We start from the raw sequence: 1,153,433 nt of genomic DNA on the forward strand, positions 1-1,153,433 counted from the left end.
AATGCCTACTCCTGCATTTATAAACAAGCAAATTCTCAGTAGTTGGGAGAATCATTAAAACCAACCAAAAAAAAAAAAAAAAAAAGTGCCCTTGTTATCCAATATTCACATGGAAGAGATTTTATATCCACACATTTTAAGAAACCAAGAGGGAGTCATAAACCCAATTCAATTTAATTGGGTGCTCTCTTGATAGAATTGTTATTAATAAGATTGTATTGTACAAACCTCCCTGAAATCCCAAATGCTACTGACTACACCAGCAGAAACATTTAACATCCAGCACACCACATGCAGTTGTGGCTGCTCTTCTGTCCTGGGCCCTCCCACAGACCCCCTCATCCACATCTCCCCCTTCCCCTTGAATTCTCAAATCAAAGAAAAACTTGTCTTGAGCAACATCCATAAATTATTCACATGATATTACAGTGTATGTCAGCAATCTCGCAGTGTTTAAAAAACTTAACTACAAGCCAATTAAAATGTAAACTGAGAAAGACGGATGGAGCTGGTTGCTCTGGTGTGAACTTGAGCAGCTCATAACAATATGCACTACAACTTCCAGACCTGCTAATTTGACAGCTACTTTCATCAGCAGAGCCGCCCCCTCCCCCCACCCATGACTTCTTCCTCTTCTTTTTAATGTAGTGCTTCTCCCAGGACAAATGGTTCCATATCCTTCCACCGTCAGTAGATTAGTCCCTTGGGCCTTGCAACCAGCCCAAGCTCTCCAAGTGGAAGTTATTAACAGGGTTAGTCTCTTTCCCTCTTTGTTTTTAAGCATGCCTAATACACCCATCATTTTCCTTCCAGATTGCAGTTTAAATCGTTTTTTTTTTTTAAAGAAAAAGGAAGTAAGGAAAAAGCTAGCAAGCAAAGATGAAGTATGGATATACTGAGAAAAGGCCAGGCTATCTGAAGGTTGGTCAAACGGAGACAACGATGTTCCAAAACTTCTGAAGCATGTTCTAAAGCATGTCTTCTCTCCACTCTGTTTCCATTTCAGTTTTCTCCATGATGCTCTTCACACCAATGATCTACATGTCATGCTTGCACTTACTCTAAATCAAGCAAGTGTGAGGGGCCAGCGCTGTGGCCTAGTGGGTAAAGCTGTCATCTGCAGTACCAGCATCCCATATGGGCACCAGTTCAAGTCCCAGTTGCTCTACTTCCAATCCAGCTCTCTGCTAGGACCTGGGACAGCAGTAAAAGATGGCCCAAGTCCTTGGGCCCCTGCATCTGCATGGGAGACCCGGAAGAAGCTCCTGGCCCCTGGCTTTGGATGGGTGCAGCTCTGGCCAATATGGCCAAATGGGAAGTAAACCAGTGGATGGAAGACCTCTCTCTTGCTCTCTGCCTCTCCTTCTCTCTCTAACTCTGCCTTTCAAATAAATAAATAAATAAATATTTTTAAAAAAAGCAAGTGTGAGACTAAATACAAATAAAACCTAGGTTTTTTTTTTTTTAAGATTTATTTATTTATTTGAAAGGCAGAGTTACAGAGAGGCAGAGAGAGTGAAAGAGGCAGAGAGAGTGTGAAAATCTTCTTCCATCCACTGGTTCACTCCCCAGATGGCTACAATGGTCAAAGCTGGGCTGATCTGAAGCCAGGAGCCAGGAGCTTCTTCACCTCCTGTTGGTGCAGGGCCATTTTCTGCTGCCTTCCTAGGCACATTAGTAGGGAGCTGGATGGGGACTGGAACAGCTGGGACTTGAACCGGCACCCATACGGGATGCTGGCACTGCAAGTGGCAGCTTTACCCGCTATGCCACAGTGCCAACCCCTAGTTTGTTTTTGAGAGGCAGAGAAAGCCTGAACTACTGCAAAGATTTCAAACAGTTCTATTAAGACAAAAATATGGATCCCTTAAAAAATTTCTAGCACACCTTCCTCCATATCCCTTATCTTGACTTTCCCCTCTCTATGAACCTTACATATAGCATCTCAATCTACAATGAGAACAAAACTGGTCTTGGAGGACAGGTTGGCATCAGAACATGAGACAGGGACCAACATTTCTGCATTGCCTACCTCTTCTTTCTGGAATATGAGTTTTTAATTTTTGAAATTGTATAGCCCAAGCTTACCTCAGGTATATCTGATCTCACTAAAGAAAGAAGGTTCTGGAAAATGAAAGTATATATATATTCAGTATTGGAAAGTTGGTGCTAACCTACCAGGGTAGTATTCCACTTCAGTTATTACTCTTTTTATCTTTGTAACTGGTACTAAGATTTAAACAGCAGACACAAGTGGCCTTTGATCTCTACAGAGAATAAAACATACAAAAATCACTGACTTTACTATGGAAATGGAACATCTTGATCAACCTACTTTTGTCATCTATATACATCAGGTCCATTAGAAAGGTCACAGCTCTCATAGGAATGGTACTTATGGTGCTGGTGCCGTGGCTCAGCAGGTTAAAGCCATGGCCTGCAGTGCTGGCATCCCATATGGGTGACAGTTTGAGACCTGGCTGTTCCACTTCCAATCCAGCTCACTACTACTGGCCTGCAGTGCTGGCATTCCATATGGGTGACAGTTTGAGACCTGGCTATTCCACTTCCAATCCAGCTCACTACTACCATGCCAGGGAAGACAGCAGAGGATAGTCCAAGTGCTTGAGCCCCTACCACCAACATGGGAGACTTAGCAGAAGCTCCTGGCTCCTGGCTTCAGCCTGCCCAGCCCTGCTGTTGCAGCCATTTGGGGAGTGAACCAGCAGATGAAATACTTCTGTCTCTGTCTCTCCTCTCTCTCTCTCTCTAATTCCACCTTTTAAATAAATAAATCTTTTTAAAGAGAGAGAGAAATGGTACTTATCCAAATTGCCACAACCACAAGGAATGCTTATATCCATGAGGCCATGACTAGATTATCTTGCAGTGATCCACCATATCAAATTAATGCCTTAAAATGGATAAGCTAATCAATGACATGATTCATTACCTTGAGAATCATCACAGCATGCTGAACTGAGTTGAAAATAACAACTACTTTGTATGTAGCCACTATAAACGGAAAGGAAATGAAGGAACTCAAGTTTTTGACCACGCTAATAAGATGGGGGCTTACTTGGAGAGGAAATAGGTGATTCTGTGAATCCCATGTTAGGTTTTCCTTGACCACGAGTCAGACTATGTACACTGCAATTATATATCTCATTTATTTGGTAAAATTCAGTTGGTAGGTATCTCAGAAAAGCTTACAGGTCAAAATAAAGGCAAATGGTTATCTGAGCAGTGCCTACAATCGATGCATTCATTCTGCTATTTAATCCTGCTCAATTATTTACAGGAGCAGCTTTCAGCCTTCACTCTGCATCACAATAATGTGAGGAGATTTCAAAACCTGCAGACACCTGTGCTATATCCCCATCTATTCTGGCTCAACTGGTGAAGGAGAGGGCTGCACACACTTGTATATTTAATTTCTTTTCATGTGATTCTAATGTAGTGTTTTCCAAAGACTAAGAACAGCTAATGCAAATGAGAATCATAATCTCTGGTTATTCACTGCAATGGCACATGGCAGTACCACAGACTAGAATAGGCTACCTTCAATTGTTAATAGATTCCGTTCAACTTCCTCTTGAAGTGTTTAGATGCCTAAAATCAATCTCCTGCTCTTATAAGTCTCTTAATATTTTTTTTTGTCATCTGTTGAAGTCCTCAAACATATTTCCTGTTTTATGACTTAGTTTTGAAAATAGGGCTTCTGATCAGGGAAATGCAGGTTAAAACCCCAAATGAAAGACTTCTTCATCCACATTAGACCTGCTATAATCAAAAAGACAACACCACATATTGTCAAGGCTAAGGAGAAACTGGAGCCCTCACGTACTGCTAGTGGGAATGTAAAATGTAGTCACTTTAGAAAACGGCCTGGCAATTACTGAAATGCTTGAACCCTTTGTAAAGTGTGATTATTGAAAGGAATTGGGAAATTGTTTTACCCATTCACAAACTTGAGAGCACAAACACATGTACTAGGTACTTGGCTGTTTTGAGTTTAGCTTTACTTAATATGTTGGCATCTGTGGAATCTTGGGTAGGTTGTATAGCCTCTGAGATGGAATTTCTACTATAAAATGAGTATAATGCTTCCTTACTTAAACCTAAGGGTTACTGTGAAGGCAAATAATAAAAGGACTACAGAGGACCAAAAAAAAAAAAAAAAATGCTTGAACCCTACAACTCCACAGTTCTGTCATTAGGTATATATTGAAAAGAAATCAAAACATATGTCTACACAAAAACTAAAGTGTTCACAACAACACTATTAGAAATGGTCAAAAAGTGGAAACAATCCAAATCAGTTGATGAATGGATAAACAGAATGTATCTCTTCAATGAAATACCGAGAAAATCTGCAGAAATTTAGTATTAGTACATATTACAACACAGCAGAACCTTAAAATCAAGTGGAATTAGCCACAAAGGACCTCATATTGTGTGATTCCATTGAAAGCACAGATCTGAATAGGCAAATGCACAGGGACAGAAAGTAGAGTACTGGTGGCCTAGGACTGACAGGGGGTTAGCCAGTGGGGTTGGTGAGGAATGAGTATAGAGTTTCTTTTTATGGGTAATGAAAATGTTCTAAAATCAATTATGGTGACTAATATAAAATTCTGTGACTATATTAAAAACACTCAAATGTATACTTTAATTGAGTGAATTGTGTGTGTGTGAATTGTAACAACAAAGGTATATGAAAAAAAAAGAAAAAGAAGCCTTCTATTTTGATGCCTGTCTTGGCAGCTCATGTAGCCCCTTAGTCCTCTGCTAAGCCTACAGTTGGGTCTGGTTTGGTCACAGTCCTCGCAAGGTGCCAGGTGCACTGCTAACCTAGTGTGTTGATAAGATTTTTTTATTTTAATTGTACCTCTTGGGTAGAGCTACTGTTCCAACATATCCTAGTCTTCTGATCCTATTATCTCTTAGATATCCAGTTGTTCCTTCAAAATGGTCATGTTCAAGCAAGACTCAAGTTTTATTCTTAAGGTAATAGGGATTCAGTAAAGTACTGGGGATGGGGGAGTAGATAAAGAGAAGCTATCCATTTTTTTAAAGGATTTATTTATTTATTTGAAAGGCAGAGTTTACACAGAGAGAGGGAGAGACAGAGAGCGAGCAAGTGAGCAAGCGAGGGAGCTAGAGAGCTCTTCCATCTGCTGGTTCGCTCCTCAAAGGGCCACAATTGCCAGGGCTGGGTCTGGGCAAAGCCAGGAGCCAAGAGTTTTATCCGGGTTTTCCATGTGGGTGCAGGGGCCCAGGACTTGGGCCATTTTTCCCAGGCACATTAGCAGGGAGCTGGATGGGAAGTGGGGTAGCCGGGACACAAACCAGTGCCAATATGAGATGCTGACAACACAGGTGGCAGCTTAACCTGCTACACCTCAACAGTGGCCTCCAATTATAGTCTTTTAATAGCTCTCTCTCATTACACAACTTCCCCAGATGATCACGTGTGCCCTGTCTCAACGCTGTTCCTTGTGCAACAACATCACATAATTCTTCCTTTCATCCCACATTGGATCAACTCCTTTAATTAGGCTCATCTCGTCAGTTAATTCCACCTGATGCTCTATCATTCCTTCACTTGAACCTCTCTCTCTCTGACCACTCTCCTTCCTGTCCCCATAGAAATCATTTTTCCACTCCCGCCATCAGATCTCCAGTCATACCACCACTCCTGAGCCCTCCCTCACCCTTTTCTATAGCCTCCAAGGTAGACCTGTTCTTCAAGGTCTAAGTTCAATATCATTTGTTCCATGAAAATCTTCCCCAAGTATATACTAATTAGGCCAATAAACTACACGTGAAACAAACTCCAAATTCAGAGCATGAGTTTTGTCACTCCGACCAAAACTACAGACCCTTTGAGAATAAGGATAAAGTCATCAATTTCTCTTGACTCCACTCAATGTCAAAATGCTAGGCCAGCAGATGTACTTTCAGCCCAACTGGTAAGGAGAGACTAGTTTTGATTTCCAGGGATAGATGGACAATCAATTTATCTTCCTATTCTCTCTCTGCATAGCTTCTCTTCCCAGTCCAAGAAAGCCTGTTCTTTGTGCATTTCCTTTTCTCTAGGCTATGTGCTGTAACAGGAGAAATCACTCCCTTGGGAAAATTATTGATGGGCAGCTTCTAATTTTAAGCTACAGCTGAACTGAGAAACCGAGTAGCAGCTGCATTACCATTTCATTCTGCATAGAGCTCTAATGATAAATATTTAACCACAACAACTTCCTTTTCCTTTGCTGCTGTGTTCCCGTTTAATTATTTTAACAAACGGGTGTTTCAAACATTGACCGCTCTTGTCAAACCCTTGAACTCTACTCTTGGTGGGTATTTTTGCTGCCTCCTTTACTAAGAAAGCAGACATCACCCCTATCATTTCCATACATACTTATTCTTACAGCTCTACCCATTGTGCTGGTCATTAGCACCATACAACAAATATTTTGTGTTCTCTCCCATTTCTAGGTGCTTTCCTGGTCCCCTGAGGTTGGATGTAGTCATGTGACTCACTTAATGATGACTGCAGAAGCAAACATTAATTATACAGATGCTGAGATGGAGCCTTCAACAACCTAGGCCCTTGGGGGCAGAGATAAAGAGCACCCCCCCACCCCAGCAATGTGCTGGATGTGTGGTGTGACTAAGGAACCTTGGCGACACTAACAGCCTTGGATGTGAGGGTTGCTTGTTGCTGCAACATAACCTAAATCATCCTGCTCAGTGCCTTAGTCCATCACTGCCCTTCCTTCTGTCCTCCAGGCAAGCCCGCCCATCTCTCCTCATTTCGTACCAGTTCCTCTGTACCGGATCCCATCATCGTCTCTTTTCTCTGAGCTCATATTCTTCACCTTCTCCCTCTCACACACCCTCAACCTCTCTTCCTTACTGGAATTAACAAACAAAAACCCACCACACTATTTACTGAGTACCTTCTGAATTCTAGGAGACTTTCATGTCTCCTGGCTCCTGGTTTTGGATTGGCTCAGCTCTAGCCATTGTGGCCCTTTGGGGAGTGAAGCAGCAGATGGAGGACTTTTCTCTCTGTCTCCAATTCTACATCCCAAAAATAAATAAATAAAATCTTAAAAAAAAAATCTAATGAAAGGTAGCTCTGAGATTTGATCTTTGGTCGGTTGGATTACAACTACAACTCTCCAACTATTCCAATGACACACAGGTGCCCCAGTCACTTCCTTCTTTATGTTCTCTTGTCAACTGTGTTCATATTTCTAATACATCACTTATAATGTGTTGTGATATTGGCTAATGGATCTATCCCTTTTAGAGGTTTCAAACTGTGTTCAATGAGCTCACAGGAAAAGAACTCAAAGATAAAAAATACCAGGACTTGGGATACCTTTTTCTTTTTATCAATGAAAAGACTCACATATGCTTTGGTTTCAGAGATCCAAGAAGTAAAAAAAGGTTGGAAACAATTTTACTGGGACCTAGGTTCCTATAGGTCAGATATCTTACTAAACTTGGGAGGCCTAGAATGCAGCATGATGATTGAAAAATGGTAGGAGCCCAAGATAACTTCCTAAAGGAATGAATGAGTCTCTGGGTGGTGCTACTTCCCATCATTCTTTTTCTCTTGAGCTTTTATCCTAAGGGGAGTAGGAAACTCAACTCTTTTCCAGGTTGTCCTGGGAGCCTAGTGGCTTCAGAAACAAATCTGGCCATTAAAACTATGATAGTTGTCATCGAAATGGCATTGCTTTAAAACTACCTAGAGTACAAAGTTTCTTAGTGGCTTTGGTTCATTACCAAAGTGGGCATTATCTTAAAATTGATCTTATCTGAAGGTTAAACACACTTAGTTCCTTGTCAGAACACTTAACTCTCCAATATGGTCAATTACCAGATAACAGTGTCCACTTTCTCATGTCTTACTACTTAAATGGTTTGATCAATAAATAAGTACACAGTGCATTATTAAGAGCTTGCTGATGTCAGACATGAATGTAAGGAGTCCATGAACTTCTGGCCTTTGAAAAATACCATTTCAGTTCCCTGTCAATTGTAGACACTTTGTAAGTCTCTATTGTTCGTCTCAGTGAAATATAATTTTCTTTGAACTACACTATCCGTGTCACTTGCAAATGTATGGATTTTTTTTCCCATTTTTTTCTGAGCTCAAGCTTTACTTCTCTTATTAATAAAGGGATATCTGACACACTCAATCTTCATCAAACACAGAATATTTAAAGATATCAAAATGAGTGCAGTTCTGAATCCTGTGTTCTAAGAAGAAATGAAAACCAACCCTCTCTTCTGGAAAGCAAAGTGGCAAAAATGGTCTTTCTTTATAGAAGGTGTCTTAGAAAAAGAATACTTTTACTACAGTTTTCTAAAGTTAGTAATCCTTTTGGAAATAACCCTCCCTAGCACCTTTGTAATGGACATAGGCTGTCAAAACTGAGCTGCAACCCCTGCAGAAAACGAGAAGGAACACCCAGCTTCAACCACAGCAGTACCATTACTGCAGGCACATGAGCTCAGACAGAGCCAACTGAAACATTTTTCAGCATGTTATCAAGATGTATCCAAGCCAATCCATGAATTTATTTACTTAAGACTGCATTGTAGGGGCTGGTACTGTGGTGCTGTGGGTGAATGCCCTGGACTGAAGTGCCAGCATCCCATATGGGTGTCGGTTCTAGTCTCAGCTGCTCCACTTCCAATCCAGCTCCCTGCTATGGCCTGGGAAAGCAGTAGAAGATAGCCCGAGTCTTTTGGCCCCTGCACCCACTTCGGAGACCCAGAAACTGCTCCTGGCTCCTGGCTTTGGATCGGTACAGCTCTGGCCATTGCGGCCAATTGGGGAGTGAACCATCGGATGGAGGAACTCTCTTTCTCTCTCTCTCTGCCTCTCCTCTGTGGAACTCTGAGACTTTCAAATAAATAAATAAAACTTAAAAAAAAAAAAAAAAGAGAATACAGCCGGCGCCGTGGCTCAACAGGCTAATCCTCCGCCTTGCAGCGCCGGCACACCGGGTTCTAGTCCCGGTCGGGGCACCGGATTCTGTCCCGCTTACCCCTTTTCCAGGCCAGCTCTCTGCTGTGGCCAGGGAGTGCAGTGGAGGATGGCCCAAGTGCTTGGGCCCTACACCCCATGGGAGACCAGGAGAAGTACCTGGCTCCTGCCATCGGATCAGCGCGGTGTGCTGGCCACAGCGCGCCGGCCGCGGCGGCCATTGGAGGGTGAACCAACAGCAAAGGAAGACCTTTCTCTCTGTCTCTCTCTCTCACTATCCACTCTGCCTGTCAAATTAAAAAAAAAAAAAAAAGAGAATACATTGTAAATTTTAATCAGTGCTTATACAACCAGTTCTTCTTCTGTCTCTGACACTTTTAACATCTATGGCTAACAGAGTTAACTAAATAATCTCAATCCAGAAAGAGCCCATTATGAATGAATCTACTCCACCTTTCACATAGAAACAGAAACAAGTAGAAGTTAATACTTGCCTAGCATCATACAATAAAGAGATAGATATCAGTTTTCAGTTCATTTTTTTAAAAAGCTTCCATTTCCCAAATGCCTACTGGGCACTAGACAGTTTAAGAACTAAATGCATTTCCAGTTGTGCTGTCTACAATGTCTGCAATGCTTTCTCAGTGAGTCAATCTCTCCTCCTTCCACATCAGTGAGAAAGACAATGGTCAAAATAGTTGGTGATGTACGACTACCATAGACTTGGACATGACTGTCTATGGGCCTTGCTCGGATCGAAAGAGGACAGGTTGGCTCATCATTAACATAGACCTCATTCTTGTGACATGAAATATGCTCTGTTAGCTGTGCATACAAAATAACCCAAGGCTTGGTCCCTGGCAGGACAAATTTACAATTCACTAAAAGAATGTATTCACAGTATCAACTGAGAGAAGGTATGGTTAACTGAGGTTACTAAAAACCAAAAGCAACTCAAATCAATCGGCAATTTACAAAAAGAGTTAAAGATTTTAAAAGCTATTATTAAAATTGCTATATTGGTCTACTATGTTATATGTGTGTACATATTGTATGTCCACATGGGAAAATATTATTAAGAATTTTATTTTAATTGGCTTATAGATAAGATTGTCCATAAATTTAAGCTGCTAAAATCAATCAAAGATACATTTTAATTCGTGTGACCTGATTCTGTGTATCATATGTTTTAAACTTGTTGGTAGAAAGAAACTAAAAACATTTTATATGGTTGTGCTTAAGTTTATTGGTTAAACAAACTACACCATGTTAGATATTTAAGAGGTGTTTCCAAATACATGATTCTTAAAATTTATAGAAGGCATTGGACCTTCTGGTAAATGTTTTCTTAAGTTGTTATCTAATGGTTGAAACTGTTTGCTAAGTATTCATGTGATATTGCTATTGTCAGCAAGCGATCTAGGACTTTCTAAGCCCAATGTGTTCTTTCATTTCTCTATTCTCTTCAAGGTAGGTAACTAATTTTATTATGAAGGAATTTGTTGGACGCACAATTTGATCTTTAGAGCTTATAAAAGAGATGACTAACATTTTTCCATAATAACATAGCCAAAATAAGAGCTTAAATTATAATCTCATAGCTAGATTTACTTCGTCATCAGCGAAGTAAACAGTAAGTAGAAAAAACCTCCCTTTCAGACCAAAGGGAAAGAAAGTTTTAAAGTGAGAATATAATTTTCCTCATGGGCATTGTCTACCTTAGAAAAACTACTACAGAACATGCCTGTGACTATAGACTTGTAGTTCAGGCCACCGAAGATTAGAGATGGGACACGGGCACTCCCTTGACTTGCATCCTCTGGTCTGCTTTAACACAAACCAGGAGGAAAAGAAAGCTAGGCATCAGAAGCAAGGGGTGGCAGGCCTATTAATGGCTGATCTGTACAGTGATCTGCCCTCAAGGAGACCCAACAGGCCAGTCTACTGCAGTGGCTTTTAATGTGGTAAGCCTGGGCTTCAGCAGAAGTCAGCTTGTGAAGAGCCCTGGCAGCTCTGCCAAGAGTTGGATCACTGGAAATGGACCTGCCCTGGAGTCAAAGGATGCCCAGGTCAGAGCCACAGATCTTACTGGCTCTAAGCTGAAAAGCCTTTCACTCAGCCCAACTTCCAAAGTGACCACTGCAGCTGAGGGGACAGCCAAGTAGGGTCAGCAACATTGCAGGCAGAACTGTAAATTTCTTGTTAGAGATGCCACCTGCCTTTACCTGGCCAGCTCTCCTCCCAGGCCAGCCAAGTAATGAAAGTCAACAGAGTGCCTTCCCCTAGGAGGTTCACACCTCCCTTAGGATATACCCCATGTGAAGAGATAGATAGGTCTGGGCCTCTTAACTTACAAGGCCTAAAGCCCACCAGATTATTACCAGGCCCCTTCTGTCAGGTTCTATTTGCCTCTCAATCAGAAAACTTAATTGTAGCTTAGACAGCACCTTTCTTAGCTCCTCTAATAATGACTCTGTCCTTTGTTCTAGACCCTGTCTAGCACACTTGGGCCTCATTCCTTTGTAATCATAACCTCTACTCTACCACCAATGGCTCTACTCCCAACCTGTGTGTACTGATGGTCCTCTTCCCCACTTAATGCTGTATAATTGTTCAGACCTGGTTAAAGCCACTCTTAGGATCATTGGTTACTATCCTCACCCTGTCTTTTATGACCTTGTCTAAATATGATCAGAGTTGGCGAACTTGGAAGGCTTCCATAGCCTTGGCAACTCATGACGAGAGCCTAGGGTGGTTACTGGTGCCATACACTAGAGTGTCAATTTGTTGGGTCAACAAAAGGAGTCGCTGTGCACTTGCTCCTCATGTGGGATCTCTGTCCTTAATGTGCTGTACATTGTGATTTAATGCTATAACTAGTACTCAAACAGTATGTTTCACTTTGTGTTTCTATGTGGGTGCAAACTGTTGAAATCTTTACTTAATATATACTAAATTGATCTTCTGTATATAAAGAGAATTGAAAATGAATCTTGATGCAAATGGAAGGGGAGAGGGAGCGGGAGAGGGGAGGGTTGTGGGTGGGAGGGAAGTTATAGGAGGGGGAAGGCATTGTAATCCATAAGCTGTACATTGGAAATTTATATTCATTAAATAAAAGTTAAAAAAAAAGAAATGGAGTCTAATCACAAAAGATAACACAAAAGAGACCTAGTTAAATGGCAAATGAAATGGACATAGAAGAGGCCAAAGAAGGGAGAGCTCAAGGAGTCTGGGGGTCTTGGAAGGCTTCTAACAAAAAGTGTGATTTGGGCCGGTGCCGTGGCTCAACAGGCTAATCCTCCACCTATCGGCGCTGGCACACCGGGTTCTAGTCCCGGTCGGGGCGCTGGATTCTGTCCCGGTTGCCCCTCTTCCAGGACAGCTCTCTGCTATGGCCCAGGAGTGCAGTGGAGGATGGCCCAAGTGCTTGGGGCCCTGCACCCCAGGGGAGACCAGGATAAGCACTTGGCTCCTGGCTTCGGATCAGCGCGGTGTGCCGGCTGCAGTGCGCCGGCCATTGGAGGGTGGACCAATGGCAAAAGGAAGACCTTTCTCTCTGTCTCTCTCTCTCACTGTCCACTCTGCCAGTCAAAAAGTAAAAAAAAAAAAAAAAAAGTGTGATTTGAACTGAGTTGCTTTTTTTCTAAAGATTGATTTATTTATTTGAAAGGCAGAGATACAGAAAGAGAGAGAGAGAGAGAGAGAAAGTAGATCTTCCATCTGCTGGTTCACTCCCCAAATGGCCACAACAGCTGGGGCTGGGGCAGCCAAACACAGGAGCCAGGAACTCATCTAGGTCTCCCATGTGGGTGCAGGGGCCCATGGACTTGGGCCATCTTCTACTCCTTTCCCAGTCACATTAGCAGGGAGCTGAATCAGAAGTGGAAGCTTAACCTGCTATGCCACAGCATCAGCCCTTCGATTTTTTTAAAAGTACAGAATTCAGAGATGCCTAAAAAGATAGAATCTAGAGTACATGGATGGCAATACACATGCAACACATGTGTGAAAAAGTTTGAAAAATACGATTACTTATACATATATATATATTTGAAGAATTTTAGGAGAATAATAAATAGCAAGCTATGATATTGTGGGTCTTTCATCTGCATAAAAATCTCCATTTAAATTAGTAAGTATGAGGCCAGAACTGTGGTGTACAGGGTTAAGCATCCCATATGAACAGAAGAAGCTCCTGGCTCCTGTCTTCAGCTTGGCCCAGCCCCGGCCATTGCAGCCATTTAGAGAGAGTTAACCAGTGGATGGAAGATCTCAATCTCAATCTCTCTCTCTATATATATATATATTTTTTTTGAAATAAATGTTTTTAAATTATTAAGTATTTTTTTCTTCATAAGAATACTTATTTTGGAAAAGTTAAATAATAAAACTGCCAGTAGGATCAGAATTCCTACACTTTTTTGATACAGCAATTGCATTTCTAAGAATATATTCTTTTTTTTTTCTTTATTTTTTTTTGACAGGCAGAGTTAGACAGTGAGAGAGAGAGACAGAGAGAATGGTCTTCCTTTTCCATTGGTTCATCCCCCAAATGATTGCTACGGCCGGCGCGCTGCGCCGATCCGAAGCCAGGAGCCAGGTACTTCTTCCTGGTCTCTCATGCGGGAGCAGGGCACAAGCATTTGGGCCATCGTCCACTACCTTTCCAGGCCACAGCAGAGAGCTGGACTGGAAGAGGAACAACAGGGTCAGAATCCGGAGCCCCATCCGGCACTAGAACCCGGGGTGCCAGTGCCGCGGGCGGAGGATTAGGCTAGTGAGCCGCGGCACCGGCCTCTAAGAATATGTTCTAAGGAGATTCAAAAGTCATTAGAGAACATATAGATGCAGAACTGAACAAATGTTAAATGCCCAGCAACTGGCTATCATCATTACTGTGAATCCACTGACTGGATCAAAACAGATGTAGAAGACCGGTGCAATGGCATAGTGGGCTAAGCTTTTGCCTACAGGCCCAGAATCCATATGGGCGCAGGTTCATGTCATGGCTGCTCCTCTTCCTATCTAGCTCTCTGCTTTGGCCTGGGGAAGGCAGTAGAAGATGGCCTGGGTGCTTGGGTCCTTGCACCCACATGGGAGACCCAGAAGAAGCTCCTGGCTCCTGGCTTTGAATTGGCTCAGCTCTGGCCAGTGTGGCCATCTGGGGAGTGAGCCAGCGGATAGAAGACCTCTCTCGCTGTCTCTCCTTCTCTGTGACTGCAACTCTGCTTCTCAAATAAATAAATAAAATATTTTTTATGAAAAAAAAAGCTGTAAAATACTAGCTAACAGAATGAAAAGATACATTGTTTATGAGACTATCACGAGGGGAAACATTAGGTCATCTGCATATTAACATATTGCACACACATACAGGAAAAGACTGAGAATATGTACTACAAGTGTTTGTCTCGCATTTGAAACTCGGAGTTACTCAGAGAGTTTATTTTTCTTTTAGCAACTCTGCCACTCAGAACTGAGTACCTGCTGCTCTCCCGTCTGATACCGAGCATCTTTCACGGTCACCACTGTGGCTTATGCATCACCATGTTTTAGTACCTCGCACAGCTCCTAAAAAATGTCCTGTAAGTATCTGTTGAAAGAAATGCTTAGTGGAATAAAAGGGGAACTATATGAAGTACGTGGAGTGTTTCTGATGTAGAATGTTGTCTTCCTTTAAAAAGATCTTTTAGATTAGAAAAGTAACAAAGAAATAAAGAAGAGAAGAAAGGAGGAAGGGAGGGAGAAAAGAGGAAGGCAGGCAGAAAGACAGGGACTACTATTCCGTCACGTGTAAAGATAAGATACTGCAACCTGCCTTGGAGTAGCAGAGAAATACTTACTTTGTAAGACTGCAAGAAATAACTCACTTTTCCTCAGAAGAAAGAGTTATAAACTAGATCCTACTAAGATATTTCAGGATTTGAGTACCTTAGCTGATGCAGAATCTCAATCTAGTTGGACTCTGTTGTTCAATCTCTGCTCATCCTTTCCTAACGAGGTAGGGAAGTCTGGAAATGGAGTGAAGGGAGAAATAAAGTGGAGAAAGGAGAAGAGGAAAGGAAGGGAGGGGACAGATACTTGAGGGCTGAGTTCATTCCCCAGGCTGAGCTGGTTCTTGTTTTGTTGGAACTATTGCACCATCCTTAATTGTCATTGGGATAAACACCCAATCTGATGTTAAAAGGAACCATTCCTGCCCATGGAAGTAATAAATGACAGTGTCCTAGAAATGGAATCCTGAGGTCTGCATAAATCAGCGTTTGTCATCTCTTCAAGTTCTAAGAAATTCTTGTGGTTCTGGTATTTCCAGGAAAGGCTCAGTTGGGTTTCCATAATAATCACTTCAGACTCTAACTTCTCCCTTTGAATTGTCAAAGGTTAAGTCTGCCCCAAACTAGAGTTCTTTAAGCATATGTATGAGTGTGAGTGAACAGAATGTGTGTTTAAATATATGTAAGTGCATAAGTACAAGGAGTCTTCAAACAAAAAGTCCATGGAAAATGCATATTGTATTTTAAAAAGAACATGGATTCTAGACATCAAAAAACCATATATTTTAATTCTGATTTCCATAAACTTTCTGAAATGCCTTTGTGTGTGTGTGTATTAATATGTGTGTGTACATATAAAACTTGCTTTCTTAAAGGTCTCTGAGTCCAGCTTTACTCTATTTAGCAGCTTGGAGAAAAGTCTCAGTGTGGAGACAGTGGACAAAGACTCAGTCAGAACCCAACGACTCAGCCACACAGGGAAGTAGCTCAACCAGGGGAGCGTGTGTGTGATGCTGAGCTGGTTCATTTGGACATTTTCCCCCTTTCTGTTAAGCCCATCGTTTTGTTTTGTTTTGCTTTTGTTTTTGGAGGGTGGTGGGTCACTGACCTCATTAGACTCTATCATTTAGTACTTTTTGGGGGAACTCTTAGGGATTCAAAAGGTGCCAGGTTCTTAGAGGGGTGAGGACATCTTAGGAAGAAGTCATTATTTAGACTGGAGCTTTGCAACTTCAGCAAAGCCAGCAGCACTCTGGAAAACAGCCATGAGCATAGCACAGGGCCACAGATCACAACCAGGGCTTAAAGGGAAGGAGGCAGAGGCACACTGCAAAGTGGACTCTGGGCCAAAACACACAAGCGGAACACTTCTCCCCACCACCACCATTATCTGGCTTAATTTCCAAGCATCTGTTCTTATGAAAGAGGCTGGGTGTAGTTGGCGATCCTTTAATCAAATGTGCTGTACACTCATTTTTAACCCAGATGGAGATGAGAAAAAACAAGATGGCGCTGGTAGATGGAAGGAAGGCCACACAGGCCAGGCCCAGTTTTATACGGAGAGCATGGTTTCTGTGTGTGGAACCAACATGAAGGAAGCAGCCCCTGCATATCCAGAGAATGAAGCTCACATTTCAGAGATGAGCAGCTCCGAGGCCTCTCTGGGTAGGGTGGTGACAAGGAGTCCTCTACACACAGCTCCATTGCCGCCTTTTGGGAGAAGCCCACTCCACGTGGTAACTCACTTGCCCTGGCTCAGTCCCCTCTTTTACCTCATTGGCAAAGAGGCCATGGGAGAGAAGTCAATGGTGTAAGAAAAAGAAAGTGGAAATCCATTTCTAAGATTCAAAAGCACGGGAAATGGGTCCCTCTGCCCAATTATCTCTGAGTCTGGGTGGTGGAGGAGGCAGCTGAGGTTGGGGCCGAGACGAGGCAGGTATTGGACATATGCTTCTTCGTTGCATCCTAACGACCTGGTACTGGTATTATCATTTTCTAGATGAGAAAAGTGGGCCTGAAGATGTGTTCTACTATGCTCACCTCTTGAGATAATGGGAAGAGCAGATTGACAAGGAACCATTTCAAATATTCGCTTCATTTTTCCTTTTTTCTCAAAGCCAGGGTAAATGCTTCATTTGACACTCTAAGCAATATCACCCACTGCTTTTCAGATGAAGGTGACAGAACTATTGAACTTTTTTTATAGACCAAAATCATGGTCATTAAAAAGCATGAGGCTCCCCCATACAACTGCTGCCAATCACCAAAGACTTTCAAATACTTTAAGAACTATTTCCTCTACATCAAAGTCAGAATTCCACTGTGAAAAAATGTGGGTACTGTTATCACAACATTGGCTTCTTGATGGAGTCTGGCTCTAGTCAACCTTATTTTAGATGCCCAAGAACCAAATTTAAATGTGGAGGAAGGGTAAGTTTCAGCAAACTTCTGATTTTATTTTTTTTAATTTGAGATGCAAAGACAGACAAAAAGCTCCCATTCACTGGTTTACTCTTCAAATGCTTGCAGTGGCCCCCAATTTGGTGGTTGAAGCCAGAAGCCAGGAACCCAACCCAGGTCTCTCACATGGCTGATAGAGACTCTATGAGCCATCACCAGCTGCCTCTCAGAGTCTGCATTAGCAGGACAGTGGAATTGGGAGCAAAGATGGGACTCAAACCCAGATACCTGAATATGAGATGAGGGCATCTCAACAGTGTTTCAGCAACCACTTGGATACTAGAACAACTACAATAGCAAAGCAATTATCTTCCTTCTTTCAAAAGGTGGAACAGGAGCCTGCGCCGTGGCTCACTGGGTTAATCCTCCACCTGCGGCGCCAGCATCCCATATGGGTGCCCAGTTCTAGTCCGGTTGCTCCTCTTCCAGTCCAGCTCTCTGCTGTGGCCCGGGACTGCAGTGGAGGATGGCCCAAGAGCTTGGGCCCCTGCACCCGCATGGGAGACCAGGAAGAAGCACCTGGCTCCTGGCTTCGGATCAGCACAGCGCTGGCAGAGGCAGTCATTTGAGGAGTGAACCAAAGGAAGGAAGACAAATTTCTCTGTGTCACTCTCTCTCTCACTGTCTAACTCTGTCAAAAATAATAATAAAAAAAATTTTTAAAAAAAGGTGGAACAAAGCTGTGCTTAATATATACTAAATCGATCTTCTGTATATAAAGATAATTGAAAATGAATCTTGATGTGAATGGAATTGGAGGGGGGGAAGCCACTGTAATCCATAAACTGTAATTTGGAAATTTATATTTACTAAATAAAAGTTTAAAAACAAAACTGTGCTTAAAAATGTTTGCAAGCTTTGAACTGCTTCACTTTGTTGAAACTATGTCAATATAATGCTTTGTTTCTTCTCTAGACTCCTGAAATTGAAAACATTCCTAATTTGGTCTCTCAGCTGCAATTTTCTCTGACATGGTCCTTGTAATGTATGGTAAGGCATTCCTCGTGTCTGGATAGCAGTACGTTATACTTTGAATGCTAATGGAAAAAACAGATTTCTTATACAAAACGTGTCACAAAACATCTTCTGCACGAGATGTCAGCTGCCTTTCCAGCATTGAAAGCTAAGCCTTCACATCTTGTGTCCATAGACATTGACGAGTTAACAATAACTCAGCCATTTGGTTTTTTGGACAAGGCTTAGACCCATTATATTTCTTTTATTTCTCTTGCCCTGCAAATGTTTGGGGTGGGTCTGGCAAAAGGTGACCCAGAGATGGAAGTGGTTTTAATAGAGGATGGCATGCTGTTAAAAACCCTTTCCCCTCACTTTGGTCTTTCTGTTACCAGACTGAGAGCAGATCACAGTCCTACTGGCTAAAATGGTTATTTAAAAAGAAACTCCAGAAGGGTCAGCTAAGGGAGAAAAGGAAATCTAAAACCTGGTCCTAAACATACACACACACACACACACACACCCTATCTAACTCATAGCTACACCCATCCAGGCTGTGGGCTGTAACTACCAATTACAGACATTTGAAGCCATTGCCAACCTCACAACCACACATTATCATTGTTCTAAAGAATTTGCACCTTCCAAATCAACTCCCAAACTAGCTTATGGCTACATGTTCCAGTTCCAAGACACACCTTTTAAACTGATTTCTACTTGCCAGTAGCTTTTGCTCAAGAAATTTAATGACAATATATAATACAGACCCTTCATATAACACACAAAACCTCAGAATTGGCTTTTTTCCCTCTCTTAACACATTTATTATAGGTGTTAAGTTATAGTAATTCCCAAGCTCAAGCCCTGAGAAACAGAGCTATCTACGTCAAACTTACTTTACACCGATTTCCTAAAGTCTCAGCCCTTCCAAACTGAAGAGGGCCATGTTCCTGGGAAGACCCACGGTTCTTCATCAAGGTCGTGGGCCCTCAAAGGATGCAGAGAGTGCACCTCTTCAAAGGGAAGACTACAACTGCCAAGGGAGACACCACACAGACTGGAGACACTGTGTCGTGGCCTAATTAGACCACAAGAGTTTGACTGAAAACAAAAGCATGATTATCACAAAGTAGTAAGGGATGGAAAGATGGAAGCCAGAAAACGCACCCCGATGGAAATCACTGTAGGTTTTATGGATCCTCCTAGGGCAGAACATGGGCCATCCTCTCCAACGGGGGTGGTGGTCTTCAGTGGAACGGGGCCATGTCTGTAGAAAGTGGGGGTGGGGTGGTGAGTTTCCTGGGAAGGCAGAGAAGCAGTGCAGCAGGGGCTGAGAGCACGAAGCGCCCAGCCACAAAGTCTGGGGTGTGAAATGTGCTCTCCCTGAGAGTGTTCCCACCTCCTTCAACACGGCCAAAATGCTTCTTGGCAAATCTGCCTCCTGCTGCAAACGCTGGCCAACACTTCCCACTGAAGAGCCCGAACACTGGAGAACTCCATCTTCTACCCAGAGAGCCAGTCTTGCCACCACGCTATCCCACACACAATGTGTACCCCTTATTTTTTAATGTGCTCCAGGAAGTATTGGGGGCAATTTTCTGGAATTTATGCAGCATTCCTTAAGGGGTCATTTCGAAACAACAGGAAAACCTTCATGAAATTCTACTAAGGAACTGGGACTGGTCCAATTTTCCTACACAAATTTTTACTAGATGGAAATCCAGAAGTTTTGGCCACTTCTATCCGTCATAAAAACGCCCTTTGTTTAAACAAAGTCTCTACTGATGCATTTTCCAGCACATAAGGTAATTTTCAGTGTGGTACAAAACTCACTGGGGTCCTTTAAAACCAGGGATGGAAGGGAGGGGTAGGAGAAGGAAAAAAGTACCTACACAGCAGAAGCCTTTATGATCTATAACCGAGTACATACTGCATTTGCAATAATGCCACATTTAACCGCCTGGGTTGTAATACAGTAACCCCCTCACAACACTGACCAGCCCGCAAACAGAACCAAGAAACCTGGCAAGGAATTCTATCTGCAATAACAAACCCGACTTGCAATAAAAGCCATCTGTACAAGTGCCAATTATCCTACTCCTCAAACGATTAGGTTCCATCTAGTTTTGCTGACAAGCAAGTTATACCGCATTTTAATAGGCAATAAAATGTATTATTAAATAATTAGTAGCTAAGAAACAGAAATTAGAGGCTACTTCCCTTCACATGCACCCCCCAGTACTTCAGTGGACTGATGGAAAGCAACTTGATCCAGAAGAGGACAGACGGAAACCCGATCCAGCAGTTTACTGTGAGACAATTATGAGGCTAATGAGTGTTCACAGAGACTGAAGCAGGAAAGAAATCTAGAAAATTCCACCTAACCCCAGTTCGGGCTGATCCTTAGCAGGGTCCCGGAGGAGCAGAAATTTCTTCAAACTGCTCCTTGTTCTGAGCACATTAATTAAACTGTTAAAGGTAAGGGAGTATTGATGTCTTTCCCATCTCCCCACTTCTCCCCGCAGGTAGTGTCTGGTACTTGTTCAGCCCTAAAGGTACAGTTGCACTAACTGAAAAAAGCCCCACTAAGACCAATTAAGGTCTTTACTAAGAGGCTGAAAAGAAGACAAATGAAGGCAGAAAGCCCGATTACAAGGAACCTTTGTACAGATGTAAAGCAATTAGAGTGGTCCCGGGGGTAAGGCAGCATGGTTCCAGAAGCACATGATTTTACAGCCTGTCTAAACTTGGAACAATCTATCTTTTTTTAGGTTGCGAATAAAAGTGAACCCTATATTAGTGTCATATATCAGCTGCGAGTAGCTGCGATTGGTTCCCCCACGCCTGCTACAGCCATAAAGCTTCTCAAAGCTCCCCGGTGGAGGGCAACACCATTACACACTCCGCTCTCGCTGGCAGGGAAGAAAGACCTGCCTCGTGTCAGAACTGCTTGACAGAGGGGCTGCCTCGGCTGCCCAGACACCCAAAGTGGGGTGGGGTGTGGGGGCAGTGCCAGCAGAGAGGGAGCTGGACCAGGAAAGTGGTGCACAGGGACCAGAAGGGAGGTCAAAGGAGGATGGGGGACAAGGACAGATAGACTTTCTGGAAGATCTTTAAGGGGGCTTCCTTAAGGAGAACAAAAAGTCTGCCCAGATTATCCTCTGGGGACGTTTTAACAGCAGCCACATTTCCGTCATTAGTCCTCCTTTTGATCTTGTTAATGCATAACATGTCAGTGTTTTATCTTTCTATACTTGATAAGAACCAACAGATGGGTTTCTTGGTAAAGACTGAGATGTACAAATCTGTACTTGGTGCTGGATTTCTGGATGCAAAATGACCAGAAAGGAGAGGAGGGCCAGAAATGTGCACCAATCCCCTCAATCATTTAGGGCAGAGACTCCTGAGGCAAAAAAAGAACTCCAGAAGCCACTATGCATATAGCTCTGTGGCAGCCTTTGCTAACAGGAAAACCAGGCAGGCAGCTTAAGAAATTTGACATTTTCTAGTAGCCACGTTCACAAAGTGAAAAGAAACAGGTGAAACCTACTTTAATAAAATATTTCAGTGCAATTTCAATATGTAATATGTATAAAGATGTTATTAATGAAATATTTTACATGACTTTCCACATTGAGGCTTAGGATTTCAGTGTATCTTTTATACCTACAGTGCTTCTTGGCACATCCGCTCCTGCCCGTCACCCCGCCAAGTGCTCAGTGGCCATGTGCGAGCCACAGTCAGTCTCTAAGACATCCCCACTCTGCGCTGACGGCTGGCTTAGAATCCTGGCCCAGGACTTACCAGCCATGTGATGAAGCATAAATTATTTGAGTTTTTAGTGCCTCAAACTGCTCTTCTTTAAGTTGGGAATATAGTTAAGACTTTATCGCATAGGGCTGTTGAAGATTAAGTAAAATAATTCACAGGAAACGAAGCCTGGCACAGAGAAAGCACTCAATAACTGTCAGTCGGAACTTTCATTTATTATTTTTATAAACCAATCTCTGGTAAAGAAAGAGTTTCAATTTCCTACCAAGACATAGTAGGTTTTATAAGAGCTATCAGGGAATCATTCTATCTGAAGCTCCACACTTCTGTCTGTACTTACCGCAGTTGCCAAATGAGTTTTAACAGAGATCTGAGATTCAAGTGAAATGAAATGAGTTTTGGAAGACTTGGCCTTGCCAGCAATTGTTTTTATTTGATGATGCACCAAGACTTTGTATCTGCTCTACACAAGGAAAGCAGACAGGGAAAGGAACGCAGTGAGTCAGAAATTAACATCTGTTGGAGAGCTCCATGTTGCCAGACATGAGCACATGCTATCACACTTTAGAAGAGTGATTAGCAAGAACACTGGCTGTATGTAAAGAGCTGATAATTGCACAGATCATTTTGATTTCTGATAACTAATAATTCACACTCAGGAACTGCATTAAAACCCGGTGGCATTTAACATTCAACAGAGAAATAATTAACTTTTAAAGTTAGCCAGTAAAAGAAAATGCCAAGGCAGGATGGTGAGGCAGGGCTGACAACAAGAGGGGATACAACGGGACATTAATTAGGTACAAGCAAACATCTTCCCTAATAGCTCATGTTCTCATTCCCAAAATGTCAACAATAGATATTAACACCAGATGCTGGCATTACATCTCCCCTGACAGTGAGTCTGGGCCATGTGTGTGTGCTCAGAGAAAAAGACTCCAGTGATTGAGGGGAAAAAATCCGAAGGGATAAAGGCTGTGTTTCCTTCTCTTAAATAATTTACAGGCCCTTTATGAATAGTGGAGAAATGGGAGCTTTCAAGGGACTTAGCTGAAACACGGGGAGGGGGAGAGAGTGGATCAAGCGAGGCAGTGTCCATTGTATACAAGAGAGGGCACGTGTTCTGTTCACCTGGATGTAGCCCGGGGCCCAGAGTGCTCAGCCCACCCTTGAGGCTGCAGGAGGCTGGAATCGTACCTCTCCTCTGTGGTGAGACCCCCAGCCCCCAGGAAAAGGGACGTGACCTAACCACTGCATCTGGAAAGGTATCTAAAGATTTTCTCATCACCTTAGAATAAAAGTATTCCTCCTTTATTTATTTCAGTTTTTCATCACGCTTTGAGTCAGCATGACAAGTAAAAGGAAACTGACATATGGCTTCTTAAGACAAAAACACAAATGAATGAGATAGGCTCCCTGCTCTCAGGGAGTGTATGGTCCAGGGAAAAAGGAACAACACAGTTAGCAGAAGATGAAGACAAGAAAAAGTCACTGGACTGAGAGAGGTGGGTTAGGCCATGTCGTCAACGCAGGGTCTGGGCTGGCACTGTCAAAATGAGGGTTCTCAGAGCAGAAGGAACCGCAGAACAAGGCACCCCTAAAAGTCCCACAAAGCATTCAAGAAAAACACCCACTGAGATCTGCCTGATGAGTGCCGGGCCATAGGGTTTTTAATCTTACTCGCCAGGCCAATTGGATTTTGGGGATGTGCTCACAAGGCCTGCTTCTCCTTAGCCATCAGGAGCAACCTTGCACAATCCCTCATTCTTTGGCTAGACAGGCCTTACCCACTCCCAGCAATGCCCTGAAATTAACCAATAGTTTTCTTTGCAGTAGACTCTTTTCAGAGACCATACCCTGTTGCTGATGAGGTCTGTAACCAATGTCCTGAGAAAACTAATTTCCAGCCTTGGCAAAGTCAGCTCCACTTACCTGAAGTCCACGTTTTTAAGCCAAGCCCATGCGTGTTCACCGTGTGAAGAAAAATGAAAATCTGCTGTCCTGGAATATATAAATTCTGACTAGAACTTGGCCACTTTGGAACATTTCCCAAGACTCATTAAAAGTTGCTGCTGCGGGGCTAAGGTTGTAGTGTGGTGGGGTAAGCCATGGCCTGCAATGCTGGCATCCCATACCAGAGGGCAGGCTTCAGGGCCAGCTGCTCCATTTCCAATCCAGCTTCCTGCTAATGCACCTGGGAGCGCAGTGGAAGATGGCCCAAGTACTCTGGCTCCTGCCACCCACCTGGGAGACCTGGATGGAGTTCCAGGCTCCTGGCTTTGATTTGGCCCAGCCCCAGCCATGGTGGTCTTTTGGGCAGTGAACCAAAAGATGGAAGAAGATGGAAGAACTCTCTCCCTTTCTCTCTATGACTTTCAAATAAGTAAATGAATCTTAAAAAAATAGTCATTTTGGGACTTGTGCCTTCTGGATCTAGGTCACTCATTATAACTCTGAAGAAATCTTATATTAACCTTTTTATAGAATCTGTTTATTAATGTCAACAAACCTGACAACTGAGAATAACTGGCAGCAGAGTGCAGGGGTTAAAAGCATGAACTCCAGAGTCAGATTGCCTGGCTTCATGATTTACTAAACGTGACATTTTGGACAAGTTCTTAAAGTTCCCTGTGCCTTAGTTCTTTTAATGTGTATGATGGGAATAACAGTAATACTTACATCACAGAATGTCACAAGTATTGTATACCTGTAAAATGCTAAGAACATTTCCTCACACATAGCAAACGATAAATGTTAGCTGTTAGAAACGAGAGGAAGCTTCAAAAACTCATGGTAAATATATTGTATGAAAAAAACTATGCATGGATTTCAAAATACTTTACAACAAAATAAAGTCACCTCTAAACTCCACTTTTCCATGAACTCTTTGAAGCTCTATTGTGTGGTCAACACTTGTAATCTAGGGAGGGTGTAGAGAAAAGGACATCCCTTGTCCTTGTTGGTGGGAATATAAATCATTACAGCTAGCATGGAAGTTCCTCAAAAAATTATAAATTAAATATACAATCTAGTGATTCCACTTCCGGGTACATTTCTGAAATAAATGAATCAATAACTTGAAGCGATAAATGAACCCCTGTGGTACCTGAAACAATATTCATAATAGTCGAGATAGAGAATCAGCCTACATGTCCATCAGTGAATGAATGCATAAAGAATATGTGGTATACATGCTCTCAAAAAAAGATGGAAATCCTGTAATTTGTGACAACATGGATGAACCTGGAAGATACCAGGTTAAGAGTAATAAACCAGACACAGAGATAGTACATGACCTCATCTCTATGTGAAACCAGAAAAAAAAAAAACCAAAACATAGAAATAGAGACTACTATTAGCTCTGGTTACCAGCGAGACAGTGAGAAAGAGGAAGTAAGGAAATACAGGTCGAAAGGTAGTTCTGTGGGATAAACAAGTCTAGAGCCCTAAGTATAGCGGCAGGACTACAGTGAATAATATTTTTATGTTGAAAATCTACTGAGAGTAGATTTTAAGTACTCTATCCATATAAAAAAGTTAAATATGGAAGGTGATGGGCATATTAAGTTGCTCACCTTTAGTAATCATTTCACTATGTACATATAGAATAGCAAACTATCACTATTTCACTTTGTGCAGAACAAAAAGGTATACACCTTAAATGGACACCATTGAAAGGCTAAGTGGTCCACGAAAGGACCACAGAACGTGTTTAGTAGGTAATTCCATCTAACTCTTCATCTCTTGAGCCCACTAGTCCCAGCTTCTGAGCAGAGCCCAGTGATACTTATAAGCCTCCTTCTGTTGCTCTAGCATCTCACATGGGCTATGGGCTTAACTCTCAAGCTTTCTTCAAATACCTGTTTCCAAACACAAACCCCGATCCAGCCCTTCTAACCATCTAACATCTTGCAGCGGCCGACAGAGGACAAGCAGCCAGTCCCAGCAGTCTGGCCCAGTGCCTGCAGCTGTTTTGTATTTGGTCTCCCTTCCAGGAGAGATTATCTTTATAGAGTCACAGTGTGACACTTGGTCTGGGACCCGGGTATTGACAACGAAGCAATTAGAAAGAGGGATGAGATCTCTGCGATTAAGCAGCCTTTACTAATATACTTTTTTTTCCTGAAGTTAGCTCTTCCTTGAATCCAGATTCTCTAAAGCTGTATGAAATTATTTCTGTTCGCCCATCTCAAGCTATAGATTCTGTGTAGGGTAAGATACTAGACACCATGAGAGGGCAAAATACAACAATGCACAGCGAGATCTCGGTTTTCAAAGGGTGATTAAGTTACTGTCTGACAAAGCTCAGGAGCAGCTTGCCAAAGAAGGCACTAACCTCTGATTTTCTAAGGATCAATTACATTCTGGTTTTGAGTACAGAGATTTTAAGTATCGGAGTGCCAATAACTTAAGCCACAAAAAAGTCCTTAAAGTACCACTGGTAAATAATCATCTTTGTGATGGTTTTTGAATTTCACTTTAATCAAATCCAGTAAGACGTTCCAAATATCATTTATCCTTTAACAATCAACTCTCAATCTCTAAATCCTAGCTTTTACTTTAATCACTCATGAAAATTCTATTATTCAAGTGCTGATTATGGTCTGTCTTGCTGTGCACCAAGCAGCAGAATCACTAAGCCCACAGGCTGCTCAAAGTCCCCCACGTCACCACCCTGGAATTGGAGCCAGTGAGAGCCGTGTCTCTGCATTATATGGCCTGGGGTCCTGTCTGGGGTCTGCTGTGACCAGTTACTTAAGATGCTATAATCCTCAGTTTGTTCAGTTGTAAAATGGAGGATGACCACAGTGCTAAGTATCGCAAAGAGGATTTGGAAGGACCGAGAGTATAAAATACCTACAGTAGTTCTTGACCTGAGCAGCCATATGTGTTACTTTTAAAAAGTTCTTACTAAAGAACTAATTTTGTTCTCTACACGCCTTGTTTCTCTGGACTTCTGTGGCAGGTGCAGAGTGCAAACTCACACTCTAGAAAAGGGTCCGTCCAGCCCTGGGATGCAATCTCATCAGTTTACTATCTTCCACTGGGGTTCCTGAGCAGAGGCTTCCCGACGAGCACTGAATTTTGAGAAATTGGTGCTGGTGACGGGTGGATCAGTAGAAAGACTTTATCTCGAGGAGATTAAAAAGTCCTTAAAAAGATACATATCGGGAAATCTTCTCAGTGGTCTTATTTATTTACTTTGATTGTTTCTTTATTATTAACTGACAAATAATAAGTATGTTCAGTGGTTTCATTTAAATGGGACAGCAACTGGAGAAATCTGAATGTATAACCTTGTTTTGCCAAATATCAGTTAGAAAGTAACTTCCACTTCCAGGGTCTCAGATTCTGTATGCGGGAACAGGGAGCCACTTCTTGCATCCTCTTACGGTGGAGATTCAGTGTCTTTAGTCTGACTTTGCAGCACCGGCTTTAAGGTGAGGGAGTGTGAGCAAATCTCCGAACCCCCCCTCCCCACCCAGTTTCTTTTTCCTTGACTAGACAGTTTATAGTGACTGTTCAGGGAAGCCCAGAACTGGTGGTGATTTGTTATTGTTTTCTTTAAGATTTTATTTTTATTTATTTGAAAGGTAGATTGAGAGTGTGGGGTGGGAGACAGATAGATCTTCCATCTGTTGGTTCACTACCCAAATGGATACAATGGCTGGGGCTGAGCCAGGCTGAGGCCAGGAGCTCAGAACTCCATGCAGGTCTCTTAGGTGGGTTGGCAGGGGCTCAAGTACTTGGGCATCTTGTGTTGCTTTCCCAGGTACATTCACAGGGAACTGTAATGGAAGCGGAGCAGGCAGGACTGGACTAGTACTCCAAAAAGGGATGCTGCCAGTGTGGGTAAAACCAAAGGGGTAAACAGGTATGTCCTTGAAGGGCTTCTCTGGCACAGAACTGTAGGAGTTAAGGAAACGGTGCAAAGCCCTGGGGAAAAGTACACTATTTATGGATTCTGATGGGCCAGCCCCCGCTTTGGGTGCATTTGGGGGTGCTAACTGCACACTGTGGGTAAAGCGGAGGTGGGTCCCCAGGCAAGACCTCTGCAGCTGAGCATGCAAAGGGGGAAAGTATTGCGAGGTGGCTGGGCTGCTCTTTTGCTTACTGGTTCGATTTTGTATTTTTATAAGATGTATTTATTTGAAAGGCAGAGTTAGAGAGAGAGAGAGAGAATGCACACTTCCATCCACTGTTTCACTCCCCAAATGGCTGAACAGGAGCCAGGAGCTTCTTCTGGGTCTCCCACGTGGGTGCATGGGCCCAAGCACTTGGGCCATCTTCCAGTGCTTTCCCAGGTGCATTAGCAGAGAGCTGGATTGAAAGAGGAACAGCCGGGACTTGAACCGGCACCCATATGGGATGCCAGTGTTGCTGGTGGCAGCTTAACCTGCCAAGCCAAAGCACCAACCCCAGATTCCAGATTCATATTATTTCATCTACTCTCAGTCAAGATGAGGAGATAAAGGGCAGAGGAGAAAGGAGAAAACAGTCCTGAAAGCCCGAGGGAATATTCATTCAAATCATTCAAATATGCCTGCATGCATTAAATAGCATCTGCCGTGTGGCTTGGCAAGGTGGTCACCAGGATGAGTGAGGCATGAGATGAGATAATCCTCAGGGGAACTACAGTCAAGTGGAAGCCAGACAGTTCTGGATCCTTCAAAAGCAGCAGATGGGCTGTCACAGATAGGCACAGGCAGTCTGGGGCTACTCAGTGAAGGCACCTACTCCAACCCAGAACTGAGCAGGGGGAGGGGCAGAGGTGCCGAGGAAGCTAAGATGTCCTGAGAAGTAACACCCCAGTGAGTCTCATGCAACTACAGGGGCAGGAGAAGCCATGTGGGGAGAACAGCCGTGTGACAGTGGGGTCCCTGGGGCAGTCAAGCACAAAGCTAGGAAATGCTCCAAGGATGAAAACAAGGATTGGGACAGTGAAACTCTTGACTGAAGAGGAGCCGGCTTGGGGCGGTGCTGTGGCATTCCGTGTGGGCTCTGGTTCCTGTCCCAGCTGCTGTACTTTCAATCCAGCTCCCTGCTAATGAGCCTGGGAAAGCTGCAGAAGATGGCCAAAGTGCTTGGGCTCCTACACACATGTGGGAGACCAGGATGAAGGTCCTGGCTCCAGCCTGGCTCAGCCTGGGCTGTTGCGGTCATTTGAAGAGTCAGCAGGTGGAAGAACTCTCTGTCTCTGTCTCTCTATGTAACTCTGCCTTTCAAATAAATAAGTAAACTGAAGAGGGGAGGAGAGGGGAGGGGAAGGGAGGGGAGAGGAGGGGAGAGGAGAGGAGGGGAGGAGAGAGGAGAGGAGGGGAGGGGAGGGGAGGGAAGGGGAGGAGAGGAGATAGCTTGATCTAGTTCTTGTGTGGAGGAATACGGGGTGAGTAGGGTAAGGGGGTGACCAAGTGATATTTTTGAGCATCCACTGGTTCAGAGTCACCAAGACACTTATCTCTACTCCTGTTTCATGGGAGTGTTGAGGGGGAATGATGTAGATACAAGAGACCTAGGAGGCTTCATTTGTGGATCAAGGATGGAGCCTGGTATAGATTCAGAGGCCTGGCTAGTGTGCTAATGCTTCATCTTAACAAAAGGTAGGGATGTTAAAACTAAGGTGATGTGGCAGACGGATGCTGTGTGATGAGGATGGTGTGAACTCACAGGAGTCAGATTTCTTGACTAAGACAATGCTGGATTTCCCCAGGGTAGTTCATGAAGACTGAGAGAAATATGCTTGCCTGGGGAGGTGAGTTGATCTGATTAAGAGAATCTTACACTGAATTTGAAAAGGAAGTGAAATATCTAAGCTCCATTTCTGCCCTCTCTTCCCTCCTCCCAAAGAAGAAGCTAGTCACAATGGAGATAAGAGGTATGGCCTGAGGAACCCAGTGGCCTACACCTGAAAGCCTTTAAGATAGGGGATCAGAAATCAGATCTATGACCTTGCATCAAAGCAGTCTGGAAACTATTCTTATGGCCAAGACCCTGTGGGATGGCATAATCTCTTCAGAAGTTTGTACAGCGCTAGTTATCAAATAAGTAGAGATTTTTAGAACAGTGATAAAAATAGTCTCCTGGGTATCACTCAGGCTCATAAGATTTAATGTTGGAAGGCTATGGCAGAAATACAGGCAGTGTCAGGATCACACACACTTCCGCTACTTCCCATTGCAGCACTATCACCTAACATGGTACCAGATGCATAATAAGTGCTTAGTAAAGAGTTTTTGGAAAAGTGAATCTATTTGCACAGAGATCCATGAACAAAGAGATGAAGCACTTTGGCAAGTACCTGGCTGAGAAGAAAGGTGTTCTTGGGAAAACTTACTAGATGCTAACCTGGTGAAGAACATGGATGCTGGATTCCCAGTGGAGATCACAAAACCACAATGCAGCTGGTCACTGGGGACTGGACATTCACTCATTATATCATTCAGCCAACAGCAGAGCATCTGCCAAGCAGTTATCAACTGGCTTAAAACAAATTTCAACCCCAAAAGAGCAGAGAATATAATCAGGCCAACTCTTTTTGGCTCCATAGACAAAACCGGATCCTAGAAGGAAGTCATAAAATCTTGGGAAGTAGTGCAAGTCACGACAGACACAGAGGGAGATCTACAGACCTCAGAATGTGCAGCTAACCTTATCTAAGGACAGATCTCTTAATTTTTAGGGAAAAAATATAGTGTACCTTTCACAGCACAGTAGTATGCCCTTATCTGTGGAGAATAGGTTCCAAGACCTCCAGTGGATGTTTGAAACTATTGCTAGTATTGAATCCTATTTATACAAGTTTTCCTATATACACATCCATGTAATAAAGTTTAATATATAAATTAGGCATGCTAAGAGATTAACAACAGTAACTACTAATAAAATAGAATAACTGAAATAATAGACTGTTAATAAAAGTTACAGGAATATGCTCTTTCAAAATATTCTAGTGTTACATACTCATCCTCCCTGTGAGGATAAGAGATGATACAGTCATTTACAGGCACCTTATATAGTGTTATACAGGCACTAACTATACAGGCACTATAACACAGTGTTAATATTTTAATGGTTTCTTTTTTTTTTTGGACAGGCAGAGTGGACAGTGAGAGAGAAAGGTCTTCCTTTGCCATTGGTTCACCCTCCAATGGCCGCCGCGGCTGGCGCGCTGCGGCCAGCGCACCGCGCTGATCCAATGGCAGGAGCCAGGTGCTTCTCCTGGTCTCCCATGGGGTGCAGGGCCCCAAGCACTTGGGCCATCCTCCACTGCACTCCCTGGCCACAGCAGAGAGCTGGCCTGGAAGAGGGGCAACCGAGACAGAATCCGGCTCCCCGACCGGGACTAGAACCCAGTGTGCCAGCGCTGCAAGGCGAAGGATTAACCTATTGAGCCACGGCGCCGGCCAAGATTTTAATGGTTTCTTGACCACAAACTGTGTGTGTAATACTGCAATGGTAGATCTGATACCCGAGATGGTTACCAAGTAACTAATGGGCATGTAGCACCTACGGAGTGAATATGTTGGACAAGCGGGATGATTCACATCCTACACAGAGTAAAATGGTGTGAGACTTCATCACACTACTCAGAATTGCACATAATTTACAACTTACCCATTGTTTATTTCTTGCATTTTCCACGTAATATTTTTGTATTGCAGGTGGCTGAAACTGAGGAAAGTGTAGAAGGTTGTGCAAGGGACCCGTCTCAAGGGGATTGAGAGGCTTTGGAATTGTGAAGTTGCAGCCGACCCCCTCCCTGTAAGGAGGAAGAAAGGGCATGGCCCAAAGAAGGCATGTAACTGGATATGCTGATTTTAAGAGGCCACATACAGAAATTGGAAAGCAGGACACATTGTAGAAGAAATTAACACTAAAGAGAAGACTGCTGAAGAAATTATGGCTAACTCATGAGAATTGCCGAGGTTTGACAAGTGTTGACTGAAGAGGCAGTGCACATTTTGTCAAAAGCAGGTTATGATTATAGGGCAATTTTGGGGAAAAGCTGTAGGGGATATTTTCCAGATGGAAATTAGACTAGATGAGCTCTAAAGAGTTACCCAACCCTGAGATTTTGTGTTCTAATCCCAATAATTCCTTTGATTATAAGCAGCCGAGTGTTAAGTTATAACCCAGCAACCTTCTCTAGAATACCACACATTCTCCACAAATTCTTTCAGACTGCAGATAACAGGGTCAAAGATGGCAGAAAACAGTGAAAGGCTGACGGTACGGAGGGCTTTGTTTCCAAACTTCTCTGTGTCAAAGGCACAATAGACTTGGCTTTGCACACAGCCACCTCTCTGCTGATCTGAGACACGTAAGAGCATATGCTGGCAGAGTGTAACAGGTGGCCAGAGGAGCCAAGATGATAACTTCTTGCATGTTTTCCCAATTAACTATATTCTTGGATGCTTTTGAAGCAAAGAGTCCATCCTGAAAACATCTCTGGGTTTGGAGAAAAGTAGGAGTTTCCAGCAGTATTGGCAATTCTAAACTTGTCAAATGGAAAAGCTTTGTTCAAAAACAAATGGTTTGGGGAGGGGGGTGGATACTGCTAGCCAAATGTCATCTTTGCTTATTCTTGATAAACTTGCTAAAATGTCTCCTAATCCTCAAAAGGTTCTAAGCCGTGTTGATCATCTTTTAAAATAAGGTCACTGAATTTAGAGAGCTGAAAAGACGGCAGTTCTCTGAATGTGTTAAGACCATCCAATAAAGCAGATTTAACTAGAGTTGGCATTTTTTTAAAAAAAAAAAACTGACCTCTCCAAACAAGGTCAATTGCAGGAGACATAGTGGATAGGTAAGGGCTGAATCTGAATTGGGCATGGCCCTAAGGGCAGGGCAATGGCAGAGGAGTAGGAGAAATGAGGGAAAACCCACGATATCAGGGAACAGGGAAATCCTCAGAACTCAGTGGGAGGAAAGTTAAGACTCTTCTCGCTCATAGTCCATACTTTTTCTGCCCTAGGATGTTTTAACTTAACCTTGTAAATACGTCTCATTAATTTCTACTCTGCCACGTCTACCATATTGTTGTGGCTCAGATTCTCATTTATTACCCTTGCAAGCCCAGTCTCTGCATAAAAACCAGAGTCATGCTTCAGGGTCAGGGCACACAGATTTAGGAGGGACTCGTTTTCACGGTCATGGGTCATGTAAACACTGACCCCAAAGCTGCATGACTCTCCCAAGTCTCTGGCCACACCTGAATCCTGGCCCTGTTAGTTTTTTAAACTGCAGCGTGTAACTCCAGTCCCATGCGACATCTACACCATAGGTGCCACTCCAAGGACCGGAAGGAAGGCTGCCTTCTCCCGGCACTCACAATGTCATGCCAAAGAACATATGCCTTGCTTAGCACACACGCTGCTGCCTGACTTTTCTCATCTGCACTACTCCCATCATCCCCTTCATGACATTCACAGTCTTCCTCTTATGCTTGGCAACATCCTACACCCCCATCAAGAGCCTCCCTTCCATTCTCTTATGTATATAACATTTCCCTTACATCTTTGAAACCTTTGAAACCACTTAGTTTTTATTCAGCTATGTCCCTCCAAATACCTTGTATATTTTAACATTCATCACATAATGTCATCGTTAACTATCTATGTGCCCTTGGCTTGAAGTTATGATCCACTGAGACAGATCTTGTTTTTCCAACTATGCATTCCCAGAGACTGCCGCAATTCCTGGAATACAGTAGCCCTTCCACAAGTATTGAATAAATGAATGTGCACCCTACTATTTCTCTTTAAGTAAGATTAATCCTAAAAAAATTAAGATTAATTCTAGGATCCAAAACAACAAAATGAGCCTTCCAACCATGAAAGACCACACCGGTCACCATAACACACTTGATGGGCCCATTTGTCTAGGTTGCTAAATTTACCACGTTAGTATGAACTGTAGCATTCTATAGTAGTGTAACTGTCTACTAGGAGCAAAGATAAAACAGTTGTTAAACATCACAGATAAAGATGATTAAATATTTCATTTTTGTTTGCTTTAATTAACCATAATTAAAATGTCACAGGGAGTTTGTAGAAGCCATTTGCATATACTTAGTCCAGCTATTTGGAGAGGTATTCAATACTGTCTCCCTTTGAGACTTGAAAGGTTCCAGAAATGAGTGTAAATCGACTGATTTCAAATAGCACTTCTTTTAGAAACAAACCTGTATTTTGGTAATTTAAAAAACTACAAGGTATGTTCCAACTTTAAAACAAAACGCTGGCTTGGTGGAATGCAGACTGATCTACAGATAGCACAAGCCAGGAGAATACCTTAATAAACTCCTAATGGCGCTGGAAAAAGTCTGAGTGCTTTGAGACAGAGCTGAGGAAAACAGAGAGCAAGAGGGGGAAGAAGGCATCTCATTTCCTACTGGAAAAGTGTGCAAGCAGGCCTGGGTGGTTAGGAGGTAAAGAGAGGCAGACCTGCCCTGTTAATTATGGTAGCCACAAGTCATGGCCATACAGGGTTATTTAGATTTCAAATGGTTAAAATTAAGCACATTTTTAAAAAATGTAGTGCCTCAGTTTCACTAGTCGCATTTCCAGGTTCCACAGCCACGTGTGCCTATAGCCAGCTGCACCAGACAGTTGCAATGCAGAACACTTCTCTCCTCCCAGGATGTCCTGCCAACAGCGATGGTATGCAAAGGAAACTCATGGATCCTCAGCCTCTACGGCCTGGTGCGCAAGGATGCCCATTCCCCCTTGTTGATAATAAACACACACATACTCAGCATTGGCTCATCCACTCCTTGCAGGCAAATGACTTCCCCCAAAGAGGAAACATTTTATGCACTATACAGGACCAGGTGCTGTCATTATAGTTTCTTTTCCAGTTAAAAATGAACATTATCAACTGAGAGAGCCAGAGTTGGCTCACTGAAGACATGTGAAGTGATGGATGGGCACTAGACATTTGAGAACAGTTCAGAAATGAATGTGGCGCCTGCAGATGACTCCAAGGCAGAGCGAGGGAGGAGAGACAAAGCGCTGAATGCACAGATTAGCAAAAAATGCTGGGGAATCTGGTCACTGCAGAGGCTGAGAAATCAAGTGCTGTAGCCCCAGGCCCCAAATGCGTTTTGAGTCTAATGTGCAGTATGCCTGATGCCCTCAGGAGAGGCAGCCATGCTGAACCAGAGCTGTACAGCCCAAGTCTCCCCTTTCAAAATGAAAGAAATCAAGGAAAATAGACCTCAGGTGAGGTGACAGACTGGGAACTGCAGACAGAACGAGGATCTCTAAGCACTCGGCCCAGCGACACTCACACTGCAAGTCAACAAGTTGTCTACTTCTCACCCTTCCACAGATCTGTGCTCATGTTTTAAATAAACACTGCCTAACAGATTCCATTCTTGAAGGAGACGCACAGAAAATCCAATCTGAAAGAGAAGCCAAGGGCATTCTTTTCCAGGCATTAGATTGGTTTCACATGAGGTGATTAGACTCTTTCCTGCTAATTGCACTAGAAAGAACTAATTAGAAAAATCTACCATTCAGCTAATGAGAGCTGGGCCCTAACCATCTTGGAGCTTAGCTTCTCAGGTTGTAAAATATCACATTTTTTTTTATACCCCCTCTGAGAAAGTTGTCACTTTGTTAAATTCCAGCAGTCAGGGTGGGCATTAAATAACTCAGGCCACACTTACAAGAAGCAACACAGGCACTCTGTCCATGATTTCTCACTGCTTCAGAGGGTAAATATGACACATCAAAGACGTCTCACTGGCAGTGTACTGGACTGGTAATGAATTCTGCCCTGTTTTCTATACAACCTTCTCAGTGCCTCTATGTCTTTTATTCTGGGACCCGTTAGCAATGCAGGATAAGGAACTTCACCTGTAATACTGTTATTCCAGGAAGAAGAGTTCGTTAAAAAGCAATGATATACCCTGACTGAGACTCCAGTCCCTGCCAAAGGTTGTAGCATTTATCAGGAAGCTGTTAGGATGAGAACAATGAAGAGCTAATAAATCAGTCCCTTATTATGCAATAAACTCATTATACAGTAAACATCATACAGTATAAGCAAACATTGGAAAAGAGGAAATCAGCCTTATTATTAGGATGCGGGCTGTTAGAAAGCATTTTTTTTTTTAGAAGAGTAAGTTCAAAGGAAGGTTTTATGTTTCACATGATTTAACATATTAAGAGCACATAGACATTTAAAGAACACTATTAAAGACATGTGTCTGTAGCTGCAAACCCTTCCTACACCCACAAAAGTCCTGTTCCCAAAGAGTCTGCAGTCCTCTTGGCAGGCGCCCAGATTCTGCACGCTGCAAAGTGACAGATGAAGTTAGCAGAAATGTCAATGGTGAAACTTCTGTGTTGGAATGAAATGCCGGAGTCTCTACCAGGTTCCTTATTCCCTGCCCCAAGGTAAACAGTTCCAAGAAAGAAGACGATTCACCTGCTCCAGCGCACTGAGGCTGCTGACCTGAACTCCTGTATTTCCAATGAGGGTCAGGAACTGATCCCAGCTTCCCCAGCAACCCGTGGTAAGCAGAGACGCCAGTTACCACGTAGGTAGGTCTCATGCCTGTTCCTAATTACCCATCACTGACTCGCTGGGTGTTTGGATTTAGGACCATTGCTGAGGCTATTTTGCTGCTCATTAGCACCTCTAAGCACAAAGTGTGAAATAAGTAGTGAGATTCACTGTGTCCTTTCCTGACAGTTTCAGAAAGAAATGGGTAGGGCAAGAGACTAAGAAAAATGGTTATGGAAGGTTTGGAGAGGGGCCGGTGCCGTGGTGTAGTGGGTAAAGCTGCGGCTTGTAGCACCAGCATCCCATATGGGCATTGGTTCGAGTCCTGGCTGCTCCATTTCCCACCCAGCTCTCTGCTGTGGTCTGGGAAAGCAGTAGAAGATGGCCAATCCCTTGGGCCCCTGCACTCATGTGGGAGACCCGGAAGAAGCTCCTGACTCCTGGCTTCGGATTGGCACAGCTCCGGCCATTGCGGCCAATTGGGAATGAACCAGTGGATGGAAGACCTCTCTCTCTGCCTCTCTCTCTATGTAACTCTGACTTTCAAGTAAAATAAATAAATCTTAAAAAAAAAAAAGAAAGGTTTGGAGAAAATCTGAAGATTACAGTTTCTAGGTATACTGCTGTCTCTTGACATTTATGTTGTACTGTTAAAAACGGTTGTTCTGGTATTTGTGTTTATATTATTTATCATTCTAAAGATTCTTAAGTTATTATGTGTTCATGGGGTCTCAGGGACATAGGTTATAGGTAATTAGAGAGCAAAACTAATAGTATACTGCCTATATATGTATTACTCCATTTTGCAGATGAGATAAATGAAGTCAGGTAATATGTCGGGGATTAAACAGTGAAACCAAGGAACTGGAATTTCCATCCTGGTTACTGCTGCCCTCAACTTCAGACTGCTTCTCTTTTCCTTTCAAAGTGTCTCTAGCACTCTCAAACTTCCTTAGGGCACTATATCACCAGGATTTTTACTTTGAACGTCAACACAGAAGGCGTACTTTGCCAAACATATTTTTAAAGGCAGTCATCAAAAATTAATTAGAATCTCTTTGTAAGTAAGCAGCAGGAAGAAAAATGGTATGAAGACTTTTTTTTTTTTCAGATGTTAAATTCTCACTGATGTCTCAGAGAAATGGATTTGAACTGCATAGCTCCTCCAGAGAAAGTCTGAGGTCCAATATTTACTTTTCTTGACTTTTTCATGCCCCCTCCACCCCCTAAGATCCAAATCCTGTTACCCCATCTCTAACTATATGAGACTTTTTTTTTTTTTTTTGACAGGCAGAGTGGACAGTGAGAGAGAGAGACAGACAGAAAGGTCTTCCTTTTGCCGTTGGTTCACCCTCCAATGGCCGCCGCGGCTGGTGCACTGCGGCCTGCGCATCTCGCTGATCCGAAGACAGGAGCCAGGTGCTTCTCCTGGTCTCCCATAGGGTGCAGGGCCCAAGCACTTGGGCCATCCTCCACTGCATTTCCGGGCCACAGCAGAGAGCTGGCCTGGAAGAGGGGCAACCGGGACAGAATCAGTGCCCCAACCGGGACTAGAACCTGGTGTGCCGGCACCGCAAGGCGGAGGATTAGCCTATTGAGCCGCGGCGCCGGCCACTATATGAGACTTAAAGAAGTGAAGCATTTTGCTCAGTATCACAACAAGTTACTAACTGGACCAGAAGTAAATCTTGGCTCCTCACCCCCACACACCATTTTTGAAAATTCAGCAGTTTTGCTCTTTTCATAAGGTCCAGAAGCAAGGTTTATCACTGGTGTTCAATAGGAGTGCTAGACTATCTTTTCATTTTCATTAATGCATAATTCTTATTAACACAATAGATGGCCAAGAAATGAGGAGATACGCGAATTCTAGGAAATACTGTTAACAACATACAAATGACAAGAGGCTACCAGAAGAGAAAATATTGCCTCAAAGTCTATGTTGAATAAATTGATACATTCAAAAATTTGATGGCAATATCCAATATCCCAGTCAAATTCATGTAGCTGAAGAGAAACTATGATACAAGTGTAACCAGGCAATAATAGGTACTTGAACATGATTTTAAGATGATAGAGATTGTTCTTTTTTTTTTTTTTTTTTTTTTTTTAACAGGCAGAGTGGATAGTGAGAGAGAGAGACAGAGAGAAAAGTCTTCCTTTTTGCTGTTGGTTCACCCTCCAATGGCCGCTGCGGCCGGCGCATCTCGCTGATCCGAAGCCAGGAGCCAGGTGCTTCTGGTCTCCCATGCGGGTGCAGGGCCCAAGGACTTGAGCCATCTTCTACTGCCTTCCCGGGCCATAGCAGAGAGCTGGCCTGGAAGAGGGGCAACCGGGATAGAATCCAGTGCCCGAACAGGGACTAGAACCCGGTGTGCCGGCGCCACAAGGCGGAGGATTAGCCTGTTAAGCCACGGCGCCGGCCGAGATTGTTCTTTTGAATCTAACCAATATTCACAACATTATTACTTCTGGTTTTAAACTGACTACATGGAGAAACGAGATGAAGCTGAGGAATGGGTTAGAAGGAGCAGCCTTGTGGAGAGGTGGCAGGGAGAGGAAGGGGAAGGGTGGCTTCTGACTGATGGGCCCCTCCTGGAGCCCACACGTCCTCTGTAGAACCCACCCGTCATAGCATAAGGTGCAGAAACAAAGGAGACTCACTCCTGAATTAGCACTCTCATTAACCTTTCCCACTACATTTCTTCTGGACTCTAACTGGGAAGACTAAAACAGTCATCTCACACGGCAGCCTTCGGATCACAGGCAGAAGACACAAGAGCAATTATACGTGCATAATTCAGGCAACCTTCCCCACTGAATTTTTTAATGATCTCACTACCATTAAAGAGAAAGCCTTGCCTCTTTTGTCAAATCTCCCTAAGTTGGTCTATGCTATCTGTAATATCGGCTGTGTCTAAACATCAAGTGCAACCATGATCCCCTTTAATAGTTAATCTTCCAACATGTAATTAGGCATTCACATGACAATCAAAACCATGACTATATTTCATGTTTGCCTTCCCTTTCAAGCCCTCTACTAGAGGGGCACTTACTCTGTCAAATCTGCTATAGTAATCAAAACATTGAAATTACTTCTTTCCACACTAAATATACTGGAACTGGTTGTTTGATTAAATGTAGAGCAGAGAGTGCAATTTGCTAAATTACAAGTATTCTGAACATGTAAATATAGTTTAATTACTGCAATTAAAGAAGATTACTGGAGATTGGCAGATGGGAATGTAATGCTGTTTTAATTAGAGTTTTTAATGCACTGTAACATAAGCATAATATTAACCCTTTATCCTAGAAGAGGTGGCTGGTCTTTGAAAAATTAGTATTTAAAAATGTGTTAGAGCTAGTGTTCCATACAAGGCCTAGACTGTGTCACACTATACTGGAAGCCCATTGTGCAGGAGACTCACCGCTTCTGAGAGCAGTAAACTGAGGCAAGGAGCAAGGCACCAGGGACTGATCATCATGGCAACGACAGAGAAATCCTCAAACATGAACCCACATGTAAGCGTGCAGGAACACATGTGTGTACACACAGGAAAACAAACCACATGAACTGCTTTTCATGAATCATATCGCTACAATGCCCAAGGCTGAAGGGACCTTCCTGCCACGAAATGTTTCAAGGATCTCAGGTTCAGCAAATGCAGAAAAGGAAGGCATCTCAAATGGATTTTTTTTTTTTAAATTCACCTTTGAAAAAACTAGCAGAGATTCAGCATACAGTACAGAAGGAGGCCGGTTTATTATTATTCACCCTCCAGAACAGTATGTGCTACATAAAAGTAATATTCTGGAACGTAAGAAGCAATCTTTGTCATCTTGAAAGCTATCACTTGCAACATTTTATCCATTTAAGTCAATAGCCTATTAGAAATTCTAATTGAAAGTTCAATAGTCAGCTTGGAGCCTTACAATAGAGGTTGCCTTTTGGAAAGCCATTTAAAGTCTTAATCTCTTTATCATTTGGTATTTTGAAGCCTAACTTTGTTCTTGTTAGGCAGATCAATGGCATTAATTTACAAAATGGGGGAAAATGTCACCCTTCATCCTTTAAGTCTCAGCTCAGTGAAGAGCAGCGTAAGCGAATCTGATCACTGCTTTCCCATATTAGCAGCAAACGGTGCCATGGGAGGCTTGACCTACAAATTTTAATTACTGCATGAAAAATTCAGTTCCTGTAGATGAAGGAAGACTTGAGAAAAAGCAGGGGTCCACCCTATGCATGTCTGTGGAGTTTTAAGTCCTTGAGGACTGAATTTCTGAATCAGTAGCCAACACCCCAGTCAATGAAAGCCGTTTACTGTGTTGAAGACCAAGCCATAAATGTAAAAATAAAGCAAGACGAAGATGGTTGACAGAGCATATAAGTTCCCTCTTAAAGAAAAGTGGTAGTAGACAATGTATTGGGGTATTACAGAGCATGCAGCACTTTCATGGGTCACACACTTACCTACTGGCTAACAAAAAAGGTGATTAAGTAGTTAATACAACTAATAGTGACAGCATCAGACCCAAGGCTTCCTGTGAAAACCAGAGAGGCCAGGTAGTTTCACAGGTCTGTTCTGCTAAATACATTCTTAGCAAAATGGGCACTCAGTGGAAAGAATCATTTTACCCCAAATGAAAGGATCTTGAAGGTATACACATGAAGGCTCATTTGTGGAGGCTGAAGAGCCAATAAAATAAATCTAAAACGTTAAAAGTAATAATCAGTAAATTTATTACTGCTGGAATAAGAATCAAGGGGCAAGACTTTTGTATTCTAGAAACAAAGGGCACATACCTAAACAACAGCCAATTGCCTGACACCAGTGCAAAGCCCATTACAGAAAACATCTGCATTTATCAATATACATTTTGAAGCAATCATTACAACACAGAGACCTATATATGTACTTTAAAAAAGGATGAGGGGGCCAGCACTGTGGCATAGTGGGTTAAGCCGCTGCCTGCAATGCAGGCATCCCATATGGGCGCCGGTTCAAGACTACACTTCCTATCCAGCTCTCTGCTATGGCTTGGGAAAGCAGTAGAAGATGGCCCAAGTCCTTGGGTCCCTGCACTCGCGTGGGAGACCCAGAAGAAGCTCCTGGTTCCTGGCTTCGGATAGGTGCAGCTCCAGCCGCTGCAGCCAATTGGGGAGTGAACCAGCGGATGGAAGACCTCTCTCTCTCTCTCTCCCTCTCTCTTTCTCTCTTTCTCTGCCTCTCCTTTTCTCTCTGTGTACCTGTGACTTTCAAATAAAATAAAATCTTAAAAAAAAAAGGGGGGGATGAGACAGCGACACATAGAAATGCTAATGATGGTTCCTCAGTGGGAACAGAAGCCTCTGCAGGAGGGTTGGGGAGGAGGGTTGAGGGAGGTTGATGGCTTTTGCATTTTGGCTTGGATATCTATTGTTTTATTTTATTTTACTTTTTTAAAATATTAATTTGTATGCCTTTCCAATTTGTAAAAGAGATCAATTTTGTAAAGAATAAATAAATGAATCTATAGTCAACGTTTCACCGTAGAAGACTAAATCTCAATAGAAATATCTATCTTTGGCAATATGAAAGATTACTATTTGCTTCCAAAATTTAGACTTTTTGGTTCTGGGCTTTCTTAAAAGTTATTCATTGAGTTCAGATGCTTGTTGCAATAAAGGATTGTGATAACTGTCAAGCTCTGGTTAACCACTTTATACATCCATACTCATGTGCGGAAGCATTTTCGCTAACTGCGTACAGGGACGGGCACTGTGTCACACACAAGTGGCTTCTTCATTAATACTGCTTGATGATGGTGATAAGGAAACAGTGGCCTTGCAACAATGGGTATGTGCATTTCCCGTGTAGCCATACCTGCTGTCAGCTAAAATGCAGAAGTGAAACAGCTTTCTGATGACTGAATCATATTCATCTTTTCATTTCTGATCTCTGCAGCTCTCCACACACTTCTTATCCCAGAGATGCCTCACTGTCACCCCCTGACACCGACAGCTGGAATTCCGTGATGAAGTACCCTAATGAAAAAGCCATTAACACTTGTACCAGGTGCTCCCCGGCTCCTCTTCCCATGCACTCAGGTTAATAGCATGCTGCAAGGTCTCTAGAAAGGACAGAGGCTTCTGGTTAAAGAGGTCCACAGTCACACTGCCGATATGCCTGGCCACTGACACAGGTGGGCTGGTGCTTAGGTCAGGGCCTGCTACGTGGAGAGAGCAGAATCCCGGGCAATGGCTGCCCTTTGGAGGAGAGGACTAACTGGAACAAGCGTGTGTGTGGTCAGGGCAGGGCAGGACAGTCTATGCAGCGAGGTGATCCTCTGTGCACACTTAGCGAGCCCGGCTTCCAGCAGACCTAGGATCCACCTTCTGTGCAGATTGCAGAAGCAGGCTGGGCACACTCGTAACAAAAATGCACGCTGCAGCGATGGAAAAGAACATAAGTTTGATGGGAGAAGTCGGAGAAGCAGAAACACAGCTTTCCTGAAGGGTGGCATTTTCAAAGCCCACACATCATAACAATTTCGAATTTTGAGACACCTCAACAGGAAACCCCTGAGGTGCCATCTGTCTCCCTGATGAGAGGGACAGCTGAGGTACCAAGCTGCCGTCTAGAAGAGGGCTGGCAGACATCTCAGGAACCTTGGCCCAGGAGCTAGGAATGTGCAGTTCATTCTTCCCCCCAGTCTAATTTACAGCGCGACACAAGCTGTTGGCCGGTAACCAGGTCTGTCTCAGTACATAACGAGAAGTGAATCAACAAAAAGAGTTGGCTCACTGCTTAATTATGTGTTTATTCCTAAAAGTAAAAAAAATCACAGAGTTCATCACATGGTATTAAATAAGTATATTATTTTCTTTGTTTTGCGTGACAAGTTCCTACCGAAATGCAGAAGGAAAGATTATTAGATGGATGCGATGGTGAGTAGAAGAGAAGTGGAGACCCTGAAGTGATAATGAGAGGAGGGCACAGTGCCCACCCAGTTCACCAGGTTCAGAGCCCAGGAGGGACTTGAGACTAGAGAAGGCACTCTGGCTGTGAAGGGCCTCCCCTGTCCTCCTGCCATTCTCAGCCGGGTCATTTTCCTCTACTCTTGCAGTGAGTTAGACTGTGCACTACGTCCTGCAGGCACTAGTCACCCTCCTGCCCCTGCACTTCAGGCATCTGCTTGTTCAGAACCCACATTTCTCTTTATCTAAATCAATTCTTCTCACCAAATGATCACCTCAAATCACGCAGGAAAAGCATATGATAAAATCCAGCCTTCTTTCATGATTTAAAAAAAAAAGAATACTTGCAAACTAGGAACAGATGGGAACCATCTCAACACAGTGAACAGCATTTATGAGAGACACTCACTAACCTCCCACTCACTGGTAACAGACTGAAAGCTTGCCCCTGCTAGAATCACAAAAAGACAAGGATGGCCATTTTCACCACTGCTGTTCAGCAATGTACTAGAAGTTGTAGCCAAAGCAGCTAGGCAAGAAAAACAAAAGAAGTCATTTTTGTTTTTAGATGGCATTATTCTGTGTACAGAAAAATCCAAGGTGAATAAAATTAATTCAACAAGGTCACAAATCAGCTGTGTTTCTCTATACCATCAATGAACAATCTAAAAAGGAAATTAAGAAAACACTTCAACTTACAATAGCATCTAAGAGGACAAAACACCTAGGAAACAATTTCACTAAAGAAGTAAAAGACTTGCACACTGAAAACCATAAAAGAAACATGGCTGAAAGAAATGAAAGAAAACCTAATAGCAAAAAACTCTGTGTTTGTGGAGTGGAAGACTTAATATTGTGAAAATGACAGTGTTAATGGAGTCCCTATCAAAATTCTGATGGCCTTTGGGCAGAAATGAAAAGGCTGATTCTCAAATGTGTATGGAATGACAACGGTTTCTGAATAGGGAAAATGATTTTCTAAAAAAAGCAAAATTACAAAATGCACACTTCCTTGTACTTCAGTAATCAAAACAGCATAGTACTGGCCTAAGCACAGACATACAAGCTAATCAGATGGAAATGAGTTCAGCAATAAACCGTTATGTTTAAGGTCAATTGATGTTTGACAAGCGTGCCACAGCTATTCAGTGAGGGAAGAGCAGAAAGGCTGAAATCCATGGTCTTCAGAGCACAGTGAGAGGTAGAGGGATATGGCAACATTGAGAGGGGGAGGCTTTGGGAGGGGATTAGATCATGAGGGGTCCTCCGTCGTGACCGGGATTAAGGCCTTTAAAAGAGGCACCATGCAAGACTTGGGTCTTTTTGCTCTCAATACTCTTTTACCAGGTAAGGACATAGAGACAAAGCACACTCTTGAAGCAAGAGAGAGCAGACTTCGCCAAACGCTTGAACCTACTGGGACCCTTGATCTTGATCTTGGACTTTCCAGCCTCCAGAACTGTTGAGTAAGTTTCTATGGTTTATACATTGCTCAGTGTCCGGTATTCTGTCCCAGCATTATGAATGGACTAACACAGACTTAATCAAATTAAAAACCTTTGTGCATCAAAGGCAATGTTAACAAAGTGAAAAGACAACCTAGATAATGGGAGAAAATATTTGCAAATATTCTGACAAAGTATAATACCAGAATGTATAAAGAGTGCTTATAAATTCAGTAACAAAAAAACAAACAACCCAACTCAAAAACAGGCAAAGGACTTGAATAGACATTTCTCTAAAGAAGACATGCAAATGGCCAAGAAACACATGAAAAGCTGCTTTGAATCATTAGGTAGAGAAATGCAAATCGAAATTACAATGGGGCACAGTCCCCATTCCACAATCCCCAGGGTGGCAAACCAAAAAAAAAAAAAAGGAAACCAAACTAGAAAATAGCAAATGTTGGAGGTGATGTAGAGAAATGATATAGGTTAACCTACTTGAAGAAACAGGCTACAAATCCTCAAAAAGTTAAATACAGGATTACCACATCACCCCACTATTCCACTTCTAGGTGTATACCCCAAAGAACTAAAAACAGGTACTCAATAGTATGTATAGTTATGTTCATAGTAGTACCATTCACAGTAGTCAAAAAGGAGAAAACAATCCAAATATCCATTGGTGCATGTGTGGATAAACAAGCTGTGTTATACACTCACACATGCAATGGAATATTATTCAGCCATAAGCAATGATCTATGGATACGAAGTACAACCTGGATGAACTTCTAAAACATTATATCAACAAAATAACATGAGGCCGTACAAGACAAGTCATATATCGCATGTTTTCAGAATAGATATTTACAGACAAATGCAAATCTGAGGACTCCAGAGGCTGGGAGCATTGAGGGATGAACAGCTACAGAACTAACAGATACGAGGTTTTACTTTGATGGCATAGAAATATTTAGGAACTATAGAGACGTGATGGTTGTACAATTCTGTGCATACACTTGATCCCATTGAATTGTTCACTTTAAATGGTTAACTTCATATTATGTGAATTCTACCTTAATATATAAAGGAAATCATTCCTTTCCCATCGTCCACAATTGTTTATTACAAATCAGTGGTTTCAGCTCATTCTTTTATTTGTTTTTTTTAATGACTTATTTATTTACTTGAAAGACAGAGTGACAGAGAGGTAGAGAGAGTGAGGAATAGGGAGGGGAGAGAGAGAGAGAGAATCTTCCATCTGCTGGTTCACTTCCCTCATGGCTATAATAGCCAAGACTGGTGCAGGCCAAAGGCGGGAACTCCATACAGTGCCCCATGTTGAAAACAGAGGCCCAAGTACATGGGCCATCTTCTGCTGCTTTCCCAGGCACATTAGCAGGGAGCTGGATCAGTAGTGGAGCATCTGGGGCTACAGCACTCTCATATGGGATGCCATATAGGATGCCAACATTGCAAGAGGTAGCTTAACCCATTGTTCCACAACGCTGGCCCCTCAGCTCATTCTTTACTCCCGAGTATGGTTAATTTAATCTGTAGCTTATTCGTTCTCTTGAACAGGAACTTCTTGAGGGTGGAATCTGCCACATAACCCCTTTTTGTAGTTTCCAAGCACCTGCACTGGCTTAACTCAGTAAGTACACAAACAAGTTATTCTGACGTCAGCTTGCAGTGTTCTTAAAGACCAACCCATTGTATTTTTAGTTTTGCTACATAAAAAGCATCCGATTCTGTAGAATATAAACTATACATCTATTCTTTACAATGCCAATATATTAGAAGGCCTGCTGTCTAGTGTCTCAAGTAAAAAGCACAAAGTGGACCTTCTCTTCATCATTGTGGAGAAGTGCATCACTGACGACAAGAGAGGCACTGTGGAATTCAGTGCCCATGACCAAGGGCCCATGGATCTAATTGTGGGGGTTAAGGAGCTCCTCTCGATATTTAAAAAGTCCTAAAAGAAACCACACGTGCCTCCATGAAGGCTGCAGAGGCCAGCTAAATGCCAAGTGCCTTTGCTTGAGGCAGCCATGGTCACGCCAAGCTGATGACTATGTGGATGGGGACAGAAACGATTCACTCTACGTGACAAATGTGGTTCATCTCGCAGAACAATGTAAGTCAGGAGGGATGCGGAATAGAAGAAATCTTTGTGAGAAGATGGCTTACACGAAGTTTGCCTTGAGTGAATTTTGAAGGACATAGTATCATGCCCCAAACGGCATGCAGTTGTATTAGTGACGCATCTTATTTAAAAAAAAAAAAAAAAGAAAGAAAGAAAACCTTAGATGAAGATTCAGAGGTTGCAAACAATTCAGAGAATGTCACAAGTTACTTTCTGCTACCCTCTACACACCCAGACCAGGCAGTTTTGTTGGGAAGAATGAATCTGCACAATGTCACATCTGAACAGGCTTATGACCTTTTCCACCATAGCTCCCTTAAAATGCATGCAGAAGGAATACAGACAGGCACTTTGAGACGAGCAGCTCCACAGGTTCTTCCAGGAGCCTTTAGACAAACTGAGCAAGGCAGTACTTTCAGGAAGGGGGAAAGTCACAGGCCTGGAAACATCAGGGTTCCACTTGGATATCCATGGATTCCCATGATCCTAAGAGCTGAGCAAGCAGCCATGCGTTTCCCACCCACCGCCACCAGTGGTTATGTTTTTTCAATTATTACCAAGCACCGTGAGGCTGAGATTGCTTAAAGGCTCCGACATGGGTGCTAACGTGATGAGAGGACTCAGTTTTCCCTGACTGCCTCCCCCACCCCACCAGGCACCCTCACGTACTCCATGTCTGGAGAGAACAAAGTGCAACCTTGCTCAAAGAACCCATTTAGATCAAAGTAGATCTGGCTTCTCAGAAGTGACCATGGGCCTATGTTCAGGTAAATTAGAGAGATGCTCTGCAAAGCATACAGTACCTGGGCCTCTGGCCTCTTCTAGCCAGCTGGAGGTAAACCAAACAAGGGCTGCTCTCCAGGTGTACCCATTTCCTTTGTGTCGCTGTGAGCCAGAGGTCGCTGGGAAGTCAGATTTAGGAGAAGGCAGTGGTATTAAGCGGTGCTTAAAAAGGAAAGATATAGAGGTTTGCAGGGTGGTGCTGAGTGCACAGGCATTTGTGCAAAGGAAAACTCAGAAACAGATGGGGCAGAGCTCAGCCGGCTGAGGTAGCTGACGACCGGCTGCTCTGGGAGAAGTGGAGAGGACCAACCAGGACTTTAGGAGACAGGCTGGAAGTGGGTTAAAAAAAGAAAAAATGGGAAAGGCCCTGGGGAGAGGAGAGCAGCAATCAGACCCCCCAGGGGATAGCAAGAGAGGCAATCAGGAAACCTTGGGAGAACAGATCAGCAGCCCCTGGGGAGCCTCCTAGAAAAGTCCCTTAGGAGACAAAGCAGTTCATCCTGGGGCTGGGCCTGCCTCTAGACCCAGCCTGCTGTGCTGACCCTGAAGCTGGCTCCCACCAGCAGGACAGAAAGCAGAGAGAGAAGCCGAAGACTCTGTGACTAACTGAATCAAACACAACATGTGCAAAGAGTGAACAGGTAGATTTGTGAGTCACCAACGGAGATGCTGCAGAGCCATGGCCCATGGTGTGGGTGGGTGCTGGCAGGGCTCAGGGGTGGGATTCACTCCTGTAGCAGCTGGACATGGCCCGCCACCCTCTCCCACTACCTTTCTCAGGTAGGTCGCACCTACGTACCATGTCAGAGACAAACAGCAGTTTCCGGTGGGGGCTGGGGGGAGGACTAATATACAGGTCTCTGATTTCCAAATTTAAATAGTCTTCCAGAATCTATTTAAGGATGGGGTTGGGGTAACCAAAATCTATACTGTCTAAACTCTCAATCACACTGGGATATCTTCTCACTGATGAAAGGTTTGGTTAACATATAACACTTGTACACTGAAAGTGCAACACTTCAACACACATATGCAACATAAACTACTTAAACCAGGTAACATGCATTTCCATTTCCTAATCTTTTTTCTCTGGTGCGGAGCCTACCTGCTCTTCTCGTTCAGTTCTTTATACAGTATATAAGACATTGTGAACCGCAGTCACCCCACTCTGCCCTAAACATCAGAACTTTATTACTTCTAACTCCTTCAGTACCTGTTACCCACCGTCCCTCTACCCAACCCCCTTCCCAGCCTCTAGTAATCACTATTCTAAATTCAGATCAACTTTTTAAAAAAAAAACTTCCATATAAGAGAGAGAACAGGCAGCATGTGTCTTTCTGTGTCTGGCTTATTTCACTTCACATAATGATACCCAGTTCCATTCATTTTACTGCAATGACAGGATTTCATTCTTTCTTAGGGCCGAGTAACATTGCACTGTGTGTTACACATATGTCACATTTTCTCTATTCGTCTATCCATGGACACCTGGGATAGCACACTATCCACGGTTCATCCTCACTATTTGCCCTTTGACTTAGGTAAACAGTAGTTAAAGTGAAGTCTGTATCTAAGACATATTGGGCAAGAGAGAGAGACCTACCATTCCATCCTCCTTCCTAAAACCTCCTACGAACTTTCTTCCATGAAGAAAATATTTGAGATTAAAGCCGACAAAAGCGAAACTGCCCTCAATGAGTGGCAGTGAGGACGGGGAACTCCGGCATGGTCACGTCCCACCTTCCAAGCCCCTCTGTTGTCCTCGGCAGCCCCTTTGTACCCGAGTAGGCCCTGGGCCCACCTCTCTTGAGCTGTGCGCATTGTCTTCTTTGGACCTCATTATCCTCTTTTGGAAAATGAGAGGCTGAGCTCGAGTAGGCTTTGAGGTCTTTTCAACTCTCAAAATTCTCAACTTCCCCATATTCCAAGGGAGAGGGTAATTTTTGAGTCTTTACTTATACCACACAAGCTAAGAAAACAAAGAGATAGCAACTGCATTTTTTCAGTCCCTCCACCTCTCAAGGTGCCAATTTCCAAACTTCTCAATAAGACATTCTCACACTATACCTACTGACCTTCCTGAAAAGCGCCAAACCAAATCTATAAATTTCATAGACAATATACACGTGATCAGGGAGGCCTGGAGAAACCTACAATTAATCTCTTATCAATAAATACAAAAATATTCTCAGCTTTTATATGTTAATTTGTACATCATATTTTTATACTTTTGGCTCAACAATTAGTAAGATGTGCTATGCTTTGGATGTTAATTTGGGTGCTCCCCCAAAGGCCCATGTGTTAAAGGTTTGGTTCCCAAAGTCTTATGTTAATGGTTAATGAATTAATGTTAATGGTTAATGGATTAAGGTTGGAACATAATCTAATTATGCTGTTTGAAGTGGGGTGGAGTGATTACATTGGGCTAGATTGTTAGGGAGCAGCCTGATGATAGAATCACGTGGCTTTGTAAGGAGATGGAATGGTGGCTTTATAAGGAGAGACCACACAGGTGTCCCTCCGCTTCCTTGTGCACTATGCAATGGGCGCACCTGCTCCCCCAACGCAATGCTCCAGCTTCATGAGTGCTGAGTCAATCAACCTGCCTGCTTGGACTGTGAGCTTCCAAAGCCATGAGCCAAAATAAACCTCCTTCCTTCATAAGTAGCTTATCCCAGGTTTTAATTGGAGTGGTAAACGCTGACAAACCCAAATATAAGACCCTTGTCTGCTCAGTCTACACAACTGTTTCCCCACAACTCGATTCCATTCAGGAGCCAAGTCTTCTTACGCTGTTTTTCAAAATGTACTGCCTAGTTTGCATATAGTTCACATGCACTCTCATCATCAATTTCAGACAAATCTTAGCTGAGCAAGTCAAGGCCGGCCCTCTTGGTTCCCAAACAAATTTTGTTACCATCAAGTAGCTCCTCTCTTACCCAGGGAGGCAGATTGACTGCCTTTACTCCTGCCCTATCACTGTATACATAACTGGAAATTTCTCACATTGCCCCTGTACATTTTAGGCAGAGTAATAGACTCTCCCTGTTCATTTTATTGAATCACCTATATTTAATTGGGAAAATGGGTGGTTGTAACTGTCAACAGGACATGTTCAATTACATCCTGTAACCAGTTTTCTTCAGAAGGCATTACCATCTGGTCTAAGCAGTTAAATAAGCACAGCTACGTGATATTACAGCTAATGAAATTAAATGTGGCACAAATATATACAAGGCACACAGAATTCACATTTATCTCTTTAAAAGGATTTTTCCTTGTTGAAAGATAAGATATATGGGTTCTGAGATCAGGACTGTGGCATGGTTGGCTGGCTTTACTGCTTTCCAAACAACTGAAGTGATTACTCACTTCACATCTAGGTCCAACAGAAGAATTTCCTCTTCAGATTACCATCCAGCCCCCTTTTCAACTTGCCTGCATACCCCACCTCTTTAGCAACCTGATTGCCCCTCTAAGAGGCCTGCTTCCTCAGGTCACCTTGGGGTCACCCAATGGTCCTGGCTGTAGTAGCTGACTCTGACCCCAGATGTATTTTTATCTGTGTCTCCAAACCCTTTCAATCTTCCAGTCCCAGTTCATGGGTGTGGTGAAGCTTAGCTTCCACCACAAGTGTGAAGACCCTGGCACAGAACAGACACCCAATGAATATCAGTGTTCCACCATTGATCTCCTTTTTTTTTAAACTTTTATTTAATTAATATAAATTTCCAAAGTACAGCTTATGGATTACAATGCCCCCCCCCACAACTTCCCTCCCACCCACAACCCTCCCCTTTCCCGCTCCCTCTCCCCTTCCATTCACATCAAGATTCATTTTCAATTCTCTTTATATACAGAAGATCAGTTTAGCACATATCAAGCAGAGATTTCAACAATTTGCCCCCACATAGCAACACAAAGTGAAAAAACACGGTTGGAGTACTAGTTATAGCATTAAATCACAGTGTACAGCACATTAAAGACAGAGATCCCACATCATTGATCTCCTTTTCACTGACTTGGCCTGCCTCTGCCTGCGCACTGAGTTGTGAATGGCTTCACCTGCACACCTAGGTCTGACTCTTCTGAGCCTGCAGAACCAAGCTATTTCAGCTCCATCCTCACAGACACAAGGACATCTGTTGTTTTTGCCACAGCGTCCTTTCAGTCTTCCCAGTAAAGAGTACCACAACTTCCCTTTGGGAAATAGCCGTCCCCCACTCTCTGTGGGACTAACTCCAGTTCCAGAATGGGCTCTCACTGGTTAAAAGACAGAAAGGGAGAAGGAGACGTTGCCACAAGGCCCCAAACAGGCCCTGATTTAGAATAAAATCAAAGGAAGGCAATACATATTGAGTACTGACACTGAAAGGACAAAGAAAACGCAGGCTTTGTGCCATCCGTATAAGCTCTGGACATAAATAAAGCCAGGATTCAGCATTACCTGCCCCCACACTAGCTGTTAGAGATGCTTACTATTGTGAGGGACCCCTACACCTGAGCTGGCTATAACCGTGAAACACATTGCCTGGCTATGAGGGCCAGGCCACTCTCTACAATCTATGTCCTGTTTGGGGACAAGACAATCTATCTGCACAGACTCTTGGTAGTCACTAATCCCTGCTTCAGAGTTGGCACCTACACTGCATTATGCCCTCCTGGATTGAGCCCAGCTGCACTGATATAACCTGTGCTTAGGAACTGTGCCTCCAGGCTTCAAGTTGGAGACTTCAGAATACTAATGATGGTTAGCATCTACTGTGCATTCAGCACCGGTGGGCACTATTCTAAATGCTTTGTCTGTACTCTCAATAAGTCCTTTTAATGATCCCATACGTCAGGTGCTATTATTATGCCACCTTTCGGGATGAAGACATAGAGGCTCTCAGTGGTAACTAAGTTGTCCTCCAACAAGTAAGTAGCACTGATGGGATTCAGTGCAAGCCAGCCTGACTCTGGCGCCTTGAACCACCATGCTAGACTACCAATCAGATGGCCATATATAGAGTTTGTTCCTCTTAAGTAAAAAAGGATAACACGCTGTCTCTGTCTTGATTTTAATTTATTTCAGATACTCACCAGTACAGAGGCCATAATATTGAAACAGAAACAATGCATTTGACTTAAATATCTTTTGCAGCTACTCTTTGCCTGGGAACAAGGCCAATAGGGAAGTGAACACTTTTCTTGATGCTCCCTATGAAGAAAGCGGAGACTTTCCAACAGCTTTGCAAAAAGATGTTAAACCGGGGCTGTTGCTGTGGTGTAGCGGGTAAAGCTGCGCCTGCAGTGCCAGCATCCCATATGGGCGCTGGTTCATGTCCCAGCTGCTCCACTTCAGATCCAGCTCTCTGTTATGTCCTGGGAAAGAAGTGGAAGATGGCCTAGGTCCTTGGGCCCCTGCACCTGTGTGGGGAGACTCAGAAGAAGATCCTGGCTCCTGGCTTCAGATTGACACAGCTTCGGCTGTTGCAGCCAGTTGGGGAGCGAACCAGCGAATGGAAGACCTCTCTCTCTGCCTTTCCTTCCCTTTCTATGTAACTCTAACTTTCAAATTAATAAATCAATCTTAAAAAAAAAAAAAGGTGTCATCCTATACAGGCCCCTTTGATCACAAAGATTAGCCTTGTTCTTCCATTGCATCCACTGAATTGCCAATCCCAATACACTGGGAAACTACAGCAGTTGGCCAATCTGTAAATTTATTTTTTACTTAAAATAAAAAATAGTGCTGGTCACATATGTCTTCTTGTTAAAGCCCAAATGCTAAAATCAGATAATTAAATTATATCTACAGATCACTTAAGTCTCTAAGTAACTTTTTGAATTTACAACAGTTGTTATTAGACTATCCCCTTTAATTTGGCGATTAAAAAAATAAACATAGGGGCCGGCACTGTGGCACAGCAGGTTAAAGCCCTGGCCTGAAGCGCTGATGTCCCATATGGGCACCGGTTTGAGTCCCAGCTGCTTCACTTCTGATCCAGCTCCCTCCTATGGCCTGGGAAAGCAGCAGAAGATGGCCCAAGTCCTGGGGCCCTGCACCCACATGGGAGACCTGGAAGAAGCTCCTGGCTCCTGGCTTTGGATCAGCTCAGCTCCAGCTGTTGCAGCCATTTGAGGAGTGAACTAGTAGATGGAAGACCTCTCTCTCTGTGTTTCTACTTCTCTCTGTAATTCTTTCAAATAAATGTATCTTAAAAAAATAAACATAAAATATTTCAATTTTGGGGGCCGGTGCTGTGGCATAGTAGGCTAAGCCTTCACCTACTGCTCCAGGATCCCATATGGGCACCAGTTAGGGTCCCGGTTGCTCCTCTTCCAGTCCAGCTCTCTGCTTTGGTCTGGGAAAGCAGCAGAGGATGGCCCAGGTGCTTTGGCCCCCACAACCTACAAAGGAGACCCAGGGGAAGCTCCAGGCTCCTGGCTTCAGATCAGCCCAGCTCTGGCCATTGTGGCCATTTGGGGAGTGAACCAGCAGAAGGAAGACCTTTCTGTCTGTCTTTCCCTCTCTCTGTCTGTAACTCTAGCTCTCAAATAAATAAATAAATCATTAAAAAATTCATTTTTTCCACATGGAATGACCAAATAGGTATTCTAGAGTTCAATGGAACATTTCATCTCAATGAAGAGTATCTACAACAGCTTTCTCATGGAGATGCTTCATCAACTACAGGGTGATGTTCCTGAGGGAGGGGCACACACCTTAAACTCTGGAGCATGTTGTCTTTTTCTGACTTGGTTATCTGTGTACATTTAATGAATAACTCAGGAAACCAGTGCTTTACTTCAAGTACGTCCCAATTCTAGGTATGTGTTTGGTCACTAACATTTTATTTTTTTTACATCCTGTAAATCTTGCAACTTGGAAATGCCTGATTTAATGAATGTGGCTGGGGGGGGGGGGACAAAAAACTGACATCTTAGTGTTGTGGAGAGACACCAGATCAATTTAGTGGGTTGCAGCCAGATTTTTTAAAAAATGAAATAGACTAAAAAAGATCACAGCGTATATGCTTATTTACCCTCTATTCACAAGTACTTAAAACAATACTACTGGGGCTGGCGCTGTGGCACTAGGGTTGAGCCGCTATCTCATATGGGCTAGTCTCGGCTAGCTTCATTTCTTTGTTTTTTGTTTTTTAAAGATTTGTTTATTTGAGAGGCAGAATTACAGAGAGAGAGAGAGAGAGAGAGAGAGAGAGAGAGAAAGAGGTCTTCCACCTGCTGGTTCACTCCCCAAATGGCCCCAATGGCCACAGCTGAGCCAATGGCTCCACTTCTGATCTAGCTCCCTGTTAATGTGCCTGGAAAAGCAGTGGAAGATGGCCCAAGACCCAGATGAAGCTCCTGGCTCCTGGCTTCATGAAGCCTGGCCCACCCTCGCTGTTTCAGCCATTTGGCAAGTGAACCAGCAGATGGAAGATCTTGGTCTTCTCCCTCTCTCACTGTAACTCTACTTTCAAATAAATAAGTTAGTATTAAAAAAAAAAAAAAACCACCGCTGTCATTCATAATGACATAAGTGAAAGCAACTATATTCTACCTAATGAAGAAATAACCTGGGGAGTTTTATGTTAGGTTACACAACTTTTCTAACAGGGAAAGATGCTCAGTCTTGGTGTTGGATGCTTGGAAGAGCATTGTGCATGAAAGAACTTATTCATTACTGCCTTAGGATTAAGACCAAGGTGCTGCAGTCAAAACATCCTGGACTTACATCCCTGCTGCACTATCTCTGCCTTCTAGCAGCTGGGTGATCTCCTGCTTCCTCACCTTCTAAACGGGAGTAACACTGGGGGAGCGCGTGCAGGATGGCTTGCACAGGAATACCGTTTCACACGCTGTTCACTTCACAAATAGAAAGGCATTAAGATGATACTGGAGCTAAATGAAGTATGCTCTTTTGGGCTCCAGTGGTTTCCTGATGGTGATTCTTTGAGGACCTCCTTGGCAAAATTTATAGTTTAAACTGAGGTTCACTGAAAACAAAAGTACCAATAGGGCAGAGTTATTAACTGGTTGCTACAGATATTGAGGGCAATAAAAGAAACAGAGTGCATTCCAAACTGGTGTCAAATTTCCACTTCACCCAAAGCACTAATGAGGCTGAATAATTAATAAATACTTCAAGTGTTTAGGGACTGTAGTGTAAAAAGCACATCGATGTGAGTCTTAATGAGGGAGTTTAGGATAACTCGGGTTTTGGATCTAATGAGAAAGTTTTCTTTTACTCATTCATTTACTTATTCTTTTGTCTGGCTTCCTTGGTAAAATATCAGCTTCATGAGGGCAGTTTTCAAAAGTGGACCTGATAGGACGAGGTGGTGACACACCACAATGCAATGCACTAAGGTTGCTAGTGCAGTGTTTTTCTGGGCCCCCTTCCAAACTCGTTCACTCAAGGGGCGCTGGCTCCTGAGCTGCTGGGTGTTCTGGCCCTTGAGAAAACCAGGAAGAATAAAGAAAGACTGACAAAACACATGCTTTCTGAGCTTGGCAAAGGCTCTCTTTTGTTTTGACTAAAACCCCAACCACAGTCAACACAGGAGAGAGGGAGTCAACGCTTTTCGATGTCTGCAGGTTCTCCTGACTTCCCATTAACTCTTCCTGTCTCACCACAATAAAATCCTACCTCATCATGCACTTGAAAGTATTTATTTTTAAAACTCTTGCTAAGTCACTGCGTTGAAGAGTTCCCAAGGAAAGAAAGAGGGTCAAGTGCTATTAACATTTCTCTTCTGCCCCTCACCTGTCTTCTTTCATGAAAACAAAAGAGCAGATCTGAACTAGGATCTCTAAATTCGTGGATGCAGCTCTTAGCATTCCCTAAGTCACAAATCCCTCAGCTTATTTAAATATAAACAACACAGTGCCTACAGAGTAAAGCTACCTTCTGTTGAGGACATAGTAGTCAGATCACTTGGGCCTCAATCTCTTTTCTTTCAGCAGTAACTTGATGCATCTTGATATTGATGGTATGTGTGTTTGTCTCTGTGGATATATATTGTACTTTATTATCCACCCCCTCCCCATCCAGGATTTAGCTATTTAAATCCCAGGATCTTTTGCTGACATGGCAAGGCCAAAACAGAATTGTTCTGTAAAACTTAGATGAACCTGTAAGTGGGCATTCGTTCCATAAATCTTTAAAATGTTAGCTTATTCCTTGGAAACCACTTTACAAGGCCCTTCCATCTTGCTTGAAAAGAGATAGCACATAGAATACCCAAGTTCAGCCCCAGCAGAACCAAAGTGGCATCAACAGGCATGGTGCATGTTTATGTAGGATAAACACAAAATTCAAATACAACATTAGATATCTAAAGCAGCAGTTCTATGAGAAGTAGATGGCAGCCAAATATTCTACTGAGATGTAAGGGCTGTGTCTCACTTTCTCGCAGAGCTAAGAGCTACCTTCTGACATTTCTAGACTCCCCTCTCTCTCCTTACAGCTGGCAGCCCTGCAGCCAGTAGAATCCCCTTTCTTAAATCATGTGACTGCAAATCCCAGAATGTTATATAGAACTTGTGGTCCCAGTGCCTTCAAAGTAACAACATGGAACAAGGCATAGTGGTGGCTTGGTGGGGAGTGGTCTGAAAATCCTTTCCCAATCTGCATTCAGTCAACACAAAAGGATAGCTTAAGAAGTTTGCGAGGTTGGCTGTGTGGCACAGTAGGTAAAGCCACTGACTGAGACACCAGCACGCTATATGGACGCTAATTTGAATCCTGGCTGTTGCACTTCCAATCCAGCTCCCTGCTAATGGCCTGGGAAAAGCAGAAGGTGGAAGGTGGTCCAAGTGCTTGGGCCCCTGCCAGCCATGGCCATTGCAGCCATTTGGAGAATAACCCAGCAGAAGGAAGATCTCTCTCTCTCTGTAACTCTAAATTTCAAATAAATAAATAAATCTTTTAAAAAAGCCTTAGCATCTAAGCTGCTGTGTTTAAATTGTAGGTTTTAATGTATCAATTTATTTATTTGAGACAGTGGAAAAAAAAGAGACGAGAAAGACAGAGACAGAGAAAGAGTCCCCATCTGTTGAGTCAGTCTCAATACCTACAACAGCTGGGGCTGGGCCAGGCCAAAGCCAGGAGTAAGGAACTCAATCCAGGTCTCCCTTGTGGGTGGCAGGGACCCAACTACTTGAGCCAACACCTGCTGCCTCCCAGGGTGCACTTCAGCAGGAAGCTGGAATTCGCAGTAGAGCCAAGTACTTGAACCCAGGCACTCTATGTGGGATGCAGGCATCCTATATGGCATCTTAAGTGCTTCATCAGATGCCCTCTCTGGTGTAGCTTCTTGAGATTATCAATGGACCACTGTATTTTGCAAGCTCAGGCACAGTTTTATCCTTTGTTGCCCTCATCCACCTGGTGAGCAGGTCATGTTATTCCTCCCTGTTGCTCTCCTGCGTGCTTGTCCCCGTCTCCTCTCATGCCACTACTTTGCTCTGTGTCCTTACTCCTCCCCTGGCCTTGACACAGTGTCCTTCCAACTGGCCTCCAGTTCCCACCCATTTCCAAACTATGTTCTACTTTCAACCATTTTATTCTTTCTGTCCTCCCTTTCAATCTTCTCTCATACAACATCAAACTATGAATGAGTTAATCTGATCGTTCTTAACCAAAAAAATCTTATGTGACATGCACAACAGATTTATAAGTCATAAAGGAGCCTGGGAAAGAGCTGTAAAAATGGTGCAGTGCTAAGAACAGTGACTGAACCAGCACCAACGTCTGTCTCCCACTGGTGCTTCATAAGTAGCAAGTCATACCAGCACTGTGGCACAGTGTGGGTAATCTGCCGCTGTGATGCTGGCTTCCTACATGAGCACTGGTTTGGGTCCCGGCTGTTCCACTTCTGATCCATCGCCCTACTAATGTGCCTGGGAAAGCAGCAGAACTTGCCACCCATGGGGGAGTCCCAGATGGAGCTCCTGGTCCCTGGTTTCAGTCTGGTCCAGCCCTGGCTGTTGCAGCCATTTGGGGAGTGAACCAGTGGGTGGAAGGTCCCTTCCCCCACTCCCTCTTCCTCTGTAACTTTGCCTTTCAAATAAGTAAATAAATCTTAATAATAATAATTAATAAGTAAATAAATAAAATAATCTTTTTTTAAAAGCAGCATGTTGTGACTACTACATTTTAGAAGTCTCAGATTCCTCACTATTGCTAACATATCATGTTTCAGCCATGATGATTCACAAACTACATGAACTTTGTAAAACCTATACTGATTCAATTCAACACAATTTTATTTATTTATTTATTTATTTATTTTTTATTTGACAGGTAGAGCTATAGACAGTGAGAGAGAGACAGAGAGAAAGGTCTTCCTTCTGTTGGTTCACCCCCCAAATGGCCACTACGGCCAACGCTGCGCCGATCCGAAGCCAGGAGCCAGGAGCTTCCTCCTGGTCTCCCATGTGGTGCAGGGCCCAAGCACTTGGGCCATCCTCCACTGCACTCCCGGGCCACAGCAGAGAGCTGGCCTGGAAGAGGAGCAATCGGGAGCAGAACCGGTGCCCATATGGGAGGCTGGCACTGCAGACGGAGATTTAACCAAGTGAGCCATGGTGCTGGCCCCTTCAACACAATTTTACTAAGCACTTTCTACATGCCTGATGCTGTGCTTAGCAATGGAGACTCATCAACAGTCCAGACAGACAGCTGTCTCCTCCTCTAACCAATAGACAGGAATGACCTTGAAGGCAGGGGCCAGCCATGTATTGAGTAGTTAACAGTCAGGCCACATGCTGGGCTGAGGGACCATTCAGTAAGCCCTCAGTGTTCCATGCTGGTGACCACTAATTATCTTTGGGGTTGGAAAGCAGATAGAAGAACGTGATAGCACCAGAACCCTTGAATCATCTGGAGTCTAGGACCTCTTGGCTATTAAATGTATAGCTTTAAGCAAAGTACTTACCTTCCCTCTATTTTAGTTTCTTCAAATGTCAATAGGAACCCAACAATAATGGATTCTTTTGAGGAGTGAGTTAACAGATGAAGTGTTTAAAATGTAGCTAACATGTACTGAGTGTTCAAAATTTTAGTTACTATCGTTTATGCCATATTCCTGTCATATATTAGGAAAAGAAAATATCTCTCTACTATTTGAACAAACGCCTTTCCATGGCCAATGATGAATTCATTAAGATTCACAATCTGCATCAAAAGGTTATGACTCTGCCCTGCAGTGACAAGCAACAAGAAAAAGAAATATACAAATGCTCTTGCAGACACACACATACACAGGAAAAAGTATTCATCTGTGCCAAAAAGAAAAAAAAATCAAGAATTTTTTTTTTTCAAAAAGAAAATAAACAAGGATGAAAGCCATGCCCAGCAGCAGCCATTGCTGATGTGACCTGGTGAGTTTTCAGCTTCAAATAGGTCAGATCAAGTGCTCCCCGGCGGCGTTACCTGGGGATCTGTCACTCACACATCAAACTCCCTTCCGCTGCCCTCTCTTCATATACAACATGCTGCCAGGTGCAGAAACATCACTGTTTTCTTGCCCAGAGTATTGCGGGGTCGGGGGTAGGAGAGATGGTGTGAGACGCAGGAGAAATGAAAACAGAAACAAAACCCCCCACTGACACTCGCAAATGTGCTTTCTTGTGTCCACAAAAGACCTGAATTACAGAGTATCACCTGCATTTTTCAGTCTTGCTCTGGGTTTAGCAAGGAACTTCTTTTGAGTTCAGCTGCTTTGTCTCTTTCAGATCAAAACACCCATTTCATGAATGGAGATCTGGCCCCCAGCAGCAGTGGCTGGAAGGAGAGGTGAACAGGGGGTCCTGACTCCACACCTACGAGGCGGGAGCAGAAGGCAGCCTGCTGGTGTCTAGGCTCAGATGCCCTACTTGTCTGTCCAGTCCACGCCCTTCTGCCAACAGACTCAAGGGGAAAACGGGGGCTAACTTACAGATTTCTTTTTTTTTTATTCTTTATTTTTTTTATTTTTATTTTTTGACAGGCAGAGTGGACAGTGAGAGAGAGAGACAGAGAGAAAGGTCTTCCTTTGCCGTTGGTTCACCCTCCAATGGCCGCCGCGGCCGACGCGCTGCAGCCGGTGCACCGCGCTGATCTGATGGCAGGAGCCAGGTGCTTCTCCTGGTCTCCCATGGGGTGCAGGGCCCAAGACTTGGGCCATCCTCCACTGCACTCCCTGGCCACAGCAGAGAGCTGGCCTGGAAGGGGGGCAACCGGGACAGAATCCGGCGCCCCGACCGGGACTAGAGCCCGGTGTGCCGGCGCCACAAGGCGGAGGATTAGCCTAGTGAGCCGCGGCGCCGGCCTAACTTACAGATTTCTTTCTACAGCTGATGCTGTGGGACGCGTCAACTGAGAGCTAACTTTAATCAACCATGTATCACCAAAGCAGTTCTTACTACACACCACCTCACTCCTTATTTTGCTTTATTTTATACTGCGCATTTGCAACATTCAAGCTCTACCATTTTCTTGTTCTACCCTTGAGTCATAGGCTGACTATGGAACTTCAGTCTAAAATTAACAGGGAATAGGAGAGTACAACAGAGAACAAACTGAGCAGCTAACTGACACGATCCAATGCATACTGTTCTAGGGAGAATGCTTATACCAGGAGAGAAGGGGGAGGGGAGTGCTTGGGAGTCAGAAGTGCAGGAATCCCTAACCACTGCTGCGACACTAGGAATAAAGCAAAGGCTGCAACGGTCAATATGTCACTTGGGATTCTCACATCCCACCCCGGAGCACCTGGGTTCAAGTCCTGGCTCTGGTTCTTGACTCAGGTTCCTGCTAATGCACACCTTGGGAAGCATTGGTGATGGCTCAAGTGGTTGGGTCCTGGCCACCCACACTGGAGAACTTTTTTTTTTTAACTTTTATTTAATGAATATAATATAAATTTCCAAAGTACAGCTTATGGATTACAATGACTTTCCCCCCCATAACTTCCCTCCCACTCGCAACCCTCCCCTTTCCCGCTCCCTCTCCCCTTCCATTCACATCAAGATTCACTTTCAATTCTTTTTATATACAGAAGATCAGTTTAGTATATATTAAGTAAAGATTTCAACAGTTTGCCCCCACATAGCAACACAAAGTGAAAAATACTGTTGGAGTACTAGTTATAGCATTAAATCACAATGTACAGCACATTAAGGACAGAGATCCTACATGAGGAATAAGTGCACAGTGACTCCTGTTGTTGACTTAACAATTTGACAGTCTTGTTTATGGCATCAGTAATCACCCTAGGCTCTTGTCATGAGTTGCCAAGGCTATGGAAGCCTTTTGAGTTCACCGACTTTGATCATATTTAGACAAGGTCATAGTCAAAGTGGAAGTTCTCTCCTCCCTTCAGAGAAAGGTACCTCCTTCTTTGATGACCTGTTCTTTCCACTGGGATCTCACTCGCGGAGATCTTTCATTTAGGTCATTTTTTTTTTTTTTTTTGACAGACTATCTTGGCTTTCCATGCCTAAAATACTCTCATGGGCTTTTCAGCCGGATCCGAATGCCTTAAAGGCTGATTCTAAGGCCAGAGTGCTGTTTAGGACATCTGCCTTTCTATGAGTATGCTGTGTATCCCGCTTCCCATGTTGGATTGTTCTCTCCCTTTTTTATTCTATCGGTTAGTATTTTCAGACACTAGTCTTGGCCTGGGAGTGCAGTGGAGGATGGCCCAAGTGCTTGGGCCCTGCACCCATATGGGAGACCCGGAGAAGCACCTGCCTCCTGGCTTTGGATCAGCGCAGTGCGCCAGCTGCAACGGCCATTTGGGGGGGTGAACCAATGGAAGGAAGACCTTTCTCTCTGTCTCTCTCTCTCACTGTCTAACTCTGCCTTTCAAAACAAAACAAAACAAAACAACAACAACAACAACAAAACTACTTACTATTACACACTGGAGAACTTGATTGAGTTCTCGGCTCCTGGCTTTGGCCTGGCCAAGCCATCTGTTATGAGCATTTGGGTAATAGACCAGTGGATGGGAGACATCTCTTTTTGTCTCTGCTTTTCAAGCAGATTAAATAACTAAGTAAAAAATAAATTAAAAAATTACAAAACAAGAATCAAAGAAAGGTACGTGCCCATGAACAGATATGGCTTACTGACTGATCGGCTGCAAGGACAAGAGAGGAGGAGGAGGTGAAAGGGACACCTGGGCTTGTACATGGAACGACCATCCAGCCAAGGCCAGAGGAGGGACTCCCCTGGGAGAAAGGAACAATGATTTGTGTTTGAGAAACGCATCTAGCTGGGGGCTGATGATGTGGCTTTGGGCTCCAGAGGCATAGCGGGAACAGAAAGGACAAAGACAGAGAAGCAAGGGCATGGCAGTGTGAAGGAACAGAGTGAAACAAGAGAGAAGCAGTGAACTAGAAACTGTGCTTAGAACTTGGCATGGATTTGCACACCCTTATGTAGTAAGTATGAGGGAGATTAAGTCATGTATGCAAATTTCCACAGGTAAAAAAGTAGTGGAGCATGGATTTGACTTCAGGTCATCCGGCTAAATAATAACTCTTTATTAACATTGGGGTTCTTAAATATTTAAGGAGTAATATAGGGAGAACCTGATGATGACACTCAGAAGGATGAAGAGTGGGGACTGGCAGAGTGAGGAAATCCACCGGATGAAAGAACCCTGAGGAGCCACTGGTCTTCACAGGCAGAACACTGCCCGAGTCGATGGTGTGCATTAAAAAACTATGTTGTGGGGCCGGCACTGTGGCACAGAGGGGGAAGCCGCTGCCTGCAGTGCCAGCATCCCATGTGGGTGCCATTTCCAGTCCCAGCTGCTCCACTTTCAATCCAGCTCTCTGCCTGGGAAAGTAGTAAGCAGATGGCCCAAGTCCTCGGGCCCCTGCACCCACGTGGGAAACCCCGAAGAAACTCCATGGCTCCTGGCTTCAGATCGGCGCAGCTCCGGCCATTGCAGCCAATTGGAGAATGAACCAGCGGATGAAAGACCACCACCACCACCACCCCCCGCCTCTCCTTCTCTCTCTGTGTAATTCTGACTTTCAAATAAATAAATAAATATTTTTTAAAAAACCACTATGTTGTTAGCACAACAGGAGACAATAACTATTCATTAAGGAGTCAGGATATGTGAGAACAAGTTCAATGTCGCTTTCATTGAAGGGAAGGACAGACTCCAGATGGAGGTGGCATTGCTAGCTCTTGGCCAATCACCCCATGCCATGGTGCCCATTTGGGGAGTGAACCAGAGGATCGAAGATTCTCTCCCCCCTGCCTTCCCCTCCCCTCTTTCTGCCTCTCTCTGTACCTCTGCCTTTCAAATAATTAATAAATCTTTAAAATAAAAAAAATGACGGAGGTGGGTTTTCTTTTTGCTTTTAAGAGTGGCAGAAACTTGTTCAAGTTGTTAAGCAAGGAGGAAGTAAGTGGTGGAGACAGTGGCTATCAGGGACGGGGAAAGGAAGGATTGATGAGACGAAATCATGGAGAAGAAAATAATGGTTGGTCGAAGAACATCGCTTTGACCTTGGGACTAGGGGAATGTTGTAAAGATGAACAACAATTTTGACAAAAAAAAAAAAAAAAAGTTAAGTGGAGATGGAAGAGAACGATGATCTCCCTGGATATCTTTGATCTTCCTAGGAGCGCTGTCTGCAGATAATGAGGTGTGATGGGGACATGTAGATGGGTTTAATGTTAGAGCAATGTCTATAACAAAAAATATGATGGCTGTGAAAATCAGGGAACACTCAGCACCATGGCCTACACAGAGGTAAAAATTTCTATTGGAACCAACTGGTGCCGAAAGCTGGTATCTCCCGCATGTGTGCACCAACGTGTACGGACAGGAAAACATGTGCATGAATGTCTACATACACACACACACTATGAGAGAAGACAGACGTCTGTGCAACGGGGCCGAATTCTAATTATATGAGCTTTGAATCTAAGCAGATACTACTACTCTGCAGAGAAGAGTTTATAGGAGAAGGACCAAAAGGTAATTAGTAAAATGGGGGCTATCTAGTCTTCCTCATTAATATTTTTATTAGTATACAATAGTGTATCAAAAAGTAAATATATGTACATCTACTTAGAATGTAGGAATAAGATCCCATGGAAAGCGGTGGGGGCTAGGAGGGAGATGGAAGCTCCTATGTCATTGGGAGCAGACAGGCTACATCCTAACGAGACTGCTCTGTGCTTATCACTTTACCAAAGGAAAGGAAAGGACAAGAAATGTACTCCTGATTAAAAAAGAGATCAGGGTCTATCAAAAATAACCTAGCAACATCACTATCTTTCTGAACCTCGCTCTGTCCACACAAGAGGTGTGGACGCCAGTAGCTAACATTTGGCTAATGAATTCCATGGGATCTCTCTATGAGAGCATTAGCACTGCCGCTGGGTAGCTGAGTTCCGCGTTCACAGCCCTGCCATTCCTACATCTCCATAGCAGGATAAGCAGGGCCAGTGAATTCTGCTCATGAGCTGGTAGAAATTCTTTGCAATTTACGACCACTGCTGTGATATTACCTACAAGGCTCCTTTTCTATGAATCTATTACACCCAACAGTAGAACTGGCAGGCCCCACGGCTGACTGATGCTTCAAGTACTAACTGGGTATCTCAGCAATGAGAGCATCTTCCCAGCTGAACCACTGTGAAGTCCATCCATTTGCTTATTATCAGCAATCTTCTGGGTATTTGGAAAAGCTGTAGAGCCAATTTCAGCATCCTTTCCAGGTGAAAGAATCACTAAGACTGGATGGCCCCTACCACTGACTGGAGTTACAGGGGGCAGGTTTATGGGCCAAAACAATGGAGTTCTGGTTTGGGATTTCAAAGAGTCTTTTTCCTTGTCTTAGAACAAGTAGCCTTACAGCCACTTCAAGTACTGACAGACCTGTAATCACCATCTTTGGCCTAATGATAGTCATGCTCCATAGAACACTGGTAGCCTTGGAGCACTTAAGACATTTAATCTGATCTTTAGTGCAACTAGTGACATGTGGGGGAAAAGTGGTGCGATAAGGGTATCATCTTCATTTCATAGGTGGGGAACTGCCTATGGTCCCCGCCAAACTGTCAACACTTAATCTGAAGTATTCTTGGAACTGGTAGCTGTCCTTACATTTTAAGAAAGATAAAGATCTGAATTATCTGAAGATAATTATCTGATAAAGATCTGAAATTATCTGAAGATAATTTCATATGACTACTTGTGAGAAATGTTTCCATGCCAAGGGTTAATTTTTTATTTTTCTTTTGCAACAACAAAACAGAAATTGAATTTTCTTCTGCAGGACAGCAATGCAGACAATAATTTTAGTCCCAAGTCAAGCATCTACAGCTTTAGCAATCTGATGCTCTTCTGCAGCTTTTTGGATAAAGGGAATATGTGTCAAAATATATGTATTTTCTAGGCCTCCCCTGTGTGAGTATTACCCACATATGGCTAGTTAAATTAAAATGAATAATTTAAAAATAAATGAAACAAACAAAAAAATCAGATCCTTCTGACACTAGTCACCTTCACCCACACGTGACACGTGACTTGTGGCTGCCACGCAGGACAATGCAGATCATTTTCAGTGTTCCACAGTGTTCCACGGGACGGCGCTGTTCTAGACCCTAGGATACTCTGAATCTGTGGCCTGTCTCCAAGTCTCAGGGCAGGGACATCCTTTCTTATTACTTGCATTTAGTCCCACCTTTATAAAGACGCTGTCTACTTTATCTGATTGCTTTGTTATCCTGAGGGGTGTTGGTGGAGAAAAGTAAAAGAACTCCACCCCGCATTCTGTCAGCTTAGGAATACTTAATTGGTTTGTGGGCTGGGTGACAAGCTTTAATATTCTCATCTTTTCAAATCTAGATTCAGCTTGAGGCCAAATCACTGCCTATATTAAATACACACAAATTCTATTATTAAAATGGAAGCAAAAGTTCTTTTTACTTAAACTGACAAAAGGGAGAAGACAGACTTCATATCTTTACCTTTTATTTCTGGGGAGGTTGGGTGCAGAAAAGAAGGAAAAGGTGATACTCATGACCAAGATGCAGAAATTCTTCTTAAGTGGACCACCTTTACTTTGACATCCTGCCGGGTTGCTTTTTAAACGCATACAACTTACAAATGTGAACAGCAGCGCCAATGACTCAGATGCAAACACTACAATATATTAAGGCACAAAAAGACCTTTGAGAGTCTCGAATCTCAAATCTCCACTAGAGAAGACCACAGGGGGTCAAAGATACCAGTCACTTTGGTGCAGACCAGATCTCCCTGCTCCCAAAGCAGGCTCCTCCTATCGCACCCAGGCTCTTAGGAAGATCCATCTGGCTTCCAATGTTTCACTTGCTTCTACCTCACCCTCCTCTCCAGTCACATCTTCTTTTAATGATACCCAGTTCTCCAAATCCAGGTAAGCTGAATAGATCCTTCTGAAGAAGCCAGGTAAACAATCTAGGTCAAATTACCATGAATCACACACAAAGAAAAGGCTGAGACTTGATTAAGGTTACTGTAACAGCTTTCTTATTTTGACTTTAAGAGAGTCCCTATAGACCCAAAGAGCAGGATCCGTAATCCATTTTATAAGCATTTGGATCACTCTATGTCAGCCACATCAGAAGTAGCCCAAACCAGAAAGCTTTAAAATTTTTATTTATTTTTTTTGGAAGCAAAAATGTAGAAAGGGGACAGAGAATCACACGGCAGGTTAACAACGATGGCAAGGCTGTGTCAATGATAACACACAGCAGCTAAGCACTTGCTGGGACACACACAGGAGTCTTGGTGTCCTCCACACCTCATCTCCTAACTCACAACCTGTGAGACAGACAGGCATCACTGCTACTCCCATTCCTGTGAGACAGACAGGCAACACTGCTACTCCCATTCTATTAGTGAGGACAACAAAAGGCTCAATAGCTTTGTGTCCCATCCTCATTCCCGAAACCATCAACCTAAGTTTTAGAACAGCTTGAGGCCTGGCGTACGGGTCACAGAACAAAACAGGCAGCTCACACTAGGCCTGTGCGGTCGAAGGACTGCAGGAGCTGCATTTGGAATTCAGTATTTTTAAACTGGTAAGACAAAACCTAGGCTTAGTGATTTAAACAGAAACTGAGAGAGCCAAACTAAGAAAAGCTTGTCATTTTGTTTTGAAATGCTCTTATTTTACTTGTATTAACATTTTAAAACTTGTGCTAACAATAAAATCCTCTTGGAACGACAAATAATTTAAAGGCAAAACAAAACCATCCTTTGTAGGCTGAACCAGGAACCAATACATCAAATGGAGCTGTGCTTTGCGTCACATTTCAGTCTGATGTCCTTGCAATCAATTTTCCCAACAGTTTGGGAACTAAAGGAGTGGCTGGAGGGCAGCAAAGGTCTCCTGATCCCCCCAGGCCCACCCAGCAGTCTTTGGCCTTGACTCTTCACTGAACAGGTACAAGGGAGCCACGTCCTGTCACCCATTTCCTCCACATGCTCTGCTCCGCCCCCACAAAGTCAGTCTCCATTCTCATCATTTATCTCTAAGCCCATAATCAAAAGTTTTTCAGCATCAAAATATAAAGATCTGGCCTGCAAAAAAAAAAAAAAAAAAAAAAAAAAAAAAAGATGTAGTTCTTTGTATCTCCTTTCCTCACATTTCAATTGGCTTTTAACCAGTTGGGAAACCACCAAAGTCAGATAACACTAATCTTCTTTCTCTACAATAGAAATAGAGCCATTATTCTGGTTACAAACTAAGTAACAATTTTGATTCAGTCTTGAGTTTTGAGAATATTTAAGTAAAAATAAGTGAACTTAATCTGCCTTAGAGCTGAGTTTAATTCCTGTACCACTTAACCTCTCCCTTCTCAGCTCTGTGGGCAAGAAGTAGCAGGTGCCATGCAGCAAAGATGAACCATGTTTCACAATCACTGAAGACCTGATGCACTAGTTCTGAAATAGGACTGAGTGGAAAGGATAATGGCTGCTTTTCCTATTGATGCACCTGCTCAGTAAGTTTTACTAAAATTGTAAACCACTATAATTCCTTTTACAAAGACTACATTAAAACAGTGGTAACATTTCAGAAGTAATTCATGGGTTTTACTAGACAATAGAACAGTGATTTTCTTCTGTGTTCATTATAGTATCTGCAATCCATTTACTAAGCGTTCAGTGGTAAGTGGAGTATTTCAACAGTATTAAGATATGTCATGTTTGTCGGTGCAGATGGGATGTTAGGGATATAAGTTGTAGCACAGGCATTAAGAAGGTGGGCATCTTCACAGGACTTGGAGAAGATGTGAGGCGTAGAGTCTCACCTCCAATGCCCTACTCCTCATATTTTTGTTTTCCTTCATGACTTAACTGCGTTTCAAGGCTCTCTGAGAGAGTTCTAAATAAGTCATGGTAATAATAATGCAGTCGCTAGCTCCTTACAGCGATGTGTCCTCACAGTGTCTGTAATAAGCAGCGGCGATGAAAACACTGCTCGCATTTTGTGTCATTTTGAACATGTGCCTTTTTGAAAAGGACTTCTCAGTGTGCTTCTGTAGCCCCAAGAGGCAATGCACCAACATGGTAAACAAAGATTTCACATCCCACTGTGTCTCTCACCCTTATTTTAGTGAACTGAAAACATCAGTATGTGATTCATCATACATTCAGTTATACAAAACATTTTTTTAAAGAAATATGTATACAGATGTTTCAGGGGCATGTCTGACAAAGGATAAAGACGTACTTGTGCCAGGACACTCCAGTTGAGAACCACTGTTCTGTAGCACAGGTGATATTTATGGAGCACTTAATACATGTCAAGCACTGTTCTCAATAGCATGCACGTTTTAGCTAATTTAAGGCTAAGTTCTCTTCACTATATAAGAGCCATAATGACAAGATCTGATAAAATGTATTTATGATCACAGTTCAATTATTTAGGGCAACATAAGGGTTAGTTTTTGAAACACTTTTAAATTGTTAGCTTTATTATTTAAAACTAGGCCTTTAGCAGCGGATGATAGCCCGAGTACTTGGGGCCCTGCCACCCACATGAGAAATCCAGATGGCATTCTGGACTCCTGGCTTCAGCAAGGCACTGTGACCATTTGGGGAGTGCACCAGTGAACGGAAATACCTCTCTCTCTCACAATCTCTGTTTCTCTGCCTGTCAAATAAATAAATGAATACATAAATCTTAAAACAAAACAAAACAAAACAAACTTGAGTCTTTCTTAGCTCCATCTGATAACTGGAGAACATGAGAAGCGATCAGTTTGTACTTAATACTTTATATTTATGGGGCCGGTGCTGCGGGACAGGGGGTAAATCTGCCACCTGCAGTGCCGGCATCCCATATGGGTGCTGGTTCAAGTTGGCTGTTCCACTTCCAATCCAGCTCTCTGCTATGGCCTGGGAAAGCGGCCATTTGGGGGGTGAACCAACGGAAGGAAGACCTTTCTCTCTCTCTCTCTCTCTCTCTCTCTCTCTCTCTCTCTCACTGTCTAACTCTGCCTGTCAAAAAAATAAGAAATTTTAAAAAAGATAAAAAAAAATGACGAGAAAGAGTCAGACAGAGTTTCCATCTACTGGTTCACCACTCAAGAGACCGTAATGGCTGGAACCAGGAACTCAATCCAGGTCTCCCACATGGGTGGCAGGGACTCAGCTGCTTGCCCATTACCTGTTTCCACCCAGGGTGTGCATTAGAAAGAAGCTGGAAGCCAGGTTCTCTTAACCTCCAGGTCAAATACTCATTCCTCCATTCCCATATTGTAAATTGGTTACTCTTGCCCTAAAACATTCTGCAGGCTAAGGTTATGCTCTATTTTATGGCACTTCAACAGAGTTCTTGTTCAAGCATTCGCACATACATATTCAAAATTGCTTTCAGCAAAGTCTTGATTACTGCAAGGCAGCACCAAAGGAAGGACTGCAGGCAGAGGAACCTAAGCTCTCCTGCTGTGTCCTTTCATAACTCCATATTCGTGGCTGAGCCACTCAGTCTCTCTGTGCCTCAGTTTCCCCACTCATGAAGCACAGGTGATAATGCCCTCCTCCTCATAGGGCTGTGGTGTGGTCTACAGTTACTGCACATAAAGTGAGAGCATGTATCTGGCATACAGGAAAGACTAGTGGGCATACTAGCTATAATTTTAACAGCTGCCTGCAGGCATTGCTGTAGGCTCCTCACAAAGACAAGAACACACTGAGGTCTTTCATTTTTATAACACAGTGTCAGATTTGCACCTCCACTTGTAAAGTCAGAAGCAGTGGACAGTTTTCTAATCATCATCATAGATACCTGCACTTAGGTACTCAGCAAAAGATGCCCAGGCAAGGTTTTCAAACTGACTGATGAGGCCAAACACCCTGGAAATCATGAGCTATTCTCCTGTGAAACACCATTAAATCTGGATACGTTTTAAATGAAATAGAAACAATTTTACTCATAAAATACATGATTATTTTACAGCTTTTTATTTATTATTATTATTTTTTATTTTTGACAGGCAGAGTGGACAGTGAGAGAGAGACAGAGAGAAAGGTCTTCCTTTTGCCGTTGGTTCACCCTCCAATGGCCGCCGCGGTAGCGCGCTGCGGCCGGCGCACCACGCTGATCCGATGGCAGGAGCCAGGTGCTTCCCCTGGTCTCCCATGGGGTGCAGGGCCCAAGCACTTGGGCCATCCTCCACTGCACTCCCTGGCCACAGCAGAGAGCTGGCCTGGAAGAGGGGCAACCGGGACAGGATCGGTGCCCCGACCGGGACTAGAACCCGGTGTGCCGGCGCCGCAAGGCGGAGGATTAGCCTGTTGAGCCACGGCGCCGGCCTATTTTACAGCTTTTAAAACAGATAAATGATGGTGTCCTAATCAAAACAAGCTATTTAGCTACCTTTCAACCACAGTTAATAGTTTTTCCTATTCATATTTGTTACTTGATTATACAAAAAGGCAAGGTTCAACAAAAATATGTATTAAAATATTTATCTAGGATAATTTTTATCCATTTTAAAAAATTTTTCAGTGGAAAAAGAAAAGCAAGTACTGATTATACAGAGATGGCTCACTCCAACTCACAGGAAATCTGTGTTTTGACAGAGATAACTTCGAGAACCAGTGGTCTCAGGATCCCTGGTAAATTTTTCCTAGTACTACTTCCTATCCAAACCTTCAGTGACTAAATCTGGTGTCAGCTACTCTCAGAAATGCCTGCAAAAAGCTCTAATTTAACCTGATGCCTTGAGTTTCTATGGACAAACCAATGCTCAGCACAGCACTTGCCTCTCGTGTCTGCTGGACTGAAAATCCTGCACATCTTTAAGCTTCTTTGCAATCTCTACTTGACCTTTCATGACAGGGAAGTATCTCTCTGTTCACATGGACTTTCATGTTTTATTTCAAAAGATAATACAGTGAAAACTATTAAAGGGAAAACAAAAACTAATCTCCATGTTTTGCATAGGCAGCAGGAAACTTAGCTTAAGGTTTTCCCTTTGGTTGTTCTTGGCCTAGGTTTTTTGGTATCCTTTTCACCTCCCTAAATCCTTTATTACTTTGGTTAGCATTCCATGCTTACTGGTTTTGCATTTTATATGTATGTCTTTTATTAGAAATTGTCCTCAAATCTCCTCAAATCTGAGAGTTCATATTCATTGGATGTGAATGTAGTTTTAAGGGTTTTATCTTCATGTAGTTGACATTAGCTTGAAATGAAGGAAAACTTTTAAATTACTGTTAATCTTGAGTTTAAAGTCCATCTGTCCCATCAGTGGTCATCTCCAAGGAGATCAGCCAAGGTCTGTCTTGTTTAACTCCATTGCTTAATTAAATCTCTGCAAAATTCAAGGCTTTTGCAAATATTTAAATTAATTAATTAGCTAATTAACTGTTTATGTGTTACTTATCACAAATTTCAAAGTCAAAATTTGCTTCTTTGCTCAATATAGTTACAACTAGAATTTCAGACTGAACTTCCTTCCTGGGGTGATTGTCTCCTGACTCTTCCCTGCAGACATCTTGCAGAGAAAGAACAGAGGAGAAGCCGGCGCTGTGGCTTAACAGGCTAATCCTCCGCCTTGCAGAACCGGCACACCGGGTTCTAGTCCCGGTCGGGGTGCCGGATTCTATCCCGGTTGCCCCTCTTCCAGGCCAGCTCTCTGCTATGGCCCGGGAGTGCAGTGGAGGATGGCCCAAGTGCTTGGGCCCTGCACCCACATGGGAGACCAGGAGAAGTACCTGGCTCCTGGCTTCAGATCAGCATGATGCGCCGGCCGTAGCGGCCATTGGAGGGTGAACCAACGGCAAAAAGGAAGACCTTTCTCTCTGTCTCTCTCTCTCTCACTATCCACTCTGCCTGTCAAAAAAAAAAAAAAAATTAAAAAAAAATTTAGCACAGAGAAGTTTTTGTTGTGACAGTAGGGCTGGTAGGTACCCTTCTGAAAAGGTAACACCCATCAACCATCTTTCAATAGAATGCACTGATCTGCTAATTACGGTAACAACCTAGTGCTATAACTGAATCTGAATTCATTATTTTTATGAATTCAAAGTTAGGAATCAACATTATTATAAGTCATATGTAAGGGATGATTTTATACGGTGAAACATCTTTTTTTAAAAGAAGAAAATAAAAAAGTTGTGACTTTTTAGAGGATGCCTTCATATATCACTGGTGACAACATAAACTAGGACACTCTTTCTGAAGTAAAAATAGGACAATCTCCAGCACATTCTAAAAAGGTTTAATTTCCTTATACTGAGTAATTTCACACAATATGTATTCTAAAAAAATAATCACTGAGATACAACATTATTCATAAAAATGAGGAACTGGGAACACAAATATCTAAGAATAGATTAGACAAACTATGGCATTATAGAAATAATAGGATACTACATAGTCATTAAAAATTAGGCTATGGAAAAATATTTAATAGACATGAAGAAAATTTATGTGAGGCAGAGAAGACTGGGGAAGCTTATACCATACAATACTACAGGACCTTTGAATGTCAATTTCACTATGAACACAACATAAATTTTTAATTGATATTTTGAATATTATACATTCTCTGGAATGCAGCTAGGTTGTTTCTATAATCAGCCAACCAATGCATTTTATTGCAAGATAGCCTTTGGGTGCTACTTTTTGGGAGGGTACTAGCCTTGCTCTCTGTGTCTGTAATATCTGTTCAGGGGAGATCACAAAACATTCAACCAGGAACTGAACATCTGACTTTTCCAAATTCAGACCCCACCCCACACCCCAAATTAAAGGTCACAGGTGCTAATACCTACTGGTGCTAATATCACCATGGCTGCCAATGACAACAGTGCTCCACTGGGGCACTTGGAGTCACATTAAGAGACATACTTGTTGACTAAAATACTGATGCAGAATTCAAAGCTGGTTTAATCTACAACAGCAATCAGGTAAACTCTATGCCGTAGCTCTCCTGGTATCAGTTTCATCACTTGTAGTTTGACTTCTTTAGCATATAGGCATAAGCGAACATCCAGCACAATATCTAGCCCTCAGTTTTCCAGGCACTGCTCCAGAGGTGACAAATTAGGATAACACCAGGTGAGCAGAGGACTGCCTGCTGCTGCTTACGGTGTGATTGCATTTGGCAGGAAAGCAGAGCAGTAGGTGAATGCAGTGTTGGTGGTGGCATGGGATGGCAGGGATAAACAAAGGAGCACGCCCTGAGATCTAAAGAAAGCTGACATGCTGGCTGAGCAATCTCTCCTAGAGCAATCAGAGATGTGAAAGAAGGCCTGGTCGAAGAATGTTGCAGGGCCTACCAGAGCCACTGATACCGCCCCTTCGTATGTCATACCACAGTCAAAGAGGAAAAACAGCACGTATGTCTAAAATAAAGGGTGATGGGAATCAAAATAGTTGTTTTTGTATTCATGCCTAAGGATGGGTGAACAAGGGAGGAGAAGGACGTCAGGCTACCAGCAAAGCCCTTCTGCCATAGGGAACACGTGCAATGCACAGTGAGAGGTTTGTGTCTGACAGGGAAATGCAGTCCAGAAGGTGACCTTTATAAATCTCTGAATTATAAATCTCTGGGGTGCCTCCTATCTAAAACTACTGTAACCCACGAGGGAAGTAGAATGAATCAAGCTTCCGACTTCCTTCTGAGTTACGGTGCTAGAAAGCCAAAGAAGGGGAAAGTCTGGCTAAAGGAAAACCACTAAAGCCAAAAGAGTGATTATGTGATCCCTGGGAGTTGCAGTGGGAGTGTGTGTGTGCGTGTGTGTCTGCACATCCAAGGCAACCCACCCAGCTGCTAGATTAACCACAGCTCCCATCTATCCAGCAGTACTCTCCTGGGATCACCCATCAGCAGCACCAATCAAGAGTTGCTTCTCAACAGGTGAATGGTGGGGGCCATTACAGATCCCAGGGGCCCCCGGTAAAGGAGGGGGCATAGGGCTGCAAGAAGCATGAACTGAGAGATCAGAAACCTCTTTTATTAATGTATGTTGTTAGAAGTCAGAATGATGATTAGTCTTTTTTAAGCAGCTATTTTTATTTACTTGAAAGGCATATAGAGATGGAGACAGATCAAGATCGATCTTCCATCTGCAAGCTCACGCCCCAGATGCTCACAACACCAAGGCTGAACCAAGCTGAAGTCTATCTGGGACTCCCAGAGGGGTGGCAGGGACTCAAGTACTTGAGTCATTATCTGCTGCCTTCTGGGATGTGCATTAGTAGGAACGTTGAATCAAAAGCAGAGGGGCTGCGCTGTGGCATAGCGGGTAAAGCTGCTGCCTGCAGTGCTGGCATCCCACATGGGTGCCAGTTCGAGTCCCAGATGCTCCACTTCTGATCCAGCTCTCTGCTATGGCCTGGGAAAGCAGTGGAAGATGGCCCAAGTGCCATGGGCCCCTACACCCATGTGGGAGACCCAGAAGAAGCTCCTGGCTCTTGGCTTCAGATCGGTGCAGCTCTGGCAGTTGCAGCCAATTAGGGAGTGAACCAGCAGATGGAAGACCTCTCTCTCTCTCTCTCTTTCTGCCCCTCCTCTCTGTGTAACTCTGACTTTCAAATAAATAAATCCTAAAAAAAAATAAAGCAAAGCAGCTAGGACTTGAACCAGGCTCCAATATGGGAGCCAAGTGTCCAAGAAACAGCTGAATCTGTTGTACCACAATATTGTCTGGAGAAACCTCTTGGGGACAAGAAAGACACTGGGCGAGTGAAACAGAGTGGGAGATAGTAGCTCTTTCTCAGCTTTTAGGAATTAAAAGTAGAGCATGAGGGGCTGGTGTTGTGATATAGTAGTAGATAAAGCTGCCACCCGCAATGGCAGTGTCTCCTATGGATGCTTGTTTGTATCCCAGCTCCTCTACTTCTGACCCAGCTTTCTGCTAATGGCCTGGGAAAAGCATCAGAAGATAGTTCAAGTGCTCGGGCCCCTGCCACTCACATGAGAGACCTCGATGAAGTTTCTGGTTCCTGGCTTTGGCCTGGCTTAGCCCTGGCTATTGCAGCCACTTGGAGAGTGAACCAGCAGATGGAAGATCTCTCTCTTTCTCCATCTCTCGCTCTGTCTTTCAAATAAATAAAACAAATATTTAAAAAAAGAAGGTTGGGGTGGCATACAGAGAGCTGTCTCCATCCGGGCTCCTGCATCATGGCATATGGCACTGTTAGTGGATAAGTATTACCGAGTCCATTAAGTTGAGTGAGAATGTGGGAAAAAGTATTTTGTCTCCCATTCCTAAGTGAGAGCAGCCTCATGGATAAATTCCTTTTTTCAGAATAGAGGAATTCAAAGAAAACTGCTAATGAAGACCTTGGCTAAATGCTGGTTTTCAAAGAAGAACACACTGATGCAATGTGGAAAAGTGGGAAAAGACAGGGCTTTAAAAACCAGTCACCACACAGGCAGGTGCACACGAATGTGCTCCCTCATTCTCTCCGGGGACATTATGAGATGAATGGAGGAGCGAGTAAAGTCAGACAGCAAACTGGAAAATGATGGGCCAGACAGACTGACCCTCAGTATTACTTGACAGGTAAGGTTTAGCTATCTTTAACAAATACACTGACACAACCTGGTATTTTTATTTTTTATTTTATTTATTTATTTTTTAAAATTTATTTATTTGAAAGTCATAGTTACACAGAGAAGAAGAGGCAGAGAGAAAAAGAGAGAGAGAGACAGAGAGAGGTCTTCCATCCGCTGGTTCACTCCCCAGTTGCCCGCAATAGCCGGAGCTGTGCTGATCCGAAGCCAGGAGCCAGGAACTTCCTCCAGGTCTTCCCATGAGGGTGCAGGGGCCAAAGGACTTGGGCCATCTTCTACTGCTTTCCCAGGCCATAGCAGAGAGCTGGTTTGGAAGTGGAGCAGCCGGCTCTCGAACCAGCACCCATTTGAGATGCTGGCACTGTAGGAGGTGGCTTTATCCCCAACCTGGTATTTTTATTACTGAAACCATACTAGATAATGGTGAGCAGGTGGCCAAGAGGACTAAGCAAGAGGACTAGACGATTTCAACAGTTTCAGGGGAAATAAAGGACAGGAAAAGGATGTATTGTGATAATTCAGAAGGTAGGCCATAGTGGGTATATACAAGCATGTTTGAAGATAATGAACTTTTTCCATGACAAAACTAGTTAAAGAATTCATCACAATTTAGTATAATCACCAGGACTTATTATGGTTCTATAAGCTTAATCAATGCCTTTAGTTTTCAGGGTACTGTATAAACACTGGAGTTCTATAAATAAATATTAACAATGTCTGCCAGTCTCTCCTTTTGGGGTATGGCCCTTTTTTAATACATGTTTTTACCTAAATGTCATCCAGTAAGGAATTTTTAGAAATTTAAACCTTTGAAAGAACCTATACTGACTGAAGAGTTATTAGTTACTAGAGGATAGCAGGGTGCTGAGGGAGGCAGGCTGCAAGCACCAGGAGAACATACAATACCTTCTTTAGGACCTCCCAAATGTCTTGTGTTTTCAAAGGCCCTACTATTTTAAGAGATCATTTTTCTATTTCAAGCCCCAAACTTGTGAACCATGAAAACTCAGTAAGAAAGATCCACACACACTGAAATACCTTATGTGTGTACAAAGTACAAAAATGAAACTAGAGGTACTCAGTCTGAAATGTTAAACCTACTTATAAAATGAAAAAAATAATGTACTAGTCACCAACAGTAATTCTCTCATTTAATTGAACGTTTGTTGGGAAATTATAATACACTTAGTGGCTTTTCCTTTGCTTCTTCACACTGCAATATATGGTACAAATACAACTATGCACACAATATGTAGTTTAGGCCAACTTATGGGAAACCTCAGTTTGAATTAAAATTTAAATGCTCATACAAAGGATTAAAAAAGAATATAGAATTATCCCAAAGCTATGCAATTCTAACTAACAGCTAAATGTTCTTAGAGGGCACATTTCATGAAGGAAGACAACCCACTATCCATGAAAGCAAGGAATAGTAACAGCTGGCAAAATTGGTGCTTTCAGCTAAGCCTAAAACGATTAACCCATGCCTTATAATCTTTGCAACAGCCTTTTAATGAGGCTGTGCAGTTAAAGCTAAGACAGAAAGCCTACCCTTTAGAACTCTTTCTAAATTGAGAAAATGTAAGCCAGTGTATACAGTCAGACACCAATGAGGAATATTTTCTAGAAGACTCAAAGGCTTCCCAACACATCTTTCTTCCCTGTCACATTGGGTACACCACCTACTTTACAGCTTTAATAGTAGCTGCAGCAGGACCAGCGCTGTGGCATAGTAGGTAAAGCCGCTACCTGCAGTGCCAGCATCCCAAATGGGCACCGGTTCAAGTCCTGGCTGCTCCACAGAAGATGGCCCAAGTTTTTAGGCTCCTACACCTGCATGGGAGACCCAGAAGAAGCTCCTGGCTCCTGGCTCTTGGCTCCAGTCTTTGGATCAGTGCAGCTCTGGCCGTTGAGGCCACTGGGGAGTTGAACCAATTGGATGGAAGCCCTTTCTCTCTCTCTCTCTCTCTCTCTACCTCTCTGTAACTCTGCCTTTCAAATAAACAAATCTTAAAAAAAATTGTAGCTGCAGCAACTACCCTCCAAAAAAAAAAAATCTCAAAAAATTGTGCTCTCCTATAAACAGGTATTGGTGAGTGACTTAGTAACATTCAAGACACTTTGCACTGTGAAAGCACTGGTGACATTCCTGAGAAGCAGTTACACTTTTTTTCCATCCATGTTTCCATTAGTGCTCTCAAAACCTGACAGGTAGGCACAGCAAGGCCATGTGGCAATGCTTTATTAGCCCTGGAAAGAAGGAGATATGATAAATATAATGTCTGAGGCTACAATGTTATTGGAAAGCTGCCTATTAACATTTCACCTGCATATAGTGCCATTTGAACACATAAAAATCCATAAAGATACACACACACACAGGTACGCAGTATAGTGCAGTACACATGTATGTGTCTGTGATCATGAAATAACCTGCTAGATAAGGTGCTTAGTTTCTTTTATAAACAAAGCAATCAGAGCCATCTGGATCCGTGTGATTTCCCTGTCACTGACAGCTCACGTGTCAGACTGTGTACCCTGGTCTCTAATTGAGAAAAACAAAACAATATGGCACCTAACTTAATAAAACAAAACAATTCGGCACCTAGACCTGAGAAAGGCTAGGAGATGCCTACAATCAAATAGCGATATTAAAAAAGAATCCCTAAACCAAAACTCAGACCTAGTGATTCAGTATGTCTGATTCAAATTTTCCAAACTCCTCAGTTTGGAAACCTTTAGGCTGGAGCACTAAGAGCTCAACGATGGGTCAAGGAAGCATGGGCTCCAACTTGCTCACCACTTCCTTGATCCCGGTTCAAGGTGTGGTGGCAGAGTGCAGACTCCACGGCATCCGATACCATTCCAGAAGTGAAAATGCGAAGACTTCACACTCAGTCCCAAGCACCTACTGTTCTGTACAGCATTCTCTTCTCCAGTAACTTCTGAGAGGCCACAGTGTGGGGAACAGAGGGGAGCGAGAAGCAGTCACATCACCCATTTACAACATGTGAGTGTCCAGCCACGTTGTTTCAGAATGCTGTAAAGACGCAGCCTCAATTTAAGATCTGAGAAGGTGCTTAATGCAAGCTCTCCTGTGTTAGAGAAAATTAACAGAGGCTGCCTTGAGGCAAAAGAACAAGGCTACAGGTGAGATTACCTAGAGGTGCCCAAAGAGTTTGGAGGCAGAAAAACTTGGTGGGTTACGAAAGGTTGAACAGAGTGGAGCAAAAAAGTTAAACACAGATCAGTTCCATCTGTGTAGCTCTGAGTTCAAAACATTGCAATGTATTTGGGAAAGAGTTAATTAAGATTACAGAACATGACATGACGTTATATCAACTTATTTTTCTAAAAGAAGAATGAATTTTGCATTTTCATTCAACTGATCAAATGTTATCTAAGCATTGCTTAATTGCCTTAATGGTTTAATTCTATTTGCTGCCAATCTGATTAGCAAACTATGTGTCTGTGGGTGCACCCGTGTGGGCTGGCACTAAGTGGGAGGGTGAAACCTATTACTGAGAGAACAGCAATGCAGAGCCGGCTGGCTTTCGGTGAATTGAGAAACCACAAGTGGTGTGAGAAGGTCACTCTATCATTTATTTTAATTTTCTCCTCTCCTGTCTTCCCAGTCAGAAACTTGCCCTGGACTGGAGACCACTAAGAGCACATGTTAATTTGGGTTAAGGAGAAGGTGAGGCTAGGTATTACTGCCAGTGTAGTGATTTAATAGGAACCTGGATATAGTTTAATAACTCCTTCATGTCTCAGCCAGCCATGGTTCATGCGGATTGGGGTTACAACTTATAAGAGGTATTAAAGACATTATTAATATCTTAGGATTTTGTCTCTTAGGACATTACAACAATACATAACCTAACAGAATAAAAATAATTTCTTTGAACCGGCACAGGAATGTCTAGTGACAAAAGCACTGGAATTGTTTGCTTTTACACAGGATAAAAGCAATGAAGTAGGGATTTTAAACAAATTCTGACCTTGTCGGAAGTCACGTTTTGTCTTTGTTCTTCAACTTCAAACTAGAATGACTGGTTTTAAATTTGGTTTTCAGTGGCAGGTGTTGTGGCATAGCAGGTTGAGCCAATGTGATGCCTGCATCCCATATGAGTGCTGGTTCCAGCTCTGGTTGCTCTACTTCAGATCCAATTCCCTGCTAATGATCCTAGGAAAGCACTGGAAGATGGTTCAAGTCCTTGGACCCCTGCCACCCACATGGGAGTCCCTGATGGAGTTTTGAGCTCCCAGCTTTGGCCTGACAGTACACAGGATATCAACTGGAGATGCAAACCCCAAAAACATACACAAGCAATATCTACAATGGGAATCTGGCCTGAAATTAGAATAGAGAGTACTGAGGTTTAAGAAAAATGAGAAAGCTAGGAGTCAGCATTTTAAAACCACAAAGACAGGACACAATTCCCCAAATGACAGTTCTGGAGGGGGGCCTCCCTTGTGTCTGAAGTAAAACAGACAGACAACAGCCCACTGGGGCCACCCAGGCTGGCTCTGACCAGCCCCTGGAATGCAGGCCAAAGAGACGCTTAGTACATGGACATGTATTACACAGCGGCACGTAAGATCAGTGAGTACAATCCATCTTAAAGGGCCTCCAACTTGCAACTCAGGCATAAAAAATAAAATAAAGCTGCCTGTCATTCACATGAACTCCAATCCTATTTTATGAGAGGGAGCAGAAAACTAGAGAATATGCTTTTGCCCTTCATCTCTCTGGCTATGGAGGATTTCCCAGGCTATGCCACTAGCTATGACTGCTCTTTCACACAGTGAAGTCACCTCTGAGTGAGCAGCCTAGCACATGCAAAGTAGTACACTATTCCTGAATATGTCCTCAGGATCTATAATGGAAGATAAATCCTGTTAGGCTGGGCATGGCAAGGTAATTATTTCAACTGCTACATTTCTGTGGAACAAACAAAACCATTCCAGGCTCATGCATTTCCTATTTAACACCGAAGGGAAGAAACACTATGCTCACCATGCCCAGAACACAGGCTGTCACAGACCAGTGGCAACCAGAAGGGAAGAGAGGCCTCGTCTGTTATCACCACTGGATATCAAAGTCCTCTGGGCTACATGTGCTCCTATCTGCCTGTCCAAACCAGCCTGTGACCGAATGGTGCTAAGCAAGAAGCAAAGGAAAAATGATCATGGTAGGAACATCAGGGCATTTTGGATGCAAAGCAGAAGCTTATCTTTTTTACTGTTGCAGCTCCAGAGAAAATCAATTTTGACACAGAACTGCCACTTTACAAGCAAATAACTATACTTTCCAATAACCTAATCTGTGCAAAGCCTACTGAAAATTCCCTAAAGAACCAGTAGTTAAAACCTCCATTAAATCAAAGGGTTTAATATGGGAAGGGAAGAGAGGATGCAGTTTGACTTGGGAATGTAATGGACTCAGTGGGGAAATAAATATGTTGTTTTATGTGTACAGTTACAGAATATGAGAACACGGCATTCATTTCAAAGGGAATTCTCTTGCTGTGCAGCTTATTCCTAAACAGATGTGATTTTTGCTTATTCAAAAACATTTAGGTAACAATTACAGCATAATAAATTATAATTGCCATCATCTTCCAGCTACGCAATGCCTTCTATGCAAACACAAAGAAAAGGCAATTACATGAAACTGTAAAACTCATTTTCAGGTAGGTTCTGCAGCCTGGATTCAAATAATCTGCATTATTCACATATAAACACTGTGTTGTGCCACACATACATATCCTACTATGCGGCTTGGAAACTACCTAGCAACTAACTAAGGTTTGTTAATCACAGGCTAAGATGGTCCCCAGCAGGGTGGTTTTCGGGGTGCCAGGAATGCCTTCCAGCCCTCAGAGATCTGCTTTTCCAGTCTTCATCTGCCCTCCAACACTGCACCATGCAGAGCTATAAGCCACTGCCCACTGAAATCAAACACTCCAAAGCAGTGGAACATGATGTAGGCAGTAGTGTGTTGAAACCTTTTAAATAAAGGGCCAGATCTTCAACAGGGCAGCGAACTGGAGCAGGGGGAGAAGAGCACTTTCCAGATGCTCTGATGGCAAGGAGGGTATGGAAAGCAATGGTGTCACCAAGATGGGGACAGCAGTGCATGATCTCAGGGGATGATGGAAATAGCCAAGTAGGAGTGAGCAGAAAAGATACTCATGGCAAAAGGAATGGCTCTATTATTCCCAAATTTGTTCATGCCCTTTGAAAGTTTTTGCAAACTTGAGAGTAAGAGAGAGACAGAGGCAGAGAGAGAGAGCGCTCAGATCTACTGGTTCACTGCTCAAATGTCCACAAGGTTAACTCCTGCACCCCCAGGACACGACTGAAGATGCAAAGTGATTTCCCATGTGGGTCGTGGGGACGCAATCACATGGGTCATAAACACTGTCTCTTAGGGCATGCATTAGCAGAAAGCAGAATCAGGAGCCAGAGCCAGGAATCAAACCCAGAAACTCCAGTGTGGGAGGCAAATGCCTTGGGAGCTTGTGCAGGGGAGTACAGCTACTCATATACCCTTGACGGAAGACTCACTCTCCTCCAGTGATGAAAGTCGTCCCCTTCGGCTGAGTGCGCAGCTTTGGGGGGGATGCACAAGGAGTGGTGAGGGAAGAAGGGGACACTAGCCAACCACATGAGCCGAATCAGTGGCAATCGTGGGGTGACAGGTGTTGCAGCCAGATCACCCTCATATCTGGCTGCAGTTGTCTTTTTTTTTTTTTTGACAAGCAGAGTGGACAGTGAGAGAGAGAGACAGAGAGAAAGGTCTTCCTTTGCTGTTGGTTCACCCTCCAATGGTCGCTGCGGCCAGCGCATTGTGCTGATCCGAAGCCAGGAGCCAGATGCTTCTCCTGGTCTCCCATGCGGGTGCAGGGCCCCAAGGACTTGGGCCATCCTCCACTGCCTTCCCGGGCCATAGCAGAGAGCTGGACTGGAAGAGGAGCAACCGGGACAGAATTCGGTGCTCCGACCGGGACTAGAACCTGGTGTGCTGGCACCGCAGGCGGAGAATTAGCCTATTGAGCCGCGGCGCTGGCCTGCAGTTGTCTTAATTCCTAGACCCAGTGTCTGTCCTGACACCCCATTTATATCAATTTGTAATTTCACATGGCTGAGTGATGGAACAGAATGTCCTCATTTGACGATGAGGCACTGTCTTCCTCTATCTCTCACATTTATTTTAAAACATCTCTGATGGGTGGAATAGCATGGATAAATGAGGGTGCAGTACTTGCCTTAGGATGAACAACTAACTGATAAACCAAATAAACCGATATAACTAGCAGTTGGGAGTTCTAGATTTTACTAAACATCGGTGGTTCAAGCTCCCCTAACAGCTCCACTGCACAGCACAGAATTCACCTTTACTTCTGCCTCAGAAATGCAGGGACGGAGGAGGAAGGGCACAGGGCTTCCTTCCCCCGGAGAGGCTCCCAGTCCGCAAGGGGAGACACTGATGTGAACAAATGATGACCACACGGAGGAGAGCAGTGCTATAATGGAGGCAAGCGCCAAGGGTTGGGTAGGAACAGGGCAGGGACCGGCCACCTGCTCAGAAGGGTCTCAAGAGGACTTCACAGCGTGGCGGTTCTCTTCTGAAGGAGAAGAGACTTGCTAAGCAGACAAAGTAGGGAGAGAGGGTAAGCAAGGCCCTGAGAATGTGTACAAAGGCAATCTGCAAAGCGAAGACGGAGTGTGACAGCTCTGTGTTAACCATAAAGTGCTTGGCAACAATCGAGAACGGCCACTGTTAATAAGAAATCCGCACAAGGTGCTGACAAGGGTCTCGGGCGCTTGCTCACTCGCAGCAGCACCAGTTTGATTCAGGCTGCATCAGAGCACTAAGTTACCAATTTAAACACCATCTACGCACTGAAGCATTGTTAATTTCCTTTTGTAACTAGAAGATAACCATCCCATAACCACGACTGAAGAAAACTGGAAATAGTTCAGAAGAAAATCCCCAAGCATTCTCTTAATGTCTCCTTTGTTTCTGCTATTTCCGAGCTCCTCTGCAATCATGCATTTGATTCTTCCATTGAAAGTTTACACTCGTCCTCTTTATGAAACGTGGAACTTTCAAAGAATAAAAAGGCTTGTTGCTGAGTTGGTGACACCTTGCTGGCACAGTGTGCTTCCTAAAAACAGACAGGTGCCTTCTGATTCCTAAAACACAGGCAGGCATTTATATAACCGGAGAGGCCCTGAGAAACCCCTAGACCTGAAGTGTTAAGTCTCAATGGTGAGAGAGCTTGAGTGACTATGACTGTACTTTCACATGAAGCGTTCTAGATTGGAATGTAGCAGGAAATCAAGGCTTTACGGTAGCCCAAGTCTGTGTAGGTAGTCATGATATATCAGGACATGATAAGAACCAAAGTATTGCCAGAGAGTGCATGCTTGAAATATCTGATGCCACATATGGCATCACGGGGAAGCGCACATTCGAAGTGTGAGGATGGTTTTATCTATGCTTCTTTACCTAGCCCTGTGTTGAGAGAGTTGGTGGTGGCTAGCGCCATGGCTCAATAGGCTAATCCTCCGCCTGCGGTGCTGGCACACCGGGTTCTGGTCCCGGTCGGGGCGCCGGATTCTGTCCCAGTTGCCCTCTTCCAGTCCAGCTCTCTGCTGTGGCCCGGGAGTGCAGTGGAGGATGGCCCGAGTGCTTGGGCCCTGCACCCCATGGGAGACCAGGAGAAGCACCTGGCTCCTGGCTTCGGATCAGCGCAGTGCGCCGGCCGCAGCAGCCATTGGAGGGTGAACCAACGGCAAAAAGGAAGACCTTTCTCTCTGTCTCTCTCTCTCACTGTCCACTCTGCCTGTCAAAAAACAAAACAAAAAAAAGAGAGAGAGAGAGAGTCGGTGGTTTTCAGCTTAGACCAAAATGTTACCAGGCTTAATATTTATAAACAGAAGCCCTCTCACCAGTTCACTTTATTCTCCAAGCTTACTAATCTGTTTCACCACTGAGATGCAATATGAACGCCATCTTAAAAGGAACCACATAACCTAAAGAATGCCTTTGCTTACTTCATCTTGAACTTAATGCCTACATCCTTCATCAAACTTTAGCACTAAAACAAAGTAACATGAATCCCATGTCTGAATTTCTGAGAATCGACTGTATTCTTCAGAGATTCCTAAAAACCCACATGATCCATTTTCCTAAGTATCTAAAAACATATTGCTTCTCCCCAACATCAAAAGAAGGAACTAGTTATCTTTTCTGAAAATAGGAATTAGCACATTCTTACACTGTCTTGGCTTTCAGAAAACTCAGTGCCCATTTTGTCAACAACCTCAGCAACCACATGAACATGCTGATTTGCAAAGTCGTTTTCTTACCCCTCCCACCTAGTGGTCACTTTTATTTGTATTTTATTAAATTGCCTCAAATGCCTTTTTGAAAACTATAGGGTAAAAATAATTATCATAGCAAATTAAAACGTATTTACTTCTTTACTCAATTTCCTCAGTTGGCTCATATAACATTCCTCTGCTCAGCTCAAACACAGGAATTACAAAAGTTAACAGAGGTCATGACAAGTACATTTCTGTTCTTTATGGCAAATAAGAATGCTGACTGACAAAGATGATGGGATGTTTAACCGTTATAAAACTAATTTCCAGCTGTAAAAGCAAAGCTCAATTTCGTAGAATATTCCATTGGAGAAATGTATATTTAGGTAGACAAATACATCAACTACAGACATCAGATATATATGTGGTTCCACAGAGCAATATCATACCATGTGAATAAGGAAAATGGAAATAGAGTAAAATTAGGCCACCTATCTTCAGCTTAATGACTTTAAAACCTAGAGGTGCCACGGTTATTTCAAATTTATTTTAACTGCCTATTATGTTTGGCTAAGGAGATTTTTACAGCAATACATTGAAAATATACACACTATGTAATGACTTTGCTTCTTGGCAGGCAGCACTCTTTTAAAAATCTAATTTATTAGAAGAAATGCTACAGTCATAGTTTAATGCCAAACAATCCCAGATGGGCAGGTTAACAATTGTCAAAGGATCTGATACCTGAATTGGGATGTGAGGAGTAGAAAAAAAGAGGGACAAATGAAGGTTAAACTAAACCAGACTGCAAATGAGAAGGGGGGAAGTGTTTAATTTCTCCTTAGAGCTACATGTCTGTGAGCAGTAGATTCTGTATCATGTACTGTACCAGAGTTCAATGTGAATGACCCAACCACACTGAACTAGGATCCTCTACCCAATCTGAGAACAGAAAAGAAGCTTTCTTTATTACTGACACAGGGTTAAGTTTTGCTGATATCCCCCTTTGTATTGTTTCCACATTTTAAGACATAGTTTCTCACCATGGCACATCCTCCCTGACTTCGGAAACAGATACATGAAGATCCAAAATGATTCAAAATCATGTCAAGTGCCCTTTGATAAAATGCTGTGCTCTATATTTTTATGTAATATCATTGATAATTTGTTTTACATGGAAAATTATTTTCTTCATTACACAGAAAATCATAAACTTATTTATAATAGAATTTTACAATTTGTATCTGCCAACCTCTAGACATGCTTTGAGAAATTTCCTGTGAGCAATCTGTTTGCTGGTCCTGTATCGTGTAAAGTTTGTCACAAATTGCTGATTTCCACACACCCTGGAATCTTGGCTAAATTTAGTTTCTTTGTCATATGGCAATACACTTTGGATGATGTCATTTTCCTCATTAGTGACAGAAGTTTCAGCATACTGTGATATCACGTACAAAAATGCTACCCCCTTATTAAATTAGGTCTCTTTCTAGCTTTGGGGCCCAGAATGTATTGTAGAGTTGATGTTATTTATATTTTGATTTCCCTGTAATACACATGTTAACATACTCAGTCTCTAATGGCCACTGCTCTTACTTGTAACCTCATGATTCAGGTTTGTGTCTCTAATGTGCTTCATGAAGGCAAGAACTGGTAATAAATTCTAACAGTGACTTAGAAGAGAAGTCCACAGTCACCTCATCCCCAACTTTCCAAACAGCTCTGGACTTTGGCCAAGACACTCGACCTTTTTGAGCTACTGTTTTCTGAATCAAAAAGGAAGAGTTGGGGCACTGTGGTGCAGTAGGTTAAGCCTGTGACCCTGGCATCCATATGAGAGTGGGTGTGAGTCCTGGCTGCTCCACTCTGATTCAGCTCCCTGCTAATGCACCCAGCATGGCAGTAGAAGATGGCCCAAGTGCCTGGACCCCTGTCACTCATGTGGGTGATCTGGATAGTTTCGGGCTCCTGGCTTCAGCCTGGCTCAGCCAGGCTGTACCAGTAGATGGAAGATCTCTGTCTCTCCCTTTCTCTGTAATTCTGCCCTTCAAATAAATCTTGAAAAATAAAAATAAAAAAAGTTGATTTGGACTCCTAGAAGATCTATAAACTAAAACGCTGTGTTACTAGTGTTTACTTTCCCCTTTTCTTCCTCAGTACACCCCATGAGAATATTGGCAAGAGGGATCAGAAAATGGAATTCTAATGTTTCGTTTTCAGGTAGAAGCAGAAACCCCTAGACATTCCTCTGGCCCTCCTACACAGCAAGTTGTCGATAAACATCTACTAGAGGAGTGAATGAAGTGCCACAGAGGTCAGAATTTTTTTTTCGGGTTTCGGAATATTCTTAGGCGTCTTCCAGCAGCTCTGGAGTGAGATTACAACCCATTTAACATTTGATCTTATGTGCAGTGACTCACTTTACTTTCACTCTCATCCACGGCAACTGAACATGTTAACCTTTTCAAATGAGTACTTTAAAAACATTTCTTAAAAAAATATTTTGAGTTAGTAGAGAGAAGTTTGGAATAGATTAAGCTTCTTTTGAATCTATAAATCACAAACCGACCTCGTGAATCTGGCTAATTTTCGCACTGTTCAGAATCTGTCTTATTAACTCCGTTAAAATGAGGAGACACACCCAATGATCTGATCCTCTGCCTTTTTACCCTTGAAGTGACAGCATTCTCTGCTGAGTCCTGGGTAGATTAAAAGGTATGCCCTACGGGTTGCATTATCTCTACATCATTCATGATGTATTACCCTCAGTTTAAATGAGTGAGTCCCATTTGCACAATTGCCCTATTAATTTACTTATCATTGATTTACACCACTTTTGCTGGAGATCTTCTGCCAGAACCCTATTTAAATGCATTCTCACTAGCTCAGGTTCAGAATCTTCCTCCCCTGCAGGGCCCCCTACCTCATTGTTCTTCCATTTGTCTTCATTTATCCGTCTTTTATCTCTATCCTCCCCTGTTCCTCCCTCTCCTGCCTTCTTTAGTTTCTTCTTGCTTCTCCATTTTTCCTTCTTGTTTAGCCTTCCTCCTCTCTTACTTAAGAGCACCTAATAAATTTCCAATTAGAGGCTGGCCACACAGAGAGAAAAAAATCTGAAAGCTAGGAAACACAGGCAGACTGAGGTCAGGAAGAAGAAGAAAAAAGCTCAGACCACGAGAATTAATTCTGGAATCTAATCTGAGGACTTCAAACATTAAAAGTTTTACCAAAGAGGACACTTTTGATAAAGATGGGGGAAAAATGTCCCCTTTGCCACCTCAAATATACTTCCAGTTTATTTTTTTTACCCCTAGGTCTTACCTTTTGAGGCATATTTACTATAATGCTAATAAGCAGGTGCTCCACTCCTTCAGCTGTAGCCAGAATCAAAACCAACACCTTGGCCGGCGCCGCGGCTCACTAGGCTAATCCTCCACCTTGCAGCGCCGGCACACCGGGTTCTAGTCCCGGTCGGGGCACCGATCCTGTCCCGGTTGCCCCTCTTCCAGGCCAGCTCTCTGCTGTGGCCAGGGAGTGCAGTGGAGGATGGCCCAAGTCCTTGGGCACTGCATCCCATGGGAGACCAGGAGAAGCACCTGGCTCCTGCCATCGGATCAGCGCGGTGCGCTGGCCGCAGCGCGCTACCGCGGCGGCCATTGGAGGGTGAACCAACGGCAAAAAGGAAGACCTTTCTCTCTATCTCTCTCTCTCACTGTCCACTCTGCCTGTCAAAAAAAAAAAAAAAAAAAAAAAAAAAAAACCACAAAACACCTTTGGGAGCATCGAAAATCAAATACCAGTGAGAATATTTATAGGCTGAAATATAAGCATCACTGCTAAGACTTCTAGAAGCAGGGGTTTTAAACTCTCATTATGTAACTTTTTTTGGTCAGACCAGAAAAAAAAAATCATCTTTTGTTTTTTCCCAGGTAACATATCGTAGCCACCTACACTATCATGGGTTCCCTACCCTTCCTCTCAAGGACTCATTTGATTCACTCTGCCAAGCAACAACTAGAAATAATTTATGCAAAATAATAAACACACAACTGGAAATGACATTAAAGATAAACTTACTTTACATGACCTTTCCACTTATGTGTAAGAATCTTGTTAATTTTACTTTCAGACTTTTAATTCTAGCAAACAAAAAGATGAAAAGAAGAATGTAGTTACCAAAAGACCCAATTGGTAGGAAAAGCCATATCCTTATCTAACTGCATTAGCCTTAATAATTTGCTAATCAGTTCAATATCTGCCTTACTGGCTTTTTCTTAGCTAATATATTTAATAGGAAACACTGAACTTTTAATACTCCTAAGGCAGGTAAAGACATGGAAGTACACTGCAAATAAAAACACTTTGCTCAGATTATGAGCCTCTGTGGCCAAGGACCACGAATCACCTATCTCCGCGGCACCAACGTGGGGAAGAGTAAAGAGTAAGATGGAGAACAGCAGAAACCGCTCCTGTTCCCAAAGATCTGACCCTGTTCATGAGACCCACCACCGCTTCAGAGGTCAATCAAGGCTGAGAAGATCTCATTAGGATTGGAATCAGAAAGGCGAGACTGTGCAGAGATGGAGAAGCCAGACAGTAATCACAGGACATCAAGGGTAGTCCCACCTGGTCAGAGCAATCACTTGGTTATCTCATAGTCTGATTGTAGAGATGAAGGTGAAAATCTTGATTCTTAGCAAAGGTAAAGTGGTGGGGAAGTGTCTAATGCTTTGCCTTAGAGATTTCACTGTGATCAAAGCTCTGCACAGAGAAATCTTAGCATCTGGGCAGCACATGTGTCCAATGTTGGGGCTTACTTGGTTCACTTATGAAGATACTGATCTCTTAGTTTCTCTGGTATTTTCCACAGAAAATTCTAAGAAATTTGAATTCTGCCTAGTATAATGGTATCCCGTGGCAAAGTAAATTTAAATACAGAAACACTGAATTCACAGGGTTGTAGTCTTTCTTCAGTCTGTCAGTATATGGCTCAGTTTGGCGTTAGGTTCACAGAAATTATAGGACTAGCAAAGATTGTGGAAATAATCTCCTCTCCTCTCCTAAGGAGTATTACATTTAGATCTACCATTCTTTGCATTCACTCAGGTGTATAGTTTAAGCATTTCACAACATTTTAAGTAGAACTACAGTCTTTTGATTTAAACACCATATTAGTATTTTTAAAGATCTTGAAAGTTTCATTAAGATTCCATTTTAGCTTTAGGTTGAAATGCTTTTTCATCAGAAATATGTCTTTTTTTTAAGTTGTCTGGAAAATAAAATTCCTGATACTCTAGAATAATCATAATATTTTAGAGTTGAAGAAATAGTTGAAAAACACTCTCCCAGTGTTTTGTTTTACTTTTTAAAAGGCTTTATGGACAAGTACAGAGGTAACTGTAGTGTAGTGTACAGCTAGGAACTTGGGCTCCAAACTCCAGCCCACCCCTGAACCACTTCAAACTTCTCCATTTGCCAGTTTTACTGATTGATTGATGTCTTCTGTAAGTAAGACTTTAGCCTCTCAATATCTTCCTGTTGATCTTGAACCGAAGATCAGAATCCTACACTTGGCCTTCAAGAATCTACACGTTTCTGGCCTTGATTCATCTCACTCTGCCAGTGCCCTCTTTGAAGACCAAACTTCCAGGATCCCTCTGTTCCAAGATTTTCTGTTCATCGATATGATACCATGAAACAGGACTCCTCCCCCTGCCCTAATCCCTTTAAGAGACTGAATACACTGTTCCCTCTGCCTAAAAGCCATCACACTCATACTCAACCAATGTATATGAACTCAAATGTCATCCAGGAGCTGGTCCATACTCACAATCATTTATAAAATTGTTCACAGTAATCTTCATGACTTTCATTTAGTAATACAAGGTTTGTTTCATATAGATTTTCCTTGCAGGGATATAAACAATATAAGGCAGTGTCTATATCTCTTCTTCTTTTAAAAGGTTTATTATTTATTTGGAAGTCAGAGTTACACACAGAGGGAAGGAGGGAGAGAGGGGGAGAGAGAGAGAGAGAGAGAGAGAGAGAGAGAGAGAGAGAGAGAGAGACTTCCATCCAATGGTTCACTCCCCAACTGGCTGCAGAGGCCGGAGCTATGCCATTCCAAAGCCAGGAGCCAGGAGCTTCTTCTGGGTCTCCCACAAAGGTTCGGAGACACAAGCACTTGAGCCATCTTCCACTGCTTTCCCAGGCCATAGCAGAGAGCTGGATGGGAAGTGGAGCAGCTGGGACTCAAACTCGGTGCCCATATGGGATGCTGGCACTGCAGGTGACTTTACCCACTATGCCACATCTCCAGCCCCCTATATCTTTTCTTCATCAACACATTCCAGCATCTTATTCCAAGCCATCCATAGAAGTATCTCAAGAAATACCTGATGAATGCATACATGTGCAATTGGAGGATACTATGGACACCAAGAACTAACTACACAATGTCAGGAGATAACTACTAGGTGGCAAATAAATGCCACTGTGTGACCCCAATGAAGACTCTTAAGGAATTCAGAAGAAGATAAGACCACATGGATCAAGTTCATGGAACCTTCAGGGCTGGATGAGGAAGGCAACACAAGTATCTGCCAAGACTGATGCTTACTGTTTAACTGTTCTGCATAATTGACTACATTAAATAAATCATCGCAACAATTATGTAGCTACTCACGTCCAAAGATGAAAGTACTGTTAGTAAAGTAAGAGTCCAGAATATTAATTGAAGTATAGTTTAAATCTAAAGCTGAGGGGGTTTCCACTGAACAATGAAACGCTGCCTGGTAATATATACACTGTCCAACCAGGGCTGGCCACTGAGAGACAGCTCCTGATGGGTTCTCAGAGCCAATGTGTCCTGCACTTACCAAGTGGGAAATACACTCCATACTACATAGTCATTATGGTTACTGAAGATAACATGGTAGAGGTGCACTGAATGAGAATTTACTAATTTATTCCAATCACAATTCCCATGAATTATGAAATGTTAAGAGCTTCTGATAGCGGAGAGGCTCAGAGAAGTGACCTTCTTTGCCCACTAAAACAAGCGCCATGGCTCATACCATGCAATTTTATTGTTAATGACTGCCAATTCACAGTATCTGGTATTCGTAAAGATAAGCAATGAAGACAACATTTCAATACAACCAAGAGCAAACAACATTACAGAGATGCAGCACACTCAGGGGAATGGAATCCTCTCCTTCAAATCTCCCATCTCAGAAAGCAGCTAGGAGGGTCATTTTTTTTCCCTAGGACCCCAGGTTTTCAAAACCAGCTCTGGGCCTGTCAAATCTCCCCTGGCTTTCTGATGCCGAGCCTTCCTTCCCAGTGCCGGATGGTGGACCAACAGTCAGTCAGAGTCCATCTCCACATCACAGTCATTTTGCCCCTTCAATCAGCTTCAGTTTCTTTAAGGAACTTAAGGAAATCTCTCCAAAATCTCATGAGGGGTGGTTCCATACCCAGCTCCAACCCCCGATTACAGTTTCCTGCTACCTGCAGGCCATGGGAGGCCGTGGTGATGGATCAAGTACTGGGAGACCTGGATTGAGTTTCTGGCTCATAGATCAGGTTCCTGGCTCATAGTTCCACCCTACCGCCACCCAGCCATTGCAAAGAGAACCTGAAAAGTTGTCTACATTGAGACTTTCTGTCTCTCTTTCTTTCTCCTTCTCTCTCTTTCTCACTCTGCTTTTCAAATTAAACAAACAACAACAACAACAAAACCACCTCAAGGGTTTCTGTGAAATGCTGTGGAAGTTCCTTAAGACCTGCTGCTTTTCTTCTGACCCTCTGTACTTTCTATTATTAAGAATCATTCTGAAAAGGGTGGAACACACAAAAAGGTACTTAATTTCAACTAAAATTTTAAATTGCTAATACACAGAAAATATTGTTTTTAATCAATCAAGTTGGCAATGATAGGAGGGTGGACCTGTTGATATCTTGTATAGGTGTGAAGAAATGTAAAGAAATAGTCTCTTTCCTACACACATAACAACATTAGAACGTACATAGCTTTAGATTCACCAATCCAGTTCCTAGGAACTGATCCTAAAATGATCACTCGGTATGACAAAAAGAAAGTTAAAGCTAAAAACTGCCACCAATATAACTGTCACCACAAGGAAAATGGTTGGAAATGGTGTTCTATAAATCAATGGGGTGGAAGCATTTGGTACAGCAGTTCAGATTTTACTTGGGATGCCTGCTTCTCACATGGGAGTGTCTGGCTTCCTGGTCACACACTTCCTGAGAGGCAGCAGGTGATGCCTGAGGTAGCTGGATCCCTGCCACACATGTGGGAGGCCTGAACTGAGTGCTGGGCTCGTGGTTTAGGCCTGGACCAGCCTTAGCCATTGTTGACACCTAGGGGAAAAACCAGCTGATGAAAAAATTCTCTCTCTCTTTCTCTCTCTCTCTCTATATATACATACACACAAAGACATATGTGTGTGTGTGTATACATGTCTCTGACTTTCTCTTCATTTTTTGCCTTTCAAAAGAATGAAAGAATTTTTAAAAATTAATCAAAAATATATGATGGTGTACCACACAACTATCAAAAATTACTGTGGGGCTGGCACCATGGCTCACTTGGTTAATCCTCCTCCTGCAGTGCCGGCACCCTGGGTTCTAGTCCCAGCTGGGGTGCCGGATTCTGTCCCGGTTGCTCCTCTTCCAGTCCAGCTCTCCGCTGTGGCCTGGAAAGGAAGTGGAGAATGGCCCAAGTGCTTGGGCCCCTTCACCACATGGGAGACAAGGAGGAAGCACCTGGCTCCTGGCTTCAGATCAGCGTAGTTCTAGCCGTAGCGGCCATTTGGGGGTGAACCAAAGGAAGGGAAGACCTTTCTCTCTCTCTCTCTCTCACTGTCTAACTCTGTCAAATAAAAAAATTACTGTGGAGATACATATTGATGTGAGAAAATATCAACTTACAGAATGCATAATATATGCTATGCAGTCCTGGGTTCTGTCTTTTGCTGTTTTGCAATGAGTGTATAGTCAATTTTATAATGATAAAACAAAATATGGTGGGAGAAGTTCACAGTTGAGAGAGATACTTCTAAGGGTAATTATAAATATGCAATCAGATAAACTACTGGATTTTGATACACTATCAACAATCTGCTCTTCTCTCAGAAAACTAAGCTATCAGTTTGCTGGCTCCTAACAGTGCTCATCTCCATCTTCCTTTCTTTAATTTTGTTGTTATTTTTTCAAATGCTTTTGCTTTAAAGTAAATCTACCTCTTGTACTTGACCATCTTTCTTTTAAACACTTGAAATAGGCTTCCAAACGACCATTCTCAATGAAAATTTCAAATCCATACTATATTAAATGAATTATATTAAGCAAATGTTAATAGAAACTTTATGTTTAATTAAAATTAATTTTTTTATTTTAAGTGGGGCAGAAAGAGATAGAAAGAAGGAAAGAGAGGGAGAGAGAGGGTTCCCATCTGCTCACTTACTCACCCAATGCTTTCAACAGCCAGCGCTGGGCCAGGCCAAAGCCAAGAGCCCAAAACTCAATCCAGGTTTCGCTTATGAGTGGCAGCAATCTAAATAATTGAGCCACTGCCTGCTGCTTCCCAGAGTGTGCATTGGCAGCACACTGTCTGGAAAGTGGATAGCTGGGCCTTGGACCAGACACTGTGATACTGGATGCAGGTGTCCCAAAGTGGCAACTAAACTTGTGCCAACCACCTTCCCTCACAGTATCTTTATAATGAAACAGAAATATGTTGTCACACACAAGATAACTGTATGTACTATGGTTCATTGATTATAAAATACCCATTTTTATACATTTTAACATCTCTGAAATTGGAACACATCTTAAAACCAATGGCATGTCAGTTTAAATTATTAGTGCATTTTCTTAGTGGTACATAAAATAATGTTGCATCTTGCCCAGTGATGGCACTGTCAGATGAAATACGGTATTATCACAACAGTTAATCCACTTGATAGTGAGGGGAAAGACAGATAAAGCAAGTATTAAATGCTATCAATCCTTCATTTCACAGAGCACACACAAACAAAGAAAAATTACTACTATTTTCTCCAAGTAGAGCAAGTTCTCCCATCCCAGCCACATGCAAACCAGTTTGTACAGAAACGCACACACTGAAAATATAGCCATGTTAGTATTTCAGTCCAAAGCATTTGCTTTTTCTTTTTAGAGAGAGACAGAGAGATAAAATGACATCATAAGTGACATCATAAGAGAGGGCTTCCTTCCACTGGTTCAGTCCCCAAATGGCCACAACAGCCAGGTCTGGGCCAGGCCAAAGCCAGGAGCCAGGAACTCAATCCAGGTAGTCCTTGTGAGTGGCAAGGACCTAATTACTTGAGCCATCACATCTTCCACTTAGGGTTTACTTTAGCAGGAAGCTTAAGACAGGAATTGGAGCCAGTTATGAAAGCCAGGTAGTCTGATATGGGCCACCAGTGTCTTAACTGCTAGGCTAAATGCCCACCCTGAATGGTACCAACAACAGCTTTTTCAGGATTCCAAATCAATCTTCAACCCTTCCTACTGTATATACTTGTAATACTGTATATACTGTATGTGTATGTACTGTATATACTTCCTACTGTATATACTTGTAATATACTTCTCATCAATAGCATCAAAAAATTCCTTTCATAGAACTTGTCGCCGGCATCTTGATCTTGGACTTCCTAGTCTCCAGAATTGTGAGAAGTAAGTTTCTATTGATTATGAGCAACCTAGTTTACGGTAATATGTTACGGTGTCCTAACTGGACTAAAATACAAATTAGTACTGAGAAGTGGGAATGCATCTCTCACAAGTAACTAAAATGTGGAAGTGGCCTTGGAACTATGCAATTAGTAGAGGATGTAGAGTTTTCAGTTGGCTGGTGTTGTGGCTCAACAGGTTAAGCCACTGACCGAATGTTGCCATCCCATTTTGCAGCACTGTTTGAAGTCCTGGCTGCTCCACTCCTGACCCAAGTTCTTGATTTTGGCCTCGCCCAGCCTCAGCCTCAGCCATCATGGCCATGTGGGGAGTGAGCAGATAGGAAATTCAATCATATTATCTCCCTCCCTCCTTCCCTCTCTCTCTCCTCCTGCCTTTCAAATAAATAAAATATATCTTAAAAATAAAGAGTTTTCAGGTACATGCTAGAAAAAAGCTTACATTGTCATTGATTCAGATTCCATAATCTTTTTTCTACTGAGGTCCACATTCTGAAACAAGGCGAGCCCCACAAAGTTCACATATCCTGGCAAATCACGGGTACCCTCAGTACATCAATCAATTACCAACCCCTCTGACATACACATGCACACACACTGTCATCAAGGAGTACTGTTGAAGAATTCAAAAATCAACACTTAAGCTTAGTCTACTCTATCTACATGTCGAAACCTCAGCAATGCATGCTATGCTCTTTGGTGTCTCTATGTTGTTTGTTCTGTTTTGTTGTTGCTCTGAGAGGGGATGTGTTACATGGGAGAAAGCACCAAACAGAACAGACTATATAGCTAGCTTCCTTAGCAAAACTCAGCTGTTACATAGTCTTTACCCTTTAATATTTCCTCTACATCAGCTGAAAAACAAAACAGCCTTTACATGCTTAGCATATATTATTTGCTTATTAATATGATGTGTACTGCTGATACATTACTATGAATCTTTAAAACCCTAAACAAATATTAAACTGTTTAAGCATATAACTACACTTGGTAAATACAATCCACACAGTGGATTTTCTTCTCTATACATTAACAAATGTTTGAAGTCAGGTCTTCATAATTATCTTGTTATTTGTGTGTTTTAGGTTTTCCAAGAGTCAGCCAGTCTACTCCCTAAAATGTCTCTTCAATACTCTTTTTATTCTCTCCTCATAAATGCACAGAATAAAAACTTTCTCTAGTACCTACTCTGATTTTTTTTCTCTTCACTGAGAGGCAGAAATGGCAAATCTTCACTGCCCCCCCATACAAGGCAACCTTGTCTCCACAGATGTCTCTCTGTATACTGCAGATACAGCATAAATGGGGCCAGTCTGCGATCCCTATCCACGTGGTTGGCCAGTGGACTGAAGGCCCAAATACATCTTTATGGAGTCCCAAGGTAGAATTATGGGCAGAATGTTAGGGATCTCCACTTGAAAAGAATCTTGGAAATTCTCTTCAATCCAGCTTTTTCTTGAGTGCCTGGCACTTTAGGGAGACATCCATAAACCTGATCATTTGGATCTCAGTTCTCATTCTGATTCATTAATATTCATATTTTCTTCCCTCCCCCCACAGATAGGTATAGATTAAAGGTTAAGGGCACAGATATGGCTATGGAGATATAAAAATGCATTGTATGACAAATCCCTGAGGGAGAGAAGTGATTTACTAATAAAGCTATTATATTCTTTACAAATTTTATCAGTGTCACAAAAATACCTATACATTACTGAGCATACTTAAGAGCTGATGAGTAACAATGAAGAAAAGCTAATAGATTATTCTTATCGTATGTGTCAAAATATGTTTCTTGGCTAATAATGTGTCAGTCTAATGTAATATGCCCCAAGGAGTACAGGAGTGGTCTGAGTGTTTTAGTTTGGGTTCTTATCAATCAGTTACTCAAACCTTCAAATGTTTTATAATTTATTTCCTTTCTCTGTTTCCAAATCTAAGAATTCTTTAGCAGGATTTTTTCGGTTACTCCTAAAGTAGTGAACATTCCTGCTCATGAAGAAACAAGAATGGGTAAATGTGGGGAGGAACAAGATGATGAGAGAGTACTTACGCTAGAAGTAACTATTACTTATTGTGCATTTGTTAAAGGCAGACACTGCAGTATGCAATGAGTATACATTATTTCATTTAATACAAATCTCCAGAGTTCATTTTCTGAACCAAGATAAACCAAAGTGCCATCACCTATCAAGTGTAGCCATTCCTTCATTGTATTGTATATGCACAGAATTACTAGAAACAAAGACTCTTAAATAAACTCTATTTCTTGTCACACAGAAGGCTGATTCCTTTCTGGGCAACACTCATTTGAGCCTGATTAAATGGCTGTGATGAACTTCAGAGTTCGGACTGCCCTTGAGCCGAACATCTATCTGATCTTTAATTCTACTACCCACTCATTTCTTGCAGAGCTCACAATTCTCCTGGCCCCACTGAAGCAGCCGCATTCAGGTTCTGCATCAATATGTTCAGTGCTGAATTCATTTCTGCAGGGAGTCCAGTACATCTGAACTTTCCAAAATCATTTGGCCCCCATTACTGGTAAGCACTGCTCTTAAATAGGTTGTAACTCCAGCTAATAGGCTCCATAATCATAGTTGAATCGAACAAAAGGGTCCAGGAGAGAGTGCCATCAGTCATTTTTATTCCCATCAAATAAGCTGCAAAAGCCAGAAACTGCGATTCCAGAATCTCCTGGTCTCAGTTTGGTCTTCAGGGCTTATTAGAGATGCACTGAAAGAGGAGTTAGAGACCCAATCAGAGGGGTGCACAACCCCAAGACCCAGATTAAAATCACTTTTGTAAATATAATTCTCGGAGAGAGAAAATAAAGCAAATTCCAATGGAATGAATTTGAGTTTCAACAAATTTCACATAGGCTTCTGGAGGCCACAACACTTATGAATCTTCCTTCCAAAAATGAGGTGAAGACGAAACAGCACGGGTAGACACATGAAAAAAATGACTCTGTTGAGAGGTTGACAGTCTTCTTTGGTTTAACTTTAAGAGTAATCAGAGGATTCCATTCAACAGTATCATCTCTGGGCTGATTTTCAGTACTTCTAGGAAATTCCAGAGGCTACCTTTATTGACTTTGAGCTTCAGACTACATTATAAACATGAATAGGTATAGCTGGTATTTAAACTGCAATGCTTTTTAAATAATTTTTTATTTGCTTATTTGAGAGGCAGAGTTATGGCCTGAGAAAAGCAGCAGAAAATGCCTCAAATGTTTGGGCCCTGCCATCCACGTGGGAGACCTGGATGAAGCTCCTGGTTGTTGTAGCCATCTGCGGGAGTAAACCAGTAGATGGAAAATTCACTCCATCTTTCCCTCTCTCTTTGTAATCTTTCAGATAAATAAATAAGTCTTTAAAATAAAATGAATCCTCATTTAACAAAACTGTTTGCCACAGGATACAACTATTCCCATTATGTATAAACACTGACACTTAAAGTTCAAAACTGGCTTGCTTACATCAAATCAGTCTAATATTGAACAAAGTAATCTTATATTCTTGCTTGAGCACGATGGACTACAATGAAAAGTACCCACAAATGTCTGTAATGTACAAGACAAACCTCCCATACAACAGCAAATTCATATGCACAAGACTAAAGGAAAATGATAAACAGAAGTCATAACAACAAATAAAGGGAAGAGGGCCAGTGCTGTGGTGTAGTGCATAAAGCTGCTGCCTGTGGTGCCGGCATCCCATATGGGCACCAGTTCCTATGCGCCTGGGAAAGCAGTAAAGATGGCCCAAGTGCTCCCACCCATGTGGGAGTTCCAGGAGAAGCTCCTGGCTTCGGATCAGCCTATCTGGTCATTCTGGCCATTTGTGGAGTGCGTTAGCGGATGGAAGATCTGTCTCTCCCTCTCTCTGTCTCACTCTCTCTCCCCGCCAAGTCTTCCTGTCAAATAAATAAATAAATATTTAAAAAATAAGTAAATAAATTAAGGGAAGAACGGTTAACGTTAATGACCACCCTAAACTTCTTCAAATGCATATTAAGTATTTCTAATGTAGTGATTTTTGATAAAGCAAATATTAAAGGCAAAGAAAATCTAAATCTTTTCACCAAATTGGATCATACAGAATTCTTAACTTGATATCTCTTTGCTCTCTTCGAGGGATATTTAGGTTTCTAACAAGACTCCTTTTGCTGTTACTTACATTTCACTCTGTCATTTACACAGTCTGGGCTTTGACCTACAACAAAAAATATCGAGTCTGGAATCTGCCCTGCACATACCTGATTTGCAAAGAGCTTTTTCTCTCCCATACTCCTTTTTTTTTTTTTCTTTTTTGACAGGTAGAGTGGATAGTGAGAGAGAGACAGAGAGAAAGGTCTTCCTTTTTGCTGTTGGTTCACCCCCACAACGGCCGCTGCGGCCGGCGCATTGTGCTGATCCAAAGCCAGGAGCCAGGTGCTTCTCCTGGTCTCCCATGCGGGTGCAGGGCCCAAGGACTTGGGCCATCCTCCACTGCCTTCCCGGGCCATAGCAGAGAGCTGGCCTGGAAGAGGGGCAACCGGGATAGAATCCGGCGCCCCAACCGGGACTAGAACCCGGTGTGCCGGCGCCGCAAGGCGGAGGATTAGCCTGTTAAGCCACGGCGCCGGCCTCCTGTACTCCTTTAAGATGGATCTGTTTGTCTCTATCAGAAGAAAGCATCTCCCTGTAGTAGTCTTCAGTGAGCACTCCCACATGTTTAATCAGTGAGGTGATCACAGAATCACAAAGGGCATAGAAAGACAGAAGGGGACAGCTCGAGGGATCCTTAGAATGCTTTCATACTTTACTTGTGATATCTCTGAATGCAGTTCTACTGGGTCCTACGAGTCAAGATCAAAATCCAAGGGTTCCCCCTCATTTTTGATTCTCTTTTTTTTGGCAGCATCAACAATCCTGATCACTCCCTCAGCAGGTTTCTTTGGGAAGTCTCTCTGACTGCTCATTCTTACTTACTCTTTGTCACTACTCTGAGTGCTGCTTCCGTGCCCTCCACTGCACCATCGCCTTCTTTCTAACAGGGGAGGAATGCAAAAGAGGTCTTTCTTACTCTGACCTTACAATCTCAATCATCCAATGGATGGTTCCTATCAATACATCTATGTAGGGAACTGCTAAGGTTACAACTCTAGCTTTGCTTTCATAGTTCCAGCAGCCAGTTGTCCACAGGGCAGATCCGGTCTGTCAACCACTGATCTCAGCACATCTCTCCAGCCTAAAATTCTATTACAAATCAGGCATTGTTCACACTGCAAATAAATTGACTATTGCAACTACACAGTGTTGCCCTCCTGCTCGCCATTCATTTCGCATCTTCTCTGTATCTTCTCCTGGTGAATTAGTATTTATCTTTCAAAAGCCAATTACCAAAATTCATTACTTCACAGTATGATAAACTATCTTTTCTTTGAAACTCAACCCTATTATTATTCTTCTCTTATGATACATTAATCTACTTTTTAACATAATTATTTGGGGGTTTTCCTAGCCAACTTACAGAATGAGAAAAGCCTGCCACTAAGAGATCTATTCTCTGAAGGTTGCATTAGTGAGGAAGAGCTTATGAAGTTGGGTGAAATAGTCATGAAATTGATTTTAGAGGAGAAAAACCATGAAAACTATTTGAATGTGATTGTATTTTATGTAACTGCACAAATGCAGGGAGATACTATTTTATTTATTTTATAATCCCTATTTTCTGGAAATATTTTGAAAACCTTATATGCATACTCTTAAAAATACTTCATGTAAAACCCCTTGTGGGCTCTGGACTACTTGTATTTCCAGTGATAACACAGCAGGCACCCAAAAGTCGGGAAATAAGAAAGGGAAAAATGCACCATTCAAAAACATCAGGGAAGCAAGTCTGCAGTGACACTGAGGAATGTCTCCGTGTCAGCTTCACAGACAGAGGACGAGGACAGACAGCCTTTCTTATCACCAGAAATGTTCTCCATCAATAAAATGGTGCATGAGACTTGTGGTAAATACACAAAAAACAAACCTTTCCACTTTAGCCATTTTTAGTGTGCCTCGGTGGCATTCTGTACACTCACAATGTTGCTCACCCAGCACCGCCAATTCTCTATCTACAGAACTTATCATCCCAAAACAGAACCTGCACTCCTTCATGGGGAACTCCCTGGTTCCCTCCCCCAGCTGCTGGCCACTTTCTGTTTCTGTGAGCTGACTACTCTAGGTACCACGTCAGTGTCACCTCACATCTGCTCCTTTGTCTTCTCATTATTTCAATTTCCTTAATGTTTTCAAGGTATACACTGGTTTATGTCATAGCGTGTCAGAATTTCCTTCCTTGTTAAGGCTGCATAAGATGTTGTGTAGATATACAACATTTTGTCTATCCATTGATCAGCTAATGGAGATTTGACCTGTTTCCACTTTTTGAATAATGTTGTTGTGAATGTTGGCATAAAGTATTTCTCCAAGTCTCTGCTTTAATTTGTGGCTAGATACTCAGAAATGTAATTGCTGGATCATAGGGTAATTCTATGCTTAAGTTTTTGAGAACCATTATGCTATTATCTAAAATGATATTCTCTCGGGTTTTGGAGACTTAACCTCTTCAGACCTCTGTAGCATTGTTTATGAAGTGGGCATGGATTAGCTGGGACATCATTCTAAATAAACTCAGAACTACTAAAACATCACTAGCCTAATGCCTGAACACATCAGCCTGCTCTCTCTTCCATAATAAAAAATAATAATAATACAACTCAAGAAGACACCGTTTTCAGATAAAGTTTTTTAAGAAAAGAAAAGGAGTGAAAAGAGGAAAGGAGGAAAAGCCAGAAGATACAACCAAAGGAAGGCAGTAGAAAGTTTCGAGAACCCAATGCAAGTTTCCTAAAGTGGAAGACAGAAAAGAGATCTGATACTTGGGATTCATCAAGTACCCTGGAGCCAGCTGTAGAAAACTCAACAGCTTAGACACTGAGAGGGAATTCATTAAGAAGCAAAGCAATTCAAGTACATGAAGAAAAATATCTCCATATTATTCGTTCTTTTGTTTCCCAGGTTTTTCTGGTAAATTCTCATCATTTTTACCCATTTACCTGGTTCTGAAATCTCCTAAGATTTTTTAAATTTATTTAAGCAAGATACTTAATGGAATAACATTTCAAAAATCTTTCCTTACAAACAGACCATTGAGATTGCATAATCTAAAAAATTAAGTGTTAGTAAGACGCTAGTGACTATACCTGATTCTTGTACATGAGTTTTATTTTTTTCTCCATTCTTATGTTTTGAAATACATGGAACTGATAGGGAAACAATGCTAAGTTATCAAATGTAAATTACATAATAATAGTAATGGAAGATATGAGCAGTACAATACTCATTAAGATCCTTTAGACATTTTATTGGGTGTCTCCATTACAACAAATCACAAAAAGAAGAATTTTAGAATCAACCATAGGTGCCATTATAATCACACACAAAACGCAGATGCTTGGACTTCCCTTCTGAGACAACCAGAAGTCAGAGCAAGCACAGCACAATGCATGGAATGAAACAAAACCAGGGCTGTCGTTCACCTGGTGCCTCCACTGCCCTTTGCAGCGCACCTTTCTGAAACACCCTCTTTACCTAGGAGAAGGGTGCCACTGTCCCTGGCGACCAGTCTTCCCTAAGAATTCAACAGCAACAACCATTTGCAAGAAGCACTGTCGCTACGCAGTAAAGCAGAAATGTGTTCTGTCAGGTCTTTCTCTCCATGGATGCAAAAAAGTCACCCAGTTTGTAAAAAAAAAAAAAAAAAAAAAAAAAAAAAAAGATTAGGAAATAAAACCCAAGAATCCAATACCGCTGTGTAATTCAGCTTAATCGTCTTTAAACTGATAGAGAATAAATAGTCGGTGGTTAGCGGTATAGAAGAAACAGGCATTTTCAAAAGATGCCGCCGAAAAGAAATGATGGGGCTTCAGAGGCTCAGGGTGACATATCCCATCAGGAATTACATGTTCTCCCTGATATTTTCATCTAAATGTTTATTGAACAAATTCCTGCTTTCATCCACATTATTTTGATTAATGCATGAATAGGTTCAAGAATTACAGAAAAGAAATCTTAGGTGATTGTACATTAAAATAAATGAAAAGACGACTCTTGGTTTACAGCCACTATATTTCACGACTAAAATACTCTCTTTCTCTCTCTCTCTTTTTTTTAAATTTAACTGCAACACACTTCCCTTGGTTTCGGTTTTGAAGTAATGATATAAAATTCATTTTATCTCTTTTTCAAGCGTGGCTCTTTCATACATAACATCAGACTTGTCATATCTGAGGAATTATTAAAATAAGACGGAGCCTGCTATTTCTGAGCAGAAAAGCCTCTTTGAGCCGGCATCCTCAGGAGAGACGCGGGCTCAATCTCATTAGTTGGTGCTGAGACGCGTCCTACTCTCCAGGTTCAAGGTGATGAAAGATTAGGGCGTTGGGCCTTGTCTCATTTTGTATGCAGCACACATCCTTCCCTGCCCGTGAACACGAAATTACATTGAACCTGGGGAGTCTAACTCCATTAATTTTAAATGGAAGATTAATTTAACAATATGCGGCAGATATTTGTTACAGACCTATCATGTAAAAGTGACGGTTAGCAATAAATTGCGGTGACTCATACTGGCCAGTGGCCCTGGCTCAAATAAATCAGAAGGCATTTACACATAATTGCTGTTTTTAAAGACAGGGATATGGGTGATGTGTTTCTTTGATGAAAGATTGGGCAACCCCATTCAAAGAAACAGCAGCCGATATTAAAGCCAGTGCTGTCCTGGAGGGAGATGTTTTTTATTAGTATTTCTGGGATAATCATTTAGGAATAACACTGCACTGATGCATAGTTATCTTAAAAAAAAAACCTGTGTAATAATTCTGAGGCATGAAATTGTCACAGTATTTTTATCAATTTCCTTAAAGTAATTACAATAATAATACACCTAGAAATAACAATTTGCAAGAGATGAAGAGAGGATGAAAATGGAGAGAGACAGAAGGGTATCATTGGTGTTAAGGACAAGCAATTCTATTGATTTTCTGCAAGTAATTACAATAATATACATAAATAATAATTTCTAACGCTTTGGGAGGGGCAAAAGGGACAATGGCAATTGAAGAGAAGCATCATGAAGGAGAAAGTGTGAGAGTTCCTTTTTTTAAATGCCATTTTAATAAAGCTTTCTTGACTTTTTCTTTCCTTTAAAGCAAATTCTCATCTTCCAGCAACTGAGGGGAAAGAAAGATAGACACAGAATGTCCTGAATGTTTAACTGCTACTGCTAGCTACCTGTTTAACTACAGGTAAGCAATGCAAAGCAAGCCAAGGACATGGAATGCTTACAGCACTTGTCAGGAGAGACCCGCGTTCTGGAATGGAACCATCCAGTGTGAGGCCTGCCTGCCCTCTCACTGACAAGTGAGGATGTTATTCTAATCTCCTCTCCTCTGCGAGCACCAGGCTTGCCAGCACTTAGGGGAAGGATGCTCAAGGACTCTGTCTTCTCTTGAGCCTAGTGTGATAGCAGCTTTGCTCTTGTCTCCTTTTAAAGATTCAGGTGGGAAGAGGGCAGGGTAAGGATTATGTGTCTTCCCTCCACGCATTCTCTCAATGCACTCAAGGGAATGTCGGAAAGTCAGCTCAAAACCCTATCTTTCAGAACGGGGGCACATCTCATTCTGCTTAACTCTAGCAATATGAGAAGCAGGAGGGGACAGTTAGCAGTTGAAATACACTTGACATGTCCCCTGGCTCCAGTCTTGAACCCCTCTCCAAGATATCCTTCCACAGAGCCATGAGAAGGAGCCAGGAAAACAGATCACTTTCCTGTTGCACATCTTTAAGTCCAAACTCTGTAGCATAGTCTACGATTTCCTTTCTGCCAGCCCATTGTCACTTTCTGCTTGCGTTCTGTCCCCATACTCTGAAATGGTCTACTTATAGGTCCTGGACTGGCATAAACTACTACATCAGTGTTTCCATATCCTACTGTTTCTGCTTCAAGTGCTCCTCCCAGTCCTCCTCATCTGATAGACTCCTACTCACCCTTTAAAACCCAATACCAACACCAAACCTTGTGTGAAGGAGTCAGTAGCTCTGACTTTGTTGTCTGAGAGCAGGGAGCTGCCATATTCATCTCTCCTTAGCATCAACCCAATGCATATAATACAACAGATAATTACAAGCTAAACTTATAGAAACTGGCTTACCTTAAAGAAGATATTTCTCAATACTAATCAAAAAGACTAGGAGAGATGAGATAAGGAAAGAAAGGACATGTTGACATATTTCAAAGCCCCTTTATAACATCATGATGACCAATTCTGTTTTTGATTTACAATTTCACAGTCAAAAAGGAGTTTAAAAAAAAAAAAAAGGAATGCGGAGGCTAGCCCTGTGGCATAGTGGGTAAAGCCAATGCCAACAATCCCAGCATCCCATATGGGCGCCAGTTCGAGTCCCGGCTGCTCCATTTCCAGTCCAGCTCTCTGCTATGGTCTGGGAGAGCAGCAGAAGATGACCCAAGTCCTTGGGTCCCTGTCCCTGCACTTGCACGGGAGACCTGGAGGAAGCTCCTGGCTCCTGGCTTCCGATCAGAGCAGCTCTGGCCATTGCGGCCAATTGGGGAGTGAACCAGCGGATGGAAGATTTCTCTCTGCCTCTCCTTCTCTCTCTGTATAACTCTGACTTTCAAATAAATAAATAAATCTTAAAAAATCAATGCAAAAAAAGCAAAAATGGAGTGTTCAAGCACTGAGAATAATAGATCCAGCAAAAACCAAAGGGTTTGGTTCACTGTTTGAGGCTAAAGAAAGGTGAGACAGTAAAATGGTGAATCAAAAGCAGTTAACAACTAACATTAATCAATTGTTCTAAATACTTTCACTCATTTCATCTTGTTTCAGAACCATAATAGGATAGGCACTATTATCATCTTCATTTTATAGGCAGGAAACTGAGGCACAGAGAAGTAACTTTCACATGACCACTCAGAAAGAAGGTGATGGACCCAGAATTTCAATCCAAGCAAGTGAGCTACATGCGCTCAAAGAATTTTATCAGGTATCAGTGAGGTCCTCCTGCCAGCCACCAGGTCCCTGTGCTTCTTAGAAGGAAATATACAAGCAAGATACTAGGAACTTGTCACAGCCTCTACTAAGATACTGGGAAACTCACATGGCAAAGAGAGGAGGAGCACCAAGAAAGGCCAGACGGGTAGCAAGTTTCCATGGGGTAACTGGGGAGCTTGGAGGAGGAATGCAACATAAAGAAGCCCCTGTTTGCTGTGAGGAATGGAGCCCAGGCAGAGTCACTGCTGTTACAGGTACCAGGGAAGATGGTGCTGAGGTCCAATGCAAATCTGGGTTAAAGGTGAAAATTGGTTCAGCATGAACAGTGCTATTAAGGAACAGTTACTCAGACTCAACCCCTCGTTAGAAGCAGAGCTTCTACAATGGAACTTGAGCAGACACGATTAAAGCTATTGCCATAACATTTCCTGGAGGTGACAAAGTTCTCCTGGCTGGCCATTAGCAGGGCTGCGCCTTTGAAAGAAACTACTCTTCCATGTTTGAATATTCAATACACTCTTGTATTTGAGCACTGGGTAAATTTCACTCCATGAGGTCTGAAACACATCTTCAAGGAACCAGTTTAAAAGAATAACAGGTCTTTAATGATGACAATAATAATAAACTAACCTCGAAGGTAATTTCTTACATATCTATTGTAAGTTTTCTCTAAGGATATGCAAGTTATTAGAAAGCACTTATTAAACAATATAGTTTCCCCAAAGGGGAGCCTACAATTACTTTTGGTTAAGATGGATGACTGAGGGAAAGAAGGGTTGAAGAGACTGAACGTCCCTTCAATGCAACAGAAACCTAGAAACCTCCCCTCCCTTCTCTGGAAACAGGTATGAGTGAAACAGCAGCACCATCTAATACATTAATACTAGTCTCTATTTTTAGAAAACAGCTGTGCTCAGCTACTTATAGACAGGAAGCTTATCTGAATTGTTAAGAAATAAGAGTAACAATCTGGGTTAAATTCTGAGAAATGGGTTGATACTTGGAGCATTAAAGTAAAAACTACTTATCTTCTCCCTTTCCTAGACTCCCAGTCAAATCAGTACCAGGCATGCACAGTTTCCTATCAAGAACCACTCAAATGCCACAGAAGGTATTGGAGCTGCTACATACAACTCCAATCCTTAAAGAACAGGAAAAAAAAAATAAATAAATGTCTGGTCCTGTCTTCAAGGAGGGGTCAGAACTAGGGTACAGGACAGTTAGTAAAGAAACACTGCATCTTCAATTTGCCACTGATACTGAGGTTGCAGAATGGATGCCTCTAACTAGTTCCTTTTTGTGCTTTAATGTTAAATTTCTTATGGGAGCGCATCACCTAATTAGAGGAATTGATAACTGCACTGTTCCATAATGAGGCCAATACATTTCAAAGTCATTAAAGATAACCAAGGCAATAAGTCTGGGTTTAAGCGGCGCTCCCTCAGATTTCACAGTCTGCATGTTGCAAGTGTAGGGGGGAAAAGCAATCCCTGTCTAGTCAACTGTAAATGCTGGGTTATTGGAATCTTTAAAACAGGCAGCAAGGAGAAAATTACATGGCCAAATCTCCTTTTTCCAGTTAATGAAGAATTAAGACTCCCATTTACCATATTAGAAGGTTCATCAGAGGTCTCAGCTCTCCATAGCTGCTGTTTGACAGCAGTGTCAGTTTATCTGAGTCTGAACGCGAAAGTGCATGACAGAGGATCATTCATAACTGTCACATCTACTTATCTCCCTCATTGTCACACGGCTAACGAAATTCAGGCCATGGAGCTGTCTGCCTCTGTCCCCCTCTCAGCCCAGCTCGAGGAAAAAGGCATTCCAAAGCCTATTCACGTCCTATTATCATGTCAGCACATTGTGAATCTACAACAAGAGTCAGCATTGCTTCCTGTAATCTTGCCGTCCTGGGGAGCAGACAAAATTTCCCTGGGACTAATGTCCATGCAGCCTGCATCTGGTGTCAGCACTCGGGGAAAAATAGTACAGAGAAATAATGCTAAAGAGAAAAGATTTTTGAATATATTATTCCATGCTTTAAGCGGAAAAACAATCACAACATTTAGAGTTTATTTTTGACTGGTAATGAGGAAATACCATTTCCATGCACTAAAACGACAATAAATGTGAGAGGATTTCATAATGCAATTTGCTACCGCATACAGATATTCAAACTAAAAGAAAACAGAAGAGCTGCTATGGGCTGTCTAAAGCCAAGCCAATCAGACGATTTTGAGGACAATGTAGCACAAAAAGATGCAATTTGATTTGCAAATATTATCATCCGAGCAGCTTACTCTGCACAGAAGAAGGCAGTTCAGTTATTACAGTGTCACCAACAATAGAAGTCAGGGGAGGATAAAGAAATGTGCCCGTTTTCGACAGGCAGGACATTTGTAAATGGCAAGTGGGCTATGGTCCAGAGCAGGTAACTCAACGTGGAAGTGCTGATGTGTTTCTGTACCTAAGGTTCCTATTAAACCCAAGGAAATTAAAAATATATATCTATAAAAATTAGCCAAAGGTTGTTTATGATAAATTCATGTTTGGAAAGTTTTCCTTTGATATTTCTGAAATTCAGACAATGGTACTGATTTCAGTAGTATATCACACAGTGTCTTTTTTAAAAACAGCTTTGGTGAAGTCTAACTGCATACCATAAAGTTCATTCACATTTTAAGAGTACAGTTTGATCAGCTGCAATACATTTACACAGCTGTGCAACCACCACCAGAATCTAGTTTTATAACATTTCTATCACTCCAAAAAAAGTTCCATCATGCCCACTTCGGAGTTAGTCCCACTGGATTTTTTGATAATTTCTTGTCCCAAGTTTTTAACTGAGATTGATTTCACATTTTTTAATGCATCATTTTAACCATTTTAGATTGTACAACCACCACTCCGCCGCCACCACCACCACTATATTTTATCCCGCCACAATTCAAAGTCCCATACCCATTAAACCGTCACTCCCTATACCTGTTCTCCCTCCAGCCACTGGCAACAGATTGACCTAGATACATGAATGGAATGACAGAGTATGATTGCATTGTCACTTCTACATCTGGCTTCTTTAACTGAGCATAATGTTTTTGAGGGCCATCCATCTCTCTCTCTCTCTCTTTTTTTTTAAATCCTAGTGCCTACTTGGTAACTCCTTTGGAACAAGGTGGAGAACATGAATTATTATTAGTATTATTATTTAAAACTTTTTTTTATTTGAAAAGCAGAGTTAGAGAGAGAGAGAGAAAGAGATATTCTATCTGCTGGTTCACTCCCTAAATGGCCACAACAGCTGCAGCTGGGCCAGGCCAAAGCCAGGAGACCTGAGCTTCTTCTGAATCTCGCACACGGATACAGCAGCCTAAGCACTTGGACCATCCTCCACTGCTTTCCCAGGTATATTAACAGGGAGCCAGATTGGAAGTGGAGCAGCCGGGTCTTGAACTGGCATCCATATGGGATGCTGGTGTCACAGGCAGAGGCCTGACCCACTAGGCCACAACACCGGCCTCTAAGGGCATCCATCTCCAGCACTTATCGGGATTCCACTTCTTTTTATGGATGAATAGTGTTCCATTATTTGGGTACGCCACATTTCTTTATCAATTTATTGATTGACAGATACGTAGGTTGTTTCCACTTTTTGGCCATCATGGATAATGCTACTATGAAAAATGTGCACACGTTTTTATAGAACATGCTTTCTTTATAATTTTTAAAAATGTTATGTATTTGAAAAGTAGAGACCGAGAGAGAGAGAGAGAGAGAGAAGAGGGAGAGAGAGAGAGAGAAGAGAGGAAGAGAGAAACAGACAGACAGATCTGCCATCTATTGGTTCACTCCCAAAAAGCCCCTAACAGCTGGAGGTAGGCCAGGCTGAGGCCAGGAGCTGGGGACTCTCTGCAGGGCTCCCATCTGGGTTGGCAGGGATCCAACTATGTGAGGCATCAACTGCTCCTTCCTAGGCTGTACATTAGCAGGCAGCTAGAACGGGGAGCACAGCTGGGACTCAACTGCAGACACTGTGATATGGGGTACAAGACTCCCCAGTGGTGAATAACCACTGTGCCAAATATCTGTCTGAAAAGTATTTTCAGGGCTTTTGGAGAAATACTTAGAAGTGGAATCCTTGGGTTACCTCACAGAGTTTTGCAAGTTGTACACTGCACAACTATTCACACTGTTGTCACAAACTGCTTACGTTACAAAGCAGTCTTAGCTGACTTGGCCTTACTGGGAAGGAAATTGATTATTTACTTCAGAAGGCAGAGTGAATTGACATTAACAGATCTGAATGGCCTTTGAGGGCAACTGCTCCTAAAACAACCAAGAAAAAGTAGTCTTCTCAATGCTGTCAGTGTTCAGGCCAAAATAAGACCCTAATGTAATATCCTCAGTTCCAGTCAATCTTGAACAGTCCATTCATTCAGTGATTAATATCTCTGTTTATGGGCCACAAGCCTTAATTTCCTTCTTTCATTCTCCTGTTACCTGTAATTTATATATTCTCTTCAATAGATGTCCTGATATAGGATGCAAAGAATTAATGAAATCAACAAAAGAACAGTATCCCTTTTGGCTTCTCATTAGGAGAAATGATCTAAAAAGTACAGAAGAAAGGATTAAGCCAAAGAAATAAACATTTTTTTTTATTCAGTCATTATTTTCACATTCTATTCAGTTATTACTTTCACAACTTTTCTCATATTACTCATTTTTATTAAGCAAATGGCCACTTAAGAAATATGCTAGTCTATTACATCTAGAAAAAGGCAACTTGCATACTTTGTTCATAAGAAACTTGCCAGAAATAGTAAGTCTCATGTAGGTATTGGGATTAAAATGCGAAGAGCCTCACAGCCACGCTGCCCACTGTGGCTAACTGTAAATCTACTGTGCAGCGTGATCTCCCATTCTTCTTATTCACTGCTTCCCCTATAACAGTCAGCAGTCAGGCTGATTATGAAGTTATTCTTAATCTTTGAGTCTTCAGATATACAGACTAGAAGCCACCACTGTTCTTAGATTAAAGCAAAACATACTATTAAAGGCACACACATTCATCCTAAGGAATTAGATACATTTAGGGAACACAAAATCCACTGAAGAGGAAAGCCCTGAATTATAATACCTGGAGTGACTCCAGAGATCAAATCCTGTCTGAGTATCAAGACAACTGATCCTTTAACTTATTGCCACTTCTTAAAAGTAGGTGATTGAGTTTAACTGAAATGTGGAACCATCCCTTCTCTAGGAAAATTTCACTGTTTTTTCCTTATGCCTGTTTCTTTCTTTCTTTTTTTTTTTTTTTTAGATTTATTTATTTTATTTGAAAGTCAGAGTTACATAGAGGAGAGGCAGAGGTATAGGGGGTTTCCATCTTATGGTTCACTCCCTAATTGGCCACAATGGCCGGAGCTGCACTGATCCAAAGCCAGGAGCCAGGAGCTTTTCCAGGTCTCCCACATGGGTGCAGGGGCCCAAGGACTTGGGCTATCTTCTACTGGCTTCCCAGGCCATAGCAGAGAGCTAGATCGGAAGTGGAGCAGCCAGGTTTCGAACCAGCGCCCATATGGGATGCCGGCGCTTCAGGTCAGGGCGTTAACCCACTGCGCCACAGCGCTGGCCCCGTCATGCCTGTTTCTTGTACTTGCAACACAGAGATGCGTGTCATCTTTCCACTTCAGTCTCTCTGCCCTCTAACACCTACACCCACGCCCCCAAACTGTCCTTTCTTCAAGGAAAAAGTTCTCCCACAATGCTTCCCATACTCCAAATATGGACCCTTCTTTTCCACAGTGGGGCTTTAAAATTAGTCCCACCGTCAAAAAACTTCAGCACAAAGAAAACCAGGTAACTTCAGTGAGAAGGATAAATAGCAGCGCATTTAAAAGATCCACAGCAAAAACCAGGCCCATTTTGGCCAGCAGCTTTCTAAAGAATGCAAACATTCACAAGACAGAGATTCAAACATAAAGAGGAAATTTCTTGTCAAGATATTGTATGAGCGCTTCTACTCTTTCAACATAATAGAGTTGGGGAGAGGAGAAAGCAACATTGCCAATTGGATCAAATTACTGGTGGAACAATGCAAGTGAATGTGTCTTTAGTTCTACAGTTTTGAAAACTTCAAGACAAAAATAAATTGCATGACCCCCTGGAAACTTCCACTAGAACTTATAGGAACAAATTGTTTGCCTCAAGCTGGGTGGAATATACATTCAAATTCAGGCTCTTGAAGGAAATTATTAAGTAGAGTCATATTAGCTTTCTCTGAAGCATACTCGTTTTTAGTATTGCCACCGTATAGACCAATTATGATACCTTTCCATGCTGAGAAATGATTGTTCTGCTAACACGGTTCTGGTAAGAATCAAAAGCACTACATTTTTAACCTTGGGGGATTTTTGTTATTGTTGCTCCCTTGCCAGTTCCTTCAAATGGAAAACATCTTCCATTAATCTAAATGCAAAATTTGTTTCGGCTTTCCAAAGTTACTTGAAAAATGTTAAGCACAAAGCAATAAAGTTTTTATGCTCTTAAGACCACTAATGCTTTGAGCTTCATATTCATTTTGAAGAAATGAACATTTTATGGTTCACAGAGGAATAGCTACATGAATAATATCTGAGATTATAATGCATCTAGCAGAAAAAGATTAAGTTTATGTAAACTATTTAATCAGACGTGAAATTTTCTCTAGAGGATAAAAATTCTGACCTATTTAAGTTTACTTTAAAACACCAATATCATGTTTCCACCAAGGGAACCTACCAATTTTCCCATTTATGTAATATAAATATTCACTAGAGACAAAACTTAACGTAAGATGTACTACACTGACCCAAGGATGCTATACTGCATATCCCTCTAGGAATCAGAGATTGTATGAGAAGCACTTTACTTTTGTTATTTGGTTAAAAACACTCAGATAACTTTTAACTGATGAATAACCATTTTAGGTGATTCTCACTCTGAAGGAGTATTGACAACAATTAGTTGAGTGTGTCATGCTAATATTCTCCTTCTTTGTTAAATATGTCTTATGCCCATTCACAGGGCTAAAACTGAACAATATTTATTGTAACTTATGTATATTTGTCACGTTCATTTTTGGGAAGTTTCCAACCTTGTTAATATGACAAACCACCTCTGATTATATTTCATATTCACAAAAATAACAATCCCAATGGGCCTCAAGGGCTCCATATCCAACCCTCAATGACCCAGAACTGCTGCCATTATAAATGCAGGGGCTAATATTGTGACTCTGTTTTGGGCAGTTATAAAAGACGGGCTGTTGTGGGTTCTTGGAGACACAGAGATGGAGACTCATAGCAGGAAGCAACGTTTATAGGCCCAGCAAATTCACATTCCAAGGCTGGGCCCCCAACAAAGCGGGCATTGCCTTGTATGCAACCTTAGTAGCTCTGTCTCCTTTATATGGTTACAGACATTCCAATTGGGTACTTGAAGGCTACAGGGTTATTACACAGTTACTTATGCATGCGCACACAGGTACCGACTATGCCACTTCATTCTTTTTGTTTGATCTGGGAAGGTCCTCACCTTTTCCTTTGAAAAGCCCCTATCTCATGGCCTGTGTGAAATCATCTTCACACCGAGTGTAATTATTTCAGTCTTTCATATGATTTTATTTTCTCTCTTCAGCCATAACATATCCAAATTCTGATCCTGACTGTAAACCAGGGCTTTCCATCCCTCGTGGAGGCAAAGCAAACGCTCCTTCCAGAAATGGTCCCACAGGGACCCTCTGGTCACGCAACCGAAGCCACTCCCCGGCCTGCTTTACCATGCTGTGTGGCCACTTTGCTGAATCTCATTCTGCACGTTAATTTTTCCACGGCTCCCACAGTTTTGCCAGGTGTTTTACACAGACTGTGTCTAACCTTAGCTGCACTGCTGCCACCTTTGGGACGTCAGCCTTTCTGCCAGCACTGTCATTCCCAGAGGCAGCTCCTTCCTTCCCTTTCCCACAACCACGTTTTCCTTTGGGTGGCATCTTTGAGACCTGCTTGTAGGCTCAAATCAACAACATTTGGTTTTAACTAAACAGGCAACTCATCAAAACTCATTTTTATTTTTTGGGCACAGGATTTCAGTATGACAGTTATACACTTCACTGTTACCACTCATCATACATATCATAAAATTAGTTTCTATATACTTGATATAGTTTTGAAGATTCAGCCATACTTCACACAAGTTTGAAGCCTTTCCTTTCATTTGACACATAAAGATGATAGAAAAGAAAAAAACATTAGTGAAGGGGTCAAATTTTTAAAAGTGTTTACTTTCTTAAAAAAATAAAGTTTATTTTCATCTACTTGAAAGGCAGAGAGAGAGAGAATCTCCTATCTGCTGTTTCACTCCCCAGATGCCTACAACTACACCAGGCTGAAGCCAGGAGTTTAGAACTCATTTAACCAGTGGCAGGGACCCAAGCATTCAAGTCATCATCTGCTGTCCCATGTGATTACCATGAATTTATATCCAGAGCAGAGGAGCTGGGACTTGAACCAGGTTTCCAGTATGGGATGTGTGCAATGCAAGTGGTGGCTTACCCCTCTGTACCACAACACTTGCCCTGAGGACTTATTTTTAAGGGAAACATTTATAAATTTAAAACAAAATCAGGAAATGGATTATTAACAACACCAATCACAGAGTTCTAATACCTATTTTTTCAATAGCCATAAATTATTAAATAATCTTAATATATCACTTAGTACAGATGTACTACACTTCATGTGCTTTAATCATATTTGTTGCAGAACTCTCATTAGTACAAAATAACAATATGAAGACTACATTTTCTAGATACAAACTTGAAAACCATAAGCCAAATATGTACTATAAAGATATGAACCCTATCAAACACTATGGAGAACAAAATGGCAGTTACATCATTCATGAACAAAGCGTCGCTCCTGAAGTCAGCATTAGGCTTTCCTGGTAAGCGACCCATGATGCACTATCTGCACCCAAAATTTACCCATTCAAGATCTCCAAGTACAGTAATGACAACAACAGTCAGATGAAGGAAGCAGGAACAAGCGACACCCAGAGTTTTACTGTGCCCATTAATTTGGGTTCAGTTTAGTGCATCGGGGAAATTGATATTTAAATGATTGATTTCAATATGGTGACATAAATGCTGTGGTCAGGATATACCTATGAAAGGACAGAGCAGGAGTAATATTTCCTGTGATCCTATTTATATAGAAGTAGAACTAGAACAAATGCATTTTTACTGTCAATTTTATTACATTTGAGGTATAACATAAATAAAAGAAAAAATGTAACTATTTGTATATTTGATGAGTTTTGAAAAACATATCTATACCCGTGTAAATACCACTGCAACCAAGTAATGAATATTTTCATCACCCATTATTTTCTTTCAAGCTGCTTTACAGCTAACATCCTATCCCTTGCCCTAGTCCCATTTACACAGATATTTCTTCTGCAATAGATTAAGTGTTATCTGTTTCAGAGTTTCAGGTAAGTGGAATCATCAAAGATATCCTTTATTCTCTCACTTCTTTCACTCGCATGTTTCTGAAATTCATCTATGTGTGAATTTAAGTAGTTTTTCTTTTTAGTGCTTAGTAATATTATCTGGGTAAACCATAATTTTCACCTACTAACAGACATTGCTTATCTGCCAGTTTGGCTATTATGAAAAAGCTATTGTGAACATTACTGTAAGAGACTTGGTGTGCACATACATCTTTATATCTCTTGGGGAAATACCTAGGAATGGAAACTGCTGAGTTGTAGGATAAATGTATAGTAAACTTTATTAGGAAATATAAAAAATAATCTTATAAGAAAATACCGAATTAGAACAAACCACTTGATTCCGTTTCAGCCATAACTGTAATTATGATCTTGAGACCACCTCCTTCTCTACATTATGCTCATTTACTAGATATTTACCCTGACTTCTCTCAGATGTTTGGCACCTATTTTCCACACTAACATGAGGTGAAGATTCAAATGCTTTGTGAGATCTCAGCAGCAGAAGAGCTCTAAGTGATGTGATTTAAATTGGAGTAATGTCAACACCTAGCACTTGCAGAAAAGTGCTCTCAAAGCTCTTAGCAGACACTACTCTTCCCAAGTTATCCTTGGGAGGAAGTGGCCAACAATGACGAGACATCTGCTAGGGTGACCTGCATCAGACCTGACCCGTTCTGTCGAAGGCTGTGGCAGAAGCACCATGGACCTGGTGTGAACGTCAACAAGCAAAGAACCACCAACTGGTCCAAACCACCAGTGGGGTAAGGAATCAAGTGGAATCCCTACTCGTAAAGGCAAGCCAGGTCCCTTACATGAGGAACTAAGCCAATGTCACTCACTGATCATCAATTCAATTGCACTCCTCTTGCCTGATGAGGTGGAACACGTTAATGATCAACTATAAGAACTGGACAGACTATTTTTTTTTCCCTATGGGGGGAAAAATATCCATCCTGCTGTGTACAAGCTCTGGACCTGTGAATGAAATGAAAGAAAGGGGCCAGGAATGTCCTCAAGGCCATCGTTCTTAGGAAAAAAAAGGTATCTGGTACAGAAGGAAGCCTTCTTTAGCAACTTCAGACTAAGCTCAAAAGTGCTGTGGTTTCCTCCAGCATGGGCTGAATGTCAACACCACTTCCATTGTGCGCTTAGGGATGCCTGCATCTGAAAAATGTCAATACTAAGACTTTAATATCTTCCCAAATCAGTTGCTTGAAAGACTATAGAAGAAAGGCATCAGAGGTAATGGTAAGCTCCTCCAGGGCAACACAAAATATGTGAGACCAGTGAACCCCAGATGTCAGAGGAGCCTACCATAGCTTGAAACTTAATCTCCAATGCAATGGTATCAAGAGGTAGAGCCTTTAGGAGTTGATGGGGTCATGGAAGCTGATATCACCTTCATGAGTGGATTAAGGCTATTATGGTGGGAGTGGGTTTGTTATAAAAGCGAGATGCTCAGCTCCCACCCTTTTTCTTTCTCTCTTTATCTCACACTCTTGTTTGCCCTTATGCCTTCCACAATGGGTGCTTCTATACCCAGCTTCCAGATTCATGAACTAAATTAATAAATTCGTGTTGTTTACGAATTACCCAGCCTATGGTGTCGGTTAAGACAAATACAAAAAGATGCAAAACTTCTGAAAAGGTCACTTAGCTTGCTATGGTCACTCTGTCTTAGACTCTATAGGGAATTCTAGTCATTGCTATGGTTTACTTTGTCTACTACAACCACGTATTTGTTTGCACATACTTAGGTAGATCCTGAGCACTTCTCAGAGCCAAGAGCACAAATATTATTTTTAGAGCATTGTCATACAACTTAAGGTGGGCTACAGCTTGGCTAAACAGGGTAGTTAAGATATTTATTAGATAAATATTCCAAAAATGGAACCTTGGGAAGGTGGCCCAAGGAGTTTGTGCCTACCATATGCACAAGGATCTAGCGCATTTTGGAGCAGGCTTGAGAGCATTCTGAAAGTATTCAACGAAGCAAATGATAGTCAGGGTCATGCTCAACAAAATTCATTTCCAACTCAGAAATGTGCTTCTACTCTCTAGCAGCAGCTGAATCAACACTGTTCACGGAAAACAAACCGAATTATGAAAACTGTGTGGAAATGAAGCTCTGTGATGACATTTGCTACTGTCCTACTTAGTATTCCTTCTCCATCTTTCCCCCATGAACACAGTTCCTCTTAGCTGCCCTTTCTCGACCTCTACAGTTGTTACTGCTCAACGTAACTACAATCTCTACGTTGTCAAACCATTTCACAGTGACACCATGTCTCAGGCAATGTTAGGCCATTGCCAACAAGTAGCGAGTAACCTGTGCTGACAACACATTACAGCCCTGCCATAAACAATCATCATCTCGCTGAAGCAAAATGGCAGTCAAATTAGAGCAGAATATGTAACAACATGCATAGTAAATTGGCATAGCAGCTTGCTAAACAAAAACGGGGCAGCAGTCACACACAAGATGCAGAACAACAACTGTGCCACATTGTCCATGCTTCTGTCGGCCAGGAGTTGGACCAAAGCCTACCTATGCCAATAAAGAATCCCTGTGGGGGATGAGTGGGAAACCTCTGCCCCCTTGCATGTTTTCAGCCTACCTCAATTCCTACGCTCTTACTCTGACAAGGATTCAGGGAAATGATGCCAGATCTTTGGATTCACAGAGGAGGACTAGTGGTATACTCCAAATAAGATAGGAGAGACATGCAGACAGAAGGCCCAGCCACACAAATACGGCAGGGAGGAAGAGCTGGCCCATAATTTAAGGACCATGATTAAGAAACAATGGCAACCGAAACAAAGGCTGAACATCTAATTTTCATACAAGGTGGTGGAAAGACTACTTATCACAGTGAGGGTACAGCACGAGACATGTTGGATGTACTGAACAGCTTAAAGGATCAGAGACCACATTTGGGGTGGACTGCAGAGGTACTGTCTTTCCATAAGTCTTCTGTCAGATGGAGAACCACAGTGGGTTAAAGATGCTAAAGTGCTTCCTGTCTCTACCCATGATAAATCTGAAGGCTGTGACAAGGTAAACATGGCTAAACATATAGCAAAGAGATAAACAGGCTGAGCCAGGAGGCAAACAGAAGCAGACCAAACAACAGCCAAGTTGTCCCTATGAATTCTAGTCCAAAGATCATAGTAAGTACAAAGGTGACCTGTCTCTGAATGCCAACAGAGTTCTGAGCCCCTGTGTCCTGATGTGGCTGTCACAGACAAATTGCAGGTTTCATTCTGAGACTGCTTCCTTGTTCAGAGCAGACGCATGGGGCATGACGGGAGGGAGACCACAATCACTGCCTGTGTGACCCTCAGCCCACCTTTCCCCATTCACAACGTCCCCTTAGAGGAGGCTGAAGGAGAGCAAGCCCTGGTTTATTAACCCAACACATTGCAAATCTAATTAAAAGTCAAATACACAATACTCTCTTCAAAATCCAAATGTTCTTTACAGAAACATCAAGGAGGAAGCGAGCAGAGCGGAATGGCCCCACGAAGGTAATCAGGATTCATCTTTTGGGACTCGTACCCGATTACTCGCAGCTCATTATCAGTGCTCTGTGTAGCAGGAGAACACCGAGAGACCGCATCATTAGCGTCCTACACATTCATTATGCCACAAATGGAAACACCATAACGAAGCAGTGCTGGTGCTCAGGGAAAGGTAAGATTTCAGTCCCCAGTTCCAGTGTACTTAATCCATTAAAGTTTTCAGTAAAAATGCTGGCAAACATGGGGAAAGTTACAGGCTGGGTCTTCTCACATAATAATTAATAATATCGGGCATTACCCTTTGTTAGTACATACAATAAATACCTTGGAAAATGGTTTACTCTCACATTTTGAGTTCTGACAACGTAAGGTCAATAGAGCTTCTGATAAACATGATTTAGTATGCAAAACCCAATAATCTAATTAGCCATATAAAAGTTCTGTCTCTTTACATGAGCCAGCTGAAATGAAGAATAAAACCCTCCAAAGCAAAAGTAATACAGTAACAAAGAAGAAGTTAAATTGTACAACATGAGGTTTTAAAGGGGATACGAACAAGAAACCATTGCTGGAAAGAAAAATTCTCCCATTGGCTAAAGCTATAAAACACATCGGATAGGGTAGACATTTGGTTTAATGGTTCAGACACTGGTTGGGATGCCTGCATGCTGTATTAGAGCCAATGAGTTCAATTTCCTGCAATGCAGATCCTGGGAGAGAGCAGTAATAGCTTGAGTAGCTGGGTTGCTGCCACCACAAAGGAGACCTAGATTGAGTTCCTGGCTCCTGGGTTCAGCAGAACCTAGCCCTGGCCATTGTGGATATTTTGGGAATAAGCCACCAGCTGGACAGTCTCTCTGTCTGTGTGTCTGTCTCTCAAATTAAAACAAAACAAAACAAATACATCTGAGAAAGCCTTCCTTGCCAGAGGAGAGCAGACTCATTTACTTGTGTGGCTGTGATTTGTAATGCAAATGTCAAAAGGAGAACCACAGGGAGCAAAGTAGAAAAGGGAAGAATAATTTGTTTCATCATTAATTTATTTATTTATTTATTTTTTGCAGCTAATTTCTGTTTGTGTTTTAAAGACTGGTAAGGCAACTGAGGTTGAGACCACTCAAACAACCCCCTGCATTTCCTAAATGGGCTTTTTTTTTTTCTTTTTTAAAAGATTTATTTATTTATTTGAAAGTCAGAGTTACTGCCCAGATGGCTGCAACAGCCAGAGCTGTGCTGATCTGAAGCCAGGAGCAAGGAGCCTCTTCCCGGTATCCCACGTAGGTGTAGGGGCCCAACAACTTGGGCCATCTTCTACTGCTTTCCCAGGCCATAGCAGAGAGCTGGACAGGAAGTGGAGCAGCCGGGTCTCGAACAGGCACCCACAAGGGATGCCAGCGCTTCAGGCCAGAGCATTAACCCACTGTGCCACAGCGCCGGCCCCCTAACTGGGTTTTTTAAGATGAGTGGAAGGGGCTGTGTCCCACTGAGCCTACAAAGCCACTCCTCTTTTTTTTCCCAAAGAAAAGAGTCAGGACCCTTTCCACTGAAATATCACTAACTAGTTTTAGGATTTAAAGCACTTATAGGGGCTGCCATTGTGGTACAGCAGGTAAAGCTGCTGACTGTGATGCTGGCGTCTCATATGGATGCCAGTTTCTGTTCCGAATGTTCCACTTCTGATCCAGCTCCCTATTAATGGCCAGGAAAAAGCAATGAAGATGGTCCAAGTGCTTGGGCTCCTGCCATCCACATGAGACCCACGTGAAGCTCTTGACTCCAGGTTTCAGCCTGGCCCAGCCCTAGCTGTTGCAGCCATTTGGGGAGTAAACCAGTGGATGAAATATAGCTCTTTCTGTCTTTCCCTCTCACTCTGTTAGTAACTCTGCCTGTCAAAATAAATAAATATTTTAAAAAAGCACATAAGGGGTCAGCTCTGCAGTGTTGCAGGTAAAGCCACTGTCTGCAGTGCTGGCATCCCATATGGATACCAGTTCTAGTCCCAGCTGCTCCACTTCCAATCCACCTCCCTGCTGATGTGCCTGGGAAACAGCAGAGGATGGCCCAAGTGCTGGGGTCCCTGTACCCACTTGGGAGGCCCAGGGGAAGCTCTTGGCTCCTGGCTTCGGATTAGCCTAGCTCTGGCCTTTGAGGCCATTTGGGGAGTGAATCCATGGATGGGAGCTCTCAATCTCCATTTCTCTTTCTGTCTGTCTCCCTCTCTCTGTAACTTTATCTTTCAAATAAATAAACAAACCTTTAAAAAAAAGCACATGTATATGATAGAGTCCAGTAGGCCAAAATACAATTATTTTACTACATTGCTATCTTTTCATATTCTTCAACAGATACCTATCTGCTTTAGACTGTGAGAATATTCTGCTACATAAGACAGAACAAAGACAATTTATTTGTGGATCTTGCTCTTAAGGAGTCTATAAATTGGTAAAATTGGTTGTACAAGTCAAAACAGAAGAGCAAGGGAAACTTTATGGAAATAGTAGCTTTTCAAACATTTGCCAAAAAAGGAATGGTGACACTGTAACGTGTACAAGTGGATGGTGCCTGGAATTCAGGGAGCAGAAAGAGCAAATCACAGAAGCAGGCGAGCTCTGGATGCTTGGGAAGAATACTCAGTGATTAAATTTGGTCGCATCAGCAGTTCTCAAACTTGATCAGGTTACAAAGCACCTGCAATTCATGATGTTCTCTGTGAAACAAGAAGCTATTTGTAGAGCCTTATGGAATAATGAAATATTAATCCCACTTAAGAAAGAATAATCTATGTTTGAAGGCATATGAGCAAAGCCTAGAATTAGAGAAGTAATTTAAATCACATTAATGTTTACACTTTTTATATTAGGTAAAGAACACAATTACTTGATTTTTATAACAGGATATTTTGGCCCAGGATGCAGACTCCAGTGTTCGGCAGGAACAGGGCTATTTCCAGCTCTGTGTCTCTGGTAATAAATTACCAAGAGTGACACTGCTATTGAACACAACTAAAAACTAAGTATAACAGATTTTAAAATATTATTCTAATCTACATGCATGAGCTGGACAGCAAGGAAGCAGTATTCAAGTCAAAAATAAAGCAAAGACAGGAAAGCAGAAGCTTTTAAATTCTGCTTTTGTCTTTAGAATACTCGCCAGGGACTAGTACCATGCCATAGTAGGTCAAGCCACTGCCTACAGTGTTGGCATCCTATGAGTGCCTGTTTGAGTCTCGCTGCTCCACTTCTGATCCAGCTCTCTGCTATGGCCTGGGAAAGCAACAGAGGATGGTTCAAGTTCTTGGGCTCTTGCACCCACATGGGAGACCGAAAAAAGCTCCTGGCTCCTGGCTTTGGATTGCCGCAGCTCCCATCATTGCAGCCACTTGGAGAGTGAACCAGAAGATGGAAGACCTCTCTCTCTCTCTCTTCCTCTCTCTCTCTCTCTCTGTAACTCTGCCTTTCAAATAAATAAATAAATCTTAAAAAAAAAGAATACTAGTCAAATTAGGTTGAACTTCAGTTTGGCTTCAAGTCCTCACAAACCCAGGGCTCATGAGCATATCACAGGCATCAACCCCAAGGCAAGAAACCTAACAGATTTCCCAATAGAAACTGGATATGAAGACCTACACATTCAACACTGCTGAACTAGAAATAAACTACCCTCCACCCCCTCCAGGAAACTGCAATACAAAATTTCCATCTCAAATACTGCTTAGACAGAAGTAAAAATTCACTCATAATAATTCCTAAGGACATGTTGACCCTCACCCAGATTTAAAGTGCCAGTTTATGTGGAATGGTCTGGAAAACCTGAAGCTGAGATTACAAAAGGGTCTCACATTAGAAGTTTCACATGAGAATCAAATACCTGGGGAATGCCACCTTTATCCCCAATGTCAAAGACTTCTCACAGAATTCCAGGGAGAATCAGCAGTTAAAAATCTAAGTCCCATGGAAAATGAGCAATTCACAATTAAAAGTCACCAAAGAAGTAAGGAAACACAACAGGATGAGTGAAAGCTAACAAAAATCATACATGAATCAACAAAAATGCTTCAGATACTAGAATTTAAGATATAGAAACACAGTACACACTGTGTTTCAAGAAGGAGAAGCTATTTAAAAGTAAGTAACAGAACAGTAAGACAATTTCTTTTTCCACTCCAACATTAAGGCAGGATAGATACAAAATGACATCTTGTTGGCCAGAAAGTAAGAAAGTGCTCAAACACAAGGAAGGAGACACATCCCAAGGCACAGGAGCCTGTTTAATTGTGGCTATCACTGGTCACATCTGGCAAAAATGAGTAATAAAATTTTCAAGAATGTGATGAACTCAAGACTGCTGGAAGAAATGGAAATTTATAAATTCATATTCACTGAAATAAGACATAAAGGTATAGATGATACTGACTCCAAAATACACGGCAGAGCTACAGTAATCAAAACAAAGTAGTCCTGGCATAAGAGACACATCCACCAAAGGAACAGGATAAAAAGCCGAGGAATAAACTCACACATTTAGGGTCCAGTGTGTTGTGACAAAGGCGCCAAGGACACACAATGGAGAAAGGATTATCTTTTCATTAAATGACATTGCAATACACAAGCCAAAGAATGAAAGTGGACCCTTATCTCATACTATACACAGAAGTTAACCCAAAATGGAGTAAATATTCTGATATAAAACATCAAATTGTAAAACCACTAGGAAAAAACACAGGGAGAATGCTTCACAACACTGGTCTGGGCAAAGATTTCTTGGATATGACCCTAAAAGTGCAGTCAACAAAAGCAAAAATAAACAAATATGGAAATGCATCAAACTGAAAACCTTCTGCATAGCAAATTAAGCAAGCAATAGAGTGAAAAGACTTCCTCTACAATGGGGAAAAATATTTGCAAAACATACATCTGATAAGACGTTAATATCCAAATAAAAGAGGAATTCAACTTAACAGCAAGAAAGCAACCCAATCAGAAAATGGTCAAGGACTCAAACAGGCACTTCTTAAAAGAAGATATACAAGAAGCTAATGTTGTGGCATAGTGGGTAAAGCTACCACCTGCAACTCCAGCATCCCAAATGGGCACCAATTTGTACCCCGGCTGCCATGCTTCTGACCCAGCTCCCTATTAATGGCCTGGGAAAAGCAGTGATGGGTCCCTGCCACCCACATGAAAGACCCAGATGAAGCTTCTGGCTCCTGGCTTCAGCCAGGCCCAGTGCCGGCTGTTGCAGCAATCTAGGAAGTGAAACAGTGGATGGAAGATTTTTCTATTTTTCTTTGCTTCTCTCTGTAACTATGACTTTCTTTTCATTTGTTTTTAAAGATTTACTTATTTATTTGAAAGTCAGGTCAGAGTTACACAGAGAGAGAAGGAGAGGCAAATATATATGTGTGTGTGTGTGTGTGTGTATGCAGAGAGAGAGAGAGAGAGGTCTTCCATCTGATAGTTCATTCCCTCAGCTGGCTGAATGGCCAGAGCTGCGCTGATCCAAAGCCAGGAGCCAGGGGCTTCTTCCACGTCTCCCACATGTGTGCAGGGGCCCAAGGACTTGGGCTATCTTCTACTGCTCTCCCAGGCCATAGCAGAGAGCTAGATCGGAAGTGGAGCAGCCAGGTTTCGAACCAGCACCCATATTGGATGCTGGCACTGCAGGTGATGGCTTTACCCACTATGCCACAGCAGCGGCCCCCAAACTATGACTTTCAAAACAAATAAATAAATCTTTAAAAAAAAGAACATATAAAAAGGGTCAACAGATACTTGAAAAAATGTTTATTGTTCATGAAATGCAAATTAAAATCATAATGAGCTATCATGTCACTCCTCTCATAACAGCTAACATTAAAAAGAACAGCAAATCTGAGAAATATAATAGCAGGTATCTAAACTAAAAATTTGAATGTTTCAATGAAATTAAAACATCCTAGAAATATAATACATTGATATAAGAATAAAATATCTGAATGAAATTTGAAAAAATTAAATGAAGAGAGAAATTATTTCTAGACTTAAATGGCTTAAACCAGGAGTTGTTCACAGACAAAATCTGGTTTGCTGCCTCATTCTGTAAATAAAGCTTTATTGGAACACAGCTACTCGCATTCATTTATGTATTGTGAGTGGTTGTTTCCACACTACAACTAAAGAAGTGAGTAACTACAAAGGAGACCATATGATCCACAAAATCTAAAATATTTACTATGTAGTCCTTACCTAAAACCTTTGGTGATCCTCAGCTTAAATAATAACTCCTACCAAACACTAAAGGCAGAAATAATTCTCTGCAACTTACTTTATTAAGTTAATATAACCTTGATGCCAGCACCTACAAAGATGATGGGGAAAAAATTACACAATAATTGTACTCCTGAATTTAGATGAAACTATCCTAAAGAAAATGCCAAAAACTGCTTCTAGCACTGTATAAAAAACACAATACATCATAATCAGTTGGTGTTTAACCTAGGAATTACAGATTGATTTAACATTAGAAAATCAATTATTACAGTTTACTCTACTAACAGATTACAGAAAAGTCATATAATCATTTAAATAACTCTTTCTTGATAAAAAATAAATAAATCTTAGCAAACCAGAAACACAACGGAACTTCCTTACTCTGATAAAGGTTACCTAAGAACAAAACAACTGAAAAACCCAACACCATATTTAGTGGGAAACATTCAAATATTTCTTTAAAGATCAAGGCAAAGGATCCTACTGTCATCATTTCTATTTGTCATTTTACTGAAAGCTATATGTAAGTAGGCAAGCCAAGATAAAGAAATAAAAGTGTAAAGATTGGCGAAGAAAAAACAAAACTCATTATATACCTGCACATATGATACAGAAATCTAGATGACACTGCAGAAAAAAAACTACTAGTATTAATTAGAATTTGGCAAGGATGCTAATGCAAATATGCAAAAATCAAATGCATTTCTATATACCAAAATTTGAGAACATATGTGTTTTTTACCACAGTAGAATATACATTAACATAAAATGTATTACTTTAACCATTAAGAGTACAGTTTAGTGGTATTACACATATTCATAATGTTCTACTACCATCTACATCCAAAAATTTTTCAACTTCCTAAATCCTTCCTCCTTCCAGCCTTTGACAATCACCCTTCTACTTTCCATCCCCATAAATTAAACCATTCAAGGTACTACATGTACGTGAAATCAGATAGTATTTGTCTTTAAGTGTCTAACTTGCTTCACTTAGCATAGCATCTCTAAGATCATCCATGTTGTAAAATGGGTAAATATATCCTTACTCTCTAAGGCTGAATGATATTTCACTGTATGGCCCTAATGCTTTATTTTCATACCTTTATCCATCAATGGACATCTGGGTTGCTTCTACCTTTTAGCTATGTAACAGTGCAGTTATGAACATTGGCATAGAAATATCTACTTTCTTTTTTTTTTTTTTTTGACAGGCAGAGTGGACAGTGAGAGAGAGAGAGAGAGAAAGGTCTTCCTTTGCCGTTGGTTCATCCTCCAATGGCCGCTGTGGCCGGCGCATCGCGCTGATCCAAAGCCAGGAGCCAGGTGCTTCTCCTGGTCTCCCATGGGGTGCAGGGCCCAAGCACTTAGGCCACCCTCCATTGCACTCCCGGGCCACAGCAGAGAGCTGGCCTGGAAGAGGGGCAACCGGGACAGAATCCAGCGCCCCGACCGGGACTAGAACCCGGTGTGCCGGTGCTGCAGGCAGAGGATTAGCCTATTGAGCCGCGGTGCCAGCCAGAAATATCTACTTTCAATTCTTTTGGGTATATACCCAGAAATAGAAATGTAGTGAACATTTATTTTTTAAAATACCATATAAAATAGCAACCCCCCATTAAAAAAAAAGAGAAATAGGTAAGAATAAATCTGATAGAAACATTCAAATATCTAATGGATAAATATATAAAGGAAATCATAAAATTTCAGAGAAGGACCAAAACCAAATAAATAAATAATACTCAAGAATTAGAAGAACTAATAGCATAAAGATGTCAATTCCTTCTAAATTTTATAACAGACAACGCAATTCCAATGAAAATTACACTCTTTTGAGGATTTAAGACTTCAGGGATTTGGCCGGTGCTGCGGCTCACTAGGCTAATCCTCTGCCCGCGGCGCTGGTACTCCAGGGTCTAGTCCCAGTTGGGGTGCTGGTTCTGTCTCGGTTGCTCCTCTTCCAGTCCAGCTCTCTGCTGTGGCCTGGGAGTGCAGTGGAGGATGGCCCAGGACCTCGGGCCCTGTACCCTAATGGGAGACCAGGAGGAAGCACCTGGCTCCTGGCTTCAGATCCGCGCAGCGCACCGGCCGTAGTGGCCACTTGGAGAGTGAACCAACGGAAGGAAGACCTTTCTCTCTGTCTCTCACTGTCTAACCCCGCCTGACAAAAAAAAAAAAAAAAAAAAAAGACTTCAGGGATTCTAAATTGAAATAGCAATGAGATATTAGTGTGCACCTGAAAAATACTAAAGAGTGGGGATGGAGGGATGCTTGAATTTTAAAATATCAAAAATTATTTAAAAGTTGAATTAAAACTGTATAGTACTGGTATATGAATTAACAGATGAATAGAAAAAGAAGTTCAGAATAAACTTATGAAATTTTTGAGGCATATTTTATGACAGAGTTGGTCCATTAGATCACCGAGGGATAAACGGCCTATTTAAAACAATGCTGTGGTGGCCAACAATTCGGCATAGTGGGGAAAGCCACTGCCTGTGATGCCAGCATCCCATATGGGTGCTAGTTCCAGTCCCAGCTGCTACACTTCCCATCCAGTTCCCTGCTAATGGCCTGGGAAAAGTAGTAGAAGACAGCCCAAGTTCTTAGGCCCCTGCCACCTATGAGATATCTGGATGAAAATCCTGGTTCCTGGCTGCACCATTGTGGTCAATGAGAGAGAACCAGTGGATGAAGATCTTTCTCTGTTTCTCCCCCCCTCTCTCTAATTTTCAAATAAATAAATAAATCTTTTTTTTTTTTTTTTTGACAGGCAGAGTGGACAGTGAGAGAGAGATAGAGAGAAAGGTCTTCCTTTTGCCGTTGGTTCACCCTCCAATGGCCACCGCGGTAGGCGCGCTGTGGCCGGCGCACCGCGCTGATCCGAAGCCAGGAGCCAGGTGCTTCTCTTGGTCTCCCATTGGGGTGCAGGGCCCAAGGACCTGGGCCATCCTCCACTGCACTCCCTGGCCACAGCAGAGAGCTGGCCTGGAAGAGGGGCAACCGGGACAGGATCGGCGCCCCGACCGGGACTAGAACCCGGTGTGCCGGCGCCACAAGGCGGAGGATTAGCCTAGTGCGCCGAGGCGCCGGCCAATAAATCTTTAAAACAAACAAACAAACAAAAAAAAAAACCACAATGCTATGATAATATGGCTTCTTACACATAAAGGAAAAAAATCAAGTTGAACTCTTACCTCACACCATATACAAAAATTATTCAAGATGAATTAATGAATTAATTATGAAAGATAAAACTAGAACACTTTTAAGAAAGCAATATGCAATTAATTTTATGACTTCAGAGTAGAGAATTCTCAAAGTAAAACTCAATAAATATAAATAGAAAAAGTTTGATAAATTCAATTATTTTAAAATGGAGATTTCTATTTATCAAAAAGCCCAACAAATAGAATGGAGATAATCCATGGCTCAACATATATTATTCACAAAAGATTACTATTCAAAATATATAAACTATCTTATAATTAGATAAGAAAAAGTCCAATGTAAAAATTAATAAATGGATTAAATACTCCAGAGAAGCATGCTAAAATGAGGAAACCAGAACAGACAGAAAAATTGTAATTAAAACCACAATGAGGCCTTATTTAGACAAGGCCATAATCAAAATGGTTCTCTCCTCCCTTCAGAGAAAGGTACCTCCTTTTTTGATGGCCCCTTCTTTCCACTGGGATCTCACTCCCAGAGATCTTTCATGTAGGTAATTTTTTGCCAGTATCTTGGATTCCCATGCCTGAAAAGCTCTCATGGGTTTTTTAGCCAGACCAGAATGCCTTAAGGGCTGATTATGAGGCCAGAGTGATGTTATTTGTCATTCTATGAGTCTGCTGTGTGGTCTGCTTCCCATGTTGGACCATTCTCTTCTTTTTAATTCTTTCTATTGTTATTAGCAGATATTTGTGCTCTGTGTGGGTGCAAACTGTTGAAATCTTTACTTAGTATAGAGTTCATCTTCTGTATATAAAGATAATTAAAAATGAATCTTAATAAAGAATGGGGTGGGAGAGGGAGTAGGAGATGGGATGGTTTGCGGGTGGGAGGGTGGTTATGGGGGGAAGAATTGCTATAATCCAAAAGTTGTACTTTCCAAATTCATATTTATTAAATAGAAGTTTTCTGTTAAAAAAAAAAACCCACAATGAGGCTAGTAAAACATGCACACTCATTCACATGAGGGATCACGTATGAGATATTTCATACTCATCCCACTGGTAAAAATTTAATTCCATCAGTTAAAACTGCAACACTTCTATATTGCTAGTGAGAGTGGAATTGGTACATTTAGTTTTGATATTAACTTGGCATTACCTGGCAGTATTATGTGCATACTCTAAACCCCCAGTAATTCTAATCCTAGGTGAATATCAAGAATACGTCCAGGAGATACATAAAAAATGGTCATATAGCATTATTTGTAATGTCTCAAAATTGTGAAGAACTCCTTTGTTCATTGTCCACCAACAAAATGGATATGTAAATGGTGGTATATTCATAGGATGGAACACTACAGGGCAGTGAAAATGAACATATTTCAGCTACATGCAACAATATGTTAGACAGGAACTAAGCAGCAGAGAAACCAAACTGCAGAACTCATTCTGTTTATACATAAAGTGTAAAAGAAGCAAAACCAAAGTCACTATTTAAGGAGCAAAGATAAGAGAAATTTCTCCTGCAAGTGACTGTTAAGTATTCAAATAAGTAACTGTTCACCATCAAACAGTTCAACTGGATGGTTATAAAATTTCTGCCAGTTTCCATCATAAGTCTTTAATCATGAGCTATAGAGTATTAAGTTAATAGCAGTAACTATTAACATATTCTCCAAAAGAGCAGGATTTACCTACATAGACAGACTTGCTGGGTCAAGAGTTTTAAACATGGTGATTCTTCTAAGATGTTTTGTATGTTTTTGATAGCTAAGTTTAGTGTTTCTAAACAGTGCAAAGAAAAAGACAAGGATCAAAGCACCATTCCTTTCAATTGAGAAGTTGCCATTTTTACATGATCCAAGAGGTCATGATTGCAGGTATCTTCAACGCAAAAGCACACAGAATGAAAAAGCCACAGAGCATCTCAGCGTACCAAGTGGTGCAAAATTCGGTTGTTCTTGCCCCTCAGTCACTCACAGAACAGCTCAAAGTGTGTTCTTTTAGAATAATAAAAAACATACCCCTGATTAACTGAGCATTCTGACCACTGAACCCTTCAGGAATAGATTCCTGTGAGAAGTTGTAACACACACACACACACACACAAAATTCCCTTTATTACAAGGGAACATGGACAAGCTGCTGGAATCGATTCAGGGTCTGGATTCACTTTTTTTTTTTTTTTTTTTTTTTTTGGCAGGCAGAGTGGACAGTGAGAGAGAGACAGAGAGAAAGGTCTTCCTTTGCCGTTGGTTCACCCTCCAATGGCCACCACGGCCGGTGCACCGCGCTGATCCGATGGCAGGAGCCAGGTGTTTATCCTGGTCTCCCATGGGGTGCAGGGCCCAAGCACTTGGGCCATCCTCCACTGCACTCCCTGGCCATAGCAGAGAGCTGGCCTGGAAGAGGGGCAACCGGGACAGAATCCGGCGCCCCGACCGGGACTAGAACCCGGTGTGTCGGTGCCACAAGGCAGAGGATTAGCCTGCTGAGCCACGGCGCCGGCCTGGATTCACTTTTAAAGGAAGCTACCATGCCCTGGATGGCATCACCCAGTTCCACAAAGACCTCTCGTACTTAAGTTTTACAACAATTCATGTGAACACAGACTTCGTACTAATATTAAAGTATACTTATATTATTAGATAACATTAAAAAGTAGACATAAAACATCTAGAATATATCTACAGTATGAACTTTCCATAGTATGGCCACAACGGTGTAGGAAATATATAAAGGTGAGGAATTGTGTGAAAACACAGACTCTGGAACATGAAGGAAAAACAAGAAATTTTTCCCTTTCTCTACTCTTCTCCATTTTCAAACTTTTGCATAGGGTTATTGGATGATTATAAACTATATATAATATATATACATAAACTTACATACATATAAATTATACATATTTTAAAAATTCATGTAGTAACTGACACACAGTATGGAGCTCAGGACACAAGAAGTGCTCCTAATATTACTATCCAATTGAAATGTAAAAGTAAGCACAGTGTAACAACTTGAAAATCAACCAAAGGGTATCAACTTAAAATGAACTTCATTGCCAGCCACGAACTATTATACAAGGCATCCCCGTTAAGAGCACACATGTTGGGGCCATCATTGTGCCACAGCAGGGATGCTGGCAACCCATCTGAGAGCCAGTTTGAGTCCTGGCTGTACCACTTCTGATTCCAGCTCCCTGTTAAGGCACCTGGAAAAGCAGCAGAAGACGGCCCAAGCGCTTGGGCTCCTGGCACCCATGTGGGAGACCCGGATGGAATTTTGGGTTCCTGGCTTAGCTGAGCCATGGCTGTTGTGACCATTTAGGGAGTGAACCAGTGGATGGACTCTCTCTCTCTTTCTCTCTCTCTCTTTCTCTCTCTCTTTCTCTCTCTCTCTCTCTCTCTCTCTCTCTGTGTGTGTCTTCCCTCTCTCTGTAACTCTGCCTTTCAAATAAGTAAATAAATCTTTGTATATATAAGGAACAGTAGACACATTGAGTAGAAAACATTCACACCATCATCCTTTTGATAACGCTGTACCAATCAAAAGGGAGGCTATGTTTCTTTTGAAGAATGCAGTAACCTTAAGATGCAGTTACCTTAAGAATGAAACATGGGGCCGGCGCCATGGAGCAGAAAGTTAACACCCTGGCCTGAAGCACCAGCATCCCACATGGGCGCTGGTTCAAGAGCCAGCTGCTCCACTTCCGATTCAGCTCTCTGCTGAACTGGGAAAGCCAGTAGAAAATGGTCCAAGTCCTTGGGCCCCATGTGAGAGACCAGGAAGCAGCTCCTGGCTCCTGGCTTTGGATCGGCGCAGCTCCAGCCGTTGCAGCCATCTGGGGAGTGAACCAACGGATGGAAGAGCTCGCTCTCTCTCGCTCGCTCTCTCTCTCTCTCTCTCTCTCTCTGCCTCTCCTCTCTCTCTATGTAACTCTGACTTTCAAATAATTAAATAAATAAATCTTTAAAAAAAATGAAACATGCCACATGCCATGACTTTGGAACACATTAGCATCAGGGTTGAGAGGAACTGAATATTTCTCTTTGGGCTGACTCACCACTTTCAAGCATAGTCCAGAGTAGCCTGAGTCAGCTCTGTTCTGTGGTATCCAGTGAAGAGGCTGAAGTGGGAGTTTCTTAGAGTCCAAATGTCTCAACAGTTAGTGTGTACCAAAACCCTGGATTCCCAAAATAGTTCCAAGTCTATGTTTTTGTCAAGCTGAATCACCCGCCACTCATGACCAGTCAACTCTCAAAGAAATACAAAGCAGCATGAAAGCTCCTGTGCTTGGTGTGTGTGTATACACTGACACGTTCTCTTCCCTCTTTCTATTTTTTAAGGAAAACTGATAATGGAAGCCTGCTTGAGGCTGTAATTTTGTGGAAGATGCCAGCATAGTTACTTTCAAGTTTGAAAAAAAAAAAAAAAACCAACTTGCACTTTTGTACTCAGAGACCTCTTGTTTTAATTTATGCAAAGCTTAAACCATTTTGTTAGGCCTGAGTGAGACCATCTGTGCAAGAAATAAAGGATGCCTAAGGGTGAAATAGGAAAACGCAGTAATGCTGAATGTGTGGAAGGCGGGAAGCAGCCTACAGGTTTGCAGCTACTGCTGCGACCTTTACTACTTTAGAGAAGAAACATGAGTAATTTCCATATATCGGCTCCTCCAGAAAAAGCCTAGCACTCCTCTCCTGTTCCTCTCGTCCTTTTTCTTTATGCTCATTTCTTAAAAAAAGTTGGCAAACCAGACCCTACAAAGTGAGTTGTAACTGGTTTTGAAAACTGTGCTTTTAAAGACACACACGGGGCTGGCACTATGGCATAGTGGGCTGAGCCTCCGCCTGCAGTGCTGGCATCCCATATGGGTGCTGGTTCTAGTCCCAGCTGCTCCACTTCCGATCCAGCTCTCTGCTATGGCCTGGGGAAGCAGTGGAAGATGGCCCAAGTCCTTGGGCCCCTGCACCCGTGTGGGAGATCCAGAAGAAGCTCCTGGTTCTGGCTTTCGATCAGCATAGCTCCGGCCATTGTGGCCATTGTGGAGTGGACCAGCTGATAGAAGACCCTTTTTCTGTCTCTCCCTCTCTCTGTCTGTAACTCTGCCTGTCAAATAAATAAAAAAATCTTAAAAAAAAAAAAGACAGACACATGTGTCCATTTGCACACAGTGGAACATAGTTTGGGGGAGACACACTAAGAAGATTGAAGATTGAGAAAACAGGTTGAAAGATATTAAATCAGCAGGGACATAGGTTATCATATAGAAAGAAGGAATGGAGAAAGTAATTGAGTGTTTGATGTATTTCCAGCACTTTACAAAGAGTAAACACTTAATTTTTTTTATTTGTTTAATTATATTTGATTTGAAATTTTTTTGGATTGAATAACCCACAAAAGGAGAAAGGGGTTAAAAGAAAAGAGAAGGAATGAGAAAGGCAAGTCTGGGCAAATAAGGAAGGAATGGAGGAGGAGGTGAAAGGCAAGCAAAGAGGGTCTGATTAGCTTCTGAGCCGCCAGGCCCTGGCAACACTCTGCTACCGACGGCAAGACTGCTTGTCTGGACTGTTCGGGGATGGCGAGTCATTAGGAACATCCCTCCCCACCCCACAGCCTCCTCGATGAAGTACAGAGGTTTACTCCAAGCACCTGCAGTGGAAATCAGGATGTCTGCCTGTCTAGTCTCTATAACCGAAAGGCACCTATCGTAGCTAGGTTTACACTGGGTCCGGTAAGACTACCCTCCCTGCGGCTAACGCTGGAGATGAGGGCATCTGCACTTGCTGTCACTCTGCACCAAGGTACCTGAGGAGTAAGAGCTGTACCGTGTGCAAACTGAGCAGGATGTTTGGCCCACAAGAAAATGGGGCCCCTCTGGCAGCGTTCCGTCTGCTTCAGCTAATGCCCCAAGTGTCCCCAGTGAAAACTTCCTTCACCCATGCAGCTCTGGCATCTCAAGGCCGGCAGGAGCTGGTTTAATGCAGGTGTGTGGAAGAGCATTTCTTCATAAATCAAAGCTTCTTACAGAGAGAACAATATTACTCTTTAAAATGATGGCTTTCTTCCTTACAATTCTCAAATTAACATTACAAAGGCCTGACCTTATGTGCATTAAGAATTCCCTGAAGAAGCACAAGAATATTTTGTGAGTTTGTTCATATTGCATTCTTTCTTTTGATTACCTTTGGGACTTATTAAGGAATCTGTGCTTTCACCCCCTCCCATTTTTCTCACAGGGGTCCCACGGGGGCTAGGGATGAAGGAATGGAGAAAGAACCCAAACCAAGGGTGTAATAGTCACATCAAAGCCAAAAAGACTTTTATTTACCAAAAGAAAGGTTTAAAAAAAAAAAACTTCAAAAAAGTAATAAGCACTTTTATCTAGGGGATATACTTACAGAATGTTTACATATAGCTACAGTATATGGGTCTAAAAATAAGATCTCTTATATTGACATCTCTTGGATAAGGCATACAATTAGGTTTAAAACAAAAGTACTCGTATGTAATGTTAATACACTGAATATCCTAAAAAACATCAAAATCATGTGTTATTCCCCCCATATATATATACTCTTATTCTATTACTGTAGTCTAGAATCTTCTGTGCATATCAAAGTGGAAGAGGAAAATATGCACGAGAGGAAGCAATGTTGATAGAACACGTAATTTGGGATGGGGGAAACTAGTTGTCAGTTCAGATTTTGGGAACATGGCTCTGCTTGGTAGTCCGTATCAGAGGAGGCCAAGAAGTCTGGTGGAGAAGATGTCTTCTAATTCCTTGGGACTCCAAGAGCAGTGCCACTGATGACAGAAATTCTCCATAGCATGGGGATGGGTGCACTGTTAGATGTTTCCAAATAATAAAGACTTAACCTCGGGGTCAGACCATGTTACCACTGTTCTTCAAAACCTAAACTGGAGATAGTCCTTGCGTCTTTTTCTAAACACAGGCTTTGACTTCTGATTTCACAATTGTGAGGAAAACATTAACTGCACGGTATTTTATAGGAACTGTTTTTCACTGTAGACATTTTATAGACTTAAGCCAGAAGAAGCTGTAATCCCCCATAATTCCCATGAATTACAAGTAGTCGCAGTGAACATGTAGATGTACGTCTTTTTTGTGACTTCTATGCATATAGTTATTTATTCTCTCAGATCAAGTTACCAGACTGCACATGCTATATTCAACTACAGGGTCATATGCCTAATATCAAAGATGAAATCCCAGCCTTTGGCAGAAAAACTGAGTTTACAGCAAGATACAAATGGAGACATGAAAGGTGGAAACACACACCCAAGAAGCCATGGATTGGATGGAGGAGGAGGTACTTACTGCACAAGTCCTTAGGTCCCGTTCTGTATTTGCTGAGATGAATTTGGGAAAGTAAAGATATGTTCCCACACCTTATGCCCATCCCTCCTAGTCTCTGAGCCTCCATGGTAACTGGCAGCACACAAACCAACAGTTCCACCTGCTTGGCTAGCTGCCCACAAGTCTCTTATGTAATGGTTTGTTTCAGGACCACTTTTGTCTGTAAACCCATACAAGCAACTGGGGAGCATGGCTAGGCCCAGTTGCCTGTGTACGGATGTACTCATGTACATGGCCGGATGTGCACGTGTATGTGGTTATGTGTGGATATATGTAGATGTCTCTGTGTGTGTGTCTAACTGCCACCACGGACACAAAGGTGGGTACCTCCTGTGCCCCAACCACCATCGGGGCAAGTGGCTGTTCCTTGTGCACTTCTCATTGCCACGGTGAAGGAAGGAGAAACAAACCTACAAACAGCTCTGAGCTGTTCTCTGACTTGTCGGAATCTGGTACTGCCGGTCCTGGCCCCAGCATACAGTATTAATTCATTCCCTCTGCTCTCAAGACTGTAAGTGCATGACTGCCATTCATCCAGCTCCTTCCATATGCCAGGCACTCCACAAAATCTCCACGAAAACCATGACACAATAATTATTAAGGCATCACTTTACAATCAAGGAAAGTCTTAGGCTCAAAACAGTCAGAAACTTTCCTAAAGAGTTTCAGGGTGGCTCAGGGAATGTTTACAACCAGATGTGTCTGTCATCAAAGTCAACACTACTAGCTAACAGGTTATGCCAATTGTAGCTGAGACTGCAAGATGCACCACAGTGAATCCAGCTGTGTCACATCAAAATCTCCTCCCGTGCCCCAGCACCTGTAGTCTTTGGTCACTGTGATTGGGAGATGCCGGCTGGAAGCCATATTGCTTAGCAGCATCACTCTGGCCAGGTGAGGCAGCCTCACAGGAATGACACCTATCTCCAGTCACCTCTTTTCATTCTGTTATCCCAACTCTGACTATAGTATTCAGTGATTCATTAATTCCACTCCAGCCCAATGATCTCTTTCCAGATGTTATTTAAACCATGGTGCCACTTGACACTCACGTGTTAACACCAGAATTTCCAGATTACATGTAAATATAGGCAACAGGGATGAATCTCAAACATCTCAAAATCTTCCCCATTCTGTGTACAATGTCTCAGACAACAAGTGCCCAAAAATATAAAATGTTTCAAGAATCCCAAGTGGTATGGTTCATCGGATGGACTTTTTTGCCTGTCTGTAAAAATTAGGTTGCAGGGCTGGCTAGGCAGGTATTTATATAGTAGGGCAGGAGAAGGAGGTAGGAATTTTAAAAGATTAATGAAGCCTAGATTTCTAAACTATAGGAGAGACTTGAAATAGCATCTCAAAAGACAGAGGCTGAAACAGAGTGGTTACTAGTGCCTGGAAAAGGAAGCAGTGAGGGAGAACCGGTGGATGAACTCATTGAGATGCTGCCAGCCCCAAGACAGGGGCTGAAGATTATGGGGAAGAGAGTTTGTGGGAAATTTTTATTAGACTATAAAAGAAAGGCTCTGGATGTTTAGAGATTAATTAGGAGCCCAGGAGAAGGGAAACTGAGGGAGATCTGGTGACTAAGGGAATCCTCAAATTTAGATAAAGGATATGCAATACTCACACAGCACCTGCCAATGAAACATGAGAATCTCTGTCATGTGGGTAACTGCCTCCCTCCAGTCAAGTCACCTTACCATCAACCGGAGTTCTACTACTAGAGCAAGCAGTTAAGTCAGGGTTCCTACTACTTGATAAACTGACAGCTGTGGTGTGGTACTGCCTACACAGGCCACCATGACACACAAACAAGTGCACGCACACACACGCTCTCACACAGAAAACCACATTTCTCTGAGTTCATGCACATCTTGTTTTTCTGAAGCTTAGAGTGTAAATAAGGAGGAAGACATGCAAGAGCAGAGCTGAAAAGCAAATGGTCACTTGTGTTTATTAGTAACTCCCAACAAATCTTAGACCTTTCACATTTGTTGAAAAAAATGCAACAACAATAAACAAGGAGGGAGGGACCATCTCCAAGGAAGAAGGCATAAAATGTAATGCAAGACACTGATGTGCGCCAAGACGCCTGCTGAAAGGGTCTGGATCCTTCCACGGGAAGGGAAGGCTGCTGAGGTCTAGAGCACACATCAAGTCCGGCAGAGGACTTGACCGGCTGAAAGATGCAAGGTAGTAGGAAAGAGCAGGGAGGCAGTGCAGGACCTAGGAGGGGTGGCCACATTAAGGATGCACGGAGCACCACAGGAAATGACAGCACGGTGTCGGCCCTGTCACAAGGCCTTGCCTACCAAGGCAAAGAGGACAGCAGCAAAATCCCCTCTGCTCACTAGGCCTGCCGGAGACATAATGAAACACAATCCTTTCGAGGGTAGCCCCTGGGTAACATTTTCACTTCTACATTCCATTTTCAGTTTAGGTCGAGATTTTTAAGAAGACAGCAAGCAGCACTCAAGTCCCAGGTGACAAGATCTGCTCAGATTTAGTCTTTGAATGTTGCAAATTAAATTCCCTCATCAGGCCTCTAATCACTCTTACCAGATGGGGCTTGTGCTCAATTTTGGATCCACAGGAAATTTAATGGTTATTGTTTCTGTTTAAATAGGAGATTATTGCATTTTAATAAGTTCTCTTTGGGACTTGCAGCAACAATAGAGCACTATGAATTACTGTAGATAGCTGTTACTGCATGCTGGGGAAAAATCAAGTTACTAAGTGTGACAAGTTGCTTTTTCTTCCCTTCCAGCAATCGCTCCGAGTGTATTTACCACCAAATTAAGTATGTGCCGAGGGGATAATATTTTTATCCTGCCGAGGGGGAGAAGGAGCTTGTCTGTGGATTTTCATTAAAATGACACATCTGTTCAGCAATTTCACAAAGTAATTCTGCTGAAAGTTTTATCAGCTAATTTTAATTATTCACTCCAGTGGGTTGAATACAGGATTCATCATGTTGAATTAATACATTTGACGGGAATTTCACAAAGAGGGGGAGAAAAAGCAATCAACAAATTGAATTGTCATGCAATATGGATTAAATTGAGATTCTTTAATTAGGATAAGCCTGAGATTTGGTATTTTGAAGGTATTAGAAAGCTTAGCAATACAGTGGTAAAGATTAAGAAAATGCAATTAAATATTACACTTTGGACACAGCCAGCATATCACGTGAGTAGAGGAGTCCTCTTTTTAGCAGAACGGTTAACAGTGACAGTTTCTAGCATTGCTCAGTGGTGGAACTGCAGTCATGCCAATGAGGGACAGCTGCTGTTTGTTTACCAGAGATGAATCGAAAGGTAATTGTGTTTTAAAAGACTGGAAGCTGAGTCCCTTTAAACTACAATGAGATAACTGTGGCTGTGACAGTGAACAAATAAGTTGGAGAGGCAAAGTTCAAGTTCTGGCTCCGCAGTCACTAGTTTTGTGACTTTGAAAACTGAAAATTTTGTCGTGCGCCTATTACATAAAGATTCTATAGGAGACATGGAGGATACAACACTGAACAAGACGGTCCTCTCCCAAGGGAAGTTCGAAGTCTAGTGCAAGGCCATTCCCCTGGGGGCTTTCGTCCTACACGATGGAGATGAACCTGACAAGTGTTCAGTCTGACCCTCACCTGACCATCTACAGCAACAGTTGGAAATAGGACTGCACTGCCTTCATGAAGGAAATATGGGTTAAGACTGGGGATTAGGCACAGCAGCAGAGTGAACACGAATTAAAAGGCATTATTCTACAGGCCCCTTTCCCACGGAGGCAGGCTTGGGTGAGGTGTGTGCACGCACAGCTGCCAACAGTGTTCTCTGCCACAGTGGGATGGCCAGGAGGATTAAGGCACGCCTGTATGCACTGAACAACAACAACAAAAAAAAAAACCAGAGTAAGTGGACTGTACTCACACGTACAACAGGTGAGCTCCCAAAATTTAGTTTATAAAACAAAACAGATGCTAAAAGCTGGAAGAGAAATCATTTTCATTGAGGGTAACAAAATTGTCGCTGAGGTAGAGCTACTTCTTAGGAAATGACCTAAAGTTCATTACAGCTTTAGTTTGTAAATATGTTAGACACACTGATAGTTCAGGATCAGGATTAAAATGAATATCGCAGTGGGTTAAGCTGCTGCCTGCGATCCCATATGAGCACTGGTCCAATACCTTGCTGCCCCACTTCCAATCCAGCTGCCTGCTAATGTACCTAGGAAGGCAGCAGAGATGGCCCAAGTGCTTGAGCACCTAAAGTCACAAGGGGGACCAAGATGGATTGCCAGGCTCCAGGCTCCAGCCTGGCACAGGCCAGGCCATTGCAGTCATTTGGAGACTGAACCAACAGATGGAAGATTTCTCTCCCTCTCTCTCCTTTCTCTCTCCTCATCTCCCTCTCTTTATGTAATTCTGCATTCCAAATAAATAATCTTAAAAAAGATAGGGGCCAGTGCCGTGGCTCACTTGGTTAATCCTCCGCCTGTGGTGCCAGCATCCCATATGGGCGCTGGTTCTAGTCCCGGTTGCTCCTCTTCCACTCCAGCTGTGGCCCAGGAGGGCAGTGGAGCATGGCCCAGATGCTTGGGCCCTGCACCCGCATGGGAGACCAGGAGGAAGCACCTGGCTCCTGGCTTCGGATCGGTGCAGTGCTGTCCATAGCGGCCATTTGAGGAGTGAACCAATGGAAGAAAGACCTTTCTTTCTCTCTCTCTCTCTCTCTCTCTCTCTCTCTCTCTCTCTCTCACTAACTGTATCTGTCAAATAAAATAAAAAAAATAAAAAAGTACTTTCTATCAGGAAGATTTCAGAGTTGAAAATCAATTTTCAGTTCCTAACAAAATGTTCCCTCCCTCCATTTCCATGTGGTACTGGAGGCCACAAACACTGCCATGTGCTGCCACACTGGGCCAGTGACAAACACTGCTCTATTTCATTGTGCATACACACAAAGGCTACTGACCTTTTGAACACCAAAAGGAAAAGAGCAGAAGTATAAATTCAATTCTACCTAATAGGCCCATGCTCTAAAATTTTCTCAGCATTTTCCTCACCATCTTGCCTGTCTGTTCTTTCAAGATCATTTTCTGAGCCTCACTGTGCACCACACACTTCTCTAGATACTGGGGAGAAAGCAGTAACATGGCACAGACCTCCCTTTCTGTATCTCACCTTGTACTCCGGGTTGGTGGTAAATAATACAAAGCATTATGTTAAATAGTGATATGGGCTAAGGGAACAGAGAGCAAGGAAGGGAATAGAGAATAACATGAGAATGCAGTTCTACCAAGGGTGGTCAGATAGGACCCTGAGGAAGACACGGCAGAGACCTGCAGTCGACTGATTCGCAACCTACTTCTCCATTTCATATTTTGCTTTCTCTGTCACACTCTGGCTGGCTCACTGGACAATATCATAGTGCTGCTGTATCTCAGGGAAGTAATGATCTTTCTGAGTCTGTTTCTGCATCTGAGAAATGGACTGTTGAAAAGATTACAAAAAATAATGTATGTACAGTCCCCAAAATCGTGACTGAAGCAGGTAGGTGAATTCCTGTGTATCTTCCCTTTTTCATTTTTGCAAGCAATCTCTTAAAGTACAATGAGAGCAAGGATTCTTAGAGATTATATACTCGAACATCTTCAACTTATAGACAAAAAATTCAACAAATAAAGAGCCTCAAACTAGAAAAAGACCCACAGATATGGCCATCCCAACAGACAGAATTTCCACCAAGAACTCTTTCTGATTAGTGTTTTTTAAATTTTTATTTGTGAAAACTTTTTTCCAAATGAAGGCTTACTAAGTAGTCCAATATAAGAAACAAGAGAATTTGAGCCTCCCTAACCCCTTGGGGAGTGAGGGGAAGGAGGCAGGAAGGTAAGGAGGGAGTGAGAGAGAAAGAGAAAGCGAGAGAACAAACAGCATTAGTGATCATGAAAGGCAGAGAGACAGTGGAAAGAAAGACACAGTAGATTTCTAGAAGGAAAACAAAAAAGAACAAATTCCCAAGCAGATTGAAAGGGCACTGCTGAAGTGCGTGACTCTACCACCTAGAATTAAAACAAAGAAAAACTATTAAAGACAGTGTAAGGAGCAAGCATTACCCATGCCATTGTTAATGGACATTAGATTCTGTCTCTTGTTCTCATTTTCTACCCTTAGTATTAGCCCCTGCCTACTTCATATATTTTTCTTTTTCTTTGTTTCTAAGACACCCGCTATAAGCCAGTTGGCAGAAACATACAGAGAAAGATGGGTATCCTGCCTTCACATCTAACAGGAGAAGCACAGCGTGCATCTAAAATTATAGGTAATATATATTTTAACTAAGTATTCATAAAAGGTAGTACATGGAGGACAAGAGACATAGTCTATGAGCCCCTCCTGCTTATTATACAACTAATGTGCATCCAGTGATCTTAAAACAGCTTTCCACATGGACCTAACGCTGAGGCTGTGCTGCTCCACATGATGAGCCTGACAAAATCTTTACAGCAGGAGACTTCCAGGAAAGGCCTCCTACCAGTAATGCCAGCTTATACATCCTTCATGTCAATATACTTGTGACCACACACTCACATCCCTACCACTGCTCCACTGCTCCATGCCCTGGCTCTGCCCGCTTCTTCCAAATTTCCCTGTGAGGATCAACTCTCCAGGGGCAAAGCTCCCAAGACAAGACGTCCACACAAGGGACTCATGGGTTAGATCTCCTTCAGCACATGAGCATTTGAGGAAAACACCAGCCATATGGTACAGTGGTGAATGTAAATGAGCCTGAGCTGTTGAATAGGCTCAGGCTAAAGAGAAGAAAGATTTTCAGTTCACACAGGGGACAAGACTGCCCAGGTTCAGTTGCCAGGTTCAGTTTCCTCATCAGCCGGTGGGGCTCGGGGTGCAGGTGCGGGTGGGGTGGGAGTGGGGTAGGAGGTATGTAAAGGAGCACTCAGAAGAGCAAATGATAAAATCTAAGTAAATGCAATTGGCACAGCACCTGGTACATATGGAAGCATTAAATAAATTATTATTAAACACAGGAATGAGGAGTATAATTATTATTTGGCAGAAGAGTAAAAGAATATATTATTATTTGGTAGAGCGGCAAAGGAGTATTAGAAGAGAGTAGAGATCCCACAGTAAAAAAACAAAAACAAAAACAAAACAAAACAAAAAACAAAAACAACCCCCCCCCCCAAAAAAAAGCACCAAGACAAAAGAGGAGGTAAGAAAGTTTTTATTAGGCAGTAAACAGAAATGTGAATGCCATTCAGGAAATAACATTTCTAGAAAGATAAAATGATCTCAAGATTTGAAAAGCCTTGAAACATGCTCCAGCCCACCTAGATCTATTCTGGGTTCCAAATAAATAGGATACATAATAAAATGCATCGATGATTAATATGTAATAGTTGCCATATGATAACAAGGAGCAGAGCCCACTGAATACATAAATGCGTAAGGCTTCTGACCCACAGATGTGCACGCCTACCAATAAAACCATGGCACCACAGGGTGATTCAGCTCTGATGACTCTGGACCATGAACTCGGCTTTCTCTTTTAGTTTAAACACTTCAAAAGCATGTGTACCTCCTATCCTGCCTCAATCAACCTTTTGAACAATGGTCTCACTTTGACATACAGATCCAGGTAAGATGAAGTAGAAGACACAGGAAAAAAATTTTACCATGGTACAAAAGCTAGTGTAGGGCTATAATGTCACTCATTTCAAGCCTGATTTGTTGGTTCAGGTTCAATCCTTCTGAGTGTTCCCAGAACTGGCAAAGGGAAATCCAGCCTCAGGGATTCTTAGGGTCATTTAGAGCCTAATTAGAACCCCAAGGTAAGTCTTTTATCATCAAAAAAGGGCAAAAAGAAAGTCCACCAAAAATCAGATCCTTGTTTAACCGTGTGAAAGCAGAGATGAAAGGTATTCGGCTGTTAATGGAAAAATATACATCAGATAAAAGTCAAGGGATTAGGTCAAACTTGACAAATGTATCGGCCTGAAATTCCATCTCTAAACTCAGCAGACCTGGAGTCATGGTCACAATTATGTGAGGTCCATTAAGCAATTCCTTTCCCCTGCTCTTCTCTGTGTGTCCTTCACAGTTCATGTACCCACCGTTTTTGAGAAGAAAAGCCACCATTCCATTGAGAAAAAATATATATAATTCTTCTATCTTTGCAGCTCTAAAATGCATTTCCTCAGGCAAAATTATTTCCAAGTACTATGTGAAGTATGGCTCCAGGGACACACAGGGACTGTGGTGTGCACGTGTGGTGCGCATGAAAATAAGTTCATATATGTTAGATGACAACTGAGAGAGGGTAGAGAGGAGGAAGAAAAGCAACAGCATTACAAATCTTACACAGAGGGATTGAGTCGTTTAAGCTAACGCAGGAGATCATATGGCTTCTTTTATACACAGAAGTAAACCTAGAGGTTTTCTCCAACTCACTAAGAAATAAGTTTCTAAAAAAGTATTCAAATGAATATTTTGAGAAGTGATCTCAAAATAGAAATACAAAAAATAGAAAAACAAAATAATCTCAAGATTTGAAAAGCCTTGAAACATGCTCCAGCCCACCTAGATCCATTCTGGGTTCCAAATAAATAGGATGCATAATAAAAAATGCATTGATGTACTATACACTGATTAATATGTAATAGTGGCCATATAATAACAAGGAGCAGAGCCCACTGAATACAAAAACCCCCAAGAACTCCTGCTTTTTAACTTAAAATAGTGATAATTCTGGGGTCTATGGTGTAGCATATTGGGTAAAGCCACCACCTGCAAAGCTGGCATCCCATATGGGCAACAGTTCGAGCCCCGGCTGCTCCACTTCCAATACAGCTCTCTCCTTTTCCTGGGGAAAGCAGCAGCTAATGTGGGAGACCTGCATGAAGCTCCTAGCTTCTGCCTGGCTAACCAGTAGATGGAATATCTCTGTCTATGTCTCTCTCTCTCTCTCTCTAATTCTGACTTTCAAATTAATAAATAAATCTTTTAAAAATACAGTGATAACCTTGTTATCTCATAAAGTTATAGAATATTTAAAATGGCAAAGAAACAACAAATTTTGTTTAACCTTGGACTAAATACTATTTTTTTTAAAAAAATCATTCTGGAATTTTCCTTAAAATTGAAAAAAAAATACTTATGGAGCACCAAACACTACCTATGTTGTCATGGTTAATTGTTAAACATGGATTTTTTTTTTTACTAACTTCATATTAAAAAGAAATGTGAATAGCTTATATTGTACTCAACAGAAAAAATATTGTTTAAAATTTTAATGTCTAGAGCCAGTATTGTAGCACAGCAGGTTAAGCCTCTGCTTACAATATATGTATCCCATACAGGAGTGCTGGTTGGAGTTCTAGCTGCCCCCCTTCCTATCCAGCTTCCTGTTAATGTGCCTGGGAAGGCAGCAGAAGATGGCCCAAGTACTTGATGCCCCCCCACAACCCATAGGGGAGACCCAGATAGAGTTTCTGGCTCCCAGCTTCCACCTGGGCTAGCCCTGACTGTTGCAACCATTCAGAGGGTAAACCAGTAGATGGAAGATCTCTCTATGTTGCTCTGCCTTTCAAATAAATAAATGAACATTTGTTTAAAAAATTGGTTGTTCTTGTGATAACACTAACAAACACAATAAAAAGCATTTTATATACAGCTAAGCATAAAAAGAAATAATCCAAATTCCACATTGATTATGCTGTTGACTGCATCAAACCCATACACATGCCTGTTCAGAGAAATGAACAAATCAGAATTCATAGCAGCTTTAGTAATAGTACCAAGTGGGAAAAAAAAAGTGCCTATACACAAATAAAATATTACACAGCAATAAAACATGGGGAAAAAAATCCCGGTTATATCTCAAAACATGGAAGAAAGTCAGAAGATAATATGTTGAGTGAATGAAACCAGATGTGAAAAGGTGTATGTTGTAAATTTCATTCAGATGGAAGATAAGGACTAGAAAAAATAATCTATGATGACAACAAAGTCAGAACAGTGGTGAAATCAGGGCTTGGGAAGAGATGAGGAAGGAAAGTGGAAGGGGTGCTGGACTTGTCCTCTATCTTACTCTGGATGGCGATTACTAGGGTGTGTTCTCATGTCAAAGGTCATTTAGGTATGAATCTAAGATGAGTATACTTTGTAGAATGTATTTTTTTTTAAACAAGGACAATAAAAATCCAAGGGGCAGGACTTCTAGAATGAGTAAATGAGGAGTTTGACAAATCCTTACCGTAAAAATAAACAATAAAGACAAAACTGCAAAAACAATATTTTAATAACACTGTAAGTTGACTAAAAACATCAAACAAATTGAGCACTGTTCATTCAAGAAGTTACTGAACTTCAATAAGAATACTGGGAGTGTGTAGCATTCTAGCTACCTGCACCCCAGCTCCATGGTGCAGAAGTACTGTCAAAGTTGCTGAGTTGTGAGCATGGAGTCTCTGCTGCTGAAAAGGACTGATTTTATTTGGAGTATAACATGGAAAATTCCTTAACTGAGGGCACTGTCAAAAACAATAGTATTCTCCACAAAAAATAATCAGGGAAGGACAACATTACAGCTGCTCTTAAATCTTGTTACTGACTGAAACGAGCAACAAGCCAAGAGGCCAGTGAAAATTAACAGTGACATCCAGGAAAAGAAAGAGGGTCTTCATGGCCTAGAAGAACGTACACATGCACAAAGCTGCACACTTACTAGGATAGATGACAGGAAGCCCCAGTGAATTACTTATTCCTGCTGAGCATGAGGTCTTGCGAACACAGAAAGTACAGCCTGAGCCAGATACATAAACTGGCTGAGCTTTGATTCCTTCCCCATATCATACATGGATTCGTCAGAAGGATGTAGAACACTGGGTAATTTGGTGGCTCAAAATGTGTAGATACTATTTCTGACCAATCTTTGGCTGAGCACTAAGTCATTTTGACTCAAGACTGATTCCTAGGAAGCTAAACTTACATAAGTTGGGAGAGGGACCAAAGGAAGAACAGCAGGCACACATTATGGAGTAAATGTTCTCCACAGAAGCAATCCTGGTGAGCTACTAAAAACAAATAAAAAGCAGAAAACATAGGAATAACAACTACATTCCTGTGTCAAAGGAAGGGAATGGGAAGAAATCAGAACAGAGAATTATTACAATATTTTATCTAAAATGTCCAGTTTCCAGGAAAAATTGAGACATGCAAAAAAAATCAAATATTTACCCACACCAAAGGGGAAAAAAAAGCAGCAAACAGAAATCTTTGAGGAGGACCAAATGTAGTACTCAACAGATAAAGGTTTCAAAGCAGATATTATAAAATTGCTACAAGTATCCCCCCCACACACCTAAAAAACTGAAGAATTAAAAGCAGCTGGGATGTCATGATTCATCAAATAGTGACTATCAAAAAAAAAGGACAGAAATCCTGAAAAAACAACCAAATGGAAATTCTGGAATTCACTAGTATAAAAACTGAAGTGTAGTTTTCACTAGAGGGCCTCAACAGAGGTTTGAGATAGTAAAATGAATCACTGGGTTTGAAGGTAGACTGTAAGTCTGGAAAAATGGGAATGGAGGAAGACCGAGGAAAATTAACCAAACATTAGGGACCTAGGGGATACCATCAGGCATGCAAATACACACATAACAGAGCTTCAAGAAGGAGAAGAGAGAAAGATGTAAAAAATTGGGAGGGGGGGAACAATGATTAAAAACTCACCAAATTTGAAGAAAAACAGGACTCTATACATCCAAGAACTTCAAAGAATTCTCAGCAGGATAAATATAAAGAGATCCAAACCTAGACATTTCACATAAAATGTTTGAGAGGCAAAGAACAAAGGAAGATCTTGAAAGTATCAAAGGTAAAAATGGCTCATCACCTATGATGGAACTAAGATCAGATTAACAGCTGACTTCTAACCAGAAATAATGGAAGTCATAAGACAGTGGGAGAATACCTTTAAGGGCTGATAAAAACAAATATAAAAATTTAAAAGATGATAAAAACATTTTCCTTTCTGTGTTAACATAGGTTTGTGGGGCTGGCACCATGTCTCAGTAGGTTAATCCTCCACCTGCAGCGCCAGCAACCCATATGAGCGTTGGTTCTAGTCCCAGCTGCTCCACCTCCAATCCAGCTCTCTGTTTATGGCCTGGGAAAGCAGTACAAGATGGCCCAAGTCCTTGGGCCCCTGCACCCACGTGGGAGACCCAAAAGAGGGTCCTGGCTCCTGGCTCCTGGTGTTGGATCGGCTCAGCTCCAGCTGTTGTGGCCATTTGGGGAGTGAACCAGTGGATGAAAGATCTTTCTCTCTGTCTCACTCTCTCACTCTCTATAACTGTACCTCTTAAATAAATAAATAAAATCTTAAAAACAAAAACATAAGATTGTACAGTGCAGCCTAATTATAATACTGCATTGTTCAGTTTAGAAGTAACTACAGCAAGAGGGAAACATGATACTGTTTGTATTACTGGCACTATGTTAGTATTAAACTAAAATAGACTGCTGCAATACATATCATAAACCCTACAGTAACCACTCAGAGAATAACTAAAAATAAAAAGGAGTGAAAATTATATGCTAAAATAACATCTATTTAACACAAAACAGGAATAAAGAGACAGAAAAAAGAGACAATTTTTAAGTCATTTCATACAAATGAAACCATTAAATGGATTAAAAGTTCCAAAAGGAAGAGACTGTTAGACTAAATTAAAATGAAAATATCAACTATATGCTGTCTATAAAAGAAACATTTTAGATTCAAATATAAAAATATTTTGAGAGAAAAATTATTGAGAAAGGAATACAATGCAAATAATAAGCATAAAAGAACTGGAGTTAGTATACTATGAGACAAAATAAAACTTTAAACCAAAATTGTTACAAAGTACAAACATGGATACTTTATAATGATAAAAGGGTCAATCCATTAAAGAAGATACAATTATACACATAAAAGAAGACACCAGAAAGTTCATGGGAAAATGAAAATAAATTAGTCTTTTTTATACACATTTAATAATAGTTCCAAAATATGTGGAGCAAAAGTGAAGAGAACTACAGAAGAAATAAAGGAGCAGCAATAAGTTGCAGACTTCAACATGCCACTGTAGTAACTGGTAGAACATTTTGAGAAGAAAAACCAACAAGATATGCTATATTTGAGCAACACTAGGAGTCAAACTGACCTGACACAAAAGAATATCCAGAAAGAATACACATTGTTTTACAGCACATATGTTACATATATCCAGGATGGACCATATGCTAGGCTATAAAATAAGTATCAATAAATTTAAAAGGACTGACTGCTCATTAAGTATATGTTCTCCAATTCTAATTAAACTAGAAACCCAGAAAAGAAAGAAATTTGGGAAATACACAAACACTTTGAAATGAATCAAAAGACTCTATGTATTTAATGGGTCACAGACTTAATCACATGAGAAATTTAAAAAATATTCTGAACTGAATAAAATAAACAAACAATATATCAAAATCCATGGGATTCAGCTAAGAAAGTGTTATAATGACTTGTTGGAAGTCTTGTTGAATGGAAAGAAACAGTAATAGTAGTCTTATTTCCTAATATATTAGTCAGGAAAACCAATGACAATGCAAATTTTCAGGTAAAGAAATATTGCCATAAGTCATAGCAAAGACCATTCAAATACTTCACAAGCTGAAGAAACTAGAGAGGGACCAGTGCCGTGGCTCACTTGGTTAATCCTCCGCCTGTGGCGCCAGCATCCCATATGGGCACCAGGTTCTAGTCCCAGTTGCTCCTCTTCCAGTCCAGCTCTCTGCTGTGGCCCAGGAGGGCAGTGAAGGATGGCCCAAATGCTTGGGTGCCTGCACCTGCATGGGAGACCAGGAAGAAGCACCTGGCTCCTGGCTTTGGATCGGTGCAGTTCCGGCCGTAGCGGCCATTTGCGGGGTGAACCAACAGGAGGAAGACCTTTCTGTTTCTCTCTCTCACTGTCTAACTTTATCTGTCAAAAAAAAAAGAAAGAAAGAAAGAAAAAAGAAAGAAACTAGAGAATGGGAGAGGAGAGGGACTGCTAACAAACCTAACTTTAATCAGATTGTGGTGCTAGTTCTGCAACTTTAAATTCACCAAAGCTCACTGATTTACATAGGTAAATATCATAGCATGCAATGACACTTCGATAGTTTGTTCTAAAAAGTGCATAGGGGAAGTAACTAGAAAGAAATAGGCCAAAAGCTAAGTGTATTATGTTAGAACGGCGGGATTCTAATTATTGTTTGTAATTCCTATTGTTTTATAATAAAAATTATTTAAAATTACAATCATCTTTCTAATTTTTATAGACATCGAACACTGTATTAAATATATTAAATATATTAAAGCAATATAGTTTAACATCCTGTCTCAAGATAAGAATTTGACTAATTTGTGAAAAATGGGGTTCTATATGGACTCTTTTTAGACGTTTTAATGGTGATAAAAATCCTACCTTCACCATTATACCTTTCAGCTGTACTTGCTTAAAAGACTACTTAGAGCATCTATTCATTTCACAAATTTCTTCCTGGTGTCTAATATCAATCATCTTTAGCACAACTGAAATTCATTTCGGCAAAATGGATCTTTTGAGATTGTTGTTCATATCCTAGTTCTGCCACTTACAGCTCTGTGCAACATTTCTCATCTTGTCTTCACAGTACAGTGGTATTCCTGCAAAGACTAAATAATAAAATGCATAACATGCTTAGAATAGTTCCCATCATACAGTAAGCATTTGCTAAGAATTATTATTAAGAAATACAGAAGGTAAAATCCCTTTGAAACAAAAAGGTGACAGCAGGGTAACCAGTCCAAGTTGTCTGTCAGCTCAACCAGGTGATCCAAGTCTGCATTCCCTCACGAAAAAAGCTGGTTTATTTGTAGTGGCCTGAATATAGCAGACAGGATTTAAAGAAAATATTCTATAAAATGTAGTTCTTAAAATGAGCTACAGAAGTCTCTACAGCATTTGGCTCCCTTGTGAACAATAGTTTATAATCACACAAGCATCAGAATGGCTTTTAATAGATGACATCAATGTTCCGCCATGTCATGGATGAATAGACGTGTACGTGTTCAATTGAATAAACTGGTTGCTTTGCTTTGATTAGTCCTACTTGAGTTAATTAAAATATTTCTATTTCTTCTAGTACTCCTAGCTCTCTGTACAGTTTACAGAGGCTGGAGACGGATTTCTAATACTGTTTACCAACTGTAAGGTTTTGACGGACACTTTAATCATGCAATACAACTGGAAAATCTACCACTGGGAGCTATACAAGTCTTGAATCAAATTGAGAAAAGAAATTACATGAACACAAGCCATCTTATGTAGGTACTAACCTGAGAAAATGGAGCAAAGAAAGTTCATAATACTCTTACAATAATTTTTTACCAAACAATTCTTGAAATATCCTAATCTTCCTTAAATTAATACTTGGTATATTAATTTCTTTTCTTCTTTGTAAGTAAAATTGTTGCTGTTTGCTATAAACAGTATTGTGAATTAGTAAACTATCAACCATACCTAAAGTTTGTATGAATGTTTAAGGGCCAATCACTCTAACCACTCGTGAGTCTGAAGTTCAAGTGGAGGCTACCTGATAGAATTCCATAGAGTCTTCAACATTTGAAGTCCCAGGATGGAGTCTGGGCTTAGACGCAGGATAAATTCAGTACTCCTTTAGGAAGGATGAGTCCTCATAGAAGACACTCATGCACTGGAATGGACATTACTACATAAATGTTTCACAAAAATATAGCCCTGAAATCACCCACTGTGAGATGCCCTAAACTGGCTTTTATAAACTGTTTTGAGGAAAATGAGGAAGACATAGACTAAAATACTGAAAAATCTTAAGTGGTTTTATTTCTTCTATTTGCATATGAACACTGATTTTATCTGCTCTGCCATTTTATTCAATTACTAGGCAAAACATTTTCAGAGGGGATAAAGACTCTTCTTTAAATTCAAGACTCAATACTTTAAAGTTATTTTTAAGGTGAAGCTTCAGGTCCTTAAACTCAAACTAATAAGAAAAAACACACACTTTTGATTAAAAATGAAGACAAAGCTTGATAAAAGACTGCAAGTATAAGAAATATAAACTTACAATTATAAGCACTGCTTCCCAAATGACATTAACTGCTGCCTAATTATTTTTCATGTGTCACAACTACACATGGAGTTCACTGTTAAATAGGGATGATATATTAGGAAGACCAATGATAATGGGAATTTCCAGGCAAAGAAATATTGCCATAAGACACAGCAAAGACCATTCAACTACTTCACAAGCTGACTTGAAATCAAGTCAGGGAACCCTCCCATTATGAACAAGAAATGCCAGCTCTCCTCCGATGGACAATGTACTCAGTTTCTCCTTTCTTTTTTTATTTATTTTTTTTGACAGGCAAAGTGGACAGTGAGAGAGACAGAGAGAAAGGTTTCCTTTTCTGTTGGTTCACCCTCCAATGGCTGCTGCGGCCAGTGCGCTGATCCGAAGCCAGGAGCCAGGTGCTTCTCATGGTCTCCCACGCGGGTGCAGGGGCCCAAGCACTTGGGCCATCCTCCACTGCACTCCGAGCCACAGCAGAGAGCTGGACTGGAAGAGGAGCAACCGGGACAGAATCCAGCATCCCAACCGGGACTAGAACCCACTGTGGCAGCACCGCAGGCGGAGGATTAGCCTATTGAGCCACGGTGCTGGCCTCCTTTCTTTCAAGGGCTTTGAGAGGCTGAAGCAGAATCTTGAACTGCAATATTCATGGACTAATTTCCTAACACTGCAGTGAGTTAAGTGGCTTAATTATTTGTTGTTCATAAAGAATCTTGAGATCCTTAAATAAATATAATTCTATCAATTATAGCCTTCCACTAAAGAAGAAAGGGTCATCCTTAAGTCTCCCATGCTAACATTTTGGGCTACACAACAGGAAAAAAACCATCCATGTTTTAATTGTAAATCTTTAAGGTAGTCTGAATTCTGTAGTCCTCTTCCCTCCTTTACAACAGAGAAACACTATTTACTTTATTCCTGTTGAACATGTATACTCTGTCCACTTCTTGATAACAAAAAATGTTATGAAGAACCTCCACCATCATCAACTCTTCTTTTTTTTTAAGATTTATTTTATTTATTTGAAAGAGTCAGATAGAGAGGGAAGGAGAGTGGGAGAGCAGGGGAGAGAGAGAGAGAGAGAGAGAGAGAGAGAGAGAGAGAGAATGAATCTTTCCATTGCTTCACTCCCCAAATGACCATAACAATGGTCAGGTTGAAGCCAGGCCAGGAGCCAGGAACTCCATCACGAATGGCAGGGGACCAAGAACTTGGGCCACTTTCTGCTGCTCTCCTGGGTGCATTAGCAGGGAGCTGCATTGGAAGCAGAGCAGCTGCACCCAAACCAGCCAGCGTCCCAAGCTGTGCCACACGCTGACCCCATTATTCCATCCCTCGAAAAAGCTTTCTACCTTTGTCATCTTCATTTCCCTAATCTGAAATGACAATAGTAAGAGATAATCTGAAATGACAATAGTAAGAGATACAATCTAATATTATTTAACTACTTCAATGCTCGGTCTCAGATTTCTCCTCTGAAAAACTGGATGGTTATCTGTTGCTTAGATTTTAATTAAATAACGTGAAGTGTATAAATTGGTGGTGCCTAATAGACATTTACAGAATATTAATGTGGAAAATTTAATCCATAGGTCATTTCAATTATAGTAATTAAGGATTTTAAATATATAAAAATACATCAAAAATTTCATGAAAGAACTAGTTTTCAGCCTAGTGGTTAAGATGCTATGTCAGATTCAACACCCAGCATTGCTCCTGACTCCAGATTCCTGCTAACGCCGACCCTAGGAGGCAGGGGTGAGAAGTCCAGCAATTGTGCTTCTGTCACCAATTCAGAGACGTGAATAGAACTTGCAGCTCCCGGCTGCCATCTGGTCTGGTCTCAGTCATCGTGGGCATTTGGGGAGGGAATATCAGCAGGTGGGAGTTCTCTCTCACAAATAAATAAACATTAAACAATTTGAAAATAAAGTTCATAGAAAACGGAGTTAAAAGATAATGTACATTTTCCATGAACATTTTGAAGATACCTCATATATATGTATAAATATATAGTTGAACAACTTGTTGTTTTTGATTTTTCTTTATAAAATACTGGACAGTTACACTCAAGAGTATTCTTTTCTTTAATGAAATCACTAAATTTAGATCTCTCTGCTTCTAAGAATACTAAACCAAACAAGTTAAAACAAAATATGTTATTATTAAAGACCAAAACCAAATGAAAGGTTCCATACAATTTCATTTATGTGAAATTCTAGCCCAGGCAAAACTAATCAAAAGCAGACAAAATTAAAACAGTGGCTCCTCCAAGGGTGGGCTGGGGGAGAGTAGTGACTGGGAGGGAGCTTGCAGGGGTGAAAGCAATTTTTCATACTTTATAGAGATTCAGGTTACACAAGGAAAAGCCCTCTAGAATATCAGAGAATGTGCATTTAGTGTTGGTATACAATTATTTTACTAAAAGAGAAAAACTGTAAGCTACTATTAAAGTCTAGTTACTGATATGTATGCTTCAGTACAGAAGACAAAGTTTCCTGATATTAGGGATTTACTTTAGAATAAAACAAAAGACAAAACAGAAGAATGGGTAATAAAAAGACGGATACATAATAGTAAAACAGGCACAGCAAACTCTTTTTGTTCTGGAAGGCAGAAAGACAGAGGTAGACAGTGATCTCCTACCTGCTAGTCTGCTCCCAAAATGCCTGCAATAGCTGAGGCTGGGACAGGGTGAAGCTGAGAGCTAGGAACTCATTCTAGGCCTCCCACGTGGGTGGCAGATCCAAATACTTGAGCCATCACTTGCTGCCTCCCAGGGTGCACCTGATATGGGATGCAGGCATTCCAAGTGGTGGCTTAACGGAAATATACCAAAATATAATGACTGGATCTAGATTGTGAGTATTTGAATATTAACTATAAAGTTCTTTAAAAGCTTGCTGTTTGAAATTTTCATAATGAAACGAGACACTGGAAAGGATGGGGGGGGGGCAATGACAGAAGTAACTGATTCAAGGTTGACAAATTGGCCATCTCTAGCACTCCTACCCTGCCTTCAAAGAGGACATTGTGCTCCTTCTACTCGTATCTTTCCAGGGGTCCACAGCATACTCCTCCGCGGACAGCTGACCATCCGCCATCCTACGTATCCTCACCTCGCCAGCTTCTCTCTCGGTGGAGAATCTTATTCAGCTGAGGGCTCCGCCTTCTGTGAACTTGTAAAGCACCTGTGCCTCTGGTCACACGGTGACATTTACCATTTTCCTAATATTGGGTGTGTCAGTCTTGTCTAGGTCTAAGTCCGTTCAGCTCAACTATAAGATTCTTCAGGGCAGATGCTTGACGGTCTTTTTCCCTCCCCCACTCCTTTTTTTTTTTTTTTTGGTGTGTGTGTGTATTTGGTGCGAGGGGTTAACATTTATTTATTTGAAAGGCAGGTGACAGAGAGAAGGGGAGAGACAGTGAGAGAGATGTTCCACCCACTGGTTCACTCCCCAAATGCCCACAACAACTGGGAATGGGTCAGGCCAAAGTCAGGAACCTGGGACTCCATCAGAGGCTCACACATGGGTAGCAGGAATCCAAGTACTCAAGCCAGCATCTGCTGCCTCCCAGGTGTATGAGCAGGAGGGAAGCTGGATCTGAAGCATGGAGTAGCTCGGACCCAAACCAAGCAATCGGATGGGGGATACAGGAATCCCAAGCTGCATTCAACCGGCTGCAACACAATGTCTGTCCCTGGGATCTTTGTATCATTCATATCCCTTAGTGCTCAGGACCCTGCCTGACACACAGAAGATACTGAAGAAATGACTGGTGACTCCGCCTGGCACCCAGCAAGCATGAGAGCAAACTCTGGAAACTACGGGGATGGGCTGAATTAATCCATTGCCTATTTTATACAGTCCATGGGCTAAGAATGGTTTTTATATTTTGAAAAGGTCATCAACATAATAACTTTTTGCCACAAGTGAAAATTATATCAAATCAAATGCTTCTGAACATACATAAAGTTTTGTTGAAACACCGCCTCGCTGATTCATGCATTGTCTCTGGTTGCTGCTACAGTACCTCAGAGCTCAGCAGCTGTGACAGACTGAATGGTCTACAAAGCCAAAAATACTTACTATTGTTGCATTTTTAGAAAACATTGGCCAGCCCTTGGCCTAGAGAAGTAAATGTTGACTGATTACGAATTTTACTCCTACAATGTAACTCTCAGATTTATATAACTCAATGACATGAAATTTAATTACTTCTCTTAATGAAGTAGTTGCTATTTTGATGCACAATTTGGTCACAAAAAGGAAAAAAAAAACCTACCACTTGTCCTTCTTAATTCCTGCTACATCTCCCAACAAATGTTATATACAAATGCTATCCCATGGGTGAAAATAAGTCTTTTACTCTGTGATGTCTATAAGTCAAAATTCTTAACAAGTTTATTTTGTGGCTTGCTCTTAAAGGAGAACTTTTCCACATCATATATCTCACTTTTATTGGAGAATGTGAGCGACAGTTTTGTGGATTATACAGCATGTTGTTCTGCCTAATTAGTTTACTAGCAATTAAAAATAAAATCATGGCAGAGGGCCACTTGTCAATTTCACCTTGTCATAAATGTGCCTGATGCTCATTGTGTCTTAAATAAAAATGTATCACTAGCAAGGAGAGAGATGTTTTCCATTGCATTCTATTCCATCATTTGGTATAATTATTCCTGACAATTTGCCCATCATACAGTATGTCTCTCTCCAGAAGGAGAAAAATACTACTTTGTGTTCTAGTGATCACAAGTCTAATTGAGCGGAAAACAAATCTGTTTTTAAAATAAGAAAAAAGAGACAAGCTACCGTTTTACTGTTAAAAATAATATAATATGAAGATCAAAATGACAAGAAAATATGGTAGCAAATAGTACTGTATATCTTAATACTGCTTTTTTCCTTAAATATCAAGATTTTTTTTTCCATGAAAAAAGTTGAGATCATTTTACATGACAGTGATGAACTACAGGTATACATTGCTAAGTCTACAACATCATTTTTCCATTTTCAGAAAAAGTTACGGTCTAGATAATGATCAGCTGGTTGTCAAAGGGTAAGCAAGTATCTTATGTGGAGGAGCAACCTTCGGGCCCCAAGCACAGAGGACGAAGAAAGTAGGGGCCATGTTGTAATTTCATCTGACAAGAAGCATTAGCTTTATCACACACTTTGTGAATTAAGTAATGATTTAATTAGTACCAGTCTGAATGGTCATATAATGTTGTAATTACAAGGTTGAGACAAAAATAATTGGCAGAGGTGGGGCTGGAGCTTGGTGGAAAATTAACATAATGAATGGAACACAGAAAGTGGGAATGGGTGCCTCAGTGGCCCATTGCAGCCCTGGAGGGCAGAGACCATGGCTTTCTCTAGTGTGCATACCTTCAGCAGCGTCACTATGCCCCTTGAAACCAGGCATTCTCTTTTTCTTTTCACAGCATTATAGGCTGTAAATCTTTCCTTTCTTCTTTAGCCAAAGGTTGGGCAAATCAATCTGCCTTTCACACTTTACCTTATCTCTAAAGTGGGAAGAAATATAAATGCCATCTTCTTCAAAGCACTAAATTAGGAGTGGCACAGTACCCATCAGGGAATGGTCTCACTACTACCCTCAGCAGCTGAATGTGCAGAGGAGACGGGAGAAGTTCTATGAAACAAGCCCTCTTGAACTAAAGCATTAGCTTCCCTAGAGCAACCAGCAGCAGCCTTGATTTCCTGCAGACACAGAATCATGGAGTAGAACATGCCCATACTGGCCTCCAGGACATCTTACTGCGTCTTTCTGGTTTCTTGTTTTTCCTAGGGTCTACAATACAAAGTTTGCTTCAACTCCTCTATATCAGTCAGAGTTTAGGTAAAACAAAGCACAGAAATCACTTGAGAAACTTTCAGTAGGAAGGGGTTTAATACAGAGAATCAACCTCTTATGAAAATGATTGGGACAGGCTTGAAATGTACCCATCTTGCTGTCACAAGCAGGAAACCATAAACAGAACAGCTGAGTTTAGGGATATGATAGTCCCTCCATATCCATGGTTTCAATTTCTGAAGTTTCAGTTATCAGAGATCAATCATGGTCTGAAATTTTCATATGGAAAATTCTAGAAGTAAATAATTTAAATGTCTAAAAACTGGACGCTATTCTGAGTAGTGTAATGAAACCTCACACTAGCCTACTATCGCCTGCCCAGGACGTGAGTCATCCCTTTGTAAAAGACATCAATGCTGTGTATGCTATCTGCCCATCAGTCACTTAGTAGCCATCTTAGTTATCAGTATCACAGTGCAATAACTTTTATCATACATTATTTTACTTGATATTGAAAATGCCCCAAAGCATAAGAGCTGTGATGGTGGCAGATCAGACACGTCAAAGAGAAGCCATAATACGCTTTCTTTTTACTAAAAAGGTGGAAGTTCTCAACTTACTAAAGTAAAAAATATATGTTGAGGCTGGTAAAATACACAGTAAATTATTGCTGTCAATCTCTTACTGTGATAATTTATAAACTAAACTTTATTGTGGGTATGCATTATGGAGAAAACAGTAGATATCCAGGTTTGGTACTACCCACATTGAGGGATTGGAACCGATCCCCTGCAGATACTATACAGTGTACTCGGATCAATATAACAATCTGGGATTGAGAGATAACAGCTGCCTTTTGATATCTAGGAAGCTGGTATCTGAATGCTGAAATACTAGAGAAGGAAAATACACTTCTTCTTAACCTGGTTAATTAGACAAAAGGAGCTAAAGCTGAAGATGAGTGGTCTCTACTTCATTCCACCTTCCAAATCTTGGGCAAATATACTTAACTCCCACCTAGAATCCTAGCTGCAAGGGAGTGCAGAGTTACACAGTGAGAGGAGAGGAAGAGAGAGAGAGAGAGGTCTTCCATCCGCTGGTTCACTCCCCAATTGGCGTAACAACCGAAGCCAGGAGCCAGGAGCCTCTTCCGGGTCTCCCACATGGGTGCAGGGGCCCAAACACTTGGGCCATCTTCCACAGCTTTCCCAGGCCATAGCAGAGAGGTGGACTGGAAGAGGAGCAACTGGGTCTCGAACAGGTACCCACATGGGATGCTGGCACTGCAGGCGGCAGCTTACCTGCTACACTACAGTGCAGGCCCCGAATTATTATATGCATATTAGTCAGGCTTTTGTCACCACAACTAAATAAGATGTCTAATTATTCAGGAAGGAGGTTTATTTTAGCTTACAGTTTTGAAGATTCACAATCCAAGATTGGCTGGCCCCTTTGGGCTGTCAGCTGATGAGGGTGACAGATAATGGAACACAAGTAAGTTATGAAACAGAGTGACGGGAATATGTCATAGCAGTTAAGCTACTGTTTGAGAGGCCCACATCTTTTTTTTTTTTCTTTTTTTGACAGGCAGAGTTAGACAGTGAGAGAGAGAGACAGAGAGAAAGGTCTTCCTTCTGTTGGTTCACCCCACAAATGGCTGCTACAGCCGGTGCGCTGTGCCCATCTGAAGCCAGGAGCCAGGTGCTTCCTCCAGGTCTCCCACGCGGTGCAGGGGCCCAAACACTTGGGCCATCCTCCACTGCCTTCCCGGGCCACAGCAGAGAGCTGGACTGGAAGAGGAGCAACCAGAACTAGAACCCGGTGCCCCTAAATTGTTAAATCAACATCAAGAGTCACTGTGTACTTACGTCCCATGTGGGATCTGTCCTTAATGGGTTGTCCAATGTGAAGTAATGAAATAGCTAGTACTGAAACAGTATTTTTACACTTTGTGTTTATGTGTGGGTGCAAATTGATGGAAATCTTTACTTAGTATATACTGAATCGATCTTCTTTATATAAAGATAATTGAAAATGAAAAAAAAAAACTTGGTGTTAAATTGGAAATTACATAGAAAATTAATCAATTTTTTTAAAAAATATCATGTAGGATCTCTGTCATTAATGTGCTGTACACTGTTATTTAATGCTATAACTAGTACTCCAACAGTATTTTTTCACTTTGTGTTGCTATGTGAGGGCAAACTGTTGAAATCTTTATATATACTAAACTGATTTTCTGTATATAAAGAGAATAAAAAATGAATCTTGATGTGAATGGAAGGGGAGATGGAGCGGGAAAGGGGAGGGTTGCGGGTAGGAGGGAAGTTATAGGGGAAGCCATTGTGATCCATGGGCTGTACTTTGGAAATTTATATTCATTAAATAAAAGATTAAAAAAAAAAAAAAAAAGAACCAGGTGCCCCAACCAGGACTAGAACCTGGGGTACTGGCGCCGCAGGTGGAGGATTAGCCAAGTGAGCCGCAGCACTGGCCTGAGAGGCCCACATCTACATCAGTGTGCCTCCTTTGAGTCCTGGTTGCTTTGTTTCTAACCCAGTGCCCTGCCTTGAAGGCAGCAAATGATGGTTCCAGCACTTGGGTCCCTGCTACTCATGTGGGAGACCCAGATTGAGTTCCTGGCTCCTGGCTTGGGCCTGACCCAGTCCTAGCTGTTGCAGGCATTTAGGGAGTGAGCCAGTGAGGAAAGATCTCTGTCTACCTCTCTGTATTTCAAACAAAATGAAAACAAACAAAACTACTTTGGTACATAAAAAGAAAGGAGGGAGTAGGCAGGCCCAACTTGACTTTTATTACCAATTCTTTTACATGAACTTCCTTCCAAGGGACATTCCCAATGACTAAAAGACCTTCTACTTGGCCCACCTCCTAAATACCATAATTCGGTAAAGTCTTCACCGTGTCCCAACAGTACCACCTTAGGCCAAGCATTTAACACACAGGCCTTTGGTGGACAATGAAACTAATATCCAAACTACAGCAGTATGTAAATCTTCTAACGAGTCTGTCTTAGCCACAATCTTTATCTTCTAGTTTCCATCATTAGAGTAACTGCATAAAACAGGAACTCCTTGGTTACGCAAACAATAATGAAAGAAAGGGCAGGAACATCTGTGAACACTGACAAGACAGAAACACAAAAGACAGCAAACCAGCATCCTCAACCACTTACTTTCTCGGTGGTTTTATTCTGGAGTATGGAAATAACATTTTCCCCAACAAAAGCTGTGGCATGGCAGGTAAAAGTTCAGAATAATTAGTCCAAATAGTGGTAGTAAGCAGAGAAACAAGTAACACCCCCGCCAGCCTGTCAAAGATGTTGCAAAGAAACACTATGGAAGACACATGACAAAAAAGCATCATCAACACCAGGGAAATGATGTGGTTTTGGATGCAGTATACTGTATAATAAAGAACAGTGAGGATAAGAAAGGAAGCAGAAGTGCCAAGGTCAGTACAGTACCATATGGTAGAGTGTAGGCCTAAAGAAAACGGGATGGTGCTGGCACTGTAGTGCAGTGGGTTAGCCACCACCCGAGACACCAGCATCTCTTATGGCGCCAGTGTGAGTTCCGGCTGTTTCACTTCAATTCAGCTCTCTACTAATCTGCCTGTGAAAGCAGTGGAAGATGTCCGAGTTCTTGGGCCCTGCCACCTTTGTGGAAGACCAGGAAGAAGCTCCTGGCTCTTGGCTTCTGGCTTTGCTCTGGCCCAGCCCTCACGGCAATGTGAGGGAGTCAACCAGCAGATGGAAGATCTCTGACTCTCTCTTTCTGTCTCTGCCTCTCTCTGTAACTCTGTCTTTCAAATAAATAAATAAATAAATCCAAAGCAAAGAATAAAGTGGGGGAATTTAAAATAATTAGGAAGAAAATGCAGGCTAGACTGCATTCCTGAGGAAGCAGAAGATGCTCTACTTCAGAGACAGCAACTCCAGCCCAGAAGCTGTTGGTAGAGCACAGGCCCTCTTTTGTAGACAATACAAAGTGATCTTTCTTCTACTTTTAGATTTTGCATTAAAGTGCTTGTAAAAGGAGGCCTTTTGTTCACGTAACCACTTTGTCTATCCAGTAACTTCTGCCCTTAAGAGCTTTTCCCAAGCACCTTGAGGCACTAATACAGTTCAAGGTCTCATGTAAGACTTCCCTGGGCAGGGAGGGGTGGGGGGTGAGGGGTGGAGGGTGTCATTGTGGCGTAGTGGGCTAAGCCTCTGCCTGCAGCGCCAGCATACCATGTGGCCACCAGTTCAAGTCCCAGATGCTTCACTTCCAATCCAGCTCTCTGCTGATGGCCCGGGAAAACAATGGAAGATGGTCCAAATCCTTGGGCCCCTGCACCCACATGGGAAACTCAGAAGAAGCTCCTGGCTCTTGGCTTTGGATCGGCACAGCTCTGGCTGTTGTCACTATTTGGGGAGTGAACCACTGAGTCAAAGATCTTCTCTCTCTGTCTTTCTCTCCCTCTCTCTATAACTCTGCCTTTCAAACAAATAAATCAATCTTAAAAAAAAAAAAAAAAGACTTCCCAGAGGAAAAGAATAAGAATACATGTTCACTGGTAGGTACAGGTAGCAAGGGACACACAATCAGGAGTAGGGGCAGAGATGCCCACCATCGAGTGATGAAATGGTCCAACATTTATTTTAAAAATGAGGGAACTGGGCCGGCGCCGTGGCTCAACAGGCTAATCCTCCGCCTAGTGGCGCCGGCACACCGGGTTCTAGTCCCAGTCGGGGTACCGGATTCTGTCCCGGTTGCCCCTCTTCCAGGCCAGCTCTCTGCTGTGGCCCGGGAGTGCAGTGGAGGGATGGCCCAAGTGCTTGGGCCCTGCACCCCATGGGAGACCAGGAAAAGCACCTGGTTCCTGGCTTCAGATCAGTGCGATGCGCCGGCTGCTGCGGCCATTGGAGGGTGAACCAATGGCAAAGGAAGACCTTTCTCTCTGTCACTCTCTCTCTCACTGTCCACTCTGCCTGTCAAAAAGAAAAAAAAAAATGAGGGAACGGAAGTTCACTGAGGTTGTGTTAGCGTGGATTCCCCCAAATGCAGATCCTAAGAAGTTTATTTCAGAGGTAAAATGAACAACAGCAGGGGAGCAGAGAAGTAAGACACGGATAGTGGCTAGGACACAAAGAATACGCTGTCAGACCAACTTCTACCCAGGCAACTCGAAGTGAGTATCACAGGGGACACTGGAAGCCAGTGCCGGGTGCATATCTCAGGTGGTGTGGTTATGCAATAACTGTCTAGTCACTGACTGAAGATTCCTCAGGGGAGTTAACGCCCTCTTACTTCCTAGCTAACTGTTTGGCACAGCTGAAATTAACGATGAGAGAAAACCCAAGGATCACAATGGGCTGGCAGGTGCAGGGTCATCATGCACCAAAGTAGAGGGGCAGGGGGGAGTGTGGTGGGGCACGGGAGCATTCACTATGGCTGATTTGCTTGAAATGAAACTAATCAAACACTGAGCAAGTCGTAGGGCTGAGTGAAAGCCTGCCTTCCAGCCTTCAGAATCCACATTTCATTCCGATGCTCTGTCCAGATTAAACTTAAGAGGACGTTTGAGTATGCTGGAAATCTGGGATTTCAAGGAAAAGATTCACAATTTCAGATCTGAGAATTAATGAACAGTTACAATACCCAGAAATGCCAGGAGTAGAATCAATGTTATGTTCTAGAGTGGAAAAATCACAAAAGTCTTTGCAGCCCACAGCTCAACGCTAGTGCTCAAGGACAGAAATTATAAGCAAAAATTGCGCTAGAATACAGGGATTTTGAAATTATTTACTTTCTGGCCGGCGCCGTGGCTTAACAGGCTAATCCTCCGCCTTGCGGCGCCGGCACACCAGGTTCTAGGCCTGGTTGGGGCGCCGGATTCTATCCCAGTTGCCCCTCTTCCAGGCCAGCTCTCTGCTATGGCCCAGGAAGGCAGTGGAGGATGGCCCAAGTGCTTGGGCCCTGCACCCGCATGGGAGACCAGGAGAAGCACCTGGCTCCTGCCTTCGGATCAGCGTGAAGCACCGGCCGCAGCGGCCATTGGAGGGTGAACCAACAGCAAAAAGGAAGACCTTTCTCTCTGTCTCTCTCTCTCACTATCCAGTCTGCCTGTCAAAAAAAAAAAAAAAAAAAAAAAAAGAAACTATTTACTTTCCAATTTGTCAGATTCTCAGTGGACCATCTTGTCAGCTGCTACATTTAGATCTCAGCAGATTAAAATCAAAGAGAGGTTAGGGCAAGTCTATGATTTAAGCTAAATTGTATTGCTCAAGTGAAACAGAAGGTATCTCATATAAAAGACTTCTAATGCCACATATTTTCTGAGCTTGTAACATCTAATCTTGACAGCCAGACAGCAGCCATGAGGTAGGTACAAAAAGTATTTCATCACCTACAACATGAAAAATTTCTACAATCAACAGAACTTCTCGAGCCAGAAGCCCAGGTGTTGAATTGTCCTCACGCTTCTCTTCTCTCAAGTTGATTTGATCATCAATTCTATCCATTTCACCTACAAAAAGTTCTCAAATTAGCCCAGTTCTTCCCACCTCTACTGCCACCAAGGCTGACCAGGCTGTCACCATCTCTCCCTCTGCTGTACCATTTCAGTCTCCTAATGTGTCTCTCCAATCACTCTGCCAAACCTTTTCCACAGAGTGATGGTCCCCAGATAAAAATAATCTGATTGAGTCGATCCCTGCCTACAATCCTTCAGTTATCGCTGCCCTTCGAAGAAAACCTAACATTCACATTTGGTGTTATATGGCCCTGTGGAATCACAGTTCTGCTATGATATTCTGCACCTTGCCTCTTAGAGGATTCAAACAAGCCATCTGTTCTATGGCCACAGGGATTTTGTCCCTCCACATCTCTTTCTTTACAAAGCTAAAACCCAGTCATCTTTCATACTTGAACTTAAAAGAAATTGCTAGGAAGGGAGACATCCTAACTTCCAGACAAGGAGAGGGTCTCCTGGTTATACTTTGTCATATATCCCTAAATTTTCTCACATAATTCTGTCCTTGTGCAGTTACCATTTCTAAAATGTCTGTCTTCCCATGCTAGAACATCAGCTCCATGAGGGAAGAACCCACATTGGTTTTGTCATCACATCCCAGTTCCTTCCACACTAAGACAGAGTGTATGCCCAGTAAATGTTGCTGACTCATAGCGAATATTTAGAGCAACAAGACCAACTGTACCCCCTGTAGCTGATCACGGATGTCAGTAAACAATCAAAGTTGCTGGGGCCAGCATCACGGCAGCATGAGTTAAATCATCACCAGCATCCCAGAGGAGCATGGTTTCAGCCTGAGTCCCAGCAGCTCCACTTCTGATTCAGCTCCCTGCTAATGTGCATGGGAAGGCAGCAGAGCATGGCCCAGGTACTCAGGCCCCTGCCATCTACATGGGAGACATGGATGGAACTCTAGGCTCCTGGCTTCAAACTGGCCCATTCCTGCTAGTTGCACTCATTTGGGGAGTGAGACAGTGGATGGAAGCTCTCTGTCTCCCACCTGTCTTTCAAATAAATAAATAAATCTTAAAAAAAATTTAAAAATCAAAATCGCTATAAGGGAACTATTTTTAGATTCAATAAGCAGGAACTATTCTCAAATAGTCCAATAATATATAGGGGTGAAGGATTCTAGGGACTTGGACAACTATACCAACACAGACATTTACCCGGTAGAAGTAATCCATTTACTGCAGTTTATAGACCTGGAAACATCTGGATAGCACCTAATGCTAAAGGAATTTGTATATTTGGAATTCAGACCATGATCTGAAAGATAAGCAAAAATGAAGTAATTTGAATGTTACAGTAGAGTTTTCTTTCTCAATAACGATCATATTGCTGGAAGCCCATAAAGCAATAATTCTAGAAAGCTTTTACTGCTGTATCCATTAAGCTAAAGGTACAGGTCCAAGGTATCAGAGTGACCGTTCCAGAAACCTTCCATAGACTGTGTCTCTGAAAACCATGAATTTTCAAAAAGGTACTAGTGACATGCTGCACATAATTTTTGCACATTAGCCTACCGCTGGCTGTCGGGGAGTATGTATTATTCAAACAGGGTGCACATTCAGTAATGGAAAGGGTGAGGGGAGATGCTGCCTTTAATTTTAATGTGCCTGACATACTGGAAAAAATTATTGGCATCTGTATGTGTATGACTGAGTGTTTTGTGGAACATGTGTTGTATGCAACACTGTTTATTATCAGTAAATGAAGCCAAAAGCTAAGTTGAAAATGAATGCTAAATTGAAAATTATATAAAATGGAGTGAAATGATTTAATTAACAGATTATAAGTGAAATGTTGCAGTGCAAGAATGAGCTTGGGAGACAAGAGAAGGAAAAAAAAATATACGGTTGGGTGGAAACCTGTCTTCTGCCTTTATTTGCTCAGAGATACTAATGCAGTCACATGATGCTTGCCAGCTTTTAACCACAGCCTCTGTGACAGTCAATAAACTTGCTTAATTAAGCCACCGGTTTGGAGCACAGGATTTGAAACAAATTGCATTCTGTTTTAAAGCAAAAGAGAAGGAAAATAAAATACAGTTTATTGTCTTAAAACCTAGCTCACGGCTGCAAAGACCCTAGAAATAGGTCTTCTGTGGGCACCATGCAAGGACTGACTTTCTCAAATGAAATGGTAGAAGTATCTATGGCCCACCAAAGGCTAAACAATGCAACAATGCACCCAGTCCCTTAATACCTGCCACTTCATGTTTTTTCTTATGATAATATTGTGAGACTATAATGACTATTATGACAACTTTCTACTTTGGGAGAGCTATGGCATTTGCTAAGGCCATTCCAGGAAAACAAATAAAGTCGGAATCCAAAATCGAGTCTGTTGGCCTAAAACCCATGCTATTTCCCCTTCACCATGTGACTGCTTTCTAGGATTCATTAGAAAAGAAATGAAAACTACCCCAAACTATTCTCCATTTTTTTATATTTGTACACTGCATTTAAAAACAAAGAATATACTTAGAGCCACCAAAAATGGATATCTTAATTAGTTTACCCACACCCTGAATTTACAAAAGAAACTTCTTACACCACAAAAAATAGAATTTGGATTAATTTATATTAATTAATATTAAAACTACAATTTAAAATACCTGAAGATCAAAAAATCTGGCCCAGTGCTCACCAGCTGGATGTGGAGAGAAAGGGTTGGTTAGGAATCTGAACTGATGATGCCTTGAGATCAGCTCTAGTAATAGTCCCCATTTTAAGAGTCATCTTTTTTTTAAAGATTGATTTATTTTATTTGAAAGGCAGAGTTATAGAGAGAGACAGATAGAGACAGAGATCTTCCATCTGCTGGTTTACTTCCCAAATGACTGCAATGGCCAGAGCCAGACCAGACCAAAGCCAGGAGTCAAGAGCTTCTTCTGGGTCTCCCACATGGGTATAGGAGTCCAAGTACTTGGGTCGTCCTCTACTGCTTTCCCAGGAGCACCAGTAGGGAGCTGGATTGAAAGTGGAGCAGCCAGGACTTGAACTGGCACCAGTATGGGACACCAGCACTGCCGGCAGCAGCTTTGCCTATTAAGCCACAGTACATCTTTTTTTTTTTTTTTCCTTTTTATTTGACAGATAGAGTTAGACAGTGAGAGACAGAGACAGTGAAAAAGGTCTTCCTTCCATTGGTTCACCCCCCAAATGGCCTCTACAGCCGGCGCGCTGCACCGATCCAAAGCCAGGAACCAGGCACCTCCCCCCGGTCTCCCATGCGGGTGCAAGTGCCCAAGCATCTGGGCATCCTCCACTGCCCTCCTGGGCCACAGCAGAGAGCTGGACTGGAAGAGGAGCAACCGGTACTAGAACCTGGCACCCATAAGGGATGCCGGCGCCGCAGGCGGAGGATTAACCAAGTGAGCCACTGCGCCAGCCCGAGAGTCATCTTTTAAGAGCTCACTTACTCCCTCTACAGTGTGAAGTCTATCTTCAACTAACACAACAAAGCATTTTCCTGAAGAAGATAATTTTTCTGCATTAATAATGCTCAAAGATGAAGTGAATTTAAAAGCCAACTTTGGGGTGGGTATTTGGCTTACTGGATGAGATGCCACTTGGGGCAGCCATATTCCATATCGGAGTCCCTGTGTCCAAGTTCTGATTCTACTTCCAATTCCAGCTTCCTGCTAATGCACACCCTGGGGGACAGCAAGTGATGGCTCAAGTAGTTGAGTCACTGCCTGCCACCACATAGGAGACCTGAACTGAGTTCTTGGCTCCTGGCTTCAGCTAAGCTTAGCCACAGCATGCTCTTGCACTTCCTCGCTCTCTCTTTCCAAAAAAAAAAAAGCATTTTTAAAAGATAAAGTAGTCAACTTTTATATAAGTTCACATTAACTCAGATACTCTTTGTATGATTATATATGTTTTACTTTTTATTCATGGATGATGCCATAACAATCCCATATTCAAGACATGTAGTTATAGGGTTTAAATTAAAAAAAAAAAAAAGAGAGAGGAAAGAGACATTAAATTACTAAATTACAAGAATAAAAATAAAAATGACTTCAAGACACTTTCTACTTAGTGTGCTCAAATGAACCTTTTGTATGATTCAGTGTTGCAACAGCCAACATACATTTCTCCCCCTAAGAGGGGGATATGATAGGAGAGGAAAGGAAACAAATCAATGTTCTCTTTTTAGATAACTACTCCAGGGACTTTTATGCCAAATTTTGCTGCATTTGCCTACCAAAAAAGGAACTAAGAATTCCTGTAACACAAAACAAATGCAAGAGTTTTCCAATTTTTTAGGAATTTAATTTGAGGGAACAGAAATAAATCCAAGTGTTCCACACTGCCATATGTTGTCTGAGCTAGGTAACACAGGAAGTATGCAAATAAACTCAGGAGCTGGTTCCCAGCCTCCCTAGTAATGGAGCTGAGAAAAAGGGGAGAATCCTGACGGAGGGATGAGTCCCAAATATGAGCTGGTAAAACTGCCGAGCAGATGCCACCGTTCAGAGAGCCAGACAACCAATTTCTCTCCCTATCCTGCAGGAAAAGCGCAAGGCAGCAACAAGAGAAAACAACGGAAGAGTTCAAGCAGGTGAAAAAAGATGGTATTTTCGGTCTCCAAATTTAGCATCAATTCATTCTCTTTTGTTAACACTCAGCAGGACTCAGATCCTGTCACCACAGAACCAGCTTTAAATAAGGCCTTTCCACATTCATGGACAGGTTAGGAGTGTGCGATGTTTGAAGCCATTTTCCACAGTTGTTACTGATACTCTATTGTTCTCCCAAAAAGTCTATTTGGTTTGTTCTCTTTACAATGCTCTCTTACTAAGGGGCTCTTCATTTAAAAAGAAAAGAAGTTACAGTACTGATGGGAGCAGTTACAGTAAGAGAAAAATAAGTCAGGGTGAAGGAAGAAAGGAAAAATCAAAGGGTTAGAAAGATACACTCGTGATATGTCTTCATATACAGAATACAGGATTTTTCTCCCTCTAGTAATGCTAACATGGTATGGTATGCCTGAGAGTAAGTCAATACTAAGAACAATCCAAGTGAGACTGCCATCGTACATGAAGATCTGAATGTAAAAGACAGAAAAGTCACCAGGCCCTTCCAGCAACCACCATATCCATCCTCGACAGTTCATTTGACATTGACTTCCCCTGATTTTCCAGACTTCTCTTTTTCTTAGCCCTTCTTCAAATGTCTCCTCCTCTTCTCTCCATGTAGCAATGCTCTAGTTTTCCAAGGCTGACCAAAAAATTAGGAGGTAAGAAATCCCACAGAAAAAGGTTTAGCTTGGGAAGAAACCACTCACCACAAAATAATTCATAAAATGGGAAAATACAAGGATGAGCTCCCATGGACTGAACGTGGCTCTCAGGAAGCCTCAAATGTTACTATATGTGTAAAATGGACACTGGGCTTCCTGATTAGATCTTATCATGGTCATTTCAAATGGCTTCTCTCTTCTATCAAGTGCTACCCTCACCTCTGCCAGAATGCACAGACAAAGGAAAGAAACAAAACAAAACAAAACAAAGGATCCTTTCCACACTGTCTTGGCCCCTTCTAGAAGTATTCTTTAGAGCCATGAATCCACAGAGGCTTTTGAATTTAGATAACTCTTATGGTCAAAGCTAAAAACCTTTGCTGGTAATAGGAAATGTCATATGGAATCCACTGGGTAGTCATAATTTCCATTTATAAATAGAAAATACAAAGAGGGTGCCTTATCTTTGTGATTTAATACATGTCTCTGCTTATTACTGTTTTCAAAGTGCCTTTTGCACAAATCTGATTTCAACTGTGCAATAAAGATTCATTATCCTTTTACATAGCAGCCTTTGCATTTCTATGCAGGATCTAATTACGAAAATACGAACTATTCTATAAACAGATGCTAATCATGAAGGGAAAATGCTTTCATTTTAGAAAGAAGGCATTGCTAAAACTTTACTCAGACAAGCACTGCACTTGCATGTAGAATAAGGTGGAGGAGTGAGAAGGACTATAGGATAGCTGATCGCCCTTTATTCTTGATAGAAAGCAAGTATCACTGGGGTATGTTCAGGTTCTTAGCAAATTACTACAGCATTTGGGTGGGAAACAAAAATGTACATAACTTAATTCCTATGTCTCTAATTTTTTGTTCCTATGAATTAAGTTTAAAAAATCTTATTCCTTATTTTTTAGTAATTTGTTCTTTTCCTACGGTAAGTCCCACAATACAATGAATACCCAGTGGATTTTATTATAATTACTTTATAACGGCAGAGGACAGAGGTGCAGGGAGCAGAGGTCCCAATACAGTACCAGGACAGAAAACCTCCTCTCTATTTTGAAGAAAGGAACTGAAGTTCTAACTTTGGGGAAAAACTAATACATGATAATCAAGGAGACAGAGTGTGTCCTAGGTAAATACCTTGTTTCATTAATGAGTTGTAGTAAAAAAGCAATTTAAGGTATGAGTCTTAACTTAAGAAGAATTCTTTGTCCTGATCATATTCAGCTTGTCCACTGAATATAATCACTGACAGGGCTGGCCACACCACACCTCCCCAACTTCACAACACCCTTTCCTTTGCTTTCACGACCCTCTGTGGATACCATCACTGACTTCCCGGTCCACCTCCTTAACAAGGGTCCTGCGAATGGGTCCCTGCTCCAAGGCCTCTTTAATTCTCTTTCAAAGGAATCCAAACAGTCACATGGACTTAAATCCCATATGCTGATGACTCTCAAGTTTTTAATCTCTATCCTGGACAACTTCCCATGCTTGCAGACCCTTCAACTGCCCACTTGACATCTTTTCTTTGTTGTCAATTGGCATTCTTTTGTAACATGTCGAAACAAATCATTGATTTCCTGCCTCTCACTCTGCAAATTCATTCCCGTACAATCTTTCCCTATAAACAATATCAGCTATTCAGTTGCTCAGGCTAAAATCCTGATTTCTCTTCTCTTTTTACATCCTAAATCCAATGCATCTGATTCCTGTCAGATTTATACGGGAACAAGCCTGAATGCAAGCACTTAACATTTCACTGCTACAATTCTAACTACCACCAATCTTCTTGCCCCTGCAAGGTGGTCTAGCTTCTACACTTTTTGAACACAGGATCCATTCTCTACACAATAGACAGAGTTTTTCTAGAGTAAAAGTCAGGTCACATCAATTATAAGGTTAAAACACTCAGGATTTCCCACTGCAGTCAGATTTAAAACATAAATTTTTACCCATAGCCATCAAAGGCTTTGCATGAGCCATCTTCCATCTCTACTCTTCCTTCTTGAACACAGCCACCTGCTTTTCTTTTTTTTTTTTTTTTGACAGGCAGAGTGGACAGTGAGAGAGAGAGACAGAGAGAAAGGTCTTCCTTTTGCCGTTGGTTCACCCTCCAATGGCCGCCGCGGTAGGCGCGCTGCGGCCGGCGCACCATGCTGATCTGAAGGCAGGAGCCAGGTGCTTCTCCTGGTCTCCCATGCGGGTGCAGGGCTCAAGCACTTGGGCCATCCTCCACTGCACTCCCTGGCCACAGCAGAGAGCTGGCCTGGAAGAGGGGCAACCGGGACAGGATCGGTGCCCCGACCGGGACTAGAACCCGGTTTGCCGGCGCCGCAAGGCGGAGGATTAGCCTAGTGAGCCACGGCGCCGGCCCCTGGTTTTCTTTCTGACCCTCAAACACATCAAGCTTGTCAGTATCTCAGAGGCTCTGCACGTGCTTCTTCTGCTTGGAACACTTGTACCTCTCCACCGTTCTTCAAAAGGCCTCCCCTTAAGTTTGCCTTGAGAACCAGTCCTGAAATCCTCACCACCCTATTCTAACAAATTAGCTGACATTATCTTCTTTATAGCCTCACAAGTATCTGAGCGAATGAACCAATTACAACTTTTTTATGTGATTCCCGCCTAACTTTTTACACGCTAAAACATTGGCCCCTCGAGGGCTAGGTTTCTCTTGTTTAATACTATGTTCCCAGCACAAAGAACAATACCTGGCTCAGAATAGATGTTTAATATCAGCACTTTTCAATGGGCTGACATTCAACTAACCCAAATGTGACAATAACACACAAGAGATAGTGTCCAATTATCCTAAAAACTCTTGAAAAACTAAAGGCTGCAAAAGCCTTAAAGACTCATATTTTTCAGCTTGTTTCTAATTATTTAACTTATAATCTAGTAATTTTATGGGGACATGAAAGTGTATTTCCCGACTTCTTCCATCAAGGTTCTGGTCATTGTGCATTGCAAAAATAATGTTAAAGTGATAAATGAGGTAATTTACTTTGAATATACAGTATAGGGGATTTTTTTTTTAAGATTTATTTATTTATTTGAAAGTTACACAGAGAGAGGAGAGGCAGAAAGAGAGAGAGAAGCCTTCCATCTGCTGGTTCACTCCCCAATTGGCCGCAATGGACAGAGCTGGGCCCATCCGAAGCCAGGAGCCAGGAGCCTCCTCCAGGTCTCCCATGCAGGTGCAGGGGCCCAAGGAGCTGGGCCATCCTCCATTGCCTTCCCAGGCCACAGCAGAGAACTGGATTAGAAGTGGAACAGCCAGGACTCAAACTTGCATGTATGTACAGGGGATTTTTAAAAGAAACTTTGGGGGGCCAGCTTTGTGGCATGGCAGGTAGAGTTGTGGCTGCCAATGCCAGCATCCCATATGGGTGCTAGTTCATATCCCGGCTACTCAATTTCCCATCCAGCTTCCTGCTAATGGTCTGGGTAAAGCAGCAGAAGATGGCCCAAGTATTTGGGCCCCTGCCACCTACATGGAAGACCCGGATGAAGCTCTTGGCTCCTGGCTTTGATCTGGCCTAGCACCAACCATGTTGGCCTTCTGGGGTGTGAATCAGCTGACAGAAGACCTCTGTCTTTTCTCTCTTTCTCTCACTCACTCCTCCCCTCTCTGTAACTCTTTCAAGATAAATAAGTAATTTTTGTAAAAAAGGAAGCTTGCTTTAAGATACTTAATGATATTAATAACCACTGCTTAGGGGCCAGTGCTGTGGAACAGTAAGTAAGTTAAGCGTCCACCTGCAGCATCAACATCCCAATGGGTACCAGTTTGTGTCCCGGCTGCTCCTCTTCTGATCCAGCTCTCTGTTCATGGCCTGGGAAACCAGTAGAAGATGGCCCAAGTGCTTGGGCCCCTGCTCCCACCTGGGAGACCAGAAGAAGCTCCTGACTCCAGGCCCAGCTCTGTCCATTGCGGCCATGTGGGGAGTGAACCAGCGTTTGGAAGACCTTTCTCTCTGTCTCTCCCTCTCTCTCTAACTCTCTCTCAAATAAATAAATAAAAATTTTTAATAAAAAAACCCTTCTTAAATACTTTTTTACTTATTTTGGAATTTCATATTGGGATTTCTTAAGTCAAAGCTGTATAACAACAAAATAGTAAGAAGGCATATACAAATTTATGCACTTTTATTTTTGATTATAAAAGTAATATATTAATATTCCAGGCAGTAGTGCTGAATACATTGTCAATTCACTTGTACAGTAGCTCCAGTATCTATAATACATAAGACAACTAAGCTATATTGTATAAAGGTTAAGAATTATCAACATTACACAATGGGTACAGGATTTGAACCCAAGATGGTCTCATTCTAAAGCCTGTATTGTCATTCATATTTAACAGTGTATCTCACTTGATGAAAGAGGAAAATAAACTTATTTGCTTCTATTCTTCACGGATTTTTCAAATCATCCACAATCCCACCATGGTAAATATGGAAACACACTACTCTAAATAAGAGTTTATTCTCCCAAATAAGTCTGTACTTGGTAGGCACCAACAAAGTTAAAAGTTCTCCCAGCAGAAGCTTAAGAAAGGACTAGCAGTTGTTTTGGTAGCACATACAGAAGGACCCTATCCGTTGTAAATATGAAGATTTATCTATGTAGCATTCTGCTCTTTGGCCATTACCCTTTCTATATGCCACAGAAATCCTTGCTTTTACACCTAAATAAGACATCTGGCTCCCGGCGAACTATTAATGATAGAATGCAATGCAATAATCCTCATTTGGAAGAACTTAAAAAGAACAAAGCCTTCACTAATGACATTTTAATGAGGAAATGCATAGGCTAATTACTGTAATCTTGCTGGTCTATAAAAAGCCATGTAAATATCTGCTGATTCAGACTTTACTGAAAAGGTTTAGTTTTACATTTTAAATCACTGGGGAAAACAGGAAAAAAAAAAAAAAGGAGGGAAAACACCTTAAGTCTCAGATCTGGACTGCCATCAGAGGAGAAGGGGATGAACAGGGAGCACTAAGAGAAAGAAAAATGTCTCTCAATGAGTGTTTACTCAAGTCCCAAATTATTGATCAGTAAATAAATCGGAAACAATCACTTGGTTAAGGGAACATCAATACTATATGATGGTACCACAGATTTTGGTAAAGATTTATTTATTTATCTGAAAGAATCAGAGAGAGAAGAAACAGAAAGAGGTCTTCCATCTGCTGGTTCACTCCCCAGATGGCCACAACAGCTGGCTCTGGGCCATGCCAAAGCCAGGAGCCAGGAGCTTCACTGGGTCTCCCATGTCTGTGCAGGGCCCCAAACACTTGGGTCATCTCCTGCTGCTTTCCCCAGGCCATTAGCAGAGAACTGGATGGGAGTGGAACACCAGGACATGAACTGGTGCCCATGTGGGAATGCCAGCACAGCAGGTGGTAGCTTTACCCACTACACAACGCTGGCCCCCAGTGGTACTACATTCTGAGGCAAGGCTGCGTTTGTGCCATCTATGTGTGTTCACACATAATCTCATTTTATCTATGTGATATCCATGTTAGGAAGTATATCCATGGTGTCCATGTTGGGGAGGATGCTGGCTAATAACCATTCCAGCTAGATAGAAATACAGTAGGTTACTCAGAACGCTGGTGAAGTCATGGTTCATATGAATTTTAAACCATTTTCTTCTTATTTGAGTTTTATTGTATCCTTTCGCTCAACTCTCAATTGTGTACACTTAAGGAAGGAAACACGAGCAACAAGAAAATATTAAAGAAAAACAGAAAGGTGTGTCTTTCCAGATGTACACGTATCTCTACTCTCCTACTCTGCTCTCACACTTTCCTGCTTAATGTTTTCATCATCCACAGATACAAACGAAAGTCTCCACTTTCAAGTTGCAAAATATGTTAAGAAATCATATTAGAAAGTAGTTGTGGAAAACCAGACTTACCACGTGCTAGTGCATAACGGCAGTGTGTGGGGGAATAACACAGGATAGAAGAAGATAGGCGAACAGCTCTAATGCCAGTTAATCAGCCATATGTCCAACAGCCCGTCATTTAACCTCACACCTCCCAGTTTTCTCCTCTGCAAATTAGGGGCTTGGAACAGATGGCCTTGAAAGTTTATTATTCTGAATCTAATACTTTCTAATTCAGACTCTCGCACACACCCATTCGAGAGATAACTAATTTCTTTTAGGCCTATCTCAAATGCTACATCCTCTAAGAAGTCTTCCCTGATACAGCCAGCAAAATGATGTTTTCTCTCCTCTTAAAGCTTATACAATTGTATTTGTACCTCTCTGTAATGATCAAGAGCACTATTCAAAGGCCTGAATTTAAAACCTCACCACCACTTGCTGTCTGTGACATTAGGTAAATTACTTAACCTATCTGACCCTTGGTTTCCTCACTTGTCAAATGCAGATAACAGCCTGATGGGATTATTAAAAGGATTCAGTGAGATAATGTATGCAAAGGGATTAGAATAGTACTTATCATGTAACAAGTTCTAGATGTCTATTAGTAATAGTGACTGTGATTGTTAATTGTGGTCAAGTTCACTCAGCCTCAGATAAGCTGTTATCCCGCCCAGTTTTCTGCATCTTACCTCTCACCTACCTCCTACAACATACAAATATTTTAAGCAAGGGATAAGGCCCACAAAAATCATTTGGTCTGGCCCTGCCAAAGCAACTGCAGGCAGGACTTGAAATTCAAGAAATCTGTAGCAGGCTAACTTTTAAGTTGATAATTCTGTACGGCCTACAGATGATGTTATAAATATCCAAAAGGCCCTTGGCTGAACAGAGGTTCCCCATCCCTGCTTTAATGACTGCTACTTCTACGGCCTACCAACTCAAAGTCTTGTGAGTTAGAAAACTAAATGCTATTGGTTCAAGTACTTACAATACACATTTGTGTATATGGCTACCACATTCATCAAATTCTGATGGCCTATGACTTATTTATCTTTTTCCTTCTCATCTGACAACCAAATACATGTCCAAATTTACCAACTATGACTAGTGAGGATGTACAATGGAAACCACCTGGTTTTACCAACAACTGTTCATTTTACATGTATAGTCTAAATACTGGGAAGTTAGGCTTTAATATTTATACAATATCTGATTTTTTTTTTTATTTGACAGAGTTAGACAGTGAGAGAGAGAGAGAGACAGAGAGAAAGGTCTTCTTTCCGTTGGTTCACTCCCCAAATGGCTGCCACAGCCGGCGCTGCACCGATCCGAAGCCAGGAGCCAGGTTCTTCTTCCTGGTCTCCCACACGGATGCAGGAGCCCAAGCACTTGGGCCATCCTCCACTGCCCTCCTGGGCTACAGCAGAGAGCTGGACTGAAGAGGAGCAACCGGGACTAGAACCCGGGATGCCCGCGCCACAGGAGGAGGATTAGCCAAATGAGCCATGGCGCTGGCCAACAATATCTGATTTTATTCCTTCAGTGTTCAACAAATATTTGTTGAGTCCCCTCTATATGCCATTTCAAGGCTAGGTCTGAGAATTCTAGACACTATACCTGACCTCATAGAAGTTACAGATTTTCAGTGACAACAGACATTATATCATTACAAAGACAATCCCAGTCATAACTAGAACCAAGCAAATCTGAGGCTTGATGAGGTACAGGTAAAATCACAGCCAAAACAATGTTGATATTTAAGTTGCGTGCTATGAATTCAGTATTGAAAGCAAAGTGATGGACACAGTAATCAAATTCAAATAACTTGCTTTTTAAAAAATAGACCAAATTAAAATTAAAATATTGAAGTATTACTCATTTCTGTAAAGTGAGAATAACTAAAGTAATCAAATCCAAAAGTAGAAGAATATGGCTTATACTCTTATATGTGGATGTTTCATGAATATAATATTTAATCTCTAAGATTAAGAAAATTTCATATATCAGTTCAGAATTGATCTCATGTATCAGTTCAGTTTTTATTGGTTACCAAGTGTTCACAATAGGCCCTTGGCATACATGATAAACAGAAGGCTCCCACCTTTCAAGAATAAGCATTCCAGTGAAGGAAAAAAAACAATGACCCAACAGGAATCCTAAGGGACCTAAAACCTTTAAACTTTAAGATTTTAAAACTACCTACAAATACATCTTGCTATGTAAGACCTCTTAGCGAACTGAAGAACACCCTGTTACTTTTGAGGAATTAAGGAATCTCTCAAGACTCTCACATTCTCTCTCTCTCTCACACATAAGTTTCTGTCCCTCTTTCTGTGTCTCTAAGTCGAAGGAAATAATGCAAAATGAATTATTATTATACTAAGGGCTAACTCTGTTACTTAATTCATTTGCTTCATGGAATTTTAAAGAGAAAATGAGATCCTGGAGGGACCAGACCATGTCCTCTCCCATGTAATAGAACAGACCATGTGTGATTGTATAATGAACATCTAGGCAAACAACCTGATATTAACAATAGGGGAATCCAGCAGTGAGGACTCTGGTTCAGAATATTTAATGTAGTTTTCCCTTAAAAATATCAAAGAATGTAGACTGGAAATATGAAACAAAAGAAACATTTATTTATATTGTAGCATATTTCTCTTACATCATGGGATCTGGGTGGTACAATCTTGCATCAAGTAGCATCAATTGTTAGGAATGTAAAAACTAAATGAGGGAAATAATTGACATCTTAAAAATGTGTATATATGTGTGGACATATATGTAAATGCATATACAAAAAGGCTCAAACAAATAGCATTTACAAGTGACTTTAGAAGTCAAATGAATTTCAACAGTTATTTAATCCAGTTCATTTTTTTGTTGTTTTTAAGAGAAAACTGATGTCCAGAGAAGAGGTTTATTTGTTATTCAACAGCCAGTAACAGGACGTGGCAGAGGTGGAAATGAGCACAATTTCTGACTTGAAAAGCAAGGCTTTTTTGGTTCTTCTTCTTCTTCTTCTTCTTCTTTTTTTTTTTTTTTTTTTTTTTGGCATGTTACCAATGTATGTAAGGGAGTAGCGAAGAAAATTGCTTAAAGCTTTTTCTTAAGAGAATGCAACAATGATTATCAGAGCCTTGGTCTTGCTATCACTATAACTTTTCTTACCTCAGAAGGTACACAGAGGGCAGGCATTGTGGCACATCAGGTTGAGCCACCTCCTGGGAGCCTGCATTCCACATTGGAGTGCTGGTTCAAGTCCTGGCTACTCCACTTCCAATGTTGCTTCTTGCTAATATATCCTGGGAGTCAGCAGATGATGAGTCAAGTGCTGTGGGAGACTTGAATGGAGTTTTGGGCTCCTGGCTTCAAACTGGTCTATCCCTGGCTGTTGCCAGCATTTGCGGTGTGAATCAGCAGATGGAAGAGATATCTCCCTCTCTCTCTTTCCCTCCCACAAGCAGAGAAATATCTTTTTTAAAACAAAGGATATATAGGCAACTGAATATTATTAGTGCCTCAACTATTTTTCAAATTATTTATTTATTTGAGATGCGAAGAGAGAGCGAGACAGCAGCTGGGAGCTGGCAACACAATCAGATCTCTCGTATGGGTGGTTGGAACCCAATTATTTGAGCCAGCACTACTGCCTCCCAGGGTCTGAATTAGCACAAAGCTGGGGTCATGAGTGGAGCTGGCACTTCAATATGGGATGTGAGCAATCTAATCAGCATACCTTGACAAAAATTTCCCTATCAGTAAGTTCCGGTGAGAAAAGTCAGACTAGTTCACGAAGTTTGCCAATTTCAACGTATTCCTTCAAAATGTAAATAAGTACTCGTACGTGGGAGTGGTGTTTTATTTAGGAACCTAACTCCTGACGATCAATGTACTGATACATGTCCCTAAAGATGCTGCCATTACTGATCAAATCCAAATTCTTTTCATTCAGTTATTGTAACCAGTATCCACATGCCTAGAGAATTAACATAACATGCAGTGGTTCCAAGGTGGCAAGATCTGATTCCTTCTGGTGCCAGATGAAATCTAATTATATCCATTGTTTTTACTATCTAAAATATATGGACAGTCTACTCAGCGAGAAAGTCCCTTCTATTTTATTCAGTATACCTTTTATGCTAAAGGAAGGGAGGTAGGGGGGAGTATCCCCCTCCCCCATTCTCCACAAGGAGATATGAGGCTGCTGAAGCCCAGTTGATTTCCCAAGCCCAATTATTTCATTGTATCCTCTCCTCCTCAACAGCACACTTTACCCAGGGACATAGTCTGCCTAAACACCATGCACTTAATGGAGTCCCCAAAGCTGGCTCAATTTCATTGCTTCTAACTAATAGGCTGTGATACTCTCTCCCCAAACACATCAGAGCTCTCCTCTCACTCCACACCTTCCTCCTCCAGAAAAAAAGGGGAGGGGGGGAACAACTCTGATGAAAGAGGCAGTATTAATTCCTGCTGCCATACCTTCATTACTGCCTCTTGCCTGCGTTTCTTAAGGGCACAGCAACCTCATTTAATCCAATCTAGGAGAGTCTTTTCTCCAGATAATGACAACAATAGGCACGTTGTTATTGCTGTGAGTAGTAGCACAGAACAGCAGGGATCTGCACACTTTGCAGTAGTTAACAGGCAGAGAAGCCAAATTTTCTTTCCCTTGAAAGACCTCTGAAATTGACTGCCCAGAGAGTATTTTAGGATTGAGAGGAAAAAGTAAGGAAGCAATAGGAAAATGACACTTTCTTGAAACTCATAAAGTCTTTGAAATACGTTACTGGAGGTCAAAGGCAAGGATTTCAAAATTCTCCCAATATCTTCCACTATGCAGGGTAAATTTAATATTCAAATTAACAGGCTCACCCCCAATCTGATTTGGGTTTATGTTCTTAAAAAAGAATCTGATTTCCAGGGGTAGGTGTCATTGTGTCAAAGACTGTTACCTCCCCACAGAGAGATATAATTGTGATGGATCTTTTTCTTCATCCCTAGCATTTATGTTAATGACTAAGACTTACCGAATTTTTCCCACACAGTAATTTCAGCATTTGGGGTAAGGACCTCCAGGCAGAGTTTCCTGACTTTTTTAAAATTAATTTCTTAAGAAGATTCCACGTAATTTAAGATGCCATTCCTGCCATCTTCCAGAGCCACACCCCAGTGGAGATTTCAACACAAAGTAGAAGTAATGAGAAGCCCAAGTCCAAAGATGTTAAGAAAACCACAGATATTTGTAAAATGTGAATCCCGCAGCCTCCACAGATGATTTCTGTGCTGCCTGAGATAACGGCTCTTATTAAATGTGGCAAAGAATCAAAATAGTTAATTCAATAGCTCTCAAACCCTGCTAGAACCCAGCGGCTTCCTTATTAAGGCAAGACAAAGCAGTAGTATTTAAACCCCTTTGACATTTAGCTTCAGGTTGTTTGGAGTCAAGACAGACTTGGATTGTCTCACTCGAGACAGTGACTGCTATCTTCAGAGTTAGAACCCCTCACTGCTTGGGATGGGCGTGAAAGCAAATTTATAATAAACTCTAAAAAGTCTCATCATGGGGCAGGCATTGTGACAGTGGGTTAAGCCACCTCAAAGGATGCCTGCATCCTGTAATGAAGTGCCAATTTGAGCCCTGACTACACTGCTTCTGACCCAGCATCCTGCTAATGGCCCTGGGAAAGCACAGGATGATGGCCCAAGTACTTTGGGCTCCTGCCACCCACGTAGGATTTCTGGATGGAGTTCTTGACTCCTGGCTTCAGCCTGATCCACCCCTAGCTGTTGTGGGCATTTGGAGAGTGAACTGTGGGTGGGGAGATCTCTCTCTGTTCCTCTCTCTCTCCCTTTCTGTCATTCTCCTTTTCACATAAATAAATACTTAAAAAATCGCCGGCGCCGTGGCTCAATAGGCTAATCCTCTGCCTTGCGGCGCCGGCACACCGGGTTCTAGTTCCGGTCGGGGCGCCGGATTCTGTCCTGGTTGTCCCTCTTCCAGGCCAGCTCTCTGCTGTGGCCCGGGAGTGCAGTGGAGGATGGCCCAAGTGCTTGGGTCCTGCACCCCATAGACCAGGAGAAGCACCTGGCTCCTGGCTTCGGATCAGCGCGGTGCACCAGCCGCAGCGGCCATTGGAGGGTGAACCAACGGCAAAGGAAGACCTTTCTCTCTCTCTCTCTCACTGTCCACTCTGCCTGTCAAAAAAAAAATTAAAAAATAAATAAATTAAAAAATTAAAAACGTTGTCATTGCAGTCCCTCAACAAAACACATTCACCTCCCTTATTCTGGTTTTCGCTCAGAACTTAGATTACTGCCTCACTGCGGTCACTACTTGGAATGAGCCTGTGGTTCACAGTTGGCCCAGAAGGTACCAAAAGTAGATTACAGAAAAGAAAGGGAACAGGTGTGGCCTTCTGGTGAGACGGTCACACTTACACTTACCCAAGTCATAAACTTATCCCCAATACTTTCCAAGTTCAACAGATGGACTCCTTTGTCATCGTTTTTTTAGCAAGAGCACTGATTTTTGGTGAATTGGGGACAAAAGAGGTGGAAGTGCTTTGAATACTAAATACAGATATGAGAAAACTTAGGACCAACTGAATTGATTTGCTGAAAAATATTCTTCACAGAGAAGGAAGAAATCATAAGAATATACAGGACAATAATAAAGGATTATTAAAGTAAATTCCAGGTAGGGTCTGAGATTTAAATAACCCTGACAGCAGGTTATATGAATCACTGCACTTTCTTCCCCAGAGGCAGATGGATCTGAAACAGTCAGTGGCTGGCATAGGCCGGCTTTCTCCTGTTAGAAAATTTCCTTGGGTGAGTTTAATCTGAATAGTGCCCTCTGCAGGGATTAACATTTCCTTACATCTTCCCAGTGCTGGGCATTTTTGTCTCATTGTAAAAATAAATCACCCTTCAAAAAGGCTCCTCATTTAGGCCCTGAGATCAGATGGTTTGTTTTTAAAACTCAGTTTGCCCGTTTATGAGCTGCGTAATGCTGAGTGAATTACTCTCCCACTCTAAACCTCAAGATTTACACCTGTAAAACGAGGATCCTATTAGAAGACAAGTGTGGCACTGAATGCAGTACAGCATGTCAAGTAGTCAGCACAGTGCTTGGCATAGCACAAGGTGTTACCTTCTAGTAGTGCTCATGTATAAGATCCAAGTCTCTGCCTTTTACTTCATCGACATATAATAATTGCTCTTTGTGTCTTTTAAAGGAGTTTATTTTTCCTCATTACGTCTGACAAGGTTCGTGAGCACGTATTTTAGAAAATGTCAAGCAACCCAGAGAGACTCGGGGTTTTGTAGGTTTTTGAACTTGTCAAGGTAAGTGGCCATCAGAGTCTAAGGACCACAAACTTGGCATCCCAATAGCAGCTCCAGATGTAGTCGGACTTCGTCCAGATGGAAGACAAAGATGGTGGAACACCATTGATCATTACAACAAAATCCCACCGGGCTAATTACATTCTCGCCAATTGGCTTCCTTCTCTCCCCTCTCCACATATCCTAGCCTTCTTTGATTGTCAAGAATATCCAAATGGTGTTTCTCTAGAGTTCAAGTCTTGCTTGCTTATTGCTTGTGGGCCAGAACTTACACTTAAGTATGATTTATCACCCTGATTCCCCTCCATATGATTTTGCTCCCTAAAACATTAGAATTCCACCTGCTCATATTCCACGTGAAACAGTCGGGGTCTCCATGGACGTGGAGTCTTTAGGTTCCTTTGTGCCGTCACCCTTCACTTCATTGCAATCTGACAGGCTCAGACCAAGGAGGATTTTTCCATTTCTCACTGGCAAGTGAGAAGTGAGAGTTTAAATACGCTACAAGTAATTAGCACTGCTGGCTTGAAAAGTCTCAGGTTCATTTTAGCAGGCTTGATGAGGTGGCAGCTTTTATCTTACTCTTTTATTTAGTGCCATGGTCTCCTCTCAGCTTCTCACTTTCTACATCTCTGTTAACTTAGGAGAGCACTGCAATTAGCAAACTGCTATTAAGTACAGGCTTTGTTTGTTCAAGATAAATCAGACGTGACTTGAAAGGAAAACCATAAAAACTCAAAATCAATATTCTATTTGTCAGAATTAGAAGGCCCACACTAAATTAATGGATTTCCTAAGAAATTTTATAAGAGAAAAGGACTTTTCCACTTTTGATGAGAAAAGTACCATCAATCAATAAAAGGGGCTGTCTTCCCATTGGAAGGAAGGTACACAGCATTTTTAAGAACCTACTATAAACAACAGTGACCATTTCATTCAGTCTGTCCAAGATCACTTTAGAGAACCTAATATTGGTCCCATTTTCATAGTGAGAGTAACTGTGACTGAGTAAAATTAAATTATTTGTACAAAACTACAAAGTTGGCCGGCGCCGTGGCTCACTTGGCTAATCCTCCACCTGCGGCGCCGGCACCCCGGGTTCTAGTCCCAGTTGGGGCGCCGGGTACTAGTCCCGGTCACTCCTCTTCCAGTCCAGCTCTCTGCTGTGCCCCGGGAGGGCAGTGGAGGATGGCCCAAGTGCTTGGGTCCCTGCACCCGCATGGGAGACTGGGAGGAAGCACCTGGCTCCTGGCTTCTGATCAGCACAGTGCTGGTCGTAGCGGCCATTTGGGGAGTGAACCAACGCAAGGAAGACCTTTCTCTCTGTCTCTCTTTAACTGTCAAATAATAATAATAAAATAATAAGTCTACCTGTCAAATAAAAAAAAAACTACAAAGTTACTTAAAACAAAGAGTTTCAGAATCCAGGTATATGAACCCAATAACCCTTTCATTTCCTCTTATTGTTTATGTAAAATTAAATTAGAACAAGTGGTTACTAATTACTTCTGCATTAAATTACATGGAAGTGAGCATTTATGGTACCATAACAATTTGAATATATCTGTTAATCTTCTTATGACTGTATAATGATTCAAGAAAAAAATGACAAGTCACTCTAAACTATACAGGAAATCTTCCTGCAATACATGACTATGAAATAAGATATGAAAGACATTAGTTCGCTGTATATAATTTATTTATTTGAGAGTAACAGAGACAGAAAGGAGAGCTCCCATCTGCTGGTATAATCTGAAAATGCCTGTATAGCTTTAGTCTGGAGCTAGGAACGCAATCCAGTTCTCCCACATGGGCAGCAGAGAACCAAGTACTTGAGCCAAAACCTGCTGCCTCCCATGGTGTGCATTAGAAGGAAGCTGGAATTGGGAGCACAGCCAGGATCTGAAACAGAACCCTGGGCTATGCCCAGTTTTCACAAGATTAAAAAAGCAGTGGATCACACTATGCATGCATCATATAGAATGTGACACATCACTCTGCTACCAAAGAGAACATCCGAAATCACATTCAATAGGTATCAAGATATTGTACATAAACGAATGCTTCAGAAACATACTGTGTTGATGCTCCTCCAAAGAACAGATCATCTATTCTCAGGGGTACACAGTACCTACAGTATTTTCCAGTAAATATGGCTAAAACTTTACAGTATTTCAACAGAAAACATGATAGATTTATTGAAGTGTGAAATGATTAACCATACTGGGATAAAAACACTGTGGGTGAAGTACCCACTTTTCTCATTCTGAACAAAACAACATTCAACGAGATTATACAATAGTGTACACTGTAAATCCTAAAGGAAAGTTCTATTCCTTTATAAGCATAAGAGGGGCTATGTTGAATAAAACAGAATTCAGACATCACCGAAAGGAAGAGTAATACAATTGGCAACCCATGGCTCCACCAAATGCCCATATGTACAGTAATCAACTCCAATGAGATATGAGGAAGTATCACCTCATGATAATATCCTGTCTAATGACAGATAATCTTGTTACAGAAAGAGGATAACTAGAACTCAGCCCAGCCTAGCCTGTTAGAAGTACACCCCCACTGCCAGAATTTAGATTGTCAAAAATGTAGCAGTGAGCAAATTAGTGAAATGATAGCTGAGTAAGCAACAGACAATTAATGAATGTAACACGGCTGCTAGGAGATGCACTGAGCCAACTGGCAGGAAAAAGGGTTTTATACTAATCATCATATTTGAAAGAAACCAGGAGCACGCCTCTTATTCCTTAATGTATCATATTTCTTCTTTCATTCAAACGTCTACCTTGGCAAAACAAAATCTCCAAGGTATTACCTAGCTGAAGTTTTAATGTGATTAAATACCAATCAACATTTATTAGCCTATCATTGGCTAAAGCCTCGGGTATGGAGAGAAACAGTAAAGGGAAATGATAGCAGAAAAAAGGTGCCAAGCTAGAAGAGCAATATTTCTTCTTACTGTGACTTTTATTTGGAACATACCATTTTCCTCTGTGGCCTCTTATACTCAGAAGACATGTAAATGTTACTACATAAACATTCTAAAGGATATCAAGCACACAGCATGAGCCATTCCAGCTATTCTTCTTCCTTAACATGCTCCACCTCAAACCACAATCAATACTGGATCAGGGCCAAATAACCCCTTCCTGCTAATACACTGCTCTTGAAAAGTGGCTTCACTACTCGGATGATGAGTGGTTAACAGCACAATCAATGTGGCTGGGAGTTGGGTTGAGGATCAGCATCTTTAAAATAACATGTCAGAATTTCTTCTCTCTCCAAAAGCTTTTAAAAAATGATAAAAGGAGTCTCAGCATGCTCAAGAGAGAAAATAAACAACTTTTAAGTGCCAGGCACCTTACACATATTATCTCATTTAGTATTTCACAGCGCTGAGTATAACTAATTCACAAGTAAAGAAACAGGAGGCTGGCACTGTGGCACAGCAGGTTAAGCCACAGTCTGCAGCTGTGACCAGTTGGGGAGTGAACCAACAGATAGAAACTGTAACTCTGCCTTTCAAATAAGTAAGTAACTCTTAAAAAAACATAAACGAACAGAGGCTTAGGCGGGCAAAACTTTATTCCTTCAACATAGCTCTACAAGAGGCCTTAAAAAAGATAACAGAAAATACATATTATGAAAAACACTATGCACAACTTTGAAATTTCTACCCCAAAATAAACTTACTTTTTAACTCCATTTTCCCTGAATTTTATGAAGTACCCTCATATTTATTATCGTTCAAATGGCAATATTAATCTGGCTTAAGCCTTTTGTGACACATCAAATTCCACCAGGTGACTGCTACTTGCTCATGAAATGTGTATTTGGCGATCTTCCTTAGGAACAAATCATAATCATGGAAACGGGAATTACTTTTGCTGTACTCCTTCACAAGAGTTCTTCCTCATTTTAAAAAAGATTGATTGATTTGAAAGTCGAGTTAGAGAGAGGGAGAGACAGTAGAGAGATCTTCACTGCCCAGATGGTTGCAATGGACAACGCTGGGCCAGGCCGAAAGCAGGAGCCAGGAGCTTTCTCTAGGTTTTCCACAAGGGTAGCAGGGGCCCAAGCAGCTGGGCCATCTTCCACTGCTTTTTCCAGGCCATTAGCAGAGAGCTGGATTGGAAGTGGAGCAGCCAGGACACGAATCACTGCCCATACAGGACGCCAGCGTCATAGGCAGTGACTTTATCCACTGTGCCAGCCCCCAAATTCTTCCATTTTAAGGAAACCAGCAGACTATGACCTGGCCAAGATTCAATGCCATGATGGGGAGTCTGGCTTCCATACAGCAAAAACCTACTGTTCTTCTGGCCTTCTATGCTATTTCCTGTCTTCTTCCTCCAGTTCCATATTTATCAAGTCTTGGCTACAGGATACTTCTTTGAGATTTGGAATTACATCATTTCACTTCACTGTCAGCTAATTACAAGTGGTAAAATCAGAGGCACAGTCTCCTGAGAAATGAGGAACAGGCCTCTGCAGCCAGTCCCCTGTTGCAACACCAACATCATCTTTGACAGTCTTTACATCACGCTAACACTAGTGCTGACCACTTCTGATGGTCTTGGTATATTTTCCACATAATCTGGAATAGTTCAGTTTACTCAAAGCTTCCTAGAGATACTTTTCCTTTCCAACAAACAAAAATTTGTATCTAGACGCTTAGACAAATGGTTAACAGAGGGATGAGAACACTCATTTTATACCTCCTGGCTAGCAGATGGGGCATTCATATCAGCAGGACACATCACTCGCACTGAAGTAATGGATGGCTCGATGGGCCCTTGCTATCCACATGGGAGACCTTGATGGAGTTCCTGGCTCCTGGCTTCAGCCTGGCCAATCTCTGGCTATTGCAAGGATTTGGGGACTGAACCAGTAGGTGGAAGATTGATATCTCCCTCTCTCTTGCTCTGCCTTTCAAATCAAATAAAAATAAACATTTAAATAATGGCTGAGCATCACCCTCATACAAAGTTCCAAAGAAAACTGAAAGGGATGCACCTTATCATTATGTAACCTCAAGATATATTCACCAAACAACAGCTGGTTTTTTTTTCAAGCTCTCACTTGATAGGTTACTGATCTCAGAGGACTGCTTGGATAACCCAATTAATATCCAGCTCTACTGACTGTATTGCCATTATTAATGCATTTGATGGAATAAGCAAACAAATACAGATTTATCACCTGTTCATTAACTTTTGGGGCTTTAATATGATTTATCAAGAACCTTGTTTTTTCAAATGAATTACTACATGCTCCTGGTTTCAGATCCTTCCCTTTACTGGGTAAACGGGAAAGTTATTTTGGCAGGAACGATGATGGCCTGACAGGACTGATCTTCATTAGTGTTACAAAGATGTCTTCCAGTTACCTGGCACCAGCACTAAGAACTTCCTTTTCTTGGTGTCATTTCAAAATAAAGACAAATGAGTAGGCCTGGCCATCTGCATTCCTCTTACTACTGCAAATGCTGACTGTTCCATGTCTGATATCAGAAGAAAGAAGAGAGTTTTGAAAGTTATATAGTCTAAGAACTTGTTAATTTACATAATAAGTCCAGTTGACTTTAATGACGGAAGTAGGCAAGTAAAAGGAGCTGTAACAAAGCTTCCCTCATGGGAAATTGAGTCTGGGGGCCAGCGCTATGGTGTAGTGGAGTGGGTAAAGCCTCTACCTGCAGTGCCGACATCCCTTATGGGTGCTTGTCCGTGTCCCAGTTGCTCCACTTCCAATCCAGCTCTCTGCTATGGCCTGGGAAAGCAGCAGAGGATGGCCTAGGGTCCTTGGGCCCCTGCATCCAATTGGGAGACCTGGAAGAAGCTCCTGGCTCTCGGCTTCGGATCAGTCCTGCTCTTGTCATTGTGGCCATCTAGGGAGTGAACCAGCAATGGAAGACCTTCCCCCACCCCCTGCTTCTGCCTCTCTGTTAATCTGCCTTTCAAATAAGTAAATAAATATTTTTTTTAAAAAAAAAAAAGAAAGAAAGAAAATTGAGTCTGGAATCACTACTTTACAAGATGGCTTCTAACCCACAGAGGGAAACATGTGGCTGTACAAATAAATACTAAGCATAATTCAGGCTATACACACCCAAAAGTCAAATCTGGAGGGGAAAAATGTCATGGAAATATCTAAACCAGAGTCCAGAATACATGACTTAGCTGGCAATACTTGAATTTATTTCCATACAACATATCTCAGATCACAAAGAAAGTGATCAATATTTTCATAAACTTATCCTAAACACCACTGTGACTACTTTTGTGACTATTAAAGTAATATAAAAAATTAGAGATGAAATGGAAACCTCTTCACTGTCATTGGTTACAGTCTCTGATCCAGGTAATTAAAAAAAAAAAAACAAAAAAAAACAAAACCTCAACGGAATGCCTCCCTTAGTAATCTGCTAATCCGCTACATTTACTTCAGCTGAAATTAGATTTACAAAAACAGTGCACAGAAGAGTGTTTAAGAGGCGGATTATGGGGCCAGAACACCTGAGGTTGGGTCCTGCGTCTATCGCTTATTAGCTGCTAGACTGTAGGCAAGTTAACCTCCACAGCCTCCATGACTCTATCTGGAAAATAGTGCTAATAAAAACAACAAACTCACAGAATTACTGTAAGAGTTAAATAGCTGATGAAAATTATACAAGTTCACTGGAGTATGTCAGATACCATCATCTGTCTTTGCAGCATCTGGACAATCTATCTTCTGGTTCAGGAACGGCAGTAAGCAATAAACATAAACAAAAAGCCCAAACCGCATTCTCACAGTAACGCTCTAATGAGAGCAAGAATGCCTTATTTTAAACAGAAAAGAGACTTTATCAAGCCCTCCTGAAGCTTCTTATTTGAGCCAATAAACATCATCAATTAAGGATGCCTTTTGTGTGGCTTCTACGAGAAACCTGCAGAAAACAGACTCCTGAGAACCAATGAGTGTAAAGCTTTCCAAAGACAGCTTCAGATTTTTTGGATATTCTCCCCAAATTGCCCTAAAATTTAATCCCTTTCTATATAGGTAAATGGATAATATACTTCGAGAACGACAGGGTCTTAATTACCTTCGCTATCATAATGTCAAAATTTCATTCTAATAGGTAAGCCTCAATCTACACTAAAACATTTCTCATAATTATAACCTTCAAAGCTAGTATATTTCTTCTGGGAATCTATGTATCCCCAAACAGTGGAGCCGTTAGTTTTCTATGTAAAATTTCAGTAATTTATGCAGCACTTTCCTTTAATAATTTCTTAGATCCCTCTATCTGACTCCATTCCCAAGTTGGCACGCAGGGTGTGTAGGCACCACTCTGGCACTAGTGACAGCATGCTCCAAGAGCAATGTAAGACTTCTCACCCCACACACCGGCCAGCTCTTACTGTTCTGTCTTTACACATATGGAAAGCCTCTACACCCAGACGACATGGGCCTGTAATAATAACTACATAAGTCATTTATGCTTCTGAAAAGCTTATTATAACATGATTGCCGGAAGTAGAGTGAAAAGAAATGTCTCATGACTTACTTTCTCTTCTTTCTTTGCAAATCTTAATTAAATAATTTGTTTAACCTTTACATGAACATGATACATGTCCTCCTCCAAACAGTAAGACAAGTGGCTGCAAACTAGAAAAGGTCTTAAAGGGGTACTGATATTACTTTTAATTACTGTCAGAAAAAAGTTTAAAATTTTCTGGGCCCAAACCAAAACCATTTTTTTAAAAAGATTTATTTATTTGAAAGAGTTATACAAAGAGAGGAGAGGCAGAAAGAGAGAGAGAAAGAATCTTCTATCCACTGGTTCATTCCCCAGTTGGCCACGACAGCTGGAGCTGAGCCAGGAGCTTCTTCCAGGTCTCCCACACAGCTGCAGGGACCCAAGGATTTGGGGCACCTTCTACTGCTTTCCCAGGCCATAGCAGAGAGCTGGATTGGAAATGGAGCAGTCAGGACTTGAATTGACACCCATATGGGATGCCGGCACTGCAGGTGGTGGCTTTACCTAACTATGCCACAGCACCAGCCCAAAACCATTGTTTTTGACCATTTAAAATATTCATTATCATTCATGGAAAACAGAGATGCCAAGAGTGTTGCAAATTAATTCTCTCAGTACATAAGTGAGTTTCAATTCATGAAGGGCCTACTGTGTGCCATCCTTTGGTAAGCAATGGAGATAAAAATAAGTAAAATAGTATTTCAAGAAGTTGGAAATCTAATTGGGAAGGGATGGGTATGATGACATAACTAGAATGCAAAGTATCAAGAATAAGTATTTTCAAAGCATCTAACAGTTATATTTAATGGTGGACAAACATGCCTCACATTCACATTTAATTAAAAGTAGGAAGACTACTTAGCTATAAGTATAGAATATGTCAAAATATATGCTTTAAAGAAAGGAAACACTGAAAGAAGTCAATCACAAAGAAGAAATTTAAAATCATAACAAAAGGACATTCCCATGACTGGACTTCTTCAGGGACACTTTAGTACTTTGGAAGGACAAGGAAGTCTGTCCACAGACACTAAATAAGAAGAGAAACTATCACTAAATAGGAAATAGATGAGGGGAGGAGAAACTATCACAGACTCCCAAGGAAAAATTCCATTTTTGTTATAGACAGCCTTTGAACCAGTAAACAGGGAGGTGAAGAAGCCTCAGACTTTCAGATACAGACAAAATCCTGTCTTGTCTAGGGGAGAGTTACATGCTAACATCCCTGTTTCTTTTATCCATTCATTAAGAAAACAGTATTGACCGTAAACAAGGTGTCAGCTCTTGTTCTAAAAATTGGTAAAAACTTGCACTTTAGTGGAAGGGACATACAAAAAGAAAAACTTAGAGGACAAAAGATGTAGTACTCCAGTTCCAGATTAAAAAATGGAGGGGCTGGTGCTGTGGTGTAGCGGGTAAAGCCACCGCCTGCAGTGCCGGCATCCCGTATGGGTGCCAGTTTGAGTCCCGGCTGCTGCACTTCCAATCCAGCTCTCTGCAATGGCCTGGGAAAGCAGTGGAAGATGGCCTAAGTCCTTGAGTACCAGCACCCACATGGGAGACACAGTAGAAGCTCCTGGCTTTGGATCGGCACAACTCCTGCCGTTGAGGCCAACTGGAGAGTGAACCAGCGGATGGAAGACCTCTCTCTCTCTCTCTCTCTACCTCTTCTTCACTCTCTGTGTAACTCTGACTTTTGGATCAATAAATAAATCTTTTTTTTTTTAATTTTTTTTTTTTTTTTGACAGGCAGAGTGGACAGTGAGAGAGAGACAGAGAGAAAGGTCTTCCTTTTGCTGTTAGTTCACCCTCCAATGGCCGCCGCAGTAGGCGCGCTGCGGCTGGCGCACCGCGCTGATCCGAAGCCAGGAGCCAGGTGCTTCTCCTGGTCTCCCATGGGGTGCAGGGCCCAAGGACGTGGGCCATCCTCCACTGCACTCCCTGGCCACAGCAGAGAGCTGGCCTGGAAGAGGGGCAACCGGGACAGGATCGGTGCCCCGACCGGGACTAGAACCCAGTGTGCCGGCACCGCAAGGCGGAGGATTAGCCTAGTGAGCTGCGGTGCCGGCCCAAATAAATCTTTAAAAAAAAAAAATAGAGCGTCAAAAGAAGAAATTCCTCTTTCTGGCAGAGAAACTCCCAGAAAGTCTCCCTCAGCTTCCAAGCAGGCTCTGTCTTCCAGCTATGCCATCTCCTCTCTGGCTAGTTGGGAGTTACTGTCTACATTCTGGGGCTACTCGTCTTTTTATAGATAAATAACCAACCAGCTTTCTCCTTTAAGTCAGGCACCATAATTACACGCATTTTAATATGCTCTCTAGCAAAAGAACAGATGATTGTCAGTGAAAAGTTGTTGGCTAAGAACTTAACAATCTCAAGTACACCCCATTTAAGGGAGGAGATGAAATGCTAAAGAACTCACTCACAGGACTCTTCCGACAGGAAACCTGACTCAAGTGAATTTCCCTCCACAAGCCACCTTCACCAGCCTAGGACAGTAGCTGCTTCCTCACCAAAAACTGTCTACTGAGGCCTCCAGTATGTTAAACTGCCGTCTTTAAGTTTTAGGCTCGTTCGGTAATTATAAAATGGTGTGACTAAATTACAAGCATGCTTGTAAACCTTTCCTTGACCCTCAGCTATTTTGGCAGGAGGCAGCCAGAGGAAAACTCCAATATTCAGTGGTTAATTAGTAAAAACACTGTATGCAAACTGTTGCTGACCTTGCCGGGGATTTTTAGGCCGGGCCAGTCATCAGGACATGGTAGTAGCAGATAATGGCTCTACTATGTTTTTCTGTGGGACCTGCCCTGCTAGCCAAGTCCTGAGAGTGAGCTGACTTTAAATAAACACAGAAGATGGCTCTCACAAAGAAAGCAACTGCAAAGATGATTCACCAGATTGAAAGACTTCCAGGAGATCATTCCCACAACAGTAAATTAAATACAACAGAAGTTAAATGGCACTTGATGCAAACACAGTACTTAACACTTTCGTTATCTGACATTAATGCCACCTCTGTACTATTGAGGAAAGTAAGGCACAGAACAGATAAACTACCTGAGTTCAATTTAATACATGGTATTAGGTATCCAGATTGTAAGAGTGAATTTTGAGTTAAAACTGATGAGATTTAGGACACACTAGCCCCAAAATATGCCACCTTGACTACTGAAAAACTGCAGAAGTAGACCTCTCTGACTTTCCTCATTGCCCTTCTTTCCTGAAACAAATCAGAACACCTAGCAAGGAATTTCTGAATTTCCCCTGAAGCAGGTCGTAGGACGCAGCGGTCCCCTCCCTACAACCAAAGGAAAGCAAAATGAAGAGTCACTGAGGAGACTGAACATGAACCCAGCATAAAATGAGGAAAAACTACCCCCCCATAAAACAAAACCAACAGGCTTAGGTGCATACATACATCTTTCTCAAGATAGGATTTTAAAAATTTGTTTGGATAACTGTTCTCATGCAAAGCAGATAGGAAATACATGAGGAGAAGACAAACTATCAAGACTCCCAAGGAAAAAGGAGTAAGGGAATCCCACAGATCACATCCCAAGAATTCCACAAAATTATAAACCACTAGGGTAACCTGAGACCTACTGATAAAATGAAATCTACTTTCCTGAAACAGCATGGTGGCTGTAATTGGAATTACAGCAGATTTGAAAGAACCCAATGTGCAATTTCTGACCACATACGGATCAAGGTAGGTGGACAGCCTTAAACTGGCGGATCCTTCTCAAATGGAGAAAATGGCCAATTACACAGCCCACACAGAAACTTTCTGAGAAGCCTCATTCCCCCTAGACCTCATTCTATCCCTCTGCTTGGGCCATTATAATGGGTCACCCAAAGTCTTCTACCACACATAGTTTATACTGTAAAGTTTGATCCTAAGCCTTTGTAGCCACTAAATAATTATAAAAGTAAAATTAACAAATGTAATAACAGGGTTCTTGGGAAATTAGACATAGCAGGTTGACTTATGGTGAGTGGAAGTGTTGGAGTCTAGGAAGCAAATGGCCAGGTGGGGCTTGTAAACATTTCTGCTAAGGCTAATGGTCAGCAAGGGAAGGGACGGTCAAAAAAAAAAAAAAAAAAAAAAAAAAAAAGACAAGAAAAAGGCCAAAAAAAGAGGAAAATGAAACAAGAAAAAAAGAGGAGAAAAAGGGCAATTTTACCTGCTAAATCTCTTTGCCTAAGACAACCTCTGTTTCTAACCTCCTCCAGGGGGCTGTTTAGAGTGAAATGGCCCAGTCAGGGGTGCCATTTTCAGTTATTAAAGGAGCAAGGAGAGTTTCTGGCTCTGAGCAGCACTTGACCCAAAGGGTGATGGGCAGAAGGAAGAGGAAAGGGAATTAGCCAGCTCCCCTGTGGCTGGAGTCTGCACACAGCAGGGCTGATAACCATGTCCCTCTCAGCGTGGCTTCCGAAGAACAGTTCTTTGATTGCAGAAGTTACTGCTGTCCAGGGCTGAGCTGCAGGGAAGGACTAAGGGCCAAAACCACGAGGGGAGGGGGCAGCCAAGAGAGATCCCAGATAAGAAATGTAATAATTAACACATTTGTCACCTGGTGGTGTACAGCCATAAAATAGTGATGATAAAATAGCAGCAATGCTGGCGTAATTACCCTCTCCCAACCAACTGCCAAAGGTCTGGTGATTAATCAAAGCCTCTCCAGGCATTTCTCTAAACAAGCCCAACCTCCAATCCCGGCTAAAATCCACATGCCAGCTTCTGGGATTGAGAAACAGGCAGTTGATTTGAGGATTTTTTTTCCCTCATCTGAAGAAACATGAATAAATCACACATCATCAAGTTTATCATTTGTCTCCTCAGAGAAATATGAAATATTATAGATCATCTCCAGTACATCAGCTTCTTCACACGCCATTAGCATGAAGGGACTATTTTTGATATAATTTATCAAACCACTGGCCTCATTTCTCCCATTTCCTTCAATATGGAAACGCGGACACAGTGGACTCAGACTTCCCCTTATTCACAAGCAGCCGCCATCTGCCTTCTACCCTGGGGACATGAGAGAAGTAGGAAAGTAGGAGGACACACAGAATTAGTGACAGGTCATCAACCTACGCCACCACCCGAAAAGCTGCAAAGCAGCTGACCGAGAGATGGGAACAGGGGCTGAGGTGAGGGTGCTCTAGTTAGACACAGCTGAGTATATGTATAAAATGCTCTTCCTTCTTTTCAAGAATCTACTTCTATCAACCCACCCCACTTAGCTGTGGTTAAGGTCCCACCTAGATGTGGTTAGGGTCCCCTTTAGAATGGCTGCCTGGTTATTAACCAAGCACTTACTAAGAGCCAGAAACACTTGAAAACTGCAATAGAAAATTAAAACATTCACTCTCCTACTTCCTCCTCCCATTAGTACTATTATATAGAGTTTTAACGGCAAAGCTGAGAAACAACTAATCCATTCAATCTATTTGTTATTATTTCACTTAACGTGGTCCTACTAAATTCAAGGCAATTAGCATGTAGTTCCTGCTCCTAGCCAGCTAACAAAGCATACCCAACTAGCAGCAGAATAAAGTTGGAATCAGATGAGGTGAAAAAAGTCATTTCATTTGGACCTTGAAAACTGCATAAAATTTCAGCATCCCAGATCAAGTTCAAAGCAGGAAAGACAGCTAAGGATAAAGAAAATATCACCCAGGGGCATGAGAAAGAGATGGCATAGCCAAGTGAGGGAGTGGGGGTAAGATGTAAACAGGAGACAAGATCAAAAAAGATTAGGTTCTGACGGCTGATGGTTCTTACATGGCAAACAGGGAGCCATTGAATGTTTTCAAGCATAACAGCACTTATTAAAAACTGTGCTTAAGAAGTTAACTTGAGCAGAACCGTGAATGATGACAAAGGAGGACTGAAATGCGAGTCTTCTTGAGAAAGACTCCTGTAAAAGAATTTACCTGTGTGTCCTCTCCAGGTCATAGACTTGAAGATAAGGATCTGATTTCAGGCGGCCTTTGATCAATCATGCCAACTACTAATTCCTGTTCAATACAGTTTGCTGAAAAAAAACTGACACACATGCCAGCAGATTCACACAAGAATGCCCACAGAAGCATTGCGTCCCAGCAAAAATGGGAAAGCAATCTAAATGCTCATAAACAGACTACATAAATGAAGGGAAGGGTTTAGAATAGAGTACTATACACTAACGGAAGAGCACCACGTGGAAAGCTGCATTAACTTCACAAACAAAATCTTCAGTTTAAAAAAGTCGTAGGGCCTGGCACTGTGGTGCAGTGGGTTAACGCCCTGGTCTGGGGCGCTGACATTCCATATGGGTTAACATCCTGGCCTGAAGTGCCGGTTCGAGACCCGGCTGCTCCACTTCTGATCCAGCTCTCTGCTGTGGCCTGGGAAAGCAGTAGAAGATGGCCCAAGTCTTTGGGTCCCTGCACCCGCATGGGAGACCCAGAGGAGGCTCCTGGCTCCTGGCTTCAGATTGGCACAGCTCCGGCCGCTGTGGCAAATTGGGGAGTGAACCAGCGGATGGAAGACTTCTCTATCACTCACTCTCTCTCTGCCTCTCCTCTCTGTGTGATTCTGACTTCAAATAAATAATTAAAATCTTTAAAAAAAAAAACAGTTGAAAAAGTAGATAAAGATATCATTTCTGAAAACATAAAAAACCTACCTATTATTTGTTGATTACACATTTGGAAAATGTTTATAGAAATTTATAACCTAAACAACAAATCCAGAATTAGTTATCTCCCCTGGTGTGTGAGAGGAGACCATGATCAGAATTACAATGGGAGTTTCAAGGCTCCTGGAAATGTTGCAGGTTTCAAGCAGGGTAGTGGTTCTGTTGATGTTCACTGTATTACTTTTCTATAAAAAAATTTTAAAGACAGTGTAAACAAAATATTGAATAGTCAGAGGCTAGTCACATTGAAGGGATTGGATGACAAGATAATAATCACTGAAATTGATCAAAAAAAGGGGCAGGTTGGGGCCAGCACTGGGGTACAGCAGGTTAAAGCCCTGGCCTTACTTGCTGGCATCCCATATGGGCGCCGGTTCGAGTCCTGGCTGCTCCACTTCTGATCCAGCTTTCTGCTATGGCCTGGGAAAGCAGTGGAAGATGGCCCATGTGGTTGGGCCCCTGCACCCATGTGGGAGACCCAGAAGAAGCTCCTGGCTCCTGGCTTCAGATTGGCACAGCTCTGGCCGTTGCAGCCATCTGGGGAGTGAACCAGCAGATGGAAGATCCCTCTCTCTGTCTCTACCTCTCTCTGTAACTCTTTCAAATAAATAAATGTTTAAAAAAAATAAGAAAGAAAGGGGCAGGTAAAAATGGAGCAGTCAGACCATGCGATATCCCAGATGGGAAAATGAAGGTTTTTGCAGCTGTAAGGATGGCAGAATGTAGGCTGCAGTTAATATACCTGGTCCAGATTGGCCAGGGAGACAGGAGAGGTTAAGGGATCAAGAGAGAGCTGAGGATGAAGACAGACCAGTGCACTGGTGTTAAGAGCAAACCAAGAGGCCCTGGTGAGAGAGCCAATTGAACCAGGACTGCAACTAAAGCAAATGAAGGAAAGCCTAAATAGGAGACTTCCTTTGCAAGGAATAGAGAAGATATTTATCATTAGTCTCCAGGATAAACTGTGAGCGAGAAAAACAGCATTTGGTTTTGAGACAATTCAGAATTTAGCATCAAAACACACTCCCTCTCCCCCACTTTTCTTTATGAAAGACTGAATTTTGCAGTATATTTATTTTTCTTCAAATGGTAAAGTATTTTCTTTCATTTTAACACTGAATTGGGACAGGCTAGCTTGGGAAGCAAATCAAAGCAGAATAAGAACACACGTCAACCTCTCATATTTTTCTTTGTAGGGAAATGAAATAGGGTAACTTATTTTTTAAAATGTGAAATTTATTAGGCTGGTATTTATTTTGGTTTCCCTGGAGGGTACAATTATGCCTTAGGAAGACCTGTGGCCCAAAGACTTTCACAATAAACTATGTCTATGCTTACCACATGTACGAGGAAGAGCAAAGAAAGTTTCCTTTGTGAAGCATTTTGCAGAGAGATGGCCCCTAGTCTTTCCTGTTAGCAGCATCACTTACTCTGGGATTGGAGCTCCTCCAACCATCACCCAAGCCACAGAGTTGCAGCCCATGGGAATTATACAAAGGGTTTACATTGAGCATCCAGCTAGATCTGAAAGAGTCTGAGAGTAGGAGATAAAATGCTGCCCTGAAATAATTTCCTTCTGGCACAACTAAAGCATTAATCCCAGCAATTGCAATTCAGGTTATACCAAGCCTGGTAACAAGCTCTGAAAGGCTGGTCTCTGAGTCCCATAATTGCCCCTGGACCAGAAAATTTATACTAAGCTTACAGATCAATTTTCATAAGAAGGTTGTCCTGCTAATTTTCTGTCTCCCGATGCTGTTTCTGGAGAAATCCCACTTCATAAAATGAGTACATGGGCCCAAGTTCACCACACTTTACCAGAACTATGAAAAGGTAAGCTAGAAATTTCTAGAAAACACCTGCTAAATCATCATATGATAAAAATAATCCACATGGAAGCGGGGAGCCAGATATGGGTTTGAAAATCTCCATGGTCTTCCAAGTTAGCAGGTGACACTGCTGGAGTGTGCAGGAAAGCTAGGTGTGCAGAAGTTAAAAATGCAAGAAGAGAAAAAATACAGTGCAACATCTCTGGACAGTCACAGCTGTTCATGAAGACAACCTCCCCCTCCCCCACCCCACTTTTTTCCTTGCCTCAGGGGGAACCAAAAAAATCTCCAGGCCCTGAGGAATTAACCACTAGAATCAATGAGGATTTGGACTGAAAGGCTTGTCTGGGACAATGTGAAGTACATGCAGACTCACAGATCCATGCATTTTTTCCACTTGTCCAGACGTGGCTGGGCACAACCTACCATTGCCACCTACAGTTTAGTTCCAGTTCTCTCTGAGCCATAAAATACCACAGGGAGACAGAGTTGGTGTGATGGGCTTGAATTCCAACTGGCTCTGGTGAAACCGTGGCTGTCCAACTGAGCCAAAGTGGGGGCCAAGGTAAACAGAAGAGAAGACAAGCCAGGAAAGTGAGAGGGCAGGGAGGCCTAGCCCATAAAAACACAGGCATAAGCAACACAGACACAGATTTCCCCATGAGTCACAGTGGGCTGTTAAGATGCTGCCCACTTGCCGTCAATGCATTCCAAAAGTCATCCACAAAACTTTGTCAAGTAACAATGGAGACTCGCTGGGACTTTGCAGGACCTACTAAAGCCCATCCTGTGTCTTAGCTAATACATTACTATGGAAAACTGGCTATTCTTCTACTGAAACGGGAAAAAAGAAGTTCCCCTAAAATCCCCTTTTTATTGCATCAGGAAGTTACAGTTGATGTCACTAATGGCAAAGAAAACTGAGAGAACCAGGCCTGTGTTCTGACAGGCTTAAAGAAGGAGTTCACTTAAAAGGAGACACATTTTTAATGGTATTCAAGTGGTACTGCCATTCCTATTTCTCTTAAAAGGTTCTCAAGACACTGTACAAATGGCTAGTGGCACCACAGGGACACTCACCCTTCAGGGGGTAAAGGACATAAATATTAGGGGCCCAAAATTCAAAGGAAAATTAATCTGTCCTACAATGGCAAATGAAAAGTAAGAACAATGTGGATTGTAGATAAAGCGATCAGCCACAAACCACTAACAGGAAGAAGAACCGAGGTGTGTCAGCAATGCCTTGACTCCGAGGACACAGGGAGTGAGATCATTTCACCACAGAGCAGACTTCACTCAAAAAGAAAACACAAATACTCGCTGGGGCAGGGTGGTATACTGGAAGCTTCCGTCTCTTACACTTTACAAAAATCACACTCCCGTGGGAAATGTTTCTTTCCTTGATGAGATCCCAGCCCATAACTCGAATTCAGGTTGTCAGGTTCGAGCCTCTGGGGCAACGCCTAACGGCTCACAGTGTTCTGAGACTTGACTTCTCATTTGTAAAGTGTGAGTAACGAAACATACCTGGTAGAATTATGCTGTAACTAACCGAGATAATACAAATGAGGCTATCTAACAAGACACAATGCAAAGCTCATAGAGAAAATAAGAAAACCTGAATCCTTTCATCTACAACCACCACACACACGTTCACCTCCCAGTCTTCGTGGGAAGGTGGGTAAAAGCCCAGCTAAGTTCAGCTGAAAAAGAGACATAACATGGGGCCGGTGCCGTGGCCCACTTGGTTAATCCTCCACCTGCAGCACCGACATCCCATAAGGGCACCAGGTACTAGTCCCAGTTGCTCCTCTTCCAGTCCAACTCTGCTGTGGCCCAAGAGTGCAGTGGAAGATGGCCCAAGTGCTTGGGCTCCTGCACCCGCGTGGGAGACCAGGAAGAAGTACCTGGCTCCTGGCTTCGGATCGGCGCAGCGCCAGCTGTGGCGGCCATTTGAGGGGTGAACCAATGGAAGGAAGACCTTTCTCTCTTTCTCTCTCTCTCTCTCTTACTGTCTAGCTCTATCTGTCAAATAAATTTTAAAAAAGAGAGAGACATAATATTACCTTCTTCAAAGGCTGTCTGTAAGGAACAATCTAGTTATTACCTGAAACACGCTTACAACAGTGCCTGGCACACAATCAAAGCACAGTCACTATCAGCTGGGATCATGATGATGATCTAAAAAATTTGAAAACTTATTGATGCAGGCAATGCCTTCTTTGAACTGCTGAAAAACTCCAGGCAAATAATATGACTGCATCAAGTCAGATCTTGTGAGCACACTAGGTCTTCTATATAGATGATGACGTCATGACAATGTTTGGCAGCGGTAAGGCAAAATGATACTTTGCATATTTCTAATTGCAGAGAGTGCATTTTTTACTGCCTTTTAACAAAAAAGAGGCAAAACACTGAGGAAACAGTTCATATGATAAATTTACTTATTAAAAAGCCAGTTTTGAGGTATGGCCTGAAATCAGAGCAAATGCGTCCCAACCTCTCGTAACAGTCTCATCTTGCACCTCTCAGTTCAGAGAGTGCTGCGTTCCAACAGCACGACTCCAGTGCCAGATAAGACAGCTGATCATCAGAGAGATACTAAAGTGTATTTGCTAGACCATGCTCTCTAAAAAAAGTACACTGAATACATTATAGAATGATTTCTAAGATCAAACATATTGGAACAAATATGTTTTTCAGAATGATCCAAATTTAAATGAGTAACACGTCATTCCCGTTAACACAGATTTTAACTGCATTATCTTCATAACCAATAAGACTAAATATTATGAAATCGTATGTGAAGGCAAGAGGGGCTAATTTTTCCTAGGAGTTCAAATCCTTTAACAACACTTCATTCCCATAGCATTGCTGAGAAAAATAGTTGTAGTGGATTGCACAGGAAAAAATCATTACCATTTTACAGAAGAAACTGAGCGCCAAGAAGATGGACAATTTCTCCAGAGTTAGGAACTCTGAAGTCAGTATCAAAAATGCATACCTGAGGGGTGGATGTTTAGCAAGGTGGTTCAGTTACTACATGGGACACCCACGTCCCATACTGCAGTGCCTAGTTCGAGTCCCAGCTGTTCTGCTTCTGTCTGATCCAGCATCCTGCTGATATACACCCTGGAATGATGGCTCAAATGCTTGGATTTCTGCCATCCATGTGGAAACCTAGACTGAGTTCCAGACTCCTAGTTTTAGTCTGCTATTTGGGGAATGAACCCACAAATGGAAATTTTCTTTCTATTTCTCTTTTCAAATAAAATGAAAGAAAAATGTAGAGTTGAGATATCCTGCTCCTGGCTCCAGAAGGTATACAGTGAAATTCTAAAGCTATGACTAATAAAAATTGATATTACTGCTAGTATATTTTCTTACATTGGTACTATTATCATGCAATTATTATACTAACAATTCCTATAGCTTTCTTATTTGTGCTATAATTACTACAATTATAATATTCCATCCTTCATTGGGAACTAATAAAAGGAACCCTATTTTAGCCAGTAACTCTAATGAACCTCATTACAGTGATGAGAACATCTGCAAAAGCCACTGGTCCATGGGACTCTTCACTCTTGCTGAAGTGGGACATGAAATCTAGAAAGGTTCCAAATTATATTGGAATTTGAATGCCTTCTAGGTCATCAGCTTCTGTATGAGACAGTCAATCATACTTCTTTCTAATGAAAATATTAAAGGAGAGCTTATTGGCAGTCAGAATGAATGACATATAAAAGGCACACAGGAAGGTACCTCAAAGGTTTTTGGAAAATTCACATTATCAGAAACTCCATGCATTTCAAAATTTTTCCATGAAAATAAACATTTTTAAAAATATTTCATTTACTTAGCAGAGTTGCAGAGAGAAAGAGAAAGAGACAATCAGTCTTATATCTGCTGGTTCAATCCCTAAATGGGCTGCAATGACCAGGGTTGAGCCAGGCTGAAGCCAGGAGACAGGAACTCCATCCTGGTCTTCCACACTGGGATCAGGGGACCAAGTACTTCGGCCATCTTTTGCTGCCTGCCCCAGCAGATCAGCTGGGAGTTGGATGGAGAGTGGAGTAGCTGGGATTTGAACTGGTGCTCATATGGGATGGCAGCATTGCAAAGCAGTGGTTTAACCTGCCATGTCCAAAATAAATTACATCTGTTTTCCATGAACTTCTAAAAGTCATTTATTTATTATTTTCATTTATTTGAAAAAAAAACAAAGTCACGGAGAATAGAGAGGTGGAAGTGACAAATGTCTCCCCACATCACTGGCTCACTCTCCTCTAGCAGCCTCGGCTGGGCCAGGCTGAAGTCAGGAACTCAATCCAGGTCTCTCAAGTGGGTATGCTTAGCAGGAAGCTGCAGTCATGATCAGCGTTGGGACTCCAACCCAGGCATTCGGACAGGGAAGGCGGGTGTGTCCCAAGAAGCATCTTAACTGCAATGCCAAACATTAAAGTATTCTCATACATGTTTGTCATGTAAACATACCAGGTGCTGTTTCTGTCCCCCAATTAATGCCAAGAGGGATTCCACAAAATGCAAAGAATGACCACCAAAGAGAATGCAATGTAACACTTTATCCCAATAATACCTTTTTTTTTTTTTTTTTGACAGGCAGAGTTAGACAGTGAGAGAGAGAGAGAGACAGAGAAAAAGGTCTTTCTTCCGTTGGTTCACCCCCGAAATGGCCACTACGGCCGGTGTGCTGCACTGATCCGAAGCCAGGAGCCAGGTGCTTCCTCCTGGTCTCCCTATCCCAATACTATCTTAAACAGGAGTTTCCCAAAGTCCTAAGGACTAAGGACGCAATATATTTTTTAAAATATTTATTTATCTACTTGAGAGGCATAGTTACAGAGAGAGAGGTCTTTCATCCGCTGGTTCACTCCCCAAATGGCCACAACAGGCAGAGCTGTGCTGATCCGAAGCCAGGAGCTCAGAACTTCTTCCAGGTCTCCCACATGGGTGCAGGGGCCCAAGAATTTGGGTCATCCTCTACTTCTTTCCCAGGCCATCAGCAGGGAGCTGAATCAGAAGTGGAGCAGCTGGGACTCAAGATGGTGCCGCAGACAGATGCTTAACCTACTAGTACTAACATGAGTATCTACTAACGCTCTGGGCAGGTCAGTGAATATTGTTAACCGTACAACACATGAGGAATGAAAAAAGAAATGTAATTGGATGCCCTTTGCAGCAAAATAGGGGATTGGGGTTCAGTAGGTTAAACCATCACTTGGGACAAACACATCCCCTGGTGCAAACACATCTGGTGCAAGTCCTGGCCACTCCACTTCTGATCCAGCTTCCTGACAATGTCCCTGGGAGGCAGCAGATGATGGCCCAAGTACTTGGGTTCCAGCCACCCAGGTCTGGATGCAGTTTTTGCCTTCTAGTTTCCGCCCTCAGGCTTCAGCCTGGCCTAGGACTGTTGTGGGCATTTGGGGAGTGACCCAGTGGATGGAAGATCTCTCTTCCTGTTTCTATCTCTTCCTCTGTCACTCTGCTTTTCAAATAAATAAATCTAAAAAACAAGATAGATGCTCTTTCTTACCCTAATACCCTTTCTTCTTCCCTTTAGAATTCTTGGAGGTTTGGAGAAGTTTATGAGTCATGATGAATTTCATGGGTCAAATCCAATGAACTGAGAGTCAGCAAGTCTCATTATTGAATCAATTAAATCATGACTTTCATAATTATTATATTGTAGACATAATAATAATGAAGACAATGACATTTGCTTTCAGTAAACTTTGGCAGGCAGTAACACTGCCCAATAAGAATACAGCCAGGAAAATGGTTTATGGCACTGAAAGGAATATTAAAATAGGCAAAAATGCACAGGGGAAGGAGGCATTAGAAATACACACTTCCAAGTTATTAAAAATTGAAAAAAACATAAAGGTGAGATTAATGTTACGGAACCTATCTGCATCTCCAGAAATGAAGGGTTTAGGGTTATATGAAATATCTTCTGCTCTCACAGATGTACAATAGCTAGCAGGAGAACCTCTGCGTAGAATTTGAATGAGTGATGGGCCGAGAAGCATCAGACGAAATTGAAGGAGGAAAATAAAACTTCCCATGAAAGAACATTCTTTAATTATGAAGAAGGTTGTCTAGGATTACCCCACCGAAACCTCGCAAATCCTTGTTCTTTAGACTTGGAGAAAGGAGAGCTGCGGAAAAGCCGTTTTTCTGCCTTGCTGTCTCAGGGCCGTAGACACAAAGCACTGAGAACACAGAAGCGGCAGAAGCACAAGACATCCTGCAAACGCTGGGAAGAGGGTTAGAGTCCATGGATCCATCACTTGTCAGGATCTGTGGCTCCCAATACCATCAGCCTGGTGCTAGCTGAGTAGAGAGGGTTAGACAAGACAGGGAGAGAGTCAGGGAAGCTGGGTGGGAAAAGAGAGGTTTCCATCACAAAACAACAGCAATGCAGAGAAACCGAAGGCAGCTGGGGGGACTCTGCAGCTATGAGCCCTGAAATGCAGGAAGAAATGCAGTCCCTCCATCTTAAAAACCTCTGACCAAGAAAAGAAGAGGGGAAAAGACTACCAAAAAAAAAAAAAAAAAACTTGTTTATAATAAAGACTACATTCTGTAGCAATTTCCTAGATTCCTGGGGTTAGAAATCTAGATTGCCAATGGATAAGTGAGCCTTAAAATCACATCCCTGCTGACAAAAATTCATTTCTTATAACCGTCTCCATTTACCGGAATGCTGAATCTTTCCCATGGGGAAGGAACAAATGAAAATGTTATTTCTCTGCTCATGAACTCATACCTTTCTGTCTGCTTTTCACTGTTGGCAATTTCATTCTCCTCCAAATTTGACTAAAGCCCGTGACCTGAGGGAAATAATGTCTATATAATAATCTTCTGAAACTCTAATTCTGAGTCATGTTTTTTTGGATGTTGCCTCGCAGTTTATGAAAATTGCACTGAGCTATGAAATGTAAGTGATGTGATGTCTCTGCCTAACATAATCATTTTGCTGGTGAACATGATGCAAATACTAATGAAAAGGAGGCTCCCACAAAAGCCATGAAAGCTGGTTAATGGTGCCAATCTAGCAGCAGTGGCCCCCATCTTCAGTGCTGTTCCTCGGCTTCCTCTCAGAATAGAACTGCAAAAAGGTAAAAGCCAGGTGGACAAAATGGGCGAAAAGGGAAAAGGACTCATAACCCCTCTTTCGTCCCCACTTTGCAGAGATTCTGCCTGTGTGATCTGACAGTTTAGGAACGACAATGTACCGTCTTAAAGAACACTCCCATTTTTAGGCAGGCTTAGTTATCTGTTTTAAGTCAGTTTAGCCAGATAGTGTAACTGATGACCATTTTTCTAGGAGATATACATAACTACAGTACCTGACAGCGGACCCCACAAGGCTGAAATTTCTGTCCATCGTTCAGTGAGTTTACCACACCCAGAAGGGACTAGGGACTATTCTTTTACATTTTCCTCACACTTTTCTATCTACTCAAACGCAAGTGAGGGAACTAAAGAAAGAAGAGTTATAAAGGTAACATGCCCCTGCTAAGTCTGATCTTAAACAGAGAGCTCAGACCTTTTAATACAGATGTCTATGATCTGTGACCCCTCGTCACTTACTGTTACTACCAAAAAGGAAGTGAAAATAACACAAAGCTTTAAAACTTATATTTAGTTATCAAAGTGCCTTTTGAGAAATGGTGGGTGTTCATTAATTTTTTTTTAAATAGAAGGCACTAATATTTGAAATTTCCTGCCCTCTCCTCCTAGCAAAACGAGGGTTCTGATGGTTTCTCATTTTCGGGAAGTATTACTGCAACTGTATTTGGATCTTGAGGCTATATAAAAAATTAAGCAGGATAGAAAGTTCTGTGAGTAAAACACACATACATGGTACTGTTATCTAGGATTTGCCAACCCTCATTTAACCAGTAATGCTAACAGGAAATAATTGGCAAATATTATGATCAAAAGCAAAATCAAATCCCTTAACCTTTATTGTGAAGATTATTTTACATATTGAATTGATTGGCATTTCCATAAATTTTAGGAATAGTAAATTACTTCTGGTTCTCACTGAATGTATTTCATGAATCCTCTGCATTCTATAGCCATATGGCACTCATGATTTTAAAAAATCAAAATCATACCATAAAATTTATGACTGAAGTCTTCTCAAAGTTAATAAAAGGAATTGGACTTCAGTTGGTAGTATGGAGTTGTATAATTGTTTGTAAAAGGATTAACAGTCATTTATCATAAGCTCTGGAGCGCTTCTCCAAAAGTAATTCATTAGAAATGCTGAATACAAACGATTCATTTCCCTTAAATAAAGCAACTCTTATTTGAAGAAATTTTACAAATGAATTGGTCACACTTGCTGTACACAAAATGGCAAAATAAACCAAAAGTCCTGGGACCCAGTTTTACATCTGCCTTATGTAACTAACCTAAATCTGTCAGAGACATCTAAACACATTTGTAAAATGGGAACATTTTACTGGGATAATTAAAATACCCAACAGTACAGTGGGACTGCAAACTAAACTATATATCCATATATTTTTTCTTCTATCAGAGAACACCTTATACTGTAGGAACCTAAGGAGGAAATGATGGTTAATATTTAGGCAAAAATATTATAGCCACAATGATTGTTAGTGTATAATATGTGTTTCCAGAAATAATAAAAAAAATCACTCACCAATTCACAAAGGACTTTATATTCTTATTAAATGTCATAAATAAATACTATAGTAAGCTAATATAAATTTCCAAAAACCAAGACTATTAACCTCCTCAACTTAGAAACATACTAAGAATTTATTATCTTATATTAAATTATACACTGTTCTTAAAAATATATACTCAACTTCTGCAGAAAACAACTTTCCATCTTTGCTCCCGTTTGTTAAGGTGAGGTTGCATTCTTTAACATCATCAGCTACTGCAACCCACTTGGAGAGCTACAAAGTCTAGCAAGATTTAGAAACCACCAGTAGGAAGGGTCTGCTGATCAGAAAGCCCACAGTAAATGTTGCTGACAAACTGATAGATCATAGATTTTAATCAACTCTCATCTGAAAATCGATTAATTCAGTCACAAAATAAACCAACAGAACCATTGAAATGTAAAGCTAACACTAGATCCGTGTCAATTCTTCAACTTCCTTAATAATATATTAGAACACTATTAAGTATATTTTTGCAGTCTGATCAGTTGCCAAACTTTAGGGTATTAAACTTTATTTCTTTAATTTTTTTAGATTTATTAGAGTTAAGAGAGAGGTGGAAGTAGAGAGGTAGAGAGGGAGAGGGAGAGGGAGAGGGAGAGGGAGAGAGAGAGAGAGAGAGAGAGAGAGAGAGAGAGAGAGGTCTTCCATCTGATGGTTCACTACCCAGATGGCCACAATGGCCACGCTGGGCCTATCGGAAGCCAGGAGCCAGGAGCTTCTTCCAAGTCTCCCACGCGGGTGCAGGGGCCCAAGGACTCGAGCTAGCTTCTACTGCTTTCCCAGGGCACAGCAGAGAGCTGGATCAGAAGTGGAGTAGCCAGCACTCAAACTGGCGCCCACATGGGATGCTGGCACCGCAGGTGGCGGCTTTACCCGCTCGCTATGCCATAGCACTGACCCTGGCATATTAAATTTTATCCAAAGGTATCACATTCCCCAAACAATTCATGTAACCAGGCATACTGTTACACCAACTTAATTGAAATTATATTTTGTATTCATTGTGATTTATACAGTTATATGCAGGACACAGTATACCTCTGTGTGGTTCTTAAATACTTAGAAATAAAAGGCATTCAAATGTTAAAACCAAATTAGGGCTGGTGCCTTGGCTTAACAGGCTAATCCTCCACCTTGCCACACCGGCTCACGGGGTTCTAGTCCCAGTTGAGGCACTGGATTCTATCCCGGTTGCTCCTCTTCCAGTCCAGCTCTCTGCTATGGCCCAGGAGTGCAGTGGAGGATGGCCCAAGTCCTTGGGCCCTGCACCCGCATGGGAGACCAGGAGAAGCACCTGGCTTCTGCCTTCGGATCAGTGAGATGCGCCGCTGAGCAGCCATTGGAGGGTGAACCAACGGCAAAAAGGAAGACCTTTCTCTCTGTCTCTCTCTCGCACTATCCACTCTGCCTGTCAAAAACAAACAAAAAACAAACAAACAAACAAAAACAAATTAGATTTGTGATTTCTTCTTTAATTGATGATATTTAATAGTATGATATGTAATTCAAATATTTGAAGATATTCCAGATATCTTTTTTAAAGACTGATTTATTTATCTGAAAGGCTGAATTACAGAGAGAGAGAGAGAGAGAGAGAGAGAGAGAGAGAGAATCTTCCATCTATTAGTTCACTCCCCAAATGGCTGCAACAGCCAGGAGCTGGGCCAATCTGAAGTCAGGAGCCTGGAGCTTCTTCCAGGTCTCCTATTTGGATTTAGGAGCCCAAGGACCTGGGCCATCCTCCACTGCTTTCCTAGGCACATTAGCAGAGAGCTGGGTCAGAAGTGCAGCTGCTGGGTCTCAAACTGGCACCCATATGGAACCCCCATGCTGCAGGCTGGGCTTTAACCCACTATGCCACAGCACCAGCCCCCAGGTATTCTAGCTCTAGTCAGCAAAGTTCAGTGAACATAACTTGCATCATTTCAATTCATTATGTTTACTGAAATTTTTATAGTTCAAAATAGTAATGTGCAGTTGAAAAATAAAATATTTTCTGTTGTCAGTATTCTGTGAACCCCAGTTGAGACTCGGTGATGGGTAGTGTGGCTCCCATCTTCTGTGTCCTTCCTAATCTGTATTAAATTGCTCTAATCAGTTACAGACGGAATAATGCTGACATTTCCAACTCTGTTGGTGGACTTGCCTAATTCTTGCAGTTCTGTTTCATCTTTATGTAATCTGAGGCTCTGTTATGAAGTACATTGTACTTTATCCTGATGAATTCTTCTTCTTATTATTCTCTTCCTCCTCCTTTTTTGATGAACTGGTCCCTGTTACTATCATGCAGTGTGTGGCATTATGCTTTATCCTTTGTAATACAGTGCATGTTTTGAAGTTTACTTCAATTGATATTAATATAAACACAGTTTTCTTTTTGATTATATTTTACATGATATATTGTTTTCCATCCATTAAATGTCAACATAGCTAATGTCATATTGTAAATGGGTTTCCTGTAGATAACACATAATGGGATTTTTGTTTTCTCTCCGATTTTATAATCTCTGCTTTTGAGCTGAATTTACATTTAATATAATGACTGCTAAGGATAAGTATATTTCTGTCATCACATTTTAAAATATTGCCCCATCTGTTTCTTTCTTTTCCTCTTTCACTTTTTGTCTTCCTTTATATTAGTTGAGCATTTTAAAAAACTTTTAAATTTTTTAAACATTTATTTATTTATTTGAAAGTCAGAATTACAAAGAATTGAAAGTCAGAATTACACACACACACACACACACAGAGAGATATCTTCCATCTGCTGGTTCACTTTCCAAATGGTCCCAATGGCCAGGGCTGGGCCAGGCCGAAGCCAGGAGATTCTTCCAAGTCTCCTATGTGGGTGCAGGAGCCCAAGAACTTGGGTCATCCTCTCCCACTTTCCCAGGAGCATTAGCAGGGAGCTGGATTGGAAGTGGAGCAGCTGGGACTTGAACTGGTGCCTGTATGGAATGCAGGTGCTACAGACAGTGATTTAACCCACTGCTTCACTGTGCCAGCCCCTGGTTGAACATTTTATGTTAGTTAGTTAGCTATATTTTGCTTTATCTTTTTCACCAATAGGAACTCTGGAATTCACAATGTACATTTTTAATTTATCATAGTCTATTCTGAAAAGGTATATATAACCTCACATAGAGAAACCTTTCATCTCTCCAATCCTTTGTGCTACTGTTGCCAGAATTTTATTCTGACATAGGTTACAAACCCTACAATACATAGTTGTTGTTTTTGTTTTAAATCAGGACCAGATAAGTAGTAATATGGGTGGAATAAGCCATATATGATCTCTGTTGCATAGTCATTGATTTTCCCATAATCCTTTAAAAAAATAAAAACATTCTTAGCTCCTGGAGTACACGAATACAAGCCAGAAGTTGGATTTGGCTGATGTTCATTTGCTCAACCCTTCCTTCTCTTCTCAAAAGATTAAAAGAGGAAAACGTATTTTTTAAAAGATTTATTTTATTTATTTGAAAGACAGGGTTACAGAGAAGTAGAGCGCACGTGAGAGGTCTTCCGTGTGTTCCATTCTGCTGGTTCACTCCCCAAACGACCGCAACAGCCAGAGATGAGCTGATCTGAAGCCCGGAGCCCGGAGCCAGGAGCTAGGAGCTTCCTCCAGGTCTCCCACATGGATGCAGGGGCCCAAGGACTTGGGCCATCTTCTGCTGCTTTCCTAGGCCACAGCAGAGAGCTGGGTAGGAAGGGGAGCGAATCAGTGCCCAAATGAGATGCCAGCACTGCAGGCTGGGGCTTTAACCTGCTGTGCCACAGCGTTGGCACCAGAAAAATGTCTTTTTATACTCATTTACATTTTTACATTTTGGGTGTTCTTCATTCCTTTTTGTGAAACCAACAGTACCATATTCTATATAGTAATATCCTCTCACAGCCTGAAAAACACCTTTAAAGTTTCCTGTAGTGTGAATCAGCTAGCAGATAATTCTCTTATTGTATGTTCATCTGATCAAGCCCTTCTTTTAAAAACATACCTGAGGGTCCGGCATTGTGGCATAGTGGGTAAAGCTGCCACCTATGATGCCAGCATCCCATATGGGTGCTGGTTTGATTTCTGGCTGCTCCACTTCTGATCCAGCTCTCTGCTATGGCCTGGGAAAGCAGTAGAAGATGGCTCAAGTCCTTGGGCCCCTGCACCCGCGTGGAAACCTGGAAGAAACTCCTGGCTCCTGGCTTCGGACTGGCACAGCTCCGGTCGTTGTGACCACTTGGGGAAGGAACCAGTGGATGGAAGACCTTTCTCTCCCTGCCTCTCCTTCTCTCTCTGTGTAACTCTGATTTTCAAATAAATAAATAAATCTTTAAAAGAAAGAAAGGAAGGAAGGAAGGAAGGAAGGAAGGAAGGAAGGAAGGAAGGAAGGAAGGAAGGAAGGAAAAACCTACCTGGATGTAGGATTCTAGATTGAGGATATTTTTTTCTGTCAGTTTTTTAAAGATTTGACTCAATATCTTTTGGCTTACATAATTTCTGACATAGAATCTGCTGCTAGACATTTATCTACATACCTCTATGTACAATTTTTTTTTCCTCTGTCTTCAGGGTTTCCTCTTTATCTTGGGTTTTCAGCAGTTTGACGCCAATGTTTGTAGGTGTGCTTTTCTTTCTAATTATCCTCAATGGATCTGCAGTTTGCTTTCATTTTAGAAAATTCTCAGCCATTATCAGCTCTTCAAATGCGCCTTCTCACCTATGTCCTCTCTTCAAAGTGCTGGGCTGATAATTTTCTAGAGTGGTGCTGTTTTTAAATTTCTATTCTTTTTGCCCTATTTTAACTGTGTTTTTTTTTTTTTTTTTGACAGGCAGAGTGGACAGTGAGAGAGAGAGAGACAGAGAGAAAGGTCTTTCTTTGCTGTTGGTTCACCCTCCAATGGTTGCCATGGCCGGTGCACCGTAGCCGGTGCACCGCGCTGATCCAAAGGCAGGAGCCAGGTGCTTCTCCTGGTCTCCCATGGGGTGCAGGGCCCAAGGACCTGGGCCATCCTCCACTGCACTACCGGGCCACAGCAGAGAGCTGGCCTGGAAGAGGGGCAACCGGGACAGAATCCGGCGCCCAGACCGGGATTAGAACCCGGTGTGCTGGCGCCGCAAGGAGGAGGATTAGCCTAGTGAGCCGCGGCGCCGGCCCCTATTTTAACTTAAAAGGCTTCTACTGGTTTGTCTTCAAGGTTGCTGATTATTTCTGCTATTGTATCTGGTCTGTTGATAAATCACAGGGGGAAAAATTCACATATAATACTGTTTCTCATTTCTAGCATTAACAGCTGACACTTATTTGTAGACTTCATATTGCCAAAGAAATTCTATGCTGTTTCATGTATAAGATACACTTTTCCCATTAAACCTTTCAATGCAGTCATATAAAGAATCTAAAGGGTAGTCATTTTCAAATCTCTATCTGAAGTTGGTATATATGGTTGACTGTATCACCTGTAAAAAAAAGGGGGGGGGTCCTCGCGTGTGTGTGTGTGATCATTTTTTACTATATTCAAAGAACTGTGTGCAAGAGAAGCTTAGGTGAATAGTGTTTCTGCTTGGAAATGTGTAACTACATTGATCTGGCTGTTAGTACGTGTACGGGAGGGCTGATTAAACTCAGTAGTTGAACTGTATTTGGGTTTTGTTGCTGGACTCAAGATAACAATCATTACTTAGACTGAGTACTGTGACCTACCCTTTGTGAGAGTCCAGAAGATTCAAAGCAGAGGTTGACTAAGGGGCTCCTCATGAGAAAAAAATTTAAAAACATTAAAAAAAAAAAAACCCTCAACCAATCAAGGAACATTCTAGAAAATACCTGACCAGCACTCTTCACCAAAATGTCAAATGTCTGAGAAACTGTCATACTCTAAGGAGACCTCAAAGAGACATAATGAGTAAGCATATGATACAACAGACTAACCATATGATATGGTGTCCTAATGTGAACAGGATGTACTAAAATACATTAATTCAAAAGCTAAGGAAATTTGAATAATGTACACGTTCAGTTATTAATAATGCAGCCAACCTAGTTCATTAGTTGTAACAACTATATCATAGTAAAGATGTCAACATATTCAACCTAGGTGGGGTGTATATGGGAACTGATATGCATATAACCATGTTACATCTAAAACTATTCAGCAATAAGGTTTATATTTTAAAAACTGTAAAGGAGTTTCTCTTCACTGTTCATGATCCAGCCTACACTTTCAGAGGGACCTGCACAGAAACGCTTTAGGGTACATGTGTCCCTCCTATGCTCTTGCCATTCTACAGCAGAAGGGACTGTGAAAGTCTAGTATTTCTCACAGTTCAAGGCTGTGTTTGGGGAGGGGAAGGGGTAGAGTTTTTTCAGTTCTCTTGCTCCAATCTCAGGCTTGGCCTACCACATCTGACCCTCAAGAATGGAAGCTACTTTGCATTTCTGCCTCTCCCCCAGCGGAAGTCTATGCTTCCTACTCAGTACACGACACAGAAGGTGATCACTTTTCTTGCTCTTTCCTGCTTGCCCCTATGGGGAAAGCCAGCTCTGCCTTGTATTGGTGGAACATTTCAGGCATTGAGGAAGTTTCCTGATTCTCTGCAAGGCTGAAGGCCTTGGTTTTGTATTAATGCAGAATTCTGGATACAACAATCGTTCTCAATGGCAGACGACTTTTGCCCTCTTCATTTTAATGTAGGGGAGGGTTCGCAGCTCTTCCTGCCCAACGGCTGCTCTCTGTACTTTCCCAGTAGTATATGGTTTTTCTTTTGTATCTGAGGCATTCTTGGGAAGTAGTCATGACAGAATAAAATCTAAACTTCAAATTTTTACTTCAGTATGAGTTGTGAAAGGTATGGCCTCTCTCTCTCAGCCTAACACTTATTTCTGTTATGAATGTGCCTACCAGGAGTTTAGAAAATTCTCTTTGCTTAGTTGCTACACACTAGACTTACATTAACTCGGAGCTCTAGAACATATTATTCTGCTTATTTAAACATATAAACTATGTGAACTATGCTGACCCAATCCAGTCTCCATCAACATGCCTAGACCAGTGCTTGTAGCTGACAGCCATTAGGTGGCTACCCATCATTCCTTTCTTATCAATCTTCTTGCTACCCTGATTCTCACTATCGAACTCTGCATGAAAGTCACAACAAAGAAGGCAATCTCAATAAATAAATAAATAAGCAACATATTCATTGGTACTCCCCCCACTCAGTCTTACATTGTTTTAGTAATTAGAAATCAAGAAAACATAGTAATTATATACATATGCATATATGGGTTAATGTTATGAAATTATTTCTTAGGAAGACCGCCAATGTATCTACAAAGAGAGGCATCTGGAAAGAGGCTCATAAAATGTTAATACTAGTTATTTCTGTAAAAAGGGTAAGATTTAGATTGATAAACTTAGATTTTCTTTGTGTAAATTTTTTTAAATGATGGTATGTTGTTTTTATAAAAATATCCCTTCCTTTAATACTACTATTCAAACACAGTAAGCAGATTGGGAGTCACTGGGCTCTGTTTATATGGCAGTCTTATTAGATGGCTTGCTAAAATCCAAGGATTGACACAACAAAAAATTTTCAAAGAAACACAGTACAGGGGCCATGCTGTGGTGTAGTAGGCAAGCCTCCATCTGTGGTGCCAGCATCCAATATGGGTGCCAGTGCAAGTCCCAGCTGCTCCACTTCTGATCCAGCTCTCTGCTTATGGGCTGTGAAAGCAGTAGAAGATGGCCCAAGTGCTTGGGTCCCTGCACCCACATGGGGGACTCATAGGAAGCTCCTGGCTCCTGGCTTTGGATCAACTCAGTTCCAACAGTTATGGACATCTGGGGAATGAATCAGCAGATGGAGGACCTTTCTCTCTGTTTCTCTTCTCTCTGTAACTCTACCTCTCAAATAAATAAATAAAAATCTTAAAAAAGAAATAAAGAGAAAGAAAGAAAGAAAAAAAAAGAAAGGAAGGAAGAAAGAAAGAAAAAAAGAAGGAATGTAAGAAAGATAGAAAGAAAGAAAGAAAGAAATACAGACAGACTCACAGTATAAGAATCAAGAAGGAGGAACAACACAAAACTTTTAATTTTATAATCAGGGGCACAAACGAGAGGTTTGCCTCTACTTCTTAAATTCTACAGCAAAGATCCAGAATAGGAAATTCTACAATGCATATTTTCATTAATAAAATACTGTCCTCTTTATAGAAACTGTCCTCAATTTTCTATATTCCTCTGATCTTAGAATAATTGAAGTTGATCTCATCAGAGGCTGTTATTCTTCTATTCAAAAATGAATAGAAGAAATGAATAATCATTCCACTGGTAATCCCATGAAGGGGCATGTCAGTAACTATTTGTAAGGTAATACATTTAGAGAACCTCGTCCATTGACTCCTGCAGTGTTTTTCCTTGACAGGCGATACAGCTCCTGTAATTCCTTTTGGAAATTACATTTAAAAAATTACACCATGAGGCCACTGGATGTCACTGCAGGTTTATGGAGTGCTACCCACTGGGGCTTAAACTGGGCTATAAATAAAGGGACTCTTAAAGTACCCCAGAGGGGTAGGGAAGAGTTTGAAGATTTACAGGTGTAACACTGAGGTATTAGCGATACAAAATATGCCAATGATAAGACTTTCTTCCTGTGAATTCTTGAATAAATAGCTTGGAGATAAGGCAAGGAACAAATAATCTTAGATAAACCAATCTAGGGGTTAAGTATAAGAATAAAAGGCAGTAAGCCTAATGCTGCCAATCAAAGAAAATAACAAATTTGTGACTGTAAGACGGCATTAAGGTCAATGATGAAGATCTGCTCCCCAGAAAGTGAGATTTTCATGCAACAATTTTTGGAAAAAAAAAAAATCAATCAAAGATGAGCTGGAATATACTCAAGAAATCGGTACAAATGACAGAATGTGCCATTTAGGGACAAGTATTGCATACTTAACAAATAATAGATGGCATCACCTACTATCTCATAAGCCTTATGATTTTCAGAGGGAAAAAAATGAGCAAGGACAAAATTGGGGAAAAGAAATCATTAAACAAGCACAGCAAATTAAATAGGAAACACCAGATGTCCCCCAGAGGAAGTCAAATGTTTGATTTTACTCTGGTTTCCTTTTGAACATCTTTCTATCCCCCAAAGAAGTTATTGTTTAAAGACTCAAAAGCAGGACTTTGTCTTCAAGGGGGGTGGGAAGAGAGAGAGAGATGGATTTAAATCTAAATAAATGCCTAATTCCCATGGAAATAGAACTCCATGGGATTAGTTTCAGCATCATTATATCAGGAACATACAAGTACTGTTTCCATATTGATTAATTCCAGCCGAGTCGAAATTTGCATGCAATTTACAATCATTCCCTTCCACAAATGTCTTCATTTAGTAGTATTTTGAGCTTGGCATGACAAGATTATTGCAAATCACAGCTCCTTCAAAGAAAAATCTAGTAAAAAAATTGCAATTCCATTGGAAATACTGCAAAAGGCAAGGACTGGTTTAGGAGGAATAAACACAGTTTTATGTAGCTAGTACATTATTTTTCAATTCGCCAGTGTCAGACATTGATGAAGACCTTTTCACAAATGTCTTCCTGTTGGTATCTAGAAGCACAGTTTTTGACACTGGTAGCCATGAGTGGGAAAGCTAAAAGCAGCATGATGAAGTTTGGGGGATAAAGGTTAGAAAACTTACAGCAGTGTGAAAAGAAAGAATTAATGTGTAGGGTCATCTTTTCTGAGTATTAAATTTAGTGACCTATGTCACCTAACAAGTTATCACAGACATAATCTGTGAGGCTTACTTTGAATGATTTTGGAATTGTTTGATGAGTATGGAGTTGTTCTTCCCATAAGCCTGGAAGATAACCTTTTACAAAGTCCTCAAGAATCCACATGCTGGGCCGGCACTGTGGCTCAACAGGCTAATCCTCTGCCTAGTGGTGCCGGCACACCAGGTTCTAGTCCCGGTCGGGGCGCTGGATTCTGGCCCAGGAGTGCAGTGGAGGATGGCCCAAGTGCTTGGGCCCTGCACCCCATGGGAAACCAGGAGAAGCACCTGGCTCCTGCCTTCAGATCAGCGTGGTACACCGGCTGCAGCGCGCCAGCCGCGACGGCCATTGGAGGGTGAACCAACGGCAAAAGGAAAACCTTTCTCTCTATCTCTCTCTCTCACTGTCCACTCTGCCTGTCAAAAAAAAAAAAAAAATCCATATGCTGAAAATTATGGCAAGCAGAGGCCTTTCTGTTGGAAGAAGATGTTGCACCAGTTGCTAAAAAAAGAGACACATCAAAATCCTACCTTTCTTAGGTATTTCAGCAGTTATAGCATGGGCTTTCAAATATTTCATAGATATCTGGCCACCAAACATTTTATTAAGACAACACACTCAATTAAGTTATTAAATCCTATTGTATGAAGGTGAATATATTTGGACAAATATCAGTTACATTATGGACATTGTTAAAACTAAAATGTAAAAAGAATATTGTTTTGATTCATAAATACAGAAAAGACCAATCTAATGATCCTTTGACTATGTGTAAGTTCCAGGACAGTAAGAACAAGAAATTGGGAGTGTTTCTAAGGATACCCACTTAAGACTTCAAAACAGGGAAGGTGCTGTGGCGCAGAGGGTTAAAGCCCTGGCCTGCAGCACTGGCATCCCATTTGGGCACTGGTTTGAGTCCCGGCTGCTCCATTTCCAATCCAGCTCCCTGTTAATGTGCCTGGGAAAGCAGTGGAGGATGGCCTAAGTCCTTGGACTCCTGCGGCCTAAGTCCTTGGACTCCTGCACCCACATGGGAGACCTGAAAGAAGCTCCAGGCTCCTGGCTTTGTGATCAGCCCAGCTCTGTCTCAGCCATCTGGGGAGTGAACCAGTGGATGGAAGATGTTTCTCTCTCTCTCTCTCTGGCTCTACCTCTCTCTGTAACTCTTTTAAATAAATTTTAAAAAATCTTTTAAAAATTTTTTAAAAGACTTCAAAAGAGCAGGAGAGGTGAAACTTTATCACCTTGATAAAGAGAATAAATAAAATCTTGTTACATCAGAGTTGTAATAAAATTCTCATATTGTTATCAGATAGACATCAAGAATTAGTGATGGGGGCCAGCGCTGTGGTGCGGTTGGTTAATACTTCACCTGCGGCACCGGCATCCCATATGGGTGCCACTTCTAGTCCCAGCTGCTCCATTTCTGATCCAGCTCCCCGCTGATGGCCTGGGAAAGCAGTGGAAGATGGCCCAAGTCCTTGGGCCCCTGCACCCATGTGGGAGACCTGGAAGAAGCTCCTGGCATCTGGCTCCTGGCTTTGGATCAGTGAAGCTCTCGCCATTGGGGCCATTTGGGGAGTGAACCAGTGGATGGAAGACCTTTCTCTCTGTCTCTCCCTTATACTGTCTATAACTCTACCTCTCAAATAAATAAATATAATCTTCAAAAAAAATTAAAAAGAATTAGTTATGTCTAATTATCAGAGATAAATACTTTAAAAGTTTTCACTGTTTGGCAACTCATAAACTATTCTTTCTGATAAATAACAGTCAAAATCCTATTTTTTTAAGCTACTTGCTTCCTCGTTGAAGATCTGTAGAAATCTGGTATGTACATTCCCAGCATTCCATGGCATGGCATTTTAGAATAATATATGCTTTAATAAAAAGGTATTCTCTATTTGTAATGCTATCAGCTTTAATCCTAAGAAATTCTGATGCTACAATACCATGTATGTTCTCTTCAATATGATTTCCTTCACTACATATCAAAAAATGGACCTAAAATGTTCCACATAGTTTCAGTGTTCTATAATTCAGAAGGTTTTCTTTTTTTAAATTCATCGAGTCTTGTAAGCCATTTGTTTTGATTGACACAAAAATTCAGAGAAGTTTAACCACATGTATTTCACACTGGGTTTCACACTGGAGTCTTGCCAACATTTTGTGACACCCACAAATAGTGATCTTACAAGTCGCATGAGCTAGCAGAGAGGATAATAATGGCTTCAAACATGTGTGAGGGATGTAGCAGGAGAGAAACCATGGTATCCTCTAAACACGCCGTATCATCAACAGCTAATGCTGTAGACCCTTGAAATGGCCTTAAACAAACACAAACTCCCAAGATCTAGTCTAGCAGGGCTGAGAAATAATCAGCATTCTGAGAGGAGATGATTAAAATAAGATGCAGGTTGACGCTACAGCGAAAGCAATCAGAGGAAAGCAGAGCAATAAATAAAAAATAAAGCTGTTCATCTGGAGTTTTCTAAAATTATGCTATGGCCCTAAGAAACATGTAACATGCACTCACTAATAATAACGAAGAGTTCGTCATGGATAGATGATTATATGTTTGTTCCCTTTTATCAAATCAGCTCTATAATCCTCTAGGAAATCACAAAGACACAAGAATCTCACATGTTCGACACTTGTCCTAATCATCGCAATTTGTGTTCTTTCCACAAAGGGAAACAGGATCCATGAACTATGTGGAATATCAAATCGATGGTGTATGCTGCTCCTCCAAACCCCAGACTCATACTCCTACAGGCCATATTTCCAGTCATCCCATGGACCCCTTAAAAATCCTTACATCTAGAGGGAAGCTCCTTTGCCCCAGCACCAGGACTCCCCAAACCTGCAGAGGAATTTGCTAATTTACCCTCCACAGACCCTTTGTCCTATAGAAGGAGAGGGGAAGGAAAAACCTGGACCCCTTTTCCTTTATAAGCCCCAGTCTAAACAAAGACTGCGCTCCGCTCTCTGCTGGGCTGCCCACCTGGCCTGCCCAGGTGTATTCTCTCCATTCAACCATGTAACTTGGCATTCCTGCAGTCTAAGTGACTGGGCACTCTCTCTCCCTTTCCCTTCCATTCTGACGGATGCCCTATCCCCAATAAAACCTTATTACTTTTCTCACTGTTTCACGCCTGAATTCTTTCTTGCATGAAGTATCTTCAGAATTGTTCCCTTTCTCTTCCAATCCCACTGACATCATAATTATTTTTTCCTGGAATCTTTCTTGCCTGCAATCTCACTCTTACCAAGCCATCTTCCACAATATTGCCTGAGTGATTTATCTCTCTCACACACAAATCTATTTAAATCCCACTTCTAAAAATCTTTCAGTGATTCTTCATTGCTTTCACTATGAAATGCAAACTCTTTTGCAAGACGCATGAAACGTATTTGTGATTTGGCCCCTTCACCTCTTCATTCCTGTCATTTGTAAGCATTCCAAAATAACTGAAAATACCACGCTTGAGTCCTGAACCTTCCACGAGGTGCTCCAGGGAATGCACACCTCACCACTTCAGTCACCTGCTAAATCCCATTCCCATACCCTAAGGCTGGTTTAGCAATATCCCTAAGAGGGCAATACACTCACATTTTAATTATTTGCTTCAAATTCCCCTCTCCCTCCACTGTCATCACAAGCCAGCGAACACGACTATGTTGGTGGTTCTAAAATAAGGTGGGGCTGCGCCAGGTGTAATTTTAAAGTTCTCACGGACATTCCAGTGGAAGAATTCAGCCCTTAGTGGCAGAGATTGTATCTTTCACCCAGCTACGCTCAGATGTTGAGAAGTGCCTACATCATGACAGGCTCTAGAGAGGGTAAAATGAAAAACAAACAGGAATAAGAAAAAGAGAGTAGTACAGAAAGGCTGTGAGCACGAAGAAAGTGACGAAAGATGCCTGAAAACAGGAGTGATTATACAGAGACCCGAGTTTACTAGGAGGATAGCCTTAGAAAATTACAGGAAAAAGCAGTCAGATTAAATTAAAGTGTTAATTAGATTTGTTTTTTTCAAAGCCACATGAAGGACCTCTTATATGAGGCACAGCTACAAAGCTGAGAAATTGTTCTCGGAGTACACAAATGACTGAACAGAACAGCAAGAACATAAACAGCAGCAGAGCAAGCTTGTGGAGATGTAAGAAATCATTAACATCCCCAACAATACAAGAACCAGAGCAGGTTATGCAGTTGTGGGTCCTAGAGCGCCACAGAAGGTCTGCTTGCTAAGGATGGTTCTATCTCAGCCCATCTAAAGGCCGGAGGCTTAACTCAGAAATCACTTGGGCTGCATCTGAGCCTTGGAAGATGTAAAAACAAGGGATTTGGGACCATCTGCAACCCCACTTCACAATTTTCTTCACACAATTGAGCCCAGAGAAAAGCTCTCTCTTCTATCCGGCTCATTGCTGCCTCCAAACTGAATCACTTTCCAATTTCCCAAAACAGTGCACTCTGGGAAAGCAACGGCTTTGGCTGAAATTTGATAGGCACAGGTGGCATCACCAGCTGCAAGTAATTTAGCTCTCACTGGCATTGCTACATCTCCTGGACTTTGCATATTCTGTGTCAACAGAAAGAGGGGTGTTGGCGAAGAGGAGCCAAGCAGAGAAGGCAGCACGAGGGTGGCAGCGGGAGAGTGGCAGAGAGGGACTGGTGTCCTCAAGGAGCAGGTTCCTGGAGGCTGCCACTTGTGTACATTCTTCTGCAGAAATGGGCTAGATGAAGTTGTAGACAGGGACAGTCAGGTTAGAGATGAGGTCAGCACTTCTAACATTTCAGCAAAAAAGAAAAAGGAAGAAAAAAAGGAGCCAATGCTTCAGATGTCCCTACTAAGCCAGGAACTGTTATCACTGTCTGCCTGGCATAACGTTATACCACGGGTTGAGGTTGCACTCCAGGCGCAAGTGATTCTTCTCTCGATGAACCCACAGGGTTCTTCTCTTACCCCCAGACATGTCTGGTGGCCACATCAGACCCTTTTGTCCTGAGCTTCTGAATGCAAGGTCACCATCAGCAGAGTGTTACCCCAGGCTTTAGGTTAGAGAATTTAAGCCCGAGTAAAAGAATAGGGGTTGGATATTTGGGGACCTATAGCTGGACAAGATCTGAGCTAATCACTTATTTTCCTGATAGCCCTCAGGCCTTCGATTCCTATGGGGCAGCCAGGGAAAGGTCCCAAGAGAGAGGATTAGGGAACAAAAGCCAAGCAGCCTTCATCACGGAGGCTTCCTTACAAGTGCCAATTTTCTCCTTTGAAAGAACACATCTATGACCTCTAAAAAAGAGAAGGAAGGACTCTCTGCCCCCAAATGTATTCTGAAGTTGTGTCAGAGTAAGAACCACCTGCCAGTGAGGACTCATGCAGCCAGACACCTGGTAAGAAAAGGTTGTCTCTTCCTACCTCTTCCACTACCACCTGGCCCTAACTTCCTAGGATTCTCCACTGTTTCTAAAAAGTAGGGATTTTACTCTGAGATTCTAAAGAAATGCTTTATTCCCCAATCAGATTCTCCCCAGTGTTCAGCCATGGTTCTGCTTAGTGTTTTCTCAAAGGCTAAAAAGGTCTTGGGCGAGGACACTCTAAAAGTCAACTCATCAGCCCAGTGCCACTAAAGAAGGTCACTTTCCTGCAGTATTCCCAGGCAAACAACATTCCAAGACTCATTCCCATAACGAAGCATTCACTGGGGATGAACCAAGCCAGGCTGGCAGCAGGCGGTGTGCTTGCTGGGCTGTCAGCTGCTCACTTACCAAACCTGGAAAGCAGGTACACACAGGGGCTCCAACAGCCCCTAAAGCTAGCCCATCAGTCAAACACATAAGCCTACAATGTGATCCAAAGAAGCAACGATCAAATATACTCTTCCAATTCAACCAGTTGGGAAAAAAAAATAGGTGTCCAACTAATCCCAGCCAAAGAGATGCACACAGTGTATTACATTCTGAGGCTGATCCAGTCAATCTCATGCCACGTTAGCCCTCCTGGTTACCACCGCCTCTGCTTCATCCACTGGGCCACAAGTCAGCACTGATTATCGCACATACCAATGGTACGGTTTTCATAATCCTCACTTAGAGAGAGGTAGTCTGCCCAGTTTAGGCCAGGAGGTTGTCCAGAACCTGAAGTGAATCTTTCCCAGACAGAAATTGCTACATAGTTTTATATAAAAGTAACTTAACAGAAACAGAATAAAAACTTGTTAACCTTCTTCTACTGCCTCCTTAAAAGCAGTAGCTTTTAAAAAACCATTCAATTCAAATTGTACTCATTATCATCTTGAAGACAACAAACACGTAAGGATTCCCTTCATAAAAATGTATCCAGAGATGGGCATTTGGCACAGCAGTTAAGATGCCCACATCCCGTATTTACGTGCCTAGTTAGCATCCTGGCTCCTCCTCAAATCCAGCATGCTGCTAATGCATACTCTCCAGGCAACAGGTGGAGTTCCAGGTTTTTAGCTTTGGCTTGGCCTGGCCCAGCCCTGGCCGCTGCAGGCACCTGGGGAGTGAACCATCCAATGAAGATTTCTCTTTCACTTCCTTTCAAGTAAAATGAAAATTAATATATATATATGTAGGGGCCAGCGCTGTGGCTCACTTGGTTAATGCTCCACCTGCGGCACCAGCATCCCACAGGGGCGCTGGGTTCTAGCCCCAGTTGCTCTTCTTCCATTCCAGCTCTCTGCTGTAGCCCAAGAGGGCAGTGGAGGATGGCCCAAGTGCTTGGGCTCCTGCACCCGCATGGGAGACCAGGAAGAAGCACCTGGCTCCTGGCTTCAGATCGGCACAGTGCCGGCCGTGGGGCCATTTGGGGAGTGAATCAATGGAAGGAAGACCTTTCTCTGTCTCTCTCTCTCTCTCTCTCTCTCTCTCTCCCTCTCCCTCTCTCTCACTGTCTATAACTCTACCTGTCAAATAAATTTTAAAAAATTAAATATATATATATATATATATATATATATATATATCTGTAAAATAAACAAAGCCACAATTTTGCTTTTTAGATCTGGTCAACTCCTCTCTAAATTCCTTCAATTCACAGGAAAAAAATTACTTTTCCCTTTTTCGACTCCCACTTTTGCTGGCATACCAACCTTCCAGGTCCAAAAACCTACAGAAATTGCTCGTCTGAGGGACACTTTTTTCCTCAGGAAATGACATAGTGACATAGGTAAAAGGTGATTTGGATAGACTGCTGTGTCACAAATTGTCAGGATCTGATTTAGAGACCTTGCTTTTGTCAAGAAAGACAGTTGGATGTCTGCTTTAAAGAAGTACTGGGAATATTTTCATCAAAGGTTTGAATTGAAAAACAGTAGGAGGTAAATATCTGAGATGTTGCCGAGAAAGACTGCTATATCTGAGCAATTACCATTAACAGAGGACAGCAGTGGTTCAATGAAGTAATTCAATCTGGTGGCCTACATTTTATCAGACAGCAATTTTGAGCTCTGACATAAAAGACTGCCAAAAAAACGATTGGGCTCTTTTGTATGCATTTTCTCTCCCCTAATTCTATAAAACAGGATGCATTTGCTTCATAAGACCCAATCATGTATCTCTGAACATTTAACAAAGGACTATGAGGTGTTTCTCTGATGAAAATATGCATTTTGACATTCTTCAGAGTGAGTTTTGCTTTGTGTTTAGTTGTCTGAGATAGACAGAGGTATGAGGAGGGTGCAGTAGGCTGGTGTGTTTAAAACACAAGAAGATTGAAAAAGATCTCAGGGCTTCCAAAGAGCAAGGAAATAGCTTGGTAACTTTTAAAAACAGCTGTATTGAAGTATTAGTGAAATATAATAAACTATACATACTTAAATTGTACAATTTGACAAATTTCAACATTTGAATATATCTGTGAAGCCATCATCCCAATCAAGATAATGAACCTATCCACCATCTACAAAAGTTTACTCATCCATGCCCCTTGGTTATCCCTCCTTCCTAATTGTCCACATCTGCCTTTGCAGGTAACCAGGGGTCTGCTTTATGTCACTATATTCATTGGGTTGCTCTTTTTCTTTTTCTTTTTTTAAGGCTGAGAGAAAGGAGAGAAAGAGCGAGCTTCCATCAGCCGGCTCACTCCCCAAATGCCTGAAATTGTCAAGGTTGGGTCTACCAAAGTGAGGAACCAAGAACTCAATCAAGGTCTCACATATGGGGTAGAAGAAATGTACCCAGCACTTGAACTATCACCTGCTGGTTCCCACGGTCTACAACAGCAGGAAGCTCAGCCAGGAGCTAGGGCTGGGGGTCAAACCCAGGCACTGCAATGTAGCACACAGCATCTTAACCACTAGGCCCAACTCCTTCCTCCATTGGCATTTTACATAAATTGGAATCTCTTTTTTGTGTACCTTCTTTCACTCAGCATAATAACTCTTACAGTCACTCATGGTGCATGTACAGTATTTATTCCTTTCAATGCCTCCGCAGTATTCTATTGTATGTGTACACCAAATAGTTTATTTATCCAACTGATAACAGGCATTTGGAAAATTTCTAATTTTTGACTATTCCTCTATATCCTCAACAACACTTGATTTGATCAATCATTTTCACTGTAGCCATGTTATTGGCTGTGCAGTGATATAGTAGTGTGGTTTTAATTTGCTTTTCTGTAATGACAAAAGATGTGGAACCCTTTTCATGTGCTTACTTGACACCTATGTGTCATCTCAGTGAAGTGTCTGTTTCTGAACTGTTTTATTACTGAGTATGTATGTGTTTTTACATATTCTAGATATAAATCCATTACCAGACAAGCGCTTTACAAAAACTGTCTCCTAGCCTATGGATCACATTTCCATTCTCTCATCAGTGCCCTCAGAAAGATACATGAGTATTCCTTAGGTATATGGTTTTTAGATTGACACTTTTTCTTTCAGTACTTTAAACATGCTGCTTGCTTGTTTTCTTTTTTTTAAGGATAAGAAATCTGCTGTTATTCTTATCATTGTCACCCTGTAATTATATGCCTCATCTCCCCCCGGCTACTTTAAAATGTTCTCTTCTTTGCTGGATTTGATATATCTTATTATATGTCTTGAATTTTTCTTCATTTTCCTTGCATTTAGGACTACAGAATTAAATTTTTCATAAAATTTGGAAATTTCTCAGCTATTATTTCTCTAAATATTTTTGTTCTCTCTCTTCCTTCTTTCTTTTGAAGACTTCTTTTACATATTAGGCTGAAACATGCTGGCAGATCACTAATACTCTCTCTTCATTTCTTAAAATTGTTTATTCTGGGCTCCATTTTAGATAGTTTCTATTGCTATGACTTCAAATTCACTAATCTTTTTTCCTGCAATATCTAATCTACCATTAATCTCATCTATTTCTCAGCTCCATCTTGTAGTTTTTATTCTAGAAGTATAACTTAGTTCTTACACTACTTAACTAACGTTCTACATGAAACACAATGATTGTAACGTTTTAAATATCCTTGTGTGCTAATTCTCATATCTGTATTGGCTCTAGGTCAGTTTTTATTATTTTCTCCTCATAAGATGTCATTTTCTCCTGGTCTCTTGCATGTCCAGTAATTAATTCTTAATAGGATTTTAGACAATTGCTCTAGCATTTGGTTAAGTTGAAAACAGGTTGATCCTGTCAAACCTTGCTCTGAAAATGTGTTAGGAGGGACTGGAGCTATGTTCAGATGAGGGCTGAGGATTCCCCAGTAGTAAGGTAAGGCCCTACCACATAGGTGACTCAAGGCCCCGTGAATCTAGGCTTTCCAATCTCACCCGATGGACCTAAGTGTGAGTGGATGCAGTTTCTTCTAATGCTTTTTTTTGGACAGGCAGAATGGACAGTGAGAGAGAGAGAGAGACAGAAAGGTCTTCCTTTTGCTGTTGGTTCACCCTCCAATGGCCGCCGCGGCCGGTGTGCTACGGCCGGCACACCGCGCTGATCCGAAGGCAGGAGCCAGGTGCTTCTCCTGGTCTTCTCCTGGTCTATGCGGGTGCAGGGCCCAAGCACCTGGCCATCCTCCACTGCACTCCCGCAGCAGAGAGCTAGCCTGGGAGAGGGGCAACCGGGACACAATCCGGCGCTCCGACCGGGACTAGAACCTGCGGTGCCAGCGCCGCAGGCCGCGGCGCCAGCCCAGTTTCTAATGCTTTTGAATGGTTCTTTTTCAAGCCTCAAGAAGTTTGCTCAATGGGCAAATCAACTAACCGCATACTGAATAACTGACAAGGACCCTGTGAGGTTCTCTGGGGTTCTTTCTCTGTGCGGCTTCCCTTCTGTCCAAGAACTCCAGCTGCCTTGTCCCTCCAGACTTTCAGGATCTGCTCCCAACGCTGACTCCCTGGTGGAGCTCCTCCCACCCTCCACGGACACCTGAAACTCTCGCAAGGCAATAAGCTTGGGACACCAGCAGTGGTCACTACATGTGCTTACCTTCTCTCAGAATCATTGTCCTTCACTACCTTATGACCCGTGTCTTGCAAATCACTATTTCATCTATCTATAATATGCACCTTTTTTTTTTTTGATTGTTTGTGATATGAATAAAAACTCAGTCCCTGTTACTGGCACCTGAAAGCTCACATCTCTAGATGACGACTTTTCTTTAGATACTTATCATTACCTGGCATACTATGCATTGATTTAATTGTGTCATGAGGAGAAAGACTTCATTTACTGGGCTGTATCCACAGAACCTAAAACAGACTGGATGGCTCACCTCTGTTGAATTTACCAATCAGAATGACAATACTAAGTACAACATTAGGAAAAAAACCCAGAAAAGTTTCTGTAAGATATGTGCTGAAGAGTAGGTATAGATTTTTATCACTTAAACTTCTGGTCAGTTTTTTATGCTTGTCTATTTGCCTCTTTGAGCTCAAATATTTAATATCAGTGTGTCCACTGGGAAAGAAAACTGCTCTTTGCGATTTAGAATAGTGAGGTTTTGGGGGATGTTTCTGTGTTCACCTGATTTACAGCTAAAATTCTAGAACTGGAGTATGTCAGAGAGACCTTTAACTTTCAATATAAGTGCGTAATGTCTTTCTACTTGTGGAGGCATTAATGAGATTATAAAATCTGTAAAACTCAAGAATTTTTATTTGAACAGGCTTACTGAATATAAATGCTCACATAAACTAAATATTCCTAAAATCCCAAGGAAATTGAATTTCTACAACATAAACTATATTACATTAAAAAACAGACTTTTACATAAACCAACTCAGAAACATTTTACAAACTTAAGTTCACTTAATAAAGTACAACTTTGCTAAATAAGATTAGTTTGAGAAATTTTGGTTTATAAAAAGTTATATCTTGTCTGATTTATCAGCTTTAAGTAAAATATGAGTGTACATTTTAAATCTATTTGGGATGTTCCTCCTAAATATATACAGCTTTACTGATGAAATAAACAATCACTATTATTATTCTATGGTTAACTTTGTTTGCCTTTATGTTGTTTGACCAAATTGAATCACTGTATTTCAACTGCAATTACATTTCATAGTCTGTTAGTTTGAACATATAACTTCTAAGATTTTTACCTTAAAATCTGAGTTAACTTGACGAATTTTCACTGGCTATCTAGACCACTAAAAAAAAAGAACACTGAAACACTGATCACTAATTATAATTTGAAACTTTATATTGTTGCTTCTTATTTTCAGAAACTACTGACAAGGCTGAATCTTGGAGTCAAGGTAACTAATGTGTTCACTTCTGTCATTTTGAGAAGTCATATAGGAGATGGTTATGTTTGTTCATGATTTCTGCAAAACGCTGACATAAGAGGCAATACCCTATTACTTGCCTCTTTGATATATATTTTTTCCTATGAAGCAGAAATTAGTTACTTTGGTTAATGGTTATAACTAACATAAAAAATCACACAGATTTAGGGCAAAAAATTTAACTTTGTATATACTATTTTTTTTTTAAGGAAAGGAGAACTTTTGCCCTAAACCTATTTTTTTTTTTTTTAAGATTTTTGGTCTCCAGCTTACACATTAAAACACTCAGGAACTCAATGGAGCTTAATTTTTTGTGTGCCAGAGTTACAACTATTGATATGAACAGCATCAAAAACTGGGACTAAAACTTTTTAAATACTTACTTACTGATTCATGTCAAACTAGCAACAAGGAACCCACTGTATGCTGATGACAGCTAAACAATATTATTGTGGACTTAACTTCTGACCTCATAGGACCCCTTAGCTCTATTATAAAGTGTCAGTGTGTTCTAAAATAGGAAAAACCGTGGTGAGGATAAAACAGAAAGTGACTTTTATTTGCCTTGGTTTTGTGATAATGCGAGGTCTCAAAAGCAGCAACATGTGCTATAATTGTAGCAGTTTCTACTTAGCGTTTTGCTTACAACTTGTTTTATTATTTGCCTTATTTTTGCATGGGACAGAAACAACCAAATTTCCTTGCTGGTGACATTATTCTTGTAAGCGCTCATCATGTTTTTCATTTTTAAAATTACAAGGGATAAATTAGCTAAAGCCATTTTAATTCTCTGTAATTTACACAGTTTGTTTGTTTTGTTTTACTCTGCTGATTGCTTGAAAGCTACGCGTTCTGCTACAGGGTAGGGTGGACTCTGGCTTTCCATAAACAAGACAGTGTGGGAGCCCACCACGTAAATAAAGCACTAAACCAGGTACTTCAGATAAGATTGTAAAGAGTAGACCTTAGGCACAAACTTTTGATGTTATTGCTTAAATGACTCCAAGGCCAGCACTGTAGGCTGAGTCAGGATTTCCCAAGAAATTCATGAGATAAATTTATGAAATTCATAACCCAAGGTCCAGTGGAGTAAGAATTAATTATACAGGACTAAAAGGCCTAATTGTTTTTATTTTGACCATCACTAGTTACTTCAATGTCCTGTTTTTGTGTGTGTATAAAAGAACAATTTTTTCCAGCTATCTGAAACCCCAAACTATCTAGTAGATCCTGCTGTTAAAACTGAAATGAAATATTTTAAAATGATAACGCATTCTCATTGACCCCCTCTCTCATCTGAATTCACAACTTTTCTTTTCTTTTTTTTTTTTTACAGTGGACAGTGAGAGAGAGAGGCAGGGAGAAAGGTCTTCCTAATTTACAGTTGGTTCACCCTCCAATGGCCGCTGCGGCCGGAGCATTGCGCTGATCCAAAGCCAGGAGCCAGGTGCTTCTCCTGGTCTCCCATGGGGTGCAGGGCCCAAGCACTTGGGCCATCCTCCACTGCACTCCCAGGCCATAGCAGAGAGCTGGCCTGGAAGAGGGGCAACCGGGACAGAATCCGGTGCCCCCCTGGGACTAGAACCCGGTGTGCCGGCACCGCAGGCAGAGGATTAGCCTATTGAGACACGGCGCCGGCCTGAATTCACAACTTTCCATGGCAGTATTTGCACAGCTTCAGTAAGAATTGGTCTTCCTATTAACCAAGTGTGTATGGACAAATTCAAAGGCCTTGAGTGGAATGCAAGAGTGGTGCTTATTTAGTCAGATATTATGAGACATTTAGGAGAAATTAAGGGTGATTTTATAGGATTGTTATTTACAAAGCCCTCCCAGAAAAATTACCCTTGTTCTTGGCTTAGTCTAGTCCAGCAACTGAGAAGGAAGATCACTTCCTGGAAGACTATCTTACATTCACCCAATTTAAAAGTGTTACCGTTGGTCCACAGAGTTTCTTGTGCTTGGTTTTCAATCCTCAGGATGGCAAACAGTAGAGAGAAAATGAAATTGTTTGAAACTACAAAAAAATAAACTTTGTGAAAACATCCACCAAAGCAAATGTAAGACAAGGAATCTTCAAAGAGTTCATGGGAAATGCATATGATGAAAAAACTAGGCATGGATTTCAAAATTTTTGGACAAAAATAAATGTATCTTTTAATTCCATTTTCCATAAGCTTTTTGAAATATCCTCATATAGTACATCTATATTCCTGGTTTACCCATGTAAATAATCAGACTATCACCAAGTAGTAGAACATTTAAGCTTTAAGGGACTACTATGCATTATCTACTGCACTTTCTCCAGTTATCTTTTTCTGATTCCCTGGGAGCTATTCTACAACTCTAGTAGTTTACACAGAGATAGCAATACAAAATAAATACTTTTTATAATTATGTGACTCCTACCCGGGACCTGGAGGCCCACTTGACCTCCCTCAAAGCCAACTCTGCTCCATTTGCACTTTCAACAAGTCCTCATCCATAACTGTGGCTTTTCCTTTGGTTTGGTCTTAACATCTGACACTTCCATCATTAGTTATAAAATATGTTTTAAACATACAAATTTTATAATATATGAGAGTCATGATTTTATTCTCTTACTGAAATCAATTCTTAATCTCATCATCTCAATAAACCACTGGCACCCATATGGGATGCTGGCACTGCACCACAGCACTGGCCCCTATCATAGGATTTTATTATTATATCTACAAATAATTCCTATTATTTGCACTAATTCCTTATTTTTTGGGTATTTCATCAGAACCTTTGGTTTGTTTTAATTCTCTGGAAGTGTTCCACCTAATGACTTTTAGATAATCAAGTTTTAATGATCTACAAATGTATGTACTGTATCTAAAAATGAGAATAACAAGGAATTTGACAGGATCCTACTACTTTTTTTTTTTTTTTTTGACAGGCAGAGTGGACAGTGAGAGAGAGAGACAGAGAGAAAGGTCTTCCTTTGCTGTTGGTTCACCCTCCAATGGCCGCCACGGCTGGCGCACTGCGGCCGGGGCGCACCGCGCTGATCCGATGGCAGGAGCCAGGGGTTTATCCTGGTCTCCCATGGGGTGCAGGGCCCAAGGACTTGGGCCATCCTCCACTGCACTCCCAGGCCACAGTAGAGAGCTGGCCTGGAAGAGGGGCAACCGGGACAGAATCCGGCGCCCCGACTGGGACTAGAACCCCGTGTGCCAGCGCCGCAAGGCGGAGGATTAGCCTAGTGAGCCGCGGCACCGGCCAGGATCTTACTTCTAAGTATGCATGCACATTTTAATTTTTTAAGTAAAATTGCATCACTGCTTCAAAAATGTATACTGCCTTTATCCAAGCTCTGAAATTGTGGGTGATCTTTGTAATGGATATAGATTTTTTTCCCCAAAATATTAGAAGTCAGCTATAATACCTGAATAAGTACAGAGGACTCGGTTTTTGTGATTTGAAACTGAAACCCTAGAAAGCAGAAGGCCTTAATGTGACAACTTAAACGCCTGCAATCAAACTAATTGGCAGCACGATGACCTGAAATGAGTTTTAAAGCACTATAATATATGTTTAGCAATCAGTGAAATGATCCTTTATTATTCAGGATCATGTCTGCAATTTTATAATGCTATTGGATCAAATGAGGGTGAGTGTTAAAAAGCAGAAAATTAAGAGAAAAGAAAAAAATACACAAATAATTCCATTGTTTCAAACCATAAATGAACAAAGATTGAGTCTATTGCTGAAGGACAGAAAACAATAAAAGGAGTTAAAATGTAACAAAAATTTTTAGAAGAAAATCAGCAGTTAAAACATTAAAAAAATCTATTGCTTAAAGATATCTTACACTCAAAAAGTTAACAAATTTAAGAGTAGAAATTCTATTTTCAAAAATTAACACTATAAGTGAAAACTCAATGGACAGCTTTCTCAAACAGAAGAGTAACAGGACTGATAAAATTACTTCAGTAAACAATTCGGTCATCTTCCTACTTTCCCCAATTATGAAAGCAGCCTAACCCTGAATGTAATAAAACTTTTTACATAGATCAAGCAAGAAAAAAAAATAGCTACATCCATACAAGGCGCACTACAGAAAAAAAATGATTTGCAAGTAAAAACTTACTAACACAGGAGTGGATGTTTGGCTCAGTAGTTAAGATACCAAAGTCCCATAGGAGAGTACCTGGGTTCAATTACCCACCTCTGAGTCCAGCTTTCTTTTAATGCAGACTCTGGGAACGAAACGTTGTGGCTCAAGTAACTAGGTTCTTGCTACCCATGTGAGAGATCTGGATTGAGTTCCTTGGCTTGCCTCTGACCATCAGAGACATTCAGTGAATGAGCCAGCAGGTGATATCTCTCGATAGATAGATAAATAGATAAACATATGTGTGTGTTTATATATACATACATAAATAAATAAAATACGGTTTTAAAAATTACTGACACAAGGGAGGCACTGTGGCACAGTAGGTTACGCCACCACTTTGGACACAGCGTCCCATTTCGGAGCCCTTGGTTTGAGTCCAGGCTACTCCACACCTCCAATCCACCTTCCTGTTAATGCACATCCTGGGAGGCAGCAGATGATGCCTCAAGTCCTTGAGTCCTTGCCACCCACATAGGAAATCTGGATGGAGTTCAAGCTCCTGACTTCAGCTTGGCCTAGACAAGGATGTTGAGAACATTTGGAGAGGGAACCAATGGGTGGAAGATATTTCTCTTTTTCTCTGTCACTCTGTCTTTAATATAAAGTAAAATAAATAACTTCAAAGGAAATTGCTAAATAAATGTGCTTAAATGCAATGAGACAATTCCAGCTGCTGAGGTTACTTCTAAATTACATTATGTACATGTATAATTCAAGCATATAAATGCAAGACAGTGCTGACTTTTCCAAATCACCTGATGAGATTGTTATGAATCCAGCACTTCTAAGTTGGCAAGTGGGAAGGGCCAGAAATAAAAGGGTTGGTTTTGAAAAATAAGAAGCTTCCCAGGACACAACACACTTTTAAATAACATATGGGTCAGGGAAAAATTCTCAAGAGAAATTTAAAGCTATTTATTTTGAACTAAATGACAGTGAAAATAGAGCTCATCAAAATTTACGGGTTGCAACAAAAGCAGTATTCAGAGGGATATTTATATCATTGAATGCATATATTACACAGGAAGAAAGATCTAACACCAATCATCCACACTTCTACATTAGGAAGTCAGAAAAAGAAGAGTAAATCAAATTCAAAGTGAAATAAAAGAAATATTAAAAATTAGACAAGAAATCAATGCAACTGAAAAAAAGACAACCAATACAGAAAATCAATGAAACCAAAGGCAATTCTTTGAAAAGATCAAGAAAATTTTTAAGACTCTAGGCTAGGCTAAGAAAAAGAGAAGATCTAGTTTATAGTATATCAAAAACTAAAGTGGTGGCCGGCGCCGCGGCTCACTAGGCTAATCCTCTGCCTGTGGCGCCAGCACCCCAGGTTCTAGTCCTGGTTGGGGCGCCAGTTCTGTCCCGGTTGCTCCTCTTCCAGTCCAGCTCTCTGCTGTGTCTCGGGAAGGAAGTGGAGAATGGTCCAAGTGCTTGGGCCCTGCACCCGCATGGGAGACCGAGGGAGGTACCCGGCTCCTAGCTTCTGATCAGTGCAGCGCGCCGGCCATAGCAGCCATGTGGGGGGGTGAACCAACGGAAGGAAGACCTTTCTCTCTGTCTCTCTCTCACTGTCTAACTCTGCCTGTCAAAAAAAAAATTTTTTTTTAATTAAAGTGGTGACGTTATTACTAAGCCCACAGACATTAGAAGGATAAAATAGGGGTACTATAAACAACTCTACACTCACAAATTGGACAACATGGATAAAAGGAGCCAAATTCTTAAAAGACACACCACAATCAACTCACACAAGACGAAACAGACAATGCGAACAGGGCTCTATTAAATAAATTTAATCAATGTTAATAATCTCACAAAAGAGAAAACACTGGGCCCAGTTGAGTTCACTGGAGACTTATGCCAAATATTTAAGGAGGAAATTACCAATTCTCCACGAACTCTCTGAGAGGATAGAAACAAAGGGAATACTCCCTGATTTATTACAAGAGGCCAGCAGTACCCAAATATCAAAACCAAAAACATATAACAAAAGAAAACTGGGGCCAGTGCTGTGGCGTAGCAGGTTGAGCTGCTGCCTGCCACACAGGCATCCTATATGGGCACCAGTTTGTGTCCCAGTTGCTCTTCTTCGGATCCAGCTCTCTGCTTAAGGCCTGGGAAAGCAGTAGAAGATGGCCCAACTGGTTGGGCCCCTGTACCCACATCGAACACCAGGAAGAAGTTCCTGATTCCTGGCTTCAGATTGGCCCAGCTCTGGCCATTTGGGGAGTTAACCAGTGGATGGAAGACCTGTCTCTCTGTCTCTACCTCTCTCTGTCTGTAATTCTGCCTCTCAAATAAATAAATAAATAAAATCTTAAAAAATACGAAAATCAGGGCCAGCGCTGCAGCTCACTAGGCTAATCCTCCGCCTGCGGCGCTGTCACCCCGGGTTCTAGTCCCAGTTAGGGCGCTGGATTCTGTCCCGGTTGCCCCTCTTCCAGTCCAGCTCTCTGCTGTGGCCCGAGAGTGCAGTGGAAGATGGCCCAGGTCCTTGGGCTCTGTACCCACATGGGAGACCAGGAGGATAGACCTGCCTCCTGGCTCCGGCTGTAGCGGCCACTTGGGGGGTGAACCAACAGAAAAAGGAAGACCTTTCTCTCTGTCTCTCTCACTGTCTAACTCTGCCTGTCAAAAAAAAAATAATAATAAGAAGAAAATCAGATACCTATATCTCTCAATAACATAGATACAAAAATACTGAATAAAATGTAAACAAGATCTAATCATGTATAAAATGACTGATAAGCCACAAGAGAGGAATTCATCCCGTAAGTACAATGTTGGTTCAACATTTGAGTATATATTAATGTCATCTACCACATCAACAGGCTACAAGAAAAATCACGTGATCACAACAAATGTAGAAAAATCATTTGCAAAATGTGAGATCTATTAGTGGTAAAAATTCCAGAAAAACAGAAATGGGGGAACTTCCTCAACTAGATAAACAATACCCACAAAAAACTATGGTTAACTCACATTTAATGTTGAGAAACCCAAAAGTTTCTGCTAATATCAAGAACAACACAGGTATATTTCACCATTTTTTCAGTATTATATTGGAAGTCCTAGCTAATGCAGTAAAACAATTAAAGGAAATATATTTATACAGATTGAAGAGGAAATTAAATTATTATTTGCAGACGACATGATTATCAGTATATTAAAATATGAATGAAACAAAAAACTCTAGGACTTTATCAATGATTATAGCAAGATAGTAAGATACAAAGCCAATATACAAGTCAATAACTTTGCTTTATACTAACAAGAAACAAGTGGAATTCAAAATTAACACATTATCATTGACATTAGCACTCCCCCAAATGGATTATCTGGACATAAATCTAACAAAATACATATGAGATCTATATAAATCCATAGAAGAAAAATTGTAAAACTCTGAAAAAAGAAATTTAAACATAACTAAGTAAATAGAAAGATATCCCATGCTCATGGATAGGAAGGCTCAATTGTCTAGCTGTCAGTTTCTCTTAACATGATCTATGGAGTCAACCCAATTCCAATCAAAATCAGCAAGTTAATTTATCAATATCAATAGTCTGATTCTAGAGCTTATATGAAGAGGCTAAAGATCTATAAATGACAACTCAATATTGAAAAAAATAGTAAGAGGACTCACAACTTCAAGACACTACAAAGCTACATTAGGAGTGGGCAGTTAGTTAAGACATCAATTACGATACCTATGTCCTACATCAGAATACTTCAGGTAGATTCCTGGCTCCAATCCTGACTTCAGCTTCCTGCTATGCTGTCCCTAGGAGGACAATGGTAGCTCAATAATCAAGTCCTTGCGACCCACGAGAGACCTGAATTGAGTTCCCAGTTCCCAGTTTCAGTCTGGTCTATCCCTTGGCCACTGAGGGCATTTGGTACACTAATGAGTGAATCAGAGTTCTCAGTGTCTCATTTTTTTTTTAAAGCTACATTAATCAAGATGCTATGGAATTAGAAAAGAACAGATAAATAAATTAATGGAAAACAATAGGGAGCTCAGAAATAGACTCCCATAATACAACTAACCGACTTCGGATGGGGAGGAAAGGCAAAAAGTGCTGGGACAACTGCACAATCTCATGTGTAAAAATGTAACTAGACATAGGCCTTAAAATCCTCACAAAAACTACAAGTATGTAAAATATTTAAACATGAGATGCAAAACTTCTAAGTTATAAAGTAAAGGAGAAAATATAGGTGGCCTTGTGTATGGTGATTACTTTCTAGAAACAAAGACCCAATCCTTGAATGAAAGAACTGATAAGCTAAACTCTATTAAAAATAAAAACTTCTGCTCTGTAAAAGCAAGAGACTATGATAAGTCATAGAAATAGAGAAAATATTTGTGAAAAACAACTGATAAGAGGGTATTATCTAAAATATACAAAAAACTCCTCAAATTCAACAATTAGAAAACAAGAGCAGGTCTTCAGTCCAGTTAGTGGTCAAGTTGCCCATGTCTCACATCACTATTCCTGGGTTGGATCCCCAGTTCTGATTCCTACCTGCAGCTTCCTCCCAACACAAACGCTGAGAGTCAGCATTGTTAGCTCAATTGAGTTACTGCTGCCCACGAGGGAGATCTGGATTGTGTTTCTGGTTCCTGGCTGCAGTCTCAGCCCAACCCCAGCTGCTGTGGGCATCTGGAAAATGAAGCAATGGAAGGAAGTGTCCTTTCTCTCTCTCCCTCTATCCCTCCCCTCCTTCTCTCCCTCTCCCACTACTTCTCAACTATATAAAAATACAAAAATAATAATTAAAAAGGAAATAACCCAACAAAAAACGTGCAGAATAATTAAATAGGTAGCTCACCAAAGAAGATATACAGATGGCAAGTTAGCACAGAAAAAAATGTTCACAACACATGTCATCAGAGAGCTGCAAAGTAAAATGATATAATACAAAGCTTTGTCTTACAAAGCTAAATGTAATCTTACCATACAATCTAGTAATTGCACTCAAATGAACTAAAAAGCTATATCTACACAAAAACCCACACACATATATCTAGCAGCTTTATTCGTAACTGCCAAAACTTGGAAGTGGTTACTTCCAAGGTGTGTTTTAGTAGAAGACTGAATAAACTGTGGTATTCCCTGGGAATGGAATATGGTTCAGACTAAATGGAAATCTGTTTAAGAAGGTCTGAAAGCACACAGAAATGTGAACTGCTAAGTGAAAAAAGCCAATGTGAAAAGCCTAAATATTCTAGGATTCCAACACATGATGTTCTGGAGGTTTTTTTGTTCTTTTTTTTTTAAAGGATTTTTGAAAGAGTCAAAAAGGCTAGTGGTCAACAGAAGCTAAGGGGGAGAAAGAGATAAACAAGTGAAGCAATGAGGATTTTCGGGCAGTGAAACTACTCTGTAGGATACTACAACGGTGTGTATATCTCATTATATATTCGTCTAAGCCTATAGAAGGATGAACCTAATATAAACCATGGACTCTGAGTGATGTCGTGATGTGTCAGTGTAGGTTTATTGATTGTAAGAAATGTACCATTGCAGTTGAGGAAGTCATAGTGGATGAGGTTGCAACATGTTTGGAGATGGGGGTTTTGTGAACTCTGTCCCTTTCATTTTTGTTGTGAACTTAGAAATGCCTTTGAAATAAAGTTTATTGGTTTCAGAAAGAGAGGGAGGGAAAAGAGATGGCAAGACAGGAAGGAAGGAAGGAAGGAAGGAAGGAAGGAAGGAAGGAAGGAAGGAAGGAAGGAAGGAAAAGGAAGGAAGGTTGGAAGAGGGGGGAGAGAGAGGGAGGAAAGAGAGGAGGAAGGAAGGCAAAGAGGAAGGAAAGGAAGGAGAAAAGGAGAAAAGAAAGTTCCCATACATCGTCACAAGCCTAGCCTAGTTCACTTCCTTGTGTAAGTCAGGTTTGACCTGGATTGGCTTACACATATTGTAAAGCATGACTATAAATATATATGTATATATATGCATATATGTATATATATATATATATATTATACACACACACACATATATATATATTATACACACACATTGTGGTGTAGCAGCTACATCTGACCCCAGCATCCCATGTGGCACCAGTTTGAGTCCCAGCTGCTCCACTTCCGATACACCTCCCTGCTAATGTGCCTAGAAAAGCAGGGGAAACTGGCCCAAGAACTTGGGCTTCTGCACACATGGGAGACCTGGACGAAGCTCTTGGCTCCTGGTTTCAGCCTGACCCAGCCCTGGCCATTGTAGCCATTTGGGGAGTGAACCATTGGATGTTAGATCTCTCCCTGTACCTCCCTCTCTCTCTATAATTCTGCCTTTTAAATAAACAAATAAATCTTTCAAAAATACTTACAAAACCATCTGTTTGAGAGGGAGATAAAGATCTACACTTGGAAAAAAGAGTAATAAACAGAAAATAAGAATCCTCTTGCTCCATGTCTAATTAAGAGAAACAAATACAGACAGACCTTACCACTTAGCACAGATTCCTGAAAACATGGAGAGGGAGGCATTCCTATTTCCCCATTGCTCAATGAAGAAGAAATATTCAGTCTCTTAGCAGTTATCAGAATTAATTCTTTACTTAAACTGCTCTTTCTTGTGTGAGTTAGGGCATGTTACTTACCTCATTTGGGCCTCAGTTTTCTTATCCATAAAATGAAGACATAATAGTTCATATTTCAGAAGGTCACTGTATGAAACATGAGTAATTAATATATGCAAACAGCTCAGAATAGTATCTGGCCCATAGTCAGCACTCAATAAACACTTATTCCTAATCACGTCTTGGACTTAATTCAAGTACATAATGAAGAATATGCCATAGACGCAAACATAAAGGAGTGAAAATTGTTACAAAGATCCTTGCTAATTAAAATCAGTACAATTACGGTCAATGAAGATCAAAAAGGTAATAAAAAATCATACCAAGTAGAAAACAACACAATGTATATATCACAGCAGGAAAACAAGGCAGATTCTTTCTTTTCCCTACAAGAGTTCTAAAGTCTCAAGACTCGAAACACGGAAAGGGGATCACAAAGCCTTTGTGGCTTTCCGCAATCAACCAGTGAGGACCAGGCTGAAAATGGAAAATTAGGGAAACTCAACTCTAACCACGCCCCCAGCTAAGGAAGACTGAGAGATCCTTTCAGTCATAGAAGCCTAAAGAAGAGCAAAACTTTCATAGGATCTATACAAATAATTGCTTTGCATTGGTTTTATCCTTGTTTGCTAACATGCTGAGTAAAAGAATTCAAGTGATTTTAGACTGATGTAAGTTCACTAAAACACTGCTCAGGCAGAGGATAACAGACACCTTGACTTGTACAGAGGCTTCCTGAGCATGCATGGTCCCCTTATCTAGGAGTATAGCTGTGTAAACAGCACATCCACAGGTGAGCCGACAATGAAAGGCCCCTTTCCAAGTGAATCCTGAGCCAATCCTTCATTCGAACAATGAAGAAACAGTCAACACACAGATATGAATGTGACAAAGAGTTTGTTGATTTCATGACCTGATTCAGAATATGCAATAACTTTAAAAATTAACCCGTAATTTCTGCACTGAAATTTAAAAACATTTCACAAATCAAGAATATTTCTTTTATGGCACAATCAAATATAAGACAGATCTGCTACTTATATTCATTAATCACAGTACCAAGTTCTTCATTTATTGCTTTCTTTTCCAAGCATATCTGTTAAGACATTAATACTATATCAAATTGCATCTCTTTACAATCCCTTTCATCTATTTTAGATCACCATAGTTTGGTCACAGATTATAATAATTTTTGAAAAGTCTATCATGAATATATCCATTTTGTAACTAAAACTCTGGTAAGTATATTTTAGTGGTTAATTGTTTTGCCATTCTGTAGCACAGCAATGAGTTCCACACTTGTTCAAAGAGAATGTCCAGTTAATTTATTTAAAATAAATTAGATGACTAGAAAGAAAAAAGGCAAAGTATGTTAACTATTCCACAGATTATCTGATAATCCTTTCCAAATGTAGCCATGGATAAACAAAACAAAGGAAGAATGATTCTGTTGAAGCACTGCATTAAAATCAACAATGGAAACAAACACAGAGAACTTGCCAAAGCCAGCCAGAATACATTGAATCCTATGAAGATTAGGCATTACAAAGACAGCAATGAGTAAAATCTGTTAGTAGTGAAATCTCTGTCAAGAGACAGACTTACAGCACTGGGTGATATTTACTAAGGAGTAACTAAGACAACAACGTTACTAGAAGACAGAAACTAAATAGGTTGGAATAATATTCTAAGAACAAAGTGTACTTAGTACTTAGAGTACTAACAGTACTAAGCATACCATGATGAAATTTAATACAGATTTTCGTTTCTTAAAAAAGGTCCTGTTCTTAAAACTGAAAATCCAATTGGATTTTTGGAGAAATACAATTTGGAGCCATGACATATGAAAAAGACTTCGTCGTTGTTCGGTAACAGTTCTTTCATCAGAACAGTGTGGTGTAGCTGGCAGGAAAACGATGTGATTTTCAGCTATCCTAGGTGAAAGGTCAGCCTCCAGGATGAGACAGGTCACAGTTCTAATTGCCAACCAACCCTGACAATATATCACTTTCTCAGTCGTGTTTCAAGTTGGTGGCTAGACATGGTGATTTTTAAAGTCCCTTCTGACCCAGAGGTTCTGTAACTCTACACCTATGTAAATTCAAAGTAATCGGTCTATTTCAATTACTAAATTAGTAAAGCTGGCAGTTTAACAACACAGATGAAAATAACTTAGGACTATAGTATGCCTTTGTACAAATGCAGCTCAAGGCTTCCATTTGGTCAAACTATTAGTTGTTTAATATTGGATTAAAAGAACAGATTAACTAGCTTCCTTTGCTTTGCAGAATGTTTTAGTGTAAATGCTGCTGCCTTTTTTTTTTCCCCACAGAAGCCAGGTTTTTGTTTTTTTTTTTTTTTTTTTTTTTGGACAGTCAGAATGGATAGTGAGATAGAGAGAGACAGAGAGAAAGGTCTTCCTTTTTGCCGCTGGTTCACCCGGCACGCTGCGGCCAGTGCACCGCGCTGATCCGAAGGCAGGAGCCAGGTGTTTCTCCTGGTCTCCCATGCGGGTTCAGGGCCCAAGGACTTGGGCCATCCTCCTCTGCACTCCTGGGCCATAGCAGATAGCTGGCCTGGAAGAGGGGCAACCGGGACAGAATCCGGCACGCAAGGCGGAGGATTAGCCTATTGAGCCGCGGCGTCGGCCAAGAAGCCAGGTTTTCAATCACAGAGTTAATTCTGCTGCAAAGTCATTTTAAAAATGTATTTTAAAAAATTCTCTAAAGAGGGTCCGGCGCTGCGGCGCAGGAGGTTAAAGACACAGTCTGCAGTGCTGGCACCTACATGGGCACCAGTTCGAGTCCTGGCTGCTCCACTCAGATCCAGCTCTCTGCTAACACATCTGAGAAAGCAGTGGAGGATGGCCCAATGCTTGAGCCCCTGCACTCATGTGGGAGACCTGGAAGAAGCTCCTGGCTCCTGGCTTTGGCCTGGCCCAGCCCTGACTGTTACGACTATTTGGAGAGTGAACAGTCTCTCTCCTCTCTCTCTCTCTAACTCTGCCTTTCAAGTAAATAAATAAGTCTTCAAAAATATACTTTCTAAGGAAACCAAAATTTTTGTCTCCTCTAGATTTAGTGTTGAGATGCTAACTTCCCACGACTTTCTCCACTCAGTACACAACACTGTCTTTTCTTTTTTAAATAAGATTATTTATTTATTTGAGAAAGTTACAGACAGAGAGAAAACTCTTCCATCCACTGGTTCACTCCCCAAATGGCTGCAAAGGCTGGAGCTGGACCAATCCAAAGCCAGGTACCAAGAGCTTCTTCCGGGTCTCCCATGCGGGTGCAGGGGCCCAAGGACTTGAGCCATCTTCTGCTTTCCCAGGCCACAGCAGAGAGCTGGATAAGAAGAGGAACACCGTTGCCCATATGGGATTCCAGTGCCTCAGGTGGAGGCACTAAGCCTCCTCTGTCACAGCCCTGGTCCCTCATCACTACCTTTTCTGAGTAAAGTTGGGTCTATTTTCCACCAAGCTAGAGAACAGTAGGCTATTGACAGGATTCTCTCACTCTCCTTAGGGACTACAAATGGAAATGAACTCTTGGAGGTAGTAAGAGAAATATGGCATCTTGGCTGAGTTTTTGGTGAGTCCTCACAATGCTACTCAGGACTTGAGTTCCACACAATTCTCTTCTGAGGCAGTCCAGCTCTTACCTGTTAGTAATCATGTGTTCATCTGGGCAAGACCTTATGAGATGTGATGAACATATGCAGTACCAGTAGCAGTGCAGTAGGAACCACGGCTGTTGTGCCTTGCTGCTTTTTTTTTTTTTTTTTTTTTTTGGACAGGTAGAGTGGACAGTGAGAGAGAGAGAGACAGAGAGAAAGGTTTTCCTTTGCCCTTGGTTCACACTCCAATGGCTGCCACGCTGCGGCCGGCGCACCACACTAACCCGAAGCCAGGAGCCAGGTGCTTCTCCTGGTCTCCCATGGGGTGCAGGGCCCAAGCACTTGGGCCATCTTCCACTGCACTCCCGGGCCACAGCAGAGAGCTGGCCTGGAAGAGGGGCAACCGGGTCAGAATCTGGCACCCCGACCGGGACTAGAACCCAGTGTGCCGGCGCCGCAAGGCAGAGGATTAGCCTATTGAGCTATGCCACCGGCGCCTTGCTGCATTTTTAATGGCTATTTAAAATCAGAGGCTACACACAGCAACACAGACAGGAAACCCTGCAATTACTTGGCTTCACCACTCCATCGCAAAACTGCTACTACATTATAGCTTATAAACCCTCATAGACAGTTCATCACCTCTGGCAATGCTTCTACTTGAAAACAACCACTTTGCTTGCATCTGGATTTATTACCAGGGAAACATCAATGAAGACTAAAAATGTTCATTTGTTTTTTGTTGTGTTGTTTTTTTTTTTTAAATCCTACAAACAAGACAAAAAAGATTTCAGGGCAGAGATTTAGTATAAGGAAGGTCCCTTTAACATGGCTATAATGAAGCTAATTACTAAAGGAAAACTGGAGATCATTCATTAGCCTGCTAAGCAAATTAAGGTTTGTTAACAATGATTTATAACACCAGTCCTTGGATACTGTGCTGGTCCTTTTTAGTATATATGTATAAGACCTGGCAGTTTATTAACTGTGCTACATATAGACAGCTTGTCACCAGGGTGCTTTTGTTAAAATGACACTGTATTTTAAATGGATAAACATTTTTACATGAGCAAAATGCATTTTAAACGTTTGACTTCTGAAGTCAACTACTGGGAGATAAGTGAAGTGTCTCAAACTATCTAAGCTTCCAATAACTCTTGTTTACTGCTAGAGCTGACGATAGGAAAATGTGACACTTGGAGTTAACATAGCACTTTTCCTCTTTAACAAGCCCCAGTTGCATTTTTTAACCTCTTTTGAAATGATGCTCATGGTGTCTACCATGCTGTGAGTTTCTTACACAATGGATTGGGAAGCATCTAATTTACAATTTCAGGAAAAATATTTTTTAAAGCAGTTAAGCAAAAGATGAGTCCTTTGATCTGAAAGATTCTGATTGATAGCCAATAAAACTACAGGCTAATAAATCTGTCAAAATAAAGGTGGTGTGGGTAGTCAGAGTAAATGTTGGGGTGTGGATATTGCCTGCGGCTCATTTTATACAGGTCATCCCAGCTAATGCAGTATTTCTATGATTTGAAAATGTCCAACTAGTATTAAAACAATCTTGAGTGACAGAAAAAAAAAAACAGGAAATGAAAATTATTTTCAGAATTCCATGCAGTGACCTATCCATTCTTTCTGGGATTGTCAATGCCCCATGCTAAAGCCTTTACTTACTACATCATCTCTACGACCAACAGGACATGCTAGCCAAGAAATAGGATAAGCCATCAGCATCAACGCTTCCATGCATTAATCCTGTGAGTGACATAAATATATTTTCGTTATTAATAGTTATGTTAGTAACAATGAGCTAATAAATACATTAATAACCCAAAAAAAGGCAGACTTGGCCACTCAGTTAAAACCTGGGCTTCTTTTGGTGCTAATTTTGAAGAGCAGTATTCACTAAGCAGTAAGGCAACAAAGGCCTTGTATTCCTGTGGTTGAAGGACAGTATCAAAGCCAATGCAAAGCACTGTTCCCACGGGGCAGACAGTTAAATTATGATAGTTAGGATCATGGACTGTAAAATACTAGAACTGAAGGCCTTATAGCAATTCTCTTAGGTGGATCATTAAACCTTTATCCTCAAAAATGTTTTTTTGCCTCTCCTGATCTGTGGGGGCCACCTAAAGGGATTGGTTGGGTGGGCAGAGAGACCAGGATGAGGGTCATTGCCCCTTATCTATCAGTCACGCCTAAGCTGTCACCTCACCTCCTAAACTAGAGTTTGCAACGATGACAATGAAGAGTCCTGATGATTGGAAATATCTAAACTATTTAGCCTATTCCTTTTCACGAACATTAAGAAGCAAAAGCGTAAGATGCTTGGTTGCAAACTGACATAACAATTGTTTATTTTTCATATAATTATCTTTTTTCACCAAATTTCTCAGTTCTCATACTGAATGGAAAAGCTGAAGTTAACGATGATACCACAGGGTGGTCTAGGGACTGTATCCCAATGCAAAATTCTACAAATGACTGAAAGTCTACACATCAGAATTCCACTGTACTAGTCACTTAATCACGGTATGTCTGCTCCTGGCTCACAGATCCTATTCCCCAAGTCAGAATGCTAACAACAGATCAAAAACATGACCAAAGGGTATGAATTGGAAATGGAAAAAAGAACTATATTTTCAGGCTAAGGCCCTTGAAATTAGAAAGTTTATCTGTTCCTACGTGAAGGAGTCTATTAGAATGCAGATACTTAGTCCAGGTGTAAATCAATCTTCCAGAGTGAGAAAGATTAATTCTGTGGTTCCTAATATTAATAAAATAGCTACTTAGTATAGATCCTAATTTTGTTACTAGGAAGCAAACACATCTCAGGGTAGTATTTTAAAGGTTTCAGTTTAAAAATATGAAAAATCTTCACCAACTGGAAGAGCAATTGATATGACCTGTCCAAATGTTTCTGCACTAGTAACATGCTACATTTTAAGTGACTCTTCAATAGACATCTAAATCTCCAACTGCCTACTCTATTTCCCAAACTAATTAGTGTCCTGCAATCAGATCTCTTAGTCCTGGGGTTCCAATTCCAGAAAGACAACTGGAGTCATCAATTCTAGACTTTGACACTCCTGAGGCCACTAAGTCAAGTTCAGGTTTACCAATAAGCCATCGCCTTTTCCACTCACCCAACTCCCTCCCTGGCTTTACCCTCCACTTCTTCTATCCAGGTGACATTCCTAACCAACTGCTGTCCTGCCCTCCTCTAAAAGCATGATGTAGCTGTTCCAACTGCACATTACTATGCTATTTTGCTGTGCTCCTTTGTTGCTCAGTTTGCCTCCAACTTCGTTCCACCCTCTCTTAAACTGTTGAGTATCTAAGTGTCCATCAAGTTCTACACTGTTTCAACTTCAAAGTGCTCTACTTACACTTCTCATGAGACTCATCAGTTGGCTACGTATAAAACTCAACTAGGCACCCTTGACTTGAGGGCCAGGTTTATATGGCATCTAGTTTAAGAGCCAAGAATAGATGTCTGAATCATCTTTGTGACTGAACTCTCCAACTGGGGAGCTGTTTACTAACCTAATCTAGTCCAAATGCTCTAGTAATGATAACTGTGATGATATAGTAATGACAACTGTGATAATGATCTGTGATGGTATTCAAAATGGAATTTAAATTTTAAAGAATATTTCTAATATAATGGATACTTATCAATAAAGTAAATGGATGATAATTTATTCACCCAACATGAATTAGTGAAAAATGAAAATATTAGAGCCTTTTTTGAGCAGAAGTGTTAAAAATCCTTAATGCCATTAATCTTAAATATAAGTACTTAACAGATGATGAGTTACAAAATTATTTCCCAGCATCACCAGCAAGTAAGTACTGGCAGGTGGGGAGAAAAGAAGACTATTTCTTCTGCTTTGGATGCAGCACAGTCAAGGCGAAGTTGATACATCTACACTTCTGAAACTAAAACCTATAGAAATACTAATAATAATGCCAGCTTCTCTGGAAAGCTCAAACCTTCTTCTTTAAACACTATGTGTCAGAAATAATTAAAAGCATCACTAGGCCAGTGCTGAGGCTCAATAGGCTAATCCTCCACCTGTGGCACCGGCACACCGGGTTCTAGTCCTGGTCGGGGTGCCGGATTCTGTCCCGGTTGCCCCTCTTGGCCAGCTCTCTGCTGTGGCCTGAGAGTGCAGTGGAGAATGGCCCAAGTGCTTGGGCCCTGCACCCCACCAGGAGAAGCACCTGGCTCCTGGCTTCGGATCAGCGTGGTGCGCCAGCCACAGCGGCCATTGGAGGGTGAACCAATGGCAAAAGGAAGACCTTTCTCTCTGTCTCTCTCTCTCTCTCTCACTGTCCACTCTGCCTGTCAAAAAAAAAAAAACAAAAAGCATCACAAGGAAGGCAAGGATCCAGGTTTGGGGTAAACTACATTTTTTTGCAAGAGGCAGCCATGGCTTTTCACACCTAGAACAGCGCCTAATACAGAAAATGCTTAATACTTACACAAAGATAAAAAAATCAGAAATGTCTGTTTAATAAAAAGTCTTCTCAAGATATATCATGTTAGAAAAAAAGCCCAGTCTTTTTAGAGGAACTCATTCTTTGACTTAATAACAAAATCTACTCTGAAATTTAAAAAGCACATTTGGGTAAGCAAAGTACCACGCATCAGTTTTGGGAGTTACACAAATTATAACAAAGGCAAACAGGAGATATTTCAAAGGTTTATAGTAAAAAATGCAAAAAGGGGCCAAGAATCTGCTCTTTATGACCATTATAACTCTGGACAGAAAGTCATAGGCACATGCGTTGCACCTACTGCATGTTACCAGCACTGTCAACACAACTTAATTCAAAGGAAAACAGTAATTACACAAATCCCATTTTAACCCAGGAACCACAACACAATTCCCCTTTATTATATAATGTGGTACTTTTAATCGCTAGGTAGAAGTGGGTTGGTTTCTTTGATAACTTTAAAGTATGTTGATTACTAGATGTGCCCCAACTGAGAAGGATGAAAATTATTGGTTGGAAATCCTTAAGAGAAATTACTGGAGTTTACAAAAGCAGTTTGAGGTAATGGTCCTAATACATTTAGACTCAAACCTGCCCGAAGGCTGAAAGTTAGCCAGAGAGAGGCAGAAAGAGTCACTTAATAAAGAAAGGCCTTACTTCCCTTAAACCAAGTTCATCCTGGCAAGTAAGTCACCAACACTAGCTCCCAGCTATAGGTACTGGCAGTCTAGTGTTTGTGAGGAATGACTGATCTTTCCTGTGATGACCCAGCTCACTGGTCTTTTCACTCTGTTCGCTTCCAGTTACCTAACAGGTATTCCAGGGCATCCTTTTTCTTTCTGGTACAAGAGAGAAGCCAAAATGTGGTATGACCTCTTATAATCTGAATACACTGAATGGGTCTTACTTAACCTCCCAGTCCAAACCTAAGAGCTGTTTAGCAGTCTTGAAAAGCCAACAAGCGCTTTTAATGTCTTTGAGGGAGAAAATAAACATGCAACTTTAACCCAATCAGGAACAACTCTACTGTATGGATAACCTATGGAAGAGTTCATTCCACCATGAACAGGCTCACAGAAGATCACATGATATTTGTTTTATGTTCACATACAGACTGAGTTGGTATATAGCTGACCACACCCAAACCCCCAGGCTCCTGAGAATGCTAGTAAACAATGTGATGAAAATAAAATAGTCTTTCAATAAAAGTACAAATTACAAAATTGACTTTTTTATCATTACTTTTGGTGGGAACCCTCTGAAATGATAGTGTTGCATAGTAAAAGGAACATGTATTATTTGCTGCTATTGAGAGCTGCTATATGTGTCTTACATATCACATATCACTTAATATCCACAACTCTATTAGGCAGCTACTGATAAGGAAACAGACTCAAAGAAATTAATTAACCTGCCCATGGTCATACAACTTGCCCCAGAGACCATTTTTAATTATACATTATGCATAATGAAACTACAAATACATGTTTAAGAGGAGAATATAATCTGGAACATTTAAATTGAAAAGAAAATGTGTTCGCTGCATTGATGTTGAAAAAAAGAAACAGAAAACCCCACATACGCTCCAACAAGTTTTAGGGTTCCTGCCAAAAAAAAAAGGAAACTGATTCCAACTAGTCTATACTTTCATCTATATTTAGAATATGAGCTGCATGAGTATGTAATGAATGGGTGTATGGGTGTGTGTGTGTGTGTGTAACACGTACATTATTCAAAAGCACCCAAAAATGTGGAAAGTTTGTTCCAATCATTCTCTATTTTGTCTACTCTAAGAATTCTTTGCAATATGCTTATGTAAATACTGATTTTAGCTGCTGTTCTCATTCCTCAAATCTGCTTTTAAATGGATTGGAAAAGTGACAGACCTAAGCAGACATCTTTGCAACACAGAACCAGAGAGATGTAAACAAATGAAACCAGATCAAAAACACAGGCCTCTCCTTTAAACCTTTTAACTTATCACTACTGATAAGTCAAAAGAACTTAAACAACAACATATTGGCCTTGGCTAAGAGTGTGTATGTGTGTGTGTGTGTGCGTGTGTGTAGACATGTGTATACTTAGATGGATATCTATTTTCTTAATATACACAGTGGACAGTGTCGAATCTTTTTCACTAAAAGTTCTATATAAAAAGTAAATGCAGGAAGTTTCTTAAATTAGAGTGATGCTGTAAAATGGGAGAGTGTTGAAGAAAACAGTTCCAGGTTGTTAAACCTAATAGGTCAGTGCCTTCAGTTTTCTTATGCCAGAATTCAAATGTGGTTCAACCGCATTAAGAGCTCATTGACTTAGCAGGCAATTTACCTCCATCCACATTCCAAAGAGATGCTGAGGAGGATTTAAGATAGAGGTGAAAAATTACCATTCCACTTACCTGACACCAAGCTTTCTTTACAGAAACAATTAAAAAGCTGTCCTGACGATACAAATCACAAAACACTGCACAAAGAGTATACCGTCAGAACAACAGCCTGTTAACACATATCTTCCACTAGAAAGTATGAAACTCACCAGCGTCGAAGTTAGTACCTGAAATTGAGTATTACATGTGGTAATGTTGAAAGGAAATTTGAAATAGAAGATATTTTTATGAGGATTTAGCAACAATATCAATGGATTTTGCACTCTGATAACAGAACAATCGCATTATTGGAAACACATTCTCTGTAGGGCATTTTTGTCATATTTGAGAGCTGAATGCACATCTGGTATGCATCTTCTCCATGGAAGCTAATAATATGACAGATTTTTATAAAAGCGAAGTAATTCTACAAGCAATTTTACCAAAATAAGAACAAACTTTTATGTATTATGAAACAACTGAAAGTACAAAAATCATTTTAGGTTTGTAATTAAACATTCTTTACTCACAGGAATGTCCTGTTAAAGAATAGAAGTAAACAATTCCAGAACTAGAGGGAAAAAAATGCATAATGAAAATCTCCATGTTGCCAGAGTGGCTTTGTTATTTCAGAGCAGTTATACTGACAGGAAAAGAAAACACTAGAATTCTCAGTCTAAAAAGGATCGAGGGCTAAGGTGGTAGTTGTTGGCCTTATTTCTGCTGAAGAAAGCAAAGTGGAAGAATTTAGCTTTTGGATGGAGCACAGACGTTGGCAGCCTCCAGATTTCACTTCCAGCATCTCAACCCACATCCAGCCTGGTGTGAAGAGATGGCAGAAGGGACTGCGTCTGTTCTTTCAACTGCTAATCCTGCGTGTCTCCTGCTTGTTTCTGTAAGCATGAATATTCATCCACAAGAAGCAGGAGCAAGTGTAAGTGCTAACTGTACTAAGTAGGTTCCAAATCATCCTTATCCTTGTTATTCTCATTTTATAGACTAGGATAAAAAAAAATCACATTTAGAAAATGCCACTTCTGCCAAACTTGGAAAAATCTCATTCAATGAAATGATGTTGGTTTTCATATATTTAATGTAAATGTGTCAAGAAAACTGTGTGGGCAGAAGAAAATCAGAGTAATTGTTAGCATGCTAGGGGGGAAAAAGTTAAAAGCAACTAAACTAAATCAGTAATTATTTTCTACTTAATTTTATTTTCAGGATTTCATTATTTTCTCAGAAAATGCTGAACAGGTATTACAGGATTACCGTTCATCATTCAGGTACAAATCAGGTTCCTTTTAATATGAGAGTTCGCTTTTCTCTGGCATATTATCCTGATGCATAAACAATGCTTATCTGCATCCCTTTTCAATTATTTACTGAAAAGGACAATTCGATCCAAAAAGGACAATTCTGCTATAAATAAACATAATGAAGTGACAATTTATCAGTGAATGAAAAATACTGCGATGATTCCTGAAATATGTCACCCATCGCCAACTCTCCCACAGGATAGAGGATAAGGTCCAGCAATAGAATAATACACCTTCATTTGCTAAAATGAGGAGTTTAATGACTGTTGAAGGAAAACTTAAAGGTCTCCTACCCAGATACTGAGGGAAAGTATCCATTAAAACATCACCACTCATCAAAAAATTTAAAATGCAATTCATTGTATATGGAGGGAAGTTCTTCAAGGACTTTTGAAAGTGAATAAATATCTCAGTGCATAATCTGAATTCCACCCTCCACATGACACCCCTCTCTCTCTCTCTCTCTCTCTCTCTCTCTCTCTCACACACACACACACACACACACAGAAATTATGGAGAAAAGTGGCAGGAGCCAGTCAGGTTTCCTGTGTCCCTTTGCACTGTCAGGCAAGGTGTAAATGTCTGAATGTTGGGAACCAAGTGTACACCTCAGACTGACTTATGAACTTTAGGGCCCAGCAGGTTGTCTTTTAAACATAAAACAATTGCTGGTAAAAGGACAGAAATCAGATTGCTCTTTAAGACTGAGAGGAAATTTCTTAGATTTTTTTTTCATATTCTAACAAGCATTCATTATAGAAGTAAACCAATGCCAATGCAAGGCACATATGTGGAAGTTGAGATAGACTTACAAAGTAGCCTGTTCCCAAGCTGGAAGGAGCTGAACTCTGCAATAAAGCATAAAGACAAAGTGGAAAATCAGCAATGGTTTTTTAACACGTTCCAATCCACACAGCTCATTACCGCCCTTTGCAGGCTTTTCATCACTACATCACATCACCAGTGTGTGCTGCCCCTTGTCATCTGCTACTGATACAAACACCGTGTTGCTTAATTTTCCCCTTTACATCTCTCAACAACTCAGAGATGCTAACGTGCTATTTACTGAATTCCAAGCTTCTGCGGTGGACGTAATTGCCAATTTATTTGACAGGCAGCTGGGTAATGAATTAATGATGGCATTTCGCCCTGCGCTGAGACTAAACAGACACGCATCAGCCTGCCTCCCTGACTTGCTGACATTCAATGCCCTGGTCTCAAGCTACTCAGCTTTGTGGCCGCAAAGGGGCAGGCAAGAGGAAAAAGCCCAGACTGACTTAAAAATAAAAAGCCCAGTGGGTTTGGATGACTTTTCCAGTGTATGACCTACTTGCCAGTTTATTCCCTAAAGGCACCAGTTAGTACACACACAGTATTTTTCAAAAATGAGACATTTTGTAAACATAATTAGTAGACTAAAATGCAAAGAATGTGCAGCCAAAGGGAAGCGGTGAAAAGCACCATTTTTTCTGAAGGGTTTAGTCGTAAGAATTATCATTTTGGCTGCCATAGTTTTGACACACGGGGAAATAAAAGAAACAGTAATTCTGAAAATAAATAAAGAAATAAAAGGCATCACTTGTTTGGGGTAAGACATCAAAAAGAGATCATTGTGTATGTTTTGAACTTCTCTGAGTATTTTTTTTTTTTTTTGCTTTTGTGGTTGCTCTTGTTTGTATGCTGTGTCTTTCTGTTTAAAACTTCTCTTACAAATTCTTTAATTTGAAGCATTTGCTACCTGATGAAGAGGGGCCCTAAATAAGCTTGAACTGAAAATAAAGCCCAGGCTGAGTCAGTCCGCAGGTCTCTGCTGAGCTTCCCTGCGGCAGCCAGGCCCTCTCCCTGAGGAGCCTGAGTCAGCCGATGCACGTTCCCCGGAGCAGCCTGACCACTGCCGCCTCCACCTGATGCGACAGTTACTCAATCCGCTCCTAGCTCTGTCACCTGCACGCCCTGCCGCCTGGTCTGTAAACTGCAGGTAGCCAGGACCGTCCGGCTTAGTCAGCATCACTTCCCAAGAACTTGGCACACAGGATGCATTTAGTAGGTTTATGTTAAATTAATGTATAAATAAACAAAATAATGCATTAAACGGGGCAAACTGCTCAGGAGAATGACATCTCCAGAAATACAGTAGATTGATCTTCTTGATTCTGAACTGTTTGAGAGAGAAATACACTGTGTTAGTACATCTCCACAAAACAAGGACAGGGGGAAGCTGTGGGGCAATCCTAAATCCAGTCCTCAAAGGTAAAGTTTCTTCATGTTTCCGACAAGCTCAAGCAAATAAAGCACAACTGATGTGTGATCTTGCAGACTGGACTTGGGTTTTAAACATTCCTACTGCATTCTTGATCCCAGAAACAGCATGGAGGAAGCCCCACAGTAGTCATGGCGACAGCTTCTCATAGCTGTGATTAACCACGTGACAGCATCACCTGTTTTCAGCACCCACACCCGCCATGAAGCAGAAAAAGCCAGGTGAGGTCTCTACCAGCCTGGAGTCAGGCCCCTGGGAAGTAAACTCATTTTTAGGATGAATTACTCAGAGAGACCATGGGATTTGTTTATTTTGAGCCCCCACCCCCATTTCCTTGCAAATGTCTTTTATCCCAGAAGTCTTAAGAACCCCTTCACAATCACCTCCATACACCCCCTCCCCGCCCCCACAGATCATCTTATTGTATACCAAAGAAAATGCCATCCATCAGGACTGGGAAAGCTCTGTTATGCTCATTTTGCATATATATTGTACATTACTCAGGGAGCTGGGTGGAGAAGAGGGCTTTGTTGTGCATATTTGTTCTGGCTATTGTTTATGCAGGTCTGACTGAATGAGGGAACAGTGGGTATCATTTCAATTTCTGATGTCAACATCAAATTACTTATTTAATTTCATGCCTGGCGAAGCATTGTATAGCTACACGCAGAATCATTTCACTTCATTTGTTATGCTGTGCTTTCGTGGCGATTGGCTTGCCTTCCAACTGACAGCTTTAATTACGACATGAATTTGATTGCACTGCTGAGGAATTAACATAATGCAACAAAGCATTTAAGCACCCTGCCTTATAACCCCCCTCCCACACACATGGGCACACACAAACACAGACACAGGAAGGGACTCATACTAGATCCTCATCTACATTAAAGGTCCACTGGAATTTGTTTTTGCATTTGCAAGAAAGCACACAGAACCTTAGAATCAGAGGCTATCCACATTTGCCAGCCCATGGTACTCAACCTTTTTCATAATAGGAAACAAGACTTGTGGCATTAAGTTGTGATTTCTAGGCCTGGTAGAAAACTTTGCAGAAAAATTCCCTGCTAACCTACTTTGCCAAATGTCTGTGACATTGATATTTTCTTCCTTCTCCATCTTTTTTTTTTTTTTTTTTTTTTTTTTTTGCTGCTTTTCAGCTCCCTTCATTCATAACTGTACAGTTTGAACAGAGGAAACATTTATGTAATAAACAGGCCTTCTTTGTGCAGTCTTGAGACCCCAAGCTTCTGGCTACAGCCTTGTATTCAGCAGAATACTACCCGTAGTCACAGACAGAGCTCCACTATCAAAGTACAGGTAACTAAAGTTTCCAGCAACAGGAAAGAAGTCACAGTTTGACTGATGCTCAAAACAGGCATCTTATATCCCTGACGTCTTGTTATGCAAAAGGCTCAGAAAACAGTCTCCATCATACGTGACTAATCTATGTCTGCATCTAAAAATAGCTATACATATTTGGTAATTTTAATAATTTTACAAGACAGAAATTACATGAATACCCCTAAACCACAAGCAACAACTGATTATGCTACAAAAATGGAATAAATGTTTAGAAATGGCCTTTTTATTCCTTAAAATGTGTTATTATTCATTTATAGATGTGTATTTGGGAACTGATCCTGTTTTCTCACAGTATAAGGGAAGGCAGAAACACCAGGAGGTAAACATCTAGGAGAGCAGACAGATGGTGCTGCCCCAGCAAATTGTTGCTTTTTTAAAATTAATTTATTTATTTTCATTTTACTTGACAGGCAAAGAGAGAGGGAGAGAAAGTGACAGAGATCTTCCATTGGCTGGTTCACTCCCCAAATACCTACAACCGCCAAGGTTGGGCTGGGCCAAAGCAAGGAGCCCAGAACTCAGTCTGTGTCTCCCTCATGGGTGGCAAGGACCCAAATAACTGAGGCGTCATCTGCTGCCTCCCATGGCATGCATTAGCAGGAAGCCAGATCAGAAGCAGAGTAGCCACGACTCACGTCAGGACTACAATATAGGATGCAAGTGTCTCAAGCAGTGACTTAACTGCTGTGCCAAGTATTTGCCCCTCTATTGAACAATTTGATAGAACCCTTCTTCAGCCATAAGGTTGGCTTTAATTTCCTCTATTTTCCCAATTTAAAAATATATATTTATTTATCTGAGAGACAGAGAGCTCCCATCTGCTGGATTTTCTCCCCCACATGCCTGCAATACTCAGGGTTGGGCCAGGAAGAAATTGGGAGCTTGAAGCTAAATCAAGGTCTTACATAGGGTGACAGAGACCCAACTACTTGAGCCTTATTGACTGTTCAAAAAGTTTTATTTTTATTTATTTCAAAGGCAGAGTTGTAGGGGGACAGATCTTTCATCCACTGGTTCACTCCCCAGATGGCCACAACAGCCAGAGATGGGCCAGGCTGAAGACAGGAGCCAGGAGCTTCATCTGTGTTTACCACATGGGTGGCAGGGGCCCTGGTACTTGAACCATCTTCTGCTGTTTTCCCAGATGCCTTAGCAGGGAGCTGGATTGGAAGTGGAGCAGCTGAGATTCGAACCGATGCCCATATACGATTCAGGTAACAGGCAATGGCTTAACCCACTGTGCCACAATGCCACCCCCACCCCCCCACTCCGACACCTCAAATGAGGAGAGACAGCTTCCATTTTCCTTGCTTGAAGACCTCAGGCAACCTCTGTCCAAACTATTTACCAAATGCGGCCACAGAATTCAGAAAAGGTTGTGAGTCAAACGTTTGATATTTGAAAAATTAAGGAGGGTTTAAGGAAGAAACAAAAGTTTCCTTGGTTTCAAAAGCATTTGAAACAATACCAAATATCCACGTCTAGGCAGAAACTTCTGTTGAATAATGAGAAAGACTTCATTCTTGTTTCTTCAAGTGGTAGAGTTGCCAATTCATTCATATTTTCAATGCAGTAGGCAGAAATGAGAGCTACTAAGAGGCTGAGAAAATAGGGTATGAGAATGTGTTTAGTGGTTTGCTTGACAAGACAGGGATACGGAGAAACGCAGCCAGCTGGCTATCCGACATGCGATTTCCAGGCTCATTATAAGCTATCTCCTGTTTGACATGGTATTTTCATTCTGTTTTTTTTTTTTTTCCTAGATTTGACCACTGCTCCAGCAATCTCTACATATTATCCACCTCGATCTCATTATGATATAAAGGAGAGTTTTCTTAGAAACATTCTGTTTCCGTCTCCATGCTACTGTGGGCTGCAGGAATAGTAAGAGGCTGTGCAGTTGAAAGACATTTTCCAGGAGAGAGAACGTTGTTGCCGACATTCAAGTCTGCGAGTAGATATCCATTAAATACTCATTCTCCTCTTTCTCACCGCCCCCACCTCCCTTTCTTTCCATCTCTGTCACTAAGCTATCACCGAAGCTACTCATTAAACTCATGAAGATAACATTTCTGTTTTAACAGCTTACCTACAACAAGGGACTTCAAAATTGATTATCCATCTAAAATAGATGTGCTCCATTCATTATAGATCCACACAGAGAGACCCTGCTACTATTACAGAGCTCCCTGAGTACATAATAGATATATATTTAACTCTTAGGTGAGCATATATGTTGTGACCCTAGGGCAAATTTAAATTGTATATTTTACAAGTCTTGCAAATCACCAATTGTGTCTGACATCTCTGCCTACCTACCTCCATGTTAGACCTTTCTCTATTGGGAATAAAAAGGAAAAAAAAAACCATGCCAGAAATAACATGGACATGCAATTTCTTGCAAGGGTCACAAAACAAGCTAATTCCTAGATTTTCCTGAAGTGTTTTAAAAGCCAGTGACAGGACAGGTGTTTTTGAATGGTGCTTAAGATGCTTCCTGGAATGCTTGTATCCCATATCAGAGTGCTTGGATTTATTTCCAAAATAGATCTGCTCCTGATTCCAGGTTCCTGCTAAAGCACACCTTGGGAGACAGTAGATCAAATACTTGGGTCCCTGTCACCCATGTGAGAAATCCTGATGGAGCTCCAGCCTCCTGGCTTCAGCTTGGCCTAGCCTTAGCTGTTGTGGGCATTTAGGAAATAAATCATCATATGGGAGATCTCTATATCCCTGTCTCTGTGGCTCTGTACTTTTTAGATCAATGATTTTTTAAAATTAATGACAATGAAAATAATCTAAAATATTAAGCCAAAGAAATGTTCTATGGAGATAAGATTATTAACAGCTGGGGGAAAAAAAGAAACATGATACATTTGAATGGAGGAAATAAACATGTAGTTGCCAGAATGATTCGAGGAAAATGGATCAATAACAATAAAAAGCTTCAGGTGTAGAAATGCTAGGTCACTTCAAATGTCAATTATTGAACTCTTTGCTATTCACTCTTCAAGTTGTTGACAGCTCTCATTCACACTCTAGAGCTTTCTGGCTCTTTCCCTTATTTCACTCTTGCTTTCACCTTCATCTACAGTTCTTCATATAAAATGCAAACTCAACATTGTAAAGTAAAAATTGCAACCTCAATCCCTTTAATACATTCCAGTGGCTTTTTAAAAAAATAAGCTACAGTGCATTGAATAGCGTACCTCCAATATTCACATCTAACTGGAATCTCAGAATATAACTGTGATGATTAATGTTATTTGTCAACCTGGCTGGGTCATAGGTTTGCTCAGGTATTTGATCAAACATTTCCTTGGGTGTTTCTGTGAGGGTCGTCTTAGACAAACTCAACATGTTAATCTACAAGCTGAGGAAAGCACACTGGCCTTCCTAATGTGAATGGGCTTCTGCCCATCAGATAGAGGCCTGAGTAGAACCAAAGGCTGACTCCCCTCCAGGTAAGAGGGGAGTCCTCTCTTACCTCATTTTTTTATCCTCCTGCCTTTAAACTGCTGGGTCTTCTTAGGTCTCTAACCTGCCAGTCTTAGCACTAGAAACTCACTATCGGCTCTCTTGGATGTCTAGCTGACCAACTGTAAACCCTGGAAGAGCTCAGCTCCATAAAAGCTTCCAATTCCTTATAATGAATCTCTTGTTACTGGATCTGTTTCTATCAAGAATCCTAATACAATGACTTCATCAAGATGTAGGGTCTTTGGTCTGTTTGTAATGAACGCTGATGATCACTTTATAATTTAAGTTTTGTCACTAATTTTGGTAAATTCCTCTGTCAGAAGCAATATTTTCCCTCTTGAATAACCCATCATGGATTTTTACATATGTAATTATTCCCCCTAACGTTTTCCTTAGTGACTAATCTAAACAAGTTACTATGTCTCCTTGATGTGGAGAAACCAAAAGTCCTTGTGGCCAATTATTCTCTCTTGGCCATACAGTTCGGGAATATATAATTTAGAAAAGCCAAGCACACTGGGTGGTTTTAAAGCTCTCTCCATGAGTCAGATCCTCCAGCTACACTGGAATGTTTTATTACCTTTTGCTGGTCCAATTCAAAGAAAACAAGGCCTGAATAATACAGTATCTTGATTAGCCTCTTGAGAGTAAGTTTTAACTGCCAACTCTTCTAAAGTTATCACGGAAGTTGGCAGAAGATAGATGGGAATTTTTATCACAGCTAAAAAGTCAGCAGTGGACACGATGGACTAACAAGAACCAAATATCTTCTTCTATGTCCAGCAAACTAAAAAATATCTAGACAATATGTATGCAACAAGAATTTGTACCAATTTAGCAAAAGTACAGGACAATGGTATTTGTTAGAAAGAAACACAGAAGCAGAACCTTACAATTTTGTTAGCTTACTGCCTGGGGATATTTCCTGCCACAGTCGATAGAGGAGGAAGTGAGCCAGGTGGAGCCCAGTAGCATCCCTAAGTTGAGAAGACAGGCAAGTGTCAGGGAAGGCCAGGGTAGCCAGAATCAGCAAAGCAGAGAACAGAGACGAGAGATCTTCACAGAAATACCAGGAAGGAGCTAGTGCCAGAGCTCTCCTCAGCACATCCGAGGGGGAAACGTCGTGGGGCCAGGAACACAATCACTGGAAAGGAGCAAGGAGACCAATCGCCAGAACTCACATTGGGATGAGTGGTCTGGGTTTCCACCAGCCTGAGGCAGACTGGGGAAAAACTGCTTTTAGGCTAAAGCTGGATCTGCCCAAGGAGCTGCAAAAACAAACCCTGAAAGAATGAGACCATTTTCAAGTAACATGAGTTCACCCCTGAATAAAGAATTCATTATAGAAATCAGAAATATCCAGTGCCCAACAAGGAAAAACACACTGCTGTGTGGCATTCAAGAAAAGACGATCAGGAAAGCAAACAAGCAGAAAAGCATAACCCATAATGAGAAAAACCAACCAAGAGAAACTGACGCCAGCAGCAGACAAGGACATTCAGTTACGCTAACTCGCTTCCATGTGCTCAAGAAAGTAAAAAGAGAGTAATGATGGTAAGAAGTGGCAATGGAAGATACTGTTAACAACAAAACCAGTAATGAGGGGTTTCTGACTCTAGCTCCTCACTCTCTGACAGTGATTAGATATTTAATCCCCTTTTAAACAAATATGGGGCATCCTTGTTCTGTAAAATACTGTGTGAGTAGTTGTTGCCTGGTTTCAAAAACAGTCATTTTGTGTGTTAACTCCACAGAGGTGTTCACCTCAGACCTCAGCTGCATGGCTTAGGCAGTACTCCGCTACTTCAGACCCGCACACGTGTAGAGGCAAAGGGGACTGGAAGTTACCGAACATATCCTTACATGCCAACCCTTTTTGTCATTTCTCCTTCTTTCATGGTTAACAATGTGGCAGAAGTGTGAATTTTAATAATTAAATAATAGAAGTCAAGGTTTCACTGACTGGGTTTGACATACAACTGATAGGACTTCTAATATTTTTTTTTCTTTTTTTCTTTTTTAATTGTGGTAAAATATATGTTACTTAAAACCTTGCCATTAGCCATTTTTAAGTATGCAATTCATTGGCATTAATTGTATTCACAATGTTGTCCCCAATTGTCCTGTTTCCAAAATGTTTTTTCACCCCAAAATAAACCCTAAAATCATTAAGCAACCTTTCCAACACACCCTTCCCATCCCTGATTCTATTCTACTTTCTGCCTCTCTCTGTGCATTTGTTTAGTCTATATAGCACACAAAAAAGTAAAGACATACAATATCTGCTCTTTCATGTCTGCCATTCTTACCGTATTTTTAAGGTCGATTCATGCTGTAGTCTGTATCAAAAAGCCAATTCGTTTTATGGCCAAATATATTCCATTGCATGTACAAGACAATTTCAAAAATTTATAGAAACAACTGAACCAATGAAACCAATTTTTAGAATGGTGCCACAACTGCTAGGCTCAAACATGTGCACAGGAAGAGAGCGTGAACTGTCATTCTGGGATCTTCACAGGGATCTAGAAGCAGGAGTGAGGGCGAAGCTGAGACCGGAGCCAAAGGCAGGGGAATGTGGTCAAGTGGTTTGCCTTTTTTTTTTTTTTTTTTTTTTTTGGAAACTTACGTCGCTGAGCCTTTCCCGAGAGCTGCTCCGGTGGAAGCCCTTGGATTCTCCACTGGCGCTTTCGCTGTCACTGTCCCTGCAGCTGTTCTGCCCTGGCTTGAGCTAAACGAGAAAGAAGAGTAAAAGGGAAAGTCAGTGGTCTCCTCACATAACTGTATCTTAGCTCTTGTTCTCTGAGACTTGTCAAGAGCAACAATTTCAGCTCCTGGTCTTAAACATTCTCCTTGTGTGAACACTGCCCCAAAAGCTGCCACATCGAGGGTAGAACAGGCAAACCATCTACCATGAAATGTCAGTGAAGAGAGGAGCGAGAGCAAACCTGAACTCAACACCTTGAAGGCTGAAGCAAGTCCATGAACTAGGAAGTATTTTCCCGTGGGTTTTTCTTTTTATGTTCTATTGTGATTTTTTTTAATAATAGAAAGACCAAAACCACTAAATAAACAAAAGCCAGATTATAGCAACTATGTTTTCCTAATTTATTTCTTCTATCCTCCTTTCAACAAAATACATTAAAAACCCAGGTTCCCTTTCCCAAGAGAACATGATAAAATGCTGTGAAGTTATCTTTCAACCTTCGGGACACATTTAATGATCTTGCTTGTTGAGACAACATTCTGGAGATCTTTACCCAGATATTTAAAAATACCAATTAAGACAGACAGCTCCAGTAAGTTAAATTAGTACTCATTCAACACACTTAGTGCCCCATTTGTGTTGGTACAAAGTGCTAGAGACACAGTAATAAACCAAAAAAAAAAAAAGACTGAACTTTTAAGTTTCATTGTAGTTTCAACACATGTACCCAGCTCTGATTTTCTCATATGGGATGCTCTACACATGTAACCTGCACCGATTTTCCTTTAAAATTGAATAAACATGAAGAATTGAAAACCAATGGTCTATATGAAACTCCAGGTCACACATATTCACATATGGACAATTAGTTTATGACATCATTGCCAATCACATTTTCAGAGACACCAAGCAATGGAATGTAGAAAACTGCAAGACAGAGCCCTGTTGTAATATTCTCAGTCTAGCATGACAAAGACAGTGCAGGACAAGTAAATGTAACAACACAAGGAAATACATGCTGAATGAAAACCAAAGAGTAGACAGTGCTGGTCACAACGGAATACTTCTGAATGCTTCTACTTTTTTTAAACTTCTATTTAATAAATATAAATTTCACAAGTATAACTTTTGGATTATAGTGGCTCCCCCCCCCCCATAACCACCCTCCCACCTGCAACCATCCCATCTCCCATTCCCTCTCCCATCCCATTCTTCATCAATATTCATTTTCAATTATCTTTATATACAGAAGATCAATTTAGTATATACTAATTAAAGATTTCAACAGTTTGCACCTACACAGAAACACAAAGTATAAAGTACTGTTTGAGTACTAGTTATACCGTTAATTCATATAGTACAACACATTAAGGACAGAGATTCTACATGGGGAGTGTGACACCTGTTGTTGATTTAACAACTGACACTCTTATTTATGAAATCAGTAATCACCCGAGGCTCTTGCCATGAGCTGCCAAGGCTATGGAAACCTCTTGAGTTCGCCAACTCCGATCTTATTTAGACAAGGCCATAGTCAAAGTGGAAGTTCTCTCCTCCCTTCCGAGAAAGGTACCTCCTTCTTTGATGGCCCGTTGTTTCCACTGGGATCTCACTCGCAGAGATCTTTCATTTAGACTTTTTTTTTTTTTTTTTTTTTTTTTTTTGCCACAGTGTCTTGGCTTTCCATGCCTGAAATACTCTCATGGGCTTTTTAGCCAGATCTGAATGCCTTAAGAGCTGATTCTGAGGCCAGAGTGCTGTTTAGGACATCTGCCATTCTATGAGTCTGCTGTGTATCCCGCTTCCCATGTTGGGTTGTTCTCTCCTTTTTAATTATATCAGTTAGTATTAGCAGCCACTAGTCTTGTTTATGTGATCCCTTTGACACTTAATCCTATCATTATGATCAATTATGAACTGAAACTGATCACTTTGTCTAGTGAGATGGCATTGGTACACGTCACCTTGATGGGATTGAATTGGAATCCCCTGGCACGTTTCTAACTCTACCGTTAGGGGAAAGCCTGATTGAGCATGTGCTGAACTGTACATCTCCTCCCCCTCTTATTCCCACTCTTAATATTTAACAGGGATCACTTTGCAGTTAAATTTAAACACCTAAGAATAACTGTGTGTTAATTAAAGAGTTCTACCAATGGTATTAGGTAGAACAAAAAAATACAAAAAGGAATAAAGTGGTAAGTTATTTCTCAACAGTCAGGACAAGGGCTGATCAAGTCATTATTTCTCATAGTGTCCATTTCACATCAACAGGTTTTGAATACTTCTACTTTAAAAGAGAATTCAGGCCGGTGCCGTGGCTTAACAGGCTAATCCTCCGCCTTGCGGCGCTGGCACACCGGGTTCTAGTCCCGGTCGGGGTGCCGGATTCTATCCCGGTTGCCCCTCTTCCAGGCCAGCTCTCTGCTATGGCCCAGGAAGGCAGTGGAGGATGGCCCAAGTCCTTGGGCCCTGCACCCGCATGGGAGACCAGGAGAAGCACCTGGCTCCTGCCTTCGGATCAGCGAGATGCGCCGGCCACAGCGGCCATTGGAGGGTGAACCAATGGCAAAAAGGAAGACCTTTCTCTCTGTCTCTCTCTCTCACTATCCACTCTGCCTGTCAAAAAAAATAAAAATAAAAGAGAATTCAGCTAACGTGACCAAGAGGACAAGGAAGATACTCCTGATGTGGAAAGGCAGGAAAAGCAACATGCTAAGAGATGACCCAAAGTCTCATCTGAAACACAGTCCCTTTGCGGAGAAAACAGGAGACATTAGAGACAGGAGTATATGGATGAGCACATGGAAAGTCTCAAGCAAAACAGAAGTGACACTTTGCTTACTTGGTAAAGTCCTGTTTTAAAAACAACAACACAAGTTCCATTTTTCAGGAACCTCAAATAACAGAACAGGCAACAGGTTAGCAAGCTTGTAAGTTTTCAAGTGGCACTGACATCAAAGAAGAAGATAAAACCAAGAGGAATGGAGAGTGAGCCTTTTAACGTGCCTCTTAGAAGACCATAGTTGAAGGGTGGGTATTTGGCACAGCAGGTAAGCTGCTGCATGGCACACCTGCATCCCATACCAGTGCCCACTTTCAAGTTCAGGCTCTGTTGCATGTTTTAGAAAGCATCTGAGAGGCAGCAGGTGATGGCTCATTTACTTGGACCCTTATGACCTATGTATGTGGGAGACCTGGATTGAGTTCCTGGCTTCTGGCTTTGGCCTGACACAACCTCAGCAGTTGTGGGCATTTGGTGAATGAATCAGCCAAAGAGAGATCTCTCTTTCTACCTTTCAAGTTCACAAAAATAAACATTTGGTTTTTTATAAAAAGACTACAGAGTTTAATTTTGGTCACACAATTCATTTTATCTCCTAAATCTCCAAAATGAGGCCAACTTATTTACCTTTCTGCAAATCCACTTTTACTACTTTCTTCTAAAATCCCTTTCTCCAGGAAAGCTACTGTGATGGAGACCAGAAAATTGATGCTAATTTTACTCTGTATCTCCCCTTAGTCCTTAAGTACTTCATTTTCTCCTATGTTGAAGCTGAACCTACTAATTCTAAATCAGATGCAAGCTGTATAAGCCTTTGCTTCTACTCTGGAATAAAAGTACAGAGTAATGTCTCTTCAGATGTTTACTTTTATACTTAAAATAAAGGTAGGACTTCTACTAAAATGGACATCCCCCTCTCTTTCATCCTTGATCATGCTGTGTCCATTCCTGCCCTGGACTGTTTCATAGCTGCTCCTCTCCCTCTGGAATGTTCAACGTCACCTTCTCTGTGCTTCTGAGGCCAAGATTTTTAAAGGCTCAGATCTTACCTCCTTCACTGTGATCTTTGAGGACCTCTTTCTTTCTATATTTATTGTTTTAAATACGCCTTCAAAACTTAGCCAGCATGTCATCCTTTGTTAAACACCTTTGATAATTTTAACACATTTTCAAGTTCAAAAGGCCTTTTGTTACAATATATTGTAATAAATATATTACCAATATATTGTTATATTGGTAATAAGCTCTATGTGCAGCGGGGACCCTCTAGTTCATAACCAATCTTGTAACTTCTATCCAACTGCTTCTCTGAGTTACATAAGGATAGGAGAACGCCCTCCAATATACAAATGAAGAAAAAAAGAAAATGATGTGCCCAACTAGGCAAAATATTTAAGACTAAACCCATGTCCTTTAACGCCTTTTGCTGTTTTAATTCTTAGTAACCATTTAAGATGCTTATATTTAACATAAAAGTAACAACTCTGCATATTTTAAGGTTCTCCATATATTTTAGTACACTGGTGGCATCTGATCACATTCACAAAGAAAGGAATCTCATTAGGTAAACTTTGATAAGGAGATGTTTTATGAAAAGTTTCTGAGGGCTGGTGTTGTGGCACAGTGGGTTAAGCTACCATTTGTGACACTGGCATCCCATTTGAGACCTGGCTGCTCTCACTTCTGATCTAGCTCTTGCTAATGTCCCTGGCAGATCAGTAGTGGATGGTCCCAGTGCTTGCGTACCTGCCACCCATGTGGGAAACCTAGACGGAGTTACTGGCTCCTAGCTTCAGAATGGCCACTGTGGCCATTTGGGGAGTGAAGCAGTGGACAGAGGATGTCTCTCTCTCTGTCTCTCTAACTCTGCTTTTAAATAAATAAATCTTCAAAAGGAAGAGAAAAGTGTGTATATATATATATATATATATATAACTTATATAAAAGAAAAAATATAAACCTATAGAGAAAACTATATATATATAATAAAACCATACACACACACACACACACACACCCCTATATAAACCCAACTATATACATAATCCCTTCAGTTTCTCAACTGAGAAACACATCCTGCTGGGAATTAGGGTGTAAGAGTATCAGGGCTTTTCCTAATACCCGACTGCTTAACAAAACCTAGACATTGCACCTGGGGTTTTTCCATGCTTCCTGATGAAGGGAAACTGAAGATTCAGACAAGGCCCAACAACAGACTTCAGTGGCCCTGATGTAAATTATCTGACTAAATGTTGATCTCGGCCAAGGGCAAAACCCAAGAAGGACTTCACAGGAGCAGTCTGCTAGTCTTCCCAGTGCCCTGCCAGCAAAAGCACTTCAGCAAATTCTCTTAAGAGAGCCTTACATAAAATCCATCCCCATGCTACCCCTTTCTCCTCCAAAGCTGGTCTCAAGTTTAAAGGAAACTTAGGATTTTAAGCTGTCAGACGGCTCAATATTTCAAAGAACTGGACTGACTATAGTAAGTACTAAAGCTAAACCACAAGATTTCAGGCAAAAAAGTATTCATTCCTAATCCCCTGAATATATTTTCAAACTGGCATTTTCAGCCACATCCAGTGGATCATTTGGGGTAGAATAGCTACCCACAAGTTGTAATCCTTCACCTTCAATTCTCAGCTATTACCTACAACCAAGAGACATTACAAAGGCCAGGTGCCAGCTTAAACATTTAAAGACCTAAGAAAAATTGATCTGCTTGCATTGATTTGTCCAAGCATTCATGGAGGTTATTATAAGAAGCTTTTGCTATAACTGAAGAAATGAGATTTCTTACTATCAGCCTGTAGATACTTCAAGACCTTGTTTATTTAAAAATTACTATAATCCATCCTCTAATTTGAAAATCTTATTCCCATTATGATATGAGTAGTATATAGTTTAGGCATCAGAATTAGAACAAAAATGACAAAATGAAAGTAAGCTAATATATTACATAAATGGAATTAACTCAATAGAAACATATTTTATTAAATATAAGTAGCTAGTGTTTCATTAGATTTCCCTGTCAACAATAGATCTTCCCAACTTTGAAATCACGATCTCATTACATTGTTAACTGTAATTAATGGCTAAGTAGGGGAAAATAATGATTTGCTCTGTTATCTAGGTTAATGAACATGGATTAAAGTCCTATGCCCAGAACTGTGTGAAGGTGGAGTGATTCTGGGCACATCAGTCAAGTATTTTGAGCTGATCTATGTCTTTCTGCTTGAGTATGGAGAGTTCCAAAAGATGCCAGATGCCCACCAGGTGTCATTAATCCACTCACAAAATTTATAGAAGGATAAATTACATGAAGATACCTATGTCTGGAATTTGTGAGGAATAATGTGAATTATGCATTGCAATGCTAAAAAGTGTCCAAAAGTCATCACCTTCTGGTTTGGGTTCTTTAAGCTAGCATATACCCTATTTCAGGCAGCTGAGTTTTCCTGTAGAAATGTAAATGAACTCTATAACTGTTTTTAAGATGTCAGTAAGTTCAAAAACACCTTTATTTTTAGCTAAATTTTTTTGTATGCCAATAGGCTTCATTACCCTGAAACCAGCCCAAGTATATAATCTTATGAAAATATTTTTCCTTGGGGCCTGTGCTGTGGCATAGCAGGTAAAGCCACCACCTGCAGTGCCAGCATCCAGTATGGGCGCCGGTTCAAGTCCTGGCTGCTCCACTTCCAATCCAGCTCCTGGCTGTGGCCTGGGAAAACAGTGGAAGATGGCCCTTACACCCAGGTGGGAGACTCGGAAGAAGCTCCAGGCACCTGGCTTCTGATCTGTGCAGCTCTGATTGTTTCAGCCATTTGGGGAGTGAACCAGCAGAAGGAAAACCTCTCTCTCTGCCTCTGCCTCTCTCTTAACTCTGCCTTTCAAATAAATAAATAAATCTTTAAAAATATTTTTCCTTTTTCAAATTCACATTGTGCCTTATTTTATTCAGTTTTTAAAGATTGATTTATTTAGTTATTGGAAAGTCAGTTACAGAGAGAAAGGGAAGGACAGAGAGCTCTTCCATCCACTGGTTCACTCCCCATATAGCCTAAACAGCTGCGGCTGGGGCGGGCCAGGCCGCAGTCAGGGGCCAGGAGCTTCTCCAGGTCTCCTGCATAAGTGGCAGGAGCCCAAATATTTGGGTCATCTTCTGCTGCTTTTCCCAGGCCATGAGCAGAGAGCAGCCAGGACTTGAACCAACACCCACATGGTATGCCAGTGTCGCAAGCAGCAGCTGCGCTGCTATACTGCAATACTGGCCCACTTACTCGTTAAGTTTTAAAAGACTTCAGGTTAACAAGAAATAACAATTACAAACAAAATTATATAGTTGGATAGATAAAATACTCTTAAGAAATGAAAACTGGCCGGCGCCGCGGCTCAATAGGCTAATCATCCGCCTTGCGGCGCCAACACACCGGGTTCTAGACCCGGTTGGGGCACCGATCCTGTCCCGGTTGCCCCTCTTCCAGGCCAGCTCTCTGCTGTGGCCAGGGAGTGCAGTGGAGGATGGCCCAAGTGCTTGGGCCCTGCACCCCATGGGAGACCAGGAGAAGCACCTAGCTCCTGGCTTTGGATCAGCGCAGTGCGCCGGCCACAGCACGCTTACCGTGGCGGCCATTGGAGGGTGAACCAATGGCAAAAAGGAAGACCTTTCTCTCTGTCTCTCTCTCTCACTGTCCACTCTGCTTGTCAAAAAAATAAATAAATAAATGAAAACTGTATCATACTTATAACCATATATAGCTAATTGTCCATAAAAGTTAAAAATAAGCAAAGCAAGCAACTGTGCAAAATTTCGCTGGAATAACATAATCAGAGATTATATAGCCATTATCTTCAAACTAAGAGAAAGAGTTTTAAATGTTCAATACTCATAAAAGTGATCATTAGTAAAAATCAAGTGTTAAAAATACATGCTATCCAAATCACCATCAAATATAAAAAGTCTCAAATGATGATCAGTGAAGAAGTGGAAAGGAAATGGCAAGAAAGCAAAAGCCTAAAACTAAGCATGTTGATTCTGACAATAATATAGATTATGTTTCCTGACAACAATATAGATTAAGTTTCCTTTAAAAAAAAAAAAAAGAGAGAGCGAGCAAGCAAGAGCATGTAGTCTGTGTTGGGGGAGACAGGGAGATAACACCAATTATTAGTTATTTATAATGAACTTCAAAAATCTAATAAAAACAAAAGGAAAAGACAAAATGATGAAGTCACATGTCAAAAACAGTCATTCAATACTGATGAAAGGTACCTCTATACCTTAAAGCTTAGTGTTATAAGCCTTTACATTAAAGTATATAAAGTGATAAATATTTTATATAATAAAGGAAATCATCAAAAGGTGGGAGACTTTAGCATCCTACCAATGAGGAAGCAAGAAAATAAAAGGAAACGACATAGAAATTTAAAAGACTCAATGTAAATTAGTATATAATAAATTTGGTAACTTGATGACAAAACTAGTTTCTGGAAATCTATGGGACATTATTGAAAACATATTAGGACACAAAAATTATGACAATAAATTTAAAAATTACAAATTACATTAGTAGTCTTCTCTATGATATCATTATATTCTTAGAATTTTATCTATAAACTATTGAATCTGTTCTCTTTACATAAATATCATCACCATGAAAAAAATAATGATAAAATTCAAACTAAATAGGCATAGTACATAGAGATTTCTAAAAATAGTTTTTGAAAGAAAAGATATTTAAAACTTCTCTCCACAATTATAAATTGGTCAAAGAGGAAAATCACACATAGACCTTATTTAAAAGTTTAAAAAAGAAAGTCATTAATAAATAAATCTAAAAATTTACAAGTTGATGGAAAAATCTTTGCAAGATGCTAATGAACGGACTTAGTATACTTTCTTTTTAATTTTTTGATTAACTTGTAATACTTGTACATCTTTAAGAGTATCACGCAACATTTCACCACTGGTATGCAGCGTAAACTGTTCAAATCAGATAATTAGCATTTGCATTTCCTTTCCTTTCTTTATGTTTGGAACACACTGTCTCCTCTTTTTCAGCTCTGTATATACAGCATACAGTGCACTAACATGACCTACATTTGCTCCACTCTGCTTCAGAATGCTAGAACCTATTACTTCTATCTAACAGTGTTCTGGTATTAGTTATCCAACCTCTCTCTGTCCACACCTCATCCTTCCCAGTCCATTAAAACCACCATTCTAAGTCTAGAGTAACTTCTTGAACTTTCATATATCAGAACGTGAAATATCTGTTTTTCTGTGTCTTGATTATTTCACTTAACATAATGAACTCCAGTTACAACTATTTTGTTGCAAATTAAGAATTTCAGCCATACTTTTCCTGGCTGAAAAATATTCCACTGTGTGTGTATCCATGTGTGTGTGTGTATATATACACATATATATACACATATATATACATACATATATAATATTTTGTTTACCCACATATCCATCCATGTTTATCTAAGCTGATTCTCTATTTTAGCTATGTGTATAGTGCTACAATGAACATTTGAGTGCATGTATCTCTTTGAGATTCTGACAGCACATCCTTCAGATATATAGATATCTATAAATATCTCTATCTATCTATCTATCTAATCTATCTATCTCCTAAAGTGGGATGGCTGGATTGTATGTTGGATCTATATTTAGCTTTCTAAAATTTTTTTATTTTCATTTTTATTTGAAAGGCAGAGAGACAGACACAGACAGATCTTCCATCTTCTGGTTCATTTCTCAAATGCCCAGAACAGGGCTGGGCCAGGCCAAAGAGAGGAGTGTGGAACTTAATCATAGTTTCTCAAATGGGTGGCAGAGATCCAGGAACTTTTGCATTAACATAATGTTGGATTAGAAGTAGAGGAGCCTGGATTTGAACCAGAACTCCAATATGGGAATATAGGATGTGGGCAACCACTGAGACTAAAGACAGACCCTATTTTTAGGTTTTTCAAAGAATGCCCCCAAACTGACCTCCATAATGGCTGTACTAATTTGCATTTCCACCAGCACTGTATAATGGTTCCTTTTCTGTGCATCTTTGCTAGCGTTTGTAATTTTTCATTTTTTTGGTAACAGTCATTCTAACTGGAGTGTGATGATAATCTCATTGCTTTTCTGATTTGTATTTCTCTGATGGCTAGTGACATTGAGTATTGTTTGCTTACATATGTTGGTCATTTGTATTTCTTCTGAGAATTGTTTATTCAGGTGCTTCTCCCAAATATTTTCTATTAAATGTTAAAGAAAAGAATAGCTAAATTATAGAGATTAAAAAGAACAAAAGAGATATAAAACAAACAAACAAAAAAACTACAGGGAAAATTAGAGGAAAGAAATTCTAAAACTAAAAACATAACAAATTAGAAATTAAAATACTGTATAAATAATAAACTAGAGAAAATTTTGGGGAGAACCCATAAAAATGACACCTCTTAGAAATCTCCAGCATCCTAACCAACAGAATGGGAAAAAATATTTGCAAACTATACTACAGATAAAGGATTGATAACCAGAATCTACAAAGAAATCAAGAAAATCCACAAAAACAGAACAAACAACCCACTTAAGAGATGGGCCAAGGACCTCAATAGACATTTTTCGAAAGAGGAAATCCAAATGGCCAACAGACACATGAAAAAATGTTCAAGATCACTAGCAATCAGAGAAATGCAAATCAAAACCACAATGAGGTTCCATCTCACCCCGGTGAGAATGGCTCACATTCAGAAATCTACCAACAACAGCTGCTGGAGAGGATGTGGGGAAAAAGGAACACTAACCCACTGTTGGTGGGAATGCAAACTGGTTAAGCCACTATGGAAGTCTGTCTGGAGATTCCTCAGAAACCTGAACATAACCCTACCATACAACCCAGCCATCCCACTCCTTGGAATTTACCCAAAGGAAATTAATTTGGCTAATAAAAAAGCCATCTGCACATTAATGTTTATTGCAGCTCAATTCACAATAGCTAAGACCTGGAACCAACCCAAATGCCCATCAACAGTAGATTGGATAAAGAAATTATGGGACATGTACTCCATAGAATACTATGCAGCAGTAAGAAACAACGAAACCCAGTCATTTGCAACAAGATGGAGCAATCTGGAAAACATCATGCTGAGTGAATTAAGCCAGTCCCAAAGAGAAAAATATCATTTGTTTTCCCTGATCGGTGACAACTGAGCGCCAAAGGGGAAACCTATTAAATGAACACTATAAGCAACAATGAACTGATCAGCTCCTGTCCTGACTTTAGATGTACAATGTAATATTTTATCCTTTTTGGTATTTGCTGTTATTGTTGTTGTTCTAGTACTGTTGGTTGAACTCAGTAATTAACACACAATTATTCTTAGGTGTTTAAATTTAACTGAAAAGAGATCCCTGTTAAATCTAAGAGTGGAAAAAGAGAGGGAGGAGAGGAACAATTTGGAACATGCTCAATCGGACTGGCCGCAAATGGTGGAGTTGGAAATGTGCCAGGGGATTCCAACACAATCCCATCAGGATGGCATGTACCAATGCCATCGCACTAGTCCAAGTGATCAATTTCAGCTCACAATTGATAGCTCTGATAGCCCTAAGAGTCAAAGAGATCACACAAACAAGACAAGTATCTGCTAATACTAACTGATAGAATCAAAAAGGGAGAGAAAGATCCAACATGGGAAGTGGGATACACAGCAGACTCATAGGATGGCAGATGTCCTAAACAACACTCTGGCCTCAGAATCAGCCCTCAAGGCATTCAGATCTGGCTGAAGAGCCCATGAGAGTATAGCAGGCATGGAAAGCCAAGATACCATGGGAAAAAAAAAAAAAAAGACCTAAATGAATGATCTCTGTGAGTGAGATCCCAGTGGAAAGAACGGGGCCATCAAAGAAGGAGGTACCCTTCTCCGAAGGGAGGAGAGAACCTCCACTTTGACTATGACCCTATCGGAATAAGATCAAAGTCAGCGAACTCTAAAGGCTTCCATAGCCCTGGCAACTCAGGACTAGAGCCTAGGGAGATTACTGATGCCATGAACAGGAGTGTCAAATTGTTAAGTCAGCAACAGGAGTCACTGTGTACTTACACCCCATGTGGGATCTGTCCCTAATGTGTCGTTTAAAGCCAAGTGATGCTATGACTGGTACTGAAACAGTATTTTTATACTTTGCGTTTCTGTGTGGGCGCAGACTGATGAGGTCTTTGCTAATTATAGACTGAAGTGATCTTCTGTATATAAAGAGAATTGGAAACGAAAAAAAAAAAAAAAAAGGAAGGAAAAAAAAAAAAAAAAAAAAAACAACCTGGTGTTAAAATGGAAATGGCATAGAAAATTAATTAATTTGAAAAAAATTTTTGTAGGATCTCTGTCTTTAATGGGCTGTACATTGCGATTTAATGCTATAATTAGTAATCCAATGGTAGTTTTTTCACTTGATGTTGCTATGTGGGCAAAATGTTGAAATCTTTACCTAATGTATACTAAACTGATCTTCTGTATATAAAGAGAATTGAAAATGAATCCTTACACGAATGGAGGGAGAGGGGGAGCGGGAGGGGGGAGGGTTGCGGGCGGGAGGGAAGTTATGCGAGGGGGGAAGCCATTGTAACCCATAAACTATACTTTGGAAATTTATATTCATTAAATAAAAGTTTAATAAAAAAAAAAAAAAAAAAAAAAAAAAAAAAAAAAAAGAAATCTCCAGCATCCTATATGGGTGCTGGTACATGTCCCTGCTCCTCTACTTCCCATCCAGCTCCCTGCTAATGCACCTGGGAAAAGCAGCACTGGATTGCCTAAGTATTTTGGCCCCTGCTACTCAGGTGGGAGACCTGGAAGAAGCTGCTGGCTTCCTCTTGGCTTAGTCATGCACGTCACAGCATCTGGGGAGTGAACCAGTAGATGGAAGATCTCCCCTTGCCACGCTGTAGTTCTTCCAAGGTGAATAAACAGAAGCTTTAAAAAAATGAAAAGCTAATCTGTGTCAAACTCCAATAATAACAGAACTCAGAAAGAAACAATGGAATGATCTCCACAATTAAAAGAGTAGAAAAATATGATGAAATATAACAACTGAATTTAATAATATATTAAAAGGATACTCAAATGGAATGAGGGAAAATTTTGAAGGGGTTGCAATATTCTACAGTTGAAGTATGGTGAAGGCTGCACAACTTAATCAATTTACTAAAACTTAGTGATGTGCATCCTTACAATGAGTCCACTTTGTGCTACGTTACGATTTTCCATCAGTTTAATTTCTTATTCCACGAAGAGTCAGGTACCTTTTAAGGACTGGGACTTACAGAAGAACTCCCTTTCATATTTATTTATTTGAAAGGCAAAGAGAGACAAAGACAGAGGGAAGGGAAGACAGAGCCAGAGACAGAGAGACAGAGCTCTCTTCCACTGGTTCACTCCTTAAATGCTTGCAATAGCTGGTGCAGGACAGGCCAAAGCAAGAGCCAGGAATTCAGTCCATGTCTCTCCCCTGTGGGTGACATGTACCCAAGTTCTTGAACCATTACTTGTTGACACCCAGGGTGCAAAACAGTAGGAAGCTGGAATGACAATAAGAGCTGTGCCTCAAACCAAGGTGTTCAGATTATGGGATGGGGGCATCCCATGCAGTGGCTAAACCACTATGTCAAATACACCTGTGCTAACATAAGAAAATTTAATCATGGTAGAAAAAGGGCACAAGTATTTTGGGGGCCATCTTGGAATCTTCCTACCATAGGGGGTTTAAGAAGATAAGAAAAAGAAGAAATTGCCCCTGAACCCACGTATCATAAGATCACTCCAATGGAGAGAAGTTTCACAAATGCAAAATAAGAGGCAGGAATCTTGGATACGCTTGTACTTCAGAAAGTCATTTATCTGCATTAGCAATGTTCCCAAATAAACATTTAAGGTATAATTGCACAGATAATGACTTGAAGGTTGTGCTATTAGCTTGGAAAATGAAAATTATTGAAGTGCTTCCACTTGCCAAACACACACATTATTCAACATTTAAAGAGGATTAGTGGGCTTCGTTTCAGTAGAAAAAAAATGCTTTTAGTTAATAAAATAAAGAGAAGAAAATAAGCCAAGATCAATCTAAGCGCATAGTCTCAAACATAAACAAGAAGCAATTAAGACAATCAGAAGCAATCTGACTGTCTTTGATATCTTCACAATAAACACACTCAACCCAGACAGCAGAACTTAATAATGTTCTACTGCTTATCAAGAGAATGATAACTCTCTCTGATTTGACCAAGAGGCTATAACAATACTATTTCTTCATAACTTAATAATACAAAGGCAAGAGAATGGAAGTATAAAAAGCGGTGTTTGATATATAACTCACATCTCTATCTACAACTTGGGTACTATTTCTAGGCTGAATTATGTTGACAAAAGGCATGATAACATACACAACTTTATTTATTTATTTATACATACTAGAAAGGATGTCTAAACTACGGTGCAGAAAAAGATGTACAAGTATAGGATTAAAGAGAAAAGATGAAATGCACAGAAGGTGTTGGGCATTCCTTGGGTATAACTGTGGACTAAAAGGTGAATCTGTTGTCTAATAGACTAAAAAACTCAAACAATATGCATATGTGATGTTAGAATAATCTGACGAAGGGATGTTTGCTTTAGTGTAGTTTCTAGCATTCTGAAAATGAGACTTTGATTATTAAAATGAAATTCTGATAATATGGTTTACATGAGTGAATACATAATAATAAACAAAATCTTACTTTTTATGTTTTTTAACATAAGAAAACATGTTAAAATAAATATTTAAATGACAGGGCATTCTTTAAAATAACTATCATCCTCAAACATAAAACCCCAAATGCTTTTTGTTTACACTTTCTAACATGAAAAAAATGGTCAAGCCGAAGTCTGAATGTAAAAGCTGAATCTGGAGGATATTTTTGACCAAGGACAGGTCAAAGGGGACTGGGAGCCAAATGGAAAGGTACTCCCAGACCAAAGGTGGGTTAATTGTGTATCAACAGCATCATAACTCAATGGATTACAAGCCACAAATATAAAATGATTTTAAAAAAGGAAAATAATACATCAAACAAATCTCATTAGTAATACTGAGAGAACAACAACAACAAAAAAAGCAAAGAATCAAGTTATCAATGGCTTTTAACATCTGTAAATATTGGAGAATGGCACTGTGGCATAGTGGGTAAAGCCGCCACCTGCAGTGCCAGCATCCCATATGGGCGCCGATTCGAGTCCCAAATGCTCCACTTTGGATCCAGCTCTCTGCTAATGGCCTGGGAAAGCAGTGGAAGATGGACCAAGTCCTTAGGTCTCTGCACCTGCGTGGGAGACCCAGAAGAAACTGCTGGCTCCTGGCTTCAGATCAGCGCAGCTCCAGCCATTGGCCATCTGGAGAGTGAAACAAAAGATGGAAGACCTCTCTCTCTCTGCCTCTCCTCTCTGTGTAACTCTGACTTTCAAATAAATAAACAAATCTTTAAAACAAAATATGTGAATATCATAAATTACCCAGATAAAATATGTATAGACATGCAAATATAACATTTTTAACCTTCACCCCCAAAATTCAAACCTGAATGTGTTCAAACTGAACATATTAATAGTATACATGAAATACAAAAGATAGGAGTGCATGCTACCACATCTCAAGGGCTACAACTAGCAAAATCTACAAGTCACTTGATTCTCCCAAGCTATAAACCACAAGGTAAATACAGCCAAGGAAGAGAAATGAGGTAACAGAAATCTAAGATGTCTCAACCAATTATCATGTACACATCTCATCCGAAACCCAATTTGCCCAAAGTAAAAGGATTTCTGACACAGACTCAACAATATGTGCACTGACTAGGTATTGATATTAAGGAATTATTATTCAGATTCTGGTAATGTTATGGTAAAGAAAAAATCAGAGTACCTCGGAGATCCATGCTGAAATATTCTTGGATGCAATGGTTTGATAGCTGGGTTTTATTTTCAAAATAATCCCAGGGATGGGAAGAGTAGTATGTAAGGGAGGAAGTTAGGAGGGAAACTGGTAAAACAGGATTAGTCCTGTCAGCTGCTGACATTTTAGGATGTGGGTTAATTATAGTATTATCTTTACTTTCATATTTTTTAATTGTCCTAATAATGAGTTTTTAAAACTTGACTTCTAGAAACGGTTTTGTTCTTCTCTGATTCACATACTTATTTGGCTATCCATTTTAATTGAGAAATTATGAGAATCTAGTAATTGTTATTATATAAAACACTTTTGGGGGCTGGCGCCATGGCTCACTTGGTTAATACCCCGCCTGCGGTGTCAGCATCCCATGTGGGCACCAGGTTCTAGTCCCGGTTGCTCCTCTTCCAGTCCAGCTCTGTGCTGTGGCCCAGGAAGGCAGTGGAGGATGGCCCAAGTGCTTGGGCCCCTGCACCTGCATGGGAGACCAGGAAAAAGTACCTGGCTCCTGGCTTTGGATCAGTGCAGCGCCGGCTGTAGCGGCCATTTGAGGGGTGAACCAATGGAAGGAAGACCTTTCTCTCTGTCTCTCTCACTGTCTATAACTCTACCTGTCAAATAAATAAATAAAAATAAATATAAGACACTTTTGGTGCAAGGTCACTTTTGATCCCATTTCATTTCAAATCCAGTGAGAAATAAATGTGTCATCAAGGCTAAGGCCCTTCCTTGCCCAGCGTTGCCTTAGTAAACTACATGTACCTAAAAGAATCATCAGCCAGTGACCATTGCATGGAAGTGTGGGCAGATTTCAACTGAGGCAGCAAGCACTAGCGCTGACTCGTTTGAGCATCCACACATGCTTCAAAGGTGGGCTGGGTCACACAAATGTTGGTTCTAGAATATTAAAGATCCTTGTTATGTACCCAAATTGTGTCCACATTCATACACTGAAGCCCCAAGCGCTGTTCTTTAGAATTTGATTGCATTTGGAGGTAGAGTCTTTAAAAACATAAGTAGTGAAAATGAAGGTCTGTAGGGTGCTTCCATTTGAGTCAGGTCCATGTTATCAAGAAACATAGAAGCCCAGCCAGATGTTGGCACCATGCTCTCAGGACTTAGCAGCGTCCATAAGCTAAATAAACTTACATGGTTTATACAGTACTCAGTCTGTGGCATTCTGTTACAGCAGCAGGAAATGGACTGAGACAATTGGGTCATGATCCAATCTGACTGGTTTCTTTATTAAAGAAATTAAGGCCCCGGGAAAGATAGCACAGAAGCACGTATATAGTGAAAAGGCCATGTGAGTGCACAGCAAGAGGGAAGCAATCTACAAGCCAAGTAAAGAGGTCCTAGGAGAAAATAAATGGCTCAATGACTTGGTCTTAGAGTTCCAGCCTCCAAATCTATGAGAAAATAAATCTATGCCTTTTAAAAGCCTTATTTATTTCATTCCCTATACATGAAATTCTGAAAATATTTTATTCAGGGACCCCAATTCTTCTCCTTCCATTGTCTGTTTAACCCAGTCCAGTGAGGCTTTTCTCTCTACATGTCATACAACTGTTTCTGTTCAGCTGAACCAACAGGCTGTCCAAAGCATTCCCAGTGCTTGGGGTTAGAGGTCCAAACCCTCTCTGCCTAAATAAAGTTAAGCCAAGACAACAGTATTAAATAAATACATCCTGTCTTCATACCTTATATAAATGAGTGTTTATTATGCTAAAGGCCAGATTTTCTTTTAGAATCTATATTCCTTGAACTTTCCTGATGGAATGTGGCAGAATGTGGAGAAGAGGTGGCCACTGCCCTGGTGCCCTATGCTTCCCACTTGTAGTTCTGCCTCACACCTCCAGATGTCCCATGCACACATGTGCTTACACCCCAGCCTGACTTGCAGGATCCATACTTACCCAGTTGCCAAAAGCAGGGACCCTTACTCAGGTCTAGGCAAATGCCAAAGGATGGGCCTAGAGAATGTGCCATGGATTAGGCTGAGGATATTTTAGCTGGAATTTCTAGGGTCCCAGATAAAGGAGTTACAGCTGACTCCAAGCGGGCACGTATTTGGCCCTTTGAACTCCTCCCTCTGGGAGGGGATCTGACTTAAGGTTCACAGCAGGATACAAGGAAAACATTCCTCTTGCCTGGTTTTAAAGGTAGTATCAGTCCAAGTAGTCATTTTCAGTCCCCATCCTATTGATTGAACAATAGCACCTGACACAATTAATCACTCCCTTATCCTCAAACCATTCTACTTCACTTGTGCTTTTCCTCCAACCTCTTTGGTCATTCCTGGCAGTCTTATGCTGGGATCTCCAAGTGCCTCAGACTCTTAAAGCTGAAATGACTCAGGACTGAGTCTGTGAACCTCTTTTCTGTCTACACCCAGTATCCTTGATGATCTCATCAAGTCTCCTAGTTTTAAATACTACTTATGACCTGAAACACTGGCATCCTATATGGGTGCGTGTTCAAGACCCAGCTGCTCCACTTCCCATCCTGCTCTCTGCTATGGCCTGGGAAAGCAGTAGAAGATGGCCCAAGTCCTTGGGCCCCTTTACCTGTGTGGGAGACCTGGAAGAAGCTCTTGGCTCCTGGCTTCAGATCAGTGCAGCATCAGCCATTGTGGCCAATTGGGGAGTGAACCAGCAGATGAAAGACCTCTCTCTCTCTCTCTCTCTGCCTCTCCTCTCACTCTGTAACTCTGACTTTCAAATAAATACATCTTAAAAAAAAAATTACAAACCCAGCCTTTTAAAAAAATACTACCTATGAGCAAATAATGCCTAATTTATATCTTAATGTCTTCCTATAATTCTAGCCTCAAATCCAGTTGCACCTCTGAATTCCACTTTAGATGTCTAATAGAAATGTCAAACTTGAAATGCTCAACATTAAATTCTCAAGGTTTCCAATAGCCATCAATGGCAACTTCACTATTCCAACTGTTCAACCCAAAACAATCACACCCTTGTTAGCTACCATTCTGCTCAATGTCACCACTGTCTTTTGCCTACGTTATTACAGTACCGTCATATCTCATCTCCCTGCTGTGCCCTGACCTCCTGTTGCTGCATCTCTCCCAGGAGTCCGAGTGCTCCTGTAATGATGTGAGTCAGTTCACATCCTTACTCTCTTCAAAATCCTACACAGTCTCGCCATCACCCACCTTCACAGTGAAAATCAAGGTCATTACGACCGCCTACAAGGCAGTCCTAACTCTACCTGGCTCCTCCCATTAACATCTCTGATCTCATTTTCTACTATTCTCTGCTTTGCTCACTCCATAACAGCTTTACTGCTTCCTCCTACCCCTGAATAAAACAAGCCAAGTATGTTCTCATCTAGGGCTTTTGCAGTTGCTGTCTGAAATGTTCAATCCAGAAGGTTAACCACCTCCCTTTTTTAGATATTTACTTAAAATGTAATTTTGTCAGTGAGGACTTCCTGGAACATCCTATTTGCAACTGCAAACCTGCCTACACTTAGCACTTTCTAATGTAGAACATGTTTTATTTTGTTTGTCCTTTTTCTCCTCTAAACTCACCCTACCACTCTGCAACCAGATTATAAACTGAATGAGAACAAGAATTTTTATGTTTTGTTCCCTACTATAAAGCCCAGAATAGTATCTAGAATTTACTTAGCAAATATTTGTGTAATTAACCATATGTATAATATTTTAAGGTCTTTTTAGTACAAAATTTTTATATTTTAATATTTACTTATATTTAAATTTTTATTTATTTATTTTTACATAAAAGGCAGAAAGAGAGAGAGAGAGAGAGAGATCCCCTCTCATCCACTGGTTTGCTCCCCAAATGCTCGCAAAATCTGGGGCTGGGGCGGGTAAAAGCCAAGACCACAGAACTCAGTCCAGGTTCTCTACATGGGTGGCAGGAACCTAATTACTTGAGCCATCACTACCTTCTCCCAGGGTGCACATTAGCTGGAGTGAGGAATTTAAGCCGGGCAATGCAATGTACGATGTCCCTAAGACAGTCTCAATAATTCCCTACAGAATGGCTCTTGGAGCTACCATCAAAGAGTGTTAATGGGTATAAAAAAATCTATTCCAGCGTAGACCAACAAAGAAAGCTTAATGGCTGAGTAGCAACATGAAAAATGGCATGTGCACTGAATAACTTGGGGGGCTTAGTAATCAAACTCAAACAATCCTCAGAATCCTTATTCTTCAACATGTGCTATCACTGATTTTATTCTTGAAACAGTGATCATATGTAATTTTAGATACTTTAGATAGTCATGTACAGGATTGTAAAGTGAAGTAGCATATAATTACAGGGTAAGATATCTTCATTCTGGCATTTTAAAAGTACTTGTTCAGCAAAAGGTCAAAAATCACTACCAAGAGAACTTAATAGCTCTCCTAGTACACATACTTATTGAGGAGATTGCCACTTTTAAGTAATTTGGATAATACGAAGGATTTAAAAATCCTTACAAGTGTTGTTGTTTTTTTGTTTATCATTTTATTAAAAACTAATTCAGTAAAGCCTTTCTCCAACATAGCCTAGGATGGCAGAAATCTTTAAAAATGTAAACCATCAAACATTGATTTCTTAATAACAACATTTACTTTAAAAAAAAGAGTAAATATGGTCTCCTGGGAGTATTTTTCTTTTTCTTTTCTTTCTTTCTTTTTTTTTTTTTTTTTTTGACAGGCAGAGTGGACAGTGAGAGAGACAGAGAGAAAGGTCTTCCTTGTCTGTTGGTTCACCCCACAATGGCCACTGCCGCCTGCGCGCTGCAACCATCGCACCGCGCTGATCCGAAGCCAGGAGCCAGGTGCTTCTCCTGGTTTCCCATGCAGGTGCAGGGCCCAAGGACTTCGGCCATCCTCCACTGCACTCCTGGGCCACAGCAGAGAGCTGGACTGGAAGAGGAGCAACTGGGACAGAATCTGGCACCCCGACCGGGACTAGAACCTGGTGTGCTGGCGCCGCAGGTGGAGGATTAGCCTATTGAGCCACGGTGCCCGCCTCCTGGGAGTATTTTAAACAAGATGGTACTCTGTATGGGGATGGTACAAAAGGATAGATTTATATGACCTCCTATACCAGCACACTCTGTTTAGCAAGATATAAAAACACTAACTGGAATTAACTCTGTAGTTTATAAAGGGGCATTGTAACATTATGCCAGGAGATTCTCACACTATACCTTGTCCTACATCCCATATTTATTTATATTACCAGTCTGACCTCTGAGGAACCTGAATTAGACTCAGGATACATAACAAATTTCACTTCTGTACAGCAAACCATTTTCATCTGGTTCCAGAAGATTTAAATTAATGGGTCTCTCCCATTTTTAATGTAGGCAAAACAGACACAGAGATCTGATGCTGAGTGTGGGACAGGTAAGGTAAAATAAGTTTATCTAGAGAACGATAAATTTCCCAGCTACCATTAATTCTTGGTCTAAACACACAGCATTTCTCAAAGATGCAGAAAAGATTCAGAAATGTAAAATTTCCAATTCTTGGCATGATTTTAGCTAATTTGCATAAGTTTATAAAGAAGTTGACAAATTTTCCTAATCAAACTCAGAGATAAGATGACAAATACTAGGCCCCTTAGAAACATAAATGGAGATCCCATGCAGAGGTAAAATTAGTAAATTAGTTCTCTCCATTCTAGATCTACATGTCTGGCAATTAATGAGGTGCTATCAACTGAGATTTGCATTTTGAGGGTGTTTAGCTATCAACACAGGACAAAGAGTTTGTTCCTAGCTCTTGCAGATATGTTGTTACCATATATTCTCAGTGGCACTCAAAATATCTCACTGGCTACATGTAATCAAAAAGGCAAGCAGATGTGCCTACTATATAAAACAAATATACAATCTTCATATATTGTTTCTAAGCATTGAAAGACTGAAAGGTGTAAGCATTCAACACATTGGTTAAGTCATTGCTTGGGACACCTCAATGCCATATTGGAATGCATGGATCAAGTCCCAGCTCTCCCGTGTATGATTCAGCTACCTGCAAATGCATATCATGGGATGCCTCAGATGATAGTCTGCATACTTGGGTCCCTGTCACTCATGTGGGAGATCTGGATTGAGTTCTGGGTGCCTGGCTTTGGCCGGCCCAAACCTAGGAGAACCAGAAGATGGAAGATCTATGTCTCTTTCTTTCTCTTTCAAATACAAAAACAGATTTAATTTTAAAATAAAAACACATACAGAAGGAAAATTAAAACCAAACTCTGAATTAAATTTCATTTCTCATTGTAAAGATGGGGAAACCAAAGATAAGAAAAACCAACTGTGCCAAGTCACAAGGCAGAAAACAGCAGGGTCAGGAAGAGAACCCACGCCAGCCAGTGCCGACAGCTTTCCATGGTTTTGCAGGACTAGCATAGTATTCCAGAAGAAACACATCCTTAGAACTAAAATCTTTAGCTTTCTTTCAGTACTCTAAATGTCTAAATTTTTGGCCAGTGCCGCAGCTCAATAGGCTAATCCTCCGCCTGCGACGCCAGCACACCGGGTTCTAGTCCCGGTTGGGGCGCCGGATTCTGTCCCGGTTGCCCCTCTTCCAGGCCAGCTCTCTGCTGTGGCCCAGGAATACAGTGGAGGATGGCCCAAGTGCCTGGGCCCTGCACCCCATGGAAGACCAGGAGAAGCATCTGGCTCCTGCCTTCTGATCAGCGTGGTGCGCCGGCTGCAGCGCGCCAGCCGCGGCGGCCATTGAAGGGTGAACCAATGGCAAAAGGAAGACCTTTCTCTCTGTCTCACTCTCTCACTGTCCACTCTACCTGTCAAAAAAAAAATGTCTAAATTTTTTTCTTCATTCTGCATGTCAATGATCTGTATTGTGCAAGTCTTACACCTAATAAAGCAACTGTTAAACCACTCTGGGATCACTTTCATCACATAACAGAAAAAAGGCAACAACCCAAAAAGAGGACGTGGGTGTTTAGCTGAGTGATTAAGTGGCCCACGTCCCTCACTGGAGTACCTAGGTTAGAGTCCTGAGGCCAGCTTGCTGCCAGTGCCCCCCAGGGAGGCAGCAGTGAGCACTCAAGTGACCGGGTTCCTTCCTCCTGCACTGGGGAGTGAAGCAGGGGATGGGAACTCTCCTGGCTCTGGCTCTCCTCCTCCTTTCCGTTTCTCTGCCTCTCAAATAAAAATATTAAAAAATTTAAAAACAGAAAAAAATGCACAAAATATATGCTGCAGGTAGGAAAAATGCACACACAAACTTTAGCAATTTGGGACACTGGTATGCTTTAAAATTAATTTTTACTTTCACATTCTAAATTCCCTATAGCCCAAATAGATCAAAGTTTTACAGATTATCTCTCTGAAAAAAAAAAGACAAGAAACACAAATTAATAACTATTTAAGCATTCTGTTTCATCATGATAACAAACAGATGGTTTTAATATTCTAGAGGCTAATTCCTGAACAATTAAAAACACAGCAAGACATTAACATCTAATGAAACATTTTAACTACCAGTATATGCATCTGCCATTAATTCCCACACAGTAAGGTCTTGGATCTCCTCAATCTGTTCTTTATTAAGGAAAGTTTTTCCACTCTGAATTTAGTGAAGTAGAGAATTAACAACTGTTTTCAATCAGCAATCAGCAGGATATTTCGCCGATGTGTACTGAAACTACGTACACTATCAGACAAATTTATTCTTACCGTGGCTTTGATGTATACACATTTGCAATTTCAGGACAATTCCAATTTGCTAATCAGGATCTTCCCCCAAAAACTTATGCCATGTTGCTCCTTGATGTATCAAGAGAAACTGTCATGGAGAAGCTATTGAAAAAGGTGTATGAAATTAATAACTCAGCTAACTCTGGACTCATATTGCCAGAAAGAAGCTAAGCTGTGTCTCCCATCACTGTGGCAACCATCACAGAAGGACAGTAAAAAGCAGAACAGGGGCCGGCGCCGTGGCTCACTTGGTTAATCCTCCGCCTGCGGCGCTGGCATCCCATATAAGCGCCAGGTTCTAGTCCCAGTTGCTCCTCTTCCAGTCCAGCTCTCTGCTGTGGCCCGGAAGGGCAGTGGAGGATGGCCCAAGTGCTTGGGCCCTGCACCCGCATGGAAGACCAAGAGGAAGCACCTGGCTCCTGGCTTCGGATGGGTGCAGCGCCGGCCGTGGCAGCCATTTGGGGCGTGAACCAGCGGAAGGAAGACCTTTCTCTCTCTCCCTCTCTGTCTCTCTCTCTCTCTCTCTCTTTCTGTCTGTAACTCTACCTGTCAAATTAAAAAAAAAAAAAAAAAAAGACAGCAGGACTTCACATTCTCAGATCCTGCAGGTGAGCTGGGCCAACCAAATCATTTGTCTACAATAACCTTGTATGCACTGGTCTACTGCAACACAATTTACAATAGTTATATACAACTTTCCTAATTTCATCATAACAAAAATATTCTAAAGCAAAGTGAATTAAATATACCCTTTTACAGATAAAGAAATTAAAATTTAAACAGATAAATAACCCAACCAAGGCACCGAGGGACAGGGTGGTGAGCAGGGCCTGGAATATAGATCCCTGATGCCTAGCTGAATACTCTGCCCACCACCCATACTGGAGGCAGTGCCCACCATTTGCTCCACGTTTCTCTTTTAACAACCTGTGAGTCAGACATAATTATGACCATTTTAGGATTAGCTAAGAGGATGCTCATGTTAACAGATATGAAATGGTGGAATCACAAGCAGGCTTTTTCTTTTTTTTAAATTTCAGAGTCCATGATATTTTCAAAACATGCTACCCTCCAGAGTAGCATAAGTCATGGGTGATGCAGACATGCTATAACCAATTGCCCTGTGTCTGTTCCTTTGGGTAGATAATAGTTCTAACATCTTCTGATTTAATCACCAAATATGTGGGACAAGCAATTAGCAAATTAGATAGAAATAATTATTTTGGCCTGCCTGTAATGAAAGAAATTAAGTAAATACCAACACATCTCTTGTTTTTTTTAATAATCATGTCTCTCAATTTGAATGGCTAATAGATAATCTGACGGGGCTGATTCTGAATATACTAATTATATGAAGAGCTAAATTCTATAGTACTATCAAATTTCTCAGAAGAATAACTAATAATTGAAGCACTCTTTAGCACAGTTTTTGGGGTCAAATTAGACCCATGCAAACAATCGAGAATAAAATTTCACTTACTCTAGCCAAGGAAGTAAGAAATTGGAGTTAGACTAGTGATGAAGTAAAAAACTATATAAACAACTGAAGTTAATTTTATTTCTTACTCAAAATGTACACATGCCAAGCAATATTTTTTTTAGTTTAAAACTTAACTCTGAGTATTGAAGGAAAACAAAGAGTGAAAAGGCATGTAGGCCAGCCCAGTTAGTCACAGGAGTCTGCTAAGTTTCAGGGCTTTTGCATACAGTACATAGACAGACAGACATGTGCATGTGAGTATATAATCCAAGCAAACAGAGACCACAATGTGAAGGCTATCTACATGAAAATGCCAGAGAGCTGCTGCAAAGTAAGATTGCAAGAGGTATCTACTTTACACTTCTCTGTTATTGTTCAATGAAAGCATTATGATATTGTTAAGCCAAATCAATACTGGGATATAAAAACACAAATCTATTACAAAAACTACAAAACAACTGTGAGGTTTTTCTTACTAATCAGGTCAAACATTTTTAAAATGTGGTATCTGTTCAATACTTACCCAAAAAGTATGGAGAATACTTGGTAAAGGAATAATAATATAAGCATATAATCACAGCAATGACTAGAGGTGACATGGGGAGAATATTCTGGTTTAAGACAGATGACAAATTTTAGTGGAATAATGTTTTATTCCTACACACACACACACACACACTCACACTTCCCTACAGACACATTAACAAGTTGTTACGGATACATATTCTCTACCTTTCAGGAAAAAAGGCAGGGGGAAGGAGGCTGCACCTTTTTCTCTTCTTTTTTATTTTTTTGGCAGTTCTTATGAAAATTCATAAGCCAGATGGCATTCAATAAATGTAAAGAGCTAAAGAATTTGGTTTTATAGAAAAACATCAATTAGCATAGGAAAATTAGCAATTAAGCAATCATTACACAACATATATCAATATTACTAACAAGTGAGTATATACGCTAAAAGTAACATGAACTCTTTTAAACCCAAATAGCTTCACAGCCTTGCTACTTTACTGTGAAGGGTTTATCAGTACTCATTACCCTGTCCTTGGGTTTCACGCCACATTATCATCCTGTTGTAACAAATGCCTCTGCTTCTCCTCAGCAATTGACCTGTGGTCCAATGTCATTTACTATTTCTATTGCAAACGTTTTATATCTACCTACTTTTGCTGTGCATGCAATTCTGTTTTATCCTCTTGAACAGAAGAATGGTACAGCCAGGAGAGCTCTCCACTTGTACAGACTCTGATCAGGCCTATGGATTGACCCAATGAGAAGAGATCTATTTAACTTCTACCCTGAATATTCTAGCATACAAATGCAATACAGGCCTACAGAGAAAATGAACTAAAGCAGAAAGCAGAGAGAGAATTTGAAAAAAGATGGTTGCAACCAAGCACTTCGGCTGACTCTGAGTGAAGATGTCCAAATGTAAACATTAAGATGAAGCCAACAACAGGCCTATGACTTTGAACAAGCGGTACAATACTCACACAGTGCTACTGCAGAATGATACCTTTGAAATAATGAACACAGTGACCAGGTGAAAAGCTACTGAACCTTTAACATTAGGGCATCTCTGGTTCACAGCTGATGAATGCTATACAAAATTTAAAATAGTTTACCTGCTGTTTTTATTGTTATTTCTCTGATCTCCAATTTTCTGTGAGGTTTTACTTGCCAACTACACTTTTCAATACATTACTCCATGGATTTACAGTTAAGTAACTGAATGGTAAAAACTATAGAAACACTACTACCGAATTATGCTTTTTTACCATTTCCATTCCCAAAATTATACAATGTAACTTTCCTGTACAGTGACTGGAAATATGACCAAAGAAAATGTTTGCAGAATTTGGTCTTTCTAGAAAGACTTCAAAATTTAAATATATTGTGGAATAACCTTTATTTTTATTTAACATGCAACAGAGTCAGTAATAGAGGTACATATTTTTTTCCTACCCTACAAATGTGTAAGAGCAAAATGAAAACTTTTTCCTATTTTTTGGCACCTGTGTTATCATTGGGGATGGCTGGAAGAAGACAGCTCATCCTGAATCACATCCAAGGGAAGAAAGAACAAGATCCCCCGAGTTACAGGAATTGAACCCAAATCACGACCCCTACCAGCCATACTAATCATTCAGAAACCTATCACTCAAGAGTTACCTCCTGAAGAAATTGTACAAGTAGAAAATAGACAAAAGTGAAGAATAATGTTAAGATTCAAGAATTTTAACTTGACATTCAGCTCAAAGGAGGATGCAAAAAAATAAATAAACTGCCTTTTCCTACAAATTTTGGCCCCCACAAAAAAAAATGCTGATTCTACAGATTTTGGAGTCAAATATAAAAGAACATGTACCAGATTCCCTTTCTTATCTCCGTCTTCTAATTTTGAAGCGAGATACATGAAAGAAAAGAAAGATGATTTTTTAAATAAAGGTTATAAGATTGTACCAAATGGCTAAAAGGCATCATGATGGTAGTAATTTCCAAGTACCAATGACCTATTAAACTAAAGAGATACACTTCTAGGGGTAAGTAAAACAAATAGCTAAAAACCTCTGCATTCATGAAACCAAGAAAAAATAAAAAGACATGGTCAACACATCAACTACTAGAGAATTACAAAGGTAAACTTCCTTGGCTTTTTTTTTTTTTTTTTTTTACTTTGAGACAGAAAACCTAGTGAAACTCCAGGTTGTCAACCACCAGTACCCCACAGTTAGCCATGGCAACAGCTGCGTGGCTCTGTTGTAATAAACTGGAAAATTTAATAGCTTTTATTGTTCAGCAGTGGTGTCTGAGCATAGCCACTTTCCCCTCTTAGGACCCCAGGGCCCTGCAAGGGCAGCAATGAGAGAAGATCTCATTTACCTAAAAGCACTTATAAATTTTTAATTTGCTTTAACAAGTAAATTAACAAGTCCCTCATTCAGGCAAGTTTTATGGCTTCTTGCCACTTGGGGAAGGCTGTAAAAGTTTTATAGATAATCCAGAGCTACTGAGACTGCTCATAATAAATTGTCTGTTTCCTGTTATTTTATCAAACCACCGGGCTTCTAATGACTTAAAGTCACAGTTCCTTTATATTCATGCTTTTTATGAGCCCATATTTATAAACTCCAAAGAATACCTTAAATTATACTGGGCCCCTGCTAATTGTTACCCCCCCGCCCCCGACCAAGCATTTTTTTTTAATGGAGCTTACCTTTAGCTTACACCACACTAATAAATGCTGTAACATGGCATGGAGAAAGCATGCTCAGTCTACACTTTACTTAAGGTGCTGCCTTCACACAGTTTCCATTAGCAATTACCTGAAGGCACCTGCAGCCTGCTCTGTTCTGCACAGACTCACCAACAGCTCTACCCACTTAGTGCTGTGCTTTCCTAGGCTCCTGCATTTTATCTGACAAGAGAGCTGCAGTTCACTGTATGTAGCGTACACAGTGAGAGCAGCTGAGCCTCAAATGTGTGGGCCAGAGCTTGACCTTCAATTAACATTAAATTTAGCTCCTACTTACAGCGAGTCATTCAGACCTGAATACCCTTGAAGACAGGGTGGTAGAAAGGTAAAGGAGAAAAGGCAATGTCATTCAAATTTTTTATTCATTACTGACAATCTATTATCAGCCAAGAAGTGGGGGGGGGGGGTGACAATACATACATGACAATACACAGTATTTCTTATACTGACTGTAAGAAATACTACTTACTAATTGCAGATATACTCCTGGTTAAAAATGACAAAGTAAGGGGAATGAAATATGCTCTCCAATCTCTGAAAATGTGGAGATAGTGAAGGTGCTAAGTGGCTCAGCCAGCTGTTGGATGATCTTTAGATTAACACCTATGCATACATAAATTGACATACACCCAGAACAGAGAGCAAAAGGCACGTGCCTTTTCAGTTCCTCAATTTAGTCTTTCTAGGGAGACTCTTAGGAAAGAGTCACCAGTCACCAAGGACAAACTGATCTATATAAGGCCTTGAAAATGATTCAAAAGGCTAAGAAATCACATCATAGTTCATGCAGATACAACTTACGCTGATGGATGCATGCTCAGTTCTTGATTCATTCATAGTGATTTTCCCCCAGAAAATACAGCTTCACAAGATTAGCATTATCCACTGTAATCTCACATGAAAAGTCATCATTTTAATAATGTCTGTTCTTATTGGGCTACCTAATTATGATTCCTGTTTTTTTAAAGATTATTTATTTGAAAGTCAGAGTTATATAGAGGAGAGGGAGGAAGAGAGGTCTTCCATCCACTGGTTCACTGCCAGATGGCTCCAACAACCAGTGCTGGGCCAGGACAAAGCCAGGAACTGGGAGCTTCTTCCAGGTCTCCCACGTGGGTGCAGGGGCCCAAGCACTTGCCAGGCTATTAGAAGGGAGCTGGATTGGAAGTGGAGCAGCTGGGACTTGACTGGTGCCTCTATGGGACGCCGGTGTTGCAGAGGGCAGTTTTACCTACTAAGCCACAACACTGGCCCCTATGATTCTTATTTTAATTATAGCACCTCATTCAATGCTGCAGAGCATGAAGTTCTTGGCCATGGTGTCAGAACCTGGTCACTGAGCACCCACTCATGATTGATTATTTTCAGTTTCATCCCTTTCAAGGAGAACACATAACACATGGTAGAGTAAACAACAACAAAGAAGGACATAAGATACTACAGTTCTTTGTCAATGTGGCTCAAGAACACATTTCAAGTATTGTACATATGTGTTGACACCAAGTATTTTATCTTTAGGAAAATTTCATTTCTACCCTAACTTCAGGGTTATCGTCTAAATCTTCTGGAACATTCTGCTCAAAGAAAGATGATTTTTATTTATTCTACATGAAACTAGAATCATCTTCCTTCTGATTTTTGGAGTATTAAAGAGAATGGAAATAGTTGGCCTGAATAAATGTTATAGCCTATAGAAAATCAGGAATAGTAGTAAAAATGATGCAATCAAAAGTGAATATTAGTACTTCACAATGTATTTTACATTTGTAATCCCATTCAATCTTCAGAAGCTCATGAACTAGGACCACTATTCTCATTTCTGCAGATGAGAAACTTGGGCTCAGAAAGGTCAAACTAGGCTCAGTCCACAGAGCTGGAGAGAAGCAGGCTAGGCCTTGAACCCAAAACAGGGAAGACATTAGAGGGGGAGAAATTATAAGAGTATTTTGGGTGGATACATCAAGGTTTACATGTAAATGTACAAGACAATGCTATCTTGCTGTCTTTATAACTGTGCTAAATAATGTACAGCTCCTACATAAATCAGGGGCTTTGCTCAATTCCATAATTAAACATGGCCAGTCTTTTCCTTGTCAAAGGCAAACCAATGCAAGAGAAACGAGGCAAAGTGCTTTCTCATCAAGAGCCTATCTTAGAGCTAAGATCACCTAGAAAGTCTCAAAAATGTTTATGGAATACAAAGCCAACATAAAAACTGTAGTTGTGTAAGTGTGTGATTATTTGTGGGGTTTTTTGTTTGTTGTCTGTCCCTCCAACGAGCTCTAAATACAGTAGAGTGAGACTCTGTCCTTTTCTTCCCCTGCTATTTTATCTCTGGTGCCTATAGCATCTGGCACATAGCATTCAATAAATGTTTGTTAAATAAATGCATATATTCACAAATGACAGAACTAAATACCCAAAAGGACAAGTGCCATGTCCTCTCCTGATAGGTCAGAACTATGATCTGAATAACAAGATAAGGATTATCTGACAGGTTCAAAGAAGTACGTTTAGTTTTGTATTTGTATATGAGTATGCACGTATCTCCAAAGAAAGTCTTAACCACACAAACACACCCTTAATCTATGATCTAATCCTCTCAAGTTCATTGGTGATCGCCTTTCATCAATCAAAATCATTAAAAAATATTTGCCCAGTTCTCTGCTTGTCTGCAGTAGGCAGCTTGCCAAATGATGTTTCCACCTAAGTAAATGAGATCCTTCCTTGGTTGCACCTAAGTCCTTTAGAATTCAGGAGTTTTTCAGTTCACGTTTCAGGTTAATCTTTTCCTTTCTTTAAGAACAGAATATCCTCTTTGCAGATCTCCCTGAGGGCTTGGTATTTGAAACATCAAACAGAACACACAAACCATTGCACCCACTTCCAAAAGCCTATTATACTGTCAACTGGCTTCCTAACTGCAACCAGGGGAGAAGGCTTACAGATTCCTAAGCTGTTTCCCCCTCTAGGCTGCTGGAAAGTATCCACAATTTCTCCAAGCTACCACTGCATTTTGTTTCACTAAAGAACTCCTAATAAGACGGGCAACATTCCAAGGAGGAAAAAAGCAACTGGAACTAACTATAAATCTCACCTCCCTCTCATTTCTTACTGCCTCTCAAACTTTCAATTTTTGGCAGGCTCTATGGATGGGGTATTGTCATGCATGGCTACCAATGAGTCTTTCCCATACTGCTTAACGAATTACAATAAAATGCAGATCCAAAAAGAAAGAAAGAAAGAAAAAGTCTAGGGCACGGTGAGATGGTGAGAGCTGTGGCAGGGCCTCACAACACTCCTTGGCTTGGCTTGTTTTAACTACTTAAATTCAGATGCCTAGGAAGAGGTTAAGTGAAAGGGGGAAGGAAAACAGACACAGACAAGTCTTTGACTTTCAAATCACACAAGTATGAACATGTTCTGTGTGTTTTTAACCTTTAGAATTGATCCAAAGTAATACAAACCTGGGGCTGATACTGTGGCATCACAGGTTGAGCTGCCTCCTATGACACCTGTGACCCATATGGTTACCTGTTAGTGTCCAGACTGCTCCACTCCACTGCGCCTGGGAACAGCAGCAGAAGATGGCCCAAGGGTTTGGGCCCCTACTACCCACAAGGGAGACCTGGGTGAAGCTCCCAGCTCTTGGCTTCAGTCTGGCTCAGTCCAGGCTGTTGTGGCCACTTGGGAAGTGAAAGAGCAAATGGAAGATCCGTCTCTCTCTCTCTCTCTAACTATGCCTTTCAGATAAACAAAATAAATCTTTAAAAACAAAGTGAAGTAATAGAAACCCAAGGGGAGATTGTGGCTACTGTCAGCCTTATAGCAGGGACTCACTTCCTTAATTGTCAGCAAAGTAGAGGAATACCTGTTACAAAAGGACTCCACTAATGAGTCCCATGTAAGAGAAAGTTTTCAAAGCATACATAAATATACAATAAGTATTCAGGGCACACACACATACACGTACAACTATATAAACATGCAAAACTCCCCTCCCAGTTAAACATAAAACCATTTATCTACCCTAGCTATCCACATTTTCCCTTTTGCTTTCCTCGAAGTTTTCACAGTTGGCTACTGAAGGGAAAATAGAAAAGTTCTCAATGGATTACATACTGGAGAGATGTGAAAGACAATACAAGGAGATGCAATACATTTTCAACCAATAGCTGCAATCTGTGTGTCTAAAGTGAAACAAATCACACACACACACACAGACTTCCTTTTTCTGGCCTCTAAGTACCTTTTTTCAGGAAGGCAGAGCTAGCTTGACATAGCTGTAAAGGGTTTAACTCACACCAAGAGTAGTCATGACTTGCAGACACTAAATAAATTCTGGGCAAAATCTTCAAAGGCTATTGAATTTAGATCCTTCACAGAAGTTCTACATTCACATACTGACATGCTCTATAAACAGCTTACATGTTCCATGCCACCTGTGTGTTAGCAAGGGTCACTTCTTTTTGATACAGAATCTCCTGGCCTTGAGCCCAGGCAGCCTAGCAGCTGAAAAGGGGTGACTCACTCGGTGTGAAATGCATTAGACACAGCTCACCTGTACATGCCCTTCATGTCTCCTCATAATCTCCTTTCTCTCCATTTCTGAGTTAATCTTTCAACTTATGAGTTGATAAGAAATGCATCCACTGTGGATAATTTCTTCCCTCTAGAGAGGGCTTTTCTCTCATGCAAAGCCTGCCCATAAAAGCAAAGGAAGTCAGACCATGGAATCGTCCATCTTGTTTTGAAAAAATCCTACTGAAAAGGTTGCTGAGATGCATGGGGGCTGCTGAGCCAAACAGGGATTACCACCCACAATTTTCTACGTTTGCTTTTTATTTAACAACTCATTTGTATAACCTTGATGAATGGAGGCAGCAGACCTGAAGAGATTTGCAGCCGAAGTCCTATCAAGTTGGAAGGTTATGTCAGCTGCCAAGTCTGGAAATGGAGCCCCACACAGCAAGAAAACGGTGAGAGATTGGTTACAGCCCTAAGTAATTGATCTGTCTGAAAATATGGGCTACGAATCATGGGATTAATGCTGGTGCTCCAGCTGGGCTGCATTGCTCATTTCCCTCCAGCTCTCTGACAACAAAGACATGCCTCTTTCTCTAGGGACAAGAAATTTTTATTAAAATCTTTTATACAACTTAGCAGCAAAGGCTCTGTAAAAGCATCCTAGAGATTCGGGGAGGAGGGGAGGTGCAGCCATCATAAGGAAACCATCCCACAATTTTCGTTTGATCTGGTTTTCATTTCAAAGCAGCCACCAGCCTGCTTCCCATGGCCAAATGTACTTGCCCCTCAGCTCTGCAGTCGTAGAGAGGGAGCCCCATGAGTGGTGCGCTTAGCTGGAGAGATGTGGATGAGGAAAGCAGTGGAGAGCTGCAGGCAAAAATAAAGTGGGAAGGCATCCAAAACTGCAGCTGTGCTGGCCCATTAAAAAGCTGAGACTCATTCTGCTGTTCGACCTCATGCTTATCACCACATAACTATTCATCAAAGAAATTTCAGTGCAATTAATTAAATTATTCCCATGTCTGTGCCACAGAGTCGTTATTCCAATATCAGCTTTCACTCACACTCTCTTAAGCTCATGTCTGCATGCCAAGTCACTACTCTGGGGTTGTCCAGTCTCAATAAAGCTGTGCTCCTCACCACTCACACAGGCTATCATTTCTCTTTTTTATTGCCATTTATTTTCCACTAGGATTTTGCTGCCAGTATATTGGCAGGACTTCCAGTATATGGATGTAATGAAATCTACCACAGACACTTAACACGGGGTCAGGATGGAGCTCAGCTCATGTGAAGCTGTAATATAATAAACAAATGCTTTGAGAAGGAGGATTTTATCAGCTCAAAAATAGAACTTGGTATCCTCTGATACCAAGTGCAGAGAGAGTTGGAGTCATTTGAAAATTCTTGTGATAATTAAGTTTATGGCTGAAATATGCCTAACGTGAGAAATCTGAGCTACAGCACAGATTCCTTTTCATCTGTCAGATCTGGTTTATTAAAAAGGATGACAGTAAAAACGTACTGGTGAGATGATGTTTTTTAAACAGCCATCTCCTTAGTCACAGACCTGCAACTGGACCTGACTACTGCCTGTGGAACTCTGCAACAGCTATAACATAATGTAAATGAGATTAAGAGAATAATCCCCTGTACTTGGCAGCCAGCAGAATGAATATTTAAGGCTCTTCTCCTGCCCTGGTATACCACCACAACAAATTATAGGACTGCGAAAGGGATGCCTATATGTCTTAGAAGCAAATTTTGTATTCCACTAAGACAGCAGTCTTCATGCAAATCCAAAATTGGGAAGATGTAGTCAGCAGGACTTCTGGAATCTTGGTGCCAGCTTAGAACTGAGACGCAGGTGTCAGTCATCACAGGATGCAGCACAAGCACCTTCTCAGGCTTCAGGACCATTTATCCCTCACCTAGCTCAAGAATCTCAACAGGTAAGAATGCTAAACAGGAGAACATACGATACTAACAGCAGAAATGCCAATACCTGAGCTTCCTTTAAAAACCACAGGAATCTCAGAACTTAAAAGTGAAAACAGACATTGTTCTGTCCCTAGTGTAAAGAAGGATTTGGTCACTATCAACACCAGATTCTTAGTAGTAGCTTCTAGTTAACCTATTCACATTAAAAAAAAAATTATTCATTTGACAGGCAAAGTGACAGCGAGAGAAAAGAGAGAGATTTTCCATTCACTGGTTCACTCCCAAATGGCTGCAATGCCCGGGGCTGGTCAAGGTGAAAGGCAGGAGCTAAGAACTCCATCTAGGTCTCCCACATGGACCAGGCACATTAGCAGGGAACTGGAATGGAAGTGGAGCAGCCAGGATTCAAACCAGTAATCTGATATGGAATGCTGGTGTTGCAAGCAGTGGTTTAATCCTCTATGCTACTACACCGGCCCCCACATTTTTTCCTTTATTAGTACCTGGAGTGTATTTTTAAGACAGGTCCACTTGGTATCAAAATGATTACTTGCAGAGAACTATAACAGCACCACAAGGCTGAAAAAAATCTCCAAATTTGATGAAAACTATAAACCCATAAATCCAGGAGGCTCAATAAACCCTACGCCCAAGGCACATAAAATTACCACAATGCAGATCACAATATAATTGCTGAAAACCAGTGAAAGAGAAATTCTTAAAGGCACGCAGAGGAAAGGACAGGTTAGACACAGATGAGAAGGATGAGGATGACAGCTGATGTTCGCATTTTAAAAATGCTACTGCAAAGAGAGTGGAACATTTTTAAAGAACTGAGAGAGAAAAACTGGCAATCCAGAATTAGAATTGCATGTACAATTAAGATGCCTTCCCCCAAAAAAGGTGAAACAAAGACTTTTTCAGATATACAAGAGCTGATAGAATTAATCATCAGTAGTCATCATACTACAAGAAACGTTAAAGGCATAGAATAGGCAGAACAGTCCATGGAAACAAAGATCTGTACAGAAAAATGAAGGCTACCAGAAATTGAAACAACACAGCCAGCATTAAAAATTATTTTCTGTAGTATTTAACAGCTAATTAAGTAACTGGAAATTAATGACAATGCAGTGGGAGTTCGTAACACATCTCAGAGTAAAGTGTGATGAGCATAGACAGGAGAAAAATAAGCATACAACTGTAAGATGCTCCTGTTATATATGAACGGAGCTCGTGTCATATAAGGGTAAACAGGGACAAAGATACAGATCATCCTGGACTTGCGATGGTCTGACTCACACTTTTCTGACTCTATGATGGTGCCAAAGGAGAATCACTCTTTGAACTCTGATCCTTTCCTGGGACAGCAATGTGCAGTGTGATCTTCTCACAGTTCCCAGCTGACACCCATCAGGGAAGGCAACCAGTGCCCTGCACTGTAGTGTGTTACTAAGCTATCAGGTTGTAGGCGAGGTGTAATAAGTGCATTCCTGACATATGCTATTTTTAACTTACAATAGGTTTCTGAGGACCTAATCCCACTGTATATCAAGGAACATCTGTACACAATAAACTCCTAAAGCAACTGAAATAACAAAACCAAGAGTTGTAGCTAATAAGCCAAGAAAGGAGGTAAAATAAAATAATAAAAATGTTCAATTGATTTTAAAAAGGCACCAAAAAGTGAGGTAAGGAGAATGAAGAATAAACAGGATAGTAGAAAAATAGAGGATGAAATATTTAAACCTAACCATATCAGCAATCACAAAGCATGTACATATTTAGTCCGAATACCCACAATTTAAAAGACAAACATTGTTGAACTGATAATTTTTTTAAAATATCCATCTAGATACACAAAAACATGTTTTCTATGAGAAATACACTCTAAATATAAAAAAACAAATTGGTTAACAGCAAAAGTATAGGAAAACATATTAATCAAAAGTAAATGAGAAATATATTACAGAGCAAAGAATATTTTACATTTCTAAAATAGCAAATTCATCAAGAGAACAAGACAACCTTGAGTAGTTTATGTGCATAACACTGAAACTTCCAAATAAATCAAGCAAAAACTGAGAAAACTGAAAGATGAAACAGATAAATCCTACTTGGAGATTTCAATATTCCTTTGTTTGTTTGTTTGTTTGTTTTTTGACAGGCAGAGTGGACAGTGAGAGAGAGAGACAGAGAGAAAGGTCTTCCTTTTGCCGTTGGTTCACCCTCCAATGGCCGCTGTGGCTGGTGCGCTGTGGCCGGCGCACCGCGCTGATCCGAAGGCAGGAGCCAGGTGCTTATCCTGGTCTCCCATAGGGTGCAGGGCCCAAGGACTTGGGCCATCCTCCACTGCACTCCTGGGCCTGGAAGAGGGGCAACCGGGACAGAATCCGGCGCCCCGACCGGGACTAGAACCTGGTGTGCCGGCGCCGCAAGGCAGAGGATTAGCCTGTTGAGCCATGGCGCAGGCCTCTCAATATTCCTTTCTTCTTAAGAACTGATAAAACAGGTAAACAGATGATCAAGAAGGCTACAGAAGTGAAGAACACTACGAACCATAAATTACACTTGTAGAACATTCCATCCAACAACAATACAACACATATTGTTTTCAAGTACATAGTTAGTACTTGCCAAGATAAACCAAAGTCTGGTCCATAAAACAAATCTCGACCAATTTTACAGTATTCAGTTGATACAAAATATTCTCTAATTACAACAGAGTTAAAAGGAAAATTAGAAACTATTTCGATTTAAAAGATACTGACAAGAGAGCCTATCAAAATGTGAGAAGTGAACCTAAAATAAAACTTGTAGGCCATCCTGCACTGCCTTCCCAGGCCACAGCAGAGAGCTGAACTGGAAGAGGAACAACCGGGACTAGAACCCGGCTCCCACATGGGATACCAGCGTTGCAGGTAGAGGATTAACGAAGTGAACCACGATGCTGGCCCCAGGACTATCTTAATATTAAAAGCAAAGACACTAGGGCCTGCACTTTTGCCTAGGTGGTAAAGCCACCACCTGTAGTGCCGGCCTCCCATATGGATGAGTTCAAATGCCGGCTGCTCCACTTCCGATTCAGCTCTCTGCTGTGGCCTGGAAAAGCAGTAAAGTTGGCCCAAGCCCTTGAGCCCCTGCACCCACAGGGAGACCCAGAAGAAGCTCCTGGCTCCTGGCTTCGGATCAGCACAGCTTCACCCTTGTGGCCATATGGGCAGTGAACCACCGGATGGAAGATTCTCTCTCTCTCTCTCTCTCTCTCTCTCTCTCTCACTCTCTCTCTCTCTCTCTTTGCTTCTGGCTCTATGTAACTCTGTCTTTCAAAAAAATAAATAAATATTTAAAGATACACTAAATGAGTTACAGAATAATTAAGTTCAACAACATGTGAAAAGAAAAACATATCACAATGGAGTGGTGCTTACCATAGGAAGAAAAGACTTGTTTAACATAGGAAGAAAAGACTTGTTTAACACATGAAAATCCATCAATGAATTTTCCTATATTAAAAAGCTAAAAAACTTCAATGATCATCTCAAAAGATTCAGAAATAGCATTTGGCCAAAAATAAAAAAAATCAACATCCATTCTTAATAAAAACTCTCAGCAACAAGAAACATTATGGAAGTTGCTCAGCCTGATAAACTGAATTAAAAAAAAAAAAAAAGCTATAGTTAGGGTTGGCTTCGTGGTGTAGCAGGTTAAGCCACTGCCTGCAGTACCAGCATCCCAAATGGTCACCTGTTCAAGCTCCATCTGCTCCACTTCTGATCCAGCTCCCTCCTAATGCATCTGGGGAAACAGCAGAGGCGAGCCCAAATGCTCAGGCCCCAGCATACATGTGGGAGACACAGATGAAGCTCCTGGCTCCTGGCTTCAGTCTGGCCCAACCCTGGCTGTTGTAACCATTCGGGGAGTGAACCAGAGGATGGAAGATCTCTCTCTTTGTATCTCTGTCTTTCAAATATATAAAATAAACCTTTTTTTAAAAAAGGCTATAGCTGGCCGGCGCCGTGGCTCAATAGGCTAATCCTCCACCTTGCGGCGCCAGCATACTGGGTTCTAGTCCCAGTCGGGGCGCCGGATTCTGTCCTGGTTGCCCCTCTTCCAGGCCAGCTCTCTGCTGTGGCCAGGGAGTGCAGTGGAGGATGGCCCAAGTCCTTGGGCCCTGCACCCCATGGGACACCAGGAGAAGCACCTGGCTCCTGCCATCGGATCAGCGCGGTGCGCCGGCCGCGGTGGCCATTGGAGGGTGAACCAACGGCAAAGGAAGACCCTTCTCTCTGTCTCTCTCTCTCACTGTCCACTCTGCCTGTCAAAAAAAAAAAAAAAAAAAAAGGCTATAGCTAAACATCACAGATAATGGTAGACAACCTAATGTTTTCCCTCTATGATCAATAAAAAGTATACCCTATCTTACATCATGTATGTATATATATAGATATATATATTAAGATTTATTTATTTATTTATTTATTTATTTGAAAGGCAGAGTTACAGAGAAGCAGAGGCAGAGATAGAAAGAGAAAATTCAGGGGTCCAAGGAGTTGGGCCATCTTTTTTACTGCTTTCCAAGGTCATAGCAGAGAGCTAGATAGGAAATGGAGCAGTCAGGACTCAAACCGGTGCCCATATGGGATGCCAGCACTGCAGGCGGCAGCTTTACCCACTAGGACACAGCGCCAGCCCTTTACACCATGTATATTTAGCATTATGCTAGAAATCCTAGCATACTCAATAATTTAAGAAAGGGGACAAATCAGATTAAAAAGGAAGAAGTAAAATTTCATACTATGTACACAATACACATAAAACCACAAAAGAGCCACCAGTATTAATACATGAGTTTATTAATGTTACTAGCATACATACGTATATAAAACTTACTTGCATATTTATATGTCAGCAAGTAGCAGTAAGAAGTGGAAATTTATAAAACAATACAATTGACAATGGTATCAAAAATTATTAAGAATAAATCTGAGAGAGGATGTGAGAGACCTCAGCACTGAAAACTACAACATTATCGCAGAAAAACATTATGAACAGATACAGAAACACTCTGTGTATGAGGTAAAAGACTCAATATTCCCAAGTGGATCTAAGATTCTACTTCAAGACTCCAGTTGGCTTTTTATAAAAAAAGAATTTATTTATTTTACTTGAAAGGCAGTTACAGTTAGAGAGAGAGAAAGTGGGAAAGACAGAGAGACAAAGAGAGAGAGAGACCTAGAGAGACAGAAAGAGAATATCCACCAATCAAGCTTCCAAACTGAATACAACAGCTGGGGTTGGGACTATGCCAGGCCAAAGCCAGGAGCCTGAAATTCCATCTGGGTCTCCCATGCACGTGGCAGGGGCCTGAGCACTTGGGCCATCCTCTGCTGCTTTCCCAAGACAAGAGCAGGAAACTGGACTAGAGGTAGAGCAGTTGGATGGGATGCCAGCATCACAGGCGGCGGCATTATCTGTTATGCCACAACGCCGGCCCCCATCCAGGGGGCCTTTTAACAAAAATTTATAAAGTGATTTTTTTTTTGACAGGCAGAGTGGACAGTGAGAGAGAGAGACAGAGAGAAAGGTCTTCCTTTGCCGTTGGTTCACCCTCCAATGGCCACTGTGCTGATCCGAAGGCAGGAGCCAGGTGCTTATCCTGGTCTCCCATGGGGTGCAGGGCCCAAGCACTTGGGCCATCCTCCACTGCACTCCCGGGCCATAGCAGAGAGCTGGCCTGGAAGAGGGGCAACCGGGACAGAATCCGGTGCCCTGACCGGGACTAGAACCCAGTGTGCCGGTGCTGCAAGGCAGAGGATTAGCCTGTTGAGCCACGGCGCCGGCCACAAAGTGATTTTAAATCCATATGGCCAGGCAAAGGATCAAGAAGAGCCAAAACAAAACAACAAAGTTGGGAGACTAGCACTATCTAACATAATATTATAAAGCTATAGGAATCAAGACATGTGGTGTTAGTGTTGAGTAGATGAGGTTTAGAAATGTGAGTGTGTGTGTCTGTGTAGGTGCGCGCATGCAAAAGGCCAAACAGTAAATATTTTAGCCCTGAGACACACACACACAATATCTCTCACATTTCCTTCTCCTTCCTTTTTGTTTTTGTTTTTGTTTTTGTACAACCCTTTTGAAACACACAACTCATTCTTAACTCACAGGCTGTGAGCTTGACTTGGCCTGTGGGCCTTGGTTTGGCAACCTGGAGATAGACAAATTGATCAGTGGAACAGAATTGAAACTCCAAAATTAGACATATAGTATGTACACAAGTGATCTTTCCTTTAGTTTATCTTTTTGTTGTTGTTTGGAAAGCAGGGAGAAAGAGACAAAGAAAGGAGTTTCCCCATCTACTGGTTCAGTCCCCAGATGTCCATCATGGCTGGTGCTGGGCAAGAACCATACAGGAGCTGGGAATTCAATCAAGTCTCCCATGGTTTATCAGGAACCAAATTACTTGACCCATCACCACCGCCTCCCAGAGTGTGCACTGGCAAGAACCTCAAGTCAGGAGCTGGAGCAGGGACTCCAATATAAGGGTGTGCATATTTAAAATTTGCTTTTTAGTTTCATTTTATTTCAAAGGCAGAGAGAGAGAGAGAGAGAGAGAGCGAGCGCACATTCTTCCATCTGCTGGTTTATTTCCCAACTGCCCACAACAGCCAGGGTTGAACAGCCTAGAGCTCAATCCTGGTCTTCTAGGTGGGTGGGAGAAGCAATTAAGATACTACTGGGGATGCCCACATCTTATTATGGGAGTTACTGGGTTCAAGTCATGGCGCCATTCCCACCCTGTAAAGGAGCAATGATGGCTCAAGTAATTGGATCCCTGACACCCATGTAACAGACCCAAAATGAGATCCAGGCTCCTGCCTTTGGCTTGGTCCAGCCCTGGCTATTGCAGGCATTTGAGAAGTGACTTAGCAGATGGAAGATGGATCTCTCTCTGCCTTTCTAATAAAATGAAAATATAAAAATAAAAATTTTAGAAAGAATTAACAATGATTTTAACTAACCAGAGGTTAGCGATTTCATAATATTTAAGGGCAGGAGGTTAACAGTGTTAAAAAAAAAATTTGAAAGCTCCACAATGTATAGGAGTAAGTCTGCCTTAATTACTAACGTATACTTAATAGCAAGTCACACAGTAGGTCCTGAATACAAAGTCTGGTGACTGGATAGACAGGAAATCAACAAAATCACTCAACTTAATGACCGTAGGAATTTACCTATGACCTCACATAGAACATTTTTTAGTAAAGATCACAGTGAATCTGCAGTTGGTTAGCGGCTAAATAGGAGGCAAGGAGATATTTTGTTAACAGAAAGTTCAAGAAACATAGGACTAAAAGGACATATTTCCCATTCAAAGTTTCCAACAAGGATTAAAGTCTTTAGACCCACCGTACAGTGTTCTTAAACTTCAGACACTGTTCAGATTGTTTGGAGCAATTTTGGTCCTTTGGGAATTCCATCATTAAAACCAGAGGTAAAGTACTAAAAGTCCAGCTGTATCTATAAATATTTTTAAAACATATGCAACAAGTAAAACCTCCTTTCTTTCCTCCAGGGAGCCGTGATCTAAGCCTGACTCCTGCTTTGAATTAGGAATGCTCTCCCCTCCCCAACATAGGATGATTTTTGAAAAACTTTTTGAGATGAAATTTCCTTGCAGGAGATTACAATAAGTCATCCATACACCATAACATTTAATTTGGAAATTGTAGGCATTAGTAAATCAACATTTTAAGCACACAGTCAACACAGGATTGAAAAGCCATCTTATTTTCATACTTGCATTCTTACTCTTAAGATTAATAAAGTTATTGTTGAAATGAATCCTGGAGGTAGGGAGCTATTCATAATATCTCCCCTAATACACTCATAAAGCATCACACAAGACAAAATCAGAGAAGCCAACACTCTTAAACACACACACCTCACAGGAAAACCTACCAATTTTTTTTCTTGCTTGAAGGTTAACATTAACTTGTATCAACCAGATTTTCATTTACCATTCCACTAATAAAGTTTTGATTCCCATCTACTAAAATTACTTTCAAAGTTCCCAGATCACCGTACAATTCTCCATATATACTTTAGCAAACAGGTATTGCTGCTAGTTAAGCGAGGTTAAACAAAATATTCCTTAGCACACAATCTAACAAATGAATGAAGACAGTTCTTTCAAACAAAAAATCTCTCCCAAAATATTTTTTCACTTGAAATATTTTGGCTGAATAAATAGAGACAGAGACCTTTGTGTTTCAGACTTCTTATCCTTTTAAAAAGTCATTTTCCCCCTATGGCACCAATGTTGTGGTGTAGTGGGTTAAGCTGCTGCCCACGATGCCATCATCCCATATGGGTGCTGGTTCGAGTCCTGGCTGCTCCACTTCCGATCCAGCTCCCTCCTAATGTCCTGCGAAAGGCACCAGAAGATGGCCAAGTGCTTGGGCCCCCGCCATCCACGTGGGAGACCCAGATGAAGCTCCTGGCTCCTGGCTTCAGCCTGGCCCAGCAGGCTGTTGCGCCATCTGGAGAATGAACTAGCAGATGGAAGATCGATATAGCTCTCCCTCCCATTCTCTCTGTAACTCTTTCAAGAAAACTAAAATTTTAAAAAATCATTTTCCTCACATTTCAAGACTTTTCATTTACAATAACAATGTTCCCAGGATCCCTATCAGATTACTTCTCAGAGCAATGCAAAATACGGGCCAGACTCCATTTTACCCCTAACTCCTCATGAATTAGGCTCTTCCAAAAAAAAAAAAAAAAAAAAAAGAATAAATCCTCAAGCATTTGCTCCTTAACATAAATGCTTTGGATAACTAAATAGCCTGCTTTGTGTCCAAAGCTTTTCCTCACCCAACTATCCTTCAATGTGTTGGGAATCCAAGGCTTTGCTAAGGTTCTAATGACATTTAACACCTGTGTTCAACACCCTCTAACATTCTTTTATACACAGTGGAGCATGCTTTAAGACCCCAAAACCCTTTGTCCTTCAAGTGTTCTATGGTTGGTAGTTTTCAAAATCCTGCCTCCATATCCTTTAATCAAGAAAGTTTCCTAAGGTGCACTTGCCCTCTCTCTGTGTTGAGGGCTAAAATCTCACCATTTACACAACATCATCACTAATTTAAGACACAGCTTGATTCCCAATTGGATCTTAAGCAGTGGTTGTGTTGGTACTGCTTAACCAACTCTGTGGGAGAAGATGTGCACATGTATATAGGTAACTATGTTTTATTATAAATTATACTGTTATAAATGATGTAGAGCAAACAATTAACAGATCACAACAAAGTAAACAGGAAACTTTCTTTTGAGTTCCAACCAGCCAATCGAAATTCACAAAGCGCTTGTGTTGAAATATGAAGAAATCTTACCTTCATGGCCAACCTATGGATGCATCTGAAGAATGAGTGTAGCTCTGATGTGAAACTTAGTGAATATATTTGAACCAATAAACTCAAAGTGGAACAACTAAGGCATGACTGATAAGAATAACTTCATTTGTCAAGAACCTAAATAACTGCTTTGCTGAGTTGGAAAATAATTTTAAAATACAGATCATTCCTCAATTTGTCAAGTATTATACGCTGTTAAATTCAGTCTGTATTAGCAACATTTTCTCCGTTGCTTTTTAAGTATAGCAAGAAATCAAGTTTGACTCTCTGGTTTACCAATGGTGTCAGAACTCCTAGCAAGGTTGATTACCAGCTATTTCTGGTAATGCCATGATGTGTATGAATGCAGACTTGGAAAGAAATGTTCAACAGCACACTATTATGTAATATTTCCACCATAGAAGGATGTAAGTAACCTGGAGTTCACAAATAATAGTAAATGTAGCAAATCAGTGAGTCAGTGATGAGTTTTAAATATTGATTACAATTAAGTAAATTACATTGAAAGCATAGATGAGTTTATATAAGTTAATTTTTAGTAAAATCTGTATTTTATAATCAGCTTACAGAACTGAAAATTTAACATTTGGTTAAACTATGAGCTTTTTTAAAAAAATATTTATTTTATTTATTTGAAAGAGTTACAGAAAGAGATAGAGACAGAGAAAGGTCTTCCATCCGCTGGTTCACTCCCCAAATGTCTGCAACAGCTGGAGCTGAGCTGATCCAAAGCCAGGAGCCAGGAGCCCCTTCTAGGTCTTCCATGTGGGAACAGGGGTCCAAGACTGTCCTCTATTGCTTTCCCAGGCACACTAGCAGGGAGCTGGATCAGAAGTGGAGCAGCCAGGACTAGAACTGGTGCCCAAATGGGTTGCTGGTGCTGCAGGCTGGAGCTTAAACTGGCTGCGCCACAGCGCTGGCCCCTAAACTATGAGCTGTTAACAAGCCAGTTCCAGCATACCAAATAGAAATTCTTTGTTAGAAAAGTGAGCCTGTTGCCTTACTCACTGCCACTGGCAAACAGTACTGGAGACCTTCCTATTTCTAAGTAGGTAAGGGATGTGCAAAGCTACACAGCCAACAAGGCTCTAGAACTAGACCGTCTTCCCTAATGGCAATGAATCTGTAGGACCAGAAAACAGAATTTTTCTCCAGACAAAGCTAACCTTGGCATCAACAGTTGACAAATCCCAGTTTTCTACCAACTGAGCCAAGAATGTGAAGGGGAAAGCAAGCAAAGAAATACTCCTGATGCTATCAGTTATCGGAAATATAGGTATGTCCAAAAGCTCTCTTTGCTCCAACCCAAAGAATGCAAAACAAAAACAAAAACACAACAGGAGAACATACACAAATTTATCCAATAGGACACACAAGTTACATAGCACCAAGAAAGTCGAAATCCTTCAGAATCAGTCTCCTCGGTAGGAAACAAGATGCCTTCTCATTTTCTACTTTTCCTCCATACCTGCCCTCCCCCACCCCAATTTCCTCACTTCCTCCTTCCTCCTTTGATACTTGGGAGGAGGGGGTTGATAGTGAAACAGATTCAATTACCATATCTTGGCTGTTCTTTTTCTACCCTACTAAAACAGATTACCCACACAGCCAGAAAACGGCAATGAAAGTGAAAACATGTGGTAGATAGTTAGTAGGCACAAAAGGGAAGAAAACACTGCCTTAAGGAACAAAGAAATTTTACTTCATTATATTGCGACAGGAGTCAAGGCTAACCAGTCTCACTGAAGCAAACATTCACTGATCACCTACCACATGCCTGACCCGAGTGCGGGCCGTGGGGAATGCAGTGATAAATGGGCTGTGATACCTGACCACCTGCCCGAGCACAAAGCATCAAAGAGTAAGACTTTGGCAGATCCACTGCCAATCTCAGCAGATGACTACCTTAGGAATACAACATCAAAAAAGGCTGGTAAATATGTTCCAGACGCCCAAGGGGCTGGAGTTTTATACAGCAAGGATGCTTACACAGAAAGCCGTAACGGAGAGAGGGGGCAATGTGGGACCATACACAGGAGTGCAAGTATCCTGGGGTCAGGGAGTGCAGCCCGATCACTTCCACTGTTAATGAAGTGTTGGCCTTTTTGTGTGTGTATCAGAGAAGAAAGAAAAGCCCAGAAATATTCCATCGACATCACCAAACCATTATGAACCAATAGGTAAGGTTTCTGATCACATTCCAAGGGATGTCATTATGAACTCAAGATCAAAGAAAGCCATTTAGATGTTATCTCAGTTACTCAATTCACTTCAGCTCAACAAACATTTATTTTCTTCAACTATAAAGAGTATTTATTAGACTTTGTGAAATTACAAAAGTGAATGCGAAAATGTCTCTGACCAATGACATGAAAATGACAGGTAGAAATGCATACATGGAACATGTACATTCAGCACCTCAAACACAAGAAACATCTGGGTTTCGGTTTGGTCAACTGCTGGAACAGGGCAGCACAGTTTCCCTGAGCCTGTTTTTAATGAACTTTCAGAATGAGAAATGCCCATAAAAACTGTCTTACCCAATCATGAGTCAAAGTTAGTATTTCTACACGATATGCCTGCAAGTTCAGCAACAGGTGTCTACAATTTTCCCAATGGTCTAAGTGCTCCATATAATACCCATCTCTCTTTTGGACAGCTCAAATTGTTAGAAAGTTCTTTATATATTGGATCTACCTGTATCTACTAGCCACTGCTCTTTGTTCTGTCCTCTGGGAACCCCTAAAATAAGTCCAATTCCTCTTCTACATGACAGTCCTTTAAATAATTGAAGACAGTTATCATATATCCCTCCAGGCTAAATATCTTTAGTTCTTTCAGCAGTTTCTATTAGGATATGATTCGGAATCCCTTCACCCATCTGGATAGCTTCCTCTGTGTGCACTCTAATTGGAATACTTCCCCAGCTTTGGTCAAACAAGCTGCTATTAAACTATATTTTCTTTATATGCATTTGTACTGTCAATATGCATTTTTATCTCTAGACATAGGATTTCATATCTATCTCTTTTCAATATTTCAGACTGCCAGGGGCTGGCACTGTGGTGTGATGGGTAAAGCTGCTGTCTGTGCTGCCAGTGTCCCATATGGGCACTGTTTTGAGTCCTGGCTGCCCACTTCCAATCCAGCTCCCTGGTTATATGCCTGGGAAAGCAGCAGAAGATGGCCCATGTGCTTGGGCCCCTGCCACCCATGTGGGAGACCTGGAGGAAGCTCCTGGCTCCTGGCTTTGGACTACCTCAGTTCCTACCACTGTGGCCATTTGGGGCGTGAACCACTGGATGGCAGATCTGTCTGTCTCTCCGTCTCCCTCTCTGTCTCTCTCTCTCTCTCTTTCTGTAACTTTGCCTTTCAATATCTGCAATTCATATCTTTATGGAACATGAGTAGTTCACATATTCATAAACTGCACTAACCACTGAGTACCTTTTGGGACAAGTATGCTGGGATATCAACAGCAGGTTAGCAGAGAGACGGAAGAAAGTGGAAAAGAAACATAATCTGGGCGACAGTCGTGCATCTCCCTCAACAAGTCCAACATGCAAAATATAAAGGGGTGGGTGGAACTCAAAGTTGACACTCATCAACTTTCTAAAGAAGCCAGTACCACCCTAGGGAGTAGGAGCACAGTCGACAGCAGTTTCTGGGCTGTGCTGATATATGTTGCTGGTAGAAGAGCAAGCCTTTAGTGTCTAATGGGAGACTGCTGCAGATAAAGTCCATGCCTAAGCAGAGGCTGACGGCAAAATACAGGTATATTCTCTTGGGAGACAGGCTGGCAAAGGCAAGGTGTCGTCATTTCAAGGCTTCATAGGTAGAACTCTGAACTTCCTAAGGGCTATTACAAATGAGAAAAACTAGGGGAAAGCTCAAAGAAGTCCTTCCAGTACATGAAATGCTGAGCTCAAAACCAGTGATTAGTTTGAGATACCATCAAATGGACAAATTTCTAACGGCCTGCCACAACTGGTTCCAATATGGGACTGATTAAACTGAAACATCCAGGACAATGTGCAGGCCATGACACATATCCTCTCCTACTTAGAGCTGGCCACAGCCTCTGAGACAGCTACCTCTAATATTCTGTAGAAATAGCACCACTTTCTGCACAAGCCATGATAAGACAATAGCTGGGAAGCACTGGATTCATGTAAACCCTAGATGATAAGACTTCAAACCAGCAGCTGGAAAGCTGGACCAAGGAGGGAGATGGTGAAACACAAAGGGACTTTACAGAAAATAGGATAACTAGAGTCAGCTAGAAATACACTGAAAAGATTCCAGTCTTGGCCAGGGTTTTTAAGGAAGAGGTTGGAGAGGCTTTCCAAAGGAAAGGAAGGAACAATTCAGAATAAACAGGGTGAGGAGAGGTAGTAATTCATATATGGTCAGTGTGTATGAACTTCTCCATGACATTAACAAGGAATATAATAAACGCCAAGGCAGTGCATGGAAATCAGCCTCACCGAGATGCAAAGATAATTCCCAAAGAGAATGACACTGTAGGAGTATGTGTAAAGGCAAAAAAGGTGGAAACTTCTAGATATCAAAGATTTCCTCAGTGGATGGGCAAAAATGCTGCAACAGTTGTTATAACCACTGCCTGGGACTTCTTTCCAGGAAAGCAATAAACTGCAAAAGTCAGCTAAACATAATCAATTTACACATTTTGTAGGGACCCATAATATATTCAGTTGACAAACAATTCTGCCAAATAGCTCTTCTACATGTTGATCATGTCAACAAAATTAATTTGACATTTACAGCTATTTTGAGAATAAAATGCAGTTGCTTAAATTATTCTGTGGAAGCAACATGAGACGGAATTATTCAGTTGACAAAATCTAATTAGGTGTAAATTATTTCAGGTCATATGAATTATAAAACCTTTCACAGATAAGTATTTTAATTCAAAGTGGCTCGAAGTGCTATAGAATATTAATAGGTCCACAGCCACTTGCAGTACTTTCACATTCGTGTCTGCAGTAGTGCCACCTATCCCCCAAATATTGGCCTAGATGGGAGTTCTCACTCTATCTTCTTAGGCTTTTAGCTGTATAAGGAGAGAAAAGGGAAAGGATGAAGTCTCTAGGTCAGAAACTGAAAATAAGCTAACTCAAGTTTAATCAAGATAGAATTCACATGCCATATTAATTAATTTATTTTTAACAAGCAGCATTATCTTCCTTTTGACACATGAAGAAACTGAGGCTCAGAGAGATTGAGTATCCCTCCCAATAAACACACAATTCATTTAAGGTGAAAGGTGGATTACAAATACAAAGGCCGTGCACCGTCCAATATTCAGGGCGAACCTTGCCTTCTTGAAAACCTGAAAAACATGCAGTAACTATCAACTTCAACTGCAAATACTACTGAGGAGTATGGATGAAGCAAAAGAGGGAAGAATACTGGCAGTCTAAAGCATGGCAAAGGAAGAAAAAGCAAAGGCATGGCCAGAAAGAAACAAAGGAAGGGCAGAGAAAGCAGCCAGCCAGCCGGCCAGCTCATCCAGATATGTGGAGGATCTATGAGTAAGTTCTGTATCTGCTTCCCTCTGACTCATTTTCAGGACTGGAAGTTTTAATGAGAATACTGAAACAACACCACTGAAATCACTTGTGATGAGAACACAAAGTTGATTACATATCAACTTGTACTTCTTCTAGAGGGGGATAATGATATTTGTCTGTCCCACCCGCAGAGGCGGAAAGGAGATAACATGATCATTTCAGAGAGAAGTTCACAGAAAACCCAAAGAATATTTCGTTAAGCAAATGGCAGTAAAGCAGAAACACTTGTTCCAGAACAGTGTCCCACGGGAGGTCAAGCCGAGTTAGCACCGAAAGTGATTAAAGGCAATGATTTGAATTCTTGGATAAATCAGGCAGCACCTATGAAATGTAGGATCCTGTCTATCGTTCTTTAAAATCATTCCTGCTTTGAATTAGTGCTGCTATCTCTCTGATGACAGAACATTACTTTCAGGTTGGACCTCAGAACCAAGTAAGTTCCAAGACTTGAACAGAGCCTGGTTATCAGGGAATGGAGGAGAGAAGCCCCTCCTCATGAAGTGGCAGCTGCAAATGGCCTGAACACTAAGTTCAAGTAGATACAAAATCACATTCTACCAGCTGCAACAGCATGGTCAGGCACAAGCTGTCCTAAAAGGGCTGAATAACCCAGGCCTCATGCCTGCCAAGCCTTCTCCAGTCTGCATTCCGATTTTTATCCTAGAAAAACAATACTGCTGTGATCATCTATAATGAGAAAGGAGGGGCTAGGAGGGATCAGGGAGGGAAGGTAAGATGGAAACAAACACAAGAGAAGGGAAATTATAAAGGGGAGAAGAAAGCAAGCAGGAAAAACCATTTGTAACCGTAAAATCATGTCCTCGCTTTTGTCAGTGTTCTCTCCCAATTCTATAAGAGTTAAAGGCCGCCAAGTAATAGGGCCTGCAGAGTTTTCCCTTGGGCTGCAGCCAAGGCCAGTAACCCTGCTATTAGAGACCTGCCAAGCTTTGTCAATGCAATCTGCTGAATGCCTTGAGTGACAAGCGATCAATATTCTCCACTCTCATGGGTCATCACAGGTGACACAGGCCTAAGTAATAAAACAGCCCTGGCTGCCTCCTCTAACTTAAATGCTTCCCCAGCCACAATATTTCTTTTTTGTCTAAACGCCTCTAGCTAAATTTCTCATAGATCGAACCATCTGATGGGGATAGAGATTCTGAGGAATTGCAATGTGTCTGAATTGATGCTAGCCAGTGAAAGCTCAGTAGACTGGAGAAATAGGTTCAAATAAATCGAAAATGACTAGCTACAGAGTTGTAATCTGCCAGCATCAGACCCTGTAGCAACAAGCCAATATGAAAAAAAAGCATGCTGACAACCAGCCACCACCAAGTCACCTGCTGAAATGAGAAGCCATTTTCCCCCACTACTGTGTTGATGATAGGCACTTTCCCTGTGACATCTGTGGTGGTGGGAGAGGGGAGAGGGGAGAGGCAGGAGTTCCTCACGCTGTAGGGAGCAGTTAGCATTGGATACAATCAAGATCGATCACTGTTCCCAGGGATAAGAGCCCAGAGAGATGCATTTGGGTGAGAGCTATGCTGTCTCCAGGGACCCCACACCAGGTGTCGGCCATCTCCTTTCTCCAGGAGACTGCCACACTCAAGATCCTCTCCTTCCCTCCAAACCTACAGAGAAACGAGAGATCCAAAGTGAGGTGCTCAGAGACCTTCAGCCAGATTCCCACATGGTATCAGAACCCTCAGACAGCAGCTTCTGAACAGCTGCCGGGAAGGTCAAAGTCAACTGACCCCTTAACCAAGAGAGTGGATTTATCATAGACAAATCTCAGACAGGTCATAAGAATCCTTTCATCTGCCCCAGAGAAGCACTGTTTTTAAGCAATCCCCCTACTATTCAAATAAACTTTGGGGGAAGACTTCACGTTCTGAAGTGCTAAGGCTTTCTACGGTGAATTCACCTGGTGAATTACTGTCCCATTTTAATAATTAATATTGAAACTGAAATAAACACATATTCCCCTGGCACACATGTAGTATCTCCAGAGGACCACCAGGCTGGCTGCACAGGTAACCCAGTCTCTTCATCCTCTCCCCTCTGGGCACACTCGCCTGCAGGAAGGTAACAATGACGAGGCCTTACTGACGTTGCTGCTGAAAACCAAGGCATCTAGGATCAGGTGCTCCTATAGACATAACAGTTTGGTATTTACTCTGCTTGGAGGAAAGGAATGGAACATAAAAAGGTTTATGATTTATATTCCTGGTCACATTACCTGCTCTCATTTAATTTCTAGCTGTACTTAATCTTTATTCTGCATTTTTATTCCCTGTAATAATTACAAAAATGATCTACATTTCAAAAGCCATATCAAATGTTTTCCTATTATAACAGGATAGTCCCCAATGATGTATGGTAGCTGAAAGAGCATATTTAATATTTTATATCCTGAGTTCATGCATGAAAATTTGAAACAGGATAAAATAAAGTAACTAATAAGGTATCTCTGGACCATTAAAAAAATATGGGTTTGAAAAGAAGTTGACAGAGGACTCTTTCCAAGAAAAAAACACATTGTATGGGGAAGAGAAACAGATGTTTAGCCTAGCAATTAGGATGCTAGTTAAGATGGCCAGATCCAGGGCTGGCACTGTGGCATAGAGGATAAAGCCACCACCTGTGGCTCCGGCAACCCAGTCCTGACTGCTCCACTTCCAATCCAGCTCCCTGCTGATGCACCTGGGAAAACAACAAAAGTTGGCCCAAGTGCTTGGGCCCCTGCACCCAAGTGGAAGACCCAGATGAGGCCCCTGGCTCCTGGCTTCGGATTGGTCCAGCTCCAGCCATTGTAGCCATTTGGGGAGTGACCCAGCAGAAGGGAAACGTCTCTCTATCTCTCCCTATCTCTCTCTGTCTCTCTATCTCTCCCTATCTCTCTCTGTCTATCTCTCACACAGACACACACATACCCTTTCAAATAAACAAATAAATAAATAAATCTTTAAAAAAAGAAAAAAAGATGTCCATATCTTAGATCTGAGTACCTGGGCTTCCCTCCAATTCAATTTCTGTCATCACACACGCTAGGAGGCAGCAGGGATGACTGCAATAATCTGGTTCCTGCCACCCAATGAGCCAGACCTTCGCTGAACTCCAGGCTCTCAGCTTCAGGTTGCTCCAGCCCTGACCTCAGAAGGCATTTGAGGTGTGACCAGAAGAAGGGATCTCTTTCACTCCATTTGATTCTTTTTGCCTCTCAAACAAACAAAAAACTTTTAAAAAGAAGTTGAAAAAGGGTATAGGCATTTGGCACAGCAGTAAGATGCTGGATGCTAGCCCCTCATTTCATATTGGGCGTGCCTGTTTCAGGAGTCCCAGCTTCTCTACTTCAGACTCAGTTTCCTGCTAATGTACACACTGGCAGGTAGCAATTGATGGTTCAAGTAGTGCAGTACCCGCCATCCATCTGGGAGACCTGGATTGAATTCTGGCCTCTTGGTTTCAGTCTGGTCCAGTCTTGGCTGTTGTGGGCATTTGGAGAGTGAACCAATGGATGGAAGCTCTCTCTCTGTGTCTGTCTCTCTCCCTTCCTCTAGCTCTTTTCTGTCTTTCAAATGAAATAAAACAAATTTTTTTAAAAAAATTTAAGTTATGGCCGGCGCCGCGGCTCACTGGGCTAATCCTCCGCCTGCGGTGCCAGCACACCGGGTTCTAGTCCTGGTCGGGGCGCTGGATTCTGTCCCAGTTGCTCATCTTCCTGTCCAGCTCTCTGCTGTGGCCCGGGAGTGCAGTGGAGGATGGCCCAAGTGCTTGGGCCCTGCACCCACATGGGAGACTGGGAGAGGCACCTGGCTCCTGGCTTCAGATCAGCGCAGTGCACCGGCCACAGCACACCAGCCGCAGCGGCCATTGAGGGGTGAACCAACGGAAAAGGAAGACCTTTCTCTCTGTCTCTCTCTCTCTCTCACTGTCCACTCTGCCTATTAAAAAATAAATAAATAAACAAAAAATTTAAGTTGTGCATTTGATCCAAGATTATTAACTCCCATTTATAGGAGGGGATTTAATCATAGGAAGAGGCTAATCTGTGATAAACAATGACAGCTGATAGACTTTGTACAACATGGATGAAGAAGCCAAATGCAGGACAGGACTACTGATAGAGGTTTATTGGTAACACTGAAGCATGGGCAAATAGGATTAATTACAAAGGAAAAATCTGACCTAACTGATCCTTCATTACACAGCTAGGAATGAATGAAGCTGTGGTCCTAAAAGAACAAGTGATCAACAAAGGAATGTGTGAATGCATCGGTGTCTAGACTCATCCTAAGACTCAGTGTCTTGCCTTGACAGTGATTCTAAAGTAAAACTTATCTGACTCACATGCCACAAAGTGTGGAGGCCTGGCTCTGTCCACACAGACGCAGAGCAAGCTTAATTCCAAGTATGTACTCCTGCACTCCTTACAGAAGTAAGTTCTGCCTCTCCGAAGGTTAATTCTTGCCAACTCCCAGGCTCCAACACTCTGCCAATCACTTGGAAGCCTTGCCAGGCCTTGGGATCAGTTGTCCACATACTTAAAAGGGTGAAGTGACTTCACCTGGTCTCCGAGTGCTTTGGAAAAATCTACAGAAGCATTAACATGCCAGTGACAGTCAAATGTCTGAGTGGAGAAAAGAAATCTCTAGTGCAAGAAGACTGCATCAATCCTCTGGATTACCACTCCTTACTGAGAGGTCTCAGATGGAGAATTCTACTCCTCCAAAAAGTGCAGACGCCCAAGGCAAGACAAGTGATTGCTTGGATTTCTTTCTGACATGTGTGAGCACTTCTCTGTGGTTAGTTAAGTACCTGTGCTTTGGTAAGAAAGCCTGTCAGCCAAAGATCTGATAGGAAGCTGAAGTGGCTGCATTAATCACCTAGTTGATATGGCTGCTTTTCTTTTGTTAAGTTACACTCATTACTAAGCAAACACGGTCAATTCCGATCTGAAGATCTAGGGCTATGTCCTAACAAGTCCCTGCCACTATGGCTCTAAGGTGTCAGAAGGAATACAATGTGGTATACAGCGTTATCAGAAACAAAATTCTTCTGATTCTCAAATGCAATACATACAGGTGGCAGAAAACAAATCTACTTGTGTTCTGCCAATTGAAGATCATTTCTATAAATATCTGGATATACTTTGTTTCACTGATTTATGCATTTCTTACTTTTTTTTCTATAATTCAAATCCTACTGTATATACATACTTTTAATATAATTAACATACATATTTCCCATGTATTAAACATTCTTTGAAAGTATTATTTAATGTCTGCATAGTGTTCCAAACTGCAAAAATGACGGAAATTAACCATGCTTTGGCATAATACAGAGTACATAAGTTACATGCAGTTTTTCTTAGAATAATATCTTAGACAATGAATTAATGAATCAAAAGGTGCTAACTTTTTAGAAAAATTTATTTGAAAGGCAAAAAGTTAGCTAAGAGAGAGACAGAGACAGAGACATAAAGAGAAAGATCTTCCATTCACTGGTTCACTCCCCAAATGCCTATAATAGCTAGCGCTGGGCCAGGCTCAAGCTAGGAACTCATCCAGGTATTCAATGTGAGTGGCAGGGTGCCACATACTTGAGCCATCACCTGCCTCCTAGGATGTGTATCAGCAAGAAACTGGAATCAGAAGCAGAGCCAGGACTCAAATCCAGGCACCCCTATATGCGATGTAGATGTCCCAAGTGGCATTTTTTTTTTTAATTTTATTTTTAATTTTTACTTTTTTGACAGGCAGAGTGGACAGTGAGAGAGAGACAGAGAGAAAGGTCTTCCTTTTGCCGTTGGTTAACCCTCCAATGGCCGCCGCGGTCAGCGCACCGCGCTGATGCGAAGCCAGGAGCCAGGTGCTTCTCCTGGTCTCCCATGCGGGTGCAGGGCCCAAGGACTTGGGCCATCCTCCACTGCCTTCCCGGGCCACAGCAGAGAGCTGGCCTGGAAGAGGGGCAACAAGGACAGAATCCGGCGCCCCGACCGGGACTAGAACCCAGTGTGCCGGCACCACAAGGCAGAGAATTAGCCTGTTGAGCCACGGCGCCGGCCCCAAGTGGCATCTTAACCACCATGCCCAATGCCTGCCCCAAAGGCAGTAACAATCTTGATGAATCCTGAAAAACATTACACAAAAACTTTCCAGTGGTGTGTTTAAGTGACTGTTTGGTTATATTCTCCAAGTCAGTAGTTTCGTTTCTACAAATCCTTATTAACTTCATAAGTGAAAAAAACAGTACCTCCTTGTTACTTTTAATTACATTTCTTTACTATGTATACTGCATTCCTCAATATTTAATTCCCACCCTCATTCCAAACTGAGCATTGCTGTCAGTAAACTGAACTAATTTGATGGAAAGCAGTTAAATGCCCCAAGTTTCATGAGCAATTCTTGTTTTGATGATGATTCTGCTTTGGTTAAAAGGTAGCTATTGGAAACGAATTGCAAGTTACTCTAACTGTACCTTTCTTCCCTATTACACCACCAAGAACTTCTGGAAGAAATGTAGACTGATTATCATTAAGTGCCTAAATAGGGAAGATGTATATCAAATCTGACACCACCACATAAGCTAACAAGCCTCATGATTGTGTATTGACATGGAAATTACCACACTCTAAAATACTAAGCAAATATGTAAATGAGTGGGTGGGAGAAAGGAGTTGGAAAAACCGTAGTACATTAAAGTTTTATTTTAAAAAATGGAGAAATTTTAAAATTATTAAAATTATCTACTGGATTACAAATATGAAATTTTTTTTAATGAGACTTTGGGTCGCAAAGGTGATTGTTACAAACTGTCAAGAGACATTCAGCTTTCATTCATTCCCTCCACTAAAGATAACCTCAATGTAAATATTAGTCTTCCTTTGAGAATAATGAAAATAAAGACTCTTTTAGACAGGAATAAAAGGATCATTCATTCATCTCCAAAATAAATTAGAAATGGTTTAAAATGACCTATTTTAAACACAACTTTGTAAGCGACAATTCTATAGTTTATGATTGATCACTGTTGAGAACAACTGTGGGAGCTGGTGTTGTAGTACAGCAGGTAAAGCCATCACTTGCAATGCTGGCAACCCATATGGGGGTGTGGGTTCGTGCCCTGGCTGATCCACTTCCCGTCCAGCTCCCTGCCAATGGCCTAGGAAAAGCAGCAGAAGATGGCCAAAATGCCTGGGCCCCTGCTACCTACTCACGTGGGAGACCTGGAAGAAGCTCTTGGCTCCTGACTTTGGCCTGGCCCAACTGTGGCCACTGTGGTCATCTGAGGAGGGAACCAGCAGATAGAAGATCTCTCACTGTCTCTCTTTCTTCTCTCTCTGTGACTTTCAGATGTAGAGTTACAAAGAGAGGGAGAGACAGAAAGAAAGGTCTTCCATCACCTGGTTCACTCCCCCAAATGACTGCAATGGCCAGAGCTGAGCTGATCCAAAGCCAGAAGCCAGGAGCTCCTCTGGGTCTCCCACACGGGTCCAGGGGCCTAAGCACTTGGGCCATTCTCCACTGCTTTCCCAGGCCATAAGCAAACAGCTGGATTGGAAGAGGGGCAGGTGGGACATGAACCGGCACACATAAGGGACGCTGGCACCACAAGGCAGAGGCTTAGCCTACTACACCACAGCACCACCCCTAAATAAATCTTTAAAAACATAAAGTACAAACTGTGCTTCAACAGTAAGACAACAAAACGTCAATTAGAAATGAGAAAAGGGGGCAGGCATTTAGCCTAGCAGTTAAGACTCACATGTATTATATCAGAGTGAATGAGTTTTTCGCTCTGGCTCTGGCTCTGGCTAACACAGATCCTGGGAGGCAGTGGTGATGGTGCAAATAACTGAGTTCCTGCCACCCACACGGGAGGCCTGAGTTGTGTTCCTTGCTCCTGGCTTTGGCCCAGGCCAGCTCAGCCCACTGCAGGCATTTGGAGAATTAATCACTAGATGGGAACTCTCTTGCCTTGTATGTCTCTTTCTTTCTCTGCCTTTCAAATAAATTTTTAAAATGAATTTTAAAATAGTGAAAAATATAGGTAAAGGAACTGAAAGAGACATTTCTTACAAGAAGATACACAAATGGCAAACAGATATACGAAACAGATAAATTTTAAAAATATAGGAAAAACATGAGTAATCATTAGGGAAAAGCAAATTAAAGCCACAATGAGCCATCACATCACACCTGTCAGAAAGGCTTTTATCAAAAAACAAAAACATATTGAGAAAAGGGAACGTTTTATAGTGTTGGTAAGAAAGCATATCAGTATAGTAATTTTTCAAAAAAGATTTATTTATTTATTTGAAAGGTTGAGAGAGAGAGAGGGAGCAGTGGAGAGAAATCTTTCAACAGCTGGTTTGCCCCAAATGGCCACAACGGCCAGGTCTGGGCCAGGCTGAAGCCAGGAGCCAAGGAACTCCACCCTAGTCACTCACAGAGTGGCAGGGGTCCAAATACTTGAACTAGCCTCCACTGCCTTCCCAAGCACATTAGCAGGAAGCTGAATCAGAAGTGAGCAGCCTATATGGGATGCCAGTGTCACAGATGGCTGCTTAACCTGCTGCACCACAATGCTGGCCCCAGTATGGCCATTTTGGAAAACTGCATGGGGGTTCCACAAAAAATAAAAATAAAGACAGAATTATTGTATGATCTAGCAATACCACCCCTGGGTATGCACTCAAACGTTTTTAAATAAGTCTGTCAAAGAGATGTCTGCACTTCCATTATCTGAGTTACAGAATCAACCTAAGTGTCCATCAGAAAAAAGGGATAAAGAAAATACAGTATATACACACAATGGAATACTATGCATCCTTTTAAAAGAAGAAAGTTCTGTCATTTACAACAAAATAGATGGAACTGGAGAACGTTATAGTAAGTGAAATAAGCCAGACATAGAAAGACAAAGAACACATGTGCTCACTTACATGTGGAATCTCAAACAATCAATACATAGAAGCTGAAAGCAGAATGGTGGTTAGAGAGGCTATGGGGCAAGAGAAAAGGGAATGCTGGTCATAGGGTACAAAATCTCAGGAGGAATATGGTATTCTTTCTTTTTTCATTTGTATTACACTGTACAATGAATATAGTTAATAATACAGTACTGTACATCTCAAAATTGCTAAGAGTAAATCCCAATGTTTTCACAACAAAAAGTGTCAAGTATTTGAGGTGACGGATACCTGTACTACTTTGATTCAATTATTTCACGTTGTATTCATAAATCATAACACCATTTTGAACTCCATAAATTTACACAATTATAATCTTTCAATATATAATAAAAACTAAAATGTTATAAGGTATTGCACATGTGATTTTGAGCCATTATTTTACAAAATTTTTATATGGCAAAATTATCTGTACTGCTTTATTTCCTATTATTATAGCAACAAATATCCCTGCAGGATGCAAAGATCTGTCAGTAGCATTAATACCAACACTCAACTAATCTTACAGAGTTTAATTTCTTCTTAATCAAAATACAATTCAGAAAAAGAGCTGGCTGACAAAGTTTTAATTTTATTCCTTGGGTTTTGATAAATAAAAGAGAAATTACACCTTCGTTCCATATTAACAATGTACTGGTTTGGCCATTTAATTGCCTCAATATCAAGGTAGAAGGGGACACAGAGAATCATAAAGAGAAGAGTAATGCAACACCAAAATGTATCTAGGTGAACGCTGGGGTTGTAGGAATGCTGGAGAAGCTGGTAAGAAAAATGAATTTCCAAGAGCGATTTGTTCAAATGCTGTTAGGTCTCTTTGCACAAAAACATAGAGAAAAGCACCCCACCAAAATTCACACCTCTGTTCATTCATTCATTCATTGAATTGCTTGGTCATTCATATATTCATTCAACAGCTAATGAACTCTGGGTTAATATACGCATATAAAATAATCCCCAGGTTAAATCTTAGAAGAGAAAGACATGAAACTCAAGCACCCAGTAATATCTACTACCTGGGGAGACAGGAATACAGGAGAAAGTAACTCATGACACCAGTTAAAGTTCACATGGTTTTTGAAGTCTAAGGTGGCACACATTAGATTTCTAGGCTCCAAGGCACAATTTTAAAAGGAGCCTTCTGCCATGCCGTGACTATTAAAAAAGATCTTCCCCATCCATACTGGGAGCTGTCTCACCTACCAGTGTACCTTTAGGTCTGTACGGATTACAATTCTGGGTTAAAACAAAGACCAGCACTAAGCACTCCAACTTGGAAAGGATCTGAGTGAAGGTAGTCTAGGGCTTGGCCTTCAAGAATCATGAACTCTCTAGTAAATCAGTGGTATTGGCAGTGGTTTGTAGTAAAGATAAACCACTCTCTCTTGTTCCAAGGCCTAAAAGCAGCTGCTGTACACTAAGCGTCTGTAGGATTTGTGTGGTGTCTATTGCCTCTGCTAAAGCAGCTATTTCTGGAGCTGACCCCGGTATAAAAGCTGGGGTGAGCTGAGCTTTTCTGGCTATTAGAGTGAGCAGCAGAGCAAAGGGCAAACCTCTCTGAGTAGAGGGGTCGGAGGACACAGACACTGGTTCAGCTTTCGCTGACAGCGCCAGGCGAGCACTTCTAATCTCCCCAGTTAGCCCTAAATCAGTGTCGTGTCCACGCACCCTGACAGAGGACAGACAAACAGGACTCGCTGAAAGGATAAAGAGTGGCCTGGTGAAGCACAGATGCTGAACACAGTCCAAATCCTTCATTCTTTCAGCTAAGGATGCTCTGCTGAAACCCACATCCATTTGGGACAAGTCTTGGCTCTTCTGCAATAAAATGACGCCTTCTAGTCTGATCCTGAGGACACAGACTACACTCATTCCAAGAACTTCAGACTCAGTCATTAAGAGGCATGCTCTTTCCTCCCTCTTTACTCTCTGCTGCCTGGAGAAAAAGAAAAGTCAAGGCAAAGATTAGGAAGATGACCTCCAAACCACTATCGTTATCCAGTACCAGGTAACTCCTGGGGCGACTTCCCTCAGACCTTCCTAACAGTGAATCAGACCGAGCTGGAGAGTAGAGAAACAGAACTGAGCAGGACTGGAAGCTTTATTCCATGGGATTCTTTTCAAGCTTACAAACACATTCAAAGAAGGACACTGTGATCTCTGGTTTGCCATTAAGGAAACTGAGCCTGCAAGAAGTTAAATAACTTGCTCATGATCACACACCCAGTCAGCAAGCCAGCTGGGATTCTAAGCTTTCTGGGGTTTCAGACTCCAGAATTCTGCTTGTCCTCATGCTGTTATACCAACATAACACCCTGTTAAGTGTAAATTAAATTTGTACATGTCAAATATCATTTTTAAAATTTTTTTTATTTGACAGGTAGAGTTATAGACAGTAAGAGAGAGACAGAGAGAAAGGTCTTCCTTCCATTGGTTCACTCCCCCAGATGGCCGCTACGGCCGGCGCTGTGCCAATCCGAAGCCAGGAGCCAAGTGCTTCTTCCTGGTCTCCCATGAGGGTGCAGGAGCCCAAGCACTTGGGCCATCCTCCACTGCCTTCCTGGGCCACAGCAGAGAGCTGGACTGGAAGAGGAGCAACCGGGACTAGAATCCGGTGCCCATATGGGATGCTGGCACCGAAGGTGGAGGATTAACCAAGTGAACCACAGCGTTGGCCCTGTCAAATATTTAAATGCAGCAGGGAAGCTTGCTCTTTGTTAATGCTTAATTTTATTTATTTCAAAGGCAGGGTTACACAGAGCGAGGGAAAGACAAAAAGAGTGAAGATCTTCTACCTGCTGCCTCACTCTCCAAATGACCACAATGGACAGGGCTGGGCCAGGCCAAAGCCGAGGAGCTTGGAATTCTATTTTTATTAATTAATTAATTAATTTATTTTTTTGACAGGCAGAGTGGATAGTGAAAGAGAGAGACAGAGAGAAAGGTCTTCCTTTTTGCCGTTCGTTCACCCTCCAATGGCCGCTGCGGCCGGTGCATCGTGCCGATCCGAAGCCAGGAGCCAGGTGCTTCTCCTGATCTCCCATGGGGTGCAGGGCCCAAGCACTTGGGCCATCCTCCACTGCCTTCCCGGGCCATAGCAGAGAGCTGGCCTGGAAGAGGGGCAACCGGGACAGAATCCAGCGCCCCGACCGGGACTAGAACCCAGTGTGCCGGCGCCGCAAGGCGGAGGATTAGCCTGTTAAGCCACGGCGCCGGCCAGGAGCTTGGAATCCTATCCAGGTCTCCCACATGGGCCATCTGCTGCTGCTTTCCCAGGTGCATTAGCAGGGAGCTAGATCAGAAGTGGATCTGCCAGGACTAAAAACTGCGCCACAACACCAGCCCCTCAGCAACTTGCTTCTAGAAGAACCCGTAGAGCGAACTATTGGGTAATAACCCCATTCATCCACCCCCTAAAAAAACGTATCAGCAATGTTAATAATCATCCCTTGATTTATCTTATAAAGTCAAGTTATTTTGGTAATCATTATCTGATGAAAATAAGGGCCACTTGCAAAAGCTGAAGACGGTGTGATGTCAGCTTCCATCAAGCTCAGCAAAGTGGAAAGGAACAGTGGGAAGGGGATGGTGGGCAAGCTGTCTTACAGACCCGGGAGAAGTCTTCACCTGGTGGTTTCTCAAAGTGCTTGCTTAGCAGTTCATTGGTTCACAATTCACAGAAAGGTACCTGGCCTTCACTCTTGATGTAATGAACCACAGAGCCCCTTAACAGAGGAAACTAAGAGAGGTTCTTGTCCTCAGGAGAAAACGACAGTACATCCATTTGACAAATGACCTCGTAGGGAACACAAAAACAGTGGTCTGGAAGATGACTAGCAGGAAGGGAGCTTAGGGCTGGGTCTCTGAGTATACAACCAGATCCGCCCCACACTCGACCCAGCGGTACGTCAACACTGACCTCTCTTAACTCAAAACAGCAGAGGACAGTACACTTAAGTCTTCACTAACACAGCAGAGTGGAGCAAGTCTACATTTTATTAAATGTTACAACAGCCAGCTATAGCTTGTATAGTTTTCAAGAGCTTAGGTAATATGTTTAACATTCAGAGAAATGACCTATAATTTAGAAATGTCATGATGGGGATAAATGTCACTGTTGGACCACCAAACCGGTTTAGGAAATGGAACAATGTGCATTGGGACAAATACATATCTTACTATAGAAGGTCCACAAAAGTACCTGACTTTGTTCAGAAAAAAGAACAGTAAGAGGCCGGCGCCGTGGCTTAACAGGCTAATCCTCCGCCTTGCGGCGCCGGCACACTGGGTTCTAGTCCTGGTCAGGGCACCGGATTCTGTCCCGGTTGCCCCTCTTCCAGGCCAGCTCTCTGCTGTGGCCAGGGAGTGCAGTGGAGGATGGCCCAAGTCCTTGGGCCCTGCACCCCATGGGAGACCAGGAGAAGCACCTGGCTCCTGTCATCGGATCAGCGCGGTGCGCCAGCCGCAGCGCGCCTACCGCGGCGGCCATTGGAGGGTGAACCAACAGCAAAAAGGAAGACCTTTCTCTCTGTCTCTCTCTCACTGTCCACTCTGCCTGTCAAAAAATAAAAAAAGAAAAAAGAAAAAAGAACAGTAAGAACATTTCAAATGAGAAGTGAAATAATTTTCTCCATAAAAAAGGAAAACTTGCAAGAGAATTTAGGAAATAAGTAGCTCTTGTATTTTCCCCAAAGTTTACAAAATAAATAGTAATCCACTAGAAACTTTATTTTGTCAAATAATGATATTAAAGTTACTATTTATCTCATGTCTACACTGTACTTACTGGAGTACTACCTTAAGTGCCTTTTATAACTTACATTACATACATATTTTCAACCTATTATCACAAAAGCTATCAATAGAGAAGCTTTTTTGCAAACAAAATGCCCCGTTTGCTCTATTTTATGTGGTCATGTTGCCCTATTCTCTTCCTCTGTCATAAAATTTTAATGTGAAGTTTTAATTAATATTTTAATACAAATGCAACACCTCCTATTCCCTCCTCAAGAAGAAAATTAAAATAGTAACCTGTTTAAATTCATGGAAAGAAATTGCCAGGATCAGAAATGAGGTTGTTTTGCTCTCGGGAATTGAGGAACTATCATGTATTGAACACTTTCAAGGTCTGTCAGTCACTCTGCTAAGGACTTAACATCCATGATTTCACTTCATTACATCCCTACCAGGAAGTTTTGCCTCCATCCTAACCACAAGAAAGAATCTAACATTTCTAATATCAAATTCTGCTCAATACTGAATCAGAATGGACTTGAACAGGATACCTGGTTTGACCAACTGCCTCCCACTGCTGGATCCAGATGAAATTTAGAGGAAAAAAAGCCCTGGAAAATGCATTCAATTCCTCATTATGCGATAAAAAAGGTGATCCACCAACATGCGAAGAGACAGACTCAGGGTCACAAAATATGTTAAGAGAATCAAGGGCAATGGAAAACTAGGTTTCTTACCTTTCCTACTCTGCTTTGAGATTGCCCAGCCCCTACCAGGACATAGGACAGCAAACACCTGCCCTGCTCAGGGAGGCTGGGAAAAGCAGCGGGAGAGGCATGGAAGGAGCCATGGAAGGGGAAAAACTGTATATGGTGATGGCCTGAAAAGATTCAGAGACCACAGTATAAAAGAAGAGAGGTGTGCAATGAAGCTTTGCTATAGTACTTTAAGAGTAGTAAACCACTCTTTATTCTCACCTATAAAGATACTCCAAAATTATACATTAGCATACTTCCCAGGATTGAGATACAGACTACATTTGCATAATATAATCAATAAAGCTGTATTTGTAAAATTCCCATTACTGAGTACCTTAGTGTGTTCTGTGCTGCTCTAACAGGATACCCCAGACACAGTAACTGATAATTTAATTATTTGACTCCCAGTTTCAAGGCATCTAGTGAAGGCCTCTCTCTGCAAGGCCACATGGGTGAGAGAGAGAAAGGTGCAAACTGGCAACTTAAACCCTTTGATAACCGGCATTAATCCACTCATGAGGGTATAGTTTGCATGATCTGAGCACCTCCCCACACAGTTGCAACACATGCTTTGGGGTCAGGGAGACATACTCAAACCACAGCCCCAAAAAGATGGTCAATAAACAGTAGAGTGCAATTCTTCTCCTCTTTTGGCATAGAAGCCATAATGCCCCTCCTCATCTCAATTTCGGGTTCCTCCAGGTGAGCAGTTCTCACAGCAAGCCCCACCCACATAGCTTCGGGAGTAGAGTTTGGGAATTTGCATTTCTCCCAAGTTCTGAGGTGAAGCTGAGGCTGCCTTGCTTTCTCTTGAGAAGTTTTCGTCTCTATTTTAAAGTATTCACAGGTTCGTGCTTACTGAGTTGCCCTTACATGAGGGTACGACGTTCTTCCTTCCATCTAATATTTTTCTGACTAAGTGAAGTTTAAAGCTGTTTGCTCAAGTGGATGAGCAAAGGGAGATTGAACAAAAGGATTTTTTAAAAGATTAATTCTGGTTCAGTGCTATTACAACTTGCAGACCCCCTAAAATGTCAAAAAGAATGGTTTTCTATTCTGTCGAATTTTACTTTATACAGAAAATGATTTGCAATCTCAGAGCAGAAGATCTTGTATTACAATATTTCCTTTTTCCGTTATAGGAAAATCTTATTAACTTGGATCAACTACAGGGAAAGTGAATCTAAATTGGCAAAAAATTAAAATAGTGGAGTAATGCTCAATAAATATTACTTTATTATGTCAATTAGCTAGAAATAGGCAAGGTCAAGGGAAGGGTAAACAAGCTGCTTAAATAATTGAGAGATATGCCTTGATCACTTCCCATCTACAGAAATCTCATGGTTCCTATGGATCTCAGTATGGAAGTCCATCTTCTCAAGCCAACACTAAAGGCACCAAAAGTGCATTTACCATGAACTCCAATCAAATGGAAAACCACATACTGCAATAGTCACATCAAAATATATCTCCTCCAATCTACATATCCAAGACAATGCATCCTCTTAAGGTTCTACTACAATTCTCATAGTACTATTTCAATAATCAAGAAATCTGATATTTGGGTCCAGGGCTGTGGTATAGTGAGTATAGCTGCAGCCTGCAGTGCCAGCATCCCATAAGGGCACTGATCTGAATCCTGGCTCCACTTCTGAAATGGCTCTCTGCCAATGCGCCTGGGAAAGCAGTACAAGATGGCCCACTTCCTTGGGCCCCTGCAACTGCGTGGGAGACCTGGAAGAAGCTCCTGGCTCCTGGCTTTGGATCAGCCCAGCTCCAGATGTTGTGGCCATTTGGGGAGAGAACCAGCGGATGGAAGACCTCTTTCTCTCTCTGCCTCTGCCTCTCTGTGACTCTGCCTTTCAAATAAATAAATAAATCTTTGTTTAAAAAAAAAAGAAATCTGAAAATGTTAAAAAGTAGTAAATGTAAACGTTAAGATCTCCAAGTAGAAAGCTGCACATAACTGTTGATAGCAGTTTTTGTCACAATTGCCAAAACTTGAAAGCAAGCAAGGTGTCCTTCAGTCCATGGCACACGCATGCAGACAATGGAAAATTATTCAGTGCCAGCAAAACATCAGCTATCAAGCCATTAAGACGTGAAGGGAGCTTTAGCACTTATTATTAACTGAAAGACGTCAATCTACAAGGCCACACACACTCTAATTCCACCTGTGTGACATTCTTGAGAAGGCAAGACCTATGGAGACAGTAAGATCATGGCTGCAATGGGTTGGGGGAAGAATGAACAGCAGAACACAGAAGATTTTATGGCAGTGAAACTATTCTGTATGGTATCATCACATCTGTCAAAACTCACACAATGTATAGCATCAAGAATGAACCCCAACATGAACTACAGTAGTTGGGCGATTATGATACATCAGTGTTAAGTTCATCAAGAGAACATTATAGTCAAGGAGGCTGTGTGTGTGTATGTGTGGTTATGACGGTGGTGCTGGTGTTAGGAGAAGGGTGTCTCTGACAAACAGCTACACTTTCTGCTCAATTTTGCTACAAAAATTGCTCTAGGGGCCAGCGATGTGGCATAGCTGCCTGCAGCCAGCATCCCATATGGATACCAGTTTGAGTCTTGGCTGCTCCACTTCTGGTCTAGTTTCCTGCTAATGTGTCTAGGAAAGCAGCAGAAGATGGCCCAAGTACTTGGGGCCCTGCAGCCTTGTGGGAGACCTGGAAGCAGTTCCTGGCTCTTGGCTTCAGATCAACCCAGCTCCAGCCATTGGGGAATGAACCAGTGGATTAAGGACCTTTTGCTCTCTTTGTCTCTGTAACTTTGCCTTTCAAATACATACATACATACATACATCTTTTTAAAAAGGTGCTCTAAAAAAGTAAAATCTAAGGACTGGTGTTTAGCCCAGTGGTTAAGACATTTACGTCTCACATTCAATTCCCAGCTCCAAACTCCAGCTTCCTGCTAAATAGACCCCACAAGGCAGAAGTGAGTGCTCAAGCAGTTGGGTTACTGCCACACACATTGGAAATCTGGGTTGAGTTCCCAGCTCCCAGCTTCAGCTCAATGCGAACCAGCAGATAAGAGCTTGCTCTTGCTTTCCAGTCTATGTCTCTATATAAAAAAACTCTACATATATATATACACATATCTATGTTTTATATTAAAATATCTTATATAAAAATGGACCCACACACTTTTCTGATTTCATCTAGGCAGGTCTCTAACATCCTAACTAAATCTTCTATAAACTGGTTATTGTTAGTAAGGAAAGATGAAGAAAGAAACAAGATTTTTGATTCAAGTTATTTTTTAACCTTTATTTAATAAATATAAATGTCCAAAGTACAACTTTTGGATTATATCGGCTTTTTCCCCCCATAACCACCCTCCCACCAGCAACCATCCCATTTCCCACTCCCTCTCTCATTCCATTATTCCTCAAGATTCATTTCCAATTATATTTATATACAGAAGATCTACTTAGTATTTACTAAGTAAAAATTTCAATAGTTTGCACCCACACAGACACACAAAGTATATTGTTTTAGTAGTAGTTTTACTGTTAATTCATAGTACAACACATTAAGGACAGAGGTCCTACATGGAGAGTAAGTGCACAGTGACTCCTGTTGTTGATTTAACAACTGACACTCTTATTTATGCTGTCAGTAATCACCCGAGGCTCTTGTCATGAGCTGCCAAGGCTATGGAAGCCTTTTGAGTTCACCAACGCCGATGTTATTTAGACAAGGCCATAGTCAAAGTGGAAGTTCTCAACTCCCTTCAGAGAAAGGTACTGCCTTCTTTGATGGTCCGTTCTTCCCGCTGGGATCTCACTCACAGTCATCTTTCATTTAGGTCATTTTTTTTCAAGTTATTTTAAAAGAAAAAAGCAGCATGTACCAATAGATAAACATAGGCATGTTTCTTCCTGAAAGGCAAATTACAACTTCTTTCTCCTTTGATTCAAAATTTTTATAGGATTTGTAAGATATTTTTAAGCTCTATTCAATCATCATAAAAATTGACCGTGAATTACCCCTCAAGTTCAAAAAATGCTCTTTTAGGGGGTACACAGAGCTCTACTTTTCTTTTAATACTTTCCCGGTAAATTTACCTTGGAATTAAGTCATAATTTTTTTTATGAGGCCTCAGTGCTACTCAACTGATTTTACAAAAGGTTAATGATGGTTCTGCAACACTCTAGACATGGCAGAGTTCAAAGGACAAAGCCAAACTGATCGCTGCTTACAGCTGGTTCCATTTGACATTGAAGAGAACTTCCAGCTTGGCTGCATTACTGGGTTCTTAACAGTATGCATCTCAAATCACAAGGTTTAAAAAAAAAAAATCACACTGTGCTGAATGGCTTCCATCAGTTTCATTAATGCTTAGTTTCAGGAAAATCTTTCATCTGAGAATATAGAAGATAGTTTCACTAACAGAAGCCATTCTGATAGGACATATGTTTCATTAGCTTCCTTCCCATGACTAGGTATATTTTCGTTTTTTTTTTTTTCATTTTCAATTAACTTTATACACAGAAGATCAACTCTATACTAAGAAAAGATTTCAATAATTTGCTCGTACACACACAAACACACACAAAGAAAACTGGGAACAAGTTTTACAGTTAATTCTCATAGTACAACTCAATGAGACAGAGAGCCAACATGTGGAGTAAATGCACAGTGACTCCTGTTGTTAACTGAACAATTAACACTCTTCTGTATGATTAGTGATCACCTAAGGCTCTTGGCATGAACTGCCAAGGCTATGGAAGCCTTTTGAATCTACAATCTCTACCAGTATTTAGACAAGGCCATAAACAAAGTGGAAGTTCTCTCTTCCCTTCAGAGAAAAGTACATCCTTCTTTGATGGCCCCTTCTTTCCACTGGGGTCTCACTCACAAAGATTCTTCATGTAGGACGTTCTTTTGTGTGTCACAGTGTCTTGGATTTCCATGCCTGAAATGTTTTCATGGGCTTTTCAGCCAGACCAGAATGCCTTAAGGGCTGATTCTGAGGTCAGAGTGCTATTTAGAGCAATTGTCATTCTATGAGTCAGCTGTGTGGACTGCTTCCCATGTTGGAACATTCTCTCCTTTTTAATTCTATCTATTATTATTACCAGACACTTCATCTTGAATGTATGCAGAACTATAAAGCTTACAGTTACAAACTTCCTCCTCCCTCTCTAATTCCCACTCTTATTTTTTACTGGGATTTATTTTCAATTGACTTTATACACATATGATTAACTCCATGTTAAGTAAAGAATTCAACCAACAGTATTAAGAAAAAAAAAATCCCTTGACAGTCAAGATCAGTGCTGTTCAAGTCACTGCTTCTAAAGTGTCAATTTCACTTCTACAGATTTCCTTTTAGGCACTCTATTAGTTATCACAGATCACAGAGAACATACGGTATTTCTCCCTTTGAGATGGCTTATTTCACTAAGTATGATCATTCATTTTGTTGAAAATCACCGGATTTCATTTTTTTAAAACCTTGTGTAGTATTTCATAGAGTACATATCCCACAATTTCTTTACCCATTGTTCAGTTGATTGGCCTTTAGGTTGATTCCATGACTTAGGTATAGTGAATTGAGCTTCAATAAACAGGCGGGTGCAGATAACTCTTCTATTTGCTGATTGAATTTCCATTGGTGCGGGCGCTGTGGCTTACTCGGTTAATCCTCCGCCTGTGGTGCCAGTACCCTGTGTTCTAGTCCTGGTTGGGGCACAGGATTCTGTCCCGGTTGTTCCTCTTCCAGTCCAGCTCTCTGTTGTAGCCCGGGAAGGCAGTGGAGGATGGCCCAAATGCTTGGGCCCTGCATCTGCATGGGAGACCAGGAGGAAGCACCTGGCTCCTGGCTTTGGATTGGTGCAGCGCGCTGGCCATAGCAGCCATTTGAGGGGTGAACCAGTGGAGGGAAGACCTTTCTGTGTGTGTCTCTCTCTCACTGTCTAACTCTGCCTGTCAAAACAAAAAAAATTTCCATTGGGTAAATTCCAAGGAATGTGATGGATGAGTCATATGGTAAGACTTCTGGAAATTTCTGAGGTATCCAGATTTCTGAGGTATCTCCAAACTGTCTTCCATAGTGGCTTTACCAGTTCACAATCCCACCAACAGTGGATTAGTGTACCTTTTCCTCTACATCTTCACCAGCATTTGTTGCTTGTTGATTTCTGTAGGAAAGCCATTCTAACTGGGGTGAGGTGAAACCTCATTGTGGTTTTGATTTGCATTTCCCTGACAGCTAGTGATCTTGAACACTTTTTCATGCGTTTGTTGGCCACTTGGATTTCTTCTGAAAAATGTCCTTTGCCCATTTCTTAACTGGGTTGTTGGTTTTGTTGTTGGGGAGTTTCTTGATCTCTTTATATACTCTGGTTATTAACCCTTTATCGGCTGCGTAGTTTGAAAATAATTTCTCCCAATCTTTCAGTTGCCTCTTCACTTTCCTGACTGTTTCACCATACAGAAGCTTCTCAATTTAATGTAATCTCATTTGTTAATTTTGGCTTTGATTGCATGTGTCTCTGGAGTCTTTTCCAAGAACTCTTTGCCTGTGCCAGTGTCTTGCAGGGTTTCCTCAATGCTCTTTAATAATTTGATGGTATCAGGTCATAGCTTTAGGTTTTTAATCCATTTTGAGTGGGTTTTTGAATAAGGTGTAAGGTAGTGGTCATGCTTCATACTTCAGCATATGGAAATCCAGTTTTCCCGGTACCATTTGTTGAAGAGACTGTCCTTGCTCCAAGGATTGGTTTTAGCTCCTTGTTGGTCAAATATAAGTGGTTATAGATGCTTAGATTGGTTTCTAGCATTTCTATTCTGTTCCATTGGTCTATCCATCTAATTTTGTATGAGTACCAGGCTACTTGATTATAACTGCCTTGTAGTATGCCTTGAAATCTGGTATTGTGATATCTATGGCTTTGTTTTTGTTCTGTAAGATTGCTTTGGCTATTCGAGGTCTCCTGTGTTTCCATATGAATTTCAGCATCATTTTTTCTAAATTTAAGAAGAATGTCTTTGGTATTTTGATGGTATTTCACTGTATCTGTAAATTGCTTTTGGAAGAATGGACATTTTGATGATATTGATTCTTCCAACCCATGAATATGGAAATTTTTTTCCATTTTTTTGTATCTTCTATTTCTTTCCTTAATGTTTTATAATTCCATCATAGAGATCTTTGACATCCTTCAATAAATTTATTTCAAGGCATTTGATTTATTTTGTAGCTACTGTGAGTGGGATTTCTCAGCCACAGCATTGTCTGTGTATAAAAAGGCTGTTGTTTTTTGTGTATTGATTTTATATCCTGCTACTTTACCAAACTCTTCCATGAGTTCCAATAGTCTCTCTGTGGAGTCTTATGGATTCCCCTAAATATGGAATCATGTCATCTGCAAATAGGGACAGTTTGACTTCCTCTTTCTCAATTTGAATGCTTTTTTTTTTAAATTTTATTTATTTATTTAATTTTTTTGGACAGGCAGAGTGGACAGTGAGAGAGAGAGACAGAGAGAAAGGTCTTCCTTTGCCGTTGGTTCACCCTCCAATGGCCGCCGCGGCTGGCGCGCTGCGGCCGGCGCACCGCGCTGATCCGATGGCAGGAGCCAGGTGCTTCTCCTGGTCTCCCATGGGGTGCAGGGCCCAAGCACTTGGGCCATCCTCCACTGCACTCCCTGGCCACAGCAGAGAGCTGGCCTGGAAGAGGGGCAGCCGGGACAGAATCGGCACCCCGACCGGGACTAGAACCCGGTGTGCCGGCGCCGCAAGGCGGAGGATTAGCCTAGTGAGCCGCGGCGCCGGCCAATTTGAATGCTTTTGATTTCTTTTTCTTGCCTAATGGCTCTGGCTAAAATTTCCAGGACTATATTGAATAGCAATGGTGAGAGTGGGCATCCTTGTCTGGTTCTGGATCTCAGTGGGAATGCTTCCAACTTTTCCCCATTCAATAGGATGCTGGCCATGCATTTGTCATAAATTGCCTTGATTGTGTTTAGAAATGTTCCTTCTATACCCAATTTGTTTAGAGTTTTCATCATGAAAGAGTGGTTTTTGTTCTTCAGGTTGTTAATGTAATGCATCACATTGATTGATTTTTGAATGTTGAACCATCCCTGCATATCAGGGATAAATCCTACTTGGTCCAGGTGAATGATCTTTATGATGTGTTGTTGGATACGATTGGCCAGAATTTTTTTGAGGACTCTTGCTTCTGTGTTCATCAGGGAAATTGGTCTACAGTTCTCTTTCTCTGTTGAGTCTTTCCCAGGTTTAGGGATTAAGATGATGCTGGCTTCTTAGAAAGAATTTGGGAGGATTCTCTACTTTCAATTGTTTTGAATAACTTGAGAAGAATTGGATTTAGTTCGTCTTTAAATGTCTGCAGAATTCAGCAGTGAAGCCATCTGGTCCTAGACTTTTCTTTGTTGGGAGGGTCTTTATTACTTATTCAATTTCCGCCTTCTGATTGCCAAACTTCTCCGTTTGTTCCTCTATACCTTCTTTTTTTTCCCCACCATTGCTATTTGCAGCTCTGTGGACCCATGATTTCCCATCTCACCTGGTCCACTGGGGGCTGGCACCAACCTCCCGGGTCCAAGACTCTGCCATTTTCCTTTCTTATGGACCTGCGCAGCCTCTGTTGGTTTCTTGGGCTTCCCAACATGAATTTCCCACGGCTCTATCTCCAGCATGTATCTTCTCTCCTTTTTTACTATCTATTTTGCCCTGCATGACTCTGATCGTTCTGTTGCTATACTGCCCTCTTGGCATCCCAATATATTTTCTTTTTTTTTTTTTAAGATTTATTTATTTATTTGAAAGTCAGAGTTACACAGAGAGAGGAGAGGTAGAGAGAGAGAAGGGGGGGTGGGTCTTCTATCTGCTGGTCCACAACCCAACTGGCTGCAATGACCAGAGCTATGCTGATCTGAAGACAGGAGCCAAGAGCCCCTCCCACCCCAGGTCTCCTAAGTGGGTACAGGGGCCCAAGGACCTAGACCATCCTCCACGGCCTTCCCAGGCCACAACAGAGAGCTGGATCGGAAGTGGATCAGCCGGGACTCAAACCAGCACCCATATGGGATGCCGGCACTGCAGGTGGTGGCTTTACCCACTACGCCACAGTGCCAGGCCACCCAGTATATTTTCAATGTCCTTTTATTCACCATACACACAATATACATATCACACCCTTACCATTAGAACCATTCAAGTTTTGTTAACACTTTGGACACTGAGGGAGATTTACAGAAGAATGGCTAAGAGTAAGAGTAACATTTTGAGTAGTTATTATGGACCAAGTACTGTTAGCTTGTCACTTGCATTGTCTCCCAAGGACACTTTCCCCATTATGCTAGCAGATGCATTTTATAATATGCTACAGGAAAACAAGGGGTTTGGGGACTCCATCAAGCTTTGAAAAGAGAAGCAGAAAATAGCCTAGCACTTACAGGATGGATTTTGTGCTTCAACTTCTTATCTTTAAATTGGGAATGAAAACATTTATCCTCAAGGAATTATTTTTTGAGGAATAAATGAGATGATGTAGACAGAATACATGAATAGTGACAGTGGGCCATTCCCTTGGTATTTTTAAAGTCAATTTTGCAAAATCTAACACTTCTCTGAGAAGTTTATAGATATCTAAAAAATATCTTTTTAAGATGTGCCACTCCATTTTCCTAAATGCAAACCTCAATACGTCCACTGGAATTAATACTCCCTCAAAATGTCCACAACTGAACTAGTATACAATTGAACTAGCCCACTTTTACAGTTCTGTCATCATTAATCATTTGAACTTTACCTGGTAAGTGCATATAATAAAATGACAAGCAAAAATAGCTGAGTGTTAACAAAAAAAAAGATCAAGTTCAAGCAGAGCTGCAAGGATAGAGATAACTGGTAAACCATAGTAGATGAGCAGATTTCAAAAAACCTACTTTGTATGCTGTTCAGGAGGCAGCGGTATCAGCCCCAAAGAAACAGCAGACTTTAAAAACATGGCCCCTGAGGCCAGGCTGGAAGAAAATCCAAATCACAAGTATGCAAAGACTTTTCAAATAAGAACAAGCTTTAATAGTCATGTATAATATATAAGGAATAATGTCAGGAGAAAAATGCTAACAACAATAATAATTAGAATCAAAGCAATCTAGAATGTTTTAAGAATGGAAAGGTCTATAAATCCAACTCCAACTTCAGTTTTCAGCAACAGCACTCTATTTCCAAATGGCTAAAATGTTTCCTACCAGCACTTAGAACTCCCATATCTCAAGTGGAGTGGGTAAAGGACTCCACCATCCACCACGACATTTATTTATTGTTCCATCTTTGGAAGGTGTCCATAGGATGCCCCCAGTGGACCAGGTGAGATGGGAAATCATGGGTCCACAGAGCTGCAAATAGCAATGGTGGGGAAAAAAGAGAAGGTATAGAGGAACAAATGGAGAGGTTTGGCAATCAGAAGGCGGAAATTGAATAAGTAATAAAGACCCTCCCAACAAAGGTAGATGAAAACAGAAGTACACAGAAGGAACCTCAGCCTGCACAGTCACCATGCTTTTAAAAATGTTCTTCTCAGTAGTCTACTTCTCCTGCTCAAGACCTTCATGCAGGCTGCAGGAACCCTCTGTCTAATCCTATTAATATTAACTAACCTAGTGCACCTGCTTGCTAAATTTATACTTTGTAGTATTTTTCTAAATACATATATTCAACAGCTATTCACTGAGCACTTATCACCTCCCAGTTGAGGTCCTGGGAAGTGAGAATACATCATAGAAAAAGTGATAGGAAATCCTTAAATCCCAGAAGTGCAGAGAAAGAAACAAGTGTTGAGTGACAAGTGCTAAGAAGGGAGTACATAGGGTGAAGGTGATAACCGAGGTACATAGGAAAATCCCTCAGTGGGATATGCAAATGAAAGTATAAAGGTTGAAACACATCTGGACCATGCAAAATAGCAGGCCCTTAACAAGATCAGCTGCAAAGACGCTTAAGATGGGAAGGGACTTGGCACAATGAACTTAGCAGATCCTGTCAATATTCACCTTAAAAACCTCCATGACCAGTGGTGTAGAAACCTATTTAACCTTTAGAGGCAAAAAATTGCTTTTCTGTCTAGTGCAGTTAGATGATGGACCACAGTGAGTTTCCGCTGTGAACTGGAAATAGCAAAAGGTCTCCAGCACATTGGTAACCTCTGGCTTAGAGCTTTCTCAGGCTAAGAGTCTAGAAGTCTACCAAAACAAGGACTCAAAGATGGACAGTCACCATCATTGAAATTATTTGAGGCTGGATATCACATGTAGAATTAAAATGATAAAAATCATGACTCTGAATAGAGAAAACATTAAAAAGTAAGTGAGGAGGTGGGCTTTGTGGTGCAAAAAGTTAAGCCACCACTTGGAATGTCGGCATCCCACATCATAGTGCCTGTTTGAGTACGGACCACTCCACTTCTAATGCGGCTTCAGATGAATGCATCCTGAGAGGCAGCAGATGATGGCCCAAGCACTTAGACCCCTGCTGCCCACATGGGAGACCCAATTGGAGTTCCACACTCCTAGCTACAGCCTAACCCAGCTCAGGTTGTTTCAGGAATTTGGGAGTGAACCAGCTACTGAAGGATATCTCTCATTCTCTGTTTCAAGTAAATGAAAATAAAAATTAACATAAAAAAGCAGGTGTGGGTGTAGGCATTTGACATGGTGGTTGAGAGGCCACTTAGAATCCTTACATTCCATACTGGAGTATGTGGGTTCGAGTCTTTGCCTCTACTCCTTAACCCAGTTCCCTACTGATGTATGTTAGTAAAATAGGGTCTAGCCCTGCCACCACCACCATTGCTGGAAGCCAAGTGGCCACATGGCCCAACCACTGGTGTCAGCTCCACCTCCATCCTAATGGGATTCCCTCCTCCTACTTCCCTGCCCACCTACCCACCCCTCAACACCCTGCAAAGTTTTAAAAGCACCTGCTCCTGAACATGTGTCTCTCTTTCTCTCTGTCTCTTTTCTCTCCATCTCTCTATCTCTCTCTCTGGATCTCTCTCTTACACTCCCCATCTCCCCTTTTCTTCTTCGTCCTTTCCCGCCAGTCTGTTAGGTTTCCCCCAATAGATGCTTTCCCTTACTCTGGTGTTTGATGTATATATATATATATATGTATATACAATATATATCCTGGCAGCTAGCAGGTGACAGCTCTAGTACCTGGGTCCTGCCAACCACATGGGAGCCATAGATTGAGCTCTCAGCTCCTGGTTTCAGTCTCGATGTTATGGGCATTTGGGGAATGAACTAGCACAAGAGGGGTTCCCCCCGCCCCAATCCCCGCCTTTCTCTGACTTTCAAATAAAGTAAATAAGTGGAAAAAAAATTTAAGTAGGTGTCTTTACAATATACCTGATGGTACTGTTATGGGCATTCAAGTAGGAGAGGAGAAGAGAACAGTGGCCAAAGTTAGAAAGAGATTATTAACATTCCCACTTAAAAAGATTAAAAAGAAAAGAAGTCAGTCATGCACATGAGAGGGAGGAGGAAAAGCAGGAAGAGCTGAGGAGGAAAAGGAGAACCCAAGTACCGGAATTATAGGGTTCTAGCCAGAAAAAAGCTTGCAGAGGGATTTAACCTACCCGTTCAGAGGTACAGACGGCTAAGCTAAGATTTCCAGTGATCTGGTTAATAAGAGGAGACTTGAGAAAATTCATGAAAAATTAAATTTTTATTTTTATTTCTTTATTTTCTACTTTATTTGAAAGGTAGAAAAACAGACAAATCTGCTGATTCAGTCCCCAAATGCCCACAATAGCCAGGGCTGGACTGGGGATGAAGCCAGGACCCTGCAACTTAATATGTGAGGAGCAAAATGGGTTAATGGGCAGTCTGGAAATTGAGGGTGGAAAATGTTCCCCCCAAAAGTTATCCTTAGCAAGGTCAGAAGTGCCTGCCTGCCCACTCCTAGGAAGCTTCCAGTCTTGAGAATAGCAATGGAGTGGTGACTCCACCCTTCTGAGCTCCCAGTTTACTGGAAAACCAATTAGGTATCCCACCCTTGTGATGCCTCTTTTGTTTTCTCAGGAGCAAGCCAGACAGCATAAAGAATTACAAAAAGTTTTGTCTCTGCCTTATAACTGAATGTCAATCAAAACTGTGCTTAAAAACTCAACTGCCAGGGATCATTTTGTTTTTTCTTCTCCTGGAAGCCCCCATCCATGCCGCTCTGGCTGGAGGTCTCTGACTCTAATAAATCTTGCCTTTTAAATCTCTCTGCTTGTCCGTTTGGAAATTCTTCTTTCATGTAAGACAAAGAACCGAGATAATGATATGTTATCTGCCACCATTTCCCTGTAACAAATACAGATCTCCCACTTGGATGGCAGGGACCCAAGTCCTTGAGCCATCATCACCTGTTACCTTCCATGACAGGAAATTTGATTGGAAGCAGAGGAGCCAGGACTTGAACCACTACAACACCTCAAACAATGCACCAAACACTTGCCCTGGGAAATGAAATTTTCAAAATTAGCTTATTTTGGTGCAAAAAAAAAAAAATCAGACATCCATAAATATTTTTATATATCTTTGAGGAATTTTGGAAAATCCCCTCAGGTATATGGATTTCAAAAAATTCTGCATCCAAATAAACATATCTTTTAATTTCACTTTTCCACTAACTTTTTCAAATAACTTCATATCCAATAGTTCTTTCTTTAAAGTTTACTTTTTTTTTTAAATTACAATGTCTTTTATTAAGTATTAGTTTTTTTTTTTAAAAGTATTTCCTCATTCTCTCTATACATTAGCAAAACTGAGTATGCTGTTTAACATACTGGAACTGCAAACTGGATCACTGCCTAGAGAAGGAACAATTATCCCTAAAACATGCTTTACCAAAGGCCAGTTCATCTGCTGACCTCAAGAACATGGAGATGGACACAAGAAACTCATTGTTCCCTGTCTGAACCTTCATTCACTACCATTCAATAACCCTTCTTCAGGTCCAGGTCAGAGGCACAGTTCTTGACAATTATTAGGCATGCTTTCATCAACACCCTCTGTTGCAGAAATCTGAGATCCATATTTCTTGAGTATCATCGACTAATACATCAGTGCTTAAGGAGGAATGGCATGGACAGCAAGACACCAGTCACATCCAAGTAGGATTTTCACCGGTATTTCCTTTGGGACAATCTTGCCAAAGATGGTGTGGCCACCAGGCCAGGTGATCTGACCTTTGGCAAGTTCACCTGCCATCACTGCCTGTTACACATTGCGGTCCTGGGAGAATTAGAGAGGAAGGAGGAACACTTGGAAATGGCAGAGGGCTGGAGCGTGTAGCCAAGTCTGTGTAGGGAACTTAAAGTTTACTTAAGAAAAAAAAATTTAAATTTATTTGACGGGCAGAAATAGAGACAAACAGCCAGAGGGAGCTTCTATCTGCTGGTTCATTTCCCACAAATGCCTACATCTGGTAGGGCCCAGACCCAGGGCTAAAGCCAGGAGCTGGGAACTCAATCCAAGTCTCCCACCTGGGTAGCAGGAACCCAGTTAATTACTGGAGCCATCTCCACTGCCTCCTCGAGTCTGAATTAGCAGGAAGCTGGAATCAGAAGAGAGGGCTGCTTACTCGGATTTTGATACCACTGACTTTGATTTACTCCATACAAGATTCTAGAAACACTCACCAAGGGATCTTTTACTGTATTTAGAAAAGGAAGAAGAGACTCTTGTAAGAGTCAGCATGGCTTCATCAAAAATATATGATCAGAAAATCTCATTTAGTTTCATCTGTATTAAGCGGCCAGTACCTCAGGAACTTTTGGTAAACACTGCATGTCTGCAAACACCTCCATTGCCGTGGAAGGAAGGAGAACATCAGCAGACAGGTCCAACCAGGTGAAAGATGATAATAGATGATGATAGATAATAGACGATGCTGGTTAATGGGTGTAGTCATGCCAGCAGAAAGGACCAGGGAGGTAGAGAAGTGAGAGGAAAGAAAAGTAAGGGAAAATGGAAGGGAATTGAATGAGGAAGTAAAGAAGACAGGAATTTTAAACAGAAACTTAAAATGCGGGCATAAAACAAAACAGAAACAAGTGCCCATGCTACCTAACATGCTGGCCACTGGACATGCATAGTGATTCACATTTGAATTCATGAAAATAAAAACCAGAATGCAGTTGCTGGACCACACTAGCCACACATAACAAGTACTTATGTGGCTGGTAGCTACTGAGCTGAACAGCACAGGTGTAGGACACTTCTATCATCACAGAAAGTTCTATTAGACAACACTCAGTAAAGAAAGAAGCCTTTTTATTCTGCTTTCCATGAATGACAGTTTCTGAGGTACAAAATACATCATACCTGCTTTGGTTCACTGGAAGTTGGGAATGCAAATATAATCATATCACAAAAGTGAATACAAATTCTGCTTTGCTAATCTTAGCATCTCGTTTCCAGCTTCTGATTATTTAAAAGTATCCATATTGGTGGCTGTCACAATGGCAGACAGTAGTGGCAACACAATGATAGTCCAAATTCCAAACAAGAGGATAACGCTGTTCTGATTTAGATTTTATAGTTCATCATTATTCACTGCGGTATCTCACTGGGTATAGGGGAAAGAGGCTGCCTAGGAAAGTTATGAATTTAGATAGAAAATTCTTTTAATTACCACTAGTTGAAGGGTCTGGTATGGACCTCAGGCCTAGAGTTAGACTCTTTGGAGTAGATGTTTAGCAAGGGACAGCTCCTCCATCCCAACTTGGGTACAGAATGTGACTTCTATGAGCAATAAAACCACAAAAAGAAATGTAGACATGCTTAGTTAAGACAAGTGCTTTACTGTTATTAATTGTTATCTGTAATTTCTCTTGTTTTACATTAGGTAATATGTATTGATTTTGTTTCCCTAATTGAATTATAAATTTCTAGAAAGCCAAGATTTCTACATTCTTTGGTTGCAGAGCAAGTGAGCAGTTAATAAAGTGTGCCAGAAAAATCTCAGTCTAGCCTACTATAATTTTATAATATATAAAATATATAATTTTTCCTCAACCATTTTTCTGGGCATTATCTCATATACAAAGTATGTAGGACTTGGAAACAAGCATCCGAGATTCTAATCCTGGCTGGGACTTCAAGAGTTTTTGTATACCTGCCTAAGACCATTGGGTCAACTAGATGGATGTCACTGGAGTATCTTTGAGGAAATGGTTAAGATAGGTTGGCGGTGGAAACCAGTTTGCAGAAAGCCTTCCGATTACGACAGCAGTATAAGCCTCTCTACTCCCACCCCTTAACACAGCCTCTCTTCCATTCCCCTTTGAGGCTCAGTCTCAGGAAACTGAGATGTCGAGCGACATCACCAGGAGGAGGGAAAACAAGACATATTTTCGAAAAAATCTTTTGCTTTCTTTACATATTTGGTCATGTAATGGCCACAGGGATTGAGTCAAATTTTTTTTTTTTTCTTGACAGGCAGAGTTAGATAGTGAGAGAAACAGAGAGAAAGGACTTCCTTCTGTTGGTTCACCCCCCAAATGGCTACTACAGCCGGCGCGTTGCACCGATCCAAAGCCAGGAGCCAGGTGCCCCCTCATGGTCTCCCATGCGGGTGCAGGGCCCAAGGACCTGGGCCATCCTCCACTGCCTTCCCAGGCCACAGCAGAGAGCTGGACTGGAAGAGGAGCAACTGGGACAGAATTCAGCGCCCCAACTGGGACTAGAACCCGGGGTGCAGGTGGATTAGCCTAGTGAGCCGCGGCATCGGCCAAAATTTGGGTTTTTAGGCGTATGTTTTCGAATAATCTGATGGTATTACAGATTCTATTTCAATTTAAAAGAGTCTTCTACCTACCTTGTAAATATTTCAGGTCCTACTAGACTACACAATTCTTTACTGCATTCGTACATTAAAATTAATATCGACAAGACCTTTACTTCAAACATAGTACCAATACTTACTCAACCATATATAGGAAATAAGAAAAATTGGGTCATTTATCAAATAATTTAAAGTGCCTAGTATATGGCCCCCTGACTTCAGGCTAGTGTTGTGGCACAAAAGCTTAAGCTACAGTTTGCGATTCTGACATCCCATATAGGAACACCAGTTTTGAGTCTTAGCTACTCTACTTTCCAATCCAGGTTCCCTGCTAATGCGCTTGTGAAGGCAGCAGAAGTAGCCCAGGAGTTCAGGCCTCTGCTACCCATATGAGAACAGGATGGAGTTCCTGGCTCCTGGCTTTGGCCTGGCCCAGACATGACTGTTGGCAACTGGGGAGTCAACCAGCAGACAGAAGGTCGGTGTCTCTCTCTCTCTATCTCTCTCTCTCTCTCTCTCTCACACACACACACACACACACATATAATCTCTCTCTCTCTCTCTCTCTCTCTCTCTATATATATATATATATTATATATATGTATCTTTCCCTCTCTGTCACTCTGTCTTTTAAATAATTAATAAATCTGTTAAACAGATAAATTAGTCTTTTCACAAGAAAGAATTCAACATTTGTTTTCAAACAATTTTACATGATCCAATATCATTTTTGCATTTTACAAAAATGAACCCAGTTTTATCAAAGGGAAATAAGGGACTCAACAGCTACTAACATATTTCTTATACGAGACAGCATCATATAATAAAAACAATATTAGCTTTGGAACTAGATAAGACTCACTTCAAATCCCAATCAGCCACTAACCAACTTTATCAGTAGGGCTACACTAGCCCACACAAGTTTAAATGCAAGAAAGTCATGTCTACTGGACAACCCTGGCCCTTACCTCTAGGTCACAAGCCTGTGGCCCTCATCTAGTGAACAGCTTGTACAAGTATATGCAGTTAACCTATATATTCCTAAATATAGCTTTGGACAAACCTCATCTACTCCTTAGTCTGAAATGCACACAATGTACCTCATTGGGTTGTGGGGAAGATGAAGCAGAGTGAATGAAATAAAGCCCCTGGGTTGGAGTCTAAAAAATCAGAACAGGGTATCTAGGAAACACTCTGCTACCCCATGCTTTGCCCTGGCCAGCTTCTGCATGGCCCACACCCCCGGAACTGTTCCTATTAAGGATGGATTATATTCTGCCAGTGAGAGCAGTCACTGACTTCCAGGACTCAGCAGTGCCCAGGAGCTGGATAGCAGAAGTGAGATGATGACATACCACGTTAGCGCTAAGCTCCCTCGCGGTGTCACACTGCATTGCACAATACTAATCATATAACCTGTATCTTCTCCATTCCATCTCTTTCTAAATTGATTGCTTGTTGTGACCATATATTGTAGCACACAGGACACTAGTTTTAAATTTCACTCCATAAATTCCATCTGGGAAAGCTTTTAAATCCAGCCAACGACTGCTGTGGGTAAACAGAATCTTACCCACACAAACGAAACTCTAACCACTCCCATGATGTTCAGTCATTTCTACTCTGGGAACAAATATGAATTCTTTTTTCCTAAATTAAAAACTCATTTTAAAGAAAAGTGGTATTAAACTACTCCATAAACATAATAAACCACACTTAAAATCTTGGTTTCAATAAATATCTTTGGCCTACAGCTATTAGATTCCAAAAGTGATTTTCTAAGTTTGCCAACAAAACAGTATATTTATTCTGACCATAATTTGTTTTCTGTGGCTTGATGTTCTCTTATGTTTCTTTCTGACACTTAGAGAGGGAAGGAAGTCAGTCCAGAAACCTGTTACAAATTTACACAAAGTTATTCAGAAGAAGAAAACCCTGGAAAACATCACAATTTCATCACTGCAAGGTCAGTTTAGGTCTTAAGACAGTAACATCAGATGGTGGTGCCTCTGCCTCTCCCTCACTGCCTCAGTGACTGATTAAGGCCATGCAAAGTGCCCTGGAAAATGAGCAAATTACTCAGCAATAGCAAGACTTGAAGATTCTTCACCGTACTCTGAGGCCTGGTGAGCGCTTCATCATAGGCTGTGGCATACATTTGCTCAGCTATTAAAAAGCTGGCAAGGGTTTGGCTGAGCTACTATTACGAATAATCATTTAAATTTGTTACTCAGAGTATAGAGTGAAGATAAAAAGATCTTGAGTACAGGGCAGTTAAAAGTAAGTAAAAATCATTCCAAATCCCAAACTCAGCTACTGACATTTAATATTCGTAAGGTCAGACCCAAGATTTGATCCTAATAAAACTCAGCTGGAGCTGAGAGACCATCGGATCACGAGCACTGGGAGGCCAGCTAATGATGAGCTGGAACAGGGCAGCTTATCTAACATCACCACCCAACCTACAACCAGGATGCTCCTAATCCCCAAGATTAGGAAACTCATCTTTCTTTAAAAAACAAACAAACAAACAAACAAAAACCTTGGGACCGGTGCTGTGACAAAGTCAGTAAAGCTGACACTGTGATGCTGGAAACCCATTTGGACACCCCTTCCAATCAAGCTCCCTGCTTCCCTGGGAAAGCAGCAGTTCACATTCTTGGGCCCCTGTACCCATGTGGGATACCCAGAAGCAGCTCTGGGCTCCTGGCTTCAACCTGGCACAGTCCCACCATTGCAGCCATCTGGGGAGCGAACCAGAGAATGGAAAATTTCTCTCTCTCCCCCTATCTGTCTCTCCCTCTCCCTCTCTGTAACTGTGACTTTCAAATAACTTTTTTTTAAAAAATTAAAATTGAAAAAAAGTCCTTAGAATTATTCATAAAAGTTTGTTTCTAGATTCAACAAAACTATTTAAATTTATAAAAAACCCTCAGTTTGATAATTTATATAGTGCTAACTTCATCATTTCTATACTAGCAAACTGAATTATCTCCATGTTTTTAGGTTTCAGGCAATCTGAAACCTAAAAATTTAACGAAAAGAACTCAGCTGGTGGTATATTGTAAATTGGTACGACTCTTCCAAGAGAGAATTTGCTAATACAGGTTGAAAATGATAAAGATAAATGTTTTCATTCACCAAAAGCATCCTAAATAAAGATGAATATGACAACACTACTAGATTGTTCATCAAGCTGTATATGAATTTTTCTGTTGCTTTTTTTCTGAGAGTCAAAGAAAGAGAAACAGAGAGAATTCACATTGACTGGTTCACTTTCTTTTTATTATTATTTTTTTATTTATTTGAAAGACAGAGGTACAGAGAGGTAGAGACAGAGAGAGAGAGAGATCTTCCATCCGCTGGTTCACTCCCCAAATGGCTGCAATGGCTGGAGCTGTGCCGATCCAAAGTCAGGAGCCAGGAGCTTCCTCCGGGTCTCCCACATGTGTCATCTTCTACACTTCCCAGGCCAAGGCAGAGAGCTGGATTGGAAGTGGAGCAGCTGGGACTCGAACCGACGCCCACATGGGATGCCAGCACTGCAGCCCGGGGCTTCAACCTGTGGCGCCACAGTGTGGGCCCCATGGTTCACTTTCCAAATGCATAAAACAGCTGGGGCTGGACTAGGTCAGAGCTGGGAGATGGGAACTCAATCCAGGTATCCCACTGGGTGGCAGGAACCAATTACTTGAGCCATCACCTGTTGTCTCCCAGAGTCTAGCAGAAGCTGGAATCAGGGACAGAGCCAGGACTTGAAACTATGCACTCTGATATGGGAGGTGGTTATCCTAACCAGCATCTTAACCACTAAGCCAATGGCAGTCCCAAAACATGATTATTTTATTGAAAACTCTGGGACAATCTAAACGTGCAAAACCAGAGATCTAGTTAAATGAACTACATGATGCTGGCCTCGTTGTAATTTATAAGTTTCCACGGTCTTCAGATCCTAACGTTTAGTTCAGATCTCTATTTAAGTCACCTCTTCATACAGGGCCAAAGCACCAGAGTGTAAATGACTAAAAATACATATGTGAAGAGAAGTGTCTTTTTAATAGCATCATGCTACACTAACATATATGTATATCCCTTAGCCAAGTATCCCCTGCAAATTCTTGGAGGGTTCAAATTTTGCCTCGAGTATTGCAGGTGTTCAATAAACTGGTCTAAGTGAATGACTTTCAAAAGCCAAGTAAAAGAAGTTCCTGATCACATCAAATGGCACACACAGTGGAAAACATACACTGTTTTATATATGACATAGAGGCAATACTGGCCTGTTTAAGAGTTTTCATGATAAATTTCTTCATAAGGAACATCCTCTACTCAAAAAAAGATTCTACCATGAGTGGAGTACATCAAATTCATACCTAATTTCATGACAAACATCAATGTGACCATGACAAGCCTACCAGCATCACGCATCTCCCCAAGATGCCCATCAAGAGAGCTGTCCAGGACCCTCTCCAAGCCAGAAATTTTAATCACTAAAATAAACCAACTGATGCTCAGGTTATTTAGCCCTATAACAGAGAACACTGAAATGACTTATTAAACTTGTATTTAAATGCATACACATATATACTGCACTAAAATTCAAACAATCTAGGTTAATTTAGCAGTCATTCTATGACACAGGATTATGAGGTTATCATCTCTTTACCACAACACAATCAATATAAAGAGAGCACCCAAAAGCTGAAAATCACTGACATGTGGCAGGGAAACATAATAAAAAGAAATATGGTACAACTGAATTCATATCAAGTAGGGAATTGGTATAATCTACAATTACCACAGCTTTCATTTTACAGAATGTTCTAATCATATGTCCCAATAAATGAGCTCCCCCTTTTGTTCATTTACTCTCCTATTTTTAATTACTGCCTGCTGCTTCTGAGTTTCAGCAAAAGTACCAGATTAATTGTTGAAACCCAACAGACTGTGTCTGCTTGAGAACAGAATTTAAGTTTGAATAATCTGTTCAGGTTGTACATAAGCTAATGTCAAGATGAGGACTCCAATGATATTCATCACTAAAATAGGTAAAATGTAGACAGTAGTTATATAATGTGCTAAGTCCCAGCTGCTACGCTCTAGACATTTTATCTTATTTAACATTCAGAACCTTTGAAGGTGCCTCTTCCCTATGCCATCTCCATTTCGTATATTGGGAAACTGAGGCACAGGGAAGCTAAATAACTAGCCCCAGACTACACATATTACATAGCTGACTAGGGATAATCCCAGCAGAAGCAAGCAAAGTAAGCAGCCAAGTGGGATTCCAACCTAGAGTCCACGCTGTTGACCTCTACACTCTATTAGATGAGATTTGTCTATTCAATTACTGAGAGGAAGGCCTGAAATATAATAAAATATATATTTCATATTTCAGTCAAGGGTGTTCAGTCAGTATTTTCTCATAAATCTTGAGGTTTCTGTAAAAGAATATGCCCAATTGCATTCATATCCAGGAATAAAATTTTTTAAAATGTTTGTTTTAAAATGTTTGCTTATTTGTTTTACTTCTTTAAAGGCAGAGAGAGAAAGAGACAGAGAGGAAAAAAGAGAGAGGGAGAGAGAGCAAGAGAGCGAGAGCGAGAGATCTCATCCACTAGCTCATTCCCCAAATGCCTGTAACAATCAGGGCTGGGTCAGGTCAAAGTGGAGAGACAGGAACTCAGGTCAGGTTTCCCATCTAAGAACCTGAGCCATCACCCACCGCCTTCCAGGTTGCATGTTAGCAGGAAGCTAGAACTGGGAGTACGGCCAGGACTCAAACCCAGGTGCTCCAACATGGGACACAGGAGTACCAAGCAGTATGTTAACCACTATGTCACATACCACTCCTTGTCACTAATTCTGAGTGCTAATATTTTATGAGGAAGTATGGCATATCCTTTAAATGCATATTTTTGAAAGCTCTACAGAGTATAATAGTCTATTATTACCCACTCTATGACACAACTTTCAAACAGCACTGACCAATAACATGGACTTCAGACGAGAGCCCTATCTGTACTTCTAAGTGTTTCCAGTAGCCACACTTAGAAATGAAAAAGATAAAAATAGGCAAAATTAATTTTAAGGTATATTTTATGTAACATAATGGTTCTAAAATGCATTATTTCAATATATAATCAATAAAAATTAGATATTTTATATTTTTGTTTTCATACTATAACTCCAAAATCCAGTATGTAGTTTATACTCACAGCACTCTCAACTAGGAATAGTTACATTCAAATGTCCAATAGCCACATGTGGGTAGAAGCTACAATACTGAATAGCACAGTTCTAAAGTACATATCCAATTTTGTAACATAAATGTAAAAAGATGGCTCTGATGCATAGTGCTTTTATAAAATCTGCCCAGCGACTATCTTCTTTAAATCAAAAAGAAAAGGAAAATATCTTTGTGATACATTGTAGCCATGTGGTGCTCAAGCATTAATTGCTAACTGAAATGGCAATACCTAATGTTAATGTGTCCAGTGAGACTGAGTCCAATAACGCGTTCCTTAGCTGCAGTCTCAACACCTAACTCATCTGCGGGGCCAAACATAGTTCTGCAAGAAAGAATTGAGAAGTAAAAAAAATATGTAGCCACTTCTTGAAAAACATGCTGTGGGTAAGTAAAATTGTCCTTTATTTCCAACAGACAACAGTGCTCTCTCTATGTAATTACCTACATGGAATACTGTTGACTCTGGTCATCTTACCCTGATATTTTCTTCAGTTAAAAGTCTATTTCACCCTAAACTCTCAGTCTGGATTTTCTCTGAGCAATCAATGTGACTCTGTCCACCACCAGCCAGGAGTAGGAGTAGGTGGGAGTTGTTGGGGGAGAGGGGGCTCCCAGGAAAAGCAAAGAGTGCTTTTTCCCACTTAGGCTTCATGTACTCAACAATTAAGTACATGGTAACCCTACCACTCTATAATATTGAAAAACTGAAAAATTAATTTGAGCAAAAGGTTTTTTTTCCCTACTTTAGAGTACGGATAACATCTACTATAAACAGAATCCCACCTGTGTTGGGAGTATGCAATTTACCCAGTAAAAAGCAATCAACTGTTATTGACAGCCCCATTCCACCCCCGACTCCCCAGCAAAAGGCAGAGGGGAGGGGGAGGGAGAATGTCAAAACAAAAGCCTGTGCTAGAAAATTTACAGGGGAAAAGAACAAACATCCTCTTTGGGAATTAGTCTAGGCAACACAGCAAAGAATTATAGCACATAAACTGAGGTTACATAAACACTCTAATAAAATCCGGGGCTTGATTTATGGAAGCAGCCTGTCTCGAGCTTGCTTCCACAGAGAGCTGTGGCACAGCCTGGAGGACCCGAGGCTGGAAACAAGCACATCCACCCGGCTCCCCCATGCCCAACCCCTCCAGCACCAGGAGGCCCCAATTTGCTGCCAGTTGCGCCTTCCACTCAGTGGTGTGTGGAAGAGCAATGAAGAACAGGGGGGAGGAGCAGCTAAAAACTTTGTATTAACTTTTTTTTCTTTTGAAGATAGAAATAAGGAAATTCCCTTTGTGTATTCATAGCCCCAGTCTCCAGAAGGCTCTGCACTATATTCCCACCTTCGAAATCACATCACCACAATGAAATGCAAAGGGAGGAGAGTTCAGTACTAAATCCAAACAGCTCAGAAGCAGCAGGGCTCAAAGCAGTCTCAAAATGTACAAATACAACAGGGTCCTTCATTAAGGGGCAGGGTGGGGTGGGGGGAGATGGCAGCTAGCTCTGTGGCCTAACAGGTTAAGCCACTGCCTGCAGTGCTGACATCCCAAGGGTGCCAGTTGCAGTCCCAGGTGCTCCACTTCTGATCCAGCTCCCTGCTGGTGTGCCTGGGAAAGCAGCAGCAGATGACCCAAGTCCTTGGCCCCTGGACCCACATGGGAGACCTGGATGAAACTCCTGGCTCCTACCTGCCCCAGCCATGGCCGTTGAATCAATTTGGGAAGTTTGAATCAATTTGAAACACTTCTCTGCCTCTGCCTTTTCTCTCTGTAAAGCAGTCTTTCAAATAAATAAATCTTTAAGAAGAAAAAAAAATACAGGTAAATGGAGAAGTGCTCTCAATGAAATTTGTATCATAATTATGTCCAAAATTTCTGGTATTATTCAAAACAGGAGAAAGTAAATATGATCTGGTGTTTTTATTAAATAAAGTAATTCTACCTAGCAAAAAAGATTTTTTATTTTTATCAGTGATAGAGATATGGGCCTGGTTATGAAACTGTCTCTCAGAAATAATGCTATCAAAGCTCTTTGATAATTTCATTCTAAATCAGCCTTGGAAATAAATAGACAAGTCAGGAAAAGTTCTCTAAATCTTATTTTCTTAAATAAATTTAACTAAATGTATCTAATAGACCATCACAAAGCATTTTAAGTTCTACAACATTAAAAAAAAAAAAACAAAACAGTGTGCACATGGATTGTAGCCCCACTTCTACATACAAAAGACTGGCCAGTGAAAATACTCAAAATCACATTGCTCAGATAAATCTCCAAACAAAACATGGGCTGAGCTGTTAGAGAAGCAGGTAGGTGTTTATCAGCTGGTTTATTATGCCCACCTCATGGCAAACACGCAACTGGAAAGAACCATAAGACCTCAAATAAACAGCTTCATTTCTGAATCAATGGTCTCTTACAAGCATTCATAAAGACTTCATGCAGAATACAGAGGTGTCACTAGGAAGCCTGGGCTAAAACAGATTCTCCCAAAGAAAGTTCCAGAACAAGACTGTGAAATAGAACTAAACAGTGCCATCTGGTGCGAGAAAAACAGGGAAAAATATTAGCTATGGAACTACAAGGCAGTACCTCATTTTAAACCTCTAGTCACATCAGAACTTGTACTTTATTTTTTCTTAGAAAAAGAAGTGTTTTGTGTATAATTTTAAAATGTTTTAATTTATTTGAGAAGCAACAAAGATGGGCAGAGCTCCCATCCACTGGTTCTCTCCCCAGAGTGTGTAACAGCCAGGGCTGGGCTAGACTCAGGTTGAAATCAGGACCCAGGAACACAATCCATACCAACAAAGGTAGCAAGAACCCAGTTACTTCAGCCATCACCACTGTGTCCCAGAGTACGCTAGCAGGAAAGTGGAATCAAGAGCCTGAACTGGGAATTGAACCCATGTACTTCCACGTGGGATGTGGGTGTCTTACTGCTATCAGTGAGGTGGCTGATGGCTCTCTTGCCTGTCTGCCTTAGTCTCTTAAATAACATTTTTAAAAATGCATTAGTAAGCACCTTAAAATCTTTTCCTTTGAATTTCTCATGAGTTTACACACTCTCTCACTCTTTCCTCTCCTTATCCATCCAAGAAATAACACAGTTCAAGTAAATCTAATCAAATCTTACAATTTAATCTCGATCTTTTTTTTTAAAGGGGGGAGAAGGCTTCTTGCAGTTTTTAATGGCTTAACGAGTACCTATTCTCTGTGCATTCCAGTAACTCCTAACCACTTGGTGATAATAAACACGATAGAATAAAACAGCAATGCACTAGTAATTTACAAGGGGACCAATTATTAAATTAATCTTAATATGCTATTTCTAACTAGCCACTCTGCTAGTACCATGAGTACTTTACACCTAGTCATTCAAAGATTTCAATGAAATTTCTGAGGTTCCCAAATATGCTAATATCACTCTAACATGGGAAAAGAAAATAAGAAAACTAAGATAAAGAAAGTGAAGTATCTGGTAATGAAAATACTAACTCTACTCTCACCATATTCAAAGACAAGCTTCCCAGATTCATTTATAAATAATAATCTATGCTTCAAGCTATTTTTGGTCACAGAATCATAGACTATTGGGGACAAAAAAGACTGAGAGACCATTAGGAATCATTTTTTCAAAAAAAAATTAAGCACAGATATAAACACAAACAAACACACACACAATTGACACAAGAATGTCTGCGTTTATTTTTTTCTCTCAGAATAGAAGTAAATGATGCAATAAATCCTTTGAGTTATATACAAGCTAATATAAAAAACATCCCTTACTGGCAGGCTTTATGCCTCAGATCCTATTATGTGAACTGTGACCGACAAACCGGCTGGAATCTATAAGAATTTCATATCAGAGCATCCTTATCGCTACTGCCGAGACAGAGAGAAATGTGTAAGCATGGAGAAGAACAGGGATCCTAATGAAAACACACAGCTAATCAGATCAATAGTCCTCTGGTCCACAGTAACTGGAGACATATTGAGAAATTAATGTATGAGTGATGAAAAAGAATACAAATAATGAAGATAGTAGAAGTTACAATGATATATTTGAAAGTTGAAGTATGAGGTATTTAAAAATTTCCTTTCCACAAACCTTTGCATTTAAGTGCTACCCACGATTTTCCTCCTCAGTAGCCTGTAGATGGTGCTACGAACCTGTTTTTCTTTCGCCTGAAAATTGTTGCAGTTTTATATCACTAGAGGAAGCTAATTTGTATTAGTTCATTCCTTGTGCAGTTTGGGAGGATAGGTGGGAATTCTCCTACCTGTTCACTGATCACTCAACACTTATGTATGGGTTACATTTTTTAGAAAACACATAAGTTCATTGAAGAAACCTGTGTAAGCTTAATGTTGAATAAATATTGTTTTAGATAGCTACTGAACCAAGTAACTCTTTGGGAGGAAAAAACCAGGGAGATCATCTCTTCCTGTGTACTCCCACACACACACAATTAACAGATGAGAAAGGAATTCATCCAGGGTGTGGAAATGGCTCCCCAGGGTGACCTGGGGCTACTTCAGGGTCTCTAAATTTCACTAGAGAATATCCACTTCATCAAACCTATCAGTATGCCCAACAAAATAAATTATACAAACACAGTATGCCATGTTCCTATGCTCTTGTCCATAAAATATAGCCAGAAAGTTCTGGGACAGTCCCAAAGTCTCACAGCTCCCTGGCAGAAGAAGGAACTAGAACCCAGATCTACTACCAAATCAAAGTGTCCTAAGAGTCAGAGAACTCTTACAGAACACACTTCTTTTGCAACATAGCTATTAAGTAAGTATACATGTTTTGAATATCATATGTTGCATTTAAATAAAGAAAACTATATCTGTATTATATTTATTTTTTATTTATTTTTTGACAGGTAGAGTTATAGACAGTGACAGAGAGAGACAGAGAGAAAGGTCCTCCTTCCGTTGGTTCACTCCCCAAATGGCCGCTACAGCCGGCGCTGTGCCAGCCCAAAGCCAGGAGCCAGGTGCTTCCTCCTGGTTTCCCATGCGGGTGCAGGGGCCCAAGCACTTGGGCCATCCTCCACTGCCTTCCCAGGCCACAGCAGAGAGCTGGACTGAAAGAGGAGCAACGGAGACTAGAACCCAGCGCCCATATGGGATGCCAGTGCCACAGGTGGAGGATTAGCCAAGTGAGCCACGGCGCCGGCCCCTGTATTATACTTATTAAAAACTCATCTTTATATGGTTTACTTTAGCTCCAAAGCAGTAAGACCATTTCCATATTATTTTTAAATAAACTGTATTTATTATTATCTTAAAAGTTTTTATTCAATTTTATTTATTTGATAGGCAGAGTGACAGAGGGGGGAAAAAAGATGGACAGAGAGAGAGAGAGAGAGAAAGTGAGAGCGAGTGATGGTTCATTTACTGGTTCATTTACTCCCCAAAGAAGGCACAGTGACATCCACAATCTCTTCAACCATCAACATCTCCCTACAGAGTGGAACACTAGTTATAGTCAATGAACCAATGCCGACACATCCTTATCACTCAGCTTCCCTACTCCACATTGGGTTCCTTCTTGGTGTTGTACGTTCTGTGGGTTTAATTAAATGTATAGCAAGCAGTATGTTCCACTGTAATACAGTTTTCTACTGCCCAAAAAGTCTTCTCTGCCCCCACCTCCCTGTAGAACCACTAATCTTTTTTGGTCTCCATAGTCTTGCCTTTCCTAGACACTTAAAAAATGTTAGATTATCTGCTATCTACTCTTCTCCACCAAAAAAATTCAAATAAATTCTATTGTGAGCTCCTTGAGAAAAGACATGATGTTTATTTTTCTGTATCTAACAAGACTGGGTTTGGCACTTAGCATGCACTGCAAGGAAATTAATAAATTGTTTAAATATTTATTTATTTATTTATTTGAAAAACAGAGTTACAGAGAGAAAGAGAGAGAGAGAGAAAGAGAGAGAGAGAAAGAGAGAGAGAGAGAGAGAAAGAGAGAGAGAGAGAGGAAGAGAGAGAGAGAGAGGAAGAGAGAGAGAGAGAGAGAGAGGTCTTCTATCCACTGGTTCATTCCCTAAATGGCTGCAACAGCCGAAGCTGAGTTGATCCGAAGCCAGGAGTCAAGATTCTCTTCTGAGTCTCCCATGTTGGTATAGGGGCCCAAGGACTTGGGCCATCTACTACTGCTTTCCCAGGCCACAGTAGAGAGCTGGATCAGAATTGGAGCAGCCAGGACCCAAACTGGTACTCATATGGGATGCCGGCACTGCAAGTGGCAGCTTTACCTACTACACCACAGTGCTGGCCCCAATATAGAAATTAATAAATTATTACAGTGAATTGGGTCAAATCAAAACCTTAATCAGTTCTCTCTCATGTCAATCTCTTGTGAAATACAAAGTTAACTATTTTGAGGATTTTTTTAAAACTACAGGAAATGCATAAAAACTGGGAAAAATCTCTTTGAATGAATTCACTATTTAAAAATCAGTTACTGATAGGGGCTGGCACTGTGGCGCAGCAGGTTAACGCGCTGGCCTGAAGCATCGGCATCCCACTTCCAATCCAGCTCTTTGCTGTGGCCTGGGAAAGTACTAGAAGATGGCCCAAGTACTTGGGCCCCTGCACCCGCGTGGGAGACCCGGAAGAAGCTCCTGGCTCCTGGCTTTGGATCGGCGCAGCTCCGGCCATTGTGGCCAATTGGGAGTGAACCAGCAGATTAAAGACCTACCTCTCTCTCTCTCTCTCGCTCTCTCTCTCTCTCCCCCTCTCTCTCCCTGCCTTTCTTCTCTCTGTGTAATTCTGACTTTCAAATAAATAAATCTTAAAAAAAAAATCAGTTACTGACACTGAACCTTGATCATATCTTAATCTGAAAAGTTTATACTGAATTTTAAAAATTCATTATTTTCTTTTCTTGTGGAATATGAATTCTCTTTATAATTAAGCCTTATTACAACTAAGTTAAACAAAGGTGATGTCAATAGTGTTAACAACAGGTAAAATTGGTGGAGTGACTGGCACTAGGTAGTAGTCACAGAACTGGGTGCTTTTCAGATATATTATTACCCATTTTTATAATAATATTATAAGCCAGTGGGTTTTATAACTATTTATACAAATAAGGAACCCTGGACTCCGAGAATTGTTGTCATTTCTCGATGCATAGCTATCAAGAGATAAGGCGTGAACTGGGTCTGTCTGACAACAAAGCTCATGGTGTTTGCTCTGTACCGTGTGGACTCCTATACCAGTTTCATCCACAGATAAACTGCCGATGTTTACAGGATTTTATTATAAACATGTAACCTTCCGATGAAACTGAGATGCTACGTTTATCCATTTTTAACCAATATAACATCAATTTTAAAATACCTGGCTAATCTGTAGTTAATTTACAGAGACTGATGAGAGGCACAAGTCACGGGACAAGTTTTCTCTGCACAGGAACAGTCATGTCTGGCTCGGGAGATTCATTTTTGGAACGGCCTGGTAGCAACCCTTGCAGGTGTTTATCAAGCCTTCACAGCTCTCTCTCAGGAAACCAAAATAAGTTATCAGAAAATAAAGTATACTTTGGTTTCTCCATCATTTGTAAACAAGGACGATGCTGGGAAGACAGGATAAAGAAAGCTGCTCACTACTTGGTAACACTTGGTTTCTTGGCTGAAGGGAGGCTATGCCACAGCTGACTCTGGAGCGCTGCCAGCCTGCTGCTTTCTCTGTATGGCTTCCACTCCGCTCATCACAGTCTGCTCCACACCAACCTGACAAAATCATTTCTCCCAAATGCCAGTGGTCACGACACATCGTTTTGAAAGACAGCTCTCAACTGACCAAGAAGTAGGCACTGTTATCTTTTCACACACAGAGAAACGGAGACAGGAGCAGGAAACGCATCGAGCAGGCTTTGGATCCACAGTGATTCAATGACCACATTTTTAACCATCATCAAAATGCTTCTCTCTCCAGATGCTTCCAATTTTAGATAAAAGAGTAGTAAGTTTCCAGGTGACAATTTGTAAAGACACAATTGAAAATTTACAAAAGAACATAATTTTAAATAATTGTATTGAAAAATATTTTAACACATGGACAGTTAAGATAGTTTTAAATATTATTCTACCGATTTTATTGTGCATATTTAAAGCATACATCATATTATCAGCTACATATAACAGCAAAAGTTACTATAGTAACACAAATTAACATATGCATCATTTCACAAAGTTACCCATTTCTCCACTCTGTAGCATGAGCAGCTTATCAGTTACCCATTTAGCAAAACTCCTAAACCACCTATTGTTAACTATACTTGGTCTATTAGATCTTTAGACATATTCACCCCACACATCTGTTACTTTATATCGCTTGATATCCAACTCTCTTATTTCTCCTTTCTCCCAACACTGGTTCTGGTAACCACTGTTTTATTCTCTACATATATTCTTTTCTTTTCTTGGCCTTTTTTTTTAAGATTCCATACCTAAGTAAAAATCATCCTCTACATGTATTTATTTATTTTACCTTTGGTTTATTCTACCTAGTATAATGCCTTCCAGGTCCATTCATGTTGTGGCAAATGACAAGAGCTCCTCCTTTCAAAAACTAAATGATAATATTACATTGTAGTTGTATAATTATTTAAAAAAACACCTGACAACTATTTACCAGAACTACACCCAAAATGATCTTCTAAAAGTATGTGTCCAGTGTACCAAATTGGAACTTGTCTTGGCTTTTACATTTTTCCCCCTCTGTATCCCCCCACCCCCACTTACCCACATGTCAACTAAGCATCATCTACAATGAACACACATGGGAAGTGCATTTAACAATCAGCTAAAGAATTTGCAGGGCTGTTGCAATTTGTGTCAGCCCAGTCAAGGTCTGGGCGCTTGCACTGCCTGTGCAAGTGACATCAGTTTTGCTGAACTGGCTCTGGATTTCCTGCTGGAAGAGGCATTTCTCGCGAGTATTTTGGCAGGCCTTCTCTTCTAACTCATCTGCAGTTCCTAGCCCTCTGGAGTTCCAGACCCATAGGCTCAAGGCCCATCTGCTGTTTGAAGGTCCACAGATGGCTGCACTGCTCTCACTGCATTTCAAGGACCACAGGACTGTGGAGAAGAAGAAAAAGTGAGCAAATTCCATGACGAGGTGGCTAGAATCAAACAGGGGCAGAGAAAGGGAGAAAAAAAAAAAAGGAGGCAGAAAATTATAGAAAACAAAGGCTTCTCCTCTGATGAAACATAGCATTAACTAAATTTGGCCACAGAACAGTCCCTGCTAAGCTTAAAACTACATTCACTTCAGGTGTAATGTGCTATTCTGTATTAATATTGATATAGAATTTTAAAGTGTTTTTTTAAAAAAATAATCAGTACTGGGTCTGCTACTGTGGTGTAGCAGGTAAAGCCGCTGCCTGCACTGCCTGCATCCCATATGGGCGGCCTATTCGAGTCCCAGCTGCTCCACTTCCGATCCAGCTCTCTACTATGGCCTGGGAAAGCAGTAGAAGATGGTCCAAATCCGTGGCCCTCCACAGGCGTGGGAGATCCAGAAGAAGCTCCTGACTCCTAGCTTCAGATCAGTGTAGCTCTAACCATTGCAGCCATCTAGGGAGTGAACCAGCAGATGGAAGACCTCTCTCTTTCTCTCTCTGCCTCTCTATAACTCTGCCTTTCAAATAAACAAATAAATCTTTAAAAAAAGATCAGTTTTACTTGTTCTAGCCAAGTAATGTAAGAGTCCCTCCCATCTTGCCATCATTTAAAACTTATTATTGATATCCCATTGTACTCAACATGAAATGCAAGATCCTTAACTTGATCTCAAACTCAGAGAGCTTTCCAGTCTCACACTGGCCTTCCAGGGCCTGGAAGCTGCTCAGTGCTTTCTGGCTTTGGTCCTTGTTTAAGAACAGTCCTTTAAACTATGTCAGGTATCCCCGCTTTCTCTTTCAGTCTCCTGTTGTTCCACTCCCTCATCACGTTTTGTTATTATTATTATTATTATTTCTCTGTTATCTGCGCTCCCCCCCTGCCCTGTAAATTCCATTTGTGTAGGAACCATGTCTGCAAGTTTTCAGCACTGCTTATCTAGCTCCTACTGTACACTTTGTCCCAGAGTGGGTACATGCTAACAATTTAACATACAGGAAGGACGGACAGAAGGAATCAAGAAGATAGCGAGAAAGAGTGTCCAAAATTACAGATAAATAATATGATAAGAGAAAATGAGGAAGAGTGGGTAGTTAATATTGCAAGCAAGACCATACCTTCAGATAACCTTGGAGCTAGGTGAAATAAGGGGCCAGCTGATTCTGACAAAACAAGGACACAAACCTCAGCCATTCTAGCTCTTTGCTAGATAAAATCCTAATTTATCATTTACTCCTCTATCTTTGAAGTCCCCGAATTTACCCCAATCCCTGCATTCTTTCAAGGAGACCTATTCAGTCTCATACCCTATGTTGTTCCCATCCCATCCCCTGCACTCTTCTCCAGGTTCCAGAAAGTCAAACCTAGATGGAGGAACTCACCTCTGTCCCCCACTTCCCCCTCCCTACCCCACCGAGCCTCTCCTTGAGACCCCTACCCACCTAAGACATGAAAAGACCCAGCCTGATGGGGTCCTGGCCCTCCACCACGTGTTTGGTCTGTGTGCATGCTGGCAGTTGCTCACCTACTTCTGTGAATTTATTTATTTTCTTAGAATAAATTCGGTTTGGCTGTGAGTTCATATCCTGTGTCCCCTCTCATCTGCCCCCCTTTTCCTTATAGATTCCACCACCTCATTTCATGAAAGGATGTAGCAGTGACCTGTGGTCTTACAGCTAACTCTAAAACCTAAGCTTCTTAAGCCCAATTTTGTGCTGCTAATACAAAATTCTAACAGACCATACAACTTTTCAGAAATCGATTCACAGTGACTTTTAAATCCTGATACAATTTTAATATGGCAACTCCAGATTTAAAAACAAAAGAAACAAATGCTTCAGAGCCCCCACTTCTCCCTTTCATGTACCACTAACCCAAAGAAAGAGTGCATGCTGCATGAGAGGTAGCATGCCAAGTGCTTTACCCAATCTCTCAATGCCACAGGGCCAATACAGTCACATTCCCCAGGTCCAGATGAGGAAGTAGAAGCTCAGTGAGTAAAGCTACTTGCCTAGGGTGACACAGTTTGCAAGTAAGGGAGCTAAAGGGGATTCAAAAGCCAAGCAACAAGATCTCCACACACAGCAGAATTCCCATAGAAGGCACTCAGCTCATGGCTTCAAAAGCATTCTACATGAGTGAAATTCTTTAGTGGGTGGCATAAAGTACGAAATGGGATTGCTAATGTTCTCTTTTCATAGTCTCCACTGGAGAGAGAACTGTAGGATGCCATGGATATAAAGAGTTTGTTATACAGATGGATTAATCCTTATCAGAAATGCTTGCGAGCAGAAGTGTTTCACATTTGAGAATTTTCAGAGCTTAGAATATCTGCATGGGCTTTCCCAGCTGGGCATCCCTAATGGGAAATCCAACACCAAAGATGCTCCAAAATCAGAAATGTTTTGTCAGCTCTCAAAAAGTTTCAGATTTCAGATGCTCCACCTGTATCGGGTGATACTTTGAACCCAATACCAATATGTCAAAAATCTTCAACACAAGCAGAGCTGTTTGAAGTACACCACCCACACTAACTAAAGACATGCCTAACTTCTACTGTTTGTTCTGAATGGTGGTCGTCTCAGCAGTTTAGTCTCAACAAGGAAGCTAATTTATCCTTCTACGGAGCAAGATTTCTATTTGCAATGCTGTCATTTGTTAACTGCCAAAATCATCACCAAGTACAAGATGATTAGTCTAACACACTGGAGGCACTTCTAAATTTACCATGGAATTACCACTAAATACAGTAATAATATCCAGAAGCATAAACAATATTGATGCAATCATTTTTACTGCTCTATAACAGTCACACAGTAGCCAGAGGAGTAAGTTAGTAAATCCAATTCCTTGCATATATCACTCTACAGTTTACGAGGCACTTTTTTTTCCTCCCTTTCTTCCTTCCTACCTCCCTTCTTCCCTTCTTTTGATAAACATTTATTACATACCTATTAAGCACAATGCAATGGGGATAGTTATCTCATTTGATCCCAGTGCAATCTTCCAAGAGTGAGAAGGATAACTCAAGGAAGGAAGGAAGGAAGGCTCACGGAGTTACTTATCCAATAAAACATGGGAAGAGACAGAGATCATAAATCAGCTTTGTCAATTCCTCATCTAACGCTCTCAAGCTGCATTATCCACATTTTCTATGGCACTGTTTTTTCAGACAGCACTAGGTAAACATCAAGTAAACAAAAGGAAATCTATATTTATCTTATGTAATTTGCTTCAGTTTTTCATCATAAAAATCCTAAAATGTTGTTACCCTCCCTCCTGATAAAAGGATTCAACACCAGCATCCCGTATGGGCACCAGTTCAAGTCCTGGCTGCTCCACTTCCAGTCCAGCTCCCTGCTAATGAGCCTGGGAAAGCAGTGGAGGATGGCCTAAGTCCTTGGGCTCCTGGCTTCAGCCTGGCTCAGCCTTGGCCATTGCAGCCATTTGGGGAGTGAACCAGTGGATGGGAGAGCTCTCTGTCTGTCTCTCCCTCTTTCTCTCTGCAATTCTGATTTTGAAATAAATATATAAATATTTAAAAAATAAAATAAATACATATTTAAAGATCCATCCTATTTCTCTAAATTCAAGTATATACATTATGAGTAGCACAATATCACTCACACTTGGATCATATACATTATGCTTAAAAAATAAGCATATTCTCATCTATCTAACTGCACATGTGTGTACACAGACACACATACACACACACAGAGATGCTCCCAACTTAAAATCTTTCCATTTTGATAGTAAAACTTAGCTAAACAAAACTCAATACCTATTTTTACATAGTAGATTTATTGAGATAGTATTTGCATTTCACACCGTTCACTCATTTAAAGTATACAACAGGTGACAGACCTACTGATTGTGTCCCCAGGTTCAGGCCCACAGATTATTCCGTCCCTTAAATGGTTTGGCTTCAACCCCATTTGGCTTTGATCCTATAACCAAAGCCATCTGTGAAGGGGTGCAGGAGGAATCACGCACACTAGCGCCTCAGCAAAAAGGGTCTTATATCCACCAACTCTGGTTTCAACGGCAAGCAAACACAGCATGCTGTGACTCAGACAAGGACCCAGAGGGAGATAAGCCCTCTGAACTACTAGGACAGGCTTGTTGGCCTCCACCCTGCAGCAGATCTTGAAAAGGTCCTGCCTTGGGCTCCAGCCCCTCATTGCTGGAGTCTAGGAATAATCTCACCCACACAGAAACTTGGAAGATGTACCTGAGTCATGGGGCTTGCTGGCCTCTGATCTACAACAAATACTGAAGAAGCCATGTCTCAGCTCCTGTTCTGCCTATGCAGGCAACTACTGGGAGATGATTCTGTCTGAGCCATCAGGGGTGTCTTGTTGGCTTCCATCCCACAGATCCTGAAAGGGCCCCATCTTGGCCTAGTTCCTCACTGTTGCACCCCAGAGTTACCCCGATATGCAGAACTCCTGAGAGAAGCACCCAGGCAGATTTGTTGGCCTCCATCCCACACTAGTTCCAGAAGAGACCTAAATGTCAGCTCTGGCACCTGTCAGATGCAATGTACAAGCAACAGAGGGAAGTGCTGGGAATATTGCCTGCTGGTGCCACTGGGCTGGGCTTGCCAACACTGGTTCCACAGCAGTTTCTGAATCAGTTCTGAAGCTCAGTTTCAGCCCCACCCACTTGTAGTCTAGCAGAGTTGGAACCAGCTAAGGTCTTGCAGGGAGACGTGCCCATCTGAATCCCAATGACTGGCTTGCCAATCTCAGTCCCTCAGCATATCCTTCAGTGGCCCTGGTTCCTGATCTTTTTCCCTCTTATCTGCAATCTGAGAGCAGGTCAGCCCCATAAACTGGCTCTCTCCATTCCCAACCAAAGTCAGAAGGCAGAGCTGTTCACCCAGCAATCTGCTGGGAGACATGCCTATCCACAACCCCACAGACAGGCCTGAAGATGTTGATCTCAGCTGTAGACCTCAAGGAACCCTTTGTCTCAGTTCTAGTCCATCCTGGTCATAAAACTGAGTGGTACAGCCAACCCGGGGATCCAATGGAGCCCTCCCAGAGACCCAGAGAGCCAGAACCATCACTGCACAAGGTAACAGACCCTGTGAAAACCCTGAAGTAAATCCTCATCCCTATGCCAGCTGCTAATGGGACCCCAGTTTTGGTCACATTGGCCACGATGGAGCTAGGCTTGGAAAGCCCTCTGATACAGCAATGGTGCAAGAAGTCACGGGTTTATGGCTCCAGAAGTCATGGGCTTAGGGACCACAATGCTGTCTGCTCAGAATTCATGGACAAGACTACTATAGAAAGACAAGCATAGACAAAGCCAGACTATAAGCACTGGAATAAATACCTACGTTGTCAATGTGTAGATATCAACACATGACTACAAGGATCAAGAACAAGCAGGAAAACAGCACTTCACCTGACAGACAGAATTAGGTACCCATGACTGACCCTAAAGAGAAGGAGATTTATTATAATCTGCTTGACAACGAATCCAAAACAGCTGTTTCAAGGAGCTCAGTGAACGTCAAGAAAATACAGAGAAACCATTCAGAAATTTAGCAGAGAAATTTAACAGAGATCGAAATATTTTTGGCCGGTGCCATGGCTCACTTGGCTAATCCTCCACCTGCAGCGCTGGCACCCCGGGTTCTAGTCCCAGTTGGGGCAACGGGTACTAGTTCTGGTTGCTCCTCTTCCAGTCCAGCTCTCTGCTGTGGCCTGGGAGGGCAGCGGAGGATGGCCCAAGTGCTTGGGTACCTGCACCTGCATGGGAGACGGGGAGGAAGTATCCAGCTCCTGGCTTCAGATCGGCACAGCACCCGCCGTAGTGGCCATTAGGGGAGTGAACCAACAGAAGGAAGACCTCTCTCTCTCTCTGTCTCTCTCTCTCACTGTCTTTAACTCTCTCCCTCTATCTCTAACTCTGCCTGTCAAAAAAAGGAAATATTTTTAAAAATCATATACAAATCTTTTACATGAAAAATACCATAATCTAAATTTTTAAAATGCAATAGAGAGCACCAAAAGCAGACTAGATCATGCAGAAGAATGAATCAGAAGACAGAGATCAAAGACAGGTTACTTGAAAAAACACAAGTTAAAGGAGGAAAAAAAAATGAATGAAAAGGAACGAAGAAATCTTATGTGATTTATAAGACAAAATCAACAAAGCAAAGATTCAAGTCACTGGACTTCAAAGAGGAATAGAGAAAGACAAAGGGTTGAAAGCTTATTTAAAAAAATATTAACAGAAAGCTTTCCAAACATGGAGAAAGATATAAATACCCTGGGAAAGAAAGGTCAAATGTCATCAATTAAATGCAATCCAAATAATATTTCCCCAAGATCTATTATAATCAAATTGCCACAGGTCAAAAATAGAGGATCCTGAAAACTTCCAGAAAAAAAGAAGTTAACACATACAAGAGAGTTCCAATACTTGTAGCAGCAAATTTGTCAAAAGAAACCTTACTGGCTAACAAGGTGTAGAATAACATATTCAAAATGCTAAAGGAAAGGAATAGCCAACCTAGAATACTATACCCAGCACAACTGTCTTTCGGAAATGAAGGAAAGATAAAGACAAATGAAGGAAAGAGAATGACTTTCTGAAGTAAACAAAAGCTGAGAGTACCTATAAGAATTGCTGAAGGGAGTTCTTCAAAATGAAAGACAAGGATGCTGATGGGTCATGCTAAAACACCCCCAGGTACCACACTCACTGATAAAGGCAAATACAGTTGCCCTCCAAATCCACAAGTATTGTATTTGTGAATTCCACCAACTAAGCTTTCCTTTTTAAGCTACCTTGACCTGCTTAAAATGAACAGGCAATGAAGTAAACCAACACAGCAATTAAAGGAGAGGCTGGAGAGCAGAAGAGTTATGGAGCTATAGCTATATAGCTCACTCACAGTACCAGTCCACCACTGTCCCTGAGAACATATCCCTTCCGAAGGCTTCACCTTGGGGAAAATGCAATAAGATAAAAGTGTGTATATGGCAACTAAAAGGGTCAACAAGACACCTTAGTGAGATCACCAAGTATTTAACTGTCTCAACAGCTTTTTCTTAAAGGTATGACCATAAGTTTGGGTATAAAATTCAGACTTGAGCTCAGCATCTAAACTGAACTGTTTCACTGAAACATTTGTTGAGAGAGGGTATCAATTTTCATGGGAAGGTTTTGTTCTTTTGTTTTGTGAAAACCTAGGCCACTAATATAGTCCCTGGGAAGCCCTTCGAAATTTTACAAAGGCAAGTGGAGGGAATGTTAATTAAATGTTTCATTAATGTTTGCTATATAGTGAGCCTATTCATTTCATTGAGGTCAAATTTATGATACAGCAGAGTTAGAATTTTATGTGCTCTATGTATACTTTATAGTACACTGGCGCGCCTCATAAAATTCAATTGTACAGTACATTTATGCTCCCTTTTTAAGGACCTGGATCATAATTTAAGTTTTTAAATGATTAGAAAGGTTTATAATTTTTGTCTCTTTGCTTTTATGAGGCACAATGAGAAGAGCATTGCTGATGCCAAGGCCTTGGCCAGACACATTATTCCCAACTACTATTCTATTTCTTTGGCAAAGAACATTTCCCTTTACAAGATGATCTCTAGGAATATGTTATGTAAAAAGTGGCAGCTGTCATCACACAGAGTCTCCAGTTCCTTTATTGTTGGTGACAAACGTCGTATATTTCAAGTCGCAGGGTAGTTTTCACCTCCTCTATCACTTTAGACTCTGATCTGCTGATCCCATTTCTTTCATTTCCTAAGTGAGTCATGGTATACCACAGTAGGTGCTATAGAGTCAAAGTATAACATAGTAGGTGCCATAGAAATAGATTTCTAGTCTCACCAAAGGAATATACAGAAACAGGAGCAGATGTACTGCTCTTATTAGAAGGCAAAAATTAGGGCATCACTCAATTGTGCAGGGAATCCAAGGCCCCTGATCAATCTTGTGGGAAAATCTGTTCAATTACTCAATATCCTCAAAGCGCCTTCCTCAAATGAGCACGTTCAGGGGCTCAATCCATCTTCACTGTGCGATGCCAGATGAACTGTTCTAACATCTAATTCTTTTTATAAAGCAGAAAGTGTTTCTCAAGCTCTTTCTGGCTGATTGAACTAATTTACTGTGGAACAGGCAGCAGCCTATCTTTAGATAAATGCTAATCAGGACGTTAGTGCTCTCTTCGGTCTGACTGCCACTATTATGCTGGAAGGGAAGGTCAACAGCTAATAAACCCAGTTAACAAGCCATTCTGAACTTCACTTTAACTCAACACTCTTCAAAGTTGCAGTCATTAAATCCATAGATTATTAGAGGCTGCCCTCCTATTTTCAGTGCACACCGAGACAAACTTTCAGTACAGTCATTAATTGAATTAACATTGTCTAATCCAATTTTACAGAGAGTAAACTGAGACAGGACCAAGGGGAAGGTCTTCTCAAATACCCTCACAATAGCCAATGGGAATATAGCCATGCAAGGTTAGGCCTGGCTGGAGAGAGGCAGGAAGCGTGTCATGTTAATGGTTTCTTTTCCCTCACAGCCCTCCCTTCCCTTCTTTCCCTCTTAAAATCTTTCAACAAGTAAAAGAAAGGCATTTTGTAGTTCTAAGAGGATAGTTTTACACTGCAGAAAAGCCAAATGGAAAAACAGTAAGGCCATTTGTATCACAGTCCCATCCAACCCAGGATGACAAAGCAGCCTCAGATGAGCAATAGTGGGACCCTTCTCTACCGGATGTGACTAGGAAAATTAGCTCAGCACAAGGCCTCTAAGAGACTAGGTCCTACTGTGATAACCAAAGGGCTGTCGCAACATTCTAAAGCAAGACCAGAGGGCTCTAATTTAGAAACTAAAAAGATTTCATTATTATACACTAGAGTTCTGGGTATAAAAAGATGGGCAGCAAACTGATTTAATCCCTAGTTACTTACTAAGAGCCCCTCTGTCCCACAGCGCTTGGGTATGACAGGCGGCTGGTACTTATTTATTTTCCAGTAATCAGTCTCTCCTTAAGAAGGAGAAAGGTACATGGTAAATCTCAGGCAGGCGAGAAGTCTGCTGTATTACAATGTTTTGCTTATCTGTGGACAACAAAACGAGCAGCCTCAAGTGGCATATGGAAAACAGAAATCTTGACTGATCACCCAAGGTCATCATATTCATTAATACAAGTCTATTCAAAACAGAAGAGTGTTACTCAAAATAAGACTGAGTATTAACAAAGAAACCCCACACCTGTTAAGGGTGACATTACTGTCATTATGTTTCAGGTGACGAGATAAGAATAGGTGACCACTGGGCTGTGGCAGCCCACGTTCTATCACAGTCACTGTGTAACTGAATGTACAATTCAGGGGTTCTTCCTTCAAAAAGAAACACCCTCACTGACATGCTCACACCATGCAGGTCAACAGGTCTAATCCTCAACAACACAGACAATTCCTGTTGTGTATGGGCCAGTCATGGAGTCCCATTCCACTGTCAGTGACCAGTGTTAAGTAATGAGAATGTGATACAGCCTGAGGCTACAAATCTTGGGAGGAATCTATTGATGTCTTCTAGAAAAAGTTTTTCTAATATTTAATGAGAAGTTGCACAGAGATGTTTATTTCTGGATATGTCCCCTTGAACTTTTGTGACCAAAATGTCCTAAAATGATGGATTTGTACTCTGCATGGTAAGGATGTAAGCCATAGGTTGTCATACTGGTGTTATAAATAAAGTTTTACTGGAATACAGCCATACCATTTTCATTGATTTATTGTCCATGGCTACAACTGCTGAGGTAAACAGTTTCATTGGGACAACAGGGCCAAGAGGCTGAAGATATTTAACATTTGTCCCTCTACAGAAAAAAGTTTTTGACCTCTGATTCAGATTCAGATTCATTTTTTCTTTTCTGAATATTTCACCAATGTAGTATAATTGAATACATCTGTATGACAGCCCCAAAATACTAATTTTCTTTCATCTTTAAGGTGAAAAGCCTAGCTTTTAGAATTATACAGCTTTCTCAGAATACCAACATTCATGGAACAGATGGAAGGTACTACAGTATTTCAGCTGAAGCATCTTTTGGATATAATCCAATTTGACAAATGTTTATTGAGTGCTTACCATGTGCCACAACGTAAGTTTGAACAAAAATGCAATCTCTGTACTTGAAGAGCTCAAAGAGAAACATAAATAGTCCAAATCCACAAAAATCTGAAAAGGGGTGATAGAGTAATCTGTGATAGATTCCCTTAAAAAACAGGCAGAAAAAATTACTATTTAGTAGAGAATTTATTTGAGAATCTGAAATTTTAGAAAAATCTTTTTTTTCATGGTGAGAACTGAAGATTCATTATGTACCAGCAGGCACTGCTCTGAATGTTTTCTATTTGTTAACTCTCAATCTCTTTTTTTAAAAGATTTATTCGTTTATTTAAAAGGTATAGCTAGAGAAGGAGAGACTGAGGGAAACAGAGCAATCTTCCATCAGCTGTTTCACTACTCAAATGGTTGCAATGACCAGAACTAGCCCAGGCCCAAGCTAGGAACCTGGAACTCCATCCTGTTCTCGCATGTGGATGGCCATCTTCTGCTTCTTTCCTAGGCACATTAGCAGGGAGCTGGGTCAGAAGTGGAGCAGCAGGGACTTGAACAGGTACTTATATGGGATGCAACATCACAGGCAGCAGCTTAACCCACTGTGCCACAATGCTGGACCCAGTATTTGTTAACCTTTAATACAACAAACCCATGAGGAGAAACTGTTGCTGTCTCCATTTTTCAGATGAGGAAAATGAGGCACCAAAAGAGAGAAGAACACATTCCAATGGTACACAGCTAGGCTGAGACCAGAGCCCAGTCTACCTCCAAAGTATGAAGTCCTGCCCCCATGAAATAATGAAGAAGAGAGAAAATGTATTGAAAAGGTGTAAGGGCTAAGGAACAACAACAAACACAAAGATAATGAGTTCAGTGAATATGGGTCAAGGATGTATTCAGAGAAATGATGGCATCAGAAAAGGACTGTACTGCTGAGGAGTAAAGATGAACAAGACCCTTGGATGTGACAATTTAATGTGAAAAATGCTATACTGGAGCTGAGGGTTCATTTAATGCCAAACACAGGATGGTTTCAAAGAGAGGGTAAAGACCTCCCGCACAGCAGGTTCTAAGGGAATCTGCCAGCACATTGGGCCTGCCATCTGGTGGCCAGGTTCCATCCTACTGAAATGTTTGCTCAAAAATCAGAATTATAAAACTGCTCAGGTGACAGCAAAGTAGGCATGAAAGACACATGAGGTTTAAGAGGTCTGCAGAAAGAATAACACATGAACTAAAATTGAGAGGGAGTTGAAAAGACAGAATAAAAGGGGATGAAGCTAGATGAAAAAGAAATGAAGATGAACATAGCTGTGTTGGCAGGTGTGGGAGAGCAAGATGTGGGTGGGGTGTGGGTTGTGGAGGGAGGGAGTAAGAATGGTTGATGAATTAATGTAGACAGAAATTTGGCAACAGATCACGACCAACCCACAAAACAATGACAGTATGTGTGTCTTGGTTCCACTTCCCATGAGTCCCTGTTGAAACAAGGTTCTCCACCCTACATATTCTCTTACTATTAAAAACAAAGAACCCTTAAAGCAATCAGAGTGGGCCTTGCTTCCTTGCACTTAAGCTAGAGGACAAAGAACAAAATTTTCTGCATTTCCCTGAGGTCTATATAAGTTTACAGTGTGTAGATTAAGGAAAGAACAAACAGGAAGAGTCTTTCTCATTCATTCAACTAATGATAATCCTATTTCTATTATATGAGAGTTCATTTCCTAAGCACAACAGAAATGTATCCATTAAGAGCACAGTCTTGACCTACTTTAACTATGCCTTACGGCACTCTTACATACCATCAAGTTAGTATAATCTGTTTGATAATGTATACCCAATGGCAAAGTATATAATTCCTTTTTACCTAGTATTTTAGATTTGGCTCAAGCAGTTCCAGAAAGTTCTCAGGTGATGCTGATGCTATTGGTTTGGTGCCACACTTTGAGAACTAACAACATAGGAACTGGTTGAAGACTGGATAGTTGAAGACTGGATGAGAAGTGACAAGGGGAGACAGTCAAGAAAGACAGACTAAGAACTATTAATATTTAAGACCTATCCAAGGAAGAGGGACCAATGAAAGACACCACCACCACCACCAACAAAAAGCAGAACAAAATCAGATGAAACTATAACAATGGAAACCAAGGATAGTTTCAAAATAGAAGATACAACAAGATGCTTTAAGTAATTCAAAGATAAATACAGAACAGCCAAGTAGAACTAAGTGATCGATAACCAACCAATAAGCCTCAACAAACCAACATCTTGACAACTGTGGGAGTTTCATCTCCTGGTCAGGCCCCTCACTGTCTCTTCAGATCCTCTCTCCCTCTCTCTGTTCTGTTCATTAACAACATAAAAAGGAAGCAAATACATGCATCCACTGACAATTTATGAATGTCTATTTCCTTTACAACGGCAACCCCCACGTGCTGGCTATAACGCTCCTCAAAGATCCATACAGCCAAGTGAATTTAGGAATCTTTTTCAACTTGTCACCACAAAAACCAATGAAGCTGATTTGCCAGGACTCAAGCTGGCATGGTATGAGGAAAGCGCCATCTACAAACATTCAAAGTGTTCCATGCCAACCTTTAGGAAATTGCCAGCCTAGATCCCCAATTAGGCATTGGAATGACAAATAAGCCCTTCCACTGTGCACTTTTTACCATCCTTCAGCACTGCCTCCAATGTGTACAGCAGAGCCAAGCTCCACAGAGGGAACTTCCAGGCAGCACTCACCTCTATCTATCCATTTCTATTTCAAAGTGCCAACTGCCTAGTGAAAAGTTGCTGGCAGTGACTAAAGCTAGGCAAGAGGAGATAGAAGACAGTGGCAGAGAGCCACAAGGAAAGGAGAGAATATTGTTAGAATGAGTGTCTGCAGAGGAGGCCAGCTCCACAGTGAAAGAGAACCTTCCCTTCTAGGGAAAACCTGGCTGCTATTAAGTAAGGAGTAGGCACTTCCCAAAACCTTGTGAGCCAGACCTGCAGCTGTACTGCCCATCACCGAGACTGATCCATCTGTGGGCTGGACCAGCACATGAAGGGTTTGGCAGCAGAGAAAGAAGCAATCTATCTGTGAGAAAAGCAAGACAGAGAGTACTGGAGTGGGGTGGGGGTGGGGGGACAACCCTGTTAAGCACTTTTCATGCCTGCTTCAGAAACTACCTCATCTTCCTAGCATAGTGATGGCCACCCCTATCCATCATTCACTTATCCAATTTGAAGCCCAGGTTGCTCAATCAGCTACCTGGATGACCCACTTAAAAAAACAAACAAACAACTCCTTGCCTTCTTGGTGAAACAAAGAATGGTAACACCATATTTTTCATCCAAGTGAAATACAAGATATCCGATGCTGACAATGGGGGTGGAGTGGAATACTGGGAAGACACAGACACAGAAGAAGGAACCAACAGGGAAGACAGATCAGGCTTTGAATCTGGTGCTCCACCACTGACGAGCTAGCAGCTTAAGTCTCAGCTTCCTCACTTCATAAAACAAAAATAATTCCACGAAACCCATGCCACTGCCGAGAGTTTGAAATGAGTAAGACAATGTATTAGTTAGGAATTATTTTGTAGGTGTGATTAAAAACTACAACAGTTAACTTCAGGTCAAGAAGATGGAATTCTATAATGTGAGTGGTCTTTACGCACTCAGTAGAAGACCTCAGGAGCAAAAAGTGAGGATTCTCAGAGAAGAAATTCTGTCTCAAGAATGCACCAACTTCTGCCAAGTTTCCAGACCACTGCCTGCCCTCTAGATTTTGGACCTGCCAGCACCTCACAATCAAACCAATTCCTTAAAATAAATCTCTTTGTGCTTGCTCACTCTCTCTCTCTCTCTCTCTCAAATCCAAACTGAAGCAGAGAGGAACAGAGATATGCAGGCCAACATAAATAATGAGCAAGATGAATTAAGAGACAGAAAAAAGGGAAAGAAGAGAGGAAAACATAAATCCAGTAGAACTATTTAAAGAGCTTATTCCAGGTCCCTCTATAATTACTCCATGATTAATGGAATGCTCACAGCACTGGCCTATGAAGTCAGCCAACACTGAGAGGACTTTAAAAGCAACATTCCATTACACTGTTTTGAGTCTGATTGTAATTTCATGTATTACATGTTGATCTCAATTCACTAAGTACTTCAATCAATCTGCCACCCTGTACCTGCTTGTTTGAAAGCATACTGCCACATCAAAATTGCATTCAGACATAATTGGGACTGCATGTTAAGTAACTTAGTTTCTCATAAGCCCATAACTGCCTTTTCAATCCAGCCTCTGGTCTTTTAGTTAAATCAGGCAAAAATGCTCATCTTCTTTTTTAAGATTTTATTTATTTATTTGAGAGGTAGAGCTACACATAATGAAAGAGGGAGAGGGAGAGAAAGGTCTTCTATCCGCTGGTCCACTCCCCAATTGGGAGCAACGGCAGGAGCTGAGTTGATCTGAAGCCAGGAGCCAGGGGCTTCTTCCAGGTCTCCCACGTGGGTGCAGGGCCCAAGCACTTGGGCCATCTTCTACTGCTTTCCCAGGCTATAGCAGAGAGCGGGATTGGAAGTGGAGCAACCGTGACTACAACTGGTGCCCATATGGAGTGCCAGCACCACAGGCAGAGGATTAACCTACTATTAACCTACTGTGCCATAGCACCGGCCCTGCTCATCATTTTTGAAATAGAATTCCAAAACAGGGTTGGGGGGCAGTAAGGAGGGATGTGGCTCAGCAGGACAAAAGCACCACTTGAAGTATTCTCTAGATGGCACCCATCTGACCATTACATCAGTCTGAATGCAGTTTATATCCCTCCTCTAGTCCAGTCACTAACATCTCTCTCAAGTACCATAGCAAAACTTACAAACCAGAAGGCAAAGGCTAAGGATCTCTGATCTACATTCTTTCCTCATGGATCAACATCTTTTTAATTCTATAGAAACTATACTTGGTTGCCCTGATTTGCAGTAGGATGGAAACCCAGATTGAATTCAACCCAGTTACTCTCTGGCTGAGAGACTCCTCTGCTACATTTACTATTTCACTTTGAAACCATTTTAGTAAATTTAGTGAGTGTTTAGGTTACTATAGTGAATGCTGCTTCCAATCCTCCAACCAAATAATAAATAACTCACCATTCGTAAGCCCTAACTATCAGCCAAGAAGTCTTCTAACCGCTTACATTTTATTCGCTGATTATCCACACCTTAAAGATGAGGAAATCAAGGTATAACAAAGTTGAGAAACTTACCTCACATTAGTTAACACAGAAGCAGACTCCAAAACCTGTACCCCTGCAGTATCACCCTCCCACTGCCTTCCATCAAAACACCACCCACTCAGCACAAAGAACTACACAGCGTGAAACAGATCCATTCCAATCTCCAGATTTTAAAGTTACATTCACCAGTGAGGTCAGTTAGTAATGACATAAGGAATTGGCAGATCTGTAACTTGGCTCTTGAAGTGCTAAAGAAAGTTGTTAACGATCTCACTTAACTCAAGTTTCCCTGTCTGGCCAACTGATAAAAGAAATTCAACTGCATTTATCATTGGTGATAATGATCTTATAAACCACAATGAAGTCAAAGTTCATCAGGAAATCACCAGTTAAGGGTAGGCATTTAGCCTAGCAGTCAAGAGGCTGGTTAAGAGATGCCTGCATCACAGGCGTGATTTTTGGCACAGCAATTAAGACCCCACCTGGGACACCAGCAACACGTATCGGAGTATCTCATTCAAGTCCCAGCTCCTCTGTTTCAGATCCAGTTTCATGAAAGTGCACCCAGGGAAGCCCCAGATGATGGCTCAAGTAGTTGTCTTGCCACCCATGTGGAAAATGTGGATTGAGTTCTAAGCTCCTGGCTTCAGCCTGATCCAGCCCTGGCTCTTGTGAGCATTTGAGAAATGAATTAGCGGGTGGAAGATCTCTGTATCTCTCTCTGTTTGTCTCTCTAACTTTCAACTAAAGTGAAAATAAATTTTTTTGGTCTAATACAATAACAAAAGACAAAATTTACTAGGACTCTAATGGATTTATGGCATTTAAAGTTACACTGCAACAACTAGAGTATCACCAAAAAAGACTACTAGTTGGCTGCTGGCAGAATCATCTCATGGGAATTACTTACTTCAGTGGGTTCACCATCAATCTTTGACGTCTATAACCTGATCTTGCCCATGTCCTAGAATTCATCCAAATTCAGGAGATAAAACCAGGCTGATCACATTGTAAGACTTATATTTCACAATTTGCAGGTGTAAGACATCAAAAAGTAGGGTAGCATTGTACATAGTCTTCACTGTCCCGGTTGGGTAAAATATTTCACGAATACACCATAGAAATGGAGTCACACTACAATCCCTCAGTGACTGGTTTGGGGTGGGAGAAATATATTTCACAACCTCTCTAGAGAAGGACAGGGGGACTTCAGGTGGGCTGATGATGCAGGAAGAGGTAGGCGTGGACAGTGGTACTACCTCTGGATCATCCCACCTTGGAGCTGGGAGGAGGTGCTTTTTCTGGAGGCTCTGCTTCTGCAGTGTGTTCAGGTGGGAGTGTGGATCTCCTGGAGAAACAAAGTTGTCCCTCCATATGGATTATGAGACCTAGGCGTCACCTTTCTCTGATGGACCTTGGCAAAGCTGACACATCTCAAAAAAAAATTTTTTTTTTTAACAGGCAGAGTGGACAGTGAGAGAGAGAGAGAGAGAGAGAGAGAGAGAGAGAAAGGTCTTCCTTTTGCCGTTGGTTCACCCTCCAATGGCCGCCGCGGCTGGCGCGCTGCGGCCGGCGCATCGCGATGTTCCGAAGGCAGGACCCAGGTGCTTCTCCTGGTCTCCCATGGGATGCAGGACCCAATCACTTGGGCCATCCTCCACTGCACACCCTAGCCACAGCAGAGAGCTGGCCTGGAAGAGTGGCAACCGGGACAGAATCCGGTGCCCCGGCCGGGACTAGAACCCGGTGTGCCGACACCGCTGGGCAGAGGATTAGCCTGTTGAGCCATGGCGCCGGCCAAAAAAAAATTTTTAAGGGTACCCATGTCCCACGTCACGATGCCTGAGTTCAATTCCTGGCTCAAGCTACGGACTCCAGCTTCTATCTAACGCAGACCCTGGGAGGCAGCAGTGATGGCTCAAATAACTTGATTCCTCTCACCTACCTGGAGACCTGGATTGAGTTCCCAGCTCCTAGCTTTGGTTGCAGGTATTTGGGGAGCATGTACTTGTACTCTCTTACCACCCTATCCCACCCCTCATCCCCTCTAGAGTGTCTCTGATAAATAAATACAGAGACAACCAGATAGAGTTGCCTACACAAATGCTTTTCCAGTTATAAGTTAAACAAGAACTCAAAAGCCAAAGTGGTTAGCACTTGGCTGGCATATAACAACTCCACAAAGAATGCCACTTTCCAGGCCTTTCACTCCCTAATTGAACGACTGGCTTACTTAACTGTCCCCTTTGATGTGATTTAGCAAATCAAAAAGGTGTTAAAATCTATTACCCTGTGTTAAAATCTATTATCCTAACACCTACCAAAGTTCAGTGAACAGCCTTTGTGGCAATAAATGAGAAGAGCCTTCTTCCAGACACTACCAATTTGCTCATCAGTATTGGATTTTAGACAGCTCTGAGGCTCTCATTCAGTTTTAGCCACTTGCAAGTCTCTCTTCTCCAATTTTTTTTTTTTTTAGCCAATTATGGCAGACTGGGAACTATGTCATCTAGGTAGCCTTTTCTTACATCAATATTTGATTGTTATGCATGTAAAACATGCTATTAAGTTAATCAAAAATTTACCCTCACCACAAACACCTTTTTGTAAATAGGTCAAATTAAGATAAAAGTCCATGCTCTTTGCCGCTATGGAATTGGGACACTAAACCAGACATTAATGTCAGCATGCAGATTAAATGTTATTAAAGGCAATTTGTCACCTACACACATTTATCTCAATCTAATAATTAGCTAAAGGTCAGAGAGATAAACCGGTGTATTCAAATATACATTTCCTCTCCCTAAAGGAGATAGAAAGCAAGACTGAAGGCTGCATGCAAATATGGGTAATTTTCTTAAATACACAAGCCCATTTGGAAAAATTCAACAGAATGAAAACTAGCAGGGGGCAGTGACCCAAGCAAGGCAGCCGAAGAGCGAGAAGCGGCGGGAAGGAGCTGCTGCGCAGATCGTCTCTGGGCTTCCCAACTTGAGGAAATCATCCTTCCCGTCCTTCACAAAGATCCTGCTACGCTCTCCACATTATTTCACTGTAGTAAACAGAGGAAGTGTGAGTCGCTGTGCGGGTGCCCCAGCCCAGAAGAGGCACAGAGGGAAGTTTCAGGAGTCCGGAATTCAGGAGCTTCCAGGTGGAAGTTGGTACATTCTTTGCTGTCCCCTTCCTTGTAATTCAGTGCACACCTCAACAAAAACCTCTAGTTTGAGAACAAGTCTTATAGGCAAATTAATCCTGATAAACTCCAGAGAATTTAAATAGCGTTCTCTAAGAAGACCATAAGAGGTGGGAGAGCAGTGGGTACCGGGTAAGTGGAGAGACATACATGTGACTGCTGGCTTGGATATGAAGCCTATGGATTCTACCATTTCTGGAGCACTCAAGATTCATCCAAAAAAAAAATTCTAATTCTTTGTGCCATACAATAAATATATTTTTAAATATTTATTTATTTATTTGAAAGGCAGTGTCACACAGACAGAAGGAGAGACAGATGAAGATCTTCCAACTTCTGGTTCACTCCTCACAACGACCTGGGCTAGGCCAAGCCAAAGTCAGGTGCCAGGAGCTTCTTCCAGGTCTCCCACACAGGTAGCAGGAGCCCAAGCAGTTGGGCCATTTTCCATTGCTTTTCGCAGGCTGTTCACAGGGAGCTGGAATAGGGAGTGAAGCAGCCAAAACAGGAATTGACACCCACATGGGATGCTGGCATTGCAGCCAGGGGCTTTACCTGCTCCACAACAATGCCGGCACCCATAACGTAAATATAATGATAAGCCAAACACATTCCCTGCCCTCAAGGACTCACAGCTGCACTCCTGTAGAGTCTGACAAACCAGGTAATTGTAACAGAATGTTGTAACTGCTAACTTGGAGCAAGCCAACAAGTGGCTCTGAAGATGCCCTTGCCCTGAGTGGAGATGCAAGTGACAGTGAGGGGTTCTTCAAGATGCAACTCTATAATTTTGATTTATTGATATTGTGTTCTATTAAATGCTTATCTAAAAGAATGCCTGATGTTGGTTTAGAAAGATATAAGTGACAGGAAACTAGGAAGGGTCCTGTCTGAAGGGACGGAATTCAGGTGGTATCAGTGTAGTATCAGTGTGGCCCTGTGGTTGGCAAAGAATGCCCCTTCAACAATTATCAGTAGAAAGAACTGCTCCACAATCATGTTGCTTGAATATTCCTGTTCTCCTTTCTTTTGCATATATCTTGCCCAATCCCAGATCTGGGAGGCCAGGTCCAAAAGTGACCCAAAGTAAAAGGACAATCAGCATCAGAACTGAAGCAGTAGGATAGCCTGGCTATCAGACCAACTCCACTGGGAGAGAAGCTAAAACAGAACCAGTGGAGTAAGATGTCCAAGTTATATTTAGCATCTCCAGTAAACAAATGTAAAACTATACCTGAAACTTTAATAAACAACAAATCAATCCATAACAGCCACAGTATTGGCTAACATCCAATGAACACTCATATAGATGTCCAGCAGTTCTCTAAGAATTTGACTTTTGGGGCCAGCACTGTGGCACAGCTGTTTATAGGTGCCTGTTCAAGTCCTTGCTGCTCCGCTTTTGATCCAGCTCCCTGTCAATATTCCTGGGAAAGCATCTGAAGATGGCCAAAGTCCTTGGGTCCTTGCCCCTACATGGAAGACGTGGAAGAAGCTCCTGGCTTTGGCCTGGCCCAGCCCTTGCCATTGCAACCATTTTAGGAGTGAACCAGCAGATGGAAGATCTGTCTCCACCTCTCCTTCTCTCTCTCTCTCTAACTCTGCCTTTCAAATAAACAAGTAAATCTTTAAAAAATAAGTTTAATTTTTAGTAGCTTATTTGTTTCAAGAATCTTACGAGAAGGAGGTATGGGTGAAGGAAGAAAGAGGCTACGTAAGCTATTAAAGGAAACAGAGCTAGTAAGTTTCAGGGCCAAGGCTGGACCAGAAGTTCCAGATTCAGAACCTTATGCTTCTATTCTGACTATGAACATTGCTGACAAATCAGTGGAAACAAGTGTAAATGATCTTAGGTAACCCCATATATAATATAAAAGAAAACACTGTGTACCAACACTATTTTTAAGTGAGTTTCAAACTCATCTCTCTCCTGCTATAGGCAACTCAGCAATGTAGATTTATAGATAAATTTCATTTTTCAGTACCTTAGCATAAATAACAACTAATGTCAGATTTATTGAGCACTACTTGTTATTTATGAAAAATCTGTGAAATATTTGTAAACCAGGATCTTTTTTTGCAAAGAAAAAAAAAATTAATGACATAGAAAGGAAAACTGAACAGGAGTCAGATCAGCTAGGTGTCAGGCTCAGGTTGTTCTAGTAAATTACCTTCAGCAAGCTGCTTCACCTACGGCTCTCAGTGTCCTTATTTACAAAATTAAGTAGGCAAAAGTTGATCATTAGGTCCCAGGAATATTTTTTAGGCCTAACATGGTGAGATTTCTGTGAAATCCAGATGTTCACCGACTTTAAAGATGATTGATTTGGCTGCACTTTGTTACACTGAATATACTTTACACTTGATCTAAGCCAAAAGGCTGAGAGCAGTACTGATACGCTTTAATTCCTCCAACCGTGAATGCAGAACTCATCAAATAAAGAAATGCAAAAAGGAAATCGTAAGAATAGTAGTTAATGCTCCAGCTCACAAAGCAAATTTGTTCGGCAAGATAGACAGAGACTTCCAGACCAAGGACAGGCAGATCCTGCACGATGCCCCTCATAAGCAGGAAGCAGCTATAGAAGATGGATGAGTCTACATCCTTCAACACCCCTTAGGATTAAGGGAATGGGGTTTCTGAGGGGGGAATGTTGTAGGAAAAGCACACAGGATAAAATTGATTAGGTCTGTGAGCTGGAAAGACCATCTTCACCATGCCCCTGCCTGACCTCATGCCCCTACCTGACCACACCTGTGTGGTCAAGGGCCAATCAGACTAATTAACCACTCCCCTTTGGAAGTGGATTAAAGGCCTGAAACACAGTGGACTCAGCCCTTTTTCCTTTTGCCCTGGATCCACTTGCTGCTCCTGTGCCTTTGGGGCACATGACCTTCAGGCCACTGGCTCCATGCTTTCTGGCCTGCAGGCTCCTGCACATGGCTGGCTCCGTATGCATCCATATTTCCCTCTCTTTTAGTTAGGGCCCTCAATCTCCTATGCATTTCTCTCACTAAATAAAGGCTTAAAACTAAAAAAAAAAAAAAAAAAAAAAAAAAAAAACCCACAAAGAATAGTAAAGAAAAAAAAGTTTAAAGAATCCTATGGGGATACGTTTTATGGACAGCCTCCAAAAGATGTTTAAAAAAATTACACAAAACTATTTTCAGATATGCCAACTAAACAGGGGAAGTAATTTGCATTTTTCCAAGAGGCTTAATGATGGTTTGATTCTGGGAGACTGTAAGAAATAAAGACCAAGGAACTGAAATGAGCACTCCCCCCCATTAAAAAAAAAAAAAAGTAAAAAACAAGACCTAAATTCTATTCTCAACTCTCGCCTCGGGCTCCAGGGATGAGATCTGAGGAGTCAGTTAACTTCTCTATGCCTCAATTTCTTTACAAATTTTCCAATTCACCCTTCTTAAGAGTTAAAAATGTGATCAGTTAAATATATATATAAATATTTTTAAAAAGCTATCACATCACTGAATTTCCAATTTTAATTGTAAAGACTGTCTTCCTGTGGGCAGTTTGACTGTATCTGTAGAAAAAAAAAACAAAAGAGAAAAGAAAACCAAAAACAAAAAAATAACCAAAACCACTTGCGTGTGAGGAGGAAAACCCCAAGGCTGAAGAAGCCACGGCAGCCTCCTGGCCCTGTGGGGGATGCCCCAGCTCATGCTCTGCAGGGCAGGGAACCAGCTCTGCGACCTGAACACGGGAATTCTTGTTTGCACAAGTCACGGGCATTTGGCCTTTCATGAAATGACAGCACGGAGCTCAGAGGAGCACTGCTCTGCCCTGCAGCTGTGGCCAAGACTGCAATGTTTAAAGGTTACAGTGATTAAGGACTGTGATTAATTTAGTCTCAGTAAAATCAATTCCACTCAACCACAAATTTCTAATTTACATACCAGAGCAAGCTAAACTTGATTCTGATCAATAGAATCCGAAATTCACAACGTCCCATCCTCCTATTCCCAGCCTCTCCCTTCTCCATGAAGGAAGAAGGATATGTTATGGAGAAATAGAAAAATGTGTGTTCAACTCTGACAAAGTTGACATGCTCTTTTATTTTTTGGCTGAATATTTGGCTGCTCTGAGTTAGTTATATCATAAGTGACGAAAATTATTAAACTTTAAGCTGGATTGGAGCCTAATGCCTCCTAATAGTTTCATAGCACCAACAAATCAGTCTGCATCACATACGCCTGTTCACAAGCAGGTCCGCATACAGCTATGTTGTGTACCATACTCTGGCCTGACAGTAACAAAAGAGTTTGTTGAGGAAATGTACACTTTCCTTCCTTTTGCTCCATGGTGGACTGCACAATGTGTGAGGAAGAAAGAATGTACCACGTGGCAGAAGCAACTGAAGAAAGATAAACTGTCACAGCCCCACTCTCTGAGCAATCACTCATGAATTCCTTATTTCTGTGGTACATTCCTCAAAATATTAGGTCAGAGAGAGCACAAGATAGGTTCACCTTGATGATCACCTCCCCATGTCCCAAATCTGCCATGAATGTCCAGTCCTGGTGCTTAAACAAGAAAGAGGCGGAAGTGCTACAGAAGGGAATACTGAAAAATCTTCCCTCTAGCCAACAATAACAATGTCAACCGCATGTGATACAATGAACCTAGACTATTTCAGTCTGTCAAAATGACACCCTTAAAATGACCTTTCTCCCTTCTGTTTTCTGTCAACTCAGGTCACTGCTACATCATCTGGAAAACATCCCTCCTTTCATTCATTAACTCTTTTTAGAGTAAGTTACACTTGAACTTGAAATCTGTGTGGTTTTTTTAATAGCCTCAGATTTGCCTTCATGCTACTGAAACTTATCTTCTGGTGTGAACCAACAGCTTCACTCTGAAACGAAGCAGTATTTTCAGTTCCCCAGCAGCAACTGGCAGAAACACAGAAATTGGCCTGAATTTAGAGGTAGTGTTTTGAGTTGACTGTAGACAGGGAGACTCAGAACTCAGAGCCCAGCATGGTCCAGGCACAAGACAAAAAAAGTGGTTAGTGGTGCTGCAAAACAACATTTACAGAACAGAATTCAGACAGGACTAGAATAGAGACGTTTCCCTGAGCCATGACCAGTTAAATGCTCTACCAATTTTTCTTAAAAAGAGATGTGGGTAATTCATTCAAGAATGAAATTCCATTTCATTTCATTTGGTACACTATTCACAATGTGCTACATATTGCTTCCTTGTATGAATACTGAATCAAAGACAATTCACTCACGACATGGGTTTTGTCATCTCAACATTCTATTTTATTGTCCTTAAAAGCTTGTCAGTAAAGGACTCTGTAATATATGGAGAAAGTTATTGACCTATGTTATATTTAGTAGTTACAAATGTAGAAGCCAGCACTGTGGCTTAGTGGGTGAAGCCGCCACCTGCAGTGCCAGCATCCCATATGGGCACCGGTCCATGTCCTGGCTGCTCCACTTCTGATCCAGCTCTCTGCTGTGACCTGGGAAAGCAGCGAAAGATGGCCCAAATCACCTGGAGGAAGCTCCTGGCTCCTGGCTTCAGATCAGCGAAGCTCCAGCCGTTGCGGCCGACTGGGGAGTGAACCAGAGGATGGAAGAACTCTCTGTCTCTGTCTTTGTCTCTCTCTGACTCTCCTTTCTCTATGTAACTCTTTCAAATAAATAAATCAATCTTAAAAAACAAAAAAAAGCAAATGTAAGCGCAGAATTCAGATATACCTGCATTTAAATCCCAGTACAGCCCCTTAGCTGGGAAATTTTGTGCAGTTATCCAAACTCACATTTTTGTATCTAAATCTGTAAAAATAAAGATAATGATATCTAGCACTCATTCACTTAATTTTTGTGAGCACTAAATGAGATTATGCCCTTAAAGTATAATGCCTGGTTTATTGTGAGCACCGGACAAAATATTTACTGTTGCTGTTGATACTAATCCTCATTAGGCATGATCCCAGGCACTGGGATACAGGACATACAAGACTTTTTCTTCCCCAGCTGACATAGTTAAATCAGCTCTTAGCTGGTTTAAAAAAATAAAAAAAAACTGAAATGTAGCAGAACTGTGGAGAGAGTGGGCAAAGTACTAGTCACTGAAATTTATCTTTCTACACTTGAGATAGTGTTGTTTTGTTCCAATAAAGCAAGTGACAACTGTTACCACCACAACAGCTGGATATTAAGATTTTCCAGAGATGTAAAAGAAACATTCTGCTCATAACTTTCTAGTTCCAAGAAAATGGCAACAGTTTAGTGTTGCACGCATTGTGACTGACTACAGAGTAAGACACCACATTCACATCACAAGCAGTTTGCTTGAAACTGTCTTTTTGAAGCTACTTGCAAGTAAAAACACAGGAAAAGCTATTCCGTTAAAGTTCCCCTTGTCTGTGTGGAGTATTCTGGAACAAAGTACTCTCAAACAACCTGTGCCCACACCAGGAAAAAAATACCTTGTTAACGAGATAACTCAACCTGTTACCCTGCCTAACAAATGTGTCATTTGAAGAGGTGTGTGTATGTCTGTGTACAGGCACACAAAATAAGCCAACACAAATATCTGTGTGTTAAGAGGAGCCAGTCACGTGTAGTGAGCACACACACATACACACAACTACGGGAGAATCAGAACAAGAGGGGAAAAAAGAATACAGTATTTAGAGAACGAGCCAATAAAACCAAGTAGCAACATAGAAATCTTGGTTCATTTAATAAATACCCATTTATCTCTGGACAAAATACTAAGATGAGAATCGGGACATACAACAAAAAATAAGAATACTTCAAATATTTCAGACTATGCTGGTAAGTGTAAGGGCTTTTTCCATCTTCAAAAACACCCAAGGTAGAGCCAGGGCAAGCACTGTGGTGCAGCAGGTAAAGCCCCTGGTTGCAATCAGGTATCTCATACTGGAACGCCAAATCAAGTTCCAGATGCTCCCCTTCTGATCCAGCTCCCTGCTAATATGCCTGGGAAGGCAACGGAAGATGGCTCAAGTACTTGGGCCTCTGCAACCCACGTGGGAGACCAGCATGGAGTTTCTCGCTTCTGGCCACTACAGCCATTTGGGGAGTGAAATCATGGATGGCAGATCTCTTTTTCTCTCTGTCTCTGCTTGTCTCTGTTATTCTATCTTTCAAATAAATAAAATAAACCTTAAAAGAAAACAAGAGAATAAGAAAAATGGGCATGCCTCATTTATGCCTTTCCTTTCCAGTCCTCACAACTAGTTAAGGATAACACCTTACTAGGTGCTGTTTTCAATGTAAAACTGTTGCCTCTCTAAGCTCCCTTCTTCCCAGAGAAGCAAGCGTAGACCTTGGATTCAGGATCTTTCATAGCCAACAGTATCTAACAGAATCTCACAATATTTTAAGTGTATTATATTCAATTTTATAGTCTCTTTCACATGACACTTCATACCTGCTGTTTTTTAGTGATATAATATTTGCTTTTGAACATTTTTCTAAGGGAAAAACAGTGAATTTTAAAAAATGATAACTGTTAAGCATCCCAAGCTGAGGAAGACAGTGGTGGGTGAACCTTACCTATGGCCGATATGAAGGTGGCCAACAAAGAAATTAAAATTTCCTCTAGTTCACCCCCCCTGCCCAGCCATAGCCATCTCCCAAGGTATCTTCTGAGGATCATGACTGGACCTTATTAAGACTGACAGTCAAATGCTGCCTAGGCATCAGGGGACACAGGTAATTCAATGAAGTCAGGCCAATTTTGCTGCCATCATTCGATCCAACTACTTGTTAGCGGCGGAAGTCAGAGACCTGAAACTGCTCTTGATTTCATCACAGTTTCCATCTCTCAGGTTCCAGGTTGGAGACACTTCTCATCTCCTCTGCTGGCTGCTCCGAGTTTAACAAGATGAGAATTTCAGGAGACAAGTTTATTTTTCCCAACCCAAGTTAGTCCTCAAGGCTTAGAGTGTCAGTAAATTGTTACCACAGGCTTTAGGAAAGGACTCAAGCTTTGACTCACAGAAGAGATTAATAATCAAATCCCGTTCATCACATCACAGGTAGATACAGCTGCAAACCAGTGGCACAAATAACCTTTCCATTTCCAGCTGGGGCCCCATATTTTCACCTTTTATTGGACAAAACTTTAAAGTGAACTGATTTTTTCCAATAAAGTGTGCTTCAATGAAATGTGCTAGCTTCTATTAAAAAAAAGCAACCATATGGAAATTTTCTATATGAAATATTCTTTCTCTTCCTTTCTCCACCCCCCCAACCCCCACCCCCGCAAAACGAACAGGCACACATACACACTCACATTCTCCTATTCACTAGCACTTACTTCTCTACAACCCAAACTCCAGAAAATACTCTTGCTATACTATCATCTCTTTTATTTTTTATAATAGTAGTAGAAAAAGATCTTAAATTACAAATACAACCCAGGTATCTGATCTGAAAAGCCATTATCACACACTGATCATATCACATAGTTTTCTTTCAACTGAAGAGCTTGGACAAGTTGTATTCTCAGTGTCAGCATGGCGTGCTTTCAAATATTAAGTTTAATCTGATCTTCCTAACTGTGAAGACACAGTCAGTCTTCTAACATCAGTCAATGAAAACTTAACTGTAAAGGATAATAATTACTACCTATGCACTAGGCACCTCCACGGATTACTGAGGCCTGTTTAACCAGGGAAAGCAGTATGGGTAATACACTAAGGAAAAGACCAGGGAGAAATGGAAAAGGAACAGGAAAAGAAAGATCAGGAGAAAAAGAAAGATATGAGGAGGGAAAAGAAGAAAGGGCGATGGGAGCCCAAAGAAAGGAAGGCAAATTCCTTCCTTCGGAGCACTGGACTCCATAAGGACTCATTATTTTCACCTGATTTGTGCCGCAACATGGATTTTAAAGTCACGTGTGAGTTAAACAATAAACAGACATGTTTAGAAAGGGGGCCTCTTAAGAGAGAGCTAAATAGGAAAAACAAAGGCAGACCAGAAGTACCCTGGATGCCAGAGCCCAGGGGCAAGACTGAGCAGTATGGAGACGGACCTTCCACCTTCTCTGCTTAGGACTCCTCTGCTGCCTCTCCCAACCCAGCTCTCTCCCCGACCCCAAGCATCCAGGGAGGTTGTCGAACACTGCCTGCTCATGGTCTTTCTCTGCTTTCTCCCTGTATCACAGATGCCCCAACTGGAACCCGTCAGAACCAGGGCCAAGAGGGAAAAGAGAGAATTGAATACAACAAGAGAAGTGTGGAGGGAGACATGCTTGATGCCAGCTTTGTTTTGTCAAGGTTCAGGTCCACAAGCCTTTCAGAGCTGGATGTCAGTCCAGAACCAAGCGACTTGAGTTTTTCTTCAGCCAAAAGGACTGAGTGACCTTTTCCATCCTCAGTGACTCCCTTCATGCTCATATTTAGTCATCCTTGAAAATTAGGCCCTTGGCAGAAATCTTGCCCTTTTCCTAATTTCAAATCAACACATAATAGCTAGCACACTTGTTTTAAAGGTTTACCTCCTATAAGAGTTACTAGTAACCTGGCAGTCCTCATTACTAAAGACCAAATCAAGCACATGTTTAAAATTACTCATGTCAAGTAAATCTCTCCCTAGGCTGTCCAACAGGGCACTGAATTCCCCTTGTAGGCATTTCCTCCCAATTTCCAATTCTATTTTGTGTGCAGTGTGGTAGCATGGACACATCTTGGGAGACAATTCTGGAGATTATCCACTTTGGTTCTAATTTAAGATCTTTAGATTGAACAACCAAAAGATCCTTATGATGCATCTTAAACACACTCCTATCAGCCTGCCTCTGTTGGGATAGGCTAGCTGATGTTGTGGTGCCAATTGCGAAACCACCGCAGATGAAAACAACACAGGCTGATTTCTTGTTCACACTGTGTGTCTACTGTGACTGAGTCAGCAGGGGCTCTGCCGCTCATAGGCAGCAGAGTGGCCACCAACTTGAACACTGCTACTTTTTTTTTTTTTTAAGGAAATGTTAGCTTTTTTTTTAAGATTTATTTATTTATTTGAAAGTCAGAGGTACACAGAGAGCAGAGGCAGAGAGAGAGAGAGGTCTTCCATCTGCTGGTTCACTCTCCAATTAGCCACAACGGTTGGAGCTTCGCCGATCCGAAGGCAGCAGCCAGGAGCTTGTTCCAGGTCTCCCACATGGGTACAGGGGCCCAAGGACTTGGACCATCTTCTACTGCTTTCCCAGGCCATAGCAGAGAGCTGGATTGGAAGTGGAGCAGCCGGGACTAGAACTGGCGCCCACATGGATGCCAGCGCTTCAGGCCAGGGCGTTAACCTGCTGCGTCACAGTGCTGGCCCCCACACAGAGGAAAAGAGAACATGGCAAAGTACACAGCCAGAAGCCACCCATACATTTCACTGTCAAGGGCAAGCCTTAGAGCCACCCAAAGTACAAGTGGTCAGAAGGGCTAGATGAAGAGAGTGTCAGAGAGAGCGAGACAGAGCGAGATAAAATGATCATACCACACTATGTAATGCTACTTTGGATACATCTGAAAATCAAACTTCCAAAATACCATGAATACAGATGAAAAAATTGTAATTACATTCTTTAAGATTGTTGTTGCGCCGGTGCCGCGGCTCACTAGGCTAATCCTCTGCCTGCGGCGCTGGTACCCCAGGTTCTAGTCCTGGCCGGGGCACCGGTTCTGTCCCGGTTGCTCCTCTTCCAGTCCAGCTCTCTGCTCTGGCCCGGGAGTGCAGTGGAGGATGGCCCAAGTCCTTGCCCTGCACCCGCATGGGAGACCAGGAAGAAGCACCTGGCTCCTGGCTTCGGATCGGCGCTGCGCGCTGGCCATGGCAACCATTTAGGGTGTGAACCAACGGAAGGATGACCTTTCTCTCTGTCTCCCTCACTGTCTAACTCTGCCTGTCAAAAAAAAAGACTGTTGTTGCTTTCTTTAAAATCACAGTTAGCAGTCTGTAGGCAAAAGACAAACTGGTTAACTCCATTTCACTGTCATTTACTTCCAACTGGAGAAGGCCAAATGATGACTGTTTTTCTTCTGACTTAGCAGTGTCCCAATGCCAGCTTTGTGTACCCGGTGAAGCCGCTGTCTGCATTACCAGCATCCCATATGGGTGCTGATTCGTTCCCCAGCTGCTCCACTTCCAATCCAGTTCCCTGCCAATGGTGTGGGAAAGCAGGAGAGGATGGCCCAAGTGCTTGGACCCCTGCCACCATGCCACTGGAAGAAGCTCCTGGCTCCCTGACTTCAGCCTGGCCATTGTGGCCATCTAGGAAGTGAACCAGCAGATGGAAGATCTCTCTCTCTCTCTTTCTCTCTCTCTCTCTCTCTCATGCATGTGCGCTCTCTGAAACTCTTTCAAATAAATTAATTAATTTAAAAAAATCCCCACGACACAGCTAAGGCATCCTTTAATAAAATGGGACTCACACAAAATACAGCGCTGTTAATCAGCACTGTACCTGACTGTTAGTCCTCAGGGAGGAACAAAGACAACACCTTATGTTTGAACAGCACTTTACAGCTGGAAAAATATTTTGACATACGTCACTCTGGGCAGGCATCAAAAATAAATGCCTTAACATTTTAAAGGTAGGCAAGGTAAATATGCACAGTTCTAAAAGAAACAGAAAGGCTGGAACTCACTATATCAAAATACTACCGGGGCCGGCACTGTGGCCTAGCAGGTAAAGTGGCCGCCTGTAGTGCTGGCATTCCATGTGGGCACCAGTTCGAGTCCCGGCTGCTCCACTTCCGATCCAGCTCTCTGCTATGGCCTGGGAAAGCAGTAGAAGATGGCCCAAGTCCTTGGGCCCCTCCACCCATGTGGGAGATCTGAAAGAAACTCCAGGCTCCTGGCTTCGGATCAGCTAAATAACTGATTTTCCAGAGAGGAATTCAGAAATGTGAATATATATATATATATATATATATATATATATATATATAGAAACATGCAAGCAACACATTTTTTTGAAAAACAGGAAGCAAATAACAGAAGGAAACATGTTTTCATCAAACATGACAGAGGATTAATATTCTTAACCATGATGAGACTGTATATACACATATACACAAAAAAGGTCAATAGGTTGTACAGGTTATGAACAGTTTACAAATGAAATTAAAATGATAAATAACACATGCATAGGGTCCAATCTCTCTAGTAATTAAAAAAAAAAAGGATAATGTAGAAACTGATCAATCATGCACCTCAAACATGTGGTAAAAGTAAAATGTACCTTTATGGAATCTGAAGATGGTAAGAATATAATAAGTAATGTGAAAAGCATAAATTTATAGAAAACACTAGGCAATACGTAACAGAGTCTTTAAAATATTCAGACATTTTAAAGAAAAATGAGGAACAACAAGCGGCATGAGGCTGGATGTCAGACTGGGTTCAAGTCCCAGCTTCACCTTGCATGCACTGCGTGAGCTTGGGCAAACTACTTACGTTCCTCAGCTCACACTGCCCGTGTCTAAAATAAAGGAAAGGAATCTTTTCTTTCCAGGACTTATGTGAGAATTGAAATGTGCGATGCATGTAAAGAACCTAACATAGTGATTGTCACATAATAAATGTTGAATGAATCTTAGCCAGTACCATTCTCACCACCAACACCACTACCACAAAATCTGTTCGGGATGATAGCCAAAATATCAGTGTAAGTTTAGACATATGTAAGAGAAGTCCACACACATGTAACTCTGAAGAAAAAAGTTACAAGGAAATATATCAAGTGTAAGTGTGGTTATTATAGAATCAGGAAGTATTATACTTTTCCTGTAATAGATTCTCTAAGCTTTCTACAAAGAACGTGTTACTGTTATACCTAGAAACACAGCTATTAAATTTGGGGAGAGGAAGTAAGCTCTGTTGTTTCCAGTTATTATTATTTTATACCAACAAATGTAATAAGATTTCAGCAAATCGACAGTTGTTACCATACATTATTTTTCCTATGTGTACAGCATTTCCTGCATTAATTTTTTAAGTTTCTATTCTCTTTTTAAGATTTCTTTATTTATTTGAATGTCAGAGTTGCACACAGAGAGAAGGAGAGGCAGAAAGAGAGGTCTTCCATCCGATGGTTCACTCCCCTGGATGGCCGCAACGGCCTGAGCTGCGCTGATCTGACGCCAGGAGCCAGGAGCTTCTTCTGGGGTCTCCCATGTGGGTGCAGGGCCCAAGGAGTTGGGTCATCTTCTACTGCTATCCCAGGCCATAGCAGAGAGCTGGATCGGAAGTGGAACAGCTGGGACTAGAACCGGCGCCCATATGGGATGCCGGCATTTCAGGCCAAGGCGTTAACCCACTGCGCCACAGCATCGGCCCCATAAGTGTGTGTCTATTCTCTATGAAGAACCCAAGAGAGAGATTTAAAGTAATAGTTGTAAAAAGAGCAATTCAAGATAAATAGCAAGCCATGTGAAAAGATAATGTATAAACTATGGCCAACTCTACTGTGTTAAATCCTAGGGATAGTAAAGCGCATACTTAGAAAACTCCTATCTTGGATTCAGAGTGGAGGGAAATCTTCATCAAAAACCCTAGCATCTTACGGAAACAAAGGCCCCAAAGTTCACGCTCCCTTCTCTTCCCCTTTTCTGTAATAAAACGGATGCATCTGCAGAGACGCACTTCCCACATCACAAAAGCACGCTGTCCTCATTCAAGTCTCCAGAGGGTCCCCTCCGCACCCTTGCAGACTCTATTAACAGAAGAGAGTGAGTGGCAGGGGCAAGTGATCATTCTATAAAGGTGCCACACAGCCAACTCCCTTACAACAGCGGTGGTGGTGGTGGTGGGGCTGGGGGTAGGGGGGAGTAGATTATCAAAGCTCTTGTACCATCTGTCTGCAGAGGGGGGAAAAAACACAACAACAGCTGGTGCAAGAAGTAGCAGGATGTTGGTCCTGGATGTGACAAGATGGGAAATGACAGGAAACAGCTTTTCACTCCTCCAACAGCAAAAGAAGCGTGCAGCCCGTGTTCCAGTGTTTGAAAGCCTCCAGATGCTGCTCTCGTCTCACATTTCCATAGCTTTGTTCAGACAACATCTGAAAGGTTGCCTTGCTTTTTGAAAGCACTCTCTCTCTTTGGAGGAACATACAAAGCTATCAAATGCAGGCTTCCTCCCTCCTCCCTCCTTTCTCTGGTGGGCAATGTGGAATGAATTTTAAGTGTCACCATGGAAGGAAAAAAAAAAAAAATACGTACAAATGGCATCACGTGAGCCCCTGTGAAAGTTTTTCCAGTTGTCTCTCTGAAAGAAAGCTTGCCATGTGCTCTGGTTTCTGTCCTTTCGTTAGACTAATATTAGATTTTGAGTAGAACTAAGAAGCTGAGGAATAAAAACATCTACAATGAGCAGTGCTACAGTATGGGGCATCTTAGGCATCGGCTGACTTGTTGGAAACCCAGTCACGGGCTTCACTTCTTTCCTCACTGCACTGAAGCACTAAGACAGGCACGCATTTGCTTCCATTTAAACGCTAGATTCTGATGTCAGAAAGGAGGTAATGTTATAAACAATATATACATACTCCATCATCAGAATTTCAAAGGACTGGCATATGATGTGAATCGAATATTCTGACTTCAAGTTGTCCCATATGCTAAACATACAAAACCAATTTTCAAAGAAGTCTGGGACATGCCCATAAAATACACTAGAATTCCACTTATGAAATTTTAAATTTTATTTGCTGCCATGGATCATGTTTAGGAATCTTGCTTGCAGGCTCCAACAGTCCTTCTTGTCCTGTGTGATTCTGCACAGCTGGTACCTGGCCCCAGACACCCCTACTTCCTCTTCAGCAGGCCACTCAACCTTTAAAACCTAAGTTGGGCTCCATCTCCAGCAGCTCCCAAAGCTCCTTCCGTGAGCAAGTCAATCTTTCCCTTGAACCAAAGGCCTGTTACAACATCCCCCTATACGGTAATTTCGCTGTTTAGAAATTGATTACAACTCATGAAAGCTCCTGGGGCAAACAGGTCTTGATCTTTATTTACCAGTGCCTAGAACAAAGCTTTACATTTAGTTTTTCCAGAAATCTACTCATAGCTACAATGTGTCAGACAGAGACTCAAAGTTGGAATGGAAGACAGTTTCTATCCCTCAAGGGGCTTAGGGCATAGTATACACCTAAACACAAAAGTAAAATTTATTTGTCTTATTAATTTGTTAAGGTTTTTTTTTTTGTTTTTTTTTATTTGAAAGGCAGAGTCACAGAACATTTGGTTCACTCCCCAAATGGCTGCAATGGCTGAGGCTGGGCCAGACTGAAGCCAGTAGTCAGGTGCCCCTTCCAGGTCTCCTACATGGGTGCAGGGGCCCAAAGACTTGGGCCATCTTTTGCTTTCCTGGTTGCATTAGCAGAGCAGGGAGCTGAATTGGAAGTGGAGCAGCCAGGACTTGAACCGGAGCCCAAATGGAATGCTGGCATTGCAGGTAGCAGCTTAACCTGTTGCCCCTCAATGCCCCAAAAATCAAATTTATAACAATGCATGCTATGTTATGAACAAAATATGAGGAAGTAAAAAATCAAGGCACCCACCCACAGAAGATGTTTGACTAGTATTTCATAAATGAAAATGCATTTACAACAGGTTCAGCAGTTGAACATCAGAGAATTCTAGTTAGCTATGCAAGCTTGGAAAAATGGCTTCCTTTTTCCTGCCTCAGTTTCGGTTTCCTCATCTGTAAAATGGTCTAACAACACAGCGTTTAGAACCATGCTTAGCATACAATACACAATCAACAGAAGCTATAAATAGCTCTTTCACCTTCTCCTACAAGAAAATGAGTACATGATATGTTATTTTATTAATATAATGAGGGATGTTAAAATGTCAAATGAATAATCTCCTTCTTTGACATCATCTATCCAACCTGTCAGCAAACATTGTCACCGCTTACCCCAAGCCCCTTCACGTCTCACCACCTCTGCCACCACCATCTCTCCCCTGGATGTTTACCATATTATCCGCCTAACCGGTCTCCTTGTGTCTACTTTGGCCCCTACTCTCCACACAGCATCCAGAGTTGTCCTTTAATAAGTAAACAGTGCACATGATTTCTCTACGAGCAACCCCCTTGCAGGTTCTCAGCCAAAGTCTTTGTTGGTGGCCCGCAGGGCCCCACGCGGTCTCTTCCCTCGGTCCTCCTTTTCTGACTCCTTCCACTCCCCGCTCCCCCCATGCACTGACCATTAGCTATGCCAGGGGTACCCTTTAAAGCTTATGTCTGCTTTTGCAGCTGGCATCCTTGTGCCTGTAACATTCTACCCCCTGACATTCGCATGGCTCATTCCCTCTGCTCTTTCAGGACTCAAATGCTAGCTCCATGTTCAAATGTTACCTGATCAATAGTCTTTTCTGAACACACTATTTTTTTTTTTTTTTTTTTGACAGGCAGAGTGGATAGTGAGAGAGAGAGACAGAAAGGTCTTCCTTTTTGCCTTTGGTTCACCCTCCAATGGCCGCTGCGGCCGGCACATCTCGCTGATCCGAAGCCAGGAGCCAGGTGCTTCTCCTGGTCTTCCATGCGGGTGCAGGGCCCAAGCACCTGGGCCATCCTCCACTGCCTTCCCGGGCCATAGCAGAGAGCTGGCCTGGAAGAGGAGCAACCGGGATAGAATCCGGCGCCCCGACCGGGACTAGAACCTGGTGTGCCGGCGCCGCAAGGCGGAGGATTAGCCTGTTAAGCCACGGCGCCGGCTACTGAACACACTATTTTAAACATCAGGGTAAACCCTCCCTCCCCACACATATCACCTTAGCACTCAAAATCCCCTCTGCCTGGTCTATTTGCCATCACTGCTCATGACCGCACCCGATGAGGTCTGTATTTCACTTGTCCAGCTGTGTACTGTTTGGGGACCCACATTCCACAGGGCAGAGGTTTCGGGCTTCAGTATTCACAGAAATATTTCTAGATCCTGCGAAGGAGTTTGATTCACAAGAGACACTCAATAGGATTTTTCAAGAATGTGAAATGGCAAACTGAGGTACAAGAGAACTCATTTTGCATTTATTTTTAACGGTTTGTGCATGTTTGTTTACTTCTTCCATAATTTACACATCATTGGCGTACACATTCACCCATTTGAGCCTTGTAAAAGCTACATTTGGAGGACAGGAGAGAATAATCACCATTTTTTTTTTTTAAAGAAAACTGAAGATGAAGGAGGTAAAAGGTTTATGCGGTCAACACAGCCAGTAAATACCAGAAAAAGGAAAACGGAGGAGAGAGTTTGGTCCTTGTCCTTTGTAGCATTCTGCTCTGCCTTCCCAGTCCATGGAGACCATTAAGTTAGTCTTAATTATTAATGAGCTCATAGAACATGATGCCAATTTCTTCTTGGTGAGAATCAAGCAAGTAAACCTATCACATCTAAATGCACATAGGATGAGAAATGTGGAGGGTTGATTTATACTGCTTCTTGTCATGTTTTAACGTTACGTTTTTGTTAATGGACTTGCTTCAGATACAGCATGTATCAAAAGGCCGGGGATCCGCTGTGAAAACTGCGGTTCGAATTCTGAGGTTGCTCCTAGAGTCTGCAGCTTATGCTATGTAAGGTGCCTGCAGGTAGTTGAAAATCAAGCAGATGCGAACTGCTAGCTCACTGGGCAGCTTACCAGAAACAGAGTAAAGCAAATGTAGACTGCTGTGTAAATGCACAGCTTAGAACAAGCGCTAAATAACTTCTTTTAATATTTCTCTATTGCCTATCAAAATCTGTGACCTCAACCATTGCTGAGAGACCGATGTGGATCTTTCCTTTTCCTGTATCCTGAACATCTGACAAGTCGCTGCTGCACATTTGTACACCATACTTCCCAAGAGCAAGGTCTCCACACAAACCATCACCTACTTTTGGAATGCCTTCATTTTGACCTGCCATAATTCTATCTGCCCTGTAACACACCGCATTCACCTGCTTCATGATAACCTTCATAGTTCTTCCAACTCAGATTTGTCTCCCTAGGTTTCCTATCCCCTTGCCTTGGATTCTAGTTAATTACATCATTCTTAGCACCCAGGATTCTCCCTCTCCTTCACACTTGTGCAAACACATGCACATGTTCTTCAAAGTTCATTTAAGATCAAAGAGAAATCTTGGCTAGCTCAGGGCTTTCCTAATATTTTTAGCATTAAAATATATTTTAAAAATTGCAGGAGTAGGGGCCAGCATAGCAGGTAAAGCTGCCGCCTGCGACGCCAGCATCCCACCTGGGTGCCAACTGTGTCCCAGATGCTCCACTCCCAATCCAACTCCCTAATGGTCTGGGAAGAGCACCATAAGATGGCCTAAGTAACTCGGGCCCCTGCCACTCATGTGGGAGATACAGATGAAGCTCCTGGCTTCAGCCTGGCTCAGCCCTAGCCACTGCAGCCATCTGGGGAGTGAACCAGCAGATGGGAGAGTCTCTCTCTCTCTCACTCCACCCCCCTCACAGCTCCTTCAAATACATAAATAATTTTTTTTTAATTCAAAGGATAAGTGGTTAGCGTAGCAATTAAGGTATTCACATTTCATATAGAAGTGCCTGGGTTGGATTCCAGGCCATGGCTCCTGACTGACTCCAGCTTCCTGCTAATGCAAACCCCTGAAGGCAGTGGTAATAGCTCAAGTGGATTCATGCAACCCCCTGGGAGACCTGGTTTGAATTCCCAGCTTCCAGTTCTGGCCCTTGTAGGCATTTAAGGAGTGGACCAGCAGATAGAGGAAGAAGGTGGAGGCTCATGCTCTCTCTCTCTCTCTTTCTCTCTTTCCCCTCTCCCACCCTCCCTCAGACACAGCTTCCAGGCTGAGCACTTGTGGACATTTTAGGAGTGAACCATTGGATGGGAGAGTGTTCTCTGCTTCTCAAATAAATAAACAAATTTCTTCATGGAAAATTATGTTGTGGCATGTCATGAAAATACTTCACTTATCAAAGGACAGAAAGAAAGTAGCCATGCTGGGGACACCAGAGAAGTTTTTGTCTCCTCCACAATACAACTTTGAACTCCTATGGGTGAGGACCTCTGCATCATACATCAGAATGAGCCCTTTATTCCTTTTTTATCAATATAAAGAGAACAAATCTCATGTTTTACAGATATAATTCTAAGAATATAATGATACTTCCCTCCTTCCTCCTTTTCTTTTTTTCTTTTACTCTTTGAGATAATGTATTTTTAATTTACTTTAAATCACAAGCTTAATCTTCCATTAAACAAAGGGTCCAACAAGTACAAAATGGAGAGAGACCACTGTTCCACAGAAGTAGACAAAGATTATAAATAATAATCAAACCCCAAGATGTAAATTTCACTCATATACATTAAAAATGTTTGTACTCTATATATTAGCTACTACAAATCTCAGAAAACATGAGATATTTCACTAAGCACAAAGGCTTCCAATTGCATCCATTTTGTTGCAAAAGACAGGATTATGTGACTATTGTTTCTTTTCTTCTTCATCCACTAGACTCCAATTTCCCTCAAGAGCACTATAGACCATCAATCTGTATTTGTACCTTCATCACCACTCTGACTTCCCGAAGCTGAAATAAACAGACTGCTGTGGGTGGAAAGAGTAACACGACTGAGGCATCTGGATGTACTTCTCTCATATTAGTCCCTGGGGTAACACTCCTACCTTGGGGTAATACTCCTAGCACAGAGAACCTGTACTGTTGTTGACAGCAACTTGAATTATGTTTGGACACTGGTTTGCAGTATTAGAAGAGTCAACGCAGAGTCAAACTGAGGTTAATTCTCTAACATCCCTTCAGTGCTTTCTCCAGCGAGTGGGGGCCAGGCCACATGAGGACATGATCCAAGCTCCAGGTCTGGATAAGAGATCGGGTTCTCTCATTCTCCTACCCAGAGCTTTGGCAGAAATTCTAGCCTAAGTCAATCAGCACAGAACAAGCCAAGCTGATTGTTTCTATGCAAATGCCCTACAGGGACCTAGAAGGGAAGCACTTTTAGTCTCTGGGGGAGGAACCAGCTTGCTTTCAGTCCCTGTCCAATTCCTCCCACCTTTCTGCAATTAGCTGCATACAAAGCATGTGGCCCGGAGTGCTACCGCCAGCATCCCCAAGAATAAGCAGACTCAGTGATGGATGCTGACATTACGGTTGCACTCTGATAGAACGGAAAGAAACTGATCTGTGGGGACAGACACTCCATTAGGTCACTAAATCAACCTGAGGCTTTCCTTCCCGCTTGCCTTCCTGATATGTGAGCCAGTACATTTCCTCACTGGCCAAGCAAGTTTGAGTCAAGTTTTCACAACCTCAGTGACACACTATCAAACAGAATTTGGAGTGAAAACTCACTTTGATACCCATTTCTAAATCATGCTTTAATTCAGAAAGCCATATAATAAAGTCTAATTTCTGGCCGGCGCCGTGGCTTAACAGGCTAATCCTCTGCCTTGCGGCACCGGCACACCGGGTTCTAGTCCCGGTTTGGGCGCTGGATTCTATCCCGGTTGCCCCTCTTCCAGGCCAGCTCTCTGCTATGGCCCAGGAAGGCAGTAGAGGATGGCCCAAGTGCTTGGGCCCTGCACCCACATGGAAGACCAGGAGAAGCACCTGGCTCCTGGCTTTGGATCAGCACGATGTGCCGGACGCAGCGGCCATTGGAGGGTGAACCAATGGCAAAAAGGAAGACCTTTCTCTCTGTCTCTCTCTCTCACTATCCACTCTGCCTGTAAAAAAAAAAAAAAAACAAACAAACAAACTTAAAGAAAAAATAATAAAGTCTAATTTCTGCATGAGCCTGACCTCCAAAAGAAGTTCAAAACAAGGCAGTATATCACTATAGTTAACTAAGGGGTAAACAAAGCAAGGCACAAAGTATCAACATGAAACAGTACTGCATAAATAAGAATGAAAATTTGCAGTCAAAAAATGAAAATTCAGGATAGGCACTTGATACAGCAGGTAAGATGCTAGGTTTGAGTTCTGATTCCACTTCTGATTCCAGAGTCCTGCTGACACATACCCTGGGAGGCAGTTTGTAATGGCTGAAGCAGTTTGGTCTCTGCCATCCATTGGAAGGCCCAGACTGAGTTTCAAGCTCTTAGATTCTGCCTGGCCCAGTCTCACCTACTGTGGGCTTTTGGGGAGTAAACCAGCAGATCGAAGGCCATAGTGTTTCACCTAAAGTGACTACAGTGTTTCACCTAATCTGCCTACAGTGTTTCACCTAAGGATGAAAACAGAAAGGCAGAGTTTTGCTCATTGGGGAATTAGAAATGATAATTACGGGGCTGGCGCTGTGGCGCAGTGGGTTAAAGCCCTGGCCTGAAGCACCAGAATCCCATATGGGTGCTGGTTCAGGTGCTGGTTCTAGTCCTGGGTGCTCCTCTTCCGATCCAGCTCTCTGCTATGGCCTGGGAAAGCAGTAGAAGATGGCCCAAGTCCTTGGGCCCCTGCACCCATGTGGGAGACCCAGAAGAAGCTCCTGGCTCCTGGCTTCAGATCGGTGCAGTTCTGGCCGTTGCAGCCATCGGAGTGAACCAGCGGATGGAAGACCTCTCTCTCTGTCTCTACCTCTCTCTATAACTCTGCCTTTCAGATAAATAAAATAAATCTTAAAAAAAAAAAAAAGAAATGATAGTTACTACAGAGGAATGTGTCCTACATCCTGAGGGCATGCTAGATTAGAAAAAAATGGACCCAGAGGAGCCAGCATCACGGTGTAGTGGGTTAAGCCCACTCTATATGAGCACTGATTCTAGTCCCAGCTGCTCCACTTCCAGCTGCTAATGGAACTGAGAAAACAGCAGAAGATGGCCAAGCAGTTGTGAAGGTGGGACCCCGGATGGAGTTCCACATTCCTACTTTCACCCTGGCCTAGTCTTCTGAGGAGTGAACCAGTGGATGGAAGATCTACGTCTCTCTCCTTCCTCTCTCTAACTCTTTTAAATAAAAGGAAGGAAGGAAGGAAGGAAGGAAGGAAGGAAGGAAGGAAGGAAGGAAGGAAGGAAGGAAGGAAGGAAGGAAGGAAGGAAGGAAGGAAGAAAGAAAGAAAGAAAGAAAGAAAGAAAGAAAGAAAGAAAGAAAGAAAGAAAGAAAGAAAAGCAAACTAGACATAGATCTCGAGGATCCTGAAGTCCTTTACCAGCATCACCTTCTCTAAATCACTCTGGGTCCAAGAGAATTAGCAATGAATCCTGAATACGAAGCAATGTATCTGCTTCCCTCCCCTGCTAAACGCCAAAAAGTACCTTAGGATGGGTGAGAAAGTTTATCTTCTCTTTGTCACACAAAATATTTGGACTTGCTCTTTTAATGAGATCCCTTTCTGTAATGAAATGCTAGATCACATCAGCAATTGAATATTTTTTTATTTTAATTTTAATTAATTTATTTTTGACAGGCAGAGTTAGACAGTGAGAGAGAGAGAGACAGAGAGAAAGGTCTTCCTTCCATTGGTTCACCCCACAAATGACCGCTCCAGCAGGCGCGCTGCACCGATCCAAAGCCAGGAGCCAGGTGCCCCCTCCTGGTCTCCCATGCGGGTGCAGGGCCCAAGGACCTGGTCCTTCCTCCACTGACTTCCTGGGCCACAGCAGAGAGCTGGACTGGAAGAGGAGCAACCAGGACAGAATCCGGCACCCTGACGGGGACTAGAACACGGGGTACCAGGGTCGCAGGCGGAGGATTAGAAAAGTGAGCTGTGGCGCCGGCCAGAAGATTCTGGCTCCTGGCTTCCGATCAGCTCAGCTCCGGCCGTTATAGCCATTTGAGGAGTGAAACAGCGGATGGAAGACCTCTCTCTCTCTCTCTCTCTCTCTCCCTTTTTCTCTATCTGCCTCTGCCTCTCTGTAACTCTGCTTTCCAAATAAAAAATAAATAAATCTTAAAAAATTGGGTGTTCTGGGGGCTGGCGCTGTGGCATAGTAAGCTAAGCCTCTGCCTACAGCACCAGCATTCCATGTGGGCGCCAGTTCATGTCCTAGCTGTTCCTTTTCCGATCCAGCTCTCTGCTTATGGGCTGGGAAAGCAGCAGTAGATGGTCCAAGTGTTTGGGCCCCTGTATCACTTGGGAGACCCAGAAGAGGTTCCTGGCTCCTGGCTTCAGATTGCCCCAGCTCTGGCCACTGGGGCCAACTGGAGAGTGAACCAGCAGATGGAAGACTTTTTTCTGTCTCTCCCTGTCTGTCTGTAGCTCTGCTTTTCAAACAAATAAATAAAATCATTTAAAAATGGGGATTCTGATATTAATATCTCGACTATTTATCTCAGTATTGTTGAGATACCAGTGAGGTGCCAGGCAATGTGAAAGGCCCTACAGATATGAAGAGATAAAACATGCCCCACCTTCAGGGAATTACAGGCCCATGAGGAGGCTGTTATTAGTAGAACACTCTTAGTGAACTAAATTAAATCTACTTTATAAAGCGTCTCGGTGTTAAATCTCAGTTTTGTGAGATGAAAGTGATGAATTTGAATGAAGTTCTCCAAGCACCAAATTAATTTTAGATCTAGAAGGAAACTATGCTTCACATCAGAATAAAAGCATTCTAAGTGTTTAATGAGGAGCAGTTGGTGAAAATCAACTTTAAAAGTCTGATCCAGGCCGGCGCCGTGGCTTAACAGGCTAATCCTCCGCCTTGCGGCGCCGGCACACCGGGTTCTAGTCCCGGTTTGGGCGCCGGATTCTATCCCGGTTGCCCCTCTTCCAGGCCAGCTCTCTGCTATGGCCAGGAAGGCAGTGGAGGATGGCCCAAGTCCTTGGGCCCTGCACCCGCATGGGAGACCAGGAGAAGCACCTGGCTCCTGGCTTCGGATCAGCGCGATGCGCTGGCTGCAGTGGCCATTGGAGGGTGAACCAACGGCAAAAAGGAAGACCTTTCTCTCTGTCTCTCTCTCTCTCACTATCCATTCTGCCTGTTTAAAAAAAAAAAAAAAGTCTGATCCAAGTCTGCCAGACCTTGAGACTCCTGCTGTCTATCCAAGTTCTTCCTGCAGGAACAGGTGTCAGAAGCCCTGCTGGTCAAATCTATCCCTCAACCTTGGAACTTGTCCTAGTTCCTCCTAAATTAAATTATTAGTTTTCAGTGAACAGGAAATATGTTTTTTATTGGTTCTGAGTTCCTAATAACTTACAGTGTATTATGCATGTAGTGAGCAAAGCACATACGGAACTGAATTTTTTAATGTGTAATACAATAAATATGAGCACATCAAGCCCTACTACTTGAAAGATACTATCAATTTTCTAAAAATTTCACTAAAGGAGTTAATTTTTCATATAAACTCCAATGCTTAAAGCTGTTCATTTAGTTAAAAAATAGACATGAGAAAATTAAATGTAATTAAACTGCTATCTGAAAATACCTCTCTGAATACAGCTTTACTCTGTCCTTCTCAAATCAGCTTTTAATCCATTGAGTTTCCATAGTTATTTGGATCTTTTGAATGTAAAGATTAAGAGTAATGTACAAAGAAGGCAAAATGTGTAGAATGTGAGCATCAACATTTTCTGTGACTAAGTCAAACATTACCTTCAATTTTCCCATTCCCTGTTCCTCAAATGCACACAAAGGAGAGTCACACACATAAAGTAGATTTTTATTAACATCCTCAAAAATGCCATTCGTTTTACTGTCAGCCAGCTACACGTTGATAACTCATTGAATGGGTCAGCTAAAAATCAAAAGTCTCACCTCTCTCAATTCTCTATTTTCACAGTTGGGTTTTCAAATATAACTTTACCTCTAGTCCTTGTAAATTTTAATTTGGTCACTGCCAAGACAGTGAAAATCCACGTGTCCTGTTTCCCTACCACATTTATGATCCCTTCTATTTTTGTATCCTTTGAAAGTCTACCTTCGTCCCAGTCAAGGACAAAAGAATCTGAATAAAATACAGCCATGGATAGACATTTATGGAATAGAAAATTGTATCTAAAGTGAGACTAATTTTCTTAACCCACTGCTCTTAGAAATAGCTATAAACTTAATTATGAATCTTGGCAACCATAATGCCACCCCACATGTATTTCTCTACTTGTTCACAAAGAGATTATGGGAGACCAGACCAAAAACTTTGCTGAAGTCTAAATGAATTATGTCTATGACATGGACCTGAGTTACTGTCCCAGCAGCCTTACTAGAGAGCAAGTGGAGAATTCATGCTGCCTTTCTGTAAGCACTCTTGGTGTTTATTTATTGCATCACTCGCTCTGAAATGCTGCCTATGTATCAAATTAAAGGTCACGGGATTTACTTACAGTGTTCTTATTAAACCCAAGTGTATTTGTCTCAAGGATGACTATGAGTTAGTAATTCATTGCGCCTTGAATCCTTTCTATGCAGGTGGGCAGGTGTTCCCTTATGATCTGTTCTTCCACCTTGAACTTCTATCTCATCTGTCAAATCTTAATTCCCTCTATTTAGTTAGAAGGCCATTTCCTTTTACAGAGAGGTCACATGCAAAACTGGAATTAATGAATCTGCACTCGTGCTGTACCGCCCAGCATAGCACCAGTCACCACTGGCAGTAGCCACCTTTCCTTTCCTTCCCTGACTGTGACTAACAACCCATTGTTTTTATTTTCCTGAGAATTCTGGGCTTTCTAGTACCAGTTGTTTCCAGCTACCACTGACAGTCCTCCCAGTATCTGAAAGCCCAAGCTTAATTCCACCAAGCTTCCTGTTGCCAGGCAGAATCATGCTAATGCAACACAGAAGGTTGGGTTGAATGCCAAGGTTCTGTCTAGTCCTCAGGAACTGGTACCCTGGCCAATGAACATCCAGTCAGTCATTATCAATTTTTTTTGTTGTTGTTTTAAAGGAGGCGGGCAAAAGCACAACCCCCTATAATCAGAAAACGGGAGACACTGGCCAAGAACTGGTGCCATCTGCTAATCTGGGTAGAAATGAGGTTGAAAAAGGAAAGGCTGGAGATGGGGCAGATGGGCCTCTCTCTAATCATCTGCTCTTATTATCTTGCTCCCTGTTTGTGTTTAATAATTTGAATGAATGGTAGAAACACACATCTCTGCTCAAGTAAAAAGATGAAGGAAGAATACAGAATTGAGCTATTTATCTCCCACCTCTTCATTCCAGACAATTCCCATATCACTTTTTTAAGTCAAACAGAAATCAAACATTTCCATCTGCGACAAGAGAGCAGAAAGGTATTTTCTAGCCATCAGTGGGATTGGAGGTCCCACTGATATTCTCTCAAAACAGTGACTACAGGTAATTTGTACAACTGTGTACAACTCGCATCTCTCATGACTCGATTCAGCTCCTTACAAAGAATATTCCAATACTGATGCAGAGGACAGCAAAAGATATACGATGACAGCACAACTTGAGGGCTCTGAGTCACAGACAAGAAGCTCCTTTTGACCAACCACTGTGCTTCTTGTTAGCACTTCTTCCAGGCCACCCTTCGCAAATTCCACTCTAGTCAGCCCACTCTATTTGCAGTTCCTGACTGCATCACGTGGTTTTTTTTTGGTCCAGATAGGTCTGTGACAAAGCTTATTTTGAAAACATGAATCTGTTTCCTGCTTGATTTGGCAGGAAGAATCTGAGTATAATCTGAATTTCACATTTGCTTATGTGCTATTTCACCTGCAAGAAACAACAGGTAAATCAGAAAACTGCGGCCAGTTGAACTGAGCTGTGTAGGAATGCACAAAACACTCTTCTACACACACCTCAAGCCTCTACCAGTTTCTTCACTTACTGTGCACTCTAAGACAGTCTGGTAAGAGTCACTCCATCTGGTTTCAGATAACCCTTCTTCCTCCACTCTCCACAACTGACAAGGTGGAACCTCACCAACACCCATTCCATTATGTAATGTTAGGATGTTTTTCAGTATACTGCCCCATGTTTAGTGTAGTTTGTATGTTTTTTGTTGGTAATCATTTAACATGCATAACTCTGTACAACTATTTTCATTAGCTTCCTTTTAGGTTTTTTCAAATTTCATTGGTACAGCCCTTGTCTCAACTGTTGAGTAACTTTTTTTTTTTTTTTTTGGTGCAAATTGTTGAACTCTTTACTTAGTTTACAGTTGGTCTTCTGTATATAAAGTTAATTGAAAATGGACCTTAGTGGAGAATGGGAATAGGAATGAGAGAGGGAGGAGGGGGATGAGTGGGAGGGTGGGTATGGTGGGAAGAATCATTACATTCCTAAAGCTGTACTCATGAAACGCATGAAGTTTCTCTTCCTTAAATAAAAGGTTTCTTTGGGGGGTGGGTAATAAAATTAGCAAAAAGATGACATCTGGGACATAAGAACCTATTTTTGAAATACTGAATGAATAAACAAAAAAAGAGCATACTTAAAAAAAAAAGTTCACTGGTGAAGTTCTAAGTCATGACATACCCATTAAACCCACAGTAAACATGTCTTGCTCCAAAAAAAAGGAATTAAGGAGTCCATAACTGTGTTTTATACATCATAGACTTTCTTTCTTCCTTTTTTCTTTTTTTTTTTTTGACAGGCAGAGTGGACAGTGAGAGAGAGAGACAGAGTTGGTTAACCCTCCAATGGCTGCTGCGGCCGGCGCATCATGCTGATCTGAAGCCAGGAGTCAGGTGCTTCTCCTGGTTTCCCATGCAGGTGCAGGGCCCAAGCACTTGGGTCATCCTCCACTGCACTCCCAGGCCACAGCAGAGAGCTGGCCTGGAAGAGGAGCAACTGGGACAGAATCCGGCGCTCCGAATGGGACTAGAACTCGGTATGCCGGTGCCGCAGGCGGAGGGTTAGCCTATTGAACCGCGGTGCCTGCCAATATACATCATAGACTTTCAATAAGCAATTAGAAAGGATGGCAGAAGATTTTTGTTCTCTTTTTTTAAAATTCTTTTACAGCTAACATTGTGTGTCTTGGAATATTTTCAAAAATATACACTGTATTCATACAGTACTTCAAAATTTAACGTGTTATGGCTTCTTTCATCCAGTCTTTAGAGCAGATGCTTTAACAAGCAAGGAGGAGGAAATTACCTTCAAAAGCTAAAATAGACACATAATAGCTTAATAATTTTCCCTAAAAGTCCTACAAGTAACTATGGTACAATCAGAACAATGAGCCACATCTTCTGATTCACACACTGCTCATTTTGGTATACCAGGCCATCAGCATGAGAAGTCCATGATGGAAAAATTAGGGGGCACTGAAAATTTATCATGCAGATTTCAGACATGGGTTATTTTCTAGAGGTTTTATGGCTTTTCTTCTCTCCTTCAAGCACTATGCTATAATCAAATCCACTAGAGATTATACTTTGGTACAGCCTTTATCCCAAGTTATGAGACTATAAATTCTTATAACAAAAAAAATTTTCAGAATTCTTAAAACTCTTATGGATAGATAGTGAGCATATCGTAAAGCTCTCCCACATAGGTGCAGGGGCCCAAGGACTTGGGCAACCTTCCACTGTTTTCCCATGTGCATTAGCAGGGAGCTGGATGCGAAGTAGAGCAGCTAAGGCTTTAACCAGAATCCACATGGGATGCCAGCACTGCAAGCAGTGGCTTCAACCGCTATGCCACAGAGCCAGCCCCCGTTTTTTTTTTTTTTCCCCCAAAATAGTACTGATCACCTTCCAGAAAACTTTTTTTTTTTTAAATATTTATTTGAAAGGCAGAATTACAATGAGGCAGAGGCAGAGAGAGAGAGGTCTTCCATCTGCTAGTTTACTCCCCCAAATGGCTGCTATAGCAGGAGCTGGGCCGATCAGGAGCCAGGAACTTTTTCTGGGTCTCCCACACTGGTTCAGGGGTCCAAGCACTTGGGCCATCTTCCACTGCCTTCCCAGGCCATTAGTAGGGAGCTCGACTGGAAGTGGAGCAACCGGGACTGGAATCAGTGCCCATACAGGATGCTGGTACTGCAGGCGGCGGCTTTACCTGTTAGGCCACAGAGCCGGGCCCTCCAAAATACTTTAAGGTTCATGTACTTACTTCTCTTTATATTTCCCACTAGAATTGAAGTCCTATGGGACCTTAGATTTTTGTCTATGTTGTTTGGTGCTATAACTTTATTTTTCTTTCTTTTTTTTTCTTTTGGTGCTATAACTTTAATACTTCGAACAGTGCATCAGTTACAGAAGGAACTCAAAATATATTTATTGAACAGATGTGCATGTATGCACCAGCATGGTTCTCTAAGCCATTAGTAAGAATGAAATAAATAATCTCAAATGCGCAGAACTGGGCACCTTTAAGCAACTTGGGGAAATATGAGAATACTTCAAAAAGTTCACAGAAATGGGCTACAGATAAGTTTATTTTGGTGCAAACAATTTTGAAATCCATTAAGATTTTTTTCATAATTCAGTTTCTAAAAACTTTCTGAAAAGTCTTTGTATGCATGGATTTCAAAATATTTTGCGCCATAAGAAATTTTTAATTCCATTTTTCAATACACTCTCTGAAGGACCTTCGAACGTAAAAACAAGGACAACTTTTGTGGTCACAGTCAAGGGCCGCTTTCCCCCCAGGCAGTCCACTTGGAAGGCTCCATACAAGTTCCACCTAGTGAGCACTCAGAAATATACATTTTTTAAAATGTGAGTGTAGCTTAAATTTGTGGTAAATTTTCTCCCCACATCATCATCATCTTCTTCTTCATCATCATCCCTACAGAGACAGAATTATCAAGTCACTCCTCTAGGGAAAAACACCAGTACTTATAACCAAGTCCCTTGAAAACCAGAGGTGGGAAGGAGGGGAAACTGGGTACATTCAAAAGGAAACCATGACGGTGAAGGCACAATTTAGGAAATAAACACCGAAGTGTTTCACTGAAAATTGAAGAATGTGCAATTGCTTCTGCCCTCCAATTCACTGGAAGCCCACCCAGAACTACAGGTCAGTAATAAGCCCTCTTTTTCAAATCGATTCCCTTTTACACTTAGATTAACAAAACGAACTTATAACATGAATCTGTGGGTATCTCTGTTTCGAAAGCGCTCATCACATAAATATTTGGTTCCAAAGCATATTGAGTGGTCAAGTTAAATTCACATAAAAACCAATGTCTCATATACAGATTATATCCACCAAGTAAAAATGTATGTGCACCCCAAGTGATGTGAATATTATATATACTATTTATTATAACATCAGAAGGACAAGTAGCTTTCATTCTTGATATTAGTATTGCACACCTCTACAAACACCTATAATGTCTTATCTGAAAATAGGGATATTGCCAGCTGTGCCTCACAAGGTTATTGCAAGGATTAAATGAACTAAGCCAGTTCATGTAATAGTTTTAGTTTCAGATATTAAGGGGACACCTAGATACACAGTTAAATCTTAACTCTGCCTGCACATTTAGAATAACCATATGAACCTTAACAAATGACATCCAGGCCCAGTCCTGCAAATATGCTGATTTAAACTGATTTAAATTGCCAAGGGTTGCACCTGTATTTTAAAGTGTTCCAGGTTATTGCAACAAGGAGCCAGACTTAAAATCCAGTATTTAGATTGTTTTATGTTTAATTGTCTTAATTGGCTTTATTTTCAACCCTAAGATTTAAATTCTAATATTCAGATACAACAGGTCTATCATGGGCTAGAGAGATTTTTTCAGACAAACTATATAGCATACATTTTAGGCATAAACAGGCTGTACTTTTATGACATCCATGCTTTTAATTATATTTTAACTAATGTAACTATGACAAATTCCCACCTTAATATTTTAATAAACATAGCACAAAAGCATTTATGAAAGATACATACTTGTATTAGGAATACCCATTCTACCATCAATTAACCATTTTTTAACCACTTTTTAAAAAACATTGTATATTAGCCGGTGCTGCGGCTCAATAGGCTAATCCTCCGCCTTGCGGCACCGGCACCTGGGTTCTAGTCCCGGTCGGGGCGCCAGATTCCGTCCCGGTTGCCACTCTTCCAGGCCAGCTCTCTGCTGTGGCCAGGGAGTGCAGTGGAGGATGGCCCAAGTGCTTGGGCCCTGCACCCCATGGGAAACCAGGATAAGCACCTGGCTCCTGGCTTCGGATCAGCGCGGTACGCTGGCATTGGAGGGTTAACCAATGGCAAAAGGAAGACCTTTCTCTCTGTCTCTCTCTCTCTCTCACTGTCCACTCTGCCTGTCCAAAAAAAAAAAAAAAAATTGTATATTTCAAGATACCTTTTTAACTGCTTTTTTTTAAAAAAAAAGATTTTATTTATTTATTTGGGAGGTAGAGTTACAGACAATGAGAGAGACAGAGAGAAGGGTCTTCCTTCCACTGGTTCACTCCCCAAATGGCCCTAATGGCCAGAGCTGGGGTCTATCCGAAGCCAGGAGCTTCTTTTGGGTTTCCCACACAGGTGCAGGAACCCAAGCACTTGGGCTATTTTCCACTGCTTTCCCAGGCCCTAGAAGAGTGCTAGACTGGAAGAGGAATAGCTGGGACTAGAACTGGTGTCCCTATGGAATGCTGGCACCACAAACAGAGATCAGCCCACTGTGCCAAGGCGCTGGCCCCTTACCGCTTTCTATAAAGGGAATCTATCCTGAGTTAGTCTGATATAACTTTGGAAGAAAAATGAAGGGAGGGGAGTGGGTGAGACAAGAAAGGAAGGAGATAAAATTAATTCATGTAAACATTGGCACTGAGCAGTGGAAAAGGGGCTATTTACAGGAGATTCCTTCATACACACATAAAAATTCCTGTTCTCTTTGTCTTAAAATGAGAGTAAAGAACTAGTATTTATTGATTCTGGCAAAGTGCCAAACCTTCCATACCTGCCATCTCAGTTAATGCTCCCAACAGCCCTGCAAGGGAGCCCTCGCTATACACAATGCACGCAGGACACAATCTGTACAAAACTCAGAACACAATCAGACTTCTCTCTGAGACTCCAAGAGGTTTAGCCACTTGCCCCTGACTGCCAGCTCCTCTAACAGAGTGAGGGAGTGGTTCCATGTAGCTGCGGTTCCACGTAGCAGACCCCATCGTGTTGGCAAGCCTCATGCACAATTTGTTAAAGACTGAAGAATAAGATTCCAGAGTTTCTACCTGCACTTCTTTTTGTGACATAGCACCTCCAACAATTCTTACTCAACTGATAAAATAGCAGTACACTGGCAGGGTCAAAGACTCACAGAGGGGATGTTGATGCTCCTGTCAAGGAAGTTCTTGGTATGAATGATTTATTAAGATGGCCAGTCATTTTTCATGGTGAAAAGATTATAAAGCTGACTTGTATTGTAAAGCACTTTCCTCCAAGAACAGCAAGGTGGGCTGCCAACTTGCATTCCTGGACCTACCTTAGAGACAGAAACTTTGAGAGAGATGGGTTTTATGACTCAGAAGGTAAAAAGTAGGCACAAAATTTCAGAAGATCCATACAGCTTCCTAAAGTGCTCCTGCCTTGAATGCATTTGTCAAAATTCCAGAGAGATGCTCGATATGTCGAATATGATCATATGAACCAACTGCCTCACCCCTGGAACTGCAAGGTTGAGAAGAAAATGTAAGAAATCTCAGCAAGAACTCTAACGCACTGGAAGGCCAGCACAATTCTGATGCTGGAAGCAGACCATCGTTAGTGACAGCTGTGAATCCTGTCGCTGTGGCGTCTTAGTGCTAGGACGTCCTAGACACAGAGAGTGAAGAATGATTTGGGAAGTAACGCCTATTAAGTATCTCAGGAAGCAGAGGGAAAGCAGAAAAAGATGTGAAATACAAGGAGGGAGAACCCTTTTAAAGGATGTCATCCTTAATAGTCTCAGTAGGTATTTAATTTCTATTTTTTCCCCATCTTCTTTGCATTCACAACGCCAAATCTTCCAGTCAAATTAGAGTGCAGTAAAGCATTAAGTCAGCATTCAACAGGTTTAATTACTGTGTAAATGAAAGAAATTATTATTCATTCATGACATTTATTTCAGATCCAATGCTAGTTGCTTTTATATAGAGTTGAGGCTGGGGAGAGAAAAACTTAGATGGGAAGAGAGGAACAAGAAGGCGGGTATACAGTTACAGCTAGATTGCTTTGCCAAACATTAGTGAGCCGAAACAAAAAGTGCTTGTGTGTGCTCTTGAGAACCATGTGATCCTTCAGTGGTGGCTCCAAAGCTTCCCTCTGCTGACGCAAGGCCAGATTCTGATAGGTACGCCAATGCTGGAGATGCCAGTAACAGGGGACTTATTAAGGCCACGAAGCCTGGTACGGCCGATTGTGATCCCAAGTCCCTGAACTCTGTGGGAACAATTCTAACAGTCAGGCCCTCCACAGTAATGGAAGCCCCACTGCAGCATGAGAGATAAAGGGCCAGTTGATGCTATCAGAACTCTTGAACAATGAATCTTTTTAATGAATTTCCACAGAGTTTAAACATCTCCCAGCAAGCAGAAAAGACAGAAACCATACACACTCACATACAAACCCTAAACAAAACCACATGTGGCATTTGAAAAATTTTTGTTATGTCTGTTTGGTGGAAGGGACTGTAAGAGAGGGAGGTAGTTAAAGACAGGGAGAAGTATCTGTCCATAAATCAACATGCTGCTAACTAGGAGATAATCTGTTACCTGAATGGTTACGACACCATGATTTTATCAGAATATAGTCATTACACAGTACAATCTCACAGAAATTCTTTAAAGTTTCCCAAAGAATCCTCTGAATAGAGCAAAATGCCTAATCAAAACATATCCTCTTTCTCCTCCAACAGATTCACACAGACACATGGAACACACGCATACAGACACACACAGATATTTTTAGAACACGATAATCTTAAACCTTCTCTAAACCTCCAACCGCTAGCATTTAATCACTACAAATGCAACGTCAGTTAGAAATTGGCAGTAACAGCTTCAGTTTGTTTTAAAATCTGAGACCACACAAGTTGAGCTCAAGAAATTATTGTTGAGGAATCCAGACAAATTTAAGGACCAACTGCAATTCTGCAAAGCAATGATAATGAAGCTGTGATTGCTAAAGTTGAAGGTTTACGTGTGCACTCAGAAAACCAATTTAATATATATGAACTGATGGAAAAAAAATTAACCTTTGTAGATACCTTAAATAGTCCCTAAGACTAAATATCTTAAGAAGGCTTAAAATTTTCATCTAGCTGCAGTTCTAGTGCTCTGAATTTCCAGGAGAAAGTATCCAATTTTTTTTAAGGATAAAGGAAATAGTTCAAGAACTATCTGGGATTCAGTCCAGTGGTACAGCAGGAAAAGTCACCACCTGCTGTGCTGGCATCCCATATGGGTGCTGGTTTGAGACCCGGCTGTTCCAGTTCCGATCCAGCTCTCTGCTATGGCCTGCAGTAGAAGATGGCCCAAGTCCTTGGGTCTCTGCACCCACATGGGAGACCTGGAAGAAGCTCCTGGCTCCTGGCTTCTGGCTTTTGATTGGCACAGCTCTGGCCATTGCAGCCATTTGGAGAGTGAAGCAGCAGATAGATGGAAGACCTCTCTCTCTCTCTGCTTCTGCCTCTCTATAACTCTGCCATTCAAATAAAATAAATAAATCTTAAAAAAAAAACTATCTGCATAAAAAAGTATGAGTCTGAAGAAAAATTCATTATTTATCATCATTGTAGCTGTTAAAAACCTCAAAGGGCCAACTTGGTGCCACAGCAGATGAAGCCACCACTTCTGATGTCCACATCAGAGCACTACTCTGCTTCTGATCCAGCTCCCTGCTAATGCACCTGGGAAGGCAGCAGAAGATGGCCCAGTACTTGAGTCCCTGCCATCCATGTGGGAGGCTCAGATGGAGTTTCAGGCTTCTGGGTTTGCCTAGCCCAGCCCTGGCCATTTCAGTAGTGAACCAGAGGACTGAAGATCAATCTTGATTGATCAATAGACAGATAAGAATATGGATAAATATATAGATAAATAGAACAGGAAAGCTACATTTTCTTGAGACCTGAAGCCTCTACATGTCACCAAGTTCTTGACTTCTTCAAAGCTTCAAAGTCTTTTCCAAGTACCATCACCTTCCAAAAGTCCTTGGGCCCTGCACCTGCATGGGAGACCAGGAGAAGCACCCAGCTCCTGGCTTTGGATCAGCACGGTGCGCCGGCTGCAGCGGCCATTGGAGGGTTAACCAACGGCAAAAGGAAGACCTTTCTCTCTGTCTCTCTCTCTCACTGTCCACTCTGCCTGTCAAAAAAAAAAAAGCTTTCCTATATGACTGTTTCAAATACACTCAGGAGGCACAAAGGCTGGATTACTCCTCAAGGTCATTGTCTCAAGTTCAGTTTGACTTTTCACCCGGCTAGGAGATATTTTTATTACTTTATTCTGCATGAGGTCTTCAAACAGATCACCTTATTTCCCCTATCTTTAGGAAAGGAAAGAAAGATTTTAAAAATATGTATTTTTAGAAGTCAGTATTGTTTCTGTGACCTGCTTTTATTTATGTGGTATCTTTCATTCATTCTTTGGTGACTACAGTTTGAGGCCACTTGAAGAATCTCACCTACATGGAAATCCCAGCAGTTTGGAAAGGCTGGGGGGGGGGAGGGTCACAAGAGTCCCCCAAAAAGAAAAACATGGTTGTAATACAACTCTTGCCAGTCGCCTCAAGTGACTGATTAAAGAGTGGCCATGTGACTGAAGCAGGACCACAGTGGAGCGGAAGCAGGAGTCCTAGTAGACAAAATAAGAGTGAGGTTTGCTCATCTGTGGGATGCTGAATTGGGAGGACATTCATTGTCTTCACCACGGTACCATAAGAAGTCAACACAGAGGGAGCTGTGCTGGGAAATGGAGAGATGACTGATAATGCTGAGCCTCTGAAACTCAGGTGGGTCTACCTCAGTTTACCCCAAGCTCCTTGGTTCTTCCTTTTTTAAAGAAAGATTTAAAAAAAAAAACAATTTATTTGAAAGGCAGAGTAACAGAGAGAGGGAGAGAGAGAGGGGAGACACACACACACACACACACGGGGGGGGGGGGGGAGAGAGAGAGGGAGAGAGAGGGATAAAGAGAGAGAGAGAGATCCCGCATGCTGGTTCACTCCCCAAATGGCCAGTACTGGGCTGACTGGAGCCTGGGTCTCCCATGTGGGTGCAGAGGCCCAAGTACTTGGGCCATCTTCTGCTGCTTTCCCAGGCACATTAGCAGTGAGCTAGATTGGAAGTAGAGCAGCCAGGAATCAAACCGATGCCCATGTGGGATGCCGGCATTGCAGGTGGCAACTTTATCCACTACACCACAGTGCTGGCCCCAGTTCCTTGGTTCTTAAACTTAGAACATTCTGAGTTGGGGCTAAGAACCCAAGCTGTGCCATCAATTTATGTTAAAAGAAAAACTGCCTCTTTATCTGATTCCACATCTCTGGTGCTGTCATGCTTCTTTTCAAACACCCAAAATCTTTTCCAAGTACCATCACCTTCCAAAAGCTTTCCTGGAAGACTGCTCCAAATACTCAGGAGGCACGAAGGCTGGATGACTCCTCCAGCTCTACCACTGCCAGGTCGCAGATCTGTAACTATCACAGAGGACCTGTTCAGTCATGACACATCCCCAGCTCTTGTTATTCTCAGTCATGTCAGCCTAGATACCTATTCTTTTTAAAGAAAGAATATAGATTTTATTTTTTAAAGATTTATTTATTTATTTGAAAGTCAGAGTTAGAGAGAGAGGTCTTCCATTCGATGGTTCACTCCCCAATTGGCTACAACAGCTGGAGCTGCACAACCTATGTATTTTACAATGCATCTTTGGGAGAAGTAACTCCCCATCTTTGAAAATTTGAAAACTGAGGCTGTTCAGTAAAGGATTGGGACAGAATGGGTCCCAAGGTCTAACTCTCTGCTGTAACTTTCAACTTTGAAATAATTTAAATTATTACGTCATAAAGCATTTACCTTCTTCACTATACTTCAACTGATCTATGCTCTCAAAAGTAAGTTTAAAGTGTCTTCTACTGTCACGTGGTATTCAGCATGTAATTGTTCTCCAAATGTGTTACAGCAATCTTCCTCCATAAATATTTTAAGAAAGTTCTTATCTGGCCCTCTAGCAGTGTGTCCATCTGGGATACTGTGACGGCCAGCTCATTCTGTTTTCATCAGACTGCTTTTCTTACAGTGAGCAGCTCCTGACCCTGACAGAATACCTGTATGAATGGGACAATCAAGGAAATCACAGCTCATTCTAGAAAGCCCAACAAGATAAACAAAATGTTTAATTCACAGTGCAGCGGCCGGCCCATATCTGTCCTCTATCTTACCTTTCTGAAATGCTTTTCTATGCTGCATCAACTCAGTATGTCTCCCTAGACCTCAAATCATTTTACTAAAAGCAGAAATAAAATTAAATTCTACTATGCAGCAAAGGGAAATGGAGGAACAAAGAGGTTCCTGTTGTGGCTTGCCCGGGAGGTCAAGGCAGATCTTTGCGGAAGTTGCTTGGTTTCCAGCTCTCTGCTCCGATTCCTAGACTCTCTTTCATTTCCACTAATTAATGACTTTCCATGAATTAAACACAAGCTTTCTCGTCTCTACACAGAACCATATCCTTCTAAAAGGCGCACAGTACGGCCTCCTTTCCCTGCAGAGTACGTCGGCCATCTCAGCGTTGCCTGGCTCCAGCAGCTGGAGTAGGAACACTGCAGTAGATGCTCAGCACAGATATGCCAGGCACTACTCTACCCGAATTCTTTTTCACTCAGTATCTCATTTAATCCTCACCAACCAACCCAGTACCGTACATATTAGCAACCTTGTTTTACTAAAAAGAAAACTGAGATGTGGAGAAATGAAACAGCACATACAAACCCAGGCAGCAACTTCAGATGGCTGTTTCTGTTGTTTCAATTACTATTCTTTTCAAGAGAAAGCAGAAGTACTCTTTTCTACCTCATCTACTTGATGTTCAGTTGCATAAATCCGAAAGGTTGCATCAACTGCTACGGATACCACCCAAAGCTTCAAAATGCAGGCAGGCTACAGAGCCATGGGCTTGGTCACACTTCAACTTAAAACACTTTACAAAAATATTCCTTCCTCTCTTTCCTTTCCTCTCATACCACACAACAAATATGTTTTACATAACTATTATATTTCAGACATTTTGGTAAAAACTGTTCTAAAAAGCTCAATTTTTCATTTTAGACTCATGATTTCAACAATTTCTTAGCTAAACTAGAATTCTGTATATAATAAATGAATCCGATCCTCAACATCTTCTCAGCTCTTGGAGAGTCAGCATTTTCTTATCAGCTTAATGAAGTAATAATGGACAAATGGTAATAATTGACATAAAATCAACTACAAAATGGGTGAGAGAGCATTTGGAACCATGAGGCAAACACTTCCTCCAGAGGAAAGCAGCCCACTCTCCTGAAATGTCAGAAGTGGCCACACATGCTGCTGAGAATTAACAGAATCTCTAAATCGAGGGCCTGACCATCTTGAGTTGCAGTTGATTACAAGGCACAAATTGTCAGGACCAGAGAATCGTGAAGGAGTTTTGAGAGACCACACCATGTCATTTATTTGAAAGTATTTCTTCACCCACATAGCAGCAAAGTTGCCCTGCTCAAAACCAGGACACGCTCAAAGTTTGTCTTTATATCTTGGTATATTCCTTTTTTATCTTTCCTCATTTGCTTATACCTGCACTGCCCCAGCCCCAGCCCTCACCAAAAAGTACTCCTAGGAAAGGGGTTGTTGAAATCATTTGCACAAAATTACTTGCAAATCACTACACTCACACAGCTTCATGTACTAGGACTCCCACAGTTACTGACAGGAAGCTTATCTGTAACGTTTCAGTTTGGAACATCAGCTGTGCAGTGAGGGATATGGTATTCTACCAGACTGACTGTTTCTCTGAAATGCCGGCACATGGATAGCCACTAATGCATTCCTAGCTCACGCTGTTTTGATTCACTTGCTCATTAAATAAATGTTTAGTAGGTGGCTCTCGCCTTCCAGACGGTGTTCTCAATACCAGGAAAAGTGGTGTACAAAAACAGACAAAATCCCTGCCCTTGAGGAGTTTCCCATTTATAGAGGAGCATGTAAAATAAAGAATTCTACAAGCAACATAGCAGTGTAATTGTTTTGTTAAATGTTACCCATTCCTGCAGATACAAGCACAGACATGCTCTTGTTGTAATGACACACTACAGAGGCTAGAAGAACCGGCACTGAATTCTAGCTCCAGCACCAGCCAGCTGTGCAATCCTGCCTGCGTAACAAACTTTCCATGAAAACTCAAAGTCCCCTTTAAAAATAAACGGGAAGCTGAGCTACAACAATTCTCATGTTTTTAGAAACTCTCATGAAAGAATAAGGGTCACAAAGACTGTCAAGCAATACATTTCACGTTCTGTATGAAAGAGACTAAAGAGGCAGATACCATTCTCGGTGTTTTTAAGAGTGATGTATCAACTTTTCAAGAGACACTTAACAGGTCCCTGAAGCCAGCGACTATGTAAAGACAGAGATGTATTATCTGCATTATCAAAGTTACACTCAGATATCTGAGTGTAACACTGTTCTCTCTCTGTGTGTGTGTGTGTGTATCATTTTGACTTGAAGAATAGTGAATTTTTTTTTAAAGATTTATTTATTTATTTGAAATGCAGAGTTAGAGAGGCACAGCCAGTTCTTCCAGGTCTCCCATGTGGGTGCAGGGACCCAAGCACTTGGGTCATCCTCTACTGCTTTCCCAGGCCACAGCAGAGAGCTGGATCAGAAGTGGAGTGGCTGAGACTCGAACTGGCACCCATATGGATGGCAGCACTGCTTGTGGTAGCTTTACCCGCTACACCACAGCACCAGCCCCAAACAGTGACTATTTTTACCTCTCAAGTTTTAAATAGCATCACTTGGTACAACATGAAAACAAACTAGGTATTTTTAAATCAAATAATCAAAAAATACCATACAGTGGATAACAATGAACAAAACTGGTTTCCTTCCCCAAGTGCACACACAGTGAATTTTAAACAAAATATTTCCATTGGCAGCTGACTTCCACTTTGTTGGTGCTCAGGATTAACAGGCCACTTCATTCCTCTTTACTTTCCTAATACTGTTCTGATATACTAAAGAACATTATTTATCTACACACACTATTTTAGAGCAGCATCCACTAATGTACCATTTGAACACTATTTCATCATCATTCTATTTAGATTACGATGGACAATAGAGTTAGCTTATAAACAGCAAGAGATTGTGGAAGAGCTAGAGTTTATAAGTACTGGAAAATCGTTTTAAGTGCCCCTGTTTTTACAAACTCAGCTCCTCTTTGTTATAATCCTCCCCCAATATTTCATTTACAAAAAAAATCAAATCAATATGAATATTGACAGAGAAGTCCGATTACTAACCAACACCCTTTATTCAAGTTCACGAACTCTGATATTTTCTGAAAAAATTCACTAGTTAACATGTGTCACATACACCTACTCTCCATCGCCTTCCCTCTATTACCTCCCCTTGTCTTCTCCCTTCTCATCTTCTCCAAACACACGCATATGCCTGTTATTCTGTTGAACATTTTGAAAATGGTTACATATATTACAATACCTTATTCCACCCATTATTTTAGCATGAGGCTAGAAATAAGCACATTCTCTTCCATAACTTCCTACATCAGTGACAAAACCCAAGAGTTTAATATGTATTCAGTATTATCGTTGAATATGGTCCACATTGGTCACCTTTTTGTTACTGTAATGAAACACCTGAGACAACTAACTAGGTAAAGGGAAAGGTCTGTTCAACTCACAGTTGAGGAGAGTTAAATCCAAGCCAGTGCAGCCCCTCTCGTTTGGCCTTTGATGACAGTGGTAGGAGGCAATAGCAGGAGTACGAGTTAAAGACAAGCTGCCACATCTCAAGTCAAGATGAAGAGGAGCTCGGGCTTTTACAACACTTTCCAAGAGCATGTCCCCAGGGACCTAAGGACCTCTTATTAGACCCCCGCCTCCTGGATCCTACCAGTCTCAGTACTGCCGCCCTGCCTTTGGGAGACATCCAAATATCAAAAAAATAGCACAGTCCAACCTTCATATAACCCTACCCGTCTTCAAATGACCTTCACATTACGTCCCTCAACCCACTATTCAGTCAACACTCACACTGCTTTGTTGATTATCATTGCTTGTTAACCTTTAACCTCAAAGTTTTCTCCAGCATCTTTTCATTTAGTTGGGTTTAACACAACTATGGGTCCAACGTATTCTGATGGTTAAATGAACTGAATTATAATACCTAAACACTTCTTCATAAATAGCTATGAGATGCCTTAATACATCTAACAGAAATTACAGTGTGACGTGAAATGGCTTTACATTTTTATGGATTTAAAATTCTAGTCTTTTCATCCGAATATCCTATTTCCAGACTCTGGCCAAGGCATACAGTTCAAATGCAGGCTCTGCAAAGCTTATTTCCAGGTAGTATCCACCTAAATCTTAACTCCAAACTTGTTTTTACAACTCCAATATATCTTATAAAATATAAAATTACTTATGGAAAAGATTGAGCAAGGGTCACCAGTATATATCAGTCAGAGACAATCCCAAAATTAACCAAAAACTGCACATTAATTTGTTCCTTACTTTAAAGTTAGAATCTCAGACAGGGTGTTTACAGGATACACTAGACTAAAAAGTAAGTGGAATATTATTTGATCTGGTAATAACTAAGTCCTTAAGCAAATCTGGATAATTGTTCAGTATAAAATCATAATGGTGACAGGGATGACTTCTATTGTGTCTTTTAACTGTCAAAAAATTAGTTCTTCAAGCAAGAACTTTCTTAAGTCAAGGAGGGGACCTGGGGGACCTCAATAACACTACAAAGTGTGCACTGGCCTTGAGCCAAAATCAATAACGTTCTGACCTGGAAATTGACTTCTCTGCCAAGAAGAGCCATAGGAAGGAAAATTATGATCAACAAGATTATTTTTCCAAGCAAATCTGACCCTGAGTTTCTGTAAAGATTCCCAGAATTCCAGATTATGTTAAAGATGGTCTATAGAGACTGAGACTCTTTTTTTATTATTAGCCCAACTCCTGTCATACAACAGGGCCTTACTTTGTTCACTCAGGCATTTGTTCAACCAGTGAACTCATTCTGTGTCAGGCATGGTGGTAGGTGCCAAGGACACAGCAGTCAATAAAATCCGTCAAGTCCTGTTCTCTGGAATTTACTTACATTCCGTGAGCAAAGACAGACCACAAATAATAAACAAATGAGTATGAGTAAGTAATAAACAAACAACAAAGAAATAAAATTGAGTGGATAATTCTAGATGTATTACGGAACCACAATGCAGAGACACAGAGTAAGACATAAGTAAAGGGGACAAACTTGGATGAGTGGTCAGAGGAGACCAAGCTTATCACTGGACTGAGGCTACGCCAAGGATGGACTCGCCGCGGGGAACTTCCTTCCTAAAACTGAAGGAAGGCCAGCGAGTGGCTCCTGAGGGCCAGGCAGGGGTGAGGAACCCTTCTTGTGCCAAGAGACATCTGGATGTTTAAAACAAGATTATTAACTTAAAAATTAGCCAGGTTGGGGCCAGCGCTGTGGCATAGCAGGTAAAGCCACCGCCTGCAGTGCTGGCATCCTATGTGGGCGCAGGTTCTAGCTCTAGCTGCTCCACTTCCGATCCAGCTCTCTGCTATGGCCTGGGAAAGCACTGGAAGATAGTCCAAGTCCTTGGGCCCCACACCAACACAGGAGCCTTGGAGAAGCTCCTGGCTCCTGGCTTCAGATAAGCCTGGCTCCAGCAATTGCGGCCATTTGGGGATTGAACCAGCAAATAGAAGACTTCTCTCTCTCTCCTCTCTCTCTGCCTCTCTGTAACTCCGCCTTTCAAATAAATAAAAAATGAATATATTTTTAAAAGTTAGCCAGGTATAGATTTATTGAATTTCAAGTCGCCTGCAGTTGCCTTGGCAGTGCCAGACCAAATGATTTCATCAGTCTTATACAGTCTGCGGGCCAGATGCTCTCCAGCCCTGAAGGACAACTGGAATGAAAAGTGGGCAGGGGCCCCTTAGAGCTTTACAACCATGACCAAGCGTTTGGATCTTATTCCCAGGGCAGTGAGATGTCCTAGAGGATTTTAAGGAGGAAAATGCTACAATGTGATCTGAGTTTTAAAAAGACCATATCGGCTGATACATACAGAATGAAAAGGCTATCATCACAATGATAGACCAAGTGCACTCTCTGTCTCCATTCCATTTTTTATGCTTCCAGTTCTGTTTCCAGAACTAAGGAGAGGCAAAAGCACACTTTCCCAGCACCGTGACGACAGCAGAGGGATGGGGTCACAGAGCTGTTAGACCTGCTTGCTGACCTCTGCAAGGAGACTTGATGAGGCTGAATAACAGAAAAACACAACACACTCTCTTTATTGCTCAAAATGTACTTGGAAACCTTCTCATGGTTTCAGAGACACAGCTGAATAAAGAATAGCTTTATTTTTAGATCATCATCAGTTTCTCTTCTTTTTAAAAAATGCCTACAAAACTGTTTCCAAACCTTATGTCACTGACTAGCCGTTACTGCTAGTCGTCCCAGATTCTTGGTGTAATGAGGAAGATTTCACAACAATGGCATGTGACAGACGGCACCATGCTTCCCCTCCACAGCTCTCAGAGCGCTCAGCTGCTGGCCCACACATGATGAGAGCACTGAGGTTAGAGCACTGAGATGGATTTCCAGAAAGTGAGTCGGATGATGAAGAGAGCAAGGAATTGTGCCAGAGTGAGGAAGGGCTTTCTAGAGACCATCCACCTTGGAGACACTACTCACTACAGCAGCACAGGGAAGAGTGTTCGGCTGCAATCTCAAAAAAGTAGTACGAAAAAAAAAAAAAGTAATACGGCAATGCAATCAAAGGGCAAGAAAACAAGCACGCACACTGGTCCTCATGTCGCCACTACCAGGAAATTTTTTGCTGGAGATAAACATTTATTAAAGATCCTATCAAACTTTACAAAACATTTTAAACTGAGATTTGCAAATATACACGTTCCCTTTTTAACCAATGCTCTTTGAAAAGAAAATATAGTAAAATAACACAATTTGAATCAGCATAAAGGACAAAAACCTTACTTTACTTTTTTTTTAAAATGTTTATTTTCATCTACTCAAAAAGTAGAGCAACAGAGAATGAGACAGACAGGGAGAGATAAAGAGAGATCTCCTTCTACTCGTTCACTCTCCAAATTCCCACAACAGCCAGGAGTAGACTAGGCTGAACTCAGGAGCCCAGATCTCCATCCAGGTTTCCCACATGGGTGGCCCAAGCACTTGAACCATCACCTGCTGTCTCTCAAGATGCATCAGCAGAAAGCTGGACTGGTAGCAGAGCAGGCAGGACTTGAACTGGCACTCATATAGGACTTGCACGCTCCCCAAGCAGCAGCTTAACCCAATGTGTTCACAGTACTATTTCTGACCCTGTAACTTGTTCCCTACATGTTCCCACATGATAAAAAGAGTGATCATTTAAATCAGAGTCCACAGATAAATATTATGAAATCAAAGTAATGTTATTTGGTAAAATGTATCTGTTCTTTGTAATATTCCTGACTCTTAGAGAAAGAATATCTTCAAATATACACTTTATACAGGCAGTAACTTTCTGTGCAGGCATTTCTTTAAAAATGTGTTCAGTACATATGTGAATATGTCACCTACAGATCTAACTTTATAACTTTCCCCAGAACTACAAACTTATTTCATTTTCATAACATGTTGATTTTGTATAATATAAAGCTAACCAAGTACACTAGTGAAAATGCTGTTATCTTTCTCAGTAGAAATATCAATTTCACAGGAAACATAAAATCTTGCATTAATTCATCAGCTACTTTTGCCTACAAAGAGTAGCAAGTTTGGGTGTTTGGGTGGGGGGCATTAACATTTGAACCACACAACTTTCCCACACACACAGTGCGAAGCCTTCCAATGTGGGTAAGCTATAGCACAATTCCCACTGCCAGAAACTTATTAAATTATGAGAAAATATAACCCCACAGAATAAAAAGCTATATATACTACACTGTTGGCTGTTGCTTTCTTCTTCACAACCAAAAAGGGAAACAGAGAAGAAAAAAATTGAGTCACGTAAATGCCCGACATCGGGGCTGGTGCTGTAGCGTAGCAAGTTAAGCTGCTGCCTGCGATGCCAGCATCCCATATGATCACCAGTTCAAGTACTGACTGCTGCACTTCTGATCCATCTCCCTGCTAATGCACCTGAGAAAACAGTGGAAGATGGCCCAGGTGCTGGGGCCCCTGCAGCCACGTGGGAGACCTGGAAAAAGCTCCTGGCTCCTGGCCTGAGTCTGACCTAGCTCTGGCTGTTGCAGCCATGTGGGGAGTGAACCAGTGGACAACAATTTCTCTCTCTCTCTCTACTTTCTCCCTCCCTCTCTATATAACTCTGCCTTTCAAAGAGACAAATCTTTTTTGTTGTTGTTGTTTAAATCCAACACCAAGGGAGTAATTTACTAAATTAAAATGGAAACCCACAGGAATTGTGACAAATGCTGCATAGGAACATTAGAATGATGTATAGGCAAACGTAAAAAGGAAAACATAAATATATATACAATTAGTGATAAAGCATAAATATGGAGAAATACTGGAAGGGAATATGCAAAAATTAAAACTCATGCTAAAGTTAGGATTGTAATAGTCTTTTCCTAACAAAAAAAAAAAAATAGTATAGCCTGGAAGGAAAGGTGCAATTCTGGTTACACCAGTAGTTTCTAGGAGAGTAAACGAGTAAACGTACTTCACAGCTAAGGTCTCGCTTCAGACCACTACTGTAATGTGTGATCCTGGACTTTCTGTCCTCATTTGCAGATTGAAGGGGCTGGACTGAAAACCACTTCGGCTCTACAAATGTAGGTCTTTCCTATAATCTGGCCAATACGAAAGTCGTTCCTTGTTTCTTGCTGAATGACAGTCACCATCATGAAGCTCTCCGACATTATAAAAGAAAGGAGTGTAGTGCCCAAATTATACCCCTGCTAATTGACTCTGCAGGTTTTCATCCCTGTGAAGAGTGTAACACACCTGAGCTCTTCCCTCCATCCAGCAAATGGCCAGACCACTGCTTCATAGCATGCTAAGACAGATGCTTTGTCTCTGGCAAATTGTTTGGTTCGCTGCATGGAAAAAGTAGCTGGATAGAAGCAAACCCATTGGAGTAATTTTTCTTCATTTTAGCTGTGGGTGATAACTCCCATCGGTAAGCACTGCCTTGCTTTTGCCTTTTATTTTTCTCTAAGACAGACACACACATACATAACAGGCACACCCCAGAGGCCCAAAGAAAATACTCCATGTTTTTTTGCAGATAGCCTGAAGCATGAGGGAGAGAAGAAAAGAAAAAGAAACAGCACACAAAGCCTTCCTTGTTCTTTTAATCTTTCTTAGACAAATTCTACATTAGAGAAAGCCACAGCTGACAATTTTACAGTGGTGTTAAACACTACTTAAGTCCCTGGAGAGGGAAGGAATGCATTCCCTTTAGTATTCACTGTGCTAAGCTACTCAGCTTTCCTGAAAGATAATCTAAGAGAGCAGTCAGAAAGAAAAAGCGCAGACCAGGATACATGCACTCCGCTGCTTATATGCCTTGTTTCTTTCCTTCCCAGGAAACCAAGCAAACAAAAATGTTCTTAGGACCAGTTCTCTCAAGCCCGTATACACTGACCAACTCAGTAAATTTAATTCAGGAAGTGTATTTCTAAAACTGCTTTCTGTGTTGAAGACACTACATGGGAATAAGACCAGATTCCATGTCTTCAAGGGACTCAAAATCTGATTAAGAGGCAGAACTAACAGATATAAATAAGACTGACAACAGAACAGGTGGGTTAGCAAAAACAGACAAAAATTCAAGATTAGCCACCTATATAAAAGTAAAAGAAGATGAGTGCAAATGAGATTGCCAATAGCACCTGAAAATAGACAACCTGAGGCAGGCACACACCAGGCACCAGAACGGAGGTGTGCATATTCAGATTAGTCTGACTAATCTACCAGTCTGTTGAGAACATGCTAGCACACTAAAGACTACCAGTATTTATTAATAACATTTATTAATAATTGAATTTCAGTCCTACATTTTTCTAAAATTTATTCACAAACCTAATGTAAAGTGTATTTCAAGACACGTGATGTCAAAGACAACTGATTTCAGAACTCTCAAGGCAGGAGCAGACATTGTGGCACAGCAGGTTACGCTGTCATCCTGGATACCTGCATCCCATGTTAGAGTGCCTGTGATCAAGCGTCAGCCACTCCACTTTTTTTTTTTTTTTTTTTAAGATTGTATTTGTTTATTTTAAAGTCAGTGTTACAGAGGGGCAGAGGCAGAGAGAGAGAGAGGTCTTCCATCCACTGGTTCACTCCCCAGATGGCCGCTATGGCCGGAGTTGGCCAGGCCGATCTGAAGCCAGGAGCCAGGAGCTTCTTCTTGGTCTCCCACAAGGGTGCAAGAGCCCAAGAACCTAAGCCATCCTCCACCACTTTCCCAGGCCACAGCAGAGAGCCGGATTGGAAGTAGAGCAGCCGGGACTAGAACCCGCACCCATATGGGGTGCCGACACTGCAGGTGGTGGCTTTACCCGCTATGCCACAGCACCAGCACTAGCCACTCCACTTCTGACCCAATCCTGCTTATGTACCTAAGAAAGCAGCAGCTGGTAGGTCAAGTACTTGAATTCCTGTCACTCTGGCCCAGCCTTGACTGCTGCAGTCAACTGGGGAATAAACCAGCAGCCAGAAGATCTGATATATCTCTTGTTCTCACTCTCACACTCTCTCATTTTGTCACTCTACCTTTCAAATAAATAAATCTGAAAATAAACTTCTTTAACTAACGATGGCAAAATTGCAGGTCCATAATGAATATCATGTAGATGATTATGATGAGATATAAAAATCACAAGCAAGACACTGTCCTCATTCTCGAGATAACTGTGATGACACTGTGCAAAGTACTAACACGAGACATTAATCTGAAATCCTAAATAAGAAATTAATGTGAGATAAGAAACATACAACTACATATTCACTTACAGAATAAAAATGAAACATCTCTCCTTCCTGTGAGTGAATACTGATTGATCTAAAATCAGTCCAACCACACATCTTTCACAGTTAAGTGTTCTCTTAACTAATTTCCAGTCAACCAACCAGATGGATGGTCCTCATCTCCTTTGTTAAACATACTGAATAAGGAACTGGTGTTTAACCTAACAAGTAAGGCATCTCCATCCCACATCAGAGTGCGTGGATTCGATTTCCAGCTTTGGCTCCGACTCCAACTTCCTGACAATGCAGACTCGTGCAGACAGAGGTGACAGCCAGAGCTAAACTGAGTCCCCGCCACCATACACAAGACCTGGATTGCATTCCTAGTTCCTGGCATTGACCCTCGACCTGCCCTGGCTACTGGGGGGCATTTTGGGAGTAAACTAGCAGACAGGAGCTCAAATACTAAACGATTTACCACCAATGAATGTTTCCCTATTAAGACACCACCCAGTGTCCACAGCACACTGCTCCACATCTACTCTTGCTTTGGCATTGTAAGCATGCATTTAATTAAACAGATGAAATCAGTGATGAGTGCAAAGTGACAGTGAGATACTGTTTCCATAAAAATCAAACTGGACATGGTAAAGATTCATCCTCAAACATTTTGCTGAATTGACTGAGATAACTACAGAAGGAAAAGAAAATCTAAAAGGAGTCCATCATCAAATTATTCATAATATCTGTTTAAGTTGTATTACTTTAATAAATTCTCATAGTCAATTATGGCCAATACATTATGGATGCGGATTTGTGCAAAACACAACTGGAACAAAAATCAGTGGAACCATTCTCAAGTCAGTCCTCCCTGAATATTGTGAATGATGGGAATCTATAAAAAAATAGTGTCAACTGGCCGGCGCCGCAGCTCACTAGGCTAATCCTCCGCCTTGCGGCGCCAGCACACCGGGTTCTAGTCCCGGTCGGGGCACCGATCCTGTCCCGGTTGCCCCTCTTCCAGGCCAGCTCTCTGCTGTGGCCAGGGAGTGCAGTGGAGGATGGCCCAAGTCCTTGGGCCCTGCACCCCATGGGAGACCAGGAGAAGCACCTGGCTCCTGCCATCGGATCAGCGCGGTGCGCCGGCCGCAGCGTGCTACCGCGGCGGCCATTGGAGGGTGAAACAACGGCAAAAGGAAGACCTTTCTCTCTGTCTCTCTCTCACTGTCCACTCTGCCTGTCAAAAAAAAAAAAAATAGTGTCAACTGCTCACTAGAGTAACTGAGCCAGAATGCTCTGTATTTTTTGCTAACTCCCCAGGGGGTGTTCCAATATGAAGCCAAATATATAATCCACTATTTTACATCAAAAGATTGGTAAAAGGCTGTACAACCACGTGACTTACAATATAACACAATATTCTTTAAGCAACTACTTTTTTTCCTTTAACTATTTCAAGATTTAACTGTTTTCAATCCATAAATGCACTGTGGAACAGATGTTAGATAAGAAGTATTCCACCAAACAACAAAGCAGACCTACCGTGGCCTAACTGGTAAGATGAATGGAATTCAAATGCCTTTGTTCTCACAGGTAAGAACTATTAAAGTAAAGTGAGGTTCCAAAAATCATTTCCATAACTTCAACGAAGTTCTTCTGGCTTCTCTCTGAAAAACTGAACTATCCAGCTATCTACCCTGCTCTTTCTATACCATTTTTAGATTCTCCACTTTAAGTGTATACATACACATTATAATATAACAGGGAGAACAATACATTTTAAAAGACTGATGATGGGGAGGTTAAAGGGTAGGAAAGTTAAGGGGTGGATGGAATGGCGGCACCTTCAGGGGAAGAAAGGAATAGGAACTAAGCTTCATGTGCCCACAGCAAAAACTTCCAATCTAGGAAGCATAACTAAAAAATTCTTTCTCCTCATTTACTTCATAGAACAATATACAATAACAATTATACTTACAGCTGTTTCAATGTTAAAAACCATTGCAAAAAAGAATAACACAACATCTGGAAAACAAAACCAGCATGTGAGTCTATATCTCTCTTATCCCCTTTCTGTTGCAAGTGGATAGCAGACTGCCTTTCAACAAGGAGCTATTATTACAGCCTGTTGAAATGGATGCCTGCTGCACTTGGTGGCACACAAGGGTAACATGGCTTAATGAAAGCCACATTTGATGTACTCTGTACTCTTCAATAACAAGTGGCTCAATTGCTGGCTGCAGTTCTCCTCATACTCGCAGGAAGCAATCTGGAATCAGGTCTTTTGATTTAAATTGGCTGCATCTTTTACTTCCTAAGTACACTGGTAATAACGTGGTCTTCAAATCTAACATTTGAAACCGGGATTCCATTTACCTCCTTGTACTTACTTGAAAAAAAAAAAAAATGACCGTAATTGAAATCCTTCCATTGCAAATGAAGCTCCTGGAACTTTTCAGCAGTTGCTCATCCTTAAGGGTTTTTATCTGAGCTGTCAAAACTACAAATGGTCTTTCCACTGAAATGAGTCCACTTCAAGGATGATAAAAAGTTTATAGTGAGCCTGTTGGAATGATCAACTCCTTCTTGTTTCAAACAACAAGTTTTCCTTCACCAAATAACAGACAGGGACAAAAGAAATGAGATCCTTTCCTACTCCACTTCCTTCTAAATGAGAATAAGTATTCATGGGACCAGGCTCCATGGCTTATGTTGCACAGCTTAAATGTCTTTTGACTTTCCCAGCTAGCTTTGTGACACAAATTCATTACTCCATCCTAATGGAGGAACTCAATTCTATAAGACATTACTAATAATTTAGGTAACATCATCATGATTATATAAATTTCCAACATACATAGTGTGTAAGTAAATTTCAGATGAACTCTGAAGTTAAAAGCTAACTTAAAGTAGTTAAAACTTTAAACTTATAGACAGAAATAGCCTGAGGTTCCCAAGAAGGTTTGCAATGGGATCAATAATAATTATAGTCATCTCAGAGCAGTATTTCAAAGGGGTACTTATTAAAAAAAAAAAAAAAGGTAGTTCTTTTCCCCCACTTAACTCATGACCTCAATAGACTGAATAGTTGAAAAAGAAAATTTATCATTTCCTCCACTCTCGTCTTTCCAAGTAAAACCAGAATTAGTAATTCTAATCTTACTATTAAAATGTATTGTCAAAATTATCTGGAAAAAGAAAAACATTGCAAAGATGATATTGTTTGTAGGAATATGTATATTGATGGAATAGGAACAAAGCAATAAAAATAAAAATAAAATTACAGACCAGTATTGCTCACAAAGATGCAAACATCCATAAAAAAATTAGTAAAAAAAAAATTTCAGGAATATCTAGAAAGAATTACACACTTGGACCAAATGCAACTTATTCCAGGGATGTGAGTGTTTTTCAATATTTGAAAATGAAGCAATGTGACCCAGCAAAGTATGTGATAATATTTAATGTCCATTAATGACAGAAACTCTCAGAAAACAAGCACTAGGGAAGAAACTACCTATATTTGATAAAGAACATCTTGAAAAGATCCTTGAGCTAGCATTTTACTTGTGGCAAAAGACTGAATTTTTACCTACAAGATCAGGAGCAAGGTAAGGATACTCACTCTCACTACTTTTCCACATAACTACTTAAAGTTCTAACCAGTACAATAAAATAAGAAAAGGAAATAAAAAGAATACATAGCGGAAAAGAAGAGATGAATTTGCCCCAATATGCATGAGACAATATTTTCTACTTAGAGAACTTCAAAAAATCAATAATTAAGTTTCTAGAATGAATAACTTCATTTATCAAAGTTAATTGGATACAAAAATAACATACAAAATTAAGTTGCATTCTACATACTAAAAAGTGCATGTGAAATCCAAACTGAAAATACCATTTCAATTATTCACAAAAAGAAATTAAATATCTAACCAAATATGTATAGTATATCCATGCTGAAGACTAAAATATGAAGAAAAATGAAATCAAAGATCTAAATAAATGGAGAGGCATGATCTATTCATGAATAAAAAGTAAAATTTTTAAAATTCTCCAAATCTATATCCTGTTTTAATCTAACTTCCTATCAAAACCCAGAAAGATTTTCAAACAAGGTCTGAAATAAACAAGCTTATTCTATAACCCACATGTGAAAGCAAACAGGTATGGTATTTTCCTCTTACCCAGGGCCTCTTTCTGTGGTTTCTATACACAATCATAATCAAACAGAAAATTCCAGAAATAATTGATAAAGTTGTGGGCCATTCTGAGGAATGTTATGAAATCTGGTATCATTTCCACAGTCCTACCTGGACCTGAATCATCCTTTTGTCTAGCAAATTCACACCACATCAGCTACCTACCTGCCTGCTGACCACTCATTAGCCATGTAGGTTATCAGGTTGACTGCCAAGTATCACAGCATGTGTGCTCAGGGAATGCTGGAATAGACATCAGATCAACTGAACAGTACAGGACCCGGAAATAACACATGAGTACAACTGATTTTTGACAAAGGTCCAAGAGCAATTTAATGAAAGAGGTTTTTTTTTTTTCTTTTTTAAACAAATGGTGCTGAAACAACTGGATATACACAGCCACCAAGAACAACAACAACAACAAAAAAACAAAGAACCCTGACCTAAGATTGACATTTTATATAAAGTTTTTCTCAGAATGGACCATGGATTCAAATATGAAATTTCTATGAGAAGGGAAATCTTCAGGATTAAATGGAAAGCAAAAAGTTCTTAGACTTGGCAACAACACCAAGACATATAAGCACCAAAAATGGAGAAGAAATGACTGACTGACTGTCAGGAGTTAATGACAGATGGTATAGAGATAGAAGGAAAAGTAGTGTAGCTATAAAATTCCAACAGGAGAGATCTTTTGAATGGAATTGTTCTGTATCTGTACCACTGCCAACATCTTGGTTGTGATATTTTACTATAGTTTTACAAGGGGTTACCACAGGGGAAAACGAGAAAAAGGGCACATGGTACCTCTGTCTGTATTACTGCTTACAACTGCTTGTCAATTTATTATCTCAAAATAAAAAGTTTAATTAACAATAAATTGACAATTCTCCCCCACATAGTATGTAGATGAGGAAAAAAAATTTAACTGAATTTCAATATATTGCCCAGTGTCAAATACTGCCAGTGAAGTATAGAAGCAGAATTCTAACCCAGGTCTTCTAGACTACTAGAAAAAATGTCATAGATTTTATGTTATTTAAAGAATAATTGTATCTATTTTCTGTTGGTATTATGGACACACACACACACACACACAACACAACAGAGCTATGTATCTGAATGATTCCACAGTGGTACAGAGGACACAGACTGGTGACTAAGCAGTACAGCAAGATGCATCATGACTATACAAGGCTGAGTAGCAGCACTGTTGAGATCAAGAAAGGATGCTTAGGTGTGAGAGGGCAGCCATTAACGAGCAGGGGAATAAGAGATTTGGATGGAACTATTAACAAGATCACGCTAGCAAGGCTCTAGAATATTGGACAGTACTGTGAATGCAGCAGCAAGATCAATTATGAGACTCCTCTAGTAAGCCAGAGGGAGACAATGAGAATTAAACCAAAACAGGCCCATGGGAACCACAATGACCAGCTGGATAGTATTGTGTTAGCTAAACTAGGAAATACAGCAGGAAGAAAATGGCTGGTGAAGGAAGAAAAAATTAATAGCACTTCAGAGATGCTACATTTGAGGCATCTCTTATACTTTAGGAGAAGTATCTACCCAGGCAATTAAACGTATGTCTCTGGAACTCAAAAACGATATAAGATATTTATATAAATTAGTCATGGCACATATAAAACCTCTGAAATTGGGAATTGCTCAGGGAGAATGTGCAAAATCAGAAGGGAACAGAGGGGATAGTATGAGCTTACTTTAAGTAAGTACTCCTAGAAGGAATGACGGCTGGACAGCACCAAATTTAAGAAAAAGATAATTCTAGTACAAATTTTCAATGGGAATTTTTATAGAGTGTGTGAGCTTATGTCTGATAATCACAAATCCTATGGCAATGATTCTGGTCATGTATTACACATGATTTTCTTCATTTTAATTTCTTACTGTTGAAGACCAACTGTCTAAAACATTTTCCTAAATATGCAACTAGTAAATGGCCATTGAAAAGATGTTATGTATTTTCTTACAGCTGTGGCCAAACTTCACAGAAATACCTCTCTAACAAGTACATGCTTACAACCAATCAAAATGGCGTCAGTGTTTGCGAAGGGAGACAGGGGTTTCTTTTTTATCCTTAAAACAGAGGAGGAAGAAATTCCAAATTAAGAACCCCTTATAAAAATAAATTTTTGGAAATGTAAAAAGAATGGCTTAAATTTGTTTTATAAGCATTTCTGTCCCTACAAAGATGCCTACATCAAGCCTTTTTTTTTTTTTTTTTTTAAATCTCTTCAGATGAAACTCACACCATTTGGATGAAGCAATTTTAGTTTTCTTTTTTGGGGTGTGGGGGAGTATCTCCAATGTAAATTTAAAAACCGATTCATTGTGAAGAAAGAACAAAAGTTCTGCCGAGAATCACGGAGACTGAGAGGACCGCAACCATGCCAAACTAAGTGTGTGTGTGTGTGTGTGGGGGGGTGTCTGTTTCTGTTTTTTCCACCCTAATACATGCAAAGATAGTCTCCAGTGAGGAAGGAAGTCTTACACTACAGTCCTAAATGCAGGCCTTTTTTGTTGGTTGCTAAAGAAATAGAAATACGATGATTCAAATGAAGCAATTCACTTGTCCCCTTCTTTTTCTTTTTTAACAAAAAGCATTTCTTAAAACATTTTTAACATTAGTTTATTCATGACCCTTAACTCTTGAGTTGCAGGTTCTCAGAACATGCAAGATAAAAGAAAAAGGTTTGGAAAGTAGAATATGGTTTTAAGTTATCAAAATTCACAACAGCAAATAATGGGGAGTAGGCTTCTTAAAAGAAAATCACCCAATGAATCCCCACCTCAAATCAAATCACAATGATAAGCTTTCCAATCCTGTTCAATAAGAGATTATATTTTAGTTATAACAGTTTTAACAGTGAACAATGCAAATGGGTTTAAAATGGAGGGTGGATCATCTAAACAAAAAGTCTGTAACTTCATTATGGGTAATGAACAAGAGATGTTGCTGTTATAAAAACAGCAGAAATAAAATCAATACAGAAAAAAAGCAATGCAGGAAAAATGAACCCCAAATATTTTAATTTTTAAACTAGGTGAATAGAGAAGTTGTTTTTATATCTTTTTTGTTTTTTCTCCTGTGTTATGCATATAACTAAGGAGTATGAAGGCAGTCATCAGAGTTGTTTCACCACAACTTAGTCTAATTCGAGAGCTTCCGATTAACTCTGCAGCCAATATGCCAGTGTTTCCAACAAGCAAATCAGGGGTGCAGATGTCTTGAGTGAGAGATATTATAACATTTCCCCAGAAACTTCATCACTAATCTTATAAATTCCCAACAGAAAAAGTGACATGTATGAATCCATAAACAAAAAACAACCATCATCCCCAGATAAGTGAAGATGCATTAGTAGTATATAATTTTCTCTAGGCAATGATATGTTAAAATATAGTAGAACTGTTTAGTATCAAAATTTTTGATGCAACCAAAATTTATTCTTTTTCTAAACCACAACCCTCCAACAGACAATAAAGACATAGTTTCACATAGGACTAGACAATATGATAGTGATTCTTCGCATACCCAAATTTATCCTAAAAATCTCCTCTTCTATATGTGACTGGGTACAGTCAGTTAACTAAAAGAAAAAAATAAGTAAAAACTTTTGACTAAGCAAGCTGCAGATAATAGCAAGTGATTGTTAATTTATTTCAAAACAAAAAATGCACTAGGTGCAACAGAATAGCCCTCTTTAAAATCTTGTTCGATACATAGCAGCGTACTGTCTTTCCTGTCACTAGCATTTCGTTGTTTTTCTTCTTTAAAGAAACAGTGACTCTGGAACAGTCTGAAGATCCCGTCCTCCAGGTCAGTGGCAATCTGGCCATATCAGATTACAAGAACAGAACCTGTGTTTTACTCAAAACATCATTAAATCAGAGAAATACATTCACAACTAAAACTTCTGGGCTCCACTGGCTTCCCCAGGTGGCACAGGAACCGTGAACATGAGAAGTCTGAAGGGAGGTGCAGGTTTCCCTGGGGGTGGGGAGGGGGTATATATTGACTTACCTTCTCTGCATACTTGAACTTGACATAGAACCAGCTTGATTTGATCATTGTATCACCTCCTGCCCTCAGAGGAAAAGATGGGGGAAAAATAAAGAGGAGGGAGGAAAACCCACAGTATGGTGCTGGACAAAACGCATATGTCAGCAACGGCTTCTTTCAGATGGTGGGCTTTCCAAAGGATGACATGTACTCAATGACAGGAGCAAAAGAAGGAGGGAAAAAAAAAACAGGAAAATGCACTCTTTCAAACCTGCCCTCCTTCCCCTTCATGTGCCTGCACACCTTCCCTTAGTGCCTCAAACACTGTGTGTGATCTCGCTCCGGAAACTGCACTCCGGGACTGCCTTGCCAAGCTGCCTGCCTCTCCCTCCCTCCTGCTCCCTCTGTGCTTCTCTCTTGGCTGGCTGACAACAGAATTCCTCAAAAGGACTTCAGCTGCCTTTATCACCAACGGCACATGTCAGTAAAGGCAGGAGGCAGGCCCTGGCCCTGGTACACTCCCAGGAGGACAGCCTCCTCCTCCCACCCCTATCGCCCTCCCACGGGATGAATAATGAATTCCAGCACTCCCCTTAGGACACAGATTAACACCTGGCCAAACATTATTCTGACAAGAGCCTGGGTCTGGGGAAAGGACTCTGCTGCCGCTTTAACCCCACGATCTCCAAAACAAGATCAGGAGGTGACCTTTCTCCACGCCTACAGAAGATTACAACACTAAAAACAGTCCAGGCTCTGGCAGAAAGTGAATAGGAATCCATTTTAAATCCCCCAGCTGAAACAACATCTTCCACTCTCTTGCAGCCATAGAAAGAGAACTCGGGACGGCTATTCCCTTTTACTTCTCCTAGCTGCCAACAGCAGCTCCTAGTTTTTAGCAGCAGGAGATGACAGCTTGGATAAATGACTGACACTCTATAGACATTTTTTTTTTCCAGAAAAATAAAGAAAGTGTTTTTTTTTTTTTTTGTTATACTACTACTAATTCATTAAACATCAGGATTTAAAAAAAAAAAAACTGACATGTCATTGCACCCATTTTACAAGATGCAAGATATGGAGAAAAAGGGGTGAAATCTACCAGCATGGTTTGAGCCCACGTGAATGAGGGCACCCAGGGACTACTACAGGAAGTGTAATATGCTACAGACGTTCAGACACAGGGCACACAGTGACTCTCACAACAGTTATTAATAAGATGCACTGTACCTCCCTCCAACTCCCCACATCTCTAGCCCCAGGTAAAAAAAAAAAATTATTGCCAAATACAACATAGTTCAGATCCATCTGCATGTAAAACTAGTTTCCATAGGATGCTGTAAACTATTTCCATTCCCAGAGACAGAGAGAAGGAGACGAGCTTCAATGTATGATGTTAGCCTCCATCCTCCAAAGCGGACTGAAAAAGGTCTGAAATATTTTGCCACTCAGTCACTCAGTTTTATTCCTGAAGCTAATGAGCAATCTTTACTGTGATCAGAAGGGTCAGTGTCTGTTGGGGTTCCATCTGCAAAGGGCCAGGATCAGGAGTGCCCAGCGTTTCATTCCCCTACCTCCATGTCACAAAGTTGTGGACCTACAGTCTTCATGGGAGGGGCGTGATGCTTTGCCCAGTCAAGGTGTCTGAAGATGTACACTTCCTGAGAGCCAGAATGTCTTTTCCTAAATGTACTTATGGAAAAGAAATATGCTTCTGTTTTTTGAAGCTGCTATTTACATGCCGTCAGGCTAGGCAGCAGCTTCATTTGAGTGTTCAGAATTTTAGGAGTGATTATCACCAAAAGGCCTTCCTGAAAAACCCTAAGCCTACATCCAATTAGTCATAGAACTTACAAACCATTCTGTAACAATGTGGAAACAGCATCTTTCTCTACACCCACCCAGCAGTTCTCACAGCATTACGGCAGAGCTGGTACACAAATGCACAATAAAATTTCATGTTGACATCGACAGCAGGTGAGTCAAAACTCATTCCTTAAGAGTACAATGAAGGAACTCAGTGGATTCTAATTTGTTAGTAATGGAGATTACAGATCACACAGTCCATGGAGCCACATTGGACAGAAGACCACTGGTTGCTGTATTCTGATGGCCTGCTCAGCTCCCTGAAATCCTTCCACATCCACATCATTATGTTCCTCCAGCATAACCCCTCAGGATTGGTACTTTTGTCTCTTCCTCCAAGAATTCTTCCTTATCCTCATCCCCAAATCTGGGTTGGGTGCAACTACATACAAGAGTACTGCCCCCTATTTTCTCCTCTGTACCTCTCTCTGGAATAGAGGCCTCCCGACAGCAAGTCCCTAATCCGCCTCAATCATAACACTTAGGGCCTGTGGTTTGGCATGATGCCTGGACACAGCTGATGCTTAGTGTTTGCTGCATGACTGGAAGACAGGAGGGAGGAAAAGTTAGGGCATACAGCAAGAATGTAGATGATTTTCTTCGATATAGTTCATTTTCTTTTTCTTTTCTTTTTGACAGGTAGAGTGGACAGTGAGAGAGAGAGACAGAGAGAAAGGTCTTCCTTTGCCGTTGGTTCACCCTCCAATGGCCGCCGCGGCCGGCGTACCGTGCTGATCCGAAGCCAGGAGCCAGGTGCTTCTTCCTTGTCTCCCATGCAGGTGCAGGGCCCAAGCACTTGGGCCATCCTCCACTGCACTCCCGGGCCATAGCAGAGAGCTGGCCTGGAAGAGGGGCAACCGGGACAGAATCCGGCACCCCACCGGTGTGCCGGCGCCGCTAGGCGGAGGATTAGCCTGTTGAGCCACGGCGCCGGCCCGATATAGTTCATTTTCAATAAGTGCTTATTATCATTGTAGCCTTGAGGAGAGTAGGGAGAGTTTAGAACTACTACCAAGAGGGCAGAAAAAGAAACTTGATTAACGCGCTGATGGGCAACACTGAAAAAGCTATGAGATGTTGAGGCTCACTGATCTAGAATGGTAACAGTGCAGAGTGTTGATTCTCCCAAGCGGAGCAGACAGACTCAAGAAAGAGCACAAAGTGACAAGCTTGTTGGAGGAAATGCGTAGAAAGACAAAGACTTCAAACAATGGAGCTGCTACTGAGGCAGCAGTGAGAGGACTATGTAGGTAATGCAGGAAGATGAAGGAGAGAGGTGAGGCCACAGGGGCTCATGGTCTGAGAGAAAAGTCAAGTACTGAGGATTTCATAGGTAAGATTGGTGAGGGTGGCAAAGGTGACAGATGGCTGATGACCAATTATACTTAAAAAGATAGAAAAAACATGTCTTCACTATAGATTCTGGAAGAGTGGATGTTTTGAATGTCAATCCACTTCCTTGCGATATTCTTCAAATGCTCACAGAACAGGAAGAAAACTAAGATAATGCAAGGTTCCAAAAAGCATGGATTTGGGTAATCAAGTAGACAGACTCCTTGGTAGGATTAGTGAATTCTCTACCTTAAAAGTTCATGAAGGGGTGGGACTGGTGCTGTGGCAGGTTCAAGTCCCGGCTACTCCACTTCTGATCCAGTTCTCTGCTATGGCCTGGGAAAGCAGTAAAAGATGGCCCAAGTCTTTGGGCCCCTGCACCCGCGTGGGAAACCTAGAAGAAGCTTCTGGCTCCTGGCTGCAGATCAGCACAACTCTGGCCATTGTGGCCAATTGGGTAGTGAACCAGCAGATAGAAGATTTTCTCTCTCTCTCTCTCTCTCTCCCTCCCTCCCTCCCTCCCTTCCTCTCTCTCTCTTTCTCTTTCTCTCTGCCTCTCCTTCTGTCTCTGTGGAACTCTGCCTTTCAAATAAATAAATAAATAAATTTTTTTTTAAAGTTCATGAAAGGGCCAGCACTGTGTCTTATAAGGCTAAGCCTCCACCTGCAGTTCTAGCATCTCATATGGGTGCTGGTTAGAGTTCCAGCTACTCCACTTCCAATCCAGCTTCCTGATAATGTGCCTGGAAAAGCATCAGAAAATGGCCCAAGTATTTGGGCCCCTGCACTGATATGGGAGACCTGGCTGAAACTCCTGGCTCCTGGCTTTGGTCTGGCCTAATCCCAGCCATTGCAGCCATTTGGGGAGTGAACCAGCAGATGGAAGATCTCTGATTCTCCTTCTCTTTATCTCTGCCTTTGAAATAAATAAATAAATCTTAAAAAAATAGTTCATGAAAATTGGTACTGTCTAACCTTGAGTAAGTAGACCACTTTAAGTAAAGGAAATAATGAACTTCCATTTGATTACATACTGAATTTAACACTGAACAAAGAAACACAAAATGTAAGAATTTAATAATGCTTTTCAACGAACATATGTGTTATTAATGATTCTTTCAACAAACACCTAAAAATAGTATACATACAAACAGGTAACACGTAACCTATTTACTGTGCTGCGAAGGGCTGGGCCTTCTGGGCTGGCAACTAACTTGGGCCAGAGCCACAGTGATGGAAGAAGTGAATCCCCAAGAAGTAAAGGGACTTGACTGAGCTGGGTCTGCCAGGCTTCCTGGACGCAGCTCTCATTGTTTGTAAGACTGCTCCAGAGAAGACAGGGAGGACTTTAACAGCAATTACACAATTCAGGCAATATTACGTGATTGTGGGACAGTGGGAACAAGGGCATACGAATTCTCTCAGAGTAAAAGAGAGCAGGGAGAGATGTTCCATTTGCTTTATTTCCCAAGTATCTAATATTTGCATTAGTATGGAATATTACTTAATGGGAGGGAAGGATGGAGATGAAGTTCAATTTTTGAGGTGGTTTGTTGGCTGTGTTTTGTTGAAAGTATCACAAAGGGAAAGGCTACATAGGCAATGGTGACATGTAAGAGCTCTGAAGAGGGGAATCTGTTAAACCACTGTCTGTGATGCCAGGATGCCACATGAGTGACAGTTTGAGTCCTGGCTGTTCCACTTCTGATCCAGCTCCCTGTTAATGTGCCTGGCAAAGCAGCAGAATCCTTAGGTTAAAAGCTTCATAAGGCATAAGGAAGGGAGAGGAGAGGACCAGAGAAGACACTAAATCCACCCAGTTCCCACAAAGACGTTAACTGGTAAAATATACCATGGTTTAGGAGCTGCGAGGCAGTCATTTCTTCCAACAAGAGTGTGTCCTCTAATGTAAATCTGTTATTTTATCTTTAATGTCTTCCAAAGAACTAGAAGTTCACAAAACATGCACAGCGATACAACCATCTAGCAATTGAGCCCTTTTAATAAATCCAAAACTAGAATCAAGACAGACTTATGCAGCAACTCATTTTCATTTCCTGGCATAAACTCTTCCTTCCAACTCCCACCCACCTTTCCTGCTGCGTTTTATACAGACAGTTTACTGTTAGACGGGACGATGTGTGTGAAGGAGCGGCCTCGGCAGTGCTGCGAGAACTCTGCCTCCATCGCAGCTGCACTTGGAACACAGCGCTTCCTCTGGCAGAGCATCTGAATGCTTGTTAAGAGCCTGAAGAGGTACGATCGGTGCTCAAGGGCTTTTCCTTTTCTCTACAAACATGGCTGGTCACAGCTCTCAGAAAACCTGCAGAAGGATGCATTTATCTTTTGAAAACTGCAGGGCTCTTCCAGCTTTTGTATGTGGTATTTCCTCTGCTGGGAATGGCTTTTCCTCTCTTTCTCAACACTTGTAGTCCATAAACAACCAGGCGCATTTATTTACGTAAAAGATTTTGTGCACGCACTCACATGCGTGTGCATGCACACATGCACATACTCTGCCTTTGTTTAATGTGTGTATGCACATGCACACACAATTTACACACAACCTTTGTTTAACTCAACATTTTTCATCTAAGACCTCAACGTTTTATAAAAGCTTCCCTCAACCCTTCAAGAAAGAGTTTGCAAATGAAATAGTTCAGAAGTTTAGCTTAACAGTAAAGTGTTTTCAACTTCAAGGAAAACTACAAAGAGATACAGCTATATTGCAAACAGAAAAGATTCCAACCTACACATTATTATTCAGCAAAAAAGGAAACCCACATTCTCTCCACTACGCTATATCCCATGATAAATGTGTTCTTTAACACGTTGGGGGAGGGAGAAGTGAGTGTTTCAGGAGGCAGAAATCATGCCTGTTGTTATCTGCATCTGACCTCCGCTCTGCTCTTGAGAGGCACAGGGCCTCACAGGAAAGAAGCCAGGGCCCACTGCCAAGAACAGACTCAAAAGGCAACAGCTCCAAGCTAAGTACTTTCCTGAATCCTTGAGGGAACCAGGCCAGAGGCCCATCCAACTGGAATTCCCAAAGTGGGAGAATGTCCCCAGTGGATTCTAACCTGCTGTGTAGGGCGACCTGAGGAGAACAGCCTCCCTGAGGGTCAGACAGATCCAGGGTTCCTTGTCTTTCTACAGAGTCCATTGCTGAATAGTGCTCCCCCTCTTTGTCATAACATTATCAGCACAAGCAAACAGCATCAGACACAGATGTGCTAACCACACTCTATTGTGTTGAAGCACAGCAAATAATGCTGCTTTTGAATCAATTACCTTTATAGAGATGAACTTTGATACTTAGAACTCCTAAGTGTTATATCAGTTTTATCCTATTTTTTCCCAGAACTTTCCAAAAAGCCTTCTGATACGTTCAACTGCTGAAGACTGGGTTAAAAGAAGGAAAACATGCTACAACAATAGTCATTTGAGAAGGAAAGCTACACAGGTTTATCACATGGGCTCTGGTTCTACAGGCAATACAATAACACACTGTCTATTTACTCATTTTTTTTTCTATTATACAAATATGTCCACTTGTATAAACTAGCTAAATAAACTGGCTGTGCTTGACATTAAGGGCCAGGGAATTTTGATCTAAGAAACCATTTTAGAAACTGTTCACATTTTCATTGCTATAAAAGGAAAAGACAACAGATGTCCATCGTGTCGGAAAAACAGCTATATATTCTAAGGGAATTATCAGAACATGCTCAGATTACAACTAAGAGCAGGATCAATGGTGAAGAGATTTTTCTAAACAGTTCCTAAGAATAGATACACTATGACCTATTTTGAAACATGTAAGTATCTAAGCTCTGAAACAATCATCTTACCTACAATGTATGTTGGAGGATGAGTGTTAACACGCCTACATTCCACAGCAGACTATCTTGGTTCAAAACTGAGCTCTGGTTCCTGACTCTAGCTTTCTGCTAATGTAGACTCTGGAAGTTAGCAGGTGATGACTCATACTTGTCCCTGCCACCCATGTGGAAGACCTGAATTGAGTTCCTAGCTCCTCACTTTACATTGGCCCAGCCCTGGCTGTTGCAGGCATTTGGAGAGTGACCAAACACGTGGGAGAGAAATAAGACTCTCCTTGACCTCCTCTTTCAAATTTTTAAAAATTGAAATAAAATATACATACCAAAAACATTCCATTTCAACAGACAACAGTAACACTTTGCCTTAGATTTCAGAACTTGTTAAAAAGGAGTTACATGCATCACATAAACCATACTGCAGATTTCTGTTTATGCATTCCATTGAAAATTCCTCTCAGTAGGATCTGAGTCTTTCCATTTATATTAATGCACTACTTGGAAACCAAACTCAAACCTTAAAGATGGTATATTTAAAAATGTCAGCATGTGATACACAAAAGGTGGTAACCAATGATGCACAGGATCTACAGTTAGCACACACATGATAGCAGTCACCACCCTCTATGAGAAACGTAAGACAGGACTGCAGGCAAACAGACAGACGCAAAATAACCTCTGCCTGAAAAGGTCTGATTGGGCAGACTAAGGATTCACACAAAAAATGACTTATGACCTCACACAATAAGCAATCCTAGAAGACCAAATCATTACATCAAGAAACCAGTAAGAGGGAGTAGAGGTAGACAGATATTCTATGAAATATATATTTGGAACAAGTACTTGGTCAAGGGAAGAGCTGAAACATTTCAGAGAGACATAATACACATGTAAAAGAAAAAGATAAGGAAACTAAAATTGTGCTCTTTCCTATCAATATATGTTTTACTTTCTAACTATTCCTGCTCACCGCATCTCTGCAGCGAAAGCCTTTGAAAAATGACTCTAAATTTGGATATTGTATCTTTTTATTAAAATATGTGTGTATACACATTTCTATACAACTGGATTCATATACCTAAACCCTTTGTACATAGAGTTACACAGATAAGTAGCAACCAAGTTATTTTAACTGGTTTTGCAGTATGAATTCAGAATGATTATAATTACAGTTTCTCTTTTCAAATGAGGTTTTGTTCTTTAATATTCATTGACTACTAGCTTGCTTCCCACACACAACACATTATTTACCCTACAGTGGCTTGGTGCATCAATTATGGTAATAGTTTGTGAATAACATTCACATTATGGAAAAATGAGCCTGGTTACTTAGCTCTCCCTCTGGAAAATTGTCACAAACATATGTATCATCTGTCTCTACTTAGAGTGCAGCAATTAGTAATTATAGCTGTATATATATTTTTTTAAACCAAAAGGGGGAAATAGACCTGAAATGTCATCTTTCCAAAAGTTCTTAGGATGTTGTCTAAAATTATTTTGTTTGAATTCTAGTTGAAATGAAATAATGCAGTTAGACAAAATGAAAAATCATCATTAATGGCATACTAGCTATGGAGAAATAGACAAAGCATCTCACAAATGACAAGACCTATTAAAGAAGTCCTTCTTCATGCAGATCAGACTGCAAACGAATAGGCCTGGAGCTCTGGGGTGCCTGAATACAGCAGCCTTACTGTGAGGCAAAACAGATCCAGATGCCAGTCCTTGTCTTAACTTTCTCTAGCTCAGTTAAACCACTATTTATTGATTGCCTACTGCATACCAGACCCAGCACTGGGTTCATTAGAAATTAAATTGAAGGCAAAATAATTTTTATCAAGGAAGTTACTATGTAGAAAGGGAACTAGGAGTAGAATCAATACAAATTAGTACAAACTGGACAGGTATAAGAAAGCTTTAAGATACAGGAATCATTCAGAGAAGAGAATTATTTCTGATGGCAGAGAAAGAGGTAAGAGCTTTACCAGATGTTTAAGGTAGACTCCTGAGGGGCAGTGATGTGATGGAATTATCTTGGAGTCTGTGTTCCAATGAACAGGAATCCTAGGTGACAAGGTCAAAGACTCAAAAATGAGACAGGACACTTAGGAGGAAGTGGGGTAAGAGCCAGGGGGAGGAGGCCAAAGGCCTGGGAAGGTTGGCTGGTGACAGCCTTCTGCATAGATATTGCAGCTGCTCAGGTCACACGTTGCTTAGCTTCTTTGATTGCTAGTTTGTAATTATTACTCATTTATAAGATCAGGAAAATAAAGTAACACCAAGAATTTCTGAGAAATGAACTAAGGATTTTCAGTAAGTACTTCATAGTTTCAGTCACCAATGGGTTATCAGTAATTCTTTTAAAATAATCATTTTATGATAAGCGAGAAAATACTTATTTAGAAAAAAAAGAAACAGGAGAAACACATGAGGTTTTTTTTTTTTTTTAAGATGTATTTATTTATTTGAAAGACAGAGTTGGAGAGAGGCAGAGGCACTCCCCAAATGGCTGAAATGGCCAGAGCAAGGCCAATCCAAAACCAGGAGCCTGGAGCTTCTTCTGGGTCTCCCATATGGGTGTCAGGACCCAAGGATGTGGGCCATCTTCTACTGCTTTCCCAGGCACACTATCAGGGAGCTGGATCTGTAGTGGAGCAGCCAGGACTCAAATCAGTGCCTATATGGGATGCTAGCACTGCAGCTGGCAGCTTTACCCACTGTGCCTTAGCACCAGCCTCAACACAAGAGTTTTAAAAGCAGAAAAGTAAAGACTAGTAGAAAGGCTGGGATAGAGAACATGAATAATAGTCTGCTTATTTTACAACAGGTTCTGTTCTTCCACACTGCCTTAAAAGAACGATCACTTGAAGTCTCTAATTTCAGAGGCAATGGGCAAAATGTGGGATAACTGGATATTCAGGAGAGAGCAGTAAGGGTCCTCTCTGCATAGATGGAAAGTCAGGGTTCACAATACAGTCCAGGCTACCACGCTGGCATGTAAGAGAAGCACCTAAGCTAAAGCCCTGTCCCTAAGTCTCCTTACTACACTGTAGCCTTCTGTTCCCTGATGCCAAAGAGAGGCAAAAAATAATCCATTCACACTGCCCATCTGTAGATGACCAATGCTTCTTCTAGGAACTCCGTAGGGAAGATCTCTGAGGATTCTCCAAGTGCAAGCCTCCTGACAGCAACATTAACATCATCTGAGAACTTGTCCAAAAGGTAAACACTCAGGCCCGCTATAGGCCGAGTCAGAATCCCTGGAGAGGGGAACTGACAACCTGCTCACCAAGACTTTATGATTTTGAAGCAGATTAAAGTTTGAAAATCACTGACACCATGCTATGTCCTAATTGTAATGTGATTAACAAGAAACTAGGGCACAGAGAGAGGACTACAAGTGACTTGACTTTAGAGTCTAAGTCTTCCAGACTCCTAGGCTTTTGGATCTTCTATTGCATGTCTTGTGTAGAAACCTAAGAGATGCATGGGCCTAGCAGTGTGCTTTTAGCTCATCTCCTCTGCCCTACTGCGCCCTGTTGGTTTGACTGTTCTAGTAAGCAGGGCACAAGAGACAGAAGCCAAACCATCCATGGCTTACTTGCCATGTGGTGGCCAGAAGCTCTTAATGATTAATCTAGAACAGAATTCCACAATATTTTTCAATAAAAGGCCAAACTTTAATACTTTAGATTCTGCAGGACAGTCTCCATCACAATCATTCAACTGTGCTGTTATAGGCCAGAAACAACTACAGAAAAGACTCAAAAAAATAAAACTCCATTCCATATAAAACTTTACGAAAATGGACAGCAGCCTGGACTTGGCTGGTAGTTTGCCAATCCTGGTGCAGAAGACGGCTAACACAGAGGTAGTGTCTGGCAAACGTTTCACTCAATGAATGACAATGGAGACCAGCTGTTGCTGTCTACAACACTCACCCCTCCTCTCCGGTCCTTTATTCCTCTCCTGTGTACGCTACACTTACAGAGGGAGGAAACCCTGTCCCCACAACTTGCTTGCTAGCTGTGTGCACTAGCACAGGGATGCTTCCCAGGAGAAAGAGCTGACAAAATCTGTGAACTTCAGGAAGGCAAAGGCCACTGATCAAACTCCCTGCCCTTGGAAATGAATCCCCCCAAGGGGGCTGTCTTCTAATTCATACATAATTGCCCTCTGTCTCTTATGCCCTTCCACTGTGTTCATTTTCTCCCCCTTCTCTTCATGTAGACCCCAGGAGACACATTAACAGTAATTGAATGCTTCTTCTACTAGTTCTCCAGATCAAAAATGCCCCAAATGTTTTTGATTGGGAATCCTTCAGCAGAGTGTATGAGTGCACGCGCACACACACACACATTGACATATAGGTAGCTATTTATATGACACGTATTGTGCATATTGTAAAATATACAAATAAACAAAAGTTAAGAGGTGATAGAAAGATAAAATTTATATACTTTTTAATGTTTTACCCAATATATTGGCATTAACTAATATCTCAAGGTACAATATCCACACAGAGCAACATAAGTACTAAATAATCATGTATCTAAGTAGCCCTAAGTTCTGAATTGTTTTTAATAATTTCACTGGTTTTAGCTGACTTCCTTTATTGTCACTGTTTATCCCAGTAATGAGATTAATAAGGAGCGCATTCTCCTGTTGCCTTGTGGTAATGTATGTTTTTCTCATTCTATGGTTTCTTTGAAGGAATGTTTAGAAATCACTTGTCCTCTTTACTGAAAGTAAATAAAACAATCCACTGACATACTTTTTGGCCACATACGCTGGAGCATATCCCACAACACTTGAGAACAAAACGCTGAAGGAGTCTGCAGTTTTTTGGGAACCCCACTCTTCCTTCAGGACCTGCTCACCCTACGGAGCTCGGGACGGACTGTCTCAGTGCTTGAAAGGCCAAGCACAGTCGATTCAAACATGAAATACCAGTTAACATCTTCCTTAAACATAAAAAGAAGTCTAAACATAATTCAGACTATTTTGGTCTATGCTCCAATGAATTATCCTTAAACTTCTGTAAGGACAGGGAGCACATACTTCATCTTCAAGAGATGGACTCTGGGGCAGTGTTTCAACCATAGGTGACCTGGATTGTAAAACCAATTTGGAGAGTAATCAGCACTATCACGGGGTGGGGGGGGGGGGGGGCGTGGGGAGGCAATGAGAATATCAATGAAGTAGACGAGAAAAGGAAAGATGAGAGTATACTGCCTGTAGTGAGGGTATCACTTAAGGCAACTGTCTACATTTTACATGTAAGTGTGGCATGGGTGCTTGACCAAGTGTGTATGTATGTGCACCTGATAACTGAATAAAGTGCAGTTCTAACTACGAGAACCAGGATGAAAGTTTTGAAAGCCATACTCTAGGTGAAAGAAGGAATTCACTGCTAATATCTAGATGCTAGCACAGAGTGGTGAAAATGCAAAGTGAGGGGCCAACCCATATGGGTGCCAGTTTACGTTGCAGTTCCAGTCCTGGCTGTTCCACTTCTGAACCAGCTCCCTGCTAATGGCCTAGGAAAGCAGCAAAGGATGCCCCAGGGGTTTAGGCCCCTGCACCCAAATGGGAGACCTGGAGGAGGCTCCTGGCTCCTGGCTTCGAATGGGCCCAACTCTGCCCATTGTGGTCATTTGAGGAGTGAACCAGCGGATGGCAGATCTTTCTCTCTCTGCCTCTGCCTTTCAAGTACATAAATAAATCTCTGACCCCCTACCCCACCCAAAAACAGAAAGTGTCAGCTGAAGGAAGGAAGAGGAGGCAGAGCAGCAGCAGCAGCAGCGTGATGTGCTGAGGACACCCGGCCTAAAGGAAACCTGGATGGATGCTACATCCCCTTTTCAGGAGTATAATTTAGGGAAGACACACTCTCCAAAATTGCTGCTCTCTTCACCTAAGAAGTAGAGATAACAGTATCTATTTCATGAGGTTGTTGTGAGAGCCACTGGAAATCATGCTGAAACCCAGAGAAGGCCTGGCACATGGTACAGGACTGACGCTGCAGGATGTCTCAGTCTTCACCCAGTGAAGCAGAGAACCTTGGTGGGGGAGCTTGGAAATGGAACAGCACAAAGAGCAGCGGAGGAGACAGCAACATTCAGTGCACAGAGCATTCTAACTGGTAAGCCCTCTTTGAAAGCCAAAGAGATCATTTCTGAAAAGGATCACAGATGTCCAGAGACCTGTAACAGAAGCCTCTCTTCTAGGTACTTTGTGCTGTGGTTTGAATGTTTATCCCCCAAATTCAAGGGTTTGGTCTCCGAGTCTTAAGTTGATAGCAATAACAGGGTGGGAACTTAATCCAATGATGATGTTCAGAGGAAGGGCCTCTGCGAGTTAAACAGATTAGGTTATTGGAGTGGAGCTCTGGAGCTAAAATCTGGTGGCTTTATAGAGACCACACAGAGATAGGCAAAGCTGGCACTGTGACTCACTTGGCTAATCCTCTGCCTGCGGTGCCCGCACCCCGGGTTCTAGTCCCAGTTGGGGCGCCGGGTTCTAGTCCTGGTTGCTCCTCCTCCAGTCCAGCTCTCTGCTGTGGCCCGGGAGTGCAGTGGAGGATGGCCCAAGTGCTTGGGTCCCTGTACCCGCATGGGAGACCAAGAGGAAGCACCTGGCTCCTGGCTTCGGATCGGCACAGCGCACCAGCCGTAGCAGCCATTTGGGGGGTGAACCAGTGGAAGGAAGACCTTTCTCTCTGTCTCTCTCTCTCACTGTCTATAACTCTCTCTCTGTCTCTCTCTCTCACTAACTCTGCCTGTCAAAAAATTAAAAAAAAAAAAAAAGAGAGAGCGAGAGATAGGCAAACATGCTCCCTGTTCCTTGCCATATGGAGTTCTATGCCACTTCAGGACTCTGCCACCAAGAGTACCACAATTATAGCCCAAACCAATGGGATCTACCCAAACTTGGATTTGAACTTCCAAAACAGTGAGCTAAGTAAACCGTTCCTCTTGTATGTTAGCTGCCTCTGGTATGTAATTATAATAGTTAAAAGCTGATGAATGCACTCTGCACCACAGATATATCTCCTTGACATAATCTCTAGCTTCCTATAGCACAGCCTGAGCAATTTGTAAACAATACACAATATGTATTTACTTGGAAATCCAGAAAAATCCATATGCTGTCATAGAACAATTGCATATTGATCTGTCTAGAAGCTCCACTTAAGAGCTGTCCCAGCCATCATGATGGGCTCCTACAGATAACCCCTAAATCAATTTAGTTTATCCAGCAGCTAGCTTATCTTTAATAATCCTAAAATACAAGGCATCACACATGAAATCCTTGCTCAGTACAGACTTAAGACCCCAAGTGCTACAAAATTTAACTTAGGTCACTCGATTTTCCAAAATAACACAAGTACAGGTTCTAAACCTGATTAAGTCACTAACCAGCTTTGTGACCTTGAACAGGGCAAAACACCTTTCATCCTCTCTTTTGTTATTTAAAATATAATGAAGTCATGCAATAAAAGCAATTAAACAGGCAGGCCCTTTTATTTAGCTAATACATAACTTTTCCCTAAAAATAGTTTTGAAGATACAACACAGTATTTGTTACTACAGTCACATTGTTGTACACTGAAATTTGCTAAAAGGGTAGATCTTAAGTATTCTCAGCATCTCACCAAACAAGGAAAAATATAACTATGTAAAGTGATGAATATGTTAATTAGATTGCAGTGTTTCACAATGTATACATCAAATCATAACACTGTAGACCTTAAATATATACAATTTTTATTGCCAACTATACTTCAGTAAAGTTAAAAAAATAGCTTAGATTGCCTTAAGAGACAAATACTCTGCACTTTGCCACAGGCCCCACCATTTTTGATAACATGATAAGGAAGCAGCCACACTAATATGATATATGCTCAGCATATGAAGGCATTTCAGGGGCTCCTGATCTTGCTCTAACATTCCAAGTATGATAGGAAAAATGATAAAAGAATCAGGAAGGGTGCAGGAACAAGATCTAACCTCAAAGACTTCGATCGTATTAAGAATATTGTTTGGATATGGATTTTGATGAGGTATGGAAAAGCCACTTGGAAAGCTCTCGTCCCACATCAGAGTGTCCAGGTTCACACCCCAGCTCCACTTCCCATTTCAGCTTCCTATTAACACGCACCCTGAGCAGCAGGTGATAGCTCAAGTACTGGAGTGCCTGGCTTTGGCCGGGTGCAGTCCTGGCTGTTGCAGGCTTTTGTGGAGTTAAGAAGCAGGTAGAAGAGCTCTCTCTGCCTTTCACATAAAATTCAAATTAAAAAAAAAAAAATCCAAAATGACAATAAAGGATGATTTTTTTTTTTTAAGTGAATGTTGTCTGGGGTAGGAGTTGGGCTCTGCACTTAAAGAGGCCACTTGGAACACCCCACTCTATTTTAGACTGCCTGGTTCAAATCTCAGCTCTGTTTTCAATCCAGCTTCCTGCTAATGCACACCCTGGGAAGACAACAATGAAGCTCAACTATGCAGGTTCCTGCCACAGCCATTGCAGGCATTTGGGGAGTGAACATGCAGATGGGAAGATCTGTCTCTCTCCCTCTGCTTGTCAAACAAAATGAAAATAAACTTTAAAAAAAAAAACTGTAAAAATACGCTGTAGGATCTGCCAGCCAATTAGCAGATGTTCTGTTTCCAGTCCCAGTCTCTAACAGAACTCTTATCAGAAGGAAGCAGCAGCAAACGTCTACCTGTGGTGGATGCAATTGTGCATTATTGTGCATTATTGAGGCTGAGTGTCCTGGGTTCTGGCAATCACAGACTAACTCCCCCAAAGATAACATCCTGTGAAGTAGCTGTAGACAAAGATCTAGGGGCAGATCAGCCTTTTATCCAAACTGGGAATTCCCTAAGGCTAAAACACTTCCCTTTTCACTGTTGGGAGATGTTCATGTTACCTTATTCAGGACTTTAAAGCTAGCAGAAGAACCGAGGACACGTTGGCATTTCTATGAAAGAAAAAAGAAACTACAACAAAGAAATTCTAATGACTTACACACATAAAGAGTTCTAATATCTCTTCCTGCAGCTTCTACCACAGGCTGGCAACCCTTCTAGTGAATGGGAAACGAACAGAAGGCTGGGTCTCCCCAGATGCTGGAGAGCATTCCAGCTGCTGCACACAACCTGTTTGCAATTTTCTACTCAACCACCAGAATGAAAACACAAACCTTCAGAAAAACAGGCCCTTAAACTTCCTCCTGACTGCTGTTAGTGGTTTCTTTAATCTTTTAAGCTCTTGGGCTTAATACAGCAGCTGCCATCAAGAGTACTTATTGTTGCTGAGGATAGGAACAAAGAAGAAAAAAATCATACTAAATTCAGAAACGGATTTCCAGTCAGCCAGAATGCAGACTAAAATGGTGGTAGTGGAGGAGGGGGGCAGAGCAGTGACAATGGGCATCAGAAATACAGAATCACCTTGTAGAAGCAGCAGAGAGACTAAAAGGGGCATCAGATGTGTCTAGTGTGATTACGGAACGACTCCAGATGCCCCAACTCTGCATTCTCAAGTTTCAACAGTGCCGTCCTTTCAGGACAAGATCACTTAAACCAGTTCTTAGCAAACAAGGTTTCATGTAAATAGGGACACAGGAACTCTCTCCAGAAAAACATTAGGAGAAGGAGAGAAATTCAAAATGCAAAGATGCCCACCATCACAGTTACATAACTTGGAAATGAAAGACCTCAGCTGTCACCTGATGCATTAATCCCCAACATTGTATACCAGCGCGCCCTAACATACCGGAAGAGTGATCAGAAAATATAAGACTGCTGTCTGCAACTTGTCATAAGCACAGATTCCTTCAGATTTAGAGTTACAACTTTAGAACCATAAGAAAACATGTGAGTTCTTTTAGTTCGCAAAATATATTTGTGTAAGTATAAAATTATGTTTTGCCACAGGCCTCATGTAAAATAAAAATGCAAGGCAAGTAGGAAGGTATACCTGCTGTATTGATACTAAGACTTCAACAGCTCTTGGTGCCCTGCCACATTTCCCGTGAAAACATACAACAGGGAGCCATAATTTAGTCCAATGTTGCAATTTCCATGAATGGGAAAAACAAGACCCAGAGAGGCAAAAACTACCTGCTGTCAGAAAACCCACCATTATGACTCCCAGTTCAGTGCAATGAACTGTTCATTAATTTACAATGCTTCTTCTAAAAAATACAGGCTTTAAATAATAGAGGTATATGAAAACAAAAACTTACTTCTTAGGAATTAATCCCCTATCACTCAAAAACTGTGCTAAATTTGCTGATGTTTGAGTAGGAGAGTCTCAATATACCTGCTACTGTCCATTAAATAACTATCTGCATTTGGAATCACCCTAACTTTTTAATAATCTAACTAGTATTCAGCACTTATGACTTTTGTTTGGTGAATTTGTTATTGTTTCTCAATCTTTTTGCCAAAAACCACATTTAGCACAAAAATATTGAAAAGATAAAGACATATACTTTCTGTAACAGTTTTTGGAAAACAAAAATCACAAATGTTACCTAATAAGGGGAAAATCATATAACAAGTTTCAATCTTTAGAAATAAGAAATTCCTAGAAAAGTACAGGGAAACAAATTATAATTAAAACACCTAGAAACTAAAATCTGAGCAGTTTCTCTTTGGAGAAATCTAGTAAAAATACCAAATTTAAAGTCAGTGAAATAATCTGTTTTTTCTTTTCTCTAAACAAAATCCTAGGCCTTTAAAATCAGTTTTGCAGATTGTGGGAAAAAGTTATCAAATGTACCTAGCATATTGATAACCAAGAGGTAAAATCACATTTTTCCTCTTGAAAATAATTGCCCCTGTTTCTTATAGTTGATTGTGTAATTGACACTCTAATGAATTCCTGCTAAAGGGACGAATCAGCTAACATACTTTTCAGTGAAAGTCCCAGAGGAACAATGGAAACCCAGCTGCCATCTTGGAATTGCCTCTCCCTATAGTCATTTTAAAAAGCATAAAAGTGTTCATTATCCCACTGGCTGTCTCTGAAAAAGCCTTAGTTAATTCACTGGGTGGATTTACTGGGTCCTCAAAGGAAGAGAATGAGAAACAGATGACTACTGTCCACTCTTGGAGACGCTCACAGGAGCCGCTGTCAGCTCTCAAGGGCTCCAGACACTGTGTCAGGTAGCTTCAGCTCCACCTGGCTCTTCAGTTGCTGCGTAGAAAGTGACTAAACAAAAATATAGTCCTGATCCAAAGGCCAGGAGCTCAGATACTATAATCCTTATTGCTTTCTGGAGACTGAAAAACTTAGAAAATGACAATGCTAGAAGCAGAAAGGTATAAGAAAAACATTTCATGTGATATCATCAGCAGCTAACTTTGTTCAATTGAGAAATATTTCAAGTTACTATTGTCAGGGCTTATAAAATCAAGAAGTTTGCAGGATAAGCCACAAATTCATAACAGATCCCAAGAAGGTCTTGGATGTCTGACTCCATGGATGTAGCTCAAAGAGCCAAATGAATCCAGAACCATGATTCTGGGTAATTCAATGAGTAGACCAGCAGTTGGAGGGATGCTGGTATCATGAAACCTCATAATTAGCTAAAACTTGTAGTAAGCAAACACAGGATGCCACTTCAAAAAGTTCTGTTGGCAAGTTTGTAAAGTTGCTTTAGCTAAATGGAGGTAAATACACCTGCAACAATATTTAAGTCCACACTAAAATAGGGATCTAAAGCAATTACTGTTGGAATTGACAAAGGCTTTTCCTTCCAAGTTCACTACCATAGTGAAGGCTACAATCTTCTCCTCAGCATTTTGTGTGTAAATACAGTACTTGTTGCCATGACACAACTATGCCATCTGTGAAATGGCTGCATTTCTCTCCATGCAAACTCTTTTTTTTTTTTTTTTTGACAGGCAGAGTGGATAGTGAGAGAGAGACAGAGAGAAAGGTCTTCCTTTGCCGTTGGTTCACCCTCTAATGGCCGTGGCCGGCGCACTGCGGCCAGTGCACCATGCTGATCCGAAGACAGGAGCCAGGTGCTTCTCCTGGTCTCCCATGCGGGTGCAGGGCCCAAGCACTTGGGTCATCCTCCACTGCACTCCCGGGCCACAGCAGAGAGCTGGCCTGGAAGAGGGGCAACCGGGACAGAATCCGGCGCCCCGACCAGGACTAGAACCCAGTGTGCCAGCACCACAGGTGGAGGATTAGCCTATTGAGCCACGGCACCAGCCTTCTATGCAAACTCTTACAAAATCTGTATAGAACATCCCTTGACATTGTTTGGCTTTCACTTGAAACACCAGACCAAAAGTATTGCTGCAATACTTGACTCTATATACTCTTTAAGAGTGAAATCAGAAAAGTCTATTCAACTAAAATGAAAACATGCCAAAAATTATCACATATAATTAATGCACAAATCTCTTTTTGAAAAGTTACACATTTCTTCCCAACACACTATTTCATCCTTTAAGTCTGCCACTGTTTATTTCCCATTTTAGAAATTAGAATAAGAGGTTAAGGCAACACTTGGGACAACTGCATCCCACACTGGAGTGCCTAAGTTCATGTCTAAGCTCCATTTACAATTGTAGACTCTTGTTAATGTGCACCCTGGGAAGCAGCAGGTGATAGCACAAGGGTTTAGGGCCCCAACACCCATGTGGCAGACCCAGAACAAGTTCTGGGCTTCTGGCTTCAGCATGGCCCAGTCTTGGCTATTGTGGGCATTTGGGAGAATGAACCAGACAATGGAAAATTCTGCCTCTCTAACAAATAATATTTTTAAAAATAAGGATACTATGTTGAAGAAAGTTAAGTACTTTGCCCAATGTCATATGCATAGAAAATAGCTGAATGAGGATTTGATTAATTTACCCAATTCCATAGGACCAGCATTGTAACAATGGGTAAAGCTAACATCTACGGCCCTGGCATCCCATATAGGCTCTGGTTCAAGTCCCAGCTGCTCCACTTCCAATCTAGCTCCCTGCTAACACACCTGGGAAAACATCAGAAGATGGCCCAAGTGCCTGGGTCCCTGTACTCACATGGGAGACCTGGATGAAGCTCCTGGCTCTTAGCTTTAGATGGGCCCAACTGAAGCCATTTGGGGAGTGAACAAGCAGATGGAAGATCTCTCTCTCTCTCTCTCTCTCTCCCTGTTAACTCTGTCTTTCAAATAAATAAAGTCTTTAAAAAAATTTATCCAACTCCCAAATCTATATTCTTTGGGTACAGGGCAGAGATAGAGAATTCCCATCTACTAGGTCACTTCCCTAAAGACCTGCAATGGCCAGGATCAGGTTTGAAACACAATCCAGGTCTCCCCTTGTGAGTGTCAGGAGCCCAGTTACTTCAGTCACCACTACTTCCTTCCAAGATTTACATTAGAGGATGCTGGATTCAAAAGTAGGAGCCAGGAATCAAATCCATTTACTTCAATATGGAATGCAGGTGTCTTAACTGCTAGGCTTAACACTCAATTCATTCCTCAAATCTATATCCTTCCTATTTGTTCATATTGTATTCAATAGGAAACAAATCAGTAAACTGCAATTTGAAAATATGATTTTATGAGCAGTGGGATGCCTACAGACACAAAGTATAGCATGGAACCACATTTTTAAAAACACCTATCAGTGTACGTATGTAGGTCATACTTTTACTTTGTTCAATATGATAGTATCACTGGCACTTTTTAAACAGAAAAATAATACCCTGCTCCACCTCCTGTTGGAATGGCAAATCTTTCAAGTCCCTGCCTGGAAAACTGAGGTTCTCCATAGGTACCTAATGCCACAATGACCTTTCTCAAGAACCTGAAGTATACACCAGAAGGTAAATATCATAATTAAACTCAAACATTTATTAAGCATCCAATTCAATTCAACAAACATCTATTAATCTTCCATCATGTGGCAAGCACCAATCAAGGTGCTAGCAGTGCAAACAAAGGCTATTAACTGAACCAGACAACATGCTTCTAAAGAAGTCCAGAAAGAAGGCAGAGGTTCCTAAGAGCTGAACTATACAATGTGCTGCAGTGACATTCAGAAGAGCAAACGGAAGAGATACAGAGTAGGTGCACTTGACTTGGGTCTGAAAAAAAATGAATAGCAAATTTTCCTCTTAACATTAGGAGCCATTAATGTTTCTAACCAGAATCAAATCTGGGGTTGGAATACATATATAGGTAGCTTGAAATGGGAAGAAAAATGCTAACCAAAAACTTTCTATGAGCTCAGTGGGAAAGGCAAAATGCATAGTGGTTAGAAGCAATGGCCTTGCTAATTGCTAGCTCTATGACCACAGCCAAGTGGTTTTAACTTTTCTAAGTCTCAAGTATCTTGTCTATAAAAATGTGGACAAAGATAGCACATATCTGATAGGCTGGCTCTAAGAATTAAATGCGATGATTCATATTAAAAATGCTTGCCAAAAGCACTCAGTATATTTTATTACTGCTGAGGCATGAGACAACAAGGCAACAATCTTGCAGGCATTTTTCATTCATCTGCATGTATGTTACACTATACACATCATATACACATTAGGTTATATCCACTGTTTATCATTTTGTTTGTGATACTCTGATAACAGACAGATACAAATCATAGTAAGGCTATGTGACCAATAAGAAGACATAAAAACAAATGACAGGGATTGGGATTCTTCCTTTTCAAACAATATTACAAGTTACTCTGGGAGAAGTACTTCATATCACTGTGTCTCAATTTCCTTGCTTTTAAATGGAAATCACGCCACAGAGGAGTTGCAGAGATGTCAGATAAGAGGCTGCACATCAGCCCTGTGATCAGTAAAGCCACCGCCTGCAGTGCCAGCAATGCAAGTGAGCGCTGGTTTGTGTCCCCTCCTCTTTGATCCAGCTCCCTGCTAATGTGCCTGAGAAAACAGTGGAAGACTGCCCGGTTTCTTGGGCCCCTGTACCCACGCGAGAGATCCAGAACAAGTTCCTGGCTCCTGGCTTCGGATGAGCCCAGCTCTAGCTGTTGTGACCAGCTGGGGAGTGAACCAACGGATGGAAGACTTTCTCTCTCTCTCTCTCTCTTTCTCTGTAACTCTGCCTTTCAAATAAATAAATAAATCTTAAAAAAAAAAAAAGAGAGAGAGACTACGCAAATGAAAAGCCTAATAACTTTTCTGTCGCTTTCCTGTTTTTCAAAATGTTTATATGATTAATGAGGTTTCATGGGGAAACTTTTTTTTTTTTTTTGGACAAGTAGAGTTTTAGACAGTGAGAGAGAGACACACAGAGAGAAAGGTCTTCCTTCCATTTGGTTTACCCCTCAAATGGCTGCTATGGCAGGCACTGCGCCAATCCGAAGCCAGGAGCCAGGTGCTTCTTCCTGGTCTCCTATGCGGGTGCAGGTGCCCAAGCACTTGGGCCATCCTCCACTGCCCTCCTGGGCCACAGCAGAGAGCTGGACTGGAAGAGGAGCAACCGGGACTAGAACCCGGTGCCCATATGGGATGCTGGCACAGCAGGCGGAGGATTAACCAAGTGAGCCACAGTGCCGGCCCCTCATGAGGAAACTTTTAAAAGCACAAATAGTATTAGAGCAGGGGTGGTTTAAAATAGTTTTCTTACATTCTAGTAGACTCAAGTACTTGAGTCTAGTTAGCAGTGAATTTCCTAGTACTTAAGACAATGTCTTCTATCCATAGACCATAGGTAAATATTCTCTTGTCCACAGGGTCAACAAAGCAGTGAAAGAGTTTCTTTGCAACAGTGCACCTGGTGAAGTGAGAGTGAGCTGTGATTCACTTGGAAAAGTTATTTGGAATTTTTCTGGTGGAGGTGTGCTTGCGTAGCCACTTTCCCACTCGCTCATCCACTTCTTACCTACTTGACTACTCAAGGGATAAAGATTAGCGACTGAGCTACTGGTGGTCACTGCTCAAAGATGTCAATCACAACATAATTATAGTCTACAGCTATTCTATTTGTATAAAATTCCCCAAGAACTAAACCACAAACTAGCTTTGATTTGTATGTAAATATGGGACTTGAAAAAAGAATACCACAGTAAAACATGAAAAATATAAAACTTTGTAAAACAAATTAATGAAGAAAAATGTCACTTAGAAGCAGTGGGTAACCTTGGGCCAGTTCCCTAATCTCTAGGCCTCAGATTCCTCACCTATTAAAAAAGGGGGAAATAACTGGACCTATCCTAATTCAGTGACATAATCCAAATACAGTGGTTAGCACAATTTATTGTTCAGTACATCTAAGCTATAATTAATGGTTTGTCTTTATGGAGCAAGGTAAACAAAGAAAATCTATGCAACAAGTTTATCCTTAAAAGAGCAACTGCCAGGAGCAAGCCTTTGTCCTAGTGGTTAAAGACTCAAGGTTAAGGTGCTCAGGCCTCATCTGCAGCTTGATATCCTTATTCTAGCCTCCTGCAAACAAAGACCCAGGAAGGCAAGTGTGACAGCTCAAGTGACTGGATTCCTTCCATCCACATGGAAAACAACCAGGATTGAGTTCCCAGCTCCTGGCTTTGGCCAATCCAGTAAAAACCACGGTGGAATTTTGGAGAGTGAACCAATAGATACAGGATCTCTCTCTCTCTCTCTCTCTCCCTCCCTCCCTCCCTCCCTCTCTCTCGCTCTCTGTCTTCATTCTTCCCTCTCAAATAAATGAATACATTTTTCACTTAAAATGCAACAAGCAATGGTTGCCATTTTAACTTGTTTCATATAGAATTGAATTTAAAATGTTATTTGTTTAGCGAATGATAAAAATTGAGCTTTGTTTAGAATATTATTTTTATTATACAGTCTCTTAGGTAGAAATTAGAAAATACTACTGTTAATAACAATTCCATGGTATTCCTAAAGCCAACAAATTAGAAACCAATGCTTTTAGATAATTTTTTTATCCTTCAGCAACAAGCCACATCGACAAGCATTTTACTTGTGAGGGCAGGCCTTTGGCACAGAAATTCAGATGCTGCTTGGGATGGCTGCATTGCATGGTGGAGTGCCTGGGTTCAAGCCCCAGCTCCATTCCTGATTCCAGCTTTCTGGTAATGTGCACTCTGGAAGGGAGCAGGTGATGGTTGTAGTAGCTGGGTCCCTGCCACCTATGTGGAAGATCTGGATTGATTTGTCTGCCTCTTGACTTTGGTCCCAACTATTGCAGTCATCTGGGGAGTAAACCAGGAAACAAGAGATCTCGAACTGTCTGTATCTCTCTGTCTCTCTGCCTTTCAAATAAATTAAACAGATGAATAATTTTTAATTGGATTTCATTTGAATTAAAATTAATTTAAATTTTCATTGAAATCATTTAAGTAAAAACTATTTACTTGCCATTTAGTAAAAAATTATATTTTTAAAAGCCCAAACTGTTACATTAAGCTAATCAGTTGCTCTTCTTTAAGTCCTCATCAATTTTCTGTATTTTATAAAGTCAGCAAGCACTAAACAGTCAAGGCCCTATTCCCCTACAATCCAGGCACACAACATCACTACTCCACAGCTTGAGATTGGTATCACCATTCAGGTTCAGAATGAGGATCAGCACTAGATTAGTTGACATCTGTGTAAGCCACAATGGCTCCCTCTGAATCCTTTCAAATCCAGCATTTAGAGTCATGTAGAGCACATCTGTAATGACAAGCACTGCTGATAACACCTGAACACTTCTGACCGCTGAGAAAATCAATGTGAATTCTGGTATCAAGTGAGTGCCCACTCAGTATATTGAATGAGTCAAGGACTGACAGCAGAATCGGCAGAAAGACACACTGCTCAGTAAGACTGCTCTCACTGCCTCAAACAATAAGTCTGTCCAACCTAGATGACAAAAAACCCCCTCCAAAATGTGTATTGCTTTTATATGAAGAACATAATAAAATGAAGTATAATTTAGCAATGAAAAAGAATGAACTTTTTAATGGCTTAGTAATATTCCATTATTATATATACACATACATACATATATATCTATACTTGCATTTATAAAATATTATATCATATTTTCTTTACCTATTCATCCATCAACAGATAACAGTTGTCTCCACATCATGGCTACTGTGAATAATAGTTCAATGAGAACAGGAGTAGGTTTCTCTTCAAGATACCAGCTAAATTTCCTTTAGATCTGTACCCTATGATGGGATTGTAGGACATATGGCAGTTTTGTGAGAGTTTTTTGAGCAATTTCCCTATTGCTTTCCAAAATGCTATACCAATTTATTTATAGTCTCATTAAGAATGATTAAAGGTTACTTTTTCTATACACCTTTTTACATGGTACCATTTGTGGAAACATGGATGAGCCTGGAAGTTTCTATGCTAAGTAAGATAAGCCAGACACAAAGAATGTATGATCTCATTTGTATATGGAATCTCAAATAATATTACTAGTATAAACACAGTAGGATGAAGGATGCCAAGGGCTAGGGCCTGGGGGAAATGGGTAAATGTTGGTTCAAAAGATACAAACTTTCATTTATAAGATGACTAAATTCTGAGGATTAAATTTACAACATGATAATTATTGTTACCAATATCATATTGCATTCTTAAAACTTTCTAACAGAATGTATTAGTATTCTCAAAACACACATACACAAAAGCCACCAAGAGAAGTGATGGATATAGATGTGTTAATCATTTCACAATAAATATCAAATTATCACATTTACATCTTAAATATATACAGTTCTTCTCATTATATTTCAATAAAGCTGGGGAAGGGGGAATAAACAACTGATCTGAAATACAACATGGTTACACCTTGAAAACACTATGCTAAGGGAAAGACAGTGGACTAAAAAATGACACATTATATGATTTTTTATATGAAATGTCCAAAGTAGGCAAACTCTTTTTTTAAAGATTTACTTATTCATTTGAAAGGCAGAGTTACAGAGAGGCAAAGGCAGAGGCAGAGAAAGAAAGAGAGATCCTCCATCCATTGGTCCACTCCTCAAATGTATACAATGGCCAGAGCTGAGCCAATCCAAAGCCAGGAGTCAGGAGCCAGGAGCTAGAAGTTTCTTGCAGGTCACTCACACAGGCACAAGGGCCCAAGCACTTGGGCCATCATCCACTGTTTTTCCAGACCATAGCAGAGAGATGGATCGGATGTGGACCAGCTGGGTCTTTTTTTTTTTTTTAAGATTTTTATTTATTTATTTGAAAGTCAGAGTTACACAGAGAGAGGGAGAGAGGGAGGGGGAGGGAGGGAGGAAGAGAGAGGAAGAGAGGGGGGAGAGGGGGGAGGGGGGTAAGGGGAAGAGAGAGAGAGGGAGAGAGGGAGAGAGGGGGAGAGAAGGAGAGAGAGGGAGAGAGGGGGAGAGAGGGAGAGAGAGTGAGGGAGAGAGAGAGAGGGAGTCTTCCATCCGCTGGTTCACTCCCCAATTGGCTGCAATGGATGCAGCTGTGCCTATTCGAAGCCAGGAGCCAAGAGCTTCCCCCAAGTCTCCCATGTGGTTACCAGGACCCAAGGACTTGGGCCATCTTCTACTCCTTTCCCAGGCCATAGCAGAGAGCTGGATGGGAAGTGGAGCAGCCAGGACTTGAACCAGCGCCCATATGGGATGCTGGCACTGCAGGCAGCAGCTTTACTTGCTAAGCCACAGCACTGGTCCTCAACTGGGTCTTTAATCATTGCCCATATGGGATGCCAGCACTGCAGGCGGTAGCTTAAACTGTTATGCCACACTGCCAGCTCCAGTAGGCAAAATCTTACATATAGAAACTAGATTAGTTATTACCTAAAGTTGGGAATTGGAGGAGAAAATAAAAATGACTGCTATGGGTTCAGTGTTTCTCTGTGGGAGGTGATAAAATGTCTACAATTGATCATCGTGATGGCTGTATAATTGTGAATATATTAAAACCACTGGATTACACACTTAATAATTTGATAAATTTTATACCATACAGTATATCTCAATAAAGGTATTTTATGTGAAACCAGCAATTACCTTTGTTTTATAGTCTAGGGAAGTATCCTCAGAAAATCGAAGCTAATGGAGCAAATATTCAAAAAATCCAGGCCACACATGTACTGTGGTAGCAAATTCTTTGGCTTAAGTTTGGTTTTTACTATACCCTACTGCTTCTCTGAACACTTAAGGTGCTAAGGGTACAGATCTGAAAATCCATCTGACCCTTTCACCAACAGACTTGCCCATCCCTACCAATTGTTCAATATGTCTTTGTAGTTGGACACCATGAAATCTGACTTGTAAGGCTGAAAACATAATATACTCAAAAACCTGAGAAGAACACATGCCTCCATATAAAAGTTTTAATCAACAAAACACTGCCTCTCTTAATCTCAAAGTCATTTAATCTGTAAAGCTACCAAAAGATCTTTCTCTCAACGTATTAAAAAGTACAAAAGATGGTGTGCAAAAAGGTACCGACAAGCCAGTCAGTGCTCCCAGCCTAGCAGCCTCAGTGCCCTCTTTTTGTAACTCAGTGACTGTCCTGTATTCCAAAGACAATGTCCCCCCACATATGGTCTCAAAAATTCAACATAATACTCTGAGTATAAATGCCTTCTGCTGTCTTCTACATAAAAGATATATTTTTAAAATAATGCCTATGAGTTAAACCACAAAATAATCCAGGCTGAAGGACACCCTGAATATATGCTCCCTCTCTAAGAACACTAGGACCTTTCGAACATGCCTAACCTTAACTTACAGCAGATGTGTACTGTTTCTTAACCTATAATAAAACAAGAAGCACTGTATAAAAAATAGTCTAAAAACTCTGTATTTTAGTGTAGCTCTGGGCTGGAATTTTTCTTGGAGGGCTGAAGTCAACTTTTCAAGTCCAAGTGTTCTGTTTCTATGCTATTTCTGTTAAAGAATTGTTACTGGGGTCGGCTCTGTGGCATAGCAGGTAAAGCCATCAGAGCAGGTCAAGTTGCTGCCTGCAGCATCCCATATGAGCATGGTTTTGAGTCCTGGCTGCTCCACTTCCAACCCAGCTACTTGCTGGTGTGCCTGGGAAAATAGGAAGATGACCCAAGTCCTTGGGCCTAAGCACTCATATGGGAGACCTGGAAGAAACTCCTGGCTCCTCAGCCCAGCTCTAGCCATTGAGGCCATATGGGGAGTGAACCAAAAGATGGAAAATTCTCTCTATCTCCCAGCCCCCTCTGTAACTCTGCCTTTCAAATAAATAAATAAATACATCTCTTTAAAAAAAAGAATTATTGTTGAGCTTACTACTTCCCACCACATGATATTCTGGTTCTGCTGTTCATACTTCCACAAACCACTTTTATTACCTGGGCCTTCCTCTCTCTATATAAAATTACTTGAGCTATGGCATACCTTGTACTTTTAACTACAACAATTACTAATCCTTTCTCCAAAAAATTCAATTATAAAAAATAATAATTAAGCATCACTTTCATATTATCAGTTTCTACATTCTTGACTAATGTCTCACACCTTCTTTATCCAGAGAGTACCCTCACTACCTGCTGAAACTTCTTTAAAAATAATATTTGCCTGGTTTTCTATTGTGGTATTATTTATAGTCCCAAATTTTTCATATTCCTTTACATAATTTTCTATCTGTATATATGTACAGTTTTCTTAATAAATGGAAAGTTAACTATCTTTAAAAGTCATAATTAAGATTTTCAATGAAGTCTGTTCCAGTTTGACAATCAAAATGACACATTCACTGAAAATATCTTCTTTACAGATTTTAGAAAATAAAGATTTAGAAAGAGAAATATTTTACTATAACAAGGATCGATATTATGGTATTTAATAAATGCTTTTATTTTAAAATACAAATATAAGTACTTGCTGTAAGGCATAAAAGTTGTTGGAGGCATTTTAGAATCACAGTCAAATCATCAAACGAATTATGCAATAATTTTGAGGCAATGCCAGCCTGTCGCTCAATCTAAATTTTTTAAGAAGATAATGATAAAAGACCAATAGTGCTATGTTTAGGCTGACACAAGGAAGATATATTCTAAAATAATAACAGCTAGTATTTGTAGAGAATTTATTATGTGCTCGGCACTTACAGATCTAACACATATTAGTTAATTTAGCCATTACTATGAAACTGGGAGGTAGACAGTCACAGACAAGGAAACCTCTCCAACATTCTTAAACCACAGTCTAAGCTCATAAATATGCATGAGGCACACGTGTGCTCTGTGAGCACATACATATATAGCACAAACACACAACAATGCAACTGTACTCTGTGTGCCTATGTATACGCACGTGTGGGCAAATGTACAAATAGATTTAACTAAGAACAGAAAACACATATGGTCCCAATTTAAAGACTGGAATTTAAACTTCTTTCAATCAGTGTACTTGATAACCACATCTTTCTAGTCAGTAAATACAGAAAAATAATCCTAGTGTGAGTTTTCTACTGACAAGTATAAGATTAAATTGTTGACATATGCAAACTGATTTTCACAGTTTCAAGTGATTGATGGCTTTAGACACAAGTCACATAATATTTTTGTTGTGACTCCTGTCATAGAGAAATACATACAAATCATGCAAAATCACCCTTAAAATATGTTACACCTGCCACTGCCAAGATGCCTTGGTACCACAATTTAACTTACTCCACTGCTGGAATCCAGCCCAACAAGGCAACAAAGCTCTTCTCCCAGCAGGGGTCCACTATCCCAGCACAACCCTTGCAGGCCCCAAAGAATCTCCTTCAGACATAGGGATAATAATTACTCACTACTGGGCTTTCTAATAGGAAGAAATCACCACAGATGCAGGACAAGCATATAGGTATCCACAGTTCCACCTTAATTCTGAAAACACTTTCTTAAAAAAAAAGTCCAAAAGCTTCTCCAAGGAAAACCACCATCAATTCTTGGTGAACACCTAGCACAAAGCAAAATTAGATGCACATAAACAGTAAGTAGCACCCAAGCTGGTTTTATATGGTCATTGCTTTCACTCAGTGGATAAAATGTTGGAGCAAACAATTGTGGTGTAGCGAGTAAGGCTGTCGCCTGCAGTGCCAGCATCCCATACAGGTGCTGGTTTGAGTCCCAGCTGCTCCACTTCCAATCTAGCTCCCTTCTAATGGGCCTGAGAAAGCAGCAGAAGAAAGCCAAGTATTTGGGCCCCTGAACCCACGTGGGAGACCTGGAAGAAGCTCCTGGCTCCTGGCTTTGGATCGGCTCAGTGGCGGTGGTTGTAGCCATTTGGGGAGTAAACCAGTGATGGAAGATCTTTCTCTCTCTGTCTCTTCCTCTCTCTCTGTAACTCTGCCTTTCAAATAAAATAAATAAATCTAAAAAAAAAAAAAAAGGAAAAGAAAAAAAGGAGATAAAATGCTTTGTTAACTTACTCAACTAAAACCTACTGAGTGCCTACTATGTGTCGGGTATTGATTGAGGTGCTAGGGAGTATGCCGTAGTACAAAACAGCTATCTGTGCTCAAGTACTTACATTCCAGTGGGAGAGGAAGACCATAAATAAGTAAAGAAAACAACCACAGATACTAATCACAGGAAACCAGAATCAAGTGATGTAATGCCTTACAATATCCTGAGCAAAATGAGTACATTAAACACTTTAACAATAAAAATAAAGCAAGCAACAACCACCCAAGTCAGCAGAACACAGCATCTGATCAAACCAACTGGTTTTCCTTCAGAAACCTGTGTTGTGGGAAACCTTCATTTCCCAGGTTTTCAAACACCACATTTAATCCCTACCAAAATAATCCCCGCCATAACTAAGGCTAACCCCATACCACTGGTAAATACACACTCTCAGTCATGACCAATAAAATGGCTGCTATAAACTGAAGATTGAAAAGTTTACAGAAATGACAAAACATTAATTCCTCAGGCTTCTGCCATGCAGAAGAAAAAAATCCTGGAAGGTCTAGAAGCCAGACTGGAACTGCTGCTGTAATAAAGACTGCAGTATAGAAACTTCCCACCTGCTTACAGTTTATCTCAACCTCCCTGTTCCAAATGTTCAGCAGAAAAATCCAGCACATGTGGTAACAATCAGAATGAAGCTTTAGGTGGTTGTGTAGGCAGAGAAAGATGTTTAAAGTGAAGAGCATTAGCTCAGGAGAGAGACTAAGTGGAACAGATATCCATGAGGACAAGTGCCACCTTTCCCCTTGAATCCTGGTGGTAGTTCTGTATGCATGTGGCATTTATCCTTCCCGTTCACTGCTGTACAGTGTGGCCAGACACTAGGAGATCATTCTACGCTTTGACTCAATGGGAAACGCAGTACTGATGGCTGAACCGCAGTGCTGGCACTTACTGATAATACCACAGGCATAGAGAAAGTACCTCGGTTCTGAAAACCTTAACTTGGGAGGCCTAACTTTCAGCAACAAACCTATGTGTGTGTCAGAGAGTGTGCTTGTGTTTGAGGACATGCATCTCCATGCAATAAGTAGGACTTTTTCTTCAGTAGGGCAAAGCCATCCGTATTTGATTAGTTTGCATGTTTCTTCTCATTACTAACTTGGATATTATTACTGACTCCCTCCCTACCCTGGCTTCCAGATAAGAACTATGGATTTTCTGCATCCTAAGAAGTCCCTAAGCTTCTCTCCATCCTCATTGCTACTCATTGGCCACCATCATCTCTCACCTGAATGAGAGCATCACTTTCTTTTCAAACTCTCTGCATCAACTCTGGCCCTCTAGGAATCATCAGATGCACTTTCCAAAACTCACATTCATCATGTTTCTCCCTTGGTTCTACATCTTCAGTGCTCCCATTTGTTCTTAGTCCTTTACATTTCCATGACCCATATTCTTGAAGTAGGACACCCAGGGTCCTCTGTGATCAGCACCTGCCAGCATCATTCTATGACATGTTCTCTTATTCTGTCCATCTGTTCTAATGGGCTTCTTTAAAACCAACATATTCTTTCCTCCCAGCCTCATACCCCCACCCCCACATGCTGGAGTACGCTTGCCTGCCACGCCTCACAAAAGCACCTAAAACCCAGTCTTCATGTTTCAGACCAAAGATGATTTCTCAGGAAAGTCTTTCCAGCCGTCCTCTTTTCTAGGCTAGTGCATTCTGTTACAGACTCCAACAGAACTCATCGCACTTGAAAGGAAGTATCAACTCTCCACCCTCATCACCACAAGGGGTTCAGCACAGAAGTTAGGAACCCTTGGCCGGCGCCGGGGCTCAACAGGCTAATCCTCTGCCTTGCGGCGCCGACACACCAAGTTCTAGTCCCGGTCGGGGCACCGGATTCTGTCCCGGTTGCCCCTCTTCCAGGCCAGCTCTCTGCTATGGCCCGGGAAGGCAGTGGCGGATGGCCCAAGTGCTTGGGCCCTGCACCCAATGGGAGACCAGGAGAAGCACCTGGCTCCTGCCTTCAGATGCAGCGCGCTGGCCGCGGCAGCCATTGGAGGGTGAACCAAAGGCAAAGGAAGACCTTTCTCTCTGTCTCTCTCTCTCACTATCCACTCTGCCTGTCAAAAAAAAAAAAAAGTTAGAATGGATAAAAGTGTTCAGAATAGAACCTTGTATTCAGTAAGCCTGTCAGGGTATAAACCAGTGGTATTATTATTATTGCTGTTGTTGTTTACGACAAGCAGAATATCTGTCTTGTTCAACACTACAGCAATCTCCCCTTAAACATGGTTTTCGTTACTGACAGTAAATCGGTTTGAAAACATGAATACTTCTCTTGACTCTTTCGAGACAGAGATCATATTTGCATGACTTTCATGCAGTATACTATTACAGTTGGTTTATATGGTTATTAGCTACTATTATTAACTTCTTATTCAACCTAGTTTATAAGTTAAAATTTAATCATAGGTATGCATACCTTGTTATTATCCAAGTTTCAGACATCTACTGGGGTCCTGAAATAGATTCCTTGTGGTTAAGGGTGACTACCATGGAACTCCAATGCCTAATATATAGATACTAACTGTTCCCAATTCTCTTTCAGCACGTGTCACTCAGAATACTTACAATGAGTACAGAGATTAGTTCCACGAAGCTACAAGAAATGACAGTCATTCTTACTACTTACTAAATTCACATTCCACCCCAGGAAGATGAAAAGGATGTACCCAGACTAGACACGGCAGTTCATGTTTCAGTGGGAACCATTACTGTATGTCTCTCCTTTCTCTCCACTGAGTGAAAGAGTTAACAAGAGCATAATTTTAAATTATATAAACCTCATCCAATATTCATCAAGTCAGAGGTGCTCTTTAGTCTTTCCTCAGTTTCAGCAGGGAAGACTATGGATCAAAGCACTCGCTTCACACAGATAGTGTTTCATGAAAGCAAAAAGTATCAAGTTTATCCCATGGCAGGACTTAAGTGGGTCGAACCTGCCCTAGTTGCTGTTGCAAGACTGGGGAGACTCATGCAAAGATGGGATGGTGTATGATGAGCACAGAGGACCTGACCAAACAGGCAGTTACTGAACTTTCAGTATTACATTGATTTTTTGAAAACAAGAGTAGCTGGAACCTTTAAGAAACTTAAGAGTTCCTGGGCCGGCACCGTGGCTCACTTGGTTAATCCTCTGCCTGCGGCACTGGCATCCCATATGGGTGCCGGGTTCTAGTCCTGGTTGCTCCTCTTCTAGTCCAGCTCTCTGCTGTGGCCCAGGAGGGCAGTGGAGGATGGCCCAAGTGCTTGGGCCCCTGCATCCCCATGGGAGACCACGAAGAAGTGCCTGGCTCCTGGCTTCAGATCGGTGTAGCTCCCGCTGTAGTGGCCATTTTGGGGGTGAACCAATGGAATGAAAACCTTTCTCTCTGTCTCTCTCTCTCTCACTGTCTAACTATATCTGTCAAATAAAAAAAAAAAGGGTATAGAGTTCCTTTTTTAAAGCATTTCTGTAAAACAAAATTTCTGACCTTTAAAATCAATGAGAAATAAATTTTAATCATGGAATGGTGCACCAGATTCATTGTACACATGTTGAGTCTTCAAGAAATTAAGCTTACAGAGGCAGCACTGTGATATAGTAGGTTAGGTTGTTGCCTTGATGCCAGCTTCCCATATGGGCACTGGTACATGACCCAGCTGCTCCGGTTTTTTTTAAAAGATGTATTTATCTATTTGAAAGTCAGAGTTACACAGAAAGAGAAGGAGAGAGAGAGAGAGAGAGAGAGAGAGAGAGAGAGAGAGAGAGAGAGAGAGGTCTTCCATCTGATGGTTCACTCCCCAATTGGCCACAACAGCCAGAACTACACAATCCAAAGCCAGGAGCCAGGGGCTTCTTCAAGGTCTCCCATGCAGGTGCAGGGGCCCAAGGACTTGGGCTATTTTCTGCTTTCCCAGGCCACAGAGGAGAGCTGGATCGGAAATACTAGCGCTCATATGGGATACCGGTACTGCAGGTGGTAGCTTTACCAGCTATACTACAATGCTGACCCATACTTCACTTCTGATCCACTCCCTGCTAATGTGCCTAGAAAAGTAGATGGCCCAAATGCTTGGGCCTTTGCACCCATGTGGGAACAAAACTGGGTCCTAGCTTCAGCCTGGCCCTGCTCTAGCCATTGCGGTCACTTCAGGAGCAAACCAGCGGATCAAAGATCTCTCTTTATTTCCCTCTCCTTCTGTAACTCTACCTTTCAAATAATGATCTTTTAGAAAAAAAAAAAGAAATTAAGCTTAGAGAATTAGATGTCCCCATGCACTAACAGTTATGAAAGTTGATACAAATGTTGAATATTATGTGCTAGCTTTACACGTGTTTAAAATTCCATTTGCTACAGTATAATGTAGTATTGAAATCTAAATCTTTACACACTGGATTTTCTTAAATCAGATGTACCTACAGAATTATAATGTCCCAGTTTAACACATGACCAGCTTGCACTGATCAGTCAGTAAGCCCTGTCAATTCCTTCTTTGATACATCTTCCCCAGTCACCATTCATCATACTTCCCACTGTGAGCACGGCTGGCTTAGCTCAGCAGCCTCTTTTGGCTGGTCTTGTAACTCTCCCTAAACATTTGTTTAAAAATATCATGCTTTCCTCCTATAACAGAAGAAGTTTTTTAAAATAAGAGATTAATATGGGCCACAGGAGTGAAGAAAGCTTCCAGGAGCATGCTCATATGTAAGCACTGAATTTGCAGAAGAACCCAGAGAGCCCTGGGAACCAACCGTGGGAGGCTGGGGAGGAGGCGCTGACTAAGAAAACGAATGCTGAGAAGAACAAGGGGTCTTAGATGATCAGAGCAGACGGTCTTTCATGATTGGAATCATTATATTGTGCACTGCAGAATTCGCTCCTGTAAGTAATGGGCAGTTACCACTACAGGTTTATGAGCCCCAGGAAGTGCTCTAAGATTATGTCTAAAGAAGTGAAAAACATACTTATTGAACAGGACAATCCTGCAAGCACAGAATTCTTCAAAGTTTTCAGAAGTATTTGAGACGTGTAGCATGGACTTTCCTCTCCAAACACCTCGTCACACTCCTTCCTGACACATTCCAGTGCCAGAATTCTCTAGTGCATCCTGCCTCGCCTCGCCACATCCCAAACTCCTGTTCCAGCAGATAGGAAGAAATGATGGAGAACAAGGCCCCACGGCTGGGGCGGTGGGAGTTTCACCACAACACACAGAAATAGCACAGAAAATGGCAGGCAGGAGAGGACCCAAAGCATTTCAAACACTAGTAGATGGCACTGTAGCGTTCTCTTCAGACAGGTAAAGATGTTTCCTTAAGGAAATACTATTATCAGATAAAACAACAACTAAAGGAAGCCTAAAATTGTATTCAAAGCCATGAAAAGTGATCACTGAGCCCTACATTCTTCTCAGTGGGGAAAAGTCCATGCTAGCAGGTCTCCTGGAGACCAATGTCCAGAGTGCTTCCATCCAAGTGGCCTCAGGCTTCCTCAGGGCCTGACCTCGCATCCAGATTTGCTATGCACTCTCTTTCCTTTCCCTCCAGGCCTCCTTGCAAACATCCTTGCCAAGATGAATTTGGAAGACAGCTAAGCCACGCCATCCCCACAGACAGCACAATGGAGACAAGGAAATCTTGGGTTTCTAAAGTGTGAAAAAGCCTGGGCAAATGGGGTTTCATCCAGGAATAAGCCCCTCCCCCAAATATACCTACATTTTCAATCTCTAACAGTCTTATCTGTGGCTACAGTGATCTGATGAGTTGCCTTCAATCCCCCTCCCATATTCTGTGACTGCCCAAGATAATAAACATGTGGAGGACTCCCTTGGGTCAAGAATGACCTGGGAGGAGGCTGCCTTTGGAGTCTCCCTATGCTCCCTTAGCCTTCTCACGTAGTCATCTGATTACTCTACATCATCCATAGCTCCTAAAAGGCTCAAAATTCTGCTTAAATTTATCAGTTATATCTAATATAGAGTGAGATAAGAAAAGGAGGTGGAAAAGGTGAAAAGGGACAAGGGAAGAGAAAGAGGAAGAAAGGAAGGGGAGTAAGGAAGGAATGCAGTACTCAGTAATTCTGTTTTCTAAAATAATCTACAGTTCCATCTTTTAAATGGCGCTTTGACTCATATTAAGATTCTCATCTTAGTGTCTTTACTACTAATACTCACTTTATGATTTGTTAATTCACTGTTAAATATAATCATATTTAAATTGACCCAGAAATCTCTTAGGACAACAAAACCTACAAGCAGCTAAGAAATATCTCTGGGTGAAACTGAAGTAGAAAGAGCAGCCAGACTGACCACACTGGGCCAGAGCCACAGAGAGAAGTGAAGTAGAAGAGACCTGGAGCTTTAGAGGAAAAACTTTAGTTGCTTTCTACAAAACTCATGCTGTTGGCTGAATGTGGGAGAAGAAATGACAAATATTTCATCTACTGGGATAAAGAAAATCTAGGTAAAGCTCTTACCAGAAAGGTTCAGTCCCAGCAGAGACAAAAAATTCCAATCTGTATTCCTGTAGACCTGGTTCTAAATGGTGAATATACACAATTCACTATTACATTATTCCACGCTGCATACATTCACATAGGCTCTTGGTAAACAGCTTTCTGGATATAAGAGCTAAATATAGTAAAGCACCCTTTCTAGCCAGTAACGGTTGGTCCATAACATTGGTGCTACCCTCTATCAGCACTGCCATGGGATATCAAACTTGAGAGCGGGAGTATCATGGCTGGAAAAGCTAAACTAGACTAAAATTCGTAACATTCAAATTAACCCATATGCCAAGCCTGATCTGTTCTGAACTCTGAGGCCAAACTTCACAATCAGATTTACTCACCAGTGCTACATATTCTACTGTTATTTTCAACTCCCTCTGCCCTAAACTGAAATTATCATGCATCCCTCAAACCTACTTGTCTTTTCCTGATTCTTTTGTAAATATCCTCTACCCCTCCCCCTCTCTGCAATCTTAGCTGGAAACCTTAGTTTCTCCTTTCTTACTTTATTTCATTTCTCTTTGTAATCTCTTTTCTTTTTTTTGACAGGCAGAGTGGACAGTGAGACAGAGAGACAGAGAGAAAGGTCTTCCTTTGCCATTGGTTCACCCTCCAATGGCTGCTGCAGCCGATGCACCGTGCTGATCTGAAGCCAGGAGCCAGGTGCTTCTGGTCTCCCATGTGGGTGCAGGGCCCAAGCACTTGGGCCATCCTCCACTGCACTCCTGGGCCACAGCAGAGAGCTGGACTGGAAGAGGAGCAACCAGGACAGAATCCAGCGCCCCGACCGGGACTAGAACCCGGGGTGCTGGCACTGCAGGTGGAGGATTAGCCTATTGAGCCGCGGCACCGACCTCTAATCTCTTAATACATGGTTGTTAGCTATATTCTATATTTAAGGTTCTTAAATATCTCTGATCCTCTTCCTACCCTTAACTCCTCTCTCTGCCACATCCAAATCCTCTCCAATCTGACAGGCTTAGGGCTCTCTCACCTTCCACTACTCTGTACACAATGTCATCCTGCCAGCACAAACACGCTGCGGCTCAATTGGCTAATCCTCCGCCTGCTGCGCCGACACCCCTGGTTCTAGTCCCGGTTGGTGTGCCAGATTCTGTCCCAGTTGATCCTCTTCCAATCCAGCTCTCTGCTGTGGCCCGGGAAGACAGTGGAGGATGGCCCAGGTCCTTGGGCCCTGCACCCACATGGGAGACCAGGAGGAAGTACCTGGCTCCTGGCTTCAGATCAGTGCAACACAACAGCCCTAGCAGCCATCTGGGGGGTGAACCAACAGAAGGAAGACCTTTCTCTCTGTCTCTCTCTCTCACTGTCTAACTCTGCCTGTCCAAAAAAAAAAAAAAAAAAAAAAAATTGAAGAGGCTACTCATGTGTTTTAAAAATCTGTTGTGGTGGCCAGCAGCCTTCAAACAAATTCATTACCTAAGTCCATAAGTTCCTTTCAAGCCACTTCTCCTGTTTCACCCTATGTCTCATATACATGCCACAATCTATCTGCACAGCCCAGTAATCCCATGTTCCTCTTCATTCCTACAATCCAGTGTGCACATAGCTATTATGTGCACAATGCAATTGTTTGCATTTCTTTCTCCCCAAGAGAGACAGTGAGCCTTTAGAGGTCAAGGACCCTTCTTGGCGATCTTTAGTGCATATCTGACAAGCCTCTGTTGGTGAAAAGCAGCAAGAGAAGTTCAGGACTCACACATTTATCTGAACAAACAGAACTGCAACTTCGCTTTCAGAAATGGTAAAAACTCAAAAGGTAACACACATAATAGTGGAGGATAACAGAGCCGCAGGCTGTTACCTTTCCACAGGTACACAAGCACGTCAGTTTAGGGCACTGGCAAGCACAGCTGGGCAAAAGCCAGCTCCCGCAGAGTGGCTACATTTGTCTTGTTAAGGGGTGGCAACAACAGCATCTGTCAAGATGAGACTGAACAGAGTAGCTCAGAACTAAGCAGGGCTGCAACAGGATGCACCAGTATCTGGTTGGAGTGCAAACAAGGTAGGCTTTCTTCCTCTAGTACACAGCAAGCACCATGCCAAACACACAGCATTTGCTATTTTTGCAAGTCTAATAGGGCCTACTGAGGGGAGGGGTAAGAGATCAGCAGTTCATAATGACTCTCATTATGTCTGATGCATTTTCAGCCAAGATTAGACACTAGACAATCCTCTGTCCAGTGTCAAGGGCTTTCAACTGCCCTTTCATCAGGATAATTCCACTTCAAACTAATTTAGGTTTCTTATAACCCAAGCTACCAAAACCGATACACTTCACTGTTTCAGCCCAGAAAAGAGGTCAGCGTCTGCTCCAAATAGAAATACAGCCCTTGGGTTCGGTCTGCAGCTGCTGCCCACACGTAATGGCAGGTATGTGCCACTTGCGAGGCCTTTGAGTTTCTACTGAGCACTAGGGCAACTGCATTGAGGAAAGCCCTCTGTGAAGAGCACCCCTGCCTTCTTCAGTGTCGCCTCCACCTTTGTGGATTAAAGGCCCTGCAACCTGCAGCCAGGGAAATCATGCTGGGAGATCAGCAGAGCAGAGCAAATTCCCACTGAAATGAACACGGTTATATGAGATTCATTCCAGGATAAAAACTAGGTTCTACAGCTAACTATTTTTCTTTGTATGTCTAAACAGCAAAAATAATAAACCTCTACACTAGAATTTAACAGCCATTTAGAGTACAAACAATATAAGCCAAAGCAGAATTTTAACAATTATTCACCATATTTTCAAGTAGAAATTTCTAGCTTTATTCTTCTCAGTATAGAAAAGACTTTCTGGCAATAAAGAAGGGAAGAGACAAATGTTTCAAGAAAACTGACATAAAAATTAATCAGGTCAAGCACAGAAGATGTGAAGGTGTGGATGAATAACAAAATTGCCCATAATACTTCCATACTATTTTAATTATAAAACTTTGCAATACTTATTTCAAATAAAACCAGTATCACCACTTTGATTTCATAAAAACCAATATCTTAATAATTCTTACAGCTCCTATTTCCTGGAAAGGGTTATACAAAGCAAAATTGACAAGCTAAGTGATACTGACCTATTAAATAAGGAGGGGCATGTTTTAAGAGCCCAAAACTTAATTATGCATATGGAACCTTTAAAAGCATGGATTTGTTTTATAAGCATTCTAATTATTTATTGAATAGAAGTCGTCTTGTATAGCCAAATGTATACATGTATTTACCTCTTTAAAGCAAACACAATTTAACATGGTATGATTTAAATGGGAACTGCTTCACAGAGCAGGCACCTTTGTAGGTACCCGAACCATTACTTACATAAATAATACTCCAGTTAATATGCTAAAGAAATATTAATGTGACATTTTATCTTAGATACTTTTTATTCTTACTGAAGTATAACACATAAACATAAAAATATGGAAGCATGATGTTCACACATTTAACATACCTGTGTAACTATCACCTAGGTCAAGGAACAGAAAGTACCAGCACTCCAAAATCCACCTATGAATGCACATGATTTTACTTCTCTGTGGCAAAATATGAACAGAAATTAAATTTATTTATTTATTTATTTATTTGAAAGGCAGAGGTGTGGAGGTGGACGGGGCGGTAGGGAGAGAGAAAGTCTTCCATTGGCTGGCTCACTCCCCAAATGACTGCAATGGCCAGAGCTTGGCTGATTAGAAGCCAGGAGCCTGGAGCCTCCCCTAAGTCCTCCATGTGGGTACAGGGGCCCAAGGACTTGGGCCATCTTCTACTGCTCCCCCAGGCCATAGCAGAGAGATGGATTGGAAGTGGAGCAGCTGGAACTTGAACTAGCACCCATGTGGGATGCCAGCACCTCAGGCAGCAGTTTCACTCACTAAGTCACAGCGCCAGCCCCAATAAATATTTTTTAAAAAAGAAACTTCTATGCTGTAACCAAAGCTCTAAATTTTTAAGAACTAAATTTTCAAAGACACCTTAAAAATCAAAATTTGAAGTCATGAAAATACACTCATGAATCTGGATTGAGAGTTTAACAGTTGATCTAACTGATTCCTTTCACTGAAACAGAAATTGAAGCTTACAGATATCAAGCCCCTGCCAAAGGCACAGTGAATGTCCAACAGCTAAGCTAACACTGTAGACCAAATTCCAGTGATCATAGGCATGAACTGTGTGTTAAGGTTCTAAGATGTCTAATCCAACAAGATGACCCCAGGAACTGTAAAACAGCTGCAGGTTTCTTCTATTCTGCATCTCCTTGGTATCTGAGCAGAAGTTCACATTAAATATCTGGAACTATACTAACTTTTTAACCTGTCACATAAATTTTGCAATTGCGTGTTGCCCTTCCCTCACCATTTTTCACTTCTTGAAGCTCTCAAGAGATATGATTTGGGTAGATGTTAAACCATCTCATTTAATCCTTGCCAAAAACAAAATGCACTCCTAAATGTGAAATTCCAGTCTACACTTGCATGCAGAGGGGATGCTCCACTCCAAAAGCAAGGCTGAGAGCTGGATTTCTCAGCAACAAAGGACAACACAGCACTTTTCCATTTGGGGCTGCAGAGGGAGCCAGAACCATGCAATGCAAGCAGTTGTAAGTCTCTAGAACTGGATAAATGCAAGGATAGTGAAAAATACACACACACATGAGATACCACAGATTCAGGCTCACACACACCTATACAGAACTCAGACTTCAGGAGATTCTAAAACAACACTTTCTGTTCAAAGAGGAAACATCAGATAAATTATTTTGTGTGGAGGAGAAGAATAAGAGGGAAAGGTGGCAGTTTCACTCATCAAGTGAAAAGACTGAGGGGAGTTACCAATTCCAAGATTTCCAAGCTAAGGTTAGTCAATGCTCTCAAATTAGTAGGCAGTGAGAAAAGTGGGTGGAGGCTGTCTTTTATCTCCAGGACCTCTTCGTGTAATATTTCTGGGACAGAGTTTAATAAAAGTTGACCTCCATAATCTTTTCCCTCTAAAACATAGTACTAGGTCAGGGTGCAGATGGAGAAGAGCAGGAGGTAGGATCAGAGAAGGTGACAAATGTTTAAAAAAGTGAGACTGCCAAAACAGAACAGAAGGATGAAACCCCTGATGATCCCTGCCAAGTCACTGATGCTGGGACAAGGTCAGAGGGAGACCAAATAAGCCTTGCATCTCTAAGACTATCTCTGACTAAAACAAAGTGCCACAAAGAATACCGCAGAACAGAACAAAGACATTCTGATATGGCAAAACAACAGTTAACTAGTAATTCCAAGCAATAAAGAGCTCATTCCCTGACAGCTCTTTCACAACAAACCAAAGACATATAATAACAAGCTACAATGGTGTAGATGTGGCTTATATTGTAATGTAGAGATAGCTGAGATTCTGTACAATGCAGCAATTCTAGGTAAAGCCTTAACAATGCACTGAGCCTAAAACTCGAGCTTACTTAGTTCAAATCATCAAAGCATTAACCAAGTGCCACTATGCCAGGCACGATTTGAGGATCTGGAAATGGAAGAATGGCTAGTCTGGTTTCAAGAAGCATACCAGGAGGTAAAGAATGAGAGGGAGAAGGGGAGAGAGCAAGACAGGGAGAGGGGGAGAGAGTAAGAGAGGGAGAGGGAGAGGGAGGGGGAGAGGGAAAAAGAGGGAGGGGGAGAGGGAGAAAGAAAGGGAGGGGGAGAGGGAGGGGAGGGGGACGGGGAGAGAGAGAGAAAGAGAATATCTAAAATGCTACAGGGACATTAAGGCTCAATTTGCAAAAATTTTTGATTCTTTAAAATGTCTAAGCAGGGGCTGGCGTGGCACTCTGGTGCAGTGGATAAAGCTACCGGCTGCAGTGCTGGCATCCCATATGGGCGCTGGTTTGAAACCCAATCTAGCTCCTTGCTATGGCCTGGGAGAGCAGTAGAAGATGGCCCAAGTGCTTGGGCCCTGCACCCACATGGGAGACCGGGAGTCACAACGATCAGATATTACCTGCTGCCTGAAACAACTAAAAACGAAACAAAACCAGACAACAGAGTATATACAATAACAGTTTTTAAGTGGTCACTGACAACCAAGGATAGTGATCCCTGAGATGCAGGAAACAAATGAAGAGAGCTATGACCAATCCAACTTATCCTCTGAGAATATCTCATGGCACAATGAAAGGAGATGAAAACAAGACACAACCAAGTGAACTCCATGAATTAAGGGGACAAATGTATGTCTGGGGAGAATGTCAGAGGATGGAGGGCTAACGAGATCAGAAGTACAGACTGAGAATGCCAGGAATCTATAGAGAATTGCCCTGCATCTGCAACAGAGTACAGACTGACTCATAAGCAGAAGGAGACTATTCGATGTAGGGGAAAGAGCCCCCCAAAAGATCAGAAAGAACACTTCCTGGCATTCACACAAGTGTATGCCCAGTGTCAGCTCCCATCAGTGAGACTGGACAACTCCTACTTCACCAAATTATGGGGTTGAATGTATAGAAGGTCTAGCAAGAATAACAAGAAATAATGTCTTAGACTCAATTCTTTCCCAGATTCCCATTAAAAACTCCTAATAACAAGATGCAAAAGGAACAAACTACATCTAAGAACAAAGCCCAAGAAGGCATGTAGAAACACAAAACTACCGAGGATTTAACAAGGTAAGAGTCATAATGTCAGGCACCCAGCTAACGATCAACCTGAACAATGAGGATGAAAACATACGATCCACAGTGAATAATCAATAAACTGAAACTGACAGAGAACCAGCACTGAAATTAATTAGAAACAAGGACACAACAATTATAGCACTGTAATATGTTCAAATAGTTAAGTACAGGACTAGAAGTGCCAAAAAAAGAAAAAAAAAAAAAACCACTCAAAGCAAACCTCGAGAAATAAAATGACAAATTCAAAGATGAAAAATATACTGGATACGATTAATAACAGACATAGCAGAAGACAACACTCATGAATTTGAGGCACAGCAATAATAACTATCTCTATAGAAAAAAGAATGAAAAAACAGGAAAATAGGACCAGTGAACTGCAGGCAGACTTCAAACAAACAATACTTGGATAATTAAAGTCCTTAAAAGGTTGAGCATGTAAGATCAAAAACAAACAAAAAGCCTCAGCACAAATATTCGAAATTCAATCAAAGAGGCTCAAAAACATCCAAAGCAAAGGAACATGAAGAAAACTACACAAAGGTACAGCATAAGCAAATGCTCAAAAATAGCGATAAAGAGAAAAATCTTAAAAGTAATAAAATAAAATACATACTACATTACAAGGCAACAAGAAGGCAAAAAATTTCTGGTGTCAAAAACGAGAGCACACAATAGAACAACATCTTTAAATTACTGAAAGAAAAGAATTCTCTCTAGAATTCTATACCCAGTGTATATATGTGCATATATACACACATATGTGTGGAAGTACATAGAACATGTGTAAATATGTGTGTGTATATATGTATATTCATTCATTCAAAAACAAAGGCAAAATAAGGATGTTTTCTAGTGTCCAAAAGCTGAAAGATTCATTACCAGTAGACTCCCTCAGTAAGAAAAATTAAAAGAAGTCCTTCAGGAAAAGAAAACTGCAGATGTAAATCAGATGTACACAAAGGAATGAGGAGCAGCTCACTGTGTAAGCAAAAAACAACAACAATGTATTTGTTGGTGTCTTTTTAAGATAAGTAAAAGTAAAATTCATCTGGTCAAAACTACAAAGGCTAGAAAGAAGGAAATGAAAGTAAGTAGCACAGTTATTTTAACATTCTCATACTACACATGAAGTGACATAACTTGAAGATTTTACCTATAACTATATAAAAACTACATATATGAAGTATTAGACCTAAAGCAACCATGAAAAACAACACAATAAATGATTACCTAATAAGCCAACAAAAAGAGATAAAATAATCTTTTAAAAACACCTTATGAATGCAAAAACTGCAGGAAAAGAAGAAAACAAAAACACGACAAATGAACAATATCATGATAGACTCAAGTCTAACCACAACGGAAGCCACAATTAAAGGGCAGAGACAGGGGCCGGTATTGTGGTCTAGAGAGATAAAGCTGCTGCCTGCCAATGCCAGCATCCCATAGAGATACCCAATGGTGTCCGATCCATCTCCCCACTAATGGCCTGGGGACAGCAGTGCAAGATGGCCCTAGTATATGGGTTCCTGACACCCATGTGAACTGGCTTCAGCCTGGCTCAGCCTGGCTGTTGTGGCCATCTGGGGAATGAACCAGTAGATGGAAGCTCTCTCTCTCTGTCCCTCCTCTCTAACTCTGACTCTCAAATAAATAAGTAAATCTTTAAAAAAAAAAAAAAAAAAAAAAAGCAGCAGCAACAAAGTAATTGAAATCTTCGAGGTAGATATCAAAGACAAGGCTATTAAAGAGATTAGAGATATTAATCTTTACTAGTAATTTGATAAGTCAATCAAGACAACGTAATGATCCTAAATGTTAATGCATCTAATAACAGAGCTTCAAAATACGGCAGAAAAATAAAGAGAAATAACAAAACCAGAATGGTAGAGACTTCAACACATCTCTCTCAATAGAACATGTAAACCAAAAAAATCAGCAAGCAGAATTTAAAATTGAACAACACCACAGACCAACATGAACTGACTGGTATTTAGAGAACATTCCATTCAGTTACAAAAGAAAATTATGTTCTTCTCAAGTGCACAAAGAACATCTACAAAAAGATAGGTCATATGCTAGGTCATAAAATGAGTGCAAATAAATTTAAAAGGAGTATGTCATATGGAGAGTTTTTTAAAATCACAAGACAATTAAATTATAAATCAATACCAGAAAGTTCTCTGGAAATTTTTAAAATATGTGGAGAATAACATACTTCTAAACAACTCACCAGTCAAGAAGACATCACAAGGAAAACTAGAAAGTGTTTTGAATTGAATGACAATACAACATATTGGAATATCTGAGGTGTTACTGAAGTAGTATTATGTGGTAAATGTGTAGCATTCAAGCCTATTATTAGAAAAGAAGGAAGGTCTTAAATAAATAAACTCAGCTTCCACTTTTCTGACAACTAAAAAAGTAAAAAAAAATACTCTGCGAAACTAAGTACAAGATAAAATATTCTCAACCTAAGAAAAAGCACCTAATATTAGAGTTAATGGTGAATGACTGCGTGTTTTTCATCCTAACATCAAGAACAAGGCAAGGGTTCTTATATCGACCAAGAAGTTCTTTTACCACTCCTAATAAACATGATGCTGCAGGTTCTAGATAGTGTAATGAGGCAAGAAAAAGAACAAGCAGGGCTGGGCACTCGGCTCAGCAGTTAAGACACAAGCTGGGATGCCTGCATCCTACTCCGAAGTACCTGGTTTGGAGTCTGGGCTCCATTACCAAATCTAGCTTCCAGCTAATGTACACTCTGGATAGCAACAGGTGATGAATCCAGTGGAAGGGTCCCTACTACCCACATAGAGACTTGGATTGAATTCCTGACTTCAGGCTTCAACCTGACCCATAGCTTCACTTAACCCAGCCCTGTTCACCTTAACCTAGCCCCGGCTGCGGCAGGAATTTAGGGAATGAATGAGCAGATGGAAGACAGATCAATATCTCTCTTTTTCTCTTTCTCCATTTCTCTCTTATATTCTTGTCAAATAAATAAATAAATGCTTTGGAAAGAAATAGCAAATGGGCTTTTTCACAAAATTATGATTGTATATATAAAAAAATTCAATAATTATACCAAAAAAATAAGGATAAGTGAGTTTAGAAAGCTTCCAGGATACAAGATTTAAAAAAACTTGGTGTCCTTCTATATATTAATAATGAACTACAAACAAAAAATTTTAAATACCATTTATTATTGCATCAAAATATATAATACTTAGGAATAAATGTGGCAAAAGAGGTGGAAAATTTTTATACTGAAAACTGCAAAATACTCCTGATAGATATGATATCTAAATGGAAACATACCTTATTGAGTTAGGAACTCAATATTTTTAAAATCATAATTTTCTCCAAGTTTCAATCAATGTAATCTCAAGCAACATTTCAACCAACAACTGTGCAGAATTATTTGTACAATCTGTCAGGTTGAAATGAAAATTCCTATGTAAGCACAAATGATCTAGAAGATCCAAAATGACTTTGAAAAAGAACAAAGTTGGAGGACAAACATTGCCTTATTTTAGTACTTACTAAACAGCAAGCTGTAGTAACAAAGATAAGTAGTATTAACATAAACATAGAAAACAGATCAATGGAGCATAATAGACAATACTGAAAGAAAACCACACAATAAAGGCAACTGATTTTTTTAAGTACAAAGGCAACAGAGTTGGGGAATGCATAGCTTTTCAAAAATGGATTCAGAAAAACTGGATACTCATATGTAAAATAATTTAACTTTTTTATCTACATTTCTCATCATACTTAGAAATTAAAACAGAATATAAACAGCCTGGCTTATGTCACTCACATGTCTTGAAAAAAATACCAGAAAAGCAAAAATATAAAGGGGCTTCTTAACCAACTCTGCAGAGGGTTGATTCAGGCAGATACTTAGAATGAGCCCAAAGTGTACCAACCTGTGAGAACTGAGAGCCTGACAACTGATTAGCACTCTCAAACAGTTGAATAATTTCTCCTTTAAAAAGAACCATGGCCGGCGCCGTGGCTCAACAGGCTAATCCTCCGCCTTGCGGCGCCGGCACACCGGGTTCTAGTCCCGGTCGGGGCACCGATCCTGTCCCGGTTGCCCCTCTTCCAGGCCAGCTCTCTGCTGTGGCCAGGGAGTGCAGTGGAGGATGGCCCAAGTGTTTGGGCTCTGCACCCCATGGGAGACCAGGATAAGCACCTGGCTCCTGCCATCGGAACAGTGCGGTGCGCCGGCCGCAGCGCGCTACCGCGGCGGCCATTAGAGGGTGAACCAACGGCAAAAAGGAAGACCTTTCTCTCTGTCTCTCTCTCTCACTGTCCACTCTGCCTGTCAAAAATTAAAAAAAAAAAATTAAAAAAAAAAAAAAAAAAAAAAAAAAAAAGAACCACAGTTCACTTCCTTTATCTCCTTTTTGTGTTTTATATAAATTCTCAACATCAGTTTCCCTTGACTTCAAGAATAAAAAAACAAATGCCACAGGGACAGGAATAAACAGAAGACATTCAAGATGCTGTACCGAAATCCACTGAGTCATAACACACCACCCCCACACTAACAATGTCCTCTCTACAACCATGCTGATGGCCCCTGGGATAACCAGACAGTACTCTAATATAATATATCCACTCACTAAGAAAATGGGCTTCATTAGGAAATGTGTGGAGAGAAGAATTCATCCTTAGAATCTTAAATGAAATCAAGATTTTCTGAGCTGGCCATAACCAACAGTCACCCTGAGAAATGAAACCGTATGGGTCACAGGAGAGCTTGAAATGTGGTTTCCCTCCCCACATTGATGCTTACCATATATATCAATTCCACAAACCAGGGCCTACGTATTGAAAGAACTAAGAAAGCAGCAAAACTCAAATTAGCCATTCCGAATGTGTAGTTAATAGTTAAGTTATTACAGTGCTTCCCGTTTTACCGGACACATAAACATTTTGCTTAATAACAAAGAAGCGCGAATGGCACGGGGGCGGGGAGAGGGGCAGCATTGTGGCATAGCAGGTAAAGCCCCTGACTGCACTGCCACATCCCAATCCCATATGAGCATTGGTTTGAGTCCCTGCTGCTCCACTTCTGATCCAACTCCCAAGCTAATGTCCCGGGAAAAGCAGCAGGAGATGGCCTAAGTGTTTAGGCCTCTGCCATCTACATGGGAAATGCAGATGAAGATCTGGGCTCTTAGGCCTGGCCTAGGCCTTGTGGCCTTCTGGAGAATGAACCAGCATATGGAAAGAATCTCTCCCTCTCCTCTCTCCCTTTCCTCCTCTCTCCCTCTCCCTTCTCATCCTCTATCCCTCTCTCCCTCACATACACACACACACACACACACTTTCAAATAAAAATAAATAAATCCTTAAAAAGAAAGCAAAGGCAGGATCAGCTTCTGTCATGTAAATAATAATGCAAGCAATGAATAATGCCCCAATGAACCTCCAGAGGAGTAGAAAGAGGACAGAGCTACTTCCTAATAGCTGATATTGAAATACATGACTGATTCAGAGATCCAAGCTTCTAACAGACTATGTACCTAAAATAAAAAAGCCAAAAATTATGCAGCTCGATATGTGAATTCTACAAGTGCAGAGTATAGCTCAAAACCCATAGGAGGGCCAACATTCAGTAACCTTAGTATCATCAGCAGGATACACAAAGACATTCCTAAGTTTCCTGAGTTTTCTATTTCCCATCACCATGTTTTTTGTTTCATTTAACTTTTCCGCTAGCCCTAGTGATAACAGTTACACTAAAATTTTTAAAATCTTAAGTCTAAATGCTAAAACCTTAGATGTCATGTATTTCCTTCAGGTAACCTCAACACATCCCACTTTGGAAATTTTGTTCTTACATTCAGGCAGAAATTTTTACAACTCACACATTTCTCTTAATAAGCCAATCAAAAAAGATAAAGTCAAGAAAAACACTTATGTATTTATTTTTATTGGGAAAAATTTTCACATATTAAAAACAGTAAAGAAAATAAACCACATGCAATCCTCCATCTCTGATGACAAAGCCTGAGGGAGACCTTAATGGTGGCAGCTCATAAATCCTAGCCCAAGATCACAAACACAGCTGTAAGGAAACTTTCCCAAGAAAAATATATGGCATTATAAAAACCACAAAGGAGATTAGAGAAAAACTAAGGGCCTATCTATCATTCAACAACTTTTCAAAGAATATGTCTCAGTTTATATATTTTAAACTGTCATAAAGTAATTAAATAATCCCAGAATGAAGTCTTCACAACCAGTGGTCCTCCCTTACACTCCTCTGACATCTCTCATAAGAACAAAGGGTTTGGGGATATTTGCGATGTACATGAAACATTCAGGGAAGGAAGAGAGCTCCATCCCTGTGACTGTGAGCAGTCCCAGTGAGGAGATACTGTTTCTTATCAATTCTTGCACTCTATAGAAATGGGGTACAGGGAATAACAAAAAAAAAAAATAGAATTGAGTCCATGCAGATGACTCATTCACTTATGGAAAAGTTAGAAAACTAAACCAAAAAATAAAGTGTCTAGGAACATGGATTTGTGGTCTAAAAAAGTAGAAGTCAGAAATAACTCAAATTTGGCCGGCGCCGCAGCTCACTAGGCTAATCCTCCGCCTTACGGCGCTGGCACACCGGGTTCTAGTCCCGGTCGGGGCACCGATCCTGTCCCGGTTGCCCCTCTTCCAGGCCAGCTCTCTGCTGTGGCCAGGGAGTGCAGTGGAGGATGGCCCAGGTGCTTGGGCCCTGCACCCCATGGGAGACCAGGAGAAACACCTGGCTCCTGCCATCGGATCAGCGCAGCGCGGCACTATAATTTTCAAAAACAGCAGATTTCCATGATAAATAACTTGAAAGATGCAAAATTACAATGCTCAGAAAGCTGCCAGAAGTATGGCCCCAAATAAATAGTTTGCAGCGTCTCATATTAATTTCTTTTCACCTTTTATCATCTGTAAAACATAGTATTCATGAGCATATTCCCTTTAAGGTTTTCAGTCTAATGTACCCACTGGAGTCTGTAGAAGTTTAATAACCATATATAGTATTACCAAAGTGAATCATTAGTGCAAGGCAGAAACCTTGAGGTGTCGTTCTTTGTATCTATTACGTATTTAAAAGTAGGTTCATCTGAAATATTAATACTAGCAAAGTCTAGATAATTTGTGGTTTTAAAAAAATCTACTTTTTAATTTTTTTAAGATTTTATTTATTTATTTGAGAGGCAGGGTTACAGATAGTGAGAGGGAGAGACAGAGAAAGGTCTTCCTTCCGCTGGTTCATTTCCCAAGTGGCCGCAATGGCTAGAGCTGCGCTGATCTGAAGCCAGCAGCCAGGAGTTACCTCCAGGTCTCCCACGTGGCTACAGGAACCCAAGCACTTGGGCCATGTTCTACTGCCCTCACAGGCCATAGCAGAGAGCGGGGGGTGGAAGAGGAGCAGCTGGGACTAGAATCAGCGCCCATATAGGATGCTGGTGCCACAGACCAAGCATCAACCCACTGCACCACAGCGCTGCCCCAACTTTTTAACACTCTTAAGGGAAAGAGAAATGCTCAGTAGTCCAGCAGTGTCACTTCTTCATACATGTAATACTTGCATTCTGGTGTAACCATAGAAACTGAGGGTCAAAGACATGTATTCACTTGATTAAGGACAGCAAATGTGCCAGTAGCAAAGTTGAGCCTGTAGCCCAAGACTCCTGATTTCCAGGCTCTTTCTCCAATAGTGTTGATAAGACCCTCAACAACACAGCAGTAAACACTGCGTTTTCTTCACTGAATATATTCATAATACAACAACCCCCTTTCCTTCTAAGTAGCTGCAGGGCTTAACCTGTGCTCTTAAAAAAAAATGAAAATACAGCTTTCTCTTCTTAGGTTTGCGAGCATGGACATCTGGGAAGAATGATTTAACTGCCCTGAATGAAGCCTCCTAGAACTGCTGAAAAATGCGAGCCTGAACAGCAGTTTTCATATCAATAGCCCCCAACTTGTCCTCAATTATTGACAGCATCAATACAAAATTTCACACAGTCCAAATCTAAAAAAACTAAAAACAGTGTAGAAGCAGCTTGACTAATGTAGAAGTGTTCAATATATGTCGTTGGTGGTGGTGGTGGTGGTGGTGGTGGTGGTGGTGGTCTTCTCCGACTCTCTAATCCACTGCACAATCATTCTTAAAACTTCTCTCCTATGGGGCTGCCAAGGGAGGAAAGATGAGCTAGGCTGACATGTGGAACAGTTAATGACTACACCACAAGAGAGAGAGAACAGCATTTCTTATTTCAACATTTCAGCTATAGCTATATTTCTACGCCTAAGAGTAGTCTTTTGGAAAAAATGTAGAAATAAGCAATAAAATATTTTCTTAAATTATTGTTTCACTTGGCTTAAACAGCTCACCTGTGTTCTAAAAATATACTTTTTAAAAAAGCTTTTCAAAAAGAATATGGAAGCTGGAAAAAGTAAATGACCCTGGCATGGAAATCCTAGGACTTCAGCTCTAAGTACCATTCTCTACAAACATTGTGATTATCCTCACTTTGTACCTTGACTCACAGAGACAAAATATGAAATAATTGTGCCAGGGGAGCTATAATACTGTGCTTACTTCAAATAAACATTTTAGCACACTTGCGGTCACTTTTTCAGGCAGCTCATTTAAAAAAAAAAAAAAGACAGCAGCAGTCGCCAACACCACCAATATAAATCACATCTCAAAATCCTCGCAAAGTTTGTACAACTTACTGATAACAGAATGCCCTTGCAACAACAAAAGTTTTCATTTCAATATTAACTTAGTAGAATGCTAAGGTTTCACATCATGTCTAGTTTTCCAGGCTTTGGGCCACTAAACATTCATTCAACAGGAGCAAGTCTGCCTCATAAAGATTAAAAGAAAAAAAAATAAAAAGGCCTCCAAAGACCTCAGTGCAGGCAGGCACCTTGACTTAAAGCTCAAGAGCCCTAAAAATTATTTCCATTCACAAAAGGCCTCTATAATCTCCAAGTGTGATGCCAATACAAGCACCCAGCTTTGGGACTCTCCCACCACAATCTGACGTAATCTTTTATAAAAAGTTGGTCCTCCAAGATTTTTCATTTTCTTTACCCATACCACATTAAATTTAAACAAACAATGTTTTCTCAGTTGCAAAAAGTGTTCCTTTCAAAATATGTCATTCTAAGAGGTGGAACAGCACATTTCTCACGTAATAGCATTATGCTTCTCACGTGTAACTAAAATCAGACTCACTAAAGCAAAAGGAACTCAAATCTGTAGAGGTAGGAGGAAGAAGACATTTCAGAAAAATATATACAGATTCAAACTGATGTGATAAGGGCACTGGGATCAGGTAGCACCAAGAAAAGAATTGCTATGTTCCCAAAAGGCATAAAAATAAATATAAGGAAAGCTGAAATTTAATCTCCTAATCAACAAAAACTTCTTCCAGCAGCTAACAAGATTTAATCTTATCAAGAGTACATTAGAAGGAGTTTGGAGAATGGACTGAAGAACAGGTAGATTAGAGGATGAGAAGCCAGAGAAGTTAGGACAACCATTATAGGGGTAAGTGTAAGAACATTATATGGGTAAGTGTAGAACATCATCCCAAATGCTTTAGATGATCCATTTGAAAACAATGTCTGATAAGCAACTGGGTTTATGAATCTGGGAGCTGAGAAGAAAGGTCTGTGTGATATGTTTAAATGGAAGCTGTCACGAGTGGGCACGGTGGTGCAGCAAGTTAAGCCGTTGCTCTGGATGCCAGCATCTCACATCACAGTGCCTGGGTCTCAGTCTCACCTCTGCTTCTGATCCAGTTTCCTGCTGATGTGCCTGGTAGGCAGCAGATGATGGCCTAAGGGTCTGGATCCCTGCCATTCATGTAGGAGACTTGGATGGAATTACTGATTCCTGGCTTCATCTTGGCTCAGTCATGGCTGCTTCAATCATTTGGGAAATGAACCAGCAGACAGAGGAAGATCGTCTTCCCTCCTTCTGCACCCTCTGTGTGTGTGTGTGTGTTTGTGTATTTTGCTCTCTATCAATTTAATTAAAGTTTTAAAAAATAAAAATATATACTGTCTACATCAAAGAAGACTAAATCCACCAGAATGCAACTTTACCACAGCAGAATTTTTTGTTGCATTTATTGATATGCCTCAAGTGCTCAAAATTATGTTTATCCACATAGTATATGATCAGAAATATTTAATTAATGACAAGGGACAATAACTAAAATGACATTGTTCATATAATTGTTCCTTATGGAACAAATAGCTTTTTGAGTAATTAACTGTAAAATCACCATGTATAAGACTTTTTGATAAATTTAACATTCCCAAAGGCAAAAAGACACCTTAACTAAATATCTTTTAGAGAAGTAACTTGCTAGTAAATTAAGAACTTCTCTATAATCTGTTCCTGAGATAACTTAATTGTTTAATCTGTTATCAGTATTCTTACTATAAATTACTATAAGTTTCTATTCAAATATTCTGATGCTGAAATTCAACTTGCATTGAAAATAATCTTCTACTTCCAAGTGAACAGAAATCACAGAAAGTGAGATATTTCTGGTTTCTTTTATCATAAAACACCCCACCACTAGACAGAAATATAAAACTTTCCTATAACAAAATTTCTAGGTTAAGTGGTTACAAGTGGGTCAGTAACTCTAAGTAAAATCATTTCTAGAAAATTTATCTGTTCTCTTGATCTATGCTAAAAAAAAAGGCAGCTTCTGGAAATACTGGGGGGTCAATAAGATTTTAATAATCTGAAAATAAGATTAAATTACTGGACCAGATGATTTCCAATAAGTTGCACCTAAAGTAAAAATGTGGGCACTCTGAAGTCTTTAATTGTAAAAATAAGACCCTAGGAGAGCTGATAAACAACACAGCACTGCTTCTAACAAATAATGATATTTTCAATGGGATACAGTATTATTCTCAAAAATTTCTTCCAAAGGCAAAGAGGAGGTCAAGAAAAAATGGCTCAGTGGGACAGAAACTCTTTTCAAGAACTTTAGCATGTCTATCTGAAGGCATTCACTCTTTGAAGGATGTCGACTGTATCTCTTTGAACCACACTTAATCCGCTAGACTCTGCCTCACTTATTATTGAGGGTTCTCCATGAGGTCAAGGTGGATCTACCAAGCCATAAATGCATCAAGGGCAGAGTTATCATTATATACATCCTTTCTGTCATGTCAATCTCTTGCACAGTTTTGTACACAAAGGTTGTTCAGTAAATGTTTGCTGAGTAAGCAAGTATGGGGAGAATGAATTAATTAGGCCGCTTACAAAGGAAATAAAACTAAACTGTTCTCTAAGGTCGGAACAGAGGGCATGTGGGACAATAATTTTACAGTGAAAAGACATGCTATTCATGCTTTGATGCTACAACAGTCTGTACTTTCATGAGAAAAAAGAAACTGGAGCCCCACACAAATATTTGCATGTAAAGTGGTAGTCAGTAAATTCTACTTTGCTCCCACCTACCTTCCTCTCCGTCTCCGAGGCTTGTTTATTCTCTTTTGAATTGCCTCTGAAAGATGGAAAGCGGCAGTTTCCCTAGGCCAGCTTATCCTGCTTGCACTGGCAACTCTACTATCCTTGCAGGAAGGACACAGGGAAGACAGATTGCTATCACATACCCCAGAACAACAGACACCATCCAGCTCAGGGGCAGACATTTCTTGGACTTAAGTTTTGTTTGGTGTGCATATGCTATTCAGTATCTCATTTTATATTTCACATCCCCAGAGAGGTAGGAAAAATTCATATTGTATTAGTTGTGGGTGGGTGAAGATGTTTGTAGTCAATAAGTTGGGATAAAAAAGAATATGGGATTAGCAAAGTCATCATTTGGGGAAAAATAATTATTCAAAAATTCAGTCATTCAAATTTAGTTATTGATTGCTTCCTTCACGTACCAGGCAATGTGTTCCAGACATTGTGGTGGAAGAAATGGATATGGGACCTTTCCTTAGAAGAGCCTGGAGTCTAGCAGAAGGGACAGATAGAGGGAAGGGAACAAAAGAAAACCTTAATTGTGAACAATAACTTGGGCTAAATATTAAGAAGTGATCATGAAGAATGCAAAAGAGAGAGGGACCCTCCAGGTGGAAAGACCAGCATGCGGCTGGTACCCAAGGTGAGAGAGAACATGCTGGGAGAAATGGAGACAGATCAGAGAGGCTGGTGCCAGTGAACAAGGGCAGCTTGAGACAAAGCTTTGAAGAAACGGGGTGTGACATGTCCTGGTATTACACATCGCTGGAGCCTCAACTTTTATTTGAATATGCGGAGAGGATTGACATCTGGGAATAATATGATCAAGCGTTTATTTTTACAAGATCACTCTGGCTGCAGTATGGAGAATGGATTCTGAAGGGACAAGAATGGGAACTTGGTTCTTCATATAAAGGATAGTGGTGAGTTTTAAGGATTTTAATTCCCTACACACATAAGACTAGGTTCCTTGATGTGTCATACAGCATTCGACAGTTAGGTGGGAAGAAAGATATATATACAACCAACTCTCAAAAGTCTCTGATATGAAAAGGATCAAATGTAAATCCTAGGTAGAGTGACTGTAAATTCTCATTTTTTAGGAAGTACTGATTTATGTTTAAAGTTCGATGTCAATTATTAATAGTGCCCCTTTTCATTTTCAGTAATGTCCTAGATTAGGTGATAAATTTTGGGGTCAACCTTGTAATAAACAAAGGATCATGGAAGTTCTACAAAAAACGCAATTAATCCTGAGGGAAGAGATCATAAACTCAGCCAGGAAGAAGTAAATCTGAGCTCATCCCTGTAAGACACATATGACAAAGAACATTCTGAAAAAGCAGCAGCATCAGCGTAGACATGGCAGCATGGAGAAGCCAAGGCTCATCCACACAGCAGCCACAGCCGTAGCTTAGTGTTTATATTCTAAATGGTAACTTGCGGGGAGCAGGGGAGGCAGCTTCAGCAAGATGAGTTAGGGTCCAAAATGTTGTACACGAAGAGGCTTCCATTTGGAAGGTTTTAACCACAACAGCAATCAGCTAAACATGGCTAAAGTACACCAAGAAGTCAAGTATGATAAGAAGGATCAATGCTTGATGAAAAGAACCAGTGTAGTCCACAGAGCAAGCAAACAGGAGGCAAAGGCATTGTGTGGCTTTGAGAGCAGATCGAAGCAGTTTCCCGTGTAATCCTGGCTGGGAGGAGGACAAGCAAGAAATGCTGGCTGGAAGAAGTGCAGGAGATAAAGTCCAAGTGCTGAGGGCAGACTCAGACAGACAGCGAAGGAGAACGGCAGCAATGAGGTTTGAGAGTGTAGAGAAAACCAGAAGCAGAATCACTGGGGAAACATTTCTTTAATTTCATTTTTCTTTTTATTTGAAAAGTGAGAGACAGAGACAGATCGTCAACCCCTGGCTGTCTCCCCGAATGCCCACAGCAGCCAAGGCTGACTAACTCCATGTCCTTCTCTTTCAAAGATGCGGGATGTCCTCTCTTTACCTGGAGAACCATGGGCCGGGCTGCAAATACTCCCCAGGTGGTCCCATTAGATCCCCAATCCCACATAATTATACAACATTGGTACTTCCTGAACTCTTCTCCCCATCTTCCCCACACCATATGCAGTTGAGAAATACAAATGCAGAGTTTAGGTGCAGGAACGTGGAAGGCAGGTGATGATAAATTTCTCAGCATGGCAGCTGAGGTTTCAAAAAGTACCATTCACTCTTCCAGCAATGCATTCCAGGCCCAGTACCCAGCTTCCCATTTCACCTGAAAGACCAGGGCTTTTCCTTCCATGCTCACTAGCTCTTAGGGAATACAATGAGAGCATTTTTTTTTTTTTAAATCAAAAGTCATTATTAGTAGTCTTTATCATACAGTGTGATAATTTCATTAGTAACTGTTGAGTAGATCATTTTGCACTCATCTCCAGGGGAAAAGCATTTCTGGTCTCATAGCAATGAATTAAAAATGAGGCTACCTACTGTTGACACACCTCAGGCAATTGTTAAATTGTAAGTGTAGGTTCTGCTACTTAAACAAAAATTCTTCTGAGGGTTTTTATTCTGTTTGGTTTGAAAAAGAAAAATATTTCCTTTTGAATTTGTGGAACCAAAACCAGAGACTCAAGTATAATATTTTATTAAACTGAAACTTCTTTTGGTAATGAAGAAAACAGTGGCCCCTAGCCCCCACTGATACATGGAGAATATTTTCAGATTTCACTCACACTTGTCCTTCTTCGCACTGCCACCATACCCAACCAAGTTTTGTAATTTGGATAACTCACAAAACCTATAAACCTTAAAAGGTCAACATCACTCTACAGACGGGAAGGAAGAAAGAAGAAACTGAGAAAATGAATAATGAAAAGTCCAGTTACCATATTCATAAACAGCTGATGGGCTTAAGGAGAGAAAACTGTAACACTTTTATTCTGCTAGGATCATTCTAACAAACCAACGGAAAAAAGGATCATTTTGAAAATTATTTTACTATGATGTCTACAGAATTTGGCAGAAAGATTTCTTCCTTGTCAATAATATTTTGAAAGTAGTTCAATTAGTATATGCACAGTACAAGGATATAACCCTGCTTTAGATAAAATTAATTTCACACAGTTGTATTTGTAACTTTTTAAGAATTGCCACAAATTTTACTAACCAAGAGCAGTGTTTTTTAATTTAAAACTTAGAACAATTACGATTCCTCCATTATTTATAAGCCTGATTCTTGCAGCACTTGCACTGGAGTCACCTAAAGAACCTGCTGACACAAACTGACACCCAACCAAGAGATCCTGGCTCTGGCTAAAAATCTGCATTTTAATAAAAACTCCAGACTTTCTCTGAGGTAGGTGGTCCAAAGACCACTCTTTGAGAAACATTAAGCTGTATGTTCCCTACTCAGAAAACGTAGCTAATTGCTACTCAATCTAATTATAGCCAATCTCAGCCCCTCAGAACCATCACCAGCAATTAGGACCTGTCCAGCTTTGTACTACATGATTTCAAGATGTATGACAAGAGCACTTCCTGAGCAAACGCAGGTGCAAACAGTGATTACAGAATGACCCACTACATCAGCGTCACTGCAGGCAGACACGTGGGAGAAGTGGCAGCTTCTGCAGAGCTGTGATCAATGAATGCAGGTAAAGCGTTTCAGCAGGCCCGGTGCATAGCTCATCAGCTTCCCGACAGGTGCGCGCTGACGGGCTTGCTGCCCGGCATTTGTGAGCTATTCTGGTTTCCACTTTTGTGTGTATGTGTATGCATGTGCACACACACACATCACAATAGTGTGAAGATGCATACCCCAGGTGTGAAAACCCCAGAGCTCCTCTAGAACTCTGTTGTATCTGATCAGTATAAAATCATCCACGTTGGCATCAAGAGACAATGCTCCAGAAATCATTCAAAATATCAAAATAGGTTATTTTAAGCATCATTAGGATCCAACAGTAACTGAGATGCATTAAAACAGTAGGGTCCCCATGCAAAGCAGGTCTAATGGAACCAAGGGTCCTGTACAGGAAGAGGTGCATCATCAAGGTCCCTTCTGCTTGAGCATGGGGACCCTCCAAGAACAAATGGTGGTCCCAGTCAAACAAAGCATGGCTCTGTCCCAGACAGTACTGCCTGAAATGTTCAAGGGAAAACTAAAACGAATACAATAATATCGCATCTATCTTCACATTTAATAATAAAAAAGAGAGCTAACTACATTTCCAAAAGGGAGGTCATTCCTTGTTCGGCACAAGATTTCTCTGTGCAAGCCTATTTTTAGAATGGCCATAAAACAACTGAATATATAAATACGTACAAAAGCTACCATTTCAGTAATTCTACTGTTGCTTTAGATAACAATTCTGATGATTAGGTACAGATCACGATCCTATATCTGGAGGCAACATAAGAGAATTCAGATCATCACCCATTGTCCAAGTCCTGTCAAGTCCACCATCTCCTTTCATTGTGTCTAAGGGCTCCAACTGCCTTCACCAGAGTTACATCATAGGAAAAAGGTTTATGGGAAGCAAAGTTACACACAAGAACTTGAATATAATATGCCAAAGTTCAAGAGATCAAAGAACCATTTTCTCCTGCAAAGCAACCGACTATACAGCTGGAGAACGCAAGAAGGATAATATCCTACTTATAATTTCTTGGCCAGTACAACAAGAAGTTACCATATTTGAAACAAGAACCTGTACAGTCGAACACATTGAAGGATAGCCACGTAAAGGTGAGCCTGAGGGCAGACAGCCTGGATCTTCAAGCATTCCCCTAGGTTGGTTTCCAGGCCAGTAAGGAAACATTTGATTCTTGGGCAGAATGTGACATTCAGCTCTGCTAATGTGCACAGAACTGAATCTTTACATGCACCTTTGGCTTTATCTCCTGAGAAAAAAAGAGTTACAAATTGCGAGTCGAGGCATCCAACAGTTCTCAAGTACCACATACAGTTGCCTGTGCCTGCCTGTCTTAAAGCCCACCCACAATTTCATTTTCAATTAGCAGCTCCTCGAAAGGCAGTAATGAAAGCAGTTGCTAAAGAGCATTCAGATGTCACTGAAAGACTGCAAACCCAAACTGTAAATAGCACATTGTGAGTCGCCTGTCACCACCATCAACTCCCACGGGAATCTCACAGCACGTGGCTATCACAGCCATCTGCTCAGCTCCCCACAAACACCACTGCAAACCACACAGCCACCACCCGCTCCCACCTCCCACTCATTACCTGTCATGCACAGACTTGTATGGAGATGGGATTGCTGTGAACACATTAGAATGCACAACACACTGAGGCTTATTTCATGGACGTGTAACTGCGATCTGGCCACATGCAGATAACACAGTACCATCAGTGGAGGGAAAATATGGAATTAAATTATCATAAAAAAAGTTTTTAAATAAAGAAAACGAGTTCTGTCTTACTCTCATTAACTACCAAAAGCACACTGGTCAGACCTTGTTAAGAGAAAGAGAGGCAGGCATTTTGTGCATCAGTGAAGACAATGCTTGGGACCCCTACATCCCATATCAGAATGCCTGGGTTCAAGCCATACCTCTGCTTTTGATCCAGTTTCCTGCTTATGTATACTGTAAGAGGCAGTGGTTGATGGCTCAAGTACTTGGGTCCCTGCCACCCACATGGGAAACCCAGGTTGGATTCCAAGACCTAGCTTTGTCCTGGCCCAGTCCTGGATGTTGTGGGTATTTGGGAAGTGAACCTGCAGATAGAAGATTTCTCTCAGTTGTCTCTCTGCCATTCAAATAAAGTGTGAATAAATTAAAAAAAAATTAACAAAGAAAAAGACATGTTCCCTCATCTTTCAATTGTTGTATGAATTCATGGAAGCTAGTGTTAAGAATCACTACTGTCACTTTTTCTTACGCCCCTAACATATGAAATTCAAATGGCCCTAAATAAAGTTCTACAAACACACACACACACACACACCCAATTCATACTATGGGAAACATTGTTTTATAGAACAATTCCTATAGTTATCAGGTTTACCTAAATTGAGCAACTAGCACTTCTCTCTCTCTCTCTCTTTTTTTTTTTTAAGATTTATTTATTTATTTTGAAAGTCAGAGTTACACAGAGAGAGAAGGAGAGGTGGAGAGAGAGAGAGGTCTTCCATCTGCTGGTTCACTCCCCAAAGCTGCAACAGCCAGAGCTGCACCAATCTGGAGCCAGGAGCCTCCTCCTTGGTCTCCCACGCGGGTGCAGGGGCCCAAGGACTTGGGCCATCCTCTACTGCTTATTGGAAGTGAAGCAGCCAGGACATGAACCGGCAGCCATATGAGACGCTGGCACTGCAGGCAGCGTCCCCACCTGCTACGCCACAAAGCCAGCCCCTGGCATTTCTCTTAATTGCAGTTCCTTTTCCAAGTCAGCCTATTTTCTCTCTGCAGTTTTTACTAATTCATTTTAAAATTCATTTATTTTATTTGAAATGCAAAATTACAGAGAAATAAAGACAGACAAAGAGAGAGAGAGATTTTTCATGTCCTGGTTCGCTCCCCAAAAGGCCACAATCAGGTCTGGACTAGGCTAAAGTCAGCAGCCTAGAACTCCAATGGGGTTGCCTACATCTTCATCTTCTTTCCTAGGTGCATTAGCAGGGAGCAGGATCAGAAGGGCAGCCAGACTAGAACCAGTATCAGTGGCTTAATGCTCTGCGGCAAAACACAGGCTCCTGAACTTTTATTACAAAGTACAAACATCATTTGAGATAAAAGTACTACTTGCCCCACTACTCCAAAGACCTGACTTTCTGAATTGAAGTGATGCATATATTCACTCTTACCAACTTTCCAGGCTCACAGAATGTGTCCCAGAGTGTTTCTTGGAGTCAGGAAACGCAAAACCCAAAATTCTAGGATGTAAAAAATAAGCTGTCATTGCTTTCAATTGCCCAAATTAAAATAAATACAAAAAACAAAATACCCTTCATATAACTCATCATTTTATTAGTGTAAGGTTTACCAACCCCAATTGCAAACCAATGCCTTCCGTATAATAAACAATGAATTTCTGAATAGAGACAAGCCTAGGTTGGGGTTCCTCAATAACTACGTATTAAAAATTCAAATCTTGGGGCCGACACTGTGCTGCAGCATCCCATATGGGTGCCAGTTCGAGTCCTGGCTGCTCCACTTCCGACCCAGCTCTCTGCTATGGCCTGGGAAAGCAGTAAAAGATGGCCCAAGTCCTTGGGCCCCTGTACTTGTATGGGAGACCCTAAAGAAGCTCCTGACTCCTGGCTTCAGATCAGTCCAGCTCTGGCTGTTGTGGCTATTTAAGGAGTAAACCAGCAGATGGAAGACCTCTCTCTGCTTCTGCCTCTCTGTAACTCTTTCAAATAAATAAATAAATAAATCTTAAAAAAAAAAAATCTTACTCAAGATTCAAAGAGAGATTATAAGCCATTCTTTTATTCCCACAATCTTTGCAAAATATCTTTATTCTTATATCTGTAGTTTGGGCAAGAAGAAAAAAGGAGTATGCAACTTGTTTTATAAAAAAACCAAACCAAAACAAATCTCATGTGATACTTCAGTTTGTTGCTTTAATGTGACTGCTCAATTTTTAAAAAACTAAATGGAATCTCAAAGTGCATGTTACACTTGAGATTTTGAAGAATGTGGTAAAAATGGTTTAATGGTAGCTCACATTGCTTTTTTTTTTTTTTTTTTTTTTGACAGGCAGAGTTAGACAGAGAGAAAGGTCTTCTTTTTCCGTTGGCTCACCCCCCAATGACCGCTGCAGCCAGCGCACTGCACTGATCCGAAGCCAGGAGCCAGGTGCTTCCTCCTGGTCTCCCATGCAGGTGCAGGGCCCAAGCACCTGGGCCATCCTCCACTGCTTTCCCAGGCCACAGCAGAGAGCTGGACTGGAAGAGGAGCAACCGGGACAGAATCCGGGACCTCAACCAGGACTAGAATCCGGGTGCAGGCGCCGCAGGCGGAGGATTAGCCTAGTGAGCCGTGACGCCGGCCAGCTTACATTTCTTAATAGTAACTGAAGGTATCTTCAGGCATTTAGCCATAAAAACAAACATATTTGTGTAAGAGCACACAGCAGGGCCGGTGTACAGGAGGTAAGCCACTGCCTCCGCTGCCAGCATCCCATATGGGCACCCAATCAAGTCCTGGTTGCTCTATTTTCAATTTAGCTTCCTGCTAATGTGCCAGGGAAGGCAATGGAAGATGGCCCAAGTGCTTGGGCCCCTAGTACTTTCATGGGAGACCCAGATGAAGCTCCTGGCTCTTGGTTTGGGGCTGGCCATTGTAGTTATTTGGGGAGGGAACCAGCAGATGGCAGCTCACTCGCTCGCTCTTTCACTCTGCCTTTCAAATAAATAAATACATTTTTTTAAAAAAAGGAGCACATAGCAAAGTGCATATGTGTTGTCATTATGAAAATATAATCCCAAATTACATTAATGTTTCAAATACTCTGCTTTCCAGAAACCTGTAAGCTCTAGATTCAAGCTAGACATACAACCAAAATGGATTAGCAGGTCTTCAGAAGTCCAGCTTCAGCTAAATCTGTTTAATCAAAGTTCTCCATTATAAATCCTCCTTTTCTAAGTTAATTTCTTTAAGTTACAAAAGTCACAAATAGCTATATGATTAAATTTCACTGAAATAAAGCAATAATGCAGTCTCTGGTAGCAAATATTCGCAATGGGAGGGAGCAGGGGCTGCAATGTATGGCTCCATCAGGATGGGTGAAATCCCACCTGGTGTCTTAGTCACCTGGGCTCATCTGCACCCATACAACACCTACTCCCAATGAAGCCAATGTACAATGTTAACACACAAAGCAAATACAACCACCATGCCCAGTTCTACTAACAGCTCTAATATTAAAGATGTGGCTCTGGGACAGAGTCCTCTTCCTGCTAAAAATCACAGGCTGGGGGTGGCGCTGTGGCATAGCAGGTAAAGCTAACACCTGCAGTGCTGGCATCCCATACGGGTGCCAGTTTGAGTCCCAGTTGCTCCACTTCTAATCCAGTTTCCTGCTAATGGGCCTCAGACATTCCTATCATCTGCAATTTACAACATCACCTATAAATCTTCCACCACATTTGACTCTGCCTTAGGAGATTTTTCAGAGAGAAGAACTAATTTCCATTATTTATAAGCAATATCCATCCAGATCAACCTGGATTAAGCCATCATCACCAGCAAGGTTAGTGTCTACCGTCTAAGCTCCTAAAATTAACTCAAATTTCTTTACTTTCCTCTGAAGTGCTGGTGTCCTACAAGGAGATATAATCTCAGTAGCTGGCCTATTTTCTGGGAAATTTTTCCCTTAGATAAATGGCCTTTAGCATATAAAACTTAGGGAGGAAGACATCCTAATGTCTCTCAACAGCAAGCATACAACCTAAGAGTGCCTTGCAGCTAACTTAAGCTTACTTCCTCTGGTTCGGTTCATCCTGGAGAAAAGAACAGACTAATGGACTAGATGGAAATTCAGAAACGCAGTCAGAGCCAGATCTGGGAGTTCCCTGAACTCTCATCAACTATTCATCATTGATACTCTATTTTTAAAACCCCTTTGCTTTCTCTGTGTTAAAGTATAAAATACTAAATTTTTAAAGCAGTCCAATATTCCGTAAGTAAAGATCTACTCAAAGAAAACTAAACTCAATGCCCTATGAAGGGTTAAGTTACCCCAAATTCTTCAAAGATGTAATAATTTAGCCATTAGTTTTGGCAACATACAACTTCTTTGTGTTCCGTGGTTCTGGGGTGACTGGGTCTCCCAATTAGAGAATAAAACTCCTCATGGAGCGGGATCGTGTAAACTTCTGTTTTGATATTTCTACCCCCAAATCAAAGTGGGTGGGGAAAAATCGATCACGTGCTTAGTAAAAGCTGAAACTTATGGATGTAATAGCAAAGCGCTCACATTATAAGCAAACAGTTCTGTGCAGGACAAATATAACCCCAGGTAAGTCAGAAAGACACGTAGGAGTTTGTGCAAAGAGATAACCTGATCCTTTCTTCAACATATTTGAACCCCTTTGGGACTTGGGAAGAGTGTTCAAATCTGCCATATCAGAAAGTGTGGCCACCTGCCAAGACAGTGGCCAGCTCAGCATTGTCTAAGTCAGCGTGGACTTATACTCACAAACATGATCTAACAAACAAGGTAAATACCAATTAAAAAGCTTTCTTTTGACAGAATGGGAAGACATCATAAGAGCTGAGGTTTTATATATAAGCAGGCAAGAGAAAGAAAAAGCTATCTGGTATTAGAGCTGCACATTCTTATTTTAAAAGAATATAATTGCACTCTCAAGAGTGAATAACATTAGTCGCCTTCATTGGATTCTCAGGGGGAAAAAAAAATCCTATTATTTCATCTCTGCTAAGGAGCAACATCTTCCCATAATTACAGGAGAGCTGTACATTAAGCTGCCCAGTCAGGAAGTACCATTTCCTAACAAAATGCAAACTTAACTCACTCTCTCCAAGTCAGATATAGAGACTAAGTTCTCACCTCCCACTGTCCTGTTTCATCTATAGTTCTTGATTACTTCAAGAAGAGGCACTAAAGGACAATCCATTAATTTAGAAATGCTCTCAGGGCTCACTACCATCTCAAGGTCTCCTCCCATCTAGAATCGTACTCTGCTGCTCTGTCTGATAAGAAGCAAAGGCAGGGGGCCAGCGCTGTGGCACCGTGGGTTAAGCCTCCACCTGCAGCACTGGCATCCTATATGGGCACAAGTTTGTGTCATGGCTGCTTCTCTTCTGATTCAGCGCCCTGCTAATGGCCTGGGAAAGCAGTGGAAGATGGCCCAAGTGCTTGGGGCCCTGTTCCTGCATGGGATATCCCGAAGAAGTTCCTGGCTCCTGGCTTCAGATTGGCCCAGCTCTGGTAGTTGAGGCCATTTGGGGAGTGAACCAGCAGATGGAAGACCTCTCTCTCTGTCTCTAACTCTACCTCTCAAATAAATAAATCTTTTTTAAAAATAAATTAAAAAAGGGGCAAAGGCAAAAGAAAATACAACTGTAACGTATATACGCATCTAGCATTATAGGAAAGCAATCTCAACTATTCACGTGATTCTAGAAACATTGCAAATAAAAGGTATTATGACCTTATCTCAATAATCAACTTCTGCTTCCCTTCTTACTAGAAATATAACACTTGATTGGATAGTATATTTTGGCATTAACACTGAAGATAAGAAAATGTTACTGGTTTTTAAAAACCTTACACAGGCCACAAATAGGATTATTTCTTTCTCTGTTGCTTGTTGCTTTTCAAGAGTCTTCCCTAACACACGGACAGCTTTCATTTCAGTAACATTAGTACCAGAAGGCTGATCATTAAGACCCAAAACCACTCAATTTCAAGACACAAATCCTGGTCCTCTGTTATGATCATAAACACCTTTACCAGGAGACCATGAAACGCGAAACAGTTTCACAAAGGAGAAAGAAGAACTCTGAGGACCAGACATCATAGAGATTCAGATCAGGTCGCTGAGAGGTTCAGGGACAAGGATCCACATCCGTGTTTCACAAATAAGCTGGTTTCTTTCCTAAAGGGTAAGAAGCTTTCCTCCCAATTCACCAGGAGGCACAGGCCAGGGGGAGAGGTGGTGGTAACAATCCCTCCCTACTGGGAATAATTACTTTTCTCACAAATCTCACAAAGAGAGGCTTGAATCAGAATTGACAAACACCACAGGAACATCACCTTTTATAGAACCTAAACTTCCCTTCTTCTCTCCATCACTTCTGTTAAAACAAACAAACAAACAAACAAAACACAAAACAAAAACAAAAAGTCTTCCAAATTTGGTTACTTTCAAACTTCCCAGCTCTTTCTCTGTGCTCTGAACTACTTTGTAGTTTATCCCGTTTCTTCTTGTTCCTTCATAGGTCATTTCTAGGACCAAAAGTCACATCATGAAGTAGTTTCCAGAAACAGTTGGAGCTCCCTCTTCTTCTGACCAGAGTTTTCTTCCTTTTTTGTCCAATCCTTATCATATCACGCAAAGGAGGGAGAATATACCAAACAAACAACAAAGCAGGCAAGAGCTGATTCTAACCCCTGAGTCTGTCCTTCACTGATAGGTGGCCTCAGGCGGTTGTCTCTTTGAGCCCGGTCTATAAAGTCACCATATCACCTACCAGGCAGAGTTTGGTACCAATTCCAGGCTATACTATACAAACTCTTTCACTGAATGGCTGCAGATAATTATTATATTTGATATATGACCACAGATAATTACTACATTAGATTAATGTTAATAATTACTATTATAAGGCCGGCGCCGCGGCTCAATAGGCTAATCCTCCGCCTTGCGGCGCCAGCACACCGGGTTCTAGTCCCGGTCGGGGCACCGATCCTATCCCGGTTGCCCCTCTTCCAGGCCAGCTCTCTGCTGTGGCCAGGGAGTGCAGTGGAGGATGGCCCAAGTGCTTGGGCCCTGCACCCCATGGGAGACCAGGAGAAGCACCTGGCTCCTGCCATTGGACCGGCGCGGTGCGCCAGCCGCAGCGCGCCTACCGCGGCGGCCATTGGAGGGTGAACCAACGGCAAAGGAAGACCTTTCTCTCTATCTCTCTCTCTCACTGTCCACTCTGCCTGTCAAAAATTTAAAAAAAAAAAATAATTACTATTATAATTCCAGCCTGGTATCTCAGGACATACCCATCCATCCCTTGAGGGTCAGATTTGAGGGCATTGTCCTGGGGGTCTTTTTGAGTCCATGCTGAAGATGTCCACTCCAGTTGCTTTCTGAACAACATTCTGAACACTGACCAAACTGCCCACTCCATCTTATTGAGGCTTTGGAGACTACCAATCTATTAAATAAAAACCATCACCAACTAGGGTGGCCCTTTCTTAAGTAAGAAATCAAAAACTACAATTTCACTGGGCCCTAGGGGGTGGTCAGGAATTTGTGTTTGGTAAGGTTCATGATTTGAGTCTAATGGTTGGTTAGGTTTTGGAATCTCTGTATGATCCCAGAACTTCCCCCTCTGCAGAGAAACACCTGCAAACTAGAAATTACCTATGCAGCCTCTAATTAGCAGCACCTGCTCTGTGAACCACAATTCCTTCCTCTGCTTCCTTCAAGTAGCAGTCAATCCCACCCAGTCGCCTTACCAAAAACAAAACAAAACACATCCAGGACACAGGTAGCTCCACAGGAAATAAAGCCTCTGGATTTGTGCAGAAAAACTGCTATAAACAGCTTCATTTCTTATTATTAATCCATATCATGTGGGGATTTCCACAGGCGGAAAGACTCCCCAAATGCCAAGAGCTGTATTTTTGTGTGGATCATTGAAACCTAATTATTAGCAGGCCAGTAAGCCCCACAACCAGACTTTCACACAATCAGCAGATCACAGAGATAAGTCCTGAATTATGGGCTGTGGAGAACAACTAAGGCGCTGAGAGGCAAATTCACTTCTTTGCCACAGCTTCCCACATGCCACAGCATTGGAGCTCTCCTGAAAATATCAATCTTATGAAGGCATTGCACACACACAGACAGCCATTTTTAGCACCTCCGAACCATGAGACCCACAATGTATGCAATTCTAATTATGAAGATCTCCCCACTCCAAGCCAGTCCATCTTGACAATTACCAAGACTTCAGCATGCCCTACACCTCAGTAGCATCAACACCAATCTTTGTTGCAGACAGCACATCATCTGTCTGAAAGGGTACCAGGACGAAACTTCACAACCAAATTTTAAAAATCTGGATAGCCGAGATCAGGCTTAGACTCTTTAAAAGCTAGCACAGAGCTCTGCAGAGGCAGCCCCTCCGGCATCCCTCACAATATATATATATATATGCAGAGGACACCAAGAAAAGGATTCTGCAGGTACAAAAGGAACACCTCCGAGCCCTCACCTGTCGGAGTCCCTTCGGCATTTTCTTTCTCTTCCCGAGGTGCTGGCAGAGGTTGCGGTCATTTTCTCGATCTGAGCTGTAGTGGTGCGGGTGGCTGAGTCTGCTCTTCTTTGAATGAAAGGACAAGCCATTGGTAAGTGCTTCTCGTTTCTTCTTGGTCAGGGGAGTCTGGCGTTTCTCCACCCGTTCCTGAGGCTTAAGTGCTACATCTTTCTGTAGGAAAGAAGGAAAAGGAAGGGAAGCAGTGGTTACATAGGTTTCTAGGGTTGCCCTCAAAATACAGGCTATTTAAATAGTGTTACTAAAAGTAGAAAGGGGGACAGGAGAGGGATACGAGCACCCAAAACCACAAAACCTGGCTCTCAATTTTTCTGAATCCCGAGTTCCACCACAAGTATATCCATTCTACTCTTAATTGTGCAGAATACTCAGCAAAGGATCTGTCCACTAAAAGTGGCTCCACTGCCACTTAGGATACTGCTAGCTCTCACTCTGATTCAGTCCTGGGCCCAGCAAAAGATGACATTCCCCAAGGACACTCGATACACTCACTCCCTAAGTCGGTACATCAATTACTACATGTTTCAGGAAAAAAGAGTGCTAAGTGCATGCTTGATTCGGAGGAAACTGCCTAAGACTGAACACACCAGGGCGAGGTGGATGTGAGCCAGCAAGAAACTGTCCATTCATGTGATTAAAATGTTTTCTTAATGCATTATGCTTTTACCACATGTTCCTCTGAGATGTTATCTTGTTGGGAAAATGAAACAACAATATTATCACCAACATCAACAGAAGCTTTTCATTTATTCCGCCGTGTGGCTGGGGGCGAGGGGAGGGTGGGCAGGAGAAGGGTAATCGATGTCCTGGAGTGGGGAGCTGCGTCTGCAGAAATATGGCCTGGTGGAGTTCTGTGCCTGCAGGCAGCCCAGGACACACTGACACAGCAGGAGGTCTGGGTCCGGTCCAGATAATGGCATTATTCATCAGCACTCTGGGACTAAGCCACAGCAATAAATAGGCTCCCAGAACAGAAAATGACCTGGTACATGCAGTGGTCCGTAGAACCCTAAGAAATGCTGTACACACCAAACACTAAAATAAAAATGTTCTGGTACTTAGTTCTTCGTCAATCAGTGCAAATGATTCTCTTTAGACAGAAACTGTTCCTTAATGGAGCCTCGCCCCTCACCGTTTCTCAGTTTCTTCAGTCCTAAGCACACAGTTAAAAACACACACTTCCTTTCACCAATTTCTCCTTTTCAAAATGCCACTCTTTCTTCCCTCCCGTTCATAGTCAATACTCTCAAGGTAGTTATCCATTCTGTGGCTTCTCACTATCTCATCATTCCCCACTTGCCACTCAGAGTGCTAGACCACTTCCCCAAATCAGTCACGCTCCTCATTGTTGGGCCTTACTAAGGACTGTTTGTGTCTCCCCCCAAATTTACTGAAGACAGTGGTATTGGGGGCTCTAGAAGGTGATTAGCTCCTGAAAGTAGAGCCCTCAGGAATGTGAACGGTGCCCATATGAAAGAGACTGAGGGAGCTTACTGGCCCCTTCCACCATGTGAGGTCACAGCTAGAAGGCACTAACTGTAAGGAACAAGGCCTCACCAACCTCCAGAATTGGGAGAAACAAAGGTTTCTTAATTATCAGCTGCTCACTGTAAGGTATTTTGTTGGAGTAGCCTGGACGGACTAAGGCCTGTACATTGTGTTTTGGGCTCAAACACAAACTTAGCACCAGCTTACACAGGAAGTGGGAAAACCGTGGTGTGGGGAAAAATCCCCCCCCACGTGGAGTCTGGAATGTGGGCGACAGAAACCAACCGAATCACACAAATAGAAAGTTGTAAGCTGAAATACTGGTCCAAAGGTGCTAAAATGGGGGGAGGATCCAGGGCAGAGCAGAGAAGTGGGGCTGAGATGACTGTCATTTGACCTAGATCCCAAAGGCACAGCAGAGAGAACAGCTTGTGCAAAGGCCTTGAGGCAGCCGGTAGCATAATCCCTGGAAAGAATGTGAAGGAGGGCAGGGACTAAGTAGTTCATCCCAGTAACCCCACTATTTCACATAAGCCAGGCAAACAGTATGTGGCCAAAATATGCTGGCTAGACACATAAATAATTAACTGATTAAAGCATGCAAAACTATAAAGCACAGCAGTGATTATAAAATACTCCTACCTATCTATCTATAACATACAGCAAAGCAAGCTAAAGAAAGATAATAGAAGCTGGAAATCAAGGAACCTGTCAGGCAGTGCTGGCATAAGAAGTGGGAAACAGCAAATTACAAAAAGCCCCAGAAAAGGGGGAAAGGCCTTATCCTTGAAGCAAGAAGTCATCAAAGATGGTTTCACAGGCAAATGGGTGGCTTCTGATCTAACTTCTAGCTGTCATCACTAGACACAATTTACCCTCTGCCATCCAAGAGGTAGTTCTGAGACAAGCAGCATACAGCAAGAAGTGTTTAATAGGTAAGCTAAAATGAAAGCAATTGCATATGGGCACTGATTCTGCAGTCCCAGACCCTGTCCATGGGGCTACCACATGGCAAATGTTTAAAAGAATGTCTGTTGAACTGAATGCTTTTGTTGGGTATCCACTACCTCAGTCAGCTACGTCAGTCATCCACTTAGTTCAAGACATGTTCTGTGTTTAGTTTTGCATTTAGGCAAAATAGTCAGCTATCATGAAAAGACACTCAGGAATTATGGCCACGAGAGCAGGAAGAGCAGGTGAGTTGCATTGTGGGCTGCTTCTACACAGTATGATTAAATCATACCACTTCTAAGGGTTATAGAAAAACTCCCCACAGGGTAAAACACACTTTTCTTTGTCACACAACCCACCCACTGCCCTGCATCATATGCATGTAGAATATCGGATTAATAAACAAATGATATTTAATAATGTATCAACTGTGCTTTAAAAAATTATACCCTTCTCTTTGGAGACCAAATCTTCTTTCATGCTGAAGGTGCCTCCAAAGTATATTGAAAATTATGTGCTATTCCACACAAATGTGAATTAATATTTATGAGTGTTATAATTTTTTCCAAATCCATTTTATTTTCATGTAGCATATTAATCAAGGCATTCTCACTGCACTACAGAATAGCTACACAGAGCAAATGGACCCCATGCCGTGACATTAGCTTGTAAGAGACCTGCTGAAGTCTTAGCAGCAGCAGTACAATCATCTTAGCTACAATTAATATTGAGATTTTCCACTCTGGAGGGCAGGGGGTACGGGGGAGAGAAAGAGAATCAAAGTGTATGCAGAGGTGACTTAAGAGGTAAGAGGAAATGAAGAGTATTTAAAAAGCTTTTATTGTTCAAGACATTTGTATTTTCAAAGACCATAAATTGCTCTTAATTTTTAGAAGATAAACCTTTATGTATAAGCTACTGATCCTTTACTACAAATTTTCAAAGAAAAAAAAAACAGGTTAGTGTTGGTTCATTTCTTCAGTAAACATTTATTGACTATTTGCTATGTATAAAATAAAATAATCTTTTAACTCTCCACTTTCTCTCTCTTGGGGGCAGGAGAAGGAATGACAAAAACTGCCCCATATTTACAGTAAGAATCAAAGACAAACGGATCTGATTAGAAACAAATCACATTCTCAACATTCACAACAGTTGTATAATGATTACTTATGTAATACACATGCCTCTATCTATCTATCTACATGCATCTATCTGTCTATCGATGTATCTATCTATCTAACACTTACGAGAAACTCACTTGCAGCAAACAGTGACAACTGAATTACGAATTCCTTAAAGAAATCCAGACATTCTCTATAGAAGTGCTACAACATAGGACAAAAAAATTATCTGGTTTATAAAATAACTTTTCAGCATCAATGAATGACAATTTTCAAAGGCCTACTGATCTAGGCTAGTATTTCTCAAAGGAAACTGTTCATCAGAATTGCCCGCAGGTCTTTTTAAATATAAGATGGCTATATCCCATATTCTGTAAGGGAAGTATTTAGCAAAATGAATGAAGAGTGGTAGAACATAGCACCTCAAAATGTGCCACTTTAGTTTAAGGAGTATTTTCATAAGGGCATGTGAAAAACTGCAGATATAAGAAGGACACCGTGTACTCCCTGTACCAGGAAAAAAGAAACATTATCACCAGAGACATCCAGATATGGCTGAAAACTCCCAAGTGAAAAGAAGCTTCATGGTAGCAGAAGAGAACACATTTTCTTACTACCAGAAATGGAGAGCCATGGGGAAAAGAAACTAAAAACAAAAACTGGACAAGCAGATTTTGTTAGATGTCTTACCTTCCTTTACCACCTCCTATATATTTCTCTTTTTAAAAAATATTTATTTATTTGAAAGTCAGAATCACACAGAGAGGAGAGGCAGAGAGAGAAAGAGGGCTTCCATGTGCTGGTTCACTTCCCAGTTGGCTGCAGTGGCTGGAGCTATGCCAATCCAAAGCCGGGAGTCAGGAGCTTCTTCCAGGTCTCCCCTACAAGTGCAGGGGCCCAAGGACTTGGGCCATCTTGTACTGCGTTCCCAGGCCATAGCACAGAGCTGGATCGTAAGTGAGGCAGCCGGGTCTTGAACCAACGCCCATATGGGATGCCGGCGCTTTCAGGCCAGGGCATTAACCTGCTGCGTCACAGCACCAGCCCCAACCTCCTATAAATTTCTTACTTTTCCACAACTGACATGCTACTCAACCTACTAAATAAGGACTTAGAGTTTCAAATTTCTTTACAGCTTCATTTTCCTATAGGAACTCCCATCTACAGGCAACAAGCCATATGCTTTTCTTCTATTAATCTATCTTCTGCCAATTTAATTCTCAGACCCAGTCAAAGGATCCTAAAAAGTGCAGGAATAAAAACCTGCCTCCCCTACATAAGCACCGATAGATAGAGAATAGAAAAGTGGAAGGATCGGAGAGATCTGGGTAAAAACGTTTTAAGGCATTTACTTGACAATGAGAAAAGGCAGCAAAGAAAGCCAGGCAGCCTCCCGCAGAAGGCTAGCTGTAAGGTAAAAAGATTTAGACATATTTGCTGGCAATAGAGGGGGTAAGTGTACAAGCCATGCACAACAGATGGGAAAAGGTTTCTAGAATGGCTGAAATTATGTGATTTCTAGGTCACCAGTGATGGAGAGCAGGGTCACGGCAGCACATCTGCCGAGAGGCTCAGAGACTGACAAACCAACGCAATTTCCTACAACACCCAGCTTTCTTCAAAATAGGTGATCTTGCTCTTCTCCCAAATTACAATCTCCCACCCAGGCTTTCTGTGTCACTCCTGAATTTCAAAATGAAATGGTTCAGTGTTGTGCAAACTGGAGGAGAGCAACCAAGTGCAGATGAAACACTGGGCAGGCAGCAGGGTTCCATTTGCTGATTACAGATGAAGCCAGAGACAATAGAAATGAGGACGCAATTTGCTGCCTTGCATGAAATAGGTTTCGGAAAGAGTCTCCATCTGATTTTTCTGACCAAACTAATCTGAGGGCAGCCCATCACTTACAAAGCATCTGTGGTATGCGTGTCTGGATGCCCATGTGTGCCTACGTGTGCGAGAGAGGGAGGCAATTTAAAAAGAACTTTGTCTGTTATTTGATCTTAGGAACTTATAAAGAAAATAACAAAGCCAGGGGGAAAAGAGCAAGTGTTTTACATGTCACCATCAAATGACATTAATGGCTGTGCACTGTCATTTTAGTCTGTCAAGTTTTTTGTTGGCTTATTGTGTAGCATTTGTACTTGTTTTTGAATGGTTTAACAAACATTGATCCCATCAACACATCAGTGCAAAAGAAGCAGAAGGGCCTATTATGATAAGAAGTGGGAAGATTAGAAAGAAAACACAGAACTTCATTAAAACTTCACTCTACATAGATGTATTCACATTTGCTTCCTGCTTTGAACTTATAAGTCAATGGATTTATGAGCAGACTTTCAGCAATTAAATTTTTTTAATACACAGAGGGGACTATGTGCAGGAACTCACAGAGTACACAGTACAACATTCAAAAATCAGTCCCTAAGGTTCACATCTTTTAAAACCCAAATTTACTATGCACCATATTCTTCGACATCTCTAGGAAATAACTAAGGATTACTAAACTCAACTTGTTTAACTACGGCAAAAAGCAGCTCCATGAATTATTATAATAAAATAGATTAGGTGAAGAGCAGATAAAGTTTCCATCTCTCACACCACATTAAAACTGCATCCCAACACCAGCAACAAGATGGAAAAATTAGATGGATGGAACATGACAGAGCACTCAGAAAATGAGTCACAGATATACAGAAAACTGATTTTCTGTAAAACTGCAAAAGCAGTTCTGTAGGGAAACAGCAAGTTTCCTAACAAATGGTGAAGAAACAATTAACATTATACAAATTAATTGATTCTGATCCATACCTCAATATAATCAGAAAAATAAATTCAAAATACATTATAAACCTAAAATTCTAAAACTTGTAGAAGAGAACACAGGAAAAACTCTTGTATCCTTAGTTAAGGCTAAGATTTCTTGGCTATGCTACCAAAAGTATAATCTATAAAAGAATAAATTGACAAACTATACTTCATCAAAAACTAAGACTTTTGCTTATCAAAACACACTATTAAGAAAAGGAAGAGAGGCTGGCACTGTGGTGTAGAAGGTTAAGCCTCCATTTGCGGCACTGACATCCCATATGGGTACCGGTTTGTGTCCCAGCTCCTCTTCTAATCCAGCTCTCTGCTTATGGCTTGGGAAAGCAGTGGAGGATAGCCCAAGTACTTGGGCCCCTGCACCCACATGGGAGACCTAGAGGAGGTGCCTGGCTCCTGGCTTCCAACTGGCCCAGTTTCAGCTGTTGCAGTCATCTGGGGAGCAAACCAGTGGATGGAGGACCTCTCTCTCTGTTTCTCCCTCTTTCTGTCTGTAAATCTGCCTCTCAAATAAAAAACTGTATCTTAAAAAAAGAAGAAGAAAGGGAAGAGACAGGGACTGGTATTGTGGGGTAGCAGGTTATGCCACTGCCTGCAACACCAGCCACCCAAATGGGTGTTGGTTTTGAATCCCAGCTGCTACACTTCAGATCCAGCTTCCTGCTAAGGCATCTGGGAAAGCAGCAGAAGATAGTTCATGTACCTGGGCCTCTGCCACCCATGTGAGAGACCCCAGTGGAGTTCCCATCTCCTGGCTTCAGCCTGGCCCAACCCTGGCAATTGTGGCAATTTGAGGAGTGAATCAGCAGATGGAAGATTCTCTGTGTGTGTGTGTGTGTGTGTCTCCCTCTAACTCTACCTTTCAAATAAACAAATAAATAAATCTTTTTAAAAAAGATTTATTTAAAAGAGATGGGCTGATCCCAAGCCAGGAACCTGGAGCTTCTTCCGGGTCTCCTACATGAGTACAGGGGCCCAAGGACTTGAGCCATATTCTGCTGCTTTCCTAGGCCATTAGCGGGAAGCTGTACTGGAAGTGGAGCAGCCAGGACTCGAACCAGTGCCCATATGTTTACCTGCTATGCCACAGCACCGGCCTCTAAAAAAAAAAATCTTTTTAAAAAAGAAAGAGATAAACCACAGAGTGTAAAATACTTAAGAAGTGTAAAAACTAAGAAGTATAAAAATATGCTGATAAAATTTTTATAAACAGCATATATTAAAAATTCCAAAAACTAAATAAAAAGGAAACAACCAGTTTTTTAAATGGGAAGCTATTTGAGTTGACACTTCACTGAGCAAAATATATAGAAGCAAAATCAGCACATGGAAAGATGTTTAACATCACTCCTTACTAGGGAAATGCAACTTATTGGCACAATGAAACGCTATTACATAAATATCAGAATGGCTAAAGTGAAAAAGACTAAACAAATCAAGTGTAGACAAGGATATGAAAGAACTCTTATGTCTGGGATTCCCAAAACAGTTTGGCAGTTTCCTTAAAAGCTCAAAGTCCACCCATCACAACCAGTCATTCTACTCCTAGGTATTTTCCAAGAGAAATAAAAGTACATGTCTACATAAAGACTTGCACACGGATTTTATATCATATTTTTTAATGAGACCAGTAAGTGAATGGACAAGCAAACCATAGTATAAGCATCCAAAACAATACTATTCAAAAATAAAAAGGAATAACTTATTTATACATACTGTAAAAAATAAATAAATCTTAAAATAATTATGCCCCATGAAAGAAATCAGACAAGAAAGAACACATTTTTCTGTGTGATTGCATTCTATCAACTTCTAGTAATGTAAACCAATCAGCAGTGACAGGAAAAGAATTTGTGGGTGCCTGGAACAGATAAGAAGAGATTATATACAGGGACACCAGGAAACTTTAAGAGTGATGGACATATTCATCGTCTTGACTTAATGGCTTTATGACTGCATATATATATATATATATATGTATGTATATAATGTCAAAATGTACACTTTTAACTCTGTCTCAATAGAGCTGTTTTTAAAAAATGGCAACCTTTGTCATCGTGCATAACTAACATGTTATCATTACCAACAACTAGATTATATTAAGTATCTGTTCAAAGGAGCTTGTCTTTCAGAGTCCTAAAACAAAGGGATGACCACACTCTGGAAGGACAAGCTTGAGGACAGGATGTGGCAAAGATGCTGCCACTGAGACAATGCCGTTTTGTAACATTTCAGTCAAACTAACAAGGTGGAATTTATCTTGTGGCCCTTTTTTCTGTTATTTTTAAATATTTATTTATTTATTTGAAAGGTAGAGTTACAGACAGAGAGAGGAGGAGAGAGAAAGAGAAATGTTGTCCACCGGCTGGTTCACCCCCCCAGTGGCCATTATTAGCCAGAGCTGGACCAATCCAAATTCAGGAGCCAGGAACTTCTTCTGGGTCTCCCACACACGTGCAGGAGCCCAAGTACTTGGGCCATCTTCTACTGCTTTCCCAGGCCAGAGCAGAGAGCTGGACCAGAAGAGGTGCCCATATGGGATGCCGGCGCTGCAGGCAGAAGCTTAACCCACTGCACCACAGCACCAGCTTCTTCTGTACTTAAAACAGCCAATTCTCAATCACTAACTGGAGGCTAATCTTTTGTGAAGTGTTGTTATCTTTCTCCCTAGTATCCTGATTTCTGTTTGGCCACATCCCCTCTGATGAGCAAGTTAATTCAAAAAGCAGCAAAAAAATATATAAATACAAATTTACTATTGCTAAATATAAAAAATCAAGGGAGCCTATGAAAATATACTTCATGAATGATAATACATATAAGAGAATCTAAATGGAGGGAAAGGGAGGTATAAGAGAAAAAAAGATGGGGCCAGCACTGTGGTGCAACATGTTAACGCCTTGTCCTGAAGCACCGGCATCCCATATGGGCGCCAGTTCTAGTCTCGGCTGCTCCTTTTTCCGGTCCAGCTCTATGCTTTGGCCTGGGAAAGCAGTGCAAGATGGCCCAGGTCCTTGGGCCCCTGCACCCATGTGGGAGATCCGGAAGAAGCTCCTGGCTTCGGATCGGCGCAGCTCCAGCCATTACAGCCATCTGGGGAGTGAACCATCAGATGCAAGACCGCTCTCTCTCTCTCTGCCTCTCCTCTCTCTGTGTAACTCTAACTTTCAAATAAATAAATAAATCTTAGGGAAAAAAAGAAAGGAAAAAAAAGAGATCAAATATAAAAATATTCTGTATATAAAAACATCTGCCAAAGGTCTGGTGCCAATGTCAGAGGGGAGGGGAAAAGAACACAAAAGGAGCCACCAAAAAGCTCTCTTAAGCTCAGTTATGGGATGAGATCACAACTCTCAGCTTAAGTGATATTTCTGTGAACTGAAAACGTCCCCGCAGTGCCCTGTTCCCATAGATAATTGAGAGTTGGCTGCTGTTAGACCTTAACACACTCAAAGTGGTTGAGTCCCTGGCAACCAGATGCGATTGCTTAAAACAGTTTAGGCTCTCAGCCCTGAAGGATTCCTAAAATTGGATTACAGTCCCTCCAGATAATCTGAGAAATACAGCATGACGAAAAGGAAACCTTAAAAAAAAAAGTAACTCCTCTCCAACAGCAGCATTCTGAAAGCTGAGCACAGCATGACTGAGGCAGAAAATCTCATCAGTGAGGGCTTAAGGGCAACAGCGCACACAAAGGGGGAGTCCACCCAGGGGAAGGGAACCACACAACAGAAGAGAGGACAATGGAAGCCAGAAGAGGAAGTCAGCACCACAGGATTCTCCGGTCTCGTCCAGGGCAGAGGCCACTTTGCTAACTGGAAAGAAGCAAACAGACCACTCACAATTCTATTACCTTCTCCTGTGCTCACACCTAATGCAGCAGGGTAACAGAAGTATCTGAGAGGATGTGCAATTCCAATGATGCCTCTTTAACGAGCCATTATTCCATGTTATTTATAGGTGTATGTTCTTTTTTTAATAGATCTAAACATTGTTTCCAAAGAAGAAATACAAATGGCAAACAGGTACATGAAAAGGTGTTCAACATCACTGACCATCAGGGTTATGCAAATCTAACTCACAATAAGGGATCTATCACCTCATGCCTGTTAGGGTAAGGTTTTATTCCAAAAAAAAGTAAATGTTATTGAGTAAAGAGAAAAGGGAAATCTTGCCTACTTTTGGTAAGAATCTAAATTAAATCAGCCATTATTTATTTTTTTGATCAGGTACTCTATGCAAAAGATCAAAAAAGATTCAATTAATGTATTTATTAGAGCATAGGAAAATAATTAGCAATGACTTTTCCTGGTAACATTCAGAATAACCTCCAGATTAGAAAAGCTATGACTTTCCTCGTTCCTGAATTATAAGCACATACAGTATACTGTGTCTGGGAACAGGAATCAGGGACACAGGGACATCATGCATGTTCTCTTGCTCTTCAGCCGATTCCACAATGCTATGAACTGCACTACTCCACCTCTGTTCCTCTCTCAGATTTTCATCCAAGCACATCCAGACTAATTATATTCCACACTGTGGTGAAATCACTATTATTACTTTACAAATAACAAGGGGAAGGAGAAGACAAAAAAGTAAGAAGGCCAATAGGAAAATGTGAAGTCTTGCCATCTTCTTCGTGGTTTTATATCAAGGTCAAACCACTGTTCACCAGGCCTCAGCCAGTGAAAACCTCATCATGTTCTAATGGTTGCTCCACATTTGTAATAAGCCACATACTCTGTTTTTATTCCCTTCTTCCCTTGCACAGGTACCCACATTCTACCACACCTCAGTGTTAAATGGCCCATGACCAATGTCTTCACCCTTTTGACAGTATTGTAGGTACTGTAGATGTTTACTTCCCTGCCTTCATGGAGTCCTGGAAATGGGTACTCTAACTTTCCCTTGGAGACTTTCTCTGGATTTCCATTATCATTGCAAGAAGAGAATAGAGAAGAGAATACATATACCAGGTCTCCGACCAAGAATATCAATACCTAGTCCTACATGAATCTTTACTTGAGAAAAGAGACAGTACAACCATTCATGTCACTCCATTAATAAAGTGAAATGGAATTACTCACAAGTGAAACAGAAAGCAAAAGATTGGGAGGTGGAAGAGAACTCCATTCCTCCATCTCTACTGTATCACTTTTCATTCTCATCCTTTTCCTTAAGCTTCTCCAGAAAAGGGGGGAAATGAAGACACCAACAGGTCCTTCTTACTGTGGCTGCTAAGTAGTCAAATTTGCATGAACAGGCAGTAGAAAACACTGTGATATTTGACCTTGGTTAAGTTTGGTTGTGCTGTCCAAGAATAAGTAATCACTTCTCAGGGTTCCACATATGAAAACAAAATGACACAAACACAGAGAACAAGGGGATTAAAGGCACATTCTGTCCACTCAGCAGACAAGAAACATTTTTTTTTTTTGACAGGCAGAGTTAGACAGTGAGAGAGACAGAGAAAAAGGTCTTCCTTCCGTTGGTTCACCCCCCAAATGGCCGCTACAGCTGGCGCTGCACCGATCCGAAGCCAGGAGTCAGGTGCTTCCTCCAGGTCTCCCATGCGGGTGCAGGGCCCAAGCACTTGGGCCATGCTCCACTGCCTTCCAAGACCACAGCAGAGAGCTGGACTGGAAGAGGAGCAACCGGGACAGACTCCAGCACCCCGACTTGGACTAGAACCCAGGGTGCCAGCGCCGCAGGCGGAGGATTAGCCAAGTGAGCTGCGGCGCCAGCCAACAAGAAACAATTTTATGAAATGTGACTTAAAGCATAGGTCTGTTCAGTGGCAGGAAAGCAACTTCCAGAAAAACTTGTCACATGTTCCTGAACATAGTTTTATACAGCATATTGGGAAGGAGGATATGGGGAGTTGACAAACCCTGTAACAGCTCGTTTTTCGAGAATGATGAAATAATTACTTATAATGATAACGTAATCTATAATTACATAACTTGACTATGAAGCTGTAGTCAACTTCCCATTGGAGATTTGCGGATACTCCATCTTTTCTGGAGCAATGGAGTAGAGAACTGACATGAACATGAGCACAGGTACCTCCTCACGCTCCGAGAACAACTGTTGCATCCTTTCTCAAATTATTTTAATCATTTCTCAAGGACAGAGACAACTCTGTTCCAATACTGGGAACAATGTTTAATCTAGCAGGTAAGATGCTTGTGTCCCATAGTGGAGTACCTGGGTTCAAATCTCAGTTCTGGTTCCCTGTCTCCAGCTTCCTGCTAATACAGACCCTAGGAAGCTGCTGTGATGACTCCAGTAATTGGGTCCTTGCCACCCACCCACATGGGAAACACACTTATAATATTCCTGGCTCTCAGCTTCAGTCTGGCCCCATCTTTTATCAAGATTTCTTGAGTGAGCCAGTAGATGGGATCTCTCCCTCTTCTTCTCCCTCTCCCCCTCCCTTTCCCCCCTCCCCTTGAAACAATCAAACTAATTCAATTTAAAATTTAGATTCTTTGATTAGATGAGTTGTTAGGTTCTTTTACCCTCCCTGATATAACCCTAAGAAGCTACCTAGCATGTAGAAAGTGGTCTACAAATGTTGCTTAGAGTTCATCTATTCAGTACAATGGATTCTACCAGACTGTATTTTCCAGCCCTTTAAATACATGTGAGAAGGGACAGCCTTGTGAAGCAGAGGGTTAAGTCATAAAAGAGAGAGACATAGAGAGAGGTCTTCCATCTGCTGGTTCACTCTCCAAGTGGCCTCAACAGCCAGTGCTGAGCCTGTCCAAAGCCAGGAGTGAGGAGTTTCATCCAAGTCTCCCTTGTTGGTAGCAGGGGCCCAAGCACTTGGGAGGTCTTCTGCTGTTTTCCCCAGGCCATGAGCAGGGGTGCTGGATCAGAAGTAGAACAGCCAGGACACGAACCGGTGCCTATATGGAATGCAGACACAGCAGGTGGCAGCTTTACAACCATAATGCTGGCTCCTTAACTTATTTATGATTTGAGAACTAGACATGATTTAAGGAAGGGTCTGAACATTTCTGAATATAAAGCAATATTAATTTAGGATTCATCATAAGTACTGATATTTTTACAGCAACTGGAGTTGAAAAAGTGTTCAGTTTCTTTTAAAATAAATACCTTCCTGAGTTTCCTAATAATTCTACAAAGCAAGCACCTTCTTTTCCTTTTACAAAAGAAACTGAGGTTTGCTAAACAAGTGACTTCCCAAAGTCAGACGATCATCAATTGGCAACATATGTGGGGTTCCAAGGCTCTACTTCCACTTTCATTCCCCTAACACCAGGTCATCACAGCCTTATTTCTGTCAGGATTATGGTCTTTTGTTGGAAGGAAACTTTCAATTATGGTTCAGTTTTGTCTCATTACAAAATCTTTCTACACACCTCCACTTCCCCTCAAAAGCCAAATTAAGGGAAGGCTACTATGCATGTCTCTCATGTCAAATATCTGAACTCCTTCTGAAGAATTTAAATCAGCAATAGAAATCTGCATAGAAATAAACGTTCCAGCCTGTTTCTAAATATGACAATCTTAACATTTTATTTCCGGGTGAAAAGTGGCAGAAAATAACACCTTTCTGACCTTAAAAAAATGAGAAGTTGCACAAATGCTCCAGACTCTGAATTCTGGACGTTCTGCCAATGTGATTCAATAAATATTAATGGTAATGACAGAAGCTATAAATACCCACAGGTGCAAAAAACAGAAATTCCTGTATAGCACAATTTGCAAATGCCCCACCACTAAATGAGACGTATACATGGGTTTCATGGAAAGTTTTCCAAGTGTTGGAGCTTTATCACAACAGCTCCAGCTTATGACACTGCTCGCTCTCGCTCTCACTCACTCGCGCTCTCTCTCTTCAACCCCAGGACTTCTATTTCAGGATTTATCCAGACAGGATTTTCTCCCTTTGGCATCATATGGATAAAAATAACACAACTGTCCTGAAGGTTTGCAGAGACACACAGAAGAGTACTTACGATGTACCCACTGACCTGAGAAAGAGACCAAATAAGCTTCTCAAGCTGTATCTGCAATGAGAATAATTTAGACCCTACAATTATGGTTGTGGGAAGAAAAGAGGCTGTCCTTCAGTCAGCAACTATATTGACTTGGGACATAAAAAGCACTGTCCGTTTGCATAAGGGAATCAGGTGCTGTGAGGCAATTAGGTCACACAAAGATGTCTAGACTTTTACCCTGTCTCTGCAGCCAGCCCTGGGTTTCTCTATACACCAAAGCTTCCTATAGATGGATTTAGTGATGTGTAGATACTTATTGGTTCTATCAGATTTGATAATGGAATCAATCTCTCCCTTTAGAAGCTCTGGGTTAATGGCAAAGTTTATTAAACTGCAGGCAGTCATTCAGAAAAGATCAATAGAGACATGATTACAGAGTAACCAGAGGATTAAACATGAGATTTATCACAAAATTAAACTGAATTAAATGTTCTCTGACAGCACTTGAAATGCTGTCAATACTTTTAACTCATAATCTATGCTTTCTGTGTTTACCTAATAGGCAACAGGGATGTCTGATTTGAGAAAATGACTGCTATATAAAAACATAAGCCACACAGATTTGCTGAAAGCTTTGAGAGTCCCTTCTGAAAATATTCTCCCATTTTTAAGCAACAATCTGTCCTTCTATCTGTAAGAGCTGTCCACAATGAACTCAGCAGAGTTTTGATCACTAAATACACACCCCATCCATCCATTCATAATGACACCTATGTACCCTCGTAGGTATGCAACTTAAACAATGTGCTGGGGCTAGGGCTGTGATACAGTAGGTTAAGCCTCCACCTGCGGTGCAGGCATCCCATATGGGCACTAGTTCAAGTCCCAGATGCTGCTCTTCTGATTCAGCTCTCTGCTAGCGGCCTTGGAAAGCAGTGGAAGATGGTCTCATGTCAGGGACCCAGAAGAAGCTCCTGGCTCCTAGCACTGGATCAGCACAGCTCTGACCACTGCAGCCATTTGGGGAGTGAACCAGCGGATTGAAGACCTCTCTCTCACTCTTTCTGTGTCTTTCCCTTTCTCTCTGTAACTCTATCTTTGAAATAAATAAATAAATCTTTTTTTAAAGATGGATTTGCATTGAAAAAAAAAATGTGCTGCCATACTGGCCCTCAGTCCCACGAGGAGGGGGCTGAGCAATGTCATCGGATGTAAGGACAACAGCCATTTCCCATTCTGGGAGGGTTTATTGATGTTACTACAAGCTCAGCAAACTACATCCCTAACAGTGAAATCCCCATCCCAGCCTATGACTAACAAACTGGCAACAGTGCATACGCTCCTAATCGGTAGGAGGGTCAATACACATGACGGCTGTTAAAACTGGCATCGATGCTGCAGCGAGCAAGAACAGCTCTGCAGGACTGAAATGATAAAGCCAAGCCTGCTGCGTGAGGTTGGGAGGGTGCGTGCTTAAGCGGATGTTGCTCGGGAAATCGGTTTGGGGGCAAACATTGAGCCTGTGGCTTAAACGGTACCTTGGGTGGCAGGCTTTTTGCTTTCTAGTGTGTAGTTCCCATCTCGCTGCTAGCACCCTTTACCTTATAGGGCATCGGTTCTGGTGACCAGCAGGCTCTGGTGATTTCAGCAGTGATGCAGTGTGACAGCCGCGCTGACCAGAGGGAAGAGCTGGCTGAGACGCCGAGGCTGATCCCACTCTGCACTTCCGTCAGCCCCTCATCAGCGTGCTGATTTACACCAGAGCAGCCACTCTCTCAGCTGTCAGCCGGCCTTCAACAGCATTCAGTCATAGGGATAGTCCCGAATACCTCTCAGTTCCTCAGAGAATGAGAGTGCCAGCCCACCTGCTCAAGAAAGGGACTCTAAACCTCACCCCAAAAGCTGGAGTGGCTTTGAGGAACACAGCGTCCAAGCTTCACACAGCCGGACTCCTTTACTGATAGAGATTTATCCGTTTCTTACATACTTTAGCCACCAGAACCTTCATTCCAAGAAAACAGACCACCCCCTACTTCTGCTCAGTTCACCCACTGTGCCTTTGCGGGATCTGGGACTGCCACAAGCACGTGCTTTGACGGCAGTTACAGCTGCCTCTCAGGACAGCTTTTGCTGCTCTGCGGCTTTGTGACTGAAGAAATCTCCAGGAATACAGGGACAGAGTTGCAAAAATAAAGAAATCTGTGGAACTTTCTGGGTTATTCCTGACGTAAGGGAGACAGTGAGTTCATGATAAATAAATAAGAATTTTTTTCCACTGAGTAATACAAGCAAGTTCTTCATCATTTAAAAAAAGAAAGAAACTGGGGGCAGGTGTTGGGATGTAGTGGTCAAGCTGTCACCTAGAATGTCAGTATCCCCATATTTGAGTACCTGCTTCAAGTCCCATCTACTCCACACTTCTGGTCCAGGTTGCTGCTAATGCATCTTGGAGTCAGCGGATGATGGTCACAATACTTGGGTTCCTGTCACCCAAGTGGGAGGCCCAGATGGAGTTTCTGGCTCTTAGCTTCAGCCTGGCCCAGCTGCAGCTGTCTGCACACATTTGGGGAAGATCCAGCAGATGGGAAGCTCTCTTTCTCCTTCTCCTCCCCCTGCCCTTTCTGCCTTTCAAACAAAAACAAATCTTACAAAGGAAAAAGGAAACTGCGTGCAGGCATTAAGGTGCAGTGGCTAAGATGCTCCTAGGGAACTCCACATCCCCTATCACAGTGCCAGGGTTCAAGTCCTGGCTCTGTTCTTGACTCCAGCTTCTAGTAGTGTGCACCCTGGGAGGCAGCAGGTGATGGGTCCATTGGCCCTGCCATCCTCATGGGAGACGCGGATTGAGTTCCCAGCTTCTAGGCACACAGTGAGTAAACCAGCATATAGGAGTCCTCTCTGTCTCTTTATCTCTCTGCTTCACAAATAAAAATAAACAAATAGGAGCAGTTATAAAATGTTACCTGGTATTACAGAACTAATGATAAGGGCTATTCTCCATATATCCTCAAGATTGTGTTTATTGAGTATTTGTGTGTGGCAAGTGATATACTAGATATTGTGTTTATAATAAATATTTTAAATACCAAAGGATATTCATTTTTTTCACATATAAAATGGGGGCTAATAACAGTACCTCACTTACAAAGTAGCTATTAGGATTAAATGAGTTAATAGAACTCCTGGAATATACTGGGAGTTCAATCAAAGTTAATTATTTTCATTACTATTAATTAAATTTTCCAAGGTCACAAAGTTATGGAGAGACAGTGCCAGGACTTGAGGCTGATCTGCATGGCTCCAGAGTTCATACCTCGTTAATAGGTGAGTGAAACAGAATCACAAGCTTGGAATGTGGTCTGAGCAAGGCCCATAAATTAGACTCTAGGGTGAGGCTCAATGCTTCCATAATTCTTTTTTTCTTTTTTTTTTTTTAAGATAAGCACACCACTTGGTCTATTTAACCTGAGAGAAAGTATAATTTACTCTTCGGAATAATAAAATGGTATAAATTTTCAGCATTTCTTCCTAAATCTGCCTTCTGTAATTTATGAGACATGAAAACGAGAGATAGTTCCAAGGAAAAGAAGGAGGGAGGGTGGGGAGGATGGAGGAAGAGGGGGGAGTTTCCCCTCGTCATATGGAGTTGAAAGGTGGAAAACTTCAGGAAAATTTGGCACAGGAAGAGAGAGTAACACTTGTATTCTTGATAGATCCAAAATTAAAAAGACCACCATGTTAAGTATTCCCAGAGACAGGCACAAAGAAGGCCTGGAAAAGCATTTGCCACTAATTCCATCATAAATCTCTTCTCAGCTGCTCTACCCCTGCTGGCTTTCCAGATGAGACATCTTGTCTATTTCCAAAAAAAAAAAAAAAAAAAGGTAAAAAGCAAAGCATATAAAATCATTTCTAGGTGCAGCAAAACATAAAAAGAATTACATATAAGGCCTCTTGCCAGAGTCAACCTTTATAAAAAGGTTGGGGGGGGGGGATTTTTTGGCCTCTATTAGGGAACTCCTCAATGTAACATCTAAAACCTTCCTGCATAAGGCTTAATGGAACAGGGGGAGGTGGGAAAAGGGAGGTGGAGAAAAACCTCTCCTTCCCAGCTGAGCACTGACACATACAGTACCGTTTGGGAGGCAACTTTATGTGCTCTTAGTAGTAGATTAATGAATGTAATTACCTAGCATTGTGGCTGTGAATGCTGCAAAAACTATAATTTATAGAGTGCTGTAAAGTTCTAATGTGTTTTTATGTCCATAAGCTGCTTAACCATAATCTAATGCATTTGTACAAGAACAGCCTAAGTGGCTCTCAGCTGAGCAGTGAGCACAAGTGTCTGAACCTTGGCGATTCTACTCGTATGTCTTTATAGCCCAACCCCGTGTGGTAAGCATCTGAAGGAAACAGCTGCTGAATTATACAAATAATTCTACAGACAGTGACAAGGCTCTCTGCCTCTCTCTCCATGAGAAGAGTGTCTGGCTGACAAAGGGCTGCAGGCCTTAATTAAATGCTGGAGTGGTTCTGTACACGCACTGGGTGGCTTTTTTTTTTTTTTCCTTTTACGACCATTTCACACTAGCTCTGTTCTAGTCCATCTTCTCTCTCCCTGGCTCCTTGGAGGCAGGAAGAGGACAGGAAGGAAGTGATAAGAAACACAGGGCAAATTCTCTTTCTGTCTGAAAATATCTGGCTTGACTTCTAGGTAGGGCAAAAGCTCACCATTCCCAGTTTTTCCTCTTTTCCGGCCATTGCATTTGCAAGGAAAGGCAGTCACAGCTTAACAATTCTTTGCCACTTGAAGGGAAATTTCCCTTCAGATTGCCTTGGTAATGGGTTTGAAGTATCTTGTATGATTCTTGGAAGAGATGATTATGATGAAGATGGATGAGGGTGGTGGTGGTCATGGTAGTGATGAAGGTTTATCAGGAGCTTACGAGGTACCAGAATCTCCTGTCCACCACAACCCTGGCACCATTAACAATCCATATCAAGATGAAGGTACTGAGGCCCAAGATTCATACTCGGCAAGGCCAAGTTTTGGATCAGCTTCTTACTCCAGAGCCAGTACTCTGCTCAAGGGACAACTTACTCAACCTTGTGCCCATTTGTAAGAGGGGATACTCCCACCTCATAGGATTATTGTGGCTGTAAGTTCAAGTGCTTGAAAGAGAGTCAAGACCTAAAAACTGCTCAGGTCACATTACCTAGCACCGTAATTAGTACCCAATGATAGGCAGCATATGAATACGTTGGCAAGGGGGAGAAGGGATAGCCATATTTTTTTCGGCAGCAGACATTCAAAGCCTCAAACATCTGCAACTGAAGAGTTCCTGAGATGTATCTTGGAATACAACACTACCGAATAACAGAGAAGGCAGCAGCATCTAAGTGCAACAGGACAAGCCACACTCTGCATCCCAAAGCAAACTGATGAGTGAAAGGCTCTCCCCAAGGAGATATTTCACAGGCCCCTGGGTATAGGAGCAAAACAGTCACAGCAATAGGGTTCCCTACTTTCTCCTCTGTGTTTTAGTAGCAATGTAATAGGATATCTCTGAGTAAATATTTTAGTACACACTAAAAAAATAATAGCTTCAGGAAAACACAAGACTGAAAAATCTAAGAGCTACTGGTTGAGTATAGGAACATAATGGCATTACATCAGTGGCTATACAGGGATGAAAAGCTAGCTGAAAGACACACACTTGGGGTAAATTAGTATCATGGCTAATACATAATTAATATTCTTCCTAGTAAAAAATGCACTGTTCTCCAGCATTCATAGGATGAGAAATGTGATTTCGATTCAATTAAAAGCTCTATCCTGTCCAAAGGAAGAAATTCTCCCTCTCAGAGACGGCGGCCATGTAGCTGCTGCTTTACTACCTATGCCAGATTGGCCTCTGGCAGCATCAAGCCCCACTCATTTCATTGGGTTGGCTTAGGCAGCAGCTCTCATCTATGTCTTCCTACAGAACAGTGAAAGACGAGTGCCAGTATGGACCTGTCTACCACCTCAAAGATTAGCTTTGACCCTGGATATCAGCACTGGCTCCTATTATTTGCTCTGAAAGCACAGGGTGTGGGAGTAAATAAGCCATTTCCTGCACAACAATATTGTAGTCATAAAAGCGCCCAAGTGGAACTGGGCCTAACAAGGCTTTGGGATGTGGCCAATTCTCCAACACCACTCCCCCACCTTCAGTTTATTCAGCACACCTCAAGACTCAATGTCCTTCAAGGCTCCCATCCTTCAAAACAGATTTGCCTGACATGTGAGTAATTTCCAAACGTACAGTAGGTCCTCACCTGCCCTGCTACCTTTGCCTTTCCCACTTCATAATTCTGCCATGGGAAGAGGATTCTAATCCACCTCCTCATATTCTACCCACACACATTTCCCCCCTCCTCTATCTCAGCCCTCCATGGGGTCCAGTCACCATCAGCAAACGTTCTTCTATCTTGTGACTCCCTGTGAGATGCTCCATGGCTGCCTACTGTTTGCACCAAGCCAATGGCATCAGCTCTGTCTTCCTGTGTGCCCTGCCATGACTCACTGGCTTTGTCCTGCATCTTAGTCCTTCTCCATCATTTGCTTTAAGAGAGGATTTCTCCCCTCCAAACACCCTTAGCACTTTCTAAGTAAGTGGTAAGACATTGCACTGGGAGGTATAAACTACATTAAAATACATTTTAAAATGTGTTTTATCCGGCAGGCACTGTAGCATAGTAGGTAAAGCCACCACCTGTAGTGCCAGCATCCCATATGGGCGCAGGTTTGAGTCCTGGCTGCTCTTCTTCTGATCCAGCTCTCTCCTATGGCCTGGGAAAGCAGTGGAAGATGGCCCAAGTCTTTGGGCCCCTATACCTGCATGGGAGACCTGGAAGAAGCTCCTGGCTTCGGATCAGCTCAGTTCTGGCCATTGTGGCCAATTGGGGAATGAACCAGCAGATGGAAGACCTCTCTCTCTCTCTCTCTTTCTTTCTCTCTGCCTCTCCTTCTCTCTCTGTGTAACTCTGACTTTCAAATCAATAAATCAATCTTTTAAAAATGTGTTTTATGTTAGATACCTTAAAATATTTAGTGTTTAAGATTTTATGATGTATATATTAATACAGTACTATACACACATATATATATAATTCATATATATTCTAAAATAATATAAGTTTTTTATAAGAGACGTCTATTTTAAGAGATTTTTCCAATGAGGTAGACAATCAGAAACCTGGAGACTTCTGGCTTAAGACTAAATGGAGAGAAGTAAGTACCCTGGTGGCAAAAACCTTTTCCCATAGTTCTTTAAATATTCAAAGCTCTCAACACTCAAAAATGTCACTAACTGATTCATCGCTATTAGAAATCACAGCCTACATACCCAAGGATGTAGAAAAGGGGTTTTCTACGAAACCAAATCCTAATATTTGGCAAATAAATAAATCATTAAGCTTCAAGAAAAAAATAACATATTTAGAATAAGTGTCAAGGGATCATTTTTTGGTATTAACAACATAATGAAGACTTCAGAGGGTATTAGATCTCTAGATAATAAGTCCCTAGCTAATTAGTGGGTAACCATCAAACATGTCAAGCACTATGTGAGCTAGCCCACAAATTTCTTTGAATGAAACACCAGGGATTTGCCTATTTGAATAGGATACTGTATTGAAACAGAAATGCTAGGAAAGCTGGGATCATACTTGCTTACCAGTATGTTTTTCTCAGGAGATAAAAGAAATCCAGCTCCACCCTATCACTGCAACAGCCATGGTCAGACAAGTCTATGTAGCCTGCCATTTAATCAGGGAAACTCCAATCAGTCACAGCTCCATGGACCCCATGTCAATGACAACTGGAAAAGAAGCCCACTCCTCTTTTCAGCTCCAGTGGTACATCTATTCAACTCCAGATCAAATGGGTGGTTTATACACTTGTCATTACTGCCTACCTCTGGGATAGGAACACCCTGGGAACATTGCTACATACCCTATCAAAACCCTCAGAACACCACATGTTACATAAATGTTGGAAAAAAGGTTTAAAAAATTAAAACTCAATATTTTTGGTAACTGTTAATTTGTACCAATCAAGTGATTGAATCTAAATCAGAGGGTCAGCCTGCAGGTGTAACCAGAAAACAAATCTGAAATCAGAAATCATCAATCAACATAAACGGCCAGTTGTAAATGACTGCTTATTAATGTGCTCTTAGATGTTACTATGAGAACCTTAGAAATGACAGCAATGTTCTTTTCTCCTGCGCATGCATCTAGGTTGATGGAGAGGGTGCACAAAGGCTCTGACCTCAGCCAAGAGACCCATTTCCAGAGCCTTGCGGCCCAAAAGCCTGAATTTCTGATGGAGAAATATGCTTTCTCTGTAAGGTTCAACTGGGCCACCAGTTGTGTGCTTCCAAAAATGATGCTAAAATAAATCAACATCTACGCGCAAACTGTAGGCTATCTATCAAGCTACTTGTGTCACAGAAACACCTGTGAATTTTCAGCCCATCAACTCTATACAAAACTAGAGCCAGGGCATGAACATAATGTATCTTTTAGTGCCTTGGGTCTCATGCTGATAATCTGATGTGGACAGTCAATTTAACAATAACAATAATGATTATACTAATTTAGAAATATCAGCAGTAAGTTTTCTATCTAACTGGGACAGAAGAAACAAATAATTTCTAAATCAAGGAACAGAAATTGATTGAAACAACTATTTTCTCAGTTCTTTTCAGAAAAGTATCAACTAGCAACCTTTAGACACATAGGAGAAAAGAATTCATCATATATAGTAGATGTTGTTAGTAAAATGGCACAATCTTACTTATGGCACAATCTACACCCTGACACCATCCATTGCTGGAAGCCAGGTGGCCACATGGCCCAACCACCATGTCAAGCTCCACCCCCACCCTGATGGGATTCTCTGCTCTTACTTCCCTGCCCGCCTCCAGGCAAAGTTTCAAAAGGACCTGTTCTGAACATGTGTGTGTGTGTGTGTTTGTCTATCCTGACCTCAGTCTCTGTCTCTCTTTTATACTCTCTTTCTTCTTCTTTTCCTTCTTTGCCTCTTCCCTCTGGTCTGTTGGGTTTCCCAATAAACTCTTTCCCTTACTCCAATGTTTGGTGTATTTGGTGGCAGCCTTACAGATGCCTTAGACCAAAAGACAAGATTCTCTCCAGTCTTTGAGAAAAGCTGATTTAGACATTCGAAGGCATATGTTTATTTTATATATTGCCAAATGTCTAAATATTTCAGTAAAATCGTTTAGAAGAGAGATAAGAAAAAGGCTGTAAGAGAAGGAGGAGGACAGGGAGGAAGAATAAACATACAAAGCATTATCAGTGGATCCAAAGACGAACCTAACAAAAGCTAGGGATAAAAGGAAATTTTTTGAAAAAAAAGTTTGGGAGCAGCCATCAAAGAAGGAGGTACCTTTCTCTGAAGGGAGGAGAGAACTTCCACTTTGACTATGGCCTTGTTGAAATAAGATCAAAGTCGGCAAGCTCAGGGGCTTCCATGGCCTTGGCAACTCATGACTAGAGCCTGGGGAGATTGTTGATGCCTTAAACAAGAGTGTCAATTTGTTAAGTCAACAACAGGAGTCACTGTGCACTTACTCCCCATGTAGGATCTCTGTTCTTAATGTGTAATTCAATGTGAATTAATTATATGACTAGTGCTCAAACAGTATTTGGCATTTGTGTTCTGTTTGGGGGCAAATTGATGAAATCTTTACTTAATATATACTAAATTGATCTTCTGTATATAAAGATAATCGAAATGAATCTTGATGTGAATGGAATGGGAGAGGAAGCGGGAAAGGGGAAGGTTGCGGGTGGGAGAGAAGTTATGGGGGGGGGGGGGAGCCATTGTAATCCATAAACTGTACTTTGGAAATTTATATCTACTAAATAAAAGTTAAAAAAAAAAAAGTTTGGGAGCAGATTACAGTCATCAGAGAGCCCCTGAAGGTTTTTAAGGGCGGGGGAGGGGCATTATGAGTTGAGAAATGTTCATCTCAGATGATGGCTGCAAGACCTGGGGCTGACTCCAACCACTCATGCGTTTTTAATCTGTTATCTGTCCACCTCTCTGTGACTCCACTATCACTACCTTAATTCAGGCCTCTTCATCTCTACTATTAACAACAGCCTGTTAATTGGTGCCCCATCTTTTATCTTATTATAAGAATGGTCACATCCTAAAATACAAGTTCAAGTATGCCATTCCCTTGCTTACAATCTTCAATGGCTACCCACTGATTAATTTCAATCTCCTGGGCCTGGGTCCACAGGGCCTTCCACAGTCAAGGCTCTGCTTGTGGTTCTACTCTCATTTCTGGTCACCATCTCCTGTACCACATGCACATACAACCACCACCACCACCACAGTATATTTACACTCCAAGACGTACTTTACTACTCTAAGTTCCCAACTGTGCCAACTATCTCCAAGTCTCTTTAAAACTGTAACTTTCTTGGCCAGTAACACTCTAACTCCCTAGCCCAGCCAACCCTCTCAGCTTGGCTATCCCCTAATTAGCTTGAGGTCTCCATTATCTTTAACAAATCATTTGTTCTTTTGTACTATAATCCATTCTGTTATCAGTCTATGGACTCCTTCAGGTCAGGATCTGAGCATTGATAGTTATCATACCACCAGCACCTGGCAGAAGGACTGATGAGCAAAAAAAATATCAAAACACATTATGTGAATGAATAAAGCAATCTCTTCCACAAAGCTGTTTCCAGGACACCTCTGGTACATAATGTAGGTGTAACTCAAGACATTCTCTACCATACTCTCTCCCAGGGGCAAGCAGTAATGCATGGTGTTCTAATGAGATCCAAGACCTTCTCTTAGGACAGATACCATTTCTATTCCCTGCAGCATTTCTAACAAGTCAGCACAGATTTTTGGCTTAAGAAATGTGTGTGTTCAGGGGTCTTGTGGTGAGGCACAGCAGTTTAAGCTGCTGCTTGTGACACAAGCAACTCATATGAGCTTCCACAGGCAGCTGCTTCACTTTTCATCCAGCTCCTTGCTAATGTGCCTAGGAAAGTAGAGGAAGATGGCCCAAGTTCTTGGGCCCCCACCACACGTGGCAGACACAGATGGAGTCCCAGGCCATCTGTGGCCATTGTGGCCATTTGGTGAGCAAACCAGCAGACAGACGATCTCTTTCTCTGCCTCTCTCCCTCTAACTCTGCCTCTCAACTAAATAAAATAAATCTTTATAAAAAGAAAAAGAAAGATATATGTATCCAGTCTTAACAAAGAATCAAGAAAAGCAGTAACACCAAGAAGAGCTCCCATGTACTACAAACTAACCAGTAGCCAGGTGCTATGCTCATTTGCCTTGATATCATTACAACCCTATATGCTGTAATTTGCTCACCTTAGAGATGAGGCAATTGATGTGTACAAACATTATGGCAGTCATCCACCATCCTGATTGGATTTTCTAGGTAACTTTAAAAAAAAAAAAGCCCCGGCCTGAGCTAGGCTAATGCTTGGGAACACACATCCCTGTACTGTGCCAATTGGAGCCCAGGCTACTCCACTTCTGATCCAGCTTCCTGCTAATGCATCAAGGCAGCCTGCTAATGATGAGCCAAGTGAATGGGCCTCTGCTACCCACATGGGAGACTTGGATCGAGTTGTTGGCTCCTGGTTTCCATCTGATCAGTCCTGGCTGCTGTACGGGTGAACCAACAGCTGAAAAGATATCTTCTCTCTCCCACCCCACAACACCAACTTTCAAGTAGATGAAAATAAGTAATAAAAATTTCATAAAGGCCAGAACCACACCCAACAGTAACAAAATCGCAGTATCATGGGAGTATTTTTTAAGGTTCCACAACTGTGCCATCAGGGTTGAAAATGAATGGGTAAGGCAACTGAACTCTCCAGCTTCCCAAGCACCTACGCTGTTCAGCCATACTGCCAATCTGACATCAGTCAGATTCCAGAGTCACATCTGTTATGCACTAGTTCTGTACAACTACTTCTCTGAACTTAGAAATTCTGGAGCATTAATCCTTTCTCCTCCAAGTATTAGCCAGTGATACTTTCTTGATTAGTAAAAGCAGAGTCTCTTTAGAATTATGTATGATTAGCAAGTGCCACCCTGAACATGAAAGTCAACTTCATGGTCCTCATGTGAGAGGGCCAAGAGGACATTCTGCTAAGTTAACAGCAGTTCTGATGGCATTCTCCAAGTCTGACTTCCCACCCAGCACATGGGACCGCAGTGAACCATGGGAAGTTATCTGCCATCATTTAAGAAACACAGAGAATGTATTTCTCAGGAGATAATAGGTAAGAAGACAACTGATTTTTATTATTGTGGCAAAAAAGTCTACATTTCTAAAAGTCACCTTAAAAATGCTTTATTTGATACTCCACTTTGCTAATCTATTAGAAGCCAAACAAATAAACACTTGGTTTTGATTTCAGCTCTTAGAACTGGATTCAGGTTCACAGATGCTCAGATGTACCACCTGACACCGATATATTAAGGACATATGCAACATGACAAGAAAGAAAGGAGGCGGAAGAAAAGGGTAGAAAAGCTCAGTGGATTCATGTTCCAACCTTTTCCACGTTTGAGGCCGGAGCTTCAAACAAGGAAATTAGAGATTATTCATGCTTTGCTCCTATGTCTCCGCTGTGCTTCCTTATCTGTTAATGTCAGGGCCAGCTTCATGATTGTGTGACCTGTGAGATCAGCCAGTGCCCTGAACTCAAAAGGGCTCAACACTTGCTTTTTGTTACCTTTTTTTTTAAAGATTTATTTATTTGAAAGGTAGAGTTACAAAGAGGCAGAGAGAGAGAGAGAGATCGATCCTCCATCTGCTGGTTCACTCCTCAAATGGCTGCAATGGCCACATCTGCACGGAACCAAAGCCAGGAGCCAGAAGCCCCCTCCAAGTCCCCAACACGGGTGCAGAGGCCAAGGACTTGGGCCATCTTACACTGCTTTCCAAGGCCATAGCAGAGAACTGCATCAGAAACGGAGCATCCAGGACTCAAACTGACATCAACATGGGATGCCTGCACTGCAGGTGGCAGCCCCACCCGCTATGCCACAGCCCCAGCCCCATGGACACTTTGTTTAATGCTCTATAATTGTATCTTTGAGCTCTATTTGGTAATTAAAGTCAATGAGACAGTGAAACATGTGGATGAACTAGGCAAATACACGCTGCACGTGTGTCTGTCATTCCTTGCTGCCCCATTTGCTCATAATGTTCATGATGCCACATGACACAAAATTTCCATAAATCCACAAGACGTGGGTGTGGGTAAGAATAAAAAAAGCACAAAGCAATGGACCTACATCTACAGTGGTGTGTACACGCACATTTTTCAAACCAGAACTTGACTCTGAAGACAGAAAGGAGGCAATCTTATTCTAAGAAATGAAGCTGGAAGGCGGCCGGTGCTGTAGCATAGTTGGGTAAAGCTGCCGCCTGCAGTGCCAGCATCCCATATGGGCACCAATTAGAGTCCCGACTGCTGCACTTCTGATGCAGCTCCCTGCTGATGCTCCTGGGAAAGCAGAAGACGGCCCAACTCCTTGGGCCCCTGCACCCATGTGGGAGACCCAGAAGAAGCTCCTGGCTTCAGATCCGTGCAGCTGTAGCTGTTGCAGCCATCTGGGGAGTGAATCAGCAGATGGAGGACCTCTCCTCCTCTCTCTGTGTAACTCTTTCAAATAAATAAATAAATCTTTTTTTTTTTTTTTTTTTTTGGACAGGCAGAGTGGACAGTGAGAGAGAGAGAGAGACAGAGAGAAAGGTCTTCCTTTGCAGTTGGTTCACCCTCCAATGGCCGCCGCGGCTGGCGCGCTGCGGCCGGCGCACCGTGCTGATCCGATGGCAGGAGCCAGGTGCTTCTCCTGGTCTCCCATGGGGTGCAAGGCCCAAGGACTTGGGCCATCCTCCACTGCACTCCCTGGCCACAGCAGAGAGCTGGCCTGGAAGAGAGGCAACCGGGACAGAATCCGGTGCCCCGACCGGGACTAGAACCCAGTGTGCTGGCGCCGCAAGGCGGAGGATTAGCCTAGTGAGCCATGGCGCCGGCCAAAATAAATAAATAAATCTTAAAAAAAAAAAAAAAAAAGAAAGAAATGCAGTTAGCCAAGGAATCCTAACATCTTTTCTCACCCTTATTATTTCCCCATATATTAGCCAAATTACACTGAAAATGATGTCACAGAAGAAAAATGATGTCACAGAAGAAAAGAAAAAGGCAAAACAAAGATCCTTTTTATTTCTGCCTTTCTACTACATCATAAACAAAAGGTTGAGCATGTTGGCTGAATGTGTGTGTATCAAGAAATCAAGAAATGGGCCAGCACTGTGCTGTAGCAGGTAAAGCCACCACATACAGTGCCAGAATCCCTGTGGGTATCCTGGCTGCTCCACTTTTGATCCAGCTCTCTGCTAATGTGCCTTGGAAAGCAGCAGAAGATGGCTCAAATCCTTGGGCCCCTGCACCTACATGGGAGACCCATAAGAAGCTCCTGGCTCCTGGCTTCAATCTAGCCTAGTTCCAGCTGTTGCAGCCATTTGGGTAGTGCACCAACAGATGAAAACTGACTAACTCTCTCTCTCTCTCTCTCTGCCTCTTAAATAAATAAATCAAGAAAGAAATCAAGCAGTGAAATAAAAACAACTGAGTTAGTTTTGTGTAGTATGTCCACTGTTGTAGTGATGAAACATATGTGTAGATAAGCTATAACATAAAGTACTTAAATTTCCTGATTCTGCAGACAAGATGAATACTCGTACATCTGTATTTGAAACGGCCAATGCACAACAGAAAAATAAATGGTAAAATTCATAGTAGTAATTGAAAGTCAGAATTTTTGATTACTTCAAACATTAAATACCAAACTTAAAACAGCAGGAAAAGTTAAGAGACAGCCTTTAGAGAAAGGAAGAGTTTCTATTTTAGCACCTTTAATGGTCCTTTTTAAGTAAAGGAGCCTAGATTTTATTTTGTACTGGGCCCTACAAACTATGCCCCCAGTCCAGATTAAGTCAATCTATCATGCAGCAAAAAAGGAGTTGGAAGAAATGTGAGAAGAGGAAGCACCTCTGAGCAAGGCCCTGGTATTCTGGTTTTCTCCATCATCTTTAGTGCTAAATACTTCAAATGCATAGTTTTACATTTTGTTTCATCCACTGTACTTAATTTTGTACAGCAATTTTTACTTAATCATTTAGTGTTATTCTTTATATAAATTTAAATTTTGTCTTAAATACTGACTTAATTTATGCATCAACTATAGCTTAATCCTAAGCAATATCATTTATAAAATCCTGGATTGCAGTGCTGTTTATATTTTTACAGTATACTTTAAATAAGAAAATGATGTCCTTTCCAGCATCTAAAAAGTCATTTTATGTGCTGCACAGGAGTCTAAATGCTGGGGACACATCAGGGTAGAAAGCAGACAAGCTTCCTCCCCTTAACAGTGTGTTAAAAGGTGCTAAACCCTATGAGGTAAAGGAAGTAAAAGCAAGGAACAAAAAACAGGACTCCAGTGTCACTGGTGACTTACAATTACAGCTATCTTACCCATTTTCGAACCTATATGTTCTCTTCTCCCATAAATTAAGGGTTTTTGAATTATAAAAAGAACTTATCACGCTTGCACAGTAGATTAACAATCAATCTCAAACTGCATATTCTGGAACAATTATAAATTATTCAAGTACTTTTTAGAAAATCATTTTTAATCACATACTGCAAACATTTTTCTAATATTATCTCTAAAGAGACAGTTGCCATAACATGAAAATACAAAGCTCTGAAGCTGTATCTGCTCCTCACTTCACTCTAATGGCCTGGACTATATGCTAAGCGCCCTGAACAAGACCTGAACAATGTGCACTGTTCTGTTTCCCAGTATAAATTGAAATGATACTCCATGTTCCATTCAGCTACCCCCTTTGCTTCACTGTTCCTCTTTACCCCATCACTGAATGAGGAACCTTTGGAGATGGGCATACAAAACCAAGGGCTGCTGTCCTTTGAGAATGAAGAACCACATGCTCCAACAAGCTCTGCCCAGACGTTAACAGTGCAATGCTTCAGGTTCACAGGTCAATAGTGGCCGATCCGCTTCATTCAGAAAGCATGCTTGTACAGGAGGAGCGACTGTTCCTGACCAGGAGTACTGAGGTGCGTTATAGATACGCTCTGAACCAAAGGCAAATACCTCTTCCAGCACAACGCACAGGTATGAGGACAGCTCTTCATTTTCCAAGCTACCAGAGGGGAACACTGGTGCAATTACTCCTAAACGGCCTAATCCCCAAATCACTTATAGTCAAAAGTCAATAGAGGTAGTGGAAAAAGCAATGGCCCGGAAGGCCTAAGATCAAGATTTAAGTACTTCTTGATCTCCCACAACCCATTTCACCTATCAAAAATTCAAATTTCTCACTTATGAAGTGAGGAGACAAATCACCACTGTTCTCTCATAGACTGGCAAGAGAATCACATAAGAATGTATGTACGGGCTTGGTGAAAAGCAAAGTATGGAACAAATGGCACAGTACTATAAAGCCTTGGTATAGTCTTACATGATGTGAGGACAATTTGCTTCACAATTAGCTTGTATTCTGCACAAACCACAGGTGGCAGAGGGAATCTAGTCTCAAAAAATTTTAGGGGTGGGCACTGTGATAAGGCAGGTTGAACTGCCATTTGGAATACCTATATGTCATATCAGGGTGCCTGGGAGAGAGTCCCTCCTCCACTTCCAATCCATGCTTCCTGCCAAAGGAAGTGCTAGCAGATGATGGCCCAAGTACCTGGATTCTTGCCACCCACATGGGAGACCCGGATGGAGTTCCTGGCAGCTAGCTTGGGCCTGGCCCAGCCCTGGCTGCTACAGTCATTTGGAATGTAAACCAGTGATGGTAGATCCATCTCTGTCTGTCTGTCTGTGTCACACTCTGCCTTTCAAATACATTAGTAAAATAAATAAACCTTTAAAATTGTTTTCACTCCATCAAGAACTAGCTGTCTTTGTCATCCACATATTTGCATTATGATATTCAAAGCAGGAAGAAAGTGTACCAAATATGAGAACTGGGTACCATTAACATGGGAAAAAATCCTCAAAAACTGCCAACAGTAGTCTTTGACACATTATTTTTGATGTATCACGTGTAAGAAGGGCCTATGACTTGAACTAAATATTTTTCACCTAAAAAATCAGCAGAACTTTCATAAAAGCAAAGATAAAGCTGAATCCTAGGATAACAGGCTGATTCCAATATCCAATAGAAGTGTATAGTTAATTGCCTAACTTATAAATCTTAAACGGTTTCAGAATTTGCCCATAGTTTTTCATTTGTCAGCAAACCCAGACTTTCTTCTTTAAATTATTTTCTTAAGTGTGAAGTTTTAATTCAATGTGTCAAGGTTTGCCAGATAAAATACGGGATGCTCAAAGAAATTTGAATTCCATATGTAAGTCTTTATTATATTATTTCCATATATTGCATGGTATATATTCATATAAGAACTAATATTCTCCTTATTCAAATCAAACTTAACTAGGTGTCATATTTTTAATTGATAATTCTGGCATTGCTGCACATCCTGTTGGTATAATTTACAGGAAAAAGTATGTTGGGAAAAGAAAGGGCTAGCAACAAACAGAAACAGAGTGGGCATAAGAGGGAATTAAGAACAAAGGAAGACTGCTGTCAAGAAGTCTTCATCGCGATGAACAAAGGTCAGAAAAAGTAAATCTGGTTTTAACACTGCGGTCCTGGGTCAGTGAACTGGAAGGGAGTTTAGGCGAAAGGTGAAGAAGGAAACATCCCAATACTCAGAACCAGAACATCATTGCCCCGAGGAAATAAAGAGGAGAGAAACTAATCATCATCATCCACGGAGAGTAACAAGAACTGATGCTTCTATGGTTCAGGAATGTGAGAAGCTTAAGAAAGAAAAAAAGAACTCGTGCATGCTGCACATCTTGTTTGCTCATAGTAAATGGATTCAGTATAATCCACTTACTAAATCATCTACATGCACACTGCTCAGTGACTCATCTTAAGCGCATGTGGAAAAGGGGAATCAAAGATCCCCCTCCCTCCTGATGACGTCTTCCAGGCAGCCCAGGAACACCAGATTACAATTCCATTCCTTACCACCTGCCTGCCTCCTAGACTCCATCTCGACAGCGGGTTCACCTTCACCACTGGCGAGAAACCTCCGGACCCTGAGACCACCTGAGGCAGCTGATGGCAAAGTGGATGAAAGGAAACTGCAGGTCAGCAGAGCTCTCACTGCTTCTTCATCCTCTTTCCAAGACAGACCAGAGCAGGCCAAAGATCACCCCGGGAGAATGTGCTAGAGGCTGAGTCTGGCATAAGCCCTCTGCCTGCTAGACTACTTTACTTAGCTCAAGTCGGCTGAAGGCCCACTGAGTGGTGCCTGAGTACCTGCTCCATGCTCACAGAAGCAACAAATGTCGGAAGAAAGGCCAACGGACCTGAATCCCAGGATGCTATGCCAAGTTCTAAACGCTCATGAGACACATGGGACTACAATTACGGCGCTGCTGAGTAAACGACAATCCTATGCTGTACTAGGAAACCTCTGGAAGGATGGACCTAAACCTCCCTCTCCCAGTTCTCACATTCTAGCAGAGGCCGACTCAAACCTTTCTCATCAGCTTTGTCCTGCCAGTTGTGTATGATACCTGCTAGGACAGGAGGAGTGAGGTAGGCCTAAAACGAGCACACCAGGCCTTTATCTTTCCTCCATTCCTCAAAATTAGACACATATTATGTGAAATGGCTTTCCCCATAACTTATTTTTCTAACAAGTATTTCTAACAATGTACTGAATTTAAAGTAGACGAGGCCATTTCACTGAAAATACTGTTAGATGATGCTTGCTATCCAAATGATAATCCAGCAGAGGTAAGAACATTAATGAAATAACCCCAGAATGTGACAGCTAGCCCAACATTAGTGTAACCCGGATGTGTGTTTGGTGCAGAAGTTCAGGAGCCTCCTGAGACACCTACATCACATCAGACTGCTTTGTTCAAGTCCCAGCTCCTCTGCTTCCAATCCAGCTTCCTGCTAATGCTCACCCTAGGAGGCAGTAGGTGATGGCTCAAATATGTGTGTCCCTACCACCCATGTGAGGCACAGGTTTGAGCCAGGCTCCTGGCTTCAACCTGGTCCAGCCTTGGCTACTGCGGATGGGGAGTGAATCAGCAGACAGAAGATTTCTCTGTCTGTATTTCGCTCCCTCTCTCTGCCTTTCAAATAAAAAATAAAAATAAATGAATCAAAGTTAAAAAAAAGAAAAGAAACAAGGAATGTACCAGCCACTTGCACCTAGACAGGAAAAGTACACTTCAAGAGGCAATCCTAGAAGAGGCATCTGAATTGGGCTTAAGCAAGTGCAGAATTTTAAAATGCAAATACAGGAGAATGATTAGAGAATGAGTAGAACAGGATACGAATCCCATAAAGGAGAGGTAGTAAAAAAACTGGGTCGTTGAGGAGGAAAGGAGATACTTAATCAATAGTTCTGTGAGGTGTGTACTTCATCTGTAAGTCAGTGATGAGCCACTGGAAGCTTTTAATCAGTGTGCAGAAGTAAATGGACAGAGGACCAAAGGCAGGCTTGGAGGTAAGAGATACGATAACTACCAGACCAGTTACGAGGCTATTTTGCAGGTGAAATATAAGGAAGAACTGAACAAGGCAAGTAGAAGAAATGAAAATCAAGGGACTTGCAAGTAACAAGGAAAAGGCAGAGCTCATGAGAGGCAGAGAAGAGGCTACAAATACAATTTTTAATCAGAAACGCATAGAAAATATAGGTGCCATTAAGAAAAAGTAAGAATGATGGGGAGTGGGCACTTGGCCCAGCAGTTAAGATGCCTCTTGGTATACCAGAATCCTGTTTTGTTGTCCCTGATTTTTCTTCCTGACTTCAGCTTCTGGTTTATGTGCACCCTGAGTAGGCTGCAGGTGACTGCTCAAGTAGTTCAGCCCCCTAACTCACTGGGGAGACCTGGATTGAATTCCCAGCTCCCAGTCTCTAGTTTTGGCCTGACCCAGCTACCTGAGGGCATTTGGGGAGTCAATCAGCAGATGGAAGATCTCTGCCCTTCTCTCCCCCACCTTCTAGGTACAAAAAAAGTGAAGGGGGAATGATAAAGAATAGGAATATAGAAATACATATAGATCCCAATACATATAGATTCTTTTTTTTTTTTTTTTGGACAGGCAGAGTGGACAGTGAGAGAGAGAGACAGAGAGAAAGGTCTTCCTTTGCCATTGGTTCACCCTCCAATGGCCGCCGCGGCTGGCGCGCTGCGGCCGGCACACTGTGCTGATCCGAAGGCAGCAGCCAGGTGCTTCTCCTGGTCTCCCATGCGGGTGCAGGGCCCAAGCACATGGGCCATCCTCCACTGCACTCCCAGGCCACAGCAGAGAGCTGGCCTGGAAGAGGGGCAACCGGGACAGAATCCGGCGCCCCAACCAGGACTAGAACCTGGTGTGCCGGCGCCGCAAGGCGGAGGATTAGCCTATTGAGCCGCGGCACTGGCCCAATACCTATAGATTCTAATGTAATTTCCAAATAGAGGTATGTGGGTATGGAGGTAAGGATTTTTTGACTGGAAATAAAACTTGAGCCATTATTGGCATTTTGATCGCAGATGATGTGTTTGGTGGTGTCTGCAAATGAGAAGAAACAAAACCAAATTCAAGGCAGTACACACACTGAGGGGCTGGAAAAGGAAATAAAGTCAGAAGAGAAATTGGTTTGGGTGCAAAATATGGCTACATAAGGAAAAATGTGATGTTGTAGAGGCCAAAGAAAGAAAACATTTCAAGGAGACAACCATATACTGTTACCAAACATTAGATAGACATTTTGTAAGAAAGAGGGTGAGAGGAATGAGAAAGTGTCCTTGAACTAGAAGAAAAATCTAAGGTCTCCAGTGAGATCACCCATATTGACACCAAGGACCAAGGTGGATGCCTCCTGACATTGTGAGCCCTCTGCATTCAAAAACCATGTAAGAAATTCTGTACGGCACAGAAATTACAACATCAGAAAAGCCTAATTCAGAAGCACACTGGACATAGGCCTAGGTACCATGTGGAAATAAATACGTCAGCCACAAGTGCAATAGCCTAACAGCATGTCATAGCCCAGGCCAGAGACTATAGAGACCCACACTGTCTAGCAGGAAGGCTCACTCCACCTCCCCAACCTCTCACTTTCACTTGCTGTGTTCTCCCTGCAAATAACAGCCATCCTGTATTTCAAACAAAGCAGTACATAGAATATCAACCTAAATATACAACTCCCTTTTGAAAAAGCCCATGATATTCCACACATGAGACATAAATCTTTCTGTTCATTCAAGTGAAAAAAAGAGTTGAAGGCAGATATATGAACTTCCTACCCACCCAGTGAGATATTTGCAATGGAGTAAAACTTACATCATATGTGTACAGAAGAGCAGATGGGTCTTTCCATTAAGTGAAATATGATCCTACACATTTTCCCCTCCTCTTGTTCTACACTTTTAATTCTCTAGTTTCCCTGTCACTTTCCAGGAACATTCCCCTTTTCCTACTGAACTCTCATCTATCTGGATAGATCCTTAGCATCACAAATCACAGCATCAGTGCCAACCCAATAGCATTACGCAATTTACTGCATGGCACCTGGCATTAATGTTCCTGTTATCTGATTTGAGGAGTCATTATTCCAAATATTTTAGATAAAGTGTGTTTTCTCTCTCAGAATACAGAATGATAAATGGTTTGCAAATAAATGCGAGTCTCCACTTAGTATGCCAACGGGTAAACAATGTTCCTGCTGTCGAGGCCCCTTTTATTATTGGAATCCTGAAGAAACTCTTCTGCAAACAGCATGGCTGCAAGATGACATCTGTGTGTTCATTAATGCATCATTTCCTCCGCACAGAAGCCCTACAACAGAAATTTAATTCTAATCTTTAATTGAACAAAATTGCTTTCAGATGACAAATTAGGGAAAGGGAACCACACCCAGCACAGGGCTGCAGCAAGGGAGAGCTGCACTGTCTCTGCCCCGGCATGGAGGAAAACAGGGGCAAAAAACTGACAGTGCATTGATTTGCTCTCACTTGCTGCGCTGTGCAGGGGTGGGGGTGAGGGGGAGAACAGGAAACAATTTGTTTAAACAAAGTGAATGTGGGAGTATTTGAATTTAAAATGTTGGAACAAGGTACGGGTTGGTGGAGACATGGCACCTGCTGGACAGGTTCTTCCTGGTTTTGAAGGTAGAAAAGACATATGTGGGCTTAAAAATCATGAAGTATAGTGAGACCAATGGTTTATTTTGTTTGGAAGTAAGATTCCAATCTCCATACTTCTTCCTGGCATCAGAACCATAGGCAAAATGAGAGATCAGAAATCAGTGACCAGGGGTAGCAAACTGCATGACTGATAGACCAACACAGTCCAGAATGAGATGAACAAGCCAGAAGGCTATTTGGTCAGACCCTCCCTAACCCCAGGACAGCTGGAAATCAAGGCATTTTGGTGTTTTTTGCTTCCCTGTTGCTTCCCTTCAGCATGTCCAGAACGCACTCAGATTTGCTAAAACAGAGGGGTAGTGCACAGCCTTCCCAGCTCTGGGACAAGGCTGCCACACTACTCAACCCAAGCTGTGGCTACACTAGTAGACCCTGGAATTAGGAAAAACCTTCAACTAGACTTCTCTTTTTTTCTAAGCCATACACATGTACACATGGGAACATATAGATTTAGAATAATTACTGGAGACACAGTTTCTGCCCCTGGAATGTAACGTATAGGAGTGAAACCGACATTTTGAGATTTGATGATTGTTTATAGTCCTTGTCTCTACTTTTTGAGGAACAGTGTTTTTTCTTCTTACTATTTGTTGAACTCTTTACTTAGTGTAGGGTCAAATCTTATGAGTATAAAGTAAATGAAAGTAGATCATTGTAAAAATTAAGAGAAGGAATAAGACAGCAAAGAAGAGGAAGGGTGGAAGCATGGTGGGAGGGAAGGTAGGGTGAGAATTATCATTATGTTCCTAAATCTGCACATATGAAATACACGAAATTTGTTCACCTTAAAAAATTAAAAAAGAAAAAAAAAAACTTTAGGGAAATCATAAAACTCTTAAAGAATAGAAGACTCCAAAAGACAACACGGCTTTTAAAAGCATACAATCACGGTGCACTGCATATTCCCTAAATTCATTCTCTGGTCTACATAGTTATATGAATACATACAGTACACAGCCATTTACATATATACACGGTCATATGGAGAAACACCCCACTACTACACCCCCAGAGTTCACATCCTTTGGACCACTCAGGTGAATGTGTAAAGGATGTGTGTATTAGGATTAGGTAGACCCTGAGCAAAGTGCCCCCAAAGTCCCTTCACCAATCACAACTTCCCAGTGCAGGAAACATTTGCTAAGGCATCAATTTCAACAGCTCAGCTTGGCAACACCAAAGGAAAACAGGGCTATCCTAGACATTGCCCTCCAGATAATCTTAGACAGAATCCTGCTGCCTTTTCCTCTTCATGAAAGAGTGGTCATAAAGGAAGTACTTATCAGAAGCAGACACAGTGCAGAGGAACCAGGACACCTGGGGCTGCAGCCCATCTCAGTGGCCTGGATCTACCAGCCCATCTCCCCAGTGGTCTTTAAGGTTCCTTCCCGAATGAAAACTAAGTCACATAATTTGTCTCTAATCTACTTTGAAGATACAATGTCATTCTAAAGAACTGGACTAAAATCTCATACAAAACTGTACAAAGGGGCAGCTTCTGACCCTGAAGTAAGCCAAAGAGATTAACTGGACCTCCTTTCAGGAGTCTGGCTCATCATATCCAGACACTTACTTTTGTCTTTGCTGACATCAGTCTATAGATATGCAAATAACTTCTGTTCTTTAGATGAACAACCCTGCCTCTGCTCCTGCCCCCCCAAAGTCAGTTTTGTGTTCATTTGTGGATTTCAACATTGCTTTCCTCCAAATAAATTTGTGGTTCTTTGACATTTATTTTAAACCTATTGTACCATCTGCCTGGTTCCCTCATTGAAAAATAAATTGAGTAAGTTTTTGGCATATTTTATATCTGTGTGACAGTCATAATTTTGCCTGCTTTGAATATTATCTTTTCATAGCTATTATGGATAATATAATTTAGACCCAGAAACAGTGGAGAAAAATCGTTATCATTCTGAGTAGGCATCAGGAGGTAAAACTATTTGCAAAGGACACCATTTCTAATGATCACAGCAGAAGCCTCAAACCAAAGGTTTTTTTCAAAAACAATGCCTAATATTAAATTCAGACCCACACAAGAGACTAAGTAAAAAAATCTGATTGGGAGGCATAAGACTCAGGGAAGCAGATTCAGACTCTTGTATTACTAAGTAGGACAAAGCAAACCAACTCTATCACCAGAAGTCTAAAAAAGTAATCCAGCCGGGCCGGCGCCGCGGCTCACTAGGGTAATCCTCCGCCTTGCGGCGCCGGCACACCGGGTTCTAGTCCCGGTCGGGGCACCAATCCTGTCCCGGTTGCCCCTCTTCCAGGCCAGCTCTCTGCTGTGGCCAGGGAGTGCAGTGGAGGATGGCCCAAGTCCTTGGGCCCTGCACCCCATGGGAGACCAGGAGAAGCACCTGGCTCCTGCCATCGGATCAGCGCGGTGCGCCGGCCGCAGCGCGCTACCGCGGCGGCCATTGCAGGGTGAACCAATGGCAAAAGGAAGACCTTTCTCTCTGTCTCTCTCTCACTGTCCACTCTGCCTGTCAAAAATAAAATTAAAAAAAAGTAATCCAGCCATCTTCTGAAATAGGCAAAAGCCAAGAGAGTAGCCACACTGGACTCCTATAACACATCTGCCCCCAGAATGTAAAGAAATCTTACTTGGGGACTGCCAGTTCTAGCAGACTCCAAAGAAAGCTTCAGAGGTATTAAGAAATAATCATTTATCTGAATTAACATTCCACTCCAGATGAGGTAATTAATTAGGCAAAAGAAAACAATCCGTAGTACTTTGCTCTGATAATTAACAAACGTTAAATCTGCCACTCGTAATTTACTACACTGGGAACAGAAAATTTCAATTGTTCAACCTCAACCTGCAAGGCTTTTATCTCCTTGCAAGCTTTTTTCAATAATCCTTTATCGGCTGACATTAAGGAAAGTACAAAAGCAGTGGGGCACTGCTCAAGATGCTTACTTAACCTTTATAACTGCGAGATGGTACAGTGTGTGCATTTTTCAAATTGACAGGCTGCTGTATAGGAAACATCCGCAGACAAGAGAAAGGAGAACCATGTCCCTAGGAAAAGAGAATAGCATCCTTCCTATTTTCCCAACCACCCTGCAGCACACTTCTGTAATTCTATGTTAATCCCTGCACTAGGAGACAGCCAAAATCCATTTACAGGTCCTTCAAGCATTGCTTTCAGAATATGGTAAAACCCTGAAGGGGAGGGGGCAGCAGCAGCATTACTTCCCACCCCCTCTTACAAATCAAAAGGAAGGACATTTTGAATCCTGCCTTTTCAGTAACTTGAAGCCCTGCATAGAAATCTGCTTAACAGCTTCAGCCTGGGAAACAGTTATTTTTTTCTATGAAGTCACACTGCCTGTAAGGTGGGCTTTGTTTGGGTGTTGCATTAGTTAACATTTTCATGAGTCGACCCCCAGGTTTTGAGAGTTCTGCCAATTACAAGGAAATATGGCCGTTTCATTTAATAAAATCATGAAATCAGACATCAGAAAATCTTTCAGAGGAATTAAGATCTTGACAGATATCACATGACCTAAACATACTTTTTTGTTTCCAGTGTTGTGGCACAGTGGGTAAAGTTGAGGCACAACACCAGCATCCCACATGGATGCCGGTTCATGTCCTGATTACTCCACTTCCAATCCAGCTCCCTGCTAAATGGCCTGGGAAAACAGCAGAAAATGGCCCAAGTGTTTGGGCCCCTGCCACCCACATGGGAGACCTGGAAGAAGCTCCTGGCTTTGACTTCACCTAGCCCTGGGACATTACGGCCAACTGGGGAGTCAACCAGTAGATGAATGTGTACACCTACTCTCTCTATATATAACTTTGACTTTCAAATAAATAAATAAATCTTTTTTAAAAAATACTTTTGTGAAAAAGCAAATGACATTGCAAGAAGCATTTCCCCCAGAACCCTGGGAAGGAGACTCCTATGGGAGTCAGTACTAAGCCTTGCAGGTCTGTGGCACTGGTACAGAGAGCTCACTTCAAAGAAATCCAATAACCTGTTGTGTTATATGCAGAAAAAAATTAAGTGACATGTACTCTTGTGCTTGCAATTGAATCTGAGGAGGGGGAGAAAAGGGGAGGAGCAGGACCAGTGGCAGAGGGACCACTCTGTGAGAGGAAGGGAAGTGCCGTGGTTCCCTGGAAAACTGTGACTCCAGTGCATGCACCTGCGGGAGGGGAGTGGGGGCTCTGGAGGACAAGGCACTAAACAAATCTTCCAGTGATCTGGCTAGTGTGGACCATGAACTATACATATATAAGCTACCCTTAAGTTCAGTGCATTTTTATTTCATGTTCCTTATACCTCTCTTAAGAAAACAATTTCAATCTATAATTGAATCAGGGCTCTCCTGTCTTCCTACTTGGATATCACCACAATGTACTAGAAAGAACATCAGGCTGAGCCTCAATGCATCAGGCACCAGGCCTTACTAGCTGAGTAACCTTGGTAGGTCTTTTCCTACCAGACCACGAGCCACCATCTTTAAAGCGGAGATAGGTAACCTGGTATGTAGGGTCCAGAGTCCCTAGAATGGCAGCTGAATCAGTACTCAGAACTGTTCATCAGGCAGGAATAATGTCCTTAAGAACCTCTGAACCCAGGGGCGGCGCCATAGCACACTAGGTAGATCCTCTGCCTGCGGCGCCAGCATCCCATATGGGCACCAGGTTCTGGTCCCGGTTGCTCCTCTTCTGGTCCAGCTATCTGCTGTGGCCCAGGAAAGCAGTGAAGGATGGCCCAAGTGCTTGGGCCCCTGCGCCAGCGTGGGATACCAGGAAGAGGCACCTGGCTCCTGGCTTCGGATGGGCATAGCTCCAGCCATTGCAGCCATTTGGGGGATGAACCATCGGATGGAAGACCTTTCTCTCTGTCTCTGTCTCTGTCTCTCTCTCTCTCTCTCTCTCTCTCACTGTCTGTAACTCTGCCTGCCAAATAAATTATTTAAAAAATTTTAAAAAAATTTCTGAATCTGACCATCTCTTTAGCTTCTGATGGTTCACTGTGACCAGTGATTGTCCATCTCCTTCACACCACTTGCCTAGCGCTAGGAACGCGTGAGTTCGGGAGCCTGGACTTAGACCCTCAAAGTTGTTTTCAGCCCTAAAACATTATCAAAATCCAGATATTCTACTAGGATTGTTTTTTCTTTTTCACTCCATTTCTGATAGGCTTGACAGACAAAGCATTTAAGTAACAAGAGAGCACCTATTTGACATGGAATTACAGGTAACAAATATCCTGGTACAGCTCAGCAGGCGGGCTCTTGAAGTCAACTAGCTGGTAACAAATCTTTAAATAGCTAACCAGACATGCTCACACATTCTCATACTCCTAAATCTACAAAGCAGGCATCCACAGGAGATTAAGGTTTAGTGACTAATTTTGGATGAAAATGAGGATGGAAGAGACCAGAATGTAAAGCCACAAACAGATGACTGTGAATGTAAGAATAAGGACCCTGCCAGTTACTATCATAATACCTCTTAGTTTGTCCTCTTGTGTAACATTTTGTCAAATTCTCAGTAGAATTTTCAGAATTCATTAAAATAAAATTAGCCTGAAAAACAGAATAGTAGCTAACAACTTTTTAACAATGAACCTGAGCATGATTTTAAATGTAAAGCTCTTATATACACTGCCTTTTCATTTCTAACTTCTTTATTTCTCTATCTCTCTCTCTCCCTCTCTCTCTCTCTCTTTTTTAAAGTCTTTAAATAAGTCTGAAGAGATTTAAATTTCCTTTGGTTCTTTAAAAACACAATATCCTCAAATTTTACCCAGCAGTTAATAGTGCTGCCTTCATTTCATAAATGTTGCTAATGACTGTCCTGACAAGGTTCTCTGCTTCAGTGACTACAATATTTGGAATGATGAAGATGCTACAAGTATGGACCCTTTCTATGTAATATTTAACATAATAGTCTTGTTCACTTGACAACTACAATGATTCCAGGAAGTTAAAAGCAGAAATAATTAGTACCTACATGATGTCCAGTTCTATACAAGGCACTGTCAAGGCAAAAAAAGTAAATCCAGGACCCAGTTTCTTGTCACAGAGGACTTACAAGAAGAACCCTCTTACACAAAGCCTAAGACAGGTCTAAAAACTAACCTGAGAAGTTACTTTATTCCAGAGTGGCAACCAAGACATACCCAGGGTTAGTCTCTTCACTTGCTAAGGCTGCCTTGCCTTTTGGCCACCATTCTTTGTGTTGTTAGCACCGATTTACATTGCCACATGAGAACTGAGGAGAGAGAAAGTACAATTCCATCAATTCTATTCCTAGACATAAGCAGCTCAGCAGCAGCAACACTTGAAACTAAAAGCTGAAACAAAAGTTAGGACCACAGAGATAAGGAACCTGAAGGGCAACCTTTGCTGCTACAGTTAGGGAGGACCAAGAGAAAGTGATTACCTCAACAACCAGGATAGATGAGGTTTAGCTGCTACTTAACTGGAGGCTTGAAAAGCAGTATGAGCAAGACCCAGGAAGTTTTGGTTAACTATGAAGCTCCATCCTCATTTCTTTTCCACCATTATTGATAATCCCAAGGCATAGAAATCCAGATAATTATCCTGACAGCAACAGTAGCAACAAAGGTTTCTGTAATCTTGAAAAAACATTTCAAGATGGTTTTTGGACCTACTATACACAGGATATGCACTCTGATCTACTTTCCCAGAAGCAGTGAAAATTTTCACTGACCTGCCTTAGCACGAGGTCCTAGTGATGGTCACTTTTATCAGAAGATTTATACGAATTTGAATAACACAGCATAGCTCATGAGACCCCACACCTCCAATATCTGTGCTCACGGCAATAAGACAACGGCCAAGGAGCCATAAGACTGTCACAAGGCAGCACATGTAACCATGGAGGGAGCCAGAAACTCACTCCTGAGCTTGATATACCTAACAGCTTCAATTCTCCTTTTATCAGAGCCAGAGAAAAATCCTTAAGCATATATGAGTTATTTACCACCTAGAAGAAATGTCTTATGGAGTAGTCCAAAAGTACAAGTTTAATTCCAGGTAGTGAGAAACAATATATACTTACACTATTACTGTAATATAGACTAGTTCTATGGTTATCTAAAATTACTGGATCATTAATCTCAGAGGCTTCCAGGTAAACATCTGAATAATAAATCATCTATATCTCTAGGACAATGAGAAAACAAAATTCTCACGTACTCATCATGACCCTACTTTCTTCCCTTCAGAGCACTAAGCAAAAGCAGGACTACCTTCCCCTATCATCAGCAAGCAGAACATGTTCTGTTTTTGCATTGTCTCAAACAGGGCTTGGCAGGCAGGTCTAGTGCCAGAGCTCTGAGTGAAAAGTTAGCCAGCAAAGATAATTCTCTGTGATTTCTGCTGTATCAGCAGGACCTTCATTGCTACAACATTGTCAAAACAGGCAAATAAAAACGAACATATAGAGATAATACCTCTCAGGGCTCATTTCCAGGACTGCCTGCTTTATTTTAATGCAGCATGCAAGAGCATGGACTTTATTAGACATTCTAAAGGGCTTCGCTTGGGGGAGGAAGTGAGGAGGCCTCTATAAGTGTGTGTCTCAACAGCCTATGCATCTGACTCCACAATTCCATCACTCGAGGTGCCTAGTGCCAAAGGAACTAGGCAAAGAGCTTAAGGATTACTAAGTATATAAAATAGCATGCATTGATTCATTTGGGGAAAAAAATAGTTCATGCATCCCTAATTCTGGAGCTGTGAAATTCATGGCTTTGAAAAGGAAAATAGTAGATCCTTGAAGAACATAAAATGTGACCATTTAAGATGCTTGTTAGTTCATATCCGCTATGTACAAATACCCTACTATGTACAAATGACAGGGTGAAGACAACAAGGAAACCTGCTGGAGATTCTAAGGCAAGTACTCAGTCAGTTGATCCAATATTATATATTGTATATATTCTAAAGCAACAAGGATTAGAGCAACAGATTATATTTAGAAAACATTTTATTGTTCATGAAGCACTCTCCCATGTAGTTTTTTTATTGATTTCCTAACTGAGTAGATTTCATATGACTCAGTACACAACTGACAAACTAAGTAACTTACCCAGAATCAAGTACATGTTATTAGTCAGCTTTGAGTCACTATAACAAAATACCTGGAGCAGGCTACTTACAATGTAAAGCAAGTTTATCCAGCTTACCATTTTAGAGGTTTGGGTCTACAAACAGGTGGCCCCACTGACTGGCCTCTGATGAAAGCAGGGGATGGCAATGGCAAAGTGTATGCAGATGAAGGATTACATGACGAGCCAGGAAGAGTGGCTGAGCCCAAACTCAAGCTTCTGTAGCGACTCTCTCACGAAAATTACTTTCTAAGGGTATGCCCCCAAATGACCTAAGAACCTGCCACTAGGCTTGAATTCTTAAACAGCATCACCCTGGGGATCAAGCCTTTATTACATGGGCCTTTGGGGATACCCAAACTAATATCCAAACTCAGCACCATGTAACAAGTCAGTACTCACAGCTGCAGTCTATAGTCATCAAAGAGCTAGAAGATAAAGGCCAATCAAACCTCGAAACCCAAGCGTCTGCATGATGTCCTGTTCATAAAAGCCAAGAGGAATGTCCAACGCAGCAGTGAAATACAGAGAGGGCTCACAGGTACCAAGATTGGCAGTTCAGGCATTAATAACAAAGATTCAAGAGACCTGCTAAAGATTGTGGAGGACATACAAAATGTTTAATTAAAGGATGCTTCCCAAAGCCTAGCTACTAGGCAGCAGGCCTATATTGGGTACCACTTTCTCCCTGCTGGAGTCAAGGCTAAAGGAAGGAGTAACAAGACTGAATCCTGTCTGAGACCAAGCAAGAGCTCCATTTTCGTCCTTGGAAACCAGTCAACTTTTTTTTTTTTTTAAGATTTATTTTATTTATTTGAAAGACAGAGTTACAGAGAGAGGTAGAGACACAGAGAGAGGTCTTCTATCTGCTTGTTCACTCCTCAGATGGCTGCAACGGCCGGAGCTGCGCCAGTCCAAAGCCAGGAGCCAGCAGCTTCTTCTGGGTCTCCCACATGGGTGCAAGGGCTCAAAGACTTGAGCCATCTTCTACTGCTATCCCAGGCCATAGCAGAGAGCTGGATCAGAAGAGGGGCAGCCGGGACTGGAACTGGCGCCCATATGAGATGCCGGTGTTTCAGGCCGGGGCATTAACCTGCTGCGCCACAGCACTGCCCCAAGTCAGTCAACTTTTTTTTTAATATTTATTTTTTATTTATTTGAAAGGCAGAGTTACAGGGTGGAGAGGCAAAGAGAGAAAGGGAGGTCTTCCATCCGCTGGTTCATTCCCCAAATGGCTACAATAGCAGGAGCTAGTCCTATCTGAAGCCAGGAGCCAGGAGCTTCTTCTGGGTCTCCCACATGGTTCAGGGGTCCAAGGACATTTTTTACTGTTTTCCCAGGCCATAGCAGAGAGCTGGATCAGAAGTGGAGCAACCAGGACTCTAACCAGCACCCACATGGGATGCTGGCCTGAAGGTGGCAGCTTTACCCACTACGCCACAGCACCAGCCCCTCAGTCAACTTTTGAAAGTTACCCATTAAGTGTTGAGACTCACCTTACAAGGGATATCCAGGAAATAAAACATGCAGAAGAGTGAATTTTATAAATCACCAAAAAAAGTGAATTTGGTTGAAAATTAGCTAAATAACCTGGAACATTCAGTTAAAAAGCACAGAGAAAGTTGATGTATTCCATCCACTCAGAATATCAATGTAGGGAAGGAAAGTTAACTGTTTCAATCCAAAAGGATATTCTTTTTAAATGAAAGTTATCCCACAGTGAAAGGACCTAGGGTCCTTAAGACTTGCCATCTCTGATGATCTGAAGCAGAAATTGGCTGAGAAGTATGGAGGCAGAGGGTGAATGCCAGCATGAGGGTTCCTACAGCAAGAATCTATAACACTCATTTCCTCCACTTAAATAAAAATTAAAATAAATAAATTTCCTACCTGACGGCACTCACTGTAAAGTCTGGAAATTAAATGTAGTATAACTCTAGTGTTTGAGGGCTAGGAAGGTAAGAAACAACGTGATATGGATTAATGATGCAATTCATAAACCCTTACAGAGTTCAACCAGGGATGGACAAATCTACCATCTTGAGATGAGAAAACAGATACCCTGTGAAGAAAGAATCTTGGCTAAACGTGGGACAACAATGAAGTTAAAGAAAATCAATACTGCTAACACATATAGCATCTCAGTAGCTAAAGAAATACATATTAGTAAGGGGCTTGCATTTGGTGCAATGGTTAAGACACCACTTGAGAGGACTGCATCTCATTTATCAGAGTTCCTGGAGTTTGAGTCCCAGCTCTGTTTCCAGCTTTCTGCCAATGTGTACTCTGAGAGGCAGCAAGTGATGACTCAAGTAGTTCAGTCCCCACCACCCACGTGGGAAACCCAGATTGAGTTCCTGGCTCCTGGCTTCAGCCCGAGCTGTTGCTGGATCTGAGAAGTAAGATAGGGAATAAGAGAACTATAAATGTGCTGTTTCTTTTTCTCAAGAATATCAGTTTCTTCCTAAAAATTAAACCAGACGATCACCAACAAACATGGTTTCTAGTGGACTGCCTTCTACAAATGAAAAAAAAAACTGAAACACTATTGATGACTTACAAATTGGAAAATTCCTGAGAAAGATGTAACTAATGTCAGAAAGCAATCACAAGAACAAAGAAACACATCATTATTGAATATCCCCAGCAACTAGCACAATGATTATCACACAGTAGTCGCTCAATAAATAATTGCTGAATGAATCACTCAATCACTCTCCAACAGAGAAGTAGGGAAAATAACTACTTAATTTCTCAGAAATAAAATTAAAGTGACACTACAGATAAATCAATTGGAAGAATGCAGTCACTAGATCACATATTAAATTTTGCCAGGAACATTAGGAAACGTATAAACACATTTGTAGATAAAATTACTACAGCACTGACAGAAACAATGGATAAAATCAAGGTATTATAATTTACCTTTTACTGAAACAAATAAAAATAACAATAAAATGCTTAAGAATTCTGACTAGATCCTAAAAACAGAACAGAACACTCAAGAAGTCAGCTTAATGAAGCACCATAGATTAAACAAGGAAGAAGCAAAACAGAGATTAAGAGCATGAGCTTTGGGGCCCTTGCAGTGGTGCAGCAGGGAAAGCTGCCTCTTGCAGTGCCAGTATCACATATGGGTGGTGGTTCGAGTCCCCGCTGCTCCACTTCTACTCCGGTTCTTTGCTATTTCTCCTAAGAAAGCAGTAAGAGACAGGCCAAGTCCTTGGGCCCCTGCACTCATGTGGGTGACCCAGAAGAAGCTCCAGGCTCCTGGCTTCAGATTGGCCCAGCTCTGGTTGTTGTGGCCATCTGGGGAGTGAACCAGTGGATGGAAGACCTCTCTCTCTCTCTCTCTCTCGCTCTCGCTCTCGCTCTCGCTCTGGCTCTCTGTAACTCTCTTTCAAACAAATAAATAAACCTTAAAAAAAAAAAAAAAGAGCATGAGATTTAACTCTAAGACTTCTTTTCAAATCCCAGGTCTACCACTTACTAGTTAAGTGACCATAGCAAATTATTTGACTTCTGTAGGCCTCTATTTCCTCAGGTGCATGACAGGATAACAGATACAAGAGGATGAACTGGGAAAATCACTGAACACATTAGACACAGAGCCTGGCAATTACAGGTGCTTTATAAATGGTTCAGCTCTCAGAACTGTGACCAGGGTATTCCAAGAGTAAAATTTCTTTAAGGGACAAAAGGATGGAGTGCTGTCAGATAGAGTATGTGTATTTTCATTCCTATGTGAGCTCCTTGTAAAACCTCTAATGCTTGCTCAAGAGCAGATGACTTCCATATACCACTTAGGTACAATCCGTGATATCCAAATATAACTTGATATCTAATTCTCTTTCTTTATCATCTCATTAAGCATGATACTTCTCCTAAGAAAAGTGGAAAAAAATCCCTGAACAGTATATACAAACAGATATGCAAAGTCTGTAGAAGGCAGAGAGAACAGAAAGAACTGCTAAGGACTTTAAAATGCATAAAACTTCAAAGTACTGAGTTCCCTGGATGTTCTATTTGCCTCGCATAATCCATACTGTGTACACAGAAGGTAGGAACTGGTAACACCATTAGATACAGACAATATTATTCCTAAGAAAAACCTGCTATCTCTGATGAATGTACCAGGAAAGGTCCAGCCTATCAAGAAAAAAACCATTAGATAACCGCTGTATTGTACCTACATCTCTGAAAAAATTGTAGATTCAAGCCTAATGCTGGCAGCCAAAGGCCAATGGGGAACCTGGACTTCTTGTCCCAGTGCACATAGATTTCATCCTCCACTTGCCAGCACAGTATCAGAGAAGTCTGAATGAGAAGCCAGGACCTGGAAGCCTATCAGGCCCCCACAACCCAACCTGGCTAGGTCAATGGAGTTCGGACTTTCACTTCAACAAATGTCCATCAACGAACTGATAAACCAAATGTAGTCCACACATAAAAGGGAATATTAATATTGTTCAGCATTAAAAATGGTTAGAAGTGGGCACTGTGGTGCAGCAGGTTAAGGCTGAGTCACTTGAGTCACCTCTATGCCATAAGGGCAGGCATGCCTGGCTTAGTCCTAGCTACTCTACACTTCCAGTTCAGCTTCTTGCTGGTATACCTGGAAGGAGGAAAGAGAGGGGAGAGGGGAGTGAGAGGTGAATATTGTGGGGATGCAGCAGATGATGATTCGAGTACTTGGATGGGTTCTGTCTCTCATATGGGAGACCTAGATACGAGTCCTGGCCCCTGGCTCTTACCTGGCTTAGTATCAACTATTATGAGCACTTAGGGAATGAACCAGTGGATAGACGATTTCTCTCTCTCTCTCCCTCTGCCTTTCAAATACATAATTAAATAAACAAACTTTTTAAAAAATGAATAAATTTCTAATATAAAGGTACCTGAAAGAACTGGTAGAAAAATAGAATTATAGCAAATTTATTTTGTTACAAACAATTTTGAAAACATGGGTTTTTTTTTAAATAATACATATTTTCTGCTTTTTGAAGACCCTTTGTTTGCAGGGATTTTAAAACCTTTTATACCATCAAAATAAACTAAAATAAAATAAATTTTAAAGAAAATTTAAATTTAAAATTAAATATTTTAAAATAATTTAAAATTAAAAAATAAATTTTGGCCAGCGCAGCGGCTCAATAGGCTAATCTTCCATCTGCGGCGCTGGCACACCAGGTTCTAGTCCCGGTCAGGGCGCCGGATTCTGTCCTGGTTGCCCCTCTTCCAGGCCAGCTCTCTGCTGTGGCCCGGGAAGGCAGTGGATGATGGCCCAAGTCCTTGGGCCCTGCACATGCATGGGAGACCAGGAGAAACACCTGGATCCTGGCTTCCGATCAGCGCAGTGTGCCGGCCACAGCATGTCGGCCGCGGCGGCCATTGGAGAGTGAACCAACGGAAAAGGAAGATTTTTCTCTCTGTCTCTATCTCTCATTGTCCACTCTGCCTGTCAAAAATAAATAAATTTTAATTCCATTTCTCCATTAATTCTTTGAAGTACCTTTGTCCAGAACATGGATAAGCCTTGGAAAGGTCATAAAGATAAGTGAAATAAGTCAGTTAGAAAAGGACAGATATTTTAGGTTTTCGCCTATATAAAATATCTAGAGTAGGCAAATCCATAAACACACGAATTAGATTAGAGGTTGTCAGGGATAAAGAGGAAGGGAAAAGGGGGAACTACATCTTAGTGGGTACAGAGTTTCTGTTTGGGATGATGAACATGCTCAGAAAATAGATGAGGGTGACAGCATAGAATCTGTCACACATCCATATCTTCTGAGTCCCAGAAAAGGAGAAGAAAGATGATGTACTTTTAAAAAAATGGAATAAATAATAATAGTTGGCAACTTCCTCAAATTTGGCAAAAGACAGAAAGCTACAAATTCAAAAACAGGAGAAAATCCCAAATATGACAAACCCAAATAAATACATAGCAAGATCTATACATCTTAGTTGATCTTTTGAAAACCAAAGACAAAGAAAACCACCATGTAAGTATCCAGAAAGAAAAGACATACTACTTGTAAGGGAAAAAAATTTAGAATGAGAGTAGATTTCCTCCTTATAAGAAATCATGTTGGTCAGAAGGAAGTGCACATCATCTTTCACTGACTATAAGAAACAGACTCAGCACAGAATTCTACAGCCAGCAAAAATAGCCTTCAGGGAATTAAGACAATCTCAGACTGAAAACTAAGAATCTGTCATGAGAAAACCTGTCCTACAAGAATAGCTAAATTTCTCTAAGTAGAAAGCAAATTTAAAAACCCCAAGTCTTAAAACAGTAAGAAGAGTGCAGGTGTTGTCGTGCACAGGGTTACAGCATCTCTGGGAACTGCTGTATCCCACTATGGCAGTGCCAGTTCCAGTCCCAGCTATTCCACGCTTCTGGGCCAGCTTCCTACTAACGTGCCTGCGAGGCAGTGGATGATGCCAAAGTACTTGAGTTCCGGCCACCAATGCAGGAGATGTGGAGATGCAGACAGGCTTCCTGGAGCCTGCCTCAGAGACAGCTGTTGTCAGCATTTGGGAGTGAACCAGCAAATGGAAGAGCGCGCTCTCTCTCTCTTTCTACCTTTCTCCCTGTCACTCTGTCTTTCACATAAATAAAATGAACCTTAAAAACAGAAAAGAAGAAATAAAAAGCAAAAAAAATGGGTGAATACAACAGATTTTTCCTTCTATTTTGGGGTTTTTAAATTTATGCTTGACAACTGAATCATATGTACAACAATGTCTAATGTGGTTCTCAAGGTATACAGTGGAAATTTTTTTTTTTTTTTTGACAGGCAGAGTGGACAGTGAGAAAGAGAGACAGAGAGGAAGGTCTTCCTTTTGCCGTTGGTTCACCCTCCAATGGCCGCTGCGGCCAGTGCATCTCACTGATCCGAAGCCAGGAGCCAGGTGCTTCTCCTGGTCTCCCATGCGGGTGTAGGGCCCAAGGACGTGGGCCATCCTCCACTGCACTCCTGGGCCATAGCAGAGAGCTGGCCTGGAAGAGGGGCATCTGGGATAGAATCCAGCACCCCAACCGGGACTAGAATCCGGTGTGCTGGCGCCGCAAGGCGGAGGATTAGCCTGTTAAGCCACGGCGCCGGCCGGAAATATTTTAAATAATTTTCTTCCAACTGGAAAATGATAAAAAGATGGTAAGTTTTCTATACTTCCCAAACTGGCAAAATGTCAATCCCAGTAGACTGTGATAAGTTATGTGAATAGAATGTGACACATAAAGCAACCACTAAAAACTCCTACATGGGGTAAGCATTTTGCTCAGCAGGTAAGACACCCTTTGGAATATCAGCATCTCATACTGGAGTGCCTATTTGGAGCCCCAACTCCACTCTAACTCCAGCTTCCTGCTCATGTGCACCATGGCAGGAAACAGGTAATAGCTGCAGTACTTGGATCCATGCGATCTAATTGGGAGACCCAGATTGGGTTGCAGGCTCCTGGCTTTGGCCTGGTCCAGATGTAGCTATTTCAGGCATTTGAAGAGAAAACCAGTGGACAGAATATCTATCTTTAGCTCGCTCTCTCTCTCTCTCTCTCTCTATCTCTGACTTTCAAGTAAAGTGAAAATAAATTAAAAACCAAGAAAGGAAACCCTACAACAAATCAAACTGGAATTCTAGAAACTGTTCAAGTAAAAAGGAAGCCAGTAAAAAGAAAACAGAGAAATAAAAGAGCAGCAAAGAAAGTACAGGTTTAATGCCTAACATACCAAGAATTACTTCAAAGGTAAATTATCCAAATGTATTGATTAAAAGATAGATTGGTAAAAGAGATTAAAACAAAGATCCAACTATATGCTATTTATGCTCAAATCTGTGTATAGCTAGAGACTAAAATACTTCTTTCCCAATAACTGGTAGAGCAACTACAAAGAAAATCAGCAAAAACAGTAAAGTATTAAGTCCTTCCATTAATCAACAGGATCTAATCAGCATTTTTGGAACACTTAAGGCAGACGATGCAATTTTTTTAAAGTGATCACAGAACAAGTAACAAGAAAGACCATACGCTGGGCTGTAATACAAACCTTAATAAACTTAAAGAATCTGAATTCATACAGTATGTGTTCTCTGACTAAATGGAAGCAAGGTGGAAAGAAATAACAGCACGATAATAGAAAAACCTCAAAAAGCTTGGAAACTTAAAAATATGCTTGCAACTGATCTATTGGTCAAATAGGAAGGCTCAAAGAAATTAATTCCATAAACTACACAAAAATGAAGCTATGACACCAAATTTATGGATCATAGCTAAAGCAGTGCTAAGCGTAAATTTATGGAAAGAAATGCCAGCTAGAAAAGAGAAAAAGCAATCCCTTCTCAATTGATTGCATGAAGCTGGTATTGCCCTAACAACATCACACAAGACTGTACTACTTCTCGTGAATAGATCTGAAAGTCTTTAACAAAATATTATCAAATAAAACTTAGCAATATATAGAAAGAATTACACATTATTATCAAATGAAACTTATTCCACAGATGAAAGACTGGTTCAATATTCAAAAATCAATATAATCCATCACACTAATAGATTCAACAAATCACATGATCATAACAATTGCTATAAAAAAACTTTCACAAAACTCAACATATACTTATGAAGACTAAAAACAGAGGGAAATTTCCTCAACTTGATGGAATACATCTACCAAAAACCCTATACCTAATGTCATACTCAGTGGGGGAACGACTAAATGCTTTACTCTCTAGCATTGGGAACACAAGGATATTTACTGTCACTACTGCCATTCTGCACAGTTCCACCAAGCACAATGAAGCAAGAAAGGGTAATAAAGCAAAGGAAACTGTCCTAGATGACATGATTGTTTATATATAAAATCCAAAGTAATCTAGCCATCCTATCCCAAAAAAGCCTCAGAGAAGTGAGCTCTACAACTTGAAGATATAAGAAATCATGAAAAACTGAATGTACTTCAAAATATTAGCAATGAGCAAATGAACAATGAAATTAAAATTACAGTGCTATTATAATATATCAGATAAAATCAAAGACAAGTGTTAATCTAACAAAACATGTGCAAGACTTGGACATTAAGATCATCAAATGCTGGTGAAAGGAAATTTTAAAAGATCTAAATAAATGAAGAAGTATACAGTGTTTATGATATATGAGGCTCAATATAACAAATGCCCAATCTCTCAAAATTATTATACAGATTTAACATAATTCCTATCATATTCCTGTGAGATTTTGTAGATATACACAAGAGAATTCTGAAATACATGGAAAGAAAATTTTATACAAAAAAGAACTGAAACAGCCAAAATTATTGTGAAAAAGAATAATACAGTAGATGTGATCATTCTACTCAAATTTAATATTTCAAAACTTATGTAGCTCTATTAACCTAAATATCATAAAGTAATGATATTTTAAAAAGATTTTAAAAACCGAAAAACAGCCCTGTTCAAGTCTGTCCAACCAATTTCTGAGAAACTTGCAAAGCCAATTTAATGGAGGAAAAAAAGTCTTCTAACAAATAGTACTGAATCAACTGAATATTCACTTCCTTCTCTCCTCCTGCCCAAAATTTAACAATAAACCTCAATCAAAATCCTGTATCTTATACAAAAATTCACTTAAAGAGTGTCACAGTTTTTTTTAAGATTTATTTATTATTATTTATTATTTATTATTTATTTGAAAGGCAGTTAGAGGCAAAGGCAGAGAGACAAATGTCTTCCATCAGCTGGTTCATTCCCCAAATCACCGCAACAACTGGAGCCGGGTGGATCTGAAGCCAGGAGCCTGGAGCGTCTTTCGGGTCTCATAAATGGGTGCAGGGGCCCAAGGATTTGGGCCATCCTCTGAGTCTTTCCCACGTTCAGTACTAGCACCCATAAGGAATGCCGGCACTACAGGCAGCTATGCCACAGCACTGGCCCTGGGTCACAGTTTTAAATGTTAAATATCAAACTACCAATGTTTGAGATATACACAGAGAAACAAGTCTTTAGGATCTAGGGATGACACCAAAAGCATACAACAAAAAAACCGTGCCGGGGCCAGCATTGTGGTGTAGTGGGCCATCCCATACGGGTGCCAGTTCAAGCCCTGGCTAACCCTCTTCCAATCCAGCTCTCTGCCTGTGACTGGGGAAAGCAGTGGAATACGGCCCAGGTGCTTGGGTCCCTGCACCCATGTGGGAGACCCCGAAGAAGCTCCTGGCTCCCAGCTTCAGATTCCCACAGCTCTGATGGTTGCAGCCACTTAGGGTTGCAGTGGATGGAAGATTTCTCTCTCTGTCTCTCCCATTCTCTGCCTGTAACTCTGCCTCTCAAACAAACAAAAAAATAAATAAAATCCTAAAAAAAAAAAAAGTGCCAACAGATTTGACTTCATCAAAATCTAGTTTGCTTTATAAAGAATCCTATCATGAGAATAAAAAGACAAGTACAAACAGAAAATATCTGCAAACCACATGGCTGACAAAGTACTCATTCTTATCTAGAATATATAAGGAACACTCAAAACTTAACAATAAAATCAAAGAATCAAAAACACAGGTAGAAAAGATACAAATGATCATTTCACCAAAAAGGATACACAAATGCTAAAGATAACCATAAGGAATCTTTAAAATCACAAGCCAGACATTAGGAAAATTCAAGTTAATCATGATAACATTAGGTACATACCAATTAGGAAAGATAAATTATAAACAATAGTAATACCAAATCTTGCCAAGGACTATGAGCATCAGATTGTCTCACATATTGCTGCTTAGAATGTACAGTGGAACAGTCACTCTGAAAAAATTTGACATTTCATCAAAGCTAAACACTCACCATAAGACCTGTTAAGAGGTTAGGGAAGAGGGTGGATATTGCTATGAAGGAAAAGTACCACAGAGATCTTTATGATGATGGATGATAATGGAATACTTTTATATCATGACTGCAGTTACACAAATTTGTACAAAAACAGAACAACACAGAACTATATATACATATCATGCTAGCTGGAGGGTATCCTATCTATACTATCTTTGCAACTTCCTGTAAATATACAATTTTTCAAAATTTAAAAATAACAAAAAATAAGGCAGTAGACTCAAAAAGCCCACACAATTTGTCAAGTCACAAAATAAACAACTAACAGTTCTTGAATCCTAGTTATCTGGCTCTCAGGTTTTTACTCTTTACCAAAAACACTGACTCTGATGCCTTCGCTTCTGCAGAGTATTTAATAAATAAAGCCAATGGTGTTGAAAAAGAGGGAGGAAAGTCCACTTCAAATGTAAACATAAAAGTCAAATAAAAAAGGCTAACTCAATTTTGCAGACAATTGAACATCAGTCATGCTGGATGTATGGTTTATCTAATGCTCCTTCCCTAGACAGTCTTAAGAAAAAAGGGGAGTGAGGGAAATGGGACCCATGTCACAGAATCCTTTGAAGTGGAAGAAAAATGTAATCCAATAAATATTGCTTTGGAGATGCACACAGAGCAGAGACAGATAATGACAGGGTTTACCTGGGGGCACTCTAATTCATATGGCTCTGGTTATAGGTGTTCCCCGGGTACCTTGCATTGTTACTGCTCTTGGGAGGGCATGGGCATCAGGCAGCTATACACACACACACACACCCCACTTATTTAGTCACAAGCCCTTAAAAAGCAACAAACATTTAATTCCCTTGTAAAACAGATGAATGCTTTATAATTTACTAGCAGCTGCTGGCAGCAACACGTTCTGTTCTCATATTCCTATTAAGCAAGCTGTGGCTGATTTATTAAAAGCTCAGATACATCAAAACAAATGACTGAGACATCATTATAGTACTATTTACAACCCCTTAATGGGGTTACGAGTAGGGCCAATGCAGTACAGACTGCAATCGCCTTCCCTTCTGTTACAAGGAGCTGCTGGTCTCAGGTAAAAAGACCCAACCCAAGCACGAAGAAGGAGGCAAGTGCCCATCCTTGGGAGGGAAATCAGGGCCACTTGTGGCTCACAGCAAACCCTGGCATGTGACATGACTCAGACAATCCCGTAACAGTTTTTAGCACAAGGTACAGATGGCTACTGTCTCTATCCTGTGCCTCGGGTTCTCTTCTCTGTAGAATCAAAACTCTGCTCCCCAGTTCGCGCCAAAATAAAAATAGTGGGAGGAAAAAGGCTATTACAGGAAACTGAGGGAAAGAACTGGGAAGAGATTGAAGGAAAAAAAAAAAAATCCCATAGTGCCTAGTGGGAACAGAGCAAGAGCACAGCTGTCTCCAGACACAAGACAAAGTGCTGGGCCAGGTCTCCCCGAGTTCTCAGTCCTCCAGCTTCCCTCCCTCTGTCCTCACGCCTCATCTGTGGCTCCCTCCTCACTCTCATGTTCAAGAGTCTTTTGTTTTGCTTTCTACGATTGCCCCCCTCATAAAGTATGATCTGAAAGAAGACTTGATTTTAGTCTTTTTATTCTCTAGTATAAAAGTAAGCTCAGAGGTCCTCGCTCCTGGGGCAAAAGTCTTTTGAACAACAAATCAATCTGAAGAAGGGGGAAAAAAAAGTAGGTCAGGGAAGCAAGGCAGAGTGAGGAAGGCCAAGCAGAGCCCCATGGGTGCATCAGTGCTCTGAGGCCCAAAGCTAAATTCTATTTTACAACCTATGGCGGAGCAAAGGAGACATTATACTCTAAGCTCAACACACTTGGAATAAAAATATAAAGTCTTCGACATGACCTACAAGGAATTATAGAAACTGCCACAGTGCAAGAATCTCAGGTGCTGTTTTTACCACGTGACCTTGTGAACTCAAAGGCAGTGCGCTAGGTCTTGTTCCTCTCTGTATCTCCAGCATTCAGTCTAACACCTCAGGGACTCCGTCAATGATGAAAAGGGGAGAGGAGGAGAGAGGAGAGAGTAGAAAAGGAAGAACTCAATGAACAAATCGAATTATAAGAATAAATTTGAAATGACAGGACAGGTAATAACATTGTAAAAGCAACTATACAACTACAAAGTGGGGGAGGGATGAAGAAATTAGAGGGAACAAGAGAAATACAAAAATGTATTAAGTCTCATTGTGAGGCTAAGTACTTGAACTCTACTATCCAATTACCTAGATTATAGTCCTGCCCAGACTACAGCTACTATGTGACTCAAATTACTTAGCTTTCTTCATATCATTTTCTCATCTATAAAATACAAATCTATAGGGCCAAGATTAGAAAACTGCTGTGGGAATTAAAGGAAATACCTAGAAAATGCTTAGTATAACACCTGGCACATAGCAAGTGCTCAAAAGACATTAGTACTTGCAAGCATCATTAACAGAATGGATTCTGAGCCCACACAGACTAAAAGACAAGACAAAGAGAAATCCTGTGGCCCAAGTCTCTGTAAAGTCACCTTCTAAATACTGTCCTTAGATATTTCACCCACCTGCAAAAAGTCAATAAAAGCCATAGTTATCTGTTTGCCAAAAAGGCAGATTTTTTTTTTTAATTTGACAGGTAGAATTATAGACAGTGAGAGAGAGCAGAGAGAGAGAGGTTCACTCCCCAAATGGCCGCTTCCTCCTGGTCTCCCATGTGGGTGCAGGGGCCCAAGTACTTGGGCCATCCTCCACTGCCCTTCCAGGCCATGGCAGAGCGCTGGACTGGAAGAAGAGCAACCAGGATTAGAACCAGGTGCCCATATGGGATGCCGGCGCTACAGGTGGAGGATTAACCATGTGAGCCATGGCGCCAGCCCCCAAAAAAGGCAGATTTGATCTTGGTTTCACTGAATCATGAAACTTCACAGTGAGAAGGAAGGGAAGTAGTCATTTAGTCTAAATCTTCATTCCATTCCATCACAAGGCAACAGAGACATGGAGCAGTGACACTCCTCACCATGAGCCCCTTAAAAGAAGGAATTGTGTCATTTATTTTTTATTTCAAGTAGCTTCCCAGAAATGATCTGTCCACAGTCAAGTGTCAGTACACAGTCACAGGCTGAATCTCAGCAGCTGTTCTGACTACGCTACCAGCCCCCTCTGACTGGAATAGTGAGAATAGAGAAGAGGAAGAGTTCAGAAGAAATATCTGTAAACTTGGCTCCTTCCAGTTCTGTGAAAGGTCAATATGGATCCACCCTGGTAGTTCACCAGCATAGCTCAGGGAGGGAGAAAAATGGACTCTACCTTCATTTGCAAACACTCCTCCCTGCTATGAGTCTATGAATAGGCTAAAATTATCACCTTTTCTTTTCCAGAACTGCATCTGATTCATGTCACTGTAGCCACTTTTAAACCCAGTATGTACAAAATACCCAGGGAAAACTTGCTCCCGCAAGAGCATCAGTGTGGCAGACAACTTCTTTGCTAAAAATACGGCCTTGATTTTGGAAGGGAGGCAGTGAGACCAGCCTCAGGGAATCAAACAGGAGCCCTCGAAGCCAACCATGGTCATCTTGATTCTGTGCACCAATGATTGAGGGGAGAAGTATGGCAGTGGGAACTTGACCTAAGTCTGCTCAGGGAGATACATGGGCAAGTATTATGCAAGCTTTGGAGGAAAATCTTCCTCAGTGGAAAGAGAAAAACAAGTACCAGGAAGATTTCTTGGCTCCTGGCAACCTTCTTTCTTGCTCTGAATGCCAGCAGAGGTTATTTTTCAAACTATGTCATTCATCCATCTTTTAACTGTGAGGTCACAAGGCTGAGGGTGAACTCTAGCACATTGTGAAAGGCAGAGGCAAAGGAAGAATGGACAGGGCTTGAATCTCTGAGCTTCTCACTCAACCCTGTGACCTTCTACTCCTGACTTCTTGTCATGACACTTTGTTGGCTGTATTTTCCATCAGGTTACACCTGAAAGCATCCTATTTAGGTCTGCTTCCACAATCCTACCATGTTCATTTCCCAGGATGGGGAAGATGGATTTCTAGAGAGCAAGGTAACCTACCAGTACTGAGATACACCACTGTGCACAAGACCTGATGCCAGGTACTATGTAACACAACTCAGATGGGAGGAGAGTGAGGGAATTAAGATTCCTAAAGGCCAGGGCTAAGACCCACCCACAAGTCTAAAGCAATTCAAGCATTCCAGTATGCTCTTGGAAACAACAGATCTGGTGAGCTAAGGTCCCAGGGGTACAGCTTGTGTTCTTGAAAAAGCCTGAGTGTTTCACTTAGTCAAATATTATGCTTCTGCTTTTTAAATATTTCCATTTAAATGTAGATTTTGACCTTCTCGCCAATGAAATATTAATATGAGTATAAAATATATATTACTCATCATCTGAGAGAGGGTCTCTTTCCAATGTCTGTCATGTTTCCTCTCTGCTGTCTTGGGATGACTTCTGAAAACCATGACAGTTTAATCTGCTGAACCCGTCTCCACCAAATGCCTCACTGAATGACTGAAAACTGTAAGACCACACATCCTTCTGAGGCACATTTTTGGTTTGTCTGTGTATAACTGTTTAAGTTCTTTCATCCAGTTAACAGTAAAATCAGCTTCCTCATAGAATAATCATTTAAGTACTGGGTGAACAAAATAAAGACTGATTCCAGCAGGAAGAAAATGCTAATTTCACTTGAAATATATCCTTGATGAAAATAGCCTGTATTAGGATTAACCAAGAATTTTATTACTTTCTAATAATTGTGGTCCATTAAGTAGAATGGGGAATTTTTTAACAATACACAAATTGTTATACTTATTCAGTTCTCCTATCTTCATTATTCAATCAGCCAAACAGTGACCAGAGGCAATAAGTACAGCAACAACGACTGAACAATATGGAAATGTTTACCTGTGTTTTTTCTCATGCTGAATCACTGGGAGGCAATACAAAAATATTGTACAGCAAGCAACTTCCAAAGCAAAACTAAATACCAAAGTAAAAAGAAAATTGTACTTAAGAGTTGAAGGATCTAGTCTGAGATCTTCAAAATTTATGAGCTCCTACATTGTGGACCTTTATGAAAATTGCATCATCACCCTTCTCAATTTCTTCATCTCTAGAATGGACACAGTATGTTTCCAAATTCTGCCACAAATATGCACTAATTACTACTGGAGCTAATCCATCAGATGGCTCCTTCACTGATTAGCAAATCTCAGAACCTAAACCCTAAGGGAATCTAAAATATTAACACCATACCTGCTGTTCTACAAGTACCCAACCACCCACCACCTCAGAGTACTGCTGTGTCCTAGTTCATCCTATTTGTTCTTTTAGTCAGCCACTTAACAATTTTACTTATTCAACAAATATCATTAAATACTTCTCATGTTCTAAGCACTGTATCAAGTATCTAGTGTTGAACAATATAGACTGCTTTCTGCCCTTGTAGGGTTTATGGGCCTAGCTAACAAATGTCTATCTCACACATATACCTGTTGTTGAAGAACTCTGCCCTAGGAACAGACTCCTAACCAATCTCAACTTCCCCAATTCTCATCACTCCTTATTCTAGTGTGAATGCCTCTCCACTAGTTTTGGAACCCAACAAATACATTTTATTTCATTCATCCTTATATATTTTCATTTAACCATTTCTTCTTTGATTTATCTACTGTATTTAGTGACCATCTCCTGCCGGCTCAAAGTCCAGCAATATTTTAATGAATGCTTCTCTTCCAGGCCTAGATGCTACCTTGGAATCACAACCTTATCTTAATCAAGACAGAGATCACAGTTAGGTGAAACTGACGGACTCAGGACATCATCTTGCCTCGAGCTGAGAAATCTTCCACAATCAGCCCACACACAGAGCACTACCATATTCTGGCCCTCATCATCTCTGAGTAAACCCAAAGCCACTATACCTGGCTGCCAGGTTTATACGTCTCTGAAGTCCCGAGCTGGGACAGGCAGCCAGCAGAGAGCCAGGCATTTATCTATTTGTGGTGATGCTACCACTGTGAACTTGAGTTGAAACACCTAAATCAAGTCCAGCTGCATGGTCACAGGACCATGAGCTCTAAAAGCATCCCTGACTAAACAGATCTAGTGAAAACATACATGACATTCACAAAACTTAAGGGGGAGTGGGGCAGGAGGAGTGAGATAGCAGTATTAGCAATGACATAAGTTTGAGAATTTCAACAAACTGAACTACTTTTGAAACACTCCCTTTGAGATTCCCACCAGTATCATAAGCCACAAGGAGGAACAAAATACCCCAACACTCCCTACCATATACTTTTGTGATAAAAAAAAATAAGCAATTATCCATTGTAATAACTTATTTCATAACATCAGAATAAGCTACAGAAAACTTTGCATGCTTCTAAACACCAACTCATCTTAAAACATTAAGACAAAATCTTCAAGACAATGTTCTGAACAGTGACACACTGTCTGCAGGTAGCTCCTCAGAAAACACACTAATTGGGACAAGCTGATATGGTTCCTTGTTCATTACAAAATCAAGCTCTCTCATACCACATTTCATTCACGTCTTTGCACATCTTTTTTAAACAAACTCATTGAGTTTTTCTTTAAATCAAAACACAGTATTTAGATATCAACACTTTCTAGGTAAGGAATTTTTACCACCACCCAGGCTTCTAAATAAAAAATTCTAGATAAGGCATCATGAAGCAGGATGCAGGGATGAGCTAGAAACCTTGGAAATTTACTTTTCTATCAATTCATCATTTTCATGAGCCAAGTTATAATCCAAAAGTTTAAAAACATGTCACACTATTCTCCAAGCTGAATCAATAATTATTGAGCTGAGATGTTTATGCTTGCAGTCACATAATAAAAAAGCTAACATCTACTGAGCATTTAGTCTGTGTGAGGGACTTATGTGCTAGGCTCTAAAATTAGGTGGGTGATATACAAAATGTATCACTGAATGATCTCAACAGTAGTTTGTGGTATTATTATTATTATTATTACACTTAGTTACAGAAATGGACTCTGAGAGATGTTAAATAAGAAACTTGGGGCCAACGTCATAGCGTAACAGGCAAAGCTGCCACCTGCTACACCAGCACACCATGTTGGTGCCGGTTCCAGTCCCAGCTATTCCACTTCCAATCCAGCTCCCTGCTAATGTGCCTGGGAAAGCAGCAGAAGATGGCCCAAATCCTTGGGACCCTGCATCCACATGAGAGACCTAGAAGAAGCTACTTGGTTCCTGGCTTTGACCTGGCCCAGCCCTTGCAGTTGTGGCCATTTGGGGAGTGAACCAATAGATAGAAGATCCCTCTCTCAGTGTCTCTTCTTTCTCTCTCTCTCTGTAACTCTGCCTTTCAAATAAATAAAATACATCTTTAAGATGGAAGATCTCAGGCCAGCGCCGTGGCTTAACAGGCTAATCCTCCGCCTTGCGGCGCCAGCACACCAGGTTCTAGTCCCGGTCGGGGCGCCGGATTCTATCCCAGTTGCCCCTCTTCCAGGCCAGCTCTCTGCTATGGCCCGGGAAGGCAGTGGAGGATGGCCCAGGTACTTGGGCCCTGCACCCGCATGGGAGACCAGGAGAAGCACCTGGCTCCTGGCTTCGGATCAGCGAGATGCGCTGGCCGCAGCGGCCATTGGAGGGTGAACCAACGGCAAAAAGGAAGACATTCCTCTCTGTCTCTCTCTCACTATCCACTCTGCCTGTCAAAAAAAAAAAAAAAAAAAAAAGGAAGATCTCTCTCTCTCTGTCTCTTCCTCTCTCTCTCTCTTTCAAATAAATAAAATACATTTTTAAAATACATAAATAAATAAATAAGAAACCTACCCAAGGCTGTAACATTTGGAAGTGACACATCAGTATTTGAATCTTCACAGCTTGTTTCTGTTGTTTGACAAAATTTTCACACATATTGAAAATATGAAATGAACACCCAAATGCATACTATTTAGAGTTAAAATTGTTAACATTTTGACAAATTCACATTATCCATACATTCACTTCTATCCCTCATGGAATCCTGTGCAAGTAAATTGCAGATATAACACTTTTATGATGAAATCCCTTAATAAGCACTTCCAAAGGAAAAAGGAATACTTCTAACACAATCAAAATGCCATCAACACACCTAAAGACATTAACAGCAGGTTTCTAATGTTGATTGATAGCCAGTCCATACTCAAATTTCCACAACTTCCCCAAACATTATGCATTTGACAGATGTTTCCTTAGTCTCTTCTAACGCAAAATAATGGCCAGTACCAATTTATGCTTCCATGGTACTGACTTTTTCAAGGGATCAGACCAGTTGTCTTCAGAATGTCCCACATTTTGAATTTGTCTGATTGTTTCTTCCTAGTGTGGACTGATTGTTTTTTTAATCCCTGTGTTTTATCTAAACATGGTTAGAGCCAAGTTACACATGTTGGGTAAAACTACTCACAATGATACTGTGTACTTCACATTACAATCACATCAAAAGGCCCATACCAACAGACTATCCTACCATCCTTTATGCTAAATTTGTCCACTTAATTAAAGTGGTAACCAGCACTATAAAGGCATACTTCCCTCTTTGCTACTTATCTGTGGGATGTTCTTTGATACCATAACACTGTTATCATCCTAAACATCCTTTCACCTTAGGGTTTTGCACTGATGGCTCCTGGCAAAATCAAATATTTCACTGTAGACTACAAACACTGATATTCTACACTTTTTCTGTATTTTATTTATTAGCACCCATTTGTTAAGTACAACGTTCATTTATCAATCATAGAAAAATGAGTTTCTCATTAAATACAGGGTACATGTTTAATTATTTTCTTTAACTTTCAATTTTTAGAATTAGATGTTGGCATAACAGTTACTTCCAAGGGTGTCAAAAGCTTTATCCACCTCGAACTCCCATTTTTCTCTCCCTTATCAGCAGCCACTCATGCATTTTTATTTATTCAAGGCTTTGTATTCGATGACAGTTGCTCTCTTTAATGTCCACATCTGAAATATGAGGAGTGGAAGCCCATCCACGCTGTGGAGGCCAGTGTTCTTACCGACTGCACTCATCACACTGATGGGGACTCAAACAAAACTACATTTATTTGCTTAATCTTAGCATCCTGCAGCCTTCACGAGGATTCTCCTAGTGGAACACTGAACAGCTATGAAGCACTTCCTCTTCAGATATCAGACATTTTAAATTAGTACTAAGCAAATGAAAAAGCTATTAATAAACTCAAGCCTTGACGAGAATCTTAATTTTGTTTCAAAGCCTATTCTGAACAAAAGCAACACACAATAATAAAACATGTAATTTAACCCTAAGAAATGTTTTTTGGAATACAAGGAGGTTTATGTTTCCTCAGTGGTTCTCATTTAACAGACAGACCTGCTCAGTGACACATAATCAGAGTATATTACAGGGATCAACCAAAACCTAAAACAACTGGAAATGTTCTTCAACTTAGGAAAAAAGCAAAAAGGCTAGCACCGTTGTGGTTTCCTTTTCTTTTTTTTTTTTTTTAAGATTTATTTATTCATTTGAAAGGCAGAGTGACAGAGAGGCAGTGAGGCAGCGAGAGAGAGAGAGAGAGAGGGAGAGAGAGAGAGAGATAGAAAGAGGTCTTCCATCTACTGGTTCTCTCCCCAAACAGTCACAATGGCTGGAGCTGTGCTGATCTGAAGCCAGGAGCCTGGAGCTTCTTCTGGGTCTACCACATGGTTGCAGGGGACCAAGCACTTGGGCCATCTACTGATTTCCCAGGCACATTAGCAAGGAGCTGGATGAGAAGTGGAGCAGCTGGGACAAGAACTGGCGCCCATACGGGGTCCCGGTGCCGCAGGCAAAGACAGCCCACTCTGCCAAGCACCCGCCCAGTAATTTTCAAAGCTATGATGAATGGGTCCCTCCCACAGTTTCTGGTTCAGCAGGTCTGGGGCAGAACCAGAGAATTTGCATTTCCAGCCATTTACAGGGTATGATGACACTGTTGGTCCAGAGACCACACTCTGAGAACCACAGACCTAGCCTGATTCCTGTTTCTCTTCTCTCTCCTTAGCCTCTCTTTCATTTCCTTTCTACATACTCCCAAGCTCCTGGGCCTTTTGCACTTCACTCTCCTCCCACACTTCCATCACCTGTCAAAAAAACCAGCAACCACAGGTGACTGCTAGATCACTAGTGAGCCAATAAAGAAGAGACGCTAACACCTTGATATGATTCTTCTGGCTTATCTAAAATTCTCCTTACACTGATATTCTTTTCTTCCCAAGCAACTATTTATTTAATATTCATTTATTTATTTATTTGACAGGCAGATTTACATAGGGAGAAAGATTCAGAGAGAGATCCTCCATCCACTGGTTCACTGCCCAAATGGTCCCAATGGCTGGGGTTGGGCTAGACCAAAGCCAGGAATCAGGAGTTTCTTCTGGGTCTCTCATGTAGATGCAGGGGATTAAAGACTTGGGCCATCTTCTACTGTTTTCCCAGGGATATTAACGGGGAGCTGGATAAGAAGTGGACCAGCTGGGACTCAAAATGGCACCCACATGTGATGCCAGCATCACAGGTGGCAGCTTAACCCACTACGCCATAATGCTGGGCCCCTACCAAGGATCATTATGAAGTAATATACTGCTCAGGCAAGGGGAGACCTGAAAACTGGATCCTCGATTTTCCTTCAACTTTCAAATGAGATATGAGCTTCAGAATGTTGTTTTTTTAACCCAACTAAAAGCCCAAGTAAACCAGACCTCATCCCTTTTTTCCATTAAATGGAGATAGAGAAAATAAGGTGTTATTATAGAAGATATTAAGAACGTAAAGCATATTTAACCTGTGTGACCCCTGCACCTATGCCTGCCTGCATGCAGGAACCCTAAAAAAGTGATTCAAAAACTTCCATCAGCATTTACTGAGCTACTGCTATATTCCAGAAACAACGTTCAGTGCTGCACCCAGAGAAAGAAGACAAGGTCATAATGTGGCATGAGAGAGGCCCGATCAGGTAATTACAACACAAATAATGTGCAGAGTGATAACCCAGGAGTACTACAAGATGCCCAAGCATGAGACAGATGGTGTAAGGCAGTGACTCACTGCCCACAGACATGCAGATCATATTGCCAATTCCAGCCCACAGACTTTCAATGACCATGGGATGCAGACTCTCAGTAAGACCCCTTATCAGCACACACCTGATTCTGATTACCCTCTGGTGACCCTTCAAACCTATAATAATGCAGCTACAAAAGCTTTAGAGTGTGCCTGCAGTGGGTATAGCAGTAGAGAAAATGAAACAGATCTGACCAGAAATGTCTGCTCCCTGTTATTTTAATTGTAGCCAAAAAGACATCAATCTGAAGCCCAAATTCCTAACTAAAGCCAGACTTCAAAATTATGCCCCATGTGGGTTTCTCAGAAGCCACAACAAGGGCTGCATCAAAGGAACACATGGTCAGTGCTCCTTCTATCCTACTTACACCACAGCGACCAAGTTTGTGACTTTTATTTGGTTATGCTATCTAGTAGTATCTCCATTTACAGAAGAGCTCCAGAGACAAAAGAATTCTATAATTCACTGACATTGTTCAGCCATCAAAAGACTGAATTTCTGGTCCTGGGCTATTCCTGCCCAGACCTGTGACTTGTAACAAGCCACAGTGTAGTGACGTGATAGACAGCAAAGGTTCTTCTGGATCCAGACGGCCTGAGAGCAAATCCCAGCTGTGTCATCTGCCAGCTGTGTGATGCAGGCAAACGACTGAGCTTCTCTGCGCCTCAGTTTCCTCCATCTGTAAAGTGAAAATAGCAATGTCGTCTACCTGACAGGCACTATGAAGACCAAGTGAAGTAACACAGAAAGCATGATGAACACTCTTTGTTTTAGAGAGTGTTAGTGCTATGGCTGCCTTCATGGTCTTTACAGTCGCCATCATTATCACCATCATCATCATCTCATACTTGTCTGAGAATTCAATAAATGATTTCTGAGTCATCTGATGGCCAGAGACGCAAGTTCTTCAACCTTGATGGAAACTTCAAATACCGGCCATTCCATGTTCTTAATGGCACAAAATACAAAAAGTTAATCAGGATATAGGAGCACATATATAATCTTTCCTGTTGCCAGCTAGCATTTCAGTATTTATACACATCCATGAGCTTTGCGAAATAAAGCAATCCATGCCTTCAGGAGAGAAAAAGAAAAGAGGAAATCTAGTCCAGAGTCCTTGCTGTAGACAGCGGACTATCTGAGCCCCCCATTCAAGAAAGATCCTCAGCTTAAATAGTATATGAGACACTATACATCCCAGGGAGGCTGATGTGCAAGTCTCCATTTTATGCCAGATTTAACCAGTCAAAGTTAAATGGAAAACATGTATTATTAATAAAAGGCTCAGTATCATTTTATTTCTTATGCTAAAGCACAATCGATGATGCTAGAGAGAGCTAAGAGCTTTTAAAATACACCATGTGGTCCCTTAACAAACATGATGCCTTTTGATGAACACTTCTCTGCTGGTGTCCCCAGCAAATAAGCAAGAACACACAGCAAATTGCTACATGCGAATAGCAAGCCCCCCATTTTCCTCTCCGACACAAATGGCTCAGCAGTGACTCATGGCACGACCAGGAGGCAGGGAGAGGAGGGGCAGGCAATTGCAGACTTCTCTCAGTGGGGTATTTAGCTGGATAATGAAGCAGGAAGCAGCTGGAATCATCTTGGGCCTCCTGAGTAGCATAAAGAGAACAAAAGGTAACTAGGAGAAAGACATCCAGATTCAAAGCCTGGCCATGTCAAGTTTTAGCTGGATAACTTTCAGCAAATTGACCTCTCTGAGCATTTGCACAGTGAAGTACTGTTGTCTTCAAAGGGCTGTTGTTCCAAGGAATGAAGGACTAGTGACGTGGAGAGTCACTACTGATAGCGTCTCCACAGCCAGGATAGCCACATCACCCTGTGTCTTCATCTCATGGAATCTTTGTACCAACTCTGTGACCTAGATTATTATCATTCCCCCCATTTTCACATGCAAAAGTGAGGAAGAGATTCACCCCTGTGGTCTTCTTGGCCATCAGCTCAGGTCAGATGATAACCCTGCCTTGTTGCTTTCATGAAGCCAAGTACAAAGGCTCTTGTAGGTGATCTGCTAGTGTCTCCTATTAGAGCAGTTACCACACTCCACGCACTCATTAAAATCTACAGTGCACTTATCATTAGCTGGTTTGTCTGTTTTCCCCACCACAGAGAGCACGATGTGGGAAAACACAGATCTCATCCTGAAGCTGTACTGGACCTTCCCCTCTAGGCACATCACAGTAATCCACACTGCCTTCGAGCAACAGGTGAATGCTATTGCCATTGTTACTGTTAAGATTTTAAAGCTGTTTTTCTAGGATTCCAAGTATTTAGACTAATTGTGACAGAGCCCACATGGCAGAAAGGGAATGTAGGATTCTGAGCACCTATGGCAAAACTCATTGTCATTGTCCCTAAGGAACTTAGACTGGTAATGTGCACCTCAACAGGTATAAACTGGAGTGATTTAACCGTAGAAGAATCCACCTTATCCAAACAGATTAAATTGAGGGCTTTCAAATTGGGATACCAAAGAGGTGCATGGGGGCAGAATCATCACTAAAAGGGTTTACTGCAGATTACTTTCACAATGAATGTCCCTAAATCCAGTTTAAATAATTCAATTTACATAAAAGTTTCACAAATGCGGTATCTTTATCTACTGCATAAAGATAAAACTGTTCTCTATTCAGTTTTATGTGCAGCTACTATTTTCTGTTAATTTGGCCACAGCTGATTGTTTTGGAAAGGAGCCTGCCCATCTCTCCAAAAGCACACACAGCAGAAGGGGCAATTCCTGTTTGATGGAGAAGTCACACTTGCCACTCATTCATAACAGTATAACATAATGGATGCCTTCCCAGCTAGTTTGACTATGAACCTGTTTATGCATTACAGAAAAAAATGTTTGTTTTGTCTGAAATGCTCAGATCTAAAAAGAAGAGCAAGGAATGAATATATAAAAACATACAGTATTTTGAACTCAAGTCTGTCACTTGGCATTTGTACACACACCATTTTTTAAAGCTTTCTGATGGTCAGCTGAAGACACAGATGAATGGTGGCTGGTCCAAGGCCTTTCATCAGGCATGCCAATAAATCGCGGCCAGACGGCAATTTGTTCTAGGACAATGAGTTGCTGCTGCTGCTGCTGTTCAAATGTGCCCATACTCTGATATTGTCAAACCTCTTCACCTTCTTCCCAATAATCAAACTGACACCTGTGTACCTAAATTGATAAATATCTTCCTCACCTCTCGGGTGCTATATATAGCATTCAACACTTTACCTGATTTCAGAAAATGGATGTCTCCAACCACTGACCTTCTGATAAAACCAGTGATCTGCACTGAGACTCTTGAATGCCATGTACCTTTCACCTAAATCAGTCTTCAGATTTACCTCACCTCACTGAAATTATTCTTCCTCTATGGCAATCTCTAGAAATCTTCTCATGTCACACGCCTGGGTTAGCAGACAGTAACGGAAGAACTGCAGTATCTGTGATGGTCTGGGGGTCTCTCGGCACAAATCTTCAATCCTGAATCAAAAGAACTCCCTGTAAAGATGACATTTATCTCTGTAATATTTCCCCCTACCAAAAATGCCCTTTAAGCTCTCAGATGGACAGGAATTCATCTTGTTTAGTGGCCTCTGGGTTAAGAAAAATCAGAAGAACATAGTTCTGAGATCTACTGATGATATCTCCCATGAGCTTGACAAAAGCAAGCTGTCAGAGACGTGCCACGGATTTTGTCATCTCTGGGTTCTCTCTTCTTTTGTTTTTGACCATCCTTTGGTGAGTTCTAAGACACAGCTGCTCTTTGTGGCTTGATTTCCAGCCCACTGGCTGGATTAAGAATGAGCACAAAGGAAACGATCCAAAGCCCTCAAAGTTTGGCTAACTGTCAAATTATACAAGATTCCTGAGAAGCAAGAAGCTGAGATAACAATAAAAAGGGAAAAACAAAGAGATAGCCGAGAGATGCATGAAGCAGCGAGAAAAGAAAGGAATTAATGGACTTGAAAATAAATAAGAAAGCATAAAGGAAAAATGGGTATATAATTTATAGGATGAGAAAAGGGAAAAAAGACACAAGAAAAGCAAAAGGTAAACTGGCCTTTCTTTATTTGGTTGCTTCAGGCACAAGCTCAGTAGGAAAGTTTTCAGGCTTCTTAGGATCTAACACTTCCTGGCTCCTTTTAGGAGCTCAGCAACAGTGATGTTAAGTGCCTCGTATTATCAGAGTTTTCTAAAGCAGTTCTTATTTGAAGTCTGCACCAAGGCTTGGTTTCAGCTTTGGGCTCTGCATCCTAGCTGCTACACATAAGGCTGGGATTATGCTGGCAGTGGCAGAGGAACATGGAATCTAACTCGTCAGAGCTAGTGGGGTCTATCAGATTAAATTCATAGAGCAGAAATTCCTCCTGTGTATTATTTCAGAGCCAGGATTAAGTGATTCAGTAACATTCATACCTTTGACAATGAAGGAGGGAGCCTGAATCCTTCATAAACCTCCCCACAGCACTAAGGATTGGCTATAGGAGAGCTCCCAAAACACGGCCTTAATGTTCCTCCCTTTACAGTGACAGAGGGAAAATGGGGGCTAGCACCTAAAACAGAAGCTCATACTGGGGTATAGAAGAGACAACTGATTCAATGTCAAACTAAGCAATTCCATTTGAAAATAATTTGAACCCTAAAAATAAAGGTCTTTCATTGCAGGCTTATGAGCAGCAGTGTTGGATTGTTTTTCAAAGTCCAGAGAAAATAGCCTTCATCGTGATGAAGCTAGTCAGACTGAAAAGACATGCAGGAGGCTATTCTGACAGGAGAGTTTGTTTAACAGGGAAAAGAAAGGCCAGTAGCTGGCCGGCGCCGCAGCTCAATAGGCTAATCCTCCGCCTGCGGCGCCAGCACACTGGGTTCTAGTCCCAGTCGGGGAACCGGATTCTGTCCCGGTTGCCCCTCTTCCAGGCCAGCGCTCTGCTATGGCCAGGGAGTGCAGAGGAGGATGGCGCAAGTGCTTGGGCCCTGCACCCCATGGGAGACCAGGAGAAGCCCCTGGCTCCTGGCTTCAGATCAGCGTGGTGCGCCGGCTGTGGCGGCCATTGGAGGGTGAACCAATGGCAAAAAAAGACCTTTCTCTCTGTCTCTACCTCTCTCACTGTCCACTCTGCCTGTCCAAAAAAAAGAAGGGCCAGTACTACAGCCTTTCTCCTTGAGCCCTTCAAGGGCTTACCTCAGTAGTTCATAGCCCACTGCCCATTTGAATCACTTGGGCAAATTGTGATAATGATTATTCCTGTCGCCCACTCACAGATTCAGATCCAATCAGCCTGGGATACAGTCCAGACACGAGTATGTAAGTTTCTACATAACTTTATTGTGAATGTGGATCTAACTTTTTATGGAGTAACTTTTGAGTTGAATTATTATGCAGTAAATACATTTATCAGAATCTGTAGTTTTCAAGGATATTCTAGGACAAGTTTCAAGTTTGAACATGATTTTTCTGGATCAAAAGGGTAAATAATACAGGAGAGCTTTCACTAAGAGGGACAATTTGCAGTTCAAATATGATCGACTGCTTATAAGGGAAAAATCCAAACTTACGTGTGTAATAATCAGGTCAACTGATGAAGGTGAATGCTCTTGAGGAGCTCAAATTCACACCTGGTGCACAGATGTGAGATCAGAAAAGAAAGCAGATTAGATAAAACAGTGGTTCACTTTTTTTTTTTTTTTTTTTTTTTGATAGGCAGAGTGGATAGTGAGAGAGAGAGAGAAAGGTCTTACTTTGCTGTTGGTTCACCCTCCAATGGCTGCCGTGGCCGGCGTGCTGTGGCCAGCGCACCGCGCTAATCTGAAGGCAGGAACCAGGTGCTTCTCCTGGTCTCCCATGTGGGTGCAGGGCCCAAGCACTTGGGCCATCCTCCACTGCACTCCCGGGCCACAGCAGAGAGCTGGACTGGAAGAGGGGCAACCGGGACAGAATCTGGTGCCCCAACCAGGACTAGAACCCGGTGTGCCAGCGCCGCAAGGTGGAGGATTAGCCTATTGAGCCGCAGTGCCGGCCCACTTTTTAAAATATTTATCTTCATTTTTATATGAAAGGCAGAGAGACAAGGAAAAAGAGCCAGAGATTTCCACCTACTTGGTTCAGTCTCCAAAACCCACAAAATCTAGGGCTGAGGGCAAAGCCAGGAGTAAGGAATTCAGCCCAGGTCTCCCACATGGGTGGCAGGCACCCAAGTCCTCGAGCCATCATCTACTGTCTCCCAGGATGTGCGTTAGCAGGAAGCTGGACTGGAAGTAGTGCGGACTCACACTGCATACACTGATACAGAATGCGGGTACCCCTCGTGGAGATTTAACCACTGCACCGAATGCCCACCCCTCAACGGTGGTTCTCAAGATCAGCAGCCAGGACATCACCAGAGAAGCTGTCAGAAATTCATATTCCCATGCCCTTATCCAAATCTAGCAAATTGCGACCAGTGGAGTCCAGTAATCTGTGTTGTAATCAGGCCTGCCAGGTGAATCTGTTCAAAACTATAATTTGAGCAATACTGAGGGAAAAAAATGATTACTAATTTTTAATAAAGCATCCTAAGAGCTCCTGATGGACGGCCAGGAGGGTAATTATATTCTCTCTGAAGCTTAGGCATTCCCAGGCAACATCTCACAACATGGACAACTAATTAGTATTTATTGTCATGAGGACTTTCTTCTCAAAATCCTCCTTTGATTTCTACCACTTTACCCTCAGGCAGTTTATAGTTAATGACTTTTTTTGTTGAGGATAATAGGTGGTTTTTGGTTTTCTGAGAAGTAATAGGTAAAAGTATTTCTTTTAGGAGGGAAAATCCTGGCAAGGATCTCAAAGGAAAATAAAGGACTAGATTTCCTAAGTAGCTCTCTGCCTGTTGACAATTTATCAAGTTACATCACCAAAATTCTTAAAGGGGCCAACATGAGACAAAAGTTTAGCAGGTAAAAAGGTGCAAAGCACCATTCTCCCTGCTATCAGCCATTAGTTTAGAGAGAAGCATAGACACCAGCAATACCCAAGCTTTGACTCGTTGGTCAACATTATTCTGTATGGCTTTCAAATGTTTGCCAAGTGTTGTTGAAGTCAGGACCTTCTAGGTGACAGGCCTTGTATACTAGCAACAGCAACTATAACTCCACCAGAGTTACCAAGCATACTCCTATGTCAACAGACACATAAATGGCTTCCAAGAACCTGCTCCCTTATTGAAAGCCAACATTCTGTTTATGCTTATTGTTACCTACACTTCTCAATAGATGACCAGAGGAAGAAACACAGCTGTTATTAGAGATGGAGGAAATAAAGGTTTAAAACACTGCAGAGGTGCAATCCAGATTTAGATGCCATACTTTCAATAAAGAAAAAAGAAAGGCACAGAGGTTCTCCAAATGGCTCTAGAACTATGGCTACCGCAGAAATGACCACTGGCTCAAACTTTTCAAAATGTCACACAAAATACTAATGCTGTGTAGTGCTACTGAGCCAACTTAATGGATGAGTTAAAACTCAAAATATAGTCACAAAGCAAGACTTGGATCTATTGTCATTTAAATCACGTCAAGGGCCAAAGCCAAGGACCTTTCAATTATACAGTAAGGTGAAATAGAGATTTTTATCTTTCAATCCTATACCTCAGTCTCTCAATACCCTAAGGGAGAAGATTCAGGATACAGCAGGAAGCCTGGTGAGATTTATTTTTCATCATCCATATGGATGACTCTAATTTCTCCCTGCCATTCATTGCAGGTGCTCTTCAAAGCTCAGCCATCTGGGATGGAACTGATGCCCAATGACAAAGGCACAACACTCTCAAGATGCCTCAAAAAAAGAAAAAAATCTTAAGAGGTCAGTTGGGTCCTAGCTTAGGGAAAGTAAGCCCTGACTTCAAGGTTTAGAGGAGATATAAACAACACAAAACAACTTGGGTCCTTCAGGACTCTCTGGCCACCTGGGGAAGATCAAATTATCCAGTCCAGAAACAGTGGAGGCTTTTTTCCCAAGACAGACAGAGGGAAGGCAACCAAGAAGCTGTTCAAACTGCCTTTTTTTTTTTTTAACCCTGGATTTTTTTGGATTCAGCAGTCCCCAGAATAAAGAAATTTTGGACTCTGACATCTCACTTCCAGCAACAATGTCCCAGGCTTCCATTTGGGCACATAACTTTCTGGGCCTCTATCAGAGTAGACAAGTCACAGAACAAACATTGCTCCCTGATTGGAAACACATTATTTAAAGAGGATTTTTTATTAGTCCTTCCTTGAAAATAAAAAGCCTTCAAAGTAACAAATTCAAAGAGAATGAAAATGATGCATTCCAACGTTTTTATTTGGGGGAACAGAGAAGAGAGGGCTGGGGGAATCAGGTGGGAACTATATTATATAATACAGCTATTTGATTCAAGAACTTCCCTGCTAAATAGTGATTCTAGCACTGTGTTATCTAAAAAAGTCTTCCTGTCTTGTCCTTCCAGTAATACAAAGGTGTTTTGGCTTTCGATTTCTGAGGGAATTACATTTAGGTCAGTGATGGGAAAAGGAGATGAAAATCATTGGCATCCCTCTAATCAATATTTTAGTCAGCTTCCAAACTCTCCTCAGGACCAGCAATGAAAAATGACCTTCCCCTAACTTAATGCTCTGTTATTGACAATTCTGAATTCCTTAAGCTTTCTTTGTGTCCTTTACCCAAACCAAACAAAATGATTCAAGTACCTGGTTGGCTTCTAGTAAGATCTCAATAAATGTATGATTAGTAGATGAATGAATGAACAAGTAATATGCTCCGTTACAGGGCATTTGAGGCCCTCATTAAACAAATCAGAAATGTTTCCTCAGTAACAATGAAATCAAAGATGGATAAATATTTCCAGTGAGGATTTGGTACAATTACTGACTGCACCCACATGGGAGACCCGTAAGAAGATCCTGGCTCCTGATTGGCTCAGCTCCGGCCTGGCCGCTGAGGGCATTTGGAGAGCAAACTAGAGGGTGGAAGACCTCTCCCTCTCTCTCCCTTCCTCTCTCTCTCTCACTCTCTCTCTCTGCCTCTGCCTCTCTGTAACTCTAAATAAATAAATAAATCTTGAAAGGAAAAAAAAAAAGAGTACTGGGGGGTGGGAAGCTTCTATTTTTTTAAATGTTTATGTTCATCTATTTGAAAGGCAAAGCAGCAAAGGGAAAGAGAGAGAGAGAGAGAGAGAGAGAGATCTTTCATACACACTAATTCACTCCCCCAAATGCCCACTAAAGCTAGGGACTGCCCAGGCCAAAGGCAGGAGCCTGAAATTCCAGTCAGGTCTCCCACATGGATGGCTGGTGTGCAAGTACTCGAGCTAGGTGATGCATTAGCTGAAAGTGGGATTGGAAGTAGAGAAACCAGGACTTGAACCCACACTCCAATATAGGATGTGAGCATCCCAAGCTGCAGCTTAAACCATTGTGCTGCAATACCTTCCCCTAAAACAGCTTTTAAATGATTGCTTTCCATTCTGATGCCCTGAGCTCTTATTATGAAGAAAGGTTGCTAGAAAAAGTGATATGCCAGCAAAGTATGAGAACACTAGAAACTATAGACTATAATAATACTAGTGGTGTTTATGTTAATACTGTGTGCTTCCACTCATAAAAGCATTTCCATAATTTTCTAGCTTTGTCTCATCATTCTGTGTAGACGGGTAAGAAAATTTCTCTGCTAAATAAGCTGGACTGTGGGAACATAAAATCCAACCAAAATCACATAAATAACAAAATTTTTCCCTCACACATAACAATAAGTCCTGAAATATAATGACTTAATGCTGGTCAATTCCACAGCTCAATGGCATCACTGAATACACTATCTTTCTTTCTTACAATTCTGCTGTCCCGAAATGTTAGTTTGTGCTCTTTAGTCAGTTCAAGGATCAAAGACAGCTATTACCAAGTTCAAAGCATCACTGACATTTGGAGAGCGAACTAGAGGATGAAAGATAACAGTCAGAGATAGAAACTGTACCTGTCGGCCGGCGCCGTGGCTCAACAGGCTAATCCTCCGCCTTGCGGCGCCGGCACACCGGGTTCTAGTCCCGGTCAGGGCACCGATCCTGTCCCGGTTGCCCCTCTTCCAGGCCAGCTCTCTGCTGTGGCCAGGGAGTGCAGTGGAGGATGGCCCAAGTGCTTGGGCTCTGCACCCCATGGGAGACCAGGAGAAGCACCTGGCTCCTGCCATCGGATCAGCGCGGTGCGCCGGCCGCAGCGCGCTACCGCGGCGGCCATTGGAGGGTGAACCAACGGCAAAAGGAAGACCTTTCTCTCTGTCTCTCTCTCACTGTCCACTCTGCCTGTCAAAAAAAAAAAAAAAAAAAAAAAAAAAAAAAAGAAACTGTACCTGTCGTCTGTTCTTCAAAAACAAGGAAAATTTTCCCCAACCATGTCTGTGGAAGATTCCCCCTCTGTCTAAGTAGGCAGAGCTAGATACTCCTAAGCCAGTAACCAGTGTAAGTGGAAATATTATGATTGGCTCAGATGAATCAAGATGTACTCCTGAACTCAAGTCCACATAGAAAATGAATACTTGCAGCCGGCGCCGCGGCTCAATAGACTAATCCTCCACCTTGCGGCGCCGGCACACCGGGTTCTAGTCCCGGTCAGGGCGCCGGATTCTGTCTCGGTTGCCCCTCTTCCAGGCCAGCTCTCTGCTGTGGCCCGGGAAGGCAGTGGAGGATGGCCCAAATGCTTGGGCCCTGCACCCGCATGGGAGACCAGGAGAGGCACCTGGCTCCTGGCTTCGGATCAGCGCCGTGTGTCGGCTGCAGCGGCTATTGGGGGGGTGAACCAACAGAAAAGGAAGACCTTTCTCTCTGTCTCTCTCACTGTCCACTCTGCCTGTCACACACACACACAAAAATGAATACTTGAATAAAATCTGGGTTCTGCCAGCAAGAAAGAGGGGATGAGCTGACAAAGCTGGGTTGGCATTTCCTACAGAGAGTTGACATCCGCCACATTTCTCAACCCACCAATCAAGTAACCCAAGAATGGTGATCTATAGCCTTTACTGTGTGACATGATTTGAGGCATGAGGATTTCTACAAAACAGGGACTACAGAGCGCCTGCATCCACACATCCACAAACAGACAAGACCAAACAGAAAATCAGAAAGGGGTGTGTGTGTGTGTGTAAGTGCACTCGTGCATGCTAGGCCTGCAGTGTGGGTGCCAGTTTGAGTCCTGGTTGCTCACTTCCAATCCAGCTCTCTGCTATGGTCTGGAAAAGCAGTAGAAGATGACCTAAGTCCTTGGGCCCCTTCCCCCTGCATGGGAGACTCAGAAGAAGCTTCTGGCTCCTGGCTTGGCCCATTGCAGACATTCTGGGGAGTGAACCAGCAGATAGAAGACCTCTCACTATCTCTGCCTCTCTGTAATTCTGCCTTTCAAATTAATAAATGTTTAAAAAAAAAAAAAAAAAAGAGAAGGGGAAGGACATCACGCTGCAGGCTTCTTCTGCGGGAGCCAGCATATTCAACAGCTACAGTGCTGCAGACAACATGGAATGAGCAATCTCAGAGACAGTCCATCAGGGATTTTAGTGACTTCGCTCAAGTACAATAAATAAATGACAGAACCACTCTTTTCTTCTTCCACGAGACTTTAAAAGCCCCCTCCGATGCCAACCAACACAGCTGTTGAAGTCAAGTGCTTGCTTCCCCATGAAAGGAAGGAGTGCTTTTCTCCTGCAGCCTTTTCAAGTCCTCATGTTTTAAGAAGGGCTTCATGTGATGTTCTACATCCACTTCAGGGTTCAGATTTCTACTGAAGCATCTACTGCAGCCATCTTCAGAATCCAGAAGTTTTTTTTTCCCCCTTCTTTTTTCTTCCTCTTTGATAATAACAATCCATTGACACTGGGTAAGTTCATCCTGGATGGAGGGGAATGTGCTGTGGTGACACACAGGAAAGCAGCTCTTGGGTACAGAAACCACTTCTCTGCAGCATTTGATCGTCAACTCTGAATGTTTTCCTTATATTCAGACAAGAGTTAATAGTCTCTCTGGGTTGTAGGAACAAGGACGCAAAGAAAGGCTTTGCTTCTTTGTCAGTGGAGAGATGGGGGATTCAGGAGAAGAAGGGAAAGGTAGGACAGAAAGATCGCATAGTCCAAAGAAACCAACATGTGGCTCTCTTCAAAATTCCCAGCAGCCACAATCACCTGTCCATTCGACATTACTGGAAATCAAGAAAAGCATTTCCCTCCTTGGGTCTGTGATATAACTAGGGTAGCACTTTCACCCAAAAGTAAAAAAAAAAAAAAAAAAAAAAAAAAAAAAAAAATCAAAAAGCTCAATAGCCAAATGCCTGATTAAAGACAGAGCTGTAGCTAAATGGGGTTTGACTCTTTCTCCCTTAACAGATGCACAATTTTATTTTTATTCTAGACAACTTTAGGATGGAAATAAAAATAAACAACACTGGGCACATAGTAGACACTTATGAATTTGCTGGATGAAGGAAAACAACCCACAAACTACCCCAGAAAACTTTCATATTTCAAAACTGAATATATTGAGCTTTTAACATTATCAATCCAGGCAGACAGCACAGACTGGGAAAACCACTTTGCTAGAAATAAAATACCCCACACACTAACATTCACACTCACAACATACTAAAAGTACAAGTGGGCTTCTCAGTGAAGCAAAATTCCAACTGTTAATAAAAATGATCCTCTTGACTACACCAAACATGCATGCTCAGCTATCAATTGAGCTCTACACAGGAAAATGATAAGATGCTAAATATTAATTCAGACAGGAGCCAGTGTTGTGGAGTAGCAGGTAAAGCTACCACCAGCAATATCAGCTTCCCATATGGCTGCTGGTTCATGTATCGGCTACGCCATTTCAGATATACCTCCCTGCTAGCGGCCTAGGAAAAGCAGCAGCAGATGGCCTAAGTGTTAGGGTTCCTGCACTCACATGAGAGACCCAAATGAATCTCCTGGCTCCTGGCTTTGGTCTGGCTCAGCCCTGGGCATTGTAGCCATCTGGAGAGTGAACCAGTGGATAGAAGCTCTCTCTCTAACTCTCACAAATATGTTAATATAGACAAAGGCATGCATGCACACAAGAAAGCACACACAATTCTAACAAAGGATTCAAACAATGACAGGTAGGACAAACAAAACCTTTATATGAAATTAGTCACATTCATAAGACGTTCTAATCCAAGGAAAAGTACTACCCAAAGCTCAGTACACTGAAGAGATTTAGGGTTAAAACCTGTACATCCAAATTCCAGCTCCATCATCTTGGGCAGGTCATTCAATCCCATCAAGTCTTAAAAATTTCTTTTTCTGGTGCTGGTATTATGGCATAGCAGGTTAAATCTCTGCCTGGGAAAGCAGCAGAAGATGGCCCAAGTCCTTGGGCCCCTGCACCCATGTGGGAGACCTGGAATAAGCTCCGGTCTCCTGGCTTCGGCCTGGCCCAGTGCTGGCCATTGTAGCCGTTTGGGGAGTAAACCAGAGGATGGGAAATCTTTCCCTTTCTCTCTCTTCCTAACTCTGCCTTTCAAATAAGTAAAAAGAAAAAATTAAAAAATAACTAAACTTCTTTATCTAAAACTTGGAAACAACAATTATTTGCCCTGATAAAGCTACAAAGTACTATCTGGGGGCTGGCACTGTGGTATAACAAGTAAAGCTGCCACCTGCAGCGCCAGCATCCTACATGGCCACCAGTTCGAGACTGGGCTGCTCCACTTCCAATCTAGCTCCCTGCTATGGCCTAGGAAAGCAGTAGAAGATGACCCAAGTGCTTGGGCCCCTGAACCCACATAAGAGACCCAGAGTAAGCTCCTGGTTCCTGGCTTCAGATCTTCTCATCTCCAGCCGTTGTGGCCATTTGGGGAGTGAACCAGTGGATGGAAGACCTCTTTCTCTCTCTTTCTGCCTCTGTGTCTCTGTAACTCTGCCTTTCAAATAAATAAATATATATATATATATTTTTTTTTAAAAAGTACTATTTTACTGCAACAAGTTGCTATTTCTTAATGCTTGGTACTTCTCAATCTACAAATTAAAAAATAACAGTTTATCAAGTTCCCAAGTCATGCTCCCTTGTGTTCACAGAATTCTCCATTTATCAATTGCAGACCCTAATTCAGTTTGAGCTATCTAAAAGGAAAAAAGAAAGAGAGAGAGAGAGAGAGAGAGAGAGAGAAGGAAAGAAGAAAAAGAAGGCCTACTTCTCTGCAATGAGAAAGTCATCTGTGTTTAAGGGAACTGGAGAACCCATTTCTACTTGATGTGCAGAACCCACAATGCTTGTAAGAGTTAGTTGTTTAAAAAGGTAATAAATGACATTGCGCTTACTGCATTTCACCTGACAGTCTTCGTTATACACAGCAAGATTTTGCTCATCTGAACCAAAGTTTTATGCTTCAAAGTTGGGTGTCTCTTTCTCCTCCTAACAATATGACTATTTGCTTGTGAACTTGCTCCCTCCTGGACCACTGAAGGAGAAAGGCTGGGGTGGGGGTGGGGTGTAAAACTGACCAACTGGTCAATCTGAGCTCAATTCATTATTTAGTTATTCAAAAAATTTGGGATGGGGTCGGGATGATTGAGCAAATGCAGGTACTAGGCTGGCTGCGGAAGACTCCGCTACAAAAGAACAACTGCTATTCTGAACTGCCCTCCAAGTACAACTGCACAGCTCCACTACTGTCCAAATGGGCACTGCAATGGAAGACAACACGATCCCTGCTGAGCAGTATCAGAATTCCTCTCACGCCACTGGTTCTTCCATTGAGGCTTATTTTTGATAAGTGGTTCTCAATCTCATTATACACTAGAATTATGCAGACAATTCTGGAAACAAAACAAAACAAAACACACCACCACTGCAGCCCCATACCAGAGCAAATATGTAATATCTGCAACTGGCCCAGGCAGTTGAATTTTTAAAAGCTCCCCAAGTGATTCTTATGTGACCCCAGGGTTGGGATTCACTGTTTCAGGTCCTTCTGTCTCGGGAAGGCTTCTCTCATGCTGACAGATGGCAGTAACACAAGAGGACTAAAGCTGTTAAAGAACATGTGGCCTCACTCACACGAATCATAGAAATGAACACTAAGAAGGCAACAGTGTAAAACCTAAGGGAAGTTCTATTTACTGGCTAAACAGAGAAATTTCTTTCCAAGACCCAGGAAAAAATGATGGTGTGTTTGTTGACTTTAAGATACTATCAGAAAAAAAAGAAAAGATACTATCACAGAAAATCACTAGGAAGCAGAGGACCTCAGACTATAACATTACTGCTTAAGGTTCAACTTTACCACCCGTTTTTTTAAAAATTAGCATTAAAGTCTTGTTTCACAGTCTCTAAGAAGGATTTCAAATGCCCTCCAAAGCAGGCCAGGAAATGCAAATAGGAAGCTGCAAATCTCAATTCCACTGTTAACTCCCACAAATTGCACAGTACTCAAGATGAACTGAGAACTATGGCCACCATGGAAAGGACCAAATGTCCAGACCCTTTATCTGACTACACCTTTCTCTTGGTCTTACCAAAATGAAGGGAGAGATGGTGATGTTCACAGTGGCTTGTTCAGCTAGGATATTCTCAGAACCAAGGTACTGTAGAGCTGATGGGGAAGAGAGACACCACAGCCCAACCCCAAAAATCTGAAGAAAACCTGGGTGCATTTCTGTTTCACAAGGATTTATATTCCTGCTGTAACAGACCAAAAGGTAGCAGTTCCCACAATCACAATGATGATTTATGATACAATTAAATATCATAATTAATAATGGCTATGATTTACTGAGTACTTACATTCAATGACTAAGCTAATCACTCAATACATGCTATGACACTAAACCGTCATAGTAACTCAATGAAGTAGATATTTTCCTGATTTTATAGATGAAAAAACTAGGGCAAAAAGAAGTAAGGTCTTGGTCAAAAAAATCACACAGCTAGGATTCAGTCAAACTATTTCTTCAGAAGATAGCATTCTCAATTCCTCTGAGAGCACCTGACAGAAATTACCTGACTACTTACAACACATTCCTTTCTCCTAAGAAACACTGACATTTTTTTCCCTTGTGTGACTGACCACCTCCTCTGTTTACTTACACCTAGCAATCCTGTCTCCAGTGTTCACAAGTGCTTCCTCTTGTGTGCACATGAAATCAGCGTCATGATGAGGTCGCATGAGCTGAAATGATCCTCAAAGTAAGTGAAGCCAGTTGGTCAGCTGGCCTGGCACAGCAATGTTAGTTTGATGAGTTACTTGCCCCTAATAAAAAGGGCACTTAGCAGTTAAGTAGACAAACCAGTAAGTGAGAAGATCTGTGTTAACAGCAGGGCTAATATACTAATTTTCCCAGTGCTGATGGATTGTAGCCGCTGTGGGACATGTGTTAAAGCATCTTTTCATCACCACTGCTCAACATACAGTTCAACAAGCAGCCTCCATTCAAGGGCTCTTTACCAAAGCAAATCCCCTCGCTTCTACAAGAGACTACACTGCCTGGAGTTCAGACTTGAAGAAACATGCAGCCTTACCTGCTCTCAGCCAAGTACTGTCCTGCACAATCTAATTTTCAGGTGTAATCTAGCACACAACTCCGTACTGGCAGCTTTCAATTCAGAAGAGGGAGCAAGGAAGATGTAACAGTGCATCACATCCAAGAAGGTGTGAGACAGGCAAAGAGGAAGGAGAGGAGGGTGTGGAAAAGGGGATTCAGGTGTGGAGACACAATGATGACTCTGTTTTTTTGTTTTGTTTTGTTTTGTTTTTGACAGGCAGAGTGGACAGTGAGAGAGAGCGACAGAGAGAAAGGTCTTTTTGCTGTTGGTTCACCCTCCAATGGCCACCGCGGCCAGCGCACCGCGCTGATCCGAAGCCAGGAGCCAGGTGCTTCTCCTGGTCTCCCATGGGGTGCAGGGCCCAAGCACTTGGGCCATCCTCCTCTGCACTCCCTGGCCACAGCAGAGAGCTGGCCTGGAAGAGGGGCAACCAGGACAAAATCCGGAGCTCCGACCGGGACTAGAACCCAGTGTGCCGGCACCGCAAGGCAGAGGATTAGCCTATTGAGCCACGGCACCGGCCGGATGACTCTGTTTTACGATTATGATTGTGCCTGTCTCCAACCAGTTCGAGTCCCGGCTGCTCCACTTCTGATCCAGCTCCCTGCTATGGTCTGAGAAAGCAGTAGAAGACGGCTCAAGTCTTTGGGCCCCTGCACCTGTGTGGGAGACCCGGAAGAAGCTCCAGGTTCCTGGCTTCAGATCAGCGCAGCTTTGGCAATTGCAGCCATTTGGGGTGTGAAGCAGAGGATGGAAGACATCTCTCTCTCTCTCTCTCTCTCTCTGTCTGTCTGTCTCTCTCTGCCTCTCTGTAACTCTGCCTTTCAAATAAATAAATCTTTGAAAAAAAAAGACTCCACTCTCAACTCTGATTTCTGGATCACTGGTCAACAAAGTAAACAGCACAGCTCTTGTTTTATGCTCAAGCCATCTTGAGTGGATAAGGCAAGATTCTACCTTTCCTGTGTTCCCTTAAGCTCTTTTAGATACCATTTCACTAAATCAACTTTCATATCCAATGTTGCTGTTTCCCTTTTCCTTCACACCTCTTCGCAGCAGTTAAACCTTTTGCAAGATCAGTAACTGCCCAATGATATATGTGAAGGATCATTCTACTTACCAACGTTCAGAATTTAGAGAAGAAAAAGTTTAAGCTTTGCAGGCATACAGAAGTGGCTCAAATTCTGAGCTAGTTCCTAGCTACGTAGTTTTGGGGTTTTCTGTAAAAATCTATCTCTAGGTCACTAACATGGTTCTGGTTAAGGTTTTTAAATGAAAGTTGCAAGGGCTTTTACTAAACTGCCTATGGAAGACACCAGCATAGCAGCTGGTCCACAGTGAACTTTCAAATGTTCCTTCCCTTCCACCTTTCACCACCATGACCTTATTGCCCCAAATGCTGTTTTTCGCGCCATTTTTTCAGAAGTTCAAACATCTCTCGCTGTTACAACTAGAATAGCTTCTTTGTAAAATTTCTGTTTAAAGTTTGGATTTACTTATTTTCATTTTATTTGAAAAGTATAGAAAGAGAGTCAGAGATAGAGACAGGAACAAACAGAGATATCCTCCATCCATTGATTTACTCCCCAAATGTATAATCGGGTTGTCTAGACTAAAGCCAGGAGCTTGAAACTCAATCCAGGTCTCCTACGTGGATTTCACGGTCCCAGTCACTTGAGCCACCCTGCTGCCTCCCAAGGAAAGCATTAGCAGGAAGCTGGACTTGAAAGTGGAGTCAGGACTTGAACCCAGGCACTCGGATATGGGATGCAGCCATCCCATGCGCTGTCTTCACTCCTGTGCCACTCACTTAGAGTAGCCTCTTAAGCACTCTACTTGCCCGCAGTCACTGAATCCGCTTTAGTTATTCATGAAATGCCACTCTAGCCTTGTTATTTCCCTGCTCAATAACCGTCAGTGGTTCCCTCTTGCCTTAAAATAAACAAACAAAAACCGAAACTTACCAGACTTAAACATGTAATTCCTCACATCCCTATATGGCAGAATCCCCTCCCTCCCCTAAGTGAGACTGCAGAGTCCTCTCTCCAGCACACACACAGCACTGTACATACACTGGGCACTGAACCTCTGTCAGGCAGTATCAGTTTCTACACAATTATCCCTACTTTTCATGAGTGCCACGGGGCTTCCCATTTTTAAAGCAGTAGCCTTAGGCAAATAAAATCCCCCTCTTGGGATCCTAACTTTATTAAGCCTCTCCAGGTGCAAGAGCCCTGGCCCCAATTAATTGCACCCTTGCCAGAGGTGATAAAAGAGATGAACTCACACTAGAATCCAACTTGTGAGGAACATGTTTCATTCTTCACAAAACTGCCAAAGTTCTGTACTTGATTTTACATTTATTTTTCTTGGCCAAAGGTTGTGAATTTGTGTTCTCTCTCTATTCAACTGAGCTCTTGTACGAACAGAACCCTCACCATCACATCTGCACTCATTCGTGCTACCACCCATTCCTCAAAACCTGGCTCATAAATCCTCTCCCAGGAACTGCTGCTGCCTTGACAACCCACTGCTCTCTCCTTCCTTTGAGAACTCTCGCACATGACTGGCAGAGAAATGCAGCATCTAGCTGCTACAGCACCTTATTCTCTCCTTGTTGGGAGACATATAAGAAGGCCTTGATCCTATATGCCTTGTTTGTTCATTTACTCCCTTTGGAGGTGATCAACTTTAAGCAGCAGTTGTCAAACTGTAGCAAAAATTGTGTTGTAGTTTGAATATGATTGGACCGTTGAACTCATGCAGATGTTTAAACTCTGAAGTCAAAAGAATTATAAAGGTGAAAACTTACTCGAATTACAGTGTTTAGAAGGTGGGCATAGTCCATAGGTAACTGGGAGTTTGCCCTCAGAAGGTAATCCTCATAAGAGGCTTGGTTACACAAACCTGAGTTGGGCTCTGCCTCTCTCTTTGCTTCCTAGTTCATCATGAACTCTGCCATTGGTATCCACACTCTCGTCAAAGGCCAAAACCAATGAGAATGCCTAATATTGGACATGAATCTCCAAAACTGTGAGCTAAAGAAACCTTTTCTCTTCATGGACTGTTGCCTCAGAAATTTCACTGTAGAATAAAACGCAATCGAATCATCTGCAGAGTCTATGAAATGGATTGCCAGCCCCACCTGCCAAGGATTCTATTTCTGTTGATCTGGGATGATGTCTGAAATTCTGACAAATTCCCAGAGATGAGGATACTACTTGCCTGCAGTCCACACATGGAGACCCACTGATCAAAACATCTCTTTGCTGACCTGGGTGGAATATAATTTTGGAGTCTGGAACCCCTACTTCGTTGGTATTTCACGGTGCTAGGCACAGACTGGCTATTCAATACATATCTCTGTTGACTAACAGATGACTTTTGTGTCCCATTTTCTCGTGCTAGTGCAGTGAGGGTTCTCCCTTCTAGCTGCAGCACAGCCCACTGTAAGCTTCCACTCTTTATCAGTCCTGCGTGTATATGACTTCTACGCAGTACCATATGATGAGAGCAAGGCAAAGGGAAGCACATCTCATAAACTCCATGAAATGCAGCAGCAATCAACCTTGCAGGACAAGAAACTAAGCCTTAGGTAGTACAGTCTCCCTTGATAAATAAGGTCCCTATATACCTCAAGACTGGCTCATACATTAGTTATTATGAAGCTGGTTTGCGTCTAATAAAGCTCCCTGAAGATGCTGATATCTTGGCAAGCTTCCCCATATGCCACCGACTCACTCCACGTACCCTGAACCAGGCAGCCGATAGTTTACACAAGCAGCCCAGCATACCTGTCATCAGTTCACAGGGATTTGATTATTTCCTTTAGGAATAATTAAGTAACAGCCTCAGGAGGAACATAGGGGCTGAAAGAGAATTTCCTGAAGAAATGTTTCAAGAACCACTGAAGGCAGAAGACAGCTCCCTGTGCCTTTGCAACACTTAATCACACCTTTGTATTAAAGTCAGTGAAACTGAACTTGGAGACCATTTCTCTGGCTCATTTCCTCAGGCCTGCTTTGGAAACAGGGAGTGAAGGTGGCCAAGAGAGGTTCCTTGATTTGGATCAAAAATTTCATTCCTATTTTAAAAGGGAAACCCATGATCACCATGCAGGTTTATTGGATGTGTTGTTCCACACCCATTCCAAAGTCATTTCCAGTAAAAGCCACTTCGTCAAGTACAAAAGGTGCCCTTGCTGGGTCCCACTGTACTTTTTCCCCATAACTCAAGCACAGTCAACCTCTCTACTTCTGTCCTTGGTAATATCTGCCCCTGTTGGCAGATTGGTTGTTACAAGGAAAACTAAGCAGAGGGACACTTTCCCCTACTCAGCAAAAACTCAGAAGCTACTTACTAAACACAATCAAATTTTACAAGGCACTGAAGTGATAACCCCCAAGCAGAGAGCCCATGAGGCGATAAATATCTTATAAACACAAAGGTCACAGACCCAGATGTTTATGAGCACAGAAGATGTTTATGGCTATCCACTCAGCGAGAAATTTGCTTTCAACCTTATTCTCTCTTCTTTATCACCAGCTGCATTATTATTATTCTCCAATTATTTTTGGAAAACACAAAGCAAAGAGGACTATAAAAGAGCTTTATGAGACTATTGAGCCAAATCAGTATGCCAGAAACAAATCAATGCTTCAAAGAGTTCTGAATACAATTATAGGCAAACAATAGTTCCATGTATCTGGTAATCTCCCTCCAAACCATTATTGCATAGATTAAAAGATTATAGATATTCCTCACTGCTCCTCAATATTAATAGTGATATAAAGCACATTTAATAAACCCAAACTGCCACAGCCTAAGTTGGATTATGGGTCTGGTTCTTCATAAACTGACATGTACATGCAGACTCAGTTTAATAATATACAATCTCAGGTCAATCAAAATCTACCCTCACCAGCTCTCTATTTATTATCGCTTTTGCCACAACCTGCACCCAATCAGATGCTGTCCTAAAACTCTCTTGGCTGGCAGCTGCACAAAAATATGCACAGCATCAGCATAACAAGTGACAGGTCTCCCCATCAATTACAACTCTGAGGGAAAGACAGCTTCAGCGGGGACATAACCCCACAGTCACATACCACCTTAGCTTCTGACGGACCATCAGATCAGAAAAGAAGCTGTCATCAATGGAGAAAAGGAACCCAGCTCCTCATTAGCCAGGGTTTTCTTTTCTTTCCTTTTTTTCAACATACATCAAGGAATAATCATGGGCCAACTCAACTCTTGACAGCTCCTTATGTAAATGGCATTTAAATGCAGGCAAACAGCTCACAAACAAAGGGGCTGCAGCTAGGTTGCAGCTCAAAGACCCACGGAGATCTACTGCCTATGCTGTGGGATCTCTCTAGGTTTCTCTCCCGCCAAATGAGCGTAAACATCACAATCAACACAAAGATGCTACTAGGGACTCTGCAGAGGGTGGGGATGAGTGGGGTGCATTCTGCTGTGGTCCTGGTTCGGGTATTCCTGCAGTATCAGAACAGCACCTGCTTCCTCTACCACCCACATCCCCAGACAGGGCTCTCCCTCCAGCAAGGTCAAGCTGCGGTTAGGTTAGAATCTCTTAACCAATGCTCAAGATTCTCAGCCCTTTGTTGCCATTAACCCAAATCCTCTTTCATGCCTAATTCAAGACCTATGCCTGCCCCCTTCCCAAAGTCCACCTCCCTTGGAAACTCAAAAGAAGCCACTCACATTTGATTACCTGTGGCACTCACACTGAACACTGAGCAAGAGAGCACTAAAATCTATTTTACCTTGAACAGTCTTCCAATTGTTAAATATGGGTCTTATAACCCCAAATGACCATTCCATTCCCTTAGCCAGACAGCAAGCACAAAGGGCCCATAAGACCTCCGAAGGAATGTCACCAGAGGGGGTGGAAGCAGAGGGGTAAGCTGCAATGAAAGGCATAGCTTTTCCCTCCGCTAAGCTCCCCCAGCACCCTACTTACACTTTAACAATCAACTTGCTATAGGAGGATACTTCAAAAAGCTACTGTCAAATTGGAAATGAAAGATCAGTTCGTTTGGGTAGAAAAAAATTCTGCTTAGAACGGTCTTCTAAAATTTCATGCAAAATAGACATTACTGTATAGATTTCAATTATTTGCATCAAAATAAACTTATTTTTAAAATTCATTTTACAGAACTTTTTGAGTTCCTCTCATACAATTGTTGGCTTTCTGTTTTCATATTTGATTCCAACATAAGAATAAGTGATTGCAAACTAACACAGTGTAGTCACTAATGTGTCGCCCTAGCGAATGATGAAAGTGAGCAGATGATGAGATGACGCAGAATTGCTAGTACTGGCTGAGTGTTTGCTGTGCACAAACCACTGTTTTAGGAATTCCACAGAAACCTTGCTAGTTAATGCAATTCTATCATCACTTTGTTAATGAGGAAACTGAGGATCCGGGGGCCAGTGAGCTGCTGGTGGGCCCCAACTGTCTAAGCTCAAAGTCCATGCCACAAAATACCTGCTGAATGGTGAACAGATGATATACTTTGGGCAGTAAGGTAGCTGCTACTAAGAACTACGAAGAGCAACAGATTTGGACTCAGAATCCAATACCCCAGTCTAGAACACATGCTTTCTCAATTAACTGGATGGATGCATCTCTCTGGCCCTCATTTTCTTAATATAGAAAAAAAACAGAGATAATAAAATCCATCTTACAATTTTGATGTGAAAAGCAAATACTAGTGAGAGCTCTTCATAGATTATAAAGCATTCTATAGTTATCAGTCGGCTATATCAAAAGTCAAGCCTTTATAAAGATCTAAGATGACTACCATGAAACTCTGGAGATTACATAGCATCGTCCAGAAGAAGGCAAAGCTAACAGCTGGTGAATGTCACACATGCAACCCTGGAGCACAAAAATAACTTGGAGAAACCACTTGTGTGAAGCTGGCTTTCATTTCCAGCCCTCACCCTAGACTACTCCAGCTCCATCCTACCCAAAACTGAGCCGTAACAACCAAGTTTAACACATAAAATAAAGTACTAATCCCAATTAATTTTGCTAATATTCTTCTAATGTAGCTGGGGAAGGCAGGATATGAGTGGATATTTTAATACTAGAGGGCTAGTGGAATGACTGAGGAATGAAATGGTATAATAATATATGCTACAGTATCTAGTACCTTGGCTAAAACATGGATGATCAAAAGAAAATGTTTCCTCCCTCCCTTGTAGATTTCAAGAAATAAAACTTTTAAAAATAGATTTATTGATTTATGTGAAAGGCAGAGGCAGAGACAGATAGAGATCTTCCACCCACTGGTTCAGTCCCCAGATGATCACAAAGGCTGGGGCTGGACCAGGCCAAAGCCAGAAGCCTGAACTTCATCCCTGTCTCCCACATGGGTTGCTGAGGCCCAGCAGCTTTCTCAGACACATCAGCAGAAAGCTGGATTAGAAGTGGAGCAGCTGGGACTCAAATTGGCACTCACATGGGATACTGGTGTCATAGGCAGCTGCTTAACCCACTGTGCTATTACACAGGCCCCAAGATAAAGCTCTGAAATGTCATAAAGGTTTAGATCTAAGATACCTCTCTCCCAAAAGGGAAAGCTTACTTCCAAGGTTAAAGCTGACCTTAGAAACTGAAGCTCTCCAAACCCAAACACAGGTAACATTTCCAGCCTTTGTAGCATATGGATTTCAGAGGCAAGAGGCTTAGCTTGTCTTCCCACTAGGGCTATGAACAGCAGATGACATGGTCTCTATTGGTTAGATTCAGATTGACAGTTACCTAGGTCCAAACACAAATTACTGCTTCCAACAGGAAGTCATTTACTGACTCTTAGAGTAAATAGTGTGGAAACTGGGTTGGCTCTGCTCTCACCATTTACATGAAGAGCAAATGCGTGGCTGAAATACGGAGGTCATTATCCGAAGGTTCATTTAAGCATTTACAAAAGTGGTCATAAAGAGGTATGGAGAAGACACAGAACTAAGCAGGGCATTTCCTCCAGTGTACTAAGTAAGAACTACTTGTCCTGATCATGTTGCTCTCAGACAAAGATCTATCATGCCAAAGATGACTTTCGGGTTGGTGCTTCGAATAACTCCATCCTTTCAACTTGACAACTTTCTCCCTTATCAAACTCTGTCTTATATTCTTACCAAGTTCAAGGGAGAAAAATCCCCAATTTCAATAAAAAGAGGTAAGTTAGAGTATGTGCCGAGGTGCAAGGTAAAGGGAAGTAGACTCATTCCCTTTCAGAAAACATATCCATTTTGTAGCTACAGAGGAAGGCAAATCAGTTACATAGACGGGATATGAAAGTGTCTGAGGCCTTATCATGGTATGTCATATTATTTGATTATTCTACAAGGCAGAGCTTAAAATGAAGTCAGGAGACTAGCTGCAAATGTTGTTTATGGAAAAGCCAGGGTAATTTGCAAGTGAGGTATCACTATTAGAGAAATAAATTTTAACTGAAAAATAATTGGCTTCTCTCTCCATCTGTAAATGGGGACCTAGCTCAAGAAAGAATGCCTATTATTCTTGAAAAAAGGAACTGCTGCCTTTCATTAAGACGCCATGAATGCTCTTCCTGTTGGCCACAACACTGTCAAGGGCAGCACATTCTCGGCAAACCCTGCGGCATTAAGAGGGCAGCCCCTCCCCTGCAAGCACCGGATCCCCAGACATCTCCAGAGTGCTCATTCTGCTCCTCCCTTGCTGCTGGGCACACACTGTGCACACAAAAAGTTCCTGCAGATTTTTCCAAGTGCCAATTCAGCCCCCAAGTGCACATTCACTGTGCGGGCTGAAAGCAGGGCTGCAGGTGACAAAGGGAACACAGCTCCTATTCTTTGGAGTCCTATTCAACACACTGGGCTAGAGTGGCACCAGACTGTGCAGGGCGCTCTGCTTTAGAGGCCCCTCACGTGGGTGGTCTGGCTGGGAGCTGGCCAGTGTGCAGCGGGAGAGGCCCGTCTATACAATGGGTCTACATCATGCAGACATTCTGCCAGCTACACACTTTTCTCTCCTGCCTGGCTCAACCCTGTTCACACAGTGCTGTTGTGAATACAGCTCCCATCTTGTGCTGACAATCTATCTTCCTCCTCCGCCTCACTTTCTCACTCTCAACGGCCTGATCAGAAACCCAGAGGAATTAGCAGGGCAGATGCATCACCACTGCCTGTAAGGAACATAAGAAAACAAATGACGTGGTTCAGCTTTTCACAACATTTGTATGTATTTACAAGGTAGACCAATGGGGCTTAAAATATGTGGTGCCAAGAAAATGTTAAAGCAAAAAGTACAACTCCCTAAAACTGCAAAATCTTTAAACCAGAAATTTACAATAGGTTTTTCTTGGCATCGAGAGCCTCAGTGGAATAATGCTCAGATTGTACTTACTCTGAGGATGTAAATGGAAATACCACACTTGCTGGCACAGTCCAAAGTCCCAACTGCCCTGGACTCCATTGCCATTTTCATAAATGCAGTCCCTGTTGAACCACAAGCAGGAGTGTGAGCTGCCCCAGCTCAGCTGCACACATCTCTTTCTGTTTACTAAAATCCCTATGTGCCCAAAGAGCTGCATCTAGAGTCGAAGTCTGCTAACTAAAAGCAGGGAGACCTGGACATGTCTAAGACCTACCATACACCAGGCAAGGGGCAAGGTGCTCTCCACACAGTCCCAGCTACCGACAACTACTTGAGGATTGCAGATGCGATTCAAACCAGTTTTAGACACTCTCCTTTGATGCCACAATACAAAGCTGGACACATGAGAATATTTAGCAAGCCTCCAGTGGTGTACCCAACACAATGACTAACGCGTGATAGCCACCATCTGTCCTACTTTTCGCCATGATCCTGAGTAGTAGCCATAATCTTATTATCTAGTAAAGAAGCCTAGGTTTGGGGACAAGTATTACGAGGAATGGTTAAAGCACCTCAGATGCTTTATAGGAGTCCTACATGGGAGTGCCAGGTTCTAGTCCCAGCTCTTCCAATTCCAATCCAGCTTCCAGCTACTGTGTATCCTGGGAGGCAGCAGATGATGGGTCAAGTACTTGGGTCCCTGCCTCCCATGAGGGAAACCCAGAAGGAGTTCTGGGATCCTGGCTTCAGCGTGGCTCAGCCCTGGTTATTGCCGGCATTTGGTGAGTGAAGCAGCAGATGAGACCTTGGTCTCTCTACCTTTCAAATAAATAACAATATTAATTTTAAAAAATAAAGCTAGGAACAGAGATGGTTCCCAGGATATAGATAAAACTTTTAGAAATGTAAGAAAAAAAACTAGCTTTATAAAGGTTAAATAGTACTCCTAATTCAACCATCTGTTAAATGGAGAGCTGGGCAAACCCAGTAGTGTGTGGAATGACATCAGACCCTAGAACCACTGGCCTCCTAGAAAACACCATGTCCCCAATTCTGCTGTTATCTCAGACCAGTGCTTACTGACACTTCCAGCAAAGACTCCCTGGTTGCCTCCCAGATGCCAGGCAGGGTTCCAGCACTGCACACAGAGGGGGACAGGATCTCCTCAACACACAGTAATACTTAAGCAGAGGCTTGAATCAAGTGAGGAGATGAGCCATGTTTACATCTGGGGACAAAATATTCCAGGCTAAAACAATAACACAACGGCTCTGAGATGGGGACGCCTGGATTGCTTCAGAAACAGCAAGGAAGCTCAAGGATCGGAGAAGACTAATCTGGGGAGACAGCAGGTACCAGGCTGTGCAGTGTCATGTAGGTCGCAGTAAGTAAGGTCTTTGAACTGCATCCTCAGCGAAATTGAAGGTGCTCTGGAGGGTTTTGAACTGAGGGGTGATACAATCTGAAATACTTCTGAAAAGGGCCATTCTGGCTGCTGAGTGAAGAACACTGCAGGGAAGCAAAGAAGGAGCAGAGAGATCAGCCCTGAAGGCTGTCCAGGCAAAAGACAAGGACAGTTCAGACAAGGGTGGTGGCAATAAAAGCTTTAAGATTTAGTGGTGGGGCCGGTGCTGTGGCACAGAGGGTTAAAGGCCTGGCCTGCTGCGCCAGCATCCCATATGGGCACTGGTTCATGTCCCGGCTGCTCCACTTCCAATACAGCTCTCTGCTATGGCCTGGGGAAGCAGTGGAAGATGGCCCAAGTCCTTGGGCTCCTGCACCAGCACAGGATACCCGAAAGAAACTCCTGGCTCCTGGCTCCTGGCTTTGGGTCAGCTCAGCTCTGGCCGTTGTAGCCATTTGGAGAATGAGCCAGTGGATGGAAGACCTCTTTCTGGCTCTACCTCTCTCTGTAACTGTCTTTCAAATAAATTAATTAAATCTTTAAAAAAAAAAAAATTTAGGGGCTTGGTTCTATTCAGCTTGGTTGCAGTCCTCAGTAGTTATTAACTGATGCTTGATAAAAGCAGGTATTATCTCAGAATTATCCTACTTTATTCTCCAAAGAACCTGGATCCAGAACCCTAGAGTTAAAAACCCAGGCACACACTCAAATGACCAGCAATAAGCAAAATCCAGTTGAAAGCTGTAGCCCACAGCAACTGACTCACCAATGGCATCCCTGAGACAATGGAAAACTAGCACTTAGGAGAATATAACAATGACATGTTAAAGTAAAATGTGGCAGACAGATAAATTTCACAGCACTACCTTCTAAGTGACATTTTCTGCCCTCCAGACAATGCCACCATCTCTGGCAATCCTTGCACCCAAGTTTATCATGTAATGCAGTTAGTGACAGCCTCAGGTCTCACAGAAGCCAGGAGGATCCCCTGTATTGGCATTGGATAGAAAATGTAATCCTCTACTCCCACCTTTGCATAGCTAGACATGTTTTTAAACATAATATCACTTGTTCTTTGCTGGTGTTTTTTTTTTTTTTTTTTCCTCCCAGAAATACCCTAATTATCATGCTGGAGAGTTGAGGAAAGATGGCTTTTATGTGGTTTTATCTCCCAAACACAGTATTGTCATGGGTTTATTTATTTGTGTTTTTACAGTAACACGATGCTCTCCTGTAATTGAGACTATTATGGAGAGGGCTGGCATGTGTTTTCCACAAGATTAAAGGCAATTTCTGTTTTCAAAGCCACTACTGCTTCTTGGAAAACTCCCTTCCTATGCTAAACTAAATCCAGTAAGCCAAAATTCTACATTCACCTGGTTTGCATTATAGCACTGCAAACAGGACTAGGAGAGGCAATTTCATTCATGCATTGATTCAAGCAGTATTTACTAAACCCCTACTGCACCAGGCGCTGTGCGGGTGGGAAAACACAGCACAAAATGAAACACAGTCTTTGCCCTCCAGGGGCTCTGATTTCAGAGGGAAAACACACAGAAATGACTATGCTACAAGGCAGACTGTGATAAGAGGTATAATAGAAGTAAAACACCGAGAACCAAGGATCAGTTCCACCTGGCAGGGAGGGCTGGTTTTGGGAAAAGCTATGATAGGAACCGGACCTTCAAGTCCTACTTGTCCAGGAAAGCTACCAATGGCAGCTAGCAAACCAAGGTCAAAGGCACAGAATAGAGGAAAAGCTGGGCTGTGAGTAACTGGGAAAAACAAAATGCCTGAGGAGCTTTGAATCTGGAGAGTAATTATCATGGATAGGAGTCTGGGGAGCATGAAAGTAACGGGGGAGCAGTGAGATCATCAAGGAAGCCCTGGATAGGGGTGAGCATTCAGCACAGTGGTTAAGATGCTGCCTGAGGCCGGCGCCGTGGCTTAACAGGCTAATCCTCCGCCTTGCGGCGCCGGCACACTGGGTTCTAGTCCCGGTTGGGGCGCCGGATTCTATCCCGGTTGCCCCTCTTCCAGGCCAGCTCTCTGCTATGGCCCGGGAGTGCAGTGGAGGATGGCCCAAGTGCTTGGGCCCTGCACCCGCATGGGAGACCAGGAGAAGCACCTGGCTCCTGCCTTCGGATCAGCACGATGTGCCGGCCGCAGCGGCCATTGGAGGGTGAACCAACGGCAAAAAGGAAGACCTTTCTCTCTGTCTCTCTCTCACTATCCACTCTGCCTGTCAAAAAAAAAAAAAAAAAAGATGCTGCCTGAGACATCCACAGCGGAGTACTTGGCTTCAAGTCTTGGTTTTACTCCCAATTTCAGATTTCTAATGTGCACCCACCCAGGGAGGCAGCAGGTGATGATTCAAGTAGCTGGCTCCTAGACACCCATGTGGGAAACCTGGATTGAGTTGCCAGCTCCTGGCTTCAGTCTGGCCCAGCTCCAGGTATTGTGGGTACGTGGGGAGTAACCCAGGGAATATTTCATATATACACACATGGATGGGTGGGGCATGGGGAGAGAGGTCTTTCAAATAATTACATAGTTTTTTTGTTGTTGTTTTTTATAAAAAAAAGAAAGAAAGAAAAGAAGAAAGATGATTTGAGCTAGCCTGTGGAAGCCTCTCCTTCACTGAAGGCTTAGAATTCACATATTCAGAGCACCCTGGGGAACCATGTCAGGTGTCTAATTGGGAAAATAAAAGACACGCCAGATCTATGCTAGGTATACACACATGCTTCTGACATCCACAGTGATGCAGTATGGTGGCCATCATGAGCCTCAGATCACAGATTAGAAACTGAGTATTAGGTCGAATCTTAATTTATTCTAGACTCAGTCAACAGAGTGAATAGCCATGCAAAGTAAGAGCTCTCTGGCCTCTCTGGCCAGAGAACCACAAGACTTGAACCCTTCTCAAAGGACAGGTGCACATGGAATGCCAGGGGAGAGGAGAAACACTTTGGCATTCATGATCCCCTGTATCCTCCTGGCCACCTCAGGGCAGGGGTCAGTGCTGCAGCATCAACCACAAATGTACCAACATTGCAATAAGCAACAGTTCAAACATGCTGTGAATTGCAGGGCTGGGGATGTAATACTGTCCCCTTCTTTTACAGAATGTTTTCTAGTTCTCAAGAAACTCTTAAACACAGTTCCTGAGTTAATGAATGATAAATCCATTTTACAGATGAGCCAACAAAGGATCAGAAAGTCATGACTTAATCAAGGCTGTTGGTTTCTCCTTAATCCCATCCCACCATTCTTCCTACCCTGCAAGGAACAATGTTATTAGTCTTTTCAAAGGGACATGGAAACAAATAGTCCTTTTTTACATCTGAGCCCCCCTAACCCTCCTCCTTATTTCTCTCTATTTGTAAAAATCCTGCTTGTCTACCTTGGCCAATGCCACCCCAGTTCCACATTAGACCCTGCATGTCAGAGTTAGGACTTCTCATGATCAGTCTTCCCCAAAAAAAGAAGAAAGGATTTGTCCTTTACTATTCAGCTACCATGCCAGGGGCTTCCCACACATGAATACAGCAACAGCAGTATTTATTCAGTCTTAATTATGGGGCAGGCACTGTGCAAAGCATTTTAAATATGATCACAGTTAATCCTCACAAGAATTCTGTGAGACTGAGGGCTTATTTTTGTGTATGAGGAACCTGAGGCTCAGAATATAAGTTGCCAAAGTCATACAAATGTTAAGTCAAAACCTTCTGAGCCCTGAGGCCAGCATTCTGGACCACCATCATGTTGGCACAGAGGGGTCAGCACCACAAGAAGCAGGTGTGGTGGGGGGTGGGGGGACAGAGAGTGGAGCCTGTCTGGATGCTGGGAAGTGTGTGGAGAAACAGAAGCAGACAAGGGTTAGTCATGACACCTCATAGAACATGTGGGCTCAATCTGGAAGCTTAAGATTAGCCACAGCATTTTGTACGGGTCAGTGACCCGGTCGAATTTGTATGTTTTAGGGAAACTTACTCTGATTTTCATGTAAAGAATTGATTTTACTGAGGCAGGGGCAAGCCTGGAGGCAGACAGAGCGGTTAAGAGGTTTTGCCTTATTCTAACAAACAGCTGATGAGGGCAGTGTGAACCAGGGTTCTTCCTAGGTGTTCAATAAATATTTGTTAATTGCAGTATTGATTGGCTACAAGCAGAGCAATCTGTTGTGCCTATTGGGGCATGTCAGCTCTATCACATGGTTGTTCCAGTGTGTGATCACAGGCTGGGTGCAACGTCTCTCATGTTGAGATAGCCTCTCTTTACAGGCAGCCAGAACTGTGTTACTTCCTCTCTAGGGTTTTAACACCTAATTTTGTGCTTCTATCAATCATGGAATTTCAGATGAAAGGTGAGACCCAGGTTCTTAGGTGCATTTATCTGTCATCTTTTCATTGTGGTAGGGAAGGATTTGGATGGGTGATTGGTGTACAGTTTTGAAGAGGAGTATGTATTTCTAAAATGTGCTTCCTCCATTCCTCACAGATAAGAATTCAGAGGGCAAAGAGTTAACACTGAGGGAAAGGTAACAAAATGATGGCTATCATGGAGAAGAAGGTCTGATTCTCCACCAAAAGCCACAGGAGGTCAGCATGCTGAAGTAAGACAAGCATGACCGCCACATAGCCAGAAAGCTGTCATTTAACACTGAAACGGTATGCTGTCCAAGAGAGGTGAGCCCTAGAAGGCACCCACCTGTTTTTTGCTAACCTGTGATTTTGCATCTCTCATCCCTCCTAACAAAGCATGTAGCTATGGGAACCAACAAGTCAGTGACAATCAATCAGGCATTTGCCTAGGTCACCATAGCTCTTGAGACAAAAACTTCAAGATAGCCTTTGGCTTTGCTCTGCCCAATCACCTGCTTCATTTCTTTTTACCTGGGAGCTGAAGTTCCTACTTTGGTTATATATGCTGAACAGTAGCTCATCAGACACTACACACTAGAGTGGGCTCACCTGGCAGACTGGGGCACAGTGGAAAAACAAATGTAAAGACCCCTCAAGACAAACAGAGATTGCAGGAAATGGTTTAGGATGAACATACCTTGAAAAGTTTGTGAAATAATGCACACTACCTTTTAATGCCATTTTAAAATCTTATTTGTTTATTTTATAGAGATCTCCTACCCACTGGTTCATGTATCAAATGCCCACAACAGCCAGGACTAGCCTTGGCTGAGTCCAGGAGCCAAAAATTCCATCCAGGAATCCTATTTACGTAGCAAGGATCCAACTACTTGAGCTGTTAACCTGCTGCTGCCCAGGGTGCACTTTAGCAGAGGCTGGAAGCAGGTGCAAAGCCAGGACTCACAGTCAGGCACTCCAGAATGGAATGCAGACATCCCAAGTGGTAGCCTAACTGTTGTGGCAAACGCCTGCACCTTAATTCCATTTTTCCACAAAATTTTTGAAGTACCTGATAAGTACCTGAAATACATATTACCTAGTAATATGATTGAATGCCTGAGAATAAGCCTTAAACATTGAGAACACTAAGTATATGGAAAACCTTTGTGACTTTTTAAATAAACCAAGAAAAGTGCTGTGATAGCATTCATTTACTTCCAGAATGGAATATTCAACAGGATATTGCCTCACACCCAGCAGTTATCTATTTAAGTGTGCATAAAAATCATTTGGGGGAATCTTACAAAGGCAGATCACCATTAGTAGGTATGGAATCAGGCCTAGTGAGGTGGTCAAAATATGTCTGCAGATTATCTAACATTCTTCCCTTCAGAAGTGTAATTCTCTCCTTAAATACAGGCTATTTTTAGTGATTTACTTCTCTTCATAGAATGTGACAGAGTGTTACTTGCAAAATTTGGTCACTAGGTCACTCAGTCTGGGGAAACCAGCTATTCCATCATGAGGTCTCTATGGAAAGATACATGTGGTGAGAGACTGAGGTCTCCTGCCCGAAGCCATGTGTACCACCTTGGAAATGGATCCCCAAGTCCCGGTCAACCATTCAGATGACAGCAGCCCCAGGCAATCTTTCTAGTATAACCTCAGCAAAGTAGTCACCAAGCAAAAACCACCAGACCACTCAGGAATTCCTGACCCACTGAAACCAAGACAGTATTGTTTATTGTTTTAAGATAGTAAGTTGTGGGGTTATCTGTTACACAGTCAAACATAACTAAAAACCTACAAATCAGCATTTAAAATCTTGTTCTTATTGTAAAAAATAAAGACCCACAGTAACACAATCCAGATCTTTCCAGTTCATTGTGATTTTTGTTAAAAGGAGGAAATCAACAACTAAAAGAGAATTAGATCATGCCCATCTCATTCAAACTCATCAGACTTAAGATTCATTTCATTTCCATGATACCCCCGTGCAACCACTATCCCATTTAAGCCTCAGGGAAGCCATGTGAGGTTCACGCAAATAAGCATTTCATGAGCAAGTTGCTTAACACCTGCTATAAATGTTCTAAGTTCCCAGCTAAATTTATGTTCAGATTTTTAAACGCACAGAGTTGCTCTCTAAACAAGGGCAGGGAACTCTTGTCCTGGACACAAATCCAATGAAGGGTCTAACAAAAAAGTACTTTTCATGTAATAAGAGGCTAATCCACAGCAATTATTTAACTTGGAATCATAAGAAAGACTATGGATGAGTACAGCGGACTATGATGGTTAAATGCAACACTCTGGAATGAAAACACTGGGGTTTAAATCCTGTTTTCTAGTTTGTGACCTCAGAAAGATGGCTAACTGCTATCTCCATGCCTCAATTTCAACAGCTGTAAGACACAGATAATATAACATTGTGTAAGGAGAAAATGATTCAAAACATGGAAATCCCCTGGAACAATACCTCATATGTAGAGACACTGGAGAAATATAAGCTATTACCATCCTCCATTTCAATATCATTTCCCACTAAATTCTTACCTAGCTATCCTAAAAAGACGATATAAGTTTTATCCTCATATCCTTCTCCTGACTTATTTCGTGGCTGGCAGAGAAGCTAGTGAAAGACAACGTTGGTGGAATTCACTCAGGAAAAAGGAAATTTTCTGTCCCTGCTGTTATCATCCAATATTAACTTACTGCTCACTGGGGGCATCACGTTACATTTCCTTGAGGAAATAAAAGTTGGTTCTGCTTCCTACACTTGTCTCAGAAGGAAAAAGTTCCTCTTGCTACTGCAATTTTTAGGACAAGTCCCAGCCTTGTGTAAATGGATCTGGTTGCTGGGTTCCTTCTTGAAACATTGATTTGCAAAAATCTCCCGGAAGCATTTGCATTTTCTCTGAGCTTTTTTCGTATGCCTTCTCCCCTCGTATTTTCTTGTCCAAAGTTGGGCATTTTCCTACAGCTGCATGGCTATTTCTAGACCACCCTCCCCTAGTCATTTACCTCATTCAGGATATGAAGTCTCTTTCGCCTCCTCATTAGAATTTTTTCCTTCAGAGAACAACAAATACAAGAAAGTCTGACTTTTCATATTATTTGTCTCTTCTTTCTCACTATCCTCCTCTCTGGCAGTTTGCGTAAAATAAACACATTTCTCACAAGGAAACTTCTGGGCAGGGGCAGAGGTCAAGAGAGATTTCAAGCGTGCCACCACTAAGCAAAGCACTTGCCAGTAATGTAAAGTCTGTGTGTTTTGAAAACCTTGCTCTATAACCTCACAGTATCTTTGCAGATTTATCTCCTGTTACCAAGGTTGCAACTTAAATCAACAAGGCACTGGGCTGAGACTGTAAACACTGCCACAGTGGGTCATATTCCCTCCATCAGCACCCGACACTCAACTGCACCAAAGAAGAGCTGAAAGAAAAACCTGACTGCCGCCCCTCATAAGAAAGCCAAAATATCAAGTGCTGCAAGCTCAAGAGACTAAAAAGAAAACAACCCCAAGGGATGATTTTGATAGGTGATGAGTACCCATCTTAATCAGGAGAGGGCCTGTGAGCACACAGGTTACTAGGAGCCTCCCATCACCCCCAAGGCTTTTGTTTCAGGAAGTTAAGAGTAGAACCTCCGCAAATCTACATTCCAGCTGAGTTCCAGGTAATGCTGACATTGTTGGTCTGAAGAACAAACTTTGTGAATTACTACACTGTACTCTATAATCAGGAGGAATCCAGAGATGCTATATATTGAGATGAAAAATGTATTGTCAAAATCTGCATGATTTCAACGACAACCCAGGGCTGTCACCATCCATGTAAGTGTGAGTCCATGATCCTGCATTTCGGCGGTTCACAAGGAATAAAATTCAGGAGAATGATGAGGCAGTCTGGGCTAGTAGGTACATGAGATTTAACTCTCCACTGAAGGCATCACAGGATCAATTATTATAGCAGGTCTTTAACTGACTCTTAGAGTCAGGACAAAGGTGAAATTTGATATCTACCTTACATGTACCATTTCAGAGATGAGCCAGTAACCAAGTGAGGTCATTTTCTGTTGTGCTGTAGTAATCACTAACAAACTTGAATTCCACATCAAAGCGATGGGGAGTTTCACACAATGAGGACTGAAAGCTGATTGCCCAGTGGGGACACCTGAACAATTTGTGCTTTGTGAAAATCCATCTGGAGTAAACTACAGACACGTGTGTGTCTGTGTCTGTGAGTGTGTATGGTTTCCACACTCACCCACACACCCATCCCAGCAACACTCCTATCTTCTCTGCTCCTATTTCTCTACATACCGTGGTGTCAGTGGAAAATTTAAAGGGCTCTGAAAAATATTAGCAAGCCCCAAAGAGGAGAGCATGCGTCACTGTGTTAAGAGGCCTCTCTGGGAAGACCTGGGGACTGTTGAGTTTTAGAAGCTGCATGGTAAGACATATTCATTTTCTGACTACAAGTTTTCAATTTGTATTTTCTATCAACTATCAGGACTCATATTTCCTGGGCAGTGGAAAAAGGGGAGAGGAGCCAAGATGAGAAGGATGTTCAGAAAAAACTATTAAGAAGTTCTTATAGGGAAGTAAATCCAGTGAGTATTGGTATACTGGCATCAGAGACAGCCTGGGATGGTCCCCCAGGCACATGCATAGTCCCCTGGAACAGTGACCACATGCAACAGCGACAGCATTTATTTAACAGTCATTCACAGGAGAGTTCCAAAGAGAAATCGGTGCACAATACATCAGCAGTTTCAACTACAGAATTCTAAGCAAAGCAATTCCTAAGGAAGGCCACAAAATACAACCATTTATAACTCTGCTGAGACACAGATCTGATTATTGCCTGTTGTAGGAGGGGCTGGAAACTACCCAGTTCAGCACCCAGAGCTAAACTTGGCTTGTTCATTCTCTTTACTAGAGAAACAGCAGTGTTCCTGAAATGGGCGAGGAGATTTTTAAGGAAATGTCTACTGAATGAGAAAAAATGTCAATGAAATTCGAAATGGCTGAGAACTGACAGTGTTTATGCCATGGGCTGTCAACATGGGATTCTAAGAAGCAGCGTCAATATAGGGGAAACCAGTATTCTATCTGAATAACAGCAATCAACATTATATCACGTCCTCTATGAGCCAGTACTATAAGCTTAGGAAAGACCCCTGCATTCCTCTCTAGTTGAAGACAGAAGATGGCTGTACAAAAAGTAATAACATAAGATAAAATTTCACTAAGCAATGAAACAAATTCACAGTCAGTGCTACAGGAGAACAGATAAGTAAGCCATCAAGTGGGACCAAAGTAGACAGAAGAGCCTTCTATTAACAGCCAAAATAAGTTGTCAGGTCCCCATGCAAGGGACAGTGTGGTAAGACTTGTATGAACTATGCAAAAAAGAAATGTACCATGCCCTCAAGCAATGCAAGACCTGAGAGAGGTGACTCCACCACAGACCAGAGCCAAGGAGGTAAGCACAGGTAAAAAGTATACATTCTGACCCAGGAAATAAAAAAGAAATGCTCTCAAGGGCCTTTTATGTAAAATTAACTTTGTCAGAAGAAATAAATCTATCACTCTTATCACATCTTCAGGCTAAAATATAGTCAGGGCAACTGTCCACAGACAGGAAGCCTTTACCAATTCTGATAAAACAGACCAGGATGAGTCCAACTGACAGGTCTGGTTAATGTAACAAACATGAAGAGCACATTCCAAAGGGCCAGCCACCCCACCCAGCCGCACTTCTCCCAGACACCTGCCTGGCTTCCTGCCTCACTCTTATTCCGGTGGTTACTCTAATTGCCTCCTCAGTGACTCCTTTTCTGGCAACTGATCTAAAATCGTACCCCATCGCCATCACATCCACCATTCCCCCTCTACTTCATTTTTCTCCACAGCACTTGCCAGTTTATAATATTCTAGGTATTTGACTTATTTAACTTTGACACTCTCTTCTACTAGAACATGTGCTCCTTTGCGTTAGATAGTGTTTGTTTCATTCACTGCTATATATTTTTTTTATTTTTTATATTTATATATTTTTAAAATATGAGTGGATTTTTTTTAAGATTTATTTATTTATTTACTTATTTCAAAGGCAGAGCTACAGAGAAGCAGAGGCAGAGGTAGAGAGAGGTCTTCCATCCACTGGTTCACTCCCCAGATGGCCACAATGGCAAGAGTTGCACTGATCCAAAGCCAGGAGCCAGGAGCTTCTTCAAGGTCTCCCATGTGAGTGCAGGGGCCCAAGGACTTGGGCCATCTTCTAATCCTTTCCCAGGCCATAGCAGAGAGCTGGATCAGAAGTGGAGCAGCCAGGACTCGAACCAATGCCCATATGGGATGCTGGCTGGCACTGCAGACGGCAGCTTTACCTGCTATGCCACAGTGCCGGCACCTTACTGCATATTTTGTGCATCTAAAACAGTGCCAGACACATATCAGAAAAACAATGAAACAGTTAAGTAGATAAATGAACAAATACATATATGTGTGTCATATATGAGCAGAAAGCACTGTACTGGCTAATAATCTCTCTATCCTTACAAATATGGGATTTTCAAAAAGTTCATGAAAATGTGCATTATATTTTTTGAAGTCTTCTTGTAGTCACATTTTACTGGCCAATTGCTAGAAATGTCCATCATCCAAAGGTGCATAGAAGAAGATGCATTTTTCCAACACCAAAAAAAAAAAAAAAAAAGCAGTTGGCAAAGCAACTTATCAGCGATCTCCAACAACCCCAGACAAAACTTCTGGAACTATGCACATATATATGGTATATAAGTAAATCAATCAAGATAGTCCTTTATTTGTTGAAAAGTTTGCCTGGTACTGGATCATCAACAGGAACTCAAAAGATTTTGATCATACCAAGATCCATCTCCTTTTAACTTATTTTTAACCATTTTACTCAAAGAAGCTAGAAGTTACATGTAGTCACGTTAATGATGACCACTGAAACTGGTAACGACATCCTTGCTAATTACCCCATTATTTGATACACATTGTTTTACTGAAACTTACTATATTCGATCAAAAAATGTTTAGTGATAATCTAGTACACCTCAAACCTTATGCCTAGCAAAAAGGAAGGGAGCACACATCCGTATCCCAGCCACACACACAGTGAAGACTGAATAAGAAGAATGAACCAAAAAATAGGACAAAAGGATTCTAAGGATGGGAGAGGACTACAAAGGCACGTAGAAGGAACAATTATCCCAGCTTAAAAAGAGTGAAAGAAGTTATTTATGCAGATTTCTCTGAATACGCAGGGGTTGTCTAGGTAAAAAGTCGAAGGAAGGAAAGACATTTGGTGCAGTAGGTTAAGATGCAGCTTGGGACACAGGTACCCCATAAAGGAGTGTCTGGGTTTAACTCCCAGCTACCTGCTAATTGTGCATGCTGGGAGGCAGCAGGTGATGGTCCAAGTAGTTGGGTTCCTTCCACCCACATAGGACAGAGGGTCTGAATTCCCAGCTCCCAGCATGGCCCAGCTCTGGCTGTTGTGGGCATTTGAGGAATAAACCAATAGATCAGAAGATCTCTGTCTCTGTGTCTCTGCCTTTCAAATAAATATTTTAAAAAGTTCTAAAATGTGAAGGAGCTAGAAGTATCCCCACAGAAATTTAATAAACAAATAAGAAGGCTCAGAAACAAAATCACAGCTCTCCCAGCGACACTGAAGGTTCAGGGTGAGGAGAGCTGCAAGATGTGTTTGTGGCTGGAGCGATGGGAAGGGCCCTGTCATGCAGGCCTTCTGAATCATACTACTTGAAACAGTTCGTGTCAAGAGCGTGTATGCCCCCAAGGCCCATGCTAGCTGTTATCAAGGGAGCAGAGATGAATCCAACTCGGCCAGAATCCATGACCTTTGTCAGGCTCACTGCCAGGGAGAATGAAAGACAATAAAGGCTGGTGAAAGTGAGAGTTGATAAAAATACCAAACCAGAGTGAGTCTGTGGGCAAGGGCAGCTTCACAGCCTCACCCCAGCAGTGGGCAGCAGGTTAGGGAGACCCAGCCGTACCTACGGGCAGAAGACGACACCAAAAGGAAGGGCTGCTCTGGAATGCTACAAAGCAGATCCCTGATACAAGGGTGGCCTTACCCACTCTAACGTTTCTTGCTGCTCTGATTCCGATTTATGCAGCCTTGGTCTTGTGGCTTAATCTTAATGATCACATTTTCTCAAATGGCCTGCGATCTTTCAGCATGGAAATTTGAGTTGGGACTTTCCTAAAGCTGGTCTGGGAACAGATAACTCTGATACCCACAAGGTGGCGGTGAGTATGCTGACCTGCAGTGAACCGATAGAAACCAATGTCCTGCTACATGTTTATCTGACTTACACTGTTTTTATTTGAATGTTGCAGGCAGTACACATTCAATAACCAGGACACTGACACAGCCTTACCTACATAAAGATGCTGGTGCGTGAGATATTTAAATCTTTAAGTCCATTCTGCTAAGTGTTAATTGTCAACTAATTTTTCATTATCTTTTGATTGCGGAAACAGTGAAAGAAGTATCAGTTATGAAGTAGAGGGGGAATGGTGTAAAAGATAAGTGAGACGCAGCCAGGTAAAAAGGGGGAAGAGGGGCAAATGTTTTGGAGCAGCAGGTTAAGCTGCCCACCTTGGGACACCTGTGTCCCATATCAGTGTGCGGGTTTGAGTCCCAGCTACTGTTTCTGGTCCAGCCTTCTGCTACTGCACCTGTGCAGGGGCAGCAGATGGTGGCTCAAGTACTTGAGTCCCTGCCACCGATGCAGGAGACACTGACTGAGTACAAGGCCCCTGGCTTCAACCTGGCCCACCTTAGGCTGTTGCAGGCATCTGGATCCTGAACTCTTGGAAGATCTCTCTGTGTCTCTTCCTCTCTTGTTACTATACTTTCAGATAAGTAATTTAAAAAAAAAAAAATAAAAGGTAAGGAAGTTGGAAGTACTACAAGCAGAAGGAACAAACAAGTGTGAAAGCTAAGATCCAAAAACAAAAAAAAAAAAAAAAAAAAAAACAAAAAAAAAAAAAAAACAAAACAAAACATGGAGCTGGGGAAGAATCTGGATTTCTAAGCAGAAAAACTAAGTGAGGTAAAGTAACAAATACTTGGAGTTACAAATCCAAAGACCAATCTAGAGAATTCCCAGGTAGTTTGAAGAAATTATATATATAATTATGTAGCTTAGAGCCCTCATATCACTCACATGAAAACTGATCATCTAATTTACCAAGTGCTAACTGGATCGCTGTTGATTTAGTAGGGTCACTGAGCAATTTCTGATACTTAAGGGTAACAGGTCGCACTCTCATTTACCTATGAATGACATTTAACAGTTTGGGTGCCCAAACTGGCTATGCCTCAGAGGCACCTGGGAGCTGGCTGAAATGCAGACTCCAAGGTCCCACCCAGGAGATATTCTCATTCAGTAGGTCTGGGTTATGGGTCCAGAATTAGTTTTTTGTTTTTGTTTGTTTGTTTGTTTGTTTTTTTCTTTTTTTGACAGGCAGAGTAGATAGTGAGAAAGAGTAGGAGAGAGAAAGGTCTTCCTTTTTGCCGTTGGTTCACCCTCCAATGGCCGCTGCGGCCAGCGCATCGTCCTGATCCGAAGCCAGGAGCCAGGTGCTTCTCCTGGTCTCCCATGCGGGTGCAGGACCCAAGGACTTGGGCCATCCTCCACTGCCTTCCTGGGCCATAGCAGAGAGCTGGCCTGGAAGAGGGGCAACCGGGATAGAATCCGGCGCCCACAACCGGGACTAGAACCCGGTGTGCCGGCGCCGCAAGGCGGAGGATTAGCCTGTTAAGCCATGGCGCCAGCCCCAGAATTAGTATTTTTAAGAAGTGCCAAATGAACTTCTAAGGCTGGAGGTCCAAGTTCTAAATCCACCATGATGTAGATCAGTGGTCCTCCAAACAAGTTCATAATGGCTCTAAAGAAGGAATACCCTGACCCACTGTGGTACAAGAAGAAAAAATGAGATCTTCTATTGATAGTGTCTATACTACCAGTATAGTATAGTATAGTGTCTATACTAATGTAATTCATTTTCTCAAGTTTTATTGAGGTATAAACTGACAAATGAAATTGTATTTAAGGTATACAACATGATCCTAATACAAGAATCTAAAACTCAAAATGCCTCCAAATCTAGTGACACCAGTAGAAAATTCCACATCACAGAACTTTGTTTCATGCACAAATTTTTTTTTTTTAATTTTTTTGACAGGCAGAGTGGACAGTGAGAGAGACAGAGAGAAAGGTCTTCCTTTTGCCGTTGGTTCACCCTCCAATGGCCACCGCGGTAGGCGCGCTGCGGCCAGCGCACTGCGCTGATCCGATGGCAGGAGCCAGGTGCTTATCCTGGTCTCCCATGGGGTGCAGGGCCCAAGCACTTGGGCCATCCTCCACTGCACTCCCTGGCCACAGCAGAGAGCTGGCCTGGAAGAGGGGCAACTGGGACAGGATCGGTGCCCCAACCGGGACTAGAACCCGGTGTGCCGGCGCCACAAGGCGGAGGATTAGCCTAGTGAGCCGCGGCGCCGGCATGCACAAAATTATTTAAAATATTGTATAAAATTACTTTCAGGCCATGAGCACATGAAATATAAATAAATTTCCTCTTTAGACTTGGTTCCTAACCCCAAGACATCTCAGCATGTGAAAATATTAATTAAAAAAAAAAAAAAAACCCTAAAAACTTTAGGTGCCAAGCATTTCAGATAAGGGCTGGCCAATCAGTATACAGATTACCACAATCAAGTTTCTTCACACACTCATCACCTGACAGCTACCTTTTTCTCTGTGTGTGGAATTATTAAAGCTACTCTCTCTTAGCAAATTTACTACGCTTCACATTAACCTTCCTTGTTGGGCATTGCCTAAAATCTCCACTACAATATGGCGCTTGGCAGAAGTTTGAGGGGGCGCGTTTGTGGCTACTTCCGTTAAGCTATGTAAGATCAGACCACCGGCAGGGATAGGTCCGCTTTAGTTCCGGACACGTGGACAGTGCATGATCCCTATACTTTGCTTAAGGTGCCCCTGTGCGTGCTCCACCCATGCCTCCATGACCTTTTCGCTGATTGGCTCCCCTACTGCGCATGTCTTTTGTAAGCTTTATAAGCCTGCACACTTCCTCAATAAAGCGGTTCCTGCTTCGACAGAACTCACGGGTGCTTGTGGTGTGTTCATCACCCATCGACCTTACTTCTCCCATTCGCCTTGTTGGGGAATGTCTGTAGTGGCCCCTGCTGGTCAGGGGCCAGCCTAGGGCTTGAGACCCCGACAAGTGGCGCCCAACGGGCTCGAACGAGCCCTAAAGGACTGACTCCGGCCAAAGTAAAAGTACCGGCAAATACAGCTAATCGAGGCTCTCGAGGTAAGGTATCCCCAAAAGGATGGGGCAATCTCATGCTAAGTTTGAGGACCCAGCGCCTAAGGCGCTGAGATACATGCTAAAAACTCAAGGCTTAAAGCCACACAAAAAACCTTGCACACCTAAGCGGTTGATAAGAAACAGATGGGCTGGGTGGCCTTTGATGAGGAAAGTCAGGAGGCTCATAAATCCCCAAAGGCAGTTGAGACAGAGGTAGAGCCTTCAGGTGTGGCAGTAACCCCTGAAGGCCCAGCGCAGCCTCAACCCACCACGCCTCCAAATACAGAGGGGGAAGTTCGGCCTAGTGCTGCCCATGTGGCACCCCTTTATGGGTGTTTCCCTCCCTTGGGTCACCCGCCGCCATCTTGTAAACAGCGCGCCTACCCAATCCCACGGCCAGTTCTTCTAGGCCCCGGCATGCACAATCTTCCCTGTAAATGGACCACGGCCTTTCTCTGCACTCTTCCAGTCGACGTGGCCTGCTGCACCCACGCAGGCATGGCCATAACTTAGGGTCAGATATTTAAAGGCAGCCGAGGAGATTTCTGAGAATGGCAAAATTCTGTGGACTTTGGATTCCAAAATTTGGAACCCAAGCTTTTGCGTGTAGCTTTAAAGACGCCCTGATGCAGTCTCCGTACTGAAAAGGGTAGCTGCAAAAGTTGTACCAGAGAACTAAGGAGCTTCCAAATAAAAGCTCCAGTATTGGGAATTACTGATGACAGGATTCTATGGAATTTGGATTCCAAGATTTGTCTTCCAAACTTTTGTGTATAGCTTTAAAGAGGCCCTGATGCAGACTTTGTACTGAAAAGGGTAGCTACAAAAGTTGTTATGGATTCCAGGATTTGGATTCTAAGCCTTGTGTTTGCTTAAAAGCCTCTGAAACAGACACTGTGCTGGACTGGGGAGCTGCAAAGGTGTTCCAAGGATTCAAACTCCAACATTAGAAATTCCTGAGCAAGCCATTCCTAAGAAGATCCTCTTCAGGTTAGTTTCAGCTTAAATAAAAGGGACCTTACCAGGTGTTATTAAACAGGACTACCTCCTTGAAATTTGGATTAAACTTCTACCTCCTAAGTCTTCACAGGTGAATAGAAAGACATACCTGACTGTTCCTATAAGCCAATCAGAAACCTTAAGTACTTCAAAGCAAAAAGGGTAAGTAAAACTTTTGCCTTTATCTGTAGGGAGAGCACTCCCTAGGGCTGCTTTTTTCCTCTCCATTTCCAATTCAATGCCCTCCTCACTAGAGAGAGAAAATGCCTTTGGCTATTACTGGCCTTACAAAAGGGAGCCAAAAAGCGTATTCCATTAACCCTTTCCAACCTGATAGGTCTCTTTCCAGTTAATGAAACTTCCTCCAGCCCTATAGGAGTCTCTCATTCTCTGCGGCTTTGTTTGGAGATGTGTTTCCCTGTCCTAAGCAATAGGCTCCTACGCAGAGAGTCAGCTCTTTTCTGTGCTGCTGTAGCTGACTTATCTGAGAGTTTGCACGTGTTTTGAAGGTTTCGCGTTTTATTGGATTTGCTTGTCTTTAATGTTTGAGTGATTACCTTAAATCTGATCAGATCTAGCCCACAGCCTTGGTTAAAATGCTCAGGTTAAACGTACTAATTTTTGGCTACAAAGTACATTAAAATGTGGTAAATGAGGTCAGACCTATGTTGTATTCATGTTTTTGCTTTCCAGTTAAAGTGGTCTTATAAAAAAGTAAATTCTGTGTATACAAGCCTTTACATGTCTTTAATATGCTTTAAACTTGTTTCTTTAAAGTTTTGCAAAAACAGATCTGTAAAAGTCTCTTTTTAAGTCTTAAAAAGTTATGTTAAACATCATCATGATTAGATCTGATCTAAAAGTGTTAAAATCACCTTAACTAAATGGCTGTCATTTCAGAATGTTAAGGAATTCTATTTTGACCAGATACTCTAAGTTCTCTTGGCACCTTTAACAAACTTTCTGAAAATCAAAGTTCTAAATTCTCTGGACTTCCGGTATCTCCAGAGGGCCCCTGGAGATGTCAAAAGATATCTCTCTCATCTTACAGAGATAATAACCAATCGGGATGTTTAAATTAAAAATGCTGCCAAGACATAAAATGATTCAACACTCTACTAAAATGCCTTACAACCTTCAAGGACAAACAATCATCAAAAAAAAAAAATTTTTAAAAGACCAACTTATAGAAAAAGGGGAATCATACCCCCACAAGACCAGCTACGAATGGCTATGTTCATATTTTAAATTTTCCAAAAACATCAGCCCTTGTCAGCCTTTCACAAACATTGGTCCCTCCAAATACCCTACCTTTTGGTTAGGGTAAAATGGAAAAACCCACTAATGGGATGCTGGCGAGGACCAGACCCACTGATAAGCACTGGTAGAGGATTTCGATGTGTCTTCCCTCAGGGGAATTCCAATCCCATATGGGTACCTGTGAGAAACCTTAAATATCTTCCCTCTGCCAAAAAAGGTCACCCAGGAGGACCCCCTCCTGAGGAGTGATTTTTTTTTTTTTTCTTTTCTCTTGAGGGATAAAAAGACCAAACTGGACTCTCCCTCATTGTGACTGGATCCTCAAGGTACCTCAAGAGTGCTGCTTTTATGCTAATCGCTCTGGTGTCCTTCAGGACAGGATCAAGACCCTCCAAGAAGCTCTAGTTACCTGTGGTCAGGCCTTGGGGGATGGCTTCCTTATCTCCTCCCCCTTGTCCGTCCCTTAGACTCCATTGTCCTTGTAAATTTGTCTAAGATCACATCACTGTGGTCCAGTTAATGGTGGTCTGACAACAATATGCCATTCTTTAAGAACCGGGTTATGCCAGATTGGAAACCCTATACATCCACCCACGGCCACTGCCAAGATGTATAGGTATAATACATCATACCCTGAGTTGCTGAGGTGGTAGCCAAGGACGGGTAAGATCCCGTGGGACATCCCCTACAGCTGGAGTAGTAGTCAAAGACGGGTAAGATCCCCAGAGCGGGACAACCTAAGACAGACATGCTCTGTAAAAGGCTGACCCCCGTCAGGGGACAACCTAAGACAGGCACACTCTCCCGCTCAGTTCCTCTTACTCTCTTTAATATAAAACAAAAAGGGGGAAAGGCTGGGCATTGCCTAAAATCTCCATTACAATATGATGCCTGATGGATGTTTGAGGGGCATGTTTTTGGCTGCTGCAGTTAAGCTATGTAAGATCAGACCACTGGCAGGGATAAGCTTTATAAGCCTGCACACTTATTCAATAAAGCGGTTCCTGCTTCGACAGAACCCACGGGTGCTTGTGGTGTGTTCATCACCTGTGAACCTTACCTCTCCCGTTCACCTTGTTGGGGAGTGTCTGTAGTGGCCCCTGCTGGTCAGGGGCCAGCCTTGGACTTGAGACCCCGACACTTCCTGGTGTTTTAACCTTTAACCAATATCTCATTTCCCTCTCCCCCAAATCCCTCTGGAAACCACCATTCTATGCTCACTTACTGTGTTCCTCAATGGCTGTACCTATCTACAGTCTTACCAACAAGACACATTTTCCCTTTTCTCCAGACTTTAACATATACATTTCATAATTTAATGTATCAGTATAGAATATAAATATGCTGGCATTAAAAGACCAAATTCTTTGATTTTTAAAGATTTTTTATTTATTTGAAAGGCAGAATTTTATTTGAAAGGCAGAATTATTTTTTATTTATTTGAAAGGCAGAATTACAGAGAGATCTTACATCTGCTGGTTCATTCCCCAAATGGCTGCAACTGCCTGGGCTTTGCCAGACCAAAGCCATGAGCCCAGAGCTTCTTTCAGGTTCCCATATGGGCACAAGGGCCCAATTAGTTGGCCCATCTTCTGCTTTCCCAGGCACATTAGCAGGGAGCTGGATCAGAAGTAGAACAGCTGGATCATCTGGGATGCTGGTGTCGCAGGCAGTGGCTTAACCTACTAGGTTACAATACTGGCCCCAAATACTTTTTCTAGAAGGTTTATGTAAAGTAAATTTAGATTTTGGAGGTCGGAGTGCTTTCTTGGTGGCCACAGTTAGAAGTGTTTATGCCTAGAAGTGCACCTGAATGGTCCAGAGTTCCAGGGACAATGAGAAGAATACAGAATTCAATAATGGCATGGTGAGGAATGGGGTAATGCACTGTTACACACACACTCTGAAGAAGGGAAAGGGAAATCCTAAGGAGAAAAGAATCCACATTACACCCCAACCTTAGGGAAAGTCACTTGGTATAGCAGCTTGCTTAACTGTCAGAGTGAACCACATATTCGAAGCTTCTCCCATCACACAGCTGCTGCAGTTTTAAGAAACAGCGATGAAGAGGCACCCTGAGTGAGCAGGGATGTGCTATGCCTCTCAAGTTTACAACTGATCAACAAAGTCGAGAAAATGCCCATCATGCACAAGGAGCCCCATCACCAGAAAAATAAAACAGGACAGCTTCTATAGCTCCAGGGCTCTCACATTTTACAGACAGGGCAAAGGTTTCAAAGTGGAGACAACTTCTGATCAAGGAGCCCCAGGCAGCTGGTAGCAGGGCTAAGTTTCCTGATTCCCCAGAGCACAGCCCTCTCACTATACTAGCCTCCTTCCTTTCTAAAATAAAAAGACTTCTTAAGATGCTAGAAGCCCAGCTCTCTGAAAATAAAAAATAAGGTTCATTTGTTGCTCTCAAATACAGTTTGTTTTCAGCCTTTAGAAAGAGAGGGGCGGGGGGGAGTTCTGGGATTTGTTTTGCCGCCTCCTGTTTCCTTTTTTTTTTTTTTTTTTTAATCTGAGGTACTGGTGAAGATATAACATTATAGTGTTGGAAAAGAAAAGTTTTTTTGTTTTTTTGTTTTTTTTTGACAGGCAGAGTTAGAAAGGCCTTCCTTCCGTTGTTTCACCCCTCAATGGTCGCTACGGCTGGTGCGCTGTGCCGATCCAAAGCCAGGAGCCAGGTACTTCCTCCTGGTCTCCCATGTGTGTGCAGGCCCCAAGCACTTGGCCATCCTCCACTGCTTTCCCGGGCCACAGCAGAGAGCTGGACTGGAAGAGGTGCAAGCGGGACTAGAACCCAGGGTGCCAGCACCATAGGCAGAGGATTAGCCTAGTGAGCCGTGGCACTGGCCAAGAGTATCTTAAATAAAAGGAAGCCCAGCAGTGATGGTATGGTGGCTACTGGTGAGGCTGCCAAGAAGCCCATTTGAGAGGGAGGTCTTCTGGAACCCTATACATGCCCAGCGGCCTCTAAGTTCAGACAATCACTTGTCTCTGTACAGGAAAGGTAAGGCCCTATTCTCACTTGGCTGCATATCTCGGACTCTTTAGTGTGGATCTAAAAGGGCAAAAATGAAAGGAAGAGCTTCACAGCTCTGTGGTTAGTGGTGGTGACCAACTTGCCTTATTAATTCCAGGAACACTGAGCCCTGGAGGGGAACAGAAATCAAGGGTCAGATTCAGGAGCCAGAAAATGGCTCCAAATCTACTGAACCTGACCCTATCCCTTGTGGAACTGAAAATGTAACAAGCCTCCCAGGTGATACTCAGGCACACAGCAGAGTTTGAGAGCCACTGACTTCCAGACAAGAGGGCAGGGGTACCTGGGCTCTGGAAATACTACCTTCTTCCAAGTTCCCAGGTCCCAAAGTTATATCCCAGAGGTGCAGATAGGAGAACAGGACGCCAAAAGTGGAAGATTAGCCACTCCTGTATTCAGAGTAGAAAGAGCGAGTAGAATGAACAACTATCCACTCTCCAGGCACTCTCACACTGATTCTGTTGAATCTTCACAACAAAAATCTTCCACATTTACAGGGACTCTGTTTAATCTAAAACTTCTAATGCAAACTACTCAAACTAGGCTGAGTGAAAGACCCTGGATGCCAGGCCAAAGGAAAGCATGAAAGAGATTACACACACATAATCACACTTTCAAAGAACAATTTTTAAAATCCAATAGATTTAATATAATGATATTTCTAATTATACATGAGAACAACTCCCCCCAAAAATTCTGCTAGGCAGTATTTGTCCTTGCTCAAGTTACCTCTCTTAAAAATACTACAACTGCATTTGTTTCCCGATGCCCTGCAAATCTGTCTGCACCATCCCCACAACTGCTGAATTTAGTGAGGTTTGGCCATAACTGTTTTTCTTCTTCCAAAGCACACCACAAAAAGGTCCAATTCTGGGAAAGACTGCAAGATGATACAGACTATTTCCTATTTGCAACTTCTGCTCCACTCTGTCCATCTTCAGTTAGACTACATCTTTTCCCTGTACTGCCCAGTGGTTGTTGAGGAAGATGAACATAAACGGCATTTGGAAATTTAAGGTATCGATCCCTAGAAACTGAGAAGCAAAGAATGTGTCACTCAGGTCACAACAGAAGCCTTGAATGTTCGTATCTTCTCAAGGTAGTATTCGACCACTGATAGCTCCATAAACTTATTTTTTAATCAAGGTAATTTTGTGCATGAACCCAAGCTCCACAAAGTAATTAGGTGGAGAGAGAACAGTCAGGCACGCTTCGAGAGCTAATTGGGTCCTGTTTACAATGAGCCATGTAAAAGCAGAGAACAGAAAATCCTGAGCTCTGTGTTCTGGCACCAGTCCATCTACCTCCTACAACCAGTAATGAGGTGGACTTAACAAGCCTTCCTCTCATCAAGGATGGAGATATTTCCACTTCCCAATTAACTTCCCATCTCCTCTCTTCAAGCTAGGTAGAATGGACCTTTGGAACAAACCTTTTGCTTCCAATCACTAGTCTCCATTTCCTTGTTTTGTTGTGCCTTATACCATCAACATACTATTCTACCTGTTGGAATTTTACCAATGATTTATTTTAAACAAAGTTGCAAGAATAACTTTTTGATTCACAAACAAGACCAAAACTTGAAGGGTTCCTGTCTATACTTCTAAAATCTGGAACCATGGTCCTCTATGAACCAGCCTGACCTCCCTTTCAAACCTTTTTTTCCCCTCAATAAATTCTCAGGTCTCAAAACTAAAAGCCAATAGACCAAATGCATCTGTTGTTAAATGTTGTAAAGAAAATGTATCAACAACAACAGCAGGAGCAAACATGGAGTTTCCTAAGTGCAGTCTACTTCCTAGGCATTTTACATGGATGAATCCCAAATTATCAACTCTATGAGGTATTACTAGAATTCTGTCAATTGTAAAGATTAATAAAAAGATATAAAAGTGGACTCAAGTAGTTTGAACTCAAGCGTCTGTGTTCTTAACTACTAAGTTTTCTAAAGTGATGGATTGGTGAATGAACAACAGGTAAGTGGATGGATGGATATGTGAGTGACATTATTCTATGAACTATTTTAAGGTTCATGTTTGTGAATGTATAGTCCCCACATTAACAATGGAGGAAAATGAGCTCGCTCTCTGGGTTCTTCTATTTGCAACACAAAGTAAAATCTTCACACATGGGCTTCCCCAGGTTGCACCTGTCCTAAGCACCAAAGTGAGTCCTGCAAAATGAAGCAGCTTTACCTTTATTGTTACTGTGAAAATAGTGACATTAAAAAAACAAGCACCAAACAGACAACTGAAAAGAGCCTAATAAAGAGGAGAAGCTTCAAGGGAGAAAGAATAAATGAAGTATATGAACCGTGCATATTTATAGCACCTGCAAATTAACTTCCTGGAAACAGCAATAAACAGATAAAGTACCAGTCCTTAGTGGAATCAGGCACAAAATGGATGCAGCTGCAAGAACACAGAAATATATACACTTCTACTTGCAAACATCTGCCCCCAGTTTGCCCAGCAATTTTCTCCCATTATCCTCACAGGAGCCCAGCCAAGAGTTGACAAATTTTGCCATATTCCTATCCAACATCAATAGCTTCCTGCTACCATGACCCTAAATTACCTTCAGTTTGCTTTGACAAAAGGCAAATGCCAAAGAACAGATGCCAAGGGAAAGCCCTAAGCATGGCATAAGTTTGAAATAGCAGGTCTGAGATAAAGAGCTTTGCAAAGGGAATTGAGCGATCCTCCTGTTATCTCTAAGTTATCACCCTGGACAAGCAAGAAGTTCCCTAAGTTTCATTCATTCATCATTCATGTAAGGTAAAAAGGGGTTTTGCAAGACAGTGTAAAAGCATGATTTCTCCTAATTCCTTGGCACAACATTTTAATCAAACAAATTCACATACTTTTCCCTCTACCCTCACTCCAGAGACCAGTCCTGTGCTCCAGTCACATCTTTTTGAGCAGCGTTCACAACAGTATTCACTGTGCTGCCTTGAGCCTTGCTCAGACTTGGGAGGCTTTTCCTTCCCTGCCTGCTCCCCATCGAGGTAAAAGTCCATTTGTATACCTGTAACAGTGGTTCTCAGTCCTGGCCGCGTAGTAAAATCATGTGAGGAACTTTATAAAATCAGGATACCTGTGTCCAAACTCCAGAAATTCTGATACAATTTTTATTTGATCTGAACACTGAAATTGTTTAGAATTCCCCAAGGCTATTCTGAAGCACACCAAGGCTGAGACCCCCTGCCCTAGACCTGGTCAAAGTCATTCTCCTAAGAAGCCTTTTGCCTGTCTGAACATACTGCCCACTCTCCCCACTGCATTCCCATGGCACTCTGTTTTTACTTCACTTTTTGAAAGACACTATCATGTGGAAAGTTATAGCACATTTGCCACAGGTCTGTGTGTCAGAACTATCTACATCAGGGGAACTATTTCATTTATCTGTTTCTTTCCCCTTGGCCCAGTTTTTTAGTCTCAGTCACCACTCTATAAATGCTTGATGAATTTAATTGAATTGTTTTTATGCACTTTGAGAGGCCAAAAATATGAACATTGTTAGAATTTTCAATGAGTTCTAGGGGAAACAGAAAGTACCATAGGTACTAGATAGTCACAGTTTACTACCGGAGGCAGACTACCTCCTTCCTAAGAGGCCTGGAGTAAAAAATACTGCACTTGGACTTTTGTATTGGTATCCAGCAGCAGCAGAATCAACCAAAATAGCATTTTCACCCAAGATACTGATGCCTGGGAGCCTAAGCAGGGGCCTGAACAACAGGTTTACCTTTCTACAAGGCCACTATTAACATCATATACCCACTGGAACAGCCCTGCCCTTGGAGACTAGGCCCTAAGGCAGTGAGTATTAAAGTTAGTAGTATCATGCAAGAATTCCTAGAGTGTTTGTCAAAATTCACATTCCTGGGGCCAGGCGCTGTGGTATAGTAGGTAAAGCCACCACCTGTGAGTCCCATGTGAGTCCCAGCTGCTCCACTTCCAGTCCAGCTCCCTGCTAATGTGCCTGGGAAAGCACTAGAAGACAGCCCAAGTCTTTGGGCCCCTGCACCCATGGGGGAGAACCAGAAAAAGCTCCAGGCTTCTGGCTTAGGACTGGCGCAGCTCCGGCACTTGTAGCCATTTGAGGAATGAACCAGAGGATGGAAGACCTAGCTCTCTCCCTCTCTCTCTGACTCTGCCTCTCTGTAACTCTGCCTTTCAAATAAATAGATCTTTTCAAAAAAAAAATTCACATTCCTAGGCCACAAACCCTCCCAATTCAGTTATAGAACCAGACTCCAACTGGGTAGGGCACAACACTGAACCCTGAGAATGCACAAGTTTTTCAACCCCCATGCCAGGTGTTTGCAGGTCTAGGAACTCGTGGATCACACTTTAACAACAAACAGTGGCATGAGGTAGTTCAAATACTCCTATAAATTCAGAGAATCTGGGAAAAACATCTTGCAGGAGAAGGCTGTAGTGCCCATATCAGCAGAAATTATTTGGGGGAGGGAGGCAGTACATGTGCACTGAGATAGTAGACCTCTATACACCAATGTCATCTGTGAAGTTTACAAAGGTGAAAAAGCTAAAGGTGCCAGCAGTAGGTAATCAGTTACAGAACGACAGTAAGAACTGTCCCTTCTGTTCTCATTTTCTCTCTGAGGTCTCCCAGAAATCAAGGAGGAGATGGCCACCACCTTCTCCTCTAATTTCACAGTAAGGGAACAGTGCTGAGCCTCTTTCTCTACTCCCTATGGCCCAGGAATGCCTACCAGGAGGCACTAACACCCTCCCCACTCAAGGACTCAGCCCAGCTAAGGAGAATGCAAGTCACATGCAAGTTCTCAGGCAGTGACTGGAAATGGGCCAGACAGAGCCTATGCGCCCCTTACCTATGAAAAACAAGCCAGAGGTCCGTCTTTCACCTAAGTCAGGAACCGTGCCTGGGGTAAGGAAAAAACTCACACTTGTTCAACTCCACTGTTTGGTGAAGGCCTGGAGAATTTCCCAGGCCAGACTGTGTCAGTTAATTTCTAAGAGGAGAGACTGCAGTCATTTCTAAGTATCCGGGAATTAAACCATGAAAAGACCCAAACATTTCTTTACCTTGGCAGCTGTTCTACAACCTCCCTTCTTGACTCTAGTCAATGAAGCAAACCAGCTCCTTCAAATTCAACACCATTCTCATCACCTTCCCATTAAGAGAAAGCAATTCCCACATTTTAGCCATAAATTTGAAGCCTTCCATTTTGCAGACGCATGAAACGACGTGACCGCACTCCACAAAGAGAGGCCAAATCTCAAACACCTAACTAAATACAGGGAGATGATTTGTGATACTTAAATATAATTACTGTGCTATATTCAGGTTTTTAATCTCATGTTTTTCAATTTCATTATGAAATTACAGTCCCAAACCTCTGGACACAATAGCAGCATTGTCGCTGTAATCATTACCCATGTTACTCAGAGGGAACACACAGCTCTATTGGAGGTCACTGGCCAAGTGCACTAAATGCAGGCTGCACAAAAGCATCTTGCTCCAGCAGATCGCATGCAGTCAAGGGAGCACAGAAAGATTTAGGAGTCTGAGCAGAGGACAAACTGTCAGCAATTTAGGGCCATTATTTTCAGAAAGCATGCTTAGGGCTGTTATATAAATTGGAAGATAGTATCTGAAACTATGAGGTCATCCTCCCATCATAATCAGTTCCAAGCAGATCTCTGCTCAAAAGCATGGGGCTATTGGGTGGGTTCAGATTAGTGAGGCCAAGAAGTCAACCAGAGGGCTCAAAGATAGGAATTAGACTGAAGACAGAACAACTTGAGTCTCGATTACACTGAGGAGGGGACCCAGTTGGAGCTCTAAGCACAGACAATCCCAACTCAGCAGCAAAGCATGAAGAATGCAGATGAATAAAGTACTTCCTGAACAAACACAAAGAAAGGGAATTTCTGGCTGTCCACATACCTTCATTAACTGTCTTAGAAAATGCTTAGTGGGGCAAGTTGATGCTGTGCTCTAAGAAACTCGGAAACAGTCTGCCTGTGTGCTAGACACTCGTCTAAGTTCTTCATGAACAGACAGTCACATTTAATCATCAGAACAATCCTAACAGTCAAGTATCTGAATCTCCCAGGTGAGAAAACAGAGGAATAGTGATTAGCTTTTATCCAAGGTCACAAAGCCAGGAAGTGGTTCTCAATCAGAACACCATCAACCATGTGTTTCCTACTCTATGATTTTACTATGATTCAGATCACAGCAATTGTTATGTTCATTCTCCTCCCTTCTCCTCTCCTCGCACTCACCACATTTCCATTATACTATATAATGTGTATACACAGAACCATAATTTGGACTGTGATAAAAACCTAGATTGCATAAAAATAGTGATTCTCTGATTTTTAACACCATAATATATATTCACTTCTTCCAGGTTGAAAAATGAATTCATTTAAACAAATACTATAATATCAACTTTGTAAGGATAACAGTTCAGCTATTATATCTAACAGTGGCAAATGTTTTTAACTTCCAAAGAGGCATTACAGAATGCATAAACACCTCCTTGTCTCACTACAGAGACAACAGACATTCTCCAAAGGCAACAGGCCTGAGCTCCAAGAATAATCACCGGAATAGAAAACCCTTCCTGTACTCCATCTACTACCCTATATTTTCCAGCAGCCACACTGAGGTCTACTAAAGCTGGTCTTAAGCTGTCTGATGAATATTTTCAATCTGAAAAACACTCCTATCGCCCACAAAAGGTATGGTGGCTCTGGGTTTCAGCAGAAATGCATTCTCAGTGTTCCTGAGGGAATGGAAATAGAAACTACAGGAATTTCCTTAACAGGAATATCAGCATTCTAGGATTTCATATCTCTCTGAGAAGTCCAGCTATGATAATAAACATGAAACATCATCTAATATATTGGTTCAAACTTGGTTAATATTTTGGATCAGTTTGATAAAATATTGAGGCCTGGATCCCACCATCAGAAATTCCCATTTAATAGATCTCGGATGCAGCCTGGGAATTTTTGTTTTCATGTCCCCAAATAACTCCAATGTGTATCAAAGTTTTAGGATCACTGCTGTGATGGGAACTACCTACTCATTTTACTTTTCAGATAAAAAGATGCACCATAAAAACCACACACGCACATCTGAACTACCTAGCTGTACTTTGTCAAAGCAACCTAATGTTGCATCCTTGATGTTTGGGAGTAAACACCAAAAAAGTCACCAGGAAGAGTTCTGCAACTTCTTGAAAACCTTTGTTGATCATTAAACATTGATTTGTTTAAGCACCTTTGCCTAAAGACTACCTGCATAAAATCCTTTTCTAATTTGGTTTTAGGAAAGATTTGCATCTTGGAAGCCTGGTGCTGCTTTCTGTTCTTGAAAAATGAAAATCAAGTGTCCAGGGTCAACGCTGTGGCAAAACAGGCATCCCATATGGGCTCCGATCCCTGTCCTGGCTGCTCCTCTTCTGACCCAGCTCTCTGCTTATGGCCTGGGAAAGCAGCAGAGGATGGTCCAAGTGCTTGGGCCCCTGCACCCATGTGGGAGACCCAGAAGAAGCTCCTGGCTCCTGCCTTTGAATTGGCACAGCTCTGACCACTGTGGCCATTTAGGAAGTGAACAAGCAAATGAAAGGCTTTTCTTTCTCTCTCTCTCTGCCTCTGCCTCTCTGTAACTATGCTTTTCAAATAAATAAATAAATCTTTGGAAAAAAAGAAAATCAAGTGTCCTATCCTGTTTCTCTTGTAGTCCTGAGTGCTAGAGGCATTAGAGCTGAAGCATTAGCGTGGATGTCTGAACTCGCACTAGAATCAGAATATCTGTTCCCAGGTGTATTTGGTTCTCCTTCTGCCTGTGCAGATTTTGATTAACTATTCCTTTAATTCTTCTAAGGGGCATGCTACAGAAATATCTTTTCTGAAACCTGCTTCAAGATCACTGTGGGAACAGACAAAAGCAAAAGTCATAAATGACAGGTAATGAAAGCTGACTCTTCCCTCTCAGTCCCGATCTTGAGAGCTGCACAAAAACTGAGAGTCTTGAAGGTTTTCAGCCAATATTCAAACAATACCAAAGAATCCCAATGTGAGGACTTCTGAAAACTGAACAATACTTAACTTATCCATTTGTTTCCCGGTATTGGGCTTTTACGCATGAAGGTACTTGAAGAGTGAAGCCTGCCCAGACCTCACAAACCCCAAGTCTAGTCTCTGACATGGTGCCACAGCCTTTCCTCTAAAGCCTCTATTTTTGTTTCCCACAACCATGCTACTCTTGGCAACTTCCACCTTCTTTTTGTACCCTCTTCCATAGGGCTGGAACTAATGAGCCTGCAAGCTGAGGGCAACTTCTCTCCAACAGCTGTCTTTTCAAGCAATTATTGAAGGACAGAAAAGGAAGTCATTAACAATCCTGGGAGGCAGCCAGAGACAACTCTGCCACACAATGCACCAGGATAGGGCCCTGGGCCAAAAGGTCACTTTGTATTGGGGGTTTGGGGTAAGATGGGGTAACAAGGTAATACAGAAACAAAGATAAGGAGAGGGAGCAGGTTTTCACTGCATTTTTCTGGCACCCTTGCTAAGAGGAATTTCTTCTGTGTAAAAAGGAAAAAGTCTAGCTTGAGCGGATCAGAAATTCAAGAGTGACTCAGAGCAAGAAGGAAGGGATGCCAGTGAAAACAGTGCCTCTCTGAAAGTCTGTCTTTAAAGCCAAAATAGCTGCCCAAAACAGTAGTGAAAGTTCCACCTTACTCCCAGGAGGCTGTGAAGTGGGTAAGACTGGTGTCAAAACCTTATAGCAATAGTTTCTATAATAAATGTTAGTGAAGTTTGTTCAAATATGTGCCCAAAAGGAAACCAAACCGTTCTACACAGGATGGCAAGGTCCTCTTGCTAGGTCTGCCCTCTCAGCTTCTAGACATTGGTCTCACCAACACAAGATTTTCTTGAATGCTCTACAGAGAGGGCCTGTTCCTGCTTCTGGTTCAAGTTTCTCCTCTTTGATAAAACTAGACTGTTTCTTTGACAGGATAAGCATGTATAGATTTTCCTTCTTGGTTAATAAAAAGAAGTAACTAGAGTGCTAGTTGTTTTCTTCTCTCCCGAGACAGACCGTGTGCAGATGTTTTCAGAAGCCAGTCACACGTGGGTCTGGTAATCTGGGGACATGTTCCTGCCTCTGATTTTAGAGTAACATTCAGGGATAAATCAGTGTCTCTGCGAAAACCAAAGTTTGCAAAGTAACTAGAGAGGAAAATTTCCTGTGAGAAATACCTGCCACATGTTGGATCAAATATGGAAAGCCAGAAAGTGCTGAGTTCAAACTTTAGTTCTGCTAAGAGGCAATGTTCTTAACCTCATAGTCTCAGTTTCCTACAAAATGATACCAAACCTCATCTGATAGGCCTATGTCTTTCAAAGCATGAAATAATAATAACCACATATCACTCACAGATCTGGTATGGGCATGTATATATATACATACCTAAAATAAGCCTGTTAAAAAAATATATGCTCTAAGTGCGATACTCTGATAATCATCTTTTTGGTTGTACTTTTTAAAATGCTGGTTATCACATACTAAGAACTCAGAAATGCTGTTTTGTAAACCACTGTGAAAGGTCAGCACTGTGGCTTAAGCTACCTCCTGCGATACCAGCATACCATACCGGAGTGCTGGTTCTAATCCTAGCTGCTATGCTTTCAATACACCTCCCTGTGTATGTGCCTGGGAAAGCAGCAGAGGACGTCCAAGCACTTGGGCCCCACCACCAAAGTGGGAGATTCAAATGAAGTTCCACCCTCCTGACTTCAGCCTGGCCCAGCCCTAGCAGTTGTGGCCATTTGGGGAGTGAACCAGAAGATGGAAGATTTCTCTCTGTCTCTCCTTCTCTCTCTGTTTTATATATTCAAATAAATAAAACAAATCCTTAAAATAAAAAATTAAAATCACTGTGATAGACGATCTTGTAGAACCGATGTAATTAGAATGTGATTCAAGAACAAAGAGTCCAACACATAGTAGGGCAATGACAAATGAGGATTCTCTTTGCCTATAATGCTGTTCTTTCATAGAAACTGACAGCAAATATAACTCCTGTTTATCAGGGCAGTGCAAGGAACACCACCATACCATTCCATCCTTCTGACAGCGAAAAGCCACTGCACAGGGTTATGTTGTCAAACCACGCCTGAGGGCCGCCGGCACTCCGCTTTGCAGCAGGGGTTCTTTGTTTATGTGCTATCTATCACTCACTCCAGTTTCCTGGAGGGGACTTTATTTCCCAAAAGCTACTCATTACCATTTAAAACAAAAAACAAACAAACAAAAACTGCCAGACATCTATTTGGAGTGAGCAGGACTCTGAATCACACAGAATAATTTTATAACAATTTTATAAAAAGCAGACTCTTAAAACTTAGGACTTCACAATCCACACTGAAAGCAACTGCGATGATTAACTCTAATCCAGTTAACTGAGGCTGAATACCCAGAGATTAGAAGGAAACTACGTCCTTGGATAACCCTCCTTTAGAGGGGAAAAAAAATGGGTTTACTCATGTTCTCATTCCATAGTAAGTTTAAAAACTGATATGTTAAAAAAAACTGGCATATTGGCTGGCGCCGCGGCTCAATAGGCTAATCCTCCGCCTTGCGGCGCTGGCACACCAGGTTCTAGTCCGGGTCGGGGAGCGGGATTCTGTCCCAGTTGCCCCTCTTCCAGGCCAGCTCTCTGCTGTGGCCAGGGAGTACAGTGGAGGATGGCCCAACTGCTTGGGCCCTGCACCCCATGGGAGACCAGGATAAGCACCTGGCTCCCACCTTCGGATCAGTGCGGTGCGCCGGCTGCGGCGGCCATTGGTGGGTGAACCAACGGCAAAGGAAGACTTCTCTCTCTCTCTCTCTCTCTCTCTCACTGTCCACTCTGCCTGTCCAAAAAAAAAAAAAAAAAATTAAAAACTGGCATATTCAAAATATTTAGGGATATATATACAGCAATTTATTTATTTGCTTTATAGTCTCTTATAAGGAGGCCTTCCATGACCACACTTAACACACACATAAAAAAACTCCCCATCCTATTATCTTCACTTGCTGTTTTCCTTTCGTAGCTCTCATCACCACCACTGCTGTCTCACTAGAATGTAAGCATCATGAGGGCAAGGACCTTTTTTGTTTACTTGTTTCCTGCTGTAAACCCCACTGGAAGGAACATATGAGACACATGTGAAATTTATTAATAAAACAATTCAACTCAACAAGCCAGGTGCCTGCTCCCTCTTCCTCTTCCATGATTATCACAGAATCATGGAAAGACAAGTGCCTGTTCCCTAAAGGCATCAGCTGTACATCATGCACCGCCTACCAGTGTCTGTTCCTGTCTTCCTCTACATTTACAAGTAACAACTCCCCAGCTCCCCTTGGCACTGTTCTGGGTCTACCAGCTGCTCATTTCCTCTTAAAGAAACAACAGATGTGTGAAATCAAAACACACCTTCGTGATGCCTCTTCTTCAGAGACTGACTGCCTGAGGTCGGAAGCCCTTCAGGCAAGGTCAGAAGCCCCTCAGACCACAAAGGAAAAACTGGCAGGGAATCCCAAGGAGGAAGAGGCAAAAGGCAGAAGGGCAAAACAAAGCAGAGGCCTCTGAACTTATGTGTTAAAGCCTAACTAACTGAAGATAGCATCACATACCCTCTCCTCCTCTTCAAAAAGACAGCTGGATCCTCAGAGAGGCTCTTTCCTGGGTACTCTAAGCCATGAGAGGAAAGATCTTGCCAGGACACTAAGTCTTTCCAAATGGCAGCTAGATACTAATTTCCCATCAGAATCACACCCATCCATAGGACTGGGTGTCTCCAAAACTAATGCTAAAGGCCACATAATCTTTTCTGCAAAAGCTTGACCAAGTGTGTTGGGAAATTTTACCGGAACCCAGGGCCCTCCTGGTTTCTAAGCTTGTAGGGCTGTTGTTTGGGGTATTTAACTCCTACTCACACTTGAAAACATGTTCAACTGTCTAGGGTAGCAGTTAAAGGTTAGAGGGAGGGAGTTTCCAAAGCAGGATAATAAAAGCAAATCACCTGGTAAAACAGGAGATGCATGCATAAATCCCAGCAGAGAATTTGAAACAGTGAATTACCAACTAAAGGAATCATTTCAAATGATTTACTCTACAAATTGGTTTTAGGAGACATTTCATTCTGAATGTGGATTCCCAACTGAATGGTGATACCCATTCAAATGATCAAAAACAGCCCATCCTTAAATTCAGGGAAAATCCTAGACCTTAGAAAACAAGCAAAGAGGGCCTGGGGTGGGGGTTGGTTCAAAAGCACAAAGGCAGCAAATGTTACTCCTAGGACCAATCTCTCTGATATGCCTCAAGGTTGCTAACAGCATTTCTGCGCCAATGGCATGCTGCTTTCCTGTGCCCTCATTTTATTTCACAGGAAGTCCTTCTGTAATAGCTATGGAATATCCAAAAGGAGAAAAGTAAGGGTGGGCAAAGCATTCTGCCATCTCCTGCTTGGAAAAGACTCGAGAGCCTGGAAAGACGCCGCAAAAAATCAGTGTGAGCACAACAAACAGCAGCGGCCAAGGAAACTGAATCCCAGTGGGAAATCTGCCAACTGGGAGCCACTCTATAACCAGAGAACAAGCATCGACTTTAGTGGCCAGCTGCCAGCTCAGTACAAACTGCGTGGTTACAAGGACCAGAGGAGAAACCCCTCCCAAAATCACCATGGGCCTGTCCCCTCCTGAACTGCCTTCTAACGGTCCGAGTTGTAAAAATCATTCTGTCCTCGCCAGTGCAAAGGAAGACATGTATCTCAAACAGATTTACAATGAGGCGAAGGAGACGGCCTCTGTAGCAGCAGTGTTTCAAGTCACAGCAGGTTTGGCGGTGTCAAGTGGGATGAGTGAAGCAGAAGAAAGAAAGATGAGCAGCTCCTTCTCAAGAGGTCGAAGAAATTACCTTACACACGTGGCAGGGCTGGGCACGCCCAGGGAGCCCTGCAGCATGCAGACTACAGATTTGGATAAGGTGAGAGGTAAGGCCCAGGGCAGGGGAGACAACTCTAAGCCAGTGCTGATATAAATAAATTCACACAACTGGAACCTTCTTACTGGGCTAAAAATATTTAGAGTCCATTTAAATAATTCCTAGCAATTCGTCAAAGCCGTTCAATAAAAGAAATTATTCTTGCAAGGAGTGAGAGCAAAAGTTAAAATATGTACTGCTGACCCTAATTAATTTCCCATGTACAAGAAACACTCTTCCTTCTCAATTGAGGGTGTTCTCTAAAAGTTATCCTTGATTGCAACCTAAGATATGATTTTTTTAATGGCATATTTCTCTCCTTAATTAGTTTTTCTTAAAATCAAGAAGAAAGTCATGTTTTAGTCTCTAGGTGCATACCAACCAGGGACCTTGGGACTATAACCCAGGAACCCCTAGGGGAAAGATCTATGGGACTGAGGAAAATAACTGAGAACTGACAGTAGCAACAAATAAATTCCCTGTGGCCTGATATCCGTCTTCTACTGGGACGGACTGTGAGAAAGCCATCAGGACTACATGAGACCCTAGCAGTCAGTTAGTACAATGAATGATCCAAAATGCGGCCCCAGACCTACTGAACCTGAACCCACAAAGGTAGCATTCAGGAGCCTGTTATTTTTAACAAGTTCCCCCAGGTTATTTTGAAGGTTTAAAAACACTGAGTTAATCTACTTGCCTCCAATTACAGATGGGGAATTAACATGTTTTTCTGGTAGAGAGCCTGTGTTCAGACCTTCACCCCAGAGTTTGGTGACCTGAGAATGAATGACCCAAGAGCACTTGTTTCAGCAGCCACATATGGATGGGCAGAGTTCAGGCAGCTGATTCCCAGGCTGTAAGCAGCTCCCTCTCCAGAGCCTGGTGTGTGGCCTTTGAAATAAGTGGGAAGAGGAGAGAAAAACAAACAAAAACCAGCCATTGCAGTCTGCATGAAGGTTAGATTACAAATAATGTGGTGAAGAGTCTTCAAGAGACTGGAAATGCTCTAATAGAGATGCCTGTCAATTTGGTGCAGAATAATTAGCTGGTAAAACTTTAAACAAACAGTTACTGGAGTCCTCTGCCAAGGGTTACTGAGGGCGGGGCAGAAGAAGAGTTTTCTCCTCAGGAGAGCTGGTCTCCAGGGCTGATGCCAAGGCCAAGTGTGACTCACAGCACCCACTGCCTCCAGGTGTTACCTGCAGGCACCTCCAGTCCATGCATGATAGCTAGCTTCTTCTGTGTGCTCCTAGCTGGCTACAGTACCTAAGACTGGCTCCCTCTCGCTAAAAGGGGTACTGTCATTATTCCTATAACTGTATTGCCATAGAAGACATTTAGTACTATTTTTCATTTTAGTTAACAAAAGCAATAGAACAATTTTTCAATTCACAAAGTAATTCTATAGAAATATCATAAAATAACCTTCACCTGGACTGCAAAGACAGCCTCAAATTCAAAATATAGAAAACCTCATTTTAACTACAAGACCAGTATGGGAGAAACAGAAAAGGCTAAAGTTTTGGGGATTCAAGATCCATATTCCAATTACAGCTCCACTGCTGACCTGGCTATGTAACCCAGCTAGATCTCAGTTTCCCGGTCGGTAAGATGAGGAATAGGTGGGGAAGCAGGTGAAAATCATCAAGTCCTTTTGAAATATAATTCTAATTGATTTATATAAGTTCATGGATAGGTCTTTCAGTTGTGACTGAAATCAGTATCTAATCAATTTTATTTAAACCCTGTCAACCTCAATTAAAAATCAGAAAGTGTCTATCAGTGGTAGTCTTGTTTTGCTTTGTTGTTCGCTTTACAGAGGCGTCAGGTAATGAAGTGAGAAGATTGAGTCTCATTTAACGCTGGCAGTGACACTCACCAATGACCATTTGTCCCTGGATTCTACTTCTGTGCATTTACCACTACACTCTGATGCCCACCATCCTTTCAGGCTCCTGTGTGTAGCTACAACAACTTACAGCTCTATAAATAACAACAGCCAGGCACACAGTGAGCAGCCACCTGTGAAATTAGCTTCAAATCCTCTGATCAGGTTTCTTTATCTACCCTCTCTGCCCTGGGCCAAAAGCCCAGATGAGGCTGTCAGACTGGAGTGGAGCCCTGTTTCTTAGAACCTGTGGATTGGGAGTGGTCCCATTTCCACTATAGGAGAGCCTCTTCACTGCATGTCATTCCAATGGGCTTTAAAAGAAAAAAAATTATTTATTTGAGAGGCAGAGTTAGAGAGAGGGGTCTTCCATCTGCTGGTTCACTCTCCAAATAGCCTCGTCTGAAGCCAAGAGCCACAAACTTCTTCCAGGTCCCCTATGCCGGTGAAGAGGCCCAACCACTTGGGCCATCTTCCACTGCTTTCCCAGGCCATTAGCAGAGAACTGGATTGGAAGAGGAGTAGCCGGGACACAAATTGGAGCCCATATGGGATGCCAGCACCACAGGTGGAGGCTTAGCCTACTGCACCACAGTGCCAGCCACTCCAATGGGATTTAATGGAAGAAGTCAAAATTACAACAAGCACTGAGTCTCCAGTATTTATAACTTCTGAGCCCTGTGAAATTTACTACAACAAAGACTTGAATAGTTCCAAGAAATTAAACACAGGCTTATTCTTATAGTGCAAGTTATTTTATAATCAATTAAACTTAATAAAGTTAAAAATAAAATTTAACAACAGCACCTAAAATTTGATGTGGTTAAGTATCAGTTGGAACTAAAACAGAAGGATTTAGATCACAGGTGGCTATGACCAGTACACACTGAGAAAATTTATTTCAATCTATATTTGTTGAAATTACAATACTTTTATTTTGAATGTAACCTATCTCTTGGTTAAGTTAGGAAAGCAAATTTGGCAGCATTTTTTTAAAAGACCAGGAGGCAAGTTCATCCCAATCCTTTCTTCAAAGAAACATTTTATTTATTTATTTATTTATTTATTTATTTATTTGAAAGGCAGAGTGATGGACCGGGGGTAAGAAGAACATAAAAAGAAAGAGATCTTCCATGCATTGGTTCTCTCTCCAAATGGCTGCAATGATCGAGGCTAGGCCAGGCCAAAGCCAGCAGACTGGAACTCCGTTTGGGTCTCCCTGGGATAACAGTGCCCAAGAGTGCTTGAGCCATGTTCTGCTGCTTTCCTAGGGACGTCTGCAGGAAGTTGGATCAGAAGCAGAGTAACCAGGGCCTGAACCAGCACTCCAATATGGCATGGTGACATCCCAAGTAGAAGCTTAGTCCACTGTGCTACAATGTCAACTCCCCACCGCCACAAATCCATTTTAATGCAGTCACCTGGTTTAAAAAGGTGATCTCCCTAATCCACTGGCAAACGTAGATTTATTGAACAGGCTAGATTCTGAGGGACACAAGATACACAGAAACATTTTTTTTTTAAGGTTTATTTATTTATTCTGAAAATCAGAGTTACAGAGAGATATTGAGAGAAAACTTCCTTCTGAGGTACATTAGCAGGGAGCTGGTTCTGAAGTGGAGAAGATGGGACACAAACTGGCACCCATAAGGGATGCTGCTGTCCTAGGTGGTAGTTTCACACACTACACCACAAGGCCAGAACTATCGGGCTTAAAACTGTCCTGCTATTCACACACGCTAAATACTAACACCTATGTCTATACATGAATCAGCCATTCATGCACTGATCCACAGAGGTTAAAAAGAGATGAAATTAAAACTGCAGTCATTTTTCTAAATACAGACTGTCACAGTTCCCCAATCCACAGCCACATCCCACTCCAAACACACATCCACAAGCTCTTTAGGATAAATACAAGCCCATCTCAATCAGGAACAAATGGAGATGGTCAGTGGATACTTGTTCCTGGAGGTGGTGACAGGCACCTCAAACCTACTCACTGGCCCCTTGGAGGGCAGGAATCCATTCTCACTCCGAAGAGCTCACAAACTCGGCAGCCTGTCCCAAGAAACAGCTAGGAAACAGGTTGACTTGCTCACAGAATTACCTTCCTAAAAATACATCCTTTCCTCTTCAACAGCAGACTAAAGAACCCTGGTCTGGTCTGTCCAAACTACTCAGTGCACGCTAACAATGGCTGTCTCTGACTCTCAAGTTCTGTGTCCCTGACACGTAAAAGAACAGGAGTCTCACACTTGGTTGCACATTACAATGATCTAGGGAGTTCTTATTTTAAAAAATGCTTAGGTCCCACTCCACAGAGATTCTGACTTAGTCTGGAGTGGGATTATAGGTTTTTTTGTTTGTTTTTTTAAATTCCCTGAGTGATTCTCATGTACAGCCAAGGTTGAAAACGATCGCATCAGACCTGCACTTCTCCCCAGTGTGGCTGCTGGACCACCAGCAGCAGCAGCAGCAGCATCTGGGAACTGGTTAAAAATGTAAATGCTTAAGATTCAGACCAAAAAGACTCCAAAAATCTGGGGATCAGGCCCAGCAATTTTTATTTTAACAAGCCCTCCAAGAGATTCTGGCTTGTCACTAACATTTGAGAAACACAGAAGACAACCTAAGGATGCTTATGAATTACTTTACTGTTAATTTTCAAGCATTTACATCTTATCTTTCCATTTAGACTAAAAGATTGTCAAAGGTAGCAATTATATTTTCTATTCATTTCTATGCATTTCTGAAGCTGGTATTATATCTAACACAAGCAGGGGCTTCATTAATCTTGCTAGTTTATCATCTAAAAAGTCTCCCTGTGGGAAAACAACCCATACTTTCCACAGAGAAAGAGGAGGTCCTGGGCTAATATGAACCAGTAGGAGTGATCTGATTAAACACCAACTCCCTCCCACTGCACACAGGTCAGATCTCCCTGTACCATCCAAGGATCCTCTTCATCCACTGACGTTACAAGGAGGGTTTTAAAAGCAAGTATCCTGAGTGGCAAATTTTCTCCAGATTCTATTTTTTAAGACAAAGAAAATCATTCGGAAAAATTCTGTATTCAACAAAATTCAACCTTATTGATCACCTATTGAATGCAAAGCACTGCACTGAGCATCATTAAGGATACAAAGATGTCTTGACATCAAAGACAAAAGGTCTTAAAATATAATAGGGCCTATAGGGCATTATTCTGAAACCCAGCTTCCCAAAGAATCATCTAGATAAAAGGAAAACGTTTCTTAGAACTGTTCAACAACTGCTACATACATCCACTGGGAGCTAGATCTTCAATCAAAGAATTTTCTCAGAAGTATAAACTGTACAAGTGTCTTTTAGAAATACTTAAGTAATATAATTTGAAATAAACACAACCTTTCTATTACTACAATCAGACAATTTAAAAAGTTAGGACTAGAAACTCTTGAGGGACCAATAAGAAAAAGATGTGGGGCAGAGGTGGGGAGAGGTGGGAGGAGCTTAGACATCCTCCATTGATTAAAACCTGTACACGTTGGCAGCCTTTCTGATTTGCCTGTAGTCACACTGCTGGGGTTACCTGGAAATGCCCAAGAGCTAAGCTAAGACACACACTTCTCAAGTTCCCTTCAGAAAATGGTGCCTTTATTATTTTTCCAAACATGGCACATTTTTCTAAGTACAGAAGGGTAAATGAAGGAAGGGAGTTCCAGGAGAGGTTATTATGGTTACTTAACAGTCACTTTCTGAGTTTGGGGCCTCGGTGGAAGATGTTTCATCATGAGCAGAAATGCAGGCCACTCCTGCATAATCTCACTCATGCCTCTGCCCCAGGGAGGGTTAACAATTAGTTAACTAGCTGTGGTCTCCCATAGAGCAGACAACAAAGATACAGGAAAAGGGTGTGCATAAAACATATGATAAGAACTATGTACTACAACACAGAGAAGCAGGGCAGAGTCACAAAAACCTAAGCATCTCAAAGAAGAAGGCAAGAAGAGGCAGAAATACAGCCATATATACCTTGGTATTCCTCCGCACCTCCTAGCTGCCAGGGCTGCCTCAGGGAGCAGAGTGAATCCTTGCTGCTAACTCTCAGGTTTACTGAACAAGCAAGCAGGCTGGATCTTTGGCCAAGAGGTCCAGGTACAACGAAATTAACTCTGCTTGTATTACTTCTGGCTTCATAGTTGCACTTGTGGCTTACATTCTTTTTAAAAGATTTATTTATTTATTTGAAAGGCAGTTACAGAGAAGCAGAGGCAGACACAGACAGACAAACAGGTAGACAGATAGATGGCCACAACAGCCAGGGCCGGGACAGGCTGAAGTCAGGAGCCAGGAGCTTTCTTTGGGTCTCCCATGTGGGTACAGGGGCCCAACACTTGAGCCATCCACTGTTTTCCCAGGCACATTAGCAGGGAGCTGGATCAGTAGTGCAGCAACAGGGACTTGAACCAGCACTGTGGGCAGTGGCTTTACCCACTACACAACAGAGCCGGCCCCACATTTTCTTTCTTTCCTTTTTTTTTTTTTTAAAGAAAAACAGAAGATGGAACTTGAGAAGAATCTTAGAGGTTCCCCAACACCCACACCTTCCTGCCATACCCAGACCTTCTGTGAACACCTTCAGTAACAAAAGATTTATTATTTACATTTTGGAAAGTGTTGTTGGAATGCACTTCCTGAAAAGGAGCCATATTTTCCTCCATTCCTTGTTAATACTAGAGGGAGGGAGGGAGGAAGGAAAAAACTAATCTCTCTAAGAAACCACAATCCATATAAGGATTTGGAGACAGCTATCACATGCAAATTCTTCAAGTGCTATTGAAGATTGAAGATTTCTAATATGTATTTCCGCCCTCTTACCCAAAGGTCAACATAATCAGAAGCTATAGCCGAGTCTGACCTCTTCTGACATTAGTGATCTGATGGCAGTAACCATAACACATACAAAAATACACAACAGAAACAAGACCCGGTAAGTGAGCACTGAGTTCTGAGGAGGACTAGAAACCTAAACGTGATCCAAGGACCATACCAAGCTCTAACTAATCCAGGAGAACCCCAGGAACAGATGAACAGGCAGACACTGACTCTGATTGAGACTGACTTATCTCAGGCATCTATTATTTAATGGCAGAGAAACCAGACCAGGGGTATTTCCAAGGATAAACTGTCAAAAACAGAGAAGCTGTCAGGAACCATATGCATGAACTGCTTTGATACTGGAACCAAACTCAAACAAATGACCTTCCTTTCAGCACCGGGAGGAATGCTGACAGATCCACCTGGCCCAGGCTAGAGATACAGAAAGTCATCCTCATGTTGCTCCAGGAAAACGATCAGGATGCCTTGAATGCTGTGCCATGGAATGAAGCCAAACCCAAGGATAACACCCCCAACCCTCATGTCCATCCCCAGACACTCCACTCCACTCATCTGGCTGGACCAGTTACATCAGCTGGAGCTCAGGGAAAGAGTGAGAATGTAAGGAGGCCTGACTCACACCAGGGCCTGGGTTGGAAGTGGCTCATCAGTAGAGGAAGAATTCATGGGTATTCTTAGTGGGATTAGAAAACGTAGCCTAAAAGGCCTTATGACAGCCACCAGGTTAAATGAGGCCAATGGGAGAGGCCTAAAAGCTGTGATGACTGCATTAGGGATCATTTCCTAGTTTCTGTCAGAGCAGGATGTTGGCAGAAAGCACCACCCCCAGGGAGGCACTGATAGAAACCATGACTGCCAAGGTGGCGGCAACCCACAGAAGCACACTCTGCTATTAGCTACCAAAAAGACAGCACCCTAAGAGGGAATGAAGAACAAGGTATGGCTAAGTGAGAGAAAAGGCAAAACACACATCACAGGGCAATATTTTTTATGACCCAGCATCACAGCTCACAAGCTTCTAAGGATGCCATGTAACATTCTTCAAAACATTACCCAACAAAAAAAAAAAATACAAAAAAGGATTTCCATGTGGGGATAATACACTTAATGGTTTCTAATTATGTATTCTGTTTATTCTGCAAGTACTTATCTGGTAATTCATAATTTACCAGAACAAGTTTCTATTTGCACAGCTTGCTAACAGATCTATATTCGGAAGAATTCACAACCAGACTAGATTCCTCTGGAGAGATCAGGAGTTCCCAAGAGCCTCTAGCTGCTACAGGATCACCTGGAACATTTAAAAGAAAAAAATCTTGGGTTCTATTCTAGACTTACTGAACCAAAATCTGCAGGAATAAAGACTGATCGTATACATTTCATTGTGATATAATTTAGTTAGAATAAGAAGTACTCTAAGTATACAGTTTGATGACACTGACAAATGTTTTTATCACAATCAAGTTACAGAATATTTTTATCACCCCAAAAAAGTTCCCTCATGGGGGTGGTGTGTTTGATGCAGTGGTTAAGATGCCTCTGGGGACACCTGCATCCTATATCAGAGTACCTGGTTTCAATTTCTGGTTCTGCTCCTGATTCCAGTTTCCTGATCATGTGTACCCTGGGAAGCAGCAGGTGATGGCTCAATATTTGGATCCCTGCCACCCACATGGGAGACCTGGACTGAGTTCCTATTTCCTGGCATTTTTTTGGAAGATTTTTTATTTTTATTTATTGACAAGTAGAGTTACAGACAGTGAGAGACAGAGAGAAAGGTCTTCCTTTTCTGTTGGTTCACTCCCCAAATGGCCACTACAGCCAGCGCTGTGCCAATCCGAAGCCAGGAACCAAGTGCTTCCTCCTGGTCTCCCATGTGGGTGCAGGAGCCCAAGCATTTGGGCCATCCTCCACTGCCCTCCCAGGCCACAGCAGAGAGCTGGACTGGAAGAGGAGCAATTGGGACTAGAACACGGTGCCCATATGGATGCCGGTGCCGCAGGTGGAGGATTAACCTAGTAAGGATGTGTCTTTTGGAAGGCTTACTTTGGCTGTCGTTCCAGTTGGATGCCATAGTACATATACTCCCCGCACACCATCTTTTCCTGTAGCAGATTGTGCCACGGCGCCAAGCCCCTATTTCCTGCCTTCTACCTGAGAATTCACAGCTATTGTGGGCATTTAAGGTGTGAAACAGGGGGTAGGAAATCTCTTCTTCTCTTTTTCCTTCTGTCTCTCTACCTTTCGTATAAACAAAATAAAATTTTTATTTTTAAAAGATTTCCTTCATACTGGGTCCACTATTTCATTAGTGATTTTCACTAAGATTGTCTATTTTTCCAGTGAGCTGCCACTTAGGACACTCATGTCACGTAGTGCAGCACCTAGGTTTTATGTCTAGCTCCTCATTCCAGCTTCCTGGTAATGTGGACCCTGGGAGGCAGCTGTGGTGGTGGTATGTCCAAGGTTTTTAGCATAAAAGGAAAGACCTGGAAGGAATGGGGCTAACTTCATCTTGGCCGAGCTGGAAGTCTTGAGCTATGTATTTTTCAAATGTCCTCTCAACCATTCTGATGCACCAGCAAATGCAGAACAGTTACGCTGTTCTAGGGCATCAGCAGAAAAATCAGACCAATTGAGGGACTCAATATGGCAATTCCCCCATTACAGCTAACACTATGTATCAGGCACCTTACTAAACACTTTATTTGCATTAGCTCATTTTCTTATAATAACTTTTATGTGGGAATGATTTTTATCATCATTTTCCATGCAAGAGAAGAGAAACTCTGTAAATCACCCAAGGTCACAGAGCTCATAAATAGTGTGGCTAGGATTCAAAACCAAGCTGTTTGGTTCTCAGAGCCCATATTCTCACATATTCTCACATACTTTACTCTTTCACAGAAAGCAAAGCTTATAAACCTACTTTTATGCACTTATTTTTAAAATTTATTCAAACACAGTCAGGCATTATCCTCCAGTAATAAATAAAGTCAAGGAATACAGGAATCAGGATTTGCCTTAGGCTGCAAATTCAGAAACTCACTGGCATACTCTCTGGGTTGAGAGGTGTAAATCATTAAGTCCTAACTTCTTCATCTGGCTTTTCATAATCTGAAGTGAGCCTATATTATCAAAGTTAAATCCCACTTGAAGACTTTAAGTTCCCTGACAAGAAGAACCTTATACCTCTATCAGACTGCATAGCTGTTTACAACCAGCTCAATAAACAGTCATAGAACAAATGAGAGAAAACAGGAATCCAGGAGCAGAAGAATCACAGAGTAACTCAGGTGTGGAGCAACAGAAATGGCACTGCAGTGGTATGAGCATCTAAGCTGAACCTGGAACTGCTGTTAACTGGTTGTGTACACTCCAGGCTCTACAAACTGCAGTTATCCAGAGGTTAGACTGGACTACAATTCTGGATGCACTCCAGCTTCCTATGCCAAACAGAAATGAAGGAGACACCGAGACTTCCATTTCTCTCCCTTCCCAGTAAAAATGTCATGTCACATGACAGGAAGGTATGAGACAGAACTGAAACCAAAAAGGCACAATCTAGGCACTTGATTTTTGGGTCCTACTCTTCCCAAGAGCCTCAGTTCCTCTGCCCCAATTCTCTGTTCTCATGTGGGTTTGGCAGACTCCCTGATATCTTCCAAACCCACCTCATCCAGGGAGTCCTCCTGGATACTCTAACCAAGTGCCACACAGAAATAATATCACACCTTCGTGCCTTCTGTCCCCTTCTACTTCTGCCACTTCCATGCTGCACGGACAACCATCCACTCAAGCAAAGATCACCTGGCCTGGACTGAGCTCTGAGACCAGAAACAATGCTTTTGCACTTCACTTCTGTACTCTAGTGCTCAACACAGTCCCAGAGACCTAGCTGCACTCAACGCATGTTTTTGTCTGAGTAGTTCAAAGACATGTAATTTTCCCTTTGGAATGGCAAATCCACATTCTCACCACTCCTCTTTTTAGGTCCCTGCTAATGCTATAGGGGAAATTGCTCTTGAAAGTAGGTCATAGAACAGAAAGGCAAATTATCCAAGAATAACCTGTGGGTACACGCAGAAAGATTTCTGGTACTTTGGCAGGCTTTAGCGGGGAAGGGAGCAGTTTATACAATAATGTGCAGGAGCCCTGAGTGCACAGTGGCAGGGTGATTGCAGGGATAGTCATCAGGAATTCTTCCTGCCTGCAGTTCTCAGCCCGCCCCCACCATTCTCCAACACTGTGAACACATAGCTCCTTGGACTACAGGGTCGGTAGGTGAAACCACATTTCCTTTTGTGATCTACTCTAAAACCAACTGGCCATTAGCTTCTCCGGCAGAAAACTGTCCTGCCTTATGTGAAATCTTTTCTCTCTCTTTTTTTTTAAGTGCAACTTATTGGTGTTCCTGAATGGATCGGTTTTACATTTATCCTCTAACTTTAAATGGTGCACTTAAGTCCTTCTAAGTGCAGTTGAGCTGAGAGATGGAAAAAAGAAAAGTGAGAAGAAGTTATTATGCAAAGTAATAAGAGACAAGCATTTGGCCTACAGGGGGAAATGTCAGCCTTCTGTTGCTCTCTAGGTCTCTGGAAATCCTTGCTTTATAAAGCACCCTATCCAAAATTCACAAGATCTCATGAAGCATTCTGCAAAGCTGTGACTTAGAGGAAGCAGGAGAGCAGTCTCTAGCTCATAGCATGCCATGTGGCTCACACTCAACAGTCCAACTGGCTCAAGTCACAACCACTGACTCCAACTATGCTGGAGGCGAGAGGCTGGCACCTCGAAACGCCTCAGGCAGCCAGGAATGCTCCCGCTCGGCTCCTCCACCTGCTTTTCTGGGTTGAAGGCGGTGTCCTAAGTATGGCACACTTTAAGCAGAAGCCTTCCCTCTAAAAGTTTTACACACATCTCCCTAGAACCTAGTACATAATAGGCATTTACTAAACACTGAATGATAAGACACCCTTATAATGTTCTAAGGTCTTCATTTCACTGTAAAAATGCAAAAAGATGCTCTGATATATTAACAGAATCACATCACATTAATCAAACTAATATTTCAAAACCAACCAAATAAGCAAGAAAAACAAAAAAAGCTCACCAAAAAAGGAAGCCAGTCTTTCAACAAAAGATGGGCAATATATACTGTTTATAACATGGTCTAATATGTTAATATGTTAATGTCCCTTAACCGTACTGCCATAGTTTCAATACCGCCACCATACTGTAAGTCAAACACCTGTTTGTGCTCTAGGATTTCATATCTTCCTGATCATTCACTAAACACAAACAAGATTTCAAATAACAACAAAAGCAAATGATATGGACTGACACACCTGCTACACATTACACACTGTTCTGAAGGCTTAATGTCTATTTTATCCTTCACAACAAGTCTGTGAGATAAGGACTAGAATTATCTCCATTTTCTGGCTACAGCTAAGTTTACTGAACCCTTAAAATGCAATTTCTTTAACTTTTCCACATTGGTTTATGTCCCTCATTTATTCTCAATCCAGTTTACTGTGTGGGTTGAAAAATAGGAATACCTAAGGACCAACAATACACCACCCTGTTCACCTCAAGCTCTGGTCTGCATCATTAATTCTCAGACAAGGAAGGCAGCAGCCAACTCCCAGGAAAGGAGGAGGAGATATAAATGCAAACATATCATAACCTGAGGGACAATTAGGTCTCCAATTTGGAGAGCTAGCTATTTCCAGCCAAATGCAGAATGGTACATTTCCATCACCATTAACTTCCGGAAGATAGCAGCTAATTTCATTGAATTTATAAATGAAACTCACTTTGTGAACATTACATAAGTCACTTCCCAACCTCCACTTCCTGGACAGCAGTCAATACTTGGAAGGCAGTCAGCTTCTTTCTCCCCACGGAATAAGGAAATTTCAGGGATGCTGTGCATTCACTGAGAAACATTCACTAAAGTTGTCTATTTGTGATTTTATCTCCCACCTAATTACAGCTGAAATAATATAATATGATTTACGCTCCTTGTTCAAGTGTGACACATTTAATAGATTATTCAATATTGGTTTATCCAGCTATGTCAGACTGACAGCAGCACTTAATGTTAATCAGGGCTATGCCTATGTATCAATTCTGAGCTTCATACAGTTCAATGAAATTATCAGAGTTGCAAGACACCATCAATATGTTTTGATCTATGTGTCAAAAGACTTGGGATGTTTGTTAATTTTTCCTTTGTGTTCTGCTTCACAGCTTGGGATGGAAGAAAACCCCTAAGTGAAAATGTGTGTCCAGACTGCCTTACGTGTTTTATGGTTTGGACACCCCAAGGCTCATCTATAGATGGCATGCATGTTACCTGGAGCCTGAGACTCACTGATCACATGAGGCCACACTCCCCCTAGGCTCCCGAGAAGCTGTCTGAAACCCAGGGCACTCCTAGCAGGAATCAGTATTCTGCCGCCACCTCACTTACCCCATTCCTCCTATTTCTTCCTCCGCTGGGACTCATTCTCCCCCAACTCCCCTCCCTTCTAATAAAGGCAGCTGTGTCCTCCAAATGACTGTCCAAAAGCACATAATCTTCTCCACCATTCAGCCTATATTCGTCACTCCCTTCACTTCCATTATTAACCATTAGCTCCTTCTTTGAAGATCATTTCCCCTAGCTCTTCCTGCTAATTTTTCTGTACCTCACAGCTTGTATGTCCAGACCTGGTAGTGAAAATGTCCTAGTTATGCAAGGCTATAACCAGAACATGACTTCATGCAACAGAAAATACACATTCAGAGGTTTGATCATCTGGGTTTGAACCGAGAGGGTAATCCCCCTTCTCTGTATCTGTTTTGTTATCCATAAAACTGAAATGAATTACACTGGGTTATTGTAAAACTAAGTGAGTTAATATAAGTGAAATGCCTAGCAAAGAACCTATGGTGAGTGCTGAATATCTTTTAACCTATGTTCATTTCTTTTTTCAGTTTACACAACTGAATATGAGAGGAAGAAGGACAGCAGCCTCAATATGGTCAAGCTGCTATTTGGGGCCAAGATTAAAGCTACTAATTCAACTGATTCCATTGTATCACTCCCTTGTCTAGTAAACCAAACATTGAAGCAGACAACTGCCACGGACAGAGCAATACACAAAATACTGCAGAAGGCATGAGGGGAGACAAACAGGACTAAAACATGGCACTTGCACGAAAAGGATAAAGTCTGGTTGGAGAGACTGTCTTACACAATTATAATATAATGGGTCACATGCAGTAGGGCACAGAAGAGCAATAACTGAGGACCTCACTTACCAAGGACAACACAAGGAAGCTTGGAAATAAAGACACAAGAAGATGAATTTAAATTCATTTCTTAAAAATCTTGGTCTTTTGGGACCAGCACTATGGCATAGTGGGTGAAGCACTCCCTGCAGTGCCAGCATCTCATATGGATGCCAGTTCAAGTCCCGGCTGCTCCACTTCTGATCCAGCTCTCTGGTAAGACCTGGGAAAGCATCACAGGATGGCCCAGGTCCTTGGACCCCTGCACCCAGAAGACACAGAAGAAGCTCCTGGCTCCTAGCTTTGAATTGGCATAGCTCTGGCCGTTGTGGCCACCTGGGGAGTGAACCAGCAGATGGACGACCTCTATCTTTCTCTAACTCTGCCTTTCAAATAAAAATAAATCTTAAAAAAAAAAATCTTGCTGGCTATAGAAAATAGTATCACAGTTACATAAAAAATAAATAAAACTAGAAATACTATATGATCCAGTAATTTTGTATATATAGAAAAGAATTGAAACTGGATCACAAAGAGATAGTTGTGTACCCATGTTCCTAGTTGCATTATTCACAACAGCCAGGAGTTGGAACAATCCAACTGTACACTGGGGGATGAATAAACAAAATGTGGTATACACATACAATGGATTATTATTAGCCCTTAAAAGGAAGGAAATTCTTTATGATTTTTAAAGTTTTTATGTCCATTTTAAAAAGAAAATTCTTATTAATATAAAGAGAACACATTTCATAGGTACAATTCCAAGATAACCATAATGCCCTCCCTCCCTCAATCCTCCACTTCCTTCATTCTTTTTTTTTTTTTTTTTTTTTTTTAAGAGGCAGAGTGGACAGTGAGAGAGAGAGACAGAGAGAAAGGTCTTCCTTTGCCATTGGTTCACCCTCCAATGGCCGCCGCGGCCAGCACACTGTGGCCAGCGCACCACACTGATCCGAAGCCAGGAGCTAGGTACTTCTCCTGGTCTCCCATGGGGTGCAGGGACCAAGCACTTGGGCCATCCTCCACTGCACTCCCAGGCCATAGCAGAGAGCTGGCCTGGAAGAGGGGTAACCGGGACAGAATCCGGCGCCCCGACCAGGACTAGAACCTGGGGCGCCGGCACCGCAAGCTGGAGGATTAGCCTGTTGAGCCGCAGCGCCAGCCCTCCTTTTTCTTTAATTTTGGCAAATACACTCTATAATCACGGGCTTAATGCACCACTAACCATAATATTCAACAAGTAAAAAGTAGAAAGACCACAGTTCCACAGGAATATAAACAAGGACTAAAAACAACAGTCAAATCACAACATGTCTGTTTTGTTACTATACATTTTTTTCTATTCTATATTAACTACTACATATCAGAAAAAACATGATCTTTATATTTTTGGGACTGGCTTATTTCACCACACATGAGGGTTCCAGGAAGGAAATTCCTGAACATGACAAAACATGGATGAGCCTAGAGGATGTGACAATAAGTGAAATAAATAAGCCAGTCACAAAAAGACAAAAACTGGTATGACTCTACTTACATGAAGTCCTTAGAGTAATCAAAGTCACAGAGACAGAAACTAGAACAGTAGTTGCTGAGGGCTAGGAAAGGCATGTAAGGAGTTGCTGCTTCACTGTTACAGAGTTTGAATGCTGCAAAAGGAAGAGTTCTGGGCACTCACTGCACAACAACGTGAAAGTATTTAACACTACATTAGCAGGAGGTGTGTTTTTGTTTTGCTTATTTTATATTTTTTAAATTTATTTTTTAATCTGCATCTTTGGATTGCATAAATAAACCCAAACCTTTCTGAAACCAAGTTAAAGTATTTTCCACGCTTAGCCAGGCAAGGGGCAACTGGGAACGAGAGAGACAGCGTGACTGGCAACCACCAGCCTGAGCAGAAGCCAAAACAAAATACATCAGAACACATCAGAGGTCTTCCTGGCCTTTCTAGACTCCTCTCGGGTAAGTCCTTAAAACTCTCAGAGGTACTGTTAATATACTTAACCTGGGCAGCCTAGAAAGAAGTTTGGGCTAGAGAGCTAAGGAGACAAAGTATCCATGACCCATCCTGGCCAGCTTCCACAGGCCCAAAAGTAGACATCAGCCCTCAAAGTTACAGCTCTTAGGGCTAAAAGTTCTTGACCAGGCAGGTGAAAATTCAAGGAGTATTTATTGTTCTTCCAGTGCCCAAAGTCAAGAACTCATCACCTCCCTGACAACAGTGGTTTCCCACAACCACATAAGCACTCACGTCCTTTTCTTGGTAGTAACATTCATGTCACCGTGAACGGAGTTTGCCTGATAAGTAAAGTGGTTTTCTGCATGCTAAAGTCATTCAAATTTTTTAGTTGTCAAACTGCTTTCCTTACAAAATACAGATCTCTTAACCTGACTACAATGTCAAGTATCACTTCTTGTTATATACTTCACCACACACACTCAGCACTTTTATTTTGAATTCAATACCTTCAACCCAGGTGTCAGCCAGCCAAAAGTCCTCATGCCAGCTGACTCTAAGAACTGCTGGGGTGAGGTCCACAACCAGCCAGTTCAGCCTTACACCTCTCCATTCATCACCACAGGAATTTGATTGCTGGCTTTGAAACAAGAAACACCCAACTCTGAAACAAAAGCAGCTGCTCTGTCACGCATTCATAATTCCAGGGCTCAGCTGGGCCTCCAGGGCTCATCTCAGCTAGCAGGGGCCCAAGTTATATAAATCACGCTCCAACCACTTCATGGCACTGCAGGAAATTACTGGCTAGTATCAACCTGGCCCAAACAGCTCAGAGAATTATCAAAAGCCATCTCATTTATTCTGGTGTTAACAACAAGAGTGAAATGAAGGCCACAGCCTTGAATGACTGGCCTTCGTACCAGGCCACCCAGGGGGTGACCAAGGGGGGAGGCAGCCTTGATGAGGCTGCCTTAGTGATTAAGAAACAAATAAAACCTGACACCATCCAACTTCGAGGCCTTCAAAAATTAGAATGAGAATATACTTTGCTTTGAATTCTTACTCAAATCACTCAAATCCTGTATCAACTTAATTCATGGTGCTCAATGGGTACTCACCATGCCCAAGGGATCATGTTGGGAGTTGGGTGGGGGGCAAGCAGTCTCAGATTGTGAGAAAGGCATCATAAGTTAATGCAGACAGGTAAATACATCAGTATATCAAAGCAGAGCTTCAGCAGTGTACCATGGAGACAAAGGAATAATGTTGACAAAACAGCAGCAGCATATGTCAAGCCCCATTCTAAGGGTATCATATACACTAACTCATATCACTCAGATCCTGTGAGAACCTGTGAGGTGGATGCTCTTATTATCTCCATTATACATGAGGAAATGAAAATACACAAAAGCAAAGAAATCTGCACCAGATCAACCAGCCTCTAAGTGATCGATCTGGGATAAAAATCAGTGTAGCCTATCTGAAACATGACAGAGAGAGAAGACATCCAGTCGGGAGTGGCCAGGAACATAGTTGAAGGGCTTTCAAATGGACTAAGAAGGGTGAAGAGACGTAATCAAAGATGCCTTCTATACTTGTTATTATGAGTTCAGTCACTTATAAACAGATGTAAATTACACTGACACTGACCCTGAATTCTACACCCACAGCAGGCATTTGAGTGGAAAATGAGTGCCCAAGATCTGAAGTGGTTTCCCCAATCATCTTCCTGTACTGCTGAGTGACAGTGTTTCCCAGGCCCCTTGTTATCTTCCTCCAGGCTTTTCAGCACAGCAGACACATCACCCTCATGTACTATTCAACTGCGCTGAGGCAATTAAAGCATCCTGACGAAGTTTTGCCTTAAATTTTTTAACTGTCTTATTAAGAAGTGTGATGTAAGTAGAAGGTGCCATTATTATTTTTAAGTTCATCCTTTGCAGTCACTCATTTAGAGGTATGAAAATAAAACCTGTGTCTCTTTTTTATTTCCCATAGTTTCACTTGATTAATAGGCTTATATCACTGAGTTCTATGATGGAAGTGCATGGTGGAATGAGCTCTATATTATGATTTCCAAAAGACAAAACATTATTTCTCATAAAGGGATGAGTGTTTCCCAGGAACACATAACAACAGGCAACTCTCCTCACCTACAGCCATTCACTTCACAGGATGCAAGGGAAACTCAAAGACTTTCTAACAGGTATATGCTTCCAGAATAAAAATATCTCTTTATTATTTCTTTCATTTTCAAAATTTGTGAAAGCATTCAGTTTTCATGTTATCTTTTAAAAATTCTATCCTATACTAATCCTTTCAAAAGCCAGGCCTCCATCACTATAGTTTCAAGAGTAAGTGTATCTCCAGGAGCCTGGTTGTCATCAAACCCCACAGAACATATATCAGCTTGAACTTTCACAATGATGGGAATGAAAGTGTTTTGGAATATTGCTTTGGAAGACCTGTAAATTAGCTACATCTTTTTTTTTAAGTGAGAAACTTTCTTTTCTTTTATTTATTTATTTTTTTACAGGCAGAGTGAACAGTGAGAGAGAGAGAGACACAGAGAAAGGTCTTCCTTTTCTGTTGGTTCACCCCCCAATGGCCGCTGCGGCCAGCGCATCACGCTGATCCGAAGACAGGAGCCAGGTGCTTTTCCTGGTCTCCCGTGCAGGTGCAGGACCCAACTACTTGGGCCATCCTCCACTGCACTCCCGGGCCACAGCAGAGAGCTGGACTGGAAGAGGAGCAACCGGGACAGAATCCGGTGCCCCGACTGGGACTAGAACCCGGTGTGCCGGCGCCGCAGGAGGAGGATTAGCCTATTGAGCCATGGCGCCCGGCCAGCTACATCTTTTAAAAACTGCATGAGCACATGCAGAAGCATCAACTCATTGGAAACTGGCTTTTTAAATTAACAATCAAACATTAGTCACTGTGACTGAATTAGCCAGAGGCCCATTCAGATTAAAGGCGACTAGGCTGAAATGTTTGGAAAAATCTAAATTATACTAAGTGACAAAACTGGGAAAGACCCTGTAAGTATTCAGATATGGCATAACTTTCTGATATTACAGATAAGAATTCTGATGGCCCACAGAAATGCAGTACATCAGGCAGTAACTAAAACTTCAATTCCAGTCTGTCTTCTCCAGCCAAGCCAGTGTGCTACGGCTGCTACAGCTGAAGCACTGGTCCTCGCACATCATGGAAGCTGTAATATAATAGTCCACTAGGATGCCAATTACATGGGGATATAAATTTTGCATGGCTTGTATATCATAATAACCCCAGTACCAATAACAGGGTCTGGCACACAGTAGAAATAAACAGAAAAATCTCCATTCATCATTAACAAAGATCAAAAATTCAGGCAAAATATTTACCAAGACAGCAACTACAGTACAGAGTTTGTAGCTATCCCAAAAAAGGCAGCAGGACAAGAGCAGAAGTGAGTCTAAAATATTGGTCTTTGCTAAGGAGAAATGCAGCCCCAAATTCCTGGTTATGATTTTAGTTATTAGCTCACCCAGCCAAATTCCCTACTGTGAGAGCAAAGGGGTTTTCCAAATTTAATTGAGGGCTTAAAGAACTTTTAAAATATTCAGATGAACCTCCACATTCCTCAAACTCTTGTTTTATTTCAAATCCAAGTTCTTCCCCATTTTCTTTCAACAATTATATCTTTCTCTGAGTCCCTGATCCTTTGCCCCATCAGATCAAAGAAATAATCACAAATGAAAAAGAAGGACACTCACACAAAATGTCTAACAGGACTGAACTACTTAATGCTAGTACCAAAGAAAAGGCACTCTAACTCAGTAAATCAATAAAAAATGAAAAAACAGCAGACATCAGTGTCCTCCACAGGCAGTCAATGCCTTAAAAACAGGCAGTTGTATCAATCTCAAATACGGCCACAGCAGTTGGGCTGGACACATCTGACAAAATGGGGGAATGTTATATTTACAGAGCAACAAACCATAGTGTTATGGCACACAGGATCCCAAAGGATTCTTGGAGGCCACCGAGTGCAGGTTAAAGACCAGATCTGGAGCTCAGTCCCTCTCAGAGCAGCACAACAAATCATCAGTCGATGACATCACCAGGTGGTCAAACCATGCATTTATCAGTCTTGCAAGCTAGTGATTTTTTGTCCCATGGAATCCAGTATGCCAAACAGACCGAAGCCAGCAGAAGGGAGATAGCAATGCAACTCTCAGCATTCTGTCGGTCGTTGGCCAAGACTTAACAATCAATGAAGTGACCACTAAGGAAATTTATTGTCTCTGAGTCTTTTTGCAACCACCCTCTCTGATATTAAGCCAAATAACTACAATTACAGATTTTTAATTGAGTTTTTTGAATTTCATAACCTAAAATACAATATTATTTCCAGAGTGCTTTATTGTTAATGGTAATTATTTTGAATGGGTAGCAACTCTTTACATGTACAACTTTGGTTTATTTCTCTGCTCTCCATTCAGCCTCTTCAGAAAGCATGGATCTACAAATATGTGTAAAACACATAAAGGGAACACCTCTCTATGGTCTGGAAATATTGTTCCCTGTTGTCATTATTTTATAAAATTCTTCATGTTAAGAAATCATCCCCTTGGGGCCATCATTTGGCATAGAGGGTAAAAGTCACCACCTGCAATGCCTGCATCCCATGTGGGAGCTGGTTCATGTCCCAGCTGCTGTACTTCCAATTCAGTTTCCTACCAATGGCCTTGAAAGCAGCATAAGATGGCTCAAGTGCTTTGGCCTCTGCACCCATGTGGAGGCTCAGAAGAAGCTCCTGGCTCCGGCCTGGCACAGCCCCAGCTGTTGTGGCCATCTGAGGAATGCACCAGCAGATGAATGATCTCTCTTTCTGTGTATCTACGCCCTCCCTCTCTCTGACTTTCAAATAAATAAATAAAAATTTTAATAAAAAAATACTAAAAGAAGAAATCATCCCCAATAAAACTGCTCTGGTAAGTTCTGGTATAGATCAAACTGTGTTTCTTAGAGAACATGAAGCTTGTATTTTGGTAAGTTCTTTGAGTTCCTATCAATGAAAGAATTGGCAAGTTCATGAAGGAATAAGTAATTTTCAGCTTACTATTTAAATAAATTTTTTCTTTCACTTATTATCAAAAAACAAAATGCAAAAATGCAAGCAGAAATTGAAGCCTCTTTTTGTACACGATCTTTGCAAGAAGAGAAAGACAATGGTGATGAATTTTCAATGACCACAAAAAATGCAGACACAAAGATTTTAGAGTCAGGTTAGGCTTCCAAAAGATATTCCGGACTTCGAAAAGAGCCCTTTAGGGGCCGGCGCTGTGGCATAGTAGGCTAAGCCTATGCCTGTGGCGCTGGCATCCCATGTGTGTACTGGTTCGTGTTCTGGCTGCATTCTCTTCAGATGTGGCCATTTGGGGAGTGAACCAGCAGATGGAAGACCTCTCTCAGTCTCTCTTTCTGTTTGTAATTCTACCTCTCAAATAAATACATAAAATCTTGGAAGGGAGGAAGGAAGGGGGAAAGAGCCCTTTAATTCTGGGAGAAATAAGAGAAAATAAAACAAGATCTTTAAAAGCTGTGGTGTGGCTGGCGCCGCGGCTCAATAGGCTAATCCTCCACCTTGCGGCGCTGGCACCCCAAGTTCTAGTCCCGGGTGGGGCGCCGATTCTGTCCCAGTTGCCTCTCTTCCAGGCCAGCTCTTTGCTGTGGCCCGGGAGTGCAGTGGAGGATGGCCCAAGTGCTTGGGCCCTGCACCTGCATGGGAGACCAGGAGAAGCACCTGGTTCCTGGCTTCGGAGCAGCGCGATGCACCGGCCGCAGCGCGGCGGCCATTGGGGGGTGAACCAACGGCAAAGGAAGACCTTTTTCTCTGTCTCTCTCTCTCACTGTCCACTCTGTAAAAAAAAAAAAAAAAAAGCTGTGGTGTAGTTGGTAAAGCCACCACCTGCAGTGCTGGTATCCCATATGGGCACCAGTTCAAGTCCTGGCTGCTCCACTTCTGATCTGGCTCTCTGCTGTGGCCTGAGAAAGCAATAAAAGGTGGGCCAAGTCCTTGGGCCCCTGCACCCACATGGGAAACCTGGAGGAAGCTCCTGGCTTCAGATCAGCCCAGCTCCAGTGGCCGATGCAGCCACTTGGGGAGTGAACCAGCAGATGGGAGATATATCTGTCTGTCTGTCTCTCTCTCTCCCCCACCTCTGTAAAACCCTGATTTTCAAATAAATAAATATTTTTTTAAAAGCCATATTATATAACAGGATTACTAACATAAACATCTCACACCAAAAATACCTGTTCATAGTACTGAGGAGATCTGTCTCCCTAAAGCACAACATGCAGTAGTCAGGGGTGATATCCAGATATGTGAGGCCCTATTCACAAATTCCCAAGGCATTCTGCTCGATATGGTAGTATAGCCTGGCAAATAAGTGCACATGTTCCCAAGGCACACAGCTGTGTGACCTTTGGCAAATCATGTAACTTCTCTGTGGCTCACTTTTTACTTAGAGTTCTTCTTCCCCCCCCCCCCTTTTTTTTTACCCTTTGGCTAATGTGAAGAGAAACCAGGCCCCCTAAGTCCAGGCACTAGCAATCACGAGGTAAGCTGCTGGGCCGAAATGATCTGGGACATACACTGTTTGCAACAGGACACAGCACTGTTGCTTCCCTCACTAGAGGGAATCCGCAGCAGGGAGACCACTATGTCACCAGGTGTCTCTCACCTGAGAGAGCTCAGAAGGCAGTTAAAAAAAATTTTTTTTTTTTAATTGGGGCTGGCACTGTGGCATAGATGGTTAAGCCTCTGCCTGCAGTGCTGACATCCCATGTGGGCACCAGTTCAAGACCTGGCTGCTACACTTCCTAGCCCACTCCCTGATAACGGCCTGGGAAAGCAGGGGAACAGCCTACAGTTCATCCCTGACTCAATTAACAACAACTAGAACTAAGAAAGTTTATGATGTAACAAAGTGCCCCAGCCGAAATGCTGGGATGCAGAATCACGAAAATGAAAAGTCTGACCATCCACATCTACAAAGGTGCAGGAGGAGCAGCAGCAACAACAGAATAGAGGTCCTGGTGTCAACTGTGCTTATGTAATAACTGCTCCAGAGCCATCAAACAAAAGAAAACAAGACCATCCATACTGTGCTTGTACTTGCTGAGACCAGCATCCCCAAGCGCAGGATTGGAGAGGAAGCCGCAGTACAATCACCTCAGTAGTTCCAGAAAGCTAATTAGGCCTAGCTGTTGCTCAGCTGGTCCCTAGGAGTCAAGGACACTTTATCTTTCAAGAACCAGATCACAGATGCCTCCTCTGTGAAGCCTTCCCTGATAAACTCAACCTGACCTAGTTATTTCTATCTTCTGAATGCTCACTGCCTTCCAGCGAAAGCTATCAAGATTGTCACTTTTGACTCTATATTTTACAGAAATAGCTCCTATCAGACTTGGAGTCTAATGAAAGAATTATCTTTTGTATATATCCTGGCTGAGTGGATGAATGACTATCACAGGCTTGGGGTTTAGTTTGTTTACAGAGTTGACACGTGTACTCTTTGTTAAAGTTGTTGAAACCTGTACTGAAGAAAGGAGGGGAACAATTAAGAACATTAATTAAACTGCATTTTGGTAAAATGAAGACAAGGGGGTAAAAGAGAAGTAAGGGGGAAAAGTCTACCAATTTCTGAAAAAAATGGAACATTAAACGTACTAGAGGCTGGCACCGTGGCTAAACAGGCTAATCCTCCGCCTTGCGGCACCAGCACACCGGGTTCTAGTCCCGGTTGGGGTGCCGGATTCTATCCCGGTTGCCCCTCTTCCAGGCCAGCTCTCTGCTATGGCCCGGGAAGGCAGTGGAGGATGGCCCAAGTGCTTGGGCCCTGCACCTGCATGGGAGACCAGGAGAAGCACCTGGCTCCTGGCTTCGGATCAGCGAGATGCACCGGCCGCAGCGGCCATTGGAGGGTGAACTAACAGCAAAAAGGAAGACCTTTCTCTCTGTCTCTCTCTCTCACTATCCACTCTGCCTGTCCAAAAAAAAAAAAAAAAAAAAAAAAAAAAAAAAAGTACTAGAATAAAGTATACACTACTGTGTCAACATCATGGCAAAACAGATATTCAGCAGGCACACACTGTCTATTAGCCATTTCTCTATTCAAATAAATCAGAGATGCAATCTACTTTCAAGAAAGGAGATGTAAATGATAACTGATAAAACCCTGCCCAAACGGGAATCCTACACATCAGGAGAAATGCTATATAGGGACTCAGAAGATTATGTAAAGAGAAAGGAAAGTGGAATCAGAGCCTATCTCATCAGAAAGTTCTTCACAGGAGACCAATCATGACCTCTGTCATCTATACAGCCACCAAAATCTCATGTCTCTCAAAGTCTTGTCCCTTGGGGAACTCTAACTTCTGCTCATTTGTGTCCCTAATCCACCAACATATAAACTTCACAAGATGAGGGATTTTATCATTTATAAAAATATCCCAGCACTTACATAATGCCTTGTTCATAGCAGAGATTGAAGAAGCATTTGTTGAATGAGTGAATAAATTAGAGGAAGGAAAGGAAGGAGGAATAAAGTAGAGAACTAGCAACTAATACAAAGGGGAAGGGAAATTGTGCTTTTCTGGGAAAAGTCTTTGTGCATGCTGCAAAATATAGCAGCAAACCCAAGCCAATTTTTCCTATGATTTTGGCATTTACAGCCAAAAATAAAGATTTTTGCCTTGATTCAGAGCAAATATTGACTTTTAAAGCAAAAATCAAGTATGCATATGGCCCTCTATACCAACAGACTATGCATCCATCGGTTTTACATCTGTGGATTCAACCAACCATGGATGTAAGACATCTGGGAGGAAAATGGCACCTGTGTTAAACACATATAGGCTTTTCCCCTTATCATTATTCCCTAAACAATATAGCATAAACACTGTTTATATGGTACTAACTGGCATTGTGGTGCAGTTGGTTAAGCCTCTGCTTATGACAGGGGCATTTCATATCAGAGTGCAAGTTGGAGTCCTGGCTACTCCTCCTCAAATCCAGCTTCCTGTTAATGCACCTGGGAAGGCAGTAGAAGATGGCCCAAGTGCTTGGGTCCCTACCAACCATGTGAGAGACCAGGACGGAGTTCCTGGCTCTTGACTTCTGCCTGGCCCAGACCTGGCAATTGTGGCCATTTGGGGAGTGAACCAGAGGACAGAATCAATTCTCATTCTCTCTCTCACCCCCCTTTCTCTCTCTCTGTGTGTGTGTGTGTGTGTCTTTCCCTCTATCAATCTCTATTACTCTGCATTTCGAATAAATACTTTAAAAATTAAAAAAATGCTCTATTAGGTATTATAAGTAATCAAGATATGATTTAAAGTTTATAGGAGGAATGCATAGGGCAATTGCAAATATTACACCATTTTGTATAAGGCACTTGACATCCAAGGACGTTGGTATCCTCAGGGCTACTGGAACCAATGCCCAGTGACCCATTCACTCATTCAAAAGATGTTACATAACAGGCACTAATGCTATGAACAGGTTACAGGAGCAGAAAATGAGGTGAGGCAAATAAAAAAATCCGGTCATTCTCACCAACGACATCCCTGAGAATCCATCTGTCTCCTGATCAAAATTAGTAATTACCAGCAAGTCATAAAGTTCAATTTTTATTAGCATTAGGCACAATAAAGAAACAGGAAAAGATGACAAAGCACAAAAGATGAAAAAGGAAACAATACAAGTAAGAAAAACTGGAGTTGACTGGCCTGAAGAACAAGGCTGATTTTCTTAGAAGCTTCAAATACACAAGGGCTTTCACAAGATAATCCTGAGCATTTCCAGGGCTCTCCTCTCTTGCTGAGTGAGACTGTGTTTAGGCATTTCCTTCTATTGACTTCAGACATGCCTTCCTCAAGTCAGAAGTGAATGCCAATATTTTGCTTGCTGATATGTAAGCAAGAGCTTAGCATTCCTAAAACACACAAATACTAGTTTCCTCCTTCCTAGGTTTTAGCAGGCTGTCTGCAGGCATTTCTTTCCCACCCTATAATTTCTTCTCTGCCTTTGTTAAAACTGTAAGCACATCTGCAAAAGACTAAACATGACACTGTAAATGACTGTCACTTCCTTCTCTCCCATGCTTGGCATCCTGACTGCAGAAATCAGATCACTTCACCAGCGTTTATTCAGGGTTTCAACAATGCAGGTGGCCACCTGACTACCTATAGCTACCACCCAGGCGCAGTGCCAATGTTACTTAGCATTAGTCCCTGCCTTCTAGGGAGGGAGCAGGAGAAAACACAGGTTGCCTAAAGTGCAGTCTCTTTCTGCAAAGCTGGGTTAAAAATCATCAAAGTGCACAGCAGACAGGGACAACTGTTAGTAACATATGACATTAAAAATTCAGGTTTACATTCTTTTCAATCTCTGGTCTTCACTTTCTCCTTCCCAGATATAATTCCATCAACCCCCACAAGCCACTCAGTGATCTACTTCTCTAGTCCCACACACGCAAAGTGTCCATTCAAGTCTAACCCAAAGCTCTAGGCCCATTCTTAGGACTCACTCTACCTAGTGCATTCCTCTCAAAAATATCAATAATAACCAAGAGAGGCTGCCAGATGAGGAACAGGGGCACAGCATAATTAGCAGGGACTTCCCAGGGGTCACAATGTTAGCCTTTGTCATGCCCCAAGTATTCTCAGAACAAACACCAGTAATATCAGGCTAATAAAATCAAATAGAAAAAAAGAAGCTTGGGTAGTTAGAAGTCTCATTAAGCTCAGCAATACAATTCTCACGGCAAAGGAAATAATTTATTGGTGAAATCTGTCTCAGAAACAAGTCTCCCCACCTTTACTGCAGTATCTATGCAGGTTTTTTTGGTAGGGGTGACTGTTGTTTTAATTAAAGCCTATGTTACAAGATAGAGTTTGATTACGAATTAACCCCAAGATACCACCTCCATGACACTTTTCCTGATCTATGAACTAAAATACTGGGTTTATAAAACACGGCTGGCAAATTCTTGTTCTCTGTAGGGCTATCAGTTCAAAGTGGTCAGCTCCAAGCCTCACCTCTGCCTGCCCTGCCTCAAACCACTCTATGGGTAACTTGTCAAGTCACTTAACCTTATGTCTCTAATCCCTCAGCTGAACAATCAATTGTGCTCCCTCATCTCATGGAATGTTGAAAGAGATCACTATTAATAGATCAGTCTTTGCAAAGTTATTTGCGAATGCAAAACCGCTACAGGATGGCCATGTCCTGAGGGCCACTGTTCAGTGTAGTGGGAAGAGAAAGAACTTGGAGTTGGATGTAATCAGGTTTAAACCCTGACTGTACGATTTACCAGCTGTCCAGGAACTTCAGGAAAGATACTTTCCCTCTGAACCTCAGTTTCATTATTTGCAGGATGGAAAAAAAATGCCACTTGCTGTTACAAGAACCAGATAAGCTCATGTATATAGAGTACTTAAATGTCTCTGCACAAAGCAAGCACTCGTGTCGGTTGCCCTTGCAAGCATAACACTTTTTGCAAGTTCTCCTTGACACCTGCATTGGCAATGACCTAGATAAGCCCGACACTCCCTCCCACCTGAAACACTGCTGCAGTCTTCTATGTTCCTATTTCCAGTGTCCTCACCATGCTTTCTCCATCTTACACCTTGCATGATCAAGTGCATTTGTCATGCATTGTCAATGCTCTCATTTAACATTTAAAAACGCATTTTAACATTTAACTATTTAACATTTAAAATGCACTTGTCACGCATTTGTCAATGCCCCTATTTAACATCCTCCAACAAATCCCTCTCTCATCCAGACTTAAAGCCAAAAGCCTCACAGAGATCGAAAAGGATTTGTAGAACCAGCTCCAGATGACTTCCCACCTCCAAGCTATCATTTGCTCCTTCTCCTACTACACTCTGTTCTTGAGACTCACCTTTGGGCCACTGCTTACCCAGTACTTGGTCCCGATCCCTTCTCCACCAGATGAACACCTCTTCCCACACAGTGCCGGAGCTCAGACCAAGACACTCATGGAGGAAGGTGCTTAGCAACCTGACCTTCTGCAGTCTCCTCTTCCCATTTAGTCACCTGTGAAGTCACACAGGAGGAGAAAGCAGAGCAAGGGCCTGGTGCACAGAACAGCATAACACAGGTAGCAAGAAGCAAGGCAGCTGCAGCTCTGCCTTCCTGAAGGTCACTGAGAAGAGATGTCACAGCTCAGGCAAAGAAATCCAGCCATTGTTAGGCTGCAGGTGAAAAGCAGGAAACAAAAAGGCCTAAAACATAGCCATACTTATCACAGGCTTAATCTCAAGCCCCCTACACCTGGCCTGTAGGTCTGAGAACCTGAGCTCAGGGAGACTGCCAACTCTACCAGAAATGCAGGGAGCTGTCTGTCTTGCCTCCTGGGTGCAAGCTCCTGCAGCTGGAAACAAACCTTTCTTGAGTGAGAGGGTATTTCCTGAGCCATTAACAGCTGGCACACACCAGCAGTGACTTTGAATAATCACTGTTGCCAACTCTGGGTGATGAAAATACCACACAGTTCTGGATTTCCCTGATAAATATTACCCACACTGAATCCTCACAGAATCCCCAGTTAGCAGCATCCCCATTTTACTGACAAAGACCAGTGACACCCCATAGTCAAATGAGCAGAGACTAGATCTCCATGATCCACCAGTCATCATAAACTCCAACCTCTCTCATCCAGAGTAAGTCAAGGAGCCACTGAGGAAGAGAAGTGGACTGGTTCTTGACCAACTCCTCTCAGCACTTTCACTGAACACAAAAAACCCAAATGAATGGGAACAATTTCCAACTTACTGCCACAAGGCAAGGAAACTTCCATGCTATCTGTATCCAGATGCATCCCAAACATGTAAGACAGAGCCAGAGACACTGCAAAGTTAACAAGAGTCCTGTCTCAGCATCTCCTGTGCGCCAGGCACAACGCTTCACTTTCTCACATGTGACTACTCCTGGTTTCCAACTAGGAGGTGGCTGTTACCCTTCCCGTTTTATAATTATAAAAAGTCAGAGTCTAAGAAGCAACTGGCCGACCCATTCAGTGGAGCCAGTATCTACACCTCAGGCACCTCTAAACTCCACGTTGTATTCCAGGCAATACACAGACTTGGGCCGCCAAACATGGCCCCATTTGTGAAAGGTGTGCTGGAGACAAAAATCACAAGGTAACATTACCCAATACACAAACAGTTGCAGCTCCAGCCCTGCAGATCCAAAAACCCCACCTTCATCTCCAAGTGCAGCTCTGCTGCTCCATCACTGACTACTTAGAAATGTGTATTAGTCTCAGCTCTTTTCTGTTGAGAAAGAATGCCTTCCTCCTAGAAGTCGTATTTTTCTGTAAGTGACCTGGAGGACAACTAAAGAACAAGAGAATGCTTATGAAATTGACAACGTTCCATTCTCTTCCGAGATTAACTCACCCACGAGTCAACCATGAGTGTCACAGTTTCAAAAACCATTCATTTTTTTTTAACCTGACAATTATCCTGATCAAAATAAGTCTCGCACAAGATTCTGACCTTAAATACTAAGTGCAAATGGCATTGATTAAAAGCCTTAAACTTATCCTTTTATTGGCAAACACATTCAGGGGCACTTATTCATGGCATCTGGTTCAGAAATTAGATACAGAGTTAACTGTAGATTGATTAGTGCTTAGTATAAAGAAGAAAAAGATGAATTCCTGTTTTATTCCTGGCTCCGCAAGTGACAGGCTTGGCTTAGATCCATGACAAGGGGCTCAGAGAGACTCCAGGCCCCATCTGCACACAAGAACCTGGGCAAGCTAAAGCTGTGTTCTAACAAGTGGTGTTTCCTCCCCCCTGAGAGAAAGAATATCTCCGCAGAGAGCCAGGGCCCACCACAGCCTGTCACCCTCCCTATGGTCTAAACATTCTTTCTTGTTAGAAAACAGCCAGTGCCAAGAATAACTAACTGCACATGGAAGAGAGATTCCTTAGCCAGCACACAGGAATTGTTTGGGCACCTGACGAGGGGGGGATTTTAGCACGCAGTGAAGCAAGGGGCTGAGAGCTGGATGTTGAACATCAATCTCGGCCCTGTGATGACTATCTTAAAAAAAAATAAAGTTAGCCTTTCATGAATACAGTCAGCCCTCCACACCAGTGGGTTCCAACTGCATATTCAGCTCAACCAACCACACAGAAAATATCTGGGGGAAAAACTGGGTATCTATTGAACACGTACAGACTTTTTTTCTTGTCATTGTTACCTAAATAATACTACAACTACTTACATACTATGTACTATATAAAGTATTGTACGTAATTAGAGATTACATAGGAGAGCATATGTATAAGTTGGTAAATGCGAATACTGAAGGAGTCCTGAAACCAATCCTCTGCGGACACTGAAGCACAACTCTACTATTTACTGGACACTGTTACAAGAACTTTATGTGGATTAAGAAGCACATTTGGCCAGCGCCGCGGCGCTGGCACACCGGGTTCTAGTCCCGGTCAGGGTGCCGGATTCTGTCCCGGTTGCCCCTCTTCCAGGCCAGCTCTCTGCTGTGGCCAGGCAGTGCAGTGGAGGATGGCCCAAGTGGTTGGGCCCTGCACCCCATGGAAGACCAGGAGAAGCACCTGGCTCCTGCCATCGGATCAGCACAGCAGCCATTGGAGGGTGAACCAACGGCAAAAGGAAGACCTTTCTCTCTCTCTCTCTCTCACTGTCCACTTTGCCTGTCAAAAATTAAAAAAAAAAAAAAAAAAAAAAAAAAGAAGAAGAAGCAGCACATTTAATCCTTCCAATTAAGTACTGCTATGACCACCAGTTTAACAATATGCCCCATCTAAGACACAAACAGACTAGGGAAGGTCAAAGATTACATCCAGCCAGGAAGTGGTGGAGACAAAGTTCAAACTAAGGAAGTCTGGTTTCACACTCTCGTCATCTTACACACTATAGTGTATTTCCTCGTGATGGCACCTGGCAATACATTTGCAGATGCAATAAACTGAACAAGCACCTGTTAAACGTCTGTCTCTGTTGACTAAAGTTTATATGCAGAGAAACAATCCTGCCGGTTCAACCACTTGTAAGTCAAGGCCTGAAGTTCAACTAATAATCTACGCCTTCACCTAACCATGCTTCTCTTCCATTATATAGAATAGTACATGCTACGACATTCAAAAAGGACAAAGGAGAATGTAAGGAAAAATAAGTCCTTTCCACCTCTTGCTTCTCTCTCTCTTCTTCCCAGAGATACCCACTATCAGCAAGATTTTTTAAAAAATGCTTTTCTTCAACAGAACTCTTAAGAAATAAACATTAAAATTCACTCAATAAAATACACTCAATAAATGAGCAAGACCCAAAATAGGGTGGAAATTTGACAGAGAGGTAAGATACATCTTGAGATGCCCATGTCCCCTATCAGAGTCCAACCTGCACTCCCGACCCAGCTTATTGTTAATGTGCACCTTGGGAGGCAGCAGGTGATGGCTCAAAGTGCTTAAGTCCCTGCCAACCAGATGGGAAACTAGAATGAGTCCTGGGCTCTGGGTTTGGCAAGGTCCAGCCCTGGCTGTTGCAGGCAGCTGGAAAGTGGACTGATAGATGGAAGATCTTTCTGTGTCTCTGTGTGTGTGTGTGTCCCTCAACCTTTCAAAGAAAACAAACTTAAAAAATGCAAAAAAGAGAAGCAAAATGGCAGCCTAGTTTGCTCTAGCTGAATCGTGCATACCTTGGGTGATCAATTGGGCTGTAGTTATATCAGCTACTGACTTGCCAACATGCATCTTAAGAAAAAATTTTAAAGACTCAGGAACTGTTTCACCTAGTCAACAACAATTGGTCAGGTGATAAACTCCAACTCATTCACCCATAGCAAAACTTCATGAGCACTTGTAAGATGCCTTCGTTTTTATGGTCTTTTTTATTTTATTTTTTTAAGCTAACAAAAACCCTCAAAAAAAGACATGCAACTCATTTTTATAAACAAAGTGTTTTTGCCCTCTACTGCGTATTGTTATCCCTGCTTCTTATTCTCTAATGCTGGCCCAATTTTTCCCTTCTGTCTCATCTATAGCTTACTGCTACAATGGAAAGGGAACAAGTTCTATGTCTGGAACCATTGGGCTTCCATTGTTTCACTCTCTAACTTCTGTGTAAGCGCTGACAAATCACTACCATAATTCCTCACAACTCTATTCTCCTGTAAAATGGAGCTCAGGCCACCAATCTCTGTGTGGTATCCATTGCAATGGTGCTTCTGGGAGCATCTGAATCCTAACAGGCAAATGATACTCATTAGCATCTCCTCTGTCTTCTGCAGTGTGTCAGAGCTTCAGTTTGAAAACTGCTGCCTCTCACTTTACACCTTTGCTTTCTCCCAGTTTCCAATACATACCCTCACCCCACACTGACACAGACCAACTGCAGTCACTTACCATTCTGTCAGCAAGGCTTAAATTTCAGTGTTGTCCACAGAATGAGAAAGCAAGAAAATGTACGAAATGGACTCTGAAGCCCATACCCGTGAGGGCTGTGTTCACAATGAGAGTATCTGCAAGGTATTCAGACTCCTTGAAACTCCTCCTCCTCCTCCTCATGCCAGACACTCAGGATGATTTTCAAGCTATCTATTTCAAGCAGCCCCTTCCGCCCCATTCAAAGAACCAAATCAGGCCCATTCTTTTCCTGCAGTTCTCCTGCCTCCTCCTCCCCTGCCTGTAATGCCAGGGTGGTTTTTAAAACAAATGAGAATGGCACTCAAGAGGCAAAATGAATTCACTTAGCTCTGTGCTCCCCTCTCCCTTGCTGTTATTTATTTTTGTGTATTTCACTAGAAGCAACATTTGTCAACATGGCAGCAGAGAAGCCGCAAGCCAGGGAGAACTGTTTTTGTATAAAACAAATAACTTAAGCAGTGCTGCAGCGGTTTTGAATAAAGCTGCCATATGAACGGACGCAAAGTGCAAAATGGTAAGCCCTTGTGTTAGCTGAGGCAGCTGCTTAAAGCACCCAAAGAAACAAATACTTTGGGAGGGGCTAGCAAAGTTGGCTATTTACAGAAAAATCCAAAAAATTCCAACTTTATAACCCAGCAACAGGCAAACCAGCAGTCTACAAATGAAAAGAAGGGAAGGAAGGTAGGGAGGTGGCTAAGGGGTAAAGGTTTCTTCTTGCGTGATGGAAATGTGATGGTTGCACAAATCTGTGAATATACTAAAAGTCATCAAATCATCTATTTGAAGAAAGTGAACTGTATATTCCATGAATTCCAATTCTAAAAGGTGTGTGTTTGGGGAGGGGGTGGTTAATGGATTCATAAGACTACGAGTCTATAAATAGAAAACATATCCTGAAATTTCTTCTCTGATCTTTAAGATGCCTGAAATCTACCAATCTCTCATCACCACTTATTAATATGCAGGTATCCTCCATATACCATCTCATTTACTCCTAACAAGCAACACCTCCAAGAAGATTCCCAATGTACAGGTGGGGAAGCTGGGACCTAGAAATGTCTAAGGTGATCCTGCTTCTTGTCAGGCATTTATTTATCTCCCCAGACCCATGCTTACTTCACATAACCCCACTGCCTTTCTACTCCTATGATCGCATCACTGAAGTACACAGGATTTATGCCATCTCGGTAATTTTTTTGAAATAATTTAAATTTACCCCTGAGCAAACTGTTTTACTGAAACTAAACTTGACAAGATCTCTCTGAGACACTCATTACTTCCCTCTCTTCTTAAAAAGATACCAAGAACAAGCCTGTCTGCTTTTTTGATGACACAATTTTCTCTAAGAATCGAGTCACTACGCATAGTGTTGCCCTCAGGGACTCCCAGGATGGTTAGGGCTGCCTGTTTACTCCAAGTGCTATATTTTTATTTTAATAGCTATTGTGTCTTTTCCTCCTGCAGTCAATGAGAGTTCCTGGTAATTGTCTGTATATCTTCAGAACATAAAATTTCTCTTTTAATCTCCACATAGATGCTTGGATAAGGGGCCAAGGGGAGCTCCACCAGGAACTGCTGACTACTGAAGAAAAGTGCAGGGTGGGTGCTGTGGCCCACCTGGTTGACCTCACTTGGGATGCCCACATCCCACAGCAGAGTGCCAGTCTGAGTCTCCTCTGCTTCTTCTGCTCCAGCTTCCCAATAATGCATCCTGAGAGGCAGCAGACGATGACTCAAGTACATGGGGTCCCCGACACCCACACAAGAGACCCAGATGAAGCTCCTGGCTCTGGCCTGGCCCCAGCTGTTACAGGCATCTGGTGGGTGAATCAACAGATGAAAGATTTCTCTCTCCAGCTCTCTCTTGCCCCCTTCCTCACTCCCTGCCTCCTTCTCTCACCATAGCTCTGCCTTTCAAATAAATAAAAACACATTTTAAACACTGAACAAAGAAGTGCTATGACCTTTGTGACAGCTATTTGTTAATCAATAGCTTTTTTGATTTTATAATCAGATTTTAAGGGATGAGGTTGCCACCCTTCTGATCCATAGACAACTGGGAGTTTACACAACAATCATTATTTCGCCTGACTTTTATGTAATGCTTTCCTAAACCACCAGGCCACACCAGCCCTTTTAAAAATTAGATTTGTGGTTTCCCCACACAGTCACTCTCCTCTGTATAGATGCCTTATCTAGGAAATTTTTTTTCAGAACATTAGGTGAACTTCCTCAGATAGAGGAGCCGAAGCTCTGCTTACAGAATATGATCTCTCACTCACAAACCAAGACCTTGACAGTAAAACTCTGGTCCAATTTGAAATTCAGGAACTTGAGCTTCATATTCAGAAAAACCATTCCTATAAGGAACTTATCATTTCAGGGGTCAGCGCTGTGGCCTAACGGATTACGCTTGCAGCCTGCAATGCCAGCATCCCATATGGGCGGCAGTTCGAGTCCCTGCTGCTCCACTTCTGGTCCAGCTGTCTGCTATTAACTGGGAAAGCAGTAGAAAATGGCCCAGGTGGTTTGACCCCTTCACCCGCGTGGGAGACTTGGAAGGAGCTCCTGACTTCAGAGTGGCCTGGCTTCGACAGCTGTGGCAATTTGGGGAGTGAACTGGAGTGTGGATGATCTCTCTCTCTCTCTCTCTCTCTCTCTCTCTCTCTCTGGGCCTCTAATTCTGCCTTTCAAATAAATAAATAAATTTTCTTTTTAAAAAAAGACACTTTCAATAAACATATTCTATCTAGATTGGATTTGGTTTGAAATCCTCAATTTTGAAAGAAGGTAACAACACAAACCTATTTCATTCTGTTCAGTGCAGAAACCCTGCGAATTCTGCATCCTTTATTCACATTTTACAGATTAAGATAAAGAAAAAACAAAAAACAGTGGTGTAACCAAGATCCAAACACCCAAATGAACTCTATCTTTCTCACTCATGACATGGCTCAACCTGAATCTGTGAGAGAACCAACTAGTACTCCAAGGCAGCAAATGTAGTGTTGTATCTCAAGCTTTGAAGCCAGAGAGAACGGATTTTGAAATCCACCCTTGGTACTTCCCAAGTGTAAAATACAGGCTAATAACACCTTCCAGGTCCTCCTGAAAACAAGATCTTGTTTACAATGCCCAGAGCCCAGAACTTACATGCAAGTGTTCATGATGAATCACGGGGTTATTTCCCTCACATCATTTTGTATTTACATACCATGGTATAATAGCCAGCATTTACTGAGAAGTTACTATGTATGAGAAGCTATTCTATGTGCCCTACCCAAGGTCACACCACAGTAAATGGCACAACTGGGACTCAACCCAGGCAGTTTGGCTCAGAGCCCGGGCTACTACCATTTTGTAAAGCAGAAGAACAAAAAATTAACTTTGTGGCTAACAATAAAGCAGTTCCCATTCACCAGAGCAGTGCATCTCCAAGCGTGGTCCCTGACTAGCAGCCACGCCATCACCTGGGACCATGGAAAGAATAGAAAGTCTTGGGTGGGGCCCAGTAAACCACATTTTAAAGACTACATCAGAATCACCAAGAAGAGGTGTTGCTGATCCCCGGCCACACAAATACTTAGACTTCTGTCACTGAAAAAGACTCTTGGGATGCCGAAACACACACAAAAATGCCAATCTTAGCAGGCTTTTCTGTCCACTCTAGCTTCATTTTGGTTACCCACTGCAGGCAGTATCCAAGATCCAGACCTTCAAATAGCTGACGTCCATCATCTGAAAATCTGTGTTTGCTCCCATAAATTCCTTTCTCAACACAGGAGTCAGCATCTACTTAATACCCCTTAGCCCATAGTTCTATACTTCACTTGGAGCAAAGCCAAAGTCCTTGTATTACTCACAAGGTCCTGTAAGATCCCTGATACCTCCTAGCTCTGCTAATTCACATCTTTCTGTCCCATGTCTACCTCCCACTCTGCTCCAGTCATACTGGCATCTTTAATTTTCCTTAAATGTGGCAAAGGCCCCCAGCTAGGTCATTTGTACTTAGCAGTCTCTCCTCATAGACTGATATTCTTCTAGGACAAGTTGCACAGCTCATCCCTTTCCTCTTCAACTCTTTGTGCAAATGTTACCTTTAGAGAGTCCTTCCCTGAAAACCAACACCTCCATCCCAGCACAACCTTATTTCCAGACCGGGAAGTACTTTCCTCCACAGAATCTATCACCATCAGAAATGTCAAACAAATACTTCTTTATTTACTTGTAGGCGTTTTCTCCAAAGTAGAAAGTAACCTTCCTGAGGTTACTTTCCTTCCTGAGGACTGTGACTGCTTTGTTTGTTGCTGTCTTGTAAAAGCAGGAAAAGCCAGGTACCTATTAAGCATCCATAACCATATGTTCAATCAATGAACAAATGGAAGAAACCAGTTAATCCCAAATGGCTTAGTAAAGGCAAATAGTCAAACATCATAAAAAATGCTGATGCATAGACTGCCCTTGTGTTGTCTTTTTACTAACAATAACATACTTGGCAGATACGTTCTAAACCCACACAGAACACTCAAAATCCCATTTCTCTGGAAGAAATGCCTTGTACCACACCAATTGCAAGATTACTTCTTCTAAGCCCACACAAATATTACTTTCCCCTGAATGTGATTTCTAATTTACAGCTCTAAAATCTATATTGGAATTTGCATGAAACTCAACAAACCTGCAGCAAGATATTAAATTTTAAATTTGCATGCAAGAATGGCCATGTAATATTAGTCTAGCCAAGGAGATCGCGTCTGTAAACTTGAGAGCTTGCAGATGTAATGAGAAGAAAAATCGTACACTTGAATGGAAGCAAGTTGATTAAAATGCTCTGATGCAGCTGTAACAGTGCACAGGAGGCAAAGTGCATTCCAAATTTCATAACCTAGGCTCTGATAATGTAAAATGAGAATCACTCTAGAATAGGGCAATGGAACACAGCAGCATCCACTCCATCTGTAAATATTACCAGGTGACCAAGGTAAATACAGTTTGAATGTGCCTACCTGACCCTGCATTCCCTGAAGAGCCCTTCAGATCAAGGAGATACATCACCAGCAATGATTTACAGCAATCAGCAAGGTAACCTTAGTATTCTTACCGCTGTACAGCCCAACCTCTGGATGGGACGGCAGGGATTCCTTTTCTGGTTGTTGTTGCCAGAGAAAAGGTTTCTTGCTCTCCACTGAAATGCCAAGGCAAATGTCAATGCTGATACAGCTAAAGGGATGAGATCTAAGAAGAGGCCTTTAAGGAGTGAACCTCAGGGGCCCAGGACTGTGCTCTCAAGAAGCAGCTACATGCAGTGCAGTGCTTTGCAAAAGGCATTCCCCAAGAAGAGCGTAAGTTCTCACAAGGACACCAGTCAAAACATGGTTATTTGAGCATTCTGAGGAGCCTGTGTGCACTGCTTTAGCCTGAGTTGTTCATGGAGATTCTATTTTATTTTAAAAGGCATCCTAGGTGGTCCATAGGTATGAAAATTACTGGTCCAGGCCGGCACTGTGGCATACTAGATTAAGCCTTCACCTGTGGCGTTGGCATCACATATGGACTCCGATTTGTGTCCCAGCTGCTCCTCTTCTGATCCAGCTCTCTGCTATGGCCTGGGAAAGCAGTGGAAGATGGCCCAAGAGCTTGGGACCCTGCACCCAGATGGGAGACCCAGAGAGAGCTCCTGGTTACTAGCTTTGGATCAGTTCACCTCCAGGTGAACAAGCGGATGGAAAACCTCTCTGTCTCTCAAATAAATAAATCTTAAAAAAAAAAAAAAAAAGGAAAAGAAAATTACTGATCCAGTTGAATGGATCCTAAAGCATGGTCAGGAAAGGAATAAGCAGATGCTAATCCAGGTTTGGTACCTTTCTGGCTCTGAGCTTTGGTCAACTTCATCCATCCAAGCTCCTCATGACTGGTAAAAAGAAGTAAGGACACACATTTCTTAGGACCCAGAAATTCTACTCCCAGGGATTTCCTCAGGAGGAATGAAAACATATCTATAAGGATCTGCACATAAATACAACAGCAGTTGTACTTATAGGTGATTTCCAATTTTGGGCTCTGATAAGTCCATCATCAGAAGAATGGTTAAACACATTGCAGTACACCTGACACTAGGATACCACAGTGCAATAGACAGGAGAAAACTCATGCCAATTACATGCATAAATCTTAAAAAGAATTCTGTTCATATAAAATGCTAGATAAGAAAATACTATAGTGACAGAAAGCAGATCAGTGGTTTCCCTGGGGGCAGGTATAAGAATGACAAATATACTATAAAAGAGATAAGGGGATTTCTAGGGTGGTATCTTGATAGCAGTGGTGATTGGCATTCAAAGGTCTTAGAACTGTACACTTTGGGGTGGGCATTTAAGACATCTGGTTGTTCAGACACAAGTTAAGATGTTAATGTCCCACATCAGAGTACCGGGATGTGAAACCCAGCTTCAGCTCTTGACTACACTTTCTAACTAATGCAGATCCTGGGAGGCAGTCTGATGATGGCTCAATAAATTGGGCTCCTGCCATCCACGTAGGAGTCTTGGATTGAATTCCCAGCTCCTAGCGTTAGTCTCTAGCCCAGCCCCAACTATTACGGGCATTCAGGGAATGAACTAGCAGGTGGGAAAATCCTCCATGTATCTATCTGTCTGTATCTCTCTCAAATACATTTAAAGAAAAAAACTATAAATTTATTTTATGTGAAAACAGCTTTAAAAATTATATATCCTTCAAAACCCAGAACAATGTTATTAAGGATCAAATGAGATAAATCACATGCACAGTCTTAATAAATATGCCACTGAGATTTACATGGCAAACTGTATTTTTTGGCTGTGAAGGCATGAGAAGGCAATCATGGCTACTGACAAAAATGACAGAAGCTGAGCACTTCCTCCATGTCATGTTCTAAGTTCTTTCCACATACCAACTCATCATCACAACAATTCTACGAGGGAGGAACATTATTCCCATATTATAGATGAGGAAATGGGTACTGAACGGTTAAGTTACTTGTCCAAAGCCACAAGGAAAACCAAGGCAAACAATTTTTAGGGAAGTAGGAGAGGTAACAAAGCATTGGGCCTGGAAAGCTCTTTTACACCTAAAGATAAGTGTGAAAGTGCTCCCTGGGAGCTATTGTCCCCAGTCTGCAGCAGGCCTTCCCAGGTAGCAGACTGTTAGTAAGCTGGAGACACACCATCCTTCAACTGACAGCAAGTGAAAACAGGAATGCCCGGTTAAATAAATAAAAAGTTGATAATATCAGTACATAAGAGTGGTTCACAGGCCACAAATACTTTCCATAATAAACCACCTCCTAAGTAAGCTTTTGCTAAGAGACTTAAATGCCTTCTCAAGCAATCTTCACAGGAAGTATTAGAAATGAGAAGTATTAATAACCATTTTATAGGTAAAGAAACTGAGCTGTCATAGGTAAGATAATCTACCAAAGGTATATGCTTGTACAACTAGTCACAGAATCCACAGCTGCATCAAACTTTGTCTATCTTCAACGCTAAGAAAGATGCTTAAATACACCTCTGCTCTAATCTCAGTGAAATCAATATTCCAAAGAAACAACAAAAAGAGTCAATGAAAGTGTGGACATTCCAACCAAGCCTGAACTGTTTCCAATTGCCACTGTTACTTAATGAGCAAACACACCAGGCATAGTGCTAACAGCATCAGATAGGAACACAGTAATCTGCACAACAGTCTTATGAGGCAAAAAGAAAAAAAAGAACTTTCCACCTAAGCTTGAATACCCAGCTTTCCAAGAGGAAGAGCAAAATAAGAACATATGAGATAAACAAAAAAAGAACATTTATTACTAACAAGCACTCACTAAAGGAAATTCTAAAGGATATTCTCTGGGAATAGCAAAAAACCCCGGAAGAAGGTGTGAGATGTAAGAATCATTTTGGGGCTGGCATTGTGGTGTAGAGCAGCATCCCTTATTAAAATGCTATTTTTGATGCCAGTTGCTACATAACTGATTCAGCTTTCCCCTAATGCACCCAGGAAGGCAGAAGATGACTCAGCTGTTTGGGGCCCTGCCTCTACATTGGAGACAGAGAGAGAGTTCCCACTTGTCCCAGCCCTGGCTGTTGTGGCCATTTTGGGAGTGAACCAGCAGATGGAAGATTCTCTCTTGGTCTCTGACTCTGTCTCTCTCTGTTGTTCTACCTTTCATATAAATAAATAAAATTAATTAATTTTTAAAAAAAGTGTGAACAAAGAAATCAGCAAACAGTAAATCAGTTAATCTAAAATATTTATGAAAAAGATAAGAATATCTAAATTGCATTTTTAAAAAAATCAAAACAAACATTGGACATAGGTCAGGGGTGTGGGCCTGGTTAGATACAGGGTACTCACTTGTAATATGCAAGGAGGTTAAGATATAGGGAAACTATAGAATTCAGGTTTATGTGGTTACATTTCCAAGACTATAGTGTAGGGCTGGCACTGTGGTGTAACCAGTAAAGCTGCCACCTGCAGTGTCAGAATCCCATATGGGTACTGGTTCAAGTCCCAGCTGCTTCATTTCCAATCCAGCTTTCTGCTTTGGCCTGGGAAAGCAGTATAAGATGGTCCAAGTTCTTGGCCCCCTGCACTCGTATGTGGGAGACACAGAGGAAAATCCTGGCTCCTGGCTCCAGATCGGCAAAGCTCCAGCCGTTGTGACCAATTGGGGAGTGAACCAGCAGATGGAAGATCTCTCTCTCTCCCTCTCTGCCTTTCCTTCTCTCTCTGTGTAACTATGACTTTCAAATAAATAAAGCTTTAAAAAAAAAAAAAAAGATTACAGTGTATGTCTTCAAAAGGAAATCAGGGTTGGGGGTAAGGGAGTGGACTACGCGCCAGGATTCTTTTTTTTTTTTTTTTTTTTTTTTTTATTTTTGACAGGCAGAGTGGACAGTGAGAGAGAGACAGAGAGAAAGGTCTTCCTTTTGCCGTTGGTTCACCCTCCAATGGCCGCCGCGGTAGCGCGCTGCGGCCGGCGCACCGCGCTGTTCCGATGGCAGGAGCCAGGTGCTTCTCCTGGTCTCCCATGGGGTGCAGAGCCCAAACACTTGGGCCATCCTCCACTGCACTCCCTGGCCACAGCAGAGAGCTGGCCTGGAAGAGGGGCAACCGGGACAGGATCGGTGCCCCGACCGGGACTAGAACCCGGTGTGCCAGCGCCGCAAGGCGGAGGATTAGCCTGTTGAGCCACGGCGCCGGCCTTACGCGCCAGGATTCTATCCAGGATGTCAAGCTGCCGGCACATTCACAAAGCACTTCTACCAGATTGCACACAGTTGGTTCTCAGGGAATAACACATGCGTCCTTATGCAGTAAGCCTACAATTTCTGCTAACATCTTTCCCCAAAGCACACGAAGACTTAAAAGCCAAATCCTCAATGGATCAACTTGATGAAAAATTACCACCAGAGGCCAGAGACACACCGTACTTAATTTTGGCCTTTGCAAAGGAAAGTCTTCCAAGTAGGTTGGCAAATTAGCCAGAATGGCAGCCAGAATCAGAATTTTTATAGCCACAACTATCCCAGCCCATTGCCATTTTGAATTTTAGCTAACAATGAACCTCCCCTTGCAAAAGAGGAGTAGGGGTCACCTCTCATCTGGACTCACCTTCCTACTGAAAGATGGTTTTGATTCAAGTATGCTTTTGTCAAGAATTTTTAACTATGTTTCACAATTGTATCTTTCTTTCAATTGCCTAGAATTTCAATTGCAGTTCCTCCCAAGTAGATTAAATAAAGATAAGCTCATGTCAATCAGCACTGGCTGCCTCTCTCCCACTTTCTCTGGTTACTAGTTCCAAATGCTGCCAATCAAGAAAAATTCTTGCACATCAGCTGTCATTCATTCCTGTCTAAATGATGTTGGTCAGACTTCATTAGGAACAGTGTCCTGATCAAAAGTTACAGCCAATCATGTCCACAGAGCATTGAAGAAGCAGCTGGTCTTGTCTAGTTGGTGTCTGGCACAATTCCCATTCCTAGAGGAGACGAACAGGACCAGCCACACCTCCCTGGGACCACAGAGGCAGCCAGTCTGTTTCTGGCACACTTTAGGTTGCTGCAAACTACACGTCTTCTGCTGATTTTGCTCCCACCTCACTGACCCACAGGCATTACTAAGTCCTCGTAGCCATGAAGACAAGGGGTGTTTAGCAGTCTCTAGTTCATTAGCTGGTTATGCCACCAAGGAATTGAAAACAAGCTGCTTATTTGTTCCTGATCCTCTAACAGCAGGTTCAACCCTTCCCCTACACACACACACACACACACCACCACCACCACCACCACCACCACAGCATCCACACTCCCTCAAGACAGAACACACACTATGTCAAGGAAATATTAAAGAAATGCACAAATCTGACAATAAAAACCTCAAAGATCCAATTCTTTCAAGCCAAATGCTTATTTTCAACTGTGTTCAGACTTTATTGTTGTTAATGGCATTTGTTTACATGGGAAGAGACGGATAAGGAGAATAAAGAGCCCTTTAAATACTTAAGGAAATAGTAGGACAGAAGCAAGAATAGAATCTGGTTGAGGTGCTTTGGGTTATTGTTTTTTCTTAAACTTGCAAACTCAATTTATTCTCCTTGGACTATCCCGTCTGTCCCTCGGGTACAGAGAGCTCTACACCCAAAATTCACCATGCCAGTCATGCCCTTAAATCCTAGATGTGAGTACACACATCAGGTTTGTGGCTGTGTATATATGTAGGTGACTCTATATGACTCAGAGGTGAGCTGTTCACACCGAATTGGCATTTCCCTGCATTCACAGTGAATCAGAAGTTTACTTATTAGTAACAGAAGTGGTTATTTAAATGTATGATTTCATCCTAATTAAAACTAATGGGTGAGAGAATTTGCAGTTAGTTGCCTAGTAAATAGTTCTGTTATTTCACTTTTAATATCTGAAGCATATCAGCGAGATAAGGGTTTCAAGGCAGGAGGGAAGGCGAAAGTGGTAGATTGCTGTTCCTACCCTCCTCCCCAGTAAACACACATGAAAAAGTGGGTTTTCTATCACATTCCTTTCATTTAGTGCATTTTAACAACCTCACCCATACAACCAAGCCCCCAGGCCAAAACCTAATAAAGCATTCCATCTTAGAAAGCTAACAGTCCAGTACACCTCAGAAAACCACCCAGGGACACCAGAGAACATCTTGCATGCACATTAATAACTGCAGGATATCTGATTAGGAGAATGCAAAATAAGAAGCCATTAATAGCAGCCCTCATCTCCCTCCTCCACACTGATTACCAAAAGAACAGCAGCAGCTGAATCACAGCTAAATCCTATTCACAAGGGACCTGGGGCAACAAAGAGGAAAAAACCGTTAGAATAGTGCTTCTCCAGGGAAGCTGCTTTAAGTCATTTTGATTCTGGCGTCAATCACGCCTGCCACAAACCAATAAGCATGTATAACACAAGCAAAGACTAGATTCCATTCCTTCCCTCCCTCCCGGGGCTCAGCGCTGTGCACCAAGCATACTTAATTGTCCTGCTGACCAAACTGCTGCTTGTAAGGCCTCCAGAAGAACTCAGCAGGGCCAGAGACACACACAGGCTTAAATGTTTACCCTGAGAGCACAAGCAGCATCAGTAGGGAGATGGAACTGCTAGCCTCAGGGCCCCCTGCTCCAGTTCTCTCCCAAGAGTAGGCTAACCAGTGACTTTGAACAAATGCTCTTCTCTCTGTGCCTCAATTTCTCTATCTGTAGCTTGTCTGTCCCCTGGGGTTATTATGGGAAGTAAACAAATTAATTCACATAAAGCACTAGGAAGAGTGCCTAACACAGAGTAAGTGCTCCCTCAAGCTCTCTGGCTTGCTGGTGCTTTCTCTCCCCTAGCCAGCCCCCTCCCCCTGTCCCCATCTCTCCATATACACGCATAGGACAGGGCAGGAGAAGGAGGAAAAAGGAAATGAAAAGGGGAGAGAGAAGGGGAGGGGAAAGAATGAGAGTGGGTTTCCAAATGTGGCTCAGACATACAGATAAAGAACCTACTTGCCAGTTCCCCAGCCCCCTACATTGAACTTGACCTCAACCAGTATGTGTAGGTCTCTCCCTTTCAAAGGCACAACTTCCCCTTCCTGGCTCAACAGACAGTGGAAAAGACCAGAATTTCCCTTTGCTTCAAGAAACCTCAGCAAGAAAATATCAGCGTTTCCACAAGCCATTATTTCGAGATGTGTGAGGGATGTGCGGCTCCCCAAACTTTTGTGCAAGTCAAAATGAAGTTGCTGGTACACAACCAATGTTTCCAATTTGATTTGGCAGAATATACCCAGTTAGGATGTTCTCTGGATGTAATTAGCGATGCACTGTCAATGAGCAGTTTAGCTATTGACAATACCTGTTGCAATTTAATTTTAAATGTCAATGACTTGTTTGAGTTCACTGTAACAAGGCTTTTATGCATGACAAATAAGCATCCTTGAACAACAGAACGGATGATCAAAACAAGAGGGTGAAGATAATCAATAGGTACTGTGTGAGAGGCTGCCTTTCAAATGTGCAGCAGTGGCTGTGACTGCCCCTAACCAGGGCACACTGCATCTCCTAGAAGCAGGCTGGGGATTCCAAGGATATGTCATTGTCACTTTCTCACACAATGTAGTGGAGACCGGAATAACCAGATCTAGGCAAAAATGCTGGCCCAAGCAAGGACTTGGTTCTAAGTACACCACAATGACTTTTAATAGATAGATGACTCTCAATAAGGTATTTAAAATGTTTTCACCTGCATTTCCTCATTACACAGTTAGGGGAACTTTAAGGACTATATAAATATATGGAAGCACTCAGCACAGTGCTTGATACCTTAATAACTACTCAATAAAGTGGGTGATAGTACTTAAAAAATCCATATACGCATACAACAAGGTGTCACCACTTCAAGTCTCTATAATGCGGTACCTTGAGTAAAGGTGATCACCCATGGGACAACTGAGAGGGTGTGGAGACTCCAGCAAACAGAAAACCAGTAATTGGTTCTCTAAGCACTCTACTCTCAGTATCGACTGGAGCCAGGCCTTCAGCTTGGCTTGATGCTGACAGCCCTTCTGATTTTCTAAGAACAACTCCAAATCTGAATTTTCATGAGAAACTTTCTGGTTTTTAAATGCTAGCAACCACTTCCAAAATGTTTAAAACACCAAACAGGCCAAATGAACCACACCTGTCACTGGATCCAGGCTTACGCACTTTAAGTCTCTGTTGTTCAGAGTAACTTTTTTTTTTTTTTTTTTTTTGTGACAGGCAGAGTGGACAGTGAGAGAGTGAGAGAGAGAGAGAGAGAGAGAGAGAGAGAGAGAGAGAGACAAAGAGAAAGGTCTTCCTTTTGCCGTTGGTTCACCCCCCAATGGCCACTGTGGCCGGCACGCTGTGGCCGGCACATCGTGCTGATCTGAAGCCAGGAGCCAGGTGCTTCTCCTGGTCTCCCATGTGGGTACAGGGCCCAAGGACTTGGGCCATCCTCCACTGCACTCCCAGGCCACAGCAGAGAGCTGGTCTGGAATAGGGGCAACCGGGACAGAATCCAGCACCCTGACCGGGACTAGAACTCTGGGTGCCAGCGCCGCAGGCAGAGGATTAGCCTATTGAGCCACGGCGCCGGCCTCCAGAGTAACTCTTAAAACTCGCTGTGTGAAAAACCCAAGAGCTTTTATTCATTTCTCAAATAGGTGAAGCCTTACCCAAGACCGAAAACACAGAAAAACCCATAGCGAATCTGGAGTGTTCTCTAAATCACAGGACAAGAAGCTGCAGCAGGCACTTCCTTGTTGACTTAAAACCTGCTTACTGAGAGGAGAAGTGCATGACTTACGAGTTGCAAGGTGATACAAAACGCTAATCAGTTTTAAGCTAACACTGGGTAACACAAGCAAATTTGTACCTTCTCTAAAATAATTCAAATGCTTCTCATGTGGAATAGCAGGCAAGGATAAAGATGAAGTCACAATACTTCAGGAGCTTCACAAAATAGCCCAATTAATCTAGGCCAGAAACCGACCACAAATTCTCACTTCTCTCTGAGAACAGGAACATACCGCAACAACTGAAAACTCACAGGAAATATCCAAGTCAAATTAAATCAGTCAATAGGTTTCTCAATTTGTGTGCCCAGGGAATTTCACTGTATTTGAGATGACTATGGTTTACCACAATATCCTGGGTGTTCTTATTCCCCTTGGCCAAATATGGGTTTGGAGGGAGGAGATAAAAGTCCTGGAGGAAGGCTGGGTGGCTGGTGGGGGCAGGAAGCATAGATCACTAGGGTAGATGAGTTGTTATGCAAGAGTTCTACAGGACAGAAGGTTCACAAAGCATCATCCTAAAAAATTTCACCTTCTTCAACAAATGCATGTATCCAATAAATATTCTCCAAGTGCCCACTACTGCCAGGTGCTGTTATGAAATCAAGCACTGGGGTGGCTTAAGCCACTGCGAGGGAAGATTACAATCCATATCTGAGAGCCTCTTCAAGTCCCAGCTGCTTGGCTTCCAATCCAGCTTCTTGCTAATGCATTCTGGGAGGCATCAGGTGATGGCCTATACTTGCGTCCCTGACCCCAGGAGGGAGATCTGGATTGAGATCTGGGTCTCTGGCTTCAGCCTGGACCAGCCCTGTCTGTTGTAAACACTTATAGAGTGAAACAATGGATGGAAGATTTCTGTCTATGCGTCTGTATGTGTATCTCATTCTCTTTACATTCCAAATAAAATAACAATAAAATTAAATTTAAAAAAATCAGTCAGTGATAAATATAAGATGGCCATTCCCTCCTCAGCATGCAATAAACTAAGCCCTACCCTCTGTACCAGACCCCCAGAGTGGCTGTCTACAGCAGGAAATCAGATAAGGCCCAGTCCTTACCAAGCTCATGGGCTCCATGCAGCCACCTCCACTGAACAGAACTCACATCAGAGTGGTTTTTGTGGCCTCTCTCGTGTAACCCAAGGCTTCTCACAAAGGGTCCTTCTAGCTTTGGGGAGCGGAAAGATTTAATCCACTTGTGCCCCTCATCCCACTTCTACCTAAGCAGCTCCTTTTTCCTCTTATTAAATGATAGACTGATTCAAATTTCATTTGGGGAAAATAATTATTTGCACAAAAATAATTAGACTGTAAAAGCAGTATTTTGTGAAGGCTGCTAGTCCACTAGTGCCCTCCGTTAAATCTATCTCATGTTCTTCCCCCACAGCACCTGCTCATCAGTCCCAGGTTTGCACTGAGGCTGCTAAAGAGTAACCATCCTCCACAGGATAACTCAGCAAGCAACTGAAGAGAACAACTGGGTTACCTGCTGTCCTTACCAGGCCCAACACCACAGTCCCATCCTTCACAAGAAAAGGTTTCTGGGCAACTGCCAGTCCAAGTGCTTTTTCATTCTTTTGCCATTACTGATCCAAAAACTATGTAATGATGTGTCTGTTTTAGTAGTTGTGCTGTTCAAAAGAAATATTTACAGATAATGTTCTATTTAAGAAATAACCTTGGCTGGCGCTGCAGCTCAATAGGCAAATCCTCCGCCTGCAGCGCCAGCACACCAGGTTCTAGTCCCGGTCGGGGCGCCGGATTCTGTCCCAGTTGCCCCTCTTCCAGGCCAGCTCTCTGCTATGGCCCGGGAAGGCAGTGGAGGATGGCCCAAGTGCTTGGCTCTTGCACCTGCATGGGAGACCAGGAGAAGCACCTGGCTCCTGGCTTTGGATCAGCACGATGCGCTGGCCGCAGCATGTCGGCCACGACAGCCATTGGAGGGTGAACCAACGGCAAAAGGAAGATCTTTCTCTTTGTCTCTCTCTCTCTGTGTCCACTCTGCCTTACAAAAAAATAAAAAAATAACCTCACAAAATCACGCTGGATCAAGACCTGACATAGGTGAGAAAAAGTAAACCCTACAAATTATATACAGGAACCTAGAACTTACGGAAGAGAGAGTAGAGTTATCTGAGTATCAAATGGGTTTGATCATAATAGACTCCTTGGTAATCGCAGATTACTACATGAGAAGCTCCAGGGGAAGATGCCTAGCAATCTTTTCTGTCAATATATGCCCCATATGGTCCTTAACTATTAACATAAGCATTTTATCATAAAAATCTATGAAACTAATTGACTAAAATATAGAAAAACAATGTTTTTAACATCTATGACTTTCACAAGGTAAGAGGATGCTCTTGACTTGCTCCTGCACTTAATTACAATATTGGTCTCTACTTCTCTTAGAATCTGTCCCTATTTCTCTCTGCTCCAAGCTCCACTAATCAATATATGATCTGCTAAATACAGGACATTGGATTCTCCTACACTGAGACTAGGGAAGGGGAAAATTAGTTAGCCAGACGAAAGACTTCAATTTATATAAAATCTTTTTAGAGCCCTTATAATCTCACTGACCATCTGTAGCACAGAAAAAAAAATCTGGGTATTAGTAGTGCTAGGTAGTTACACAACAGTAAACACTCAAGGAAACAAAAGGGGAAAAAATGTTTCTACCTTGGAGTTGAGAAAGGCCATTAAGAACCTACCAGTACAGGCAAACATGCAAGTATGAGCACTTAGACATTACATGGGGGGGTGGGGATCAAAATATCTAACCTGGCAGCAACGTCACATGTAAAACCCAGATTTCCCCAGCCAAGGCTTTTAATAGTCCTTCATCATGGCTCTCATTCCCAGGGATCCAAATTTCACCAAGAAAACAGAACTTCACCTATTTACTCTGAAACACCTTAAACACACACGCACACACGCATGCATGTGCACACGCACACAGACACACAAAGTCCCCAAGGCCCAGAAGAGACATTTCTTTACCTAATACATTAAAAGAAATTAAGGGGGAAAAGAGTTATTGTTGGCACTTGGATCTACAACATCAGAAAAATGGCAGGCCTTCAAACTCTACACATGCAAGAGTTCTTCATTTTAAGCTGAAAATGTGAAATTAATTTTCAAGTCTCTTGACTAAGAGACAGCTTTTAAAAAGGTATTAACCTACATTTGGAGATTAATGCAAACATAGCCATCTTGTTTTAGTGGGTACAATCCAACTTTTATTAAGACAAAGACGGATTCAGAGTAATTAAGAGCTTGTCCAATATCCAGAATTTTATGACTCTAAATATTAGCGAAGCTGGCATTCTCACCAGCTTTGCCTCAAAGCTATTGCATTATAAATCCTCAGTAGTAATGAAACACCAGCTAAAAAGAGGTTGAATAAGTCTCATTTAGAAACCAGCCTTCCCATGGAGAGCTACACTGACTTTAACATAATGTATAGCCTCTCTCAGAACATTAATACTGCTGGAGAAAGGTGAGCAGTTTGGGATTTGCTATTAAGGAACCTCAAAGAAGGTAAACAAACCAGAGGCAGCATGTTTTAACCATGTTGAAGGTTGAGGCTCCCTGGTGCCAAATTCTCTGAACACCTTGATGATATGAAAAAGAAAAGGACAACAAACCCACAATGGATGTGTCAGTGCAGTCACTTCTTAACACTACATACTGTTTATACCATGTAGTAGAATCATGGGAAGTATTCAAATAAAAAAAAATCTTCAAAAAGCTTAACATCTCATTTTAAAAACACTTCAACGGGGTACTCTCTTCTAATATGCAAATACATGGTATTTTGGTTTGGTTTGGTTTTTGACAGATAGAAAGGTGGAGAGCGATGGCAAGAGCAAGTTCCACTCTCCAAATGCCCAGGAAGGGCAGGCGCCGCGGCTCACTAGGCTAATCCTCCGCCTGAGGCACTGACACCCCCGGTTCTAGTCCCGGTCAGGGCACCGGATTCTGTCCCGGTTGCTCCTCTTCCAGTCCAGCTCTCTGCTGTGGCCCAGGAAGGCAGTGGAGGATGGCCCAGGTCCTTGGGCCCTGCACCCAAATGGGAGACCAGGAGGAAGCACCTGGCTCCTGGCTTTGGATCGGCGCAATGTGCCAGCCGCAATGTGCCAGCTGTAGCAGCCACTTGGAGGGTGAACCAACAGAAAAAGGAAGACCTTTATCTCTGTCTCTGTCTCTCTCTCTCTCACTGTCTAACTCTGCCTGTCAAAAAAAAAAAAAAAATACAAATGCCCAGGAAGGCCCAGTTACCACTTTCATAGACTATAAAATTAAGGACTCTTGGATATAAGCTCCTAATGTAAATTTCCTCTGTACTCAAAAGACCCCAAAGAATTAATCACATAGTAACTACACCACAGTGCAATAAATAGTTCCCTCTGCTCTTTCATCAGAGTAGCTATCCACTGACTAAACAGGGGGATGGCAAAAGTCCCAGCCACCAACAATGATTATCTAAAAGAAGTCCATCATCTCAGTCCTCTTAGCAGAGAAATGATACATCATCTATTCCCCTCACCTGAGTTGCAACCAATTCCCCATATCCCAAACACATAAATAGGACTTCATGGAATAGACTAGATCAAAAACACGTGAAACCTGCTATAATTAGTAATACTATTAATAAGCTGATGAAAATAATGTGTTCTGTTGCCAGTACATAAAATTAATTAAAATTAAATACCAGGGCTAGCATTGTGACATACTTGGTTAAGCTGCTGCCTGCAACCAGAATCCCAAATGGGCACTGCTTCAAGTCCCAGCTGCTCCACTTCTGATCCAGCTCCCTGCTAATGGCCTGGGAAAAGTGGAATATGGCCCAAGTTCTTGGGCCCCCACACTCATGTGGGAGACCTAGAAGAAGCTGCTAGCTCCTGGCCTGGCCCAGCTCCAGTCATTACAGCTACTTGAGGAATGAACCAGCGGAAGCCAGACAAACGAGCCACACAGATGGCAGGGGCCCAAATACTTGGGCCATCTTCCTCTGCCTTCCCAGGTGCATTAGCAGGAAGCTGGACTAGAAGTGGAGTAGCTGGGACTTGAAGCAGTGCCCATTTAGAAGCAGAATAGTCAGGACTCAAACCAGCGCTCCAACATGGTATGCCAGCATCACAAGTGGTGAGCTTAATCTGCTGCACCACAACACTAGCCCCACAAATATGTGCTTATGGAAATAATATTCTCCACCTTTCTCTGTCCAATAGGCATCCTGCTCCCCTATAAGAAACAATATCTTCTTCCAAAAGGCATAATCCTAGCAGAATAAAAACTGCACCAGGAAGAAGAACCATCAATTGAGACATCCTGCTTCCTTTGCCTATTCAAAGGTACTACAAGAGTAGTGTTTATTGGGGCAGGAGCTGTGGTGTAGCAGTGTCCACATGAGATATGGACACCAGTTCGAGTCCCAGCTGCTCCACTTCTGATCCAGCTCTCTGCTATGGCCTGGGAAAGCAGAAGATGGTCCAAGTCCTTGGGCCCCTGCACTCACGTGAGAGACCCGGAAGAAACTTCTGCCTCCTGATCAGCCCAGCACCAGCTGTTGTGGTCATTTGGGGAATGAACCAGGGGATGGAAGATTCTCTCTCTCTCTCTCTCTCTCTCTGTGTGTGTGTGTGTAAAACGCTCTTTCAAATAAATAAATCCTTAAAAAAAAAAAAATAGGTTGCGGGTGGGAGGGAAGTTATGGGAGGGGGAAGCCATTGTAATCCATAAGCTGTACACTGGAAATTTATATTCATTAAATAAAAGTTAAAAAAAAAAGAGTAGTATAAATTGCCTTTTAGGGGATTAACATAGGTACCATATTCCAAAATGAATAAAAGAATTTTTTCTTAAATACTTTTGCTTTTATTTCCCATAATACGACTTTACATCTTAAGAGAAAAATGAATACCTCCTATTTGGACCTTTTATTGAAACTAACCTGAACCAGGGCTGGCACTGTGATACAGTGGGCTAAGCCTCTGCCTGTGGTGCTGGTATCCCGTATGGGCATCAGTTCATGTCCCAGATGCTCCTCTTTCGATTCAATTCCCTGCTAATGTGCCTGGGAAAGTAGCAGAAGATGGCCCAAGTGTTTGGGCCCTTTAACCCGTGTGAGACTCAGAAGAAGCTCCCAGCTCCTGGCTTCTGGTCGGCCTAGCTCCAGCTGTTGTAGCCATTTGGGGAGTGAACCAGCAGAAGGAAGACCTTTCTCTCCCTCTCCCTATTTGTAACTCTACCTTTCAAGCAAATAAATAAATCCTTAAAAAAAAAAAATCAACTTGAGCCAACCCTTCAGCACTGTCATTTATGAAATCAAACTGGAAAGAAAAAATAATAAAGACCAATAAATACCAGGGCACACACACACACACACACAAAAAGCCCACACTGTGGGTTACCGGAAAAGGAGTTCCCTGGGACACAATGCTGAGTCCATCAAGTCTTGAACAAAGTCAGCACTCAGGCTTTGCTGAGCGCTTGACTCTCTGCACACTGCTGCAGGCTGACTAGAGAGAGCACACAGTCCCATACCCATATTTTATTACAGATTAAGTTTACCTCAACACAGTAGGATTAAATCACCGAACCTGTTCTGGGCACCCATGTGTAACTATGCCCCACCTCTCACCCTTTACAACAGCAAAAAGCAAATAGTTTAAGGCAAGGTTCTATGGTATTATTATCCTGGCACAGCACCAGCATGATGAACAACCACCCAAAGAACAACTTCCACTTTTTAAACAAACACGTTATGATACTGGAGTTAAGACTTCAGTCCAGAGCCTTCACACCCAATGAACACATCCTTTCAGCAGCTAATGAGGTATGGAGGGGAACTATGTTTAATTTGCAATTCCTAGTGCAATGTTTAATGTAAATGTTTAATGTAAATGTGGCCCATTTTACAGATGTGAACAGGACAGCCTTGACAGGCCAGCCACTGACTTGCCTAAGATCACCCACATAACAAACAGCAATGTCCCCGTACTCTATGCTCCAGTTTTGGGTACAGGGACAACCAAACCGAGTAAGATATGACCTTTGCATTCAACAACAGGTTTTAGAAACTTAGATAAAAAGGTACTTGTATGAGGGCACATGACAACTGCCACGTGAGTGCACACCAACTGTACAGATACCTAAAAGGGAACCACCACAAGGCAATGAATAAAAACCTCATGGGATATATAAACAGCCATTCTGTATAAAGCACTCAGAGTCACAAATGACAAACACCATGTGAAAGGGCTCTGCAGAGGACCAACGGTACACACATGTTAGCTGCTAATAATGGTAGTAATAGCTATGATTTGTTAGTCACTTTGAGTCAGGCACCATGCTTACCATTTCACACACATTTTCTTATTCAATTAAACCACTCAGTTTACAAGGGAGGAAACAGAGTTTAGATAGGTTTCATTACTCACCAAGGTCACAATAGGGTAAAGTTGGGTTACATAAGTCTTTCTGTCAAAACGATGTTTGTTAAACACTATGTGCACCATCAATATTTATCTCCCCCTATAAAGTCCTCACCAGTACTCAGACCTGACTCAAACACTATATTTTTCTGAGGGACATGCTCAACTTGCAGGGATTTTTTTTTTTTTTTTTTTTTTTTTTAGATATATAGCCAGATCCCCAGTGTCTGCAGGGAACAGGGTCATGATTCATTTCACAAAACACCCAGGATCCTATGTGGTCTCAAGCTATTGAGAAAAACCCAAGAAATGATGGTGCACACGTATTAACAATCAAAGGTTACAGCTATTTGGTATTTTAAACACTTCCATCTGAGGTTCTTAACAGTGCTTAAGAGAAGGCTTAAGTGCATTAAAAAAAATTCTCTGTACATTTGTCATTCTCATCCCAGCTTTATAGATGAGTAAACACAGACCTGTAGACATTACCGGAAGCTGAGATCGGAATTCTGTCTGTTTCTACTCCTCCTCTAAAGCTTACAAATCACAGCAGCTCCTGATTTAACCCACATTTCCTCATAGTATGGCAGGTTAAAAGTAGGCATACCTATCAACAGAAACTCAGGGAGAGTCAAGAATTTCTTCTAATTAGACCATAGGAAATATTGGGGAGGACAGAGTGGGTGTAGGATCTCTGAAAGAATGACAAGTTTGTTCATCTTGGAGACAGTGTTTTAATGCACCACATTAAGCCTCCACCTGCAGTCCACAGGAGCACTGGTGTGAGTACCAGCTGTTCCACTTCTGATCCAGTTCCCTACTAACACATCTGGAAAGGCAGCAGAAGATGACCCAAGTGTTTGGGCCCCTGTCACCCACACGGGAGACCCAGATGCAGTTTCTGGTTCCTGGATTTTCTGCCTGGTCCAGCCAGGGCTGCTGTAGCCATTTGGGGAGTGAACCAGTTGATGGAAGATGGATACACCTGTGTGTGTGTGTGTGTGTGTGTGCGCGCGCGTGCGCCTTTCTCCCTCTAACTCTTTCAAGTAAATAAGTAATTTCTTTTTTTAAAAAAGTCTGTTCACCTTAACACAGCAACAACAAAAAACATTAGAAGCTTAGCCTCATAAACTCCTTTACAGTAAAAAACTAAAATAAAAAGGAACAAACTTGGGCAAATATTCATATTCATATCCAGTATTACAAAGGGTTACTACATAACACACACACACACATCTCTCATAAAAGTCTCACATCAATTAAGAAAAACAAAAATCACAATCCCTAAACCATTAAAAGTCAAACAAACAAGGTTCATATTTGTGCACAAAAATAGAGGATTTTTAATGATGCAGTTACAAAAGAACTACAGCAGTTTGTTGTCCCTAGAAATCTAGTAGTGATCATTCTTAAGGCAAGTACACCCTATATTGCTGATGATGGCATAGAGCATAAACTGTGTACTGATACAACCTAAGAATAAAACAAAGAATGCACCTTGTTACTATTCTACAACAGAGGATGTACCGAAGAAATAAGGGTAGGAGTGTGGACTCGGTTAACAATTTCTTTGTGATGCAACAGCACAAAATTGAAAATGTACATTAGAAAAAGTATAAAGTATGGCACAGTTTGATATACTATTACTCTACGTTAAATAACTGATTATGAAACAATACAACAACACAGGAAATGGCTTTAATGTTGAACAAAACATAAGATTATTTGCATTTTATAATTATACCACCATAAAAATGAGGCTTGTATTATTTATGAATCCTAGAACTGAAGCTATAAAAACAGGGCAGAAAGGAAGAGTGATTTCTTAGACAAGTCTGTGAATGGCTGTTTCACCCACAAGTGTTATTAAGAGAAACATGTGTGTAATCATTAATAAGGAAGGGAAAAGAACCTTCCTTTTGCCCTCTTGCTTCTTCTGCCTTAAAGGAAAAAGCACTTATCTATAAAGGAGTTACAGGTTGGTAGTTTCAAAGCCCTTTTTTGACTAAAATGTCACCCCTCACAGAAAAGTGAGATTTGGAGTTCGACATGGTATATTTCAATCCTATTAGGAACAACAAAATAGTTCAAGCAACATGTCACATATACACAAATATAAATATATCGGAGATACTTGCTTTCTGTGTGCACTGTAAAATCTAGCTCACTAAAGGATTTTCCATGCTGTTTCTACTAGGAAAACACTCAGAAATCCAATGTTCATCTGAATTTTTTAACATCCCATAGCAGGTAGATACTGGCTATTTTCTAGAGAGGATTTTCCATAACACTGAGCAGAAAGTCGAGATTAAAGCTCTGCTAGCTGACTGAAATTAATTCTCTACAGTTGTTTAGGGAACTTGTATCTTGGAAAGAGGGACTCAGCCTGCTATTTCTAACCTCCCTTTTCAAGAAAGAAAAGGTGTTTAAATATACATTTTTTAAAGTCACAATTAAGCACCTATCAGCCTACATTGTTTGTGTGCTTCCAAACAAGCATATAAGTTGGTAGCAACTTTGTCTCTTTTTTCTTTAAAGCCTTTTAAGGAAGGTATCACTTCTTTGTGAACTATAAACCCACGAGAAGAATGAACGAATCAATATTTATCTAAATAAATTAAGAAGACAGAAAAACCACAAAAAGCAAGAAATCCACACAATTATTTCTAGAATGTGCCTATTCATTATTAAGCAGATTTCACACAGATGTCCCTAAACCAGGGGAAAGCTGTTCTCTGAAGTACAGCGTGCATGTGCGTTACCAACAGCAGTCCTTAGCTTGGTTTGTAGCTCACACCAAGGCATGTTTAGGATGAGAATATTCTGAGTAATCAGGATGGCAGCCACACAAAAGCAGCCCTTCAGCAAGTGGACTCCACGTCCCTCAGAGAGTGGGAACTCTGCTATGTGAGCAGCACTATTTTTCACTCTTCCATCGTTTCCTCACTGAATGCTCCATCAGCATCAACAATCCTTTTCAACTGGGTGCCCACTTCAACTCCTACACATACTCATATATTCTACTGGGAAGACTTCTACCCCAGGATCCACGGCAGGACTTCTTTTCCAGTACACCACACCAAAACTCCATTAGTACGCTGGGTCTTAACTTTGGCTGCACTTAGAGTAATCTCTGGAATTTCTACAGGTGGACTTTGTTAAGCAGATTCTGTTAACCTGGATTTAACCTCCAAATGATCCTGATTTAATTGGCATGGAGTATGGTATATCACAGAATTCTGTAAAGCACTCCAGGCCCAGGCACTTTTTTTGTTTTTTGTGCAACTTTATGGTTGGTTTCGGCCAAATTTCTTATTTATTTATTTATTTATATTCTGTAGCTGTTTAACACACAAATTGTCTTATTGGGGAGGGGAAAGGGAAGGTTCTTGCAGGTTCCCAAGGAAATGTCAGAAAAGCAAAACGTGGCCAGCATTATCCATTTGCTTTCTTTGAATTTACTGGGTAAACAGCACTTTCCTTACACAGGTATCTGATTTCAGTTTTTTCATACTGAGAACACTGAGATTTCAGTTTGAAGACATCCTGAAATCCTAAAAGTAGCATACCCCAACCACCGTCTAATAGCTGGCTTATTGGTACAGGAGATTGAATCACCTCTCAATGGAGATCAATGGACATCTAGGTGGCTAGATGTCTGTGGAAGATCTTAGAATTGCTTGCCCTATTTACTGGGGGGAAAAAAAATCAGATAGGATGTGGCCTTTCAGGGAAACTTTTACTTGGAAAATTACAGCACTAATACAACAAGTTTTAGGCATTTAAGATTTGCTTGTTGAAAGCAATGTCATCAAATCAAATAAAATTAAAAATGTTTTACTTTTTTCCTCAAAAGAACATAAACATTATGGAGGAAGGACGTAACAAGAAACTTTAAAAAATAAACACAATTTTTCTCTTTCAGTAATCCTTGGGTAGTTATGACAGAACAGTTTCCATTTTGTTTCCATGGACAGGGATTTTGGTCCAGTTTTGTTTCTTTCTAGTATGTACATCTGCTTCCCCCTCTATCAGATTGGTTTCCTCCATGGCCAGCACCTCTGGGTGCTCGTCAGCTTTCAGTGCCGTAGGAATCACATGTAGGAGTGTATGTCCTTTTCACAGAAGAACGACATCCTCTTTCTTGTCTGCCAAACCCAAACCAACTGCGACTACTAGAGCAGGGATCACTTAGGCTGCTTGAGTAACTGGCTCGACTTCCACCGTATCTATCACACTAGCTGCTACAATCATCACAGCGACTGCTTCCACCATAAGATGGCAGGGCCCTCGTGTGCACACAGCACTATCTGGTTTTAAAACTGATATGGAAAAACAAAGGACTTAGAATATTCAAAATATTCTTGAATATTCAAAACAATCTTGAAAAAGAACAAATGGGAAAAATTAAAATTAATGCATTTCAAAAATTACTATAAAGTTATATAATCAACAGAGTGTGATGTTGGGAAACAGATAAACAAATAAATCAATGAAGCAGAACACAGTCCAGAAACAGATCTAAACAGAAATAGACATATTGATTTTCAACAAAGGCACCAAGGATATTAAATGGGTAAAGGAACGTCTCTTCAACAAAAAGTGCCAAAACAAGTGGATAGGTGTATGGGGGAAATGAACCTTTACTACTCATGCCACACACACAAGTCTGAGATGACTCATAAGCTAAAAAAAAAAAAAGTTCTTGGATGAAACAAAGGAGAACATTTTTGTGACCCAGGGGTAAATAAAATAAAACTACATGTCATCAAAATTAAAGTTGAAAAGATAAGTCTCAGACTGGAAAGAGTATTCACAATATGTATATCTTCCAAAGGACTTACAGTTGAAATATATGACAAACTCTCATAAATCAGTTACAAAAAATAACCCAACTTAAAAATGGGTCAAAAGACTTAACAGAAACACCTCAGTAAAAAATAGTGCTCACAGCAGTATTAATTATCAGAGAATGCAAATTAAAACCAAAAGAAAGATCATTTAATAGGCACTACAATGGCTACAGTAAAGAAGACTGACCACTCCAAATGTTTTTGAGGATGTGAACAAGAACTCTATACAATGTTGGTGGAAGTATAAAATGACAATTATTTTGGAAAACTGATTGTCAGTTTCTTATAAAATGTTAAAATATACTTATATAGTTTATGATAGAACAATTCTATCATTTGTCAATTAAAGACCAATATCCACACACCCATACATTCTCTCTCCCTTGCCCCACTCCACACAACTTGTACAATATTGATCACTAAATCTTTATTCACAATAACCAGAAATTTCAAAGCTCAAATGTCTACCTACAGGAAAAAGGTTACACAAGTTGTAGCTTATCTACCCAACAGTGTGGTACTCAGCAATAAAGAAACAGCACAGGCGCCGGCACTGTGGTGTAGCAGGTGGAGCCCCGCCTGCAGTGATTCAAGTAGGCACTGGTTCAAGTCCTGGCTCTCTGCTATGGCCTGGAAAGGCAAAAGAAGATAAACCCAAGTCCTTGGGCCCCTGCACCCACGTCGGAGATCCAGAGGAAGCTCCTGGCTCCTGGCTTCTGATCGGTTCAGTTCTGGCCGTTGTGGCCATTTGGGGAGTGAACCAGCAGATGGAAGTGTCCCTCCCCCCCCCCTTTGCCTCTCTGTAACTCTTTCAAGTAAATAATAAATAAATCTTAAAAAAAAAAATAAAAGAAGCAGCATAGAATAATCTATAAACATGTTGGTGCAGCATTGTGGTACAGTGGTTTTAGCCACCACTTGGGATGCATCCAGAGCACCTAACTGACTTCCATCTGCACTTACATTCAGTTTCCTCCTAACATACCTGGGAAGAAACAGATGATGGCCCAAGTGCTCCAGTTCCTGCCACCCACGTGGAGATCCAGATGGAGTCACTGGCTTGTGGCTTCAGCATGGCACTGCCCTGGCTACTTCAGCCATTTGGAGAGTGAACCAGTGGATGGAAGATCTCCCTTTCTCTGACCCTGTCTCTCTCATTCTTTCAAATTAATAAATACATAAATAGTTTTTAAAAATTATGTTTGCAAAAGAAGCCAGAGACAAAAGAGCTGTATGATTACATACAGAGGAAGTTCAATAACGGGCAAAAAGTTAGCTATGATAACGGGAACCAGAGCAGCAGTTGCATAAGAGAGGCACGGTGAGTAGGGACTGATTGGAAGTGGAGACTAAAGAACTTTTTCAAGTTATAACTGCATTCTATAACTTAACAGGTATGTGAGTACAGGGTGTGAATATATGCCAAAATTCATTGTTTTATAGACTTAATCTGTGAATTTCACGGCATGTAAACTGCACCTAAAATTTTAAGATCCTCAGGTGACTGTAATTTGCAAAGTTGAGAACTACTGCTTGCAGGCTGGGAAGGTACTAATTTCACATCTCCCTCATGTGAGCTCTCCTTCAGTCGGGATTGCAATTATCTTTTTGGTAAGCCAAGACTGGAATTGTGAATATCCAGTATTTTCATACAACACTCTACATGTTGCACCTCCTGCCCAAATCCTGGTGCTCATTAACTAGATAAGGATGAAACGATCTGATCATGGTACTTCCAAATCACAGGTGCCTCCATCTCAGACGACACTGAAATCTGGAAGGCCCAGCAACTGTTCTCAGCCTAATTTCTCCAGCGGCACATCCTCCATCAAGTCTAGCCAGACAGCCCTCAGGTGTCTGCACTCTGACCCTTGATTCACACAGTGCCTTAAGACAAACCCTGATTCCAGCAGCATTGCACTTACTACTTTCAGGGTCCCACAAGGGGCCAGGCATTTCCACGTCCTCACGACCACGTCAGTAGTTCTCCTTGGAATGTCAACCTTGCCTATCTAAGTTGTATATTCTTTCCTGAAGTTCCAAACGTCATTATCATGCCACCTTCTTCAAGAAGCCTTCTCTGATCTCTCTCCAAGCCTCAAATGTTTTCTCTTCCATGTTCCCAAGGTACTTAATAATGCCGATCTCTTTTTTTTTTTAAAGATTTATTTATTTATTTGATATTTATTTATTTGAAAGAGTCACACAGAGAAGGAGAGGCAGAGAGAGAGAGAAAGGTTCACTCCGCTGGTTCACTCCCCAGTTGGCCACAATGGCCAGAGCTGCACCGATGTGAAGCCGGGAGCCAAGAGCTTCTTGCCGTTCTCCCGCGCGGGTGCAGGGGCCCAATGACTTGGGCCATCTTCCACTACTTTCCCAGGCCATAGCAGAGAGCTGGATGAGAAGTGGACAGCTGGGATTCAAACTAGGGCACATATGGGATACCAGCACTGCAGGCGGTGGCCTCATCTACTACACCACAGCACCAGCCCCAATAATGCCTATCTCTAAAACATATATACCATGTAGTAGGCAATCTGCTGGAAACAACAGCGTGCTCATCACACTCTTAATTCTGTTTACTTTTCCAACCTCTGTACCTGATCTGGATGGCCTCCATGAGAGAAGGGATGACTTCTTATTTATCATGGAATATCCTAACACACAGTAAATGTTTGCTAGGTTTCTAAAAATTTTACAAATAAATGAAGGGCAATACCCTTATTCCACTCCCCTAAAGCATGAGTAGGCAACACTTTTTCTGCCAAGAGCCATTTGGATATTTATAACATCATTTACAGGACCTACAAAATTATCAGCTGAACATTTAGCCTGCTATAGATTTATTGTATTTCGAGTGCTGCCTGCAGTTGCTTTGGCAGGACAAAATGATTTTGCAGACCTTACACGGCCTATAGGCCATATATTCCCCACCTTGCCCTAAAGAAAAGCAAAGTCTTTGGAGGTAGAAGATCAAAATCCAAAAAAGAAATAGGTGGAAAAAAGTGACTAAATGTGAGTATATTTTAGGCTATGATGAAGATTTGCTTGTTACTGAGAACTCTCAAACCTAACAAATTCTTCTCTGTAGAATAAAGTTTAAAAACATTTCTGTTCTCAAATCTTTTTTAAAAGTCCAACCTTTGATGACTTTTTCCCAACACATTTTCTATTAGAGAAGTCTACAGCAGTTGCTACATACTTATATATCTGAACTCCATTAAGTTATTCATCAAAGTAATGCTGCTGGGGCCAGCATTGTGGCATAGCGGGTAAAGCTGCCTCTTGTGATGCCAGCATCCCATATCAGTGCTGGTTTGTGTCCCATCTTCTCCACTTCCGATCCAGCTCCCTGCTGATGCCCCAGGAAAAGCAATGGGAGACTTGGAAGATGCTACCCTCTTTGGAGACCTGGAATAAGCTCTTGGCTCCTGGCTTCAGCCAGGCACAACACTGGTCGTTGTAACCATCTGGAAAGAGAATCGGTGGATGGAAGACTTTCTCTCTCTCTCTCTCTCTCATTCTTTCTAATAAACAAATCTTTAAATAATAACACTTCAAATCAAGAATCCAGAATGGATTTACTCTATGGACACAAACTTCCACTCCCAAAGAGTTGCTCCTCTACAACCAATTATCCAATTTATCCAGTTTCTCCACATTTTTCACATTCTAAGTCTTAGACTATAATTCGAAATTATTTGAAAAAAGAGGGGTACAGTGACCATTGAGGGAAATGGATACTAATATTTATCCCTAAGCAATAACATTCAATCCAATCTTTTCATTCAGCTCAGCAAAATAAACCAGAGAATTAGCCAATTCTGTAACCTTAAATCCCGATGCCACAGTAATTTTGCTTTCTGTACCTTTAAAAGTGCAATGTTTTCATTTCTCTGCAAAAGTGCTGATCCAGAGAGCACAAGACAACAGCCGTGCTGCAGAGATCATTTGTAAGGAAAAAGGAAACGTGAGAGATTAAAGAAACAACTCCTTCACAAGTCCAATGATGAAATGCTTCATGGTCTTTTGAGCAAGAACTTCTTTGAAATAACAAAAAACAAAACTAAAGATTCACACTGGCCAAGGTCTATGGCAGGTCGTTCTGCAACACTCCTTTTCTCACACAGTTATTAAAAAGCTAATGAAAGGGTAGAAAAAGAATCAAGAAATCATCTAATCATTTTACAGACAAATGGAGGGTCAGGGAGGAAATGTAAGTTGCCTGTGGCGATGTCACATACAACGCTGGTGGCAGGTTAGGGGTCACATCCACAGTGGTCCGGATCTTCTAGTTCAGTGATAACACAAGTCCTTGCTAATATGCAAGGGTACCCTGGAGGTCCCTCCTGCTTGCTAGAATCAACAGAATCCACTGTTTCCGTCTGCTTCACCCTCCTGTTCTGGCCCGCCCACCCTCTACCTCTGTGCTGCAGGCGTGCAGCCTCCTGCCAGGTGATTCCAGGCAGCCTGCGAGGCTTCACTTTCTGTCTCCAGCTGAGGAGGAGGTAGGCTGAGACTACCCATCCATTTCACTAAGCTACCATTAGAGTGTAATGAGTTGCTTCTTACACGATGCCAGTGGACTGGGGTGTGAAGCTCCACAGTCCATTACTTACCCACTGAATCATTTCTAGCACTCTGCCACCAAGTCATGCTCTGACTTCTCCTGGTTAAACACAGCCAGCAATAAAGGCCCATCTTTGGCTAGCATTTCCTGCAAGGCCTCAGAAATGCCAGCGGCTCTGAGAAAGCCAGGGATAACAACTAACATATCACTGCTCCTATTGCCAGTCAGCAATCTAGTGATATACATGTATTTAGTCCTCACAAACACCCTATGGAGAGACATGGTTATCACCCCATCTTATAAATGAGGAAACAGTAGATTTGCCCATGGTCACAAAGCTAATAGTTAAGTTGCATTTGAAACCCAAGCAGTCAGTCTTCAAGAACTTAATATGGATATTCTTTCCCTGAGTTAAACCCTACTAAATCGGACTTACTTCAGACATCCTTACAAAACATTCTTTTCTTCTCCTCTTCTCAGAGAACAAAGAGTTCCAATGTGGAACCTTTCTCAAACTTCCTATAAAAGTCAGTGAATCATGCAGCCTAAATAACATTGGGCACACACACAAGATCACAATTCTGCCACACAAAATAACCAAGGCTAAAGTGGTGGTAAGGTCTGCTTCCCATTTGCTTCTGCACTTCTCTATAATAAGCCCTCACCAACTGCTAAAACAGAACACGTTTTGATATGTAGAAAAGAAGAAGCAAATAGCCACTCCTCAAATGCCTGCCTTAGAAACTCTGCAGGCAGAGCAGAAATTTAGTCTAGTGGTTAAGACACTAGTTGAGATATCTGCTTCCTATATCAGAGAACCTGGGTGTGACTCCCAGCTCAACCTTCCTGCCAATGCAGCCTCTGGCACAGTGATGGCTCAAGTAGTTGGATTCCTGACACCTACAACTTGGTAGATGCAGAATGAATTCCCAGCTCCCAGCTTCAGTCTCCTAACTATTGCAGGCATTTGGAGAGTTGACCAGTAGATAGGAGTGTGTGTGTGTGTGTGTGTGTCTTTCAACCGAATTTTTTAAAAAGCAAAGGATTTGTAATATTATCTAATATTTTAATGGAAATATTCTTCTAATATCCCAAATATCAGTTTGTACTGCATATTAATGACATAAGCATACAAAGTCCTTGAAAAGAAAACAGAAGCGTGGGGACATTAATTGCCAAAGATCATACGGCTGTTTAAACACATGAGCTCTAATACAAATACCTCTATTGGCCAAGGCATTTTCCACCTTTTCTAAGACCAAAATAGCCTCCCATTCCTATCATATCCCAATGACAGAGCTTTACCCCAACTGGGGGCGGGGGGAGGCAGGAAGAAGAGTTGCAAGAACCACTAATCTTCTATCTTTCATCACCACCTATACTTGGTATATTGCTATGTATCCATAAACAAAGAGAACTGCTTTACATTTTCTTGTCCTTCAATGTGAAGATCTCAAACTTTGTCACTCATTTCCAGGTTAGTTAAGTCTTACTCCACATCCCACCACTATACCCTTCTTCTTGCAATCCCTCTTTAAACATTATCTACTGGATACTGGTATTTCCCTGCTTAAAGAGTTTAGGGATCACCACTTCCCAAAGGATAAGGTCCAAACCCCTTTCATGAACTTCCCCAATCAAATCTCAATGTATGTTTTAATTTTTTATAATTAATTTTATTTATCTGAAAGGCAGAGAGACAGAAAGATACCATCTGCTGGTTCACTACACAAATGTTTGCAATGGCTATGGCTGGGCCACAATGAAGCCAGAAGCTGGGAGCTCAATCAAGGTATCCTACATGGGTGACAGGTTCTCAAGTCTTTGAGCCATAATATGCTGTCTTCCAGGGTGTACATTAGCAAGAAGCTGTAATCCAAAGTGAAGGCAGGATTTAAACTCTAGTGCTCTAACATGGGACACAGGCATCCCAAGTGGTGTCTTAACTGCTATGTTAAATGTCTGCCCCTCAATGTATATTTTGAATGCCACTCTCAGCCACACCTTTCAGTCCCCTCTGTCATGCTTCACCATGTACCTGTATGATAGCAGCCCTATACCTACACTCAGTGACTTCCAAACACAAAATTCATTTCTAAATCCAATCAACCACATTTGCCCTCTTTTTTCGGCCTATAGAGCATCCTCATTTTCCTCAGCCATCAAACAAAATTCCTCTTTATCACTCAAGGTCCAGATCTGTGATGACCATCCCTAGCTTATTTCTCAAGCCTCAGAGTACTCTGTGCTCAGGCTATTAGAATTACTCTAAGTGTGTAATATATTATGTAACATAAGACAGACAGAGACTGAGTCTTATTTTCCCCTTCTCATTCCCAACTCTCACTTCAGTGACAAAAGACACCCTTAAAGGACACTCCACAGATTCTTATGAATTAAGTTCCAGGAATACAGTGAGGAACAAAATAAACTTAGCCTCAATTGGCATCAAATTTTTTTCTACTGGAAAAGAGGGGAACATTTAAATAAACATATGCCCAAGGTGGAAATGAATGCTATGAAAAGCAGGTAAGGGAAGAGAGTGTGCCCATTTTAGATAGAGTGGTCACCCACAGCACCCACATGAGGAAGCTGCTACGAGAAACTTCAATGCATTGAAGGAAAGAGCCTTGAGGGTCAGAGCACTCTAGGCAGAGTGAAAAGTCAATGTGACAGCCTTGGGGGGAGTGCTTGACTGTTTGAGGCCTCCGGCACAGCCTGAATGATGATGGAGAGACTGCAGGAGGCAAAACTGCATGGAACTTACATCACACACAGCATCGAACTCAAACCTGCACCAAAAGAACCGATCCTTCTCCTTCTTAATCCCCTTTGTCACACTCACCAGCATGACAACTGACTGGAAATGGCCCACATAACTCTGCTCTCTTCCTGTTGGTGCTGCTGTCAACATCTTTTCGTGGCTTCTCAATCTCCCACTATTCTCAGGGTGAACTCCATTTCACCTTTTAAGGTTTCCTTCAGAATAAGTCCTAGTTAATGCTGTGGTCCTATTTCCTACTTCCTCAAAACATTTCACAGCCATTTCTGCAGCAGCTCCCAAGAGATTCTAATAAATCTCCCAGAAATACACTGGGCAGCCTTAGCCTTTTCCCATCAAAACAGCAGAAGCTATCTAACTTCTTAAGCAGAATCTGCCTCACCAAAAAATGCAATATATCGACTTCTTCCAAAATTCTGCTTGATTTTTCCTCTATTACTCTGAAGTTCAGCTGCTACATGTCCCTACAATTATTTCATTTCAAAGGAAAAGTTTCTTTGATTTAAGAAGATCTAAAAGATGGACTTATTAATTTATTCAAAAGATAAATTGGGCCTGATTCTGGTTATAAAAGGAGTTTTCATTGTAGAAAATGATTCATAATAGTACTACTGTAAATGGCAAGCTCTCCTATTTCATCCTAAATTTAGGAGCCAATTCTCACTCACATCTATGAGAACACATCATAAGGTAAGATGTACAATACTTATACAATGAGATTTTCTTTTCAAGAGCCAGGCTTAGACTCCCATCATGTAGTCTTGGGAATATATTTAACCACTATCAACCTCAAAACCTGTAACCCTCTAAGGCTAATTTATAATCATTTTATTATGAAAAGCTGCAATTCCTAAAGTGTAGGTCTCAACTCCAAAATATCCAATCTAGCAATTATACGTCCTCCAAGCCAAGCAGTCTTCTGCTCTCTTCTGGCTCAGATTCTGGACTTAGAATCATTCAGGTAGCCAACCCATTATCTTTTCAAGTTTTCTTACACACTTCACCATGCCAAATTTCTTACACTTCTCTTTGCCATTTCTTACAGAACTCTTCTTGGACTACTTCTATGCTTACATTGTCTGATCATCCTTTTGCATGTCAGTTCCTTTTAATTGGATTCCATCCAACCAGAATTACAGACGCCTTTCCTTATAAAAGAGTAAGTGATCTTTTTTTTCCTTCAACAATACCGGGGTCCCTATCAGGGAATCAAACTGTCACTCCATTTGCTATTAATTATCCTGAGCTATGCCACTGTTGTCCTTCCTTCATAACACCCTGAACCACATTCCTTCCCCTGTGATTCTCAGCAGTCATGATGATGCCTTATATCCAAGGAACCAACAAAAGAGGAAAATCCAGGCATGAGGCATACATGACAGGCAATGACGAGAACGCTTTAAGCAGAACATTTAACTAAAAACAAAAGTCTCTTATACAAAATATATTAATTCTGAGGAGGAAAGATTGTCTTACACATCTCCAGGGTACAAGATCCCTTCAATATGCCACAGCAGTCTATCAACAAGGTTAAGAGAAGTTTCCAGATTCCAAATCCATGACGTTAAGACAAGACTCCACTACCTAGTTCTCTTCAGCCACAAAAATTTAAGCTTGTGATTTCTTGTTTCTGTGGTGATGGAAAAGATCTTACCAGCCTCCTCCGAATGACAATTCCTCTCAGTATTTAAAGGCCCCTATTAAATCTTCGTTTAGTCTCCCGTTCTTCATGTTATATCATACTCAAGAGAGGGACTAGGATGGAAGCAACTCTCAAAACAGTTTTATGTGAGACACAGTTGAAGAAATTGAGATTTTCTGATTCTGAATACTTGGGGGATAAGATAGCTGTCTTTAAAAACATAATAATAAAAAGAGGACTCTCAAGGGCTTCAAGTGTGAAGAGGAAATTAGATTTATTCAATATGACCCCAGAGAATAAAATGAGAACCCATAGGTTCTATAAACCCACAAAGAGAGATATCTCCTCAATATAAAGCAGGATCTATCTAACAGAAAACTGGAGTTGTTCAAAAAAGGCATTCTCTGCCAAGGCAGGCCATGCAATGTAAACAAAGTTGGGACAGCAATGTAGAAGAGATGTGATAATATGTCTGAAAGTCCCTGAATGGCAGGCTGGCCAAGAGGACCTAGCTTCCTTCAAACACTGACATGTGGCCAGGGTTTTGTCACAATGAAGAATGGTGGGGCTTTAGGCAGTAAGGAATCTCCTTCCACTCACATCCACAGGTAACAATTCATAACACAATGGATTAGGAAGAGGACACTATGGAATCTCATTTGACCGAAAACAGGACCAAGTCTGGAAAGTCTCCCTATTGTAATAGGCAAAGTAATGGCTCCCCAAACATGTCCACATCCTAATTCTGGAACTATGTTACTTTACATGGCAAGGGGGAATTTAGGTTTGTAGATGTAATTAAGGATATTAATCAGATCTTTTTTTTTTTTAGTACTTTTTGACAGGCAGAGTTATTAGACAGTGAAAGAGAGAGAGACAGACTGAAAGGTCTTCCTTTTCCATTGGTTCACCCCCCAAATGGCTGCTACGGCTAGCGCACTGCGCCAATCCAAAGCCAGGAGCCAGGTGCCTCCTCCTGGTCTCCCATGTGGGTGCAGGGCCCAAGCACTTGGGCCATCCTCCACTGCCTTCCCAGGCCACAGCAGAAAGCTGGACTGGAAGAGGAGCAACTGGGACTAGAACCCAGCACCCATATGGGATGCTGATGCCACAGGCAGAGGATTAACCAAGTAAGCCACAGCGCTGGCCCCCAATCAGATGATCTTAAAATAAGATACTATCCTGGATTATCTGGGTGAGCCTCATGTAATTTCAAAGGTTCTTAAAATGTAGAAGAGGAAGATGTGAATATGGAAGAGAGAAACAGAGGCAGTATCATGAAAAGGACACAACCTGCTCTGCTTGCTATGAAGATGGGAAAAGGGGCCACATGACAAGGAATGTGCAAAGCCTATAGAAACCAGAAAAGGCAAAGTAATGGATTCTCCCCTAGAGCCTCTGAGAGGAACTCAATCCAGACAACAACTGGATTTTACCCCCTGTAAGATCTATGTTTGACTTCTAAGCTACAAAACTATAAGATAAATTTTGTGTGGGGGTGCGCCTAGAAGAGAAATTGCCTGTTGAGAGACCCATATCAGGTATCAGAGCACCCAGGTTTAGTATCCACCTCTGGCTCTTGATTCCAGCTTCCTGACAATGGAGACCCTGGGAGGCAGGAGCTGAGTTCTTGCCACCCACATGGGAGACCCAATTTGAGTTCTCAGATCCCAGCTTCAGTATCAGCCAGGAGGAGTACCGTGGGCATGTGGGGAGTGAACCAGTAGATGGGAGAGTGCCCACTCTCTCTCCCTGTGCCTCATAAATACATACATACATACTTTCTTAAAAATGTGTTGGTTTAAGTCACTGAGTTTGTGGCAATTTTTTATAGTAACAAATAGGAAACTAATGCACCCACCAAAGTTCCTGATATGCTGATACATTCTCAAAGACAATGCGTAATACTTGCTAAATAGTATAAAATAATAATATTTAATATAAATTTCATGAATAATTTGTCTTAAATGAGAAGTATGAATTCATAAAAATGGGATGTCTATCCAAAACAACATAAACTGCATGATAATTTGTTAAAATTAGCCTCTAGATGCCATGTCTTGTGTTCATGTGACACCTGCCTGGGACACACAGACCCTCAATAAATATTTGGTGACTGACTTAAATTGAAGAGTTAAAGTTCAAATGGTATCCTTGGCCTCCTGTGCTGAGAGAGACAAAAAGATTCTCCTAACAACCAGTAAATGGTTTTACCATTTAATCTAATCCAATGATTAAAATGGCAAATGAAATGCTTCCAAAAGTATTCTGTTTAACTTCTGCGGCTAGCAAAAACAAGGGCAGGACATATGTGTGTGGGCGGGAGTGTGGGTGGGTATGTAGCAGAGAGAGACAGAGTTAGAGTCTTCCTAATCATCTATGTCCCCTAACCCTTCAGTAAAGAATAACCTCAAAACATTATCCTCAAAAAAAAAAAAATAGTTCTACCCTGTCTCCATACATTTCCTGTTGCTATAACAAAATACCTCAGAGTAGTTATTCTATAACGAAAAGGGGTTTATTTTGATTAACAGTTTTAGAGTCTTAAAGTCCAAGACTGGGAAGCACCAACTGTTTAGCTTCTGCTGAGAGCTTTCTACTAGATCACAACATGGATACCAACACACGGCAGAAAGCATGTGTGACAGAGAAAAGTTACATGACAGGACTGGAAGCAAGAACCAGAGAGAAGCCAGGCTCACTCTCCTATAACAATCTGCTCTTGTGGGAAATAACTGAATCCTCTGGGAACTGTGTTAATGCCGTCTGAGGGCCATGCCCTCACGAGCTTATCATCTCTTAAAGGCTCCACCACTCCAATAGTGTGGACCAAGCTTCCAATACATGAACCTTTAAGGAACATATTCAAAGCACATCCACACTCATTTCCCACAAGCAACCCCCTTCACAAAGCACAGACACTGTCTATGAAAATGGTTCACCAAGCAGTAGAAACTCTGAAACAAGACACAGCAAATAACTTCACTTTTTCCTTTCATTCTGCCTCCTTCCATCCCTTCCATTAGGTTTCCACACACTTCAAAATGACACCTAACTTTTCTATACTCATTTCCTCCAAGACTTAGCATAAAGCAAGGCTCTATATGTGCACAGGAGAAAGCAGCAGAAGTGCTATAAACTTACATACATATCTTCAGATCAGCTCCCATACTTTCTAATGCCCACACTCAGGAAGTTAGTGGCTAATGCCACAAGGAGAGCTCTGACAGCTGAGGCCAGCAATGGTCCAATAACCTCTAATTACAGAGGTGACAATTCTCTAAAAGTGCTTATCCTTAGCCCCATGTAAATATACATAGCCACATTGCCTCCTCTTAACCACATTCCCAAAGGACATTCAACTCCATTGTGATATAAACCTGAATCTGTCCTCTTCAGAGAGGAGCAAAAACCGAGGGAACAAATACATAAAACAATATGCAGTTGTGAGAGGAGGGACTTTTAAATTAGTGAAACTTTTAAACACACACACACACACACACTTAAATACTTGAAAACCTATACATTTGAAGAACTTTAAATTTAAGGACTTCAAAAATGAAAATGTCAATCTTACCACTGACATATGTCTCCCTGATTTCTAAAACTAAAGACAACTGAATTTCTAGGTCCTCGAGACAGGCAGAGAGAGTGATCCTTTCCCCACAAGCTCTCCTAACAGATGAGCTCTGTGGCTCAGACTGTGTGTGTCAGACACACAATCATTAAAAGAATGTGCTCTCAAACCAGGCTGCCTCCGTTCCTCTCCCACATCCATCACCTACCAGAAAAATCCTTAGCCCCTTTGTGCCTATTTTGTGCTCATTCACTAACTAGAATAATTTTAGTACTTACATATCACGAGGTTGTCAAGAAGATTAGATGAGTTCAAAGACATAAATCGCCCAGAATTCTGCCTGGTAGAAAGTAACTTCACTGGTTTATGGATACAAGTATCACCCACATTCACCTCTCTTAGGAAATTCTCATAATGATCCCGCTGGCCACATCACCATCTCTGCCTCTAATAACCCAACACCAATCCTTTACCTCTTCATTTTGAGAGGCAGCTGATTCCATATAACCTGCAGAATTGCAAGGGCTGTGTGCCTGTAATTTCTGATAGGAACAGACCAGCTTTCAGGAACAGCTCACTGAGGGGCTGGAACTGTGGTGCAGTAGGCTAATCCCCTGCCTGTGATGTCAGCATTCCATATGGGTACTGGTTCAAGTCCCAGTTGCTCCACTTCCAATCCAGATCTCTGCTTATGTCCTGGGAAGGCAGTGGAAGATGGCCCAAGTGCGTGGGCCCTGCACTAGCATGGGAGACGTGGAGGAGACTCCTGGCTACTGGCTTCGGATGGGTCCAGCTCCAGCAGTTCTGGCCATTTGGAGAGTGAACCAGAAGATGGAAGACCTGTCTCTTCCTCTCTCAAATAAATAAATACAATCTTCAAAAAAAAAGATTCACTGAGAATATAAGCCTATCAGGAAACCAAGGAACCAAGTCTCTTCAGGTTTCCCTTGTCCTGACTGGGAAATGAAGATCTTAAAGGAATCCTACTGGAGCATTCAACTGGCCTGTGAAATGTTTCCTGCCAATCTCAGATGTGATGCTGATTGCCTATGGATAAGAAAAACCCATAGCGCTTCTTCAAGAGCCACCAAAGTCCTCTGTGTACTCTCTGCCCAGCATAAAAAGTTCTCAGCTCCCAGCTTCATTATTTAGAAAATGAACTCGTGAATCTGAGCTCTCAATCTCTCTGCCTCACCCATTCATTCATCAATAAATACATGTTTTTTTAAAAAGTATAATATCTGTTCATGTCCTAACAGTATGCAAATAGAAGAATCAGATAAACTACACAGCATAGAAAGTACCATCATAAGGTCAATATTGAGTGCTATGGGAATACAAAGAGAAGGAGGCATTATCCTGAATTTTGAGATTAAAATATATTAAATATATTAAAATATGGCTTTATGGTTAAATATATGGCCTTAAGGATATTAAAGCTGACATCTAACCTATGAGTAATACTGACAGGGATATTAGAAATTTGGCTGTTTATTTCTCATTTATTTTTAAAAGTAAACCTTATCTTCCTATACTTTTTAGTTATTTATTTTCATTTTACTTGAAAGGCATAGAGATAGGGAGAGAAACAGAGACAGTTTTGTCCTCCACCGATTCACAGTCAATCTGCTGACGACAGCCAGAACTAGACCAGGATGAAGCCAGGAGCTAGAATTCAATCTGGGGCTACAATGCTGGAAGCACAGACTCAAACCCTGGATCCATAACCTGCTGCCTCCAAGGATGCACACTGACAGGAAGCTGGAATGGGAAGTATAGCTGGGACTCAAGCCCAGGCACTCCTTCCAAAATGGGAGGCAGGCGTCACAAGTGGCATACGAATTGCTGCATCAAATGCTTGCCCCAAATTCACTCTTATCTTGTTGTCACATCTCATTTCATGTGCATTATTTTATGATGATTCTGTTGTACATGAATTGTAAAAGACAAACACAATGCACACCACATGTTATAGATAAATGTATACTTTGGAGATAATAATTTCCTCAAAACACATTATCTTTTTTCATAGAATTGCAGAAAAGGCTGTACACAAGGAAAATTGGAAAACTCAAGTTAGGAACCAAGCTAATAATCTGATTAGTTATTTCCTCTCTATTTTTACAAAGCTAAAAATAAATTATGGAAAACCTGTTACGAGGAAACACAGGAAGTCCTTGACTAAATGGATTTAAAAGAACCTAGCAAATGTCTACAGACTCACATGCCTTTAAATTTAGTCTATACTTAATATATTATAGACTTAACGTAGAAATGTCCACAGAACCACAATTTTCCCAACAAAAATGTACCTCTAATAATTCTAATCTCTGTCCCTAAGAGAGAAATAATTTATAACATTAATCACAACCTTATAGGAATTCTGTAAAGATTTTAAAACTCAAACCTTCTACTATGTCTCAAAACCAATCAAAAATCACAAAACACCTGCCCTTTTTCTGTTTCTATGATTTTAACTTCCTGTATGGCCTTGCTCCTGCCCAGCTCTAAATGCTAAGCTCATTCTTAAACCATCATTTCACCTTAATTGCATGGGGGCACAAACAAGTAAAGCAATGGGATGGAACCACATAAACAAAGTGCTCCATTTTCTTTCATGTGTGCTAAATGAATTGCAAAATAAAATAAACAAGAAAACCTCAGTCACACTTTACATACTGATTTCTACCTGCCCACTCCATGACTCATTTATCCCACAGTCTCACCACGCTATTCTGCACGAGCACACACTTGCGTACTCAAATAGTCCAACAAGGGCAGTGGGAAGAAAGAAAATAATAAAAGACATGTAACATGCAACAGAAACCACAAAGAACTGCATCTGCCATGGAGATCAACCCTGAAAATCAAATCTCCCACTGACCAGCTCTGACAGATCTTCCTCTGAGGTAAAGGGGAGGCAGTTCAACAACTTCTACATGCTGTACAGTTTACAGCCAGACACTAACCACATGGAACCTGTAACATTTCCCCCACATCTCCCTTTCATCATTCAGACAGAAATTTAACCAGAGCAAAAGAGGTATTATTTCCCATATTAAATGTTCACTATCAAGGGGTCAGAATGTGGTACAGCAGGTTATACCTGCCAATATGGGTGCCAGTTTTTGTCCAAACTGCTCCACTTCCAATTCTACACCCTGCTAATGCACCTGGGAAAGCAGCAGAAGATTGCACAAGCACTAGGACATCTGTACCCACGTGGGAGATGTGGATGAAGCTACTGGATTCTGGCTTCAGTCTGGGCCAGCCCTGGCTATTAGGACTATATCAGGAGTGAACCAGCAAACAGATGTATTTACTCACTCTCTCTCTCTCCCTACCTCTCTCTCTCTCTAACACTGCATTTCAAAGAAATCAATAATCTTTAAAAACAAACAAACAAACAAAAACATTTGCTGTTAGGGTTAAGTCACCTTTATTGTCAAGGATTCCACCTAACAGACTGTACTTTGGAAGATTATATTCTGACTCCTGTATATTTGGTAGGGCATAATCAGGAGCTCACATTTCATAACGTTAGCTATTCTATAAAAACATTTGGTTGCTCTTACTCATGGACTTGAGACATGACCACCACCCAGGTACTCACAGCAGCCACTCTCATAATAGATTAAGGTGGACGTCAGTCTACGACACCCCAAGTGTCAGGCCAAAAGCCTCAATTTCCATTTCCTTAATGCCAAATATAACTAGAACATATAGCTAGTTACAAGCTTAATTATAACAGTGGGCATTTTAATTGCTTTTGGAAAACTAGCCAACAACCTGTGGTATACAGCTTCAAAAAGATGCAATCTCGTGAGCTAATTAAGATCTAAACTCTGACAAACTGTAGCTCTCACAGTGATATTCAGTTGCAAGCTGTATACAAGTAAGGTATATAAAGGGATAATTTAGAAATTACTTAAGGGACTTGTTTAATTTGATTTTGCTTTGTTTTGTGACAACAGGGAGCTAGAAAGTGATCTTCTGACAATTTAGAGGGCTGGCATTCAAGAAAAAAGTTCCCCAAATGGTAAAGTCACAATTAGTTGGTTTGTTTAACTCACTTCAGATTACTTACTTCATACTTGAGTTCGTTTATTTAACTGACTTGGGAAGGTCTGGTACTTTTTAGTAAAAAAAAAAAAAAATGTAATGTTTGCTTATTTTTATCTAGTTAAAAGCAGAACAAGAAAGAATCTTCCATCCACTGATTCACTTCCTAAATACCCACAACAACCAGGGATGGACAAGGCCAAAACAAGGAGCTTCAACTGCATCTGAGTCTCCCATATGGCTGGCAAGGGCCCAAGCACTTAAGCCATTATCCACTGCCTCCAAAGACGCATTAGTAGGGAGCTGGATCCAAAGCAGTGGAGCCAGAACTAGAATCAGCACTCTGATATGGAATGTGTTAAGCAACAGCTTAACCCGCTATGCCACAACATCTGCCCCTGGAAATTTTTAAACGGAGGAGACTCAAAAAGGGAGGAAGATGTTTTGTGTGATGTTATGGAAGTAGTAAGTTAAATGTGGCCAAATGACTGTTCAGAAGGAAAAGGAGAGTTTTCTGAGAAACAGGGTAACATTTTGCATCATTTCTAATTTCTCCAATAAAGTTTACAGTTATGGTTTTTATTTAAAGAACAAAATTCTCATTGGAAAAAGATTCAGTAGAAGAAAAGTTTCAATTTTTTGCCCTTTCCACTTAGAAAGAAAAAAGTGTGCTTATTAAAACAAACTAAGAGAATAGAAGAACCAAATTATCTGTACTACTGTGCACACAGAAATGAGCTCATTTTTAAGGTGTCACATATGTCTCTGACTTACCATCTTGGAGAAAAGCCCTCTCAGGAGTTAAAACTCACACACACTATGAGAAAGGTCAGATGTACCTTACTCAACACTGAAGGTGAGAATATACAGTAAAAACATGGAGTTAAAATTTCTGATTACACTGCGGAACGCAACACATTGTCACCTCCTGCTCCAACTAACTTACTCTGCTGGTATCAATTTTATCTCCACCTAGACAGCAGCATTGGTGGCTTCTGATTTTCACAAAGCTCCTTCCTGTGATCTATAGCAGCTAGTTTAAATCCAGAGGAGCTGTGCTACCCCATTCCTAGGACAGGCACAAAAGAGCCTCAGTCTGATTTCACAAGGATTAGTGCCACCAAAGAGGAAGAAAGGAGTTTTCTAAATCTTTCCTCTCTGCCCTCAAGCCAGTTCTTCCAAGGTAGTCTGAACCTGGCTACCAGCCAGCTTTGTGCAATCCTGCTAAGTCTGCTTATTGCAACAACCCCCAGAGCAACTGGGCTTTGTGACATATTCCTGGCCCTCAGCAAGAAAGCAAGTAGCTACTTAGTACACAAGTCCCCACCAGCAGCGAGGGCATCACCGAGGCATCAGGGGTGTCTAGGCTACTTTTGGCAGCTCTGATAAACAACCATGGGGCACCCGTCTCTCAGCTTTGACAAAATGTTCATGTCTCTGAAGGAATAAATGAAAGGAATTCAACATAAGACTGTGTCAGAGATACCCAATTTTCTCAAAGCATTCTCAGTAAGCAACAAAATTACACATCCTTCAAAAAAACCCACAACATAAAAGGGGCCTAAATCAAATTCAATAAAAAGGTACAAAAACATGCCTTTCTCCATTATCACATAGTATTTATTCCCTTTCAAAAAGGAAATATAGAATGCAAGTGCTGCTGCCACATAATGAAATCCAAACTCTCATCTGGTGACTTCTTACACTAGCACAGATGAACTATTAACCTGCATTTCAAAACTCTGAATAGGGGGCTGGCATTTGCAGCATCTGACCTAGCAGTTAAGATGCCAATCAGGATACCTGTTTTCCATTTTAGAGTACCCTGGTTTCAACTCCTGGTTCTGGCTTCTGATTCCAGCTTTCTGCTAATGCAGACCCTGGGGAGCAGATACAATGGCTCAAGTGATTGGGCTCCCGCCACAAATGCAGGACACCTGGATTAAGTTCCCAGAGCCTGGTTTTAGTCTAGCTCAGTCCCAGCCTTGCCAGAATTTGGGGGATGAACCTGTGGATGACAGCATTGTCCCTGTCTCTCCAATAAGTTTAAAGAGGGAGGGGAGGACGGGACATAGAAGAAAAAGAGAACTCCAAATAAGGTAGACTCAACATCCAGTACAGTGTGAAAGGAGTGCCTGACACCTATGTGCCCTTGCAGGAAACTCTGCCCATACCTCTCAGGTCAACTCCAGATTCAGTGATGACAATATTTTGTCCCCAAAGGAAATGAAGTTTGGTCACTAGTACCCTCCCCTTGCCTGAACACCACAACCCTAAAACCAGAACACCATCAGAGTACTTCTAAAACATTGCCAGTACCTTTTCCTATTAGTCATCCAAAAAAGAAAAGAATATCTCAAACAGGTTTTTCTTTCTATCACCCACCCATGAAAAAGAATTTAGTAGAGCTGATCAATCCAATGCCTTGGGATATTTTTTCTGCTTGTGTTTCAGCGATATTAACAAACAAGTAGTATCAGACAGGACTTGGTAAGCTAAACACCACAGGGTCCCCTCTGAGCTATTCAGACTTTACTTGAACAAACTGGGCTTTCATGAAGATATTCAAAGGCTCAAACATGTCACTCAGAGCTCAGGCTCTGAGCCCCGTTCTGGGACCTCAGAGGCAGCTGATAAACCAATGACCCAGAGGAGCCTCTATGGTCAGCAACCCAGGACCTGGAGTCCCAATAGCCCAGATGCATAAACGTAACTTTTCAGGAGCCAAAATCATAGAAAGAGATGGCTGTACATGATTTAGAATGTGGCAACAAGTACTGGGGAAGGGCTCTAAGATCTACTCTACAATGAGGCAGAAATGGGGTTTAAAAATATCAAATCAAGGCCGGCGCCGTGGCTCAATAGGCTAATCCTCCACCTTGCGGCGCCGGCACACCGGGTTCTAGTCCTGGTCGGGATGCCAGATTCTGTCCCAGTTGCCCCTCTTTCAGGCCAGCTTTCTGGAGAAGCACCTGGCTCCTGCCTTCGGATCAGTGCAGTGAGCCGGCCGCAGCGCGCTGGCCGTGGCAGCCATTGGAGGGTGAACCAATGGCAAAGGAAAACCTTTCTCTCTGTCTCTCTGTCTACTCTGCCTGTCAAAAAAAAAAAAAAAAAAACAACCAAATCAAGTGTCTTTAGGTACATATTTCATATGGTAGCTATCATGTTCTCCCAGCAACTAGATAGTTAAAACCAGATTCAGATATATTAGTACAAGAGTAGGGATTTATTCCATTTTACTGAAATATACCCCCAGCACCCTGAATAATGCCTGATATACTGTGTGAATTCAAATACTTGTTGAATTTCTTAAACCCTCACAACTACTTAGATGAGGCAAATAAATATTAAGTTATCTAGATGGCATGCCCCAAGTCGCACTGCTAGCAGGTGGCAGCATGGCATCTCTTGTATCTGTATGACCTTAAAAAAGACTCATGCACATTGGTTACTTACTGCACCACATAATCAAGCAATCCTTTATTAACAGCCTCTGGTAGGTTCTAAAAGTACTATCTACTTCTTGCAGTTGTTATAAATTATGAAACCAGCCAAAACAAACAAACAAAAAAAACCCAAACTGGTAGCACTAAAATCTAACCCATAAATAAAATGTGCATTTATAAAAGCTACAGTACCTATTGACATAGTAATTGAATAAATTATAAACTGTATAAAAATATGTAGATGAAGTCTGAGAATCAAAATATCGAGGAGCTAACTTGTTAAACCCATTACTGATATCTTTGGTAACCCAAAAGAGTTTTAAAATGTGACAATGGATCTCAAGTCAGGTAATAATTCAGGTGGATTAAGCCACAGCCTGAACAGCAGCATCCCATAGAAGCACCAGTTTGAATCCCAGCTGCTCCAATTCCAATCCAGCTCTCTTGCTAAAGCACCAGGAAAAGAGCAGAAGATGGTCCAAGTGTTTGGGCCCCTGCCACCCACATGGGAGACCAGGACACAGCTCTTGGCTTCAGCCTGTCCAGTGCTGACAGTTGAGGCCATTTGGGGAGTGAACCAATGGATGGAAAATCTCTTTTTCTCTGTCTCTCCCTCTCTCTCTGCAACTCTGCCTTTCAAATAAATTTAAAAATTTAAAAGAAGATGAAAACAAAAAGACAAAGACAAAAAGACATGAAAAAAACACCAGAACGCAGAAGTGTTAGAGGTTGCAAAGTCTCCAGACCTGATCTCCCCGGACCTTTTATGTTGGTTTCCTGGGAACATACCAGCCTTTGTGCACTGCTGAGAGCAGAAGCGTCAACATTCTTTTACCTTATGATATGCAAGGTATCATGTAACCAAATGAGATGAAGCATAATCTCATCACACAATACAACACAAGCAGCTGTGAGTTCCTAGTTAAAGGACAGCAGCTCAATTCAGCTGCACACCTGCAATTATTTACTGTCTAGTTAAGCTTGTCTCCATTTAATAAATTACTTGATAATTATAAAGAGAATAGAAAGAAAAAACATAAGCTGCAACTGGGAATGAGAGGAAAAGGCAGGAATTAACAAAAGTAGAGGAAAAACGCCTTACAAAAGATTTGGGGGGAAAACAAAACATTTGAGGGCAAGGAAATCAAGTAATTCAACTTGACAAAAATTTCAAAGAACCTGCTAGATGCCAGGTAGGGTGTGAACCATGGCAGAGGGTCCAACGCTGAACTGTCTTGGCCCCTGCCCTAAGGAGAGAGTTCTCACTTTTCTAGGCTGGTTAAAAGCTGTAGTATTATCAATTTCCCATTTCACTTAATAACACAATAGATACTTCCCAGGCCCTCTATCACAGAGCCAGCATTCATCTGGACAGGAAAGCAGAACAGAATGTGCCAGGACAATACAAATCTACAGCTAATATAAAAATCTCATTTTCACCAACAGCTTTAGTCACTCCCCACACCAGCTACTTTGTGAACTGCACCCAGAATAAATTTCTTTTTCTTCTATCTTAACTTCTCCTTCTGACTGCCCTTGGGTGAAACAAAATTGTCAAAAAGAAGAAAACAAAAGGAAAAAGCAGAGAGGAGGGACTTTTCACGTGCACTGCTACTGGCTAAATACAGACACCCAAAATTCATATGGTGAAGTCTTGACTGCCAGCACATCAGAATTTTGAGATAAAATCTTTAAGAGGTCACTGAGTTGATGGCCGGCGCCGTGGCTCCATAGGCTAATCCTCTGCCTGCGGCGCCAGCACACCGGGTTCTAGCCCCAGTCGGGGCGCGGGATTCTGTCCCGGTTGCCCCTCTTCCAGTCCAGCTCTCTGCTGTGGCCCGGGAGTACAGTGGAGGAAGGCCCAAGTGCTTGGGCCCTGCACCTGCATGGGAGACCAGGAGAAGCACCTGGCTCCTGGCTTTGGATCAGCGCGGTGCGCCAGCTGCAGCAGCCATTGGAGGTGAACCAACGGTAAAGGAAGACCTTTCTCTCTCTCTCTCTCTCACTGTTCACTCTGCCTGTCAAAAAAATAAATAAATAAATAAATAGATAGGTCACTGAGTTGAAATCAGTTCTTTAGGATGGACCCTAATGCAATAGGACTGGTGTCCTGAGAGAAAAGGAAGTCTCAACACAGACATACATGCCCAAAGGGAAGGCCACAGGAGGACACAGCCAAAGGGATGAGCTTCAGAATAAACCAAAACCGCCAACCTGGGTCTCAGACTTGTAGCATCCAGAACTCTGAGAAAATACATTTGTTATTTAAGCCACATGGTCTTCGGTGCTTTGTTACTACACTACACCAAACTAATGCAGCCACAGATCAGACAATCAACTCCTAAAAAACAAGAAATTTCTTTGACTAGATCCATTCCAATTCTTCAGCTGAATTTCCCATTGAATCCAAATGAAACAACAACAATTTGTTGGTATTTACTCCTTGTCTGTTGGGCCATCTCTGAGAACAATCTGATACAGCTGACAATGGCATAGACTCTTTCCATGCAGCAATTCTGAGGCACTGAACTTGGCTAAATGACACTCCAAATCACAAAAGGACCCAACCAATGGGGCTCTCCATCCATTTATCCACTCAGGCATCTTTTCCTCCATCCATGCATTCATTCTAACACTGATTAAGCACTTGCTATATACAGAACAAAGAAAACTTAAGATCTGGGACCAGTTCCTACCACTGTAGTACTAGTACCATTATTACTACTAGTTACATCATCAGGCTGAGTTAAGATAGGCACAAAGACCTATGGAAACACACTGCTGTGAATACCCCAGGTCTAAGAAGCAGAAAGAGGACATTCTACATATAGAAAACAAAAGGAAAGCACAGACATATAAAATCAAGAACTACAGGCAGAATATCAAGATATCTGAATATAAATTACAGTTCTGACACTGATAAGGGGCATGGCCTTATGCAATAGACTAAACTGCTTCTGAACTTATGTATTCAGATAATGCTTGTCAAAAATCTTGCATTGTCCTCACCGATTTAACCAATTTTTTAAAACAATTTTTTAAAACAAATATTTGTTTTATTATTTGAAAGGCAGAATCAGAGAGAGAGAGAGAAAGAGAGAGAGAGAGAGAGAGAGCGCGCAAGAGCGAGCGCGAGCTTCCATCTGCTGGTTCACTCTCCAAATGTTTGCAAGGGCCAGGGCTAGGCCAGGCCAGAGCCAGGAGCCAGGAGCCAGGAGCCAGGAGCCAGGAGCTTATTCCAAGTCTCCTGCTTGGATAGCAGGGTCCCAATAACTGGGCCATCTTCCATTGTTTTCTCAGGCTCATCAGCAGAGAGGTGATTCAGAAGTAGAGCAGCCAGGACTCGAACTAGCATCCATACAGGATGCTGGTGCTACAGATGGTGTCTCAGCCTGCTGTACCACAATGCTGACCCCAAAAATAAAATTTAAAAGTTTATTTTGGTGCAAAAAAACTGAAATCTATGCAGAGTTTTTTGATAATATGCATTTTCTATAAACTTACTCATATTTTCTTTGTTCTAGAAATAGCACAGTTCTGTGGACTAAGGGAAGATGAGGCCTGAAAATGAAGCTGGAATAGTCTTCTGGAATCAGACTGTAAGAGCCTCCTGTGGCATACTGAGGTGCTGAGAAAACAGGGTATCCTATGGACAAGAGGAAGCCCAAGAAGGGTTTTTTTAGGCCCCAGCTCAACATGCACATTGATATTTCTCAAAGACCACTGTGGTGGCATAGTGAAGTCAGGGGAGGGGGAATCGAGTCAGGGCCAGAGAAAAGGGGACAAAATGAGGGGACAGAGCCCAGGTACACTCAGAAGTTAAACAGCAGAACACAGTGACCTCCCAAGATGAAATTAAGTTAGCTAGCAGGTTACTATTTTCACATTCTAGAAACACTGGCCTGCTTAATTAACTAATTTATATTCTATTTCATTTACATGCACACATAGAAAAAAAAAAAAAAAAGAGAGCTAGCAACAGGTGACCAAACAGAGGGCATTCCTGATCAACAAACAATCTTTAAAGAGCCAAACAACTGCAGACAGCTTTTACTTTCAGCACTTAGCATCTCTGATATTTACTAAAGTTTATAGTTCCTCTTCCCAGGGAGTTATTTTCTTGTTTAGTGGACTGTATTAATATTCGTATTTCCACCCTGACCAAACCAGGAGATGAGAGCAAACAGCTTCTTCTGACTCTTCAACCCACTGCTATTTTCATACCTAACCTACTCTAAAAGTATAATGATCAGCTCTAAATCTAGGCTTGAAGGCAGAGTACTAAAGGCCAGTACAACATTTACATTTCTCTCAGGCTGAGGCATGGAAATTCAGTGACAAATCAATTTTTTTCTTTTACAGAGAGTAGATCTGCAGGCTTTTAAGAAGAGGCAGTGTAGGTGAGAAGAGAGCCAAAAGCAGATGCTCGGCAGGTCCCTCCATGAGTCAGCCTCATAATTCTGACAGTTCTGAAGCCATTTATCAGACCAATAAAGCAGATCCTGGCAAGTGACAGGAGAGACTACACAGGTTTCAGTCGGGTCTCTGCCTATATGCAAGTCAGAGTCAGGCCACCCTTAAGTCTTGCAGTGAAGTAGCACACTAGAGATTATGCAGGAGTCCCACTAGGTAACAGTTCCTTGTGTTATGCAACACCTGCCCCTGCACACACCTACACAAACATGTCACTCTACACACTGTGCGTGTTCTGCGCCTCTCTGCGTGCCTTTAACACTTCCTATCTTTGTATTAGTTATTTATAAACAGTTCTGTCTCCTCAACTACACTGTAAGCTTCTGGTGAGGCAGGATCTACACTGGAGCTGACCTTGTGTTGAGCCTACCTAACAGAAATTCAATGTTTGGTAAACAGAGGTTAACCACATAAGCAGAGAACACTAAGGAGGGCCTTGGAGGGCCTCTACACTAGCAAATATTTACCATGCAGATAAACGGCCTGGAGAGTTTGTTAAAATATGCATTCTTAAACTGTGTCTCATAGAGGTTCAGATCTAACAAGAACCCAAGTGATGCTGATGTTGCTGGTCCACACTATCTCTGCCTGGGATAACTTTTGACCCAAAGCAGAAATTACCTTAATTTTAATCCTGAGAAATAGTAGGCAGGAGCCACCACCTCTGTGATGGAGTTTACACATGGCCAAGGCATCCCAGTCCACTTCAGATTAGAAGACTACTAACACACTCTCCCCCAAGTCCCCTGGATTAGAAATGAATGCCCCGGCCGGCGCCGCAGCTCAATAGGCTAATCCTTCGCCTGCAGCACTGGCACACCAGGTTCTAGTCCCAGTCGGGGCGCCGGTCTGTCCCGGTTGCCCCTCTTCCAGGCCAGCCCTCTGCTATGGCCCAGGAGTGCAGTGGAGGATGGCCCAAGTGCTTGGGCCCTGCACCCCGTGTGAGACCAGGAGAAGCACCTGGCTCCTGCCTTGGGATCAGCACGATGTGCCGGCCGCAGCGGCCATTGGAGGGTGAACCAACGGCAAAAGGAAGACCTTTCTGTCTCCCTCTCTCTCACTGTCCACTCTGCCTGTCAAAAAAAGAAAAGAAATGAATGCCCCACAGACAACAGGCATACACCTCTCACCAAGCTCTGTCACTGGCTTTCAATTAAAACACTTGCTCTTTTTCCTTCCTCCTCACACTACCTTTCCTTTTCCTCAATGTCCTTATACAACAATAACCATATCTGAGTGTTAAACTTTTACTTGTTCTTCCCAGGAAAATGTCTCAGGAACTAAGTGTCTGCTTCCTGAACTAAATGTTTTCCCCTCTATGCATCCACCTACTCTTTGCATAAGGAAAAATGCCAGCAACTAAAGAAATACCCGTGATCAGCCACGAAGAGCTGTGCTCTCTCCACAGAGCTGCTTGCCAGCACCACGCTAGCCCCTCTAAGAACCTCACAAGCACACCAATGTTTGCACTGGTCAAATGAGGAGGCTGCAGAGATCTGGGCTTCCTGCTAGCTCTGATGTACAAGAGTCTGATCTCCACCAGAGAGGCTCAGGAACTATCTCAGGCTTCTCCTTTGCTGACACTCTCGGAGACAGTTCTCTTACTGATGCCAGCCCATTCACACTGGAAACCAGAGGGAAACACCTGGTGATTCAGATGCAGAAGACCTCAAGTCAAACCCAATTCTACTTCCAAGAAGAAGTCTGTGAACTTAGACAAATCAGATAGCATGCCTGATTCTCCATTTTGTCAGCTGAAATTGTAGATAATAAAACATCAAAGTTATTTTATGAGATTTAATTGAGGTAACATGAAATATATAAAATGTTTCCTAAATAGGAAAGTCCTATCAAACAATTATCAATGCATAAAATATTCCTTCTATCCCTGTCTCACCTATTAATAATTCCCTCTACATTATGCACATCCTCACCACCCCAATCAACTACCTTACATTCTCTGTTTTCTTATAGTATGTTTACTTAAGATGACAGTGGTGGCAACTAGCCTAGCATCTACTTATAGGCATCTGTGTTCTGGTTCCTATCAAGCTGCAAGCTCTCAGATGGCTCCTCACAGATCACCGTATTAGAGTTCGGACAAGTATTCCAAAAGTGACTGAAAGAGGTGGGTGTGTGGCCAAGTGGTTAAGATGCAATTTGAGACTGCCATATCCCGTATCAGAGTACCTGTGCTCAAGTCCTAGCTTTGCTCCCAATTCCAGCTTCCTGCTAATGTGCACCCTGGGAGGCAGGACATGAAGATTCAAGTGGTTGCAGGTCTCTGCCACCCACACAGGAAATCTGGATTCATTTCCTGCTCCTAGCTTCAGCCTGGCCTAGCACTGGCAGTTGTAAGCATTTGGAGGGTAAATCAGCAGAGGGAAGCTCGCTCTCGCTCTTTTTCTCTCTCTCTCTCTTTCTGTGTGTGTGCGTGTGTGTGTGTGTGTGTCTGGGCATCTCTCAAATACAGAAATGAATGAATAAATTAAGTGACTGAATGGATGATAGTTCAGTTAGGTTAAGTTCCTTACAAAGAAAAGGATAGCGAAAGAAGAAAGATGGCTCAGCAAAAGTCACATGAAACACAACCACTATTTTATCCCATGACCTCTGAAACCACTGCCCTTTACTACCTTTGAGCCATTATTTATGATGCTTTATGAGCCCTAATGATGTTCTAGGCCTGTGCTAAGCACTTTTCATGTATCATCACATTTCATCTTCACAACTACTCAATGAGGCAAGTACTACTAATTCCCATTACGTAAACGGAGAGAGTGAAGCACAAAGAAATAACTTGTCCTAGGGGACACAGCTAGCAGCAGCAAGGCAGAAATTTGAATCCAGGAGGTCTTATTCCAGATCCAGTACTCTTAACTTCTAGGCTAGGTAGACCTTTACAGGACAAAAAGGTTTAAACCTGCCTCCATCTGAGCACCTGTGCCTCCAGGTTTTAGTTCCTTACTCCAAGAACCAATTAACAGTACAGAATGACAGTATCAAGCGCCATAAAAATTATAGTTACTCATTCTCTCAATTAGCATATGACTGGGGGCCAGTGGAAGGGGAGGAGGGCACCACCAAATATTTAATGTGCTCAAAACTCTGTCTATGAAATATTCAGTCACTTGAAAATCACATTTATTATTGGAAGTAAATCTCAAGAAATACAAACTTGAGGCAAGATTTTCACTTCAATAACCTTTCTAGTTAATAATTGATACCAGGAAAAGAATAATGGAAGATGGGCTGTGAATTATATGCTTCACAATGGAGGCCAGTCAGAAGTTCAGCAGACTCTCCCAAGTCTGTCACTCCACATGGAAAATCCCCAGAGGCAGCCAGGAGTCACGAATCAGATTTGCATGCTTCTTTGGACTAACATACCTATGAATTCCAGAAGACCTGCCCTTCCTTACGCCATCTAACATAATTAAAAGAGCTAATGACAGAATAAGGAAAGGGGAAGAAAAATCCCAGTAATATTTGCAACTCTTATGCAAGTCTAAAAGTATCATAAAATAGGGAGTTAACTATTTTAAATCTTGAAAGAAATGACATTAAAATCCAGTACTGAGGTTAATACTGTGGTATAGTGGGTAAGGCCACCATCTGCAGTGCCAGCATCCCATGTGGGCGCTGGTTCAAGTCCCAGCTTCTCCATTTCCAATTCAGCTCTCTGCTATGGCCTGGGAAAGCAGTAGAAGATGGCCAAAGTCTTTGGGTCCCTGCATCCACGTGGGGGACCTGGAGGAAGCTCCTGGCTCCTGGCTCCTGGCTTTGGATGGGCCCAGCTCAGCTGTTGTGGCCGTTTGGGGAGTGAACCAGCAGATGGAAGACCTCTTTCTTTCTCTTTCTCTTTCTCTCTCTCTCTCTCTCTCTCTCTCTGCCTCTGCCTCTCTGTAACTCTGCCTTTCAAATAATAAATAAATAGTTTTTAAAAAGTGATACAAATACAGGCAGGAATATGCCCAGACTATTGATCATCAAAAGGAAATACCATTAAATATTGCACATAAAGAAGCTCAACATTTCCCATAAGAAAAAACATAAATTGAAATTGATTTGAGATACCGATTTTCTCTGATATGATTGGTAAAAATTCAAAAGTGAAACAATATACTCTACTGATAGACTATGGGAAAATGGGTCAGAACATAAATTGGTACAACTTCATAGGGGCACTTAGCAATAACTACAGAAATTACAAATGCATATACACCTTGACTAACAATTCTAACTAAAGGAATTTCTCCTACAAATGAATATATATCCATGGATGATAAACCATATGACCTAAATTACTGATGGAACATAACTTGAAATAGCAAAAATCTATAAATAACCCAAGTGTGGGACTGGCTACCTAAATTAGGGTACAACTATATAATGGAGTATTATGTGGCTATAAAAAAGAATGAAGAAGCTCTCCACACTAATGTGGAGCCACCTTCAGTATATATTGATAGCTACAAAACAACAAGATGCAGAACTACATTTATGGTATGCAAACTTTGTATAACATAGAGAAAAAATACCGTACAAATGTACTTCTATTTGTTTTGATTTGTTTTAAAAAAAGATTCATTTTTTATTTACTGGAAAGGCAGAGTTGTAGGGAGAAGAGGAAAGACACAGAAAGAGAGATTCTCCATCTACTGGTTCACTCCCTAAATAGCCACAATGGCCAGAACTGGGCCAGGCTGAAGCCAGGAACCTGGAGCTTCTTCTGGGTCTCCCACATGAGTACAGGGGCACAAGCACTTGGGCTATCTGATTCCACTGCTTTCCCAGCTGCATCAGCAGGGAGCTGTATTGTAAGTGGAACAGCCAGAACTCAAACTGGCACCCATATGGGATAACGGTGTCACATGTGGCCACCCTTCTATTTGTTTGAGAAACAAAGTTGTTATAGGAGGCTGAGGAAAAGGATTTATTGGGTGCAGGGATGAGAGTGTGACATTTTTCTATATACTTTTTTTTATATAGTTTTGCTTTTGAAAACATATGAATGCATCACCCACTCAGAAATAAAATAGAAGCAAAAAAGCCCATCTGTATCACTGTTTCCTTACCATACACGCCTGCCCCAAATCCTTAGCCTTTCACTCCAAGGACATATACTGAGACGTCATTAGTTTTAGCTCTTATTTTATTTGTTAAGAAAATCTGAGCCCAAAAGAATGAATTAAAATCTCAAATTACAATCTACAGCAACAAAGTGGTTGTGGACTTCTGCAGTGTAGAGATTTGACATGCTGGCAGATATTGATCAGGAATGGCTCAGCAATAAAGTGTATCCAGGGGTCACACATCTGTTCCTTGTGTTAACTCTATGGCTGGGTGCATTATGAGGCCATCACAGCAGTCCACAGGTCAGTGTGATATCTTGCAGGAGAGAAGCCAAAAAGACAAGGCCAGCCTGTGACACCAGTGATCCTATCAGAAAGGGGCCACCAAGCTCAAAAGCTGAACAGTAGGGAGGCCACCACTCAGTAGGTTAAGTATTTTTTAAAAACCCTTTAGGAGACAAGGTATCAAAGCCTAGCTCACCGAAGTGTTATCTAGGGAAAATTATCTGCTTTTCTACCAGATCAATAAGTGGCAAAAAAGGTCAGAGACTAGAAATGAGCAATCAATGGAATGAGCAAAACACTGGAACCTGTCACTGGCTTAGGCTACATCCTTTGTTCCTATTTATAGAACTACCAACTACATCACTCAATTTCTTAGAACACATATACATCTACCTACAAACATGCACATACCTCATATTTTATTGTGCCTAAAACTTTAGGACTATAATGGCCCAAGATACCGCTTAAGAACACTTGCAAGACCACAGAAGATCATCCAAGGAGAAAAACTTGCCCTAGATAGTTCCGTATGTAACCAGAGTTATGTGCAGATTTGGTTTACAGAAAGTCGCTGAGAAAAGTTAGACAAACAAGGACTTCAAAAAGGAACATCCTGCTCTCCCTATAGTGTCTTTTCTATTGCATTTATTTACTTAATACATAGAGGACAGATTTCAATTCTGAGAATACAACCGCACTTTCCTCCCTCCCTTTTTCCCTCCCTCCTCCTTCTTGTCTTGGTGTCTTAATCAGGAGGGCCATGACCCAGAAGGGAGCACTATGAAGTGCTGCACTATCATAAAATGTCTGATCTACTTGAAGAGGGGAAGAAAAAAACGGCATGCTGATCCTGCTAAAGAAAGTCCCCCTGGTACCTCATGAATTTTTGAAGCTGTCTCATAAATCAGTCCAACCAAGATCACTTAACTTGATCTTGTCACATATCCTGCTGCCACAGTGGACAGTGTCTGAAATTGTAATTTTTAAATGTAAAAGGAAAGGCAGGAAGGACCCTCCACAGAAGCTGAGGTTGAAAGCTGACAATGCCAATTCTGGAATGTCTGAAATATACAGTGTGGGATGTCCAGAATGTCAAATAAGAGAGGAAACAGGCTTGAGAGCTAACACCATGCTTTGTTGCAGAACATTCGTGTATCCTTCACTTATTCCTATATGTGAAAAGGTAACAGAAAGCTTACACCAGATCTCATGACATTTCTAGAAAGTCTATCCCATGCATCTCCACCCCAGCACTTTTCATACTGGATCATGGTTGCTGAGTTTAATTAATCCCTTCTCAAATGTGAGTTCCCTAAGGGCAAAGACCATTGTATTTACTCCAGTGAACTGAGCTCAGCACATGGCACCATGGTTGCAGTATCTAAGTACTTGCTGCATGTTTGCTTAGAAGAGGGAATGTGTTGGAAGGAAAAAAGGGGTGGGGGTGGGAGGGCTCTGCAATTCAGTTCCCTTTCCCATAGCAAGGAAGAGACAGATCAACATCCTAAAGCAGCAATTATCAGTAAGGTCCAGGAACCAGTGGCACCTGAGATCATGTTAGAAATGCAGAAATGTCAGTCCCCATCTACACATACTGAACTGAAAACCATGGGTAAGTGACTCAAGTTATTTAAGATGCACAGTGACGGTCAGAGAGTTCATGTCTGTTGGTTTACCCCACAAAAGCCCACAATAGCCATGACTGGGCCAGGCCTGGGTAAGGTGAAAGCTAGAAGCTGGGAACAGAGTCAAGGTCATCCACATGGTTGGCACAGACCAACTACCTGAGCCATCACCTGCTGTCTCCCAGAATGCACACGGGCAGGAAGCTGGATTCAGGAGCCAGAGCCAGAATTCCGGCCCAGATACTCTGATTTAAGTCGTGGATGTCCTAACCACTAGGTCAAATGCCTGATCCTAAAATGTGCTTTTTAATAATCCCTCCTCAAGGTGATGCTAAAGCAAACCACTGTCCAAGAGTTTCTGTGAATACATATATGGTACCACAACCTAACCTATTCCTCAGAGTCAGACAGCTGAATAGGATAACTGTGAACATATTTTATACGTTTGGAAATAAAGGTTCACACACAACCATAAGCTAGTTTTTCTGGTAGTGTTAATTAATTAAATATGCCATCTTGGTTCAGTGGTTTTTATTAATCGATTTCTCTCCACTCACAGCACAGACATACATATTTTACCAATGAGAATACAAAAGTCAGGCCAACAGCTGAGACACCAGAAAAATAAAAATCCTTTTACGAACTGACCAGAACACATTAGAAAATTAATGTTACACAAAGTGACAAGAAGGTCAGGCGCTTAGGGCAGAATGGAGGTCACTCTGCATTCATCTCCAACTGAAACAACTGAAAGACAGCCAGGAGAGACCTTGCTCTCCCCTCCTCTGTGCATGCTAATGGAGCCTTCCAGAGAACAGTTACCTGCTCCTGTTTCTGAAGAGCCCACCTCCATAAATGAGGAAGGATACTCAGAGTATTTAAAGAGGGAGGACCAAATTTTTTCACATGGAGATGTCAATGGCACTGTCAACAATTACCCTGTTCTATTCTGAAAATAATTCTGTAACTATGTCTGAAAACAATTCTATACCCTGACTGGGACTGGTTTTGGAGAGGGAAAAGCCCAGCTCAGACACCCTGGGCCAGCATAAAGAAGGCATGGTGTCAGCAAGGACACTCACCTGGGATTTCTTGGTCTTTCCCCACAGAGGGGCAACCCAACCAAAAGGGGAAGGGGAAGATCAGAGGTCCTCCTGCGCCTCTGTATCTGCCAGAGGTGCTCTGCAGCTCTGTTCAGGATTCTAGAAGCATCAGAGCTATCTGTCGTAAAGGTAAAACAAGCAGTCTTTGGGACTGGAGAAAGCACACAAAGAAAGGCAAACTCTCAGCCTTGGGTATCTCTAGCCAGGAATATCCAGTTATTTAAGGAGCACCCATTTTTTTTAAATTGCCTTTGGTTTGGTAACAGTACTTTTTTTAAAATAATACATTCTCACTAAGGCTCACAGATGAGAATGCCATAAAGGGTCTCTTCTTTGGAGAAGGAAAGCAAGCAATTATGGATAGTCATGAAGGCCCCGTATTGGGTCTTCCCATGACACAGAAGTCCTGGTAGGGAATCTATACTTAAAAAAATATATAATTTTTTTATAATAAAATCGTTCTGTGTAATTTCCACACCTAATTTCAAGAAATTCAAAACTCGAGTAACTTTGATCAGAACATGTTAGATTTACTCTATTAGGGGCAAGGGGAGTTGTAATTTTTAAAATGTGTCATTAAAAATGAAAATGTTCGGGGCCAGCACTGTGGCGCAACGGTTAACACCCTGGCCTGAAGCGCCAGCAACCCATATGGGCGCCGGTTTCAGGCCCGGCTGCTCCTCTTCCAATCCAGCTCTCTGCTATGGCCTGGGAAAGCAGTGGAAGATGGCCTAGATCCTTGGGCCCCTGCACCTATGTGGGAGACCTGGAAGAAGCTCCTGGCTCCTGGCTTCGGACTAGAGCAGCTCCAGCTGTTGCAGCCAATTGGGGAGTTAACCATAGGATGGAAAACCTCTCTCTCTCTCTCTGCCTCTCTTCTCTGTGTAACTCTGACTTTCAAATAAATAAATAAGTCTTTAAAAAATGAAAATATTCAAAAAGTAGGTTTTTACATTATAACAAAACATTTGTCAAACAGCATCACATGTTCTAATCTCTACTATCAATTCAGTTGTAAAAGAATGGTTTCTTAAAATGATGTTAATATTTTTCAGGTAAATATCAGTTAATTTGAATGTTTCTAAATTAAGTATTAAAAAGTATGTTTAATTGGCTCTAATGCTAGTCAAATATTAGTTGACTTTCCAAACTATTAATATATTTTTTATATTTTATTAAGCTGAAAAATAACATAATATAGTATTTCACCTATATTGTCTACCTAAAACTATATTTTTTGCTCCTTTGTTGATATATTAAGAATGATTAAACAAGGGGCTGGCGCTGTGGTGCAGTAGGTTAATCCTCTGCCTGTGGTGCCCACATCCCATAGGAGTGCCAGTTCTCATCCCAGCTGCTCCTCTTCCAATCTGCTACAGCCTGGGAAAGCAGCAAAAGATGGCCCAAGTGCTTGCTTCCCTGCAACCATGTGAGATGACCTGGAAGAAGCTCCTGGCTCCTGGCTTCAGATCAGCCCAGCTCCAGCCGTAGCGGCCATTTGGGGAGTGAAACAGCAGAAGGAAGACCTCTCTCTCTGTCTCTCCCTCTCACTGTCTGTAATTCTACCTGTCAAATAAATAAATAAATAAAATATTTAAAAAATGATTAAACAAATGATGGATGCATATTACAAAATACAGGCTACTACTTTTTCTCCCTTGAAATATTCATTTCTAGAAACTCCCAAAATGTTCCAGAAGGATTTTCAGCTTTACAAAACAGTATATATAGCAAACCCCACTATTACTCTTAATTTAATAAAAGCCTTTTGATCTTTCTGCAGTGCAAGAAAAGGTGATCTTATGTCTCACTGCAGTAACAATACTAAAACTACAAACAGTAAGGACACCTTGTTAAATAATGAATTTGAATCTACCTTGAACTTTAGGGTGGACACTGCAACTGTAATTACTTCTTTCAGATGACACCTGTCACTGAGCACCCAGACACAAAATAATGAGGGCAAACTGCAACGCTGACTAAAGCCAGGGTTTGACTTGCATTCCACTCTTTGCTCCTATAACACAGTTTCCCCATAAATGACTGGGTATCAAAATCACCTGGACAACTTTCTAAAATTAAAGATTCCTCATGGCATTGAGATCTCTAGGAGTAAGACCAGGAACCTCTATTTGGCTTTCATGGAGACAGATCTTGACCCAGTGCTCCCTAGCACAGCAGGAGGAAACAAGCAACAAACATCAGTTCCGCCTAACTGCCCCAACAACAACCACACACAAGTTTCAGTTTGTCACAGTCACAGGTTGGAGCTATATTGGGCCCAGCTCTGCAATGCAGCGGGTTAAAGCCCCAGCCTACAGTGCCAGTATCACATGGGCACTGATTGGAGTCCTGGCTGCTCCACTTCCTATCCAGCTCCCTGCTACTGTGCCTGGGAAAACAATGGAAGATGGCCCAAGTCCTTAGGCCCCTATATCCACATGAAAGACCCTGAAGAAGCTCCTGGCTCCTGGTTTCAGATTGGCTCAGCTCCGGCCGTTGCAGCCATTTGGGGAGGGAACCAGCAGGTGGAAGACTTCTCTCTCTCTGTGTCTCTTCCTCTCCCTGTAACTCTTTCAAATAAATAAAATAAATTTTGGAAAAAAAAAAAAAGGAGACACCTAAAAAGCAGGAGGACACACCTGACACTCAGAGTAGAGACCTAGTGGTGCCCATGAAGCTGTTCATCTGTCTGGAGCCTCACACCTCCATACTAAAAAGTACAAATCCAACAGCAGGTGGATCTCAAGCTTTCACAGGCATCAAAGCCTTCAACGTCTCTAGTTCAGTGGATGCCAAAGGGTACAGGATGGAATCTGTATATCTAACAAGTTCCTGAATTTAACACTGCTGGTTCAGTACTCATACACTGAGAATCACCAGCTAAATAAGCAATGCTGCAGCAATCAGATCTGCTGCAACCCTAGCTTTATCACTAACCAGCTGCACAACTTTTCTTTTTTTTTAAAGATTTAATTTGTTTATTTGAAAGACAGAATTACATAGAGTGGTAGAGCCAGAGAGAGAGAGAGAGAGGTCTTCCATCCTCTGTTTACTCCCCAGGTGGCCGCAATGGCCAGAGCTGAGCTGATCCGAAGCCAGGAGCCAGGAGCTTCTTCCGAGTTTCCCATGCGGGTGCAGGGGCCCAAGGACTACTGCTTTCCCAGGCCATAGCAGGGAGCTGGACAGGAAGTGGAGCAGCAGGGACTCGAAACCGGCGCGCGTATGGGATGTGGGCGCTGCAGGCTGGGCTAGAACCTGCTGCACCACAGTGCCACAACTGCACAACTGCCCAGCTGCACAACTTTGAACACGTCCCAGATTTTCTAAGTTCTGTCTTTTCTTCTTCTGAGACACAGTGACTTTACAGCAGAGCAACTCCTCTAGCTCCTATAATCTCTGCTTCTGTGAACTACAAATCCCAGCTGGATGAGCATATAAAACTGCAGAAACCTTAAGGATAGGAGAAAAGTCCCAGTCCCTGTGACAAGCAATGAATTACATTAACAGCCAAAAATAATACACATATCCAGAGGCAACAAATTAGTCTTTTTGTTGTTGTTGTCAAAAGCCAAGAAAAGCTTTACTAACCATATGGCTAAGGGGGAAAAATTACCTTCTTTTATTTCAAGAATCTCATGCTCTTACCAAAAAAAAAAAAAACTGTCATGACATGAGTTAAATTTCCCTTTGGCATCAAGTACCGCAATTATTTGCCAAAAAATGTCCTGTGGCTTTACCCCTAGAAGGGGGAAACGGGCTGCTAAGATTTACTGATTGTCCTAAATACACCAGGCACCAACAGATGTTCTCATATCCTGTTGCTCAAGTCTCCATGTAACTGCTGAAATAAATACAACTCCCATTATACAGATAAAGAAACTGAGGTTCACCAAGCATAGCTCAGGACAGCACCAATATAAATGGTCAGGTTTCTGGTAAGGTTTATAATCTCCAAACCTCTCCCTCTTCTCATAGCACCATGCTTAACTCATTGTTTCTACACACTCTTTAAAATGCCATGAGAGAGATCACAAAGTTACAGTGAAGAATGTTCTAAAGTCTATATAAATTAACCTTTAGGAAGACCATCTTCTTTCAGGTTGTACATTCTCCCACTGCGCTCTTGAAAGCTAAAACTTAGAGGGGTTACAGAAGACTGCTACTACTGTTATACACATATACACACACACACATATAGAGAGAGGGACAAAAAGAGAGAGAGACACAGAAGGTGAGTTCCCATCCAGTATTTCATGCCACAAATGCCTGTAATGTCTGCCAGCTAGCCCAAAACAAGGAGCTGAGAACTCAGTCTAGGTCTCCCACGTGGTAGGAAAGCACCCAACCAACGGAGCCATCACCAGTGCCTTCCAGAGTGCTCATCAGCAAGAAGCTGGGATCAGGAGCCAGAGGCAAGTATGAAACCCAAGCACTCTGATATGGTCTGTGGGCATCTTAACTGAAGTTCTTACCTGGATGGCACAGTAGACAAACGCAGAGAGCTAATGAAGCCAGGGTGAGGCATCTCAAATACACAGGAGTCAGTTCCCTTGGGCCAGATCTGTAGCTACAGACTCCATGTCTAACTCCATATGTCATATATATCATGCCTGATATATATTGACAGTAAAAGAAAAGAAAATGCATCTACTCTACAGGAAAAACATCTCCTGCCGTAGATCCCACTAAGCCATCCATACACAGAGAATTATCCCTTCTATCCTAAGCACCAACCTAGGGCAAATCACACAGTGAAAGTACTAATAGCCTCTACGCATCAACTACTAAGTGACCAACACTGAAATTTCAACTAACATTTACTGAACACCATGGGTTCACTGTTCTAGGAGCTGCAGATACTGCAATACACACACATACACACACAAATATTTTTAATCTCTCCTCTCAACAAAGCTTCCAATTCAGTGGAGACTTATACAATATTGATTCAGATGGTGAAAGGTTGTTTTATAAAAGAAAAGCAGAGTTAATGGGTAATTAGAGACAGGGAAGTAGCTATTTTAGGTCAAGGAAAGCCTCTTTGAGGAAGGAAGTGACTTTGTGGCCAGTGTTGAAGTGGACACTTGACATTTCATCAGTAATCTTTATGACAACCCACAAGCAGAGATCAACATCTTACAAATGAAGAAACTACAACTCAGGGTATCTAAATAACTTGCCTATGTTTATGAATGACTTTACAATCCATGGTGGCCTTTCTACTACACAAAGGTTTCAAGACACTGGCCCTGATCTCAAATGGAAGGTCTGTGTTTCCCAGGGGGGGTTCTCCTATGAGGATGCATTCAGTTATAAAAAGAAAATCAGATCATCCATGTATACTTCTGTTATCTCAATCCTTTAAACTCCTAATTTTGAGTAAGCTTTATATGTATAAATAGTTACATGTAATGATAATTTAGAAGTGAACAAAACACAGAAAGATGCATTGTTGATAGAGACACATGAAATTTCAAGGTCAGTGCACTATAAGATAAATGCCAAAGAAATAAGCAGGGTCCCACTTCCCATGAGCAGAATGCATTGTTAGACACAGCCTGTGTTCTGTGAATATAATTACAAATTTCCAAGTACAAAACGAAATAACATAGGTCTTTCGTGTGACTCTAAGGTGCAGTTCACTGTGAAGCTGAGAAGTTTTACTCCAGCGCCTCATTCAACCAACACAGAGGCCTCTAGGGCTGAGACCCTACATACTGATGATTCCACAGTCTGCTCCCCTGACAGGAAAACTGTTCACTCCACACTGAAGTGAATCCACCAATTCATTTCAAATTGGTCACCAGACAGCAGCTGTCAACGGGTAATAACTTTTGGTCACTCCCTACCCCTGCTATTTAATACACATGTAAACATAAGTTTCATAAATTGTTCAAATGCATATTTACTCAAAACACCATTATAGGTCCATCAGACTGTTACAAGCTATCAGCTAAATAATATGCATTTTTTAAAAGCCTTGGCAGCTTAATACATATTTTTACTGCTCGCATAACTCAAAAACAGTCTCATAGTAGAACGTTTAATTTGACACATAAATAGTCCATTATATGGCCTAATCCTCTTTTGTGTTTTCAGAAAGGGAAGAAACGTGCCAGGGTATTTCAGTTCAATAGGAGAAGCACAGCAACGGAGAAGGAAAAAAAATTATTCACACAGCTGTTGATCTTATTCCAGGGCCAGGTTTAAGAAAGTTGGTAAATAAAGGGATATTTCAAAAGAAATGGCATCTGGTTATCAGAAACATTTATGCTAACTGCTGTTTAAAAAGAGAGCAAAAGGGCATTATCCAGACAGTCTCCTGGATATTAATACTATTTAAAGTCTCTAATATCATTTACCTTTAATGGCATCCATCAGACTAGTGTTTCTTATTGAGTCCTGGGAACCACTGACAACTACATGTTGTAACTGCATCTGGTTACACAGAGACTTGGTTTCCTTGATATAAGCAAGAGCTACTTACTTGTTACCTAATAAATGAGTTATGGGATTCCTAAAAGTGTATACTAACAAATTAAAATCAAGTTAGCAAAGTATATGATGAACTTGAAACTGGTCTACTGGGGCCCACTGTGGCGTAGCAGGTAAAGCAGCCGCTTACAGTGTCAGCATCCCATATGGGTGCCAGTTCGAGTCCCAGCTGCTCCACTTCCGATCCAGCTCTCTGTTATGGCCTGGGAAAGCAGTAGAGGATGGCCCAAGTCCTTGGGCCCCTGCACCCATGTGGGAGACCCAGAAGAAGCTCCTGGCTCCTGGCTTTGGATCTGCAGAGCTCCGGCCATTGCAGCCAATGGGGGAGTGATCCAGCAGATGGAAGACCAATCTCTCTCTCTCTCTGCCTCTCCTTCTCTTTCTATGTAACTCTGACTTTCAAATAAATAAATTAATTTAAAAAAAGAGAGAGAGAGAGAAAGAAACTGGTCTACCAAGAACCTGGGCTGCTATACAGGCACAGTGCAGCAAAATGCCTACTCACAAGTAACAGCTCTCAACACCCCGCAGAACTCTCACAATTCTCTGGAAGGGTGACTTATTATCACTGTAACATCAGTGTGGTCTAAAGTCAGTCATAGTCTGCAATGCCGCTGTTCTTGCTTTTTAAAGATAAATTACTTGGCTTACATTTATCACAGAAATCTGATTTGTTGAAGATTATCTGGTTAATCTCACTCACAATGTGCAGTGTTGCATATTTACAGCATTTATATTTCTGTCCTGTAATTTTTCAACAAGGGGATTTTAAGACACATATGTGGTATGGTTAAAATAAAACTAATCCAAACCCCTACTGTGAAAGCAGAATTCTCTCTCTCTCTCTCTCTCTCTCTCTCTCTCTCTCTCTCTCTCACACACACACACACACACACACAAACCAACCTCAAAGGTACTCATATAGTAACCCTTCATCTATTATTTCATGATCTGTAAATAACCTGCTGTCTATTATCAACGGAAGTAACAAAATTGTATGTTTGACCTTTATAGGTACTGTGTTACACAGTAAACTCGTGTGTTTGTGTGTGTGTGTGTGTGAGAGAGAGAGAGACAGAGAGAGACAGAGAGAGACAGAGAGAGACAGAGAGAGAGGGACAGAGAGAATGACACTCATTTTATGTAACTTGATATTACATGCTGTAGGTGATTTAAGTGTTCTTGCTAAATCCAGAAACAAGTTGAAAACTACTACGTCAGACTAGTGGTCCTTAACCTTGCCTGGATCAGATTCACTGCTGAGAATCCAACAAAAGCTATGATATTTTCTTAAAGAAAGACATACATGCATTAAATTTTCTAACCTGGCCATGTTTCTTAAAGAAGCCTTTTCAAATCCAAATTACCTACACTAGGACAATTTTGTAGTCTTGCTTTTACTATTAAAACAGCAATTTTTAAGTTACTCCAGTACATAAAGGGTAATATGCTTTTTGAAGCTACTGAGTGTGACTCCCTGAAAATTCAGCCAATCCATTCTCATTTTAAAATGTTGTTCCCGAGATCCCTGAATCCAGCGCTGAGAACTGCTGGTTCTAGGCCTCCTCCTATCTTCCTCAATATTTCAGTACTCAACCCAGAAAACTGTACCTACTATATTTCTTGATCCATGTCAGGAATTGTCTCTATTTTTAGACACAGCGAGGTCAGTTTCTACTACTGCAGCTTCTCTAACACCTGGGGTGAAGGTTTCACCCTAGAAGAGATGAAGACCTATTCTATAGGTCTTCCGGGCCAGGGTCTGTGCTCCTTTTACTGCTGGTGTTCACATCCCTTCGCACTGGGCAACAGAGCATCTCTTGGGAAAATCTACTTCAGTTTTCTCACTCCTGTGGTCTGAAATCTCTCTCCCTGGAGCCTACACCCAGCAGTCTTCGTTCTCACATGAGGGTGCAAGCTAATAATACACCTCTTACTGAAAACAGCCTTTTGAATATCTGACAAGAGAAGAATGGCCTCCTTTTTTCTCTTCTACCCACCAGGTCTTCAGGCTCATCTACCATCCTGGTCACTTCCTATGAATACAGTTTTATCTGGGTCTGAACTCAATACTCCAAGACAATTTCAATAACAGAGTAAGGCCTAGGTCCCTTCTTACAATATTCTACTTCTACCAGCACAGCCTCAGACTAAAGCAGCACCTTTAATGAATACTGTCACTTTCTGAACTCAACTTCCTACTAAAAACTTCTGATGTCAGAAAATACAGCACTGTCCTTGAGGCCTGACTCCCTACTACATACAATTCCAATCACCAGAGATTTCTGCAGTCAGCTAGTGTGTCTATGTGGAGAAGCAGCTTAGTTTGCCTAGAATTAGAAGACAGCCAAACTGGAAAGGGACATGGGGGGCAGGGAATAGAACCCACTCTGAATTCCCTGAGGTAGAAAGTAGTAAACAAGGGAACAGAGAATTGTGGCCATCTTTTTTTTTTTCTTTTAAGGTTTATTTATTTATTTGAAAGGCAGAGTTACACAGAGATAGGGAGACACAGAGAAAGAGAGAAATCTTCCATCCTCTCGTTCACTCCTCAAATGACCCCAATGGCCAGAGCTGGGCCAGTCCAAAGCCAGGAGAGAAGAGCTTCTTCTGGGTCATCCATGTGGGTGCAGGGGCCCAGGTACTTCGGCCATCCTCTGCTGCTTTGCCAGAAACATTAGCAGGGAGCTGGATTGGAAGTGGAGCAACAAGGACTCTATCTGCTGGCAATGCAGGCAGCAGCTTGACCCACTACACCACAACGCTGGCTGCGGCCTACTTCTAATTTCCTCTATATTCTGAATGAGAAGGCTACTATCTAGTCAGCGTAGTCAGAGAAACTGCTACAACTGGGCCCTGGAGGAAGCACAGGCTTTTGATAAGCAGAGAAAAAGACAAGGTCATTTCATGTTCCAGAAGGATCTGAGTAGAGATACAAGGGTGAGAAAACCTCCAGCCATGTTCCAGGGAAAAGAAGTCAACCACTGTGGCTTCAGCAAAGAGGATACATGGAGGTGCCTTCGAGAACAGCTCAGGAGAGGCTGAGGTCACAGCACAGAGCCCTTTACAAGGCAGAGTGGGGGGTCAGGCATTGGTGCGGCAGTGAAGACGCCGAGGTTTCAGTCCCAGCTCTACTCCGGATTCCAGCTTCCTACTAAGGTGCAGGCATCCACATGGAAGATCTGGACTGAGTCCCTGGTTCCCAAGAATCTGGGGAGAAAATCAGTGGATGAGAAGTGTCTGCTGGTGTCTGTGTGTGCGTCTCCTCTCTCTATTCCTTCCTCTGCCATTCAAAAAAAAAAAAAAAAAAAAGAAAGAAAGAAAAAAAAAAAAATCCTCCAGCTAGACTGTTGAGTGCAGCTTTCATCCTGGAAGCAGTGGGGAGCCACTGAAGTTTGTAAGCAGGAGAGTAACATGATGAAAGCTATATGTTAGAGACAATACGAGCCTCTGGATACACCAGGCATTTAATCAATGATGTAGACAGAACATATAGATTTGAACTGCCAGGAAAGAAGCATCCTGTGACCTAAAATTTACAGAAAAGCCCCTCCCCTCTCCTATTGAAATCCACCTCAGCAACAGCTCACCTCATCCTTTAATTTAATTAAGTACAAAGAAAGAAAAGGAAACAGAGAAGGAAGCTCAGACAAGCTAATGCTGTCTCTAATGTCCAAGACTCATTTCCCTCCTAAATCAAAAGGCATATTTTGCAGTAAGCTAAAAATGATAGAGAAGCATTAAATATTTACTCTTCCCATTTGCTATTATTTTTTTGCTAGTTACTCAGCTGTAACAGTCATTAACATGCTGAAAAGGAACTTCATGTAAATTCATCACTGGTCTGGGAATACTGCAGCTCTGATGTACTGGCTGCAAGCTACACCCAGCTCACAGGCGCCATTTCCCTACAGGCAGGGCCAAATGTCTAGTTCACTCACAATTTACAAATGATTATTTTTCTAATTAATCATTCATCAAAAAACATAAATGGCAACAGGGTGTGAAGACAGCACTAGCAAAAAACAGAAGGGGGCATGGATCCATCAATTCCTCTCTTGCAGCTACGATCCAGGGCAGCAGCTCATTACAGAAGGCTCCTATGGCCCAAAGGGGACTTCCACTTAAGAGAAAGGCTTGACCCTGCACCAGAGTCCAAGTGCCCCTCCAGTGCTCTGGAAGGAGTACCCCACTTCACATATGGATTATGGCAACAGCCTCCTCACTGGTCTCTCCTTTCTCCAGTTGCTGCTCCAATGCTGACCCAGTCACCTCCCATGTTTGCTCCTCCCTCAACACACATAGCAGCTATTAAAATACTTCCTCAATAGTCTTCATCATGCCATGAGACCAACAGGTCTGTAAGATCTTTACATATTCCCAGGTATAGGTCCTTCACATTATAGTTGGGAAAAATGAGAGGGAAGTTCCAACATGTCCACCAACCTCCATTGAACAAGACTCACTAACCCTTCAAGCAGAGACTTTGTTTATTCTGGGTAAGTCTTCCCCTTTCTGTCTCTGTACTGATTATCAGAACTGTCAACTGCTGAGTAACTGCAACACTGCTGCTACTTCTGAGAATAGAGACATGAAAAATCTACCCACCTTTGAAAAGTTTTAAAAATGTAAAATGGATTTTTGAAATGACTATACTAAAGACACAAATACTAAGAATTAAGAGCATTAGCACTAAAGAAGCTAGTGTTAGTATTAAGTCACACTCTTTTGGAGACACCCAGTGTTTCCATAACACTAGGATTAAGCAGCTAGATCTTGGTCTACAGAGAAACCAAAAGGATCCCAGCTTAGGTCAACCTGGAAGGCTGACTATAAATGGACAAAGAGGAAGAGTTCTTACCAGAAGTTTACATTCAAACCTACTCTTATGAGGCCCTACAGTCATTAAGCTGGCCAGAAAGGACTGAATTACACCCATGAGGCTAAAGTTTTAATCACAGCCATATAAAACATAACCTCTGCTGTTCTGTGTCCCTCAGCTGTTTTTTTTTTTAAGATTTTATTTATTTGAAAGAGTTACCGACATAGGGAGGGAGGTAAAGAGGGAAGGAGAAAGAGAGAGAAAGAGAGAGAAAGAGAGAGAAAGAGAGAGAGAGAGAGAGTCTTCATCCACTGCTTCACTCCCCAAATGGCTGCAACAGCCAGAGCTGAGCCAATTTGAAGCCAGAAGCCAGGAGTTTCCTCTGGGTCTCCCAAGTGGTACAGGGCTCAAGCACTTGGGCTATCTTCTGCTGCTTTCCTAGGTGCATTAGCAGGGAGCTAGACTGGAAGTGGAGCAGCTGGGACTAAAATGGGCGCCCATCTGCAAAAAAATGCTGGCATTGTAGGCCGGGGCTTTAACTTGCTGTGGCACAGTGCAGGCCCCTGTTTAATAAATGTATCCTGGCTCCCTACTAAGAAACATCACAGGAAATAGAGTTCTCAGAAAGTCTCGAGTCATCTCAACACAGAATATTTACTATCATAGTAACTGAGATAATATATGATAGAGATATACCTACTCTGTGTTTACTATCTGCTAGGCACCATGCAAAACACCTTATGTGCATTAACTCATCTAAACCTCACTGGATACCAGGTATTTCCATCCCACAGATGAGGAAACTGAGACGTGATCATTCATTAAATTATACAGGTCTGCATACCTCATATCAAGGTTTGGATGTTTTTGCCCCCCAAAGTTTCACATACTGGAGGCTTGGTCTTCAGTGAGGTTATGTCAGGAGTAGTATGGAACCTGTAAGAGATGAGCCTAAAGAGATGTCCTCAGAAAAGACTGAAGGACTCTAGTCTGGCTTCCCGCCTGGCAGTGATATCTCTCCCTCTCATATGTGCTCCCACCATCCATGTGCTTCAGCACTATGTCCTTGAATCTCCATAACTGTGGGCCAAATAAACTCTTTTTTTTTTTTTTTTTTTTGGACAGGCAGAGTGGACAGTGAGAGAGAGAGAGACAGAGAGAAAGGTCTTCCTTTTGCCATTGGTTCACCCTCCAATGGCCGCCGCACCACGCTGATCCGAATGCAGGAGCCAGGTGCTTCTCCTGGTCTCCCATGGGGTGCAAGGCCCAAGCACTTGGGCCATCCTCCACTGCACTCCCTGGCCACAGCAGAGAGCTGGCCTGGAAGAGGGGCAACCGGGACAGGATCGGTGCCCCGACCGGGACTAGAACCCGGTGTGCCGGCGCCGCAAGGCGGAGGATTAGCCTAGTGAGCCGCGGCGCCGGCCCTAATAAACTCTTTTCTTTAAAAAGTAGTCTGCCTTGGACAGTTTGATATGGTAATAGAAAACAGGCTAATACACCTAGTAAACAAAAGAGCAAGGAATTGAACCCAGGCATTCTGACTCACTACTAGCAAATCTCCCACTTCATCTGTTAGTACATGTGGCAATAAAAGGGTGAGGGGAAAAAAAAAGAGAGAGAAAGAGATTTAACAACAACAAAAAAATCAAAACACAAATTGGTCCTACAAAAAACCTCATCTACCAAATAACTGCACCAACCAATTACACAGTGTCTTTCTCAGATGCTCAGATTCTAAAGACAGAATTCTGGAACAGTTTAAGGGAGAAGCACAATTCCCTGGTTTCACTGAAGACAACAGTAAGGAGCAAAGTGTTGAGGTGACTTGCCTAAGATCATTCACAGCAATAGCAGCAAGTCTCCAACACTTGGCCTAATATTCTTTGCATAATTCAGTGCCAACATACAGGCTCTTGTCCAGCAGTGTGACCTTAACAAGGATAATTAACCAGTACTGATGAGACTGATTCAAAGGGAATGATGAAGCTTAAAGCAGGCCACCCTAACCTTCACAGCTTTGCTATTCCTCCACAAAATGACTATCAGTTTAGAAAGAGCTACTTAAAAGGCAAGCCTGTATACGCTGTTGGTGAGACCATAAAATGGTACAGCCACTATGGAAAGCAAAGTAGTACTCAGGTTCTTCAAAAAATTAAAAATAAAATGGAGGCCTGCCATGCCAGCATCCTACATAGGTGCCAGTTCATGTCTCAGCTGCTCCATTTTTGTTACAGCTCCCCTCTTGTGGCCTGGAAAAGCAGAGGGAGACGGCCCAAGAGTTTGGGTCCCTGCCACCCACATGGGAGACCTGGAAAAACTGCTGGCTCCTAGTTTCTGCCTGGCCCAGTCCCAGCCATTGTGGCTATCTAGGGAGTGAACTAGCAGATGGAAGAGATGGAAGATATCTGCCCCTCCCCCACCCTCCAACACTTCACTATAACTCTGACTTTCAAATAATTAAATCTTTTTTAAAAATGGCCATATGATCTAGCAATCTCACTTCTGAGTACATACCCAGAAAGAGAAATATGGTCTTGAAGTTATATTTGCGCACCCATGTTCATAGCAGCACTATTCACCATAGCCAAGAGGTAGAAGCAACCCAAATGTTCATCAAAGGACAGAAAGATAAAGTGTGCTATATACTTTTGCATACAATGGAATATTATTCAATCTTGGAAGGAAATTGAATCCTATCACATGCTAAAAAAAATGGATGAACCTTGAGATGCAAAATAAGCTAGTTCCAAAATGTCGTGCTATATGATTCTACCCATATGAAATATCTTCAGTAGTCAAATCCATCAAACCAAAAGTAGAATGGTGGTTACCAAGGACTGAGGGGAGAGGGGAGGAGAACTGTTAGTGAGTATAGAGTTTCAGATCAGCATGATTAAAAAGTCACAATTTGCAGCTAGGGCTGTGGCACAGTAAGTTAAGCATCTGCCTGCAGTACCAGCATCCCGTATGGACACCAGTTAGAGTCCTGGCTGTTCTACTTCTGATCCAGCTCCCTGCTGATGGCCTGGGAAAGCAGAAGATGGCCCACGTACTTGCACCCACATGGGAGACCCAGAAGAAGCTCCTGGCTACTAGCTTCAGATCAGCCCAGCTCCAGCCTTTGTGACCATTTGGGGAGTGAACCAGCAGATGGAAGACCTCTCTCTCTGTCTCTCCCTTTCTCTGTCTGTAACTCTGCCTCTCAAGTAAATAAATAAATCTCAAAAAAAAATTCATAATTTGTTTCACAATATGAACACACTTAACACCACTAAACTATACATTTGAAAAGGGTTAGGGTAGTAAATTTTCCAATGTATTTTTACCACAGGAAAAAATTCAACTTTAATAATAAGGGGTGTGTGTGTGTGTGTATAAAAAGTAAAGACAGACCTTGGGATAGTTACCAGCTCTTTAAAGTAAATTCCTGCAAGACTGTATTTGAGTTCAAATTGAATTAGATAGTGTATTTGCCACCTGGATTATGACTGCTAAACAAAATGACCAAAAGTCAACTCTTAAAATTCTCCCCGACATGAAGCTACACTTAAATATTCACAAAATGAATCAATTAATTAATTATAAAGAACAACTATAGGATTTCTACTTACTGTCAGTGAGTCTGAACCTACTTCATTACAAGAGTAACAATTATAGTTTTCCAATATAACAGGGGGAAAAAAATCAATGCAATCCCCAAAAACATAACTAACTAAAAAATGTAACATCTTTATAAAGACAAATATACAAAAAAAAAAATGTACCAACAAAAAAAGGTGAGTGGCTTCACTGACGAGTCCTCTGGCAAAAAAACAAAGAAAAGTATTTTCTCATATCTCTAACTTGAACTGAGCTAGGCAACACTTAACCATCTTATCCACTTAAAATAAATGTAAAGAAACCTCTCCCAAAATAATTAATGACATAAAATATACAATCACATATTTTACAAACACAACATGTAAAATTGCAAAATATACACACTGTCCACTCTTTTCTCAATTTTTACCAAATGTGGAACATTCTCAAAAGTACTTTTTCATTCCTTAAAATTAGCAATCTGGGAAGATTTAATGCAAGCAAAATTGCTTATTTTTTTATTTGAAGTGTCTGTAGAACAAGCTACTAAGTATCAGATATCATTTATTTTGGATGAAATCAACATACATTTAAAAAACGTAACAGCTAAGATTTTTGGCACTTAGTTCTAAGAGCCTTACATGTATTAAATAAACTTAATTCTCAGTGTTATAAGGTATGAATCGATTTCCCATTTTACAGGTAAGGTAAGGTAACAGGGCACGGTTGAACCTGGGTGTAAATCTTGGCAGACTGGTGCAGAATCCATGTTATTAACCAGTATCGATGCTATCTCCCAAGTAATGTCAATGAGATACTGACACACGTTAATTCTGCTGTATCTGCAGGAAAAAGGCGTCTGAAGAGAACTAAAAAGAAACCATGAACCTGAGGTCAATCACAATCTCTCTAGCTTTGTTTTTCTTGTTATGAAATAAGAGCAATACTTCTGCTTGATAATTCAGGCGGCTGAAAGTAACAAAACCCAGCAAAACTGAAAATAAACTTCACTAAGACGACAGCCTAGCCAAACACTCTCTTTGGATATCCCCCCTTCTTCTACTTCTCATCGAGATAGAGCCTTTCCCTTGCCAAATAAACTTTCCCATCCCCACAAAAGTAATTGACTACAGCAAAATGTGCAGCATTATTGGCAAAAGTTAAACAGGAGTCAGCATCTCTCTTCTAAGTTGTGTCCATGTCTGAAATATAATACAGTGGGCAGGTTGTTTCTTTGAAATAGATGGATCTACGGCTTGAGAGCAGCACGAAGCATAAATCTGTCTCTGTGAATGGCTCACACCATGTCTTTCTCGTTTTGTGTGCTATTGTGTGCTATCTGGCAATATATCTGTCACAGCTCCACTTCCTCCCTTCCAGAGGAACAAAAGTTGAAGAGACTGGAAATACAACCCTAGGCGCAACCTTATAAAGGCCACAATTGAGTTTCTGAAAATTCCAAGCCAACTCCTGCCAAAGCACCAGTTCAGCTTGTCTGTACACAAGGCAATTTGGTTAAGTAATAACCCATTTTGTCATCTTCTTTGTCCAGCTCACAACAGAAATTGGATCAGAGAAACCACCATTTGCCATAAAATTATTTGAAAAAGAGTAACTTGGTGTTGAGACCCAACCAGAATATAAACTGTGCTTGTGCACACAGCGGTCTCATCTGTAACACCAGGAAGTCAATTCAAGAGGCTGTAGACAGCTGAGGGATAACTCTAGATTCCCCTTGAAAAGTCTGTGCAGCCTCAGCAGACACTGAGAATGCCAGCAGCACTGCTCTCCATGTCTCTGGCTCAGGCCTGGCTTCCTCCAAGAAATGCCTGCACAAGGATCAAGCTTCACGGAGCCCGCTCTGAAGAACACTGGCCTTTAGAACAGCTCTTCCAGACTTTATAGGTCTTGCCCTTCAGTCCCAAGAATCCTAAAAGCAACTTATCAACATCACTGCCAGCCTTACCCTCAAGAGCTTGCTTTAGAATAACTACTGTCCAGAGACTCAAAGAGGCTCTCCCAGAAAATGGGCAGGGGTCTCTAGGTTTAAATGACTGATCCTAAAATTCAGTACAGAATCCCAGACCTTTTAAAAACTCCACTTACGAAAACCACCATTCAGGCTCAAAGCTACGTGACTTGCAAATGCTCCCATTTCTGTCCAAGTTTGCTTTTGGTACTTACAACTCAGCCAAAGAATCAAATTTAATACAACTACAAAATTAACAACAGATGGTCTAATACCTTTAACCTAGAGGAGTAAACAATGTGAGCAATGTCTCCAAAAACTAAATCTACCCAGGAAGGCTATAAGAATATCTGAAAAACACTGAGATAAAAACTGATGGCTTCAAAAACAAAACAAGATTATATCTGCATCAGAGCGCTATCATTTCCCTAACTAACCACAAGTCTCAGTTTCCCTTTCAGCCAAGAGCGCCTCTTACTCAAATCCACAATTTTCTTATTCTAGTTCTATAAAAAGCAATGTATTCACTACTATTTGGCAAAGATTGGGTTAATGCCTTTTTTTTTTTTAAGTACAGTACTCTGGTTTCACAATAGTACACAAATAACCAATTTCCAAATAATCAGTATATAACAAATGATACTCAGCGTGGACTTTAATAACATAATGTAGCTTTCCTTTGAAGAATCGGAAGCCCCTGGAAAACTTGGGCTTTGGATTTATAGTCAGAGTAGAGTGATGGGCAGCTACAATAGACCAACAGGGGACCACTAACAAAATCTCAAAATTGGGCAAAGCACCCCATTCTCTGGGCTTCTGGCGCTCCTTAATTACGAAGTTAAGAATGGTATATAGAGAGGCTAGCGCTGTGGCATAGCAGGTAAAGCTGCCGCCTGCAGTGCTGGCATCCCATATGGGCGCCAGTTCGAGTCTCAGCTGTTCCACTTCCGATCCAGCTATCTGCTATGGCCTGGGAAGGCAGTAGAAGATGGCCCAAGTCCTTGGGCCCCTGCACCCACGTGGGAGACCCAAAAGAAGCTCCTGGCTCCTGGCTTCGGATCAGCACAGCTCAGGACACTGCAGCCAATTGGGAAATGAACCATCGGATGGAGGACCTCTCTCTTTCTCTCTGTGCCTCTTCTTCTCTCTGTGTGTAACTCTGACTTTCAAGTAAATAAATAAATCTTTAAAAAATGTATTTATTTATTATTTGAGAAGCAGAAAAGAGAGAGAGAGAGAGAAAAAGAGGTATCCCATGTGCTGGTTCACTCCCCAGATGGCTGCAATGGCAGAAGCTGTGCCAATCCAAAGCCAGGAGTTTCTTCTGGGTCTCCCACGTGGGTTCAGGGGCCCAAGGATTTGGGCCATCTTCCACTGCCTTCCCAGGCAATAGAGGGAGCTGGATCAGAAGTGGAGCAGCCAGGTCTCGAACCAGTGCCCATATAGGATGCTGACACTGCAGGCAGCAGCTATACCTGCTATGCCACAGTGCCGACTCAATTATATTAGAAAAGAAAATAGACTCTCAAAAAATGAAAAAGAACTTGGAGGTAGAGAGTAGCATCTAGTAAAAAATTAATGAAAAATACAAATAAGACTCTTTATTTTCAGTTTTTTCCAAAATGAGTATACACTACAGAGACCACAAAGTAGCTCACCAATACAATCTTCAGCTAAATCAAGATAACCTGACATTTTAAACCAAACTGTAAAGTATGAGAGCTCAATTATCTGTATCTCTACCCATACAAAGCCTAAAAGTTAAAAGAATAAGTTTAAGACCCGGTTTAGAGGGTAATCATTTCTACATTTCAGAACCTTAGCCTTGCCTCAGCTACCCTCTAAATACATAAAGAATTGAAGAAAAGTGACCTCCACAGAGGAGAGAGAAAAGAAAAGGTTTGTTCATGGATGCAAACATTCCAGAATGCAGGCTTCCATTGCCACAAAACCCCTCTGGATAGTCTCAGGGTCATACCTAAGCCTGTTCACCTGGCTTCTTTGATTCCCCAATGTTTAACTTTCTTTCTAACATGGTGTGGAGTATATTATACATTGATAACTGCAAACAATTTCTTACTTAAGAATTTTAGAATACTGAGGCATCTTTCAGGCATCAACTTGATATATCTCCTAGCACTACAATCCTGGGTTCAAGAGTTGCTGACTCATCTGCTGAGATATACACACCCTGGGGTCAAGGTAGGTTTTACCCTTCCTGACCATCTTCTCGTCCATCTCCAGCTTACCGATGTACCTTCCCCAGTCAAAGGCTTGGTCAGAAAACTTGCTCCTCACATTCCCTTAGTCTGTCTGCCAAATGGTGTCAATCATCTGAGATGTGAATATGTAAGCACACAAATATACACATGAAGGGCTGTGGATCCAAAAGTCAAAGTGTCAACCAAAACCACCCAGGGAAATGACCAAAGTACAGGATTCTATGAACACAGAGAATCCTGGAGAGATTTAAAAGTCCAGATGAATCTGTTAAAAATCTTCAAAAGTTTCACTGGTCCTGCAGGCAGAATATACTAGTTAGAAAGTTTTGTTTAACTTAGTTTTTAAATTTCTTTTTTTAAAGCAACAATATAAACAAGTATCAAGATACAAGTTTTATGCAATACTAAAATGTTCTTAACATCAAAGCTGGCTTCTTGTCCAGAAAGTAGGCCACACACACAAAAGAGGTCAGGGTCTCACATTTGGGCAATTTAAAAAAGGTCAGTGTTACCAGAGACTCCTTATTAGATTTGGTAGGATTCCCAGAACAGGCGAGCAGGAACTTTCTTCCTCTGTCTTGCTACAAAAGTGAAAGTATTATCAAGGGCAAACTGCGGCCAGACCAGTTTCACTTCCACTAAAGTCCTACACTATTATCAACTGCCAGTCAAAGTGTTAAAGACACTAACATAATAATAAATGCAACCAACTAAAATACATGGGAGCCCACATAGCACATCAGGCACAATCATCAGAAGCTGTCCCTGCAGTACATCCTGACCCCCATTCCTGCTCACAGCCTTACCACAGAGCCTTCAGCTCAACTGTCTTCCCTATCCACCCGACCTGTAAGCAAATGCACACAGTCCATAGCAGAGGAACGTGGGTAAAACAGGTCATCCTCATGGCACTACTGAAGAACTGACCTCATGAAGCCCTCCACCGTCACTTTTAAGTTCAATAAAAACCAATTAACTGATTTGACTTCTCAGCCTTTCCTCCCTACCCACCTAACCACCACAAGCCCCTACGATGAACTCTGAGGCAACCTAATAATAAGAAAGTAATACACATCTCTAAATAATAGTGATGTGCTGATGCATCTACATGGTATCACAGAGAAGCATCCACAGTGAGCAGAGAAGTTAAGCTCACACACCTCAGATGTCAGACCAGCACCCAGAGCCAGGGAGTCTCCAAAACTCATGCTCTTCATCTCATAACTGTCATGCCACTCTACCTCTCAGCAGAGACAGTCAGAATAGAAGAGACAGAAACTCTACAGAAAGTGTCTGGGAAACATTCTATAGACCTGCCTATTCCAGAAGCAGGTCATGACATTCTTTGCCCATTAAACGAAGAAGTTTTATAAGCAACAGTAAGTACAGTATCAGAGCAATGATCAGGGCAACAAAATGGTATTCTTTTCAGTCTTGTCCCAGACACACTAGGTGATCTGTCACTTTTTAAAAACATACTGATTGACTTGAAAGTCAAAGTGACAGAGTGGAGGAGGCAGAGAGAGAAATATTTTCCAACCCCTGGTTCACTCCCCTAATGGCTGCAACAACCAGGCTGAAGCCAGGAGCCAGGAACCCCATCCTGGTCTCCCACACGGATGGCAAGAGCACAAGCACCCAGGCCATCTCCTGTAGCTTCACAGGGAGCTGCGCTGGAGGTCAAGTAGCGCAGACTCAAACTGGCAACCCACTGTGGGCATCATAAAGCTGAGGCTTAACCCACTATGCCTAACACCAGCTCCCATGATCCATGCTGCTTTCTAAGTGTGCCTTTGATTCTGTAAAATATAGGAGGTCAGGCTTCCTAATCCGATTTCATCCTATTGTTGAATGGTAATAAATAAATATATGCAACATTTCATAGTCAGAAAAAGTATGAACTTACTTACGGACTTAAAGTATTTATCAGGAAAAGTATGCTCTAATCCAAACAAAACAAAACCAATAAACCCTTCTTCTTACTTCAGACTTCGAAGTTTCAACATCAGATTCTCATTCTCGGCATACAGATCCCTATCCATATCCTTTTTGCCTGAGAAGCATGTGTTTGATTAGAAACTGACTTCAAAAAGTTGGTGTGGCACCTGGAGTAACTAACCCGCATTAAACCCCTGTATTCTCAGTTGGCCAGGTTACTCTACAACTAAAACTAAAATTTCTACGAATAAGAAACATAGGCTATGGAAAGAAGCACAAATACAGCCTTATTCTGACCTGATTTTCAATCCAGACTGACAATCTTTCCTCTAGTTACAAGTAACTTCTGTGGACACAAAGTTGGCCATGGACATTGCTGATGCTGACTTCTGGCTAAGAGCAATACTGATTACTCCTTAACGGGTTTCTCTCTAAAAGACCCCTAACTTACGTGGCAGAAGGCAGAACGAATCTGTCTTTAGCTCCCTAAAATGACTGCCACGTGGGCAGACCATCTTTCTAGAGTCAGGGAATAAGGCCATGTGAGGATCAGGGTTCCCTTTAATAAAATCCCCAGTCTGCCATTCCCTTTCTTTTCTTACTAGAAGTGCCAGGGACAGGCCTGCCAACTTCCTTTTTAAGCATCACAATCTCTTGCCTTAACTAGACAGTCTCCTTCTGTGTCTCAGTAAAGCACAGAATTCAATCCCTGTTTCTAAAAACACACAGCCCTCTGAGTTTTTTTTTTTTTTTTTTTTTTTTTTTTTTTTTTTTTTTTTTTTTTTAGAATATCTAGAGCTAGTAATGACAGGGAAACAGAAAAGCAGGCACAAGGGCTTAAGCTGAATTATCTAGTGAAAGCATTTATCTGTCATTTGATTCTAGGAACAAACTCTGGAAACACAATGTGTTCGAATTCAGTGACTCTGAACTATGAGCTGAAGTAACAGCACTTGAATGGTCACCCAACAGCTAATATAAAATGAGTTATTGGCAGCTTGCAAATTCCCAGTGGCTCCCAGCATAGTCATCGCCCCAAGAATCAAAACTGGCATTTAGCTGTCCTCTCCAGCAAAGAATTGCATCATTTTATGTGTGTGATCCTTGCAAAACAATAGGCATGCTGGTACCAAGAAAGAGAAGAAGACGCCAACAGGGAAGACACTTAACTCCCAAGACAGGTCTGGCATCTCCATCTCTGAGTCTCTAGGATTGTGGCCAATTAATTGGCTGCAACATCACTGGAAACTTTTCAGGGAGTGATGCCAGCTCCCAGCTGGGATAAAGAGTATTTGTGGAAGACTGCCTGAGGACAGGCAGCTTATGCTCTCCTTGACATGTTCTAAATGTTGTCCTTGGCTCTAAACAGACTTTCAGAGCTGCCTACGTAGAACACATGATCTTGACTCCATATAGTTACTCTTTCCCTGAAACCAGGCTTTGTCTCCCATTATTTATTGGCATTGACAGTATAAAAATAACTTTCACACATGTCTGTTATGTAGTGGATTTTTTTCTAATATTGTAAATGAATTTACTTATTTGAAACAGAGGTGTATGTGCTCCCATCTGCTGGTTCAGTCCCCCAAATGTCTGCAACACCTGGGACTGGGCAATGCAAGTCTCCCACTTGAGTGACAGGAACTCAATTTCTTCAACAATAACCACTGTGTCCCAGGGTGAGGAGAAAAGCTGGAATCAGAAGCTAGAGCAGGTAATCAAACCCAATGTGGACTGTGAGGATCTTAAACACCAGGATGAACGCCTGTGTTTTGATGGGTGAGTATATTAAAGGCAGAGTCTGCGACTTTTTCCTGACTGTAGAGGAAACTTCTCAGAAAAGTAAATGCTTCCTTCGTTGTTCTACCCCACAGGAAGCTAAACAAGTGATGCACGCACCTTTACCTATTGCCTAAAACCCTATATTGTGATCTCTGTCCATTACCCTTAAGATGGTTTTATGGTATTTCCCCTACACATGTTTCCCTTTGCCCCAATTTCTCGCATTTATTTTAATTCAGTGGCATTGTACATGTTTTATAGCTCAAAGGTTTTTCTAAATAATGGTGAAAATGAAACAAATTAGAACAAAATATCTTAATAACTGGTATTCCCTATGCTAACAGCTGCCTCACCCAAATGACCTTCAGGGAGAAGGACAAATTGAGTTGTCCTAATAGACCAATTGTACCTTCAGGGCTTTAATTTATCCAACTGCCACATCATTCATCATCAAATTGGAAAAGAAATAAAACCTGAGATCCACCTCAAATTTACACCTGTACAACACACTAGGCTCCAAATTCTAGGTATTAGAGACAGACAGACAGACACACACACACACACACACACAGAGGAGCCACTACTGCCAAAGAATAAAAACATTCTGTTCTAATTCCTGCTTATTCTGTTTTTCATACCTGAGGATCACATTGTAGTAAATATTTTCTTTCTTTCTTTTTAAGATATATTTATTTTATTTGAAAGTCAAAATTATATAAAAGGAGAGGCAGTGGCAGAGAGAGAAGTTTTAGATCCACTAGTTCACTCCTGAAATGGCCTCAATGGCCACGACTGAACTAGGCCAAACCCAGGAGCTTCTTCTGGGTCTCCCATATGAATGCAGGGGCCCAAGTACTTGGGCCATGCTCCAATGCTTTCCCAAGTGCATTAATAGGGAGCTGGATAGGAAGTGGACCAGCTGGGACTCGAACCAGCACCCATATAGGATGCCAGCGCTGCAGGTGGCAGCTTTACCACCTACACCACAGTGCTAGCCCCTATAGTAAATACTTTCATATAGCTTTTTTTACTTAACTTTTGCAAGAGCGGGTTGTGAATGGGCTTCAGGCTCCTGGTTTTGGATCGACCCAACTCCTGCAGTTGTGACCATTTGGAGAGTGAACCAGTGGATGGAAGACCCCTGTCTCTGTCTCTCTGAAACTCTGCCTTTCAAATAAATAAATAAATCTTTTTTAAAAAAAGATTTACTTTTATAAACAAATAAATTTTTTATAAATAAATAAATCTTTTTTAAAAAGATTTACTTTTATTTATTTGAAAGGCAGAGTTACACAAAGAGAAAGAGAGGCAGAGAGAGAGAGGTCTTCCATCTGCTGGTTCACTCCCCAGTTGGCTGCAATGGCTGGAGCTGCGCCGATCCAAAGCCAGGAGCCAAGAGTTTCTTCCAGGTCTCCCACATGGGTACAGGGCCCAAGCCTTGAGCCATCTTTTACTGCTTTACCAGGCCATAGCAGAAAGCTGGCTTGGAAGTAGAGCAGCCAGGACTTGAACCGGCACCCATAAGGGATGCCGGCACTGCAGGAGGCGGCTTTACCTGCTATGTCACAGCACAGGTCCCATCTTTTTTATTTTTTTTTTTTAAAGAGTGTTGTGAATGAAGTAGATTGGACAACCCCATTGTACAGAAGAAACATATTCCTTGAGTGTTTTGACTAAGGTTATGAAGCTAGGGAGTGAGGAACCAGGCATTCCAGGGAGGCATGCACAGGTGGCAGAGGTGAAGTACAAGCAAATCAAGAAAGAAATGAGTTTTTTTGGCCGGCGCCGCGGCTCACTAGGCTAATCCTCCACCTTGCGGCGCCGGCACACCGGGTTCTAGTCCCGGTCGGGGCACCGATCCTGTCCCGGTTGCCCCTCTTCCAGGCCAGCTCTCTGCTGTGGCCAGGGAGTGCAGTGGAGGATGGCCCAAGTGCTTGGGCCCTGCACCCCATGGGAGACCAGGAGAAGCACCTGGCTCCTGCCATCGGATCAGCACGGTGCGTCGGCCGCAGCGCGCTACCGCGGCGGCCATTGGAGGGTGAACCAACGGCAAAAGGAAGACCTTTCTCTCTGTCTCTCTCTCACTGTCCACTCTGCCTGTCAAGAAAAGAAAGAAAGAAATGAGCAGCCATACTGTTTAATTCACTATACTCTATAGAATTTAAACTACGCTCTAAAGGATTTCACTCGAGGAGGACACATCTGCTCATAAAACTTTTCATATTCTCCTAGCAAAAGAACTTACAGCCACTATTCCTCTAGTACCCAATACTATACCTAAAAAATTAATATTCCTTTATACTTTATTCTGATCATGAATGATGCTTTCAGGAACCCTACACGTTTTCCTACTCCACAATAGGCCTATTTTAAGGCTCAAGCCAGACATCCCTCCAAATACAAATCCCTAAAACAACAGTCTCTTTTGCTTTTTTTGAAAGATTAAACATAATCACTCCATACCAGTTATGTTTACAGACGATGAACAGGCACACTCCAAAATCCTGTCTGATTTCCTGGGATGGGTAAATGTACTTTTTTCCTTTCTTTCATTCTCAGTCTGTATTTATACTCTGAAGTTCAGCTCATATCTCAAAAAGAAGGTATATATATATTTTTTACCTCTGATACAATTTTAATGTTTGAGAAAGCATTCAGTATTAGGATCTCTAGAGGCCTCAGCCATAAAGAAAAAAAGACAGTCTGAAGGTTGGAGAGAGAGTGAAAGAGAAGCCTCTTTGGTACCTAAGCTCCTAAATCATCTGTTTAGTCCTGTAAACCACACTAAAGTAATCCAAGCAGAAACATCTGGATCTGTAAACCCAAAAGTCCATGGACTGCAACATCCCAAGCCCTACCATTTACCCTGTTCCCATGATATGAAAACAGAAACTCGGTCTCCACCTTTCTATCACCAGATCTAGAACAATGCACCTAGTGTACAAACTGTGTTCAATAAATCAGTTCAAAAAGTGAATGATGGGGGCAGCTCTGTGGCATAACAGGTAAAGCTGCCACCTGCAGGGCTGGCATCCCATATGTGCGCTGGTTCGAGTCCCAACTGCTCCACTTCCGATCCAGCTCTCTGCTATGGCCTGGGAAAGCAGTAGAAGATGGCCCAAATCCTTGGGCCCCTGCACCCACATGGGAGACCTGGAAGAAGCTCCTGGTTCCTGGCTTCGGATCAGCACAGCTCCGGCCATTGTCACCAACAGGGGAGTGAACCAGCAGATGGTAGACCTCTCTCTCTGCCTCTTTCTCTCTCTGTGAAACTCTTTCAAATAAATAAATTAATTTTAAAAAGTGAATGAATAAAATAATTTTACAGTCAAGAACAGGGTATAAAGGAGTCAGGGCCATCTCCTGCTCACACAAATGACCCATATCTTCTTCATAAAGGGAATGAAAAAATTGAGGGGGAATATTGTCTTTCAAAAGCTTCTGAAGTCAGGGTTGCCCTGCCCAACAAAATTGACCTTTTATAAAAAGTCTGCATACTAAAGAATCCAATTTAGTCCATCTAATTTCAAATATCTACAGCACTGCTCTTTATGATATTTAAATATTAGAAGCAACTAAATGTTAAAGAATAAAGGACTGAGTAAACAACTATCATATCTAAACAATGGCCTTCTATACAGCTATTAAACTTAATTCCACAGTATTTTGAAACCTCATGACAAAATATTATAAATTTTCAAACTCAGATTTATATACACATACGTATATACACATATATATAACTGTATTTGTATTTTTTAAAGACTTATTTGAAAGGCAGACTCAGAGAGAGAGAGAGAGAGAGAGAGAGAGAGAGAGAGAGAGAGAAATACATCTTCCATCCATGGGAGCATTCCCCAAGTGACCACAATGGTCAGGGCTGGGCCAGGTCGAAGCCACTAGATAGGAGCTTCATCCAAGGATCCCATGAGGACAGCAAGGCCTCAATCACTCAATCATTGCTGCTGCTGCCTCCCAGGGTCTGAATTAACAGGAAGTTAGAAACAAAACCAGAACCGTGTATCAAACCCAGCCACTGAGACATGGGATGCAGGCAATCATTTTAACCAGCATCTCAACCACTAGGCCAAGAACCTATCCTTGAATTTATATATAATTATCTTTTCCACAAAATGAAAATTTGAAACCCCCAACAGTGTTCATTTAGGAGAGTTTACAAAGCATGCATATTTTCCAGAATAACAATCAAATAAACACAGTCATGTTCAATAAATGCAACATTACTTCAAAGGTCCTTGTGTGTCCCCCAATGATCAAATCTCCCTCACCACTACTACCATCCTGTTATTACCAATAGTGATGTTTATACAGACACTTAGGGGAATAAACGGCATTCTTTCTATAGATACAAAGATGCTGACCATTTCAGAATGAAGGAAAAACACATTAATTCACACAGTTAGTAGAACTAATTCACACTTTCAGAAGAACATGATTTTGGTTATCTCTTCCAGGAATGTATTTGTATCAAATCATACCTCCTACCTCATCTTGTCTAAACATATGGCTGACCATAAGTTCAGAAAAATGGGCAGCATGAGGCTAAAGCTGTTTTGGTACCATTTTTCTAGCCAAGTGACATAACCAGTCACAAAGTCATCTTAACAACTGTTTTTGCAAGGAACTATAAGCAAATTGGTTAGTAGGTTCATGGAAGAGAGAAGATATTTACTTATCTTGACTGACAAGGTATCTTCACAAAGATTACCACACACGAAAATTTTAACTACTGCCCAGTAAAGTGGATAGGTAGTTCCCCTCCTTCTTCAATCAACATTTAGAGTGTGCCAGCCACGATTACTATGTTTTGATAGTGGGTGTGGTGTACCATATGTGCACTTTAGCAGATGAGTTTTATACACCTGAGACTCCCAGAAAATATTACTGACGATCACTGCAAATTACTAAAGGTACACTATAATCATAACTTTCGGCACTATTTGAAATTTAACATCTCTAAATGGAAGCCACACTGTCTACATGTATCAAAACAGAGCCAAATACACACACACGCACACACACACACATACCCTGAATAGAAGCAAAATAAGTCAAACTACAATCACCAAGAATAAGCTGGCCAAACAATGGAGTATCTGAAACAACCCACTCCCTCCACCCACTGTGTAGCAGCTATTAGGAGAGTCACCTGGATGGGCACATCTGTTGAATTACACACCATTTAAACATTCATTTGTTGCTTGCCATCAGCTGTCATACCATCAACTGTGACAGTAACTAAGCCTCAGACAAAGGATGTATTGAACAGCAAAATGATTATTAGACTTTGTAGTATGTTTAGAAGGCTGCTGCTTCACCAGAAAAACAAATGAGAAAAGTATTGCCATTTAGCTGATGAACAGAAGTATGAGCATAGCTTTACGGATAGGTAGAAGCCAGGCTACAGAGAGATGGTCAGGAAAATAGCCTGACAGCTGGACGGTTTATCCCAACAGTAATTACTGCTACTGGATTAGAAATGGGACCCAGGGGAGCAGAGAGTACATTCATAAAGGTAATGAAATGGAGCAGAAAGGAAGCATAAAAGCAGGAAGTCCCCAACTATCTCCCTACTCCTACATTCTTACTATCAAAATCCTAATTACAACATTCTGCTTCCTTCTCAGACACGTACTGTCTCAACAGTAAGAATGTCAGATCTTACAGGACAGGGACTGTACACATAACTCCTCTAACTGTTGCCCTTTATCACAGGGAAGATAGTGCAGTGCCTACCTATGTCTTCCCATCCAGATGCATCTGCGCCTTAGAAGTCATTATTAACTAAAGAAAAAATTTGCTCAAAGTACATGAAAAATAATACTCATCAAGAAAAAAAGTAATAGTTCTTAATCATCAGGTACTTAGGGTGAGTATCCAAAAGTTGTTTACTATATCACATTTGGAATTTTAGTGGAAATGCAATTGTTCTCTTATGTATCTATAGTATTTGCTGATTCAACAAACATTTGAGAATGAGAAGCAAACATACACACTTGTCAGATGAAAAAAAAATTTTTTTAATTTTTTAAAAAATTATTTGAGAGTCAACGAGACAAAAAAAAGAGCTGCCATCCACTGGCTCACTCCCCAAATGCCCGCAGTGAGGTGGTGGGGGTAGTGAGGGGAAGACAAGGCCAGAAGAGGGGAACTCAGTCCAGGTCTCCTATGTGGGTGGCAGGGACTCAACTACTTGAACCATTACCACTGCCTCCCAGAGTCTCCACTGGTAGGAAACTAGAGTCAAGAACAGAAGTCAGGAATCAAATCCCAGCACTCCAATGTGGAAAGTAAGTACTTTTTTTTTTTTTTTTTTTTTGGACAGGCAGAGTTAGTAAGAGAGAGACAGAGAGAAAGGTCTTCCTTCTGTTAGTTCACCCCCCAAAATGGCCACTAAGGCCAGCGTACCACGCTAATCCAAAGCCAGGAGCCAGGCGCTTCCTCCCAGTCTCCCATGAGGGTGTAGGAGCCCAAGCACCTGGGCCATCCTCCACTGCCCTCCTGGGCCACAGCAGAGAGCTGGACTAGAAGAGGAGCAACCGGAACTAGAACCTGGTGCCCATACTGGATGCTGGCGCCGCAGGCGGAGGATTAACCAAGTGAGCCACGGTGCCGGCCCCGAAAGCAGATATCTTAATAGGCTTAGAAAAAAACCTGCTAAAAGTATATTTCTCCTAAAGAAGGTTTTTTATCTGTATTAGTATGTGTATGTACTTGGTGGTTATTCAAAAAATTCATGGGAAAATGGAACGGAAAGGTAAGTTGGGGTAGGAATTTGACATAATGGTTAGGTACCACTTCAGACACCCACATCCCATCTTGGAGTACCTGGACTGGAGTACCTGGGCTCTACTCCCAATTCCAGCTTCCTGGTAATGTGCACCCTGAGAAGCAGCAGGTGTGATGGCCAAAGTGACTGAGTCCCTGCCACCTACAAGGGAGATCCAGACGGATTTCCAGGCTCCTGGCTTCAGCCTGGCCCAGCCCAGCCCCAGTTGTTACAGGCATTTGAGGAGTCAACTGGCAACTGTTTTTCCCTCTGTCATGAAACCTTTCAAAGGTTTCTGTCATGAAACCTTTCAAATAAATTAATAAATCTTTAGAAAAATAATAAGGTTTGGGGCAAGCCTTGTAGCAACAGTGGGCTTAAGCCAAAGCTTGGGACACCTACATCCCAAATCAGAGTGCCTGAGCTAGAGTCCTGCCCCTGTCTCCAATCCAGCTTCCTGCTAATGGGTATTCTGGGAGGTGGCAGGTGATGGCTCCAGTACTTGAGCATTACCATCCATGTGGGAGACCCACATATAGTTCCTGGCTCCTGGCTTCAACCTGGCATTTGGAGACATTTAGGGAGTAAACCAGGGGAAAATCATCCTCCCTCTCTTTCTCTCTGTTAGTCTACTTCTCAAATAAATAAAAATAAGCTTTAAAATAAATTTTAAAAAATGAAAGATCAGATTGTTTTGTTGCCAAAAAAAAACCTTGAAATCTATGCATAGTTTTCTAATATACATCTTCTACGAATTTTCTAAAGATAAGTATATATGAAACATTAAGGTATCAGATTCCTTTAACTCTTTTTGCAAAAGACAGAAATATTCTGTAACTATAGAATATTCAATTCTTCCACGGAGTATTCTTACTCTCCATTTATCAAAGGGTAGCATTCCAACTCCTAAACAGCAAGTCTAAGAAAAACCACAATAATATGGTCCAGGCATGTGCATTTCTGATGACCAAACTTGATCTGACAATAGAACTCAAGAGAGCCTAAGTAAATTAACAGATAGTAACATGTCCAATAAATCATTTCTCACAAAATTCACTATGTAAAGCTAGTTTTTGGCAAATACAGTAACTTGTACAATCTTAATACTTTTGGTTGTACTCTTGATTATGAGCAAATTCAAAAATGTTGAATATATGAATACTTTATTCATATATTCTTAATGATTAAAAACTTAAAGGAATTTAGGAGGGAAGATGATTATACAGAGAAGAAAGGGCTATGAACACAGGAAACTTCATGATACTAGGAAGATAGTATCATCATATCATATCAAGACAAGATAAGGAAGAAACCAAACGAGGACTGCAGCTGGAAATCTGGATAGATCACAATTTCGTATGATCCTGCCATGTAAGTGTAAGGCAGGTATACAAGTATTTCTGCAGTCAGACATTGTATCCCAGATGTCCACAGAGCTAAACCTGCAAAAATGATCTTGTTTCAAAGAAACTAACAGGTGAGCTCAGCCTAATATTCTGAAGAATTTAGCATTATCTAGACTGCTAGGACAGCCTGAATTTCTTCATAATCATTTCCACTAAACAGTATGAATCTAATCTTTTTTTTTTTTTAAGATTTGTTTTATTTATTTGAAAGACAGAATTACAGAGAGAGGTAGAGACAGAGAGAAAGAGAGGTCTTCCGTCTGCTGGTTCACTCCCCAGATGGCCACAATGGTCGGGAGCTGTGCCGATCTGAAGCCAGGAGCCAGGAGCTTCTTCCAGGTCTCCCATGTGGGTGCAGGGGCCCAAGGACTGGGGCCATCTTCTACTGCTCTCCAAGGCCATAGCAGAGAGCTGGATCGGAAGAGGAGCAGCCGGGACAGAACCAGCATCCATATGGGATGACAGTGCCTCAGGCCAGCCCTTTAACCGCTGCACCACAGCACCAGCCCCAAATCTAATCTTTTAAAACATCTTTCTGTATATGCAAAAGTTAATGGTGGCTCAAATATAAATACAAATGCAAATGCAAAATAAGTTATAATTTTATCAAAGTTAGTCTGGTGACAACATAAAGAACCTCCAAATCATGGCTTAGTGAGTAAAGCCTCCGCCTGCAGTGCCAGCATCACATACAGGCACTAGTTTAAGTCCCTACTGCTCCACTTCTGATCCAGCTCTATGCTATAGCCTGGGAAAGCAGTGAAGATGGCCCAAGTCCTTGGGCCCCTGCACCCACTTGGAAGACCCAAAAGAAGCTCCTGGCTCCTGTCTTTGGATTGGCCCAGCTCCAGCTGTTGCAGCCACTTGGGGAGTGAACCAACAGATGGAAGATCTCTTTCTCTCTCTCTGCCTCTGCCTCTCTGTAACTCTGCCTCTCAAATAAATAAATGTCTTTTAAAAAAAAACCTCAAAGGTAATTTATTAAAGGTGATGGGTCATCCAAACCTTCTCTATCTTCCCTTTGATTCTAGAACTAATATTTGTACGTATGACCTAAATTAAAAGCACAGAATTTAACATCAATAATTCCATAGTCTTGGGAGCTGACATTATGGCATAGTGGGTTCAACTGTGGCCTGCAAAGCTGAGACCCCATATAGGCAGCAGCTCATGTCCCAGCTGCTCCACTTCAGATCCAGCTCCCTGCTAATGTGCCTTGGAAAGCAGCAGAAGATAGCCCAAGCGCTTGGGCCCCTGCAACTACATGACAGGTTAGAATGAAGTTCCTGGCTTCAGCCTGACCTAGCCCCAGCCATTCTGGCCATTTGGGGAGTAAACCAGTGGGTGGAAGACCTCTTTCTCTTTCTCTTTCTCTCTCCCTTTCTCTTTCCCCCTCCTTCTCTCTTTCTCTCTGTAACTCTGCCTTTCAAATAAATAAATAATACTTAAAAAAATAATTCCACAGTTGCCACTAGCCAACCCCCTGTAATCTAAGGAGCCCATGTACCACCACTACTATGAAGCCAAATGGAAAAAAATAATAATAATAATAAATCTGTTCTTTCCATGTTATATCATTACTCTCCTCAACATGATAATTTATGACAGATGCCCAACTCTAGCCTGGCAGTCTGTTCAGGCAGTAAGTGGTTACAAAACTGCTCCTGACACACAGGTCTTGATCGCAGCATTAGACACAGTGCACTTCCCACCTACCACTTGCCATGTTTCCCCTGAACAAGCAGGGGCTCTGAAAACCACAGCAATATCACCATGGTTAATGTAAAATATTAATGTCTCATTTGTTCAACAGTTTTGTGGAAATTAAAACTTTTAGGTTAATCATATACTGAACAATTTTAATTAAAACAGTTATAAAACAATTAATCCACAAGAGCTAGCTTGGAACTTTGCCAGCCTTATTGGTTTAATGCATGTAGGCAAAACTCATTTTTTTCCTTTTTGACTTAATGAATGCTAATATGTGACACAAAATATGCATACTAAGCTCCTAATAACAGTTAGTCCATCTGGTTTTTCTTGCATTCTCTATTTGTCATTTTTCTTTGATAGTAAAATTGAAAATGAGTTCGCTGTGTTAGAAATGATAATGATGCCATGTGCTGTGCTTCATTAAAAACTGCTCTTTATGAAAATCTTCCAGGGTGAAATAAACACCTTAAACATCCTCATTTCACTACTAGAGGGCTGGGAGTGAAAGACAGGACACAGATCAGGTCCAGAACCACAACTGCAGTGTGTGACAATATTGTTCTTCACTGCCATTTGCAACGATTTTTTTCTTTCTGAGAATACTATGAAAGACAAAGGATAAAAGATGAGTTTCAACGTCTAAGACAGATCCTCAAAAATTTCAATTTGTTCCACATTACAATCTGCTTGATTCGTTTTGGGATCTATTTGTTTGCTTAAGCAAGCAGTTCAAGGCCTTTGCTGAATATTTAATGCATGCAAAATTACCTTTTTAGTGTAAGCAAAAGGGCTTGTTATTTCCAATAATGCTTAAGAACAGCACTGTGTTGATACCTTCAGATTGTTTTTAAAGGCAAGAGCTCACAGAAAGCATACTAAGGTGTTAGCTGCCACTGGTGTGTACCACCCCATCCATCTAAGCTTGGCCATAAATCTGAATGTTCCAGGCTTTACAGTCTATCAATTTTCAGAAACACAAAAAGCACACACAACACAACCCTTCTAGTGAAAACGCAAGCACAGATACTTCATCTCAGCTCCCAATTCAAATTTAAGCAACTATACCAAATCCTGTTAGAGTTGAAGAAATGAGTTCAAAGTAATTCAGCCCTCCAATGGTAGAAGTGATCCCCAGCATAATTATATTAGCTGGTACCTTCACATCTGGTGTGTATCTTGTTATTTCTGCTTGGGCACATCACATGTGAAGCATATAAATCCATAAAAGGTATTAGATTTCCCTCTGAACCACCTCTCACTTGGGCCAAAAACAATATTCTTTATTCTTATTTATACTTAGAAAGCAGCTGTAATAGAAGGCTTACCAGTTTAATTCCAATATAACAGTTAAGGCACTCTGGGAAGTCAGTGTTTCATTAAAAGTAGCTGTGCATTATTGTTGGACAATAAGAAACAACTCTAGACATAGGAATATTAAAATAAATACCAGCATTTAAAAGCCAGATTCCAAATAATACACACATTTGAAGCTCAGGTGGCTGGTTACCTGAATCCCAATAAGAAAAATAAATATTTTCATAAAAATCTGTTCTTATAAATTCTCTAAGAGCATTTATTAATGTTCACTTATAATGAGCAACTTTTTTTTTCTGATTTGCTCTATTTGTGTAAATGACACTAGATGGAACTAACAGAAGTAACCTAAATGATCAAATATATAGTTTCATCTCTTAAATTCTATAATTCTATAATAGGTCTATTGTAACTAAAACCACAAAATATGAGAGTTGAGAAAGATCTCAAAGACTACTACATTGTACTACAAATCTCATGATTTTCAAAATTAGGAAAAATATCTATATTTTTCATGTTAGGAAGTTGAATCCAAAAACGAAAACAATATTTATGAATTACACAGGATCCATAATGCACAGAATTAATCACATTCAACAATTTAAATATTCACTTATCATTGATATTTGAGAAGTAATTTCAATATCCTCAAGTATTTAAATACAGGCCCATCTCCAAGAGGTTCATAACTACCCTTTGCTTTTTTTTTTAAGATTTACTTATTTGAAAGGCACAGTTACTGAGAGGCACAGGCAGAGAGAGAGAGAGAAAGAAAGAGAGAAAGAGAGAGAGAGAGAGAGAGGTCTCCCATCCACTGGTTCACCCCAAGATGGCCGCAACGGGCAGAGCTGTACTGATCCAAAGCTAAGAGCCAGGAGCCTCTTCTGGGTCTCCCATGTGGCTGCAGGGGCCATAGGACTTGGGCCATCTTCTACTGCTTTCCCAGGCCACAGCAGAGAGCTGGATCAGAAGTAGAACAATTGAGACTCGAACTGGCAGCTTTACCCGCTATGCCACAGTGCCGGCCCCTACCCTTTCCTCTTTCTAAAGCATTAATTCTCAATCAAGGTGACCCTGCCCCTCATTTGACAATGTCTGGAGATTATTCTGGTTGTCACACTGGGGGAGTGCTGTACTGTCTACTGTACAGAGGTTAGGGGTGCCAACATTCTGCACTGCACAGAATACTCCAACAGAAAGAATTTTCAAGTGCAAAACGAAGGGCAATTACCAACACTAGTAACACTCAGTACACTCCTGGAATCAGAACAAAAAAACAATGATGGGCCCTTCCAGGAAGCAATTACTATCAAATACTCCTCCCAACCCCTTACACATTATACAGTGGTAAAATGTCAAATCAGCCATCGATTTAAGGGGGAAAAAAAAAAGAGGGGCAAACATTGTAAGGCAGAGGATTAAGCTGCAAATTTTGATGCTAACATCCAACATTGGGTTGGAGTCCCAGCTGCTCTGCTTGCAATCCAGCTTCCTGCTAATATGTCTGGAAAGACAGCCGAATACGACTCCAGGACAGGGTCCCTACAATCCATGTGGGAGACCAGAGGAAGTTGCTGGTTCCTGGCCTTAGCCTTGCTTAGACCTAGCTTTTGCAGTCATTTGGTAAGTGAACCAGCAGATGGAAGATCTCTTTCTACCTCTCTTTCCATTGCTCTTTCAAATAACGGAATGTTTAAAAACTAAAAATAAAAAAAAAGCATCTCCAAGTGCTCCAAATTACTAGGAAGTCTATAAAAAGAAAAGAAAGAGAGAAAGAATAGGAAGTGTATATGGGCAGGAGGAGGGAGGTAACACTAGCTTTAGAATAAGATAAAAGGAGCAAATAAAGAAGAAAAATCACTCTCTCCTACAAACCTGTGAAAGCATTTCAAATCACTGCAATTACATACGCCCAGGAGAATCCCCCTTCACATTCGTGAGGTATTTTCTCCTAACCCTCCTGGTATTTCAAGTTAAAATAACACTGTCATGAAGTGACTGTGCAGTACCATTATGGGTGATAAGTAAATAGCAGACAGACACAGCCCAGAACATCTCCCACACAGAACACACAAATATACATGCAACATGCTTTATCAATCCCAAGGGCATCCTTGTTCATAGTTCTAGAATATACGATCTTAACCTGTCTTACACTGTGGAAACCCATATAAGCAAACTATGGGAACACAGGAACAAGAGTATCAGAGTTTTTAAAAAGAGAGTGTTTCTTTTCCTTGGTCACAGGTCCTGGGCCTTAGGCCTTAGAGATTTAAAAACAGTATCACAACGGGGCCAGCGTTGTAATGCAGCGGGTTAAGCCACCGTCCACAACTCCAGCAGCCCACATGGACACCAGTTCATGTCCTGGCTGCTCCACTTCTGACCCAGTTCCCTGCTAATGCTCCTCGGAAAACAGCAGATGGCCCAAGTGTTTGGGCTCCTGTACCCACATGGGAAACTCAGATGTAGCTCCTGCCTCTTGACTTTCGCCTGGCCCAGCGCTAGCATTGTGGCCATTTGTGGAATGAACCAGCAGATAGATGGGTCTGTCTGTCTGTCTGTCTCTCTTTCTCTCTCCCCCTTTCTCTCTGTAGCTCTAACTTGCAAATAAATAAATAAACCTTTTAAAAAAGGGAAAAACAAACATCCTTCTGTATTGACTCAGCACTGTTTTTACATCAGCCATGTCCAAATCAGTATCTTTTCCAGATCAACTTCTCACTGACATTACAGAACCACCCCCTGAAATAAGTACATTTTAAATCTGTCAACAGTTTGAATCTGTATCCTGAGAAATCAATAGTAACTAGTTTCATTCAATATATTCTCTGCTTCCTGGCTCTTCCTAGAATTTGCCTGTTTTTCCTCTCTCTTTTCTCTCTCCTTGAGGCTGCCACCATTAAAGTCCAAAAAGGTTCAGAAGCAAACATATTAAAAATAAATAAATAAAAGTCTGAAACTATGTCAAACATCAAAATTTGAAAAGGAAAGCGCCTGCAAAACTCAGTGGTATAAATGATGAAAGCTGCTATAAAAAGCCCCAGGAGCACTAGCCATATAGGCACAAAAGGAAAATAGCAGGAAGGGAGAAGGCAGGTGGCCCAGGATGGAAAATTTAGTATGAAAACACAGGCATCTTTGAGGGCTGCCAAGAAGTCTTCCAACAGAACCCAAGGAATGTGGAGGCTCTAAGGCTGGAATGTTGTTTCTCAATCCTTCCTCTTAGAATCCCCCGGAGCATCAGGGTAGAAGGATGGGCACATACCACATACCACCAATGGCAAACCAAATAGAAGTTTTCAGTTGGAGGGAAGCTATTGACTTTGCCTGAGTTTTGTTACAGTTTTTATCCTCTCTAGAAAGTCCCCTGCATTCAGAGTAAAATCAACTTGATATTGATTGAAATGGTGAACATCTAAGGGGACAAGGGAAGCTTGCAAATCAAAGGTGTACAAAGTAACAAGGAGTGAGGGCAGGTAGCTGACTTGTGAGGTGGGGAAGAGCTTTATTAAAGGAAATGAGGAACCAGGGCTTTAGGCTAGAAGGATGCACTCAAAGATGAAACCTGTGGGAAACAACCACTACAGAGGTAGAGTAGTTTAAAAAAAAAAAAAAAAAAAAAAAAAAAAAACCAGGAGCTAGAGGCAGACAGATCTGGGCTGGAAACTTGGCTCTGGCTGCTAACCATAAAGCCTCAGGCAAGCCAATGAAGTCTCAGCTTTCCCGTCCATAAAATAGGGATATGATCCCTATTATGCAGGGCTGTTGTAAAACCAGCAAAAATGTAGAAAGTACACATCCCAATTTGTGCATACCCAATTAAGTGGCTGTAATGATGCTCTGAGAGAAACACTGCTTCTGGAATTGAATTTTATCCCTTTAAATCTTAATAACAGAAAGGGAGGGGAGGGGGCATACATCCTAAAGGATGTCACAGGAAATAACCTGTAAATGGAAAAATTTAACAAGTATCTGACATCAGGTTCCTAGGAAAGCAAGCCCATTTATGTCTTTGCTCCATACGTCCCCTAATCTTCCTTCTTTTCTTGCCTTCTTGGCAAATTCTCCACCCTCTCAGCCCCAGCACACCATATAACTAGTACTTCAAATCACAAACTTTCTATAAATTATTATTTCTCAATTTTTTCCTGAATACGCCAGTGCCCTCCAACTCCTCAGCATTATACTCATGGCCTTGGTCATTTTAATGATGCAGTCTCAAAACAAAAGCCAAGTTGCAAGGTCACTGAGTATCTTTCTACCAGTTGCTTCACCTTAGAACATTACTATGTTAAAAGTAAACTTTACCTATATCTTGTATGCCCTCCTTGAAGCAGATTCCTTAACAATCACTGGAACTGGATATGTGAATATCAAAAGCATAATAATTTAATTCACTAAACAATTTCATAGTAGTTCTCAAAAGCCACACTGTTTACATTGGGTAATTACTATCATTCTCTACAGTGTTTACTTTTTAAATCGTGGATTTATTATTTTTTAAAATGAATTTTGCTGGTAATGAACTGAAGAGCCTAAAGATACTGATGTCTGTAAAAAAATAACACATTGGGCCGGCGCTGTGGGGTAGTGGGTAAGGCCACTGCCTGTGGTGCCGGCATACCATATGGGCACTGGTTCGAGTTCTGGCTGCTCCATTTCCAACCCAGCTTTCTGCTATGGCCTGGGAAAGCAGTAGAAGATGGCCCAAGTCCTTGGGCCCCTGCACCTGCGTGGAGACCCAGAAGAAGCTCCAAGCTCCTGGCTTTGGATCAGCCCATTTGTGGCCATTTGGGGAGTAAACCAGCAGATGGAAGACCTCTCTCTCTCTGCCTCTGCCTCTGTAACTCTGCCTTTCAAATAAATAAATAAATCTTAAAAAGAAAAAAGAAAAGAAATAACACATTATAGTTATAGGCAATATTTATTCATGAATATGTCTAAGTTTATATGAATTCTCTTTCATTATTAAAAAAATTATCTCAGCAAAAAAGGTAAGAGAGAAATATAAAAACAGTCTTGTCATTTCTCTAGTCTGCTACTTGGTCAGTTTAAACTCTCTGTTCCTCTTGGCGTCTCTGCATCCCATATAATGGGTTCAGAACCTGAAAAATTAATAGGATGAGCCAAACTCTTCACAATTAAGTTCCTCAGAAATGAGCAGAAAGTACTACTAATACCTATACCTTAGTTAACAATAGATAACCAGAGAAGCAGGTTACTTTTAATTAAACTGAATATGTTCATAACAGAAATCTATCTGGAAACTCAGATTTATATTTGAAATAATTCTAACAGTAAGCATGTGCTACATGCTTTGCTATATAATAGGAAAGGGGATGGTAAACTACTTCCGTAAAATATCAGATAGTAAATATTTTAGGCTGCTTGGCCTGTGGACCACATTTTGCCAACCCCTGTTCCTGCCAGGGAGTGCCAGGCATCTGGGAAGACATCAAGAATAATTAGAAAATTCCCCTACTTTCTAAGACGTAACAAGAAAGGTAAACCAACAATTACAATACAATGTAATAAACAGTAAGAGCAGAGGTATAATAGTGTTACAAGAGGCAGAGATGCAGCAATAAAGGAGATTTTTCCTAAATTGCCTATGAAGTCTTGATATAAATACTAAAGCAATTTAGTTTGGCTTTTCTATAATAAACAAAGGAACTGTGACTTTAAAAAAACCTTCACCACTCACATCTGCTAAGACTTTATCAGAATGTGGCTGGGTGTGTTTTGAAATGTCCTTTTTAATTATCATTCCAGGCCAGGACCTCTGGCAAAATCCATTCTCCATTGATCTGCCAGGAAGCAAGCATGTCCCTGGTGGTGGCTGACTGAGACTCTTAGGGGCAAGTCCACAGGTCCTGCCTGTTTATTTCACCCAAGTCCTTTAGCTGTCACAGGTAATAGTTTTCAAGTACTCTGGGACAGAAAGAATCAAACAGGTTTTTTTCCCCAAGTGAAAGGTCAATGGAATAATAAGCTTGGCCAGAGTCTCAAATATTTGCCTGCCCCCCACTGGTTCTGCCTAATCAAATCAGTTTTATTAGAGGAGGTCACCTCTAATCAGCACTGGGTCTTATCTGCATTTGGAGATGCTTAGGCAGATTTATTTTAATTACCTCTGAACATGTAAAGCTTGGGTCTCGAGACTTAATTGTCACAACTGTCTGCCCGGATGTTTTGTTCCACGGGGGAAGCCAAGGGAACCAGGAGCCAAGCTGACATCATCAACTGTGTATTTAATTAAAGCAAGATGAAGGGCAGGCAGGCCTAGGAGGATGGTGGGTCTGCCGACAGAAAGGCTACACCACTCATGAAAATCTACCGAGCTTAGACCCTCCCATTCATTGGCATATAGGGGATCTGTCCTGAAATCCAGGGAGGTAAATGCTCCAGTGTGGGCCGCCTCTGACACCCTCTCAGAGCCCTGAATGCCACAGGAAAGGACAATCAACAGAATCAAAATCTAGAATAATTACATACACCCAGGTAAGCCTGATGTTCGGCTTGTGATCTAACATCAAACTGAAATACTTAAGCAAGCTCTCCCACTGGAGGGATATGCATTTGGTATAGTAGTTAAAACGCCCCTGAGTCCCACCCAAGCTTCTCATCTGGCTTCCTGCTAATACACAGCATTTGAGGCAGCAGATGATGGCTCAAGTACTTTGAATCTCTGCCACCCAGGTAGGAGACCTGGATTGAGTTCCTGCCTCCTGGCTCTGTCCTGGCCCAGCCTGGCTATTACCAGCACTTGGAAAGGGAACTAGCAGAAGGAAAATCTGTGTCTACCTCTGTATCACTCTGTGTCTCTGCCTTTGAAATATAAATAAATCCATTAATTAAAAAGAACTCTCCCACTTGAGAACCTAAAGAAGAAAGTGAACCACAGATCTGGATGATTCCTTTTCTGGTCAGTTTCCTCCCCCCAGAAATCAGTCTCCTCAAAGTCAGAGCAGGGGCTATGTCTCATTTATCCCTGCAGCTTCCCCACGTTATGTTAGGGGATTCAATCACATAGGATCCATTCACTGGCCAACATGCCTTATGCTCCTTTTTTTTTTTTTTTTTTTTTAAGAGAATGAGAAAAGTTTCTCAAAGGCAGAAAAAATTGTGAGCAAAGATAAACAAATTTCAAAATGTGAACAAAATTAACAAATCTAGATAAAAAACAAGCAACCACAGGATTGATGTTTCTATCAGCTTTCTTCCCCCAACAAAGGTTATGTCAGCCTAGGGAGGGATCCTAGGAGTGTCAGGAACTCAATCCTTGGTGGTAATATTATTGGAGAACTCATTTCACTTTGATCAAAAGCACTGATTTCCCAAGAGGCCTTTCCAGGAGACACAGTGGTCAGCTGTGCAATGACTTTCAATGTCTCTGAAATGAACGTGTGTCACTGCTAGGGTTCTCACACAGTGAGGAAGAAGAGAGGCCAATTGCCTAGGGGCCCCCAAAAAATTATTAAACAAATCCCATCCACCGAGACAGCTGAAGGTGGTACAGCTGAAAGAGAGAGGCGACCTATAGAAAAAAGAATTCCGTACTGCCCTCACCCCAGCAATGGCGAACACATTACAACAGTCATCACTAAGGCTTCATCTGAGAGAGAAGATGGTTTTTGTTTTGTCCCCATGCCTCTTCTCTACCAAGTACACCAAGTAAGGCTGGTGGGCCTGCCAGAGCTGATTACTTCAATACAGCCCACATGGGGAGTAAAATACCAAAATCAAATCGTGCCTTAAAGATCAGTTTGTTCTCAAAGGTTCATAATAAGCCACTGCCCAAACCCCTCCCTCCAACCAAATCCCCAGGAAGGTGCAGTTCCTTTTGAGACATCCTTTGGATGCTCTAACATAGCAGGGAGCTTTCATATATTCTCTACATCTAATCTCAAGCCGACTACTCTATCTTAGACCAGAGAAGCAGAGGGTTCAAATGTAGGTGGGGCCAAGAGGTGACTCCACTGCCCTTTCTCCCAAAATTATTCTACCCACTCACCCACATGTTTCTCAAACTTCAGAACACATCAGAATCGCCTAGAGAACTTGTTAAAATAAAATTGCTGAGCCCAACCCCCATAGTTTCCAGTTCAACAGGTGTGGGCTGAGGCCTAAGACCCTGCAATTCTAACCAACTTCCAGGTGATACTGATACCTCTGGACTTGAGACCATAATTCACTGAAGTAAATTAAATAAAAAGAAAGCCAGGTGATTGCTGTTTTAAGATTTTAAAAAAACATACAACAGCCCCCAAATTAATACAGAGCCTAGAGCTTTTTATATGTACAAAACAGCTGCCAAAATTCTGAAGTGTTTGCTTTGCTGTACAAGCAGCCATTTGTGATTTTGCACTCAACCACAAAGCAAGATTGTGGATTTTTTTTTTCATTAACTGGAGCGTTTGCTCCATGTCTGTATTATTGTTTTACAGTTTCTAATTACTGGGCTGTGAAGTGCCAAATGGTCAACATGCTTCCCTATTGTTATTCAGGTGCACCAACTGGTGCCCAGTGCTGAAGAGGGCCTTATTTTATGGGATTGCTGGGCACACACTTGCTGCCTGTGGATACCCACGTATTACTAAGACAGGAACAAATTAACCACAGAAACACAACCTCTACCAATTAACTAATTTTCCAAAGCAAGAGCATTTACAGTCTTATTTCCTTGTTAGGAGCCCTTTGTTCGTCTACCTCTTAACATTTTTCTTTCTGGTTCCTTAGAACACACAGTTGCCATCATCAAAGACCAACCCAGAATACCCCATTTAGTGAGTGAACTGAAAATATAAAGGTAACAAGTGCTTACGATGATACAAAGGGGGAAACATCCCAGATAAGGAAAGCATCCAAGAATTCAATTTTTCTGGTTGCAAAATTCCTATTTCCTTGAGCTTTCCTTGGAACTGGCTGCCTGGTTTAACAACTGACTTCATCACTTGATTCCAGCTGTGCGCATAAGGGCAAGTTACTGAACCTTCCCTGGGCATCGGTTTCCTCATATAGTAATGAAGACAGTGGTAATACATAAATTTATTAGGCTGGCTTGAATATTATGATATAATTTATATAAAGCACTTGGCACGATGCTGGGCACATTTTGAAGTACTTAATACTCTTTAGGCATTATTATCGCTCCCTGTGAACATCTAGCCATGGAAGAAGGCCCTCCTTCTTGAGATATCAACAAACTTCTCTCTGTCCCAAAGGAACCAAGCAAGGTTAGGAACAGCTGGTGTGGGAAGTGAATCAAGATTACCTTAGAAGAGTGGACAAACAGTGAGCTTATAAAAAATTGGTTGAGGGGAGGCATTTGGAGTAGCCATTAAAACACTTCTTGGGATGCCTGCATCCCAAATGAAAGTGCCTAGGTTTCCAGTTCCAGCTCCTCTGATTCCAGCTTCTTGCTAATGTGCCCCTTGGTAGGCAGCACATGATAGTTCTAATACTTGGGTTCCTGCCACCCACATGGAAGAGATTCAGATGAGTTTCTGGTTCTTGGCTTTACCCTGGATCGACTCTAGCTGTTGTAGGCATTTGGGGAGTGAACCAGTAGATGGAAGATATCTCTATCTCTCTGCCTTTCAAATAAAAAGAAAAGAAAAAAATTGTTTACAATAAATAAAAACAATTCATGAACATTTCCATGCACAATAGGCAAGAAAAGCAGGGACAGGGACAAGGAGAAAGAGCAGACAGAGCTGTAAGAGAAGCCCCCAAAGGCCACCAGACAAACATCCAATGTTATGATTCCAGAGCATCTGATAGCTATTAGCACAGAATACATAAGTTTTATAAATGTTTCTCCTTATTTAAATTCCCTCTACAACCTCTGCCCATCTGGAACTGCCTCAGCAGAAATGGACACTAAGCTGAGACAGAGAGAAGCAAGGAGGTCATCTTCAGGGAGTGGGATCAACAGGCCCAGAAGAACAAAGCTGGGCTGGTGCAGAGGAGGTGGCAGGCAGGGTGAGCCTGAGGTCAGAGGCACAAAGGGAGTAAAGGTCTCAAATACAAAACGAGCACACATTCTTCCAGCAGTTGCTTCCCAACAAAGGTAGCCTGATAAGTATGCAACCAAGAATCAATAAAAGTAAAAAGGGGGCAATTCCTCCGCAAGGAATATGAAAAAAAAAAAAAAAACAAACAAAAACACCACAACTGTATGAGCATGTGTAGTCACATACAAAGAATTAAAAGTAATTCTTAGTACACTGAGAGAAAATTATATTTCTGGCTTAACGTTTTTGCTCTGCTATGCTCTGAAACTCAAGAGTGAGAAGTGTTCTGTCAATGACCCTAGCTCTTGAAAATACAAGTGCTATACAGGAAGAGAACACCGTACACTTGATACAGAGGAGTGTTGGAGAGACAGAGAGATTATCTTCATTCAATGCGCTAGTTGCACTTTTCTTCCTAAAAGCAATCAAAACTATTAACCAATCATAACTGTTCTTCAGGCTCCATATTTGGCCCTCACCTCAAATCCTCTTCTGTCTTTGGAAGCATAACACAGATACAGAGCTGCTCCACTGGAAAGATTAAATAACTTGGAGCTGGCGCTGTGGCTCACTTGGTTAATGCTCCGCCTACAACGTCGGCATCCCATATGGGCGCTAGGTTCTAGTCCCGGTTGCTCCTTTTCCAGTCCAGCTCTCTGCTGTGGCCTGGGAAGGCAGTGGAGGATGGCCCAGGTCCCTGGGCCCCTGCACCCTCATGGGAGACCAAGAAGAAGCACCTGGCTCCTGGCTTCGGATCAGCACAGCGCCGGCCGTAGCGGCCATTCGGGGGGTGAAGCAACGGAAGGAAGACCTTTCTCTCTCTCTCTCACTGTCTAACACTATCTGTAAAAAAAAAAAAAAAAAAAAAAAAGATTACATAACTTAATGTAACTGGCCTAACGGGAGTAGGAGAATAAATAAAGTGCCCACAAGTACCCTAGCCCCATCAAGGAAGCCCCAGGGTCAGATGCCACCTTGGTCCTTTCAATGCAGGAACCTCCTCATGGGTATTAGCAGAGTAGCCAGATACAATCAGATGCTTTATTTTCTGCTCCTAAACAATGAACTCACTGAACCATGAACTCACATGACCTGGATGGCAGACAGTCTCCCAGTTAAGATACTGTGAGCCTTATTTTTAAAGCTGCCTGCAAAGAAGTCGTCTGCATCTTTAAGGCCAACCCAGTAGGTAATCATCATTATGGTTCCCTAAGTTATTTACAATTAACCAAACCACCTTTGGCAAAGACTGAAGTCAGATTTACATTTTTATCTACAGATCTTCTGCTAAACTGGATGCAACAGATACAGTAAACATACATTCAGGTCCTTTTTTTCTTCCTTTTTTTTTTTTTTCCTTTTTCCAAAAGACATGAAATTTATAAGAAACTCTGACATCTACTTATACATGCCTTCATAAAATTTTGCTTGTCCATAAAATCACAAATAGGGAAAAAGCCTGTGGCAAAAAGAATGCTTTGCTTCAGAAAAGTAGCCACTGCAATTGCAGAAAAAGGCAATAGCCAACTAGCACTTTAACCTACAAACACACCCAAAAATCACAATTAAGGATGCCTCCAGCTCCCAAGGTTCAAAATTCATTATTTTATTCCCAACACCTAGTAGCGTTATCTCAACCATACTACAGACTCAGCACCTGATGCTTATTACAACCTCTGAAATGAATACAGGCTGGAAAGGTGATTTCATGGAGCTTAAAAATAAAGTTCCCACCCATCCATCCTCCCTCAAACCTGCCAAAATGACACAGCAGTCAGCTTTACAATTATCTACACACATATATCCCGATTTTTCCCAAGCTAGGACTTAAAAACAAACAAAACAAAACAAAACTCTTGGGATAGGCATTTGGCGCAGTGGCTTAAATTGCCACTTAGAATACAATCAGTATCAGTGCTGGTTTGAGTGCCAATCTCTGCTTCTGATCCAGCCTCCTACTAACATGCATCCTAGAATGCAGCAGAGGATGGTTCAAGTACTTGGGTCCCTGATAACCATCTAGGAGACCTGGCCAGAGTTCCTGGCTCCTGGTTTCAGCCTGGCCTAGCCCTGGCCATTGCACGCATTTGGGGAGTGAAACAATGGATGGAAAATATTCTCTCTCTCTCATTCTCTCCCCCACCCCCATGGCTTCCAAAGTGAAAAGAAATAATTTTTTAGAATCCCTAGCACTAACACCAACAGCTACCAAACCAAAAGGAAGCCAGGAAACAGACTATCTTTCTAAAATGTCCTCTATACCAACTGCAGGTAGCTGCTTTCAAATTATTTAGAATAACTTATTCCAAACCAACAAAACCAATCTATTCCAAGAAAGTTGATATGTCAGCTCACCTTAACAGCCAGAGACCACCAGAGAGAGTATAAGGGCAGTGCTGCTTTATGCAGACCTAAAATCTTCAATAAGATTAACTTACATAATAGGATTTAGGGACGCTATGACGGCCATTATGGTGTCTCCTACAAGCCAGAGGCTCCAAAGGTTTTAACCACTGGACTTAATCTAATCTGGCCTAATCTAATCAAGGCTGTCTCCCTGCATTCTGTCAGTAGACTCTGAGCAGTGATCTAAAAAATAAAGGAAAAACTTCCATTCAAATCACACCCTGCAGACAAAATACATGCTGGCCTTTATCTGGAAATCAGTGCACACCTGGCTACAAATACGGGGAAGGGAGACTCTTGCATGATCTACCTAGACTAACATATGATTATACCATCCACTTAACACTTAAATTCTAATTAAACAGCACAAGAAAGATTTCACATGTTGATTCATGATCTTGCTCAAAAACCCGCAGGATCCTTTTCAAATGAGTCCAAGGGGAGCAAGGGTCTGATTCAGCAGTAAGCTCTCTGTGAAGATAGGGAGTCAATGTCAAGGCTGACCCAAAAACAGAGAAATTCTCCTTGACTGACAGCTCATGTCCATGTACAATGCTATAAGCTCTACCTCCAGATACCTGGCACAAAGACAGAGGTCTACAGCAAATCCATACTGGAGTATGCTGAGCTTACCTGACCTGTTCACCTGGTACACTAAATCTAATAAATCAACCCACATTCCACAGCATCCATTTTCCCATGCCGGTATCAACATATCAATAACAGGCTATCCAGTATGAATTAAGGCACTGCAGATAGGAAGAGAAAATAAAAATCAAATGTATTTGTTGGTATATTTTAGACTTGTACTGCCCTGTACAGTAACAACATGGGTAGAAATAAAAGTAGCTCCTTAATTATTTCTATATTATGTGTTGAAATGATTAACAGTTGTTTTGCTATATTGATTTAAATATAAATTACTAAAATTAATTTCATTTGCTCTTAATTTTTTAATATGGCTACTAAAAACTTTCAAATTGTGTGTGTGTGTGTGTGTACACCTCACATACTTTAATTGGTCAGCACTGTTTTAGACATTCTGTTCACTCAAACTAATTTCAAAGGAGAGGTATGTACATATTTCATTCCATTAAGTCCATCAGGTCAGGGTCAGATGATAATCCTCAAAGTAAAGGACAAAATAATCTCTGCACAAATATTTATTTAATGAGGCCTCAGGAGGAGCAGAATCCATGGATTCCAGTACTGATTCAGTCCACTCAATACCTGAATCAGCTCTGAATACTCTGCTAAACTTTCCTGAATTTTCACGTCTATCACGAGATAGACTTCTGCAGACCTCTCCCCACATCCACAGTCACCTCTGGATATGTCAAGGCAGAAGTCTGTCCTCTGAAGTGTAACAGGCATGGCCTAATTCTGCAGCATCATTTCCCAAGTGCATTCAGCTTTGGGGAATTCTACAGCACTAGGATTAACTAGCTTCAAATACCAGCCACCAAGCAAAATGGCCACCTTCCCACCACACGAAATACTTCCTCAAGTCTGCTAACAGCACATCTGAACTCGCGGCTCAGAGAAAGCTGTTGTTCCCAGGAACTCAGAGGTCAATGAAAGATTCAGAAAGAAAAACACTGGTTATTAGTGCAAGGGTAGCATCTATCAAAGGTGTCAACCGCAGAGGATGTTCCACTTGCCAGAGATGTCATAAGTTCTCCTCACACCTCGTTCCTCACACTGTCTCACACCAGCCATGCCCAGGCAGTCCTGCACCCTCCACACAGCATTTATAGGGCATTGCAGCCTTCAACACCTCACCTGAACCAAATCCACATTCTCAGTGGTCTGCAACCTAATTAAGCATTCAAGTTCAAGCATCCTACTCAGCAACTTAGAAACCCAAGGCAGAACCTCCTCTAAGGTCAAGAAATACAAAGATGAGGAGAGTGGAGACAGGCCTGCAAAGCACACAGTCTGGCAGTGGCAACTTCCACAGGACTCTAGTACTATGTGCAAAAGACTGAGATGCGTCCAGGTAAGAACAAAGAAATGAAAAACAGCATCCCATAGAGTGAGACCCAGGGAACCAAGGAAAATAACAGTGTAGTACACAGGGAGCATGAAGCATCTGGAGCATTTTAAAAAGGCAAGTAGGGAGTTGGCACTGTGGCCTAGCAGGTTTTGCTGTCACCTGCAGTACTGGCATCCCGTAAGGTAAAGCTGTCGCCTGCAGTACTGGCATCCCATAACAGTACTGGTTCCTGTCCTAGCTGCTCCACTTCTGATCCAGCTCCCTTCTAGTGTGCCTAGGAAAGCAGCAGAAGACGCACCCAGCAGAAGCTCCTAGTTCCTGGCTTCGGATTGGCCCAGGTTTGCTTGCTGCAGCCATTTGGGGAGTGAAATAGAGGATGGAAGACTCTCTCTCTCTTCCTCTGCCTCTCAAAAAATTAAATATATCTATTTAAAAAAAAAAAAGGCAAATAGGAGCAATAGGCAGGACTAGCTTCATGGGCTTGCTGCTTGTGCAGCCCTACAGTCCATGCACCTAGAAGGGCTCCACACTTGGCTTAATACTCTGCTGTTGCTATCCTGAAGTTCCTAATACATTTCCTATAAGATTCATTTATTTGAAAAAGCAGAGTGAAAGAGAGAGAGAAATCTTTCATCTGCTGAATCACTCCCCAAATAAGGCAGATATAGGAACCAGGAATTCCATCCTGATCTCCTATGTAGGTATCAGGGACTTGAGCACTTGGGCCATCATCTACTGCCTCCTATATGCAATAGTAGGAAGCTGCATCAAAAGTGACTGAGCAGGCAGGGGGGCAAGTCTTGTGGCATGGCAGGTTATGCCACTGCTTCTGATGCTGGCATCCCAGCTGAGCACTGGTTCATGTGCCAGCTACTTCTGATCCAGGTCCTGGCTAATAACACCTGGAACAACAAAGGAACAACAATGGAAGATGGACCCAGTACTTGCCAGCTCCTGTCATCCATGTGGGAGATCTGGATGGAGTTGTATTTGGGGAGTGAACCAGCAGATGGAAGATATTTTTATTCCCTCCACTGAACTCTGCTTTTTAAATAATAAAATTTTAAATGTTAAAACAATTTTTAAAAAATTAAGAAATAGTAAAGTACCCAGAACTGGAAGCAGGCATAGATATGTAATGCAGATATCACAAGTGGCAGTTTATATTGCAGTGCTATAATGCTCACCTTCCCCTCCCTCCCCCATTATGCTTTTCTTAATAAGAGGCTTTGCATTTTCATTTTGCACAAGGTCCTGAAAGTTACAGAGTTGGTCCTGGTGATAAGAGATGGTAAGAAATCCAGCAGGGTCCTGTGGGACTAACATAATTTTTAAAAATCTTCATCTTTAAGGTCTAAATGACCTAATGGGTGATACACGCCTTCATGTCGGGCAGCTCTCAGTAGAGCGCTTGACAATGACCAGGAGTCCTACTGCTAAGATTCTAATTCAGCAAGTCTAGGACAGCAAGGCTACAGAAAGTGCTTTTTTAACAGGCTTCTGGCAATTCTGATGTCAGCAGTTTGAGAAATTATTTCTAAAAAGTAACATATCTTAAACCACTGTTATCTCCCACAGATAGAAGCAGCACAGAGAAGCACTTCCTTCAGCAAGTGTGTTTCCCAAGCCCTTAACCTACTCCAGACATACAAGAAGGGTCTGTGCATAGCACTGGTCTTCTGAAAAGGTCACTAAGCACAATTTTAGAGAAACAGCATGTCAAGAACCTAATTTAATGAGTTAATCACCCAGATAAAATAAAACTACCATCTTTTGTTATCTAACTTATGTTCGGACTTTAATTCCTTCCCATAGCCTCCAATCTCCAATCATCCATGGTATAACAAAGCAACAGGCCCACTTCAGGATGCTGAAATTGGACACTGTGTAAGATTCTGTAAGGAAGAAAAAGGGCTAGAAGGGAACAGCCAAAGAAATAATACTAATGTCACGGTACACTCTTCAGAAGCCAATGTTCTCTTTTTTCTCCTTGTTCCTTGCTAACACCCACTGATCCTTCCAGATTTCACTGAGTTCACTCTTCAAATCAGCCTTTTCTGGAAGCCAGGACTGGGTTAGGATTCCCCTGTCATATGCTTTTGAAGAGCCTGTGATTACCCTTTATATCCCCTTCATCAAATTATGGCTATTTGGTTACTGGTTATTGACTTTAGCTTTTTGTTTTTGTTTGTTTATGCTTGTGTCCTCCACTAGACAACTCTATGGTAAGAACTACCTGGCTGCTGGTGGGCACTTACTTCATACATACATGGTAAATGAATGAGAAAGGTTACGAGTCTTTGGTTTGGAGTCAAACACAGGAAGGAGGATAAGATGATTCTTTGTTCCCAGGGTGAAAAACAAGCATTAGAGTGAGACTCTGGGAACACGCAAACAAAAGCGGTACAACTGGGCTCTGGGGTGTCCCCAACTGTTTGCTGTCTACTTTTAAGCAGTCCTGGAATGCTATTACCCACTGGAACGGAAAGCTTTGTGTAACACGCAGGAGGATACAGTTTTGCAACCCAGCTTACTGGGCTGTAGAAACACAAAATCAAAAGCCAATGTGGTTTGCTGAATGCCTCTTGCTCCCCCAATACCTAGACAGTAACATAAACTAGACAGTGAGACTGCTCCCCCCAACTCCCTCCACCCTGCTTTTTCAAAGGTCTCCAGCTCAGGAAAACCAGAGAAGTCTAAGATGTCAGAAAGTCTGAGACGAGTATGAACATCTAAAGGAAGGCAGATTCTCTAACAGCACCATGTGTACATACGAGAAGAAACACGACCCACAGCTCAGCTCAGCAAATGCCATGGAAAGTGACTGATCTCCAGTACACGTTGTGTTCATTTATTTCTCTATGTCTACCAGCCTAAATGCTGTTCCTACCTACTTACTTCCCCATCTCTGAGTGATTAAAACCTTTTCCCAGTCATCCAACTGAAATAGTGCTTAGTTCTTAATTAAAACACACTATAAAATATGATGAACAACCAAATTCAAGTGCTATATAATTTATTTACATTTATGCAACAGCTTCCTCCAAGTACTCAAGGCATTTTACAAATTCAAAATTATCTGGCAGATACTAATTTTCATGAAATCCTCAGGAGAAAGACAAAAATGTGAGGTGCATAATTCAAAACAGGTCTTTACCCTCACACATCCTCATCTTGCTCCCACAAATCCAACTGTGCACCACTGTAAGTCTCTTTGGACCACAGATCTAAACTAATCTGGAAAATTATACTTGGTACAGATAGGAATTTCAAGAAACTTCCCCAACAGAAGAAAATAAAGCTAACAATGACTGCTCCATTACACTGTGAAAAAAAGTTACCAAATCTTTTCTAATATTTAATAGAAAGCAAAAGTCACACCCCATTCCAAAGCAAAATTTTCAAGACCAACTTAAAAATGCACGTTGGGAGTTAAAAAAATAATTACATATAATTATATACATGTACATCTCCACTTCCTTCAAACTTCCTTGACCTAACCTCTCAGAGTAGAATCTATGGTTCTCCAGGGCCTTCAAATGTACTGGCAATGTTTTGTTTCCTAAGCTAAGCGGTAAGTACATGAGTTTGGGGTTATTTCCTTCTTTAAGCCATTCAAGATTACATATTATTCTACATATGTATCTTTCAACTTTTTTAGTACTCATGATGAATTTTGTACAAGTAAGCCAGGAATCATGTTTTGGAAACATGTATGGGCTGCATCTGAATCTCCTAGGTGCTTTCTAAAGTATGACCCTGTTATGGCTCTACTTTATATAAATACATAACATATAAATACATGTGAAAGCCCCCAGCACCACACAATGGAACTTTATTTGGAAAGAGGATTGCTGCAGATGAAGCCATACTGGATTAAGTATGTCTCAAGTCCAGAATCCAGTACAACTTGTGTCCTTAAAAGAAGATGGTCATGTAAAGACACGGAGTGAACACCAAGTGACAATGAATGCCAAGATCAGATTCAGACAACCACAAGCTAAGGAATGACAGAAACCATCCACAAAACCACCAGAAGTTAGGAAAAACAAGAAGGGATTCCTCTTCAGTTTTCAGAGGGAACATGACCATGCCAACACCCTAATTTCAGGCTTCTAGACTTCAAAACTGTGAGATTGCTTCTGTTAAGCCAACCAGTTTGTAGCAATTAAAAACTAATATAAGAACCTATTGAGGGAAGTATTAGAAGCATCTGACCTGGGGCCAGCACTGTGACGTAGTGCGTAATGCCACTGCCTGCAGTGCTGGCATAAGATATAGGCATCGATTCAAGTCCTGGCTGCTCCTCTTCTGATCCAGTTCTCTGCTATGGCCTGGGAAAGCAGTAGAAGATGGCCCAAGTCCTTGGGTCCCTGCACCTGCGCGGGAGACCCAGAGGAAGCTCCTGGCTCCTGCATTTCGATCAGCTCAGCTCCAGCCATTGCAGCCATCGCAGCCATTTGGGGAGTAAACCAGTGAATGAATGGAAGACATCTCTCTAACACCTCTTTATCTTTCTCCCCCCACCTCTAACTCTCTCTGTAATTCTGCCTAATAAATAAATATATCTTACACACACACACACACACAACAAGTATCTGACCATCTGATCTACTGTTGAAAAAATCCTAGAATCCTAAGAACATTTGTGTAGGAAATGACCTCTGAATAATCTCCTTACTTTGAATAATTTGTTTTTTAAATTGAGTTTGACTTCAGAGTCTGAAATACCTACCATTTCTGAAGTGACAATACTTTAAGAACACTAAACTACCTAAAAATGCAAGACACAGGCAGGTAAGTTTTTAAAGCAAACAGGGAAGCATTTTCAGGGGCTAAAGAGAGTACAAGATAGGGGCCGGAGCCGTGGCTCACTAGGTTAATCCTCCGCCTGTGGTGCCAGCATCCCATATGGGTACTGGTTCTAGTCCCGGTTGCTCCTCTTCCAGTCCAGCTCTCTGCAGTGGCCTGGGAAAGCAGTGGAGGATGGCCCAAGTCCTTGGGGCCCTACACCCACATAGGAGACCAGGAGAAGGCACCTGGCTCCTGGCTTCAGATCAGCACAGCTCCGACCATTGCAGCTATTTGGGGAGTAAACCAACAGAAGGAAGACCTTTCTCTCCTTGTCTCTCTCTCTCTCACTGTCTGTAACTCTGCCTGTCAAATAAATAAATAAATAATCTTTTAAAAAATAGCCTTTAAAAAGAGAGTACAAGATAGATAACCTTGACAGGTATTCAGGTCCCTAACAAGCCTGGTCTCCTGGCTCTGCAAAAGGAGACAGAAAATGCCTGAGGAGTAACACTGCTGCACAAGTAAGTTTTGAAGAACTTGTCTCTGAAACTATTCTCACTAGTCTCAGTATTTGCCTTTGTTCCTATTTGAAATTAAAAGGTTCAAGAGAACTCTGACCTTGCCTGGTTTGGTTTATCCATATTTGCAAAGAGCTAATATTTGGAGGAAAGCTGTAAGGAAAAAGCTATTTGATTCCACTACCCAATTGTCCTTTTAAGTATCTGACTATAATCTACACAGACATACTTAGCAAACTTTAAAATACAGCCTCTCAACATTGTTACAATTAAGTCACTCTGAAATGTCATGAAAAGCAATCTAGTCCCATTAAAATCTTCACACTCTCATTAAAAAAGCACTTACAGACTTGAAAATGTTCCTAATACATTATTTAAAGACACAAGATGTACAGTGACTAAAATCCTTGTATAAGGAAGAATAGTAACAGCAGTCTACTTTTTAAAAAATGTGCAAATCTGTGTCATAATTGGCTACTGGGCAAACTGCAGGTAGCACTCAGGTTGTAATATACTAGTTTTACGAAGGTGGTCTTCTTGCCCCAAAATTTCAGGCCACCCAGAAACCATCCATATCAATGGTATAGATAACACCACCTAGTCTAGCAAACGGTCCCCCCTTCCTTCCCTGATCTCCAAACCCAAGAAGGCAAGGGGAAAGACGAGAAAGACAATCTAGAACTTTCCAGCTGACACTCCCAGGACACCTGTCATCACTGTAAAGTCCTGACCCCTGGCTCATTTGGTCTCTTCCCTTTCAATTAAGGGTCACTGCTATTTATCTGCTGCCATTCAGAGACCTGATCCTCTTTAACTGGCCCTAAATCCCAAGGAAACAGCAGGAGCCCACGGCTGGAAGTCTGTCTTCTGCTCCTCCTCTCTTGGAGCACCCACCGCCACCAAAACCCCCAGATAATCTACTTTAACTTGGAAGCTGAGTTTTGAACACAGAGGGAGACTGGCACGGGGACTCCGAAAGTAACTACAGCATCTCTGTGTAGATATACCCCATGGCTGACCCTCGCCAGCTCAGTGGGTTTCATGGGTCCAAATTTGTCTAGTGTTTATATTCAATGAACTTATGAAAATGTTGAGTTTGTATAAAAGATGAGATTTATGACTCTTGTTTCCTTTCCACATGATTGGATGTCAATGCATAATGCCCTAAGCCTCTTAAGCTATAAATCAAAGGGGATGGACATCCTAAACTCTGAGATCCTCCTTCTAATAAAGCACTTGAGAGTCCTCTTCTCACAGATATACATTTGCTTCTAAGTAGAATTAACTGCCAGGCCAAAAATAGACTGGCACTACTAGACAATTTAAATGGCAGTTTTTTTCAAGCAAATTTGATGTAGCTTAAAAATATTTTTTAAAAAAACCTGTTCAAGAATTCCAGATTCCTTGTCATATAGGGGAGAGACAGACAGACAGAGATTTTCTTGGTCCCATTGGTTCCATTCCCCACCCTAGTCCTCTTCAAAAATCTTTAATACAGACCAGGCATTGCTACAAAGCTCACACTGAAAAAATGAAGGTAGTATGTCATTCTTGTACAGCTAATCATATTTCTATTCATTGCATACCTATCATTGTGCTAGAAGCTTTACATACAAATTTTACATATATATTATCCAATTTTACTAAGGGAGATACTAGAGAAATAATGCAAATTTACCAAAATAAGAAAGACTGGAAACCAGGGGAAGGCTACTGAGCTCTCTGCATCTCCACCAATGCATGAATGAACAAATGAACTTTAAAAGAAAAACAAAAGCAAGATGCAAATAAGAAACAAGATATTCACTATATAACTTCTGACTATCAAGGCTTTTTAAGAACAACATTTTTTTTCCCACAAACTGTTTAGCAGTTTCAAAAGGCAGGCAGTATTTTTGGGTCACTCCCCCTCCCCCCCCCCAAAAAAAAGATCTAGGGGGCCTCCACAAATACTTAAAACCAAAGCTCAGAAAAGAATAGGATGGCTTCAATTTAACACCACCAGCTTTGGCCTGGCAGCTGCCAAGAGCATGGCTACCACCCTCCAATCTCTGTGCTTAGCTGTCTGTCTCTAAGTGCACAGAGAATAATGGGGTTTAGGGGAGACTATCTTAGCTCAGGATGCCCTAACAAAATACCAGAGACTGCACCACTTTAACAACAAAATTTAATTTTCTCATTGTTCTAGGGACTGTAGGACCAGGGTGCCAGTATGCCAGGGTTCTGGTGAAGACTCTCTTCCTGGCTTGCACACAGCCAGCTTCTCACACGGCAGGGCAGGGGATAGCAAGCTCTCTGCTGCATTTTCTTCGAAAGGTACTCATTTCAGGCTGGCGCTGTGGTGTAGTAGGTTAAGCCTCCACCTGCGGTGCTGCTATCCCATATGGGTGCCGTTTCAAGTCCTGGCTGCTCCTCTTCTGATCCAGCTGTGGTCTGGGAAAGCATGGCCCATTGCTTGGGCCCCTGCATCCACATGGGAGACCCACAAGAAGCTCCTGGCTTCTTCACATCAGCCCATCTCTGGCTGTTGTGGCCATTTGGGGAGTGAACTAGTGGATGGAAGACCTCTCAGTCTATAACTCTACCTCTTAAGTAAATAAATTTTTTTTTAGGGGCCGGCACTGTGGCATAGAGGGTAAAGCCACTGCCTACAGTGTCAGCATCCCATATGGGCACCAGTTCGAGTCCTGGCTGCTCCACTTCTGATCCAGCTCTCTGCTATGGCCTGGGAAAGTAGTAGAAGATGGCCCAAGTCCATCTGGGAGACCCGGAAGAAGCTCCTGGCTCCTGGCTTAGGATCAGCTCAGCTTCGGCTGTTGTGGCCATCTGGGGAGTGAAACAGCAGATGGAAGACTTCTCTCTCTCTGCCTCTGCCTCTCAGTAGCTCTGCCTTTCAAATAAATAAGTAAATCTTTTAAAAAAAAAAAAAAAAACTTTTTTTAAAAAAAAGAAATAAAATATAAAAAAAAAAAAAAACAAAAAGAAAGGTACTCATGTCATCATGAGGGTTCCACCTTCATCACCTCATCTAAACCTCATTATCTCTCAAAGGCCCCATCTCCAAATACCATCACAAAGTGGTGAGAGCATGAATATATGAATTTGGGGAGGATACAAGCACAGCAAGAAGCTTATTCAAATTATGCCAATGCTGCAATTGGAACAATACAGTTATAATCCTTCAACAAACACTGATGAGCACCTATTACCTGCAGGTGTTGTGCTGGGCAGGGAGGCTAACAAAGCAATAGGCCTCCAATCCTGTCTTCATCAATTATCTGTGGACTCAGTAAAATGAGAATATTGTATAAAAACACCATGAGACTGAGAAGCTTTAACTGAGCAGAAGAATTTCCAGTCAATCAATGTTCTGTAAGGCGCTGCTAATGAAGATGTTTATTCAGAGGACCAAAGAAGGTATAAATGAATGAATGAATGAATAAATAAATTTAAATATAGTATCAGTCTTTCACATTTGCGGCTGGCAAGACTGTGAAGGTGGCCCCTTGTCTATTGGTGTCCATCCTTTGTGTGATCTTCTCCTGAGTGTGGTAGGAAACTGTGACTTTCTTCTACTCAGCAGAATGGAGTAAAGATGACAGTTACACACAACTACATGATTACATTACAAAAGTAGCACCTGCCTGTTCTCTCCATTGCCGAGTTTTTTACATTTCTAATTTTTTTTTCCACTTACTTGAAAGGCAGAGTGACAAAGCAAGGGATGGAGAGAAAGACAGTCCATCCACGGTTCACTCACCAGATGCCTACAACAGCCAGGGCTGGATCAGGCTGAAGTCAAAAGCCTGGAACTCCACCTAGATCACCCATATAGGTGGCAAGGGGCCTAAACACTTAAGCCATCATCTGCTGCTTCCCAGGATGCATCCATTAGGAAGCTGCATCACAAGCAGAGTAGTCATGAAACAACTGGCACTCTGATATGGATGTAGGCATCCCAAGTGGTGGCATGCCCTGCTGTGCCACAACTTCCTCCCCCACTGTGGGCTTTGAGGAAGCCAATAGTTTTGCTCAGGAAGCTCCCATGACAAGGAATATGAGCTCTCTGAGAGCAGAGGGAAGTCCCTAGCCAATACAAAAGTCAAGTCCTCAAATATACCAACAATCTGAGAGCCCTTGGTGGCAGATTCTTCCACAGTTCAGCATTCAGGCGAGACTCCAGCCCAAGGCAATGTCTTGATTGCAGCCTTACAAAGCACCCTGCTAAACTGCCCAGGCTCCTAACCCACGGAAGTTGTGAGGTAATAAATGCATGCAATTTTCAGCAACTAAGTTCATGGAAATATTATTGTATATCAGCAGATAACCAACACAAGACAATTTTCTTGTAGGTACCATAGAAACGTTTTCCCTCACAAATCAACAGTTGTCTGGGATTTTGGAGAGGAGGGGGTGGGAATACGTGCTACTCTCTCAAGGAAAAGAACAGAGGGAGCCTAAAATAAGTGCCCAGAAGTGTGTTATCACAGAGCTGTCAGTAATCAGAATATCAAAACTAACAGCTGAACACATCAAACCCCAGAATCAGTGAGTTACCCAAAGACGCAGACTACACTCATCATAGAACTGGTAACTGGGATCCTATACAGAAGCCCTTCCAAACCAAAGCAAGTTCTTGTTTGAATTCTTTATTGCTGTTGTTGCTGTTAAATTTCTATTTATTTGAAGGAGAGACAGAGTGAGAGAGTGAGAGTGAGAGAGAGAGTGAGTGTATCTCTCCATTGATTCACTCCTCAAATGCCCACAACAGCCAGGGCTCAGCCAGGCCAATGCCAGGAGTCTAGAATTCCATCTGGGTCTCCCATGTGGGTAGCAGGGGCTCAAGCACTTGAGCCCATCATCTACTGTCTCCCAGATGAATTAGCAGGAAGCTGGATAAGAAATGAAGTAGGTGGAATTCCAATGGGCATTCTGATGAGGGATGATGGCATTCAAGATGAACCTGCTGTATTACAATGTCCACTCCTCACCTTCATGAAAATATTTAAAGTGTATCTAGTATAATTCTTCCTACTTTTAAGACGGTAAACCAGTGTAGAAGTTGCAGCACAGTGGTTCTGACAACACTTGGGATGCCAACATCCCACACTGGAATATCTGGTTAGAGCTCCAGCTACTCCACTTTCAATCCAGCTTATTGCTAATGCGCACCCTGGAAGGCAGCAGGTGATAGTTCAAGTACTTTGGTCCCTTCTACCTACAAGGGAGACCTAGATGGGAGTTCTGGACTTCAACCTGGCCCAGCCTTGGCTATTGCTAGCATTTGGGGAGTGGATCAGTGGTTAGAAGATCAATCCCGGTGTCTCTGTGGCTGTGTTTCAGACAAAATGAAAAATAAACTGTTAAATAAATTTTTTAAAAGGTGGTAAACCAAACTCAATGAATATGTTTATATACACTGCGCATATTGAAAATAAATGGATTCTTCCTGACTCATGGATATAGACAAGCTTGTTTTATTGTCACTTTTTTCCTTCCCATGAAAATAAAAAGTAGGATAAAAACTGCAGTCTTTTGAGAGTTTCAAGCAATTTGGTTTTAATCCATGACAAGCAGTCTTACTGCTCCAAAATGAGCTAAGGGGAAAAAACTAAATGAACAAAGCCATTTAACCTAAAAATGTATCCACTTTTAAACTTTCTCCTTGGAAGTGAATCTTCCCCTGAGAATCACCCAGAGAATCACCGACTGTCAGCACTAGAACAGACTGTGCTAATTCTGGTTCAGCTCCTCAGTTATAGGAAGGTTAAGTGACTTGCCCAAGGTCACAAAGAAAGTTAGCTACAGCATCAAGTCAGGCTGACTTCCAGTTTAGTGACTTCCTGCACTATACTAGATAGCAATCAATTTGCCCCGTTTATGGCAAATAGATACAGATACTTTAAAGGGAAATGCCATCAGTCCACATCCTGAGCCCTGGTTGTGCTACAGAATACCAAACTAAACTTGTGGTTATGGTAGTCCAAAAAAAAAAAAAAAAGTATTTAAGAGAAAAGTCCATAAAAAACTAATGACTACAGAAAGGTTCATGTGAAAGAATACTTCATGATGCAGAATTGTTGACTACTTAAAAAAGTAACTGAAATAGTCAAACTTGAATTATAGAGGAGAAAATGCTAATAATATCACTACCTTCCCAAGGACGTGTGGGTATTCTGCATGCTGCACCTGCAGGCCCTGTGGATGCTAAGACAAAAACAACCTTGCCCTGCCCTCAAGTAGTCCAAGGATAAAGCAGACTGAGGCGGCTAAGCAAGGTTCCAAGGGCAATTACTTCTGGATCAGTGAAAGATTTGAGTCATGATAAAGGAGTAGAATTTTGTCTGAAGGTTCTAGAGGGATCGCCATTGATTTGGTTTGGGCTCACTGTATGAACAGCAATCCTGCTCTAAATTGGAGAAAAAATACTACTCCTCCCTGTGTTCTATTTGTGATCTTTACACTTTCGAGTCTTTACTGCTGTAATCTGTTTACATGTCTGTCTGTCTCCTCCACTGGGCTCCTCAGGAGCAGACACATTATTCCCCTGCCGAACCTAACAGGGCAGCCCCTGATACAAGTTAGAACACCACCATTCAATTTCCATAAATGTAAAGTAGCTGTCAGGTCACTTACAACTTCTTTAATCTCTCTTCCATCTAACCCTAAACCTGTAATGAGACACAGTCACTAAAAATATATCATACAGGTCTACCATAATTTTATACAGGGCTTCCAGAAACAGTGCTTAACATACATGCTTTGTCAGTGTTAAATCACTGTTTTTTTAACTAGTGTTGCTTCTATTTATTCTCCATACCAAACTTTTTATCTTGCAGGTCAAAGCTCTAAAGGACACTAAAATTACTGCCTAGGGAAGAAGAGCAGACAGGATTTTTGAGGTCAAATACATTGTGGAACTACTGAGTTGAACTAAGGTATTTTAAAGCAGATATCCCAGTGCTTTTAACATGCTAATATTAAAGAACACTTCTAAGAAAGGAATGTAACTTGAGCATACTTCAAAAAGTCATGGAACCTCAGATGATCACTGACGTCATAAAAAAAAAGAGTGTTAATTGTTAAAGGAACAACAGTAGTCACTGTGCAGGTAGGACCTCTGTCCCTGTTGAATTGTAATATGAAAATCGACTGCAAATTCTTTCCCCAAACTGTACTCTATATGTTCTGTGTGGGCGTGGGGGCAAATTGTTGAAGACTATGATTAGCATAGAGTTGGTCCTCTATATAAAGTCATACTAAAAATGGTCCATAATGAAGAAGTTGGGAGAGGGAATGGGAGATGGGATGGCAGCGTGGTGGGGGTGGTTTATGGGGGAAAGAACCACTATATTCCTAAAGTTATATCTATGTAAAAATGCATTTATTAAATAAAAATGAAAAAAAAGTCATGGAAAATGTGCACAAAAAACACATGCAGATTTCAAAAAAAAAAAATTTGCACCAAAAACTTTCTCAAGTACTTTGTGTTTATGCTTTCTTCCAAGAGCCTCAGATCATCGTGCCCTACTATTTTCCGGAAAATACAGTCAAATTAACAACATCTGTAGGTTGAAGAAAACAATAACTCTCAGTGGGACATCTTCCATAAATATAAGCAAGGCTGACAACTGAATTTATTCTTTCACTCACGCAACCAATATCTACTGAACAATGCACTGGTTAAGACAGCCCCTGCACTGAAAGCTTAAGGAAAAGAATGCCCTCTATCCCCAGCATAGCAGATAAAGAAGTCTTTCTCCTTGAGGCTGGGCACCATTTTTTTAAATCCCTGAGCACCTGGTGGGTGCTCTATAAATAACAGCAATAACAGCTAACAACTTGATCAAAGTGAAAGGACTGTTGACACATTCCAACTTTCCATGAAAATTATCAAAACAGTAATAAAATGCACTGTCAGAAATCCATATTTGGTTATTTGATCATGTGAAAAAACTTTTATGAAAATAATGATTCAAAGCCGGGAAGGTACCTTACAAATAGCTGCTTAACCTGCCTTGAATTTCCTAAGAAAGCAGGAGGTTAAGTATTTGACCAAGATTATACAAGATTATATAGGGCATTCCAGAAATCTGGGTCAAAATAAGAATCAGAAACTCCCAGATCAAAGGCTACACAACATGGAAAAAACAACAAGACAGCTGCAAAATATGACCACCTGCCACTCAGAGCTTCTCCCACTGTAGTCAGTGGTCTTAAGAAATAACAGTCCCTTTACTGCCTTTTCACTGCTCTCTTAAACAGGCAAGAAGTTGTGTCATCAGAGGCAATTCTCTAAGCACTGTCACAATACAGCTTTCATTTCAGTCATACACAAACACACCCTCAGAGAAGCATAGAAGGACCCATGCAACCAGAAAAAGTGAACAAGAGGGAAGCTTTTAGTTGCCTTTGGGCATGATATCAGATTTCAAGCCAACAAAACATCAAGTATTATACTCTTTTTAAAGAGAGATTAAACTAAATGTTTCCACTATGACCAGGAAATGAAAAGAAAAACAAAGTGGGCATGGAATCCTAGGTTCTATCCACATCTCTTTGTCTAACTCTGCTGAAAGATTCTTTGCCTTTGCATCAAACAAAAGACTGGACTAGATGTTAGAAAAGCCTCTAAGACCTCAAATTATTTTATTTAAATTAAATTTTTTTTTAATTTGAAATGTGCAGACACACACATACTTATACACAGGTAGGGGGAGAAGGGAGGAACACACCCCTATCTGGCAATTCACTCCCCAAACATCCCCAATGGCTGGGATCCCAAGCCAGGAGCAAAAAATGTCACCTAGGTCTTTCACGTCAGTGGCAGGAACCCAACTACGTCAGCCATCACTGCTGTCTCCCAGGCTCTGCACCAGCAAGAAGCTGAAATCAGAAGTCAGAGTCAGGAGTCGAACTCAGGCATGCTGATATGGCACCCAGGTGTCCCAATCTGAATCCCAATTGTTGGGCCAAATGCCAGCCCCAGGGCTCAAATTCTATGATTTTTGCTGAACTTCTGCTACCAACAAGGAACTTTTCATCACAAGTGGAGCCTACCTCCTTTCTCTTGGGTTATAACCAGTTTTGTTCCTTTATGAATCAAGATCTGCTACATTTGCACCAAGTACTGAATGTTACAGGACATAAAATAGATAAGTACTCTCTAGGTACATTTTATTATACTTCCCTATCATTTAACATACAATAAAGAGATGTACTATGAAGTATTATGGAACCTAAGAGTACAGTATCCCATGCTGCTCTAACTTCCATGGCATCTAATTTCCAGAACTTACATTGTAATGAAGCCCAATTAATAATTCACTAAGAAGAAGAAATAGCTAAAGTCAAAGGAAAAAATTAAAAAAAAAAAAAAAAACAGAAATGTGAAAACTTCCCCTTTCCTCCTGGTTTACTCTGAGTCAACTTATCAACTTTCACTTTTTAGACATCATCTGGCACTGGCAAACTGAAAAGTCCCAAGCAGAAACTCTTCAGAACCTACTTTCCAGAAGAAAACATCTGCACCCTACTGTGAATCACGACAGGGTAGCAGATGGGCAGCACTGGGCCTTTGGAGAAGCCTTTGCTCCACCTGCCTGACTCCGGCCTGATTTCCTTGTTTCCTGGGCAAAAGAGATCTTTATGTGGGCTTTCTGGATAAGAGGCCAATTCAATGCACTTTGACATCCAAACGGCAAACTGCTTGGAGTAAATGAAAACCTCCATCGAGAATGAAATTGGATAGGTGAAAATGTAAAAACAAAGAAAGGAAAAAAGAAATGTGAGTTAAGAGTGTGTTAAATTTTAACAAAAAAATCTCAGGTTATTTCCAAGCGGAGAAGAAAAAGAAGAGTTAGGGAAATTGTGCTATATTTGAAATGCATATTTTACTACTGATTTTAAATATAATCATACAAAGTACCATCCGGGGAAAAACAATCCTAGTACTACAAAAATCTGGGAAATGCAATGATAAAAGAGAACTCCAACTTCTGCTGGGATCATTAACTTTTTCTTAAGCGACATGTCCCTTAATATTTCAGAACTTCAGATTTCTTAAGCCATGAAGGAGTGTGAAGAGGGGTATGTGCAGTATCCTAGTTGACCTGAAAGACCATTCCTCTCTAATCTCATGTTCCTGCTTATATCCTCATTCAGTCAACGAGGACCTGCCATGTGTAGGAATGTATATCCAAAATTCAGACACTGCAAATACAGAGACTAACATTAAACACCAACTCTTGAAATTTCTAGCCAAGTAGTTTAGACAAGTAAAGAAAACTATAGAGCAATGCAGTAGGGACTCTAACAGAAATTTAAACAAGGGGTTTATAATAGCTTTTCTAAGGCTACCTAGATGAAAATACCAGAATTTATCTTGCTCCTCTAGCCATAGATTTTGCTTGCCTCCAAAAGGTGGGAAAAAGTTTCTTATACACACTGGGTAAAATTATCCAATTCTTGCTTAGATTTCACACTATTTCTTCAGGTTGGTCCTTACACATATGAAAAACAGTATTTACAATCATAAAATGCAACTTTTGTCTTATAGAAACAAATACTTCTTTTCCATAGAACACAGAGATACTTTCATTCTCCAACTTCCTAAAACAATATATCATCATTAAAAGTAAGCCAAACTGGGGCAGGTATTGTGGCACAGTGGATTAGATGCCTACATCCCATACTTCAGTGCCTGATTTGAGACCAGGCTACTCCATACTTCCATTCCAGCTTCTTGCTAATGCGCCTTGGAGCCAGCAGATGGTGGCCAAAGTACTTGTGTTCCTGCCAGCCAGGTGGGAGACCTAGATGGAGTCTCTGGCTCCTGCCTTTGGCCTAACCTACCCTAGCCCTGTCTGAACTGTGCATTTGTGCAGTCAATCAGCAGATGGACAGTATCTCTCTGTGCATGTCTCCCTCTTTGTCTGTCACTCTGCATTTCGAATAATTTTTTTTTTAAAAAAAGAAATGATGACTTACAATTTTTTAAAAAATAAGCAAAGCTATACTGTACTACATGATGTTAGCTGGCTTCTTTGATCTGTTCTGAGATTTTTAAATCTGAGTAAAATTTTGAAGGCAACAGCAAAATCACTATCAAGAATGAACCCATCTCTGAGTCAGTACTCCCATACTGCACTCGTGAACACTAAAAATAAATACAAAGCTTTCATATGCTGCCACAAAATGTGAAAATTGGTGCAATTTGGCAGTATGCATCAAAAAAATTAAAAACACAATTCCCCATCCAAATAATTCAATGTCTAGGAATTTAGCTGTTCCAACTGTTTAAAGAAGTTCTCAAAGATTTAGTGGTTAATATGCCTGCTTCTCACATCAGAATTAACTAGATTTGACTCCTGGCCCTGACTCCTGGCCCTGGCTCCTGACTCCAGCTTCCTGCCTTATGCAGACCCTGGGAAGCAGCAGTGATGGCTCCAGTAATTGAGGCTGCACTGCAGTTCCAACTCCCAATTTCAGCCCCAGCCCAGCCCTGGCCATAGAGTGGGGATCTGGGAGAGAAATAGGAGTTTATTTGAGATGCAATGACTTTGAACATCCCTTTGTTTCAACTGTTGAAGAACAGGGTTTTTTTTTTTTTCTTTTTTTCATACAATTTGGGGAACTCTTAGTGTCGAGTTAATCATATGTGTATAAAGTTAATTGAAAATAGATCTTAGTAAAAATTAAGAATGGGAATAGGAGAGGGAAGGGTGGGAGTGTGGGTGGGAGGGCGGGTACAGTGTGAAGAATCACTATATCCCTAAAATTGTATTTACAAAAAAAAAATTGTTACACATTCAAAAAAATAAAAAATAAATTTTTAAATACAAGTATATATCACAATGTTATAATATCAAAAACTTGGAAAGAGCTCAAGTATATAAAAATAATAATTGGTTAAATATGTTTTGGTACATACATACAACAGATATTTTAAATGTTTTAGAACAATATTTTAGGAAGTAACATGGTGTTTCCAACTTATTAGATAGGAAAACCAGATTAAAAAATAGTTTACATGGTATGAGACCTGTTCTGTAAAAACACATATATACAGATGCATTCCTTCAGATGGGGAAAAAGTACAGAAAGACAAATACCTGGTAATAAGTGGTTTTCCACTACATTTTCTCTCCACCTTATCTATATCTTCCAATTTGTTTACAACAGACCTATGCGGTTTTGTCATTTTCAGAGTCTTTTTAAATTAAAAAAAAAAATAAGCACACAGCATTTCAGTGCCAGACTTGGTAAGGAACAGAAAATGGGACTGTCCATACCACAGAACAGCCCTGTGTCCTGCCAAAGATAAATGTAAATTGTTTGGCTGTCTCTGCTACAACCAGTTCAATTAGCGTCAAAACAAAGGCTCTTTAAAAGGCCACGCACACACTGTATGGGTTGGAGTCTAATTGAGCTAGTTGTAAATTAATTACCTAATGCTGTCAAAATGGACCAAAAGAAGAGATTCATTCCCTCCACAGTGTGACCTGAAGCTGATCCTAAAGGTAAGCAAGAGAGAAATGTCAGCAGCAGCAAATGTTTGGTTTTGTAAATTACAGCGACAGAGGCTTTCCAATTCACTGCTGATTCATGACAGATTTCCCTGCCAAGGCTTGATTTGTTAACATCCCCTCCTCCTTTCCCAGTTTAAGTACCTCCTCTGGCAGAGAAAATGATGCATTTCCATTCTCTCTCGGCTTAATCCTTAAGACTTCAGTTCTGAGATGAACGAATCAGTGCCAAGTGTCTGAGAGACAAGATGCTGAATTAGAGCCTGGAACATGAATCCATGGTACCCTCTGGTACTGCAGGACTGCAGAATTCATTTCAGCTTTCCTAGTAAGACCCACCCCATATACACACCCTACCGCTGCTTTTCCTCCCAGATCCTCTGTTTACAAAATATCCACTTACTGTAATGAAACATTACCAGTCTAGGTCAAACTAACTGGAGACCATATCATTACTCTCAGACACATTTTCAGACATCACAAAACACCTTTTCCAGATCCTTTAAACAGACAGGTAGTTTTTGTTTGCTGTTTGTTGGAGAGGTGGTGGAGTCCAAGAGTAAGCAAGCAAACAATGAGTATCTTCCTTAAGGATATCACTTAAGTGACTTGAAATGTAAACTTGTATATCCCAAATGACTGAACTCTATACCGGTTTTGATTAGCAAACACACAGGGGCAAAACTACAATAGGGAAAATGCCAAAGTGCTTTTTTTTTTTTTTTTAATTGCCTTAACTTAAAGAGCTCAGACCATGAGAAAAGACCAGGAGGACTGTTCAATACACATGGAGACCACGGAACTAAGTACTAAGTAAACAGCACCCAAACCAACTTCTTTAAAAAAAAAAAATGCGAGCAAATCTAGACTTTGAAGCAGGACTACATTAACTCAGAAAACTTTGCCCTGCAAATCATATAATCATAGTCTCTTTGGGATAAATCCCAAAGGTCACTAATACTCAATGTTAAGCTTCATTACGATAATCCAAAACAGTGATAAGTGGGCCTGTCTGAACACCTTCAGCAACTGAATTCAAGACTCTCAGACAGCAAAGCACTATTAGAAAACAATCCTTCTTACAGAGAATGCCAAATTGTCTTCAAAGGGAATGGTGGTGACCATGGGGAACTAAATCTCTCTTCCTGAAATCAACTCTAAATACTTTAAGACAGCCACAAATGACCCTGAACCACCTCTTTCAGAAGCTAAGCATTCCCAAGTCCACTTCTCACAGAGAGGTTAGTGACAAATCCCTTCACAGTCTGGATCCCTCTCTCTCAAGCTTACAAGTCGATTCTCGAGATACCCACTGATAGTCACCAGTGCACTGAAAGCCTCCAATGTCCCCTTACCCAACTTCAGCTGTTAGGACTGTACTTGACTGGGACATATTGAGGGCAACACCCACCTGTTTAGCAGGTGAATCCCTCTCATGTAATCAAGTCTATGGTGAAATCTCCTTCCTTTTTAAAAGCAGTAACTATCCAAAAACAATAAACTTCTAGAAGACAAGGGAAAAGCTCCTGGACGTTGGCCTTGGCTATGAAGCTCAGGCAACAAAAATAAAAATAACAAATGAGAGTACATCGAGCTAAAAGTCTTGTGCACAATAGAAACTTTTATCAGTTCAGCAAATCAAACAATAAAATGAAAAACAGTAGCCAATGGATTGGGAAAAAAATTTGCAAACAATCCATACATATATATATGTTTATATACATATATACGGTTAATATGTCCAAAATTCACAAAAAACTCATACAACTCAACAGTAGAAAAACAACCCAGTTTAAAAAATGGACACAATATCTGAAAAGAAATTTCTCCAAAGATATAAAAATCAGCAACAGGTTTATGAAAAGGTGCTCAACATCTTTAATCATCAGGGAAATGAAACCTGAAACCATCATGAGAGAAAATCTCCCACCAGTTAGGATGACTTATCAAAAAAATCAAATTCATACTCTGGTTTCTCTTCAGATCATATAAACCTTATTAAAAAAATCAAATTGGCAAGATTGAGAACAAAGGGAACTCTTCTACATTGTTGATGGGAATGTACACTGGTATAGCAATAGTAGAAAACTGTATAGAGGTTTCCAAAGAAAATTAAAACATTCATAGAATGACTATAAGTACCCAACAATCTTTTTTCTGGATATATACCTAAAGGAAAGAAATTGCCACCTCATAGAGATAGCTAAACATCCACGGTCATTACAGCATTGTGCACAATGTTGAGTCAAGACATACAAACAATCTAAGTGTCCATGAACAAACAAATGGATAAAGAAACTGCAGCAAATACATGAGGATATTTCAATAAATTTATGGAAATGGAATCAAAAGGTAAGTTTTATTTGGTTGCGTCCCGACATAATTTTGTCACAATGTGCATTTTCTACGAAATTCTTGGAACTCCTAATATATAATCAAATATTATTCATCCCTAAAAGAACAAGATGAGAATAGATAATATTATAAGTGAAGTGAGCCAAACACAGCAAGTAAAACATCACATCATCTCACATACAGTATATACAAAGAACAAAACAGTGGCTACTGGGGCAAGGGTATGAAGGAACAGGGAGGAAATGGGAAGGTGTTACCCAGAGAATACACAGCAGCAGATAAGTAGGATTAACAAGTCTAGAAATCTAATAGCTACAACATGAGAGTTACAGGTGATAACACTGACCTAGGCATTCAAGCTGAATGCATAGATTCTAACTGCAAACACACACACACACACACACAAAGGATGCCTATGTGAGATGACATATGCTACTCCAAAGATACACAATAAAAAATAATTTTTAAAAAGCAGTAAGTAAAACAGCCTCTCAAAAATAAAATGTCACTCTACCATAAAATTATTTTTGTAACTATGGAATTTTAAATACTTAAGCTTTTAAAGAACTAGAAAATACAAGCACATAAGAAAATAAAGAAAACAACGCCTTCCTAAGGAAAGACCTGATAACCCATTTTCACATTTCTACTTTTCTAAGTATGTATCAAGTTTTAATTCCAGATAAATTCCATCTTCTAGATTCTCAGGAATCAAAGACAAGACCAATCAACAAATTCAATTAATCAAATATTTACTGAGTGTCCACAGGAACACATAATCACAGTCTAGCAAGCTGCAATCAACTTGGGCAGACAAAATACACACTTTAAAGATAGTAATAATAATGAGTAACACACTTATGTAAAAGTTCAAAATAAATGTTAGACATTCAACCAACCTAAAAAGACATTACAAAAAGGAAATATATTCAAATAAATGGCAAAAGAATTTTACCCATTAATAACATTTAATTTCATTGACTTCCTTCTTCTTTAAAACCAACCCAATCCTAAAACACGGCAATACCAGACCAACAATAATTGAAAATTGCTGTTCCCCAAAGAAACGTGAATTCAATGGGTGTATCAGAGAGGAGAAAGACAGGAGGGAAGGACTTGTGCTGAGATTCACTTAGTTATCCTTAGGGATAAGAATACCATACATATTAGATTCTAGTATTTTGCAAATAAAACTTTCTGTAGCAGTTAAAGACAGACTTCCCTAATACCCAATTCTGTTTTTCTGTGGTTAACGGTGTTATTCGGAGATTTTAGGAGATAAGAAGCAACATATCAGCTGTACAGCTGCTAAAGTTATTTTGGAATTAAGCAATTCAGTGGACATGCTGGGGCTAGAATGCAACAAAAATAAGACAATTAGTATTCCCGTATATCCATGGTGTGAATACTGTCATCCATAATTTGGCTAATTATACGCTGTAAGAACACTGGAGTGAACCTTGCCTATGCTGTTCTACTTAACAAGTTCCTCCACCAGGCTGACCACGGGGCTATTTCACTGTCAGCAGCTCCTTAACACTAATTTTATACAGTTCACCAAATATTTTCTATATCCCTTGGCCTTGTTTTGGTCATGACCCAAGTGTTATATTATTTTTTTTTCTTTTTAAATATTTTAAGCAGTGCAGAAAACAGGTGCAAGTCTCAAACTGTTATTGCCTCTCAAAAGGTCAAATACATTGTAAGTGGCAACAGAGACACTGCCCTCTTCCACTGCTCCCAGAACAGCTGTGAAAGCTCGAGGCTTTGGTTCTTAACCTTTTATGGGTCACTGACCCCTCAGAGAATCTGATGAAAGCAAGAACAAGTGTGTACACAAAAATCTTCTGCCTATGACTTCTGAAATTTGTGAACTCTTTAAAGCTCAACCCGAAGCTAAAAACTTTTGAGCCAGCACAGGAAACCCACAGGGCAGGGATTATTTTCTAATTCCTGTTTCAATGCCCAATTTTTTTTTTTTTTTGCTTTTGCTTTTTAAAAATGTTTCTTTGTATTTGAGAGAACATGTTCCTAACTACTGGTTTGCTCCCCAAATGCCCACAACTGCTGGAGCAGAGTTGGCTAAAGCCAGAAGCCAAGAACTTAATCCAGGTCACTTACATAAGTGACAGGAATCCAATTACCGGAGCCATCACTGCTGCCTCCCAAGGACTGCATTAGCAGAAAGCTGAAGTTAGAAGCCAGAGCCAACTACAGAATTCAGGCACTCTGATATGGGTTTCCAGCATCTTAACCAGTATCATAATTGCTAGGTAAAGCCCACCCTTACATCCAGCTTTTAAGATGAACATCACCCTATGTGTGAATTCTGACCCAATCAAGATACACAGACAAATGGATTAAAAAACACAGTTTTGTCATTCTCTATTTCAGTGGTTTCCAAATCTAATTAATCACAGAATTGCTTGAGATGGTCTTCAGAATAGATTTCTGGGTCCCACACTCAGAGAGTTTCAGATTCAGTAGGTCCTGAGTGGCACCCAGTAATCTCTGATTTTTATAAAGTTCCATGATGATTAGGAAAACACCAATATAGCTCAGCTCAATGGGGAAGAAATATCAAATTTCCCTAATGTGTTGTTAAAAATGGATATACACATCCGTGTGTAGGGCAAATGAAAACAGGGAAAGGAAGTTGTCTCAACTGCTCCAAGTGGGTCTGACAAATTGTTAAGTACCAGAGTTTACAATCCTCACACTAAGAAAATCCGATTCATGTGTTAGTGGTTTGCTTCTTTTGTTTTCGCTAAAGGTCACACTGATTCACAAGCAGGCGTTTACTTGTGGCCAGTTTACAGCGAGATGTTTAGCACGGCTGCCTGTGAGATGTCCACACTGTCGGCTGCACAGCTTCACCTAACTAAACCTTCCTGACAAGTTCTGACTCCACAGACCCAAATCACAAAACAGGAATGAATATACTGTAATTTAAAAGAAGTTTCTGACTTGGATAAAATTTTGCCTCATGATAAAAACATGTTCTTAGCAGAATGTGTTGGCATGCAATGCTTTCAAGCCTCTAAATTATGCTCAATCAGAGGCATGCATCTGCAGCACTTAAGATGCCACTTGGGATACCCATATCCCATTCGGGAGTGCCTGGGTATGAGTCCCAGCTCAGCTCCCAACTCTAGCTTCCTGCTGATGTGCACCCTGGGGTGCTGTAATGATTCATTCTCAGTGCTCTCTCTTTCTCCCCTTCTGTTGCCATTTAAATAAATAAAAAATTTAAATTAAGTAATGCCTAATTTGTAAAACCTGCTGGACTTAACCCACCTACAACTTCCTCTTTTCTACAATACCAAAATTTAAAATACTTTGTTCCCCTTCTCATTCCTATTTCCTACTGCTCATTCCTGTCATTCTCCACACAACTACGTGGCAGGTATCCCAAAACCCTGCACAATACAAAGCCAACACCACAGCCAGATCCTCTGCCCTCATGTTTATCACAACCTGCTGTTTGCAATTATTTTAGCAATTTACTTCATGAAAATGCCCAATTCCTTACTGAATCCACTACACTTACTGGGTCAAATGATAACCTGGTGAGTCTGGAGAAAGAATCAGGGCTATAGTTTCTAAGGAGAAATGGGGCACATCTCATTATGATGATATCTTCCTAATCCTCAACAATACAGCAACTAGCTGGAAAGAACCAGGGCCCAGGGAGCTAAGAGGCTGGAGTTCCAGCCGAGGCCTGAAACTTTCCTAAGTGAGCTTCTGGTCTGAACCAATTAGTAAGAATCTATCTACATATGGTTAAGAATTTAGATAATTTAGAAGTATTGTCTTCAAAATCAACTCTGAGGAGAGGCAGAAGTATAGCTTCATATTACAATCAAACATGCTCAGAAAAGTTAGGCAAGGTAGTAAATAGTGAGCCCAGGACTGCCAAAGCAGTCTAAGTCTAAATCACACAAGAATTTCATAGTTTACAGATGATGTTTCTTCCAAACGCTAACACTGTGTGAGACCTTGGCACATGTTATACATCTTGAGGCCTTAGAGTAAAATGCCCTGCTTGAAGTCGTGAAAAGGCATAGGAAGAGCCACCTCAAAATTTTCAGTCCAAACGAAGCTCACTATGAACCCCATCAGCTTATCACATATTCCCTCTCTTTTCCTATGAAATGGAGAGAACAGCTGATGAGTCTTTCTCAAAGGGTTCTGATAAAAGATACAAATCAAAATGAAATGGTTTGGGGCCGGCACTGTGGCATAGCGGGTAAAGCTGCCACCTTCAGTGCCGGCATCCCATACGGGCGCTGGTACGAGTCCTGGCTGCTCCACTTTTGATCCAGCTCTCTGCTATGGACTGGGAAAGCAGTAGAAGATGGTCCAAGTCCTCGGACCCCTGCACCCACATGGAAAGACCCAGAGGAAGCTCCTGGCTTCTGGCTTCAGATCAGCACAGTTCCAGCCATTGCAGCCAACTGGAAAGTGAACCAACAGATGGAAGACCTCTCTCTCTCTCTCTCTCTCTCTCTCTCTTCTCTCTGTGTAACTCTTTCAAATAAATAAATCTTTTTAAAAAATGCAATGGTTTGCACAAACACAATTAAGAGTTTCAGGGAGATTTGCGAACATCTCAGTGCCTTATTTTCCATACCTGTAAAATGAGGATAACAAAAGCGGCAACTTCACAGTTACAATAGTTAACAGTGCCTGGGCTATAGCAAATGTTCAGCAACTGTTTATTATCATTATAAACTTCCTCTAAATTCAGCTCTCAAGGATGGGCATTGTGGCACAGCAGATTAAGCCGCCACTCCATATCCCACATCAGAGTGCCTGGATGGGAGTTCTGCCTCCAGTTCCTATCCAGCTTCCCGCTAATGTGCATCCTGGGAGGCACTTGGCTCCCTGCCTCTCACCTGGGAGACCCACATGTAGTTCTTGGTTGTCACCAGCATTTGGGAAGTGAACCAGCAGATGAAATTTATCTCTATCCTCCCTCCTCTCCCCTTCATCACTCTGCCTTTTAAATAAAAATAAATAAAGTCAACTGTCAGTGACCCAGTATCTTAGAAATGAACAAGTTCACCATTGCTAAAAACTACACAAAACATTTTTAAAATGTCCTTCTCACACCCAATCTGTTTGCAGATACAGTACTTCAACTAAGAATTAAAAATCAAATTAAAAAGTACCCTCTCCCCACTGGTCTAAATTACTCTCCACAAACCCACACTCTAAGCACACTTCAATTAAAGAGTAGTCACTGGCCAGGACCAGCTCTCCAGGCAGCCTTTCACACCTCTGGAGAATGTGCATAAACAGTCTTCTTGCTTCTGAGAATAAACATTTGTAAATGCCCTTTGTAATCTTTTGACAATGGTGTTACATAAGCAGACATTACTGTAGGAATTATAAATTAAGTATGTGGTTACACATGACAATACAATGCCTGAAATATCTTTCTGCTTCTTAGCATCCAATGAAATAAAAACATCATCTCTCCTAAGACTTTAGCTATACCAACAAAAACAATCTCCACCATGATTATAATGTTCTTTATGTACTATATCCTGTCATAAGCACTCTACAGTCATAACTCACACAACCCCCATGACAACCCTAGAATGGATGCATTACTGTCTTTTCACTGTATAAAGAAACTGAGATGGGGTGGGTGTTGCATCATAGCAGGTTAAGCTGCCACTTGGGACATGCACATCCCATATCAGGGTGCTAAGCAGAGTCCCAGGAACTCTGCTTCTGATCAAGTTTCCTGCTAATACATCCTGTGAGGCAGCAGATAATGGCGCAAGTACTTGGGTCCCTGCCACCCAGGCTCCTGGCTTCAGGCTGGCCCAGCTGCTAGCTATTGCAGGCGTTTAGAGAGTGAACCAACAGGATGAAAGAGCGCTATTTTCACTTACTTGCAAGACAGATAAAACATTAAAAAAAAAAAAAAGAAATTGAGATAAAAGCTCACACAGGTAATCAAGTGGCAAAACTGGGTGTGAACCCAAGTAATGGGGCTCCAGGAACCTGCTCTTCTGGCCCATCCAAAAGCAAGGTTTCCTATGGGATATCTGGGCCTCCGGAAAGTAAGCTCCCTTTTCATAACCACCCATCCCCACAGCCAACACCACCACTTTCAACATTTCACTAAAGCACCTGGTTGAACTGCTCTGCGAACCCAGAATCTCTGTGCAAACAGGACCCCTGCCCTCTTCTGCATTTATATAATTCCCCCATTCCTTCCAAGCACAATGTTGGTTCTCAAAAAAGGGATACATTAATTATTATCACTGAACATCTATCTCATGTTTCAAGGAAACTTGAGTTTTTTTAATACTTATTACATTGCACTTTAATATTAACCTGCATTTGGGGGTTAATGTTTTGCTTTTGTTTTCTTCCTAAGCAAAACTAATCTTATTTTCTCTGCTCAGGCAATACATTTCATTAATTACTAATTCAACAGACCAAAGAAAAACAGGCTATTCAGCTGTCAGATCACACAAGACCTTTTTAATACTTCAGTCTTGTGGAAATTTTTTAAGCAGAATTTTTTTTAAGATCCCATTTCTGTTTTAATGACTTAAAAAAGAAATTGCCCTTATGGGGGAAAAGAGCATATAAAAGGTAATAAACATTTAATGATCCAATAATTGGTTATATCAGAGCAATCACTGTTCAGTAATTAACTTCTCTTTCAGCTTGTTCACTTGATATTTGGAGAACCTTTGATAGGCCTGGAATTATCCATATTATTTATATAATAAGTTAAACCTTATGGAGGAGCCTAAAACACAACAAGGTTTCTAGTCATCCATGCTTATCTCAGCAACTTTCCAACAAGGATTTTTAAAAAGCCAAGTGATTAGCAAACCCAAAAGCACCCCAAAGCCCTCAGCAATGGAGAAGGCACCAAAGTGACAGAAATGGCATTAATGAGTGTTAAACTCTGGGGGCTATGACCACAGCAACAAGGAGGAGTTAAAGGAAAACACAACAGAAACTTAGAGCTTCAAAGATAGCAAAAAAAAAAAAAAAACAAAAAACCTAAATCGCACCACCAGTAAAGAATACAGTGAACAGCTGGTATGTTGTTACTATGCAAAACTGAAATTAAACTCAGGTTAATGTCATTTCCAACTAATTACCCACAGTCAGTTGGAAGAGACACACACTACGAGATTTCACTTTACCTACTCCAACAGCCTTCCGTGCCTGTGTCTCTTGTCATCCACAGGGTTCCAAGATTCCTTACAATTTTTTTTAATGTCATAGCTACACAGGAGCATCCATCTCATTTCTGTAGGGGTTCCTCCTCTTTTTAGCAGATGTTAGGAGCTGCTAACATTTCAACACCTCCCTTCAGCCACACTTCTCTCTGCATGCCACTTCCTTCACACCAAAATAATGTTCACAGCCCTTCTGTACAACCCTAACTTCCTATGTTGCACTGTCATTCTTTCTTCCCTACTCCCCGGCTCCCTGTGCTGAAGCCTTCTCTAATGCCTTGTATGAAAAGGAAAGTAACGGTCACTTCACAAGTAATGTATAAATCACTCCTTAATACTGAGGTGCTTGACAGTTGACATGCAAAGGATTATAAATAACACTTGCTAAACTGGTCATTTTTTTTTAATCCAAGTGTTGTTTTAACCAGTCCTCCACCCTTGCCCAAAAAAAGAAAGGAAACCTGCTAGCAACACCGTGGCTGGAATTGCTATCATTCTGCTCAAACAGTGAGGGTCTCTTCAGCAACTGACATTTGAAAGCAGCTTGTAAATAAACACAAGGAGACTATGTCTCATAGAGGGCTCTGTGGTTTCCACGCCTGACAGCAGACATAGAACTACTTCAAGGCCAGAAGCACCCTTTTCCTATAAAAGAGAAGCAAGCTAATTTGAAAGACCTTCCTGAGTCCACTTCTGCTAAGAGCTGAAGGGCAGAGACAAAGGTCCAACAACCCCAAAGCAAGAAAGAATCTTCTCATCTAAATCACTTGGGCTCTCCTATTATCCGTACACCTTGGGCACTGCCCCAACGGCATGCCGCACCAAAGAGCATGACACCACCCTCCTGCTTCACACGCGCCTGAAAGCAGAGGTCAGATAATTTATCTGTTACTGGCACCTTTGAGAATCTGTGTGGTAGAGAGAAGGGGCGGGGGGGGGGGGGGGGAAGCAGGGGAGAGAGAACAGGCAGTAGTTTCTCTGCTACTAACGGACGGATAACTGCAGAGTGCCATAACAGATTTCAGTTCCTTTGTGCACGCAGGAATATTTATTTAATCAATGTACTGTAACAAAACAAGCCTCTGGTGTACTTTTGGAAAGATGGAAAGCCATTCAGAGCAGGGTGATTGGAGTCTTGTCACCTATTTAGTTGATGGTAGAGATCACCACGATGGGGGAGTATGAGGAGAGGCGAGGAAGGGGAGCAGCTCTTAACAGTCACCGAGCACCCACGCCTGCCAGCAAAGTACAGATGTGCAGCTGCTGGCACAGTTATTAGTCATCACTGCCACGGGCTGTGGACAGCTCTCTCCTCGCACCTGCATATGGCTCAAGTGCAGGATTTGTCCCGAGTCCCCTGACCATAAAGCATCCCTTTCCAAAGAAAACACACAGACATGCTGCTGTTTGATACAGCTGGAACTTCTCTCACTAACAGTTTAGGGTTTCTTCCATTCCAGAAATAATGCGGGGTGGGGAGGAGAAACCTCAGGAAAACTTCATTACCTTTGCTTTTAAATGCTAAGAATGCAAGAGAACAGAGGGGAGATTATTCTAGGGTGCACAGAGAGAAGAAAGAACTTCTTTTATTTTTGTTAACCATAAAGTACTTTTCAGCATGTGCCAGATAAAGACACATGCTAATTGAGACAGGTTCACTAAGTTCTGGGGGCAGTAATGACAAGACTCATTTGTTTACAAGAGTCATAACTGCCAGGCCTGCATATCTGTCCTTGTGCATTTTTCAAGACTATTGTGAGAATATTTTCAGCAAATGAGATTTCAGAAAAGATATGTCTTAGAGCATAATCCTGATATATGCTATGAGCATTAGGAGACGTTACTGTCAGGAACTGATTTAAGTCTGAATCAAAGCATATATAACACAAATATAACATTACCAAAAACTTACAAACCTGAGAGTAATTAACAAGCACCTAGCACAAAAAAACAAAGTGCTTTTTTCATCTGTTCCTTATATTATTTTATCAACCTTTACTTATACCTTTAATTTCTTGGGATTTGGTGGAAGAGGAAATCTGAGAAATAAAAGAAAAATCAAATGTTGTAGGCAACGTTCTATTTCTTTGCCTGGGTACTGGTTACATGGGTGTTCACTCTGTGATAATTCATTGGGCTATATACACTACTTTTTTCAGGATGTGTTCTATTTCACAATAAGTAAGATTTTAAAGCCAAATATCCATGAGTGGTTTGTTTTCAGAAATGGTTTGGTAGCACAGAAATTAATTTCCTTTTCTTAAAGATTTATTTATTTGGGGTTCAAGTCCTGGCTGCTCCACTTCTTAAAAAAATTTTTTTTTATTTACTTGAAAGAATTACAGAAAAAGATCTTCCATCCACTGGTTCACTCCCCAGATGGCCTCAACAGCTAGAGCTGAGCTGGTCGGAAGCCAGGAGCCAGGAGCTTCTTCCAGGTCTCCCACATGGGTGCAAGGACCCAAACATTAACATCATCTTCCACTGCTTTTCCCAGGCCACTAGTAAGGAGCTGGACTGGAAATACAGCAGCCAGGAATCAAACCAATGACTATATGGGATGCTGGTGTGGGAGGCAGTAGCTTTACTCACTAGGCAACAATGCCAGACCCAAAATTAATCACTTTAAACCACCACCCTTACCTCTGCCCCAAGGAAACACTCAAAAAATATTTTCTAAAACAGTGATTCCAAAACTTCTGTACAGACTTGTAGCAAAAGAACTCCTGGGGATTCTGGTGTTTTGTTTTTTTAAAAAAAGATATTCCAAAGCCACATAACAAGGTTTAACTTTTAGCAGATCAAGGACAGGGTCCAGGAATCTGTATGTTTAACAAGCTACCTGAAGTGCAGATGTGCAAGTGGGTTCAGACACCACTGTATAAGAACTTTTGATTCCCAACAGTCTGAAACCATAAAATCCCAATTCTCCTTACCCAACGTGGGTGACAAAAAGTGTAATTATTTATAAAAGTTTTGCAGTAAGGAGAAAACTAACTGAAATGGTATTTTCTCACCATATATAAAAATATTTGGCCAAGGCTTTCATGAATATTTTTCTCACAGCTACAATGTCTCTCCTGAAAGGAAGCTGATATGTTATAATCGCTACGTAACTCCTACTGGGAATCCTATCCTGCAAATTTTAAGAATAGAAACTGTGAAATCAAATTACTTGCCTGTGGCCACATGGGATTCCGGGTCATGGGCAAAATCTGAACATGTGCTTTTCCACAGAATAGGCTAGGAGTCCTTTTTTATTTTCATTATCATTATTGTGTGGTTGAGAGTTTGATGACAAGCCCAAAGTCATTTTAGCTACAAACTCAAAAAGATAAACTTGAGCCCACAGTTTCTAACCCCACACAAAAGTACCCATTACATTGCAGGTTGACATTAAGGGTTACATTGAATCCACATTTCCCCTTTCAAATTCATATTCTCTAGTTTAGATAACCACAGTAGTTGGAAGCTAGAAAGTAAACTCTTACTCTCCAAGAGTCAGGAGCCACAATTAAAAGGTAGAAAGAGCACCACCCCGGGCTCTTTTATCTGAGAGCACAATCAGCAAGCCTGCTGGATAATTTGTTTTAGAATACCAGAGCACTTGTTTTTAAACAAAGCATTAGCCCAGGAAAGAGGTTATAACAAAAGGAATCCCGGGACCAAAAGAAAAGAACAAACAAAAACAAGAAGCCAGAATGTGGAAGATTCTAAAACACCAAGAATCAAGGTGGTTCTTTCTTCTGCCTCTTAAAATCTTATTTGCCAGACAATAGCAAAAGAAGGCTCACATTTAGCCTTTTTTGTTTTTTAAAGATTTAATTTGGTTGTATCCAAATGAAAGAACAACAAAAACACAAAAAATGTCCTTCTGTGAATCCACTGATCATGAAAAACTCAAGTCTGAAAATGGGTATTTTATTTCTTCTAAATACTCTGCTTCCACTTTTTAAGTAAGCCTACCAAAGACTAGAAAGACATCTTTAGGAGTAGGTCAGATAACCCCACAGGCAAATTAGTTAAGTTTCTAAAATGTCTACCTCCTTCCTCTCTAGGGCAACATCATGCAGTATCCAGCTATTTTAATAGAGAGCATCCACAGGAGTGCAGGTGACACAAATTAAGTTTATACATTTTTAGTTCAGTTAAATCTTTAAAATATTTCTAATGGAAGGAATATAGAACAGTGGGAAAAGCAATGACCTATATATTAAGAAACCTGGGTTCTACATCCTTTTCCTATCACCAACTCACGAAGTCATGCAGAACAATTACATAATTTTCAGCTCTGTTTTCTCATCTATAAAAGGGTGCCAACCTAAGGTATATTATCACCTCTGAAGACAGCCATAGAAAAGTTGACAGTGAGCGGGGTGGGGGAGAAAAGTGAAAACAACATCAGGACAAAACAAAAAGCATTTCAAGCAGCATTATTTAGTGCCATTACATGGTGCTTCAAGTCAGGGTCTGGAACAAGAATGTATGGGCTGACCTTGGGCAAAAACTCTTCTATAAAATAGGGATCATAAGACTGCCTAACTCATAGGCACACTGTGTAGTGATTACATGACTTGATTTAATCTATTCAAACAATATCTGGCACATAGCAAGCACTCGATAAACGCCAGTTATTATCATCATCAGTGCATCAATACTGTGCTGATGGTGAAGACAATGTTGACAAATAATTAAGCATTTCCATATCCTGTTATTTATCATCAAAGGAGAAACAAACAGATCTTTTAACTACCTAACAGGAGGGTCTGTTGCAATCTTCACTTTCTGTGGACCCTCAGCAGCCCTCACCCTTATTCCCAAATCTGAAAGTGCAGGCAAAGGCACAAGCACAAGAATCAGTATTCACCTGCATACACAGTCCCTAAATATCCACACATGGCAAAACCCAGGAGGGGGAACAGGCATTTGATGTAGCAGTTAGGATGCTGTCTGGGACTCTCCACCACCACCCCCTCCTGTATCTCATATCTGAGTGTCTAGCTGAGTCCCACTCAACTCTTGTGCTTCTGATTCAGCTTCCAGGTCCCATTAAGGCACACCGTGGAGAGCTGCAGGTGATGGTTCAATTAATTGGATCCCTGCCACTCACACAGGAGACCCAAACTGAGTTCCAGGCTCCTGGCTTCCACCTGGGCCAGCCCTAACTGTAGCAGGCATTTAGAGAATGATGGAAGAGTAGATGGAAGATGGAAGACAGGTGGAAGACATCTCTCTCTCTCTCTCTCTCTCTCTCTCTCTCTCTCTCTCTCTCTCTCTTTTTCCCTCTCTCTCTAATAAAATGAAAATAAAGAAAAATAGGGGCTAGCGCTGTGGCACAGTGGGTTAAAGCCCTGGCCTGAAGCGCCAGCATCCCATATGGGCGCTGGTTCTGGTCCCCGTTGCTCCTCTTCCGATCTAGCTCTCTGCTATGGCCTGGGAGGGCAGTAGAGGATGGCCCAGGTCCTTGGGCCCCTGCACCCACGTGGGAGACCCGAAGAGGCTCCTGGCTCCTGGCTTCAGATAGGCGCAGATCCAACCATTGTGGCCATCTAGGGAGTGAGCCAGCGGATAAAGACCTCTCTCTCTGTCTCTGCCTCTCTCTGTAACTCTTTCAAATAAATAAAATCTTTTTTAAAAAAAATAAAAATAAATTTTTAACATCTATTTTAGGAATCCAAACGCTGATGGAGCAACATATTCTTGCTTTTTAATTATTTTAGATTATTCTTTTTAAGAGCTCAAAAATAAACAATCTTTACATGGTGGAATTTTTTCCTCCTCGTTAATCAACAACCATGTCTGATGAAGATGATAATTCAGAAAAGAACTCATATCAACCACCACATTCTTCCTCTGTTTAATCCAAAAGCTCTAACGAACGTTTCTTTTTCAGTAATTTTTTCCCTCCAAACTATCCCTTCTCAAGATCCATTTTATTTTCAAATCCAAAATCACATCTGAGATATCCCTCTATCCAGGAGTCCAGTGGTACTCACCTGTGCCCAATTCCTATGGACAGCTACAACAGATTTAAGCTTTACCCTGATTGTCTTTCCAGTGAAAGTAACCTGATAACCCTGTCCAGTAGAAAGCCCTCAAATAAAACTTTAATTTTCTGCACTCTCTTTCCTCAAGTTTATGAGTCCACACATGGATTAAGGGATTCCACTTCAAGCCAAACAGGAATCGAGTGTCACTATTTCTTCAGCATCTCCCCTAAGCGTAAACTGTAGCTATACCTCACTTTCATCACATTAAACTGTGAATAAAGTAAAATTCAACCAATTCCAAAAGTGTCTGAAAACCTTAACGTTCCAGTGTTTAACCCGTCTTAAAGAAACATATTGAGGAAATCATTTGTAACCCAAATTTTCAGAATAAAAAAAAAAAAACCCTAATTTAAGCCAAATTGGGCAAAAACAAAAAAAATCCTTCCCTAATTGGTATGGTCCCTTTTGATGGGAGTGCTGCAAGGAGCTCAACTCGTTCAGAATTAGGCTCTGCTTAATCCCCAGTTGATACACTGTGGTGTCATGATTAAGGATGTATCCACGGAGAAGTAACCATTCTGGTGGCAGGGCACACTTTACTGTACATTTTACCATGTATCTTACTGACAACGCTGTGATGCAGGCCAAAACGGCTCCAACTACCATGCCACACCTCAGAGACTTCCTGTAAAGATGAGGGACACAGGCTTTCTAAATGAAATCCTATGTCCCCACTAATTTCCAAGGTAATTCTATACCTTTCCCTTATCCCCAGTACTTCTGAAGGTCTCCTTCCCCTCTAAGTACTGGATGTTTCATAGCAAACATGTAAATGTGTCTCCAACTTGTCTATGTGATGACAGGAGAAAAGGAAGATGAGAGGAACTCCCCAGGTACATAACCCTTCAGAATCTTGGACAGCCACACTACATTAAAATGTGCAACAACAAATGAAAAACAAAGGCCAGGAGTACCACTCACTGACCACTTGGGCTCAGTACCAGGCACCTGAGAGAACCCACTGAAGAAAAACGGACACACTCTTCAAAAAGTGGGTCTCTACCCTGACTGCACAACAGAGTCCCTGGGGAGCTTTCAGAACTTCCGCCCCCTCCCCCTTGGGTATGGGGACTTTTTAAAAGCTCCCCTGGGTATTCTAATGTATGGCCACCTTTGAGAATTACATGCTCTAAAGCTTACCGTTGATTGGATCCTCCTCAGAATGTATACACATACACAAAAAAACTACATTTTCTTTAAGGAAACCTTTAAGGTTTTTTAAGGATGTTTGTGGGTACACCTGTGTTAGTAATGTTATGCTTTATACTATTACATACTTACAAAACACTTCACAGTCATATATACACTGATATACATATAAACACATTTTTATCCAGATAGATTTTAAAGCATGCTCACAGTATATTGGTCTTCAAAAGCACAAGTACTAAAGACATGATTTTACTTTCCCATGGATTAGACATTGGAGGTGTATGGGGCGATTACTTCACTGGAGGAAAAAGTCAAGACCAATTCAATTAAGTCTGCTTACTTGAAAATGCTGACCTGCACTCTGTAATATATTTCACAGTACAGGTCCTAAAAAATACTGTAGTCAAAGTCAGCTCAGCAAGACCAAAGGTATCTGCTTCACCAGCAATCCACCTAAAAGCAGCAGAGTTGCCAGGACTGAGCCAGATGCTGTGAAATCCTGTATATAACCAAATATTTACAGTCACAGTAGTGGGTTGTGATATGACAATACCACTCTCAGGGCTCAGCTCCAGAATCATCTCAAAACGGGGATGTGGGAAGCATATTCCATGTAAGGTTTACCCAGAAAAGTCCACATCCCTCCTCTTCATCAAAGAGGCAGTGCAGGTGAGAGATTCACATGGGCTGGGTTCAAATGCTGACTCCTCAACTTCCTGTCTTTCCTGACCTCCTTTCTTAACTCCCCTGAACCTCAGTTACCTCATATCTGAAATAATATTGTTACCTACTTCACAGGGTGGTTAAATGTGATAACCAATGGAAAGCTCTGGGCAAAAGGAATGTCACAACCAATAAGCTTGTGATAAATGTAAGCAGTTGCTGTCCTTAAAATTATTATCCAGAGTGGGCATTTAGACACCACCAGTTAAGACGCTTGCATTCCACATCAGACTGCCTGGGTTTGCTTCCCACTCTGTTCCTTTCTGATTCCAACTTCCTGGACTGTGCACCCTGGGGGCAGCAGGTGACACTCAAGTACTATGAGTCCTGTCACCCAGCATCTTGAACTTAGTTCCAGCTTCTAGACTTAGTTCCAGCTCTGGCATCTGACATTTGGGTCATCTGGGAAGTGAACCAGCAGAAGGGAGCATGTTTCTTTTTCTCCCTCTCTCTCCCTACAACCCTTACTATTAGGTAAATAAATAAAACAAATTTTTACCCAAATGGTAGGAGATTCTGACACTTAAAGAACAAAGCTGTTTCCCAGTTTGTGGTGACTGGGTATTGAAACTCTATATATTCTTTTTTTTTTTTTTATTAGCTCAGATTTGATCCTTTTTTTTTTATTTAATAAATGTAAATTTACAAAGTACAACTTTGGCATTGTTGTGGCTTTTTCCCCCATAACCTCCCTCCCACCCGAAGCCATCCCATCTCCCACTCCCTCTCCCATCCCACTCTTCATCAAGATTCATTTTCAATTATCTTTATATACAGATGATCAACTTAGAGTATATACTAAGCAAAGATTTCAACAGAGTGCACCCACACAACCACACAAGATATAGAGTACTGTCCGACTAGTAGTTTTACCGTTAAATCTCATAGTACAATACATTAAGGACAGAGATCCTGCGTGGGGAGCAGGTGCACAGTGACTCCCGTTGTTGATTTAACAATTGACACTCTTATTTATGACATCAGTAATCACCCGAGGCGCTTGCCATGAGCTGTCAAGGCTATGGAAGCCTCTTGAGTTCACCAACTCTGAACTTATTTAGTCAAGGCCATATCACAGTGGAGGTTCCTTCCTCTTCAGAGAAAGGCGCCTCCTTCTTTGATGGCCCATTCTTTCTGCTGGGATCTCATTCACCGAGATCTTTCATTCAAGTCGTTTTTGCCACAGTGTCTTGGCTTTCCATGCCTGTGAGACTCTCATGGGCCTTTTAGCCAGATCCAAATGCCCCAAGGGTTGATTCCGAGGCCAGAGTGCTGAAACTCTATATATTCTTGAAGCCACTCTTTGGGAAGAAAATACCCATAAACAGGAAAGGAGACACAAATCTTCCAGGCTCCAAAGAGATAACTTATTTGTCCTACAGTCTGGAATGGTGGCAGTAAGGTACAATGGGAAGCTACCGTGAAATATATAACATGTAAGTTCTAGATCTAGTCTTGTTTGAATACCAACTGGGTGACCTTGGGGGAATTCAAAATAATTTCTCAGTTTGGAAATGGGGGTGGGGGGTTGGACAGTTGCTGTTAGCTGTGTCTAGGATTCTCATCACTCAGGTTTGAAAGTCAAAGTTCTTAGAGGTCCCTGCCCTATCTTTGACCCTCTCTTCCTCACTGGTTCATTCTAGGCCCTCTGGCTTCCTGTAGCTACTCACACCAAACCACTCCTTTCTCAAAGCCTTCACACTTGCTCTTCCTTCTCCTTGAATGCTCTTCCCCTGACTGTTCACATTTCTGGCTCTTTCACTTCCTTTAGGTTTTTGCCCAAATTATCACCTCCTTAGAGAAGTCTCACCAAAAGCAGCTTCTATAAAACAGCACATAAGCACACACATACCACATTCTGCCTTACAAAACCCCTGCTCTACTCAATATATCTATGTGTCTGTTTATTGATAATATAGCCCTGCCTCTGCTAGAATGTAAACTCCAGCAGAGCAGATACCTGATTCTCTTATTTGCTACAGTACTGCTGTGTCTGGAACAGTAAAGCTGTCAACAAAGTCTTTTCTTTTTCTTCCCAAAGAAGATCTTATCCTAATGCATAACACAGGCAAAGGCGGAATTCTTCTGATTCAATGAGACTGGGACCTTCCTTCAGCTTTCCCTTTTTTTGGTGCCCAAAACCACAGTCCAAAATGATGTCTGAAGTCTCTTACCTCTCTAAAAGTCCCTAAGTCCACATTATTTCTGTCACAGTTCAAAGAGAAACACTATATTTGATGAGTGATTGCATTCTGTAATTTCACTTACTATTCACTGACAGGTGGAAAAAAAAAAAAAAAGACTGAAAATGCAAAGCATACCACATCCCAGACTGTTATATCCCTAATATTTACACAACCAGATAGAGCATGCCTATCTAGATAGCCGGAAAATATTTCCAACTGTACACAGTGGGAAGGGTAGGAAGGGAGGGTGGGGGAAGCAATCTCTTACCATGCTTTGAGCCTCTAAAATGCAATAATCTCACTGCTTCTAGGGGGTGGTGGATTTGGGACTCACGTAGAGGCAGACACTCTACAGTGTAGAATGTAAAGTTGAGCAACGTGGCAGCCACCTGGTGGCTTCCTAACTCTGCTACTTAGACTCTAAATAAAATAATACCTGGCTTTACCCTCCTTGGGCTCACATGCAGGAAAACAAAGGTTAAGGCAGTATCCTAGAAAAGAACTCTGGGGGCCTGTGCTGTGGTACAACAGGCTAAGCCAGTGCTTGTGATGCCAGCATCCTATATGGGCATGGGTTCAAGTCATGACTGTTCCATTTCTAATTCAACTCCCTGCTAATGTGCCTGGGAAAGCAGCGGAAGACAGTCCAAGTGTTTGGGCTCCTGCACCCATAGGGAAGACTCAGATGAAGCTCCTGGTTTAGGCTGGACCCAGCAGTAGCTGTTGTGACCATTTGAGGAGTAAACCAGCGGATGGAAGGCATGTGTGTGCATGTGTGTCTAACTCTGCCTTCCAAATAAATAAGACTTCACAAAGAAAAGAATTCTGCACAAAACACAAATAACTGAAGAAACACTCTTGAGATGCCAAATGTCTACAATACTGTGACAGGGATTTAGGCACAACTAAACAAACTCTCACAATTGCAAGGAAAATATAAAACATACTCAGCAAACAAAATCTTTGCAAATCTCTGTTATCCAGTCTAACAGCAGTGCACTGCGCAAGAATCGTCGGTTGAAAGTATGGTGACCCATCCTCTAACACTGTAATCTAATCCTTAAAGACAATTTAAAGCCTGTGCATGTCCATATGTTTCCTAATGACGCGATGGTTGTCAGTGTGCTACAGGAGTGCTTCTTGGAAGATGGAAGTAATGACAAAGCACATCATTGGGAAGGCAATTATATGCAGTACTAACCATTTTACAATGGCCATATGGGCTGTATTTCAACAGTGTAATTTCCCAATCAAGCTGAGCATACATATCTCTTTGTCCCTAAACTCAGGTACACCACACTAAAACGAAAGAAGAGTACAACCGAAATACGGGCAGCAGATGCAGAAATCCATAACAAAAACATTAAAGTAATGCTCATCTGTAGACAGTAAATAGAGGGCACCCACTGTCCTGAAGGGAAACTGACACTCAGCTCTGCCAGTTCATCTTTACACCCTGCTTCCTTAATCAAAAACATCACAACAGGGCTATTACAAATCACCAAGGGGCAAGGAACAACACAAGAAAAAGTTAGAAACAAACAGTTCCTACCTAAGAGTTTACAACTTGAGACAGGCCCTAGAGGTAACATAAAACTTGTACTTTATAAATACATAAAATTAAAGCATAAGAGATCACCTTTAAAACCCTGGACTTTAAGGTGTGGTTCCTATTACACTAGACTTTTATAGATACAGTTAAATTTCAAAGGACATACTTTGTGTTGGGTCTCCCCTACAATTATAATCTATAAAGATAAAAATTTACTGTATTTCCATTTTGGATATGCAAAAGGATATCTGTGCTTATGGAGTTATTTAGAGAGAGAGGAAAGGATTCTTAGATGATGTGAACCAATCCCCACGTCTCTTCAAAAGGAAAGAGCCTCTTCAGAAAAGTGTTCAGCTTAACTGATCTTCATATTCACCTAGAAATGTCTTTTAAATATGTATGTGTCTTAAAACTATATCCCAGTCCTTTCAAAGGATGGTCATCAGCCAGGCCTAAATATGTCAGGAGGCCCCTCTTAGTACTCTAAATGCAGGTGGGATTTCCATAAGAAGCAAATCTAACAGTCACATTCATTAGCATACCCTTTGTAGCATAAACAAACCTCAACAGGGTGGAGTGGGGAATGGGGGAAGAACAATTTGCAAATGCACTCAGAATAATGAAAGGAAACAATGACAGAGGAAATAATGGACTATTTGTCACCAGGTAACTTCAAGATACAGATATCAAGAAAAGCAAAGAGCTATTTGGTATGGTCTTTCACCAAGAAGAATGAAGTGCCTATTAGTCTAAAAAAGAAAAGAAAAAGAAACCTAGCTCTAGCAATAAGGTCTCTTTTGTTGCAGAATAGATTCTTAAGAGAAGTGCCACTTCCTGAAATAGTTTAAAAGCAGACAAGATAAAATGCGTAGGAATCCACAGCAGAATTAGGCTTATAAGCGCAGGAACCTGGGAAAGGGTGCCAATTCCTTCTCCAACTTGACACTTGTGCTCCAGAAGACTGTCTGAAGAACTCAATGAGGTAAGTATGTGCAGAGGTTCAGAAGAGGGACTGGTAACACGGCAAACTTCAAGTCTACCTAAGTAGTATCATCTGGCAAAACGTCAGATTTCAATATGAAAAGGATTGAAAAGACTGGTGGCATAGGAGGGAACAACAAATATGCTACAGATAAACCATACAGTTTGGCAGCCACCAAACTATAAGCTTTAGGTTTTAAAAAGAAAATAAAGGATTTCCCCAAAGATGGCAAGATACTGTCCCCTCCGGAATTTCTATTATTACACCCGGAAAATCCTTTGTAACCAAAACTAATTTTCAGCTGCAACAAGAAACAAATGTGATCTACTAGAGACCCATTTGGGATTCTCCCACAAAATGAAATGAAATGAAAGAGTTCAAAGGTGGGTGTTTGGCCTTATGGAGACAGCAGGTGCTGGCTTAAGTAGTTGGGTCTTTGCCACTCACAGGAAAGACTTGGATTGAGTTCCTAGTTCCCAGTTTGGGTTTTGCCTCCAGCCCAGGCAGTTGTGGGTTTTTGGGGAAGTAAACTAGAAGATCTTTTTCCCCACCATCCCCTCTCTGTCTCTCAAAGAACGGTATAAAGGGGTGAGGAGCCCAAGCTTCCAAGTGAGGTAGAAACTGCTGCATTTCCTGCCTCTCTCATACAGATCTTGGAAAGATTTAACTTCTCTGAGCTTTAGTTTCTTCAACTGTAAAACATAGGTATCAGCCCTGTTTTCATGCAATGGTTTTATGAAACAGTGCAAAATTGCAAGCACAGAGCCTAGCACAGAGCAAACACCAGTAAAAGCATCCTTATGTCCAAAAATTTTTTTTCATGGAATTTTTGTGGAAACAGGTCAACTGTAAATAGGCATTGCCTGAGTACCTACTATGCGTGGATTACCAAGTAAAGAAAGCAGTAATTCTGAGAGGCTCAAATATGCCTAGAAGGACTTTTGTAGTAGGGAGAACAGGAAGGCTAAAGGCAGAAAACACAGGGAAATCAAACAATACATTAGAACAGGGAGAAAACTCTCTCTCCTCCAAGGTTCCAGGCAAAACTCCCAAGTGACACACGGTATGCCATTACACAGCATGTAACAGACCAAGAAAAAATTAACAGTACTTGAACTTTCCACCAGAACATAAAGAAAATATGAAGCACATCACATCATGACTAACACTTCAAAAAAAAAAAAAACTCATTTAGGTTGGCTCTAAATGCTCAATCCAAGGGAAAATCATTTCAGAAAGGTGAAATTCTCCCAAAGCCAAGAAATACAGCATTTCTTTGACCTAATACATGCCAACATTATCAATAATGTACTACCATTATGGTTATTCTTGTTATATGTGATTCTGGAAACAGGTAATAGCTGCAGTTAAAATTAGTTCTGGGTTTGAACTGTGATAGAAAGGATGGTTTTACTGGATAGGTTTTGAAGTTTCAATCACTCAAAAGTGAAAAGCTACTTTGCCAAGATATTTTACAATTAAAAAATTATTAAGGGGTTTGGAGTGGGACAGACATACTGTCTGTTAAATTTTTTCATACTTTCTTTCAGCATTGTATAAAACTACTTTTGAACTATTCCTGGATTAAATTATGCTTCAGTATTTAAAAACAGTTATATTCCTTCAACTGATGGTGACCTGGACCAATCTGGTCTGTTTCTATATTAGACTAATAAAACATTTTAAAACAACACAACTGTCTAACACAGCAGGTTTCAGCACTCAGGTGTGAAATCGCACCTCCCAAGCACACAGGCTGAATTATCCCCCTGCCTCTCACCTGCAATTATCATCTGCTCCCTCCCCAGGTGGCTCTCAGCCACCACACATCCTCTGCAGCTCACATCTGGAAATGTAAGCTCCCTCTGGGGGGGTCAGATGCTAAGGGAGTGAGAGGAGGACAAAAACAAAAAGTTCATGCTGGCTTAGACAACTTTGGAAAATATCTTTTCAACACTCAGTATAAAAGCAATTTCATAAAACTAAAATGCTCTTATACCATCATGGTTCGGGATAAGTACTTTTCAAAAAAGTAAATGTACCTCACAGTTCCAGTAGAAGCCAACTTCTTTTATTAAGGCCAAATCCAAAAATTTAGCAAAGGATATTTCATCAATGGAGAGGGCATAATTAGATGTTTTGATTAAAGCATTTTCCTTCCCTGGTTAACAAGATATAACAGATGTCACGGACTTCCCTAATAACAATACAGCCCTGCTTCTGGCATCTTTACAATTTTAAAACTGAACTGTCATATAGAAAAATTATAGCCAGGGTGTCTCTGTACAATCATGACTCTGAAGTGGTTATGACATGCCTGGACTCCCCAATGGAACAGACAGGGAAATCATATTCCATATTCATAACCGCAAGCCCTCCTTAGCGCACACTTGAAAACCAAGCTCTGAAATCTGAATGATGCGGACTTATTCAAATCACCGCCAATTATTCCTGGAAGCACCGACCAAGCGAGGTATGAAACCTGAACAGAAAATGCAAATCTCATAGTCACTTGCTTCCAGGAGCACAAGGAACATATGCAGGAAAAAGTGTCTCAGGTAAAGCAATGTCCATCTACAGTGACTGGCTCTACCAAGATCCCAGCCTCCCTGTAGAGAGGCGGAGTACTATACTTGATAAAAAGGACTCATATTTTTCACAGCAAGATTCCCCTGGTGCCTTTGATCCAATTTACAAAAATTCGATTTACACCAATTTTGTCAACATACCAGTCCAGAGTGTAACTAGAGATAGGCCTGCATTTTAAATGGGAGGCAGAGCCTCTCTGATTGAAGTTCAACTCAAACATCCTGGTTTAACAACTCCATTAATGACTTCAAGCAAAGATCTAAAGATTACTCAGCCCCTTTGTCAGTCGCATGTGTTATTTATGGGACAGCATATCAATCATGTCTTCCCCTTATTATTTCCTACTTTCTGGTCCTAAGCTATTTAGTCTGCCAAATTAATACATTCCATTGCTGCTGCAAATCTAAACACTGCTTGATAAAAGATTAATAAAATAGTTAGGTTCTCTGCAACCACATACATACCCAGGGAAATTCATCAATGTCTTTTTATTTGCATATTTGGCTGACTGCCCCCTGCAGCAAGTATGTAAGGCACAATGCTCAGGTATCCTCGTTAATGGTTTGTATTTAATTCAGGGTGTCAATCTGCTTCTGTTTTAATTACATCCATCTTGATATGTTATTACAATCCCATGAAAAGTTCTTTTCATTATATGAATGGCTATAAATATATACACATGACAAACAGTTGTTATAAATTTTCTGGTTCAGCAATAAACAGGCAAGATGCCTCAGCTAACGCATCATGTGGATTTAATATTTTGAATCTTTTTTCAGAAGAAAAGTTCAGTTGAGTCTTCAGCTCAGTCATACCCCCAAGTTCACTTGTTTCATATGTCCTGATACCAATGTTGTTAAGTTGCTCTGTGTTTCTGATTGGTAGGTTGAAGAAAATTATTTTACCCTAAGAAAACTGCATTAAAATTTTAAGTGTGCCACATTAAGATGCTTTTATATACAAATAATTATTTTATCCTTCTACGATATTCAAGGATGAGAAACTCTCAAATCATCACCCTCATATATATTTTTTCTTTAGTACTCTCATTAGAGACTAGAGGAGGAGGAGTTAAAAAATAAGAAGGTACCTACAGAGAAAGGCCAATGAACTTCAGGATCCTACACTGAAGGAGAATGCAGGCTAAGAAGAATGCCTTTAAAACGTTCCTGACGTTGAGTAACTATCAGAACATTTCTTAGGAAAAATGAGAAGCTTTACAAATGGGTCTCACCCTAATTTGTACTTAAAAAAAAATCTTTCAAGGTTCCCAGTCCTTAAGCCATTCCAGTACTAAGGAAGAGGAGAGTCTCCTTGTTTTCCTGTGTAAGTTAAGAGCCTCTAACTCCCAGTGTGATCTTGAGCAGGTCAATTAACCCTTCTGGGCTTTGCAAAATGAGAGGCAGAACTAAAGGCAACTATGCCTGGGATGTCACAGGGCTTAGAAAGGACATCAGCCAGCAATGGTGAAGTGAAACTGATCAAGTCTGCCAGGAAGGAAGGTTAGGTGCTAAAGTTAGGATGATACCTCCTGAAGCTTTAACCTTGTACATTAATCTCAAAACCACATTTTTAAACAAGTAATTAAAATGACCACCATAACAAATGAGGAAAAAGCAAACTGCAACACACAGCAAGGCACAATACCAAATTCTTTTTTCCCCTTTTGTCCTAGTAAAAAATATAATTTTACTACAACTATGTAAGATCTCTTCTTAGAAAAGTGCAATTCAGGACTTTTATTTTTGCCAACTGAATACGTACATAGAGAATCCGTAAGGATTACTGGAATTTACACCAGTGACAAGTAATGTTCAACTACTGTGTTTTTCTATTCATTCTCTTAAATTTTTCTCACTCCATTTTTAATTATGAATAACAATTTACAGAGAAACACTTAGCAATGTTTAGCCAGCAAACATAACTAAACAAAAAGAATAAAAAAATAATAAAGTAACCTTTGGTTTAACAGTTGAGGAATAACTGAAAGAGTGGACTACAATCTCTTAATTCCCTGTGTTAACTTCTAAAATATCACTGCCACCTGACACTACACAGACACCAAAATGAGACAGGTTCTGAGGTAGAACGGAGGATAAGAAAATAAAAAGGAAATGACATCACACACATATCATCACAACTTGACCCTGGCAATGACTTGAACCAAGTCTCACATTCATAATTTAGCCACAGTGTGAAAGCATCAGATTTCACCATATAACCGAGACTCAAACTGTGCCTCAGATAGCAGCAACTACACAGTCCTTACAATTTGAGGACTTTCTGCCAAAAATAAATTCCATCTCACATTAGCCATTTTCCACTACTTACAAACTGAGGGCCTCTCCCTTCTCTCATGACTCCATTTTACTGCACGTGGGTTTTTCCAGGCCTCTGAAGGTACCAAGAAGGAATGGCACCAGGAGGTACAGCACCAGGCCACAATGACAGTGAAGTCCTTTTGAAAATGTCTGCATATAGTCGGTAATTTGTAATGTCTGTTCAAGCAAACCCTAACTGGAATTCAGATACGAACTGAGAAATCAGAGAGCTGAAACAACCTAGAAAATTGTGGCAACCAACTCAACCTCACAGAGCTAATATTTTAGTTCTACAGATTGTAGAAATGCAAATAATGGAAGTTTGGAATTTTAAGAACTCCACATTTCAATCAGAACTCCCTAAATCCATTAACTTTCATTAAATGCATTCACAACTTTGATAGCTCTACCTCAGTAAAGACTGAGGGGAAGAAGGAAATGGAGGGAGGTAAGCAGTGGGTAGGTGAGTGGAGATTCTAACCAAACCCTAAGATGAGATCACCATATACACTAATGGGTGACATGAACACCTTCCAAGAAGGCAGTAATTTGTATGAATTCAGGCTCCAGGTCCCTTTGCAATACCCTTTGCAATAGACAGAATCACAGACTTGACCAGGACTGAGGCATTAGAAGTCTGTCCATGTTTAGTCTCTTCCAAACAAGCAGAGGCAGACAGATCATGTGAAGTCCACTCCTCCCTGCCTCAGTCACTAACACTATAAAGGGAACTTATTTTTTGTGACCTTACCATGGTAGTTACTGAGGCATACCAAGGCATACAAAACTAGATACCAACCCCATCCCGCAAGTTTGATAGGTAGAAGAAATGAAGGAAAAACACAGCTCAGATTTGCAGGAAAGATGACACACTTTAGGCAATCACTCACCTTAAGTTCTATGTCCCTTCTCTTTTAGAGAAAAAAAAAATTATAATCATGGAACAGATACAGCTTATATAAGAGAGACAGTTCTGTCCCAGTTAAAAATGTTCCCAAATTATTTTTGATCCTCTCCTGTCTTGGGTTTTACCAAATTATCATGTTGCTCTCCTTAACTTCAATTACTTGGGTTTTCAAATCTACCTCAATTTTTCAGACCATTTTTAAACAAATGGTTGCCACTGCATTCCTATATTTTTTTTCCTAAATCTACACCATAGTTTAATCCTAAACCGGAAAAAAAAATTTATTCTTAGGGGAAAAAAAAGTAGCATGAGGCACTTTTACAAAGTTTGGTTATTGTGAGTATCCTACTATGATTCGAATACACAGGATGAGGTAAATTAAAATCCGCCCTCCTCTGCATGTACATATACACCTTCCATCAGAAAGCGCTACAGATTTTCTCATCCAAAAGCTTCCAAATCGTGTAGCCCTTGGGAACTCAATTATTCCTTAACAGCTAGCCTCAACTACAATTTTCCACATTTAGGGACCTTCTTTCCAAATACTCTCTAATCCTAATACTCTCTCAAATAATCACTATTTGTTTTTGACAGAATATACAACTGTTGTGTATCTTAGAATATCCTGACTACCCTTAACACGTTTACAGCCCCGTTTTTAAACCTTTTTCAGCAGTGAGAACTAGAGAACACAACTCTCCTATAGGATCAAAGGTTCAATCACTAACTTCAAGACTCATTTTTTAAATTTACTGATTCACTTACACCATTATCTACTTCCACAACTAAAGCTGAAGCAGTTAAAATACACAGCTAATACCAGCCTCATGGAATCATCCTATCACAACTTGTGACCTCTTCTCAAACACAAATAATCCTCAAAAAAATGCTCTGCCTTGTAGAGTAAAATATTGAAATTCAGTAAGTAAAATAAAATACCTTAAACCACACCATATGCACTTTCAGAAGTGAAATGCTGGAATATCCCCATTTACTCTGCAGTCCCAAGCCCAACTTCCTAGGACAGAAAGTGAAAAATGCAACAAAAGCAAACAAAAAGCTCCACAGCTTTCCCTATCTATGGACAGAAGACAAGTTCAGTTATGCCCCTTTTTGAACTACCACTTCATACACAGCCAGTAAAGCAGATCATTTGAAACCTTTGTTTTCACACCAATGTCAACCTCTTTTCTCATCCAACCCTCTCTTTCAGGTTGGCTGGTAAAAAGCAGCAACACATGAAACCAGAAGGGACCATGAAAGCATAAAACATACCGGCTGAAGAGCAGCAAGGTGGCATCAACTAGGCTGCTATCACACTGAAAGAGCTATTAATGAAAATCATTCACCAATACTCACCTCATGGTGGAGTTGCTAAGAATCAGTGAAAAGGCTGACACCAGGGAGAAAGGGGGAGCAGGGAGAGAAGGGCACTAATCTCCTTCACTATTTACATCTCACACTCCCCTTGCAGTTCCTGCTTCTTCCTTCATCTGCGCCTGACTTCCCAGGTCCGCTACCATCAGCCCATTCACCCCAGACCCCACAGGTCACTAAATGCCAAAATCTGGAGGGATTTTTATGAGATCTTTTCCAGCATTTCTCATACTGGGTTACAGACTACAATGATGAGAATAAAAGTGTCTTGTGGTCAAATAAATTGAGGAAATAAGGCATGCTGCATTATTTTACCTGACATTCAAAATTCACAACCACATAATAAAGATTTTTATTTTGGCAGAACAAATCATTCATTAATTTTGTCTAACCCATCGAGTTCCAAAATATATCAGAAGGTATAGCACTCCATTTTTGCCTGGAATACAACCTATGGACATCTTGCAAACAGATGGTCCCTTACAGCTTAAGAACCTTTGCTCTAAACTAGCCTAACCCTCTCCACTAGAAAATGATGCTATTTTAGGCAGTAACTTCTCAAGGAAAAGACTGGTTAAAAGTCCACCCCAGGAACATGGGTCTCCACAGATCTCCTGACCCTCGATCAAACACTCTTACTCATTTTCTATGCATTTCTCCCTACCCTTTCTTGCCCCCCATGTCCTAATCTAATCACACCACATCGTCTAATGATCCTCTTTCTGTGCCTTTCCACTAATCCTCTGAAATGTTCTCCCTGTGCCCTGTTCCTTCTCTATCTACCCAAATCACTTCATCCTTTTAGGCCTCATCTCCATGAAGACATACTAAATGCGTCAACCTATCTTAGTACCCTGTCCCTAAAAGCCTACTGCACTTAATTGATAGCAAGCATTCAAGGGTTGTTTCAAAATTATTTTATAGATACTGAACTTGATTTACCAACTAAACTGCACACTTCTTCAAGATGATGTGTGTGTGTGTACAGTTTCTCTGTGCCTTGCATATATTAAGCACTCCATAAATATTTGACAATTAATGTAAGGAATATGATTAATATTGTTTTAAAAATGATTGAATAAGTGACATTTGATCATAATAAATTATTGAAACCTATTAACATGGTGTGTTATAAGTACATTAAATTCTGTACAGCGTACTTATACAACTGATGTGTGGGTAAGACCTAGATCAGAGCTAAGAAATGATGACCACATCAAAGACTCGGGTTGTTCCTTTACCCACTAGAAATAAGCCTGCATTTTTCACAAGGTTGTAAGGCTCCCACTGGCCCTCTTGTCCACTAATTCCACTAATTCCACCAATACTGTCTTTGTTTCCTTTGATCAGCTGTACCAAAAGAGGCCATTCTAAGAACCTTGTACACAAAAGAAAAGTGAAGGGACAACTAAAGCATTTGCAAAGTCAAATTTTCAGTGATGGCTTCCTATTAAAGACTACACTGAAAGAAAAGAACAGAAAGCCAAGTTCTGGTACATCAGGATACCCTAATGTAGGATCCTCAACACTCTCATTTGTAATTTGTTAACTAGGCATGCCTTTCTGAGGGTATTTGCTTTCATTCTGTCATTCAACGAGTATCCAAATAAACAATAGCATATCCAAACACTAATTCTGCTTCTCAACTGCATAAGGAAAAGAACACCAAGTTCAACTTTAGCCTCCTCACCTATCCTCTTATCTTCTATCATGAGACTCTTCATAATCACACACTTGAACTACAGGGCGCAATTACTCAAGTCGAGTGTCCCTGCAGAATATGAAACTACCTAGGCCAGTTTCACTGCCAATAAAGTATGAAGCCTGTCAAACTATTCCTAAGATTTCACCATCTTAGCTAAGAATGCAACAACAGTGAAGAATAATCAACATAAAAATGCAGCTTTTCATTAGACAAGTTTACTAGTTTTATACAAAAAAACTTAGCTAGAGTGTACTATTTATATCAGCACATTATGAATTAGGAGCCTCTTTTTATTCAAAAAGTAAAGTTCAAAACAGCTACTCAGGACAGAATCATGAAGTCAGTGTGTCCATTAACACACAAGTATGCTACTCCACAGTTTGCCTGCTACTCCTCTGAACTGGCATAAGCTATAAGCCTAGCTGTGCAAGTCAATATTTCTGGTTTCTTATCACAACATCATAGCAGCAGCAGCCTTGATGATACATGGTGACAATTGTTTTCATTTCTAAATACAACTCACAAAAACACAGTATGTATTTAGGATAACTCTTAGCATCTACAATAATTCTTAACATTTACAAACACTCCTGAAACAAGTATTTCTGTCCAAGTTCATAATTTAGTTGCCAATTTCCTAATAAGCCCTTGCATTTCTTGGGGATAGTTCACCAAGTACAACTAAGTACGGTAGAACACCAGAGGTTTTAATGATCATTACACACATATGTTCTGACCACACAGCATGGACACAATGCGATAACAAGGAGCCAACATATCTACCTTCTGCCAAAGCAGCAGACACATGGGATGATTTTTATTTCCCAAAGTTTTTTAATTCGAATAGTTTATTTACAGCTTTCCTAAAAAGTTGGGCTTCATAAAATGGGAACACTGGCAGGATGTTTGATGATATTAAGAAACTTGTTAATTTATTTAGGAGTGATAAAGATACTGTGGGGTTTCTGGTGGGGTTTTTTGGAATTTTTTTGAGTCATGGCTTAGAGATTCATACGGAAATATTTACAGATGAGATCATATCACATGGTGGGGGACTGAGTAGATAGAAAATAGAAGAAACAAGAGGAGATGTAAGTTGGCAGTGGATATATTTGGATTTATTACACTGTTCTGTCTACTTCTCTATATGTTCACATTTTTCTATAAAATTTTAAATCAATTTAAAAAGTTAGGCCTTTTATATGCATACACAAATATACACATGACATTCAGATATGAAGGTGGCGCAGTATTCAGCTAACCCAAGCAACCTGGGTTCTGAATCTAGAAAAGTGGCAGGCAAAAAAGAATTACAGCAAGGGAAGGAATGCTATTAATGTTGAACTTGGTCTTCTTTAAAAATGAAAAGTTTTTATATGCTCAAAAGAAACTATTTTGGGCAAGTTTTCTCTCAAAATCCAAATGGATAGATATATACATCACGAGCCCCGTCAAACAATGAATTATAAAAAACAAACAATCAAAAGCATCCACATAATTATATCTCTCCCTATTTGGCTTTCAGAAATATTCATGGAAATCTTGAGGTCCTTCTTGCTTAATGAAAAGGCTCACACAGCAGCCCAGGATAACCATGCAGAAAGCAGAACCACTTGTAAACAGCTCTTACAAGTACTTCCTTAAACCAACCACAGATAACCATAGAGATCCAAATTCCAGGCAGTATTTTCCATTAGGATTCATGCTGCCATTTCAATTCCTATTTGAGAGAGAAATAGAGAAAGAGGGAGATAGATAGATCACACTTTACACACCCACCCTGGCAAAGTTAAAGCCACAGTTAGAATTATCCTGCTAAATAGTGAGCCTCATCACTCAAAATTTTAGCCAAGAAAGCATCAATTCTAGAATGACATATATAAAAAGCTATGGTCACCAACAGTATCACCACCACCACCACCTCCCTTCCTCCAATCACTGGCCAGCAGACCAACCAAAAGCAATTCAAATAGAAAAGAACAACACTGACATGAAGAGTTTCTTTTCAAAAATACTTAAACTTGAGGCCAAACACATACACAGAAACAGCCACCTAAACCTGTACAGCAAGATTTAAGCTGTCATTAACAAAGCTTGCATTTGAGCATCTGAGACAATACCATCATAACAGAAAGAAAAAAAAAAATGAAAGGAAAGGGAAAAGTTTCCTTCAGGAATCTCAAACCATCACATCAGGCATATCAAATGCTAAAAATCAACTCATATCTTGGTTTTGAGCTTAAGAAAGGGGGACCAACTCTGCAGAATCTCAAAGCCTCTGTGTGTGTGTATGTGTGTGTGTGTGTGTTTTGGGGGTGGGGACAAGGAGGTAGGGAGAGGGAAGGAGATGGTTAAATTTACAGAGCCCAATGACCAATCCTGGCACCAAATCAGATGTGTCCAGGCAAAGATAGTTTTCCTCCTAACCCCTGGACAATCTCCCACTCCCTCCATCATGTTCATTTAGAAATCAACGCTGCCTGCAGGTGCCCAAGGAATAAAGAGAAACACACACACTCACACACACACACACAAAGCCAATCACTTAGAAAAAGAGGAGAGAAAAAAAACACAAAAAAGGAAAGGGAGAGGGACAATTGGTGACAAGCTCTTCAGATACCAGCTAGGATTTTATTCTTTCCTCCCACCAGTTCTCCCTGGTGTACCTTTTTCCATCCTTTAACTAAATTGCTCATGTACACACACACACACACACACGCATGTGCATATGCATGTGTATAGATAATATTACAATTAACCCTTTCTGTAATACAGCCCATACAGAATACAGAAAGATATTCCATCCTTTCCTCTTCTCTCCCCTCCTCCCTCCTTTCTCCCAACCAGGAGAAAACGCCCCCTTCCCCAGCTTCACCAAAAAAAAAAAAAAAAAAAAAGGCGGTGGAGGGGGTGGCAAAGACACCACAAAACCCCATCAGTCTCGGGTCCTGAGGACATCCAGGAAAGGTCCATACTACAGACACACACACACACACACACATACACACACACATTCGGACATATGGCTCTGTAGAAAGCACACAGAGAGCCGTCTACAGGCGCCCCAAACCCAGCAAAGAGACTTCCACCAGCCAAGAAGCCATGATTGGGGAGGGAGGGGAGGAAGGAGCAGGGGCAGAGCTATCCAAGGAGAGGGGGCGCATTGTTGTGATGCCTGAACCCCTTTCTTTCTGTCCATCTGCTGTGGGGTTGGGGGGATGCAGGGAGGGGGCGCAGGGGAAAGGCGAGCGAGAACGAGGAAACGAGACCAAGCACGGCTGCCTCCTGCTGCCTGTCTGCCCGCGCCCCCTGCTCCCCCCACCCCAACAAAAAGACCTCAGCCTAAACAGACAGACAGACAGACAGCCCCGAGCGCGGCGGGGGAGGCAGGAGAGCCGGGCGCAGCCGAGTGGGGTCGTGCATAAAGGGAAACCGGGGGGAGGGGGTCCCCCTTACCTCCAGCGCTTCAAAAGTGACAAAGCTGGTCATGGCAAATCCATCAATGATGTCCTCTTCGGCCGACGTGGACTCTCTCCGCTTCCTCCGCGGGGGTCTGGGCCGGGACGGGGCGGAGGACGGGGGCTTTCCATTGTCTTCCTTGTCGGAGCCCGACGACGAGGCGAGCGAGGGCGCCCGGGTCCGGCCGGCCCCGCCGCCGCCGGCCGCGCCGGCCCCCAGCCCGCCCCGGGAGCGCCTCTCCCGGTCTCGCTGCGACCGCGACCGCCGCTTTTTGCGGAGTCCATGGCCCCGCGTCGGGCCATCCATGGCTCTGCCGCGCCGGGGTCTCCTCGCTCGCCGCCCGCCCGCCCGCCACAGGCTCCGGCCGCGGCCACACACACACACACACACACACACAAAATTGACACCAAGCCCTCCCTCCCCCTTCACGGCTTCCCTCCGCCCCGAGGAGGGCGCGGGGGAGACGGCGGCCGAAAGAAGGGAGAGAGGGGAAGAAAGAGCGGAGAAAGAAAAGGGGGAAGGGGCGGAGAGAGGGGAGGAGGGACGGGGAGCGAGGGCGAGAGGCGAGGAGCCCAAGTGTGGGGCTCCCCACAGCACCGAGGGTCGGAGATGCCTGGGAGCGAGCAAAGTAATGGCTGAACACACAGGTCTCCTTTAGAGGGAAAAAAAAAAATAACTCACCAAGCAGGCAATAAATCAGAATAGCGGAATGCTTTGATCAAGAGACTGGGAGGCTCCGGGGAGCCCTCCCCGCGGCCATTCTCCGCCGCGCCCCCCGCCCCCCCCTCCGAAAGCGCCTGCGCCCCCTCCCCTCTGGCGACCCCCAAACCAGGTCCGGGAAAAGAAAAAAAAAAAAAAAAAAAGGTCGCGCGGCAAAGTGGGGGGCAATGAACTTCACCCGCCCCTCGCGCAGGAAAACACCCCCGCCGCCTCTCACGCACGCCTCGGAGCAAACTCACTCCCAGGCTCCAAAATTCTCAAGAAATGCATCCAAGGGAGGCCGGGGCTCGGGCGCGAGAGCCGAGAGGGGCGAGACCCCCCCAGAGAGAGGGAAGCATAATAATGCGATCATTAGCAGCGGAGAGGGCGAAACTGCCGAGAGGTGGAGGCGAGGGGAGGCGGAGGGAAGGCAGGGAGGATGCGGGAGCAGTTGTGGGGTTTGCTTTTCGGTCTTCGAGGGGGGGGGAGAGGGAGATGAAAGAAGAGAAGAAGCGAAGCCCGACGCTGCCACCCGCCCCCCTGCTCACAAAAATATGTTTTCCAGTCCCGGAGAAGAGGTCACCCTTCCTCAGAAAAGGGAGGGGGTGAGCCAGTCAGTCGATGAGGAAAGCAGAAAGAAATCTCCAGCGGGAGAGACACCGGTGTGCCGCCGCCGCCTCACGCCGCCGCCGCCTCTCGTCGCCCAGCCTGAGGGAGAAGCGCTGCCGGGAACGCCGCTGTCGCCGCCGCTAACGCTGCCGCCGCCGCCGCCGCCGCGAGAGCCCCGAGCCGGAGGGTGCACGGCGTGTCCCCGGGCGGCTGCAGCGGGAGCCCGGGCACGGCCCCATCCTCCGCCCGCCTCGCTCAGCTCCCGCTCCTCCCCCCTCCGCGGCCGGCCCACCGCCGCCGCCGCCGCCGCCGCCTCAGCCCAGCCCCGCGCGCGCGCTCGCGCGCACCCGCTCGCCCCGCGCCTCGCTCGGCGCGCGCTCCCGCCCCCGCGGCCCCGGCCGCCTGGATCACGTGGGCGGCCGGGCTCCCTCCTCCGCCCCCGCCCCCTCCCCAGTTGTAGAGTGTGTAGAAAGCACAAGGCTGGGGGCTGGCCGCGCTCGCGAGCCCAGGGCATGCGCGCTGGGGCGGCCGGGCCTGCGCACTGGGGGCGGAGGGGAGCCGCGGGTGGGAGGGGGCCGCCCGCGTGGGGTCGGCCGCTGGCGGGCGGAGTTGACGCGGGCGGCTGTGCGAGCTGCGAGAGGGTCCTGCCAGTCACCTGAGGGCCGCGACTGCCCCTGGGCGCTGTGTGCGCGCGCGCGCCCCCCGCACTCTCCTCAGGACCCTTTGGCCCTCGACCTCGGTTACCCTTGTCCCGCCCGCGGCACCTGGGCTGCCTTCTCTGGAGAAGCCGCCCCCCGTGCCCGGGGGTGTTTTCCCTTCGTGAACTGCTCGGCGAGGGCCCGAGGGACCCCAGACCGAGGGGCCCCGAGGCGGGCGTCCCCCAAAAGGGGGGCAGCGCGTGGAGGCGCCGGGCCAGGCGGCGGGTGCCGGAGCGCGGGCCTCCGCTCCGCCAAGGGCGGCCGGGCGGAGTTGGAAACTTTTCTCCCACGTGGTTCCACCGCGCGTGGCCGAGTGACCTCGCGCCCGGGTGACCCCGAGTCCCTGGCCTTGCAGCCGAGCCCCTCGGGACGCGCGGGGGGGGGGCGGTGGACTCGGGAGCGCGCGGCTAAGCTGCCGGGTGGGTGTGGGGCGGGGGGCGAACTTGAACCCCGGCGGGGCGACGGGGCGGGGCTGGAGGGGCCGGGACAGCCCCAGCCGGAGCACCCGTTACACCCGCAAACCGCAGTCCCTCCCCGCGCCCACTTCCTGAACTTAGAGGGGTGCAGGGCTAAGAGGGGGGCTTGCCTGCTCTTCCCACCGCTGCCCCATCCCCGCCGCCGCAGTGTAGCCGATGCTTGCACAAAGTTGTGTGAAAGAACCGACTGCAGCCCAGAATCGATCCTCGGAAGCGATCGACTTCCCCGAGGAAAAGAGCAGTGCGGGGCGAGGTGGGGAGGGGGAGGGCTGGAGTAGATCTCCACGGACCAGGGAGACCCTGTCTCCGGCCTCCTAGATGGCTCGCTTTACTTGATCCAGGCACGTGGACACCGCGGCGTGACACGCGTCACCCCGAGTTGCATAGCCCATGCCTGGGGTGGTAGACGGGGCAAACAGACGGAGAGGTTATTAATTTCCAGCCGTTGGGCCAGGCACAGTGCTGGAATACTAAATGCGTGATTTCTCCTCTTTAGGGTGATTTTGCCCCCCTCAATTCTGCATGTTTTAAGAATTTGAGCAATTCTGCATGCTTTTAAGAGAAAAGGCACTTGTTTCGCCTCTCACAATCTGACGTACTCAAGGTTGATTTTTTTATTTTATTTTATTTTTCATTTAACAGTGATCAGAGCTTTGTCAGGCACAGTTCTAAATGCTGGGAACACGGTGGAACGCAACACACAGGGACAAGGTCCTCGCTGTTGGACCCAAGGTTCTAACGGGCAAGCCTCTCTCATCTTTTGCTTCCTGTCATTGCCTTCTTGTAAGTCCCAGTCCTTCAGCTTCGCCTTTTCTGGATCCCAGATCTGGGTCTTTATGAAATCCAGGCAGGGAGGGGGTCTGGGGATGGAAGAGACACTGAGGAGCGGGAATGCAAGGTGCCAGAAACAGAGGGGACCATCCACGGGACTGTGAATGAGAAGACAAGCTCGCTGTCTGCCTGGGAAGCCACCATTTGACCTGAGGCAAGACTTCTAAATTACTGGTTTTCTTGTCTTGTAAATCAAGAAGTTTCAATTAAATGTTCAAAAAGTTCCCTTTCATATCTATCACTGACTTTCTCAAAAGATGACATCGCTGCAAGTCGGTTGTGAGCTTGCTTTCTTGAGAATAGTGACTGCTACACGGGATCTGATTCCTTGTGTTAAGAACACAATGCCACCTTCCAAAATTACCCAAGGTGACTGAGCCTGTTACCCCTGGGACAATTAGCTAAAACAATGCCTTCGTACAGAATGTACCTGTGTTAACTTCTAGGGGGCTATTCTGGTAGTAGCAAAAATCCACACTGAGGTTATCAAGCTCATCCTACAAAATAAAGGGAAGTTCTCTGTCATTTAAAGCAAGGACTTGGAATAATTTTTATTTTTTTTTTAAAGGGATGTGAAATTTGTGTTAGGTACTGATAAGATTCCAGGAAAACTGGGAACTCATGTTGCAATTGCAGTCACTTTTCAACAACTTTAGGGATTGAGTTGAGGAAGGTGTGAAATTGGCAAATATAATAAAAAGTATTATATTAGTAACTTTCCAGGGTAGCCCTTGGCAGTCCTGTCTTTAAAGAGTAATGTCTGGTAGGAAAAAAATGAATGGTAATACACTGCATCCAAGAACCTTGCCTCTGGCAAGAGTAATTTGCAAACGCATTTTGGGATAATGTTTAAATGATTTTTTTCAGGGTCCAAGTGTAGTACTCACTGGAATTGGTAATGCCTTTTGGGTCAGAGTTTCATAGTTTTCTTCCATCAGAGAACTAAAATTGTTTTTTTGGGATTATATTGTGAATCTTTGTGTCTAATTCTCCATTCTGGCTATGTTTTAATTACTGATGAGTGATTAATGACTACCCTATAATAAGCTAAATATTTACCATGTACCAGGCACTGTTCTAAGTAAAATATAAAAAAGAGAGATCTCACTGAATTCTCATACATAATTTTAAAAGATTTTATTATCTTGTACCTGTTTTACAGTTGAATAAACTGAGCTTGAAGTTCAGCATCTTCTCCAAAGTAGCATAGCTGTGTGGTGGTAAGTCAAACTTTGGTCTAAGTTACTCTAAAACCTGTTCTCTTCACAAGTATTTATGCTGAGATTACTCCTCAAGAAGTCAAATGCTACGGGTATAGCACAACCGCTTTGGAAGACTGTTAGGCATTATCTACTAAAGTGAAATATATGAAAAAGCCCATGGCCCAGCGGTTCTACTCCTAGGAATATACCAATATCAGCTGTATGCAAGTCATCATAATAAAACCAGTCACAGCAACACTATCCATAACAGCCACCAAACTAGAGATGACCCAAACATTCATCCTCATCAACAGTAAAATGGATAAATAATTGGTAGTATATTCATATGCTCTACAATGTAAGATTGAACAATCTATTTCCAAAAACAGTAACTTAGGAATCTCACAAATATTCCACGTGTGAAAAGAGGGACTTGTAAGAGTGTATCTTGTAGGATTCCACTTTTACAAAATAGAGAAACAGGCAACACCCATTTATGCTGTTACAAGAAAGGATAGTGGGAACCACTGTCCCTTGAAAGGAGGGTAATGAAGGGGAGCAGGCACAAGCTCCTCTGGGGAGCTGGTCATTGCGTGTTCTGTGACTGGACCTGGGTGCTGGTGTGCTCAGTTTGTGAGAATTCACCAAGCCTTGTTGTAAGGATGAATGCATCTTTCTGAGTATATTACAATTCAACAGAAGGACGAAATGTATATGGTAGTTCTGTGTCTATGAGTACCTATACAACGCTTCTTTTCAGATGGTAGTGACACTAGCCAGTAAAAATGGATAAATAATCTGTGGCTTCCTCACACAATACTACCCAATGTGAATACACAATGGAATACTCTTAAGTAAACCAAAATTCTTGCTGGCTAAAATGAAAGATAAAGCTTAAACTTGAATGGGCAGCATGAAAGAGCTGATAAGTCATATCAGCAAAAGCTTAGGTAAATTCTTGCCCAAAAGATTATAGCTGATACAGAGTGATGCTAGAAAAATACTTCCAAAGGAGGTTACTTGTGTAGTAGGGAAAATACTGAAGTGGCTCTGGGATACATAAAGGGAAAAACTGAGCTCTGTTTTCAGGAATAAACTACATAGTCCAGGAGAGCTCTCCAGTTCTCCTGCTTTTATTTGAATAGGTGATTAATACTCAAACTACATCCTGAACATTCATCCTTGACCAATCAACAACTGATCTGAGCCCTGAGCCTGCCACTAGTGAAAGCCGCTTTTGGTACCAGACTTTCTGAATTACTAAAATTTTATATCCCTCTGTCTTGGACCTTGCACTCTGCCAAGATGGCAATTATTACCACATCATTCTTGATATTACATACTGGTATCTATTATTTGAATTTAATTTATTAGGAAAATTGATTTTTAACTCAAGGCAGCTAAGGTTTATGTTTTAGTCATTTATAACTTTCAATTATTTTGTGTGTGTGTCTGTGCTGAGAACAGGGTAGAATTGAGCTAGTTAATGGATCTATCTCTATGCAGTGTCCACATGAACAAGCCAGTAGACTAACACATTTACGATTCCTTCTTTAACCCTCATAAGCAGTTTTTCATAGTAGCTGTTCCTGGGGAGAAGTGATAACTTGCATTAACTGACAGGTAGCCCATTAGCAATAACGTTTCTGTACCTTTGCCCTAATTATCAACAGCTGTTTTAAGTTGTTTTTTTTTTTTTTCCTCATTGGAAGCTTTTTTTCCAAATTGAAGTTTTAATGTTCAAAAAAAAACGGGGGAGATACTTGTGGTTCAATTTGCTAACTGTTGTGTCTCCTATAAAATTGTACAATAAACTTTCATCATTTCTGCCGGTATCTCTGATGAATGACACATCGATCAACCCATATTCCTCAGAGTCTCTATATGAAACAAGTGGAAGATACCTGCTGGTGACCAAATGATACTCATGTAAAAAAGGTGATTCTGGCAAATTTAATAAGCGTTAGTTTCCAAAAAACCAACTAGTATTTCTGTCCCTTCTCAGGGCATTGTTTTCTGTTTGAAGATTTGCTTGACATGATCAACTAGGAAAATTGATGTATAGTCATAAGAAACAGCACAAAATGACTCTTTAAAGTTATCTATATGACATCTTAGTATTTATTATGATCATGAACCAGAGGATCAATTTTTCTAATGGATTTGATGGATGATTTGTGATGGATCATGATTTTTATTTCTATTTTTATTTGAAGAGCAGTATAAATCTAAAATGATCAGATTCAGATAACATCCTGGTTGAAGAAAGCATTAACCTTTTGGATTAATGCAAAAAATATAATAGAGGTAAGCAATTGGCTCAGATGATGCTTGGGACACCTCGGATCCCATATCAGAGTGCCTGGTTCAAGTCCTGGCTCTGCTTCCAACCCAGTTTAATGCTAATACACATACCAGGTAGCAGGTAGCTAGCTCAAGAACTTGGGTCTCTGCCAACCCTGTGGGAGACCCCAATTGGGTTCTAGGTTCCTGACTTTGTACTGGCCCAGCCCTGGCTTTTGTAGACATCTGGGGAGTAAAAACAACAGATTGAAGATTCTCTCTCTCTCTCTCTCTGCATTTCAAGTGAATGGAAAGATGTATATTCCAGACCTAATTACAAGTTCCTATTTACAGAATCTAGTCCTGTAATTATTTTATATTTCTGTGGCATTCATAGTGTTTCATGGTCTGGTCCCTATTACCTTATTGGCTATCTTTATTCATATGTATACATATATATATTTCTATATCCTAATTGTTTTCCAGAACACCTCCACACATGTGCTAGTACTTGTCCATCATCCCAGAACCTCACTTCCTGTCATCTGGTCTTCCTGAATTTCTGCTCATCCATTAATACCAAGTTAACCATTAAGGCCAGTTCATCCAGAAAGCTTACTCTAGTTACTATTTCCACTGAGAATTAAAAGCCTCTTGTATGCTTCTGTGGCACTGTAATTCATGTGCTTGTGTGTATTTTAAAGTAGTGTTAACTATTTCAAAATAATATGGTGAACAATCATATACTCTTCTGATAACTTAAGAAATAAAACATTGGGGCTGGCACCATGGCCCAGCAGTTTAAGCCACCTGCAACACTGGCATCCCATATTGGATTGCCAGTTCGAGTCCCTGCTGCTCCACTTCTGATCCAATTCCCTGCTCATGTACCTGGGAAGCAGCAGAAAATAGACCAAGTACTCCCACGTGGGAGACCAGGATGGAGTTCCTGTCTCCTGGCTTCAGCCTGACAGAGTCCCAACCATTACAGTCATTTGGTGAATGAATCAGTGGATACAAAATCTCTTTCTCTTTCTCCCTCTATTTCTGTCACTCTGCCTTTCAAATAAGTAAAATAAATATTTTAAAAAATTTTTTCAAAGTATTTGAACCCTCCTTTGCAGCTCTTATGAGATGATACCATCTCTCTCCATTTCCCTGTCTCACCAGATCATTATCCTAAATTCCATGTTTATCATTCAATGCACTTATCTATATTTTACTACATATGGAAATATCCCTAAACAATGCATCATATTCTTTTGTTTCTTTTAAAATCTATATAACTGATATACATCTCAGTGGATTCTTCTCAAACTTGTTTTTTATATTCCATGTTTTATTTGTGAGAGTTGTTGATGTTGATAATTCCTGCACATTGCTTTTCACCATAGCCTAATATTGCACCCTTTGAATATTTCACAGCGTATTTATATCTTATTGATAGGAGTTTAGATTTCTTACAACTTTTTGTTATTTAAAGAACACATGTGCACAAGGAGATCATCCACTCCTCTTCCCCTTGTTTGCAATGCTGCTATAGGGCTTAGTTATAAGACACTATTATTTTGTTATTATATATACTTTCTTCTCATTGTCACTTGATAAATTTTAGAGAATACGGGACTGGGAACTCAATGGGAGTTGCTCAGTAGATGTTAACTCATTTAATGACCTATGCTTATCGTACTTGAGTTTAGATTTTTTTTTTTTAGAAAAGATATATTTATTTATTTGAAAGTCAGAATTGGGCTGGCACTGTGGTGTAGCGTGTAAAGCCACCATCTGCAGTGCTGGCATCCCATATGGGCACTGGTTCAAGACTCCACTTCCGATCCAGCTCTCTGCTCTGGCATGGGAAAGCAGTAAAAGATGACTCAAGTCCTTGGGCCCCTGCACCCACGTGGGAGACCTTGAAGAAACTCCTGACTCCTGGCTTCTGCCCAGCCCAGCCCCAGCTGGTGAATGCAAGATCTCTGTCTCTCACTCTGTAATCCTTCCTTCCTTTCTTCCTTCCTTCCTTCCTTCCTTCCTTCCTTCTCTCCTTCCTTTCTTTTTTAAAGATTTATTTATTTATTTGAAAGTCAGAATTACACAGAGATAAAAGGAGAGGCAGAGAGAGACAGAGACAGAGACAGAGAGACAGAGATCTTCCATCCACCAGCTGGGGCTGGACTGTTCAGAAGCCAGGAGCCAGGAAACTCCTTCTGGCCTCCCGCTTTGGTGGCGGGGGCCCAAACACTTGGCCCAGCTTCTGCTGCCTCCTCAGGTGCAGCAGTTTCTTCTTCTGAAACCCTGCAAAGAAACTTGAAATCAGACTTAGTATTTAAAATGGGATCCTATCTTACCAAGTAATCTGTTCTTAGAGTTGGTCGAAGGAAATAGAAAGGCTGGTTGCCTGGTTTAATTCGTTTGTGCCATGGATAGATATTGAAATGTTTCACTATACTCCATGAAAATATAAAAGTATAATGTTAATCAAAAATACTTAAAATAGTAAAAGAGTAAAGTCCAAAGAAAAAGAATTGGTAGTATTTATGAGTTCCTTAATGCCTCAGTTTTGGGACACAGTAAATGTTTCTCTGTGAAATTATGAATATGCAATAATCTCATTTATCTTGAACTGTATTATTCTTTGAAAATATCCTAAAAAGAGGAAACAACATCTTCATCTGTGATTAATTTTTTTTTTACATTTAGAACACACACTTTATTCTTTGAACTACCCAAATAAAAAAGTGCTGCCCAGGTTCTAGAATGAGTGCATATTATCGAGAAGTTTCATGAAACAGTTAAATAAAGGATAAATTATTTGGGTGGGCATTTGGTGCAGCAGTTAAAATGGAGCTTGGGCCCCCATCCTATATCAGAGTGCCTAGGTTCAAGTCCCAGCTCTATTCTCAATTCCATCTTTCTGCTGTTGCACACCAAGTCAGCAGATACTGGAGGCCCAAGTATTTGGGTCCCTGCTACCCCAACAGTAGCCCTGGGTTGCATAACCAGCTTTCAGCTGCATCCTTGCCCAGTTGTGGCTGTTGAAGGCATTTGGAGTATGAACTAGCAAGGGAAAAATCAATCTCTCTCTCTTTCTCGCTCCCTTTCAAATAAATAAAACAATGAAGAAAAATGTTGGCCAGCATTGCGGTGCAACGGGTTAAGCCACCGCCTGCATTGCTAGCATAGAGTCCCCGCTGCTCCACTTCTGATCCCAGCTCCCTGTTAATGCATCCTGGGAAAGCAGTGGATGATGGCTCAAGTGTGAGGGTCCTGCACCCACGTGGGAGACACGGAAGAAGCTCCTGACTCCTGGCTTTAGCCTGGCCCAGTTCTGGTTGTTGTGACCATTTGGGGAGTGAACCAGCAGATGGAAGATTTCTCTCTCTCTCTCTGTCTCCCCTCTCTCTCTGTAACTCTGCCTTTCAAATAAATAAAATAATTTTTTTAAATGTTAAAAAGTAAAAAACAAGTTTAAAAATAAAAAAAATATAAAACCAGGATTCTCTTGGGCAAACTGGAATGGTTAATGACCCTGTAAGATCCCTTTGGTTGGTGGAAATAATTCTGATTTAATTTTAATTGTTAAGAAATAAACTAGATACCAGTTTAGCCACTACCCAGAAATTGTATTTAAAATTCTACCCTTCCACGCTGTAGCTACCCTTGGAAAACTGAACACAGAGTCTTAAAGAGACAGACATCTACTAATTACATATTCACCTGGTATCCATTTCAACAAATAAAATTACTCTCAGTACACATTAATTGACATAATTACTGAAACACCAAAATCAGATTAGCCACTGTAGCTAAGAAGAGACAAGAAACCATTGCTCCAGCAAATTACACTAGTGTTAAAAGAAGGAAGGAGCAGGTTTTAAAAAGATTGTTCAACTTGAAGATAATTTTAAATACAGCTAATAAATTGGCCATTTTATTATTCATTCATGAGACAATTCTGGGTTCTTAACTGTACATTTTGGCTATGTTGCAGCTTAGAAGTTACTTTTTATGATGCCCTGCACTTTGTTGCTTGGTCTTGTAATCTTCATTATGCATGGTTCAGTGCTATAGCCCTCCTGTTCCTACACAAATTGTATCACTACTATTTCTATTTTCATAATTAACAATCATATCCTGGGAGCACAACAGTAGTAGCAGTGACACTGCTTGTGAAAAAAAAAAAAGCTTACCTTTCAAATTCCTGCCTCTTTTTCCCTAAACACTGACATCATAGTAAAACATTGCTCTCCCTGTTTTGAGTTCAAATCATTGAATAAATTAGGGAAATATGAAGACAATAACAACAAAAAATATGTCTTAGTATAATTCTGCAAGGTTAAAAAGGGGGAGGACAGTGCTGTGACCTAGTGGGTGGGGCCGCCGCCTGCATCCTATTTGGGCGCCAGTTCAAGTCCTGGCTGCTCCACTTCCAATCCAACTCTCTGCTATGGCCTGGGAAAGCAGTGGAAGATGGCCCAAGTTCTTGGGCCCCAAGTGCCCATGTGGGAGACCCAGAAGAAGCTCCTGGCTCCTGGTTTCGGATCTGTGCAGCTCCAGCTGTTGTGGCCAACTGGGGAGTGAACCAGCAGATGGAAGACCTCTCTCTCTCTCTCTGTAACTGTTTCAAATAAATAAATAAATAAATCTTAAAAAAAAAAAAGTCCTTGCTAAGAGTCCTGTGCTTTGTTTGAGTACATGGAATCTATTGTTTCCTGATCTTGCTTCCCCATTCCCTATGCCAGACTGTTCTTGCCATTCAAAATATAATCTCTTGCACAATTCTCCTTCTATGATTCTATTACAGTTAGTGTACTATTATTAGAATACCTTAGCTTTCCAGGTTCTTTTATCAAAGCTCATTAGCATTCTTTATAATCATCAGGCTTATTGCTTTTCTTTGCAGAATGTTTTCATTGCAATGTTTGATTTCTTCTTATCTTTTTTAAAAGATTTATTTATTTATTTGAAAAGCAGAGCTTTATTTGAAGGGAGGGAGAAAGAAAGAGAAAGGGATAGCTCCCATCTGCTGGTTCACTCCCCAAACCGGCCTCAATACCCAGGTCTGGTCTGGACTGAAGCCAGGAGCCAGAAACGGCATCAGCTGTGTCACGATTCCATCTCCTCACATTATTTAATAACTTATCCCACACATTGCTATAAACTTCTGTTTTTTGTTAAAAATTACCTCTGACCAGTCAGAGAAACACAAAGAAAACAAACAAGGACATATTGTGTGATTCTTCAAGATAAAGGCAAAGAGAGATGTGCTCGAGTTATCTATTACTCTGCTTTGTCCCATGGAATCAAGCACTTTACTCTCTGTAAAATCTATGGCAAACTTTTGCTTCTCTTACATTATTGATTACAAATTGTGTTTCCTATAAACAAAACCTAAATTTCATCTAATAAAAGTAAAGTGAAATCACAAGCAGAAATACAATGAGAGGAAAATGAAAAGAAAGAAGGAAGGGAAACTGTCAATCACCATTTTAAGAAAAAAAATTTAAATAATTGTTTGCATTGTGTGTACCCATTAGTTTCAAGCTCCAGCTCTTGCCTCATACAATGGAAAAATTGCAAAGACGGAAACCATGTGTGTGCTTGTTCTGTCCAACATTGTACAAAAGTTTACTTTTCTTAGGTTGTACCCCTTAGGCTTCTCCAAACCCTCCACTTAACACTACTTAAAGTGCTAACAGCATGTCACTCTACCATTACACGTGCCCATACACACACACCCCACTCCAGGCTTTGTCTGTGGCCATATCCACACTGATCAGTTCTTTTCCTCCGTTCTAGCAGAGATCTGTTGATTATCCCAATTCTGCTTTGTAGACACTCTCTCTCTATACACACACACACACACACACATATCCTCTACAACTTTACAGTTACCTTCAATGATGGATTGGGAAACAGGGTGTTAACAAAGCCTCGGATTGTGACTAATTAAGAGAAGAAATGGCACTTTCAGCATTGTGGACATTTGGCAAATTCTGCCATAACTTAATTATCAAACCTGCTGTCCACCAATTGTAACATAATATACCCCTGGATGGGATACACTGAGAAGGACACAATACTTACACAATATTTACCCCAAAAATATTTAACCTGAATCTGATCATTAGGACACAAACAAATCCAAATGGAGGGGCATTCTGCAAAACAACTGGCTTCAATTCTTCCAAAATGTCAATATTTGAAAGGCAAGCGAAGAAAAAAGGCTGGGAAATTGTAGCTCAAGGGAGGTAAAAAGATGGAACTGAAGGCAACAAAACATTTTATTAGATTCTGGAACACACAAAAATATATAAATAACGCCACAGATGACACTATCGGGACAATTGTGGGAATTTGAATATAGGTTGTATTTTTATATGATAGTACTGAATCGATGTCCAATCTCTCAAGTAGTTTTCATGTGGTTATATAGAAGAAAATCCTCTCCCTTCAGAGACACATGTTTCAGTACTTGGGGATGAAGTGTCAGGATGCCTGCAACAAATTCTCAAATGGTTCAGCAATACCTACTTATCAGGAAAGGGGTAGAGAAAGAGAGAGAATGCAAATGTGGAAAATGTTAGCGACTGGTCAAATCTAAGTGAAAGGTGTAAAGGTCTTCATTGCACTATGCCCTTTGGTGACAAAGGGTTGAAATGTTACAAAACAAAAAGCTTGGGAAAACCTAGAAAACCAAAGCTTATTGTTTCTCAGGAGAAGCTCTGAAGTTAATTATATACATTAAACCAACATGCTTTCTTTCAGGACTTTAAGAAAATGTACAGGATTCCAAGAGTGGAGCAGAGGGAGTTGAGGTCAGCAGCAGCAGCCAGCAGGACGTTGCCAGCCAGGGATACCCAGTGGCCCCGCATACCTGTGGGTTCTGTATCCGTAGACTCAACCGACGGCAGACAGAAAATATTTAGAAAAATACTTTGGCCTATACTGAATGCTTACAAACTTTTTTCTTGTCATTATTCCCTAAACTACACAGAAATTTACATAGCATTTAAATTAGGTATTGTAAGTAATCTAGAGATGATGTAAAGCCTATCAGACGCCGCGGTTCAATAGGCTAATCCTCCACCTTGCGGCGCTGGCACACCGGGTTCTAGTCCCAGTCGGGGCTCCGGATTCTGTCCCGGTTGCCCCTCTTCCAGGCCAGCTCTCTTTTGTGGCCAGGGAGTGCAGTGGAAGATGGCCCAAGTCCTTGGGCCCTGCACCCCATGGGAGACCAGGATAAGCACCTGCCTCCTGCCTTCGGATCAGCGTGGTGCGCCAACCACAGTGCGCCAGCTGCAGCGACCAATGGAGGGTGAACCAACGGCAAAGGAAGATCTTTCTCTCTGTCTCTCTCTCTCTCTCACTGTCCACTCTGCCTGTCAAGGTAAAAAAAAAAAAAAAGCCTATCAGAGGTTGGGGCCGGCGCCCTGGCTCACTTGGTTAATCCTCCACCTGCGGCACCAGCATCCCATTTGGGTGCCGGGTTCTAGTCCCGGCTCCTCCTCTTCCAGTCCAGCGCTCTGCTGTGGCCTGGGGCTGCAGTGGAGGATGGCCCAAGTGCTTGGGCCCCTGCACCCGCATGGGAGACCAGGAGGAAGCACCTGGCTCCTGGCTTCGGATCGGCGCAGCGCCGGCTGTAGCGACCATTTGGGGAGTGAACCAACGGAAGGAAGACCTTTCTCTCTGTTTCTCTCTCTTACTGTCTATAACTCTACCTGTCAAAAAATAAAAAAATAAATAAAGCCTATCAGAGGATGTGCATAGGTTGTAGGCAAACACTGTGTCGTTTTATATGAGGGACTTGAGCATCCATGGATGTTGGTATCCACAAGATTCCAGAAACAAATCCCCTGTGGATGTCCAGGGCCCACTGGAAATGTTTATTACAGTACAATCTAGAATTTCCTGAATGTTTAATGAAAAGTTTGAGGGTTTTTTGGTGAATGAGAGCTACACACTGGCTTTCTTTTTCTTTTTTTAAAGCTTTATTTATTTATTTGAAAGGCAGAGTTAACAGAGAGGCAGAGGCAGGGAGAGAGGTCATCCATCTGCTGATTCACTCCCCAGATGGCCTCAATGCCCAGAGCTGAGCTGATCCAAGGCAGGAGCCAGGTGCTTCCTCCGTGTCTCCCATGTGAGTGCAGGGGCCCAAGGACTTGGGCCATCTTCTACTGCTTTCCCAGGCCATAGCAGAGAGCTAGATTGGAAGTGGAGCAGTGGGGACTTGAACCAGTTCATATGGGATGCTGGCACTGCAGGTGACTTTACCTGCTACACCACAGCACCAGCCCCAAAAGGTTTTTTTTTTTTTATTTTATTTATTTGAGTTACAGGGAGAGGTAGAGACACATACAGAGAGGTCTTCCACGTGCTAGTTCACTCCCCAAATGACTAAATTTGAGCTGATCTGAAGCCAGGAGCCAGGAGATTCTTTTAGATCTTTTACATGGGTGCAGTGACCCAAGCACTTGGGCCACTCTCCGCTGCTTTCCCAGGTGCATTAGAAAGATGCTGGATCGGAAGTGGAGCAGCCAGGACTCAAACCGGCACCCATATGGGATGCAGGCGCTGCAGGCCAGGGCTTTAACTTGCCGCACCACAGTGCTGACCCCAGATTTCTCTATTTCTACAAATTCTCTGTGAAAATGAGACTACAAAGGAAAACCTGAAGATTTTTGGAAATTGACGACAAGCCTGTAACAGGAAGTTATCAGAGACAGAAACAAAGTTTGGCACCATGTGTCTGCAATGATAAAAGTGAAGGAAGGAAATACAGATTAACCGTTATCAACTACAGAGAAATTATTCTTCATTTTCAAATTTGAATGTTTTTTATTACAGTTTTCATGATGTGGTTTACTATGTAATGGAATTTGACATTATCAGAGAGTTCGTTAAATTCGAGCCTAAAAGCCTTTTCCTACTGCTCTGCCTACTATAATCTATGATTTTTTATTTCAAGTTCCACAAGCATTTTTGAGATACAAAAATTCTTTAAGTTTTTCTACCATAGTTTTTGACTAAATTGAAAAATAATTGTGTTGGAGCCGGCACTGTGGCTTAGCAGGTAAAAGTCTCCGCCTGTAGCACCAGCATCCCATATGGATGCTGATTCCAGTCCCAGCTGCTCCACTTCTGATCCAGCTCCCTGCTAATGCACCTGAGAAAGCAGCAGAAGATGGCCCAAGTCCCTGGGCTCCTGCACCCATGTGGGAGACCCAGATGAAGCTCCTGGTTCCTGGCTTTGGGTTGGCCCAGCTCCGGCCATTGTGGCCATTTGGGGAGCAAACCAGCAGATGAAATATCTCTTTCTCTCTCTGCCTCTGCCTCTCCTTCTCTGTAACTCTGATTTTCAAATAAATAAATCTAGAAGGAAGAAAGGAAAGAAAGAAGGGAGAGAAGGAAAGAGAGAGGAAGAAAGAAATTCTGTTGTGTTTCTGTTGTTTGTTAAATCCATAGTGAAACCCAAGCTTCTTGCTCTACTGTCACTCTGTCCCGTGTCCAACATTAGCAAGGAGATTGCAGGGAATGGGTGACAGGGGGTATTATGCCTATGAACAAATGCTGCCCAATACCCTTGTCTTTCTCTGTCAGTTCTCTGTGAAAATGAGACTACAGAGCAGCAGCAATGACAATAACAACATTATAGCCCAAGTGACCTTAAAAGCAAGCAAACCCTGTTATTTGAATGGAGTAATGGATAGGCCTGAGCATTATCAGTCACTCTGGATGTGACAGAAGAACACTTCTCGTTAGACCATCAGAGGAAAAAACCTTCCCAGTATTGCATTTGTCTTAAGTAAGCAAAAGAGAGGAAATGCACATTGACAAGAATGCCATGTTCTGTACAGCTCTGTTCAGAAACATTTGATTTTGCATAAGGGAATCTGAAAATTAAGTTCATTTACGTTGTCAAACAAACCTCATTTCTTCTATCCGTCCAGGTTGTTTCTCTCTTGTGTACAGTGTTTGAGTGCCTTAGAAACCTTTTCTTTTTCCTTTTTCTTTTTTTCCAAAGATTTTATTTATTTTGTTTGAAAGGCAGAGTTAGAGAGAGAGAGAGAGAGAGAGAAATCTTCTATCCACTGGTTCAATTCTCAAATGTCCACAACAGCTGGGGATGGGGCAGGCTGAAGCCAGGAGCCTGGAACTTGATCCAGGTCTCCCACGTGGGTGGTAGGGGGTCCAAGTACTGGGGCCACCTTCCTGCTTTCCTAGACACATTAGTAGGGAGTTGGATTGGAAGTAGCAGAGCTGGGATTTGAACCAGTGCTCATATGGGATACTTGTGTCACAGGTGGTGTCTTAACTCACTGCACCATAATGCCAACTACATCACCTCTTTTTCTTTTTCTTTTTTAAAAAGGGTTATTTATTTATTTATTTGAAAGGGAGAGAGAGAGAGAGTCTTCTATCCACTGATTTCCTTCCCAAGTGCCTGCAATAGTTGGGGCTGAGCCAGGCTGAAGTCAACACCAAGGAACTCTATGTGGGTCCCCCACTTGGATGGCAAAGAACAAAGCACTTGGGCTGTTTTATGCTGCCACTGAGGTGCATTAGCGGGAAGTTAGATCAGAGGCAGAAGGGCCAGGACTTGATTCCAGGAGCTTGGATATGAGATGTGGGAATCAGAATCCATGCCACAGCACTCACCCCAGAGAAACCTTTTCTTATTCTTGGTAATGAAAGTTCTTGCTTTTTTGAAACCCCTTGAGACAGTATGACCATCTTCTTCTGTAGGAAGATGTGGCCAATATGTAAGAGTACTTCAAAAAAGTTCATGGAAACAGAACTAAACAATAGGTTTATTTCAGTATTAAAAAATTTTTTTAAAATCAGCTGGCATTTGGCCTGGTGGTTGAGGTGCTACTTGGGAGGCTCACATCCCATATCAGAGTGTCTGAGTTTGAGTCTCCCCTGTGCTTTTAATCCCACTTCCAGCTAATGCACACCCTGGGAGGCAGCTGGTGATGGGTCAAGAGTTGGATACCTGCCACCCACATGGGAGATTGAGTTCCTGGCTCCCAGCTTCTGCTCAGTGCAGTCCTGGCCATTGTGCACATTTGGGGAGTGAACCAACAGGTGGGAGCTCTCCATCTGTCTGATTCTCTTTGTCCCTCAAGTGAAAAACATCAAAAACTTTTTTTGAAATCCATACTTTTTTCACAATATATATTTTTGTGAAGTTTTTGAAGACCTCTTACATGAATATATTTCAGATTTTTTTGTACCAAAATAAGCTCATCACTTCATTTCCCCATAAACATTTTTGAAATACCCTTGTGTGTGTGTGTGTGTGTATATATATATATATATATATATATATTTCCTTCCTCAGATATGATCTTGGAATAACTTAATTATTCCTAACTGACGTGATCAAACTTTACATTCAGGCACAAAACAGCACATATAGAAATACCTGCCACCTCATATCAATCTACAAATTCTTACTCTTCCTGGGAAAGAAAAAGTCATTTAGGTACATGTATGATTCCTGACTCCCAAAGCAAAAAATAAAGACTTTCTTGGACATGTTAAAAATATTTTTTTTCACTCTCAGCTAGACAAACCTGGAGGAAGATTAGAAGATAAGTTGTCCACATTTATCATCATACATTCGATCAATACATTCACTAGACATTTCCCTTGACACTCTATTAAAGCAGCCCCCTCTACTAGGAAGATAAAACTCTTTAAATAGAAAATAAGTAGACAGTGATGAACAGCAATATTATCCCTGCCTACAATTTAAGTTCCTAGGACTTTGGTAAACTTTTGAATCCTCCTTTCTGTGCACATAAAATTGTATTTTCCCAGCTCTCTGGGAAAGATAAATTGAATGACTTGCTCTCTCACTTGAGTTTTATATTATAGAGCAGAAGAATGACTCCTGTGTTTAGCAATGGCCTAAGGTTGTAAATATGAGCAATATGACCCCACTAAATAAAGAACCAGTTTGCAATTGAGGTCCAGCTCCCTGATTCCAGGGCACTTGCATGAGTAACTTTGAGGGTCCTTACTTCAAGGGTTAGTCTATTCATCAGAGTTCTACAGAGAAACAGAACCAACAGATGATATATATCTCATAGATTACATATGAAAGAGAGATTTATTATAGGAATTGGCTCATGCAATTGTGGAGCCATGACCTGCTGTCTGCCGGGTAGACACTAGGAAAGCTGTTGGTTCAGTTCCAGTGCAGAACCTCCAACCCAGGAAAACCAATGGTAAAAGTTCCAGTCCAAGTCCAAAGGCCTGGGAACTAGCCGTGCTGGTGGTGAAAGTTCCAGTACAAAGGCTTAAGAAGACTCTAGAAGTCTCAGCTCAAGCGGTCAGTCTGAGAAGGAGAATTCCTCTTTCCTTAGCTTTTTCACTCTGTGCAGGCCCTTCCTGGATTGGATGCAGCCTGCTCACATTGAGGGGCATCTGCTTTACTCAGTCTGCTGATGGAATGCTATTCATTACTCTTTGGATCTTATCTTCTGAAATTTCACGATGATGTGCTTTGCTATGGCATGTCTTTGTTTTTGCTTTTTGTACTTCCATCCATTTCATTTTCTATTATGTCTTCCATCTCTTTGTCCTTGTGTCTTATTTTCTAAAATATTCGCTCAATTCTGTCTTTCAACTCTTTTACTGGAGTTACTTGCTCAATTTCAACTTCTAAGAACTGTGTCTTGTTTTCTGATTGTCTATTTGTCTGGCTTCCTACTCTTGGTTCATGCATATATCACATTGGTTCCTGTCTCTAAGGCTGCTAGGAGCTGTTATTAAAGTTTCCTTGTATCTTCTGAATCTATGCCTTTCTGTTTCCTCATCTAACTCTGATCCTGGTACCTTGCATTCGTTATTAACTTTGGTCTCTGTCTTTCATGTTTAAAGCTTTCCTCAAATGTTCAGTTCCTTGGCTGCTTATTCATGTTCAAGGTTATGGCAACCACAAACTAAATGGAAATACCAATTTCCATGGAAGATTGGTGCCTGGAAAGGCTCATCACAAGGTGATGAGACTTCAAGCTGGCTTTGTGCCTGGGTGGACTAATGAATGCTGGTATCAGTAGGTCCTTTTTTTGAAGCTGTTTAGTTGGTGCCAAGAAGAATCCTCTCTTCTGCCAAGTTGATTGTTGAGGAGGAAGGAGGTGTCAGCTTGACTCTTGGCTTCCTAAGCATTTATCTAGATGGGGGTTGTGGATCTGAACCAGTGTTGTGGACTGCAGAACCCCTACAATTCCTAAACTGAAAATTAATAGGATTCTGCTTCGTTTGCCTTTTTCTCAATATGAATTCTCAGAATGGAAAAGTTGAGGAGCTAAAATAACTCCACAGCATATTTTAAACAGGGGAACAGGTTGGCCTTTTATCACAATGAAGCAAAATATGTCTGGGAAAAAAGAGCCTGCTTTTTCTGGAGTTTGCCAGTTTGAATGTTTTTTATGCCCCAGGAATTGCTGGTAACAGCCCAGCATGGTAGGGTGAATAAGAAAGTGTGGATCTGCCTGTGGATGTTGAAACTCTGAAGCTCTGCCAAGACATGAAGTCATTTTAGGGTCCAAGAGATGGAAGTGAAAGCATGGAGCATCACTAAATTGTAACAGATGAACTGGATTCCAACCAAAAATTCAGATATCTTACAATATTGTGTTCACAAACAAGTGTCTATGCGATTGTACTGAGAGGTTAGAGAAATGCAAATGGAGGCTGAGGTTTTACTTGCTGCTGCCAACCAAAATATATGTTTTAGAAAACAAAAGTGATGGGTATTTGAAGGGCAGAAAGGAAGTAGGTCTGTCTAATGTTAAAGTAAACACACCTGCATCCAAGCAATTATTCAGTAGTATAAAAATATCGCCTGTACAATATAGTGGAAATCAAAAGGAGCTTGGATTTTTTTTTAAAGACTTGTTTATTTATCTGAAAATCAGAGTTTTACAGAGAGAGGAGAGGCAGAGAAAGAGAGAAGTCTTGTATTTGCTAGGTTAACTCCCCCAGTTGGCCACAATGGCCGGAGCTCTGCCGATCCAAAGCCAGGAACCAGGAGTTTCTTCCAGGTCTCCCACATGGGTGCAGGGCCCAAGGACTTGGGCCATCTTCTACTGCTTTCCCAAGCCATAGCAGAGAGCTGGATCAGAAGTGGAGCTGCCAGGACTCGAACCGACATCCATATGGGATGCTGGCAATGCAGGCGGAGGCTACCTGCTCTGCCACAGTGCCCGCCCTGAGCTTTGATACTGATGCATGTTTCATAACATGAGAGATGAATTTTTATCAGAAGTTAGACCAAAATTTTCTAAAGTATCTAAGATTTTGTACAAGTCTCCCAGTCTTGTGTTTTATCCTTTATATGTATTTTTTTTTAAGATTCGCTTTTTTTTTTTTTTTTTTTGACAGGCAGAGTGGACAGTGAGAGAGAGACAGAGAGAAAGGTCTTCCTTTTGCCGTTGGTTCACCCTCCAATGGCCGCCGCGGTAGTGCGCTGCAGCCGGCGCACCGCGCAGATCCGAAGCCAGGAGCCAGGTGCTTCCTCCTGGTCTCCCATGGGGTGCAGGGCCCAAACACTTGGGCCATCCTCCACTGCACTCCCTGGCCACAGCAGAGAGCTGGCCTGGAAGAGGCGCAACCGGGACAGGATCGGTGCCCCGACCAGGACTAGAACCCGGTGTGCCGGCACCGCAAGGCGGAGGATTAGCCTAGTGAGCCGCGGCGCCGGCTTAAGATTCACTTTTTAACATGGAAGGTAGAGTAACAGGGAGAGAGAGAGAGAGTGAGATCTTCCAGCCACTGGTTCATTCCCCAAATGCTCCCAACAGCTGGGGCTGGACCAGGGCAAAGCCAGGAGCCTGGAACTCCATCTAGATTTTCCATGTGGGTGGCAGGAACCCAAGTACTTGGGTTATTGTATGCTGTCTTTCAGGATGCACATTAGCAAGAAGCTGGATCAGAAGCACGGGGTGGTCGGGAATCAAACCAGGCTCTCTGATACGAAATGCAGGTATCCCAAGTAGGGGCTTAACCCACTGTGCCGCAATGAACACCCTTCCTTTACATTTTAAAACAGACTGAGTTTCTAGACAGGGATATTCGATCTGGGAGTGCTAGGAGACGAACACTCTCTGGATATTCACTATTTCTTTTTGGCCTACTCCAGATGCCAGTATTTTTTAAAGATGAGCTAATGCTACATTCTGAGCCTTTTATTCCAAGGTGGTCAAAATAGTCTAGACAGTATTTGATCAAAGTCTTATTTTTTAAAAAAGATTTGTTTAGTTGAAAGGCAGAGTTACAGAGAGAGGGAGAGAGACAGAGACAGAGACAGAGAGACAGAGACTGAGAAGGATCTTCTATCTGCTGGTTCACTCCCCAAATGGCCACAACAGCCAAGGCTGAGCCAGACCAAAACCAAGAGCCAAGAACTTCATCTGGGTCTCCCATGGGGGTAACAGGGGCCCCAGGACTCAGGTTATCTTCTACTGTCTTCTCAGGCACATTAGCAGGGAGCTGGATCAGAAGTGGAGCCTCCCTTTCATGTGGGATGCTAATGCCGCAGGTAGTGGTTTAGCTGGTTACACCACAATGCCAGCTTGTTATTCTTTTTTAAAATTGTGTTTATTTATTATTTATTTGAGAGACAGAGAGACAGAGGGAGACACACAGACAAGACATCTCCCATATAGTGGTTGACTCCCCAGATACCTCCAATAGCCAGAACGGGACCAGGCTAAAGCCTGGAACTCAATCCAGGACTCCCACTTGGGTGGTAGTGACCCAACTACCTGAGCCATCAAGAGTGCTGTATCCCAGGGTGCCCATTATCAAAATGCTGGGGCTGGAAGCCAGAGTCAGGATTTGAACCCGGGCATTCCACTATGGGATTCAGGTGTCCTGAGCAGCATCTTTAACCACTGCACCAAACACTTGACCCAAGTCACTCTTTTGAGATACTTCTAGATAAAGACTGGCACAGGATTCTCATGTCATCTTTTTCTCTCCAAAGCTCTGAGACAGCTTCCCAGGAATGTTAATAAAGACACATTCAGAAATTTACATACAAGGAATGGTGTCGCAAAAAATTGGAGATTACCTAAAAGTCCAACTATTAAGGATTTGTTAGACAAGACATGGAAGTTCACCCAAACAAAAATTTTTTTAAAAGATTTATTCTATTTATTTGAAAGACAGAGTTACAAAGAGAGATAGAGACAGACAGAGAGGTCTTCCATCCACTGGTTCACTCCCCAAATGGCCACAACGGCCAGAGCTGTGCCGATCTGAAGCCAGGAGCCAGGAGCTTCTTCCTGGTCTCCCACGTGGGTGCAGGGGCCCAAGAACTTGGGCCATCTTCCACTGCTTTCCCAGGCCACAACAGAGAGCTGGATCAGAAGAGGAGAAGCCGGGACTTGAACCAGTGCCCATATGGGATGCTGGTATTGCAGGTGGTGGCTTCACTGGCTATACCACAGCATCGGCCCCAATGTACCATTTTTACTCATGTTGTTCTGTCCCAGTGTTATACCCATGGAGGGGATCAATTTCTTTCCTGGCATTTTCTGTCAGTCTGTAATTTTCCACAAAAGATGGGGAAAACAAAAATTTTCTCCTCTTCTCCTTTTATCTGTTAAGAACTACTGAAATATCTCTTCACCTACTTGAATGTCTCTTTTAAGTGACAGGCTAGGAACCACAAAAGGAACTATTAAGAGCATACAACAAAAGTTTAATTAGCAATCTTTGAGATGACTTCCAAGTATTGAAAGACTACATTTAAAAGAGTAAAATTGGATTTGTAGTTGATAATATTTTTATTTTATTTTTTATTTATTTACTTATTTAACAGTCAGGGTTAGAGAGAGAGAGAAGAAACAGATGAAGACATCTTCCATCTGCTGGTTCACTGCCCAAATAGCCACAATGACCGGGGCTGGGCCAGGCCAAAGCCAGGAGCAAGGAGCTTCTTCCAGGTCTGCCATGTGGGTGCAGGGCCCTAAGCACTTGGACCATCCTCCACTGTTTTCCCAGGCACATTAGCAGGGACCTGGATTGGAAATACAACAGCTAGGACTCGAACCAGCGCTTATATGGGATGCCAGCATTGCAGGCATTGGCTTAACTTGCTACACCACCATGCTGGCCCTGTAATTGATAACATGAGTATAAAGTTTTAAGAATACTTATAGCTTTTTTTTAAAGATTTATTTTATTTATTTGAAAGAGTTACAGAGAGAGGTAGTGACAGAGACAGAGAGAGAGGTCTTCTATCCACTGGTTCACTCCCCAGTTGGCCACAACAGCTGGAGCTGCACAGATCCGAAACCAGGAGCCAGGAGCTTCTTCCAGGTCTCCCATGTGAGTGCAGGGTCCCAAGGACTGGTCCATCTTCTACTGCTTTCCCAGGCCATAGCAGAGAGCTGGATTGGAAGTGGAGCAGCCAGGTCTCAAACCGGCGCCCATATGGGATCTGGTGCTTCAGACCAGGGCTTTAACCCGCTGCGCCACAGTGCTGGCCCCAATGGCCACTCTTTTTACAGTTTTTTAATTTAAAGTCTTCCTTATTTGATATGGTTATAGCTACTTCCGCTTGTGTTTGATTTCTGTTTGTGTGGTATATCTTCTTCCAACCCTTTGCTTTCAGCTTATGTGTATCTTTACCTATGAAATGAGTTTCTTGTAGACAACAGTAGTTGGTTCTTGGTTTTAATCCATTAGGCTAGTCTCTCTCTCTTTCTCTCTTGATAGAAATAGAGATAGAGTTAGAGATAGAGTTAGAGATAGAGTTAGAGATAGAGATATAGGGGCACGGAGAGAGAGATCTTCCATCTGCTGGTTCACTTCCCAATGGCTTCAACACCCAGGGCTGGTCCCAGCCAAAGTGAGGATCCTGGAACTGCCTCCAGGTCTCCCTGATGGTTGCAGGGACACAAATACTTGAGTCATATTCCACTGCTTTCCCAGGGAGCTGCATGTTGTGAATTTTGAGTTGTCAACATTATATTTTATTAATATAACTGCTGATAATTAATATAATATCCAAATATTTCTCTTTTTTTTTTATTTATTTTTGACAGGCAGAGTTAGACAGTGAGAGAGAGAGAGAGAGACAGATAGAAAGGTCTTCCTTTTTCCGTTGGTTCACCCCCCAAGTGGCTGCCATGGCCAGCGTGTTATGCCAGTAGGAAGCCAGGAGCCAGGTGACTCCTCCTGGTCTCCCATGCAGGTGCAGGACCCAAGGGCCTGGGCCATCCTCCACTGCCCTCCCGGGCCACAGCAGAGAGTTGGACTGGAAGAAGAGCAACTGGGACAGAATCCAGTGCTCCAACCGGGACTAGAACCCAGTGTGCTGGCGCCGCAGGCGGATGATTAGCCCAGAGAGCCGCGGCGCCGGCCTTCCAACTATTTTTCTTTAAAATTATTTGTTTTATTTATTTGAGAGGCAAAGAGACATAGATAGATCTCCCATTTGCTGGTTTACTCCCCAAATGCCAACAGTAGCCAGGGCTGGGCCTGGCTGAAGCTAAGACCCTAGAACTCTATCAGGGTCTCCCATGTGGATGGCAGGGACCCAAGTACTTTGAGCCGTCACCTGCAGCCTCCCAGGGTGCACATTCGCAGGAAATTAAAATCAGGAGCAGATCCAGGGCTTGGTCCCAGGCATTCCAGAATGAGATTTGGGCCGCCCAGATAATATTGTAGCCATTACACCATTACACCAAATGCCCACTTAATGTCCAAATATTTTCTCCATATGATTATGGCAGAAATTCTGCCTTTGAAGCCATAATTCATTTCTTTTCTTTCGTGTAACCTGTTATATATTGGTAAATTTTGGATCCTTTTAGGTTTTCAGGAAATTTTAGTAAAAGATTGCATAGTATAAAACCATCCTGAAGACCAGATTGCTATGTAACTTATAAGATGTATGCAGATTAAGTAGATTATGATTTTGTAGAGAATAATAACCATACCTGCAAGGAACTTTCGAGGTTACACAATTCCTTTTCATTCATGGCCTTTATTTTATAAAGAGATGGAGGAGTTGAGGTTCTATGACTTTGCTCAGAGTTATTCCCAAGTGACAGCGCTGGGGCTTGAACACAAGTTTGTCAACTCTGTATTCTCAGCTTTGTTTCCTGAGTGGGGCATCTAGCCATTATATGTGATATAATATTCAATTATGTGTTGATGATAAATGAGCAGATTGCTAAGCTTCTTAGGAAATAAGGTGAATAAAAATTTCTGGAAAGCTAAGAATAAGCAATATTACTAAACAAATATTTCATTTATAGCTATTTTCTTGTGCAATTTAGAGGCATATCACTTTGGTGGAGGCAATACACACACACACACACACCTTTCAATTAAAGTGCACCATATGATCATTCATTGTCCTTTGGAGATATTTTTTTCCCTGAAATATCAACAAGAAGACCTTTAAATGGGAAATTGCTATTTAAGAAATCTCTTCTGATCTCACAAATCTCTTTATGTATCCTGCCAGTGTAATACATTCCTTTACAATTTAAACATTTCTGTGTGCTTTTGAAGGTTTTCTCCTGATTTGGTCCTCTTTTGTTCTTTTTACTTTACATGTTAAACACTGCCCTTCAAATTATCTAATCAGTGGGAGTTTTATATACTCTTCATTTTCTCCCTCTAAGAGTAATTCTTATCTTTCTTCATAGCTTGACTAATTTTGTTTTCTTGCTTATGCAAATGTCATATTTAATTCTGACCAGTTTTCTTTTTATATCTTTTCAAATGCCTGACTCACTTCTCTTCCATAGCTTAATTTCCAAGTTAACTCTGTACATTTTTTTCTAAATATCTGTCACTTATCTATATCTCTAAACTGTTACATCCTTTATAAATCTCTGAGCAGTCACATCATTTTCATCCATTGATTCAGTATTTTGAAATGCTTTACTTTGTAGAGTACTTCTCTATGTTGAAAGATTTACTATCTTTCTGTATTTCATCGGTACTTTATAACATCACTTCTGTATGTATAATTGAAGATTTTTGCCTTTTTCTAGGTAGATATTAGCATCTCTCATTAACATCCAGTTTAGAAACAACTATTCAACCACACTCTCTGACATCCCAAGTCAACACACTGGATCCTTAAAGAAACAAAGACAGGGACGAGATTGTGAGAATTAAGAATGATTACGAGACACCAGTGCTGTGGTGTGGAGGGTATAGGCCATATGGCCTTTGGTTCGAATCCCGGCTGCTCCACTTACGATCCAGCTCCCTGCTAATGCGCCTGGGAAAGCAGCAGAAGATGGGCCAAGTATTTGGATCCCTGCACCCACATGGTAGACCCAGATGAAGCTCCTGGCTCCTGACTTCAGCCTGGCCCAGCCCTGGCTGTTGTAGCCATTTGGGGAGTAAGCCAGCAGATGGAAGATCTCTCTCTCCCTCTCTCTCCCTCTCTCTCTCTGTAATTCTGAGTTTCAAATTAATAAAGAAATCTTAAAAAATGATTAAGAGAATTGTTCCATGGGTAGGTATTCGGCTTCATGGCTTAGATATCTGCATACCTAGGTTTGATTCCTGCTTCCCACTCCTGACACAGACTTCCTAATGATGAAGCCCTGGGAGGCCACAGTGATGTCTTGAGTAGTTGGATCCCTGCCACTCCCTTGTGAGACCTGAATTGAGTTCCCAGCTCCTGGTTTTGTGGACATCTGGGAAGTGAAGCAGCAGATGGGAGATATCACTCTCTCTTTCTCTCATTCTGCTTTCAAATAAATAAAGAAAAAAATTTTAAAATAGAACGTTCCTAGAATATTGTTGCTATGAGATAGCCTTGTTCACTTTTTCAAACTCCAAATATCTCTCTGTAGGAAGGTTAAAGGACATCAATTGTAGATGCCTTAGAGGTGACCAGGAGTTGAATAGCAGACACCAGGCCTGGAGCTGGAGTTTTAAAACCTTATCCTCTTCTTTCTCTCATCCCCCCTTTCTTCCTTCTCCTGTTTCTCTTCCTTTCTTCTCTTGCACTTTAACTCCTCCCTCCCTGGTCTCAGAATTCAGGCTGACACTAGAGGAGTTTTTCTGAAGGTTAAGGAGTCTTGATATTTCAGCAGAATTCTGTGGGACTCTTTTGGACATCAGCCCCTGGTTATTACCTTGTTGCCGTGGGAAAATATCTTTCAGTTTAAAAATGAAAACAAAGAAAACAATTATTGAGTGAAAACAAGGAACACAACTTTTTTTTTTTTTTAAATGATGAACACATTTTTGGGGGTTGTTTTTCAGGCTTAGAAATTCCATTCTACTTCCAAGGCCTTCCTTTTTCCCAACTAAATATTTATGCCTTACATTTTTTCAGAATTGTAAGTGCTTTGGAATTTCATTTAAATCTACTTCTATTTGGGAATCTGTCATAGTTGCTTCTCTTTCTTACTTCATCACTGAATCTGATTTTACTTTGTCTCCCTGGACTCTTCTCTTCCAGCAGAATCCATTGCACCGTGCATTTGGACACCGGTTTTTATTATGTTATTCACTATTGCCTTCCCTCTGTTCCTGCTGCTGCATCTCAGTGCTTGCCACGGCTGCCTTCTGGACTCCATCTGAGTCCAATTCCCTTGTCATATCCATGTGGATAGTTTCATGTCCAGTCATCATCTCTTTAGTGCTTTGAAGCACCATCTCTGTCCTCTGTGACCCTCTGAGTTTTTCTTCTCCATATTAATCGTTAATATATTTTACTCTCCCTTGCTACCATTTCATTTTATGAAAGTTGTGTCTATCAGATTGAAGTTAACAATTCTTTTTCTTGTTCTCTTTCCCCTTCCTTCCTTCCTACCTTCCTTCCTTTCTTTCTTTCCTTCTTTTTAAAAGATGTACTCATTTATTTGAAAGACAGGGTGACAGATAGGGAAAGACAGGGAGAGAAAGAGATCTTCCATCTGCAGCTTCATTTTCCAAGTGACTACAATGGCGGGGCCTGGGCCAAGCCAAAGCCATGAGCCAGGAACTTCATCCTTGCATCCCACGTGAGGTAGCTGGGACCCCAGTGCTCGGGCCATCTTTCGTTATTTTCCCAGGCACATTAGCAGGGAGCTGGATTGGAAATGGAGTGGCCAGGACTCAAACTGATGCGCCCATATGGGATACCAGCCAGTACCAATATTTCTCTTTCTGGAAGATTCTTTTTTTAATTTGAGAAGGAGGGAGGGGAGGGAGAGAGAGATAAAGGGTGGGGGAATGCTCTCATCCAATTTATTTACTACCCCAATGCCCGCAACTGCCAGGATTGGGTCAGGCCAAAAGTAGGAAGCAAGAACTCACACAGGAGTGGCAGAAACTAGTTACTTGAGCCATTACCACTGCCTTCTAGGGTCTGCAGCATTAGAAAGCTGGAGCCATCGGTTGAACCAAGGTCCTCTGATGTAAGGTGTGAGCATGTTAACTGGCATTTTAATTGCTAGGCCAAACACCTGCCTGCCCCTGGCAGATTTTTAATTGCCCTGATAGTCCCCAAAGAACTTTCTTCACCCTCAACTCCCTCCCCACTTCCCTTCCTTTCATCTCTAACCTCAACTATATTTGTTATCGCTGATGTCATCATTACTGGATCTCCTCCTCCCAGTGATCTCTCTGTTTTCCTTATTGTTTTTAATTTTCATGCATGCACATATGTCTTCTGGGGTCAGGACACCACCAGTTCTTCCTCGCACAGCCACACACACCAGATGCATAACTGCCACCTGAAATATTCCACAGAACTGCTTTTGCTTATGCTAGTGTGCTGCCCCCAGGGTATCTTATTCCATCTGTAATTTTGAGTCTAGACAGGAACGCTAAGATCTTGGGCCACTGAAAGCTTGGGTAGGCGTCACTGTCTGTCCCAGACTGTTCAAGCATTACGTGAGCAGGATACGGTTGGTGACTTCTTCCATGGAACCCATGCCCATCAATAATTCTGAGGGTTGCGTTAGTTCTCTCACTATGAAATGACAGCCTCCTGGGGCTAACAGGAGAATGGGAAAGGTCAAGGACTAGGGACGTATGCAATGTTTTTTTTTTTTTTTTTTTAATTTCAAGGTAGGAAAAAGCAAGGCTTTTGTTTCCTTGTACTGGGATAATTATGCTGCAAGTGCAGGAATCAGGTACATTCAGAGGTGACAGCCAAGACAGTAAAGACATAGAGGCATAGTTTCCTCTTCAGATCTATTTTCTTGCAGTAAACTGTCATTTTATTTCTTTGCCTTTGATTCTCAGGTATAGTTTTTTTTGTTGTTGTTTAAATAACACCATGACTCAATAGTGTATTACCAAAGATTATGGCCACTAAATGCTTTGTCTTATGGCACACTCAAGTACAGTTGAATGGTATCCCAGTATAATACTACATGCTGGTATGCCTTAGTTATGGTTATTTTATTCCTAATTAGCACATTAATTTGGACTTTTCTATTTCACATGCACTTATATTCCCTTAAAAAAAGTTATTTTCCCCCTTTATTCAAAGTAAATGAGGCATTATGTGTTTGCATTGTATTTATTAAGCACATACCACGTGCATTTCACATTCATTGTCTATCGAGTGCCTAGCAAATTACCTGGCAAATTTTGTTTAAAAATAGCTTTATTGTGATATAATTCACATGCTATACAATTCACCCTTTTAAAGTGTAGGATTCAACAGTCTTTAATATTTCCAGAGAGGTGCGAAAGCATCACTATACTCAATTTTAGAACATTTTCGTCATCCCAGAAAGAGCCCCTACACTTCTCAGATGTCACCACACCACACCTCCCCCCCGCATCCTCTTTCTAGCCTCAGGCAGGCACTACTCTACTCTTCGTCCCTTTGGTTTTGCCTGCTCGGGATATTTCATCTCCGTAGGTGCAATCATGCAGCAGGTGGCCTTTTGTGGTTGACGTCTTTCAATGAGTACACTTTCAAGGTTCACTCATGTTGTGCAGGTGTCAGAACTTCATTCCTTTTATTGCCAAATAACACTCCCTTGTAGAGATCCACCACATCTGTATTTGCCAGCTTTTCATCACGGAGAGAAGACACTTATGAAGGAAAGAGTTTTATTTTGGCTTATACTTTTGGAGGTTCATAGTCTCCATTGGTTCGATCGAGTGGTAGTGTACCTGGTGAGTCAGGCACTAGAGAGTGTGGCCAGGCCCAACATAGGTTTTTTTTTTTGTTTGTTTTTTGTTTTTTTTTTTTTTTTTTTTTTACAGGCAGAGTTAGACAATGAGAGAGAGAGAGAGACAGAGAGAAAGGTCTTCCTTCCGTTGGTTCACCCTCCAAATGGCCGCTAAGGCAGGCGCTGTGCTGATCTGAAGCCAGGAGCCAGGTGCTTCCTCCTGGTCTCCCATGCGGGTGCAGGGGCCCACCGACCTGGGCCATCCTCCACTGCCTTCCTGGGCCACAGCAGAGAGCTGGACTGGAAGAGGAGCAACCGGGACAGAATCCGGTGCCCTGACTGGGACTAGAACTCGGAGTGCCGGCGCCACAGGTGGAGAATTAGCCAAGTGAGCCGCAGCACTGGCCCCAACATAGCTTTTATAACTAACCCTCTCACCAGAACTACCTTCAAAGGCCCAGCCCCCAATGAGCTAAGGACCTCCCAGTAAGCCCACCTCCTAAGTACCCAACTGGTTTAAGTTTCCACTCTCCAAATACCATTAATTTTGAGGATTAAACATCTACATGAGTTTGAGAGCCAAATCTTTCTCAAAGAATTGCATCATTTTATTTATCCATTCGCCGAGTAACGAACATTTCAGTTGTTTACAGTTTTTTTTGGCTATTATGTATAATGCTGTTATAAACATTCATGTGTAAGATTTTAGGTGGACCTATGTTTTTATTTCTCTTGAGTATACACCTTGGAGTAGAATTGTTGGGTTCAATAGTTTAAACTCTTGTGTTTAAATTTTGAGGAACTGTCAGACTTTTTTCCCCCAGCATTTTACATTCCCACCAGCAGTGTATGTGGATTCAAATTTCTTTACATCCTAACCAATGTTTTTTATTCTCTTTTTGATTATGTCTGTTCTAGTGGACGTGTTGTGTTGCCTACTTGTGGTTTTTGAATTGCATTTCACTGATGGCTAATGATGTTCGACATCTTTTTCTGTGCTTTATTGGTCATTTGTAAGTCTTTGGAGAAATGTCTCTTTAGATCCTTTGTGCCTGGCTTGTTTTAAGTGCTCATTAAATTTTTCAAATATTGAGATTACACAAAATATAATCACCACAGTGACCATGTTAATTAACTTTTATTATCTCAATATTGTAGATAAAGATTAGAAGGTGAAGCGATTTATTCAAGGTCACACTGGTATAAGGTCAGTTTCTTATTTAGGCCTCTGGACCCCATCTCTCTAATATTATGGCCAAGATGTGTCGGGTGACCATCCCTCCATGTACCTATAAAGAACACAGCATATAAGTGCCTCTGATAAAAGGCACTTCTATATTTTGCCCACTGAGTCCCACAAAGGCCTACACATGAGAATACTTTACTTTGTATTAATCTATCTGTTCAGTACATTTCATTCTTGTAGAGTTCATTTTGTCACATCTTTTTTTCCCTTTTCTTCTAATTGAACTAAATTACATTTAAATTGAATATATTAGCCACACCAAGACACATCACCTGCACACAAGCCTTCCTCAGCAAATGCAATTGAGGTCTGCCTCCTCACCTAATGCTGTTCTTAAGAACAAACATTACAAGTATTTGACCAAAATTGCCAGGCCACTTGGCAAGGATGTTGAAGATAAGCTTTGGACAAAAAAACGACGAAACAGACTAAATGACCTCAAAGGTCACTTCCAGCTCCATCAGGCTAAGAGTCTAGGGATTAACAGCAAAAAGTCCCTGCCCCACAGAGCCCTCAGATGGAGGAGCAGGGGTTGCTAGCATCCTGAAGTAACCCATATCACATGTCTTTTATTTTGATAATTTTTTGAAAGATTTATTTATTTATTTGGAAGCCAGAGTTACACAAAGAGAGAGGGAGAGGCAGAGAGAGAGAGAGAGAGAGAGAGAGGTCTTCCATCCACTGGTTCACTCCCCAGTTGGCCACAACGGCCCAAGCTGTGCCGATCTGAAGCCAGGCATCAGGAGCCAGGAGCTTCTTCCGGGTCTCGCATGGGAGTTCAGGGGCCCAAAGACTTGGGCCATCTTGTACTGCTTTCTCAGGCCAGAACAGAGAACTGGTTCAGAAGTGGAGCAGCTGGGACTCGAACCTGCACTCATATGGGATGCCGGCACTACAGGTGGCGGCTTTACCTGCTACACCACAGCACCAGCCCCTATTTTGTTAATTTTTCAAGGCATATTTTTAGCTTTTACAACTTGACTTATTTAAACAGTTTCAAAGGTAAGACTCAAAGAGAACAACTGAGTCTTGTCATCCTGTACTTTAAACATAGGAATACTTTTCCTAAGAGATGTCAAAGGTCACTTAAAGATAAATTTATGGGGCTGGTGTTGTGGTGCAGTGGGTTAAGCCTCCTGTGATTTCCAAATCATTTCTAGTCCACCCTTTCATTTTCCCACCCAGTTTCACTGTGTAGCATAGCTCTGAAGGAGGGTGGAGGATTTTTTTTCCTTTGAGTTTGCCCCAGAAAGGGCACCACGACACGGCAAGGGGCCAGGCATGTGTCTTACCGTGCTGCCTGATGACAGACACTCACCAGTCCAGGAGCGCAGCAGCTTTAGGTATCTGCCAACATAAATGAATGGAATTTGCTAACATTGCGCTATTGGCCTGGGTGTCGAGCTGGATCCAGGCCTGATTCTACTTCCACTAGCTTTTCACTGAATACCAGATGACCGAGATGAGATTTTCATTACATATGCCAATGTGCTCCTCTCTTGCTGTGGACTGGCTATGTATGGAGCAGTGTGTTCTTTTCATTGACCTGAGGTGTTAGTAGACTTTTGGTTTCTCCCAGATGCATTCCAATTGCTTTAATCAAGATAAAACTCAGCTTAATTCTGGGCCAAGCAGCAAGAAAGCAATTCAACACCAGAACACAGGGCACCTAGGGTGATGGTGGCATTCTATGGGAAGATGTTCGTGTGAATAGTGCATAAAACTGTGTTTTGTTATTTTTCAAAAATATTTTGTGTTTTCATTTTATTTGAAAGAGAGATAGAGAGAAACAGAGATGGAGAGAGAACTGCCATCTGCTGTTTCACTCTTCAGATGCTCACAACAGCCAGAGCTGGAAGTCAATCCCAGGCTCCCACATGAATGGCCATCATCTGCTGCCTCGCTGGGTGTGCATTGGCAGGAAGTGGGAATCAGCAGAGTTGGGCCTGAGCCCAGGTACTTTGATACAGGATGTGAGCATCCCAAGTGTCATTTTAACCACTGTGCCAAATAACCCCCTCCATGATTTTTTAAAGATTTTATTTACTTATTTGGGCCGGTGCCGTGGCTCAATAGGCTAATCCTCCACCTTGCGGCGCTGGCACACCAGGTTCTAGTCCCGGTTGGGGCTCCGGATTATGTCCCGGTTGCCCTTCTTCCAGGCCAGCTCTCTGCTATGGCCCGGGAGTGCAGTGGAGGATGGCCCAAGTGCTTGGGCCCTGCACCCCATGGGAGACCAGGAGAAGCACCTGGCTCCTGCCTTCGGATCAGCGCGGTGCGCCGGCTGCAGCAGCCATTGGAGGGTGAACCAATGGCAAAGGAAGAGCTTTCTCTCTCTCTCTCTCTCTCCACTCTGCCTGTCAAAAAAATAATTAAAAAAAAAAGATTTTATTTACTTATTTGAAAGGCAGAGTTACAGAGAGGCAGAGGTATAGAGAGAGAGAGAGAGAGAGAGAGAGAGAGAGGTCTTCTATCTGCTAGTTCACTCCCAAAAGGCCGCAATGGTTGGAGCTGAGCTGATCCAAAGTCAGGAGCCAGGAGCTTCCTCTGTGGGTGCAGAGGCCCAAGCACTTGGGCCATCTTCTACTGCTTTCCCAGGCCACAGCAGAGAGCTAGATCAGAAGAGGAGCAGCCGGGACCCCAACCAGCATCCATATGGGATGCCGGCACTGCAGGTGGCGGCTTTACCTTTTATGCCACAGCACTGGCTTCTCCATGATTTTTAAACTATTGATTCATTCAGAATTCTATGAACCTTCAGATCATAAAAATCCTAAGTCTTAGAACTGGCCTATTTGAGGGGGTGTCGAGAAATTCATTGAAATGTATATATTATGAAAAACTATATCTGGATTTCAAATATTTTTGTACCTAAATCAGCTTATTTTTATTTTTATTATTTATTTATTTGAAAGTCAGAGTTACACAGAGAGAGAAGGAGAGGCAGAGAGAGAGAGAGAGAGAGATCTTCCATCAGCTGGTTCACTCCTCAGATGGCCGCAATACCCGGAGCTGTGCTGATTCCAAGTCAGGATCCAGGAGCTTCTTCCAGGTCTCCCACGTGGGTGCAGGGGCCTAAGGACTTGGGCCATCTTCCACTGCTTTCCCAGGCCATAGCAGAGAGCTGGATTGGAAGTGGAACAGCTGGGGCTCTAACTGGCACCCATACGGGATGCCAACCCTGCAGGCAGCAACTTTACCCTCTATACCACAGCGCTGGTCCCATAAGCTTTTCTTTAAATTCCATTTTCCACAAACTTTTAGAAGTCTCCTTGTGCCTCAGAGACCACCTCAGTCTAGCCTGTTATCCAGTGAACAAGTGTTCCCACTATGACCCTAAAAGGTAGCCGCCCAGCACCCACGCAGCACCCACCCGGCACCTGCTGAAATGCTTCTGGTGATGAGGGAGCCTTCCTTCCAGGAGGTATGTTTCACTGCTGGACTCTTCGGGTCCTTAGAATGTTCTTCCCTACGCTGGGTCATACACAGTATTCTGAGACTTTCCTTTCAAAGGAAGCCTTTTTCAGAAAAGCAATTTGTACAGAAGATAAATTGCTGAACTTCCCACATTACAATGTCCAGTGGGTGGTGAAACTGCAAATATCCTGAAAGCTAACTCCTAAACCAGCCATAAGCAAAGAACTCCAGCACATTTGATATCTAGAATTTAAGGATGCTGAAAGTACACATTATTCTGAGCACCTATGTTATGAAAAGTGTTGTGTAGCCTAAATGGTCAGTCTAGAGGTGGGAGTTGGGGTGAAGTGGGTTAAACTGCTGGTTGGGATACCTACATCCCATATTGGAGAACCTTCCAGGCACTGGCTAACACACTTCCAATCCAGCTTCCTGGGGGCCAGTGCTGTGGTGTAGTGGGTAAAGCCACTGCCTGGGATGCTGACATCCCCTATAGATGCTGGTTCTAGTCCTGGCTGCCCCACTTCTGATCCAGCTTCTTACTAACAGAGGATGGCTCAAGTGCTTGGGCTCCTGCAGCCATATGGGAGAAGCTCCTGCCTCCTGCTTCAGACTGGCCCAGCTCTAGCCCTTGCATCCATTTGGGGAGTGAGCCAGTGGATGGAAGATATTTCCTTCTCTCTTTCTCTCTCTCTCTTTCTCTGTCTCTTTCTTTCTCTGTAACTCTGCTTTTCAAATAAATAAATACATTTTTAAAAGAAATCCAGCTTCCTGCTAATGCACCTGGAAACCAGAAGATGATGGCCCATATGGGAGACCAGGATTGAGTGCCAGGCTCCTGGCTTCATCCTGGCCCAGCCCCAGCTGTTGCAGGCCTTTGCTAAGTAAGCAGTGGATGGAAGACTTCTGAGTTTCTGTCTTTCTGTTTGATCCTCTCTCTGTCTTTCAAATAAATAAAAATAAATATATAAAAGTTAAAAATAAATAAGGGAAAACAGACATAGTAGTGTGAAAAAAAAGAGCTGCTTTGAAGAAGACATTCTAAATGCAATTTTGCTGCCATTATAGATGTAAGAAGCAGAAGCAATCTGACATTAGAAATTAAGAATCACTCAAAATAGATTATGTGGGAAGGGATATTGGATTATTTCCTAGAAACCTCTTAGGTTTTAAATATATATGGAAAGAGTAAAATAAAATCTATTTATAATATATCAATATATCATCAAATACCTGAGTATTTGAGCTATCATCTGCTCCCTTCCAGGGTGTGCATTAGCAAGAAGCTTGTAGCTTTGGGATCCGCAAGGAGAGAAGGCCTATACTTCCAGGAATAGAGAGTCCCTGCCCGAACTTCTGGGGAAGAAAAGTCCTTGTCAAGGTCCCCATGGGTGCCTAAAGGTCAACCAATGAGGATCAGACCCGCCTCAACCTTTAACCCCCACGCCCTGTATCTATAAAAGGAGCCCTCCCAACCTCTGACATGTGACTTCCCTGGCCCCCGCTCTGTTGGGCCCGGGGAACCTCGCCCGGAAGTGGAATCCCAATAAAAGCTTGTGAATTAATTGATTCGTCCGCCTGGGAAGATTTGTTTTGTACTGGACACCTTGCAGATGGTGCCGAAACCCGGGACACCAGAGTACACCCTGGTAATTTATGATTTCCCTTGTTAAAGCTCATTTAGTCCAAAAGTCTCATCTTAAAGAGGGGAGAATTAGAGACTACAGAAAAATCCCATGATTTTCACAAGTCCTCCCACAGGAAGTTAGCGGCTGAGAAGGACCCAGAACCCACCCCTCTACCTGTAATAATGGAAGGGAATTCTTCCATGTTCCCAAACAAGCTGCTGAGTCCCTGGGAGGCGGATTGCAAGAGAGAAACAGAGATATGAGCTGAGAGCCCCGTCAGCTCCTTTACCCTTCCAGGAACAGTGTCAGGCCACACCTCTGTTCTGCCTTTCTCTCCTCCAGTCTTCCGAAGCAGAGACACTTCTTTTACAAACTTTTAAACAATTCCTAAGAAAAGTAGTATTTCCTTCTGTAACAGTTAAAAAGAAAACTGGCTGATGATACCAGGCCGAAGAGATGAAAAAAAAAGTGACAGGGATGCAAGGTATGAACACCTAAACAGTGGCCACCGAAATAGCAGTGGTTTTAGCCTTTGAGACTTGAATGGGAAGGACGGACTGCCATGAGATCCCCTGGAGAAGTGAAAACCTCCTGGTGTGAGGTATAGGGCAGGAGGTCTCATTTCATTCAACACATTTTTGTCTTCAGGGCAAAAGCAAAAAAAAGAGTCCTTTTTTTGTTGTTGTTGTTGTTGATGATTTCTTCCTCCTTCCCTTGACTTGGGTGAATAACCAGAGTTTGATCTTTGCTATAACATTTACACACATTTGAGGGTACTTTGAAAAATTTGTGGAAAATGGAATTAAACGAAAAGTTCACTGGGCTGCAAAACATTTTGAAATCTGTGCTTTTTTTCATTAAACACATTTTTCGTGAACTTTTTGAAGACCTCTCATATGCACGTATTTCAATTTTTTTTTTGCACCAAAATAAACTTCTGTTTTAATTCCATTTTCCACCAACATGTTGAAGTACCCTTGTTACACATCTAAGCGGTTCAACCACTGTTGGCAATTCTTGCAACTAATAGGCGAAGCAGGAAACTTCCTTCCACACATCCTTACTTTGTATTTAGCTAGCAATTTGTGGCTGCTTCCCCAGGCTGCAAAGAGGATGTGGTTGTGGAGTGGGAACCAAGCAGGAAGGGAAGGAGCACTTTCCCTGCCCCCCCCCCCCCCATGAGCCTGTGACTCGGATGCAGTATCCTATAATGCTACAACCTTTGCTTGGACATTGAAAGGAATGCCTGTTATGTGCATTTCACAGGCCTCTTTATCTTTTCCAATGCATTCAAATTTATGACTTGTATTTATTTAGTGGGCTTGGTTGTTGAGAGATCACTGAGGACCCCTCAAAATTCTAGGTCCTCTCCATTCCTGCTGTGTGTCTGACTGCCTGTAGTGAAAGCAAATTTTTTCAGCAGTCCACAACTTCCACTGCCAATGGAAATAAGCAGAGAATTGGCTTCCTTTCTGGGATCTAATTAGGATTAAACTTCCCAACTGCTGGCAGAGTAAACCATGAGCTACACGGGCCTCTGTGCAAGCCATCTCCTCTGCCTGCAAAATCTCTGAGCAGCATCACTTCCCATCGCTCAAGACCAGGCTCTTGACATCACACTTGATTTCCCCAGCTGGGTGCTGTCTGTCCTTTTCTTGAAATCCTTCAGGCCGTGGTCTCTGCCCCCTAACGCTTACAGCTATCATGCCTTAGTTCTCTGATGAAAAAGATTACTCTTTAAGGGGTCTAAATTGTGTGCATCTCAATGTGCCTCAAAAAGCCTAATGCTTTGCTTGGCATATGGTAGGTGCCTAGTGAATATGTATTGAATAAGTGGATGATAAATAGAAAATGCTTAGCAGTGAGAGTGAGGGATTAATGCTGCTTATTTTCTCTGAGGTTTTTTTTTTTTTTTTTTTTTTTTTTTTAGCATTTCCTACCTGCACTAATGAGGAATTCAAAGGAATTTTCCCTCAGGTGCCTTCACAGGCCTGGGAGGCTGCTGGTAGTCGCATGAAAATGACAATTTAATTACTGAGTTCAGGTACATAGCTCCTGGTTCACCCTGAAAACATAATAAATCCACATTTTGGGGGATTGTTTGTTCTTCCTTTGGCTGAATGTAGTTGAACCTGTGTGTCTAACCTGGATATCTGAGATCTGGAATTTACTTGTAGCTCCTATCAAGTTCTAAACAAAAACAAGGATATTATTATATACATTCTTTTTTTTTTTTGACAGGCAGTTAGACAGTGAGAGAGAGAGACAGAGAGAAAGGTCTTCCTTCCATTGGTTCACCCCCCAGATGGCTGCTACAGTCGGCGCGCTTCACCGATCTGAAGCCAGGAGCCAGGCGCTTCCTCCTGGTCTCCCATGCGGGTGCAGGGCCCAAGCACCTGGGCCATCCTCCACTGCACTCCCTGGCCACAGCAGAGAGCTGGACTGGAAGAAGAGCAACCGGGACAGAATCCGGTGCCCCAACCGGGACTATAACCCGGGGTACCAGCGCCGCCCACAGAGGATTAGCCTAGTGAGCTGCGGCGCCGGCCTATTATATACATTCTTGTATTTCCCACGATGCATTTTACCTGTTCCTTCTTATTTTGCTGTCTTGTCAGTCTTTTAGGTAGGACTAGCATTTTTATCCTAATTAGACAATTACACATCATGATGCACTAATTGGTTAACCTATGTTCACAAATCATTTAATTACCACTGCTGGCTTTGATGTGCTGTTATTATTCAGTTATGGGAGTAAACAATTCGACAGCTAACAGGAAGAAACTCATTATTTTCTGAGAGATATTGTTGTTGTTTTCAATGTTTTAAAAACACTTTAATCAAAACTTAAAAAATACTTTAATCAAGACTAAACAAAGTCTAACATTGTTCTTATAACCGGAGTAAGTAAATGGAGTATTCATTGCTTTAATGTGGACAATTTTGGGGGGCCAAATAATAGCTCTTGAATTTCACAGTGAATAGGATTTTTTTTTTTTTTTTTTTTTTTTGGACAGGCAGATTTAGACAGTGAGAGAGAGAGAGAGAGAGAGAGAAATGTCTTCCTTTTGTTGGTTCACCCCCCGAATGGCCGTTACTGCCGGTGTGCTCCAAAGCCAGGAGCCAGGTGCTTCTCCTGGTCTCCCATGCGGGTGCAGGGCCCAAGCACTCGGGCCATCCTCCACTGCACTCCCGGGCCACAGCAGAGAGCTGGACTGGAAGAGGAGCAACCAGGACAGAATCCGGAGCCCCAACCAGGACTAGAACCCCGGCAGCCGGGCACCGTAGGCGTACGATTAGCCAAGTGAGCCGTGGAGCCAGCTGTGAATGGGATTTTTTTTAAAAAGATTTATTTATTTAGTTAGTTATTTGACAGTCAGAGTGACAGACAGAAAAAGAGACCTTCCCTTCACTGGTTCACTCTCCAAATAGCCACAACAGCTGGGGCTGGTCCAGGCTGCAGCCAGGAGTCAGAAACTCCATTCATGGGGCTGGCGCTGTGGTGCAGTGGCCTGAAAAGCCCTGGCCTGAAGCGCCAGCATCCCATATGGGCGCTGGTTCTAATCCTGACTGCTCCACTTCCTTTCCAGCTCTCTGCTATGGCCTGGGAAGGCAGTAGAAGATGGCCCAAGTCCTTGGGCCCCTGCACCCGCGTGGGAGACTGAGAGGAAGCTGCTGACTCCTGACTTCGGATCAGCTCAGCTCCGGCCATTGCAGCCATTTGGGGAGTAAACCAGTAGATGGAAGACCTCTCTCTCTCTCTGTCTCTACCTCTCTCTGTAACTCTGTCTTGCAAATAAATAAAAAAAAAAAAAAAAAAAAAAAAAAAAAAAACTCCATTAATGCCTCCTCATGAGTGGCAGGGACTCAAGCATTTGAGCCATCATCTGCTGCTTCGTAGTGCATTTGCAGGGAGCTGGATGAGAAGTGGAGTGGCTGGGACTTGATCTGGCACTCCAGTAGGCGGGTTATCTCAAGTAGCAGCTTCACATGTTGCACCACCATGCTGTTCCGATAGGAAACTTAAAAAAAAAAAAAAAAAAAAAAAAGACTTCTCTTCCTTCCTGTCAATTCACAAGCTCCTATGATGGTGTAATTTATAAAATGCAGTGTCTAATATTGATTTGTGAGGCACTTTAATGATTGGAGATAAGAGGTGCAATCTCCTTTCTGTTTGATGCAGCTCCAAACTGTAACTCAAACTTCCTTGATCTTCTAGAACTGCTAATTCCATTTGGTAAGCACCACAGATCTCTGCTACATCCCGGGAGCCGTAGGTACATTGAGGTCCATTTCAGGGCTCCTTGATGCGTATGGAAACCAGGCTGCCAGGTGCAGACTCCCAGCAGGTTTCACAACTGTTTCTGCTGATAGTCTGCATCCAGGATCAATAATATCATTATGCATTTATGTGCAAACATCAAAATTACTCTAAGCAATTAAGTTCCTACCTTCCCTGAATACCCCCACTCGTAAAATATCCTAAGGAAGGAGGAGAGGTTTCTATAGGAGCCCTTGATGGTATTACTAGTCCATACTGTTGTCGTTTATTGCATATTATATGCACACTCACATTTATAGTTTAGGTTCTTATCATTTCTCTTTAACTACATTGAGTTTTCCGTGATTGAGATTGTGTTCTCTATCTCTTCAAATCTCCATATTCCCCAGAAAAGCAGCAGGCACACAGTATGGTCTCAAAGAAATGTTTATGGTTCATGGGCAATAACAGTGATTCGATGGGGATGGGCGTTGTGGCCATCCTCTTGGGAAGCCTGCATCCCATATCGGGGTGCTGGTTCAAGTCCTGGCTGCTCTGCTTTTTATCCAGCTTCCTTTTTTTTAAAAAAAAGAATTATTTTATTTATTTGAAAGAGTTACACAGAGAAAGAAGGAGAGGCAGAAAGAAAGAGAGGTCTTCCATTCCGCTGGTTCACTCTCCAAATGACTGCAATGGCCAGAGCTGAGCTGATCCAAAGCCAGGAGCCAGGAGTTTCCTACAGGTCTCCACAGCAAGTGCAGGGGCCCAAGGAGTTGGGCCATCTTCTACTGCTTTCCCAGGCCATAGCAGAAAGCTGGATCGGAAGTGGAGCAGACGGGATTTGAACTGGTGCCCATATGGGATGCTGGTGCTGCAGGTTGCGGCTTTATCCGCTGTGCCACAGTGCCAGCCCCCAGCTTCCTGTTAATGTGCCTGGGAGGCAGGAGAAGGTGGCTCAGACACTTGGGCCCCTGATACCCATGTGGTAGACCTGGAGGGAGTTCCTGACTCCTGGCTTTAGCATGGCCCAGCCCAATTATTGTGGGCATTTGGAGAGTGAACCAGTGGATGGAAGAACTCTCCCTCTTTCTCTTTCTCTCAGCCTTTCACTTAATTAATTAAAAAGAGATTAAATAAATGAAGTAGTCTGTTCTCTTGAAAGTTAAAGTGTAGGTATATGGTTCTATATTTTCCTGTTATGCCAAAATATCTTCTTCCCAGGATTTTCCTGGGAGACTTTTAGGTGGCATAACACACTTCCTCAGAGTGAAAACTCACGTTTCAAGTACAAAAACCCACGCGAACTGAACACTAATCCAATGCATAGAGATGCAGACCTCCCTTCCGTCTCCTCTGTTAGGATGAAAGAAAAGCTGATCTGGTAGTATTTTTGCATTCCTCCTTTACCCTCTATCAGTCAGCAGCTTTAATCACAACACACACTTAATCTCTGACAGTTTACATCTTCATTTCTCCCAGAACAGCAAGTGAAATGACATGAGCAGGAAGGGTTGAAGGCGGTCCACTAACTCTGGAAGCTTCTGGAACACCCTGTCTGTCTTCAGAAGTATTAGGTGTAGCACCTTACAGCAAGAGCAGGATAACCCTGCTGTGATTTCTCCTGACACAGGCACAGAGACAGGCAGTGCTCTGATGTGGGCAGCCGGGAGGTGCAGGCAACAGCATGTGTATGTTGCTCGCTGCCACAGGGGAGGTGGTAGAATTTCAGCGCAAGTCTAAAAGCCTTCTTCATGGGCAAGAATTTGTCCTCTAGAACTGTGGCTGGAAACTTCCTTAAATGGTGACTTTTAGAAATTAATAAGCCAGGGGAAAGCATTTGGCCTAAAAGTTTAGATACCAGATGAGGCACCTGTGTCCCACATCAGAGCACCTGGGTTCGATTCCTGGTTGCAGCTCCTGATTCCAGCTTTTTGCTAATGCAGACCCTAGGAGGCAATGGTGAGGGCTCAAGTGTTTGGACTCCTGCCACCTATATAGGAGACCTAGGTTGAGCTCCTGGCTCCCAGCTTTGGCCTGGCCCACTCCTGGGCAATTGTGGGCATTTAGGGAGAGAACCAGCAGATGGGAGCTTTGTTTGTCTCTGTCTCACTTTCTCTTTGTATATATATTTATTTTATATTATATACAAATATATAAACATAGTTACACTATATATGTATATATGAAATATAAATATATAAATAAAATATATAATATATAAATGAAATGTAAAAATAAAAAGTTTATGATAAAGTTTATGTAAAATAAAAAGCTTACACTGCATTTCTTACTTTGGTCAGCTTACCTGGGTTGTTATTTTTTTTTTTAATTTTTTTTTTTTTTTTTTTTATTTTTGACAGGCAGAGTGGACAGTGAGAGAGAGAGGCAGAGAGAAAGGTCTTCCTTTTTGCCGTTGGTTCACCCTCCAATGGCCGCCGCGGTAGCGCGCTGCAGCCGGCGCACCGCGCTGATCCAATGGCAGGAGCCAGGTACTTCTCCTGGTCTCCCATGGGGTGCAGGGCCCAAGGACTTGGGCCATCCTCCACTGCACTCCCTGGCCACAGCAGAGAGCTGGCCTGGAAGAGGGGCAACCGGGACAGGATCGGTGCCCCGACCGGGACTAGAACCCGGTGTGCCGGCGCTGCAAGGCGGAGGATTAGCCTAGTGAGCCGCAGCGCCGGCCGTTAATTTATTTTTTGACAGGCAGAGTTAGACAGTGAGAGAGAGAAAGAGACAGAGAGAAAAGTCTTCCTTCCATTGGTTCACCCTCCGAATGGCCACCACGGCTGGTGCGTTGAGCCGATCCGAAGCCAGAAGCCAGGTGCTTCCTCCTGGTCTCTCATGTGGGTGCAGGGCCCAAGCACTCGGGCCATCCTCCACTGCACTCCTGGGCCACAGCAAAGAGCTGGACTGGAAGAGGAGCAACCGGGACAGAATCTGGCACCCCAACCGGGACTAGAACCCAGGGTGCCAGAGCCACAGGTGGAGGATTAGCCAAGTGAACCGCAGCACCGGCCAGCTTACCTGGGTTTTTAAACAGGAGTCTCTGATGCTTTTGGCCCTTGAGGTACCCCATGATGGTTACCTAACAACTCTGCTCTGGTCCTTCTGTGTCCTCTTCATCCCCACCAGTTCCTCCTTTAAGAATCCTTATTTGAGGACAAGTGATGGTATGAAAATCCTTCACCAGGGGCAGGCCTTGTGGCACAGTAGGTTAAGTTACGCTTGGATCACCTACATCCGTTACCAGAGAGCCTGTTTGAGTCCTGGCTACTCTGCTTCCAATCCAGTTTCCTGCTAACAGCCCTGGGAAGCTCCTATCACCCACGTAGAAAACCCAGATGGAATTCCTGGCTCTTGGCCTTGGCCTGGCCTTGCCCTGGCTTTTGCAGGCATCTGGGGAGTGAACCAGTGGATAGAAGATGTTTTTCTCTCTGTCTCTCCCTCTGTCTCTGTTACTCTGCCTTTCAAATAAATAAATAAAATCTTGTTTTAAAAAAGAAAATATTTGATCAATCTTTTTCTAGTAAGGGGCAGCTTTTACCTGGCCCCTAAATGCAATTAAAATCATTGCTTTTGCTAAGGACCAATTTTCTTCTCTTTTACTGTAAAAGCCAAATTGCTCAATTGAAACCTACTAAAAGAATAGGTATGACATAGTCATTAATTTCGGCATAAAATTACTCTGGGTATTATGAGGTAAGGAACTTCTATGATTGTTTACTTCTTTATTTATTTATGTAGTGGGGCTTGACAATCTCTTGACTGTTAACTTGCAGTGTTTAAGCTGATTTGGGGCCCTTGTGGTTAAGGCCTTATCTTTGAAAATGCTTATGTTCGGAGACTTTTCATAGAGTAATTGAATTAGCTAGAGAATTTGCTAAGTCTCTTGGTCTCAACCCAACTGAAAAATGTGCTTGCCACTAAGAATTTCACTCTAATCTACAAATGTGTCTGACAGTGTCAATTGGGAAAGTGAGTTGTGGGAGAGGGGCTGAGGTTGAGTCTATGCATCTGAATGCTTAGAGAGCAATGATGGTTAAGAGGCAGATTCCTGAGCACCGCCCTCCCCCTCTATGCATGCTGAATCAGCAGAGTCCTAGTTTGCATTCAGCCAAAAGCAAAGCCTGAGACAAGGATGTGAGGGTGCCAGGGGAGAGGTGATTTCCAGTGGGTCTGGGGCAGGATGACAGGGAAGGAAGGAAAACCCCTGAAGTGGGGAGGGGCGGCATTTGGTGCTGTGGGGTGAGACACCTTGAAGGAGTTGTTGCACCTCCAGATGCCATGTTGTGCTCAGTTCAGGAAGGGGCAGCGCCCACTAAGCAAAAGCTTCCCCCAAAGAACCAACAGGATTCTCTGAATGACTTATTGACCAGAACTGTTCTGCATGGCAACTCCTAGCACCGAAAGAAGTTAAGTACAGGGGCCAGCATTGTGGCACAGCCGGTTAAGCTGCTACTTACAACACTAATGCCCATTCAAGACCCAGCTGCCCTGCCTCCAATCCAGCTCCCTGCTCATGCACCTGAGATGGCAGCAGAAGGTGGACCAAGTCCTTGGGCCCCTGCCAGCCATGTGGGAGACCAGGATGGAGTACCTAGCTCTTGGCTTTGGCTTGGTCCAGATTTGGCTGTTGTGGCCATTTGGGAAGTAAAAGCATGGGATGGAAGATCTCTCTGTCTGTCTGCCTATCTTTCAAATGAATAAGTGTCTTTTAAAAAGTCAATGTTTGCTTAGCTTCCAGGCAGATGAGGGTTGCACAGCTGGAAAGGGTGGTAGAGTGGCCCTTTCTCATCCTGTTTGCTTGGGGAGAACCTATTTAAGATTCATTATTCCCTAAAATTTTATCTAGAGACACTTTGAAGGAAAGGGGAAGAGCTGTACAATGCACACCTGCGTACCCACTACCCACATTCTACAATTGGTATTTTTCTATATTTGACTGAACACTTCTCTATTCATTCAGGCGCTCATCCACCCATCCATTTTATTTTTCATGCAAATTCAAAGTAAGTTGCAGATATCAGTATACCTTCCTCCAAAGACTTTATCATATGTATCATTATTTAGAGTTTGATATTCAGTTAGAGCTATTTTTAGGCAAGATTTGCAAATAGTGAAATGCACAAATCTTATATATACTATTTTGTGAGTTCTGACAAATGCATGTATTTGTATAGCCAGATTCCTATCAAGATAGAGAATACCACCATGACCTTAAGATGACCCTTCAAGTCCCTTCTCAGTCGAGCGATCCACCACATTTCCCAAAAGGAACCACTGTTCTGATTTTGTTTCATAGTAGATTAGTTCTGCTTGTTCTAGAACATCATGTTGACGGACTCACAGTATGAACCTGTATGTGTAATACTTGAGACACTGTGAGGTACTTTTTAAAAAAAAATTATTTATTTATTTGAGAGGTAGAGTTACAGACAGAGGGCTGCAACATCCAGAGCTTCGCCTATCCGAAGCCAGGAGCCAGGTGTCTCCTCCGGGTCTCCCACGTGGGTGCAGGGGCCCAAGCACTCAGGCCATCTTCCACTGCTTTCCCAGGCCATTAGCAGGGAGCTGGATTGGAACTGGAGCAGCTGGGACTAGAAACAGCATCCACCGATACTCTGCTACTCTGGGCAAATCAGTTCTGTGCTCTGAGCCTCAGTTTCCCGTTTAGATGATGTCCTAGATTCCATCTAAAATCACGGCCAGGTCTAAAGTCACATATCCTATTCAAAAGTCAGGTTCATTTTGAAACGTTAAATTTAGGTTCCACATGAAAAAGACCTCAGCTGGCAGATCAATAAGGCTTCCAAAGAGGTCGTTTTTCACCTGTGAGCCTGTCATTCATCATTATCTTCCTTAATCATCTCAGGTCTGCTGCCAGCCCTGGGCCGACAGATCTGTGCAGCTGTACAGTGCTCTCGCCCTTCTGGCTACGCAGGAAACACTGGAGGAGGCAGACCCAGCTTGGTTTGGCATGGCACAGAGCGAGACGGAAATATTAATCAACACAGAAGTGGTTGCTGGCAGGAGATCAGAAGGCTTTGTCCAGGTTCGTTGAGTGAGAAGAGAGGCCGTGGACGGAGGCAGGAACAGTGCAGAGCACGAAGGCATTTTTGGGGGGGCATGCTCTCTGCAGGGACATGGTGGCTGGAACACCTAGTCCGCACTAATGAAGCATGGAGCACCATGTGTTTTGTGTAAATGCAGAAGGCTAACTAATGGATTAACTTGGACAGCTTGTCTTCTCGGAGTGAAGAAAGTGGTGATTGTAAATGGAGACCAGAGGGCTAGCCTGCCCAGGGAGGAGAAGCCCACAAGAACAGAAATGCTGAAGTCCCACATAGTTTACTAGAATCCCTTTCCCCAAACTAGAGCTCAGACACGAAGCTGCTCGCCTGTTACATATCATCTATATGCAAGGTATTATCTGTGTTTAGATGATGGTTCTCTTTTTTTAAAAAAAAAATTATTTTATGTATTTAAGAAAGAGATGCAAACATAGATCTTCTTCCACTGGTTCACTTCCCCAAATGCCAGTAAGGGGTGAAGCTGGAAGTCGAGAACTCAATCTGGTTTCCCAACCTGGGTGGCAGGGGCCGAAGTGCTTGAGCCATCACTGCTGTCTCCCACAATGCACATTATCAGGAAGCTGGATTGGAAGCAGAGTAGCTAGGATTTGAACCAGGCACTCTAAAACAGCGTGCAGGCAATCCACAGGGTGACTTAACTCCTGTGCCACACTCCCCAGAGATGGTTCTTAATTAGAGATGGTTTTTTTTTTTTTTTTAAGAAAAAAAGATTTATTTATTTATTTGAAAGTCAGAGTTATAAAGAGAGAAGGAGATGAAGAGAGAGATGGGTCTTCCATCCACTGTTTCACTCCCAAATTGGCCTAAACGGCCAGAGCCAGGAGCCTCTTCCAGGTCTCCCATAAGGGTGCAGGGGCCCAAGGGCTTGGGCCATCCTCCACTGCTTTCCCAGGCCATAGCATAGAGCTGGATTGGAAGTGGAACAGCTGGGTCTTGAACCAGTGCCCATATGGGATGCCGGCGCTGCAGGTGGTGGCTTTACCCACTACACCACAGTGCGGACCCCATAGAGAGATGATTCTTAATTAATGATTTGCATTTTGGATGTATCTTGTACTCTACTCCTGATACCAGCACAGCATCACCACTGAATGATTTCAGATGCTGGCGTGCAAAGGGAAAAAGTGCTTTCCAAAGCCAAGGGCAGCATAAGAAAGGATTGAAAAAGGAAGTCAAGCACCAGTCTTTATCAGAGCATCTCAATCATTTCTTCACTACACATTGTGATCAGGCACAAACGCACCTCATGCCTATGGAAACCTGATAGACGAACATTTAGATTAAACAAAGATACATCCGGGAGCATTCATGCTTTCTACAAAAGAACTCCTCACTTCACTGAAGATCCTTTGAGGGGTTCTTTTTTTTTTTTTTTTAAATAACACCTTCTCTGAGCACTTAAAATGGTCTGTTTACACACCTCAATTGATTCTATTCTCATTCCCAACTTTAAACCATCTTCCTAGAGGCAGGAGAAATGCCTATTCTCTCTCTCTCTCTCTCTCTCTCTCTCTCTCTCTCTCTCTCTCTCTCTTCTCTCCTTCTCTCTGCATTTCTTCTCTCTTTCCAAGGGAGGAACCAGGCCCAGGTTTGCTAAAGAAACCTGCAGTGTCAGGGCTGGAAGGACCAGGAAACGATTCAATTTCAGATTCTGTTTGACAAAGGAAAAAGTGGGGTCCCAGGGGGATAAAATGACTTCTCTGAGATTACCCAGGAAGTTAGTGCTATTTCTATCCCACAGTATTATCTCCCAATATAGTCCCCTACTTCACACCTGCTCTTCCTAAACATTAGCCCTCAATGCTTCAGACTTGTTAAGGAATTGTCCCCAGTGAGTGAGCAAACCTGGAGCCCCAGGATTAACATACCATGGCTATCATTTATTTTCATCTTCGTGAGAATTGGCTCACCAGGTCCTTTCTCAATATGACAGCTCTATGTAAAAGCAGCTTGGAGTACTTAGCAATGGAGGCAGAGAGCCAGGGGGCAGAGAACATGGGGTCAGCCTAGAGGTGGCATCCTCAGAGCACCAGGGGTGGCTGTGGGGAGAGGCTGGCAGAAGAGGGAGGTGAGATAAAATACAAAGTCATGTTTGCTTCGCTTCTTATGTAGTTTCTCATTCAAACTCAAGACTGACTTTCATTATTTAGTATTTTATACACTACAATCAGCCCTCTGTGGGTTCTGCATCTGCAGATCCAACCAACTGTGGGTTTGAAAATATTTGCATCTGTACTGAACACATACCAACTTTTTTCTGTCATTATTCCCTAAGCAATACAGCATAACAACCAGTTGCATAGCATGTACATTGTAGTAGGCTTTATAAATCATCTGGAGATGCTTTCAAGAATACAAGAGGATGTGCATTGGTTACATGCAAACCCTGTGCCACTTTATTTGAGGGCCATGAACCTTTGCAGATTTTGGTATCTCTCCAGCTGATGCTGAGAGACCCCTTCATAGTCTCCGGTTTCATGTGCCTTGGAATCAAAGTGTGCGTCAAAGCAAGCCAAACACTGAAATTGCTGTTTCGTGATCTGTATCTTCATCTCCCACTCTGTCTGTAACCCATTGCAATCTGACTTCTGACTTTTGCTCTTAAGGTCACCACTGACCTCTAAAATTCAATGGTTACATTTTGCTTTTGTTTTTATTTTAAAGATTTATTTATTTGAGAGAGAGAGAGAGAGAGAGAAAGAGAGAGAGAAATCATCCATCTGATGGTTTGCTCTCCAAATGACAGCACTGGCCAGAGCTGGACCTATCTGAGGTCAGAAGCCAAGAGCCAGGAGCCCACATAGGTACAGGGGCCCAAGCACTTGGGCCACACTCCACTGCTGTCCCAGGCACATTACCAGGGAGCTGGATTGGAAGAGGAGGAGCCAAGACTCAAACCAGCACCCACATGGGATGCCAGCCACAGGAGGTGACTTTACCCACTGCGCCATAGCGCTGGCCCCAGTGGTTACATTTTCAGTCCCTGTGTTACTTAACTTCTAGTGGCACTTGACTCAATTGGCAGTTACCTCAATGCTGAAATTCTCTTCCCTTATCTTCCATTAAACAATATTCTCTTCTTCCTGGCTGTTAGGCCACTCTTTCTCTCCTCTATTGACTCCTTTTCCTCCACATCACTGTGAAATGTTGGCATTGCCCAAGCCTCCTTCCTGGGCCTTCCTTTCTTCTCACTCAGTAATCTCACTTTGTAATTTTGTCGTATGCACATCTGTGGCTCTACTTCTCACGTATGTGAGAATGACTCACAGATTCGCAACTCCCCTCCGTACCTCTTTATTCCACCTCCACAATCAACGGCTGGATATTTTAAAGATCTCAAATTCAACATGTTCAAAACCAAACGCACGATTTACCTCCCAGCTATGTGCTCCTCTTACAGCGTTCTACTTGGCACCACAAGCCTAGAATGTCGGGGTCCCCTTCTGTTCCTCCTTTCTGTTCCCCCTTTTCTAACTTCTCATTGCCTTTTAAAAATGCTCAAAGCCTTTCACATGGAAGCTACTGCTTCAGCCTCTTGCAAAGCTGCTTGCTTCCAGGCTGTGCCACTGGAGTCACATTGACCTTGAGCTCCTTCCACACACAGGGTTTTTCCATATACTCTTCCCTCTGTCTAGAACACCAGTCTCCTCCACTTACTTACCTTCCGTCTCCTCTGCTTCCCCAGGAAATCTGTGCCAGGTCTCCCTGACAAGGTCAAACCCCCGCCCCCCCCGTATTCTAGGTTTCCAGAATAATTTATACCTGTCCTTTTCATTAACAGCCTGGAATGTGTAGTTTAAAATGCATGGCAAGCACAAATGTCTGATGAAATGTGTGGATGAGAGCTATACCACATTCAGTTGAAATTCAACACTTATTGGGATAATTATTTAATCGTCTATTTCCCAAACCAAACTGGAAGAAATGAGACAGGATTGCATCTGCTTTTTATGATCATTGTATCCCCAGCCCTTAGTGTAGTGTCTGCCATTAGGTGTGCCATAAATGCTTGATTCCTTCTTATTAACTGTACCTCCATTTCCTTGTCTGGAAAATGGGCATATTACAACGAACTCAACCTGGCTCACAGGGTCTAAGATAGAATCAACCAAGGTGCTATCCAGATGTTCATATTCGTTTCTGATACTAATGAAGGAAATGGGTCACCCCCATTTATCATGGAGTGGATATGTTAGGATCATCTTATCCCCTTTACTTAAATGAGACAAAAATGTTCTGATATCATATTCTGAATGTTGGAGGAATTTTAGCCTCAAAACTGAACCTTATCAGACAACTTCTTGCCTCAAATTGAAGTCAACTCTGTAGTCTTCAGGTAGCTTATGTGATGGACAGTTTCTTAGCTGATTTCATCTGCAAGATAGAAGCATCTGGGCCCTGAGATTGCTCACTTGACTACATAAGTACAGTGTATAGTTTAAGCACTTTTTTTTTTTGGTGCTAAACACTATTTAATCCTTGCGACCACTCAGCTTGATACAGGTGCAAGTACCCATGTTCCAGATAAGGCTCCTGGGGCCCTTTGAAGAGCAATCCTGCAGCCTAAAGTTACAAAGCTTTGGGTGGAAAATGGAGAAGCAGCTGGGATAGAATTCAGGCCAGCCTGATTCAGAGTCTGAGCTCTTAACTGCTTCTCTGTGTAGACAGACAGTGATAGCCAAGCCCTAAAGATGACCTATCTGACTCCAGTACATAAACCCATAGGCAGGCTGCCTGGACTTCACGCTGGGGGAAGGAGGCAGAGCTGTGATCCTTCCTGTCTCTGAGACTGACTCCCTGTTCAGAGTCCAGGATCGTTCTCCTTCCTATTCAACTGTCTTGGGCTCACACACCACACCACCCCGTTGGAGCCGCACTAACATGGTAGCCAGATATGGCTGACATGTAACACAGACCATTATTATCACCGACTGTCACGGCAACTATTACAAGATCACTCCAGCTTTCAGAGAGATCCGAGTGTCCCAGAGAAGTGTGGGACACAGGTGTGGACTTTAGTGGGGGGGGGGGGGGCGGGGGGCTAGTATTACGGGATACTCATGTTTCCAGGGTGAATCTGTGTCCTTGGACCATGCCCCATTGGCCAGAAAGGGGAAGCTGGGACCGGAGGGAACTTCTGAATATGACCTCAAAATAGCGACTTCAAACCCAGAGCTTCTCAGTCTTCTGTGCTTCAGCCTGGACTGTGTGCCATTCTCCACATGTGCCTGGGTTCCCCGTGCCCTGCTCTCTGTTAAGTACTTTTTGTTTTTTAGAGAAAGGTCTTCCTTCCGTTGGTTCACCCCTTAAATGGCTGCTACGGCCGGCACACTGCGCCAAGCGAAGCCAGGAGCCAGGCGCTTCTCCTGGTCTTCCATGCAGGTGCAGGGCCCAAGGACTTGGGCCATCCTCCACTGCCTTCCTGGGCCACAGCAGAGAGCTGGACTGGAAGAGGAGCAACCGGGACAGAACTGGCGCCCCAGCTGGGACTAGAACCCGGGGTGCGGGCACCGCAGGCAGAGGATTAGCCTAGTGAGCTGCGACACCAGCCTCTGTTAAGTACTTAAAATTCATAGATGTCTATAGCTAAATCAGACCTCTTGAGATTATACTCATTCGCCTGCCAATCTGTAGGCCAATGTGATCTACAAGGCTCAGTCCCTCCAACTGTGCATTATTTGGAAACTCACTTCACCTCTCTATACCCCAGTTTCCTTACTATATTAATTAGTATTTCAGGCCGGCGCCGCGGCTCAATAGGCTAATCCTCTGCCTTGCGGCGCCGGCACACCGGGTTCTAGTCCCGGTCGGGGCACCGATCCTATCCCGGTTGCCCCTCTTCCAGGCCAGCTCTCTGCTGTGGCCAGGGAGTGCAGTGGAGGATGGCCCAAGCCCTTGGGCCCTGCACCCCATGGGAGACCAGGATAAACACCTGGCTCCTGCCATCGGATCAGCGCGGTGCGCCGGCCGCAGCGCGCTACCGCGGCGGCCATTGGAGGGTGAACCAACGGCAAAAGGAAGACCTTTCTCTCTGTCTCTCTCTCTCTCTCACTGTCCACTCTGCCTGTCAAAAAGAAAAAAAAAAAAAAAAAAAAAAAAAGAAAGAAAATTAGTATTTCACTGCTATAATGAAACACGTGATTCGACTAACTTTAGAAAGAGAAAAGGTAGCTCACAGTTTTGGAGGTCCAAGTCCAAGATCAGGTAGGTCCATAGCCGTGGCTCATGTGCATCAGAGGGACTGGATGGTGAACCAGGAAGCAGCGAGAGGCTGGACCCAGCTTAGGCTTTTGTAGGAATCTTCTCACAAGAATTACCTTCTGAAGGGAAGCCCCAATGACCTTGGTCTTTCCCTATAGGCCCACCTCCTGAACACTATAATTGGATTGAATTTACACCCTCTAGTACAATTAACATATGACTTTGAGGTTTAAATATCTACATGAATCTGGGAACCAAATCGTATTCAAGCTATAACACTTACCTATAAAATGGGAATACTAAAGCCTACTTCACATACCTTGTAGGGTCACTGAGAGAATCTAAGACAGGATTAAATGAGGGAAATTATTTTGTGAATCATAAAACCCAATACATAGGCAATTCATTCTTGTTAATAGTAATTGTTATGATTATTATTAACAGTCTACATGCAAGCCATACCTATAAATAGTCCCATGATTAATTAGGCTGTGATGTTCATGGCCAGACACTTGTTACGGAATAATAAATATCTCTCAGATGACAGGGTGGGGGGTAGGGGATGGGAGAGGGGAAGGCAACTATCAAAAATCCAGAATTTTCTAGATGTAGCATTTTGTTACCTCCAAATGGTCCTTTTCTGTTATTTCTGAAGAATCCTCCCATGTCATGAAAAGGAATGGGGCTTTCTTGCTCAGATGTGAGGAGGATAACTTGATAATGGCAGTGTAGGGCTTGACACATAATGGTTGGATGCTCTGAGCATTGTTCAGCTGGAGACCCTGAGTAGGGCTCTGGCCTTTCAGCCACACATTCTATTAAAACACAGAGAAAATCATGTGCTTTCACCACACATGCCAAGTTTTAGGGAATAGAAGTCTCCTTAATTAAGAAACAGTTTGCACATTTGCTGGGTGCACATGAGGCGATATTTTATAAATGCACAATTATCAGAAAAAAATTTAAAAATAACACACATGGAGATGAATAGATAAATCAGGAGCACAAAAGGAGAGGAAGCAAGACTGTTTGGAAAGAAAGGCCTAGAGACCCTTTTGGCTAAATTCTGGTTGTGCAGAGTTTTGCACCTGTCAATGTCTTTTATTTGCCTCCGTGTAAGAGATTTCTTCAGGCATATGGACAAGTCTGAAATTGCAAAATATGCATGGAAGCACATTTCGGGAAATGTAATCTTGTCTTGCCTAAGACCTGCGGGGACTGTGAGTGCCAGAGGCTTCCATGAGCTGGGCTGGGGCTCCATGTGCCAGAGAGGTAGATGGAAGAAACCCAAGCTGTCAGAGAGGGAAGGGCCCGAGGAGGAGCATCTTGGACTCAAGGGCCAGAAATAAAGGAAGAGCAAAGGGCATGTGCATTTTTAAGAAATGGGAACAACTGCTAACAGATACACTGTCTTCAAGGCTATGCACTAATAACAAAGACAGGAAGCAGATCCAAACTGTCCAGGCGGTAGAATAGAGCAGAAAATGCAGCCAGGCTGCTCCAGGTTAGGTATCAGGAGGGATTTCCTGATAGCAAAAGCTGGTTCAGTTCTGAAAGCATCAGCACCATCCCTGGAAGAATTTGAAACAATGGAATAGAACTGCATTGGGCTGGTTAGTGTCCTTGAACTAAGTCTCTTCAGTTCACCCCTCTTTCTTCTGGGCACATGCGCTTAAGTCAACTGGTGTCAAGGTGCCTGGGTTTGAAACAAGACCCACCACCTCCCGGCTGTCTCTCTGTGCCTCAGTTTCCTGGTGGGTAGAGCAGGGATGCTAATGGCAGAATGTAATGTGAGGATTAGATGAGATCACCCATACCAAAGCCTATAGAGATCGTCCATACACAACAGCTACTGGGTAGTAAGCTCTTCTTGTACGCATGGTGGCTACTGTTATTATTTTGTAGTTGTGTTACCGTTTCTCCTTGGCCTTCTTCTCTCCTCTCTATAAACCCTCCACTTCTTTAACCCCAGTCACATGCACAGCCCTAGCATTGCTCATCTTGGGTTCTAGTTGTCTGTTTCCTGCTTCTGGACACGTGGTCGCTACTTGCACACACTGTCATCCCCTCAAGCCCAGTGCGTGTCACTCTCATTGTTCCCCACTCCAATCAACTCTTTCTCCCAAATATCCAGTATTTGTCATCAATACTGCATCACTTTATACCCTAAACAGAAACTCCAGAGCTTGTGCGTTCACTCTGGCTATTTTTTCTATTTCTTTTAAAACATTGTTTTTGCTCCCTTCACCACTACCCTCTCACCGATCCCTGATTTTAGCAAGAGATTGTCAACCATGCCTCTTCCTCCTTTCCCTCCCCTACTCAACCTCCCTCCAACACTGCCAGCTCTCTGTAGTGTCTTCATGCACCATCTCATTGACCTTCTTAAAGTCCCACTTGGTCCTATGCTTAGTCATTACAATCAAATTCAAACTTCCTTCTGAGATGATGGAAGGAAGTGTTTTCCATCTGGATCTAGATGGTGCTGACATGGAATGTAATAGTTTGCTAGGGTTTTGTAACAAATACCACAGATTGAGTGACTCACACAACAGAAATGTATTTTCTCACAATTCTGGAAGCTCAAAGTCCGAGACCAAGGTGTCAGCAGGGTTGGTTTCTTTTCATTTAAAAAATTTTAAAAATGGGGCTGCTGCTATGGCATAGTGGGATAGGCCTCCACCTGTGATGCTGGCATTCCATATGGGCGCCGGTTCAAGTCCCGGCTGCTCCTCTTCTGATCTAGCTCCCTACTATGACCTGGGAAAGCAAAAGAAGATGGCCCAAGTTCTTGGGCCCCTGCACCTGCATGGGAGACCCAGAAGAAGCTCCTGGCTTCTGGCTTCAGCTCCCACCATTCTGGCTATTTGGGGAGTAAACCAGCAGATGGAAGACCTCACTCTCTCTGTCTCTCTCTCTGTAACTCTGCCTCTCAAATAAATAAAGTTTAAAAAATGTTTTTAAAATGTTAAACATTTAAAATTTTTTAAAAGATTTATTTATTTACTTATTTGAGAGACAGAGGCACAGAGAGAGAGAGAGAGAGGGAGAGAGAGAGAGAGAGAGAGAGAGAGACAAAGAAAGAGAATTCTTCCATCTGCTGGTTCTCTCCCCAAATAGTCACAATGAGATCCAAAGCCAGGAGCTGGGAGCTTCTTCTGGGCTTCCCATGCAGGTGCTGGGGCCCAAGGACTTAAGCCATCTTCTACTGCTTTCCCAGGTCATAGCAGGGAGCTGGATTGGAAGTGAAGCAGCCAGAACTTGAACCGGCGCCCATATGGGACGCTGGCACTGCAGGTGGCAGCTTTACCCTCTACGCCACAGTGCTGGTCCCTAAGAAAACTTTTTTAAAATTTATTTATCTGAAAGGTAGAGAGAGAGAGAGAAATATCTTCTGTCTCTTGGTTCACTTCTCATATGCCCACAATAGTCAGGAACTCAATCAGGGTCTCCCATGTGGATAGCAGGGGCCCAAATATTGGAACCATCACCTGTGCCTTCCAGGGTGCACATTAGATGGAATCTGAAGTGGAGCTAAGGGCCAATGTTGTGGCTTAACAGGTTAAGCCACCACCTGTGATGCTGCCATCCCATATGGGGGCTGGTTTGTGTCTGGGCTGTTCCACTTCCCATCCAAGTCCCTGCCAATGTGCCTGGAAAGCAGCGGAGGATGGCCCAATTGCTTTGGCCCCTGCACCCAACTGGGAGACCTGGAGGAATTCCTGACTCCTGGCTTCTGCCTGGCCCAGTTCCAGCCGTGGCAGTCATCTGAGTCATCTGGGGAAGTGCACCAGTGGGTACTGCAGCTGCAGGGAGACTCCAGGAACTACACAGAGGACACAGTGGTGAGTCACTGAAGAAGGAGAGTCAGCCACATTGGTGGTTTAAACTTTCTCTCTGGCCACAGGGAGCCAGAGTTTTGAGAGCCATTGAAAATTTTCTCTGAGCACCTCAGCATCAGTGATGGAGATAAATAAATACATTTATGCTATGGATTCAGATGTGATTTGTACCCATCAAAATCCATGTTGTGGCTCCGTTCCCCAAAGTAAGGCAATAAGTTGATGGGGACTTCAAGGGAGATAATCAGGTTATGGGACACCACCCTTGGGAAGGATTAATGGAGGTCTCTCAGGACAGGTTAGCTCCTGCAAGAGCTGGTTGTTAGGAACGAGTGAGCTTGGCCCTTCCCTGCCCCCATGTTTCTTATCTTGCCATGTGAGCTAGTGCTCTCTCCCCTGTCTGTCTCTCTCTCCTCCTGCCTCTGCTCTTGCATGCACTCCTGCCATGTAATGCCATCTGTTGTGCTGTGGCATGGCTGGAAGGCCCTCACCAGAGGCCAAATAGATGGGACTTCCCAGCCGTGGGCCTCTAGCCTCTGAAATGGTGAGCTAAATCGTCCTCTTTTCTTTATAAAGTACCCACCCGCAGTTATTTTGCTATAGCAACACAAAACAGACCAAGACACTAAAAACGTACTCCTATTGTTCTCGGCTCTTTCCATCCTGGTTTAGAACTGGATGGTTCTGTTTTTGCTCTCCTAGTGCCAGATGTCTCCTTCCCTATCCAACTGTAAGCTTGATCAGGACAGGGGCCCTGGCTACTTCCGATCTTCTCCTCCCACTGCCACGGTCAGGTGTACTATAACATTTTTTTCTGCATTATTATTGTATTTATTTTATTGTACCCTCTTTGGTGTGTCCAGAAAATGTTTCCTGCTGTGAAATGCAAAGGTCACAGAGCTGTGTAGGACAGCGGTGGCTGCTCAGACCTCAATGGCACTGACGGGGCTCCGTTCAAACGCAGATCCTATTTCTGCAGGTCTGGGATGAGACTTTTCTAACAAGCTCCCAGGTCTACCAGTGCTGGAAGCAAGTCCACACACCAGAGGTTGGGGCGTTGGGGAAGGCAGCCCAGGCTGAACAGTCTGGAAGCCAAGGTTCCAAGAGACCTGGATCAAATCATTGAACCTCCCTGGTGCTCAAATGTCATCTTTAAACAAGGAGTTGGGTTGATCTCTAAGACTCTTTCCAACTCTAAAAATTAATCTATGATTTGCTAAGTTACATTTGGCAAAAACATTTTGAGAGTCTTGAAGAAAAGAGGTATGTGAATTCAGTCCATTGTAGTTACCAATGTTACTGATAGAGGGGCCATAGCTTGAGTTCCAGTGGATTAAAAAATAATCCTTTAATCCTCCTAGCATAGTCACTCACCATTTGGTATGGCACAATGTAGGTTAGCACATTGAACGTGCTGGGCTTAAACAAAAATCTCCAGTTGGGATCTTGTTGCATTCATACGCCAGTCCCAGCCGTGGCCACGCTCTTTGGGGATGCACATTGAAATAACTTTTCCATCCCCAAACAAGCCTCCATTTAACTTCAAAAACAAATTTTCAAAAGAGTTCTATCCAAATGCCAAATTCACCACAGTAGCCAGGGAAGCCCAGGTGCATCTGAGTGTGGCTTTTTGAATTTCAATGTCCCTACCTCGGGATTTGGTTGACATGATCCTTGGAAGTTTTCGTACTGCTACTGTACGCAAATGGATGAAAAGGGTAGATAAATGAAGAGAGGTATAATCGCATTTGTTATGGGACTCCATTCCTGACAGCTCACTGGAGCCACGGTGAGGAAGACCAATGAAGAGGTTAACCATTGCTTTCTTTTCTTTTCTTTTTTAAAAAAATACTGATTATTCAGAGCAGCAGCAGGAGAATCAGAGAACAGCATTACAATAAGATGAAAGCAATGCATGCTTTCAATGCAATCCTCCTCTTGAGAATTAACAAGCTGCCCATTGGAGGAACATTCTTAGGACTTGTTGGTTTCCTTTCACGTGAACGAGGCTGATTGAAAGGAGATGAAAAAAAAACTGCTACTCAAGCGACAGACTGCCAGTTATGGGAGTGTGCATGTATGTGCTGTGGAGGGGGAGACCACGGCAGGCAGGGAGAGGAGAAGAAGTGAGGCTATGAAGGGGTTGGCTCTAAAAATGCATCAGCAAGCCTCAGAAAGGACTTAGGTCAAGGGCAGGTGCATAGCTTAGCTGTTAGAACATTGACATCTCACATCAGAGTGCCCAGGTTCAATTCCTGCCTCTGACTCCTGACTCCAGCATTCCTGCTAATGCAGACCCCTAGCTGTGATGGCTCAAGTATCTGGGTTCCTGCCACCCACATAGGAGTCCTGGATTGCATTCCCAGCTCCTGGGTTCAGCCTTGCCCAGCTCCAGCTGTTGCAGGAGTGAACCCTCTCTCTTTCAAATAAGTGCTCTCTCTCTTCCAAATAATTTTTTTTTAAAAAATTACTTGTATGGGAAATAAATATAGTTCCTCAATTCCAATCCAGCTTTTAAGATGTTAGCTCTTTTTAGTGAGGGAGTTAGTTAGGTTATGCAACTGAAAAAAAAAAAAAAACCCACAAACATTTCAGTTCCTTTCTTCTTGCCTGAAGTCACAAAACTTTACCCTGTTCTTTCCAGAACACTGCTCCCCTGCGCCTCCCAGCCCACTTCTGTTCAGTCAGCGCCTCCTTCTCCTGGGAGTGGGCTCCATAGCAGTAGGGTTCTTTCCCCTCTCCAGCTGAGCCTAAGCTGATGATATAATAATGATTGTGTCGTCAGGCATGGGCACAGGCACGGCCACCTCTCCCTTGATCTCCCTGGCAGAAGCTCCTAACCAACCTCACTCCCAAGAATCTTCAGGTTACCTGCCCAAACGTGCAGACCTAACCCCAGTTCTCAGACGGCCACCTCCTCGACAGAAAGCTCTCATCTCACACCCCAGGCTGCTGGCTTCATCCGGGTGATACCTCTCACTTTGGGCCCACGTCAGTTCCAGGACCTGCCTGTAATTCCGCTTCCAAGTAGGGTCTCTGGCTGATGTAACCTGAGGCCATTGGATGTTGCTTTTGCTTCTTCCCTCATTCTCCTGCCCATCCTGGAGGCAAATTCAGTTCCTTCCTCCTTGCCTTAAGTCACCAAATTCTCTACTCTGCTCCTTCCAGAAACTCGACTCCCCTTCCCCAGCCTTCCCACTTCTGTTTAGTTACTTCTGTCCATTTTCTTGGAGTTTGGTTGATTGATTTGACTTCCATATTAGGTTTTTCTCTACAGCTTTTACTCCAAAAACATACACAGACAGACATGTTCTTGGGGGCGTTCTCTCTCTCTTTCAATGTCAGAGTAGGTAATAACGTCATTTGTGGGCATTTAAAAAAGTTTTGGAAAATGGAATTAAAAGATAAGTCTATTTTGTTGGAAAAAAAAAATTGAAATCCATGCCTAGTTTTTCCAAAATACACATTTTCCATGAACTTTTTTTGAAGACCACTCATTTACACATTTTTAATTTCTTCTCTTTAAAATTAAAAAAAAATTATTGAAAAGGCAGAAAAACAGAGAGGGAGATACAGACAGACAGAGATCATCTTTCTGCTGGTTCACTTCCTAAATGTTCGCAACAGCTGGGGCTGGGCCAGGCCAAAAGCCAGGAGCCAGGAGCTCTATCGTGCCTTAGTTTCTAGGAGCTGAGATGGAGAGTCTGTGGCTGGAGTCAGTGGCAGAGCAAATGCACCCAGCAGATCCCACGAGCTCCCACAGGACAGCACAGGGAACCCTGAAGGCATTTCACCAAGTGCTGTGGCTCAGCCCCTGGGTGGTCAGACCTCACACCTTGCAGATCTCAAATGGCAAGCTACTGAATGGCTTCCAGCCTCACTCCTCTTATTTGCAAAATGGGAATGACTATAGCACCTATCTCACAGGTTTGCTGTATTGGGGAGGACATTTGGCACTGTGGTTCAGATGGTATTTGAGATGCTTGTATCCCATTATCAGAGTACATGGGTTCAAGTCCTGGCTCTACTCCCAATTCTAGCTTCCTGCTAGTGGGACAATGGGAGGCTACAGGTGATGGCTCAAGTACATGGGTCCCTGTCACCCACATGGGAAACTAGCTGGAGTTCAGGGTTCCTGGCTTCAGCCTGGTCCAGCCCTAGCCATTGCATTATTTGGGGAATGAGCCAGAGGTATAAGACTTTTGTCTCTGTCAGTCTCTCTGACTCTCTGCCTTTCAAAAGTAAATAAATAAATAATTTTTAAAAAGACATGCTAATCATGGGACTTCTTTGCTCCCATAATCAGACAGCCAATTTCTACAAATGTTCTCTTATACTGCGGATATCTCTTTAAGTACATGTCCTATTAATTCTGGTTTTCTAGAACTCTGACTAATACAGAGGGGAAAAGGGAATGACTACTACATGCTCCTCAATTATTTGATTTGCTTAAACATCAATGCATTACTTTTTTTTTTTTAGCAATACAGTTCAGTGAAGCTTGTAAAAGTTAAAAAAAAAAGTTTAAATATTTTTTAAAAAATCACATGCCACCATGGGGATTGGTCAGTCTTCTTTGAATAAGTTCCTCAAAATAACCCCTCCATAGGACCCCACCCCCTCTCCCATACCACTCTTCCAACCCCCCTGATCCCTCTGCCCTGTCCTGCCTTGGCCACCAGCAGCCTCTCCAAGTCCAATGTCAAGGGCAATGTCACTGTTAGTTTGCTTCTGCCAGGCCAGAGCTCCCCGAGTGAACAATAATCATTATCTCTGACAATCTGTGAAGATTAGCTCTAAGGGGAAAAAAATTGAAAAATTACATACGCAAGTTATGTGTCTTAATTTTAAAGCCACGATGAAACCACAGGGCACTGTAGCACACTGCGATTCATCAAAGGCAATTATTAGAAATGCCAGTACAATGATTAGAAATGCATGGTCCATATTTGTGCTTACAAAAATGCACCACATACTGACCTGTCTGGTCTCTGAACTCCAGAATGCTCTTTTGCCTGGATATCTACATTTTCCCCGCTCTCCAGACCAAACAAGACAAGTGACAAAGAGCTATTTGCTTCTCTGAGTAGAGTTACAGGGTGTCCCAGAACAGTTTTGCTTGTGGGCTGCCCACACAGAAGCCTGCCAGGGCTCTTGGCCGGAGCGGGAGGCTGAGGTCACAGTTTGGATCAGAGCTTAGGCAGAGGGCCAGCTCCCTAGGGGGAGCTCCTGGAAGGCTTTCTAAATATTCCTGGGGGATCATAATGGGAGGGGAATGCCAACAGGGTCAGAAGTCTGACAGCTGCACAGGTGAAATCTGGCACTAGATATGTGGACTTACTTGCTCTGTAACATCGCTTGTACTCCAACTTAAACCTGGGAAGCATTTGGGATTGCAGTAAGAAATGAAGATATACTCTTGCCTCTTTATTTGTGAGTATTCCTAATAACTATGAAGTTCTCATTCAAGGGTAAGAACTGTACCCTGCAGACCTACTGTGATATCATGACATACATATACATTATAGTTTCTTCCTGTTTCCTGGCATGCAAATCCTAAAATCTTTGGAATCTTCAAAATGATAAGTGATTTGTATGCTAACGAATTGAATGATTACTTGCTGGCCTCCCTTAAGGAGCCCTAGGATGGGTGCTGGGATTTTCAGCCCCAGTTCTCAGTCTTGGGAAGGGGAAAGGCTGAAGGTTGAGCTGATGACCAACAGCCAATGGTTTAATCAATGACGCCTTTGTAGTGAAACCTCCACAAATACCCAAAAGCACAGGATTGGAAAATCTTCTGGATGGTTGAGCAATGGAACTTTCTAGAGGGTGACATGCCTCTTCCTTCAAACTTTACTCTATGCACCTGTTCATCTACATCCTTTGTAATGTCCTTTATAAAAAGCTGGTGTCAGTAGGTTTACCCCTGAGTTTTGTGTCTGCTGCAGAATTAATTTTTTTCCTTGCTGGTGGGGAGAAATCCTTTTGGGCTTACAGAGTGATCTGCATGCTGAGAAGATGGTAGTGACATGGAGTAACTAAGTAGAAAATGACATCTCAGTGAGATGGAATTTTTGCCAGTCCCGCACTATAACGTTACCTCTCCTTTACCTGTCAATCTAACATGCCCATATGCCCAAGATGCACCTGTCTCATCCAGGACCAGGAAGAAGGAGATGCCATGATGATTAAAGTTAAATTCCACGTGGAGGCACCATAAAAAGCCCCGAAAGCTTTATGCCAGCTAAGCTACCACCCCGTTTGTTTATTCGAGCAAAGTACCACCCCCTACCTCAGGAAAGAGACTGAGAAGGGGGCAAGGCCCTCTTTTTTGCCCATTGGCCACGCTTGGGGGTACTACTCGGGCTCCTGTCCCTGTCTCTCATCATAGATAACACTCTGGCCCACTCATGATGGATGTCTCTGTGTGGGGAGCCCGCACTCACACGGGAATGCATGTTCACTGTCTCGCTTTGAAATAGATCTGGTTCCCACGGGTGCACTGCATATTATGCCTCCTTTTTGAATTCTTATCTCTCGGGGTTGGGGGGTGGGCAAGAACCTGGAGTAAAGAGGAAGACACCTAATCCCGTATCAGCTGGAGCAGTCGAGTTTACTTTTTCTCCTTATTTCCTGTGTCCTCACTGCCCACCCAGGAGTTATTCTAAAGACTCGGCAGTCATAGACCAGACAGTGAGCTCACTTGATTTCAGAAAGGGGCTCTAAACCCCTCTCTGGCCCAGGCTGGGCTCCTCTGTCTCCAGGTGACAAGGCCCCTCTCCACTTCCACCTTCCTACCTTTGGACCTGGACAGAGTTAACTCTTTTTTACCCTCTCTACCCCACCCCCATTTCCTAAACTTTCAGGCACTAAGGACTGTGAGAAAGACTTCTGGATTGCTTGACCTCAGGCTCATGTACATTCCATCTGTCCCACACCAATCAGCAACATCTACTCTAGGGGAAGTCCTAAACTTGCTAGGGCTTGGCTTCATCCCTTATACTTTGAAGCATCTTTAAGCATTTATATTCTCTTGGTATTTATAAGAAGACATGCAAACTAGGTCCTGTTTTTAAAAAGTTTTAAATTTATTTTATTTATCTGAAAAAAGGGAGAGAGAGACAGAGAATGTCTTCCATCCATTGGTTCACTTCCTCTATGCCTGCAACCGACATGGCTGGGTCTTCTAAGTGGGTGACTGGTTTGCAACTACTTGAGCCATTTTCCGCTACCTTCCAGGGTACGTTTTAGCAGGAAGCTGGATTCAGGCAAGGAGGCTGCACTCAAACCCAGGTACTCTGGTATGGGATGCAGGTGTCCCAGCTGGCATTTTAACTGCTGCACAGACACCCACTGCTAGGCCTGTTTTTGATCCTGTCCCCACCACTGCTGGGGATAGGTGCAAAAGATCTACAGGTGCTCTTTCCATGAGAATGGCTCCCTGCTGCCGCAGTGTCATGTACCAAGGGCTGATGGCTGATTGGCTGATGGCTACTCAAGGCTGTGGTTACCTCTATGGCTATTCAGTCCAAGAAATAAGTCTCTTGAGCTTTATAACTTGCCCTAACTCTATGGGCATTATTCATGGTAGGAGAGGAACTGGCGGTACCAACACCCTACTCTCAAATCCCAATTCAGAGAGTATATTGAGCTCTCCTGCTACTTGTTCTGATCTGTAGTAACCCTCCTTCCAGCCAGAGTCAGACTGACCTGAATGCCAAAAAGTGGTTTTATGACATGAATGATTTATTACAACCTTTGCCTATATCAGATCCCTCCCAGATGATTATCGTGAAGTTAATCTCATATACCTCTTTCATACTGTATCTTATCAGTTGGGGAAAGGTAAAGTGCTTACAGCAGAGACACAGATACTTGGGAATGGACATGAGCCCAGGCATATCAGATTTCAAGTTTTATTTTATTGGTAAAAATGTATTTATTTATGAGGCACGCACACAGAGAGATAGGGAGATAGACAGACAGCTCCCATTCAGTGGTTCACACCCCAAATACATGCATTGGCTGGGGCTGGGCTGAGGCCAAAACCAGGAGCTAGGAGCAGAATCCAGGACTCCCACTTGCATGGAAGGAACCCAGTTACTTGAGCCATCAGCATTGGCTTTCAGAGACTGCATTAGTGAGAAACTGGAGTCAGGTGCTGGAGCTGGGATTGAACCTAGGCACTCTGATGTGAGATATGGGTGACTTAACCACTAGGCTAAACACCTGTTGTAGATTTTAAGGTTTCAGGGTTTTGACTTCTAGCTCTGAATATTAGTGGCAACCCTCACTATCTGACCTCTCTGGGCCAGTGATTTTCCTGGTGTGGGAAACACACCTTCAGAACCACTGGTGTGGGCTAAGTTTCCACTGCATGGACCCACATTTAAGTTAACTTTTATTTGATTATTTTGTTGTTGAATTGGAAAATGCATTATAATATATTCGGTCATGATTGGCTGATCAGTAAGGGCGACTGTCTATTGAGGCCTGAACAACTCTGCTGGAGAGTGGCAAGATTATCTCCTACCTAGGACCTCAATCAGTTCTTGGGGTTATTTAGCTTCCTGCTCATCTTTTGCTAGAGGCTATGCTAGAAAGATACGCTTTTTACTTGCGCAAACCTAGAAACCACAACTTAATTGCTACTTGGCTATTGAGCAGAATTCGGATAATAGACTCAAGAAAAGTGTGATTTAGGAGTGTCAAATAACCAGTACATTCTAAAGTCCTTTTTTTTTTAAAAAAAAAAAGATTTTTAAATTAATTTGAAAGTCAGAGTTACAGAGAGGGATAGACCAAGGCATCTTCCATCCACTGGTTCATTCCCCAAATGTCCGTAATAGCCAGGAGCCAGGATCTTCACTTGGGTCTTGCATGTGGGTACAGGGGCCCAGGGACTTGAGCTATCTCCCACTGCTTTCCTAGGTGCATTAGGAGAGAGCAGCCAGTGCCCCAACTGGCACCCATATGGGATGCTGGTGTTGCAGGTGTTGGCTTTACCAGCTACACCACAGTGCTGGCCCCTCTATCGTCCTATGATCAGGGGGCCGGCACCGTGGTACAGTGGGTTAAGCTGCCACCTGTGGTGCTGACATCCCATGTATGTGCAAGTTGGGAAAGCAGTGGAAGATGGCACAAGTGCTTGGGCCCTTACACCCATGTGGGAGATCCAGAAGAAGCTCCTGGCTGCTGGCTTCAGCCTGGCCTAGCCCCAGCTGTTTTGGCCATTTAGGGAGTGAACCAGTAGGTGGAAGACCTCTTTTTCTCTTTGTAACTCTGCTTTTAAAATAAATAAAAATAAATCTTTTTTAAAAAGTCTTTTGATCAGGTAATTATGCCTCTGAAAAAAACTATGCTGAGCAAATATCCAAAAATGCACAAAGATGTTCATCATTGCATTACTTAATACATTGAGAAGTTAGAAGCAAACCAAAAGTCAGTTGTGGACTAATGTAAGATATTAATAATAGATAATTCTGGGTATAGGGTATATTGAAATCTGTACTATATTCCAATTTTTTCTCTAAGTCTAAAACTGTTCTTAAATTAAAAGTTTATTGAGGGGCTGGCACTGTGGCATAGCTGCACACCACTTGCAGTGCTGGCATCCGATATGGATGCCAGTTGGAGTCCTGGCTGCTCCACTTCTGATCCTGCTCTCTGCTATGGCCTGTGAAAGCAGTAGAAGATGGACCAAGGGCTTGGGCCCCTGAACCTGGGAGGGAGACCTGGAAGAACCTCCTGGCTCCTGATTTCTGATCGGCCCAGCTCTGGCCGCTGTGGCCTTTTGGGGAGTGAACCAGCATATGGAAGACCTTCCTCTGTTTCTCCTTCTTTCTTCATTAAAAAAGAAATGATATTTATGAAGAGGTTGTAATAATGTAGAAAATGCTGAAGTCAAGTGAAAAAAGAGAGATGCAAAACTACACAACTCTCCAAACCATGTGTGCTGGAGATAGTTTTCAGAATTGCAGTACAAGGAGCATTTGGGACCTTCTGCCAAGCCAAACAATCATAACTGGTGAAAATTATTTCAAAACAACCATTTGAAGTCTCTGGGAATTGTCCTAAAGGCATACAACGAATGAAGAAACATTCAAGAAAACCTACTAAATCACAGTAAGACCAATGAGACCCTGTGGCATGTAGACATGACTTATTCCCTTCCTCCCCCAGTGTCCTCCTTTTCATTGTGACAGAAGCTATATTCTGGGTGGCTGCAGCCAAGAACACAGGGCTCGCTCTCTCTCCCCCTCAACTCCCAGTTGCAGGCTACTGCATCTCTGGGGAGGGCCAGGTCGTGGGCATTTCTCATCTGCCACTCCTAGCTCTGTGTTGTAGAAGCTCCAATGCAGGCAAGAGCAACGGAGAGTTCTGGGGGCCTCTTCTTCCACCCAGCTCTGGCTTTTAGGATGCACAATGTACTCTCGTGGTGGCATCCTGAGAATACGAGGGCCACCTCTGCCCTGGCCTCAGCTTGCTCGTCAGGCAGAGGTTCCAGTTATGAGAGGCATGCTGAGAAGACCAGTGGTTCTTGGCACTGCCCTGCTCACAAAGTAGCACTAAGAAAGGAGCAGGCCACTGTCCCCACCCCCAACTCCAGAGCGGTGTTGCAGAACTTGCCTAGGGAGAGATGCAGGTTGTAAAAACAGCGCTTGGGAGCTCTTCCCGACAGAGCTGACTTCATGAGGACCAGGGTGTGGGGAAATTCAAGCACATGATGCTGAAAGCAATGGGGACTGGGGCAGTGAGCCGTGAAGGGAGCAAGTTAAACCACAAGGCAGCTACGCCTTTACCAGAGCAAGTCAGGGAAGAACCTTCCTGGTATCAAAATGAACTCCAGAGGCCAGTGTTGCAGAGAAGTGGGTTATGCTTCTTGCTTAACCGGCGGCCCATATCTGAGCACTGATTCTGGTCCTGGATACTTCTTCTGATCCATCTCCCTTCTATTTGGGCCCCTGCCACCTGCATGGGAAACTCGGGTGGAGTTCCTGGCTTCTGGCTTCAGCCTGGCCTAGCCTTGGCTGTTGAGCCCATTTGGGGGTGAATCAGTAGATGAAAGATCTCTCTCTCTCTCTCTCTCTTACTCTCTCAAATAAATCTTAAAACAAACAGAAAACTCCAAAAATCAGCCTCAAAAGCTACCCTACAAAAGTATTTTGCACCAGGGCATCTGCATAAGCAAATGAGCAATCAGCTGGAAATTAGTGGAAATTAGCAGCTGACTATGAAATCTACAGAGGCAGACGGCAAGGTATAAGAGACCAAGGAAGGAGGCAGTCACAAGGGAAGGAGGCTTCGAGAGAGCCCTGCCACACCCACTGTCATCCCAGGATGACTGCATGCCCGGGACTGTAAACTCTGAGGATCAACATCAGAGGTTACACAGGGAGAGGGAAGCAGATGTCACAGAAACAGTCCAGCTGTCACAAGATATGTACGAAAACAAGAACGACAAATCCCAGAGAAGGCCTGGAGTGAGGGGAGTCAGTATCTGGGGTTCCTATGATATGCAACCTAAAATGTCCAGTTTTTAACAAAAAAACAACAACAACACTGTATAAGAAATGCAAAGCTAGGGCCAACATTGTGGCATAGCGGGTAAAGCTGCCACCTGCAACACTGGTGTCAGATATGGGCTCTGGTTCGAGTCCACGCAGCCCCACTTCCTGTTCAGCTTCCTGCTAATAGACTAGGAAAAGCAGATGAAGATGGCCCAAGTGCCTGAGCCCCTATACCCACATGAGAGACCTAGAAGAAACTCTGAGCTGCTGGCTTTGTCACTTTGACATTCAAATAAACAAGCAAAAAATACATTTAAAAAAAGTGCAATAATTGAAATAAAAAAAAATTCACAATAGTGACTAATGGGTCACAGTAGTAGATTTGAACTGCCAGAAGAAAGAATCTGTGAGCTTGATGATAGTGACAGTCATGATGACATCCAAAAAGCAGAGGAGAAAATAAGAAGAGGAATGTTTGGACACTCTCACACACGATGAGTGAATCAGAGGGAGAGGAGGACGGGAAAGAAGCAAACAATAGATTAGAAGCAATAATGCCTGAAAACCCCCCAAATTTGATAAAAATCATCAATTTCAATGAACTCCACAAAAAATTGCACCCCAGTTTATGTTGTAGTCAAAATGTTGCAAGACAAAGGCAAAATCTTTTTTTAAAAAGATTTATTTATTTATTTGGAAGTCAGAGTTACACAGAGAGAGGAGAGGCAGAGAGAGGTCTTCCATCTGATGGTTCACTCCCCAGTTGGCCGCAACAGCCGGAGCTGTGCCAGCCTGAAGCTGGGAGCCAGGAGCTTCCTCTGGGTCTCCCACATGGGTGCAGGGGCCCAAGGACTTGGGCCATTGTCTACTGTTTTCCCAGGCCAATAGCAGAGAGCTGAATGGGAAGTGGAGCAGCCAGAACACGAACCGGTGCTCACATGGGATGCTGGTGTCGCAGACAGAGGCTTAACCCGCTACACCAGAGCACCAGCCCAGAAAGCCCCTGGAAGTGCTTGGGCCCCTGCACCCGGGTGGGAGACTTGGAAGAAGCTCCTGGCTCCTGGCTTCAGACTGGCCAAGCTCTGGCCGTTACAGCTATTTGGGGAATGAATCAGCAGATGGAAGATCTCTCTCTGTTTCTCCCTCTTTCTGTCTGTGACTCTACCTCTCAAATAATTAAATAAATACAAAGAACAGATGACTTTAAAATATATAAATATAAACTTTCTCACCGTGCACTCCACCAAGTTTAAGACATTTTTGTAAGCAGTGATCACAACTACTTTGTCCCAATAATTATGGGTCCCAAATGCAGTCTTGTTCACATTATTAACTTTAAAAAAAAGAGTGCCCTTTAAATACTTTTTAAGATTAGGAAGCCAAGAGAACTCAGAAGGAGCCAACCCAAGACTGCAAGGTGGATGCCTAATGATTTTCCACTGAGACTCTTAACACGACTGCCCTCATTGGGTTGGAACAAATGAGCAGGAGAATCACTGTAGTGGAGAAGGACTCCCAGGGGAAGATTTCCTGGGCATTTTTCTGCTAAAGTTTTGGCTCACTTTCTTAGAACACTTTCTCCACAAGCGGATGTAGAAAGTCAACAAGCACAATGCCTTGAGCATCCCCCAGAAGTGTTGACTTTTGGCCGGCGCCATGGCTCAACAGGCTAATCCTTCACCTTACGGCACCGGCACACTGGGTTCTAGTCCCTGTCAGGGCGCCAGATTCTGTCCCAGTTGCCCCTCTTCCAGGCCAGCTCTCTGCTGTGGCCCGGGAGGGCAGTGGAGGATGGCCCAAGTGCTTGGGTCCTGCACCCCATGGGAGACCGGGATAAGCACCTGGCTCCTGGCTTCGGATCAGTGTGGTGCGCTGGCCGCGGCGGCCATTGGAGGGTGAACCAACGGCAAAGGAAGACCTTTCTCTCTGTCTTGCTCTCTCTCACTGTCCACTCTGTCCAAAAAAAAAAAAGTGTTGACTTTTGCTCTTGACCAGACTGCTCTGATGGAACCACTTTCTCCTGTTGGTAGCCACTGCTTTGATTTGTCAGCGGGACTGTACTAGTAGACCCAGCTTTCATCACCTGTTGCAGTTCTTGCAAGAAATGCTTCAGAATCTTGACCCCTTTGTTTAATAATAGCTCAGCTATTGGCTGCAGCTGATGTAGGTACAGCACTGCTGGCATCTGTTGAGCAGAAAATTTGCTCAACACTAACTTACAGTCAGAACTGCGTAAGCTGGACCATTGAGATGTCTACAGCATTGGCTCTTGTTTCCTCTGTTAGTCATAAGTCCTCTTCAACTAGGGCACACACCAGGTTCATTGTTTTCCTTGTAAGTTGATGTGGATAATCTGCCACCATGGGCTTTGTGATCAGCACCATTTCTTCTATTCTTTTTCAAATTTTTAAAAAATTATTATTTATTTATTTGTGAGGTAGAGTTACAGACAGAGAGAAGGAGAGACAGAGAGAGAGGTCTTCCATCTGCTGGTTCATTCCCCAAATGGCCGCAATGGCCAGAGCTACTTCCAGGAGCTTCTTCCAGGTCTTCCATGTGGGTGCAGGGGCCCAAGCACTTGGGCCATCTTCTGCTGCTTTCCCAGGTGCATTAGCAGGGAGCTGGATCGGAAGTGGAGCAGCCGGAACTTGAACCAGTGCCCATATGGGATGCCAGCACTGTAGGCATTGATTGGCTTAACCCGCTACACCACAGTGCTGCTCCCTCCATAACTTTTTGATAAGATATCAATGATTTCATCATTTTTCCACCTAAGCTTCACCATAATTCTGACGTTTGTTCTTGCTTCAAATTTCGCAGTATTCATGTTGCTCTCATAGGCTCTTTTCAAATTGATGTCTTATCCTTCTTATGTCTCGGATTGTTCAGACACCTCTTTTTATACGTGACTTTTCTAGAATGAGCAGTGCCAAATTATGACACTACTTTGGAAAGGTGATTGCATTTTTAAAAGAATGTTTATTTTATTTTGTTTGAAAGGAAAAGTTACAAAGAGAGGGAGAGAAACAGAGGTGGGGGGTCATGGAGAGAGAGAGAGAGAGAGAGAGAGAGAGAGAATCTCCCACTCATTGGTTCACTCCCCAAATGGCTGCCACATCTGGGTTGGGGCCAGGCCAAAGCCAGGAGCCAAGAGCTTAATCTGGGCCTCTCATGTGGGTGCAGGTGCCCAAGCACTTGGGCCATCCTCCCGCGTATTAGCAGGGAGCTGGATTGGAACTGGAGTGGCTGGGACACGAATAGGTGCCCTATATGGGATGCTGGTATTGTAGGTAGCTATGTAACCTTCTATGCCACAATGCTGGCCCCTTGATTACATTTTTCCTAAGCAGGGTTGCAGAGAGAGAAAGGGAGAGAGAGATAAGGAGAGACAGAGAAAGATGAATCTTCCATCCACTGGTGGACTCCCCAAACGGCCACAATGGCCAGGGCTGGACCAAGCTGAAGCCAGCATCCAGGAACTTCATCTGGGTCTCCACATGGATGGCAGGGGCCCAAGCACTTGGGCCATCCTCCACTATTCTCCCAGGCACATCATCAAGGAGCTAAATGGGAAGTGGAGCACACTGGATTTGAACTGGTGCCCATATGGGATGCCAGCACTGTAGGCATCAGCTTAACCCACTGCACCCCAGTGGTGGCCCCTGTTTAGACACCTTATAAGTTAGTGTGAGTTTGAATGAGTTTATTTTGGTGCCACATATTTTTGATATCCATGTATAGTTTTTCATAATTTGCATTTTCTGTCACTTTTGAAGACCCCTTGTATGTTTCCTGTCTTCTGTTAATTGATTTAGAAAGCAATGGCATAAAATAATATGTATACAATTACATTGTTGAGGCTATACCTATAAAAATGTAATATATTTCACAATAACAGCACAAAGAAGCAAGACTGTGTAAGGGTTGGAAACACAAGATAGTATCTTAAATTCACAGGAGCTAATGAATGGGAAGGTTAATATAACAAACTGTGTAAACACTGGTTCTTGTTTCTTCTCTCATATTTATTAACAGATGTAAAATTGTATAATGAGCATAGAAATGTTGGCTTTATAACACATGAAGATGTAACCTGTATTACTTATCATCTTGGCTATGAGACCTTGTACAATGAACAACTTGTACAACTGTGCTTGGTGGCCCTGCCCTCCAGGATCCCCTCTCTACCTCAACAAGTGTCAGATGTACAGAATCTCTGAGCAAGCTCTGTGTGAAAAGAGTCTGTTTATGGGTAAACAAATTGATGCTATCACCCAGTTAGGTTGACTCTCTGAAGGGGTTTAGCCAGAGAGAGTCAGAAGCTACAACGTGGGAACTGGGCAGGAGGGACAGAGTTCAAGGTGCACAGGGGGTTGGTGAATCCTAGAAGGATTTGTTAGATGGATGGACCCAGCACCTTTTAGAAGCTGGACTTCAGAGAAATCCCATGGCCTGGTGTAGACAGGGAAAGAACTCTATGTGACAGCCCATGGCGGGGTCCCCATGGATCTATGGTAATAACTCAGTCCCTCCCCATGACAGCAGTACAAACAGGGTATGGTAAGCAGAGCCCCAGATCCCCTGCCTATCAGCCATGACTGCATGTCATGGTACTCAGGCGTGAGGAGAAGTTCGGATGGCTCTAGTGGCAGTAGGAGCCTTAGCAGCAACTGTACAGCAGCCTAGACATGGTGTCACATTCCTTGAAGTGCCATCTGCCTTCTGAGCTGAAATGCACTAGGAAAATGGCTGGAAACTCCCACTGGTGAATAAAATCTCTGGTGCCCATTTCCGAGTGTGATTTTGCAACCTCCTCCGTGGCTTGCAAAGGCTCGCCCTAAATTTCCTTTTAACGATGCACTTTCCCTTTTAAGATGCGTCCGAAAAGGACCAGGCTGCCTGAGAGTGCTTTCCAGGTCAGGTGGCTGGCTGCCTTGTCCCTTTAGCTAAATAAAGGACACCGTCTTCAAAGGACGAGGACGGGAGTCCATCTGGTCTCTCTGATTGCACTGGTCAGGGGAGTCCCAGCCAAGTCTCAGGCGTTAGCTATGTGGACAGTCAGCTCATACCACCCAGAATCTACATCTGGCTGCCAAATGCACCTTGCTCTGGCCACCCACGTACAGTGGCTCCAATGAGCAACAGCCTCAGCATTCTCCTGGCTGAACAAAGAGGGTGATTGCCACAAGCCGGGCTATTGTTCACTTGGCATTGGCATCAAAGGCCCGGGGCCAGCTCCCCTTTGTCTCTCAGCTGCTATTCAGAAGGAAAAGAGGAGAAAAGCAAACCAATAGGTTTCTTGGAAAGAATCATCTGTGGACATGGGACGTTTGCTGTTGCGCCCGAGCTAACGTGATTCTAATAACAACTTGTAAAGCTACTTAACATGGAGAACCTTACGAACACATACTCCAAAATGTCACGGCGCCTGGTTAGAACAGACGTGCTGCTTCCCAGATTCAGAGCTGTTGAGAGTGGAGTCATCCCGGTCTGCCTCCGTGGAATGAGGTCTGTGTAGCGTTTAAGAGCAGGTCATCATACGGATGTTAACCTTTGACCCTACATCAGCGTGGAGAACGTGTCATGTTGTCTTCACATGTCCTGTAGGAGCCTCTTTCCCAGAAAGCCAGATATGTCTTACCCGGCCCCATGCCCATCTCACGCCACAAGCGGGGATGAGCCTTTGATACCTTCAGAAATGTCACAACTTTTTTTTTTTTTTTTTTTTTTCCTGGAATCATTCACCTGCACTGGTTTCTTGTGGGGTAAGGGAGGCACAGCCCTCCATGGCAGCAGGATTATTTTGGGTTCTTTGGCTGGGTCCGATTTGTATTATGAAGTAGTTCTTTTTTCTTTTCTTTTTTTTTTAATATTTTACCTTTAGCTTCCTAATTGATTTTTAGCTTTTTTTTTTTTTTAAGATCTATTTATTCATTTGAAAGTCAGAGTTACACAGAGAGATGAGAGGCAAAGAGAGAGGGAGGTCCTCCGTCTGCTGGTTCACTCCCCAATTGGCACAACAGCCAGAGCTGCACCCATCTGAAGCCAGGAGCCAGGAGCTTCCTCCAGATCTCCCATGCGAGTGCAGGGTCCCAAGGACTTGGGTTATCTTCTACTGCTTTCTCAGACCATACCAGAGAGCTGGGTAGGAAGTAGAACAGCTGGAACTTGAGCCAGTGCCCATATGGGATCTCAGACACTCAGGTCTCCTACATAGGTGTAAGGGGTCCAAGCACTTGGGCCATCTTTCACAGCTTTCCTGCCATTAGTAGGGAGCTGGATTGGAAGTGGAGCAGCCAGGACATGAACTACACCCTAGTATGCCACAGCGCCAGCCTCTGCCTTTTTAAAAAATACAATTAAAAATAATTAATTTGAAGAAAATCATTTATTTGAAAGGCAGACAGCAAGAGAGAGAGACAGGGGCACACACAGAGAAAGAAATCTTCCACCTGCTGGTTCACTCCCCAAATGCCTACAACAGCCAAGTCCTCCGAGGGTGCACGTTAGCAGGAAGCTGGAATCAGAAGTGTAGCTAGGACCCAAACCTGGGGACTCTGATATGGGACACAGGTGTCCCAGGTGAGGTGTTGACCACTGTGCCTGATGCCCACTCCTATTTTTTTCACTGTCACGGCCACTACTGTGGGGAGCATCCTTAGGCAGGAGTATTTTGCTGCTAGCTTTTTTTAGGACCAGCTGGTGTGTGGTGATAATGAAAAGCAGGCAGTCTTATTGTCTCTGAATTTCTGGAGACAATGCACCCTTTATCAATGTCCCCAGTGTGGACCCCGCCGACCCCTTGGACCATCTCTGTGTCCGCTTCCTGGCCTGCGCCTGATGTTTTCAGCGGCTGCTTCCTGAGTTCAGCTCGCCTGCCATCCCTGACTCCTGGTGCCAGGTCCCCCTCATGCTGGGCTCTGGCTTGCCTGGCCTCTTTGATGATACAGTTTCCAGCTGTTCTAGCTGAAAGCCTCACAGAGTCTTGTCCTCAATCCTGTTCCTCTTGGCAAGCACCCCTGTTGAATTCCTTAGGCCCTAAGAAGAGACATAAGAAGGGGAGATATGTGGAGTTTTTTCTGAATCCATCCCTCAGAGGGATTGGTGCAGAGAAAATACTTAGTGGTTGAATGATTTACTGAATAGAAGAGGAGTATCGAAATGGAATTTGATAGTTGTGGTATAGAGTTGGGATTACATAAGATCCTCCTAACAATACAAGTAGATTGACTTGCATTGAATAGAGATCCTTTGATGGAAACACTGTGGCACACAAGCCAAGTTATTTAAGAGAACATAATAAATTTGATGCTTTCTTTCACCTGACTGAAGTCCTAAAGAACATTCGATGTTCAGCACCCGCAGATGCACACACACTCAGAGGCATATTCACCAGTACTTTCATGTCCTTGAAAAGATTCGGTGATAAGCTATTTTTGGCACTATTAAGCAATTTAAGGAGAAGCTACCAAGTTGCCTTTTTCAGTAAACTTTTATGAAAATAAAATCATGAATACACAACTCAGTGAATCGTCCCAGACTGAACATCTTCGGTAATCTCATTCTGGGTCCAGAAATACAAGACCCAACTCCCATGGCCCTATTTGTGCCCCCTTTCCACTCATACTCTCACCAAAGGTAACCACTCTTCTGAGTTCTCACATTACTGAGGATTTCTTGCTGGATGCTGAACTGTAAGTAAGTGGAAGTATGCTGTACAGTTTTGTGTCCCATTACTTTGGCACACATCTCTGAGGAGCATCTAAGGAATTGTGTGTAACAGAATTTGTTCGTGTGCATACCCAAAGGGTCTTCCATTGTGTCAACGTATGATGATTCACCCATTGTACTGTTGATGGGCATTTGGATTGTTTCTAGTTTTGAACCCTAATAAGTAGTGCTAGAGGGGCTGGTGTGGGTTAAGCCGCTGCTCACCACACCAGCATCCCATATCAAGCTTCGATTCAAGTCCAGGCTGAGCCAGCTCCCTGCTAATGCACCTGGGAAAGCATTGGAAGATGGCCCAAGTGCTTGGGCCCCTGCACCCAACATGTAGGGCACCCAAATGGAGTTCTTGGCTCCTAGCTTCAGCTTGGCCCAGCCCTGGCTGTTGCAGTCATTTGGAGGAGTGAACCAGTGAATGGAAGATCTCTTTATCCCTCTTTCTCTCCCTCTTTCTCTTTCACTCTGCCTTTTGAATAAATAAAATAAATCTTCAAAAAATAGTGCCAGAATAAATGTACTTGTACATTTTTGTGCACACACACTCTTTTTTGGGAATAAACTTCAGGGTAGAATTGCTGAGGCAATGCAAATGCGTATGTTCAGCTTTAATTGATACTGCTAAACAGTGCCTGTATGTTTTACACTTGCATCAGCAGTGTGTGATAGTTCCAGCCGTTCCTCACCAGCAACTGATATTTTCTGTCTCGAGCATATTGTGAAAACTCTGTGGTCTATCTTCCAAGTTGCAGCTCCTTTGAAATCACAAATTAGTTTTCTTTCTGATTCTATCTTTCCCTCAATCTTTCTCTGTTTCTCTCTCTCTCTCTCTCTCTCTCTCTCTCTCTGTGTGTGTGTGTGTGTGTGTAATACTTACTTGAGAGGCAGAATGAGAGAGACAGAAGAGATCTTCCATCTGCTGGTTCACTCTCCAAATGGCCACAGTGGCCAGAGATGGGCCAGAAATGGGCCAGGCTGAAGCCAAGAGCCAAGAATTCCACCTGGATCTCCCACATGAGTGACAGGGGCCCCAAGTACTCGGTCTACCTTCTGCTGCTTTCACAGGCACATTAGCAAGGAGCTGGATCGGAAGCAGAGCAGCTGGGACTCCGGCTCTCCAATATGGGATGCTGTCATGGCAGGTGGCAGCTTAACCCACTAAGCCACAATACCTGCTGCCTTTCTCTATTTCTTTTGCTGGCTCATCTTTTTTTGCTCACTCTTTACAAATATGTGTGTGTGTGTGTATTTTTTAAAGATTTATTTATTTATTTGAAAGTCCAAGTTACACAGAGAGGGAAGGAGAGGCAGAGAGAGAGAGAGAGAGAGAGAGAGAGAGAGAGAGAGAGGTTTTCCATCTGCTGGTTCACTCCCCAGTTGGCCGCAATGGCCTGAGCTGTGCCGATCCGAAGCCAGGAGCCTCCTCTGGGTCTCCCATGTGGGTGCAGGGCCCCAAGGACTGGGGCCATCTTCCACTGCTTTCCTAGGCCATAGCAGAGAGCCGGATCGGAAGTGAAGCAGCTGGGACTCGAACTGGCACCCATATGGGATGCCGGCACTGCAGGTGGCGGCTTTACCCACTACGCCACCATGCCAGCCCCATGAATATATTTTTTCCCTGAGATTTCCATCTTATTTCTTTGCCTTTTATTATTCTTCCTTTATCTTTCCCAGTAGAAACCGTAGGAAGGTCAGATCTGGAGCCAAGAGAGAAAAGCTACTGTGAGTCTAGGGGGTGGGTAGCAGACAGAACACACGGGGCCTGGGAGGCCATATTGTGCATTTTGTGTGTTAGGGCAAGTGCAATGGGAAACCATTGAAAGGATACTGTGTAGGGTGTGCACCTGACAAGATGGGCTTTGCTCTGACTGTTTGAAAAGAAGCAAGAACCAAGGCAAGGAGATCAGTTTCAAGGTTACTGTAGTTATCCAGAGAAGGGCAAATGATGGCCAGAAATTGGGCAGCAGGGTGGGGAGGGGGAAGGTGCAGGATCTGGTTCTCCACTGGAGGCGGTGAGCAGAGGGTAAGCAGGAAGCAGTTGAGATTCAGGACTTGAATGGGTGTAGGAGCCGTTCTCCTGGTTAGAGGGGATTGGAAATGTGGCAGTGGTCTCTACGTTCTGAGCATGTGACATCTTGTCCTGCCTCTGACACTTGCAGGTGGATGGATGAGTGGGCAGTCTGGGGAGGAGACAACGCGTTACCCCAATTCCTTCACTCTCAGCAATTTGGTTTGCGCCAGGACAAAATGAGGCAACTCAGTGCTTCAGGGGGAGGGCGGGTGTAGCAGAGCCATAAGGTGTTGATGATTAGCCTTGCTTTCAAATTAGATTACTTTTTTAGCAAAGCATCAAAGGAACCAACCTTGTTCATTGAAAAAGGATAGATTTTGTGGCAAGAAGGCAAGATTTGTGATTTACAGTAAGATACAACTTAGAGGACTGAGCCGCTTCTACCCTAAGCTCCAGAGGTGGGAGGATGAAAGAAAGGATAAAAAGGCAGCATTGGTCCACACAGGAAGGCAAGAGCCGCCTCCAGCCTGAGGGAAGAGCCTGGAGTGAGAGGGAAAAGGGAAACCCTTTAGAAGCCATGCAGAGCCAGCAGGGAGTAATAGGAGAGGTGAAAGAAAACCCGAGATGTCACAGAAACCAGTGAAGAAAAGTGGTGCACTTAAAAAAAAATAATTTATTTATTTGCAAAGCAGAGTGACAGGAGGAAATGGGGAGACAGAAAGAGATCTTCCATTCACTAGTTCACTCCCCAAATGGCTCCAACAGCTGGGATTGGGCCAGGCAGGAGCCAGGAGCTCCATCTGGGTCTCTATGTGCGTGGCAGGGATCCAAGTACTTGGGCCATCGTCTACTGCCTTCCCAAGGTATGTATTACAGGGAACTGGGTCAGAAGTGGAGCAGCCAGGACTCGAACTGGCACTTTCGATATGGGATGTGGACATTCCAAGCAGTGGCTTAACCTGCTACACTACAAAGTCTGCCCCAAAAAAGGGTTGTAAGGGGGAGGGGAGGGTGGATAATTAACCTCATCAATGCTGCTGAGGATCAGGTAAGAAGAGAACAGACAGTTTATTGAATTTAGCCAAGTGGAAGTCAGCAGAGGTCTTAACAGGACTAACTTCAGTGCTGGGGTGGGAGCAGAAGAAAGAGTGCAGTGGATTGAAGAGTAAAGGGAGAGAAGAAAGTGGAGACATCTTCAGTGAGCAAGTATTTCCAGAAACTTGGATGCACATGGTAATGAGGAAGAACGTTATTTGGAGGAGGATTTGAGAGTTTTTGAGTGATGCAACTTTGGAGCTGTTGAAAGTGCAGGAGCTGTGGTTAAGTTGCTGCCTGTGATCCTGGCATCCCATAGTGGAAGGCTGGTTGGAGTCTCTGCTCTCCGCTTCCTGTCCAGCTTCCTGCTACTGTGCCTGGGACCCAGAGGATGGAGGAGCTCTTTCTGTGATTGTCTCTTCCTCTGTCTCTGTGACTCTGCCCTCTTTCAGATCCACTCATTTGAAAGAGCTATAGAGAGGCAGAGGGAGAGAGTGAGAGGGAGAGAGGGAGAGAGAGAAAGAGAGAGAGAGAGAGAGGTCCTCTATCCACTGGTTCACTCAGCAACTGCTGGAACTGGGACAATCTGAAGTCAGGAGCCAGGAGCCTCCTCCAGGTCTCCAACACGGGTGCAGAGACCCGAGGACCCGGGCTATCCTCTACTGCTCTCCAGGCCACAATAGAGAGCTGGATGGGAAGTGCAGCATCTGGGACTCAAGCCAGCGCCCACATGCAGGCGGTGGCTCTACCTGCCACGCCACAGCGCCGGCGCCTTTCAAATCAATCAATCGATCTTAGAAAAGAAAATGTAGGAGCTAAGTCCATGAGAGTGTGGGAGGGGCTCTGTAAATATTTAAGAGCACATTATTTTATTTTATTTAAGATTTATTTATTTGTTTGAAAGGCAGAGTTACAAGGAGGCAGAAGCAGAGAGAGAGAGAGAGAGAGAGAGAGAGAGAGGTCTTCCATCCACTGGTTCATTCCCCAAATGGCTGCAACAGCCAGAGCTGCGCCGATCTGAAGCCAGGAGCCAGGAGCCAGGAGCTTCTTCCGGGTCTCCCATGTGGGTGCAGGGGCCCAAGGACTTGGGCCATCTTCTACTGCTTTCCCAGGCCACAGCAGAGAGCTGGATCAGAAGTGGAGCAGCTGGGACTTGAACTGGCACCCATATGGGATGCCGGCACTGCAGTTGGTGGCTTTACCTGCTAAACCACAGCGCCAGCCCCCAAGTTCTTTATTTTAAAGAGTTTGACAGCTGCCTACTGTCTAGAGCGGGAGTGGGGACCGTCCAGCCCGTGGGTCATATAAGGTCCTCAAAATCAGTTGGTCTGGCCATGCTGAGGCAATAGCAGGCAGGACTCGAAAGTCAATAAATCTATAGCAGGCTAATTTTTAAGTTGATATTTTTTATGGCCCATGAATGATGTTATAAATATCCAAATGGCAGCTAGCTAGAGCAACACTGCTGATAGAAGTATAACATGAGCCAGAAGTGGAGTTTAAAGTGTCTAGGTGCTTTCTCTGTTAGGTCTTAAACTTTGCAAGGAGTGTGAAGTTGTTGGGGGGAGGCAGGTGTGTGTGGCAGCTGTGAACAGAGAAGAAAAAAAGGCCGAGGTGGCAGTAGCTGTTGGTTGCGGCAAACTTGGCGAGATCTTCTTTCAGGGGTAAAAGCTTTCCACTTCCTAAGAAAGCACTGACATAAAGGACATGTGACTTGGCTTGCTTTAGTCCATCAGGTAAGGTAGTTCTGCGACCTTGGCAGAGCTCTTGGGTCCAGGATAGCAAATAGGTTATATCTTTCATATCATCTTCAATCAATGGGTAGTGGCAGGCTGGAGGTCAGCCGAGGGAAAAACTCTGAGGCTTAGTCAGAATTTCTTGGGAAAGAGAACTTTGATCAATTAGTGATGTCTGCCCTAGGTACCACCAAGAAAATTGCACTGATGTTCTGGTTCCCTTTGAGACTTAATTTCCTCCTCATTCAAAAGGCTATAAAAATAGCAGCTGTCTCAGCCCAACACGGATCCGATGAAGTTCAAATGGAGCAGGCTAAGAAAATACTTTGACAATGCACACACACTTTCCAGCACAATCTAAGACATTGCAGAGATGTGTCTTCTTAGTTGGGTCAGGGATAATATAATGCCTGTGTGTGTGTGTGTGTGTGTCTGTGTTGGGGGGAGGGGCAAGTGGGCCTGCCAGCAGCAGGTGTGTATTTTCCCCCAAGGGATGAAGAGAAGTCCAGGTGGATGTCTTTCAAGAAGCCGAATCTAGGAAAACGCTCACTTGTGCTAAGCTCAGAATGTGGAAAATTTGTCCTGATGAAGACTCAACCCATTGATGAGTTTTAGAAAATCTCCAATTTGACTTTGTTTTTCCTTCGAGCCAATTTGTTGCATGTGTCGGCACACATTTAAGCTCTCTATTTTTTCCCCCCTGAACAACGTCCTCTCCACAAGTCAGTTTGAGTTTCTGAAAGGTTCAATTTCTGCTGCTTTTGAGGGCTTTGGGAGGGCGAGTGAGTGGCAGTTTTCCTCTTTTATAGACTACTTATAGTCTGACCAAATTTACTCCCTCTCTCTAGCCGAGTACCTTCTCTTAGCTTCTCCCCTCTCGGCAAGTGCTCGGGCCACCTCACTGAATCTGCCATTATTGATTCAGGCAAAGGCTTTGATTCTGCAAACCACAAGCTGTTACTCATGAACCTATGACAACTTGGTATTAGCTGCAAATCAATGAACTTTTTAAATGCAGTCGAAGCAACAAAACTCGCTTACTGCTAAACCTTGATAAGCCCACCCTGGAACAGCCAAGCCTTTATCTTAACAGCCATGTGATCTTTCCTGCTTTGATAGCCTCTCACTACATTGATAAGGATTACACATCTTCTAGGCCCTGTTGCCCCGCCTGCAAAGATTTCTAAAGTGGATGCAGGAGACAAGGGAGTCTCTGTGGGTGAGCTGCGGCAGGCAGGTCAGCCTTCTCAAACAGGCCCACTCCCTGCCTCCCTCCTTTCCACCCCAGCTGTTCTTTAGAGGAACACAGAAAATAGGAACATGTCAAGAGCAAGTTTCAGCCGTGATGAAGTGCTCGTGGCACGATTCACCGGCGCAGGCATTGAGCTCACCATTCTTCTGAGCCATTCTGCAGAACCAGCGCTTGCCCCTGGCTTCACAGAAGAAATAGTCCCCGTCTCTTTGTTTCTCTCTCTTAGTCCTCACTCAATAAAATGTGGATAACTGGGTTACTGAGACATCTGGTGTTCGCGTTATCCTCATGACCCTTAATTTATGTGGGTCTTTTTCGTCGGGAGTTTGGCTGCAGATGAGTGTGGTGTAATTTGGGAGAACAAGGGGGACAGCTGTCCTAGGGGAGACCCTTTGAAGGGGTCTCTGGCCACCTATGTGTCATCGATCAGCAGCTGGGATGGCCGGAGGGTTCCTGGTAGCTGTTTGCTAAACTGACTCTCTGGCCGGCGCCGTGGCTTAACAGGCTAATCCTCCACCTTGCGGTGCCGGCACCCCGGGTTCTAGTCCTGGTTGGGGTGCCGGATTCTATCCCGGTTGCTCCTCTTCCAGGCCAGCTCTCTGCTATGGCCCGGGAAGGCAGTGGAGGATGGCCCAAGTGCTTGGGCCCTGCACCCGCATGGGAGACCAGGAGAAGCACCTGGCTCCTGGCTTCGGATCAGCGAGATGCGCCGGCCACAGCAGCCATTGGAGGGTGAACCAACGGCAAAAAGGAAGACCTTTCTCTTTGTCTCTCTCTCTCACTATCCACTCTGTCAAAAAAAGTAAAAATAAAAATAAACTGACTCTCTGCCTGCCCATAGCTCCAACTTCCGCCTTGCCAGGCCTTATTGGAGGGAGCAGAACTTTCTTTCTCTGTCCTACTCTTCAGTTTCTTCCTTTGCTTGCTCCTCCTTGTCTTGGACAGCACTTGTGCCCTATTTTGCATCTTCTCTTCTCACCTTTCACTTGGGCTGGGGCCCTGGCAACCAGCTCCTAGCAGAGCAGGTCAGGCGAAACCTGAGAGTCCCTGGCTCAGCTGCCCTGCGGATGTCAATTTCTGTCCTGGGCTTCCGTGGGGTCAGGGCCGTGAGATGCCCAGAGAATGCCCCAGGCACTCATGCCCAAGCCTCCTTGAAAGGGGGTGGACATCCCTGGGTGCAAACTTTGTCCACTGCGGGAACGGGGAAGGTGGATGCAGACTGTCTTTATCCTTGAACCGTCCCTTATGCATATGTCCTGTGGACGATTCTGTGCTGCATTTAATGTGGCCTCTCAAAGATCCTGGCAGAATCAGGCCCCAGCTGCCCCCATGGGGAAACACGCCAGGATTCTTTTACACATTGGCTTTTCCTCAAACCGTCCTCCTTGCCTATCCTTGGGGTTGCCTCTCAAATTCCAAGCTCTTTCCTCAAGTTCTGCTTTCCAAGGTGAAAACCAACACAAAATGAGCTAGAAAGCAGGGCTTCAGGATGGATTCTAGAACTGGAATCACTGTCTTCTTAGAGGATAATAGGGACCCCAATGCTGGTGGTAAGTGGTGGGGACGCCCCTCCTCTCCAGGGTCATAGCAGTTAATAGGCTGTCACTGAAGGGCAGTGGTCCAAGCTGTGGCATTTGAATAATGTGGGAACAATGATAATTATAGGGATGGTAGAGGTGATTGACTTTCACTGCCTTAGCACTGTGATGGATTATTCTGTGTCCCCTTAGCTAAGTTAGAAAAATATTCCCCTGGGGGAAGGTGCTGTGGTGCAGTGGGTTAGGCCATGCTTAGGATGCCCACATCCCATATCAGAGTGCAAGTTCAAGTCTGAGCTGCCACACATCAGATCCAACTCTCTGCTAATGTGCCTGTGAAGCAGCCTATGATGGCTCAAGTATCTGAGTCCCTGCCACCCTGTTGGGGACCTACATGAAATTTCTGGTTCCTCGTTCCAGCGCAGCCCAATCCTGGCTGTTGTGGCCAATGGGGGAGTGAACCAGTAGATGGAAGATCACTTTTCTGTGTGTGTCACTCTGCCTTTCAAATGAATAGATCTTAAAAAACAAAAACCCACAGGAAACCAAAGCCACACACTTCTTAGAACTCCCTTTCCTGCATGGCGTGGGCCCTGTGATCGTGTGAGAGTCTTAGAAGGCAGCCATATTTGTTGTTGTTGCTTTTTAAAGATTTATTATTTTATTTATTTGAAAGAGTTACGTAGAGCAAGAGACAGAGACAGAGGTCTTCCATCTGCTGGTTCACTCCCCAGATGACCACAACGGCCAGAGCTAAGCTGATCTGAAGTCAGGAGCCAGGAGCTTCTTCTGGGTCTCCCACGTGGGTGCAGGGACCCAAGAACTTGGGGACATTTTCTATTGCTTTCCCAGGCCATAGCAGAGAGCTGGATCAGAAGTGGAGCAGCCAGGTCTTGAACCAGCACCCATATGGGATGCTGGTGCTGCAGGTCGGGGCTTTAACACACTGTGCCCCATCACCGGCCTCAGCCATATTTGTTTTAGACTCAGAAGGTGAACAAGGTGCCTGGCGAAATTGCAGCCCACACGGGTTGTTGCAGATGCACTGACTCATCTCCCGGGTGTGAAGCAGCCTCTGACCCACAGCTCTTCCAGTTCCCATCAGCTCTCCTCCTCCAGCTTCTCTGAGACCTGGGCCAGATTCCCAGCTTGGCTGAATTCATTCCTAGCAGCAGGCAAGAAGCCTCAGCACTACACAGACTGTACAACCAGCTCCAGAGTCACGTACGGTCAAATCCCTGGAATACATCTCATATCCTAGATAATTTCTAGTGTGTTTTTTTTTTTCTTTTGGTCAAACCCTAACTGTTAGAAAAGCCTTGAAGTAGAAAATGCAGGCTCAGTTCAGCCCACAGCCAACTTAAGCATGCTGTGGAAGTCTGTCTTTACAGAGATGTGTTTCCTGCGGCTGCAAAGCAGGCAGTGCTGATAGCCAGGCTCAGGGGTCAACTGGAAGGAGAGCAGAGCTTCAAAGGGCACGGAGGACACAACCCCAGGAAGTCTCTTTTGCCAAAGGCAAGGTCCTGGTGGATGAGCGGGACTCATCTCTGCATTAGGACATTCGGGGCCGGCGCCGTGGCTCAACAGGCTAATCCTCCGCCTTGCAGCGCCGGCACACCAGGTTCTAATCCCTGTCGGGGCGCCGGATTCTGTCCCGGTTGCCCCTCTCCCAGTCCAGCTTTCTGCTGTGGCCCGGGAGTGCAGTGGAGGATGGCCCAAGTGCTTGGGCCCTGCACCCCATGGGAGACCAGGAGAAGCACCTGGCTCCTGGCTTCGGATCAGCGCGGTGCGCCGGCCGCAGCATGCTGGCCACGGCGGCCATTGGGGGTGAACCAACGGTAAAGGAAGACCTGTCTCTCTGTCTCTCTCTCACTGTCCACTCTGCCTGTCAAAACAAAAACAAAAACAAAACAAACAAACAAAAAAAAACCAAAAAAGACATTCGGATGGACAGGCCTGGGGATCGAACACCCAGGATCTCCTGTAACTCTGGGCTGGCAGAAGCAGCGCCCACCCTCCCCCGCCCCCCAGGAGCATTAGCGGAAAGCTGGATCAGAGTCAGGGCTTGAACCAGGCACTCTGATGACAGGTGATCTGCTGCACCATAGCGCCTGTCCCTATGAATGTTTCCGTTAAGCATCATCTAGTTAGTTCTGGACCACCTCTGGACCTTTGGAATTTCTGCATGGAGGGCTGCCTTCCAAATCAAATGTGGATCAACCAACCCCAGAACTCAACTTGTTCAATACTCTTCTTTACTGAGTGGGAATGGCTTTTCTTCGTGTGACCCGTGTGTCCTGGTTGCCACAAACATCCCTACTGAATGATTCTATGTTTACTCGTCAGATTTCATGGCTCCCAGGCCGTATACTAACTCAGTACTGTACGGGACTCCTGCATTCTCTGTGTGGTTGTGAACACAGCCTCTGCTCCCACACACGGTGCTACCTTGAGATTTTATTACTATCAGATGACTCTTTCACTACCTGGGACTCCGGGTACATGACCTCTACCTCTAACCAACAGAGTACATTTTAGTAGAGGATGTTTTAGGGTTTCTGATTCTGCCATCCAATTTCTGCACCAAACTTTACTTGATTCTTTTGAAAACCTTTAAGGGCATTAGAGGGGGTGATTTCTGATGCAAATAACAGCAAATTCAACCTAAAGTAGCCCAATCAGAAAACAAAAGTAGGGAAAGACTTACAAGTTCAAGTAGAGGTGACTTAATTTGACCTTGGGGGAGGCTTTTCTGGACATAAACAACATAAATCCCATGATTCCCTCCTCCGTGTCTCAGTTCTAGTTGCTTGCAGTTGGCTCTGGTGGTAGGAGGGTGCCCTCTTCCTACTCCCAAGTTGGCACTCAGCTACTTCTGGTCATTGGTTCCCTACTGGGGGTGATTTTGCTCCCTGGGGGACATTTGGCAATGTCCAGAGACATTTTCGGTCATCACATATCTGGGGGAAGAGGGCTGGATACTACTGGGGTCCAGAGGGTACTCCTAACACCCCTCAGTGTTCAGGACAGCCCCACAACTGAATGCGTCAGCCCATGACGTCAGCAGTGCTGAGCCTGAGAAACCCAGTCCCAGGTCTTCTATATACAGTCAGGAAGAGAGAGTCTGTGTTCTGGAATTTCATGAAAAAGTCTTGGTTGGGAACTCACAGCCACATCTCAAAAGACACTTCTGCTTTGAAGCTAGAGGCTTTTCTTTCTATTTCCCTTACTCCTCCAGCTCTTTGTTATGTTGACAGGCTTAGCTTCTTCACTTAAATTCTCCTCCTAGTTTTTTGGCCTCTCTGCCATTAGTGGGTGGAGAAGGAAAGGCGTGTGGAATACACACATTAAATCTTGCTATTGTCATTTATGGATACATTTATTTCCCTTGGTTGAGAGCATGTAAAACACACACACACACACATATTGTATTACACATATTTTTCCATGCCATTAAAAACTCTTTGCCATGAATACCAAAATTTTTTGCATAACAGGATGGGTGTTTGACATAGTGGCTAGTGCTACTTGGGATGCCTGTGTCCCGTATCAGAACACCTGGGTTTTGACTCTGGCTCTGATTCCTGACTTTAGCTTCTGGCCAATGTGTATACTAGGAGGCAGAAGGTGATGGCTCAAGGAGTCAGGTCCCTGCCACCCACATTGGTGACCTGGATTGCATTCTTGGCTCCTTGCTTCAGCCCTAGATGTTGCAGGCATTTGGGAGAATGATCCAAGGGATAGGGATTCTCTCTCTGTCTCTGCCTCTCAAAGAACTTAAATAAATAAAAATGATTCCACGTAACAGTTCATCACATAGATCAACCATCACTAAATTAATTACTACTTGTTAGTTTTCTTTGAATTTGGGGTCATTCAGAGTAAATTTATAGAATATGAGAATGAGTTTTTTTACATGGTCATGTCTTAGACTTTCGGAGTAAAACAAACGTGGGCCACTATTTGCTTTCTGTGGCCTATGAATATAAGGACAAAGTTTCAACAAGCAGTTTCCAAGTGAATGAAGATTGATTGTATTTGAATTACTGCAAGATTTGTTAAAAATACAAAGTGCAAGCCTCTGACTCAGACCTTCAGAATCAAAATCACTGTGTGTGGGACCTGACAAAGGCCCTGCAGTGGGCATGCAGTGTAGTGGCTAAACTACCAGCTGGGTTGCCTGCATCCCGTATTGGAGTGCCTGCCCAAGGTGGGGTGCTTGGGCTTGAGTCCTGATTCTGGTCCTGATTCCAACTTTCTACTAATGTACACCAAAGAGGCAGCAAGTGATGGCTCAAGTACTTGGTCCCTGTCACCCATGTGGGAGACCTGGATGGAGTTCCTGGCTCTCAGCTTTGGCTGAGTTCAGCCCTGGCCATTGCAGGCATTCGTGAGAGCGAATCAGTGGATGGGAGATCTCTCTCCATCTGTCCCTGCCTCTCAAAAAAAAAATGTTTCTCTAATCATTCTGATGAATAGTTAAATTTTAGAACCACAGACTTTTTTTTTTAACAAACAGTGAAAGAGAGAGAGACAGGGAGAAAGGTCTTCCTTCCATTGGTTCACCCCCCAAATGGCCACTATGGCCGGTGCACCGTGCTGATTGGAAGCCAGGAGCCAGGTGCTTTCTCCTGGTCTCCCATGCGAATGCAGGGCCCAAGCGCTTGGGCCATCCTCCACTGCCTTCCTGGTCCACAGCAGAGAGCTGGCCTGGAAAAGGAGCAACCAGGACAGAACCGGTGCCCCAACCAGGACTAGAACCCGGAGTGCTGGCGCTGCAGGTGGAGGGTTAGCCTAGTGAGCTATGGCACCGGCCACCACAGACATTTTTGACCTCAAAGAACATCTAGTTCACTCTTCGTCTACATTCTTATTTTTAAAAGCCAGTAATTATAAAACTTACAGTTTGCAAGTATAGTACACAAATTACAGGTGTAATGGATATTTGTCATTCAGGAAGGCTATGTAGCAACTGAATCCTGTTCTTTGTTTAGGAAGCTCCGCATTTTCAGAATCCTGGTTTTGGGCAAAAATTACCATACGCTGACACTAAAAAATTCTGTACTTGTTTCACTACAGTCCCTTAAAACTAGGGCTCATACAAGTGACCAGCTCTTGGTTATATCCGTGTCAGGCTCTGATATTGGTCCCAATTTTCTAAGATGGCAGGGATATGGAGTTCTCCCAGTATAGGAATCAGCAGTGGTGGCAAAGCAGATGTTAAAGTGACAGAGGGGACACCCAAACTGTCCAGAGCTCAGGGCCAATGTCAATAGTTTTCTCATCAGCTCAGTTCTGTAACGTGGTTTTGGGAAAAGTTTCTGGAAGCTAAATCTCAAACCTGGTTCTCTGTCCCACGATGATTCTATGAATTAGCCAACATCCAACAACTTCACAAACTGTACAACAAACGGTCCTATTGTATAATAACCAGTGAAGCAATAGACATGTATTTTGGATCCCAGTTGACAAAGATGACTTTCTATCAGCAAAAATGTTGCAATGCCTGTGTTTTTGCTCTGAGACGGGGGTTTGCTCCTCTGTGTGTGGTGGTAAACCATAGGGGAGACTACAGATATGAAAACATTTCCCTCGAATGAAGCTAGGAATATCCTTGAATGCCTGCAGAATTTTCATTTGAGACCCTCTGATTCCACATCATAGAACCAGGAAGGGAGCGTTTTGGTGAGGAAATAGAAAGCCTTCTGTGACATGAAGTGGCCTCCAGGGGTCCCTTCTGAAGCCCCCCCCCCCATAGGCCCACCAGGATGAATTAGCTAAAAATCACACACTCCAATGATGGTGCGTGTGAACGTGATGGATGGAGCTCTGAATGTTGACAGATTCTTGCTGAAATCAATCACTTGTTTTTGGCACAGTTGAGTTGGAACTGTATTTTTGGACAGTGATTAGCCAACCATTTGAACTGGGTCTTGAGGTTCTTCGTGTTGTAAAGCTTCAGCACCAGCATACTTAAGTATCTTCATATTAATGGTGGTGGGAGGGCAGGCACCCCACGCGGCTAAAACGGGCAACAGGTTGGCTCCTATGTCCAAGTTGTAATGAAGCAGGACTCAGAAAACCCTGCTTCATCCTGTTTAAAAATGTAATTTTATTTGGCTTCAGATCATTCCTCCTCTTTTGGATTCTGGCAAGGGTATTATGATTCAAGTTTGAAGCAATGCTAATTATCTGGAATTTTTGCCAAGGTCATCAAATTTAGTGCAGAGACAGTCTTTGTCCACGGAATCAAAGGCTGATGATAGATTCATAAATGTGTTATGTAGCCGTGCGTTGTTCGTAACTAAGGCCTCAGGAAGATGTATCAGATAAGCACAGGGGGACCTACTCGTGGATAAGTTGTTCCTAACACCTCTCGGCTCCTCATACAAGAGGCTTGATTAAGAGGACCTGCTCTGCTGCTCCCTGAGAGGAAAGACAAAAACAGAATTTCGAGAATCAATCCAGCAAGTTTATAAGATCTCCGATGGAGACAGAAAGCTCTTTTTGCAGATGGGATAAACTGTATTTATGTGCAGTCTGAGAGAGCTATAATCTCAAGAGTCATTTTGTGTAGATGTCTCAGTAAGGATTAGGGTCAGCAGCCACACTTTGTCTTAAAGATAACGAGGGATGTCGTTGTAAAGAAAGTTCCTGTACCCAGTGGGCTTAGTCAGCTTTCTGTTACTACAGTGGAATATCTGAGATGACTAATTTTATAAAGAGAAGAAAGTTTGCTTTGCTCACTGTTGGGGTCAAGTTCAAGACCAGGTGGCCTTGGTTGTTTTGGCCTCTGAAGAGGGAAGTGGGTAGCAAGGACAGAGAAAAGGTAGAATAAGGATCACGTGGTGAGCCTGGAAGTAGAGAGTGCGATCTCTCACCTTAGGTTTTTATAACCAACACTCTTGCAAAATCTACCCTCTGAGGGTATGACCCGAGGACCTAAGGACCTGCCGCTGGGCTCATCTTTTAACACATTAACTGGATTCTGTTTCCACCCTTTTGGTACCATTAACTTATAACTTTGGGGTTTATATGAGTTTGGGGACCAAACAGTATTCAAATTCTGACACCAGTTGTAGAGGATTCTTGGGTCTATGAAACATGGAAGAGCCATCTTCAAGCTACAAAGATGAGCTCTCTCAGCTGTCCAGTTGTCAGCAGTCTTTTTGTTTTGCTGTCATTCCTTATGGAAGTTATGCTCTAGGAAGCCATGACACAAACTCTACTGAGGCAAGTGAGATTGTCAGGGGCTTTCAACTGGGCAGATCTCGACGCAGCTTGCAATGCCGATCACCTACTTTTTTCAAGTTTGTACGTTGGATGGTAATCAGGACTATTTTTGGTCTGCCTCTACTGAGTGAACAGGGATTGATTTTTGCTGTCGTAGAGTTTGAATTTTATGGACCTCAGAATATGATTTATTAAAATGTAAAACCTGGAACTTCTTTTGAAGCCATGAGTGTTTACTGAGAGCAAGGATGTTTGACAAGTAGGTTGGAGGTTAGTATTGGGTGCCTGGTCAGAACCAATACAACTGTGGTCCAGGCAAACTATCCTTTGATCCATGGGTGCCCACTATCCTGGGCTGTTCTGGGGCTGTCCCTGGACCCCTTCTGGATTATGCCACTTGAGATTATTGTGTGTAGAGCTCATGTTTCGAGCTTTCCCTTCTGATTGATAATAGTCTGCTATGTCTGGAGTCTACCAGTGGACTCTGAAAGATACACAATGTAGCCTATAGGACAAGATACTCGGCAACATTTAAGCATGATGCAAGGACAAGGTCCGGAAATGTTTTCAGCAGGGCGCAAAGAATCATCTGGCTTAATTTGCTTGTTTTCTTGTATCAGCTCTTGAAAGGTGCATGGAGTAAGGAGCTCTCCAGACTGAAAGATGCAGTGCTTATTTTTGCTTTCACAGAAAACCGCCCCCTAAGGAAATGATGTGCACTATTGATCTGGGCTAACTATAGGCAAAATTATATTTAGCACATCACTTAGCCAACTTTCAGGAAATTGGAAATAGTTAAATAATTCCCTAGCAGATTGCGATGCTGTTGTAGAGTTGGTCAAATCAATAAATGCAAATCAGATGAAAGAACCGTATTTTCTGTTTTTTTCTTTTTAAATGATTTATTTGATATATTTACTTATTTATTTGAAAGGCAGAGTTACAGCAAGAGAGGGAGAGACAGAGAGAGAGGAGGGAGACCTTCCATCTGCTGGTTCATTTACCAAATGGCCACAGAGACCAGGACTGTGCCAGGCTGAAGCAAAGAGCCTGGAACCCCATCCGAGACTCCCACCTGGGTGCAGGGGCCCAAGAACTTAAACCATCATCTTCTGCTTTCCAAGGATGTTAGCAGGGAGCTGGATCAGAAGTGGAGCAGCTGAGATGTGAACTGGCACCCCTAAGGATGCCAGTGTCACAGGTGGTAGCTTTACCCATTAAAGCACAACACTGGCCCCAAAGACCATATTTTCAGAGAATATCCAAATGGTTCTAGTTCCCCCTAAATGCTACAACCTTTGGTGCAAAAAACTTAGCAACAGAAGACCTTAAGTATCATTTTGCCTCTTTATGAATCAATGGGAAAATGAAGTTTTCTAACAGTTCTTTATCAAATAAATCATTTTATCTGGGTGTAAATACTGTTATTTATGTTGTGTTTCTCCCTTGGCACATATTTGGCTATCACCGGGTTATGGAGTTGGTGCTTATGGTTCTGTTTCTCGTGAGAAAGGGAGCTGCCTAAAACAAGGTTCTACACTGTATAATTTCCATGGCTTGTATTAATGCAGACAGTACAGGCACTATAAAGAAGAAAAATTACCAGTGGAAGATAAAACTAAAATACTAGTTGCATTACAATCACATTCTAGTGCTGCAATAAATTGCATGAAGCCAATAAAGCAAAACTAACTGAAGATATTTGGCACAAACCAAAAATGAAATGAGAGTCATTATGCTGTCTGCTACAGGGACATGCCTCGATGTAGTTAAAGCAATAAACTACCTGGGAGTAATCTTTACTTATTTTAAATTGCATATTCCAATTGCGAAGCTGTTTCTAGCATTTTTGCCACACTTAGCTTTAGTGAGCTGAAGAAAGAATTACATGTCTGAATAAGTCGTGTTCTCCTAAATTTGCCTCCCATCTCCAGTAACTCGTAACTCACTTGAGTCATAACATTGTTTATTCTAAAATTAATCATGGTTTCCGACCACAGATTAGCCTCCATTCCATCACCTACTTTAGGAGTACGTGCCAATCTTTCCTTACTACGAACCTCAGATTTTCTGGCTTTCAGGATCAGTGAGCCTTTCTTATCAGGAAAGGAACCTAAAGAGGTCACACTTCTTGGGATTTCAGTTGTGAATTTTTAGATAGTGTTAGATAGCTAAGTAGTTATCTAGGAAGACAGATCATCCTAGCTGAAGGCTGATTTGCCAGGTGCACTGTCCTTTTATGTGTTAATAGGCCTTTTACCTTCAAAAGGATGTTCCTTGAGTCAACAACCCAGAAAGCAATCAAGTCTCTAAAAGGATAAGAATTTACAAATCTAGCCAATGGATTGACTCAGCAGAGTACAGGGACCTATAGTGAGTGTACAGCATTGTTTTCTGGAAAAATCAATGATAAGGTTAGGGTTGCGCTCGCTCTCTCTCTCTCTCTCTCTCATTCACTCAAATATTTTAGAAAATTCTAGCTGATAAAATAATTGTACATATTTAGGGACACAATGAAAGCTATTCTCCTGCAGTACTGAGGGTGGAAGAAGGATGGTGAGTCCCTGGAAGGTAAGCAAGCCTAGAGCTAATGGTTGAATATTTGTCCTCCTCCCCCAACTCAGTCAGTTTAGTACCCAAAGCCTTAGGTTCATGATTCGAAGAAGGGTGAAAACTTACTTCAAATATGGTGTTTAGAGGTGGGGCCATGGCAGAATCATGGGTGCTCCACCCCAACAGCCTAACCCAATATAACCATACTCCATAAAAGATTGGATTAGGTGCCCTCACAATGGAATCCTGCTAGCTTTATATGGTGAGACATGGACAGACATGTACCTTGCCCTTGTCCTTTGCCCTGTCCCTTGCCATGTGATGCTCTGTACCATCTTGGGATTCTGCCCGTGAGAATGCCACCATTAAACACCAAACCAATGAGGCCTGTCAGACCTTGGACAGTGGAGCTCCAGAACCAGGAGCCAAAATAAAACTCTCCTTGGCTATTTTGTTATAGTAATGAAAAACTGACTAATACACACTGTAGAGAGGACAGCATGGACTTGTATTTCCTATAATTTAGTTATATTTTGACTGTTAAGCACAGGAATGAGCGGCTTACATTCACTAATTGAGCAACTGGTGCTGGCAGTGTGGTGCAGTGGATTAAGGTGCCACCCATGACACCAGCATCACATATGAGTGCTGGTTCAGGCCGGCACCGTGGCTCACTAGGCTAATCCTCCACCTGCGGCGCCAGCACCCCGGGTTCTAGTCCCGGTCAGGGTGCTGGATTCTGTCCCAGTTGCTCCTCTTCCAGTCCAGCTCTCTGCTGTGGCCCGGGAGTGCAGTGGAGGAAGGCCCAGGCCCTTAGGCCCTGCACCCTCATGGGAGACCAAGAGGAAGCACCTGTCTCCTGGCTTTGGATTGGTGCAGCGCGCCGGTCGTAGCAGCCACAGCGGCCACTTGGGGGGTGAACCAATGGAAAAAGAAAGACCTTTCTCTCTGTCTCTCTCTCTCTCACTGTCTAACTCTGCCTGTCAAAAAATAAAAATAAATAAATAAATAAATGAGTGCTGGTTCAAGTCATGGCTGCTCTGTTTCTGATCCAGCTCCCTGATAACTGTGCCTGGGAAAGCAGCAGCTGATGTTGCCATCCACATGGGAAACCAGGGTGGGGTTTCAGGCTCCAGGCTTTGGCCTGGCCCCAGCCCCCGCCACTGTGGCCATTTGGGGAGTGAACCAGAGGATGGAAGGTCTCTCTCTCTCTCTCTTTAACTCTGCCTTTCAAATAAAAAAAAAATTTGAGCAGATTTTCAGACCTTGTTTTTTGAAGAGTGCCTTCTCATATGTAGTGAGAATATAAATCAGGCCATCCTTTCCAGAAGACATGTTGGTTCATTAAAAGTCTTAAAAATCAGCAGGTAATTTGGCCTATCAGTTGCATCTAGGAACTTATTCCAGAGAGATAATCATGATTTGGATGAATATGTTTGTATAAGAAGTATTATTTGTAATAATAAGAAGCTAGAAACCATTTTCCTGTCTCAGAACAGGAGACTGTTGAATAACCTCTATTGCATGCACAAAGGAGAGTACTGAGCTGGTCGTGAAATGCACTAGCGTGGAACTCAGGGGGACACATGCTTGGGGAAACGGTGGATGAAATATTACCGGAAAAAGCAGGTTGCAAAATAGCAACAGCAGGATGATGTCATTTTTTTTTTGGTCTACTAAAATGCATGTATTCAGAAAAAAAACCTAGAAATTCATACATTGAACTATTAAAGGTGGTTATGTTTGCTGGATTTTGTTTGTAAGGGTTCTTTTTTTAATTATTTGATAGGTAGCGTTATAGACAGTAAGAGAGAGAAACAGAGAGAAAGGTCTTCCTTCCGTTGGTTCACTTCCCAAATGGCCGCTACAGCCGGCGCTGCGCCGATCCGAAGCCAGGAGCCAGGTGCTTCCTCCTGGTCTCCCATGCAGGTGCAGGGGCCCAAGCACCTGGGCCATCCTCCACTGCAGCCCCAGGCCACAGCAGAGCGCTGGACTGGAAGAAGAGCAACAAGGACTAGAACCAGTGCCCATATGGGATGTCGGCACCGCAGGCGGAGGATTAACCAAGTGAGCCATGGCGCCGGCCCCTGTAAGTAAGTTCTTGATTTATTTTCTTCTTTTTGTTGGTAAATATTCTCCAAGATGTTTCTAATGAATATGTATCACTTTTGGAACCATGTAAAAACATGGTTTGAGAAAAACCTTTAATGGAATTCATATATTACAATTATCCTAAGTGTGAAACAGTGTGTTTCTGTCCATTTTTAGGCTAGATGACTCTTCTATTATCTCTATCTATCTATCTATCTATCATCTATCAGTACTTCATTTTATTTGAAAGGCAGAGAGACAGAGAAACAGAGAGATTTCCCATCCTCTGGTTCACCCCCCAAATGTCTACAACAGACGGGGCTGGGCAAGGCAAAAGTCAAGAGTTCAGAATTTACTTCAGATCTCCCATATCAACAGCAGAGACCCAAGGACTTGAGCCATCCTCTGCTGCCTCCCAGGGTGTGCATCAGCAGGAAGCTGGCATCTAAAGAGAAGCTTGGGTTAGAGCTCGACACTTGATGTGGGATGTGTGCGACTTAACCACTGCACCAATGCCCAGAGAAAGACCGTCTGCTCCCCATAGCTGGGGAGTGGAGAGAAGTCAACACAAATAAGCTTTGCCCAACGAACACTTATCTTCCTAGTTTCTTTTCCACGATTAACTGTCACTGCCCCAACCCCCTTTTCTTGTCGAGTTTTCACAATTTACCACTCATTTTCCAGTCTAATACAGGCCCTAACTGCTTCTTTGGATCTTGATTTTTTTCCCCACAGATTTTTAAATAAAACCGCTATGTCTTTTTCTTGTTAACCTGTCTTATGTTAGTTTAATTCTTAGGTTCCGCTGGAGCTCTTCAGAGGTATAACCTTAAGCTCCAGGGGTATAACCTAAAAGGTTTTTGCTAATTACTTACAAAGAGGACTAGTATTATAAAGAGAATTATTTATTGATTTCTTATGTTGTTGTTGTTGTTTTTTTTTTTTTTTTGGATAGACATGCTCTCATTTAATTCTAAGAACAAGTTCATAGGGTAGGCCCTGCCATTATATCCTCATTTTTTTTTTTTTTTTTTTTTTGGACAGGTAGAATTATAGACAGAGAGAGACAGAGAGAAAGGTCTTCTTTCCGCTGGTTCACTCCCCAAATGGCCGCTACGGCCTGTGCTGTGCCGATCCGAAGCCAGGAGCCAGGTGCTTCTTCCTGGTCTCCCATGTGGGTGCAGGGGCCCAAGCACTTGGGCCATCCTCCACTGCCCTCCCGGGCCACAGCAGAGAGCTGGACTGGAAGAGGAGCAAGTGGGACTAGAACCTGGCGCCCATATGGGATGCCGGCGCCGCAGGTGGAAGATTAACCTAGTGAGCCACGGTGCCGGCTCCCCTCATTTTGCTCAGAATAAACTAGAAGCTCAGGTGTCCACAACTTTGCAGTTATTGAGTGTCTGGTGTTTATTCACTTTCAAACAAACATTTAGCTCTATTTACTTATGTAATTTATTTGAGGGATAGGGAGAACTCTCCACCCTTTGGTTCACTCCCCAAAAGCCTGCAGCAGCGAGGTCTGGGCAGGCTGAAGCTAGGAGTTTGGAACTCAGTGTTCCAACTCTCCCGAGTGGATGGCAGGGATCCACCTACTTGAGCTGGAAGTGGGAGTGGAGCTGGACTTGAAACCAGGCCCTCTGCTATGGGATGTGTGCATCCCAGGTGGGGTCTTCGGCATTGTGCCAATATCTAACCTTGTTGTGCCTTTTATCCCTGCTCTATTTTGTCCTCAGTCTGTGACATCAAAGATAATATTCAAAAGTATTTGTTGACACTCATGATTTAGAATTCATTTATCTTCTAATTACTCGTCTCAAGGTCAAAGCGTCAGCAATCCTCAGCTGCCTGCATTGTGCAGGATGCCAAGCTGAGTGTGTGGAAGGGGCTAGAAGGAAAGGCTTCTGGCTAGGGGTAAGCTTCCAGGTTTCAATCCACCGCTAAACAATAATCTGAAATAAAAGGTGGGTATTTGCATGAGAAGTCTCTTCTGAATGGAAGGTAGATGAGGTGAATGGAGCGCATTGTGTCTTCTTCATTACGGGCAACAACGACTGGCACTAATTAATTACATTTCCTTTCTTTCCTTGCAAGGTAACTGCCTTTAAATGTTTGTTGCAAAGAGAGCTAATTCCATTGTGCCTCCATCACATGTCATCCTTTAAATAGGTGGGATTTGTTTCTGCTGATGTTTTACAAATGCTCTAATCTTGCCTACAGCAGTCTTTTCTGTTCAGTCTGGCTCAATCATCAAGTTTTCACAGAAAGTCTGTGACATCACAGCATGTGGGTATCACCTTGCCACCCTTTCCAGTCCTTTTTGGATGTGAAGAAAGCCATGTTTCTCTGCCAAGATGGGAGAAATCACAGCTGCGAGACTGACTTTTCCTTTCAAAGCGAGGGTTTAAAAATGCCAGCCAACTGAAAAGACAATAAATAAAAAGAAATAAGCAACTCCCTTTATTTTTTCCCATTCTGTACCAACCTCCTTTTTCCTAGAGTCATAAACTGGTGGCAAAATGAATTAATTCAATGTTTTATTACTCACTTACTGTAAGATATACATTCTTGGCAAGTTGATGAGTGACTATATAACTGAAAACATTCCTACAGTAATTCAAGAAACTTGGTGTGATACAGAATTATGATGCACATGAAACTAAGGGGCAAGCATTACTGGTACCATTCCTGTCTTGTGATCACTACCACTGCTGTATGGCTACCGACGAGTAAACATTTATTGCAAGACTTAGGGTGTGCCAGGCATTGTCTATCATTTCTCTCTCCCAATAGCCCTATTGTGTGGTGCTGTATCTACACACTATTTTCAAAAAAATCTCATACAGACATGGAAGTGAAGGCTGGGAGCTGTTTGAGGAGCTGCCCAAGGTCACACTACTGACCAATGGTGAAACTGGGGCATGTACCTCGTTCTGCCTGTTGCCAATGCTTGCCCTCTTCACTATCACGTAATACCCCCTTCCCACACAATTTCTGATTTGTTTTTATGTTCATACTAACTTATACTACATAGCTTTGCTAAGCTAAGCCGTTCCTTAAAAGTAAGCATAAGATTCACAACACTCAGTAAGCTTGATTTGAGTATATAAAGTTCATTGTTTCCCAAAGGGAGCAAATTCTAGTTTCAGGACTGAAATTCAAAATCATTAGGAAACTTCTTCATATTTCTTGTATGTCACATAATAACCTTTTTATTTGAAAGAGAGAGAGAAAGAAAGAGAGAGATCTTCCATCTGCTGATTTACCTCCCAAGGGCTCACAATAGCCAGGGCTGGGCTAGGCTGAAGCCAACAGCCTATAATTCAATTTGAGTCTCCCACATGGGTGGCAGGGATCAAATGCACACCCTGCTGCCTGCCAGAGTGTGCATTATCTGGAAGCTGAAATGGAAAGTGGAGTCACAACCTCGAACCAGGCACTCTGATGTGGGTTGTGGGCATCTCAAACAGTGCCTCGACAGCTGCACCAAACGCCTGCCCTAATGCAGCATTTTTTTTTTTTAAAGAGCTTTGCATTGAGAGAAATCTATCATCAATTTTGAAACAGTTTCTAACTGAATACAGCAATGGGAAGACTCTGTAGAGTTTCAGTTTATGAGTACTTTGGAGAGCACTCAGTAGCGAATGTCTACACTCAGTGCTTCAATTCAACGCAGCTTCTCTCCTGACCTCAGATCTGTAATTCCTTATACCAGCTGTGTGTTTGCACCTGGAGTATTCCAGGTACCCTCCTAAATCTTCTCCCATAGTCCCTGTTTGTTTGCTAGCACAACCAGCTGTGTCCGTGTGCCTTCTGCTGCTATAACAGAATACTTGTGCCCGGGCAATGCATAAGGGAAAGAAGTTCATTTAGGCTTTTTTGTTCTGGAAGCTGGGAAATCCCAGACTGGGCAGCTGCATCTGGTGACAGCCTCCTGGTGCTTTATGTCATGGTGGGAGTTAGAAGGGCAAGCACGCACACGTGTAAGTGAGAGGCAACCTCACTGTGTGACACTCTCGCCGTAGCTAAGCCAATCCTGTGAGAATGAACCCAGTTCCTCAAGAAACACAGCAGTCCCTCTTTACGGCTTGATCACCTCTTCAAAGACCCCACCTGTCACTCTTGTCACAATGCCAGTTGAATTTCCATGTGAGTTTTGGAGGAGATAAACTGTATGGAAACGTTAGCAACATCTTTTCAAGTAAGTTAAAAATGCTCAAGAATGTTTGACGTGCCTGATTCTCCCAAGCCATTCTAAGTAACTTAGCTAATGAAACACCAAAGTGCTGCTGTTTCTACCTTACCGCACCCTTACAAACACCTGCCCACTTTGGCCCCTTGCCGTACTTCTCCTTTGACAACTTCTGAAGCTCCCTGATCAATTTCCCTGCCGCCAGTCTCCCCACCCACCCTCTGATTTAGCCACTATGCCCGGGGTTCTTTTCTAATATCCACGAGCTTCAGAGGATTTTGAAGTCCATCTTGTATTTCTTTATAAAACTGTGCATGTGGATGGTCCACCCCCCACCCCCTCCCCACACCGGGGGGAGAGACTTAACACCATCAGATTCTCAGAGAAGCACTTTTTTTTTCCCCCCAGATCTTTATTTATTTAGTTGAGGCAGAGTGAAAAAGACAGAGAGTGGGAGAGTGCTCCACCCCCTAAATGCACGATGCCCCCCGTGGGTGGCAGGAGCCCAGTGACATGTATCATCACCATTGCTTCCTGGGTCTGCATTAGCAGGAGCTGGAGTGAGGAGCCAGGTCTTTAACCCAGGTACCCTGATATGAGATGTGTCTTAACTGACCTCTTAACCCAACGCCAAGCATCTTACGTGAGAAATTTTTTACTTAAAAAGGGTCAAGAAGTGTTCCTCTGTCTTATGGCTGACATGGTCAGAGTGATCTTCCTAAAATATACATGCCATCGCGTTATTCTTTGCTTAAAAATGTATGAAAGTCCATACTGCCCCTAGGATGACATAAAGGTCATTTCTCTTGGCCTTCTACCTATGAGACTAGGCAAGTTCGTCTTTACAAATAGGACACTATTATTTGCGAGGCAGAGTTACAGACAGAGAGAAAGGTTTTCCACCCTCTGATTCACTTGCCAAATGGCCACAATGGCTGGAGCTAGGCTGATCCAAAGCCAGGAGCCAGGAGCTTCCTCTGGATCTCCCATGTGGGTGCAGGGGCCCAAGCACCTGGGCCACTTTCCTCTGCTTTCTCAGGCTCATTAGCAGGGAGCTGGATGGGAAGAGGAGCAGCCAGGACTCGAACTGGCACCCATATGGGATACCAGTGCCGCAGGCAGAGGCTTAGCCCACTATACCACAGCCCCAGCCCCTGGTTTTTGCAGTTTTACTTTGCCTAAATCCTTAACATGATTACCTCTAATCCCACCACACACACGCTGCTACTCAAGAATAAGCTTCACTTAAGGTACCCATAGCAACTTTGCTCTCACTTCTATTACGAAGTTGAATTTTATAATGAAATAGTTGCTTTAATTTTTTTAAAGATTTAATTATTTTATTTGAAAGGCAGAATTACAGAGAGACAGAAACAGAGATTTTGCAACTGCTGGTTTACTCTCCAAATGTCTGCAACTCCCAGAGATGGGCCAGACCGAAGCCAGGAGCCTCTTCTTGATCTCCCATGTGGGTGCAGGGGCCCAAGCACTTCAGTCATCTTCCGCTTCTTTCCCAGGCATATTAGCTGGGGGCTGGATGAAAAGTGGAGCAGCTGGGAATCAAACTGGTGGCTATTTGGGATGCTGGCACTGTGCTGCATCCGGTGGCTTAACTTGCTATGCCACAGGGCCAGCCCCTGTTTTAAATTTTTTGATCTCCTCCAAAGACAGCTCCTAGTGAGCAGAGACTGAACCTTATTCATTGCTATTTCTCAGGCGCTTTGCTTACAGAGAGTGCTCATTAAATGTTTGTGGTTTTCTGAATTGTATACCTTATAGTTAATATTCAGATTAACCAGCTAATTAAATTGAACAAGTACTTATTGAGCACTAGGTAAGTTCTTGGCAGTTTAATAGGTGTTGGCTGTGGGGAATACAAAATGAGTCTCCTGTTTTACATTTTCCGTGGGTTTATAATGTCCTGGAGACAAGAGTTCCTGTTTGCTGCTGACCCGAGTTTGTCCCCGGAACATTGTGGCTGGAGGCAGGGGGTGATCCTTGTTTGGCATTTGGGCCAGGAAAAATCTCAGTGATCCAGATTTTGGGTTAAGGTATCAAGAAAAAGCAATATCCCCAAGATGATTTGTTTATTTATTTTAAAAAATTACAAAACCTACAAGTGCTGTGTGCACTTGGAAGGGCAGGGGCAGATTCAGGAGCTCTGTGGCTTTTCTGCTGAGCCTTGGATGCTGGCAAAGGTAGCAGGTGTGCATTGCATAAAAAAAGAATTTGTTTGCTCTGTATCCCATTCCTGGCTTAGAACTTCTAAGACACTTGGAATTTCTCGGGTGATAGGAGTGTCTTTGTTATCCCTGAGCCGCTTGGATCCGGGCTGCGTTTGGGACTTTGAGTTAACCTGACCTCTGGGAAACCATAGAATTGGAGACTGAATTCAATCACGTGGCCAGTGATTTTTTTTTTTAAGATTTATCTATTTATTTGAAAGGTAGAGTTACATAGAAAGAGAGACAGGGAGAGACAGAGAAAGAGATCTTCCATTCACTGGTTCACTCCTCCAAATGGCTGCAACAGCCAGAAGCCAGGAGCTCCATCTGTGTCTCCCACATGGGTGGCAGGGACACAAGCAGTTGGGCCACATTCCACTTTTCCCAGGCATATTAGGAGGGAGCTGGATTGGAAGTAGAGCAGCCAGGACATAAACTGGTGCCCATAAGGGATGCTGGCATCACAGGTGGACAGCTTTATCACAACGTCACAACGCCAACCGCGATCAATGATTTCTTTTTAAAAAAGATATTATTTATTTGAACAGCAGAGTGATGGGGTGTGGGGGGTGGGGTTGGAGAGAGAGAGAGAGAGAGAGAGAGAGAGAGAGGTCTTCCATCCACTGGTTTACTCCCCAAATGGCTGCAAGAGCCAGGGATGGGCCAGGTCGAAAGCCAGGAGCCAGGAGTCTCCACGTGAGTGGCAGGAACCCAAGCACTTGGGCCATAATATACTGCTTTTCCAGGTGAACTGGTAGGAAGCTAGGTCAGAAGTGGAGCAGCTGGGGAACCGGGAGGGGGCGGGGACAGCACTGTGACGCAGTAGGTTAATCCTCTGCCTGCGGAGCCGGCATCCCATATGGGTGCCAGTTCTAGTTCTGGCTGCTTCTCTTCCAATCCAGCTCTCTGCTATGGTCTGGGAAAGCAGCAGAAGATGGCCCAAGTCCTTGGGCCCCTGTACCCGCATGGGAGGCCTGGGGGCCTGGCTTTGGATCAGCTCAGCTCCTGCTGATGTGGTCATTTGGGGAGTGAACCAGCAGATGGAAGACCTTTCTCTCTGTGTCTCCCTCTCACTGTATGTAACTCTACCTCTCAAATAAAGAAATAAAATCTTAAAAAAAAAAGGTGGAGCAGCCAAGATGCCAGTATCCCATGTGATGGCTTAACTGACTATACCACAAGTGCCTGCCCCTGATGATTTAATCAGTCCTGCTCACACAATGAAACCCCAGGAAAAACTCTGGATACTGGGGCTCAGTGGAGTTTCCTGGTGGTGAATCTCTCAGTGTGTAGGGAGGGTGATGTGCCCTCTTTCCACGGGAAGAGACAAGGAAGCTCTGCATTTGAGAGCCTTCCAGATCTTACCCTACATTTCTCTTCATTTGCAACAAACAAAGCCAAGACCTCTAGGCCAAAGCCAAGAGCCTGGAACTCCAGCTGCATCTCCCATGGGAGTGGCAGGGGCCTTAGCACTTGACCAGCATCCACTGCTTTCCCAGGCACACCAGCAGGGAGCCGGATCAGAAGCAGAGAAAGCCAGGACTAGAACCAAGCAATGCAGGACTGGAACCAAGCCATCGGACATAGGATGCCAGTGGTACTCTAAGTGGCAGCTCACCCCACTGCACCACGCTGGCCCTTAAACTTATCTTTTAAAAATTTATTTATTTATTTGGGAGGCAGTCACACACAGAGATAGACAGATGTCCAGTGAATGCTACCATCTGCTGGTTCACTCCCCAAATTTCTGCAATGACCAGGGCTGGGCCAGACTGAAGCCAGGAGCTAGGAACTCAATCACGTGGGTCTCCCATGTGGGTGGCAGGATCTCCATGGCCTGAGCCATCACTGCTGCCTCTCAGGGTTGCACTAGCAGGAAGCTGGAATGAGGAACTGGAGCTGGGGATCGAACCTAGGTACTTGCTGTTAGGAGACACCAGCATCGCAACCGGCTTCTTAACTGCTAAGGCTAAATGCTCACCCCTAAGCTTAAGCTTACTTTTCTTTTCTTCCTTTCTTTTTTTTTAAATTTATTTGAGAGAGAGAATTATAGAGAGAGGGAGATACAAGAGAAACGTCTTCCATCTGCTGGTTCACGCCCCAAATGGCCACAACAGCCGGAGCTGGGATGATCCAAAGCCAGGAGCCAGGAACTTCTTCTGGGTCTCCCACATGGATGCAGGGGTCCAAGCACTTGGGCCATCTTCCACTGCCTTCCCAGGCCATTAGCAGAGAGGAGGCATTAGCATTGGAAGAGGAGCAGCCGGGACACAAAGTGGCACCCATATGGGATGCAGCACCGCAGGTGGAGTCTTAGCCTACTTATACCACATCGCCAGCGCCTAAGCTTATCTTTTAATTCCACTTTTCTGAGAACTTTCTCAAGACCTTTCATATCTGTCATCTGTTGGTTCTGTCTCTCTGGAGAACCCTAATTTATGCAGAGGGCCTGGTGTCTTAAACCTCCACAAATCCACGTAGCTTGTGGTTTCCTTACCATGCCCCATAATGGTGAGGCTGATGGGTGGGAGATTAGAGTTTGGAAACAAAGTGAACTGTGGGTTGGAGCTAGGCTATTCATTCATTCATTCAGAAGACCACGACAACCAGTCTGCAGTTCCCGCCCTGGGATGAAGGCCCCAGGCTTTGGTGGCCACAGACTTGTGGGACCCTCCTACCTGTTCCTTCGCTCAGACTTCCAAATGGTCATAGTGGGTGTTGCTGACTTTTCTTTCTTCTCCAAAGGTAAACACTATTGGTATTTTTTTTCTTTTCTTTTCTTTTCTTTTTTTTTTTGACAGGCAGAGTGGACAGTGAGAGAGAGACAGAGAGAAAGGTCTTCCTTTTGTCGTTGGTTCACCCTCCAATGGCCACCGCGGCCGGCATGCTGCGGCCAGCGCACCACGCTGATCCGATGGCAGGAGCCAGGTGCTTCTCCTGGTCTCCCATGGAGTGCAGGGCCCAAGCACTTGGGCCATCCTCCACTGTACTCCCGGGCCACAGCAGAGAGCTGGACTGGGAGAGGGGCAACCGGGACAGGATCCGGCACCCCGACCGGGACTAGAACCCGGTGTGCCGGCGCCGCAAGGCGGAGGATTAGCCTAGTGAGCCGCGGCGCCGGCCAACACTATTGGTATTGATATCCAAGAGCTGTGTCGCTGAAAAGAATTGCGTGGCCCAAACTCAGCTCTATGCTGACAGACTTAATCCAGACCGAACGCCATTCACAGATCAATAAAGGGTTATTATCTCAAGTTCTGTGCCAGGGTCTAAATACGGCCCTAATTTCATACGGCTCAACACGAGACTTTACGTCATCTCTGTCATCTCTGTCAGCGGGTGCTGCCTCAGGTCACTCTCTCCTCACTCTGCTGGGTGTGATTTTTCGGAGACGAATTCACCGAGGAGGGAAACCTGGGGCCTTGCAGGCTCCTCTGCGTTCTTCCTGTTTCCCGTCAGCCCTTTTGTTCCCACAGATCTGCCTTTGCCAGGGAAAACCACTCTGTCCACACGGTTCCCAGAGAACTTGAAAAAAAATTTTTGGAAAGATTTATTTTTTAATTTCTAAGGCAAAGAGAGTGGGAGAGAGCACTTCTACATGCTGGTTCACTCCCTAAGTGGCCACAACAGCTGGGGCTGCTTTGGGCCAAACCCAGGTGCTAGGAATTCCGTCCAGGTCTCCTGCATGGGTGGCAGAGGCCCAGGCAGTCCGGTCATCCTCTGCTGCTTTCCCAGGTGCATTAGTAGGGAGCTGGGTCCGAAGCAGAGCAGCCAGACCCAATCCAGCACTCTGATATGGGAAGCTAGTGTTACAGACGGCTGCTTAACTCGCAGTGCTACAATGCTGGCTTCTAACAGGAAATCTGAAATGTCAGCACGGCTCCTTGAAAAGTGCTGGTGATGGGGCCAGCACTGTGGCATAGCAGGAAAAGCCACTGCCTGCAGTGCCGGCATCCCATATGGACACCGGTTCGAGTCCTGGCTGCTCCTCTTCCGATCCAGCTCTCTGCTATGGCCTGGGAAAGCAATGGAAAATGGCCCAAGTCCTTGGGCTCCTGCACCCACATGGGAGACCTGGAAAAAGCTCCTGGCTTCAGATCAGCACAGCTCTTGCTGTTGCGGCCAATGGGGAGTGAACCAGTGGATGTAAGACCTCTCTCTCTCTTGCTCTCACTCTCTGCTTCTCCTTCTCTCCATGTGTAACTCTGACTTTCAAATTAATAAATCTTGAAACAGAAAAAATAAAAGTACTGGCGGAAAAATACCCCAGGAAGAGAGAGGCGGCACAGGCCCAGCATCAGCGAGGCCCGGGTTCAGATTTCAGGTCCGCTCCCTTCTGGCTTTAATGAATCGTCTCAGCCATGTGACACCGTGAGTCCCCTGTTCATTTCTTGCAGCTGAAGGCATCTTGTCCAACACAGGACTCTGTGTCCGCCATCCCCACACTCGAATGTCCTGTCTCAGGGATTTTCGTGTGATGGTGATGGCTCCAACAACCTTCAGGCCATAAGTGGCCTGTGAAATACAGGCATCTTCTAGCCGACAGCAGTTCTTGGAGAAAAGCTCTCCCACTCCTTATTATCCATAGGGAGTGAAGAGCAAGAAAGCAGGGCTAGCTTCATAAGGTGCAAAGTAATGATAATGAAACATGGTAAAGAGTTTCAAGACTCAAACAACAGAGCCTGAAACCAAGGGCAAGGCTCTGTTCAGCATAGGAGCAGCATAGGAGCCCATGTGACCATGCAGGTACCCAGGTCCTGAAGTCGTCCCTGTGGCAGGATGGCTGCAGCTTACTGCCTCCCAGCCAGCATCCAGGCACACGGCTCTCCACGCGCGCCTTCCAAGTTCCGCTGCGTTGTTTCATATTCGGTTTCCCAGGCAGACTCTGTTTTTGGGGGCGTCTGTTCCCTTGGCCTAGGTTCCTTAGTTTTGATATGTCTGTCTGGCATGGTTCTCCTCCAAAATTTCACAGAAGCAAAGGGATCTAAAATTACAGGATGCCTTCTTTGCAACAGGCGTTTTTATGTGCGTTCCTTCCTTGATCATCACCGTGGTCCTTGGGAGAGAGGTGTTTTATATTCCTGCTTTACAGATGGGTAAACTGAGATTCGGAGGCGTGAAGTGACGGGAGGTGTGCTAGGGATGTCAGCCCGAGCTGGGCTATTTCCAAAGCGCACACACTGTCTTTTGCATGGCCCAGGGTTGCCTCTTCCTGCTCTCTAAGGCTCCAGCAACACACATTGTCTCCTTGAGCGAGCTCCCTTCCCCCTCGGGTGAAGTGGAGGCATGAAGGCTCCTGCAGCCTTCTGTGTCCATGACAGGGGAAGTTTAGCAACACTGTTGAATCCCATGGGAGTCATCACTGTTGGGAGAGTAACAATAAGGCAGACTCACTGGCGTTTCTGGAAGGTAAGGTTCTCCTCGAAACAGTTTAATCGTGTTCAACAGTAAGGCAGAGGCAGCTTTGATTGGCAGGGAGATACAGACTGTAGGGTGGAGCCAACAGGCTCTTTCGTCATGGGTGATGGGAATGGGCCACATTCCAGGCACCATTGCAGTGTGAAAGTTGGAGCTGATCAGCACCCTTGGTAATCACCTTCCCCCAACTCGGAGTCTACTCCCTTTGCATGCCACTCCAAGTGCTGTGCTAACCTGAGGCCACAGAGTTGTTCACAGTCACGCTCTCCAGGAAGAGACAAAGTCAAGGTCACACAAATAAGAGGCATCTTCAAGTAGTTCATGGGGAATATGTGTTATGGGAAAACTGCAAGGATTTCTTTTTTATTTTTAAAGATTTATGTATTTATTTGAAAATCAGAGTGACACAGAGAGAGGAGGAGCCTGGGGGGGGGGGCAGAGAGAGAGAGGTCTTCCATCCGCTGGTTCACTCCCCAGATGGCCGCAACAGCCAGAGCTACACCAATTGGAAGCCAGGAGCCAGGAGCTTCTTCTGGGTCTCCCATGTGGGTGCAGGGGCCCAAGCACTTGGGCCATCTTCTACAGATTTCCCAGGCCACAGCAGAGAGCTGGATCGGAAATGGAGCAGCTGAGACTCGAACCGGCGCCCATATGGAATGCTGGCACTGCAGGAGGTGGCTTTACCTGTTATGCCACAGCACTGGCCCCTGCAAGGATTTTTAAAATGTTTTTTTTTTTATTAAAATAGATCATCTTTTAATTCTACTTTCCATGGGCTTTTGTGGTCCCCTTATAAGAAGAGAGTGTAGAAGAGGAGAGACTGATGGCTTTTCTTCAGGCTTAGGTAAGACTTTCCAAAAAGAAAATTTCTGAGTTGGCTTTTGAAAGATTAATAATGGTTTTCCAAGCAAGTAGGGGTCAAGGTAGGAACTCTTGTTAGGCAGAGGTAACAGCACCGTACAAGGGCAGGAAGCAGCCCTGGATATGTAATAGTCAGCTATCACTGGGTAACCAATCCCCCCAAACTCCATGATGTATAGCAGTCATTTATTCTCATGAGTTGTGAGTTGGTGGGTTTTTTTAAAATAAAAGTTATAGGCATTTTAATTTGTTTGAAAAGGAGAGAGAGAGAGAGAGAGAGAGAGAGAGAGAGAGGCCTTTCATGTGTTGGTTCACTTCCCTAATGCCTACAGGAGCCAGGGGTGGGTCAGGCTGAAGCCAGGAGCCCCAAATTCAGTCCAGATCTACAACGTGGGCGGCAGGGATCCAAGCACTGAGCCATCACTTGCCGCCTCCTAGGGTGTGCACTAGCAGGAAGCTAGATTGGAAGTGGATCTGAGATGCCTGTTAGGTAAAAGGATTTTAGGGTTTGAAGATGAGGAGGTGGCTAAAGTGGAAAATATTTTAGGGGGGACAGAATGGGAGGTGAGGGCAGGGAGTTTGAATACAGGTTTGAGCAGCTGGCAGAGTTCCTTCTGGGGTGGGGGGTGTGAGTGCCACATGGACCCTGGTAAGGGTGGGGGACCTGCGGAAAGGCTCCATGGTGGAGTTTACAGTGCGTCGTCTCAGAAGTTTGGAATGTCCCGGGTGCAGGGCTTTCCTGAGCCATGAACATTTCACTGGCCTTTCGGTTATCTGCCTGAGCCCAGTTTCCTCGGATTTGGGACTTGAAGCCTTAATGGCCCTGCAGGTTCTAAGAACTCGGACTAGGCCCTCTGACGTGGGATGCACGCATCTTTGCTGCCATGCCACATGCCTGCCATTGGATTGGGGGATTTAGTCTGGGCTTGGTTGGAAGCTGTCTCCATGCTTGTAGCTCTGGTCCTCTTCCTGGTCCCAGACCGCTAGCATGCCTCTGACAAGGGGAAACATGGATCATCGTTTTGCCTCTTTCTGTTTGGCCAGAGCAAGTCACAATAGTGAGCCCAGGGTTCACGGGTGGTGATGAATCCCTGCCCGTGATGGGAGAGCGTTGCAAAATTAAATGGCTTAGCTTGTGGATATAAAGATGGGTAAAGATTTGGGGTCATTGATGTGATTTCCCAAAAGTGGCCCTACTGACACTGGGGCTGGATTCTTTGTTTTCTGGGGGTAGGGTGGTATAGGGACTGTCCTTTGCACTACCAGTGTCTTTCATGTCTACTTGCTCGAGCTTGTAGCAGGGCTAGCATTGTGGCGCTGAGGGTTAAGCCTCTGCTCATGGTGCCAGCATTTAATATCAGAGCACAGGTTCCAGTCCCAGCTGCTCTACTTTGCTCCGGCTCTCTGCTACTGTGCCTGGGAAAGCAGCAGAAGATGGTCCAAGTGCTTGGGTCCCTGTGCGCACGTGGGAGACCCAGATGGAATTCTGAGCTCCTGGCTTCAGCCTGATGCAGCACCGGCCATTGTGGCCCTCTGGGGAGTAAACCAGCAGATGGAAGACCTCTCTCTCTCTTTCTCTGTAACTTTGCCTTTCAAATAAAATTGCCCCCATTTTTGAAGCCACTGTATTGAGATATGCTTAGAAAACTCAAAGTACTTCAAATTTGTCGGGGTGTAAAATACAATATGGGGAAGTAGGAAAGGGAGGGGAGAAAACCCTAAAAGTGCATGTGCAGGGCTAGGTAGGAGCTGGTTTCTGGAGGATCCCATAAGCCAAATCAGGAGCTTTGACTTTATCCTTCAGGTGATAGCCAGCTCTTACATGGGATCGGATTTGGGTTTAGGAAAGTCAACTGGTGTGTGGCAGTCCCCGTCCCCCTAGCAGCTGTCCCCACGGCTCCCAAAGTTAATCAATGGCCAACCTTAGCGCAGGCTTTGTCGGGGACCTCCCACCTTGCAGGGGCAGCAGCTCCCTCAAGTGCAGAGTGAGGCCTCACACCTCTGAACACTTCCTGTGGCTCGGAGCACTGGTTTATCTCCACAACTGCACACAGATTAATGATAGCCTTTCGCTGAAGCCTTCTGCTCCTGGGTCTCCAGGAATACATTGTTCCAATAATCCCTTTGATTTTTCTCATCAGGGAATGACACAGCTGAGTAATAGCTCCATATAAATACTTCTTTGCCTTTCAGAGAGCATACACCCTTCTGCATTACATGCTGCAATTTAGAAATTACTCTCACATGTGGAATAATATGCTTTGGTGTGCTTATTAGCAAGGCTGGCATCAGTTACTCAATTGTTAAAGATCCCCGGGTATTTCTATTATGGTGTAAATTAGCTAGTATTTTTCCTAGCTCATTATTGCTATTTTTATGTCCATTATTTATTTATAGGCCATTAGAGGTATACACAGGTTCATGGCTTCTGGTTAACTTGGCATTGAAGACCTTAGCACAGAAACACAATTTCTTTCTTTTAAAAAAAAATGTGTTACTTTTATTTCTTTGAAAGAAGGAGAGAGGGGGGAGGGAGAGAGGGAGGGAGAGAGAGAAACAGAGAGAGAGGGAGAGTGAGGGAGGGAAAAGGAGAGGGAGAGAGAGAAACTGATTTTCATCTGTTGGTTCACTTCCCAAATACCTGAAACTGCTGGGGCTGGGCTTGGCTGAAGCCAGGAGCCAGAGCTCCAGGTCTTCCACCTGGGTAGCAGGGACTCAAGTACTCAGGCCATCACCTGCTGTCTCCCAGGGTGTCCCTTTGCAAGAAGCTGGAATTAGTAACAGAGCTGAGACTTGAACTTAGAGACTCTGTTAGTGTGATGCACAACCCAAATGGTGTCTTAACCCTGGCAGCCAATACGGATGCCGGAAACACACGTTTTGTTTTTGAAATCAGAGCGGGGGCTGGCGCTGGGGTGTAGGTTAAGCTACTGCTTGTAGTGCTGGCAACCCAAATGGGCGTGAGTGACTCTGCCTTTCAAATAATTAAATAAATCTTAAAAAAGAAATAAACACACTTCCTTCCCTGATTTTTTTTTTTTCTTAGAAGAGAACTAGGCACTTAACTCAGTGAATGACAACAGTTCAGTTAGGGACCTGGGTCTGGGGTGGGGGTGGGTGCAGGATGGGAAACTATTTGGTAGCAATCCGAGGTTTACAAACTGAAAGCAAACCCCAAACAAAAACCTTTCTTTTCTCACACCCTTGACCTTGGAGGTTCTCACTGGGACCACCCTGTTTCTCTTTGTAGTGCAATCGCTCTGCTAGAGACCCAGGGAAAGAGGCAAAGATGGGACGGGGACCAATAAGCGTGGGGACATTTGGGGAAAAATATGTGGCTTCACCTCTTCTGTCCAATACCTCCTCCACAGGCTTATTATGAGAATAAAGTGATGAGCTTGAAAGCGTTAAAAGTATAAAAAGATCATATAAAGTATGTGTGCTTTTTGAAAAAAATTAATCCTTCCTCTTGGGAAATAATGTATTTTAAAATAGGCTGAGCATCCCTAATCCTAACCCAAAATGCCCCGCAACCTGAAACTTTTTGAGCGCCGACTTAATGCACTACAAGTGGAAAAAAATTCCACACTTGACCTCAGGCAACGGGTCACAGTCAAAATGCAGAAGGGCTAAGCATGTTGTATAAACTTGGTCTTCAGGCTCTGTGTGTTAGGTGTATATCAAAGAGAAATGAATTTGTGCTTAGATTCTGGTCCCAGACCCAAGAGATCTCATTATGTATATAAAATATTCCAAAATACCCCCCCCAATCTAAAATCTAAAACACTTCTTTTTTTTAAACATTTATTTATTTTCTTGAAAGTCAGGGTTACACAGAGAGAGAAGAGAAGGAGAGGCTGAGCAAGAGAGGTCTTCCATCTGCTGGTTCACTTCCCAGTTGGCCGCCATGGCCGGAGCTGCGCTGATCCGAAGCCAGGAGCCAGGAGCTTCTTCCGGGTCTCCCACACGGGTGCAGGGGCCCAAGGACTTGGGCCATCTTGTACTGCTTTCCCAGGCCACAGCAGAGAGCTGGATGGGCAGTAGAGCAGCCGGGACTCCAACAGGCACCCACATGGGGTGATGCTGGCACTGCAGGCAGCGGCTTTATCTGCTATGCCACAGCGCCAGCCCCTGAAACACTTCTGATCCCAAGCATTCCAGATAACCAGGAAAGGGGCCAGGGCTGGGTCTCAGATTGAGTTGGGTTCAACTCTGGTCATGCCCCTTATAAGCTCTGAGATACTCTGAGACTCAAATTTCTGCACTACAGTTTAGAAAAGTGAAAGAATGAATGAGGTGGGGCCGGCATTGTGGCGTAGAAGATTAAGCTTCCGCTAACAGTGTCAGCATCCCATATGGGTGCCAGTCCCGGCTGCTCTGCTTCCAATCCTGATAATGGGAGACCTGGATGAAGTTCCTGGGTCCCTGGACACTGAGAGGACCGATACAAACTTGTCATTAATCACATTAACAAGTTGTAAAACACACGCAAGACAAAGGTCATCGTCTTAACCATTTTAGCATGTATATCCGACAGCGTTTTCATCACCCCAGAAGAAAACTCCTGCTTGTTAAGCAGCGGCTCTGCCATCCCCCTGGCAACCACTGCCCTGCGTTCTGCCGTGTGGATTTGCCCGCTCTGGACAGTCCATGTGTGGGGCCCAGCTTCTTTGGCTTTGCATAATGTTGCCAAGGTTTATCCATGCCGTGTGTTACCTGCTGTTGAGAACGCTGAAGCTCTTGGAAGAGAAGGAACTTGTCCAAGCTTCCTTGAGGCTCAAGTGTCTGGCTTGGGCCACTCCTCCTTTCTGTGCCTGTTCGCTACTCTTGGGCAGGCTCTGCCCCGTGGGAAAAGGCACCTCCTGACTGTCCTAATTAGGGGATGATGTTAATATCCATTCAAAGGTTCTTAGTTCCATTCACTTCTACATACGATGGGAGAAAAGCAATCAGTCAGGCTGTGGGTTTGTCCGAATTCTAAAAATAAGTGGTATTTCTGGGTCAGCAGCTGCAAGGGCCACATGGAACAATGACCGTGCCCTGGACACTTTTAGCCCCATGCGTTTGCCCAATCCTCTTTTGCATCTTTAGTTAAAAATAGCATTTCCCGTAGACTCCGATCCTGGGCACACCCCGGACCTACAGTGTGGGGGACCCAGGGACCTGGGAGTTTCCCAAACACCCCCAGACCGATCCCGGGTGGTACTGAACTCTTGCTACCGAGGGGGAAACTGAGGCACCCCTCCGCGAGGTGGCCACCTCGGCTTTGGGTTGGCTTCCTGTGACTCCTCCTAATGAAGAATGAGGCCCGAGGCACCAGAGCATTCCTTTCAATAAATATTTATGTTTTATTACCTCCTTGGCGCTTTGAGAAATGGTTACACGAAAGGTCTATTAATCTATGAGCTCCTGGAGGACCAGGACAGATTGCTAGAGTGCCCTCCTCGTATGTTAAAAATTAGAGCCGATGATAACGATGCTAGGATGATGAGACTCGCGCCAGGGCCTGGATGCAGTCCCTTAACTTCTCGGGATGAAACCTCCGTCTTTGTTAAATCAGGATAATGAGACTCTCCCGCTGTTGTTTGTGAGGCCAATTAACTACTGTCTTGGAAGCACTCAGACCTATAAACACTTGGTTAATCTATTCAAATGTAAAAGGACTTCTGTGTGTGAACTTAGGCGTACAAAAGCCAGAAAATGCAAATACTCCGACTCCCTCTCCATCCTTATCTGCCCTGAATAGCTTTGCTGGTAATTCAAACTCTCTAAAACAAGCGACTAATGGTTCTGCATTACAAACAAACAAACAAGTTCAAGTTGGTCTCCACCGAGAAATTCTTTTGTGTTTATAAACGACTTAAAATCCACGTGTGTGTGTGTGTGTGTGTGTGACTTGTTTTGGAATTTTTTTCTTTATTGCCCCAGATTTATTGATTTATTTGAAAGGCAGAGTGGTAGAGTGGGGGTGGAGAGGGAAGCAGAGAGAGGGGAGGGGTATCTTTCATCACTGGTTCACTCCCCAAATTGCCAAAACGCCTGGGGCTGGGGCTGGCAGAAGCTGGGAGCAGGAACTCCATCTGGGTCTCCGTGTGGGTGCAGAGGCCCAAACACTTGGGCCATTCTTCCTCTGGCTTCCCAGGTGCATTATCAGGGAGCTGGATAGAAAGTGGAGGAGTAGGACTTGAACCAAGGTGCTGGATAGGAAATGGAGCAGTGGGACTTGAACGGAGGCGCTATGATATGGGTTGGCAGTGTTATAAGTGGCAGCTTAGCTCACTACACCACAACACTGGCCCCTGGTGTTCTGTTTTTAAGGGTGATGTCAAGGCCTAGATAGTTACATGGCACAATAGCTTTTGGAAATCATGGCAATACAATATATATATCTGTATATACATAGTATATTACATATTAATTATATATAATTAAATATAATTAATTATAATATTAAAAGAATTAAAATATAATTAAAATACATAATTAATATATAATATAAAATATAATAAAATATATAATTAAAATATAATAAATATATTATATATAATTAAATATATACTTAATATATATTATATATTGTATATATGTATATGTACATATATAGGTATATATATATATATATAACAATTCCAAGTTTTATTTATACCCAGCAAAAGATCTGTAGGATACCTTCTGCCAATGCTGATTGCAAGGAGGGAGATGAGGGAGGGACATGGGGATTGGCCATCTTGTCTGAATAACCCACAATCGCTCCCACCCACACCAGAACCACTGCTTCATGCCCCTTGGCCTTCCTTCCCCTGTGAACGGACACGAGGGGACTTCAAAAAGTTTGTGGAAGATGGAATTAAGAGATGAGTGTATGTTGGTGCAAAAATTCTGAAATCCATTCATACACAGAGACTTCAAAAAGGTCGCAGGAAAATAAGAAAAATCCATACATGGATTTCAAAAAAATTTAAATATGACATTATTACTATTATTTAAGCTATTTGAAAGGCAGAGAGACAGAGAGGGACACACATATTCATTTAAAGAGAGAGAGAAAGAGGGAGAGGGAGAGGGGGAGGGAGAGGGATGGGGGAAGGGGAGGAGAGGGAGAGGGATGGGGGGAGGGGGAGGGGAGGGAGAGGGAGCTTCCATCCTCTGGTTCACTCCCCAAATGCCTGCAACAGCCAGGGCTGTGCCAGGTGGAAGCCAGAAGCCAGTAACTCCATTTGGATGTCCTACATCTAGGCCATAATTCACTGCCTTCCCAGGAGCAGTACTAAGAAATTGGATGGTAAACGGAGGAGCCAGGACTTGGACCGGTACTCCGATATGGGGTGCAGGCATCCCAAGGGGCAGTTTAACCCACGTGGTCACAATGCCTGCCAAAATTTAAAACATTTTTACATCACAAAAAGTTTTCTTTCTTTTTTAAACTACTTTATTAAGAAACATATTTTGGCCGGCACCATGGCTCAATAGGCTAATCCTCCGCCTGTGGCGCCAGCACACCGGGTTCTAGTCCCGGTCGGGGTGCCGGATTCTATCCCGGTTGCTCCTCTTCCTGTCCAGCTCTCTGCTGTGGCCCGGGAGGGCAGTGGAGGATGGCCCAAGTGCTTGGGCCCTGCACCCGCATGGGAGACCAGGAGAAGCACCTGGCTCCTGGCTTTGGATCAGCGTGGTGCGCCAGCCCCAGCAGCCATTGAGGGGGTGAATCAACAGAAAAGGAAGACCTTTCTCTCTGTCTCTCTCTCTCACTGTCCACTCTGCCTGTCAAATATATATATATATATATTTAAATTTGAAAGGCAGAGAGACAGAGATAGATATCTCCGTCTACCACTTCATTCCCCAAATCCTCAACACTGGAGACTTTGCCAGACTGAAGTCAGAAACCTGGAACCCAGTCCTGGCCTCCCTCGTGGATGTCAAGGACCTAGCTACTTGGATCAGCACCTGCTGCCTTCTAGGGTGTGCATAGGCAGGAAGCTGGAATACAAGTGGAACTGGGACTTGAAGCCAGACATTCCCACCTGGGATGTGGGCATAAGCTTATTTTTCACTTCCATTTTTTCACAAAGTTTTTAAAGTACCCTTGTATATTTTATACCTTCTATAAGTTGCAGACAACCTGAGCATTCCTTATTTCAACCAAGTGCAAGAACACTTGTGTGTGAGGCGTTCAATGCCTGTATTTCCACTCTTTTTTTTTTTTTTTTGGACAGGCAGAGTGGACAGTGAGAGAGAGACAGAGAGAAAGGTCTTCCTTTTGCCGTTGGTTCACCCTCCAATGGCCGCCGCGGTAGGTGCGCTGCGGCCGGCGCACCGCGCTGATCCGATGGCAGGAGCCAGGTGCTTCTCCTGGTCTCCCATGGGGTGCAGGACCCAAGGACTTGGGCCATCCTCCACTGCACTCCCTGGCCACAGCAGAGAGCTGGCCTGGAAGAGGGGCAACCGGGACAGGATCGGTGCCCCGACCGGGACTAGAACCCAGTGTGCCGGCGCCGCAAGGCGGAGGATTAGCCTAGTGAGCCACGGCACCGGCCATTTCCACTCTTTTTAATAAAAGATTTATTTCATTTGAAAAGCAAAGTGACACAGAGAGAGGGAGAGACAGAGATCTTCCATCCACTGGTTCACTTCCCATATGGCTGCAATGGTTGGGGGTGGGTCAGGTGGAAGCCAGGAGTCTGGAACTCCATCTGGGTCTCCCATGTAAGTGGCAGGGGCCTAAGCACTTGGACCATCTTGCACTGCCTTCCCAGGCACATTAGCAGGGAGCTGGGCCACAAGTGGAGCAGTGGGGACCCGGGATGCTTGTGCCATATGCCCACTGCCCTGTAAGCTGCAGGGTGTGGGGCTTGCTTTGGCCCGTCTTCTCTCAGTCTCGTAACAGCCCACTCTGTGTCCTTTGTGTGAGGACAACATGTCTCCAGCAACGTTGATACCAGGCCCAAAGTGAGCCAGCGGCCTGTGTTCTAGATTCCACAAAAAATGAGTCAGGCAGAGGGCTCTCCACACCCGCTGGGCCAAGTGCCAGCCTGCAGCATGTGCTTCTGCAGTGCGTCTCTCTCTAGGGCAACAGTCTGTCTGAGCAGCTGCTTCCATCTACCCACCTGGCAACTTCAGCTTTCACAGTGCCAGGCTGGCATTTGGCCTAGCCAGTGAGAGGCTCACATCCCACATTGGAACGCCTGGGCTTGAATCCTGGCTCGGGCTCCTGACGGCAGCTTCCTACTAATGCAGACCCTGGGAGGCAGTGGTGATGGCTCGAATAATTTGGTCTTTGTTATCCATGAGGGAGCTCTGGATTGTGTTCCTAGCTCCAGCCTGACCCAGCTGCTGTAGACAATTGGGGAGTGAACAAGTGGGTTGGATTTCTCTCTCTCTCTCTCTCTCTCTCTCTCTCTCTCTCAAACATTTATTTATTTATTTTGAAAGTCGGAGTTACAAAGGGAGAGGGAGAGAGAGAGAGAGTTAGAGAAAGAGATATCTTTCCATCTGCTGGTTCATTTCTCAAATGGCCACAACAGCCAGGTCTGGGCCAGACCCAAGTCAGGAGCCAGGAGCTTCTTCCAGGTCTCCCAGAAGGACTTGGGCCGTCTTCCACTGCCTTGTCAGGTGCATTAGCAGGGAGCTCTATTGGAAGCGGAGCATCCGGGTCTCGAACTGGTGCCCATATGGGATGTGGGTGCTATGGGTGGAGACTAAACCTGTTATGCCGAAATGCCAGCTCCCTCTCTGCCTTTCCAAAGAGTAAACACTTTTATTCATAGAGAGGAGAGGTAGAGAGAGAGAGAGGTCCTCCATCTGATGGTTCACTCCCCCATTGGTCGCAACGGCTGGAGCTGCACCAATCTGAAGCCAGGAGCCAGGAGCTTCCTCTGGGTCTCCCACGTGGGTGCAGGGGCCCAAGGACTTGGGCCATCCTCTACTGCCTTCCTGGGCCATAGCAGAGAGCTGGATCAGAAGTGGAGCAGCCGGGTCTCAAACTGGTGCCCACATGGGATACGGGCGCTTCAGGCCAGGGCGTCAACCCGCTGCGCCACAGCTCCGGCGCCTGGAACTCTCCTTTAGGTAGCAGCTTCTGGCCTCTGCCCAGCTTTCATCCAAGCAGGTGGCTGTTTGACAGAGCTCTGACCTGAGGGAGCTGACAGGTGGCATTTGCCAGTTTCCATGGTGTCAGTGATCCCGGTAGGTCTGACTGCAAACTCATGTAGCATCGCTGACATAGAGCCGCCGCCGAGAGGTGTGCAGGTGCTCACCACTTCGAGTGTTTGCCAGGCCTTGAGTCAGCATATGTGCGTGCTCCCAGCAAACATAAACAAGAGACTAGTAATAGTAAGCCAGTTATGGAGAAATGACTTAAATATTTATCACCTTTGTTTTTAATAAAGTTTATTTAATTATAAGTTACTTAATGCAATTTTTAATACTGGCTGTGCACATTTTCTATAAGAGCTGGCTCCAGCCCACCACTGATTTTAAAGCATATTTCCTTGTATTTGTTCCATCACCTTGTAGGTTGCTATTACGTCTGGGGTTTGGCGGGATTTACTTCTCCAGACTTAAAACAGCAGACTTCCTTCCCACTAGCTCGAGTTCAGAGAACTCCTCGGCTCCTTATTTGTTTATTATTATTATTTTTTTTAGATATTTATTTGAAAGGCAGAATGACAGAGAGAGAGGGAGGCAGATCTTCTGTCTGCTGGCTCACTTCCCAATGGCTGCAATGGCCAGGGCTGGTCCAGGCTGAAGCCAGGAGCCAGGAACTCCATCCAGGTCTCCCATGTGGGTGGCAGGGGCCCAACACTTGGAAAATCTTCCACTGCCCTCCCAGGTGCACCAGCAGGGTGCAAGGAAGGAAGCAGAGGGGCCAGGACTCGAACCAGTGGCCAGATATGGGATGCCGGCCTTGCAAGCAGGGGCTTAATCCACTGTGCGCAATGCCGGCCCCCTCTCTGCCTCTTTTCCAGCGTGCTGCCAGCCTTTGGCTTTTTGCATTCGTTTGTTTGTGGCGAGCCCTGGTCCCGGTTCCAGCACTGTCTTTGTTCCAGGGGGCAGAACTCCGGCACTTGTAACGGTGGTGTTTAGGACTCCATCAGCCCACATTCTCAACACCTAGTCCTTCTCTACCATTTCTCTTCCACATGCCCCCAGCAGGGTCTCTATAGATCAGGATCTTACTCCTGCCATGCACCTGCTGTCCCTTCCTCCCGCCTCCTTCCTTCCCTGATCCACTGAGCCCAGAACAGCATCTCCATCGCCATTCTGATCATGCCCCCTGCCCTGTTTAAGATTCCACAGGGGGACCTGTTCCTTATCAGATCACTTGGGGCTCCCTGTTCTTTTATCAGCCTCAGTACTTGGGCCCCTCTGCTGGGCGGGGCAGATGCAGCGCCCCCAGGGCTGGAAGTTCTCTGTTCTTAGTACAGGAAGGTCACACTCACTGGTCTGCCAGCCCACGTCTTTAGTGGTCAGATCATTCCTGTGCCCTGTCTCCTCCTACTGATTTAACTCAACTCCTGGGGGACTTTTACAATTTTAATCAGCGGCACAGAGGGAGACCGTGAGAGACAGTTTCAGGGAAAATGAATCTGGGCAGATTCCAGCTGGAATTCAAGGTCTTTTATTGGACACAAGGGCGGAATCCTTCCGGGACCAGGGTAGGAGATGACATCAAACCCCTGGCAGGGAGTGAACACTGGGCCAGGCTGCCAGGTTCGGCAGGACTCTGGCAAACAAGGGAGTTGAATTGGCACAGCAGATGGTGCAGCTCAGCCCTGTGCACTCTGTGGTGTAGACAGATCAGGAGAGTGGAGAAAGATTTCTCACTGAAACAAACTCACAAAAATGTAAACCATTGAATGTGACTATAAGACTGCAACAAAACAAGTGAGTCCTAAATGGATTCATAGTTTTTATTTTTTCCCCCTATGTATATGCAATGATTGGCCTGGAACAAGTTAGCCCCATGCAGGTGCACCTGTAGAGTTAGGGGGCCACAATGGCTGTGTCCCCCCATCATAGCCTCCCTTCCACCCGTCAGAGAACCCTCCAGTCAATGGAGGCTTCTAGCAAAAGGATTGGCTCTTTGGTACGGAGGAGGCAGCTGTCTTAGAATGGAAACAAATTTCCTCGAGTGGCTTAGGGAGTTGACTTGGAGGAGTTAACCTGGGCTGATTTCAGCAGTATTTAGAGAGAATGTTTTCCCAGAAAGTACTATCAGGTGCTTTCTAAGCGTCATATAGTCCCTGCTTTCTGAATGTTCTGTTATTATTGCAATTTAATAAGTGAAAAATTGATTTATATTATGACAGATTTATTTTATTTATTTAAAAGACACAGTTAGAGAAAGGTAGAGACACACAGAGAGAGGTGTTTGATTCGCCGGTTCACTCCCCAAATGGCCACAATGGCCAGAATTAAACTGATCCGAAGCCAAAATCCAGTAGCTTCTTCTAGGGCTCCCACATGGTTGCAAGGGCCCAAGCACTTGGACCATCTTCTACTGCTTTTCCAGGCACATTAGCAGGGAGTGGTATTGGAAGTGGAGCAGCTGGGACTCGAACCAGCGCCCATATGGGATGCCAGCACTGCGGGCCGGGGCTTTAACCCACTGAGCCACAGTGCCGGCCCCAAGGGGAGGGGGATTTAAAAATATCTAGCAAAGGATAGGCATTGTTTCCCATGCAGCAGATTAAACTGCTGGTTGGAAAGTCTGCATCTCATATCAGAGACCCTGGGATGTAGTCTCACCTGTACTTCCAATCCAGCGTCCTGCTTCTGTGCACCTGGGGAGGCAGTAGGTGATGGCTCAAGTACATGGGAGATCTGGATGGAGTGCCTGGATCCTGACTATAGCCTGTCCTAGCTCCCAGCTATTGTAGGCATTTGGGGTGTGAACCAGCAGAAGAAGGTCTCTTTTTTGTTTCTATTTCTCTGCTTTCCAAAATAAATAAGAATTTAAAAAATTATTTTATTTATTTGAAAGGCAGAGAGAGAGAGAGAGAAAGAGAGAGAGAGAGAGAGAGAGAGAGAGAGAGAGAGAGATTTCTCTATTTGCTGGTTCACTCCCCAAATGGCCTTAATGGCTGGGGCTGGGCCAGACCAAAGCCAGGAGCCAGGACCTTCATCTGGGTCTCCCACGTTGGTTCAGGGGCCCAAGCACTTCCATCTTCCAGTACTTTCCCAGGTGCATTAGCGGGGTGGGGGGGGAAGGGAAGTGGAGCGGCCTGAACTTGAACCAGTGCCCATATGGGATGCTAGTGTCATAGGTGGTGGCTTAACCCATTACAGCACAATGCCGGTGGAATAAACAAACTTCAAAAATAAAAATAGTTAACAATTAGTTTGGTATTAACCTTTGCTTTATAGGACAGTAGGAGGTTCTGGGCATGCAGAGGAGAGGGATAGAGACACTCAGGAGTGGCTTCCATTTACTGATCAGTAGGGATATATTAGCACATGGTAGGATCACATACTCTCACGGACTGACTTATGTGTCCTTGACCCGAACTCATATGTTGAAGTCTTAACCCCCATTGGCTCAGAGTGTGATTCTATTTGGAGATAGGACCTTTAAAGAGGTGACCAAGGTAAAAATCAAGTCAATCCAATCTGTCTGATGTCTTTATTTATTTATTTTTTTTTTTATTAAACTTTTATTTAATGAATATAAATTTCCAAAGTACAGCTTATGGGTTACAATGGCTTCCCCCTCCCATAACTTCCCTCCCACCCACAACCCTCCCCTTTCCCGCTCCCTCTCCCCTTCCAATCACATCATGATTCATTTTCAATTATCTTTATATACAGAAGATCAGTTTAGTATATATTAGGTAACGATTCTGTCTGATGTCTTTATAAGGGAAGGAGAGGGGCTGGACTTGTGGTGTAGCAGAGAAAACAGCAGCTTACAATGGTGGCATCCCCTATGAGCACCGGTTCATGTCCCGGCTGCTCCACTTCCAATTCAGCTCCCTGATAATGGCCTGGGCAAAGCAGCAGAAGATGGCTCAAGTGTTTTGGACTCCTGCCACCAACCTGGAGGAAGTTCTTGGCTTTAGCCTAGAACCAGTGGATGGAGATCTCTCTCTCTCTCTCTCTCTCTCTCTCTGTCTCTCCTTCTGTATCTCTCTGTAATGCTTACTTTGAAATAATTAAATAAATCTTTATTAAAAAAACAAGTGGAGACTTGGGTGTGTGTTTGACACAGTGGTTAAGATGCCTCTTGGGACACCTGCGTTCCAGATCTGGCTTCACTTTATTTATTTTTTATTTAATTTGAGAGCTAGAGTTACAGTTAGAGAATGGGAGAGACAGAGAGAAAGGTCTTCCATTTGCTGGTTCACTCTCCAAATGGCCGCAACAGCTGGAACTGGGCTGATCTGAAGCCAGAAGCCAGGAGCTTCTTCTGGGTCTCCCACGTGGGTGCAGGGGCCCAAGCACTTGGGCCATCTTCCACTGCTTTCCCAGGCCATAACAGAGAGCTGGATTGGAAGAGGAGCAATTGGGACACAAACTGGTGCCCATATGGGATGCTGGTGCTTCAGGTGGCGGGTTTACCTGCTATGCAACAGCACCACCCCCGCTTTTTTTTTTTTAACTTGAAATGTAATGTATTGGAGTGAAATAGACATTTGGGTCCTGTGTACATCCCAAGCAGTGTCTCTAACCACTGCACCCAACATCTGGCCCCATGTGAATGACTCAACGTGACAACTGTGTACTTAAACGTGGTGAAGGTGGTAAATTTTATGCCATGTTATTTTACTACAATGACAAATGAAATAAGACAGAATCGATAGAACTTGGGGTGGCCTGGCGGGGGGAGGATGAGTGGGACAAGGAGAGGGTGAAGAAAGACTTCAGAAAGCCTCCCAGCCCCTCTCTGTTCCTGTTTGCTGCTCTACCACAAGACACTCTTGTGATTTGCTTGTATCTCAGGGTGGGAACTCGAAGCCTCAGGTAGAATCTAACAAAAAGATAACATGCGATTGTTGTCAACCAGCTGAACGGACACCAAACGAAAGAAGGTGGCTTGGAAACAAAGCAGACTTGGGAAAACCCCGGGTGACTGCTGTTCAGCTTGTGGAAGGCCCGTCACCTCCACGTCCTTCGTCCATACTTGCCTTCATTAAGAAGCCCAGGTGCCAAATCCTTTTCTGAAGTTCTCTTGCAGTCCTGTGTAGCCATGTAACCAGGTCTGGCCACAGGCAAGTGAGCAGAAACCTGTGTTCCTGGAACCTAGGTTCCATTTATTTATTTGTTAGTTAGTGAGCTCTCATGCACCAGTTCACTGCCCTAGAGGCCCCAGCAGCCAGGGCTGGGCTGGCCAAAGCTGGGAGCAGGGAACCCACTCCAGGTCTCCCCTGAGGGAGACAGCAACCCAACTCTTTGAATCATCCCAGGATCCATACTAGCAGGAAGCTGAGATCAGGAGTCAGAGGTGGGAACCAACCTCAACTACTATGATATTGGAGGTGGCCATCGTAACCACTGGGTTAAATGCCTGCTCCCTGGATTCTGGGTGTTTGATTGCTTCCAGGGGACGCCTTCTTGGGCCTCCTAAGACAGAGTGAGATGTTCCCTCATGTAGCAGCTTCCGCCAGTGTCTCTCATGGCATCATTCACTGCTGTCATTACTTGTGTAGACGCTCCGTCGGATGCTGAGTTTCTCGAGGACGTGTCTGAGTCATTTTCCTATTGCAGGACAGCGTCTGGCACACACACAAAGCTCTCCCCAGGAGTTCAATAAAATACTAAACGCAGGAAGTTCCATTTCAGGGCAGTCCTGGGCCCAAGAAGCACAGGAGCTCCAACGTTCAGCTTCTTTGTGTGTGTGTGTGTGTGTGTCTTTCTCTCTCTCTCTTGCACACACACACACACACATACACACTCACTCACTCACATGCACCTACCCGTGAACACTTCTCCCCCTGGACAGAGCTTTGGCAAGGATCATCGTCATGACCTCACCTGAGTCAGGCACATGGAATGAAGATGGGGAGCCAAGGCCCTTTCTAAAATTAATTACGCACAGCCTCTGAGAAGCCGCAGCAAAGCTGCTGGCAGCCGGGTTCTTAGCCTTTTGGCTGTAGGGATTGGACACTGCTGGGAGGAGCAGCATAGGTAAAAATAAGCTAATTAGGCCTGGCGTTGGCTGTGCTTCGAGAGTGTCCTGGGCTCCTGCAGTACATTTGCTGCCGGTGCGTGCTGGCCACGGGCCCTGCCTCTGGAATGGAGAGCCCGTGGGGCTGCCACGTGGGGCAGGGAAACTCACTGGGTAGGATAGGGCATGGGGCGGTTGCACTGGAGCTCCAGCTTTGGGCCCAAGCTGGCGGCTCCGACGAAGAGGAATCACTTTTCCCTGGAACGGATCGTCTTTAGGCATTTTCTTCCCACAGTTGGTGTCTGGGAGACTTGCGGGGACATTTGCCACTGGCAAGCAGCAGCCTTTCCCCCTAGGACAGAGAGGCGGTGCGGTACAGCGCAGTAGGAAGAGCTTGCTTGTGAGTGCCGGGCAGCCCTGGCTGTGCTCCCTGGCACCTGCCGCTAACAGCTGGGTGGACAGAGGGGAGTCAGTTCTTGTCTTGGAGTCTCAAATGGGCCATCTGTGAGATGGGATCCTAGTCTTTTCTTCAAAGGCTGTTTTGAGGATGGAGGGGATATAGGTAAGTGCCTAGTGCCGTGCTGGGCATGTTGTTGCCATCATTAGCATTTTTTTGTTAATCGTTGTTTATTCCAATGTGTGTGTGTGTGTGTGTGTGTGGTGTGTATGTGTGTTTAGAAAACATATACGGCTGGCGCCGTAGCTCACTAGGCTAATCCTCCACCTGTGGCGCCGGCACACCGGATTCTAGTCCCGGTTGGGGCGCTGTATTTTGTCCCGGTTGCCCCTCTTCCAGTCCAGCTCTCTGCTGTGGCCCAGGAGCGCAGTGGGGGATGGCCCAGGCCCTAAGGCCCTGCACCTGCATGGGAGACCAGGAGGAAGCACCTGGCTCCTGGCTTCGGATCAGCGCAGCGTGCCGGCCGTAGCGGCTATTTGGGGGGTGAACCAACGGAAAAGGAAGACCTTTCTCTCGGTTTCTCTCTCTCTCACTGTCTAAGTCTGCCTGTCAAAAAAAAAAAAAAAAAAAAAAAAGAAAAAGAAAAAGAAAAAAGAACATATGCACCCACATTCCGCCCCCTTCTCCTCCTCCTTCTTCTAAATAAATTTATTTGAAAGGAAGAGTGAGAGAGAGAGAGAAAGGGAGAGAGAGATTCCATCTTTGGTTCATTTCCCAAATGCCTTGCAATAGCCGAAGCTGAAGCTAGGAGTCGGGAACTCCATCTGGGTCTTCCACATGAATGTCCGGAACCCAGGTATTTGGGCCATCACCTGCTGCCTCCCAGGGTGTGTGCCTTAGCAGGAAGCTGGAACTGGAAGCAGAGCTGGCACTGAAACCCAGGCACTTTTTAAAAATATTTATTTTATTTATTTGAAAGACAGAGCCACAGAGAGATGTAGAGACAGAGAGGTCTTCCATCTGCTGGTTCACACCCCAGATGGCTGCAATGGCTGGAGTTGCGCTGATCTGAAGCCAGGAGCCAGGAGCCAGGAGCCAAGAGCCAGGAGCCTCCTCTGGGTCTCCCATGCGTATTCAGGGGCCCAAGGACTTGGGCCATCTTCTACTGCTTTCCCAGGCCATAGCAGAGAGCTGGATCGGAAGAGGAGCAGCCAGGACTAGAACCGGCACCCATATGGGATGCCAAAGCTTCAGGCCAGGGCTTTAACCCACTGCACCACGGTGCTGGCCCCAAAACCCAGGCACTTTGATACAGATGCAGGTGCCCCAAGGAGTGGCTTAACTGCTGTACTAAATGCCATCCTACCCCCTGGATTTGAAATATCTGCTGAAGAAGGCTTGCTTTCGGTGGTTTTAGGGTGTTCCTTTACTAGTGTGTCATTGGTTACTAACCAGAACTCACATTTCCTCATCCAAGCACTTACCCTTCTGTTTTTTTTTTTTTTTAAGATTTATTTATCTATTTGAAAGGCAGAGCTACACACAGAGAGAAGGAGAGGCAGAGAGAGAGAGAGAGAGAGAGAGAGAGAGGTCTTCCATCCGATGATTCACTCCCCAATCCACCGCAATGGCTGGAACTGTCCCGATCCAAAGCCAGGAGCCAGGTGCTTCTTCCTGGTCTCCCACGCGGGTGTAGGGGCCCAATCACTTGGGCCATCTTCCACTGCTTTCCCAGGCCATAGCAGAGAGCTGGATCGGAAGAAGAGCAGCTGAGACTTGAACCGGCGCCCATACAGGGTGCTGGCGCTTCAGGCCAGGGCTTTAACCTGCTGCACCACAGCGTCGGCCCCAACCCCTTGTTCTTATTATATTTATTACAGGGAATGTAGAAAAATAGAAAGAAATAAATCATTGATCGTGGCATACACAACATTTGGCTTTTTTTTAAAAAAAGATTTGTTTATTTATTTGAAAGTCAGAGTTACACAGAGAGAGAAGGAGAGGCAGAGAGAGAGGTCTTCCATCCGCTGGTTCACTGCCCAGTTGGCTGCGAGAGCTGCAGTTGTGCTGATCCAAAGCCAGGAGCCAGGAGCTTCTTCCGGGTTTCCCACGTGGGTACAGTGGCTCAAGGACTTGGGCCATCTTCTACTGCTTTCCCAGGCCATAGCAGAGAGCTGGATCGGAAGTGGAGCAGCCAGGGACTCGAACCGGTGCCCATATGGGATGCTGGCACTCCAGGCAGCAGCTTTACCCGCTATGCCACAGCACGGGCCCCTTGCTGTTCCGTTTGATCTTCACACACAGCCCAATCAGGTCAGCCTCCATCTCTCCAGCTGAGAGAACACCAACAATCAGAGAGCTCCATATTTGCCAGAAGCTGTGCCATTTCCCAGCCGTTTTCACCTAGAGCTCTTACTCCCAGCCCTGCCTGTACCATTCTGTTTGCCATAACAACGCATGCCAGTTCCCTGCCTTGCAGAGCTGTGTTTGCCGTGTGCACGTCTTGCTGAATAGGCAGGCTTCTTCCTTTCTGACTTTGTTTGACCTGTGGACGCCGCTCTCTGGCTGTGCTGCTGCCTTTCATTGAGATCAGCTTGTTCTTTTCTCAAAGGCGACCGCCTTGCACAAAAGCACGCGGGAGCCCAGAGATAGCTGAATATTTAACACTCACAGGCAACATGCCACAGTAACCAAAAACACTTGAAGTGCAACCCAGGCCCTGGGAGGTAGGAGGAAGGGAGGGACTGGATGGCGAGGCTCAAGCAGGAATGCTGGCCAGTGGAGGTGTCGTTCAGGAATGGGCAGCTTGGGCAGCCAGCACAGCAATTGTTCACATTTGCCCCTGGCAATGACCTTTGGCAAGAGAGATTGCAAAACCCCAAACAAAAGAGCTCTTGATTGAGATGAGCCTCTGTGTAATCACGTGGATGATATTGACACATCCAGACAGGTATAGTCTTGGAAGTAGGGCTTACAGTTGCAACTAAATCATGCCAATTGCTTGCTTCTGACCCCCGAATTTCCCTCCTTCATTTAGATTTTTGGCTGGGAAGGTTCCAGCGTGGAGGGCAGAGATACTCGGTCAGTGATGAAACCAAGTTGTGATCTGAATTTTAGATCTGAGCTTGCTGGGAGTTTTCATTTTCAGCCGGCTACAAGCATTTTTCTTCCTGCTGTAACATGTAGGGGGTACAAGGACCATATTTCCTTCTTAATTGCGGACTGAGAGGTATAAATTTGCTGAATGGAAGTATAATGCCTGTGGATTGAACTGAATTGGGTTGTCAAGTTACATTCAAGAAAGCGTTCTTTAGCGGGGAGCAGGTACAAGGCCGGAGCTCTTGGCTGGAAAAGCAAAAACACAATGGAGTGCCTGTTATGGTTGTGCCCAGCGACTGCAGAAGCCAGGCAAGTGACTCGTGCGTGGGGAGAGAAGGGCAGGTGCAAGATCCAGGGCTGCTCTGATGACGCCTCGGATCTAGGGGAAAAGGAAAACAGTAAGGAGCCGCCTCGGGACAGTTTGCTTAATTTTGCATGCTTCATATGGGAAATGGGTATCTCTGATAGGCTAACTATTAAGAAGCACTTCATGAATCATTTTCCTATAACCAGGAGGTTCTCTAAGTCTTTCTACTTTGTGGTGAAAAGGAAGCAGGGTAATTGTGCCTCTTCAATTAAAGTTTCACTTTTCCCAGTTTTGGTTACCCAGGGTCTAGCGTGGTCAGAAAATAATTAAATGGAAAATTCCAGGGATGGGAATTGACATAGGCGTTATGTCATCATTCGAGATGCGTTGTGTTCCATAGCAGTGTCTGACTGTTCCTGATTCCAGTTTCCTCTTAATGTGAACCCTAGGAGGTAGCAGGTGCTCAAATAGCTGGGTCTCTGTCACCCACATAAGAGAGCTGGTTGAGTGTCTGGCCCAGCTCCAGTTGTGGGTGTTTAGGGTGTGAAGCAATGGATGGAAACCTGTCTCTTTCAAATAAATAAACAAAATTATAAAAAGCAAGCCAGAAATCTTGCAAATAAAGAACATGTAAATTTTAAATCATTTTTTATTACAGTATATTGTCATACATTGTTCTATTTTATTACTGGTTATTATTGTTCCTCTCTTCCTGGGCCTGATTCATAAATAAAATTTTATCATAAGCATGTACGTATAGGCAAAAGCATGGTATGGGTAAGGGTCAGTACCCTGAAGTTTCAAGCACCCACTGGGGGTCTTAGAATGTAATCTCTGAATAAGGGAGGCCTATCATACACCCCAAATTAAAAGAAGACTTGAGATCGATAACGATGAACTTAATTGTGCAGGTAGAGGGCCAGGAGTCCAATTCTTGGGGAGAATTCTCAGCCGTGTGCATGGACCACATCCTGAGGCTGAGGTTTATGGATGAGGTGGAGACATGGGAACCATCTGGGGCCCTGTGGTGCTTGCACTGTGGGAGGAACCCAAGAGCCAGTGATCTCTTACTGGGAATCCATGCTGTGTTTATCCCTGTGACGATTTCCATGCCATGAGCCTGGGCCATGAACTTTCACTCCCTCCCCAGCGATCAGCTCTGCAAGATCTCCAGAGCTCAATGTTTTGCTTCCTCATTGGTGTGAGATTTTGCTGGGGGTGATCATGGCCTGTGGGTTCTCGGCATCTAGTGTGACTTTCCATGGCGCTCCGAGGATGACAGTTGCTAGGGATGGTTTTGTACTGAGCTTGTGTGGTTCACTTTCCCCACTTGGAGAGAAGTGATTGTGTGAAACAGAGAAGTCAGGGGCAGGCATTTGGTCGTGGGAGTTCTTCCCTCCCAAAGCAGGGTTGTTGGCTTTTGGAATGCGCAGAGGCTTGGTGAGGGCTTTCTCACCAGCAGGTCTAGGAGTTCATCCTACACACCCCCTGGAGATACATGATGGGGCAGTAGATACAGGTCTGATTTCTCCATTGAGCTATCGAATTCCACCTGCTTATAGAATTTGGAGCTCCGGTTGAGAAGAAAACATTGAACATGCTCAGAAAATAGCAAGGATGACTGGAGGAGGAAGGCTATTATTGCTGTGGACAATGTGCCCTTGGTGGAAGTGAGAGAGCCAGTTCTGTGCTGTCCAGTTCCCCCTTAAATGTCAATATGTAGGTCTCTCAGATGGTACTGAGCTAGAAGTTACTTGCACAGGCAGGTTCTAAGTCATCAGGGCCAACGACAGGTCCACAAATAATGGGCACTGGCCTGCCTTTAGGTGGTTCTTCTTAAGAAATCAGGGGCTGGGGCTGGCGCTGTGGTGCAATGTGTTAAGCCACGGACTGCAGTGTTGGCATCCCATATGGGCTCTGGTTCAAGTTCTGGCTGCTCCACTTCTGATCCTGCTTTCTGCTAATGTATCTGGGAAGGCAGCAGAGGATGGCCCAAGTCCTTGGTCCCTGCATCCATGTGGGAGACCCAGAAGAGACTTCTGGCTCCTGGCTTTGGCCTGGCCCAGCCCTGCTTGTTGCGGCCATTTGGGGAGTGAGCCAACAGATGGAAGATCTCTCTCTCTCTCTCCATTTCTCTCTCTGTAAATCTGCCTTTCTAATAAATAAATCTTTTTTTTAAAAAAAGAGAAAGTAGGAAAGCAGGGGCAGATCAGCCTCTTTGATTTCTCTTTCTGTAAGAGTTCAGTAAAGAAGGAAAGATTGGGGCCGGCACGGTGGCTCACTCGGTCAATCCTCTGCCTGTGGCACCAGCATTCCATATGGGTGCCGGGTTCTAGTCCCGGTTGCTCCTCTTCCAGACCAGCTCTCTGCCGTGGCCCTGGAGGGCAGTGGAGGATGGCCCAAGTGCTTGGGCGCCTGCACCTGCATGGGAGACCAGGAGGAAGCACCTGGCTCCTGGCTTTGGATTGGCGCAGCCCTGGCCGTGGCAGCCATTTGGGGAGTGAACCAATGGGTGGAAGACCTTTCTCTCTGTCTCTCTCTCTCACTGTCTATAACTTTACCTGTCAAAAAAAAAAAAAAAAAAAAAAAAAAAAAAAAAAAAAAAAGGAAAGATTTCCAGGTCACCAAATAACAAGAGTCAAGAATCTGAGGCCAGCATTTTTGGCAAACACTCCAAGAACTGCATTTTTTAATAAAAAGATTTACAGGCCAGTGTTGTGGCATAGTGGGTTAAGCAACTGCCTGCAGCACTGACATCCCACGTGGGCACTGGTTCGAGTCCCAGCTGCTCCACTTCTGATCCAGCTCCCTGCTAATGCCCCTGGGAAAGCAGCAGAAGATGGCCCAAGTGCTTGAACTAGCAGATGGAAGGTCTCTTTCTGCCTCTGCCTCTCCCTCTCTGTAATGCTGCCTTTCAAATAAATTTATTTGCAGGTTGAGAAAGAGGTGGGGAGTCGGGGGAGAAAGACACACACGCATGCACATACACGCACAGATAGGAAAGACAGATATTCTGCTCACTGGTTCATTCCCCAAAGGCCTGCCACAGTCAGGGCTGAGTCAGGCTGAAGCCAGGAGCCAGGAACCCCATCTGGATCTCCCCTGGGGTGACAGGAACTCATGTAATTGAGCGTCATCTGCAGCCTCCCAGGTGCATTCGCAGGAGCCTGGATTGGACGTGGAGGAGCTGGGATTGGATCCCAGGCACTCTGATACGGGATGCAAGCAACTCAAGTGGCGGCTTACCCATTGGATCACAACACCTGTCCTGAATTACGATTTTTTTTAAAAGGTTTATTTTATTTATTTGAAAAGTAGAGTTGCAGAGAGAGAGAGAAAGAGAGATAGAGAGAGTTCAATCTTCCTTCTACTGGTTCACTCCCCAAATGGCCGCAATGGCCAGGAATGGGCCAGGCCAAACCCAGGAGCCAGGAGCTAGGAACCTTGTTCAGCTCTCCCACGTGGGTGCAGGGGCCTAAGAATTTGGGCCATCTGCTACTGCTTTCCCAGGTGCATTAGCAGGGAGCTAGATTCGAAGTGGAGCAGCCAGGGCTTTCACTCGTGGCCATATGGGCTGCTGGCATCATAGGCAGTGGCTTAACTCATTATGCCACAATACTGGCCCCCGGAATGACACTTTTAAACACTACTCTAACTTAAGGCCAAGCACTGTGACTTACAACAACTGGTTTAGCAACCAGTGCACAGGCATTCCTGGTGAGCAGCCTCTTAGAGAGGCCCCCTCTGATCTTTGGGTACCAGGTGTTTACCTGCAGAGTTTAGATTCCTTCACCAGGTGAAGAAGAGCTTCCTGTTCGGAAGCTGCATTCCATGCCTCTCGGGTCAGGTACGTGCTGTTCTCGGGGGGCTACCAGGCAGAGGGGTCTAGGGGAAGAATCTCTTGCTCGTCCCCTTGAACTAGACCTGGAGAGTCAGTGAATCCTTGGTCATAGCTGGACTTGACATTCTAATGGGCAGGTAAGAATCATTCTGGACTGCAGGCAGAGCTAAGGGGAAAATGAAAGTGTGTTGGGATAGAAGGAGGGTATTGGGGGACTTTGGGGGCCACCCAAGGTAGGGAGCCGAGGAAGACCTGGCCGCGGTAGGTGATGCTTAAACAAGGGCTCATTCTTACATTCTTATGCTCTCTTTGCCTGGGCTCAGGAAGACAGTGCTATCTCCCCATCCACTGCTCATCGTTAGCTCTGACCTTGCGAGCAGCACAGCCGTGGAGCGAATTCCCCCACGATGAGAGGCCACAGGGGTGTGGACCTGCTTCGCCAAGCAGAAAGCGGGAAGAGTGACAGGACCTCAAGCGGAGCGTGGGCCCCGCCGGAGACTTGGGGAAATCCAGAGGAAAGGAGAGAGGGCGGCAGTGCCCCAGAGAGTGCACTAGAATCCAAATCAGACCTCTTGGTTTGCAGTTGTAGTTCTGTTACTTGCTCGCCTCCTGCCCTTGGGCAAACCGAGGGCTTCCCCAAGCCTCTATTCCTTCTGCTTTCAAATACGAATGACGTCCAGCGGAGAGGGTTGTTTTTACGGTTCAGGGAGTGGACGCAGGCAAAGCACTTGGCTGCTGATTAGGTCTGTCTCTCGCCTGCTCCCTCCCTGCCTCCCAGCACAGCCAGGAAGGACCGATGGCAGAAGGGATTTGGCTGTTCTGGCCTCGGATGGAGGCGGATGAGCTCCTGCTCCGCAACCCCGAGCGGTTTTGCTGGCACTGTTCTCTGGAAGAGCACAGGTATTTTTAATTTTGTTTTCTCTCTCCTTTAAAGGCACACAGCACCACGCAGCTGAATCAAGAGATTGGTGGGATCCCCTCCTGTACCTTCCTTGGCTTTGGGCTGCGTTGTTGGGGACCACAGGGTGTGGGCAAAGCTTCTAGTGGGCTGGAGGAGGGGGCTGGTGACTGCTCCTCCCCCACACGGCAGAGCTGGAGTGATTGGCTCTTGGCTGTCCAGCAGCTTGGATGAGAGTGCTTGAGTGCTTAGTCGTTTTTGGCAGCTACTTCCTGATTGCCTTGGCCTTAGCTGCATCTCTTAATTTCAGCGAATGGTGGTGGTGGTGGGGCTGTTATGTCATCACTTTGGGGGGGGGACATAGGATCCCTCAAAAAATTCATGGAAGGATGGAATTAAAAGATCAGTTTATTTTGGTGCAAAAGCATTTTGGAATTGGTGCTGTTTCAGAATACCCATTTTGCATGAAGATTCCGTAGATTCCACATGTGCATGGCTTTTGCAATTTTTTTTAAGTTTTATTTATTTATTTGAGAGGTAGGGTTATAGACAGAGAAAGGAAAGACAGAGAGAAAGGTCTTCTATTAGCTGGTTCATTTCCCAGATGGCTGCAAAGGCCTTAGCTGGGCTGATTTGGGCCGATCTGAGGCCAGGAACTAGGAGCTTCTGGGTCTCCAATGTTGGTGCAGGGTCCCAAGCACTTGAACCATCTTCCACTGCTTTCCCAGGCCATAAACAGAGAGCTGGATCAGAAGTGGAGCAGCTAAGGCTCAAGCTGGTGCCCAGATGGGATGTCGGCACTGCAGGTGGAGGTTTGGCCTACTATACCAGTGCTGGCCCCTTGAAATGTTTTACATTAAAATAAGCTTATCATGATGGCCCAAGTCCTTGGGCCCCTGCACCCACATAGGAGACCTGTTAGAAGCTCCTGGCTCCTGGCTTTGAATCAGCATAACTCTGGCTATGTGATTATCTGGGGAGTGAACCAGCAGATGAAAGACCTTTCTTTCTCTCTCTCTCTCTCTTTCTCTCTCTCTGCCTCTGCCTCTCTGTAACTCCACCTTTCAAATAAATAAATAAATCTTTTAAAAAAATAAGCCTATCATTAGTTCCATGATCCACAGTCTTTTTTTTTTTTAAAGTATTTATTTATTTGAAAGGCAAAATGAGAGAGAGAGAGAGAGAAAGAGAAAGAGAGAGAGATCAGTCTTCCATCTGCTGGTTCATTTCCCGGATGGCCACAGCCAGGCCCAAGCTGGGAGTCAGGAACTACATCCGGGTCTCCCACATGGGTGGCAGGGGTCCAGGTAGTTGGACCATCTTCTGCTGCCCTCCTAGGTGCGTTAGCAGGAAGCTGGGTCAGAAGTGGAGTAGCTGGTACGTGAACTGGCTCTCTGGTATGGAATGCTGGTGTCTCAAGTGACAGCTTAGCTTAGGATGCCACAACACCAGCCCCCACCAAACTTCTTGAAGTACCCTCACACATACAAGACTTAGAGACGGTCTTCATTCAGCACCTGTTATAGCCCAGCTGTCCACAAAGCAGGCCCTGGTGGAGGAAGTAGAGGTGAGAAAGGCAAAGCCTGGTTGAGGTGCATGTGTGGGGGAGGGGAGAGGGAGACCCGGGAGAGCAAGCAGGAGGAGCTAGAACTCTCCTCAGTAACTGAGCTCAACAAGAATTTCCAAGCATCTGTGATGTGAGGGAGCCATGGCTCCCGAGGAGCAGCTCTTGACTGAATGGGAGGGAGAGTGTTGAGGGGGAAGCCATATGTAACAGGGCAAGCCGGGTAATGGAGAAATATAGGAGGTTCTGAGCCAAGGGGAACACAGAGCAGGGAGTTGGGGGGGTGAGGCTGGAGGAGTGTGGTGTCCTGGAGCAGAGGAGCCAAGGTGTTGGGCCACGTGGGTGCTTTGTCGGCCACTCAGGCCCCATCTAATCGCTGGAGGTTGGGGTGCAGGGGGTGTGTGGGGGCAGGAAGCTGCTGGGGCGGGGGTCCTGGGTAGTGGCTGTCTCCCTGCTGGTTGTATCCTCCTGGCACATGTTGCTGGAGGGTCAGCCTGCTCTGGGCAGAGAGAGAGAGGACTGGCCGCTGGGAACATGGTGGCAGGATAGGATGGTGGACCTGCTGGCTGAGCCCGAGGGATGGGAGCAGATGAAGTTGGGGGATGGAGGGTGACAGCCTTCTGTGCTTGGCTGTGGCGTGTGGCCTCTTAGTGCAGAGCCGTGGGGGTTGTTTTCAGCCTTTAGGTTAGAGTGGCCCTGGGAGGGGAGAGGGTAGATTCTGTGCTCTGGATGGCTGGCCCTGAAGCTCTGGATGAGGTAGATTAAAAAAAAAAAAAAAAAAAAGAAGGAGAATTCATTATTTATTTATTTTCATTTTATTTGAAAGGCAAAGAGAGTGAGAGTGAGAATGAGCGAGAACAAGAGTGAGCAATAGAGAAATCTCTCTGCTGGTTCATTCCCCCAATGCCTGCCAGGGCTGGAGCCAGCAGAAGCCAAGAGCCAGGGACTCCTTCTGGGGCCCCCATGTGGGTGGCAGGGGCCCAATCACTTGGGCCATCCTCTGCTGCTTCCCAGGAAGCCTTAGCAGGAAGCTGGTTCAGAGACGGAAGAGCCGGGGACTTGAAGCAGGCACTTTGAAACGGGATGCAGGCATCCCAAGGGTGCCTTAGCCTGCCACACCAAACACCTGCTCTGGACAAGGCAGGGAGACCCAGAAAGAGACGTTCGCAGAATCCTTGAGAGAGGTGAAGGGGTCCAAATGAAGGCCAGGGCAGCGAGGAGCGGGGAGGAGTCCTGGGGCTAGGCCCCAGGACTGGTGATCGATTCCATAGACAAGGTAAGGGATGACTTGAGGGGTACAAGGTGGTGCCAGCCAATGGGATCGGAGAAGAAGCTGGGGTTGCATGGGTAAGGGGGCAGGTGGAGCAGGGTGAGGGGGAGCTGCAGCTGACCTTGTCAGGTTTGGGAAGTCCTGGGGGTGAAAACAGGCATGCAGGAGTCCAGTGTGTGCAGGGCGTGTGCTGAGAGCCCCGGGAAGCCAGACAGGAGATGTGGGGCCTGGCTGAGATGGGTGACTGCAGTCGTCTGTGCCTTGGAGGCTACAGGAGGGGTTCGGACTCCAGCACCAGAGAGGCCCAGGTGGACAGGGGTGTGAGGCTGGCAGCTGCGTGGGGGCCGGGCTGCAGGAAAGAGAATAGAGAGAAAAAGCCCAGACCTGGGTGCGGGGGGCTCCTGTGAGCTCTGCTGAATTTGGGGGTGCAGTGTCAGTGATTCAGGGGGTGTCAGCAGGGCACTCCTCCCTTCTGAGAGTGTCTCAGCTTTTTGCTGTTTTATCTGGGAGTTGGCAGAAGACTTAATTTGACCCAAAACTTCTGCTCTTAATATGAAAGTTGGAAACCACAGCACCAAGCCAAAGGAGGGCAGTGGCGGTGAGCGCTGAAGAAACAGCATGGAGGCTTCAGTAGCGTGGGTCGGGGCTGGGTTCTGCAGCAACAGGTGCTGAAAGGCACCTGCCTGTTGGGTTTACAAATCTGTGTTGGGGCTGGCATTGTGGCACAGCGGATTAACTGCCAGCAACGCCAGCATCCCATGTCAGAGCACTGACTCCTAGTTGCTCTGGTTCCAATCTTGCTCCCTGTGAATGTACCTGGGAAAGCAGCAGAAGATGGCCCAAGAATGCAAGCCCCTGCCATCCATGTGGGAGACCCGGATGGAGCTCCAGGCTCCTGGCTGTGGGCTGACTTAGCCCCTAGTGATTGCCACCATTTGGGGAGTGAACCAGTGGATGCCAGATTCTCGCTCTCTCTCCACCCTGACAGTCTGCCTTTCAAATAAATAAAATATATCTTTTTTAAAAACAATTTCTGCTTTATGTTCAAAGCTCCAGAGAGTCCCAAGAGAGCAAATCATACTCTTGCATTTTCTCACCCCATAAATATTTATTCTGTGCCCAATGCTAGGGACTGTGAAGTGTACAAAAATCCAGCTGTTCCTCTAAAGAACCTTACTGATAACAAATAGAAGAATTCGGATTGAGCATTCTGAATCCATACATCTGAAATCCAAAGTCCAACACTTTCTGAGTACGTGCACAGTGCCACAAATGGAAAATTCCACACCATGAAATTTTGTTTCATGCATAATTCATTAAAAATATTGTATAAAATTACCTTTAGGCTGTGTGCGTAAGGTGTATAAAGAAACATAACTGAGTTTTGTGTTTAGACTTGGGTCCCATCCCCAAGACATCTCATTATGTATATGCAAATATTACAAAATCTGAACTCCAAAAACCACATCAGGTCCCAAGCATTTTGGATAAGGGGTGCTCAACCTGTAGCTGCTATTCAGGTACTAGTTAAATGTGGTTAGGTGTCATAAAAGGTGAAGAGATACTTGTAAAACTAGAATATACCACCCTGGGTAAAGGCATAGAGGCCCAAGTTAAATAAATAGCTGTGTCCCTCAAAATACTGCCCATCAGGCAGTGGCTTGAGTGGTGTGGGCTGGGAGTCCTAGAAATAGAACTCTCCATGGAGCAGGTGGCATATTGTGGACTCTGAATTTTCAGTCTGGTATAGGAGTAGAAAGAAAGACCTGGAAGAAGGACCTGGAAGAGAAGGATCAGGTAGGGAGAATTGCTGGCCAGAGTCATCTAAGGTTCAGGTGGGTGGACTGGTGGGACGACCAAGAGCAAGAGGTGAATGAGGGGTAGGTGCTGTGGTACAGCAGTCAAAATGCCCCCTGGAATGCTGGCATCCCATATCACAGTGTCTCTGGTTCTAGTCCCCACCCTGCTTCTGATCCAACTTCCCGCCAAGGTGCCGAAGAAGGCTGCTGAAGTGCTTGGGCCACTGCCACCCACATGGGAGATACAGGTGGAGTCCCTGGCTCCTGGCTTCAGCCTGTCCAGCCAGCCCTGGCTGTTGTGGCTGTTTGGGGAGTGAACCAGCAGCTGGAAGATCCCTTTCGCTATGTTTCTCCCTTTTACTATCATTCTAACTTTCAAATAAATAATTAAAAAAAATCTTTAGGGGCTGTGGCATAGTGGGCTAAGCCTCCGCCTGCAGTGCCAGCATCCCATGTGGGTGCTGGTTCTAGTCCTGGCTGTTTCTCTTCTGATCCAGCTCTCTGCTATGGCCTGGGAAAGCAGTAGAAGATGGCTCAAGTCCTTGGGCCCCTGCACCATGTGGGAGACCCGGAAGAAGCTCCTGGCTTCAGATAGGCCCAGCTCTGGCGGTTGTGGCCATTTGGGGAGTGAACTAGTGGATGGAAGACATCTCTCTCTGTCGTTCCCTCTCTGTCTGTAACTTTACCTCCAATAAATAAGACTGCAACATCAGGACAGCACAGGCCCAAAACTGTGGGGGTCTTTTAAACCCCAAGATCATATTTTGTGAATTGAGTGCGTCTACCTACATAGAGCCAGCCAATGAATGCCTTTCAGCTGGAGAGATCCTAGCACGTGGATGGATGGAAGAGCCAAGAATGGCCTACACAAGCAAAGGTACTGGGTTTATTCCTTCTAATGCAAGGGGGTCTTCAAAAATTCCTGGAAATACATATTTTTTTAAAAAAATTTTAAATTTCAAAAATTTGTGCACCAACATAAACTTATTTTTAAATTCTGTTTTCCATGAACTTTTTGAGGTCCCCTCATGCTAGGCTGTCAGGTGTGAGCAGTGCCAGCCAAGCTCCAGGTTGTTGTAAATGGAAGAGGCTCCCTAAGTGATTTTGGGAAGACCAGCAATGGTGCATACTTCCGGGAGCTGAAGGAAATGACGTGAGAGAAGGCTCCTCCTTCTCAGCCACGGTAAGTAACGTGATGGACACTCACACACAGGAGCTGAGTGCCTCCCAGTCTGTCCAGACTGGCTCTGTGCTTCCATCGCCTGCTCTAGTCTATCAGGCCATGGGGAGGTGAGCAGAGAAATGGAGAATGTAGCGTATTGGCTGTTTGTCATGAGATACCATGTAGTTACATTAAATGGATAACTTTTGTTCTGAGCATTTGTGCTTTCTATATTTTGAGGGTTCAAATGTCCGCTATCTCATGAAATGGTGCTAGTATTTATTTTTTCAAGATTTTATTTATTTGTTTGAGAGGCAGAGTTACAGACAGAGAAAGGGAGAGACAGAAGGAAAGGTCCTCCATGCGCTGGTTCACTCCCCAAATGGCTGCAAGGGCCAGAGCTGAGCTGATCTGAAGCCAGGAGCCAGGAGCTTCTTCTAGGTCTCCCATGCAGGTGCAGGGGCCCAAGCACTTGGGCCATCTTCCACTGCTTTCCCAGGCCATAGAGAGAGCTGGATTGGAAGAGGAGCAGCGGGGACACAGGAACAGGCGCTCACATGAGAAACTGGTGTTGCTACAGGCAAAGGCTTAGCTTACTGTGCCAGAGCGCCTGCCCTTGCTGTTAGTATTTTTATTACTGTTGTTCTTTTTTAAATTATTTATTTTTATCTGAAAGACAAAGAGAGAGAGACACACAGAGACAGATGAAGAGAGATCTTCTGGGCACTGGTTCAGTCTCCAAATGCCTGTAGCAGCCAGAGACTGGGTCAGACCAAAGCCAGGAGTCTAGAACTCCATACGGGTCTCCCACGCGGATGGCTGAGACCCAGATCTTGAGCCGTCATCTGCTGTCTGTCCGTGTGCAGATTTGTAGAAAGCTGGATTGGAAGTGGAGGGGCCAGGATTTGAACTCGGGCACTCCTGAGGTGCCCCAAGCAGCAAATTAACCACTAGGGCCAAATGCCTGCTCTTCTTTTTTGTCTTAATTTTTTAAAAAAACTTTCTTTCTTGGGGCCAGCGCCATGGCTCACTTGGTTAATCCTCTGCCTGTGGCGCCGGCATTCCATATGGGTGCAGGGTTCTAGTCTCGGTTGCTCCTCTTCCAGTCCAGCTCTCTGCTGTGGCCTGGGAAGGCAGTGGAGGATGGCCCAAGTGCTTGGGCACCTGCACCCACATGGGAGACCAAGAGGAAGTGCCTGGCTCCTGGCTTCGGATTGGTGCAGCGCCGGCCATGGTGGCCATTTGGGGGGTGAACCAACGGAGGAAGACCTTTCTCTCTGTCTCTCTCTCTCATTGTCTAACTCTACCTGTCAAATAAATAATAAAAACAAAAACAAACAAACAAAACATTTCTTGCTTTGGCAAGGGGGAAAGTTGGCGATTCCATTTTTCTTTTCTCAAGAAGCATCTTTCAGCTTTGCTAGTCTGTAGTTTATCTTTGTATTTCATTTCATTGATATTCTCACTTGCTTTTTTATCTCCAACTTTCCTTGGGTTTATTTTTTTTAAAGATTTATTTATTTAAAGACAGAGTTACAGAGAGGGGGAGAGAGAGAGAGAGAAATAGAGGGGGAGAGAGAGGGAGAGAGATCTTCCATCTGCTGGTTCACAGCAGAGAGCTGGATCAGAAGTGGAGCAGCTGGGTCTCGAACTGGTGCCCATAAGGGATGCCTGCACTGCAGGCAGCGGCTTTACCTGCTACGCCACAGCACCAGTGCAGCAATTCCACTTCAGTCTCCAAAATCTTTTAGGAAAAATGTCTTGGGTCCTGAGATGCAAATTCTGGGGAAGCACAATTTAAGCTCTAGGTTTTTTGTTGTTGTTGTTTTTTTTTGTGAGAGGCAATTATAGATAGTGAGAGAGAGATATATATAGAGAAAGGTCGTCCTTCCGTTGGTTCACTCCCCAAATGGCCGCTATAGCTAGCACTGCACCGATCCGAAGCCAGGAGCCAGGAGCTTCTTCCTGGTATCCCATGTGGGTGCAGGCGCCCAAGCACTTGGGCCATCCTCCGCTGCCCTCCCGGGCCACAGCAGAGAGCTGGACTGGAAGAGGAGCAACTGGGACTAGAACCTGGCACCCATATGGGATGCTGGCGCTGCAGGCGGAGTTTTAACCAAGTGAGCCACGGCGCCGACCCCTCAGCTCTAGGTTTTGAAAGGTGGCAACTCAGGTGTCAGAGACACCTGGAGGCTGTGACCCCTTCCCCTCCCTCTGGCCCCTCTTGCTCCTCCTTAGGGCACCTGTTTGCCTCTGGATTCCTCCTTGCTGGCCCCTTTGGGCTGACATGACCTTCAGGCTGTCTGCCTGGTTCCTGATTCTGCCATCATCTTCGATCAGGGATCTATTTTTCTGTGTTCTGCTCTCAGTCCTGGATACGCAGCCTGCCCAGAAGCCTTGGCCCAGACTCACTGGGGAGTCTCAGAAGACGGTGTGCCTGTGCCTGTCCTGACTTGCTACTCTTATCTGTTATGGATGGAATTTCCATGTCGTTGGCAGTCTGAGTACCTGGTGTGCCTTTCTCGGATGTCAGGTGTTCCCAGGAGAACTGAGACAGAAAGAGTTGTGCCAGTCTTGGAGGAGTCTGCACAAAACTTACTCCCCAAGGATCTTAGGAGAGGACAGGTTGTCACGGTGGCACATTTGTCTACAAATATAAAAATAGTGGGGGCACTGGAGCGTTTGCTGAGCAGAGAGCAGAGCTGAATTCAAGTTCCCACTTCGCTGTTGACGCGTCGATGCCTTAGGTAAGTCACGAGACGCCGAAGTCACATTCTTTCTTAGAGATATAATTTTGTAAAAAAAAAAAAAAACTTCACTTATTTATTTTTATTTTATTTTAAAGGCGAGTGCATGTGCACACATACGCTCACTGGTGTCTTCTACTTGCTGGTCCACTTCTCATATGTCTGCAACAGCTAGGGCTGGGCCAGGAGTTGGGGACTCCATTGGGGTCTCCCACGTGCAGTCGGAAGCTGGACCAGGACTTGGACCCAAGTGGGCGTCCCAAGTGTTGTTTTAACCACCGTGCCCAATGCATGCCCCAAATGCCTTGTTTTATGGACATGTGAAATGAGATGTGGGTTGGATTCTCTCTGAGTCTGTGATTCTCTGATAACCTACTTGGTTTTGAGGTTCCTCGTCTCCTCCGTGAGCCAGAGCCAGAGGGACCTCACGGATCGGGCCCCAGCCTGGGTAAGAGCGGTTGGATGTGAGATGAGGAACACATGGACTACCATGCGCAAGGGCCTTATTCTTTCCTCTCTTCCGGTCTTCATCTTCGGTGGGTGCTGAATCCTAGGCTGGATTGTTTTGCAACATTTCACATAGACTGGCTTAGTCTCTTCAAGTAGATGTCACTCTCATGGAGTGCCAAGACCAGGTCTTTTCAGGGGGTGTGTTGACAGAACGCTTTACAAATGGCTCTTTGGAAAAGAAGCAAAGGCCTGGTTGGTAGCATTTTGAGATTTCTGTGTGTAGCATCCCCCCTCTCCCCCCAAGCTGATTTCAAACTGCCAGTGGATGTCAGGCACTGTTGGCTCTCCTGAGCTGGCAGGAGCAGGTGGGAGCAGGCAGCACAGCGCTGGGCACCCAGGAAGGGTGTTGTGGGATTGCCACGGGCAGCTTCTCCAACCACAAACCCGAGGCCAGAGGGAAGGTGCTGCCTGGAGCCAGCCCTCTGCCTTTGCCGAGCACTTGTGGAAAGAGCGCCTCTGCACATGTCCCTCCTGTTTCTCATCTGGGTGCAAGTGATCTCTGTCAAGCACGTTTTGGATCATGTCACCTTTAACAGTATTTCATGGTTGGGGCTGGTGTCACGGAGGAGTGTGTGAAGCTGTTTCCTGTGATACTGCCTTCCCATGCGGGTGCCGGTTCTAGTCCTGGCTGCTCCACTTCTGATCCAGCTGCCTGCTAATGTACCTTGGCGAGCAGCAGAAAATGGCTCAAATGCTTGAGCCTCTGCCTCCCATGTGGGAGAACCGGAAGAAGCCCTTGGCTCCTGGCTTTAACCTGGCCTAGCCCTGGCTGTTGCGGCCATTTGGGGAATGAACCAGCAGTTGAAAGCTCTCTCTCTCTCTGTAATTCTGTCTTTTAAATAAATTAAATAAATAAATCTCCCCACTTGCTATAAGATAAATTCCAAATTTCTTTTTGAACAATACTTATTTGTTTGGGGGTGGGAGAAGAGAGACAAAGAACACTTGTATCTACTGGTCCCCTCCCCAAATGCCTGCAATGGCCAGGACTGGGCCAGGCTAAATCCAGGAGTTAGGAATGCAATCCATGTGGGTGACAGGGACCCAAATACTTGAGCCATCAACTGCTTCCTCCCAGGGTCTGCGTTAGCAGGGAGCTGGAATAGAGAGCAAGTTAAGATGGTAACCCAGGCACTCTGATGGGGGATGCGAGATTCTGAACTGGTGACTTAGTTGTGACACCAAATATCCACTCCCGGTTGCTTTTACGAGGCCTCCAAGGTCCTTCGGGGTTTGACAGCAAACTGCCTGCCTTGATCTCGTCTCTGGCATTCTTTGGCAGGGATTCTACGGTCCATCCTCTCTCTGCTTCTGACTGCAGATGCCACGGAGCTCAAGCTCCTGACCTCTGCATGTGCTGAGGCTTCGGTCTTGCCTGCCTTTCTTTCATGCACCTGCTGGAGCGTTCTCGCTCTCAAGGGCCCAGGTGTGGCCCTGATACACCTTGGGCAGTAGGAGACTTCCAATCCCCAGTGCTCCTTACGGTTTTTGGGTAATTCTATTAGAGCACGGCTCATCTTGCATCACACCTTATAAAGCTTCGTCAGTCATGAGCTCTGTGAGCACAAGGAATGTTTCTTGTTCCTTCCACCCCTTACTCTCTGCCATGACTGACACACAGTAGGTACACAACAACCATCGCATGATTAGCTGGCTGCTGGATTTCGTCTGTCTTGCCCTTCCCTGTCTCTGCTTCCCCCACATCGTGAGAGACTGGGAGCCGTTCCCATCCTTCCCTCCCCACCTGGATTTAAACCAACACTGAACAAGTTGTATCTGGCTGGCTGTTGTGTTTCCAGGCAGACGAAAGCAGCGATTCAACCCTGTTTTCCTTATCAACCCCTGCATGTGTCGGAGCCTTTGAAGACGGCGTGTGTGGGCGCTCCAGCTCTCTGGTGACTTCTCCCGATTTAATCAGTCTGACCTTCTGTGATAATCCCCCTCGGATGCCCCTGCCCCCCTCCCCCCACCCCCCACTTCTGTGTCATATTCGGGCTTCTGCCTTCATCAGCAGAAGGGCCGACTGCTCGGCTCAGCCTGTAGCATAATTCACAGCTTGGCTCTCCACAATGAACTTTCACGCATACACACACACACACACACACACACGGAGCTGCTCTTAGCATTAACATTGACCTGAGAGAGCTAGGGAGGTTTAGCTTGGAGTCAGCAGGGGGTCTGTCTCTCCAAGTTAAATATTTCTTTTGCAAACCAGAGTGAGCTTTAGGGTGGCACTGCCAACGGTTTCCTGAAATACTGGGAGATCTTTAAGCCTTAACATTTAGTTACAGCGCTGAAGGCTTTCTGGAGAGTTCTTTAGTCTCCCCCGGTCCCCATCTCTGCTCTGAATAAACAGGAATTTCAAACACGCTTTCCCTTTATTTCAAAACAGCCACTGCCTCTGCGCAGGAGGGAGAATGCATTGAAATAGCTCAATACCCTGCTAATCAAACAGCTATTTATTTTCAGTCCATCCTCATAGGATTTTCCGAATGAGGTAGAGAGGCTACTTTAGAATGACCCAGAAAGCCAAAGTGGTGCCCTGGAGCTTCCGGTCTTCAGGATGCTGGGAAAAGTCCAGGGAGTTTAGTGCCCTCTTTTTTAACCACCCCCAGCCCAGGCTGTGAACTCTGATTGCCATTCGCTCATTTCCTCTTCTCACTGTTTTGGGATAAAAACATAGCAGTGTAGGAAGGAATGACTTCTTTCTCAGTAGCATAAGAAAAGAAGGGGCAATTTGTAACCTGAATTTATCCACTGCTTTTTTTTAAAAAAAAAGATTTATTGTATTTATTTTGAAAGACAGTTACAGAGAGAGAGAGAGAGAGAGAGAGAGAAGAGAGATCCTGCACCTGCTGGTTCACTCCCCAAATGCCTGCAACACCAGGGTTGGGCCAGTCTGAAGCCAGAGACCAAAACCCAACCCAAGTCTCCCATGTGGGCAACAGGGATTCATGACCTTGAGTAATCACCTGCTACCTCCCAGGGTGTGCCTTCATAGGATGCTGGAACTGGAAGTGGAGCCAGGATTTGAACCCTGGCCCTCAGATATGAGATTTGGGGGGGGGGGGGCGTCCCCAAGCCGTGTCCCAACTGCTAGAATAAAATTTTGCAAATTTTACAAAAATAAATAGTGGCATGGCAGAGAGAGGGATGGGAGTCAGTTTAGAATGCTATGTTGATAGGTTCAGAAAAGAAATAATGAAGTTAATGACAGGAGAGAGAGAGAGAGAGAGAGACACGCAGACATGAGGGAGTTGTTTATAGCTGCCAATGAAAATCACTGTTCAGTGCAGGGGCTGATGTTGGGGGCAGCAGCCACGGAACCCCATGGCTGCTGGGTGTCCATGGCTCATCTGGAGGGGACATCACCATTATTTTCCTGGTATCACTGTGATTCTCCTACAAGTGTGGGGTGCTGTGTCAAGGTCAAAGGTCACTGGGATGGTTTTCCTTCTGTGACAAAACGCTCACTGCTCCTTGAATATCCGTGTGCCCAGCCAAGCTTCCCAGGTCCCTTGTGGCTACAGAGGACCATGTGACTGTGTCTGGCCGAGAGGCCATAAGCAAAAGCGGTCAATGTTGGCTACAGGCTGTGGCAATGATGAGCAAGTGGTGAGATGCCAGTCCCTGGGCCCCGGAGTCACCCTTGAACATGAACTCCCCCTGGGTGTTGTCAGGTCCACAGTGTGCACTGCATGAATAAGAAATGAAATTTTTTGGGGGTCTGATGTTGTGGCACAGTGAGTTAAACCACCACCTGCGATGCCACCATCTCGTATCGGAGTGCAGGTTGGAGTCCCAGGTGCTCTACTTCCAATCCAGCTCCTTGCTAATCTGCCTAGGAAAGCAGAGGAAGATGGCCCAAATATTTGGGTGCCTGCCACCCATTTGGGAGACCTGGATGGAGTACCTGGCTCTTGGCTTGGGCCTGGCCCAGCCCTGGCCATTATGGCCATTTGAGGAGTAAACCAGTAGATGGAAGATCTCTCTCTTTATCTCTTCCTCTATTTCTGTCACTCTGTCTTTCGAATAATTAAATCTTAAAAATCAGTTATTTAAAAATCAATGCATATTTTCCATGATCTTTTAAAAAATATATATTTATTTGAAAGGCAGGGAGAGAGAGAGAGAGAGAGAGTGAGAGAGAGACAGAGAGAGAGAGAGAGAGAATGGAGGGAGAGACCTTCCACTGCTGGTTCACTCCCCGAATGGCTGCAATGACTGTGACTGAGCCAGGTTGAAGCCAGGAGCTGAGAACTCCATCTGTTTTTTTTTAATTTTTATTTATTTATTTTTTGACAGGCAGAGTGGATAGTAAGAGAGAGAGAGAGAGAAAGGTCTTCCTTTTTGCCGTTGGTTCACCCTCCAATGGCCGCCGCGGCCGGCGCATCTCACTGATCCGAAGCCAGGAGCCAGGCGCTTCTCCCGGTCTCCCATGCGGGTGCAGAGCCCGAGGACTTGGGCCATCATCCACTGCACTCTCGGGCCACAGCAGAGAGCTGGCCTGGAAGAGGGGCAACTGGGATAGAATATAGAATCCGGTGCCCCAACCGGGACTAGAACCCAGGGTGCCGGCGCCGCAAGGCGGAGGATTAGCCTGTTAAGCCACTGCGCCGGCTCCATCTGGGTTTTCCACATGGGTGTCAGGGGCCCAAGCACTTGGACCATCAACTGCTGCTTTCCCAGGTCCATTAGCAGGGAGCTGGATGGGAAGCAAAATAGCTGGAATTTGAAATGGTGCTCCAATATGAGACACTAGAAATTAATCTTTGTTTTTGAGCCACTGCAGTTTTAAGGCTCTTTGCTATTGTAGCATAACCTCTCCTATCTGGACCAAAACACTTCCTTTCTGTCCAACAGGGGTAAGGCCGGTGTCTCTGACGGCGGGTGTTTCAGCTTCATCCGCCCCAGCCGAGGCCTCAGAAGTGTGTGGCAGGAGCCCCGCGGCAGGGTGACGCTTCCCTGCCTGAGAACACTCTGGTTTCCCTTGGCTGGAGAATCTGACAGTTTGCTTGAGCAGGCAGCCCCTTGGGAGAAAAAAATGATTATATGGTGAAATGCCAGAGCCCTTCGCGATGCCAGAGAGATTGACAGCAATTCTTAATACTCCTGGAGTCCGTGTCATCCCGAGAAAGCATCAATGTATTACAAGCCTCTGGGGGCAGGATGAAAGCTTCGCAGGCCATCAGTGCTATATGGCTCTTGTCAAGCCCTCAGGCAAGGAGGAGGCCTAGGTGGGAAGGCGACTCATAATCGAGTGTTGGGAGAGAAATGGCTTCAGGAACCTGGGGCTGTTGGGGTAGAGGAGAGGGGACTTGGCAGGGGTTACATGATTGCATCTTTAAAAATTCAAGGGCTGTTATGTAAAAGAGAGAGCAGATCTGTTCCCAGTGGCCTGCAGGGCAGAGTCAAGTCAATGGGTGGACGGTGCATGGAGGCAGACCGCAGCCCCAGAGCAGGAGAAACGGGCACCCGTGGAGAGTGGTTGGAGGGTGGATTGTGTGGGTTGCGTACTGAGTGGCGAGTTCCCTTTCATGGGCTGTGCCTAACCAGAGGCTGAAAAAGCAGCTGGCTGGGAGCCTGTTGTAGTCAAAAGGAAAAGTGAATTAGCGGACAGTCCTGGGTTTACATTCCTCTTCTTTATCTTCTTCCACCCCAAGGCTGTGTCACGCTGATCAGGTCGAGGGAACTTTCTGAATGGAACTCCTTAGTTGTAAATGAGAGAGAAGTCCCACCTCCCAGGTTGCTGGCAGATACTGGATGGGGGTCACATTTACAAGCCTGGTTTTGAGGACTTGGTAATGACATCATCAGCAACAAGCTCCCATTTTGCCAACACTGACCCTGCACCATCCTTTGTACACGTCATCTCATTTGATGCTTGGGGGTGGGTGTTTGGCCTGGTGGTGAAGGTACTGCTTGGAATGCCCATGTCCCACATTGGAGGTCCTGGGTTCAAGTCCTGCAGACTTCAGCTTCCTGTTAACACAAACCCTGGGAGGCAGCAGATGATGGCTCATGCTGTTGGATCCCTGCTGCCCTTGTGGGAGACCTGGATTGAGTTCTTGGCTGCCGGCTCCAGGCCCTTGGTCCTTGTGGGCATTCAAGAGGGGAGCCAGTAAACAGAATGTGTTTTCTCTCTCTCTGATTCACTGTCTCTTTGTAACAAAACTAGCCTGTGCGAGAGAGGTGCTATTGTTATCCTCGTTTTACAATTGAGAAAATGGAGGAATGGAAGGCTGGAGTGACTTGCCCAAGATCAAAGGGGGAGAAAGGGGTGAAGCTGGGAGTCCGATCTGAGCCTCTCTAACTCCGAGTCTGGTCTTCATTAGTAGAGTTGTTTTAGCTTTTCAAGGTCAACCAATATAGATGATATATGTGTGCTGGCTTTGAAAATTGTAAAGGACAGGTTTTATTTAAAATGGCACATCACTGGATGGATAATTGGCCTTTTTTTTTTTTTAATTATTTATTTGATGGTTTGAAGGGCAGAGTGAAAGAGTGAGAGAGAGAGAGAATAAGAGAGAGAGAGATGTGCTCTCATCTTGCCAAGTGGCCACAAATGGCCAGGATCTAGGGCCAGGCCAAAGCTAGGAGTCAGGAATTCCATTCAGGTCTCCTATATGGGTGACAGTGGGCCATCTTTGGGTGCTCTCCCAGGCGCATAAGCAGGGATCTAGATCAGAAACCATATGGCCATGACTCACAACGTCACTCTGAAATGGGATGCTGGTGGCTTAACCTGCTGTGCCACTACACTAGCCCAGTTAATTGGTCTTGATGAAATTGGGCTTTCTTCTAAGATTGTATGTATGCTGTTGAATTATGTTATGGCTGATGTAAAACAATGGATGTATTCTAGTTGTCTAATGCTAGTTAGTAAACTATCACAAAATGTACTGGATTAAAACAATAATTGGCATTGGAATGTTAAACCTCTGCTTAGGGCATCATTATCCCTTATCAGATAGCCTGGGTTTGAGTCCTAGCTCTGCTTACGATTCCAGGTTCCTAATGCACACACTGGGAGACAGGGTGATGGCTCAAATAGGTCCCTGCCACTCATGTGGGAGAGTGGATGTTCCTGGATTCTGGCTTCAGCCTGGCCCAGCCCTTGGCTGTTGTGGGATTTTGGAGAGTGGACTGATGAATGGAAGATCTTTCTCTTTAAAAAAAAAATACAAATAAATGCAAATTAAAACAATTATTTTATGATTATTGTCTTTAATTGTTCTGGAGGTTTGTTGGGCTCATTTGGGAGATTTTGCTCAGAACCTTTCATGAGAAGAGGTTGGGTGATGACGGGAGCTGGGGTCACCCCAGAGGCTTTCTCACTGCTCAGCTGTCTGTCTGTGGTTGTTACCATTAGCTGGGACACACACGTGTGGGCTAGGCTTTCCCATGGTGTGGGAACTCCATTTTTAATGTGAGCATCCCAAGAGAGCTAAGTGTGTTTCAACCCACACAGCTGTACTTCCTCTTTAGTTTACAAATTCTCCCAGATTCAAGAGGAACAATCACACACGCCACCTCCCAATGACATGGTACTGAAATCACATGGTAAGAAGCATGTGTAGGATGAGGGATAGCAAAGAGGCAATTTTTTGAAACTACAATGTAGCACAGGCGGATAGCAGACATTAGCTCAAAGCGCCATGTTGGGAGGTGGTAAGGAAAGAGCTGGGGAAGCCAGGCTGGAGACATGTCTGCATTGTTTCTTTTCTGTGGTCACTTCATTTTAAAGAAAACTGGCCCCACGGGTATTTTTCTACGGTTTTTGTTAACTTAAGCATTGGTCAGCCCCTCACACAATTTGTGAATATAAATATTGCTATTTAACCAAGCCAATGTCAATACCTACTCTTAATGTAAAAATCTGAAAAAAAAATTAAATTTGAGAAGGAGAGAGAGAGAGAGAGAGGGAGGGAGGGAGGGAAAGAGACAGAGGGAGAGGTAGAAAGGGAGAGAGACAGAGAGTCCATCCTGTTGGTTCAGTTCACAAATGCCCACAATGGTTGCAGTTGGGCTAGGACCAAGGAACCAAGGAACCAAGAACTCAATCCAGTTCTCCCACGTGGGTGGCAGGAATCCAAACTGGCGCCATTACTGCTGCTTCCCAGAGTCTGTGTTCGCAGAAAGCTGAATCAGGAACTAGTGCTGGGAGGTATCCCAACCATTAGAATAAATACCCACCCTTCTGTTACATTTTTATACTTAAAAATCACCACTCCATAGCTTATAGCTTCAATGTTTTCAGTTAAGTCTTTTTCTGACCAAATAGTCCACTAGAAATTTTTCTAAGGATGCTTATAGATTGGTTTGTAAAAGCATTTCTTTCTTTCTTCTTCTTTTCTTTTTTCTTTCTTTTTTTTTTAGTACATTTGAGTATTGCATAATGACATTTGGTCAGCAGCAGACTATATATACAGTGGTGGTTCCAAACATTAACGGAGCTGAAAATTTCCTGTCCTTGTAGTGACTTCAGAGCTATAATTGTCATAATATCATCTCACAATGAAGGCCTCACATGTTTGTGGTGGTGCTGGGGTAAGCACACCTACTGTGCTGTCAACCGTCTAACACATACCATTATGTACAAGATGTGCTACTTGATAATGATAGTACATGGCTACCTCATGGGTTCATCTGCTTACTCTACTTTTTATCATTGATTTAGAGTGTACTCTTCCTTATTAAAAACCAAGTGAGTGCCAAACAGGGCTGCATGTTACACCGGGCAGCAGCCTCACACATCTGGTGCTCATCATGCCTCCTGCTTGCCTCAGACAGCCATACTGAGTGGTGCACCTACATCTTCTCATCTGTATACATGCGCAATCATGTGTGCACAGTGATGGCAGAATGGGTGCTGTGCTGCTTGTAGGTCTGGCTCTTAGCAAACTGCCTTTGGGGATGCTTGGTGTTGACTTCCAGCCGCCATGTTGTAAGGAAGCCCTAGTCACACAGCAGGGGGCTGCCCTGCCATAGCAGACAGGCTCAGCTTGGGTCCCAGTGTCAAATGTGTTAGAGAGGATGCCTTCAGATCACAACAACTTCCAGGTGTGGAGTCACTCTCAACACCTCTGGGTTGGGGCATTTCTAGCTAAAGCCCTAGACCATGGGTGGGAGATGTCCAGTCCACAGGTCGTGTAAGACCTGTGAAATCATTTGGTCTGGCCCTGCCAGTGCTACTGCAGGTGGTATTCAAAGCTCAATTGACCTACAGCAGGCTAATTTTGTATGGCCCACAAATGATACCAAGGTGGCCCTTGGCAGAAAAAAAGATTCCCCTCCAAACACCGGGGAGCAGAGACGAGCTGTCCCGACTGTGTCCCGTCCAAGTTCTCATTCCTGTGTGTTCATCAGCAGAATAGAATGGGTGTTTTTCTCTTTGAGGTCTCAAGGTGGATAGTTATGTAGCAGTGATAAGCAGGACAACCTCTCAACGTTGACAGTTAGGGATGATAAGAGAATGGCGGTAAGCAGAGGGTGTACCAGGGTGCACACTGGGGCAGATGGTCTAGGTTCAAATCCTAGCTCCACCTTACTCTAGCTCTGTGGTCCCGGGTCAATTACTTACCCTTTCTGTGTCTCTATTCCTTCATCTGAAATACATTGCTACTAAGATCTGCCTCATAGGGTTGTTGTCAGTATCCAATGCCTTGGTTGATTTAAAGACCAAATCCCAGGGCTGGTGTTGTGGCATAGTGGGTAGAGCTGGCATCCCATGTGAATGCTGGTTCATGTCCCAGCTACTCCACTTCCGATCCAGCTTCCTGCTAACGACCTGGGGAGAGCAGTGGAAGGTGACCCATGTGTGGGAGACCCGGATGAACCTCCTGGTTCCGGCTCCTGGCCTTGGCCTGGCCTGGCCCTGGCTGTTGCAGTCATCTGTGGAGTGAACCAGGGGATGACTAATCTCTCTCTCTCTCTCTCTAACTCTTTCAAATAAATTAATGAATCTTAAAAAAAAAATGACTGAGTCCCATGGAAGTGTTTGTAGTGAAGCTGGTTCTGCTGATGATCAGGAACACGGCTTAGCCTTTGCTCCCTGCTGTTTACAAGATGCGTGAGGGTGGAGTGAGGTGCACAGGGGCTGCTGCATAAACTGGGCATGGTGTGCATTTGCCCAGCACGCATCCCATGTTGCCAGGGGCATCCAGGGACCCACGCTGTTCATAGTGATTCAGCAGGTGTTCAAAGGCACCTTGGAATTGTGTATCGTGTCTCTGGACCTGTCACTGTCACATTGCTCAGAAATTGGATTCTGCAGAGTGGAAACATGTGGCTTGTTGGCAAGGCAACTGGTTCAGAGCAGGGACATTTCCAGGCGGAGAGAGCTTGCCTTTGACAATCGGGTTACAGCCCTCATAAAAACCTGTTTGTTTGTGTTCTTCTCTGGATGTTCAGAGACATCAGGCGGCGAGGGGAGAGCGCGCTCCACGCGTGGGTGACTCCAGCTGCACTTCTTTCTTTGTACACCCCGGCTGCGGAGCTGAGCCTGGGACCCCCTGAGTGTGGGGAGTGCTGGGCTGGCAATGGTGGGTTAATTAACATCTTTGCACTCCGTGTTAGCACAGGGAGGGCCTACAGCCCTGAGTGCTGCTGATTTTTTCCCCCTTTTTGCCTCCAGATGGATGGAGTGAGTTGGGAGAGGGTTTTGCAGCTCCTGGTCTCCCGCACACAATGGCATCAATTTCCACTTAAAAACCAGAAGGGCAGCTTTCTAAAGTACTGAGTCTTGAGTGTGCCAAATGGAAATTTATAGCATAAGGGTTAACTACTGAACTGTTGAAATCTGTCAGCAGTGCCACTGTGAATGAAATCAAAGGATTAAGAAAGCTGGAAACTTCATGCGCTTAGAGGAGGTGGCGTGGTGGGATTTGGGAGCTGATGGCAAATTTTTGGCTTCAGTGTTGGCTCTGCCATTTGAAGCCCATGGGATTCTGAGTGAAGTTAGCCATTTTAAGCCTCTACTCACACACAGGAAGGGAATGGCAAAGGGTGGGAGTTCAGCGTGGTGGTTAAGATGCCTGTATCTGGAGCAGGCGTTCTGGTGCAGTGAGTTAAGTCACCAATTGGGATGCTTGCATTGGAGCACCAGTTTGAGTCCCAGTTGCTCTGATTCTGAATCCAGCTCCCTGCTAATGCTCTTGGGAAAGCAGTGGGAGATGGTCCAAGTACTTGGATCCCTGCCACCCACATGGGAGACCCAGATGGTGTTCCTGGCTCCTGCCTTCAGCCTGGCCCAGACTTGGCTATTGTAGCAATTTGGGGAGTGAATCAGAGTATGGAAGATTCTCTCTCTCTCTCTCTCTGTATCACTCTGCCTTTCAATAATAAATGATATAATATATTAACAATATATTAAATGTTTAATATATCATGATAATATAATATATATAATATAATAAATCAGTACTTCTAAAAAAAGTTGCCTGCATCCCATATAAAAGGGCCTGGGTTTGGAACCTGGCTCTGGCTCGCGACTCCAGCTTCCTGTTAATGTGGACCCTGGCAGGCAGTGGTGATAGCTCAAGTAACAGAAGTCTTGTCACTAACATGGGAGCCTGGATTCAGTCCCTGCCTCCCACCTGTGATCCAGCCCGATCCCTGCCATGTTGGGCATTTGGGTAGTGAACGAGCCTGGAACTATATCTGGCTCTTTTACATGGTTGCCAGAGGCCTAAGCACTTGGGCCATCTTCCGCTGCTTTCCTAGGCACATTAGTAGGGAGCTGGATCAGAAGTGGAGCAGCTGGGACTTGAACCAGCACTCTTATGGGATGCAGGCATCCGAGGCAGTGGCTTAACCCACTGCACCACAATGCTGGCCCCATAAAGAGCTTTTGAAACCAGAAATTTGGACCCAAGTCCAGTTCTATAGACTGGGTACTAGTGCCTTCATAAAGGACCCTTACCCCTGATTGTCAAGGTCAGACAAAGTTCTTTCCTTCCTTCCTTCATTACATTCATCCACTCATTCATTTATTTGACAAATATTGATCAAACAGCTACTCTGTGCCAGGTGCCCTCATCAATAAACAAAAGGATAAAATAACTGTCCTTCTGAGCTTAATTCTAATGGGAAGAAGGACAAGCGAAATAAATAACGAATGTGTGGTATATATGACAGCGGTTAAGTGCTATGTTGCACAGTGAAGCCTGGAGGGGTAACAGAAACTTGAAAAATGCAGACACATTTCAACGTTAAAGACCACATTAAGGGGGCCAGCGCTGGGGCGCAGCGGGTTAAAACCCCGGTCTGCAGCACCAGCATCCCATATGGGTGCCAGTTCGAGTCCCGGCTGCATCACTTCCGATCCAGCTCTCTGCTGTGGCCTGGGAAAGCAGTGGAAGATGGTCCAAGTCCTTGGGCCCCTGTACCCATGTGGGAGACCCAGAAGAAGCTCCTGGCTCCTGGCATAGGAGCAGCTTAGCTCTGGCCATTGTGGTCATTTGGGGAGTGAACCAACGATTGGAAGACCTCGCTCTCTCTTTCTCTCTGGCTCTACCTTGTTCTGTAACTCTTTCAAATAAATAAAACAAATCTTTAAAAGACCACATTAGGGAAAAGCTCTGCTGAGAGGATGACATTTGAGTACAGACTTGAGGGAGGTGAGGAAGTGAGCCACGAAGTTACCCTGGGGGAGAAGCATTGGAGGATGTGCAGGTGCCCTGGGAGTATACCTGTGTGTTTGAGAAGCAGCAAGGAGGCTGGTGTGGCTGGTCTGGCCTGAGCCAGGAGTCTGGGAGTGAGGACATCAGGTTTCAGAGCCAAGTCATAGCCAGTCTTGTAGGTTTCACTTTGGGTTTTACTCTGAGGAGCTGGGTGCCTGTGCTTGATTTGGAGCAAAACTAAGGGACCAGATTCAATTTAATTTTTAAAATAATAAACAGAGCTTTGTTAAGAAAAAAGGTAACGTGACAAATGGCCCTTATTTATTAATTTCTTAATCTCTAGCTACTTAAAATATGTAAGTTGATGTGTTTGGAGAGAAACATCTATGAAACCATCAGACTGTCATCAGTATCAGTGCCTACTTGTCCGTTCCTAATTTACCCCCCACCTGCTTTATATCACACATATTTGAAGTCTGAGTACCCTTTAAATGGTACAGTGTGTGTGTGCTACAGGTTAGGCTGCTGCTTGAGATGCCTGCATCCCACATCGGAGTGCTGGTTCGAATCCCAGCTACTCTGCTTTCCGTCCAGCTTCCTGCTAATGCGCCTGGGGAGGCAGCACTTGATGGCTGGAGAAGTTGGGTCCCTGCCACACATGTGGGAGACGTGGATGGAGTTCTGATTTTGGCCTGGTCCAGCCCTGGCTGAAGAGGGCAGTTCAGGGGAGTGAGTCAGCAAGCAGGAGATCTCTCCCTCTTTCTCTCTGTCTCTCCTCTCTCTGTAACTCTGCCTTTCATATACATAAATAAATCTCAAAAAAAATGAAGTGTACAATTTGATAGTTAAAACATTTTTGATTGTGATAAAGACACAGATCATAAATTTCAGCTCCTAGTTCTTAAGTTTTTACTTTGTTGGTGTTCGTGCTGTTTACAACACTATGCAACCAATTGCCAGAGCTCTTTTCAAAACTGGAACTCTGTCCCCATTAATCAACAACTTCCTGTTCTCCCATCTCCTGGCCCCTGGCAACTGTCATTGCATTTTCTGTCTCTATGAACTTGGCTATTCTACGTCCTTCCTGTGAGTGGAATCATCCACTATTTGTCCTTTTGTGACTGGCTTATTTCACTTAGCTTAATATCATCAAGATTCCTCCATGTTGTAGCACGTGCTAGAATTTCCTTCATCTCCAAGGCTGAATTGTAATGACTGTAATGTGAGTGTTTGTGTGTGTGTGTGTGTGGTGTGTATAACAATTCACCTGTCAGTGGAGACATGTTTGGCACCTGTCAGTGGAGACATGTTTAGCTGTTGTGAATAATGTTATTATGAATATAGTATATATAATGAATATAGTATATATATGAATATGTATATGAATATAGTCTATATATGAATATGTATAAATATCTTCTGGAAGCCCTGCTTTCCATTATTTTGAGCATGCATTCACAAATGGAATGGCTGGATCTGATGGTAATTTTATTTTTAAGTTTTTGGAGAACTGCCGTACTGTTTTCCATAACACTTGCACTATTTTACCTTCCCTCCAAGGACTACAAGAGTTCCAAGTTCTCCACATCTTCATTAACACTTATTTCCTCCCTCGCTCCTGCCCCTTCCTTGGCTTCCTCCCTTCCTCGCCTCCCTCTTTCCTTCCTTCCTCCAGCTGTCCTAATGGGTGTGAAGTGGTTTCGCATTGTGGTTTTGCACTTCCTCAATAATTAATGATGTCGAGCTTCTTTCCACCTGCTTGCTGGCCATCTGTGTGTCTTCTTTATAGAAATGTCTGTTCAAGTCCTTTGTACATTCTTATCTAGGGTCCTTTTGTTATTGTTGAGATGTGGGAGGTTTTTTTTTTTTTAAATATATTCTGGATAGTTACCCTTTATCAGATATATGATTTGCAAATATTTTTCTCCATCAGTAGGTTGTCTTTTTCTCAGTTGAGTCCTTTGAGGCACATTTTAAATTTTGATGTAATCCAATTTACCTATTTTTACTTTTATTGCCTGTGCCAATTTGATAAGTTTTGACATCTGTGTATCTGTGAAACCATCACCCCAGTCAAGGTGGTTCATGTACTCAGCACTCCCCAACTCCCTTCATACTACTTCGTGACTCTCCTTCCTTGTTCTACTCCTCTCTCTTTCTTGTCACTTGTCCCCAGATAGCCATTTGATCTGCTTTCTATCATTATAGATGAATATTTTTCTAGAATTTTATATAAATGGAATTATACGACGTGTACTATTGGCGAGGGAGGCTGGTCTCTCACTTCTTGCCCACAGCATAATTATTTTGAGATTCATCCATGTCGGATCAATAGTTCATTCCTTTCTACTGCTGAGTAGTATGCCACTGTGTGGCTATGCCACCATTTGCTTATTTGATTTGTCTGGGGGTTTGAGTTGTTTCTAGTTTTTGGGCTACTAAATCTGAAGTTGCTATGGACATCCACACTGAAGTGTTTATACAGACATGGGCTTTCTATTCTCTGGTGGTAAACACTTAGGAGTGGGATATATCATATGGTGGGTGTAGGTTTAACATTTTAAGGAATTGCTAAGTTGTTTTCTAATGTGAGCCTATTATTTTCTATTCACATTTGCCAGTATGAGAGATCGAGTTTGTACATATCCTTACCAACATATGGAAAGATCAGCTCTTTTAACTGTAGCATTTCTAGTAACTAAGTAGTGATATCTTACTGTGTTTTTTTTAAAGATTTATTTACTGATTTGAAAGTTAGAGTTACACAGAGAGCAGGAGAGACAGAGAAAGCTCTTCCATCTGTGGGTTTACTCTCCAGATGGCCACAAAGGCCAGTGCTAGGCCAGGCTGAAGTCAGGAGCTAGAAGCTTCTTCCAGGTCTTCCACATGGGTAGTAAGGGCCCAGGTACTTGGGCTATCTTCTACTGCTTTTCCCAGGTGCATTAGCAGAGAGCTGGATCAGAAGTGGAGCAGCAGGGACATGAACCGGTGCCCATAGGGGATACTGGTACTACAGAGGCAGCTTTACCCACTGCACCACGACGCAGGTCCCTTTATTGTGGTTTTAGTTTGCATTGCTCTAATGATTATTTATATTGAGCCTCTTTTCTTGTCATTATTGTCCACCTATGTCTCTTCTTTGGCAAAGTGTCTGTTCAAATTTTTTTCTACTCTTAAAAACTGGGCTGCCTATTTTCTTATTATTGAATTTTGAGGGCTTTAAATTTTATTTTGGATTCAAGTTCTTTGTCAGATACATTCTTTTTTTAATTTTAATTTTTTTATTTTTATTTTTGACAGGCAGAGTGGACAGTGAGAGAGAGACAGAGAGAAAGGTTTTCCTTTTGCCGTTGGTTCACCCTCCAATGGCCGCCACGGTAGGCGTGCTGCGGCCGGCGCACCACGCTGATCCAATGGGGTGCAGGGCCCAGAGACTTGGGCCATCCTCCACTGCACTCCCTGGCCACAGCAGAGAGCTGGCCTGGAAGAGGGGCAACCGGGACAGGATCGGTGCCCCAACCGGGACTAGAACCCGGTGTGCCGGCGCCGCAAGGCGGAGGATTAGCCTAGTGAGCCGCGGCGCCGGCCCAGATACATTCTTTGAAAGTATTTTCTCCCAGCCTGTGGCTTGGCTTTTTATTATTTTAAGCGCCTTTTGAAGAACAAATCTTAATTCTGGTGAAGGCCAATTTATTAGCTCTTTCTTTTATGATGTTGCTCACTTAGGCTGTAAGAGGATCCCCATGGACACTGTTCTGAGAAGAGACTGGGGAGGGGAGCTAGGGTAGGAGAGAGAACAGTTAGGGGCAGTGACAAGAGGATAGACAAGGGGCTGGCGCTGTGGTGTAGTAGGCCAAGCCTCCTCCTATGGTGCCGGCATCCAATATGGGAGCTGGTTCGCGTCCCTGCTGCTCCTCTTACAATCCTGTTTCTGTCGATCACCTGAGAAAGCAGTGTAAGATGGCCCAAGTGCTTGTGCCCCTGCACCTGTGTGAAAGACCCGGAAGAAACTCTTGGCTCCTGGCTTCCGATGTGCCCTGCTCTGGCATTTGTGGCCATTTGGGGAGTGAACCAGCAGATGGAAGACTTTCTCTCTGTCTGTAACTACCTCTCAAATACATAAATAAAATCTTAAAAAAAAAAAAAACAAAACAAAAGGAGGACAGGCAAGAGGACTGGCTTCTTCCAGTAGAAGTTGAGGAGGTGACAGAAGAGAAGGGGTTTGGATATATCTTGAACACAGGGTCAGTGAGGATTTTTTTAATCAATGAGTTGAATGTAAGATTAAGAGAAATAAAGGTGTCAGAGAGACTCCAGGTGAAGGGCTAGGAGAAAGCAACTGCCTTCCCCTGAGACGAGAGCTCTATGGGCACAACAGGTAAGGGTAAAGGCCCAAAGTCCAGCCTCTGACACATGGCTTTGAGATGCCTGTCACACATCCCACGTGAAACAGATATTTAAACGTATGAGTCTAAGCTCTGTGTGACTCAGCCTCTGGTCATGCTAGGTTCTGTGTCATCCTCTGGTATTTCTCTCCTGAATTTATATCCTTTTGCCAAGCTTGTCACTTCTTTTATTGGCGCTCATATACTAACTGCACAAGTTCTGAGTCATGTAGGCAGTTGTTCACTTTTCAAGCTCCGCTTGGATCAACCACGTTTCTCTCCCTCAGCTACACATGTTCCCATTTGTCTTTCATGAGCTGGTGATGAGGCAGGAGCCACGAGAGAAGAGTCTTCCCCTACCTGTGACTTTGGAGCAGGTGAATATGTTCAAGACTCACTGACTGTTGGGAGGGAAATGCCCACAGATGCTCTAGGTCTTTCCCCTCGTTACTCTGCAGCCCATCCCTCTAACAGTTTGCATTTTGCCTCTGTGTAGATTTAGACAAATCTCTGCCTAACTCTTTCCTGCACATTGATGGTAGAGCCTGGCCATGTGACAAAAGGGAGAGGGAGCATTGGTCTCTCTGGTCCTGGCTGTCAAAGCAGCTTTCCTGGAATGTTGTTGTTGGATCAGAAGTGAACTTGGATCCATATCCCAACTCCCATGGATTTGCTGAAAGTGCTTCTTTTAATAAAGAGACTTTGTCTTTAAGGAAGACGAGGATATTGTTGAGGCCAACAAATGCCTCTTTGATCCCTTGTGCAAGCAAAGCCATCCACTGGCTGGCCCCAACACCACATAGAGTTCTCATGGAGTACTGAGTTTATTATTCAAGAGTAGTAGAGGTGGAGCTTTCTGGTTTCATATAAGACTTCCTGAAAGTTGCCAATTCATTTGGGTAGATTGGCTTATTTTAATTTTATTTCCCTTCAGATTACTATTTGTATTGAAATTAAAATACTTTCAAAAAGGAAAAATGTTTTATATTCTTGTGCAACTTGTCTGGCCTAGGAACCTAGTAGCTCCTTGTAGTCCTTGCCTGCTTGCAGTCATGTTTGCATTGTTGTAATTCTGGTGTGTATACACTTGAAGTGATACAATATTGTAGTGTCAGTGTTCTCAATAATTTGTGGAGTGCTGGCTTTGTGCCACATCCTGTGCTAAGAGATTGAGGATCATTGAAAAGCTTTATTTAATCCTCATGTCCACTCTTTAAGTACTCTTGTTACCCTATTCTACAGATGAGGAAATGGAGGTTTAGAACAGATGGAGCATACAGCATGGGGTGTGGCAGCAGGTGTTCAAGAGCCACTAGTTCAGTTATAATCGAAGCAGCTTTGTATGGGCACAAAAACAGATGTGTAGACCAATGGAACAGAATAGAAACCCCAGAAATTCATCCATGTATCTACAACCAACTAATGTTTGACAAATGAGCTGAAATCAATCCCTGGAAAAAGGACAGTCTCTTCAACAACTGTCACTGGGAAAATTGGATCTATGTGTACAGAAGTATGAAGCAAGGCCCCTTCCTTACACTTTATACAAAAATCAACTCTAAGTGGATCAAGGATCTAAGTCTTTGACCGGATATCATCAAATTACTAGAGGAAACCATCAGGGAAACTCTGCAAGATGTTGACATAGGCAAAGAGTCTTGCAAAAGACCCCAGAAGCACAGGCAATAAAACAAAAAGTAGACAATGGGATTACATTAAGCTATGAAGCTTCTGCACTGCAAAAGAAACACTCAACAACATGAAGAGAGGACCAACAGAATGGGAGAAAATATTTGCAAACTATGTAACTGATAAAGGATTCATATCCAGGATCTATAAAGAGCTCAAGAAACTCACCAATAAAACAAACAATCCAATTAAGAAATGAGCAAAGGAAATGAACAGGCATTTTTCAAAGGATGGAATTCAAATGGCCAACAGACACATGAAAAAATGCTCAGGATCACTACCATCAGGGAAATGCAAATAAAAAACACACTGAGGCTTCATCTCACCCCAAGTAGAATGGGTGTCATCCAAAATCAAAAACTAATAAATGCTGGCAAGGGTAAAGGTATCCTAATCCACTGTTGATGGGAATGTAAATGAGTATAACCATTATGGAAGATAGTGTGCATATTCCTCAGAAATCTGAAAATAGATCTACCATATGACCCAGTCATCTGACCCTTAAGAATTTGCCCTAAAGAAATGAAATCAGCATATGAAAGAGTTGTTTGTACCCCCATGTTCACTGCAGCTTGATTCACAATGGCTAAGATGTGGAATCAACCCAGATGTCCATCAACTGATGTCTAGATAAAGAAAGTGTGGCATATATACACTAGGGAATAGCTACTCAGTCATAACAAAGAATGAAATCCTTCTTTTGAAACAAAATGGTTACAACTGGAAACCTCTAGGCTTAGTGAAATAAGCCAGTCTCAAAAACACAAACGTCATATGTTTTCTTTGATATGTGGCAGTTAATATAGAACACAAAAAATAAATAGAAATGAAATGGACATCTTGTGATATGATCATCATTTTTAGCTCTTGTTTATACTCCCATGGAACAGTAGTCTTCCTACTTTTTATGTGTTGAATTCTATAGTTAGTGGTGAATTAAGTCTTTGATTGTAGAATGGATTAAAATATGTCTGCAAAAATCAGCAAAAAGAAAATGGAAGGAAGAGAAAGATGGGAGATGGGAAGGAAGGGAGATGGAGAGGGGAGGAAGGTAAGTGGGGTTATCTTCTAGAATGGCACCTATGAAATACTTGAGATCTGTTTTCTTTATATTAATAAAAATAAAAGAGAGCCACTAGTTGTGTGAATTTGTACAAGCCACTTAGTTTTTGTGAGTCTCAGTCATCCCTACCTACCTGTGGGATTGTTTTGCAGACCTGAGGAGAAAGGTACATGAGGGTACATGATAAACTGTCATATTTCCTATAATGATAAACAATAATTTCTAACCCTCCCTTAATAATTTCCCTGGTGTTTATTTATTTATTTTGGTTTTTAGAATGACTCTACAATAAACATCTTTCTTTAATTTCTAAAGATTTCTTAGCATAAAGGAATATTACAGAATTTTAAGATGATTTCTACTATGTATTACTTAGAGGTAGGGCTAGTTTATATGGCTACCAACAGTGTGTGAATTCACTGGTTTACCACAGTCTTGAAATACTGGATAACTTCTAAAATTCTCCTGAGGTAGTGGGTATAAGATGAAAGAATCCAGCTTGAGTGGGCATTTCCTTGATTGCAAGTTGAAAATATTTACACATTCTGGTTATTAATAATATCTCTTTTTTCCTTCTGAAGTGTCTCTTCAAGATCTTTGCCAGTTTGCACATTAGAGACTTAATTTCTTCTCTACCAGTATATGCAAGCCTTCATGAAACGTAGAAATGGATTTTTTTGTTACATTTGTTGTGAATGTTTTCTCCAGCTATTTCCCCTTTGATTTTAGCTAGGTGAGCTTTGTCCAGTGGGTGTTTATTTATTTATTTTTTTTGAAAGGAGAGTGGACAGTGAGAGAGAGAGAGAGACAGAGAGAAAGGTCTTCCTTTTGCCGTTGGTTCACCCTCCAATGGCTGCTGTGGCCGGCACATCTCGCTGATCCGATGGCAGGAGCCAGGTGCTTATCCTGGTCTCCCATGCGGGTGCAGGGCCCAAGCACTTGGGCCATCCTCCACTGCACTCCCGGGCCATAGCAGAGAGCTGGCCTGGAAGAGGGGCAACGGGGACAGAATCCGGTGCCCCGACCGGGACTAGAACCCGGTGTGCCGGTGCTGCAAGGCGGAGGATTAGCCTGTTGAGCCGCGGCGCCGGCCCAGAGGGTGTTTATAATGTAGAAATTGTGCGTGCTTTGCAATTTTTTGGTCCTGACTTGTGAGGTTATCATCCCTTGCACTTGCATAGCAGAGCATATACGAACGGGGGGGGGGGGGGGGTGATACAGAGATTAGCATGGCTCCAGTGCAAGGATGAAGGAAACCATGAAGTGTTCCATATGCTTTATGGTATGAGAATTCTGTCTCAGCTGGGGCAGGCACTTGACACAGAGGTGAAGTCACCCACTGGGATGCTCACATTCCACATCAGGGTGTCTAGTTCAAGTCCTTCTCTTCTGCTACTACCAGCTTCCTGCTAATGCACCTCCCGGGAGGCAGCAGGTGATGGCTCAAGGGTGTAGGTCCCTGCCACCCACAAGACAGACCTGGACCGGGTTCTAGACGTCTGGGTTGGCCTGGCGCAGCCTCAGCTGTTGTGGGCATTTGGGGAGTGAACAAGCAGGTGTAGGATCTCTGTTTGTCTCTCTGCCTGTCTTTCAAATACAATGAAAATTAAAAAATATATATCTCAGGAAATCTATTGCAATCCCACTCCCATCACAAAAACCTATCATCCCTGTGAAGGTCTGAAGCAGTTCCCTTTGAGTCTGGCGCCTTAGACCGCTCGGCCATCCTGACACACAAGCAGTTCCCTTTGAGAGGTGAGGATTTTGTTTAAGCTTCTCCTTTCCATGTTCATGTGTGACCTGTGCTGTAATTTACTTTTTGTGTATTGTATCTTTATTAGGCTTTATGAAGAAATTCATGGAGCCAGCTTTGTGGCGTAGCAGGTGAAGTCCCGGCCTACAGCGCCTGCATCCCACACAGGCACCGGTTTGAGTCCCAGCGGCTCCACTTCCCATCCAGCTCCCTGCTAATGCACCCGGGAAAGCATCGGCAGATGGCCTGAGTCTTTGGGCCCCTGTATCCACTTGGGAGAACTGGAAGAAGCTCCTGGCTCCTGCCTTTGGATTGGCCCATCTCCAGCGGTTGTGGCCATCTAGAGGATGAGAGATCTCTCTCTTTCTGTCTTTCCCTCTGTAAGTCTACCTTTCAAATAAATAAATAAAACTTTAAAAAATTAAAAAGTACAACATGAAACTCATGCCTGCCTAATGGATGTACAGATAGTCTTACTCTTTTTGTGCTCTGGATGTTAAGTACAAAATCGACAATTTCTATTTCTTGAAAGTGTAAAAGCTGTCCTGAGGGCACCGCGGAGGCCAGCTGTGGTTTTTTTTTTTTTTTTTTTTTTGAGTTGTTATCAGATAATTTTATCAGTTTCTTCCTTGGTTATTACTGTTTAGATGTATATTTCTTGGATTATTTTTAGTAATCTACATCTTTCTGAAAATTACTTATTTCATCATGTATTTCTGTTTGTTAATAAATGAATGTACAAAACAGTCTCTTTGGCTTTGGGGGAAAAGATGTATTTTCTGTAAATTGTCCTATCCCCTTTCTCATTTCTAATTAAAAGTAGTCCCATAATTGTATTTGTCAGAGGTTGTTTATTTTAGCACTTATCAAAAAAAAAAAAAAAACCAGCAGAGGAACTGATTTAGCATTCTACTGCTTTATGTTTTACAATTTATTTCAGCTTTTATCTTTATTCAGTGCCTCTTTTTAAATTACTTTTCTCCTTTGCTTTTAAATGGGAGGTTTGGTGACTATCAGCTTGGCTAATCCCAGTCTGAACTGGATTCTGAAGGCTGACCCAGGTGGCCGGGACAGAGGCTGGTGTATCTTCAGGGCATGTTTGTCACTCGGGGACCAGCGGGGCCAGCCTGGGAGAAGGCATGCATATGTCAGGTGTTGGAAGAACTGAAAAGACAAGTGTGCCGATGAGTCATCGCAGACAGGAGTGACAGCAGGGCACGGAAGAGGAGCGAGTGTTTATTAGGACTCCCTGGGAGCTGGGGTACCTGCTGGGACTTGGGGTGTCGCCCTGATGAGAAGCCATAGAAGGCAGTTTTGGGGCGTGGGGGAGGGGCAAATAAGGTAGGGATGGGGTAACCTGGCTTTGCTACTCTCCTCCTAGTGCCCCTCTTTGGTGGAACTTCCCCGGAAGTTCTGTCGGCAGAGGAGCCTAAGAAAGGTGGCGTGCAGGGGTCAGGCACCTGTGTGGTGGGGGCACAGCAGGGAAGGGGCTGGGCAGGACCAGCGGACACCTTCCCCCTCAATGTGGGCCATGTCTGAAGGGCCTGCCATGCTGCAGTTTGTGCTGCCCAAACGGAACACCAAGGACCAAGTGATTTATAAAGTGCAGACACTCACTTCTCCACGTCCTACAGGCTGAGAAGGACAAGGTCAAGTCACTGCCACCTGCTGAGGACCTTCCTTTTATAAAAAAAAAAGATTTATTTATTTATTTGAAAGTCAGAGTTACAGAGAGAGGAGAGGCAGAGAGAGACAGAGAGAGAGAGAGGTCTTCCAACTGATGGTTCACTCCCCAATTGGCCACAACAGCCAGAGCTGCACCGATCTGAAGTCAGGAGCCAGGAGCTTCTTCTGGGTCTCCCATGTGGGTGCAGGGGCCCAAGGACCTGGGCCATCTTCTACTGCTTTCCCAGGCCATAGCAGAGAGCTGGATCTGAAGTGGAGCTGCCGGGACTCGAACCGGTGCCCATATGGGATGCCGGCGCTTCAGGCCAGGGCATTAACCCACTGCGCCACAGCGCCAGCCCCCCTGCAAGCCTCATGATAGCAGTATTAACCCATGGAAGAGGGTGAAGCCCTCAAGACCTGAACACCTCTCCAAAGCCCCCACCTCCTGACATGGCTGCACTGGGTGCTGAGTTTCCAACAGGTGAGTTTGGAGGGGGGGTGCACTCCAACCATAGCATCCATAGAAGCAGAGGGAGCCCCAGGGCGCTGTAAACATCCTTGCTAAATCCTGCTGATGTTCGCTTGTGCACCCCTGCCTCATTCTCCCTTCTCCTTTCTTCTTTGTAACTGCTGAACTCTTCAAAAGCGGAGTCAACAATGCGTCCTGGCTCTTTCCTGGGTCAGTTCTGCCTTCTTTGGCTATTTTATCCACAGCTGAGATTCTAACCTAGGCCTGTGGACAGGGGTGCCCAGTTCCCTATCGCTAGTCTTGCTGCCTACTGGATACATGAATGCCTCAAAATGTCCTAAACTGGATTTGCTATGTTTTCTTCTCCACGAATCTCTCTGGTCCCCTGTGTTCCTCTTTCTCTGTTGTTAGGACCTTTTCCATGAGAGAAAGAAATGGTCAGCCTGGAGCAACGCTGAACACTTAATTCTTCCTCATCTTCCTTATGGGCCTCCACAGCTCTACCCAGTGCTAGGCCCTAAAGAGTTCTCTGTTCCTTTCTTATCTGCATTGCACCTGCACCAGCTCTATCCTCATCATTTCTCCTCTGGCCTCTAACAACTGGTTTCCCTGTGACCCACCCTAATCTCCACACTGATACCAAAGCTATCATTTGAGATACACAGGTTGGATCATGTTACTCAAAGCCATAAACTCCCAAAGGTCCTCTGTGTAGTCTGGATTGTCCCCCAGCTTCTTCACTCTGGGGCCAGTGCCTGCCTCCTTTCTCATTTCGTCTTCTAGAATTTTCTACCACTGCTCTCTGGTCCAACCACGCCAGGCCACCTTTGCTTGTAGCTATGCATACTTCCTGTTCCCACAGGGGAGCGGTTCTCAAAGTGGGATTCCCCTGCCAGCGTGACTTGGGAACCTGCTAGAAAAACAAATTCTCAGATGCCACCCAGACTTACTGACTCAGAAACTGTGTCCTGATGCTTGGGAATCTGGGTTCTTACAAGCCCTGCAGGTGGTTCAAATTCAAGGGTAAGCTGAGAACCACCATTGTAAGGAGGCCCCACAGACAACTTGAATCCTACTCAATTATAGCTGTTAGCTTCATACAGCCTTCCCTGTCACCCTGGGCAGAATTAATGGCTCCCTCCTTGAGGATCCCTGAGAACTTTGTCAATACCTCTGCTAGAGCTGTTAAAATCCAGTGCATCTATTAAAACAGACTGCTAGGTGGTTCTCAAAGCACAGGTTGTTGTATCTTTCATTTTTATTTTCCGAGTTCCTAGAAATCTCCTAGAAATGCTTACAATACACATACACACACACACATGCATACACACACATGTGAAAACTGGCAACTAAGCAGTCATGTGTCATTTAATGATGGGGATGTTTTGCTGTGTTGCTGGGCAATTTCATAGTTGTGTGAACATCACAGGATGTGCTTATACAAGATGGTGGTGATGTCACCAGGCAAAACAGTATTACAAGAACACCAGGGGCTGTAGGCTCTGTTGTTGACCGAAACTTTGTTGTGTGGTGCATGATTGTACAATAAAGATTATTTAACAAACACTTGCCTTATGTGTACAGCCAGGCACTGTCCTGAGCTCTTTACACGTTTGCAATGTCTTTATCCGCCCTTGTGAAGACTGTGAGCCCTGGGGATGTTGTTACTACCACTTTCCAGATGAAGAAACTGAGGCACAGACAGCTTAAGGCAACTCATGGTGAAGCAGCCGGCACGTGACAGAGCAGTAATGGAATTCCAGCTGTCTGGCTGCACGGTTCTTGCCGTGTTCCAAGGATGTGCACAGGGTGTGCAGGGGCGAGCACACAGTGCTGCCCTCCAGTGCGGAAGTTCTCTGTGGTGGTGTGTGTGTATGGCTGTTCCTTCTGCTTAGGCAACCCAGAATGGGTTCTGGTTAGGGCAGTTCTTCAGCAGGTTCAACAGCTCTGGTTGGATGCTCTTTCTAGCAAGCAAGAACCTGGGCTAATGGAAGAACTTATTTGAGGATCAGCAACTCCTCATATACCACCCAGCAGGTGTGAATATCAAGTTCAAGTCCTGCTTTTTTTTTTTTTTTTCAGGTCTTGAATGAGTCAGATTATCCCATGGAAGGGTTTTTGGAGACTTTCAAAAAGAATGGCAATGTTCTCTCTCCAGGATGGCATAGGCTCTGCCCGGGGATATGGTTGGCTTACTTGGGGTTTGCACCAGTCACTTCTGGCTCTGAGCGTTGTCTCACTTCCATCGGGCTTCCCCCAGCATGGGATTGCCGGAGTTCTCCAGGAGAAAAGCCCTATTTCAGTAACCAAGTACTCAGTGAGTCCCTGTTCTGTGTGCGATGCTGGTTCTCTCTCGTGAAGGTATTGGGAGAAGCCTATGATTGACTTACAAGAAGCTCCTTGGAGAATGGCAGAGAAGAGCTATGGCATACACATACAAATTGGGGCAAGGCGTGATTTTATGTATTAACATACAGTCATTAGCATAGATTCAAGTGCCAAATTGAGCGATTCCAACAATTAGAGAACAGGGCTGCACGCTGTAAGATGTGAACTACGTGTTATGAATAGTAAGTATAAAATGAGTTAGAGAAAGCAGATAAATGCAAGTGGAAGTGGACAGGGAAGGTTTTTAGAAAGAGTGAGCTTTGATCTGTGTAACACAGGAAGGTGAGAAAAAAATAACATCATTGAATAACTTGAATTGAGAGTTTTACTGTGTGTTAGGTACTTTCCTGAATGCTTTTCATGAATTCCTTTGATTTTCACAACAGTTTGACGTGGTGGCTCTTGTTATTATCCTCATTTTATAGACTTAGTTATTTGTTTGAGAGGCAGAGTTACAGACAGAGAGTTCTTCCATCCACTGGTTCACTCCCCAAATGGCTGCAATGGCTGGAGCTGAATCCATCCGAAGCCAGGAGCCAGGAGCTTCTTCTGGGTCTCCCACACAGGTGCAGGGGCCCAAGGACTTAGGCCATCTTCTACTGCTTTCCCAGGCCGTAGCAGAGAGCTGGATCGGAAGAGAACGGCAGGGACATGAACTCCAAAGGCAGAGGCTTAGCCCACTACCCCACAGTGCCAGTCCCAATAAACGTATATTCTAAAATATATCCATCTTGGGTTCTATTTCTATTTCGGCCTCCCTTGAGGGTAGGAGTATCCAGTAAGTATCACTCATGAGCTGGGGCTTCTGGGAAACCTCTGTAAGCAGGCCTAACCAGCTGGATAGCATCTGCATCTCCTCTGGCCTTTTCTCTCTTCTTGCTAGAATGTGGATAAAATTCAGGGAGCTCTGGCAGCCATGTTGGAACATGAGTTGCTGTAGAAGATGAAAACCAGGGCTGGAGCTGTGGCACAGTGGGTTAAGCCACTATCTGCAGCTCTGGCATCTCGCATGGGTGCCAGTTCGAGTCCCAGCTGCTCCACTTCCAATTCAGCTCCCTGCTAATGCACCTGGGAAATCAGTGGAGAATGGCCCAACTGTTTGGGCCCCTGTACACAAGTGGGAGACCTGGATTAGCTCCTAGCTCCTGGCTTTGGCCTGGCCCAGTCCTGGTCATTGCAGCCATTTGGGGAGTGAACCAGCAGGTAGAAGATCTCCTGGTAAGTGTGACTGTAAGTCCGACTTTCAAACCATAGGCTGAGTATGGTAGATCAGAATGATAGAAGAAGTCTGGATTCCTATGACATCACAGAGTCATCCTATGAATTCCAGCATTCCAACTCCCAGATTAATTCTATGTGAAGGAAACTAGATCTCCAATTTGTTTAAGTTGGTAGTACTTGGATTTTTTTTTTTTTGCTATACTCAACCAAACCTCTTCCCAACTCGTAAACTTATCTGTGGTCTTTTTTGCTTGATGGAATGTAACCTTCATGAATCCAATGACTTTGTCTTCACTGGCTTTTCGAGATCTCTGGTGCCTGTGGTGCATAGCAGGTGCTCAGTGAATACCTGTTGACCAATAATATGACAATAGAGAAGACCTGAGGAGGTTTCCTGGGGGTACTTTTTATGAGATTATGGGTCAGCTAGAATAGACAAAGCTGTGCTAAAGTAATTACACCAAAATATCAGTGGCTGGACACAACAAAATTGATGCCTTTTTGGCTACAGTCATTTGCAGGTCTGAACAACTTGCCAACAAGATGTTCTCTGTGCCCACCGTGGTTGGTAGCCTTGATCTGGCAGTGTCTTTATTGCAAGTTCACCGTGCTGCAGAGTTTACCATGGCAGAAGAAGAGAGCCTAGGGAATAACATGCCAGCTCTTAAACACTTGCCTGAGAGGGATATATGTCATTTTTGCTTGCGTTACGTTAGCCAAAGTCAACCACATGGCCATGACTCTTGCAGGTGTGCAAGAGGGGAGGCGAAATGGCAGTGTTGAACAATAGTCGAGTCTGCCGTTGGAATCCCTGCTGCTTTTTAAACTGTCAGGGAGGGGGTGGATAAGAGTCCTGGGCAGGTTCAGGCAAGGAGGAAACAGTAAATCCAACTAAGGAAGCCAATGCAGGCAGGGAGAAAGGGAGCCACTTGTGCAATGATGCTTTCCTGAATTGATCTTTGAAGTGTAGTGATGACAGCTTCTCTACCACATAGACCAACCTGTTGCTCAGACAGGGTTCTGGAAAGCATCTGCCTGTGTGTGCTCCCCTGAGACCTCATTTTTTGGTCCCATTGGACTATATATTCTGTTCTTCCACTTGGCTCTAGTCCTTTGGTTCTGCTTCACAAGTGACACATTTCAAAATTATTTATTTTGAAATTTATTTGAAAAAGAGAGAAGGAACACTCCTGTCTGTTGGCTCACTCCCCAAATGCCTGCAACAGCCAGGGCTGTGCCAGACCAAAGCCAAGAGCCTCTAAGAACTCAATCTGGGTCTCTCATGTTGGGGACAGGGACCCAAGTACTTGTGTCATCACCTGTTGCCTCCCGGAGTGTGCATCGGCAGGAAGCTGGAATTGAAAGAGAAATCCATAGTTGATCCCAAGCACTCTGATGTGGAATGCAGATGTCCCGAGAAGTGTCTTAACCACTGCATCATGTGCCCAACCCCCAACACATTTTTTAAATCCTACATCTTCCTATTATCTTTGCTTACATCCAAACTTAATGACCCTGCATCCCCTCACTTCAGGAATTTGGATTCGCTCATAAACTAATTCAAGCTAAGCTGGGATAGTCTGATAAAGTAACTCACCTCATGTATTTGCATTTTAATGGAGCCTCTCAATGCCTTAAAGCACAAGGGCTATAATTTCAGGCACCCTGGTAAGCAGGTTGGGAAAATATTTTTCTCCGGAGGAGCGTTTTTAGTGCTCCTTAAATCTTACCCCACTGCTCTGCCGACAGAACGGACGACTCCAGCTGATTGCTGTCACATTCCAAGCCGGATACCTCCTGGGCAGAGGGTGAAGCCATACCAACACAAGCCCTATTTTATTAAGTATATTGGCATGCGAAGAAAGGAAACTTATTCAAAGGAGATGGACTCAGGTGTGCAAAGGAAAACAAATAAACCATCCCACTCCTCCGTTCCATCCGTTGGCGTTCGTAGCAGAATGATGCTGCTTCCCCATCAAAGACAACTCCGGGGTTTTGTGCAGTTGTGGAAGTAGCTCGGTTTCTTCCCTACTGTTTGACATTTTCCATGCTTGTTGCTAAATCTTTGACAGGAGCATTAGCTGGGCTGAAGAATAATAGTGTTGTAAGAAAGCTGATAATGGCCTAGAAAAAAAAAGTATGTATAATACATACCTTGACGTTGAATCACTGAATACTTTAATAAGTAATGCACACAAACGGAGGCCTTTTGTGTTGACATAAAATGTAAGCTCTACCTTTCTTCTCATTGAGAAGCACAAAGAACAGGAGAGGAAAATAGACGGGAAAAAAAATTCAAATATTTTCCTTTGGGGATTTTGATGTGCCAATGTGCTGTACACCAATAGTTCTTTTTAATTTCCTTAAGTGTTAGAGCGAGATCGAGATCAAGAGAGACACAGGAGATAGAGTGTCTGTTGCATAGCTTGGTGTTTTCCAGCTGCCAGCTCCAGATGTGAGAACAGTCTTCCAGCACAGCTTCTAGAAGCTTTGGGGGACCCCTTAGGCTTATTTGTGGAGAGCACCATTGAAGTCAAAGGGACTGAGGCCACAGTGGCTAAGAGTGGACCTTGGAGCCAGAATGGGCTCATGTGACCTGAAATGCAATATTTCTGGGTTCAGCCACTGGGAGAGCCTTTAAGGTGGGACATGAATACAAGCAATGGAAGTGGTCAAGGGGCCAGTGCTGTAGCATAGTGGGTAAAGCTGCTGCCTGCAGTGCTGGCATCCCATATGGACACCGGTTCGAGTCCCTGCTGCTCCACTTCCCATCCAGCTCTCTACTATGGCCTGGGAAAGCAGTAGAAGATGGCTCAAGTCCTTGGGCCCCTGCACCTGCATGGGAGACCTGGAAGAAGCTCCTGGATCCTGGCTGCAGATTGGCACAGTGCTGACCATTGCGGCCAACTGGGAGAGTGAACCAGCAGATAGAAGCATCTCTCTCTCTCTCTCTCTCTCTCTCTCTCTCTCTCTCTGCCTCTCCTTCTTTCTCTGTGTAACTCCGACTTTCAAATAAATAAATAAATCTTAAAAAAAAAATAGGAAAGTGGTCAGATAACATGAAGCAGGAATCCCTTATACAGTTCCGGGTTAAAGATGCTCCTACTGTTAACAAAAGCTCAGTCTCTGTCCCCAGGACCAAATCAAAGAACATGGACCAAGTTTGAGGATAAAGGAGAGTTTCATCTGTGGATGCCTGAGAAGGTAGCAGGTTCCTGTACCCAGAAGGACCATCCTGCTGAGTGAGGGTGCTCTGGGGATTTTAAGGAGGCCACAAAGAAGGGGACAGGGTCAGGAGCAAGGGGATCAAAAGGTAGGGAGCTGCATATTGGCCTCTGGCCAGATACCATGGGGCAAATTAGAGCCACAGTGGGTATTTGGGGAAGTTACTTGTTCAGCTCTTGTCCAAGTTCCCTGCTGATTAGCAACGCCTTCTGTACTCTTCAGGAAACTTTTACAACGGCCACGTGGACTTCAGTACTTTCTGCCCTGGTCCTGGAATCCCCCTACCCAGACCTGGAAGTCCCCTACACAAAACTGCTGGATGTGACAATACCGGCTCTTAAGGTGTTGTCTATTGGAGAAGCAACTCCCCTAGGAGTCTGGTGATTAGGCTCTCGTAGGGCCGCTCTCTCAGTTCAGTGAGCTACTTTTAGTGCTATCAAAAGGCAGGGCAAGGACACTTCAAGCTAAGAGAGGGAGGCCAGGAGGCTGGGGCCTGCTGGTATCCAGTTTGCCACTGTTTGGGGCTTGGATTCACCACGGGAGAATTGAGGATGAACTCAAAGCCCTTTTATTCCTTTCCCTGACTTTCAAGCTTTCTCTTCAAAAGTTAGCACTGCCCTACTTCCTTCTTCCCATCCCTCAAGCAGTTCTTGAAATGCCTCTTGTGTGGTGACAGTGATTTCCCAGCTTGTTGGCGTGGAACCCTGACCCCGAATATGCCTAGTTGCCTCCTGCAGATTGCACTTCAGCTAAACTAGTCATTGATCCTGCTAGGGCGCATTTCTGGCTGCAAAAGGCTGGAAGGCAAGAATCATGGGGGCCCGAATGATGAAGATTCTTAACTGTCTCACACAGTGAGAAGTCAGGTGTCAGGATTCTGTGGTTGGGGCTGTGGCTCCCTGATGCCATCAAGACCAGGCTCTGTCTCATTTTCTACTTTTTTTATCTCTGGTTATAAGCATTTGGGCTTCGTGATTGACACCTCATGGTCACCAAATGGTTGCTGTTGCTCTCTGCATTAAAGGAAGGAAGCAGGGGTCTTAATGATGGAAAGGATTTTGTTTTCATCAAGGAAGGAAATACGATTTTGTAAGAATATACAAGCTAGGTAGTGTCTTTATCTCTTTCTGTCTCTTAAATATTTATTTATGATTTATTTGAAAGGCCGAGTTACAGAGAAAGAGAGAGAGAGGGAATCTTCCATCTGTTGGCTCACTCCCCAAATGATCGCAATGGCAGGGCTGGGCCAGGGTGAAGTTAGGAGGCAGGAGCTTCATCTGAGTCTCCCATGTGGGTGCAGGCACCCAAGCAGCTGGGCCATCCTCCTCTGCTTTCCCAGGTGCATTAGCAGAGATCTGGATGAGAAGTGGAGCAGCTGGGACTCGAATCAGTGCCCATATGTGATGCTGGCACTGCAAGCAACAGCTTAACCCTCTGTGCCATAGTGTCGGCCCCCTATAACTTTTCAAAAATGAGGGAAGGAGGGAGAGACAGACAGACAGACACACAGATATCTCCCATCCACTGGTTTACTCCCCAAGTGCCTACAATACCTAGGGCTGAAGCCAGGAGCCAGGAAGTCAGTCCAAGTTGCCCATGTGTATAGCAGGAACCTGAATCACTTGAGGCATCACTGATGCCTCCTGGAGCTGAATTCGCAGGAAGCCGGTGTCGGGAGCTGGAGTGGGAGCTGGGACTTGAATCAGGCCTGATGTGGGGCATGGGACATCCTGATCAGCAGCTTCACCCCAGAGCCACTCGTCCATTCTGAAGCTGAAGATTTATTATGTTGATGTCCAGGCGAATAGGAAGCATTGCCATAGACTTGGGCCCACAGAGGTATGGAACTGAATGGGACTGACTTTAATTTTATGTGAATCACTTGCAGTGATCTGGTCCAGCTTTCTCATTGTAAAGACGAGGGAATGATGAGACTTGTAAGTGATGAGAGGGTTGCGCTGTGGTGTCGCAGACTTGAGCTCTGTCTTCTCTGTTACTTTCATTTTTGCCAGCACAAAGAAGGGATCAGGATATTTCATGTGGTGCTTCTGCAACTTTCCAGAACTTTCCAGACTTGGAATCTACTGCTTGTCTTCATAGCCCTGACTCCTTTATCTTATCAGAACATTTATCACTAGCGAAGATTTTTCCATGGGACTCCTCCTTGCTAGAGCTCCTTCCTTGGGTTGAACTTTGTGCATGGCTCTGCAGAATCAGCCGCTATAATTCACTGGGTGGGGTGGGGGGTGTTGCCAATATGGAAAAGCGTATTTCCCTGACAAATCCAAACCCAGAGGTTTTCTATAATGGTGTTGATGATTTTGTTTGAATTTCTGTAAAATGAGCTTATTGGAATTGAGAAGGGAAAGGGAAGGGCTCTAAGATTCCATTAATTTGACAGACTTTTTTTTCTGGAGTTCTTATTTAGGTACCTTTTTGAATGCTGTTATAAGGAAGGTTGTTAGGAAAGTTTTTGGATGGCAGAAGAGGAGCTGCTATTATCAGACCACTATAAGATACTGTGCTAACTGCAACACCACATCCAAGGAACATGCAAAACACACTGATCCTGTAGAGAAGAGGAATCTCTTCTGAAATAGGGCTGGGAGAATGCTTCATACACAGGGTATCCCTGTTGTGTTGAGTTCAATGTGAGTAGAAACCCTAAAAAGGAGCAAAGAGGGTGGACATTCCGTGTCTGTGTGAACAATATGTGCAAAGGTTCTGGGGCATGGGTCTTGTGTGTAGGAGGAATCCTAAGTGTGACATGGAACTTGATAGAAGACTGGAAATGGCAACAGAGAGGCAGCTAGCTTGGGAAAGAGCTTATTTGATAGGTTAAGTCATTTGGACAGTATCCCATAGACAAGGGGACGTGACGAAGAATTGTCAACAGGGAGGTAGCTGGCTCAGGAAGGGGATGTCTTGGATGGGGATTATCCTGAAGGCAGGAGATGGGTTAGGGGCTACTGCAGTAGCTTTTGTAAGACAGAACAACAGATTTCCATTAGGGTAAAAATCATGGGGAAAGAGGAGGGGGAGGAGCCAATAGGGGTCTCAGAGGTCAAGTTGACAGGAGTGGGTGACTGAGTGGATATAGAGAACAGAGAAGAAGGGAGAATTCAAAGAATTGCATGAATAAATTTTTTTTGTAGGAAATGCAATGTATTTGATGTTGTGGGCCCTTGATCTGAAGTATTTAAAAGACAGTGGATGGGGCTGTGGCTGTGGCAGGTTAAGCTGCTGCCTGCAGTGCTGGCATCTCATATGGGCACTGGTTCTAGTCCTGGCTGCTCCACTTCCAATCTAGCTCCCTGCAAATGAGCCTGGGAAATTAGCAAAGTGCCTGGGCCCCTGCACCCACATGTGAGACCCCAATGGAGTTCCAGGCTCCTGGTTTTGGCTTGGCCCAGCCCTGGCCATGGTGGCCATTTGGGGAGTGAACCAGCAGATGGAAGATATCTCTTTCTCCCTCTCTCTCCCCCTCTCTGTAACTCTGCCTTTCAAATAAATAAAATACATCTTTGAAAAAAAATAAAAGATACATGATGAAAGTTTTCAGTAGCTAAGAGAGACCTCTCTCAGGCCACAACATTGAGAGTCATCATTTGATATCATTGTATTGATTTCCCATGTTGAGTAAGGAGAGACCCGAGACCATAAGCCAGGAATACATAAGGAGTGCATTTGTTGCTTCTACTGCAGAGCGAAGCCACCTGAAACGTAGGACCTTAAAACAACAACAACAAAAATAGTGGTATCTCATGAGTCTATGGCCTGGTTGGGTGTTCCTCCAAGTGGGCTGGCCCAGTGAAGGCCAGGGGATCTAGGATGGCTACTCTCCATGGTCAGGAGGGACAGTCAATTGTCTTGGCCACCTGTGTCTAGCATCCAACAGGCTGGCTTGGGCTCGTTCATATGGGGGTGGTTACAGGGTTCCCAAGAGGGAAGAACTTCATTGTGCGGTCTCTGTGCACCTCTCTGCTTGTGTCGTATTTGCTCAGCACCAGCTAGAGAAAGTGTGGAAAGGGACCTTGATTCAGAAAAGGGAATTATCGGGGCTATCCTCTTAAATGCTCTCCTATGGAGTATGACAGGTGGAGAGGGAGCCCACCACACACTTTGTGCCAGGCAGTTTAGGGAAGCTTGTAGAGGCAAGAAACCAACTTGAAGTCACACTTACTAAGTGAACAAGCTGTCACTCAACGCTCACTACATCTGGATGCAAAGTTCATGTCCGATTGTGTCCCCATCGTCTCTGCCTACTTAGAACAAGTTCCTTGTATCCTCTCACCTTTACGCTCCGCTAAGGACCCCTTGTGCTGCTGCCGAAATAAGCACACAAACACAAAAGAGTAACGAGAGCCTTTAAAAATTTGAGACTAGAGGTTAGGCGCTTGTGTTTGGCCATTTGTTCTTGATTATGACTAAGGCTAATTGTTTATCTTACGGCTGGTTAGGGATATGGGGACATTAAGTACTGTTAACACATTCTGGGGTTTGGCACACTTGGCTTCGGATGACTCACAGGCAGCGCTAAGCTTGCTTTTCAAAAGTGTTTATTTTTCCTTCATTAAGTCTTGGTGCAATCTTTCTGCAAACGACGGCTTCTGCCTCTAGGTACCCTGGAGCAGGTGCATTGAGGCAACCTCACTTCCTTATGTCATTGAGTCTCTCTCACACGGTTAGCTCTTCGTGGAGTCTGTGTGCAGGGTTTTTATGGCAGAGCACAGCGTGACATGCAGGGATCATCCAGAGGCTATGGGGGAATTCCTCCCTCTCGTTGTAAGCCTTTGCTATGGGAGGTCTGGACTAGGTAATGTGTAAGTCGACACCCACCTGCACGGGCTCATTGCAACTTGTAATTCTTACTTGAGAGGTCACAGGAGAAGGTCAAAGGTGTGAGTTCACTTGTTATAGAGCGTTGTGTGTGATCTTGACCCCGAACACCTCTGTTTTCTCATTTCCTGCCACTCTCCTTGATTACTTATAAAACCTAATAGAGCATTTTTTTTAGTTTTTAAAATATTTATTCAAAATGCAGAGTGATAGAGGGTGATAGAGAGAAAGACACACACACACAAACACACACACAGACTGAGAGACCGAGACAGAGATACCTTGCCTCTGCTGGTTCATTCCCCAATCCCTGTAGCAGCCAGGGCTGGCCCAGCCTGAAGCCAGTAGCCCAGAATTCCATTGGGATTTCCCACATAGGTGGCAAAGACCCAAGTAACTTGTGTCATTGCCTGCTGCCTCCCAGAGTGTGCATTAGCAGGAAGCTGGACCAGAAGTTGGGGCAGCTGGGACTCAAACCAGGCACCCTGATATGCGGTGTGGACATCACAAACAGCAAGTGAAGCTGTCGCACCCAGCACCTGCCCCCTTATTTATTTATGGTGGCAAAACACACATCAATTACCGTGAACTCACAGAGTTGTATCACTATTACCATGTCCATTTCCAGAACTTTTTCATCATCCCCAAGAGAAACTTTGTATGCAGTAAACAATTGCTCCCTTTCCCTGCTGGCCCCTGTCTGCAAACTCACACAGTACTTGTTCTTCTGTGTCTGGTTTGCTTCACGTAGCTTAGCCTTAGGAATTCGTGACAGTTCTCTGGAATTTGGCTGCCACAACGTTTTGGATACAGATTTCTGGAGTATGTGACATAATTCTTCAATTATTTTCTCAGAGGCTTTTGCTCTGCCCAATTCTTGGAATGGTGAAGAGAAGTTTCTCTCCAAGGAGAGCGCAGTTTCTCTCCATTTTGCTCATCTCTAGTGTAACCTTCACTGGCAACAACTGTGCGATGGGGGAGCCCTGGGGGTGTTTTCAGTGTTTGCCAAGGCCTCCTATGGAGCAATTGTGGTAGACAATTGTGATCCACCTCCGAGGTGCCCTGTGTGGTGCCCTCCTGGGCACATAGGGGCCCCCCCGGAATGAGCAATTTCAACCCCTGTCATATGAACACATGTCACCTGTCAAAACACTTCTTCAGTTTAATGGCTTTAATAAAAATTTTTTACAAGCCCCCTTCTTCTTATTAGATTGAACAGACATAAAATTACTCTGCCAAATTGCTATAAAAGTTTCTAAATCCTTCTCCTCAGTCTCTGGAATTCTCTTGGTGGAGCCCCATAGCAAATAGCTCTCCGACCACTTGCAGAGTAGCCCGGTCGCTGGGAGCTGCACACGTGGGGAGGGTTGCTAGGAAGCTCACTTTATTAGATTTTTTGGGAAAGATATGTTCCCTCAAGACAGCATTTCCTCTTACTGGCTCTCTGTCCCCTCATGCTATGCAGGGCATTGATTCGCCTGAACAAATCTCTAACTCTTACCCAGCCTCCTGGTGAGCGGCTCCTCTCCAGCGGTTCTGTATCTTATTGGTGTCAGGAACTCCAATGTGAAACCATGAAATGTCATTGACTGGAATTCTTATTTGGAGCTTTACAGCTGTCAGTATCGGTTTTCTCCAGGCACTGAGCAGAGCTTCCTTGTACTCCACTCCCAAGGTGAGTCATTAAGGTTCATCCTAAGACATCCTCCTCCTTCCCTTGTTGAACTACGTGGTGCAGCTTGGTAACAGAGGCACCAGGTCTCGGCCTTTTTTTTTTTGGGTCTCTTTAGCAATTTATATTTTAAAACTATTTATTGATTTGCTTGCTTGTTTGGAAAGGAGGGAAGGAGAGAAATATAGAAAGGAGATCTCTTGGCCGGTGCCATGGCTCAACAGGCTAATCCTCTGCCTAGTGGCGCTGGCACACCGGGTTCTAGTCCCGGTTGGGGCGCCGGATTCTGTCCTGGTTGCCACTCTTCCAGGCCAGCTCTCTGCTGTGGCCCAGGAGTGCAGTGGAGGATGGCCCAAGTGGTTGGGTCCTGCACCCCATGAGAGACCAGGATAAGCACCTGGCTCTTGCTATCGGATCAGCGCGGTGCGCCGGCCGCAGCGCGCCAGCCGCGGCGGCCATTGGAGGGTGAACCAATGGCAAAGGAAGACCTTTCTCTTTGCCTCTCTCTCTCACTAGCCACTCTGCCTGTCAGAAAGTAAAAAAAAAAAAAAAAAAAAAAATGAAAGGAGATCTCTCATCCACTGCCTTCCTGCCCAAATGCCTCAACAGCCAAGGCTGAGCTGACCCAGACGCTGCAAATACAATCAGGATCTCCCACGTGGGGAGCAGAGACTCACTTCCTCGAGCCATCACTGCTCCCAGGGTCCGCATTAGCAGGAAACTGGAGTCAGGAGCCGGAGTTTGAGCTGGGTGGAGCTACGTCTCTCAATGTGGGATGCCGGAATTTTACCCAGCATCTTAACTGCTAGGCTAAAGGCTGCTCCAACAATACTGAAATTTTTAGCAGTTCTGGAAGTTAGTGTGCTGTGGAGTCTTATGTGACAAGTGAGACTTAAGACAAGTGGGGTTGGCAAGAGATCTTATGAAGATCTACTATTTGGGCCCATAGTTGGGCAACTCTATAGTAGCCTTCTTCTTGGAAGGTCGCGATTCAAGTCAAAAGACCCAGTCTTAGTATATGAATCTCAAGATGTAGGCTCTTGGGCATCGAACAGAGAGCACCATGGTGTAGCATGAAATCTAAGTGTAGACTGGAGTCCAATTTGTCCTTTATCATTTGGAATCTCTGTGAGGTTTGGGCTGGCACTTACCCTCTGAGTCTCATGGGTTACAAATGTTAGGCAGGTATATACATATAGAACTTGGTGTCTGGTGTGTGCAAGCACTCACATTTTGGGTGAATCATATTTGCATGTTTGCCAAGGTCCAAAAAGCAGCTTTTGAATAGTCAGGATATAGGTGGGAAGTACAGTGAATTACCTCACAAAAGTGGCTGAGGACAGATTGATAGTGCCTGCTGTTGCATGGTTCTTGTTTTTGTTTTTTGAGAGTCCACAGTCCTTCTCTCTTAAAGAGTTCATGTTTGGTAGCAGTAAACAGGCTTTTAAGGAAATGGCTCTTTAATCCCACTCAAGCATACAAAAGAAAACACAAGTGAGATATTGCTTTTTGCCTATTGGTTGCGTAAAGATCAAAAGTTTGATACCATGCTGGGTGGAGAATGGTGCTGGACAGTAGGCTACTGGGGGGAGAGGAAAGTTGGAACAGAGCAATTTATCTATGTTTATCAAAACCACAAATGTATACTTTCACTTCTAAAAGTGAGTTAGACCTGCTCCTATGCAAAATAAAGTACTTGCTGATACAACATGATCTGAATATATGCATTTTTCAAGATTGTTAACATGATTTATTTTCCTTTATTTGAAAGGCAGAGACAGAGAGATGACAGAGAGAGTGAGAGAGACCTTCCATCAGCTCATTCCAATGCTCACAACAGGTGGGGCTGGGCCAAGTGGAACCCAGGAGCTCCATCTGGGTCTCCCAACATGGCTGACAAGGATCCAAGTACTTAAGGCATCACTTGCTGTCCTTGGTGCACATTAGCAGGGAGCTGAATCAGAAATGGAGGTGACTCAGTCTCAGGCACTATGATACGGGATGTGAGTGTTCGAATGGGTCCTCAACTGCATCACTAAATACTCTTCCCTCAAGACGTATTTTAAGTGACAGATACACAATGTATATAGATATATGACAGCAGGATGTATATAACTTGCACTGTATCTATAGTATTTATATTAAATAAAAGGCAAATGTTCTTCCTTACATCTAAAAAACATATTTTGGGCTGACCCAGACATATTTAATGGTGGGTACTCAAAAGGAACCAAATGGGACCACAGTACTTTCAGGAAGAGGTAATGGGATTTAAACTTAGTGCCCTGCTTCAAGGAGTGAGGTCAAGTTGGGACTGCTGGTTTGCATCGCTCTCAGCACCTAGGACAGAGCCTGCCTCTGTAAACACTGTCGACTGTGAAGGGAAGAAGGATGAGACGGAGCTTGACCTACTGAGCTTGCAGTGGAATGAGTCCTGCTGGTGGGAACCAGGAGTTATAGCATCACTGGCCCCTAATGTTCACGGTGAATGTTCTAGAAGATCACAGTTGAAGTCAGGAAGAAGCAGAACTTGGGCCCATATGACCCGGGGCCCTATGACCTGATTGTTGATTGACAGAAGAAACCTACCACATTGTACAGGAGGATATAATGCTTGGTGCCATTTGAAAGGATAATTCCTGGGTATGTCAGTTTTACTGACTATTTGAAAAAAATGACAAATGCTTACAGTAGGAAATAATGATGCACAAAAAAAAAATTAGCAATCTCACTAGCCAAATAAAGCCACATTTTGGGATGTGTTTTTCTATACTTACAGCATGCATGTGTGCCACCCATGCAAATAACTCTTTTTAAATAATATAATTTTTATTTTATAAAAATCAGAACAGGGGCCAGTGTTGTGGCACAGCAGATTAAGCTGTTACCTGCAACACCAGTATTTCATATGAGTACTGGTTTGAGTCCTGGCTGTTCCACTCCCAATTTAGCTCCCTTTTAGGGATCCTGGGAAAACCATGGAAGATAGCCCAAATCCTTGAACTTTTGCACCCATGTAGGAATCCTGGATGGGTTTCTAGGCTCCTGGTTTTGCCTGGCCCAGCCCTGGTGATTGTGTCTATCTGGGGGAGTAAACCAGTGATGGAAGATCTCTCTCTCTCTCTTTCTCTCTCTCTCTCTCTCTCACTCTCAACCCTGCCTTTTAAATAACTAACTAAATTGAAAAAAAAGTCAGATCTTCCATTTACTGCTTCCTTACCCAAGTGGCTACTCCATCTAGGTCTTCCACGTGGATGGTAGTGGCCTGAGCACTTGACCCATCTTCTGCTGCCTTCCCAGGAGCATTAGCACGGAGCTGGATTGGAAGCTGAGCAGCCAGGGCCCAAACCGGTACCCAGATGGGATGGATGCTGGCGTCACAGGCAGCAGCTTGACTGGCTGTGCCACAATGCCAGCCCTTAGACTGTGAGTTTAAGTAAACAATGTCTTATAGGATCTAAATTTCCTGGAAACTAGGGCTGAGCAAATAGTAGATGTTCAGTAACTACAAGAGGTCTTTTCCATGCTTTATCTTCCTTGCTTCCTCCATCTATTCTCGGTGTTTCCATTTAGTTGCTGTAGTATGCATCACTGTGGCTGTTCTAAGCCCCAGATCAGTACCTTTCATGGGAGCAAGGGATGTCTCTGAGTGGTAGCCTGGAAAGAGCCATCCAGATGTTTCCTCTGGGGATGAGCTTCCCGTGAAGGACTCCTTTGCTCCCCCAAACCCTCAGCCTGACTTTGTCAGCTCCCTTTGTGCACGCAAGCCTGCTGCATCCCAGTGTGACCTTGGGCTGAACGGGCCATGTGCCTCATTCTGGGGTTCACATGAGAGGCCCATTGATCTCTCAGACTACGCTGCTGTCTTAGTTTGCTTTCCATTGCTGATAACGCAGCACCACACATCAGATCAAGGCAAGAAGATTATCCTGGCTCATGGTTCTAGTCCAAGGCTGAGGAGCTACATCTGGTGACAGTATTCCTGCTGGCAGAGTCCTGCGGTGGCACAGGGCATCACACGGAGAGAGAGAGGGAATGCAAGACAGACCCAGCCACACCGGCTCGTGGAGAAGATCCATCCCCCAGGTGACTCCCTCACCCACCATCCCACCAGTCCTGGTATCACGTGAGCAGATCAATCCACTCCTAAGGGCAGAATCCTAATCACTTCTCAAAGGTGCCCCCCTGTTAAGATCACATAAAGGAGATTCAATGTAGGGGACAAACCGCATCAGACCACGGCATCTGCCTTCCGAGCTGGTCTCTGTCAGGAATAAAAGCAAGCATTTTGTTCTCATGTTACTCTTCACTTTGGTTGTCTACCTATTTGAGGCCTGGGTGAGGAAGAGACCTATTTACTGAAACATCCTTGGCCATCCCCAATAGGTGACTTGACTATTATCCCCGTCTAACTGATGCAGAAGCTGAGACTCTGAGCCATCCAGTGACAGGTCTTTAGTAGGGGTGTTTCTGAGCCCTGACATCAGGTCTTTCCACTCTTCAGACTACATCCCTCTGTTCTTTCCATTTGAGACACTTTGTGAATTTTCCCTCCACTGTCTGGACTGCAAACTGTAGGTGGAATTCCCAGAGAGGGCAAAAGGAGGAACCAAGGAATCTTTAAAGGCCTTCCAATTTGGAATCTATTTGTTATCCATCCCCGTGGTGCACACACGGAGCACACGGAAAATGCGTGTTTACCACCAGCCTGATCCTTCTAGCAGAAGAGGCCAGAACGAGAAACAGGCTGTGTAAACATCCCCTACAGATGGTGGCAAAGGAGCAATGAAGTCATGTCTTCAGTATGGAGAGCGCTGAGCGATGGTTTTCTCCATCACACCCACAGGTACGGGTCAAGGCGCCGTCAATGATGTCATCCCCAGGAACACGGCTGGTGGACACAGGGTGGAGGGGAGAGGCTGGTGGGCTGCTTGACCACCGGCCCCAACCCCCACTCCGGGTGCCCTGGTCCAGGCTTTCTGGTGTAGTTTCTCAAATAAGCTCAGCTTTGCAAAAACAGTTTTCCTGTCCTTTGTATGCGTCTTCTGGTTTTCAAGCCCATGGGTGTTTGGAGGGAAGCACTCTCCACATGTTTCTGATTTGCTTGCATTCAAGTCGCCAGAAGTTTCTTTTGTAAAATCTATTTCATGTCTGGGAAACCTTTCCAGCCTGTTTTTTTTTTTTTTTTCAAAAAGCCTTTTAGTCCAGATCTTCACACTCAAAAGGAAGCAGAAAATTGGAACAATTATTAGGATATAATTGAGACCAGAAAACTCCCTTGGCCTTGGTTACCTGAGCGTTTCGGAGAGAAGGTAGAGGTAGAAGGCTCTGGTTCAGAAGAAATTGCCCTGGGTCTCAATTTCCATCTCACAGTCCTTGAAGAGCGAGACCTTCCTTCAAAGTCCCACATGCAAAGCCTTGCTTTTCTAGTTGAGTTAATCTGAGCTAAATGTCCCCAGTCTGCTTCCTATTCAGAAATCTCCGAATTTGAGTAGGTTATAAATTTGATAAAGTGCTTTTATTTATTTATTCTTTGCTTGGAGGAGAGAGTGACATAAATCCAAGTAAAAATAATGTACATAAAACTTTCAAACTGTACTGCTAACTTTCAGATGATAAGTATTATTGTTTTTATTAGCAATAAATGTCAAAACATTGAAGAGTGGTTGGGAGGCTTGAAGTTGTAGGAGAGAGAATATATTGGGGGAGAAACAGGGACAGCCCACTCAAGAAACAGGGAAAGCAAATTATCACCACCCTGCTTCAAGATACATACCAGTTTAAGATGGCAACTCACTGCTTTTACAGTCGTCTAAATTTCTAACACGGAGGACTGGAGACAAGTCAAATGCTGGTGTGAAGAACTGGGATCACCTGTAAATGGGACAGAGATCCCCACCCAACCCAACGGGGCTGTGTCTGTCACCAGCTGGCAACTTCCCCTTGTTGTCAACTTCCAGCTAAATCTTCGCTTTCCCCCTTAACCCTCAGAAGGTTCTCGGAAGGTGACATTTTGATGTGGGGATCTGGTCTCCCACTTTCTTCCTTTCGTAAATTGCAATGTGTGCGCTCACCGGGAGGAATGTATGTTGAGTTGTTCCAGAAGATACAGCTCGTGAAAGAGGAGCGACAAGGTAGGGAAAGAGCAGACTTCTCAAAGAGGAGCCTGGCTTTCCAAACAGGCCACGTCTTACCTTTCACGATGGATCAAGTCCCAGACAGGAAATAGATGCACGGCTCCTAGCTTCTTCAACTGTAAAATAAAAATTTTGGATTATAGGATCGTTATGGTTTATTTAAAAAGAAAAGATTTATTTTATGCATTTGAAAAGCAGAGTGATCGTGCAAGTGAGTGAGAGATCTTCCATATGCTGATTTACTCTCCAAATACCAGCAGCAGCCTAGGCTGGACCAGAATGAAGCCAGGAGGCAGGAATTCCCCTGGGTCTCCCATGTAGGGTGCAGAAAACCATGCATTTTTTTTTTTTTGATAGGCAGAGTTAGACAGTGAGAGAGAGAGACAGAGAGAAAGGTCTTCCTTCCGTTGGTTCACTCCCCAAATGGCCGCCACGGCCAGCGCTGCACCCATCTGAAGCCAGGAGCCAGGTGCTTCCTCCTGGTCTCCCATATGGGTGCAGGGCCCAAGCACTTGGGCCATCCTCCACTGCCTTCCCGGGCCACAGCAGAGAGCTGGCCTGGAAGAGGAGCAACCGGGATAGAATCCGGTGCCCCGACTGGGACTAGAACCCGGGGTGCTGGCGTCACAGGCAGAGGATTAGCCTATTGAGCTGCAGCGACGGCCAAAAACCATGTATTTTGGACATGATCCACAGCACCCCAGGCATTTTAGCAGGAAGCTGATTTGGGAGCAGAGCTGGAACTCCATTTTAGGTTCTGTGATATGGGTTGGGGGTATCAAGCCACAGCTTTGACCAGCTTTGCCACAACGTCCACCTCCATTATGGCCATTTCTTGATCAAAAGCCCATGACTCAGTTTTTCTCCCTGAGACTGAAAGATGAGCAAACAGTGATGGATATGAATATAGTTTTAAGGTTTGCTGGAAGGCTTTGCTCAAAAGAAGCTGACAGTAAAGAGGCCCCGTGAGGCTAACCTAGGACTCGGACCGAAGTCTGCTGAGATGCATGCCAGAGCCTTCTTCTTAGTAGCAAGTGCTGAGACGCAGTTTGTCCTCGGAATATATGTCATTGCTCATCGCTGGATGACATCGATACCCTTATAGTTTGATATTTAGCTATTTAATGTACCAGTGTGACCTTTTGAGTAGTTGTACACTACTGGATATGCCTCATAATATTGCAATCTGAAAATTTATATGTTGAGCTGGTATAAATTCCGGGGTCCCTTTTCTTCCTCACCCCCAGGGACAGACCCATTTTCTTTTTCTTGCCAACTTCAAAGGTTTTATTTTAAAATACGAAGTTGTGTGGTTTTTTGTTTTCATCCAAATGATACAATATACAAACAAGATGAAAGCTTAGCTTTTTTTTTTTTTTAAAGATTTATTTATTTATTTGAAAGTCAGAGTTACACAGAGAGAGAATGAGAGGCACAGAGAGAGAGAGAGAGAGAGAGAGAGAGAGAGAGGTCTTCCATCCACGGGTTAACTCCCCAGTTGGCTGCAACGGCCGGAGCTGCTCTGATCCGAAGCCAGGAGCCAGGAGCTTCTTCCAGGTCTCCCAGGTGGGTGCAGGGGCCCAAGGACTCAAGCCATCTTCTACTGCTTTCCCAGGCCATAGCAGAGAGCTGGATAGGAAGTGGAGCAGCCGGGTCTCAAACTGGTGTCCATATGGGGTGCCGGCACTGCAGGTGGTGGCTTTACCTGCTAAGCCACAGTGCCAGCCCCAAAAGCTTAGCTTTCATTCCCGCACCCCCTCTTGGGAGCTGTGGTGAGCTCTAGGTGGATACCTGCCTTCCCACAAGGCCAGCATCTGTCACTCAGCTGGCCTTAAGTACTGAGCTTGGTTCTGCTAGCACGCCTCCAGTTCGGACTCTGGGCTTCCGTTTCATTACCCACAGAAAACCACATTTGTTAGACAGGTAATTTCTTCCTTCTGGCACTGTGCGGTTATCTTCAAAGCAAACATTTTTCTTTCCATTTCTTCGGGAAACATGCAGGAAAGAAAGAGAAACCTTTAGTAGTTAGTCTGGAATGCTAGTGACTCCAATCTTTCACACAAGAAAGGAGGAAAAGCAAAAACAAAACAAAACAAAACAAAACAAAAAAAAAACAAAAACAAAAAACAAACCAAAAAACAACAATTACCCTAGGCAATGCGATCACAATATTTTTGGAAAACTTTATCAGGTAACACACGCCGACGCTGGCTGAGCGGGAGAGCGCTGTGCGTTGCGTAGGGCTATTGTTTCCTGGCGGTACAGTGTGGAGTGTCTCATTGGCACAGTTGTTTTGACAGAGTGTGCTAACACGCTATTGAGTTCCTGACACAGGCATTTCCCATGCAACGCTTAGCTCCAATCCTCTTTGAAAAAATCATTCCAGATTGATTCCATATATGGAGCTGGTTAAGAAGTATGCATAAACATTGTCATTGCGTGCCTTAGGTACAAGGGACAAAATGTTCAGCTGCGATGTCTCCGACAAACCATGAGTCAAAACATCATCGAGAACAATGCCTCTTTCTTGAAGCAGAAGATTACCACTGGCTTCTCCGTGTGGCAGCAAAGACACCATGTTTTGAACGCACTTCTGCATCAGTGCTGTGACCTAGTTCTCATTATTCAATGGGCCACATTAGTGTACGTTTTACTGTGCGCAAGCGACGACGGGCGTTAGCAATTTATAGTTGGATTTCTATGCGTCAACATCCCTTGTGCAACTGCCAACCTTCTTCTTTCATTTACCAGGGCCCTGGTTTGGGTGCTGCCAATATGAAATCTTTTCTTGTGGGGGAAAAAAATGGCTCAAGATGGGGTGGAACAACTTTGCAACGTGCATGTGTGCAAATTAAGATGACAGAGGAAGCAAGGACTAGCGGTCAGCAGGATGCAGAATCCAAGTCTGGAATTCCTGCTTCTCCAGCAGGAAGTGACTACTGGAAACAGGGAATTCTGGAGGAACACATAGAAGATGACATGCCAGGTGCCGCTGAGAACTTTCGGAAGCTCTCCTGGGCTTCCACCCTGCAGCCCTGCAGCCCTGCATCCCTGCAGCCGTCCCTCAAAGCCCGTCAAAGCAGGCCGATCCTCACCGAAGCTCCGCTAGAGATAGGAATGGAAAGACTGAGGGTTTCAGGCTGAGCCACAGCATAACACCATGACCGTTGACCCTCTCGGAGCCTTTCATGACATGGGGACAGTGGTTGAGCGTTTGCAGCTGTCACGAAGATGCTCCAGCTTGGGACACTTGCATCCCATGTTGGAGTGCCTGGTTTCAAGTGCCGACTGAGTTCCTGGGTCTAGCTTCCTGCTGGTGTGCACCCTGCAAGGGAGCAGTGTTCTCGCCATCCAAGCAGGAGATCTGGATTGGGTCCCAGCTATTGGCTTCAGCATGGCCTGCTCTCGTCTGTCTTGGCATCTGGGGAGCGAACCAGTGGATGGGAGATTTCTGTCTGTCTCTCTCTGCCTTTGTTTTTCTTTTTTAAAGATTTATTTATTTACTTTGAAAGTCAGAGTTAGAGAGAGAGAGAGAGAGAGAGAGAGGGAGGGAGGTAGTTAGGAAGTGGAGCAGCCTAACCAGAGCTCATATGGGATGTTGACGTTACAGAAGCTATGCCTGCTACCTGCTATGCCATGGTGCCAGCCCTAGTTTCTCTGCCTTTCACATAAAAGCATTAAAAAGAAAAGAAGTGAAGATAAGGATTCACTTTCTGCCAGATAAAGTGAGGGATCGGTGCCATAATATATGTAAAAATGATCGTGTTATATTTTGCACTCGCTAAATGCTCCATAAATGTTATTCCATCTTAACTTTGATAATTGCATATATTTGAGATGTTAGAAATTCCTTGGTCTTAGAAGTTATTCTTTGTATATTTGAATATTGGGCTGCACATTCCCAGAATGTTGTTTGAAAGAGAGGTGTGAGCTCTTGGGTGGGGTGGGGCTTTGCTGATGCATGGTTTTTTTTTTTTTTTTTTAAAGATTTATTTATTTAGTTGAAAGGCAGAGTTACACACAGAGAGAGAATAAGAGGCAGAGAGAGAGGCCTTCCATCCACTGATTCACTCCCCAGTTGGCTGCAACGGCCGGTGCTGTGCCGATCTGAAGCCAGGAGCCAGGAGCTTCCTCCAGGTCTCCCATGCAGGCACAGGGGCCCAAGGACCCGGCCATCCTCCACTGCCTTCCCAGGCCATAGCAGAGAGCAAGATTGGAAGTGGAGCAGCCAGTACTCAAACCGGCGTCCATATGGGATGCCGACACTGCAGGCGGTGGCTTTACCCACTGCGCCACAGCGCCGGCCCATGGATCCAGGATTTAAACTGCCTATCATACTACTATAAGCTCCTGACTAGCCTCTAATTCGTGTAGGTTTTAGCCCTTACACCCAAACTGTCTCGTTGCTTCTGCAATAGTAACAGCTAACATATAGGACTTCAGAAGGTTCGTGGAGGGGCTGATATTGTGGCCTAGCAGGTTAAGCCACAGCCTGTGATGCCGATGTCCCATATTAAGGTGCTGGTTCAAGCGCTGGCTGTATTGCTTTCGATCCAGACCTCTGCTAATGTGGCTGAGAAGGCAGTGGAAGGTGGCCTGGATGCTTGGGCCGCCACCTATGCAGGAGATCAGGATGGAGTCTCTGACTCCTGGCTTTGGCCCTGCCTAGACCCCCTGGTCTGGTCATTTGGAAGTGATCTAATGATGGAAGCTCTCTCTCTCTCTCTCTCTCTCTCTCTCTCTCTATCCCTCTCTCGCTCCTTCTGTCACCTTGCCTTTCAATAAGTAGATAAATAAATCTTTTTTAAAGGTTCATGAAGGGGCTGGTGCCGTGGCTCACTGGGTTAATCCTCCGCCTGCAGCGCTAGCATCCCATATGGGCACCGGGTTCTAGTCCTGGTTGCTCCTCTTCCAGTCCAGCTCTCTGCTGAGGCCCAGGAGGGCAGTGGAGGATCGCCCAAGTGCTTGGGCCCCTGCACCCGCATGGGAGACCAGGAGAAGCACCTGGCACCTGGCTTCGGATTGGCTCAGCCTGGCCACAGTGGCCATTTGGGGAGTGAACCAACGGAAGGAAGACCTTTCTCTCTGTATCTCTCTCTCACTGCTATAATTCTATTTGTCAAAAAAAACACCAAGTTCATGAAAAATGAAAAGGTAAGTGTGTTTTGGTGCATAAAGAAGAGCAGAGAGAAATCCTGTTTCCCTTAGCGTGATTTCACAACTGAAATGAAGAAGATGGTTTTATTACCCGCACCTGCTGACCAAGGACACAAGGCTTGAAGCATTTGAGAAACTTGGGCTGCTATGTAGCAGAACTAGGATTTGAACCCAGGGCTCTAAGATTTCAAGACCCGTGCTCAGTCACCGGGCTGGAACGTTCGTACAGTACCACCTGCCCGTGGTCCTGGAGCAGGCAGTTATCACAGGCACAGGGAAGGAGTGGACTCTTCGTGTGGAAGAGGAAAAACCTGGCACCAGAAGGCACTCAGCCGACACACTCCGTGGCTGTGAACACGATGCAATTAAGTCTATAATCGCTTATGGTCACCTGCAGGATCATTCGGAAATGAGAACTCTTTGCAACGAGCAGTCCCGATTATGTAAGCGCTTGTGTTAGATACTCCTAATGGCTCTGCTTCTCATTCCAGATGGATGAGCAGGAAATACCTCGACGTGTCTTCAAAACAGTACTGCGCAATCCGAACGGTCCGAGTGACCCTCCAGCCACTCCGAGCGTAGGTCTCTTGTACACGCGAGAGCCTCTAATTCAATGGCTGTGTCCGTTCTTTCAGGGCAGGAGAGCAATATGGCTTTCGCCTCTGGGAAGACACGACCTGCTGGCGGCATGGTGACAAGTCAAGGAGCTGCCTTCTGTTCTGGCCCTGAGCAGAGTGGCATCATCTCAGTTCCTCAGCCCCGGGATGGGGGCGCGGAGGGAGGTGGGGGTGGTGGACTGTGACCGCCGGTGCAGAAGTGACTCAGGGTGGCAGCCAGATCGGATGGTGTGAAAGAAGGAAGAGAAGGAAGGAGAGACAGAGAGGGAGGGAGGAAAGTAGCAAACGCTTTGCATTCTTTTTTCTAATAAATAGATTTTATTATTATTGATTTGAAAGTCAGAGTTACACAGAGAGAGGAGAGGCAGAGAGAGAGAGAGAGAGAGAGAGAGAGGAGAGAGGTCTTCCATTTGCTGGTTCACTCTCCAAATGCAACAGCCAGGGCTGGGCCGAGCTGAATCCAGGATTTCATCCAGATCTCCCACTTGGGTGGCAGGACCCTAAGCACTTGGACCGTCTTCTGCTGCTTTCCAAGGTGCATTAGCAGGAAGCTGGATAGGAAGTGGAGCAGCCAGGAATTAAACTGGTACCCACATGGGATGCTGGCACTGCAGCTGGCTGCTTAACCTGATGTGCCACAACATTGGCCTCGGGACTGTCATTTTTGTCATTGTAGTAATCCTCTTTGTGTTTCTTTCACTTTAAATTGGTGATAACCAAGTAGTGTTTCAAGGCATAAGATTTCAGATCAAGATTCAGCCTCAAGGAACTAATAAGACAGCCAAGAGGTGTTCTTTCTTTCTATTTGTCTTCCTGGTGTTTTTTTTTTTTTTAAGCTTTTATTTATTTTATTTGAGAGGTAGAGTTACAGACAGAAAGGGAGAGACAGAAAAGTCTTCTATCTGGTGGTTCACTTGCCAAATGGCCACAACAGCCGGAGATGAGCTGATCTGAAGCCAGGAGCCAGGAGCTTCTTCCGGGTCTCCCAGATGGGTGCAGGGACCCAAGGACTTGGGCCGTCTTCTATTGCTTTCCCAGGCCAGAGCAGAGAGCTGGATTGGAAGAGGAGCTGATGTCCATATGGGATGTCAGAGCCGCAGGCAGAAGCTTAGCCCACAAGTGATAGCGCCAGCCCTCTTTCTGGTTTCTTGTATTGTCTTCTTTTGGCTGACCAATTTCATCACCACTGCTGTTAATTTTGCTCTGATATGACTTCTGGTTGATGTGGCTCTGTGTTATTGCCACGATATAAATAATTAACATGGTAGTAATGACCAGTCTTCATGGAGAGTGTGCCACATTCCAGGTCCTATTCCAAGTGCTTGCCCTAAAGTAATTATCATAAGAACCACGGGGAAGCATTTATTATCAAGATCTCCATTTTAGGGGCTGGCACTGTGGCATAGCAGGTTAACCCACCACCTGCAGGGCCCTCATCCCATATCGGTGCCGGTTCAAGTCCCAGCTGCTCCACTTTTGATCCTGCTAATGGGCCTGAGAAAGTAGAGGAAAATAGCCCAAGCACTTGCACCCCTGCACTCATGTGGGAGACCCAGAAGGAGCTCCTGGCTCCTGGCTTCAGATCAGCCCAGCTCTGGCCATTGTGGCCATTTGGGGAGTGAACCAGCTAATGGTAAATTTCTCTCTCTGTCTCTGCAGTTCTGTCTTTCAAATAAATGAATAAATCTTTAAAAAACAATCTCCATTTCATAGGGAAGGCAACTGAGGCATGAAGTCCAGAGCCACACGGTCAATGAATGGCAAGATGGGGACTTGGGCTTGGGTGCCCTGGTCCTCTGCATGTCCTACCTAAGTGTCCCGTGCCAGCTGCCCATCCACAGATCTGGAACTCACAGCTAATTCTCTAACAGTAGCCTTGAATGACCTGTGATCTGGAGAGTGGTTTTGCGTTAGATGCCTGATCCTGGTCTTGGCATGTGAGACCCTTCCTTGTTGTGGGTGGAGGTGGCGTAAGGGGGTGTATCTCTAAAACAGGAATGTAAGAGAGGAAACATTGGGCATCTTCGGCATCCCAAGGATCAGGGAGGGTAGGCGGAAGGGGTCAGAGCCCAGAGAAGGAGAGGAGCCTGAGGCTCCAACTACCAGGTGATGATCTACAGCCAGAGCGGCAGCAGGCAGAGGAGCCCAGTCTGGTGTGCCTAGGACATCCGAGTACTGGGTTCTGGGTGTCGCTACTTCTTTCTTACTCTTGTCTCCAGTCAAACCTGTACCTAATCAGTCTTTTGCCTCTAATCTCAGGGACTCAAATATTTAGCAGATATTTATTATTTAGACATGTAAAAAAATTACAGAAGTGGGCATTTATTTATTTGAAAAGAAGAAAGAGAGAGAGGAGAGAGAGAGAGAGAGAGAGAGCAAGATCTTCCATTCACTGGTTCTTCCTCAAATGGCTGCCACTGCTGCGGCTGGGCCAGGCGGAAGCCAGAAGCCAGGAGCTTCCTCCAGGTCTCCTATGTGGGTGGCAGGAGCCTGAGCACTTGGGCTATCCTCCATTGCTTTCCCAGGCACCTAAGCAGGGAGCTGTTGGAAGTGGAGCAGCCGGGTCTTGAACACATACTTATATGGGATGCCTGCATCGTAGGCAGTGACTTCACCTGCTGTACCACAATGCTGGCCCTGTGCTTTTGCCTTTTTTTTTTAAGGGAGTATTCCATCCCTTTTAATCTCAGGGAATCCAATTTTAGCAGAGATTTATTATTTAGTCATGTAAAAAAGAATTACAGAGGTGGGTGTTTGGATTGACATTTTATGATGTTTGTTAGGTTGACCATGTCCCGTGTTGGAATACATGGGTTTGAGTTCCAGCTCCAGCTGTTGACTCCATACTCTTGGAGGCAGTACTGATGGCTCAAGTAACTGGGTTCCCGATACCCACATGGGAGACCTGGATTGAGTTCCTGGCTTTCAGCTTCGGCTTGGCCCAGACCTGTCTGTTGTGGGCTTTTGGAGAATGAACCAGTGGTTAGTAGGCTCTCTCTGTCTCTCTGTTTCTCTGACTCTCTCCTCTCTCTCTCTCTTTCTCTCTCTCTCTCTCTCTGTGTGTGTGTGTGTGTGTTTCTCTGCCTCTCAAATAAATAAATACGCATTAAAAGACACGGCAATGACTTTCCAGTGTTGAGATGGAGATCACGTTGTTGTTGGAATGAAGACTGATTCTCGTCTTGGCCACTTCAAGACCGGCCCGTCCCTGCTCTCGAGCCCTGCTGCATTAACACTCTGGCATCTGTACTACTGCCAAGTTCTTCTGCCTCCTCCTGCCCTCAGCCACGCCGCCGGCTGGCCCCTTTGGAGTGGCTTCTGTGGGAGCTGCAGGGGACTTTGCTTAACACCTTCCGTGGGACTACGCTCCCCTTGCACGTGCGTTGTGACAAGACGCAGTCAAACCAGACATTTGGGTGTCACTGTTGGTGTTTGAGAGACCAGGACGTTTATTTGGGGACTTGAGAAAAGGCCCTGTTCCTTTATAAAACAACAGAGGGAAGTTTCGCCTCGGCGTGGGCCGCTTCCACGCGAGAGCAGATGGGGCTTTCAAGGCTGGGGAATGTTTCCAGATGCCGCATGCGCCTTGGGAAGACAAAGGCCAAGTTTTGCAAGGAGCTGCAGGTGGCCAGGTTGCTCCCCCGCTCCGGGCCTTGGTAGCCATGCTTGTTCTTAAAGAGGGCAGTGAGTCCCCCTCTGTCTGGGACCACCCTTAGCCAACACAGACAGCAAGGGCAGGCCTGATGTCTCAGGAATGCAGCTGGCAGGAAGAGGCGGGTCAGGCTCATCTGCTCTGTCCTGGGTAGAAGAGCGTGGGCTGGAGGGGTGGCAGCCTCCAGATGGCTCGAGTGAATCACTGTCCGTTCATCCCAGGCCCCTGCTGTGTGTGTGTGTGTGTGTGCGCGCGCCAAGCACAAGACCTGAACCATCGGATTCTCTCTAGAAGCTGCCAAGGATGGAGAACTCATTTGTGTGTTCTGAGGGACATTTTTGCTCTTATTGCGTCGTGAACTTTCGAGTTCCTTGGGGATGGAGGAACAGGTGAAGGTGCTGGCCTCCTGCTGGGACCTGCCACTGTAAGGCTCTTCTGGGGTTTTTGGGGGACAGCCAGGGGTATTGGGGAAGACTTGGCCTGAGAGTTTGACTCACTTCCCTTTCTCTGCCTACTGGGATCACCTGTCTGGGAGGTGAAGAGAGAGAGAGAGGGAGAGGGAGAGAGAGAGAGAGAGGCATCTTAGGTACTGTCCATAGTCCCCGTCCTTGGCTAGATGTGTGTCTGTGTGTGTTTACCCACATGCGTGTACAGATGTGTCTGTTTCTGATTATGGCCTAAGGAGAGAGTTCGTCAAGAATACAGTAATGGGCGTTTTCATCTACGAAATGAATCTCAAAAGTTTAGGAATGTTTAGAAAAGAAAAATAAAAGGCACTGGGCATGTGGTTATAATACGAAATGGGCTCAGGAATGTGTCTGCCTGGTTTCAATCCCAGCTCAGTTCCATGTACCCGTTGTGTGATCTCTGTTGAGTTCGTCGAACTTCTCCAAACCCCTTGTTTCTTGATGGGAGTGTCAGGTTCATCATTGTCTTTACGTCATAGGGGCATAGGGAACCCTGAATGAGTGAATCCAGGGAAAGTGTTGGGCACAGAGCCTGTCCCTCTGTGCGGGATTTATAGATGCAAGTTACGGCTGTGATAATCAATACCTCTAACGACCACTCAGTTCTCCAGTGTTGAAGGGCGTCATGCGCTTACCCAAGGCTTTGCTGAACTCATGCACACTCCTAGCCATGCGATCAGTCCCTCCTCCCAGCCTTCATCCCACACGTCCAGCTGAAGGGTCTCCCAGCCTGGTGTACTCAGTGCCTGTCTTCCTCCCCTGGCCTCGCTCCAGGTAGGGACTGGCTCAAGTTAGCAGAGCTCTCCTTGTCCAAAGGATTAAAGTCACTTCCTTCCATCATGAATGCGTTTCCCGCCATGATGTTACTAAGTGCATTACCAATTGAATAAACCATGTGAACAACCAGTGAAGCCTTGGGAGAGGACGTGGGTGTGGGGTGCACCCAGGTAGATGAGTGTGTGTGTGTGTGTGTGACTGTGCACATGAGGGTGTTTAGGCCTGTGAGCAGCCTCAAGGCTTGAGATGGAAGGAAATGAACACCATAAATCCAAGACTGAAGCATCTTTCGGAGTTTGAGTCTAAAGATTGTAGTTGAACTCTGCCAGTTGATGCCTTATTTAATCCTTTAATTGATGACCACAGCAGAAAAGTGACAGCAGCACATGGTTGGCAGGGAAGGCAAACTCCATTTATTTGTTTATTACTGTTGCCACAACTTATCTAGTGCAGAGCACGCGATGGGAGGCCACCCAGGCTTCATGGTTCGGAGTGTTCTAAATAGCCATGAATCCACTTAGATGTCTGGCTTCATTCAACCTGAAGAATCTTACTGGATAGAGAAGATTTTGTGGGAGAGTGTGGAGGAGTCTTTGACATTTCTTTGGTGGGTTCCAATGTCCTGTCATTCCAAGGTGCCTGAGCTTTTCCAAGATGATGGGTGCTCAGGGGGTACCGGTACCATGGCTTAGTTTCCATTGTTAACTGCCAGCATCCTCTCCCTGGCAGCCAGTCATGTGTTATCTGGGGATGTTTCTTGATCTGCTGCTACGGAAAACTATTAAAATGTTTAGTATTCAATTGCTATCTGTACATGACATTCTCTTCTTAAAAAGTTTTAAAACTCCTTGAAGGCAGAGTTTATCTCTTAGCATAGGAACAGTGTAGATGCTTTATAAAGAAAGTGAAAATTCTTTTTATCTTTAAGATTCATTTATTTGATGGAGACAGAGAGAGAGAGAGAGAGAGAGAGAGAGAGAGTTCGTTCTTCCATCCACTAGTTCACTCACCAAATGGCTGCAAGAGCCAGGACTGGTTCAGGGTAAAGGCAGGAGCCTGGAGCTCCATCCGGGTCTCCCACACAGGTGGCAGGGGCCTAAGTTCTTTGGCCATCGGTTGCTGCCTTCCAGGTGCATTAGCAGGAAGCTGAATTGGGAGTGGAGCAGCGCTCCAATACGGGATGCTGGTGTTGCATGTCCCAGCTTACCTCACTGTGTCACAACACCGGCCACAGGAAATGCAGTCCTAATGTGTTCAGGTGTTGGGGCCTTCTCATGGCAATCAGCAAGATTTGAATGCAGAAAAAAAAATCAAGCTTGAGATCTGTATGTTAAATTAAATAATTGGCCTGTCATTGTTCCTGTGCTTTGAGTTCCAATATTACAAACCTCAACCTAACTCAATAGTTAACTGGCTGAAATCTAATTTAGGAGTATTTTTTGGTAGCCACTCACAAGCAGCCAAGTTTCAACCAATCACAGGCAGCCAATAGAACAGGCCATGCCCAGATAAGGCAAACACCTAACTGTAGCCAATCAGAGGAATCCTCCACTTCTGTGTGTGTAGCCTAAAAAGCTCACTGCTCCCAGCGCACAGCCTAACCCTCTGAGCCTCTTCTGGTTTTGAGTGCTGCCTGATTCATGAGCTGTTCTTTGCTCAAATAAACTTTGGAAAATTTGTCTACAGTTTTCCTTTTGATATAAAATTTTAATTTGTCTACAGTTTTTCTTTTTATATAGCTGAACTCCAAAAATAACATCACACAACATAGCACAACATAAAGTAACACATAATATAACATTGTAACAACATATGAAAGGAAAGTATGCCAGAGCTGTAAAATACTAAAAAAATGCAGTTTTATAAATTTGGTGAGAATATAGTTATGACTCTAACTGGGTCCTCTTCCGAAAGGATTGGGGGGTGAGTGTTTGGTGCAGTGGTAAAGACACCGCTTGGAATGCCAGCATCCCATATCATGGTGCCTGGGTTTGACTCCTGGGTCCTGATTTTAGCTCCCTGCAAATATACCTTCTGGGAGGCAGTGGGAATTTGGGTTCCGGCTGCCTACATGGGAAACCCAAATGGAGTCCCCAGTTCCTGGCTTCAACTTGGCACAGCTCCAGCTGTTGTGAGCCTAAAATGCTCACATTTAGGAATGGTCTGGCAGATGGGGGATCTCTCTCTTTGCCTTTCTAATAAATAATAGAAAAACTAAAAGAAAGAAAAGAAATTTATTTCATAATTGCACTCACAATCTGGTTTCCACCTTTTCCATGGTCTTCCAGTGGCTGCTTCTAAGGTTTCCAACGTCCTCCTAGTAGGAAATCTAGGAGTTCTTCTGGTTTAGTGAGGAAAACAGAAGCTACTCCACACCTTTCAGACACAAAGGATTTTAATTCGGTGATGTGGAGGCTTGTTTGGTTGTTGGATGCTGTGGCTTAGCTAGATATCCTAAAATACATTTCTAGACCTTTCTAGAACAGTGTATCCTCACCCTTTGGCAAGTTCTGAATTCATAAGAGTTTCTGTGGGAAAGAGTTCTGTGTATTGCTTCATCCATCTTAAAAATATAATGGTCTCTTGGGGCTGGTGCTGTGGCACAGTGGGTTAAAGCCCTGGCCTGAAGCGCCAGCATCCCATATGGATGCCGGTTCTAATCTCGGCTGCTCCTCTTCAGATCCAGCTCTCTGCTATGGCCTGGGAAAGCAGTGGAAGACTGCCCAGGTTCTTGGGCCCCTGCACCCACATGGGAGACCCAGAGGAAGCTCCTGGCTCCTGGCTTTGGATTGGCGCAGCTCCAGCCGTTATGACCATCTGGGGAGCGAACCAACGGATGGAAGACCTCTCTCTCTCTGTGTCTCTACCTCTCTCTGTAACTCTATCTTTCAAATAAATAAAAATAATCTTTAAAACAAAAATGATAACGGTCTCTTCTTTGCTTCCACCTTTCAAATCCCCAGCAGCTGCTCTCGTTGGGAAATTCTAACTCAGAACCGTATTGCGAAGAGAATTGTCAGAGATGTGGTTCTTAGCTTTTCTTTTTTTTTTTTTTTTTAAGATTTTATTTATTTATTTGAGAGTTAGAGTTACAGACAGTGAGAGGGAGAGACAGAGAGAAGTCTTCCATTCACTGGTTCACTCTCCAAATGACCACAATGGCAGGAGCTGCACTGATCCGAAGCCAGGAGCCAGGAGCTTCTTCTGGGCTCCCATATGGGTGTGGGGCCCAAGGACCTGAGCCATCTTTTACAGCCTTCCCAGGCCATAGCAGAGAGCTGGATTGGAAGAGGAGCAGCCAGGATTAGAACCAGCGCCCACATGGGATGCCGGTGCCACAGGCGGAGGATTAACCTACTGTGCCATAGCGCCGGCCCCTTAGCTTTTCTTAAACTATATGGAGGGAACCTTAGAGACGGTTCGCAGTGTGGAGATGACATCAATCGTTTTATGGCAGAGCTTTCTATATGAAATTGACCTTTCTAGAGCACTAAACCCTCAGCCTTCTGGGAAGTTCTGGAACATTCTAGATTCATTCTGGACTGAATAATGACCCATCCAGAAGCCCCATCTCCTTATCTGTCTTGAAATCCGGACAGGACAACCTAGAAGAAAATCCAAAGGCAGTCCTACAGCCTCTCCCCTTTGGACTTGAGCAGATCCCGTACCACCAGAAACTGGAATCAAGCCAACGTGCCAGTGGTCCTTTGTGCTTTATAACGTCAAGGTCTTTTTTTGTTTCTTATGACTTGGGCTCTGACACTGCTATATTTTTAGGTCAGAAGTATGGTGTCTGATCCTCTTCTCTTTTTATCTCAATATAAAAGAATAACAGCACACCTTTAAATTCAATGTCATGATTTTATAGCAACGCAGCACAGACATCTTAACCATGCTGCCTTCTAAGTGGAAAGCGCCAGTCGTTGAAAGCTACGTCTTCAACAGGGCAGGTCCTGGTTCTGATGAGGCTTCACCAGCTTCTTAGGGAGGGGTACCAGAAGCTTCAGGAAACCTGCCAGGAGCCCCAGCTCTCCTGGACTTTTCCACGAGTTGTAAATGCTAAGTGGCTGCTTTGTCATGTGAATAGGAAGATAAAGCAGGCACTCAGCTAAGCACTGCGTGGAAAAGAGGAATCACTTGAATGTCGCGGCCATTGTCATCATATCGATGTGAATGTGTCCCGTGCTCAGGTTTGCCATTACTAAAACAAAAGAAGAAAAGCAAGGAGCCTGCCTGCATTTATTTATCCAAGGAGCTTTGAAGTGCAGATGGAAGCATTCACCGTCCTCCCTGCTGAAGGATTTCATTGTTTTGGGGTCACACTTGGCAGTGGATGGGAACCTGTGAAGCTATGAGGCGCTCTAAGCAAACCTCTAAAGAAAATGATTTTCAGTTGCGTATCACCTAATTCCAGGTTCAAGCTCTTTTTGTGTTTTCCTCCTTGTGTTCCCAAAGCTGCTCTTCAGATGGCCTTGGTGTCCTAAATAGAGCCCCTCTCAAACCTGTGGCCACTTAATGTCACCCCTCCCTGTCTTCGCATCACCACTGCAAGCAGGAGGAGGCGGGCTTGTCTCCTGAAAGCTAAACAAAAAAAAATATAAAAGCTCAAACAACCAACTTTTTATTATCGCAGGCCTGCAGGCTCCTTGCAGCAAATGTTGAGAATATTGACTAGCAAAAAGAACAACGGTCCACCTGTGTAGCTTTCATAGTGCCCCACGGTCAACATTTGGGTAAATATAATTTTAAGCCTCTCTATGTTTCTATTTCTATCTTTATTCCTACTCCAGACCCATGGGTGAGGGTAGTTGGGAAGGTCCATGGAAAAGCTGAATTCGGAGGTAAGTGTAGGGATAGTGTATTTCAGTCTAGCGGTTCATGTCTCACTCAGGGTCCCTTGGTTTGGGTCCCACCCCTGGCTCCTGACTTGACGGCTGCTCCCTGCCAGTACAGGCCTTGAGAGGTATTAGTGATGGCTCAAGTGGTTGGATTACTGCCGTCCACCTGGGAGACCTGGACTTCATTCTCAGCTCCCAGCTGTGGCCTGGCCCAGCCTTGCCACTCCAGGTATTTGGGAAGTGAAGCAGCAGATGGGCGTTGTCTGTCTCTGGGTGTCTCTCAAATAAACTGATAACATTTTATATCAAAAAAAGTTTGGGTGCAAAACATTCTGGAAATTTGTGCATAGTTTTTTCACAATATACATTTTCCACAAGCTTTTGAAAGACCTCTTTGTATACCTGGATTTCAAAATTATTTTGCAGCAAAATAAACTCATTTTTTTAGTGTCATTTTCCATGAACTTGTTCAAGTTCCCTTGCATATTTGTATAGAAACACACCCTTGGGCACAGCGTATCTTATCAGTGATTACGGGGCATGCATACTGTTAGCACAATTTTGTCATCTGCGTTTACTTAAATATTTATTTTAGGGACAGGCATTGTGGGACAGTGGGTTAAGCTGCCAATAGGGTGTCCACATTCCATATCTGAAGTTTCAGCTACTCTGCACTTCTAATCTAGCTTCCTGCTAATGTGCCTGGGAAGCAGCAGATAATAACCAAGTGCTTGGGCCCTGGCCACCCTTGTGTGAGAACTGAATGGAGTTCCTGGCTCCTGGTTAGTGTGGCGCAGCTCTTGCTGCTACTAGCATTTGGGGGAGTGAATCAGTGAATATAAGAGCTCTCTCTCTCTCTCTGACTTTCCCTTTCTTTCTGTCACTCTTTCAACTAAATCAATACTAAATAAGTAAATATTTGTTTTATACCATTATTTATTTATACCATTATTTATTATTTATACCATCATTTATACCATCATTCTTTTTTATGTTTTATTTATTTATTTGAAATGCAGAGTTATAGAGACAGGGAGAGAGAGAGAAGAAGACAAAGATGAAGAAGAAGAAGAAGAAGAAGAAGAAGAAGAAGAAGAAGAAGAAGAAGAAGAAGAAGAAGAAGAAGAAGAAGAAAGAGAGAGAGAGAGAGAGAGAGAGAGAGAGAGAGAGATTCCATTTGCTGGTTCACCCCCCAAATGGCCATGATGGTCAGAGCTGGGCCAAGAGTCTGGAATTCCATCTGGGTCTCCAACATGGGTTCTGGGGCCCAAGCACTTGGGCCCTCTTCTGCTGCTTTCCCAGGTGTATTAGCAGGATATTGGTTGGAAGTGGAACAGCTGGGACTTGAACTGGTGCTCTTGGAATGCTTCCATTGTAGGTGGGGCTTAACTCACTGTGCTACAATGTCAGCCCCTGTAACATCATTTCTAACAGCTGCCTTCTGCTTTTGAGTCTTTTCTTTCTTTCTTTCTTTTTTTTTTTTTGCTAAAGATTTATTATTTGAAAGAGCAAGAGCGAGTGAGAGAGAGAGAGAGAGAGAGAGAGAGAGAGAGAGATAGCTTCTGTCTGCTGGTTCACTCTCCGAATGGCCACAGTGGCTGGAGATGGGCTGATTTGAAGCCAGGAGCCAGGAGCCAGGAACCTCTTCCAGGTCTCCCATGTGGGTGGCAGGGCCCCAAGCACTTGGGCCATCCTCCGCTGCTTTCCCAGGCACATTAGCAGGGAGCTGGATGGGAAGTGGAGCAGCTGGGACTTGAACCAATGCCAGTATGGGATGTTGGTGCAGCTTTATCTGCTGCACCATAGGGCCAGCCCCTTCTTTTTATTCTTACGCAATAATGTTTAATTATATTGCTTTGGAACAAAGTATTTCTAAAAAGATATTATAGTGAAATCTTGTCAAGTCAAGCCAGAGAAGTGGAGACATCACAGTCATTTGCCCAACTTTGGCTGAAAGTGGCAAGTGTACTATCTCACCAAGAACGGTTTTGCTAAACATAGTGCTGGGGATAGAAAGTGAATCCCAAAACTTCTGCACCTTTTCAAAATCAGTTAAGCTATTTCCTCTTTAACTGGAGGACAAACAATGTTCTTTCATGCCTTGTGTTCTTTCAATATACTTAACTGAGGCCAGTAAATGCTTATTGACTGGGGAGTCATTTGCAGACAAGAATAAACTGGCCATCGCACTGGCTTAAGTGTATTGAGCGTGAAGTTTGGTAGACGTTCGAAGAGAAGTAAATAAGTATATCCCAACTCTAAATGGGTGTCGGGTACCTGTGACCTCACTCGTTGCTGATATTAACAGATTCAAATTTCATAAATAAATAAATAATTAAATAAATTTATTTAATTTATTTATTGCTCCCCAATATCAACTTTTATTATCCACTGGCCATATCCCAATCTCATTCTGTGAATATGTGCATCTAACTCAGATGAAATCATCGTGTGTCCAGCCTCCCTTGTAGCTAGGGGTGGCCATGGGATAATTCTGGCCAAAAGATTGTCTGTGGGAAACTTCTGGGGACTCTGGGGACCTTTGAGTTTTTTCAGTAAAAAGGGGCTTGTCTTCCCGTTCACCTATTGTCATGCATTAGATGGAGATTTGCTGTCTGGAGCTCTGGCAGCCACATTTAGATCTTGAGGTGGAACAAAGGAAAAGGAGTTCGGATCTCTGATCGCATAAAGGAGCAACTAAGTGGCCAGAGGCAATTTCCCTTTCCTGGACTTGCTAAATAGAATAATAAACTCTGAACTATTTACATCACCATTAGCCAATTACTCCGCTTCTTGTAGCAGAGATCAATAGAAAACGCAAATGATCAAAGATATTTCTTAGGAAATGGTGAGAAGTTGCATTTGTCTGGAAGAAGGAGTCTGTCTAAGGGATGGGGGACATGAAATTTCAGGGTTGGATTGGGATCACAATAAAGGTTTATATGTATGCTAATCTGGACGGTTAAGTATGGCGTGAGTTTGTGCTCAATTTGGAAAGGAGTAGAGAGAGCCCGGTAACTTGGGGGCAGGACCTAGGAAGTTCAAGCTGTTAGCAGTAAGGCTGGAGTGGGGAAAGGCGGGGAGGGGCAACTTTGTTGCAATGCAGATAAGAAGAGATGAAGAGCTAAGGTGGTGGCAGTCTTAGTTGGGCTGTCCTAACAGTATACCACCGGCTGGTGACTAGAACAGAGGATCTGGAGGCTGGGAGTCCAAGATCAAGGTGAGGCTCTCTTCCTGGCTTGTAAGTCACCACCTTGTCCTCACATGAAAGAGAAAGAGAGAGGATCGGGGCCGGTGCTGTGGCATAGTGGGTAAAGCCGCAGCCTGTAGTGCCGGCATCCTGTATGGGTGCTAGTTCAAGTCCTGGCTGCTCTACTTCCCATCCGGCTCTCTGCTATGGCCTGGGAAAGAGTACAAGATGGCCCAAGTCCTTAGGCTCTTGTACCTGCATGGAAAACCCAGAGGAAGCTCCTGGCTCCTGGCTTCAGATCAGCACAGCTCCAGCCTCATTGAGGCCAACTGGGGAGTGAACCAGCGAATGAAAACCTCTCTCTCTCTCTCTCTCTGCCTCTACCTCTCTCTGTGTAACTCTTTCAAATAAATAAATAAATCTTGAGAGAGAGAGAGAGAGAGAGAGAGAGAGATCTTCTATTTACTGGTTCACTCCCAGATGGCCAGATTGAAACCAGGAGCCAGGAGCTCCATCTGGGTCTCCCACCTGCGTGGCAGGAGCCCAAGCACTTGGGCCATCTTCTGCTGCTTTTTCCCAGGCCATTCACAGGGAGCTGGATCAGAAACCAAGCTGCCAGGACACGAACTGGCACCCCTCTGGGATGCTGGTGTTGCAGGAGATGACTTAACACGCTATGCCACAATGCTGGCTCCAACAAATAACTTTAAACATTCCTTCTGTGTAAGCCCCATGTCTCTCTGAAGGTGCGGCCATCGGTTGCAGCTAACTCCAAACCACTACCGGCAGAGCCTGCCTCCCCTGAAGGATTCCTGCATCTTTGCAAACGGCCCCGGCCCCGCTTGGGGAGTCCTGGAAACAGAACCCTCCCTCCCAGCCTCCCTGAGAAAGGCACAGATCAGCCAGTCTGGAATCCTTCTCCGTTTCTCCTTTGAAACAGTCCTTACTGACAATCAAAGTCAGCACATAGCATGTGTGGCTTGATGTGCGCGTCTACACTGGGGGAAGACGGCTTCAGAAGCATATACTACCCAGCCTCCATCCCGTGGCGACTTTATCACCTCGTAAATCAGCACACAGCACTATGTCACCCCCACACCAACAACCCGCTGGGCGGATCCCAGTGGCCGTGGTCTCCTCGCCCTTTCCTTTGGGCTCCTGAGAGGGGAGGCGGCCCGGGGTTTTGTTCCATTGCTTTGGCTCTTGTCTGCTTCACCTGAGAACTGTGTCAGGTGGTGGCACGGTCTCATCTTTAGGGGGATCGGAGACCCCGGAAGGAGGAGCTTTGCTGGGGTTTGAGGTTTCAGGATGAAGCGAAGACCTCAAGGACGCAAGCGAGGGTGGGAGAAGATCCAAGTCCTCCTCTTCCCCGGGTTCTTCGGCTGCAGCTCTGTTCTCCATGAATCCAGGTGAGGTCGACGGGTTGATCTGACAGCCTGCAAAGCGGCCCTGGTTATAAAAAGAGGCGAGCGGCAGGGCCGGGGCGGGGCTTCAGATCAAAACGTTTTCAATCCCAGGTTGATCTGGTAGGGATGTGAAGGCAAATCCTTAGCCCTGGGCGCTCTGGGAAATGTAGCAGAGATAACGAGAGGGTAGCCATGGCCAGTGCTGATCAAGGGTTGGCAATCTGGTCCACTTTGCCTCGTAAATGCATTGTAAATTACCTTCGCTTTTTAAAGATTTATTTTAGTTTATTTGAAAGGCAGAGCTACACTTACACAACACATATAGAGATATAGAGATGATAGAGATAGAGATAGAGATGATAGAGATAGAGATGATAGAGATAGAGATAGAGATGATAGAGATAGAGATAGAGATGATAGAGATAGAGATAGAGATAGAGATAGATAGAGAGGGATAGGGATAGGATAGGGATAGGGAGAGACAGAGAGAGAGAGAGAGAGAGAGAGAGAAAGAGAGAGGAGATTGTGTCCCGATTTTCTTTAGTGAGAATCTGGGTTTGGCATGAGTGAAAACTTCTGGATTCTAAAAGAGCTGACTTCCAAACAAGCAGACTTCTTGGGTAAAATCCCTTTAGCATCTGGATTGTGCAGTGAGCTGGTATTAACGGATTCAAATTCCATTTTATTCTCTTGTTTTTCCCATTCAGAGGGGCTGTGCCTTAGAAATACAGAGAAGATGGGCTCCTGCACTGGGAGACGGTGGAGTTTATCCAAGAACAGATTAAGTAGAATGGGGTGAGGGCTCTGTGTGCAGATGGTGTGTGATTTTCTTAGATTGAGTCAGGGGAACAACTTAATGAAATTATCCACAAAAGAGTGTTTCGGGAGGATGCAAGCCCAGCAACAAACACTTTGCTGTGCCTGGGAATCAGGTCTGCTCATCACGGGTGGAAAAGGATAGTGAGTGAGAGGGACTCAGGGATTGGTGTGGACAGAGAATGCTCAGGTCTTGGGGGATGATTCTGAGAGAGCAGGGATCACTTTAAAAATAGCTTGGAGTCTTTAAGATCTGGAAGGACCTCTGGGGAGGGGCATGGAAGGTGAGAAAGTTGCTGAGAGACTGCAAAAGGTTCCGCTGAGTGGTGGGAGGGAGGAACAGGGCAGCCACAGGTTCAAAGACTCCTGCAGGGGGCGGGCGCTGTGGCTTAGCGGGTAAAACCTCCGCCTGCAGTGCTGGCATCCCATATGGGCGCCAGTTCGAGTCCCGGCTGCTCCACTTCCAATCTAGCTCTCTGCTGTGGCCTGGGAAAGCAGTAGAAGATGGCCCAAGTCCTTGGGCCCCTGCACCCCTGTGGGAGACCTGGAAGAAGCTCCGGGCTCCTGGCTTTGGATCAGCGCAGCTCCGGCCGTTGTGGCCAACTAGGGAGTGAACCAGCGGATGGAAAACCTCTCTGCCTCTCTCTCTCTCTGCCTCTCCTTCTTTCTCTGTGTAACTCTGCCTTTCAAATAAATAAACAAATCTTAAAAAAAAAAAAATAAGACCCATGCAAACCGCATCTAGGAAAGCTGAGTTCGAGTTGCCCAGACATGGAGAAGTTGAATGTTGAAAGAACACAAGAGTTGCAGGATTCTGAACCTCACATCATGACACAGAGCACGAATTTCCCAGAGGCAGTGAAATTCACAGCTATTTCAAGCGGGTTTTTCCAGCCGCTGCAAAGAGGGAAAGGAAGAGGGGAAGTTTTCCTTGGAAATAGATATTATGGGCATTGCAGAAGCTAAGGCATTGCAGAATTCAGGGGAAATTTGCAGCCGCCACAGAAAAGAGAAATAGCATAGAGCAGGACATCCTAGCCAGCCTTCCAAGTGGGAGTAATACAGAGAGAAGGGTGTGCTCCTGGGATCAGGGGACAGTGTGGGGCTATGGGAACCAGCTCCTCGGATGGTGACTGACAGCTGTGTTACCAGGCAGAACCATTCAGAGAGATACAGAACTCCAGCTGTGTGGGGTGGAGAGGAATGGACAGCATCCTGGGTGAATTACTGGGTGAGTTTTATTGAGTGGACCTTCAAGACAAGGTCATGTTGGAAGATGTGGGAATTGGTCCCTTTCCCCTTTTCCGAGAGAAACTTTCTTAGGATCTGAAGAACTCACCATTTCCTGCAGATTCTGCCTTCAAACGCGTGTGAACTCGACAGGTGGTGGACTTTGAGAACTTGGCATGGCTGCCTGACATTCTGTTAGGGCTGAAGCTCTAAGGGTTTTTGGTTTCCCCTTTGCTTGTGAGATTTTTTGGCTAATCCCTTCACTAAGCTAATACGATTTCCTTATTTGTGATTGAGACTAGCAATATGGATCTAGAGTAGTGGGCATTGGGTTCTGAGAACATTTTATCTACTTGCGAATGGATGTGAAGATTGTCAATCATTGTAATGGTCACATCTGCTTTGAGGATGAAGCAATTTTTCTACACTTTCTGGCTAGGAGCCTCATGCTGTTGTATTTCTTAATAATTTCCAGAAGCTCTGGAAAGATCAGACATTCAAGAGATTGGGGCAATCACATTTTGAAGGTATTGGTGTTTTTTTCTTTTTCTTTCTTTTAAGATTTATTTATTTATTTGAAAGGCAGAGTTACAGAGAGGGAGAGACACAGAGAAAGGACTTCCATCCACTGGTTCATTCACTAAATGGCTGCCACTTAGGGAGCTGGGCTGATCCGAAGCCAGGAGCCAGGAGCTTCATCCAGGTCTTCCACATGTGTGCAGGGGCCCAAACACTTGGGCCATTCAGCTGCTTTCCTAGGTGCATTATCAGGGAGCTGGATCTGAAGTGGAGCAGCCAGGACTCGAACCGGTGTCCAGATGGGATGATGGCGTTTCAGGCAGTGGCTTAACCCGCTGCACCACAGCGCTGGCCCCATGGTATTGATGTTTCCATGAGAAACAGCCTAGCCTGTGAGAATTGGGGGAGAGAGAGACCAGGACCCATAGTGCCCCCTCTCCCCCCAATCTTGCCAGGGCTGAGTGGACTGGGAAGGGAGGGGAAGAAGTAAGATGACTGTGTGTTAGTGATGGTGCAACTGCTCTGAAGGAGTGAGGAAGGGCAAATGGACACACATAGACTTAAAAGTTTTATTAATTCTTTATGAATAAATTTATTCTTTATATTTATTTATAGATTTTATTTATTTATAGATTTTATTTATAGATTTATTTATTTATGAATAAATTTATTTATTTGAAAGGCACACACACATACGCACACACACAAATATCTTTCATCTACTGGTTCATCCCCCCAAATACCTGCAATAGCCAGGGTTGACCCAGGCCTAAGTCAAGAGCCAGAAACCCAGTGCAGGCCCCCCATATGGGTGGCAGGGACCCAAGTCCTTGGGTCATCACTTGCTGCCTCCCAGAGTGTGCACAAGCAGGCAGCTGGGTTGGAAGCAGAGTCGGGAATGAACCAGACACTCCCCTATGGAATGTGGGTATCCCAAGTGGCAACTTAATGCTGCCCAGTAAAGACTTCATTTTTTTTTTTTGACAGGCAGAGTGGACAGTGAGAGAGAGAGACAGAGAGAAAGGTCTTCCTTGTGCCGTTGGTTCACTCTCCAATGGCCGCCGCGGTAGGCGCGCTGCGGCCGGCGCACCGCGCTGATCCGAAGCCAGGAGCCAGGTGCATCTCCTGGTCTCCCATGGGGTGTAGGGCCCAAGCACTTGGGCCATCCTCCACTGTCTTCCTGGCCATAGCAGAGAGCTGGCCTGGAAGAGGGGCAACCGGGACAGAATCCGGTGCTCTGATCGGGACTAGAACCAGTGTGCCGGCGCCGCAGGCGGAGGATTAGCCTAGTGAGCCATGGCGCTGGCCACCAGTAAAGACTTTCAAACACTGAGTCTGGTTTGTCTTTCTGGTAAACCCAATTTAGTTGTGATAAAGTGTTATGTTCGGACATTGCTCGATTTGTCACGGTAATATTTTGTTTTCAAAGTTTGCATCCCGAGGGAAATCAACCTGGGATTTAAATTTTTTGTACTATCTTTGGTGTTGGTATTGAGTTACATGAATCTATTGCATATTCTCAGAAAGATTGTATATCAGACTGGAATTGTATTTTGCTTGACTATGTGGTTGAACTCCGCTGCAGAACCATCTGGACAGGTCTTCACTTCTGTGGAGAATAATTTTAGTTATGAACTCAGTTTCCTTGATGACTACAAGATCGTCCAAGTTTTCTATTTCTTTTGGATCAATTTTGATAGTGCACATTATTCTAGAATTTTCTCCTTTCACCTAAGTTTTTGAGTGTATTAACACATAGTTTTTTTTCCATAATATTCTTGTATTTTCATTTCAAACTTTGTATTTAGTTATGTGTCATTTAAAAAAGTTCTACAATTATTTACTTGTGACTTTCTTCTTTCTGTCTCATTGACTCTTCTTAGAAATTGTGTACTTTATTGAGTTTTTAAAAAGAAATCAATTCTGGGATTTATTTCCTCCACTGAATCTTTGTTTTCTGTAAAATTAACTTATATTCTTACTTTTATCATCTCCTTTCTTCTGCTCTCTTTGTTTATAGTCTTCTTCTTTTTTTTTTTTTTAAAAAAGAGGATTTATTTATTTATTTGAAAGCCAAGGTGACACAGAGAGATAGAGATAGAGAGAGAGATAGAGAGAGATAGAGATGATAGAGATAGAGATAGAGATGATAGGTAGCTAGATGATAATTAGATGGAAATCTTCCATCCTCTGGTTCACTAATCAGGTCTGGGCCAGGTGGAAGCCAGCATCCATAAATTCCTTCTGGATCTCCCATGTGGGTGGCAGGGGCCCAGGTATGTGGGCCATCTTCCCCTTCTTTCCCAGGTGTATTGACAGGAAGTTGGATAGGAAGAAGAGCAGCCACGATGCACTGGCACTCTGGTGTGACATCCAGTCGTGAAAGCTTAACCAGTTGTACCACAACACTTGCTCCAGGTTTCTGTTCTTCTCTCCTTCCTCTTCACTCTATCCAAGGTTTTTTTTTTTTTTTTTTTTAAAGATTTTATTTATTAACTTGAGAGGTAGCGTTATAGACAGAGAGAGGGAGACACAGAAAGAGGTCTTCCATCTACTGGTTCACTCCTCAAATGGCTGCAATGGCTGGAGCTTGGCAGATCCAAAGCCAGGAGCCAGGAGCTTCTTCCCGGTCTCCCACGTGGGTGCAGGGGCCCAAGGACTTGGGTCATCTTCAACTGCTTCCCCAGGCCATAGCCCGGAGCTGGATCAGAAGAGGAACAGCCAGGACTTGAACTGGAGCCCATATGGAATGCTGCAGTTGTAGGCTGTGGCTATGCCACAGCACTATGCCACAGCACTGGCCCCTCTTTTTTTTTATATTTTATTTTTTAAGATTTACCTATTTATTTGAAAGGCAGAGATAGGGAGAAAGCAGGAGAGAGAGAGAGTGAGAGTGAGAGTGAGGGTGCCTTTCATCCTGTGGTTCACTCCCCAAATATCCACAAGTCAGGAGCCAGGAGCTTCACGTGTTTCTTTCATGTGGGTGCAGGGGGCCGAGACTTGGGCCATCTTTCACTGCTTTCCCAGGCCATTCAGCAGGAAACTGGATCGGAAGTGGAGCTGCAAGGACTTGAACCAGTGTCCATATGGGATACCAGTGACAAAGGTGGAGATTTAACCTACTATGCTACAACGCTGGCCCCTACCCCGGTTCTTAAACTAGATGCTCAGCAGCTCACTTATTTTTAGCCATATTCCTTTTTTTTTTTTTTTAAATATGGATGCGTCTCCCCTGGGATCTTGGTGAAATGGAAATTCTGGTTCTATGAGTCTGGGGTGAGTTGAGGTCTACATTTACTTATTTTGTATTTTATTTTTGGTTATTATTGCTTATTTTATTTTAAGATTTACTTATTTTACTTGAAAGTCACAGTTACACACAGAGAGAAGGAAAGGTATGGAGAGAGAGAGAGAGAGAGAGAGAGAGAGAGAGAGAGAGAGATCTTCCGTCCGCTGGCTCACTCCCCAAATGTCCGCAATGGCTGGAGCTGCATTGATCCAAAGCCAGGAGCCTGGAGCTTGTTCCAGGTCTCCCGCGTGGGTGCAGAGGCCCAAGGACTTGGGCCATCCTCTACTGCTTTCCCAGGCCATAGCAGAGAGCTGGATCGGAAATGGAGCAGCCGGGTCTCGAACTGGTGCCCATATGGGATGCAGGCACCACAGGCAGTGGCTTTACCTGCTACGCAACAGCACCGGCCCCTTATTTTATTTTTGATTGACACATAATTATACTAGCCTTCTTCCTTTTTAATGTCAGAATGTAAGGGTATAAGCTTCCTTCCTATTCCTTTATTTGTATCGTTATTAGGATATGTATTGTTTTCGTTATGTCCAGTGCTAAATATTAAAAAGATTTCTGAGAGTGTGTGATTGGTGTGGTGATTAAGACACGGGTTGGAACGGCTGCATTCCCTGTCTGCGTGCCCGGGTTCGAGTCCTGGCCTCGGCTCCCCATCCAACTTCCTGCTAACGCATTGCATGGGAGCCAGCAGGTGATGGCTGAAATGTTTGGTCCTTGCCACCCGTGTAGGAGACATGGATGGCCTGGCCCAACCGTGGCTGTTATGGGCATTGAGGGGGTGTGGAGATTTCAGATAGGAGAGTTCTGTCCATCTGCCTCCCAAATAAAACAAATCATTACAATTTTTACCTCGATTCATAAATGATGGAGAAGTATGTTTTAAAATTTCTAAATTAATTGGTTTTAAAAAGTGCTTAATTTTTTAAAAATAATTTTTATTTTTTATTTATTTTTAATTTTTGACAGGCAGAGTGGACAGTGAGCGAGAGAGAGAGACAGAGAGAAAGGTCTTCCTTTGCCGTTGGTTCACCCTCCAATGGCTGCCGCGGCCGGCGCACCGCACTGATCCGAAGACAGGAGCCAGGTGCTTCTCCTGGTCTCCCATGCAGGTGCAGGGCCCAAGGACTTGGGCCATCCTCCACTGCACTCCCGGGCCACAGCAGAGAGCTGGCTTGGAAGAGGGGCAACCGGGACAGGATCGGTGCCCTGACCGGGACTAGAACCCGGTGTGCTGGCACCACTAGGCGGAGGATTAGCCTGTTGAGCCGTGGCGCCAGCCCAAAAGTGCTTCATTTTTACCTGTTTTCATCTTCTTGAGAGCCAGAGAGGGACAGAGGCTTCTAGCCATAGATGTACTCCCCAAATGTAACATCTGTGGCTTGGGGGAGCAATCAGGAGCCTGGGACTCCATCCGGGTCTCCTAGGTGTGTGCCGGAGTCCCAACCCTCTGCCTCCCAGGGTGTACTAGCAGGAAGCTGGATCAGAAACAGAGTAGCAGGGGTTGGATGGAACCAGCACTCTGATGTGGGATGCAGATTTGGCAAGTAATGGCTTAGCCTGCTGTGCAATAACACCCACTCTTAATTTATAAAGCAAATATTACAATCGATTTTTATGGTTATTGACCCGTGGTTAGAGAGTTTGGTCAGCATGCTATGCAGTTTTGGTGGCCTGCTGCACGTTCAGTTTTGTAAACATCCCCTGTGTTCTTGTGAACAATTATTTATACATTAAATGGAACTGGTGAGGTGTGTTGGTAATAATGGACATGCATTTTTGCTTGACTATCTTTTCCTTTCACAATGTGGCCCTCAGGGTATCCTGATTATATGCAGAATTCTTTGGTTCTGCTCTCCTGCTTAGCATGGACAGCAGGTCGATTCTCCTATTCCTTCAGATGTGACCATTAATTTCCAAAATGCTACAGTCTCAGAATCAGCGTTTCCCCAAGGAAACCCAACTTTGGTGTTTGCTTAGAAGGCTGGAGGTGTAAAACACATTTTCCTCCCTTGAGGATTTTCCTTTTTTCTTTGTAAGCTCAGCAATGCATTTACCGTGCGTTTATTGCTGTTTTTCCACCCTCTGTTTTTTGTGGTAGAATCTGTTTCAGAATGTCTGAAGCATCATCTTTCTGGATGCAGAATTCTCTGGATGTTCTTTACTGAGTACCCAGAGGGAAGAACTCGTCCCCGCTGCTTCCTTCTCACCTTCGCATCTAGATCAGGAGTCAAAAGTCCTCAAGGACTCTCAGCGAGGGGCTGGCGCTGTGGTGTAGCAGGTAAAGCCGCTGCCTGCGGTGCCAGCATCCCATATGGGCGTCGGTTCAAATCCCGGCTGCTCCACTTCCGATCCAGCTCTCTGCTATGGCCTGGGAAAGCAGTGGAAGATGGCCCAAGTCCTTGGGCCCATGTGGGAGACCTGGAAGAAGCTCCTGGCTCTGGATCAGCCCCGCTCTGGCTGTTGTGGCCATTTGGGGAGTGAACCAGCGGACGGAAGAGCTCTCTCTTTCTCTCTCTGCCTCTCTATAACTCTGCCTTTCAAACAAACAAATAAACCTTTAAGAAAAAAAAATTCTTGGCAAGAAGGAGGTGGGAGCTCTCTTTGTGGGAGAAACAGGAAGTTGAATATTGTTACCTTTTACCCAACATCAATTTAAAAAACATTCTTTGAGAGGAGAGTGACATAGACAAAGAGAGTGCGTCCATCTGCTGATTTATTCCCTGGATGTCTGCAATGCCTGGGGCTGGGCCAAGGAGAAGCTGGGAGTCAGAACTCAAGCCAGATCTGGCTCGTGAATGGCAGAGACCCTGTGACTTGCCCCATCCCAGCAGCTATCAGGAGCAGGCAGCTGGAGTCAGGAGCCAGAGTTGGGCATTGACTTCAGCCCCTCCCATGTGGGACACGGGTGTCTGAACCAGCATGTTAATCACCGGCCAGACAGCTGCCCCTCCAACTCCTATTTTTAATCTGTGACTCTTCTCTCTTCCATGAACACTCTTTGACCTTTGTCTATTTATTCAGAAATGTTTAAAGGAAAATGTTCTTAGAAAGGAAGAATATTCAATACAGTATACTTGGAAGCGGAGGGAGAAAAAATGCAGGAGGCAAAAATAATGGGGAAAAAATGAGACATACAGTAAGTCTTGGTTTAGACATAAGCTGTATGGCACCAGCGAAAAGCTATTGGCATAAATATATGTTCTGGGCCCTTAGATTTTCGGAGAAGGTTCTCTTAATAATTTATTAATAGCAATAAAAGCAGATAAAATAACAAAGGATTGATTTTCTACTCTGTGTTCTGATTTTGGGGCTTGGAGATCAGGGCTCAAAAATATAAGCAACGTCACTTCTATCAGATGCTTACAATTCAATTTGTTGGACAAGATGTAAATGGCAATCAGAATAATACAATGTCAAACAGGATCCCTGCCAATGCAGACTGTTAAATGGTATCAAGTTCATTGCCAGCCAAGGGAGTTAAATAAGGCTAAGGAAGCAAGGGGGAGAGAGATCGGCCTTGAAGGATGAATTTTTTAAAAGATTTATTTATTTATTTGAAAGTCAGAGTTACACACAGAGAGAAGGAGAGGCAGAGAGAGAGAGAGAGAGAGGTCTTCCATGCGCTGATTCACTCCCCAATTGGCTGCAATGACCGGAGCTCTGCCGATCCGAAGCCAGGAGCCAGGAGCTTCTTCCAGGTCTCCTACGTGGGTGCAGGGGCCCAAGTTCTTGGGCCATCTTCCACTGCTTTCCTAGGACACAGCAGAGAGCTGGATTGGAAGCGGAGCAGCCGGGACTCGAACCTGCCCCATATGGGATGCCAGCACTGCAGGAGGCGGCCTTACCCGCTACGCCACAGGGCTGGCCCCTCGAAGGTTGAATTTGATTGTAGAGGCTCCAAGAGAAGAGAAGGGCAGGGTCAATCCCAGGTAGAGAAAATATCTGTTCTCCCCATGATGGTGTTAGCTTGCTTAGGGGGCAGTGTCCCACACGACTTAGGCTCTTAGTTTACATGTCTTCCTGCACACACCCTTTTTGAAATATCCTATAAGTATAACACTCATTCTTGACTGGTTAAGAGTTCCTTCAGCTCATCACTGGAAACTGACCAATACCTACAGATGTGTAAGTTCTTCCTGGACGGTAATTATACAAAGAAATCACTGTGTACTTTCATTTCTCTATAATTTGCAACTTTCTAATTCAGTGAAATGCCTTTAATAAATAACTAGTGGTATTTGCAAATGCTTAGTTCTCTCTAGAGGAAGGTGCTACATTCATATAAAAGAAAAGTGTGAAACTCAGTACTGTCCAGCCTGGGAGGACGGATGAGTCAACAAAACAAGTTGCAAGAACAAGAGTTGATTTGATGATCAGTTACACAGAGGAGTCAACTCAAAGAAATAATAACCACGAGTGATTTAGCCCGGAACAAAGCGGGAAGACTTCATGAACCACCAGAGAGAGAGACAGTTCTTGATTTTCATCATATTTTTAATGATAGCTTTACCAATGTCTGCAAAAGGGAATAGGGTCGGTTAGGCCACTTCTGTGTGAGGATGACTGCTCAGTGTGTCATTCTTGTGCATAACTTGGTGAGTGTTGTAACAAAGCAGCAGCAGATCCTAGCACCAGGTTCTAGTAGGGAAAACCTCAAGGCAGATAAAATGTCTTTTGAAATAAATGAAAGCCATTTGATGATTGCCTCAGAGGTTACAAAAATCAGGCATATGTTGAAAAAGAAGAATGGCTTTTCTCATCGGGGAACTGGGAACTCCAAGAAATAATGTGTGTTACAGTAACTAACTAAATCTCATTCGTCACTCTGGAATCGTCTTCCTAGAGCAAATACTATATTAGCTCTTGGTTAGAGCCATGTAGAAGGGCCCAGGCGAGACCTGGCATTGTGATTCCCTGGAAGTCGATTTCTTACTGTCGGCCTTGATTTTCTAACGAGCTCCTCTCCTCAACTCCACCCATCACTCCTGGGTTCCACAAACAAGCTCCCTCCGGCTGCAGGCCAATTCTTCCTCCTTTCGTTCCACTTCTGTTGGAAAATTCAACACTTCTCTGGCTAGGTTAAGGATTTGGAAGCATCATTTTAGAGAAAGCATGCCTTTCTGTTTCTAACGTGATCTCTTCTCTCTCTTCCTTGAGTGACCTATTGCAAAGTGGTGGAGACTTGAATTCCTGTAACTCGTCAGCTTGAGCTGCTGTAAGAAATATCCTAGACTGGGTGACTCACAAACAGTAGGCATTTACTTCTCATGGTTCTGAAGGCTGCGAGTCTGCAATCAGGGGGCCAGCACGGCCAGGTTCTGGTGAGGGCCCTCGGCTGGTTGCAGATGGCTGACTTCTCCTATCTCCACATGGTGGAAAGAGAGTGAGCTAGTAGCTATCTGGTCTTTTCTCATAAGGGCACTCATTCCATTCATGAGGGCTCCCACCTCATGGCTTAGTCACTTCCCAGAAGCCTCATCTCACATACCAGCACACTGGAGATTAAATTTCAATGGATGAAGTTTGGGGGTTGCAGACATTCAGTCCATAACGCCCCCAATTTTTCATGTATAGAAGAAGGCCAGAGTCATATAAAATAAAGCAACTAGAAGACTATCTGACATAGAATAAGCTAATATACAGTTGGTCCTTTATATGTGCAATTCCTGCACTTACAGATCTAACCAAGTGCAGGTTGAAAATATTTGAAAAATATTCCTGAAAGTTCCAAGAAACAAAATCCGAATTTACTGTGTGCCAAGCATGATGGTGAAACCATTCAGATGCAGTGAGCTGTAGTCACCCCTGGCCGCAGACTCCATGATCCTCTGTCTCTCTCCAGCACTTGTTGTTGGAGCCCTGTTTGCTTCCCATCTTATTGCTTTTGTGTTTGACGTAGGTAGGCCCGTAGTGGTTGTATCTGTGCTGAACACATACAGACTTTCTTTCCCTTGTTGTTCCCTAAACAACATAGGGTGCCAACTATTTGCACAATATTGACCTTACGTTAGGGTCAGTCATCTAGAGATGACTTAGAGTACAGAGAAGGATGTACATAGGTTAAATGCAAAGGCTATGGTGTTTTTATAGAAGGACTTGGGCTCCTGCAGAGTCTGGTATTCTTCCGCAGATGCTGAAAAACGACTGTAATCAGAAGTTGACTACTAAGATGGGCTGTCTCAGTGGTGATGGTACGTGGGGACAAAGGAAACCCATCAGGGTGGCTCCAAGTCGGTGCTCCCGATGGGATTCCACCTGATGCGACGGATGCTATCTTGGTTGTAAGGCGACCATCTCACACCTATGGGCTGAATGTGATCACTCAAGCCATCTCCCGAGCATCGGGCGCTGAGTGCTGACACCTGGCATGTCCCACAACCGACCCCTGTCCTGTTCATATTTGCCCATCAAGTCACAGTGCACTCTGGTTGGCTGCAGGACGCCTTTGTCTAAGTTAGTATATAACACTCCCCTGCTTCCTGCTGCCTTGGGGTGCAGTGATCCCCTTGTCTTGCAGCTGCCTGAGACCTTACTTCTGTCCACAAATCCCTAACAGATTCTCTTCTGTGTAGTTCTGGATTTGTCCGTCTCATTCTTTGGCTTCCCGGCCCTTTCCACCTTTGGCGGCTGGTTTTTGTACATTGGGTTTCAGCTCTACATCTTCCTAGCATTCATAGTAAGTACTGATATAGGTAAGATACACTGAATTTTCTTTGGGGACAGAGGAGAGGAGTTCAAGGAGCACCTGCTACCTTGGCAGCCCAGAGGTTAAGATCTCAGTTTCTCTCTAAGCCATTGTGTAAAGCACAGGTTAAATAATCATCCAGGAATAGGCTTTTGCAGACAGGAGGGGCTGTGGCTAAAAGGCTGTGGAGACTGGGTAGGAGCATAGTGTGAGCAGGCAGGTTGTCAGGGCCAGCCACTGGTGCTCTCAGGACACCCAGGTAGGCTAAGGCAGATATGCTGGTAGTCTCCAGGAGGACTATGGGAAGGTAGGGCCTGATGTGGGATGGAGTCTGTCTCCATGTGCATGAGGCTGGTGGAGCTGGGGACAGGCAGGCAGGCTGGCCTTGGCAGGACGTGGTGGGTGTCCTGGCTTCTGACTGTGGTCGGTGTACTTTCTCCGACCACACACAGCCACTTCTTTTAAGGGCTCAGTAGGCAGAGCGGGCGTTGTCCGTGTGGGCAGCACTTAGGGGATGTGCCAAGCTCTTCAGCTTCGAGTTTGCTCTCCAGGTACAATGTGAACAGAGGCTTTCTTCCTGTTTGAGCCTTGAGGATTCCCACTGGTCACAGGCAGCATAATGGTCTCCCGTCTCTGACCTTAACTGCTTACAAAATTTATTTTTCTTCTCTTCAAGTTAGATGTAAGAACAGTCATCTTTAGTTTAAAGCTGTGGACAATATAAGCAAATACAAGGTTGGGAATGAAATCAGCCAGGATCTTACTGCAGTGTGTTAGTGTTAATGTATATTCTTATGGATGTCTTTTCTACTGCAGTAGTGTGGTTAGAAGCTGAGCTGGAGTCAGAGAGACCTGGGTTTGAGCCCAGTCTCTGCCACTAACTAGGTGTTTGATTGCAAGGAAGTTACAAAACCTCTTTGTATCTTATTTTGTTACTTATTTCAAATATCCGCTAACATGCTTTTATAAAACTTGCTTTTCTTTGGGCTATTTTAAGAATGAAATGATGACACATACAGGGTGCAAAGTACAGTTCTTGGTGTTCAATGGTTAGCAAAGGGTAGCTTATTAAAAAGCAGGGACCTGGGACTGGCGCTGTGGCTTAGTGGGTAAAGCTGCCGTTTGTAGTGCCGGCATCCCATATGGGTACTGGTTTGAAACCCAGCTGCTCTACTTCCAATCCAGCTCTCTGCTTTGGCCTGGGAAAGCGGTAGAGGATGGCCCAAGTCCTTGGGTTCCCTCCTGAGAGACCTGGAAGAAGCTCCTGGCTCCTGGCTTCGGATCGGTGCAGCTCCGGCCATTGAGGCCAATTGGGGAATGAACCAGCAGATGGAAGACCTCTGTCTCTCTCTCTCTCTCTCTCTCTGTAACTCTTTCACATAAATAAATAAATATTTAATAAATAAATGAATGAATGTAATGGTGCAATATGAGTATTTTATATTTTAACCATTCTTTTAAATTTTTTTTTTGCTCGAAAGTTAAAGGTCTAGAGACAGACTGAAGGAGTCAGAGAGAGCCCCCATCCACTAATTCACTCCTCAAATACCTGCAACAGGGGTTGGGTCAGGCAGAAGCCCAGAGTCTGGAAGTCAACCTGGGACTCCTCTGTGGGTGACCAGGACCCAAGTACTTGAGCCATCACCTGCTGCCTTGCAGGGTACACATTGGCAGGAAGCTGGGATCGGGAACAGAGCTGGGATTAGACCTCAGACACTCTGGCATGGGATGTGAGTGCTCCAACTATGATTCTTTTATCTAGTCATTTTTGGTGGCTTTTTTTAAAAAGATTTTTTAATTTATTCATTTGAGAGGTAGAGTTACAGACAGTGAGAAGGAGAGACAGAGAGAAAGGTCCTCCTTCCGTTGGTTCACTCCCCAAATGGTTGCAACGGCTGGAGCTGCGCCAATCCAAAGCCAGGAGCCAGAAGCTTCTTCCAGGACTCCCATGCGGGTGCAGGGGCCCAAGGACTTGGGCCATCCTCCACTGCTTTCCCAGGCCACAACAGTGAGCTGTGAGCTGGATCAGAAGTGGAGCAGCCGGGACTCGAACCGGCGCCCATAGGGGATGCCAGCACTGCAGGTGGCAGCTTTACCTGCTATGCCACAGCGCCGGTTCCAGTACATTTTCTTGAAGAACGGTCATTGAAAATCTGGATGGGGCTGCTGTTCATGAGGACTTGGACTAGAAAGCGTTAACAGCTGAATCTATTGCAGCCGCCCCTTGTAAGTCTGTTAGGGGGTGTTTCATGTTGAAAGACTATTTCGCACTTGGCGAATCTGGAGTCCATTGGCTGGCTTTTCATTATGAGAGTCCCTGCAGTTGAAGTTTACATAGGAAATTAAGAGCAGTCAAACACGCACTGAGAACTTCTAATATTAGATGCTATTAAAACAAAGCTCTGTTTAATACAAACACGTATGGTACTGATGCTTGGTCAGTTTGCAGGTGATTTTTCAGATATTTCGGCCAGACGGTGGAAACCAAAAGCAAATGGAAATTGTAAAATTTGCGAAGAATACAGGATTTCAGGAAGTGGATGAAAATGGTACAGTAGAATGGCTCGAGTTGCTCTCAAATCTACTGACAGACAGGATCTTGCGGGTGACGACTGAATAATAGAAAAGGAACCAAATTCGTAGCACAGAATTGCAGGCAGGTGTTTGCTGTAGCGATTTCGATGCCTCTCGGGAGGCCTGCGTCTCGTACGCAGAGTGTGTGGCTTCAGATCCTGGCTATACTCCAATGCTAGTTTCCTACCGGAGTGTGCCCTGGGAGGCAGCAGGCGACGGCTCAAGTGGACGGGCCCCTGCCACTCATGTGGGAGACCCGGATTGACTTCCTGGCTCCTGACTTCGGCCTGGCCTGGTCCTGGCTAATGCAGGCATCTGGGCAGTGAACCAATGGATGGCAAATCTCTGTCTGTCTGACTTTCTCTCTCTGCCTTACAAATAAAAGCAAAAAGGAAACCAAATAGGATCAAGCCATTACAATAAAAAAACAACAACCCTGGAATATCAAAGGATTAAAGGAGGCCTTCATCTTGGGACCTCTGACTGTTTTGTAAAAGTTAGCCCTTTCATGAGTCTATCAAAGGCATTGTGAAGGTTATGTATTTATGTGAACACACGATTTTGTTGGGAAAATTGGTCCCTAACTTTTCAGTCAAACCTTAAATCATTTTTTTTTGCTTTAATCTAAGAATATGGTTAGAATTTTAACCTACATTTTATTAGGTATGTAACAATTTTTTTTATTAGGTATGTAAAAAATGTTCAGATGTATGTGATAAGTCACCATCCAAATCTCCCTACTCACAATGAGAATTCATCCCTGGTTTATGCAGATCCTTTCGGGCACCAAGTATCCTGGGACAAGGAGGACCTTTTCCTTGTGTTGTTCTATGCTGGTGACAACCTCAGTAGTGTAAGTGTCAGTGGACAAGGGCATTGACCCAGGTAACTTTCTAGTTAGATGCTTGGTGACCATAACTTTCAGTAGAGCAGACCTGGGAGTTCACGTGGGTTATTATGCTTTTGTTAGTTTGTTTTTAGTTGGAGAGACAGAAAGAGAGACTTGTAGTGGAGAAAGAGAGCTCCGATCTGCTGATCCACTCCCCAAACGCTCTCAATAGTCAAGGCTGGGCCAGGACCAAAGCTGGAAGTCAGGAACTTGACCCAGGTCTTTCACATGGGTGGCAGGGACCCATGAACTTGAGTCGTCTCCACTGTCTCCCACGATCTCCATTAGCAAGAAGAAGCTGGAGTCAGGAACCAAAGGTCATACTCCAGTGAGGGACCCAGGCTTCTTAACTGCTAGGCTAAATGCCTATCCTGCTGCATCAACATTTTTATGCGTCCATTAATCTTGATTATCAAGATGTGCTTCTTATTATGTTTTAATTTGTAGAACCCAACAGGGAAGAACCAATGGGGGAGGTTTGAGGATTTCACTTTCTGGAAATCTTCAAAAAAGTAACAGATGCCTATCAGCCCTAGAGTCTTCACACGTTCATCTGCCTGCAGGCTGTGCGGGACACCTACCATGCAGTCTCTGGCGATGGCACACTATGTTGAAAAAGGACTTGGTGTTTCTTTTGTTTTTTTTTTTTTTTTAAGGTTTATTTATTTATTTATTTGAAAGGCAGAGAGAGGGGAGAGGGGAGAGAGAGAGAGAGAGAGAGAGAGAGAGAGAACGGAGGGAGACAGAGAGTGAGATCTTCCAATCTACTCCAAATGGCCTCAACAGCTAAGGCTGGGCCAGGTTGCACTCAGAAACTAGGAAAAGAAAACTCCACCCTGGTCTCTCAACGTTGGGAGAGGCAAGGGCTGGAGTACTTGAGTCAACTTCTACTGTTTCCCAGGCTCTTCAGCAGGAATCAGATCAGAAGTGGAGCAGCTGGACCATGAACCAGCACTCTGATATGGGATGCCAGCATCCCAAGGGGCAGCTTAACCTGCCCCATCACAACACAGGCATTTCTGAGCTGGAATCTTCCAGTCCCACTTCCTCTCTTGGCCATCTACACTGGCCAGGTAGAGACAGAAATGGCACAGGTTACATCCCACTTCTATGTCTTTTGGTTGGCACTAGTTTGCATGCAACAGTTGGACTCACTTGTGTGCAGGGGCTTGAAAGGAACCCATGGGCTTCTTCTGTCCCCTTGTTCTTCAGGGGCCACCATGCTGTCCACAGCCTTTATCCTCTTTGCCTTTGTATGTTTTCCAAATTAGTAGTTTGCTCTTGTGTGTTGACCTTTTTAATATTCTGTATTTTGATTGGTTGGTTTTAGCAGTCTCTCTCATTTTCAGCCTGGCTAACCCTCCAGGGAAGAGGCAAAACAGCTATCCAATAAAAATACAAAATACTGAAAAGGTCAAAATACACTATTACAATAAATTACCATAACTCAAACAGGGAAGCAGGCATTAACATTCTGATACGTACAAGGCTGGAGATTGGCGTGAGGGTTGAAAATGGCACACATTAATGCATCTGGATGTCAGAGTTCACCCAGAAGGGAGTGAACATTCTGAAACCATAGTCTGAACATGGTCTCGTGAGTTTCCCAGGAGGTCACACCCTGGCGTTGTCGGGTAATTGAAATGCAGTGCTGGATGAACTGCCTGCACCTGTTTCCATTCTGTCCTAGAAGTGGGGACAAGAAGAAGCGGGGTGGGGGTGGGAAAGAAGAACAAACAGGGTCTCTGTGAGATGAAATCCTCAAACCAGGCTGGCCGAGGAGCCAACGTGATTTACGACGGGTCAGGACACAGGACATCCGTTTTATTTATTTTATTATCTGGGGGTCTATGGCTGTCAACTCTGCAGAAGTGGCAGGTGCGCAAGATCGAAGCCCAGTTTCGGAAGTCCTTTAATCCCCTCCCCAGTTTGAATATTTATTCTAGGGACACCTCATCATCCGTTTCGGAGAACAGCGGCCCAGGAATTAAGGAGGTCCTGTTGTCGCACACTCTTGTGGTGTGCTTGGTGCAGCTCGGCTCACGCCCCTCCTTCTTCATCACTCGCCATCGCTGTGCATACGGCCAGCCCTTGATGTCGGCCGGTCCCAAATCCACGCAGTCAGCAAAACTGTGGGTGGGAAATAATCTGAAAAACAAAAAGACAGTGTCTGTGCTGGTCACGTACAGACATTTTTTTTCCAAGCCGTTATTCCCTAAACTGCACAGTGCTACAACTAGCTAAAAATAGTAGCATTTCCGTTGTATTGGGTGCTGTAAGTCATTTAGAGATGAATTAAAGGGTATGCGAGGATGTGTGTCCTCTATGCAAATCCTATGTCATTTCATCTAAGGGATTTGATGAAGACCCCAGAACAGCTCCCTGTGGATTCTGGAACTAAGGCTATGTCTTAAGGTGCTGGAGAGAAAAGTGCCTACAACGATGCCTGTGTCTCAAGCACCTCCCACGCTCTGTGGTCCTGGGCAAGATCTTACCGTCTGGGAGCCCTGGTGGCCATCTATTTGCAGAGCTAGAGGAAACCCTCATGGAGAACTGTGTGATTCAATGACTTGCCCTGAAGTCTCCCACCCTCCTCCACCTCCATCCATTTCGTCTTGGTGAGATCAATAGGAACTCCATTTCCCCTGAACTGTTGCCAACAGACGTCACCACGCTGGCTACTGACAGCCAGGCTGCCAGCAGCTTGTGTCCCGTGCCCCCCCTGCCTCTCACCTCGCCTGCCTGTCACCTGGTGATACCGGCAGACCCCCTGCGGAGGGCAGGGGGCACCATCAAACGCCCTGCAGAACTCCAGGGCACCGGGCCCTCCTGCTCGCGGGCAGCCACAGTCTAATCGGTTCCTGCTTGAACAAATTATGTCCTAAGTGCTGGCGTGAAGAGAGCTGTGTTAATCTGGTAAATCGTCAACCTTCCCTGCAGTGAGACGCCGCCATCCAGACAGCTACTAATCTGCAGGCGCGCTGTCAGTTTTGGTTTTGACACCAACACTTTGAATTGCCAACAGAAAATCGTATTTGACATTTAATTCCAATCATGCCGTGCCTTCATTGAAAGCGCTGTCAGTTTACCTTTATTTGGGAGAAGGAAAGACAATATGCTCATGTCTTCCGGTGATATGTATTTTTTTTTTCCATGGAAGGAGGCGGGAGTGGAGAGGAGAAAGGGAAAAAAAAATCCGACTTCAAATAATGTATTCGTTGAAGAAGTGCTTTAATCCTCGTGTCAGGCTGACACCGAATCCACTCCCACGGGCCTTGGATTTGTGGATTCTTAAATCGGCTGCATCCCAGGAAATCCCCACCGTTTCCTGCAGGTCAGGAGTTAATTCAGGTCAGATAATGGGGAGATGGGGGAGACAGGAAAAGGGGGGCGTTGGTCCATGGGTACACAGTGACACAGAAGGAATAGGTTCTGCTACGGTGACTTATTTATAACAATGTCCAGTATTTTTTTTTCAGAATGGCTAAAAGAGACGGTTTTATCTTATCACTTTTTAATTTTTTAAAAAGGATTTATTTATTTGAAACAGAGAGTCACACACACACACACAGAGACAGAGACAAAGACAGAGAGGGAGACAGTGAAGGAGAGATCTTTCATTCATTGGTTCACTCCCCGAAGGACCACAATTGCCAGGGCTGGACCAAGAGCCGGGACCTCCATCCAGGTCTCCCACATGGGTGCAGGGCCCCAAGTACTTGCACCATCTTCCCTTGCTAAATGTTCTGACCACGAAGACAGGACAAATATTTGAAGTGACAGATTATGCTAATGAGCCCGATTTGGAGATTCCACGATGTGTATGTGTATATACATCCACTGAAACATCACATTGAGGGCCAGTGGAGTCATGTGGGTTAAGTGCCCACCGGTGACAACGACACCCCATTACTGGAATGCCAGTTCCAGTCCTGGGTGCTCTGCTTCCAACCCAGCTCCCTGTTAACGTACCTGGGAAAGCAGCAGATGGAAGATTGCTTCTGTCCCTTCCCTGTTTCTAATAAATACATCTTAAAAAAAAAAAAAAACCCAAAGCATACTGTACTCTGTAAATATATACTATTATTATTATTTTAAAGATTTATTTATTTATTTGAAATTCAGAGTTACACACAGATAGAAGGAAAGGCAGAGTCAGAGAGAGAGAGAAAGAGAGAGAGAGGTCTTCCATCCTCTGGTTCACTCCCCAGTTGGCTGCAACGGCTAGTGCTGTGCTGATCTGAAGCCAGGAGCCAGGAGCTTCTTCCGGGTCTCCCACGTGGGTACAGGAGCCCAAGGACTTGGGCCATCTTCTACTGCTTTCCCAGGCCCTAGCAGAGAGCTGGATTGGAAGTGGAGCAGCCAGGTCTCGAACCAGCACCCATATAGGATGCCAGCCGGCACTGCAGGTGGCGGCCTAACCCGCTACGCCACAGCACCAGCCCCTACAATTATTATTTGTCAGTTAAAAACAGAATAAAACTTAAAAGGGACTCATCAATACAAACCAGTCAGGGATGCACCCTCGTGCCCGCAAACTTTCAGAAATCATCTGTTCTTATTATGAGTCAGTATTTTTCCCGGGGTGGGACCTCTGACATATTGTGAAATTGCAATCAGGTATCCGACAGGACTGGAAATGAAGAAAAATGTCAGTTTTAGCAGTGTTTAAATCTCACCTGCCTCTGCGATGTCTCCTTTCTCACGCTGGCTCCTGGGGGAGATTGAAGGCTGCAGAGCAGATGTGTTCCGGAGGTGGGAGGGCGCCTCTTTCCCGTCATGGTTTCTCTGTCTCCAGTGCCTCTCAGAACCAACCCCGGGGACTCTGGAAAAGGCAGCTCTTGGGCTGGCAACGTGGCGCCTTGGGTTGGGCTGCTGCCATCTCTCAGCACTGGTTCAAATCCGGACTGCTCTGCTTCCGATCCAGCTCCCTGCTAACGTGCTGGGAAGCCAGCCACTTCTAGCCAAAGCACTTGGGTCCTTGCCACCCCATGGAAGATCCAAGTGGAGTTCTTGGCTCCTGGTTTCCATCTGGCCCAGGCTAGTTGTCCTGGCCATGTGGGGACTGAGTTAGTGGATTTGGGACCGCTCTTTACCGCACCCCCCTTCCCCGGCATCTTGCTTTTCAGATGAAGTCCCGGCTCCACCTCTGATTCTGGCTCCCTCATGATGTGTCCCCCCAGGAAGGCAACAGGTGATGACTCAAATACTTGGGTCCCTGCCAGCCTCCTGGGAGGCGTGGATTGAGTTCTTGGCTCCTGACTGTGGACACTGCTCAGCCCTAACCTTTGTGAGCATTTAGGGGATTGAATCAGTAGATTGCGCAGGAGGGGGGGGGCGTAAGGGGGGGGGTCTCTGTTTTTCTGTCTCTGCCTTTCAAAATAAAAATAAAAATAAGCCCTGAGATAAATTCAAGTCTTGGCTTCATTACTTAGCTATTCTTTGAGATCTGTAAGCCTCAGTTGTTTCATCTGTAAAATAGAGGTAGTGATGCTGGTGAGCCTGGAATTGCTTTGCAGGTTCATGGAGAAAATGTACCTGTATAAAATGTACCTGTACAAAATGTACCTGTATAAAGCTTGCCGCAGAGTAGTGCACAATAAGCACTTACTTCCTGTCTTCCCCACAGCTGTCCAACATCTAGACATACTTTGTCTTCTTCCAGTGAGGGTAGCTGCGTTGCTACTGACGTCGGTACTGTGGTTACGGAGCACAGTCCTCTTGGCTGGGAGCTGAGCTGCTTACCCCTTGCGTGCAGAGAGGAGATCCCAAGAGGCCACTTGGCTCTCTGAGCATTTGGGAGGCAGAGCAAGGGGGGAGGGAGAGAGAGAGAGAGAGGAACCTATAGAATACAGACTGGAGGAGAGCGGGGGGGGGGGGGGGGTGGTGGTCTCCGGTCTTCTCAGACCCCAAAGCCCCACAATGGCATCTACCCCTTGCTTGCTGGCAGAGGAACTCCCAATCCCATCCGTTGACCCCCGGATCTGCTGTTTGGAAGAAACATCCCACTTAGATGATTCTGCCACAGTCCCGGCATTCTATTCCCATAGCAACAGCGACAGAAAAAGGCACAACTTCAACTTGACTTTTGGAGGCAAATGTGTCTTTTGGCTTCTTGTGGCTAACATCCTGGGGGCTGATCTGAGCCTTCCAACCCTTCCATCATGGTAGTTGGTCCTGTGTGGTGCAAGGACTTCCTCCAATGCCGCCCTTCTCTCTCTTTTTCCATTCTCCCTGCTGGATTGATCTGCAGGCAGGCTACTTTCTGAAGCAAAGGGGTTAATTATCTCAATGGGTCAGAGCTCCGCTGAGGGCCCCATTGTCACGTGACAGAGGACTACGTACCAGGAGCCTGAGAGAGGAAGGGGTCATGAGGTGAGACAGGAAGACAGAAAGGGACCCAAGTTGCTGCTGCATCTCAATTTGCTTCCATGAGCACTAATTCACTCCCAGAGACCAGCATTCACTCCTTCCAAGGGTGGTGCCTCCAGTGCCCTGATTTCCTCCTACTAAGTCCCACCTTTTAAAGGCACCACCGCCTCCCAGTGTCACCACACTGGGGACCAAGCTCCTTACACAGGAACCTTTGGTGGAGACCCTCAAACCACATGCAAGCCTTCGCACCTGCAGTTTTTTAGGGGTGGATAAAAGGAAGAATGTCAGGAGTGTGTGTGCATGTGTGTGTGTGTGTGTGATGTGCAAAGGCACCTGCCTGTCAGCATGTGCTTCCTGCTGCTTCTTGTTGTGACTGGGAGGTGCCGGCCGCAGCAGCTGGGATGGCGGTTGCGGCGACAGCAGGGCCGACATCGCCGAGAACCGTGGAAGAGGTGTGAACTGTCCATTTCACACTGCTCCTTTAATGCGGAAGCCCTCCCTGGCGATAATGAAACAGGAGGGCAGGGATGTTGTGTTCGCTGTTCCTGCGACTTTTCCGGGGGGCAGCTGGCTGCTCTGCGGTCTTGTGAAGGCGACAGCCACCGAGTGAGAGCTGGATGCTCCCCTCTCCACAGGGGTATGTGTTTATCTCATCTGAACCGTGTCAAGGCCGACGAGAGTGAGACTCCTTCTCCGGTGTTAATCGGGACAAGGAGTCTGGCACAATGTATTCTCTTGGGGACACCAACAAAACTTCTTAGTGAGTGATGGAGAGAAACACAGAGAGAATTCTTGGTCATATAGGGTGGCAAGATTCAACAGTGGAATTCTGAGCCCCAGATTAAACTGATTAATCATATTAGTCATTGGTTATATTACTGGTTCCTTCTCCTTTTTTTTTTTTTTTTTAAATAGAGGCTGGACTTTAAGTCTTAATTTCTCCCACTTTCTGGAGTTCTAAGAACCAGGGATGGACATTTGATGTAGTGGTTATGGTTCTGCTTGGATGCTCATATCTCATACCAGCACACTTGGGGTCAAGCCCTGGCTCTGCTTTGATCCAGCATCCTAGGAGGTAGCAGGTGATGGCTCAAGTACTTACGTTCCTGCCAGTCCCATGGGAGACCCAGATGGAGTTCTCAGCTCCTGGCTTTGGCCTTTGCGGGCATTTGGAGGGGTGAATTGGCTCTCTGCCTGTGTCTCTCTGCCTTTCAAATGCAATGAAAACAAATAAATAAAAATTTAACAAACAGGAATGAGTGTCCTTAACTTAAATGCCCTCCATCAATATTTAGCAATTATAATCGCAGAGCTTAGTGGTTGGAGACATAGATCCTGCTATGTGATCTTGACCTTGATATGTCTCAGTTACTTCCTCTGTGAAATGGGTTCGACAAAGGAAACCACGATGGGGTTTTATGATGACTGAGTACATTACATTTTGCAAAGTACTAAGAATAGTTCTTGCAACATGGAACCAACTATGTAAGTGTTTGTAAAATGAACAAAATTGTGTATTGCACAGAAAATATCATATGGAGAAAAACCTCCTGATGATAGGACAGATAAGAAAATTCAAGCTTTAAGTTGACACGTTTTGATTATTTCTGTATTGGTCAGATTTGCCGTGCAACACATAACCTCAAATCTCACTGATCTATGGAAACAAATAGTAATTTCTTGCTCATGTTCTGTGTGGGCTACTGCTGTAGGTCTAAAGATCTATTTTTTGGGCATCTCTGAACTCTGGGACTGTGGCTGAAGGAGGAGCTTCGGTGTGGGATGTACTCATGGTTTTGGCTGAAGGGAACAGCAAGTGGTCTGAGCAGAATCCTGCAATCAACTTTAAAACTTCCCTTCCATGGCCAGCGCTGCAGCTCAATAGGCTAATCCTCCACCTAAGGCATCGGCACACTGGGTTCTAGTCCCGGTTGGGGCGCTGGATTCTGTCCCGGTTGCCCCTCTTCCAGTCCAGCTCTCTGCTGTGGCCTGGCAGTGCAGTGGAGGATGGCCCAAGTGCTTGGGAGACCAGGATAAGCACCTGGCTCCTGCCTTTGGATCAGCATGGTGCGCCAGCCGCAGCACGCCAGCCGCGGCGGCCATTGGAGGGTGAACCAACGGCAAAGGAAGACCTTTCTCTCTGTCTCTCTCTCTCACTGTCCACTCTACCTGTCAAAAACAAAAACAAAAACAAAAACAAAAACAAAAACAAACAAACAAACAAAACCCTTCCCTTCCAGGATGGGAGCTGTGGCACCACAGGTTAAGCCACCACTTGGAACTCCCACGTCCCATATTGAAGCACCTGGTTTGTGTCCTGGCTACTTTGCTTCTGATCCAGCGTCCTGCAAATGCATCTGAGGAGACAGCAGATAATTGCTCAACTACGTGGGTTCATTGGCCCCTGCGTGGGAGACCCAGATGGAGTTCCAGGCTCCTGGCTTTGACCTGGTCCAGCACCAGCTGCTACTGGAGGTATTTGGGGGGATAAACCAGCAGATGGAAAAAAAAATCTGTCTCTGACTCTGCTTCTGTTCTGTCTTTGTCCCTCTGCCTTTCAAGTAAATGATAATAAATAAACATAATAAACAAATAAACTTCTTTCATATGTGAAACTTGGCCAAGCCCAGGCAAGTTACACCGCAGTGGACCTGAACTCCTGCTTCCTTTCTGAGAAGGGGCAGGATGTGATTGCCCAGTGAACAGAAGCCTTGGAAGCACAGTGGTAGATTTCTTCACATATCCAAAAGGTGTTTGGTGCAAAATTAGTGCAATGTAGCCTGGGTAGCTCAGAATTAGGGTGCACGCAGAACTTGATGGAACTTATATGGAAATGGGCAGCCCAATTACCAGATGTTCTTGGGTGGTGACCATCAGCAGGTGGGATGTCAGATGAATGACCTAATTGGGCTCCATACAATTATGCATTCTCTGAGCCCCGGAAATAATATTCCTTTTGAAAACATCGGTAATGTCCAGTCATTTGTAATCAACACATGTGGCGATTTAGACACCAGCTTCAGCCACGTATAGGGCACAGAGCAGGATGCTGTTAGGCTCATTTGTGGCGTTCATTAAATGCTGCTGTCTTTTCTCCTCCCGGGCACACAGGAGGATTGCACCTGCCTTGCATCCTGTGAAGTCAGGCACTGCCATGGATTTTGCTTTGACCAATGAACCGTGAACACAGATGATGCGTGTCACGTCTGAGAGCGAACTTTAGGAGACCATGTGTGATTCTCCGGGTTTTCTTCCCACCACTGTGGTGACCAGAAGCCTGCACTGGGATGAAGCTGTGTGAACCGATGCCCCTGCTGTGGTTCATGTATTATCACTGAGAAGTATCCACGGTGTGGTCCATCAGTGAGATTTTCAGGGTTGCTCACTACTGCAAGATATAGTCAAAGCCCTCCTGCCATAGCTCTATCTCCCAGAGCAGTGAGAGCTGTCTGCTGGAAATATGTGAGTCACATATGTAAGTTTAGTTTTTAGTTTTTGTTTTTTGTTAATTTAGTTGAGAGGTGGAGAGAGAGAGAGAGAGAGAGAGAGAGGAGAGAGAGAGTAAGCTCGCCCACTTGCCCACTTTCTGGTTCTCTCCTTAAATGTTCACCATGGGTGGTCTTGGGCTGGGACAGAGGCTGGGACCTGGGAACTCAATCAAGGTCTTCGATGTGGGTGGCAGGGACCCAGTTGCTTGGGTCATCACTGCCACCTCCCAGGGTCCACATTAAAAGGAAGCTGAAGTTAGGAACCAAGAGCTGCATATTGAACTAAGGTACTCTGATACGGGCTACGGGAGTCTTAAGCTTAACCAGTGTCTTAACTATTAGGCCAACTGTTCACTCCCACATATGTAATTTTTAAAAGTTTCAACAGCCATCTTAAGGAAGTAATTTAATCCACTATTCCCCAAATATCATCCATTTTAAAAAAGATTTATTTATTTATTTGAAAGTCATAGTTACACAGAGAGAGAAGGAGAAGAAGAGAGAGAGAGAGAGAGTTCTTCCATCCGCTGGTTCACTCCCCAGTTGGCTGCAATGGACAGAACTGAGATGATCTGAAGCCAGGAGCCAGAAACTTCTTCTGGGCCTCCCACACGGGTGCAGGGGCCCAAGAAATTAAGTACATCTTCTACTGCTTTCCCAGGCCTTAGCAGAGAGCTGGATTGGAAGTGGAGCAGTTGGGACTTGAATTGGCACCCATATGGGATGCCGGCACTGCAGGCGGTGGCTTCACCCGCTATGCCACAACACTGCCCCCCCCATATCATCTTAACATGTGATCAATAGTAAAAATTAATGAGCAATTTTGGACTCTTTTCCCAAAGTTTTGAACTTTAGTGTGTATTTTGCCTTATCTCACATCTCCAGTTGAGCTAGTCACATTCCAAGTACTTAAGAGCCCCATCGGACACCTCATGTTTGGAGCCTTTGAGAATAAAATTTGACTTTCTAACGGGATGGTTGAAAAGAGGCAACAGGCTTTTCAGCGATGTTGTATTTCACTGGGCCCATGTTCATTGTGTGAAGGAGAGGATGAAACATTTAGAGGCAGAACAAACGTTTACTTATGTTGATGTTCTAGTAAACTGAAAGACAATGGAACCAGTTGGCACTTTTTATTGAGTTTGAAAAAGGCTAGATAGGAACTGACATAGGGCCATTTTGCTCATAGGTTTCTGTGTGGTGTCAATATTTTATTACAAATATTTGATGGCTATCTGTCATCTGTCTATCTATCTATCTATCATCTATTATCTATCTATCTATCATCTATCATCTCTTACTATCTCTACATCTACCCATCATCTATCTATTGCCTGTCTAATGTATGTATCCTCTATCCAGTATAATAAAATTCACACCTGCAAACCCTATCAGCAAGTGAGCAATGGTATTCCATAGGCCTTTTTCATTTCTGCTTTTCCAAATGGGTAACGCAGGTGCACACATACACGTGTATGGTACACATGCACACGTGTGTGTATGTACACGTATGTGTGGTATGCAGTGAAAGTCCCCTTCTCATCCTGTCTCTGCCTCTCTCTCATTCCCCACCTCTGCCATATATGTTGTCGCAATTTCTTGTGTCTCCTTTTGCAGTATCTTCATGAGTACATAAGCAATTGTGATTTTTTCTAGTTTTTTTAAAATTAAAAAAATATATATTAGAGCAGTTTTAGTTTCAAAGCAAAATCAAGAGGAAGTACAGAGAATTCCAAGGTACTCCCTGCCCCCTCTGCCACCATCATCCTCCCACCAGAGAGGAACAGCAATGGTTGGGATGTTGAATGCCTACCTGCCCTCCGACCCTAGACCCATGTGTTAAAGATTTCGTGTTAAGAGAATGGGAGGTGATTGGATTGGGTCACTGGTATAGAACTCCTATGATTAAATCTTCATAAGCGACCACCTAGGCAGGGATGTAGCCTTCCTATTTTCATGCAACAGTTTGTGCTGCCTTGGGACTCCACCAGCAAGAACAGCATCACCAGATACAAAGACCAGGAAGCCATCCGATCTTGGACTAGGAATCTCCAAAACCGTGAGCCAAAATAAGTCTCCTCCTTTGTAAATGGCTTGCCTTAGATATATTGCTGTAGTCATGAAAAGCTGATTAACAGAAGTATGTTTGTAACAGTCGATGAAGCTACACTGACGCATCGTGATCATCCAAAGTGCATGGCTTCCATTCGGGTTCACTCTTGGCATTTACATTTTCTGGTTCTACACAAACATATGACGAGTACAAGGTGCATGACTGCAGTGTCCTCTAGGGTAGAATTTCATTGCCCTAAAAATCATCTGTGCTCCATTCATTCTTCCTTCACTCCTAACCACTGCCAACCACTAAGCTTTTTTTTTTTTTAAAGATTTTATTTATTTATTTGAGAGGCAGAGTTACAGACACAGAGAGGGAGAGACAGAGAGGTCTTCCACCCAGCAGGTCACTCCCCAAATGGCTGCAATGACTGGAGCTGGACCAATCTGAAGCCAGGGGCCAGGAACTTCTTCTGGGTCTCCCACATGGGTGCCAGGGCCCAAGCACTTGGGCCATCTTCTACTGCTTTCCCAAGCCATAGCAGAGAGCTAGATTGGAAGAGGAGCAGCTGAGACTCGAACCGGTGCCTACATGGGATGTTGGTGCTGCAGGTGGAGGCCCAGCCTACTATGCTATAGCACCGGCCCCACCACTAAGCTTGTTACCATTTCCATAGTTTTGCCTATTCCAGAACATCATGTTATACAGTACTGTAGCCTTTTCAGGTCGCCGTCTTTCACTTAGTGCTATGCATTTGCATTTCCATCATGTCTTCACACAGCAAATGTGAATTTATCGTCTTATTTTCTCCTGCTACACAGAAGGTACAGCACTACACTGTTGAGCACTTTGCTTATTCTTCTAAAGTTAAAATAAATATGTACTAGAGCTCTTTCCATCAGTACATAGAGATATTCATACTTCTATTTCCTTTTGACACAACTAGTTGAATTATGACACCACAGTTTATTTAAATAATCCTCTATTGATGAACCAAGAAAGTTGTAGTTGTTCGTTTACAAACAATACTGCAATAAATAACCTATGTCCATGTCATTTCCTCTGTGTGTGTGTGTGCAAGGATATCAAAGGATCCATCCCAGAGGGGGCATTGCTAGGTGAGAAAGACCAGAGATTTATTTGCTTTACCATGGACTGAGAAAACGGAATTAATATCTTCAGCAGCTGGTAGATCGTGGTCCATTTTTTGTGTGTCTGGACAATTTCTGCTTTAGGAAAACTGTTGCTATGTAATTGGGTATGTAAATATTTATAACTGTTAAGTATCAATTGTGCATTGGATCCTTTAGCATTATAAAGTTCCCCTTTTTGTATCATTTAATGTTTTTATTTTTTGGCCTTCATTCTAGTTTGTCTCATATTAACACCATAAACCTCACTTTCATTTTGTTTGGATTTCCCTGGGACCTCTTTATCCAGTCTTTCGTTTTATTTATCCATGTATTTACTTGTCATTGAATTTGTTAACATTACAATTTTATTTTTAATTGCTTTGTTTTACTTATGCCTCTTATATACGGCATAGTGTTTGGATTTTCTCTGTGATATGATCTGAAATCCTTTTAAGTATTTGACTCTGTGACCTTTGCATTTGCCTGCATGCTTGTGTGTGTGTGCGTGTGTGTGTGTGTTGAGGGTCACTCTGATATTGAGGAAGGTTGGTGTTTTTGTTCTAGTTGTTGTCTTCATAAAATGGACTGTAGCTCTAAATCATCTCTTCGTCCTTATTTCTTTACACAGTATCTAATGATTTCCTAGTAGCAACATGCATTCATACATATTCATGTATTTTCTGTTTTTCCTCTTTCTCCTTGGTTTTCCAAGTGGTCAGTAACATAATATTTCTGGAAGTTTACCTTTAAACTATGGATAGGCTCTTATGACTGCTAGTACACTTCCACAACCTGATTTGTTAGTTTCAGATAATGTTGTCACACAGGGGAGGCACACAGCAAAATAAGGTAGGGAGAGCGCCTTCCTTGTTTGCACCCTATTGTCCTTCCTCATTGCCAGGGCCGTTGTTGGCTGTGTCACAGATTTTCAGCATTTCTAACATTCACTTTCTTTTCTGTCATCCAGATCCATGCATGCACAAAAGGAAAAAAAACAATCGAAAGGACATTTGGCACAATGGGGAAGATGCCACTTGGGAGACCTGCATCCCCAACCAGAGTGCCTGGGTTCCAGTCCTGGCTCTGCTTCTCATTCCAGCTTCCTGCTAATGTTCACCCTGGGAGACGACAGGGGGTGGCTCAAGTAGTCAAGTTCCTGCCTCCCATGTGGGAGATCCAGACTGAGTACCTGGATCCCAGCTTCAGCCTATTGCGGGCATTTGGGGATTGAACCCGTGGATGGAAGACCCTCTCTTGCTCTGTCCGTCTCTGCCTTTCAAATTAAAAATATAAAAAAGAAAAAAAATGAAAACACTCATAAGATTCACATGTCAGGGGGCCTGCATTGTGGTATCAAAGGTTCACCTGCCGCCTGAAATGCTGGCATACCATGTAGGCCCGGTTTGAGTCTTGGCTGCTCTACTTCCAATCCAGCTCCCTCCTAATGCGCCTGGGAAAGCAGCAGAAGATGGTTCAAATCCTTGGGCCCCTGAACCCACATGGGAACTCCTGTCTCCGGGCTTAACTTGGCCCAGCTCTAGCTGTTGTGGTCATTTGGGGAAATGAAACATTGGATGGAAGATACCTCTCTCTCTCTCTTTCTCTCTCCCTCTCTCTCTCTCTTTCTCTCTCTCTGTATTTCCCTCACTCTCTCTGTAACTTTGCCTTTCAAATAAATAAACCTTAAAACAAGTTTTTTGAAAAATTCAAATGTGTGTTTCATTTTTTCCTCTAAAAAAGATTTATTTATTTATTTGAAAAGTAGAGTTACATAGTGGCAGAGGCAGAGAGAGAGAAAGAAGTCTTCGATCTGCTGGTTCGCTCCCCAAATGCCTGCAGTGGCTGGAGCTGGGCTGATCTGAAGCCAGGAGCCAAGAGCTTCTTCTGGGTCTCCCACACGGTGCAGGGACCCAAGCACTTGGACTGTCTTCTCCTGCTTTCCCAGGCCATAGCAGACAGCTGATGGGAAGTGGAGCAGCTGGGACTCAAACTGGTGCCCATATGGGACGCCACAGTGGCAGCCCCCATTCTTTTCTCTACTGGGACATGTACTTAAGACCCACAGCCAGTTGCTCCCCGTTGAACCTCGGGTCTTTCTCACGTGGTTTGCTCTGCAGGAGTTTCCCGAAGAAGGGCTGGAGACAAGGATCTTCAGAATAGGTCACCTGCAGTATGTAGCAGTCTCCCTTTAGCCATGGTTTTGCTCTCTGTCATTTTAGTTACCTGCAGACAGCTGTGATCTGAAACTATGCGATGGAAAGTTCCAGAAACAAGCAAATTGTAAGTAACTTTAATGGCAACATGTTGTTATACTTGCTCTATTTTAGCCTTAGTTGTTCATCTCTTACTATACCTATTGTGGGTTGAGTAGGATTTGTCTTCCCCAAACTTGGGCAGGTATTCAAAGTCTGATGCCTTCCTGTGAATGGTTGGTGGATTAAGGGTGGAGATTTGATGTAATTATGAGGTCAGAGAGGTATGTCCCCTGGGAGGTGGTTAGGTCATTGTGGGCGTGCCCTTGGTGGGCGGTTCTCTCCAGGGTGCTGATTTTAGTTGAGTTCTGGTTCTGCCTATTGCCTCTCTGCTTCCTGGCTATTGTTCATCCACTCCCTCCATGCCCAGTGTCTGCAGACTACGGGGCCACCCGGTCCTGTGCCGTACCCTCCAAGCTGTATGCTGAAATAACCCTTTTTCTTTCCCAAGAAGCTTCTCTCCAGTATGTTAGTTAAAATAATGAAAAACAGACTAATGCAGTGCTTACTTTAAAAGTTAACCTGTATCTTAGGTATGTACTTGTGTGTGTACGAAACAACATATGTGTGCTTCCAAAAGTTCATAGGAAATGGAATCAAAAGTTATGTTGATTTTCATGCAACAAAAATTGAAATCCATGCCTATGAGGGGGTCTTCCAAAAGTTCATGGTCATGAAAAAGCTGTACCTGAATTTCGAATTTTCCATGTCAACATAAGCTGATCTTTTAATTCCATTTTCCATGAACTTTTGGAAGTTCCTTGTGTTTAGGGTTTGGTATGATCCAAGGGTCAGGCAGCCGCTGGATATTTTGGCACGGGCCCTCTACAGACAAGAGGGGACCACGGTGCCTGATGGATAATTTGGCTCAGTAGGAAGTTCTTGGCTCTGACTTTGAGTCCCTGGGGATTTGGAGGCATTTCTCCAGTATCTGCAAGGGTTGAAAGTTGCCGTGGAGAAAGCTGAAGTCAGCCAGATCTCTTTTCTCTGGAAGTGGACTTTCAGATGGCTCCTCAAAGGGGGTTTGCAGGAATTCAGCTTTGTCATGTGATCAAAGACTCAGACAACGACCAGTGCTTAAAAGCGACTATGGGAAATTGGAAGCTTCTTAAATGCCCAAGAATACTAGTTAAACCAGAGTGCTTTCCTGTGAAAAATACAAGGCATTCATTACTATAATTGTTGTGTTTACATCTTAGGGATGTGGGAAAATGCCGATGAAATTCTGTTAGGATAAGATATGAAAATCCACATCCACTGTCATCTTACTTATATAAAAAATGCCAAGAGCAACAACTAGAAAGACATATATCAAGCATTAATAATGGTTGATTCTGGTCATGAAGCTGCAGAAGCATATCATTTTCTCTCTATACTTGGCTGTGTTTTGAAGCTTTTCTACGATGAGCCTGTCTAATGTATTTTACATTATCATTTTATTTTAAAGTTAATTTTTAGGTAATATATTTCTGTGGGACAAGATTAAAAAGACATAACGGTATATTGTGAAAGATAAAGAGCTTATGTCTCTCTCATTCATTCATTCATTCATTTATTCATTCATCGCTTGCCTATTTCTAGTCCCTGGAAGCAGTCAATGTTGTTGACTTCATGGGCATCCTTCCAAAGATAGGCTATGCCTATCCGAGTTAAACCTCCCCACACATATCTGTTACCTTTCCTTTCTTATACAAATATAGCATCCCTATAAGCACATCATCCTGCTCCTTTTCTTTTAAACTTAACAGTTGGGGTGGGTGTTGTATCGTAGCAGATTAGCCCATCACTCGTGTCACCTGCCTGCTGGAGTGCCTGGCTTCAAGTTCTACCTTGGCTTCCAATCCAGTTTCCTGCAGATGCACATCTTGGGATGCAGTAGATGATGGCGGAAGTGCCTGGGCCCCTGCCACCCCCGTGAGAGACCCAAGTGGAATTCCTAGCTTCTGATTTCAGCCTGGCCCAACCCTGGAAGTTGCAGGCATTTGGGAAGTGAAGCAGTGAGTGGACTGTCTCTTTCTCTCTCCTTCTGTCTCTGTCACTGTACATTTCAAATAAATACATAAATAAATCTTAAAAGAAACAAAACTCCTCACTGATAGTCCACTATTATTATTGCACATGTCTGTGGAGCTTACAACTCTCTAAGGTGCTTCTGCCGATTGGTCCTCGTTTGGTGCTTGTGATGAGTCTTGTGCGACAGGGTAGGGCACGAACTAGTGCCATTTCATGGGAGAGGGCAATTAACAGGAACTCAGCTCCCATTTGGCTACCATCCCAGAGCAGGCCTGAGCCAGGTCTCTGTCGTCCCAGCTCCCAGCCTCTCTTCTTTCTTCCTCAACATTACAACTTCAGCCTTCTCAACTTCCGACAACCATTTAGAACAAGACAACTCATTTACTCACTACGGGCAATATTTCACCACCAGCTTCTCTTGGAGATTTTTACCAGGATGTCACATTGCTTAAAAACTAGACCTTCTCAGTTTGATTTCTTCATTGAGTTTTTATGGCTCTGGTGGGCTATTTCTGATGGAAAATATTGCAGCTATTCTCACTGGCATTGAACTTTAGGGCTTCTCTCTCCAATTTATCTCAGTGTTGGAGCAAGACCCAGAGCTGTTTTCTGAGGCAAATCCTGGCTGTGCATGGGGCTACTCACTCACCTCACCTCTAGCTTATATCCTGCCTGGGATCCTTAATTTACAGACAAGGGTGTCGGAGATGCTCCGTGCTGTGCTGGCTGTTAAAGCATAAAGATCAGTCTTTCATCAGCAGTATGCAGTGGCTGTCCTCCAGGTCCCTGTTGGAGGACAAAACCCTGCATTCTTTGCGGCTTAATTCTTAACCAACACACAGCAAACTCCCAGTTTCCTATTGCGATTGTGTATGTCCTTTACTGCCACCCATCTGTAACACCTTTAGCCCCTTATACAGTCAAGCTCAAGGGATGCGGGCTTGGTCTACTGATTAAGATGCTGGTTGGGACACCCACAGCCCTTATTCAAGTGCCTGGGTTCAAGTCCTGACTCTGTTCCTCATGTCGGTTTCTTGCTAATGCGTTCCCTGGGGAAGCAGGAGGTAATGGCTCCTGTAGTTGGGTCCCTGCCACCCACCTTGGGAGACTTGGATTGAGTTCATGGATCCTGGTCATTTGGGAAATGAACCAGAAGATGGAAGTTCTCTTTCTTTTAAGTGAAATAAATTAAAAATTAGAAAATTATTTTTAAAAAAGCTTAAAATGGGGGCCGGAACTGTGGCATAGTGGGTAAAGCTGCTGCCTGCAGCCCCGGCACCCCATATGGGTGCCGGTTCCAGTTCTGGCTGCTCCACTTCTGATCCAGCTCTCTGCTATGGCCTGGGAAAGTAGAAGAAGATGGCCCAACTCCTTGTACCCCTGTGCCAGCATTGGAGACCTGGAGGAAGCTCCTGGCTCCTGGCTCCTGGCTTCAGATCGGTGCAGCTCCAGCTGTTATGGCCATCAGGGGAGGGAACCAGCGGATGGAAGACCTCTCCCTCTCACTCTCTGCGCCTCTCCTTCTTCCTCTGTGTAGCTCTGACTTTCAAGTAAAATAAATAAATCTTTTTAAAAAAGCTTAAAATGTTTAGTGTATTCATTAATTCAATCAACACATAGATAAAGAGCACTGAATGGATAGTATACTGTGCACTAGTCTATATTGTGAGAGTAGAGAACTGGACAGGACAAATTTTTTTTTTTTATTTGACAGGTAGAGTTATAGACAGTGAGAAAGAGAGGCAGAGAGAAAGGTCTTCTTTCCGTTGGGTCACTCCCCAAATGGCCGCCACGGCCGGCGCTGAGATGATCTAAAGCCAGAAGCCAGGTGCTTCGCCTGGTCTCCCACGCAGGTGCAGGGCCCAAGCACTTGGGCCATCCTCCACTGCCCTCCTGGACCACAGCAGAGAGCTGGACTGGAAGAGGAGCAACCGGGACTAGAACCTGGTGCCCATATAGGATACTGGTGCTGCAAGCGGAGGAATAGCCAAGTGAGCCATGGCTCCGGCCCAGGACAAAATTCATACTCTCAAGAAGTTTATATTCTAGAGAAGAGGGGCAGCCATTAAACAAATCAGCAACTAAGCATGTAGCACATCAGAGAGTGATAACTGTGATAGAGACAATGAAGGAAATGTAAGGGAGAGGACATGAATAGACGCGTGTGTGTGTATCCATGTGGGTGCACCTGCACACAATACTTTGTGCAGGTGGGGCTGGTAAGGCTTGATGGTCATGACGTTGGGACAGAGAAGTGAGGAGGCGAGGCTGTGAGCCACTTTGATCCTGGAGGGAACAGAGCAAGTGTCAGGAAGACCAAGTGTATGGTGGTGGAGGGGCAGGCCAGGGGCTAGAATGCAAGGGGGCAGACCATCTAGGCTCTGCAGGTGTTGGGTAGAGTTCTTCAGAGAACTAGAACCAATGGGAGATGGCAGACAGACCCCCACTCCTCCCCAACACACAGTATCTTCCAGAAGTTCATAGAAATGCACTTCATGAAAAAGCTATGCATGGATTTCAACGTTTTTGCACAAAAATAAATCTACCTTGTAGTTGCATTTTCTATAAACTTTAAAAATATTATTTGCTTAGTTTGAGAAAGACAGAGATAGACAGAGAAGCCTCCTGTCTGTTGGTTCATTTCCCAAATGCCCAAGGGCAGGAATTCTACCCAGGTCTCCCATGTGGGTGGCAGGGACCCAAGGACTTGAGCCAAGCACCTGCTGCCTCCCAGGGTGCATATCAGCTGGAATTGGGAACAGAGCTGGGACTTGAACTCGGGCACTCTGATAAGGGATACGGGTGTCTCAAGTGGCATCTTAACCTCTACACTGAACACCTGCCTCTCCACAAACTTTTTGAAGTACCCCCTAATACTATTTCGTCTGATACTTACATTAACTCTGTGAACATATTACTAACTCAATTTTTTTGTTTTTTGGTTTTTTTTTTTGGCAGGCAGAGTGGACAGTGAGAGAGAGAGAGACAGAGAGAAAGGTCTTCCTTTGCCGTTGGTTCACCCTCCAATGGCCACCGTGGCCAGTGCGCTGTGCTGATCCGAAGCCAGGAGGCAGGTGCTTCTCCTGGTCTCCCATGGGGTGCAGGGCCCAAGCACTTGGGCCATCCTCCACTGCACTCCCGGGCCATAGCAGAGAGCTGGCCTAGAAGAGGGGTAACCGGGACAGAATCCGGCGCCCTGACCGGGACTAGAACCTGGTGTGCTGGCGCCGCAAGGCGGAGGATTAGCCTGTTGAGCCACGGCGTTGGCCAACTCAATGTTAATGGTGTATCCATACAGACTGCCAATATGGGTATTATTGTTATTGTTGTTTACAGATTGAAGATGTTCTTGATGATGCATATTTGCTTCTGTTTCTGACTTAGGGTCATCCTGTAGATGAGGCTTAGATACAGGAGGTTTAGCACCTTGGCTAGGGTCTTACACCAGCAAAAGCCTTGCACTGTGTTTAGCGCCTAGCAGGCACCAAGTGAGTGGTATTCTTGGCTTCGCAGATATATAAGAGGCCCAGCATGTGCCAGACACATGGGGACTGGGGAACACAGCCTTGAAAAGATAGTGAAAACTGCTTCCTGCATGAAGTTTGCGTTCTAGTGGAATGGTGTAGTTGGGAGGTCAATGAGTTGCCCCTGTTGGCTTGAGTGGAAGAATGGAAAAGACGCCTTGAGGCAGGTAGTAGGGACTGGAGAGTTTAGACTCTTGACTGGCCAGGTGAGGAGCGTTATTAAATAAGAGGTAATACCTGTGTTCAGGGGGAAAGTCGTGAGAGCTCTGGGCAGTGGAATGACCCAGACCTGTGCCTCTCCAGTGCACCTGCTGTTTCTTTCCTCCTCATTCCCCTGCAGGGCAATTGCATACAAGCACGGGTCCGATAGCAAAACCCTACTCCTTCCAGCTGATGCATGGCCAATAGGACACCTCCTCAGTGGGACGCCAAGGCCCGTGGCCGAGCCACAGGAGAAGGCGCTCCCAGAGCTGGGAGAGGACGTTGACCTTGCCGCTGCTGTTCAGAGGCGAGATGCAGCGGCCAGCTGCTGTGGTTTGCAGATGAGCGTATGGCTGGGCCTGGTGTGGCCCAGATTTCACCCCAGTGCCCTTCATGAGCCAGCAGCTGCTCCCACTGCTGTCTCACAGCCGCAGCCTCACGGCGCCTGCCCCGTTGCCTGGCCCACTGTCTCCTCAACGTCCGCTCTGCAGACAGAGCAGCGTCCATTTCTCAAGCTGCCGGGTGCAGGAGGGACCAGAAATGGCTCTCCCTTGCAGGTAGAAGGTCGTCTGTTGTCCCAGCGACAGCCAGCACTACGGGAAGTCCCGGAGCGTTCAGCTTTCCTTGGGATTTGGTAATGGCTCTGTACTAAAAGTCATGAAATAAAAGAGCTTTTATGCAACAACTGAATTGGAAAGTAAGGCACAACCAGGCGCTGGCATTTACTGTGAGAAGAGAGGTCCAGGGTGTGGGTGGTAATAGATACCAGTTTTGAGACCTGGGTTCTAGAACTTGTCCTACCTGGAGCTGGATGGCCTGGGGCAAGGCACTCGATAGCACTGAGCTGTAGTGTTCCACTGGTAAATGAAGGAATCAGAGCAGATAGTCACTTCCATCAGCGCCACCACCAATACGTTCTATTCTGTTGTTCATGTGACAGGTGCTTCCAGTACCATGACCTCATGCGTTATGTTCCTAAAATATTTATTTATTTATTTGAGAGAGAGAGAGAGAGAGAGAGATCTTCTATCCACTGGTTCACTCTCCAATTGGCTGCAACAGCCGGAGCTGTGCTGATCCAAAGCCAGGAGCCAGGAGCTTCTTTCAGGTCTCCCACGTAGGTGCAGGGGCCCAAGGACCTGGGTCATCTTCCACTGCTTTCCCAAGCCATAGCAGAGAGCTGGATAGGAAGAGGAGCAGCCGTGACTCAAACCAGCGCCCATATGGGATGCCGGCACTGCAGGTGGTGGCTTTACCTGCTACGCCACAGCGCCTGCCCTGACCTTAAATGTTAGATTTGGGAATATCAACTATCTCTTTGTCAAATTCTCCCTCTCCCACATCCCCCTTTTGAATCCTCTCCTCCCCACTACCAATGAAATGTCATATGGAGCCCAAATTTAAAGCAGAAATGTTTGGTTTGGAGCAGAAACAGGGGACAGGACCTCCACCTATTCCAGCCCTTCAGCCTCTCTCCTCTTGCCCTAAAGTGTCTCCACCTGGATTGCTACTGCTGCTGGGGAAAAATACCACAAACCTAGTGGCTTAGAACAAGGCGCATTTGTTCTCCTACAGTTTTTTTTTTTTTTTTTTTTTTTTTTTGACAGGCAGACTTAGTGAGAGAGAGAGACAGAGAGAAAGGTCTTCCTTTTTGCCGTTGGTTCACCCTTCAATGGCTGCTGCTGCCAGTGTGCCACGCTGATCCAAAGCCAGGAGCCAGGTGCTTCCTCCTGGTCTCCCATGGGGTGCAGGACCCAAGGACTTGGGCCATCCTCCACTGCCTTCCCGGGCCACAGCAGAGAGCTGGCCTGGAAGAGGAGCAACCGGGACAGAATCCAGCACCCCAACCGGGACTAGAACCTGGGGTGCCGGCGCCACAGGTGGAGGATTAGCCTAGTGAGCCGCGGTGCCGGCCTCTCCTACAGTTTTGAAGCCAGGAGTCTGACGTCCATCTCCCTGGGCCAGAGTCAAGGTGTTGGCGGTGCTCGAGGTTCTAGATGAGAACCCTTGGCCTTGCACTGTGGAGCTTTCCTGCATTGGTTGGCTGCATCGCGCCATACTCACATCTACTGCTCCTCTGTAATACAATGTCGCCCTGTCTCTCTCCAAAAAGGACACTTGTGATTGCATTGGACCCACCCAATAATCCATCACAATCCCCCGTCTCGGGATCCTGAACTAAATCACATCTTCAAAGCCCCCTTTGCTACATACAGTCACATAGGCACGTTCTGGGGACTAGGAAGGGGAGATCTTAGGGAGTACGCATTCAACCTTCCGTGGGGAGCGCCAGGGGTTCCCCTGCTCTGTAGATCCTTTGCACACTCAAGAATCAGGCGCACGGAGTCACACCAAGAAGCATGCTCACATATCAATTGATTCTTTAAAAAAGTTGCTTTTCCCATCTGCCCTCTATTTCGATCACCCCTATAATGCGGGCGGGGCAGGATTCGTCCTCTATACGGCAGCATGGAGAGGTACAAAGACGTCTCCGCAGTGAGCAAGCCAGAGTTCCTGTGAGCCCACGCTAAGGGGGTCTTTGATCACTGTAGCAATGTCAATATCAATTATTTGCCCGTGCGTGATTATCCCTCCTCAAGCTGGGCCTAAGTGATATCAAAACAGTCAGTCAATTTAGTCAATTTACTCAGTCCGTCGATTTCGTAGAAAATAAAAAATCAATTAAATTAGTGGTTTGAGTGAATTGACAGCTTTTTCTCAGTGGCTCAGTTGAGTCTGAAAAACTTGAAAAGATAGCTCTGTAGAGATGAGAGTCCCAGCATCCTGCTAGGGTGACTTCTCCGGAAGGGGCCACTGTGTAATCATGGCGATAAAAACAAAACCTGTCCTCTAATTTGTTGAATAAGAGTTAGAGAGAGAGAGAGAGAGAGAGAGAGATAGGGAGGGAGGGAGGGAGGGAGGAGAGAGGTCTTCACTCCCCAGTTGGCCACAATGGCTGGAGCTGTGTCAATCTGAAGTCAGGAACCAGGAGCTTCTTCTGGGTCTCCCATGCAGGTGCAAAGGCCCAAGGACTTGAGCCATCTTCTTTTGCTTTCCCAGGCCACAGCAGAGAGCTGGATCAGAAATGGAGCAGCCAGGACTCGAACCGGCAGCCATATGGGATGCTGGAAGTGCTTTACCTGCTATGGCACAGTGCTGGCCCTATTCTCTAGGTTATTTTATTTTATTTTTATTTGACAGGTAGAGTTTACAGACAGTGAGAGAGAGAGACAGAGAGAAAGGTCTTCCTTCCGTTGGTTCACACCCCCCCCAAATGGCCACTATGGCTGGCGCGCTGCGCTGATCCAAAGCCAGGAGCCAGGTGCTTTCTCCTGGTCTCCCATGCCGGTGCAGGGCCCAAGCACTTGGGCCATCCTCCACTGCCTTCCCGGATCACAGTAGAGAGCTGGACTGGAAGAGGAGGAACCGGGACTAGAACCCGGCACCCATATGGGATGCTGGCGCCGCAGGCGGAGGATTGATCTAGTGAGCCACGGTGCCAGCCCCTCTCTAGGTTTTATAAGGGATACCTCAAGGGCAGAGATGGGGTTTATATTTATGCTGCTTTCCCTCTTCGTAGGAAATTCTCAAGCCCAACGCGTAACAGATTCACAAGAGAGCACGGAGATTCGAAAAGTCATTTGCATAAGGACATTCATTGCCGCTCTCTTAGCGATGGCAAAAATAACTGGAAATGACTCAGAAACAGCTCTGGCAATCCTTCCCCTCCCCCACCCCGGTAGAGTTAAGGAGTAGGGCCGATCTCTGTGTGACAGGAGGGAAGTAGCTCCAGCAGGGGCTGGATAAAGCAGAGGCTGTGGCGTGCTGCTTCTGTTAAGAGAGCTGGGTAGGTGGTTTATATTTATTGCGTCTATCTGTATCATACACACACATGTATGTCTGTGCGTGTATGGGATGACTGTAGAACAGTCTGCTCTTTTTTTTTTTTTTTTTTTTTTTTTTTTTTTTTTTTATTTTTTATTTTTTTTTTTTTTGACAGGCAGAGTGGACAGTGAGAGAGAGACAGAGAGAAAGGTCTTCCTTTTGCCGTTGGTTCACCCTCCAATGGCCGCCGCGGTAGCGCGCTGCGGCCGGCGCACCGCGCTGTTCCGATGGCAGGAGCCAGGTGCTTCTCCTGGTCTCCCATGGGGTGCAGGACCCAAGGACTTGGGCCATCCTCCACTGCACTCCCTGGCCACAGCAGAGAGCTGGCCTGGAAGAGGGGCAACCGGGACAGGATCGGTGCCCCGACCGGGACTAGAACCCGGTGTGCCGGCGCCGCAAGGCGGAGGATTAGCCTGTTGAGCCACAGCGCCGGCAAACAGTCTGCTCTTAATAGCAGTTCCCCTTTCTGCGGTTTCAGTTACCAGTGATCAACCGTGATCCGAGAATAGTAAGTGGAAAATTCCAGAAAGAGACAATCTGTGAGTTTTGAATTGTGTGCTCTCCTAAGAGACATGACGAGATCGCGTGTTGTCCTGCTCTGTCGCACTCAAGATGTGAATCATACCTTTGTCCAGTGGATCCATGGTGTATGTGCTACCCACCTGTCCGGTTAGTCACTTGGTAGCCATATTGGTTATCAGATCTACTGCAGTGGCTTTTTCCTGTTTGCTTTAGGGTTCAGTACCATCTGCTGGGGGTCTTGAATCCTCTTCCCTGTGGATAATGGGGAGCTACTCTATGTATATATGTTTACATGCGTGTTTACATGTATGTAATGTACACATGAGGGAACTTCAATCATATCATGGAAAAATGAAATTCAAAGATGTTTATTAGTGCAAAAAATGGAAATCCATGCATCATTTTTTCATAGTACGTATTTTCCATGAATTTTTCAAAGACCGTTCATGCTTGTCCACACACATGTATTCCTTACATTGAAATATTTAAAAATAAACTACAAAAGGAAAAAAATCAGAGTTCCTAAAAGAAAGTAGGAAGAAAGAGGAGCTTTTAGGCCGGCGCCATGGCTTCACAGGCTAATCCTCCGCCTTGCGGCGCTGGTACACCGGGTTCTAGTCCCAGTTGGGACACCGGATTCTATCCCGGTTGCCCTTCTTCCAGGCCAGCTCTCTGCTATGGCCCGGGAAGGCAGTGGAGGATGGCCCAAGTCCTTGGGCCCTGCACCCACATGGGAGACTGGCTTCGGATCAGCGAGATGCACCGGCCGTAGCGGCCATTGGAGGGTGAACCAACGGCAAAAAGGAAGACCTCTCTCTTTGTCTCTCTCTCTCTCACTATCCACTCTGCCTATCAAAAAAAAAAAAAAAAAAAAAAAAGAGGAGCTTTTGCCATATGGAAGTAGTCCTTTGTGTGTGTGTGTGTGTGTGTGTGATAATGGTACTGTAGTTATTTTTTGAAGGGGTCTTATCTAATAAAGGTACATTCTATGGAGTAGGCATGGTGGCACAGCGGGTTAAGCTGTCGCTTGGAATTCCTGCATTATATTGGAGTACCGGTTCTAGTCGCTCCTGCTCCATATCCAATGGCAAGCAGTCTGATCATGACCCAAGCATTTGGGTTCCTGAAATCCACATGGGGGACCCACTTGGAATGCCCCATTCCTAGATCTGGCCTTGACTTTAACCTGGATTGTTGTGGGCATTTTTTTTAAAGATTTATTTATTTGTCTGAAAAGAGAGAGAGAGAGAGAGAGAGAGAGAGAGAGAAAGAGGTCTTCCATCCCCTGATTCACTCCTCAAATGGCTGTAATGACCAGGGTTAAGCTAGGCCAAAGCCAGGAGCAGGGAACTTCTACATCTGTCATGTGGCTGCAGAGACCCAGGGACTTGGGCCATTTTCCACTGCTTTCCCGGACGCATTAGCAGGGAGCTGGATTGGAAAGTGGAGCAGCCGGGCCACAAACCAGCACCCACATGGGATGCCAGAGCTGCAGGCTGTAGCTTAGCCCGCTGCACCTCAGCACCAGCTCCAATCATGTTTTTTTAAAAGATGCATTCTCAAGCAAGCAGACCACCAACTGGGATTTCCTTCAAAATAAAAGTGGTTTTGAGAGGAGGAGGTTAATGGAGGAGGAGAGAGGTTAAAGCAAGATTGCCCTTGAGTTGGTAATTACTGAAACTGGATGAGCTACGTGAAAGGGTTCATCACAGTCTTCTCTCTGCTGCGTATTCTTTTTTTTTTTTAAATTAAACTTTTATTTAATGAATATAAATTTCCAAAGTACAGTTTATGGGTTACAATGGCTTCCCCCTCCCAAAACTTCCCTCCCACCCGCAACCCTCCCCTTTCCCCGCTCCCTCTCCCCCTTCCAATCACATCATGATTCATTTTCAATTCTCTTTATATACAGAAGATCAGTTTAGTATATATTAGGTAACGATTTCAACAGTTTGCCGCCATATAGCAACACATAGTGAAAAAAAAAAATACTGTTGGAGTACTAGTTATAGCATTAAATAAGAGTGTACAGCACATTAAAGACAGAGATCCTACATAATATTTTTTTTAAAAAAATTAATTAATTTTCTATGCCATTTCCAATTTAACACCAGGGTTTTTTTTTTCATTTCCAATTATCTTTATATACAGAAGATCGATTCAGTATATAATTAGTAAAGATCACGTATTCTTAACATTTTCTATATACAAAAGTTTGAAAAACTATAGAGCAAAAAGCCCGTTGAATCGCCTGTGACTCTGCTTGTTTTTGTGTCAGGTTTAAAGCTCCCGAGGTGATTTTCACGTGCAACCCACATTCCGGAATCTCCTTCCATTTTTCTGGACAGCCTTCCCCCAGTGGGGTTTGGAATTCAGTGCTGTTGGAGACCCCTTGTGTGTAGGTGGGTGGGGGAGGAACCCTTCCCTCGCGATGGAGCTCATCTCCAAACTTTGCCTGTTACCTTGGTTTCAGAGTTACAAGATCTGTTTTCCCTTTTCGTTTTTCTAATTTCCCCAGCTGGTTAGAAACTTCGGGAAGGTAATAGCCATTTTGTGTTTGACTTATTTTGCCCTTGAGGTCTTGGAGGATGCCTGCCAATAACGAGCTGACCCAATTTTAGAAACAGGGTGTGGGGCTGGAGCAGTTTACTCCTTTGGAGAGGAAGTGCCTGCCTTCCCAGGAACTGGGTTCAGTCCAATGTCAAGAGGTGAGAGGTTGAGGGTTGGCGCGGTGGCACAGTGGCTAAACCTCTGCCTGCAATGCAGGCATCCCCTATGGACACTGGTTCTAGTCCTGGCTGCTCCTGTTCTGATCCAGCTCTCTGCTATGGCCTGGGAAAGCAGTAGAAGATGGCCCAAGTGCTTGGGCTTCTGCACCCACGTGGGAGACCTGGAAAAAGCTCCTGGCTCACTTTTGGCTTCTGATTGGCATAGCTCCAGCCTTTGCGGCCATTTGGGAAGTGAACCAGTGGATGGAAAACCTTTCTCTCTGTCTCTTTCTCCCAAATAAAATCTTAAAGGAAAAAAAAAAAACAGAGGCGAGAGGCTCTTGCAAGAGAGTGGATACAGGTGTGCAGGAGGGAACTGGAAAATCAGCAAAGAGGAGGAAGAGGAGGAGGAGGAGGGGACGGAGGAGGGGATGGAGGAGTTCCTTACAGAGTCCCTTCTGCCCCCCTGTCTGAGTGGGATGAAGGACAAAGACTGTGTCACGGGACCTCATGAGCTCCCAGAAGAGATGTGAACCCAAGGACCATTCCCCTGTTCCCAAGGACAACACGCTGGGTGAGGACAGAGCTGCCTGGGGTGCAGGGGAAGGCTGGGTCTCTCAGCTTTGTCAAGCCACACTTGTTGACTGCCACCTGCAAGGTCACCCAGGTCCTGGGCTTGCTTAATTCATGCTCTGTTGCCACCAGCTTGAAATTCTTTATTTTATTTTATTTTTCCAACAAAAAGTCTCACATTCAAATTTCGCCCTGGTTAACAGGTGCAGCTTTGCACGCACAGGGAAGGCCAAACCACTTCTTGACCCAGTTCCAAAGGATTCGGTGCTGACTTGGAAGCCTGGAGGAGGGAGATCCCAACAGAAGGAGCGAGGAGAGCCACAGTCACTGGGAGATGAATACAAGTGTTTTAAAAATAAACCTATTTATTTTCACTTTATTTGAAAGGCAAAGAGACAGATGGAGGTCTCCCATTTCTCAAATACTCCCAACAACCATGGCTGGGATAGGCCAAGTCAGGAGCCTGGCACACTCTCTGGGTCTCCCATGCGAGTGGCAGGGACCTAAGTACTTGAACTGCCACTTACTGCCTCAAGGGATGCACAATAGCAGGAAGCTGGATCAAGCAGAGTAGCTGGGGACTCTGTGTGTGATGTGGGTGTGGAGGGAGCCCAGGAGGCCCCTCCAGCCACTGTGCAGAATGCCCACCCCTGTTTTTACATTTGTGTGTATACAGATACATGCACACACATCCAACATTCCAAGTAAACCCCGAGGTTCTCAGGGTGCAGGACAAGGACGCAGACGGACGGATGGGACGATGGTAGGCAGAGACGAATGTTCCAGAAAACAGGGGGCCATTTCCAGTTCAGGTCGTCCTCTGAAATCTTGACCCAACCTTGGAGACACCACAGGGCTGTTGGCCAGCTCATACGATTTCATTAAGAGGCGTAACTGGACATGATCAGAGCAGCCAAAATTACCTTCTCTCAGTGAGCTCCCCCAGGCCAGCAGCATCTGCACCATCTGGGGACTTGAGGGAATGTGAGTTCCCTGGCTCTCCCCAGACCTACGGAGTTGGAAACTCATGGGGTCAAGTTCAACAAGCACAGTGTTACGAAGACTGTAAGACTCCTCCCCCTTGCATCCCGGCTGCCGTTGAATTATAGTGATTCTGGTACCCTCCGCAGCTTGAGAGCCCTGCTGCTTTATAAAAAGAAGAGCTGGGGGCGGTGCTGAGGGCGGAGCAGGTAAAGCCGCTGCCTGCAGTGCCGGGCATCCCAGTATGGGCGCCGGTTCGAGTCCCGGCTGCTCCACTTCCGATCCAGCTCTCTGCTATGGCCTGGGGAAAGCAGTGAAGATGGCCCAAGATTCTTGGGCCCTTGCCCTCATGTGAGAGACCCAGAAGAAGCTCCTGGCTCCTGGCTTCGGATATGTACAGCTCTGGCCGTTGCGGCCAATTGGAGAGTGAACCAGCGGATGGAAGACCTCTCTCTCTGTCTCTCTGCCTCTCTTTCTTTCTCTGTGTAACTCTGACTTTCAAGTAAATAAATAAATCTTTTAAAAAAAAAAGAGCTTTCACACCTACCATCTCATTTGTCCCAAAGTGGCAGGGAGCAGCATAAGAGAAATGCATGCAAATAAATAAAAATAAATTAGAAAAAAAAGAAAAAAAGAGAGATGAGTGAGGGTCTGGCGGGGGAAGCTGAAGGTGGGAGACAGGCGAGCAGAATGGTAATAAGATGCTTCAGAAACAGGGGGAAATGCACTTTTTATGAGCGCAATTAAAGAACCTAAATGAATGTGTCTTTAAATGAATTGCGTGTTTATGTTTGGGGAGCAGGCCGTGCCAAGACAGCCTGGGGGTGCTCTCCCTCCCCACACCCTGGCTTTCCCACCCACTCCCCCACCAAGTTGTGAAAATATATACCTGCTTCCCTCTCCCAGTCGTTCCACCAGCTAATTATCTGTAAAGATTCAAATCATGAACTGAACTCCAAAAGCTTTTTATGGGCGCGTCGGGGAGTATTAAATAGGGAGCTTGGAAGCCAAATTACAGTTCCCCCAATAGATTTTTTTTGGGGGGGTGGATTGATAAAATCTGCTTTTAATTAAAAATATAAAGCAACCAAGCCCTACTCTGCATAAACAGGAAAAGTCTTTGGGGCCCGGTCCCCAAATGCAAAAGCCTACGGATGCCGGCTGGGATTCCGGCCTCTGCTCCCTGCTCTGTGGCTCCCTGAGAGGACGTGATTGATGGGCTGGCTGTGTTTTCCGGAGGAGAAACCTTGCTAATAGATACACAGAAACGGAGGCCACAACACAGCTCACAAGATGAAGGCATGGGCTTGGCTCTGGCTAGGGAGGGAATTCCGCCAAGCTCTGGTTTTAAATAAAAGGAGGCTTTTGTGGATGTTGGCAGGGCCCCCAGGGCTGGTGCAGGCTCACCGCGGCATCTGGGCGCTGGGCTCCTTGTGCCTGTGGCTGCATGGGGATGCAGGCTCAGAGGTTGCACAGGGGCCAGGGCGAGGCCGCTGTGGACCCTTCTCTCCCAGAGGAGGCATCGCCATCTGGTCCAAAACCCAGGAATCGGCCTTGATCCCTTGCAGACCTCAAATCTCTCGGAAGTCCTTTCCTTTTGATCTGTTTCTCTGACACCACTCCAGGCCTGTCACCCACATCTCTTACTGAGACTCCACACAGGCCTCTTGGTCCTCTGGTCGGTCCCCTCTCACCTCTCCACAACCCGATTTCCCAATAAAGTCAGAATGATGCTGGACTTGTTTTCCCCGCGTAAAATGCTCAGCAAGAAAGGCAGTACAGCCCAGTGCTTAAAACAGGGATGGAGTGGGGATGGCTGGTGCTGTGGGGTAGTGGGCTAAGCCTCTGCCTGCAGCACTGGCATCCTACAGGGCACCTGTTCATGTCCCCAGCTGCTTCTCTTCTGATCCAGCTCTCTGCTATGGCCTGGGAAAGCAGTGGAAGATGACCCGAGTCCTTGGGCCCCTGCACCTGCATGGGAGACCTGGAGGAAGTTCTTGGTTCCTGGCTTCGGACTGGCGCAGCTCCAGTCATAGTGGCCATCTGGGGAGTAAAACAGCGGACAGAAGACCTCTCTCTCTCTCTCTCTCTCTGTCTCTTCAGCTGGTTCACTCCCAAGAAGACAGCAATGTCTAGGTCTGGGCCAGGCTGAAGCCAGGAGCGAGGAGCTTCATCTGGGTCTCCCACATGGGTAGCAGGGGCAAGCACTTGAGCCATCTTCTGCAGCTTTCCCAGGTGCATTAGCAGGGAGCTGGATCTGAAGTGGAGCAGCAGGAACTCAAATGGGCTCCCATATGGGCTGCTAGTGTCACAGGTGGTGGCTTAAGTAGCTACATCATAATGCAAGCCCATAATTTTTTTTCTTTTTTAAAGATTTGCTTATTTATTTGAAAGGAAAAGTTGCAGAGAGAGAGAGGGAAAGAGAGAGGGAGGGAGGGAGAGAGATATCTTCCATCTGCTGATTCACTTTCCAAATGATAGCACTACCGGGGTTGGGCCAGGCTGTAGCCAGGAGCCAGGAGCTTCTTCAGGGTCTTCCACATGAGTGCAGGGGCCCATGGCCTTGGGTCATCCTCTGCTGCCTTCCCAGGCCATCATCAGAGAGCTGGGTCAGAAGTGGAGCAGCTGGGACTTGAACCGGTGCCCGTAAGGGATGCTGGCATCCCAGGTGCCAGCTTAACCTGCTACACCACAGCACCGGGCCCCAAGTTAGAAGGTTTTGAGAAGAGGAGCTCATTGTGATTTGTGGTGTCGAAGGATTGTTTCGGTTGCTGTGTTTAAAACACCTTGGTCTGTTGACTAGGAAGTTGTGCCTGTCTTTAGAATGTTGGCAGTCTGGTAGCAGAGCTAAGACTGGTGCATACCTGGTGACAATGTGAGAGCGAAAGCAGCGAATTGGGTGAAAGATACTCAGATATGGGGCAAGCATTTGGCATAGCCATTAAGGCACCACTTGGGACTGCCTTTTGTATTGGAACGTGCGGGTTCGAGTCCCGGATCTACTTCTGATCCCAGCTTTCTGGTAATGTGCACCCTAGAAGACAGTCGATGATGACCTGGGTACTTGGATCCCTGCCACCCACGTGAGAGATCTGGATGGACTTCCCAGCTGTTTGCTTCAACTGGGAGCATTCGGGGGGTCAACCAGTGAATGGAAATAGCCCTCTTTCCCTCTCTTTCAAAAAAATAACTTTAAAAAAAATCAAGGCCGGCGCCGCGGCTCAATAGGCTAATCCTCCGCCTTGTGGCGCTGGCACACCGGGTTCTAGTCCCGGTTGGGGCGCCGGATTCTATCCCGGTTGCCCCTCTTCCAGGCCAGCTCTCTGCTGTGGCCAGGGAGTGCAGTGGAGGATGGCCCAAGTGCTTGGGCCCTGCACCTGCATGGGAGACCAGGAGAAGCACCTGGCTCCTGGCTTCGGATCAGCGCGATGCGCTGGCTGCAGTGGCCATTGGAGGGTGAACCAACGGCAAAAAGGAAGACCTTTCTCTCTGTCTCTCCCTCACTGTCCACTCTGCCTGTCAAAAAAAAAAAAAAAATCAAAGATGCTCAGATCTCATCAGAGTTCAAACTCCAGGAGAGGAGGAGAGACTTAGTCCAGCTATGGTGAAGACGGGGTAGAAGCAGTAGGATTTGGACTTGGAGATATGGTTGTGGCAGAGCACAGTGTATGGAACAGAATGAACGGAGCCCTGATGAGAAGAAGCCAGACTGGAGTGGGTGGGAGTAGGCTGGTGTAGCCTAGTGGCTAGCACCTAGGCTAGGAGGTGTCAGACCAAGGAGCTGGCCTAGGGCACGCTCCTGGATCCCACCTTATAGAGAGTCTGAGCTGGAAGGTAGGGTGGAGGTGGGGTTTGTTTTAAGGGACCCAGGTGATTCTGACACAGGCCTGCACTCTCCCTCTGAGAAACCTGTCGTGGGCTGAAAGAGAAAGGGGCAGTTGAATTAAGGACATCTGGACAAGTCGGAGCCGATATGTTGAGCTGAACCTGGAGCCCCCACAGGACAGGGCGGGTGATCCTGTAGGGAGCTGTTGTGCCCTGAACATCTATGTCCCGCCCCAAGCTGTTGAAATTCTCACTTCCTGGTGTTAGGATTAGGCGGTGGGGCTTTGGGGGAGGTGACTAGGTCATCAGAGCTTAGTCCTTATGACTGGGATCAGTGCTGTCATCCAAGAGGCCCCAATGAGCTGGCTTTTCCCTCTGCCATGTGATGACAAAGTGAGATGGCACCGGCTATGCACCAGGAAGAGGGCCTACACCGACACTGGGTCTCAGATCTCCCAGCTCCCCCAGAACCAAGAGGAACACGTGTCCGTCATTGCTAAGCCACTCCCTCCGTGGTGTTTGGTGATGGTGGCCTGAGAGGGCAGCTGGGTGCCCGCCAGGGGGGCGTGGTAAGGTGCACAGTGCAGAGGGGGCAGCGGCTGCCCAAGTGAGCATCAGCCTGAGCCAGGGCCCTGGCGGGGGTTGTGAGAGACAGAGGTGGCCAGCCGGATGGAAGTGCCCTACACACGGGATTCTATCTAGCCTGCTTACCTGCTGTGAGCTTGGCATGTAGTAGGCACTCGTTAAATGTGTCTGAAATGAATGAACCCACAGGATGTGCACACCCACGGAATGTGGGAGTGAGGGAGAGAGAGTTAGGGAGGGGAGTTGGGTGGGTGTTGGGCTGCAGTGGGTTAAGCCGCCACTTGGGATTCCTGTGCCCCATATCGGAGTGCCTGTGTGAACCCCAGCTGCCCCACTTCTGATCCAGCTCCCTGCTAACGCACCTGGGAAGCAGCAGACGATGGGTCAAGTACTTGAGTTCCTGCTACCCACGTGGGAGGCCTGGATGGAATTCCTGAATCCCGGCTTCAGCCTGGCCCAGCCCAGCTGGTGTGGACATTTTGGCGAATGAATCAGCAGATGGAAGACCTCTCTCTCTCTCTTTCTGTGTCTCACTCCTTGCCACTCAGGCTTTCAAATATTCTTACCTAACCCCGGTTGGGTTCGTTCCAAGTTCTTGTCTCCATGTGAGAACACAAGTTGAGGAGGAGATGGACAGGTGAGCAAGTAAGCAAGATTTACTGAAAGGGAATGTACACGCTCAGACGTGAGGGCAGGCAACCCCCTCTCCTGAGGGCGGGAGAGATGCTGTACCCACCAAACTTGGGGTTGTCGTTTTCTAGGGTAAGGGGTGGTGCCTGGGGCAAGGACCTAATTAAATATTCAAAGGAAGTGGAGGTTGGGTGAGACTTGAGTGCTGCTCACTTCCATGAGCCTTTGCTGGGACTCTCAGGAGTGCCATGGTCTCTCATGCATGATGGGAAGTGAGGCTCAGGTGCAAGACGGGGAATGGGTGTGCTGAGCCCGCAGCCATGTTGGATGTTTCTAGGCGATCTGCATGGAAGGGGGTGGGGTTTGAGGATTGTGTATGTGCAGGTGCTGCTGGCTGGCCTCAGCTTCTCATTCATCAGCTCCCTACCTGTCTACATCCAAGAGAGCCCCAGTGCAAGGTCGCAAGGTCTAGAAGCAGGTGTCAGCTGTATGGGGATCAAGGTGGGGCTGATGGGCAACCATGGTCACGTCTGGGTGTCTTTAAACCTAAGGGGCTAGATGGTCAGTCAGTGGGGTTGGAAGGCAGGAGGTCGCTTCTGGGGATGGCAGTGGAGAGAAGAAAAGTGACTATTGATGAACAGGAAAGGACCAGACTCCCAAGCCCTGATGATTCTCGGCTTCCGGAGGGTGGGTCTTTCTGGAAGGAACACAGCAAGCATGCCCGGGCAGGGCAGAAGCCAAAATTCCCAAATGCCCCAGGGGTGCTCGGTGCAGAGCGCTCCAGAGCTGTGACTTCCACCGACAGCCCGAGCAGATGGGTTCAATAAAGCCAAGGGTTATTTACATCCATGCAAAGACTGCATGTGTTTATTTCTGGCTCCTGGGGTCTGGAGAGGAAAAGGAATGATTGAAACAAGGAACGTGCTGAAAGGGAAAAATGGACACTCTAACAAGGAAAAAATGTTCCTGCTGAGCAGGATCGCTTTCATCCCGGGGCCTCGGAGGACTCAGGGAGTGGAGCTTGGAAGCCTTGGAAGACCTCAGACCCATGCCAGCTGGGAGGACAGTGAGGGCCCTGGGACAGGGACGGTGGGCGGGGAGGGAATGGGAGAAGAGGGAGAGGATGCCTGTCCGAATGCGTGCTGGAGTTGGAATCCCGGCCACTCTTTGCTAGCTAAGTGATGCTGAACAAGACCAGAGCCAATCAATGCTTTAGTTCTCACTTTGTTGGTGGAGCCAGGTCCTCAGACACTCATCTTTCTAGGGGCTGGGAATAGGCAGAGGCGGCATGATGATATTCCTGGCTGGTGCGGCGGGCAGGGAAATCTAACACCGAAGATTAGGAAAAATCAAGTTTCTGGGCCACCTCCAGCTCCCAGAGGCTGGGGCTGGCTGTGCTGGTTTAATAGGGGAGCAGAGCTCAGCGTGATGGCTCATGGGAGGTACACGGATGCTTGCAGCCTTAGATGGTGCTGAGGGTCTCTGGCCAAAGGCTGGTTGCTCATTCAGGGCAAGAGCCCTCCTCCCCTCCGTGCGAGGGAGTCTGGCAACAGCTCCCTTTTCCCACACGAGCCCTGCCCTGGGGTTGCTCAGCTGTGGACACAGAGGAGGGAGGCATCAGAGTGGGGGGATGCCTGTGAGGATGGCTGCAGGAGTGGGGGGAAGGAGTGGGCTCCCCCATAAATCTCTTAACTCCTCCTGTCCTCAGGGGAAAAAGAAAGAAATGAAAAGAGCGTGTCGGAGCTCTTAAGTCTCTAAACGCCCTTGTCCACAGCTCTCGGGGCCCCTTGTGAACTAGGCCCCAACAGACTCAGTGCTAAGCACATGGCTCTTTAGATAAGACCTGGCAGCTCCTCAAACCGAGGATTTTATGAGCTCTCTGATGCGGCTAATGCTTCACCAGGGCCTCACCATGGGAAAGCAGCCTCCTGCCGGGGTGCCCGTCCTCAGATCCTGAGTGTCGGGCAGCTGGAGTCCTCTGTCCTGCCGCCTCCTGTCAACCGGCAGCTGCTAATGACCCGGAGCTACAGCGAAATGGAGGCCGGGTGGCCTTCCTCACTCTGCCTCCTTCAGGCTTGGGCTGTGCAAAGGCTTTGACGTTTTTTGCCGGGTAAGGATCCTGACGCACTGGCCGGGTGGGCTGCAAAGGCGGCGGTGGAGCTGGCCGGCAGGTGCTCCCACACTGAGTGAACTCTGCTGTGTGCGCCCTTTGGCCTTTGGTCCTGTCCCGGACAACTGGAATTTCTGCACTGGTGGCACTTAAGGAATGCTTTTTTTCCCCCCTTAAGAATTAAGAGTGAGAGCAAGAGCGAGAGAAAGGGGAGAGAGAGAGAGAGAGAGAGAGAGAGAGAGAGAGAGAGAGAGAGAGAAATCATCCATCTGTTGATTTATTCTTCAAATGCCTGCAGCAGTCAGTGCAGGACCAACTGGAAGCCAGAAGGCCAGATCTCAATCAGGTCCCTCCATGTAGGTGACAGGGCCCCAAGGACTCGGTCACTGCTGCCACCCAGGGTGTGTATTAGCAGGATGTTGGAATTGGAAGCAGAGCTGAGACTCCGAGCTTCGGGCTCTGATCCAAGATGCAGGCGTCCCAAGCAGCATCTTAACTGTGGTGCTGTTCGTTCCTGAACCCCCAGCACCTACTGGTGCATGCTAGGTGCTAACGAGTGGTGGCCAAGTGGCTGAGCGCACAAAAGCAGGTTCCTCTACGAAACCGGCCAAGGGACACCATGGAGGGGTAGGGAAAGGGATGAGTTAACTTGGCACTGCTATTCAGATGACAGAGTCCCAGGAACCGGGGTGAACTCCAAATACATCCACGCTGCCTTTAGTTTCCAAAGAATCCCCAAACCCAGGGGCTGTGGGTCTGCAGCAGGGACCACAGGAGAGCAGCAGGGCTTTTCCCAGCTGGGTACCAATGCAGGCAGTGGCCAAGGCTTTCAAGGCAGCGTCTTGACCTCAGACACACGGATCTGGCAAAAGTCAGGCAAGGTGGGCAGGTCCTTGCCTGGATGTTTGCAGTCCCCTTGCATTCTTACGTTGAAACTCTAATCCTCCCTGTGATGGTTTTGGAGATGGGGACTGGAAGGAGGTGATAGGTTTAGATGAGGTTATGAGGTAGAGCCCTTGTGATGGGACCGGTGCTTCTGCAGGAAGAGATGCACAAGATCCATCTTCCACTGTGATATAGGACACAAGAAGATGACACAGCATGCAGCAAACCAAGAAGAGCGCCCTCGCCAGGAACCAAACTTGCCATCCCCTTGATCTGGGACCTCTCAGCCTCCAAACCCCAGTTTCTTACTTATGTCACCCCAGTTTTAAGAAGGAGAGATTTAGACTCCATCTCTTGGAGGTAGAAGCTGCAAAGTCACATTTCCAATAATATGGGGCTCCAGGGCAGGGTGGAGAGCTGTGGCTGTTTTTTTGAAACAACTCCAAAGCCATTTTCAACTCCTTCTGCCTCTTGCATGCATTTGGTGCCAAGTGCTATTGAATCACTCTCTGTAGTATCTTATCTTAGTCTTCTCTGTGTTGCTCTGGCAGACTACCCAAGCCTGGGTAAATGAGAAAGAAAATATATTTATGGCCCATGGTTCTGGAGGTTGGCAAGTCCAAAGGCATGATGTCTCTAGTTGCCGAGACCCCAATCCTCTACAATGTTATGCTACATCATAATATGGCAAAAGGGCAAACCAGCATGTGGGGGAGACAGAGGCAATAGAGACTTGAAGCCATTCTACTGAAATCCACTCTACTGGAAGCTAACCCACTCTGTTGACAGCAATACTGATCCATTCACAATGGAGCAGCCCTCACCCTGTCCCCTAGTCACCTCTTAGAACCTCCACATCTTAGTTCTATTATAATGGTAATTAAATGTCACCAGAGGCTTGGAGGGGACATTCACACCATGGCGTATTTCTTGAACCATATACTCATTCCCACTTTTATGACTGCTGTCCCCTGCCTCTTTGCTTGAACTTACACAGTGGCTTTTGAAGCTGGTTTCTGAGTTCTTTCTCTTTCTCTCTCACCCTGTCCGCCTTTCCCAGTGCTCCTGGAGGGAGCTCCGTGACGTACATCTGACCATGTCATTCTTCTGCTCAAAGCACTTGCTGACAACCCTTCAGACTCCTCAGCCTGACAGTCAGGGCTTTCTGTGACTTGGGTTTCTATCATTTCTTGGCATTTTCCACCCACGTATTCCAGAAATACCAGACTTTTCTTTATTCCCTGAAAATTCTCATTGCTTTCTTTTCTGGAAGAATACTCTCCTCCACTTTCCTGACTGCTGGAGTTCTGTGAACCCTCCTCGCTGAGCTGAAATACCTTCTGCATCCCATTCTTCAACTACTCTGGTCTCGGTGCCTATCCAACACTTTGTCTATCGATCGTCAAGCAAGCGCTCACTCAACCTAGCTTTTGCATGTGCTGGGCACTGGGGTTATAAGGTGTGTATTATTTATTTTCTTGATGTGTTTGCTTAGTTATTTTTCTTTAACCATGAAATTGTGAGCTCCAGGAATAAACGGGATATGCCTTTCCGTAGAAGGTACCATGGCTTGGAATCAGTAATACAATGTTTAGTAAACCTTTGTAATTCAAATTGAATGAAAATGAATTAGATCCTGGACAATAGGAGAGTCACCTTGTGTCTCTTATGAATGTTCGAATTCAGCGGCTGTGGAATACGGCATGAAAGGCACTTAGCACACTACAACGCCACTGAACATAATTTAATTCTCGCTTGGGTGATTCAAAAGGTCTCCAGGATGTTGTAGTGCTGTAGCATCAGTGTGGGCATGAGTTCTCCCTGTGCGGAGCTGCCAGATAGGGAGGTCAGGTTGGTGGAGTTTCCCGAGAAATCAGAACTCTTCTTCATTTTGAAACCAACAATTTGCTTAAGTATCTTTAAAGCACATATTATAATCAACTTCTCAATTCAGAACATTTTTGGAGAGAGCAGGTTAATGCTGGCGAGCTGTTGGGTGGGTAAAAGTATAATTAATGACGGTTATCTGGGAGATGAGCTAATGCGATCTGGTGGCTGCCTATGGCAGGCAGGTGAGCTTTCTACACTGATAAAAGGGCAGTCATGTCCTAGAACACCACCACCATGGCCATGAGCTTATTACGTGCACGAAGCAGACTTCAAGTTTCTGCTGCTCTGTGCACATAACACTACCCATGAGGGAGGAGTCACTGAAAATGAGCGACTCTCCTTGGATCCTGCTGGGAACTGAGGTCGCAGGGCAAGCCACCACCTTGAAATCTGGGTTGATGGGAAAATCACAAGGGAGCACACTCAAGATCTGTTTGCTGGAGACAAAAGCCATTGGAGCCATAGCTGCTAGGAACCCCGAGGTGGTAACTTGGCTCACTTGCTGCAGAATGAACGTGGACTTGGCTGAGAGTGAGAGATCCAGTATTCGGTGATTATAGCAGGTGCGCAAGGGAGACCAATGACAGCAATACCACGCAGGACAGGAGGGGCAAACTGGAAATGTTCTGTGATGAGGCACCTGCTCTGTATGTGAAGTGGAACAGGGCTGGAAGGCAGACTTAGAGGACTTCAAAAAGAATGCAGAAAGAGGAATTAAAAGACACATTTATTTTGGTGCAAATATTTTTTGAGATCTATGTATAGTTTTTTCATAATACGCATCTTCCATGAACTTTTAAAAAATGTTTTATTTATTTATTTGGACGTCAGAAATACAGAGAGAGAGAGAAGGAGAGAGGGAATTTCCATCCCCTGGTTCACTCCTCAAATGGCCCCAATGTCCTGGGCTGGGTCAGGCTGAAGCCAGGAACCAGGAGCTTCTTCCAGGTCTCCCACATAGGTGCAGAGGCCCAAGTACTTGGGCCACCTTCTGCTGCTTCCCCAGGCACACTAGCAGGGAGCTGGATCGGAAGTGGAGCAGCTAGGATTCGAACGGGCACCATATGGGATGCCAGCGTTGCAGGCAGAGGCTTAACCTTCTACGCCACAGCGCTGGCCCCATCCATGAAGTTTTTGAGAACTCCTCCTTAGGGAAACTCAGGGCAACCACCATGATTTGTTAAAAAGAAGTATACTTGCCATGCTGAGAGAGGAGATAAGATGGAATCATATAAACTGCTTAATTAAAACCAGAGAAAGCAGAAAAAGAGCAAGGAAACCAGAACAAATGTAATGAATAGAAAACAGCTACAAACACAGTAAATATTAATCCAATTAGATCGATAATCACTTGATGTGAGTGGGCCACATAACGGCAATTTAAATGACAGAGTTGGTCAGAGTGGATTTAAAGAGTCGATTATACGTTGTTGACAAGACACTCACTTTATATATAAAGAGATCGGTTAAAAATGAGGACATGGAGAAAAACACACCCTTCCAGGGCTAGTCAAAAGAAAGCATGAGTGGCTATGTTTATTTCGGACAAAGCAGACTCCAGAACCAGGGAAATTAACAGGGATAAGGAAGTGGTATTGCTTCGTGATTAAAGGGTCAATTCTCCAAGATGTAACTCTCCTGGATGTCTAACGTGTGTGTACCTGCAGGTGAGACGGAAACTGACACGCTGCAAGAGGAAGCAGAGAAATCCACAGGTACTGTCGGAGACTTCAACATCCCTCTTCCAGTAATTGATAAATCAAGCAGGCAGAAAATCAGTAAGTTTATACTCGACCGAAAAGAACCTACTGGGTTACTTCAGAAACATTTTTCTGTTGGCTTTTCTTTCCTTAAACGTTTTATTTTGCTTTCCTAACCTCCTTGAAATGTTTGCAGAGACAACCATTGTTTAAATCTAGAAACACTGGCATTTAATCAGATTTGAAAAACCCCTGGTACTGTTAAAACAAATGATTCTCCTCTTTGATTTCTCAGAGAGAATATGATGGTCGTCATATGACATCTTATTCATTCAATCGATCGCTCCTTTATTTCACAGTCCTTTTTGTGTAACCCTTAACACCACAATCTGTAAAATGGGTATGAAAATTCCAGCCAGGTAGGTGGAGCCAATGTGTTCACTTTCTTCTGATGAGACTACCGAATTCAAGATGCAAAGAAATTCGGTGACTTGGCTGCCATGCCCTTGCTAGGAAGTTTCAGATTTGGAGAGTAAACCCAGTTCTTTCGATTTTTACCCCCATTATTCCATCCACTCCACCAGGTTGCCTCTCAAAATAGCTACGTTTGGGAGAGATTTCTTTGCCTACTGCTATTTTGGACTCTGAAGCAGCAGCGTTAGGGGCGACACCCCCCACCAACACACTCCAACATCTGTACCACATCCCCTTCCAGAGATGGTTTCTACAAACAGCAGCTACTGTTTATGAAGTCATTCAGCATTTGACAGGATGCTGTCATGTGCTCACTGCCTGCCGCCCCCCCTTGCTCTCTCCTCTCAGCACCACTCCCTCCACCCCCACCTCCTCCAGACCACTCTATTTGAAGCTTCCATTGCTTGGAGAACAGAATCAGAGGAAAAAAGACTTCAAATGCCTGGCTTTTAAGATGTATTCCTGGGGTAAGTCAGAGAGCGATTCTGGAGAACACATATTGTGCCAGTATTTGTTTTTCCTATTACAGGTGAGACTTTTAAAGGGGGAGCTGTTACTCAGGTTAGGGGATAAGATAGATCGTCAGACCACATAAGAGGGTGCCAGCACTCTGCCCTGCCTACAACCCACTGCCCCAAAGAGGTGGGTGACAGAACTCCCCCGTAAGTTGGAGCACCTGGCCATAGAGGGGATGGCTGCTTTATAGGAGGAGGTCATGGGCCGATGCTGTGGTGCAGCGGGTTAAAGCCCTGACCTGCAGTGCTGGCATCCCATATGGGCGCCAGTTTGAGTCCCGGATGCTCCACTTCCAATCCAGCTCTCTGCTATGGCCTGGGAAAGCAGCAGAAGATGGCCCAAGTCCTTGGGCCCCTGCACCTGTGTGGGAGACCCGGAAGAAGCTCCTGGCTCCTGGCTTCGGATCGGCACAGCTCTGGCCAGTGTGACCATCTGGGGACTGAACCAGTGGATGGAAGACCTCTCTCTCTGTCTCTACCACTCTCTGTAACTCTGTCTTTCAATTAAATAAATCTTTAAAACAAAAAAAGGAGGAGACCATGGCATGGAGCAGAAAAACTGCAGAGGAACCAAGATCCCTAGGGCCCTGACCTCGTGAGTCTTCATCAGAATAAACAGGGATCCAAGGGCAGGGTGGCAGGTGGCTGAAGGAGGGCAGTTGGTAGACCCGTAGGCTCTTCATCAAGCTGATGCAGCCCTGGCAGAAACTGAGGGTTGGCTCACCCAACAGCCATGGCTATGCCCATTGCCTCTGGCCCCTCCCATGACAGGAGCCCAAAGAGCTAAAGGTGTTTCTTCATTTTTACTGCAGCTTGGAGGGAGGGGCTACGAAGTCACCAAGTGACAGTGCCTAACCTGCAGATTTCCTGTTCCCATCAAGTTGCTTCTAAAATCCTGAACATGCACAGAATCCCCTGGAAGGCTTGTGAGAGCACAGGTTGTGGTTCTCATTCAGTAGAATGCGTCCCTAGCTGATCAGCTTAACTCTCTAGGAGGTGGGCCGACAATTATTTGCTGGAACACGATGCTGACTGATACCAGGCCATATCCAAGACCAGAGACAGAGACAGGGACATCTCAGTAGATGCCTGCCCGAAGGAGGACCACACCCCGGCAGATGTTCCATCTTGAACAATGGGTTCACAAATATCACACTGAGCAGTCGAGCGCACCAGGTATTGGACAGGATGACGCTTTCAGCTACGTGGGAAAATGGGGGCTTGGGGCAGATGTTCAACTTAGAAACCTGAAGTTGAAATTTCTTGTAATCTATTGAGTAAGTGGCTTGAAAATTCACACTTAGAGTTTCACCAAGGTCTTCTTAATTTGGGGGAGGGAGGAATGGGAAGCCCACAGGGAAGTATTAAATGAGTAATGTTCGTCTTAATTTGCTGTTTATGATTTTTAGATGAGTGGAAATTGACTGTAATTGGCAGCCTGAAGGAGGATGGTTTAAAAATTCATTAAAGCACATGCAGGTCAAACTCACAAAGAGGGTGGCAGCAGAACCCCTTCGTAACTAGGACCTCAAAGTCCCACTCCTATTGTCTTCCCATTTCGGGCTATGCGAAAGGATAGGATGCCAGTGTAATGAAATTAGTCGTGCATTTTCTGATGATGAGGTTTGACCTGCATTCTAAGACACTTCATGGTTACCAACACACGTCCCTAATTGAAGAACCAGGCTTTGCGGAAACACAACATAAGGAAATGTCAGGGAAACGTTATCCATTCACTCACAGAACAGATGGGTCTGCCAAGCGCTGATTCTAGGTTGTGCTTAGATGGCTCCAAAGGTGAAGGGCGCAAAGGCAAAAGACTGGAGGACAGGGTCTTCCAGCCCAAATGTCCTGAGGCAGACAGTTAGGGTGAGAAGATCCTAAACGGGGAGAGGGAGCAAGGAGAGAGGCCTGGACAGAGGTGAGTGAGGCCAGCCCGGGCAGGGCCTTAGGGGCTGTGTGCTTTTGTATTCGGAAGGCATTGGGAGGCCTTAGAGAGTTGTTAAAGGAAAATTTAAATTAGTTAATTAAATTTTTGAAAAGATTTTATTTATTTGAGAGGCAGAGTTACAGACAGAGAGAGGGAGAGACAGAGAGAAAGGTCTCCCATTTGCTGGTTCACTCCCCAAATGGCTGCAATGGCTGGAGCTGAGCTGATCCGAAGCCTGGAGCCAGAAGCTTCTTCTGGGTCTCCCATTTGGGTGCAGGGGCCCAAGGACTTGGGCCATCTTCCACTGCTTTCCCAGGCCATAGCAGAGAGCTGGATTGGAAGTGGAGCAGCTGGGACACAAATTGTTACCCATATAGGAGGCTGAGCCTACTACACCACCGCACCAGGCCCTTAATTAATTAATTTGAGAGGCAGAGAGACAGAGAGCTCCTACCCAGTGGTTCACTCTCCAAATGGCCACAATGACTGTAGCTGGGTCAGACCAAAGTTGGGAGCTGAGACCTCAATCTGTATCCCCCGTGGATGGCTGGAGTACAAGAACTTGACCATCACCTGCTGCCTCCCAGAGGGCACATTAGCAGGAAGTTGGAAGCAGGAGCTGGAGCTAGGATTCGAACTCAGGTACTCCAATATGAGATGTGGGTGTCCCAACCGGCAGTTTAACCAGCAGGCCAAAAGCCAGCCCTTTAAGAGGGTCTTAAGTGGAGGTTTGAGGAGGGCTTGAGCATGTGGGGGTGATGTGTGTGGTACATGCGACTGTGTGGTGTGTGACACAATCAGCCAAGTCAACCCTCCATTTCTGGGGGTTCCTTATCTGTGGAGTCAACCCTTTGCAGACCGAATATATTCAGTAAAACAGCAACAACAATACACTACCACAATGCAATTAAAAATACAACGTAACAACTATTTACACACAGCACTTACATTGCATTAGGTATCTAATTATTAGGTCATCTAGGGATTTGAGATGCACAGGAGTTGGCACACAGGTTATGTGTAAAGATTGCACCATTTGCCTGTAAGGGACTTGAGTGTCTGCTGATTTTAATCTCCTTGGGGGTCCTGGAAGCAATCTCCAATGGATACCGAGAGATGGCTTGTGTTTGCAGAAGATGCTTCTGAAATGCTTCATCCGGAGCTGACTCCCTACCTGGCCATTTTTGGACAGCTCCATCGGTTACAAACTCATTCCTTGTAATCAGCCCCATGACTTTGAATGTTTGAAGAGAACCAGCGAGGACCCAGATGCTTCCTGACAGATAAACAGATCCTCGCCCTCCACCTGCTTCTCATTGTTCTTGACCTGAATTCCCTCCACCACCTGGTTTTCTTTCTCTCCCCGGCCCCCTTCTCTCAGAGTCTGGTCCCTGAAGTGAGGATCTCAGGAACAGCCCAGGTCTGAATGGGCTGCCCAGCCCACCCCTTTCATTCTAGAAACTGCACTTTTAGTGTGAGCAGAGACTGTGCTAATTTTTCTTGGCAGTCAGATCACACTGCTGACCCGCTCTGAGCTTCCTGACAACTCCAAGTCCCCAGGCTTATCATGTAAACTGGAGCTCCACTCGACTCCCTCTTCCCACACCTGTGCCTTTGGACCCAAGGGCAGAACCTTACATTTGTTCCAATTAAATTTTATCTTGTTAAACCCGGTTCATCACTCTATCCTGTCAAAAATGCCTGGAGCCCTTATTAGGTTTTTCCAAAATATATGCTCTACTCCCACAAGTTTCCACCCATCAATCTACACGCATTTGAATGTCTCTTCTGTGTCAGCTGTGTTCTGTGCATTGAGGATTTAAAGATGTTTAAGACACTGTCACTGCCTTGAAAGGGTTCACAGACATGTTGAAAAGCAAACAAGATGCAGTGTATCGGGTGCTATAAAAGAAGCACTCGGTTTTATGGAAGCCGGAAGCTTCTAGACTTGGATGATGGAGTAGAGCATAAGGCAAGGCTCCCCTGCACCGGTGACACTGGCAGTCTATCCTGCATACAGTGGAGAGCGCATGATGCATAATGTGCTGTGGCACCTTGGGCAGAAGTAAAGGTTCAGAGGCAAGAAGGTGTCTGGTGCATTACAGAACCTGCAAGTACCAGGTGAGGTGGAGAAAGGCAAGTCCAGGTTAGGACAGACTGAAGGCTTTGGACTTCATCCTCACGGTAATGGGGAACTGCTCTGGTTGGAATGTCCCCTCCAAACTCCTGTTGAACTTGAGCTGCCACTGTGAAGGTATCGGGAGAGGCACTCTTAAGAAGTGGTTAGGTCATGGGGACCCTGTGCTCATGAATGGACCGCGTCTGTTACTGGGGTAGTTGTGGCAGGGATGGCTTTGTTATAGAAGGAAGTTCTGTGCTTTGTGCTCTCTCCTGTGTCTTCCTGCCATGCTGTGCTGCAGCTCCAAGGCTCTAGCCAGATGTCAGCACCATACGCCTGGGCTTCCCAGCCTTCAGAACCATGGCTGGAGAAAGTGCTGTTGTTTATAAAGTACCCAGTTGGAGGTATTCTGTGATAGCAGCAGAGAACAGACAAAGAGAGGAGCCATTAAAGGAACGTGTGTAGAGGAATAATACATGCAGATTTAGGTTGAAGAGACACTACACAGGTTGGGAGTGGAGGATATTGGGCACACTATGCATATGGAGAGAGGGCAGTGGAATGGTGACGGTGCCCCTGGTGAGGGTTGATAGGGGTGGTGGTGAAGCCAGGTGGTATGGAGAGAGAGAGGTGTATGGAGCTGAGCTTGGACCAACAGGTCATGGTCATGTTTAGGAGGAGGAAGGGGAGAAGGATCTGAACCTCAGCCCTTATTCCCTCTTGCCTGGCCATGGCCTTCAGATCGGCCTCCTTTTCCGCAACCAGACCCCCTTTTGAGCCGTTTTCCACTCTGCCTCGAAGAAAGCTATTTTTAGAAAATGCAAATTAGATGGTGCCATTTTTGTCTTCTTTCTAGTAACTCTACATTTGCCCACAGAACAAAGTTCAAACTTTGACCCCAAGCCATTTTCTGAATTCTCTTTCTGTGCACTGTTTGCTCCAGATATATCCAAATTCTCCCCAAATCTCTCCTTTTTAAAATTTTTTTATTTTTATTTTTTTTTCACAGGCAGAGTTAGACAGTGAGAGAGAGAGAGACAGACAGACAGACAGAGAGAAAGGTCTTCCTTCCTTTGGTTCACTCCCCAAATGGCCGCCACAGCAAGTGCGGTGTGGCTGGTGCGCCGTGCTGATAGGAAGCCAGGAGCCAGGTGCTTCCTCCTGGTCTCCCATGGGGTGCAGGGCCCAAGCACTTGGGCCATCCTCCACTGCACTCCCGGGCCACAGCAGAGAGCTGGACAGGAAGAGGAGCAACTGGGACAGAATCTGGCGCCCCATCCAGGACTAGAACCTGGGACCCATACGGGATGCCAGTGCCGCAGGTGGAGGATTAGCCTAGTGAGTCACGGTGCCGGCCAATCTCTCTCTCTTTCTTTCCTTCTTCTTCTTCTTCTCTCTCTCTCCTTCCCTTCCTTCCCTCCATCTTGCCAAGTAAACTCTTAACATGTTCTCAACTTTGTATTGATTGACATTTTTGAGAGAGAGAGAGAAAGAGAGAGAGAGAGAGAGAGAGAGAGAGAGAGAGAGAGAGAGAAACTTCCTTCATTCCTCAAGTGCCTGCAATAGCTTGGGATGTGTCAGGCTGCAACCAGAAGGCAGAACTCCATCCAGGTCCCCCGTGTGGGTAGCAAGGACTCAACCACTTGAGTAACCCCGCTCAGCCTCCCAAGGTACGCATTAACAGGAGGCTGGAATTGGAAGTAGCACTGGAACTTGAACCCAGGTTCTCTGAAATGGATAGCAGGTGACCCAGGAGACAGTTTAATTTCTGCTCAAATGCCTGCCCCTAAGCAAAGTCTCTTTTTAAATTTATTTATTTGACAGGTAGTTATAGAGAGTGAGAGAGACAGAGAGAAAGGCCTTCCTTCCTTTAGTTCACCCCCCCAAACGGCCGCTATGGCCGGTGCTACACCGATCCGAACCCAGGAGTCAGGTGCTTCTCCCTGGTCTCTCATGCGGGTGCAAGGGCCCAAGCACTTGGGCCATCCTCCACTGCCCTCCTGGGCCAGAGCAGAGAGCTGGACTGGAAGAGGAGCAACTGGAACTAGAACCCGGTACCCATATGGATGCCAGTGCCACAGGTGGAGGATTATCCAAGTGAGCCATGGCGCCGACCCCCTAAGCAAAGTCTTACTCAAATTTTAAAACCCACACTGAGAGAAATCTTCTGTAGTTCCTTGCGTGCATGCTCCCAGTAGACAGCAACCCTCAAAAACAAGCGTAGAATGTTCTTCATGGAACCCACATAGGGATCGGAATGAAATGAGTGACGAGGAGGTTGTGTTTTGCCATCACAAAGGTGCTGTGCCTGTGAGAGGGTGATGGGTTGGGAGGGAGAGTCAGTAATTTATGGTAGGGAGAGAAACCTTTCAGGGATCGTTTTCAATTCTGTCTGACATGTCAGGAGCCTTGAACAGCTGGACAGAAAGCACCTGATGGCAGCACTGGGGCCAGAGGAGTGGAGCTCCCTGGCCTCAGCCTTGCAGGAAGCATGTCCTCTCGTATCAGGAAAAGCCAGAGCAAAGAGCTTTAGGGAAACAGGTGCAGACTAGTGCCAACTCAGCTGTTGTGTCCTGTGCTATGGACACTTAGGGCTGAAGTCCCTAGAACTCGTTAGGATAAAAAAAAAAATGAAAAACCCATGGCCAAGACTCATTATGACCACCTGGTAAATGAAAGGTAAAAAAGCTCGCAGGGCTGAACCAACCCACTCCAGGCCACCAGGATCTGTATATGTTCTGGTCACTGCTGCTGCTGTACAAAGAATGGCAAACCTTAATAGTTGCTCATAAATTTGCAATTTGATGCAGAAATCTACAAATGAGACAGGGTCCCATGGAGAACTCTTGCCTTTTGTCCATGTGGTATCAGCTGAGTGCTGGGGAACCAAGTGGCTGGCAAGGTAGGGAGCCCAGCAGTATCTGGGAGCCAGAGGTCTTGGTTTAGCTCTGTGTTGGCTTCTCCATAAGCTGCTTAAGTTACCCCCACAGCATCACAAGAGATCATCACACGAGAACCATGTGGATCAGTACAGTGGTACCTGTTTAACAGTTGGATTTCTGGAGTAGAAAAGCATTGCTGGCTGATTCCCATGGTGTCAATACTCTCATCATGGTTCGTTTCAAGCTCCTGAACACAGAGTTGGGAAGACATGCATACAATTGACTCTTAAGAGCTGCTATGAGCTTCAGAACCTCACTCAGTGGAAACTGTCCTATTGTGGAGGTCACATGGTGTCCCTTGTACTGTAGTCCACAGACAAGATCAAGTGCAAGGGGCTGAGCCCCACCCCCATCACTTGACTGGAAGAGCATAAAAAATCCATTGTGGAGGCAGGTGTTGTGATGCAGTGAACTAAGCCACTGCTTGGGATGCCTGCATCTCATAGCAGAGCGCCTGGCTTGAGTCCTATCTATTCCTCTTCCCATTTAGATTCCTTTCAACGTATACCCAGGGAGGCAGCAGATAATGACTCAAGTACTTGGGTCCCTGCCACCCATGTGGGGGACCCAGATGGAATTTCTGGCTCCTGGCTTCAGTCTGGCCCAACCCTGGCTGTTGAGGGTATTTTCAGAGTGAACCAGCAGATAGAAGCATCTTTCTCTCTCTTTCTCTCCACACCCCCCCCCCCAACCTTGGTTGTTTTGCTTTTCGTATAAATAAAAGTAAATAGTCTTAAAAAAGAAGTTCCATAATAGGAAGAGCTTGTGAATGGATATTATTTTTGCCGCTATGTAGAAACTTCATGAAGTCACAGATTACAGGTGCAAATGTCCAAAAAAGCCAGGTGGACAATGGAAATTGGTGGAAGCTGGGCCAGGTGGCAGGTGGCAAAGACAATAGGCATGTGCTCTCTGTGTCATGTGGAAGAAGGGGGTGAAGGGAAGACTGGTGACCTGGAGACCACTGTACTGGGAGAACCAAACACTTCTCTGGCCAGCGTCAGTCCTCTGGTCACTTGTTGGCAAACTCAGGTTTAAGTGTTTCCCTATGCAGGGAATATTAGAGGAAATAAATCGACACTTTACACCTGTGTGAAAATGCAACAGGATGCCTTTTGGTTGTCCTTAAAGAACGTGCCCTCAGTATATGCATATATCCCCAAATGGCACACTCTCCAGCCATAGGAGAGAATAGCACCTGTCATTTGAGACACCATGGATGCATGTGGAGGTCATTACATTAAATGAAATAAGCCAGGCACAGAATGACAAATACCATATGAACTCAACCATGTGTGGAATCCCAAAAATGGATCTGGTAGAAATTAGGAGTGGAACGGTGGTTATCAGAGGCTGGGGCGAGGTAGAAATGGGGCAAAGATGGATTAAAGGGGACTAAGAGTGGAGAAGTGAATTCTTGGGCTCTAGTGTACTGTACGGTGTCTATTGGTAAAGACAATACACTGCATAGCTCAACAAAGTTAGAAGAAAGGTTTTGTAGGTTTTCAGCACAAACACATGGTAAGGTTTGAAGACATGCACACCCTGATTTGAACATTACACAGCATATGCATGCATTGAAACATCATATGGCATACCATAAATATAACTTTTATGTGGCAATTGAGCAATAAAATTTTTAAAAAGGAAATTTATTGTGCTGAGTAGGCCCAAGTGCAATTTTCTTGCAAGATTCTGAACAGCAACAGTCCTATAGACAGGTTCTGAAATCTTTTTGAGTGTGTCTTGTATTTCAAAGTCACAGAAACTCTTTGTATATATATATATAATGAATACATGCTCCCTCTAGCCACACACATACATGTATACCATGTTCACGTGCTCTATCTGTCCACACACATACTTATGTGATAGGTACATACACTTCCTCTGGCCACACACACGTACATTTATGTGTCTACTTGGCACATCATAGCGTGTGTTCAGTAATAGTTTCTAACTGAGTGAAGTAGATGCAGCACTGTGTAGTGTGATTCTTGAACCATTCACCCCATGAGTCCCTGCCACCAAGTCTCTGAATGAGGAGTTGGCTGATTTAGCCAAAGATCACACTTGGTTGGTGACCATGGGGAGCTGTGGTGGTGGTATGAGTTGGTATTGAGAGCGAGGTCCTCCAACCCCACTTTCTCCTTTGCCACCGCACTTAGGCAATGCCTCCTGTAAGGCACTCTGCCTTCATCAGTCAAAGGCTATTAGCCAATGCATGGATCACTCACATCCTGAACTTCCCTTCTACCTGCTGAGGGTAGCTTTGGTGACATTTGCTCCTGTCAGAGAGAAAGGAGGGAGAGGAGGAACACTGACAGTCACAGTGGGAAATTTTCATACTGGCTGGAAACAACTACTAAAATTAAGCGTATAGATTATTTGTGGGTTTCATTATTCAGACTATTCCTGTTCCCCACTGTCACAGATAATTGGAAATTGACTGTAGTGGCTTCTTGAAAAGATTATGGCAACACAGTGAGTGATTTATGTAGTTGGATGAAAGGGAACATGGGTCTGCTGATTTTGTCTGTGTGTGCGAAGTTTTAAGCGAATAGCTTTCAATTAATCAATTAGTATTTGCTGAGAACCTTCTATCTCCATCTAGGGAACTTGGAGAAGTGGGTGACAGCCCCTGACTTTTAGAGAAGCACCTCCTTTCCCTAACAGTTACACGGCTACACAACGGACCAGCGGCCACTCAAAGCAGTTGGGTAAGCCAATAATGAATTAATGCTTAGACAATGGCCCATCCAGTGCCTGCTTTTTTTCACATAGGTGGCTTTTTTCTACACTTTACAACAGCTCCAAGATGGGGCTTGGAACCTCTGTCTTGCTGGTAGAGCGACTGAGACTCAGCAGGTTAAATGACTTGGCTGTGATCCTCGATGAACAGAGCCAAGATTCACCTGCAACACCCTTACAGTTATACCCCAGCTTGCCTATTTGTCTTCTGAGAATCTTCACACACATTCCTTCTGTTCTTGAACACTGTGTACTAACAGCTATACTATTTTCTTCCAGGTTCATCCCTAGGAAGCTTGGGAAGACTCGGGACTGAAGCATGTTGAGGTTGTAACAGGAAAAATCTGGGAGGGCCTCAGAGAGGAAGTGCTGGGATTAAAGGGCAGACAGATAGTAGGGGGTAAGGGAAAAGGAGGGGGGGGGGTGGGGGTGTGAAGAGTGTTCCTGGTGAGTGGGACCAAAAAAAAAAAAAAAACAACACACAAAAAACGAAAGAAGGAAAACCTCAGAACAGGAAAGTAGAGGATAATTGTGTGTGTGTGTGTGTGTGTATCTTTAGTTTGAGAATTTTTTTTAGATTTTGAAATATTTATTGATTCCAAATTGGCTTATTATATTGAGAGATCTGTAAAGGACCACTACTATTATTTTCAAAAATAAAACAAAAAAGGCAATTTTTGTACCAGGAGGCCAAAGTGGCTGCAATGGAAGATTCTGGAAGGTTGGTACTTGGCAATGGGATTGGATAGGTTAGTTTGAACTAGACTTGGTAGACCTCATAGCCAGGTCTACTAACAAAATTTTCCTGAAGCAAAATGTTTTTAGGAAAACAGAGGAATGCTACATGTGTTGTTTATGCCAGGCTGTTGTGTCTGTGAAAAACTAGATTAGCTTCTTTATTTAATTTTTGAATATGTAGATGTATCAAGCATCTAAAAGGTGCAAAGGTATAGGGATAGTTCAAAAAGTTTGTGGAAAATAGAATTAAAAGGTGAGTTTATCTTCATGCAAAAAGTTTGAAATCCATGCATCTGTGGAGTCCTTGAAAAACTCACAAAAATGCATATTATAGAAAAATTGTACAAGAACTTGGAGATTTTTCTTGGATCAAAATAAACTTCCTGGGGTGGGTATTTGGTCTAATGGTTAGACGTGGTTAAGGAGCCTGCATCCTATATCGGAGTGACTGGGTTTCACTCCCATGTCCAGCTCTTGAGTTCAGTCTCCTGCCAGTGCGGATCCTAAGAGGCAATAGCTCAAGGAGTTGGATCTGTATTGACTTCCCAGTTTCTAGCTCCAGCCCAGATCAGACCAGGCCATGGCAGGCATTGATGGGAGCTCTGTCAGACTGTCTGTCTCTCTTTGCTCTCAAAAGCACTTATATTTTATTTCTATTTTAATAGAATTCTATCTCTCAATTCTATTTTGCTAAGAACTGCTTGAAGTGCTGTCTATGTAGCACAAGTTAAGTCTCAGATCATCCTTGACCCCCAGTTACCAGTGCTTCCTAGGGACAGTTGTTGACAGCAGTTCTGGGTAGGAGGTTTGTTCCATGCTGTTTGCTAAGATCAGAGAGAGCCAGATTTACACGTTCTGGTCTGAGCTGTGCGCATGTGCAGTCCGAAGCAGTCTGTGTCGTATGAGCACAGGGTGAGTGAGTTGGCCAGCACCACTCATGTGGAATTTAGTACATGAGTTTGGGTCCTTGGGCTGTGGTGTCCTGAACTTCAGAAAATCCCCTTCTAGAACAAAAGCGAGAGATTGTCTTAAAGAGCTCACAAAACCCAAGCAAAGACATCCGTATCCAAGCAGCCTTTGGGGACTTCTGGCCAGGCTTCAATCACAAACAGATTTGTGTTCCATTTCTATCTTTCTGGTCCTGCATTGCTGATTTGTACAGTTTGATTCTTTCTACGGATTAGCCTTTTTTGGAAAAATATCTGCCCCAGTTCCTAAATCTATAGACCTCTCAGCTCCAGTGCTCCTTGGTGACTCTACCTTTTTAGCTTCAAGTTCTGGTGAGAACTGGGTTCTATTAGTTTATCTGCTGAACTAGACCTCACAAGCTGTTGAGTCGCACTAGTGCTTTTATGTCCCACGTGAGCTGTTATTTGGGAAGTAAGATCAAGGGCGGGTGAGGATACTTTCCAGGTAGTGCCAGATCACCCTCATAGCTCTTCCCATGGTCTCCACTGCTTCGTGGTCACCTCCTAAGAAGCCAAGATCCTGAGGGCACCCAGCTTGTGTTCAACACATAGTTTGCTGCTCGGTAAATATTTGTTGGTTTCATTGAACTTTCTCTTCCCTCCTTCTGGCTGGCACCCCAGCTCAATAGGCTAATCCTCTCCGGCACACTGGGTTCTAGTCCTGGTCGGGGCGCCGATTCTGTCCTGATTGCTCCTCTTCCAGTGCAGCTCTCTGCTGTGGCCTGGGAAGGCAGTGGAGGAAGGACCAGGTCCTTGGGCCTTGCACCTGCGTGGGAGACCAGGAGAAGCACCTGGCTCTGGCTTCGGATCAGCGTGATGCGCTGGCCGCAGCGGCCATTGGAGGGTGAACCAACAGGAAAGGAAGACCTTTCTCTGCCTCTCTCTCAGTGTCCACTCTGTCAAAAAAACACAAAAAACAAACAAAAAAACCTTCCTTCATTCCTTCCTTTCTCTTTCTTTCCTTCTCTCTCTCTTTCTTTCCTTCTCTCTTTCTTTCTTTCTCTCTCTCTTTTTCTTTCTTTCCCTCTCTCTTCCTTCCTTCCTTCTTTCCTTCTTTCCCTCTCCCTCCCTCCCTCCCTTCCTTCCTTCCTTCCTTCCTTCCTTCCTTCCTTCCCTCCCTCCCTCCCTCCCTCCCTCCCTCCCTCCTCCCTCCCTCCCTCCCTTCCTCCCTCCCTCCCTCCCTTCCTTCCTTCCTTCCTTCCTTCCTTTCTTTCTTTCTCCCTTGTTGAAAGACATAATCCTTGAGAAAGCACTGAGAAGTTTGTATTTTGGATATTTATTCAAGTGCCATCATGGAGTGTGGTAAAGCAGACACAAAAATTAGTTATTGCTAGGAGGTAATGACTTGGAGCAGGGTCTTATGAGCAGGATCAATGGATTATTTTTATCAGAAAAACAAGACAAAAAATATCCCACAGAAGAGAGCAAGCAGCTACAGGCCAAGATACTTTGTTTGGATCGAGTTTAACTATACGTCTATGCAGGCCCTTTACAGCTGTGACAGAGTAATAAGGTCTTAATTGGAATAACTTGGAGGATGGCCAGTGCATTTGAGTGAAAATTGTGAAATTACGACAAGCATGTGGCCAAGTACAAGGCCTACCTTAATGACTAGATAAGACTCGTTGATAAGAGTGTGATGTTTACATGCAAATGATACTGAGAAAGTGATTATTGAATAGTCAGAGTTACTTTTCTTCTGTATTACACACGCCCCTTCTTGTTTGGTTAGAATTGATCACTTGAGTTGCAAACATATTTCTTTTCTTTTCTTTTTTTTTTCTTTCTTTTTTTTTGACAGGCAGAGTGGATAGTGAGAGAGAGACAGAGAGAAAGGTCTTCCTTTTTGCCGTTGGTTCACCCTCCAATGGCCGCTGCGGCCAGCGCATCACGATGATCCGAAGCCAGAGCCAGGTGCTTCTCCTGGTCTCCCAAGCGGGTGCAGGGCCCAAAGACTTGGGCCATCCTCCACTGCCTTCCCGGGCCATAGCAGAGAGCTGGCCTGCCTGGAAGAGGGGCAACCAGGATAGAATCCGGCGCCCCAACCGGGACTAGAACCCGGTGTGCCGGCGCCGCAAGGTGGAGGATTAGCCTGTTAAACCATGGTGCCGGCCGCAAACGTATTTCTAAAATCACTCCCCATCCCAGAGGAGCTGATTCAAATTGCGTGCTTCATTTTTTTTTAATACTTACTATCAACTTGTGAGTTTATAATTGCCAAAAGTTGCATTAGATTCTAGTTGTTTTCTTGGGGAAAATGTTATATAAGGGATGCAGTAACTGCATGAAACTGCTAAGCATGTGTGCATCATTCATTCATGTTTGGTCCAATTTTTAAAATAAGATTTACTTATTTGAAAGACAGAGAAAGAGAGAGCTTCTATCCACTGATTCACTCCACAAACGGCTGCAACAGCTTGGGTTGGGTTGGGCCACTTGAAGCTCAAGTATTTGAGTCAACATCTGCTGCTTCCCAGGGGCATTAGCAGGGAGCTGGATTGGAAGCAGAGTAGCGGAGACTCAAATTGGCACTCCAATATGGGCTGTGGGCGATCCAAGTGGCAGCTGAACCCACTGCACCGCAATGCCGGCCCCTGGGCCATTTCAAGAAGTGTCATTCTGATCCGTCTATAGCAAAGGTGGCCAGAATAGTCTCTCATCCTGATTTTTCTCTATCCTATCAGGAAGTAGCGAGGGTCCATCTCTTTGACCCTAAGTGGATCCTGTGATGGCTTTGACAGATGGAATACAGCAGAAGTCACTCTGGGTCTGCTCTGGCATAGCCCTTTGCTGGCCTGGAAGCTTCCACTTCCTTCCTGTTGGCCCTGGTGTTGCGAAAGCTCCAAGCCGCACAAAGAGACCCTGGAGAACTTGACCCCACATGGAGCAGGAGAGGCCAAGGCCCCACATGTGAGCGAAGAAGCCATCTTGCAAGTGGATTCTCTATCCCTCTACTCTGCAGCGGGGGCCGTGGAGAGTGGGAGTGCCTGTTAGTCAAGACTTCCTGACCCTCTGAGTTCACAAGCAGCATCCATGGCTGCTCTAGGTCTCATGGGAGAGAAGGCATATTTCTTCTGGGCCTCCATTCATTCATCTGAAAAGCATCATCGGTGCCTTTTTGTTCTGTCTCGTAGGGTTGGTTCCAGCATTGTCATGAGGTCCTATAGCGATAATGTCTGTGCAAGTCAGTTTAGGGGTGAAGGATGCTAAGAAAATGGAGACCAATTGGTAGGCTGGGAAGTGTGACAGGTGCCGATTGTTTTCGCTGCCACAGCTCCAGGGACCCTGTATCATCCTCTCAGGTCCTTCAGCTTCCTCATTACTTATCAGAGGTAGAGCCCCTCAGGGAAGGGTAGCCAAGATTCTGATTCTAGAATATTCTGTCTCATGGTTCTTGCATTGTTGACATACTGGCAACTCCAAAACACAAGGCTCAAAGACAACATTTCCCTGGCACCAGCGCTGTGGCGTAGCTGGGTAAAGCTGCCGCCTGCAGTGCTGGCATCCCATATGGGTACCGCTTCGAATCCCGGCTACTCCATTTCCCATCCAGCTCTCTGCTATGGCCTAGGAAAGCAGTAGAAGATGGCCCAAGTCCTTGGGCCCCTGCACCTGCATGGGAGACCAGGAAGAATTTCCTGGCTCCTGGCTTCAGATCAGTGCAGCTCCAGCCTTTGCAGCCAACTGGGGAGTGAACCAGCAGATGGAAGACCTCTCTCTCTCTGCCTCTCCTTCTCTCTCTGTGTAACATTTTTTTTTTGACAGGCAGAGTGGACAGTGAGAGAGAGAGACAGAGAAAGGTCTTCCTTTGCCATTGGTTCACCCTCCAATGGCCACCATGGCTGGCGCGCTGCGGCCGGCGCACCGCACTGATCCGATGGCAGGAGCCAGGTGCTTCTCCTGGTCTCCCATGGGGTGCAGGGCCCAAGCACTTGGGCCATCCTCCACTGCACTCCCGGGCCATAGCAGAGAGCTGGCCTGGAAGAGGAGCACCCGGGACAGAATCCGGCACCCCCTCTCTGTATAACTCTTTCAAATACATAAATAAATCTTAAAAAAAAAAAAAAGGACAACACTTTGCAACGTCTTTAAGGTGACTTTTTGTATAAGCCTCTAAACTACACACAGACTTGCTGGAGGTGAGACAGGATTGGCAAAAAAATGATTGATGTCATTCATTACTGATTGGATTGCAAAACAGGTAATTATGACTGCACCTCCCCTTTTTTTGGTATAACAATTGAAATTTTATTTTTTTTATTTGAAGAGCAAAGAAGCAGAGAGAGAGAGAGAGAGAGAGAGAGAGAGAATCTCCTGTTTGCAGGTTCACTCTCCAAGTACCTCCAACAGCTGAGGCCAGCCCAGGATAAAGCCAAGAGCCCAGGACTCAATCCAGGCCCCCCATGTAGGTGGCAGAGACCCAAGCACTTGAGCCATCAGCTGCTGCCTCTCAGGGTTCACATTAGCTGGGAGCTGGAATTGGAAATAGAGCCGGGACTTGAACCCAAGCCCTCCAGTGTATGATGAGGGGCGCTTAACTGCTGTACTGAATGCCCACCCCCTTCCTCTTCTTACAGGGCCACTAATGCCATCACGAAGGTCCTAGCCTCATAATCCCATTAAATCCTAGCTCCAAACACCTCTAACATAGGAATTTGGGTCTAAATTTCTAGCATATGAACTTTTTTTTTTTTTTTTTTTTTTGACAGACAGAGTGGGTAGTGAGAGAGTGGGAGACAGAGAGAAAGGTCTTCCGTTTCCATTGGTTCACCCCCCAATGGCCGCTGCTGCCAGTGTGCCGCGCTGATCCGAAGCCAGGAGCCATGTGGGTGCAGGGCCCAAGGACTTGGGCCATCCTCCACTGCACTCCCGGACCACAGCAGAGAGCTGGCCTGGAAGAGGGGCAACCGGGAGAGAATCCGGCGCCCTGACCGGGACTAGAACCCGGTGTGCCAGCGCCACAGGCGGAGGATTAGCCCAGTGAGCCGCGGCGCCGGCCACTCATGAACTTTTAGAGGGACACATTCCATCATAGCAGCTGGTCACCCTAAGTACCTGACATCTCCCCCTGACAACAGATAAGGGTAGGGCAGAGTGCTTAGCCAGACATACCCTAGACCACAAAGGCAGCTGCTGGGGACGCAGCCAGTGCATGTCCCTTGAGGACCAGCATACCAAAGGAGGGAGGCATTGAACCAGCCAGTGTTCTGCTCCGTGACATTGGCAGTGGGGGCTGAGGAAGGTCTCAGCCAGGCAGAGCTGATGTGGTCACTTACACACCTCCCTGGGTGGAGGACTTACTGGCGAGCTTTTCCCTTGCCGTCCCAAGCAAACCCCCAGTACCCTTGGTGACAGCAGTCTCTGAATGTGGGCTCTGATTGGTCCTCTTCCAGGAGACTGACTTTTGAGAGTCCCGTGTCGTGGTGCCAGAGGTGGTGAGGTGACCACGGTGGGAGACTGAGACTCTGGACCGGTTCCTGGGCCCCAACTGCAGAGTTCCTGACTCAGTAGGACCCGGAAAGAATCTGGGAGTTTGCATGTCCAACCACTTCCAAGGTGACGCCCATGCTGCAGGTCCAGGGACCACAGTTGGAACAGAACCAGATGGGGTGCCGGGTGTTCTGACATTGCGTGGAAAGCTTAGCGAGCTGGAATTACGTCATTTCTTCCAGGCAGCTTTCCTAGGTTGAGCATCCCTAATGCAAAAATTCAACATCTTAAGTGTTCCAAAATCTGAAACTTTCTGAGCCCTGACATGATGTCCCAGATGGAAAGCACCACAGGTGCCTTCATGGGCTGGGTCACAGTCAAGTCGCAGGTGCATTACAAAGACTGCTTAAAGTTTATGCGCAGGCTGTGTGTGTAAGCTGTGCAAGAAGCAGAAGTAAATTTTGCATTTAGGCTCGCGTCCCATCCCTAAAATAGCTCATGTATTTGCACCAATTCCAAAACCCCTCCTCCCACAAAACCAAGTCTGAAACCCTTCTGATTACATGCATTCTGAATAAAAAGATGCTCAGTCTGTATTGAAGTCCAAAGAGCCTACATGGTTTTCCCAAAGTAGCCCCTGCTATGTGACATGACTGGGGTTTAAAAAAATAAAAATAAAAGCTATTTTATTTATTTCTACAAAAGAGAGAGAGAGAGAGAGAATCTTCCACCCTCTGGCCCACTCCCCCAAATGGCTACAATGGCTGGGGCTGGGCCAGACCAAAGCCTGGAGCCAGGAGCTTCTTCCGGGTCTCCCATGTGGATAGTAAGGGCCCAAGCACTTGGGCCATCTTCTCCTGGCTTCCCTGGCACATTAGGAGGGAGCTGGATCCGAGCAGAACAGCCAGGATTTGAACCTGCGCTCTGCTAGGGGGAGCTGGAGCTTCTCAAGGGGCTGCTTCACCCACTGTGTCACAGTACCCCCTCCCTCACCCCCAACCCAGACCTTTTTGCATTCACAAAGCGTCCTTCCCCCATTTAAAGGGAAAGCACGCTGGGAATGGCCATGCCCTTAACTCTTGAAGAAGTCCGCCTTTTCCAGATCTCTGCTTCGTGACTTGTTACCATTTTGTTTTCTTCACGCTCCTCCTTGTCTGTGTTTTGTTCCTTTCTGAGTGCGTTTTCCTATACTTGATACCTCGTCTCCTCTCCAATCTGATTTGGAGGTGTGGAGGCAGCCAAAGTGTAGCCATCTGGGAAATGACGGCACATGGGCAGAGTTCTGCAGCTTCCGCCCATTTTTGCATGAGTTTTGGAATCTCAGCTCGCGAGGTTCTTCCCTGATAGGAGAAAGGTGCTCACTCTCTCAGCACCAATGCTCCGAGAAGCACGGAAATGTCTATTTGAAGCCGCGGAAGCTGAATTGTCGAACTCCTCTCCTGCCTCGGTCTCTTCCAAGGCGCTGGATGCACGCTGGTGCTGTGTTTGCATGGTCTCAGGTTTTTGCCAAGTTTTGCAAATCTAAGCTATTGTAACTGCAATTGGTGGAGATTGCTGTCTCTTTGTACTGCGGCTTTTCTTCCATCACTCTTCTTGGGTTGGGTGTCTTTGGGTGACATGGGATACTGTTGAAGAGGTGGCTGGCTTTTTTTTTTTTTTATCTTTTGAAGGAGAGATTGAGATGTCATGCGTTTTATTTATTTATTTAATATTTATTTATTTATTTGAAAGTCAGCATTACACAGAGAGAGAAGGAGAGGCAGAGAGAGAGAGAGAGACAGAGAGAGAGAGAGAGGTCTTCCATCTGCTGGTTCACTCCCTAATTGGCTACAGTGGCTGGAGCTGTGCCCATCCGAAGCCAGGAGCCAGGATCTTCTTCCAGGTCTCCCAAGTGGGTGCAGGGGCCCAAGGACTTGGGCCATCTTGCACTGCTTTCCCAGGCCACAGTCAAGAGCTGGATCGGAAGTGGAGCAGCTGGGACTCAAACTGGTGCTCATATTGGATGCCGGCACTGCAGGTGGCAGCTTTACCTGCTACGCCACAGCGCCAGTCTCCATTTTATTTATTTTTAAGATTTATTAATTTGAAAAGCAGAGTGACACAAAACAGGGTAGGGAGAGAGAGAGTGAGAGCAAGAAAGATATCTTCTATCTGCTGCTTCAATCCCTAAATGCCTGCAACAACCAGTGTTGGGCCAGGCCAAACCCAGGAGCCTGGAACTCCACGCAGGTGGTACATTGGGCCATTAGCTGCTGCCTTTGGGGATGTGCGTTAGCGGGAAGCTGCATCAGAAATAGAGAAGCTAGGGCTGGCGCCGTGGCTTAACAGGCTAATCCTCTGCCTTGCGGCGCTGGCACACCGGGTTCTAGTCCCAGTCAGGGCGCCGAATTCTATCCCGGTTGCCCCTCTTCCAGGCCAGCTCTCTGCTATGGCCCGGGAAGGCAGTGGAGGATGGCCCAAGTCTTTGGGCCCTGCACCCGCATGGGAGACCAGGTGAAGCACCTGGCTCCTGGCTTTGGATCTGCGTGGTGCGCCGGCCGCAGCGGCCATTGGAGGGTGAACCAACGGCAAAGGAAGACCTTTCCCTCTGTCTCTCTCTGTCTCACTATCCACTCTGCCTGTCAAAAAAAAGAAACAGAGAAGCTAGGACTCAAATCAGCATCCGATATGGAAAGCAGGCATTGCAAACAGAAACTTACCCACTGCACCACAAGGCCCATTCTGGCATGCAAGTTAGACAGCATTCAACAGCATGAATTCATATCCCTTGCTGTTGTGGTATTATGTATGACTTCCTAGGAATAACTTCCCAGGTACTGGCTTAACAGGTGTCACAAAGAGACGTTATGGAACCAGGAGTGTAGGATGAGATGGCTTGGTCCTACAGCACATGACAACGGAAGAGAACCAAGATTTGAAATGTAGGGAGCCCTCACCTGGTCTGTGGGACAGTCTCGCAAGTAGCAGACTAAGTAAGTTGCAAGGAGAGGGTTGGCGCCTTTTGTTCGCGCCTAGACAAAACGAATTTCCTTCCTGTAAGATAATGTAAAACATACTACATCATTCACTGCAATGGGGCCATCAGTGACTCAGGCATGGGTAAAAGGGGTCATTGTGATACAGTGATTTACATTTGTCTCCCTCCCCCACTGGCCTGTTTCCTGGCACACAGCTCCTAAAACCCTGGCATCTGCGGGGATAAGTGCCTTTGTTTATGCTAATGAGATGACTGCTGGCTGGGGCTCCTGGACAGCACCGGGAGAGGGGCTGGTTGCCAGGGGAACCAACCATGTGATTAGAGGGTTGAGTGGATCACCAGGGGCCAAGGATGCAATCAGCCACGCCCACGTAGTGAAGCCTCCATAAAAACCCAAAGTTCACCGGGGTTTGGGGAGCTTGCAGAGAGCCGAGCAGGTGGAGATGTGTGTGATTGGCAGAGAGTTGTGAAGCTCTGCACCCCTTCCTACCTGCCTCGCCATAGGCACTTCTTGTCCCTAGACACTAATCTGTATCCTTTACAGTAAGTCAGTGTTTCCCTGAGTTCTGGGAGTCACCCCCAATTGGGGGTCTGCTGGAGTTGATGGGTGGAGAAAACGCCCCCAGCCTCTGGAGTCAGAAATGGATTCCATTTGAATGGATTGGGAGAGTAGCCAAAAACCACTGGCTATCCCCTCTCTCTCTGAGTCATCAAGTTGAAGAGTGTTTAAGATTCATCCTTGGGGCCGTTGCTGTGGCTCAGCGGGTTAACACCCTAGCCTGAAGCACCGGCATCTCATATGGGCGCCGGTTCAAGATGCGGCTGCTCCACTTTCTATCCAGCTCTCTGTTCTGGCCTGGGAAAGCAGTAGAAGATGGCCCAAGTCCTTGGGCTCCTGCACCTGTGTGGGAGACCTGGAAGAAGCTCCTGGTTTCGGATTGAATCAGCCTAGCTCCAGCCATTGTAGCCAACTGGGGCGTGAACCATCGGATGGAAGACCTTTCTCTCTCTCTCTCTGCCTCTCCTCTCTCTGTGTAACTCTGACTTTCAAATAAATAAATAAATCTTAAAAAAAAAAGGGATTCATCCTTGCATAAGGATTCTCCCCTAGTCTCACAGCTACCGAAGCAAAGAACTCGCTAAACATAACATCACTGTTAATAAGTCTTGTTGCGCAAATAAACACTTCTCACCCTGCACTAACACCAAACAAAATTCCGTCCACCAGGCTAGAAGGCGAAACAGCATTGCACCATTCTTACTGCACCCAAAGGCACTCAAAGAAGACAGAGCCAAAGACTTGGGGGTTAAAAATGATGATGGGAGGGTGTCAGGCAGTTAAGGAATAAGTTTTTCCCTGGTGTTGTATTTGCCTGTTTTTAAAACTAGCCATTTGCTGCAATTGCCTTCTCCACATGAGCATTTGCCTCCTACCTTATCTGGTGCTTAAAGGTTTGGATGATTTTTCTTCAAGAAGGTCTCCCAACTCGTATAAGCCACAGAGTTCACAGACTCTCTCTCTACTCCGGCTGGGTTTTAGAAAAATTCAAGTAGATGTGTCCGTTCTCTGGCCGAGGAGAGAACCGAGACGGACATCCAAGAAGACACCGGGGACAGCGTGACAGGGAGCCTCGCGAGAAATGGCAATTCATGGCTCTGAGGGCCCAGGGGTCTCTGGGGGACCCCTTCGCCAACATCTTTGCCCTGTTCCTTGCGTTCATAGCTCTCTTCTTACAAGCAGAAGTCTTTAAAAGCAAGCAAACAAACCAACTTCACCTTTCTGTAAACAAACCTCGGCCTCCAAACATTTGTGTTTGACAGTTTCCTTGGCCTTGGGGGATGCCTCCTCCCACCCTAGAAGCCTGGACCAGTCCTCAGCAGTGTCAAGAAGGGGCAGTAGGCTGGCGCCGCAGCTCAGTAGGCTAATCCTCTGCCTTGCGGTGCCGGCACACCAGGTTCTAGTCCCGGTCGGGGCACCGGTTCTGTCCCAGTTGCCCCTCTTCCAGGCCAGCGCTCTGCTGTGGCCCGGGAGTGCAGTGGAGGATGGCCCAAGTGCTTGGGCCCTGCACCTGCATGAGAAACCAGGAGAGGCACCTGGCTCCTGGCTTCGGATCTGCGTGGTGTGCCGGCCGCAGTGGCCATTGGAGGGTGAACCAAAGGAAAAGGAAGACCTTTCTCTCTGTCTCTCTCTCTCTCACTGTCCACTCTGCCTGTCAAAAATAAAAAAATAAATAAATAAATAAAGATTTAAAAAAAAGAAGGGGCAGTAGATTCCAGAGGAGAGACTTGAGCTCCCGCCTCCAGCTACACAACCTTGGCTGCGTGATTTGACCTTCCCTCACCTCTAAGGAAGGGATCACAATGCCAACAAGTGCCAATGTCAAGGGCAAATGAAAGGCACTAGACAAGTGGCTGTAGGGAAAGCTTCATCCACTTCAGGGCTCTGGACAGAGGTTAATGCTCTCCCTACCCATCCCATAAAGTCAGGTTCAAAGGCTAACCACCTTGACAAAGGCTCCCAGCCCCCACTCATGATGCCTTTCTCTGCGCATCGTACAGGCTTCCCTGTTCTTCCTGGATTTAGTTTGCTGTGTTATTGTCAGGTCATTCTCGGGCTTGTTCATTGGCTCTTTTATTTCATCAATATTAGTTGAGCTCCCCCTCCTGCTTTCTCCCCACTGGCATTCATGTAAGCTGTCTGGGGCAGAGACAATGCTATCATACGTGGATGCCCCACAGCAGTTAGCTTATTCCCTTGCCCTAGCTCAGGGCTCAGCCGTGGCTTACTCAGGGTGATGTCTGAGCTGTGCCTTGGCCCAGTTGAAGAGGATTTGGATCAGGAGGGGATGGATACTCCTGTAAGAGACAGGACAAGGAGTGCCCCATCCAAGGTCATGATTCCAGCCTGGCTGGACGATAGAACTCTCTAGAAGAAATGGTGGAAATTCTGCTTTACCTGGTCTGGAGGGAGGCCTGGGCATGGAGTGATTTTTATAGTCCCCTGGATTTGCTCATGTTAAACCAAAATGCTTGAGATGGACAGATCCCTGGAGTATAAGGTTTTCTGAGCCCTTAGAGGTGCTGGCCAGAAAGAAAGGACCAGGTCTGGGACAGCAGCAAGGCCAATGGGCAGGTGGCGACCATGTCCTCTGGATCTGGTGCTACGAGTATGTCTATAAAACGCTGTTTCCTTAGGTCTCTAATGGAATTGGTGCAGCTCATTTGCGTGCTTCAGCGCATCCTCCTGGTTTCTTTCTTTGCTCCCCCAGAACAGCTTGCTCTCTCATTCTTCCACCCGTGATTACGCCTTCTGAGCAGCATTTAATAACGAGGAGGGGAGGGGGGATGCTCCCCTGGCAGCATCTTCAATAACGGTGGTGGGAAAGGACCTTGGAGGGGGGTAACACTTGGTAGAGAAAGCTTCTCCCAGTATCACAATCTGAGCTTGTCCCAAGTTCCACCTGTAATGATAGCTTCGCAACCTCCCCTTACCCACCTCCCTGTCGGAGAAGAACTAAAGCAAAAGACATTCACCGCCCAAGTCAGAGAGGCAGGGACTTCTGAAGCCCAGTGCGCAGGATTTTTGATGGGAGTGGGGGAGGGAGTAGTGCAGAGAAGAGCTCTCTCTCTCTCTCTCTCTCTCTCTCTCTCTCTCTCTGGCTGCTTTTGAAAGATCACCCATGGAGGCCCATCCTCCATTTTGGGGCTGTTTTAGACCCATTAGCGATATGTTTGCATTTCCATAAGGATGTTTACCTTTCCCTTTGTGTTAACAGAAGTGAGACCTTTGCTGTCCAGGAGTCGCTAACTGTGATCAAAGCCCAAAAGCAACAAGCAGGGAGATTTGGGAGTTCCATTTCACCTCCCTAATTGATGCCTTCATTGTTGCTTTCCACACCCACAGTACCCTGCCTGGTTGCCAGAGAATTCTAGATGAAGACTGCAGAACAAGACGTCACTGAAGCGTACCATTGAGATTCTAGCTAAGGAACTGTTGTCGTGGGCTGGGTCACCCAATTTCTGCACGCCTCCCTTTGGGTAGAAGTTTAGTCCCAAACTACCAGATTTAGGTAACATAATGCTTATAGACCCTCAGCAAGTGCAAAGTGCCATGTTCCTGGCCGGCGCCGCGGCTCACTAGGCTAATCCTCCGCCTTGCGGCGCCGGCACACCGGGTTCTAGTCCCGGTCGGGGCACCGATCCTATCCCGGTTGCCCCTCTTCCAGGCCAGCTCTCTGCTGTGGCCAGGGAGTGCAGTGGAGGATGGCCCAAGTGCTTGGGCCCTGCACCCCATGGGAGACCAGAATAAGCACCTGGCTCCTGCCGTCGGATCAGTGCGGTGTGCCAGCCGCAGCGCGCCAGCCGCGGCGGCCATTGGAGGGTGAACCAACGGCAAAAGGAAGACCTTTCTCTCTGTCTCTGTCTCACTGTCCACTCTGCCTGTCAAAAAAAAAAAAAAAAGTGCCATGTTCCTGCCAGTTACACGGAAGATGTTTTAATTTTGGTGTTCTTCCCTCCAATTAAAAAAAATTTTTTTTTGAAAGGCAGAGTTACAGAGAGAGGAAAGAGAGATCTTCCATCTGCTGGGTGATTCCTTAAATGGCCATAATGGCCAGGGCTTGGCTGGGCCAGGCTGAAGCCAGGAGGCAGGAGCTTGTTCTGGGTCTCCCACGTGCCTACAAGGACTTGCGCCATCTTCTGCTGCTTTCCCCAGACATATCAGCAGGGAGCTGGATCGGAAGTGAAAGAGCCTGGATTCAAAGTGATGCCCATATGGGATGCTGGCCTTGTGAGCAGTGGCTTAACCCCCTATGCCACAGTGCGGGTCCCTGCAAAAACAGATGCCATTGCATCATTGGTTTGGACAAGAAATGACCCCAGAGTCTTTGGTGGTAGCGTTTCCTTAGGATTTCTAAGGGTGCCCATAGGTTCCTGGCCTCCACTGCTCTATGTAGATGGCGCTCTTTTACTGAGCATCTGTTTTGGGCCAATTTGCAACAACCTGTGAGCACCAGGTTGCTTAGCAAGTTGGAGATGGGGCTTCATAATTACTTGCCCATTCTTCAAGTGTTCCCTGTGACACTATCAGAGCTTCTGTGGGCCTTGGAAGGACCGCTGATCTGACATGGAGTGGAAATTCTTGTTCGTTGCTGATACCACCAATGAAGGTCATGGCCAAGCCAACCCCGGGCGTTTGATTCTTGAGCACTGACCTCCATCTTTGACTAGCTAGCAGAGGGTGAGCACTGCTCAATCAATTCTGTGTTCATGGGTAGCTCTGTTTTTTTTTTTTTTTTTTTACCTATTTGACTTGGAGCAATACCTTTGAGTATATGCCACAGAAATGCCAAATGGTTGTCATGGACCTGCAAGAAAATTGTGCAAAGGAGTCACAAGAATATTGCCTCATCTAAGGGAAGAAGGAAGAAAAGAAGGGAGGAGGGAGGGAGGGAAGAAAGATTAGACATTTTCCTTCTGCCACAGATAATTCTGGAACTGCTAGTTAGCAATCAAAAAATGAACTGGGCTCTGACTTGCCGCGGGGGGGGGGGGGGGTGGAGCTGCTCAGTGCCTACACTGGGAGAGGTCAGATTTGCATCGGTGTTTGGCTTTGGAGTTCCTAGGGGATCGAATCATGTTGATCCCGGCTAACCCTCTCCACCTCCTTTCCTTTTCAGACAAAAGGACGTCTGGAGTCTCACAACCACACACTTGACCTTGGCCTTCCTTCTTTCTTCACAACCAAAGCTCCGCTGTGGTTAAGGAGTGACAGACCCAACTTCTAATTCTGCGAATTGCCTGCTGTTTCTCCTGTCTCCCTGATCATCCAGTGCAGGTCACAAGCTACTCTGGGGGAGACCGGAGGGGGGATAATTTAAAAATGTCATTCTAGGGGCGAGTGCTTGGTTCAGAGGTTGCAAGGCTGCTTGGACACCCACACCCTGTAGTGGAGTGCCTGGGTTTGAGTCCCTGTCCTGCTCCGGATTCCAGCTTCCTCGGAGTGTGCACATTGGGAGGTGGTGGGTCATTAAGTGGGACACTTGGGTTGAGTTCCTGGCTCATGGCTTCGACTCTTGTGGGCATGTAGGGACCCAGTGGACCAGAGATTTCTGTTTGTCTCCCTCTTTCTGGATCTCTCGGTCTTTCAACTAAGCATAAAGCAAATAAAAGTTAAAAAAAAAACTGTTATTCTGTGTTTCAGTGAATTATTACACAGTGTCGTGACTGTAGTTAATAACAATGTATTGTACATTTCAAAATGGTTTCGAATGTTCTCACAAAACAGTGGTAAGGATGTGAGATGATGGGTGAGCTTATGGACTTGGTTTAATCCGTGCACATATGAAAACATCACTTTGCATTACAGAAATGCATACAATTACTATATGCTGATTAATAAAGCCACCACACGTTATTTATTTTAATAGGACCCGTTGAAGAAAACATGGCTGCTTATAAATTGTACTGAAGGCTTGAAATCTAAATTCTTATAAGTATTGGTTTGATGGATTGGCTTTGTGAGTTGCCCGGGCCCAGAGACCCTTCCTGTTAGATTTTGTAAGTCTTTCTCTTTAGGCATTTGAAGTCGGGGGGGGAAATATTTGTAAACATAGTATAAAACATTTGAGGGCACTTTACCAAGTTTGTAAACAGGATTAATCATATGAAAATTTAATCTGAAATCCCAGAGAGTGAATGTACACTTAATGAATAAATATGCTAAATTAATTTTAAATTAATAAAGTTATAAATAAAAAAAAATTTTCCCAAAGCACAAGAGGGAAAAGTTTTCCCTCCCTCTTCCTTTCCCGTGCTGTCTCTCTTTCATTCTTTATCGTTTTTTAAAGGATTTATTTATGTATTTGAATGTCAGAGTACAAAAGGGCAGAGGCAGAGAGAGAGAGAGAGAGACAGAGACAGAGACAGAGACAGAGATAGAGAGAGAGGTCTTCTATCCTCTTGTTCACTCCCCAAATGACTGCAATGGCCGGAACTATGCTGATCTGAAGCCAGGAGCCAGGAACTTCTTCTGGGTCTCCCACGCGGGTGCAGGGGCCCAAGGACTTGGGCCATCTTCTACTGCTTTCCTAGGCCATAGCAGAGAGCTGGATTGGAAGTGGAGCAGTCGGGACTCGAACCAGTGTCCATATGGGATGCTGGCACTGCAGGCGGCAGCTTTACTCACTATGCCACAGCTCCAGCCCCCCCTATTCTTTCTTTTCTTAGAAACAATCCCAATTCATACTTCGAAAGCATCCTCATCTCTAAGGTTAATAATATTTGGAAGATGATTGGGTCACCAGGGCAGAACCCTCAGGAAAGGGGCTAATACCAATTGATGGTAATAATAAAAGGTTAGGAAAAAAGGACCTCCAAAGAGATTCCTCATTCCTTGTGCCATGCAAGGTCATGGTGAAAAGATAGCACTTGGGGAGGAGCAAACCCTCACCGGACACGCCATCCGGCAGCTCATTGCTCTTGACTTGTAGCCTCTATAGCTGTAAGAAATAAAGTTGTCATTTCTAAGTCACCCAAATTATAGTATTTTGTTATAGCAGCCCAAGTGAACCAAGACAAGAGGGACTCGCCTCTCTGAAGGGTTGTGGTAGGCAGGAAGGAGATGGGGGAGGGGCCCTTGGAGGGGATGCACCTGCTCCCTGTCTGATAATGTAGAGTGGAGCCAGCTCCCTTCCTGTGGGCTTTGCAGGGCTCTGTTTGGGGACTGCCATTATCCAGCTAGTCTACCAAGCTCAGTGAACCACCCACTAGGATAGGTGTGGGAGTGAGGAGGGAGCAGGGAGCTCTCTGCTCCCAAGCCATTGCTGGCTTCGGGACCTAGGGGAGGCGAGCGATGTGTCTCTGTCCATGGAGCACGGAAGGAGACCATCAACTCCTGTGCTCTCCCCCTGCTGCTGTGTTTGCTCCCTAGACCTCACTTCCGGAATCAGATAGCCAGCTATGATCTCCACAATGGAAACGATCCAGAGGCGTGGCGGTGATTGGCAGGGAGTTTCCAGGCAACCTGTCCACCTGCAGCCCTCCTGGGGGCTTGTTAGGCTGGGAGATTCGACCTCAAGTGTGTGAGTTAACAGGGAGCCGGAGCTTCTTGCCTCTAAACCTGCAGAGTCCTGGAGTGACCATGGAGAAAGAAAAAAAAAATATTAACAACAGAAAGCAGGAGCCTTGTGTTAGGGAAGAGGGGAAGCTGTTTTCTGTTCGCTTTCACAAGCTCTTCTCTGTCTTTGGACAACAGGCTTTTTCTCTCTTATCTCCAGTAGAGTGTTGATAGCAGGGATGGGGCTGTCACAGAGACCTTGGTTCGAGTCCCGGCTCTGCCTTTTATACGCCGGACTTGGTGAATGACTTAATCTCCAAGGGCACGTTTTATTCACTTGATACTGAGAGTACTCACCTCACTGGCTTGTCATGGGGGCTTACATGAGATAAACTCTCACATGTAATGTGTGTAACACAATTCCCAGAAATGCTCCAGGAGGGAGAGCGGTATACATCTTTATCTTGTGTAATTTTCTTCCTCACATAATGCTTACATTATTTTTCTTTCCCTATCATGGAAAAGGTAGGAGGAGAGAAGACGTAGAAACATGGAGATTCTTGAAATGAAGGTTTTATGTTTATTTCTTCTGCCTGCCTGTGATTATTTCTCCTGCAAGAATGCATTTGGGGAGTGGTGCTGTGGCATAGAGGGTTAAGCTGCTGTTTGCAATGCCAGCATCCAATATGGGAGCTGGTTCGAATCCTGGCTGCTCCACTTCCCATCCAGCTCCCTGCTAATGCACCTGGGAAAGCAGTGGAGGCTGGCCCAAGTGCTTGGGCTCCTGCTACTCATGTGGGAAACCAGGATGAAATTCCTGGCTTTGGCTTGGCTATTTGGGGAGTGAACCAGAAATGGAAGATCTCTCTCTTTCTCTCCCTCTCTCCGTAATTCTTTCACATAAAATAAAATAATCTTTTTTTTTTTTTTTTTTTTTAAGGAATGAGCTTGGTCCTTCATTGCACCAAAGAGTGACCAAAGCTCCCTTAGAGGTCCTCTTGTAGAGGCTCTGCCATTGGCTACTCCTTGACTTTCTTCTGGAATCCACCAGCCACTGGGAATCCAGAACAAATCCACCTAGGCAGAGAGGTCTGATTACAGAGTGCATAGATCTGGCACTTGGGCAAAAGGATTGGGCCGGAGACTTCTACACAGGATTTCATTGATGTGTGGCCCAAATCATACTGGGCTGAGAGTGTATGGGAAGATTTGTAATGCAAACAGGGCCGCAGTGCAATCATGGAGGCACCAATATTTATGGGATCACCAATGACTAAAGATCCAGTGATGGAAAATGAGGCAGAGTGGCCAGAGAGAGAGAGAAAACAAGAACTGGAGGAGAGAAATGCCTTGGTCAAATGGGTCCTCAGAGTGGTTCCCAAAGAGGTCACCCCCTGATCTCAGAGCCTGTGGATGTGTCACCTTCCCTGGCAGAAGGGACTTTGCAGATACGATTAAGGGTTTGGAGAAAGGGAGACTTTCCTGGTTTCTCTGGGTGAGCTCCACCTAACACAAAAGTCCTCATAGGGGAAAACTGGTAAGTCCTTCTGTTAGCAGAGCTAAAGCAACGCAGTGTCCAAGGGAATCCAGTGCTCCAGACTGGAGGGAGAGGTTGACGAGGTCCCAAGGCCCTGGTGCCATAGTGGTAGTGCAATGGGTGTCTTTCTAAGTCAGGGCAGGGGCTGTGGTTTCCAGAAAGGTGTGGCGAGGCAGGTTATGAAGACAGGACTTCAGAAAGAGGGGTGGCGGGGCTTCGTTTGAGTGGAAGTAAGAATGGTGAGTCAGGCCAGGAGACAACGGGCTCTGTAACAAGTCCACCTCCTGGAGTGAACCAGCCCTTGGGATGGCCCATCTAGCTGCTATAGGGGCAGACAGGGAAAAGGTGAGGCTGTCCCCAGGTGCCACCCAGGCAGCAGCATGGGTTGATGGCAGTGCACAGCCTGGGGCACCTGCGAGGGGGCTGGACCACACTTTACTGATCACAGGTTCTTGGCATGAATAATTGCCTTGCAGGGCCAACCAGGCCCAGAATCTGACTACTCAGAGCGGGCTGAGGTTTGGGGCTTCCATCCAAGCTGGGAACCAAAATACCAACTAGGTGACCAGGAGCTGGACTCAAACAAGACAAAGGAAAGGTGAGATTGCAGGTCGAAGGGTGAGCAGAGTGCAAATCTAGGTGTCAATATCGGCCCCAGGGGAGGAAAGGCAGAGGGGCCCCAGCAATGGAAAACCAAGGCTGAATGTCAGGGCAGGGGTCTGCAGGGGGTTAGATCGAATGGAAGGCCACAGAAGTTGTGGCCATGGGGGCAGCCACAAAAAGGAGACCATAAACTGGGGGGGGAGGTTCAGAAAGGATGAAGCAACAGCAATGGCAGGTGCATTTCTGCTTACCAGCTTCCCCGATGCCCCTGGTGGAGGCCCCCAGTCTGAGGGTGGAACAGTGAAAGCAGAGAGGAGGGAAGATGAGAGAGTGACTATTAGCCTACAGGATAGCCATCTACTTGTGGACAACCCTGTTTCTAGGGGAGGTGGCCACGGCTCAGAGAGCGGGCGACTCGCTTCGAGTCTTGACATCACTCAGTGGCAGAGGCAGAAAAGGCTTTGGGTGTGTGAACCTTCTGGCTTGGGCTGGTATCCCTGCACTGCAGTCAGTTAGGCAACGGGGGCCAGGGTAGATTTTGCATTTGGCCTTGGCCTGTATCTGCGTATTTCACAAGCATCGTACAACCTTGGCTACCCCCTTGCTAGGGAAAATCCTATTTATTTGAACACCTGATAACTGGATACAGATTGGTGGAACTACTGCCTATTTCATGTTGGCTGTGAGTCAACTGGTGTAAGGCTAGGATCGGAGAGAATGGATAATACGAGCTAATGGATTCAGCATGGAGATGTGACCCTTGCATTTTCTCCTCTCATGTAATATTTCTGTGATGAAAACCTCTTCAGGGGGCCGACGCTGAGGTGTAGCAGGTAAAGCTGCTTCCTGCAGTGCCGGCATCCCATATGAGCACCTGTTCGAGTCCTGGCTGCTCCACTGGATTCAGCTCTCTGCTATGGCCTGGGAAAGCAGTAGAAATGCAAAGTCCTTGGGTCTCTGCACCTGCATGGGAGACCCAGAAGAAGCTCCTGGCTTCGGATCGGCACAGCTCCAGCTGTTGCGGCCGTTTGGGGAGTGAACCAGCAGATGGAAGACACCTCTCTCTCTCTACCTCTCCTTCTCTCTATGTGTAAATCTGCCTTTCGAATAAAATAAAATTTTTTTTTAAAAAGGAAACCTCTTCAAAGAAGAACTCACTCATTATCCACTGTCACAGGAGATAGAGGAAGCTACAAGCTAGTGGTATTTGTTGAACATCCACTATTGCAAGACAGGGACACAGCCAATGGATGTAGGGTCTGAGTAACAGTTATGTACAGCTGGGTTCCATTCCTAGCGATGCCGATGGGATGGGTTTGCAGTAGAACTTGTGCACCCATAAATCATGGAGGCAGGCATTTGGTGCAGTGGTTACGACACTCACATCTCACATTGGAGTGCCTGCCATCTGTTAATATATACCCTGGGTGGCAGCAGGGTGTAATATACAGCCAGGGAGGGAGTAAATGGCTCAAATACGTGGGTCCCTATCCCCCAAAGTGGGAGACCCAGGGTGAGTTCCTGGCTTCTGGCTTTGGCTGGGCTCAGCCCTGGGTGTTGTGGATAGAACTCATCTCATGTGTCTGTCTGCATTTCAAACAATAATACATTTAAAAAATCATACTGAGGACCACAGCAGTAAGATTGCACCTGTGACAACTTTGCTTTTGTGCGTTTAATTGTCCTGGAGTGGCCCCAGAGCTCTGTGGCTTACAGAAAGCTGTGCAGAGGCAGGAAGGGGAAACCTACTGTGTGCGACCCTCGTGGTGGGAGTCCTGATGCCAGGGAGCCTAACTGAGTGCCCGTGGCTTGAACACTGCTTGTGTAGTCTTTGCTTGCTTCTCCCTCATTAAGGATCTAGAGTTAGGCTCCATGTTCCAGAGAAAGGAAATGTTGGCATAGCGATCATGAAGTTGAGGATGTGAACGTTTCCCTTGACAATGTTAAAAGCCTCTCACCTAAGTGTTTCCAAGTCCTTGCCCCTCCTTTCCCCGCCACATGTGGGTTGCGCTCGGAGCACAAACCGCTGGCTCTTGCAACACGTGGTCGCCATTAGGCTGCCGGCTGCCTGTGATGGGGCCGCTGTGGGTTTTACCTGCCTGGTGTCGGAGGGAGGGAGCTCTGTGATGGTGGTGGAATGTTTCCAGATGCTAAGTATATAATCTCTTTGGTTCTGCTGTGCCTGCCAAGCGAGGATAGAACAACTGTGTATCACAGAATAGAAGACTAAAACAAAAGTGCGACAACGTGATTCTGGTAGCGGGCTGTGCTCCAAGAGAATCAAACACAATGCCATTAGCGTGCGTGCGGGCCCCTGTTCCCCTCCATGCTTCTCAAGATTATTTATTTGAGAGACAAAGAGAGAGACAGGGAGCGAGCTCCCATCTGCTGATTCACTCCCGCAATGCCCGCAATGGGCAGGGAGGGGCTCTTGGTTCAGCCCGGAGCTAAGAGCCCAGAACCCAACCCAGGTCTCCTGCATGAGTGACAAGGATCAACGGCATGAACCACCACATTAGCAGGAAGCTGGAGTCGGGAGCCAGAGCCAGGAATTGAGCCCGCGTACTACACCATGTTGGATGTGGGCATCTTAATCTCCACGGCAAGTGCCTACACTGTGTGTATATTTTTCTAGAATTTTGAATGAGAATATAGTTGAGGGGAAGAAGGAAGGATGATTTTTGGTAGATTGAAAACTGTCAATCAACAGTGTCTTTCTTGGACGTTGAATTTCTCGGTTGGTCAGAGAACAGGGTCACGACCAAGGTGGGCAGTGATGGGGAGGTGTGGTGGGGAGAACGGAATGGCGCTGTCTTCTCTCTCTCACTTCCTAGTGCTCGCTTGTCTGTGACAGTCTTTCTCGGCAGTGGGAGGTGATGTATCTTAGGCAAAGGCACGTGGTGGGGGAGGGAATGGAAAGTGAGCCCGTCATGCCTGTGCATGAAGGAATCCTTGTGGACAGTCCTGGGACCCTGCCTCCCCCGGAGCCCCTGCAGCTCATCAGCATCTTGGTCCTGATCGCCTGACCCTGGGCTCTGCCTTTCCACGAGACCTCTCAGGGCAGCCCATTGCCAGAATTTCCAGATGCTGAGTGATAGCTGCATGGACTTCCTGTTGCCTCCCCTACTGCATCCCCTCCAACCATCCCTGTCATCTTTGATCTGTTTGGTCCTTGGTCTTGGTTAGATCCACACCCAGCACCCAATAATTCAAGAATCTGTACCATGTTTGGTGAACAGCTACAAAACACTCCTGGGAAGCTAGCTGCCACTTTTGGAAGCTTGGGTAGGTTGCCTAACTGCTTCCTCTATCAGTGACTTCATCCAAAGGAGAAAAGGGACAACAGAGGTTGAACCTTACACTTTTGCAACTAGACCAATCAAATAGTCAGAAACTGCTCAATAAAAGTGAGCTGCCCAAGTCTTCGTGTCTTTGTTGGGTCTGTGTTTGCTGTACATCACCTCTCAGAGAAGGAAAGAGTTCTCAAGTGGGACTCAAGCTGTTCAATTCGGAAGGTGCTTAGGAAAATTCAGAAGTTCTACAGCATGTCAGACGGCCTTGTTTTGGCGCGAAACAATTGTATTCCAACATTTCACTGTCATTTGCAATGTTACAGTCTTCTACATCATAAATCCACTCTTGGAGTCATTTAACAAACAACTTTCCAGATCCATTTTTTACTTCTGTCCAAACCTTGATAACTGTTAGTGGATAGCGAGTGCGATTCAAGGGGAAGGGACACGACAAGTGTTTCTAGAAAAGGTACATTGAGCAAAACGCCATGTGGAATGCTGGGATGAGTTTGTAGATGAGCAGTGAGCAAAGTGAACTTGGGCTTCAAACAGAGCGCCAGACATCTCATGGAAATGAAGTCACCCTCTGTGTTTGTTACGCATTCGTTGGAAGGAGACATAAATCAATTTTGAACTCACCTGTGTTAAATTCTTTGGAAGAATTATGGTGTATTTTAAACATTTCACTTGTATTTTAAACTTACGAGACATTTCCCTCTAATATCAGCCCACACCTTTGGTGAAAATAAAGCTGGCAACTTATGGTGTTTATCCCATTAGTATTCAATTATATTTCCCAGATAAACAGCTGGAGGCCATCTCTTCAGTGACAAATGTGTTTGATTTGACTTAATCACTACCACAAGGCACATCATTTGCTAACATTTGCTGTAGTGCAATTTTAACAAGTAGGGTGATTCACCCTGGGAGTGGAAAGAACAAGAATACAAAATGCCGAGAGAGAGAAAAGAGAGGCGTGGGGTTAGAAAGAATAACTGTACCTTAAAAAACAAAACCGACTTCTATTTGAAGCAGCACCAGACACAGAAAAATGCCCGGATCCTATGGACGCAGCTCTGTGAGCAAGTACAATCTGATCACACCCATGGTTCAGCATCCAGGCCAAGGAACGAAACACAGCAGCAACCCACCAACACCCTTCCATACTCCTTTCTCTGCGTTCCTTGCCCAAGCGCCAGAGGTCTCTGCTGTCAGGTTTATTTGTTTGGAGAATCTTGGTACTCTATCATGTGAGCTGTTTCTAGTCGGCATGCTTGTTGACCAAATTTTCTGTGACCCAGATGTTCGACTGGGACACTGCGTCCTGAAACTTCACTGTGGCAGACAAGGGAACCAGAGGTTACGAGGGGGAGACAGGACCCTATCACCCTGGTCTCTGTGCGTCCAGGGAAGCCACAGAAATTCGCCATTTCCCTCTTGAGCACGGGCACAGGGAGATACCTGCTCCGCTTCCTCTCTGGGTTGCTGTAAGGCTCCAGTGCCATAATGGATGTGAAAACACGTTGAACAGCATGAAGCACTGTGCGATGTTTGCATCCTTTAACCAATGTGATGTGGAGAGATGCTGAGAGTGTAGGGAGTTATTTGGAACAAGAGGAAGGCAAGCACACACTATTCCAAACCAAAGGAGACACAGAGATGCACGGTTTTAAATGGCCCTAAAGGTTTCTCTCAATTCAGAGAAGCGTCATTCATTGAACTCTTCAAGGCACAAGCTGGCCGGCGCCGCGGCTCAATAGGCTAATCCTCCACCTTGCGGCGCCGGCACACCGGGTTCTAGTCCCGGTCGGGGCACCGATCCTGTCCCGGTTGCCCCTCTTCCAGGCCAGCTCTCTGCTGTGGCCAGGGAGTGCAGTGGAGGATGGCCCAAGTCCTTGGGTCCTGCACCCCATGGGAGACCAGGATAAACACCTGGCTCCTGCCATCGGAACAGCGCGGTGCGCCGGCCGCAGCGCGCTACCGCGGCGGCCATTGGAGGGTGAACCAACGGCAAAAGGAAGACCTTTCTCTCTGTCTCTGTCTCTCACTGTCCACTCTGCCTGTCAAAAATAAAAAAAAAAAATAAACAAACAAACAAACAAACAAAACAAAACAAGGCACAAGCTAATCAGGGCAGAATCAGGGCGGAGTCTACACATGATCTAATTGGCTTTATTCTGTTGTGTGGCTGTTCCTGTTTCCCCAACTAGCTCCAATTTATCAGACCTGAGAACTGCTGGTTATGAATGGGACACATCATAATCTAACAGGTTTAAATTAGATGATTGGATTATCTGAAAAAAATCAAGATGTTTTATCTGCTAATAGAGGACTATTATACAAGAGCCGACACATTCTATTCTATCTCTAAAGTGATAATGGTCTTTCTATGCTTTGCTAGCTACTTGAAGATAGAATGGTGACTAAAACAGTCACATTTTTTTGCACAGAGAGTTTCCACTTCTTAGCAAGTTTTTCTTATCTCCATTGGTCCCCCACCACTTTTTAAATTTTTTTTTATTCATTTGAAATGCAGAGTTACTGACAGAGAGGGAGCGACAGAAATCTTCCAACAGCTGGATCACTCTCCAAATGCCCGCAATGTCTGGTTCTGGGTCAGGCTGAAGCCAGGAGCCAGGAGCATCACCTGGGTCTCCCACGTGGGTGCAGGAGCCGAAGCACTTGGGCCATTTCTGCTGCTTTTCCAGGTATGTTAAGCAGGGAGCTGGATTGCAAGTAGAGTAGCTGGGGCTTGAACGGGTGCTCATACAGGATGCTGACGCTGCAGACTCTGGCTTAACCCTCAGCAGTACAATGCCCTCAGTTGGTCCCCTTCTTATTTGGTTGCATTTTTACCTCAGTCTGTTCTCTTCTTTATCTTTTCCATTCCTGGGTCATAGAAGTTAGACGTGGTCAAGAATAATTTTCTAGAAGCCTTTTCTATGTTTCAGTGATTTGTAGGTCATTTGGCATTTTTGTTTCATTAGGTCTTTTTTTTTTTTTAAAGATTTATTTATTTATTTGAAAGTCAGAGTTACATACAGAGAGAGGAGAGTTAGAGAGAGAGACGTCTTCTATTCGCTGGTTCACTCCCTAATTGGCCGCAACGGCCGGAGGTGAGCCAATCCGAAACTAGGAGCCAGGAGCCTCTTCTGGGACTCCCATGTGGGTGCAAGGGCCCTAGGATTTGGGCCATCTTCTACTGCTTTCCCAGGCCACAGCAGAGAGCTGGATCGGAAGTGGAGCAGCCAGGACTCGAACCGGCACCCATGTGGGATGCCGGCACTGCAGGCGGCAGCTTTTACCCACTATGCCACAGCGCCGGCCCCTCCTTAGGTCTTTTAGAACTGGCTTTACTACTATTTATTTATTTGGTGTGTGGTGGTGGTGATGGTGACAGTGACAGAGGGTTATAAGTTTAGTCACAGGACTCACCAATGGGTGGCTATGTGCATTGCGTGCTTTGTCACATACCCAGTGCTTCTGCGGATGTATCTCCTAGGCTCAACTTCCAATGTTGGACAAGTTTACTCTAGGGACGTTCTGCCAGAGCAGACCATATCCTTCACCAGTACAGCCTAGGGTTCCAACTAGCATAGGGAGTTATACCTCCCTACAGTGCCCAGAATGTACTGTGCTAATAGCTCTTCCTCTGCATCTGTTTCTTCAAGGGTTTACCTTCCAAGCTGCACTGGATTCCTGAACTCCTGTCAACCCATGCCATCTGTTTGGGCCAGTTCTCTTCTGGGAATGGGAGCTCAGGCTGTTGATGAGAAAGACTGAGGGGAAGAGGCTCTCGACTCCGATGGCCTCAAAAATGAGCATTGTTGCTACAGAGGGGCTACTTACCGCTCAGGTTTCTCCAGTTCTTTGAACAGGAATAAATACTGGAGGAGGTTGGGAGTGATAAGTGGGTAGACGCGTGTGTGTGTGTGTGTGTGTGTGTTCAGCCCAAGTGAACCATTGGTCTGTGTTTTCCCTCCTCGTTCCATTGGCCTCACAGGGAACAAATCTCCCTAATTCTATCTAGAAACTACTTGACTATGGCCTCCATTTTTCATGGAGTTTCACCTTTGGAACCTAACTTAATTGTTCCCTTCTTTTCCTCTTACGCCTTCAAGTTTTCATGGTACAATGGCACCGTGTAATATTTAAATTGCTTTTTTAGTAACTCTCATTCTTTTAACCTGCGGACAGAGAGAAGAGGTTAAAGATGACGCTTCTAAAGTGGTCTTTGATAAGTTAACGGGCTCTGGTCTCACCTCCATGTGTTCTGACTCTGTAGTGGTTTCTCCAGCTTCCCAGTGTACAGAGGCCTCCAGGCAAGACAACTCTATGGATGAGCTCTTGGTCAGTCTTTCTCCTAAGCCAGGGCTTGCAGATCTAGCCCTCTGGTTAGCTCCTCTCCTACATCAGAGTCACCCCCCTCCACAATTAAAGGCACCAAAACAGTACTCTTTTTTTTTTTTTTTTGACAGGCAGAGTGGACAGTGAGAGACAGACAGAGAGAAAGGTCTTCCTTTTGCCGTTGGTTCACCCTCCAATGGCCGCCGCGGTAGCGCGCTGCGGCCGGCGCACCGCGCTGATCCGATGGCAGGAGCCAGGGGCTTATCCTGGTCTCCCATGGGGTGCAGGGCCCAAGGACTTGGGCCATCCTCCACTGCACTCCCTGGCCACAACAGAGAGCTAGCCTGGAAGAGGGGCAACCGGGACAGGATCGGTGCCCCGACCGGGACTAGAACCCGGTGTGCCGGCACCGCAAGGCGGAGGATTAGCTTAGTGAGCCACGGCGCCGGCCCAAAACAGTACTCTTGATTCTCCTTTCCCACCCAAATTCCCCCCAAATCTACATTTGGTGCTTCTCATCCAAGCAACCTTATTCTTCCAGTTGTCGAGCTCAAAGCTTTGGAGCCACCTTTGACTCTTCTCTGTCAATGTTGTATTCAACCCATCAACAGACACCTGCCAGCTCTAATTGGTCTCCAGCCTGGATCTGGGTACTGCACACGTCTCCTCTTTGTTTCTCTACTGCTCTCACCCCCTAACGGACTTCCCATTTCCACGACTGAATCCCTGAAGTTACCGCACTGAACCAACTAAAACGCCAATCCCACCATGTCTCTCTTTGGTTTCGCAGCTCCTTGTCTGACTTAGAATAAAACACATGCTCCTCCCTCTACTGGTCAGGCTCTGTTTGCAATCCTGCCCTTGGCTCCCTTCTCCCCCCGCCCCGTTTGCCTTACTTCTGTTCTCTGGACTTGTTGGAACATTCTGCCACCAGATGTTTGCATGGCCCAACCTTTCTCCCTTAGGTCTGTTCAAATATCACTTTATCAGCAAAGTCTTTCCTAACCACCCCACTAAAATAACACCCTCAGTCACCCAATGCTTTAACCTCACTTCATGCTTCTTCATGGCACACATTATATATGCATCAGTCGATGTGTTGACTGTCTGTCTTCCCCATTATTTTGCTCACTGCTCTTTCCCTGGTGCTTAGAAAAGCTCCAAGCACAATCTGGTTTTGATGAATATATGAATGAACACATTAATACATTGGGTTTGTGTTCATTAAGTATCTTCACTGTGGTTTCCAACCACTTTTCGGCTGTAGAACATTTTTTTTTTTTTTTTTTTGCAAAGTCTTATGAAGACTAACAATGCGCAGCAGATGTAATTGGAGTGACCTGGTTTTGTGCAAGTGTGACAGCGAAAGCAGAGAAAGACTCCATTTTCTCTGCTATCTCTTTCCAATTTTTTACACCTCCACGCTGAGTACTTTGAAAACCATCAGTGTAGATTCTCTCACGTCTTCCTTAGAAGACCGATGTCATTGTACCCATTTCATAGATGAGGTAAATAATGAAACTGAATAAATGGACCAAGGCAACATGGTGAGTACGTCTCATGGCCAAAGAGTGGTTGAGCCAGATGTCAGTTCCAGGCTGTTAACTCCAAAGACAGGTCTCTTCCCTCTGAGCTACTTGCTTGCTCCCGTAACTCTCTTCCCAATTAATTATTCTTGGCATCTTGTTTTCTTTCTGTGTCTTTCTGTTTATCCTGTTTTTAATTACATACTTTGGGACTTTGCTTTTGGGGACATTTCTGGCCCAAATCCTGATAATGTCTTCCAGCTGTCTGCTGAGGTCGCTTTGTAGATCAGAGAACTCTTTTCCCACTTGCTTCCTCAATTATGATTTCAAGGTTACTTACCTTTCCTATTCCCACAGTGACCCCTGTTACTCAGTTTGGATAATCTTGATCTATTCTTAGAGCTATCACTCCTCCCACACCTTGTGAAATGAAAAGCTATTTGTTGAAATCCGTAGGTTTTTTTTTTTTTTTTTCTTTCGGACATGGAAACCATTACAGAAGTTCTCCCCGTCCCCTCCCTCCAATCTGAGGTTTTCCTGTCTGTAATTCCTGTTACCTGTGGCTATTAAGTGGAAAATTCCAAATTCCAGAAATAAACAATTCCTAAATTTTAGGCTGGGCATGGTTCTGAGTGGTATGATGAAATCTTGCCTCCCTCGTCTCCCCAAGGGCGTGACTTGTCCTTTTGCCCACAGTATCCGCATCGTATATGCTACTCATCGGTGGTCACCTGGCAGGCATCTTCGTTAGATCGACTGTCTTGCATCTGTTGGAGCCCTGGGTTCAAGTCACCCTTGTTTCACCCAAAGATGGCCTCAAAGCACAAGAGTAGTAGTTGGCAATGTGTATATGCCAGAGAGAAGCTATACAATGCTTCCCTTATGAGAGAAGGTCAGAAGGAGGCAACGTATATATCGAGTATATATCGAGATTGCTAAGATTCACAGTAAGACTCAATCTTCTATCAGGGAAGTTGTGAAGAAGACAAAACAAATTTGTGTTGGTTTTGGCTGTTGCACCTAAAGCAGCATGGTTGTGATTACAATGCTGGATAAGGTGTGCATGTGTAGGGAAGACACAATATGTGTAGTAGCTTTCCTTTGTCTGGGGTTGTGGGGGATGTTACAAGACCCCAGCTGGATGCTGGACATCTGCTCTCCTGGTCAAGTCCTTGTGTGAACACAGTGTGCTCGTGTGTGTGTGTGTGTGTGTAGGTGGGTGTACTTCAGATATATACCGTCAATAAAAAGCGATGAAAATTTTCCTTTTTCTTCAAATAAGAGGGTGTTCTAGATTCTATAATTGGTTGCATTTTTAAACAAATTTATTTATTTGATAGGTAGAACTACAGAGAGAGTGAGAGACAGAAGGAAAAGTCTTCCGTCCACTGGTTTGACCCCAATTGGCCTCAGTGGCCAGAGCTGTGCAGACCTGAACCCAGGAGCCAGGAGCTTCTTCAGGGTCTCTTACGCCAGTTCAGGGACCCAAGCACTTGGGCCATCTTCTACTGCTTTCCCAGACCATAGCAGAGAGCCTGATTGGAAGTGGAGAAGATGGGACACGAAGGGGTGCCCATATAGGATGCTGGTATCACAGGTGCAGGCTTAGCCCACTACACCATAGTGCTGGACCCAGGTCTGTTATTTTTTTCCATGAACGAACTAAAATTGTACACATGTATGTATAAGCTATGATAAAGCTCTAGTAATCAAAGCAGCATGGGACTGACTTTGTTGAGTTTTGGGTCTAGGAATTGTAGCTTGCCCATGTGACTTTTTTTTAAAAAAGATTTATTTACTTATTTGAAAGGCAGTGGAGAGCTAGAGAGAGAGTTCCTCCATCTTTTGGTTCACTCCCTGGACTGCCACAGCAGCTGTAGCTGGACCAGACCAAAGCTAGGAGCCAGGAGCCTTCTCCAGACATCCCATGTGGGTGCAGGGGATCCAAGTACTTGGGCTATCTTTCGCTGCTTTCCCAGGCTCATCAACAGGGAACTGGATTGGAAGCGGAGCAGCCAGGAATTGAGTCAGTGCCCCTGTGGGATGCTGGCACTGTAGCAACCTGCTGCATCACAGTGCAGGCCCCAGTGACTTTTTAAAAAGTGTGTCCATGTTTCTTTTGGTCCCCAAGAGGAATCCATAGTCAATGTATGCCCCAATCTCTTCTTAGATATCCTGGAAAGAAAAGGAAATCCCCTTAAGCTTGCTTCACAAGTTAGGGGCATGAGCGTTGAAACAGTCTGAATTTTATCAACAGTGAACTAAAGATCACTTTATTTTTTAGATGCCTGATTGGTCACTTTATACCAGTTGGCAACAAAAAACTCAAAAGCTTCAGGGATGGCCGATCCACAGGATAGAAGGTGCTAGGGTTCTTTTCCTTTGTAAAATATTTATTTGAAAAGCCGAGTGACACACACACACATGCACACGCACACGCACACGCACACAGATCTTCTATCCACTGGCTCACTCTCTAAATGTCTGCAGTGGCTGGAGCCTGGCCAGGACAAAGCTAGGAGCCAAGAACTCTGTCCAGGTCCCACGTGGCTAGCAGGGGCCCAAGCACTTGGGCCATCCTCCGCTGCTTTCCCAGGCACATTAGCAGGGAGCTGGATGGAAAGCATTGCATCCCGGCCAGTGGTTGAAGAATTTCCCTTAGACATTCTTCTTGCCCAAAGTCTGTCTGACAAAGCTGCTAATATGAAGCGGCTTCAAAGTTCATGGACAAAGGAATTGAAAGATGTTTATTTTAGTGCAAAAAATTTGAAGTCCATGCATAGTTTTTTTTTTTAATAGGCATTTTCTATGAACTTTTGAGCACCTGTTGCATGTTTCCCCTCTCGCTGTCCTTTCCAAGTAATGTATAATTAGACTGGTTTCTCTCTCTTTCCATTATTTTTTCCCAAAAGCTGTGATATTACCATTGGTATCTTTTTTGACCAATGTTTTATTTTATATCTTTAAAAAAGTTTTTTTTAAAGTTATTTAGTTGAAAAGGAGATCAAGAATGAGCGAGTGAGCGAGCAAGAGAGATCTCCCAACTGCTATTTCATTCCCTAAGTGCCCACAACAGCTGAGCTGGGCCATGCTGAAGCCAGGAGCCTTAAACGCCATTGCTCCACCTGGGTGCGGATCCAAATCCTCGGGTCATCATCCGCTCCCTTTCCAGGTACATTAACAGCAAACCGCACTGGAAGCCGAGTAGCCAGGACTCAAACTGGCACTCTGATATGGGACATGGACTTCATGTCCTTGCACTGCAACACCACCTGCCTCTCACCAGCCTTCTAAGCAGAGTTCTTGTGTCATTTCTTCCACTGCATTTCCATACTCAGGAAGGAATGCACGGAAAAGCTCCATCGGGCAGCCCCGTTGCTTGGAGAAAGCTTTCTTTAATCTCTGGGGCGTACCTTTTGGGTTTTAAATGCCACTCTAATTGGGTCATCAATTCTTTCTTCCTAATGCATTCACCTGCTGATCCCAAGGGGATTCCTGGTGAACATTCTATGTTTTCTATATTGTTGCGTGCATATTCACTGATATGGGAAAGTGCTGTGGGGCCCTGACCAGGGGAACCAAGAACTGCCATTAGTTCAGTCTCTTAGGAGCTGCACGACCTATGTAGATAATTTCACATCTCTGGATGCCGCTTTACAATGCTTAGACCAACAGCAGGTATCACTGGTCCTGTGCTTCGTAGTGTGAATGTCAATGGATATTGTACCCTTCTTTTCCCCCCAAAAGCAAATGGACAGAACTTGGAACTCAAACTCAAGATACTGATCCCTAAAATGCTATGCTATTCTTTTTGGTGAATATCAGCTTCATTGTTTTAAGGGAAATTTGCAAGAACTGTTCTTTTTTAAAATCTTAGTTGGATTTTTCAGGTGTCTTGGAAAAGTAAAACTACAAACCTTAACTATATGCTCCTCCCTCTCTCTCTCTCTCTCTGTCTCTCACCCACCCACTCACACAGACACACATCGATCAGTCCTTAGTACCAAAGATGTGGGTTGTGTGTCTTGCAGCTTTTATTAATTTAGACTTGCTTTTGTAGAGTGTCTGTCACTGGTACCAAGTGGGGCGTTCTGAGATAATAGTATGAGTGAAATTGAAAAAAAAATTATAAAATCATAGGAAAGAAAACACTGCCCAGGAAACTTCTAAGGAAAAAGTTGCTCTCTCTACTAGGCTGTGTGCTCTTACCTATGGGGGACACTGCAGGGGCACAATCTTAGAGACACTTGAGAGACAGAGCCTCCTGAGCTCTGCTGGCATCAATGAGACACCCACAGTTAAAACCTCATTTCACAGCTTGATAAAAATTAAACATAAAAGACTCTTCCTGCTCCACAGAAATGGAAATATATGCTGTTTTGAGTTGAGAAGCGCTACTCTAGTAATTGAATTACTAACTTCCAGCCCTACTTGGCTTCTGATGAACAATCCAGTTACTTCTCACAGCTCTGAGAAGTCACGGTGCCTCTGTCTGGAGTCTTAAGGCCTTGCTAACACACACTCAGGATGATCGCTTACTGCTGGGGTTCGGATTCTGCCTGCAGACATGGACCCCAGTATTTGGTCTGTTTTGTGATCCTGGAACAGGGACTCTGCAAACCATTTGGTTTTGTTAAGGCTCTGCCAAAGGTGGGTTAGAGCGAGACCTCACGGGAGATGAGCAAGGAGAGATTGACTCCTTCCTGTGGGATTCCCTGGACTTCCTGTGGGATTTCTGGGCTTCCTATGGACCTCTTGTTTGTTCCTGTGGACTTTCTGTGTGTTCTTGTGGACTTCTTGTATGTTCCTGTAGACTTCTTGTGTGTTCCTGTGGACTTCCTGTGTGTTCCTGTGGGCTTCCTGTGTGTTCCTGTGGACTTCTTGTGGACCTCCTATGTGCTTCATGTGCACTTCCTGTGTGTTCATGTGAACTTCCTATGTGCTTCCTGTGTATTCCTGTGTACTTCCTGTTTGTTCCTGTGTACTTCTTGTATGTTCCTGTGGACTTCCTGTGAGTCCTTGTGGACTTCCTGTGTGTTCCTGTGTACTTCCTGTATGCTTCATGTGGCCCTCCTGTGTGTTCCTGTGGACCTCCTGTGTGTTCCTGTGGACTTCCTCTGTGTGCCTGTGGAATTCCTGTGGGCTTCCTATATGTTCCTGTGGACTTCCTGTGTGTTTCTGTGGACTTCCTGTGTTTTCCTGTGGACTTTCTGTATGTTCCTGTGGACTTCTTGTGTGTCCCTGTGGGCTTCCTATATGTTCCTGTGGACTTCCTGTGTGTTCCTGCGGACTTCCTCTGTGTTCCTGTGGAATTCCTGTGGGCTTCCTGTATGTTCCTGTGGACTTCCTGTGTTTTCCTGTGGACTTCCTGTATGTTCCTGTGGACTTCCTGTGTGTTCCTGTGGACTTCCTGTGTTTTCCTGTGGACTTTCTGTATGTTCCTGTGGACTTCTTGTGTGTCCCTGTGGACTTCCTGTATGTTCACATGGACTTCCTGTGGACTTCCTGAGAGCATCCTCCGTATACTTGCTATGGACTTGTGTGATAGCCAGCCTCCAAAATGGCCCCAGTGATTCCTGCCTCCTGTGATTCACCGGGAGGCAGTTTTCTCCCACAGTGAACAGGGCTGACCTTTGTGACAAATAGAAATATTGCAGAAATAACAGTGTGTGACTTCCAAGTCTACATCATAAAAGACATTAAAGCTTTTGCCTTGGTCTCAACTGCATCCAATCTCTTACCTCCAGCCATCATGGAAGGCCTCAGTCAAACTTTCAGATGACGATAGTCTTACAGGATATCTTGAATATAATCCAATGGTGGACAAACCAGGACCATTGAGGTGAGCTTATCTTGATTTCTGAGTTTCAAACATCATGTAAGATAATTTGTTTTTCTTGTTGTTTTATGCTGCTAAGCTTGGGGGTAGTTTGTTACCCAGCAGTAGTTAACTATTGAATTTGTTGTTTTCTAATCACTGCCCTGGATGCCAGTAGAACTGTCAGGAGGATAGACAAGGTTCTTGCTTTCAAGGACCTTCAAATTCTCTCCAGGATAAGTATTCTGTTCCAATAAAGAAGCAAGAAAAAATTCAAGTTTTACACAGATAGTTCAGAGTGAGTTGATGAAGTCATCTCGTTTGGGTAGGTGGTAGAAGAATTCACTGAGGTGCTGATGTTTGGGTTGGGATTAGAAAGTTACAGATGCTCTAAGAAGGTGATCATTTATGGAGAAAACCTGACCCCTGCAAATGCCCAGGTGAGGGAAGGAGCCAGGCCAAGGTGATTGAACAATAGAGAGTGAGTGCGTGAATGTGGAAATGCAGCCCAAGAAGAGATGGAGGCAGAGTCCAAGGGATCTGTAGCTTGGTCAGGGTTTTATTGGAAGTACAGTGGGAGGTTGTAGAAGCAGGTAACCAATGCAAGGAGAGTTAATTTTCAAAAGAACATTCCGACTTTGGTATGGAGAATGGGTCCCAGGTTGCCAAGATACATGTGAATAAGGTGAAGATGGGTGGGGAGAGTGAGATAGGGTGGGAACAATTGAGGATTCAGAAGAATATTCGGTTTTTGGTTTGAGCCACTGAGTGGATAGCAGTACCATTTATTGAGATGGGGACAGTGGGAGGAGCAAGCTCGGGGACACTGGTGGTGGAGGGACCCAAGTTCGGTTTTTCCAAATGAAGTGTGAGATGCCTGTTTGGCCATCAGGCAAAGGCTGCCTGGAGAGCCTGTGAGAATTCAAGGCTGGTAGGAGAGATTCCAGACAGTGTTCTGAACCAATGTGCTGCGATAGGTGCCAGGGCTAAGAGAAATAGAGCACACTGTCTCCAAGAGCAGCCTTGAGACATGATGGACAGAAGTGAGTCATGGAGAGGCCCAGGGATGTGCTTAAAGCCCTATATCTCAGCCTTCCCAGAACCAGAAACGTCCTCTCTTGATTTTCCTATTTGTGAAGGATCTGTGCAGTGACTCAGCATCTATAGGCTGGGTGTGCAGAGTGTCTCCATTTAAGTGATGTTATGTAACCCTGCAGTCATTCCCCTTCAGTATATACTGTCAAAACATCAATGCCCCTGCAGCAGGTGTCCCTGAGATGCCTCATGGAAGATATTGAGTTGTATTTTATATGCGATGTCTTTTTTAAAAAAGATTTATTTTATTTATTTGAAAGACGAAGTTACAGAGAGAGAGGTCTTCCATCTGCTGGTTCGCTCCCCAGATGGCTGCAACTACTGGAGCTGCACCAATCCAAAGCCAGGAGCCAGGAGCCTCTTCTGGGTCTCCCACATGGGTACAGGGGCCCAAGGACTTGGGCCATCTTCTACTGCTTTCCCAGGCCATAGCAGAGAGCTGCATCAGAAGAGGAGCAGTCTGGACTAGAACTGGTGCCCATATGGGATGCCGGTGCTTCAGGCCAGAGCTTTAACCCGCTGCGCCACAGTGCTGGCCCCTATACGTGGTAGCCTGTACTCCAATGGAGAAAAGCAACTCACCTATTCGCATCCAGGGGCCGACACTGCCCAGAGTGGAGCATGACTGCACACGGGTTGATTTTTACAAGGGCCTTATTTAAGCAGGAAGAACAAACACAGCTGTGGAATCCATCAGAAGTGGCTTGTAAGGTTCATTTTGTTGAAGGGACTTCATAATTCAATAACATCTGTGCAAGGCTCCGCCTCTCACCCATCCTTCCCACCTTTCTCCCTCTGTCCTGTCTTTCGTGGAATACTTACTCTGTTCCTACGACACATGGAGCATCAGACTGGATATTAACAGTGACAGCTCCTACTCTTATCTTTCAGCCCAAGTGCCTATGACCTGGTGATGAGGTATGAACTGGTGATGACCATGAACTCCCTGCAGGCATAGATCCATTGTTGCACTGCTTTTTGTATTGTGGAAAACTACACTTGATATACATATCACTATTTTGACCACTTGAAAGTGTATGTGTAGTGGACCTCTAGATTCATGGTAATTGTGCCACTATCCTTTTTTTTTTTTTTTTAAAGATTTATTTATTTACTGGAAAGTCAGAGTTACACAGAGACGGAGAGGCAGAGAGAGAGAGAGAGAGAGAGAGAGAGAGAGAGAGAGAGGTCTTCCATCCGCTGGTTTACTCCCTAATTGGCCGCAACAGCCAGAGCTACACCGATCTGAAGCCAAGAGCTAGGACCTTCTTCCAGGTCTCACACGTGGGTGCAGGGGCCCAAGCACTTGGGCCATCTTCTGCTGCTTTCCCAGGTACATTAAGAGGAGTCAGGTTGGACATGGAGCAGCGGGGACTTGAACTGGTGCTCTGATATGGGATGCCAGAGTTGGAAGCAGTGGCTTTAACCTGTTGCACCACAACACCCATCCCATGGATCACATTCTCTAACTCATGATTTCACAAGTAATAAGTTCCTGAGGAGTTGTCCCTACATGAAATGCTATCAACAGGTGCATGAGGGTATAATTTCATGAAAATCATCTCCTTCCCTCCCTCCCTCCCTCTTCCCCTCCTTCCCTCTTCCTCTCCCTCTTCCTCTTCCTCCCTCCTTCCCTCTTTCCCTCTCCCCCTCCCTCCTTTCCTCCCTCCTTCCCTCTCTTCCTAGTTCCACAGGGGTAAAATGGCACTTCATGGTCGCTTTGATTTCTGTCCCCTTACCTGTCCCCTGCTGCACAAGTGCGCTTTGCTTCTGGTGTGGTCTGAAGGGGAGGGGAGTGTTTCACAGGTGACAAACCAGCAGCAGCAGCCAGGAAAGTTAGCAGCAGGATTAATGCTCGCTGTGCTGGAGCTAAGGGTTGGGAGAAATGGCCACCACTGACGACATGGAGCACTTGCTGGGGTTCCATCCCTGCTGGTTCGTCTCTAGAGTTGGGGCTCACCGGTCCCCACCCTACCCTTCCTGCAGAGAGAGAGAGAGAGAGAGAGAGAGAGAGAGAGAGAGGAGAGCTAGGAAGCAGAGACATGGTTTCTTGTTTCTTTCAATACCTGATTCTCATAAGGCTTGAAGCAAGCTTTTGTGTAGTTTAAACTGGTTCTTTTGTGAAGCCTGCAACCTGCAGCCCCGCCCCCTCGGCTGGATGGGAAGTGAGACAGGTGGGGTCTGCCAGACTACACTGGATGAAGGATTGAGTGGTAGGTCATGCACCAGCTGCAGCTGCCCTGGCCTGGGGGGACGGCCCCACCTCCCTCTGAGTGAGGAGCTGTTCCAGGCAGTGCAGCGCCCTGCCCTTGTGAGAGTCCACACTGGAGTGCTGAGGCCAGGGGTCTCGTGCAGGGTCTGTGCCTCGCTTCTCTGCTAGGAGGCCCCCTCCCCTTTGGAAATCCATACCAAAACTATCTAACTGCCAGCTCAATTCCTGTATTAAGAAATTGTCATAAAATATACTTAATAGAAATTGATCATTTTAGCATTTTTTGGGTGTCTGATTCAAGGGCATGAAAATTCATTCACAGTGCGCAGCCATCCCTGCCATCCAACTCCAAAACTTTGCCATCATCCCAAATTGAAACTCTGTATCCATCAGTCACTCCCCATTTCCCTCCTTCCAGCCCCTGCCATCCCTCTTCTTCCTTTATTTTTTAAAAATATTTATTTATTTATTTGAAAGTCAGAGTTACTCAGAGAGAAGGAGAGGCAGAGAGAGAGAGAGAGAGGTCTTCCATCCACTGGTTCACTCCCCAATTGACCAGGGCTCAGTCAGGCTGAAACCAGGAGCCAGGAGCTTCTTCTGGTCTCCCATGCAGGTGCAGGGGCCCAAGGACTTGGGCCATCTTCTACTGCTTTCCCAGACTACAGCAGAGAGCGGGATTGGAAGTGGAGCAGCCGGGACTTGAACCGGTGCCCATATGGGATGCCGGCACTGCGGGTGGTAGCTTTACCCACTCTACCACAGCGCTGGCCCCATGCCACCAGTCTTCTATTTGCCATCTCTGTAAATCTGACAGGTCCCTCATGTGAGTGGAATCACAAGGTATTTGTCTCTTTGCAACTGGCTTATTTCGCTTAGCATCATGTCTTTAAGCTTCATTCACATAATAGCAGGTGTCATCTGCCCATCTCTGAGACATTTTAGATGTGCCTTAGCACAGGGCTTCTCCGGAAAACCTCTGAGCAGGTCAGCCAGCGGGCTCCCGGGCGCCGAGTCTCTGAAGGGCCGGGGAGTGATGGAGCGAGGCCGAGGCAGAGACACTGGGAGGAGAGAGCGTAGTCTGCTGTTCTGTTCCTTTAGTATCTCCGTGGTTTGCTTTTCTCGCTGCTTGGGACAGACAGTGAGAGATGGGCTAAATACTTCCCATCTGCCTTTACGATTCTCGGGATTTCTTGTTTTGTGGATTAAGGCCTACAGAATCCGTATTACCTTTCTCCATTCGTGCCCATTGGTTCTACAGTCGGTGGCAATTGCTCTCCGGTTTCTACAATACCATGGGCATTTTAGGGGAAAACATAAAAAGGAGATATCAGAGGCTGAAGCTCTTTCATTGCATTTCTTAATATCAACATCAGTGTGCTGGAGTGTTCTCTAATTCTAAGGCGTTACTGTTCATTCATTTTTTATTTGCATTTGGACAGGGCTTAGAGAACAAATTTGCACACACGTTTAACTTTGGCTCGCTAAGATTTGGAATTCAAATGATCTGAACCCAATCCAATATTAATACACTGCAACCACTTTGCACTTCGCTTCGGAGGGTTTCATAAACATAAGCAGAGGAAACCCCATGAGTGGGATCACAAGCCTTGGGGGGGGGGGGTCTAGTTCTACCTTTCCTTCTAACCAGAGGTGGGACCTTGCAAGGCCCCCTGACCCTTCCTAGGCCTCAGTTTTCCAGTTTCTAAAGTGGGTGAGTGGATGTGGTGGTTTCTGAGGTCCCCTCCATGTAAGGTAGTTTATAACTCTGTGCTTGTCATCAGCGGTCATTTTGATGTAGCGCCGGGAATTCAATCATTAAACAAACAAACAAGTCACCATTCACGAATACTGAGAGCTTCCTGTTCAATGAAACCTTTTATTTTAGATTTTCTTAATGACTCAGAATAGAGCTTTGATGTAGTCACACGATTCTATACTTTTAGTCTTGCAAGATTGAAATTTCAGATATTCCTCTTACAAGTAAAACGAATCGCTCCTGGTTAATGTAGGGTGTGTGGCTACCGCGCAAGTCACCGCCACGCTTTCTTTGAGAGCAGCAGTTCCCAAGCTTTCTCATGTAGCAGAATGTCCTGGAGGGCTTTGTAGATCATGGGGGCCTGGACCTTATTCCTGGAGTCTCAGAGTCAGCAGGTCTGCAGCGGGGGCTGGGATGACAATGAGCTTACCTGCCTTCCCCCCCCCCCCCCTTCCTTCCTTCTATCTTCCTTCTTTTTTTATGTCTTTATTTATTTGAAAGGGAGAGTGACAGAGATAGAGAGAGAGGCAGACAGGCAGACACACACACACACACATACACCCCCCCCCCCCAGGTGCACTAGCAAGGAGCTAGATCAGAAGCAGAGTAATGAACTTGAACCAGCTGTCTCTCTTCTGTGATAATCCAGACAATCCGATCAGCTGGTTTGGGATGGATTGGGATGAGGGAGATCAAGAAATTTACACAAATATTTCTTCAGAAAATACCTGGGCCTACAAGGTATGCTCCACTTCAGAATATTGTTTTATGAATTCCAGGAACTGAATTTTAATTCAGTTTTCTTTTGGGCTTTCTTTCGATGTTCAGCTCTTCCCAGAAATAAGGGCTGTTATAGGCTGATTAGGGTTGAGCGGAGTGAAAGCTATTAGCTGAGAAAGAAAAAATGGGTGCTATGCTACCTTTTTTTTTTTTTTTAAAAGATTTCATTTATTTATTTGATAGGTAGAGGCACAGACAGTGAAAGAGAGAGACAGAGAGAAAGGTCTTCCTTCTGTTGGTTCACTCCCTAATTGGCTGCAGCGGCTGGAGCTGTGCTCATCTGAAGCCAGGAGCCAGGAGCTTCTTCTGGGTCTCCCACGCAGGTGCAGGGGCCCAAGGACTTGGGCCATCTTCTACTGCTATCCCAGGCCACAGCAGAGAGCTGGACTGGAAGAGGAACAACCAGGACTAGAACCGGCGCCCATATGGGATGCGGCGCCACAGGCGGAGGATTAACCTAGTGTATCACAGTGCCAGCCCCCTATGCTACCTTTTTTGTAAATGACCTTCATTCATGTATTTTAATATACATGTGTATTATCTGAATATAAAGTCAACACCTTATGAACTTTGACTATTTTGGGGGTAGTAGTACAGTATATATGATTTTCTTTATATTAGCCCGAAATTTAACTTTTCTCAGTTCATTACAACAAATATGCATTGCTTTTGTGATAAACTCACAATAAATATTGTTTCAAAATATCATGAGAACAAGAGGTACAGACAGTTATAAGAACAAAAATAGACAACGTATAACAATGTCAGATATAAAATAAAATGTAATATATGATGTATTAATAAATCTGTATACTTCAGAGCCAAAACACAAATTTCCTTTGAAAAGACAAACCAGGGGCCGGTGCCGTGGCTCACTTGGTTAATCCTCTGCCTGTGGTGCCGGCATCCCATTTGGGTGCGGGGTTCTAGTCCCGGTTGCTCCTCTTCTGGTCCAGCTCTCTGCTATGGCCCGGGAAGGCAGTGGAGGATGGCCCAAGTGCTTGGGCCCTGCACCCGCATGGGAGACCAGGAGGAAGCACCTGGCTCCTGGCTTCGGATCAGCGCACCGCACCGGCCGTAGCGGCCATTTTTGGGGGGGTGAACCAATAGAAGGAAGACCTTTCTCTCTGTATCTCTATCTCACTCTCTATAACTCTACTCAAATAAATAATTTTAAAAAATTCAAACCAGTTTATTTGTTTTTTTTTGTATAGAAACTTCATTTATTTATTGCTATTTATTTGAAAGGTGGAGAGACACAGAGACAGAGAGAGATCTCCTCCATCCGCTGGTGACCTCCCAGATACCAGGGTTGGGCCTGAATCTAGGAGCCTAATGGTCAATCCAGATCTCCCATGTGAGTGGCAGGAATTCAAGTAACTGAGCCAGCGCCTGTTGCCTCCCAGGGCACACATTAGGAGGAAGCTGGAATCAGAATCAGAGCTGAGACTCAAACCCGAGCACTCAGATAGAGTATGCATGCCTCCTAAGCGGCATCTTACGTGCTATGCCAAACCACTCCATGGGGTTATTTATTTATTTTTTAAGATTATTTTATTTGAAAGACAGAGTTACAGAGAGAGGCAGAGAGAGAGAGGTCTTCCATCCGCTGGTTCACTCCCTAGATGGCTGCAATGGCCGGAGCTGTGCCGATCCGAAGCCAGGAGCCAGGAGCTTCTTCCAGGTCTCCCATGTGCGTGTGGGGGCCCAAGAACTTGGGCCATCCTCTACTGCTTTCCCAGGCCATAGCAGAGAGCTGGATCAGAAGAGGAGCAGCCAGGACTAGAACCAGTGCCCATATTGGATGCTGGCACTTTAGGCCAGGGTTTTAACCTGCTGCATCACAGTGCTGACCCCCACCATGGGTTTATTTTTAAATAATCTAATGTTCACATACAAAAACCCTACTCAGTTCATACATTGCCCTGGCTGATCCTGATGCATATGTCATGTATGAAATAGTGAAAATGACATATTAGAGGGAAATGGTTCAGTGGGCAAGGTTTTGTCTATAGGTACTGTTTGCTTCTTTTTACTTGAGGGCTAATCCTGCAAGGAAAAAGCTGGGTCTGGCTGTCATCGCTGCTCCTCTCTTCAAAGGAGAAATTGGAAGGGTCTTGCAGAATAGGAACCATAGCTCGTTGGGGAAGATGGATCACCAAGTGATGCATCAGACCAGGGCCACTGGTGCTGCCCGAAATCACAAGAGCAGCCTGTCGTGGGAAACACCATAGGAGATGTAGGACTGGGCACCGCCCAGCCATCTCATCCAAGGTGCGGCCCATGTGCTCTTGTGCCAGCTGATGTTGTGGAGTGTGGAACTCCTGGGATTGTTATGCAAAGCGTCTTTGATCGCTTAGAAAGGAATCATCCCCTGCCTTTCCCAGAGCTGAGTCGCTCCTGCAAGGTGTTGGAAATGGACGCCTGTGTGTATGTCATTGCAACCCCACCCCAGCTGTGTGGAATAAGCAGCCAGTTCCCTGTGGGCTTCTCCGTCCTTCTCTAGGATCTAACTAAATGACAACAGCAGTCCCACAAGAGTGCTGTCCCCAAAAACCGCTGGATGTGAAAACAGGTGACATGCCCTGGGCAGGCGTGTGCTGATACGTTATTGACTAAAAATCCCAATTTGTCAAACACCCACATGGAGAGATCGGATTGCTGAACTGGCTCTTTCTTCCTGTTTCCCAGGGTTGCCTCCTGATGACTGGTGGAAATCTATGGGTGGAACTTTCTAGAATGGCCTGTTTTTCCCCTCTGGCAAGTTCCCCTGTCTCGGTTCAGTATCTGTCTTGCACTGGAGTGAGCTGTTGGCCAGCAGCCCTTGTTTGATCTCCTGACTGCTGGCTTTTCTGTTAACACTGTCTTGAAGCCAATCTCCTTAGCTCGGCTTAAACTTGAAACTGTCACCCATGCCACTGGTCGAGCTCATCCAGACACATGAAGATAACGCCTAGAAAATGGGTTCAACAAGTGATGCTGTTAGACAGCATGTGAGTTATTTTCAAAACAAGCTGGATTCAGTGGGGCAACACAGGGGTTCCTCACTCGCTATGGGCCTGATCTCCGTGGTTTCTACACCATCTGTGTCAGACGCCACATTCATTTCTATGAACTGAGGTCTCACGAATGCTCCTCTTAATTGGCGCATTCATACTTACTATTTAGTGTTTTCTTGCTTTGTTAGCATTCATTCATTCTGAGTAAGTTTAAGCTGAAATATTCCTCTGTTAAACTTTATTCCACTTACAAAAAAAAAAAAAAAAGAACTGCTATTTCAATAGGATAGAATTATACAGGAGCAGGCCTGGTGCTTTGGTGTAGCGGGTTCAGCCTCCATTTGTAGCACTGCCATACCGTATGGGCACCAGTCTGGGTTCCAGCTGCTCCACTTCCGATCCAGTCCTCTGTTCATGTGCCTGGGAAAGCAGTGGAAGATGGTCCAAATGCACCCAATGTGAGAGACCCAGACAAAGCTCCTGGCCCCTGGCTTCAGTCTGGCTGTTGCAGCCATTGGGGGAGTAAACCAGTGGATGGAAGTCTTCTCTCTTTCTCCCTGTAACTTTGCCTTTCGAATAGATACATAAATCCTCATTTTTTGAAAGAATCATATGGAAGCAAGCAATTTCATTCTGGATCTAAAAATGAAAAATACATTTTGAGGTTTTTTTTAAAGATTTTTTTAAAAAATTATTTATTTGAGAGGTAGAGTTACAGATAGTGAGAGGGAGAGATAGAGAAAAAGGTCTTCCAACCACTGGTTCACTCTCCAAATGGCCGCAAAGGCCGGAGCTGCGCCATTCTGAAGCCAGGAGCCAGCAGCTTCTTCCCAGTCTCCCACGTGGGTGCAGGGGCCCAAAGGGCTTGGGCCATCTTCTACTGTTTTCCCAGGCCATAGCATAGAGCTGGATGGGAAGAGGAGCAGCCGGTACTAGAACCGGCACCCATATGGGATGCCAGCGCCGCAGGCAGAGGATTAACCTACTGCACCACAGCACTGGCCCAAGAAATATAATATACAGTTCTTCAATTACTCTCCCTTCTCTTTTTCTTCCTTCCCCTTCTTCCACGGTCCCTTCATCCAAAACATTGTTCTTCCAAAACATTGCTGGGAATAGGGACGCACATGAATCACCTCCTTCCCCTCTTTTTGTTCTAATTATAAATATGTGAATCCCAGCCCCACAGCTGTAGGAAAATACACGGGGTAGAGAAAGGAAATGCATGGGGGAAGTCGGAAAAAAAATGCCCAGACAGGTTTCCTACCGGCTTCTGCAAGCATGCAGCAGGCAAGCTAATAACTTAAGACAACGTCTGACAGGTTGGTATTTTGAGCTCGCTTCCCTAAAAATATGTTGGGGCCCCAAATATAGCAGATCCTACCTGCCAGATGAAACTCCTGGAGGAAACTCAGAAATGGTGAAGGAGGGTGCCAGGAAAAGGGCCGCTTCTGAACGCGTCAATCTACTTCATGGCCAGAGAAGCTGTGGATGTAAATAATGGATTATAAGACTTTCTCCACGGGATCTGTTCTCAGAAAACCATTTGCTGGTGGGAGATACCACCATGTTCAATGACAGTGACATCACCGTGGGTGCTTGTGACTTAGTTCTGTTTCTTTGCTTGTCACCTCCCTTGATCCCCTATGTCCCTAGGGTCCTTGGGCAGAAATCGCTCTGTCTGTTCTAGTGGGCTTGCTTCCTAGGCCACAAGCTGGTGGGAGTGACCGCCATACCTCTGGTCTTCTGTCTCACACAGGGCTGGGAGCCCATACCTAAATCCCTTCCAGAACCTTCACATAGGCCCTGGGGGACTCAACATAAATTCCTCTGGATGGCCATTGATGTGTCTTCCTCCCTCCTTCCTTCCCTCCCTCCTTTCTTTCACAAATTATTTATTTATCTACTTATTTTCCTTTTATTTGAAAGAGGGGAGAGAGGCTGGCATTGTGACATGGAAGGTAAAGCCATTGCCTGCAGCGACAGCATCCCGGCATCCCATCTGAGTTCTGGTTTGTGCCCAGGCTGCTCTGCTCCCAACCCAGCTCCCTGCTAATGGTCTGGGCAAAGCAGCAGAAGGTTAACCAAGTGCTTGGGCCCCTGCCACCCATGTGGGAGACCCAGATGAAGCTCCTGGCTCTTGCTTTCAGCCTGGGTAAGCCTTGGCCATTGTGGCCACTTGGGGAATGGACCAAAGGATGGAAGATAGATATCTCTCTCTCTTTCCCTGTCTCTCTCTCGCTCCTTCTCTCTGTAACTCTGAATTTAAAATAAATAAATCTTAAAAAAAAGAAAGGAGATAGATAGAGGATAGAGAGAGAGAGAGAGAGACAGACAGACAGAGAATCTTCCATTCACTGTTTCACCCTCCAGATACTCTGAATACTCCGAGTAGGGAAAGCTTGGCCAGACTGAAGCCAGGAGCTCAGAATTCAATCTGAGTCTCCTGCTTAGGTGACAGGGACCCCAAGTACTTGGGCTGCCTCCTTGCATTAGCAGGGAGCCGGAATCTGAAGAGGAGCCAGGACCTGAGGCCAGGCACTCTGACACGGGATGCAGGCATCCCAAGTGGTGTGTTAGCTAGTATACCAAGAGGCAGCCCCAGTGCTTCCTTGAGATGCTCATAGCAGCAACTGCCTTTGGGTCCCGTGCTTGATTTCCCACATGGCTTTGCTGGGTTCTCCAAGCAGTGGCTGTTGGGGCTTGGGTCTTGTTTGAGTGTGTTCCCTAAAGGTTCGTGTGTCAGAAGCTTGGTCTCCAGTGTGGCTGTGTTGGGTTGGGTGGTGATGGAACCTCTAAAAGGTGGGGCTGCATGGCAGGGGACTGAGTCACTGGGATATCATCCTTGGAATGGATTAATGCTGGTCTCGCAGAGTGGACTGGTTCTCACGAAAATGGGAATAAGGCAAGACTACCCTATAGGCTACCTCTCCACCATGCTGTGACCCAGCAGAGGCCACACAGGTGGGACTGCCCAATCTTGGCCATTTATCCCTTCAAATAAACTTCTTTTTTTTCATTCCTTCTTCCTTTTTAAAATATTCATTTACTTATTTTTTGAAAAGCAGAGTTGAGAGAGAGAGAGAGACACAGAGAGAGAGATCTCCCTTCTGTTGGTTCACTTTCCCAGACGACTGTAACAAACCGGCTCTGGCCAGGCAAAAGCTAGGAGCTGCTCTTCATCCAAGTCTCCCATGCAGGTGCAGGGGCCCATGGACTTGGGCCATCTTCTGCTGCTTTCCCAGGCACATTATCAGGGAGCTGGATTGGGAGTGGAGCATCTAGGACTCAAGCTGGCCCCTATATGGGCTGTCGGCATTGCAGGTGGTAGCTTAGCCTGCTACCCTACAGCGCTGGTCCCAGCTTCTTTCTCTCTAAGATACCCAAGCTCAGGTATTTTGTTATAGCAGTGGTAAAAGGACCGACACAATGCCCCCTCTCCTCCAGTCCACCCCATTAACTCCTACTGTCATGGAACAAATCCCACTGTGGCTACTGGGAAAGGCCTTACAGAGCCAACGTAAGGCTCTCAGGTCTTGCCAAGCTCTGGAGTGGGTAAGAACCCATCACTTCTGGTTAAAGAGACAGCATGACATCTGTTCGGAGGAATGTTGGTCAGTCTGCAGCCAAGAAGGTGTGGAGAGAGTGCACCAGACATTCTGGGAGGGCTGTTCCTGGAGGTGGCTGATGGCGGTGCAGCTCTTGGGGACTTGCTCTGTGATCTGCCTGTGTCTTGGAAGCCCTGCTCTCCAGGGGCTTCGATGACGCTCCCAGAGCAGTGGATTAGATGCCTGTACAACATCTGTTTTAAATCCCGGCTCTCAAGCCATGTGCGTTGTTGGCCACCTGCCTGCATTTGCTTCACCCTCTGCCCTCCTCTGGCTTCCCTCGCACCAGACAGCTTTTCATTCTGGAAGGATGATCTCTTTTCTTTTCCCCAACAGGTCTTCCCCCAGAGGGAAAAGCCAAGCGATAGCAAAAGCAGGCTTTGGTTTGTGTGTATTATTTCCTGTGGCTGCACCCAGGAAACCAGGCCTCTGGAGGGGTCTTCCCTCTCACTTCCTGTCTCCCCAGGAGGGCTTCAAAATGCGTTGGGGACAGTGTTAAAATGGGACAGGCCACTTAGGCAGCTTCACACGTCCCTCACAGAGAACTGAGTTCCAGGTTCTTTTCTTTCTCCCTGCCCTCCCCCCAGCCTCCCCACATTGCCTTTTGGCCTTCGCTTATAATTGGAAAAATAAGAGTGGGAGGTATGGTTAAAGCAGAGATCCCAAAATAGGTCAGGCCATGGCGCAGGTTCCAAAATAAACACCATCAATGCCAAGTCACTGAACCATATAGCCCAACCTGACAGTATCTGATCTGCCTGCTGCTTCTGCCTTTGGATTTTAAAGAAACAGTGAACATCCATGTCAAAGACTTACAAAAGAGCTGCAAAAATATATGGAAGAGGCAGGCCATCTTGGGGTGAGTTAGGGAGAAGATAGAGAAATGAAGAAAGCCCTCCCTGGGCTAGGATTTCAGTGCAAACCAGAATTATTCCTTCGTAATCCATGTTGTTATTTTGGGTTATTGATGTGGGGTTTGGAGGGACCTGGAGTGGGGAGTAGACTCAACCTATCCTTGCACCGATGCAAATGTGAACTATGTGAGGATAGAAGAGGAAAGTGCACAACGTAGGGTTAGAGACATCAGCACAACTTTGTGTTAAATTGTTCTCCGCGGGGCTTTTGTTGGGGGCTGGGAATATGAATGACCCCGTGACTCTGGAGCTTGAACTACAATTGCCAGAGCTCAGATGGGAAGCCTGGCGCGGGCACTGCCCAGTAGAGCAGCGTCCCTCCACTTCCATAGGGCGCCCATGGTCCATTTAGTTTCATACACACAAAGTAATCTCTTTGGTAGTAGGACTCCCACGAGCCACCCAGAATACAGAGCAGACAGAACTCTGTTGCCTAGCAACCAATGGCACATTACAACACTAGATAAATCGAATCAATATTGCTCTAAATATTGAACCCTTCACTGATGAAAACACCCTCAAAGCCCTGTCCGTAACTCCTCAACTCTTTCCGTTCCTGCATTTAGCCGCTGGGTAGGACCAGCTGGTGTCATGACAATCTGCGGACACATACAAGATGAGCAAGCACGGTGTGCCAAATCCCACAGGGGGTAGGTCCATGGTCATTCCAGAGAGGAGATACCCAAAGGCTGAGTCCCCAGGAATCTGGAACCTTCTGTCCAACTCGCCGGCACCAGAGTGAGATCATTGTCCAGCGTTCCTCACCTACTGACTTCTGGTCAGGAATCAGTAAAGTGGAAGAGAGCAAGGGCTCTCAGCCAATGTTCCCTTAAAATTTATTTTTACTACCTGTTTATTTATTTGAGAGGCAGGCAAAGAGAGAGAGAGAGAGAGAGAGAGAGAGAGAGAAAGAGAGAGAGAGAGAGACTTCCAATCCCAATGCCTGCAACATCTGAGACTGGGCCAGGCAGAAGCCAGGAGACGAAAACTCCATCTTGGTCTCCCACATGGGTGGCAGGGTCCCACGCACTTGACTTATCTTCCACTGCTTTCCCGGGTGCATTAGCAGAGAGCTGGATCAGAAGTGGAGCAGGTGGGACTCGAATCAGAGCTTATGTACGTGGGATGTCAGTGTCGCAGACAGTGGCTTAAACCATGCTGCCACAGTGCTGGCCCCGAGATAACTTATTTTAAGTTTATATTATAGTCAAAGGCCTAATGGCTGTGCTAAATAAAGAGTTCAACAAATAAAAAGTTAAAAAAAAAAAAAAAAAAAACTATAGTCCATCAGGAAAACAGGGGAGGGCTGTAAACAATAACCCAGTGAAAATCTTCCACTTCTTCCCCAGGTGCATTGGCAGGGAGCTGGATCGGGAGCAGAACAGCCTGGACTTGAACCAGCACCCATGTGGATGCCAGTGACACAGGCGGCGGCTTTACCTGCTGTGCCCCAGGGCCGGCCCCAGAGTCCAAATTTTACCTCCAGGACCTTTCAGGCTTTGATGGTTCCCCTGACTCTTTGTTCTCCACTATCTTGTCGCCCCCTCAGGGCTGTGGGACAATTCAGGGACCTTTGCAAGCGTGAAGGAAGAAACTCAAAACTGCAAGGTATGATTTCCCCCACAGCCCACCAGGGAAGCCCCCAGGGACACAGACTGTCCAGATTCTTCCCCCTGCATGGTCCCCTGCCTCCAGGTTCCCTTCTGTTGGACATCTGATTCTCCTAACCTCTCCTGGGGGCCAGGGATGCATCTTCACTCATCTTTTAGGAAATTATTTCCCTCTTCTCTGGGGAACCTCAAGATCCATTACCACTCTCCCACATCCCACCCTGATAGTGCACCTGCCCGAGACAAAGTCATGAAATTAATGACAACAGCCTGAGCAGGGCGTGGGAGGGTGTGCAGCCGGAAAGGGATTGCTTTTCCCAACTCCCTAGAGAATCCGGCAGGGGTGGGACCCTCTGCATCTTCTCACCCACAGAGACCAAGTCCCACTACCCCCAGCACAGACAACTACAGAAACCCCACCTGGGTCTCCCACAAGTTCGTGCTGTAGCCTTCCACCAAATGCTCTGGGCAGGTGTTATCTCTGGACAGGATGCCCTGGGCCCAGGATGCTCATTTCAGCCAGCAATCACCATCGTAATGACAGTTTGTTGCTTTGCTTCTACATTTCAGGCTCCGTGCAAGTTCCATGTCACTACCCTATGTTGCAGAGGAGCAAATGGAAGCCTAGGAACCTCTCATGCAACTTGCCCAGGGGACATGCTCCCAAGGAGCCCGAGCTGTGATTTGGACCCGTTTCTTCAGTCTGATGTTAAAGGTCATGCTGGGACCGCCACTGTGGTATAGCAGGTAAAGGCACCGCCTGCGGTGCCAGCATCCTATATGAGAGCTGGTTTGAGTCCCAGTGCTCCACTTCCAATCCTGCTCTCTGCTATGGCCCGGGAAAGCAGTAGAAGATGGCCCAAGTCCTTGGGCCCCTGCACCCCTGTGGGAGACCTGGAAGAAGCTCCTGGCTCCTGACTTTAGATCGGCACAGCTCCGGCCATTGCGGCCAATTGGGGAGTGATCCAGCAGATGGAAGACCAATGTCTCTCTCTCTCTCTCTCTCTCTCTCTCTCTCTCTCTCCTTTCTTTGTGTAACCCTGACTTTCAAATAAATAAATCAATCTTTTTTTTTATTTGACAGAGTTAGTGAGAGAGAGAGACAGAGAGAAAGGTCTTCCTTCCATTGGTTCACCCCCCAAATGGCAGCTACCGTCGGCTCACTGCGCCGATCCGAAGCCAGGAGCCAGGTGCTTCTCCTGGTCTCCCACGTGGGTGCAAGGGCCCAAGCACTTGGGCCAACCTCCACTGCCTTCCCGAGCCACAGCAGAGAGCTGGACTGGAAGAGGAGCAACCGGGACCAGAACCTGGGGCCCATATCATTGCAGGCGGAAGATTAACCAAGTGAGCCATGGCGCTGGCCCCTAAATAAATAAATCTTTAAAAAAAGGGAAGAGGTCATGCTTCTAGAAGGTGCCGGGAGGGTGTGATGTATAGCAAACACCCTGGGAAGTGACCGGCAGAATCTCGCTTTTCTTGGCAAATCAGGAGGCATGGGTTTTAGTCCCAGTTTTATTCAGGTTTGTTGAAAACACCTAAACTTCTTCCTCATTATTTGCCAAGTGAAGGGAGACTCACACACCTCCAGCTCCTGGGGTCTGATTCAGATCAGTCCTTGAGTCCAGGAGGTGAGACTTAGACGTGAACCCACAGCAGTGCTGGGCTCAAGTGTTCTTCTGCCATAGGTGTGGATAAAAGACACAAAGCCACCCATGTCCCCAAGCCCCTCTGTTGCCAGAGGGCCACAGAACCGAGTGACCCGTGTCTATTCCCGCCCAACTGCCTGGAATGGAATCTTTCACTCACTATTTCTTTGGATGTTATTTCTTTACATGGGGAGAAAAACCTCCCTGCAGGAAAGTATTTCTGAATCTATTAAAAAACCATCAGTCAGGGCTCTGATGGTTTGAGTTAGGGAAGAATGAGAAAGAATACCTCCTGTTGTGCTATTTTGCGTGTGTTACTATTGACAAATCAAATAGTGAGATGGTCTTTAAAAATTAGGGACAGGGAAACAGGGCTGAAAATGCAACCAACCTCCTGATCGGTGTAACGCCAATGTTCATACTTTGTTGTAAACGTTAGGATGACAAATGTTTGAGACGATACTCATTCCTATGTGAACCTTTTAAAAAAATTATGCATTGATTTATTTGAGAGAAACACGGGGTGGAGGGAGGGGGAGAGAGGAAGGGAGGGAGGGAGGGAGAGAGAGAGAGAGAGAGCCCACTGATCCATTCTCCAAAGGCTCTCAACAGCCAGGGTTGGACCAGGCCCACGGCAGCAGCCAGGAGCTCCACCCAAGTCTCCCACCAGGTTGACAGGGACCCAAGTAGTTGTACCATCATCTGCTGCAACCCAGAGTGTGTATTAGCAACAGGCTGGATCAGAAGCCGAGGCGTGACTCAATTCTAGGCACCCTAATATTATGGGATGTAAGCATCCTAAGTGGCAGCTTAACTCACTGCACCCGGTGCCCACCTGCCCATTCTGGATCTTAATCACATACAGCTTTGTTGTGTCAACCAACGGTGCTAACTATGAGGGTGCAAGTTGTTTCCGTTACCATAGTCTTCATTAGAGCAGCCCTCTGTGTTAAACCTGGGGATGGGTGGTGGGTATTTCAGGTGTTCCTTCGTTTGTGTACACTGTGTTGGTGAAATGATATGGATGGTCCCTGGAAAGTTCTGTGCAACCGTGATGTGCAAGCTCTTTGGGAAAGAACAGATGATCTAGAAAGGGAAGGGTGTCTGTGGACGATACAATGATTGCTTGCTATTCTTCAAGTCCTGAGTTAGAATTTTCCAGGCATGCTCTTTGCTGTGTGATTTTTTATTTAAAAAAAGAGATTTATTTATTTATTTGAAAGTCAGAGTTACACAGAGAGAGAAGGAGAGGAAGAGAGAGAGAGAGAGGTCTTCCATCCGCTGGTTCACTCCCCAGTTGGCCACAACAGCCAGAGCTGCACCAATCCAAAGCCATGAGCTAGGAGCTTCATCCAGGTCTCCCACAGGGGTGCAGGGGCCCAAGGACTTGGGCCATCTTCCACTGCTTTCCTAGGCCATAACAGAGAGCTGGGTAGGAAGTGGAGAAGCCAAGTTTCTAATCGGAGCCCATATGGGATGCCGGCACTAGCATGGGAGACCCAGAGGAGGCTCCTGGCTCCTGGCTTCGGATTGGCACAGCTCCGGCTATTGCGGTCTACTGGGGAGTGAACCAGCACATGGAGGACCTCTCTCTCTCTCTTCCTCTCCTTCTCTCTCTAACTCTGACTTTCAAATAAATAAATAAATCTTTTAAAAAAAGAAAATGTTCAATATCAGTAATATGCTTCCAAGGGCCTTGGGCGACTATGATTCTAAGCTCAGAAAATAATTACGTTTTCCTGGAAAAAGCAGGTAGTTTGTTGAGGTTGTTGCAGACAGAACAATTTAATTTTAGTCCACGTTTTGCAACACAGATTTAAATCTCCCATGCAATTAGCTAAAATAACCGAAAGAGAGGAGTGCAAAAGGCCATGCCCGTGTACACTAATTAACAAATCAAATTTAGCAGAATTGATAAACCCGTTGGCAGTAAGTTGTTTGACCTAATTTTTCTTTCTGTGATGATACAATGGACCACCTAGTCCAGAGCGATGCCTGCCCCTGCCCATTGACTTAGCTTCTGAACCCACACATGGCTCTCCCCTGTGTCATTTAAGACAATTCAGCTGGAAGCATTGTTCATGGCCGCACAAGTGAACACCTTGTGTTCTAAGAATCTATGAGGACATGCACGGAGCCTTGGCCTTCTCTGTTTGCTTCATCTCTGCCTCGTTGGGTTGAGCACGTGTCTCAAGCATACAAATATATTTTTATTCTTAGTGGAGGACCCATTGGTTGGCCGATGAACTTAGCTTTCATTCCCTCTGCTTGTATGTCATCAAGCAGCAGAGTTGAAAACAGGAGCTTCTGGGTGGGGTTTGAGGGAAGCGGGTTTTTAGAAATTGGCATGTCACGTGATATGGTTTGTTTTCCCCCCACCATTCATGAGTCGGGATCTTAATGACTAATGGAACCGTGTTGAGGAGGAGGGCCACGCTGAAGGTAGGAGCTGTTCGGTCATGGCGGCTCCACTCTCCTGCAGGAATTCATGCTCCTAGGAACAGGTGCATTCTCACCGGAGTGGCTGTGTTATGAAAGTGAGCTTGGTGGGACTGGCATAGTGGCACAGCGAGCTGGGCTGGAGCTTGCTTTCTTTTCTTTTTTTTCTTTTTTGGATTTTTCATTTTAATTTTCAGTTAGTTTTTAACAGATTCAATGTGATTTGTAGGTACAATTCTAAGAACATAATGACATTGGGGCTGGTGCTGTGGCTCACTTGGTTAATTCTCTGCCTGTGGTGCCGGCATCCCATATGGGTGCCGGGTTCTGGTCCTGGTTGCTCCTCCTCCAGTCCAGCTCTCTGATGTGGCCCAGGAGGGCAGAGGAGGATGGCCCAAGTGCTTGGGCCCCTGTACCCGCATGGGAGACCAGGAAGAGGCACCTGGCTCCTAGCTTCGGAT

General features: G+C 43.2%; 1 protein-coding gene and 1 pseudogene across 1 annotated transcript; both read right to left on the reverse strand.

Annotated features, from left to right (window-relative positions):
• Positions 1-87,163: 87,163 nt before the first annotated feature.
• LOC133751110 (autism susceptibility gene 2 protein-like) lies at positions 87,164-824,935 on the reverse strand. The gene is made up of 6 exons (XM_062181011.1): positions 824,627-824,935; positions 504,000-504,212; positions 263,615-263,716; positions 254,693-254,728; positions 251,455-251,457; positions 87,164-87,256 (listed from the first exon to the last, which is right to left on the reverse strand). The coding sequence occupies exons 1-6, from the start codon at positions 824,933-824,935 to the stop codon at positions 87,164-87,166; spliced, it is 756 nt and encodes a 251-aa protein (XP_062036995.1).
• Positions 324,643-342,139, reverse strand: LOC133751028 (adenosine 5'-monophosphoramidase HINT1-like; annotated as a pseudogene).
• Positions 824,936-1,153,433: the final 328,498 nt, after the last annotated feature.

Source organism: Lepus europaeus, chromosome 21, assembly GCF_033115175.1.
Source record: "Lepus europaeus isolate LE1 chromosome 21, mLepTim1.pri, whole genome shotgun sequence".
In the NCBI taxonomy this organism is placed as follows: domain Eukaryota; kingdom Metazoa; phylum Chordata; class Mammalia; order Lagomorpha; family Leporidae; genus Lepus; species Lepus europaeus.

Excerpts from the sequence above, each read along its gene's own strand:
- LOC133751110 (XM_062181011.1), bottom strand. The coding sequence starts at position 824,935 with ATGGATGGCCCGACGCGGGGCCATGGACTCCGCAAAAAGCGGCGGTCG. Across the intron at positions 263,717-503,999 it reads TGCCGAAGGGACTCCGACAG|CTCAAGCCAGGGCAGAACAG; the intron begins GTGAGGGCTCGG and ends TTTCTCGTTTAG. Across the intron at positions 254,729-263,614 it reads CTCGGGAAAGGCTCAGCGAC|AGTTCAGCTCCTTCCAGCTT; the intron begins GTAAGTTTCCAA and ends GCTTTATTGCAG.